Source organism: Chroicocephalus ridibundus, chromosome 15 (assembly GCF_963924245.1).
Source record: "Chroicocephalus ridibundus chromosome 15, bChrRid1.1, whole genome shotgun sequence".
NCBI classification, from domain to species: Eukaryota; Metazoa; Chordata; class Aves; order Charadriiformes; family Laridae; genus Chroicocephalus; species Chroicocephalus ridibundus.
In genome coordinates, this window is record NC_086298.1 from 5776291 (window position 1) to 6888223 (window position 1111933).

The window sequence follows — 1111933 nt, forward strand, 5'->3', positions numbered from 1 at the left end:
ACTGGCTGTCTCTGCCGCGTTGGTGGTACACACAACCGAGACCCTCGGTGGTAACGCCCCATCCCGGTGGCAGCAGGGGTAGAAATCCCTGGGGCTGAATCCCCACGTTGATGGAGATGACCACCTACCCCAAAACTGGGAGTCTCGGCAGAGAGGGCTGGACCAAGGCTGTGAAAAACGCTGGAGAAAAGCTATGGAAGATGCTGGGCGAAGGGGCTGGAGGATGCGGGTGGTGTGTCCCAGGCCCTGCAACAGGGACAGCTTCAGCAGGACTCGCCGCTCCCCCTGTTGATGTCAAACAGAGTTGCAAGTGCTCAGCACCCCTGAACACCCCACCCGAACCACCCCCGAAGAAAACGAGCACCCGAAAAGCCACCGTCCGCTTCGGAGGGTGTTGAGCTGGGGGTGCGGGGGGCACAGGGCCGTCCCACGCTGGCACCGCGCCGCAGGAATGGTCACATTTCCCTTCGTTTTGTGTTTTCAGTTTGCAACAAGAAGGTGAGAAATGCACGTCGGAGCAGGATGAATCCCCAGGGAACGCGGGGGGCTGACACGGAGCCCAGGTTGCCAGCAGCCAGCCCGGCCTCCCTGCCTGCTTTTTATGTAAGTTTTGAGGGTATCGACGTCCTCCCCGGAATTGTTCCTATTCCATCAAATCAGCAAGATTTCCTTCCCCAGTGGAAAGTTTCCATCCGATATTTAGCAACCAGCTCTTTCTCTGACCTATTTGCAAGCCCCAAGCCACTCTCTCCACCACCCACAGCTTGAAAGCTTTGATAATTCAATGAGATGTTAATTCTGACACCCAGCATAACTCACGACACAAAAACTTTTTTTTCTTTTTTTTTAAATTATCATCAATTGCAAAGCAGGAGTAATGAATCCCCTCCGCAGACTTTGTTTTCAAGGCGGCCGGCAGCATTTCGCTGTGCAAGTCCCATTAAGTCAACGTGTATTAAGTGGTTTCTGACATTCCCCTGTGCTCTGGGGTCGGCAGAGCCCAGAAACGCACAATCTGCCGCGGGGACCGAGGAGGCACAGCCTGGGCCAGCGCGTGGAGGTGTTGGCACGAGGCTGCTTAAAAAGCACGCCGCAAAAGGGCACTGTCGGTTTTAAGCACGTCAGGTTCTACTTTCAGGGCAAAAATGATGCTGGAAACGCAAAGGACTGTTAGTGAGACCCCGGGTGCTTTCTCAGGGCGCACAGCCCGCGGGACGGAGCGGCACCTGGTGCTGGGAACTTTTCCACTTCCATTGAAGAGCCCGACCCAAGCGGGTCTTTGCAGGACTCATCCCTGAGGAGGGTGTCCTCCCCTCCCTTTGCAGAGCCCTCGAAACATTGCCCTGATTCAAACTGGAAAAGAGGACATTTAGATTGAATACCAGGAAGAAATTCTTTGCTGTGAGGGTGGTGAGCCCCTGGCCCAGGTTGCCCAGAGAAGCTGTGGCTGCCCCATCCCTGGAGGGGTTCAAGGCCAGGTTGGACGGGGCTTGGAGCAACCTGGGCTGGTGGGGGGTGTCCCTGCCCAGGGCAGGGGTGGGACTGGATGGGCTTTAAGGTCCCTTCCAACCCAGACCACTCTACGGTTCTATGATTCTGATTTAATGGGGATCAATATATTCTTTAGGCTGCACTTCCTCAGTGCATATTTTCATTATTCCACATGCGCATTTACCGTCTGTTTAAGTCGTCAAATAAAAAGAGGTGGCTGAGAGTCGAAACCCCCGGGAGCATCTCTGCGAACCCGTGCACGAGATGCAGGCACTGCCTTAAAACACAAGCAGAAGTCATGGCTTTGTTTTCACTGCTGGAGCCAAGTAAACAGCGTGTGTTTTGGGAAGTAAATAATTGTTAAAATTCTTTCTGTTTTCATGGCCAGGCCAATGTTAGCAACAGGAAGATGACAGAGTGCAGAGCTCTGTGTCTTCATCTCTTTCTCCATGTATTTTAAAAATAAAACACCTTCTGTGTGGTGGTTCTGAAACGGCAGCCTTGCCTTGGCTGAGATGCACACGTTGCCTACATTTATCCTCTGATTTGAATATAAATGAAAGCGAATGAATTAAAAACAGAGCCTGGAGAGTCGTCTCTGCTGGCGTACGGCTGATGGGGGGTGGGAATTTGGTGGGCAGAGGCCGGGAGCCCCCCCTGGCTGCATGGGAAGAGCATCCGTGGCATCTCCCAGCCACTGTGGCCGACAAATTCCTCCTCCTTTGGGGTCCAGTTGCCTCGTACGCTGTGCCCACGGGGAATTTACCCTTGTATGTGTCTCCGAAATAATGACACTGATTTAAAAGTGGCCTTGGCTGACTGCTCTCGGCATGAACCAGGCACTGCAGAGCCGTGCTGAGCATCCCTGCCTCCGGCTCTCTGCAAACCTCCCCAGGAGGAGGCTCATCCCGGCTCCCGGGCATCCCTTTGCCCTGGCCATCAGCTGCCCCGTGGCCTCCGCGGGCCCCACGCACCGTTTTTATTCGCTTAAAGCAACCGCGGCAATGAAATGGCCAACATCTTTCTCACAACTTCCCAGACACCAGCAAAAGTCACGTCCCTGGGCAACAGGGCTGCAAAACACCGCCTGCCGCTGCAGACACTGCTCCTACCCTGAGCCTGGACAAACCCGGCGTTTGCACAGGTCTGTCGTCATTTAAAATAAATGCAATTAGCAGCCAGGGCCCCCCGTCTTGTGCAGGGGGTGAGCATCAGAGCAGGGAGCGGGATGCGGCACTGGTACCTGCACCGCTAATAGGTCCCAATTCTGCACACACTTAAAGAGCGGCTTAACTTCAAGTGCATCGAGGTCATACAAATGTAAAGCTAAGCTCCTTTTGACATCAAAAATGTCCTACAAATGCAAAAGACTGAATAAATCGGCTGGTGCATATGTTTATCGCTCCTCTCCGAGAGGTTGGGTCAGGGAGGGACAGGCTCCGCGGTGCTGACTCTGATGGCTCAGAAACTGCAATTTCTCTTCCACAGACAATTGTGGCACTTTCAAATGTGTTTCCATCTCCAAATGCTAATGTCCATCCCCAGTTTCCTGCAGAAGGTTTTCAGCAGCATTGACCGGCAGGGACTGCGTTTGCCGCGTTCATTGAAGGACAGCAGCAGCGGAGGGTGCCTGGATGTCATGGTTTGAGGAACCCAAAAATGATTTATTGTCATTTAGACAATTATTCTCTCACGCGATAAGCCCTCCCCACCCGGGAAGGGGAATCAGGGAAAAACAAGGAAACCCGAGGGCTGACATATAAACAGATGCAATACACTAACACTTAACAACTAACATTAATAATGCTGAAGAACCAGTATTGATCCCGATGCCAATACAAAGCACACGAGGCCCATCCCCAGCCCATTCCATCGCGGAAGCCATGCGCTCCCGGCAGGGACAGCCAAGGTGGGACTCTGCGAGCGCGGCGGCGGCGGGGGGAGGGGACGGGCTCAGGGTCCGGCACCGGGGCGAGGAGTGCTCAGGGTGGCAGCCAGCAAGGGAGAGAGAGAGAACTCCTGAGCAAATCTCCAGTTTATATTGAATGGGACATTCCTGGTATGGAATAACCCTGTTGGCAGCCTGGGGCAAGCGCCCGGGTCTCGCTCCTCCTCGTCCCCACACCTGGCGAGCCCCAAAACACCGAGACCTCGAAACCCGCGCCCCAGAGCTGGCTGGAGAGTAAATAGTTTCATCAATTCAGACACCAGAGTCTTCTAAAAGCACAGTTTTGCCAAGCATTAGAGGAGAAATCCCTTCAAATAAGATTTAGAAAAGCAGTATGGGAAGAGGTTCCGCACCAGACATCCACAGACGGGAGCAGCAAATCCTCGCGTCGTTTGACGGCAGATCAGGGAGGCAAGTCCTTGAGCATGAGACACTGAGCTACCAGGGATTATACAATTCCCTTGAAAAAGGGCTTTTCTTCCAGATCCCTTTAGCAAATCTCCTGCTATTGCCCACCCTAAAGCACTGGTAACACTTTCAATCTCTTGCTTTCTGCCACAGACGTACATTTTATCTTTCATTCAAGGGCTCGGCTTTTTTGCCTTCAATATGGATAGCGCATTATTGCCTGGGACGTGGGGTGGGAGGGGATGGGGGACTGGGGGGGCCTGTCCAAATTAAACAGCTATTCCCACGTTACCTAATGTGGGAGACTGGCCACACTGAGCCAGCTGCTCTCCCCCGAGCCCAAGCTCCTTCCCAAAACACTCAAGGCCAATTTTGGGGTTTAATTCTTTCCATGTGTTTACTTAAATGAATCCCCGGGAGGTTCCAGGAGCTGGTCCAGATGGTGGCAGGGACCGGTGCTGTGTCATCGCACAAGGAGGAGAGCTGGGGGACACCGCAGGAGCTGGGATCAGGCTGGACCAAAGCCCAACTAAGTTGGGACGAGACGCCGTCAGCATTTGACCATTTCAGCTGCCAAACCCTGTGTGATTTAGGAAAGTCTTGGTGTGAATGCAGGGCAGAAGGTCCTTGATATTCACAGAGGTGCAGGTGGGACCTTTAGCGGCCACAAGCCATCAGGTGACAACACAAGACGTCTTATTTCTGCTTCTCCATCAGGGGCTTGGGAGTGAGCTCCATTTCTACGGGGAGAAGCCACAACCAGGCACCGCCACATCCCAAAATCCAACCGTGCCCAGGTGCTCTCGGCTGCCAGGAGCGGGGATGCAGGGGATGGGGTGGAGGTGAGGATCCCAGGATCGCAGCGTCGGCGGGAGCCGGGCCAGGGCGGCAGCGAGAGCCAGAGCACAGAGGAAGGGGCTTTCCTATTGTCCGGAACAAAAGAGCAGATGTGCGCCCAGGGTAGGGAAAATCCCACCCTCTGAAAGCCTGATCTGGCGCTTCCACTCGGAAGGGCCTCAAGGCTGTCATTACAGGCACGTTCTGCACCAGCGCAGCTAAACCCCTTCTGAAACTGATTTCATTAATTAGGGACGGCTACTCATCCACCCATTTACCGCGGGTGATTCCCACCGGCCGTACCCCGGCCAGCCGCTACGCACCCGCAATGTTTGGGTCAAGGCTGTCGATTTTGCTTGCCTCTGATTTATATCTTGTTTTCTTAAAAGCCAATAAGCAAAATAAAGCCCCATGATGGATTTTTTTTCCCCCCTCATTTCTTGACTCATCCTTGCTCCCGAGTTAAAGTCCTTCATTAGCCCTGCTCAGAAGCCCCATGGATAAAGCCAAACACATGTGCTAATGCATCCTTCTGGATGGCACTGCAACGCCAAGTGTATCCAAACGGTCATTTAACCCAAGGATCTCCACATTAAGCCCTGACCATTTAGTGCAACGTAAGCCTTAGCTAACAGATGTCTTTCAGAAAAGACCCCAGTCTTCATTTCAAGACAGTGAGAATGAAAAAAAACCACCATTTTCCTTTGGATTTGTTCCAAAATGGTGGACCTGTGTGGGTTTTTTTTTAACAATGAAGGTGATTAATTCCCACTTTGACTTCATCTGGCTCTTGCTTCCAGCCATCCGTTTGTGTTGTTCCCCCCCTGCCAGATTACAGAGCCTGCAATGCCTGCTCTTTTCTCCCCGTGAAGGTACTTACGCGCTGTCATCAAGTCACCTCTCAACCTCTTTTTTTTAAAAAATAATGCAAACAGATGGAAGTCTTTAAGTTCTCCCTGCTCTAAAGCCATTTCTCCAGCCCTTCAATCAATTTTGTAGCTCTTTTCAACACTTTCCAACACCCTCTCTGAAATGCAGACACCTGAACTGGATGTAAAATTCCCAAGTCAGCCTCCCCAGTCCCATAAAAAGGTAAAATCCTCTCCCAGCTCCTACTCACTGTTTCTGCTCTCATGCATCCAAGAGCCTCATTCAGTCTTTTGGCTAAACCATCACACATTGCCATGATGCTCCCATTGAGCTGTTCCTCCACTACAGCCCCCTCGAGTCCTCACACAGACCCAAACCAGCCCAAACCATGCCATCTGCTAAGGCTGGAGCTCCTTCCTTCCGAGGTGTTCCTCACTGAACTGCTCCCATTTCACACTTATAATCGCATCTTTTGGTCTTTTACTGTAAATGCGTGGTTCGCTAAATGCTGGATACTGACCTATAACTTGGGGAACGGGAGATATTTTGCATTAGACATTACAATTTGCCTGTTGTCCCCTTTCTCCCGTTCCCTGCCATCGCCCCTCCTGGGCTCTCGTGCTGCTTTTGGTGCTCAAGGGTGGCAGAAATCCATCCACGGCTGGGCTGAAGTCTGAAAACCCTGTGAGACCGAGCCAGCTGGCCTCACCTGGGTCGCATCCAGGTACTCCATGAGCTGGCATTACCTTGGATGCGTGCTGAGCATGGTGGGAGCACTGGGGGGCACGGTGGCAGCCAGCGTAGCCCCAAGCTCATGCCATTTCCCCAGCCAGGTTTCAAAACGGGTCCGCACTGATAAAAGGGTGACATTTTCGGCATGGGCACCCGATGTGGCCAAGCTCTTCTGAGCAATGCAGCTGCCAGCAAAGCTTCTGGGAGCTGAAATATCACAAACTCTTCTTCTCCCTTTCTTTTCCTTTCCCAGTTCAGCATTGCAGGCGTAGCGTACACACACACTTTTCCATCTGGGAACAACTGTCCATCGGCATCCTCTGGGCTGCAAGCAGCACGATCACTTACAGGCAGTCCTGTGGGTCAATTTGAAAGAAATCCAAACAACATGCTGGAAAAAAAAAAGTGCTTCCTGCTGGAGAGCCGCTACCAATTCCCTCCTCTTTAACCAGCAGGCGATTTCTCTGTGGCAAACACTGCTTTTGTGGGAGGAAAGATTACGAGCCAGGAGGTTTTTTCACTGGGGAATAGCTGAATTCTCAGCAAGCGCTGCGAGGCCTGGCCTGCATCCCCCCCCCCCGGCGATGCGGATACCGTGGGGAGGGCTGGGGGGCGCAGGGGGAGATGGCAGCAGCCCACCGCTGCATGTCAGTGTTGCTCCACGCAGCGCACACAGCTGGGCAACATCTGCCTCCCGCCCTGCAGCGAATCCGCTCTCATCTAAAGCACTGCTGTACTGGGGAGACTGGGGCTCTGAGGACGATGTGACAGCACTTCCCGGACAGAGGGACAGTCCTGTTTGTGTGGCACGACTTGGCCAATGGTGCCTGGCTCCTACCGAGGGCTCAAGGGGTGGGAACTGCATCCCTGGTCTAGGAGAAGGTGTCTGGTGGGCAAGGAGGTACGCAGGGGAGCATGGCTCTGGGCTGTAGGGACACTTCTCACCCCAGTCCTGAGCCCCATGCAAAGCACAGAACCCCCCGAAATCCCACCAAGGGGTCTGGCTCAGCACGGCTGCAAGGATGAGGGGTCACCTCGCATTCCCCCTCCTGGTTTCTATAGGGGCCAGGTTCAGAAGTCAAAGGCAGCGTAGCCGTGGGCGGGCGTGTTCCGGACATCACCCATCTTCCCAGTGCTGGCGTAACCCCACCGAACAGCTCAGCCGATGCACGGGGCAGAAGGGATGCTGTGCAGACCGTCCCACCGGGACTGCATGTGGCTGTCCATGAAAACCCTCCAGTGACGCAGAAGAGAAACAGTATCCCTACACAATGAATAGTTGTTGCCAGAGTTGGTGGTGTGGAGGACTCAAACCTCCACACCAGCCTCATGCAGCTCTTGCTGAATTCAAGAGTAACTCATGCTTTTGACTCCCCCCCATCCCCTCCAGCTCCTGCTCGAGATGAAATCTATAATTTGGGGCCTGTATTTCCCTTCCATTGCCTTGGCAACATATTTCCTTGTTGTGTCCATCACCTCAAAGCAATATATACTGAAGGTGTGAGGAGAAAGGTGAAAAGTGGTGTGGCCGCCAGAGAAAACACGTTGTCCTGGGAACCCAACGTGCTTCCCACCTGCAGGCTCAGGTCTATGATTAACTATGCAGGTGGCCAGGCCGGACCCGCAGTTTCATGAAAAGGGAAATAAAAGATAACTATTTTGCTCTGATTTAGTGGAATAACAGTACTGATGGCGCCTCACACAAGGGTAGAAGGGGGGCTGGATTTATGTAGTGGAAATTCAGCTGTCCAGAAACGAACAAAGCTCCTGTTGACTTTGGGGGCAGAGGGGGGTGTTGAATTCAAAGGCTGCAGATTTGTTGGCTGCATGCCCGAGGCCCACAAACAGCCAGGAGAGCTTCTCCAGGTGTTTCACCAGGCACAAAGTGAGCTGGTTCAGCTCAGTTCTCCTCCCCCTTCGTTCAGACAACCCAACACTGGACTCTGAAGGAGAAGCCATCCTCTAGATCAGCAACGCTTCTCTGGGCTGCGTTCCCTCATCTTCAATAAAGCGGGGGTGGGAGACTTTCCAGCCTTATGAGGAGGTCCTGAGGATTTATTTGTCAAATCTGGCAGTGGTAGCATTTCCCTAACATCTGTTCCCATGAAATCTCCGGTGCCTGCAGGTGAGACTGGCCCCGCTGCGTCCCTGGGGTGAGCTCTGGAGCAGCCTGGATGGTGCGGGACAGCAGCCACCATGCCAGGGACATTGGCAAAGCGACACGGACATGGATTCAGGGGAATCCAGCTAAATAGCTTTGGGCTTTTTCATGTGTAAATTTAGTTTCAGCATTAGAGCTTGTTATACAGCATCATTTGTTGCAGAGAAAATACAGCAGTTGGCATAGGCATTGCCCTAGAGAGAACGTCGTGACGCCCCGTCACGCTCTCAGCCACACAGGCTATGCTAGAAGAGGGTTAATCAGCTCTTTTTTTTCCTTTCAAACTCATTTGCTAGTTCTGTATCCACCACACTGCTGCTGTGCTCCAGGGAGATGACAGGCCAAATCCTGGCTCACTTTGGGCCTGACCCCAACCGGCAGCGATCCAGCTGGGGCTGTGAAGGCAGCAGTGATTCCTGACCCTGTTCTGGTTGGTCCAAGAGGCTCCGTGAACCATGAGGGATGCGCCAGGGCAGATTACTCACACCACAAGTATGAGCGGTGTGGGGAAGGATGGCCCTGTAGGGCGGCATTGCAGAGCTAGAGTTGAAGGCAGAGAGATGGAGACCCCACGGACACGCCAGGAGAACCCACCAGCATGTGCAGGGTCCCACGCATCGCCCGGCACTGGCAGCACCCAGCACCCCAAAGCCTTGTGAGCGACTGCATGATGGGCAAGACGGCAGAAAATTAAGCATGTAGTCCCGCAAGCCTTCCTCACCCGCACTCTCCATGAGCTTGACCTGCATGAATCCTGCAAACATCAGCATTGCAGCTTGGAATTCACTTGCAGACTGCCGTACGGGTGCTGGGCAGCAAACTGGAGGCCCTAGCCTGACGGCTACTGGAGGACCGGAGTGGTTTTGTGGATCAGACCCATATTTCGGCTGCAGCTCGGCTCACTGCCCTCTCGAAGCTGGATCTGAGCTTCCCCTCCTCGGCTTTTGTACTACCTGGGTGTTTCTGCGCAGCCAAGAGATTTGCTGGGTAACTCTAATATCAAGTTGGGAAATATTCCCTCAGCCGGGAAGTCATATAAAGTGCATTCCCTACGATGCACAACTTCTCATCGTGCCTGTGCAAGGAATATCCATGGTGATGGTGCCCACGGCATCTCGCCTGCACCGCCTGCAAGCAGCAGAAATGCAGCTCTGGTTTGAATAAGTGCAGGTGCTTGGGAAAACCACTTAAACAGTCTTTGTGCTGTTGGACAACGCAAGCGTGTCAAAATGAAAACACCAAAAGCTCACAGCCATTTCACAGAAACATCTTGTTAGGGACAGAAAGAAACACATTGCTCCTACCAAGCCAGAACATCCTCTTCCCAAACTTTTGGAATGAGTTATCTTGAGTTTTTCCATTTTGAAACAATTTTTAATATCTAATTTTAGACTATTAAATAAATCACCACGTAAACAAAAATGTTTTCAATTATTAAAATCTGTTTGACCAAGTACAAAATATTTTTTCCAGCCTAACTCTCGCAGATAATGTTGAAACTTTCCAGTGTCTCTCCTGGCTGGAAGAAAAGTCCTCGCCAGATCTCAGATACCCAACCGGGCTGTCCACAGCAGACACAGAGGTGGTGTATGAACACAGCCAACAGAGCGTTGCGTTGAAATCCTCTGGCTCCTACCAAGAGTTTATCCTGAGGAGACTGAGATTTGATGAAATTCACCCTTGTTATGAGAACCAACACAGGCCACATGAGTTATTCTTCAGAACTTATGAAGCTCCGAGGTCTTGGATGGGTCATCAAGGGTCATCATCAGCTGCTCACCTGGAGAGGAGATCCTGGCTCAGAAGTGACTCATTGCTATGAAACATCTCCAGTACCTTGTGCTTGAAGCAAAATCTCCTAAAATGTGTATTCTTCCTGACGCTGTCCCAAATTGCCCCTGTGTCTTCAGGAAGTCGTTTATCTGGACGCCCAACCACATGGTGAGCCGGGCTGGAGGGGTGAGAAGGGGGTGCTATTTCCAAAGATTGAATGGGTGCTGTGAATCTGCCCGGGGGGCTAGGCTCAGCCCCTTTTCCAATCAAAACGCTCATCAGGGTCACTAACGAGAAGAGCAGTCCCACGGTGCTGAGAATCTCGGCTTCATGGACAGGTAGCAAAACTCCACATGTTTACGCAGTGAAAATTGCGTGGCTGGCACTCCCAACATTTTTCCACTGTTATTATTTACTTTGTGGATCCACATAATTAGGGCTTGCAAGGAAAAATGCAGAAAAGGATCCCATCCCAGCATAGGCACAGGAAGTACACAGGAATATACACAGGCATATGATTTTAAAGCTAGCTTAGCTGCCAGCCCGGTGGAGCCTGCCTACGGCCGAGGAAGGGGAGCAGAAAGGCATCTCATGTGTCTGGTGACCCACTTTGGCCATGAGAGCCGTGAAAACAAGACGGTATCTGATAATTTGCTGCCGCTCTGTTTTTCTGCCACGCCGAGGAGTGCGCAGCACCTCCTGTCTCAGCCCTTCCCCGCGTCTTTCAGCTGTGTCCAAGGCAAGAACAGCCCCCGCTTGTACAGGGCACTTGTTACTGAACACCCTGAGTGTAAGACTTGTTTGGAGTTATTTCATTATTATGTTCAAGTGGTTGAGGGACTCGAGCCATCGAGTTGGGGGTGGTTGAGCCATCCCAAAGGGAAGAAGGAAAGCGGGGCTTTCCCTTTTTAAAACCAGGGCTTTGTCTTTCTGCTGAACACAAACACAGGGCTCTGCCATTCCCCTGGGTCTGAGGCTCCCCGGTGGGCCACAAGCTCCGACGTCCATTGCCCAAAGGACAGCAGCATCCTTCTCAAACACAGAGCGCTAAAGAGAAATCCCTCCTTTCTGCAACAACAGCCTCCTTCAAGCCCCTTGCAGCATTCATCGATTCACCCGGAGCCACAGCCTCGCCACATGTTTCTGAGCAAAACCAACCTCCCCCGTTAGCAGTCGGCGTTTGCAGCACTCCCTCATATATTTTCCTCTGCTACAGACGGGATCCCATGCTGTTCCCACCTCTTTTGGAGCGTTCTCCCCATGGTTACCTTCTCCTCCTCTGCCTCCCCCAGCTGCTCCCTCCCCCTGCGGGTGACAGGCACCAGCCACACGGCTCCACAGTTTTTTCCTCATCCCCAGAAGCAGAAACTTTTGTTGTTAAACCTCTCAGAAAAAAAGAAAAAAAAAAAAAAAAAAGACTGGATCTTTATGAACACCAGAGGAGGAAACGCCTCGTTTCAAGATCTGAGCAAAGTCAGGACGAAAAACACAGAGCGGCAGGAGAGGGTTACTGTCCCCAAAGGGCAAGCCAAGGGGGAAAGGCAGGGGAACTCAAAGGGAAATGCTTCATTAACTCCTCCTGAGGTTATCTGCCTGGTTTAAAAGCTAATGCCTCCTCCGAAACGCTACAATGCATCAGCTTGCAGCCCAGTTCATTGCAGAGCTGTTCCCTGCAAGCGGGGACACTTCTGCTGGGGCCTCTCTCAGGGCTGTCTTTGACCAGAGCCACCTGCCACCGCGCAGCCGCGCTAATGGTCTGCCCCTGCGTTATTCTTTTCATCTTTTCTGAAATCACCCAGCTTTATGATCCTGTTCTCCATTATTTACGAACAGATCCGAAACTAAGTGGCTGCAGTTGATGGGGGGGATATTTTTCTCCTTGTCCTTGAGGACTTTCAGCTAGACTGGGCCCTTCGGATGAGCACGGCCATGAGTCTCGGCACAGCAGCATTGGAGACAAATGGGTTTTATGGGAACTGAGGTTCTCCAGGGAAGAAAACCCCCTGGACAGAGTCCCCTGGAGCTGCTGGTGGCCTCCCTGTCTGAGGAGCACATGGCTGCACGGCATCTCTCCCACTCGGCTCTACCCAGCGGGCACCAAATATCCCGTCACGGGCTTCTGTTCGGGCTCCAGGCAGCTCGTCCCTGCAGGGTCCTGTCTCAGAGCCCATTTCTTCCTTCTCTCTCAGACAGCTGTTTACATTTTTGTTTGTGTGAATAATCTCAAATATGAAGGCTTTGCTTTGCTTTTCACCCCATTAGATAATATTAATTACTGCGGGGAGCCAAGTAGCTTGGAAAAAGGGAAGAAAAAAACCACTCTGGAAAAGTTGCAGGCCTTGCAAGTATTTAAAGGGCCATCTGCATCTCCTCCAAAAATGAAAAGACAAGCGAGAGCAGCAGTAGTGCGTATTTATTCAGCAGACATCATGGCAACATTTCTGCTCCCGTCTCAGCCAAGAACTAGCACCAAAAATGTGAGGCTTGCTATTCTTCAAGCCCTCCTCTCTGTCGGGAATGTCGTTGAGAGGTTGTTTGGATGCGTGGCGGGACCCGATCTCCCAGGAGTCACCTGGATTTTTGGGTCAAATGCCAGCTCGGCCCTCTGCCTCCTCCCTCCACGTGCATCCCACTTTGTGGCTTCCCCTTTAGAGCTGCTGTGCGCCTTCTCCTAGAAGGTTTTCCAACAGCTTTATGGGTTGTCTGGCCGTTGGGAAGACGCTTGACTCAAGCGAACTAGCAGTGTTGAACTAGGGATGCAAAGAGAAATGCAGATTTCCGATCCGTACCTACCACCCCGCATGCACGGATTCCCCTCCCTGCATCTCATTGGGGATTTAGGTACCGTCCCCGAGAGAAACATCTCCTCGCTTCCCATCTGGACACAAATATTTGTTAGGCATAATCAGGGAAGACTGAAATCCATTTTAACGCGTGCAGTGAGACAAGCTGTTTAAGAACAAAAATAAATAACAATAAGCTTATTAATAATTCATCCGTCTCAAGCAAACATCTTCTCCAGGCAGCCATTCCTGCCTGCTGCCTCCCCCTGACATGAGGCAGGGCTATTCAGGCCTATCCCTGGTTTTTCGTTTGGATGCCAGCCAGCAAAGCTTCCAGGTGGACGATGCTGATTTACAGCCCATCTCCGTTTGTTGCTATATTTACACCGGGTCAGGTTGGGTTTTTTTGTTGGGGTTTTTTTTTTTTTTTTGTGAATTACCTTTCAGGGCAGTCATCAGTTTTGAAATATAGGAAGGAAACAGCAGCAATTGGAGGAAACGTGAAGCGAAATTCAGTCACAAATCTTGTATATTAATTCCTGTCCCATCCCTCTGCTTCCCCAGCACTTGCCTTGGGAAGTCGTGCCTATTCCTGGCGCGCTGTTCACCAGAGATATTATATTGCTATAAATGTCAGGCATTTGAAGAACAACACTATCTATTAGCATGTAAAAGAGTATTATTGTCTGCAAGTTACTAGGTTCAAAGCCGGCATTGTGCTCGGCAAATTGCTGTCTGCAGCTCCCAGCAAACTCCTCTCCCAGCACCCTGCTCCAGGAGCTGATGGAGTACGTGGAGACAGTGCTTCCATCCAGCCGAAAACACGGTGCTCAACAAAAGGAGAAAATTAGGTAGGAAAACTGTACAAATGTCTCCAATGCCTTTTTGTTATTCTTATTTGAAATTCTGAAAATTCTTTCTTTGTTATTTGTTAGTTACTACTAACTTGCCCTTTGAAAGTAACCTCAGTTTCTAGATCTTTCCTTCTACTGACTCCTATATTAAAATGATGCGAAAGTGAGAGAGACCTTCCAAACACCACCTAAATCCTCTGCTGCAAAAAGCGAGCTCTGCTCAGTCCCCGGGACGGAGCCGCTGTGAGCCACCCGCGCGTCTGGCCGTCGTCTTGTGGGGAACGGTGCTCTTGCCGTTCCCCAGATGTGCTCCTTCACACAGGTGGGAGATCCTCTCCAGCTGCTTCTCCAGCAGCACATTTCCACCCCCAGGCCCTCGTGGGAGCTTGGGGGGGGGCACGTGGAGCTTGGGGTGTTGCTGTTATCCCGCAGAGCCCGTGCAACGTGGCTGCACCTTTGAACTTGGGTTGAAATGGCATCTTGGCACGCTCTGGAGTGCCGTGCATAAATAGCGCTCAGCTCCTGCAGCCTTGCTGTCACCCATTAGGCTCAAAGTGCTTATTAAAGAGGTGCGAGCCATGCTTTGTCTTGCAGAGAGAGACCATTTCCCTGGTCCAGTAACTCCACAAGATCTCAGCTCCATGGGCACCTCCACTCATGGGCCACCCGACTCTCCCTGTCCCTTCCCGCAGCCCCGCTCCTCCGCAGCCCCCATCTGCTTCCTCCCACTCATTCGACGGAGGGAGTTGCATTTGTGGGTGTTGTGCCTACACTTTAGATTTGAAATTTGTCTGCAAGACGCATGGATTGAAGGTAAAATCCTTGCCGTGCGAAGCTGGGAGCAGCCGGCGTGGCAGCTGGGTGTCTCGGGTGGGAGCGGGCGGCCCAGCAGAGACCGCAGGGTTCGCTGCCAACCCTGGCCACACTCCTGTTGGAAACAAATAATTGTGGGGAAGGGTCTCTGGATGGGTAAAAAGCTATATGTAATGCCTACACTCAGTGATTTACCCCGAAAAATCACGGCAGCACGGAAACCCTGCAGGGCTGTGCTGGCCCCTCGCAGCGAAGTGTGTGAACTTGGGCAGAGCACGGTTTCATGGCGGGCGGCGAAACATGCGGCCACGAGCATCTGGATTGGGAAGGAGCGATGCGCAGTAACCCCCGTGCCTCTGCAGCAACGGGCTCCGACGGGGAGGAGCTGAGCCAGCTTTGAGGCAGGGACTCGGGGGAAGCCAACACAGAGCAGGTGGTTCGAAACTACGTTAACAACCCCGCTAACAAGCGCGGCAGATTAGACCAAACAACGGCTCATCAGCGTTCAGTCCAAAGGCCACAGGCTGCGAAGGGAAGAGAATAGAGGAACAACAAGAAGGAGGGGAGATGAAAAGAAAGCGGAGATGGGAATTGGCTTTAATAATATTGTTTCCTAATTACAGCACGGCACAGAGAGCAGATGCAGCCTGCTTCGACGTTTACAATTCAGCGGAGGACGTGCCGAAAACACGTCGAGCAAACTGCTACCGCGGGGGAGCAGGCGGCGGCCCCTGCGGCGGCAGCGGTGGGAGCGGGCATCCGAGCATCCCCCCTGGGGCTCATCTCATCCCCCATTGCTGCCGCCCAGCACCCCGCTGGTGGCGCTTTTGAGGCTACAAAATGCAATTTAAGGGCTTCTCCTGAGCTCAGTCGGGAGGTGAGCTGGAGAGGTTTGCGGGGAAGAGGTAACTCCTTCCTCGGAGCGATGTACAGGGTGAGAGATGGCACACGCAGCACCTGGTGTGGAGAGACACGTTTCTCCGCAGCTCCGTGGGTTGGGAGCAGAAGCAGCTCTTCAACCATGGCAGATCCCTCCTCCCAGGACAGTGGGAACCTGTTGCTTTCACCATTACATCCTGAAAAACCTATGATGGGAATTCAGTATCATTTTCCCAATATGAGAAACCAAAATGACCTATTGCACAACCCAGTGGCACAGCTGGGACCACGGGGCAGATCCTTCAGCCTGCCCCACAGCAAACTGGGCAAGGATGGGCATGTATGAGGCTGGTCCTCACCTTCTCCAGCACGCCGGGACGCCCGGGGCCCGTTTCTCTGAGCAGTGCGTGTGTAGGAAGACGACTTCAAACTCCTGAAAAACTTTCCTCCAGCTGGGCATGGCATCTGTAAGCCCCCTACGCTCATTCGAGCCGCACACAGAAATCCACGGGATGAGGAACACTAATGCATGTTTTGGCCCCAGTCCAAAATAAACGCCGGCTATAATAACCCTCATGGGAAAGCCAAACAGAGGACCCCTTTGTTAGGGACAACTCAGCACGTTACGCTTCATTTGGGCCAACAGCACTTCCAGCACGAGGCCTGGGGCACCATCTGCTTGATGTGGGCAAGGTGGGCTGAGGCCAGAAACCAGAGAAAAAGGGGAATCTCAGGACAGGGAGCTTCAGATGATGCCTCTTGCGTCAGCCTGGCCCATAAAGACGCAAAAAAAGGTTGGAAGAAGAGGGACTGGCAGGTATGTTGGGCCCATTAGGGTCTCTGCTGGAGGTGATGGTTTCTAATGGGGCAGGGAGCAGCGGTGGTGTTTCCTGTCCCACTCTCCTTTTGTGTACATGTATGAAGAGGTCCTGCTTTAGGATCCACTATCTCTGGCTAGTTCCTGCTTGGTTCCCTTCAAAAATAGCAGTAGAAGAACAACAGCATTGGATTAAAACCTGTGACTCTGCTAAGAACAGCACAAGCTCTGGTCATTTGTGGAAGCTTCTTTACTGGGGGTGAAGCTCCTGCATCAGCTGCAGCAAATCAGTGGATGCAAGGTGGTAACGGAGACCCGGCAGAGAGGCTGATGAGTGGGGCCGGCCCCAGCTGGAACATGGTCTGTGTGATGGGAAGGGGCTGTGCTGGCTGGGGTGGGAGGCTCCAGGAGGCAGGGAGATAACTCAGCCACGAGCATAAGCTGCTCTCCTCTCTGAGGCGTGTGCCAGGTAAAGGATGTCCTCGCTGTCCCTGCTGCCAGGTAGGGCCATGCAGTTGGGCTGAAATGGTTGTGTTTGGGGAAGAAGTTGTGTAGGGGCTGATGGGGTGAGGGAAGGCCTGTGGGGATGTGATAACACACCTCCTTTGGTGGCATCACTGAGCACAGGCTGCTTAGGAGGTAACCACCGACATAACAACGGGCTGGTCCTGAGTGTTTTCTCCCATTGCCTGGTGGGCTGGGGTGGAGATAGCCCTGGATGCTCTGGGAATCTACCTGGGCTAGCTGTGTTTTGCTGCCTGAAGCCCAAGAGTGTTCCTGGGGGGTTTAAGCTCTGTGTAAAATCAGAAACAGCCTTTCTGGAGCAGGTTCCCAACAGTGGCATCTTATGGACTTCTGGAGGGTGGTCCCTGGCTCCTGCCCGCCCTAAGTGCCCAGTAGAAGGTGGTGGTGGTCCTGGGGGCCAGCTGGCCCAGGAGGAATCTCTGTGCTGGGCCCCCCACATAGTATCATGTAACTGTCTGCCTGCTGGGTGTTGGACTTGGATTTGCTGGGAAAAGCTTTGTTGACTTAGAGAGAGATAAAAGGAGAGGGTACGAAGCGCAGAGGGAGTGATTGTGAGGGGCCTGTGGCTCCAGCTCCTGCAAAGTTACTGCTGCTCCTCCACTCACGGGTGAGGTTCCTGGCGTTATCAAAGTGGAAACCCAGACACGTTTCCATCCCGCAGGGGGAAAAGCAGGGAGAGCTTTGTTTTTCTGACAGCTCGCTTATGATGGGTAGTCATCTGGCAAAGCAATATACTTTTTTTCCCCCTCTTATTTGCGAGGGCCGAGGGAGTGCAGCGCTGCAGAGGAGCAGCTCTTTGCAGCTAGGATGCCATCCTTGTGGCTGGCGATTGCTGGTGTTGGGGGGGTCCTGTTTCTTCCCTTGGCAGCCCTGGTAGCTGGGAGAGCAGAGGGGCTTCTGCCACGGGTCGGGGGGGTCGGACTCCCGACACACTGATGTCTTCACTGGCATATGAGAAAATCGGTATTTTTAGGTATTAGTTAGATATTAGATTTAGATAATAGAAATATTAGTATTTTAGTCTCCATGGTATTTAGACTGCTAAATGGCGTTGCTCAATACTGAAGTCCTGGATCAGGAAGGACATGAAGCTTACATCAATTTGGGGCAGGGGGGGAATGGGGGAGAGAGGGGTCACTGCTGTTTTCTACTAGAAGTGGCTGCATGTGGCTCGTTCTCAGATGGAGCCGGCCGTGAGGAGCTGTAGGAGACTTGTCTGTAGCTCCGGGATGCGGGTGGTGCACACCCAAGGATGGGGCTCAGGCCCCGAAACTGCGGCTTCCCAGCAGCAGAGCCGTGTTTGGCGTCCGTGGGTGTGTTGTCCTCCTTGGGAGCAAGGAGTTTTGGTTCCTTTATGCTTGTAAAATGCTCTGCTAGCCTGGAAAGGAAGCGTTAGAGATGTGCAAATAATTAATTACTAATTAGACAGTAGATTATTCACAGGATGCAGCCAGGGGCTAAGCGGTTCCTGCAGAGCCCGTGGAGGGTGCTCTAGCCTGCGCGGGGTCTGAGGTGGGTGCTGCGAAGCCGCTGTGCCTGAAGCAGCAGAAGGTGCAGCCATGGGGAATACCCGGGGGGAGGGAAAAAGAGGCATTTTGGGAGCCAAAAGGGAGAACAGATGGTACCGGGATGAGGGGATGACACAGTGCCCTTGGGTGGACAAGAGCAGTCAGAAATGGGATCAAAGCCTCTGTCGTGGGCATCCCGAATCCTCCGGTGAGGGTCAAATTTCCCAAGGGATCATCAGAGCCCCCACCCCCCCCCCACCACCCCTAGCTGCTGCAGGAGAGGGAGGAGTGGGGGGGTCTTCAGGGTAGAACCGGAGCTGTGTGTGGTGATTGAGGTGAATTGGCACCAGCTGAGAGCAGCTGGAGGTGGGTTTTGACACCTGTTTCTGAGTAGCCACAGAGAGAGAGAGGTGTCCCGGGGAGGTGGGCTCCGCTCCTGCCATCACCGCCCTGCAGAGGGGCTGGCTGCGGGAGTGACTGCGGTAAGCTGGGAGGGGGGTGGTGGTTTTCTTTGTTGTGTAAACCAGTATGGGGGTGCCCTGACTGGGGTGAGACTGGGGAGGCGTACACCGGTGCCAGTGTGGGCACTGCCGGAAAGCAGGGGGGTGACCGGGAACTGGGGCTAAGTGGTCCTGGGTGGGGAAGGGGCAGAGGGGCACCAGCTGGTTGGAGCCCCCCCTCCCCTGCCCCGGCTGAGGGGTTTGCTATGGGGTTGTGGGGAGCCTGCTTCCCCCCGTCCCTGTTTTACGCCTCTGAGTCCAGGTCGGTGGTTGCTGGTGCCGTTAATGGCAGCGATGGTGCCTCTGTTACCTGTACCTCTGCACTCATTAACATGCAAAGCTTCCCTAGTTAGCTTTTTTTAATAAAAATCCTTCCTGTTGAATGAGCTGTCAGACATTAAGTTTAACTGACAGCAAGTTGGTAATGAAGATGCAAATTTGAGGCATTCCTAAACTTCCTTTTCCCCTTGACCCACCGTGCTGGCACTGACGGCTGCGGCGCTGCCCCGTGATGGGGGCTGAGCAATCGTTTTCCACCGGTTATTTTAAACCCCCGCAGCTCCTGGCCTGGTTGTGGGTGGAGGAGGATGGAGGGAATGGCCGGGGTCCCAGGCAGCAGCTGACACGGCTCCTGTTTAACAGAAATCACCTTCCAGATGGGCCTTTGGCTCTGGTTTAACTATGTCAGTCCTGAAAACGTACACCAGTGAAACGTGCCCAGCTCTTGCTTTTTCAAGCTGTTTGGTTGTCCTCTGAGGACAGCAGTTGCTTGGGTCTTGAGGGATGTCCTCAGTGTCTGAAACAGCAATGAGAAGTGTCGTGTGAATGCAGAAAGGGTGAATGCTCTTGGGTTGAGGTTGAGGCGAGGCTGCTCACCTCAGTCCAAACCGGGAAATCTTCCTGCTGGGAGCAGAGTGATGCAGCTTCTTCAGCATCGACATGGGAAAGCGATAAGGGGAGGCTCTCTTCCCCTCCGGCTAATGATCTGCAGTAATAAGAACTTGGCCTCAAGCCTCTCTCCGGGCTAAGAGCGAAGGCAGGAATTAGAGTGGCCGGGCCCTGGGCAGCTCTTGCAGCTGGGTCTTGCCCCGGTGGCGCCGAGCATCGTCGCCGAACGTGGATGAGGAGGAACTGAAGATTTTGGAGTGTAATAAGGGATCACGATGGGTGGGCTGAGCTGGTCGGGACCCAGCCCTCCTGTTGGAGGGTGGCACATGGGGGGAGCTGGGAGCAGTCCACGTGGAGCTCATGCCACCACTTCCCGGAGCTGGCTGGTCCCCAGCAGAGATACCTACTTCATGGGCTTTTGTTTTGTTTTGCCTTGTAGAACTTCAGTTTGCTGCTTGCCTAGTGAGGCTTTTAACGTGCAGTGGGTGTAAGTTTCAGGAAGATCCCCGGTCACCTGGGAGCTGGGAGAAATGTGTCCCTACGGCAGCTGCCTTCCCATGGTGTGGCATCAGCTCAGCCTGGGGGTGGCAGCGGCTCCTGAAAGCTGCCACGTACCTGGCAGGGGGTGCAAGGAACCAATTAATGTTGGTTGGCTTTCTGTTTGTTCCCAGTTCTGGCTGACATCTCAGTGGGTAATAACCAAGGGTGTTAAGAGGCCCATTGCCTCCTCCTTTCATAGCCAAAAGAGACTCCCAAGCCTGGGTGATGCTGGAGCAAGTTGAAGCTCCATTAATGTGCTCAGTGAGGTTTGGAGAATGAAGCTCCAGTTTAAACACGTGTGTGATTGCTTGTGGTGTCTTGTTTGGTTGATTCATGGGTGAAGCTCAGAAAAGGGCCACCTGTGTCGTCCTGCTGGGATCTCAGTGCTGCGTGGGCAAGAGAGGAGCTGCTGGGTGGATCTCTCTGTACCTCTCCGTAGGTTGCTGCCTGCCACCAGCCAGTTTGTTATGGCACATCACATGCACCTCTTCAGCCCTGTTACCTCCCTTCTTGCGTGATTGGAGAGGACAGTGCCCCAATCTGGGGAGCAAAAAATGCCCCATGGCCGTTGGACCAGAGCCCCCAGCAGTAACAGCAGGAGATGCTGTTTGGGGAGATCATTTTAAGGAAGTCACCTGTGAACTGATCTTCTCCCTTAGCAAACTGCCAGGGGGTTTCTCTGGCTCACAAAACACACAGGCAGATGCGGCATAGGCTTTCTCTGTGTGCTTTTACCCCGTGCACTGGAGATGGCAGCAGAGCTCTCCTGGCCCCCATGCAACTCGGCCGTTTAAATGCGCTTTTTCTCTCTTTGTGTCTGAGGCTGCTAGAAAGTTGGAGTATTGATGGCTTTTTAAAGTGCTTGGTGCGCTTGTGATGTGCTGGTCAAAATACAGATTGGCTTTTATGTCTTAACCATTCATCAAATTGCGTTTCCATTGATTTTCCAGGGATTGTTGTTTTTTCTGAAATTCCAAGTCTAGTAGCAGATCTCAAAGCCAGAGGCAGCCATTAAATCATCTGGTCTTACCTACTGTACAAGACAGGCCGTGCAGCCCCGTCCTTTGGGCTCTGTACTGAGCTGGCATTTGATTAAAGAAGTTTTCTCTTTGTTTGCCTGGAGGCTGTGTTATTTTGGGGAATGGAAAGTTACCCGGAGACTTCCCTCGCAGGGTTTGTTTGTTTAAGTGTCTTTTACTAAATTGTGACTCTGACTGAAACGTGCAGCCTTTGTTGGTTTTAGTCCTGTGTTTCTTGGTTGGGTTGGTGGCAGCTCATAGCAGATGCTCAAGTGAAAATCTTCTGGCCGTTAATGGTGCCAGTGAAGGGCAGGAATGAAGGGGTCAGGTGTGGGATGTCCTCGGGGATGTGCAGGAACTTCCTGAAGGTTCTCAACTCAGTGGTGTGCCTGTGCAAGTGCAAACATGTCCTGCTTCATCTGTTTGGGTCATTAGGTTCCCAGAGTGATTATAGGTTTCTAGAGAGAGTGGAAGAGGTTCCGTGAGCTGCAGATGGATGCATGGACTTGCTTCGAGGCCTTGCAAACAAGAGCAGTGCAGGATGGGAAGCTCTAAAGATGCGGTCCCCATGTGATTTGCCCTACCTCAATGGGTGTTCTGAGGTATAAATACATATATTTAAGTACTAAAACATCATGAGGTTATGTCAGGGGAGGGATGGCTGCAAACGTGCCTGTTCTTCCATGGTTTCTCTGAACATCTGCTGTTGGCCGCTGCTGGAGACAGGGTAATGTCTCCAATGTCTCTATCTAAATTAGATACCTCTTTGGTCCAACCCCACGAGGTGGATTTTTGCAATTGTGCTGCTGTGAATGACTGCAGCTGTGAGCAGGGCAGTCTGTCTGGAGGAAACAGCCCCTGGAAGCACCTATACGTTTGAGATGACGTATTTGATCCAATGTGCTGATTGCAGTGGTATACCACCTAGGAGCTGAGGAGCTTAGCTCAGGAGGCCCAAGACTTGGTGGACCCAGTGTCTGTCATGTACTGAAGAGATATCTCTAACTCACTTCTACGTGGTGCTGTGAATGAAACTCCCTGCCTAAATGACAGATCTGGGGGAGTGTAAGAGCCATTGGCACTATCGATCTCCCACCCTGGTGCATTTATACTCCTGAGTGAAGAGAACAGTATTTCTATTTAAGAACAAATTTTAATTTAAGCCAAGAGCCAGACCAATAAAAGATGGAGTGTCTTTGTAGCTTGAAATGATAAAAGTGAAAACAAGTAATCTTTCTTTGTGGTACAGCTTTCATTTCTGGTTTGAAAGGATCTAGTGTTTCATAGGACTTATTTGTGGAAGGACAAGAATAACTTTCTGGTTCGGTTCTTGGCTAAAGCAGAGTTTGTTTTGATTTGGTTTTTTTTAAAACAAACTTTTAAATAGTATTTGGCTTGAGTTTTTATTGGAAATCCAATCCCCTTACACGCAGATTTTCTTAATTGTTTCTATGAAAAACAGCATTGAGTGGAAGAGCGTTGTTCTAAGCTGCAGAACGTGTACTGCTCAGCTGACTTTAGCCATCTATCTGTGCACCGCTTCGAAGCCAGCCGAGAAGGTAGCTAAGGAAAATGAATTGATGTCAGGAGGTCTGAATGCGTGATGTGGAGATTTGTGCTTCCAAGGTGGATGGGGAAAATATTGAAAAGCCAATGTCTCACTTGAGCGGCACCACAAGAGGGCAACCCAAAGCCGCAAATCCTCTGCTCATGCCTGGGAGAAGCCGGTAGGAGCACCGGGAGAGGGATGACATGCTGGAAAATGCAGCCACCGCCACCTCCCTGGTGCAGAGCAGGACCTGCCAGAGCGGGGGTGGCTGTGATAGCGTGTTTTGTGTGTGTCCACACGCCTGCATGCAGCCCTGCTAATTGCAGGTGGTCTTCTCAATGGGAAGCACTTTGGCGTTGGCTGAATTCATGCCAGATGCTTCGCTGTCTTGAGGATCAAGGGAGAGGTGTTTGCTCTCAGTCCGGGTTAGTGCTATGGGGCTCTGCCCTGTTAATGAATGTCTGTCAACATCCAAAGCAGCAAAGTGGCTGAAACTAAAGGTGTGAAATGTGTTTCTTAGTAGAGCTGACTCAGGTGCTGTTGCTGCAGCTCTTAGAGGAGGCCTGAGGTTTCTCTACAGCTGAGCCATCTTACCCTGTCCCCCGCGGAATAGTTGTGAAGGCTCCAGTCCGTATGCAGAAGGCAGGGACACCAGCCAGCCTACAGCCCACCTTGCCCAAATCACCTTGCAGCAATGGAAAATGCAATTAGGCATTTGGAATAAACCCTCCCTGTGAAGGGTGGCCAAACACTGAAGCGAGGGCTGGCGACATGGTGGAGCATCCCAGGCTGTTTGATGCTGTGCGGAGCCCGACACTGTCCCCTGCTGTCCTGGTAGCATCTGCTGCTTCATGGCACCCTCCTCCTCCTCCATTTGGAGAGCAGGGGATGCAACCTGAATGCAGCAGCGTATGGAGTTGAAATTGAGAGTAAAGAAATAATTCTCAGCTCACCGCTGGCAACTTGAGTGGAAATGACCCTGTGGAACCAGACAATGTTTTTAAACTCTTCTGACATCAGAAACATCACTTTGGAAATGGGTGGAGTAAGCCTTAAAACTGGTTTAAAATGGCTGGATTTTTCAAAAGGGAGTTTGTAAAAAAGAGTGTGTGCCTGTGGAGGGATGAGCGATCCCTGCCCGACAGCCGTGCTCCTGCTGGGAAGGGGATTCCCTACTGGGAGGCGATGGCTGCCCGGCAGCTCCGGTCAGGGTCACGCCGGGCTGAGCCGCGCCGAGGGGCTGTGCCAGGGCTGCCGCGTTCATGACCTGACTCACAACAAGGGCTCGTTTAAACAGTAGCAGGAGCTCAATTGAAACAGAGACACTCTCAATTTAAAAGTACGTAACGGCAGGAAAAACAACCCGCGATGAGTTAAAGAACTGACTCAGGCCAGCAAAGGCCAGTCCTGAAATAGACGTCGAACGGGGCTTGTTGAAAATGCTTCCATCAGAACAGTTTCCTGATGGAGAATTTGGCATTTCTACTCAAAGAAATCTTTCAAGAAAAGCATCTGCTTCTGTGGAAAATTTCATCTTTTGGGGTTGGAAAAATGGAGCATGTGAAAACTGAAAACTTTCAGTCCAGTGATGCGTCGTGCCAGTTTTCAGGCGGACTCCACCTCTGCGTTGAACTTCACTTCTCATTCCTGTGATCCCCTGCTCATCTTTACAGGAGGACAAGTCCCTTGAATTATTAAATCTACCCCTCCCCATCTTCCCTGCTCTTCTTAGCAAGTGTCACGCACACCGTGAAAGCTTCCCCCTTGGTGGGGAGGACAGTAAGGTCAGCTTTTGGAGCAGTATGCATGGCGGCTCCCCTGGGACACCCAGTGCTCTCCACCACCTCCACACCCAGTCCCTTCGTACGTGGGTTTCTGGGAAACCCATCTCCATCCCATGCTGGTGTTCGTGCAACCTGGGAGGTGGCTGTGACTGGGCAGCCAGGAAAGACGACTCATTCGACTGGGCTGACTTGTGACTCTACTGAATTATTTTGCAGCAAATGGTTTATTTTCCAGGTGTTTCTGTGTTTCCTTGCTGCCTCCTTCCTCACTTCTGTTTCTACCATGGAGCACCCAACTCCTGATGGAAATCTAACACATCAGATGGAGAAGTTGCCTACCCAGTCCCATGCAACAGAGTCAGAGTTAGTCCTAGGACTGTTTGTTGACTCGGGATGTGTTGCCCTTGTTGTAAAGCAAGCATTGTTGGACTTTATTGTGCCTTCCTTCATCAGCAGTAAGAACTTACTCTTCAAAAAATACTCGAGAAAATGGGAAGGTGTGGGAGGGAGCAGCATTACTGGGTAAGAGACCTAAGACCAGGCGTTGAGGAGGGCTCAGAAGAGGCCTCTGCATTATGGGTAATACCTCTTCCAGTTCTAGTGCCTACGATAAACATGATGAAAGGGAAGGAGGTCCGTTTGTGTCAGACATGGAAATAAACAGTTTAAAGCATACAAATGGCCTAAAACCCATTAACTGTGCAACTGCCTTCCATAGCAGGCCTTGTTGCACCACTCTTGAAAGCTGAGGCTACTTCTGGAGACAAGGTGTTGAGCTCCAGCAGTGCACCGGTGCTTGCTGTGTTTGGCAGTTCCTGTGTTTCCCAAGCTCTCTCTTACTGGTGCATTGGGCTGGAAAAGCCACAGAACGTGGGGTGGTTTGTTTTTAATGGCAGTTCAGCTTCTGCATTTGACTGGGCCCAAGAAGAGGAAGCATTCTTAGAGGTGTTAGAGGCCCAGAAACAGTCTGGGTGTCAGAGGAGTGTTGGTGTAAGGTTTGGGCAGGGTAGGATGGTTTTGCTTTTCTGCCGCGATTTTTCCTGTCTGTTCACAAGAGATGTACCTAGACCTGGAGGAGACCTTCAGAGGAGGTACTGGTGGCTTTGAGTTCTTATTCCAGTTCTCACTGTCACTTCTGCTTGTTTTTTCCCCTCACAGTCATCGATATGGGTAGGTGATGTTCATCTGATGGTGCTAGGATGTGCTGCGTGCCTAAGACTATGCAATGCTTTGAGGTCCTTGGGTAGAAGGATAGCAGAAACGTTGAAAATAAATATTCTTGTGGCGGGGTAGCCATTACAATATGGAATAACCCAGGTTTGAAACTTTAATCTGATACAGGAATGCTTCTATCTGTTTTTAAACATTGTCTTCAACACGGGAAGTTGGAAAAACTACAGGGCACTTGCAAAAACAGATACTTGCATTCACGCTTAGGTGCCCAGACTTGAAAATAATGGGGGAACATGTCTTGAACACTGCATTTTCCCAAGACCACATCAGCAGTGGGCTGGTGGAGGCTCTCCACAGTCAGCAGAGGGAATCCCTCACGTTTGTGTCCCATCACCCAGAGAACTGTGGTCAGAGAGTTGTTTTAATTCCTAGCAGCCCCATGCATGCAAAAAAGCTTCATAGAAAAGGGGTTTTGTGCTTGTATGTGGTTCTTCAAGGCCTGGGCATTGTCATGAGATGGGCTTGCCGCTGATGTGAGCGAGGGGCTGAGCTGAAAACCTGCCTGGACCCTGGGACGAACGTGTTTTCCCCACGTGAACCTTATGAAAGGACTTCTCAGTCCATTTAAAAAAACAAAAAAGTGTTAGGAGCAGAGGCTTGGCCAAAGCTTGGGGTCCCGGTGTGGAGACTGGAGGGAACAGAAAAGCCTCAGTGGAGAGCATTTTCTAAAAAAACAAGCCAGGTACAGGCCAGGCTTGTGCTTCTGTACCAGCGCGGGGTCTATTTACCAACCTTCCTCTGCCCATAGAGAAGCAGAGAGGCATTTTCAAGAGAAAACAGGAGAGAGCCCTCTGTCCCAGGAGCTGGTTGTGTCCTGTTTTCTAGTGTTAAAGCACAGGCACAGCGCTGCAGACTGACAGATAGAATCATAGAATCGTCTAGGTTGGAAAAGACCTTTAAGATCATTCAGTCTAACCGCTAACCTAGCACTGCCAAGTCCACCACTAAACCGTGTCCCTAAGCACCGCATCTACCCGCCTTTTAAAATAAATACCTCCAGGGATGTATTGTTTAACATCAAGGCTCGTGTGACAGCTGCTGTGCAGCCAGCGCTGGCCCCAGGGCAGGAGCAACAGGAATGGAGAGCCCTGCACGCAGCTCCCCTCCGTCCCCATGGGATGCTCCGTGCCTCTTTGCAGGAGACAATCATAGAATCACAGAATGGTTCGTGTTAGAAGGGACCTTAAAGATCATCCAGTTCCCACCCCCCTCCCCTGGGCAGGGACACCTCCCAGTAGACCAGGTTGCTCAAAGCCTCATCCAGCCTGGCCTTGAACGCCTCCAAGTGTCTGACAAGGTCTCGCACAGACCCCAGGGGGTTTCCCTCTCCTCCCCCAGTGTGGACCTAGGTCTATATTATGACAAAGCCATTCAATCAGTTGTATATTTCCACCGAATTTCCCCATAGCCCTTGGGAATAGGTGTGCTAGACGCAAAAGGAAGAGAACAGGCTGCAAGTGGCCACAGCATCTTCTAACACCAGGGAACTATTGATTCTTCCTCTGCTGCCGGGATTTTTGGGGAATGAAACCGAGACAGAAGGTACCAGCTTAACAAACTGGTAATGTCCCAGTTGATTTTTATCTTGTGTCTGCTTCCGCAGCCTTGGAGCACCGATTCCCACACCCCGAGCAAAGCAGTCCCGAGGTCAGGCTCTGTCGTGCTGGGGGCCATGCTCCTCTTGGCAGCCTGCAGCATACAAAGGGCTGACGAGAAAGGGATTCAATCCAGTGTATTGGCAGTCGTGTGTGGTGGTTGTATTAAAAGTACTCGCTGTCAGCCGAGCCATCACTTATAATTGGCTTTTATTTTTCTGCGTGCCTCCTGGCAACAGCAGCTCTTCCCAGGCTGCTGGTGGGGTGCTGGGTCTGGGAAGGCTCCTCTGTGCATCAAAGGTATGTGGAAACGGTCAGAACTGGCTCGGGAAGGGTAACGTGGCCCCTTCCCGCCTCTCTCTAGGTTTGCATGTGCGTCTCATTGCAGCCTTTCCCTCCGCAGATTCACCGTTGGGCGTTAGCAAAGGCCATCGGTGTTATGGCCGGGTGGCTTTTGATGCACTGGGAAAAGCGCATCACGTTTGGGGTGGGCAAGGTTGCAATCGCTTGGTTATGGGGCAATAACCAAGTTACTGTGCAAACTCTTGGTTATTCAGGGGAGGGTGGAGGGAGGCCAGGTTGTGTTGTGGTTCTGCAAGTCATGCTCGCCAGAGGAGCACCAGAGAAGAGCGTTCAATGCGATGCATTTAGGCCTGGAATTAGCTTTTTTGATTGTGGTGTTCTTATGCATCACAGCTACATAAAACCAAGCAAAATGCATGAAGAGGTGAGTTCAGAGCATGTTTATAGTGATGACACCGTACAACACAGACAGGGGTTGGAAGAACCTCTTGCAGTTGCAATTTCAAATACTAAAAGTACAGATCCCTTCGGCTCGGGGCAGTGCACAGCGCATGGGCGTAAATTTGCCCCTCGGAGGTGGCTCGGCCTGGTGGGTGCCACTGATTTACACAGTGAGAGTTGTGTCACCTGGGCCAGCTACACATTCTAAGTTTTGGGATATCCTAATCTACAAATCTTCTACAAGTTCTGAGTTGCTGTAAAGAACCTCTTTCTTTTTTTTTTTTTTTTTTTTATTCTTACCCCTAACACCAGAGCACCTAAAGTTGCAAACACTTGAAAAATAGACCAATATTTCTTTGAAATAATCCCCATAAGCACTTGAGATGTCACCATTGTCTGGTCTGTGTATCCTAGACATTACCAGTTCCATCTGATTGCATTTTTATGTTTGCAAATAGAATAATCTAATGACCTAATTTCTGAAGGAGGCCTGTTATTTATTAACCGTGATGTAAATTCTACCAACATCAGAATAAAGAACATCGGGCTTTTGAATTTCTGCTATTTTTAAAGATCCAAATCTCTATGGCAATTAATCACTTTTCTGACATATTGAATTCAGTCATGTGTTATAGCAACAAAACTTCATATGGGCAGTTTATGATGCAACATTAACTTGTCAGCAAGCGGGACAATTCATGACTGTCTATGAGTAGCAAGTGGCAGGCATTTGGACAACTGTCCCATAGTTTTGCAAGCATCAGCAAATTTTGTTGGCAAAGTATATGTAGGCAGAACATAATATACGCTTTTGCTCATATATATTTAAAAAAAAAATAAAACAAAAATTATAATTCCCTGCCAGGAGTTTCCACTTATTTTCCATAACGAGAGCTGGAGGGTCTGTAAAAGCTGGCCTCATAAAAAGAAATTGCATCGGATGGATTTTTCCTTTACAAGGAAGATGGAAGAAATTTGAATTTGTTTGGATGCATGAGTCTTCTTAAACTGTAGTTTATCAGCTACGTTAGTGCAGTCATCCCAAACTGCAGTTTTTCAGCTCTGTTAGTGCCATGAGGAGGGTTCCCATGAGCACAGCAATGGTGCCGGCAGTCAAAGCGTACAACGATAAGAGCGTGGGCAAATTGAGCACCGAGAAGAATGGAGCAAACTGCTTTTCAGAAGAAGCAACGTCCTTGGCACACCACAGCCTGGCTGTTTTCAGGGGGTTTTTTTGAGATATTGAAGGAAAGAGCTGCAAAATCTTTGAGGGAGGAGAGGGGTACGCTTTGCCGCTGTTTATGGTGGGGCTCTGAAGGGTCCTTGAGAGTGCAGGGAAGTGGCTTTGCGTTGGTGCAGTAGGGAAAATGGAAAGATAAAAGCAAAAGGAGGAATTACACACGGGAAAGCAACCAGATTAAGAGAAATCTTTACGGTGCTGTTCCAGGCAGATATGCGCCGAGGCGAGAGTGTCTGCCAAGGCCAGAGGAAAGGCGGCTGCAGGAATCTGACGATGAGCTAACGCATGGACCTGAATGGGGATTTTGGCAGGGTGGAGACGGGGATTTCGGCAGGGTAGGGGAATACGAGAGGCCATGTCCTTGGAGTGGTAAACCCCGCACGGTTATTGTGCTTGGGTCTGGTCCGGCAGCACGGAGCAAGCTGAGCGGATCGAAGCGATGGCTGGCTTACAGGCCATAGGGATGGCAAGGTGGTGGTTCACAGCAATCAAAGACCTGGTGGAGAGGATTTCTAGGGATGGGGGGTGAGAATGAAGAATTTTAACTGGAATAATTATGTATTACGTAGGTTAATCTACTTGCTGCTGATTTCCCATCTAAAATTGCTTGATGTGTTCCACAAGGCAAGAAGATGCTAAGGATTAAATGTTGATGGAAACGGTTATGAACTGTTCTTCCGCTCATAAGCAGGTTTGGACTGAGCCTTAGTAAAGGAGTGAGATGATGAGCTGGGGAAAGTGTGGGGGTAGCGCTGGCCTTCACCCAGACATGCAGAGACCGGGCTGAAAACGCCTAGGCTCGTGGCAAGCTCTGCCCATCCATCAACAGGGGATTTGGTGCAGAGTGGAAAAAGCAATGCTGCAGAAGCCGGCTCTCGGTGCTTTCCAAAGCACAGCTAGATAAGTAAGCACAAATGCAGAGGTGGGAGGCTGTATAATGCAGATGCACTGGTGTCCGGCACACGGTGTGGCTCCACGGCGTTTCTCCAACGTGCCTTTGTGACCCAGGAGGAGGCCGTACCCTGTAAGGCTGTTTCCGCATGAACGGTTGCGGTTTGAAGGGGATACGTGGGCCGTATGTATGGCACGTCCTGGCTGCTCCTTCCTGACCACAGATCACACCCTGTTTCCCAGTTAAGGGATGCTGGCTTCATTCTTCCTGTTGGGAGCAGAGAGACTTGAACTACTTAGGTCTAAGCTGGATAAAAGAGGCTTCTATAGCAGCAATTTATGATGGAAAGCATAAGTTACATACCATTTGGGGATGGGAACATATGGCCTCCAGTATCCTCACATACCTCCCAGAACACAGTAATTTTTGTCTTGTTTGTCTCGGATCTGTTGATTGCTGTAATGTGTTGAAGACCGACTTATGAAGGACATAAACACAAATTATCCCCATCAAAGGAAATGGGGGGAGTATAATAAGAGATCAGCCCAGCTGAGCTGGGAGCTGCTCGGTGCCCTGAGACTCAAAAAGGAAAGACCAAAAAAAAATAAAAAAGTAGAAACTAGATCAAACAAATAGGCATGCCTCCAAAAAACTAGTAGAAGGAAAAAATCATTGTGAAAGAGACCAAACAGGCAGCTACCCTCTCCCTGCTGCAGAGGGGAGCTGATGTTAAAAGATGCCAGAACATTTCATGACTTCAGCGTGTCCATCTTACCTGCACGGCTGCAGTTTGCTATTTCAGTTAGTGCTCTGCAGAGACTGATGATGGTATGGGCTCATGCTAGAGGTACTTGGATAATTGGCTGGGATAAAATTCACCCTGAAGTACCCAGAGTAGCGCCAAAGAGGTTTTTGAGCACCAGTTTGCTCTTGGCTCCCTTAGAGGACTCCTGGGGATGAGTGAGGTTACGCAGAACTGAAAGGGCAAACCTAGTACTTGGCTTTAAATAGTGGAGGTGGGGGAAGAAACCAGGAACTGCAGAGCAGAGCAGCTTACCTCTGGTTTCTGGAATAAGGCAGTGGCTTCTGACTGCCTAGGGGATAACAAGGCCTCGTCAAAAATACAACTATTAAATCAAGCAAGTTTGCTTCAGTGATGTAGCAAGAGGGCTTATGGATGGGAAGGAACAGGAGATGGTGACGTAGGTGAGGTTACTGATGTTTTAGCTTTTGATTTTTCCTGTATACAAGCTAGAAAAACATGGTGTAGATTGTAATGTAGCAAGGTACATATCAGTAACTTATTTTTTCCAAGTTACTAATTACTGTCAGGGAACACCACTAAGCTGAAGGTGTGAAGAACCTCTCAGGTTGCAAAGAGGTCAAGAACAGTGCAGTGGTGCTTTGTCCAGGTTTTAGGACCACTTTATCCATGCATTAATGACCTGTGTTAGGATAGGACATAGTCTTATAAAAGTTGCCGGTAACAGCAAAGCGGAAAGGCTTCGACCGTGCTGGCGGAGGTACCTGTGTGCACCTGTGTTTCAGTTGTACCTGTGAGGCCTTTCAAATCTACCCTTCTGGTCAGAGATAAGCAGGGGTAAATGTGTAAGTGATGGATTTTCAGAACAGTCATAGTTCTTTCCCTCGATGAGTGTTACATTTGTGCAGTAGCACTTTATTGTTTTGTGAAACCTGAAATGGATGAGATTGCATTTCTTCTTTCTTTGGGTGTTTGGGTTTTCTTGGAGGGTTTACCTAAATGAGGCCTGACTCAAAGCAGCCCCAGCTGTATTCTTAAACATGAGTCAGATAAGACCACTTCCCTCACTCGCAGGTTAGCCTGGTGTTTCTGCTGTTGCCAGTTAGGGAGATCTGAGCATTCCGGGGGCAGAGGGAGACTGAAGCTTGACCTCAGAAAGCTCTGGTCTGGGACAGCTCCGTGGGGTTTTCCAGGGAACTGCAACTTTTCAATTCTGCCAGGAAGAAAAAGCAATTCTCCACTGAAAGAAGAATCAAATTACGGTTTCCTCTATCGCTAACTCTCCTGGTAGAGCCCAGGATAGGGGCACAGAGATGCTGTGCATAACTTCTCACCGGAGAAGATAGTACTGGTTATTTTCATGACTGCTTAACAACGTGAGCAGAGATGCCATCCTGGCACTGCAGAGTGCCACCAAAGGTCTGCTTGCAGCCAGGTTTGTTGTGATGTAGGTTCTCATGATGTTCCTACAAGTGTTTGGTGATGCTGGAGAGCCTGGGGTTTGTGCCTTTATTTGCAATGCCAGCTTCTCTGGGGTACAGGCTGGCTGCTGCTCAGTCACTGCCTGCAAAACACAAATGCTGTGTCGTACGTAGTAAAATATTGGTGCAAACACCACGTGTGCCTGCTGAAATGTCTTTTTGCACAGTGTCAACCACTAAGAAAACTTCTCAAAGCCCCCACAAAGCCTTGCTTTACAGAGCCAGGGCAAACCAAGTAAGCACAGGGAGTTTATGTTTTAACACAGATGAACTATTTCAGCCTTTGGTAGTTCTCCAAGCAGATGCCAGCTACGTGGAAACAGAGGAGCTTGCTTATTCCTGTGTTCCTCTGTTGTCCGGTGCCTCAAATTCCAGTGGACTGATGGCACAGCCAGCAATGCCCTGGCTGGTTTCTAGCAAAGACGGCAATCTATTTTCCTGCCTATGTATTTAACATCACCTGCACATCTTCCCCCAGCTCCTCCACCGCCTGTCCTGAGTGCACAAATGTAGGCCCTGTCACTTCTGGAGTCTGGAGCCTTATTTTTCATCATCAAATTCACACTGAAGGGAGGGAGTTTGCGCCAAAATGGCTGACTGACTTGTTGCTCCTGGTTTGTAGCCAGGAGGCCTCAAAAAGCCACCTTGCTGCATGCCAGGCAACCAACAGAAAACCTCCTGTCAGCCCGCTTGTCTCCACGGGGAGGGTTTATCCATCAGTTTCCATGAAGTTGCCTGTAAAAAGCAATTAAACAAGGTGCCCAGAAATGCATGGATTTCTAATGTTTTGCACTCTACCATGCCCCAGTTGCTGCTGGCTGCACAGCAGACCTTGCTGGCTTTCTCTGAAAACTTCCCCCCACCTCCTGCCTCTGCTGTAGGAGATGCCTGCCCCCTGCCAGAGTCCGGCTGACTGTCTTAGGTGGGATCACAGGGGCTCTAGTTTGTCCCAGTTCTTTCTCTGCTTGACAGTTTTTTGACAGAAACCTTCTAGACTTGAGTAGGAGGATCTCCACCTCGGTTAGCTGGCCTTTGCTGATTAAAGCCCAATTCTTTCATGATGATCTACTACCTTTCCATGGATGGCTAATGGCGAGCAGAAAAGTGATGAATCCATGGCAAAAGAAAAGATGTTTTAAAGCAACAATTGCTTCAAGTTCAAACCACTCCTTTGCACATGAGTGCTTTCCTGGTGGATGTCTTTTCTTGAACCTGCCTTCTTAATTTTTTGTCTCTGGTGGATGGTGTTGGAGCATTCCTTGGCTGTAGCATGTGAATCCCACAAAATCCCTTGATCCCACCCTGTCTAGTTTCAGACTTGTTTATGGAACAGAGTCTATGTAGGTATTAGCTACTGAATGAGCAGTGGAGGAACAGAAATGTATCAGTGTCAGACTGGATTTTCAGCAGTACTTGGCATAGGTCAAAAAAATTATGTCCTCATGATTCCTTAGAGGATGTTCCAGCCTGGATCACTCTGGAGGCAGAGTGCAGCTGAGCTGGGTAGCCTTAAATATGGAAAGTAAAATTTTAGCTATGGTATCTTGGCCAATTATGCATGTTGGCTTGGTTGTGGGACCTGACGACAACAGCTGTTCGTTAAGTAAGTTGGCTTCTGTTTTCCGACAAGATAATGGTGGCAGTTTCCTCTAGTTTTGCCCCGTCCCCTCTGTGCACGTGAAGCCAGTGGGGAAACGCAGTGTTAACTGATACACTGACGGCTATCAGTGCTGTTTTCCTTTTATTTAATCCAGACTTTTCAGCCTCCCTCTTGTCTAATGGAACAGTATGTGACTGCGCATACCTAGTGCCTCGTAAGAGAGATGATGTGCTTGGGAACAAGTGAGTTTCTGCATCATCTGCCACGGGCTGTCGATACAGTATTGCTGATGTATCCTGCTGATGGGCCCCATGCTTTTCTATCCAGGCTGTGGTTCAGCTCCATGTTGCATTCAGACCTGCCAATAAAATTACTGGGAGGCAAGATAATGCGGGAGGAGGGGAAAGCTCTTCTGATCTGGTGACAACTCATCCCGAAGTTGCACTGCTGCTTGGGTGTGCCATGAAATGGTGGTGGTCTCTGAAATGTCAGAGCCTATGTCCTGCTGCAGGTGTTGTGATGAATTGGGGGAGCCGTTTAGTTGATTTGGCTGAAGGTCCTGATGCAGCAGAGGTCTGAAATGCTCTCCTGCCAGCAGAAATGCTGAGTCTATTCATGTTCTGATCGGACTTAACTAGAACACACTGATGTCGTGGTTCTGCTTTAATTGTTCTGAATCTTGATGCCATATGTTAATTTCGGAGTTTGCGTTGCTGAAGAGAAAAGCCCAGCATTCCCCTATAGGTTCTCACTTCATTAATGTTTCATCAGCCTATAACAGAGCATTCTCTGGCATTAAAGCAGCTCCAAGATGGAGACAAAACTCATTGTAGATGCCAGCAGGCCTGAACCAAGAGCCAGAAAAGTCCATAGGTGCCTTCCTGTTGAGCAAGTCCCAGATCCAAGTTGGTCACCTCTCTGCAAACCCTTCCTCCCTGCTTTTCTTTCCTGTTTAAAGTAATGTTGTGACTACTTTGGATAGAGAAAAGCTCCTGCACACCTCACTTCTCCTGTGTTTGTGGTGCTTTCATGCAGTTCCTTTCATCTTGGTGTATTTTGGGTTTCTGGGTCAGAAGCAGCAGGTCATCACCATGGAAAGCAAGGGCTTTGTCGGCTATAATAGAAGGATGCCTTGGGTATCCTCTACCCCTCCTGCCCCAGTCACCTTCTGCACAAATCCTCTTTTCTTCCCAAATTGAAAGAGCTGCCTGATGAGGGCAGTGGGGGTTACCTGGTTGTGGGCATGGGTTGGGTGGTATTTTGGGCAGGGGCATGCGAGGGCTGGGTGCGGCGGCGCTGGGTTGCAGGCTGTTTGCCTGGGAGATGTATCGGGCCTGTGTAACTTTGCAAGGGCTTTGCCATGTTACACAGCAGCTTTGTGGCTGAGCAAAAATAAATGAGGGACTTATCCCACTGCCAAGGACCGTCAGTGGGAGGTCAGTGTTTGATATTTCCACACCCTAAAAAGCAGCCCCAAGCTAGAATTACAGTACAAAATACCCATTCAGACTTCTCCAGCCTTCTGTTTTCATTGACTTCCATCCCCTGCTTGTACACACAGAGTCCCTTCCTTTCCAAAAGAAAACAGTATTGCTGATAAGGGACACTTATCTCGGCAAGTCATTACAGAACAAGTGAGCTTTTGTGTTTGCATCTGATCCCTGTCACAATGTTAACAAACTCCTAGTATGGAAGCTTTATTTCCACTCTAAAGATGCCCCTTAGGGTACTATGTGAGGTGCATTATATGTCTCATAAATGTTTCCCACAGATGTTTCTTCCTTCCTTAAAAAAGAAAAAATAAAACCCAAAACTTAAGATGTCAGCCTTCCATTTGTTCTGTAAAGGACTTATAAACAATGATCCTTGGCTACACTGCACATGGATATTTACCCTTCCTGTACTCTCTGCTGAGCTATTACTGGCCTTTGTTCCTTTCAAAGGATTAGCCAGCACTGGAGTTTTCTCTCCCATCGCAGTATGTTCCCATTAAAAACTGAACACTCGCCCACGGTTGCAGTAGTTCAAATTTAGTGTGTGATTCCCAATTGCGGGTGTTGGGGCACAGCACGTGCTGCGGGTGGGTATTGTGGTACTGCGGTACAGGGGTTCCTCATGATGGAATCTCTGCCCCAGAAAAGCTTTCTGATTTAAGTGAGGTGCTCAGCACCTTCTGAGGTGGTCCTCAACACAGGATTTTAGGGAAGAAAGAGGTTTTTCAGGGCAATTTCCAACCGATGCTAGCCTTCTGTAATTCTATGGGGCTTTCTATTGAAAAGGTTTCCAGGTGCCAAGGCCATAAATTCCTCTCCCACCTGGGGAAGTGGGTCATATAAAAGTGTCACTAAGAATCAAGAAGGCTTAGGGAGGGACGTGGCCTTCCTATGGACTTCTGGTGAGATGCCAACCGTGCTCAGAGGGTGCAGCATCTGCACCGTAACCCGAGACAGAGCAGAGCTGTCCCGTGGCTCTCCCCAGTAATCTTCTGCAGCGCATGGCGCAAAAGTGAAGCGTGTCCAAGCTGAATGGCAAGTTACTTGAAGAACTGGAATAGGAGGGTGGGAGACAGCCCTCCAAGCATGGTGTTGAAACAGCTATTCTGTATCTCCCTCCCACAGCCAAAATCTGATGCAATTCTAATTTTGATTATTTACGCCAAACAAAGTGGAGTGGGCCGTAACTATCCTTGACAAATAAACTAAAAATGAGCTAATTGGAAAATGTTCTACTTCTGATAGGAATTTTTTTTTTTTTTTGTAGGGAGAAACTCGAACCCAGAGTATTCCAATTCTTTTCTGTCACTCTGTTGTGCTCTTGCAGTTCTTCAACAGACCTCCTTGCTCGCGCTGGGTGTTCCCCGATGCACTCCTATCTCGGTTCGTGTGTCATGGGAGCCGCGGGCAGTAGCGTTGTGCGGGATGCTTTGTGCCTGGGAATGCTGCCTGTTGAGGAGCAGAGGGATTTTGAATAACCGATTACAGCTTCCCATGAGATATGTCATGTTTTGGGTTTTGTTCAGAAATTTTTGATGTTCCTTTGGAAGGAAAGGTCACACAACTCTTAATCAGAAATCTAATTTTCCACTGAAGAAGTTCAAATGGATTTTCTTTTCTGTTTTGTTTTCCTTTGCTTGCCACCTTTTAATTAAAACAGCCCAGTTTAAAACAAGGTACTCTTTAAAGAAGTCCTGTTGACATACCCAGAACATCCACCATCTTTAATCCTTTTTAAATAAAGACTAAGTCTGTGGCCCTTTCCAGACACCTGCCCAAATACACGAGCCTTGCAGTATACTCAAGGGTTCAATCATTTGGGCAGCTTTGGCCAAAGGAGAATTTTGAAAGCCATCAGTAAAGTGTCCCGAGTCAAAGGAAATGAGAACACCGAGGTGTTTAGAGGTGTAGGGGGCTTTGTGCCTACTTGGGGATCTCCTCGAATGGTGCTGGCTCTAGCAACATACAAAAGGAGGTCTTAAACTGCTGTGTGTCCTACGAGCGCACACCTGGCTGACTAGCCCTATAGACCACTTTATATTGAGCGTGCGTGTAAAGGTCTGACAGATTTAACTAGCGTCCTTTTGTACCGATCATTCTCCCTGAGATGTATTTAAAAGCATGAATAATTTTAAACATTTAAGTAGTCTTCAGAGGGATTACTTATCTGTCATGGCATGTAGGCTGTAGCTTGCAGAGCTCTTCATGAAGAGTTACGTGTCTCTTGGCCTTGCATTGGAAAAGGGAAATTGAAAGTGTAGTGAATGACAGAGCTGGGACTATGTCCCCGATGACTCTGTTTCACTCGCTGTTTGTCCATCTGTCTCTTACCCACCCTGGTGCCTGTCTGTTGTGCTTTTCAGTCTGTAGCTAATTCCTGCTGCTACTCAAACTTTGATAGAGGGGCGAACCTGGAAGAAACTGACTTTCAGAAATATTATGAGATGTTGGATTTCTGTTGTCCTCTGGTGACTGTTTCACTCCTACCTCTGCATCCCCGTTGGGTTCTAACCCCTTTCTCAGCAAGGGGAGCTCACCCTCTGACCGCAGCGGGAGCAGCGCTTGTTCTGTGGGCGTAGTTTCTTGAGGTACCGGCTGGATCTCAGGGGGTGACTTGTGCTGAAAGCCAGGGGTGTGCGTCTGCAGCTTGCAAAATTCAGCAGAATAGTTTTGTTTGATTATTTATTTTTAAAAAAACCCAAACAAAACAAATGCCTATGATACTTTTGAAACAACTCCTTTACTAATTTTGACTATTCTGGCGGAAACAGCTTTAACACCCTCGTACACATTGTACCACGCTGTACTGCATTAGCTGTAATGACTCTTTACTGTTGTACAATCTATTTGCAAAAAAGGGACCAAATTCTGCCAACAGCATGAAGCCAGAGCACAGGACTCCAGAGCCCTAATCTTCCCGGCCTTATATCCTCCCCTCTTGCATCTACTTTTTTCATCTCCAATGAATAGAAGGCTTCATCTTTTTAAACTCCAGCAGGACAACACACATGTGGACTGACTCTGCCACAAACTCCTCAGTAACACTCTCGCTGTTTGGGGGAAGTAAATATGCGAATTTCAAAAGTCTTTCTGTGTGGAGAATCTGTTTGGATTTGCACAGGAAGTGGGGAGCGGGCATATAGGTAGCAATATTAATGAAGTTTTTTATAAAGACTTCATTCAAGGCTTTCAAAGAAAATATAACTCTTATGGGACCCACAGTTTATCTGCCAAGTCCAAGAATCTGGTTGGAATTTAAAATATATGTTTAAAGGTCTCTGAGAAGTAGAAGATTAGAAGACAGAGCAGCCTGGGAAGGGCACATGGGAAATTACTGCTAGAAGAGAGACTGGTCCTTGGGGGGCTGAGCTCTGCAGAAGGGTGCACGAGCCATCAGAGCCGTCAATCCTTCTCTTGGCTGGAGAGTAATGGGAAGAGGAGGTGACTACTACAAATCCAGTCAGCATCTTAAACTTGTTGGGCCATGTTGAAGTGGTGAAGTACATACAAAAGTCCTCCTTCAGTTGATGGACACGTGTGCTTTTGCAAGACGTCCAGTTCAGACCCCTTCCTTCTCTCTCCCACGTGGGAGATGTGGCTGTGTTGGCTCATTTGCTGCCTTAAAAATTCTGTTAAATAGTTTTGGTTCATATCCTTCATTTCCTTGAGGGTCCCAAGGTTGCTTGTTGTGGGATTGGGAAAAAAGAGCATGCATCTATCAGGTAAACCGGTTGGAAAGAGCACACTAAGGGAGGGATGTCCGGGCAGGATGCAGCCAGGGGCAGCAGCTTGGCAGTTGTAACAGGTCTTTTCCATCCCTAAAATCTCTGACATGTCTAAATCCTTACTCTGGGGAGAGGAGTATCAATCTGAGAAGGCTTTTGCTTATTATTTAGGGAAAACTGTGCTCCTGTTGGGGGACCCAAGGTGTCCAATCACCCTGCCCAGGATTAAGTGACATGATTTAATGGCCTGGGAGGATCACAGCTCAAGAGGGTTTGTTCCCTCCCAGCCATGTTTTTTTCCCTGGGGACAGTAGTCTGTTTCCTAATCTGCACTGGATGGTGATCAGAGATCGAGGCCTGCTCGTCCATCCCTTGTGTTCAACCTGAGCTATGGTTTGCTTTGCTCAGATGTCACACAGATGTAATGCTCATGTCTCCTTTGCAATGTGTACCTGTGGCTTCCTCAGAGCCTATCTAGAAGTCCCGATCCTAGGGTTTGGGGTCTGTCTGTGTGTTTGCATCATATGAAAGGCAAATGTATTTGTTCACTATTTTGATCTTGTTAGCTTGGACAAGAAGCAAATCAGTGCAGGCCTGTGAAAGATCACTTTCAACTTGGCTGTTTAATATAAAAGGAATATATATGTACTATAGCCGGACATCTGGACAATGCATGTGAGATGTCAGGATGGTCCCTGCCCAGAAAGCTTTAACGGATGATGTGCAAACGCACTGTGTGTGATGATTCTACTCTCACCTGGCAGTGCCCCCCTGTGTGCGTTGCCCCTGTGCTTTGGACTCCGAGTCCAGGCAGGCAAAGTAGAGTGGTTTCAAAGTCAAATGGCAAGAGCACAAAGCTTCCCATTGACCTTAGTCTTGTTTAGAAAAATCAGCAATGCTAATTTGGAGTGAAGGCAGTCTCTGTCCCTGGGTCAAAGACCCTGAGAATGTAGGAGGACTCAGTGTCCAGTCTCACCATTCTGTCCTTAGCAATGGCAGGAGCAGCTAGGGAAGAGGGTAATGACCAGTATAGCGATAATATTTTCCCCCATGCACGTTCTTCCAGCGATTTCACTGCGAGGGGTTTTCTCAGCTAGCGTTAGAGCCTTTTTTTGGATTTTACACCCATTGAGAGATTTTTTCCAATTGCTTTCCACAAAGTCCCATAACAATGGGTTTCAGAGTTTAATGACGTGCTGTGCTTCACTGTGGGGCTGCTTCACACGCTGACTGCATTCATTTGGCCAGAGCTGTGACTGATTTGCAGACCCGTATTGATGTTATCAAGCTCGTTAGTCTGTATACTGGATGTGACACTTTGGGTACATTAATAGCAGTTTAACCTGGTGGGAAGGATCCCGTGAACATAGTCTGCATCGAGCACACAGTGTTTCTTCTACGTAGTATCTCTATTCTACCTATGCTGCCCCATTTTCACCTTTGCTGGGTCCTGGCCAGGTGTCACTGCTTAATGCAGTGGCTTTGTTGACATGTTACTGATAATCCTCTTTTCTTCTACCAGCCTCACTGTTAGCAGAACAAATCTCTATTTCCACTACGGAGGGATTTGCAGGAAAATTCTGGTTCTATTTAAGCTGATGACAAAACTCTTGGGGGTTTCAGAGTGACCTCTGTGCCATATTTCCGTATGACCACAAGGCTCTATCTATTTCCGTGGCAGCAGGAATAACTACCTGGAGATCAGACTTACTCAAAGAATTTGGCAGGCTTTAAATAGTAACAACAAAATGAGGGTCCTGTTCTTCTGGGTTCAGCGAGGAGGTCTCAAACAGCATGACCCAAAGTACGCCTTGAGATCCCATCCTCTCTTGACCTCTCACTGAAGAGCAGATTCCTATGCTTCAGGTCAGCACAAGACCAAACATCAGTGTTTACACAACAAAAATAACCCAAGATTTTACTTCAGCATTAAATGAACAGAAAGGATTTCCAAAAAAACATAACTTGGAAATAGATAATAAAATTAGCAAGGAGGCTGCTCTCAGGACCAAATCTGCAGCGAGAAGTCAGGATTACTTTTTTTCTTCTTCTTTTAAAAAAGGTTAAAGTAAACTTTGTGAAAATGCCCACCCTGTTGAAGAAGGTTTTTCTTGGTGACTCTAGTGTCTGAAACACCCCAAAGAGGGTGGATAATTTGGCACGCGGGACAAACAGAGGCTAACAGGAGCAGCAAACTTGTGACTCCCTCTGTGTATAAACTGTAGCTGATTCATCCAGGTTTTTATTTTAATAGCGAGGCCACCAAGCCAGCTGAAATACATCTGAGGTGAATGCCATGGAATAAAAGGATCAGCTCAGGACAGCGGAGCGGTGACCGGATGCCAACGCCCCGTGGTAGGTACCAAGACTAGAGGCTTGTCCTACCAGTGGTCAGTTTGCCAGGCACAAAGGAAAGAACGGGCAACTGCTGCTGCTTTGGCAGGGAGGGAACAAAAACAAGCACTAAACACTCCGGCCCTCTGGATTTTCAGCACTTTTGTGCATGTTCTGTGAAGTTTCCATAGGCTTAAAACCTAGAAACAACTCGGGGCTCTCTTCTCCTCCGCATCCCCAAACCCAACTACTTTTATTTACTTGGCTGGGGAGAAAGGAAGCTATTTCAGGAGGAAACGGTTATTTTAAGACAATCTAGAAAAGGCAATGGCTTTTAGCCAAATTAATAACATAATGCAACTGAAATGTTGCTTTTCATGTCATGCTTCCAGTGCTAACACAATAACAAAGCGCAGTGACTTTATGGAGCTGCTGGTCGTTATTCTGAGTGTAACTGTGCTCCCTGCTCTCCCTCTCGCAGCTCAGGATGAGCAGAGTTATCCTTTCTCCACTGCCTTTAATTCCAGCTGACAGAAAGGCAAGCGGAGACGTATTTGAAAGGGGTAACTTGAGGCTTTGGACCTGCTGAAAAAGAGCAGCTTTCCTGTGGAAAACTGAGCATTGCTGTGAGAGCCTCATGCGTAGAACGTAATTTCTGATTTTTTAAAAATAATAATAATAATAATAAAAAAATCTTATTTACTTCAGTGGGCACCGCTGTGCTTCTAACTGTCGTTAAACAATATCCAGGATGTATGGCGTAAGGGAGAAGCAGTTGCATCAAGGGCTGTGTGGCTGGCACACAGGTGAGCTCTGACAGCTGTGCTGGTCCAAACTTCCACCAGTTTTTGAGGCATCTCTTTTTCATACTGTTTTCCAAGACAAAAGCACAGAAGAATTCTGAGGTAAAAAGAATATTAAAGACTAGAGATTGAACCCAGATCTGTCCAACTGTTCTGTCTGGATACAGGCTGATTTTGCATATATCTAAATAAGATTTATGCTCCAGTTTCCTGGCTTTTTTGTATGTTTTTTTCTTAAATATATATGAATGAAGAAGGTGTTTATTGCTGAAGGAAATGCAGTGGGAAGAGCACAATTTTTTTTGGCTTTCTGTCTGGTCTCCACAACAGTGAGAGACTGTGAAAATACAAACAAATCTTTATTTCTGGACTAATTGCTCAAAGCCAGGAGCTTACAACAAGCTGAGAATAATTTGATGCAAAATACAGTTCTGTCACCCTGTTTTCACACTCCTCATTCCTCCATACACCTCTGTTCCCTCTTTCCTGTTAGTTCTTCCCGTAGCCCTGTCCAGGCTATTGAAACCTGTAAGCTCATCCAAAAACTACTGAAAGACACAAAGCTTTCTTTTGACTTAATGAACTTTAGGTACATAAGGCCTAAACTAACACAGTCTTGCTCCCAACCCATCTGTGGAAACAAATTCAGACACAAATTCAAATGCTGGTTTGGAAGCACAGAATTTTGTTTTCATCCTTACTGCTACAGAAAAGTCTTCAGTAGCGGAGGAAGACGGTGGTTGATTTGATTTGGTTTGTGAATCTACCTTTTTGCCTGGATTTTCACAGGCTGGACTTGCAGATGGTGCAGCTGATGCCCTGTTCCCGCTGCGTGAGAAGCCTTCGAGCTGGATGCCAACCACCCCGCAGAACCCCTGCTGCTGCACTTAACTCGTTGCACTGGGGATTATAAAAAAACACCATTTTTCTTCCCTGTCAAAACATTGTCTGGTATGTTTGACCTCTATATTCTGTCTTGCTCCAGTGTATCAGGCCAGTCCTGCTGTCTCTCACCAAACAGGATAGTCCCAAATGGAGACTCTCTCCTCCAACCAAGGACAGCTTGTGCAAATGCTTCCACAGTCTGACCTCCGCCATAAGAGACGGTGAATGCCCCTGCTTAACCTAGCGGGAGGAAGTGGCGTAATTTAATAATCAGTTTTCTTCTAAATGCATCTGTTACCAGTCATTTGTGTACATTAAGGATATCATCATCAGTTCAATAACAGAGGTGGAGACCCACGTATAATTTCAGATATGGAAGAAGGGTAAGGGCAGATGGGAATTTTCCAAACAGCATCTCTAAATCTTCATCTCAGGTTCCTGACACAGAAGTCACTCTGAAGGAGGGCAGTCTTAATATGGGGTGTTATCATAGGACAGACTTAAGAGTCATTTAGGCACTGTAGGAGGTAACTAATGTGATTCTGTTCCCTTGTCTCCTCCTCCAGCCTCCTCCCAACCCATCATCAACAAAAGCACTGGAAGTACCAAATGAGAGTTTGGGTTTGAAATCTAGATATTTTTTTTTTCTTTGCCCCCTATTACTAAAGCCTGATCTTCTGCACAGTATTATTGATCTCATTGGCTTCAGAGATTCAAGGTTGGGAATCATTTTGTGTTTTGGAATCATTTTTCTAAATGATGCTTTAAGAGACTTCTTTTTGCTTCTGCTCTATTAGTTTAATGCATTAATTTGGCACAGAAGAGGTGGAGCCGATAATATCCTGTTCCTGGGGAAGGAGTGCTGGGTAACACTGTGAGCCACTGTTCCAAGCATGGGCTTATTTACTTTAATTAGAAAGTGCACTTGTTAAGTCCTCAATTAATTAGGTAGAGCAGCACCTATTGAGAGCAGATGAAAGGAGCTACTGTGTGAGGGGGAGCGAGAGATGTGAAGGATGAAAAGAGAAAGATAATACCCGCTGGAAAGCAAATGGTGTTGGAGAAGCCAGAAAGAGATCACAGGTACAGCTCTGTTGGACCCTAAATCGTAGTCACTGTTTGTAAATTGGCTTCAGGTATGGTTGCTGGTGCAGATTTTGTGGGATTATTTGGAGTCAATCTGCAGTTTTAAAGCAGATCATTGACTAAGACTTCGAGACAGATTTACTCTAAGGTCCTGCTCTATGCCCTGCACAAATTACCACGTTCTAGAGGCTGTAGGTCAGTCGGGAACATCTTGACTAACCCATAGTCTTTTGTAGGGGGGGAAAAAGCACATGAGAATAAATGCAGTAGTTTGTTTTAGAGAGGAAATAATTCATTCTGATTTAAAAGACATTTGAATGTTTGCTGCCGTTTCATTTCCCTTTCTCTCCTTTTGCATTTTTCTTTGAATTAATATATCCAAAATTTCAAAGCAAACAAGTTAAAGCCACAGTTTTGAAAGAAAATTTTCATGTTGTTATTCCAGAAACACACTATTAATACCAGGTGTTTAAAAAGTCATAAATATATTTCCCAAAAATAAGGAGACTTAAATGATACGTCATGTATAGTTCTTTCCTTCTGACTTCTGAAGGTCTGTAGAGCTCATGCCTCAGGTTTGCAGAATGCTTACACGGAATAGAGGTTTTGAGGTTTTTGAGCAGAAGTTGAATTTCTTGCACAAGATTCCAAGAGCTGGGGTTTTAAGCAATATGCCAAGCATCATGAGACTTTTGATAAAATCAGGCAGGGTTGCCAATTTTAAACTTAAACCCATCTCCCCATCTAGAGATTCACTTGAACTTCAGCCCAGAACCAGTGGAAGAATTTTGTGTATCTGGGCTGAGCCTTGGGACTGACCCTTTGCCTGGCAGCCCCATGTTTGCTATAAAAGTTTGTGGTCGTTTCAAACAACGTGGCTAATCAAAAATCCATTTAGTGGGTGGCTGTAATACCCTCCAAAAAGTTCTGTGTTGACAGATCAATACTCTGGTGCTGTAGATGGATAATAGGTTTTCTGTGATCCTCTGTGCATATGAGGCTTTTTTAAACTGCCCCTGGAATATATATGCAGGAATGTTTCAGAGGCTTCTGATGAAATTTTATGCTCTAGTGATGACTACGTAGCAATTTCCAGGGAATTGTAATAACATAATAAGCCAGTCTTTTCAGAGGTTGAAGGAATCTTTCCTCAACATTTCTGAGGTTCGCTGTAATTCCCTGTCTTTTCCATGTAGGAGTGCAAGTGTGGTTCCACGATGGATAAAGGCAGTGTTCGTGGTGGGCAGCAGGAACACTGTGAGCTGTTGTAAGCCTTTTCCCAAAACCTTGGAATATTCCTAACAAATAAATTTGTGTAATGGTACAGGATTAGGTAATGGCAATCTTTGGAGCCTCACTGTGCTTAATACTCATTTCACTCGTATTCCACTCTGCCGTCCCTCTGAAAGCAGAACCTTGGTGGAAAGCAGAAGCTTTTGGCAACTGAGCCAGTGAAACGATTACTATGAAAATAGGATCCTGTGAGGGAGAGGAATGGGGTTTGTATGTGTTAAAATACAAGGGTCATAGAAATATTTGGAGATGCACTTTCTGTCCCTGAGTGGAAGAGGGACTTGCTGCTCTATTCCTGCTGCTATTCTTTCATTTCTTTCTTGGCTTTGTGAACGTTAAAACAAAATCTGAACACTCAGATCTGAAGAGTCCCTGCTGTCTCTGTCTGCTTCCATGCTCAGCCCAGCTGCTTTCACTCTCTTTGCTTTTTATGTCCATGTGCTGTTGATGCTTCAGCCCCTAAAATACTCTGTTCCCTTTCATTGACTGTGTTCCATCAGTCTGTCCTGAAGCCTTTTCTTTCTCTCTCTCTCTCTTTTTTTTTTTTCCCCCTCTCAATACGCAATTTAACCTTAAATAATAATTGTGACTTTAAAAATAACTAACTCATGTATAGCTTCGTAAATCATCCTGAGAGGTTTTGTATGACAGAGACAACTTCTGAATCATAATGACTGAGGTTTCTGAGGCAGCATAGGCATTCGACTACAAACCTTTCATTAATTTTAATGAGGAACAGAACATCTGGGTGTATGTCGCCAAAATGGCTTTGAAATACTTAACTGTTAATGTGTGAACAATCCTGTCACCCCTTTGATACCACAGTCTCCTGAGTTGATGCCGCTCTTCTGGAGAGCGATAGCAAATGTCAAAACAAGTTTTGCTTCCTTTATGGAAGAAGAACCACCTCTGATGTGGACTTATGGGGTGGCTTTGATGTCCCCACCAAACATCAGAGAGAGATGCAAACAAACATGACTTCTGGACGCTTCAGCCCAACAGCATTTCTCGGGCTTCAGGCGTCAGCTTTGCCTCAGAAATTGACTCTAAGCTGAAGCCAAAGCAACAGGGAAATGATGTTGCTGCTAATGCAGTCTTGTGCGTAAGTAGTAAATATCCCCACCACAGACATTTCTTCCTAGCTGCAGGCCCACCTGCACTGTGAGAAATAACTCGGAAGGTGTGTAACTTCGGAACTGGGCAAAGAGTTCTAGATGAATAATTTACATGCTGAAAGTTGCTCACTTCAGGTCAACCAAAGGTATTTGTGAATTTTGCCCAGCTCTAAGTACTTTTCTGCTAGAGAAGGAAAAGTTGAAGCAAACCCAGGAAGTTTTCTTCAGAATTTGCACACTGAAATGTTACCTTTTTTAATTTCAGAATTTTTCTGAAACGACCTTTGAAAAGTGATTAGAAAGTTTTGGCTCATCATGAATACTTGGGACTTTATGGTACCCAGAGTATTTCTGTTCTCGGCACCAGGGCTGGCTACAAGAACACCCTGACCGTGGCATAGACGTGGTGCAAACCACTAGAAATCTTTTCCATTGGCATTTCCACATTTCTGAAGGGGAAGCAGTTTTTCGGGCTTTGTATTAATTTGATGTGAGTAAGACTGTTTTACTTGAACAAATGCTTATGGAAAGCAGACATGCTGTACCATGGCAGCACTAACTGATATGGTTTTGCAACTAGTTTCCCAAAACTTCTGATTGCACCTTTGGCAACGAAGGCTGGTGAGGTTCTGCCAAGTCCTGTAGCAGCTGAAACCATGTTCACATGCAGTAACTTTGGCAATGACAGAGAGAGAACTAACTACATTTTAAACTCTGCATTCAATAGAGTTAATCTTTGTAATTTACTCTTAAAGCAACTCTAATTTTTCTAGCAATGATTTAAAGGCAGCCTGCTTGGTTTATACTGAATGGATTGTAAAAGCAATCTAAAAATTCCCTAACACTGTTTCTCTGATTTGTCTGAGCTGAGGGATTCAAATAGCAGGGGAATATTTTGGGGATTTTAGGGTGGTTTTATATTTTCGGTGCCATCCTGAAAAGAGTTGCCTTCATTGAAGTACCAAAGTTAGACCACTTGACTCTTGCAATTGGTCACAGCTGAATTCAGCTGGGACCTCAAATTTCAGATGTTGAATTTGCACACTGTGCAGGGTTTTCAGGGACAAAATATCCATTCATATTTTCTAAGACGAAGGAACTGACATGTCTTCCCAAAACTGATAATAAGCAGATTGCGAGGTTCGTTTTACATTGTTAGGGGGAGCCATGTCACATTCAGCTTTGCTTTCATATACCGGGCTCATTTAAGGAGATACTAAAATGAGGTTGTGTAGATTTGGTTATAGATTGTAGGGAGCAAAGTTTCACAAAAGTTGTCTTGTTCTTTCCGCTTATTTTTGAAGGCGAGCGGCAGTATCTGAAGATGTACTACTCTAAAGACATTTTGATCAAAAGCTAGAAAATTAGACCCATTAAAGTATTGATTGAGGCTCAGTACTGAAGTGACTGTTGTTGGATTTAGAGGCACAGTGTGACTCTGCCCCTTCCTGCCACGATAATCAAAGCGGAGCAAATTAGGAGAGCTAGTACTGGCCCTTCTGCAGCAGAAACATCAGAATAGAGACAAATAGCCCCAGGCAATGAACTGCTGAGTAGTGGAAATGGAAAAATCCATCTTTAGTTGTGCCAAAACGCCAGAGACCTTGAATGATGCTGCTGCGAGAAAGGCAGGCGCTCAGCACAGCTTTTGTGCAGTCACACACCAGGCTGGGGGGTGGATGTGGCTTATCTTCATCCTGACATGTCACCTCAATCATGTTACAGCTGGATATTCGACTTTCCTTGTGAAGAGAGAGACAACAGGTGAAAACAAAGTAAACAGATGAGTTTGGGAAGGGAATTTGAAATTTGGGAAACTTACCCACGGAGTGGCATTTGGCAGGCTGTCATCTTAGAATGAGAGAAGCCTCATGGCATCGGTTCCCTTCTGCGTTACCTCGGGAGCAGCGGTTTGTGCCTAGAAACACGTGGATTGCTTCTTGTAGACGTAATTGTCTGGGGGGATCTTAAGCAGGAGGATCAGTTAACCCACTGGCAGGCATGGCTGTAGCCATGGCCTTGGTGAGAGTGAAGGAAAGGAGCGGATGGCAGGGAAATCACAGAATGGCAGGGATTGGAAGGGACCTTTGGAGATCATCTAGTCCAGCCCCCTGCCCCAGGAGAGCACCAGCAGGGTCACCCAGAGCAGGTTGGACGGCAATGTGTCCAGGCGGGTTTTGAACATCTCCAGAGGAGACTGTACCACCTCTCTGTGCCAGTGCTCTGCCACCCTCAAAGAAAAGAAGTTTTTACTTGTGTTCAGATGGAGTTTCCCATGTTCCAGTTTATGCCTGTTGCCCCTTGTCCTATTGCTGAGCACCACTGGAAAGACTCTGGCCCCATCCTCTTGACGCCCACCCTTTAGATATTGTTCAGCATTGATGAGATGCGGGGGTGTAGCTGTGGGAGCCGAGGCGCTCTGCGGTGGGAGGCGGCCTGCCTGGCGCCATTTCCACCCGCAGCCCTCCATGGTGCACATCCCGTGAGGCAAGGCCTCAGCTCGGTACCTGCTAGTGCTGCTTTGAACATGACAGGTCTCCAGAAAAACAGCATCTGCTCTGGCTGTGAATACCATCGGGCCTTGCTGATTTCAGGTGGTTGTTATGTTAGGCCAGGCATGTGTGACAAAACCCCGTTTGAAGACCTGGGCCCGTGGCACCACCGGGACCGGCCCGGGCGGCTGCAGGCTCGCCAGCCCCTCACCTCAGCACTGCTGCTTGTGCTCCGGCTGTCAGGCTGCCTGAGGGGGACTCAACCAAAGACTGCTCTGATTCCTCTGCTGGAAGAAAAAAAACAACATTTGAGGACGTTCGAATTCTCATTTTGCAGAGACTGGCTGAAGGAGAAGGTTTGGTCTGTCTGGTGGCAAAGCTCAGCTGAGGTGCTCGGTCAAGGACCTCCACTTGCTAGGACCGTAGTACCAGGCCAGTGGCCAGGTGAGACGGACACCTGCTTTTCCATGTGGGTTATGTGGCAGCTGAGATGGTCAGCTTTACCCCACAGGGCTGAGGAGCAGGCTATGGACTGTCCCCTGCTCCTCTTGCTGTGGTCCCTGCCCAAGGGCTGGTGGCATTGAGGTGGCTGTGGAAAGAAGATGGAGATGTCTGCAGATGGAAACACGTGGAGCTGCCTGAATGGGGCAGCACTGGCATCGGAGCCTGGTGACTTGTCCCCATCCAGCAGATAGTGGCCAAGGAGAGCTCAGCGACTTCCCTGAGGCCCTTTAGGGTGAGGTGGCCGCCTCCACACGAGCTCACAGCAAGCTGAGCGCATGGCCGCTTTCCAAAACCTCTTTGCTTCAGCCTCAAAAAGAGCACCATGCTTTGATGGGGGGTGGAATTTTTAAAAAATCTTTAATGTTGTGGGACAGTGGGATTTGCACCATGCTGTTGTCCATCGTGCAGCTCATCAGGGCCCTTCCCACACGCAGAGAGCCATTCCTCTAAATCTGGCAGCAAGGCAACAGGGACTCGGGTTTTGCTGGATGGGAAGCACCAGTGTGGCGGCTGGGGGTCTTAAATAAGCCCCCATGGGTTTGTGATGTGCCATGTTAGACTCCATCGGTTGCGCTTAATTACACACCAAGTCACAAGGGGGCACCCATGGCTAAAGCTTTAATTATCCATTAAAACCTGAGAGGCTTTATATCCCGCAGGGTTTCCTCTCACCCCCCAGCAGGGCAGGGTCTGACCCTTTCAGGGGGGCTGGAAAGGCCGGGGGCTCGGAAACCGGGCCTTGGCAAGGCAAGAAAATTTCCAGTCCCTTTTTGTAGGGAGTAGAAGAGGAACCCTCAGACACTTCCCTTTGTCTGGAGGCTTAACTGAAGTCTGATGAAGACATGAAATACAAAGGTAGGACCATTAAAACAATCCTTTTAGACATTTTCTTTTTGTTGTGCCTTTTTTTTATTTATTTCTCCAGACGATATTTGAATCTTTTTTAGTTCATGACAAGTTCAGCACCAACTGTTACACTAACAAGAGACAGTCCTTTATAATTAAAGACATGTTCATATTTTTGCAATTTAAGGATGGAATTAGATTTCTGGGATAATAAGGAAGCTTTCTAGTGATTTCTTCTTATGATGTTTATGAGCAACCTAAAATTTTGTTTTCACAGTTGCATAAGGACTTCAAAACACCCATAAGCAGGTACTTCCCTGTGGATTGAGTTATTGTCTTAATGTCTCTGTTTATTTTTGAAGTTGCCGATTAACTCCAAAAATTGCCAAACACCTTTATCCCCCTGTGCCCTTCAATAAGAAATATGGTGTTCTGCATTTCTAAAACGACTTCTAAAATGGGAAGTTGAATGGAGATCCTGGCTGTCTTTCCCCACCTTCTCCCCTTTCTCTTCTCTGGACTGTGCTGCTCCCACACCTGCATTAGCGTGTTCTTCCAGCGATGTTACGCACCCCTATATGTCCTTACAACTGCAGCTTTAGAAACTCTGTACACAAAAGATGAATTGCATTGGCAAGCAACGCCAACAGCACTAGTAGTTCTTTCCTCCCCTGTTCCAAGAATGGAAAGAGCTTTTCCCACTTGGATCAGGAAAAGCCTGAGCAAACAGATAGGCTCTACAGCTTGCCCTGGGGTCACAGGGCAGGGACCGGAGCCTTGCAGGGCTCCCTCTCCTCTTTCTCATGGCCACAGACAGCTGGAGACTACTGCTGCTGACGAGGGTCTGCATGACAAGGTAAATGAGCCTGGAGAAAGTATTATGTGGGGCAGAAACCCTGGCACTTGCCAGGGAGAACTTTGCTAGCTGTAGAAGTTGGATGGCTGGAGACTCCTGTAACCCCACTACCCTACCTCTCTGCTCTCTCACTATTGTTCTCACCTGGCACACAAGAAGCCCAGCAAAAGCAGAGGTTCCTAATTGCCCTTTTTTTAAAGCAGACCAATCTACTTTCTGCTGAGTGAGCAGAAACTCTCATTAATTTGGAACAGGGAGGGAGGAATGTGTAATGGGCAAGGAAGCATGGATGAACTCCACGCTTGTCTCCACAGTAAATGAACCTGCGGTGAAGCCAAAAGCCCCATCACAAGCTCTAGAGGAAGGTACGGTTAATATCTGCAGTTTTATGGCATGCCTACTGTCCACAGCACCAGAGGTTCTCCCTCTCATGTCCACAGCAGCTTTGATTTTTGTGATGGTAGAATTAATTCTTTTTTGGGGATTTTTTTGTTGGGTTTTTTTTGGTGGTGTTCTTTAAATATTCTGGCTACTGTGAATAAGGTTTTCTCTGGGATAGTGGGTCAAAGCTGGAACTATCAGCCTTTATCAGACACTTTCCAAAAATAAATTGGCAAATTTGTGGTAACTCATTATCTTCAGCACATGGCTGATGTGTGTAAAGCCCGCCAGACTTGCATGCATACAGCCTAATGATGTTAAAACAGGGAATAGTCACTGTGATATGATACTCTTGAGTGGCCTGAGAAAGTTATAACGTGAGTTTCTTTCAGCTGAGTGCACTAAAATGAAAATGTGCTGGTCAGGGCTTGCTCAGCTCGTCCAAGTCTTGGGTTGTTTCTAAGCTTCTTTGTCCCCAAGTAAAGGAAATGAGGTAGGATGTGAAATTTGTGGCTTATGCGATCTGGGGTTAGTGTCCCCCTTGGGTCTCTTTTTCCCCTTTTTCTTAAAAATTTCAACTGTGGAGTCTTCAGTGCTGGGAACGTTTTCTTTGCACTTGTCCAGCCTGAGCACAAAGGGGGCCTCAGTCGGGTGCCTGGAGTTTCTATAACATGTCAAATAATAGAAGAAGATTGGAGATGACCAGGCTTCTTTTTGTACAATATAGAGGGGATATGCTTCGCAGTATGCACACACGTGGCCTAAGGAAACTAAACTTCTGTTGGTGTTTATGGTATAAGAGGATGTTAAAAAAAAAAAAATCTATTGCAGTTTAAAGGATGTGGGGAAAATATGTATATAATGGAAAAAGAGTTTACACAAGGATGCAGAAGTGAGGACGAGGCATGTGTTAAAGCAACCATAGTTATTGAAAGTGTGGGAAGAAGGTGTAAGTTCTATTTTGAGCCTCCCAAATCCATTGTGAATGTCTCTTGCCATCCGGTATGATCTCTGAACTCCAGTAAATCCTTGTCAGTGCATGCTCTGGGATGCTCTAACCAGGAAGAAACTTGCAGATCCTGCAACTGCCAAGTCTTGTACTGAGGAAACACCTGGGTCATGTCAGGCTGAAATGCAGAAAGTGAGACCAGTTATATTCTGTGGTGAAACCCTGGCTGTGGTTTGAGCTGATGGATACTTCAGAGTGCGCTCTGATGTCCCAGGAGAGTCCGAGAACCAAATGGTGTGAAATGCTGTTAGTTTTACCTCCGTGCTGTGTTTGGTGAGGGCAAGGAGGAACGGTGCATCCAGCATGTGAGCTCCAGGAGTAGCACCATGGGCTGGCAGTCAAAGGCACAGAATGTGGAAAATTGAGCTGGAATTGCTGCTTTGTGTGAAAGTCTCTTTCATTCCAGAGCCTGTGTCTGTCTGGTGGCTAAAGAGAGGGCAGAAAGCCAGAAGGGAGCAGGGATCTTCTGAACCCAGCCAAGGCATTTATCGGGGCAGTTGTCTTCACACCACCCCAGTGAAACCAGGGGGAGCATCCAACTGTTTGGGGGGTAATTTGTAAGGACGGGAGAGAGCAGCATCTTGGCAATAATCTTGGAAATTACAGTCATCTTAGCTTATCGCTTCTTTTCATTTTGGAAAACCACAAGAATGAGCCAGATCACTTGTTAGGACAGCAAGCTTTTATGCAGAGTGCATGTAGGAGAAAAATGAGGAATCTCAAATCACAAGATCGATAAAATGATGCTCAGTGTTTGTCAACTGATGTTTTACAAGCAGAAGGAAAAAATAGGTAATGAATAGGGAAAGATGAGGGAAGTGCTAGGACATCAAATTAATATTTTAAGGTGCAGGAAATCCTTCCTCCCTGTAGGAGAATTTCTGGATGAAGAAATGGAGTGCTTTTGGCAAAATCAAACTATTGAAACAATGGGGCTTGTTCTGGCATCATAAGTAGGGTTACAAAAGTGGAAGCACCTTGAACTAGTCATTTTCAAAATCTTTGGCATTAGCATGTTAGCCTCCATCTGTGTTTACAAACTGAGATGAAGAGCTTTATTTCTGTTATGTTAATGAAAGGTGGTTTCTAAGAGCCTTACAAATAACAAGACCCAAAAGCCCTTTGTCAAAATGCAGGTCCATGTCCAACATGACTTTAGAGTGGGCTGTTGCTCTCCTTTCCCCTCCTGCCTTTCATCCCAGTGTAAAATGGCTTAGTTACCCAATCTTACACTCGATTTTTCTGTCTCATTTTCTTTGATATTTTAAAAGCAAGTTGGGCAGGACATTAATATGTTCCACCCCCTTAGTTTATTTAAAGCCCATCTTGCTAACGTTTCAGTCAAGCTTAGCAGAAACTCTCCTCTTTGAAACAGGATCATGACATACTAACCTCAGGGGCTTCAGCTGAGATTTGCTTGTTTGACTTTTCCTGCATTCAGTGACATGGTTCGTCTGTGCTCCCTCCCTGACAGGAGGCAAGTGAAGGACACTCGAAAGAGAAATCTTTGATATTTGCCCTATTTTTCAGAGTCCCTCCCAAACTGTGTGCATTGGCTTCTCCTTGTTTCTTACCTTCCCTTACTCCTTGTGGGTCCACTCTGAAAAAGGACTGTGTGGACAGAAAATAATATAAATCAAAAAGAAAGAGTTGTTATAGCTGAGTTGGAAGGATTAATGGCAAATTCTTGTAGAGCAGGCACTGTAACAGCTATGGTTACTGAGCAACAAGCCCTGAGCTGGTTAGGCACCCTTTTGCTGGACACTGTATAAGGCTCATCCAAATCCATCCTCCATTTAGTGCCACGGGGCAGCCTATTGTACTCTAGAAACATAAAAGCATTCAGGAACCTAACTTGAAGACTTATTCCCAAGCTCCCAAGCTTTGTAACTCAAAGCACTGAACCATTTTTGTAAAATCTCATTTGAGAAAGGTGTTCAAGCCAGTGGGCACAGCAAGATTTAGGAAAGCGTACTGAAACTCCAACCCAGTCCCCAGATCAAAGGCCAGTTTTCAGGGCTGGCTTTATGTCCCAGAGTGAGAGCAGGTGGTGTCAGGATACGGGTTAGTGGCTCTGTGAGCTGTTGCCAGCAGCAAGGCACGGGTGAGGTATGGGCAGGACACGCTCCACCAAGCTCTCCTGGCTGCTCCGGGCAGGTACCGAAGCTGCTCCTTCTGCTGCAAGTCAGGTAGTGTTGTGCTGGTGTCCAGTGGGGACATACTCAGCAATGCCAATTTCCAGATGGCCTAAGGTCATGCTCACAATGTCATAATAAAGATAATAGATTTGGGGCTGCTTTTTTTTTTTTTTTTGCCTCTGAGCTTGCAGCTTCATTTATTAGTTGTCTTTTCAAAGCTGACTTTTTCGGTTTTCCTTCTAGAAATACAAATTACTAACAACACATTCTGTTTGTTTTCTTTGAATGAGAAAGGGAATACTCACAGTCCCAGGGCCTTAGGAAACCTCCACTATTGCACACTTCTAAGAGTTAGCAGCAGAGCACTTTTGATCTTCAACACCTCCCCTGCAAACACCGCTCCCTATTTAAGAAGATGCAAGGACTAAAACGGTGACACTTCGCATAAGCATCATCCGTAGGCTGCCTGTTAAAGTGCTCTGCTGACTGTGGCACTTTAGGACGCTTCAGGTAACACTGTTAAGATTCGTCTTTCTCTTTTGGGTGGCTACTTGAAGTCCGTCCAATCCCATCTTGCAGTGCTGAGACAGTCCTGCGGTCATCTCACAGGTATGTGGAGGTAGCCATGCCTGTTTCTCACCAGGTTACTTAACACCTGGTGATCTTGTTTTGCTAGAGTCTCTCTCGAGGACTTACAAGTATGGGTGACCTCAGTTCTTAGCACCTTTGGCATGTCTGTTCAACCAGGAGTTTTGTTCCTGACTAGAGAAATCAGAGCAGGTTGGGTTTGCCATCCCAGATTCCCTCTTCCTTGCTTTGCTCCTCTGCCTGATGCTGGGAGTCCTGCTGCTTTGCTCAGACTGTGCTGGGAAATCTTAGATGCTGGCTGACGCAGAGAAGGCAACCAAAGCTGGCAGAACTGGTTGGTTGTGGTTCATGTACTCCATATTCCGCAGCCTGCTGCCAGCAGCATGCTCTCCCTGCGCAGCATGCCATATTATTTACATTTCTGCTCAGCGTGTTCTTCTCTGGCACAAAGAACAAAAGCATGTTGGTATGGATGGGTGAGAGTGCATAGCTTTGTTATTAAAATTGTGACTTTTCCTGCTTGGACTTTTGCATTGGAAATAGCATCCAGTGATTAATCTCCTCCTGGCTTTGTTCTTTTTATGACTGAGGGATTGGCTCTTGGAGGACTTCCTGCTTTTTTGGAGGGGCTTTGCAAAGTTGATTAATCTGTAGTAACAGTGGCTGAAGTCACCAGAGTTTCTATAGTGACCAGATGGAGATAAGAAAGTACTTGCTAGTAGTAGTTGCCGAAGATGCTGGATGCCAAAACTGCAAAGTGTTTTTTAAACAGACCAGCCTAGCAAAAGGGTTCTGTGGCTCCACAGTCAGCTTGGACCTGAACGTCCTCTTTGTTTGGCTGAACAAAAACCAGATAAACAAAACACTGAAGGCAATTAGCTTTGTTTGCTTGCCTTTGTCCCCTCTTCTCCCAAATCATTGTAAAATTAGGAATAACGCCAATGAATTCTGCAGCTATTCAGTGAACTAAAACTGGTGCACAGGAGATGAGAAACAAATAAGTATGATGCTGTTTTCAATAACCAGACCATTCAGCTTTAGCTTTTATTCCATTTACTTTCTGCGTTCCAGATTTAAGGAGGTTTCTTAGATCACTCTCCTAAACGAGCACCGAGCGTTGCTGTAGCCACGTATCTAGGTGTTGGTACCACACTTCTGGGAAGGTCTCTGCTTTGCCTGACACTGTCTGCCTCCTTTAGAAGTTTTACTGCAGCCTCTGGGCTGTGTCTGAGGTTGCAGAAGTGCCACCTGTGAATCAAATAGCATGTCGGCCGGGGTATGCACTGGGCACTGGGCCAGGCTGTTAAGTGACAAATTTCCTGGATGTATATGCCACAAAGTTCACTACAGAAAAGGGTTAATTCCGACCTCTCCCTTCTTACAAAAGCTTTTTGTCTACCATGTGCATTGGCTGGGAAACAGCTTCCATCCAAGCCTTTTACGTGAACACCTCTGTATCAAACAGGTATGGTGGGGAAACCCAGGCTGCTGGGAGGGGACGGATGCCGAAGCTGTGCCAGGTAACATCCATGCACAAGGCAAAGGCAGTGTCCCTTGATTGGGGGGGGGGGGGGGGGGGGGGAATATGCAAGCGTGGGGACTTGCTGGCGGGGGGTGGAATATGCAAGCGTGGGGACTTGCTGGGGTGGGGGGGTGGAATATGCAAGCGTGGGGACTTGCTGGAAGCACTCAGGCTGACGTTAAGCCTACCTGAACTTGCTTTCCCCATAGCTACATCCCTCGAGCCCCGTGCAGCCCAAGCCTGCGGTGCTGCACATCCAGCCCTTGGTCTTTCTCTATGTGGTCTTTAACGGCCCCACGGAAGAGGTGCAAGGTGCTGGGTGTGAGTGGGAAACGTGTGTTCTTGTGGTCAGCTGTCTACTCCTACAGCTCCTTAAAGCTTCTTTGCGGGTTTTTGCAGGAATACACTCGCTCCAGGCTAAATGAGGGCTTTGTGGTCCAGCCTGTTGTTATTTGTGCAGAGTGCTGGGAACCGCTGCACAAACAGGGCTCCATGGCTGCAGTGGAAGGTGACAGGCGTGCAGGGCCTTGGGGCAAACGCAGCCCAGGTTGAACAAACCCTCCCCCTCCCCTCAAAAAAAACCATCTTGCGGTTTGTGGGGACAGAGATGGGCACTTCCCATACTGATGAAATGAAAATAAATGAGAGTTGTTTCTGGTAGCTCTCTGCTTTATCTCCCCAGCTCTTTGTCAACCTTCGCCTGTGACGATGACTAAGTCCTTGCTCTGCCTGTGCCTCATCTGCCTGGTTAATCAGGCTTCTCCTTGCCTTTCCAAGGCTGTCACAAGGTCATGTTCACAGTTTGTGGGGCTTTGTGTGAGCAGTGCGGCAGGACAGGCCATAAATCACTGATAACTGCAGGGCTGCTGGGCCCTGTTAGCGGTGTGTTCAGGCAATGCCACGTGGCGATGCACTCAGTCCAGGACCCCTCCAGAGGGGCTGATGCTCAGTGTCCTAGGGCTCCCTGGGAACACCCCATCCAATGCTTCGCCTTCTCTAACCCTTTTAGCATCACTTTAGACATACAGTCTTTGATGTGACTGCAGCTGCTGGCGGCGGGGAGTCTGCCTGGAGGGCAGCGAGCTGCCCACAAGCACCATTCCTTCAGGATCTGCCAGCACAGCCCGAGAGCAAACAGGGTTGGGCTGGGGCAGGCCAGTCCAGGCACTTGCTAATTCCCAGGGGTGTCGCACCTCTCTCTGCAAAGCTCTCCTGCGGCTGAAGGCTGCCTCCCTCCAGCACTGCCATCAGGGTACCCGGGAGGATAGGGGGCACACACGCAGAATGGGAGCAGCATGGGTGCACTGTGCCTTAATCATGCAGAACACAGGTAGTGAATCTCACGGCAGAGACGGGAGCGATTTCAGGCCTTTACTGGGAGAAAGACATGTGGACGGGGTGACTTGTGCAACCCTCCTCTATGGGGAGTAAAATCCACCCCAAACAAACCAGATTGTTAGTGCTGGTGGGATGACAGCAATGCACCTGTGTCTCCTCTAGGTTGTGGTAGGAGGTGAGCAATGCACGCCTTTGTGCCCTGGCGCTTTAATAAGCTGTCCCTAGTTTCAGTTGGTTGATGTCAGTTTGCTACCTTCATTTTGTGTGGTTATTTCTGGCCAAGGGAAGATTAAGCCTTCAGTGGGTGTTTGGTATGTCAATAACTATAATTAAGCTTTTGTGGTTCTCTTGCAAACTCTGGAATCTATAATTTTCAGCATAGTCCCCTCCTAGTATTGCTAGGGGGAGAGGGTGGTCTTTGTTGGACTAAAAAAAAAAAAAAAATTTAAAAATCAAAGCTATAAAATAAAATGCTGATCAGTGCTGTTTACAATTATTTTAATTCAAAGTTACTTCTTCTTTAAAGGAGGAGGAAAATAGAAAGCTTGGCATTTCTTGCTATCTTCCAACTACTTTGGGGAAAGTTTTACCCAGAAACTAGTTTGTTCCTGTTGTTTAATAACGGCATCTCAGAAAAAAAGAGAAAAAAAAAAAAAAAAAACAACAACCCAAAACAAAACTGCTCAGGACAAAGGGGTGAAGAGTACAGAGAAACTTTATTTTTTCCCTTTGCTGACCTGTACGTAGGCCAGGCGTGTTTTGCAATACCTGCCAAGTGCAATAGTGTTGAGGGGACTTGTGGTGTGATGGGGTTGGGTTCCTGGGTTCTCCTCCTTGCTTTGCTACTCACTGTGATCAGGATGGGACAAGTTCCTGAAGGCCTGATTTTATTTTCTGAAGTTGGGGTGACAAGTACAGCTCCCAGAGATTGCTGGGGAATGCGTGAGTGCTCAGGCATCTCTTTCAGAATCGCACCTTTATGTATCTGGGGCTTTCTGTATATCCAGCTAGTAAATTAGGGAAAACTGTGTGGGTGGGTGGTGAGTTAGGGATCACATTAATAATTGCAAAGTGCTTTCAGGATTCTATGATGAAAGGCACATTAGGGGCATCAAAGTGTTTTTTGTACTAACGACCTGTTCATCATGCGTTTGATGGGGATGGCTGGTTTGGGTGTTTTGTGTGTGTTATTTCGAGGCAGGCGAAGGTGAAAGCCACGGTAGCCACATCAATTAAGGACTGAGGCTGCGTTAGCCATTCGGCAGAGGGGCTGTCAGGTGCACTACAGCAGTGCTACAGAGAAAATACTGTACCTGCTCCCTGCCTGGGGCATAGCCACTGACAAGAATATTAACAAAGTATTGTTGCTTATTCAAGGCTTTGAAGACTTAAAATATTAAATAGTCTCATTTATTGCATTCTGCTGATTAATGCAAGTCTTCAGTGAGTTTTGGTCCGGTTTGCGTGCTCAGTATGGGATTTGACAGGAAAAGAGCCACAGTCAGAGCTGTTTGGAGAAGAGCATCTCAAGATACACTGAGCAACAGAATGAGATTAAAAATTGCCCTTTTGAATCTAAACAAGAAATAGTTTAATGTTAGCTCATAATGAAGAAAAGCCAGAGAAAAACACTGTAGCAGAAGAAAGGCAGGTGTTCAGGCTGGCTATGAAGCAAGATGACACTGATAAAGCATAAATTTCACTTATGTATGAAGCAAATGTTGAAGCATGGCGAGTTTGCCAGTGGAAAAGTTTGCCGATGACACACAAATGAGATGTTCCATGTGAAGAGGGATTTGACTGTTTTCTAAGAAATTGAAGAGTAAACAGTGTTTCTTCCTTGGTTTTTGGAGTGTAGAACTTGACCCTGAACTAACCCTCATCAGTGACAAGGCTCTTCTTCAACCCCACAGACTTTGGGGGAACGGCAAATGGGAAGCAGGTTTTAAACGTCTTGATTTTGGTCTGTATAATGGCTCGTCTGTAGGGATGTCACTGGATGCTGCGAGGACTTACCCCCTTGGCTACCTCTCTGAAAGATATAAAGTCTCTGTGCTATTCCACAATTATAAATTTCAGCCGAACGCATAGAAGTTCATTGTAGTTCTATTGCTGTAACTGTGAGCAGTGGAAACGCAGGCGTTTTACCAACCTTACTAACATTTGCTCCTTGCTTTTGCTTTTTTTTTTTTCCTGACCACAGAGAGGTTGCTATTGAGTGCTGGCAGTATTTACGTATTTATTTCTGTTTGCAAGTACATACATATCTGCTCCCAGATCTCTACATGGTGAATGGGGGATGCCCAGCTGCAGTCAGTGGCACTTTGACAGTTTATATCAAGAACAAGTTTAGCAGTTTAAATCCTCCAAAACCACGGTAGGAAGGCTGCTACGCTGCCTGCTATGGAGCAGCTAGTCCAGGAAACAGTTTTCTGGCAGCTTCGTGAAATGCATCCCAGTGACTCTCTCTTCTGTAAAAACTTCAGGTGCCTTGTGCAAAAGGATTCAGAATTCTTTTTTAAAAAACAACAATAATAGGAATAGTGACTTCATTATGTAGGATTGAACAGTAGATACTTTTGATAGGAAAATTCTAAAATAAAGGCTTTCCTGATTAACAGTGCGGAGATGTCAGTCATGCTGCACACTTAACACTCTGGTTGGCCGCCATGGGGTAGCTCACACTGGAAATCCAGGCACTGCAGAGCTGGGGGGGATTTGGTCCAGGTGTGTAGTTCAGGGGGATTTGCCTTTGGCAGAGAGAAACTACCTTCAACAGACATGTCGATGGGATCAGAGTCCCTGATGCCCTGATTATTGCTTTAGTAAAGGGATTTATGAATCACACGGAACAGACAAGCCCAAGAGCCTTAATGTGGGTGGAGGGGGAAGACCAGCAAAGCTGTTTGTGTGAGGCAAAGAGCAAATCTCGTATTGGTAGATCTTTCCTTTTCAAAGGAACTGTGCACCAGAAAGGCTGGAGTTAGCCATGGATCTATAAAAGCAAGAAGCCCTGGTGAAACCAGAGCATGTTCTGGAGGCCTGAGAAGCCAGTATGAGTCTTTCTGTTGGCCCTGACAGGCTTTGGATGGGATCTCTGTGCCAGGAGAGCTAAAACAATGCTGATGAAATTGTTTATACTGTATCTAACTTGCTGGAACCTTAACCGCTTCTCACTCAGCAAGTTTGACCCCATCAGGGTGGAGTCCAGTGCATCCCGAGAGGGTGTTCAGTGGGAATGGAGATGGTCCAGCCCCTGACATTACCTGAGCCTTGTGTCCACCAGATCCAGTGGTGAGTCTAGCAGCATGCAAGGGCCCCTGAGCTTTTGGTGCTAAGAGCTCCTTAATGAAAGGCCCCACTGTGAAGACACTTTGATGTACTCTGTACAGTACAATTGCATTTAAGTTACAATAACATTTAAAAAGAACAAAACAAACACCATCAAACACCTCCCAAGCTCTGAAAACAAATAAGCAAACAAACAAAGTCTCCTTCCATAAAACCCCATTTCAATCACTTCATTTTATTTCCCTCTTCTCCAGGGAGGAGGGGATTTATTTCACCAGTGGGTGTATAAATATTGACTTTTTTTTTTCTTGGAGTTGGAGGAACAGAGACACAACCAGGTCTCTTATTAGTTCTTACCCAAACATCAGTAAATACAGTCTTTCTGCAGTGGTTCCAGTTTGGAGAGCTTTACCAAATACTATTGCTATTGAAGTGGAGAGAGAGAGTGTGCAGATGTGAAGAAGTGTGTTTGCTGGAAGAAAAAAAGCCTATTAGCTTTGAAGCAGATTTGTATACTCTCGGTTAACATACTGAGTATGTCAGAAGAGAACTTCTCTGTGAAAATGGGCTGTGTTTCTACTTTATGTGTTAACAATTCAAGCGAAGTATGAAGAAATCGAGCATTGTTCTGCTCTAAGTGGCACAGATTGCGTTTCAGTCAGTGCAGATAAAGCGCGGGGAACTGTCTACTGTACTCCAGAAGATGTATTTGAATTGCATGTTTAATCAGCAAGGGGTTTTTTTACACAGGACTTTACAGCCAGATAAAACTGAACAATCTCTAATGAACTGTGCATCTGGACGATGGCAGGTTGTGGTGAATATAAAAGCTGGTTGGGAAATAGATTTACACTTTCTCCTGCAGGAGAAGCTGCTGCCAACTGCATAGTAAAGTAATAACAGTTCACTGGCAGTGCTTTGTGTCTGAAGGTCTTAAACATCTTTGCACATAAGATGATCTATATCACAAGCTTCACTCTAGAGACAAGAAAATAGTGGCACAAAAGCAATGGTTTCAATTGCTTCAGGTCACCCTGTAGGTCACTGGCATAGTGAAAACCAAAACTGAGCTCTGCTGAGATCTAGGTTAGTGTGTGATGCTTTGGGCACTGCTGCCTCCAGGCAGAGAAAAGCCAACAGGGTCGGTCTGAGGCATCCAGGACCAAACAGCTGTGAAGAAACGAGGTGACACCTCTTTTTCCCCAACCAGCCACATCCCTTTCCATCAGGACAGGGATGGGCAGCTGGTTGCAGAAATAGATTAATTGTTAAGCGAAATTACATCACAGGACATTGTGGCTTAAATTACCTTAAGCAATTCTTTGTTATGGTTGGTTTGTATCTTACAGTTACTCTCAGACTGCACTAATCAAATTGCAGTTGTTTTGGTGTTGATACCTCAGAACACAGTGGAGTATAAGCTTTTGTTTAGCGTACAGGTGTGTGTACGTGCAAGGGGTCTCTCATTCTTGTCTCTGCTCAAGAAGCATTTTTGGTGTCATTAGTGAGCCCAGTGCAGGGTGGAGCTCAAGAGATGCTCATCTCAACTCTGTCTAGTCTTGCCCTTCCTTCATTTTTGCCCTGGACTTACCATTTCCACTTCAATTTCTTCCAGACACAAGGCAGGTATGATTTCCCTTTTACTTGTAAACTGCTCCCCAGGCCTGCCCAACACCAGCACACAGAGGTTATCTTTCCTATGGTAGCTGGAACTGATAACTTTCCACTTTCAAAATCAAAATCAGAAACAAAAAATACATCTTGTTTTACTTGTAAAAAACCCATTTATTTTCTTTTTGTTTTATATAGCATTACCTTAAATGTTTGTCATAACAAAAAGTTATTTTGATGTTTTCTAACCTGTTATTCCTTTTCCCTCCCCATTGAAACTACTCAGAATCTGACCCAGGCTTAGTTTCTGTCTGTCTTGCTGTTGTAGTTAAGCAACCACAGCGGCAGTTGTCCTTAATGCGCAGGAAATTTAGATCACCAGGCACTTACGTACTGGTGTAATGTCCATCTCTGCCACGGGAGAAGGCGCTCTCAGGGTGGTTCTGTTTCATGAAGAAAAGATTGTGCTGTTTCTTTAGAGAAAGATCGCGTTACCTGCACTCACCCAGGACAGCACACATCCACCTCCACCAACCCACCAGGGGCCTTTGGCACACCAGCAGGAAAAGCACTTCTGCTGGCTGACACGTTACCACGTTTAACCAGCAAACCTCCAGACTGGAAGAGAGCAGCAGCCCAGTAGGAATGTGGATGGTGGATTATTTTTTTCGCCAATGGTAAAAGGGGGAAATTGGCCTTGGTTATCTGCTGTGCCATTCAAAACGTAGCACAGGAGCCCCATGCTATGCCAAAGATGGTGGAACAGCCTAGGCTGGTGTTTAGATTGGAGGACACGGCTCCAAGTTGTGCAGTATTGCTGATTCTCTTGTATTTTCCAGTAGCACCAGTGACCGAATAGATCCTAAAGCAGGGATAGACTGAATGCAGCTTAGGAACAGATGGACAGACAGGGAAAATAAAGGGATATTAGCAAAACCAGGCAGCCTTCATCAGCCTTTATTTAAATCTGGGATCTTCAAGAAAGACAGTCAGGATTTAGGAGCTGTAATATCTTCCTGTCAGAGCATGCTGATGCGTTACTCTGTCATGGCTTACCTGTCAGTTCAACGCTGCTTGCTTGTAACATCAGCTGAACAATTTGCTTTACAGCTGTCCTGTAAAACTGTAGTTCTCCAAATATCTAAATCGAAGTGTATGACAGAGTTATAATTAGCAGGCAGCATTTCCTTGGGAGGGGTGGGCTTGGACTTGTATCGCTGCATTGTGTTTCCTTTCATTCCGATGGAAAAAGGCTCTGTTTAATGATTAACAGCCATTCCCACCTCGCGGCTGGCTGGGCAGCCCGGTGTGATGGGGTATAGTTGGAAAGCAGAGAAAGATCAGTCTTTGCCAGACATGGCATCCCCACAGCACTGGTCAAGAGACAAAAGCCTGTAGTGTTCCCGAAAAGAATTTAAAACATTTTACATCAAACGGCTGCAGAAGTTCAAACATGTCACCGCTGGCCTGTGGCACTGGATGGGATAGAGTTTGTCAGAAAGGCTGCGGAGAGGGGGAAAATAGCACTGGGCAGTAGCTTGGTTACATACATTTGTTTTGAGCTTTCTGTACCTCTCCTGTAGAATTAATACCCTCCGTACACACCAGGAACAAGAAACATAACCTACAGCAGCTTTTGCATCACAAAATTGTCAAACGGTGGTCCCTAAAATCAGGAGTGCTGCATGTTCTGCTCCTCAGCTGAAACCTCCTGTTCTTACAGGGATGGCTGAAGCCACTAAGAGAAAATGAGTAGGAGCATCAGCTAACTGGACACCAGCTGGGCCAGCCTCTGCCTTCATGGAGACCTTGACTCTGCTATGGGTGCAGTGACTTCTCAGCAGCCAAATGAAGTTCCTCAGCAGGTTTCTGCTCATGACCGGGACCCTACAGGGTAGGGAAGACTTTAGTCCAGGGCTTGAACTAGTGCCAGTCATTCAAATAGTCATGAATGTGACATGTGCTGGTACGGTCATGTTAAATACGGGTTCTGAACAGAAAAGTTGTGTAGGGTTTAGGAAACCCTTTGCAGGGAATGAGCATCGCAGCAACGTGTGGAGCACACAAGGGCAGAGGGTCTGGGCTGTCCTTGAAGGGAGCAAGAAGGGACAGAAATGGTTTCAGTGGCACCCCCACAGGCAGGGATCAGGACCATGGCACCCGCCTACAGCTCTCCAGGGGCTTCTTGCAGCGTAGGTGCTAGGTCAGCCCTCAACGAGACATCCCCATGAGCAGGAGACTCATGCAGCCAGTGCCACCCGTGCCACTGCCTGGATCACTGTGACTGTGCCTGGGCTGGGGGATGAGTCCAATGCCTGGGGCTGGTAAATCTTCTGTTCCTGCTGGGTTTACAGGTGGGGTTCCGTCCCTCCCCGGTAGCCCTGCTCCATGTGATACGTATTACTGGGACATACCATGTGGCCACATAGCTGTGTCCTCCCATGATCGCAGAGACCATCACCCCTTCCTGGTAGTGGCACTTCCCACAGGGTGGGTTCCCCTTTCCCTGTGGCTCCAGCAACTCTTAGCCAGGTACCAAGTTTAGCTAGTCCCGATCCAGGCTGGGTGCAGATCCTTAGCCTGGAGGGGAGAGAAAGGCTCTTTATCCCACCTCTCCTTCACATGTTTGTTTGATCCCTCCCATAAGTTTTTTCCGGTGCCTCAGGTTTCGTGCTGCCTGTGCCTGCTGCCTGTTCATGCCACGGTTTTAAACCTGAATAGGGCATTTATCTAAATATATCCAAATATATCCCTATAATTCCTTGTGAGTTCTGGGGGCAGTGAGTGATTCAGTATACTTTTTGGACTTATGCAAAGGTAAAAATGATTGAACTGTAATTTGGTGGTGTCCTTTAGGCCAAGCCAAACTGGGAGGGCAAACTCGGGTTAGTGTCTGGGATTCCTCTGCTCCCTGAAGCCAGGCACTGTGAGTCATGTCACACAGCTGTAACCCTGCCCGCCATGGCTCCTAGATGCCTTCACGCTTGGTTTTCCAAGAGGAGCAAAGAGACAAAATTATATTAATAAGAGCCTTGATGCTTAACCAAGGTAGGGATCCTGAGGAGAGGTGGGTACTGATTCTTCTGGAAACTGGCTAAATACGGATGAATATTTTAAATGCTGTATTTATTTAGGCAGTAATGACATGCTGCTTTTTTGGAGAGGTGCATTTTGTCAAAAGCAAGTGTTCTGTTCCCTGTTCCCAATGTTGTGTGGTGTGTGGTGGCATTTCCTCCTCCCCTGTACTTTTCTTATTTTGGCTAATTAAACTAGAACAGTCAATTCTAATTCGTTTTTTTTTTTTTGTTTTTTTTTTTATTTCACTGCTGTGCTGATTTACTTCAGTTTATTTAGTGTTTTAAAATGGCTTCTATTTAAATTTGGAAGGGAAGAAAAATAAATCTGCTAAATATATTTCTATTCAGATCATATGTTGTGGCTTTTCTCTTTTTGAAGAATGAGGTCTAATTTTTGAACCTGAATTCACTTGGCACTAGTCTTGGCTTCAGCAACGTTGGGTTTCCTTTTGTTTTAAACTAATTCCCTTTTTCCTACTGCTGAGCTCCATTTACGTCTCCATGCTAGAAAAGCTTTTATACATGTGTTTGGTTTGAAAGTGTTCATCTGAGCAAAGTTAAGTATGTGCAGAATATTTGGGGATGGGGCTCAGAGTGTGTTTTATGGTGGTCCTTGGTGTGGTGCTGTGGACCTGAAGCATTCCCAGTCCCTACCAGCTACCCACACGCATCCCATTTGCGTACGTCAGTGCAAAAAGATGCAGCACATCTTTTTGCTTTCTTCTCTATCCCCAGCTCTGGGAAGCCAGGGCCTTGTTCTTTTCGGGGTAGCGCGGCGTTTTTTTTGATAGGGAAGGAAGGTTACTAAATACTTACTGCTTTTGGAAGAGAGAAAAGGTAGAAAAGGGCAGGAGGATACAAGGCGTATTCAACAGCATTAGGAATTTCCACACGCTTCTTTGCAAGCTCTTTTTTTTTTTTTTAATAGATTAAAGCTTTATCTTAAACACTTAGGCTTGGTTAGAATATGTTTCTCAGTGAGGAATGCGTGACTGAGAAACACAGAAGAAACAGCTGGGGGAAAAAATAGCTAAGAAAAATCGAGATTTTATGTGATTTCTGATAAGCTACGTGACTGCCTTTTGTCCCTAAAGCCAAAGGTGGTGTGGATGGGTTGTCTGAGCTCCTGGGTCTTCAGAGGGTTTTGGCACAGGTTTGTCTGTGCACAGGAATTTCTTACAAGTATCTGGATGTGTAACTTTAGCTGTTCTCTTCTGAAAAGGTTTTCTCGAGGACAGTGGGCCATGAGACTGTTAGTTATCTACCCCAGTCATAACACTGCTTGTTTCAAATTTTTTGTTATTGTTACTGAAAGCTTCATCTGTTATAGCAAGCAAGGAAGCAAAATGCAGATGCTTTAGAGCAAAGGTATGAATAAAATCTTACGCCTATAGAAATTGGGAGATGTAAAACCGCAACTACAAGTCAAATATATGCATTAAAAGAGAGAAGCCCTGAGCATGCATGGTAACAGGAGACGTCAAGTGTACGGGAAATCTGATTTATGGTGGAAACCTTAATTTTTGGCCACATTCTGAGGTCAGTTTTTTGAGTAAAACTTGCATTGCTGAGTCAGGCGAGTGGGTCCTTGAATTTTCTGCTCAGAGCATAACATCATTCCCCTCTAGCTTCGAGTTCAGGTACGCGGTGGGTCTATGTTGATCCTATTTGTGGCTGTATTCCTCCCATGGGGAGTGTCTAAGTTTAGTGCACAGATCCAGGTTTGAGGTGCTTTAATTCTGCCTGGTCTATCACCCTGTCTCGGGAGATGATGTGACCCCTATCTTTGTGGAGCGAGACCCTGGGGTGGCTCAGCTTTGATGCCCAGCCCCATGCTGGATGCTCAGCACCTCTCAGGACTTGTCCTTTCCCCTCTAGACCTTGCAACCCAAGGATCTGCATCCTGCCCTCCACCCTGGTGCACCAGTAACTGTGTAGCTCTTCACTTGCAGCCCTTCCCTCCCTCCTTCAGCTTCATCCCTGCTCCATCCCTTGCTGGTAGGGTGCCCTGGGTGCCTCCCTGCCTCCCCGTGCCTGCAGAGCAGCCCTGAACCTGCCCCTCGGAGGCTGGATCTCTGCTCATTAGCTGATGTTTGCTGAAACCGGATACCTGGGGCACCCCAGCCAGCCAGCGGAGTCCCCTGGCTGCAGCTATTTAAAAGGACAAGGGCAGCCTTATAATTTCCACCTCTTTCAGATCCATGTCCCTCCCAGCGCTCAGTCCCAACCTCTCTTCTCTCCTGGATCCCTGCAGCATCCATGCCCCACGAGTGGAGTGCTGGCCCGAGGGGGACCTGCCTGCGCCAGTCCTGGGGAAGGATTATCGGTTGAATTTGGGGGAACCCCAAGCCTTGGCTCGCTCCTGACCTGTGAGCCTGGCAGGCATTCGTGGGCTCCCTGCACAGGAGACACCTTGAGACTGAAGGAGTGAGGAAGGGGCTTGGGTGATTATTATTTTTATTTCTTGCTCCTTTTGCTTTTTTTTTTTTTTAATTATTGTTTTATAAGAAGTAGAAATTGCCGTAAACTGCTGGGACAAATGAATGCCAATGAATACGGGGCTGCGAGGAGATGGTGCACAGCCTCTTGCCTCGCTGCAAAGTAAGTGCCTAAGGCAGAGATGCTGGGCGAGGGGGGAGGGAGCAGGGCCGAGGGGGCACCCAGGGGTGCAGGGAGGAGGTGGGAGGGCTCAGCGTGGTGGGCTGCCCTCTCCTGCCCGAGGGAATCCCATAGAGCTGTGTCTGGTGTGGACAAGAGGGACCTGCCTATCACCCTGGGGGGTGCATGGTGGCTGGGTCCCAGCTGGGTGGGACTTTGCAAGAGCTGGAAGGGGAGGGGGCACAGGGACACAGGTTTTATCCACATGCAGAAGTCCCTCTCCTGATGGAGCTGGTTAAGTGGACTTGGGATCTGATTTATTCTGATGAACCCTGCATAAGAAAACTCATTCCCCTCTCCCTGCCCTCCTGGGGTTCAGCTTCTATGATTTGGTGGTGGGAGGAGAGGGGGGTCTGGAGATGCCCCGCACCCAGTCCCCAGTCTCCCCCTCCCCGTGGAAGCAGGGCAGGGTGCAGAGGGGAGCAGGGACAGGGAGGGCTTCTCTCCTTCACGCCCGAGCCCTCCCACCATCTCCCAACCACCTCTGCCAAGCACTGAGCCCAAGGAAAAGCCATGTTGGGTACCTTATAACGCGGGTCCTTGGCCAGCCCGTGGTGAGGTGGGTGGAAGCCAGTTTGGGCAATGGGCTCCTGGCCCCCCCGGCAGGTGAGTGCAGAGGAGAGCGATCTCCATCAGCAGCCTCCCCCCGACCAGGGGCCTGTGCGATTCCTCTGCAGAGCCTGGAAGGGGTCTTTGATTGCTTCTCCGCAGGTCTTCTGGCCGAAAGAGTTTGGTTTTTTAATTATTTATTTACTTTGTATTATTTTTTGTAAGTTCTTCGGTATTACAGAGGAGGGCAGCAGAGAGAGGCAGCAGGGACATCCTTAAATAATTTTCATTTCTCAAAATCTGCCTTTTCCTCTTCTCTCTAAGTCCAGAGGAGAGATCCTTGGGGGGGTGGGAGGCACATCTGCACTGCAAATAAAAATAATAATTACAACCACCAACCAAACCAAAAAAAAAAGTAACAGCTAAGAAAAAAACACTTTAAATCAAGGACTTTGGAAATCAGAGATCACAGAAATTGTACTATTAATAAGGAGGAGGAAAAAAAAAAAAAAAAGAGGCAAGAAATCCAGCGACCATGGGCCAGCCTGGCTTCCTAGCGTGTACTTTCTGTTCTCTCTCCTTTTTCCCAAGGTAATTGCAGTCTGCCGAGAGGGAGTTAAATGGGATTAAAAGATCTGTGTAAGCAAAAGGACCCAGAAGAGAAGGAGGAAGGAGTGAGCCGTCCGGGCCAGGGGGTGTCTTTGACACAGCTGAGCCCCTTAGAGAGGCAGAGAGCTGAGCTCCTGGGAAGGATGTACCCACAAACCGGCCTGTCCCCCTTTTTCTGATGGATTGCCGCAAAAATTGCCCGAAAGAGACAATGCACTAAACGTGATGGAGCCGGAATCAGAGCCGGTCTCCAGACTCAGAGCTACAGCAGCAGGCAGGGGGTGAGTACAAAGTCCGACTTCTCCCGGCGCTGGGGAAGGGCATCCCGGGCGGGGATGGGGGTACCCGGGGAGCCGGGGGATCCCGGGAGGGCTGCGGGAGGGGAGAGCCGGGCCGAGAGGGGAGCTCCGCTCCCGGGTGGCTGGGGATGGGGTGGGGGAAGACATTCCTTCTGCCAGGGGATGATGTGAAAACTCCTGGGCTGGAGAGGAGAATGGGCTGGGAGAGAAGGGAGGCCACGCTGGAGCGGGAGGGTGGGAATGGGGCTGGGGTGAGAGCGGGGGGCTCGGGGCTGGGAAGGGCAGGAGGAGCCCCCCCACACTCCCCCCATTCTCACACAGCGGGAAAAGGAGCTCCCAGCCCGAGAATTGGTCCGGGGGGGGGGTGGGCGCCGATGCTGCACCCACGCGAGAGGCAAGAAAACGGGCAATTCCACCTCCCCGCTCCCCCTCGCACACCTACAGCCGTCCGGGCACGGGCAGGGGGGCAGGTTCCCCAGCCCCGCCTGGGTCCGGGAGGGGGGAAATGCCTTTCCCTGTCCCCGTCCCGCGGGGCCGTGGGGACACCGGTACCTGGAGATCGCCGCCGCAGTCCTCCGGGAAGCGGGAGAGCCATGGGAAGGGCTGAGGCACGGCCGGAGGCAGGCGGGTGCCTGGTGGCATGTTCTTCATGTGTTCAACATACACACGCGCGCACAAATACTGCTTTCTATCTCTCTATGTACATATCAAAAAATCACAGCACACACCCTGCCCGTCCTCTTTTTCACACAGCTGGGGCCGGCTTTTACTATTTTCATTGTTAAATTCCGTTGTTGTTGTTATTATTTTCCGGGGGACTAGCAAAGGGTTAATCCCTCTGGTTGCGTTGTCGGATGTAATGATGATTTACCGACACTCCCTTGGAAAGACTGGGATTCTTCTGCCTGGCAGTTTGAAAAAGTTGTGTACAGGATCCCCCTGCTTCTGCCAGGCTGGGCTGTGAGGGGGGGGAGAAGGGGTGGAAAAGGGGGCGAGGGGATTTGGGGGCACCTCCCCTTCACCCCGAGGGTCACCCCGCTCCTGGCAGCCGCCCCCAAGCGCGGCGCTGGAGTCTGGACGTGGATGAATGTGCAGTTTCCTTTGTAGGCTCAGCGCACGCTCTCCCTGCCTGCGTGTGTCTGGGGGGAAAGTTATGTGGAGAGACCCGAACCGCTCCCAGGGGCTGCAACCAGCTCTCCTTGAGAAGCTTTCTCTGTGTTTATATACTCACAAGGGCTGAATTTCAGTGCTTTAGGGTTGGTTGTGGGTTTTTTGGGTTTTGGTTTTTTTTTTTTGCCCAGACGTGGCTGTGGCATGTCTGGAGATGCTGGTAAGTGCAGCGTCTCCCAGTTGCACCTTTTTCATGTTGGGCATGGTCTGGAACAAAATGCCAGCTTGGGACCCTGTGAGGGTGGCTGTCTGTCAAAAATGGAGAAGTTGAAAGGGGAACAGAGAGATAAAGATTTCTTTAAAAGACGGAGAGCAGCCCTGCGTCACAGTGAGGGGAAGGGCCCTGATGCTGGGGAGATACTTGGCACAATGCACAGTCGTTTTGCAGAGCACCAACTTCTGAGCAGGATGGAGAAGTTGACCACAGTCACACTGCAGATGAGGACAGGGAGATCCTGCTCGAGCCCCAGGGCAAGTCAGACCCTGCTGAGGCCCGGGTTAGGAAACAGGGACCCAGGAGAAGGCAGCGTGGCTGCCTGCTCGCCGGAGGTCTATGGCTGTCCTTGTGTCTCAGTGTCCTAAGCTAGCACTGTGCATGGCTGCAGGGGGTTTGAGTGTTGCAGTGACATGGGAAATCTGCCCTTTGGTCTTTTCTGTGGACTCTGAGTATGTGCGCCTTTTGTTCCCAGGATCTCCTCTGGGTTAAATACCTCACCAGCATGCTGCTGATCCGTTCCCTCCTCAGCAGAGGTCGCTTGCTACCCTTCACATTATCTCCAGATGGGCTTTTTGGTGCTGGGTTTTGATTTGCTTGGCAGAGTTGAGTGCTGTGCATCCTACCAGTCCCACAGCTAGATGTTCCTGTTGAGGCCATTAGCCTTGGAGAGGGTCCTCTGAGCCCAGAGCTGGCTTGTGCCTGGACTTGCCAGGCCACCCATGTGCTGCCAAGTCTTCCTCGGGGTGGGTGAGGGTTGTGCTGCCTGAAGGCAGCTCGTAATGGGAACCTTATGGTGTGTTGCCATATGGCACTGGGTGTCCTGCTTGTCCCAGCACTCCTGCAGCATCCTCCAGAGCAGGGCTGGTGGCAGAGAAGCTGCCAGATGTGCAGGAGACCCATGGGTGGGAGTGGGAGGGCTGGCTCACCAGGGAAGGAGAAGTAGTTGCAGAGTGTGCCGGCCTTGTCCTGGCTTGAGCAGCCAAAGCTTGTAAAACCAGAAGAACACAAAGTTTTACAGGCTCTGCAAGCTTAAAATGCCCTTCTTCATCATTTCTGTTGATGTGTTTTTAGTGAGCACAGGCTCACTAAACCACAGAAGAAGGTTTTGCATTCAGCTGTGCATTGAGTTTGTGTCCAGATAGTAGCACTTGTGGTGTTCACCTGTGGTTGTGCCACCTTGGCCCCTTCCAGCCCCAGTGCCGCGTGCTGGCCATGGAGGAGGCTTGTCTGATGCTCCTGGAGGCCTCTGATGGGTGCCTGCTTGTCGTTACAGCCCTGAGTTGTTGACGTAACGCTGCTCTGGGGCTGCCTGGCCCATGTGCTGAATGAGAAAGCTCATGCATGGTGGCGCAGCACCAAGATGGGTCAGCCTCTAGGAAGGGCTGGAGGAAGGCATGGCTCCTGTTTTAAGAGGAAAAGACCATTGTGTGCAAGCTGGGCAGGTGATCTGGGGACAAATTATGGTACTGCCAGGCAAATTCAGCAATGGGAGCAACAGGCAGGCAAATGGTGCGTGTGTGCTGGGTGCCTTGGGGTAGAGAGGAGGCAATTATCCAGCCTCTTGGAGCTGTGTCCCAGGAGGGAAGAGCAGCATCACAGCCTGAGGTCCAGCAGCTTACAAACTGAGGTCCAGTCTCTGGGTTCCTCCTCTCCTGCTGCCTCGATGTGCCACTCTGAGCAGGTACTTTTAAGAAAGCTCCAGCTTCATCCCCTTTCTGCAATGGGTTGAGGGGATAAAATCTTCCCTGCTTGAACACAGTGTTTATGGAGGTTACATTACTGACCAAGCATTGCCCAGGTCTTGTGGTGAAGGGATTGTAGGAAATCTCTGACCAGAGACACACGCAGAGAACGTGGGTTTTTTCCCCTCTCTCTTTCATTGCCAATTTGTTGGGGGCATAAGTAGAAATGATCGACACTTACTGAAGCGCAAATGGAAACAATGGGGAATTCTATACGGCTCTGCCAAACCCCATTCACAAAATGAAGGAATGCAAGGGCGTTTGTTGGAAGGACAAAAAAGGAGTTAGATGACAGATCACGCTTAGCACTTCTGTTTGTCGAGGGCTCCAGTTACTAACTGAGAACACAAAGGCCAGGGCCAGTAGTGAGTGTTGTCGCTTCACACAGCAGCAAAGTCAATAACTCAGACACACAGGGCTGGTGAGCAAAGAGGAGACCAAGCAACGGGTTGTCAGGAAAGATCCCCCATTGTAGGAAGTTGCTGGGAGGTATCTGGGAGGGTGTCTGAGTCATCACAGCCGCATCCATCGTCTTGCACCTAGCAAGTGAGGAAGCAGGCTGTCACCAGCAAGAGCTCAGCAGATATCAGCATAAACCCTTGAAAGAACAAGGTGCGAGGTGTCTGCAGGAGGGAGGCTTGGCCATGCTGGTGCTTCATCTCCACCTTTTGTGTACTGCAGATCTGCATTTCCCTCCCAGAGAAAATGTAAGAGGAGCTATAGGTGCTGGGGGAGCAAATACCAGGCCTTTACGCATCCAGACCCTCATGTGCCTGGCTGATATGCAGGCTTTTAGAAGAGCAAAGCTTCTTTGCAGTTATTGAGACCTACTGCTGTACCATTACCAGGAGCTGAGCTCCATCCCTTTTGTGAAGACGATTCCTCCCTTTCATCAGGGCCCCGCCGGTCGCCCTTACACTACCAGGGGCCTCCTCCAAAGGAAGCAGCAGCTTTTCCTGGGCCACAGTTGCCAAAACCCTGAGATAAGCCTCTAGAGGCACAGCATTAAGGGCATTTTCATCCTGAATTAAGATTAGATTTGGCAGAAATGGCGCCGGAATCCCCTGGGAATTTCTGGGTTTGCGCACACGTTCCAAACTCTGAGGCAGGGTGGAGCATCTGAGACATTCCTGTTCAGGATCACCCCGAGGATGGGCTGGAGTCTGACCTAGAGAGTTTCCCATCCATTTGGGCTATTGGAGTCTCCAGTAATAATGGTGGGACAATCTTTGAAGCCCTTTGCTTTGTACCCTGCTCAGAGTGCTGTTAAAGCTCCGGCAGTCCCCCTGACGTCCCACTGCTTCATCCTTTCCTCTTATGGCTGCACGTACAATGAATTTTTAGGTGTCATCTGAAAATCTGTTTTGATGAATGTCTGCCCAGAAGCAGTGGGTTGGATTCTGGACATTTTGTGTACTTGGATTATATTTTGGGTAGCTTTTTTAAACATTATAAACTTGGAGGGGTACTGAATTTCATTCTTCCCCATTTAATATTGACGGTTTCTAGATAACTCTTAGATTTCTCAGTATTTTTAAATGGCCATGGGAATGTAGCTATCTGGGCCATGTCTGCTTTCTTTTTTTTTCTTAAAAATGTAGACGCTGATTGGAGATGAAAAATTAATATCATTTCAGTCATCTCAGAAACTCTCCCCTTAGCATGCTGGGTTTTACAACAGTGCCTGCGGATACCAGACAAAACCTTTGGCTGGAGGTGTCAATGGCTGGTTTGTGCTACAGAAAAGGTCCAGCTAAGGGCTGTGCAGGGACATCTGCATAATGATACGTTCCCATTGCACTCCCCAGAAACTGAGGGTGAGAGGGGAAATACCATAATTTCCAGAAGCCTAGGAAAAGAGAGCAGAAGTCTGCTGTGCAAAGGATGATACTAGTACAAAATAAGATTTCTATCCCAAAAAGCTGGGAGCGCAGTTGATGCCATGGTGGAATTTAAAGCCTCAGTATGTAGCTTGTGATTTTTGTTTCCTCTTGACTGTCGAAACTGCTTGGGAGTCTTATAAAGTATCACCTCCTGTTATGTGCAAAAGATCTTAAGCAACATAGACATTTTCTCCTTTTATTGTCTGATCTACAGCTAGAAATGTAGATTTGCCCTTCTTGCAAAGCAATTTTCAGCATCCAGCTGGCTTTCTGGTCTTTTGGACAGAAAAAAAAATGCACCTGAATAGAAGAGAGTGGGGAGGAATCGTTTTTCCACCCTGCAAGAATGTTTGCAATTTCAAAGACATTTCCCCACTGTAAATGTTGGAGAAAAAAAAATATTAAATGCTGCTTTGGGCCCTTGTAAAATTTTTTTCAGCTTCGAGCCATCATCTAAGCAAACAAGATGTCAAAACCATTTGGACCTTTTTTGTTTTTTTAAGGCAGGGGCAAAACTTTTAATTCAGAAATGCTGAAATTGTTCCAACCAATTTCAGAAAATGTGAAGTGAAGAATTAGCTGATCACAGCTATTTTACAGATTGCTTCAGCTTTGTCAAACTGGGGTTTTTTTATTGATAATTCCTGACCAAGCCTACCCTAGAGGCCGTTGTCGTAGTATTGTCTTTAGTTCAGTGGAGTGCTTTATTCCTCTGTTACAGAAGCCAGTGGGTGTCAGGTGAGAACTGATATATGCGACAGGGTTTTCCCTTCACTTTTCCTCTTGAGGTTGCCACTCTGAACATGACTTTACTGGGGCTGTCGCAGCATGAGCTACCTGGAGAGGTGACAACTCTTCTCCTCTAGCCCTTGAGCCACAACTCGCTCCTCTCAGCAGTCTGATCTTTCAACGCTCAGTAAGAAGATGGCAAGTGAGTCAGGAAGCTGAAAACCCAGGGCACAGCTTGGCAAATATATGCTAATTAGCAGTTGTGATTTCATCAGGTCTCCAGATTGGTGCTTACCACCATGTGCAGGGACCTCCTGCCTGTCCTGAAGCCCCAGCAGAAGTGGTGCTCTAGACCTTCTGGTTGCTTTTTGTAGGAACTCCTCAGGATGTTTAGTTTGGGCTGCTACCTGTGTCCATGTGGTCCTCGCTGGGAAGATGCTAAAATCCCCACCAAGGCTGAGAAGTGTCATTGCTGGTCTCTACTTCTCTGTCCCTCTCTGTTGTTTCTTGCCTTGCACTTTTAATGCTGGTTAGTTCCCATGGACTGATTGCAAGAACTCACAAAAGCAGTGAAGCAAAATTAAGCTGTAGTCAGTAGCTTCAGTTTGCTATAAAAGGGAGCTTGCACTGGAAAACTTTTAGGGTTCACATGAGCTTACATCATAGATGTTTGGGGGCACTTCTTCACCTAGTGACTATAGAGTGGGATCCTCTTTCTAGTATTCACAGAGGCCATGCAATAAAAGAAATAAGTGCCTTTACTGGGTGCCTCTTGATAGAGCCTCTGTGGAAATCACTGGCTGTGGGAAGAAGCCGAGATAAAAGCAAGGTGGGTTTGATAGCTCTATATAAGGAAAAATCTTCCTTTACTATTGCTACTCAAGCTGCTTATGCAATCCTGTCACTGCACAGTTGTAACGGAAAAAGAGCCGGCATTATAAAATCCTGCAATAATTAACAGCCCCATTAGTCACAGCTCTGCCATTTGGAAGTTGCTTTTGCTTTTTCCATTAAGTTGGTAAATTTTGCCAAAGTGTTTTTCTTCAGTGTTTTGGCACCAGCCCCGCTCTCAACTCTTACAGTATTGGCTGTGCAAGGGGTCCAGGAGCAGGGCTGAGGCCAGCTGGATCCCACGCTGCGCATTCGTCTCCTTTATAGCCCCGTCAGTGTCACTGGAATGAAATTACGTGCTGGACTTTCCCCTAAGGCTTGTTCCCCCTCACTGTGTTGGTCAACGGGGATTTTGGAAGCAAATTTGGGTTGTGAAGGTACCCCTTCAAGAAAGACCTGGACTTCAGTTAGGTGTGTTGTGTGCACTAGTGTTTGTACACAGCTCTGCAAACCCGATCCTCAGCAGAGAAAAGGTGTTCTTAACGCTTGGGAATCCTGCTGTCCTTGGAGTTCGTGTCATGTTGGTCACCTCCTTCTCCTCACTTTCCCATGCTCTCATCGAGCAGCTACTGATACCCAGTGAGGTCTTTGCTCAATGCGCATGTGGAATTGTGTCCATGTCTTAAAACTCCATTGTTCCTTTGGAGGTGAGCACAGAAACACAGGTCTTTCTGTGAGAAGGATTTTAGCCTCTTTTAAGTCATAAAAAGACTTCTGCTAGTGGTGGCCATGAAGAATCATCCTGTTCTGCTTCCTTTCCTACCTCTCCTGAATGAACTGCGACAACAGCTTTACTTGTGCTCAGCCCTGTCTTCAGCCCAAGAGCTGTGTCCCATGGGATGAAGTGGGCAAAAAACAACCGCATCTCCCTAGCTGGAGGTCTCTTGAGCATAGTGAGGGTTTCCTGGTTAGCATATAGGACATGGCAAAAGAATACCGTGATTTGGCTCTTCCAAGCTGTTGTTCCTTCACACATAAACTAAAGCAGCCCCAAAGCTCCTGAAATGTGTAGCCCAGTGTCGAGGTGATGGAAACAGCAAAGAATGATGTGGTCCATCCCATTTGTTTCCCAGCTGATGCGGGGCTGTTCCAGTATTTTGTCCCTTCAAGCCTTAAAATATTAGTTAGTGGCTGGATTCCTGCATGGATTTTTACATTCAAGGCCAGGTTTCCCCACTGATGTGTAAATCACTGTGGCGTCATTTTAGCTGTGGGAAAGGGTCTCCTGTGCTGGGTGAGGATCTGGCCTAGGGTAATAATACATTGCCTTAGAGGACGCTTTTGTGTGCGAAAGCTGAGACTTGATGGCAGGAGAAGAGTGGCCTCTAATCCCATTTGATAAATGATTTTTCTGTGCCAGATCTGAAGAGAGGGCCAAGCTGCACTTTGGCATTGCTTTGCATATCCCAGCATTTGCACTGGCTTGGCTGAAATGAAGAACAACCTGTGGATGTCCCACACCACTTTCTTCTGGCTGAGGACTTTCTGCAGCATACATTTTTGTCTCCATTCCTCCAGCAGCCCTTGCTGATCAAGCTGTTAAATACCATTGCTAGAAGATGAGGGAATTCAATCTTCAAACTTTCCACTGACAGTTTTAAGTGAGCTTAACCAAGGAGTTTCCTATGTTCATTATTTGGCTGCAAATCAAGGAAGTTGGAGGGGAAAGGGGGGGCTTCAGCTACCTTTCTGGTAAAAGTTTTCCTCTCTGCTGGCACTTCAAGGCTTGGTTTTGCTAACTGAAAAGTTTGTCCAGTTTTCTCTCAGGCCTGAAAGGGTCTGCGAGAACACCCTTGTGCTCAACACGAACACCCAAACACAAGAAGTGCTTGGAAGTCTGCAGCTCCCACACTTTCTCATTAGCTTGGTACAGCAGGAAATTTTAGAAAGTCATTAATGGCAACAGCATAGGGTGCTGAGCGGTTAGAAGCTACCCCCCATCTTTGCATCTGGATGTAAAAAGAAGAATAGATCCATGCAGGATTTTGTATATTCAGAACATTTTTAAGCATGTAGTAAAGCAATAGGACTCCAAATTTGTTTGCTAAGATGCAGGTGACATATCACTGTATGTCAACCCATTTTCTACCCGTGTCCTCACAGACATGCACATGCACTCCTGCCATGTCTTCTGACCTTCCAATTTTGATTATTTCTCCATCCTCTTGCGTTTCTGATGCTCTGTCCTAGACAGGATGAGTGCCAAAGAGTAGCAGTAGCCAAGGGATGCTGACCTGCCACTGATGACCCTGCATCTCGAAACACTGCTCTGGTTCTTGTTCAAGGCTTGATCAACAGCCCTTAAGACCAGTGGGAAAACCTCCCACTGAATTCAGTGGGCCTTAGATGACTAAAGAAGCAAAATGAAATCTCAGTCAGAAGCAAGCGCTGTTCTGGTGAGCACCCGTTGTCCATTTCTTGGAGACACGTGGACCCTGCCATTGACTTTGCTAGACTTGTGATCAAGGAGAAGATCCTTAATGGGGGGAGTGGTTTTTTATTACTGATGTTGTAGAAACTCATCATTTTTTCTTCTTTTTCCAATTTTAGGGGATTCTGCTTTCTCTGGACTTTGTTATGTTTTACCTGGTTCCTGGGATTCACACAGGGAAATTCTGAAGGTAAATTGCACTTCTTTTTTTTTTTCTCCTCTTTCAAACAAAGTTAAAACCAAGTGCCTTCATATCAGCTTAGGACCATTATTTAATAATGTCCGAGCCTAATGCACAGAATTAAATGCATTTATTCCTGATCATTGTGGTACTGCTGATATAGATGACGCAGTTAACAGCTGGCAAAAGAACCATTTTTTAACAGGTGATTACATGCCCCATAGGACTTTCAGAAGTGCCTGTCTGGCTGGTGGAACTAGCGGGAATGAAGCACTTTGTGTCTAAAATGTCACTGGCATCTACCTGCACTTGTGAGGACTGAACTGCTTTTCGAAATTGCCGCTTGAGGCTGGGGCATTAAGGAATTAAGCGTCTCTGGCAGATGGGTTTTTTCCTTGACTTGAATGCAACCCAGTCGTGCCTCTGCAGGCACGTAGGATGCTGTGCATACAGAAATGATGCGAGTTCTGAAAGTAAAAGCAAATTTAAGGAAGAAAAATCCTACAGAGGTGGCTGATAGTAGAATGACGGTGTCTGGCTCGGTCCCTGTGCTGTAGGGGAAGTATTCTATAGGGGAGTATTCTGTGGGGAGGATCATACACCTTCACCCCTTCTACAGGCATCTCCTCCCCCATGCTGCTGGGGACAGGGCAAAAGGTTGGGATACAATAATCAGTGCCTCCACGAGAGGAGATAGAAAGCTTCAGAGTCAACAGAAATGAAAATAACTTCATCTTTTACAGTTGATAGTGGGAGCTGAGCATCTCTGCAACATCTGTTTGTAAAGGAGCCGTCTCCTCTTAAAATAGCAACACCTTTTCCACATGGAAGCTTTACACGGGTATATGCTGGAACTGAACAGCTTCCTCTGCAATCAGTAGACAACAATAAGTGGACTAGCAGGCTCCAGGGCTCTCCTCTTAGTCTCCAAAACATGAAGAAAAAATAGAAAGTTGGTCAATGCTCAGCTGTAAGCCAACTCATGAAGCACTTTTTACAGGGGGAAAAAAAAAATACACCCCTGCCATCAGCAATTTTCAAAAATGTAATATTTTCCAAATTCTGCTTCAATGCAGAAGAGGTGAACATCTGGCTGAATTACTTAGTCAAGCAGTTTTCAGAGCAAGTTTTATGTCAGCTCATAAAGAGGCAGAACAAATACTGTGTCTTGGCGTCTCTTTTTTTCAAGTAGATTTTAATATGCCATTTAGTTTCATCTCTATCCATCTTTTTACTCCCATGGTGATTACGGGATGGTGCCGTGTCTTTTGATTGTTACCATCAATCTAAAGGAAACTCTTTCACTTTGCTCTTCCTGCATTACCTAAGTGTGGTAGATAACTTCCCTTTGAGATCCTTTCTCTGTGATAAAGGAATTTAAAAAAATCTTGCTTGCTTTCCCCACAATTGGACATGGGCTGCTCTTTTGAATACCAGAAAGTAAAAACTTCCAAGAAAGCAAAGACTGTAAGGAAACATTGGTGACCTGAGACTGTATTATCACTCGGGATTTTCAAACACGAGATTTATAAAAGCAAATAAGAGCTTGTTCATAGATTCTGTGCGAGGATGAAATTAAGACAATGCCGTGGGCTTTTGAAAACACTGCAGTTATTACTATGAGGCTTAGTGGTCTTCCTGCACTCTGGAAAATCAAGGAACGCAGAGGATGATTTTTCCATAACTGTTAAAAATCCAAAAGACCATGAGGTTAGTGAGTTCATCTGATGTGCACTGACTAAGGGTCTGGGCAGTAACTTTTGGAAATGTAGTGTTTATTCAACCCAAATTTAGCTGTGGACATCCCATCTCAGCTGCTGGAATCTAGCAAGCTGCAAGTTATTTCTCTCCTGGCTTTGGCTTCTTTTTCTTATAAAGCTTTTTTGCATGGGGAGAGCGGGAAGGGAAGAAAGAGATGGGAAGGAGAGCAATAAAACATTTTATCCCCTCTTTGAGGTGACCATGTGATTGTTCAGGAATTCTCTGTGCATCTCACCTCATGTACAGAGCCTGCTAGAAGTTTTTCCCAGTTGCTCAAATGTTGTTACAGGAATGTTGCAACTAGCTTCAAGGCACCTGGGAGCAGGCAGCTCTAAGTGAAGCGTTTTTTAAATAATGTGTTTTGATGGAAAAATCTACAGAGGAAAAAATTTGAAGGGGAAAAAATGCTTTGCTAAACTTGGAGCTACTTAAGGGAAGACAAAATTACCTTGCATTTTACGTTAGTTGATGACATCCCGTCATCCCAGGGGATGTGCCCCACCAGCCCAGGGCAGTCGGCATGGGATGGAGAGGCAGCCAGGCTGGGTGCACAGGAGTCCTGAGCTGTGTGCCTGGACCTGGTGCTGGAAAATCCACATACGTGTCCTGCATGAGGTCTGTTTTAATCAGGTTTTGCGTAGGCATCTAGAATTTGGCTCTACCTTAGTGGGTTTTGAGGGAAAGGAGTGGTTGGGTTGTGCTTTTTTTTCCTTTTTCTTAAGCACTGTTAGGTGCAGTTGCTAACAAGGCAGTTGGACTGGTCTTGCAAACAGCAGCGGCGTCCTCTGAGCAGGGAAACATCCTTACGTCTTTGCAGAGCAGCCACCAAATGAATAGCTGTGTAAGGCATCTCTGCCCTAGTAGAGACACACCACTGCCTGTCTCTGGGAGAGAACCTAAAAATACACGTAGAAATTGGAAGCTGGAGTCTAGCTCCTAATTTAAGTAGTAAATTTATTTTCTTAGGGCTAAATCCTCATGCCTTTGAAGTCTGTGGCAAGGGTCCCGCTTGACTTCGCGAGAGCCGGGTTTTGGCCTTTACTATTTCATGGGCTCTGGAGATTATCCAGCATGAAGATACTGCTGCGATTCCTCTACTCAGTGCAGAGAGAGGAAGGCCCTACCTTTGCTCTGCTGAGGGTCAGCCCCGTTGGGCAATATGGCAGAAAAATAGTGGGGGACCAAGGCTTTCCTAGTATGGGAGAAGTAGTATTATTAACACTTGCGCATGCTGTGCAGTAAATTATCCCCTTTGCATAGAGTGGGAAAATTTCCATTCCTTGTCACATCTGACGCATCTTCTCCAGGGTAGACTCCGCTAGAAAATGAGCCAAGCTGCCTTAAAAGAGGGAGGTGGGAATAAAGCTGAGCTCAGACAAAGTAAATATTGATTGACTTGTTCTTACATACAAAAATGGCCAAGGTTTTTGCCAAAGTCAAGGAACAGAGTTTTTCTCGTTATCCTCCTCCCTTCCTGGCCAGTAACATTACAGCCCTCAGACTGGCTCGAGTCTACAACCTTTCTGGCCAACACTGAGGATCTCTTTTAAGTGCCAGTTCTCCAAATATTGGTATTGTGTGGAATATTTGATAGTTAAGGGTCAAAGTGGCCAAATTCCAAGGCCCCTTTAGAAAAGGAGCTTGTTTTTTATTTTGGACAACCTTTGATTTACTTCCCCTTTTAATCTAGGAAAGCTGCGATCCCATGATGTTAGCTGACGTGCAGCCATGATTGGCACGGCTGCATTTGCAATTGTAAATTCTTACCTTGCGAGATCAGCCTTTGGCTTATACAGCCCAGGCTAGCTTCCCCAAAGAGCGCTTAAATACACGAGAGTTAGCTGGTCATCGAGTAACAGGGATTGCATCTGGGCAGGGAAAAGGGAAGGAAATACAGTTATCCCGGCTCATTTTCAGCAGCAGTAGTGTCCCGGTAATCGTTATAGCCTTACCTTTATTTGTCTATGTCATGTAGTTAACATCTTTTATTAGCCCTAATGTTTGGTCTGGAAAAAAGGAATGAAGTTTTGGGGCACACGAGCCTCTTTTTCAGGTCTAGGCACATTCACCTTTGCAGCTCTTCTCGCGTAGACCTCAGCATCTTCCCCAGTTAAGTAGTTCAGCTGAGACTGCCGCCAGCTGGCTCCAGTTTGTGTTGCTCTCGCCTGCTAATCTGCCTTGGACTCCGAGCGGTGTGTGACTCCCGTTAGACCTTGGGGCCAGAAACCAGAGGATTCTGTTTGTCTGTCCGTTGCAGGCTTCTCCCAGAGTCAGTGGATAAAGATAGGTGCCTCCAGACAGCAATCCCTCTTGAACAAGGCACCCAGCTCCAGGGTGACAAATGCTGGAGGCGAGTCCTACCTGTGTTGCTCAGTGGCAGCCACAACAAGTTTCTCGGCTCTTGACAAACCAAATCTGGTTCCTCCAACTTATTAAAATAATTTAAGGCTGGAAGATGATCTGCTGGGAAAAAAGTACTGAAGTTGAGAACCTTAAGCGGTTCAGTAAAATCTAGGTGCAATTTTTTTCATGCTGGAGGCACCTTTGCTTCCCTAAACTCTCCAGAGTCTCAAAGATCAAAAGCTGCTTCTTACTAATTTGGAGAGAGACAGATACAAGACTTTTGCTCCCTTTGAAAGTTCTCTTCCTTGCCTTCTGGGGATATAAAATTTTGCAATCCCAGCTCAGTCTGTTGTTCAAATTCCTTTCCAGCTGTGTGGTCAGTACTCAGAATTAAATCCCAGTGAAGTGGACTATTGGTGCTCAGTGGGAAATTTCCTTGTAGTGAGGTCAGCTCCCTCCAGAACATCTGGAGCTGGTCCGTGGTGGGACAGAATAGCTAGCCAGATGCACCATGGAGCTGATGCATTTTGGCAATTGCTGGTGACCAAGTTGAGCATGCTCTTGCTCCTCACACTATGTGCAGAAGAGCTATGTGCTCTCCATTCTGATTATTTGAACATACGTGTGTGAGAGGATGGTTGGGGTTTCCTGTAACCTTTTGCCCTTTTTCATGGACTGACTTGACTCCCCACACCCATCCAGCCCTTGGGTTGCCTGACGCCTCACACTTTCTTTGTGTTCTCCTTTCAGATGTGGATGTTCTTCAAAGATTGGGCCTGTCAGGGAGAAGGCCATCGAGCGGATGGTCCTCATCGCGTACAGTTCCTCAAGGGGTCATTCCTTTCAAATCAGGGGTCATCTTCACTCAGCGAGCACGTGTCGAAGCACCGGTCGGCACCATCCTCCCCGCAGGCTCCAGCACTGACCTGCTCCTAGTGCTGAGCCTCTGCTCCCACCGCATCAACAATGCCTTTCTCTTTGCTGTCAAGAGCAAAAAGAAAAAACTGCAGCTGGGGGTCCAGTTTGTGCCTGGGAAGATCATAGTGTATGTGGGCCACAAGCGCTCTGTATATTTTGATTACAATGTCCATGATGGCCAGTGGCACAATATGGCCATCGATATCCGTGGCCAGACAGTCACTTTATTTACTTCTTGTGGGAAGCGCAGAGTACATGCGGATTTGCATTTTAAAAAGGACGAGGCATTGGATCCACATGGATCTTTCCTCTTTGGGAAGATGAACCAGCACTCCGTGCAGTTTGAAGGAGCCATCTGCCAGTTTGATATTTATCCTTCCGCCAAGGCAGCTCATCATTACTGTAAATACCTGAAAAAACAGTGCAGGCAAGCAGATACCTACCGGCCAAACCTGCCTCCCCTCATCCCCCTCCTGCCCAGGGATCCCAGTGCCTCCCCAAGTACCCCACAACATATGGAGCCCTTGCTGCAGGGTCTGAAAAACCTGACCACTGCTGCCCCAGCCTTGGAGTTTGGCAGGGTCACTGCACCCCTCAAGACCCGGGGTTCAGGTGTAACAACCGTCTCATTGGTATCATCCCCACCATCGCTGCCAAGACTGACAACCAAAGCCACAAAGGTCACAGTGGCCCCATCTCCTGTTCCATCAAGTACTGAAACACAGCCACCCACCCGTTCTCTCCCTCGGGGGATGGTGACAACCCTCAGGGTGTCTTGGCCCACTCCCACTACACGTGTGGAGAAAAATCCCCTTCCCACTGCCAAAAAGGCCTCACCAACAAGCCAGAGCCCTGCCACAGCCAGCAGGAAGGAGTCCAAGCAAGAGACCAAAAAGAGGTTCAACCAAAAACTGACTATTGAGCCCTCCAAAGCACCCAGTACTGTAAAGCCAATGAGGAGGATGACTGATAATACAACCAGCAATGTTCACCTTGTCACCCTAAAGCAAACCCCACGGAACCCAAGCAATGGGCCTGTTCCAAAGAAGCACGTGCCGTCCCTCACCAGGAAAGTGGATCCCAGTAATGTCCCTCTGGTGTACACCAAACCGCCCCTGGGGTCTGCCCGTCCCGTCTCCAGAGCCAGGGCGCAGGCCTTCAACCTCACAACCCCAGCTGCGACTGATGGCTATCAAATTTTTGATCCCCTCGGACCCACTCCGTTTCCATTTTTACTGGGATATCCAGGCATGAAAGGAGAGAGAGGACCTCAGGTAAGTTGAAGCTCTTAATGCTAATTATTCCCAGTCACAGCTCAGCTAACCAGTTGGCAGACCATAATCTACAAGCATTTTTATAAAGCTTAGTGGAGTGTGACAACTTGAAATAGCAGCCAAGTGCTATTACATTTCTGATGATTGCAACTTTAGCGCATGTCTCGGTGGAAACTTGAGTGCCCTGTGATGGTGGATGCCCCTTAAAAGTTTGTGATTAAAGTTGCTGCTTAATGTTAGATTAAGAAAAGAGAAGAAAAAAAAAAATAAATCCCACCTTCCTTCTTACAAGTTGCTGGTTAAAATGTTGATGGCCAGACTGGGGCTCTGTTCCACACCCCTGGTTTTACTCAGGGCCAAGACGGCAGAACTGCCAGTCACCTTCCAAAGGGGCCTCAAAACCATGCCACAAATTAACTATTTCTTAACGCCGGTTATTGATTTGGTTTGTACCTGAAATTCACATTTCTAGAGAAATGCTCTGTTTCAACAAATGCAAGTACAGAGATTGCTTCAGGATTTCTGTTTCTTTAAACAAACCCTCCTCTATTTTTATGGTATAAGTTAATATTATTTTTTTTTATTTCTCACAGACCGCACTTAAAACGTGCAAAGAGTTTCCTTTATAAATTTAACTACTGCATTCCATACACAATAACCACTCTCAGGGTGTATATCTTGGCCACCATAAAAGTATACACACTTTTTGTAATTCTAAAAGCAGTCAGGCCACGCTAATTATCTGCTAGCTGCTTTTTTTTTTTTCTTCTCCAAATGCAAGAATGCAAACAGAATCTTTTAACTGGCCAACTTTAGGAGGATTTGGTGTTCCAACCCAAACCCTTTGCTATATTGTGTATACGAGAGAGGGGTTATACATGTAAAAGAAGTTTCTCCCAGACAGATTCTTTGGTTGCCAAGTTCCCGCCTAAAGCAAATTTTTACAGCTGACTCCTTAAAATAGTGAAAGAAAGGTTTACAATGGAAATATTGAGACTTGCTGAAGGAACACAATCAACAGCACTTGTGTCTGCAGATGTGCTGCTCGTTGTTGCAAGTAACACCTAAAGTGAAGTGGTGGTGTTTCGCCAAACCTCCAATGGGGGATTACCTTCAACGTTTGCATTTCCTGCCTGTCCCCTTTCAAAGCAGGGTGGTGATTTCTCTCCATGTCATTTGGGTGGGCGGTCTCTGCGAGCTGCGTTCTGTTCGGAGGTTCCCCCCTCTGGGAGAGGTGAAGATGCTGCCGCAGGCAGGGGGATGCAGGGCGGCCCCGCGCTCCTGCCTCACCTCGCAGGCACACATACCCCTTGTTGTCTTTGTAGCTGGAGATGTTTTGCTAAATCCCTGAGTAGACAGAATGAGCTTCAGCGATTTTAATCTTTGGGCAGTCTTCTTGTGTTTCATGGAGAGTCATTTCAGGCAGATTTCCAAGAGGAGAAATTCAGCAATTGTGAACTTCTCTTCAAAATTCTCTTACCTGTATGGGGTAAATCTGAGTGAGCTGCTCTGAGCCCAGTGAAATCCTGACCTTTTCCACCTTCTTGCCCTGCAAGCGCCATGAAGGGGGACCACGTTCCAAGCCCCCGCTTCCCCCTGCAATGTAAAGAGCTTATTATTGAACTGGAGTGGAAAATCCCTCTCAGCTTGTGAATCATAGCAAAGAAACAGATTCATGCTGTGGAGGGCTGAGAGAAGAGATGGCAGGATTTTTCCGTCCTGTCTGAGAACAACTGGAGTCCTGAATCGAGGGAAAGGAGAACATTTTGAGGCTCTGTCTGGCCTTATCCTCTTTGACTGCTGGAAACAAAGCCAGCACTTTGGGAGGGAGAGGTTATGGCTCGGCTGGAGCTGGCTGCTGTGTGGTGCTCGATAGCTCCTGTGACTCACGGGGAGATCTCTGTACCATACTTCCTTGGATGGCTCTGACATGGGAAGAGAAAAAGGAGAAAAGACTGGAATGGGGATGACATGTTGAGAAATTAATGTAGCACTTCTATGGCCAGCCGAGCGTGTTTGAGAACAAGTGCTGATAAATGCTCCGTGCTTGAGTAATTACCTGGCGCCGTCCTCGTGTTGTCGGGCAGCCGTTTCTGATGAGCTCAGTGCAGCCCTTCCTGCTCTGCTGCGCGATATCGCAGCCCGGCTTTCCCTGCACAGGGCAGGTTATGGGCTGGGAATGTCGTACACGGAGTCTGGCCCACGGGTGGAAGGATAAGATGAGTACTGCGTGCAGCTCTGGAGTCATCAGCACAAGAAGGACATGGACCTGTTGGAATGCATCCAGCAGAGGGACACAGAGATGATCCGAGGGCTGGAGCACCTCTGCTGTGAGGACAGGCTGAGAGAGTTGGCGTTGTTCAGCCTGGAGAAGAGAAGGCTCTGGGGAGACCTTATAGCAGCCTTCCAGTCCCTAAAGGGGGCCTACAGGAAAGATGGGGAGGGACTCTGCATCAGGGAGTGTAATGACAGGACAAGGGGTAATGGTTTCAAACTGAAAGAGGGGAGATTCAGATTGGATATTAGGAAGAAATTCTTTACTGTGAGGGTGGTGAGGCAGTGGAACAGGTTGTCCAGGGCGTTTGTTGAATGCTCCATGCCTGGAAGCGTTCAAGGCCAGGCTGGATGAGGCTTTGAGCAACCTCGTCTAGTGGGAGGTGTCCCTGCCCGTGGCAGGGGGGTTGGAAATAGATGATCCTTAGGGTCCCTTCCAACCCGAACCATTCTGTGATTAATTAGTTTTCCCAGTTGTGTCACCTGATACAAGGTCTCTTCAAGAAGACTGTCACTCTGGGCAGAGAATCATGTATGGGAAACCACCTTCTACCTTTTCAGCAAGGATTGGGGCCACCATAGCAATGATGTATGGGCAGAAGCAGGCTGGCAGCCAGTAGCACCCTGCCTGGCCCGTTTGCCACTTAAAGAGAAGAGCCTGTCTTTCACCTTGATCATCCTCAAATCAGGGTGGGATTGACAGCCAGGCTGCGAGGCAGTGATGACTCAGGCACTGTGGTCTCTGCAGTTCTGGCTTTGGAATGCTACCAAAATAATTGCGGTATCATCTTAGCTGTGCAGAAGGGCCCCATCCCCACACTTGAGGTAGGTGTCTGCCTGGGTAGAGGCGTGCAAGCAAGGGGCTGGAAGGATCGGATCTGTTCACCTAGCAATAGAAGGCAGCACCCTCTGTGGATTAATCTGCCCTGAAAGACCACCATGGTGCTGCGCAACAGGAAACGGAGACGCTACGTCCCACACGCAACTCATGGCAGAGCATTAATTCTTCAGGAATGTTGGGTTTGCTGGGCGGCTAGGGGAGGGAGGATAATACGTTCTTAAAAAAGAAAAAATTCTTGGGAACCATTAATAACCACAAGCATTTGGGATCTCTGCTCTGAATTTCTTTCGGAAGCGGGGGGAAGAGCTAAGAGAACACCCAAACATCATGCTAAGTCAGTAACGCAGCCCTGACTCAGCAGCTGGCGAAGGTCGCTCTGAATCATCCCTGCGCCGCCGCAGCACCTCTGCCCAGCCTTGCTCCACATCTCCCCTCCCCGCGCCCGGCCAAGCGGGACGGTGCTCAGCTTCCAGAGCAGCCTGACCCCAGCACATGCCTGCAAGTAGCTTGGACATCCACAAAAGAAAAAAAAAATATGAAAAATAGTATCTTTTTGCCAGTGTGCCAAGGCCTTACAAGGCTGGGATGCTGTAGGTGTTTTGAATCCCTTGGTGGATGGAGTTGGGGTATCATTTGCTTGTCTATACAAGCAGGAAGTTTGACGGGGAGATTTAGGGAGCTGCAGCCCTCGCCCCGGCCCATCAGCACTGCCTGCTGCCGTGTGCACGCTCTGTGTTAGGTGGTAACACTGCAGCAAGCCCATTGCCCTGGCACCTAGCTGGGTTGTAGACAGTGTACCCCAAGTTGGACCTTTCCCCATCTATATAATAAGGCTGTAATTCCAGAGTTTTTTGGCCCCTGCAAGCAAAAAGCCTCATATTGACTCTTAAAAGCCCCATATTGACTGTTTCAACTAGCACTTGAGGGTTATTTTCAGAGCAAGAAGACCATACCTGGTGCTGAACGTGCAGAGGAACAGGCTGAGTTCACTAAGGGGAAGCACTGAGTAACGCAAGAGGAGTGGGGAGGGAGGGAACATGTTTTGAACAACTCCCTGAGTATCCGAGTGGGAAAAGTCCCTGGGCAGATGTGCCAGCAGCCTCCCGTCCCGTGGGCCGGCACGGTGCGTGGCCAGGAGCCCCATGTTCGAACCCTGGTGGCAGTGGCCCAGGCAGAGGTGTGGCGTTACCCTGGCAGGCAGCCCACTCTCCAAGGCAGATGTGTTTCTGAGCGCGGCCCCGGTCTAGACTGCTCCAGCTGCCATCTTCCGCACGAGCAGTTTGTCTTGGAGCCCGGCTCCTTTCATAAAGAAGCAATCCTTGCCAATTCAATCAGCGGGTAGGGGAGAGAGAGGCGATTGGGAGCCCTGATAAAATATGAAGTGCCTATTTCCAGTCTTCCTTGTACCAGAAAAGGTTACTCAAGCAGACAGCCTATGACAAATTAAGGGAAACACAATGTGTTTGAATGTCTCTTCATGAATGAGTCATATTAATAAAAAAATTAAAAAAAAAAAAGGAGATCACACGCTTTGTATAATACATGGGAAAAGTTTTAGCCTCACTCACACAGTTGGATCATAATTTTTTTGCTAATTTAACCAGAGCTGTCCCCCAAGGGAAGTCTTGTTGCAGACAAATGACTAAGCATCAGAGTGTGCTCTTTGTGTCAAACAAAGTTTATTTTGAGGAGCAGTAGTTGAAATTATGATTGAGATAAATGGTGCTGCAAAGGATGTAGGGATGTATTGTATAAACATATACAGGTATTTTTATAAATCTTTTAAAAAAGAAAATGAGGGACAGAGTATGGGATCCCTCTATTTCTTCACGCCCCTTCAGACTTTCTTCCAAGGGCTGAGATTACTCGAGAGCCTGAGAGACTGTTCCTGAATTGTCTCTATAGAAAAGCTGCTTTCATCAAGCTGGAATACTAATATTTTGTTATGTATTGTGCTGACACTCTATTAGGAATCCAGTTGTGGACAAGGACTTTTCTGTGATAGGTGTTGTACAGACCCAGAATAAACATCTGTGTCTATTGCGGAAATCATATTACAAGGCTGGCTTTCCACCAACATCTCAGTTCCTGCCAGAATTACGAGGGCTTTTTCTTCTTAGACTGGTTGAAACCCAGCTGTGTCCAAATTTAATATGATAAGCCTGCCTTGGAGAAGAAAGTAACCAAAGTGCTGGATTTTTCTTCCCCCCATAATTCCAGATTTGTTTTAGGCAGTACTTCAAGCCAGGTTTTAGTTTAGGTCTTCTCTCCCTCTCTGCGCAGTGCCTGGCAAGGACGGTAAGGCGAGGATGGGTTGGCATGTCTTTTGAAGATGAGGTCTTCTCTTCTTCTGTTCTCCTGAGCAGGGGATTTTTCATTCTGGTGCTGCCGCTGTAGCTGCTCGGTCCCTCCGTGCTGGTGCTTTCCAGCCGTACGAGGCTAAACGGTGGGTTTGCAGCAGTGGCCTCACGTATGAAATATGCCTCGTCTTCCTCTGGAAAGCAAACAAGACAGGTTCTCTATCTGCAGGATAACGTCACTGCTCAGAACTTGATGCCAATGTGGGGAGAAGCTTTTGATGCATTTTCTGAACTCCCTTTTAAGTTGGCTTTTACCACATGCATTAGCATCTGAGAAAGGAGAACGTCTTCATTGACATTCTGGCTTCAGTCCTTCCAGTGTTTTGCACAGTGCAGGATGCCCAGCTCTGAAACCCTTCCAGGGATAAAGGAGAACTGTGCTACTAATGCTGTGCAAGGGGACAGAAGAGGGGAGGCAGAAATACATCGGAGAGACCCTAAACTATAGATGTTTATCAGTGTGCATTGGAATATGAGTTGAATTGTGTCCTGGGTAATAGCCAGCTCTTTGCTACTCAGCTGAGTACTTGCCCCTGGGGAAACGATTACAGGAATACTTTGCTATCTGAGCAAGTTGATTCGGTAGTGGTTCAAAAGGAAGCGAGTCGTTTCCCAAATCCTCAGCACCAATTCCTGTACCGATTACGCTTTCCTTGAAGCCTTCTCGGAACTTGTTCAGCCTTGCTCAGGTTTTGAGATCTGAAGGCACGTAGCTCCCGGTGGCATTGCCGCGGGCAGAGGATGCAGTGTGAGGAGGGTCACGATGTGGGAGAGGCAGAGGTATAAACTGGCTGATCTCAGCAGCAAGAGGAAATGGTGAGATTTCTCTTGTCCTCAGGGTCCAATGTATTTCCCCTTCAGACAACTTAGTTTAATTTTCCATTTGCAATTTGAAGCTCAAAAAGCTGAGGAAAAAAAAAGTCCCTTTTGCTCTAGAAAGTTTCCCAGCAGCAGCTTAGAATAAATCCTGTAATCATTTGGTGGGATCAGTCATCGTTGCTAATGCTACCGTGGGAAACTGAGAAGGGTTAAACTTTTATGTATCTGCCATTAGCTGCTTCACAGCACTGTTCAGGCTGGTTAACAATTCAGCTGTTTGGCTGGAGAAGAGAGAGTATCTGCTTCTGCCACGTTCCTCCTTGATCTCTGATTTTGCTTTGTGTGATAACAGGGTGTGTGTTCTCTGCCATCAGTTTGCAGAAAGGAGTAGGCGGGAAGCCAGAGAGACAAGACCCACAGTGGTAGGAACGGTAGCTTGCTGCGGGAGGCTGTCAGCTTTCCCTATCTCATGGGGCGTCCCGGCGATGGGAGGGCAGGAGCGGAGCAGCGATATCTTCCTCCAGCTGCCAGGAAAAGGAAACCTGCCTGCCTCTCAGAGCACCTCGCACTGCTCACTGTGGACTTCCTGGGGGTGCTCTAAAGAGTACAATGGAAATGTCCACGCAGGTTCTGTGTGATCAGTTTAACTCTTCCCTGTGCTAGGGGTGAGATGTCTCTGGTGAGTGTAGGGACTGTGTGGGCATTACCTCCAGGCGGACTCCAGCAGCTCGCTGTGTGGTGGCTCCTTGATAGGTGCCTCTTATTGTCCACGTCTCGGAGACTTACGCGTTAAGTGGGATTGCATCCATCTGTAAGTAGCTGGGCCCTGATCCAGTCTTATTCTTCTCTGTCTGCCTCTGCGGATGTGCATTTTTCTTCGTGCGTATTTCAGTGTCGCTGTCCCCAGGCAAAGCCAGTTGTCTGGCATGGGCCTCTTGTTCAAGAGGTTGAGCTGGAAGATGCAGAGGCATATGTACAGGGCAGAGAAGTGAGTTCCCGGCCAGGCGCAGTACGTGTCCCATCCAATCCAACTATCAAGGAACTGTGTAAGAAGCTAGAAGGTGGTCTTGCAGTGTGTTATGTCTCACAGTGACCTGTGTTCGTCCAGCTACCCCCGTCCCCTTCCACCTTGACTTGCTTCTAATTTATACGTAGTCACGCTCTTGCCTTATGCAGTTACCACAGTGCATATTTTAGCCACTCATCCCACAGTCACCTTATTCCTCTTACTCCTCAGGAAAGGTAAAAAAGGCTGAAGGAAAGGCAAATTAAACCAAAGCAAAATAATAGGGATTCCTGATTTAGGTACTGCTCTTTCTGTGCTGTTCCAGCTAAATGCCTTTCCCTTAACTCCATATTCTCACTCCAGTGCAGATATTAACTCTCTCCTTATTTTTATGTTAGTTTCAGTTTATTCTGAACAGCCCACGTTTTTGGAGAACGTTTTTACTGAAGTGGCCAAGTACAATTGCAGCTGCTGTTAGCAGGAAGGTGGAAAAGGTCACCTCAATGCTGGTACGCAAGGAACGCAGCTCTCAGACAGTTGCATCTTCTCTTTTACTTCTCCTTCTAGGGGTAAATGGGAATGGGTTTTGATGGAGACGAGGTTAAAACTTGAATTAATCTTTGGTAAACTCTATTAACTGTCGCTGGATCAGTTGCACTGGATTAATGTTTTGATAGTTACCTTCCCAACTAAAAGGGCAAGGGGACTTTTTTAATAAAAGCTTGGATTCTGGAGCACAATTATACATGAGGCTTAAAAAAACCCCTACAATCATGTGTCTATTTGCACAGCTGTATAATTGCATTATGCACGGGGCCCTGAGCCGGCACAATGGCAGGTTAAAATGCTGTGTGTATAGCTAAAATGAGGGTCAGCTGTATCAATGAGGGTTGTTAATACAAGGACCAGTAATACTGTGTTAGCCAGCAATAAGCAACTTGCAAAGAGGTCAGATGAAGCATCCCAGGCTATAGAGACTGGAAATCTCCAGGACAGGCAGCAGCGTTGGATAGTAGCAGTGAGTGATACGGTGGTACAAGTCCCTCCCTGTGTGTCGAAGTGTGGAGCGTTAGTTATTCTATGCTGTGTAGGCTCTTAGACTTTTTAAGTGTTCCTTTTCTTGTCTTCTTTACTACAGATAGAAATAACTACAGGAAAAAAAAGAAAAGGTTAGGATTCATTTGGTGTCCTGACAAATTAGTAGCACAGAGAGACCTACCCTGGATTTTGGTTACTCCTGTCCCTGACTTTTTGCTAGCGTACCAAGTTTGGCTGGATGTCTTTTTTAAAACATCTCTTTTATGCTAATTAATTTGCTGCTTACGTATAGGAGGGTTGGTAATATTAGGGGAACGTTTATTCATCCATTACCTATATGGTTCAGCCAGGTTTTCTCTGTTGAAAATCTTAAAACTGGGTGTGAGATTTAGGGTAGGGATCTCAAGGCTTGTTTTTGTTGCTAAATCACGCACCTGATGACTCCTGCATTAGAGATCATGAACTTTTTCCTCTTCTTTGGAGCCAGTAACACACGGCAGAGCCTGAGCAGTCCTGCCTGGCAATCCTTCAGCGGCAACAGGGTCAGCCCTGCAGCAGGCTCCGCTCGAGTCGATGGCGCATGTCAGCTCCCAGAGGTGACCCGGTGGGAAGGGAGTGGGGCCGTGCTGGGGCCCGTGTGTGGCCGCGGGGCTGGTGCTGTCCCTGCTCCATGCCATGCACCCACATTCCCCACGGGGCTCCTGGGACCTGCTCTCCTGACTGCCACGCGTCGGAGAGCTCCGGCTGCCTTCCAAACATCCTTCAGTCTGCTGCTCTGGATCGCTCTCTCTGCTGGATGCAATGAAAACTCGTCTTTTGTAACAAGCTACTAGAATATAAATCCTCTGGGAGATGCTTTAATTAACAGTTATTCTTGCTTGACATGTTTGGCTTGGGGGAAAAGAAGTTTTGAGGAGTTATTAGGAGCTGCAAATGGCTCTCCAGAAATCTGAATTCTCCAGACCATTGAAAAAATGAATAAATAAATGAATAAATTCAAAGGAGTTCAAACCTCATTGGTTAAGTATTTTTCCCTAACCTGTTTCAGATCAGTGCACAGCTGGGCGCCTGATATCTCCACTTTGTTCTCACCCTTTTCCAAGAACCCCCGCTATTCTGACATGTATGAGTTGACCTCTCCTACATTACAGAGCCGTATTTAAGAATTTCCAACGCTGACACCAATTTTATTACATTTTATAGCATGCTGCTTTAAAATATGAAGTGCTGGGATGCGATTATGTTGCAACTCATGTAGGAACCTACAACACCAAGAACTATACATCCTCAGCTGGTATATATTACAACACGCAATGTTCCTCCCTTGGCAAGGTGCTAACACGTTACTTCTGTTGCGTGCTAGCACGTAGCAGGAAACTCCAAAGCTGAGAGACGGTTGTGTTACCCCTGTGTTAAAGCACAGGTCCAGGAAACTGGAAGCGTGAAACACAGCTGTGATCACGGGAATGCGGTCCACAGCAGAAAGATGTGAATGCTCTGTCTCTACTCTATGGAAATATACGCTACAGCAGATGTTACTGTGCATGGCTTTTATCTCTTTATGGTAATAGCATAAGTTGAAGGGAAATTCTGGCCATGGTGTTATAACTGGTCCTTCCTCCCAGTTCTTCTCCAAATGATTGTGTTATGGGTCTCCCTGAAATACTTCAGGAGCACCATCCTGTTATAGAACCGTCATTAACACTTACTTTTATTTTTCTAGGGTCCACCAGGTCTGCCGGGCTTACCAGGACCACCTGGCAAGAGAGGTTCCCGAGTAAGTGGTTTTAAAATTTCTCTCCATTTCTACTTGCGTTTGCTTATCCTACTGTTCCAAGGGCTGTTGTATGTTCCTATGGCTGAGTCATGATTGCTTCAAGCCCCGCTGTTGAGGTCTGGCCTTCCTGCTTTTTCTCATTCCCTGTTAAAGGTTTTCAGGAGGCCACACCGGTGACTCGCAGCCTCCCTGAGCTAAGGATTGGCATCAGGAAAGACTGGGGATGAATGTTCCCAAGTGTCTGTCAGAAGAATGAGCTCTCTGTGTCTCATTCTGTTTCCAGTATCCATTCCTTCTTGCAAACTCCAGTGCAGAATATTAGCTTTGGTGGCTTTTTGTTCTGTCCTTTGCTCTCCCCAGCTTCCCAAATTGCTTCCTTTGAGGTCCGTCACTGTCACTATGCCTTCACTAGTGGGCCATGGTCTAGGACCAAGGACTCAACACACAAGGATGAGCTTTTGTGTTCCCCAGACCTGCTCTCTGACTCCTTTTCAGGATCTAGAGCAAAATGTCTGAGCTGTTCTACAAAATCTATTGCAAAATCATGAATTTCTTCCTCCCTGCATTAAATTCTGATGCGGATCTTTGACCATTGAGTGCTACGCTGAGGAAACATCTGGTGCCGAGTGCTGCAGCTAGCTGTGAGAAAAGCTTTCTGCCTTGGCCTAGCTGCAGTAGTCTCCCAAAGCTGGGCAATATGCCTGACCTGGATACAGTTAACTGTTGGCATCGTTTTCATGGTAGCAAGGTGCTGTCCCACAAGGTATGGTCATGGAGCCCATTTCCTGAGCACTGAACTGATGTGGGTTGGGAATCAAAAGATGCAAGTGTCTGAGGCTGGAAGGAGGGAATATTTGGATCCGTGATCCAGGCAGCATCCTGGCCTGGCAGCAGAGGGAGATTTCCTCACACATACTTGGCTAAAACTCAACCCCACGTAATGTCTTTAAAGAACAAGTAAGAGGCTAAGAGCTAGAGGGCTGCGTGTTCCCTGAGGACACTTGTTACAGTCCTGTGAGATCTTGCAGTAACCAGTAAAGATAAACGCAGCTTCTTTCTACAGCAGTAAAAACCAAAAGGTCTGCAGGACGCCCTGCAGCCTTGGCCTGGATGTTAACAGACCTGAATACTGATTTCTGCTGTAAGTGTAAGGCATTAGATAGCACCTGGGTCATGTGTTTTTTGGACAGGACAATCTGTTCCACATTAGATACGTTCTTTAGTGAACCATCGGCACGACTGGTTGACCAGCCCTGATGTCTTCTGTTTACAAATACCTGAGCAGCAACCACATCAGCAAATTGCCCGGAGTTTGCAGTTCTTAGCAAGTCCCCGTTAAGGCTGAAAGTTTGTTCTCGCCCCAGCACGTTACTCAGGAGAGGTGTTTGCTGTTACTTCTTGCAATCCTGCAGTGTGCAAACTAGACTCCATGTCTGGAGACCCCAGCTCCATCCCCTGCCTTCTGTGGGGATGACCAAATTTCAGCTCTACATCCAAATTCCACTACCTACCAAAACTTGAGTTTTTCTGAAGAAAAAAGCGTTGTGGAAGCCGTGTCATAATTTTCTGTGTTATTCCCCATCTGTGACGTGCTCCAACCTTATATTTAAGATGATCCTCTGAAACACAATGAGTAACAGAAGATTTCTGAGTTGAGTCTCTGCCAGAGGTGCTGAGAATCATCCCAGGAAAGAGTTCCCAGTTAGGAAGCGCTCAGCACAGCGGAGCCTGGCTTGGCTCAGACCTCCGCAAAGAGGCTGTGCTAATTTTGTGAGGGGGCAAAAGGGTTACTCTGTAAATGTCTGGCCTGGAGCACTGGAGACAGAACTGCTCTGTGCATAAGTTGTTTTGACTTCCCAACGTGTTTCTTCTAGTATTTTTTTTTTTTCTTGGTGGCTCTTTGGGGTTTAAGGATTTCATTGCGAGAAGAAGAGCTGCCAGAAACTAAGACAGTCTTTGTGGAATTCTTGCGTCTTTGGCTTTTGTTGTGCGTGAGCCACTTAAAAATAAATGTGCAACGCCGCAGGGGTTATGTCCTACCTCTGCCTAACCTGATCCTCAAAGCAGCCGCACGGTTCTCGCCCCAGCCCAGCCCACGGGTAGCCCATGAGGTGTCCCAGGAACCTCCAGCCCAAGGCTGGAGCTCCTGAGAGGAGGTGAATATTGCATGCGACTTTGCAGTGCTCAATGCCAGGGGAAAGGAAGGATTTTTTTCTTGTCACCAATGCAGTTTATGGCCTAAAGCATGAGACACAATTGCCCGTCTTGTAGCTTGCATAATTTCTACATGATTAATGCTCATACAGTTACTTGGCTCATTTGAAAATCTAGTCACAGCATTTGACTCATGACCTTCTGTAGCTGTGAAGTCCATAAAGTGGCTGTCTTGCTGATGCAGCGCAGTATTTCCACTCCTTTGAATTCCATATTGTCTCTGTTTTATTTCCCTTTCTCCCCCCATGTTGCTCCGGGTAAAACGAAAGCTCTGATTGGCTTTGGCTTTGAGAGTGAGATTGTGGCCAGTGACAGCTTGTAAGAAAATCTGCCTGATCCCATGATTCTGTCTCCTTGTTTCCAGCAGATAAGTATCGTTGGACTCGCCTGTAGGGTCCGAATGTTGCTCTTCCATGTAAGCAATGCCACCTGGTTTGCAATAACAAATGCCAGTCTTTGTAAAAGCATGAAAGAGGTTGTGTTCAGGGCACATCTCGGCATTCAAGCGCAACCCAAGGCCGGTAAATGGATAGTGGCAGTCTTCTTGAAAATGACAATTTCTCAATTTTTTTAAAAGCCAGTTCCCATTTTAGGTGCATGGAATTAATTTTACACCCTATCACTCACCATCAGGGACCCATTGAGGCAGATTCAGAGAATACCTATGCTCTACTCTCTGCAGCTACCAAGGCAGAGATATATAACAAATGAAAGCTGGGTGTTTCTTCTTCTGGTGATTCCTAAGGCACTCCAAGGAAAAGGAGTAAAAATGTTGCAGTTCTGATGACTGGAAGTGATTACTAATAATACTTTCTCAGGCGCTCTGCAGACCCAGGTAGGTGTTGCTGTATTGGTCACGTGCGCTTTCCAGGAAGGTTTTCTCTCTGTCCATATCCAGCTAGGATTGGTTTCAGCTTTTATGTCTCCATTAAATTTGTGGCATAAGCAAGGGGTGTGTCCGCACTGCTTCCCCTCAAATGCGCCGCAGTGGCGGGTGTCTACGTAAGATCTGAGGTGCCTCTTGAAGGGAAAGGCGGTTTTAGCAATGAAGGGTTTCCCCAGGTTTCGGTGATGGGAAAGCACTTTGCCAGGCAGGTAATGGAACAGCTTTTCCCCAGCAACCCACCCAGAGCAAGCGATGTGTGTTGCGCTTTGTTTCTGCAGATGACTTTGCATTTCGTCAAACATCAGGGTTTAGCGGGGAGGCAGCGGCCGGGGCTGGGTGTTGCTAGCAGAGCGGTGCTAACAACCTCTACAAGGAACTGTCAACAAAGGGCTCCCGCTGGAGCAATAACTTCTGCACCATTGTAGCTTGTTCCTGCCTCACCCAGGATGCGACAAGCTTCATTCCCAGCCTGTCGGCATGAGGGGCTTTTGCCAGCGCAGCTACGTTGATCACAAATTGTGACTCCTCGTAGTATAGTTAGATCAGCAAACTACCCACCGTTTAATCAGGTCTGCAGAAAATCACTGTGAACCATGACACTTGGTCTCAAATGCTGCTTCCAGAGGAGTGCTATGTAAACCCTAGTTATCTGTCCCCCTCCTACGTGCAGGACACAGCAAGCCAACACATGATAGACAGGAGTCCCGTTGTTGGCTTCATTCCCAGGACAGCAAGAAAAGAGCTACGGTCAAACTTTCCAAAACACTTACATTGATTTAGGAAGCCAGATCCCACTGGAAGTCGATCTCCCTCTCTAACAGGTGAGCAAACTCAGGTACAAGGGGAGTGTTTTACCCGTGTCCACACAACAGGTCAGAGGAAGAATGGGGAATAAAAATCCTGGGATGTTGCAATTGCCTTGTTTCGTTTAACCTCTCTGAAAAAGGCAGGATAAATGCGAATGGATGGGTGAAGAAAATATATATGCACTCACTAGTGCTTTGGGATGTTCTTGCCATCCTCCCGTGAACCTTAGCAGCTTGAAAGATCGCAGTGTCCCGGTGTAACATGTCCCTGTTGCATTTGGTCAGTGGTTGCAAAAAATCTCCCTTTCCTTCAAAATGCAGGGCTTCCCTCCTAAAACAAGCAAGAACTTAGTCAGCTGTAGAGGTTCCCCGGTATCCTCATTCCTTTAGGAAGATTTTCCAATTTCTGAAAAGAAGTGTTTAAAGAAACAGTTTGTTTGGCTTCACTTCAAATATTTAGCTCATTTTTCAGCAAGCCAGAGGTCAGAGTGGGATCTGTAGGTCAGGAGCAGAAAAAGTTGCTTTACACAGTGAAACCCCACGACATCATGAGTTTTGAATGAGTGGTCATTCCCCTGACTGAAGCTTTCTAGCAGTTAGCAGGAGTTCGGAGGACTTTTTTCTCCTCCTTGTGAATGCTGGAGGGATGGGGGGGAGCGGTGCACAGTTACACTTTTGTTAATTTTTGCAGGCCGTGAACCATTACGCATAAAAGCGCTTCTGTGAGCGGGGTCCCATCTCCAGGCACGTCACCGAGATGAACTGGGTGGCACAGTGTAGTTCTCAAGTAGCATCGCTCACGTAAAAGACATTCCAGGGGGATTACAATCCCCGTCACCTTTGGGAAACCCCCCTTCTCTTGGAGAACACACTCAGGGATTGTTCTGGTCTCTGTGCCCCTGCGTCTTGGGCTGCTGCTGCCCCATGGTCAAATTTTCCACGGAATCTCTGGTGCAAGGCTGGAAGATTTCGGATGCAAGTTTGCTTGTCGCTAGATTGGATTGTTTCAGCAGTGATGAGGGTGGCAAAGCGCGTGGGTCAACGGGCATGCATGCAAATAGTAGTACGTGCTGCGGGATTGTCTTATTCAGCATCATCCCATCCTGGGTGTAGAAAAGAGGAGGAAAACTAATGGATTGATGATAAATGTATTTAGGAGAATCCCAATTTCTGTATACGAGTGGGGAAATCGAATTAAATCCAGGATAGCAGGAGTAAAATATAGCAATTGATTGTAGAACTACAAAGCAATTAACTCTCCGTTTGCTTCTCCATGAAAAGAGGGCTGTTTCTGGGAGTACTGATTGGAGATGGGTGATTCTGCTGGGCGCAGTAAGGGAGGAGGAATGAACATTGGGCTGGATTTAATCAAACAAGGGTGGGTCCCTTGGGGGCATGATGACTGTTATTGGGGCTTGCAGATTGGTGCGTGAATTAATTTGTCAGGCCTGCCGGTTCGGATTTTGTGTTACTAACAGCTCCTGAGGTGGATGCTGTCCTGTACCTTTTGTTACTCAGCCCAACTAACCGTACCACACCGCATCTTCCTCCTCTGCCAAGAATGTGGGTGTAAGCACAGATTCAGGACTAACCGTGTTGGAACGCATCAAGATCAGTTATTTTTTACCATTTTTAGGACTACGGCCAGACTACGCCCTTTTTTCTCCACAGATAGGAGAGCAGTTTAAAATGTCTAGCACAAGCCCCAGGCTTGGTTACAGCAGTTTCTTGCGTGCCAGACTGGGCTTCCCGCTGTCACTTCATCAGCAGGATGTGGCCACTTCTCGCTAGGATAAGACCACATTGATCTTTGGGAACAGGACGAGTTTCTGGCCTTCCTTTGCCTGGATTACACGCTCGGAGTCTCATTGAATTCAGTGATAAAGGCTCCATTTTATGGGAAGAGCCTGTGCTTTTCATAACCTCATGTTTTATCACTGGGTACTGAGACTAGTTCTTTCGCTCTTCTTCCCTCCATTTGGTTAAGGCGTTTTTATGATTGTGTTGCTGTGCTTTGGTTTAGCTGTGAAGAACCTGCATCAAATTTTGCTGGAAGCGTGATTAGTCTCTTACCCGGGAGCTCTTGGTCGGCAGCTGAGCTTCCCATGTTCCAGGTTTCCTCCTGGAAACTATCGTTTTCAGCTAGGCGTCACACCAAACCAGGCTGTTCCCTCCAGTCTGACACTGGTTTAAGCCTGCCCCGGGCTATGGTGGAGCACGGATTTCAGCTAGCTGCACTGAAGTGGGCTTTGAGCCAAGCTGCCTGGCTCCAAAGTTGAATAACAGCTGAATTCCCTCCTCAAATCTAGCAGCAGTCTGGATTTATGAACCCTGTTCGGAGCTACCTAGATTACTGCTTACGTGTAAGGGCTTTTCAGGAACTCGTCTTTTATAGAGACTTTACTGTTCTGATTTCTGTCACTTAATATTAATTTTCATACATATTTGAGACTTGGAAGACTTGGGTTGAAGCACTTTTGCTACCACAGACTTGTTGAATTACCTTAGGCAGCACGTTAAGTCTCTGTTTCAGTGTCCCACCCAATGAGATGAACAGATGATGCCATAGTTTGCTGGGAAGATGAATTTATTTAAGACTACTCAGTGCTCAGTTACTCTGGTTACAGCAGCTATATGGGTTTTCAAATTACAAGTTGATACTCCAACACCTTAATTTTAATTAAAGGTGTTTCAATTTCACTGGTAATTCACAGCCGGGATAAACTATTGGAGAATTTCAGGCTGAAAATTTGGAAGGAAATTAAGAATGGGACAATAAACGTATTTGGTTTCAGGCTGAAAATTTGAAAGGAGTTTAAGACTGGGACATTAAAATTATTTGGGTAAAAAATGCCATTTGAAAAGTTCAGCCTCGGACTTTTAATTGAACAGCCTCTTACAGCAGAGCAGCATGTGTTGTGAAACAGCGCTGAGCACTCAACAACTGTCTATACCACAAGACAGAATAGCTCAATAAAAAAAAAAGCCATTATTTTCTATTACAGTGTAGTAAAAATAAAACTGAATAGACATCAGCGCGCTGATGTTCTCTCCAAAGAGACCAAGGGCACTGAACTTGATGGCAGTTGCATGTTCAACTGCAGTGATTTTTCCTTGGAAATTGGACCCTGAAGATTTTGGCCCCACGTACGCTGAAGAGCTCGGTGGCAATACTACAGCTCACTGAGAAACTGCCTGAGTGGTGGTTTATCTCCGAGCCCGTTCTCCTTCCAACTAGAGGGTACATTGAAGTGCTCCTCATGGGGGTGTAAAGCTCACATACAGTCTTGGCAGAGCAGGAGCCCTTGGAATTGAATCTTCAGGTTGTTTCATCTCCCAGGAACGTGTTCAAGAGGACTTAGAATTGTTATTACTTCGGCCTGAAAGGCTAACAGATCTTCTGTGCTGTATACAATCCCAGGATAAACTATTCTTAGCTGCTTATTCCAGATAACTCCTTAAATAGTCTTCGGAAAATATGCAGGGTGATTTAAAATATGATGTGAAAGGAGATACTGCTGTATGTGATCTGAGGTAACTGCTCTGACAGTGTCATCGGCTTGTGAGACCTATGCAAAAATACAGATTTAAATGGTTTAAGCAGGGATTTACCTCTGCTCTCCCCATTTTACTGTCCAGCCATCCGTTCTCTTTCTAACCGCTAAAGGCAAAAATCTGGTTTCTGGGGAAATGAGATCATCTCAAATAGCTGAACATTTTAAAATTTCCCTTTAGTAATTAGTTGTGTTCCCTTCCATTTTGTCCAAAAAAATCATTAACACCCTGCCATGCTCCCACAGCCCTCTGCCTGCCTCCGTCTCTGTCTGCTGGGTCTCCTTGCAGAGCCTGGGCTCCCCTGACCCCAGAGCAGTTTCCGTTCCTGGTTGTGGAATATTGGGTGTACCCAAATCATCTTGTTGTCATGACACGTCTTGTGGTGACAGACACACGCCACAGGAGGGTAGGAACCGGCAGGCAAGTTTGAGCGCTGGGAAGGCAGGACGGAGGGTGGCGTTGAAGCTGCCCCAGCTGGGCACAGGCCGCTGGTGCTCTGCTGTTAGCGCTGGCCCCAGCACAGCCCGAGACTCTTTGCCGCTCCCGGGACTAAAGCCGATCCCTTCCAACTCCTTTTGACTTTTGTGTTTCTTGTGTTTTTTAGGGTCCTCCAGGTCCCCATGGAAACCCTGGCTCGCCTGGCCCCCCAGGCCTGAAAGTAAGTATTAATTGGCGTGAGGAGCCTTTGCCTTCCTGTTTGAGAGGACGTCCTGGTGGGGGGAGGACAGACCTTTTCATCCCCCTCCCTATAAAATGGCGAGGAGCTGAAGCCATTTCTCCCCTCCTCTCTGCTCACACATGGGCCAAAGCCTTTTCCTGTGCTTGCGAGAGCCCCTGCTGTTGTGTGCCTCGGTAGTTGGCCTTCCCTAATTTCAAAGACTGCCTAATTAGGATCCTGCTTAAGCTATGCCTGTGCCAGCGAGCAAACTGCAATGTTGAGATGAGGGCAGTGGAATCCTCCCACTCCAGAGCCTCAACAGACCAGGATTTCTTCCCCTTCTCATTTCTCTTCTGTGGGTTTTGTATCCTACTCGTCCACCTTTGGGTCCAGATGGCACGGGGGGACCGGCAGCACCCGGCTTCTTCCTCTGCCTTCCTCCTCCTGAATCTCCCTCGTCCCTCCTTCCCTCTCCAGAGTTTCTGGGAACCCTGATCTCCGTGAGTGCTCCCAAAACAGTCCCGTTGCTTCCTTCTAGATGTCCTCATCTCTCCCATGAGGTCTCACAGACCTCCTCCTGCAGTACCAGGAGCCCTGTGTTTTGTCTTTTTTTTCCTGTTCCCCCCAGGGTGCTGCAGCTGGGTGGGAGCTGGAGCTGGAGTCACCCCCCCAGCAGCTGGACCTCTTCCCTTCGCGTGAGACCTTAGCACAGACACAGCTCCAGAGGGGAGCTAGTCCTTTATGCTGCAAAACCCTTCAGAAAGATGTTTTCCTTCCCAGCTCATTCCTATGTCTAGGGCTTTGTGTTACCTAAAGACGGTGAAGTTCCTGGGAAATCATTTTGGATTGGTTCGGTGTCATTGTTTACACAGAATTATATTTATATTTTATAACGCCTATCTGGGACTAAAGAATAGTTGAGTTTTGAAAGGCAATGCTTAATAGAGGTCTTGACTGCCAAGGAAGCTGTAGGGTGTCTCAGCCAAACATAGAGAAAGGTGCGAGCAAGAGTCCTTTCTTTTCATGATCTCATCAGTAGGCAGAGATGTTGTGAACACTATCGATGCTCTGGGAAAAAGATTCTGGAAACTTGGCATGCTGCCTCTACATGATTAAAAATTAGGCACTGGAGACATGCTGGTGAACAGCAGCTGTTTTAAATTCTAAAGTGTAGTTATATGGCCTGAAAAGTGGGGCTGTAAAAGTTCTGCATCTTCGTGTTCTGCATTTATTCTCCATCAATGACTTCCAGATCACACTTGTTGAGTTTTACAACTCAAATCAAAGTTCTTTTATCTAACTTCCAGTGCTGCAAATTCAGCCTGATCCAATCTGTAGAGCCAAACTATGTTTCTATGCTATAGGTTTTTTTAAAAAAAACCCACACTTTTAGCCTAATGCCTTGTCAGAAATCATCATTTGGCTGTAAAGCTGTGTTCAGTTGGTCTCCTACTAGAAATAAAAACGTCCTGTAAGCATTTTTCCTCCATTTTGCTGCCCAGTCTGGCAGCAGGAAGCCCTCAGTGGATGGACAGCTGTAATAGTGTGCAGCAGAGATACGGTGTCATCAGTCTGTGCGATAGATTTTAATTTTATCCAGCCACCATTTGCAGGATTAGGCTGTTCTATGTGATGTTTCGTCAAAAGAAGTATATAAGTGTGCAATGGGATGTGAGAGCCGTAACTCGGCCCAAGCCTGGGCATAATCTCACCTCTAGCAGGGAGAGCCTGCCAAGCCATGATTGCAAGATCTTTGCATATGAAGCACTTTTTGTAAGGCGTGTATCAGATCCCAGAGTTTTGACTTCCCTCCTTCCCTTCATTCCTCTGCTGTTACACCAGTCCCAGAAAGTGAACTTCACACAAAAAAAAATTATATTTCATCCCCTTACATTTTAAACACCTCTACACTTCAGCAGGCTTGACAAGCCTGCACCTGGGACCTGATACCTTCTTAGTGGACCCAGCCCATGGCTGAAATTACGGACTTGTGAAAGCCCAGCCTGGGCAACAAGGCAGAGCAGCCCCAACTAGAACTTCTCTTGCCAAGAGCCTCAAGTGGCTGCTGGACTAGGTCTTCCGTAGATAGCAGATAATACCATGGAAAAAACAAGCAATCCAAGACAGGAAACTGCAGTTTCCCAGATAGATACAGCTTGGAAACGATGACTAACACCAAGCTATTGTCACTTAGGAAGTAACCCAGGGGCATAATTTTTATCGGCTGAATTAACAGAGCACTCACCAGGTCAGGCAATCTGCTGCGCACGAGGGACGTGATGTGGCATTGCAGCTGGCAGAGATGTCTGTGCTTGTGCGTGGCTCTTGTCCAGTTGTATTGCAGTGGTGACACCAGCCTTGTGTTGTTGGACTCCTGCGTTTCTGAACCTATCCTGTGCAGAGTTCACCTTATTCTTGTCACTGGAGCTGAGCACTTGTAATTCCTGGTACTTAGCAAGCTGATCTTTTGCACCGAGCTCTTTGTAGCTGTAGAGCCGTGTTCCTGCTGATCTGTTTGGGCATGGTCCCACTGACTTCAGTGGCATCACACCCACTCGTGCCGCCTGAGAATTTCACCCATCGTGCTTTTCTCAGCATTTTTTAATGTGCAACTACTTAAAGGGGGCTTCTTGCCACTTTTTGTATTCTGTGTGTTGTCTTTGGCAAAATTCCTATTGCATACAGTTAGCAAAGACTGATTATAGTAGATAACCTCTTAAATGGCCTCAGACGTGTGCTGGGCTGGGCTTGTGGCTAGCTGTGTGACCTGTAAGCTGCTGGTGGGGGCACGAGAGGCATTTTTGCTGATGACTAGATGTAGCTCGGAGGATACCCTAATAGAGTTTGGGATTAGGCGGAGGGTTAGCTGTCAGGCAGGGTGTGTTTTCAAAAGCCATAGCAGGAGTTGGGTTTACATCTCTCATCTGGAGGGTTTTGGCATCAGGCGTTAGTGTGGTTTGCCTAGTTAGCTGCTCTGGATAAATCTGTCTTATTATAGCACTAGGAAAAATTGAATTTTCCTTTTAGTGAATGGTTTGGTTCCGAGATATCACATCAGTTTGGCTTACTGATGTTTAAAATACTATTAGTGGGATTGCAAAGCTGAGGTGTTTAAATTGCACGACTCTAGACTTCTCCCGGGTAGGGAAAAAATGGAAGAGAACAATTTCTTCCTTTACAAGAGGAAGTACTGGGCTCAGTCGGTTGGGATGGGAAGGAGAGAAGCTTGCAGACAAGGTGTGTGGCTTAGTGGTGGACAAGGCTTTGGCTCATTCCCATGTTGTAGTTTCTGTGCGAGAAGAGTTGGGCAATTAATCCACGATTCCAGCCCTCTGCATCCAGGCATCCGTTCTCTCTGGCTCTGATGCCATCTTGCTGATTAACCTGGGGGAAGAGCGATCCTACTTGTGGCTGAGTTCTTCACCTGTGTGGTGGTCTCAGCTGTGTTGAACACAACTCTGTGATGTAAAGCACAGTCTTTGCTAATATAATCGGGAGCTTCCCAGGGAAAAACACCAAAAGGCTTGTATTCCTTTACACGGCTCAGTCACTGCATTGAGCACATGGCAAGACTTAGGGAGAGCGGTGGGTGTCTACCTGCTGCAGGAAATTAATTTTGCAGAGTAGAAATTAATACCTGGCGATCCTGAGGGCTGCTTTAATCTGTTCCAAGCAGTCACAGCACCCACTGACTGCTCTGAAGCTCAAAGAGCGGGAGAATTGCCCCGATAACAGCTGCATGCAAAGCAAGATTATCTGCATGACTTCATTTACTGTTTGGAAACCAGGCAGCCTTCATTCAGAATTTGCACAGATGCATCTGCCTTGAATCAGCAGTGCTCCCTACAGTCCGTAGCCAAGTAGTCTCACTCCCTGAACCTCGCAGCTTGTGGTGGATGGTGGAGGAGGAGGAGAAGGGGAGATTTACATTCTCTGCAAGGTGGGAAGTATGTGTCAAATGTGGTCGCAGTGAGTCTGCATGGAAAAGCTGCTCAGATGGCTATAATTAGACCTTTGCGCTGCTGATGAGAAATGCCAGTTAATAAATACTATTACTCCTTTGTAGGGTCTCACCTTCCCTCCAAACCCTTCACTTGACAAGCATTAATTAACCTTCACAACTGTCCTGTGCTCGGTGGTTGGTTTTGAATCCCGTGCTGCTGATGTGGAGCACAGAGGTTGCGACTCGTTTATGATCCCAGGGGTGTTAAATGGCCGGTGCCTGATACTGGGATACCTGTGTCCTCCTGTGTCCTGGCTGTGCCAGAAGAGATGTTATACAGACCTAGGCTTCTTTGTGTGTTAAGCCTTACCTCTCCCCTGCCAAAAGAATCTGACATACTTCAAATCCCTTCTACTTTTTCCTACTTCTAGCTCTCACCCTGTTAGGTGCACACATCACCCCTCCACCTTTTAAGGATTTGAACTGGGATTTTCAAAGTAATCTACTGGAATTAGATGTGCAAATGCTGCTGAAATTCCAGCCTGTGTTCATCAGGAGATGAGAGTCTTAAATTGTAATTTCTCTCATCACGGTTGTTAAGAAGGAAAAGAAAGAATACTGCCACTTAAGATAAAGTGTGCCTCTTTCTTCTGCCAGCCTGAAAGCCTCACAATTGCTCTGGCTGTTGGTAGTGTCTAATTAGTGTAACTTTCTCTGCAGTTTCATCTGTTCTCTACAGTTAAAAAAGCAACATCATCTAGCAAGTTGTTAAGAAGGATGGTTTAGCCACAGTAATAGGCTTGGTAATTATTTTTCTGATGGTAGTTGTAGACAAGGAAGAAATCACAGCTGTCTAGTCTAATAAGTATCAAAAGTCCTGACATTGCCTTCTTCCAGTTATCCTTTCTTTAGTCAATTTAATACTGTCAAATACTATTTAAAACTCAACACTTTAGCAGCAGCAATCGCTCACCAAAACCAGCCCCAGCAAAGCAGCCATACCCGGGGACTTTAATATGTTTGGGATGTCGGGGCAAGACAGATAAAACAAAACGTTTTTCTAATTTTGGAGGCTTGGTGGAATCAGAACCGCATCTATGGGCTGGGTCCTTGGATTATGTCAGTAATGTAAGTTTTTTCGTTTCAGGGACAGAAAGGTGATCCTGGGCTGTCGCCTGGAAAAGCTCGCAATGGACAGAAGGTAAGATGTTTCCCAGAGTGGTCAGGCAGGGAGAGCACGGTGTGCTGTAAGCCCCAGGCATCCACATGGAGGGAGTCCAGACTGCAGCCACAAGCATCACAGCTATTTAAGTAGATTTAGGACTGAAAATTAAGACTTAGACTCCAGATTCAGGACTGAAGAAGGTTAGCTAAGGTATTGACCACAGTGCACTAAAGTGCCTGCTGACACAGCTTTTCGTTGTCCAAGTGTTTATCCATTTTATGCACAATCTGCAGCCCAAACTTAAGTCCCTGCCACTGCAGGCACATGGCTACTTAAGATAAGTATTTAAAATAGCGCATGTGAGATACAGCCGCACCTTGCTAGCTCTGGGCACGCAGCTGTGGACAGAGGCAATCCCAGTGTAAGCAATAAAAGTCTTGAAGGCAAAGGAAAGGATGTTCTTGCCGAGGGGCTGAGAAACAGAGCTCTGCCTGATGTCCTACCCGCAGCCCGGTGCTCTGAGAGCAGCCTTGCTGTCCCACGGCTGGAGAAACGGGGACTTCTCACAGCATTGCACTGCCAACGCGCAGACCCTCCTGTGTCATAACTGGAGGCCCTTCCAGCAACGTCTACTCAAATCAACACAACTGGGAAGTGTAGCTGGTTTCTGGATTCAGCAACTGTTAAGGATCAGAGTTCTGCTAACTCTTTTCAATAAATTATAACTCCTGTTTTTGCTGTTTCACAGCTGAGCGATTTTTACTGAGGCAACAAGGCCTCACAGAAGTTTAGAAATGAATAGTAGAGCGATCGGAGCTCCACAACATCTACCTCAATTAGTTCTTTCAGTGGTGCCTGCACAATACTTCATAACTCGTGTCCAGGGCAAGAGGCCTGGTTCTCTTCCTTTCATCATAAGCCTTGCTATAAATGCACAGCTAATAGAAAGCATCAGCCATGAAGAATTTAGGCCCTCCATTTGAAACCAGATGCCTCCATGAAGCACAGCAAGCCCCACAAACGCAAGATGGAGGGTGACGCTAGAAAACATTGAGAAAGCTAAATCTGAAACGATGCTTTTAACTTAACAGCACGAGATGCCTTTTGAAATTTCTGGTACGCTACATCGGAATGGCATCACATGGAAATCATCCGCAGAGTCTGGAACCGTTTTCTTGCAGGCATGCTCAGTGTAAGGAAGGGAGAGATCGCTTTTCGCTCATGTTAACAAGGCTTTATTCCTGTTAGCAGTAATAGAAACAAGGAGTTTCCAGCAGGAGTTTGGAGCGACGCCTAATTTTCGAGCTAGATACTCCAAATGCATTTTCAGTAAGCAGGCACAGCACAGTGTTAGACACTCTAAAGGGTTTTTTGATCCAAATTGGAGGAGGCCAACATGGGCTTGTACAAAAGGATCAGATGTTAGAGAGGTCTCACAGCAATGCGCTTCTCCGTTTTTGCGAAGATTTGGGTATGCCAGCTGGGATGCGATGCACTCCCTTTTCAAAAGTACAGGCCACTGAAAAAACCCTCCCACCAGCAGCCTGCAAAGGTTCAATCCATGTCATATATCCATGCCGTCAGCGCCATCTGAACCGGAGCCATGGGCTGAGCCAGTGCAGTAGCAGAGTGTGAGCACGATCACAGGATTTGGCAGGAGGTACCTGCCGTTCTTGTTGCATTTAAAAGCTAAAATTGTCTTGCCTTGGCTATTTAATTGCCTATCGAAAGGTGAATGAAGCATGTGACTGAATGAGATCATTGGAAAAAAAAAAAAAGCATTCATTCATTCTGCTGGCAAAAAGCTGGACTCTAGCAGCAGCTGCCATTAATTAACTGGGATTATTATTTATGTGAGCCAGTTAATAGAGATGTTGTTTAAATCTACACTTCTTATCCAGTCAGTTTTTGAAGAGTTGCGATTAGAATCAGAAATATCAATAGTTGGGTGCTACTGTTGGCAAAATAATTTCAGGAACAGTTTGCTTGGCATAGGGAAAATGTTCCTGGAAACTAATTCAACTTGCTTGCTTCCTGCAGGGAGACGTGGGCTTACCTGGTTTGACTGGGTTCCCTGGACCACCTGGTAGAAAGGTAAGAGTATTCTTTTTCTAGTGAATTAGATCAGTATTTTTATTTTATAATTTTCTCCTCTGGCTCTGCCTAAAAGATTTAATTAAGTCCTAGTACCCAGCAAAAAAAGTCTTATGCCTGTTTTGTGAGTGTATAAACTGGGACATAGGCTGAAGCAACTGCCTAAAGGTTGTACAAACAACGCACGTAAGAGTATGAAATGAAATTCTGGATCCAGATTTCTGTTCCTTCTTTGTACTCCATGTCCCACTGCACTGCATCGTCCTTCTGCACCCTGACACTGGGTCTTCATCAGGAAGCTGAATTTAGATCTGGTTCAGCCCATATGTTAACTTAAATGGATCTACAACCGGCATCAATTGGATTCAGAACAGGTTTAGACGTTCCAAGGAAACCTTGACTGTCTCTCCGGGTAAAGCGCATTTCAAACAAAATATCTGAATGCCTTCTCTCTATTTTGCTTGGAGATTGACAGCGCTAGGCAGGTTTTGCTTTATTTGCTTCCGTATTGATGTTTCAACAACATTAACATCACGAACAGCAAACCTATGCCTAGAAAAGGATATATAAGGATGGAGTACAAGATCCACCCCTGCCTTCATGGTGCAGCAGTGTGTGTGCTTGTATTCATGCGTGCAAGTCTGCACAGCGATACCTCAGCCATCTGTACCTTTTATATAGGAAGAACATTTCAGTTGACCTTCCAGTTCCAGGCCGTGTTGGCAGGTTGGTTTGGTTTTTTGGAAGCTGGACCTGTTGCAGAGAGCTGTTTGATAGTTTGGGCTCAGCAGACATGAATCCTTTCCCAGTGACCCGATGTTGACATAGCTAGGCTGAACAGTTAAAATTAGCATCTTGTTTCAATCACTTCATCCGTCAATGGGCCCTTGAAGTTATACTGTTCCTCAGGCCAATTAGCTGCACACAGACACCTACTCAGGTAGGCTTTAAGACTCAGGGGAGAGAAAGAAGGTGTGGAGGACGCTGAAAGAAATCCTCCCTCTCTCCATGATTGTTTGTTGTGTGCTTTATATTGGAGTCAAATTGTCAAGAGTAGAAGCTGGGTTCATTTTCCTACTCCCAAGGTTGGTCATGCTGGGGGTGCTGTGTGGAGCTAGGACCAATAGAGTGATTAATTACCAGTCTTTTGCTGTCACAAACAAGTTCTAACAAATAGGGTGCAAAGAATACCATTTTCCTGGTATAACAGCTCATAAAACAAAACCTTGTGGTTACGATCAGCAAAATGCAGTGTCAGGAGTGCAAGGACTAACATAGTGGAAAAAGTGGAGAAGGAATAGGAGATTGAACAAACATTCCTGAGTACAGCACATGGCCTTCACATCTGATTTCAGCTCCCCCTGGACAGGGCGAAGGCAGGGGTATGCTTCTGTTTCTTCAAGTAAGGAGCAAGTTGGACGCTGAAATTTTTCCTTTGGTGCAGCTTAAAAAAACCACCTCCCAGTAGCGCTAGTCTGGCAGTGTTTTTGGTGTAACCTGGCTTTTATTAGCATCCTGCATTAAGAAAAAATTTACAGCTGTTGGAGAAATGTTTGGAAAAAAGTCTTTTTTTATCTGGATTCCCTGCTGGCATTCTCCCAGTGAAAATATGCTGGTGTTTGGCTGAAGGTGGGCAACACATCTTGGCTACCAGAAAACAGCAACGCCTTGGAAAAGGACATCCCTCCTGCTCACTCCACGGAGGGACTGTGAAAAGAGCTCTAAGGGCTTTGATCTGAAAATGCCATGTAGAAACTTTCAAGTAGGCAAAATATTTCACTAGGGGAAAGAAAATCCTTTTCCCACTAAATGAAACAACGGGCTCAGCAGCGTGAGCTGGAGCCACAACCAAGCAGCATATGGTTTTGGGCAGTGCGGCCCACGGCGCGGTGCCTTGTGAATGCAGACCTTTGCCCATCGTAGGATCGGAGAGTCTGATCTCAGGGCACCCCCAAAGTCGTTTTGCCTGCACCCGTCTATGGGTGTATGAAACTGCCTTTCAAGCAGCAGGTGTAATTCTCATCCTCTCCACGCAGGGCAAATGTTGCTTTTGCTGACCAGGAGTTCTCGGGAATGGTGGCAGGAGCTGGCTGTCCACTCTGCCCTCCTCTCAGGGGCCCACGAGGTGTCGGTGGGCTTTGGCTTTTGTTTAGGGGCTGCAGGCTCCAGCTGCCTTGCAGATACACGCCAGCAGAGCACTACATCATTGCTCCCAGCCTCAAATGCTGTGGAGGAGAGAACGGCTGTAGCGAAGTGCAAGATTGTGGAAGACAGCAGCAGTGAGAGAGAAAAAGCTTCACTAAAGTCGCTTGGGGAGTAAAGGCAGAATCTGTCCGTGCTTCAAAACATATCCTGTCATGCAGATCTCATTCACTGGCCTCTTTACTCTTCACATTTCCTAGCAAAGTGCAGGGTGATCCTTTTTAGCTGGAAGAGCGGGGATTATAAATATCATCACAGATGAGTAAATCCTCCACTGGAGTGCAATTTCCTTTCTAAATCACAGCCCTTTGTGTTGAGCACCCTGTAATCATCAGGAAGCGTTTGTATAAAAGTGCAAATGCAGTTGTTTACATACCCTCTGCCCTGTCATTTTAGTGCTATTTGAAGAGGATTTTAGCAGGTAAATACTTTCACGTCGCAGCCAACTTTAGCATACACAAGCTTTTCTGTTTTCTCCTCACTATAATTAACCTGAGACAGAAATAACTGGAGTATACTATAAAGAAACACACATTTGAAGCTTCACAGAGCTCATTATATGTAGTAAGGAGGATATTTAATAGGATGCAACAGTAGTAGAGTGTCTAGATATTTAACTTAAGTGCCATTCACCTGCCATTATAGAGATAGCAATGCAATGCTTGGCGCAGACGTTAGCTCAGAGGTTAGCATGCTTTGAGCACCTCAAAGGGCTCTCATCTAACCACCTGCTCTGCGTGGACATCGCAGGCTTGAAAGGCCTGTCCTGCAGGAACCCATTCAGAGCAGAATGATTTGGAGCAGCCAAGCTGGGCACCTCTTTCTTATCAGTGAAGGGAGCGAGACATCTCTAAGTGTTTGTACCCATGGAAGTAGGTGCTCCAGCTGTCTGGAGCCAAAGGTAGTTCCTGCTCCAGGCTGTGGCTGGAGGAGCTGGGCAGAGGCCCCAGAAGGAAACTCCATGAGCTCTGTGCTAAGTCCGAGGGCATGTCTGGAGATGCTGAACCCAGGGCTGTTTCTGTTGGCATCTCTCACTGGAAGAGGTGATGGGGAGGGTGGGAGTGGGGTGCGCAGAACAGACAGTCTCCATCTCTGCCACGCCCTGGTGGTCCATGCTCCAGGGATAGGTGATAACAATACTGGGCCTTCCTAACCCAGGTGGATCTGGACCTTCACAACGTGCCTTCACCTTCAGGTCAGACACCCACCCAGGGTGGAGCATCCTCCCTCCTTTCTGCTGATGCTGAGCCTTTGTCGAGGAGCCAGGGAGAGGATAAGCAAGAGAGGATGTCATGGGGCAGATTCCTGGAGAGGGGCAGGGAGTCCTGTCTGCTGGTCCTGCTCCAAGAGCTGCTGAGACGCTTCCATTTAGGAGCCCCTGCCTGAAATGCACTAACAGCACTTAAGACCTTCTAGGTGGTTCAAATAAGGGCCAAGGTAGCGAAACAGTCTTTTAGGTCAGCCACCTCCTCTTCATGGGGTGCAGCTCAGTCAAAAGACCAGGTTGTGATATATCAAGCAAGGTCAAGCAGGAGAGAATCAGTAAAAAGGGAATCAACATTTTTCCAGGCCAAAATGTCTGAAATAATGAGCAAGGAGGAATGCAAAGGGGAGTGGGTAGTAGCCAGCATGGCTGAGAGCATTGCATACCTCCGCCAGCGAAGGCTTAGGCTGCAGGTCTAGAATAGCCCATGGGAAGAATAAAAAAGCCGTTAAGCAGAGGTGTGGACCTGGGAGCAGAAACAGGCCCGGGTTCATCTGGTGAGCGAAGCGAAAGACCAAGTCCTCGGCCAAAGCAGGGTTCAGTTTTGGCTTCCCGAGCAGGGGGATGCTCCCCCGTGGCTTTGCAGACAGGCAATGTGTGCCCAGAACCCTGGCGTGGGACGGGGTGAGTAGCAGAGATTGAGTTCAGATAGTAATTGTAACCCACCCTGGAAGCAGTTTATTTCTGTAATATTTGTGCAAAGACTGTTTCTTGTTTATCTTCTGTCTCCATTTGTTTCAAGTTAAATTTTCTGCCCTTTCTTTTTAGTCTTACGTCGTGGTTTAACCCCAGCCGTCAGCCAGGGCCGCGCAGCGCTTACGCAGTTCTCCCCCTTCCCCCAGAAGGGCAGGGAGAAGAGGGAGAAAAGGAGGGGAAAGGGAAAGAGGAAAACTCACAGGTTGAGATGAAGACAGTTTAATAGAACAATAACAGAAAAGGAACAATAATAATAATAATAATAATGGTAAAATAATATACAAGACACAAGTCACTCTCACCACCCAGTAAATTGGTGAATTGGCACTGTCCCGAGGAGGGATTGCGAGTACCCCCCCTCCTGGCTAACGCCATTTACATACTGAGCATGACGTTTATGTACGGAATATTCCATTGGCCATTCCATCGTTCTTTCTATGCTCCTTCTCAACTGCTGTGGGAAGCTGAAAAAAAGTCCTTGACAAATATAACCATCACCTGGCAATAACTAAAACAACGTGCATTATTGTTCCTTGCATACCAAATCTGAAACACGGCAACCACTAGACAAAAATAATTAACTCAATCCCGGCTGAAACCAGAACATCTTGCTTGTAGGCCAGCTAAACAGTCTCTGTAACTGAATTTAATCTTCTAATCTGCTCTGACTCCACTTGATGGAAATGAGTTTGTTTTAAATAGCGGAAGCAAGATAATAAAGGAGAGGGGAAAAAAAATCTGAAGTGCCTGTCACTTGCAGAATTTACTCAGTGTTTGAAGAGAGCTTTAGGTAAATCCTGGAGAAAGCAAACTCTCTTAAAATACATACTGATCAGTCTGCAGTTGAACAGGCTACCTTTGTCCTGCTCCAGTGTCTGCATCTCAAAAAAAAAGAAAAAAAAAAAACAACCTGAAAAACTGAAGCAGGTTTATGAAGGACCTGCGAGAATGATTTGAAGCCTGCGACACTTGCCAGCTAGCAAGCTGGATTAAGAAACTGATTCTAATTAATTCAGCAGAGAGCAGGTTAAGAGACAGCTTGCTTACCATTTTCTGTAGCTTCATAACAAAGGACTCTGGATCTTGTCATACCTTGTAATAATTAGATCAGAAAAGCTGGAAGCTAGACAAATGCAAGCTAGAAACAAAATTGAAGTTCCCATGACAGAATATGGTTATTTTGGTGTTTCTTATGGTATTTCGAGTTCTAAAGAAAAAGTGAGCGCTCTGAAATCCCAGTGACTCATGTTGTGTCATCCCCCAACTTGCCCAAAGCCAACATTTCACTCTACAAGCCTGTGGTCTCCTCAGGATTAAGGTTTGTTAAAGGTGTAGATTACAAATAGACAGACCCGAGTGTAGGTACAACTCTCAGTCTGCTCGTGGAGCAGGTCCATCTTCTCCAGTAGCCCCCAGGCCAGACCCCAGCGGGCACTGGCTGCTCCTGCCCCAGCACGTTGCAGCAGAGTCTGGGAATATCGGCAGCGTTTGGGTGATCCAAGCACAAAGCAGCATGTTAAATGTTCACGTGCAGTGCTATCCCATACCTAAAGACCTGCTTCTCCCTAGAACTTTACTCCTACCTGCAAAGAGAAATTCAAACTGAAACTAGATTATTTTTTTTTTCTTCTTACTCATCTTTTCCATCCTATTTCTACAGGGATATAAAGGTTACCCTGGACCACCAGGTCACCCTGGAGACCAGGTGAGTCTTCCCAGTTTCCAAAACCTTTAAAGAGGGATGGATGTGCTGACTCTGATGCTAGTTTGGATCCTGTCCAGCCTGCTCGGTGTGGACAGCCAGCTCCTTCCAGGGGCGGGTTGGTACATAGAGGGATGCAGAGTGAACTCCCGCACTGCCGGCAGCTGTGCACATACACTGCCCGAGCATCAGCAGGTTGGTGGGAGGAGACAGCCCTGGAGTTTCTAAATTTAATTTCTCATTTTTTATTGCTCAACCATGTTAAGTTTATGTGGTGGAAGAAATACCAGCTTATCCTACTCCGCCTTTATTTTTCCTTTTACATTAATTTCACCTGGAGTTTACTAACCACATCATATTAAGTACTAACACGTAACTCCCCTCCCAAAGCCCATTCCCCCTCTCCCCCTTTTTCCCTGCTCTATTTGGTTAAGTATGATGTTTGCAGTTAAGGAAAAAAAAAAAAAGGCAATGAATAGCAGGCCCTGTTAGCAATGATGTTAAAGGATATTATACATGAATCCATTTAGTTTCGAAGAATTTTGGCAGTGCTTCCCCACCAGTAAAATGCTTCCATATGCCAGATATAGATGCAGCCTTACACCTTCTCTTAGCCTCCTTGTTTCAAACTATCTGCTGCTTTCACTGCAGACGGAGGGAAAAGGAGAAACAGCAACACTTGCATGGATCCTATTCACTTGGCTTCTGTGTGTTTTCCCCCCTCATTAATTTATTTCACTGTCTACAGTTAATATTTTTTCCTCTCTATAAATTTGCATCAGGTTAATCCATTCCACCCTCCTTTCCCCCCGACTCACAGAATGAAGCAGCTAAAAAGGCTTCCCCCGAGTGACACTCACCTTACCTTCCGTGCCTTTTCTTTTTTCTCTCCAAAGGGCGAACGAGGACCAGACGGAAGCCCAGGTGCCAAAGGTTATCCTGGCAGGCAGGTGCAGTAAATCTCATCGTGCTGTGCACAGACTAGGGATTTGGGTGTGCAGGTAGCTAAATATGTGCCCTGCTAAATACATGCCCCGCTAAAGACAGTGCGGACCTTTAGAATATATATATTTTCTTTCTTCCCTCCCCAAGATGCTGTAATAATGACAGTCTTTCAACTCTGGGGGACACTAAGGTTGTTGGAAAGTATTTTGTGCCTATGATAGATAAAACCTTGATTTCTATAGAAAAGTCTGACGAATTTTTGCTTCAGTATAACGGGGGGGGGGGGAACACAACCAGCAGAGCAGAGAAACCTGCAAGCGGCTTCCCTTTTAGCCACGTTTTACATCAAATGTTAGAAACCTGGGACAGAAGAAGGCGCATTACTGAAATAAAAGATTTAGATCTAGTAAAATTCACTACCATAATCATATATATACATACGTATAAAATAATACGTGGAACAAAACCACATATATAAAAATCGTATTTGCAGCTGCAAAAATGATCATGAAAGAAAACCAAGTCTTTGCTTTCGTTCTGAAAAAATTGCCCTATGGCAACTTTAGGAATGGAGGAGCGTGCAAAAAAAAGGATCAAGACTCAACACTTTATTGTCTTACTGATGTGAGATGCTGAGCAGTAGGAAGAAAATTAAGAGGAAAAATTTGGAAGACCCTAAATGGAATCTGTTGGAGGGCAGAAGACCCGGCCCTGTAACATTTTACAGTGAAATGAATTTTTCATGGTTTTCTGAAATGGACACATGAGTGTTGGATTCTGCCACATTTATATTTAAGTACATAGATAAGAGGCCAGGCAGACATCAAAGACGCCAAGCAGTCTGCCATGAGCATTTCAGACTTGCCATGAGTTCGTTTGTGAGTTTTTACCCAGTTGTGCAGGTTATTGGACTAAATGTGAACTAGATGCGCAGAACAAGTCTGCATCCCCCCGCCTCGGGCCATTTGAAATTTGAAATGAAATTGATGCCTCGCTTAGCAAATTTCAGGTGGAATATACAGATGCACAGTGGAGAGTGCAGATGGTAGAGCTGGATGGGAGTTTTATGCACCTGACTAAATGCTCCATTCATACTCTGAAAGGCTCTCAGAGATCTGCATGCCAAAGCGTCTGCCAGGTGTGGATGTGTGTTAGATGACTAATATGAAGCGGTCCGAGCTCTATTGGACATACAAGGTTAATGAATGCTGTTTAGCAACTCACAGCAGTCTTCTGCCCATCAGATAAGCAGGGTGAAATCTTTGTGCTTGACATACAAAGAACAAAAGTGCTTTCTTAAAATGTGTTTTGGGTCAGGAAAATTACTTTTTTTTTTTTTTTTTTTTTAAGGCAGCTTTTTTCAGCATATCTGAATGCTGTGTGTATCCAGCATCAGAGCTGTTTACTTTACTGAGATTTTACTACTTGTTACTCCTGTCAGCTGTGCTGGCTCCGCAGTGCTATGGGAGAGAGAGCTTGGCTCTGGTTTGATTTGCGCATCACAGGCAGAATTGTTAACTTCATCCTGATGGCCGAAATCTTTGGCAACGATGCGTGAGCCAGGAAAGAGCACAACCTGACTTTCAGATCCCTGGTTGAGTGTGCAGTGCTGCCAGCTAAAGAAAATATGGACTTAGCCGCCTTTTTTTTTTTTCCCCCCTTCCTTCCAGAAAAGCCCAAAAACATTTGGAACTGGAGAAAAAATTGACCTGGAAGCTTACTAGAAGACAATAAACATGAAAATTCATTATGTGTTTTTAAAGGGTTCTTTTTCACAGTACTTTAAGTGAGCAGCAATAGGCATAGAAGTTAAACAAGGAATGTATCTTCAGTTCTTTCCATAGCTGTTGATGCTGCAAAGGGTTAGAGATATGCAATACCTGCATTGCTAACTGACTTTGTGAGCTGTGGAAATTCGAGGGGCTTTCCCACTGCATCAGGGCCCGCCCGTGTTCCCTAAACAGGTATTGAAATGCATTTGTCACTTGCTATGCATGTGTTCAGTTAGGCAGGAAAATGAGTCGAGAGCTGTTGGGTACAGAGCATCACTGTACGTTGCATGCGAAGTGTAACGCAACCTCCGTGCACCCTGCTGCATTAGCCTTTTTGGTCTTTACGATCAAAAATCTCTACTTCAGCCCCAGGGAAGGCTCACTATGTGCAGCGGTCTCAGGTTCTGCGGAGTCCCAGCTCCCCAACAATGGGAGATTTGTTATTTGTATCATTTTGTCCTTTTTTCTCCTTTGTTGATACGCCTTGGACTCGGCACTGAAAGCAGAATCACGCAGGGACGGTGCTGGGGATCTGGCACTGCTTATTAGGTTAAGTTAAAGCCTGTCCACATTTGTCTTTGTTTTTTCCCTTCTGTTCTAGGGTTTACCTGGCCCCATAGGGGAAGCTGGTCCAAAAGGCAGTCGGGTAAGCAGCTTTTCATTTGTCTTTTCTCTGTTTGTTTTTACCAAAGGCTTCCCAAGAAACTTCATGCTTAATTTTGCAATCCCGAGACTAGTTCCTTTAATTTGCTGGATTCGGGGGGTTTGAACTGCACACCACTTGTTTATTGAAGCACTGGTAAATTTTTTAAATTATACGTGGAATGTACCGAGATCAAAGTTCACCAATAGCGCTGATGATTCAAAGTCAACCCCTTCAGAGCTCACATTGCAGGAGAGGAAAGAATGGCACACAAATTCCTACCAAAGTCTGAACTTTCTGCAAGCCCCATCTCCCAGAGGCCTCTTTAGTTTCAATAAGTGTGGTTCAGCGGTCTTCGACCATGCTGAATATGGGCTCTTTTGGGTATAGTCCTGAGTTTGGGAGTGATTTATATCATTATGCAGAATAGCAAGCCAGCATCTTGAAGCCATGTGCAAATACAAACATTAATATCTCTGTTCTGCCTGGCTTTGCACACCAAATTGAGTTGCGGGGGGTTCATTCGCACTGCATAGGATTATTTTTATATTTTTTTTTTACCAATTAAGACTCTCGTTAGTAAGATTTTGTTCTTTTCCTGCAATTATAAATTCACAATGAGATTCTGAGCCAATAAAATCCCCCCTTTCTCTAACACGTGATACTTTCTCTACATGCAGTAAATTCAAGCAGCTGGCTTTCATCACTAGGAAAACTGCAAGGAATAAACAAATGCTGAGTGTGTAGCTAGCTGTATCCCTGGGCTGGGAGGGGAGATGGCGTCTTCAATGTACTGCAGGAGAGAGGAAGATCTGAGGTGGCACGGCTTCCTCACCTCACTTCTGCAAGTGATGAAGCTTTCCCTGGCACATCTGTTTCTCTGGCCTACCCAGGACGTCATATAATTGTCGTGTGATAGGTGTGCAGAATGTAAGACTTGAAAATTATTTCCCACTTTGCACCCTTGAGTGCTGAGGACTGAAATATTTATAGCTATTCGAGAAAGCCATTTCTCAGTTCATCTGCAGTCAATCGGAATTGGGTACTAAGATGAGATACCTGCATTTTGTGGATTGAGGGAGTCAACTGTGGACTCTTCTCCACCCCCACCTCTATTTTTCCTTCTGCAGGAGGTAGTTCAGGAGTTACGTGGTTTCTCTTGGGGTTCAGGAGGCAAAGGTAGACAGCGTCATTTTAATGTGGCCGTATTTCCCAGCTAAGTATCATCCTTAAAGGAAGCGCAACCTAAAGGGAGCGACAGACTGGTAAAAAAATGTGGTGGGGTTGACAGTACGAGATTTAGCAATGATGGAGAAAGAAAGATGAGAGAAAATCAGTGTTAACACTTGGCTCTTGTAACAGTGAGGTGCCACTGAGGGGGCTCCCTGCTGAAATTCACTTCCTCTCGATTCTGCATGTTTGGCACAAATTAGTCCTTTGCAGAGGACCAGCACACAAGGTAACTTTGTACTAACTGCTGAGCAAAGAGGATTAAACACAAGCCTTCAATTGTTGCAGGGGAAGGGAAATGTAGCATTTGTGTCCTGTCTGAGCAGGATCCCAAGGAGGCAGAGAAACGCGGCGCACTTGAAAACGCGACGCCTGCCGCTAAGTGTGAAAGGAGCAGATTTTACATGAAACATGTTGGTGCAAAGGAGGCTTCGTTACAGTTGGTTTCAGAGGATCTGCACGTATGTACAAGCTGAGCCTCGCACCCCAAGCCTAAGAGCCTGAAATGGCAGGGCCCTTGGTGCTTGCGTTGACAAAGTGTTTGCAAAAGGTCTTGGTTGGTGCAACAGAGTTTGCAGGGAAAGGCTTTGGGCAGAACCATTACCGATTTGCTCCCCTCGCAGCAGCAGGGTGGTGGGCAGCCCTGCCTGCCAGGAGAAGGTGGTGTTTGTGTGAGAAGGGGCTGCAGTGTGCAACCACCATGGAACATAAGACAAGCAGAAAGGGCTTGGTACGAGACATTTTTGCAACACAGTTGGGAATGAGTGCCAAAGGCAGGGAAAGAGGCCTTGGAGAGATAAAAGGAGATGTAGGCGTGTGGATTACTTTTGCTATCACTCTTGCTAACCTTGAATCAAGCTCAGTTTCCCTCAGGTACACTTGGAGCCAGCCCAGGTAAGGTTTCTTCTTGCTGGCCTGTTCCTGCCTGGAGTCCTCATGATCCCTGGTGTGAGGGTATGTGCCCTTGGACTACATCGTGGAAGCCAGCACCATGCAGTCCATGGGCATATACACTTGCCTCAAGGTTTATTTCATCACGGCTGCCATTGACCAACGCTGGAGGATGCTGTGCTGTTCAGGAAATACAGACTGACTGGTTGCTAATGGAGAAATGTATCTGACTACTTGTTTCCTCTTTTCTTTAGGGCTATATTGGTCTCCCGGGATTATTTGGGCTACCAGGGGCTGATGGAGAACGAGTGAGTATCTTTTGAAGAAAAGCTTGGTGTGTTCTTGAGTACAGTTCTTCAGAGTCTCTTGTAACCTTTTCTATCCCTTGTTCCCGAGGAAAGAGGCAAGCATGCCTAATGTTTAACCATGCCTTCTTTAGCCTGTTTCCACCCTTGCATGAAGACCTGTGTCCCTGTACGGTGTTGACATTCAGCTCAGGAAAACGTAGGCTTCAGACAGGGTCATCAGACCTCACTGTTGAGTAGAGGGTTTTTCTGTGTTTTCCTTCACTTAAAAACCTGCCTTCCTCCACCCCGTTACTAGTTCATCTGATTGGGATGGAGCTGGGGGGAGAATGTATGTGGAAATTCCCTGCTTCCACAGGAGTGACATCCCAGCCACAGCATCCCAGCATTTTGGGTGTCCAACTGGAGGTGTTTGGAAAGAGCCTGGCTCTTGGAAGGGACAGTCCCCGGGCCTTTCTGACAATGGATTTCCTTCCAGTTGCACCAAGTTGGGCAGTCAAGACTGGGGCCTGTGGACAGGCAGCTGTGGCTGCTGTTCCCACGTGTCCTCTCTTCCCCCCATCCTTTTCACTGTGCCTTCTCCAAACCCACATGTTCAGAGCTTTGCAGGACCTCCCTTGCTTTTTTGCTCTTCTCCCCCACATCCCCCCACCTACCTGATCTCTACCCATCCAAGGACCTCCTCTTCCCCCTACAAGAGCTCCTAAGGAAGGTTGCTGTAAGATGAAGACTCTTTTATTCCAGCTTTTTCTCCCTAAAGTGCAAGATCCAGAAACAAGAGAGGCCCCGGGAGCATGTGGGAGTGAGCGTGCGTGTGCCTGCCTGGGAGGGGACTACCCTGCCCTCTAGAGTCTCTGATTTAATGCTTGTATAACTAAATAAGAAACATAAACAGAAGTTCTCCAGCGAGTGCCTTGGCGGTGGCCTTCATTCGGTTCCAGACCAGTAGCTTAATGACTGCTCCTGCTAAGCGCAGCTTCAGCCTGTTGCCCTGGGTGTGGATGCTGCCGGCGTGTGTCCTCAGGGAGGGCCGTAGTCAGTGGGTGAAGGTTAATTGTCTTCTGCTCTCACAGCTGACTGCAAGTAGCTGACATTTTGATTCCTGAACAATGCCGCAGTCATTAGCCTGTTTTGCATTCCCCTTTCTCTTCTGGTTGTGTTTTGTATTGTTGGTTGACTGTTTGCTTTCTCAACCAGACCTATTATTTTTTTTTCTCTGTGTGTTTTCCTTGCAGGGGATCCCTGGAGTTCCTGGGAAGAGGGGCAAGATGGGTAGGCCGGTAAAGTTTTTCCTCGTCTATTATGCAGACCTTGTTGAATGAAACTGGAAACAAAACATCTGGCTTTTGGCTGGGTCCCTTCATATCTTGTGATGGGAATTAAGTGGGGAGATCAAACAAACCTTTCCATATCTCTCTTCTCAAGCAGGAAGAAAACTGAAGATACAAATATTGTTCTCTTCCTTTTTTTCGTGCCATGCCCACTTCACAGGCATTTTTGTTCTTTTTTGCACTGTCTCAGTGCTACCTTGGATCTTACACTTCTTAGATTCTCTTCTGCAACGTCTTCCCCTCTGTCCTCCCTCTGGCCAACCTCTTCCCTGAATGTGCTTTTTAATTCCCCACCATCCAGCAGCATCCCAGGTGTCTGTGCTCACTCTGTCATATTTACGGCCCTTGGTTCCCCGCATTACAGCTCTGGGATCTCCCAAACCAGTGAGATCTCACTCACGGGCATGTGAGTTCCATCACATTTGCCCCTTTTTCCTGTGATCCTCTCCAGGTGTGTACCATCCTGGTTTGTATAATGCAAGTGCACTTTTGCATAGAAACCTTTTTGTCTTTGGTGGCGGTACAGAGTCAAAGCGGATCAGATGAAGTGTTTGAGGAGCAAGGAGACCAGGTAAATTTGGCCAGGAGGAAGAGGTGTTTGCAGATAGGGCTGTGAATACAAGGTGAAACTGAGAGAGCTGCATAGAAGAAAGGTTTTGTGCTGACTGTAGCAAAAGGCAAAATAAAAGCAGGTGGGAAAAATACTGAAATGAGCAGAGGAAACTGGGAAAGGACAGAAAGGAAAGCCTTTCCCACATCAGCCTTCTTCCAAGCAATTCTGTGTGCTTCCTTTGCCAAAATGTTACAAGTTTTTTTTTGCTCCAGGAGTCAGCGGAGAGATCAGGCACGTTCGTGCTCTGGTGTGTCTCATTGCCTTTGCACCTTGTCCTTCATGTTAGCCTGAGTTTCTCTCGATCTCCTGACATCGTTGCACTCACAAGCTTCTTGTAAAATGTCCACTCACCCACACACGGAAAAATCCAGTGCTTTCCCCTTGTCTCCCTTGCATGCGAACGTGTGCTTTCCAGGAGTCCCACGCCTGCCTCTCACAGTGAAAGCCTTGCAAACATCCCGACAGAGCTACATTCATCCCAGCTGGCTGTTCTTCTCTCCTTGGGATGGGGGAAGGTCGAGGAGACTTTTTGCGGGGAGGGGGTAGTGGAAATCTGTACCAGACCTTACAGTTTTGTAAGCCGCTGGTTGCACCAGAAACCTCTGTGATGAACAATTACAGAGAACAAATCGATGTGAGGGTGACTCATTGACCAGAGTAAAACAAACAAAGCAACTGTCGTTAGGTACAGGGTTTCTGCTCTCTGCCTTGTTTCTGCACAGAGCATGCGGGAGGCTCAGCGCGTTCCAGCTGTTGTTTGGCTAGCATTTCTAATCTTCCAGGCAAGACTTTTTGTCTGGCGGTCACTGTTACAAACAAGGGGCTCCCCTGAGATCAGCGGGGAATCTCTCAACCATGGAGGCATTTAGGCTGGGATCTAGAGAAGGGATTAAACGGCTGTGCGTGAGCACCTTTGTTCTACTCGGCTCTTTCAGGGAGCTTTGGCTCCAGCCCCATTTCATGATATCAGGTTTAATAAGAAATCTTGAATGGACTGATGCTAATGATTTGTACTTCCGAGCGCGAACAAAAAGCTTAAGTGACATCCAGAGTTATTCAGGAAGTCACTGGGAGAAGGGAAAGTAGGAACCAGCTGACCTGGTTCCCTTCCCAACACTTATCTCCTGGCCTGTGCTGTCTCCCAGCTGGTTTGTGGTGTTAGTGAGCCTGCTGTGATTTTTCTGGTCTCTCGCATCCCTGCACCGTTAGGTTTGCTGGCGCGGCTACTGTTCCTGTTCTATTTCAGTGTTGTCACTGCAATGGAGAGCTCTTGGAAGCCCTTATTAGTTGCCATCCAAAGCTGGTAAATGCTCTGGAGAGTAGGGAAGGGGTTGGTATCAAACATATTTCTCTACCTAGTTTTGTTTGGGATGAGAGACGGCAGCAGATTAAGTGCTGGGCAGAGGAGGAGCGGGGGGCTGGGGGAGATTGCATGTGACACCGTGGGCCTCCGAGAATGATGTAAGAGGGAATGATTAAAATAGAAGAACTGGACATGAGTCAGACCTTGAAACCCTTCCAGGGAAGTTAAGTTTTGCAGAGCTGTGAGGGACATGGTGAATCTGTCATGGAAACAGCTGACTCCCCCTCCCGCTCTGCTCTCCCCGCAGAGCAGCAGCAACGTAGGAGGCGAGTGCCTTTCAAACGTATGGGCCCTGGTGAGCTCTTGAGCAAGAAGAGGGTCGGGGGTGGGCTAGGGGGAGAATTATGATTAAAGTACAATGTGCCAGGGAGACTGAAATAACACGAGTCTGTACGTCTCTGGATGTGCTGCCTGTTTTAGAGGTAGGCTGGAGGCCTGGACCTGAAGCAACTGGTTGCTTAAACCTTTGGATTTGCCAATGCAGTGGCTGAAAAGAATGGCTTTTAGTGGTGTTTTTGTGGATTTTTATGGTGTTCAGTTAGGCAGCTGGCAAAAAAAAAAAAAAAGAGGAGAAAAAAAAGCCCCATTGCTGTGAGGGTGGCAGGGCTGTAGTCCGCACTGTGCTGGGGGAACGGAATGAGAGAAGCTGTTGTTACCTTCTGTCTTGGCATGCACAAGCGATATATCAGTCCTAATTCATCTTTAGAAAGGAGATGTACTGTCACTGAAGGAGGTGACCGGCAGGAAGAAGAGATATAGCTAGTCATCATTCAAGAAGCACAAAGCTGGAAGGGATATGCTTTTCTTATGCTGTGGGAGATGGGTAGCTACAGTCAGAAATGTCTGCACTGGAGATTATGTTAGGCTTCAAATGGAGTGTAATATTTTTGACGTTCTCAAGCCCTGTTAGAGAAAGCTACTTAAAGGCAAACTTTTACGAAATATATCTGAAGACCTTTGAGCTCGTCTTTTGTTCGTCTTCGTTATTGATGTGTCCTTGTATCTCTTTTTCTCACATAGAGTATCGGTACTGCAGCAGCTGCACTATCTTACGTGTGGTTTTTGCTTACAATGTGTTTTATTAGTAGTATTATTTTAAAAGAGATGATAGAAAAGAAGGAGCAAAGATTAGTTCCAAGACATACTTAGTAACTCTTGGGTTTGTCTGAGGTCTATTCACAGTTTAGCCAAAAGCAGCTGAGAGTTTCTTATATTTTTCTGAGAACGTGTTGGTGCTGCTGGTCCCGTGCCTGGAGCTCAGCTGAACACGCGGAGCCTCACGGTGTCAGGTACCACGCAAAGCCTCATGAAAGAAAAGCCCTCGCCCAAAGGCTCCATCCATTTGGGTTACAAAACAGCACAGGATCAGGCCATCCCCAGGGCTGGAAGGTTCAGATAACAGCAGCATGAGCAAGTCATTAGTACCACAAACAGGCACTTCAGCTTCCCTGCCTGTCTGCCTGTGCGCGTCATTACTGGTCTTTCTTTTGTCCCCCTGTAGCTCATGTTTGTGAGTGATACGCAGCTGTGTCCCGCCACTGTCGGGTGTCGTGATGGGGATTCCTGCCTGCTAACCTCAGGCAAGGGAGACAAACACCTCCTGACAGCACAGGCTCTGCCATCAGGCTCTGGGAAGCCTTTGGCAAGTGCCAACATGCTGGTGAAGTGCTGCTGCGAGGAGATAGCTTGACAGGTGGAGCAGACCGTTAAGGAGCAGGCACAGAGGGAGGATTTGTGCTCGGGATGTGTGGCCAAGAAGGCTGACACCTCTGCCTGTGAGAACAGTTGGAGTCTGCCAAGGCAAGGTGGGGAGATGCTGCATTGCTTGGTGACCGCACAGGAGGAGGAGGAGGAGGAGGATAGGTGGCATGCAACTTCAGACAAGCTGTTTGGCTGTTCTTTGCTGTGTGCAGAACAGGGATAACGCACTCGGCTCTCCTTTAAGCTCAGTAGCTGAAACTTAGCTGATTACTGCTCAGATGTCAAGGAAGAGGTGCTACAAAGTGGCATGTGGATTTTAAGTATTTGGAATCAGTGCATAGGTGAGTCCAGAAGTCTCCCTTCTCTCTGCCCATCAGCCACAGCTTGGAGGCTGTGAGAGCCAGCAGTGATCTGGCAGCCACTCTAACGTAGCCTCAGTCTTTGTTGTGAGCATCAGCGTGGTGGCACGCTGCCGAATCTGGCATCCGTTTTCCATGAGCTGACCACAGGCGGGGTCCCCCTTGCCAGCTCTCAGCTTGTAGTGCGGCAGCGCCTTCTTGCCAGGCTATTTTTCATGTCTGCTGTCTTCTTCCTTGTTGACTTATAAAGTTAATGTCTTAACTTCTGCCTCCAGTGAACACCAAGTCTCGATATATTCTTTTTTTCCTTCATCTGATAAGTTGTTAGAAGTGCCGGTGATACCCCTGCGCACCCCACCAATACGGGTAAGCTGTTGCATCATACGAAAAGGTATTGCCTTGCGGGAGACACTAGATAGCAAAAAGCAGGGCTGCCTTTGGGTTAGGAGGGTTTTGTTTTACAGCTTCCCCCAACCTTGTGATATATGGCTAAGATAACTCCGTGGGGAACGTCAGTGCATGGGGTTTTGCCAAGTTACACAGTCTCAGCTGTTGTCCATGCAAACAATGGGGGAACATGTTTTGCCATGTGTCTGGAAAGGCTGGCATAACCGCAAATTACTGAGAAAATAAATTTTGCTCCTCTCTGTGGGGACTAAGATGAAAAAACCTCCTCTCTTCTTGCTCCAATCTTTTCTCTGCTTTGGATGCAGCTGAGGTCCTTCCTTATATTTGGAGTGAACCAAGCAAGAGTCTCCTGCACCACACAAGTTGAGATTTGGGAAACTGGTAACAGCATTTCAAAGTACCTCTTCTTTAACAAATCATTGCCAAACTCTAGTTGACTTGAGTGGGCTCTTTAGGGGTGCAAAAAGGCAGCCCGTACGGCTTTTGTTGTAAGAGACATGACATAGGCATACACCCTAAGAGCTCTCACCTACAGCCCTGGCTATCATGGCTCACACGGGCTGCTAATGGCCCAGCCATGTCTCTTTTGTCAACGAGGTTACCTACCAAAAGAAAGGGAGGAAGAAAGGAGCTGTACTTCTCTTTAAAAACTAAGAAACATTTTAAAGAAACATGGTAATTAAAACTGAAAAATTTCTAAAGAAGTAGGGATAAACTGTGGTTTCCCACTTAGGTCGGCGGTAGTTCAGTGTGTTGGTCCACAAACCATTTCCTAAGATTTGAAAGAAATGGGAATGACTTTTTAACTGATCCTAAATGATGTTATCCCTGTATATCCTCAGAAAATAAATATTTACTCTTCCACATAGCTTCACTGCTCGGGCCTGATTGACCTGAGCACTTGGTGGACTCACCCTGCAACCCATAAAGCATTCCTTCCCCGCTGGTGTCCCCGTTCAGGTCCAGCTGTAGGCCCTGTGCATATAGAGTTGTACTTACAGATGTGGCCAGCTAAAGTTAGTGGGAAAATGTGCAGACCTATTTGTACAGGTAAATCCACCAGGTGAGCTGCAGGAAGGAGCACAAATGGCCTGTAGGAGTTGATGGACAGGACTTGGGTAGCTCGCTGTGTCTTGTGCCAGCATGCCAGCAGAGCACCAAAAAGTTTGGTGCCTTCTTCAGGAACTTATTGATTCAAAAAAAAAAAAAAAATTGCTTTTAATCCTTTTGTTTACATGAAAAGTCAACTGGAGGTCCTGAAAATTAGTAATTGAAAAAACTCCTCTTCAACTGGGAGAGTTTTAGCCCATAAATTGGATTTTTTCTGTTAGCCATCTAAGTCAATTCTTTGCTACAATTTTTCTTCATTAAGCTACATTTTTAAAATAGATTTGGTTTGAGTAATCAGTGACTTTTTTAATGCTTCAGTTGGACACTGAAACTGGGCAGCTGGGCTCTCCTCCCCTCTGGGCCTGGTTCACCACCACGAAATGCAGGCGCGAGCCCAGAGCAAATGTCACCATCTCTTTTTGGCTCAAGTTGTGTTCCACAGGTCTGGAGTTTCCCAAATCTCTGTGGTGAGGTGCTTGCATGGTTACTTATCACTCTGATATCAGCACATGTTCCTGTGTTTGTCATTACATCATCCAAATAACCTGGCAAGGTGGACAATATTAGCATGTATTTCATTTTTAAAGAATGGGCAAAACAAAGTATTGAAAACACAGGGAAAAGGGTTTGAAAGGCGCCAAGACCCATAACTTCTACTGAGAGAAAAAACAAACTCAAAGGTGGTTTGTTTCCGATAATGTCGCTAAGTGACTTGTCGATTGTAATTCAAAAAACTCGTGAAGAATTGAACTGAGGTCTCTGAAGCACAAGAACAGCTTTTTTCTTTCAGGGAAGTGTTCATTCATAAATCAGGTCAAAGCCCCAAAATTATTTTCACTAGAAGTTCTAAGAAAAAATAATGCAACTTACCACTTTTGAGTCTGAAAACATTTTGATCACCAAAGCTGCTTGACTTTCTTAAATAGGAGGCTGCTTGATTTGGAACTCTTGGCCATAAATAATTAGGAGTGGTGGCAGAGTCGGTGCTCTTCAGCGTTGGGTAATGGGGTCTGTGTGATCTGCACTCCGTTGGAGCCCCCCAGACACGACAGAGATCATATACGAGTGTAAAAGGAACAAAGCAGATGGGCAAGAGGGCGGAGGGGCTATCAGTTAACTTCAGCGATGTTCAGCTGAAGGGGCTTCAGGGGACTTTTGCTCGTGTTGGGGTGGAACAGGCTGCCCTGGAGGGCTGTGCTCCCACAGCTGGAGGGATAGTTGTGTTTAAAAATGCCGTGAAATCTTTATCCAAAGAGGAAAGAGGATGTGACACGGAGCTGTGAAGTCTCCCAGGGAGAGAGAGCAAACCTCATTTTCGGGTGACAAAGGAGCAGAACTGCAGCAGGACCGTCGGTCCCGTACCCAGCTGAGGATGGCATCTCCCTTCTTTTCAGGGATGAGAGTTGTCACAGTCCCTGGTCTAGCCTGAGCAGAAGGCAGAGGCTCCTGCATTGCTGCCTGAATTAAAGGTGGTGAGCCGGCGCGCCGGGAGCGCGGGGTGTGCCAGGTTCCCTTTAGGGTGACTCTCGCCGCTCGGGGACCCAGCGCTGGGTCTGCGCCAGCCTGTTTGCCTTCGCGACCACCTGCGGAGGGGCTCACGTCGGCTCTCTCCACCAAGAATGCTCTCAGAGGCGTATGCCGCCAACATAAGCTACACTTGTTTATTTTATTCTCCTTCTTTTTTTCCAGTGAATGCTTTCTCTCACCCTCAGCCCTGCTTCCCCACCACCACCTTTTTCTTTTTTTTTTATGTCTAAATTGTTTGACTTGCAAGTTCCATCCCTGGGGACAGTCCTGGGCAGTGATTCACCTGGCCGGAGCCAGCTGGCAAATAGAGTCTTTTGCAGACAAGACAGGAGGGCTGGTTGGTTTGAGCAGCTTCACCTTCAGCCAACAGGAAAATAAAATCCTATTTTTGGAGAAGGATTCTGTTGGCGTGAAGACCTGCCAGGATTCCTCGGAGCAGCAGCTGCCAGACTGCCTCCCTTACTCCAGCAGGGAAAGTGTTTTAAACTGAATCAGATGTTGTATACATACAACACACCCACCCACACGAGCACACCTGAAAAGGCCTTGGGGAAGCAAAGCACGCGGGGTGTCTCACCAGTCCCTGTCACCGGACAGCTGCTTCCAGGGACAAGGGACAAGAAGTGGTGGCGTCTGCTCAGACCAGGAGCAGCCCTTTGGCTGACAGCAGCAAGAAAGGGCAGACTGCTCTGTTTTAAGCAGAGGAAGAAAGGAAGGGGAGGTGGAGGGGGATGTGATCCCCTGGTGCAGGAGGAGCTGGTTCCAGTGTCTGACTATGTCTGGTTGCTCTCAGCAGGAGCCTCCTGGCGTACAAAAAGATGCCCTTTGCAGGGAGTGTGGATGAAAATTAATTAAGGCGCTATTGTAGGATCTCAAAGATAGAGATTTAGTTACTGGTTCAGCTTCGGATTTCTCAGCGTTACCTGGGATAAATCAGTTTGCATCTCTCTCTGCCTCAGTTCCCTCTCTAATGGTGGTTCCTCGGTTTCACCGACTGCGGTGAGGACAAACTGTGCAACCTCTGTAAAGCTCTGCTTGGGGTGAGGACAGGAGAGCCCAGAAGCATCAGGATCTTTCTTAGTGCAAAGCATCTGCTTGTATGCTTTTTTCCCAACTCCTCTTCAAGCTTCATCTTGCTTCTTTCATTGAACTTCTCCTTCAGACAATGTGAAATCCATTCAGCTGCCTTTTTTTCCCCACCTCCTCTCCGTATTTCCCAGCTGTGAGACAGAGCCAAAAGTTTTGTCATACCTGACTTCAGCTGCTGCGGAGGAGCACCCCGCTGGCTCTTGGCCAACAGAACTTGTTAGTCGAGCCTTTTCCTCCTAGCTCTGCTGCCATTTGCCATCCCTTCCCAGTCCCGGTCCTTCTCTGCATGTCCATTCCCTCCCACAGAGCAGGCAGGGTGCAAGGCTTGGTATTTTTCACGAGGGTGTTTTTTCTTTGCCGTCCCAATCCTTGAGCATAATTTCCAGGGACCAGTCTTCCTGGAAAAACAGCTGCACCCTGAAAAACGGTGGATTTTCTGTACCAAAAAAACCTCTGCACTCACTTCGGGAAGGTCAGGAGACTCCGAATGTGCTGGGCTCTTTAATCTCTTTCACAAGTCTCCTGTAATGGGCCGCCAGTTGCGACCTGCCTGTCTGCCAGCACCATAAAACGAGCTTCCTGCCCGGTGTGTTCTCCCTCAGTTTGGGCTCCTCGGGCTGCTGGAGCAGCGCTCGGGAGAGGAGAGGTAGCGCTGCTTACAGGAATGAAACAAATGGGATAACAAAGTCCGCTTGTAATTCCTAGGCTGCTTGTTTCGGTTGAATTGTGCTAGTTTTGTTCCTGGGGAACATCTCTGTCCTTTAGGCTCAGGCAGGAGGGGAGAGGCACTGAAAAAATAGCTTTTACAGACATGTGAGATCCAATAAACTAGGACACTGTGGTCACTGGAACTGTTATTGTGGTTTAAACTGCTACTGCTTACCCCATGGAAAGAAAGTGCTTTCTTTTCATTAGGGGCTTAGAAGATTGATTGTTTCCTGCTGTGCACAGGACTGCATTGGGAAAGCTTTCACAACCTGGTTTGGGTCTTTGGAGACCGTTTGGATACTGAAATATCCTCCTTCGTGCCACAGCCACCAGCCTTGGGCTCATTTAATGTGCAAAAGACTGTTAATACTTGTGTTGCCAAGCTCAAATGTTGGGCAGGGATGCCTGGGCTTAGTTGAATCGAAGCTGCTTTTTCCATTTGTCTCCTCCTCTGGGTTTGTTTTAGAGCTCGGGTCAAAAGGTGTCAGGGGACCACCCATCACCCCGGAGAGCCGTGAGCCGAGGCTGGGAGGGGTGCTCATGCCAGCAGAGCAGACGGCGTGTTAAGGACGCTCAGGTGTTGCCAAGGATGGGGCATCACTGCTGAGTGGTGTCCTGGGCCTGGCTGTTGTAGCAACGATGCCAGCCCACACTGGTCTGGGCTTTCTTCTGTTTCCTCCCACTTTGACCCTTTTCCATCCCATCTTGAGGACGGGCAGACACCCTAGCTCCGCAGGGAGAGTCACAGGGTGCTGTGAACGGGTTTTATTGTTGAATCTCTTGCTTACTGGGTAGCACTGGCCGTGTGACCGTGGGTGCTCAGCTCTCCGCCCTCAAAACATAAGAAGAATCTGCTTTTTTAAATACTTGGAGATTGGAAAACCTGTGTAAAAGCTAGATTTTTATTAACTGTGTTACCAAGTGCCTCAAATCTCCTATGTCTTTATCTTTAAGCAGCAAGGTTAGTACTTGAAACTGAGGCATAAAAAGAGATTAGTGGGAAACATGAATTTAAATAGTTCCTTATCTGGACACTTTTATTCTGGCAGAGGAGTGTATTGTTTATATGATGTTGGAAGACATTTAAAGCAAGTTTTGAAAATGCTTTTCGTCTGGAGCAAGCATTCCTCTAGATGATATTACGCTGCTGTAGCAATATTGATTTAATTGTACTATTCAAACTAGTAAAACCTTGCCACCTTGGCAAGACCTTAGCTTGAAAGAAGACACCTCAGCAGCCCCAGGACCAGGCTGCTCGGTGGCATCCACGGGTCACTCTGTGCCCAGCTTTGCCCCCTGAGAAAGGAAAGGTACAGCTGGGGGAGCGCTGAAGGCTGGGACTGAACTCTGCAGCAGTGTAAGTACAGTATCAGGCTATGCACACTCATATTTTCCTTGGCAAGTTGTATGACTGTAAACAGCAAAATATTCCAAGGCAGTCTTTTTTTTTTTTTTTTTTTTGGTCTGCCTGAGCAATGAGTTTTCCCTGCACATCTCTGTTCTGATCTTATTGATTCAGCATGTATCAGAGTTATTTTTCCCCTTTTTTTCATTAAAGAAAATTGTAGCCACCACCCCCCACCCCCTGCCTTCCTGTTATATTTGACGTCTTTGTCTCTAGATGGCAGAAGTCTGTTTCCAGCGGTTGCTTACCACAGCTTCTTGGCATGTGCACAGGCTTCAGGGATGTAGTGCCCAGCTGGAAAAAGGCAGACGAATTTCCCATTCACAGTGATGCCTATAAAATAGAAGTGGTGATTCCAAGCAAGCGATAGCTTGTGTCCATTCAGGAGTTGTACTGAATGCTGTAGGGAATTGGTACAGAAGAGGTGAAATGCTGGCTCTGAAGTCAGCGGCAGAATTTGGGTTGTTTTAAACATGTCTCCCATCTCTCACCTTGGTTTTGACCAAGTATCTTTTTTACCTGGTTGTGTTGACCAGGAGTTGTAAACCCTCAAGATGAAGGGAGGTCTTGGATGACATCTTTGACTGCAGTTTCCCGGTATAGTTTTCCTATTCTGTCCACTGCGATTATTTCAATTTTCAGTCCTGCTGATGGGCTTCCAGATAGCGTGTTGCTGTTGGCTGTCACATTTTGCTTCCCTCGAGTTCCCTGGAGTTAGGCGCTGCGTATGCTCTGCCCATGGGGAGCTCCTCTAGCAGACAATGATTTCCCTTTTAGCTCAGAGTCAAAGGAGGTCGATGCTGTGTCATATTTTGTCTCTACTCCATCTCAAGGGGCATGCAAGAAAAAGAAGTGGAGAGTCGCAGCAGTCTCTTACCTCGGTGTCACGGCCTCCCCAAAGCATTTTCCACTGGAGCTGAAGTTCAGAGTAGCCCTGAAGCTGCTGATGTTTGAGCTGGTCCCTGGTAGCCCTTGGCAGCCAGCTCCCTGTCAGTCCTTTGCTGAATGAAGTTCAAGCTTAGGGGAAAATTGAGTCCAATCCACCTGAAACTCAACTGCCCCCTCCTTGAAAATGTCGGTGTAGTGACTAAGAGGGTTTGCTAACCCCAGCGGTTGCGTACCCCTCCGCTGAGCTTGTTCTGAGGGAGACAGGGCACGACAGGACAGGGAAGAGCAAGCGGCTGGATGATTTGTTTGTGATAGGGAATTGGGGGGAGCACAGGGTCTGTCTAAGAGTGCGAGAGAGAACGTGTCACACCACCATGTTCTGGCTCTGGCTCAGTACCTCCACTCTTCCAAATTTGTATCGGATATAATGAGATGATGATGGAGTCTTTTGTGGTGACTTTTTCATGTAGTAAACATGGTCTTTCACAGCTCTGGGGTGTGGACCATAATGAGCTTGGAACCGGTTGTTCCTCTGGCAAGCTGAAAGGTTGTGAATGCATTGAAGTGAATTCACTAAGCATCTTTGATCAGCTCCATTAAGCATCTGCATGGGCTCCAACACGCATTAAGCTGTTCAGCTATCCTATGAGAAGGGGGTACTGTTAAAATGATTGGGTTAGTAGACAGGATGAAATAATTCAGATTGACAATCCATTTTTGAGGATAGTCATTGCAGTGAAGTTTATAAATTCTTCCAGAACATAAGGGATTTGGGACTGACTTTTAAGGAAGTAGCCTATCAGTAGGATATCTCTTCCTGAAAGAGGGTAGAAAGCACTATATCTGTAAATACAGAGTTTGATCTTCCAAATGTGGAATTATCATTTCACATGTAATCTACACAACATAATCTTCAGGGCTGCATATTCCTTGTTAGACATACTGGCGCACTTGGGTGAACCAAAAGGAGGACAGAAGGACAGGTTTCCACCCCTTCTCTCTGCTACGCACACTCACGTTGTCTTTCTCCACGGTGCTGCAAAAGCCTTGCCTGCCATATGAAGCGTGCCCAGGGCTGGTGACTGGTGCTGAGAAAAGGCACGGCTGCTTGAGGGCTGGACATAGCCTGCAAGACAAGGTGTGAACAAGTCAAGTCCAGCAGCCTCAGCATTGGGTGCTTTTCATAGCATGGCCAAGGAAAAAGCCTTCCTGTCTCCTTGCTGATTTTTCCTCTCAAGGCTCCCATTAGTTAATGTGCAGCTCATGGCCGAGCCTTGTAAACAGTACTTCTGGTTACCCTTCATTGGCCCCAGGAGAGAGCAGTGAATCAGAGCTCTCAGCCTTGTAGAGCTTCTCGCTGAGCAGATGTGCTGGTGGAGCAGGAACAGTTTGGATGAGGACAAGCAGCTGGATGGTCCACACTTCCTTGTGACCCACTGTCTACCAAAGCGCTGCACTGGGTGCAGGGGGAGCAGTTTTTAAGCTGTCTTTACAGCAGGGTGGGTCAATAACTAATACTCATGTTTGCCTCCTCTCCTCAGGGTTTTCCTGGTGATTTCGGGGAACGAGGACCTCCAGGCATCGATGGGAACCCAGTAAGTTGATAGCTTTTTCCTGTCTTTCTTTCTGTTGCACTAGACAGCACACTGTACTGCATCGTGCTAGTTAGAGCTGAAAGAAGCTTTAAAGTTTGGTGGCAACTGCTAGCATTTTGGTTTTGTCTCTCCTGAAAAACAAATGTACCTCCCTGCCCTGCTCAAGCATGCTATGAATTCCCAAGTTTGACTCAACATCCTCTAACTGCCAGGTCATCATGTTGCCATTTGCTTTCTGTCTCTGTCTGTTGCCTTTCTTGCACCTTGGTCTGGATAGATGCTTTCTCATCCTGAGGATATGACTAGAAGAAAAACCAAGAGCGAAAAGGTAGGGATGTCACTCCTGATGAACAGAGAGTGGTTGTAGCATGTTGTCCATACCACAGGGCCTGATGCAAAGCCTGAGACAGCGGCAGGGATCACCTTGTTGACTAGTGTACTCTGGGTGAAGCTTTATATGAATGTAGCAGGGAGACCTGGGCCCACAGACAGAGGAATGTACCATCATGAGGCACCACAGATGGCTACTTGAGTGCACACGGCCTGCTCTTCTGAGGTTTCATGTACTCACTTGCCTAGAGGTCTGAGGTACATAGAGAAAGAGGCATGTTCTTCTCCTTTTCACCACGTTTCATTTTCTGATGCAGGTTAGCAAGCTGGTACCACTTGGTTTGCATCTCACTAGCCTGTAGAAGTAAGCTTCTAAAGTACTTGAAGCTCAGTACCTTTCCTCATCTGAAGTCAATGTTAATGCTGATGCAAGAAGTGCCAGATTCCCTGCTCCAGTGTCTGGGAGCAGTGGGACACGTACCATAGCCCAGGCTTCTCTTGCCCTGTCCCGTGCCTCAGCCAGCTCCAGCGCTGCAGTGGGAGAAGTCTCCAGGCTCCTGAGTTCTTGGCCTCTCTCCGGTCTTCATCTGACCCCTGCTGGCTTTCTAAGAGTGGGATGTGTCTCCTGGGAATTGGGTCAGGATGGTCACAGAGACCATTTAAGCAGCTGGATGCTGATAAGGTTTGTTTTGCTCTGCTCTTGTAGCAGTTAATACCAAACAGTTGGATACCTGCTGTGTTTTCCACTACTCACAAAACATGCCCTTGTGGATTGAAAAAGTTCTCAGATGTATTAATTATTCTAAATTATTTTCTGAGTGACTTTGTTGGTTCTCCCTCAATTAGCATGCGAGCAGTACTGATTCATCTTTGAAATTCCTGCTGTCTTGGTTATTCACACATAATCACAGTGTTGCTCTTGGTGTTTGATGGAATGATTTGTGTGAAGTAACCCGCTCTGTGAGAGTCTTCGAGTTCCCATTCATCATATGTGCTGCATAAAAGTTATTTTCACAAGCAACTCTAACCAGCAAGCCAAGCTCAGCTACACTCCAGCCTTTGTGGGAATTCAACACGAGAATCACAAATGCAGTCAACTGAAAGAATTAGATTCCCAAGGAATACTTCTGCTGGACTTTTCCCATCCTTCAGTCAACTTAAGCCATGGGTCAGAGTGGAATCAGTAGTCCCAAAGTAGAGGACTTTCTATATTGTATTGCTATTTCCAGCCAGCCCACCAGGAAGAGCAGGAATCCTGGAGGTCAGGAAGACTTTTTTTTTTCCCAAATAACTTGTTTTGTTTTCTTTAAAATTTGCGAGTTGTCTAAGCTCCATTCAGAAGATTTGCTCAATGTTAGCTGAATGCCAGTTCCCAGAGCATCAGAGAAAAGCAAATGTCCCTTCCGTTAATTCATCCAGAAAGATTGCTCTTCTTTCATCTTATCAACGGCTTTTAAATATTAATGTGCCTTGGAGATTGGAGAATGAAAACAGACTGTTTCGGCTGCCTTAAAGGGAGGTTCACAGGGTCACAAGCGGAGTCACAGACGCAGAAAAATGCCAGAAAGTCTGTTTGTGGAACACGCAAATATGCGGGGTTTGCTAGGTGGAGTATGCGGCTAAATTGTCGGCAGGCGGGCAGGCTGCCACGGGTCCTGAACTGCCCCAGCTCCGTTTGATCCACAGAGCACTTCTGCTGCTGCCGCCTCTGCCGTCGCATGGGGATGGCTGAAGCCGACAGTCTCTGATCTTCTTTCCGTCCCCTCCAGACAGACCAAAGACTCTTCCAACCGCAGGGGCGTTTTTCCCTCCTACCAACTTGTTGAGAACTGTTGAGCCATCACATTCCAAATCCCCGTTCCCGGAGCGCTTTAGCCACTCCAATTAGTCTCTTAATCACAGGAATTAGACATGGGAAAGGACTGTTGATTCATCTCCTTGTCTCTTGTCCCAGCGCCCAGCTCATGTGCTGAGGAGAGCAGAGCCCAGGTTCCCTCGCAGGTCAGGAACCAGCCTGTCATTATCGACAGCCAGAGGAGAGCACCTGTAAATCCTCCATTTCCCAGGCCAGAGAATGGCTGAAATTAACAACTAGTCCTGTCCACCTCTCCCAGGGGAATCCACCCCCTGCTCTTCCAAGAGGAAATCCTCTTGCATTAGACATGAGGCCATGTGTTTCCACATTTACCCTTTCCCTTGAGGAATACCCACATGACAGTACTTGGAGATCTAGGCAGTCCCTCCCGCAACTGGTACGACCAAGAGCCGACCATCCATCCAGGCTTCGTCCCGGCCACCCTCGGAGCCTGCAGAGCTTACTGGGAAAACCAGGCCACCGTGCAGCTCCTGTGCTCGGCATTCCTGGGGATATTCCCTCTTCTGGCTGAGCCTAGTAATGCCAGGCCTCGACTGTAAGCTTGAAGCTGACCTTATTACAGTAGCTCTGAGGACACAGAAATCCCACCCGTGAGGAACAATTGCTCCACAGATGTCCCAAGTATGCAGGAAAGGAACTGGCCATAAAAAAGCAATTTTAGGCTGGTTGAGATTATGAAACGCTTTTTGTGTGTGCTTGCCCAATAGTCCTTTACTCCACTTCCCATAAAATAAACACACGTAACCCTTTACCCAAGGAGGCTGAGCACATTTAGTCACATTGCGTCCCCTTCTCTTTCATTCTGTCACTAGGCAAATCTTTCCATAAAAGGGGAGCTTTATTGCACTGAAGGGAACTCCACCAGATGTGCACCATAAACTGAGCTGGTCTGTCAAAGAAAGTAGGCAGCGTGATCCAGAGCAGGGGTAGGGTTGTCTGAGCCAACGGGAAGTTTAGTATTTCCAGTGCACTTGTTTTGAGAGGCCCTGTTGGAGACGGAGGTGTGTAAGAGCAGGTCCTTGCCCTAACAAGCAACCTACTGTTGATGCAGCAAGGGAGCACGAGATCCACGGAGGGAGAGACAGGGACGGGTTGAGCATCACATAGGGTTTGCTAAGGTACCTGGGGACATAGATGGGTGATTTGTGTGGGTCTGATACGCCTTCTCTGCTGTACTTCACCTGGGATTGCCATCAGGCGCCTGCCGGCACTCCTGGCACCTGCGTGTCTCTGGAGCGCTGGCACAGGGCGAGTGTGTGCTGAAGCTGGGAATTCAAACCAGCCCCACAAACCCAGACAGGAGTCTGTCCCCTGCAACAGTGTGCTCTGAGGTGCCCTTGAAAAGCCTCTAAGAGGAGCTGGTTCTTTCCAAAGTGCTCCTGCTTGGGAGCAGTCTGTAAGTGATGGCAAATGGGCACAGAGCCCAGGAAGGAATCTCTGCAGTCCATCTCCTGCGCTCTGCGGTGTGCTTAAAAGTGGCTCATGGTCCAAGCAAGTGCTGGGTTCCCTGCAGGGTTCCAGGGACAGAGGTGCTGAGCCGCCTCTCCCCGGACAAGCTGCAGCCCAAAGGCTAGGGCCTTTTTCTAAAAATTAAAGAAATGGCTAGTTGGTGAATGAGGCAGAGTGAAGAGGATGCTGCTGGTTCCCCACCTTAAACCAGCTCTTAGGTACAAGAGGAGCAGCCTCAGAGCACCCCAAGTGCCAAACACACTCCCAGAGCCCGTCATCCCACACCAGAAGCTAGCGTACCCTCTCCCCACACTACCCAGTTTAATTTTCATCCAAATCCTCCTTTTCTCCTGAGTTTTACTATTTCTTTTTCAAAAAACCCCACCTTTCCCAGTGCTGAGCAGCAGCAGCAGCAGCAGCCTCTCCTTCCGACCTTGGCTTTGCTGCTCCCTGGTCCCTCTCCCTGCCCTGGTCCCTCTCCCTGCCCCTGCCTTCCTCTCACCTGGGGCAGGCTCCCCGCTCCCCTGCCTGCACAGTGAAATGCCGCTTTTATCCAGCCTGCTCGTGGCAGGGCAAGGCAGCCTTGCAAATAACTGCAGAGCAACAAGCAGCCCTGTGTCTGGAGAGGCCGCGCTCGCTAAGATGGAAGTTCTCGATCACTTTGGCTGGGGAAGGGGCTGTGTGGGGAATGGAAGGGGGAGGGACAGTCTTTTCCCTTCTCTTCGCTCAAGCTCTTGAAACACTGAGCTGCCTTTCAGCCTCTGTTTGTCTACAAAGTGTCCATAACCATGTCGTTTGTCTTTCCTTTTAGGGAGAATTGGGAGCCCCAGGTCCTCCTGGAGTCCTTGGACTCATTGTAAGTACAAAACCAAATGGAGATCTGGCTTCTCGGGGCTTTAACCCTTTCAGCCTGCATAACTACGCCCAGATTTTCTTCTTCCTGTGGCAGGGCAGTGAAGAGGACAACTGTTTGTCTGGGGGAGGCATGATGTCTGGGGAGAGAGGAGGTTGCTTGGTGGACTGAGAGGTGGTGGAGGGCAAACTCTTCCTAAGCAAAAGGGAACAGATTAAAGGTTTGCTGTTAGTGCCCTTATTCCTAGATAACTCACCCTTTTGATAACATTTACCAGGGTATTTCTTTGAAGATGCAATACTCACTCCACACCAGGATCTTTCAAAAAGCAAGTCCCTGTGAGCAGTAACCTAAGGACACACAGTTCTTGCTCACTGGAGAGACCATGGGCAGGAACCTTCTGTCCTCTGACTATACAAGAATTTTACATGCACTCTCACCATCCCAGCACTAATCCAGGTAATTACGTACACAGCCAAATTCCACCCTTCATTACACTCTTCCCCAGCAGGAGATAGATGGCTGTAAGGATGGGTGGCAACTCATCCTCTGGCAGCTGTACTGCGGGTTAGTGAATGCCCGGCTGAACAGATTACAGTTTATTTTTAGGTCTCAGTACTTGTTTCAAGTAATTTCCTTCCGTACTACAGCATTCTTTCAAAATCATTCCTCCTCAGCTATGATAATCCACGAAATCTTGAATTGCAATGAATGGTTAAAAACCTTCCCCTTTTGCCTTCCCATAGCTTAAATTCTAGGTGTGTGTATGAGATCAAGACCTCAATTGCCCTAGACATCACACAAACATAGAGCACCAAACCCAGAAACCTTAGACTCCATGGGGAAGAAGCAGAAACTATGATGGAACAAGTGTACCCATCTTGCAGATGGGGAATTAAGGCTTCAGAAAGGTTTTCATGGAGCCGGGAATTACTTCTTCTGTTAGTGGAGGTGAAAGTAGCTACTTTAGCCACAGCAGCAGAAGGATGTTCTAGCAAAGGGCTGTAAGAGGAAGGTTGATATTTAAAAGAATACAATTGAAGCTATTGTCCAAATTGGATCATATCTCTCCTAGCTTGTGGAAAGATTTATCTTAACCTGGTTGCTGTTATCTCACAGATATTTGTTTGTTGGAAGGTGAAAGGTCAGACACGGTAAATGTGATTAAGATCCTTTGAGAGGTGATGGAGTCGGGGGGTGGCCTGTCCTCCCCTCCTGGTGGGCTCAGCCAGCGCCATGCTGTTATGTGTTTGGGAGAGATCTCAGGAGCCAGGAAGGAGAGGTTTTACCAGGAGCTGATCTGAAATGGTGACATGCGATGTCTGTTTTCTAACCTGCTTTGTGATCCTACTGGTTTTGCCCCGTATCAGCTGCAGCTACCCGAATGACAACAAATTCTATGTGAGGTACAACTAAACTGTTTTTTTCCCTGACTGATCCCAAGGTCTAGCACTGTGTGTCCTAGGCCAGGATTCAGCTCCATCACCAGACTTCTGGAGTCTGTCGCATCTGTCTTGATCCACTGTGTTGGTCTCTACTGATATTCCAAGCTCTGGTGTTTTTGCTGGAAAAGAGCAAAACCAGCAGTTCACCCTTTGCTACTAAGCCTGATCTAACTTAAACTTCAGATATTTTTTTGCCCTTCCCATCCAGATGAAGAAATAATCATTCCTGTTGCAAGCTTCTTCCTAGCTTTATTTTTAAGGCAGAAAGTCGGTCCTTTGCAATGCTGTTCCTTCAGGAATCACTGCTGCAGCAGTAGCAGTCGGCGGCTGTCTTTCCCAGTTAGTCTGTTGGCACCACTCTGAGCATATAGAAATTTCAAACTGAGATTCAGGTCAGACTGAGTCAGATCTTGTGTCCCAGGGTAATACGCAACTCCTGAATTCAGGATGCGGAAGCATCTCTAGTGGGATTGATGTAAGAGTGACCTCCTCCACTGTCCTGGGGAGAAGGGGACATGTCCATCCTGCCTTCTCCTCTCCGTGGGACAGCACCAGCCTCCTTCCCTGGGGTCTGCAGCATGGAAGCAGGGCTGCAGGGCATGGAGAAGGCGGCTGGGTGTTTGCTCCGGGCTGGCCCCCAGTCAGTCCCTTCCTTCCTTCCCAGCTACAGCCTCCCCAGGGACCAGCCGGGCTCCCGGCTGCCTCCACGCACCCTGCAGGTGTTTGGGTTCGCTGTTTAAGAGAGGCTGAAGTGCAGAATTAGATGTAACTAAAGCCTCTTGCTCTCCTAATTAACTGTGTGGGCCAAGCTTTAAGTAAACGCGTTTCTACAAGAAGCCTTTATGCTGGGAGGTATGAAAAGGGCGTCTGTTGAGGCGGCTGCAGCCCAGTGCTCCCGGCGTGGCTGCGGGCCCGAGACGGGGCAGAGAAGCGCTCCTTCAGCAGAGCCTTCCCTGTTTATTTACACATTGCAGGCAAGGCTGGTGCGCCGTATCACTGCCTCCCTTCATGGTCAGAACGCAGTCAAAGCCTGATTAAATGCTGGCCGCTGAAGGCTTTCCTTTATACACGCACACACAGGTACACGCAGCGGCCGAGACTCCAGTGTCCTCCTGTGCCGCAGTTTCTCGTACCAGTCCCAGTAGGGGATGCCATGCTGGCTTCTCGCTGCACAGAATGACCATGCGGACGAGACATCTGTCCTTACCTCCTGTTTCTCCTCTCTCCTTCCCGTATCGCTTTTAGATATCAGAGCTCGGTAGTGACACAAATTTCTTGACTATTGCCTTTTTTGCTGTTTGGGTCTGTGTCCTCTTTAACACATCCTGAGACACAGGAACGCTGTGGTGGATTCTTGCTGAGAATACAACTAACTTCACTGAGGATAAATACACTCCAGGATTGTCTTAAACCAGCTCAATATTTTAACTTTTCAAGTAGTGGAAGAGGGAAATTAATACATTCAAAAGTTAGGAGGGACATACAAAAACAATTTATCAGATGGTACCACAGTTTCAGACTTCAAGGTGGTTTCTTAATTACTTTTCCGTTATTTTGCCATTAATTTACTAGCCTGAATTCCCTACGTAATTTTAACTGAATCCAGGAACCAAGGCTCCTGGTTTTGGAGCCTGACCACTCTCCCCGACACCTGTATCTGCTGTGGCGCAGGAGCTGGATGCTCCTGTGTGATCCAGGCATCCAGCACCCTCTGCCCCGTTGCCCTGGCCGTGCATAGGAGCAGCAGCACGGGGGGCGCCACATGGGCTGGTCGTGGGCGACAGCTCACATCTCCGGTGGTTACTGTCAACGTGCTTTGGGGTCTCTTCTTTGTGGCGAGAGCAGGATGCGAATAGGAGCTGTGCTTCCCTCACGTGTCTGCCAGGCAAACACCCTGTGCAGCTTTTACTTAGAGGCTGTCTACACATTAAAAGTCTCTTGGCTCGTGCCAGGATGCTGCTTCTGCTGAAGTCAGTGGTGCAATTCCTCAGGGATACTGAGAGACCAGATAGGAGGGGAATTTCACAGCACATACAGCTTTCTGTTGGTTTTGCACCTAATGACTTGGGTAATTTTCTTTCTCTTACTAGGGTGACATGGGCTCGGTTGGACCGATAGGCTATCCAGGACCAAAAGGCTTAAAGGTGAGGAATGTTGCGTGAGTTGTGTGAGCTCTTGTTCTTCCACGGCAGGACTGAAGATTATTCTGTTTCTCCCTTTGGGTAATGGTGACTTTCCTGAGAGAAAGGACGGGCAGCAGTGATGCTTGTCCGTTGACCTAGGCACAAGACTGTTGAACACGACATCCCACTGGTGGTCTGCAGTAGGTGTAAGTCAGTGGAGAATCCCAGGGGCACTTTCCCTGTGCACCTCCTGCCCATGGAGGGTGTTTAAAGAATGGGTGATGGAGCACACTTTGGGAGCAGCCTGGCCTTTGGTCCTGGGCCTGTGCCAGGCCAGTGCTGTGGGTCTGAGGCACCGGCCCCATCAGCAACATCGATGTCATAGACCTGAGCAGTCTTCACAGTGGCTCAGTCTCACTCTGAACTTTCTTTTGTTTCAGGGGCTGATGGGAAACCCTGGAGAACATGGACTGAAAGGTGATAAGGTGATCTGAATACTCCCTTATTGCACTGTGTTTTAATTTTGCATGTAAAAACCCCTTTCTAGCTTCTTTCTCTTATTTATCACCATTGTACTGGTTCCACTCTGGCTGTCCTTTTGCTCCCATCCTTCCACCCTCTCTGCTTTCTTGACACTCCAGTTTTGATTTTTCTTTCTTTTATGATATCTGCCCCATCCCCTTTTCCATGGAGTTCTAGTATAGATCAGTTATGCTCAGATCCTCTTTGGACCTTCTGTCTCCTACTGATGATGACAGGAACTGTAAGATTATCAGGTGTTGCATTGGGCTTTTATGTTTTTATATTGTTTACAGGATGGGATGGGGGGGAGGAGGAAGACCTAACAACGCTGACAGTGGGTTTGCATTAATGCATTTGGGGGAAACACATGATGTGACAAAGCAGCACAGCTCACTGGGTCAAGCAGAGCAGCTGGATCCCCAGGAAAAACTGTCCTGTGTTCGATATCTCTGCTCCCGTTTGGAGAGGCGCACCTCGGTTCAGCTTCCTGCCGAGAGGAAATTGCCTTATGCCAAACTGATATAAATCACTTTAGAAAACGAAAAAAGGAGAAGGGCATTGATTGCAATGATTTAGTGCTGCTGGCACAAAAACACGCAGCTTGAGCTAAATCGGCATGAAGCTGCGTGTGTAAATGTCTCACTGTCATAAGAACCATCCTCCTACAGATATTTGACTGTAGGATTTATTTAGTCTGAAAGAGTGGGAGGTGCAGTCATTTATTGTTGGCTCTGATTGCTCAGGAGAGCAATGGAAAATGACCATTAAGTGTATTCTCCTCCTCCCATCTGATGTTTTATTCTTTTGCTAGATGTTTGCTTTTAGAGAATGATTTAGCAGCCCAAAACTGCACATGGGGGAAATAGTGTCAAGCCAGTTGATTCCACTCTCCTTATAGCAGCTCTTTGCCAGGGCTCCTGTGTCTGCAGTTTCCATTTCTCCCCTGTACCGCATTTTCGCTTTTATAGGGAGGAAGGAAAGGGCAAGAGAAGGACTTTTTCTTCACAAGAAGCGTAAGAAGTTGTAGCTGGTTTCTTGACTCACCACCAATTCCCAGAGCCCACAGACTCTTCTGTCTGCTCCGTGGAATAAATGGTTGAATATCTTAAGAATCGCCAGCATTTAAATCATTGCTTAGCAAAATTAACTTTCCTGGACATTACAGCCTCCATGCCCTTCCCCAGACTGCTCTCTTTATCCCCAGCATTTCTCCAGCCGCGGCTATCACAGTAACCAAATGGTTTGCAGCTCTCCCTAGAGTTATCCTTACTCTAGTGCAGAATTATCCATCCTCCCCCAGTAATCCCATGCTCAGTCTTGCAGCTTCTCTCCTCAGGTGCAGGAAACCTTTTCTTTCCTTCCCTAGCTACCTCTCCCACTGCGTTTTCCTTGGACAGGACAGACTTCCTTCCTGGCTTTCATTACAGCCCTTTCCTAATCTAAGACTGACAGACCATCCCCAAAGCTGCCACTGGCCCAAATGAGTTGACTGTAGTTCAAATATCCCGGGTGCTATCGAACAGTCAGATCAGACCAATGATAATTTTGGAGTCAGACCGAGTTTCCAAAATCTTTTGCGTATCCTTTCCAGCAGTCCAACAGCCAAAGGGCTGGGAAATACAAGGTAAAGAAAAATCAGACCTGCTTAGGCATTGATGGCCACAGGTCTCATCTGCTCAGGTGAAGGCACACAGCTCTGGTGTTGCAGTTTTTAGCCAAAGCATCTGAGTTTGCTGCACTTGTTTGCATGGGTATAGACAAAGTTCATTGGCTCTCCTTCCATTTGGGGGAGGATTTGGCCTGAAATAGCTTTGTGGTTTTTTCAGTTATTTGGTTTTCTGATTTGTTGGTCTCGCTGCTCAGCTAGTTGGCCCAGTTTATAATGCATCCCTTCTCCAACTGATCCAAAGGCTGTTGCGTGCATTTACTCACTCCCATGTTTCTTTAGTGAATGGCACCTTTAAGCCTTTTTATTTTCTCTCACTTCGATTTGGGCATCATGAGAAAAAACACTCATCCCACCTTACAGCTTGTTTACATTTGTGTTTTAATTGTTTATGTTCTGGTACCACTAATAAATTTAAGTGATATCTGGTCTTGCTGCTTTTGCTCAGTTTGTAGCCAGGGAAAAACTCCGCTTTCAAAGAGCTTGTGGTCTAAATGCACATGTGGTAGAAGGAAGGGAGGTTTATGCCCTTCATGTTACGTGAGGGCTTCTGAGTCGCAGAATTGACTGAGGAGGAGGTTGGTCAAGATGGGAAGTACACCCTGCCCTCTTGGACCCTCTTGCCAGGATCATTTTTCTTCTTGCCGCCTGCCTCGTTTCAATGAAAATTGAAAGGCTATCTCAGCCTTTATTAAGGAGAGACATCATAAATCTTTCTTTGCCCACCTTGGTTTTGCCACATGCTTTTTAATTGAAGCTGATCTTAGAAATATCTGACTTAAGGAAATCCCACATACAGGAAAGTTGAGGCAGGATCTCTGTGTTCACTTAGTGCTTGCCTGGGTTTGGGTCACAGGAAGGACCCTGCCTAGAGCAGAGGGATTGGCTTGTCTTGGAGGCTCCCTTCTGTAACCTCTCACCAATCATGTCACTTAATTTCTGCTGCTATTGCTATTTTTAGGCTGTGACATTTATTTAAAGGCTTTCTCTAGTTGCTTACTATCCCTTTTCTGTCCGTTAGATTCTGACTTCATTATAACCCTCCATTGACGTCTTCAGACAAAACTGTTGTACTGCTATGGCCAGAAACATAAGCAACCTCCCTGAATCTTGTATTTATTCTCCCTGTCTGTCGCTCTGAAAGTTTGTCTCTTGCCATTCTTGAAACATTTCCAGACCGCGGTTGTATGCAATCTGCCTCTGCAGAAATCCTTATTCATAGCTTGGTCACCTCCCAAGTAACAGAGTTCCCCTTTCTGCTGCATGATGAAGATGCAATTACAAGGGTGAACTTAGCTGCACAGTCCAGCCACCGTGCAGCAACCTTTTCCCTGCACATTGGTGTGGCTCAAGCACACCCGTCCCACTGTACCACTCTACGAGCATATGAGGTTCCTGACTTCCCTCTGAAGAGCAAATTATTTCAGACTTCCAAGCTGGTGCTGCTTTCCCGCAGTGTGTTCACTGGGAGTGCTGCAGGAGCAGGAGCTGGTGTGCAGAGCCGATGCACAGCCCCTACAGCAGAAAGCTGTGTTGGGCTCCAGGAGTCCCGTTTACACCCCAGCTTGTGAACAGGGTTCAGATATCAGTTGAAGACGCATGATTTTCCATAGGGGTTGAGCTACCATCTGCCAGCTGCCCAAGCATCTCTCCTGAGACTGCAAGTGGGCGCCTCAAATGGCTGGTCCGTCTCTGAAAGACCTGAGCCCTATGCTAAGGGTGTTGAATGTGGAAGATGAATGAATCCAGATATTAGCAAGCACAGATGATGCCCAGGCTCAGCCAACAGTAGCTGTCAGCCTTGTTAAATATGGCCATTCCAACAGCAAATCAACACCTTACACCAGAGAGTCCCAGCCTACCAAAGGCTGAATCTTGTATGAAGGTGTCAGGTGGATTCTCTGGAAAGCAGTTTCTAATAAAGCCATTTAGAAACAGAGGCTTTTCCCAAAGGGATGTGAGGGATTATTGCAGAAGATGTGCAGAAGTCTCCCATTATGTGGCCAGAGGGGAGGGAGATAAATGTACTGGCTCCCCCCTCTTCTCCTCCACCGTGGTTTTCAGAAAGCTGGTAAACAGAGAGTTAAACTTCATCTTTAAAAAAAAAAAAAAAAAAAAAAAAAAAAAGAGCGAGAGAGAAGCCCTAGACATTTGGCAGCATCTGAAATGCTGGGTCAGCAGGGACAGAGAGCAGCAAACTTCACTGCTCCGTGCTGACAGTAATCAGTAACTTTTCATAATTAGGAACTGACGGCAGATGAGAATGTCCTTGGGGACCTTACACCTTCCATCTGCTGCCACTCATGGACTAGACCAGGTTTGCGGGGGAACAGGGACTTTGAGAGTGTCCCGCATCCTTCCTGGCAAAGGATGGTCATTTTCCTCCCGTCGTAGCTCTTGGCTCTTGAACTTGGCTCTTGAACTTGGCCTCTCCTGCCCATCCCCGTGCAGCTGCTGGTGCTGTGCCCTGCATTACTCCCCTGGGATCCCGTGGGAGCAGCCATAGGTGCTGGTGTCACAGGGTCCCTGGAGCACAACCCTACTGCTCATGCCTGGCCAGCCCTGTCAGCTCCAGGCTGCTCTTCAGAGTGCCTTTCTGAGGATGTGTCAACAAAGATTTAATTAGATGTCTGCAATCTCCTGTTAAGCCCATCTGTCTTGGTTGCGGTCCACGGGAGTGGCCTTGTACAGGTTTGTCTTTTTGTAGCTGAGGAAAACTCCCTTCCCTCAACAGCAGTCAGGTCAGACACCGGTAAAACCTAGGCAAGGTGGGAGGGTGGCTGGACTCTGTGTGTGGGCAGCAGGCAGGGAACTGAGGTCACCGCCTCGATCCACCTGGGAGGAGCTCCTCCCTGCAATGCTGCATCCTTCAAAAACGCTGTTACCGTTCCTCTTTGCCATCGCAGGAGGAGGAACCTGCCTCAACACTGAGAGGGTTTTCCCCTTCCATGAGAGGGTGTTTTCCACTGTTTTTTGGACTTTGTTTCCAACATTGCCTTGTTCAGTACTTTACGAGGTGCAGCTCGTTAATCCCAAATGCAGGCATCGCGTGGTGGAGGCCAGGCGTGAACTAGAATAAGGGGCAACATCCCACTCCTCCTGCAGAAATCACATCTTTGTATCTAGCAGCTGAACAGGCAAGTACAGAGCGCATCAATGCTAGCCAGCCCCTTCTGCATCCCCCATACAAGGTTGGTACCGCAGAAGTTAATGATGTTTTTTACAGCTTTGGTTTTCCCATAAAATGGGTCAGCCATCTATTTCCGTTTATATATTTTCATGGAGACAAGGAGAGGGGACAGGGAGGGTTGCATCTGCTCTTACAGGGAAAAGTGGAACTACTGTATAACCCTGAAATAAAGAGTGGTTTTGAGAAGACCACGTGATGTGATGAGTACAGAGGAAAGGTGGAGGAAACGGAGGAAACCCTAGCTACTTGTTCACATAAAGGAGTTTTATGAATCAGGACATCTGTAACTTGTGAAGGACACGGCTCAGTAAAATACCTCTAGTAGTTTTGCAGTTAGCTCCCCTTATATTGCCAAGCAGAAAGTCTTGGAAAAAGAGATGTCCAGTCGTGAGCAAAATGAGGTTTTTTTGCACAGAGACCTCCCCTGCGTCCTACAAACAGCAAACCCACCTCACTCTTGCAAATCTGTCACTTCCCTCGTGGTCCCCTTGCTGTGCGGCGCTGCCTTAAGAAGGGCCGCAGGGTCTCTGAAGCTGCATTTCTTTTTATAGGTGAAACATGAAACACGAAACACAGGCAATATCCCACGGGCAGATCCTGTTTGTAATTTCAGATTGTGCTTTCCTCCCCCTCCTCACGAGCAAAGTCCTTGCAGCCCCTTTTCATCATCTCGGCACCACTTCTTTTTTTTTAATAACAAACACTCCTGACCTCTTTCCTCCTTGGTTTGTTTCCTCATGTTAAGGACACACACCCTGAGTCGCAGCTGCAGATTTACGGTGCTCAAGGCAGGTGAAAGGGGGTGCCCTAGTTCCCAGTTTTTGTTTAAGATACTAATGGCCATCGCAGATGGATCGTTCATGCCATGACGTTTCGCTGGGCTATTGCAATAGCAGGTGAACTCTTGCGTGGAGCCCAGCTAAAGATAAGAGATGTGTTTTGTCTTTCCTCCTTCCTTCTAAGCCTCTCTAATGCCCATTTCTCACAGTTGTTTGAAAACTGTTTTCCCTGTCACGCAGTCGCTAACCCACTTTGCTTAAAGCTCCGTGATAAAGGTTTGTTCCTGCCTTTTGCAACGCTCAGGAAACTTTTCTTACAGTAGTCATTTCTTAATGTCCAAGTATTTCTTCCAAAACAGTATTTCAATGGCCACTTATATTGACCAGGTAGAAAACTGCTTAATAATAATTAAAAAAAATCTTTTTTTTTTTTTGACCCTCAACATAGGTGCTAAAGACAAGGAGTTTTCAGAGCAAACCTCTTACCTTCAGGAAAAAGCATTTTCCTGCTGTCTTCTGTCAGGAGCCAGAATTAGAGTTGCCTGCCGATTTCAGTGTTTTAAGCCTTGAACTAGAAAAAATAAGTAGTAAATTCAGAGAAGATGAGGGAAATCTGGCAATGGCAGGAAAATGAGCTGGGTCATACAGTTGGGTTTTTTTTGCCATCTCTATTGTATCTAATACTTGGGGTTCATACGAGCTGAAGCTGTGCAAATAGCTGATTGTTTCCATTTGCTTGCATTGCCAAAAAAAAAAAAAAAAGGAAAATAGTTTAGATGAAGCAAAATGTTGCTTATTTGACTCCAATTAAAATATTTAAGTTAAAACCCAAATGAGTAAAATCAATTTAACTTTTTTTTTAAGAGCGGCATTTCAATTTTGCTATGTAAAAGATTTGTTTTGAAGATGGTTCAGTGAAATGTTCTGGGAACATTTACCAAAACATTTGAGTGAATTTAGCATGAATCCATGAAATGTTTCCATCATTGAATCTGCATAGTTCTTAATAATTTTTCTTCAGAAAAAGTTGTCTCCAAAAAGTCTTTCCCAACTGAAGCCTTAACCGTTCACAATCTCATTATCCCCTGCATGTTACTGAAGTAGTTAGAATTATTTCAGCTCTCTGATAACAAGTGGGTGGATTTTGCCCAAGTAGAAGTAGACTTCCTCTGTCATCTCTTTGTAGACTTTGGCTCTAGTAGGAGTCCATACGTCTTCCATGTGGACTGTGTTTAAACATACAGCTCTCTGCTCTCGTATGGCTTGTTCCCTTACTAGGAAGCCAAGTTCTGAGGCATCTGCTGCGCATGGGACAGAGTTCCTCTAACAGTTATTTCTGTCAGGTCTTGTCAGTGTACCAAGTCTTTATAGTCATTCCCCCTTTGACTTCCCAAGTAGAATTTTCCTTTCTGTGCCCCATCGTTGACTCATCCTTTGTTTAAGGAAATCACTAAATAAACGAGGTTGGAAGGGACATCGGGAGGTCATCTGGCCCAACAGCCCGCTCACAGCAGGGCTGAGGCAATGCAAGATAGCCCATCACTCCTAAGAAAACCTTCAGGGATGCTTATTTTCTACCCAAGGAGTCAGGATCTGCTGCAATAGTCCAAAGAGAGGAAAGAAGGAAAGCTTGGTTAGGAAATATTGTCAGTGTTCCTCCTGGAGACTCTCAGCCCAGATATTGGCAGTGAGGTGGTTCTAAAGCATTACTAGAAGTTACTCTTGTTTTCTTATGGAAGAGGATTGACCTTTGATACCAGCACTAGAATACGCTCACAGCAACCCCGAGTATTGTTTGTTTTTCTATAGAGCCTTATGAGAGAAAAGGTCCATTCATCGAAACTAAACTAGGCCTTCTGTTCTGCTGAGTTTTAACACTTCACCATCTTCACGGTTGTGTTAGCCGGAGGAACGTAGTCTCTCTTCTTGCAGCTTCTATAGAAACACCATGCTTGGGAATTCGTATTTTACTCTCTCCTGCAGTTTCATTTCTCACTTTAGAACCAATGTTGGGAAATACATGCTTCGTTCAGGATTGTTGTTACAGTTAATATGATCTACAGTTTGCCAGCCATTCAGTTTTGAATGGAGCTAGTGATGAGACTGTTGCTGTGCAGTGCATCATCTAGCATCTACCTGGGCATTTTGGCTATTGCTGTTGCCTATTTTAACTCTCTGGTGATGTGTATCCAGGGTGATCAGGGAGGAGCAGGTGTTCCCGGAGATATCGGCTTCCAAGGAGACAAGGTAATTGGTTTTCTTTCTCCATCATTTTTTTCCTTTCCGTAGCAGTATGCGCGGCCACCAGCTCTCTCAGCTCATCTTAAGCCACAAGAAGCTAGAACTAGCTGCATCCTGCTGTCGGGTTCCCCTGCTCAGATAATTCTGATTTGGCGTATGCTGCGCCTTTCTAAAATTCATGTCAATATATGGATTTTGTTACGCATAATAAAAGCAGTTCTGCTGGGGGCTTTATATAAAAGGGGCCATATCTTCATCCAGAAATTGGAAGTGGCGGGATGGGATTGATGGGGATGGGCGTGAATGTGTGTGGTCCAGCAGCTGCAGACTCGGAGGTTTTGTCTGCTCAGTGCAGCGACTTAAACCCTGACCCAGTGAAACACTTAACGCCGTGCATAGCTTCTAAGCGAAAGACTTCTCCCCTGTGACCACAATATGATACCGACTTCAGCTGACTAATGCTGTACTTCGCACTGCACGGGGGCCTACATGGCGCTGAGCCACAACTAACTGCAACAGCTCACGTGTTCTTCGGGGCTGAATTCAGCCCCGGCTTTATCAGAAACATCTCACTGACATTAGCGCCACTGTCCCAGCTCCCTGTAGGCTGACTTTAGTCCTTAGAAAGTGCTTCTCTCTCTGCTGCAGAAACTGGAGCTGGAGCCTGGGGAATTTGTATTTTTTGATGCTTCATTGTGTTTTCTGAAAAAATATCTCTCTCTCTCTCTCTTTAAGGGCAGCCAGGGTTTGCCTGGGGTCCCTGGGGCACGAGGGAAAGCAGGCCCCCTGGTAAGTAACCAAGTGTCCTCCGCTTCCTCATCTTCCTTTCTGAAGGTTCTGTGCCCGGCTGGAAAGACAGTTTGACAGGGGTGTGCTGTTCTAAATAGGACAGCCAAAAAGCTCACTTTTCTCCATGTTTTTCTGATTTCTGCAGGGAAAAGTTGGTGACAAAGGTCCAGTTGGGTTTCCAGGACCACCTGGCCCTGAGGTATGTTCCACCACCTCCTTCTCACATCTTTCCTTTCTTTGGTAACTCCTGCAGCATCCTGTCTTCAGCAAACCCACACAATAACACCTCTCTCCTGTCTCATTTTGCCTCTGCAGCAAGTTATTTGATGTCTGCAGCTGAGAATCAGCTCTCTGATAAACACCCATGTGGCGTTTGAGAGACTGTTGTTAGAGATGCCTATCTCCTTTCCCCACTGGAGGTTTTTAGCTCTCAAGCCGTGCACAGACAGGCCCACATAGGGTTTTGATTAGGAGGCATGTGCATATAGCTGTTGCTAATTCATATGGAAAGCAAGAGCCAAACGCTGCCTCCCACATGGGCACCCAGCCCAACGGAGGGAGGGGATGGCTGCCACTGCCACCACTCACCATGACACATCAGCTCTGACACGTTTACCAACCCAAATCTCGTGTGTTCTGGGGTCAGAGCCTTTGCTAACAACGGGCAGATGGATTGCTTTAGGACAATTGCTTTAGGTCACCAGAAATACCAAGGCCAAAAGAGCTTTGCTGTGTTGTGGGATTAACTGGTATTTAATGAATTGAGGCCCCCTTTTGTTCAAAGTGGGAGACAGGGAAAACTGTCCATCTTGTACCCGCTGACCACCCTGCACTGAGATTTCCTGATCTCCAACTACCATTCCAAGCCTCTTTCTTCCCGATCTTCCCATGTAAGTCCTATATGTAACAGCTTGTCTGGTCTTGTTCAGAAAGGTCAGCAGGGTTCAGAAAGGTCAGACCCCAAAGATTGTCTCTAACCTGGCAAGAGCCCCAGACTGTCTCCCAGCCACTGACCAGACTCTGTAGACACTGCTCTTTCTACTCGCCATGTTGTTCTCTGGCCCTTGAAGTTGTTCTTCAACTGCTTTTGCAGGGCATAACACTCATTTCTTGAATCTTGCATCTCACTTTTCACCTACCCTCCTCTTTTCAGTGTACGGCTTCAGTTCTCTGCTAGGGTATGATGGCACATGAGTGGTGATGAGGTGGGGAGTATAAACCCATCAAGATGGGTTTATAACCCGTTCTGCATCTCATGGGTTCCTGGTTTTTCCTTCCATTTTTTGTCATAGGTATCATGGAGGGTTTTTTTCCGTTGTAGAAAAAGTAGAAAGTAGTAGAAAAGTAGAAAAAGACCCTTACTGCCCTTACCAAAAAAACTTTCACAGTGATACCTTAAATGCAGGATCAGCTTCCACCAGAAAATTGTCACTTTTCTCCTTCACAAGCAACCAGACGATGTCTGTAAGATGCTAGAGTGCCACTTCCAGCACAACTGATGGTCTGTTTTCCCTTCATCAGTGTTCTGGTATTCTGCTGTGTCTGGAAGGGCTCTTGGTCGAGTGCTGCCACTTAGCAATCATTCCTCTTTGTTGCTATTGGAAATAACCACAGATTCCTTTGTTTCCTCAGCGAAGGGGTGGTGGGTGGAAAGGAGTCGCTGCCTGGCTGAAGGCGGCAGCTAATGAGCATGTCAGCACCTTTCCTAATTCCTCGCCTGCTTCCCTTTGTCGCTGAGGCGTGCAGTTCGTTTCTCGGAGCAGTGAGATTATGCGCTGACTCATAAAGATTAATTAAAAACCAAATTGCCATTTTTAGCTGTGTGATGACAGGGAGGCCCTCACAGCAATAAATCTTCTAAGAAGATGGACCTAAAGGGAACTGCTGGAAAAGGCAGCTGTTGAATCAAACCGATAGTGCTGCTCCCATTGTCTTGTTTCATTCCCCCTAGAAGCTGTGCAGTGGCCCACACACGGACACTGCCAGCACGTAACAAATGTCTCTGCCCTTAGCCTTTAATTAAAACTCTCACAGAGGCTGTCCTCTGAAGCGGGCTGCAAAAGTCCACCTCTGCACCCTGACTATTTCTCATTTTCTTCAGGGCTTCCCAGGTGACATTGGCCCACCAGGAGAAAATGGTCCTGAAGGCCTGAAGGTGAGTGAAGCAGAGACTGAAGCTCTGTGCAGGGTGGGAAGCAGCCAGGGAAAACAAAGTAGTGGGAAGTGGGGGGAGAGAAAGCCCTCGAGATTCCTAAAGATTGTCCTGGCCAGCGTTTCAGCTTGGTCTGTTTGGCTTGAGGTCTCTCCAAGTGCAGGGTTTCCTTTTTTTCGATTTTTTTTTTTTTCTGTAACAAAATTGACATTGGATGATGTCCCGTGGCTGTGAAGGAGACATTCTCCTTTTAATTGCCCTTCTGAGCTTATGTTTCTATTTTCTGAGTATCTTTTCTTTTGGCTCTTTCTCAGGGAAAGCCGGGAGCACGAGGTTTACCTGGGCCAAGAGGACTGCCGGGACAAGAGGTGAGTGTCCTCAGACCAAAAGCAGATCGAATTAAAAGAATAACGTTGAATTTTGAAGATGAATGCATACTGAAATGGTGCCTGTGACTTGAAGTACTTCGGTCCCTCTGAATCTGGATGCAGATGCTAATAGTCAGTGATCAGAGACCGCAGAAGAGGAGCTTCCCCTAAGTTGCAGACATTGCTGGCATCTGCTGACCCTAAACCCTGCATTGTCTTTTCTTTTAAAGTCTATTCCCACCCACCCACACACACCCAGAACGGGTGCTAATGCCCTTTTCCCTGCACATCCCCTTGCACAGGCATGCCCTGACCTGGCTTTTGCTTTCTGCTCCTTTTAAGTGTGTTTTCTTTCAACTGTGAGACCCGCAGGCTGCACTCCCTCACGCAGGACAACATCCTTTTGTAAAAAGGGTACAGCAACTGAAATTGCTCTTCTGCAAAGATTCATTTGCCCCAGCGTCTCGGAGCTTGCAGCTTTCGCTTATCACTTCATGTGAAAGCTTGAAGCTTCATTCCACTTGCAGTCACTGAACAGGGACAATTATCATTGATATAATTGTCCTAGAGCTGCAAATACTTTATAGCAGCAGCAGAGAAGGCCTGAGCGCCCTCTGATTATCCTCTTGTAACTCCAGTGACTTCAGTGTAGTTTCTTCTCATTTAGGCCAGTGTAAGCTGTTTGTCCAGAGTCACGAGACGTTGTGCAAATAATACTCAGCGCACGCATGGGCAGGAGCTCGGTTTAATAGCGCTAATAATTCTTAACTTTTTCTGGGAATTCTTTTGCTTGCTCTCTAAATGGGACTAATGCAAATTAGCTCATTTATTTGCACTGAAATAGGAAAAAAAAATATTCTAGGCAATGTACAAAGGGAATCGAAGCCCTGCATTCCAGGTTCAGGCAGGCATGACCAAGCTGCCTTCAATTTACTCTAGTTAGTGAGCGTAACAGTAAGACTGAAGACATGGACATGGACTTTGACGTAAGCTGCGCTGAAGGACTTTGAACGTGCACCAGACCACACCACAGTGCCTTTTCCGCTGCTGTAACCTGAGGTGGTAGGTCAAGGCCGTGCATTACATCTTCTTTAGAAATGTGGCATATTGTGGGTGGCTTGTCTGAGCCCATTGAGCCGGGTTCCTGACTTCCAGTCCCATCTTCAGCCCGCCAGCTCGTGCCACTTCATTACCACGGCTGACCACCTAAATGAGAACAGCCAGAACTGTGGCTGCCAAGGGCGCTTTTAATTTCTCTCTTGGCAGTTGGTTTTAGACACTTGAGATAATTTTTGTGAAGCTTAATTGAAGGTCTCCTAGAAACTGTAGATCTGATCCTATCACATTAGAAATTGGTGTAGAGCCAAGGGAGAGGACCGAGTCCAATTGCTGTGTGAGATTTTGAGATAGCTCCATCCTGTAGCATGTGTAGTCCCATTTGAAAGCAAAAGGAAAACCTTCCTACAGTTGCCAAATGGTTCTTTGGGAAATTTTGCAACACCCTTTTTTGTGGGGCAAAAAAAAAGAAAGAAAGAAAAAGAGTAGGGATCTCTACAGCATTCGTATCCCTGCCAAATCAAATGAAGCAGAGATGTGTGAGCGTGTCCAGGGCACCCTATGGGCCAAATCCAGCCCATGATAGGCCCAATCAACTGGTGTTGGCTTTGATCAAATTTTGGATGGCCTTTACTGGCAGGACTTGACTTTAGATTTTATTCCTGACCTGGGGAAGGGAGATGAGAAATCTCAGAGATGCTGAGCTGCCTGCTCTAAGATTCAGAAGGACTCAAGTGTTAAAATGTGAGAGCTGAGCACACAGCTGGTGTTTAACTGCTGCTCATACTGCAGACCTTTCATTCTTGCTGCATGGAGAGTCCAAATTTTGTCACTACTTTGCCTTTGATTTTAATTTCTTTTCACCTCAGGGAGATGAAGGACCCTTAGGACCACCAGGAGTCCCTGGTCCAGAGGTAGGTTTCAGTCCTTTACTCAGTTAAAACCAGCTCTGTTGACCTTGCAACGGAATTGTACTTAACACAAAGCTTTAAACCTCCTGGTTTGGGGAGTGATGTGCCCTTCTAAGAAATATTATCTCGTCCAAGGGCTTGGTCCAACTGCTTGATCCAGAATGGCTGAAAGTCAAGGAAGTGTCTTGCACAGAGTGTTGAGTGGGACTCTAATTTTATAACTTGCTTAAAGTCTTAGACCTTGAAAATCCCTCTAACATTTAAATAGTTCATCCTCAAGATAAAGCACGTTGACCGGAAACCATCTCTGTAACCAGCCCTGATGCTTCTTCCTTGATTTATAGTATTTTTCAATAAGTAGAGGGAAAAGCAAGAAAAAAGACCAGACAGTGAGAGAGAGTCCTTTTTGACCCCTGCATCACGCTGAACACATTGATGTGTCACAGCAACACAGTTAAAAGAAGCAAAAAATAATATTATCATATCTGTGAGCTTGCCATCTCAGGATTTTGTAACAGTTATGTACATAATTGTCATCACAGGACAGTAAAATATCTTGACAATCGGTAACTGTGCTGGAGCTTCTGGGCGGATCAGAAAATAAGTGTTTTATCTTGCATTTCCTCCACTGTTCTGGTAGACATTTTTATTCCTTTCTGGAGCAGCATAATAAACCCAGTGTCTCCTGTGCCTGGGGCAGCACCATAAGTGTTCCTCTAGACAAAGGGAAGGCTCAACATGAACCTTTTGGTCTGCAGGTTTATTTCTGCTTTTATGAGCTGTAGCTGTGAATGTCAGCCTGGCTTCCCCCAGTGTAGGGACAATCCTACTCCCAAATCCTCTCTGGATGCCAGGGATGTGGCCATAAGAAGCCCATAAGGCCGAGTCCCTGCCAGTGCTGGGAAAGTACCATCTTTGAATCCTCAGGCTGCTGGTGTCCTTGCTGGCATTGCAACAAGAAAACTGCTGGAAGTAGAATAAATCCAGTTGAACGCAGCACATAATAAATTCAAATAAATTAAAGGGCAGCAGCAAAGCCCTTGGTTTGGTTAATTATAGCCCGTACGTTATGTTTCTGATGCGGTGTTTAAGTAATGGAATCGAGCTGGAGGCTCAGAAATGGGCTGAAACTTGGAGTAGCCGTCTGGGCATGTTCCCCATGGATCAAACCCGGTGTTGCTCGAGACAAAGAGCTTTCCTCTTGTGTTGCCTTGGCCTCAGTAAGGGCTGCTACATCTCTAGCACCCTGAATTCACAGGGACCATCGCTTGTAAGCTGCACCATGTGTCCACAGACACACTGCTGGGACCAAGGGCAGCTGTAAGCTTTTTATATAAATTTTCTTCCATGTATTTCAGGGTCGATCTGGCCGGAAGGGATTTCCAGGAAGACCTGGTCCTGATGGTCCAAAGGTGAGGAAAGAGTTTGTTCATGGGAGGAAAGGAAGAGGGAAGTATCTTTTCTCAACTTTCCCATGCTCCAAGCCTAGCTTATTCATTCCCAAGAGGACCAGGGGAACTGAGGATTTCTCCTTTTCTCTGAATTTTGGGGTCTGTGCTTCTGCCTGGTTTCTTCAGCAAAAAGAACGACGGTGCATTTTTTAAGCCATGTGCTTTATTATAAACAAGTGTGTTCCTCCTTTGATATTAACCAACCTCCCCTCCATCATCTCATCTTATTTTCCATTGCTTCTCCACGTTTTTGTTCTAAAACAATGCACATCATTCCTATCTTTGCTGCCTAATTAGCAGCAGGAGCCATCCCAGGGCAGTTTGCTCCACAAACCCACACTCAAAAGGAAAGAGAAAACCGAACAAAAACAACCTCTTCAAACAGTAAATACCAAAAATGTGGTCTGGCAGCACATCTGGAGTATCTGCCTACTGAGAAAATACAGCTGCCGTCAGCCGGAGACAATACTGGTTAGCGGTGACCCTGGCCACTGGATGGCCTGTCCAGGGGCACTCTGCTGGCCTTCCAGTGCTGCCATGGCTGCCCTTATCCCTGGCGGGTTTGAAATTCTCCTCCTCATCCTGCTTTTCTCTTCACCCCTCATTTGTCTCATTCTCTGAATTTCTCGCATCCTGCACTCTGATTTAGCTCATGTGGGTTCTTTCTGTGGTCTTGGTGTAGAAGCTCCCTGTGACAGTAACGTGCCTATGCTTGAGATTTTGCAAGAGCAGAATCAGGGCGCAGCATTGCCTGGGAATGTTTGGGTTGTCTTTTACTCTTGTGACACTTCCACAAGCAGGTGAAATTTCTGGATCCCTTCTCTGTCATTCAGGAACTACACTTTCCCATGGTGTCCACACTATTGCTTGCCCTAGATGCTCCTCAAATCCTTTGGTTAATCATGGTCCTACCTCTTCCTGCTGATGATGTGTTTCTGTCTTCATCTGGCTGTTTTACTTAATCTTTCAGATTGAAACGTTATGGGTCAGAAACACCCCGACTTCAGGAACATCCTTGATGTGAACTCATGCCTTACTAAACATGTTTGCGTCAGCTGTGTTTCTTGCTTTGGATTATCTTTCAAGTCACAATTGGTTTTTTAAGATGTTACCTCTTGCAGATTTTCCACAGTTCTCACGCAGCAGCCCAAATGATGTACAAAGAATCAGGTTGTACTGGGGGTCTGACTGGGAGCACCAAGTAACTGGTGTGCCTTGTCTCTCCTTGTCCTGCAGGGTGAGCCAGGAAACCGCGGCCGACCAGGGAAAGTTGGTGAGCAGGTAAACGCTTTGTTTCCCATGTCTGTTTGATGATCTCCTGTGTATAATATCTCCTGGATGACCAGGGTGCAGGCAAAAGACAGTGGCCAGGGGCTTCTGGCCACCTTAAATTCGTTCATAGTCCTGATGCTCCAGCTGGGGTGCTCTTAGTCTGCTGAAGCTCCTGGTGAACAGCACTGACAGTGATGATGGTGTCTGTTTTAAACTGGAGGTTTTTCCAGGGGCAGCGCGCTCCGATAAACTCACAGCTCAGGTGGATGTGCTGTCAGTACAGCTCTGCTTCTCTAAGGGGGCAAAGCCATGGTCAGGAAAGAGATTGTGAATTTTTGTGTATCCCTCATCCCTAAAAGAGCAGTTTCAGGGCTTTGCCTGTGTAGGTTTTAAGGATAGGATCCTCTGCTTTGGGTGCTGTGCTGCTTTGTCTCACACTGGATTTTCTGGGGAGTAGAGGAGACCAGCTGAAGAAACCAGGCCCTGGGGGAGAGAGGCACAGAGCTGTGTTTCGCTGTTCCGCAAGAGAGAATGTTCTGCTGGGGTAGCAGGGGACAGACATCATCCCTGCAGGCTGCAGGGGAACCACAGTCATCAAGGAAAAAGAAACAATTCTTCCCAAGGCTCTGTGATTGAAACCAACCAACTTGTCCGCCACCAGCCCTGAAATTGCAGCCACGGAGCCTCCAACATGTTCTGCGCGTTCGTACATGACCACACCAAGCTGGCTGTGGCAGCTGGCCCTGGCAGAGAGGGTGTTGCTTCTCAGCACAGCTGTCCTTCCCAGCACTTTCCCTGCCAAATGGTCAGTGACTTTGGTTTGGTTTAGCTTGTCAGCCTCTCTGGCTTTTCTTTCCCCTGTATGTGACAGCTGAGCATCGCTTCTTCCATGGGTTTCTGACCAAGGAAGTCCAAAAAACCAAGGTGGATCCTTTTCAGTACCAGCAATCTGGTGAGTCTCAGTGTATATCAAGGATGGTTATTTCTATTTGGAAATTAGAGCCATTTCCATATTTTGGTTAATAATTTACTCCATGAAGAGCAACAACTGAAGAAGCAAAGTTGTTCCACACATCTGAGTTCTAGTTCCAGCTGTATCAGATTCGGCACAATCCCGGGCAGCACCTGCCAGTGCTCTGTGCCTCAGTTTCCCCTTCTGTGGAAGGCGTAAGGCAGCTCTGAACAGTGCTTAGCACAACGGCTCCTGTTCTCAGGTGGCACCTACAGATACTGCTGTATTACAGTTAAAAATGAGTATTTAGAAGTACTTTGAGATCCTTACCAACATGTCATCTTTGAAGGACAAAGCATCATTAGGATTATTTTTCTTGAATGTCCCTCAGGACTGACCTTGGATGAAAACTGTAGGCACTGTTCACCAAAAAGAAAACACAGCTGGCCTCCGCTGACACTGAACCCAGCACAGTGGTACGAAAGCTGCCTGGATTATTCTTAGGCAATTAGTCTCTGTCTAGAAATATCACCCAGAAAGAATTTCCATTTCCATGCCAGTCAAGTCATTAGGACAAAAATGTCGCACCAGATTAATGAGAAACAGCCTCCTTTCCCATCACACCTTTGCTGAACAGTGCTGGAGTGTTGGGTTTTCATCCCTCCCTCTGAACACCTAGGCTTCCGCGTTCGGTGTTGGGGCTGGGTTGGTTTTTCACAGAGCTCTGAGGGGTCAGGCTGCCAAGGTCACTTGTCACTAAAAGCCACCTTCACCTCACCCCCGTTTACTCTTGTGGAGGCCTTGATGTTTTCTATTCCACGGGCGCAATAAGAGCGGTCAAACTTTTCAAACTTGCTGCTCTGCCCTCCGTACAGACTCCCTCTGAGTGGAAACCTCAGTATAACGGCGTGAGAAAAGATCAGCCTTCCATCACACTGTGGCCCTCTTCCCTTTCTTAGGGACATCTGTTTAGGCAAACATGGGAGTTTCTGTAAGGTTTCCAGTGACACTAGAGCTCTCATTGGAATAATTAGGTTTTAAGCCACAGGGCAGTCCTCAATGCGTTGTTTTTCCATTGCAAGGACACTGACTCGGGAAGTTCATTCATAAGACGTTTGTTGTCTTCATATGCTGGAAGGATTCCAGCTGCTGGGCTCCCCTGTACCCTGGAAATGTGTGATTTAACCCTTCCTTGCCAGTAGATGGAGGCAGAAGAATATGAAGAAGAATACGGGGCCTTTGGCCCAGGGCACCAGCCTTCCTGCTCCAGAGCTGGGAATGCAGAGCAGGAGGATGTCTTCGAAATGTGCATGTAGGTCAGACAGCCCTGTGGAAGAAGCAGCACCCTGGGGAAGGGTGCTGCAAACCCATGGACCCCCCCTGCTTTGCACTAGAGACTGAAAATATCCGTGAAGAGCTGTGCCAGCTGAAAGAAGCTAAGGTTGACCTACGTCCTTACTGGGAATGAGTCCTGTCACGCCAGAAACAGCTTTCTGAACCTCCTGAGGTGACAGCCCTGCTCCCTGGCATGGTGACGTTAGGGTCAGCCACGCAGCCATCACACCGTGCTGGGAAGGGCAGTCACTCCGCAGCCCCTCAGGGGTGTCTCTTCCCTTGAGGGAGATATTGTTGTCCCAGTATCAGATAGTATTCTAAAATCATTTGTCAAAGAAAACTGTGCCATCGGTTATGTCCCTAATGTATTTTCCTTGCGGTGCTCGGGAATGGGCTGCAATGTCAGTTTTGCAGCTGAGGTCTGACCTGGGGAGACATGGATTGACTTGACCAAGGTGAGATGGGTCGCTGAGAACCGAGCAGGGAATCGCACCGGTGTTTCCCATGTCTTAGAGCAGCGCCTTTCCCAACACGTTTACCTTTCTTCCTCTCCGGTGCATCTCTTTCTGAGCCGCAGAGCTCTCATCCGCGGGTTCGAGGGCACTGGGGTGTGTGCGGCCTCTTTGATCTGAGGGGGGGTTTGCCAGCGTGTCTCCACCTTTCCTTCCCTGGCTCCCAGAGGGCAGTGGGATCCCAGCGCAGCCCCAGGCTGCGGCCGAGCTCCGGTGTACAGGGGGTTAAACCGCGTGCCTTTTCTTTGCGGGTCAGAGCGTCCTCCCTTAAACTGTGATATTTACTGTTTTACTTTCCCTTTCTTTCATCTGAATGGGAGGATTGTACATTTACTCCCTCCCGTCTTTTGTCCCTGGTTTGTTTTGTTTTGAGTTCTAGCGAACCAGTAAAACAGAAAGGCCGTGATCAGTTCCTGCTGGGAGCGACTGGCGGTCCCGTCCCTGGGAGACCCTGCTCACGCTGGGCTCGCCGTTCGGTTGTTTCTTTCAAATGGGCTATGATTTATGCAAGGCTTCATTGCTGACTTGCTCTCTGTTGATGCAGCCAAGAGGGGGGGCTTAATTATGACAGGGCTGGACAATAAATGGGGAAAGCCAGACAGGAGTTAGGAATTACAACCCCCCGGTCCCCCCCCCTTTTCCTTCCCCCCAAGCCCCCAGCAACTTTTTAACAATCTCCATCCCTTTTCCGCTATGCCCTTGGCTGGGGAATACAGCAGACTGAATCATGAGCGACATGCTGAACTCCCCATCTAATATAAATGTTTTACATTCTTTCCTGTATACTGTGGGCCTTTATCCGGGCAGCCACCGCTGCTGGGACTTCACGTGCATCATTACACACGCTGCCTGGAGTCGTGTTTGATGCAGGGCTTCTTTTCAAGCCTGGGAACCCGGGAAAAATATGTTATACTGCAGCCATTTTAGTGTAATGGCCACAATTCATGTCTGCTTTGGTTTAATGTTTGCCACTGGTGGCTTTTCTGATTCTTAAAACCTGAATCTTTTGCTGCTTGTGTTCCCTTTAGTGTCTCTCCCCTTTTGGCCGGTGAAGAATATTGTTACCCAATCTCCCCCGGTTGTTTCATATACTCCCAATAATTTACCGAGATTTATTTTGCCTAGACGTATCCATCTCGATTTGTGTCTGCTTGCAGACACAGCAACGTTAGTTAAGTTACCCCAGAGCAGACAGCGTTGGCTGCAAACACTGCGGAGCTGCTGTGCTGGCAGCCCGGCCGTGTCACAGGGTCCCCGCTGTGCCGTCTCACTTCGGTCCCTACTTTGTCACAGTCACACCGTGAGGTGCTCTCTTGCTGGGTATGCGGGGAGCAGCAACATCTTCCCTTGGGCGGAAACATGATGTACCAGCGCGGACAGAATTTTCCCTGGTTTTGGAGTGAAAACTTTGGCTGTGTTCCCCTTCCATCCTGCCGTTCACCCACGCAGCAGGTGCCGTATTTGCCTCCACCCCGCCAGCGTTGGCCATGCCGGCAGGTTTCCACACAAGCTGCGATAACAAATGGCACATTTGTGACAGCGAGAGGGGTCTTGGGAGGGCGCTGGGTTTGGGGGCTCCTTGGTTTGGGGGCTCCAGTCAGCACTCTGCAAACCATTCCTAGAGCAGCACCGGCTCAGCTGGGAAGCACAACCAACGTATCTCGCTTTGTGACCCAGATCCCTTAGAGACTTTTTGGGGTGGGAGCCAATGCTGCTGTAGAGAGCGTCTCAGGAGCGTTAGTCTTCAAGCCTGATTTGGGATATGCGACGCGCCTCAGAAGTGCTTTTGGAACAGTCTTGTTCTGAATGGTGACAACGTTCTCTGCAAGAGCAGGGCTGACCTGAGTAACCCAGAAGTATCTTAGAGAGCATCTTCCCAGGGAGAGAGAGAGCGTTCTGCAGATTTTATGAGAAATTAGAAATGAAGGAACAGATTTATTCTTTCTTGATTATCTTGTTTTTGCTTAGCAATGCATTCCCTTGCTTCATCTCATTGCTTTGCCATTCTCTCCTCTGCCTTAACATTTGCCTTCTTCATGGCCTTGGGCTACTGGAAAACTTCAGTAACTGGATACACTTATCAGCTGTGTATCTGCGCTTGTGTCTCATCGAAAGGATAATTGACTCGGCAGCCTTCGGCAATGCCACCCAGTGGCAACCTTGCATATGCAGATCTTGCAGATTCGCCTGCTCTCCGTGTGGTTCCTGCGCTGGGCAATCTGCTGCGGAGTCCAGCGCCGCTCTGCTCCCACGCGTGTCGTGTCCACACAGCCTGGCCACTATGGCACACTTCTGCACTGGAAAAGTTTCAGCTTTGGACACAGCAAAGACCATTTCGGTGCTGAAGTCAGAAGGGTTGGTGACATTGAGGCCCTGATGGGACAGTAGAGCTTTCCTGGTAGTAGATGTCTTCCCGTGGTTAATTGATATTTCCATCATGGCACAGTGGCATGCGGCTTTCCTGGGACATCATCTCTGGATGAATTGCTAACGCAGGCATCTAACTCCAGGCTCCGACATACCCGCTGAGCTCTTTGCTTTCTCTTATGAGTTTTTCCTAAACTCTTTTCACCTGGATGCTGCTCACATGCCAGAGTGTGACAAGGGCTCTGCAGCTCCCGAGCGCGGTGTGTGGCTGCTCCCTGCCAGAGGCGAAGCCAGCTGAGCGTCCAAGTGAGAGATGCTTTTGTTGAGCCCATCAGCATGCCTCAGTGAGGAGCTCCTCTCTCCAGTCATGTTCAAAGGACGGCATTTAATTGCACCATGTGAGGAATGTTAATGCATGAAGTCTCTCGGCATTTGGAGTCATCGTCAGAAGCTGTTCCCTCTAAAAGTCATTGGAGAGTGACCCACATTGCATTTTATGGCTCTGAATGGGTCTGCTGAGCCTCACACACGTGAGAATAGCGATGAGACTGGTTATTTTGCGCTACAGCTTTATGGTGGGAGCAGAACTTGATGGAGAGAGAGAGGCTTTTGGTGGCGGGAGGAGCTGCGCGACCTGCGAGTAGGCTGCTCTGTCGGTGCTGGATGCTCCTCTGTAGCTGGGGGGTGTCACTCTACGCTCTCAGTGCACAGATGTAAACAGAACCACAGCGATCGCAGACTGCAGAGAGCCCCTCTACGAACTGCACACGTGTCAGGCCAGCTGGGGACGGAAAAAGCAATGAAGCAGCAGTACAGAGAGGAAACTTCTGCTCCTTCTCTTGCCATTGCCCCAGAAAGGAGATAGCAGGGTGAAAATCGCTCCCTTTTCTGAGACCACACTCCAGAAGTTGCCTTGCTCTTGTCCCCATTGTGTTTGTTCATGCGGAATGTTTTCTTGAGTGCATCATTTGAAAACCTCCTTGATGTTAAAGTGAAAAGGTGAGATGCGTTTGCATAGAGGCACTTTACAGTTTATTATGAAGATTTCAAATTATTCTAAAAAAGAGGAAGATTAGGGTGATACCACTGGAGAGTCCATCTCCTGTCTCTGACTTGCTCAGCCGCCACCTCCCAGTACCAATCAGACTGTTGCCTAAAATCAAACAAGCTGGGGCACGGCTTCATTTGACACCACCCATGCCAACTGTGGGCAGGTTGTGAAGTGTTTCAACAGGAGATTAATCCCTTTAGTTACAGACTCGTTGGAGGAACTAAATATAGATATCTGTCTCCTAATGCCCCTTGCTGGGACCAGGGACCAGGAGAATCATGCAGTGAGAGAGAGCGCCTACTGTGGCACAGGACGGTCCCTTTCATCTCTAGAGCCAGAAAGTTGGTAGGAAGGTTGCTGTATTTTAATTCTCAGGAATCTTAGCTTGAGATTGCATCTGTTCCCATCTTTCTAATTAAAAGCAGTTCTGTTTGTTTCTTCATTATCCCAAACGTTGTTAAATCCTGACAAATCCTGAGCTTAGACTCGTCTTTTTTTCCAAGATAGTTTCTGAGCAGTGTGACAGATCTGCCCTGCTGGCCCCTCTGGCTGCGTCCTCAGACCTGTATTTCCCACTGACATCCCAACAGCATGACACTGTCCAGGGCAAAATTAGGTTGCAGAAGCGTTGGAAGCAGGTCAGATGAACCCAGAGGAAGTCCACCCAGCACGGCAGTTACAATGATGGTAACTCTCAGACTCTGTGCAACCCAGGAGCTCCCACTATCGATGCTCTTGGGGAAGCGGCACTGACGTTTCGGGAAATGCTTGCAAAACAAAGCCACGCTATGGACTCAGCCTTTCTACGAAACGTGCTTAACTCATCCCCTATACTGTGTGTTGTGGCTCTTGCAGATCCTAGTGCTGCCGTTCCAGCTGGCGCCTAAAGCAGAACCAGCTGTGGAGTTAGACGTTCCCATGGCCGGGAGCAACTCTGTCCGCTCTGGTAGCCAGTAGGAATTACTGAGCGGTATACGAGGGATGCTGTGCTATTTCAACCAGCAAGGTGGACCAAGGAACTTGTTTACTTTCTCAGCAAACAAAACGGAAAATTAATTGTGCTTTTCTCTTTCCTCAGGGTTTAATGGGTTTTATTGGTCCAGTGGGGGAGCCTGGAATAGCGGGAGAAAAGGTAAGATTGCTTGCAACAAATTGGTGGTTGTAACTTTTGCAGGGTGAGGGAGACTGGGGCGGGAGGAATATTGTGGGGATTTAAGTTGTCGTGTCAGTGCAACACCCAGCTGGGAACGCAGCACATCTGAGCCAGTCTTGGGCCAGGCAAAAATCATCCTCTTTGGATTTAGGAATTAACATGCGCTTGCCCTCCAAGGAGATGCTGCCAAATATTCTCTGAAAGTGTAAGCTTTATTCATTCATAATCTGCCAGAAAGCTCGTATTTAACAGTCAGTTCAATTTTTTTTTTCTGGGAATGAGGGACCCATCAGCCCTGTGTTCCTGGTCAAGGGAGGAGCCCAAGGAGTTTAGGTTACAGCAGATTTGTGCAGGGATGTGCTCACAAGCCCATGCTGAGTTGCCAACGGGGTCGCGCAGGACCAGGGCTGAGCCTGCACTGAACAGGAGGGCTCAGCAAATTCTTAGGTGCAGAAAAGGTACAAGAGTACGGGCACCCGTCTGAGCAAAGGCTGTTCCAAATATTTCCCTTTTCATTTGATGAGGACCATCCTGTCTGGCTGCCCCTGCGGTTACACTGAGCACCCTACTAAGGGCTGGTGCCCTCTTGTGTACAGTACAGATACATGCTGCTTTCAGGAAAAAAAACTGGCTTTATTTTCCATAAAAATGTAAATGGACATTAATTTGTTTTCTATTAGACTGTAAAATTTTATTCAGGGGTAGCTTCCAAAGACAAATCATCTATGTCATTCATTGTATCTCAGTTGCAGACTGCTGGTTTTCATTGGTGGTTTAATTATTCACAGTCTAGCCATAAAGATAGTAAAGAGCATAAAATGATGCATTCCACACATCAGTTCTCTCGCACGCTTTTATTACTTCAAGTCCTGTCCTCTGGGTAATGATGTCAAGACTCTGTGACAGTTACACGGTGTTCGCTGCAAATGCATTTTATTATTCGTCTGCATCAGCCTTTGGAAAGCGCTTTGCGCTGATGGTCTCTGGTGGGGCAGCAGCAGAAGCAGGCTCAGTCCAAACTGTCAAGGCACAGATGAAGTAAAAGGAACGATGTGATGTGGGCTGCGTTTTACAGGGGAATAACGAGGCTGCGATGCGTCCAAGGTGCCTGAGTGAGCGGTGTCAATGGCAGCTGCAGTCCTGAATTGAAGGGAGAATGGGGAGTTTGCCATGCAGGAGACATGAGAAGAATTTTTTTCCCCACTCCAGCAAATTCACATCTGGCTTTACGACTCCTGTGACAGTGCCTTGACCACATGAGCCGTCCTCATCTTGCAGATTGACTCTGTAACACAGTGAGGTTACGTTGGTGTCCAGGCAAACCCGGGCTGTCCTTTGAAAATCTGCCCTAGGAGATCCTCAGCACAGCTGTGATTTCTATCAGACTTCTCCACCAGGACAAACTTAGGAATGACAGAAGTAACTATCATCAAAACAAAAGCTCAGCCAGGCCTCTAGCTGGCATCGCAAACTACGGCTTACTATGCTGTTGTAAGCTAAATGAAGTGGGAAATATGCTTTCATTAGACACAGCTGAGTCAGCAATCTCCATCCCAAGAGCTGCAAACCTTAAGACTGAAGCCAGTAGAATCCAAAGATTATCAAAGAGAACAATACAGTTAATACATACTTAATAAAATCTATGCATTCAGAGCAGGGAAAAAAAATCCTTACATTGGTTTACAAGGGCCAACTGGTGACAACACAAACTCTGGGGTTTGTTTTCAATAAGCTGCTTAGAGCCCAGAAAATATTTCCCCTTACGCTTTAGCTGTTGGAAGGTAGGTCAGATTTTGGGCGTAAACTACTTGGCAGCATTTGCTAACTCCTCCTTCCTCATCCCCCCAGGCACCCAAATGTAACACACCTAATTCCCGGTGTGTTACTGGGGCTGCGAGGGAGAGTACAGGCAGTCACGGTGAGAATTGCCACCGTCTCCAAAAAGGAGCAGTTAACATCCCATCACCAGAGCCATGCCTTTCACTCGCCTTGTGTCATGGGCCGCGGTGGTGCTCAGGGAGGTTTACACCTCGTCTCCTGTTCTTGGCTGAGCTGTGGGGCCAAGGATGTACTCAGGGGAAGGGAGATGTTCCGCATGCAGGGTTGAGTAAGACTTTGGGAATTAATAAGTGATTTTTTCAGTAACGTTCATTTTTTTAAAGCCAAATGGTGGCCTGTTTTAAAAGGGCTGATATCTGTAGGGTGGGCCATGGAGGTATCTGGCTCTGAACCCCTCGTAAACACAGGCCTCCAGATCATTGTTGTCTTCACTGTGGTCTCAGTGTAAGGCCCAGGATAGGGAGTCCCCCAAAAACACCTACAGTCTCCTTCTGAAAACACCAGCTGTCTGGTTTTTCCCAACTTGATTCCTCACTCTCAGCAGGACCTCACGGCCACAGCTTTCAAATCCATGCCTCTAAAAATGCCAGAACGTGTAGGGATTATGATACTGCAGAACAGAGAGGGATGTCATGCCTTGGGTGGGAAGAGCTGGAGATCTCCTGGGATCCAGTCCTAGTCTGGAGTTGAAGAGGGCCTTGAGCACATTTTTTCTTGTTTCTTGTTCTTCAGTGGTTTGATGGCAGTAGTAAAGTCCTCTCTCTTGGAATATGGAGGATTAGTTAATTCTTGCTGTAGTCCTTTAACTACTCTGATGAGATGGATACTTGGAAGAGGGTGATGGTTATTCTCTACTGGAAGCCTTTCTGGTAGAAACCTGATGGCAAAGTCTGCAATTTGTGGATCTTTCAGTTGTTTCATTGCTCTAGATCCCCATTGCTGCCAGCTCGGAGTGCTTGTTAGCAAAAGCCCTCACTCTTCCCCATGTGTCTCTCCTAGGGCGACCGTGGCTCAGTGGGACCCCCAGGCCCTCCAGGAGTCAAGGGGTCGATGGTAAGGAGTAAGTCTGCATTCTCTCGCTCTTGCTGATGCCTCTCTCTCTCTGTCCTAGCGAAGAGTACAGCTTCTCCTAGTCTTTTATTTATATAAATAAAATAGAATAGCTGCAAATTCTTCCTGTCTCTGTGGGGACGGAGATGGCCATTGGATTGACTGGGGACTGAGGTTTAAGATCATCCCAGCAATCTCTCCTTCAGGGGAAACGCTGGGTTTCAACGTGTGTTCTGCAGTTCCATCAGCTGAGGACCTGTTGTGTCAAGTAGAGATAACTGGGAGCTACAAGCTACGGCGCCTGAAGGATTGCCTGTTTCCAAGCATCCTGGTGGCTGAACAGATGGGATCCAGGAACAGGATGGGATCCAACAACAGCAACCCCTGTTCACGTCCCACCAAGTTGCCAGGAGCAGCGGGAGATGTGGGGCTGCTGGGGCAGCACGCTCATGATGTTTTGCTGTGCTATGTGCACTGCGGTTTGGGGATTCTCATTTAGGAGTTTAATAGAGGGGACCCCAGCAATGTCTTGTCTTGCCCTGACACTTGCCTCCTGTGTACTGTAGCACAAGACCCAAAGACAGATTTTCCCAATTATTCAGCCCATTCTCTCCTGGGCTGTTCAGACAATCTAGCTGCTTATACTGCTAGTAAGGTTGGAGCTGGGCTTTTCGCAGCCTGGCCTTCTCCATCTGCGCCTGAGCAATTTTACCCTGACAAATAACAGACCTGCCTGACCTTGCAAGCAACCAACAATGCCTTTTTTTCTGTCTTCCCACTTGGAGGAAGAAGGGCTGAGCAGATCCCAGGAATTCACACCAGGCATGTTCTTCTTCCTTCCCTTTTAGGGGCACCCGGGGATACCAGGAGGAGTGGGTTTTCCTGGGATACCTGGACCAACAGTAAGTAGAGGCTATCACCACCTTGTAATACTGTACGCCAAAAATCACCATCCCCTACCCTAGGCATTCATGGGCTGAGTCAAGCAACTGTGTCCCAGTTGATTTGAACAAGAGATAGGGGTAAAGGGATGGGACACAGGTGAGAGCAGCACGGGATGAAATGCTGAAAAAAATAATTGGTGGTAATCCAAACTTCTGTAGCTCATTTCCCTAACGGAGGGTCTAAAACTCACAATCCAGCCTCCATCTTTTAGCGGGCCACGAGTTCACTAGCTCAAGGCGTTACGCAAAGCCCTCTCTTTCTGCTAGGAATTGTTGGTAGTAGCAGTGGTCACATTGTACGATACAGTGGCTGTATCGTGCATTTGCGGAGCCCCTCGCTGGAGGGAGAAGGGCAGCAGAGCAGCTGCCCCCAGATGCACCCTCCGCCTGGCCGGGCTCATCTGGTACATGTGCAGCTGCAGCTGGAGCATGCAATTGGTGTGGAGGTAGATTTTAGTGTGGCTCCAGTTTCCCACAGCTGTTGGTTCGACGGAGCTCCGGCTCTCCCAGCAGCACAAATGCCGCTGCGTGTCGTTTGCTGGAACCAACAGAAAGTCAGCTCTGGGTGGGTACAGGGAATGGATTTTGCTCAGTGTGTGAATTCCCACAGTGTTGTTAATTGGGAGGAAGACCACAGCAGTGAAATGCCCAGGCAGTGCCAAAGATTTGGCCTCTGGATCAGCGGCAGCTCTGCCCAGTGCAAGACGCTGGGGGATGCTCTGGGCCCCCCAGACACAGCCATCTGCTGCCTGGGGAGAGATTTCACAGTTGCAAGTCAACGGAGGTGAGGGAAAGACAAGGTCTGAGGTCAAGCAGCACCTCTCAGTGACCCATCCCTAAATGAAGAGCAGCAAAGTGGCACTGGCCAGGCCCTTACAATAAAAGGAGCACGATGCTGCCTGCAGCCCCAGCAGTGAGCTGGTCTGTGGCCCCTGAGAGCAGCACGTAGATTTGTTGTTGGCAGAAGTCTAGGAGGCAGCTGGATATCTCTAGCTGTCCCTTTTTTAGCAGCTTTCCCAGCCCGTTAGCTGCTGCATGGCTGAGGAATGGCCAGAGCGTTAGGCAGGCCCCCAGCGTATTCCATGCTGTGGGCGCTGGGGGGGACAGCAGCGCGTCCTGAGCAGAGGGAGGTTCTGCAGTGGCCCTGCAGCAGAGAGCTCCCCGTCCTGAAGCACTGTCTGGTGCACCACTGACTACTACCTTCAGTTTTGTCTTACTTCACTGGGGCATGACAACAACAGTATGACTAGAGACATCAGCTCTGACTGGAGATGCCGAAACCTCTCTGCAGAGCTCTGGGAGCTGAGACCATCCCCAGGTCCTTCTGCTTCCTTCAGTTCCCTGTTCTCCTGCAGGCAAATAACTAACAAGTTCATCCAAGCAAAATGATTCCTCCAAGACTGCATTTTAAAAAGTTATAATTCAATAAGTCAAACTTCCTCACAGAGCCAGTAAATCAAATAATGCCCTAATATCAAATCCCCGCTCATTAACTCCAGCTGTTTCTGCCTGTTTCTCCACGAAACACTCATTATTTGCTTTTCAAGCCAGACCTGAGGCATGCTGTTGTTGTTTGTCCTAAACTGTTAAAATCTTTGAGATTAAGCTCTCCAGTGAGCCTTAGCAGCTCTGATGGCTGTTGAATTCAAGAGAAGGTGATTGGGAATGAGGAGCAAAGGTTTAGTCAATGGTAGGAAACTCTGCCTTCATTTCAGCTCACTGAGGCTTGTGAATTCCTTTTTCCCCTTCCTGCTCACCATCGTGGTACATCTTTTGTGTTAATACACAATTTTGAAAATAATGTATGCATATAGGTATATCGAAAGTCACTCATCTTCTCCTGAACAGTTCCTTGAAATTACCAGCATGGTATCTAGTTGCTCCCTCACCATTTTGCCGTCACAATGAATGTTTCTGTGCTTGTATCTTCATAAGCTATTTGGGATAGGCTGGGACTTCCAGGAGGATATTCCAAATACCAACAAAGAATTTCATTTCAGTATGTGTTTATCATAAAAATCTCTATAAAACAGGCATCTGACACATCTACTGCTTGTCTGTGCCAGTTGCTGCTGACCTCACTGGCAAAACCGAGATTTACTGGGATTACAAATATAGTTACAGTCAACTAACTTTTCCATCTTGAGTGAGAACAGCTAAGCGTTTGTTTTCTGAACTTACATGCCATGAAGAAAGATACCTCGGTTCCAAAAGCAAAATCTTTATTAGTGGCAGTGGTACAAGCAGTAGGAAGATCACAGTCCAATTTTGTTCTAATCCTTGGTGGAGTTTGCAGGGTTGACAGTTGGTAAAAGCTATTAATATATAAATAGCAAAACTTCATGTGGAATGTTTGAGGGAGTAAGAATGGAATGTGTCATTTTGAGGTTTTCTTTTCTGACAGTAGAAAAGCATTAACTTCAAATATGGGCTCTTAAAGTTATAATACAGAAATAAGTCCTGTTAATTGAACATATCCTTTAATTTTTGAAACTGATAAATATTGTCACAGGGAAAAAAAAAAAGCTGTTTAATTTTTTTCTGCTTTTCCTGTGTGCACATCACAGGATCAAGTGTGTACAAATCCAGGTCAAAAGAGAACCTGAATCCTTTCCGTGAGTGTAAAAGAACAGGATCACATCCACAACACCAACAGTCCCAATGAAATTAGCATCTATCTGCCAGTATGAATATTTACGCAGCACTAACAGGGCAACAGTTACTTGAAGATAAAATCAGCATTTGGCTGGAAAGGTCAAACTTGGATACCTAAGATGAGGTGTCTGTATTTGGACAACTGAAAAACAGATCCCGGTTATTATTATTTTTATACAGATACTGAAAAACAGCTGCTTTTAATAGCTTCGGAGGGAATTCTGGATGTTCAACTTCTCTTCAAATCACACCACTTACACAAACAACAGGCTGCAGATATTTAAGCGTACGAACCTCAGCCAGGATCCTTGGCCTAAATGTTCATAATCCAAAGACAATCAGTGAGTTTAAAAAAAAAAAAAGACCATTTAGAGACAAGTAAATATGGTAATGTCTTTGGCAAGAGTTTAATGAACCAACCTGCTGGTCAAGGGTCTGCGTCTGAGGCCCCTGCAGATCACGTAGGGATGTGGGCTCTTACCGACAGCTGCTGCCTTCCTCCTCCTCCATCTTCATTTTGTTTCCCTTTTCCCTTTCCAGGGTCCGGCAGGAGTCCGTGGTGCGCCAGGGATAAGAGGGATGAAAGGCCGCAGGGTAAGCACTTTTATCCCTCTCCTTTTTCAGCCATTGGAAAAGTAATCCGGTGGATTAATTTGGGGTGTGAAGAGGAGCAGCATTTGGGGTAGCACCTCCACAGCCATGTTTCTGCTGTGCATTAAGACTGTGTTCATTGAAGCAAGTCTTATCAGGGATGCGAACGCAAGTGAGGTGTATGGGCAGAGGGGTGTCCCAGTGTAGAGTTTATGGTGGAAGTCATCCAGCTTGTCTTTTCCAACCACCTGCAATGTCATAAGAGGGTTTACGGACTCTTCTGGTGAGGATGGTGAAGATTTAGTCATCTGAAGATGTATCTGGGCTGGGGAAAAGGGTGCAGGTAGAAGACCAGGAAAGGTGCCTTTGCTGCCAAAGGAGAGAGAGCAGCTGAGATGTGAAATGTTGTGATTTAACCGGAGGCAGAGAAAGCAGCAAATGTTCTGCCGTGACATAGAATGAAGAGACGAGGCAGGCAGAAACAGAGCTGACAAGGAGCCGAACAGTCAACTCTTTCCATGTCTTCACTTTAAGTCTTGCACGATTAATATTTTCTGGTAACATTCCACAGGGTTGTGAGAAAGGTGTGTTTTGCGTTGTCAGTATGTCAAACTCTAAGCATGGCTTGTGTCTTTCTATGGGTTTTTCGAGCCCATAACACAAAGCCCCGGTTTTATCTGTACGTATCTAAACAGTACCACACTGTAAGGCATGTGTGAATCCTCGCTCTGCCTGGAAAGAGCAGACCCCAGCTTAGTACTGGGTAACGCTAGCATCACTGACAGTGCTACAAGTACAAGTTACACTAGATAAATATTTCCCAAGCGCTCTGTGTCAGTTCACGTGTGGTTCTTCCTGCTCTGTTTGGGTGACAGCCGACAGCAGAATGACCTCTAGACCTGCCAAAGCTGCTTGTTTTCCTGCCTGTGACATCCAATCCATGTCCCACTGAGCTCCTCAATCTTTCCTTTTCTTCAACGGGACATTTATTGCAGGAGCATCCCTGCTTTGGGTTGGTTTTCCTTGTCCAGCTGCTTTACAAAGTATTAATAGCGAACACACGCGGGTTCTGCTGAAGGCCCCAACAACAGCATATTTTGCATTTCTCCCTCCAAGGACCTAATGATATCTGTTTCCATGTTTCATTCTCAAAGATGTAGTCTAGAGTAAATGATACGTTTTACCCACCCCAAGTCTCTCCTTCAACTGCAGCTCCTGCTTGGGGGATTCCGGACAGCCAAGGATCGCATGTGTTTCCCTATGCCAGGGCTAATACTGGCTTTGAATAGCTGGGACTGGCAAACAGAAACGGAATTACCAGTTAGAGAGCTTTATAACCACAGAGTTATGTACCCTGGAACTGCTTTAAGCTTTAAAAGCACAGCTAGAAGGACACCAAGCCCAGCAGATGCATATCAGGGTTCAGCTTTTAACTTGTGGCTGGGAAAATCAGCTTCCTTGCCGCTCTTCTCTTTGGTGGGAAGGCCCATGGATCTCATTCCCTGGCTCCGCTTTTAGAGGGTCCCCTGGGGAGCGAGGTTTCTCTGTGCTACACAGCAGCAATGAACTGAGCTGTCTTGGGACATCCATGGTCATGATGGATGAGAAACTGGAGGCACTTTCAGGGGAGGCTTTGAATGGGTGGCAGAAAATATCTCAAGGTAAAACTACAGCGCAGAGCTGAACGGGAAACGCCTTCTGAATGAATCCAGGCTGCCAACTGTGTGGCCTCTTGGAGAGGTGAGTCCTCCAAGGGGATCAGACATTCTGCCAGTGCCTTTAATGTCCGCGGTGACGGAGAAGGAGTCCCAGCACTGCGTTCCCCCAGCTACCAGCCAGGGATGCTGGCCGCATCCCCCCGGCTCCGAGCCTCTCCTTATGACAGGCAGTCGCATACAACTGCGGGTTTGGCTGTTGGGTTGAGCAAGATTCACTCACATAAATCTTCTCCGGCTTCTTACTTCTGTGTTGGCCTAAAGTCCTCAAGCCACAAGGAGAGTAAAGCTTGACCGGGCAGTTTTCAGCTCCACTTGTGTCTGTCAGGAATGACGAAGTGGGTATTTATTCTCACCCAAGGTAAAACCAAGAGCAAAGCTGATTCAGCTCCTAAGAAAGGAGCTTGGCCAGCACAGCAGGGACCTGCCTTTGGGTGTAGCTAGATCCAGAGAGAGGGTGCCAAACCCTGCGGAGAAATCCTGCAGGACACCAACTGCCGCCAGCACTGTCTATCCTCAAAGTGACGTACCAGAGACATTCAGCTTCATGGCCTTGGGTTGCATTTTCTCTCCAGACATTGAGTCTGGCAGACCCTGTGCCAGTTGTTCCCCCTGGACATTTCTCCACTGAGGAAGCCTAGACTTCAAAGTGCATCCCAGCCATGAAAACCAGAAACGCAGCGGTGGCTCTGTCGCGGCTGGCTGCGGAGCCCTGCAAAAAGTCACCCCAGGAATTGCAGAACGTGGAGGTAGAACAGAATTCAGTGCCCGGGGAAGAGGTCTTGATGTTGCCTTAAGACAGCAAGACTTTGATTGAGATCTTGATGTTGCCGTAAGGACACCGGTATCGGCAAGGAGCAGTCTTTGCCAGCAGGCGCTGAGCATCTGGGTCTGCTGCTGGTGCCCTGCGCTGATCCTGCCTTCAACACTCGCTGCTGGCCTGTGGCGTGGTGGAGATTTGGTGCCTTTGAGCACCGCAGTGATATAATCCATATAGAACTCGTGAGGCAGACTGACATCCTTTCCAAGATCCCTAGCAGAGAGGAGGAGCTTGGGCTTTGCTCTGAAATCCTACACATTTCAGTGAACATGATGATGGAAAGTTGGTGTTGTAAGGACCAGCAGATCTCCTGCCTGCAGGATTTCTGGTTTGTATATCTCTCTCTCAGGTTTTCCTTCTCTTCATACTCTCAGAAGATATTCCAGGCACATAGTATTCTTTGTTTGCCTAGTTTGTCCTGCTGTTCTGGCTCTTGGTTTTCTCAGGATGGGGAATTGATCCCCCAATTGTAATTTCAGACATTACCCTCTGTCTATCCTAGTTTACAAAAGGGACGTAATTCAATTCAGAATGGAAACATGAATGCAGCCTCCGCCAGATGTTTGTGGATTCCATGAGCTCTGTTTGTGGATACTTCATTAAAGTAATTTTGCTTTTGAAGGAAATGTAAATAGCAAATATGGTTTTGATTGTAAAGAACAATGGCGACTTTTGGGGGTCTGTGTTTATGTTGCGATAGCTTTGGTATTTTGCAGATATACGTACACATTTTAAAAAGAAAATTCTTTTAAAATTGTAACCTCCTTTTTAGTCATGACAGGGCTATTGTTTCTTCCCAAGTCTTTGTTTTGCCCATCAAACTGATAGTGAACAATCTTCCACAAACGCGGTTTCCCCTCTCCTCTTCCCTAAGGACAAGAAACATGGCCCTGTGAGCCCGGGCTTATTTCCCTTCGTCCGTCCTCAGTGTAGCACTTAGGCGTGTGCTTAACATTCAGCTAGTGACAGCTATGCACATATTTAAACCTAATTATTTAACCAAATCAAGGTTTAAATTTGGAGGCGGCTGATTCAGCAAGTCCCTCACCCTGTCTCACTTAAATTCAAAAGCACGTTTCTGTTAATCAGCTCCTCGCAGCAGGAAAACCTGTGGTCTCCAGCGTCCTCTATCAGGGATATCAATATCAAAACGCCCAGGTATTGACTGAGAATCTCTACAGAAGACTAAATATCAGCTGGAGCCATGACTTTGCAGCTCAGATCATAAAGCTGCACCTGAAATCCTGCTGTGAAGTGACCTACCTTGACCTGTTCTTCTGGCCAAGGCGTCTGTCAATATTTCTGGCATTTTATCTTCTCACTGGAGGGGATGCGGGTACTGGCTCGGGCCAGAGGAGCTTTTTAAATCCCAAAGCATATTTCTCTTTTCCACTGTACCATTCACTCATCAAGCTCCTGCATTAACTATTGCCCAGGTGAAGCCTGCAAAGACGAGATAAGGCGTGCGGAGCTGCGCTCCCAGCGCTCTGCCCAGGTGGGGACCGCTCGCGCTGCCGCACGGACCCCATGCTTCCCAGCAGCACTGCCTGCAGGAATTTGAAAATGCCAGGGATTTATAAAGCGGTGTTATCTAAGCAAACATGAGAAGAGTTGCTTTTGCCGGGCCCAGCTGAGAAGTTGTTCATGAAGAAAAAGCAGAGGTATATTGTTTTGCTCCCGGGGACCTTTCTAGTTGTCTGGAAAAGCGTTAGAAGTGTGAGGAAAAGTTAGCTACAAATCTGTGGCCGGTAATGTCTCCCTTCAGCTCTGGGCAAGGCATCTGCTTGCTTTTCATTTGGCCAGACTGCGATAGTGAAATATCAATATTTGGATAAAGGGGTAAGGAAGAAGCTCTGGATTTCTGGAAAGGAGCTACTGACTGCGTGTTCGTGCTTCTGCTGTTCAGAGGCTGGTTACTGTCTCTGAGCTCTGAGTATCTGCTTAAACAGGGGAAAATGCAGCGCTGCTTTGCAGAAACACCTTGTTTGAGTATTTAGTGCTGTTCTGCGGGAATGCTGCCTCTAGCAGCAGGATATACCTCTATTGGCTCACATGGACTAGCAATAAACCTGAATTGCAAAGCCCAGAGCTGAATTCCCCTGCATTTGTGAGCTGACGATGTTCATATCTGGCCAACATCGTAACACTTTGTTTTGTCGGGGATTGCTGATAGCGCTGCTCAGCATTGCATGTCTCTGAGGGCAATACTGTCTCGGCCTGTGGACTCACTGATCGTGCAACTCTATGACCTGCTTTGCTACTGTTGCTGGAGCCTACATTTACCAAAACTCGTGATTAACGGGGGGCAGCATGTGACTGCAGGTGAGACTTGCAAGGACTCAATGATGGCTTTCCACTACATAGCTCCACGGGCACCTGCTCGGGGATTATAGTGAGAAATGTGCCCATGTAAGACATTGAAACTAGAATTAAAAAAAAAGCTGGGCTCCGTCCAGCTGTATCTTGCTGCCTGCTGAGAGGACCTCAGCGCAGGCACAACTTACTGCAGCTGGAGCATCGGCATTCGGACACAGGGACGCAGAGCTGTGATTTCCCGCGCAGTGCCATTTTGGCTTCTCTTGCCAGAAAACACAACCAAAAAGGGAAACTCATCTGTTGAGGTCGCAGTGAGTGATGACAGTTGGTCTTGTGGCTCCTGTGCTTCAGGGGGGCTGCCCAGGCACATCCCTGTGCTGTGACTCCCTGCGTGACCTCGGCTGAGCTGCTTTGAGATGGATGTGGCAATGCCTTTGAGCAGTTCATGTCCAACTGGATTCAATGAAACAGTTGACCAGGTTTTCAAATGCTCCACCAGCCCGAAGCCTGTATCTCTCTGTGCCTTGGCTGTCCGTGTGCAAAGGAGCGGACCGATCTTGATTTAACCCTCCTTTTTTTCCTGTTTACATTATAAAGCTACTTGGAGCTTGTACTGTTTGTACAGCCCTGGCCCAGCAGGACCTCTCCTGAGCTGTGTATGCCATATAAATACTGACGCAGGCTAAAGAAAAGCTTCCTTCTCTGTTTCATGGGCTCCTAGAGATGCTGACAATGGTGATAAAGCCACGCCTCTCACTGCACCCTCCTTACCCCGTTCTTAGGATGGGTCCATGCTGCGTATGCCCTTAGGATGTTATTCCCTGAGGTGCCTCTCTACACGCTCACCCTGGTCCCTCTGCCCTGCCATGCTCAGGGTGGCCATGCCTGGCTGTTGAGTTCATTTTGAAGGGCTGAAGGTTGAAGGGGAGCCCGAGGAGCTGTGCTCAGCCCTGCCTGCATGGCCAAACCGCTGGGGCTGCAGGGGAAAGGCACCTTCCCCCTGTGCCTTGCGGCGTTTGGCATGGGATGCTCCCTGGAGAGCTGCCAGGACCTCACTCACTCATCTCTAACTGGCGTTGTCAGTAAAAGAGGGTTTTAAAGATTTAACTAATTGACTAAATGTAGCCTTTCCTGTCAGGGAAAATTAGGGGAAGCCTTTATCCTGGGTTTCGGCCCAGGAGGCTGGAGAAGATGAAGCTTGCCACATGCATTTGCGAATACGGGGTCAACTTTCTCCTTCTTTAGGTCAGATGCCGATGAGATGTGTTGTGATGGGATTAGGCAGGTGACTGCTGTGAAGTGAGATTGCCCTGGCAGATCCTGTGCTGCTGCTGACAGGGCTCTGCTGGAAGAAACGAGGATACCGTAAACACTTCCCCAGCCAGCCCTGCCAGGCTGGACCACTGCGAACCACAGCCATCGCTGCCCATGCTGCGGCACTGGGCGAGGGCTGAGGACACTCACCAGCCTCCAGCCGGCTGGGACCAGCCCAGCACCAGCAAAAGCGGGTGGATAGGGCAGGACAGGCTACAGAAGATGGGTCTGGAGGGGACAGACGCATCCCACTTTCCTTCCCCGTCAGCATCTGTCCTGGAATGGAGACCTCTAACCTGGGCCATCGCTGCTGTTTCCTTGTCCCTCTTGCCTCTGATCCCTGCTCCCTCCTTCTCTAACACCAGCGCTGAGCTACTGAGTCTTTCCCCTCAGCACATCTTCAGAAGCGGGTAACCCTGTCATCTCGGGTAGTAAAGATGTAATTGCACAAAATAACTGAATGGCTGCTCAAAGAGGAGGGGAACAGTGTGTTTTCCAGGGAGGATGAGAAGTTGGGTGGCAAGGTGCTTTCCCAGGGTGCCAGTGCCATGCCCATGCTGACGCCTCCCTTCTCTTTGGGCAGACCGGTACCCAGCCCGGTACCCAGCCCGGGGCAGGTCTGTGTATTTTGCTGGGTTACTGGATGTCCCGGTCACCCCACGCAGCTCCCCAGATGCCTCCAAGCCCTGCTCCCCCTCTGCTCCAACCTACAGCGCTGTCTGGCTTCAGCTGTCAGTAGCCCTGCTTTTAAATGACCTTCTGGTTTCTGTCATTGTGCTTTGAGGTTTATGGGGACGTGGATTAATAAAACTTTTGGTCTTTACTGCTCTGTGATCTAGTGGCCAGCATGAGCTGGGGTCTGGGGCTGGTGAGAGCTGCCATTACATTAGTGTAGCAAAGCGCCGACCTGTGAACCACCCCATTTGGTTGTGGTGTCCCCATCTGGTGCACAGTCCTTCTCTGTCCGTCTGTCCCAGAGACCAGGCTGAGCGTTCTTTAGAGCTCTGTCTTACTGGCATGCAGTTCAGGCTTTTGGTTATTTAATCTCTGGTACGCTCAGCGGCACAGGGTTTTGCCAAGCGCAGTAGAAGTTTTTGCATTATTTTATATTGACAATGTTTGTCTGCTGTAATAATTTGGCTAGGTTTCCTATACATCTTCTGCTGTTACACTGCCTTTCTTTGTGAGTCTCTCTCTCTCTCTTGCCTGTCATAGTGGAGTTACTTTTCTAACACATTGGCTCCCTAGCCCCGTTATTACTTTTGGCACTCGGTTTGCATCCCGATTAAGCACGTTGGCTCCTGTTTTCTCTATTTCCGCGCTGGCCTGCTCTCAGGATTCCTCTTACCACTACATTCTAGCACCGCTCTGTGTTTTTATTTATTATTTATATTGCAGTAACGCCTAAGAGTCCCAACTGAGCTCATGGCCCGATTATGAACATGATGTGCATTAATAGAGTCTCTTGATATGCCCTTTTTTTACTGTTGTCTTTTCCCTGACCATGGCTCTGTTTATTCTCTGTTAGAGTAACACACTGGTTTCTGGGGTTCGAATGGTGCAGGAAGCTGCAGGTTCAGCTCTTCTGACGTTAGCTTGAAAGCTAGATCACAGTTGTCCCCTCTTTGAGACCAGTTCTCTCCCCAGCTAGCACCCTCTGGAAGAGGAAGAACACCTCTTCCTTGAGGATATGGCTTCCCAAGCCGTACCATGAGCTGTTCAATTCTAGCTAATCACTTCCAGGATCTCTCACTATCTGAACTCTTGTATGTGCCACGAGCATTTCTAACCATGCGCGTGTCCCGTACACCTCCCGAGGTCCTCGTGCCTCCTCCATGCGCAAACCCAGGAGCAGATGCCGGGCGTAGGACCAGACATGCCAAAGCAGGCACGGCTGGCTGCGCTCCTCCCAGCATCCATATGCATGAGCACCTGCCTGACACTTAAGAGCAGCCAGTTCTTTGAATAGCAGGTAACTGTAACTGAGGGCTTGGAGTTCAGCTGCCAGCAGATAAACCCTGCTCTTTGGGAGCAGTTTGGGGCCCAGGAGAATTGTGAAGGAACTGTATGATGGGGGCTTGCGTGTATATTTTGTAGCATTATTGTCCTGATTGCGACCATCAGACAGTGTAGTAAGGTTAAGGGCAGGGGCAGTTGGAAAAGCATGGTTTTGAGGAAGGAAGAGGTTTGATATCAATAAGGCTAGAACTGCAAGTCTGTCCATTGCAAAACCCTTGTGATGTAACTGTTGTCTGAAAATAAGGCTGTTCTGGCCTGCCTTTCTCCTCTGGCTTTGTTTTGTGGTTGGTAGTTGGTTTAACAGGAATAAAAAACATTTTGGTGCTGTGTGCTGGTAAATGGTGAGAAGTGAAGCAACAAAAGACAGAAAGGGATCTGTTGAGTCCTGGGCTCCCTGCTCCTGTGCTCAACCCAACCAGGTATAGGTTGGCTTAGCCAGGACTGATCTCATGGATTTTCCTGGTGGCCAAAGCTAAAGTGACTGCTGTATTTTCCAGTGAGATGTATACTCTGTGTTCTTATTTTTGCCTCTCTTATGCCTTTTTCCAGGGTGCTAGAGGGCCTGATGGACCAGTAGGCGAGCCGGGGTCACGAGGTGTCAAGGTGAGTGCCAGCGGGTGGCCAGGTTGGCCAAGGCTGCTTTTAGCTGTGTTGTGAAATGCTCTGGGCAGGATCAAGGTCACATCCTCCTCTAGGAACAGGCGATGTTCAATCGCTCCATGAGGATCAGCCAGCAGGGATGAGTCTTTTGTTCAGCCGGGGTAAAATCTGCCCAATGCAGGCATCAGGGCCCTTGCAGCTGGGGTCTGAGACCCTGGATACAGAGGCAGTCCACAAACTTAAAAGGGCCTCTGCTAAAATAATAGGGTTCTCGCAGGAAGGGGAGAAGCTTTAACTGGCAGCGAGGGCGCTTGGCTGTTACATCTGAACGTAGCAGAAAAAATGGAGCAATTTAACATGACTGGTAAAATATGACCTAAGGGAATACATATCTGTTCTGATGTACTTCATGTTGATTAGGTCAGGACAGGAAAAAACAGAGGGCAGGAGATGGCTGGTGCAAAGAGAGCCTGGCAGATACCCTGCCTGAGCAGAGCCTCACCCAAGCCTGCTCCTTCACAGACTTTGAGAAGGGCTCATGGGAGAGTTTCTCCCGTTGGCAGCAGCCTGGTGTGCGAGCAGTGCGGCAGAGCTGGACCCTTGTCCTGCCATTGAACGTCCCAGACTCCGTCCCCTGCACAGCACACGTGGCCCTGTGAATGCAATTTGGATGGGGAATCTCCCTTATTGCATGCCCTGCCAGGTGGGGCTGTGCCGAGTCTCCCGAGAATCCCAGCTTCCTTCAAAGCAGTGTTTGCTCAAAAAACCCTAGGCCGTGCAGCCCATTGCCCACACTCCCTGCTGACTGGGGTGGTCCTCAGGGCAGGGTCCTGGGCTTTTGGCCTCTCAAAAGCTGAAGGGAACAGGAGGGAATATTTGATGCACAAAAATGAAGAGCAGGTGGGCTGGGGCAGAAGGGCATCGCCAATAGTTTGTGCTCCTGCCAACGTGTCTTTGTCTTTTTGCTTTGCAGGGCCGACCAGGGGAGCCAGGCAAGCTGGGGCCAGATGGGCTGCAGGTATGTCCTCTGCGAGAGCCAGTGCCTGCCAAACCTGGCACGGTGTCAGTCCCCGTGGGGGTACCCACACGTACACACTGTCCAGGGAGCTGCAGCTTCCCCTGGCCAAAGCGCCACAGGTGTCTCGGCACATTCCCAGCTGCTAATCGCTGTAACCGTGTGTTCACAGGGGAAGATGGGTGAGACTGGGGAGACAGGAGCACGTGGCTTCCCAGTAAGTGTCCATCCCTTGTGCTTCCTTTCATAACCTCAGTTTCACTCAAATGCATAAGTTTTGGGTGCTGGTCCAGGAGGGAGAACTCGGACAGTATCTCACACTTATGGGGCCACCTCTCTGCTCCTTTTACTGGAGCGCTTACAAGATGCATGTTACTGCCGAGAGGCATGCAAGATTGCTATGGGGTTGGAGCTGACCTTGTTTTTCTTTAATTTTTCTAGGGTATCCAAGGACCTTCTGGACCTCCAGGAGCAAAAGGGGCTCCAGGCGACCCGGCAAGTGTCTTATCACTCTCTCTTCATCTGTCTTTCCTTGCACACACACAGACACTTCATTTCTTTCTCTGTCTGTCTGTCCTCCGCCACTCATTCCCATTCCCAGCTGGTTTGTCCTTGCCAACTCCAGCATGGTCAGAGATGTGAAAGATTTGGCTAGAGTCCTAGGAGGCACAAGGAAAGACAAGGTCAGAGCCCTGGAAAGCAAAAGGGAGCCATGGAACAACCAGGGAGAGTGTAGGATACAGCCTGGGCTGGATTTCAGAAGGGAAGGGGGAAAAGAAGAGCAAGGTTGGGTCTGGGACAGGGTCAGATGTAACGGGAGGGATTGGGCTGGGTTGGGAGGTAGAGCTGAAGGGGACCAGGAGGGAGGCTGATGGGGTCAGAAGTGAGCCCACAGCTTTGGGGAAGGCACTGGGAGGTGAAGGGTGAAGACATAGACCTCAAGGAGGGCAAACAGGACCACCAAAGCAGGAAGAGGGGTCGTCATCTGCTCTCTGCATCTGTGGGGACTGACCTGGACTGTGAAGGGAGAGGGTAAACCAAGCATTTTCAGGTTGCCAACTGCAGTTGTTTTAGTTGGGAGACAGAAAGATGAAGGACCTTCTGAGCTGCTGTTTGCCTGTGAAGATGCCTCAGCACACCCATTGCTGGCCTCTCCATCTCACTGGCCATCTCTTGCATCCTGCATAGCTCACTGTGATGTGGTGATATCTGGTGTTTTACCTTACAGGCCATTGAAGTGATGGCCCTTCAGAAATGAAAGCAGTTGTATGAAAAGAGCATTGTGTCTCTGTTTTTCAGGGTCCACAAGGACCACAAGGACCACCTGGGCCTTTGGGAGAAATCGGGCATAAGGTAGGTCTGAGCTTTGCTCCTATTTGTTTTCCCCTTGCATCAAGAATAGCAGGACTGGGGCAGGAGTAAATGTGGAGAGGCACATCCTTCTACATGTGGGGCACAAGCAGGAAGGATTTCCCTCAAGTCTGAAAGTCAACTTCCAAAGCAAACAGTGCAAATCAGAAATTCAAGCATCATTTTCATCACAGCCCATAGACACCCAGTTGGTAGATGTGCAGACCCGTCTTCACGACAAGAGAAACACTGCAAAGCTGACCACACTAACAAGTCCCAGGCACGGCTCTGCGACCACACCGGGGACCACCTTTCTGCACCAGGGTGCAGAGTCACGGACCAAATACAGTAACAATTCAAACCGAAAACTGGTCTTTTCTTTCCCCCTCACTGGTGCCGTTGCTGACAAGACACGGCTTTGTCAGCCCGCCTGGATTGCTATGGCAGTCCCACCGCGAGCTGCTGCAGCCAGTGGAGGAAGCTCAGAGAAACGCCTTCGCTGCTGACTCTGCTTTTGGGTTGCCGTTGCCGTGAAGCAGTGGCACAAACACTCCATAACCAAAGCAGCAGCAGCTGCCAAAGAGTGCCCCGATGGAGCGCAGGAGATGCCTCCATGGTTTCCCCCTAACTCGTCTGCAGTCTTGGCTTGATTTCGCTCCCCTCGAAGTGTTGTAGTCTTGGCTGTGTATACCAGATGTGCCAGTTCCCTTTGGGTAGCTCCTTTCCATAGGTCCCGGGCTGTAACATAGACGTGATGTTTCACTTGGTTGTGAAAACAGCAGCGAAGGTGACTTTTAATGCAGTCTACTGCAAAGCGTATGAGTCATGAAAGTTTCCATTCTCATGGCTGCTAGACTGGATGGAGTGTGCTCTCAGCGTGGTAAACCACACTGGGGAGCTGGAAAGCTGCTACTGAGCCACTCTGGGTGTTGCCAACCAAGAAAATACAGAGCTTTATTCAAATCTGTGACTCTTCCAGGAGCCTTTCTCTGCACTGGCACCTCCGCAGAAACCAAAGCAGGATTTTTGCTTTCATTGGAGCTTGAATTTTCTCATTGCGTGACTTGACCATTTGTTCGTAAACCCAACATGCGCCCTGATCCCTCCTCTGCTTGAATCCATTTCAGCAAGCGAGGAACTGGCTTTATTCCCTGGGCAGACGAGTGCTCCCTTGACTATGTGCTCTTTTTTCCTTTATTCCTAACTGCAAAAAGAAGGGAGATTGTTGTCCGGAAAACAAATATCATAAGTAAATAAACCACTCAAATCCTTTAAAGACAAGCTTTGCTGTCCTATATTTGGGCTTGTTTTACTGATTCTCATTCCCCATGCTTCCCAGAGGTACTAGCAAATGTACAAAGATTAAAGCTCCCAATTGATCTTGGTCCTAAAGGTATCTAATGAACGTGACCCCGCTATGGCAAGGCTGCACATGGCAGCTGGACCCCGAGTAATAGTTTGCAACGTCATTCTCTCATCTTGCCTCTTTCTTTCTTACTTCACATAGTTTTCCAAGTCGGGCACTCATTTTTGGCTCTCTAGGGGATGCCAAGACCGTCTACCAGGGTCTCTGCTCGGATAGACAGGGACACGTTATCTCATCTGCCAGGCACTTTCTTCCAGCCAGCACAGCCTGGCGACAGCCCTGGGCCATGGATATCTGGTCTGAGCCCAGTCGTTGGCATTAGGATGTTTACTGGCCCATTACAGCCGGAGAAAGTGGGTGATGGATGTCAAGGCTTATCTGGCCAAAGTTTGTGCTGAAGGGTTTGGTGTAACCTTGCTGTTCTTGGCTCCCTTTCGCTGTCCCAGAGCTGGCAGCACCATTGTGCCCCTGCCTCTCCGGGAGTGTGGAGCCAATGGCTCCGCTGGAAGCTGTGTCGCCTGGGGCAGTTCACTGCACCTGCAAACCCCGACCGACACGAGACTGGTGGCACCAAGAGTGTGCTCACGCCAGCGGTAACGGAGAAGTGGGGCTGCAGGAAGCAAGAGCACAGCTGAGCATTTTTGTTATCCACTGTATCAGCCAACCTGCTGGAGCCTTGTGAAGGGCTTCAGAGGAAGCTGGGGGCTGCCGCAGGGCCGGGGAGCGGGGAGGCGTGAGAGACAAGCAGAGCCCTCCCAGGAACCAGGCACACGGGGGTACTGGGCCTCTTTGATGCTGCGTACCCTAAGCCAGCTCCGGGGAGGTAATTACATTGCAAACAGGGCTCCGCTGTCCCAGGAGGGCTCTGCTAAAGGAATTATGTCTTTGATCTTGCTTTCTACTCAGTTACAATGGGTTTTTTCATTATCTTTTTTTTTTTTTTTTTTTTTCCAGGGACCGCCTGGCTCAATGGGACAACCTGGCCTCGCAGGTGAACCTGGCATGAAGGTAAGAAAAGCCCTTAGTGCAAGTTCTCTGCCAGACCAGGGAGATAATAGCAACGTCTGTTGCTGCAGGACTGGCTGACGTTGCAGGTTCACCCTCCAGTAGCCAAAGCAGACAGCATACACAACAAAAGATAAAGTTTAAAAAGTAAAACCAGGTTAACATTAAGCCCTTGGTTACAAATTCCTGAGCCCCATCCCGAGGGAGAGGCTGTCGGTGCTGGGGACAAGCACCGTCTCAGGGGTCTTCTGCCTGTGAAGGACTTTGGAAATGAAGCTCAACTCGTTTGCAGATCCAAAATCTGAGTGGAGAAGGGAGTCCTTGAGACCCAGAGATCCAGGCAGCTTCTAATCTGAAACAAGAAGAGTCTTAGGAAGGTCCCAAACTTAAAAATACCCTCAGACAAGGTCCTGCCACAGTTTCCAAACCTCAACTCTGTGGGGACTGAACTCCTCTAATGGTTATGGGGGAAGGGTGCTCTACTCAGAGCCATGAATGCACCTTCTTGTCCCCATGGAAAGGCCTATAAAAACCGTCTCTGTTTGAATAAGATCCCTGTGCTGAGCAGCTCAGAGGGGGTTTTATTTTATCCTAACCCCCTTTCCGCTTGGTTTGAAGGTTCGCTCCTGTGTGGAGAGCTTTTGAACAGACTCTGTGTGGGGATTAAATGCAATTTCCTCTTTGCTGTTCTTCACTCCCCACCCCCAGCCCCATCCTTTGCCATGTTTTCCTTGGCAAATCTTCTGACACTTCACTGGAGCTACCGTGTCTTTGGCGTCCTGATACTTCACGAGTGTTTCAGCTCCCGTGCTCCTGGCTGCCCTCCTTGGGAACAGGACACAATGGTTTGTGCAAACACCCCTTTAACCCGCTGTCAGTGCAACACGTCCTTGCTGGGGGGTCAGAGAGTGAGAGTCCCGTGCTGCTCCTTCTCCGAAGCTGGGAAATGCTGGGACATGCTGGGGTTGCTCTGGGCAGTGATCGCTTGCAGACCAGTTTGCTGTATGGATAGGTCAAACCTGTTTCTCCTTCTGCCTCTGAATTTCCTGAGCCAGATTCCTTGCAAAGCAGTTCGCTTGGATGGGCACACATGGGAGGTAGCTGCCCTGTGGCTGTTGTACCCCCAGTGCAACCTCGCAGCCTGTTGCCAAGATCCATTTGTTTGCCAGATCCAAGCACGTGCAGTTCATTTGTTTTGGTGCCATCAAAGATTCAGGTTCTTCTCCATCTTCCTCAGTCGTGCTGGCGCTCAAAGAGCTGTCAGCTGTCTTCTCCCTCACTCCAGCTGTGTCTGCCACAGTGCTGCATTGCACCCAGCATTGCTGCTTTTCCTGCCAAAGGCCCATGCCAAGGGAATATCTTCTGGTTCTGCAGCTGCAGGAAGCACAAACCACTCTTGTACCCCTGTCCTGTTGGGCATCATTGAGAGCCTGCGAGGTGTGCACTGGCCTTCTTCAAGCAGAGGCGCTGGTGATGCCAACCTGTCCTTTGGACCCCCTTGCAAACTGGAGTGAAGGTGCTTGTGTGGGAGAGGAATGAAAAAGTCCAAATGAGGGGTGCGATGGGAAGTGTTTCATCCTGACTCACCGCCAGTAGACAGCTTGTCTCCATGTCTGTGGTTCCTTCTTTGTAGGGTGATCCTGGCCAGCTGGGAGTCCCTGGAGAGCAAGGCCTCATTGGCCAAAGGGTAAGTACGGTCACCTTCTCGTAGGACTTCTCTGTTGTACTAGTTCCCCAGAGGCTCTGTTCCTTGGGCGGGCAGACAGACCCTGCCCTGGGCATCCCGTAACCCTTATGGCCCTTGTTGCTTCTCCGGGTGGTGGAAACACCTTCCTCGCAGAGCCTGTCAGCTTGAGCTCACCAGCTTACCTGAGCCTCTCCAGTGCTACAGTGCTGCTTTGCAAAGCGCTGTGACAACCTCGCGTATGAAAGGGGCAGTGTGGGAACAGACCCGTCCTGTTCCCCAGCCAGGCGCTGCCAGGAGGGTGCCGTCCACACGGAGCAGGGAGACGCTGGAGCAGAAGGCGGGCATTAAGCAGGGAAACACTGGCTGCACTATGCACACGTGGGAGGGAGCCAGGGATGGGATGAATGCACAGATTGAAGCCGGCAATGGCTCTTGTCCCTTCTCAGGACTACAGTCAGTTGTTGGAGCAGGATGGGGAAGCCCCAGGTTAAATGAATACAGACTGAGCCCCCTTTTCAACCCAGGGAAAGAGGTCTTCCCGCAGGCCAGCAGCGGGGTCCTGGAGGAGAAACTATGGCTCAGAATAAAGAGGCTGAACTCCTGCTCTTGCTCCGGGAAGAGCTTGTTCAGCGTTAGGATATGAGACAGGACACGTGTCGAAGTGCAGGGCTGGGCTCCTGTGGCTGCAGCCCCACTCACTGCCACCAGTCAGCTGCCGAAAGCACGGGGAAAAAGCGTATTTGGGCACAGCCTTATGGCGTTTGCTTCTGTCTTGTAGGGAGAATCAGGGCTGGAAGGGGACAGCGGGCCACCCGGGCCGGACGGTGTCAAGGTAAACCACACTCTTGTGGCATATTTCATCACTCACACACATCTCCGTGCACTCAGGCCCCCGTGGTTCCTGGGGCCAGGTTGAAGCCAAGGGGGTTATTGGGTCCTCTGTGCAATAAACCTCTGCCCTGCTCCCTCTAAGGATTTTTTTCAGTAAGCACACATAACAGACTCCTCCTTTTTCCCTCCACTACCCACATTTCTGGCATCTGATCAGGTCTCCAAAAAGGTCAAGTTCTTCAAAATCTAGTTTCCAACAATTTGTCTGTTTTATTTGAGTCTTTACAGATTAAATTTCCAACTAATCAGGAATTCCTTGGCCTGGCAGGGGAAATCAGGCATTGTCCATCACTCTCCCCTGCACCACTGACCAGAACGTTGTTTGCAAGTACAGAAACCAGATCCCCTGCCTCTTGGCAAAGCCCCAGGTGCTCGCTCAGGGCTTGCACTGCACTCTGTGGCTGCTGTGAGTTTGCTACCTTGCCTTTGGAACGGGACTCTGATTTCTGTCCCTGCACAGCCGGCCTTTCCAAACAGGCCAACAGTTTTGTTCCATGGAAAGTAAAAGCAGCCGGTCCCACAACAATGCGGTTTATTGCTTCGTTCTAGTTAAACTATTTGCCATGTGTCTCTACTTCTGCTTATCTCTGAATGTTGGACCAAAAGACTCTTGTTAAAGACAGTCAAGGCTTCTGTATTCTCTTGCCACCACTAACTGTCCCCAAGAGCTCTCGAGCCAAACCAGGTCTTTCAACCTGGATGAGTCTCTGGACAGCAGAATTGCCGCTGCAGGAGCATGTGTTTAATCAGGAGAGATGTTGTTGTGCCCTCACTAACACAGGTGCAAGTGGACAACGACTGTACAGGCCAGTTGGTTGCACACGTGTAGGTGTGGCTGTCAGTACAGAATTGGCCTTTTTGATTGTCTCCATAAAATTTTGTGCCATCAATTATAAGAATGGGATTTGACATGATGCCTACTGCTCAGACCACAAATCCTTCACAGGGGCAAGATGACACTGTTTCGCAGAGTGTTTGTTTATTTGAGCCCCGGACTGATTCCCATTTGGCAGCAGGAGCCAAGCGACTGCTCCGGACAAACCCATCCTATTAAAAATCTTTCAGCATCCTGAGCTCAGGGCTTCTGGGTGAGGCAAGGGAGACTTTCAGATCTTGTCCGTCTCTCTCATTCATGTGGGAGGTTCAAGCCTTATTGCAGGAGAAGCAAAAGGGTTCAGATTACCCTGTGTAATGGGGGAGTTCCTTCTCCTCCAGCCAAGAGACTTTAAAAAAAAGAAACCTGGTTTTGCTCATTTTGTTAAATGTCAAGTGTATTATGACTCATGCTCATTCATCCTTTTGCTTGTAGACTCTCTTCCTCTCAGACTCCTGAAATATTAATTATGTGGTGGGTTTTCTGCTTGTAAGAGCCATGTACAGTGACGCGTGTGTTGTGTGGGTATGAAAAGCTCCCACCCTCCTCTCTTCCACAGGGAGACAAAGGAGAGCAAGGCCTGGAAGGAGAGAAAGGAGAAAAAGGCAACGAAGGACTGAAGGGAAAAGAAGGGCCTCCTGGATATCCTGGCATCACAGGTGTCCGAGTGAGTCTGCAAAACCAGCGCCCGTAGCTGGTCCGTGGGTTTGCTGTAGGAACTAGTGCTCTCCTGCACAGGCAGCCGTGTGTGTATCTCAGATCACCAGGGTACGGGTATTGGCCCAGCACAGCTCCTGCCCCCTCCGTAGGGCCACCTGCGCTCTGGTTTCCAAATTAGCAGTTGCATTTTGCCCCCAGAGGATCAGCAGAGTGCTGTGTGCTCTTGTCTAAATCCCTGCACGCAAGATGACTTGAACCTCCCCGATGGCTGCAGCGTGAGCCCAGGGGTGCAGTACGTGCTGCCCAGCGCCGGTGTCGGGGCACCGCTGGTGCACACTGAGCTCTGGGCTGCAAAAGGCAAACCAGCTCGCCTGAAGAGACGAGATCCTTTTGCAAAAAGAGGACAAAAGAAAGTTTGCAGTCTTGTGTCTGGGAGGCTGGATTGCATTTAAACCCTAGTAAGAAATAAATAGGCTTTTTCTTTTTTTCTTTTTATTTTCTTTTTTTCTTTTTTCTTTTTTCTTTTTTTTCTTTTTTCTTTTTTTTCTTTTTTCTTCTTTTTTCTTTTTTTTCTTTTATTTTGTTTTTTTTTTCTTTGTTAACAAGGCCAGTAATTACTGTAGACATCAATACTACTACAACAGGGCATGCCACGTTGCAGCAAAACACCTAGGGGCAGATTGAGGGGGAGATACAGGCAGTGAACCAGGACACTGCTTTGGGCAGGAGGTCTCTTGAGATGTGACTTGTTGCAAATGTTGTTCTGAAGTACGTTATTTTTGCGAAAAACTGCATCCAGGAGATGGTTTGCTCTGTCAGTGAGGATACACACTTGAGATGTGGCTCACTTCTCTGGACTGCTGTGGGCTTTGGGACACTGTGTCTCTACTGCAGCTGTAAAATGGACCACCTCGCAGGGTATTAGAGGGATGTGCAGAGGCTGCGAGGAGCTGAGCTTCCACTGGCTGCCACAGCTGGCGTTGGCCTGGAGTTTGGAAATGGCCAGCTTTTGCCTTCTCTCACTTCTGTTTGATGATTACTTGCTTACTTCTGGTTTTCCCTTCTAAGGTTTCTCCTTACATATAGAAAACAAATAGAAGAAATTAGAAAGAAAAAACAATTCTGGCTCCTAGGTGAGAGCTGTGGGGCCAGAGGAGCGGCGCAGGGTCTGGCCTGGGGCTCCTTCAGTGGTGCCAGATGGAGCATCGCTCTGCCCAGTGCCCCAGTGGGCTGTTCTGCCTGCCGTGTCAGGCCCTTCTGCTCAAAACATGGAGTTTATCAGCTTGAGCACATGATGTATTCATTGTAGTTATTGTTGTGGATCAAAGTTGTCAGGAGCGTGGACGCGCGAGGCTCGCTCTGCGAAGCGGTGCCCTGTTGAGTCAGGATGCAGCCAGCCTGGCCGCAGCAGCCATGCTCACCTGTAGCACCAGTCTTGTTCCTCATGCAGCCGGAAAATACACCATTTCCTACCCCACGTCTCTGGGAGGTACGTGAGCAGCTCCGGCATGTCAGAAGGAACGAGTAGCCCAAGTTTAACCAAGTTTGATGGCAGCTCTGGAATCCCTGCCCAGGATGGGCAGGAGGCAGCAGTGCGGGCAGGTACCTCTGGGCGCTGGGCAGATGCTTGATGTTAAAGCACGTTGTTTTTCCCTTTGGTGACATTGTGGCTGGCTAAAAGGAGGGCAGGGAGAAGGGTGTGAGGGGATGGAAGCAGCAAAGGGTCTGGATTTATGTTATTTTTGGGCTGAGGTTGGGATTTGAGCACGGACTTGTCTAGAAAGTGGAAACATTGGCTTAATACTGTGGTGCAGCACCATAAATGTGCAGAATGAGGCTGTAGTCCTGCCCCAAATAAGGCCACCCTTGGCCACAGCCCCCTGTGCCCACAGGGAGCTCTGCAGGATTAGGACCGTACCGGGGGCGAGGGGTGGTCCCCACTATCCCCCGCTCCCTCCCAGCTGCAGGCTGGCACGGCCAGACGGCTGCCCTCGGCACCCGGCCCTCCGTGTGCTGGACTTCTGGCTGCTTCACGTGTTTATATTGTGCATGTTTTAAGAACCAATAAAAATACTAAAATCATGCAAAAGCCATATTAAGTTATAGAGTATAAAATATAGAGTCTCTCAGACTCTGTCCCTGCTGTTTGCCAGCATGTCCCTGGGAACATGATGCCGTTTTCTGTTTTATTTAAAAAAAAAGAGCCAATAGAGCCAAGATTCCTGCTCATAATCACTCCCTTTTGTTTTTTTTTACTGCAGAGTGCTATATTTCCATCTACTATTTTAATATGCTCCTTTGTATATCCTTATGTCTAAACTCAAGCAGACTTTGAGACCCATGTAGGCTCCAGATAGCACTGCCTCCCCTGCCAAACGCCGGCCGTTACCTAATGCATAGGCCGATGTTCCTGTGCTCGATGAGGGAATTTGAAGATGGAAGTCCTCTGATAGAAGCACAAATAAGTTTTCTCTTCCCGTTTTTATTTTGAGACTTTTAGCCTACCTTCCCGTGGAGAAAATATACAAATATTTGTGGGATCGTCCTTAGATTTCTGCCAAGTTAAAGTTCACAGCTCAGAGATACAAATCCCTACGGATTTGTATCCCTTTTCCACTGAGGGTTGGAAGCTGGAAAATCAATTCAACCCACCCTCTGCAAGACGTGCCACAAAAGCCACCGCAGGAACAGCCCGTCACGAAGCTGTACAATGGGCAGAGGTTTTTGAGGCTGCTGGACAAAGATAACACCAACCTTGTCGGGGAAAAGTCCTGAAGGTTTTCACCCAAGGGCAAACGCCAGGGTTGCGCTGTGACAAACTCCTGTCCGGGATTTGTAGGGTGGCGTGGAAATTGCCTGGGGAAGGTGTGCATTGCAGGGAGGAGGCGTGTTGGCTTTGGGTGTGCTGCAGATACTGCGTGTTTACACATTACGCATGTTGCATATGGTTTTAATACATCTAATGTGATAACGTCACACTGTCCAATACTCAGTTTAGATGGTTTTAAAGAGAACTTCGTCTTTAGCTATTGCATCTTCATTTGATCTCTCCTGGTGTGACACCCAGGAGTCCTTGTATCCATGATTCACTGCATTCCTGCCTGGATCCACTGACTTTTCCCTGGGCTAAAGATGTGTGCTTCTGCTCCAATATTGCTGGGATATCCTGCTCATCTGCAAAGGGGACAGGGGAGATGTTGACGCTTCGGTGCCATTAGTGGGAGAGACGCACAGACAAGGACCTGTCCAGTTACTTGTGCCAACAAACTGACCTCCATCTGGGAGTGTGGAGCTCATCTTCTGCTTCTGGAAGAGATTCATTTTAGCTTGAGGAAGCTGATGCCCATCTGCAGTCATGGACATAGAGACAAGCTTCTCCCATGCCTTGGCTTGGTCCTGTGTTCCACGCTGCCTCGGCACTAGAGGGGACGCACAAAGACATGTCCTCCACGAGCAGCAACAGCCTCTGGAAAAACCCTTTTCATCACAAGTCCTTCCAGCTACACCACCTCTTGAAGATTTTTCCTTAACACTGAGGATGTGTTTAGTCTTAATCTCTATTTTGCTTATGTCTAAAGGAACGTGACATTTTAGTATCAAGTATCCTCTTGACAGAAGTAGGAAATGAGGCACCTGACTGCTCTGAAATTATCTGGCTTTATTGCTGGTACATTTTCAGCCCATTTTGCACATAGTGGCCTGGGGCAAAGGCCTGGTGCTGGCAGCGCCCCGTGTAGCCGCAGAGCAGGTAGAAGCTGGGGAACTTGGCAGGGCACGTACGAGCTCACACACCACATGGCAACGGGCCAGCGCAAGGGATGGAAAGAGGTTAGCAGTTCTTCTGTCTGCACAGTCATAGAGCTCCCTGGGAGGCGGCAGAAGAAGGAATGTGCTGGAGCACCTTCATCAGAAGAAGGGATGCACTGGAGCACCTTCATCAGAAGAAGGGATGCGCTGGAGCACCTTCATCAGAAGAAGGAATGTGCTGGAGCACCTTCATCAGAAGAAGGGATGTGCTGGAGCACCTTCATCAGAAGAAGGGATGTGCTGGAGCACCTTCACCACGTGCTAAAGCTGGAGGAAGCATAAAGGGTCTGTGCTGCCCTTCTGGATCATGCAGGAGAGAGACGTTCTCCCAGCGATTGATGCCTACAGCAGGGACACGTCTGGCTTTACTGAGCAAGGTTTTATTTTCCAGAAAGCCATCCCGATGCTGATACAACATTACCAACTGAGCACAACAAACTTCCCTCGGTGCTCAAGAAAGAGTTTTCAAAGATTGTTAGCTTTAACTTGGCTCAGTGATTTCCACTATTAACATATCTGAAAACCGGTTTCCACTGTGGTTTTAAATCTCAAACAAAAGCAGCAGGGAGGCCCCAGCTGAGTCTCCAGGGGTAGTTTGTACATGTTTCAAAGCCAGTGGATTTCAGCAAACAAACCTGGCAACTGAGATGGTCTGTGAGTCTCACAGCTGTGGCTGGCAGGGCTCGAGGCAGCTGGAGCTGAGATACACGAGTATCCTCTATCTTTTGGTCACTTTGTCCAAGTTCACACTGCTCCGTTCAATTCCAGTTCTTGCTCACCAGAGGGGTGGGCCAGTTGTCCCTCTGGTCCTAAGAGAGAAATCGGAGCACCTGAACCACTAACTAACACACAGCCGAGTCAAAGATCCACTTGAGATTTCAAAAATCGCATCAGAGGCGTGCACCTTTCCTGAGCTGCTGTCTCACATATTATCTCCTCCCAGAGGTTTCCATCTTCCTGTAAAACAGACTTCTTGCCTTCTCTTGACCTTGACTGTCCTTTGGACTTGGTCCTTTGACCTCTGGTTGGTGTGTCTGAGCAGTGAGCAGTTGACAACCTCTCTTCCCTGGCAGAGCACCAGGGACTGTTTGGGCATCTCCGTTCAGAGTCTGGCTGGAGCCGCAGATCCTGGGGTCAACAGTGCGAGGAGTGAGAGGAGGAGTTGTCCACTGGAGATCCAGACTTTCCATACGGGCAAGGCAGGACAACGATATGTCTCTGCGGTTTGTGGGGAGACTGGAAGATACAATGGCGTGTCAAACCCTGGCAAGGCATGCATCAGCAACGCAAGTGTCACGGTCTAGTTTGCCAAAATAAAAAGCCAATTTATTTGCCAACCTGTCATTGTATGAGGGGATAATGCCACAGCGCCTGAAATATCCAAACAACATTGTTGGAGAGTGATGTACGTTTACGAAGGATCCAGCTGCCAGTCGATCCTCCTCTTTGCAACAGAGGATGATGAGTCAAAGGTTGAAGTCACTGGTATGCAACTGTCAACCCGGACACAGACAAGTGGTCCCTGAGGGCAGACCCCCTCAAAGCGCTCCTCTCTGCTGCATCTCCTCTCCGACTGCAGAAAATACAGCATTTCAGCTCTTCCCTTGGAGGACAACTGATCCGCCGGTGGCTGTACGAAAGGCCCAAGCCAGTTGGCAGGAGGGAGGTGGTGGGTTTCCAGCTGCTCTCCGTAGCTGTGCACTGTGGTTTTCGTAATGTGCTGGTTGTCATACAAGGCAGACATCTGATAGCGAGGTTTTTACAGTTCCAGGAAAGCAATTGGAGAGCCTGTAGGTAATGAAATACAACATGCTCTGAAACAAGAAAATCCCTCGTTGTTCAGCAAAACTGGGAGCCCAGTTCTTTTCTTTTTCCACTTCCTTTTTAACCTGAAATCCTATCTGCGCTGTCATTCAAGCCACGTCAGGACTCGGAAAGCTTTGAGCCAGACGCTCCAATGGTATAAATCGCCATAAACAATTACATCAGAGAAGATCTGGCTGCATGTGCCGGCCCTGCTGCATGGTGCAGATGTGCACCAGCAGACCAAAAGAGCTCTCAGGGCTGGTAAATCCCTTTGCTCTGATGCGACAAGGTCCAAAGTCCTTTTGTTTGCTTTCCAAGAGGGTAGAGTGACAGAGCTGAGCTGGGGTGGAGATCTGAGAAGGTTTTTTGAGGGAACTTGCAGTGTTTTTCAAAAGGATAAAGCCACTCTCTAGGCCAGTACAGAGCGCTCAGTGAACTCGTGGCTCTTGGCTCCAGTGCTGCGGTCTCAGCCACGTCGCTCCCCAGAGCGGCAGTAGCTCCACAGGCGCAGCATTGGATGGTGTCCTGAGGACAGCATCCTTCCCATCGTGTTCTTGTTTCTCCATCGTCTACAGGCTACAGTCCTGAAGTGGAAGGTGGACTTGCTGGCCAGGCTGGACCTTCTGCTCTCAGCTAGCAGAGTCGCTCCAGAAGCGTCCCGCTGCGGTCACAGCTGAGATGGAGCTGGTTTCTGGGCTCTGTAATACCAGGGTAGGGCAAGAGCTCATTCTCATCCGACACTCTGCTCTATTACCAAGTTGTCCAAACATCACTTACAGCAGAACTTGTCCCAGAGTGGTTTTTTGCTCTTTGTTCTTTTCTGTTTCCTGCCATTGAAAACACAATTCAAAGATTTTCTGCAACAAAGCGCCTCGCTCTGCTGTCGCTGAATCCAGCCATTCACTCCCAACACATGAGCTCAGCAACAGCTGGCAACCCCACACCAGTTACATGGCATCCAGCTCCCCGAAAACACTGAGGCTGCTGAAGGACAATCCTGGAGTCACTTCTGGTTTTAATCTCTGCTGTCTATGCTTTTTTTGATAATGTGCTGAGCTGTTTTTTCCTGGAAAAGCTGTTTTTCATGCCCTGGTCTACAGACTGTCTGTGGAGCTCTTACTTGAAAGAAGTTTCTTAAATTCCCTCAACTGGAGGGCGTGGGGTTACCCTCCGACTGAGCAATGGAAGGAATGGAGAATACTGGGCTCAGCGTGCAGGGGAGGGCTGTGACAGCCCCAGCAGCGTGCCAGTGGTAACAGCGAGCTCTTCACACCCTTAGAGTAGGAAATAGTTACTACTCCTGATCTTGCCCTTGAATAATGTGTTAGCAGCAGAGGCACAAAGTGACTTGCCCAGGGTGATGCGGGAGGTGGGTCAGTGGCAGAGGCAGAAGGGAACCGGGAGCTCCCCAGGCCCGTTCCTGTGCCATGCCTCGGATTGGGCTGTATTGGCCCACGGACCTGGCACATCTCTGCAGATGTTTCCGTGAGACAGCTCTGCTCATCCAAGGGCACGGGCCCTTTGCTGCAGAGCTGAGCATCTCCTGGGCTTCTGCGTGAGCCACATCCCAAGCCACAGCTACACCTTCTGCACGGGAGGAGAGGACACAACAGGACATGCTTTTCCTGCCCTGCAGCCCGTCCTTCCCAGTAGCCGCTACATCAGCAGGGCCAGATCCTATACTGGAGCCCAGTTTCTATAAAGGTGCTTGTGCTCGGCCGTGGTGTGTGATTGTGTAACAGCCTTGGAGTACCATTACTCGCGTGGACCAACATCCAGCAAAGCCATAAGCAGGTATCTGCCTTGCATCAAAACTTAAAGGGGAATAAAGTTGCTCAGGAACGCGGTCAAACATGCTTAAGCTCTTTGCTTTGAATAGGGCCGGAGCAAGGGTCAGGGCGAGAGCCTCTGCATAGCTGTACCCACAGGTCTCTCCCCTTCCCCATCTAGAAGAAACGTCATCGTCCCTGGGCAGCTCTGCCCTCAGCTGCAATCCACTTCTCCTTTTGCTTTAATAATCAGTGCATCGCTGATGGTCCCAGGTTCAGCCTCTTCTGTGTAAATCTTTACATCCCATTTTATGGAGAGGTACACACTGGATTTTGTTGTTTGGGAGATTTTATTGTATGGATTTTTCCTCCCTTGTCTGATATTCTGGTATCTGTGGCTTGGCCCATCAAATTCGCTGAAACCTTTGGAGTGGACCAGGGTTGCCTGCAAGCCCTGGGAATCCCTCAGGGAATCACAGAGGTCTCCCAGTCCCCAGGGAACTGCATCTTGCAGCGACCGAGGTTTCTCTCCGGCAGCCGAGGGGCCGTTGGCCCTCGCGGTGAAGTCGGCCAGCTCTGCCTGGTCTCCCTCTGCTCGGCAAGGCAGGCTGATCCCAGCTGGTCTTCGTTTAGAGTTAATAGGAGTAGAAATGAGCCAGAATTTGAAATAAATCCCATTGACTTGGCATGGTTTCTTTCCTGACTCAGACGAAGGAGACGCACTTTTTGTGCAGTTACTCCAAGATTCCCCTCCTTATTGCAAGAGAGGATTTCATTCCCCTCCTCTTCCACAACCCCAGGGCATCTGTGTCCTTCAAAAGGAAGATATTAACCCTTGGTGTTTGGGGGAGGAAACAAAGAGCACAAGTAGTGCTCATTAGCGTAAATCAGAGTTATGCTGCCCAAGTGCTCTGTTTATTCCTTTCTTCCCAGTTGTCAGCTTCCAACTCTGGCTAATTCTTTGGAGCCTTTTGGTGTCATGGTGTCTGAAAGCTTCACAGCTCAGTAAGGATGAGGGCTTGCACTTATCCTGCACTTCCCACCCACCCATCAAGGTTTTTGGTGGCACTTTTGTCTCCTGAGCTTCCTTAGAGATGAGGAAATAGAGGTAAAGAGTGGGGGTTTTCCCCAAAACAACAAATTAGTGGCGGTTCAGGGCTATAGACCAAACCAGACCAGCTCAGAGCACACAGCACTGCTCTGTAGATGATTCTCTTTGATGCCTTACACTGTGATTGCTTAGAAAACCAAAGTTAAATAGACCTCCTTATCCACAAAACCAAAAGCGGCATATTTCAGAGCAACATCTGCGTGCAGATAGGAACTTGTACTGAAGGAGAGAGTTTGGGATACAGGATTTTGGTTTGGATTCCCCATTTTAAGCTGAGGAACTCAGCTGAAAGGAAAGTCATAGTGATGCTAGCTGTAGTCTTTCCATCCAAGATCTTTTTATAGGATTTCCCCATCTCACTTTTTCTTTGACTTCAGCCAGCCAGCTCTACCTGCACTCACCACTCGGGTTTCCACGAGCAGGCCAAGAGCCCGTTGCTTCCCAGTGATCCCAGTGAAGCCCTCTGAACCTCACAGTACAATCGGGTCTTTCTTCTCGAGAACAGTTGAGTCTTTCTTCTTCCCCCATACTCATTCAGGAGCTGCTGCCCTGTCTCCTCCCCTTCCAAACTACTGCAAGGCAGAGTGATTATGAAATGTGTTTCTTATAAATCTGAAACATTTATGTCTTCAAATGCCCGGCGCAAATAATCCCACTAATTTCCTGAGTGCTTGTGAACTGTCCTCCATGGGGGGAGGCTTCTCTCGATCAAAGTTTATTAAGTAGAGGTTCTCATATGGAGACATTGCTGAGCAGTAGGAAATGATATGGGGCTTTTTCATTTCCCTTTAAACGAGCTCGCTGGCTGGGCCCTGAACAATATGGGCACGGTCATCCTATGTCTTATGTTTCCTACCTATATTGCTGCTTTAGCTTTTCTGCCCTTTCTACATCCAGTGCCTCAAACTATCACCGTTTTTTTGCCATCACCATTGGCGCTCTCTTTTCTTTACTCAGTAGCTGCCTTCTGGTGGTTCTATTTCTTCCTGCTTCATTTTTGGTAGGGAGGAGTGACCTCAGACCTTCACTCAATGACACCCGAAAAAATTTGAAAATATGGTCCTGCTCCACAACAGTCCAGAGTAATCATGAACTGCCTGAGACAGGCTTGGGAAAGCTCTCTCATCAGTACTCTGCCCTCGTAGAGCTTCCCTCCTGTGCTGTGCTGTAAGTCTGCGAGCAAGGCAGGGACATTTGTGTCCTCTGAAGTGCCAGGAGCCACCGTTCCCCTTGAGTCAAACCAGGACGGTGAGTCACGTCTCGGTAACCACCTCCCTGGACCTATTGTGTGTAGCAGAGCATCACTGAATGTGGGGGAAGTTTGGGTCTGGATTGTAACGCTGTTTGTTGTTTGGCTCCATTTGGGGCATATCTCTCTGCAGTTCATTCAACTTCCTTATTTTGTTTTTCTGGATGTTGTTGTCGTAACATAGATTGCAACTGTTGATGTCTTGAGAATTAAGCCAGGCTGCTCATCTATTTGCTCTCAATAAACGTTACTGCTGTGCCATGCAAGAGACCTGATTTTGCTGCCAAGGCCATCAGCAGCTGAAAGCCTCTTTTTTCCTTAAAAATTAATTAATTTGCATTGGAAAATAAACCATCCAGCTTTTTCCTTAGGGGAATATCTAAGGCCATACTAAAAAAAAACTTAGAAAATTGGGTCTTTACTGAAGCTGACAATGAAATGTTAAACATTCCAGATCTAAGATGATATTTTTTTTGCTTTCCTTGGGTATTTGGGAATACCTGAAGGCATGCAACTTCTTGAAACCGCTGCTTTCCACCATCCCTGGTCACAAATACCATCATCTTCCGGAGGTACTGATATGCTTCTCTAGTGAAGAGTGCAGTATATAAAAAGAAATCACCATTTAAAAATAATCCCGCTCATGGAAGAAGCTTGGAAAGAAGATTTGTTTTCTCAGTAAACCAGAAACCCAAAGCATACAACAAAATGTGTACAAACCCCAAGAATAAAAGCATCAAGTGTTTAGTGCCTTGGCACACTAACCCAACTGATTTGAATCCAGCAAAAAGAACTTGGAATTAATTATTCTTATGTATAGGCTTTTGTACATTTTCTACCCCTCATTACCATCTCTGCTAAAGGGAGTAGGAACCCAAGGAACTTTGCAGTGAAAAAGGAACGAAGAGGTTCCTGAGGTACTTTGGAGACCCTGGGTAAAGTTACGTTCTCGCTGAATTTTATTTTTATCTTTTTCCCCCCACCCTGTTCTGACCCTGATTTTTCCGTCCCTGGGCAGATGAGTCAGAAGAATGGAGAGAAAAAGAATCTGACCTTTTTTGAAGGCTACTAAAGTTGCTGCTGGGCTTGTTATTGGTTGTATGACGTGTGGCATGTGACAATGCGGTGATTTCTGGGAACCGGGAACGCAAACCACTCCGTATGTGCCCCGTGAGCATCCATGATTGCAACAAATGGCAACCACATCTGGAACATCACAAGCAGAGATATTGCATATCTGGGAACCCCAGACAAGTGTTGAACTGCCTCTAAATTCATACGGGCAAAATTCCTACGCAGTTGGAGAAAGCACATCCAGGAAAATTAGACATATGGTAGGCTTCCCGCTCACCAGCAGAGCTCTGCTGGCCAAAGTCCTAGAAAGCGTGCTGGTAGAGCACAGAAATATCCTTTGCTGATAGGGCTTACTCCGTTCAAGGAGGTGACTCAGGCTGCAAGATCCAAGCCACGTTGTTGCTGATGGTGTCGCCAGCACAGTTTGACCCGTTTATTTATACCAGCAAAGCTTTTAACTGGCAGACAAGAGCTAACAGCAGCGAGGGAGGCTCAAAGGAAGATCCCCGTGGTTTACTGGGAGTGACAGCTGGTCTCACTATCACTGACAAGAGTTGGAGATGCTGCCAATTTTTTTTTCTCCAGCAATGAAGAAGGAGCCGCGCCCCAGCTGGAGGAGGACCCAGGAGAGCCTTCTGGAGTAGATGAACATCCCTGCTCAATGAGCCTAATGCGTCATAAGGGGAAAAGCCATTACAGGAAGTTTATCAGAGCCCATATCTGTGTTGGGACTCCACCAATAGGGAAAGACAAGCTGAAGGAACCCAGCGAAAGCTGAGACCCTGTCTGAACACAGCATGGTCTTCTGTGGATCAAGTTTATTTGTGTGAGCAGCTCTTGGACTGTCAAAGTTGGGTTTATGCTTCTGGTTTTTCCCTCTCTCAGATGACTCTAACCCTATACCTGTACTTCATGATTGCGGGTGCAAGCATGAACTTGAATGCTGCCGGATTTTAGGAGCGGTGTGGAAATTTTCTTTCTCAGATGAAGGCCTGAACCTTTCTTCTCAAAAAGCAAAGACATTTCCCAGTGCAGGGTAGAAGCAAGTTTCAGTCTTTGCTTCCATGGGAGATGTATCCAGGTGAGGGGAACCAGGCTGCACTTCAAACTCTTCTGAATTAGCTGTGAGATCCCCGTGACCTCCCCTGGGAATGGGGTCCATCTTCTCTGCACAATGATAAGAGGGTACATCTCATCAATGCACTGCTGTCTGCGTTTTTTACAGACAGAGCAAGGCATCCTCATCCCAGGGATGGAACCGTAACATGCAAGTATTTGTTTCAAGAGCTGCTACAGCACAGCAATTCAGGAGCACATCTGAGTGCGCAAAACAACTCTGCTGGAGAAGATCAAGGGCTTGGCCATCACTGGGGCCAGGAACAGATTTAGTTTAAAACAGGCTTTCTCCCATGCTTCCAAAAGATCTTGGTGCACAGTCTAGGGATACTGATGGAAAACCACTATGCAACTAATTAGAAATCCTAGTTGTGTCTTTATCTGTTCATGTCTTGTTTTGACAGTAAACTTTGGTGAGAGATTCCACTATTTGCTCTCCAAATTTCCAAGCCACTAAGCATCAGGGTATCACTGCAGAACAGACCCCGTGAGCATCGTTGCTGCTTCACTACACGCATCACAACCAGTAAGTGGAGAAGTCAAGGGACGTGGTACCAGGTCCATGGGTGAGCTACCTGCAGAGCTGGATGGGGATGGCCATTTCCCAGGCTGATGCTTTCATCAGTGAGGATTTCTGTGTGCTCCTGTCAAAAGCGTAAATCACATGGGTGATGCTGGAGGCTTGGCACCCTCAATTCATCGCGTATTGCGGCTGCTCAGCGTCTGTGGGAAAATAATGCCAAGAGTGATGTCTTGGAAAGGGGCAGCAAAAAATAGCAACCAAAAACCTCAAGCTGTATGGAAGAGACAACAGAACAGGAGCTGTGCACTCCTCGGCGGGGACCTGTCCTTTGTGAAGCTCTAACGGCGTTGGCAAGGTGGGCTCTTGAAATGCTTGTCTTGGGTAAAATGGAGCCATTCCCTTTGGGGCAGTGAAGAACTGGCACAATTCTTTAGGGCTGTACGTAGTCTGAATCGCTCCTTTGTGTTAAGAGCAGGCACTTGGGAGGCCCATGTTTCAGATCAGAGTGAAAACCCTCCGATACGGCTAGCTTTATAAGTTCCTTTTGTTCAGCTGAGACTGATACTTTTCTGCAACCTCAACGGTGGTGAAAATTATACCTTCTTAACTGGCAGGGAGAAATGCTGTGCGGGCACATAGATGCTGTTGAAAAGTTTGTCGCAACTGCCAAAAAGCATGAATTATTTTCTTCAGTGATACTTTTGCTTCTTTCTGTCAGATCCAAAATATGTTGCCTGCCTTGCAGCCAACGGGGTCAAACACTGAAAAAATGAGCTCCCTGGGCTCCCTAAGGAGAGCGTGCTGTACTTAGTTGCTCATCGCAGCTAATTTCTGCTGTGTGGGTGCAAGGAAGGGTGGCAGTCCTGCTGCGTGCGAGGTACCCCCCCTCAGTGCACAAAGCAGGCCAGCATTTCTGTCCCTCGTCGCTGTGGCTCCCGCTTGACGCTTTGCATCCCACTCCATTCCTAGATGCCTGCTCCGTATATTGGCAGTTTGATGTGTTGTGTGTTGCAGCGATAATACGACAAATAGAGGGAAGGTTTTTGCACAGTGAGCAGAAAGCTGTGCGTGGCAGGTAGGCGGAAAATTAAACTGCTGCCTGTTTTTACAAGGTAAAAATAAGGAGAATTGCTGTTGAGGCAAGGGTTCCACTGCTGGTATCCTGAAACCAGAGGAAAAGTACTGATACCCAGTTCAGTGCTGTAGTTGATGGTAAAAGATACAGCTGTGTACCTCAGCAGTGCAGAGATGGCAGCTCTGTCTGCAGACCAGTGGAAACATTTGGGGGGCGGGGGCAGGGTAAACGTGTTTCCCACATTTCAGCCCTTTCTGTCGCCGTGGATGGGTAGGTACCATTTTTCAGTTCAATGGGTGCTGTCTTCAAGGAGCACTTCTGAGATCCCTCTTGTTCATCCTTGAGGACAGATGGGCACATCAGATGGCAGTTTTCTATCACTCGCCTGGTTTTTGAAATGTGATCTGAAGATGAAAAATATCACCTTTCAGCCATGTTGTCCTATAGTCAACTGGGCACAGAGATCTTTCCACCTTTAAGCAATGAGATTTCCTTCTCCATGTGTTGGAGCAGCTCAAGAACCAACTCAGCCATGCTCCAGCTGCAGTACCTGTGAATTCTGGCGTTAACTTCATGACTTCCAAGTCTCTTGTTGGCTCCCATGGGAATAGGACAGGATGGGTGAGGACACTGTCAGGGTTGCCTGTACCAGGGAAGTGGCCTGGGAGTGGCTGGTTGGGATGGGATTTCTTTGCTTTCCCATTCCAACAGTTTTTTTTGCTTTCCTAGGGACCAGAAGGGAAACCAGGAAAACAAGGGGAAAAGGGCAAGCCTGGCCAGAAGGTAGGAACATCTCCCGTTGATAACGTCTCCTCCTCTGGATCTCTCTTTCTTTGTTCATCTTTGACATTTATCTGTAGAAGCAGTTTTGTCCTACATTAACGTCAGTGCTTTTGCTCTGCAGGGCAGCAAGGGCTACCAGGGGCAGCTCGGCGAGACTGGATCTCCAGGGAAGGAGGGGCCGAAGGGGAACCAAGGCCCTAAAGGATCCCGAGGTACCCTGGGACCTATGGTGAGAAGAGCTCTGTAAATGGTTGAACACAACACGCAGAAACATGACTAGCAGAGGTGGGCACAGGCCTGAATGAAGCAGAGAGTCCAGCAGAGGCTTCAGAGCAGAGAAAGGGAAGTGATGTTAGATGGGTTTAATTGGCTAAAACAGCTCTGAGCAGCACAGGAGAGACTCCGCTGTGGTGGTTGTGTTGGTGCCCTGTGAACCCGGCTTACGTTGCATTGTGGCAGTTCTTCACAACTCCCCAGATAGGCTGAAATATTGGGTTTGGTTTTTTTTGAGAAGGGAGTGAGCTGATAAGCTATTTTTTGCTAAGATCTTTCCCTTTGAGACTGCACACTCATGGCAAGAGCTGCTTCCAAGTCAAACTGTGTTGTTATAAGGAACTCTGCCTTGGACTTCTGCCCTGTTTCTACACCCACTCTTGATCTGCTTATCTAAAACAGTTGCAGCAAGAAGAAATATAGCATGGGAAAGGGTTTGAGTTGCGGACTGAAGGTGAGGCTTTCAGAGAGAACAACAACAGTACGGTAGAGAGGGAAGAAAGTTCATTTGCTTTAGGCATATGAGAAAAATGCATTGGGACAGGAGTGGTAAGTAATAAGCACTTCCTCGTGCATTGCAGGCTGGTAAGGAAACTTCTTGCACTACATTTGGTACAACTTAGTGAAAAAGCAGGAGTTATTTATGAACGGGAATCGCAGTGAAGTTTCGGAACAGTAGCAAATGAGCGATGGAGTAACGGTTCCACTGATAGTGTTTTCCTGCACTAAAAATTATGGCCTCCCCATATATCCTCCCTTCATATTCTTTGGTAAAGCCTCCATGGCTCATTTCACAAGGAAGCAAAGCAGTATCTGAGCAGTGGTGTATTGGACTGAACACGTCTTTGTCTTGTGGAAAGGGCTTTTTCCACGCTAAATGGGATTATATGGAAAGTTTGCACTTCACTATAATCTGATGATCTGATTTAAACCCTTCTGTTCAGTCTGCTAAAGATGCAATAAACAGCTCTTCCAGTGCCCTCATCGCAAGCGAGAAAACTCCTTTCTTGGCCTCATAACCCACACTGAAATGTTTCCTCCCAATAGTTTAGGATTAGGTCATGCATGAGAATGGTCTTGCTGTGGTGGACTTCCTAGCACAAAGAGCTAATTTGGATATAAAGACGTCCAGAAGGGCAGACGAAGGGCACACACTATGCAGTTATTTCTGGTAGCAAATCTGAATGAGGTGGGGCACCTATTGCTATAGGGTGGCAAAGACATAGACTGGACTCTGAGCATCACTCCCCACATGTAACAGATTAAAGCCAAGCAAGAGCATTTCAGATAGCTGCAGCAAAGCTCACTGGTGGCCAGGAGAACGGGTGGCCACACTGCCATGTGGTGCTGAGCGTTGCTTTGCATAGCCCCGTGCATCTTTTTCTTGTGGGGTAATACCCATGGGCTACTCTCATGGTGCTTTCTGTGCTTGCCTCTCCAGGGTGCTCCAGGAAGGATGGGTGCTCAGGGGGAACCTGGCTTGAAGGGTTACCAGGTAAGGATTTTATTTTCATCCTCCAGCTTCTATCTGCTCTCAAATGCAACAAAACTGCCACTCCAGGATGCAAAATCGTTCTTAAACTATGATTTATTTCTGATCTTGAGTTCAGTTTAGTTCTTTCTGTGGTCTCTGTTTGCACCATCATGACTTCTCCAGATACATTTGGTGCATCTCTGCCATGACCTGTGTGTCCTTTCAAAGCTGGGATGCACAACACAGGGCTCGTGAGATCTGGCAGGAAACTAGGGAGAACCTTCAGTCAAACAGCCCCTTCCTGTCTCCTCACATGCTGTCTGCTCTCCACAGGGACACGCAGGACCACCAGGGCCAATTGGACCACCAGGGCCAAAGGGGGAAAAGGTAAGTTCACAGGCTTTAGCCATCTTGTCTTCCATCAGCGTGGAAGCTGGGCTGATGTAGAGACAATTGCCCCACTGCCATAACACCCATGCACCCGTGCTCTCCTCCTCTACCTGCAGCAGAGCTGCCTCCTCTACAGCACGGCCACCTACTTTGCTTCTGCAAATCAGCGCTGGGACACCCGTGCCGTTAGCACATGCTTTCAGACACCACGTGCTCGTGCGCTGGTGGCTGAGCCAGCCGGCATACATTCTGGGGGGACACGTTTTTCCTGCATCCACAGAAATTCTGCTCAATCCCCAAGCCAAAAGAAATCAGACTAATAGTTTTCTGTGACCAAGTCAGAATACCACCCTGCACAAACCAGCTGACCTTCAGCAGGCTGCCCGTCTGTGCTTAAATCAGCCGACAGCATGTTGTAAGCGAGGCAGAACTGGTCTCCTCTCCGTCGCCTTTGCTCTATTTTCCTCATCGCCTGCCGCCCCCCTTACCTCGCTCGTCCCCCCCACCCCTCCACCGCGCTCCCTCGCCGCAGCTGCCCTGAGTCAGAGCCCTCTTTCCACGGCGGCGTTCCCCTTGTGTTTTTTCCCCTTTTGCTGAGTCAGCACGGCCGTAACCAGTTCAGGCTGGAGAAGTGACTCACGCTTTAATGGTTTCCTGTCGGCGGAGCTGGCTGCTCGGCGCTGCGAGGCCGGCCCAGCTGGCGTTGGCTGTGCGCGCAGTGCCGCTGGAGCCCCTCACGTGCCCTCAGGAGCTGCAGCGATGCTCCCTCCCTCCCTCCCTGTGGGAAGGGAAGTGGTGGTAATTGGGACTGGTCAGTCCTGGGGTCCCCATGAAGGTGACAGATGCGTGAACTCTGTTCGCTCATTTTCTACCCCTCCCATCACCGAGAGAGCTTTCGGCATTCCCTCTGCGCAGAGATGTGATTGCAGATTATGTGGGCAAGCAGGAGATTCGTTGCTTATAAAAGTTTGTGGGACGGAGATCATAGAATCATAGAACGGTTAGAGTTGGAAGGGACCTTAAAGATCATCTAGTTCCAACCCCCCTGCCCTGGGCAGGGACACCAAGGTCTTTGCTGGGGCTTTTAACGTGTCCTTTCAGCTCGAGCTCCTGGGTGTCAGGACACCCAGTTCGTGCTGCTCTCCAAGCTCTGCCAGAAGACTCCTGGTGCAGCCGTGAATCTCTGTGCTGGTGGCCAGGAGTCAGTAGGGCAGGGTGAACTCTTGTGTTTCATATTCGCGTGCCTCAGAAATTTTGCTTGAGGGATGAACAATGGTCATGCTGCTTTTTCTCTCGTTTGCTGCTGCTGAAACACATCCATGGCACAGGAACAGCTGGGGACGTTCCTGCCGCCCCACATCTCCATCGCTGCCTTGCTGAATTTCCTCTCCACCCCCAACCTTTCTAACGCCGCCCCGTCCCTTTCCCGAGCTGCCTCTCATGCTCCTCCAGACTTCAGTAGCATTACTCCTTTGGTGTATCCTGCTGAGTGGCCGTGTGGGAAGTGGCAAGTGTTAGCCAGGCACAACCAGCCCAGGATAATAACGTGAGAGCTCACGACGGAGCACATTGTCAGTTGAGAGCCTGGCCAGAGTTTTCTCAGTCCCACTGCTGAAACTTGAGTACCCTGGTAAAAAGTTGTGAGTTGTGATTAACAAAAGCAAAATCAGCCATTGCCTTTACAGCAGGAGTCAGAGAGGTGTAGATAGGTATCTCTCTTGTTTCAATTATGACTGCTGCTTTATTTTAAAACATTGAAAGTTGCCATCTTCTTGAAAGCTCCCATCATTTCAGTAGTAAATGGTCCCCAAATGATTAATCTGAAGTGTTCAGTGAAGCACTCTCCCCTTCACCAACAAAATATTCTTCTGCAAATGGGCACTAAAAGAGCACTTTCTCAGAGGTAACGTGGATCTTGTGTTAGCAGATCACAGTAACGCTATGAAATACCTTAACCAGGGATGATAAAATGGATTCTACATGCAAGTATCCAAGCTGAAGCCTGACGAAGACACCAAAGCATCTAATGCATCCTGGTGAGAACAGTCAGATCTGCTAATGACCATTGACAGCCGGATCTCACTCACATCTTCCCCGAAGGTCAGCAGATCTGCTGGCACCTTGCCTGGGAGCAGCTCCAGTTGAATGAAGAGAGCCCAGCATCGTATGCTGAGCCTCCAGCACCATGTCCTGAAGCATCCAGGTGCTCCACAGAAGTCTTGCATCTAAGTTTTCTTATCCATCCTTCCTTCTTATCTCCTAAGAGTTGCCTGGATCCCAGCCTAAGGACGGACAGATTCCTGCCCTCTGGACATCTGTAACCTCACACACACGTGCGAACATGAAAATGGAAGTCTGAATCTGAGAAATGAAGAGGAAATGAAAATGCAACCATGACTGCTCTGTGAGCTTTAAACAATGTGGTAAACATAGCTGTGCTGAAGAAGGAGGATATATAATGGTGGGGAAGGTCCTCCCTTTTCCAGAGAAGAAAGCGGCTTGGTGAGAGGCATTACTGTGGAATCCAGCTCCCTTGTGCCATACCAGCAAGCTACTCCGCCACATTTAATACATTTACAGCTCCTCAAAGAGGCCTTGCTCAGAGCAGACGCCTGCACTTGGCAGCTGCTTAAAGCAGTCCAGATGGGATCCTTTTAAAAATTACAAACTGGTGTATCTCACTTTGGGACAGGAGCCAACAACAACAAGACTTCCCTTCTTCTCCATGCATTTTCCATTTGTATCCCAACATGTTTACTTTGCTGCCCTTTACTCTAACTTTTTTTCACTGCAACTTTCCAAAGAATTAGCGCAGAGCTTTCATCTCCCTCTTGAGCAGCTGAGGCATCAGGAAGTCCTGGAGGAGCTCAGACTCGCAGTCCTAGAGCTGACCAGTCCTGCAGGATTTTCTTAGTCAGAAGACAAAGGACAAGGTGGGAATTAGACTCAAGGGGACACAAAGCCACAACTCAGCTTTAGGGAGAAAGTCTGTGGGTCTTGGTGCTCTTCAAGAGTCCCCAGAATTATGAGCTTTCCTTGAGTTCATCACGCTCATCTCATCTCCGAAGTGGCGAGGTGTTCACATCCTGTTTGAGCAGAAGCAATCGGTGCCAAGACTTCTGCATAGTAACACGTATATTGGGGTTTGGTTTTTTTCCTGAGACTTGAGAAAAGGTGGCTTTGTTTCCCTTCTATCCTACATTCCTTTGATAGCGCCTAGAAAGCAAGGCAGTTGCCAGGTGTTCTGCTGCTAACTTCAACCAGCAAGTACAGTAGCGCTGGAAACTGTTGGCAAAGCCTGCTAGGTATTATTTTCCTTTCTCTCTACTCTGCCACCCAAATTTCTCCATCCATATCACTCAGTACTATATTCTCAAGCCGTCCTGGCACAGCTTCTTCCTATATATTTCTTCTACCATGATAACCCCCCCCAAAACCCCAGACAAGTATGCCAGAGTTCACCACCCAGCACACAATCACTTAAGGACAGTGTAACATAACCTGTCAGTACATACGAAATCCTGGCAACATTCATCCAACAAACATCACAGCAGCAGAGAAAGAAAACGCCGCTGTCATCAAGCGTGTAATAGAGGGATATGCACTGCGCTCTTTGCTACCTCTTGAGGTCAACTGCAAGAGATTTTACCAAATCTTGAGCCTCATTCTACCAAGCTGTAAATGTCAATGCTGGTGCTCAGCCCATGCGAAGCCCGTGTGGGTCAGCCTGTCCTCTCTTAGCAGTGGCACAGCCCTGATTCCAAACCACAACCCCGTTCTTACAGAAAAGAAGCTATTGGTTCCACTACCTGAATTTTTTCACTGAGGGTTATTCACTGCTCCAGATGTGTCATTACCAAATATCACATACAAGCAAAGCACTCCAAATGGCTTCTCCCAGAAGCAGGATCACTGAGGAATTGCACAAGCACCCTTACCATCAGCAGCTGCAACTCAAAGAGAAGAAGAGAGTAGCCCATAAAGTCAAAGACACTCATAAATACACCAGAAAGGGCTGATGCAACTACTGAGAATTGCAGAAGTCTGTGGAAAACTTGGCTCTGCATAGCTACGGATATTTGGATGTTCAAGGCACTAGGAGCACCCCAAGCAGGCCAAACACAGCAGCTCCACTGTGCCAGAACCCCCACCCAGACTTCTTCTCTCCAGTAGCTGCAACATCAAAGGAGCTCTGAGACATGTTCATCCTAAGGAACCAGAGTGACAGAGACTCTGTGATATGAAGTAGCCAAAAACTGGAGGAGCTGGAAGGTAGCTATCTTCTATAGGGAGAAAAGAAACAGCCATCCCTGAACTAGACTCCAGAGAAAATAGGACACCGTGACCCCAAGTGACTTGTACAGCTGAATTTAAAGAGGCAGTGTCTGCGTTAGGTCTTGAGGGATTTCTCTATGGATGTTTCAGAGAGACCTCAGTTATAAATAGTCCGGGTGATGTTATCTACCAGCCAAACCATGAGCTCTGAGCCCTTGCTGGGGAGCATCCCACCAACGAGTGGAGCTGCTCACACAGCAAGTGTGTAAGGGGCTGACCCTCTCACCTGATCAATTGTGAGACAAGGCCACAATGGTGGCACGCAACCAGGGAGCCCTCCCAGACCACCCGTGTTCCCCTGACAGCCCAAGCAGCACTCAGCCAGGGTGGGGAAATGCTGGATTAAAGAGCTTGGTTTGACTGTCAGCAATAAAATTCATAGGCAGAGAACTACTTCCCATGTTGTCCTAATTACTCGCTTCTTGCTTAGTTCTAGGAATTGTTGAAAATAACTCATTGCACCTGGTTGGGTAGGGAGGAGAGTTAGACCGGGCAGAAACAACCACCAAAGAAACCAGGCCTCAGTGCACTCCAGGTTGTGAAACAAACAAAAAGATCATTTAGACTTTCTTTGAATGAAAAAAATTAGTAAATTCAACAGTGGCTTTTACTTAGGAGCCCATGATATGGGAGGACTGGATGGGGTCTGTACAGAAGCATCTGCCATATGATCTGCTGTCTATTAATACCAGCATTTTTATTCACAGGGAGAACAAGGTGATGACGGGAAGGTAGAAGGCCCACAGGGACCACCTGGAGACAGAGTAAGATGTTAAATCCCTTCTCAAATCAATCCTGGCCTGATTTTTGCAGGTGGAATAGTCGGGTTTCTTCCTTACTTGTAGAACATGCACAAGCCATCGAGATATTGCAGATGACAGATTGCTTACATCCACCTTAAGTCTTTGTTGTGTTGTTGTAGGGCCCCGTTGGTGACAGAGGTGATCGAGGAGAACCTGGAGACCCTGGTTATCCTGTGAGTCTTGTTCCAAATAACATGATTCAGAAACGTTTGTCTTGAGGAAATGCTTCCAATCTGCATCAGCCCACAGAAGGTCTACCCTTTGCTCAGTAGTTACGATTCAAAACCCACTGTTGTGTGTGGTCAACACATATGGGTGTGTTTCAAATGAGGAGCAATTCAGATACATTTACCTAAGGTAATAAAAACTTTGCTGAAGGCAAACATAGGTCCTGCAGGTCAGCATCTCACAGTGCTCCTGCCTGAGCACCCTAAACTGAATGAATGAGCAGGACCATCTCATTAGAGGTATTTGTGATGATCAAGGAAATACCCTGAGGAAGATGCGTACAAGAAAGACCATGTCATTGCTGGACAAAATGCAAGACTGATTTTTCCCATGGCTGTAGACTCCTTCATGGGAAGACCTCTTTTAAACTTGGAGGATTGGAAGCTTCCCAAATCTTATCAGGATTTCTCTCAGAAGATGACCAGGGTTATGAGTGATTCCCCTGTGCTCCTGACACCCTCTTTGCAGGACATCTCCAGCTGATTGGTGTTGATCTGCAAAGGCTCTATGGATTAAGTCTTACCTCCATCCAAAAGCAGCTGGTCAGAGCAGCCCATTACAGTAATGTACAGAAGAGTGAATTCATCAGGGTAGGAGTGCTGCTGCCTTATTGTCGTAGGACAGCAGTCCTCAACTGTTCATTTGCGTTAATGCTGTGTGTATTTAGGGGCGCATTAGAAAGCCTTCTTTATTGCTTAGATGGTGATTAGCAGTTCCTCTTATTTGTTTCTTTCCAATGCATACCCATGGGACTGTGTACACCACCCGCAAGCTTCAACATTTCTGTATCAGCAGAATGTATATCTTCTCCTGCCCCACACAGCATGTTACACCCATTTTTGTTTCCCATTGCTACAAAAATACCCAAGAACAAACACGTGTTCCCTCTCTGTTTTTTATTTAAGGGTCAAGAAGGGCTTGATGGAGAAAGAGGAAAACCTGGACAGCAAGGCTTACCTGTAAGAGATGCTGCTTTATTGTAAGCTACCCAATGTCCCAGGCATGTGAAAAACAGATGCAAAAAGGAAGGAAAGTAGGAAGGGCTGCAGTAAGGAATGTGTGGTGAGCTGTGAAATGCAACGTGTGCGTTTCCGTAAGCCAGACCTATAGAATGGGCATTTTGGGTCACATGTTGAGGCCAATAAATGGGTGACAGAACAGGGACCACTCCCAAAAACTGTCTCCAGAACCATCTTTTCTGAATGATCCAGGAAGGACTAGAAAGCTTAGGAGATGGACAGTGCAAGGTGACAATGACAGTGGAAAGGTCTGCTTGGAAATGATACATTTGGGATGCCACTGGTGAGAGCTGGTCCATTGTGAGGTGAGACCATATTATTCTGCCTGCATGGTGTTTCCTCTCAAACCAGTGCATTTATGACAGACTAAATTAAATCCAAATTTAAGGGAAGGACGTTTTATTCCTTTGCCTATATATGACGGTGTCTAATTTACATATGTGACTATTGCAACTGTGAGTGCAGTAGCACATTAAATGTAGTTTATTGGGAAATAAGGGTGAACCAGTTCCCATTCTTTGTAGGGCTGCTGGGAAGAACAACAGATTGTGTTTTGGGGTAAAATCTTAGTATTCTGTCATATGCCCTAGAAATGGGTAGAGCTGCCGCATTCCCCAGTGGATGTAGTTTATTCTGAGGGGTGGTATCCCCTCAGATGTCAGTGTTTCAGATGGAAGCAGGAGCTTTGGATTGGCTTTAGTAAAGAGCCATTAGAAACCCGTGGCTTGGAAACAAGCTGAAGAAGCGCTGTTAGGCCACAAAAAAATGCTGTTCTTTATACTTCATGCAAGATAGTGCCAGAAGAGAATTTCAAGCAGATTTTCCTTGCTTATGTTTTGTAGGGGAATCCTGGACCACCGGGCCAGCCAGGAGCAAAGGGATCCAAAGGTGATGTGGTAGGTTTCAGCAGGGTGGATTTATAGTGTCCCAAGTTTAAAAAAAATGTCTAATTATGAGGCCTTTCATATTTTTCCCCAGCATGTGTGATTTGGCCTAGGGTCTATGCCTTGAAAGACTGTGGAGAACCTAGTGGGAGGGCTGTAAACATGTATTTGAGTGTCCAAGCCCAATGGTTTGTTAGCTTTGTGGAGCTGGAGAAGATCAAGACAATTACAGCTCCAGCACGATGGGTGAATCTTGGGCAGGTCTTTAGTCATTCCCATGGGTTGTGTCTCTTTCCCATACCCCTGTTTGTGGTGTCTCCAGCCACAGCTGGCTCGTCTGTCCCTAAGGAGGTCTGAGCCAGGCAAGTGTCTCTCTTTTTCACTTGAACCATAAACTTTTCTGGCTTGAAACCTTCCAGATTTGGAGTCCCTTTATCCATGCAGTTCTTACTTTTCTTGGAAGAGTCCCTCTAACTTCTTGCCCTTATTGAGCTATAAAACAACACACATGGGTCCTTCAAGGTTCATTGGGGTACCTCATACCTACTCCTACCTCCACATCTGGCTATAATGACAGCTTGCTAATTATTCTCACAGATCAGGGACTTTATTTGCTAAAACATAAGTATGTGACCTCAATAGTCAGCAAATTCCTGCTCCCTTTTGGCAGATGTCGGGATTTTTAATCTGACCCTGTTGGGGTAATGCCAGAAGATAGTTTAACCTACAGTAGGTGTTCTTGGCAAAAAGTGTACCAGGCGATAAGATAAATAAACTCTACCCATCGATGGACAATCTGGAACTGCCTTTGGGTCTAATGAATAGCAGAGAAAGCACCCCCAGGAGTATTTCTTTCATGTAGCTGGCCTGCCTGGTCCTCTGCAGATGGAGAAACAATGCACAGAAAATGCAGTGCTTCAATTTAAAAGTGCTTTAGTACATGACCTCACTAAGAGAGCCCTAGTGAAGGTGATGAGGCTGAGTTTTCCATTCATTCTGCAGAAATTAATCCTTTTTACAGCTAATAAACCTCAGGAGTATTTCTTTTATGCCTTTATTCACAAAGCAGCATTGCAAATTTTAGACACAAGGTACCCTTTTCATTTCCATTAACTTTCCAAAATAGAGGGAGCTACCTCACAGAGAAAAGCTCTTACTGAATGCACTGCGGAAGACTTGCTGGGTCCGTGGGTCGGCACTGTGCTGTCAGTGAATTGACAGAGGACACAGGTTTTAAGCATCTTGTTCTAATGTTTGCCAGTGCGCTGAGTCCTCCTTCAAGTTCATCCTGCTTTATTTGTCCTCATCTGCTCTGTATTAGGAAAAATGTAGGTCCTTGCCTTCTAGCTATTCATTCCTGCCCTAGAACTCTCAAGACATACGAAGAATCGCTTGTAATAAAACCAAAGAGCAGTTCATTCCCCAGCGTTGGAGCAACTGACTTTATAAATCTCCTTTTTATAAAACTCTTTCTAGCCATTATCCAAAAGCACACCCTGAAGTCAGGCTCCCAAGTGGAGTTGTGCTGGAACTGCTGCAATTTTAGATGTCTCTTTTTTTACTTGCAGGGTCAAAAAGGAAAGCAAGGAGCACGGGGCAGTGCAGGGAGCAGAGGCTCACCGGTAGGTAAAAATTCAATATTCTGCCCCAGCAAATGCGGTCCTGGAGCTCCATTACTAACACCTGTGTGATTTTAGGGCATCCTTGGGCTACCAGGTCCTCGAGGAGTGGTGGGACGGCAGGGTCAAGAGGGTGCCCCTGGAGTGGACGGAGTGCCTGGGAAAGATGGTGTGCCTGGGATGCTGGTGAGTTTGCAATTGTAACCTTATAGCGCCGATCGCGAATGCCGCTTAGGAGCTGGAAAACCGAAAGGTAGCACAGGAGAAACGGATGTAGGCCAGTTCACATGTACCCAGAGTGGATCATATGCTCCTCTTCATATCTCACATGCACATAAAGGCAGCAGCTGCCTTTGCACATCCAAGTCTGTAAATAAATTGGTGTTTCTAGCGTGACAGGTACTTGTGTGCACAGACTTCTACATACGTCTCTCCTAATCCACCCATGCCCAGATGCACGGTGCTTGCTGAGGGCAGAATCCCACCACTCCCCTGTCCCCCCAGAAGCTGTGCAGAGGTGGAAAGAGCATCTTGTTTCATAACCTCTTCTGGGTTTCTTTTCTAGGGAGAGCAGGGTGATGATGGGGAAGAAGGTGTGACAGGGATGTCAGGCAAAAGAGGGAACCCTGGCATACCGGGACTCCCCGGGGCACAAGGACCACCAGGATTCAAGGTGAGTTTCTGACTCCCTAAGATACTGCTAGTCTGTGAGCCTGTTGTCTCTAGAGCTTGGATTCTCCAAGGTTGAATAAAGTCTTAACTCTTTCTGCCATCTTTCACTTAGCTAGAGGCTCAGTAGATCTTTCTCATCATCCATGTATCCATCCACCCATCCATCCACCCATCCATCCATCCATCCATTTTCATGATGTTCACAGCAGCTGAATGTCCCAGAGACCTTTCTTCCTTCGTCAAAGTTCACTGAACTCAGGAGCCTACAGATACACATACCCACACTGTGAACACTTTAGCCTTCTTTTGTTAGAAACCTGGCTAAAAAAACATGGCCTTGGAGAAGCTGCAAAGGAACTGCTACAGCCTGCCTGTAGGATGTCCAGGATGGACAACTCCTTGGGAAATTTGGACGTCCTCTAGCTGCTGCCCTGCAAGGCCTGAACTGCCGAAGGGAAATTTGTGCGGCTTGTTCTTTAGCATATATTTACTGGATTGGAACGGCTGGAACCAGTATGGGCTTGGACACTCTCTGGGTGGAAGCAGGGACAAGCTGCTTTAGTGACCTTGGGGTTTCTTCCTGGTCCAGGCTGACCACAGGATCTAAACTGGATCAACAGCAATTCCACTGTTTGTAGAAAGACTCTGTAAATAGGAAGACTCCAGCTGGGTTTGCAGAGGCTATCAGGTCTGATTTAAATTATGCCTCCCATAACACATCACTCTTAAACTGTCACTTGCTGCCCTCCAGCTGCCTTGGGTAGAATAACAGGCTGTTAGCAGAAATGACTGAAAGACCCTTGTGTCGTTGACAGACTCATACCCTGGCTCCAGGGAAATTTGTTGCCCCTTTTCCAGCTGCTCAACCACCCTAGGCTCTCGCCGCCTTTGCTCCTCTCTCCCAGTCTGTCCCAGACTGAGTACCTGGAGCTTGTGCTGCTCCTGGCCCTTGGCAAAGGTGGGGAGCAAATTGTGGTGCTGGGTCTCAGAAGCTCCTCTCTTGTCCTTAAGTTACGGAGTTGGTGCTGGGGAAAATGTTGGCTTTTCAGCCTCTGGATTGAAGTTTGGCACATCTTCAACATTTTAGATGGATTAATCATCAATTGCTAGCCTGCTGGGGGGAAGAGATTGTGAGAAACTGCAGGGCAGGACGGACAACGTGTGGAAGTGCCAACAGAAGACATTTCAGGCCCTTGCTGTCCTTAGCCCCGATGCAGGCAGTGCAGCTCTGCTGAAGCTCCTGCTCTGCATGACGCTCAGGAGGGGATGCAGCCATGCCCATCGCTGGTCTCACACTGTGCATCCTGCAACAATCCGCCCCAGCAGACCTGAGGCATCTCCTGATGAAACCACATTCCTTATCCCGATGAGCCACTCTTTTTCCAGCTTTCCATCTATGGCTATTTCAGCTGAGCGTTGTTATATTTAGCTCCTGTCATTTGGAATTACTTGAATTCTGTTATTTTTAGGGTGAAAGAGGATTGCCTGGACAGACTGGCCAAACAGGGAAGCGAGGATCATCAGGAGGAATGGGCCTTCCCGGGAGCCCTGGTGATCCAGGACCCAAAGGACAGCCGGTTAGTGATGAAGGGAGCTGAGCAGACCTGACTCTGAGCTATCATCTCCTGCAGGAGAGGGTGCAGATCCGCAGGCTGGGATACCAGGGTGAACCCTGGGAGGGTCTTTCACAGGGGAACCCATAACCACCTTGTGCATGAGTGCAGGAGCGTCGGCACAGCTCTCTCCAGCGTGCACACTTCCCTGCTTTTTGCTGCTTGCTTGTGCACAGAGATGTCTAATCCAGATGTTTAATCAAAGCCAGTTGGACGGGGCTTTGAGCAACCTGGTCTAGTGGGAGGTGTCCTTGCCCATGGCAGGAGGGTTGGAACTAGACGGTCTTTAAGGTCCCTTCCAGCTCTAACCATTCTATGATTCTGCGATCCTCGCCTGCGGTCCCCAAGACAGCGTGACTGTTCACGTCATCCTCGTGCCTGTGGTTACGAGGCCATGGTGTGTGCTGGCAGCCAGGCCACAGAGCCATCTCACACGGCCCTCAGCAGCGTCTTCGACGAGAGCTGTTATGAGAGCGGTGCACAGAGCCTGCGGGAGGTGCTCAGTGTAGGAGCTGAACTATGCTCTCCAAGCCACCCAAAAGGTGCAAAGCAGGGTCTGTAGCTCCGCGGGGACATGCAGGAGGTGCAGGAGCAGGGTCATCGGTGCGGTTTTGAGGGCAGTAGAGCTGCAAGTTCAGAGCACACTGTGGGAGAAACACTGAGAGCCCTGGGTCAAAGCAGAAGTTAAATTCCCACACCTGTGTCTAAGGCAGGCTCCTGATCCTCACTGCTCTGATTTATTGTACTGGTGGGATTGCCCAGTTTGGCGCAGATGTGTCACGCTTTATCAGACTGAGGCTATATTGAGAATATTTCAACTATTTAAACTGGGAGCTTTTTAGGCCAGAAGATGTTCTCACAGAGTCTCACAAGGGTATAACTACTTAAATTCTTTAGATTTGCTTATTATGATTCTTTTAGAAACCCCCAAGCAGGGACCTTTTCAAACCTCTTTTAATATACCCTCTATCTGCTCAGCATCTTCGCAGCAGTGGGATTTCCAGCCATCTGACGCGCACAGACATTGTGCAACCGTTCCTCTTCCAAGACAGACTGAGCATCCCAAGAACATGACCGCCATCAGAGGGTCTAGTTAGGCTACAGAAATAAAACTAGCATTAGGAAAAGAGAGATTAGGACTAATACAAAACAAGGGACAAGATTATTATCCCCAGCTACCTCAATTAAAATATACGTTTGTATATTTTATATAAAACCCTGCGATGGCAGTATTCAAGCTGAAGGGGAGTAGCCAACAACATAACAATAATATCATTTTCCCTCTTGTGTCCACGAGTGGCAGGTTCGTTTGCCCAGGATTGCCGTTGCCTGCCTTGCTGCGTAACTAGTGATCAGGTCCCCTTAGCTGAGATGACTCCCTGCCATTTAAACCCTTCTGTCTTCCCATTTACTTTTGCCCAAAATTCCTCTAGAAAAAGGGCTTGGTTGGTTCTAACACAAGAAAGACCTTAGTCCTCCGTTAGTAGCAGTTTTCCTTTCCAGGATCCATAAATGGGCAGTAAAATCAATTTGTATCCTTGGAAAGTTTCTTAACGCTCCACCGAGTCCAACCAAGCCCTTTCTTGCCAAGCAGTTTCTCACTGTCGTGGCAGGAAAACCTTCCTAACAGTGAGGTCTCTAGACTGATTCTGGACTGGCCTTGCACTAGAGGTGATGGAAACCCCATCTCTTGAGTCATTTACAGCTGGGCTGAACAAGGCATTGTAAAACATCCCATAAAGTACAATCCAGCATGGGTCACATAGTCCTGCCGAGAGTCCAAACAAGCCTTTTCCATCTCTGATGTTCCTAAGACTGTAGATGAATCATCTGGTGTATGTTTCTGACCCTTTTTTTTTTAACATTGAATCACTTCACATTTTGACATCTGAGAAGCCCAGAAATATCAAAGGACGCACATCTCAAACGTGGTGAAATGAGGATGTTCCTATAAGGACACAGTACTCAGTCTGGTTTTTTATTCTCAGAGTGCATGTTATGTGCTAGCCCAAGCTTGATGGCCTTCCCAATATTTTATTATTACTTTTTCTTAAGAAATTGAGAAAAAAAAAAATCTCTGCAGGGTTGAATAGGAAAAGAGTTAGGTGATATGCGGACTTTTCCTGGGTTTGAGTGGGAGGTTATGTTGTAGGAACATGCACTTTTTTGACAGCTTGAATGAGCATAGTTTGAAATTATCCTTTAGTAGGTCAGTCCAGTTGATATTAGAAATAAGAGCTTGTTTTAAAGGGTTTTGAGGCTGGTTTTTTGCAGCATGAACTTCCAAGATCAATCTCAGAGTAGATGCTCTCCATCCTTCTGCTGACTGTGGTCTAAGCTAGACAAGCATCAGCTAGAAACAGTGTAGGTATGTCTATTGTCTTGGGGGCAAAAAAGCTTAGTCTATGAGTGATCTATGAGATCTTCTGGAGTTCCTTCTAGCCTGATGTTTGTGTAATTCCTCCTCCAGATTTTCTTCATACTTTTTTCTTATCAGTCCTGCTTAGATTGAAGAATACTAATGGATTTCTTTTTCTCTGAAGCTGCTGAACTCTTGGCGCGTCTTCGAGTGACCAGCCGTTCAGCGTGAACTTACTGTTGTTCTTTGCTCTTGTATTTGTCTTTGCTTTTATTTGCAGGGAGACTTTGGCGAGGCAGGATTTCCAGGGATTGCCGGCTTGTTTGGGCCAAAGGTAAGACGCTCGTGACCAGTTGACTTTCTAGTCTCGCTTTACTGGAGACACACAATGCAATACTTGTTGCGAAGACTTCATTAGCAGCTCTGCAGAAACTATTGAAATGTAATGGTTCCAATTTTCTATAGTTTATGCATCTCCCTTTGTTAAATGAGTGTGCGTTTACATATGCTTTGTTGGAGCTTATTCCTGTTAAAATGGGGAGAAGGTAGAGGGAAAAGGCCTGTCCTATGGACCCTGGAGCTGTTTTCCCCACTTGAACGTCTTTCAGACACTCGTATTTCCAGCATCAGTCCTCAGTCTGTACCTGAGACGCCGATATACATTCCTAATGTTGAGAGCCTTGACTTGAAATTTAGACTCATTTTATCAGCATGTAATTTTCCTGGTGAAGGGGGACCAGTTTGTTTCCTGTAGAAAGTAAAGGGCTTGCAAAACAGGAGTGGGAAAAGAATTTTTTTTAAAAATTGGACCTTCCCATTCCCATATACAAGAGGCAGCACCTCTCTCCTTGCAGCAGAGTTGCGAGCGAGGGCGTAAATATGGGCTCTGTTTATTAACGGGACCTGGCATCTTGTTTTTGCTTGCAGGGCCCCCCAGGAGACCTTGGTTTCAAAGGCATTCAGGGACCACGTGGGCCGCCTGGTCTCATGGTGAGTGGTTTTGCAGTTTGGTTTGGGAGGATTTTCCTCCTTCCTCCATCCTCTGTTTCTGCGAGGCTGCAGGGTGCTATAAGGAGCCCAGTGCACTGCTCACCGCGGGCCCGGCAGAGCACGGCCGTGGTGCCGCCTCTGAGCCACCCCAACACATCTGTAGGTGCCCACGTGTGCGCGGGTCTCTTCTGCCTTGGAGACGGTCATGCTGCTATGACCACTGCACAGACCACTCCGGCTACACTGAAATCTTTCTATTTCTGGAATTCCTGAGGTTTTACATGGGTCGTAACAGCCGTACCGTGAGGGGCTTGTGCCTTTGGACTTGCATTTTGAAACAGTTTTATTTTAGCTACAGCGAATACCACACTCATGTTGCTGAAAAGCAGCAAAGAGATTTAAGTGACTTTACTGAGTCTGCCGTGGTAAAAGTGACTGTCAGTTCCGATGTGATGCTGCACGCGTATCTTCTTTTCTAGGGAAAAGAAGGAATTATTGGTCCGCTTGGCATTCAGGGTCCCACGGGAAGCCCAGTAAGTATCCGCTTTTTTTTCTGCCTATATTTTTTAGAAGGGCGTAGTGTTTGTGTCCTGCTGTAACGAGGGAAACAAAATGGTCTTTAAAATGAGCAGCTTGAGAGAAGCGTAGGCTTAGTCCCCGGCTGCATATAGAGTTGTAGGGAGATTATTAGCTTAAAAGAGAGGAGCCACTCTACCTAAGTGTAAGTTTTTCAATTGGCCCAGACTGGAAGACGAGAGTGTTACTGCAGTTTTTCAAAAGCAAGCTGCCAGATTTTCCAAAGAACTTGGCCTGAGGGGGGCAAAAAAACCACAGGGTCGGGGGGGAGCGGGGACGGGGGACACGGGACGGAGCAAACTGATAAATGTATTGAACTGGGAACAGCTTGATTCTGGGAAGTGATGAAAATCCCTGTCTGTCCCAAAATGCCAAAGGCGCTGAACATGGACTAAAGTTCACTCAGTGCTTCGTAAAAACACGAGCATGAAGCTACTCAGAGCTCGGTGCAGAGGCTGCTGCTGGCAGAGATGAAAACCAGTAAGGTGAACTCGGACATTGCCAAAGCATCCAGTAATGGCTATTTTTTTTGCCTCGGGATGGATGGGCCGATGTGGCAACCTGAGCTGGTTTGTTTAGAGATGCACTTGGGTCCTTGCAAGGAGCTTCTGGGTGGCAATGCATCCCGGCAGAGCCGCTCGCTAACAGTCACTGACAGCCCATCGTGTGCTTTGACAGGGGCCCAAGGGAGACAAAGGCAGCCGTGGAGAAATGGTAAGTGCTGGTCCCCGCGCCCCTGGGTGCGTCCCGCCGCTCAGGGGGTCCCTCTCTTTGGGCACCCAGAAGTCCCGCTGGGCTCCACTGCACCCACTTGGGCTCTGGCTCAGAGTGGTGGCGTCGGGCTCCCACGAGGGCAGGACATACACATGTGTGCACACACGTATGTGCACACACAGCCACGTGTGCACATAAACACCCACTCTGCTGTTAAGATTCCCGTGTACTTTACCCAATTACACAGCAAAAGCTAACACTTACAGATGACCGCGGCATCTCCAGGAACAAACCGCAGTGAAAGGCAGCTCAAAAAGCCACAGGCTGTCCCTGCCAGGGGCACGGGACCTGTCTAAGTGGCAGCAGTGCCCAGGTGCTGGGGGAGCAGAGCCAGGGCACCTTCTCTCCTTCTGCTCTTCCTCTCGTCCCCTCCTCGCAGGGGCTCTGGTGGACCTTTACACCGTTTGTAGCTCCCTGGTGTTCTCACCATGCAGGGGATGTGTGGGGTATACTGGATACGTGTTGGTCATCCCCCTTGTTACCCATATCACAGGTCCCCCTGCTCTCTGGGTTGCTCCTCCATGCTTGGTCCAGGTGTTGGAGCCCAGCAAACACGTCGTCTGTGTGGCTAGTGCAGAAGGCTCTTTCATGCCTTCTTCAAACGAGACCTCTTATAAGCAAATGTCCCACAGATACACAAAATCCCAGTGCGTGTTTCTAACAAGCCGGGGTGCCACCTCTGCGGTTTGGGGTTTTTTTTCCTCACCGTTTTCCACCTCCGTGGGCGCAGCAGAGGACAGCGTTCTGGCAGCCACCTGAGCCCCGGAGCGAGCGTTTGCTGGTGTCAGAGCCGTCAGCATCCTTTGCTGCAATAACCTCTCTGCTGTTGGCAAACACCGTCGGGTCCCTGTTTTCACTGTCCTTCCAGTGCAGCACCCAGTCCCTGCGCAGGCACCTTGGGAGCAGCACATGGCTGTACAAAGAGATTTTGGGTTATTAACGAGCATCTTCTGACAGCTTCTTCCTCTTTTTTTTTTTTTCTTCCCCCCCCTGCCCCGCCAGGGTCTGCAAGGTCCAAGGGTAAGTATTTGAAATCACTTTTTCTGACTAATATCTTGTACTTACATTAAAAAGTTGCTTTTAGCAAATGTAAAGCTGCAGGATGGGTGATTGTGCACACAGGGAATGAGGAGCTGGGGATAATGCATTAATGGTAATTAAGGCGCTAAGTGCTGGGAATAAGGGATGCAGTAGGAATGGAGCAGGTACAGACAGATGCACCCAAAGTCAGGAGATGGACAAAACGGGTCTCTGGTCTCTAGAAGGGTTTGAGGGAGAAGATCCTGTAAAATGTCAAAAATCAGGAGGATTTCAGCAGGAAACAGACTTGTGCTGGTGACAATCATGAGAAATGGAAATACAAACTGCAGACATTTCACTAACTGATGCCGCTCTGTCTTTAGGGTCCTCCAGGCCCACGAGGACACCCTGGCCCCCCGGTACGTATATGTGGAAAGAGTTCAAAGACATTATTGAAACAAGCTAAAATTATTGCCGTGATATTCTCCAGGGGGACTGTTCACTCACTGGAAATTATAGCTTAGCCCCATTCCTCGTATGCAAAAATGCGCGTGTGAATGGACTAGTGTTTCTTGCACTTTAGTCCAAACCATCTCCGAGTATTTTATAGAGACAGCATTGTTGCCTCTCTCCCTCGTCTGCATTGAGGGACTCCAGGGGAAAGAGGATTTCAAAAGGACGTGAATACCTTTCCAATAGTGACTGCCCGTCTTTCGGGCTGATGCCCCTCTTTTTTGCTTTGTTTTCTAGGGACCGCCAGGAATTCCAGCCTCATTTGTAAGTTGCTGTTTTCTGTTCATTTGTTAATGATGATAATAAGTCGTGCAGAGCCAAGGTGCTGATGGGACATCCCGAAAGAGCTGCTGGGACCCTGAAGACCCACACTCAGGTCCAGCAAGAGACGCTGTGTTAGCAGAGCAATGCTTGAATCACAGCCCTAGACCAAGAAGCGTTTGCTTGCATCAGGGCATGTTCAGGTTCTGACAATCACAATTACCGTCTTTTTCATCCCACACTAGCAACAAGATGGCTTTGGGGCAGCTTTCCGGACGATAATCGACTCAAACACCGCGCTCAAGACAGAGGTACGAGGGTACTTTTGAACTCGCTGGTCTTTGCTGGAGCTGGAGGCTGGGAATGGTCATGGTGTCCCTTGTTCTTTCTGTGTGCTTTAAGTTCGTACTCACAAAGCTCTGATTTATCACTGTTCTCGTGGAATAACTGGGGTTTATGCATGCAAAGATCCAGTTAAAGGATGTGGTTCTGTTGTGTTACTCGTTTGTGGAGCTTCAGACTTTGCCCTCATGGCTTTGCCAGCACTTCAGAGATGTCCCATTCAGGACAGCGCGAGCGCTGTAGCTCGTGTGATCCCAGCCAGCACGGCCTGTCCTTGGCCCACTGAGTTTGCCCACAGATAAACCTGAAACCCTTATGGTAACAGCACCTGGTGCCCCAAGGCACACCTGACTTTCCCTCCTTTTCTCTTCAGGGTTACCAACATCCAGACCTTCTCATGCTGGACCATGGAGGGGAGATCTTTAAGACCCTACACTACCTCAGCAACCTCATTCAGAGCATCAAAAGACCCCTGGGAACCAAGGAAAACCCTGCACGCATCTGTCGAGACCTCATGAACTGTGAACAGAAGATGAACGATGGTAAGAAGCCTCCATAGGGCCATTTCATATGGCCCAAACAGGTCTCCTTCCCTGGGACCAATAATGCAGAAATCAAAACTTTCCTTTTCTCTTTCACAGAAAAGTCTGTGTCCTTGTTAATCCTTGAATTTTTCATTTCTTCAGGTACCTACTGGATTGACCCAAATCTTGGCTGTTCCTCGGACACCATACAGGTCATCTGTAACTTCACCAACGGTGGGCAGACGTGTCTCAACCCCATCACCGTCTCCAAGGTACAAGCAGATCGACCCCAGCGTAGCATTTCCCATACTACGATTACAAAATATTTACCCAGGGTTGTGTTGTCCAGAGACACTGGGTGGTGACCACACAGCACGCTGGTTTCTCCGCGAAGCAGAGTTAGTGTAGCGGTGACCTTGAGAACTGCTCTCACGCAGTTAAAAAATATACCTAAGACTGTTATTGACTCTTTTCGAGACAAAGCAGTACATTTCCAGCAATGATTAATTAACCCATAACCTTAACAGAGGCCAGTAATTTTGCAAACACGCTGCTCCCAAGTGCTTTGTTGAATTAACTTATGTTCAGGTCACTCCGGCATATTGTTTTCTGCCTGCTGAAAAAGTCAGGTCAGCTTAAATATACAAGTTTCCAGGGAAGTTAATGCTACAGGATTTTTCTTGAGGAAGGACCGGTACCAAAAATACCAATAACAATATCTGGGTTCATCTGCAGATGAACTAGAACCTGCTGCTTTGCAGAAGTGCATATTCTGCATAGGAAGTTCCACCTCAACGTGAGGAGGAACTTCTTTCCTGTGAGGGTGGCAGAGCCCTGGCACAGGCTGCCCAGAGAGGTGGGGGAGTCTCCGTCTCTGGAGACATTCCAACCCCACCTGGACGCGTTCCTGTGCCACCTGCTGTGGGTGACCCTGCTCTGGCAGGGGGTTGGACTGGGTGATCTCCAGAGGTCCCTTCCAACCCTATGATTCTATGATTGTATTCGAAGTTGACTTTATTTTCTTCCTACTTAAGGACCTGCCAGTTTGTCCTGAAAAATACAGGCCCTGCTGTGTCCCCATGAAAAATTTCCAGATTGGTTTGCCATCTGGCCCTTATGCCCACGCTGATGCCAGACCTGGTTCTGAGCTCAGACATCCACGCGTGGCCACCTCCAGGCTTTAGCAGAGTAGAGGGACCACCTTTGCTGTCACATCCTGCGCTAACCCTGCCACCAGCTCCCTCCAGCCCCGCGACAGGGGTTCCCCCTAACGTCTCTGTCACCTCCACAGCTGGATTTTGACATCGGTAGAGTCCAGATGAACTTCCTCCGCCTCCTGAGCTCAGAGGTGGTGCAGCACATCACCATCCACTGCCTGAACACCTCCGTCTGGCGGGAAGGCTCAGCCGAGAAACCTTCGGAAAAAGCCGTGCGCTTCAAGGCCTGGAACGGGCAGATGTTTGAGGCAGACGGGCAGCTCAGGCCAGAAGTGGCAGCTGATGATTGCAAGGTACGTTGCTGCGAAAGAGGGGAAAGGTGGAGAGAAATGCCAGGCTGAACCCACTCAGGGTGCACGACAAGGCTCGAGTGATACCTCTGCTTCTTATTCTCCCAAAAAAAAGGGGGAGAAGGGTCTAATTTACCTGTTCACCACTTGTATTTTCCAGTCCGGGGTGATGTAGCAGCTCCTGTTAAGTAGATGACCTTCAAAAATTAAATTCCAAAGTGTCATGTCACGTGTAGCAGCAGGTGAATGGCAGAAGGGGGAATTGTCACCCGAAGGCGGTGGCCTCGGCCCCTGCCTGACGCCAGCCTGAGTCGGTAGCCGTGTGTCTGCACTTCGGGCGCACCACATGAGGGAACTGTGTTTGCTGATGCCGTTGCAAGCTCGGTTTCCATCAACTCAACCTGGATGAAGGTTCCCCAAAATGCTTCCTAAGCCTCACCCCAGCCCTGCTCAGCCCAAAGGGCAGCCCCTTGTCTCGCACAAGCCTTTTCAAGCTTACACCTCGTGAAACGCTTTCCTTTCCAGCAGGATTCGCCCCCCAGTTAAACAGCTTTTTCTGTCTTTCCCTCCCTCTGTCTTCCACAGATCAAGGATGGACGCTGGCATCGGACTCTCTTCTCCTTTCGGACGCAGGACCCTCAGCAGCTGCCAATTGTCAACATCTACAACCTTCCCCCATCCGAGCCAGGAAAGCAGTATCACCTCGAGGTCGGCCCCGTCTGCTTCCTTTGAACAAAGCCATCGAAACCGGGCTCCAAGGCTTTGACCCCGTGTTCGGCCTATGTCTTTACACAGGCTCTCCCACCTCTCCGCAGCAAGGACAGCTGGGCTGTAGCTTTTGGGTCAGCTCTTGCCCTAGCCTTTGGCTCAAGGTCTCAAAGAACCCGTGATCTACTGAACTCAGCAGATTGTTGGAAGGAGGAATAACGAGGACGTAGGGGAAGCGGGGATCAGTCGGGACGTGAACAGCGAAAAGGGATCGGGGGATGAGATGTTGCAAGCGGTTCCACACACAAAGCTTTTTCCATGACCAAAGAAAATATCGAGAGAAACCTCAAGCGACTTGCAGCATGTGGGTTTCGCACCCCCACCCCCCAGCCCCCCCACCCCCCCATTTTGTCTTACCCGGTTCCTGCGTTACCAAATGTTCTTTCCATTGAAAAGTAATTAAAAGATAGAGCTTCCCTCTCAGAGCTTGTCGCCTTCTGGATGGCCACGTGCTGCATCAGGTCTCCCAGGCGGAGCTGCAAGTTGAGTCTGGCCGCTCTGTGTACCGGAAGCATTTTGATGTGCAATATTAGAAGAAACAAAATATATATATTATATTATTTAAAGCAAAAAGAAAAAGGAAAAAAAAAAAAAAAAACAAACAGAAAAAAATAACTAAGTTCCTCCTTCCACGGGTGAGTTTAATCGACATCCCTTCTCACGCGTGGTGTTGGGGTAGGGGAGAGTCCCGAAGCCAAGAGGGGGGAATGGAAGGAGGAGAGGGGAAGAGATTGGTGCTAAAATAGAGAGAGAGGATGGGCTCGTCTGATTTGTTTCTACCTCTCACTGTGAAATCTCTGGTGCTCTTAAAAAAGTGTGTTATTTTATATATATGACTTTAACTATTTAAGGTTGTGAAGGTGCTACAGTGTCTTGCCACAGACCCAAAAAGAAAAAAAAAAAAAAAAAAGCCCATAGGAGCCTCTCGTTAGGAAGAGAGGAGGTTACGATCTGCAGCTAAATCAGAGAAACACTCACCTTTAAAGGGATCCTTTAGTCGCCGTGGATGCCAATCGCGCGCAACAACTCAAAGCGTGTCCAAAATCACTTACAGGATATTTTAAAAGCAAATTTGCCTGTTTTTTGTTGTTGTCGTTAATCAGCACTTCACCGCTTTGGGAGGGGAGCGAGGGCTACAGCTCGTCTGGAAGCACTGAGCCTCAGAGAGCGCTATTTTTTTCACTCATTTGTCGTGTAAGTCGTTTTGCGGCCGTGGCCTTGGCCAGGCGTCCGCATCGGCTGGCGCCTGCAGCCATTCCCTGGTCTAAGCTCGTATTTAAACCCAGCTCCGCAAATCTCCTGTCCGGCCCCTCTGGCACGACTGACACGCCGGTACCTTGGTTCGGAACCCAGCCGGGCTTGGAGGGGCTTTGTTTTGTTAAGTTTTGTAGAAATTTAGTCTCTATATGTAAATTTGGAGGAATTTTTTTTTTTTTTTTAAAGAGGATAATTATGGTAATCTTTAATTCTATATAAGGAATAATATTGATGTAATCGGAGCTGTACTGTATCGGAAACGCTTCAGTGCCTGTTTGGAGTTTTCATGTCTCATACGGACTATGGATTTTATTTTTTTGAGGAAAAAAAAAAAATTATATGTGAGTCTCTCTTTGTGTATTCTTTTTTTTTTTTTTTTTTTAATTAATTTTTACTACTGCCTGCTGGTTGGTTTCCAACAACCCTCAGAAAAGGTTAACAAGATCTGTCCCAAATACCTCACCCTCCGCGCAGCCCTGCCTCTGCTCAGAAATACCTCACCCCCCCGCGGGGCCGGCTCCCCCCGGCTCCCCCCGGCCAAAATCACCATCCATCGCCCACCGCCCGCCTGCTGCCTTCCCGCGCACACACATTCCCGGGTTTCTCCCTCCCTCGTCCTCTCGCCATCGGTTTTATGTGTTTTCTTGAGGCTGGAGTTACCGTTTGTTCTCATTAAAGCTTTTTTTTTTCCTTTTCTTTTCTTCTTTTTTTTTATTTTTTGGACTTTAAATAAATATTTAAAACTGAGGCAATGAAACGGGACTGGTATGGTTTTTTTGCTTCTTCCTGGGAAAGTTAAGTGGGTGCGAGGTGCAGAAATAGCCCCTTGGTGCAAGAGCCCAGAGACCCCCCCAGGGGACCCCAACCCACCCCCGAACCCCCTCCTCCGCTCACCGCACCACCTGCCCAGCCCTCGGCTGCGTGTCACCCCCCCGCTGCCCCACCAGCCCCTACCTTGGCCACCTCCCCATCCTGACACAGCACGGGGGAGCGAGAACAAAGGAAAAAAAAAATAAAATAAAAAAAAAGAAAAAATAAAGAGCCGAGCTGATCTTTTTCATTGCTGAAGCCCAAATCGCATCTCAATTGCTCCAAGCTGACGTCGAAACCTGACGTCTTGCTTAGGAGGTCGCATCCAGGGTGGGGGGACACAGGGGTGTTATGGTTTGAGGAACCCCCAACAATTTATTGTCATTTAGACAATTATTCTCTCACGCGATGAGCCCTCCCCACCCGAGAAGGGGAATCAGGGAAAAACAAGGAAACCCGAGGGCTGACATATAAACAGATGCAATACACTAACACTTAATAATTAACATTAATAATGCTGAAGAACCAGTATTGATCCCGATGCCAATACAAAGCACACGAGGCCCATCCCCAGCCCATTCCATCGCGGAAGCCATGCGCTCCCGGCAGGGACAGCCAAGGTGGGACTCTGCGAGCGCGGCGGCGGCGGGGGGAAGGGACGGGCTCAGGGTCTGGCACCGGGGCGAGGAGTGCTCAGGGTGGCAGCCAGCAAGGGAGAGAGAGAGAACTCCTGAGCAAACCTCCAATTTATATTGAATGGGACATTCCTGGTATGGAATAACCCTGTTGGCAGCCTGGGGCAAGCGCCCGGGTCTCACTCCTCCTCGTCCCCACACCTGGCGAGCCCCAAAACACCGAGACCTCGAAACCCACACCCCAGAGCTGGCTGGAGAGTGAATATTTTCACCAATTCAGACACCAGAGTCTTCTAAAAAAGTGCAGTTTTTCCCAAGCATTAGAAGGGAAATGAGCCCCGTGTCGCTCAAACAAGGACAAGGGGTGACCCCCTCCCAGGGAGCGGTGGGGGCTGGTCTCGGGTTGTGCTGGGGCGGGGGACGGGGCCGCCCCGTGTTTGCTGCCCCCGTTCCTGGCATTGCGGCCGGAGGGACCCCCTGGCACGGCGGGGCTACGGCAGCTTTGGCAGCGCCTTAAAAACGGGCCGGGTTGGGGCTGACCGTCACTCACGCGAACCAGCCCTTCCCGAAACACGCTGCTGGTGGCCAGGGAGACAGCAAACACATTTACCAAATAAATCAATGCACACAAGTACGAGGCCAAAGTTGGACGAGGCACCATTAGAGAGATCCGCAGTTAAAGAAGCTCTAATTTATTTATTTTGTTAAAAGGCTGAGCCCACTGCACCGGTTGTTCCCTTGCCACATGTCCGTCCTCCCCCCCCGGCACACTTCCCGGCAGAATTTATTAAACAAGTCCCTGTCTTTACCATTTCTTGTAGATTGCTTAAAATTATCAGTTATTTATCAGCAGCCACAGCCCAAAGGCCACCCCATCACTGCAAGCACCGCAAGGCCACGGGCACACAACAGGGGGCTCGGCTGGAAAGGGCAAAACCCCCAGATTTCATGGTTTTAGGGATCCCCCCACAGCTGCTGGGGTAGAGTCAGCTCAGGAAAGTGGAACCGCTGGGGAGGCGAAGGAGAGGTTGGGGTTTGGTTTGGTTTTAAATGGTGCAGTTTATCATAGAATCATAGCCTGGTTTGGGTTGGACGGGACAGTTGGAGGGACCTTTAAATGCCCCTGCCCTGGGCAGGGACACCCCCCACCAGCCCAGGTTGCTCCAAGCCCCGTCCAACCTGGCCTTGAACCCCTCCAGGGATGGGGCAGCCACAGCTGCTCTGGGCACCCTGGGCCAGGGGCTCACCGCCCTCACAGCAAAGAATTTCTTCCTAATACCCAATCTAAATCTCCCCTCTTTCAGTTTAAAACCACCGCCCCTCGTCCTATGGCTCCCCTCCCTGATCCAGAGTCCCTCCCCAGCTTTCCTGGAGCCCCTTTAGGGACTGGAAGAGGCTCTAAGGTCTCCCCGGAGCCTTCTCTTCTCCAGGCTGAACCCCCCCAGCTCTCTCAGCCTGTCCCCACAGCAGAGGGGCTCCAGCGCTCTGACCATTCCTGCAGCCTCCTCTGGCCCCACTCCCACTGCAGACCCGTGTCGTGGCCCCATCCCCAGCAGCACCCATGTTCTCCCCACCCCAGTTCCCCCCCCTAGACCACACATAGCCCCCAGAGCCAGCCCCCTGCCCTGGTGAGCAGCAACACCCGTGCAGACCTGAAGCCCTCACAGCCCCGTGGACGAGCAGCCACCCCTCAGCCACCACCCCAGGGATTTATTTGCCCTGTGGAGAAAAGCCACCTCCAGGTGCCACTCAGTGCCCCCATGGCCCCGCTCACAAACACACCCGGAGCCAGCCGAGAGCTTTGCTGGGCACCTGCAAAATTAATTGCAAATTTCCGAGAACAGAAGCCTGTTGGTGAAACGGGGCGGGTGTGGGGTTTGCATTTTTGATGGGAATTTTTTTTTTTTTTTCCCTCTTTTCTGCTGGAGAAACCCAAGCTTTTGCAAGTTTGATTTCCTCCACCTGCTATTGCTTCATGCCTGAGCAAACAGCCCAGCGGCTAAACAAGCACATCGGGGCTGGGGACGTCCCGCTTTGCGGGTGGCCGTATATAAGGGACTGGGATGAGCGACAGCCCGCCAGAGCAGGAGCCTCCTCTCGGCCACCTGGGCGATGCTAGCTGCCCTCGCCCTCCTCCTGGGGCTGCCGCTCGCCCTCACCGCCGACCCCCCTGGCTGCGCCCCGCTCCTCACCGTCACCCTCGACAATGCCACCGTCCCTGGGGTAAGCCCTGCCCTCAGCCGGGCGCCCGTCCTCGCCTTTTCTACCAGCACCATGAGCCGTTACGGGGCCGGGAACGGGTTATGAACCCCATGGGCCGCTCAACGCTTATCTCACTGCCTGGCCATGCTTATTTTCCTAAAAAAAAATCAAGGCTGCTGCACAGGAGCATGGGGACAGGGCAAAGCCTTGCAGCTCTGCACCCATAAACTCACGAGCAAACGCTTTGGGGGGGCTCCTGCTTCCATCCCCCCATGCAAACCGGGCTGGGCAGCACCGGCCCCAGTGCTTCACCGCTCTCTTTTAAGTCCTTCAAGTGACGGGGACTCGGGTCACGAGTCGCCATCCGCAAAAACCCTTCACTGCGTAAACAGTATTTAGTCCCTCGGGGATGTTTAGTGGGAGGAAAGCAACGAGAGCCGGGCACAGAGCGGGAGGGACAGGACCGCGGAAGCAAACTGGCCATCCCGGAGCTGGGGCATCGCCTTTGTGGGGAGGGGGCAAAGCCAAGAGCCCCTCACCCGGCCTGGATCCTGCCCGGGACGGTCACCTACCGGGTTGCTGGTGGCCATGGGTGAACCCAGCACGGCCCCCCCAACCCTTCCCCGCTCCCCACCTCTCTGCAGCTCCTGGGACAGTGGATCTACATCGCCGGCGCCTCCAGGTACGAGCCTCACCTGGCAGAGCTGAGGGCTGTGAAACACGCGGTTTTTTCCTTCTCTCCCGGCAGCCACGAGGACGAGCTCAACGTCACCGAAATCATGAGACTGTAAGGACGGGGATTCACCCCCTCATCCCGCTCCCCCCAACCCCAGGGACATTTCCACCCACCGGCACCATCCTCCGGGCTGAGACACCCCCACAGATTTGGGGCTGGAGAGCAGCTGTGACAAATTTATTTAAGCTCATCAGCTCGGCTCCAGTTCTGAACCCTCGGGTTTGGTTGGGGCAGTTTTGGGGAGCGGGAGGGTTGCCCCGTCTGACCTCTCTGCCCCACAGGAACGAGACGTGCGTGGTGAGGAACACCAGCAAGATCCTCATCTTTTGGCACAACTCTACCCTGGCACATGGTAAAGCCCCGGCGGCGGCGTGGGGGTGGGATGGGGAGGGCACTGCACCCACACCTTGCACCCTCCCGCTTCTACCCCTGCTATTTGGCATCCCGAGCCCCCGTCATGAGGCCATTTTACACCTCACAACATGCCTGCAACAGGGGGGGGAAGTTTCCCACAGACTGGTCCCCACTGGGATGGGTCTCCCACGGTGAGGGGGGTGAGCAGCCCCCGCCGCGCTGCCGGCTCTGCCCGGGCTGAGCCCCGGCATGGGGAGACGCTTGCCAACGGGGGACCCCCCTCTCCCCGTGCCTTCCAGTCGATGACCAGATCTTTTCCACGGCCAAACTGATCCAAAACGACAAGGACCTGCTGATCATGAAGCATCTCAACCCCAGCTCCCCAGGTCTGAGCCTCTCGGGTAAGTGGATGCTGCGCGGATCCGCAGGGCACGTCCCTGCCCAGGGACGCTTCGATGGGCACCGGCATCCCCAGGCCTCGCAGGCAGGCAAAAAGCCTCTTTTCCCCCCAGTACAGAGAGGGGAAAGATGGGGGCGGGCAGGCAGCGAGCTCCCCATCCACACCACGGGGACCACCAGGGAGCGAAGAACTCCCTAAAATTCCCTTTTCCCCCCGCTCTCCGCCCATTCTCCTTTTACCGCCCCATTTCTCCATCAGCGCGGACGCCCAACGTGACCAAGGAGCAGATGGAGGAGTTCAAAGCCCACCTGCACTGCCTGGGCCTCACCGAGGAGGACGTGTTCTTCACCTCCGAAAAGGTCCGAAGCCCTCCCCAGGGCAGGAGAGCCCCAGCAGGGGCCAGCTCCTGCCGCCGGCTGGGATGGGGGTCCCGGGGGGGTGGAGGATCTGTTTCCCCCCACAGTCCCTCTCCTCCCTGGCTGATCCTGGCTCTTGGGGCGGTTTTGGGGCAAGGGGACACCGACGTCCACTCTCCCCCTCTCCCGCAGGACGCCTGTCCCCTGCCCGGGGAGAAGATGGGGGAAGACGATGCGGAGCCGCAGTCGGGGTAAACCCCAGGGGCCGGGTCAGCTGCTCCATCCTCATCCTCATCCTCCTCCAGCCCCTCTGCAGGGATGTCACTGCCCGCCAGGGCCAGCTCAGCCTCAGGACTTTCTAGGGAGATTTCGTTTTTTCCTCCTGGATGAAACACCTCGTTTCCCTGTTCTCACCTGGACCAGAAATAAACCCTCGTGTTACACCCCCCTGTCGCTTCCCGCATCCTCGCCGGGAGCACGGGCAGGACCCCTCCTGCCTGCCCTGCCCACGATGCCGCATCTCCCACCCTGCCTTTCACTCTCGGCAGGAAAAGCCCCGGACAAAACCCCACCTGGGCCAGGCATGGCAGCGGGCGGGGGGACACTCATCCCTCCTGCCGGCTCCGTGGTGGCACGGGACCCTCCTGCCACCCCACCCGGTGCGTCCCCTCCAACAGCGGGGCTCGGGGACACCAGCACCCACCCATCAGCCCCGACGCCACGGGGAGAGACACAAACCTGCCCCCCCGCCCCGAGTCTCCTCCACCGCAACTCAAACCAGCCGAGGTGCTTTTAGCACCCAAACATCCCACCCTGAATTTTTCAGGTGAAATCCCACGAGCCTGCGCAGGGGCGGGGTGACACGGGGTGACATCGCGCCTTCCCCGGGTGTCTCCAAGCAGGGGAAGGGGGAAAGGACAGGAAAAAAACATCAAAAACCATCACCCAGGGCCAGACCGAGGGACTCGGGGGGACTCGAGGGACTCCCCGCTACCGGAGGGGAAAAGGCAAACAGAAATAAAGCCAGAAAAGCAGGTCCTGCCCTGCCCGGCAGCATGGGGACAGCAGTGGGACGGGGGGGCTCGGGGGACACACCGCAGGGGACGCGTCCAGCAGAACGGGGGTGACCTCCTGGGACCCCCTCAGTCCCATTTTTACAACCTGTTTTGGCAAGGAAGGGGAAAAGACCTTCCTGCCCAGGGAGAAGGGGGCTCTTTGAAGCCCCCCCAGGCTTCACCCAAGGTGGGGGGCGGCTGCGCCCCAGCCAACATCTGCAGAGCAGGAGGGAACCGCGGTGGCTGCTCGCAGGGAACAAGACCAGCAAATTTAGGGCAGATTTTAGTTTTAAATACAGCAAGTGCATCGCCCCCGCAGACACCTACTGACGCTCACTGATGGCAGCAGCCAAGGCCCGGGCACGCGGCTCTTCTCTGGGACACGTCCCCAAAAGGTGCCAGTTGCGTCACTGTCGCCGAGCCCCCGGCGCGTCCCATCCCCCCCCGCAGGGCTTCAAAAGCAAACGGCCGAGCAAGTCCGTCCGTCCATCCGTCCGGGGCTTCGCTCGCTCGCTCCTGGCTTTGGGGCAGCCATGGCCAGTGCCGGGGTGGTCACCGCCGTCCTCGGCCTCGCTGCACTGCTGCTGCCCACCGCCGCCATCCCCTGCCCAGCCCCGCGCCCCGCCAACACCACGGCATCCAAGGTAGGAGACACCCGAGCCCCGGGGATGCCCCACTCCTGCCGCGAGTTTGTGGGTGCTCTGCTGAGCCTCACCACCCCCTGGGGAAGGGGGGACCCTCCCTCGCCCCCCCGGCACATCCACCGAGGCGCCCTCACCAAAAACAAGCAGGACGCGTTTGCTTTCCAAAACACCTCAAATCTCTCAATTTTCGCATGGTCCCCCAGCAAGTCCCAGAGGTGACCTCAAAAGAAGGGGGCGGGGGGGGGGGGGGCGCTATTTTTTGGTGCAAATCCCCCGCGGCAGCAGAGGGCTGTCCTGGCCCCTCACCGCACAGGGGCACCCGCAGCCAACGCCGCACCAGTTCCCAATGCCCACATTCAGCTCTTTCCCCCCCCCCCGGGCATTCGCACAGGTTTCATTGTGCTGCTGCTGGCGCGGCGCAAGAGGGAAAACTAGCAGAGGACAGAGGTCAAAAGGAGTGATTTTTCCAATGGGAGGGTGCAAACCTCTTCCCCAAAGTTCCCCCTGCGGCCCCCAAGGCTCTCACTGCCCTGTCCCTCTCTCCCCGCAGCTGCTGGGGACGTGGCTGTACGTGGCCGGGGCCGCCCAGTTGCCCCAGCACCTCCTGGAGATGCTGCTCATCGACCACGGCCACCTCCACGTGGAGCCCGGCACCGGCGAGCAGGAGCTGCGCGTCACCCAGCGTGTGGCCGTGTAAGGAGCAGCCCTCGGGTCCCCAAACCATCTCCTCCCACGCGCCGCAGCCCCCGCAACGCCGGACACCAGCGCGGTTTCAGACTGGTTTTCCCAAGGAGAGAGTCCCTCCTGGCTGCTCCATGCATGATCTCCCCTCCCCTCCTCACCCCTTCTTTTACTTAGTTACTTCAGCAGCCCCCAGGTTCAGGCAAATTTTGCAGGGCACAGAGGTCTTGCAGGCACCAAGCCCTGCAGGCGTGGAGGATGCAGGACAAAGGCAAGGAGAAGACCTCTCCAGAGGAGAGGTCCTCTCCAGAGGTCCCTGCACCGTGGCTGCTGACCCCGCCAGGCACCAAAAGCCGTTTTTCCCCCCCCAGGGTCAGGCTTTAAGAATTTTTCTGTGCCGACACCAGCAGCTCTTTGGCAGCTTCGGTTATTTCGGGGTGGAAAAACATCTCACCACCAAGGAGCCGGGGCAAGGGCAAGGTTGAGAGCAGGACCTGCAGGTGGAGGTCAGGCAGACGCACGGGAGAAATGGCTTAATTATAACAGTGAGAGCAATTAATTAACCCTGCGGAGGAGCTGGTGGGTGCCCGTGCAGGGCCGGGGCTTTGTTGGTCCTTTCCAGCCTGTGGCAGGGGGTCTCTGCTCCCCTTCCCCTCTCTCTCTCCAGGGGGGACCAGTGTCTCACCAACAACTCCACCTACTTCGAGATCACCGCCGGTAACGCCACGCTGGTGAAACATGGTGAGGAGCACCGCTGGGCGCAGCCGTCGGGGTTATCATCACCCAGGCCATTTTTTAGAGGGGCTTGAGACAGGCAAAGGGTCCACGGCCATGTTTTACATCTGACATATTTTATTCCCGGGTCATTTTGTCCATTAGAAGCCAAGATTTGAAGCCAAGGCCAGGTTGGACAGGGCTTTGAGCAACCCGGTCTAGTGGGAGGTGTCCCTGCCCAGGGCAGGGGCTGGGACTGGATGATCTTTAATGTCCCTTCCCACCCAAACCTTTCTACGGTTCTATAATAACGTTTGCTGGACTCCAAACAGCTCCCCAGGGCTGGGGGCACCCCAGTCCGGCCCCGCTCCCGGGGGTTGCAGCCCCGCCATTAAGCCACACTAAACCCAAGGTCGTGCCAGGAGCAAGGCACCGCTCCCACCCCCGCAGGAGAAGACCGCCTCCCGCCTCACCTGTAAAGTTATTGCACAATCCCGTGGGGAAAGGAGGGGAACATTTGTGGCAGGTTTCAGTGAATTAATGAAGCCTCGCCTTCTGAATTGTTTCCTCCTCCTCGCTGAGGAAGCGGGGTGAGCATCGCAAATTCCCTGAGGCAGCCTTTGCACTGACGCAGCCCAGACGGCATTGCTGTGGGCAGGGGACAGTTTCCCCCTGTTTTTGCAGGAGGTGGGGGGGCTGGGGGCCGGGCAGCCTCGCTGGCACCCCGAGACCAACCATCCCCCCGGCACATCGCCGCGGCAGGACGGGAGCTGGGCGGCTTCGGCTCCTTCACAGCCCAGCACACGCTTAGGAAATACCATTCCAATAAACCCAGAGCCAAACAACTCACCCCACGTCAGGACATTTGTCCTCCCCACTGCTGAGGGATGGCTCCCAGGGCATTGTAGCCATAGGATGAGGGGCAATGGCTTTTAACTAGAGCAGGGCAGGTTTAGATGAGACATGAGGAAGAAGTTCTTTACACTGAGGGTGGTGAGACACTGGCCCAGGTTGCCCAGAGAGGTGGTGGAGGCCCCATCCCTGGAGACATCCAAGGCCAGGCTGGATGAGGCTCTGAGCAACCTGATCTAGTTGAAGATGTCCCTGCTGACTGCAGGGGGTGGGACTAGATGGCCTTTGAAGGTCCCTTCCAACCCAACACGTTCTATGGTTCTATGCATTGCCTATACCCAGGCTGCGGTTTATCGCTGCTGCAGCACCAAAAAGCTGAATATTGTGTCTGTTCCCCACCCCCATTCTGTTCTCTCAAAGCCAAGACCCACCAAACCCTGGGGACGCTGGTGAACCTCAGCTCTGAAGACGTTTTACTCATCCAGCACGAACTGCAGAGGGAAAGGACGTATTTGGGACTGTATCTCTATGGTAGGCAAACTCCATCCTAAAGTAATTTAAAGCTACCACGGGACACCAAAATATGCGCGTAAAATTACCAGCTACAGCCACACAGCAACTTGGTTTCACCAACAGTCAGTGATTTTCCCGAGACTCCAGGGGTCAGGGGAGTATTTACAAATCCCATTAAAACCTGAATCTCTTGGCAAGAGCAGAAAGACCGAGTTAAAGGCAAAACCCACTTAAGGCCATAAACGTTCAAAGAACAGGAAGCAAATACAGTTCAGCATCGATAGCATCATAAATTCATCATATTTTTCAAGCCAACCATGATTTTTCGGTATTTACCTCCCAGGGCAGAGCACGTGGCTTTGCAGTGCCGGCACAGGCACAGCTGATCGCATCTACCACAAGCCCATAAAGCAGCATTTTAGACCTTGATAAGGCTTCCCACTGCCCTCCCGAGCTGTAAAGCAGTTGCTTAAGAGAGTTTGAAGACGCATCCAGAAAACTGCCTCCATACTCGGCCTCGGTCCCTCCCGATGTCCCCCAGGAGCATCAGACTGTCCTTAAAGCAGACAGGACCGGAGCTAACTGGGGAGAGGGTTAAAAAAAGTGATGCCCGAGGTTGTTTTTGTTCAGGTATTCACCACAGGGGCGAGAGACCCCGGCAGAGATCCGGGATCCGCAGCACGCGATGGTGGGAGCACGGGGCCGTGCGGCACCAAAGGCAGGGAGGGGGCACCGGGGGCCGTGCCGAGGCCACCGAGCCGTGTTTAACGCCTGGCAAACGCTTCTCCGTTTGCAGCCCGGAACCTGAGTGCCGGGACAGCCCGTCGGGAAGAGCTGGAGCACCACGGCAGGCGCCTGGGGCTGGGCGAAGAGGAGATGGTGTTCGCCCCGTGGAAAAGGGTGCGTGAGTGGGCAGAGCCCCCGCAGCCCCCCCCCAGCCCCAGGCAGGGCTGCCAAGGCTGTCACCAAACTGGGGGCTCGGAGAGGGGTTGTCAAGGTGGTGGAAGTGATTGAGGGGACCATGGCTTGCTTCGACACTGATGGTGGCTTAAAATAACAGACTCCCCCCCCCGCAGATAACGTGACTCCCCAAAGCGAATACCTGCACCTGTGAGACGCTGGCCCAGGTTGCCCAGGGAGGTGGTGGAGGCCCCATCCCTGGAGACATCCAAGGCCAGGCTGGATGAGGCTCTGAGCGACCTGATCCAGTTGAAGATGTCCCTGCTGACTGCAGGGGGTGGGACTAGATGGCCTTTGAAGGTCCCTTCCGACCCAACACGTTCTATGATCTCTAGTGGAAAACCTGGTAACAGCCTGCCTCCCCTTGGAGAGGGAAGAGAGCTAAAGTAGAGGGGGTTTGCCCCAAAATTCCTGATTTTTGCCTGAAATACCTCATTTTGCCCCCCAGCAGAGGCCATGTGCCCCCAGGAGCTGCAGCGAGGGGCAGGAGGGGCTGGTGCCCTGGGGCACTGCCCGGCCCGGCATCAGCCAAAGCCACAACCATTTTGAAGCCTTAAAACCCCAGGCTGTTTTCAGATTGGGATTTGCTTTTCCGGCAGCCCGAGACACAGGTTCGCAGCCCGGCTGGCTGCAGATGGGACAACAGCACCGGCCAGTCCTCCTCCCGCCCCGCGCGGGGGTGTCCAGCACCCGGGCGTCCTTTGGGCCGGGGTCCAGCCCTGAGCTCCCAGCCCCATGGGACATCAGGGAAGAGGCACCACCATCCACTCTCGCAAAACCAGGCACCTTTTTCCTTAGTTTTTCCATTGAAATGTTAAACAGACCCAGCCCCAACCTCTGCCACCTGATTTAGGACATTTTGTCCTGCAAACGTCCCAGTCCCCAAGCCGGCGCGATGGGGCTCCCTTTTGCGAAGTGAGGGGTGAAAAAAATACCTCTTTCTGTCTGTCCATTCCTGTCCTGGCTCTTTGCTTGTCCGTGGCAGGAGACTCTGAGCTTCCAGGGGTGCCCAAAACCCCACTCTGAGCTGCCGGGCCGGACCCAACGTAGCCCCTGACACCCCCCAGCCTCAAGATGCTTCTTTTAGAACTATCGAGATCCAGGGGAACTGGGAACAGGGACACAGGCTGCAACCCTCCCGGTGGGGCAGGGGCAGGTCTCCTCTCCCCGTTAGGCAACGGGCAGCACCTGGAGGCAGGGCCCAGCCCCCCCGAAACGAACAGCAGACAGCTGCTGACCCAGGGGGTTGCCAAGGTGTCTGCATCACATTTAAATTTGGGGAAGATGAGCGAAGTTTAGAGAAAGGCAGGGTGAGGGGAATGAGTCAGAGTTGTTTGTCCTTACAAGGTAGAATTGCCCTTAGCAGAGAAGGGGTTTGTGCCCAGTCGAGAGGCAGGACACAGTGTCTGAGGGGTGAAATTAAACCAATTAACAAAGATTTTGTCATCATGCTGAAGGAGATGGATGTGAGCAGAACGCCAACTCATGTACCCCCGCGACAGCCCAAGGCATTAGCAGAATGTAAACCACGTGAATTCCCAGTGCCTGGGGAGCACGAGTTTTTTATTTATTCCTCCAAAAGTTTGAATCCCCCTTTCCTTCAGAGCACAGCTTCAGTGTAGCACAGCTTTGCTCCAGAATCCTGGTTTCTTCTTCATAGCACAGGTGTGGAAAATGGCACCAGCAGCAGCTCCAGAGCCAGGCAGGCGGCGTCTGTGACTGGGGCAGCGTGGGGAAGCCCACAGCTTCTCTAAGTGCTCTTGAGCTTATAAGCAGATACAAAGGAAAAGAAAAATACTCCTTTCTTCAGTAAATTCTGACAGCACTGACAGTTCCGCTTATCACGTTACTGTTGTTTTGGCAGGAGCTGTGTCAAGTGGAAGAAATGGAGAAAGGGAACAGCCCACGCGTGGAGCCCGCGGTCACAGCGTCACCTCCCGGGGGTCCCCAGCAGCCTGGGGGGCGCGGGCGACTGACACCACGACAGCAATAAACGCCTTCCTCAAACGCGATGCCTGTTGCGGCCGAGATGCTGGGGGTCTGAGCAGGTCAGAAGTGGGGCCTGCAAAGAGGAACTGAGCACCCAATTCCCTTTGTGTGCCGTTCCACTAGGAGCTGGGAAGAGTCATCAGTAAAGGAAGGAGGGATGCAGGACAGCGTGAGACGTGGAAGTTTTTCCAGCACTGACTCAGTCCGCTCGGCCTCACACCAAGCTCCCACAGAGCTCTGGAAAAGGCAGTCCTTCAATGAAGCAGTAATAGAGGCTAACCGGAAGAGGGCAATCATTAACTATTTTAAATGAGCGTCCCAAGCACTTGATGAGTAACAGGAATGTAAAAAAGGCTAGAAACTTATCTTTAACTGTACAGTTTGGAATGCAAAGGAGGCTGGAAACTTATCTGTAACCGTACAGTTTGAGAGGAAGCGGGTGCTTAGCTAGAAGCAACCCCCCAGCTCTCTTGACAGGAGCTTGGCTGCCAGAAGCGGCCCAGCTGGAGCAGATGTTCCTGCCCAAACCCTGTGGGCTGAGCAAGAGCTTCCCGATAATGTTCATCCACGGCAAGGTTTGCAACATAATATGACGACACTGAAAAATTATCCTCCTTCCAGAGGGGGAGGGGTGCTAACCCAACCCAAGCTGGATTTTTACTTCCCCAGAAAAAAAGGTCATGTTTCCTCCTTTCCCAAGAAGCTCCCACTAAGGTTCAAATTGATTGACATTGCTCCCCGTGCCCCCGGTACAGCTCATCAGGCACCTCCCACATCCTTCATCACACCCCCGGCCCCAGGGACGAAAGCGCTGTTGCTCTGCGTTGGTGAGAATGGTGGGCTTTAAAAAGAGACTGCTTTCGCTGCGCGTCTGCAAAGTAACTCAGTCTCAGCTCTAACCTAGTAATTAAGCACTGAAAATATCTCTCTTCCTTAAAAAGGAAGAAGAGGAGAGAAGCTGGAGGGAATCAGCGAGGAGAGAGCCCTGCTCCTCCCTCTGCGGCACCAGGGTGCCCTGTCCCTGCACAGCACCGTTTTCTGGGCAGCGTTTCAGTGATGAGCCTTTGGCCCAAGTCCTGCAGTAAAATTGAGTTTTGCAAGGTCAAGTACAGCCAATTCCCTCCTGGTCTCAGGGCACAGGTACCTGGCCAGCCCTTGCTTCAGATGCATCTTTATCAGCTTGTGACACAAAAAAGAAACCCGCCCCAAGAAGTGAGAGAGTTAAAGGGTAGGAGCGGGCAGTGGTGCAAGAGGGGATGCTGCCAGCAGCCTTGAGCGCCGCAGTCCAGAGCGTGTCGATAAGCGCCTCAGCTGACCGAAGCTGACACCACTGGAAAGCAGTGGCTCACATTACAAGGACACAGACTTTACGAGTAGATTTATAGCTGAATAAAAGCCTTGAATTACCGTCAGAGACGTAAGGAACCAACTGACCCAGTCTGGCCCCCATAGGGAGTTTTGTTAGCCAAATCAGAGGCCGCTCGCACTACCAGCTGTGGTTCCTGAGTAACCTTCAAGGATAGCTCCTGGTTGGTTTTTTAAGAAAGAAGAAAAATTGTACAAAGCCTTTCTTTTTGAAACCCAGGTTCCTTCAAGGGCATAGTTGGACTACAGAGATTCCAGCTTTTCTGGAAACGCTTCCCTGAACAGTTACGGATACTGCACAGAGGAGCAAAGTCCAGCAGCGCTCAGAGACAGGTTAACAGTATGGGAACAGCCCTGACTCATCACTGCCATCATTAGCCTTGGTCTCAGGTTTGCTGGTTTTGCCTTTAGAGAATTCTGTTCTCCCACCTTCTCGTAGGGAGAGCCATTCCCGGTGTCAGTGTCCTTGGTGAGAATCCTCCCAGGAAGAGTCTGGCCACAAACAGCACCAATAAACCATATCAAGAAACAGATGCAGACACAGGGATTCTCTTTGACAGACCTTTATTAGCAGACTGTTCCCTACATGAAGAATCCGAGTTAGATTTGCATTATAACAATTTGTGGTTACAGCTACAAAGATGGTTGTCATTTTGCATTGATTTTTGCATTCTGATATTCATATTCCCATTAGGCCACACTGGTAGGAAGGAGCCACTGCAGAATTTATGACAGGTCTCAAGAAGGGGGGGGTGGAAAAAAATCATATCACTAATCCAGATTGCTTAGATTTCCATGTGGCTAACTACTGACAGGACTGGATAGTCCAGGCAGAGCCTCACCTGGAAGACTCTCCATGAACCACCAAAACCTGTCAGCGAAAAAGCAGCTGCTGAGTGCTAGCAAATCCTTTTCCAATTTCTCACACGCTTCTCCACAGTGCCCGCTTGCATGTGAAGAGCCCTGGCTGAGCAGCAGGTCTGCTGATTCAGCCTCAAAGCACAACTGCAGCAGCTTGTGTCCAAGTGCAAGTTTCCTTCCATTTCTCTGGAAACTTGTATTTTTTCTTTAGTCCCTGAGATTTCTCCCCTCCCCCCTTACCTAAAGATTCCCCAAGATCGCTCTCAACTAGCCTTTGTGATATCCAACATACACAGACCTTCTACTTCCCAACTTCAGCCGTCCACCTGAAACCCCTCCAGCCACACAGAGGCAATTCCAAACTAAGGCGAGCCTCATAGTGCACCCTCTCTCCTCCTCCCAAAGTACTGCTTCCTCACCAGCTCCCTTCTCTCCCATGGCTTCTTGCTACAGAATTTCTCTGAGCTGAGGTCCTCCAGCAACAACCCCAGACGTGGGAAAGGCAGCTCGAGCCCCAAAGGGAAGGTACGCAAACGCCTTTAGCATCCCTCCCCACGACTCAGCTGTGTGAAATAAGAGAACAAATAGAGAACTTTTTAAAACAGGAGAAATACAAGCACAGTAACAATATTTAAACAAGTCTATAAAAATAGTCTGACATAACTCTGTTCAAATAAATACAAAATAAATATGCTTTAAGCAGTAAAACAGTGGAATGCAATGCTGGTCCATTTTGCCCAAAACAAAAAGTTGGATGAGGATCTCCCAGGCCTCAGAAGCCAGATCCTATCAACTGAAGTAGCCCATAACATAGTCAGAGAAATTTTAAAGCCACCTCTTTCCCTTAGCCTTATGAAAAGCACCCTTTGAAAGAAAAGCAAGCACATCTTCAGGACTGAAAGCTCACCTCTCCCAGTGACAACCAGCCCCTCTCCCTAACACCCCTTCCCACAGCAGACATACTCCTGGCTTGGGGACTCCATCCTGCTAATGCAAACCTGAACATCAATCTACAAAGAGGTCTAAAGAGATAGATAGCAGCGTAGGCATGGGGTTTGGAAAAGGTCCACCTTGGCACCAGGCAGAATGGAATTCAGAGGTCCATGCAGCGCTGCGCAGGGGCTCTCACGTCGTGCTGGGAGCACAACTGCACAGGAGCTGTGAAATATTGTCTTTTGTTCTCTAAAGCCATGCATCAAGGTGCCGGTCCATCCAGGGCTCTCCTGCCTTCCCCTTTCCAAGCCCCTGCTGAGTATAAGACAAGCCAATCCCAGCATGCAAAGGATATAGGCATGCAGGCTCTAGTCTGCTGCTTCTGTTAGTAAGTGCATCTTGTTAGTGGATTTATGAGACACACTTAAACCTATAAAAAAATAAATAACCCTAATTCTTCATCAGGCTGGCCTAAATAACCTTCAACCTGACCGGATAAACCACTGTCCACCAGCCCTCAAAACCAGTATAGTTCGAAGTTACATTTCATGTCAAGTCTTGGAAGCAGAACATGAATGTCTCCTACCCAAAGGAATATATGTAAACATAATAACAAGCCTGGTGCGGCAGCAGCTCCTACACAAGGTTTGTACAAATTTAAACAATGGGTAGGAAGTTAAACAACTGAATGGAAAAAGAAGCTCTCTGAATGGAAAAAGAAGCTCTTTCAGCAAGTCAGAAGGTGCTCATCTGCAGGCAAACAGCTCTGTACACGCAATACTCTGAAAGCAGACCTGTTACCCAAATCTTTGCCGCTCTGCCATACTGCTGGGAACTGACCTCAGCAATTTGCGCTTTAGATTTTCCCAGGAGCTCCCCTCCTGGTCTCCCAGAAGGCCCAATGAAAAGGACCATGTGATGGTTTACGTGGAGCTCTGAGTAGCAAGATGGCAAAGGACACCAGATCCTCCCCTCCCCCTTACTGACTCACAAACGATCTGAGATTTCACAGCTTTGCTTAGTCAGCTTAGTGTCAACACATTCACAGAATGAGAGATGGCTATACGTCTTGGGATCGCACCCCAAGATTTCAGAGTTCAAAGTCCTCAGCATCTCCTGGTCACCGTGACTGCACGCCCAGAGTCATCTTCAAGTTCTCATAAACCACGTAGCTGATGCTTACAGCTGGGATGACCTTCATAAAGTTCGGTGCCAGACCCCGGTAAAGACCAAATGCTCCTTCTGTCTTCAGAATGTGTTTAAACAGTCCCCTCATCGTCACTTCAGGAGCACCCTCCACTGAAGCTGCAATAGAGAAAGCCACAATAAAAAATGCAGTCTACGTGGTGAAAACACTTGAAGGTAGTAACAGCTGTATCAGAGCAGTTCTGATTCATGTGCTTCCTGTGGATGTTCACAGACCAAAGGTGCTTCACGGGGGACAGTATCTAACTTCTCAGCAAGCCGTGGTCACGCTGCACATCGCAGCCATTTTCTCCAACTCCTCTACAGATGCCCTTAGCCCAAAACTCCCGATGTGAGCAAAAGAGAACCTCTGTCCTGGAGGTGCTTGGCCCCAGATGCTAAGGGCAGCACAAAGTCCACTGTCCACTTACAGCATGGCAAACAGCCTACCGCTCAGCTGCACGGGCCAGTTAAGGCTGCTGTTGCAATGTTTACACTGGAGGACCTTTACCCTGCTCAGAGACCGTGACAGGAGTTCCCACAGTTCCCAGAAGTTCTCACCTTGGGCCTGCATGCGTGTCCTCACCAGAGCCAGCGGGTAACTAGCAAGCTGCCCACAGGTACTGGAGATGGTGCCACAAGCCAGCAGAACAAAGACTCCAGGGTCGGCACTGTTGACAGCATAGCGTTGTAACCAGGCGTTTTTTAGTGTCTGGAAGGAACAAGCCAGATGTTAGCACTGAAGAGGCAATCAAAAGAATATCACGTTACACAAGGGATCTAGCATAAAGGCCCAGAAAGCTATGTGTAAATTCAGCCAGAAGCACTCAGCTTCTCAAATCTTTTTGAGCTACCGCTACTGTAGTGCCTGGGGAAAATCCCTTCTTTAATTTTCTGCTGCAATTTGCCCACAAAAAAAAAAAAAAAAAAGAAACAAGGGACTATGCATGATGTTAAAAGAAGACCCATCATATTGGATTATTCTTTTAGGCCATTTTGGGTAAAAAAATCCATTTATGCCCCATAAGGCTGATCAGAAAAGCTCTGAAAAACTACTTAAACTCCTGTAGTAACTGACAGGTCTGACAGTGATAAAGCTACACAAGCAGCACAGCCCTACAACAGGTTCAAGGCTTCATACCTCATAGACTGCCAGGTCAATACCAGCATACGGAATGATTCCTAGCATGTTGGGGATGTAGCCTTTGTAGAAGGCAGCCATTCCTTCCTTCGAAAGGATGTTTTTGGCACAATCCAACATGCCGGAATATTGTCCTGTCTTCCTCAGAGCCATCCGTGTTTTCAGAACCTAGAGGACAAGAATAAATACCATGAAGGCCTACAGGAGAATCAATAGGAGAAAAACATATAGACAATGTCATTCTTAAGAGCATGACGGTCAGGACTACAGCAAGTGTCATGCAAGCAGTATTACCTGATACCACCTCCAAGAACTCATCAACTTATCACAGTGCTGGTATTCTACCCCCATTTTCCCATCTTAGCACCTTGCCATGACCCCTCATGGGCTGGATTCTCAGCCACCTTCCTCACCTCCATCGGGTAGATGCTGCTCTGCGCAATGGCCCCAGCCAGAGAACCAGCTAACAGCCGCTCGTGAATCCTCAGCATTTCTTGGTCAGTACCAATGAACCGCTTGATCTGTAGAAGCCAAAACAGTCAGACATTGAGACTCTCTGACTTCTCAGCTGTCTTTTTTTTTTTTCAGCTTGTCCTTCTGCAGGCCTTTCTGCAGCCAGACTCGTCCGTGCCCTTTTACTCACCTGCTCATAGGCCATGAACTTAATGGCAGATTCCGGTGCAATCTTCAACACATTAATGCCGTTCCCTCGCCACAGTGACCTTGGTCCACCCTCTCGGATCATTTGAGTAAAACCGCCAACGATGCACATGTTGTTACTGCGGGAGGCATGAACCTGGGAGACAGAGAGCAAGCTTGGATTAGTTCCAGTCCTGATTACGACAGTGCTACGTTTTTCCGTAATCCAGGGACAAAAGGGCGCTTTTTTATTTACCCAGAGATTTGCTAAGGCTTTAATCCCTTTTCCAGATAACTTCTACAATAGGAAAGCTACCTTATTTTCTTTTTTGGCAAGTCTAGTGTTAACTAATGAACCTAATCAATATCTCCCTCTGGAATGGGAGGAAAGGTTAAATAGGCAACTCCCATACCTAGCACAGGATCGCTACCCAGGTCAAACTTCTCAGCTGGCTCAAGAGCAGGTACAGTGACAGAACAGGCTAAAAATCAATTTTTTCTATGTCCTTTCTAACTCAGATAATACTTATAATTGAGTACTAGCTCTGCCAGCTGACCACCACAACCACTTCAACTCTCATGGCCTCACAGTCTCTCATGGGAATGCAAGACTTGAACCTGTTTCATCAAAACCCAAGTTTTCCAGTGCCCTAAACTACAAAACTCTCTTAACTATTGACAGTTTTCATATCTACCTCCCAAAAGATTCTCTATGTTTTTTCTAGTCAATAAAGAACTTTTTAACCCAGCTTCGACGATTTGAATAATCCAAAAAGCTTTCAAAAATAGCAATATAAGAGCAATGAGATTAATCCTGGCCAGAGTGCTGTACTGTGTTGATGAACACTATCATCTCCTAGGCATCCAAGAATGTTAAAGGCATCTGCCTGAGTATTCAAACAAACCGGAGCTGCTCCATCATACCTGCATGAGCACTTTCAAGCGGTCCAAGGGAGCTGTACAGGTTCTGGACACAGCACCTGCACCTCCACCTGCAACCAGATGTCTCCACCACATCCCTGTCTGCCTCTCTTCCACTGTGAACTCATCAGGGACAGTCAAATTCTCTCCTACGTCAAAGATCTGCAAAAGTATAAGGTGTTGAGAAATGTTTCATCAGCTAGTGATCTTGCCAAAGTTCTACTGCTCTTTATCAGTGCCAAGTATTGAACCACTGGATATGCTATTCCAAGTCAGCAGCTTATCTATGGCCAGCAACTGCCGTGTCTGGTGACAGGAACTGCCACTGCTATAGCACGTCACAGGGGGAACCTTAAAATGCAGAGACTTCTGTACAAGAAGCTGGCAACTACTGAACATTTCTCTGCATTAAAATACCGTGGATCATAGCAAGGAACAAAATGACCAACCGGGGGCAGCCGCATGGCAAAAAAGCTGGACCTCTCTGGAACCTTCGAAGCTCGCAGCCAGTTTAATCTCGTTACATGCTATTTACACACACTGAAATATCTCCAGGAAGGACGGCTGCCTGTCAAATCAGTTTCTAGTCTTAACAGGTCCTGAACCAGTGGGGGCTGGCCACTGGTATGAGCTCTCAGAGGTGCAAGCCAAGTGAACACCCTCATCTTCTTACAGAATGTGCAGTTGTTATCACCTGTGCCAGAGGCTTCAGAAGCCGTGCCAGGGGTAGGTGGCAAGATAACAGGACAGGAAGCAATTTGGCCTCTAGGGCTACAAGGCAGCCACTGAAGCATGAAGAGAAAGATAGGGACTGCTGATAGCAGCTCCTGGGGGCCAGGACTCTGACTGGAGAAGCTAGGGAAAGACCGAGACCTGTTGCAGAAGAACGATTTCTTACCGTGGAGTGCTTCCAGTACAGGATGATTTCAGGAATGTTCTCCACTGGGTGCAGCAGGTGATAGTCACGCCACTCATTCCAATCAATTGTCATTGTCCCATTTTTATCCATGCTAGAAAGATTTATCATTAGATGAGTACTGACTCCCACTGGGTGACAAAGTCCTCCTCCCCTTCCCTTTGAATATTCAGACCTACACCAAAAAAAGCTTTGCAAAGCAACTACTAAAAGACTTCTAAAGAGACGCAAGACAAAGCTAGGAAGTTTTCTATTCACTAAACACTGCAGAGAGGTAGAAGCGGGTTCTGTTTTTCCTCCCCTCTCTCTCCCCCTTAATTGACCCCCAGCAGTAGTTACACTCCCTCCTACCAAACTTAGGGACATAACTGACACTGAAGGGAAAGTAATACTTACTAGGTGACAGGACCCCAGAAGTGTCCCGTCCTTATTCTGACACACAGGCAAACAGACAGAGGGAGGGTAGCAGAGGAAAGAAAGAGGAAAAAACAGCACAAATAAGTGGTTGTTAACATGTTAGTGCCACATGCATAAAGCATTTAGCATTTCTAAAGAGCAACGGCACAGTCCCTCTCCAAAGCAGCAAGCTCAAGGCAGCAAGACAATCAGACAGGGATGCAAATCAGCTCAGATGCAAAAGCACTTCCCCACAACAGGTCAGTAAGATAAGAGATTGTGACAGTAACTCTCCATAACGTATTATGACACTACAAGTGTCAATTCATGGAAAAAAAAAAAAAAAAATCAAAATTAGGAGTAATGGGTGAAAAGGGAGGAGCTGAAGTCTCTGGAAAGTGTGTACAGGGTAGAAAGGAGATGGGTTCCATGTCCCTACACTTCCTTCTAACCCCCTCAAACAGTAAAACAGAAGAACCAGCTGAATCCTCACCTCTTCAGTATTTTCTCAGCCTGCTGTTCAGAGATCTTGACTCCCAGGTCCCGAAGAGACTGTACAATCTCCTGGGCATCAATACGGCCTGCAAAGATAAACCAGTGAGCTCAAGTATATGTATTACAAGCTAACGCATGCAGTAGTCTATTCACAAGCATGAGAAAGGTGTTTACCATCATTCTTCTTATCCAAACTCTTGAAGACCAGTCTCAGCTTCTTTTCATGATCTTGGAGATAGTGAACAAACTCCTCAAAATCCAGCTGTCCATCCAGGTCCTTGTCTCCAGCCTTCACAATTTTCTGTTCAGAAAACAACCAAATCCTATCAGTTCCTTTGTTCATTCAGGCAGAACTGCCCCTTCTTCCACCATATTTAAAGATCGTTTCCTACAAAACTGACTTTTTCTCCAGAAAGCAGCTGACAGAATTATAATTCCTCAAAGAAATTTGAGCAAAGCAGTAGTGTAGAAAAGTCACCTGACTCCAGACAACTGTCTCTCCCAAAGTTAATTACGTAGATGAAATGCCTCATGCTTTTATCGGGGATATTCTGCTAGTATCATGTGTCTAGTCTCAGTCCTGTGTCTTGATTAACACCTTACAAAGCCCTTGTGGAGGTTCTTGAACTAAGTATAAGACAACCAATTTGCATAAAAAGCGAATCACAAAACTTCAGGTAATAAAAAATCCTGAACAGTAGAAGGAATTTCATGCCTGCTACAATCCTTGGAGAAGTAAACTCCTTCTGGCAATAACTAACTCCAACCAGAAAAAGCCTGTCCAGCTCTAGTGGACACAGCCAAAGCTAAAAACTCCTATGAACTGGTTTAGGCACCCTGGAGCTATGTGCTTTCACTATACAAGTTTCCGCGAGGTGCATATAGAACAAGAAAAGGTTCTTAGTAGGACAAGGCTAAAATCAAGATCAGACTCTGTGCCAGACATCTAGGACAAGGTAAACGACTAATTAACTCACTTCGACATGGAGCAATAGCAGACACACTGTCCTATGTAAGGGCACGTGGCTACTTGTTGACAGGAGCGGTGATGTCCGGACTGCAAGAATGTGGCTGAGGGAGTTCCCATTCCCCTTCTTGTTCAGTCACTTGCCTTTGACAGCCTATAACTCTTTTTCAATATGAATCAGGGAGCAACACTAAATGAGGTGTGATTCAGTCGACTGCATCACCTAAGTTTTTGTTTTAATTCTTGTAACATTTCTGTGAACAGCTGGTGGGTTGTTAAGGAAGCTCTCAGCTGAGATCAAAAACCAGGCTAACCCTCTATTCACCAATATTTTGTTCAATAGTTAGCCTTCAAAGGTATAGGCAAACCTAAGCTTATTGTGTTATTTCCTCAGCCTGTGAGCACCAGTCCCCTTCAAAAGCCTTAAGTCTTTGCTTCAATGCCATTTTAAAATTACTTCAATACTAAATACTTCACTACTAAAATCCTCCCTCTCTCACCCCACCAAGTCCTGTCACTTTAGCCTTAATGCTATGAGGATTATTCCTAATCATATTATGAACCTTAAATAAGAAAGCGCTGTCCCAGCTGCCCTGACCTTTGAGGTGTGCCCAGTATTCTTAACCTGCAATTTATCATATGACTGTTGTAAAGTTCAGATATGACCCCACATTCAACTTGTAGGCTAAAGATAGACTGACACCCCCCACATGTCAGCAGATTGGCCTTGAACAGCTGAATCAGGGCTTCCCCCTGACAGGCAACCCCCAACCAGTTGACAGGCATTAATAATTCGGAGGCACTGTAAGAGAGATGTGACGGTGCAACTGCTCCCATTCCCCTAACAACGGCAGGGATGTGCAGTGAGTGAGCAGAGACCACAGGTCACAGAAGCTGCCTTGCCCTGCTACCCACCGTCCTCCACTGTCACAAAAAATGCTGCAAGCCTGTCCAACAGTCACCCACAACACATATGTAAAGGGTGAGGAAGCCAAGCTTCCAGCATCTTCTCCAGAGATGCGAACAAATATCTGCCTGCAGCTCTTCACCTTTCAGAGCAAATATGAAATTTCCATAGACAGAACTGCTCAGGAAGAGCAGCCTCTGTGGTCAACTGCGTAACACGCAGCCCCTGCAGCATGCTTTGGGACTCCAACACATCGTAAAGCCTGCTACATGCCCCATCTGTGTGTCTCCACAAAGGTATAAAAAGCCTGCCCAGCTCTGCTGGCCAGTAATCAGCTGCCCGGGCTCTTGACAGCCTGGGGATGAGAATCAGTGGCAGGAGGCTGAAAGCAAGGGCTGGGAAAGTCAGACGGAGCGCTCCATGGATTCAGTGCATCTCCCTTCTGCAGTGAAGGGAAAGGCTCTTGCACAACCTCCCCCGGCCCAGCCCACCCACCGCTGCCGAGCCGCTCCCCGGCTCACCACCAACCTGCTCACCACCACCGTCACCGGGGCGAGACCTGCATCGGCGCGAGCTGACATTAAATCTCATATAATCACACACCTCCTGGCAGGAGGGGGGCGGGCAGAAACGTGTAAGGAGGAAAAGGAAGAGGATGTGAAACCTTGTATTTGAGCAGACTTGTTAAAGCAGAGGAATCCACAGTTTGGAAAACCCCTTTTTCTATTTAACTTGCATGAAATCAACTGGTTTAAACAATCTGAGATGCACTGAGATCTCACTAGATTCAAGCCAAAAGAATCAAAAAGACAAAGCCCCACTCCACACTGCTTCACCAATCCCTGCCAAGGGTCAAGAGAAACGTGTCCATGCTGTACCCAGCTATTACGACAGAGCCACCACGAACTTCTTCCCCTCTGAGCAGCCCCTCGGGGTGTTGGAGACCACCCCTCCATTGCTCGCTTGCTCCCTCCCGTTCCTCCCTCAGGGCCATACCTGCTTCCACTGGCGGTAGGTGGAGAACTCCTGGGAAGGAATGAAGAGGCTGAGTCGGAAGATCGATTTCAGTTGAGCCGGCAGCCCCTTCGACTCAAAGTATTCAAACTCCGTCTGCGACTCCCCGAATACTGGCACATATAGGCAGAGACAGAGCATCTTTCTGAGCCAGAGACTCAGCTGCCCTGCTCAGACCAACTGGGAAGGGAAGTAAAACTGAATGATTCCCGGAGCTAATTTCAGTGCGTAGTGGAAAGGAAATGCCAGCGAGTCTCATGACACATGCCTATGAGCGAAGCCGGCTCCGGTGGGATTGGCTGTTCAAGCCCTGCCCTTCTACTTAAAAGGGAAGCCGTGTCTGTACAGTCCCACCCAGACACCGGATCCGGAGGAGGCATGTGAGCTGCCTGCCCTTGCTCAACACCAGGCTCCCATTAATCCCAGAGACCTTACATCACGCTCACCGCAAGTTAACTCTTACCGGGCGTCTCATTTAACCCAAGAGGCTTTGGCCAACATCCAAGACGCTCACTTACTGTTCCTTAGATCCGATCAGCCCTTTCTGATGCTGTGCTCACCGCTCCAGGGATTTACACACACAGCACAGTAGGAACCAGTCTTGATCATAACCTCTCCCACCATAAAACACAGGGGAACTCTCACTGTCTTTCTCTTCCTAAAATTCTTCCTCTAAAACACAGCAAGAGCAGGATGCCCTCCACTTACTACTTTCATACATGTTTGGGATATCCAGCTTAAGCAAAAGCCTCAAAATTCCACTTTTATAATGTTACTCTATGCCAGAGTTGATTGGCTTTCGTTGGATGTCCTCCCAAAACCACTTGTGCCAGCTAGGAGCAGGCAACCCCTGCATACCAACATCTCTGCAGCGCAATGAAGCCCGTGGAGAAGGTTTGCCATTGTGCTGGAAACCCATAAAACCACTAAAATCAAGGGCAGGCTTCAAAACAGACCCAGCTGCTTCAAAGCCTCCTAGCTAAGCATCCACACAGCAATTACAACAGCTTACTAGTTTTTCCTTCTCTTCCAACTACAATTAAACATCGCAGTCGGATATGGGCTATAACGAAAAGTGGCCCAGGCAGAACAACATTTTCCAGTTTCTAACCATTTACAGTTTAACTGCTTTGTAAGCGAGCTCCTGAGCTTTCATCAGGCTGAAGAGGGAGCGTGGCACATGCATCATTTAATGCAGACATAATTACAGGCTTCTGAGCATTTAGTGGAGTTTGATGTATGGGATAACACCTAGCTCTACAGCAGGAATACCGAAGAAGTGCAGCAGGTAACAACGCTGCTCAGTACAGGATTACCAATTGCTAACATGAATTTTAAAATAAAGCTACAGGCTTGATATTTGTCAAAGAGACGCTATCATACAAGGAAGATGCAAAAAAACATGGCCAATAACGAAAACACTATAATCCTGCCTGCACTTGAAGTAACACAACATGTTTGCTGAACTGGTTTATGCCAGTCCAGCTAACAGCTTTCCCCACCACTGCGGACACAGCAACATTTTCTTGTGTTTGCTCTGTTTAAACAGAGTGCCTGTCCAGCGCAAAGTCCAGTAAGCATTCCCTTCCTCAGACCTTAATGCACAAGGGGCCTTTTCATCTTTACCGTGGTATTTTGTTCTTTAGCTTTAAATAAAAGCCAAGGTCTGTAATAAGCTGTTTGTGGAACTGCATGTCAATCACACAAATTGGGAATATTTAATCTGGGGCTTTATTCAAAGTACATGTTTTTTTTAAAAGCTTAATGGATCATGACTTGCAGCAATTCGGTACCCTTGAGAATCGTGACCTACAAGTTTCCTACGCTCTCCCCCTGTCACCTCACCTACCATGGCACCACTGCTGCGTTACCTAACCAGGCTTAACCTACTCCCTGCTGACGTCTCTCCGCACGAAAACAGGATCTTCTCAGGGGCTCCAGATCCTCTTAAAGATCAGCTGCAGCAGCTCACCTCATGCACGCCAACAGCACACCCCAGCCTTCCCACCGAGCCGGGTCTCACACTTCCAGCAGCACCCTAATGCTACACACCACTGGCCAAAAGCAAACGCCTTCAGCAGCCCGACCAAGGTGAGCAGCTCCCCCCAGTCCAGCTCCAGGTAGTAAATGAATGAACATAACTCAGCTTTGCCCCACCAAGCCTTAAAATCCTCCGTAGTCCTTCCCACGAGTTGCCAAGCATCACTGTTATAGCTGCTTGGTGCGCAGTTGCTATGCCAACATGATGCAGATTTTCCTAATAAACTCTTGTCTAGAGTTGGCAGCTAGAGACAAAAGGCAAAATCTGCACATTTTTGGAAAAAAAGCCCTACTACCTACGTCAGTGGGAAGGAGAAAGGTAACGAGGTTAAGAAAGCTGATTTTAAGCAGGGTATTAATTACAGGACAGCAAGCTAAGAAGGAGAGACAGATTACGAATTAAGTTTATACCAGCAATTCTGGTTATAATGACAAAAGGAACTTCAACAGGCATTAAAAAGTATTTAGATTTCACCTAAAAGAAATCCGGTAAACCTAGAAGTACTCAAAAGCAAGATAGCTCTCCAGAGCTGGGGGGATCAGTGCTGCTTGAACACAACCAGCATGGGGTCACTGCCCAAGGCTGGGCAGAGGCAGGCGGTGCTGGTCCCGGTCCCCCAGCCCCTGGGGTCCGCATGTGGCCATACCGCTGCAGACTGCCGCACACCCACCCCAGGGCTTCTGGGGTGAGCTACAGACAGTACATCCCTCGTTAGCACTGGCTAGTCCTGATCAATCCAAGGACAGGGCACAGAGCTCCAAATTAAGTCAGCCCTTTCAAGTCACTCCTCCCTGATCCTTCTTCCATCCATCAATTCTGCCAATGAAGCCAGAGCTGGAGCTACACATTTTTGGTTGATGTGAAGCCAGCCTAGCTGATGCCCTCCTCTGCTAAAGGGAGCACTAGATGGGTCTGTCTTTCTTCTACAGAAGGCTCACTTTTCTTGCCATCAAGGAAGCTGCAAACTCATTGTCCATTTTATTTATAGGATTTGGTTCTCATTTAAATGCTGCATGATTTACCAGTTTCAACACCCTGCCATTCCAAGGATAACCTTTCCAAGTCATTTGTACTCTTTGAGGCATCTGCTTCATCACCAGTTTACTACATCAGCTCCAGAAGGTACCTCCCAAAGGATGGGAGGATGCAGCCATACAAGGAGCAGGAAAGTATGCTGTTTAATTTTGAATTTACTCTGCTAAAAAAAAGTCTCTAAAAATATCAAGTGCCAGCAAGCGTCACAGCCACATAACATCCTCCTCCACAGGCAAAACAGCTTTCTGGGCAAGTACATCATGGACCAGAGAGAGAACTGCTATTGCTCGATGTTTTCACTAGGTCCTGCTGACTTGGTATTTTTTATTTTCTGGAAACTAGCTTATATTTAATTGTACAGTACAGAAAGTCCTCATAAAGCACAAACAAAGTGTAAAGTGTATGAAGGAGGAAAGTTAATCATTTAAGAGACCCCAGCAGAGTAAAGAGCTGCAGCCAGCCAAGGCTGTGCAAGGGGAAGGATAGAGACCGGGGAAGGCAGACAACACTATGTAGTATTTGACATAAAGGTAACCAGGAAAGGTGACCTGTTCCACTGACAACACACAGATCCAAAGTTACAAGTCCAGATGGTGACATCAGGGGCAGATCATACCTCTCTCCTGTGTACACACACCCAGGGGCCAACGCATCACATTTGCAATCAGCATGTTCTTCCACATTTGCAGAAACAGCCTCATGTTGAAATCATTACCTTCAAGCAAGGATCTGAGCAGAAACACGCCAACTACAACGTGAGGATGGAAAAGCCAGGCCTAGGAAGCGCCGCAGGTCAAATTTATTGATACATGCAAATTCCTTACAGTGACCCAAGTATCAGGCATGATATTCTGTGGGTTTTTAGCAGATATGCAGTTACAGGCGCCTTTACAACACAAAGTGACATACCAGTCAAGAGACTTCTCCCAAGGTCACAGACATTCAGTGGCAGAGAACAAAAGCCGTGTGTCCCCCACATTTCCTTTAAACACCAAATAATACTGTTTGCTCACAGTGGTTTATAATCTATCCCTAAGGCTGTACTAGACTTTTTGCAACACTTCTCCTTCAGACAGGTAATTAGAACACAGATATCTGATCAGCACAAACAAGTCATTGCAGCTTAACAAGTTACTGTCCGTCAACTGAACCACCATGGCTGGATGCAGTATTAGCTGGCCTGAATCACAAGGTAAAACATATCTCCATAATCCTCAACAGAAGAGCTTTACGCTGCGTTTTACTTTACAATCAGGGCAGGCTAAAATTACACAGTCACAACCTCCTAGCAGATGGGCAGTTACTTCCTAAGCTGCAAAACTCCATTTTACCACATCCTTATCCTCTAGGTATTTCTCCATCAGCTAATTTTCAGGTTCCTATGCAGCAAAACTTCCCAGGGTCACACAGGAAAGAGGAGATTGGTATCAGGTCTCAGAGAAAGCTTCATTTGCAGGTGTGAACAGATGGGCTCTCCCTGACTGAGGGAGCATTGTTCCCTGGAAGACACCAGAGATTTTCAGCCCTCCGCTTTCAAGGTTTTCATCACAACCTCCTTCGGTTCTGAGCCTCTGTCCTTCTCCAACCTCTGCGCACCAAAGTCCTCCTCTTCTCAAAACGCGCACGCTCCTCTTTTTGAAGGGGCTGCACAGTGCTAACTGCTAACAATAGGGATGAAGGCAAAAGTCCCTGCAGATTTTTCACTCTGATTCAAGCAGGGAGTGGCTTCTGCTCCCTAGGATGAGAAATGCCACCCTGCCTGTTTCCATTCAAAAAGGCAGCAGAAAGGATATTCATCCCCTCTACAACTCAAACCTGTCCATCCCCGATTTTAGAGAGAAAGCTTAGAGCAACAACCATGCTCAATTCTTGTTAAATAAACTGGATACTGCAAGTCATGCACCCCTACCCCTGCTGCAGCCTTTTAGTATTATCCCAAACTCCCACCACTCACAGGGGTTATGCCCGACTCCATCTCCCCTAATCCCAGGTCACACCCTTGCTCTTAAACCACATGTAGTCAGAGCTGACTGCACCATCCTCAGGAGAGACGGACACCGTTCCCTCCCCATCAAAAATAAACCCCAAACTGCAGTCAGCCAGCACTGTGCTAGGAGCCCAGGCACTAAACTAAGCAGCTTTTGTTCGCCTCCCCCCAGACAAAGCCTCACCATTTATTCTCCGCCAATTGTGCGCACCCACCACCTCCCCGCTCTCCCACCCCCTGGGAACTTCCCATCCTCACGCAGATTTTACTCTCCCTTATGCCACCCGCTCCCCAGGGACAGGCTTTCCTCTCTTCCGGGCTGCACCATTCAAATAATACAGTTACTCATTTGCTCAATACACACTAGCTTTTCCAGAGGTTTGCCAAATTACCAGAGACTGACTCCAGAACATTTTAGAATTTATTTCATCCTTTGCCGGTCTCCAGTGCAGGGGTGGGACTCGCCACTAACCTGCATTATCATTCCCTGCCCTCTCAGTCATGCTTCTTACAAGTTGCCCAGGAACCTTCAAGACCCCCGTATTCCCCCTTGCCTCTAAACAGCATTTCTCCCCCACATTTGAATATTACATCCAAAAGGTTAGATCACCTCTACTCTTCACAGTCATTCCCCTGGTCCCCCCACATTTCCCTTCTAGCATCCACACACCTTGGCCCCTGCTCCCTTTCCCTGTTCCTCTCCCCCCTCCCCAAATACACACAGACACCCCCCAGCTACTCGCCCACTCCACCTGCAACACCCCTACTCCCAGCAGACCCCACACTCCACTGTCATGTGCCCAACCCCTCCTCAGGCCCCTGGATATCCCATTACCTTTGGAAAATGCTCTGCGGGTCCAACCACCAGTAAGATAGTTGGTCTCCTTTCAGTGGGATCAGTCCCTCTGTCCTGTGGCTTCCCCAACATCTTTGGCCCTTTCTCCCCGGGGCCTGGAAGTGGGGTGGTGTTTCTGGCCTCATCCTCTTTTTCATCTGCAGGACCTTGGCATATGGCCCTGGGAAAGAAGCTAGACAGAAAATGCCAAAGGGTCTGCAGCATTGCTGCTCCAGCGAGTGTCCCAGGCAGGGAAACCCTGCGCACTCAGGAGCTGCCCGCTGCCAAGGATGATGTGACTGCACTACCAAGCACCCCCAAGACGGGAATCGGCACGGCAGCCAGCAGGAGGTTCAACCCAGCGACTCCACCGGCTCAGATTCTTTACAGACCGCTCCTGCGGACTCTTCCTGCCTTTTCAAATTGCTGCTACTGCAGTCGTGCCTGGCCTGACAAGCAGCTCATTGTACCAGAAACTCAGAAATCTGATGGCAACAGACAAAGCCCAAAACCCCTGGCACGGAGAAGCCGAGACGCTGAGCTTTGGAGACTGCTTGGACAGAGAAGCCGAGATGCTGCGCTTAAGAGGAAAGCTAAAAATGAACCTCTCCGAGAGAAGCTTCTCAGAGCTGCCAATTAACCCTCGTGTCCCAGCTCATCCTAACAGCACATCAGCCGAGCGGCGAGGCTGAACACCCAGGCTGCGTCCCCACTGCAGCAAGTGCCCAGCCAATCCTGGCTCCCAACACTGCGGTGCTCCGGAGGCAGGCAGCGCGCGCAGCCGGGCGGGAGCGCGCCCTCCACGCAGCAGGCGCCCCACAGAGCAACCAAGCTCCGTCAGGCAGGGATGGGCAGCATCCAGAGCACAGGAGCCACTGCCCCAAGGCAATTCGACAAGGCAGGATTGTCCAAAACACATATGGACCCGCTTCTGGGGCTCGGCTGCAGCTCTTTGTTAGAGCAGCAGATGGTTTTCCCGAGAGAAGCTGGCTTTTCCCAGCCATGGCTGAATTAACCTCTAACTGCACCCGCTCTCTCTGGTCTATTATAGTCTCATCCATCATTACAATAGCTCTTTGGTGCTGCATTGTGCTTCTGCCATTTGGCTTTCAGCACAACACGGCGACACGCTTGCACAGCATTTGTGGCTATTCATCTATGCAAGATCTCATACGCTGTGGTTAAACTATTGCCGATTAGTCAAACAGGCCGAGTTCTGCTGAAGGAGCCTTTAACCAAAGTCAAGGGTAGGATTAGCCAGAGCAGGACTACAAGTATATATCAACATATAAGCACAGAACACATGACATTCCCTGAATTTCTATAAGAAATGCCACATTTCCCTCTACTGCCACAGCAGCAATTGCTCACAGCCCCAGCTGTGCAGGGCTGGGGGCTATCGGCCTCCCAACCAGGCACCACCAGAAACATCAACCCACCTTGGTGGAACCCAGCAGCCCACATCTGGCAGCCAGGCTGGAGACAGTAAGGGCTCATTTTCCATTTTAAAGTACCAACAACTTACTTTGTCGCCCTAGATTTTCGCCTGCCTTCTGCATCTACAGACAGAGGGCACTGCATCCCTCACTTTCCAAAGTATTACGACTTCTCCATAAGAGAACAGTTTGAGTTTTTTAACACGCAGGATAAATAAGTACAGACTACAGCGTCCGTCAGCCAAGGTTCCCTACCCACAGTAGCACAGCAAGATCCACGGCGAGCAGGGAACATCCATTTTCAGCTTTTAACTTTTCAGAGTGACAGACTGTAGGAAGCTTCTGGTTTACAGACATTAGATATGAAAATATAATCCAAAACCTGGAAGGACTGTAGGCTTTAAGTAGCCAATTTGCAAATAAATTTGAGAGGAAGAACACTAAACATCACACTTGGGAACTCGCTAATGTTGAATTCCTTTAACCAACCTGAGTAATGGAAAAAGTGAGAGACAAGTACATAGAAGAAATACCACATTAGAAAGAGAATTCTTCTGCAAATACACTTCAGAATTACTTAAGAAGAAAAAAATGCTGTTTAATCATAAGGTCTACATACGGTATGCAATGAAGTTTTTTACCTTAAAATTGGACACATACAAAAAATAACAAAACAAAAAGAAATTTACAAAATTCAGAGGCGGTGACACTGGGGTGTGGGTGTAGGAAAGTCCTCTCCCACTCTGAGGAACAGCACAGTCCAGTTCTAGTTGGGATGTACTCAGCAGCCCAGGTACAGGCAGAAGAGAATGAGAAATTTTTGTCATGCCTCGATTACCTTGAGCTGCTGCCAATCATCACAACTACAAGCAAAGAAGTTAAAGTACTTTCTAAAACGTGGTGAATCAGATCCTTTAAGATGACATTTGAAAGTTTCTAATGCTCTCAAGCAGATTTTCTGAACTGGGCACGGTTCTTCAAAATCAGCTTTTATTAGCCTAAGGTTGTCGTCTCACAAGAAGCAGTGAACTGATCTGAAGCTTACTGCTGGTAAAAGATGTCGTCTTGCATATCCACATCAGCTCTGCACTTACCTTGCTCCCATGCTCCTCCAACACCCTCATTAAGCCAGATAAAAATTACAGAGCTTGCTGCTGGGGTGGCTACTCATGGATGTGCTCCAAAAATGCCTGACTGCCTGTGGAAAGGGCATTGGAGCTGCCTGCGGTGACAGCAAGGAGACTGGCACCACCGCTTTGGAGCTACAGGACACGATACAGAAGGCAAAGTACCCGAGTGGGACTTTAGATTTGCCCTCAGTGGTCACTCAGTGGCTGCTACTCACAAGGACTCATTAAAACAGCTGATGTTACCTGACACTATTTCTTAACAGTTTCTCTGCATAGTATTAGCTTTGGTGGTGCGTGCATGGCAGGGACCCCATCTTCCTTTGTTCATGCAGAGATTACATAGCAAAATAATAATTTGTGCAAGAAATTACATGCCTGGGGTGCAATTAAAGCAAAAACTCAGCAATGCTTCCTTGGCCTTTGTCCTCACTAAAGGAAACCACAGAGGAATTCTGCCACCACACTAATCCACACAGCTCCTTGAGAACAGACAGGCTTTTCTAATCATATTTAGGAAAAAAAAAAACTCATTTCTTTTACCAAGTGGGGAATTTTATTAGGTCAGAATAATAAACCTAGTACCAGCAAGATGATTATAGCTAGAGGCAAAACAACTGCTCGCCTACAGGGACTTCGTAGGAAAGTATTACCCTACCAACACCATCACGAAGCCAATCATTCACACATAAGAAAAGATGCAATAAATACCGTGAGTCCAGCCTGAAAGGTGACACAAAGGAACAGATGAGGAATAAAAATCCACTTTTTCTACAAATCACAAGCAAACACCTAGGCCACACCGAAACAGCTTTCCCAACCCAGGCTTCATTAGCAGACAGTCAGCTCTCCAATTCCAGCTGTTTCCATGAATCAAGCCCAGGATTTTGCAGGCAGAAAAGCACCAGGACTGATCTGAAAGCTGTCTCTCGGCCAGCACACCAGGCACTGGGGACAGAAGGTGCCTGTGGCAGCCGGCCTCAGAATCCAACACCACCAAAATGGATAGTCATTAGATAGCCGGAGGAAAAGCAGACAATAAAGTCATGTAACCTATCCAAATGGAGACAAAGGAGAAAGGAAAGACCAAGAGAGTGACATGTTGTGCCTAATTAAAACAACATTTTCCTCAGTACTGCGAGCTGTCAGAGGGAGGTTCTGTTTTAAGCCGCAAACCCAAGGCATCTTGTATCCTTTTCAGCCACGTCACGTGGGCCACAGCTTAGTACCTGCGAAGTCTGAAACTCCAGTTTTCAAACAGGCACATGCCATTTCCAGCCTGCTAGTACCAGGCAGAAATTCAGACTCAGACTATATGCTTTAAGATGGCTTCCAGAAGACTTTTGACTAAGTGTACAGCGTTTTCCAGGAAGAATGTGAGCCTCGTCACCAGACAGCTAGCTAACATGTAAAAAATGCAGGAGGAAGGGTGAAAAGAAAAGGGAGCAGAGGGAAGGGAGCTGTGCTGGCAGCTATGACCCTTCTCCTCCTCCATCTGCCACAGCGGTCGTGTCTCCAATTCCTTAGGTGACCCCACTGGAATCAGCAGTGACTCATCTCCTTTGGGAGCTCTCCTGGAAGCACCCCGAGGAGCACTGCCTACACGTGTGCCACCCAGATAGCACCCAGCCTGCCCCAGCTGGGACGCGGGCCACCGTGACTCTTTCAATTACCTCTTATCTTTTCAAATGTAATTTCTGAAAGATGAAAACGTAAGTACTTCCCACTTTTTAGAAAGCCGAAGTTAACCCTGCACAGTGCTTTTTGCAACACGCCATAAAATCCAAACGTCTTGGCCACTACTGCTTAAGCATTCAGCTACATTAATATATTAAGGTGACACACCATAGTTCACTGAACATTACAAAGAAAGGCAGGTCACCTCATTATAGGATCCCTGGCACAAGTGATTAGCTATTCCAGTTGACGTATTAAGGCAACCAGGGGCCAGTGCCAAATACAGAGCGAGCTGGCCAAGGAGGGATAGTACGCAGCCAGAGCCCAGAACAGCAAGTTCCACCGAGGTCCGTATCATATCACATGAAAAACCATGGATGGCCCAAGAGAAAGGGCATCCTTAGTACTCAGAAAGTCAGATTCTCGCTGCACTAAATTAACCAGAAAACAGCTCATGAAAAACAATGGCCCAGGCCCAGGCTTGCTCTCACACAGCCCCGGTTCTCCTTGGGCAAAACGAGGTAGATTCACATACCAAACAGCTCTGCCTTTCCAAGCAACTCATGATCTAAAAATTTCAACAATTTCTCTTACAGCATAATTCTCTACTGTAAGCCACTTTAACTGCCAGAAACTCCCCCGCAGCTCACTGCACGTAACTTAGAAAAACTAAGACGTCTCTGTTGCCTTTCCACATTGACACTGGTTATCACAGCTCCGCTTCCCCACTTGAGACAAAGTCTGGGGCATCATTAAAGTGTGCTCATGTCCCACATTCAGAGGGACAAATATAGCAATAGCACATGAACAAGAACAAAGACTCATTTACCATTTGCTACAAGTAGGTCTGCAAGAAGAGTCCCTCCCCCTTCTCCTCCTCCTAACACCATATCATGTTATAATATATGCAACAGAGCACAGAAATGCAGCATCACCATTTTGTAGGGCTCTCAAAGAGGAAACCAAGTCCTTATTATGGTTCTGATGTCATTGTATTAACACTTGTCAACGATTTAAGGGTTCTGCTCAATATTCACCCAGATTCACCACTGGTTTTGTTTCTTTTTTAAAAAAATTAAAAGAAACAATAAGTATACTGAAGTCCAGTTTTTAGGGGGGTTTTTTGGTGTTTTTTTACCTGCCCTTATCTCAGTAATCTGACTAATAATCCAATGTGGATGAGGACAAAGAGATGAAGAGGCGTTTTTCAGTACTCAGAGGCATCTAGCCCTGGTCACGAAAAAAGTCCCGCAGAACACATGTTGAAAGACCAAAACCCTGCTGCATATTCTACACAGGCACAATCAGTTGCTTTGGATGAGTTTTGTTGTTTCATGTCACTGGGGCTCTGGGGATCCTACAGCCCTTCACTTCACTACAGAGTTCAGAATACATCCCATCCCACAGGAAACATAGCACTGCGAGACCATGTCAGTGACATGCGGGATGCCTTTCTGCAAGGGAGACTCACACACAACATCAACATTTAAAATTGATATGCTCAAGTCAAAGTTGCATTTTTCTCCCACAAAGGTCAGCCAGTATCCTTCGTTCATTATCACTCTGCAAATAGGACAAAGGTCCCAGCTAAATAAACCTGAGAAGCACCAGGCTCCTCCAGTTTGCTGCAGCATAGGACAAAAAAAAAACGATCCTGGAGAAGATCCCAAGATTGCATCTCTCTTAAGAGTTATACACTTGGTCCTGTACATACATGAACATCAGGCACCACTTGCCTAATCCACAGTTGTTTATATGCAAGGTAAACTTATGCAAGAGCTCCTCTCGTATATATCTGCACCTAAAAACTGGCTTCCAACCTACCCCTTTGAACACTGAGTGGACATGCCCTGCCAGTTTAATACATTAATCAGGCTAAGGCACATCTGATGACCAGAGACCAAGTCCAAGTAAAGACTTTAACCATCAAGCTGAGAGATTCCCTGGTCTCCAGCATCCCTCTCCTCCTGCCCTCCCCATAAGACCTCTCGGTGCAGGCAGAGTGACAAAGGCAGGCAGCCAGCGTGCCAGCCAGTGTCCCCTGACGTCCATTGTCACTGTGCGCCCTCCAGCCCAGCAAAGCTCTCGCTGTAGGCAGTTGCTGGCCAAATCTATTAATAACCAACACCGCTCTGAGAAGTTTCCTTGTGCCAAAGCCAATCCCTCTATTTCTTCTCCAAGTCTTCACAGCAGCTGTCAAGAACTCACTTGATTGATTACAGAGTTCATCTGCCTCTTTAGCATGCCTAAATCAGAGAAGGTAACAGAACCCAGAATTCACACCCCCGCTCACCACAGATGTAAAGCCTTTATCTACAACTAAATCATTGACCTACAGTTCTGCTCTTGCACCAGGTTTGCCGAGTGCATGAGAACAGGGCCTTCATCAAACCACACACTTCATAATTTACAAAGAGCTAGAACAAGCCTCCGCTCCCTCCAGACCCAGCAAACATGACCTTCTTTGCTTGCTATTTTACTGCCCATTATACAGCAATGCATGGAGTTATCTACCATGTTACTGAAAGCAGTTTCACCTTGTTAACTGTTTCAGGGTATCCAGATTTGTGCTTTGGGATTAGCCAGGAGATGGGTGGTTGCGAAGCTGTTGGCAAATACCTTTCAGCAGAAGGAAGGGTTTCAACTGGAATTTCAAACTGCAACACTGCTTCATTTGTTTGATATGACCTAGTGTTGCTCAACCCTCCATGATGAATTACGAAGGCCTGGCTAAAAGCTCCACAACTGCCCCGGCAGGATTCAAGACGCACAGACCATGAAGATGTTGTATCTAAATGTATGTAAGTCTGGAGAGAAATTCCAGTCTAGATTACAGAACAGTATTAGAATTTTGCTCTTTTTATCATAAACAGATTTCTGTGACACAATAAAAACTCAAGTCCTCCTTTTCCAGATGACTGTGAATGGAAAACAGGTGAAAACATCAGACAGAAGAGATTCCCTGCTTCCTCTGCCCCTTACAGTTGCTGCAAATTTTAGTACGTTATGAATACAGAGTATTCAAAAGTCTCAGAGGGTAAAATAGTTACAGAAACAAAGAGTCTGAAAGGAAGAATTAAGTGACGTCATGACAGAAGATAAAGTATTGATCAGAAATAAGATTAAACCTTTTTATGATTGCAGCTGCTACAACAGAGTTTCTCAATCCATCCATGGAGTCGCTTACGAAACAGCTAACTGATCAGCTCTCCCAGAACAGCACAGATACAGCAATCTGACAGCTGGAAGAATCCAGAGGAACTTAAAAAGCAAAGCTGTTCAGAGGAGAAGCCTGAAGCACACAGAGTCCAGCTGCAGTAGCAGTTACAATTCTTTGGTACATGTGAAAAGTGAACAACAGAACTTATAAAGTGAACAACAGAACTTATGTGGGAGTTTGGACAGTCGGAACTTGGAGACCAAAGAGGAGATACCAGGCTAAGAAAGAGGTGATGGAAGCAGATGTGAAGATTTCAGCAGAATGGAAGCTGATGTAGTTTCACATGGGGAAGCTGATACTGAGGCAGCATACGCAGTCACATATATGAACTCGGGAGAAGAAAATATCACAAGGCCAAGGAGGACATCATCATCATCATCATCACAGCAGAGGCAACTGAACACTTGTAACTGAAAAGAGACAAGGGTTATGTTTGCTCTGTTTCTTAAAGCTAAGAGAATTAGTCCACCAGAAGATGCTCAGCACCACCATAAAAGGTTTAGTTGCAAACAAAGTTCACCACTTCAGTTTGCCTCTAGGCAGCTGGGATGAATTCCACCAGTTCAAACTGTCTGGAACTTCGGCAGCAGAGATGAAGTTTTAGAATAGCCTCCAGCACTGCAGTTAATTGGGATCAGTAGAAAAACAGTTATATTAGCAAGTACACAAACACTACCATTATACATCCTTTCAGCAACACAACATCTCCAGATACAAAGTAGGAAACATAGATCTGGTTCAACTACCTATATTTCCATTAAGTGCATATTTCCAGTTCCATAAGTCTATATAAATATTTCCATGAGGAAAGTTAGAAAGCAGTAGTAACAAGAGATTCACTATTCCAGAGGTAGATGTAATTTAGCAGTAAAAGACTATCCCTTTACACAGTAGAACAAGAAAGCCTGTAAAAAAATTCTTCACATGGTTATCACTTTACTGCTCAAGCACAGTGAAATATGTGAATTGCTTCATGCTAGCCAGTGCAAACAAGCGTTTCTTTAGAAGGCTCACTGATTTGGCACACTGTATTTGTCAAATGGTTTAAAGATAACAGCATGAGTTACAAAAAAAATGCATCGTTTACATAAGCAAATTCCACCTCAAAGGACATCTAAGTGCAACCCTTTCTCTCCCCCACGACAGAAGGCCACCTCTATAACAGAAGGCAGCAATTTTCCAAGAATGCTACAAAGGGTTTTATCTCAGTAAGGACTCTGAAGCATTGAAGGAGCCAAAATATTGCTCATTTTCTTTTCAAGTTGCAGCCCAAAACTATTATTGTTACCACAAGTACTTTTAGCCTACTGACGCACAGAGATTAGCAACTCACAGCTCAGATTGGCAATAACCTCGCATTAGGAGTCTAATGTTTTCTTCATCTGTCTCCCAAACATGAGAAGGTAACTCCCATATCAAATTTACTGTTGCATGAAAGGAAAAATAAAACGCACCAGAGCCACAAAGTAATTTACTAATCACAAGCAATCCATGTGATTTATGCCTAAATCAGTCTACAAACACCATGTCTGATAGATCAAAAAGGTTTTCATCTCGACACTTAAGCACTTTTTCTTGAGCGTGACTTCCCATTAGTTACCCCAAGCGTCAAGGTGCCATTATTAGCTTAGGATGGGGCAGAAAAAGGAAAGACTTATTAATAGAACTGCCTGGGAAACAGGAAGCTTATTTGATTTTCCTAAAAATTACACAATGCGGAAGTTTTCGAGCCAGCTCTCCGAGGACCGTTCCCACATGTTTAACTGGAACTTAAGAGTTCTGAACTCTGCATCCTCATTCTTAACAGACACTTTTTACACTGCTGAAGGGGATGCCCAGCAATACTAACAATGCTTTGCAAACTCTATTCATCTAACCAGCCGCTTCCTGCACAGCGGAAGAGAAGGAGAGGAAGTGAAGGGCTGAGGAACAATACTGACAGACAAGGGCTTCAGCAGAAAGACAGGATTGTTAAGCAGCATCCAGACAGCGCTTCCCTCCGACAGAGCAGCTCCAGTCCCTGCAGAATGGTTCTTCTCTGCTGCTCCCGCAGCGTGGCAAGCAAAGAAATTCTCTGCTGGGAAGTAAAAACGCATTTTGTTTTATGGTGCATCCTCCAAGCTTAGAGAATGTCAGGCTGGATTGAATAACATGCCTGGGAAGAAAAGGGAATGCCAACCAAGACGGGCATGCAGGCATAAGCACAGAACATTCTAGTGGATGAGAGACTTGCCAGCAGTAAACGATTCAGCACCCATGGGTGGCAGCAGGTCAGCATTTCACAGGGCATGCACAGGTGATTTATATGGTATAATCAGATTTCATTACCAAAACGCACACTGCAGAAAATCACCATGGCACTAACGTTATTTTTAGAAACAGCACAATTAAACCACTCACAAGAGCCTCACGCCGCCAAGGAATTCTCATACTTCACAGCAGCAAAGATGCCAACCAAAAAGAAGTGTTAGAAGTTAAGATGTTGAGGGTTCAAACTTAGAAAGGAACTAGCAACTCTGGAAAGGATGGATACATGCAATTAAAGCACTTGGACAAATTGGGGCACCACTCCTAGGACAGGGAGAGAATAAGAACTGTCACTTGGATTAGATGTCTTTTCAGTGACTCAGAAGTTACCCTTAAACTCTTCTTCCTTCCTGCAGGATTGAGGCACTCTGAGACGGCACATTCCTGCCCATGTGTTAATTTGTTATCCTCCCAAAATACTCAGCTTTTTTATGGTCCTGCATATAAAATACAGGAGACTAGGCAGGGCCAAACTATGAGCTGAGGACAAACCCATTACTCTCAGTCATACAGAGGTAAGTTACACTAATTACAGTTAAATAGAGCAACACCATGTTGAACCTTGAAGCCTAGAATCATCAGTGTACAGCATCACACAAAGAGCTGTGTGACCACAAAAGAGCACAGCTCCCAACACCGAAGTAGAAAGTCAGTGCGCTGCACATTTTATGTACTCCATGTGCAAACCCCATAAAATAGACAAGTGAGTTTGGCAAGTAAAAGCCATCTTGGGCAAGAAACTTGAGTAGCAACATGGTGCCAAACAGACCAGTGTGAGGAAACACAGTGTCACAATGAAAACCGCACAACCACCTGACTGCACCTACCCCTCCCAAAAAGTCTTTTGCAAATTTAAGTAAGCACGCAGGCTTCCCAGCGCTCGGACCCGGTGAAAGAGGGTTTTCTTTTATGGTTCTTCCCGCCCAAACAATGTTTTCAATCTTAAATGTCTGCAGTTAATATCGTACACGCCTAGGGGTGGTAAGCAAGCTGACTCCCCAGGGTTAGCGTTCAAGCCAGAGGCGATGGCTGCTTTTAGGGGAGTACCCAGAAGTGCCCAAACAAGCCGAGAAGCAGTGTGTCCCACCGCACAAACGCCTGCTGGCACTCAGGCTGCTCAGTGACCAGGAGTGTCACTGCCTGCCAGCGCTGCCATGCAACAAACAGGCGCCTGCTGCCACCGCGAGCCCGGCGGGTCTCCTCCCCGCGCCCAGGCGCTTAATGGCTCCCGAGGGCGGACGGATCGGGGCTCCGGAGGCCGCCCAGCGCCGCGGGATGAGCGGGGCGGCCAGTCGCTCCCTCACCCCGCGGGAACGGCCCTGCGGAGCCCCATCCGGCTCAGTCCCGCCGCCCCCCGCTCACCAGAAGGTCCAGCTCGGTGCGGTGCAGCCCGAGGCGGCCCAGGCCCACGGCCAGGTCGTGGATGCAGAGCGCGCCGTCGCGGTTCACGTCGAGCTTCTGGAAGAGGGCGCGGAGGCGCCGGTCCTGCTCAGAGGCCTCGCACACAGACCGCCCGCAGGGGCCCGCGCTCCCGCCGCCGCCCTCCGCCCCCGGGCCGGGCGCCGCGCCGGAGGCCCGCGGGGAGCCGCAGGGACAGAGCACGCCGCTCACCACCGGGGAGGCCAGCGAGCGCCGCGCTCCCGGCATCGTCCCGCCACCGCCGCCCGCTCCTCACACACGCCGGCAAATGGCGGCGCTTCCGCCACTAGCAACCGACACGGAGCGCTTCCGCCTTCGCGCCACACGCCGCCGCCACCACGTGACGCCGGGCGCCGGCCAATGGCAGCAGCCCGCGCGCCGCGCCGGCTAAACACGCCCCCGCCCACACCCCCCGGCCTCCACGCGCTCCTGCGAGGTGGGCGGGCGCTGACGTCAGAGGGACGCCTTCCTCTGCACCAATCGGAAGGAAACACCGCCCGGGGCGGGAGGGGGCGGGACAAGGGCGTGAAGCAAACTCCCATTGGTGAAATTCCCGAGGGGAGGCGGGGATAAAGCCACAATCTCTCCAATCAGATCGGGGGCCGGCGACAGTTTGAGCTTGACGGACGTGGCGTGTATCCGGTAGCGTCCAAAGTGGGGGGCGCCCTGCGATGAAGCAGCCAATGGAATTAGAGCGGGGAAAGTCACGGGCGGGCCCAGCCCCGCGCAGGCCTCGCGCAGGCCCAGTGGCCTGAGACAAACGGCGAGTCGGGGCCGTCTCTGCCCCCCTGATGGACAGCCCGGCTGGCCAATGACAGCGCAAAGCTGCCGGCGGGAGGCGAAATCTCCGCCTGACGGGCAGTCGAGCTGCCCAATCAGGCGAGGCGGGAAAGGGAGCTGATTCTGGAAGCCATTACGCCAGTGTCGCAGGGTGGAGGCCGTTGAGCGGGGTTTGCTGGGTGGTTGCGGTACGCAATTTGCGTATCGTTGGCTGTGCCAAGGGGGGAGCGGGGGGGGGGGACGGACACCTCCGGGCCCTGAGGGGCCTCGGGGCCCCCCTGTTGTCCCCGGTCCCGGGGGGTGAGCAGGCCTGGGGGGGCCCTGCTGCCCCTCGGCCCGGCCAGGCCTCCCCCAGGGTCCCCTGGGCCCGGCCAGGCCCCCCCACCCCCCCTTGGCCTGCAGGTGTCCCCCAGTGTCCCCTCCTCGGTGCCCCCCCCAATGGCCATGGCGTCCCCCCCAGCGCCCCCAGCCAAGAAGCGGAAGATGAACTTCTCAGAGCGGGAGGTGGAGATCATCGTGGAGGAGCTGGAGCGAGGCAAGCACCTCCTCATCAACCACTTCAATGCAGGCGTGCCCCTGGCTGCCAAGGCCGCCGCCTGGCACGACATCCTGCGCCGCGTCAATGCCGTCGCCACCTGCCACCGTGAGCTGCCCGAGGTCAAGAAGAAATGGTCTGACCTCAAGACTGAGGTGCGACGCAAAGTGGCCCAAGTCCGGGCTGCCATGGAAGGGGGAGGCGAGAGCCAGAACGGCAACGGCAATGGGACGGAGAGCGAAGACCCGACGGGCACCGCCACCGCCCCAGTTATCCTCACCCCCATGCAGCAACGCATCTGCAACCTCCTGGGAGAAGCCACCATCATCAGTTTGCCGAGTGGGGACTGCAGCGCGGGTGACGGGACTGAGATACCCATCACCGCCTCGGCCACCACAGTCACCCTGACGCAGAGTGAGTCTCGCACTGGCTGAAGAGGCTCCGTGATGAGTTCGGAAGGTCACAGGGGGGGCCCTGACACCCACCTGCAAGGAGGCCCTGAGGCCTGTGCGGGGAAAGCCCCAGCAAAAAGAACCCCCCCCCGAGTCTCTGTAATGAAAATGCCATTCACAGAGTGTTCTCGTGCTGTGGGGAGCGGCTGCGAGATATGCACTGCACGTACTGAAAGTCAGCTTTGATAGCCAGGCTCAGCCTTAAGAACAAGGGAAGCCGGTATCCTTTGCATCTTGCGGATTGTTCAGTCCCCGTCTCTGGGAATAAAAGCAGGGGGAGAAACATTCCCGAGACTGATTTCCCAGTCTGCCCCAAAGAGCAGCTGTCCTCTGACAAGGGCCGTTCTGGGCCTTGTCTTAGCCCTCATGTCAGTTGGGTAATTCCACTTGGAAAGGTTTTTCTGAACTGGAGGTTGAGAAATGGTTTTTGTCTAGACAGATAAGGCATGCCCCATTGCTTTGGACTGTACAGCCTAGACGGAAGCTCAGATGAGGGTGGAGTAGACTTAAATAGGTCATTTTGTGCATTGCTGTTCATTGTATGTTATCTCACTGAACAGGCAGTATTCCTGTGATATTCACTGAATAGACCCAGAGATAAAAATCCCTGTATCACAGCTACTTCTTACCCCCTTTTTGTCCTTTGTTCTCAGTTCCTGCAGAGACAACCTACCACAGTCTGGAGGACGGGGTCGTGGAGTACTGCACAACAGAAGCCCCCACCACAGTCACGGCTGAAGCACCCTTGGAGATGATGGCGCATCAACATGAAGTGTCTGCGAAACCCCAGGAGCTGAAAAGCCGAATTGCCCTGAACTCAGCCAAGCTCTTGCAGGAACAGCGGGTGACCAACTTGCACGTGAAGGAGATCGCCCAGCACCTGGAGCAGCAGAATGACTTGCTTCAGATGATCCGTCGCTCTCAGGAGGTGCAGGCATGTGCTCAGGAGCGACAGGCACAAGCCATGGAAGGAACACAGGCGGCACTGAGTGCCCTCATCCAGGTCCTCCGCCCCATGATTAAGGACTTCCGTCGATTTTTGCAGAGCAATACACCCAGTCCGTCGGTCACCAGTGACCCCAGCCAGACGGGGCAGCAAGATGGCATGATCCAGTGAAAGAAACAGTGATGGGACATCTTTCTTGGAAAAAACCTGCCCGTGCTGCTGGTGGATGCAGGGAGCAAGGGGTGCTAGCTCTTGTTGATGTGAAATGGCTCGCCTTGGAGTCTTGCTGAGCCTAAACAGCTTTCTTTCTCTGCTAATCTCATGCTAATCTGCCTATTCAGACTCATTATATGGAGCCATAGCAGGATGTGTAATAAACCAGGAACTTAACGTTGGTTGCTTTAGTTCCTCAAACAATAGATTTATTAAAAAAAAAAAGACAGTTATTTTTTTATTTCTGTTTGGAAAGAACTCTCCTAAGTATGACACCGTTCTCTTTCTCTCTCAAGATCTATAGCCTTTAACTGACTTCTAACATGGAGAGTCTTGTTCCGATATCACAGTACTGCAGCTGCCAAGGTACAGTTATCGTAAACGGTAGTGAATGCATTTCTGTCTCTTGCTGAAAGCATTTACTGGAAACGTGGTGCCGGATGTGGTACAACCTTCTCTCTGCACCAAGAGTTATGGATAGTGCTCTTGCAGCGTAACATCCTGCCCATGCAGACCAGCACCAAGCCTACATACAGTTTAAATCTCACCCACATGCCCTGAGGATATAAATGGGATTAAAATAGTGCATTGACCTCATGTTCTACTTGTGTGCAGTCATGAAATTTCACTATCAACTTGGCAGATGTGATGAAAATTTCGTGTCTTGGTTACCAGATGCTGTCCTGGGATATGTATCGGAAGCAATGTATTGCCTGTCTCAGCATAGCTAATACACAAGGGCCTGGATGAGTTTCGCTCAGGTGGGTGTAACAGGTGAAACTCCATCTCTGTCTCATCTGCATAGTTTGTCACCTCCATAATACCTTCATCCATCAAAGCAGACCTGGACTACAGAGCTTCAGCCACGCAGTAATTCCCAAGAGTCTACTTTTAGGTGCGCGTTAGCCACTGATTTAATTGAGTTTTGGTTCTGCTGGTGGCGGTGGTCTTTGTTCTGTGCTTGTTAGGAGCTGGAAGCGGGTACAGCCGTTCTTTGTTAGTCTGCTTGCTGGCTTCCAGTGGCGTGCTGAGGAACGGGTCTGAGGTTCACCTCACAACTTCCTTACCATTATACAGGGTAAACCAACAAAGCGGCCACTTTTCTCTTCTTTGAGGTGCTCAGGCTGTGGGGCTTGGTCCTCGATGAGAAAGCTACATTTCACAGGATGGTGAGCGTGATTCTCGCAGACTTGCAGTATTTCATAAACATTTAGATGAAAAGCTCCACTTGTACATGTATGGAAGCAAACTTAAAAAAAAAAAAGAAGGAAGCATAACTCCTCTTCTCCCCATACCTTACAAAATGTTTTACATTTAACGGGCTTGTTGCTTGCCAGATATTGTTTTGAAATGGAACTTTTTCAGAGCTGGTATTTGCTTGCTGTTAAGTCTCCATTAGGGCTGAGAAGTGTTGAGCAACAACTGATGAGGGAGTGAATTTGCACAATCAAATTAAACCTTTACGCAGCCTATTATGGGGGGATGCTGGTGGGGGACCCCTGGTTAGAGCAGTAGGTGAAGAGGTCACCACTGCCTGTTTCTCGCCTTTACTCATCTCCTCTCATTTGCAAATCTGATGGGGGAGAAAAGGACAGCACGGTGAGAAGGGTTTGGTCCTTGGAAGACTCCTGACCCCTTGTCACTGACATCTCTATGCTGAGTCAGGGCCACATCAGCTGCGTCTTCCCACCTTGTCCGGCATCTCGCCGCGTGAGTAACACTCGCCTGACTCTTCCTCTCAGACTTCATGGAATCAAATCAATTGCTCAATTGACATTTCTTTTTGAAGTGAAAACGATGTCATATGTGTTGGTTTACCTCATTTGTGTAATGATCTTTCCTTTACAAATATGAATTTTAATTAAAAAAAGAGGTTTTTGGTAAACAGGCTGTTTAAATTCATCGTCATGCTCCTGGGCAAAAATGAGTTTATGACAACAAGTTTGCAACACAGAATCCAAAGAAAGCTGTGAACAGCCACGTGCCACAATAGCTTTTTCTCTTGTTCCTGAACGTTGTGGTCTTGTATTTACATAATTATGGTCTTTTTTTCAAATAACAGCTTTTACAGCCTTACCTTGGAGCACTGGTTATTTCACTCTGTATGACAGATTACCAAAGTACACTAATCTCCCAGCTGCTCAGAAGATGCCACAATAGCCTAAAATGATGGATGAAGTACCAGCCTTTGGCTTTAAATTGCAGTATGCATTTTTTCAGTGACTAAGCACGTAAGCTCTGTTACTGTTTCATAGGAGTAAATGTGTTGCTCTTGGAACCACCTATTTTTCTTGGCTTTTCAGGATAAATATAGAGCTTAGTCAAGCCAGCAGCATTCAGGTGCAAGTTCCGCATACACATTTTTGTCTCATTAAAAAGATGTAGCAATATTTTAAATACAGGGTGAGCACTGTGATGAGGGGCTTGGTCATTGCTCACGACGAGGTCATCAGACTTGGGGAGGGAAAGAGAAAAATGTCCCTTAAAGTCAAAACCAGGAGGGAAGAGGTAAACAGGGCACTTACAGAGTGAATGTATACACGGGGTGTTCAGCTGAACAGGGACCTGGTGCCCAGAGAGAACAAAAGCTGAGGAGTAACACCAATATATGTTCATTTGTGCTCATCTACTGTTCTTTTTGTACTTAGAGATTTGTGTTCAGCATCCAAAGCAGGAAAGAGCCGCATGGGGATGTTCTGCCACAGGGTGGTGAGGTGAGGGGCGAGGGCGAGCAGCTGGGCAGCGAGTGGCATCCTTCGTACCTGCTGGAGGAAGAGAAGTTTGGTGGTGGACTCTTGGTGGGTCAGAAGATGAACTTTGCAGCAATTAGAGGCAGCAGCCAAGCTGCCTGCAGCACCATTAAGCTGCTTCAGGAGCAAAACTCTGGTTGTGATGTGTGCGGCTCAGGCACGGCTTTCCAGGAGATGGCACTGCGCAACGGGGCAAGGCGCGGGGACCCTGCACTGCAGCAAGGTACTGCCCGTGTCCGGCTCTGGCAGACCCAGAGATGACCCTCGTCATCCACACCTTCTGTGATCCTGCTCACTCCTCTCACTGATGAATCTTTTCAAGACTGACAGCCTGGAGAGGAAGAAATTCAATGGACAGAGCTCAGGGGATGAGGAACGCCTGTAGCCCTAGGAAAGTCGCAATGCTTGGGAACACAAACCGGGTCCCTCTGCTTCCCGCAAACATGGGCAGAGGACACGGAGATGTCAGGAGCTTGTGGCACTCTTTGGGGTGAGTTCACTGCGGAAGCAAACAGGTAGGCACAAAATAAAAAAAACTCACAAATTCTTGTAGGCAAAGGGACAGGTTTTAAGGTTTTTATGAGACACAAAAATATGTCAGTATCCCATGAGTACAGTGTGCTGCCATAGCTACATCGCAGTGCTGGGAGTGGATCCCTGCTGAGGGACAGAATGATATCATCTGCATACTCACTTAAATTACCTTTACCTCCTCCAGCATGTTTTTAAAGTTCGTCAAGCCTGTTTTGACAAAGCACTCTTCTGGGGTTTTGTGTGTTTTTTTTCCTGTTGCCATCTGCGAGGTTATTGCCAGCAGGTACTGTCAGCACAAGTGTGGCCTGCTAAATATGAAAATTGAAGCATTTAAGATTCTTTTGTCTTTCTTGAAAGCATCTGAAGAGAAGCTTCACACAAACGATCAGCACAGCTTCCAGGCTGTGTTTTGCGAGCAGGAATGAAGCCTGCATTGCCTGTGAACTGAGCTCACCAGCCCTGGGGTCCCAGCCCTGCAAGGGAGAAGTCAAGGGAGAAGCCCAGCCCCAGCAGGGACAGTTTGTTACCTCTACTGCCTGGGATCCCAAATTAGAGGTTGCCATGTCAAATGGGAACCACAGACTTACAGTTTTGGGGTAACAGCAGCATTTGTGGGGCTGCAGGCAGGAGAACGGAACCAGTGGGAGAGCCCATGGCCAGCAGGTCTCTTGTCCAGCAGAGCGCTGAAGGCAACACCTGGCATACAGAGCCAGGATAACGCTCAATAAACACAACAAGCCTCAAGGCAAAGCGGGTTCCAGTCTGCAGATTTGGGAAGGGGCAAACCAGCTCCCGTTCCGCCCATAGGCCTCCCAGAAAGAAGCAGCGGAGAGTCCTGCCGCACCTTCCCAGGACACACTGGAGCAGATATGGAAACCGGTAAACAAAAAAAAGCCAGGCAGCTGGATTTTCAGGTCTGGCTACATGTTTGGGGAAAGGAATCCACCGACTCCAGATTCCTGTGCTCCCTTTGTCTCTGCCGATAACAGGATCCCCCAGGAGCCCACCATGCAGGTGCGTCCTTTGCACATCCAACAGGAAACCCAGCCTGGCACAGAAAGTGAAACAGTTCTGGCCTTTACGATAATGACTTCAGTTAAATATGGAACTAGTGAAAAACACGAGCAGATCAAAGTAGCGCTCACAGCCTGTTATTAAATTAAGCCAAGAAGACGCAAGCATGGAATAACTCCATAGGATAATGCTACGGAATGGGGAGAGGTACTCATTCCCCTCACAGGGTTTCCAGTAGCCTGCACGCTGCAGATGGGGCTCACGCTGCTGCCATCTCCTGCCCTGGGGGGGCTGCACCCCTGCCCCATTTTGGGAGCCCCCCAGCCTGGGTCTGGCCCCCCAGCCCTGGGGAAGGCACCCAGCGCGGTGCCCAGCCCCTCAGAGCCCGTGTTTGTCCACCAGCAGCGCAAAAAACATCTTTACAGCATAAAGTGTCGTGTGATAATCTTTTCTTCTTGGATGATGAGGCTGAAAGCTCATTAAAGCTATTTTAACAGAGGTTACAGGTGTAACAGAGGAGAGCCATTACTGTGTTTACGCTGTTGCAGCAACATGTATAATTTAGTTTTCAAACTTTAATCATTTGGCTGCTAGGACAAATGAATTAGCGTGATGATGTTTTCCAGAGGAAGACGCTGATGATGTAGTTTACAGGGTTTGATGTATCTGGGATGCCCCTGGGATAAGAGATAGGATTTGATGGCTCACCAAATGCATTACAGAACGTATCTCGCTTCACCTCGCTGAGTTTTATACCTTCTGAATTTATCTTGCCTTGTTTCTACCCGGCTGCTTTATCTCGGTCCTCGAAGTGGGGAGGGAAGAGGCAAGAAAAGCCATCTCTGTTCCTGCTCACTCGCAGTCTCAAGGATGAGCAGAGCAGAGAGATCCCAGCTCCTGGCCGGTGAGACACACCTCCAGTGACAGCAGAGGTGAGGCCCAGACTTAACTGCAGAGCCCAAACTGATAAATTACCCCAGACTGATAAGACAATGCCCTGAGACAGCAAAAGTTGAGGAAGTGGCGGTGGCACTGGGGAGCGGCATCAGGAGAGGCTTAGGTCAGGGAGAGCATGGGGCAGGGATGTGGCTGAGGCTCATGGAGCAGAGGTGAGGTGGGCACAGCGGGGGTGAGACTGTAGAAGAGAAACCAACAGCATTTGGGTCAGGGGTAAGCGGAATCAATATATATCAGAGCGCCCTGTTCACACACACAGCCCCTTAGTGAATGGATTGGACCTGGATCGGAAAATCATATAAAGCCAGCAGGATGGCAGATAGATGGAGAGACCCTATGGCCACATCCCCTCCGCAGTGCCTCCGTGGGGCTCAGACTCACCCACACTGACACCTTTCCCAGCAGGGCACACGTTCAGAGGAGCACTGTCCCTTTAAAAAATGTGAATTTCTTCAGAAATAATTATGCAGCACAAACACAGAAAAATCAACAGGGTGAATTTCAAACTAATAAAGATTTAATCTCCAAGTCATGAGACTGCGTTTGTTAGGAAAATATACATACCCCTGAGAATCGAGCTACGGTTGCTGTATTACACACTGTTCAGCAGTTCACTGGGCATTTTTCCAAATCCGTTTATTTTTAACATCAGTCACATTATTCAATTAATTATAAAAACACTGAGGTTTTCAAGAGATGTTTCTGATAAAACTGCAGAGTAAATATGCGTGAGAACAGCAAGGATTAAAATCAATGTAAACCTTAGCATTTGGGGCTGTTGCTATAAACAAAAGAAGTCCTCCAAGGAGGTTATTTATCAGAGTGAATCATACCAGATAACACACAGCCGCCTCCCACACCACAAACAGAAAGATCGTTTGTCCTTTACCTAGTGATGGAAGTGAAAGATCGACACGTCTGTCAGTGCTCAGGGAATGAGAAGTGTGAGGGACTGGGCTGGATTCTTCAGATGCTTCCAGCATTCGAGCACCCCAGCTTGGCAAATATTAAATATTGAGCAGGCTGAGCTCTTCCCAATAAACTGAGAAACAGCGAGAAGAAAACCCAGCCCATCTCTAGCAATGTCTCAAAGCCTTGAAAACACCAGATATCAACTGATGGAACAATTCAAGCCCTGCCTTTAAAAGTAGCCCCCACAAACCCTGCTGCATGGGAAGACTGATATTCCTGCGTTGGTTTCACTGTACCAATACAAAATGTTTTCCCAACCCAAAGTCTATGTACCTGCTTAACCTGGTAAGCAAGAATCATAACAACACATTTGGCTTAATCCAGTTTTTAACTTTTATCGAATTATGTTGCTGTGTACGTTTCCTAGCAAACTTTTTTTTTTTAAAGACTCACATTGTGGTAGAATTATTTGATATCTCTGATATTGTCTGCATAGATGGCAAAGATTAAAGGCAAGGAGTCTGGGCATCAAAGCCTGGCAAAGAGAACAAGGACTTGCAGGCTTTCATCCAAGCTTTGCCAGACATGCAAATCAGCCTTGGGAAAAGTCCCTCCCATATAAGCCTCAACTTCTCTGCCACAGGGACTCTTAGGCACATCCCAAACTTTAAAAAATAGGCAAATCACGTTGATGATTGCAGACTCCTTCAGGACAAGGAGAGACATTTTGTTCTGCTTGCCCTTAAACGATGGAATCCTGCCTAACCAGGGATCCCAGCCACAGCACAGGACATGGCAGCAGCACATAATAACAGGGAGCCATTTTGATGAAAAGATGGGTGTAAGTAGTTGCCACATCTCACACAGGGAGGGAGAGACTCCAGCTCCCAGCCCTGCCTTGCGCTGCCCGCGGGGGTGTGCCGAGCCAGGGCCTCCCTCCCGCTGCAGGACAGCCAGCCCAGGCGCTGCTGGTCAGCCTGACCCACGGCCCGCTGTGTGGTACCTGGAGGCGCAGGATTGAAGACAGGGTGGCCACACCACTGAAGAGCAGCGTGCCCACAGCGCACGGGACATACCCGTCGGAAGGGATGTCACAGGGAGCTGCTTGGGCAGAAGGCAACGGGACAAGGGCAGGGCAAAGGGTCCTGGCTGTCAAGGGTCTGCGTTGAAGAGGACGCAGAGACCACACCTGTCGGAGCTGCCTCTCCCATCACCTCAGGCAGGGACACCTCAACACCTCCAGGGGCCGAGGCCTGCCATGCCCTCAGGCAGCCCGCTCCAGCCCCACACACTCCAGTGCCAGTTCGGGGCTGCTCGGCCTGCGGAGGGGCTAGAGGCCACAGAGAAGCGGGAAGGCGCTAAAGACGCCACAACCCGGCAGCAACCCAACTGCCTAGACCGCCCTCCCACCGCTCTCCCCGCTGAGGCCGTCGCAGACCCCCGACTCCCCGCCCACCCCCTCAGCCAGGAGGCGGGCCTTGCTCGAACCGACAGCCTCCGCCTCCAACCCCCGCGCCTTCTTCCCCGCCCCCGTGCCGGACCAACCAATAAAAGCCTTTCTGTGCTCCTCCCGCCTCCTTGCTGCTGGCCCAATCGGGCGGTGCCGCTCTCGCGCTCCCTTCCCCCCTCCCCGGGGAGGAGGGCGGTGGAGGTGGGTTACGTAGTGTCGGATTGGTATTCCCGAAGAGCAGCGGTGGCGTTGCTTTGCCTTGTGGCTGCCTGCGCCGGTGGCGTAGCGGCCGCAGTTGGCGTAGTGCTAGCAGAGGAGGCTGTGGTGGGGAGCAGCGGTGGCTGTGGCGGCCGTGTGAGGAGAGGGCAGGAGGTGCGAGCAGGGACCGGACCGGGCCGGGACCGGGCCGCAGGTCGGTGGAGGGGGCCGAGAAGCGGGCTGAGATCTCCCGACGGTCAGCTCGTGATTGGGGGGCCGGGAGGGGGCTGAGACCTGGCTGCAGCTTGGTGCCTGGGCTGGGAGGGGGGCAGAGACCTGGCTGCAGCTTGGTGCATGGTTCGTGGGGCCAGAGCTGGGCTGCGGCCCAGTGCATGGCCGCTGGGGCTGGGAAAGGGGCTGAGACCTGGCTGCAGTTCACTCTGTGGTTCACAGGGCTGGGAGGCAGGCTGAGACCTGGCCATCGCTCAGTGCATGGCTCAGAAAGTGAGCTGAGACCTTACCGCAGCTTAGTGTGTGGCCCAGGGGTACCAGTGGACGGGCGGTGACCTCACCGCAGTCCAGTGCGTGGTCCACACGGCCCAGAGGTGGGCTGAGACCTGTCTGCATCTCGGTGCATGATCTGGGGGCGCTGGAAGGCAGGCTGAGACCTGGCTGCAGCTCAGTGCAGGGGCAAGTATGGCTCATGGTAGGGTCCAGTGGTGCGGAGTAGTCACCAATCTGTCCGCTCACTCTGCTCTGAGGTGACCGCAGAAGAGCGGGGCCTCTGTGGAGGTGCCCAGGCCCCGGTGCAGTGGGCAGAGCCGGCTGGATTCACCCGGTGCCACCTGAGCGGGAGAGGGGCTCTAACTGCACACCCATGCAGGCAGCAGGAGCTCTGCCTGCCTTGGTTTGCCATCATTAATTCTCAGTATCAGTGAGGATTGTTTACTGCCCAGCGTTCATAACCTCGTCCCCTTTAGATGCTAATCTTGGTCTCCCTGGCTTAGGTGTTGCGTAAATGTGTAATGAAATTACTGTCTCCAGCCCCAAAACTGAACTGTGGGGCATGGCTTGGTGTGGACCTGGTGCCGGGGAAAGGCAGCATATTCAGTGGGCCTGTCTGTTGGACAGGCGGATGACCTGATTCGGTTGTTACGCTGCGTAATCTGGAGCAGACTGCTTTTTTTTTTCCCCTCTGTGCTGCTTTCTCCATTTATAAGATACAGGTGCTAATGCTTAGGGCTGGTTGGAAAAATAGAAAAGAAACAGATTTTTGCATTTCTTGAGACAGCTTTGCTCATTCTTGTTAGACTACATGTTAGATGACTCTTGCTCTGTAAACTGCTTCTGAAGATGATGGGTGAAAATAGAGCAGATTTTTATTAGCTGCTTTGCAAAACAAAAATTACGAGGGGGATGACAACAGTGAAGCTTGCTCTAGGCAAAAAAGGGAGAGAGGATGTTGGGGCCAGGCTAATTGGGGCCATACCTCTTAAGACTGGTATGAGTCTGGGCTGAATATTACCCATCCAAACAGGTTTTAGAGGAGGAGGAGGAGCCTGAGACTGTCTGGGACTAATTTACTCATTTCCCTCCCAAAGGCTGACCCAAAGACCTGTATCAAGGAATTGCACAAGAGGAGGAGACAGAAACTGGAAGCTCTCTGAATGTGCTGCCTGAAGACTTACGGCTTCTTTGGAGACTCAAGATGACTTCCCAGGAGAGATGCCTTCTGGAGGGGTTGTGCTGAAGACGGAGCACGGCAGCCTCTAACTGGGACAGCTCCGGCTGGTCTGGAGCTGAGACCAACTTCTCTCCCTCCCTTTTCCCTTGGAGATGTTGCAGAGATTTAATCTGACCTCTTCCTCCTCACCTGAAGCCTGCCGTGGCAATGATCCCACAGCCAGATCCGACCACCAAAGAGAAGAGAATTGTGCATTTGAAGCTGGGCCATCGTTGTAACTGAACTGGAATTTACTCCCTGCTTGCGCTCCTGGGACGAGTGCTGTTCCTCTGCTTGTCTGTGTGTGTTTTGAGCCGCTCCTCCCTGATCTTGTTTGGAATTCCTGGGCTTTCCACGCTGAACTTGCCCATGGCTTTCCTGATGAAGAAGAAGAAATTCAAGTTTCAGACAAGTTTCACTCTAGAAGAGCTGACTGCTGTCCCCTTTGTGAATGGGGTTCTGTTCTGCAAAATCAGGCTGCTAGATGGAGGAGACTTTGCTAGCTTATCTACCAGGTAAGAAGCTGCTTGCAGACTTGCTTCTTGGCCATGCTTTTTTCCCTGGTTATTCTTCACTTGAGCAGTTTAGCATATGGCTACCACTTGCCTACCCCCGATGGGATTTTAATAGTTCTGTTGTAGGGCCCCACATGCCACATCATTCTCTGGAGCAGTGGAAGGACGTAGCTGGAGAGCTCAGAACCTGGGTGGTGTTGGCTGATCGGAGCTGGACTGAATTTTTCAGGGTTGTGGGGCAGGAGCGCAAGGTCACTCTCCTGAGAGAGACAGGGGTTTGTGGATTAAATCCTCTTCCCCCCCCCGCCCCCCCAACACCTTGCCTATGTTCTCACACGCTATTTTAGACCCTGTGCTATGTTGCTTTCATGCCCAACTTGAAACTCAGCTCTGTAGAAAACTGTATCTAAGCAAATCAACTCTCCCCGACTTTGCTCTCCCTGTTTGCTTCCGAGTTACTGTTCTTGGTAAGAGTGGAAGTAACTTGCTTTGCATTGCAAATTGCTGTGCAAGGAAAAACTGCTGCCTGGAGTCAAAGTCAAAGTTGTCAGTGTTGAAGACAGTTTATCTCCTTGAACTAATGCCATTGCATCTCCAAGTTTATAGCTGCAGTATTTTCTTTTTAATGTGGTCCGTCATATTGGTATCGTTCTGCTGCACGTGTTGTAAGGTTGTTCTGCCATCTCTTATTGGCATTTCTCTGACTCCTTCAGGCAGGTCTGTCCCCACTCCTGCTACTAATTGCTAATAAAAACTTGCTTTGTTTCCAACTATGCACGTAGATTATCACCAGCAGTATGCAAACACGAATTCCATAACGGCCCGGACTTGCTTGCTTTCTGCCTCAAGATGTGAAGGAAGCCTTCAGTGGCTTTCAGAACTTGTTTTTTTGCTTTCCTGAGTGACTGCTCAGTTTTAAAGGTATGGGATTAGTTTGTGCGAGCTGTTAACTGCTTTATCCCAGAGCTAAAGCCTGGTTTGGTCTGGTTTTCCTCTTTGTGGTGCTGCACACTGAGCCTTCTCATCTCAGGAGAGAAGACTTTATTGGGCAAGCATAAAGCATTTCTGTCTTGCAAATAGAAGTGGTAGGGCATTGATCAAAGCTTGGTTTTAATTCCAGAGGCATAGTGCAAACTCATCTGAAGCCCACAGAAGTCATGGGCGTGGAACACCTCCAAAAATGGACTTTGAATTAATTTCTCTTTTGAAGAAAATCTATCAAAAGAGCTTTTCCTTACAGTGTTCTCCCCTGAGGCTAGATCCTTGGGTTTGGTGGAAGCAGCTTATCTAAGGAATTCAAACAGTATGTGAACTTGGAAAGAAATTAACCCCTCTGCTTCCTGGAGTCATAATAAAATGAGCTGAACTGGAGGGTGTCTCAGGAAAAGCCTGTGCTGAGGCATGTCGATCTCCCTCTCCTTTTCGTCCCTGAAAGGAGCTTTGAGGAGCCATTGCCGGGGTTTGCTGATGCTGCCAGCCGTTTGGGTTGCATTGGGTTGTTTTCTGAGCTGGCTGGGGTTCAGCAGTTCGCTCAGCACGGTGCATTGCAGATGTGTTCCAGCAGCAAAATGATCTGTAATTTAAACCAAACACATACATTACTCTCAACCAGCTTGATTGCTTATAAACGAGCAAAGGGGAAGTAGGCTGTTGGGTTTGCCGCCTTTCCCCTAACCTGTCTGTACCCTAACTGAAAGCACATGGAGACCTGTTCCTGCTTGAAAAGTTATGGGTCTCAGTAGTATTGAGTCATTTGACCTTCTCCAAATATTTTCCCCTATTACAGTTAGAGAAACTTCAGGAGGGATGAATTTCCAGGAATGGTGAGGAGAAGAGTTACCGTGCGGAGAGGCTCCTGGATCATGCCTTGGCTCTGCCCTATACTCCTCTAGTCATTTCCATGACCTTTTTGATACTCTTTGGATCGGGGAAAAGATTAAAGGGAAGGAGGTGCTGTGTCCATATTGTGTTAGAAGTCTGTACATTATTTAGTGATTGTTTCTCTGAAATCAACCACTTCCAAAACCAGTTGTGTTTAGAGTTGTAATGTCTGTCAGGTCATCTTATGCGAGCTGCTCATGTAAAAAGTCTGGTGTTTGCTCTGCAATCGATTTGGGCTTCTTCTGTGGTCTGTGGCAATAGAAGATATGCAGCCATGATCGCGCAGACCAGTAGCTCTTTCTGCCCGTGAGTTTTCTGCGAATTGAGCTGAACAAGGTGTCCCATGACATTTGGAGTCTGTAAACAGGGTGAGGGGGGAAAGGTAGATATAGGAACCCTTCCTAGGACACACTAAATCAGTTTTCTTAAACAAGGATTCTTAATCAAGGATTAAGTGACCTATGATGTGGAAAGAAGAGTGTTGTCTGAGAATATAAGAATCTCCAGAGACAGATTTTTCATGTTATTTACAATAGAGTTACTTGGCAGCTTGTGCATGTCTGTGATGAGAGGTGGGGATATGATATCTCTGAGTTGCTCAGTGGCACCAGGTTAATTTGCCCTGTGAGCGGAGCAGAAGTGGGAGGCTGTCCTGCCAGCTCCCGTTGGCCCGTCCCTGTCCCAAGTCCACTTCAGCCTGGGTTACAGGTCCCTGCTGCAGCCCTGTACTGTGGGTCTGGTGGGACACCCCCTGGGCTGCGAGCGGCTCACACCTCCTCTGCCCGGGCTGGGGCAAAGCAGCCTGGCTGGAGGGGAACCTGTCTGAAATCCATTAAGACTTAACGCTCTTAGGAATTCAAGGCACTCTGGAAAAGGTCCAGGTCCTGTCAGCACACTGGGCTTTGGGGATCTGCCTCTGTTGGGTTTTCTGGTTTGTTTTTTTTTTATTCTTGCAGGCAGGTACCCTTTTTCCACAGTTGCTGTGCTCAGGCCTTGCATTAAACCATGGGTATTTTAGTGACTAAAGTTGCAGCTGTAAATACCTTTTTGCTTCTTCTTTCCCTTCCCTTTGTAAAGTCTCCTTATGCTCTGGTGGGGCTTCTGAGGATAAGACTCACCTGTTTCAGTCTACAGTGCTCTGCGTGAAAGGCATCTATTGTCTGTGGGTTTATCGCCCTCCTGTTGGATTACGGAAGTTGGTCTTCTGAAAATGCATCTGAGCCAGGTGTAGGCCAGGCACATGCTGTATTTCCCTGTGGAGAAGTACCGGTATATTCCTTGAATAGTATTAATCCAGATACTTAAATAGCACAACCATCCGTGAATTCAGTTGCCTCCCAAGTATCTTTAAAAATAGCAGGCACAGAGCAGTAGGGATGTATTCATGGCAACCGTTTTTGTGAAGCAGATGGGCTGCTGCGTTTTGTACCCGTTTGAAGCTTTTTGGGGGGGGCGTGTGTCTTTGTTCCTAGAGAGATGATACGATAAGCTCATCAGGAGGTTTTGGATCCGTGTCTCAGTGCAGGCAAGAGCCTGGATGACCAAATGAGTGCCTAAAGCTCCAGGCTGATGTAGTTTGTACATGTACATCTTTGGGTATTGTAAAAGAGGAAAACTTGATTAAATTCCACCGCCCCCCCCCCCGCTTACAGTGTCAGTTAATGTTGAGTGACAGCCAGATGCTCTTTACCTCGGCGCTGATTGATTTCTGGCAGTGTGTTGGCAGTGAGCATTGCCGGTGCATGATGTGAAGGAAGTGGAAAGCCAGGTGTTATCCACAGACTCCTGACACTTCATCCTACGTTGTTCTGTTAGCGTGCCAATGGCTTTCACTCTGGTATTTCTGGATTTGAAGGAAGGGATTGTACTCTGAAAGCCCCTGGCTGACTCTAGAGGAAAGACTGTTTTGCATGAGTTGAGAAACTTTGAGGGCATTTCCCACCTTCCCTGTTGTCTTCTGAAGCCACTCAGACTGTATTCCCTTTGGGACCATGCCTTTCCAAGCCCATGTGGCATTTCAGCTTGGTTTTCTGATCCTGGCACTCCTGCACCAATTTGAACCAAAGAATATAGTCTTCCACAGCCCAGCAGCTGTTTGCGTGCAGGCTCGATCTGGGCAGGCTGACCCTGTTGGGGTGGTCTGGCCTCCGAGTATTTCAGTGCCGCAGCCTGAACCGAGAATGTTCTTAGCATTGCAATTTTTAATTGAGTAAGTGTGAAAGGCCGTTTCCTGCACTACATGCTTCTTTTTGCCTTTTTTTTTTTGGTGTAAATCTGCATCCAGAAAGCCAAAGTGGACTGAGGTCAGCTTTTGTGTAAGTATGGCTTTGTCATCCTTATGTAGGTACAGACCTAAAGCTACTTGCTTTCCTTGGCTGGCAGGATGCAAGGCATCATTATGTCTTAGTGGTACACACCACTTTTTCACTTCTGTAGGATGTAAGTAAAGGGGGAGAAGCATTGCCCTGCTAACGCGGTGGGTGATTCGGAAACCTTTGTGAAGGGATGTGCAAGTCCTACCAGCTCAGAAATGCAGCTGTGTCTCAGTGTTGAGAGTCGGAAATCAACTAATTTACTGTCTTCACGTAAATAGTCACTGTGCCTGATGTTACAGGATCCTTCAGGTAATTAGTTCCACCACGTTTGGCTCTTTAATACTGGAAAATTATTAACTGTTTGGTTAATCAGAGACTAAAGGTCTGATTCATCCCAGTTGAGATCTAAATCTTCACCACCATCTGCCTTAAAAGAGGTAACTAAATAGTTTCTTCTAGAGTCAGTATCCCCAAGAGGGGAAGAAAACGAGCTGTAGTGAAAGAAAAGGCTGAGTTCTGCCTCTTGATTTGAGGTGGATTGCCAGGGTGTGACAGAGGAAGGAACTTGGTTGTGGCTCTAAACTGGTCTCCCAATTCCATGTTTTAGGGTGATGTGTGCTTGCCTCTATCCTCTGCTAGAGCATGTAACTATAGCCACATGAGCTATAACGTATTAAAAAGTGCTTTTGTTGCAAACATGTCTGAAAACGTAGAGCTTCCCTATGTATAAAGATATTCCTAATATATAGATCGAGAGAGTGAGTTTTAATGCCCCAGAGCAGCTTCACATGCTAACATCTTTCTTTCCTGGCTGCAGCCTCAGGAGCGGGCTGGGGGTGTTAGTGGAGGAGGCATTTGAATACAGCGTCTAGAAAAGATTTGCAATAAGACATAACCTAATTCGAGATAATATTAAGGCATAGTACCTGCACTGCTTGCATTCTGAAACAAATATAGACAAACTAGACAGCAAAGATGAGAAAAAGGGGTTTCATTCCAACAGTCTAGCTAAATGTAGGTGAAAGTTGTGAGAGCAGAAGCTGCGCATGAGGATTAACCTCTGGCAAGTTGAGAGTGGTAGGAAAAGCGCAGAAGTGATACAACATTGCGAGGTCCCTGGCACAAACTGTCTTAAGCTGCGCTTTGAATTTGCAGAGCATTTCTTTCCCCTTTTCTGGGCTCTGGCTGCTACACCTGCAGGGTCCGACAGACCGCGGAGGCTTTGGGGTGGGTTGATTTACTTCATTCTGGACTTGCCTCTTCCTGTCATCGGTCACCGCACTGGAGCCTGTCACAAGACGGGCAGAATTACGTTAAAACTTTCCTGCCACGGGGGCTGTATCCTGTTGAGTAAAGACCAGTCTCTGTTAATGCTCTGACTCCTGTTCCGCCTGCTGTTGCTCAGGCAGGAGCTGCTTTGTTGACCAGAAGCTGTAATCTAAAGCCCTGTAACCGATACGCTGTGTGTACAGCATCAGTAAATATGTGTGGATACAGCCGGCTTTCAGACTTCCCCCTCATCGCCTGTTCTGAGCTGGCATAGCTTTGACAGCTAACTCTTAGCAACAGCCTTATCTGTGTGACTTAAGCAGCCCTTGGCTTAAAAAAATTACTCATTGGAAATTAATGTTCTACTTTGAGACTGAGGCCCTATGGCCCACTTGATTTTAAGGGTGGCAATACTATCAACTCTGGCTGAGGACAAGGGGAGGTAGGAGAGGGTCATCCTCCCCCCGCTTAAGACATGTACTTATTTCTGAAATACAGGGGAAAACCTAAATGGCTTCCAGTCTGTTTATTCTTTGTGCTCTTGAGCCGCCATCAGTGTTGACTCTAGCTTTGGAGCTGTATTTCTGAGGAATTCATGCATGCCTTGGGGAGCCTGTGGTCTCACTGCACAGTGGTTGGTATTTTAATAGGCCATAAGTTGCCAATGGCAAGTTGTTCTGGTACCAGCTTCTAGATAAATGAGGCAGGTACAGATTTATTTCTTATTATTATTTTATTGCAGGAAGCTACAGCTGGTAGTGTTTCGGGAAAGAACCCAGTGTCTCCCTCAGATGAGAAGCCTCCCTCTCTTTCAGGGCAAGCCTGTATGCTTGCGAGCCCAGCAGAGCGGGATGGAGAGCTCTGGCAGCATCCACCTGCCTTTGGCTCTGCAGGGTCTTCTCCGTGCAAGGACAGGCGGATGTGGCTCGGTGTGCAGCCTCCCTTTTTCAAACAGGATATGCTCTGCATCCTCTGTGGGCTGCCAGCTCCGCGCCGGGCTTGCAGCCTGCTCTGAAATGGGTCAGGAATCACTTTGTAGCTGTGACTTATTGTATAATAAAACAGAAGCCTTTAGGAGTGCACTGGACCAACACTTGGAACAGCTTGTTTCTTCTGTAACAGCCTGTGACCTCATATCAGTAATCTGTGCTGTAAAGGTGATTATTTCAGGTGTTATTTCAGGTGGCTGGATGTGTTACCCCACCCCAGTACCAGCTGCTTACCCTGCAGAATGAGCTTTTTTCTTTTTCTTGCAGTTTGTTCATATTATGCCAAGTGCACTTGCTGGGAGAGACCATACACATCGCTATCGTAACTCCGGACTTGGCATCATGATCTCTCTGGTACCATACAGTGGGACTCGGCATCTCATTTTAGTGCCTGGGTTTGAAAGGCACTTCCCACTAGACAAACAGTTGTGCCTGTGTTCACTGGATGAACAGCCTTCTTGTTTGGTGTATTTTTAATCTGATGAGCAAGAAAGGGAATTGTTCTGCGGGATTTGAAATTGCTGATCATCATGGAGGTCATTTTCACATGCTTCTCATGAGTCTCTCATGTAGCTCAATTGAAGGCTGAGATGAGGAAAAGATCAAGGAAATGGGATGGGGTCATGGAGATGAGGAAGAAAACAAAGAGGAAGCACATGAAGACTAGAGGGTTGGAAGGAGGCAAGTGTGGAAGAGACAGGATGTTCTAGATAAGCAATAGCATATACAGTCTGTGTAACGGATACTTTCCCTGTGGATAGAAAGTAGCTGAGCTGGCAAGAGAACAGGATTTTGGCTGAATTTATCATAGCTCATTGGTGAGAGGAGGCCTTGAAGGAGGTCCCGTGTTGTAGTAGGAGATGGGACTGAAGCTAAAAATACTTTTACTGCCGTATGCTGTATTCTGAATAAGAAATGAACCTGGTCTGTTCAGCCTGAAAGTAGTTGAGCATGCTTACATGGGAGGAAGGAAAAGAGTGTATGGATTTACTGGCCTGGGAGGGCTGGAAAGAGACTTACAGAGACCATCACCCCTGCACGTGGTTGGTAACTAGCCTGAAATGTGCTCTCTGAAATAAACAACTAAAGCTAGAAAGCTTTCTTTTGGGATTGCCACTTTCTAGAGCTGCATGTTTGCCTCCATGAGGCAAGTCCCTTCTCTTACCATTCACGTAGAAAATGAAATTTAAGGTCTTGGTTTGTGCCTTTCAGAAATTACCAAACATTATGCTCCGGTCTGGCTTTGCAATGGAAAAGCAGATCAAGGAACTTGGTAATAGGAAACCCTGTGAAAGGGATGTGGCCTCAGGGTTTCAGTTTGGGGTAGTCACCTACCTCCACTTTTGCTTCCAGAATAAAACTTTGTATGAAATGGCTGTGGCAAGATGTTTCGCTAATGGATATTGGGTTAATAATCAACAGAGACTCCCTCAGCCAGCTGCCACATGAAAGACTGGTCAGTACATGCCTGCCTGTGCTCCCACCTGCCAGTGGAGTTTTCATTCCTCCTGAAATGCAAGTGGTGAATGTGAGGAGTACAAAACGGGGAGGCCAGAGTGAACCCTGCCGAAGGTTTCCGACTGCCTTGTTCTGTTTCCAGTCCTTAAGGGATAATCTTGCTCATCAAAATAAAAACGCAAATGGCCAGGAGAGGGGGAAGGAAAAGTTTGTCTGGAAAAACTCAGGCTTAGAGAATTACTTTTTTTCCCCTGCCTTGTATCAGATTCTTTCAGGCTTTATCCATGCTTGAAACAGCAAAGGTGAGGCTGGGTGTGGTATCATTGTTTTCAGTGGATTTTTTGTTCTCAGGTGTATGGGTTGGGGAGAGGATTGCCAGCTTGGTTGTGTTTTCATCATGCTTTTTGTGCTTCTCTTCCTAGTTCCTGTTCTTCCCATCATCGCCTAGGCTGTGCCTGCGTGTCACAGAATATGAGGGAGGAATCTAGGATATTTATAATTCAGCAATCTTTCCAGATCTCTTAATGCTCCGTTGCCCTGAAATGGAGCAATAGTTTTAACGTTCACGCTTTAACGCAGACTTGCTGCACCAGGTCAGCCCCAGCTTGTGCAGTGTCCTGTTTTCAGATGAAGCAATAAGAGCTGTTCAGAGGTAGCCTGCTTGCCTCTGTTACAGATTAATTATGCAGTAACCCCTCTGTAGGAAAGCTCTTTTCCTGGCTTCTGTCAGCGGCCTGTCATGTTTTATCTCATACTTTGGTAACACCAGACAATTGCATCTGCATAAATGCTGAATTCCTTTCAAGTGCAGTGCTGCTCATCTTCTGCCTTCAGTAGCCTGCACTGCTCCTTGCTGCAAGGTAAATTCTGTGTTGCGGAGGAGTGTATTTCCTATAACTGTTTGTTACATTTGCTGCCTTTCTGCTTTCTGAAATACCCTTTTTCTGCTGTACAGGGAGCAGCTGATCATACTCTTGTTTGACCACTGTTCTCTTTAAGATCCGTTTGTGATGTAGGTTTATAGCAATGGCTTTTCACGCTTTCTGTGCAAGTATGTCTTTTCTTTCAAAACAAATCCACGTGCTATCTTCCCTGCAGAAGTGATGCATACACATCTCCAATGTCATTCGCTCTCAGTAGGGGAGGATCAGGGCAACGTGTCTGAATACAGCTGATAGTGACAGCCACAGAGGAGGTAAAAACTCTCTGATCCTCAGAAACCTGCTCCTGGCAGCCCAGCAGTGGGAGCCTGTTCTGACATCTCCCAGGGGCTTAACCAGCACCAACTGCTGTTGCAAAATGCAGAGCGCTCCCATATTCTGCTTTTAACCTTTGTCTGATCAGAGCAAGTTGCATCATAAGTTACTGGTCTTAAAGAATTGCGTTTGTCTAGAGCTGTGGCTCCGGAGGAGCAAAAGCATCTCTAACTGCTGTGTCTCAGACCTCTTTCTCTCCCCTCTCTGGCATAACACTGTATCTGACCCACTCTGGATTCAGGGCAAAAGGGAAAGGAGATTGGGACAGGCAGGGTCTAGAAATCCTAGCCCGTCACCACCAGTATGGTGACGAATCAGGCAGGCAGAAGGCTTTACTCAGCGGCCTCTTCTAATTTGCAAACCTCTTCTGCCGAGTAGCTTTTTTGCTGATAAACCCTAACAGTGACAGATATTGATGGAGGGGACGGAGGTTCAGTGAGACCATGTTTGTTCCTTGTCCTTAAAACCAGTGACCTGGGTTTTGCAGATGAACAGTGCCTTTATAAAGAAACCATCATAAAACACCTGTATCCGTCATGGAATGAAAAAGCTGCTGTTAACATATAAAAGGCTTTCTCCTAGACTATTGTATTGGTTTTGACTAAATGTATACCATATAGGAGTGACTCATAGGGGAACATGTCTGAGCACGGTAGGGTGTTACCTCTTGGGTAACTAAACCTACTTTTAGCACCAGGGTTGACTTCAGGCAGCTTATTTACTGAAGGGCTCTTCAGTGTACTCGAGCCAAATTGCAGTGATGTTACATCACATGGTATTAATGAAATTATTCCAGAAGTGAACTTGGCCTCATGTACAGGTTAATTTGCACTATAAAGACTTCTCTGGTACAGCTATATTGGCAAACTCTCATGGTTGAAACAGGGCTGGTATTGGTAAAAAAAAGTCACTTAACTATTCTGGCATCAGTATGTCTTCACATGCCGTGAATCTGCCTTAGAGGCAAAAAGATTTGTCTTGGTGTACATCACTTGCATCAGGGATGTTGTTCCTAGTTTTGTGTTGATTCCCTTCAGGGTTTTCATTCTCCAGATTTACTATCCCAGCAAAGCCCTGGAATATTGAGTTTACCCATGTCTTGATTTTTTTTTTCCATCATGGAGTGTGTGTGTGTATCTTTTGTGTGTTGACAGGGTAGTTTTATTTTTTCTTTGCATCTTGTTTACCAACATAGCTTTCCAGCATCACGGAGTTGTAGCCATCTCTTGTACCCTGCGTGGTAGGGATGTTATCTCAGTTCTCCGTACTGGAGTTTACATTGCTGTCTTTCTTCGCTAGGAGTTTAAATTTAGTCAGCAAAGGGCAAATCTGGAATCTCTCAGAATGACAGCTAACACTTATGGGATGAAGAAAGTTTATAAATATATCAGTGACGGATAATCGGTGAATCTTCATTTTACACCTATGGTCTGCCAGAAGTGAAACAACTTTCCAAGGTACAATGCTTTACAGATACGTGTAATGCCTCTGAAAGATGGTGGGTTAATCTACCTTAATCTTGTAAACATCTGTACAGAACAAACCTTAGAGATTTTTCTGAAGCGTTTGGGACCTTCTGAAGCTTTAGTTCCTCTGTCTCTTAGAACAACAGGGGAGATTTGAATTGTGACTTGCTTCTTCTGTAACTGAAATCCTTATGAACTTGCTTGTGAGAGGAAAACACTGGTGGTGGGCTTGGCAGCCTGGCACGTGGTTCCCTCTTGGCTAATCCAGCTCCAACGTAGTCTATTAGAACAATAGAAGCAGGAGTTGGTGTGGTGACTCAGTGCATGATCAGAGTTCAAAAAAAAAAGCAAATGCGTCTTTCAGTGTTCAATACGCACGTTATTACAGACTTGTGTTTCAGTAACTGAGTCATCTATCCAGTTATTCTTTTCTTTACACTTAAGAGTTTGGTTGTGCTTTGATTGTGATGTTTTTGCTCCTGGCACACATCCTTGGCCTCTGACCAAAAAGAGCTTGTGCTCTGTAGATGTGGCAAGAAGTCCTTGGATATGTGCTGCTTCGGGTTGGTCTGTCTTCAGCACAGTGTGTAACAGCAGATGTGTTGCAGAGCATTTACAGTTACAGTCCCTTCTTGTCCTTCGTTTTCCTGATGTCCATCTTTTCTTCACTGCTTTGAGATGACAGAATGTGAATTATAAATACCTCCAAGCAGACTGGCTCTGCCGGGCATGTCCTGTCTGTAAAGTGCCATGTACATGTCCCTTGCTGCTCCGTGACTGAGTCTGTTAGAATTATTTCCCCTTGCCTTCTCCCTGCTCCACCCTTACTTACCCTTCCAAAATTTGTCTGACTTGTTCTATAGCTTAAGTTTTAAAGGGTCATTATTCTGTGACTTTCTTTCTCCATTTGGCACAATTTTTATTTCATTATGCAACTTCTGCTGTAGCACTCGGTCACCAGCTGCGTGCTATTTTTTAATAACTTCCATTGTTTCTCATAGTATATTTAACAGAGTTCATGTTAGGAGGAGCTTGAAAGGTTTAAGATTTAGATGGTTAGAATGGCTGGAAATATTTTTTTTCAAAAATAACCGCTAGTGCCCAGTTTTAGAAGCCCTGGGTGTGCTGGAGAGTGCGACTGCAGCAATCTGTAGTATGTGAGATGGACTGCAGTGGAAAGCTGTTGCCTATGGGATGTTCTGCAGGAGGTGCAGGATTTCATGCTTGTCACTCGTAAAAGACACATGTCTGGATGCAGGTGACTGGAGTCCAGACATAACTGAATTACCGCCTTTCAGAGAAGCTGTCAATACACAACTAGGAATGCTGATGCTGGAGGGTTTTTCTACTGGTGATCGACTGCTACCCCCGTTATCCAGTAGGTATTATCACTCCCTGGCTTGTACTGGTGGACTTTTATCAAGATAGATGACTGCCTTGGAGGGAACTGTAATATGCAGTTCAAAAGCTGTGCTTCTATGGAAATAGGCTTCTTCAGGAAAAAAGGTTAAAGCCATAAAAACTCAATCACTTGCCTGCTAGATACCAGCTTGTTCCTTAAGGAGGATTTCGAAGTCATTCGTTGTATTCCATTTTTATTACATGCTCAACTCATGCTTTTTGCTCCAATTCTTTCCTTGCCTGCCTTTCACATACTTGGTGCTGCTGTCGTCATCATCCCCTGTTCCCTGGTGAAACAATCTTGGCTGTTTCTTAGCTTGGTTTCTCAGCTGTGGCTGAAGTTTCTTCCATTAGCTTTTTTTCTTTCCTGTATGGTTGCTGTTAATCCTTTTTCCTGTATTTGTCTCTTCTCCAGTCAAACAGGCACTATGCAGGCTGTGCTGTGAACTGCGTAAGTGGAATCTGGTTTCCTGAGCTGCCTTTCCCCTACTCCTCCTTCCCTGGCAGCTTTTCCCCCACCTCCCCAAGTGCCAGCGAACAGCAGGAGTGGATGGATGTCCATCTCCTGGTGTGAGACAGAACTGGGCAGGCATGGTGAAGCCCTCCAGAAGTGTTGGAGCTTGCCTTGTTCCCTCAGAAAAATGCTGGATCATGTGAATGCCTCATTGTAAAAGCATTAGTATTCAAATTTGGATTTAGAGAGCCCTTATGTATCTCTCCTGTGGTGCAAACGAAGAACTAAATTGATAGGTGTAAGCTGATGCCAAGTGGGAGGTGTGGGTAGGTGTCCTTCTCCACCATGAGCCATTGGTATGGGTTTGCTGGGAATTTAGAAATTAATTGTGAGTAGGTGGTAGATGTGATGACCTTACTGCTGAACCCGTGTTTAAAACACTTGCAGTGAAACATCCAAATAAGACTTGTTTCCAATGACAAAGGCTTGCTTAGTTCTCTTAGTAAGACAGTCTGCATCATCTGTCTCTGAGCCATTTTTCCATCATAACTGCTAATGTCTACTACACAACAACCAGCGCTTGTCAGCTGGAGAATACGGGGTTGTTTGCAGTGGGGGAGACATCCAGCTCTTTGGGCTGGCAGTTGTTCTGGTCCATGATGTAAGCCCAGTCAAAACAGAGTAACTTTATTGTTGAGAGCTATTTGCAGCCCTTTCTGTTCTTCTGCTCAGGGAAGGCAAAACCCTTCCATGCAAATAACTTGCAGTAATGCACTTGTATGCATCCAGGTTAAACTGCCTTGGATTTCCATGCATCATGTATCCAGAGGGTTTTTTATGATCCTGTATGGTGTTCCCCAAGGAATAGGGTGTGTCACCTCTCGTTCTTGGGATACATTTACATTGAGCTTCCCAGCACCTATTGCTGCATTGTGTTTGCTTCTGCTTTCTACCTGCATTTGGCCTGTATGAGCTTGACAACAAGATAAAAAAAGATGACAGCTTTTACTAATGTGATACGTTCCCATGCTGGTGTTTGGTGTGCTGTCTGCCGATGGTGCATCTTGTTTGCTGTTGATTTCTCTCTTTTTCTTTGCCAGGCATCTGGATGGCAAAGCCTCAGAGCTGCAGTTTTCTTAATACGTGTGCTGCAGTGAGGTGCCCTGTCCTAAGCCCATTATTTGGGGATACCTATAGGTTCTGGATCATGTATCTAAACCAGCTAATGGCTGAAATGAAGGCTCACTCTTCTACTTTTTTTATAGAGATAGATATATATATTTTATATATATTCACCCACCATTGTATTTTCTGTGCTTTACAGGCAGTGATTAGGCCCTCTGTTTGTAGCAGGACGTGCTGTGTCTGTAGGATGGTATAAATTTTGGCGTGCTGGGAGCACAGTGGTGTGAATAGTGGTTACTGACCTGGGCATCTTAGAAACTCAGTTTTGAAACGGGTTTTTCAGGGACTTTTCCTTGCCCTTACCAAAGGTCTCTCCTACAGCTTTGCACTAGATAGCCTGGTTAAAATAGTAACTATTGTCTCTGGAGCATAACACAGGATTGTTTCCAGACTTTGCCAAGCTAAGGGAGTGATCCTGCTCTAATTCAGCCTTCGGAAGTGCTCGAGAATAGATGAGGCTGTCCTAATGGTGGGTCTCTACAGCTGAAAGCAAAGCTGTGTAAAGAAACGCTGTAGAAGATGCCCTTCAGATGCAATCCGCTGAAATAAGTTGATTTCTTTTGTCTTTTCCTCCCTCTGTGATTGAGGGGATTGTACCTGCATCACTGAGGTTGTCTTACCTTTGTTCCCAAAAGACCTGCTGCTGGAGTGTGTCGGGGCACCTTTAAGGGCTGCTTTTCAATCCATTGCACTTAAATGAATCTGGGCTGGGACTTGGCTCCTTGGCCTCTTTAAAATGGTGTTATCTTTCTTGTGCCTTATCAGATTGAGATGCTGTTCAGCGATGTTGCGCTCCTGCGTGCAGTGGTGAACCAGTGAGGAGGATGCAGGGTACCGTCTGCTGTGAGCAGGCAGGGGGATTAGTTCTGCTTGAAGGGTCTGACACAGATCCACATCTCCGAGAGGGAGAACAGCAAGCATGTGGATGGGGCATCAGTAGTAGGAAAGCTTGCCCTCTCCCTTTGTGCCGATGAGGAGGAGGAAATCTGAATAAGAAGCTCTTTGTGTATGCTTATCTATATACTGTCTCATTTAGCCTGAGGTTTTCCCACATCTGCTGCCGTGCATGAAACATCGGACTGAGACACATTGCTCTACTGAAATGTTTGGCATTAGAAAGCTATTTTTTTCGTTGTTGTTGCCCTCCCAGTAAGCCTGTGGCCTTTTTATGATGTTTCATGCTTTTAACTGTCTTACATGTGACTGTTGCCATTAAGTAAAAGTGAAATATCTGCTTTTCTAAATGTTTCAGCAAGGCAAAACTGTTTCAGTGGGTTGTGTGTTTGAAGTACGATACCCAGTTGGGTGCAGCTCAGCTTTGAGTCTGTAAATAGAAGTTTTAATCTCTGTTCTGGTGTTTCATTAGCTAGATTTTCATGTGGGACAGAGGCCCATGGTAGCCCAAGATAGCATGGGTCGTATACGTGGCCTTTTTCGAGAAGTGTTTGCTTTAGCTAACGTACCTTCATAGTGAGCTTTGTGCCTTTCTGTAACAGTGCTACTCTGTCCATGGCACTAAAATCAGAGTTGGTAAACATCTCTAAAATCTGTTGTGTGTTCCTCTGCCTGTCTCCAGAGCTGCAGTAAGGCTGAGCGTGAGATCCGAACCCGGAGAGACCTTGGTGGCTTCACCACACACACTGCTGCTTCTGTAAAAGTAGATAAATCAGTGGGTTGCTTCTGTGTATCGTTCCTGTTACTTAAATTCCTACCATGCTATGGTGAAACATTTTCTAATTGCCCTTTTTTCTGGTAAATCTTCTCTTGAGGTAAAGGATAGCAGCTGGGGGATGCAGTAAACTGTCCCCTCTGGCTGGTGAAGAAGCTGGAGGTAGGTGAGTAGCTCTGGGCTTAGAAGACCCCGTGAAGCTCTTTCTGGAACTCCGCTTTGCACAAAAGCTGCTGCAGGGTTGCATCAGTTTATTCTGAGGAGGTATATTTAGGTCTAGAAGAGTAATTACACAGCTTTGAATAAGTCTCGAGTCAGAAGAGGGCAAAGCTTAGCTTGGCAGGGATTCAACCTTCTGGGAGTCTTTCTGCAAAATGGTACAGACGGCATTTTTAAAATAAAACTTCTTAAGACCAGTTGAATTGGCACTTAGTATCAGGCTTTGGTCTGATATATTTCTGGCTCTCCAAATACAGAGTAAAACTTAAAATTAGACACTTCTGGTTTTAAGCTGTTAGTTTCTGCTTTGGTTTTAGGTGCCTTGTGATTAGGATGGAAGGAAACGCCTCTCAGTGCAGCCCTCACCACACTTCTTGTGTGGTTTTTTTTGGTTTCTGTGTGATGCTTCCTAATTGTACATCAGAATATTCTAGGGCTAAATACAAAACTGCTCTTCATCTGAGTCTGCTTTTTTTTCCTATTTTAGTCTTCTCTAATTACCAGCCTAACGATAGCTTGGTGGGAGGTGGATAGACAAAGCCCATCGCTTCCCCACATGCCATCTTCTGCAAATGTGGAACTAATATTTTATAGTTTAGCTTGAAACAATAGTGCCGTCACTTGCTTGTCTAACAATACAGACTCAGCCCCCACCCTTACAAGCCACTCTTTAAAGTAAAAAAGAAAGTTGAAAGTCATTGTTGAGTGATTGTGACACTTGTGACTGGAAAGTGGCTCTGAATTTTACCTTGTAAATTCCTTTCCGCCCTGTGCAGACTATTCTGAAGACATAAAAAGCCCCAAGCTACACATGCACCTGCAGCTTGGGTTCATGTTCATGGTGCTGTGTGTAACATAACCCCCCCCAAATCCTTTTCCTAATCCCTTGCGCCGTGCGGTATCTACAGCAGTTTTGGAAAGCAAACATACATCCTTACTAAGAAGCATAATGTCTGTTAGCAGAGCTTATGCTAACAGCAAATTAGCTATGAAGGAGCTCTATTACTAATCAGTACTTTTTGCCATGGTTTGAAGTAATTAGCCTTCATTGGACTTAGCAGCATCCAGCGGATGCTTAATCATAGCTGCATTGTGATATGAGCAAGAACCCATGAGTAAGGAAACTCGCGTGCTGGAGCAGTTCTTGCCTGTCTTACTGACGAAGCAGCTGCAGGGACCCAGGCGCATGCGATGGGTGTTTGAGCCGGAGCTTAGTCACCTAAATACTTGCTTGTGACAGGAGTTAGAGCTCTGAGCCACGTTTGTGAATGAGGTTTGCAGCAATGGGCTGTTGTACCTGTCTGATCCAAATACCGTTTGCTTATAGCTGCCTTCCAGGATTCAGCTTGAAGCTCTGGTGTCGTTAGCGGAATTAGCATTAGCTTGCTCTCTGGAGAATAGCAGTTCCTTTTTAAAGACGACTAACACTGCTAAAATATTTGGTATTTTATGCATCTATTGTGCCTTCCTTGCATTTCTGAAGCACATGTGTTCCCAAGCATTTTTCTGTTCTGTTGAATTCCTTTTTTCATTGGTATCTGAGTTTTCCTTCCTTTAGGTCATTCGAGATACCTACTACTAAGTCAGGTTTAAGGCACCTCACATCTGAAATTTAACTTGCCTAATTTGGCTGGCTCGGTGAACGTTTTATTATAGGCAAAGCCTTTTTAATCCCTCTGGAAGTGTTTCTTCTCCTGTCTGAAAGAGCTGGAGTGAGTTGAGTGGAGCAATGAGAACCAGATCTCATCTTGAATTAATCCCAGATTCAAAGGTACTTTTGGCACTTAGATGTCTCACTTTCAATGACTTCAATAGCTAGCCTTAGTGCCGTCTGGAAGGAGTTAAGTTCACTGCCTTGAAGGAATTTCTGCCTTCTGTTTTCCCACGTTTTTAACAGGGATGATCAGCCCTTATCTGCATTACAGGGGATTACAGGTTTCAGTTATTTGTCAGCTACTCCTGTTCTGTTCTCTGTGTTTGCCTTGGCTGGCACATTCAGGTCCCACAGAATAGCTCAGAGGACTGCAAGGACCTCCTGGGTCAGGATCCCGTCCCTGGTATCTGTTCTGTTGGGCTCACCTCAAGGTTGCGGAAGGGTTTGTTGCGCTCTATGCCGGCTTCTGCCCCTTCCTTCCCAGGAGACTTCAGGCGATACCAAGACTGATCGTTCTCCCCTTTGCCACCGATCTCTTTGCCGTGCACGGTGCCCGCCGGGGTCAGATGGTGGGAAGCCTCCCTTTCCCTGCTAAAGCAAACATTTTATCACCTGCCCTTGCCCCTTTGTCCTGTGCTAAGAGGAGAGATAAGAGCGAGATGCAAACTTGCAAGCTCATAGCTGTCAAAAGTGCCTTGCCTTCCCTTCCCTCCCCACCCACCCCCCCACCCCCCCCCGACCTCATTACTTTGAGAACTTAATTGGCTGAGGGCCAGGCTCTGAGCCATAAACAGATCAGGTCCTGCAGAGGATCAGTGGGGAAACAGAGCCCTGTGGAAGGACCCACACACCAGGTTTCGAGGCTCCTCTGAACATGCCTCCTTTGAAGGGTGGAAGCCAAAGCTATACCTAAAGCAATTCCTGCACTCGGGAAGCCTTCTTTTCCATGTGCTTCTCCGCTTGCCCTGGAGATCAGGTAGCTGGTGAGAGGCTGTGCAAGGAAGACTGCCTCCTCCCTGGCTGGGACTGCTCCAGTTACTGTCTGAACTCCATGATTTGAAGCACAGTGTTTGCTTGGCTTGGTCCTGTCTGTGTGCACCCAGGAGTATTTCCACATACGTTTTTGTCCTCCTTTGAGCTGGCTGTCCTCGCTGGCTTAGTCCCAGCATAAGAAGCAGGATGGCTGCCTGGGAAGGACAAGCCGTCCAGAACACATAGCACGTTTGCTGTACAGAGGCTGTAAGAAGATAAGCTTGCGAACCTTCAGCCCAGTTCTGTTACGGAGGTCTGCTCTATCCGGGCCGGATGATGAATGAGCTAAACCAGCTAAGCAGGAAATGTCAGAGAGCTTGTGAGAGTTTTAAAGGCAAACTCTGTTGATGAGTTGATTAGTCTTCCCTGTAACCTAGGTGGATTTTACCTGTATTGACTGGTGAAAAGCTTGATGCTAACGTAACACCTTTGTGTGGTGCAGTTTCAGGTGGTGTGGACCAAGCTGTGCTGTAGAGGATCTTTAAGCCCAGGTTGCCTGTCATTAAAAAAAAATACTTAACAGTCAGGACTGATTTGGTTTTGTACCTTTATTTGAAGGCTGTTTTTTTTCCATTCTCATAGAGAGGAAGTTCAGGAAAACTGTGTCCGCTGGAAAAAGAAATTCACCTTTGTGTGTAAAATGAGTGCCAACCCAGCCACAGGACTCCTGGACCCCTGCATCTGCCGAGTATCTGTCCGTAAGGTGAGCATCTAGCTTCTGCTTCTGGCAGGTACTACTACCAGTGTTACTGGTGTTGGTTACTAGCTGTTTTTTGGCAGCAAGAAGAATTGGATGGAAGTGGTGGGAAGGAAGGATTGTTTGGGCTGGGATGTGACTTGAACGGAGCCTCTCTCCAGCAAGGGTGTTTGACAGATGTGGGGGGTGACCAGGGTGGTGGTAACCCTTGGGAGACAGAGGTTTGTAGAATCCTGAAAGCAAATTCCAGAACTGAGTGATGACTTTCCCTCTGTTTCCCCAGCACATATAATAGCTGCTTTTCCTGTTTGTTTTGTCTCCCATTATAGGAGCTGAAGGGCGGAAAAACCTACTCAAAGGTAAGAGCACAGAAAAGCAAACGTGGCAGAGTGGTAATGGTCTTGTCTTCTGTTAGTGCTTTACACCCATTAGAAACCAGTGGCTGCTGCATGAAGCAATTTGGACAGTCAGTCATTAGTTCTTAGTTTAGGCCTGAGTTAAGTGATTTCCCCAAAAAATAGACTTGCTGGGACAGGATCCAGATTGCACTGGATGTGGATTTGAGAAGGGGGTTGGGAAGATGATCTGCATGTCCTCAAACTTTGGGGAAGTTCTGAGTCAGATGTGAACTCTCTGGCTTCTGGCAACATCTTGCTAATAAAGAAACACAGACTCCAGTTCTGTTTGCCAGAATACAGCAGCCAGCTGTGGCTGGGGTAGGCATCTTGCTGCCTCGTGAGTGCAGGCAGAAACCTACAGCAGAATTCACCGCCTTCCAAAGTACAAGAGACATTGAGGCAGAAACCAGACTGATCAGCAGGGATGTTTTGGGTTGTTTCCCCCCCCTGTTTTCTTGCCTGTTCTATGGGAGAGACAGTGGGCCACCTCCTTCTCTTTGTGCTGGACCAAGAGACAATGTTGGCTTAGAAGTTGAGCTCCCGCAGAGCCTGAAACCATGTTTGTTTGAAAATGAGTCACTGCTGCTGTTTTCTAATAAACAGATGTTCAGGTCACACATAACCTTGTAAGAATTTCTTCTAATCAATATCCTTCCTGAGACGGTGGAGGCAACTGGCTCTGAAGGGTGAACTGCACTCACTCCGATGTACTGCTGTGCTGTGTGATAGAGGGCAGAGCTGCTGCCCCCACCGTTCCTTTTTTGTTGCTAATTAGGACATGGTCTCTAGGGCCATCAGTTTCTCTTTCACTAATTTCACACTGAGGGGAGATTATTCCTTCATTCTGCAGAGCTGCCTGTCCAGGGAGGGCAGCATAGCTGGAGGAAGAGACATGCCTCTGAGACAGAGTAAATGCATTAGGCTCCTCCTCGCACAGTGTCCATCCTCAAGATTCCCACAGCATTTGTAAATGCAGAATTAAAGGAAGTCTGAAGGCACGTCTCCATGGAGGAGTTAACCTGGGCTCTTATTCAGGCCATGTCCTAACCTACTTCCCTTCTACTTAGTCTCCAGTTGTGTTTTGAAAGAGACTTAGTTGCTCCAGCTCAGAATTGGGGACCAAATCTCAAGTACTTGTCATCTCTTGGGCTGGTATCTTTCTTGGTCTCCCCTGAAGAAGACAGATGTGTTCTCCTAGAATTCAACAGAAGATGACCTGAGCATTTCAGCAGCATGGAGCCAAGGGATGTCACACCAGACAGGGTGATTAAACTTTGCAGTCTTGCCCTGTGGACCAAGCTTGTTCCGGGCAGGTCCTCATGGCAGAACTGACTTACCTGGGATTCATAACGTTTCTAGCAGAAGTCTGTAGTGTATGTTCATGCAACTATTTTCCCATTCTAAACAATGAGTCCTTACCTCTTTCAACTGTATTCATTCAGCTGAAAACTACTCCAATTGTGGCAGCAGATGTAGATGAAAATGCAACTTGTGAATGCCCTCTTTACCTGGTCCCCGTTCAGCAGGAACTGAGAGTGATGGAGCTGTTTGTGCTCAAGACAGAGTTTCCATCAACTTGCACACCTTTTGGTTTGACGTTAATGTCACTTCAGTGTCAGGGGTTATAGAGCGGAAGCCAACAGGAAAGACTGATAAAGCGGAAACTCTTTCCCCAAGCTGGAAGAAACACCATCAGCTGGCTGGAAAACTGAGGAAACTATTCTGAAAGGTTACATCTGAAAACATCCTTTTGTTAAGGGATCCTTCCTCTATATACTGGGAGTCTGCTTCCTGAGAAGAGCTTCTGACCTCAGCACGCCGTTTGGGTCGCTGGAGGGTTCTCCCACACTCTGTCGATATTCTCAGAGAAGTTAGTGCTGTGGTGGAGGAAGAGGCACTGGGAAGGGTCTGGGCCACTCCTCTGCCATATTGTTCTGCTGGTGTGGTCGTGCCATGTCTCTTCTGTCCTCTAGTTTTGTCACAGTGATGGATTGCAGTTCCATCTGTGGCTTTCTCCTGTCCTGTTTATCTCTGATAGATAAAAATTCACTGTTTTTTTCCTTATCAGTGAACATTCAGCAAGCAGCATAGCCCCTGGCTAGAAGAGACGGAGGAATATCTACAGCAAGGGCTGGAGAAACACTTGTGTTAAGGGAATTTTTAAGGAGGGAGAAAAGTTAGGTTATTTTTTTCCTTCCTTCTTTTGCTGAAGAAAGATTCCTATGCTATCCCACACTTTTTTTTTTCCTTTGCCATCAGCTCTTGTTCCCCTTTGAGAATGGGATGGAGGAAGCAGCTATGCTAATGTTGCTGCTGTCTTCCCCTAAATCATATATCTAGTGCAGGCTGTGGTTTAGACTTTTGATTTGGAACAGTGGGAGCCAGGGTTCATACAGCAGTGCCTGTGGTTTGTGCTGTGACTCCCTATCAGCTTCCACAGTTGACAGAGCACCACATATCCTCAGGATGGTGCTTCTGTTTGAGGTTCCCAGTTTGGCTGTATCATCTGGCTGTCAATACAAGGGCAGGAGAAATGTACTGCAATGCACAAAATAACAGCTAGGTCCGAGCTGCTACTTTTCCATCTTCTCTCCGTGTTCTCATGGAAGCTGGGCTGTACGTTGAAGTGATGCAAACTATCCATGCTTGGATGATTTGGCCAAATATGGGGTACAGCATCTCTTCCTGATCAGATTAGATGAGATACAACTGACCTTTATTGCTAAAGCTCTGCATAAAAGAAGCTATAACTTTTTCTTTGAGGAAAACACTGTATTTATATGCTAGGCACTAGAGTAGAAAAGCAAAAGTTCTCTCTTTCAGACACTCCTTGGTGTGTTTGTCCTTATTCTAGAGGCATCAGTACCCTCTTTGAATTTGCCTGTGACCTTACCTGTTTGCTTCCTCTTTGTTAGAGAAGGTTTAGAGAGCTCACAGCTAAATCTCTCAAATATTTTTCTTCCCTTCTGCCTGTCAAACATACCATTTGCTAGTTAAATCTCAGTGGTGTTAAGGAAACTTTGCTCCAGGAGTTCCCCAGCCCAGGAGCTGCGTCTGGGGGGGTGAGGCACATGCACCACTGCATGGTTCTGGACTCCCAGCTTGCTGTGCTGAAAGTCGTGGGTTTGTTTTTCAGGACAGTGTCACTTTCCTCTGTAACAATATCCTTTCATCTCCTGGTTCACATGCTCCACTGCATTCTGGGATGGCCCGATACAAAGAGTGCCTTATTATGTTTGTGTATGTGTGATTCTGTTTTTTCCACATCGTTGACCTAGTGCCTTCCATGTCCTTGGTTATGCAATGGCTGGGGGCTGGTTAACGCTGTCCTGGCCAGAGCTGCTACTGTACATCCGTCCTCCATGCAGGACTGGTTTCCTGAAGGCCTCCGAGTGTCCACCTGGCTTAGGAAGAGGAATGGGACCTTGCCCATCCTCGAGAGTAGGGGGTCTTCACAGACGTGACTCTGTGTGTACCAGCTCTTGTTTCTGCCCTCACTCACAGATGTGCTCTCTTCCTTTGGTCTGTGTGACACCGTGTATCCCTTCATTGAATGATTATTTTTTTTGTTCTCTCCCCTTCCCCTCCATTGTTTTCTTGGCTACAGCTGGGCTTTGCTGATCTAAATCTGGCAGAATTTGCGGGCTCCGGATCTACTGTCCGTTGCTGCTTGCTGGAAGGCTATGATACTAAGAACACCCGACAGGACAACTCCATCCTAAAGGTACGGCAGCTGGTACTGCCAGAGTGGAAATCCTACTATGGAATTCAGAAAGATGACAGCCAGAGTGCAGTGCTGGGCCTGAGGGAAGGTCCTGTTCTGTACAGAGACATGATTTTGCTTTTATGCTGCTCGTCTAACTTTGGGAAGTTTCCTATTATCAGACTTGCCCTTTGATATCTTGGCATCCATTTGGCCAAGTGATGACCCTCACTAGCATTCCTTGTCATCAAAGAAAGCGTGAACAGAAGGGGGAAAAAAGTTAAGTGCATTGTCAGGGTGGCCAGGCCGGTGTCCTGCTGAACCACTGCAACTTGGAGTTACTGATGCCAGTGATTCGGGGCAGGGAGGGAAATACCTTGCTAAATCCTTGAAGCTGATTTCCTTTGGAAAGGAACTAGGTCTTGCTAATCTTTACACCTAGCCCTTGACCTCCTGGCTGTTGTGAAGTGAGGAGCGCACTGCAGCGTGGCTAACGATGTGCCTTGTCCTCCCTCTCCAGGTCACCATCGGAATGTCCCTGCTCTCGGGGGACCCCTGCTTCAAAACGTGAGTTTCTGGGTGCTTGCCCCATTCTGGGCAGACCAGGACACTTGGTTCTTTCGCCATTCTTTGCTGGAGACTAAAATTGATGGGGAGGGTGAAAAGATGCCCTCGATATTGGGAAGTACAGGGGGAAGCTCAAAACTGGTGGTCTGGATTGTTGAATCAGACAGAATAGCTAAGCCAGCTTGTGCTGTTGGTTGGTTTGTCTCTGCTCTGGTTTTCCCAGGTTGGTTATTGGTTGGGCCAGTATTTTCCCTGCTAGTGTTAGTTAGGATTTGGAAACTAATGGACGTTGATAACGAACTTCACGTTTTGCATGAAGGATGGAATTTCTCATAGCTCTTCAGTCGGTTTCACTAACCTCTGAGAAGGGAAAGGTCAATGAAGAAAACAGTCTTTGAAACAGACACACTTCAGCACCTATCACACAGGATAAAGATCTTGGATTGAAACAACAATAAAAATACTGCAAGGCTGAAACATTTTAGTTCTCCTTTTCTGCAGGGGCCCAGCTTCACAATTTGTGTTAATTAGCAGAGAAATTGTAATCATGTGATAGGAAAGAATAAGGATAGTTAAGCTATGAAGCAGTTTTGTTGCTTAAAGAATTGTTGGGGGATCAACTTAAGAAACATACTGGCAACATGTACCTTCCTACTTGCGTTGCAAGACTCTGCATTCCAAGCCAGCCTGCCTTAGTGTGCTGTTCGGTGTGTGAGGATACGGGACTGCCATGTGCTGATAGAAATATTTTGTGTTGACTCCCAACAGCATGAGAGAAGAAAGCTTTCACCTTGAGCCCATCTCTTGTAGTAGTGGTGCCCTGGGCTAAAAGGTTTAATTTTAGGAGCTAGCTTAAAGTGTATAAATTAGCTTGCATTCTTGTTATGAAATGCTGCATAACTTCTGGTTGGTTTATCTTGTGAATGGCTCTTCATGGCGCTGCGGCGTTTTCGAAGACTTTGAAACCCTAAATGCAGTGTCAACTGATTCTGAAAAATTTCTGCTTCAGAAGGAAGTATAATAAAGAAGTTTTGGATATCTTAAACCATAACTTTGTAACAGTAACACATGTTTTAAAGCTAGGGTACTAGGTCTGGCAATAATATGTCTGACAAAAATACCTGTTGCTCCTTCACTGTGGAAGCATGTCCCACTGTTAGAGTGCCTGAAAATTATACAGAATTGAATATATATATGTCCATTTAATGTAAGTAGGGTCAGTCTGAATGTCAAACCTCCTAATTTTCTTAAAGGATTTCTGCAGTCATTCCTGTTTCTTCTTTTTATGTTGATGATGTGCAAATGTCTAAAAATGGAAGCTTTGCATGTAGAATAGTCCTTGATCAGTGGAGCTTTTGAGAAATGGCACTCATTAGGGGATTAGGCAGGAATTAAACCGTGCTGGGAAATCACTTCCGAGCACTGACTTTCTGCAGCACACGGATGAACCTTCTCCTGGGTGCCGTGCAGGAGGGCAGAGTGGGTTGTTTGCCTGAGCTGATGAACCCAGGGGCTGCTCCCGCAGCTGCTGCAGGAACACTTTGCTTGGTTAAGGCTGTAAAGTCCTTATTAACCTGCAAAGCAAAGTCCCCAGAGTACCCAGATGCATGTAAATCACTGATAACATGATTAGGGAGCGCTGGGGTTTTTTTTCCTGGGGAAGGCATGCTGTGGGTTTCCTGAAACCTTTATGGCTGTTTGGCTGCCCATATAAAATATTCTCGGCACTTTATTTTTCTCTCACAAAATACTGCAAAGGTCCTTGCATGTAGCATCTTCCCTCAGAGCTCCAAGTGAGACAAATAAAAGTTTTTTCTTTCTCACTCCTCACTTGAAAAGCATAATGTGATCCATTAGTTCCAGTTCAGACTTCAGGCTACAGGGAAGTTAGGACTCCAACAGGAATATTCAGTTTGCCACACTGCACATGCCATGGCTTCCACCCAAAAACACTTCTGGAGGAAGGGGGGGGGCTCCAGGCACTGACTGCTCTGCCCTACAGTCAGCATTTACAAAGGGATGTTGGGAGCACGCAGAATAACCAGAAAAATAATTTTGACAGCTGGAAAAACACTTCAGTCTCACTGAAAAGGAGTTTGTCAGTTGAAAAATTGAAAGCTTATTTGATCATTGTAAAAGTACTCTCATAAGGGGATGGGGTTGCTGGGATAAAAGGCTTCTTTTGACCTGAGCCAGAAAGGTGTAACGAAAGGGTGCTGGAATTTAGAGCTGGACAACAGCAAACTGGTTCCTGTTTGTGAGGCCAACTGGCCACTGGACACGTGTTGGGGGAAAAGGGCAGCCCTGGATGGTCTTTTGCAGGACAGTACAGTCTCTGAGCCTGTTGTCCTCTATAAATGATTGAATGGTCCCTTTTTGCCTTAACTGGCCTCAGAAACTTGCTTTCCCTTGTAATGCAGTCCAGATGCAGTACGAGGTAGGGAACACCCAAGTCTTGCACGTAGGAAAGCAGAATCCGATGTTGCACTGTGTCACCAGTCACAGAGGGCTGACACCTTCCCCATGAAGGGTGGGTGCAGGCAGGGAGACCCTCCTGATAGAGCAGAGTGGGGATTGCTGCTGTGGTGGGGTGATCCATCGTCCCTGCCTGGCAGCCTGTAACCTTCTCCACTTCTGATTACAGGCCTCCTTCCACCGCCAAATCCATCACCATACCAGGACAGGACTCTACCCTGCAGCTGACCTGCAAGGGCGAGGGAACCACAAGCAGCAGCAGCAGCAGTTCAGCCACGATTGGTTCTCTGCGTCAGACCAAGCCAAGAACTGCCATTCTCAGCTCGGGTATGAATGCCCGTCCTGGAGCCATGCAACGCTTGGCTGTGCCTGGACACTCTTCTGTTTTTCCCAGCAGTTGCCAGTACAGAAACTCTTTAATTTTTTCATGTTTTCCCACACCCATCTTCATCCCTCTGCTCATTAAGAAAATTGAGAAAAACAAAATTATCTATTAAGTGCAACTGAGGGAGAGGAAGCGTGAATCTTTGCCTTGTGTTTCTGTTCGTGGGGAGAAAGCAATTTGTTCTTTTTACTGGGGATTTAATAATTCATGTATTGCACTCATCCCTGCTTTCCATTGTGTTCAGTGACACTTAACATTGTTCTCAGCTCAGCTATTCTGTTGCTCACACATATCTTCTAGAAAAGTTCCTCTGAAGGTTTTAGAGGTTGGTTTGAGGTCTAATGGCTTTGTTCCAGCTGCTGATGCAGAGTTCTTTGGCTTCTGTATGAGCCCGTTTTCAAGGGCACTGCATTTTCCCATAGCCTTTTATTCTTCCCAGCACACTCCAAATGTACAGGCAGATATGCTGCACCAAAATAGCACTCTAGTTTCATTGCCTCAGTGACTTAGCACGGTGTCCAAGGGCTTTTCATAAAAAGCTGGCTAACGTGTTACACTTGTGCACTTTTGGATGAGCTTGCCGCAAGAGAGGCAAGCGGGGGTGACCGCAAAGGAGCAGAGGTTATGCTGAGGTTTCTGTATCAAATTCAGATGTGATTTAGATGGCATGGCCTCTCCCACAAGTAATAGAAGGGAAAAGGTAGTTAATAGGAGAAGCACCCAAATGGAGGCTGTAAGACTTTACTGCCAGTGGCTGTTTGATGCTTTCTTGGTCTTAGCTTAATGCTTTTGACTATGGATAGCTTCAGATACTACCTGTCCTAGATCCTTCAAGCGCCCAGAAATGCTTGTAAGTTCAGGTGCTGGGTGCTAGAATTAGTGAAAAGCTTGACAGAGAAGCTCATTATTGTCGCCCCTGCTCCTTAGCTGCTTCTAAGCTGTGCTGGCCTATACAGCAGGGCTTGCCAACAGACTTGCCCTTTCCTGCATCTAGCGTCCCAAGATCAGCCTCCAGTCCAAGGCGATCAGCAGGCAATGTGCTGACTTGGCTACGGTGTAAGTGGAGTGCCTTGTTATTCCTTGGCAGGTGTCCCAGAAGAACCGGATCAGAACCTGTCCAGCCCAGAGGAGGTCTTCCACTCGGGACACTCGCGGAACTCCAGCTACGCCAGCCAGCAGTCCAAGATCTCCGGTAACCATTGATCCGCATGGCTCTGCCAACAGTGGCCCCATCCCTTTTGCCTTCCTGCAGTGAGCTCTTGTGAGAGTGACTTGCAGCCATCTCTCTCGCTCTGCTCTTTAGTATCAGTCTTCTGTTTAGTATCTGCAGATGAGCTCGTAGGTATATGTCTAAACCTCTGTATATGGGAGCAGAAATGCTGGTCTGAAGCTGCCCTGCCTGTTAACTGCACTGCCAGGGAGGAGAGAAGATCTGGTTTGTAATCACTCTGTTTTTGCAGGTTACAGCACGGAGCACTCCCGTTCTTCTAGTATGTCTGACTTGACCCATCGCCGGAATACCTCCACCAGCAGCAGTGCGTCTGGAGGGCTGAGTATGACAGTAGAGTGTCCTGAGGGAGAGCGGGACCACAAACCAGAGAAGCCACCTCGCCCCCCGAGACCAGCCCTTCTGCTGGATAGACCCTCCCGGTAGGTACCCGAGGAGCAAAGTGCCTTCACTGGGAAGGCGAGACAGAATCTACTCCTTTGTCTTCATGGAGTGGTAGATCAGAAAAAGGGGCTGAAGAGGCGGCTATTGCCAAGGAAAGCAGGAGAGTATCTGTAAGTCTGTGTCTTGAAAAGCTGAGTAAGTTTTCCCTTTATTTTCTCTCCCCAGGAGGAAAAAGGATTCAGTGGAGAGTCACCCAACCCGAGTGGATGACACCAGGATCGATGCTGATGATATAGTGGAGAAAATAATGCAGAGTCAGGACTTCACAGATGTCAGCAATACTGAAGGTGAGAGGATGAGTCTCAAAGGGAGGTCTTGGCTGTTCTTTTAGCAAGGCTGACAAGCTTTTACAGTCAGATTTGATCTGTCACGGACTCCCTTCTCCTTTTGACAGCAGTTTGCTTTCAGGGCTTGCTAGGTGTTTCTATGGTAGGTAAACAAACCATGTGGATTTGAGAGCTGCACATCCATTAGCAAATAGCGCTACACACTTCAGCAGAGATTGAACAGTAGCTCAAACATACAGGATGAGAGGGGAAAAATACCAGTTCTTCAGTGCAGTGGAAACGAGTTACATCAGCTGTCTGCGCTGCTCTAGTGGCCTTCGTCTGGGGTCAGCCCAAGGGTATTGAAGTAGGAGAGCACAACTGGAGGGGAAACAGGATGTCACTGCAAAAAGATGGGAAGAAAGATGGATCACGGTATGCTGGTGATCAGGGCTGTCTGAGAGCCTAAGAAGGGGTTTTCTCCATTGCAGTCACAGACTCTGTTAAGGGAAAACTAATAATATCGCTGCATTTTTTTCTTAATTTTCTGGTTTAGCCTAGAAATCAATCTTTTTCATCTGGTTTTTCACTAAGTTTTAAACTTGAGCTTAGCTTGTTATTAGTACTTCTGTAGTTAATTACACTAACGCATCGCTGAATGTGCCGAATTTGGCAACATTCTTATCGTATGGGGATTTACATGTTACTCAGCATGGGTTAAAACTAGACTGAATGTAGCCACCTCTCACCAGCAGCACAGGCTGAGTTTCTCCTCCAGTGAGCCTGCAAAAGCAGCGTGAGGCCCCACATCTCATCTGTTCGGAGTTTAAGCTGACCAAGAACTTGCATCAATGGAATTGCCTTAAAAGCAGCAGCTGGAGGAGTAACACTGAATTAATTTATCTGCGTTTACTCTTCCAAAGCTTAATGCTGTGGTTGATGTTTTATGTGAAGCTCCCTTTCAGAGCAAGAGGAGGAGTTCCCAGGGGCTCTATTACTGTGGGAGCACCAGAAAGCGTGCACATGCATTCCCAGAAATGCACTTGTTTCTGTGCTGACCGTTGTGTAATGCGGCTTGGAGGGGAGCACCTGGCAGCCGTCAGTAGTTCTGGATTTTGATGTCTTACTTCTTTTTCTATCTGCAGACAGTAACCTGAGGTTGTTTGTGAGCAGAGATGGAACAACTACGTTGAGTGGTATTCAGCTGGGAAACAGGTAGGCTTCCTTGAAAGGCTGGCAGACAGAGGTGCTCCAGGGAGATTAGCTAGATCTTTGTACATAGGAAACTTTCACCTTTTGCTACAGGAGAGATTTATAAACATCATGTGCTACATGGTGGCTTTATTCCCACATTAACACCCCTGGGATCCCTTTGGTGACAGGCTACAGCTGCACTGGAGTATGAATGCAGCTCTCAGCAGGAGCTCAGAGGGATAATGTGATTCTAGTTGTTAGATCCAAGAACACAAGTTAGGAGTAAAAGGACAAAATGGTAGAGGTTGGTTCCCTTTGTGCTTGCACCCGACTGAAGGCAGGGAGCTTTGCCTCCTGCTGGCCTGCAGCGAAACTGCAGCAGCCTCGGTTATTGTCCCTTTTCCCTCCCTCCCCCTCCATTGTCGAGGGCTTGTTGTCTCATGAAAGACGTCTGAACAAATAAAACTTTTTGTTGCCACAATAGCTCTCAGTATAGTGTCTTGGCTAGTAGCGTTTGAGACTTCTTAGCACTTTTTGAGGTTAAAAACAAAAAAAAGCGATAATGTTAACACAAAGATGTGTCAAGTCAGTGACAAAATTCGGGAGCAAAGCAAAGCCAGGAACACTGGCTCTTTGTGCAGGATACTCCCCAGGATACTCCCCCTTTCCTCTGTCCTTTAGAAGGATTCATGTGTTACACCCAGCTCTTTCAAGTGCTCTAGTGTTAGCTTGCCACGTAGCTGTCTGTTTTGTGTTATGAGGGTTGACTTCTTGCCAGACTGACTCGTTATTTTCAGTATTTTGTGTGGGGTTAGAGGGTGATGTTTGTGAGTGGAGAGCTCTGAATAAGAACTTGCTTGCTCTAAGTGACTAAGGGAAATAGCCTGGCTTTCTCATCTTCTTCCCCTCTGCCTCCCCAGGGTCTCATCTGGAGTTTACGAGCCAGTGGTGATTGAAACCCACTAAATGTGAAGAACAGGGTAGAGCTGCTGGAAACAGGCCCCCTACCCAGTCCGCTGCCATATGGATGCCAACCTTTACCTCTCTTCATGCAGCATTCCAGAAGGGATTTCTCCATGCCCCTCCCCATTCGTTTGCACTGCAGAACTACTCCGAGACCACTCCAGATCATGCACTTTCCCCACGTTGGCATTACCCTTCCCCACTTCCCAGTTCTTCCAGTGCCTGCCTTCCCCCTGTTTCTGATCAGATGCAAGGTGTCTGTTGGGCTTATCCTTAGTCCTAGAGGATGTTGCTCATCTGCATCCCTCACTCCACCCATTCATTTGCAACGGGGGACTTCTCACCTTCTGTTTCCCCAAAACATTGGGTAATACCACTGTGAACTCTTCAGACCACTGGGGGAGGTGGAAACCATTCTAACCAAACCAAGAGCTGCTTGTTGGTGACACGGTGAAATGGCCACTTGCAGGATGCTTTATTCCATTGACTCTGCAAGGGAACATCACCTTCCAAGGCAACGGTTTGACTGAGCAAGGTATGCTGTGGTGTGCACATCACCTTCCTACCCTCAAATCCCCAAACATCCACATCCTCTTCTCATAGGAAATATCTCCCAAAAGTGCATTTCAGAAAACTACCGCAATCCAGATGGGAGTTGATAAATGGTTAAATGCTAGTGCTTGTTATACCACTAACTGCATTACACCCTTCCACTGCTGGGCATGGAAGGGCAGTGTTCATCTATTAGCATTAGCAGGAGCACTTTAGAGGTTCCAGATTTTACCTGGAGGAGGCTTCTACTTGCTGTTCCAGGAGCGTAATCCCTGTTCTCTGGACTGATTCAGCAAATAGTCACTCTTGGAGCTTGGAATACAAAGCCTCTTTTTTTTTTTTTTTTTTTTTTTTTTTGTGGCTCAGGAAGGGAACTGCCCTTCTTGAACTGTGAAAAGAATCTGGTTATCTGACAGCCCTCCCCTGGGCCAGAGCAGGATGCAGTTGACTGCAGTGGTCTCTCCGTTGTGGTGGTGATTAACAGTTGCCTTTCTTGGCCTGGGCCAGTAAGGCATGGTGTTGGTTGGCCTTTCTTGCCCTGTCACGAGGGGTCTATGCCTGAGCTGGTTCCTTTTGGGGCTGGGGAGAAGCCACCATCTCTGCCTTCAAAGGTAGAATAGGTGTTTGCTGCGTTAGCCACAGCAGCCATTCTTACCTGCTCCACAGTGAGTGAACTCTTCTGACAAGGCTACAAACTGTTTTCTGGTTGATCTTTCAATTGTTCTTCTTTGGGTTTGGTTTCTGCAGTTGTCTGACACTTCAGCTGCTGCTTTTCCTTGCAGTGCACGGCAGAGATGTCGGTCCCTTTCAGCTCCCACTTATAGATTCTCCTGGCAGCTGAATTACAAACGAGGATCTATGCGGGCCGTCAGCAGGCTGTGCTTGCAGCCCTTCCTGTACAGAGACTCTCAGCCGATAAGCTATTTCTGTGTAGTGCCCTTTCCTCTTTCACCGGTGTACTGTAGTAGCACTCAGTGGTGGCCGTGCACTCAGAGCAATGGCAGGCTCCCGGGCATGGCTGGGAACGTGCCCTCCTCTGACACACATGTGCGTGCACACACACAGGCACACACTTGTCCCATTCAGCAAGGAAAGACTTGTAACTGATCACGTTGTTGTTCAAGTTCTTAGTTATTGTAAAGCCTTTTTTTAAAGGAGGGTGGGGGGAAGATTAATCGCAGTCTCTGTGGCCAGAATGCATGCAGATGAGCTACTGGAAAAGGGAATTTGGCAGAATGAGAAACAAGGAATGAAAGGGCCTTGATGTAAATTTTTTTTTCACCCTGCTAGCTAAGGATGGCTGCATGGGGAGGGTGCTAGGCAGTGTGGCAAAGCTATACAGCCGCTTACTCTGTTTTGACAGTTTCTCTCTTTGAGTCAAGAGGTTTCTTTCTGTATTTGGACAGACAACATGTATGATATGGATCTTTTTCACCTTTTCCCTACAAAGGGAATTAAATTTGGATTAGGATAAGAAGGGGTATAGACAACACCTTGGTTTGGTTTAATGTAGGGAAAAAGTATTGGATCTTTTGAGCCTGTCTAGAACAAAAACTCTTTCACACTTGCTGGTGTTTTTTTAATGGTGGTCGTTTCTTCATTCAGTCTGGGGAGGTTTGGCGGAGGTTTGGCACTCGCTAGCAGACTGGTGAGCATCCTGCCCTGTTCCTGGGACGATGCGTGTCTGCAGGAAGGGGAGAACTTGCTTTTCTCTCTCCCTGGGGCTACGCCAGAAAGCCAGGCCTGGCCTGACACTCTGCTTGGGTCGGGGTGAGGGCAGAAGCAGGCGCAGGCAGCGATGGGTGTCCTGCCCTGTCTGCGGGTGGCCGTGTGGAGCCAAGGGTCAGGCTGCTCCCGGGGGCCAGTAAAGCCCCTTGGGAAATTGGGTCCAACCAGGACTCAAAAGGAGCAAACATAAGCCAGGAAAGAGGCCAAAACCCAGCTCACTTGTGCAGCTTTGCTTCTGTTCCCATGAAAAACAATGGCAGTCACTGTCAGAGCTGTTGGGAACCCAGGGCTTTCTTCTGGGCTTCCATTGGCAAGAGTTGGCTGCTCTGAGGCGCTGGCAGCTCGGCGTGTCACGAAATCCCCAGTGGACAGAGGAATCTCTTCCCAGTGAAGCAAGAGGAGAAGCAGTTGAGCTTTTCAGAAAACTGGTCTCATTGTCCCAGGCTGGCAGAGGCGCAACCTGCTCCATCGCGTAGCTGTGGCCAACCTGGGCATGTCTCTGGCTTCTCTTCCAGCAGCTTGGCGCATCACTGCTTGTGTTTTTGATAACTGTGTCTTAATAGGTTATCTCTTCCTTGTCTCCACGTTATTGACTCCACAAATCCTGGTCTTTACGGTAGCTTTTTAGCTCTCCTACCCCTCGTTTTGAATTAGAAAGCAGCCCTAGTCATTCAGCCTGGTGCAGCACAGCCGGGGCTGGAGCACCCAGAGCAGACCCGGAGGGAAGAAGGAGCAATCTGTTCCTATTTCGAGATCCCACACAGACCTCCCACTGCACGTCCATTATGAGCTATGCCCGGCAGTCCGTGGCCGGTGCTGGGCGTACGAGGCGGCGGTGATGGAAGTGGTGTCGCTTGTTCCACAGACTCGCTGCCGTCTCTCGGGAAGCTGCATCTCGCGAGCACTTTTTCCTTGTGGCATCGCTGCTGTCTTTTCCTTGTTGGACTTTGAACATTTAAGAAGTGAATCAGTTTCCAGACCCAAACCGCTGGCTAGTTTCCTTTTGGGTTTTGTTTTTTTTTTTGTTGTTGTTGTGAAGTTTATTGAATTTTATTTTTTTTATAAACCCAGCAGGCTGGTGTTTTTTTGACTGCATTATTGTTTCATTGATATTTTATTCCTGGGGGGCTGAAGGGGGGGATGTTCTTCCCCACATTGTTCCCCTTCTCAGGGGATTCAGAGGCGGCTTAAACAAGTAAAAGGACTTTATTGGCAAGACTCTGCATCCCCTGGGTTTCAGACGCTGGCGAGCAGGGCTGCTCATGCCTGGATGACCCTGGAGAGCAGAGCTGGCTCTCTGCTCCAGTCTCGGGGTCAGGCAAAACACACGGGCTCTGCTCTCCCAGTTTCTGGACCTTTTAGTTGGTGGAAGCCCGTTGCAAAGAGTTGGAAAATTCAATGTAGCTTTTTTACTAACTTTTTTTTTTTAAAATCAGTATAAACTGAGTGAATGTCCAAAAGAATAGGCTTAGTTGTGACTTGGTGAAGGAGATGGGTTTCAGTTGGAAATTGTGATGGAAAAAGGGGGAGAAGGATGTTGCTCCTCCATCATCATCTTTTGTGTGGTTGGCACTTTAAATGGGGGCCTTTGAACTGTCCTGACCCTTGGTGTGATGGGCAGCAGGCGCGTGATCTCTTCCCCTCCGCATTGCCACAACCCTTTCCCCCTGCAGAAAGTTATTAAGCCCTTTTAAATGTTTGCTTCAGTTTTTAGAGGGTTCCGAACCAGGCCAAGACCTGAAGAAATACGTATTTCATTCGCATCTTAATAGGAGGGGTTGACTTTTTTTATTTATTTTGTCGTTGCTGTTTCTTTTTAAACTGGTGGCTGTGCAGCTGGACTCTGCATGAGCTGTTGTGAACCTCTGGGAAAACCTCACTCCAGGTACGCTAGAGCACCTCGGTTAAACTCCCCTCCTGGAGAGGGGTCTCCCCGCTCCCCTCCTTGCTGCCTTACCCGGGAGCTGCAAACTCACCCTCCACCCCTCCTGCCCCCTCCCCGCCACCCCCCTTAGTCTCTAGCTGAAAGCGTTCTTGCTCTGGCGACTGAGCCCTGTGGACAAGGCTGGTCCCCAGGGGCAAGTTCCTACAAACACTGCCTGGTCGCAGGTGTTTGTCCTTGAAAAGCCACTTCCTCGCTGGGGGGGGTGCGTGTTGATGAGCGCAAAATTCCCCCCACCTAGCTTCCCTCCTGAGAGCTGCGTCGTCCATCAGCCCACCCACACCATCCCAGCCTGATGCCCCCCACAGCTCCGCGTTGCGTCGCCCCTGCCCCGTCAGGAGGGAGCGGATGTAGAAACCTGGGAAATAAAAAGGAATTTGGGTGAAGCTGTGAGCGAGAGGTGTGGCTGAGCCTCATGACTTGCCTCAAACACAAGGAATAATGGTAGAGCCCATATTTTTGTGGGGGGAGGGAGGGGAAGGGGAGATCGTGTTTTATTTTCTTGAAAGTTAATTGAGCTTGGTGATCTTCAGATGAGGCGCGCACTTGATTTATATCAGATTCTATAGAGAGATCGCTGATATTTTTGGAAAGGGAATGGGTCTATGCAAACTTCCAAAATTGCTTGAAAGATAGTTTAACATTTTTTTACTTTGAAATCTAAAGATAAATCTAACTTTTTTCTTAAAGCAGAAGTGCGTTTAGAAAGAGAAGCTACTTCCACTGCTCTATTTTGATGATGATTCTTGGAAAGTTTGGGCTGGAGGGAATGACTATTTTTCACCATTTTTATCTTGCTCCTCTAATTTTTTGTTTCTTTTTCTAACGGAATGCTGTGCCGTCTTTGATTCAACAGATCGTGTTTGTATTTTCTGTATCTGGTTCCTAACGTAGAGAAATAACAAATATATGAGGAAATCAATATAATGTCAAATGTTGTTATGGTTTGGGGAAAAAATAAAGGTTTTTTGGTACTTCACACTGATTCTTCCTGCTTTATTTTTTTTGTTTTAAATATATCTTTGGTTCAAAAACCATTTGCTAAGGGAGCAGAAGGGTCAGACAGTGCTTGCTGGCATGCAGGGCCCTGGAACAGGATTTTGTTTTGTCCTCCAGGATTTCCTTGGCGGCAGGGAGTGGAAATTCCTGCCAGCCCTTCCCTGGGGACGGGAGAAGGGCCAGAGAGGGGAGCTGGCAGCACAGCAGCACTCGAGTGGAAGCAACCGCCTGGCATCCAGGGGGAAGGTGAACTGGTGCAAGTCGCTGGCTGTGTCTCGTGTTCCCGAACACTATGTCCTAGCCCAAGCCACGCTTGAATGGCCCTATCCTGCCCTGCTGCAGAGCAGGGCTGGGCACCCCTGCCGGGTACCACCTTGTGGGCTGGCCAGGGTGGAGGTGCTGCAGTCCGGGGGGCTCCAAGAAACACCTGTGGCCCCTCACTGCTTGTGTGGGGCAGCCCCTCCTCTTCCATCACAGGCTGGCAAGTCCATTAACAGAGGTTTGAGCCAAATTCAGCGCTCGGGTACTTGCTGCTGATGCACACAAAGGCTGGAGGCAACCAGGGCACCTGGGAGAAGGTGGCTTTGGCTTCCCTACCCTCCCAAAGCCTTGGCCACATGTACTGATCAGCTGCACCCTGGAGTCACATGTAGGCTCTTCCCCTTTCCCTCGGGTGCCTCCGCTTCCTCAGACCATCCCTTGTGTCCCTCAGCTGTTCGCTCTCACTTTTCCCTTTCCTCCAGCTGCAGCGTGTGTGGATAAATTGATGTACTTTAAAATATTGGTGTCTTGCAGGCCAGGTAAACAGCCCCACTTTGGGACAACAAAAGGGCTGGGGTGCAGGACGTGAGTGTCTCTGGCGTTGGAGCAGGTGTTGAGCTGGCTGGTTTCAGGATGAGTCGCTTCTACTGGAACTCACAGACAGCAGGTGGTGGATGAAACAAACCAGGGCCTGCTGCTGCTGCCCAAGGAGAGCATCCTCTCCTCTCACCAGGCAATGGCACCAGAGGGGGCATGCCTTAGCAAAGAGCTTCGCTCCCGGCCTTTCCCTCTGCGATGAGCTGGCTTCCGGGTGTACAACAGGACGTTTGCTTGGGTGAGGCACCGAGAGCGCAGAGGGCAGCCGGCCTGGCCCGCAGCTGGTCAGGCATCGCCCTCCGTAATGGCTGAGAGGAGCCAAGGCCGGCTTCGCACAAACAAGGCCCCGAGCAGCGCTAAGGCAGAACCCGCCGGCCTCCCCTGTCCCTTCCCCGGGGGGGCTGCGGCCCGGCACAGCTCCCCACCCTCGGGAGGGCCGCGCCGGGACTACAACTCCCTTCATGCTCCGGGCGACCCGCGCCCCTGCTTCCCATGATGCCGCCGGCCCCAAGGCCGCCCCCGCTGATTGGCTGTCTCATAACGACTGGAGGGCGAGGCGGACGTGAGGCGCGCTGATTGGTGGCCGCTCCCGGAAGGGCGGGGCTGGCGGGCGGGGAGGCCGGGTCTCGCCATGGTGAGTGGGGTCGGGTGCGGCTCCCGCCCCGCCGGCCCTGGGGCTCCTCCGGAGGCGGCGGCCCGCGGCCTGTCCCCGCTCGGGCAGCCCGGTAACGTGGGGGGTTAGGCTGAACGGCGGCCGGGAGCCAGCAAGGGGCCTCCTGGCTGCCCGCGGACGGGGGGAGGCCGGGCCTCGGCCGCCTCTTGGGCCTTTCCGGGGCAGCGCTGGTGCCGGCGGGGGTCGGTGCTTGGGAGGGCTGGGCCGGAGCTGCGAGGGCGTGAACGGCCGGGTGGGAGCACCGCCAGCAGGTCTCGGCCGCTCTCCCCGCTGCCCTCGCGGTGGGTTGTTTCTGCTGCAGAGGTTCCCGCTGCTCCTCCACTCGCCTGCGCTCCCCGCCCCCCTCCGCTCCCGTTTCAGCCCCGCAGCAGCGCCCCTCACCCGCCCTGGGGCTGAACAAGCAGCAGGGGCCCGTTAACGCTTCCCACGCAGCCGCCAGAGCGTGCGGATCCGGCTCTGACTCTCTCTCCCTTTGCAGGCCACAGCAACAGACCAGGTGGTTGGATTCGGCTTGGTTGTCTTCAGCCTCGTTCTCTTTGTTTACTACACCCTCTGGATCATCATACTGGTACGGGTCTCCTCTGGCCATTACAATCCCAGTCACTCTGGTGTTGGCCTGGGTTTTGTTTAGGTGCTGGTGTCCCCAAAGGGTTCTGCCTTGCCAGTTTCCTGCTTAAAAACTTTAGGGCAGAACTCCCTGTCTTTGCTGGCGCAGCCCTTGTCCCTTCTGCCTGTGCCTGCCCTTGCATGGGTGAGACCAAGCTTCGGTGGTGCCGCCTGCCCTGCTGCTTGCAGACAGGCTGACCCGGACGGTGTGAGATCCGAGGTTCCCTGGAGCTGTCAGCGAGAGCTGGAGCCTGCTCCCTCTGGAGGTGGTGTTGTCATTGGTGTTCACGTGTGCAGTCCTCCAGATTCCTGGTTCTGCTGGGAGATCACATAGGGAAACATAAAAAGAGATTACTTTTACCAAATCTGGAGCCTGGTAGGGAGGAGAAGAGTTTGGGGAATGCAGAGCTCTGGAAAAGTGATCATAAGCCTGGTAGTTTGCCCACTTCTGGTGACACATCAGCTTGAGCCATTAGTGGTTTTTTTCCTGGAAAGAAACATCTCATGAGCTTTCCAGGTACGAGAGGCCTGGATTAGCCCTGGGCTGATGTCTGAACTCCTGGCAGCTTCCCCTCTACCCTCTGAGAGTTTTGAATTCCCCTCTTGTGTCTACTTACTCTGCTGCCCAATACGTGTTTATACACGTCTGTAGTCCCGGGAGCGCGTAGGTGTGCTCGCTGCAGCACGGGAATCCTTACACTGCTCTCTAGTGTCCAAAGGTTTCCACTGGCCTCCGCAGAGGGATCCTGGTGGGATGAAGCAGAGCCAGTATCAGCCGCTCCCTTCTGCAGGGCAGAGGGTCCGGGGGTTTGCTGTGTTCACCACCAAGTGGGCCAGCAGCCGTGCCCACCCTGAGACCCCAGGGCCGCAGGACACCTGTGCCAGCCTAGCCGCCCCTCGTTGCCTGCCCAACGCTGAAGCCTTCCCTGTCACGTCCCTGCAGCTGGGGGCTGAGCCACATGCGGGTCTGGGCCACCCTTTTTTTTTTTTTTTTAGCTATCTTCTCTTGTCTGATATTTCTGTCCTGCTTTTGAAACCACGAGGCCACAGGTGTCAGGCACTTGCCTGGGTGTTGTACCCAGCTGCTGACACCCCTCTCTGTCTCCTGCAGCCCTTCATCGACAGAGACCATGGCATCCACCAGTACTTCTTGCCTAGGGAGTATGCGGTTATCATCCCTGTGGTGGCTGGGCTGCTGCTGCTGCTATTTATAGGTGAGTGTTATTTCAGTTGTTCTAATTAGAATCTTCTAAATTAGGAAGAGAGAAGAGGGTTGCTAGGGGGTTAGCTAATGTGTGACACTCCTGACACGCTCTCTGTGGCTCCTGGCGCAGGCTCTCGAGGCCTGTGTTTGTGGTAACTTTGGCTGTTTGAGCCTCTGGACAGCAGAATTGTTTGTCACTCGCTCTGCTGAGGTTCTGTTTCTCACTGCAATGTGTTTTAAAAGTGCCCATAATTAGAAGTTTTCTGGCTGAATCTGTTCTCTCTTTCATGGTAGGCGTTTTTATAATGGTCGTGATGTGGAAGAGCAGGAAACCTGCCAAGAAATCGGACTGAAGGCCCAGCTGAGAGAGAATAAGGAGAAGGCGCCCACCCTGTGGCATCATAGCCAGGAAAAGACTTTGCCTGCAGCACCTCCTCCGGAGAGCTCAGCGCCGAGCTGGCTGCGCTCTCCCGTGTTCCTCCCTGCAGAGATGAAGTCTTCTGTAGTTTACAATTTACTGACCAAAGGGAAGCAAAACTGACCTCAGGGGCTCATCGAGAGAAGGGACCAGAGCCCCAGCTGTGAGGGACCTGCTCCCCAGCCGGGGCTGCCAGTACCAGAGCTGGCTGGAGGAGCTGTCGGGGTCCAGCAGCACTCACCAGAGTGCGAGTTGAGCCCTGACTCCTGCCTGCTGCTCAGCCTCTGAGTGATCCTTCCCCTCTGCTCTTGTGTGTCCGGTAGTTTGTTCCTTCTGGGTTTTTTTAAATGTTTACATACGGTTTGTGGGCTCTTATTAATGGGATTCAAGATGGAGAGGAAAGAAATGAGACTGAGCTTGGAAAAGGCAGGTTTGTGTCATCCATTTACCTGCGGGAAGGACTAACCGTGGTGCTGGTGGGCTCTTACCTTTCTGAAGAGGGACCCCTGTGAGGCCGGGCTGGCAGAGAGTGCAGGGACAGTGCCGCTGCTGCTCTCTGCGTCCCCCCCGCGGTCATCCAGCTGAGGGGGCAGCGAGGAGGTTCCCTGCGTCACAAGGAAGTGTTTGTGCCACTGACGGGTGCGGCTCCCATCACTGCTGTCAGCCACTGGCTGCTTTCCTGCTCCCGGACAAGGTGGTGACACCCTGTCCACCCCCCTGGGGATTTCCTCCTGGCAATGGTTGCTGCCCCAAGGTTTGGTGTCCCAGCAACTCCCACAGACCACAACGAGTGTGATCCTCCTCAATGAAGGTCCCCAAGGTCTTGGTGCCTGTCCTCTGCCCATGCCAAGGGGGTGCCGCAGGCCTGCCAGGATGGTTTCTGCTGCACGGCCCTGGCAGCTCCTGCCCTGAGCTCTCCGTTGGCCCTGTCCTGCCGGTGGGGACAGGCAGGGAATCACCAGAGAGAAGCTGGCCAGGCAAACCCAGCCTTCTGCTGGCTCTGCTGTGCTGGGGGCTGCTTTACCTGGCCTGGAGGGCAGATTTGTGGCGCTCTGATCCTTCTCGCACATGCTGTGAACTTCCCCTACCAGACAGCCATGTGTCCCATTGTCCCATCCTGCCTCCCGACCGCCCACCAGCCCTGCGATGCTGGTGGCTTGGGGACACCCTGGGTGCTGTGGGTCTTGGGCTGAACTCGCTGTGTGGCTGGAGCTGGTGGGTGTTCCAGAGGCGAGGCTCCAGCTGGAGGCTTGTTTCCAGCTTCTGGGGGGGCTGCCTGGCCATGCTGGGCTGCGCATCCGCCCCCCTCACCTCTCACTGTGCCCTCCCTGAGGCCGGGTCCTCATCCCGCCGTGTTCCTTCGCCTGCACTTTGCTGCTACCCCTTCACCTGGTGAGGAATCCCCGGCTTCCCCTCTCAGCCCCCGCCATGAAGGTGGCTTTGAGCTGGGACAGGGGGAGGCAAAAGGAGGAAAAATTCAGTGGTCTCTGAGCAAGCCCAGGTGCGCCCCTCGGGCACTGCTTCCTGCGCAGGAGCCCGGCAGCGTCCCTGTCACCTCTTTCCTCCTCGTCAGAGCCTGCGGGGGGACAGGGTTGGGACCCATCTCAAGGTTACGTCTCATATTTCCTTGTCAACAGCTAGAGAAGACAAAGTTCAGTCCCCTTCCCTGGACGGGCAGCTCACTCTGGGGACGTTTCTCACGGGTGCTCTGCAGCTTGGTCCTTGCATGAGGGACTGCAGGTGATGGGTGGCCACCTGAGGCCACCAGAAGGGGACCGGAGGCCACCAGCCCTGCTCTTGAGCCATTTTGGGTTATTTTGGTCCGTGGGCTGCTCCCACCACGACTGAGTGCGCCGATGTCCGGCCTGGCCGGGAGCTGATGGTGCTGGGAGGTGAGGAAGGGGCTTCGGGATGGGGGGTGTGTTGGGGGGGGTGGCTGCAGGGACCCCCGGGCTGCAGGGGGGGCTGAGGAGGTGCAGGGAGAAATGGTTGCCGGGGCCGGTGCCAGGACACAGGGGATAGGCACGGGAGCCGGCCCCGGAGCAGTGCCGGGCGGTGCCGGGCTGCGGGCGTGTCCCAGCCGGAGCCGGAGCCGGAGCCGGGCGGAGCGGGGCGGGCGGGGGCGGTCCCGGTCCCGGCAGTGCCCACTCGGCTCCGCCCCCCCCTCCCGCGGCCCCGGCAGCCCCAACCAGGTGCCGCCCGCCCGGGATGCGGGACCCGGCGGCGGCCCTGGGGGCCGGGGAGCGGCGGCGCCGCGGGGGCTCCCGGCGCGGTGAGTTGGGGCCGGTACCGGGCACCGGGGGCGCCGCTCCGCGGGGACGCCCCTGCCCGGGGTGGGAGGGCTGCACCCGCGGGGTGCGGGGACACGGGCGGCCCCGGGGGGGTCCGGGCCGTGGGGGAGCATGGGGAGGTCGCGGCCCCGGGGGGGTCCTGGTCGATCCCGGCACAAGGCGGAGGCGGGGGGGCGGACCCGGGGCATTGGGGTACTGGGGACGGGGGGATCCCCTGTGCCCCACTCACCGGTGCTGCCGCTAAGCCCGCCCTGCACACAGGGTGCGAGCCCCCCCACTCCATGTGACTCCCGGACGCCACCGGGTGACCCGCCAAGCCCCCCGAGGATGAAGACGCTGGTGAGTACCTGCCAGGACGGAGGGTACAGGGGGATGAGGGGCCGGGGGGACCCCGCCGGCATCGGGGGGTCGCTCACCCCAAAAGCGGTGCTGGGGGAGGCGCAGGCTGGCGGCTGCGCCTGGGCCGTGGCTGCCTGCAGGAAGCGAGCGAGGCCCCGCCACCCAGCGCTCCCCGCTGTGGCTCCTTGCTGCGCCCCGGCCAACGTGCCCCAACACCCTCCTCCCGGGGGCTGCTCGTGCCCCACGGCACTGCCGGGGCCGCTGGCATCCAGCATGGTGCCGGTGCACGTGGCCGGGCCTGGAGAAACCTCCCCGTTCTGCTTCCAGGTCCGGCTCTTCCTAACGCTGGTGTGCATGGCAGTGGTCGCCGTGCTCTACATCCTGCTCAGCCCCCAAGCCGGCCTGCGGTCCTGCTGCCAGCCCCCGGGGGCGCAGGGCAGCCCCTCGGCACCCACCCTCCTCAGCTTCCAGGGCTACAGCCGCGTCCCCGACGGAAAGGTGCGTGGGGATGGGGCGGCGCCGGGGGTGGTGGGGCAGCCCCACCTGCGCGTGCCTCTGTTTCCCCTTCCTGAGGGAAGGGCGGATGGAGCTGCGGTGTGTCTGGCGGCTGCGGAGCTGAGGGTACATCTCCCCGCAGCCGCTGGAGCGAGCGCTATGCCGCCACTGCGCCGTCGTCTCCAGCTCAGGGCAGATGCTGGGCTCCCGCCTGGGACAGACCATCGATGGGCAGGAGTGTGTCCTACGCATGAACCATGCCCCCACCACCAGCTACGAGGAGGACGTGGGGACACGGAGCACCATCCGGGTGGTGTCACACACCAGCGTCCCGCTGCTGCTGAAGAACCAGCCCTACTTCTTCCAGCAGTCCCAGGAGACCCTCTACGTCATCTGGGGGCCGTCGAAGAAGATGAACCGGGAGAAGTCGGGCACGACCTACCGGGCGCTGCTGAAGGTGATGGAAATGTACCCCCACCTGCAGATCTACACCCTGACCGAGGAGAAGATGGCGTATTGCGATGACGTCTTCCAGAACGAGACGGGGAAGAACAGGTACCACCGGCTCCTGAGGAGCCCCCATCAGGTCCCCCTGCCATAGCACCCATCCCCGCATTGGGCACCCATGGCCCAGCTGGCCCGGCTGCTCCGCAGCACCCTCTCCAGTGCGGCCACGGTGCTTTGCAGGATGAAGTCTGGCTCCTTCCTGAGCACGGGCTGGTTCACCATGATCCTGGCCATGGAGCTGTGCGAGCAGATCTACGTCTTCGGCATGGTCAGCGACAACTACTGCAGGTGCGTGGGGGGCGGGGGGGGGGGTGCGGGGTGGTCCGATGTCCCCACAGGTCCCACACCCACCCCGTCATCTCCCGCCAGGGAGAAGAACCACTCGAGCGTGCCCTACCACTACTTCGAGAAGGGCCGGCTGGACGAATGTAGGATGTACCTGGTGCACGAGCGAGCCCATCGCGCCGGCCACCGCTTCATCACCGAGAAAGCCATCTTCTCCCGCTGGGCCAAGAGGAGGAACATCATCTTCACCCACCCATCCTGGGCAGGCGGGTAGGCCGCCAGCCGTGGGGCGAGGTGAGGAGGACCATGGCAGTGGGGCTCTCATCCTGCAACAGCGCACCCCCACTCTGCCGGTGCCACGGTTGAAAGCCTTTTACCGAACCCCGGAGCAGGGAGTCTCCGTTTACGCAGTGGCAGGGACGGTTCCCCCAGACCTGGGGCTGGGACCCCCCATGCCAGTGCACGGGGGGCGTGAGCTGGACCCACAGAGCCCCATCGTCTCCGAGCTGCTGCCCGGATGGACCCAGGGCGACCAGGAAGTTTTTCTGCCTGCTCTACTGAGTTGAATATTTAATGCGGGATTAAACATCCGCGCTGCTGGGCTCCAGCACAACACAGGGCCTCTCCCAGGGATGAAGCTTCGCCACAGCCCCTGCCCCGAGACCTGGCACTGGATGTGGGGTGCAGGGAGCTGGGGCTGGGGCCCCCCATCCTGCTGTCCCCGGGCAGGTCCCTGCGGCTCCAGCTGCCCCTGTGCCCCCCAGCCGGGAAGCCTAAGGGACACGTGTGCCCCGGGGGCTCCGAGTTGCCTTGTCACAAGTGCCCTTGGATTCAGACCAAAGCAAACGTGGCCATTAAAAGTGTTTTTAACTTGGTGGTGCCCCGCGCTGTGCCCCTTGCGTCTGTGGGACATGGGGACAGGGGACAGCAGCTGGTCGCAGGGCTGCAGTGTCCTGCTCTCCTGCCAGGCTATAAATAAGAGGGGGAGGTGACGAGGCAGTAGAGCTGGTCCTGAGCATGGAGGGGGGTGGTTGAGATTATTTGGGAAACAGCAGCTGCGTCTCTGGCCTGGCGTGGATTTCGTGCTGGGTCTGGGGTGATCCTCAGCCCCACAGGGCTCAGCGCTGCAGGCAGGATGGCTGCCGGCTCCCGCATCCCCTGAGAGAGGGGGCACGGCACAGGCACGTGTGTGGCCCTGAGCCCGGCTGCATGGAGCTGCCACAGCGGCTCTTTGAACCTGTAACAGATGGCACAAGTTCGGGTGGGCCCGGTGGTGTCTGGGGGGCTGGGGGCGAGCAGGAGGGGCAGAGGGATCCGCGTTCGCTCCCGTTTCAGCTGAGGCCAAATGCTGGGGTCAAGCGAGGAGCAAGTTGGCTGGGACCCAGGGATGCTGCCAGGATGGTTCCTGCAGGCGAGTGGGAGCAGAAGAGCCCATGGAACTCTTTGCCGGGTGCTCCAGCTGCCACAACCCCACGCAGGATGGGCTTCACTAGCACAGCAGAGCCAAAATCCCTCTGAGCAGGCGTTAGCCGCCGCAGTGGAGATGCAGGGCCGTGTCAGCAGCGGAGTCCCCTCCTCACCCCACGAAATGCCCCAGAGAGGCGCCCTGGGCTGCCCGGCCAGCGTGGGGGAGGCCGTGGCATCCCAGCAATATGGCCTGGCGGCATGTCAGGCACTACGCGCTGCTCCTGCCGCTCCCGGAGAGCGCTGCCGCACCCATCATCCCGCTGCCCGCACCGGTGCCCTCAGCAGAACGTCGGGCCAGGCCGCGGGGACGGGGCGGGAGGGGGCAGCCCCGGCCCGCCCCACCGGGGCCCGGCGCGGGGAGGGCGGCGCTAGGACCCCGGGTCCTCCCTATCCCCGGGCGGGCGGCGCTAGGACCCCCGCGGCGTTCCCCATCCCCGGGCGGGCGGCGCTAGGACCCCCGCGGCGTTCCCCATCCCCGGGCGGGCGGCGCTAGGACCCCGGCGGCGGTGGGGGGCCGAGAGGCGGCGGCGGCCCCGGCCCCGGTCCCCGTCCCGGGCGCAGTGCGTAGCGGAGCCGGTCGGTCCGGAGCGATCGGTGGACACGGCGCGTCCCCTCTGGGCCCGTTAAACCGGTGCGGGGGCGGGGAGCGGAACGGCGCCGTGGCCGGGCGGAGGAGCGGCCCCCGCCCCGCGGCTGGATTTTGGGGGGGGGGACGGGGGGACGCGGGGAAGGGGCCGGTTCTGGCCTGCCGGGGGAGGAAGGGGGCGGAAGGAGGGGGCTGCACGCCGGGAGCGGGGGGGGCTACACGCCGGGGAGGGGGGGGGGTCGCACCCGGGAGCAGGCGGGATTGCACCCCGGGGAGGGTGAGCGCTGTACCCCCGGGAGCCGGGGGGAGAACCGGGGGGAGCCCCGGGACCCCCCGGGAGTGGGGGTTGCACGCCGGGGATGGGGGAGCTGCACCCCAGGAGCGGGGGGGCTGCATGCCGGGGTTGGACGGTTGCACGCCGGGGAAGAGGGGATTTGCATTGCCGGGGGGGGGCTGCACCCCAGGAGCGGGGGGCTTTTTACCCTGGGAAGGGGAGGGGTTGTACCCCGGGGAGCACGGGGGGGGCTGCACCCCGGGGTGGGGGGGTTGCTGCATGCCGGGGTGGGGGAGGATTCGGACGTAGGAGCGGAGGAGGGTTCGCACCACGGGGGGGCCGGGGGAGGGTTTTCACTTCCCGGCATGCGGGAGGGTTCGCATCCGGGGCTGAGGGGGGGCCGGCAGACGGGGGTGCGGCGGGATTCGCACCCCGGGGTTGGGGGGGGGGGGTGGGGGGGACGGGGAGAGCGGGTCTGGCTCAGCCCTTCCCCGGCAGAGCAGCGATGTGACCCCCGGGGCGCCGCCATGGCCGGGGCCGGTACCCCCCAGCGGGGCGGAGGAGGAGATGAGGGACCCCCCCGCGCCACCCGCCGCAGATGAGACCCCCCCCCGCCCGGGTAAGGCCCGCGGGGTCCCCGCTGCGGGGTCACCCACCGCCTCGGCACGACGTGGGGAGCGGAGCGGGGCGCAGCGGTAGGAGCGGGGGTCCTGGTTCTGCCCCCCCCCACCCTTCCCCGGCTGCACCCCAGCCTCTGCACGGCGACGCCCCTTTGCACCCACATGCCTGGCCCCCCCGGGTGGGTTGGCACCTCCCCAGCCATCGACACCGGCCCTGAGAGCCCCTCGGAGTTCCCTGCCCCCCCAGGGGTTGAACCCAGGCTGCTGAGCCATGTTCCATCCCTGCTCCCTTCCCCAGGGCAATTAGTAAAAAGGCTTCAGTTTTTTTTCTAATTTCCAATTGCTCCGACTACTCCGGGAGCGTCCATGACTCGCTAACGAGGGCATTAAAAAATAAATTGGGTCAGTCCATTCCAGCAAGCCTGGGCAAGTGGGGCTTAGAGCAAGTCCCCCCCGGGGGCGAGCAGCCGGGGTGCAGCCCATGCCCCCAGGGCTGGAGAGGTCCCTGCCGGCTCCGGCTGCATTTGAGCCCATGCGTGAGCTGAGTTGCACAGGTCTTGGTTCCTCTCTCCGCGATCCAAGCCGGTTGTTTTAATGGGATTTCACCGTGCGAGCGGCAGGTTTACCCTCCCTAACCCCGCGGGTTTGAGCGGCTTTGGCCCCGCCGGCAAGGGATAATCCCTGCCGGGAGCCAGTCCTGCTGCCAGGATCTCCCCGGCACGAGCTGCGGTCAGGTTTGGCTCTTTGGCACTGCAGAGCTTGCCTAGCCTCTATCCATGGCATTTCCCTTCCCCGCACTGGTGCCGGGGGGTTTGTCCTCCCCTTGAAAGGGGGGGACACAGGGGTCTGGTTGGGCACCCACCCCACGAGTGCTCCGGCACAGCGGAGCCAGGCTGCCTGGCGGCTCATCCCATATCCCTGCTGGCACCTGGGGACTGTGTCCCAAGCAGCGTGGGGACGGGAGCACAGTGCGGTGGTGAGGGGGTGACCGCATGCCTTGCAGGTGCTCGCAGGACCCTGGCGACTGCTGCGCGCTGAGGCCGGCGCGGAGACATGAGTGGCAGCGCGGTGAGTGCTGGGCCATCACCCCGGGGACAGGAGGCATCTCCTTGGGGACGCCGGGCATCCCGCTGGAGACGCTACCGGGAGCGGGGCTGGATGCGGACACCCGTGGGGTGAGGGGCAGCAGCTGACGCTGTCCCCCCACCCGCAGAGCCAGCGCGCCGCCGCCCTGGGGGTCCTCTTTGCCCTCATCATGTTGCTGATCATCTACAGCTCCGGCAGCGGGAGCGAGGTCTTCCCCTACAGCCGCCTGCGGGGCAGAGCCCGCCGGCCCCCCGACCTCAAGAAGTGGGGGGTGAAAAGCGGGTACCTGCCCGTCTGCGGGAACAAGGTACGAGCTGGGCGGTGGGGTCCAGCCTCGGTGGCGGGTGCAGGATTCATCGCTCCGCCAACGTCCAGCCAAATTGTCCCTTCCAGTGGGACAGCAGTGCCTTGTCCCCTGTCCCAGCTTCATCCCTCCCTGATGGGTCGCAGTGACACCGGGGCCCCCTGCTCACAGCACTTGTGGTCCGCAGACCCTGACTGCCCGCTGCCACCAGTGCGTCATTGTCACCAGCTCCAGCCACCTCCTGGGCACCCGCCTGGGCACGGCCATCGACGGGGCCGAATGCACCATCCGCATGAATGACGCTCCCACCACCGGCTATGAGCTTGACGTGGGCAACAAGACCAGCTTCCGCGTGGTGGCCCACTCCAGCCTCTACCGTGTCCTCAAGCGGCCCCAGGAGTTCGTCAACAAGACCCCGGAGACCATCTTCATCTTCTGGGGGCCGCCCGCCAAGATGCAGAAGAGCCTCCTGAAAATCATCCAACGCGTCAGCGCGTCCTTCCCCAACATGACGGCCTACGTCGTCTCCCCCAGCCGCATGAAGCAGTTTGATGACCTGTTTCAGGGGGAGACGGGGAAGGACAGGTACCTCGGAGCCACTTCTTGCACCACGTCCCCCCACCTTTTCCAGGTCCCTGTGGCAGAGCTGGCTCTTGGGGCTGCTCCTTGGCTGTGGCATCGGGATGGGGGTCCCTGGGATGGGGGCCTGTGGGATGGGGGTCCCTGGGGAAGGTTGGGGACCCTAAGGGGGTCCATCACCCATGTCACCTCACGCCCATGTCGTGTGCCCCCCCATTTCTCATCCCCAGGGAGAAGTCACGCTCATGGCTCAGCACCGGCTGGTTCACCATGGTGATCGCGGTGGAGCTGTGTGACGCCGTCCACGTCTACGGCATGGTGCCACCCAACTACTGCGGGTAAGGAGACCCCTGAGCCCCACCCCTGGACCCCTGACCCCATTGTGGGGCTCACCCCCTGCTTTCCCCCCTCCCCTGCAGCCGCCGGCCCCCTCCCCGCCGCCTGCCCTACCACTACTACGAGCCGAAGGGCCCTGACGAGTGCACAACCTACATCCACAACGAGCGGAGCCGCAAGGGCAACCACCATCGCTTCATCACCGAGAAGCGGGTCTTCGCCAGCTGGGCCGGCCTCTACAACATCACCTTCTCCCACCCCACCTGGCCGTAGGGGCTGCCCCCCCCCGCCCCAAGCTGGGCAGACCCTCCCCCCTGGAGCTGGGATGGAGGGGGGTCCCCCTGCGTCCCCCCGGGAGTGGGGAGCTCCGGATGCCTCCCACGGTGCCACCACCATTGTGCACGGTGGCTCCTCTCACCTCGGGTGCATTGGGTTTTGACATGGTTTTGGGAGGGGCCAGGAGGTGAGTGCAGGGTTTGGGGTGTCCCCCCCCTCCATGGGGGGAGGTGTGGGGGTGAGGTCCTGCTCGATGCTGGTCCAGGCACATTGCAGCCCCTGCAAGCACACGAGAGGGTGCCGGGTGCCCTCGTCTCCATTTGGGGCTGCATCACTTTTGGGGCCATCACAGAGACTGTTTCCCCCTGTCCCTCGGTGGGGGGACCCCTTCCTGGGGCTCATCACCCCCCCCAGCCACCCCTAGCACCCCGATCCCGGTCCACGGGCATCCTTCCCTCAGCAGAACCCCGCAGTTTTGGTGGGACCCCGCAGGGGTGACGCAGCCACCCCAAAACCACCTGTGTCCTGACGCCACCGCGCCCCACACCCACACTGCCAAAACCTTTTCTAACTGAGCGATGGGATTTGGGGGGGGGGGGGGCTTTTGGGGGCTTTTTTTTGTTTTTTTTCCCGCCCCGATTCTGGTCTCGGGGTTTGTATTCGAGTTTCTCTCCAAGCGTGCCTGGCCGGAGGAGCGAGCAGGGGCTGCTGGATGCTCGTTAGCGGTAACAAGGGGGCCAGCAGCAGCCTGCGGCTGGCTCCTCATCATTTATTAACCGCTTATAAACTATTTAGAAGTGGGCATGTGGCAGGGGGGGGGCGGCAGTGCCCCTCGGTCCCCTGCAGCCAGGGGCAGGACGGGGGCAGGGCAGATTTTATTATTAATTTTTCAGCAGCGGAGAGGTGGATTTGGGGAAAATAGCTAAATATGGCACGTTTGGGTGCGGAGCCCTGGCAGGGCTTTGTGCCTCAGTTTCCCTCTGGCTGTGACCTGTCCCCATTGCGGCTGGGGGGGACTCCGTGCTGGGGGGACACGGCTGCGTTTTGTAATGGTTTGTACAGGAATAAATATTGCTGCAGTCTGTTGCCTTGGGCCCTGGCCGCGTGCTGGGTTTTTGGGGCTGGGCAGCGTGTGCCGGCGCTGCCATCGCAGGGGGTTTCGGGCCCCTGGCGCCCCCCAGCCCACAGTGGTGGTGGCCATGGGCGCTCGGGAGGATGCGGGAAGGGGGCCAGCGTGGCACCCGTGTCCGTCAGTAGGGTGATCCCAGCTGCGTGCCCTGGAGCGGGTGGCAGCTGAGACCTCCCCAACTCATGTCACCCCCAGCCAGGGGTGGCGGGGCTTTGGGGCGGGGTCTCTGCAGCCACGGAGGGGGAGGAAAGGCAGGTAAGGCCCCTGCATCCCCGGGGATTTACCCCCCCGCCGCCCCGGGGCTGGCAGGGTGGGGGTGCCAGCCAGGGTGCTGCGGTGGATGGGGAGAGGGATGGGGACGTGGGGATGGGGACAGCTGTCCCCTCCGAGGGGCTGGGGGGAGTGGCACGGGGATGTCTCAGGGACCCCAAACCCAGCAGGGTGAAGGCTCCCCCCGCGGGTGGGGGAAACTGAGGCACGGGGGTGGGGGGAGGGATGTGTCGGCATCCCCCGGCCGTGCGGGGGTTCCGAGCATCCCAGCCCCTCGCCGGGCCGGCTCCGGGAGGACCGATGCTCGAGGGGGGGGGGTGGGGGGGGTGGGGGGGGCGGTGTCGGTGCCCCCCCCCCCGCCGCTGCCCGTCCCCTGCCCGCTCCCGGCATGCACCGCGGCGCCAGCGCTCTATATATAGCGGTAAAAATAGCCGGGCAGGACCGCAGGCAGCCGCACGCGCTGCCCGCCCCGGCCCCGCGCCCAGAGGTCAGTGTGTGCCCCCCGCCACCCCCCCGGGGTCCCGCTGCCACCGCCCGGCCCCGGGGGGGGGGGGGGTGGTGGTGTCACTGCGGCACCGTCCCTCGCAGGGGTGATGGGGGGGCCTGTGCCCGCCGCTGCCGCCCGTCCGGCCCCTGTCCCCTCCCGGGGGGGGGCTGGCAGCACGGGGAACGGGGGGTGCTGGGCGGGGGGGGGGGCATCGCAGGAGTTCCGGGGGTATCGGTGCTGGGGCACTTGCGCAGGTGCTGGAACCGTTGCAGGGGATGCCGGGGGGCTTGCGTGGGGTACCGGAGCCATTGCATGGGGTGCTGGGGGTTTAGAGGGGATGCTGGGGGGCTTGCACGGGGTGCTGGGGGCCTTGCTGGGGATACTGGGGGGCTTGCAGGGGATGCTGGTGGAGCTTGCAGGGGATCCTGGGGGGATTTGCCTGGGGTCCCAGGGAGTCCTGCAGGAGATACTCGGGGGCCTCCAGGGGTGCTGGAGCCATTATATTATATATATTGCCATATATTATATATATTACATGGGGTGCTGGGGGGCCTGCAGGGGTGCTGAAGCCATTGCTTGGGTGCTGGGGGGCTTGCATGGCATGCTGGGGCCTTTGCTGGGGATACTGGGGAGGCTTGCACGGGATGCTGGGGGGCTTGCAGGGGTGCTGGAGCCATTGCACGGCTCCTGGGAGGGGACTGCAGGGGATGCTGGAGCCATGGCAGTGGATGCTGGGGGCTTGCAGGGGGTGCTGGAGGGATTGCAGGGGTGCTGGAGCAGCCCAGGCCTGGGCCTGGGGACCCGGGAGTGGCGGGAGCTGGATGCCAATGGGACTGGGGGGGCTGGGGACACTGTGGTTGGAGCTGGTGGTGGGGTGAGGTTGGTGGGAGCACCCTGGAGTGTGTCCTGCGACGGCATTTTTTGGGAAGTCCCAGGCCACACTGCACCCCCCCACCTAGCCCTGGGCCCCCGGCTGAGCACCCCCCTCCCCATCTCCTCGGGACCTGCCACCTCCACGTCACCCTGCGCCCATGGACCCAGCGCTGCGCTGGATCAGTCCCCAAGCCCGCACCGAGGTCGGTGCCAGCAGTCCTGGGGCACCCGCCACAATCAGGGACCCCAGGGATCCTGCACCCACCCAGACCCTACGGGGGCCACCCTGAGGGCTCCGTCCCCACAGCACAGGTGGGACGTGACCCGGTGCTGGTTTCAGCCCGGCCATACTTAGCCTCTGCCCTTTCCCGGCTGTAACACGACCTTGTCAGCAGCCACGGGCTCATTTGGCCACGGGATGCCCCATCCCCGCACCCCGTCCAGCCGGTTTGGGGTGACGTGCTGTGGCCAAGCAGGTTGGGTGCCGCAGGGCTGGGTGCGGGCAGGCAGAGTGGCCAACCCCCCCCCCCCCCCCCCAAGGTGATGGGGGTGCAATGGGGTGCTGCAAGCCCCCCCTTAGGACACCCAAAATGAAAACAGCCCGCGGGGAGCTGGGGGGGTGTTGCCTCCATCACTCGGTGTCCTGGGGACACTGGTCAACCCAAGCCACTTTCTGGCTGCCCGGGTGACACCCCAGGCACAGGGATGTGGTCAGGGCTGGGGAGGAAGCCAGTAACGTCACCGTGCGTCACCCGGCATGGGGAAGCCCTCACCGCAGCCGGATGGGGCGGGTGGCTGCCGGGAGCCAGGTAGGTGATGGCCATGGGAGCAGACGTCCCCAGCTCCCTATTTTAGGGCCAAGCTGGGCCTTTGGCGGGGCGGAAGACCTGACCCCCAGCTTGGCCATCATGGCAGGGAAGGGTGAGCCGTTGTCTCCCCAAACCCTGGCGTTGGGGACCTGCGTGTCACTGCTGTGCTGAGTTGTTCACCCTGCTCCTCTTCTCTTGCAGCCTTAAGTGCTCCTGTGCCTGGACCGCGGCAGCATGTCGACGGGTGAGTGCTCCGTCCACCTTGGCATCCATCCCCCCCGCATCCATCCCCTGTCTCCCCTCCATCCATCTGCTTTGCGTCCATCCCCCTTGTATCCGTCTCTCCGGTCCCCTTTGCATCTATCCCCTCTGTGTCCATTCTCCCTGCGTCAGTACCCCCTGCATCCATCCGCTTAGTCCCCCTCTGCATCCGTCCCCTTGGTCTCCCCTGCATCCATCTCCCCTCCATCCTCCTGTCCCCATTGTGTCCATCCCCCTTGCATCCGTCCCCTCCATCCCCCCTGTGCCTGTCCCCCTCTGCATCCGTCCCCCTTGCGTGCATCCCGTCGCATCCCATCCCTCCCCTCTGTCCATCCCCCATGTCCCTCCAGCCCCCCACGTGCTCCACGTCCCCTTGGTCCCTGCCAGCCACTTGGCTCTGTCCCCAGCCCTGGGGATCGCCGGGTGCTGGAGGAGTTGAAATTTCAGCCGGCTGTAATCAGGAGATGGGAAAGTGGCCCTGGAGTGCCTCGGCTTTATTTTTAGCTCTGCCTCCCTCCGCGGCATCGCACTCCGGCGTTGCCCCACACCGTGTCTGCGCCAGATCCTGCAGTTGGCGAGGGACCCTGTGCCTGGGTGCTCGGCAGGGAACAGGGCAGCTAGTGCCACCTGCACGTTGGCCAGCAGGCCCAGGGACCGATGCTGGGGTTCAGGGACTGCTGGGGGTTGCGCCAGGCGCTCAAGGTGGCCATGCCAAGCCGAGCCTGCCGCAGCCCCCGTTAGCCCACCGGGGCAACGAGCCGGCCGCGGGGATGGATGTGGCCGCGGTGGAGCCGTGGACAGTGACCGTCTCCCGGACACCACGCGGCAGCGGGATTCCAGCCCCGTGGCCACGGTGCCATGGGGTCTTTGTGCTCAGCCATGTCCAGCCCGGCTGTCCCAACCTGCCCAGGTGACAAGGACGAGGGGGACACATGGCTGCTTTCCACTTTGCCTTTATCCCCTGGGGCCTGGGGTGGGTCCCCTCCATCTCCAGGGACACCTGCCCTGGATCTTGTCCCCCTGGGGACACCTTGCTCCCCAACATGCTTTCTGGCTTTTGGTAATTGTTTGTTTTCTTTCTCTCCCCCAGAAAAACTCAAAAACCACAAAATCATCTTCGTGGTGGGTAAGTTGGTGTCTGGGTCCTGCTGCTGGTGGGGTCAAGGCCAGAGCACAGCCCCATCCCCCTGCGCCTCCAGGGCTGTGGGGCTGTGGGGGGCAGCTGGTCCCCAGGGACAGGGAGCTGGGGCTGGAGGCTGAGGCTGGAGGCTGAGGCTGTGGCACCTCAGCTGTCCCCAGGTGCTGTGGGGTGGCTGTGGCTCCAGCCCAGCTCCTCGAGGCCGTGGTGGGGTGTGCTGGGACTGGGAGGGCACCTCTGGTCAGGCATGGGGTGGCAGCATCTGGGGTGATATGGCAGTAGACACCTGGGGGATGATGCCTGAGTGCCATCAGGCAGTGATGTCCTGGGTGCTTGATGGGGTGGTGACGTCCTGGGTGCCGGTGGGGTTGTCATGTCCTGAGTGCTCTCAGGCAGGATGTCCTGGGTGCTGATGGGGTCACGATACCCCAGGTGCCATTAAGACAGTGATGTCCAGGTGCTGATGGGGGGATGGTGATGGTGTCCTGGGTGCCATCAGAGTGGTGGTGCCCACGTGCCTGTTGCCAGCAGCCCATGCCACCCCCAAGGACCTGGTATCCCCGAGGCCACCCCAGGAGCAGCTCTTCCCATCCTGGCGCTGGGCTTGGGGACACCAACCTCCATCCTGCTGGGCCCTGGAGTCTCCTGTGGGTCTGTGCTGCCGTTTCCGTGTACCCTTCCAGCTCCTTACCCATGGCTTGGGGCATGTGTGGCCCACACGTGACTTGCAGGTGGCCCAGGCTCAGGGAAGGGGACCCAGTGTGAGAAGATCGTGCAGAAATATGGCTACACCCACCTCTCCACGGGGGACCTGCTGCGGGCAGAGGTCAGCTCAGGCTCGGAGCGGGGCAAGAAGCTGCAGGCCATCATGGAGAAGGGCGAGCTGGTGCCCCTGGTGAGTCCTTATGGGCCACTGGCTGTGGCACGGTGGGGCATGCAGGCAGGGGTGGCTGTGGGGACATCAGATACCACAGTGAGGGTTGGCATGTGGCCTGGGGACACCTCCATCCCTGCCACCCCAGGGGGGGTTTGCAGCAGAGACTGGGGACACTGGGTGCTGGGGGGTGCTGAGGGGGGTCATGTTGTCCCACGTCAGCCCTGGCAGCTCTGTCTTCTCCTCACCAGGACACGGTGCTGGACATGCTGCGGGATGCCATGATGGCCAAAGCCGATGTATCCAAGGGTTTCCTCATTGACGGCTACCCCCGCGAGGTGAAGCAGGGAGAGGAGTTCGAGAAGAAGGTGAGAGCTGGTGCCGTGCTGCGCCATGCTGTGCCGTGCCACCCACCATCTAGGCAGAGGGGCTTCATCCAGCAGGAACCTGCCTCCCCATCCCAGTGAAAGTCCCATCCCAACAGGGTCTAAACTGGGCACTGTCACAGCCAGCAGGTCCCCCTGCCTCGGGGACAGCCTGTGCCCAGGGTGCAGTGGGGGGGACATCTCTCCAGGGTGTCCTCAGACTGACAGAGGACGACCACAGTGCGGGCGTGATGGTGGTGGCAGAGAGCCAGGGCTTGGCCACGCTGTCCCTCTGCCTTCCTCCGCATGGGTCTGAGGGACACCGGGACACGTTCCGGTGTCCAGGTGGCCCCCAGACCCATGCGGAGGGAGGCAGAAGATGGCATGGGGACATCTGTAACCCCCATGCCCACCGCTACCATCTCCCCAAACCAAACTAGACCCATGCTGGCTTGACATGGTGACAACCCTGTTCCCCCCTGCCTGCAGATCGCCCCCCCCACGCTGCTGCTCTACGTGGACGCGGGGAAGGAGACGATGGTGAAACGCCTGCTGAAGCGAGGAGAGACCAGCGGGCGGGTAGACGACAACGAGGAGACCATCAAGAAGCGTTTGGAGACATACTACAAGGCCACCGAGCCCGTCATTGCCTTCTACAAGAGCAGAGGCATCGTCCGCCAGGTAAGCAGGGACGTGGCCGATGCCGGCATCGTTCAGCCCCATGGCTCGTGGCACGTGTGGTCCCAGGGGAGGGGAAGTGATGGATGGGTGTGATGAGGGAAGGGGGGGAAAAATCCTGGCTTGTTTGGGGTGGGCTTAACCCCTTGGAGCCAGCCAGACCCTCTGGAGCCAGCTGGACCCTCCAGTTCCCAACACAGAGACCCCTCCAAGGATGGCCCTGTACCCCTTTTCCCTAACTTGGCCCCAGTCTCTCCACCCACGGCCAAAATCCATCCCTGGAAGAGCTCCTGTCGTGCCGTCCCCTTGGGTGACCCCCCCCCCCCACCCAGCTCACCCCTCTGCACCCAGCTCAACGCCGAGGGCTCCGTGGAGGAGGTTTTCCAGCAGGTCTGCTCCCACCTCGACAGCCTGTAGCCGACCCCCAGCCCTGCTCCCCCGGGGCATGCTCCGGCAGAGACAGCGGAAGCGGCTTTATCCTGTTTTCGTGGACGGAGCCACGCGGAGGAAATTTCAAGGACATTGTGTTTGGCTCTTTCCCGTCTCTCCCCAGTAAAGTTCACTTTAATGAGCCCAGACTTTATCTTTTTCTTCTGTCGCAGGAAATGAGTTTTTCTTTCCAGAGCTTTTTTTTTTTTCTCCCCCCTGTCCCGCCCCCCCCACCCCAGCCCCTCTGGAGCTGATTAAGGGCAGGAAGCGGGTGTTTATCCCACCGGGGCAGCGGGATGCTGCACTTGGAGGAAGGGAGGGAGCATCCCGGCTGCTTGCCCCCGGGCTTCCCAATCCATGGAGTGCGGGGAGCCTGCGGCTGCATCCTTCAGCCCGTCTTGCTTCCCCTGATCCCGTCCCGTTTGCTGAACCCCCTTGTGCTCTGGGTGTGTGTCCCCGGAGCCGCGGGCAGCATCTGAGCCATATCCTGCACACGAATCCCTTCCCCAGGGCTTTCCCACAGGCTGTAGGGTCTGGGGGCGGCTGGATTCAGACCCCCCTCTGAGCCCAGCCATGCTGGGATGGGGATTTCCACCACTTTCATCCCCTTTTTGGGGGGGGTATGTGGTGGCTGTGATGTGGTGTTTTGGGGTGGCACAACACCCTGGAGTGGGGTGCTCCCTGCCCCGCTGTGCCTGGGCACCCGCTGCCATTGGTGCCACCTCTCAGCCTGGGGTGCAGCCCTGTCTGGGGATTGAGGGACAGGCTGGGGCCACCCTCTGGCAGGCTGGGTGTCCCTCTGGGTGAGGGACAGGGTGGGGGTCATTATGGAGGGGTGAGTCGCAGAGCCCCAGCAGACAAGCATTTGTTTGGTGTGGGGACAGGGGTTTGGGGGCTCCCCAGCACCCTCAGAGCTGCCCAGGCACGACGCCACAGCAGAGGGGCTGCGGCAGGGCTTGGGGACAGGGTTTACCCAGCCCCAGTGAGGGCAGGAGGCAGCAGAGCCCCAACCCTGGCAGGGCCCCCCACCACTCGCTTTTGGGCTGCTGGGAGCTGGGCACAGAGCCAGGGGTCTGGGGGAGGCGGGGGGCGGGGGCAGCAGCGCCGGGGGCAGCTGAGGCCACTGCGAGGGAGCGGAGGAAGGAAGCGAGCGGGGGAAAAAACAAAAATCCCCAAGAAGAAAACTCAAACCCGCCAGGCTCCGACGTCAGCCCCATGCCTGGAGGGCAAAGGAGCCACCGGCAGAGCCTGGGGCACTGCGGGAGGCAGCCGGCGGCCGGGCGGGAAGGATGCGGCCATCCGTCTGGGGCTGGGGTGCTGCCAGCACGTCTGAGCTGGGGCTGGCAGGCGCCCGCCTCGTGTCAGTGGGGACGAGGGGACAGGAGAGACAGGCAGTTTGGGACGCTACGGCCAAAATCCATGCAGGAGAAAGCGGGGTGACCCATTTCACATGTGCTTCCATCCTTCTTTGGGTGTGCTTTGAGCATGCCTCAGTTTCCCCAGGCGGTGAGGAGGGCGGTGGGGCTGGGAGGGGGGATGCCATGGTGCCCAGCGGGCCTGGGCACCCTGCCCTCCTCCCCGGCACGGCCCCTGGGTGCTTGGTGATGGGGTTTTGGATGCTTTTGCTCTGTCTGGAAAGCCCGAGGCCGCCCCGTAAGCTGCAGCCGGGGGGAAGATGCTGTGCTGGGGCTGAACGGCGCGCACGGGGCTGCACACGCGGCCACCCTGCAGTCACGGCCACCCTCCTGTCTGTCACCCTGCAGCCACCGCCATCCTGAGGGCTTCTTGCTCTTCGCCCTGCGGTGTCACTGTGGGGAGAGGAGTGCGGGAGGGCAGGGGTGCCTGATCCTCGTCCCCATCCCGGTCCCCATGCCTGGGTGAGCACCCGTCCCCACGGTCCCCAGGAGATGGCAGTGCTCTGTCATGGGAGATGTCTGCTGCTCACCCCAGGGTCAGGACATCTCCGGGGACATCCTGGCTGGTGGCGACAGGCCTTGCTGGCTTCCCCGGCAGGTCCCCATGCTGTCCCCTTGCCCACGGCCATGGCTTAGGATGTAGACCACCCCCGGGGGCCTGTGCCCACCCCCAGCACGGGCATCCCGGCTCCCAGCCCCACCGTTATCTGTGTGAGGACTCTCACCTCGGGCAGCAGCCGCTGGCACATGTAGGAGGAATGGCGCAGGGGTGCAGAAGTGGCTCCCCCCAGCCACTCCGTGGCTCCCCCCTCAGCGGTGCTTTGCTGTGACACCCCCCCCCAGCCCCCTTGCCCAGTCAGCCTTTTCCCAGGGGACATCCCAACCCCAAACCCACCTGCCAGGCTGGGATTTTCAGGCGGTCCGAGGGTACAGGCAAGGCAGGCAGCAGCACTGTGTCCCTCCATGTGCCCCTGGCCCCGAAGTGGGCATCCAGGGCCATGGGGCAGGTACCGGCCTGGGGCATGATGACCCCGCCGGGGGCCATGGGGACTGACTGCCAGGGTGCTGTGGGGCAGCCCCTGTCCCCGTTGTCATGGGGCAGCCCCTGACCCCCATCACTTGGGCAATGGGGACAGGGGCTGCCCCTCCTCGCCGTGGGGGTCGGGCTGTGCTGCAGCAGCGTGCATGGGCACATTCTGGGGGGGACGCGGTACACCCTACCCGGGCACTTCCAAACCCCTGTGTCCCACCCCTCCCCTCATCAGTGTCAGCCCAGGAGGGTCCCTGGGGACACCCACCCCGATGCCAGTGCCCCCTTCCCGGTGCTCGGGGCACTTCCAGCACACCCTTCTGGAGGTGACGCTGTGGGGAAACTGAGGCACGGCCCCTCCCGGGGGGGGATGTCCGCCCTTCTCCCCCCCCCTTCGCCCCGTTGCGGGCAGCTCCCGCCCCCCCCGCCGCCGGCACGGCCCCAGCGCCGCCAGCGGCATTTCCTCCCGGCGCGGAGCCGCGCCGCCCGCGGACCCTCCTCCGAAGGGAGTCGGTTTCCTGCCGCCGCCGCCGCCCGGCACTCGGCGCTGGCTCCGGGGCAGCGGCCGCAGGCGGACATGGGCCCCCGAACCGCCCCGCTCCTGCCGCTGCTGCTGGCTCTGCTCGGCCGCCCGGGTGAGTGGGGATGGGGATGCGGATGGAGGGGGGGTACCGAGGGGAGGGGACCCCCGGACGGGAACCCCGGGATGGGACCGGCTGCGGGACCCACCGGTGACTCCGTCCCGGGAGCAGCTCCGTCCCCTGGACGCTCCCCCGTCCATCTCCCCGGGAGTCAGTGGGTCCGTGGACGAAGGGGTCTCGGCTGTGCTGGCATGGGCACTGTCACCCCCGGCAGCCCTCCAGGGGAGAAGGTTTTGGGGGGCAGCCCCAGAGGTGGGGAGGGACAACCCCTCCAACAGCCCCGGGCGGGGACACACAGCACGGCCCTGCCCTCCCCAGCACCCCCGAAATCCAGGCTGCGTCACCAGGGCTGCTGTGCCCCGGCCAAGGCAATGACACCCGCGGGGTCTGGGGCAGCTTCCATGGCCTCCCGGCACGGCGGGGTCTGGGGGGGGTGTTGACAGGGAGCCAGGGTGAGGAGTGGGAAAAACCCCACAAAGCACCACATCGGCTGTGGGGACGGGGCTGGGGACTTGTCTGCCTCCTGAGCAGTCCGGCTGGGAAGCGCTAAAGCCGCCCCAAGGTCTCTGCGAAGCCGCAGGGGGAACTTCAAGGGGGGACAGGCGTGGGGACACCCATGCCGGATGGAAGGCAGGGAGCTGGGGGGCCCGGGGACGCGACCCACCGTCAGAGGGAAAGGGAAGTGGGAAGGCAGAGGCCGAGGCTGGTGGGACAGCCTGTCCCAGTTGTGTCGGTCCCTCCCAGCCATCACGGGGGCCAGCAGCGGTGGGTGCTGCTGGGGTGTCCCCGCTGCCATGCTCTGTGCCCGCTCCCTGCCTGCTGTCACCCCTGGTCACTGCCCGGCAGCTCTGCCAGGCGGTCCCTGCCCAGTGAGGCTGTGCCATGTGGGCCATGTCCCCCGTAGCCGTGCTGTACGGTCCCCATCCTACACCGCTGTGCCAGAAGGTCCGTGTCCCCCACAGCTGTGCCATACAGTCCCTGTCCTATGGCTGTGCCATGTGCTCTGCATCCTATGTGGTTGTGCCATAGAGGCCCTGTCCTCCCTATCTGTGATGTATAGTCCCTATACTATGTGGCTGTGCCATCTGGTCTCCATCCTATGCAGCTCTGCAAAGCCGTCTCTGTCCCACGTAGCCGTGCCCTACAGCCTATGTCCTTTGTATTTGTCCCATGCAGTCTCCATCCTATATGGCTGTGCCATACAGTCCCTGCACTGACGTGACTGTGCTATATGGGCTGAGCCCTATGCAGCTATGCCGTATGGTCCCCATCCTGAGTAACTGTGCCATATGGTCCCTGTCCTATTGAGCTGTGTAATGCAGTTCGTGTCCTAACTGTGCTATATGGTCCCTAGCTAATGTAGCTGTGCCATATGGTCCCTGTCCTGCGTAACTGAGCCATACAGTCCCTGTCATATACAACTGTGCCTGTATGATCCCTGTCCTGTGTAGCTCTTCCATATAGCCCATGTCCTATTCATCTGTGCCATACCATTCCCACCCTGTGCTGGTGTCCTCTATGACTGCGCCATATCATCCCTACCCTATGCAGCTGTGCCGTACGGTCCCCATCCTGAGTAGCTGTGTTGTGTGGTCCCTGACCTGAGTAGCTGTGGTATGTGGTCTCTGTCCTGTGTAGTTGTGCTATATGGTCCCCGTCCTGCGTAGCGGTGCCATATGGTCCCCGTCCTGCCTAGCTGTGGCGCACAGGCCATGTCCTGTCTGGCTGCTGCCTCCCCCCAGGGACCTGTGGGGCTGTGGGTGCCCATGGCAGGCACAGTCTCGGGGAGCTGGGGGTGCCCACAGTGGGTGTAGTGCCATGGGCTGGGGGTGCCCAGGGCGGGTACAGTGCCGTGGAGCCTCAAGGACACAGCAGGCTTCCAGAGGTGGGGGACTTTGTGCCTCCTATCCCAGCAGGGACCAGCGCTGCTCCCCGTGGGGCGAGCACAGTGCTGGGACGTCCCTTCCCGTCCCTGGGGAGAGGCTGTTCAGCGCCCGGCTGGCTTAAGAGAGGGGCAGGTATGACACGGTCTGCGTCAACCCCAAAGCCTGGTCCCATCCACCCCATCATCTGAGCCCCAGTGCCACCTCCGCATGGTGTAACAGCCAGCAGTGGCTCGGGGGGAATATGTGCAAACTTCCCCCCGAGTTTGCAGCACTAAGTCCATCCCCATTCCTGAGCTGGGCTGAGACCATCCAGCTCGTTACACAAGTGCCGAGGCGGCACAGCCGGATGCCGGGATGCCGGAGTGGCGCTGCCTGTCCCATGGGGCATCCTGGGCTGCTGGAGCCACCCCAGCCCTGCATCCCCCGTCCCGGCACCCCTGGGCGTTACTCTGCACCCGGGGCCTTTGATCTGCTCCCAAAAAAACAGTCGTTGATCCCTCTGGCCCCCGACCCGATGGGGGACCACGGCGACACCTTCCCTGCTCCCTGGTCTCAGCCACACCGGAGCGAAGGAGAGGGCGGGCGGCTGGAAAAACATAAAGTGGATTTTCTTTCTTTCTTCCTTTTTATTTTTTTTTCCCTTTCCCGGAGTACAAAAATAACAGGGCCCTTATCTGATCGCCCCGGGCGGCCCAGCTGAGCCCCCTTATCTGATCCTGACATAATGCTGGAGCCCGCTGCCTTCCCTAGGGAATGACGGTGCCCGGCTGGCACCGCTGCCCCACATCCCCTCCTCTGGCATCCCTGCCCTGTGCCGGGGGCAAGCCTGGCCGCGGCCCCCTGGCCCTGCCTGACCTCCCCGTGGGATGCTGCCGGAGGTGTGACGAGCTGCCCGTCCTCAGCCCAGCCATGCCGGGGGCTGCATGGCTGTGCCCGGTGCCGTTGGGGCAGGAGCAGAGGGGAAGAGGGACGCAGCCTGTGGCGCCCAGATAAGAGGCTGTTTATCTTCCTCCTGATGCTGCCGGCCACACGGCCGCCGTGCCGGGGGGAGGAAGCGCCAGACAATAGGTGGGCCCGCGGCAGCGTCACTCGCGGGGGGGGGGGGGTCTGCGCTGTGACCCCACCGCCGCGGCCACGCGACCCCGACAGAGAGACGTGGGCCGGGGACACTGTGATGGATGTGACATGGCACGGGTGGCCCTTTACTGGCTGCTGCATCCCGAAGCCTCGACTCCCGGAGCATCGCACCCTCCAGCCATGGTCCAGGCGGGGGTGGCCCTGGCTCGGGGTCCGGTTGCCTCCCGGCATGGTGGCTAGAGCCACCAGGGTTGGGAAAGGATGGGACAGGAAGGGACAGAGCTCAGTGGCCACCTCCAAACCAAACACAGTGCCCCAAGCACCGTGTGCCCATGGAGACCTCCCCCAGCTGTGGTGTGGGGTTCCATCCTGCCTAGCCCCCTGCAAGGGGGCATCCATGGGTGCAAGTGGGTCCCCCCACCGCCTCCCAGCGCAGGGGCCAGCTTGAGGACAGCCTGGCTGCGGCAGGGCTGCCCAGGGCAGGGGAAATGGCCGAGGAAAACGGGGATTTACAGGATCAGGCCTTCAAGCGGCTGTTTGCACTCAGGATTTCCCTTGGCAGCTGCCCCCAGCCCCGCTCGCTCGCGCGCCGCGCAGGGGGGTGCGGGACGGGGCAAGGCTCACGCCTCAGCGCCTGCGGAGGATGAGCTTTACAGCCATTTCCATACCTGAGCTTCCCGCTTTCCTGCGGCATGGCGGGGGGATGCGGGGGGGCTTCCGCCACCGCCCGAGCGTTGGGGGCAGCCGGGTGCGAGTTTTGGCACGCGGCAGTGCCGAGCAGGGACAGCAGATTTTTCCAGCCCGGATCCGAGGGTCATTAACGTGATTGCGCCGGGGGACGGCGGCGGCAGATGAGCCCCGAGCAGACACGTAGCAGATGTCCTGCGGGCGCTGTGCCGGCAGCGGGACCGCGGTGACACCGTGCCGGGGGTGTGGGGGCAGCGCCAGGGCTGACGTTGCGATGCAGCCCCCTCCCATGTCACGTCCCCCCCCATGTCATGTCACCCCACATTCCCTGTCCCCACATCCGTGCGGCAGGGACTGACGGTTGCTTGTTTTCCACCCAGATCCCGGGAGAGCCGAGGGCTGTGACCTGCAGCCGGTGACGGGGGAGCCACCCATCACCCTGTCCTACGCCACCAGCACGGTGCCGCGGGGCTGCATCAGCAACAGCTCCGTGGGCACCGGCCATGAAGTCCACGTCCTCAGCGTCGAGTGGTCCAAGGTGAGCGAGCGGGGTCCTGGTGCATCCCCTCAGCGTTGTCACCTCGTCACTGTCACCCTGGCACTGTCCCCGCTGGGCAGGGTGTCTCCGCTGTCAAACTAAGGCACAGCGAGAGGACCCTGTTTACCCTTTTCCATGGTGCCTTCACTGAGCTTCCCCTCCCAGCGTCTGGCCCCAACGGGGATTTAAAGCCTTTAGAGGCAACTTCTCCATCGGCCGATGCTGTCCCTGCACTGGACGTCCCAGGAACCCCTGTCTCCCTGGGGAGGTGGCCTGGTCCCAGTGCAGGAGCAGGGCAGAGCCACGGGCACCGGATGGGGACCATGCCAGGGAGGGACGGAGGGTGGGACAGAAGGAGGGATGGAAGAATGGAAGGTGGGATGGAGGCATGGAAGGAGGGATAGAAGGATGGAAGGAGGGATGGAAGGATGGAGGCAGGGATGGAAGGAAGGATGGAAGGAGGGACAGGGGGAGGGATAGAGGGAGGCACATCACTTGAAGGTGGCCAAACGAGCGGAAACCGGGTCGCCAGCAATTGCACGGCCTGCTGAGGGGTGATAACTGCATTGTGGGTGCCCCGGGCAGCTTTTGGGTGAGGATGGGCGCAGAGCAGCAGCGGGGCTGGGGCTGCATCCCTGGCTGGTGCCGCTGCTGGGTTATACTGGTGGGTGGCTTTGCACTGGCGCATGGATTTGCACCAGCACGGGGGTTTGCACGGCTGCTCTGCAGCGTGGCACAGCTCCCCGGGCACAGGCTGCGCCCCGGCAAACCCAACACCCAATTTTGGCCCAGCTTTGGGCCTCCTGGCGCCACATTTCCCCTCCGCCACCTCCCAGCTCTCCCAGTTCTGCTTTTCGGGGGGAGGCGGGAGCTGGGCCCAGAGCCATTGGGGAGGGTGGATTTTGCAAGAGCCCCTCTGTCCCATCCGGATGTGACCCGGGGGTGCCCCGTGGTTGTCACCAGCGGCGGCAGGGGGGACACACTGATGTCACGGCTGTGGCACCAAGCCCTGTGGCATGCGGGGGGAGCCAGGCAGGGATGCAGCTCCACTTATAGAAGAATTACTGGAAGCCGCTTTCTATAAGCAGATCCCCACGATGAAAAAAAAAAAAAAAAAAGAAAAAGAAAAAGAAAAAAATAACCTGAAAGGCGGCGTCGGGGCAGCGGCGAGGCTCCCGCCACTCGCGCAGCCGAACAATGGAGCGCTGCAAAACACGCGGCAGGAAAAACAGCCGCCGGCTCCTCCCCGACGCCCGGGGCCACCCGGGGTCCCCGGCCACCCACGCTCGCCACAGGGCCACTGCCAGGCCGGGATGCCCATGGCCCCATCCCGCCGGCCCCGTGCCCGGCACCGGCGGCTGCCTCCACCCCCGGCCCCCGGCTGGTTTTCCCTGCCTGCCGCCTGGCTCAGCACTTTGCGAGCAATGATTCAGGTGGTGGTTGCCAAACTTAGCGCCTGGCCTTTCAGCTTCCCCATCCGGATTTCCAGCTGGAGGCTGCCGGGCAGTGCCGGCCATGGGGAGCAGTGTGCGCCACCTCTGTACCCCCGGCATCCCAGTGCCCCCAGCATCCCTGTACACCGGTACAGCCGGTCCCAAGCCTGGAGAGGCTGCACGGTGCTGGGACCGGGCAGGGAAACCCGCAGGGGGATGTCCCGGTCTGGGGCAGAGATGCTCCAGTCTTCAGTGGGGTGACACCCTGGTGCCCAGGGTGGGGGTACTCGGGTGCCCAGGGTGGGGATGACCTGGCCCCAGTGTGGGGATGCTCCAGCCCTCCGTGTGGGGACACCCCAGTCCCCAGTGCGAGGATGCTCTAGTTGCTGGTGTAAGGATGCCCCAGTCCCCAGTGTGGGGACATGCCAGTCTCTGGTGTGGGGACACCCCAGTCCCCAGCGGGGTGACACCCTGGTGCCCAGTACAGAGATTACCCGGTCCCTGACTCAAAGATGCCCCAGTCCCCAGTATGGGGGTGCCCTGGACCCCAGGGTGGGAATGCCCTGGTACCTTGCTCGGGAGAGCTGGGGGGGGGTGTTTGCCCCCACCAATGTGGGTACTGGGCCACGTGGCATCTCTGCATCGCCTGACCTGCTCCCTACACCCAGCCACGGCTGCCTCCTGCATGGCCCGTGCTCGGGGCAAGCCCAAGGGCGCTCTGGGCTCTCTCTGCTCCCTCTGTCTCTGGGGGCAGGGGGGGTAGCCGGGGGTGCAGCCAGGTAGGTGACAGCAACTGAGGCTTGATGACCGCTGTGCTGATGCGCTCCCCTTTCCCCCTCCACAGGCTTCTGCCTTCCCACTGAAGGTGTCCGTCATGCCACAAGCTGGTGGCTGTACCCGGCCAGCGGTGCTTGTCCTCCTGTGTGGCCGCTGCTCCGCCATCGTCACCTCCCCGTGCCCAGACCTGCTTGTCCGCACCGTGAGTGTCACAGCCCAGCGCCGGGGCAGCAGGGCTGGGGCCATCCCTGGAGATGTTTGTGGGGTGTCCCTGGCGGAGACTGGTCCTCCATCCTTGGAGAGGATGCTCGCAGTGCCCTGGGGAGGAGGGGACGCGCCTGGATGCTACCGGTGGCGCTGAGCATGGGGCTGGCCCGGCAGGGAATGACGCACAGGGCTGGAAAAAGCTCCTGTTTCCTCCGGCCGGAGGGAGGAAGGTCAGGGATGGGGTTTGGCTCCAGCGAGCTGAGCCGGGGCCGGGCGCTTTGTTAGCAAAATAAACCTCCTGCTTTGTTTGCAGCTAATAATAAAGTGGGCTGAGCTCTCCGCGTGCCGCTGGCCGCCCACACCGCTCCCAGTCCGTGGCCCAAAAAACCCCTGCTCAATACGGGGTGACCCCCAGCCACGATGGAGCCGGGGCTCCAGGGGTGCCCGCCTGGCTTAGCTTTACATTCACATTCTCCGTGCCAGAGGCTTTCCATGCTTTACCCACACCAGCCCAAGCTGGGGAGGGATGTGCCTTGGCCCCCCACTCCTCAGCTCAGGCTGCTGCTCGCCCTGCAGGACGCCCACCTCAGCCTGGGGACCACCGTCACTCCCGGCCCTGAGCTGCCCGCGGCCACCGGCGAGGGGCAACTACTGGCCTGGGCTCAGGGTGCCTACGGGGGCATCACGTCCTACAGCGAGCTGCGGGACCCCCGCTGGGTGCAGGTCCGGCTGGGAGAAGGTGCGTGGGACCGGGGGCTGGTGCTGGGGGGAAACAGGGTGGGCAGCTCTCCCTGCTCCCAACAGATGACAACCCGCTGGGAAGATGCACAGTCCCAGGGGAGATGCTACGGGGACTGATGAAACCTGGCCCACAGCATCAGGGCTGGCCCCAAGCATCTCCCCACCCACTGAGCCCAGTTTGGCTTTGGTGACACACCCCCCTCGCCTCCGCAGATGCCGGCAGCCCCCCAGAATGCGTCCCCCAGGAACGCTTCAACGCCATGCCGCACCTGGAGACCGAGGTCTTCTTCCACGGGGTGAAGGGCTGCTCGCGCAGGGATGCCCAGAGCACCAGGGCCGCCCACATCGTCCGCCTGCAGCCCGAGCACAGGTACGGCGCCGCGCAGGTGGTGGGACCCCCCAGGAGCCGCGGGACAGGCAGTGGCAGAGGCGGTGGGACACGCTTGGAGATGCTCGGGAAGGGATTGGGGTGTCTCATAGGCAGACACCCCCCCATCCCGAGGCGGGGGCTATGGGATCTGCCGGTGCAGGAGGATGATGCTGGTGGGGGGGGGTTGTCTTGTGGTTTCCCAGTTTCCCCATCGCGGAGGTGAACCTGTCCCTGAGCTGTCCTGAGAGAACCGTGAGCGACCAGATCCTCATCCTGCAGAGCCGGGCCAACCTCACCTGGTCCCTCTCCGTCAACAACTGCCACATCCAGTTCCTGGTAGGGCTGAGCAGGATGTGTGTGTGTGTCTCCCACCCCCGCCAAGGGGGCTGGTGGCATGGGGGGGGGGGTGGGGGGAGTGGCAGGAGGGCATCTGGGGACATTGGGCACAGGGAGGTGGCAGCCCCCTTGCTGCAAGCCCTCCTAATGGTGACGAATCCAGAAGCCATCCCTACCTTGAGCATCCTCAGCTGTCCCCATCCCCACTCAGCACCCCCCCCCGCCCCCATTCTGTCCTGCCCCACCATAGGTCTCCGGGAACTACAAGATTGTGCACATCCCCTCACCGCTGATCCCAGGGGAGCACCTGCCGGACACGGAGCAGGGCCTCATCGCCAAAGCCTTTGAGAAGAACTACAGTGTCATCGCCTCCTACTCCACCATCCCCGCCAGCGCCCGTGTCAGCCTGGAGATCCAGGAGCATGGTGAGGCCCTTGGGGCTTGGGTGGGATGGGGGGGGGGGGGGGGGGGTGTCCCGCTGCCCCCACTAAGTCTCCCCATCTCCCCATCCCACAGAGGCAGTCAGGAGGGTGCCCGCGACGACCAACCCCCCCCCACCCCCCCCCAACATGCTGCCCCACATGCTGCTGCTCATGCTCCAGCCCTGGAAGTGCACGGATGAAACCATGGAGATCGTCATCGCCAGGTCTCACCTGGAGGTGAGGGGGTGGTGGTAGTGGTGTCCCCGCCACCCACTGGCATCACCCAGGGAGTCACATCCTGCTCCAGGTGCTGGGGGTGGGTGGCACGGGGCTGTCCCCAGACGGCGGTGACCGCCAGGTGCTTTTCTCCCAGCCCATCAAGGACGTGGTGAACATCACCCTGAGGGACATCAGCTGCCAGGCAGAGAAAAACGCTACTCACTTCATGCTGAAAACCCCCCTCAGCCACTGCGGCACCTCACTGGAGGGCAGGGGCCACGCCAACAATGAGGTGAGGGGGGGGGGGGACGCAGCTGGGGCACTGCCACCCAGCCCTGCTGATGCCCCATGGGGGCTTCAACTGGGACCTCCTTGCTTTTGCATGGTGGGAAACGTCCTGGTGTGACACAGAGCTGAGCCCTGCTGCTGCACCCAGGTGCTGGCGGAGATGGAGGAGATGGGGGTGGTGTGGGTGAGACCCCCCAGGGTGTGACACTATCTCCCATCCCAGCGTGGGACCCCCTCCATCCCATCCCATCCCATCCCATCCCATCCCATCCCATCCCATCCCATCCCATCCCATCATGGGCCCCATCCCATCCCGTCTCATCCCGTCCCATCTCATCCCATCCCATCCCATCCCATCCCATCCCATCCCATCCCATCCCATCCCATCCCATCGGTCCCCCCCAGCAGTGGGGACCACTTGGCTGACCCAGCCTTTCCTACCTTCTTGCAGCTCATCCTTAGCCTGGCCAAGGGCGCAGTGCTCCATAGCGTGCGGGTAAGAGCCCGGTTTCCCGGCGTGTCCGGAGTGGGACCACGGGAGGAGGGTGCTGGTGCTGCCACCGGGTGCTGTGGGTGGCCTCAGCAGCACCATTCCCACTTGCAGGTGGCCTTCGAATGCAACATCCCTCGGGAGCTCTTCCTGCGCCTCTTCCCCACTGCTGCCTTTGAGGCACCACAGACGGAGCTGGAGGTCAACAAGGAGGCCTTCGTGCAGGTACCGCCACCGTCTCAGTGCCCAGGCTCGGGGAGTGTCCCGCTGTCCCTGGGCTGGCATCCCTGACAGCATGTCCCCCCTGTCCCCACGGCAGGCGTCCATGCGGTGGGAGGACCACCCGGCCGACCTGCAGCTGAAGGAATGCTGGCTGGTGGCACCGGGGCAGGAGCCGGAGCTGCTGGTGGAGGCGGGGGAGGCGCGTGGGGCAGGAGTGACCGTGATGGAAGGCCCCCCCAGCAGCCACGGGAGGAAGGTCTGGCGCTTCCGCTTCACCTACGCCGTCCCCGAGGGCGGGCGCGTCCCCTTCTCCGCCACCCTCAAGTGCAAGGCTGGCTTGCAGGTCAGTAACCCCACTCCGTGATGCCACCATGCTGGTCCGCACCATCGGTGATGGCAGCCTGGTTTGTCCTCAACTGCCAGGCTCTGTCACCTGGCCAGGAGCAGCATCCCCGGTCCCCGAAGAGCATGGGGGCTCCCAGCCCCATCACCCACTGGGGGTACGGGAGGGGACAGGGGTGTCCCCCCCCTCCTCACCCCAACCTCCACCTCTGCAGAACAACACCATCTTTGAGAAGGTCCTGGAGGTGACGGTGAAGGACAGCTGGCGGCTGCCCAACAGTGAGTTTGGGCCAGGAGACAGGGCTGGGGTGGGAATGGGGATGGAAAGGGAACTCCCCCCCCGCCACCACCAGCATGGCGGTTCTGACAGCCTTGTCCCCCTACAGACCGCGGGCTGGGACTGGCCGCCGTCCTGGGCATCACCTTCGGCGCCTTCCTCATCGGGGCACTCCTCACCGCCGGGCTCTGGTACATCTACTCACACACCCGTGAGTATCCACCACCCCGGGGATGCCCGCAGTGGGATGGGGGTTGCCCTCCCACACATGTCCCTTGCTGGGTGCCCCATATACCCCCCTAGCCCAAAGCCCTCCGTCCGAGGTCCCTGGGTGAGTGAGGGACCAGGCTGCTGTGCTGCCACCATCCATATGGCTCTCCCGGCAATGCCACAAGGGAATGACCCTGCTCAGGGTGGCCACGGCTCCTCAGGGTCCCCCCACTGCCCTGGGGTCCCCCCTGCCACCTGTCCTCCCTCCTGCTCCTGGTGCCACCATGGTCCCCCATGCCCATCTCCATCATGGGGGCTCAGGGGATGGCTGGGGAGCAATCTGTGAGGGTTCATGCATGGGGGCTGGAAAGTCCCGTGGGGACGAGCCATGGCCACCGCCGGCCGCCCTGAGTCTGGTGCCCCTTGGTGTTTCTCCCCGCGGCGCACGGCGTCAGCCAGGTCCCATCTCCAAACTGCAGCCGGTTTCCAGCACGGCACCAGCTTCAGAGAGCAGCAGCACCAACCACAGCATCGGCAGCACCCAGAGCACCCCCTGCTCCACCAGCAGCATGGCCTGACCCCCCCGGGCCCCCCCGAGCCCACCCAGCCCCTGGCTGCCGGACTTGGGGACCCACCCCAGCCCCATTAAGCTATTTTTTTGCCCCAAATCTCAGGCCAAGCCCGGAGGGGGCCTCCGTTACTCATTCAGTGAATGCTTTGGCTCCCCAAGGGCAGCCCATGCTGGGGGGGGGGGCACCCTGCAACCCTCCCCCGGGGTGCCCTGCTGCTGGGTGCACCGGGAAGGCGGAGAGAGCAGCTACTGCCAAAGCCACCCCCAAGGCTCCCCATCAAATGGGGGTGTGTGGGGGGGAAGCGGGTGCCCCCAGAATGTGTCGCAGCACATGGGGGGACACCCCACACTCTTCCCGCATCCCCCCAGGAAGGCAGCAGGCACCACTGGGAGCAGCAAGAGGTTTATTGGGGTGGGGGGGTGCAGGGCTGCTGCCCCCCGTGTGGGGTGATGAGCAGAAACCACCCTTCCTCAGGTCCCCGTCCAAGTTACAAACTCTTATTAATAATAATAAAAATCTCCCCTACGTTAAATTAGTCGTGCCCTGATACCGAGCCTCGCTGCATCTTGAGGCTCCCACCTACATCCCCCCCCCCTCCCAAAACTGCCCACCCCCCTGGGCTCCAGGGACCCAGCACCAGCCTAGGGCAGCCCCCCCAGAGCCCGGGGTCCCCCCCAAGTCAGTCTTACCAAGGCGGGTTGGGGGCCGGGAGCATGCCCCCCCCACAGCCAGTGTCCCCAGGGTGAGGCACGGGTGAAAGGCACTGGGGTGAAAAGGGACAAGCCGGGATGGGGCTGGGGGTCCCGCATGTCCCCCCCGGTTGCCTCCGAGCATCAGCGGGGGCAGAACCATTGCTTCAAGTAAAAAGAGGTGCAAAGCCCCAGTCCCCCCCCAGTTACTGGGAGAGCGTGGGGTCGAGGAGCCGGAGGACCCCCCCCACCAAGTGCAGGCTGCCAGTGACCAGGACGCGGACGGCGGCTGCCTCCCGCAGCAGCACGGCCCCGCTGCTGGCGACGGGGTGGGGATGAGCCCCCGTGGCCGCGGGTGCTGCCAGCCGGGGGTCCCGGCCCTGCGCCACCCACCGCAGTGCCTGGGCCAGGCAGGGGAAGACCAGGGAGGGGGAATTGAGGGGTCGTGGGGCCGGGGGGACCAGGAGCAGGGTCCCTCGCGGGGGAGTCGGCTGCAGCAGCCCCCCTGTCCGCAGCGGGGCCGGGAGCCAGGGGTCCTGCCCCCCCTTCTCCTCCAGCAGCCGGGTCCACGTCCGCTGGTTCTCCAGGCAGCGGGTCAGGGCGTTCTCCAGCGTCACGTTGAAGTTTTGCTGGTCTGGGAGGGATGGGGATGGGGGTCAGGGATTGGGGGGGGGCCGGGGAGGGGTCAGGGATGGAGGGGGGCCGGGGAGGACCCCGGCTCCCCAGCACTCACCAGCGTTGTTGGCCACCGACACCTCCGTGAAGTTGGGGCAGAAAACGGCGTAGTCGAAGTGGCAGGGCTGTGGGGAGAGGGGGGGTGAGCACTGGGGGGGCCCTCAGGACCCCCACATGGCATGTCCACTGGGACCAGTCCCACACTGGTGGGGTTACGGGGGTTTGGTCCGGGGAGGGGGTGAGCCGAGTCACCCCCTGCACCCGGGGCTGTGAAACCCTTGAGGGGGGCACCGAGGTGGGGACAGCAGGGCAGTGGACAGACAGACAGACAGACAGACAGGGCACCAGCTCCACCTCGCGGCTCCCGCACCCGCAGCGAAGCAGGTCCCAGCGCACGCAGAGAACGCAGCCGTCCGGCCGCAGTGACACCCCCCCCCACCCCTGCACCCCCCTCCCCAAAACCTCACCAGCAGCAGCTTGAGCAGCGCCGCCGTGTCCCGGTCCCCCGTGGCGTTGAAGAGCAGCACGCGCACCTCGGAGCCGCTGCAGGGAGAGAGGGAGGGTGGCCCGTGCACCATGGGGAACCCCAGCACCACCACCACCATGTGTCCCCCCCCGGCCCCCGTCGTGTCCCCTCCTTACTCGTGGGGCTTGTCCTGGTTGAGGGCGGCCTGGCGGAACCAGCGGACGCAGGCCTGGACGCTGCTGGTGGTGTGGGCACCATCCAGGTACCACGTCACGGGGCCGCGGGGCAGCACCTGTGTCCGGCCGAGCCACTCGGTGTCCCGCAAACCTGGAAGGGGGGGCACAGGGCACGGCTGGGACCCCCACACACCCCTCCAGCACCGGAACCCCGGTGCAGGCAGCCAGGCTGTGCCCTCCAGCACAGGCGGCACTGGCTGGGGTCCCAGCATGGCCCCCCTCGAGCCCTGCGACGTGGCTGGGGGGGGTCCCAAGGCGGCCATACTGCACCTTGGATCATGGCATCGGTGGGTTGAAAGGCGGGCGCCAGCGGCACTGGCCTCCCCACCAGCTCCACACCTGGTGGCACCTCCTTCAGCTCCCCGAGACCTGGGGGGACGGGTGCCCCGCTGAGACCCTGGGGACCACAGCGGGATCCGACACCCCCCCCCCCCCCCCCCCCCCCCCCCCCCGTCCCCATGCCTTACCCCGGCAGCCGCGGCGCTGCAGCCAGGTCCGTGCCAGCTGCAGGGCCAGGGCGGCGTTGGAGCGCTGGTGGGCACCCGCTAGCCCCAGCTCCAGTGCCCGGTGGTCCCCTTCGAAGGCGTCCAGCTCCGGGCAGAGGTAGAGGGGACACTGTGGGGAAAGGTGTCTGAGCCCCCCCGCCATGAGGTACCCCACGTCCACCCCCTTGGCACCCAACTCACCTCCCGTTCCTGGGCTCGGTCCCTCAGCACCTCCAGTGGCCGCTCCGGCTGCATCACGGTGAATGCCGGCACGCCGGGCTGCAAAGGATCGGGGTGCTCAGGGCCATGGGGTTGCTCAGGGCCATTGGGAAGCACACCCCGAAACCATGAAAGGGGGGAGGACTGGGTCTCCCTACCTTAAAAATGCCCCCCTTCTGCCAGGCGATCTTCTCCATGGTGTCCCCCAAGATGCTGGTGTGGTCAATGCCCAGGGAGGAGATCCCACACACCACCGGCGCCCTGGGGACGCAACGTGGCAGTGTCCCCACTGTCCCCCCCCACCATGGGACAGCAGGCCCTGGCACCCCCAGGGGACAGGCTCAGCCCCGCCAGCTCCTACCTGATGATGTTAGTGCAGTCGTAGGCGCCGCCGATGCCAACCTCCACCACTGCCAGGTCCACCTGGGGACATGGGGACACTGGAGCCATCACAGAGCCACCAGCAGCATGTGTCCCCATGGATTCGGAGATATGGGTGAGGCCGGGTCCCTGCCACCCCCCCTCCAAACCTGTGCCTGCACATGTACCCCACTCGTGGGGGGACGACCCAACTGGCTTAGCAGCCCCTGGTTACAGCCATGACAGCTTGACCGATGCGAGTTCTGCCCCACGTGGGGGCTGGATCCCATGTCCCCGCCTCCCTGAGGTCCCCACCAACCTGACATCCCCATCACAAGCTGGAGGCCACCACCACCGACCTTCTCCTGCAGGAAGACGTGGAAGGCCATGATGGTGAGGAAGCGGAAGTACGCCGGCATGCTGGCATGCTCCGGGTCCTGCCGGGGAGAGCGGGTGTAAAGGGACAGAACAGGCCATCCCCAACCGGCGCTGGGGCACACAGCCCCGGGGGGGGCCCCGAGGGAGGGAGCACCCCCAAGCCCCACTGCCACCACCTTGGTCTCCTCCAGGCGGTTGTAGACAAGCCAGAAGTACTTGCTGAAGAGCTCCTTGCTGATGGGCTGCCCATTGATGCGGATCCGCTCACGCACCTGCACCAGGTGAGGGGAGCTGGGGGGGGGCAGATGGAAGGGGGCACAGTCAGGCATGGCACCACCAGCCCCCCCAAACCCTCCTGACCCCCCCTGCCCACCTGTAAAAGCCCGTCTTCAGCCCATAGCTGCGGAGGATGCACTCGGTAAAGGCGCATGCTGAGCCCTGGGGAGACGGCAGCGTTGAACCCCCCCCCCATACTGGGGCAGGGGGAAATGGAGCCAGAGACGCCGGCGGCCCCCGCTCGCCCCCCCCCCGCCTCACCTTGCCCTTCGTCCCCGTGACGTGGATGATGTTCAGTCGATCCAGGTCCTCGACCTGCCGTAGGTCAACCACCCCATGAGACCCCCGCGGCGGCCAGTGCCGAGCGCGGCGGCACCGCTGCCAGAACGGAGGGTCGTGGGACCGGGATGGGGACGCCCCCCCCTCACCTTCAGCCCGCTCCTCTCCAAAAAGCCCCGCATGGCTTCCAGCTGGGCCCGGGGGTCGCCACGCTCTCGTTTCACCTGCTCCAGGTAGCTGGCGTTGGTCTGCAGGGTGTTGAGGGTCCGGATGGCGTCCTGGAAAGACCCCCCCGGGGGGGGTGGTGAGGATGGCGCCCATCACCGCGGCCTCGGGGCTGCACCCCGCCCTGTCCCCGACCCACCCCATCGGGCTCGGTCCCCTCAGCGGGGCCCGCGGCCGCCCACGCCGACAGCATCCCTTCTGCCATGGCCCCGCGGGGACGTGCCGGCAGCGCCAGAGCCCGGGGACGGGCTACTTATCGGCGGGGGGAGCCCGCCCCTTGCCCCCGCCGGGGGGGGACCCGGCAGCCACCCCCGCCCCAGCGGGACAAGGCCACCCGTGGGTGCCAGCGGGCGGCGCTCCAGTGCCCGCATGCCCGCCCCGCCGGTGTTTAATTAGAGGCGCAAACGAAGCCACGGAGCTGCACCTGCACGTGGGACAACGTGGCTGCGCGGCCTGAGGGCACCGCCGCCACCGAGCCCCCGGAACCGGCGCCGGGGGGGGGGAGACGCGGGCCTGGCCCCCGCACTGCCGTGTGCTGCAGAGGCGACCCGGCACGGCACACGCCCCCGAGCAGCCCGACCCCGTCCCAGCAGGCGGGGGGGGGGCACCGGTGGCACGGGATAGGAGCAGGACGGCTCCCGCCTGCGGGGGTCTCCGCACCGGCCCTCAGCCCGGGGGTCGCCGTCGTCCCCACGGCGCCAGGCAGCCGCGGGGACACGGGACACCCCCGCCCGGGATGCGCCATGGCGCGGGGGACGGGGCTTTGGGGGATGACGGCCGTGCACCGGCTGTCCCCAGCGGAAAGAGGGGCGAGACGGGGAGCGGCGGATGGGGCGGCCCCGCAGGCGGGGAAGGGGCTCGGCGCTCCGCACGGTACCGGGACCGCCCCGCAGCCCCCCGCCCGTCCCGGAGCCCACAGGCCTGCGGTTTGGGACGGGACCCCCGGTGCTGGGCAGCCCCGCGGCTGCCGCTGCCCCCAGGTGCCGGGCCCGGTGGGACGGATGCCCCGAGACGCAGCGCGCAGCCCGGCCGGGCGCAGCCCCCCCCGGTGCCGCCGGGCCCTGGCCGCCGCCGCGCGTGGCCCTTCTCTCCCCCGCCGGTACCTGGTAGTCCATGGCGGGGGCGCGCGCCGGACGCGTGCTGAACCGGCGCCCGGCGGCGGCGGCCGCCCGCAGCGCCCCGCGCAGCGCGCGCAGCCCCCGCGCCACCATCCCGCCGCGCCGCGCGCACTCTGCCGCCGGGAGCTCGCGCCGCCGCCTGGGGCGGGACCGCCCCGTGTCCCCGTGCCTCCCCCCACCGCCGCCATCTTTGAAACGGGCAGCGCGGCGCCACGTCGGGGGCGGGTGGGGGGGGGAAAACGGGGTCGACGCGCCATCTTTGCGAGGGGCAGTGGGGAGGGAGCGGGTGGGCGGGGGACCCTTCCTCCTCCCGCCGAGCCTCCGGGGGAGCCCCCGCCGCTCCCCTCGGGGGAGGGCGCAGCACCGAGCCCAGCCGGGCTCTGCAGCCCTGGGGATCTGCAGCCCTGGGGATCCCACCCCAGCCCCCACAGGCCAAGAGGGGGGCGCAGGGACACCCCCGAGCCAGGCAGCATCACCCTCCCCCGGTGCCAGTGGAGCCCCCGGGCTGCCCCTAACAGCCACCTCCACTCACGCTACCGGTTAATGCACCTTGTGCCGAGCCCCCCTCCCGTTAACAGCACAGGGACCCCCGGAGGGGTGCGCGGCCGTGGAGCCACAATGTCCAAAGCCCTCGGGGATGCGGGAGGTGCTGTTTTAAAGCACTGCGGTGGCTTTCTCCATTGAGACAAAAGAGCGACACAGGGTAAAAGCAGCCCTTTGGGACAGGATCGTGTTTATTCACAACTGGCAGAAGTCATCTGGCTTATTGCTGGCGACCAAATTCATCTCTTTTTCCAAAGAAAGCAAGTCCCCCCCGCCACAACGAGACATTGTTTGAGAGCCCCGCACCGACATTTACCTTGTACACGTCCTTTATCATCCTCACTTTTTGTCCTGAGAACGGCCCCGCTCACCACCGCTTCCTCCCCTGAGACCTTATGCTACTGAGGCAGCTTTTGCCATTAGCCTAGTTAACGGACAACCTATCAAATGCCAAAGGTTATCACCCGCTGCATGTGGTACACCTTATTTGTTTGAAAGTCTTGGGATACACAGGGCTCGCCGAGAAGACGGCCAGCTGCACCTGACAGCCATGGAAGACGAAGTGTTGAGTGAGCAGCTCGGCTGCAGTGGGATGCAAAGGAGCCCTCGCTCTCTAAGAGTCGGCCCCGAGAAGCTCTGGCAGAAAGTGTGCGCACACCATCACTGGTCACTGCATCCGGGGAAGGCAGCAGTCTTGCTCTAGACTCCCAGAGCTCCAGGACAGAGCAGCAGACATGGGAGTGTTTAGTCCCTCTGCTCCCAGCACCGCTGCGCCATGGTGAAATCCTTGCAGAGCGCAGGATGGCAGGTCTCTCCCCCGGCTAAGGCCAGCGCTCAACACTCCCTTTGCCATCCACACGCCTGGGGAAAGCACACAGCAGGCTGGGGGTCTCCTAATTGCAGTTCAAAATGAAGAAAGCGTGGACACTGCATGCTGTTACAGAGACCAGCGATTCCCGCTGTAAATCCTGGCTGTATGCAGCAACCAGCTCTGGTTTTTCCCAGTAAGCCCCTCTCTAGGCTAGAGCCGAAACTGCAGTGAGAGTTAGTCACGCTGCCTAGAGTGACTCTGCCTTCCCCAGGACAACTCCACGTTACTCATAAGCACCTGCCTCATCCTACATCAGTGCTTCAGTGTTCAAAGGATACGCCTTGCAGCGGCTAAGACCAACTGAGAGAGCTGAGACATCTCCCAGCAGGGCCCAGTTTGGTCCAGGACAGCTACTCCCAAGTCCTATTGGTCACAGCACCATTTGCCAAGAGCCTCAGCACCAACAGAGCCACTTTCTCCACCACCAGTCCCATAACGATCGATCCGCAAGATTAACGTAACCAATACAGACTGTTGCAGGGGGATAAACAGGCTCTGCGCAAAAGCTGCAGGGAAACAACGCCGAGCTCACAGGCATCACCTCCCCAGTCACACAGCTCCGTGGTGGCTCAGATGTTGCACGAGAAGAGACGGCAGAGCTTGGTTAAAGCCAGCAGGCACTTCGCCTTGAAGAAAGTCCTTTCCCAGACAGAAAGACCTCGCCAGGACATCCCCGCTCAATGCAACCTGCGGAGTAGCCCAGCCAGGGAAGCCCCTGCTCAAAACACCCTGTCGAATTCAGTCTGGTTGGTGGCAGCTGGGTTCCTGCCCTGGTTAGCTGGCTGCTGGGGCATGTGGCCACCCCTCCTACGTGGTGGGGCCAGGTACTCGAACATGGACTGGTTGTGGGTGGACAGCATGTTTTTGAGGTCCGAGGGCATGGGATCTGACCAGAAGAAGTCATGGTTCAGCGCGTCATCGCTGTCGATCCGCTGGGCGGGATCCAGCACCAGCAGCTTGTCGATGAGGTCGAGTGCGTAGGGGTCTTTAACGTAGGCTTTCAGGCGATCCTTCACCTTGCGCTTCTGGCCCTTGGGGAGATCCAGCTTCTGGTACAGCTCATATTTATCCACGTTCGGCCAAACCTGGGAAGGAGGAGGAAGGTAGGGTTGGGAAGAAATAGTTACAGAGAGGAGAGGACAAGCCATTTTTGATGCTAACACCCTCAGGCAAACCAGGGCGAGGTCTGCTGAGAGAACAATACTATTTTATAACCTCCAAGCTGGCAGACCTTGTTCCCACAGCATAGAGGAGGCACTAAGTAGTGCACTAAAGCCTGGAGAGACGTGGACAAGTCAGGACAGAGTCCTCCTGGTGTGGGAATGGCATGCAGGATGCTCCAGGCTGGTTCTCCCACAGAAGAGCTACTAGAGAGCACAGCTCAGGCCAGCTACAACATCCAGAAAGGTAAAATGACAAAACTTATTGCTAAACAACAACCCGGATGTATGTGGTACCTTTTAGCCTTAGAAAGCAAAGCCTGCTTCAATCACCAGCATTTACCTCAACCCTGATCTGGGAGAGAGCACGGCAGGTATTTGCATACAAAAGAAAGCACCTTCAATGTATGTACATAATGTATGTAATGGAGGCACCAGGCCTCTGCAGCTGCCTGCACGGCTGCCTGCACAACTGCCTGCCCATCGAATCCCCTAGACTGCAGCCCCGGCCAAGAGATCCCTCAGCTCCATCCCCCACAAGAGGGCAGGACAAGCTGCTGCTAAATAAGGAGTTGAGAAAAGGCTGAGTGCTCCCACCAGGGCCAAGCTGACGCCGCAAATCAGAAGCCAGAATTCAAGAGGCTTTTCAAGGTGACCAGTCCAAAGCATCTGAGACAAACCCCTCAACACAAAACAAAAAAACACCCTTCTTTAAGCAGAAATTCAGAGGGCATTTATCTGAGGGACAACCCCCAAACATAGACCAGAACAGACTCCTACGCTTAACGTTCTGTTCTTTCACACTCGGAGCAGCCAGCGTCCTCTCTGTGCTCAAAAACCAGGACACGACTCGCCCCTCCCCAAGGAGGTCTGGGAGGCCAAGGGTTCAGGAGGTTGAACACAAGTAACGTGACAGCTGTAGTTTACACTGAGCAGCAAGGAAAGCACAGCATCCCACTGTGCACTCGGCTCCCAGGCGGCAAACAGCACTTGCAGGAGCTTCCCCAGCCTCCCTACCAGTGCTGCATGGGCACACTCCAGTGCCAGGAGCACGCAGGAGCCAGCGCACAGGGCAAGGAATTGCTCCAGGAGTGACCAGTTCCAGACCCTGCCCACACCACCCACTTTGCAGCTCTCCTCCCGCCCTTCCGCAGCTTGCCCACGCTCTTGCCCTCACCTCCGGCGTGATGGATCCACATAGCTGGCTGATGAGGGTGAGCTGGTGCTGCTCTGTGTTGCCCTGCATGATGGGGCTGCGGGTCCACATCTCTGCCATGATGCAGCCTCCACCCCAGAGGTCAATGGGGGGACCGTAGTCCCGCTCCCCTAAACGGAGATGCCGTGTTAGTCACCCGGGGGAACGAGAAGGCCAGAAAAGCCGGCAGAGCCCATCACCTCCTACCTAGGAGCAGCTCTGGTGGCCGATACCACAGAGTCACCACCCGGTTGGTGTAGCGGTTCGGTTGGCTGTTCTTAGCCAGGCTGAAAGCTCGAGCCAGCCCAAAGTCTGCAAGCTTCAGGACTCCGTCGCGTGTGATCAGGACATTCGCAGCTTTCATGTCTCGATGCAAGATCTGTACAAGGACAGATATCGAAATAAGCCATTAAGGTTATTGGGTGCCCGCTGCCAGCAAGGCACTAAGACTCCAGAGGTGAAGGACGAGGAAGGATTTCCCTCCAGCCTGTGCTAAGACACCCGCTCCTTGCAAGGCCACAGAGAGCAGGGTGACCTCAGGGCACAGCACAGATCTGGCCAAATACCTTGTTCCTGTGGATGTAGTAAAGTCCATTCAATAACATCTGCATAACTTTCTTGATCTCTGAGAGCGTGAACTTGACGTGGGCATTGCTGAGAAGGCCAGCCAGGTCGTGCTCACAGAAGTCAAACACGAGGTAGATACTGCCCTTGCAGCGGTTGTATGGAGAGGCTATGGGAGAGGCAAGGAGGGACTGTCAGCAAGGGACCCTTAGCCCCGTCACAGCTCCTCCTGACCTCCAGCCACCCCGCTGCTCGTACAGTGCTCACTAGACAAAACCTCAGGGCACAGGAATGCAGAGAACCAGAGACGTCCTGCAGGCCCCAAGATCCTTCGTAAAGAGGCACTAAGACAGCACAACTAGCAACGGAAGAACAACGGATGAAGTTCGGAGTAGTGAATGTCATCGGACAGGCAAGAAAAGGGCATAACAATCTTTGAAAGCTTCATTTTGTGTTGTTCTGTTCATGTAACGGCTGTGGGGTTTCCTCCCTGCAAGCTGTGGCTGGTAGGTGCCCATACCGCTAGCTGCCAGCCTAGACCTATCACTGATTGCATCAGCGATAGAAGAGGTACCCACAAAGACAGCCCCAGGAAAAAATGCAAAAACAGAAAAAAATCTATCTATTATAACATTAGAAAGTAAGGTTTTCTGCAACCTCAAACAGCATCTACAAAATGGACTGATCTGAATCAAAGTGACTTAAAACACCAATTGCAATTTAAAGTCAATAACAGGAAACCTCAAATGAAGCAATCGATTTCAATCTTGTTCCTAGAGCACACATGCAAATCATTATTAAAAAGAAAGGCTGATTTTCATCAGCTGTAATCAGCAAAACTTGCTGATCAGCAACTACAACTGTAAAATGACAGCTAAGCTCAGCCCCCAGGGAAACACACCCCTCTGCCAGCCAGGAGGGTGCCTGCTGGACTGGATTTGCAGTTCCTTACACGGATACGGCCCCTACCGCAGCTTTCCAACGTAAAAAGAGAAAACCTTAAAGTTTGAGAACAGCAAATGCAACATTTCTACTTTACTGGAACTGAGGTCAAGGTAGATTTGGGTGAAGACTGGAATTCAAAGAAAACACAAACAACTGACACGTCTACAAAAATATTTACCTTAGGTATGTCAGACATGCAATCATCACAACTCATTTTATCACACAATAAATTAAAAATTAACTTGTCATTCGCGTTTATACTCATACGCGTTTGGAAAATAATCTACATGCAATGGAGTACTGGAGTAACCTCAAGTTCACAGTCCTAGGCCAGACATTTCTACCAGTTCAGCAACTGGACTTTTTTAAAAACATCATCACCAGATACCCGCCACTTTCAATTTTATTTAACTGAAATGACTGACCACAGAATGGCAGGCTTTAACATCAGCTGTCACTTTCAAAAGTATTTTTCCAGTAGAAATCCATATAAGAGAATGATATATAAAAACTAACAAAAGTTTTAAAGCAATTTCACTGGAAATGGAGCCAGGCCAGGTGCACCGACCAGGCCAGTCACGCAGCAGAGGCAAACTGCGTGAGATGTTAAGAGCAGCTCAGAACCGCACCATGCGGAGTCCCAGCCCTCACAGCACGAGCCGTTACTGTCACCCACAGCAAGAGACACTGAGCAAGTCTCCATCTGGAGCTGTGTCATCAGCTCGGAGCTGCCACGAACTGTCATAAACCAACCGAGAGCGATGGCTCCAGCTCCTGACAGGGAACCGGCTGTGCACAGCCACGAGATCAGCTCCAGCCTGAGAACCCTCTGCTTCAAAGTCTCTCTGCGCTGATTTATTTAAACAGGAGTTTCTCAACATGGGCAGCATTCACCACCGTGGCACAGGCACATCCCAGCAGGACTGACAACAGCTTTTTCCAGCCAAACTGCGGTAACATCCTAATTTGTTTAGAAGCTGTTTTCCAAGAAGAGCGTCCCCCCACCCCACATCACAGGCAGGAACAGAGACCCGTACTCAGCTGGAGGACCCCACTCCCACCACAAACCACCAGCCCACTCTGTGGCAAAGGAAGACTGAAAAAAAGGCGACAGCAGCACAAGGGAGACCCCCGCAAGCTACCTTTGGTCCTGCAGATTTCTATGAGGTTCACCACGTTCTCATGTTTGAGCAGCTGGAGGATCTTAATCTCTCGCAAGGCTGTGATAGGGAACTGGAAAGGAGAAAGAGAGGACGGGGATTAGGGGTGCAGGAGACAAGGTCACCCCTGCCTAGAGAACAGGAGAGATGTGACCACGGCAGCTTGGCAGGGGACCTGCATGAGCAGCACCGTGACAAGTCACTGAAGGGCAATCAAAACTTTAAAACATACCACCAACACCAGGATTGCCCAAATTTCTTCACCATCAGGCCACCATTAGCGAGAGGGGATTCTGCCATGAGACAGAGGTGTTTGCGTGGTGCTGAGACCAACACGTAGACACCTCTCCCTCCTCTCCTCACCTTGCATGCTCCTAACAGGACATGGTACAGCCCAGCTCGAGCTGCAGAGCAGCCTCCCCAGCTGCTGCCTGTGCTGTTTCTGTGGTTAACTCTCTCCCCAGCTTGCCCCATCTCTGCAAACCCCTAAGCACGTGCCTTTCACGCACGACCCAGTTCTTGCACAAACGACAGCCAGTGTGGAGCCCTGCGTCGGGGGTGACTGGGTTTTACACAGGAGGAGGAACGCATGAGCAGTGTCACCTCCTAGCAGCCGTCCCACGCAGCGCAGTCACCACACAGCTACTGCACCACACAGCTACTGCACCACACTGCTGCCATGTGTCTTCACAGCCCAGAAGGTGACAACAGGCCATACATTTTGGCAGGGCAACCACAAGACCCAATATTATCACAGTATCAGTAAGAGAGGAAAAAGGCCACATGGCTGGGATCCTGTCCACACCCTTACAGGTTCAAGATCTGGCACATTAAAACAGTAAATATTGTTAAAGAACAGAGTGAAAACACATCTCTGCCATTCTGTCACGGTTTCAACTGGGATAGAGTTGACTTTCTTAGTAGCAGATGGTATAGTGCTATGTTTTGGATCTGAGATGAGAAATGGTGTTGATAGCACACTGGTGGTTTTGGTTGTTGCTGGGCAGCCAAGGCCTTTTCTGCTCCTCACACTGACCCACCAGCGAAGGCTGGGAAGGCACAAAAGGTTGGGAGGAGACACAGCCGGGACAGCTGACCCCAACTGACCAAAGGGATATTTTGTATTATGTGATGTCATACTCAGTATATAAAGCTGGGGGAAGAAGAAGGAATGGGGGGGACACTTGGAGTTATGGCTTTTGTCTTCCCAAGTAACGGTTACGCGTGACGAAACCCTGCTTTCCTGGAGATGGCTGAATACCTGCCTGCCAACGGGAAGCAGCAAATGGATTCCCTGTTTTGCTTTGCTTGTGTGCATGGCTTTTGCTCTACCTATTAAACTGTCTTTATTTCAACCCAGAGTTTTTCCTCACATTCGCTCTTACAGTTCTCTCCCCCATCGCAGCTGCGGGGAGTGAGCAAGTGGCTGTATGGTCCCAGTTGCCAGCTGGGGTTAAACCACATCCCAAAGATTAGCTTTCACCTACAAACCCCCACATATCCAGGCCTTCCCAAACACCGCCCTGCCATGCTCCCACACTTACCCCCTCCTTCTCATTTTCCATCAACACTTTCTTCAGTGCTACTTTCTTGCCTGTCTGACGATGTTTGGCTTTGAAAACTTCCCTGTAAAAATAGAAGGAAAACTGTGAGCAGCACAATGAAGAACGGAGGGACCCAGGTGCTCCCAACTAGGGACGAGACCAAACAAGACACACGACAGCCCCACACACAGAGCTCTGTGCTGTGCCACTAACCTGCCCAGCCACGTCCCCTTTGGACCAAAGGCCCTCAGGACCGGTTGAGCCAACTCAGAGCTCCCACAGCCCCAGCTGGGCAAAATTAGACGTTTTGGGCAAAGTTACAGCTCCCCACCCCGACTGTCTCCAGGGTAAACTCTCCTCGACCGGCGCCTGGGACAGAGTTGGGGGGGACAGGGTGGGGAAAAAAGAGGGCTCAGGGACCCAGCTGGTTCCCTGGGGCCAGCGGGGAAAGGACACCGAAGGAAGGGACGCTCAGGCCTGGGGCGGGCGGGTCCGGACGGCAGGCCCGAGGGCGGGGTAGGCCCGATACGGGCCGGGGCCGGGCGCGGGGAGAGCCGGGAACGGCGGGACACTCACCCGAAGGTGCCCTGCCCGATCTTGGCGAGCTTCTCGTACTTGGAGACCTCATCGCAGAAGGGACACTCCACCATGTCGTACTGCTTGGCCATGCCGGCCGCCGCCGTTGCCACAGCACCGCGCTGCGCCTGTTCCGTCACGTGCCACGCCTCTTCCGGCGGGCGCGCGCCGCCCGCGCGATGCCTCCTGGGAGTTGTAGTCCGGCAGCGGCGGCCGCCATGTTGTCACCGCCTGTCACCCGCTCGGAGCCCTCGCCCCATCGTGCGCCACCCCAGAGCCCTGTCCACGGCCCAGCATCCTCGTGGAAACAGCTCCGTCCCCCCTGCGCTGTCACCCATGTCCCTCCACATGGCCCAGGCCACCGAGCAGCCCCCGGTGCGGCAGCCCTAAAGCATGTCACCATGTCCCCTGCATGCTTAACCCACCAGGGATTGAACAGCGTTTCTGGTCCCTGCCTCTGCGCTACACCCACACCCGGGGGCTGTGGCAAGGGGACCCCATGGCCAGGGCAGGAGGACACCTGGGACCGGTCCCTGGGGGACCCTCAGTTCCTGCCCCGCTGGCGGAAACGTGCCCGACTGTGGACGCCGTCCCTGGCAGCGCCCGCATTTGGGTGCAGGACGCAGAGCTTGGTTTGGGGTTGTCTGAAGGCAGGGAGGACAGGGAGCCAAGGCCAGAGCAGCAGCAGAGATAGCTGATGGCATCCTGGCCACGGGAGCTGCCAGGTGCTCCCCAGGAATGGGGGACAACATGGACACCTGATCCCTGCCTGGCCCAGGCCACCTTGTCCCGCATGGAGAAACCCCTACGGGGCACCCCAATGTCCCCCAGCATGAGAGAACAGCTGGTGGCAGCGATGCCATCCGGCTGTTGCCCCACAGGGTCTGAGCCCCACGTGTGCACAGCAAAACCTTGTCTGCAGGGCTGGCATCCTCCTCCATAGGGCTGGCACCCTTCTCCAGGGCTAGCACCCTCCTCCATAGGGCTAGCACCCTCCTCCATAGGGCTGGCACCCTTCTCCAGGGCTAGCACCCTCCTCCATAGGGCTAGCACCCTCCTCCATAGGGCTGGCACCCTTCTCCAGGGCTAGCACCCTCCTCCATAGGGCTAGCATCCTCCTCCATAGGGCTAGCATCCTCCTCCATAGGGCTGGCACCCTTCTCCAGGGCTAGGACCCTCCTCCATAGGGCTAGCACCCTCCTCCATAGGGCTGGCACCCTTCTCCAGGGCTAGGACCCTCCTCCATAGGGCTAGCACCCTCCTCCATAGGGCTGGCACCCTTCTCCAGGGCTTGCACCCTCCTCCATAGGGCTAGCACCCAGGGATTTTTGGGTGTCCACATCTGCCGGGCATCCCCAAACCAGGGCACCAGCGGTGGCCCCTGAGCAGCCAGGCACGTTCCAGCAGACACGGGGACAGGGAGGACTGTGGGGACAGCGGGAGGGCAGGCAGGGGCAAGAGCAGGGCTGGGAGCAGATGACAGCAGTGGGGAGGAAACGCCGAGCAAGCGATGAGCGACTGCGGGGGGGCGGGCAGGAAGGGAGGAGCGGGCAGGGAAGGGCTTCACGGTTATAAACTTGTCCCTCACGGTCCCCACAGCCTACGACCGGCACAGCCATGGCCGAGGGCCAGAAACGAGGGGGCTTCAAGAAGTTCAGTAAGTGGCCGTGGGACAGGGTGAGCAGGCGATGGGGTGCTCACCTGGCAGGGAGGGGGGATGTGTGAGAGTGAGTGTGAGTGCGAAAGTGAGTGTGAGTATGTGCTCACACACTTCCTGGGTCACCACCGCCCAGGGATGTTCAGTGGCAAGACAGGCTCTGTTCTTGTTAAGAAGCTCATTGGGGTGAGGGGCTTTGGGTGTTTCCATCCCCAGGGCTGGGGGAGATCCTGGGTGCTGTTGGCTCGGGAGCTGGGTGCCGGGACTAGGACCAGCCTGCTGCAGCCCAGCCCCACAGTGGGTGCCGGGATGCACCCAGGGAGATGCACAACGGGGTTTGGGGGTCTTCACTCCCCAAATCACGTCCTTCAGGGTGCATGGCTGGGGGTGGAATATGGGGCTGGGGGTGGCCAGGCCCCCCACCCTGGGATGCTCCCACAACACAGGGACAGTGGAGACACGGAGGAGCCGGGATGGGAGCCTGGGAGCGGATTCCCGCTGGCTGCTCTTGGAGGAAGTGCTCAGTACCCACCGGGAGCGAGCTCTGCTCTTTCTCACAGACCTTGGGTTGTCCTCGGAGCCCCGGGAGGCGGCTGCAGCGGCCTTCACCCCGCTTCCCAGTGCCGAGCTGCGCTGGAGCCGGCCTTCGCTGCTACTCTCTGCATTCCTGCCGCGATGCTGGCGCCGGAGGGCGGCCAGTCCCTCCTCTCCCCTGGGACCCCTCCACTGGCAAAACCCACAGTCCCATCCCAGCTGGGATTTTCCTTTGGAGAAAGGGAAGACGGGGCAAGTCCTCGGCATTGCCTTTCCCGCCCTAGCCGGCAGTGGAGGATGCTCAGACCCCAAGAGGATGTATAACTCAAAGCAGTTTTGCCTTTAACCATGTCCAGGCCATGAGGTTTCTGCCATGCAGAAGGGCTTTCAGGCTGCTGCAGCCCCTGGCATGGCCCTTTGCCCTGTCCGGCTGCAGGGACACCCTGTAGAGCCCATGGATGATGGCAGGAGGTTGGGGGTCCAATGGCCGAGTGGCCCCTGGACACTGGGTTCCTTGCACAGCACCATTGCAGCGGGCGGCTTCCTGCCTCGGCAAACTCACTGTGCCCAGAGAGGAAGAGGCTTTGCCGAGCCTGAGCCCCGCAGTGGCATAAACATTGCAAAACCCCCAGAGGTACCCAGAGCACCCGGTGAAACGCTGCCCTGCAGAGCTGTGGCCGCAGCCTGCTTCACCCTGCGTGCTGCTGGCCTTCTACCGGCGCTGGCACCATCACGGGCGCGGGGTTGCACTGCAGCAGCACACAGAGCTGAGCTGGGGCCGAGGTGTGAAACACAGAGCCGCCCGCCAGAGTTATAAATATTTCTCCAGCAAACGCTTTGCTCTTGGCGCTTGCAGGTGGCAGCTGGGAGCTCAGGGAGGCTGCGAGGGGCTGAGCGCTCAGCTGAGGAAGTGGGGAGGTTATCTCCTGCCCGCAGCCAGCGCTGCCGTGCAAGCACTGCTGGGCCCCGCATCGATGCTCGGTTCCTGCTCCACCGTGCTGGCGAGGGACATGCCCACGGGGGCATGACACACGTGGCCAGGACCCCCATCTCCTGGGGAGGTGTGGTGTGTCCCGTGCTTCTGTCCTGCGGAGGGCAGAGGTTATGGCCCACGGGGCTGCCCCGAGGCTAAAGGGATGTGCACAGCCCCCAGCTCTGCCCGGAGTCCCCTGGGGGAAGGCAAGGCGGGAGGAAGAGATTTGAAGTCATTTCTGACACTGCCTGCTCACCAGGGCTGGGTGTTTCTTTCTCCACCCCTACCACTGCAGTGGGGAAATGCAGCCACTAGGTTTGCCAGGGCATGGGGGACATTTCCTCCCCGAGGGACCAGGACAGACCTCCCAGGGTCCCGACAGATGCCCCGAGCCGCATCACATACACCCCAGACTACAGGGATGTCAAGCCAGGCTGAGACCAGAGATGATGGGTGTAACGGGGCTGACAGCAGCCTGCACCATGGCGCAGGGCCCCATGCCCACCCCAACCCAGGATCAGGAGCCCTGGGATCCCCCACCATCACGCCATGCTGGCAGTAATGCCACACTCATCTTTCCTCTCTCCTTGCCAGAGTTTTTCAAGTTCAAAGGCTTCGGGAGCCTGAGCAGCATCCCCCGCTCCTTCACCCTCCGGCGCGTGTCTGTGGCCCCCAGCTCTCACGAGAGCCTGGGGCCGGGTCTCCCTCCTCTCCATGGCTTCCTGGATGAGCCCTTTGACAGCACCCAGGATGATCTCAACACCATGCCCAAGAGCCCCGGCCCCTATGCCCGGTCATCGGACATGTACAGCCACATGGGCACCATGCCCAGGCTGAACCTGGGCAAGGCTGGAAAGAGCCTGGGCAAAGCCAAGAGTAGCCAGAGCTGCCGGGAGAAAGGGACCCCCAGGAACAAAATCCCCCAGACAGCCCCACTCGCCGATCTCGAGTCCCCTGAGATGGCCGGCACCCCTGACCCTGGCCTGGACCCACCCTCAGCTGCTGAGAAAGCAGAGCAGGAGAAGGAAGAGGCTCCCCAGGACACCCCAGGGGTAGCCACAGCCAGGATGGATCAGGAGCCTGTGGGGAACGTCTTCTGCCCCAGGACAGAGAGCTCCAGCCTGGCCCCAAACTCCAGCCCAACCCCAAGTCCCGACGCAGCACCAGGAGTGAAGACTACAGACGGGGATCTGCCAAAAAAGGGGCAAGAGCATCCCAGCAAGAGCTCCCCGGACAGGTATGGCCACATTGGGTTTGCTCTGGCCTCTGCGGGGACCTACTTTCTGCTTCCACAGGGCAAGGGGAGGGTGCTGGGACACAGTGAGGTCCCTGTGGTGCTCCTCCCTTGCCTGCAGTGCCGGCGGGATGCACCTGGCCGGTGGGACAGCACAGCTGGAGCACTCCATACCATGGTCAGGTCAGCGGCTCCATGGGAGCGAGGTTTCCTGTGGGATTTCTGCTCCCTCCCGTTTCCGGACTGGGTGGAAATATCTCTCAGCCCCGCTCAGCTCCGGCATCCCTTTGTCGTGCCGGCGGCTCTGTTCCAGCACCGAGACGTGCTGCAGAGAGCTCAGACCTGTACTGTCCCAGCCCCCTCCACCTCTCGCTCCCCTCTTTTCCACTTCCTCATCCTTCTCCCCCTCCCCGAGCAGCTCTGCCTCTCTCAAGGCACGGGGCAAGACCCAAAACCAGTTGCCCCAGCCCAGCTTCCATCACTTGCCAGTAAACCCCCCCTCTGGGCATAAACCCCTCCTCCAGGCACAACCCTCCCTCTGGCGGAGTTTGGGGTCTCAGCCCTCAGATAAAGGTTGGCTTTTTTGGAGGGTTTTGACCTCAGAATCAACGAGAGAGATTTCCCTCCTCCACACCCATCACCAGGGTGTCTGGGCGTGATGGGTCAAACATATTCCCAGCATGATGGGACTGGAGGGCACAGGTGGAGGTGACGACCCCAGATTTCTCCCCAAAATGAGGTCCCATCATGCCAGCCCTTCCCTAGCCCAATCCTCCCCTCCTACCACCCACTTTGCACCCTGGTGGCCCCCAACACCCCTGTTCCCCCCACATTGTCCTGGGGCCAGGAGCTCCTGGCCCCGGCGCTGGGCGTTTGGGAGGTCCGGGTGGTCCTAGGAGCGGGGCGAGGAGGAGGAGGAGGAGGAATTCGTGCTGGCGGTGGGAGCCGGGCTGTGCCGGCTGCACATTCCTGCCGACCGCGAAGGGAGGGCCGGAGGAGGGCTGGGACGGGAAGGAGGAGGGTCCGCCACCGCCTTGCGTGCCCCAAAGTCCCAACGCTCAGAGCAGAGCGAGGCGGGAGAGCGCCTGTGAGAGCTTCTCCCCATCCCGGATCAAAGGCACGCGCCGAATTGCATAGGGCCGATGACAGCGGTGGGCAGGAGGTTCCCCACCCTGGGACAGGGCAGGTAAGGGATCCCAGCCCCGCCTCGCACTCCGGCACGGCAGAGGGGACGGGGAGGGAGACGCTAGGAAGGGGCTTTGCTTGGGGCGGGCACAAAGCCTCGACGCGGATGATGCTGGAGCTGCTGCTCGGCCACCAACGTCCCCGGCCCATGGCCGGCATTTGCTCATGGAAAGAGCGAGAGCATCGGCTGCGGCTGCTGTAACCACAGTCAGACCTGGCGCCAGGGCAGAGTGGCTTGGGGGCTGCGCCTGGCTTGGGGGGCTCAGGGGCCTGGGGGCTTGGGGGGGCTGGTGGCTCTGCCATGTCCTCCAGCAAGCACAGAGCCCACGATGGTAGCAGAGGGTCCCCACGGAGGATGCATGTGGCTTGCCCGGACCCTCTGTCCCCCAGAAATGACTTAAGTCCCAGGGCAGCATGGCTGGGAGCCAAGTGGCAGGGAGATGTGTGTGGAGCACCCAAGTGTCTTGGCTCTGGGGAGTGGGGTTGGGTCCCCAAAAATCGAGGGCCAAATGCTTTTTTGCATCATCTGGGGCTGCCCTGATGATGGGTGTAGCCACACTGTTTGCCAGGCAAACTGAGGCACAAGAGTGACTGGAGCAGGACTTGACGTTGGGGGCACTTCTGCCCCTCCGTGCCCTGCTCGGAGCCCCTGCCATGGCCCCCAGCTCAGGGAGCAGCCATTACCGGAGCCATCCCCATGGCCGGACCCTGCCATGGGGCGAACAGGCGGAAGCAGGACCGGGATAGTGCCGCGCCCCAGCCCTTCCTGCGCAGGCACATCCCTGGGGATGGGGACAGTATGTTCCCTCCAGGCAGGGGACAGGGACAGCTGCCCAGCACGGGGCATGCCTGTGTAGAGGGACCAAAAGTGACACGAGTTGGGGGGAATGAGCATTGCCCTGGGGTACATTTTTCCTTGCCCCCCCCAGAAGCATCCCTGGACAGGGGATGGACAGACCCCGAGGCAGGATGAGCTGAGGATGCCCATGCACAGGATGGCTTCCCCAGGGATGGTCCCTGCAGGATCAGGCCCTCAAAGGGGGGAATCGCACTGCCATGGGACAGGGAGCAGCACGCAGCCCGTGGGGCTGCCCGGAGTGAGGTGGTGGCCGTGGCCGTGACTCCGGCAGGGACATGGTGACTAACGGGAGATGACCCGCAGGCAGGTCACAGAGCGGACGTGACTCGGCTTCCCTCTGCATGATGCCGTGCATGAGGCACGGGAAATGCTGCTTCCCGCTGGGCGCAGGCAGGGCGCTGCCCGCAGCTGCCGGCAGATCCATCTGGCAGCACTGCCAGCCAAACCCTCGAAGGACACAGCTCTGCATCAGGGGAAACTGAGGCACGAGGTGCCCAAACTTGCTTCCCCTGGGGCACAGCCCACACTGGGGTCCAAAGACAAGCAGACCCTGTGCTCCAAACCACGGCTGGAGCCGCACGATCACCCCTGACGGTCCCCGGCAGCCAGCCCAGAGCTTGGCACATTTGGAAGTCACTGCCATGCCTTCCTGAGCCCAAAAGCAGCAGCCACTCCACCAAAACCCCACTCCCCAGTGCCACCAGGGTAATGTCAGGTCCCAGCGGCTCAGCCACAGCCACGCTCCAAAGGCAGCCCTGGAATTTCTCCCAGGCGCTCGGCTGCCCCCAAAAATGCCGTTTCCTCCAGGAATGCACAGAACCAGGCGGGCTGCGGCGCCCAGGCTCCCCCCAGCCCCAGCTGCTGCCCTTCCCCGGCGCGGGGGCCTCTCCTGCCCGGGCCCTCGCAGCGTCTCCCAGCTGCTCCCATGCTCCCGATTTCCTGCCCGGAGGCCCCCCGTCCTCCCGCTGGTTTTTCTCACGGCTCTTGCAGCACCAGGCAGCTCTCTGCGGCCGTGTGAAAGGCAAACAGGCTGGAGAGGCAGAGCCAGGGCGGGCAAGCGGCCCACAGCTGCCCAGGGGAGCCTGTGTCCATCCCCCCTCTCAAAGGCTCCTCTATTTTTTTCACCCGAAAGAAGTATGGGCTTGATTTACAGCCCCTTTTTCTCGTCTGAGTTGGACAGCAGGGGATGCGGTTTCAGCAGCAGGGGCTTGGGGAAGAGGAGTGGGGTTCATTTGTTGTGGGGTCACCCTGGGTACCCACAGCTCCCAGGGGGTTCACACCAATCCTGGCAGGACCCACTGTAATACCACAGGGGGTGTCCAGTGGGGCAACATCTGGCAATGGTCATCCCTGCCATCCCCACTTGCCTTTGGGTGCCACCAGGCACCATCCCAAAGGGAGGAGGTGGAGGGAGCCCAAAGAGGGGGAATTTGGCTCCCCAGGGATGCCACCAGCACAGGTTTGTGTGCAGGACCCCCAGCAGCTGCCAGTATGAGGCGGGGGTCTGGCCGTGGCTGTAGGCTCTAGGTGGAGCGAGGCAGCTCCTGGCAGGGTAGGGACATCCCAGGTCTGTGACACCCTTGGATTTGGTTATTTCTTAGCTGCAGCTGCCTGCCCCTGCGCTGGCAGCCTGCCATCCCTGGGCCCTTGCTGCCACCTCATGCTCGGGCAGGTGACCTCGGCAAGCAGTGGGTTGTCCATGCTGAAGCTTGGCACTGGGGAGGCGACCAGTACTGTGTTCCGGTTAAAGAAGTCTGTATGTTTGCATTTTATTCTGAAAGGCAAGACCTTAGGGTAGCACATCCCAGCTCAGGCTGTTATGGCCTGTTACCCTTTGAACTCTGTTGTTCCCATTGGACTCATCCATACAGTCACATACCTCAATCCACAAGAGCACAAAAAGCAGAAGCAGCATTGCTAGGTGCTCAGGAAAGAGCAGGGCCATCTGCCTCCTCCGTTAAATAATGGCAAAGAAGCTGCCAGATCAGCTGCGTCTCAGGATTGTTGGGTTGGTTGTCAGTAGGGCTAAGAGTGAACATGTCACCAAGGAGAACAGGAGTTTCTATTGCCTGTATGCTGGGAGGGCAAATCTTGCAGTCTCAGCCAGGACATCGCAGTTCACGTGGCTTCAGTGGGAGTTTGATTTCTGCAGGGTCGCATGAGGCCGTAGATAAACAGTCGGAAATGCTTGTCTTGGTGGCGTGTCCCAACAGCTGCCTGATGGGAATGCAGCTCTGCCGAGGAACAGGGCACAGGGCCTCCCACCTCAGCATGCACCCTCCAGCACTGTGACCTGCGGGGACCCCAGCCTGGACGCTGGGTCTCCCCGGCTCAGCTCACATGGTCCCAAGCCGATTTGGGGCGAGATCCTCTAAAAAGGCCTCATTCTTCCCTGATCGCATTAGGAAAGCTAAGCCCTGCGCCAAGAGTGGGCACGGAGCAGGCAGGAACAGTGCTGGGGACGTGGGAACCTCTCCCAAAACCCTCGCCATGGTCTCGGCCCCATGGCAAGGCAAGGGGCTCTCCCCATCTGTGCCACCACCGCCTTTGACCTGACTGTCACAACTCACTGCCCTTTACTTACATATTTTTCTTTTTACCCTTCCTTCTAGCCACCACGATGGCCTGGAGTCCGGCAGTGAATACGTGAAGGTAAGACGCTGAGCTCAATCACAGCCTGCCCTGGCTGGGTACAAGTGGTAGAGGGGGGACAATGGCCCCGGGGCTAGCTGGGTCCTGAGCCAGCGAGTCCTGCGCCCCTATCCCATCACCTCCTCTGGGCTCTTTCTTTGGTCCTGGAAGAAATTCCTACCAGAAACAGTGAGGCTGGGGGAGGCAGAGGAGACACAAACCCTACGTGGCCCCCCCGATGCTGCTTCCACAGGAACTGCCTGCGTTTCGTGCTCCCCATCACTTCCGAACGCCACAGATTCAGGGGCAGCCTCCTCCCTCCGCCCCCACGTAAAGAAACAGAAGGGTTTGAGCCACTTTCGTGGCTGTCACATGAAAGTCGGTGTAAATCTCTCCAAATCTCTTGCTTATCCTCCAGCAAACTATTAACATTCCTGAGGACTCTTCATGTCTGGCCAGAAATTCATTAGCAAGGCGCCTGGCTCCGGAGGAGAGCGGGCCCTTTTGCAGGAGGTTGCTAGCACGACGGGAGCCGGGCAGGCGGAAAGGAACGGTGTCAGGGATCCTGTGTGGTTTGGGGATGGAGCACTGAAAACCTGCCCGGGTGGCCGCTGCCATGCGATGGCTTTTGGGAAGCTTGTTTGAGAAGGGCTGGAGCCTTCTGAGTCCGGTTGCCTGATGGGGATGTAATGTCGCTGGGCAGATGTGGTTGTTGAGAAGTGACTTGAGGAGCCCAGCTTGGGTGGTGTAATTAGTACAGAGCCCTGAAATGTCATCTTTTGGACTTGGGGCTCTCGATGGTGGCTGTAGCCAGATGTGGAAACGTGGGAACCCGCTGTGGTGGCACCAACCATCAGGCTCAGGAGAGAGCTGACTTGACCCTGAGCTCATCTGCTCTTCCTAACAGGGGTCACCCCGCTCTGGGTCCAACCCTGGAGCTAACGAGGACACCACGTGCCAGGTCTGGTAATCAGCAGCCTGCAGGCAGTGGGGCCGGATGTGGCATTTTGACCTGTAGCACATCAATCCGTCAGGTGGGATGTCCCTCCTCTCCTACTCTTCCTTAACCTTGTGGAACTGGCAGAGCAGGAGCTGACAGGGCTGGAAGCAGGAGAGATGGGGCTCCAACAGGGCTTCGTGGGTAGAGCCCTGGTGTGGGGCGCCTCGGGATGCGAAGGAAAGCTCCCGCTTAAACAAGCAAGTACTGTGAGGGCAGGGAGGTGGTGAGGGACAGAGCTGGATGGTTTGGGGTGTTTTCCTTTGCGCTGTCAGTGTGTTCACCCAGACATGGGCGCATTTTGTGGCTCGTGAGTTAATAGACTGAAACAACACAGGTGTGGAGCAATGAGTATGGCTTTGCCTTTGGGATTGAGTTCTTTTTGATGAGCCAGGAGAATTCCCTACTCTCCAGGCAGATCCCAGACCTGAGCTATCTGGCCTTTATTTCTCACCCATCCCTGTGGTGTCCAGACACAGCCCGCAGGCTGTGATTTATACGCCACTTCCCTTTGGTCACAGAAGAAACTGATGGCTGCAGTGACAGCGGCTATTTTAGTCAAATAAGCAATTATCTGGAGTGCGAGTGACCGGGATGTTGGGGGCACTCCAGCTGATTGCTGCCGCTGTGCCTGGCTGGCAGTCCGTGCAGCTGCAAGGTGCTTAGCACCCGGCAGCGTTTGGCCCCAGAGCCTGCGGGGTTCAGGGTGGGGAGGTGGCTGCCGTGGCTGGGATCCCTTGGGAGCAAGGGGGACGGGGCTGGGACACGCCACTGGAATAGGTCCTCGCTTTGCAGCTGGGAGGGAAATGAGCAGAGGGGAAACACTGCTGCAGGGGCAAGTGGAGGAAAGATGGGAAGAGCCGGTGAAGGAGGGTCAGGAGGAGGGAGAGGACACGTTGCAAAGCCCTTGTGAGCAAAGGCTCACATGGGCAGGTCTGTGTCCAGATATAAACCAAGGAACTGCCAAACATCAGCCCTTGTGCTTCAGCCACAAACCAGCCAGGGCCAGCTCTCCCATCACAACGGCTGCCACGATTAGAGGTGCAACCAGGAGCCAGGGAGGGTCGGAAAGCCAGGATCAATAAGCACTTGGTAATTAATGTGCTTTAATAATAGCCTAAGGGTCGGTGTTTCCAAGCTGCCTGGAGGATCCGCACGCCCTGCTTTGCTAACATCCCAGCCAGCCTGGCTTTGGCCCTCGCGCAGGTGAAGGAGCTGCAGAATGGCTCTCCTTGGGGAGAGCAGCAGCCAGTAACGCTGTCATGCATCCCCCTGAGAGCTCGGTTGGAGGTTTTCAGCTTCCACCTGCAAAGGGGCAGCGTGGGCACACCGAGAGGCTCAGAGGGAAGCGAGAGCCTCGGAGGGAAACCACGGAGCCCGTCGCGGGGGAGAAGACTTGGCAGGAAGATGATTCACTGTCGGATCCTTTTGGATCGGCATCTCCCTGCATGCTACCATCTGGTCTGTCCCCCGGCCCCGTGCGAGAGGAGAGGAGAGGAGGAGGGCCAGTGCTCCCCGCCTGTCCCAGCAGGGCTGCAGGCACCAGTGGGATCTATCAGCACCCACCGCCCCGTCTCCCCCGCCTCAGGCTGCGTCCTGCTCCCCTTCCTCCCACGCCTCAGCCCTGTCCTGCTACAAACCCCCGCTGCTCCCCGTCTCCTCTCTCCCCTGCAAAGCCAGGGGCAGAGCGCGGGCCTGGCCAGCGCCTCTGAGCTCTCTTTGTTCTGCGCCGAGGAGCCGCTCGGGGGACCTGTATCTCATCAGCCCTGGCTGCTGCCTGGGGATGTGAGGGGCTCGTTTGAATTAATTAGCGGGGAGGCTGCAGGGTTCTGCGTTGGTGGCAGCAGAAATAGCTCTGCGAGGTCACAGCATCCCCTTGGGCAGGGGCGCACCGGGAAGCATGGGGGTCTTTGAGCCGGGACACGCTTTGCAGCTGGGAGTGTAAAGCCCACCAAGACCAAAGCATGGCCAAATCTCAGCTGTGCCGGTGCAGGACAGAGCGTGAGGGAGCCCAGCCGGGTGTGAGCAAGGAGGCGCTGAGCCCACTGACGGGTGCTGGGGGAGTCCCTGCCCCTCCCCGTGCGCAGGGCAGGGCGCCGGCGGTGGGTTCAGGCAGGCATTTTGGGGGTTTTATTCAAGAGCCAGGGCTGAAGCAATGCTTTGAGTCATCAGCACTGCCTCGCGCATCCCATACGTGAAACCGTGGCCTTAATTAAACTGAAGCGGAGCCTTAATTAAACACAACTCGGAGATGGCCTACACAGGAAGCAGGCAGCTGGCTCCCCGCCACGTGAGGCAGGCGCTGGTGTCTCCCTCAGAAAGGTGTCACTGGGGTGGGGGTGAAGGAAGACGGGGTGGGCGAGAGGGGACAAGGCTGTCCCTGACCCATGTGCGTCACTGGGGAGAGCAGGTGGATTTGGGATGGGGAGGTAAGAGGGTGCTGGGTCCCCTCAAAGGTACCGGGTCCTCTCAGAGGAGCCCAGGGTGCTGGTTCCCCACAGAGGAGCTAGCTCTCCTCAGGGGTCCCAGATCTCCTCATGGGTGCCAGCTCCCCTCAAGGTGCAGGCAGCCGGGGTTGCTGATACCCTTCAGGGGTGCCGGGTCCCCTCAGAGGATCTGGTTCTCCTCATGGGTGCCAGCTCCCCTCAGGGCACAGGCAGCCGGGGTTGCTAGTTCCCCTCAGGGGTGCCTGATCCCCTCATGGGTGCTGGGTCCCCGCAGGGCACAGGCAGTCAGGGGGCTGGTTCCTCTCAGGGGTGCCACCTCCCCTTAGAGGAACCAGTTCTCACGGGTCCTGGGTCACCTTATGGTTGCTGGTTCCCCTCAGGGCACTGGCACTCGGGGTGCAGTTCCCCTTATGGCACAGGCAACCAGGTTGCCAGTTCTCCTCAGGGGTGCCTGATCCCCTCAGAGCAGCCGGTTTCAGGGGTGCTGGGTCCCATCATGGGTGCCCGCAGCCGGGGTGCCGGGTCCCCTCAGAGGGTCTGGTTCTGCTCATGGGTCCTGGGTCCCCTCAGGGCCCAGGCAGCTGGGGTGCCGGGTCCCCTCACGGGTCCCAGTTCCCCTCAAGCTGCAGGCAGCTGGGGTGCTAGTTCTCCTCATGGGTCCCGGGTCCCATCATGGGTCCCTGTTCCCCTCAGGGTCCTGGCAACCAGGGTGCCGGGTCCCCTCTCGACGCGGCAGCGCCGCGGGTGCCGGTTCTCCCGGGGTCCGCGATGCCGGGGCGGGCGGCCCCGCGGGGCGGGCCGGGGCGGAGCTGCCGCGCCGGTGCCGCCCCCCGCTGCCGACAAGGATGAGGTAATCGGGGAAGCGGCTGAAATTGAAGCCCGGCGGCGGCGGCGGCGGCAGCGGCGGTGCAGCCCGGGCCGGGGCAGCCCCGGCCGGGCTCGCCGCGCCATGACGGAGCGGTGCAGCCTGTGGAGCGCCCTGTCGGCGGCCGCCTGCTGCTTCTACCGCGGCTCCTTCATGCAGGTCCAGGTGAGCGGGGGCGGCGGGGGGACCCGGGCTCCCTGAGCCCGCAGGCGTGGGGAAGGCGGCGGGGGTACGGCGGGAGGGGGAGCGGGAGCGGCGGGGGCCCGGCCCGAGCCTCGGCCCCCGGGCTGCAGCGGGGGTGCGAGGGGGCGGCCTCCCCCGGGATCCCCGCTCCGCACCGAGCCGGGTGCGGGCAGCGAGTGCGAGATGAGCCGAGCACCAGGTCATGGGGCAGAGCTCAGCCCCCTCCGCAGCCGGGAGCCAAAGCTGCCCGATCCCCCCCCGCGACCAGCAGCACTTTTGACAGGCAGCACAAGTCTTTAAAGGAAGCCCTGACCTCCCGCAGACCTCATGAAGGGGAGTGTTTAGCATCCCCCAAAAGATGGCATGTGCTGGGAGCATCACTGAGGAGAGACTGAGCCCAGATGAACGCACGGCTTCTTGGCCTGGGTCTCCGTGTATGCACTGCGCGGGTCTGGCTGGTGGGAGAAAGCTGGGATCCATCTGTCACCTGTCCTGTGGTGCTTCCAGCACTGCCACTGTCTGGGCACAGGTCTAGGTGTCCTATTTTTGGACTCTGGCATTTGCACAGGAGGGGCACAGCGCTAGGAATTGGTTCCATCATTTAGCGAGTTAGAGAGCAGAGGTGTTTAGGATTTCAAGAGCCAAGCAGGCTCTGGTCTGAAGCAAGAGCTGTAGCATACTGCAAGTTAGAAGGGAGCCCGCAGCCAAGAGAGCTGGCAGTCTTTTTCAGTACTCCTGCTGAGTGAGGTAGGTGCTGAGCTTTAGAGATTATGCTGGGTAAGACGGAGCCCAGAAGCAGCATTTCAAGTCTTGTCATGATTGCGGCTGATCTCAGTGCAAAGCCAGGGATTTTGATTGCTAGCGGGGGTGAAGAGGGAAAAGCAGGAGAGCATCTCCTGCTTGTCCAAAGGCCACTGAGCAACACAAGGGGACATGCCCTAGCACTGCAGCCCTTGGGCTGCACATTGCAGGGGGTGATGGGGTGCTTTCAGTGAGCTGCTGCCAGAACAAGGGAGAGACAGGTAGGCGTCTAGCTGTCACACAGGGATGCAAGAAGGGATGGAGGGCACTCCATCCCAACCTCAGAAAGAGTTAAAAGTGAAGCCCTAAGTGCTCACCTGGCTCTGCCAGATCTTTCACCATCTATTTGTGTCCAAGCGTGCCCAGCAAACACACACTGAAGTCCCCATGAATGACTGGAGCGCTTCCAGCTGACAGCCGCATCCCTGCTCACCGCCAATGGCAGTGCACCCAGCCTGGGAAGCACTGACATCATTTCTGGCCAATAGCAGCTCCGAAAAGGGATGCAGCAGCAGCCACTGCTGCCGTCTTGGAGTGAGATAAGTAATATATAGATGGATGGAAATGTGTGTGTACACACACCCCATCACTGCACTGGAGACCCACTCCCCCAGGGCAGTGGTAGCAGTACACTGCACCACCCCACCACGCAGCCTGGGACACTTGTCCCACCTTAGAGCACCCAGATGTTCCCAGCCATCAACCCCAGCTGCACTCCACCCCTGCCAGCCAGGCATAATTGCTCCAGAGCTGCCACAAAGGAGCACAGACAAGGGGAGAGGAGACCCTGTGGGTGGCCAGGACCAGTCCCAGGAAGGGCTTTTAATGCCAGGACAAAGATCTTGAGTCCAAGGTCTGCCTTCAGTGGGGACTAATGGAGATGTGGCATTCCCAAGAGATGCCTTCAGTCACCCATGGGGTACATAGGTGGGCTGGTGCCTTCTCAGAGGCCATTTAGATGCCCAGAGTCATTGCAAGACAGGACAGAGGAACAAATGATTTCTTTTCCATATGGATATTGAGATCAGTAGGATGGACTGGCTCACAGCAGGGTATGCAGACTTAAAGAAAGCCCATAACAGCTTGAAGGTTGTTTGTGGTGGGATTTTCTCATTGTGGTCATGCAGGAGGGACTAACCATTCTCAGGTGGTACCTGGCATCTGGATCGGTGAGCGCAGCAGTCCTGCACTGGGCAGGAATGCAGACCGGTTCTTGGGTTTGCCATGATGCTAGCTGTCTCTCAGCAGCGATGTTTGCAGTGAAGTATTTCAGAGAAGTAGCCCGTTGCCAGGCACAGAGGAAGCTGGGAAGACCCCTCACACAATTTTGGGGTTTTCCCCATACACCTGCTCCCAATGGCTTGTGGTCCGTTTCCTCCCAGTTCTGCTTCCCAGGCCCCACAGCTCCTCCAGCAGCCAGAGCAGGGGTGGAAAACTCCAGAATGGGCTGGGATTTCCCTAGCCAGGGTCCCAGCACAGGGCGGGCAGCACAAGAGCAGGAGGGAGAGCAGATGCGCTCGGTGCCCTGAGGTTAGTCAGATGTTATCGGCAGAGGAGCAGGGTGGGGTGCGAGTACACCTTGCTCTCCAAGCTGACTTCATCCTCAGCTGCAACTCCTCCAGATCTGGGAGGGGAGATCAGGAAAGCAGACTGCAAATCACTCCTGTTTCATAAGACTACCTTTGCAAGGAGAGAAAGCCGAACACCAGCCTTTGAAGCTCTCCTTACACCAGGCAGAGCTACAGCCACCGTTCTACATGTAGCACAGCTGTCAGCACCCTCCATCCCCCCACAGCCCTTGCCCTGCCAGTTTCAATCCTTGCCCCTCAACTGGGACTGGAGGCACTTTCTCCCCCCAAAAGCAGCAGGGAGAGTCAGGGAAGCAGTCAGGGATGGGGACTGTCCCCTGTGCACGACAGCACCAGAGGATTCCCCATGCCTGTGACTGTGAAACAGCCCATCAGGGTGCTGAATGTGACGGAGGAGCTCTCCTTTCTCCAGCCAAGCCAGCTCGGCTGCTGGTTAGGATTCCTCAAGCAGAGCTTGGCATTGTCTCTGGCAGCTCCTGAGCTGGTTTGTCTGGTGTGGCTGGTTCAGAGAACCGCTCTAATCCCCATTTCTTCCCGCTCAGCTGGAAGAGGCCTTGGGGCTCTCCATGCAGGAGGCCAGCACCATGCACTTGAGCTAGGTGCTAGTAGAACTCAAGGCTTTTCCCCACACCCAACCCACCAGTATGCAAGACCTCACATTGAGCCGTACCTCTTTTGATGTCCCCTCAGCGCAGCCGAAGAGTGCCAAGCGGTGCCCTTTTCAGCGCGGCGCTCAGACATCCGCTTACACACTCCTGACAGTGCTCGGCTGGCTTGTGCCGCCTTGCCATGCCTCGCCAGCGCCCGCGCCTCGGCGCCCGGCCAGCTGGCAGCCTGCGAGCCGGCCTCCTCTGAGACACGCTACTGAGCGGAGCAGAGGAAAGCCGATCGCTGCTGGAGGGCTTGGGGACCAGAGGAAGCACATCCCTCCACAGCATGTGGGTGTCCTGCGCCAAGGGCTTGTGGCAAGCCCGGCTCCCGCACGGAGAGCAGAGCAGCCAGGTGACTTCGGCAGCAGCTAGTGCATGTTGGAAGAGTGTGAGACACACAATGAGGACCAGTCCCTTGAGTCACATCACACCAAGGAAAAGGGCTCCCCACGATCAGTCTCTTGCTGCCTCCCTGTCTATCGTAGCCACACAGTCACCCCAAGCAGTGGCTTTTTTGGTGGCCATGCAAATCAGATCAGATCTCATTGCCCAGCTGAGGAGCCAAAGGGACAGTGCCCTCCACATGGCTGGAGAAGGTGGCTTGTGGCACCCTCTGCTCACAACTGGCCTCTCTCCCCCATCTGCAAAGTGCAAAACCTCTCTTGCCTCTCCCAAACCTCCTGCTCTCTCCTGCTAGCTTAGCACCTGGCTCCTGGCATGGATGCCAGCCGGCTGTTGCCCAAATCCAGGCTTGGAGGCGCCGGGCGCTGCTCAGCTGGGTTTGTGTTTGTTATCCCATTCATTTGCATGGGGAGGATTTGGGGGAAAACCCAGATGTACAACGCTGAGCAGAACAGGCACTAATCCCTGCTCCAGGGGTAGTGGGGGGGCGGGGGGGGGGGGACGGGGACGGGACAGGAGTGCTGGCTCCAAACCGCTCCCAGCTCAGCTCCGATGGCTTTAGCCTGCACAGACGGGAGAGGCTTCCAGGGGGTCCCTCCCTGCCTCAGAGTTTGGGGTGAGCCATGCCGCGGGGAGGGTGCCATAGCCAAGTGTCCCCCATCGCCGCTTGGCCAAGCTAGGTCTGCTCAGTGGCAGCGGATGGGTTGTCATGGAAACGGCATCTGCTCAGCCTCAGCCCCCCGGGAGGCAGCCGGACCTCAGCAGCATCCGCCGGCTACCATTTATTTTTAATAGGGTTCAGCAGCACTGGGTGGCTTTGTCTCCACAAGGGCCCCTGAGCAGCAGTGAGCGCTCAGCTCCCCGTCACCCTCAGTCAGGAGGGGACAACCCACATGTTTCCTGGTTCAGGTTCCCACAGCTCCAGCGAGCAGGACCCTCTCATGGGGAGGGTAAACACAGTCAGATGAGCAAGTCTGAGTTCAGTCCATACTGTTTTCACGGGCTGCTTCCACTGTCCCAGCACCTTTTGACTCGATAGGAGTTGGGAAAGGAGGAACAGGGGCAGGTCTAGGTTGGTGAGGGCAAGCCCTGGAGAGCATGGTCCATCACAAAGGCCCTTTGCACCCTCCTTCCCTCTCCCCAGGCTGGAGCAGTGTCTCTAGAATAGCATCGCTGCCTGGCTTGGCTGATGAATGCAGCTACCATGGGGGATGGAGTATCCAAGGGGGACCTTGGATCAGGCTACTGCTGAGGGACTTGGTGGGGTCCCAGGAGCACCCCAAGAGCAGTAGGTACAAGGCAGGAGAGCAGCACAGTGCTCTACACTTTCACCTGCTCACAACTGCTAAAGGAGCAGAGGGAATCGATATGGGACACAGAGGATGAGGTGCTGGGCGAAGGGGTCAACTCTGAAGCGGGTCTCTGGTGCACTGGGGAACCAGCTGCCACGCGAGGCCAGCCATGAGTGTCAGTCTGCTCCTCTGGCAGTGCCAGAGCGGTGTCAGCAGCGTTTCAAGCCCATGCCTGTCCTCCAAGATGCCAGCAGCATCCCGCCCTAACAATCGCCAAGGAGCTGGGCAAGCCTACGGTGCCTCCTCACACTGGCACCGGTGGTGGAGCCAGGCCACCACACCACCCTCACTCATGGGAGCAGTGGAACAGGATACCCCTGTAGCTCCATCCAAGTTCCCTGGTCCATGGCAGTGGCATGCAAGTCCCCCTTGCAGGGCAGCACACACCTGGGATGTGGGGGGAACCCAGGAGTCCTGGCTCCCGTGCCTGGCTCCGCCATGCAGCGCTGACAAGGCACTAGTGTCGGCACCACAGCAGGACTCATCTCAAAGCCACCATGCCGACCAGGGGAGCCGGCCTCGCGTGCAGAGCACGCAGGAACACCAAGCCTGCACTCGCTTCCCCAAACAAGCGCCGGCTCCACTGTGCCGGCAGCTCAGCATCCTCGGCTGCCCTCTGGGAATGTTGGCCAAGCGGCAGGCAGGGAGCGCGGCTGGCTCCAGCCAACGGGAGACATGACGCCATCCCTTATCTCTCCAGGGAGAAGGCAAATTGCGTCCTCCAGGCTCAGGTGCACCAGTGCCGGTAAAAGCTAATTTTGATGCAGAAGGTTCCCTTTATGTTTGTCATTACTATTCATGCCACCATCAGGCTAAACACAAGTTAACCCTTTGGAGGGGGGACTGCAGTGGATGTTTCAAGGAGGAGGAATAATGCAGGTTTCCTCCTGAAAGAGTGCTTCCCATGGTTGTTTAGCCCTGGAGATGTTTGAGAGGGAGCTGGGGCAGGTTGTCTCCTGCCCAACCACACTCAGCTCTCAGCTGGGGCAGAGGGGCACACACTGGGAACAGGGTGATCAGGCATGTTGGGGGCATGCCTTCAGGAGACACTCCAGGTGCTCCCGGTGGCAGGGCATTACCATCAACAGGCACCTTACACCACCCACATCCTTTGCCACAAGCAGCGATCCTCAAACACAGCTGTGATTTACATGTCCCCTGTGCACAGGCCTGCTCCTGACAGGTGGCATCACCAGTGCCTGCACCATGAAGGGTCCCAGAGTCCTCACATGGGGACCCTGCCAGCCCATCCCAGGGTTAGCCCTTCCCTTCCCAGACCCTACACTGCTGCACCAGTTGACACTCTCTCCTCCCCTGTACAGTTCTCCAAGGAGAAATACATCCTTGACTCATCACCAGAGAAGCTTCACAAGGAGCTGGAAGAGGAGCTGAAGCTGAGCAGCACCGACCTGCGCAGCCACGCTTGGTACCATGGCCGCATTCCCCGGGAGGTGAGGAGGGGAAGGTGGGTTGCTCCGGGCACCCTTTGCTTGGGCTGCTCTGGGAGAGCAGCCTGAGGCCACACAGAGCCACCAGCCTGCTGCGAAGCCGCTGGGCAAGGGCTTCATTAGCTCTGAGCTGCCTGGTTTTGCCACGGGAAATGCTCTCCTGCAGCTCAGAGCCGGGGGCAAGGGGAACAAGCCAATGCTCCAAATAACACCCCAGCAGAGCATCCGCCCAGCCTGAGCCACTGCCCTGTCCCCTGCCAGGTGTCGGAGAGCCTTGTGCAGAGGAACGGTGACTTTCTCATCCGCGACTCGCTCACCAGCCTGGGTGACTATGTGCTGACGTGCCGCTGGCGCAATGAGCCCCTCCACTTCAAGATCAACAAGGTGACGGTCAAGTCCAGCGAGGGCCATACCCGCGTCCAGTACCTCTTTGAGCAGGAGAGCTTTGACAACGTGCCTGCCCTCGTCCGCTTCTACGTGGGCAACCGCAAGGCCATCTCTGAGCAGAGTGGAGCCATTGTCTACTGCCCCATCAACCGCACCTTCCCCTTGCGCTACCTGGAAGCCAGCTACGGGCTGGCCAACGGCAAGCATGGGGGACCCCATAGCCCCGCCAGCCAGAAAGGGGGGCACATAAAGAGGAGGAGCATCACCATGACAGACGGCCTGACAGCAGACAAGATCACCAGGGCTGAGGGTTGCCCAACCAGGTGAGCACACAGTCTCATCCCAGCTCAGCTGGGCAGAGGACCAGCCCCTGGGAAAGAGGCAGGGCCACACTTGGTCCCTGCTCCCTGGGTGCAGGGCAGGGATTTGGGGATGGAAACTGTCCCCACTCAGGTGTGGGGAGAGACCAGCAAAGGTATGGGGGGGAGGAACCGGTACACAGCTGGAACTGGGGTTTTCTCCCAGGCCAGCTGCCAGCTACACTGAGCTGCTGCAGCAGACACCCAGTGAGCAGACATGACTTTAGCATCGCAGGCCAGAAGCCAGAGTGTTTTACAATCACCCAGTCCAGGATTAGCAGTGTGTCAGGGCTTGTCAGAGCCAGGGAGCCAAGGTTTCCCAGGCAGATACAAGGGGAGAGCCAATCCCAGCCACCAAGAGGGCATTTGTTGACTTGTTTTTGAAGGGCCCTTTTAGTTTTAGAGACCTTTGTGTTCAGCTGGAGCATTTTCAAGGAGTTACCCAGCAGAGCTGAAAGCCTGATGGTGGGAGGAAACCGAAGGAGTTGTGCTGATGGGGGTCTGCACAGCCCCCAGATCACAGCCTGCGTGTGGCTGATCTGCTCACGTTAACCTTGGAGCAGTTAGGCTCCCCTGGGGGTAGAGAAGGGGATTTCCTTTGCATGGCTTGTTTTCAGCAGCCCCAGGCTGCTCAGAGCCCAGAAGGGAAGGCAGAGCCACACATATATCCTCACATGCAGCAGCTGAGGGGGCACCCCATCTACTCCTGCCTTCCTAACGGGACACAGCCTGTCATGGAACCAAGATGCTTTCTCGCCACCCTGACCTTCTCAGCCCAAGGGCAGGGTGAAAACATGCCAGCAGAAAACAGGCAACAGACTGTTACGGCAGGGAAAAGAAAAACACTCAGACTTCCAGGAGAGCATATGTGTTTCCACAAGAAGAGCCCAGATCCATCAGTCTTTCCTCACCACTCACATTTTCCCCAAACCCCTTATCACCGCCACTGCTCTCCCATCCTCCTCCCCCCGCAGAGGCACAGCACTCAAGACCAAAGACATCACAGAAGCCCAGCCCTCACCCATGGCAGGGAGGGCAGTGAATTACCTGCCATGCCTCCTTGCAACCCTTCCTGAGCCCATTGGCACACAGTGTTAGCATCAGGCCACAACTGCTGCCCCACCAGCCTAAGAGACCTCCTTGCTTGCTATGCAGCTCCTTGAGCACTCCCAGTGCAGCTCACCAACCCAGACACCTCACTGCTCCCATCGGGTATCTGCTGAGCTCACAGTCCAGCTTCCAGACACTTTCCACCTCTCCTAAGCTTTGGGTCAGAGCAACAACTCACCTAAGCATCCCAAAACAGCTCACCTAACCAACCTTGCAGCACAACCCTGGAAAACTACCCTCCATGACTTCTTTGCCAGAGCCACTTCCCCACAGCACCCTAGAGCCGAGCTATCCCATCATACCTTAGCATCAGGGCATCCCTGTCCCCTGCTCCGTACAACCAAACTCCCTGAAGGAAGGGCCGTCTCTGCTTTATATAGGTACTGAACCCTTCTGCTCCCAGCTGCCTGCAGAGACTGCCCACTCGTTGCTCCAGCTGAGCTCGTTACGGGGTCAGCTCGTTATGGGTGGTTTTGGAAGGAGGTGATGACCTGAGGGGAGGTGATGGGACAGCAAACCCTCATCCCAGCCCCTCTGCCCTTGCTTGGGCCCCATTTGCAGGGACTAACTTGCCCCATCTGTCCCCCTCCCCAGTGTGTCCCTACCCCATCACAGAGACATCATTCGCAACTGTGCCGTCAGCGTGGACCAGATCCAAGACCTGCACTCCCCGATGTCCCCCATCTCCGAGAACCCAGCGTCACCCGCCTATAGCACGGGTAGGCATCACCCCTCCATCCCACTGGGGACAGTGGAGACGTGGGTCAGGCTGGGCTTGGCATGGGTGCGATATGAGGACCTGGGGCGGGGAACGGAGCTGGCTGTAAAGACAAGCCCCTGCATCACTCCCTGCAAGTGAAACCCTGTCTGGCTCTCTGCACAGCAAAGAAAACTGTCCTGACAGAGGGCTTGAGCTGAGGATGGGACCTTCAGCCAGTCCTCAGACACATAATCGTGCAGCTGTCCTAGGACAGCCGAGTCCCTTCAGGCAGCAGGGCTTTCCCTGAGCTCCATGTCCCCGGGCTGCTGCATCCATGTCCCCTGTGCATGTGCCCATCTCCAGGCTCTGATAACAGCATCTCCTCTGTTCCTTACAGTTACACGGCTAAAGCCACACGCCTGCCAAGCAGCCGGGATTGCCCCGGCCTCTCCAGTCATAAGAAGGTCCAGCGAGCCCCAGCTGTGCCCGGGGAACAACAGCAAACCTCTGCCAGACCCTGCCCACAGCACCCACTCGACTCCCTGCCACGGGTACACCCGCGCCTCCCCCTCTCCCTCCGTGAACAGCTACAGTGACCCGGACACGGGGCATTACTGCCAGCTCCACCCCACCTCGCCCATCAGCAGAGACCGGCCAGCTCATGACATCAAGCAGCTGCCAACAAAGAGCTATGTGGAGAGGCTAAAGGTGGAGGAAGGACAGAGAGGGACTGTGGAGAACGGCTCCGGGGAAGCAGAGGCAGGGCAGAGGCTGAAAGGAGAGCTGGACTTCGTGGGCTTTGTGCCCCCCACCATGGAGACAACCTCCTCCTTCAACCCTGTAGCCTTCCAGTCCCTGCTTATCCCCCTGGAGAACAAACCCCTGGAGATGGCCGTGCTCAAGAAGGTCAAAGAGCTGCTGGCAGAGGTGGACGTGAAGACGCTGGCCAAACACATCACCAAAGTGGACTGCCTGGTACGGCCAGGGCCAGGCGGGGGGGACGGGCACTGCTGCCCTCCAATTGCTCTGGTTTGGCAGGGGATCGGAGCACCCCCGAGCATCGGGCCATGCCCGAGCATTGGAGCATCCCTGCTGGGCCCTGCCATGCTGTATCAGCCAGGGCAAGCAGAGGCTGGGCTGGCGCAAGAGGCTGCCCGAGGACACTTCAAGCCTCTCCTCAATTAACAAAGGTCTAATCAGCTCTCACCTTTCTTGCCAGGTCGCCCGGATATTGGGTGTGACAGTGGAGATGCAGCGGCTCATGGGGGTGAGCTCCGGCATGGAGCTGCTCACCCTGCCCCACGGCCACCAGCTCCGCCTTGACCTGCTGGAACGGTACGGCATCCCATGGCTGAGGCGAGCCCACCGGGCTGCCCGCCACAGCACAGCCCGGCTCCCCTGGGCTGTCCCCAGCTTGGCACAGGGGGGTCCACTGCACCTCCCAGGGTGGAGGAGCCCCAGCCGAGCCCCGGGAACATCCCCAGCCTCCCCGTGCTGACCCCGGTCTGTGTCTTGCCCTGCATCAGGTTCCACACCATGTCCATCATGATTGCTGTGGACATCCTGGGCTGCACGGGCAGCACGGAGGAGCGGGCGGCCCTGCTCCACAAAACCATCCAGCTGGCCGCCGAGCTGAAGAGCACCATGGGGAACATGTTCAGTTTTGCGGCTGTGATGAATGCCCTGGAAATGACACAGGTACGGGGATACTCCCTTTGTCCTCATGGCCTGGGCTCAGCTCCCTCACCCAAAACACATCCCTCTCCCCGTGTCCTGCGGGCTCCGACACCCGTTGGGGTGGGAAGAGGGGGAAAATGCCCAGGGTAGGAGGCGTGGGGCCACATCCGCTGGGGTGTAAGCAGGGAAGGGGAAAAGCCGTCTCCTCTGCGGAGCCGACAGCCCAGTCCTGCCGGGATCTGATTGTTTTTCGGTGGTTGAGCTTTTTGTTTTGTGCTGGGCTGTGTTCCTGGGAGGAAATGAATCTGCCCTCCGGTACAATACAAATCAGTCTCAAGGCTGTGGCAGCAGCGTCTCCGGGCCACACTGCTCCCTTTGGAAGATGAAAGGAGATTAAAATTCAATTTTAAATCGAGCCCAGATGGGAAGTCTTGCTTCCTGCCTGCACAAAGGAGGTTGAACGGCTGCCCCCTCCCTGTGTCTCATCTTCAAGGACACTGCAACGCGGGGAAGCTGCTGTCCTGGGGCACAGGGAGGAGGGAGAAATCCCGAACCCAGCCTCGGTGTCAGGGATGTGCCGTCTTTGGCCATGAGTGCTGGTGGAGGAGGCTGTTTTGGGGAGCACCAGACACTACTGTGTGCAGAGCTGCGGCCATGGCTCCAGGACCAGGCTGTGTCCCCGTGGGACCACCTTGCGAGCCCAGAGCTCGGTGCCCAGGGGCTGCGCTGCCCCCAGCACCCTCCATCTGCCCTGTTTACTTTCAGATTGCCCGTCTGGAGCAGACCTGGATGGTGCTGCGCCAGCGGCACACAGAGGGCGCGATCCTCTATGAGAAGAAGCTCAAGCCGTTCCTGAAGAGCCTGAACGAAGGGAAAGGTAACGGGAACAACTCCCCTTCTCTCACCTGCCTGCTCCTTCCCGCTTCCTCTGGGCAAGGCCTTGCTGGAGGGAGATGCGTTTGAGAGCTCTGACCCTCTCCCAGCCAGTGCCAGACTCTTCCCCTCTGGCTGCTGAACCACCCCAGCACCCGGCAGGGCCCGTTTGGCCTCAGCTGCCCCTTCCTTCCCAAGGAAGCATTTCATAACTAAATAAAACCAGCAGCTGGGCACAGACACAACTGGGCCGAGCCAAACTCTCACACTCGCATGGCAGTGCGTGCCAAGCTGAGGGGACAGGGCAGCCAGTCGGGGAAGATGAAAAGCCACGTCTCTCCAACACCCAGCACCCAGTTCTCCGGGCTCTGCAAACCTGCTCCCCATCGCAGCCCCGGGAAACACGGATGCAGCCTGAGCAGGGACAGCAGCGTTCCCCTCCCAGCACAACCAGAAAGCCCAGCTGGGGGTAGCTGGTGTTGAACAAGGCAATGGCCCCAGGCACAGCGATCACAGAGCCCCAGATGCTGTTGTGCTACAGCTGAGCCTTAAATCCTCTTCTGGGAGCGCGGTGGCAGCCTGGCTTCACAGGGCTGTGTGGCCACAGGAGCACCCTGCGGAGCCGGGGCAGATGGGGAGGGGGACGCAGGGGCATGGGGCCGCGCGGGGTCCTCAGGGTGCCTCTCTCCGCAGAAGGGCCGCCATTGACCAACACCACCTTTCCCCACATCATGCCCCTCGTGACCCTCTTGGAGCGGGACAAGGCTCTCACGGACACCCCCGAGCCCTGGGAGACCACTGACAATGGCGTGGAGGTGGTCATGGCCCACCTGGAGGCAGCACGGATGGTGGCCCACCACGGTGGGCTCTACCACACCAACGCTGAAGTGAAGCTGCAGGGTAAGTGATGGGCACAGCAGAGCCCCTTTCCCTCTGGTGCATTCCCAGTGTGCAGCTCCAGCTCAGCACCAGATGGAGCATCACAAGGGCGCAGGGTCCCCATCCCATCCCAGGGAACTGACTCTCCCTCCCTGCAGGTTTCCAGGCCAGAGCGGAGCTGCTGGAGGTCTTCAGCACCGAGTTCCAGCTGCGGCTGCTCTGGGGCAGCCGTGGGGCCGAGAGCAGCCAGGCCGAGCGCTACGAGAAGTTCGACAAGGTCCTCACCGCCCTGTCCCATAAGCTGGAGCCAGCAGTGCGCTTCAGCGAGCTGTAACCCCCCCGGGCGCTGGGAGACCCCCCAGTTCCCAGCCTGCCCCCCCCCGGCAGCTGTGGAGCAAAGGATGGGGCCAGGCACCTGGCACCAGGAGGAGGAGAGATGGCCCAGAAAGGCCCTGGGGCATGGATCATCAACTTTGGGACAAAGAGGAGAAAAAGCAGACACCTCCCATCTACCATGCACCTCCTCAGGACATGACAGGCCTGGGGGTACACACCACTGCCCTGAGGGACGGGGACAGTGTCTGGGGAGGCCAGTGCCAGTGTCCAGCATCCAGCCCTGCCGAGGTCCATGACTACACGGTGCCCCTCACCTCGCCCTTCGGTTTCGTTTCTTTTCTATCTCTGGCCCACGGCCGCTGGATCCCACTTGTAAATACGTTTTCACAATCACCTCTCGCTGTACAGCCTTGTGAAGGACAGTTCTTGTTGTAAATAATTAGGATCATTCGTTTCGTCTTGTAAATACATGTACATATCTCATGGGTTTGGTTCTTACATACAATAAACTTTTATGCTGTTCCTCAAGGGGACTCCCCTCTCCCCTGGGTCTCATTAAAACGAGGTCCCACCCCCTCCAGGGAGCGCAGTGCCAGGGGAAGGGCTGGTGAGGGGGACCACCATGCTGAACCCTGCCCTGCCTGGCCCCCGGACCTCTGCGGTGGCCCCAGCGAAGGACTGTGTGGTTGCCGTGTCCCCCTCCTCTGCAAGGGGACACCGAGGTCCCCAACGCACCCGCCGTGCCCCGGCACTGGCGGGAGGCGGGGCGATACGAGCCAGGTCACGCCCCCGCAGGCGATGACCACGCCCCTCTACCCATAGCCACGCCCCGTTAACCCAACTACGCCCCGTTCCCCGTCGCCACGCCTACGGCCGCGCCCTTCTCGTGGCCCCGCCCCCGCTCGCCCTGACCACGCCATCGAGGCCCCGCCCGCGCGCGGGGCATGCCGGGAGCTGTAGTGCGGGCGGCGCCGGAGCGGGCGGCCGCCATGGCCCCCGGAGCGGCGGCGGCGCTGGCCCTGTTGCTGCTGGCGGCGGCCGCCGCCCGCCCCGCCGCCGCCTGGGACCTGCGGGCGCTGCGCTGCAGCTTCTCGGCGGATTGCGAGTGCGGCTTCGGGCCCGACCTGCGCGGTCAGCGGGGGCAGCGGGACGGGGAGATGGGGCGGGGGGAGGCCCTGAGTTGAGGTGCCGTGAGGCGCGGCATGGCGGCGGGCCCTGAGGGGCGGGGGCCCGGGGAGCCCCGAGGCCAGGGAGGCGGCAGGCGAGGAGGGCCCGGCAGACAGGGCGTCTCTAGGGGACCCTCCTCGAAGCGGGGAGAGGAGGGGGCTCTCGGCCTCCCCACCCCGCGGAGGGACAGGACCCCCTGGGCCGGCTGACAGCGAGGGCCCCGGGAAGCAGCCGCAGGGTGAGACAAGAACCATTTCAACCTGCGTTTGGTAAATCTCGATTTGACTTTGCTTCAGGTCTGGAGTGTGACTTGGCCCTGAACCTGGTGGGGCAGCCGCTGGTGAGGCAGCAGGTGATGAAGGGGGTGAGGGAATTCCTGGAGAACCGGAATCCTGTGAAACCCCTTGTGATGTCCTTCCACGGCTCGACAGGAACAGGCAAGACCTTCGTGACCTCCATGCTCGTCCGCTACCTCTTCCAGGGTGGGCTGCAGAGCCCTTACGTTCACCAGTTCTCCCCAATAGTGCACTTCCCCCACGCTGAGCGGATAGAGCAGTACAAGGTAAGGGACACCTCGGCACGGTACTGCTTGATTGGGGTTTTCTTTGCTTATGTCCATCTTGACCCTCAGTACATATACATTCAGGCTGTTTCCTGAAGTAAAGCAGGAATAGCAGCTCTTTGGTTTACCCTCTCAGACAGACACGGCTGAGCGAGTGGCTCCACACACTGGCTGAAGGATCCACTAGTAACTAGATATACTCTGGCACTCAGTTATCACTTTCGTCTTCCCCCCAGCAGTCCTTGCCACCGTCATGTTCTTATTCCTCAAATATTTACACAGCCCTTTGAATGCACAAACAAAAGTGCTTTGCTTAGATGAAAGGCACTAAAATTCTCCTGCTGCTTTCCAAACAGCTTGATGGCTGTGAAAACCTGTGTATGGCTAGACTTGTAATCCCCTCCTCACACAGCAAGCAGCTCCCGACTCTTCACTCTGTCTCTTAAAGCTGAGAAAGGAAAGACATCAAAACATGAAGGTTAGCTGCCAAACCCTCAGCAGAGCAGGGAATCAGTGCACCTGGATGTTTGCTTTCTGCTTGTTTGGAGGAGTTATTTGTTGTATTGTGTCCTTAGAAGAAATACTTTCAGGAAGGCAAAACCCATACTGGGTGAAGTGCTTCAATTAAGAGTTATTCATGCCCCCAGGGTGACGTGAGTGGCTTTGTGTGGGTTGGCATCTACACTGAAGTAACTTCAGCGGTGGTAAAGAGCCAGAGCTCTTCTGGGTCAGCGCAGGAAAATGTTTTTACACCCGAACAGGAGCTGGCAAAAAGCACTTGGCAACGGGGAATGGCGTAGATACACAGTGAAAGAGAAGAAGGTGGGGAACTGTAGGAGTCTGAATCCCCACCTTTAGTTTGCTGCCTCCTTCTTTAAGTCTGTAATAAAACATCTACAGAGGGCTAATAAAGCCAGTAACAGCCGCTCTGCGAAACCCAGAATAAAGGGGCCCTCCCCAGTGCTGGCTGTTCCTGCTCCCGAGTAGGTGATGCTGTGCAGGGACAAGCTGCTTTCAGCACCTTCGTCTCTGCTTGAACTCAGGCGGCAGCCTTTGTGCTGGGGCAGCTTGAGCCTCCCTCGCCACCCTTGGTATCTCGCTGCCTTACGGCTTGGTGGGTGTTTTTCCTAGGAAAGCCTGAAGCGCTGGATCCAAGGGAACTTGACAAACTGTGGACGGTCAGCCTTTCTCTTTGAAGAGATGGACAAGATGCACCCGGGCCTGATCGACGTGATCATACCATTCCTGGGACCCTCGTGGGTTGTGTACGGGAACAACTACCGCAAAGCGATCTTCATCTTCATAAGGTAAGAGGCCCCTCTGTGGCATCACAGGGCCTTCCAGCACACTGCTTCTTATTTGGGCAGAGGTCATACCTACTTCAGAGCGCACACACGGTTTGCTTTTCCTTCTCCAGGCCTTGAGCCCCTGCAAATACCAAGACTGTTTCATTGTGAATGGACAGGCCTGGGGAGTCTGAAAAAGCTCTCCTGTCCCTGTTATTTGGCTGCCTTTACAGGAGTCATTTTATGCCAGGCAGCTAGGAGATCCTGGCTTGCGCTCGTGCAGGCTGGAGGGTGTCAGGTGCCACCTCTGTCCTGCAACACCATTTTCCCAGATACAAACCGAATAAGCATCTCATTCTTGTGTAGCAATGCAGGAGGGGAGCAGATCAACGAAATGACGCTGGATCTGTGGCGTGCCCACAAGGACCGGGAGGAGATCAGCCTGCAGGACCTGGAGCCAGCCATCTCCAAAGCCGTGTTTGAAAACCCTCAGAGTGAGTCTGTGGAGCAGAGCCCTTCCTGCAGGGTCAGAGCCCGGCAGAGGGAGCCAGGCCCGTTCCAGGCAGCCACCCATGCCGCCTGCCACCTCCCAGGCAGGCAGAAAGCAACAGGGGTGTTCTGAAGGAAAGGAACTCTGATCCCCTCGAGGTTTCCTGGCAAAGGGAAGGAATAGCCCAGCCTTCCAAGCTTGCTAAACGTGGCAACAGGTCTGCTAAGTTCTTCGGAGGAAAGGTGTATTCACAGTTGGGGGATAAAAAACAGCACAGCATGCTCGCTGAAAAACCACCGAGATGTACCTGTCCCCGCTGCCAGCCTGGATCTCCTTGCTTTGCCCTTGTCACAGGGAGCAGAGCTTAAATTCTGATGAGTCAAGCTAAATCCTCCCGTTCCTTGAGAGGAAGTCTGCTGTGGGGGAGGTGACAACTCATGGGTTCAGCACCCTCTTTGTACATAACTGGAGCAGGTCTGTCTTCAGACGAGTATTTTGGCTTTGCACAAAGCATCTCTTTGAACTCCAGGGACTGGAGAGTCTCTGAAGGTAAAACCTGTCTCTTCCATTCCTTTTTCAGGTGGATTCTGGAAATCTGGTATCATTAACAACCATCTCATTGATTTTGTTGTGCCCTTCCTCCCATTGAAGCACCACCACGTAAAGCAGTGTGTCATCAGTGAACTTGTCCAGCAAGGCCTCGAAGTACGTCCGGGTGTTGTCCAGGAGGTGGCTGACAGCATCCCCTACTTCCCAGAAGAAGAGAAAATATTCTCATCAACAGGCTGCAAAACTGTGGCCTCTCGGATCAGTTTTTTCTTCTAGCCAGTGGCGAGGGCCTTGCTTGGATCCGTAAGGGATGTATACAGAGCTGTAAAGCGGCAGAGCCCAGGGCTGGCAGGACGAGCAGTGGGAGCTGCATGTTCCCTCTCGGCAGCACAAGTGCTCTCCTGCTGAACTCATCTCTCCAGCCCAAGGAGGCCACTGCAGGACACAGCTGTGGGACCAAGTGCAAGTGATGTGATTTAAAGCACTTTACTGATTTACCCTTGGCCAGGTGAGGGTGGATATGACCCGCCTGGTGCACCACCCAAGACATCTGTGATGACAAGGGGAAGATGTGACGAGGGCCTGCAGTGTCAGGGAGGTTTCTCACCCTGTCAGCAGCACCTGCCTGCAGCTCTCCCCTCTCCAGGCAGCTATTGATAGCCAACACATCAAGATTCTGAGCCCACAGAAGAATATTTCTTTCTTACAGCATTTTAACAGTTTTTTTTAAAACCTTTTTAAGCATAGCTGTGCCTCAGGTCCTTGGTACAACGTGACAGTGCTGGTGCTGACCCCTGAAGCACTGTCCTGTGAACACCTTCAACGTTGCAGCAAAGTGCTTTACAAGGAAGTTTTAGAGCCAACTTCTTTCCAGCGTCCTTTCACTGTGACTAGGTGCTGGTAGGGACCAGCTTCACCATCAACAAGTGTAAGGGGAAATGTGGGAGATGGCAACATCTGATCTGGCAAGAGCCAGGTTCTTCCTGCCACCCCCTTGTCCATCTTTCCCTTAAGGTCCAAAGGATTTCCCTGCAGCAAACCAGGAAAAACACGAGAAAGACTTCTCGCTTGTTTTACCAGCTACAAAAAAAATTCAGTCCTACCTCCAGGGGAGCCCACGGTGCCACTAATGGTTTTGAAAATTCCTTTTATTCAGTGATGATTTCTACAGCAGGCTGACAGTTGGTGCTATGAGCTGTTGAGTCTCTTGTACATCCTTCTGCTGATCACACCTCACAGGCTTTGGCTGGGCCAGCGTCCATTCAGCTTCTAGGGAGTGTCACAACAGGGGACCTGGGGACAACCTGGGAGAAAAATCAGTGCTGCACACTGCCAAGCTTGGCCTTTACCCAGGTTTTAGTCTCCTCTGTGCAGTAGTTATGGGAGAACAGGTCAGAGGAACCAGAATCATACACTCTCTAGGAGCAAACTGCCTGAAGGATGGGTGCAGGGACGCTTCCCAAAGCTCCTGATGCTCCACTCAGGCCCTATGCTGAGAGGAGCTGCCAGCACTTGGGACCATTCCAGCTCTAGGGCCGGAGCCTTGGGGACAGCAATTTTAGACACTACTCAAATGCTGCCCAGGAGCTGGCCCACAGACTCAAACATCCTGCTTATTCCAAAAATGTTATGCATTTCTAATTTTAAAATAAATCTTTTATGGAATAAACAGTTGGGGAACAGTCGTTTACTTGGATTTCTGACTGCGACTAGCGCAGAAGGACATGGAAAATTTGCAGTTGCATGCTAACAGCTACCTGATGTGATGGGACTTTGGGGATTTAGCAGCACAGAGTTGATGCTCTCCAATTAGGTAACTGGTAACAAGACAGCAGCCTTTCCCTGGGGAGGAGGCGAAATGGCAGTAGGTGGGCCAGGTGTCCTCCGCAGAGGAGCCAGTGTATGTCCAGGAAGGCCAGTGGGTCTCTCTACCACAGCAGCACTTTTTCACTTCCTGTGGAACACATCTTTTTGTCCCAAGGCCAGCACAGGAGGTGGGAGCCACATCACCTCCTTCCCAGGGAGAGTCAATTCGCAGAGTCTGCCTGGTGGCCTCATATGTGGGAAGCTGAGGCAAGGTGCTGGGCGGGCACAGTGGCAGACCAGCCATTTCTGCAGCAGCTATTGCTGCCGTTCCACACACTGGCTGGGTGCAAGATCCAAGTCTACAGCCCTACCGCCGAACCCTAGGCTTGCTCAGTCAAATTGCTTGCCCCAGACCATGTGAGGGGCAGTCACAGAGACTGGGGTTGAAGTAACATGCTGAGAATATCACCCACAGCCCAAGGGTATTGCGGAGCAGTGCTAGGCTGTATCTCACCATCCATGGGGTTGAGCCACAGATGTAGAGCAGCATCCTCCCTCGTGCTCTCCATCCTCCTCAGGCACAGGCAGGTCCTGGTCCAGCACAGGTAGGGCAGCAGTTTCCAGGTCTTGTGCTCAATGGCCACAGAGAGGAAAGCTTCTGCCTGCCAGTACTGCCTGCAAGGGGATGGGAGAGCACACTCAGCAGGCTGACTCACCACCAGCCCTTGGGCAGACCACTTATCTCGCCACCAAGTCCTGCTGTCCCTGCTCACACAGTGCTGCTGCAACCCGTCTCTGCACAACACGGTCCCCTGGGCTCAGCTCCAGTGCCTGCTGGTAATCCTCTAGCGCATAGGCCAGCTCCCCCAGGCAAAGGAAGCAGTTCACAGCAAGGCAGCATCAGCGTCTTGATTAAGTGAGAGCAGCTGGGGGCTGGTTGCCACCCCTGGGCTTTGTCTGGAGCTCTCTGTGCCAGTGGGAAACACGCATGGCGTGTGTCCAGCCGACCTCAGCCACAAAGATTTCAGCATTATTAGCCAAAAACTCTGAGCTCCACCAGGCAGGAGACGCAGCCCGGTCTGGAAGAGAGCAGCCATTCCCAGCCATGCCCCCAGGACAGGCCAGGAGGGGAGGGAGCCAAACCACCAGTGGTAAATCCCAGCTCCTGGTACCTGTCCCAGCTGCTGAAATGGCCCAGGCAGGCACAGCTGCAAACCAGGGTCGGGACCAACAGGAATCCAGGGGCCCTACTGCCCATTTCAGTCACTGGTCCCTAACAGAGGACCCGGCGCAGGGCCCTCCCCTCCACACACTCAATGCCCAAGCGCAGACACTGCTGTCTGATACCCCAGCCCTCACCCCAGGGACCCCGCTACAATCCCCAGCCCAGCTGCTTCTCTTCTCTGTTGATGGCTCTGCCTAAACCACAGACAACCCTCAGCCCACACCGGCCCATCCCAGCCCTGCTCAAACTACCCAGGATCAGCCTGGCAAGACATTAATAGCATCCTAAAGGCAGATGCCAGCATGAGAGCCAGCCTTAACGATGCTGCCTCCCTTCTGCAGCTCCCAGCCTGGTGTATCCTTCGCCCTCCGGGGACCCTTTACCCTCTGTGGATCCAGGTCGATGACTTTCAAATAGCAGGTGATGGCTTCCTCCCAGTAGCCTCAGGAGAAGTCCAGCCCTTTCAGCCAGCTGAGGAGAGGAAAAGAGCGAAGCCCAGTGACATGCTCCTGGACTGGGGGACTGTCACACAGCCTTGGAAGAAAGCTGCGTTCCGCTGGTGGGGCTGGAGGGCGGCTGGGGGCAGGTGAGGGATCGCGTACACCCAGCCACACCCCAAAGGCCGCTGCTAAGGACGGTGTGAGTGGGACCTACCCGGCATGAAGTCGTAAAACACAGGGCACAGCCCAGGGCACCTACTGCCCCTGCACCCGACCCCGCTCCCCTCAGGGACCAGGCACTGGCCGGGCCCGAAGACCCTCCCCAGGGACCCCTCCCAGCTTCCTTCCGCTGCTCCTCCGGCACCGCCGTAGCGAGCAGCTCCCGCCCTCCATCCTTGCCGCCCCGGCCTGAGGGCCCATTCCCCGACCCGCGGGGCTTTACCACAGCGGCGGCCGCGGCCCCGCCCCGCGCCACCGCCCCGGCCCCGCCCTGCCGCCCGCGAGCAAGATGGCGGCGCTGCCCATAAGCAAGATGTCGGCGAGGGAGGCCAGGCGGTGCCGCGCCGGGGCCGCCATTGGCGGCGCGCGAGCGTGACGTTATGGGGGGCGACGCGGCGCGGTGCTATGCTGGCGGCGGAGCTGGCGGGACGCGTGCGGCCGCTCGTCACCCGGGCGGGGCCGCGCGTCATGGTGGGGCCGGGGGGCGGGGCCGGGGGAGAGGGGAGGGTGGGGCTGAGGGGGAGCACCGGGGAGGGAGGGGCTGAGGGGATGGGGGCTGTGAGGGGGAGAACCGGGGACATTGGGGCTGAGGGAACCGGAGCTGAGCGGGATCGGGGCTGTGAGAGGGAGATCGGGGCTGAGGGAACCGGAGCTGAGCGGGATCGGGGCTGTGAGAGGGAGATCGGGGCTGAGGGAACCGGAGCTGAGCGGGATCGGGGCTGTGAGAGGGAGATCGGGGCTGAGGGAACCGGAGCTGAGCGGGATCGGGGCTGTGAGAGGGAGATCGGGGCTGAGGGAACCGGAGCTGAGCGGGATCGGGGCTGTGAGAGGGAGATCGGGACTGAGGGAACCGCGGCTGAGGGAGGGAGCACTGAGGAGACCGGGGCTGAGGGAACGGGGGGCTAAGGGTGATCGGGGCTGAGGGGACTGCGGCTGAGGGCATCGGGTCTGTGAGGGAGCACCGAGGAGATCGGGGCTGAGGGGGATCGGGGCTGTGAGGGGACCCAACCAGCTGTAGGGAGCAGGGGGGATCAGGTCTGAGGGGATGGAGGCTGAGGGGGATCAGGTCTGTGAGGAGCAGGTCTGAGGGGTGCTGGGGGGGTTATCAGGCCCGTAGAGGGGCCAGGAGCCTCATGGTGGCCCATCAGAACCCTGTTGGCATGTGGTGGGCAGGTGGCTGGCCTGGGCAACTACGGGCTGCGGGGGACACGGCACAGCGTGGGCATGGCGGTGCTGGACCGGCTGGCTTGGCAGCTGGCAGTGGCCGAGGGCTGGCGAGCAGACAGGCGGTGCTGCGCTGACGTGGCCATGGCCACAGCCCATGGCCTGGAGCTGGTGCTGCTCAAGCCGCGAAGGTTCATGAACCTCAACGGGCTGAGCGTCGCCAGTGCTGGTGAGCAGCTCCGTCACCCCTGAAGCTTGCTGTGCCACCAGGCCCTGTGACAGGTCCCTGCAGCCCAGCTCTGCAGGGTCACGGCCTGGTGTGTCTGTCTCCCCCTCATTTCTTGGGTTGTATTTCTGTTTCCAAAGCTGAGATTTACAACCTCCGCCCAGAAGACATTTACCTGGTTCATGATGACCTGGACAAGGCTCTGGGCAAGGTGGCGATCAAGCTGGGAGGCAGCGCAAGGTATGGGGTGGCCCCAGCTCTCTGGTTGTGTGAGCTGGTTCGAGGCCTTGCCATGCCCTTACAGACACACGGACTGTTCCCAGCCCTGTCCCACCAGACTGGCAGTGTTTTCAGCCCCAGCACCAGCCCTGGGCTCAATCCCAGTTGCAGAGGCAACAGCCAACTGTTTGGGCAGCCTCCCGGTCCCTACCCTGGCAGGAAGGGCAGGGAGCCTCCTGGAAGTGGCTGTGGGCTGGATCCAGCCCATCGGCTGCACCACATGGGCTTTTTATAGCCCTCTGCCTGCCCCAGCGCCAGCTCCTGGGTCAGCCTCGAGACATTTAACCTAGGAAATCTTCCACTGCGGGACAGGGCAGGGATGGTACTGGGACGCAGCGCTCAGTCACACGTGCACCAGCTGCAGCAAGAGCTGAGACGCGCAGAACGTGCTGTCCCAGCCCTGCTTCCCTTGTCTTCCCCCGCCAGCTGCTCTCAGCCCCAGGGGCTGGACACTTCTGCAGAGCCAGGGCAGGGGGGCTGCAGCCCCTGGCTGGGACCACATCCCCACATCCCTGCAGCAAAGAAGCCCCAAGACCATACCATGGGGGTCTCTTACAAGCTAATGGTGGGTTTTCTCCTTCTCTCCCAAGGGGACACAACGGGGTCCGATCCTGCATCAGTGCTTTGCACTCCAACGTGAGTGGCCCTCAGTGGAAGGGGATCAATCCTTCCCCCCAACCTCAGTGCATGGCTTGTCATCCCCCCACTCCCATTCTTCCAACTCCCCTCACACAAGCCCCTGCTCCCTTTCCTCTCCCCGCTTTCCCCTCCTTCCCTCTGCTTCCCTGAGGGCTGATGTCAGTTTGGCCGCCACAAAGGACATGGAAACAATTAGCTCAAGTGGCTCTGCCAGGCCTGGCAGGAGCCCGGGCTCTCAGCGCAGCCCAGCAAAAGCCTCTTCCAAAATCATGTTTCTTGGAGCAAGCACTCAAAACCACCTGGAAAACATGAAGGACTGCTCCCTCACCACCAAGCCCCACTCGCAGCACCATCCCCTTGCCCCGGCTCTGTCTCAGCGAGCCCTTGAGGTGGGATCCTCCAGCTCTCCCTTTTCCTCCCCAGGAGATGACCCGGCTCAGGGTTGGCATCGGGCGGCCGGAGAGCGAAGCGACAGTGTCCAGCTATGTCCTGGCTCCGTTCAGCACCCAGGAGCAGGAGAGGCTGGAGCAGGTCCTGGCCCAGGCAGCGACATTCCTGCTGGAGCACATCCTGCAGAGGAGAGCACCGGAGGGGGAGCCGGGGGACAGGGGCTGATGTGAACGCCCGAGGACCTGCGTGGCTGATGGACAGGGCGCTGCGGACTCTCCGGGGTGACCGTGGTGCGGAGCAGAGCTGGCCCTGCCGCACAGCCTGGCCAGGCGCTGGGGCAGCCCCCGTCTGTCCCCGCACAGATCCAGGCAGCTCATGTCCCTGCAGTGGCCTCATAACGGCACTTTGGCACAGAAATGAAATAAACCCTCGCTCCCAGCTCTGCCCTGCTCCTGCCCCTCTCTCATGCGCCGCCTCCGAACTCGGGCAAGCCCTGGCTCTCTGTGGCTTGTATCCGTGTTCCCAGCCCTGTTCCACCAACCCAGGCTGGAGGGAAGCTTCCAGTGGGAAATGGGGAGCAATGGGAGCGACTTCTGCAGGGCCCAAAACCCAACTTGGGCTTTGTTGAGAAACTGTGGCAAGCACCAGTCGCCTGCAGTCTGGCAGCTCAGCAGCATGCGAGGGCTGCTCCCACTGAGCTGCAGCAAGTTTCAGGACTGGCCTCATAGTTTTTGAGTTAGCTGGTTTTAAGCCAAAACCCTGGAGTTTCCAACAGCTGGAGGAGTTCTGGCTCCTCCCCGCAGACCCAGTACAGGTCTCATGGTGGAGAGGGCAGCTCGAGAAGGGGGGTCTTACCACCACCACCACCACCACCACCACAGCAGCTTCCCAAAGCCCTGGGCTCTGCCAGCACATCCTATCGGCTGCATACCCTGTGAGCGCGGCTGCTCCGAGAGCCCCAGCGCAGGCAGCTCCTCACCCGTGTCCCAGCGGGCGCTGGAACAAGCACCAGACCCTTGCTGGGTCGCACGTACCGCAGCGCTGCTGCCGCTTCCTTCCTCCGCTCCAGCTGGCACCAGACCTTCCTCCGCTCCATCCCCAGCTCCTGAGCTCCTCCTGTAGTACTGAGGCTACCTGCGACCAGGGGACAGGCAGGGAAGCACAGGTGTCCCCAACCTGCCATCACCTCTCTGCCCTGCTGTGTCATTCATGCCTGTACTGGCTGGGACCCCGCAATTGCAGACCATGCATTTGGCCACCTCCTTCTCCCTGTTCTCCAGCAGATCCACTGGGATCTTCAGGTCCCGTGTGACTTCCTGGAGCTGGTTGTTCTCCTTCAGGAGGTCCTTGCTGTAGCTGTTCATCCTGTCCCAAATGATGCTCTCCTGGAGCACACAATGGTCGCAGATATCCTGCTGTGGGTCTCAGCTACCGAGGCTTCCACCCACTGCTCCATCGCCTTCACCAGGCTGTGGGGAGAAGAGGGGTGCAGCCCCCCAAACCCTGGGTGAGGCCAGCAACCCGCCGTCCCAGGGCTAACCCCAGCAGCTGCTCCAGGGCCAAAAGGGGCAGCCAGTGGCCAGGCACGGGTGGAGAGAGGCAGCAGCTCTAGGGGCCTGGCAGGGAGCTCACATCTCCCCAGCTCACCCAGACTAGGGCTAGTTGCAGTGTTTTTAAAGAAATTGCTCCTCCACTCCAGAAAAATCTCAATTTTCAGACGAAGCTTGCCCTGCTGAGGAGCTGAGGTTTAGCACCAAACACAGCCGGGCTCTTGGAAAGCAAACGCCCTCCTCCAGAGCTGGCCACAAAGGTGACAGATGCCGGAGCCCAGCAGGACTCAGCTGCACATCTCGGTGCTCAAGCTGGCGTCGGGTTTTCAGTCCCAAGGCCAAACCCTCTGCTGAGGACACCAGCGCCAGTGAGGGAAATCATCTCCCTCAGCATTCCCAGGGGAGAGCTGAGCTCCACAGAAATGCCACCCATCTTTTCACCCCAAGGGAGAGCTCCATCTCTCTCTCCCACCCCACCTTCCTCCTTCCTTTCCCCATTACAGATTTCATTCCCAAAGCAATCCCCGTCCAGGGGAACTGCCAGACCCTCGCCACAGCAGCTCCGAGGTGACCCCGGTGGGGTATGCCCTGGGGACGATACATGGGGCAATGCCACCCAGCAGAGCCAGCACCTGGCACATCAGCTCAAACAGTCTGCTTTAATCCTCCCGGGGCTTCAGCCCAGACACAGCACAGGCGAGGGACAAGCCCGGTCGGTGTCAGGAGGCCATGTGTGCCACCACAGGAGCCAGCCCCCAGCCTGAAAAACACTCCCCAAAGTCCAAACCGTCGGGAGACGGCGGAGTTGGCATCGCTCAGGGCAGTCCTGGACACGTCCCCAGCACAGCACTCTTCTGGTCCCTCCGCCTGGCAGGGAAAGGGCTCTCCAGGAGCCCTGGGGACAAAACCTTGGGTGGATTCACCACGCACAGATTCCAAGGACCCTGGGGGGATCCAGCCAGGATGGCTGCGTCTCTCAAGCAGGAGCGGGCAGGATCAGGCCGCTGGCCCGCGGTGCTCCCAGCCAGGTCGCGATCCCTCGTCCCTAGGAGGCAAGGACACAAACATCAGCGGTCATGGAAGAAGCAGCCCTGACGCGTTCGCGCCTGCAGCAGAGGGTTGTTTTCCAGCTTCCCCCCAGTCTGGCTGCTCCTGGGGAGGCTCCGCTGCCAGCACAAGCAGCCTCAGACAGGGAAAGTCTGACCCGGTGTTAACCGTGGCAGTGCCGCCTCGGGGCCAAGCCAGTGCGCGGGTGCTCCCCTGCCTGCACGGCCACCACACGGAGACACAGCCCCAGGGAAACCCACTGCTGGGGGGCAGCAAGCAGCGCCAGGGTGAAACATTCCCCCGCGAGCTGCCCCCAGCTCTCTCCGAACTCGGGTGACTTTTGCAGGAGGTGAAGGAGCGCTGTCCCTTCCTCGCTTGAGGGGCTGGGGAGCAGCAGGACCCTGTCCCCTGGTCCCCTCCAGCCCAGTGCAGCCCCACATGGGACATCTGTCCCCCCCATCCCTTTCCCCACCTAGAAGAGAAGGTCTCATCTCTGTTTCCCAACACTTTGAGTCTGGTGGGGAGAGCTGCTGCCCCATGGCAAAAAGAAACTAGGCATCTGGGACACAGCCAACCACGGCGCTTGCAGGCAGATGCTTCCCAGCCACTCTGTCCCCCACCCCTGTCCCCACAGGTGAAAGTCCCACACCTTTGCTCACCATCAGAGCTCGTCGCGGGCGGTGGAGCGGAGGTGGCCAGCACTGCCCCGTGAGTCCCTCAGGGTCTTCTGCGAGCCAGCCCAGTCGGTCTTCTTGGCATCATCGTCCCAGATGGTGGAGGTCTCAGTGTCGCTCAGCCAGTTGCTATCCCCGGCGTAGTGGGTGGGATAAACCAGGAGGGGGTGAGCTGAGAACACCAGCAGGTCGCGGGGGACGAAGTGCCGCTTGTAATCCTCACTGGGGAAAGAGGAGCGGACCCAAGAGGAGAAATTGGCTCACAGAGCACGGCCCAGTGGAGAAAAAAGGGCTGGGAAAGCCATGCTGACCGCCCGGGGAAGGCACCGCATGGGGCAGGTGACAGGGAGGGACACGGGGTACTGGGGAGGGGGTCTGGGGAAGGCAGCCGAGCTGGGGGGCTGCCCCATGCTGCTGCTGCCTGCAGAGCCTGGCTGGGGAGGGACCAGGGAGGGACGGCGGAGGGGATGGGACCCATCTCTTCCCCACCAGCCTCGGCGGCATGGGGCCAGCGCTGGCGCGGAGAGGGTCTCCGGCACAGCATCCCGCCGACCTGGCCCCGGCTGGATCCTGGCCAGGGCTGTCTGGTGTCGTTATCCCAGTGAGCATGGGACTCCCAGCTGCTCCTGGTTCGCATCCAGAGCGCTAATCCACCCCTCCATCCACCTCCAGCCTCCCTTTTACACGCCTAATCCCTCTGTTTCACCATCCCGCTCGCTGATTTTCCCACCCCCTCTTCCCCAGGACACTCGCCCACCAGCACTCGCCCCATAAATTGCTTCCCCCTCCCCAGACACAGCCTCGCCACTGACCCCCACCTGGGAAGAGGGGCAGGGAGGCACCCCAAGATGGTGCTGAGACCCACAACCAGGGGCAGAGGACCACAAAACCTCCCAGTGCTGGGGTCTAAGGGGCTGCTTCCCCCTTGCCATGGGGCCAAGACCTCCGTGTGAGCCCAGCATCGAGCCCCAGCTCCATCCCCGCCGCCGTCCCCCCACCCCGCGCTGGCAAAGGGCCATTTTCCAGGGGCTGGCGGCCAGGCAGCGGCCGGGGGGGAATGAGCTCATGCTACAGATGTTTTCCTCCAGCATGAGTAACGCCGGGAGGGGGGGACGGGGTGGGATGGTGACGGCAGAGAAGAAACACATGCTCCATCACCGTCACGGCCATGCCGCTCCACCAGCACCCCTCCCGCACCCCCTGCTCCTTACTTGGGGTGCTTGTCATACATGATGGGCAGGAACTCGTCCACCGGCAGCATTTTGGAGAGGGGCTTGGCGGCCAGCAGCTTCTGCGCCCCGCGGTGGGAGATGGCATAGGCCAGTGTCCAGTACGAGTACCCGGCCACCACCAGGTTTTGCACGCCCTCCACAGGTGCCTCATCCTCCGCATTCACCTGCTTCCTCCCCAGGTAGCTGCAGGGTGGCCAGCGAGCCATGAGAACCAGCCCCGGGGACCCCCACCCCGCGTCCCCTCAGCCTCAGCACCTACATGAGGTCCCAGTCCCGCCGTGCCCCCTCCAGCTCCGCCATCAGCCGCTGCAGCCGCGCCGGGAAAGCAGCCTCAAAGCGCACATCGTCCTCGAAGACCACCGACCGCTCCAGCCCCCGGGACACGATCTGTAGGGAGGGCACAAATGCACAAACCCATCCCAGCACTGCGTTGGGCCACACTAGGTCCACTGACCCTGCAGAACACTCCTCTCCCCAGGTCCCCCAGTGACACGGTGATGCTCATGGGGTCCCTGCCCCATGCTGGTGGCCCCCACGGCCTCGTACCTCCTTCCAGATGTTGTAGTGGCTGAGGAAGCAGCCAACCTCACCCTTGGTGAGCGTGCGGCCGGAGAAGGGGTCATAGTATCCGGGGAGCAGGTCCACCCCCAGCACCTTGATGTCACTGCTGTTGAGGGTGCTGCAAGGCAAAGGGCTGCATTAGAGAAGTGTCCCCCCTCCAGCCACCCCCTATTCCCTCCCCAGGGTGACACTGGGGGGCTGGCAGAGCGGGTACACATTCCCCCACAGTCACCTCCCATCCACGGCGTCCACCACCCGCGGGGCGATCTCCAGCTCCTGCAGGGACGCCAGCATTCGCTGGCGCCGGTCCGGCCTCCGCACCAGGTTGATGAGGAAGATCTGGGGAGGAAGGGAAGAGCCCACCAAGGGGGCATGTTGTCATGGGGTGGGGGGACACAGCCTGCCTGGCCACCGCAGGATGGGGGACAGGGGGCTAGGCCAAAGCCCATGGCGGGCTTTGCCATGGATGGATGCAGCCAGAGGGATGGACAGGGGGACATGGGGGGGTCCATTGGGCACTTACTTCATCAAAGCCCATTTTCGTGAGCGGCTTGGGGAGGAGGGAAATGTGCCTGGAGCGCTGCATGGGGGGGCCATCCACTGCAGAGAGAGGGGACACCCCTTTGGTGGAGCTCAGACTCCCCTGGCCGGGAGCCAGGGCTGATAGCCCTGCCCTGGGGGCCATCACCGGGTCCCTGTCACCCCTGGGGTGGGGGACACCTCTGGGGCACTGCCGCTCACAGGGACTCACCCATGGCCTCCAGCGTGAGATGCACAAAGTTGGCACGGTCATCTTCCAGTGTCTGGTGGGCCTTCACAGGGACGTTGATGTAGCCGAAGCGCTGCTGGTTGCACACATGGACCTCGGCGCCTGCCGGGTGGGATGGGTGAGCATCACAGCCTCCCGCAAGCCCTCCAGCCCCCCAACCCCTGGATCCCCAGCCCTCACCAGCTGCCTGGCAGGAGTAGGCGAAGACGATGATATCGTCGAAGGCCCAGGTGTAGTTGGGGTGGGGTGGGTAGAAAGCCAAACGCGACGTCTCCTCCTTCCGCAGGTTGATCAGGAAGGTGGCATAGACCATGGGGACAGCAAAGCAGCCCACCCGCTGCCGGTTCTTGGTAGGGAAGTAGTCGGCCGTCCGGCGGTAGTAGCCCTGCAGCACACCAGCATGACTTCTCCATGGTGGGGGGTTTCTCTGCCATGGGGAGGGGGGGTCCTAGGGCTTTCTGAGGACATACCTGGGGCGTGATGCCACACCAGAAGTTGGAGTAGAAGGTCTGTGAGTCCAGCATGGGGGCCACCACCGACTTGTTCTGTGCTATGAGAAACTTGAGGGTCTGGTTGTTGGTCAGGATGCTGTCGGTGTCCATGAACTGGGGGGACAACACAGGTCCTGGAGGTGTGGGGACGTCCACCTCAGCCCCCACCCCACCGGTGCCCCACATCCCTTACCAGGATGTAGTCTGCCTGCTGCTCCCGGGCGTAGGTGAGAGCCTCCTGCTTCAGCTTCATCAGGTTTTCGTAGCGTTTGTCGCTCCAGTGCTTAGGCCCGAGCTCATCCGGGTAGGAGCTGGGCGGGGGGGAGGCAGGGGTTAACCCCGCTCGCTGGGAACGCACAAACTCGGTGCACGCCGTGCGTGCCGGCCAGCTGAGTCAGCCCAGCTCTGCCTCGACACCGGCTCCTCCTGGCAGCGTCCCCAGCCGGGGAGCAGGGTGCTGCTCCAGGAGCCCCTCGCAGCCCACACCTGTCCCCCCCCCGGCACCCCCGGCCTCACCTGGGCTCCTCCTGCACCTTCCAGGCCACCGAGTGATAGTCCTTGCCCACGGCGCCCAGCCACTCCTGCAGCATCGCCGTCGTGTTGTCCGAGTTGTGGTCCGTCGCACACCTAGGGTAAGGAGACGTCAGCTTCTGGGGGTCCCCCCGCAAGGGACAACAACAGTCCCCTCCCTGCACTAGAAATGCTCCTGGGGCCAAGAGGCCGAGCCAGCAACAGACTCACTTGGGAACGTAACATGTAATTTGACGGAGCCAAGGCTGCGCTGGCAGGAGGGGGAATGGGAATGGGTAAATTCTTCCCTGGTGCCGCCGCCGGCCAGACTGTCCCATGGCTGTCACCCCCCCAGTCCCTGCAGCCCGCGGCAGCTCCAGCCATGCTCTCCCCATCCCAGTCCTGCGGCTGCCCACCATGAACAGCATCGGAGCACAGCGGCTTCGTCTCCCAGCCCGTGCACCCCACAGCACCCCACAGCGCCCCACTGCTCTGGCAGCCAGAGGAAAGGCACTGAGCAGCAAAAGTCCCCCCTCCCCAAACCGTCCCCTGCCATGCACAGCTGCTGTCCCCAACTTTCCCATCCCACCTCGCAGCAATGTTCACAGGGACACCAGCACAGATGGGGCTGAGCCCCACGTTGCACTGGGGCAACCCCCAAGTCCCCACACTCCCCGGCACCCTCAGCCCCTCAAAAAGCCCCAAGCTGCCCCCCGGGAACTGGTGTCACAGGGACCCCCTGGGACACAGGGGACAAAGCAGGACCTGTGCCCCCCCCAGCTCCCAGCTCCACAGGCAGCTGCTCTTGAAACGCCCTCCAGGACCTTGTGGCCGGGGTTCCCGGGGTCTGTGTTGGGCAAAAACGAGGACCTCCCCCCTCTCCTGGCAGCTGCCCCCAGCCCCAGCCCGGCCACCCCTGCCAGGACCCCCCCGCCAGCCCCCGCCTCGGCTCCCCACAAAAGCAGCTGCAGAAAAGTTTCCGACAAGTTCAGGCGAGAGACGGCTGCGGCAGCAGAGCAAGGAAGAAGAGGGACTGGGGGCTCCTCTCCCAGCCACCACACCCAGCACGGAAAAAGGGGGCTTGGGGGGTGTCTTTGGGGAAGACGGGGCTGGGGCCGAGCCCTGCAGGGAAGGGGGAGGCAGCGTCTGTCCCTGATGACGCAGAATCCCCCTGAGCCCAGCACTCCACTCCCTCGCCAGCCCCACAACTTTAGGAGGGGAAAGGTGGGGGTCCTGTCCCCTCGCCGTGGGGCAGCACCCAGCCCCTCCCAGGTCCCTGCTGGGTCCCACACCCGGGGCAGAGCCACCCCTCACCCTTTGGGGCCGGGGGGGCTGTTACGGCCAGGGTCCCCGCTCCTCCCGGTGGTCCCCATCCCTCAGGTCCCCATTCCCCCGGATCTCTGTTCCCCCCGCCCAGGCCCCCGTTACTCCCGGACCACCCCGACTCCCCCGTCCCCTCATTCTCCCCAGCTCCCCATTCCCCTCCCACCGTGGTCCTTTGGGTCCCCACCACCCCCTGCTCCCAATTCCCCCCATAGTCCCTACTACCCCCCAGGACTCCCGTTCCTCCCCTGGCATCCCCATTCTCTTGGGGCTCCCCGTTACCCCCGGGTCCCTGCGACACCAGCATCCCAGCTCCCCCCGGGGTCCCCGTTCCCCTACAGCCCCCTCCTCCCCCTCGGGTCCCTGCTACTCCCCACTCCCCGGGGTCCGGGCTCCCCCCGGGGGTCCCCGCTCCCATACCAGAGGGCGATGCTCCCCGCAGGATAGTCCATGTGCTCCAGGGCTCCCAGGCAGTGCGGCAGCGAGTGCTGCGCGTTGCGGGCCAGGAGGGCGACCACCACCCGGGGGGGGACCGGCCCGGTACCGGTACCGGTGCCCAGCAGCAGGAGCAGGGCGCAGAGCGGCCCCGCGGCGCCCATGGCGGCGGCGGCGGGCGGGGAAGGGGCGGGCTGAGACCCGCCGCGCTCAGCGCACCCCCCGCCCCCGCCCCCGGCCCGGCCCCGCCGCCGCTGCGAGCCCCGGGGGCGGGTTTGGGTTGGGTTTCTTTAAATAAAGCCGATATCGGTAAACAGCCCCGCACAGCTCACGGCCGGGAGGTGAGAGGCCGGGGGCGGGGGGGGGGTACTCCTGGTACCCCCTCCCCGAGGATGCTCCTGGGCATCCCCCTGGGCACCCTGCCAGCTCGGGGTCGGGTGCCCCGAGGTGCCCGGTATGGCCGGGGGGGCGGGGGGGAAGCAGATGGGTGGGCAAGTCGCCGGGGAGGGAATTTATGGTCGGGGGGCGGATCGTGGCCAGGGGGGCTTATGCCTGGGAGGCTTGTAGCCAGGGGGCTCGTGGTCAGGGGAGCTCATGGCTGGGGGAGTCTTGTGGCCAGGGTGGGTCGTGGCTGGGTGGGCTCATGGCTCTCCCCCATCACAGGCCAAGGCAGCCCACCCCACCAAGATGTGTCCCACCCAGGCTGCCCCCCATGGTTGACCAGGCCCCCCAGGCCTATCTGCGACGTGTCCAAGCCGCAGGCAGCCCCGGGGCCTTTGGGACGCTTGGCCAAAACCTCTGGTTAACCACCCAATCCGTAAATACAGCCGTCAGCTCCCGGAGCAAGCGCAGGCTGGGAGGAGGCCGCATCCTGGGGTGCAACAACTCCATGCACCCCCCAAGCGGTGCCGGGCACCGCTCACTGCGGTGGCACTGGAGCCCTGGTGAGGGGCCATGGCCGTGGGTGGACAAACCTGCACCCACCCGCAATGGGACAAGGGCCCGGTGGCTCTCGCTGGCTCCCCACATCCCCCCGCTCACAGGGAACCTTCTGGTGGCCTCCAGCAGGGTGCAGCGAGGGGGTCAAGAGGGTGAACAATGCAACAACACCTGAAAGAAGCAACAGAGGGTGGGGGGGAAACACGGGGAGCGCCAGGGAGCCCTGCGGTGGCTGTAAGGAGAGGAAAACTCTGTTTACAGCCCGAACTCGGACAAGTATTTTGGGGAAGGGCTCCGTGCCAGCGCGGCTGGATGCTTCCCGGTGATGCAGAGGAGATGCGGGAGGGGGCAGGACCCCGGGGGCCGAGCACAGCCGGACCCCACGCGTGTCCGGAGCCCACCCGTGTCCGGACGGCACCCCCGTGTGCAGCCCCCCGCGTGCAGCCCCCCACCCCGCCCCGGGAAGGCTGGACCGGCGGCAGCCCCTCTCCCCCCGCAGGAGCCCCGGAGCGCGGCCCCGCCGCCCGGGAAGGGGTTAAGCGGGAGGAAGGGCGGCAGAGCGGCGGGGATGCCCGCGGAGCCCACGGCCGGCGCCGTCCCGCGGGGACACCCCCCTCCGCATTCTCCCCCCGCGGCCCGGCCCCGCGCTCGGCCGCTGCTGCCACCTCCCGGCGCCGCCGCACGGCCGGGAGCAGCCGGGAGACGGGTCCGTCAGAGCCTGATCTGACCCCCCCGTGTCCCCACATCCCTCCATCCCTGCCCCCTTTCGTCCCTGCATCCCCTTGTCCCTACATCCCTGCATCCCCACATCCCTTCCCTCGTACATCCCTGCATCCCCACATCTCTCCATCCCTTTGCCCTGACAACCCTGCCCTTCTTCATCCCTGTGTCCCTTTGCCCCTATATCCCTTCCCCTCTTCGTTCCCGCATCCATCCCCCACTACATCCCTGCATCCCTATGTCCCAACATCTCTTCATCCCTGCATCCCCCCCACCACCACATCCCTGCATCCTCTCCTGGGGATCACAGACAGCCCTTCCTAGCCCGCAACACCTGGGAAGAGCAGAGAGGGATTTCAGTGCCGGATATAACAGGATTTTGAGAGGCCTGGATCACAGAGAGGCCAAGCACGACAATTTCCAGCCTGCAGACTGGGATGAAACCCCGCAGAGCCCTGACACCCTCCTCTGCACTGGGGCCGGGGAAGATGAGCCTGGATGTGCCCTGGCCTGGGCTGGGGCAAGAGCAACACCTGGTTGCTGCCAGCAATTTTTTCCCAGCAATTTCCCACTCCATGTGCTCAGCCCCCCCTGTCTCCTGCCCTGGAGATGCAGCATCCCTCACCCAGCGTGGTTCGGCCACAGCCCTGCTGCCCCGGCCACAGCCCACACCAACCCTGTGGTCTGTGGGCTCGGGGACTGGAGAAGGAGAGACTGGCCTGGGGCGGGCAGAGGTAAGGGGATGCTGTCACTGCACCCTGACATGGGGAAACTGAGGCACGGACCAATGCAACGTGCAGCGCACGGATGGGACTGGCAGAGGGACGAAGCATCCTGTGCCCTCGCCCACTCAGCCGGGCTCAGAATTGTCCCTGCCTTTGCAGCCAGCTCTGCAGCCTGCGTTGTCCCCGCAGCCTGGTTGCTGCAGGGCTCACAACGGACCCTCGGAGCCTGCTGAGGGCCAGGTGACACCTTACGAGCATCTTTGACCAGGCAATGATGAAAAAAAAAAAAAACAAACACTAACGAGCTCAGGGAGAAGGGGGAAATAGAGGTTACCTGCCAGGGTACCTGCTGCGTGGTCCTCAGGGCGACAACCCACCCGGCTCTGCGCTGCGGCTCAGCACCTCCATCCCCGCCACTCTGCTACCACAGGGCTGTGACAGCCCCTGCACCCCAGGAGCAGGACTGGCAGACGGGGTGGCAGGTCCCCACGGGGCTCAGGGCATCCCCACAGCTCCACACATCCATGGCGGTACCTGTGACACAGAGCTGACGTCAGGTCCGAGAGCATCCCGCCTGGAAAAGCACCTTCCCATCCCCGCGCTGCCAGGCTGGCAGCAGCGCTGCACAGCATTCCCAGCAGCCTGGTTTGTTTTTGCAGGAAAAAGTTGCTTTTGCACCCAGGGCTGAGACTTTTGGCCACCTCGCACCTCTCTCCACCCCTTCCTTGACATTTTTGAGGATCTGCAGCAAAGCCTTTGAAAAGCTCCAGGTTCCTCAAATGTCACATTTTTCTGCTTTGAAAGGCTCAGGTTTGGTTGAAAAAAAACGCCCAAATTTATAAAGGTATTTATATGTATATGAAAAAGCAGAGATTCTGTGTGTATGTGCATGGCGGGGGGGGGTTGGTACAAGTCCCCTGGCCACCCCCAATTTTTTTTGAACTTATTTCACAAGAAAAAGCACCCCAGGGGCCCCATCGGCTGCCCAGGTCCGTGGTGCCCCTGTCTGCCCCCGAGGGTCCCCACTCCCAAGCCATGATGCCGCCCCAGTGATGCCGCCCCCCCCAGACCACTGCCTCGACCAGTCCAGCCTCATGATACCAGCCCATTTCACAGGCGGGGAAACTGAGGCACGGAGCCTGCACGGCCTCCCGGCAACTGCCCGGCCAGCAGAGACCCCAAACCTAAGGGAGTGCCCATGACCCTGCAATGCTCCCTGCCCTACCAGCCCCTCATCCCAAGCTGTTCCAGCTGTTTTCACCGCCCTCCAGCTGTTGGGTAACGCAGGAGGCCGGCACTCCCCTCCCAGCTGGCTTTTCCTTCCAGGTCTCTGCTAAATCCATCTCATCCATGGGCGCCACTCTGCTTCCCTCCTCAGCAGGCTGCTCCTGCAATGGGCAAAAACAACACATCTTCCCACCCGGAAAAACCTAGGGGGATTTCAGACATCTTGGGGAGATTTTGGCCATCCTGGGGGGGATTTTGGCCACCTGGGGGGATGTTGGGCCACCCAAGAGATGCTCTGCCAGAGAAGCTGGAGCCCGGGGGGACCAATATCCCCATCCCGGCTGGGGGAAACAGGGAGGTCCGTATCACCGTAAATGGGGCAGACACGTGTCACCGGCCCCAGCAACCACTGGGCTGTGTCACCCCACACCCCGGCCCGTTGGGAGACAGCCTGGGGTGGGCTGTGAACATCGGGGAGGGAGAAGCCTCTCCCCTTCGTGCCCCGTTGGGAGCAGAGAGCCTGGGCTGTGTGGGATGCTCTGCTCCACCTGCAAGGCACCGCCGTGCTTGGAGCCACGTTCGAGCCATGCAGGCACGTCCCTCCCAGGTGGCACAGCCAGCTCAGCCCCAAAATGGTCCCTTTTCTCCCCAAGTTGGACCACATGTGTCAGTGCAGAGCCAGCAGTGTCCTGAGCCAGTGTTCCCTGGCTCCAGGCATCAAAGAGGACCGTGGGCACCCACCAGCTCCGGGAGCGGGCAGAGGGACACCTCTCTCAGCAAGGGGAAACTGAGGCAGGAGGCTGAACCCAGGCTGCCCCGTCCCGGTACGGAGTGGGGGATGCACACCCTGCCGGGCCTTCACCCTGGGGACGATGGAGAGCTGCTCTCCATCCCCTCGCTGCTCCCTCTCAGAGGGACAGCAACAGAGGGGTACCCCGATGGGACGGGTCCCCCCCGCAACGCGCTGACCCATGCGCTCCTGTCCCCTCCGTCCCCTCCCTCCTCTCCCCCCGAGTCGGTCCCCGTCCCAACCCGGGGCAGCTGTGGCCGAAAACAAAGCTGTCCCCTTCAGCACAATACCCTTCTGTGTCCCCCCCCCAGATGCTGACCGCTGGGGTGGGCAGTGGCCGGGCTGGAGGCGTCGAGGGGCTGTGCCAGGCCCCCGCTGGCAGGGGACAATGTTGGCAGTGATGGAGAGTAGGTATTTCAAAAGGTTTTGTTTTCGGGTTGACCCGCCGAGCCAGCGTGACCCCGCAGCCCCCCACCCAGCCCTGCTCCTCCATCCCAATAGAAACCGGCCACATTCCTGACCTCGGGAGGTGGGGGGGGGGAAGTTTCAAACCTCCCCGGGAAGGAGACAATGGGGGTGTCAGGGCCGTGATTTAGGAGGGGGGGGCTCTTTCCATCACAAAGGCGAGACAAAGGCGCTCGGAGCTGGGAAAGGGGCTTCGGTGGCGGCTCAGGAGCAGGGCCATGGTATTGTGCCTGGCCAGCCGGCCTCGGCAGCAGGACAGCCAGGGCCCACCACCTCCCACCGGCTCCTGTTGGGTCCCTTTGGGTGCCACCAGGTGCCACCAGGTCCCACTGGGTCCCATCACACTCTCCATCCCAGCCCCTACCGCAACCCTCCCCGCAGCCACCCTGGGGACCAGGGTCTGGTGGCTTCATGGGTGTCACTGCCACCCATGGCAGGAGGGAGCGGGTCCCCCATCCCCACGTGGGACGGCTGGGGCACCCCCAGCTCCCTGCACCACCCTGTGCCAGTGGGGCTGGCCAGGAACCAGCCTGTCCCGGGGGGCCGTGGGCACCCCATGGGTCAGGGCTTGGGACCAGGCCCCTGGATGGCTGTACCCATCCTGGGGACACACGCAGCCCCAGAGCCCTGACCCCCCGCCATGTGCCCTCCCCGGGTGCTCAGGGCCGGGGTCCCCCTCTCCTCTGCCGGGGCCGGTCCCGGGGCCGAGGGATGAGCAGCTCCTCTGTCCGCCGCTCAAAGGGGCTTTGTGTGCCCCGGGGCCGATGGTGCCCAGCACCACCCGCCACCGCCGGCACGGGCACCGCGCCGCTGCCCGCACCTCGCAGCCTGTGCACACCCCCTTTTCCAGCTGCCCCCTGCCCCGACCCTCCTCCTCCATCCCTTGGGGGGAACTCAGCCTCAAACCGTGGCAAACCCCCCCCCAAAAAAAACAGGAAACTGCTTAACAGACGCCCAACTTACAGTGTCCTCCGCCGCCGAGCTGAGCCCGCGTCTCCGGCCAGTGTCCTGGTGCCGAAGGGCTCAGAGCCTGCATGGAGAGGGTTTTTTTTTTACAGGAGAAATATTTTTCTCCCGGTGCTGGATGGCTGATCCGCAGGAAAAGCTGGAAACAAGTTCATTGGCTTTTCTCTCGCTCCATCTCCCTGCCCTAATTTTTATTTTCCTGGCAGCCGGCGAGAGGAAGGGAGCTGGCAAGGTGATGCTTTTTTGGGAAGAGGGGAACTGCTGGTGAAAGAGGCATTCACTGCGCCGGGAGCCTGGGAAAGCCGGGAGCCAGGGGGCCGGTGGGAGGGTGGGAGGCTGATCACCGGCTGCCGTGCCGAGGCTGACCGGTGTGCCGAGGCTCAGGGCCGTGCCGAGGCTCATGGCCGAGCGGAGGCCAGCGGCAGGTGGAGGGGCTCCGGCGGGACGCAACAGAAAGCCAATGACATCATGTTGTGGGGTTTTTTTTCCAGGATGAAATGTAATTTGCAGACGACATCCCGGGCCGCCCGCGAGTGAGGAGCTGGATGGGTCCCCCCAGGACACACAGGGAGCGCAGGGCTGGGCCGAGCTTTATTTTTTCCCCCTTTTTGGGTCAGAAAAACTACATTTTAGTTCCTAACCTGCTGGCACTGTGCTCCCCGGCACTCAGAGGGCAGGTCTGTCAGACCAGAGCCCGGCACAGCCGGCGCCGGCGCCCTGTCGGGGACCCCCCATCCCCACGGTGGGGCAGGATCCGTCCCCGGCCGCCCTACCCGGGATGGCTCCTTTCGCCTCTTCCCTCTTAATTTTGTTTAGAAACTTGTCAGGTTGGTACATAAAGGAGGTGGAAAGATCAATCCCAGCTTTTCATCAGTGTGGGAAAAAGTATTTCACTAATCCATATTTATTGGTGTAAGGAGCCGGGGGGGGGGAGGGCGAGAGACCCTAATGGTCAGGAGCAAAGGACAGAAGGGACAGTTTAAGGCTGCCCTTTTTGGAGAGGTCACATGTCACCAAAATCTTTCGGTTGTCTCGGGATTGGTTACATTCTGTTCTCTTTTTTTCTATTCAGGTTGCCAAGCAACTGGCTAAGACCAGCCAAGATATTTTCTTTATTACAAGTGGAGCAGAAAGCACCAAGGAGGAGAGAGATAAAAAAAAAAAAAAAGGGGGGGGGGGGAAGAGAAGAGAAGAAGTTTAGACAATTAACATTTATAGGATCACATAACTTCATTAACTCGGCCGAGATTTGGGAAAGAGACTTCAAAAAAAAAAAAAAAAGGTGGTGGTGGGGGAGCGTTAGGAATTAAAGCGAGTTAAAAGGCCGACAGGTCCAGGGCTAAAACAATGCGGGAGCACTCGGGAGCGGCGACGGGGGCTTCCCTCCGATGGTTCCCACTTCCCAAAGAGCCGGCCAGTCCCTGGTGATGGCTGCGACCCAGCGCAGGGGCCTTCAGCTGTTGCTGATGCTCTTTTTTTTTTTCACATGCCGGCTTTCTTTTGATTTTCACACTCCTGGAAGTGGGTTTATTGCTGGTAGCGCTGGCAGGGAGCTGTGGGGAGCCCGTCGGAGGGAGGCGCGTGGCCATGGCAGGGCATCCCCCTGGCCCTGGCCATGGCGTGGGGCACAGGCTGTGGGGATGCAGCTGTCCCCAGGCCCTGGGCCACCTTCGTGCCTCTGTGGGGGTGTGGAACCTCCTGGGGCCAGGGAAGAGCCTCTGTGGGCCAGCAGCCCCCGGTCGCAGACCCCTGCGCTGTTGGTCCCTGCTCGGGGCCCAGGCCTTATCCCGGCCCTGGGCTGTCCCCTGCTCCGGTCCTGGCCCCGCCGCGGACAGGGGACATCGCTGTGGGCTGGGGACAGGAGCTGGGGACAGGGGCTGGGGTCACCCTGCAGCTCCGCAGGGCCAGGATGCTCCAAGCATCCTCGGGGCTGCGGGAGTTTCTCTCCCAGCACGAACCAGCCCCTCTCACTCCTTGGCCAGACCCCGTTCAAGGACACGGGGGGAGGTGAGGAGGGACAGGGACCCCCCCCCCCGGGACCCCCCCCTCAGCCCCTGCACACCCGCCAGTCACCCCCTGGTTCTGCTGAGGGACTCCAGGGACAGCCGGGGCGGTGGCGGGCAGTGATGGGGTGAAGGCAGGGGCTGACTCCGTGCTCTTCCCCACGGATGGGGGCACCCCCGGCGGGCCGGGGCTGGGGGGGGGTCCCCGGGCGGGGAGAGGCAGGCGATGCCCCCGCACCCCCGGCCGGAGCCCGCAGCTGCCGGCCTGGCAAGTCGGTAATATTCATTAGGGGAAAACAATGAGCATTATTTATCCCCAGCACTTTCTCTGCCGTGGGGGTGCGGGGGGGGGCCGGGGTGGGGTGCAGGTGACCCCATACCCCACGGGGGGACCCGGGCAGTGCCACCCCCGCGGCAGCAGGACCGGTGGGTCCCCAAGGGGGACCGGGGGTGGGGTGGGAGAGGGACCCCGGCTCCAGCCCTGCCCGGGGTGGGGGGGGGACGGGGGACCCCCCACCCCCGAGCGTTGCCAACCGCGTCCGTCCCCGGGGCCGAGCGGCGGGACCCCGGGCCGGGGCGCTCGCCGGGCCCCCGAGCAGCGGGAGCGGGGGCTGCGGGCCGGGCCGTGCCGGGCCGAGCCGGGCCCGGGGGCCGGGGTTTGGGAGCTGTGTCTTTAAGAGATGGCTGGCTCCAGGTTGCAGCTGCTGTTTCTGTGCTATAGAGACAGTGGAGATTCATTACTCCTAAAACACAATGGGCATTTATCACCCCGTGGTGTTATTCAAATCCAGTACCAATTGAAGGTCATCCCCATTCTTTTCTCGCCGGCTCTGCAACACATTTATTGTTGTGCCGTTCAACTAAAAGCCCTGCCCGGCCCCGGCGCAGCCCGCAGAGCCCCGGTGTGCGCATCCCTCCCGGGTGGATTTGGGACCCTCCCGGCTGGATACGGCGTGGAGGAAGCGGGGCAGAACCGGGGGCGGCTCGGCGGGGCCCGGGGCCGGCGGCAGGTGCAGCGGTGGCCCCGCCGGTTCTGCCCCGCCGAGCCCCGGGGGCCGCCGCCCGCTCCGCCCCCGCGGGACGCACTTTTCCGCGCCCCGTGGAAAGTGGGAGCCCCGCCGGGGCGGAGGGCGGCTCGGGCAGCCGGGGGTCCGCCGCTCGCCCGTCCTCCTCGGCCCTCCCCCGGGGAGACCGGCTCGGCCCCGCCGCGGCCACCGGCACCGGCACCGGCGGGGGGAAGCGCCGGCAGCGGGCCGGGATTTTCCCTGGCTGGAGAGGGGGGATTTGTTCCCAACTTCGTGGGAGCCGGTCGGTGAGAAGGGGCTGGGGGAGAAGCCTGGATTTTTCCTCTTTTTCTTTTATTTATTATTATTATTATTAATATTTCTCCCCCCCCTCCCCCCGGTTGGGCATTTATAAATTTCGGCGATTTTTTTCAAAGTGCCCGAATTTTGAGGGCGATCCGCTTGGAATTGGTTAATTCTCCGAGGCAGGAGCGGCGGCGGCCGCAGCGCCGGGGGTCTGTGCCCGCAGCCCCGCGGCATCCCCCCCGCCGGGCCCCGGGGCTACCGGGGCACCGAGCCCCGCCGGCGGCACCGGCCCCGCCGCACCGAGTGCCCGCTCCACCGGGGCTGCTCCGGCGGGGATGAATCGCTGGTTTTCGTTTTCTGGCTTTTTTTTTTTTTCCCCTTCTTCTTTTTTTTTTTTTTTTCCGCTTGATGTTGGTTTAATTTTTTTCTTTATCTCTTTCTCTCTTTTTTTTTTTTTTAATAAGGGCTGATTTTTTTTTTTTTTTTTTCGGAGGGGTAAGAAACGAGTTGATAAAATTAAACCCCTCGCGGTGGCATTAAATCGAAACCAGGATGCGAAGCGCCGCGGCGGCGCTGGAAACTTGTTGGGGCTGGAGCAGCGGCTCGGTAGGGCCGAGAAACGGGGAGCGGGCGGCGGCGGGCAGCCGGCTCGGTGCCCGTGTGTCCCTTCTTTTCCAGGCTCCAGCCGGACTCCCCCTTGGAAGATCCCCGCGAGCCCGGGACGGGAATCTCCGCTTCTGATTGTCCAAACGCAATTCTTGTGCGATGGAGCCCTACGAACCAAGAATTGTGTCTGGACATCTGTAGCAGAGATTTCAACTCCACCGGCTGGGCTGCAGGAAGGTGCTTTGGGGCGGAGGAAGAAGGACGGAGCTTTCCCCGGGCCCGGGGCACGGCAAGGTAACCGGGAACCGCTCCCGGCTGCAGCCCGGGGAAGCCTCGGCCAGGATTTCAAGGAAACTAAATAAAACACCGGCGGCGGCTCCGCACCGCTCAGCGCTGCCGGGGGCATTCGGTCCTAATGCGTCAAATACCGGCCGGGTCCTCACCGTGCCGGGCAGGGACCGGGCAGGGACGGAGGGGCCGAGCCGGGGGCTCCGGCGCTTCGCCGGGGACGGAGCCGAGCGCGGCGGGAGCCCGGGCCCTGCGGCTCCATCCCGGTTTATCCTTCTGGTATTTTTTTTTTTTTAATTGCATTTTAATTTAATTTAATTTATTTTGGCGTGCGCCCGGCCCTGGTGCGCGGTGGGGACTCCTCCGCACCGGGGGTTGAGGTCCCCGCCGGCCGGGACACCCTCCTCCTCCCGCTCGCCCCGGGCGCACCGAGGCCGCTCCGGCCGCGCTGGGCTCTCCGCCGAACCGGGAACAGACCCCGCCGCTCGGGCAGCGAGCCCCGGGCTCGGCGGAGAGCAGCCCGGCCCCGGGCTCGGCGGCGGGGCTCGGAGCCGCCGGAGCAGCCCCTGGAAACCAGGGCCGGGAGGAGGCTTTTAACAGAGAGGCTTTATGAGTCCACAAGCCAAGGGACTCGGCCGGGGCTGCCAAGGAAACCCAGGAGGAGGAGGGAAGCATTACAAGATCCGAGCAAAATTTCACCAAGAGCCTATCTAGGACAAAGCTGGAGGCAGAGAATGTTTTAAAAGGCTTTTATTTCAGAAACTTTTTTTTTTTTTTTTTGTTACAGGATTTTGCTGTACCTCTCTTCTCCCCTCCCCTGGCTTCCCTCATCTTCCCATTTCTAGTTTGGTTTTTTTTAGCAGTGATTGGCAGCTTTTACTACAGCAGGAGCTAAGCCATCTGGGTCTACCTGCGCTGGCGAGGGGAATAACACCTCCCAGGGAAGGAACTCATCCTATCGTGAGCAAACAGCTGGGGGGGGATAAGAACAGACAAGCCCAGCCTAAGGCAGAATCGCAGTGTAGAGCGTAGAGGCCAGGCAGGCAGCAGCGCTGAAGACGAACCTGCCTTTTCCCACTTGGGTTTAAGCCCGTTTCAAGCTGCACGCCACGCAGGTTTATTGTTTTTCAGCCAGCTCCTACCGTCACCTGGGATCCCCCCTCCGCTCCCCTGGCCCAGCAGAGCTTATGGTGGTGAACTCAGGACAGAGAAGAGCCTTTGGCCCGTCCGTGTCATTTACAAACGGCACAAGCTGGACTTGAGTCGCTGCGGCTGGATTTGGAAAAGGCTGAATATTGGTTCGTTACCAGCAGTGGGCTTGAAATTAGGGTTTCTCAGATGCAGCAGCATTGTAGTCTGTGGGTGCTTTTAGTTACGCAGGTTGTGATGGGGTAAACGTGTGAGAGGAGTCACTGGAGTCAGACAGGGGAATTGCTCTTCGGCACTCCCTCTGCGTCAGACAAACTCCTCTGTCAGACAGAGAAACTCCTCTGTCAGGCGCAGGATGGGAAAAGCTCCTGGTACGGAGCTCTGGGGGCGTCAGGCCAGGCTGCCTGAGCAGGGGCTGGTGCACCGTGCTGCTCACCGCGCCCCAGCTCCTCCTCAGCAGCTCCCAGAGACCGAGGACGGGGCAAGAAGTACGTGGTGCAGACCAGCTCTGAGATTGTATGATTGAGTTTACGGCACTGGGGAGCACCCTGCCCCGGGAGAGCCGCTGCTCAGGCAGGAGTTCCACTGCCAGGGACCACCGCGTGCTGCTGGAGCCATGCCAGAATGCAGGTGAGCAGGGCAGGGGGGAGCACAGGAAGGACAATCCCGGTCGGACGCTCCTAGAAGCTCACGCAGCACGTTTCAGACCTGTTGGTGCCAATGCTATCCTCTCTGACCCCTTCCCCGTGCTCTCGCCGTGGCCTCCCGGCTGGCAGGTGGACCACTCCGTCTGTCCAAGGAAACTTCTGGAAAGCAAAGAGCATCCGTGCCCTAGCAGAGCTGTGCACACCCACTTCCGCTGCGCTCACAGGACTTCCTCAGGGTGCGCAGTAAGAAGCCTCCCCCTCCAGCTCATGGAAAGGGTTAAAGCCACTGACTTTCCTTCCTGGGTCTCCGTGATTTAACCATGCATCTCCATCCCCAGCCAGGCTGCAGCAATGCAGCTCCCCGCCCGCACAGAACGCAAGGCAGGATGATCAATTCTGTCCATCACGGTGACAGAAAGATAATTTGCTGCCCTTATCACTCCGTGCTGTCTCAGGCCGGGCACGGGTTTGTTTCCCCTCCAACCAAATGGTTATAGATTGACATTGTTTGTGGGCAAGTACTTCACCCTGCCTCAGCCCAGGTATGAGAGAGGCATAAGGCATCAGAAAAACAAAACCAAAAAAGGCTATTTCTCTCCTACTTCCCAGAAATAAATATCCTGACAAGTGGAAAGCCACTACAGAGGGCTCTGAAGCTGTAATGTCTGCCACCTCAGAGAAAAACTAGTAAAGTCACCTTCTGTTTCCTTGCACTTCATGTCTCGCCCTTTCCTGATCGTCCCTGTGGCTCGTGCAGACTGCACTGACACTAAGTATTGTGTTAAAAGAATCCCAGTGCCCAGCACCAACGCAGAAGCCCCCCAGCCTTGCCCCAAAGCAGGCCCAGCTCCCCCAGAACGTCCCGCTGCCTGCAAAGACCCACCGTCCTACTCGAGGTTCAGCACCCCTCTTCCTCCCACCACAGAAAAACAAAGCCCCGCATGCTGCAGGTGCTCTCTGCTTGTTAAGGTACCTGGAAGTACAGTCAGGAGAGGTGAAATGAGGACCAAAAGATGGATGCTGTTGTGGCGGACAGCAGGCCGTGTGCTGGCAGGGCTTTATTTGCATGTCTAGTAACAAGTGAACGCGGTGGGAAGATGCAGAGACTGGGCACGGGCAGTTCAAGAGAGGTTTGGGTGGGTTTAGGTTTTTGTTTGGTTTTTTTTTGCCCAGGGGTTTGGATTTACATCCTCTTGTTTTTCCAGGAGTTCACCCGCCGTGCAATGTCGAGATGAAAAGCACATTATCCTGGTCCTGGAGTTTATAATCCAGCTCGCCCTGCAGGCCAAGAAAACAAATGAAAAATGGTTTAAATGTCATTTCCAAATACTAGCTGCAAAGAGAAAACAGCTCATAAAAAGATGGTGAGTGTTAGGGAGAGCAGAAGGGGACAGACCGATGTTTTCATCCTAACAGAAGCAAAGGTGAGAGATCAGACACGGAGCTGACGTTCATTACCCCACACCGCTTTCTGGACCAGGGTTTTGACACAACAGGTGGCTGCCTGAGGCAGGAAAATAGTTAGGGGCTGTTTGTTGTCTGAGCACAACAGTGGGCTGAAAAGGGAAGATATGTGCCAGTTGCCTGTTTGGGCAGAAATCTCCCCAGGGCTGCCTTCACCTGCTACGGCACCACCTTACTCCAGCCAAGGGGGTCTGCCGGGGCTGTGATGCTGCCTGGTACCCACTGAGCCGTTACCCAGGCGTGGGACAGACCTGCCAGCAGCCAGAGGTGTGAAACCCCTAGCCAGAGGCCAGGAATATGGGTGATCTCTCTTCAGACGCTGGCTGGCTGATGGGACTCAGCAGGTTAGAGAAAGGCTCCGGGCTTCTGAACAGCCACGGTACAATACAGAGAGAGAGATCCCAGCCTGCCCCTTCCCCCTCAAATACGAGATGCTTCGCTCGGGGCAAGAATCAGAAATAGCTTCTCTGAGAGCAACCACAGAACAGACAGAACAATATTTTCAACAAAGAAAGTCAAACTGAAGGAGTACAGACCATTAGCTCCCAGTCTGCGTCGTTGATGAGCACCAAAATTCCTGGCCTCCTGCAGAACAGAGAAAAATGATTAGGATACAGGGCTACTAAAAAGCTTCCCAAATAGTTAAGAACAAGGGATGTTGCAGCACAGATCACAAGCTGACTGCCTGTAAAGCCAAAGAGAAAAAGGAATCCTAGCACGGAGGTGGAAACAGGTACAGTCTGTGCCCTTTCTAGCTCAAATAAAGGGGAGGCAGGAGCAATCCCAGAGCTCATTTGAATCAAAATGCACCATTCCTGAGGATGCTCGGAGATGACTACATTTCCGTATGATGTAGAAAAGCCAGGTAATTAAACCCACGCATCACAGTCGAGCGCAGAGAGCTCGATGTGAAGGTAGGGAAAGCTATTCCGCTGCCCCTACCAAAGGCACTGAACACCCGGGATCCACTCCGTGCCCCTGATTACAGGCAAAGGGATTCCCCCTCTTTGATCTTCAGTGTCCTGCAATTGTCTCTCCCGTTACCAGGGGACCTGGCACACGCTTCAGCTCACAAAGATCCGTGACGAATGTTAAACACCCCCAGCACCACCCCGCAGTCAGGGATGGCTTGCACAGCTCACTCTGCTCTATTTCTCTTGGCTTCCCCCCCCCCCGCCACAAGGCTGGCCCCATTTTGACAATAAAAATACATTTCCCAGAAGAAATATTTGTTGGCATTTCTCTGAGTGACTGCTTCAGTCCCAGTGATGTCAGCAGGGAACGGACAGACCTGCTAAAACTCCTGGAATTGAGGATACGTGTGCTGCGCTGCTCCAGGTGACAACCGAGAGAAAGTATACACGTCCCTGCTTCACATTTAAGGTTTAAAGATTTGGGGTGAGGGCTGCAAAAGACGCTCTCCATGGAACAGGGTAAGGTGTAGTGCGGGACACCTCCCATTATCAGTTTAGAAAATCCCATATTTTCATGGTCATTGACCTGTACCCCAAACCATGGGGATCAACAGAGAAACACAAGGAGGATTCTTAACAGCTCTACTTACACAGATTCCCCTTGCATAAATAATTCTGGTCGTTCTTTCAACAGATTCTGTTTGATCCACTTTAGCAGGTTTCTGATATCCCCTGAAAGGAGAAAGGACAGCAGTTTACAAACTAGCTGACGGCTCCTAGCTGATGCCAGAACAAAGTGATTGTTTATTCACAAAAGAGTAGACGGGGAACACGCAGGATGGATGGGGATAGCTGCAAACCCCCCGTCAAAGAAACCACCAAACAGGACTGTCCCTTAGAGCACCGAGGGAGCTCAGAGCTCTGCCCCAAGCCCCACAGCTCGGCAGAAGAGGTTTCCCACAAAGAACGAATGCAGTTCATGCTGAAGCACCAATCCAGCGGGAGACTGCCGCTGTTAAGATTTCTTTAACGCATCCCATGTGTTCCGTTATCACCCGACAAATTGACGTTTAACTCTCTGTGTGTTTAATCAGATTTAAAAAGTCCGAACAAGCAAGCCCACGAACCTGAAAGGAGCAAAGGTAGACACTATCGGTACCAAAACCAGCACAAGCTCTTGAAAACGTGAGTTCTGGGGCACAAACCTGTACATAACCATGCATTAAACACGCATGCAGGCACCGGACACAGTAGCTGTATTTTGGATACTTGTAAGATCCCTGGGTGTTACGCCTGCTGCCGTGGTTCCCCATGCCGTGCCTGCTCCCTCCCTCTACACTTTGTGCTTATAGCTTCTTTATTAAAGCTCAGCCTTTATCTTTCCATTTCAGTAGGTGACAGGAAGGATTTGTCTTCATGCAAAAGGAGGAGGAGACACTGCTGGCGAGTTTTTATAGTATCAATTTTACTTTGTGAGGCAAAAACAATTTCTTTAGTGATAGCATCAGTTAATTTCCTATTGGAGAGGTGAGAAGCGACGGGGTGGGGGGGAATAATCCCTTACAGGGTTTAGAGAAGCTGACAAATTGCAACGTGGAGTTCTCCTGCATTCGCCTCTATATTTCACCGTTCCACAAACCACTTCATCATTCTGAATCCACAATCAGTTATTCTCCCGGGGCTCCTTTAAACAGCCCTTTGAAAGCCCCGAAAGAGTTTTGTTTGTTTTCAAGGCGTGAGGAAGCTTTCTGAAGGCACAAATCCACCAGTGAGGGCTGGTGCCCCGCTCACAGGATGAGCAGGGATGGCAGGGTGGGTTTCCACATCTCCCTCACGTGTGGTAAGTTCACCGTAGTCACAGGGAACCTTTCCGCACGCGCCTCCGTGAGCTAAAATAAACGCTGCGTACAGTTCCCCGTGTGTTTGCTTCACAACCAGGAAAAATAAATGCACTCAGTCCCTGCCTTACCCCAGCGTTTTATGGGGTCGCGGACGCTACCCAAAGCAGAGCTGGGGTTCTTCCAAATAACATTACCCCCATTGCTTCTGTCACGCCAAGGATGAACAGCCCTGGCACAGGCAGGTGCACATCAACTAGGCGATGGGGACATGTCCATCTGCAGCAGATGGGGGCCTCTCCTCCCAGGGAAAGGGGGAGGGGGATGCTCTGAGATTCCCTCTGTTCCCCCCCTTCCACCATTTCCCAGGGCATCGGTGCCTCCGGATCACAGCGTTTTCCCCCCTCCAGCACAGCAGTCCCAGCATGGGGCTGCCCGGAGCACGACAGGTATCGCTGATCCAGTGCTCTGATCAGGGCAGAAAGAGCTGCTTTGTGCCTTAAAACCGCCTGGTGAGGTGGATCCCCGCCTGGGGCCGACCCATGACTCCCTTGTAATGATACGTAGTTAAGAGCACTAAATAGACCATTTTCTGCCGCTTTCCTAGCAACGTGCACCGTGGATGGCGAGCACTGCTCAGAAGGTGTATATATATATATATATATATACCACCCCAGTCAGTCAGCCACCAGAACAGGAGTTAACTATATTCACCTTCCCCTGAAAAATGCTGCTGCAACGTAAAGCCCTCAGGATCTCACACCCAAACAGCTCCTGCTCTCCATCACCAAGAAATGAAAGCCGTAGAGGAAGAAAGATGGAGAGGAGCCTTCGGGGGGGGGCCACAAAGGGGACACCAGCCCCACCGCAGCATCGCCCGCGAGCTGTTTCATATTTATGCACTTGCGGCAGGGCACACAACAATGAGCTGTGCCATATACCATTCTCCTTGCGTGGAATAAGCCGCCCTTTCCTCTGGGACCTTTCAGGAGAGATCATTTAAACCGAAACACGCCGCACCAGCTGGATAAAAGACAGCCACCTCGAAGCAGCCTGGACGAAGGGGCCAGAGGACTGATTTATTCGAGGCTGAGCTGGAAGACTCCCTCATCCCTACTCCTTCCATAATAAATGTTATTTCCAGCCCCACCTGAGCCTACATTCATTTACTCCTCCCCAGAAGTCACGTACATCCGTACTGAAGAATTTAGACAGGAAAAAAACCTGATATCCCTGCGCACGCCTGGAGCTTCCCTGCTCCAAACGGCAATGAAAATTAAGACCCTTTTTCTGCAGCCAACCTTAAGACATAATACTTTCGGCTGCTTTCTCAGCATTGAATTTTTTCCCCCACCTTCATGTCTCTACATTCTGTACACCAATATTACTAGAACAAATCAATTATAAAGGATGAAAAATGACCAGAGCCACGCCAAAACCATCTCCCACAAGTAAGATATTGAAAAGGAACAAGATTACTTCCATTGCAAGTGGTGGGGGGAGAAGCCATCTTGCAGCTCAGCGCCTCAAAAAGCAGTCTTGATCAACAGCTCAGGACTCTATATGTTATCGTGATGGAAATAATAAGAGGTAAATTATAGCACAACCGCTTATCTCTTACAGTTGACTTAGGTAGCGTTCCTAAGACATTTTCTTTCTGATACTACGCTACGGCTCTAACAGGTTTCCAGCTCCCTGGGCTGAGGATTCGCTATGCCAACAGCAGGTCCTCTACAAATGACATATAAGGAAGGAAAAATAATCTCAGCCTGGTCAGGCACCACATCTGCTGACAAGTTAAACCATCACTACGACACGGCAATTTTACACCCATGTTGGTTCTGAAGCTGGCCCCCATCACAGAACAGAGGCATTTGCTCTTTGCAGGAGCACCATTGTACTACACCTGCTGCCATTCGGCTGCAAAAGCAACCCTGCATTTTGGCCCAGGCGTGAGATTCAGGTGAGAGTTGAGATAATACAACAGTTCGCTCCCGCATCCCCAACTCAAGTCCAGCTCATCCCAGTAATGATATATTTTTATCATTGCTGCACAGTCTCAACGAAATCCTTTTGGTAGCCTACTCCATTTCATTCACAGCGAGCAAACATCCACACCAAAAAATCCACTCTAATTATCGTTAACTGTCTTCGCCATTGGCAGCATCAGCAGAGAAGCAAAAGCGAACCGGCCAAGGAAGCTGAAATATTCTCAAACTGCAAAGGAGGGACTGAAGCACATGGTAGGAAATCCCTGTCTCATTTGTATACAGAGACAGCTTCTGTTGCCTGTGCTAACAGTACATCAAACCTCTCCAAATTCTCAGGAAAAATAATCTAAAGTTAATTAAAAAAAGAAAAACCGACAAACGTTTGAGAAAACTGCTTAGTTCAAGTGCACAGATGGGAGCTCAAATCCACAATACATACATAAAACAAATCACCCAGCGAAACACACAGCTCAGGAAAACGAAGTGTGTGCTTGCAGTGACACAAAGTCATTGGCTTGTCATGCAAGCGGACAGGATGCAAAAACTGCAGCGAGTGTGCATACAAAAACCCAACAGCGTCGGCTCATTTTCAGCCCAGCTGCATCATAAACGCTCCTGGTTGTGGCAGACAGAACTGCACAGTCTGCTCGGTCCTCCTGCGTATCCTCCAAGGCCTGATCTTCTGCATTACTCCAACTGTTCCTTGATGAAGAATCTGCTGAGCTTCCTCTGCAAGAGAAATGCATCTAAGACTCCATTTTAGCACTGTCTGGAACAAGAGCCCGGCTTCGTTTGCACCCTCAAAACCAGGGCTAAAATTCATAGATCTTTCCTAGCTCAATAAAACCTGCCGGGTCTGACAGATTCATCAGTGATAACTCAGCAAAGAGGACACTTGCTGTGTGCAGAGAGAAACCCAGTGCCTCGAATAAGAAACACCAAGCTGGGTGTTGCTCTAGAAGGATCTCACACCGAACTGATAAATGTGCAGAAACGCAGAAGGATTTTGCACAATCGTAGTACCGGTTGACACAAACACGCAGCTCTCGGCTCCCAGGGAGCTGCACAGGTCGCTGGCAGATTCACACACACACGCAATGACCAGACACCTCCATGTCCCCTACCTTAAAATCCACATACAAACCCACACAAAGCAGACAGTGCCGCGAAGGGCACCCAGAGGGTGTGATTACACCCATATTCTTGCCGTGGCTGCGGAACTGGGAACTTATTTCAGGGAAACAGGGGAACCCTATAAAGGCCAAACCATGGAAAATTCCCTTCTGGTCCGTAATAAATAAGATATATGCAGCACTGGTCACTAAGGGGTCAGTGCTGCAAGAGCACAGCGCTTTCCCGGGCCGCCTTGCGGATACCTCCCTGTGGGGTACCATTTCTTTGACCCAGAATAAGATCATTTATCATACTGACCATGGCTGAGCTCCAATTTGCTGAGGTCACTAACTCTGGACGAGCGCCGCTCCACCCACATTCTCAGCCACCGGCCTGTAACCATGACAAAGCCCCTTCCCTGCCGCTCCTCTGCCATTATTCCCCCTGCCTGCATGGAAATGTATGGAAAGACAATTTGTATGCCCCTTTCCCTGCTAAAGCAGCGTGTTTTTAAAAGAGACAAACCAGCTCCCAATACCTGCTACCCCTCCAGGTGCATGCCTTCTCTCTGCTTCTGAATTTGATGTCCCTCCAGGAATCTGCTCTCTAAAAGAGCTTGGGACCTAAGGGATCCTTCAGACTCCCATCTGATATGCAAATCATTCGCTGAAGCAGATGATAGTGTGCCATAAACTGCAGAAGAAGACCTGGAATAGCTGATATAAATGGAGTCACAGGCAAATGGGTTCAGTACTACGCAGAGTGAGCAGCAAGGCAAAATTTTGCGGTAAGAGCAAAATCCATTTTCTCTGACAAGCGCACAAGCCAATCCTGCCACGCACTGGAGTGGGCAGTGATTTAAGTACTAAGGAAAAAATTAGGGGGTAACTAAAGCCAGACACAAGAGAATCCCAATCGTTGCTCTCATCTGTTCTTGTCTGCTACAAATGAATGTGAAGGTCTTGGCTTCTGTAATTTTTAATTGTGTTATGACATCTTTTTCTCACTTATCAGCTAAAAGAGCAATGCTCTTCTCATTTTCTTGTGTCCACACAAGGGTAAGGGATCACAGGAGTCTTTCATAGCCCCCCCTGTTAGCAGTAAAGACTCACATCCCAGCTATCACCCAGCAATTCTCAGCCCTGAGATTTTAATTGCAACGCTCATGAGCTGGAGAGGAGCTGCTTGGGATCTTCCACTCCCTGGAAGGAGAACACAAGTTCAAGGGATCTCCGATCCCACTTGCTAGCCAGCAGCAGGCCTCCAGATCCATCAGCTCGCATGACAAAAAAGCAGCCCCGAGCTGATCCTCAGGGTAAACCTAATCCCTACTCATTTCCAAAGTCAGAGCATCTAATTCCGTAACACCCAACGCTATTGTCAGTTCAGGCTCCCAAATAAATGCCAGCACACCAAACTGTCTCTTTTAATTAGGATCACAGATCACTAGTGCTGGTCCAGGGTCTTGCCTCTCGTTCAAAATTGTCAAAGGAAGGAACCCAGAGAGCCTCAAAGACTATTGCACCAGCAGTGAAGTGCCAGACTGGGAATCGCAGACATTAAAAATAACATCTTGTTAACAGGTCCTGTGATTTTATCCCTCTACCACTGCAGGACTATGCTCAACAAATGACCATCCCAAGCCTCGCCCGCTCTGTTTTTAAGGTGCTTGAGCAATGTAGACCTGCTACCAAACCCCAAGGAGACTGTGCCATGGTCTAATAGTTCTGCAGCCAGGAATCTTCTGCTAATGCACCGAACTCCCATTTCTTCATCCCTCCCTATCAATCTATGCTAGATGATATTGCGTCACCCTGGCTATAATCTGTCCTTCCCGGTGATAAAGGAGATATCCCACCTCATCACTTTTCCATTCATTTATCCTGCTTAACCTTGAATGTTGCTGGTTAATTTTTTTAAGCTGCTCAGGAAGACAATTCAGAGAATGCATTACTAACTGCGGGCGTAAAGCTTAGCCAAAATCCATCAAACTGAAATTTCCCCTTTCTCCTATTTTCCTGGCTTCTGGGTTTTATGTGTGCGTGCGCACACACTGAGGGTTAAAAAGGAAACCTTATCTTTGTTACAAGAGACTAAGCAGAGCTGATGCGAGACCCTAGACCCCAGAGGAAGGTGGCTGCTCCTGCCAGCATGCAGAGGGATTCCCTGGCAGCCTGGCACTGCCCTGCACGCAGCCAGCCTGGCCGAGGGAATCCCCTGGGCTGGGCTCTCCCTGGCACTGCCAGCTGGATCAGAAACCGCCTTGAAGTCAACTCCTTGCCCCCCTCCCAGCCTGGCTGGTGGCTGGTGTCCCCCCTGGCTGCTGGATGAGTCAGTGTCTCAGCTCGGCTCGGGAACTGCCATGATTTTATTCCTCTAAATGGAGAAATCGTGCAGAGTCCAGTCCTCGCCTCTCACTCGCGGGCTGAGATCTGCTTTGCTATTATTAGACTTTCATATACGGCAAGCACCATTAAACCGATTCCTGTCCACCCAACCCAGCCACCCCCACAGATACTCCAAGCCCCTCAGTCTTACTTGAAAGGGGAAAAGAAAGGGCCAGTGAGATGATCAGGGTGGAGGAGAGGGGGATAAGATTTACAAGTGAATGGAGGTAAGAATGGAGCAGTTTGTGGGATAAAGGGGCTGCAGAGGGAGCTTTACAGATGTGCAGAGGGACGGCGGCTCATTGTTTAATTAAGCAGAAAGTGGCTCTTTTGAAAAGCAATTTTGCACAGGAGCTCTGAGCTCAGCAAACAACTCCTGCGAGTGAGGGCAGGAGGAGAAAGGAACAGCTGGCCCGGAGCCGTGTGAACCGCATGCTAAGCGGTTTAAAGGGCCCAGATCCTCCTCCCCAGCCCTGCTCCGCTGCCACCCTCTAACAGCGCTGTCAGCACAGCAAATCCCACCAAGAGAAAAGAGAGAGCGGGGGGGGGGGGCTGGCACAGAAAGGTTATCCTGCTAGGTGTCCGCACTGCAATACAGTGGCTGGGAAGGACGGTGGAACAGCCACGCTTTGTTATCCCAGGGATTTGGTCACACACAAGAGCTGGTTTCTCAGTGCCTGGGAAGCTCCTTCCACAATGAGTTGGGATGAGCTGATCCGGTAACGGGGCTCCACGGCCTCCCAGGAGAGCGCTGGGACTGCTCCTGCGAAGCCGCGCGTTTGTTTCCCCGGTCTCTCTGAAGGACTCGGTTCCTTGCGCAGAAGCGACGCGTGGCCTTGCTGGGACGGGGACCTGAAGCCGTACGGGCAGCCGCTGAGCCCCGCACCAGGGCTGCAAATGCAGCATCGATCGCAGCCACGGCAGCCCTGCAGCATTACGCCGGGCTCCCGGCACTGCAAAGGCAGCTGCTCACACCGATTGCTGGAAAGAACTGCCAGGATCCAGGGCTGAGCCACTCCAGGCTGAGGTCCAACCCTGCGTAACCCACCGCATCCTCTTTTCCTTGCCAGCCAATCTATAATCACCTTCCTAAAAGAGATGCACAAGTAGGGGAATAACCCCAGAGTCACTTGAGACCCGCGGGTACCATACACTGTGGTTAAAAAGATTTGACTGCATGAAATTCTACAGAGCTACGGCCGTTATTTATCATTCTTCTAATAAGTCTCTGCATTATCAAATATATTTCTATTCCTTCTTTGGAGCAAGGTTTAAAATGTTAGGAATAATAAACAGAGCAATAAAATCATGCCAGAGTATTAATAATTTATCTACGATGTACTACCTAGCAATAGCAGCGGGCATTTACACACAACCGATGCCAACTGCCACTCTTGATTTTACACGTTGTTTTGGCATAGCAGCCCAGGCGACTCTGAACACATGCCATGCCGTATTTTTTAAGCCACTCTGCCTGTAACACAGGTCTGATCTGTTGAGATCCCCAGGCTCTTCTCCGAGAAGATGAATGCTCCCAGCTCCCCAGCAGTCCTCCATGCTGTGCAGAACAAGGCCCCTGGAAAGCAAAGCTCTCGAGGAGCAGACCATGCTCTTCTCTACGGGGATTTAACATAAGCAGCACTTGGCAGATTATTTTCATTTTCCCTCTGAAAAAAATGTGATTAGCAACAGGCTTTTTCCCCGGGGTTTTGGTAAAGGGAAACCACTAACAATTACCAAAACACACTGATTAGAAATTTATCCTTCCAGGCTTGTAAGTGCCAAAACACACAGTGAATTCTTGATTACCCCAGAAGGTCCAAGGGATCGCTGCTGCTCCAAAAACACAAGTCCCATCACTGAAACCACAGGAGAAGTTGGAATTCGAAGGCCTGGACCCGCTGCTGAGCAGCCTGCAGCACAACTGCCAGAGACTTTACAAACAGCCCCAACCTCCGGATACAACACCCAGTAGAGAGCACAGCAGAGGGGTTTTGTAAACACTCTTCATCAGCACGATGCTGCCGAGCTGAAACTGAACTGACTACAGGGGTTAAACAATGCCAGTGACTTCCTACCCTTCCAGCAGCGTCCATGCAACTCGCATGGCCATAGACAAATCCACCACTGTGAGTCCCAGCGAGATGGAGGAAGGAGCTCCGGCATCACTTGCAGGGCAGTCACACAATGATCTATTTGATTACTGAAGCACTTGGTTAAATTACTGTGGCTTGTTTCAGGAGGAGGCTGCCAAATACATTTTCAGTTTTTAATTTAGGGTTTCTCTCTTTTATGCTCCATTGTCTCTAATAGCCTCTTAGAAGCTTGAAAATAAAGTTGATTTCCCTGCCAATTTAATCCTCTCTCCATGTGACAAATATCGTTATTCCCGCAGCTGCCTTCTCCCACACACACTGTTTTTATGCAGAATAAGCCAACAGGGCATTAATGCCTTTAGATCCTCTAACAGCATTATCAATGGGATCATCAAAATAGCCAGCAATTTGGGACAAGCTTCTTGTTTAACCTGAGGTCTTCTTCCCGCCACAGCTCTAAAAGATTAGAGAGTCCCGCACAAAGTCTGGCTTATGTAAATCTGTCTGCCTGTACATATAGATCACACCTTTTTAAGTTCCTATTTGGCAGCAACTTCAACATGCAGGCTAAAACAGCTCTGCTTTGGAAATAAAGAACTGCTGCTTTACTGACATTAGGATACAAAAAGCCCCTTGGATAACAAAAGTAGGTGCCGCCACACGGCCGTACCCCTCGTGGCTTGCTCTTGGCCCATTTGCAGCTTCCTTCCTCCTGTCTTTCCTAATCTCTCCAGGCATCAGAAAAGGACAGAGAATCAAACCTTCTTGAAAAAGTTAACTGGATCTGGAACCCACCTACTTTCCACCTAGTGCCTGTTACCAGGAAAAAGGAAATGATGACATAAGAATTCGTTCAAACAACATTATTATCATTCAGGCAACACTGCCCTTGTCAACTATGGAGCACAGCTTCTTTTAGTCATATAAATATTTGCAGGTACTTCTTCATATAATTTTCCACCTTCCCTCACCTCCAGGGTATATATAAAAATGCCTAAAAAATTAAAATATAGCTGGGTCCAACGTCCCAGAGAGAAGCAGCTGCTCTGCAAAAAGGAGGACAAAGACAAAAATAACCTAGAAAGAAAAGAAGAGTGGGTAAGAGAGGCCAAAATGGCCAAAAATAAGCTTGACGGCTAATGAAATCAGTTAAAATGGGGTTAGAAGTGCACGTCTTCAAACAGTGTTCATACTACAGGTCCTTCCCCAGAGTAATAAGTGATGGACACTTCGGGTAAGGTAAGCAACAGGAAATATGCACCAAGTAGAACTGAGCTGTTTTTTTTTCTCATCATTGTAATTCTGGCAGCACAAGGGCAGCAGGGAACATACTACATATATCATTATTTACCCAAAGATAGGGGAATTAAACTTTCTTAACGTGAATGAGGAAAATACGAGGCATTAGGAATAACAGAAAATTGCAAGAATTTAACAAATTTCTTATTCACGTGCTTCTGATCCGTTTCTACTGATTCCTCACTTCTACAACATAATTCTCATACAGAAATATTATGAGGGGTGTCTCCAGCGATCCCTTACTGTCAGATGTTAACTACACTTCTGTCCCACCCCTGTGCTGCGTCTAAGTGTCACTATAGCAGAAGCCTCACAATTTAGTGTCTGCTCCTCAGCCGCTGCAATCCACAACCTGCCCAAAATCTGAAACCTCCCTGTCACTTAATGCACACGAAAACAGCAGGCTGCAAACCAGGGGGGCTGGCAAGTGGACACACTGTCCGTTCTGCCACTCTTGTTGCAAGGACAGCAGCATCTGAAACAGAAGGCAGCACGAAAAGCTGGGAGCAAAAATGCGTTAGATGAGTCTAGAATGAATCACTGGAGATCATGAGTTTGACCCCTGAGACTGAGCAAGATCTTCAGGGAAAGATTTATCCTTTAGGATAAATCCAGCTCCCAGTGAAGTCTATAGAAGTCTTCCCAGCAATTTCAAGTGGGAATGGATTAGGCCACGTACAACTGCACCGCTGACGACCATTGGGCTAGAAGAATCATTCTTAATCTCCCCCCTTCCCCTGGCAGAAATAAGCATCTCACGTAATAACTCCTTCTTCTTGAGCATGGTTTGAACACCACCAATGCAGCGGATATCAGTGGGTATTTTAAATTTACAGAACACTGAAGAAAATGATGCTCTAACCCCCAAGTTTATAAACCAACTAAATTAGTGTTTTGGCACGCCTTTAGTATATTCCATTTAAGGATCTTAAGTGCTTTAACAGTGCTGGAATTTAATGCTGAACTCTCTTGTGATACATGAAAGTATCACCACTACTTCACTAGCAACAGGGGAAAGTTAAGCAACACGACTAAACTCACAAAGCAAATCAGCATCAGGTCATGTTTCTGGATCCCTAGTCCCCATCCTTAACCACAAGATAACACACTATTCCAGTGCTCCTATTATATTTGAATTACACATACTTATGTCCAACCATCAAAAGCGCTTCTACCAATCTCTAATTACTTCCAGGCACAGCAAGAAGATTTCAGGCCTGAACGTTCACAGCACATAGATTATGGTATTAGCCATTCATGAGATATTAGTTGTTAACATTCCCTGACGCTTTGCATTATTTCAGTTTATAATCCCACTCTCAAATAGCATAAAGCATTACTATCTAGCTGGAAGAATTCAAAACATACCTGCGGCAAAATTACGTTGCGACTGAAGTATGCGCACACATAAGGAGAAACAAGAGAGTTAGTACAGCACTTCTCAGTATTGATATTCCAAATCACAAACCAGAGATTATGACTGTTTATCACTGGGACACTCACGTCTTTATCTTAACAGCATCCTATTTTTTTATTGTAGGGAAGGCTATAGGCAACGTGTCCAGCATCACATTTGAGCATCAGCTTTGCATTTTCAACTGCATAGTTAATATAAAACGATTACATATGTTTGAATGTCAAATGAGTAGATAAAATACATTTATGTTACAGTGCTATACGCACACCCATATATCTATATACTACTTATATACGCACACACAGATATATATTATGTATATATGCCTCTTGGAAACCTCAGAACAGGCAAGGCAAAACAAGGGGGAGAGAAGGTTATTGGTGCTTTCACGTATCAAGCCAGACAAATGTAGACTTGATGGAAACATTCAGAGGCTGTTGCCTGGCCAGGAGGAGGGAGGCAAAAGTCTTAAAGAAGGACTCGATTGACAAGTGCTTAGAGGACAGGAAAAACGCCCAGACTATTTCTGCTTGGTATTTACTTTGAGGACTAACCATCGTCTGCCAAGCTATCTGATCCACGGCATGTACGAAAGCGCTTTTAAAATACATTGATTCTTGTTGCCAACTAATGAAACTGCTGTACAAACCAGCTTTGTTTCATTTGTTGTCATTCTTTCAAGTTATCCAACAGGTTCTGATACTCACAAGGCTCTGGTTGACAGGGCAAAGTCACCTGATGCTTTTTGACACCATCAAACAAGAGTTCTGCACCACCTCTGAAATAAAAACAATGAACCACTGAGATTTTGCTTTATTGTCAAAAGGAAGACAGTACAAAAGAGGCGATTTACATAGATGCCACAACAGAGAAAACAAATGACACAGACTATATTTAGCACAGGATTCTCTTTGTCTTTTTTTTCCTCTCACAAACCACAAGTTCATAGGGGAAGTTGCCATCTCCCATCGCCAACACATACAGGAGGCTCCATCGCAGGCCAGAACCCCACGGTGCCAGGCATCGTCCCAACAGAACAGGAAAATGGCTCCCATCCCAACGCGCTCACAAGCCGCCGTGCAGTGTCTCTAGCCTCACGCCTTCCCTCTCCCTTCAGCTATTGGCATTGCTTCAATCCAAACGATATTACCGCCACCACACCACATTCAACGTCGTTCGTCCCTAACACCTTCTAGCCAGAAGTCTCAAGGCATTTCACAAAATGTGAAAAATCGTAGCATCCTTCTGCAATAAATATTCCCCCCCGTTTCCACTTGTAAACAGAGGGAGGAAATGACTCACACGAGGTCACACAGCAAGTCAGCTGCAGAGCCAGCAGTCCTTCAGTCCTGGCAACCCTTTCTCCATCTACTCACTACAAAGCATTCCCTCTCAGGAGGGACTTGACTGGGAGAAGCAAGCGGAGCAAGCGATGATGATAAGTTAAAGTAAAAATAAATAAATAAAGGTGCAATCGTCCTCCACTGAACAACTGATGAACATCCCTCTTCTGACATTCAGAACGTACTGGGAGATTAGGCTCAGATAACCAAGCGATGGCCTTTGCAAGCACAAGAGATCAAGCAGAGGCCAGCAAGTACAGGAGCTGGTGCTCACACCTGAAAAAAATGGAATTTAAATTGGGTCTAGGTACCTAATCTCCTTGGGCTTGTAAAAACAATTATAATTCATTTTTGTAACTGCAACTTACAAGGCTCAGCAAGCACCTCACCTACATCCCTTTTCTGGAAAAAGAACAGTTGTGAAAATCTTGGACCTTAAAAACATAAATCAGTTTTCCTGATGTTGTGAGACCACAGGCCAAACTGTCTGAGAAGATTATAAAACTTTATCATGTGAGTAGGGACATGGATAATAAACATGGATGCTACTTTAAGATATGGGACACAGAAGCAGATAGTGTGAGCTCTTGACTCCATACTGAACAGGATGGCCTGAACAGTTTTAACAATTAGGAAACCCTTAAAAAACTCAACTCACTTGACACTCAACTGAGGTAGAAAAACGACCAACCCATTTTCAAAGAGCATATAACTGGCAAAATGTTCTTCCAACTTAAACGTAGATTACTTCAGAAAAATTTTCTTATGAAGTTACTTCCTGGAAACTTATTGGTGCCTTGCATCCCTTGGAAAGCAACACAATAAAGAGAAGTATTTAAAATAAATAACCCCCACCTAAATATCAACAAAGACACATCCAGACATTACTAAGTTCCTTTAAATTCAATATCTAAAAATGCCACACTAGGTTTTCTTGGCTCTGCAATGGAAGAGCACAAGAGAACCCTTGTTATGCCCTCAGCAGCATTACTTATATGCAGCAACTCTCCTAAAGAGCACTCTGTTGGTGTTCTTCCACCAGCTGACAAAAAATAGTTATCTGAAAATTGAAGCAGCGACTATTAACATGAGCCGAGATTCATGCAAGAGAACAAGTCACAGCAATTATATGAAAAACATTTTTTTATGTAATGAAAACAAGGTCACGCTTTGTTACAGCGGGAAATGTAGATTGCAAGATAAGGTCCTTCTGTAATGCGCTAGCTGTGGGGAACTCAGCTGTGATTTGTACATAGAGAGCTCATTTATGCATTTCCAAGGGAAGCAAAAATGCATCTCACTCTTCTGGGAAAATTAGGAGAGTTGCTGCAGCTGGAAGTGGGAAAGACTGAGGAAAGGATTCTTAAGGAGAAGGGTATTTAAAGGGTTATGACATCTCTGTGTTTGTGAAAGGGTGGGAAAAAGCAAATAAATAGTAGCCTTTTAGCTTCTGCTAAAAGGAGGCTTTAACAAAATAACACAAGTATTTCCATAAATGTGCACAGACTTCCACCGCAAACACTTTAACTTCCCAGCGACAGAGCGTTAGCAACGCAGGTCCTACAGCAACGAAGACCTGAAAACCGAAATGCTACAAAGCGGGAACCCGGCTACTTTACACTGAACTGAAATAACTGAAACATAAAGCGAGTGAGTGTGCGTGTACACACACATACAAACACATGTATACATACACACAGAGAAAAAAGCCGAAAAACGAGTGGAAGGTTTTTATAAATAATTTTAATAATTTAAAAAAAAAAAAGGTTAAAAGGGGAGAAAAGAAAGGACTCGTACGAGACGCTCACACCGAGCCGCAGGCGAGGCCACGCCGCCGCCTCGGCGGAGGAGGGCAGGGTCGGGCGGCGCCGCCCGGGCCCAGCCCCGCGCTGCCTGGGCCGCACCGGCGGGGCCGAGGCCGAGGCCGAGGCCGCACCGCAGCGCTGCAGAAGGGGCCCCGGCGGTGCCTAACAACCCGGCCTGGTTCCGCACGGGCGGCTGCACCCACAGCCCCGCCACAGCGGCGGCACCCGGGCCCAGACGAGCTCGTAGAGGGCCCCTAGGCCGCGCGCAACAGCCGCTCCGCCTCAGGGCCGCTGCCGCCTCACCGAGGGGCCCAGCCCGGCCCTACCCTCCGCCCGGGTCCCGGCCCCCGCTGCGGCCCCCCAGGCCCAGCCGCCGCCGCCGCCCGCGCTCACCCGAACTCCACCTGCAGCGACACGGGCGCCGCCATCTTGGCGGCGGCGGGCGGGAGGGGAAGGCGCGCGCGGACGGCGCCGGAAGTGCCGCGCCGGCTTCCGGCCGCGCCGCGTTGCCCGGCAACGGCGGGAATGGCGGAGTGGGGGGCGGTGGCTTCGGGTCTGGCGGCCGCGGCCTGTCAGGGCCCCGCCGTTCCCCGGGGCCTGGCCGCCGGGTCGCGGGCCGAACGGGTTGGCCTGGCCTAGGGAGAGCCCTCAGCCGAGCTTCCTTAGCTCTGGGGCCCGGCAGCCGGGCGCACGCTCTCCTCAGGGCTGCTGGAATGGAGGCCCATGCCTCCAGAGGTGTGCGCTAGGCACTTACACAGGGCAATGTTATTTTGAAATACCTATTTCTGCATTAAGTTGGCATCTTGCTGTGCACAGAGCCCTTTTTCACATGTTGAGAATGCTTCAGCTGCGCAAAGGCAAGGAGCTGCAGCAGGGGTTTCCCAGCAGCGAGGCCAACCTGCTGCCTTGCAGTTAATTTGAATTTTTAGTGAGGATGCAGAAATGGCGAGGCCGGGTGAGACTAACAACCGCTCCTGTCGCCACCATGGAAGATGTGCCTCTGCGCGTCGGAGAAGGCAGCAGTTGAGCATCCCCTTCTGCTCGGGGCAGCCTCTCCCAGCGAGCGCATCCCCACGGCACCGGGCACCTTCCAGCACCGCGTTAAACAACGCGGCTCACATCTGTCGCCTGTTTGTTTTCTCCTCCTGTCCCCAGAGGGAGAAGCGTGTGCGCGGGCGGGATGCAGCCATGGTGGTGACAGCTGGGCTGTGCAACGGCGCAGGCTTCTCTCCCCCACAACATGGGGCTGCAACTGGGCAGCACTGGTGGAAAAACTGCAGCCCCTTAACCGTCCCTCCACTCAGTGGAGGGTTTGGATTTAAAAAAGACATGTATGCGTGCACACATGCACATAGAAATGTAATATATACACATATACAAGATGCATTATGTGTAAGGGGCATAAATTTACGCAGACAGATTGCTCTTCGTTTATGCTAACGGAGGTCAGAGTATGCCTAACCCCGAGAGCAGAAGGTGGTGGTGTTTGTAATGGCCTTTTGTTCTCAGAGGAGATCATTCTCTGGGCTGGGCCCCAGGAAAGGCTGGTCCCCAGCGCAGATGAACGCTGCCGTTGCTGCCCGGGTTACGTGATGGCAGAGACGTGAAGCTGTTGACCATGGTCTTCATCCAAAAATTCCAGCTGGATTTTAAATATTGCTAAATCCCCTAGCTTTTAAGTATCTCAGAGATACGGCCCAGGATGTTGAACTGATTGTATGGGAAACCAGCTGAGGAAAGAAGCCTTAGACAAAAATCTTACTTCATTACACTTCAGAAATGACTGAAGCACTCTTGTATACAGAGGATCTGGTAATCTGGACTCCAGATCAGTGTTTGCAGTTATGGTTTTATATGAGCTACTCTTCTTGCTTCCAGAAATAATTTATGAGGCCAAATAATAGAAGAACTGGCTCCTAAAAGAATCTCAATTCCCTAGTTATAGAAATACAACAAAATATTACAGATTTAGTGTTAGTATTTCCCCATAAAAGCAAAAAGAATTTAAAAAGAAAGAGATCGGTAATCATAAATACGAATTTGGCTCATTCGAGCATTCAAAGCCAGTTACTGTTAACAATTGCCCTGGAAATGCAGTCAGCAAGCACATGAGATATGGGGGACATTTTTATGGACATCGTGTGCTTGGGAGAGGAGCGAGTCTCATCTCTGTGCTGGGTGCTGAAATCAGAGCGTCACAAATCCTCCGGCATGTGCTTGGGGATGGGGAAAGCAAAAGTGTAATCTCCTCGAGAAAGTGTAATGCTGACATTATTATTTCTAAAATGCTGTGAACATCGATGGTATTTGATAAACGGGTACATAAAGCAAAACTAGATAAAGACAAGGCTCCTGCCTCGAATGCGTACCCCCGGTTCAGTTTGCTGTAACACCGTCGTCTTGTTCAAACCCAGGGATGTGTCACTGTGCTTTAGTTAAGATAAACTTCTCGTTTTATACCCAATTTTCTACGGCAGGTCCCTCACTCGATCCCCAGCGTAGGATGGCATCCCCAGGTAGCCATGCTGCTCACCCCGGTTATGCTGGGCAAGAGGCAGCTGACCAGGGTGCTCCGTCTGCGCCCGCCTTTCCCCTCCCACAAAGTCAACTGCACCAAACAAAAGAACAGGTTGGAAATTGAGCCTGGCAATAAAGAGCGTTTAATTTCTTTTGTCTCAGTTCTGGCTTGTTTGGGTTTTTTTTTTTGTTTTGGTTTGGTTTGTTTTTTTTCGTGCTGTTTGCAGGGTTTTTCTTTCCCCTTGAGCGCAGAAGGGGCATGCCTCTGTCCCTCCGCTGAGGGTTTATTCTGGAGGAAACGGTTTAGGTCGCCATCACGTTTTACAGGGAAACATAGTTTATAAATACAACAGGGCCCAGTGCTATGAGGAAACATTATATCAGAGAGCCCTGAACTGACGATTCAATTATTTTTCAATAAAACATCAGGGGAATGCGCAAACAGCTGCTCGCATCCTTCCACACAGCAAGTCAAACTTCAAGGGGAACAATAGCTGGCGAAAGGGGAGCCATCGCGGAGGCGGTGACAATGGGTTTCCTTACTCGGGGCTTTGTTTGATTTCCCCCGTCTCAGTTTTGAACTCCCTCCGCCGGAGAAAGGCGAGGGGGTAGGACGGGGAGAGGGGGAAGCAGGCAGAGGGGAAGGAGGGTCAGTGGGAGTTAAAGCCTTTTGCAGCCTTTCTCTGCCATTCATGTGGTAATTGGGTGTCAAGCAGAGATCAGTAAGATGGAGCCCGGCCTCTGTGCCCGGGTTAAACTGCAGCAGAAAGAAAGCGGGAGCTGAACCGATGGAGGCCTGAATGTCATTAGGGCGGGAGGAAGCGGCTCTCCCCCAGGAGCCCTTCTGCCGGGGTACTGGGCTGGGGAGGCCGCTTCCCATTCAGGGCATCCCTGAAAGCGGCCAGACAAAGCGGGAGGGCGGCCGAACAATGCCGCACCCCCGGCTCTACCTTCAATAGGGAGCTCTAAACAGGCGTTTAACCTTCAGAATAGCTGAAAGTGATACTCAAAGCTGAGGAGGTGGCTGGCCCGCCGCTGTTAGCCTCTTCCTGCGGCCGAGATGGAGGCCACTTGGATGGCCGGAGGCGAGGAGGGAGGCTCTGGCCGCCCTCGTGTCCTCGCCCCCGTTGGCATAGTGCTGGGGGCATGCAGGGCCCCATGCGGTGGTGGGAGCCATCACCTCCAGGGCAGGACAGACCCTGACTCCTGCCCAGGCTGGTGAGATGCTGGCATCCCTGGGGAGGGCTTCTTGGCACCCTGGAGGAAGGCAGAGCCATACCGAGGAGGGGGACATGGCATAGCAGGGGTCGTATCCCACTTCACAAGCCTGGGATCTGGGGACATCTGGGCAATGACCTCCTTTCCCGAGCAGGGGGATGTCCTGGCCTCAGGCAGAGTCACCATAGCCTGTGATTCCTGGGGTTGCATGGCCCCAACTGCCCAAAGCTCTCCCAGAGCATGGCCTGGCATCATTTGTGCCTATGGGTGGGATTTCTAATTAACCAGGAGAAAAGAGGGACAAACCCCAGGTTATTTTGGAAGGTGGGATTTGCCACTGAAATGGGCCAGGCTTGAAAAGAGCAGAGCAGGACCCAACCCTGTTCCCCGAGCCTCACCCAGCCACACAGCCTGGCCATCCCCTGCTGTTCTAGAAATAAGCAGAAAACGTCCCTAAAGACATTTGCTTCCCTAGAGAAGCCTTTCCGCTTTAAGGAGGAAAGCTGCTGGCCCTTCCCTGCCGGGATGATGAGACACAGGCACTTTCTGCACACCATCATTTTGGTGGAATCCCCTGCAACGCAGCCCCTTCAAACCGGAGAGGGGGAGACGCCGTCCCTCGGCCTGCTCCCGGTTACGCTGGAACCACCCAGGGGAATTGCATATTTCCATTTCTAAAGAGCGCACCAAAGGATAGCCCCTTCTTTAGTCCACAATATTTCCCTGTTGCTGCTTAAAGGCAAAGCTTGCTCACCAGTGTGCGGAGGAGAGGGTGGCTGTCATTGTTTGGGAAGACTCCAGCACGCCAAGAGTGGCAGGAGGAGGCTGGAAAGACGCAGCATTAAAGATTGTCACAGACTTTCTCAGCAGCAGAAATTAATTTCACCCAGAAAAGTCTTGAGCAGCTTGCAAAGCCCGCACCCGCATTTAGGCTAAAATACTCTCCAGTTCTGCACACAAAGCATGACCTGGCTGAGCTGGACCTAGAGCTGGAGAGAGATGCTGATCAGAGAAAAAGTTACAGCATCATTTTTCTTAATGTTATTGTCACTGTCGAGGATGCGGGGTCTGGGAGAAGCAGTCATCTCCGTGGTGAAACACACATTTGGTTTGTAAAGCTCTTTGGCTTTGCTTAAATTAATAGGCTAATAATAACCCAGGAAAGGATTTTGGTGTTTTCTTAACCTCATGCAAACAGCTTTTTAAGTATTTTAATTAAAAATAATACCTCATACTTTATATATAGTACTTTTATCTATATACAGCTGTTGAGCCAGACTTTAGCTTATCGATCAAAGGAGAGAGATGAGTCTCGCAAGGTGTCTCTAATCCCAGAAAGAGGATTCAGTTAGCTTCTTCCTTAAAATTGCACAAATAAAAAGAAACTAAAAAAAAAAATCAGACTGATTTTAATGATAAGCACTGGCTTCTTCTTTCCGAACACGTCTCTGCTGGAAGTGTTTTGTCCCAGCACTGACCTGGGCTCAGTACCACACTTGCATATTCCTGTATTCCTGGGCTGAGAGCTTCAGGGATGCTTGTACCTAGGCTTCATTTTTCCAGAGGAACCAGGACTTTAAAGAGCCCCCAGGATTTCAACGCAAAGCTGACAGCGAGCGGAAAAACTCTAATTAGTGTATCAGGGTTTTGCAGGGAGTCTCGAAGCACTGCCAACCGTGACACAACCCTCCTCAGTAAGGACAAACACAGCGAAAAAGGTGAATTGTCCCCAGCCACCAGATCTCCAGCAGGGACCAGAGCTGCTACTTTTAACTCCCCCAACGCTGCTGTGCCATCAGCATCGCCAGGCAGGGCTGCTCCTTACAGCATAACTCACAGCTGCGAACACACCTTCCCGGGGCTCCCCGGGGAAATCTGGCACGGAGACATGCGTACGTGGTACGTGCACCCCCCAGCCCTCTGGCACAGCACCGTGCTCCGTCGGTACCGCTGAGCTCTGCAGGTCTCCTCTATCAAAGTATCAGAGCCCTCCGTGCGGTTTGCTGGGCTGTTTCACAGTCACTCAGCATCCCCCCCGTCTCCCCAGGACAGGAGCTCTCACCTCAGGGGGGCTCCATCCTTCTCCTCCTGCCTGCGCCCTGCACATACAACCTTCCAGCCCCTCACAGCTGGCTGGGAACGCAGGGCTCGGGGTGAGCTCCATGCTATGCTCCGGCCCTTCAGTTGTGTCAGCACCAGCAAGGGGTAAATCCTGCTCCTTGCACAGACTTCGGCTGTGCCTATAATCCTCATTTATCTCCAAAACCCAAAAATACAGGCCCATCTCTGGATGGGCTTAATGCAAATAAATAACAGCCATACTTCCATAAGCTTCTAAAGCTATTTACAGCTGCATTTAACGGGCAGTGCCCTGAATGCAGAATTTGCTTGGCTTTTTTAGCCTAACTGCTCTCAGACAGGCAGAAACAGCCTTGCCCCACGGCCCCTCTGCCTTCTGTGTGCAGGGCAGCAGGGCCATCTCTTCCAGAAGGGAGAGCAGTGCTCCCATCTCCTCCTGTACCACTTCAAACCATCCATCTCCAGAGGATTCCGGGGAGGCTGAGCTTTCCCCATTCCCTTTAGCAGAGGGGCTGAGTGAGGCCGGGTGGTTCAGAACCAAAAGTTCCTCTCCACCTCAGCCAGGGTCTGACCTGTCCCCTGCATGGGTGACCCCCCAGCGCCCTGTGTCCCCTCCACCGCTTCCCAGGGCTCTGACCCCCCCGGGGGGGCCTGTGAGACGCCAGGGGAGCCCCTCAAGAGGTCCCCCCCGGTGAGACGTTTGCTGAGCCCAGCCTGCCCTCCACCGGCGGCTGCAAGAGGAACAGCATCCAAAAGTGGGACCAGAGCATCTGCAGATGCACCGGCCATCGCTGCACACCCTGCACCCAGGGGTGCTGCACCCGAGGCCGGGGGACACGCCCAGACCCCTAAATATGACACCCCCCCACCCACCCAGGCAAAGCCACCTCATTTGAAGGCTGAGTCCCATGGGCACTGCGAGGCTGTGTGGGCCCGTTTTCCACCGAGCTGGGGGGGGCCACTTTGGGACAGGGGCTGTCCCAGGAGCAGCGTCGGACCATGCTGCTCTGCCACTCCGCGCTCCCCCTGTCCCCGTCACCACCTGGAGCTGGCTGCAGCGACCAGATGCAGCTCCAAGCTGGGCCTTGCCCAGAGTCACCATGTCCAGGGGATTGAATAACTAAAAGCTTTAATTTTCATTTGAGATACTGGAGAAACCATCAGCTTGAGCATGCCTGAAGGTGCATCTGGTATATAATGGATGCAAATTTCCAGCACTTTTCCCATGGTGCTTGCCAGGCAATACACAACACCCAGGTTCATGCAAGACATTTCCCTCTGGTACCCACATACCATGATGGAGCCAGTTTCTCCTGGCCCTAGGGTTGGATGCAGAGGCTCTAAAAGATGGATCTAGCAGTGAGGAAAAGGGAATGGGTACCAAAAAACTTGTCTTCAAGGACAGAAATGCGCTGGGAGGTTAAGTGTGGCCACACATGGAGAGAAGCAGCAGGAAGAGGAAAGAGGGAACAGGAGAGAGGCAGAGGAGCGAGACTGTGCCAGGGTAAAGAGGGAGAACTGGGCCAGGACAAACTGGGATGGCAACGCTGAGAACAGGACCAGGAGAAAGGGGGAGTGGGGAGTTGGTGGAGGGTCTCGTCATGGGTTGTTTTCACAGAGTCATCAAACCCAGCAAGGAGGGGTTGGTTTCCCCCTGCTCCGAGAAGAGCTAAAGTCCGCACCGGGAGGTCACGCTCCAGAGTGGCAGTTCCCAGTTCCCAAAGCAGCATAGTCCCCCGCCTCCCTACACAGAGCAGGAGTGCGCAAGGAAGAGGTAGGAAATTCCAGCGTAGCCCATACTCGCATTTAATTGTGAGGAAAGGACAGACTGGGGCAGGCAGGTACGTTGGCGTGGAAGCACAGCTAGAAGAGCAGACATACCCTGCCCTCACAAAAGACAGATGTCATTGTAAGGAGAAACCCTGCTGAAAGCATAAAAACAAATCATAAAAAAAAAAAAAGAAGAAAAAACCCCAACCCACAGTCTTTCCTGGAACAGACATTTCTGCATGGTCTCTGAGAACTGGAATCGGACATCGCTGCTAAGGCTGTTTCACGTCAGACAAAACGCAGGGAATTCACATAGCGCAAGTCAGGTGTTTAACATGGACGCTTCAGTTCGGGGCCCATCTCCTGCGGCAGAACCAGGGATGGCTCTTGCGGGAAGGGATGCAGAGCACGCAAAGTCAGGCTTTCACAAAGACCACCCTCTGGAGGACCTCCTCTCCCCTAAGCAAGTTGCCTCCTCTGTTCAGGGCATAGACATCGCAGCAGGAAAGCCCCGAGAACTGCTCCGTGATGCTGAGTACATCTAAGCAAAGGCAAACCTTCATTCCCACTCTCCCACCTGCTTTCTGCAAGGAAGAAGGCGCACGAAACAAGGCTGCATCCACAAAAGATGAAAGAAAGAGACCCAAAGAAGTGTCCACAAGATAATGGGGTTCGCTCATGTCGTTCACCACAGAGCAAGGCCACAAGGACATATACGGCTGCACCCACGCTGGAAAAGGAGAATCAGTCCCAGACGAGCATCCCGTCTCCCTGTGAGAGAAAAGGACTCTCCAAGAGAGGACAGGTCTGGGCTGCTCCTCCACCTACTGCACAAACCCGGGACACATTCAGAAGTACAGACAATAAATTAAGATTGAAAAAAAAAAAGTCAGCGTGTATAATATATATATATATATAATATAATATAATGTGCGTGTGATTGTGAAAAATAGAAATGTCATCCCCAGGAGAGAGCAAGGCATGGCAGAAACACATCCCTGTCCCTCTCCCGAGCCCAGCACTACCCTGCTCCCCTGATTCACAGCAGAAACACACCGGCAGGGCCACGCAGGGGGCAGGGGTTGCGCCTGGCACCCAGCTGCCCTCTGCCAGCGGAGGCCCCATGCCAAGGAGGAGCTGGCTGCTTGGTGGAGGAGTGGGGAAAGAGCCCAGCACTGGTCCCTTCATGGCCTTCACAAGGAAGGGTTGCTGCAGGCAGGAAAATGGAAGGAAAGACAGGGAAAGCAAAGTGGAATGGCAGAGGCACCCCACCCCTCCTCAACTGGCCGGGGCCCTGCCCCTCCCATGGCATGGGACCGCCACCGCTGTACCAAGTAGAAAATAAAGCCATAATGAGTCTATGCTTTGGTATGTAACCATCCCCCTCCCCTTGGTCCCCCCTGCGTTCCCCTCAAACCATTATCTGTAAAACTTGTCAAATAAAATCTCTAGCGTGCCTTTATATCGCTCCTTGAACCTTTTCTTCCCCAGCGCCTGCCTTCCCCCCGCTCTTCCCAGCGGGATTCAGGGAGGTGCCTCGCTTGAGCCCCACCAGTTACAGCTTCTGTTCTCCTGACTGGATCCTGCTGAACGCTGCCTGGTCCAGCGGCAGGTAGCAGCCTTGCCTGGAGTCCAGGAAGTACAACCTGTCCTTCACCAGCGTGGGGTCGAAGCCCTGCTTCCGCAGCTCCATCTTCTGGAACTTGTAAGTGCCTGGAGCGGGGAGAGGAGCGGGAATGAAGGGTCACCAGCTGCACACACTCCCATCCTCACCACCACCGTGCTGCCCCAGACCCACCCTCCAAACCACCGAAGGAACTTGCTAGGGGGTCTATGGGGCAGAGGGGCTCCATCCTGACCCTATCGCAGATCAGCCTCTGTAACCAGGTTTCCCCCCGCAGCTCCATGCCCAGTGCAAGCGTGCATGCCGCAGCTCACTTGTCTTGGAGACTTCGTGCAGGAACCGCAGGAAGACGGGTCGCGCGTACAACGGCAGGGCCTTTTTTAGCTCACTGGCAAAGCCTTCCAGGTCACAGGAGTTTTCTGGGTCGGCGATGGCTGCCATTCCTGCCTTCCCTTCAATCCCTAAGAGGCAGAGAAGAAGGGAGAGCACTCAGACACACTGTCCCTGTAGCATCATCTCCCTCTGCCCCATACCAGCAAAGCCTCTGGCACAGATCCTGCTTTGTACTGAAGCACTGGTGCATCCAGCTGTGACATCGGCTGTGTCACCACCCTGTGGCTAAGGCTACCAGCGACACCCTGCGGTCACGGTCACCTCCTCCCGGAGAAGGCACTTGCAGCTTGTCCAGAAAGGACACAGGGTCCTTCCAAACCAGCCAGAATAAGGTCAAAACTTGAGGGAGGGAGGGAACCCTCTAGCTCCCGCTAGGCACATCCCTGGTGTCCTCTTCCCAGCTTGCCTACTGGGAGCCTCAGTCCAGCCCCTTGCAAAGGGACATGTCAATCTGGATGTGGAGGACATGCTCACATTCGAGTGACGGAGACCCGCCTGCCTCCCCTGATCATCCTCTTCCCTCTCAGCTACCTGGGATCTCCACCCCATAAACCACCACGTCCGTCAGGTTGAGGATGCGGCTCAGCGTCCCCTCCACCTCTGTGGTGGAGACATTCTCCCCCTTCCAGCGGAATGTATCCCCAGTGCGGTCCCGGAAGTACATGTAGCCGTATTTGTCCATCACTAGGACATCCCCTATAGGAAAGTGAGGAATAGGCAAAAAATTAGGTGTCAGAGGTACTAAGAACAACTCTGGAGCATCTCAGGGCAGTGCCACTAGCCTGGGACAGCCCCCATGCCCACCCAGGTACGGCTCTCAGTGTACGGAAGGGTCCTGCTTGCCTCACCTGTGAGATAGGCAGCGTCCCCTTTTGTAAACACATCCCTGGCGATTTTCTTGTTGGTGGCTGACTGATTCAGGTAGCCATCAAAGTGCTGCAAGGGGTTGCTCTTGACAATGCGGCCCACCAGCTGCCCCGGCTCCCCTGCAGGGAGAAAAGGGGGTCAAGGGGGGAAGCAACTACTCGCACCCAAGCAAAAAGGGTGTATAATGCGGTCGGTGGTGTTTCAGTGAACAGAGACTCAAACCTAGGTAAATTATCTTGAAGTATCGGCAAAGACTTGCACAGGGCTGAGGAGACTTATGCCTCTGGTTGCCCTCACCTGGTTTGCAGAGGATACAGACACCATCCGGCCCCCGGATCAGCTCCATGGTGTCTTCATCCACCCTCACCAAGCCGATGGGGTACACACCTGGTAGGATCCTGCTGTTGAAGCCGCATGATCCAACCTAGGACAGAAATTGCTTAGAGCCTGGGGTAGCAGGGACATCTCTCCCGCACCAAGCCCACTGCCGACATACATCCAGCATACCAGAGAGCTGGCACCACACAACAACAGCCAAAACTCCTCTGGGTGAATGGCAACCCATGCCAAGTTTCTTTGAGCAAGAAAGCAGGAGCAAACAGCCTGTCTGTGTTCCCAACCCTGCCCAGGCCACTAGGCACCCTCTGGTACATGGGGAGGGCGGTAGGGTCTTACATTGTTGTCGAAGTTTCCCAGGCTGCAGTTGCACTCAGTAGCTCCGTAGAACTCGGCCACCTGGGCAATGCCAAAGCGGGCCATGAACTCCCGCCAGATGGAGGCACGCAGCCCATTGCCCAGCGCCATGCGCACCCGGTGCTGCCGCTCCACCTCCTGGTATGGCTGGTTCAGCAGGTAGCGGCAGATTTCCCCGATGTACTGCACAATCTGGGAGGGACAGAGAAGAAAGACTCACTAGGATCTCTCTGCCAGGCCCGGGGGTGTTTGGGGTTTCTTCAGGGAAGGTAGGAATGGCACAACACACCCAAAGTCCCCTAAAGGGGCTTCAGTAAAACCCAGGAGTCCTACTAGCTCCTACCCCTCCCCAGTTAACCCACTCCTCCACTCTGTGAAACCTATCCGAAACCTCCTGGCTCGTGCTGGAGCATGGGAAGAGTTTGGACACGTGGGGTTACCACCCCAGGTGGGATGGACACAGCCCCACCACCTTGGAAGGCAGTTTGGGATGAACAAGCAGAACCAGGCCAGGCCTTCCCCTCTTCCAGCAGCTGGGGTCTCCCCAGCACAGCACAGATCCCCAGGCTCCACTCCCCAGTCCCGGCTGGCCCCTTGCCTCATGGCCTCACCGTGCAGTTGTACTTCACGCAGTCCTCCCAAAAGTGCGAGGCCGAGAACTTCTTGCGGATGACAATCGTCATGCCCTGCAGCAGGCACTGCCCGACCCCCACGATGTTCCCTGTGGAGAGGCAGCCAGGGGAGCCCTCAGTCTCCAGACACCTCCAGCCCAGCCCACCCCACTCAGGGAGAGGCCTGGCAGGACAAGGTGGAGGCCACACACTGGCTCACCACAGATGGGTGTTCACCTAGCCAAAGCCCCCAGTACCACAGGCACTGGGGAGAAGATGCGTGGCAGCAAGATCTGGGGCAGGGCCTTTGCACCCAGACATCCCAGCATGTCTCAGCCAGCCAGGTGGGCACTGCTTCCCCTTCCCCCCAACTTTCCATGTGGAGCAGCAATAAGGTGCAGCTATTCCAGAGCCAGGTTAGGACCTGGGATAACCAGCCCCACACACACTCCCCACTCCAAAGGTCAGCCAGATCGATTTTTGGCTCCCAGGGAAAAAGTGGAAAACCTCGGTCAGACACTGTCAGCAGCAGTCGGCTCCTCCTTGACATGGAGACTGCTGCCGCACCAGCCTCCAGCCTGAGCCCTGGGCTTGGCTGAGGGGAAGAGACAGTCCTGGCATGCAGGGCTCCGTATGGCACACGTTACCTGCAGCATGATAGAGCGGGAGACAGTTGTACATCACATCGTCGGGCCTCATGCGAAAACCGTAAAAAACTAAGCTGCACATGCGGAAGTACCTGGGGCAGGAGGGTAAAGGACATGTCAGCAGCAGGGACAGAGGTGCTGTGCTAGGGCAGAGCAGAGCTCAGCTCCGGCCTCCCCTGAGCCCTTGCCCACAGCCTTACCGGCAGTTTACCACAATGGCAGCCTTTGGCAGCCCCGTCGTGCCAGAGGTGTAGATGTAGAAGAGTTTATCTGGAGAGCAATGAAGAGACAAAGTCACATAATCAATCCAGGCGCTGGCTGAACTGGGAGAGGGCGACAAGTCAAATTTATACACTCTACTTGTGCCAGTTGAGCCAAAACTTTGTTATGTGACAGTGCAAAGAACATGCTGGCTTCACCCTGGTCAGATCAGGTCTGTTGGACACACAGAGGGCACAACAGGATACAGCTCCACACAGGGCCAGGCTTCAGACACCGGAGTAATACCTGCCCCAGACACCCCTAGGCCCTGCTGCAGATGTCTGCCATCGGCATCCTAGCAGACATTCTTGCCAGTATTGCAACCAGCTGATCCACAGAAACACCACCATGAGTTTGTCCCTCCAAAAGCTGATCACGTACCAAGAAATCCCTTATCAGGGGGGGTTGGCTGGTGCCGCTGGGCCATCTGCAGGAGGGGGTCCAGGTGTTTCGCACCAGGAAGCACCGACTCAGGGCTTCCTTCCCCAGACCAGAAGAGATGGATAGATTTCTCCAGGGAGGGCTGCACTTCCTGCATTGCTGAGAAAGTAAAGAGGGGAGATGGAGAAAGACGGCAGGGTGGTTACAGCACAGAGACCCTCTGCCCTCCCAGGAAGACACTGCCCCAGGTAGCAGTACTCTCGCTGTGCTCGGCAGAGTGCCCAAAGGGCTGACAACCATCCCAGGCAGATGTTGTTCCCATAATTAACAGGCACTGGGGCCACAGCCCAGGCCTCTTCAGGGACCAGAAGATCCTGTTCTCCACCTCTCCCCAGCCAAAATCTCTTTGGTGCCAAGAGGTCTGTTGACACCATCAACCTCAGAGGCGTGGGCTGAAACACAGGAGGAGCCGGAGTCAAGGTGCTGCAGGGATGTGGCTACCAGCCACGGAGAGCAAGGGCTGGCTCATCCCACATCCCATACAGTGGGGCAGGCCCGGTCCAGCCCAGCACTCCATGCAAGGGATGGACCCGAGAGGCACAAGGAAGGATCCTCACACCCAGGCTGGCCTGCTTGGGAGCCAGACAACATTGAACTCCAGATCCTGCCCAGTGGCCAAAGAGATCAACAAGAGAAAAAAACCCAGATCCAATGCCTAGAGAATTCAACTGTCTACTCTCTTCCAGATCCCTGCTCTGCGGTGGGCAGGAAAGGAGCACTAGATCCACAGACACCCCACCTCCTCCCCAAGTCCAGAGCACCCCTGATGCATCTGCCTGCCCCTCACCTTCCATCATCTCCACCCCAAAAATCACAGCCTTGGAGTTGGAGATGGTGATGCAGTGCAGCAAGGCCTCCATGCGCAGGTGGGAATTCACGAGGGCAGTCTCCACCCCAATCTTCGCCAAGCCGAGCCACAGCCCCACATACTGATTGCGGGACTCCATGAAAAGAGCCACCACGTCACCAGAGCGGAAGCCTTGGCCATGGAAGAAATTGGCCACCCGGTTGGAGTACTCATCCAGCTGCCGGAAGGTCCAGCTCTCGCCTGTGCCTTGGAAGATCAGCGCCGTCTTCTCTGGATATTTGCTCGCGGTTTTCTGGAAGATCTTGGCGATTGTGTTCTTCTCCCTCACGTGCCTCCATACCTGCCACTTCACCCGCAACAGGACCAGCCCCGTGCTGCCAAAGGAAGGGGAGCAAGAGGGCAGCCGCTCAGTGACCCCTGCAAAAGCACTTCCTCCAGCACAGCCAGCACAGGAGCTGCAACAGCCCAGCACTGCTCCAGGCCCTACTTAGGTCAGCAGCAGCTCTGGGTGCTCCCCTAAGCCATGTGGGCATAGGCAGAGGTGCTTTGCAGAGATGCTTATAGCCAGGAACTGATGGAGGTCAGGGAGAGGTGTGTTTTGGAAGGCTGCAGACAGGGATGTCCCCTGACCAAAGGGGCATCTTTGAGCCTTAGGTGTTCTCCAAGAGGTGCCACTGCTCCCTCCCCACAAATCCTTGCCAGGAGCTAGCACAGCCTGGTACCAACTCAGAACTGACCCTGCACAGGCACCTGGTGCCACGCCAGCAGCTTTAGGGACAGGGCAAAGTACAAGGACAGTCACTAGACTTCAGAGCTCAGCTGAAATCTATCTTTCCTGTGAAAACTTTGACCAAGAGTCTGGAGCCACCCGGGCGCAGCAGAGGGAGATCTCCTTCCAGCTGGGCCAGGTGCCAGTAGAAACCCAGGGCTGTGCAAGGAACTGGGGGCTGCGCTCATACACAGCAGTGCAGAGGAGCGGGCCAGGGGGAGGGTGGATGGTCGGGCCATCCCAGCTAGGACACCTACGTGACATCCCTTCGTATTGTCTTGATGAATATGAGGAAGAAGTCCCATCCACCGGATCCCAGGTAGAAGACAAAGAGAGCAGGGATGGCCTGGGCCCAGGACAGCTCCAGACTAACCCTGAAGAACAGCAGCAGCGCTGCAAAAGCAGCCAGACGCAGCATCGTGGCCTGAGGAGAGAGAGAAACCACGGTCATCAACCCACGCACACTGGACTTGGAGATAACAAATCCATGGGCGGGGGATGCGTTTGCATCCCCCAGTTTCCTGGATGAGGTCCCTGAGTCATCACTCCTCCTAGCAGCAAGGACGTAACCCAGCAGCCCAGAAATCCCACAGATGTAGCTTCATTGGACCTTGGAAATGGCCTCCAATTAAGCCACCTGCATGGAACTCCTTAGTGCCAGCCGAGAGCCCAGCCATTCCCACCTGGGGAGCCACATCATGCACACCAGCCAGTGACACAGCTACACCCCACCAGCATGAGATGCAGGATAAGTTCACTTCATGGATGTGGGAGTGGAGCCACGGCAGAAGACCCTGTTGATGTTTGGCAGGCATCAAGGCGATGCCAGGCAAGACTGGCTCAACCCCTCACCTCCAGCCTGGCAAAGCCCAGCTCCAAATTCCTCCCTACCCCAAGGGTCCCTCCATCTCCATCCCCATACCCAAGTCTCCCAGGCCCCCAGCACCACCTCTCCTGCACACCCGGCTCTAGGACAGCAAGCATGGCTGGTGGGAGAGTGCAGCTTCACGTGCTCCCCAACACAGCTCAGACAGGAACAGGGACAGGAAACACAGTCCTTTGAGCTCTGCTCATGTTTGCAAACCCTCGTGGCAGCAGGCTGTTTCCTGGTCTGGCTTTGCTGGAGACACTGACAGAGCAGGTCAGGGACAAGGCCAGGAGCAGGCATGTCCTGGCCAGGCTGGAGTGGGCAGAACAAGACCTGTCACTGCTGCCAGGAGCACCCAGACCCCCGACCCCATGCCCTGTGGATGGCAACTCAGTTTCTGGTACTTGCCCCCCAAAACCAGCACCTCTGTCCCCATCCCAAATACACCCCAGGTGTGCCTCCAAGACACGCAGGGGACTCTGATCTAGCAAAGGCTCTTTTCGGGTGACAACATGGGGCAGAAGAAAGTTACAGTGACATGACTCTTGCAGCTTGAGGGCTCCTAGATAAAACTGGTCCTTCCTGGCATGGATGCAGGCCAAAGAGGAAGGAAACACTCACGTCATTTCCCTTTCCCTCTTGAAGGTGGATCCACTGCTCCAAAGCTGGCAGCCCTGGGTGGGTTCTGCCACAGCCGGCAGGGCCAGGAGCCACGCTTGCAGCTTTCCCTCTGCTCACTGCAGTTCCCCCAGGTCTGGGGAGCCTCTTTGGATTTAGTATGAGATGCTGGCAGGGTAAGAGCTGAGGCAGCGCCACACAGTCACTGTGCCCTGGCATGTCACACAGGCTGTCTCACCTTTGAGCCGTGCCACCGGCAGCGGGCAGGGATGCACCAGCGATCAGGATGCCACTCCCAAGTGGGAGACTGGGGACATCCCTCTGTCCGCAGCCCCTGCCCAGAGATCCCCATTCATGCCAGTGGCCTCTAAGCTCTATCCACCAAACACCTCCCAGGTCTGAGGTCCCACATCACAGTTCCTCAGCCTTTTAGCAGGGAAGGACCCACTGCCTTTTTGCCCAGGAGCCCCTCTCTGCAGTTAAACAGGGCAGCTCTTAGATCACCACCAAACTGCTGTGCCTTGGCCAAGACCTGAGCCCTTTGTCACACGCTCACATCAGGCAGATGTGGAGTGCCAGCGGTGGAGAGCCACACTCTGTGTGGGCAGCAAGGTGCTTAATCTCCCACCTGAAGGCAAGACAGGCCCAGACAGGCCTCTGTTATCCTCTGCTCGCATCTCTGCCTTACACCAGTGAGAGATTACCGAGAGATAACCGGTGCCTTACTGCCAGAGACCTCCAGCCCTGCCGTTAAGGATTCAGGTCTTGTCTAGCTGCATCAGCACGGCGAAAATTAAGACCTGCCTGTAGCTCCACAGCCAGTGGGCATGAAGGCAAACTGCAGGGATCCTTCACCCAGGGGCACAGAGACCCGAGGAGAGGTACCAGCCCTGGAGAGTGAGTCCCAGGGGAAACGACAGGCAGGTGACCGGGCTCTGAGAAGCCCCAGCACTAATGGTCAAGCACCAGTGGTCAGGAGATCGCCAGAGGCATCTCACTACCATGAACAGCTGGGGAGGCACCTGTCCTTCTCCCTTGGGCCCTGGGCAGGGTGATGGGGATGAGCCCGCCGGCCCCGGGGAAGGACGGGGAGGGCAAAACGGGACCCCCGTTTTGCCCTCCCCGTCCTTCCCCGGGGCCGGCGGGCTCATCCCTAGCCCCATATGAGGGGGCAGAAGGACGGGGAGGCCCATCGGGGCCTCACAGCGTGGCTGCAGCCGGGACCCTCCTCCCCTAACCACGGCCAGGCCTAGGAACCGCCCGGGGAAAGCCGATACCCGGCGGGGGGAGCTCTGCAGCCCGCTGAGGAGGAGGGCCACGGCCCCTCATGAGGAGACCGGGGGAGGGCGAGGAGCCCTAATACCTCATGAGGAGCCCGAGAGGCCCTAGTACCTCATGAGGAGACAGGGGGCCGAGGAGCCCCGCTACCTCACGAAGAGCCCGAGAGGCCCCGGTACCTCATGAGGAGACCGGGAGGTTGAGGAACCCCGGTACCTCATGAGGAGAGCGGAGTAGCCGAGGGGCGCTGGTACCTCAGGAGGAACCCGAGAGCCCCCGGTACCTCATGAGGAGACCGGGAGTCTGAGGAACCCCCGTACCGCCCGCAGGGCCGCGGCGCCTGCTGAGGAGACCGTGGGCCACGGCGGACCCGCCCGGCCGCCCGCGGGGAGGCAGCGTGGCCGCCGCGGCGGAGCAGAACGGCGCCGGGAGGTCACGGAAAGGGGGAAAACGGTGCCGCACTCTTACCGGGCTCCGGCGCGTCCGCTGCGGCCCGGCCACCTGCACCGGGAGCGGGGCCGGGAGCGGGAGCGGGGCCCGCCCGCCGCTGCGGCATGGGGCGGGGCGGGCGCAGCGCGGCCCGCCGGGAGTTGTAGTCCCGCCCGGCGCCACCGGTCCGGCCCCGCGGCCGCGGGTGCGGTCCCGAGCAACGGCGGGGCGCGGCGCGGGGCGGGGCGCGGGGCGGCGCGGTGGGAAGAGGCGGTGAGGGCGGCGACGCAAAGCGAGGGCTCTGTGGCGCAATGGATAGCGCATTGGACTTCTAGCGCTGTGTGACGGGAGTCATTCAAAGGTTGTGGGTTCGAGTCCCACCAGAGTCGCATTTTGCCGCCGGGGCGTCGGCCACCTCTGTCTGTGTTCCGCGGCGGTAACGGGCCGGGGGGGAGCCCCCGCCCCCGCCCCCGGACGCTGTCACCGACCAGCGCCCGGCCGTCCTGGGGCAGCCCCGCGGGGGGGGAGCAGCTTTTTCGGAGCAGGGCCGGGTGCGGCCCGGGTACCGGGGATGGACCCCCTGCGGGAGAGGAGCCCCAGGACACAGCTCCTTCCGGGGAGTAATAAACGCGCATCGGTTCGGCAGCAGCACCGCTTCCCTCAGTTATACTGTAAGTTATATATTATAACAATAACTTATTGTTATCGCATCCCCCCAGCAGCACAGGCGCACAGCTGGTGGCGGTGGTGGAGCTGACACTCGTCCACAGTGAATAAGTCCCCAAAAAAATGCATTTTTGCATGACTTGTGTCTGACCTGCCAAAATCAGCCCCGCTCCCCACCCTCCGCTGACGCCGCCTTCCTTCTTGCAGGCTCGACGAGCGACAGCCATGGCGAACAGGAGCCGCAGTGGCTGTTAGGTGATCCGGCCGAGCAGATGCAGTTTAAAATTACATTACATGCCATTTCTGTACCGCTGGTACCAACACACCCGGCAACACGCGGCTGTGCACAGGCGGCACAACCGCCGCCGGCACCCCGAGCGCTGCACGGCCACGCTAAATAACCCAAAGTGCAGCAAAACCCTCTTAACGACCATCATTTCCCACATTTGCTTCCCTGCTGCTTGCAGCTTCTGGAAGCGACGAATCTTTGCTGCCCTTCGGTTTAACCGAAAGCTCTGACACATTTCCGATGAAAAAAAGCACATTTCCGGGTCATTGTAGGGCCAAACACTTCTTTCATCTCAACCAGTGCAATAGGACAACCCCGTCTCTGTGTTTTACTGGCAGCTGAAGGGGGTATTTATATGATATCCTTTATTATCTGGTTGAAATAACTCTGGAGGCCAAGGGGAGGCATTAGCCCAGTTTGGGAGAAAAACCCGAAGTCTGGATGGGATGGGGATGGAGGGAGAAGTTGAAAGCAGGGAGTCAGGGGAAGCTGGAAGGAAGCCAGTCTCTCTGCTGCGCCATCTGCTCTTGAACGTAGCCCAAAACCCAAGAATTTTGCCCCTGCTCAGCCTCCTGGAACGGAGCAACTCTGACCCCCAGTCGCACCAGTAGCCCCTGCTCCTGCCTGTCCACTCCAGCATCCCACAGGAGACTGGGATGGGGCCAGTGACGCTCACAGCAGGGCAATGCCATGTCCGCTGGCTGTGCAATGTCCCCCTGGGACCACCAAAGCACCCCAGTCAGAGCACCTGCTCTTTTCCCCAGGAACCAGGATCGCCTTAGGAAGCCCCTCTCTTGCCCCGCACCCTGTTCTTCCCCTGCCCAGGCTTTTGTGCAACAACCACAAGGAGCTGCTCAACAGCCCAGCACCCCCAAATCCAAGCTGGAAAGATGCGGCTCCGCAAGCCCACTTTGTGCCCTGGTCCCCAGGGATGTGTGGCCACGCACGTTCCCTGCCGGCTACCACCAGACAAAGAAGAGCAGACCCCACTGGAGCCGAAAAGGGACAGGGTTTCACATCAGACCTCCCCCTCGGAAGGAAAGGGATAACAAACCACAATCTCCACCATGGATTTTATTAAGCAAGAAGGAATTTCAACAGCAAACCCACACGTACAAAGAGCCCCCAGCCTCGCGGCTCTCTGCCCTCGCATCTGACAGCTCTGCACTCCAGCCATCGGCAGTCTGGAGCCCCGTTTAATTAACCCAGACAGCAATTAGCTCCCAGACACAGCGCAAGCAGCCGCCGTTTCTGTGCTCCCACGATTCAGCCCCTTATTCCCAGTCACGTCATTTTGCTTCCCAAGGAGGGGAGGATTCCTATTGAAAACCCAGCGTAATCACATGGATTTCAGCATTTTTGATGGGGAGGGACTACAGGGAGACACGGCAGCCTGGGATCGACTCTCGAACAGCCAATCCAGCAGGGATAATATCCAAAGGTATTTTCCCGCCTGCTCCCGTGGGCATGCAATCACACACTGCCTGGTCTCCAAGGCGTGAGACACATCCCATATGACCCACCAGGAGACCGGTCAGGCACCAGTACGAGATGGGATTTCACTGTTGCACACACCAAACTTGCCCCCGGGCTGCTCTGTAAATCACTGGTTTAGCTCCAACCCAGGGTGGCCCCAAGATTTTAAGCCTTGATCTTCTCAGGGAAGGTGGGAGGAGGAATTTACCGACGCAGCCCTAGAGCTGCAGAAGGCCAAGGTGTTGGTTTGCTGCAGCGTGTTGTAAACCAGCTCTGCTCCCACCCATCCCCACATTTCAGAGCATCAATACCGGAGCGCTGCTGCTGGGGGGACCCGAGCAGCCAGACCCAGCTGGGAAAGGCACGGCGGGCCCTGCCATCCCTCCACTGAATCACAAACAGCTAAAAAGGTCAAGTTTTGTCATGGCACAGGAAGGTGCCACTTGGCTTCTACCAACAGGAGGGTGCCAGCTCTTGGCAGGAGAAAACTCAGCCCCCGGGTCCGTGGCGGCTGGTAGCAGAGCCACGCTGCGCTCTCGGGCAGGAGGAGATGGAGCGTGGCAGGGGACGGCTGCCAGCGGGGATCCCCCGTCCCCTCCCCGTACTTGAGCGCTCACACTCGAACGGCCGGAGGAGGGAAGATGCCAATCTCCTCCCGCAGGGACTCCACTGGCTGCTCCCAGCGCTGCTCGTAGTAGACATTGAGGATACAGCTGGCGTTGCGCCCGCTCCGAATCGCCCAGGGAACCAGCTCGGTGGCCAGGACCTGCAGCTTTCTGGAACAAAAGACACAGACGGTGGCAGTTTTGATTTCCATGTTTTGTTTTTAATTTCCTTCTCCGAGTCCCCACTGCAAGCAGATGCCAACCCACGTGTTCCATGTAACCCTCCACCCTTCTGGCATCCCTCCCGCCTATCTCACAGGGGAAACTGAGGCACAGAAGAGGACAGTGTGCTGGGAAGTCTACAGCCAGCAGCAGACCCAAGACCAGAGCTGAAGTTCTGCAGTCCCCAAACTGTGCTGGGCCACCAAAACAGATGTGCTGGGGCAGAGAACAGCCACCAGCAGGTAAGGGTCCTGCTGGCCCTCAACAGGGGCCCAGTCAAGGGCAGCCAGGCCCGGGCATTGCTCCTGCTGCCTGGCACAGGAGGTTGGGTGCTGGAAGCAGATGAAGCATCAGTTTCTGCTTCAGTGACCAGACAAAGCCATGCCTCCCGCTGTCACCGCTTCCCTGGGCTGTGGGGACGGAGCAGCAGGTTCACACAAGGGATCCCTGACTGACTCCCTCCTGCAAAATAGCAGTGTCCCCTCTTCGTCCCCAGAGGACCCTGGCAAGCGACACCCAGGCTGATGCGTCCCCAGGGCAGAGACTCCCTTCATCGGCCAGTGCCGGTGCCTACCGTGCGCTGAGACGGACAGGGCCGAACGCTGCTCCCAGGACACACATGGGCAGCCCCGTCTGGATGGCTTCGAACCACTTCACCACCACCTCACCTGGGGGGGAGCAGGGAGGCCGTGAGCGGAGAAGGTGCCTAGGTCAAGGGCTAGCCAGGGCCACATGGTCCCGCATCACAGGCTGCACGATGCGTCCCTTCCCAAGGACAGCTACGCACCATCCCCTCCGCCTCCACGTCAGGACTCGGGAATGCTTCCCAAGTCTGGCCATGGCCTCATCCCGCACCAGGACGAGCCTTGTTGTGCACCACCCACCCGAGAGGGACAGCCCCGGGGGCAAAAGCACCCCACAGGTGAGGCCCCGTGAGCTTGGGAAACACCTCCCGGGCAGGCCGGCTCCCCGCAGATCTTTAGCAATGCAATTGCCGAAGCCTGATCCCCTGCACGGCTCTCCCCGTCTCTCAGCACGGAACAGACCTTTCGCAAAAGCCACCAGGGCTCAGCCGAAACCTGCATAGGAGACCTGACACGCCGGTTCCCGCAGGCTCACCGGCAAGGCTCGACTTGCGACTTGCTATTGACTCAGACACAAAATGAGGGCAAAGGACACAGGGACGCGCAGATAAGGAGCAACCAGGAACCCCCCAGTTCTGCCTTCACTCAGAGCTTGCAAAACATTCCTCCCTTGGTGCCACCCTCCCTGACAGGCAGCAAACACCCCCTCTGCCCACGCAGCAGCTGCCTGCACCCAGGGCTTGGGCAGAGCATCTCCCAGCGGGGAAAGGTGACATCCCATGGGCTCTTGGCCACCACAGAGCCAGCAATGCAGGATGGTGACGATGCAAACCTCCCCACACACCTCCCCACACTGAGGATCGGGGAGTCCGACTGGCCCAGCCTGCTCTGTTCTTTGGAGACCTGGCTGAGAACCATCAGTGGGGTTTGGGAGCGCAGCCCTCCGTGCCCGCTGCCGCTCACCCAGCATGTTGGTTGGCATGCCCAGGAGGGTGTGCATCAGGTCGTGGACTTCCCGGTACCTCTGGATCACGTACGCCAGCTCTTCATCATCAATAAACTTGGGCGGCATCCGGGTGTCTGGAGAAACCTTCTGCAAATTCAAAGAGGTTCAATTCAGCCTCCTCCAAAACTCAAGTTTCTGATCTCATTCTTTAATGCGCAGCAGTAGGTGGTCACCTCCATCAGCGCATTTCCCAGGCCCAACGATGGGGGTCAGTGTCATTTACACAGCTGAAAACCAGGGACTGCGCAGCACCGATGACACATCCACCAACATCCAACACCCAGCATCTCATCCCATCCCCTCGACTCCCTCTCATTCCCGGAGGGTTCCCCACAGGTTCCTCCACGGCTCCAATCTCCCCCTAAGGCGCATCCGTGCTCCCAGCACAGGGATCAGCTACAGCCATTTGCACCCTGCGAAACCCCACACTCACGTTGTCCTCCAAGAACCGGACGTACTCCCGGCCCAGCGTGCCGTCTGGCAGCCCCCGCAGCCTGTCCATGTCCAGGGTGGAAAGACGGATGCGAGGTCGTTCCCTGAAAGTGAAACACAGGTCAGTGAGTCTCACAGGGAAACCCACAGCAGGGGGTCCTGCAGAAAAGGAGCCCCTGGAAACCCCCATCCGCTGCCTCTGCCCTTCCCAGGCATTTTCCTCGCACGGATCCTGACTGCCTGCTGCGGGGACAGCACCATCCTTATTTCTGTTGCTGAGGCTGGGACACAAATTGCTTAAAGGATCTACCTGAAGCCTTGGCAACAAAAGAGCTCTCATCTTGCACTCCTGTAAAACTCCGGTTGGAAAAGCACCGGTGTCCTCTGCACCGAAACGCTGCCACACGGGCTGCTGGCCAGGCACAGCCCCCAGCAACAGCAGGCCCTGGGGGAGCACAGCTCTTTAGCATCCCTGCAAAGCAGCCAGAGCTTCAAAGGAACAACCCTACAAAGGGGAGGGAATCTATTCTACACACAGGTTCAATTTCTCTCCTGCTCAGGCTTTCACCGCCAGCCACGTGGCAGCCATGCACGGACAGGTCTCCTCTCCAGGCGGTTGGCAAACAGGTGCCCCACAGCCCTGGAACTAAACAAAAGCCCTTTTATTTCCATGCACAGGATAAACTCTTCCCATGATAAAAGCCCTGCAGTGGATCCAGGAGCTGCTCAGCTCCTGGAGCGGAGGTGTCAGGGAGATAAGCAGGACTTACACCAGCTTTACCCTGGCTGCAGATGTTTCCTTGTGTATTTGGTGTCAAAGGGACCTCAGCAGCTTGGAGGATTAAAAAACCCACTTGTGCGCACAAACTGGACCACTGCAAATCCCTGCAATGCCACGGGGCAAGGTGCAGGTGGAGACGTCTCTCCCCAGCCCTTGGTGCCTTTGCTGTCCCCTCGCCCTGGGCAGTTCCTCTGGAGCTCAGCCCCATCCTGGTGCTCTCTGTGTGCTTTGCCAGGAGAGTGTCTGGAGCCAGGATCAGGCTGCTCGGCACAAATGTGTGGCAAAAAGCAGCTTTTCCCCATCCCCTTCATGGTACAACCCAAACGATACACAAGCAGCAGGCGTGACATGTAACGAGGAGCAGGGAGAAGGCAAGTAAATAAGCAGTAAGATCTTGGTTAATAAGAGGCTCGTGAAGTCCCTCCTGGTGCTCAGCCTTGCTGCGCTCGACAAGTCCCTGCAGACACGGAAGGAAAAGTGATCAAGTCTTAACAAAGAAGACAAGAGAAATGGCCTCATTTCACAGCCTGGGGATATGCTGCAGGCGCAGGGAAAGAAAACACGGAGGTGTCTACGGAGGAGGCAGACCAGTGGAGATGAAGTCTCCAACGCAAGGAGAGGCAACAGCAGGCGCAGGGAGAAATCCGTGGACGTGGTGGGCTTTTATGGCTGCTGAGGAGTGAGGAAAACCCACCATGTCCACAGATTTCTCCCTTGCGCCTGCTGCTGCCTCTCCTTGCGTTGGCACCTGCCAGTTCCAGCAGCGGAGCAGAACAGACAGACAGCAGCACTTGAAACAGGGCTGGGCCCAGCAGCTGCTGTGCTCTCGCCCTTAGACTCGCCACAGGGCTCTTGTGATCGTTAAAAATAAAGTAAAATAAACAACCTGGAGGGTTAGGGCTAACAAAACGCCCGTGCTGCTTTCAAGCCAGGGAGCACAGGGCTCTCTCCCTTCACGGGGCCCAAGGAATGTGTTTGGCCTCGCATCTCCCTCCCCACCACGAACCACACGGCGAGGGAGGGAGGGATGCGGAGGGACGCACTGGAGGATGCGGTAACCTTCAGGGTGGTGTTTCATCTTGTCTCGCAGGTTGGGCAGGGCAAGGCAGCCCGTGGTCTCCCCGAGGACTGCCACCATGTCTGAAAGAGAGACCAGAGAATGACCCAAGAGCGGTTTTCGCAACACCCGGCTGCCCTCGGTGGGCAGGTGAGGAAATGGGGCAATGACCCCCTTGGCCAGGAGCAGGCAGGAAGCCTGTGGCAAAGCAGGGACCCCGCTAACCGCGGATCTTCAGCCTCGGGGCTGCTCTGCCCTGGTGTCACGTGCAGGGAGGGATGTAGGAGCAGGCATGAGGCCTGGGGGATCAAGGAGGAATGACATGGGGTTGGGTGGCATCAGAAGGGGTCAGGAGGAGATCGCGGCGGGTGTTTGGGGATCCTCATCCCATCTCTTCCACAGCCCCTGCCCTGGGCCTTGTTTCTCAGCCCTGCACTTGCCCCGTTACCCAACAGGAGGAGAAATGAAGTCCCTGAGAAGCTCCCAGGAGACACGGGACAGGATTTGCTGGACGTTAACGAGAACCGTGGGTGGAAGGGGCTCCCCTCGCCGGGCTTACCGTGCCTGTAGGGGTCATAGAGAGCCATGACGGCCGAGCCGGCGGCCAGCAGCGCCTTCTGCAGCGGGCTGGTGGGGATGTGCCCGGGATACAGCTGGTAGCACCCTTCCTCCACCTCCTCCACCTCCTCCTCCTCCCCGCTGCGTCCGTCCCCTGCCCGCGGCTCGGCGCGGCTCAGACGGGCTGTGCCTGCGGGGAGCGAGGGGATGAGGGACCGGCGGGGCCGCGGGGCACCGCAACGGGGCGGGCACCGCCGGGACGCCCTTGGGGCCGCCCGCCGGGGAAGGGGACAAGCCACTTGCCTGGGGAAACGGGACCCGCCCGCAGCAGCGGGACCCCCGCCCGCACCGCCCGCCGCAGCAGCAGCATCGTGTCCCCCCCCCCGCCGCCGCCGCCCGCCCCGGAAGCGGCCGCGGCGCGGAGCAGCATGGCGGCCGTACCGGGCGGGCTCTTCGCCGTCTACAAGCCGGCGGGGGTGGCGTGGGGCCGCGTCCGTGAGGCGGTGGAGACGCGGCTGCTGCGCGGTGAGGGCGGCGGGATCCCCCTCCCCACCCCGTCCCGTCCCCCTCTCCCGGGGGGCTGCCGGACGCCACCCTGACCGACCCCCCCCCCCCCCGCCCCGCTTCTCTTTTGCAGAGCTGAACGCGGCGCCGGGGCGCCCCCCGAGGCAGCACGTCCGATTCCTGCCCGCCCCGGACGGGGGCGATGGCGGGGCCACCGGGCTGGTGGCCGCCAGGGTGCCGGTGCTGGCCGACCACCCCCTCGGTAAGGGCCGCCGCGGGGCCTCGGCCTGGGAGGGGCGATGGGACCCCCCAGGGTGCGGGGACCGCCCAGGGCGGTGGGAGCCCCGGGAGTGATGGGGGTCCTGGAGGCGGTGGGGGCCCCGGGGGTGATGGGATCTCCGGGGTGGTATCACACCCGGGGGTGATGGGACCCTTGAGGAGGTGGGATCCGCCAGGGCAGTGGGACCCCCCCGGGGTGATCAGATCCCCCAGGGCGATCAGACCCCCAGAGGTAATGGGAGCCCTAGGGGTGATGGGACCCTCCGGGGGCGGTGGGACCCCCCAGGGTGATGGAAGTCCTAGGGGTGATGGGACCCTCCAGGGGCAGTGGGACACCCCAGGGTGATGGAAGTCCTAGGGGTGATGGGACCCTCCAGGGGTGGTGGGACCCCCCAGGGTGATGGAAGTCCTAGGGGTGATGGGACCCTCCAGGGGTGGTGGGACCCCCCAGGGTGATGGAAGTCCTAGGGGTGATGGGACCCTCTGGGGGCGGTGGGACCCCCTGGGCGGGTGCTGCAAACTGACCCCGACAGTGTCTCCGTGTCAGTCCGAGGTCCGCGCTTCAGGCGGCTGAAGATCGGAGCGGGTCACCGGCTGGACGTGAAGGCCTCAGGAGTCTTCGGTGGGTCTTGTCCCAGAGCAGCACTGCATCCCACTGGCTGCGAGTGATGGGTTTATGCGTGGGGAAGAAGCAGTGAACACAGCAGGATCCCCCGGGTCTCACAACCCAGCTGGCAGTATAAATGCTAAAACACAGAAGAAATGATGCAATATGACACTGGCGATACCAGGAGATGGGAGCGACCCCTTACCCCAGGGTACAGGGCTTTGCTGTGAGACGCCCTGCTCCTGCCTGTGACACCGTCCACGATGTGCCACGTAACCCCCGTCTCTGCTCCACCGTGGCTGGCATTGCTAATTATTTGCCCTGAAGTACCCAGGTGGAAAGTTCTGGGGAAATCCAAGTGCCCTTGTTACAGCCTTACCGTAGTTTTAACGACAGGCTGTGATTTGGGGGTCTAATTGCACTCCTCAGACATGACTTCTAAGGAGAGATGTCCATGTCTGGGGGAGAAGAAAAGTAGTGCGAGCGTGCAGTGCTGTGTCAGTGCACGTCAGTAACTTCCCCTGGGGCTGAATAACGGGTTCCCCTTCTCTTGTGTTTCAGTACTTGGCATAGGCCATGGGAACAAGCTGCTCACTGACCTGTACAACTGCCACCTGACCAAGGTAGGTGATGGCTCTGAAGGGCCCCCAGAACATCTGAGCGCAGCATCACACCGCAGTCCTGCCCCGCTGCCCCGGGCCGGCCTCGTGGCAGTGACTCTGCTGCGGAGTCTCAAACCCACCCATGCTTTGGAGAGCTTGTCGAGGTCCAGAATTTTGTCCTTCACATGGGCATCCACACGTGTCCATATGAGCAGAGGACGCCACTGTCTTTTTGTGCAACATCGCCACAGCCCGCGCTTCCTCGCAGAATATTGCTGCTCAATTGTTTGGAGTATTTCTTTGATAAATCCCACTCTTTGCCCTTCTTCAAGGTTTACACTGTTGGCGGGCTGTTCGGTAAAGCCACGGATGACTTCTCAGACACAGGGAAGCTAGTAGAGAAGACGACATTTGGTAAGAAACTGAATTGACATGTTTTTTTAAAAAAGCAAAACCAGAACACCAAACAAACAGCACGCTCACTGTAAGGCATTGAACCTGGTGAATGGCACAACGATCAAAGCTATGCCCTGCACGCTTTCTAGTCGTTATTTTAACACGGCCCACGCTCAATCCTAACATCACAGTCCACCTGCTCCAAATACAACCACGATATCTACAAAGCCAGTACGAGTCCTGGTGACGGTGGCTGCTGCTGGATTGGTTGGGACCCAGATCTCTCCGTAAACCATGCCTAGAGACAGCGGTTAGAGGCTTTCATTGAATGAAACTCTTCCAACACACAACATGAGGAACTGGAGGCAACATCTTGAAATCGGTTAAGAGTGATTTTTCCCTTTGTAGTGCAGCACTGTGCTGCTTTGTGCGTCACCACGGCGCAGCTGGGGGAAGCGACGCTGCTCAGGAGTGACTTGGGGCTCAGAACAAGATGATCTTTAAGGTCCCTTCCCACCCAAACCATTGTGTGGTTCTGTGCTCCGCTAAAGCCGCCTCTTGGCAGTTCTCATCAGCCCGCTTCGGTGTGACTGCCTGCCAAAGGGACAGCAACGCCCTGGTGGCACATTTCAGACTGCCGTCTCTCTCCCGTTTCTGGATGGATAATGGAGACTTTGTTTCTGCCTTAATATTCGCAGATCATATCACAAGGGAGAAGCTGGAACGGATTCTCGCTGTCATTCAAGGAACAAATCATAAGGCCCTGCTGATGTACGTATCCAGTGGGGAAACGCAGCTGACCTGATCTGACTGCCGTTTGCTGGTCTTTAAAAAGAAATTAGATGATTTTGTTTGCCATAATCAAGTCTTTAAAGGTTGGAGTGCGAGACAGGAACAGAGAGAAGCTGCTCTGAGTGCTCTGTGCTCTGGTGAGAGGTCGCAGTTAAGTGTCCTTCTCATATCCTGAAATCTCCAGCTATTTTGGGACTACTAGCTACATTAGGACCTACAAAAATATCTTGTAGACGTGACCAAGTACCTCCCTCCCAGACTGACAGTACACATATCATAGTATTAAAATCTATGCAAAGACTCGACACACAGGGAGTTTTAAGAATAAAAATTGCAGCTCTGCTTTATTGGGGGTGGAGATATTTTGAATGCCATTGAAGGGAAGTACTAAGTGCCTGCGCTGCTCCCTTTTTTTCCCTCTTTCCAGGCATTCTAACATCGATATGAAAACACAAGAGGCATACGAGCTGGCTGTCAAAGGGTTGCTTCGTCCCATGGGAAAAAGCCCTCCGATAATCACAGCAATCCGATGCCTCCAGTTCGTGCTTCCAGAATTCCAGCTAGGTAGGACTGGTACAGAAACTACTGGGGAAGTCTGAGTATGTACTACAGCAAATAAGTCGGTCAACTTCAGTTTCTTATTCGTGATTTAAGGCAAAATGAGCTGGTGGGAACTTTGTATCAACTTGTAACTGGTAATCCCTGTAGAAAATTTAATGGTTTGTAGTTTCCACAGTCCCAAAAGCTCAATAGATGAAATCTTTAGTGCAGTGGAAAGATTTGTTGGTAGGGCAAGACCTGGACCCCTCACAGTACTGAAGCTGCCGTAGTAAATCAAGCCAGCTGTGCACCTAGCTCAGGTTTTCCCTGCCAGTTCCAGGTCTAAGGCTGAGCCAATAAAATTTGCACAATGAATAGTATGGGGCAAAATTCTTCCTTATCCCAACGTTTCAGTGTAACACGTTTCAGTGTTGGTTTTGTTTTTTTTTTTAAAGCGTGGTTTGCTTTCCTGCAGCCAGTCTCCTACTCCTCACAAATTATTTGTCTTATTAAAAAGGTACCTTTTCCTGTCCCTTTTGAAATACCTAAATGTCTACATTGCTCTCCTGTATATATAGGTTGTTTTCTAAAACATTCACTTTGGGAGGGGCTAGGACACCCTGCAGTATTCCAGAAAATCATAGTCCACCCCTGCTGTATCTTAAATAGTCTCTTCTGCCAAACCAGTTCTTTCAGCAAAACTGTGAGCGATGTCTGGATTTACAGACAAGGTCTGAGTTTGTGTCAATGCTTCGCTGCTTCTGACGGAATCTCTCTGTCCTTCTAGAAATCCATTGCTTGCATGAGACTCAGCAGTACCTCCGAAAAATAGTTCATGAGATTGGTCTGGAGCTGAAATCCTCTGCCGTGTGCACACAAGTGCGAAGAATACGCGACGGTGTTTTCACGCTGGACGATGCTCTGCTGAGAACCCAGTGGAACCTGCAGAGCATACAGAATGCCATTTGGGACTGTCAGCTGAAAGTGCAAACAGAGTTAGAGAAAACACTAGGCCATCAGGATAAAAGTCTCCGTGATAAGATGGACGCCGAGATGGGCCACGCTGCAGACAGCTGAGCGTGTGCTACGGGGGGAACGTCCACGGGCGATCTCTGTAGCACAATAACGCAGCCACACGCTGACAGCGTGACGGACAGCAGAAGGAAAGAGGTTAATTGCAGTTCACTTCCACCCTTTCCTTGAGATGACTTTAATCAGAGAGGCATTTTTTTCACTGACAGGCTGTATAATTTTTTTTTTTTTTTAAAGCGTCACAAACAGTTCATTAACAGGAGTGAGCTGTGCCAAAATTCCTGTTGACTTCGGGAACATTAGGTTGCTAAGGGATATAAAAACCCATCCCCAAATTGTTTAGCAGCAGGAAACAGGCAGCGTCTTACAGAGCTGTATTCCCTTGACTGCACAGATCTGTGTGTTCCTTGCAAGTGGCGGAATAACTTATCTCCTGTATGGATTTTATTTTCCCTCTGTTGTCCTAGAGTATTTTCGTTCCGTGAGTCCTGCTTTCAGAAAAGCAAGAGCTCAAAATCAGACTAAAAGAGGGACGTGCGGGAGAAAACAGTTTACACAAAGCAATGCAAGGGAATGGTTATATCCAGGGTGTGAGGAGGAAAGTGGCTTGTGATAGGGACTGATGCATAAGATACACAAGAAATAAAACTGAAAGTGACCTGAAGGGGAAGAGGCTGGTTCTTGGCTCAGTACTCATCCATGAATATAAAGACTCATTAAAAAAAAAGGCATGCAGCTTTCCCCCGCCCCGAGGAACCCAGGGCGTTCGGGGGTCTGTGGTATCCTGCTCTGCAGCAGCTCCATGCAGACGGCGCGTACTGCCCTTCAGTGAAGCTCTGTAATGCCATTTGTTCTCCGTTACCTCATTACAGATGGGTCTGACTTAGCAGAAACACACTTCCTAAATTTAAATTAAAAATCTGAAGTTACTGTTATTGCACTCCGTATTTTTCCAGCTCTACACTTAGCTAGCAAGTTTGGAGATCTATTTATAGAGAGCAGAGGATTTGTTCTATTCCTCTTCTGGATTCGGACTAAGGCCAGCATATTTCATCCTCCAGATAGTCATTAAAGTACAAGAAGTAACTGGGAGGAGCAGTAAGAGGGGCTGTGACGAAGTACCTCAGTGGCAGAGTCCAGTCCTGTCCTGAAGCACCCCAGGAGTCATTAACTTAGAGCCTGGAATCTTTCAGTTGTTCTGGGTTTCCCTGCTCTGCAGAGAGCTGCCAGAACAGCAGCGGAGCGGAGCTGCCACCACGTGGCACGTCACCGTGCCAGCCGCAGAGCCGCGGGGACTCCCCAAGGGCAGGTCGCTCTTACCTCAGCTGGTTGGTTCTGGGCGCGTTCATCCTCCGTGGACACGGGACTGGGGTCAGGGTACCTTCCACGGACAACTGTCCTGAGCTAACTGCAGCGTAAACCCATCACCACGGGAGCCTGAGTTCTGGAGCCGGGCAGAACCCTTGCACAGCTACAGCTGCAAGCTTTAATACTAATGCTCCTACCAGGAGGCAAAAACATGGACTTCTCAGTCCTTAAATAACTTTGGTCATGGAGCATACTCCATCCTACGTGGCCTACACCTAACGCAATCTGAACGAATTTCTGTACGTACTTCCCATTGCAAAAAACCACTTCCAGTTGCATGTGCCAGACTAAAGTTTTGGTGGGAACACTCCAGGATAAACCAGTTCTTCCACACAGAAAATACCAGCCAAAACAGCAAAGTAGGTTTTGAGAACAAAGTTATTATTTCCCAGTTCTTGTCTTCTTGTTACTTTTTTCCTCCCCTTAAAACTACTCCAAAACACAGGAGTTTTTCACACTTGGGAAGAGGGGGTTTATGGTGGAGAGGATACACCTGTAACCACACCCGTGAGAGTCCATTCTTACATGGCCACGGTAAATACCCTCCAGAGAAGCACACCTGCACGTTAGCAGAGACTTGCTTGAATGAGTCACACAATACAGATACTTTGCCTTTTCCCGGGCTTTAGACCCCTGCCCACGGCTTTTGTAGTAAAACAAGGCGTTTGTTAGTGATGCTTCTGTGCCAGGTCCAGAACCGAGAGCACAGAAAGAAACAGTTACCTCTTCTGAGCAGCAGCCTCGTGGCCTTTTTATGGTTTCCAAGCACTACGAAGACAGATTCATTTGATTCAAATTTAGAAATAGTGACCAGACTGCAGCATGGGCCTGACCAGAGACCAGGGGGGGAAACTTACTGGCAAGAAGGGCTTACAAGTAGAAAGGGGCAGAAGGACATCAAGCTTGAGTGAAAAAAAGGACAACAGATCTGCAGTCAGCAGGGTGCTTCATCACTCAGAACTGCACGAAGCAGCCAAATTTAGTCTGTACAGTCACCCCCAATCCTAACACCTGACATTGGAACACTCAGGCTCTCAACATAATTTTGTGTTTAGGAGACGGCCACTTTCGCAGTGACTCTGCATCTAGAAGAGAGCAAAGGTAATCCAGCACCTACCCATTACTGGGTACTGCTGCCACGCTGCCTCCATTAAGCCCTCAGAAAACATTTGAATAATAGATGTTACAGTTGTCTCAGAATATAGTTTAAGAATTTGTTCCCAGGTTCATGCAATGTTTTATAGGCTCTTAAAGGGAATTACTGAGAAATGTGATAGCTGCTTTATTCAGACGGGACAGTTCAACACAACTTCACATTTTGCCATTTACTACAAGAAATGATACAAAACCTCTAGATACCAGAGCAGTTAAGTACAGAAATGCAGAACACCCAGACTTATCCAGATTTGATCATAAAACAAAACAAAAACCCCAAATCACCACAACTTCAGCTTTCTTCCCTCCCTACTTCTGAGGGTTTTTTCCTTTTCTTTCAAAGCAGCTATTACATTGCACATGTGTATGCCCTCACTTCCTCTAGCAATTCAGTATCCAAATAGCCCCTGGATGTCGTAGAGAAGCAAAGGCTCCATGGGAAGTCTTAACACCAACCTGAATTCCAACCTTTCCAATAAAAAAATAAAAATACTGTTCATCAGGTAGTAGAAGAAATTATCCAAAGTCCTACATCCCTTTCCCACAAGCAGGAAACGGTTGGTAGATTCAACAACTTTCACGTTCCAAAGCTTCCTAGAAATGAGGCTGTTAACCCATACGCTGTTGCAATTCTACATACATATTTCTGAGGCCACCTTACGTCAGTTCTAAACCACTAGGACACTAAAACATAATGGGCCAGTAACAGTCATTTTTGCAGGACGTGGCAGTCTTCAGGTTCAATACTAGTCGCTAAGCTCCAGATCATATTCAGGGTAGAGCTGCTTTGTAGTAACCCCTCGGATAACAGCTAGAAAAGAAAGAAATACCATTGCTTTCATTAAACAAAGATCAGATCGATCAGAGAAGTTGTACTTTCCTCCCAGTAGCCTCTAACTATCCCATAGAACCTTCCATAGCCACAAAACCAAAGATTTTGCAGTTTTGCTCCCCGCTTGTCTCAACACTTTTCTTGTTTAAGTGCGTGAAGAGCAAACCTGACAAAAATCAGTAAGACTTACAAAGTTTTGGCAATTCATAACACAGGCTAAAATAGTGGTAAATAACAATTATTTCACTTGTTCAGTTCTAAAAACCTCCCAAGAAAATAACAACAAAAGCATTTGTGCTTGCACTGGTGATTAGGTAATATAAGCCTAGAATGAAGAATCCTTAAAACAAGCTCTGCCTTCATGGCGCAGTAGCTTCTCTCTCTGTCTACATGAAAACTTCGTCTAAGAAGTTCTTCCACAGCTTTCCCCTTCCTTACCCAGCTTGCCTAGCAGCATCTGTCCAGCATCTTTAATATCATTGTACTCATGGAGCAGAGAGATGTGCTTCTCCAATTCCTCCAGGCTGTAGCCTCTGTAACAATAAAGCCAGAAAGGTCAAAAATCATAGAAAAAATGATAGAAAAAAAAAAATGACACAGCAGGATTGCTGCTGCTGCTGCAGCATAGCGAGTGCTGCCGCTGCTGACCAAGTACAGAGAGGATATTTGAGATACACAAGCCCAGCACGTCAAAAGCTGAATCTGAAGGCAGCAAGTACTGTTGCTACAAGTCATAAACATGAAAGCTACAAAAATCAGCAAATCCTCATTTTGAGGGTTTTTCCCACATCAAGACTTACCAAAAAACCCCAACAATCCACTCCCTGAGTTCTCAGAATCAAGTAGAAATAGGAATAGGCTGCAGTGAATTTGATTTATACAAATCTCTAATCTGCATCTAGGTAACAAAAAAATATTTAAGGTCTATTTATCCTTGAGGATAACCCCCCCCCCAGCTTTTGGAACAGCCTTTGTTGTGCTACCATTTCCATCTCACGCACTACACATTATCTTAGAAAATATCACTCCTTCGCAACGAATAACCCACAGAGATTCTCTCTCTTAAAAAAAAAAAATAATCAAGCAGCAATTTTATCTCAGAACAGCTGCTAACAAGCAGCTGCCACAGTGTGTCATAAGAAACCACAATAAAACAGTTGCACGACCCTGTACGTGGCACCCGTCAGGCCACAGCGTTCTGCGGGCCACTTGCTTGTCTGGAAAATACCTCTGCTTCTCAGACACAAAGGTTTAACCCACTCGCCTCAGACACAAAGCAGACATTTGAACAAGTCACAGAACATTTGATCAAGGGGGAACAAAAAAGGAAATAATTTTACCTAGGACTAAATTGGGCAGGTCATGCAAGTCATGATCTGAATTTTCATTCTCACATGATCAAGCTCTTCTGGTAGCATGACATGTTGAAGTCTCACCATAGTTAAAATTATTCGTTCCCCATTTACACATAATTACCTCAGCAGCATCTGGGGTAAAGTTAAAATCTTTTTATCCAAGGTCCTACTAAAACTTGTTTTGCTTTACCAAATAAACCAGAAAGAATTCCCTCATCTTTAACAGGTCCCATAACTCAAAACAACACTGTAATCAACACTTTATAGCACCATGATAAAAATGGCATCACAAGAGGTTTGCTTTTAGCTCTAATTCCTAGACCATATTTTGTTTTAAAAACAAAAATAACTGAGGCATCACAGGGAACACTGAGCTTGCCAACGACATACTCAGACAACAATTGTGCAATTTCCTGGTCCAGAGCAAGGTCTTTCTGTTTCAGCTCTTCAATTTCATAGCGCAGGGCTTCTTCGTTGGCTCCATGAGGTTGGCAGGCCCTTGGAGACGGGATCTGTAGAGCACAGAAGATGTTTAACACTAACTCAGCCCTGGCTGAGATGCTACCCGGCTGGTGGGCAGTGATCAGAAAATATGCTACGTGTCATTGGATCAAAAAGGAGAAAAAATAAAAGGGAAAAAAATATCTCCTTGGCGGGGATGAGGGGAAGCTCATGTAAAATCTTTGTGAGTTTATGTAACATCAGCCTGCTCCAGATCATACTCAACAGCATTTTGGAGATTTACAGTGTAAAGTGAAAATAAAAAAATAAAAATCACAATTTGGCTTTTAAGAGAAGCTCCCAGGACGGTGCAGCGCCAAACCGCAGGGCCGGCAGGGACTCGGGCAACGGGGAACTTCACCCTCCATGAAAAACACCCCCCGCCGGGCCGGGGACGTACGAGCGGCTGCCGGGCGGCAGGGCCGGCCCCGGGGGCAGCCGCCGAGCAGGGACCACCTCCCCCCCCGAGCCCGGGCGGGGACTCACCGGTGACTTGAAGCCGGCCGCGCCGCTCCGCCGGCCGCCACCGGGGGTCCTGGTAAAGCAGAGGGGCCGCCGCGTCAGAGGCCGGGTACCCCCACGGCGGGGCCGGGCCGCCTCGGCGGGGGCAGGGGAGCGAGGGAGGGGAGTGGGACAGCGGGGAACCGGGTCCTACCTCCTGGGCAGAGGCCGCGGCAGGGCGGGGGGGCGGCGGGGCGGGCTGCGGCCCGCGGTCGGCGGGGACCGCTCGGCCAGGGCTGCCGCCTCCCGCCGCTCCGGGGCGGGGCACGCCGGGAGCAGGAGCCCTGCCGCGGGGCACGCCGGGAGTTGTAGTCCCGTCTCCGCCGCGGAGCACGCCGGGAGTTGTAGTTCTCCGTTCACATGGCCCAGCCTGGGAACCCCCCCCACCCCCCCCTACAAAGCTGCAGGTAGCACAGGGCGTAATTACCCCAATTACCGCAACCGAGGTGATAACGCCTTCCAAAAAACACCTCAGAGCAGCCCCAGCTCCGGGGCCCCAGTCGGAATGGGGTCTCAGGGAGTGCTCTGGCTCCCCATGGGGTCACTCATGCCATTATATATTATATATATATATTTATAGAGGAGAAGCTGCCACTGCCCGAGCCGCTGGCTGCCCCCCACATCCTGCCGGGCAGGGGAAGCGCTCGCTGAGGGCCCCGCGCAGCTCCCGGGCGTGCAGCCATAGCCTTCTGTTACGGTTATTGTCATTCAGACAATTATTCTCTCACGCGATGAGCCCTCCCCACCTGGGAAGGGGAATCAGGGAAAAACAAGGAAACCCGAGGGTTGACATATAAACAGATGCAATACACTAACACTTAATAATTAACATTAATAATGCTGAAGAACCAGTATTGATCCCGATGCCAATACAAAGCACACGAGGCCCATCCCCAGCCCATTCCATCGCGGAAGCCATGCGCTCCCGGCAGGGACAGCCAACGTGGGACTCTGCGAGCGCGGCGGCGGCGGCGGGGGGAAGGGACGGGCTCAGGGTCCGGCACCGGGGCGAGGAGTGCTCAGGGTGGCAGCCAGCAAGGGAGAGAGAGAGAACTCCTGAGCAAACCTCCAATTTATATTGAATGGGACATTCCTGGTATGGAATAACCCTGTTGGCAGCCTGGGGCAAGCGCCCGGGTCTCGCTCCTCCTCGTCCCCACACCTGGCGAGCCCCAAAACACCGAGACCTCGAAACCCACACCCCAGAGCTGGCTGGAGAGTGAATATTTTCACCAAATCAGACACCAGAGTCTTCTAAAAGCACAGTTTTCCCAAGCATTAGAAGAGAAACGAGTCTCGTGTCGCTCAAACCAGGTCACCTTCCAAGGCCTCATCCCCGCTACCACGGCCTGGACACCAACACCCGCTCCGGGGTCCAGTGCCATTCCCGGCCCGGCCACAGCGGCCAGCGCTTAGAAGGTCAGAGGACCTGGGAACGGGATCACAGGCCGGCGACACCCGACGCCCGCGCCAGCCGCCACTTCAAAGGCAGCGCTCAGACACCACAGGATAAAACGGCGACGCGGAGCTGCAGGACGCGCCCTGCGCAGGCGGGGGACGCCCGCCCCGCTCCCCGGCCGGGTGTGTAGCCGGCATTACCCGGGGCCACCGGGCCGCAGCGGAGCGAGGCCGCCCCCCGCCGAGCCCCGTGCTGCGGCCCGGCCCGGCCCGGAGCCGGGCGGGGCGGAGTCTGGCGGCCGCCCCCGCCGCTCCCCGCCGCGGCTGACGTGGCCCGGGCGCGGGGCGGACATGGCGGACGGCAGCAGGCAGAGCAGGCTGGCGGCGGCCAAGAAGAAGGTGAGGGGACGGCGGGGACCGGACGGGACAGGACGGGGGGGCTGGCGGCGGCCGGGCTCCCCGGGCCCCGCGCGGATCGGGGCCGCCGGGCCGTGCCTCCCCCGAGGGGCGCGGGCCAGGCCCGGCCGCCGCCGCCCCCTCAGTCCGGGCCGGGCCAGGCCGCGGTGGGGCCGCCGGGAGCCCCCCCGGTGCCCGGGGCTGCGGCCGGGCCTTCCCCGCTGGCGGGGCCGCCCCCGGCCCGGGGGAAGGCGGCCGTGGGGAAGCCGGGCCCGGGCTGCCGCGGTGCCGTGCGGGCTGCCCGCCCCGCTTTGGTTGTTTTCCTTCCTCCCCATCTTTTTCTATTTTATTTTATTTTGTTTTTATTATTTCCCCGGGGGAAGCTGGTCCCCGCGCGTCCCGGCGGGATGCGACTGTGTGTCAAAGTCATGCGAACGAGAAAGTGTCCTGGAGCAGTCCAGGCTTCCATTTTGAAATCCTCTGAATAATGGGATCCTTCTTCTTAATTTATTTCCCTCCCCCCCCCCCCCATCCTGAGCCGCAGCCGTGCCCTGCCCGCCCGGCGGCTGGCGCAGCGGGGACGGGGGCGTTTGGGGGCGGTGGGGGTGTGTGGGCGGTGCTGGTGGAAGTTATATTTACATATAACTGCCCAGGACTCCCCGGGTTTGGGCTTAAGTGTTCGATAACATCCACAGCAATGCCGGAAGAGCTGTCAGGGTTCAAGTTACAGCTTATCAGACTGGCTTTTCCTGGGTGAAATGAGTAAGATTTAAAAATCAGTTGTAGATTGCTTCTCCCCTGAGTTCGCAGTTATTACAGTATCTGCATTAATGTGTTGTCCGTCTTTTTCCTTTTTAAAATCCTTCACAGAGTGGAAGATCTTCCTAAAGTGTTTTTTCACTTTACATTCAGGATTAATTGCCCTGTATTAATTTTCCCTTACTGCTCTTAATTATAACCCTAAAAAAAAAACAACCCCAAAATGTCTTTTAATCTCCTTTTAGATGCAGTATAGAGTATGAAGTTGTTTCCCAAGAACATCATTAGCTGTATGCAAAAGTTGAACATTTATAAGTTTGAGCCTCTTGGCATAAACCCATCACACTGGCTTTTACTTTAGGCTTCTCTGGACTTGTTTTGATTTTTATTTTTTTTCCCCAGAGGGACTAACTCTTTGAAGAATGTTTCTCTCGTCTTTACGCTTGATCTGAACCCAGTGGAGGGTTTTGTTTTTTTTTTTCTGACATTATACTCATAGAAGGCATATTCTGTTTGCACTTCAGATTATTCTTTTTTTCACAGCTGAAGGAATATCAGCAGAAGAATAGCCCTGGAGCAACTGCAGGAACCAAGAAAAAACGCAAAACTAAGGAAGGCAGTAGACCCGAGACTCCCACCAATGATGACCAGCAGCCTCCAGAGAATGTGAGTGTCTCATTCTTTCCTCCCAAATTCATTTGTTCTTTGGTTTTCTGAACAACATGACCAGAGTAAAACCTGAATGGCATAGATGCCCGTATTGCCAGTTACGACGTGTGCTGCAGCAGTTAGCACCACCTCTCCTGGAAGGTGGACGCTGGAGTCGGGGTATGTGCCGAAGCGGTGTCTCATCATACAACGCTGTTGGGCAGCCCTGGGTGTGTCCAGAGCTGCTGTTTTGAGCTGCGTGCTCCTAACGAACTGGAGGATGCTGGTTTCTTTGGCTGCCTTTGATTGACATTTTCTCGCTGTCCTTTTCTGAGCCGTTTCTCTTTCCCCTTTTCTTTCGCCTCCTTTAGATTCAGAACATTCTGAAGGTGCTGGTGTCAGACCTTAACCGCTCCAATGGGGTAGCCATACCCTCATTGGACAAGAGGAAGGTGAGGCAGTGCTCGCGTCCCTCGCAGTGACTCCCTCTCCCTGCTGCATGCTTCGGGTTCTGTTTACACTGACCTCGATTTTTTTGGATGGAACCTTGTCCTGACACATCCACTGTCAGTTGCTTGAGTTTTGTTGCTGTTTTTATTAACATGAAGCTATTTGTTAACGTGTGTTTCCATTGCTCATAAGTGCTTGTTTCCTGCTGGTTTGTGTCAAACTTAACATGTGAAAAAGTGAAGCTTGTTAAAAACTCTTCCTTGGGACGGTCGAGCTTTGAGGAAAACCAGGAATTCGGGGTGAGGCAATAAACTAACTGAACCGCTGAGGAGAAGTGCACTAGAAGAGGTAGTGTTTTCTTAGTCCGTATTTCTCCTGTTCTGGGTGTCATTGCTTTATTTCCTAGAGGCTTGGATCTGAAGGGCTCGTGTCCAGGGAAGCAGCTACCCCAAGTAAACTGTCTAGTTATTCCAGCCAGCCCATTTTATGATAGACGACGAAACTTGCAGAGGTGATGTACAGTCTGGCAAGTACCATGGGTTTAAATATGTTGAGGCAGGAAGTCAGATACTTCAAGTCAAAGCATTTGCAGGCTTTACTGTCTTCGTGTTCCCCAGGCTCTGAAGAGGAGAGGGCAGGAGGTACGCCAATAAGCAACAGGAATGTGTTCAGGAGCAAACATAAACAGCCTTTAAAAAAAAAAAAATTTCAGACTGCCAGTTTATTTAAATAAGGCTCAAATTGTGATAGAAACTCAGGGAAGTCAAATTCTGTAGCCCAGAATTTTGTTCCAAGTTTGTTGTACCAAAGCTCTGCTTTTCATTTTCACTTGCATCATTTTGGTAGCTTATTTCCCTACTACCGTTGTTCCAGTCTAGTTGTCATAAAGTAACTCATTATTGTATTTACTGCATATCTATGTGTCTCCAGCAATAAATGTAACTATAGCAATCACCAGGGGTACCAGAGAGTTGCAGTGAAACCTGCAAGGTGGAATGATGTTCACTCTGAATTGCCTTTATATCCCTTTTCTCCTTTTTTTGTGTGACTTACAGCAGCTGTTCTGTCCAACTCACAGAGTGAACAGTAGAAAGTTTTTCCACCTGGACCTTACATGTGTAGGTTGATTATCAGCAGAACTTGAGTGACCGCAAGCCTTGAGGGTGCTGGATGTGCCTGTCTAGCATCAGAAAGCATGTTTTGGTTGAAGTTTCACGCTTGTTATGGGGAGTATTTTCACTTAATGCTCATAAGCTCAGCATAAGTTAGATCTCAGAGGAAGAGACTGGTTTCACATTGGAGAGCAAGACGAAGATGGGTGGTCCATTGTTGTTGCTGAGATGGCGTTTGGTCTTGCAGTGAAGACCTGCCTGTGTCTACAGTTTTAGTCCCATTCTGAAAATGGAGAATTTATTACTTCCATTCATTCTTGTTTTCCCACTTTTTTTTTTTCTCTGCTTCCTTAGCATGGAGAGATATATTTTGATCCGATTGGCTGTTATGGAATTTGTGGATTATTGTGTCTCCGGTTTTAGGAATAATTTGAAAACTAATCTTTAATTGCAGTATGTAACGAAAGAAAGATTTTCCAGCTGCCAGCTTGTAAAAATCCTGAGTCAGGAAAATGCTGTTCAGAAACTCATTTGATGCTAATAGGGCAGAAAAGCTGATCATTAGCAGCTGAACTATTGCTGCCATTGGTGTCTTAATATGAGGCAGACTTCTCCCTTCTCACCCACTTCAGCTTTCTTGGCTGGGAAACACAGAAAACCCAGCAAAATAGGAGCCTTTGTGTGAAAGCAAATGGATTCTATATGCTAAGCTGACCAGAATTACAAACTTTTTATTTGACATTATTAGAACATAGTCTAGAAATTAGAAGATAATTGCTTTGCTCCTAACTCTTTCCAACAAATTCAGCTGTTCAAATAGTTTTTTGGGGTTTTTTTATTTATTTCAAAACTGCTTATTGTGGAGGAAGAAGTTCTTGTGGTTAAGGCACCTTACTGGTTTTTGCATCTTGAAGCATTAAGCAAAAATAACGTCCTGATAAGACAAAAAATAAGGAAGCATTTTTGAGATGTACTGGGGAAGATGTTCCTTCTGTCCATCTGATGTTCTGTATTGATGAGTGTCTGAACCAATAGAGGTGAAGTAACCTGTAGCTGGAGGGACTAAGGGAATTCTTGACCTTCCTATTAGCACCCAACATATATTGCTCTTTGAGAGCACAAGTATCTGTCCTGCTAAAAAGAAATTGAGAAAATTCTATTTGTTTACCTCTGCAGTCTTCCAGCTTATTGCTTTCATTAAATCTGTCTTCACTGTTACTGTATTTTCTCTTTGCTGCTTGATTCATGAGTGAAGTGCTGAGCAGGTAAACGGGGAATGCTGAGAGAGAGATTTCTTGTTTCCTGTGAAGAGCCCAGAAGGAAATGACTGAAATAAGAGGGAGCTCTTTCAGATGGAATAGCAGAGCTGCACTATATTGGTGGGGTTGCATGTTGAAAGATTATCTCATTTACTTTGTAGTGTTGTTAAATGATGACTTACCGGAGCTGGATGATGAAATAAATTGCCATAAAACACTAGAGTGCTGCTCTGGGCCTTTATGGCTCTCTGATGCTGTACAAGATAGATGAAATTGCCCGGTTCACTGTGGCTTGGTAGAGGTGTCAGCAGATGCTATTCATCCTTCCACGAAGGCTGGATGAGAACTTGCATTGCTGTCCAGAAATAGTTTTTTGGCCCTTCTCTTTTCTATTTAGATTCTTGTAGTCATGGCATTCATAGCTCCAGCAGGGCTACAGGCACCTGCTCCCAGCCACCCTGAGTTTGGCCTCTTCATAAATCTGTTTCTAAACTTGTGGCTCATGGCATGCCACAAACTCTGCTGAGTTTTAGGTGGAGCACTTGAGTTTGACTAACCCAGTTTTCAAGTAGTCACTAACCTGTTCTTTTCTATCTCAATTTGCATACAGTGATCCGTGTTTTCCCCAGACACATCTTGAAGGTAGTGCTTTTCAAAGCAGAGGGACTACCATCTGGCTTTGCCCTCGCTTGCTTTTTGGCGAATCCTTTGCAGTAAATGTACTGTGTGTGAACTTAGAGTCGGGTGACATTATTGCCCCATATTACAGAAGCGAGTTTGATTATGGGACACGGGTTCTTTCAGACTGGCTCTGAGAGGGCACAGGTCTGGGACGGTGTGTGTTTGTGGGCTGATGCAGTCACCTGTTTGCTCTGGGGAGAACACAGATTCCCCTCCACGTGTTTCTAAATGATTTGATTGTTCATCTCTGTCTAGTTTTCACAGGCAGATCACAAGGTGATGTGTTCATGTGTGTTTTCATTCATTTTGCATGAAGGCTGTAATCCCTGTGATGTGTTTTGTGACAGGCATACTTTGACAGCGATGTTGCCACTCGTAATGCTGAACAGCTTGCTACCGATGTCCCTGTGCTATCTAACACCAACAGTCTACCTAGTTGTGGTTCTGTTCTGCCTGCTCCTGGGAGCATGCAGCTGACACAGGTTTGTGAATCATTATGAATATTGCCGTTGAACCATTGAATACTGGTTAGCGATACCACGTCTTTTCTGAGAAAGATGATCTTCATAAATATGACATGACTAGTTCAGATTTTCTCCTGTTAAAAATACTACATTCTCCACTCTCCATCTAGTCATCATGTATCTGTCTGTGAGAACAGAGAGAGTACTAGTGCGCACGTGCCCCTGCATCTCCCAAAGCTGATATTTTCCTTCCCCTTCTCTCCTGTTTCATTAGCAGAAAGTGCCTTTAATAAGACAGAATGTCTCCAGTCGGATCAGTCTTCATTCCCTTTCAAGATTCAGTTGAAGTACTGAAAGGGAAGCACTACTGAAGCAAAGCGAAGTGTTGGTTATACTGCTAAGTAGTAACAGCAAACAAAGCCTGTAACACTTAAGTTTCTCCATTCCAAGAAACCTGGGCTCACACCACTCAGAAATGATGTGTAAGCCAGGACTGAGTTGGTGGTTTTAAGTTCATCTTTCTTTGGGAAGCAGTAATTACAGGTGCTGTGGAACCTGAGCCCAGATGTAATCAAGTCTTAGTGACACATTCACAAATGTGACTCCCATCTTCTTTTACAGGCTTGTAAATTTTTGTGTTTCAATCCACAGATTCATGAAGCTGAGGATCATAAAAATGCTTTGGATGAGAACAGGTGAGTGTCTGTGTGCGTTTCTCAAACAGCTTTGCAATGGGATCCCAAAGTGTCCAACAAATTAAGGTTTTATTCCTCCCCAGTGCTGGTCTGACTGGGGGCAGTTCTCTGGGAGAAATTTTCATCGTGAGGTCTTTCTTTGTTCCCAGGTCTATCTCATCAACAGAAAGTCTCCGCCAGTTGTCTGAACAACTCAATGGCCTGGTTTCTCAGGTACAACCTCATTTTGATCCATTTGTTCTATTAATTCTCTTGATGTTTGATGTGGAGTTTTGAGCAGTCAGCTCAAGAAAACACTCTTCAATCTTAGAGGTGTCTGCAGTCATCCTCCTAAACAATACCGTATTTAAGCATTGAGAGGCAAAAAATCCTGTTTTAGGAATGTAAAATTTCAGCAGTAGGAAGAAAAGCAGAGTGGGATGAATCAACAGCATGTATTCATGGAAAGATGTATTCTTGATTTAGTGGAAAAGAATCCAAGTCAATCTGCATAATTCACATCAGCTTGTCACAAAGGGGAGTCTGCATCTATCCTTAGCCAGAAAAGTATGGTTTTTGTGCCTGTGTGTGGTAATTTGAAGTGAAAGGTGCTATAAGAAGTAGTATTGTGACAGTCGGTTCTTACTTAATAGTGATTTGTTGCCTTGGGGAATAAAACTGACTTACAATAAAACTGACTTACTTGACTGGTTTACTTCTAGTCTACGTCGTATGTGAATGGGGAAAGTGCTGTTTCTTCCACAAATATTAAGGAAATGGAAGTAAGTTGTTCTCAGTCTATTTCTTTCTTATTTGTGACTGTTGATCGCTTATTGGGACTTCTGTGATTACAGCAGTGTTAATGAGACCTAACTGAATGCACAGCTCACATACACCGCTGTCTAGCCTTGTCTTGTGCTGTAACTGGGTAGCTGTGATCAACAGTAGGAGGCAGGTGTCAGAGGTGTTTCCAGTCTGGGGACAGTGTGGCTTCCATGCACCTGCACTTCTTATTTCTCATTCACTTTTATGTCCAAGTGAAGCCTTGGCAGAAATGGATAAAAGATGTTGACGTCCCAGCTGCTTTTGTTGAAACCATAGATTTTATTTTGTTTGGAGAATCTGATTGTATCAAACTGTGATGATGATTTATTTTTCTATCCTTTTTAATTATTGCTTTTTTCCTCCCCTCCTCCTCTCCTGCTCCTTCCTTTTTCTCCTATCTGCATGTGCCCATCAGACACGTTACCAGGAGCTGGCAGTAGCCCTGGATTCCAGCAATCTAACTAACAAACAGCTCGTTACAAAGATAGAGGAATTGGTAAGAAACAATCCAACCAACCAGTTTGACATTGTCTTTGCTGCTCCTCCATGCTCTCTGGGTGTCTGCAAGGTTATGGGTTCTCTCATAGTGACACAAGGAAGGCTGCTTACACAGCACTTTTAAGGAACAAAATGGGCTGTATGGAAAACGTGTTAAGAGGATCAAAGTCTAAGGCCACTTGTGAATGTATTGGCTCATCTGAGGAACATGAAACAGAGTTTTGTTGTTTCCATTTAAGCGTGCTCTGTTGATCTCATCGTGCTTTCCCTGGATGATAAGCATCCTGATGAAAGAGCTATTTCTGATCCTGGTCTGAATCCTTGAAATACAGAATTCTGGTGCTGGCAGCAGCGTGAAAACCTCCTTTCTGCAGGTGATGATGCTGTTCTAAATATATCAGCAGAGTGGGAGCAATAGGTCTAAGAGAGAGCCTGGGGCTGGTTTCTGATCATATCCTGAGCTTCTCTTGGCACGATGAATGAACTGCTTTGTCCTGTGGCCTGCATGGATTCCTGCTGCTGCTTTTCAGCCTTCAGCTTTAACACTGCAAGAAATGCAGCTAGGTGGACTTGTTTCAGTCTGAAAAGAGCCTTTCTTGTGTGAAATACTTTTCCCCATTTTGTTCCTCAAACTACACTTTTCCCAAAGTTCAGCATTTCCCAGTGTACCCCATGACCCTTCTTGTTGTTTTATTTTTAGTTTTGGGTTATTTTTATTCCATTCTGTTTATTTTTGTCTTTTAACTGGGCTGCAGAGGTACCTAGTGTAGTGCACTGCCCGCCCAGGATTCTCCTTGTTTGCCTGCTTTTCTGTTTGCCTGGAACTATGTAGGGCCTCTGATGCATTTGTGGTCTTGCCTTTGCTTTTCCTGGTTACATTGTGCACTGGCATTGCTAGAATCGAAACCTCTAATTCATCACCCTTCCATCTGCAGTTGTGTTTCAAAATGTGTTGAAGTAGTAGTAATAAAGAAACAGGTTGGCCAATGTCCATTCTTTGGGAAGGGGAAAAAGTACTAATTATGTAGTTACTTTTGAGGCATCTGTGAGAAAACTGCCAGGGGGACAACAACAGCCAGTGGCAAACACAGCAGCACAGTTTGTGTGGCAGCCTGTAGACAGCTGTCACCCTTGTCTCCTTCACCCCATATCTAAAGATGCACTATGTATGGTCAACAAATCCCCATATACTTCACCCATAAGATCAAAATTGGCTAGGACAGAATTATCCCTTTTCTCTGCATTTGGCTTCCGTGCTCCCCCATACCACCTTTTGCAGAAGCCTGCCAACATACGTGCGGCTCTGCATGACTTAAAGGCCAGTTGTTAAGTGGGATAAAGGTCTAAGGTCTCAGTTAGACTTATGTTTTTTGTTCGGGTTTTGGGGAGTTTTTTGTTGTGGTTTTTTTTTTTTTTTTTTAAAGCTTTTCAAGTGATGATCCTAATACATCAGGGTTACTACAATTAATTTCATAAATGTGGGATGCAAGTGTAACTGAAGTTAGTGGACGCTCAGATATATACAAGGGTTCCAGTAGTGGTATTTGAGAAGAACTATGGTAATGTACTGCGCAATGAAAAACATACCTGGCATATAAGGCATATTTGTGAAGGGAGACTCGAATCTATTATTTTTAATAGCTAAGACGAACTTCCTAGTCTTCTACAGAAAGGATAATGGAAATTGTGTTTGCAGTAATTGGGCATGTATCCTACTTGATTAATGTGAAAATGTGTTTCAGCAATATGAGAGTATTTTCTCTTAATACTGGCATATCATTTTTCTTCCATAGAAACAGCAGAACCAAGAAGCAATGAATCAGCTGGAGAAGGTAAAGTGTGTCCTATTTTTGGATAGATACAGAAATAGGTATCTGTTTCTCCGAGGAGCAGAAAGCATAGTGGAGTGTGGCACAGGCGCATGCGATCTTGTCTTAAGTTAGATTCAGTTTCGTTTCTAGCATAAGATTGAATATTTTGACTTCCTGAGGTAGGCCTGGCAGGTAGCCTTATTGTTTTGACAGAAGCTAATATTTAAATGCTCCAGTATTGGAGGAGTGCAGTAGAAGAAGGAGATTACAGTTTAAATCCTTGCCAGTAGTTTGCATTCCAAACACTGTCACATTTATGCTAGCAGTGATTGCGCTATGCTGTCATTGCCATTCTAGGATGGATAACTAATGAAGTAGTTCAAATAATGGAAGACTGAAGGATGTCTTTAAAAATACTTGTATCATTTAGATGCTGGAAGGACTACCAATGAATCACTGCTTTTTTTAGTTTGACATAAGCCAACAATGGTTAACTATATACATTTTTGTGCTGAATAGGCATCATTTGTTTATGCAGGAAAAGAAGGAGTTTGAACAGAAATTCTCTAAAGAGCAAGCAGCACTGAGGGAACAGCTACAGGTAAGGCAGAGTCTCCACTACTGTAATATCACCTGGCTTCTGCTGTTTTCTGGATCACTGACCACTCGTAGTCTTTATCCTGGAAGCCATGAGTCCATTCCTTCAGGAAAACTGGGATTCAGTCAGCCAGACTGTACTTAACTGCAAGAGCTCTTTACCTTTCCTGAATTATCCTTTTGTGACAACAGTGGTGTTGCAGTTACAAGCAAAGAAGTTTTGTGCTGAGCTGATTTTCCTTTCCCAAAGGTTCACATCCAGACTATTGGAATTCTAGTTTCTGAGAAGTCTGAGTTGCAGACAGCCCTTGGACATACTCAGCAAGCTGCACGGCAGAAGTCAGGTAATTGACTGTGAGCGCTCCAGCTCAGGCTGTTGGTTAAAGTGTGGATTTCAAGTCACAGGCATGATAGCTCCTGGCAGCCAGCTCACGAACAGTCACTGACTCCTAATGAGCAATACTTGGCACTGTCACTGCGTCTGTCATCATAGCTGCCCCCAAATTGGAGCATGTTGATCCCATGGCAGTTGAGGTTCTTTTGTGCATCACTAAAGCCTTGTCAGCCCTGTTTGGGCCTGGTGACTACCCCAGACTGTTTCTTTCTGATTCTTTTAAAACTTTGTTCCATTTCTCCACCCTGCCTCCCACACAGCTGTCACGTTCTGAACTAAGTTTGAGCAATTCTATTAGGAAAAAAACCCAACCAACCAACATATTGTCTGTTGTTCTGCAAAGGAAGTTTCATCATATCCCTCTAAAAGTGAGGAAGGTGGTTACAGAGAGCTTTACAGCTCAGAATTGCTAGTGATTCACCTGCAGAACCAGGAGTAGAACCAGATCTACTGATAAAAAAAGCTCTGTGCTGCCTTAAGAGCTTGTTGACAAAGTAGAAAGTGCTGTTCAGCCAGTTCCAAAAAGTTCTTTGTGGTTTAGACTCAACTAACTCTGCTCTGACTTGTTCAGGAGAAGTTGAAAACCTGGCTGCTCGTTTACATTCATCTCGCCAGAGGGTATCAGAGCTAGAACGTACTTTGTCGTCTATCTCTATGCAGCAAAAACAGTCAGAGAAGGTAAGAGTCACCTCTGTTTATGCTTAACCAGCAGCTCTGCCTTTGGCTATTTGCTTGTCACTACACTATTGCAAAGTCTGTAGTCCCTGCTTGGAGAAGAGGCAGAAATTAACCTTATTAATTAACCTTGTAAAGCCCTGTATTCTCCATGATCAAGGCAAACTTCATTCAGGCTTCTGTGACCACTAATCATATGGTCCAGTTGCTGTCTTCAGATGTGGCACCTTACTTCATTAGTCTTGCCAGCTCCACACAACAGAAGCCTCGCCGAGACCTTGTCCCAGGAGGGTCTCCATCAAACAGACACTTTAGTATTGATATTAATCCAGAAGTTTGCAGACGTAACCTTATGTTCAGTTAGTAGCATCGCATTTGAAAAGACTGAGCAGACTTACTCCTGGCAAATTCAGGAGGTTCTAAGCAAACCCGTCCTGAGGAGTTTGCCAAAGCTATGACCTTTTCCACTTTAGCTGATCTACTAAAGGTGAAATGAAGTATTTTTGAACATATTATTTGTTTGGATAAAATCTGTAGATGAATCAATAATTTCCTTTTTCTCCAGCATAATAAAGAGTTAGTGAAGGAGCGAGACAACCTGAAAATGGAACTATACAAACAAAGGTAAGTCCATTCTGCTTGTTACCGCAGAGTAACACTACTCTTCTCACTAGGGCCGCAAAACATAACAAGGGGCGCAGACCACAGATGGTGACTTGGGAGGTTGGATATTTAATTTAAAAAACAAAACAAAAAACCACATCAGTAGATACGATGTTTCTGTGATTCTTGCTGCTATGAAGAACTGGATTGTAAATTTATGACATGGACATCAGCACACCCATAGTATCTATAGTGATGCCACTTTAATTTTTTTGTTTGTTTGTTTCAGCAAAAGTAGCGAGGAAATAAAGCAGCAGAATTCGGAGCTGTCAGAGAAAGTTCACTCCCTGGTTTCTGCAAACTCAGCTATGAAGTTGGATATGGAGGATTTGCATAAGAAACTGGAAATGGCTGAACTGATGATTCAACAGGTAACCATAATACTTCGGGGATGTGAGGGTAGGTCACACTGATCGTTGTAAGACTTTGCCTCTGACAGTGCGGGCAAGACTTAACTCTTGTTTTTAAAGAAAGGCTTTAGTAAAAGGCTTTCAGTGAGGCCTCTGAGGAACAGAAAGTCTATGTTCTAAGGAGTTGGAGCAGTAGATGGAAAGACATTGTGACATCGGTCTGCTAAAAGAACGTTATACAATATGAGAGGGTGACTGAACATACCAAGTGTGAAAATATGGTGACATTTCATGCTGGTCTCTGCAGCATATTGGTCAGTTGTGGTGCAGTCTCACTGAGAAACCAGTTGAGTAGGGGTGGTGTTTGTACCCACCCTAGCAGAGGGTGGTGTTTTGGGCAATGGCAACTTGAGGGTCAGATGGGGAAAGTTAAGAGAAGCAGCCAGTTAGAAGGGGAGTGCTTGAAGTGTTAGCAGTCCAGAGTGCAACTTGGTGTTAAGGTGAGCCTGTGAGGCAAGAAACTGCTCTCCCCCCCCGACCCCGGACAGTGGCTTGAGTTACCCTTGAAATCAAGCCAACTGTTACTCTCCTCGGAAAAGTACTGTGTCTCAACTGAACCAGCCTTGCAACTTAGTCCACTGCCACGTTTCAGACATTGGCTTTAAATTCCTGACATGTTTGACAACTTTTAAGGGTCACAGGCTTTTATACCGTCTGATCTGGCTGTATAATACAGACTCTGGAAATGCACAAAGTTTCTGAGCCAAATGATTTGATTAAAGCACATTTTCCTAAAAAAATATAGTAAATATAAAATTGGTAGGGAGGAGCTGCCCAGTTCAGCCTGTTTTACAGGGCTAAAACCTAAACTTTTTTTTTTTTTCATTCCATTTCACTGTGAGTTGGAGCACTTCAAAGAACTATAGAAGGTTCCAACACAGATCACGTGGCAATTACTATCTGTGGAAAGGCTACACTGAAACTGAGTATTAACATTTCACCACAACTTTTTGATTTTTTTTGGCAGTTCTCAAATCAGGCAGGGAGTCTGGATGCCAACCAGCAGTTGCAGATGGCACTGGAAGAGAAGGCGAGCCTGGAAACCCAGGTTGCTCAGGTAAGAGGCTGTATGAAATATGATCCAAATATTGACTTCTGTAAAGAAACTTTATGTGGCAGAAGAATGCAGTCTTGAGTTTTGCATTAACACTGGTTTCTTCAAGCCTTATCCCGTCAGCAGTCACTGCCAAATTTATTTAGCCAGCACAGTTTTCTTTGTGTTTGATTTTGTTTTGAACAGCTCTCAGAGTCACTTCACCAGCTCCAGGCAGAAAGAGATCAGTATGTAGAGAAACTGAAGGAGGAGAGAAGCATTTGGCAGCAGCGGGTGCAGCAGCTCTCTGAGCAGGTAACATCAGGGGCAGGATCTCAGCTGCTTTTGACAAACAAAGGCAGGAGTAAATGCACCATGAACATTGTTTTTAACTTTCACCTGCGTGGGTCTTGCAGGTCCACACAATGGCAGAGGAGAAGGAGAAGCACATGGCCCAAATTCGTGAGCTGGAAGCCAATATTACAGAGCTGTTGAGCAAATCAGGTATGGCTTCCAAAGTGGGGCTTCACACTGCAGAGCACCCGTGAGTTAACTCTGTCCCCGCTGTGCAGGAACTTCTGCACACAAGGTGCAAGTAGGTCTGATGTTCTGAAGCTGTGAAGGCAGCTGAAGGCCTAGTGACCCTAAGAAACCTTTCATCCCCTAGCAAACAAGTGAACTGCTTCAGCTTATTGACCAGCAGACTGTTTATGTCTTTAGCATCCACCTGACTGTACTGTCAGCTTCTGTGGCCCAGGGGTTTGTGGAGGCAGGATGCTCTTGCTAGGGCTGTGAGGGAGTTAGCAGCACACAGCAGGATGCTGTGCTTGCTTTTGGGGTTGTTTTGCTCCTTCGTTCCTCTCCATATCCTGCAGTGAGGATTGGATACTGCAGCTGGTGATACCTTCTGGGTCACAGAGCCCTGTAGGCTGGGGTATGCTTTATGTATGTAATAGCGATGTGTATTACACAGTGATATAGCCCTTTGACTGAGCTGCTCTTGATTCCATTTCCTCAGCAGTTAAGCCCATGGATATTGAGCCTTCCTCACCAGCAGGGCCCACAGCAGCTGAGCTGAGTCTGCAGGAAGAGATCCAGCGGCTGCAGCAAGAGAAGGAGGAGCTGCATGGGCAGTACCAGGCCCAGGTCCGGGACAACGAGCAGCTGAGCCACCTCAACCGGGAGCAGGAGGAGCGGCTGCTGGAGCTTGAGAAGGCTGTGCAGCGCTACAACGAGGAGTCTGTGGACAGACAGCAGATCCTGGAGGACATGCAGAGTGACAAGGCCACAATCAGTAGGGCGCTGAGCCAAAATCGGGAGCTGAAGGAGCAGCTGGCTGAGCTGCAGAATGGGTTTGTCAAACTGGTATGTTTCTTTTGTGCATCTTTTCCCACTGCTTCCCTCACTGGTGCAATCTTTCCATAGCACAGATGTAAAAAACTAGCAGAAGCATTATCTGTCTTTTGTCCTCTGAGGCTATGGATGCTATGTCTTCTGTGATCCATATTGCCATGCCAGGAAGTTCCCTGTAATCCCTTAATCCCTCAGAGCAGTTTCCTTTTCCCCCTCATCCCCTGGCAGTCAGGCTGTTTCTTTCCCTGATTATTCCTCGTGCCCTTTGACCCTTCCCATTTTCTGTTCCCTGTGTTTGCCCATGAAGAAGTTCTCAGCAGTCTTCTCTTCTGTTGCTGTCATTCGTATCTGTCCTGGAGCTGAATCCTTACTCTTGTTTCTTCCAATGTCACAGCTTCCCCCTTGGGGCCCTGGCACATGGACACATGGTCTGGCCACTGATTTTTCTTTAGTCCTGTCTGAACTCTTCTTGTTTTTGAATGTCTGTAGCTCTGTTTGGGATATTCATACCACCCATCTGCTTTGGAGCTTGACAGGCTGTGTGATGTGCCAGGCCTTTTCTTGGCACTGTCCCAGCACTGATTCCCCTGGCTCTTTCCTTGCTGCTCTTCCCTCTTCTGAACCTTTCTGTAAGTTATTTACTGCCCTGAACAGTCAATTTATGGCCCTTAGTTACTCCCCAGAATAACACAAGGGATGGCACCCTGTTGTATTGGGAACGAACATGGTTTATTGTGAGTACATGTTTATGCTGGTTGGGGCAATTTCCTTATACGGTGGCATTTCTCTTGCAGACAAATGAGAACATGGAGGTTACAAGTGCCCTACAGTCAGAGCAACATGTAAAGAAAGAGCTGGCCAAGAGGCTTGGGCAGCTGCAGGAGAACCTGGGCGAGCTCAAAGAGACGGTAAGCAACAGCCGGTGAGATGGTAGGGCAGGTATGTAGTGGTTTATGCAAACTGCTGGAAACTTTCCAGACTTTGATGGAAGGATGGAAATTGGTATTGTAATGATCAAGCTGGGAGCCTTCCCCCATCGTCTGCTGTCTGATGTGAGGGACCAGCATGTGGGGGCAGATGATGGCTGCCTGCCTAGTTGGTGGCTTTGGGGCGATGTTGACAGCTTGGATCATGTCACACAGATCAGCTTTTCTGGCAGAAATGGTTTGATGTGATGGTTCGATCTTGTCGTGTTAGCTGGAACTGAAAACACAGGAGGCTCGGGGACTGCAGGAGCAGCGGGACCAGTACTACAGCCACTTACAGCAGTACGCCGTGGCGTACCAGCAGCTGGCTGCCGAGAAGGAGGAACTGCACAAACAGTACTTGCTTCAGACACAGCTGATGGATCGGCTACAGCATGAGGAGGTTCAGGGGAAGGTGACGGTGGAAATGCACCTGAAAGAGCTGCAGCAGACGAAGGTAACAGTAAAAAGGGACAAGCTGAAAGATGGGAGAAAAAGTGCTTAACTATATTAAGTATTAATTAAGCAAAAGATTGGACCAGATGATCTTTGGCAGTGCCTTCCAACCTGGGCTGTTCTATGATTCTGTGATTCCATCCTGTGCAACACAGGTGAATGATACTTGCCTGGAGCAGAAGCACCGCTACTGCCTGAAGATGTAGTGACTGTTTGCAGTCTGGCTTGCACAGGTTTTGGTGATTTTCTGCTTCTCTCTCGCAGGAAAATCTGGAAGCTGTAGCTAAGGAAAACAAAGAGCTGCAGGCCCAGATCAGTCAGTTAGCAGCAGACCTGGATGGCAGGGTTTTGCACCGACTAGAAGGCGAGTAGCTGCGGCTGGTCTCCAGGGAGGAGGTAGAGCTGGGCTCCCTGGGGTATTACCTCCTTGTTCACCTTCCTCCTTTTACAGGAGATGAAAGTGAAGCAATGACCGAAGAAATAGAAAAATCTTCATTTGTGATCCCAGAGAAGTTTGAAAGCCATGAAGAAATGGTGAGTCTTAATGGGTAGAAAAGCCTTCAGTTTTAGTTCTCAAAAAAGGTCTAGAAAAGGAGACAGGTTAAATTGCAGAGAGGTTCCACTGGGTGCATGGATCAGCTGTAATTCCTACCAACTAAGGCGCAGTAACGAGGGAATCAGGACGGCTCCCTGTGCATAGCAGCAAAAAACCCAGGAGTTCTGCAGCATCCTTGCAAGATAGGCTGGAAGTCTGGCAGTGGCTTTAATTATGAAGACAACTCAGCTGGCAGAGTAGCTCTCTTAATTATGATGATGATGATGTTCTCTTTAGTTTGGAAGGCAATTTGGAAATGGTGTTGACTATCTACTAGATTTTTCTGTAAGTACAGTCATAATTGGAAAATACTGTGATCAAACAGATACCGTGGGAGCTAGTATTTAACCTGTGTATTTGTACTGCTTGGGAATGAGAAAAGATGCAGTAGTTGCTGCCTGGTTTAGTTCCAGGACAGTCACTTAGTACTTTGGTTTTGTACCCATAAATAAAATGAGGTAAACTGTTACTCTCTTTGTCCTGAGATGCACCATTGATCGTGCCTTACACAGGAGAAGAACTAATGTGCACGCTCTGGAATTCTTCTTAGGTTGCTTTCTTGACATCTGCCATGTCCCAAGTGGAGAAGGAGCGAGAAGACATGAGGCAGCAGCTGGCAGCTCAGAAACAGCAGTGCAGAAGCCTCCTGCAGCAAATAGCAGCTCTTAGGCAGGAGCAGCAACATGATGTCACGCTGGGTGGAGGTAAGAATTTTGTGCAGTTGGGGACAGTGAATATGGAGGCATGCCTCGGCCAGCTGCACTGGCCTCTAAAACAGATCTACAGGTTTTATGAGTGCATCATGTCCAAGGAGGAACTGTAAATTATACACATCCCTTCCAGGTTCCACCATGGATACTGTACCAGTGGAGGTTCATGAGGCTTTGAAAACTGCCATGGAGAAACTACAGGTAGGGAAAGGATCTTCTCATCATTTAGCCCCGCTACGCTGCTCAGATGGAGTTTGATCCGGTGTCACACTCTCTTGCAGCAGACACAGACAAGTTGCAGGGGAATAAGTAAATGTTCTGTAATAATAAGCTATTTCCTAAAAAGCTTATCGCTGCTTGTCTCAGCACAGGAAAGCTTGCAGCAGTAACTCCCCACACACACCCAAAGGCTGTGAGTATAATGGTCTAACACTGACCTGAGGTCTTTGTCTAAAGAAATAGCTGAAAAACACTGAATATTTGCACCCTGCTGGGATGAAGTAGGTGGTCTGCAGTCTTGGAGCCAAATATGACCGGAGTTGTGCTGTCCCAGCAATGAGAAGGCTAAAAGGCGCTTTGTTTCATCAGCCCTTCAGCTTCCCAAAATGCAGAGATGCTTTTTTACACCTTTTCTAGCTCGCTCTCCGTTCCTTTTTAGCATCAATTTGGAGACAAGTTGTAAAGGCAGCAAGTTTTGTTCCCTAGGCTCAGACCAATGTGAATGGAGGGTGTTGTTTTTAACAGGTATTCTCTTTATGTGAGCAGTTCAGATGATTGATACCAATTCTTGTGTTCAGTCCCGTTTCACAGAGCTGATGCATGAGAAAGCTGATCTGAAGGAACGGCTAGAAGAGTTAGAACATCGCTGCATACAGCTGTCTGGGGAAACGGACACCATTGGTATGTTTAGGCAACACCAGCACAAATTAAAGCTTGCTCAATGCATTATTTATTTGGGGAGTAGAAGGTCCCCGACAGCTTTTGGAGCTGGAGTCCTCCAGCTACCAAAGTGGTTCATGTCTCCTGCTGCCACCTACCTAGACTAGATCTCCAGTCCAGGATTGGATTTGCTGGGTCGTCATGCTACATAGCTCTACGCTCACCATAAGGCTCGTACCCTAATCTTGCTAACACTTCCTCCTTACGCTTCTTTTGTATTCCAGGGGAGTATATTGCGTTATACCAGAGTCAAAGGGCTATCCTCAAACAGCGACACCAGGAGAAAGAGGAATACATCAGCAGATTGGCTCAGGATAAGGAAGAGATGAAGGCAAGGAATCTTTTCTGTAGTACTACTACTCCAAGCAGTACACTTGCATGGTCCAGCCTTTGCATGCCCTTCTTCATCTAGCTTTAACTTTGATGTTGCTAATTTTGTGACGAGGCAGGACCGCAAAGTGTATGGCAGTGTTTGTGTGCACATTTCATAGGCTTTCCTTTACTTTGGTGCAGATGAAACTACTGGAACTGCAGGACTTAGTGATGCGTCTGGTCAGGGAAAGAAATGAATGGTACAGCAAGTATGTAGCAGCTGCCCAGAACCCAGAGCTGTTAGCAAGCGAGAATGAAAGTGTACTTCCAGTGGAGAGACGCATTGAACTAAACGCTACTGATGGAGAAGGTAAGCTGCAGCTAGAACAAGTTCTGTGAAATGAAATAACCCAAGGTCTCAGTGCTGTGCGTGGATGGGAAGCATTACCTGCCTCGCTTGTCTGTGTTCCTTGCAGGGTTACGAGAAGTGAATTTAGCAGATGAAGCAGAACAAGAGGCTGCTGTTCTTCATCAATCCGGTTTCTCCCCTATTGACAGTAAAGCTGCTCAGCCAAGCCAAGAGGACCCCACAGCAAAGCAAATAATGCAGCTTCTCAGAGAAATCCAGAACCCTCAGGAGAGGCTGGGCTCCCTGCTGGAAAACCCCTGCATTCCCTTCTTCTACCGTGCTGATGAGAACGATGAGGTCAAAATCATGGTAGTTTAAGTGGCGCTAAATCTTATTTACAGCAATTTTCTATGAGCCTGAAAGGACTTAATTGACTTGTACGTGCCCATACCTCTGCTCAGTGCCCTTGGTCAGAACAGATTCTTAAAGACATCAGGAAAGAGGGATTGCATCAGATGGAACTCGAGCATCAGAGCTCATCCTCCCTTTCTCTTTCTTCTGTTACTTGGTGTGCTTGGAGTACAGGCAGACTCACACTAATCCTGGGAGGCAGCTGGTGCTGGCACTTCACCTGGGGCAGGTGCAGGCTGGGGAGAAAGGGATTCCATGACTGTGGTCAAAATGACTTGATCCTTTGTCCCAGACTCTGCGTCCAGCAGCCAGCTTCACAGCAGTGACCAAGCAGCGGTTCTGATCCATTGCTCATGACTGTAATCAGCCTAGATCCTTCCAGGGCTCCCAAAGTAACTAACTTATTCTGGTAACGAACTCTTTGGACTCTAAAGAGGTTGGTTTTGTTTCATACTCTGTATCTTTAAACTTCCCACTTTCTTCTGCAGCCTGCCTCTCGCAACCGTATCTGAAACCGGCCTGGTCAGTCTTGAACAGCCAAAAGATGGAGGTTCCTGGCCAGTGCTAGGGCCCCGTTGATTCTCACTGCTAGGGGAAGGGACCCAGGGTGGCCTTTGGAGTCTTTTTTTGGTTACTTGACAAAGCTTTATGTGATTCTTGGGAGTGGGGTGGAAATGTAACTGCACTTTGAAGGATGATGTGTTTCACTTGTACGTGTCTGAAGGTTTTATTTATTTTAAAAAAAAATGGGAGAAATAAGTAAAAGGAAACCACTTAATAAACATGCTTTGTTTTGAATTTCTGGACTCTAGGGGTTCTAGTTCTCCATCACTTAACTTTCTTGCTCTCCCATTTTGGTAGTGCATTAGGTAGGCAGAATCCAACACAGCAGCTGTAGCCCTAATTCTAAGGAGAAAACAAAACCCACTGGGAGTGCTGCCCCTGAAGCAGCAGCAAAGCAAATCCCTTGGGTGTGCAAGCAGCGAAGTGAACTGCACCTGGCTGTCCTGCAACTAAATTTGCCTTCCGGGCAAGAAGTGCCTGTTCTTAGGAGAGTTAGTTTCAGCAATGGTGTTTTCAGGAAAAGCACAGGGTTTGTTTAAGGGACTTGGTGTGAGCCCAGTAGTGGAGCCTGGGCTAGTGCCTGAAGCAGCATCCGCCACCTCCCCGTCAAGATGAGAGAGATGGAAGCACAAGAACACAATATCAATTTTTGGGTTTGTCAACAACAAAAAGAGAGACTATTCCTTTCTTCTGTGACCAAGCTGCTCAAGCTTTACACTAGCACAGTAGAGAGCTTTTCTTCTAATGCCAGAAGCAGATTGTGGGTTAGGGTTTTTTTTTGTTGTTGTTGTTTTTTTTAAATGGTTCATCTTGATGTTTCTATATAAAACTGAAAAAAGCATACACAGAACAATAGTACTTTCCTGTGAACCCCATGAGGGGACGATGGAAGCTCTTTTTTGAACTTTCATTTGATGAGCACTAGCGTTGTCTGTTACTGGTACAACCCAAGGGACACGGGCTCCTGGCCGCACAGGTTTGTGTACATAGTGTTTCTGTGTAAAATGCTGTATATTCCTGGAAGAGAGACTAAGCCTTTTGCAGTGTTTCTGCCTGCTCAGGCTATTCATAAATCTGTATCATAACTAACAGGGGCAGGGCTGATTTAATACAGAGCATTATTATAAATTGAATAAATATTTATTGGGTGTTTTACTCCAGTGCTGTGAAGGAGACAAGACCAGTGAAGAAGGTCTGCAGTCTGTTGCAGAGGTGACTTAATCCTGTTACAAATTCTCTTTCTGAATAAACTTATTCAGATGGGCACTGACTAGATGTATTTCTTTGGTTCAGATCACCTTGAAATCTGGCCAGGAAAAAAAGTGAAGAATGAGTTCTTTATTAAAAACACCTGCCCCGGCATGGATGCCCTTTTCACTTAGCTTTCATGAATGTTTTCCTGTAGACAGGCTGATGACAAGCCTGAGATGTTTCTCTTGGCTAGCATTTCACATCCAGATCCTCATCAGATTCATTTTACACTGTGTTCCCTTTAGGAGTGTTTCCCTGACACCACCTTTACTTTGAGTGCACTCAGAGCAGGAACCACTGACACACAACAGCTTGAAAATGGAGCAACTCAACTATCTCTGATTTGAGGAAAGGTAGAAAAATGCTTCTTAAAAGCCAGAAGCACCAAACAACAGGAAACAGCTGTTATGCTGGGAAGAGGACATGTTGTTTGATAAGGCTGTAGATCAGTAGAAAGGAGTTTATCTTGCTTGGGCAGGGTAGGTGGGGAAAAAAAAATAGGACAGGGTAGGGTAAGCAAGGGTTATTGCCTCAAGTTGCATACAAGCTGCAGTTACAACCCATAAAAATATGCAAGATGGAGACAGAACACACATAGGAAAGCAGCACTAGAGATCTAATCTACTCACTCAACCCACACCTGTATCTACTATTAATAAAATCTTCAAGGAGCTTTTTAGCGTATTAAAGTCTTACTAGGGGGTAGTTGGGAGATTCCACAAGTAGCACAGCCAGCAGTACCGAAGAGCACTCGGGGCTACATCAGGCATCAATCATACAATGATGTAAATCAGCAACCCCAGTGTTCCTGCTCTCTTCCTGCAGAAGTAACGCTAGAGCCCCATTACACAGGGGATTACGGAATCTGTTGCAATCATTGGGATGACAGTGCTAAATTCAGGAATTACGCAGAAAGATGGTTGTCAGTGTGAGAAGCAGCGACCATGATCCGAGACCCGCAGCACTTACAGTTTTGGCATGGAGACAGTAGGAACAAGTTTACCCAGTTTATACTGGGGGAGCCTAAAAGCAGCTTCCAAGTAAGAGCTGGCCACATGCGCTAGACTGTGGTTAGACTGCACTTCAGATACAGGCCTAAAAGACACCGCTCGACAGAGAAACGCTCACTTGCTGCGTTCCACAAACGGCCTAGGCAAAAATACCTTTTTAAGGACCAAGCAGTTTTATGTGCAAAACTCCCACCTTCTCTGTGTCCAGTCACTGAAGCACCTCCATGTGTTTTCCTTTACACCTTCAGCATCTGACAAAAGCTTTTAATTCTACTGCAGCTCCTGGACACCACTGTTGATGCAGATCTGTTCCACCTTCCCTATTAGTGACAGCACCTGCTTGCATGTATAGTTTTTTAAGCTCTATGGGATGAAAAGATTAGGTTATAATTAAGCACAGCTTGAAAATCACCCAGAGAAAGCGCGAGAGAAAGAGAGATGGTTTTATTCTAGTCATGGAGACCTTCATTATACAGAAATGATAGTTTATTTCATCCAATAAACAAGAGTGACAGGTAGATCACAAACTGCATCACAGCTACTACCAGCACTGAGACGGTTCACCCACAAGTCGGGGGTAATACAACAACCCAACTGCACACAGCAGAGAATTTAACAATCAGCTCGAAAACTCAACACCAGGATTTGGTTAACTTTTTGGATGTGTGTGTATATATATATGTGTGTGTATGTATATAGATATTCTTTCCCTACTTAAGTATTTCCTAATATCCACATGGAAGCACAAATGGCTTTAAACACCTGGACATATATAGATTTTTCATCTTATATATATATATTTATAGATATTTATAACAGTAAAGATATGTTTCTCATTACTACAATATACTTGTTTAACTCCTTTAAGCAGCTGGGAAGAGAGAAAAAAAAAAAAAACAAACACAACAAAACAGTTTCACTACAATCACATTTGATATGCGTGTGTCACAAAATACAAACAGAACAAGCCATGTGTGAGATTGGAGTCAGACCATTCCAGGACAGAACAGCTAAGAGGCAGGCAAAGAGTCTCAGAGGGAGCAGGCCTACATGTCAAATGGTGGTTTTGGGCTCTCTGGGCGGGAGGGACTGGCCTTACCCGGCCGGCTGGAGTTTAAAGACAAGAAAAACAAAGAAAAAAGGAAAAAGGGGAAGGGAAGGAAAAGGGGGAGAAGTAGTAAAACAATAGTTAAAATATGGAAAGAAACCAGCATCAGAACAATAGAGGATCCACAACAGAAATTAAGAGCAATAGCACTGAAGTAAGATAACTTAAACCTGAATCAGGCCTGGTTGAAAGCCTGCGACACAGGTGGCTCATTTAGCTCTGGTAGAGACATGACATCTGAGATGAACAGGGTTGATATATTTTTTAATTCTCAAGTCTTTTTTTTTTTTTTGTTAATACACGTAGCATGAAAAGTAAAAATCAAACCTTAAGATGAGCTGCGATCAACAACGGTTACAAGTTTCCCCAAACACGTACCATCCACATGCAAGAAAAGGCTACGGAAGAAGTCACCACAGTACCCAAAAAACACTGGAAGATGTGCTTATTCAAAGCAGAAGTATTTTCAACAAAACATTACACAGCAAACTCCCTGAAAACATTTGGTTGTCCATTTGCAAGTGGGGAGCAGCGTATCTATTCCCCTCTCCCTGCTGGCTTCAGGAAAGTCAGCCAAAAATGATGATGCAAGAGAACTGCTGGCAGGAGCCAGCGCGTCACCAGCAGGATTCCCCCGGCTCTTTTGGGGAGCTGCGTGCGAGCAGGTCCACGTGCTCCCTGCACGCGGAGGTGTGTGCGCTATCTCAGACTTCACTCTAGCAGGACTATGCCGCTCCATTGAGTTCCCCCCTTCTGGATCTCCCTGCCTCACTTGGATAGAAGGTTGATTGCACTGTTCCCAACATGAATTTTTGCACCTTAGAAGTCAAACTAATACACAGGACATTTAATCTGTTCCTAACGGTGTCACATGTTTTGACAGTATTTTTCTTCTAAGTCACACTTTTGTCTTCTTAACTACAAGAAAAGAAAATAGCTACAGATCAGTCCTAGGTGCTACGGCTAACCAATGCAGGCAGGACACTTATCCAGGCTAGACCAGGCAGATGAAATAACTGGACGGACAGCCACCACTGGGACTTAAGGACGTCCCTGCGGCTGATATCTCCAAGGAGCCTGTGTACTTCAGGGATCCATGCCACTGAATGAAGGCTACTCTACGCTCACAAAGCAATACAGGACGCACGAGTGGAGACGAAGAGCTCGATCACTAGGCTAAGTGCTTTACGACACACCAGGAAGGGGTGGTGGGAGGCAGAGATGTGGGATGGATGAGAGGAGTGACTGTGGCTGTGGAAGGGAGGGTGGAATGGGGAAGCCGCCAGCACGGCATTCGTCGCCAGCTGTCTACAGCCTCGAGTTATAAATCTAAGAGGGACGGTTCAGCCGGTCGGATTATGGTAGGTCGAGTAGGTGAGGCGGGGCCCCTTCTGCTGTGAAAAAGCAGAAAACAAAAACAAGAGAACACACACTGTGGTTAGCACAGCAATCGCAGTCACAATCACACATGCTTCTCCACCTCGTCTGAGCCAGCAAGAGAATAAAACTTGAGGCACAAACTACCAGACTGCAACTCCACAGAGGAGACTTACGGGTTTTATTAGGCCTCGCACTGGCCTTTCTGCACAGCACGGATCACCAGTAAAGCAATCCACTGGACAGCCAGTTTTGCTTTCCATCTGAAATTTGGAAGTGCAGAGATTTATTGCCAGTGAGTGCTCTGGCTCTGGAATGAGAGTTGAGAAGCATGAACAACAGTGAGCTCCTGTATCAAGCACATGACAGTCACACAGCATGGATGGGGTCCTCTGAGACGCGCTGCTGTCAGAGGCTCTTGCCTGGTTTGGAGGAGCACCTTCTTCCCCTGCCCTCGAGGCTACTGCAAGCCTGAGATTCCCTATTCCAATACAGGATCCTGATCTTTGATGTTAGGGGCAAGCTTGCTGCTTTCAGTTCTCTAGTTCTGGTGCTCAGCAAATGCAGCTTCTACTTCAATAAAAGGAACTCTGGCCATTGCTACTCCATTCTGTTTCAGCTCCATTGCTGGTACTTCAGCTACGTAAGTGGGCAGCAACTTAAGTGTTCGCCCTCTGCATGGATTAAGAGTTCTAGCATCTCCTTCCTGTAAATCACTGGGGGGAAAACAGTCAAAAGACAGAACAACACCCTTGCATTCTCTCTCAACTCATTACTTGAAAGACCACTTCAGACTCAGACTACAGGCTTTAAGAAGTCTACAATAATAATAAAAAAAAGTGTTCAGTAAGTCAGCAAGTCCAATTTGTTTTTCTTTTAAAGCTTGCTCCCTGCAGTGTCTGCAACCTAAACAGCATCATGATGGGGTATCATTATGGTAACTAAATTGTTCAGTACCAAGCCAGAGTAGTTTTACAGTCCAAACTGCCTGAAATGCAAAGAGCAAGCCCAACAGGATGCAGACCAAGTAGAGAGAAAGTGTTTGCACTCATCGTACAGAACCAGACGTCACAGAATCAATGACTGAACAATTCCACACTGACAAGCTTTAATTTAGATTACAGAGAATCAACTGACTGCTGGAAATGAAGCCCCCCCCGCCCCCAACACAGGGGATGAGGAAAGGGGAGAGGAGAATATTTGCACCGCTACAATCTTCCCAGGTAGGGAAGTCTTTGTTTTGCACTGAGTGCAAGTCTGTAATCATACTGGTACCAGAGGAGCTATACTCCCATAAACCGGGGCAAGCAATCTTAGCAAATGAACCAGAGCAACTCTACAGTCCTGTTTATTAGACCTCAGCAGAATTTATTGCTCCATGTCTATTAAGCCCCAGATCTCAGAACAATTACAACCACTTGTTCCTTGCCTTGGGAAATGATACATAAAAAAGCTTCAGACAGTAAAACATTTCCAAATGTTATTTCCTTGACTGAAAGTGTCAATGGGGACTGCAAGACCCCATTGCCAACATGCCAATCAAATCGCTGTTTCTGTACAGCAAATAATGATGGCATTGAGCTAACCTGGAAATGACAACCACCTTGGAAGGATGCTGAAATAATATTATCTCCCAGAAGGAGAAATTGCAATGAGATGTTACAGCTGGGGAATCTATGACCCCGAGCTTCATAAGCATCATGTGGGATCTGTGCGTTACCTCCAAAGGGTGCTGATGGTGTAAGTGCAGCCATGGCAACCATTCGATGGCTACTACCGTCATTGGGACAGTAATAGCACTTCAATTAAAACCTTACGAAACTTCAGCTCAGCCTTTAGCGAGATGCTGCTGCGTTGTCACATGTGTTAGAAGGCATTCTTTTGAGAAGCTTGAAGGACTTTTTGCATTTCAGGAGTTTGGACAGGTTGTGCTGACAGCCTCTGTGTATTTACATGAAAAGGACGCTTGAAGTCACTGGACTATGTGATGTGTTCTGGCAAGAGAGGCCACTTGACCCTACCGAAATAAATAGGGCTGAAAGGAGCACAAATAATTTTCAAGTAGATGGGCTGCTTCTTTGTAACGTACTATGATTGATTTTTGCAGACACTTATTTCTCTCATCACTCAGAGAATTTTAGAGGGAGGGGCAGTCACTTTTTAAAGTTATAGATTTTGTCTCTGCTCAGGTTTTCTGGAGACACTTGCAGCATCTGCCTGTAAGGTTACAGAAGGCTGAAAGCTGTTTCCCAACACAAAAAGGGACAGAGAAGTCTCTCAGGCAACATTTACCCCAAAAATGCTGCTTCAGTCTGTCTTACTAGATTACTAGCCAAGGCCTTTTACATCACTGAAAAGTCACTTTCCTCTGTAAGGACAAGGAACAAAGTTTTGCTCACAGGGAAGCCTGTGGCAGTCTCCAGTACACGGGAAGCAAGCTCTGAGTAAGCAGGATCCCCGAGGAGACCGGTTACACTGGCTGTCATGTCCATTGAAGTCCATCTTTCAAGCCATACCCAGACTGCAACACGGAGCTAATCCTACCTAGAAACCAAAAGGCTAATAGAGACTTCTGCTGATGTTACCTAACAGAGATGGTAAAACACTACATTTATTCCCTTGGTCTGCAAAAGGTTTGGCGTGGGGTTTTTTGGGTTGTTTGCTTTTTGGTGGTGTTTTGGTTTTTAATTTTTATTTCCTTGGTGCTCTTTATGCCAGATTAAGACCAGAATGCCCCATAACAGCGAGTCCCAGAATGAGGTACAGACAACAGCGAGCCTCCTTCCTGAGGTTGTTCACCAAGATGCGCGTCTCGGGCTGTCAGGGATGTCTGCAGTAGGCAGAGTATTGGAGGAAACTGCTGATTGCTCCAACATCTCTGCAGTATGTCATCAGTGAGGGAGGGCTGATGGATGACGTCCTCAAAGAACATGTCAATCACTGAACAATCACTGCATTGGTTTGATGCAATGTGGCACCTCTCAGCTCTAACTGCAGTTACATGCAGCAGTAACAGACACCATTTGCTGCAAGATGTGGGCTAGCTGTGACCTTCCCTGCCCTGGAACAGGGGCTTGAACTCATGCTATTCTTAACCTAGGACTTCAGCACACACACGCCTTCAGCTCTCTCTGCCACAGCCAGCAGCAAGGGAAGCTGCAGGAGCTGCTGCTCCACTCCTCTCAGTCAGACCTTTCACTTCAAGAAACAACATCCACAGAGAAAGGGAGGAAGGGCCCAAGACACGCATACCTGCCCCATTCTGCCCTATCTACCCCTTTGTCAATAAAGGCTGGAAGCTCCCAGGAAAAAGACTCAGGAGAATTTGCCAGATCTCCCTTTTCACACCCCCACCCTCAGCATTAACTGGACAAAGAAGAGTTGTCAGGCCAGCACAGTACGAGCCTGCCCCAATACCCTGCTACATCACTGAACAAGCACAATGCTGCAAAACGCAGGGAGAGATAGGAAAGGGGAACAGGCAGGAGCTCAGGGCAGAGTGTTTGGGGGGGAACCAGGTCACTAAACCCTTCCTCTCACAGGGGCGGAAGGCAGAGGAGAGGAGGCAGTTTGAATGGATGCAGAAGAGTAATCTAGACAGTAAAGGGTCAAGTGGAGAACAAGCAAAGGGAGTTCACTTCTAACTGTGATGATGGACACAAGGATAACAGGGAACATTCAATGTCGGAGTTATCCTGCACTCAAACATGGAAGTCCTGACATTCACAACCCAAACTCCTTCTGCCTTCCATGAGCACTAGGGACACAGTTGAGGATGGGAGCACTTCTCCAGCCAGACATTTGACTGTAAGAAGAGGAGTCTGAACTAACAACTCCCTGAGATTCTATCTTGATCCTAACAGAGTTGACAAACCAAATCAAAACAGTTCGTTCAGCTGATCTCCCAGTCAGTGTGGATATAAGCCAAATGAGAGACACACACAGTTTAGACCTTGTTGACAGACCTCATTCCCCCATCCCACCTCCTCTATCTGAAGCAGAGAAATAGTCCTCTTGTAACCTTAAGTCAGGTACAGAGGCTTTCCCAGCTCCTGCAGCTCAAGCAGCTGCTCCATCTCTGATCAGCCAGTTTTTCTGTTCAAGACTCCTCCCTTTATGAGATCCTGGCAGAGGTAATTCATTGGACGAGGGACTCTGTTACTAATACAAGAACTAGGCAGCAGAGGTGAGCTGCAGAGCAAAGTGATGGAGGATGGGGACACAATGACTCATGCATTGCAGGGAGAGTGCAAAACGTACCGTGGCTGCCAGTCCTCAGGGGTCACTGATAGTGATTCTGAAAGACAACATGAAATCAACATGGCAGTTCAGACAGTTCAAGGCAGAGGCCACACAGACTGTCAGGAAGGTGGAACAGAGACACATGCGCTTGCACAGACACACTTTTGCATGTCCCTCTCCAGAACACAGCATGAACGTGCAACTGCTGGGCAGGGCTGCGCTCCACCACGCAGGACTTCGCACACACAATCACACCCTCATCTTTGCACACACTAGTGCACAGGGGTACATCAAAAGCCGTCTATCTGCTCACATACCTACTGGCCATTGCTCACTCGCACAGCATGTCCACTCTTACATCCAGGCTGATGTTCATACCTGCTGAACCATAGTACACCTAGGTCTCAGCACCCACCAGCTGGGCACAGGTGGCTTGATGTGTCTCTCACTGAGGATTATTCCTACCTTCTGACCACATTAAATGCTAGAGTTGAAACAAGCAGCTCAGGAAAGAGGGAGATAACATGCAGTCCTGAGCACTACCCACAAAGGGAAGATGCAGGTGAAGACTTACATTTTGAAGGTCACGAATCATGAAATCAGCTACTCTGACCTCCTGAATAATTAAAGTCACAAAGCTGTGTGAAGTTATGCTTACAGTGATGCTGATCATTTGCATCTTTTTCCTTAGATGTACCAAAGATCAGAAAACCCATTAATGCCTTCAACAGTTTTTTCTGATAGTTAAATCATTCTCACTTAAACTTTCTTATTTCTCCTTTGAGCTTGCCTGAGCTTTTTCACCTACTGTTTATCAAACTATTTTAAACCAAAGATACTAAATACCTGGAGGAACATCTTCATAGTTTTCTTTCCCAGAGCAAATCCTCCCACATAGCTCCAATAGGCATATAGTCCAAATGCAGCCCTTCATTGCACACAGGTAAGACCTTATATTGTTTGTAGCTTTCCGCTCCCAAAGGCATGTATTTGGCAATACAAACTTCCACAGTAGACTGAATAAATGCTAAGTACAGAAGCAGGATGGTAAGTCAGTCTTTTTTTAAGTGTACTTAATTATACGCAGGAAAACCTTCCTGTGTAAGGAAATGGACCACGTGGTATTTATACATGAAAGCATGTGTCTATACAATTACGTTTATAGAACATAAAGAGAATTGGAGCAACACTTGTCTTTAAGTTTATCATCCATAAAACCAGAAGCTCCACACAAACTGGAGGCACAAACTGCTAAACTTCTACATGGGCATCAGTGTGCACACGCACATAAAATACATCCAGCCACCACCATGCACTTCCACTTCACTGCGTAACACCAACTCCTACAGCAAAGCCCACTCATGCCACATACAATTGCGTTCCTCACACACACACACACAATAGTGTAGCCCGGTTAGCAAGGGAAGAGATGGGTATTAAAAAAGCAACAATGGAGATGGCATTCGTTCACCCATGGCAGAAGGACCCGAGTCCAAGTGCTAGCAGGGAACATTCTTATTCTATATACAGGAGAGGAAGAGAAAGAGTCCCTTGTCATTGGAAATTCTCCATTCATCAGTGAACTCAAATGACAAGCTGGTATCAGGATCCAGAGGAGTCTATGAACAACTGGAAGAATCAGAGAGGGGGATCAGAGAATGAGCATCACTTCACAGCTTCTGGAATTACATTCTCAACTCCAGATCAGGATAGTCAGTAGCATGCAATCCAACCTACCATCTCTCCTTCTAAAGCAAGGGATTGCTTGGTTAAGTATGAAACACTTTCTTCCTCTGCTCCAGTGCTGTTTCCCTAACTCCCTCCTAAACCTTTCTACCTCATGCACAAGGCAGAAACCCCATCAAGATAGGCTATGACAGATTTCTTCAAAAAAGGCCAATTCATTTCAGCCCATTTGGGAAATCCTATCACGATGATCAGGTATATAGAATATTTTTCATGAGTGAAGAAATGAAACTGAGTGAAAGAAGAAAGATGGAGACAGAAAGAAGCATAAGTATACTAAAAACAAAACCACAAAGTAACAATACATAGAAAAGCAGGGTCACAAAAAGCAAGAGCCAAAATACACAGCAGAAGCATGCTGACATCCATAGGTGCCACCAGCAGGACGGCAGTCCCTGCGGCAACACTGAGCCACATGTGGACAAGTTACTGTGTGAGATGCATCAAGGTGCATAGGAAGGACTGGGGCAGAGGCACCAAGAAAGTAAAACCATTTGCACACACCAGAGTCAGAAACTGGTCTACAAACTTTGGACTCATCCGTCTGTGGGCGGGATACAGCCTGGCAGAGAACACTTCCCCTCCAAACAGGCAGCCCCACATATGAGCTGGGGCACTACCACAGGAGGAAGACTGAACTGCCTCTGCCATATACCATCACCACCCACTGACAGGCTGGGTTTTTCCAGAGAAAATGGCAAAGCTTCAGATACGTGCCACCAGCACCCGCTGGAGAGGAGGTATTTTCCACAAGGGAAGTGTTTCCTCTGGCATGTCATTGAGGAGTGCCTGGTTGTGTTCATTCTTTACTCTGCAATTACCTTCTCTTCCTCACACAGAGGCCAAGTACCTAACATAAAAAGCATTCCTGGTTCCACACCGTTTCCTAAGTCCTGCTCAGGAACATGCACTTAGCTGCACAGGGGATAATCCCTTATTACTACGTTGAAGTGTGTTTGAAGTGACTGAAGAGGAAAGGAATTAAATTTTCTAATGGGAAAACAAAGCTGTGTGATTTGAACCCTCTAGACTGGAAAAGTGTTCAAGTTAACTACAGAAGCAACAAAAATGCCTAAAAAAATAATCCATCTCCCTGACAGTGATATTGCAAGAGTCTCCTAGTAAAAAAGCATCTGAACAGCTTAGGTGAAGGTGTCTCCAACTCACACTGGAAAACTCTGGGCCATGAGAAAAGGGGCAACTTCAGACTTTGGGAAGCCCTACGCAGAGGGGAGCTGCCTTGAAAGGTGTACTATCACTCCAGTCCTGTGATTTTTCTGGTGACCACCTCCTACTTGTGCGCACAGGCATTGGTACAATTGCTTTAATAAAGCCCTAGGGTACAAGGTCCTCTTCCCCCAAAACAGAGTTTTGTGCAGAGAAGAGGCTGCCCGTCTGTTCCCAAGAGCTGTGTTGGCATTGCCTCATCTGTACAATGAAATATCAGTGGACAACGATGCTCCTGCCAAGGGACCCAATTCCAATAGTCAAAAGACTGTACACACACCATGCACTCCGCCCTCCTTCCATGGCCCAGGCAGACTAAATGTTGTCAGGGCCGGTACCCTAAAATTGGACATATCCCACCTGTGTGGAACAGCGTTTCAGGACTTACCTGGGAACACCAGGAGGAGCGCGATTAGGCCGAGAAGGAACCTGAGGTGGGGGCCCAAAGGGATCAGGAGAGGCACCTGGCCTGGAGGGCACAGGGGGGGCACCACCCAGCGTGGACCCACCAGCAGGAGGTGGCCCAGGAGCTGGGCCTCGAGACCCAGGTCTGGTGGGTGGAACAGCGGGAGCTCTCCTCTGTGGCGTGGGGCTGGACGTAGGAGACCTGGCAAACAAACGGAGACATTCAACTGCAACAACAGGTCTGGGATCCCTCTGTGTCACCATCAGGTCCCCATATGCTGCCTTCAGTGTTCCTTCTTTAGTTTCATGTCACTTTACACACCACCCTTCGGCTTTCAAGGGCCACGCCAGGCTTCAGGTTGCCTTCAAAGCTACTTCAGGCCCTATCTCACCTTAGGGTTTAGAAACCTCCACATCCCCTGTGAAGATGTAGCAGCCCTACATATCTTTCACGGCCTAGGAGACTCCCAACACAAATACCCAGAACTCTTCATCCACAGGGAGAAGAGGGGAAGAGGACTCCCTGTCTCAGTAGGAGGCCCCAGCTAGCCACTGAAGAGGCATCAGGCAGGTCTGTGGGGCTCTCCCCCTGAGCCTCTGGTACCTGCGTCCAGATGGTACGCTCTGCACCTGCAGCCAAGAGTCGTCCACCGGTGGGGGCATAGGGGTGCTGATAGTGCTGGTGTTGATGTCCCCGATGATGTTGAGGGCCTCTTTCAGGGCATGGTACATGCGCAGCATTTCGTCACGTCGCTGGGCCTGCTCTGCCGATTCCTCCATCAGCGTATTTTGGTCACCACAGGAGTAGAGGTTTGCCAGCAACTCCGAATGGATAAAGTCCTTGGTCTGCAAAGGAGCATAAAGAGGGAATCAATTTCCACTGTCTTCCCCAAAACACTCCATTTTGTCCCCATCTCTTCCTTCTTTCAAGCTGCCTTCAGTTTTCGTTCACTCTTTCTCTCTCCCTCCCTATGTCTCCCCACCTCTGCGTGATAAGTACATTGTTTATCATGAGGTGCATGATTGTCTTCGGCATGAGGTCTCTGATGGTTTTGTTGACAATTGCCATGTAGGAATCCACCAGGTTCCTGATTGTTTCTACTTGTCTCTCCAGCTGAGGGTCCATGGAGTGCATGAAACTGTCTGATCCATTCTCCTCCGCCTCACTGGCCTGCAGAGAAAAGGAGACAGATTGGTTCTTCAAATGTAATACATAATTAGCTTTTCATGAGAGCGCTAAGAGAAGAAAATAAGGGAACACGCAGGAAGCGCATGCAATAAAAATTATTTAAACTTACACTGAGCTGTGATTGACAATGCACAGCTCACCTTGTACAGACTTCTCCAGCTCAGATCTGAGGAGCTTTGACAATAAAGCTGCTCTCTTAGTAGGAAGTTACTACACAAAAGTGAAAGGCAACGGGGACTCACAACCAGCTTTCACAGGTTATGGCTCTAGTGAATACTCAAAGCTGTATTTTTAATACAGCTTTTTTTCACTTTTAATATTTATAGCTTCCTGAAAGGTTCTGCATTGGAGCTGGCTTTTCCATGCTCAGATTCAGTTTAGACTTGAGAATCACTTACCATAAATTAAGCCTCACAGGCTCTCCAACACTGCATCTTTATCCTCATTATACAAATGAGAAAACAGATACAGAGAGGTGAAACAACTACTCACCTCAGTCACACCACAAGTAGATGGAATAACCTAGAAAACTTTCCTGATCACTTTAACTGCAAATCCTACGTTGTAAGTCATAATTATCTTTTCTTCCACACTAAGCAGATGAAGCTCTTTGTCTGCCTGAAACTCACTGTTTAGCTTTCTGCAAGGTAAAACCCAGACTGTGCCATTTGACAGCAACCAGTCACCAAGGTTCATCCATTTAGGATCAATTTCAAAGCAGCAAAGCATGAAAGACTGCTGTCTTTCTCAAGGCTTATTTAAAAATCCCCTTGATTTTATAAAGAAAAGTCTTTCTTTTAAATCATGCCAGTCTGAAGGATTTGCAGCAGTGTAGGAAACTTATATTTTGTTTTGGGAAACAGATATATGAGAAATGGCAAAGTCTTTTGTTCATTTGAGCTTTTCCTAGGAAGATCTTACATAATGACGGAATGCAAGGTGTCAGTGAGGAACAAAGTAAAGGCAGTGGATGTCAAAGGACAACTTAAAAAAAAAATGAGGGTCAAACCCCCCCAAAATAAGTTTGCATCAAGATTCAGAAATCATACAAAAAGGGAGAAATAAAAAGAAAAAAGGAAAACTCAATTCAAGAACAGAAACAAACAGCAGCAATCCAACAGAAGGTACAAAGAGGGAGAAGCAGCAAATGCCTCTCAGGAAACTGTGACAAAAGGAAAAAACAAAAGAGAACTATCCGGTGAGAGGCCCGGGGGCAACACAGGCAGAGACGGTCAGACTTACTTTGTCCTTGTCCTGGGAGGCCAGTTTGAGCATATGTGGAAAAAATTAAAACAAAAAGGGACAAAAAATAAAAGATGACTTAATTGGTCTCAGAATTTGGAGAAATTCCCATATAGCACTGAACAAGCAAAAGACCAATCCCACTAAAAATACGTAAATACCTAGATTACCCTGGCAGAGGAAGAAGTGAATTGTTCAGCTAAACTGAAAATCAAAATGGGACACTCTGCAAAGGAAATGATATTGTTTGCAACAAAGGGCGATTTACTTACCTACAATGGCTACTTGTTATTAGTTACATAGGGTTTTGAGACAGTCAAACTAGCAATCAGTGTTCCTATGTGAAACCACTCCATTCGCACACCAATAGGTGGCACATGTCATTTTTGAGCATGTGTTTAAGAGGCTCAGCCTGGTCTAAAGCCAATCTGAAGTCATGACATAAGGTCCGGTCCCTAATCCTCTTTTTTTAATATCACATCAGTTTGTCAGGAAATGCTTTAAGGCAAAAAACACAATCTTCAAGTGTAACAGGAAAGATGAATGCAAGAAGTCTATTAGAAGCAACAAATACAAACAGATAAGCAATTATCACTTTTCTAATGGAAAAACTATTTATAGCAGCTTCCTCTCACAGAGGAACAGGAAGGCTTTGAACAGGAACATATACCACAATTCTCTAGAACGCGCTTTTAAAGCGGAGCATAATGCTGACAGGGAATGTTGTGGGACAAGGCTAAGGGAAGAGATAAGAGGTCTTGCTAAAGTAGCGTATTAAGGTATCTACCAAGCAAAAGAAAAATTCAAAGAACATTCCTTCCTAATTGGATGGGGGAAGGAATGGGAGAACAACTACTAATAAGCTAGGAAGCTCCTAACAAGTAGTCAGGTAGTTAAATGTCCTCCTTATATTGCGAATTTAATGCCCACAAAACAAGAGACCTAGAAGGTTTTTCAAGGCAATCTTTGCCTACTTTATCTGCCCTTTGAAGCTGACAGCTACTCTATATACCAGCCTTCCTTAAAGGAAGCACCAGAACATACCAAAAACTTAAATTTTTGTTCCAAAATATCTGCAGCTCAGGAAAGAGACAAAACCTTCACAGGCTTTTTTAACATATAAGGATGCAGCTATCCTTCTTATGATACATGTTGTGTTCCTTCGCATCCCATTTTTATCACTGTAGCTTACCCCAACACGCTCTGGGTAGACTCCTGCACGAAGGAAGGAAGCCTTCCAGCTATCCACCTCCTCCTGGGTCTCACAGGCCAGCTCCAGCTGCCGGTAGTCCTTGTAAACATTCCTGAGAGGAAGACAAACATTTTATTCTTCTCTATTGCAAATCAGGCATTTGCCCATATTTGACAGATTTCAATGACCAGAGAATCTTCCTGTCACTTTAAGGCAGAGACACTTAGTCCCCTGCAGTCCCTCATGATGACCCCGCAGAAGGGAAAGGAAATGAATTTTTTTTTATGAGCAAGTTTAATTACCCCAAGTCAATTGCATGTTTCAATAGGGCCTGAAAGAGATTCCCTTTTCAATTCTGCTCACTGCTGGACTCCTCCAGCCAGCCTGGGTCCCCTATCTCCTGTAGCTTTCCCTATTCACTCACTAAGAACATTGATTACAAATATATACTCCAGCCACAGCCAGAGTCAGGTAACCACATCAAATAGCTGAAGACTAAGGTCACGCTGCAGGCCATGCGCTGGTGAAGAAAGTGGCACGCATCTGTAAGACCAGAAGGAATGAAGTAAGACTTCTTTTTAAAGTCCCCCGTCTCCTCCAAAAGTGGTTATCCTTAAAGGATACACAAATCTTTACTGGACAGCTACCCCAATGCACTTATCTCTACTCCGTCCTACCTAATATTACATAAATCCTGTCCCAAGCTTCAACAGCTTGGCATGTTGAGATGTGAGCATACCTCTGTTCAGTGTTGAAGAGAGCAAAGATGTGCTTGCTGGACATGAACCCCTTCTCAACATCTCGCAGCTTCAGGTTATCCACTGGTAACATATACTTCTTCTCCTTCTCCTGAAAAGGGGATCAGTAACAAGTCACTCACTGCTCCAACAAAGCCTCTACTCCACCAGCAGGAGGGAGTCTATCAGCAATACAGCCCCACATCACCATCAAGGCACTCTCAACCCAGGTCCTCTGGTCTCTTAAGTCTATGAGAAGAGGGGACCTCTAGAAACAAGAGTTTGTTATTCCCAACTGCTTTTGTGATGTGGCTCAACAACCCTGCCCCATTAACTCCTCCAGGAGCAGGTGGCAGCATGGCACTGTCCCAATTCCCCAGGTTGTGATCAACATGAAAGTCTTCTCTTCCCAGCAAGGGGTCAATCAGCACCAAGACCCTCACCAGCCACTTGACGCCCAGTGCTGGTCTGCCTGGGAAAGGGTCCTCACACCACTGCTCACAGGACAGCATTAGCGGAAGGAAACACTGCTGCTGATCAGAGAGGGGGCAAGTAGCCCTCACAGCCCCACAGTCACCACCTCAGTGTTTTAATCACTACAAGCCTATATTCACATTCAAGAAGAGCCAGACATGATAGAGAAGCTGGTTTGACACAGAAATTAGGGATTATATCAACTTAAATTCACCTCTTCAGAAAAGCGGACTTTTTCACTTCATCCTATCACTGTCCTACACTCTATTGGTTACTGCGAACTCTTAAAGTATTAATCAAGCAATAATAAATATGCATCAGAAGATCAAAGAGCAGGTCTGGCTACAATAATACAGGTCACTACAAGGTTACCTGAAGGCCTCGTGTTGAGAAAAAAAATAATCAAGTAACTATGCTCATTAATGAAAGTCTCATCTCTGAATGAGTACAGAAGTTCAAACAACATGGGCAGCTTACTGCTTGGTGAACATGAAAAACCAGAGTCTGAAATTTCAGTGGTCAATTGACCAGACTCAGAGAGCTTGAAGGGACCTGTTTTTTCAGAGTGACTGCACCCACAACCCTCCAGTCTGGTTCTTATGAGGCATCTCCAGCTAAAGAACAAGGCACCCAAATACCAACCTCAACATTTCTGACCCTAGGTACCATCTTTTAACAAACAAACTTGATCTTAATTTTTACATTTATGTTCAGAAACTGACTCAGAAATCATTTTCCCTGCTTAATCTCAAATCTGGATCTACAGCAAAAAAAGAAGCAAGTTTGGTTTAAGGTCCCCATTTGGAACATCCTGTTCCAGCTGGGTATTATACCCCAACATAACAAGAGAGGGAGCCATCACACTGGTCTCCAGAAGGCAGAATGCAGCTATCCAAGACTGAAATAGAAACAAGAGCATACTTTTGTGTGGAAGCACGCATGTGTGACTATCCCCTTGTGAGCATCTTGTGTGTTTGTGGACCTTTCTTGGCTGGAAACAACAAAACAAAGAAGGAAAACAAAGAAGGTCAGTGAGCAGAGATCCTGAAGAGTTAGAAAAGACGGGCAGGGAAGAGCAGCAGATAAGGATGGGTGTTTGAGCTCAGCAGCTTTGTCAGAGGATGGCAAATCCAGCCTAACATCGTCTTCAGTTTCAGTTAGACTGACTTGAGTTTGCTAAGGATACCAGACACTACACAGTTCAGATATAACCCAAAGATCAAACTATACCAGTCCATTACAAAATTTATGCAACAAGATTATCTTGGAAGCTGGCATCTAGAAAATAGAAGATATCAGTTGTGCAGCTGCCAAACTGTCCATTCTCTCTTGAAGATACCAGGCTATGAAAGCAGAAAAGCTCTTCCAAGCAAATTTTCCTGGATTTTTTTAAAGTATTGTTATCAGCCTAGATTAGAGTTGGGCAAACATTTTTGTGATGGGACATCTGTCAGCCAGGTGCTGGTCTCAAAACTATACAGACCATTTCAGGTTCTGTACGTCACAAATCGCTTCCAGCTTTCTGTTACTTTGGGTTATTATGATGTTGGTTTAGGTTGCACTAGTGACCTAGAAGCGAAGTACACCAACTGCTAAGTCCCTGTGCAAGACAGACCATCCCCACTGCAGTCTCACTTCACTGGAACTCCCTGCATCCACCCCACAGAGTCTCTGGGCTAGTAAAAAAAAAAAACACAACAAAAACCACCAAACACAAACTCTTGTTAAAGCTGTCTGAGAAAAATCATTCTGCGTTAGAACAACATAATTCCATAGAAATTTAGCAATGGAGTCATTCTTCAGGAAAAAAGTCAAAAGGTAAGGGAATCCCGTGTCCCAGATATGGAAATACATGCTCTTTGCCAGAGTTTCAACTTTCACCCCTTCCAAGTTCTTGCATAAATGCTTCTGTGTGATCAAGACACCGCTATCTCTGCATGCTAATTTTCTCATACACCAGAGGAAAGACACATATATTTGTCTGCCAGCATAAAATAGCAGTCCTCTGACTCTGAGGCAGCAAGAGCAATCAAGCAGACGACACTGGCGCAAGGCAAGAAACCCCCAACCCACACATTGCGGGGCAACGCACACTGCAACAAGCCCCCGCTGCCCCCCATCTCCCCACACCTCCCCCTCCCCGTCCCCCACTTCAGTCTTTCCAGCTTCTCAGTTTTCAACCCAGCCTGTTTTATATCAACACTCTGACTTCATTTCCTGAATGTAGAGACAGGAAAGTGTGGAACGAGCTGCCAAGGGCTGAGCCTCTCAAAACTTTGGCTGAGCCCTCCACCCATATGTTAGCAATCTGGCAGTATGTGCTACGGCTGAACAGCATCCTGGCCAAGGGGGGAAAAGGGCTTCTCTCTCTTGCTTTCCAGACTTGGCGGGGGGGGGGGGGGGAAGTAGGGGAGAGAAAAAGAGAAGGAAGGGCCAGCACGCATTGAAATGGGAAAGTAGTTTGTGAAATACTATATTCAAATCCCTCAGTATGATCCCAAGAGGCTTATGTTGCTCCTATCTCCTCTCGTCTATAAGAAAAAAAAAAAAAAAGAAGTCAGGCAAAACTCTCTCTCAGCAGTAGAGTATGTGTTATGTAAAATGTGCATATTGGCTGCGAGTTAATCTATAGAGCCATGAGGCCAAGGAGAGGTAGTGAAGCATCAGAAGCACTCAGACTGGACACACAAAACGGAACATGGATGCTCGGTGTTGGCTAGGGAATGTCGTAGGCATGGGGCTAGCTACCCCTGACCAGGGCTGCTGCTCCCAACGGGACTCACACCGCCTGCATGGAGAACCGCAGAAGGAGATGACTGCAAGCTACTCGTGCAGGCAGGATAAGTGCCAGAGGATTAGTCCCCCACCCCCAGCATAGTGCAGATACAGCCATATGGCTCTGTACTTTGCATCTACCAAAGAAAGAAAATACACATGGCCAGGAAGGAGACCAGGATCCATTAGCCATTCCAATTGTGGGGTGTGAAGCACAATAGCTGGAGGAAAAGAAAAAAAAGAAAAAAGGGATGCTGCAGTTGCAGCCTGACATTGAAACATCCTTACTGTGGCTAAATTCTAGAGATTGGTTTTGGCCAGACACAGCAATAGTTTGCACTATCATCTGAATTATTTGTTCTTATCCTGTAGGTAATAACCTAAAAAGAAGTTCACAAAGTCAGCAGGCAGCAAGCCAGTCTGACTCAAAGCACTTCATTCAACTGGACTGCCTCAACAGCAAGTTGAATTTTCCTACTCTTGGATGCACGTGAAATGAAGCTGACAGATGCTTGTGTGGGCTCCCCTAAGGATGGAAATTGGCACTCGCAGTACAGGAAAGTAATTGGCAGAATTATTAGCTCTCAGTTTGCATTTGGAGCACAAATAAACTAATTAAAGGTTTCCCTGTAGCTGTTATGACAAACACCTCCTTTTGCACAGAGACAAAGGTCTGTGGATATGGGAGAAAGACCATTGCCTTTGTTTTAATTAGTAGCCGTGTGAAATTCAGAGAAATTCATCTTGCTTAAGCCTCTTAATCTGCTTTCCTTCTTGTAAGATGTAAAGTGCTATGGGTAAACAAACCTGCCCCAGAGATGACTGGAGTTTCTGTCAAATCATTTGTGTTAAACGCATGCATGGCATTTTGGGAACTCCTGCAATAAAACTCTACTCAATTGGAGGATATTAACATCATAATTGATAATAAACACACTTCATGAATACATGCATACTACAAGATTTTTAGGAAGAAGTCTCAAAAAAACCAGTCTGGAGTATTTGAAAGCAAGTCAGCTGAGCATTTTAAGTTGAACCACCCCCCCCAAGACGTTACCAAATGCTTTCTACTCCTTGTCTTTGCAAAGAAAACACACATTAGAAGAGCTGAATTTCTGAGCTGTGATTCTTCCAGGAAGCCCTAGTCAGCCCACAACATACGTACATCTCAAGACCATCTTTCCAAAGCACAGGCCACCTGTAACACAACTTTTACTCTCAGAGCATAATTTACTGGACACTGCAATCACTGCTCCAAGCTGCAAAGCAGCTGTAATGGCTTGTTTACATCAGAAAGCTGCACTGGTTTAACTTAAACAACACATCCTAAGATTTTAAGCTGATTTAGTTCAAAAGCTCTGTAGACACTAGGCTGGACTCATGTGATTAATCACAGCCATTACTGTTGGCTTAGTAAGCACAGCAATTGTAATCAACTCACCTGCACGAAAGTAAAGATTTTTATTTACATCAGCTGAAATAATGCGCAGATATAAACATGCAGCTAAGTGCAACCCTAGGAAGCCATCAGAGGATATATAAGAAAGCACAGGCAGAAACTGAGTAGCTCAAGAGAGGCTACAGTGCCCAGAACTCTACTGTTGTGACCTCTCTAGGGTCACAGCAATGCCCACCAGCCTTTACAAAGGACAAGCACGCATTTCTTCCCACACCTGTCCCTGTGCCAGGGCAGGGATGAAACATCCCCGAGTATGTGACTTGCTTTCATTATGCAAAGCACAACACACATGCAAAGTGTTGCACACCTCTGGGAAAAGGGGAGGGTTGGTTACCCCTCCTCAGTGCATGGTTAGAGCAAAGTGGGAGTTCTGGGTGTTTGTATTTTTGGCCACAAATCTTAATCATCCACCAGGATGCACACAAGAGAAAGGGATCCTGGAAGGGAGACGTGCGGCATACATAAAGCCCTCTTTATCCCTGCAGCACCAGAAGAGAGAGGGAGCAAACCGCAGGGGCTAGGGCTAACATCTGGAATCGTTATATGGGAGCCAAGCGCCACAGAAAGTGACAGCATTCCTCAAGTTTCCATGCGGGGTAGGGAACCTTCCTTTCCCCCCGCAACCCCATCCGTCAGCCGGCTCGCTTCCTGCCAACCTCCGGCCTTCCCAGCAGCCAGCAAGCTCCTCCCTCGAGTCTAGTTAGCTTTCCACTGCCACGTCAATTGAGGCAGAAGGACAGAAGGGAAGCAAGAAGGGAGGGAGCAAAAACCAGAAGAGGGAGGGAGGCTCAGCAATGCCAGACATAGTGGGGGGAGAAAAAGAGGGGATGCGGACTGCTCCTGCAGGAGCCAGAGGTGAGCTGCAAAGGCAGCTGGCCAAGGTGGGTCAAAGGACCTGTTTGAGGACTTGGAAGCAGAGGCTGGTTCTGTTTGAGCTTTGCTGTGGACCCCAGGCAAAGGGCTGATCTACAGGACAGAACTGGGAAGAAGGAGATGAGGGTGCATGGGGCCTGCGAATCCTCCCACACAGCTCCACATGGAAGAAGAGGAGTTGGATGAAGCAACAAGTTCTGCACACCTGGGTAACAGCCAAAACTTCACAGCATTTCCTCCCCAAACAGCAGTAATTGATTTATTTTTTTTCCTTTCTTTCTAAAAAGGTTCAGCATACCCCAGGTGGAAACCAGGTACCAGCCTGATACCAGCACCGTAAGAGGAAAGCGCTTGGAAGCTTGCTCCAAATTGAAAACATGCAGAGAGCAACGTTTCTTCCCAGCTGCCAGAAGAAAATGTTTCTTCAATCAGGACTCGGACTTTCTTTCACCCCATCTCTGCCCCCAAAAACCTTATCCCAAAAGCAGGAAGGGGAAAGGACTAATGAGCAGCTGATAGCCGGAGAGCAGATCGCAGAGGCTCCACTCCGTCTGCCCAGTGTTCAGACTACCTGTTCAGGACTACGAGATTGTACAGTAGTCTGCACATTGGTTAGGCTGTGCTGGGATACACCACACACTGCCAGTGCTGCACGGGGACGGCAACACCTGCACGGCAGAGGGACATGCTTGGAGAGGGTGGGCTGCGGGCGTAGCTGCATGCAAAGTTCACTCATCCCTCAGCCTGTGAGGATATAACCCTTCAAAGCCATGCTTGATGATGACTTTTACCTGCCTGTTCACCAACCTACTCACAACCCCCTTATTCCTCCTCCATCTCTTTCATCCCCTTCTTATTTCTTTCAGCTTCATGCACTTATCCCAGGGGTAGCTGTGTTCAGGGTGGCTTGTTTCACGTGCTAAACTTTGCCATAAAATGCAGAGACAGACACATGGGCCTGGTGGAGTTACAACTGCACTATGCTTTGCTACCTGAGAAGGCAAGATCAAGCAGAGAAAGGTGACTGGAGAAAGGGGATTTCACATCGTAAAGAGTGCTGGTCATTAATATAAAGAAAAACCTACAAAGGATTGAAAGTTGCAGGTTTGGATGCTCTGGAAGTTGTGTTTGCTTAGATATTTGTCTGAAAAAGAAAGAAGAGAAACAGTGAATGACAGCATAAATGAGGGCTGATTGAGAATGAGTAAGATATTATCCATGAGAAAACACGTACTTGTGAAAAAAGATGAGTGAGTGAATGAATGAAAGTGCTCCACAGAGGATGTAAAGAGACAGAACATGTTCCAGAGTGCACCTGAGAGCAGTGTGAAAGCAGGAGAGGAAGAACCTCAGAGCAGATCTGCTCCTATGGTCTTTAAACATGCTGGATGCAAAAACCTGGCAGCAGCTGGACCCATCACAGCAAGTTTTTGATGACTTGCGGGCATCAGAGCAAAGCCAAGGATTTCTCTCAGCTGTGCCTCAAGGACACGGACTGTTGGGAGGGCGGGGGGGACAGGGAGGAGTGTATGTGTGTGTAGTGGGGAAACAATCTCAGTATTGATCAATGTATGTATTTTTAAACTAGAATTGGTTACAAGACATTGACACTTTCAGAATAAGCAGCTATCTAGTGACTGTCAATAAGGTCAAATCTTTCCCAGGACAGGGGAGAGTACCTTTGTACTTTGAGCAAAAGAGAAGGCATGAAAACAGAGAAAGAGCCCAAGCACAACTGACGCAGCAGGAATCAACATGATGCATAAAGAATATGAAGCGTTCCCCAACACACCTGGAAGTACCTAAAACTCTATGCCCACCCCTCCTGTACATACACAGAACTCAAACACACTGACATTGCATGCAGCACAAATGCTTTCACACAAGCAAATAAGACCATATTCTTCTCATGTAGTCACCTGCTCTTACAAGCCCCAGATTTCTAGTACACAATTTACCTGAGTAAGGACAGAAGGTCCCATCTGTATTGTACAGTCACACAGATTCCCAAAGGAAACAGCAGATATATCCATCCAGCCAGCTGTGTGAACACTCCAGCACACAGTGGCACACAGTCACAGCACTCCAACAGAAACTGTCACCCTTACAGAGCAGAGCGCACCGGGGCCATCTCCACCAGGCAGTGAGCTTTACTGATGGGAAGCACTGAGCACAGTGCTCATTGCATCTTGCCTACGAGGTGCCCATCACCAGCAGCTCTAGCTCAGCTCACAGACCCTCTTTTCCAGCAGGTGGGAAAGCCCTGCAGAGATGTGGGCACTCTGCATTTCATAAGGGATTCAGGCAGAAGGACTATTCAGATTAAGTTCCTTTATTGTGTCCACTACGTTGCTTGCCGAGCAGTTAGCCAGCGTGCTGTGCTGCTGCTCCAGCCCTGGGGACACTGCAGCCTCCCTGAGCAAGAAAGTCCCACTCTATATTGCTAGCAGCCAGAGCAGGCTCCTCCCCACCTCTCCCTCCCACCACTGGCCTACAGCATAATCCCACAGGGTTGAGGAGGTGCAGGTACCTCAGGAGGGTCCTCCAGGTCTTGGGAGGCCAACTGTCTGTGGGGCCACTCTCCATGGGGCCAGTGTTTGCCTCATTGAAAGGAGACAGGAAGAAAAACAGAGAGCCCAAGGAGCACACACACATACTCTTGGCAGCAAGGCAGAATGGGGAGCCAACTTTCCACCCTCGCCTGGCCTGCTCTTTCCTTCCCCTCCCATTCCCCAGCACACTCCTTCAGGCCCCTCCAGAGCATCAACAGCCATATATCCCTGCTAACATGTAATGCTGGGCCCTTTAAGACATTAAGTTTCAGTTCCTTTCTTCAGAGGCAGAGGAAAAACAAGCCAGCATTGCGGAAAGACTGGTATTTCACTAATGGGGTCCAGATGTCTTAATTCCCCACTCTGGGTCCTGGCTTGCAACACAGGGCAGGGAGCAGCAGTGCCCCGACTCCCCCCGACTCCAGAGGTGCTAGCCTAGCCTGCACCCTGACCCCACTGCACACCTTTTCACCCTGCTCCTTCCCCCATCATTACCCACAGCTCCGCCACCAGCACTTTCTACCCACACAAGAAGGATTCAGCTCCTTCTGGACGGCATCCAGAGGACAGGGGAACTGGGACAAGAGAGCCCACAGAAGTGCAGGGTGGGGCAGACAAAGCCTCCCCCTTCCTCCCAGAGTTTCAGTGAAGAAAGATCGTGGTATACCGCCTTTAAAAACACATGAGAGCATTTCAGGAGCTGTAGAAGACAAGTCCTCCTGAATTTGTGGAGAAGGAGAGCGGAGACAGACATGCAAAGATAACTGTCTAACAGAGAACCATGCACTGCAGACAGCTCTTCAGGATGGAGCCGGCTCCAGGCAGGACAGGTTTGGGATGGGAATCCCCATGCTCAAGGCTCTCTGGCTGCCCCTCAAATGCACCAACTTTTAGCCTGACTCAGCTATGCAGTCCAGATGGAAGTTGCTGCCTTTCTCCCTCACAACAGCCAGAGATCAAGGAGCTGAGCTTGGGAAGGAAGCAAATAAAACCATGCTTCCCTTTCCCCCCTGCTCCCACTCAGTTGAAGACAAAGGCTCCTTTCTCAGTGGCAGCTCAGACCTCATCAGCACTGGTTCTCCTGTGTTTAAGGGACCAAGGCTGGCAGGGGGCTGTTTTCATTAGGCAGCTCTACCTCTTGCTATGCAGAGGGGAAATGGTGCAGACCTCCAGTTGCTATTGTCCTGTTGTGTCCCCCCATCCTCCCCCCTAACGCTGCCCTCCCTCAGGAGGGAAGGGAGGTCCAATCCCCATCCCAGGCAACTGGAATCTATCAACAGTTTACACATCCCCACTGCAGCCCTCCCTCCCACTCCCCAGGGGAAGAACAGGGAATTCTGATCATCTCTGTAGTACAGATGCAGCAGCTGGCTTTGATTAAACTACTTGATGTTTATAACCACTCAACCTGCATATGCAACCTAGAGGAAAGTGAAGCCTCCCCCAGCAACTCTGAATACAAAGGTCAGCAGTCATGTAGCAGAGACACACTGATTTAGCAAAAGACATTTCAATGCCTGGTTCTTTAATTAGGAATTTGCTGCCTGCTCATCCATAGCAGCACAGCAGCAGTCTCCATGCAGAAAGTGACATTTAGAGTCTGATTCATCACTGTATTTGTCATCATTTCCACCTGCCGAGAATGAAACAGGCCCACTGATACAAACTAGACAAGTAGCCAGGCCTAGGCTGCAGCTACTGTGTGCCTCAAAACACCTGAGGGACACAAACTATAGCAAGGGGCAGAGCAGTTTCCTTATTTGCAATCAGAAACCCCAATCAACTTAGAATGCGTGACTATATCATACCAGGCATTTTTCATCCCACAGCACATTGAGCAGGGCTAACTCTTTCGATTATGTCCTTACCAAAATCATCCAGCTATTCTTTCTCTTTTCAAAGTAATCAGAAAAGACAATTATTTACCTTTGTCTTGCACAGGAAGCAACACACTGTTGACAATGATAATTTCAGCTGGGACAATTCTGTCCACTTATATCATTTCCCACTGAAGCAGAAAGACATCACAGCACAATGCCAGCATTCCTAATATTCAAGATTTTCAAGCAACTTTACAGAGTAGGTCTATGTTCCTATCAGGGATAGGAACACACTGTACTTTTCATCAGCAGTACTCTAGCCATTCACAATTCAAACAATTTTACAAATAATGTGTTAACTGGCACAGTTAGTATAGAAACATTAAAAAAAGACATTCCTGCATTGCAGGTTTAACAACTGAATCTTGGGGAGGTTAAGTAATTTACACCAAGTCAGAAAGAGCCAGCACCTGAGCTGCAGCTTCAGGTCCCCACCTCCTCTTGCTACACTCAAAGGAGAAAGCTTTTTTTCTTGTGACCAGGAGAGATGGATGAAAACCTCTGCCATACTCCTTCAGGAAACTCATCATGGCTGCCCCACAAATACCAAAAAGTCCAAATCTTGGAACTAACCCATCACGCCTTTGATCACAGCTGCCACAGCAAGACAAATAAAGGTTAAATTCACTCCAACTGTCTGTCAACTTTCTGCTGAGACATGGCTTCAAGCACAGATATTACTCCTTGTGCATCAAAAAAGCCACGTTCACATCAACTCAGAAATGCTCAGCAGTGCTGAGACCACAGGGAACCTGGCCCAAGGATAGTTTCAGCTTCTGTCACAAGCTGCAGACAGTAGTCAGATGATACATCTGTAACACCCAGTGAACTAAAAGCCTTATTCTTATCAGATGCCCGAGACTTAAGTCACAGAGTTGAGCTACTCACCTCATCATCCTTGTACCAGGAGAGGTTCTCCGCTGTCAGGACAAACCAATACTCCTTGGAGCCACCCTTCATGATCCCAATGTTATTGATGGTGAGCCAGCCCTTTCGGATGACCTAAGGGGGTGGAAGCAGCGAGCATTAACAAGGGTCCTAAAATCCAGCCCTTAGGTGACAGAGGAAAGATCAGAGGGTACCCCTACAAAGAGTAGTATGGAAAGACAAGGAACACTGTGCTCTCTGCTGCTGCCAGAAGAGCCCCCCACTCAACTGGCCAGTGAAGGTCTTGGCCTTGAAAAGGGGCCAGGAATAGCATAAAAAGGATGCAGGAAGAAACCTGGCAGTGCTGTGCATTATACCCTCTGCCAAGAGGAAAAAGATGCAGGAAGAACTGCATCAAGGGTGCCTTGGACACTGGCACAACCTACAAGCACCAAATCACATCAACACACTGAGAAAAGGCCATGCCTAGAGAAAACCAGGACACCAGCACACCTTTCGGCACACCACGTGTGGAGTGCTTCACCCAGCTCAGGGGTGGGGGGAACCAGTTCAAGAAGAAAAGATGGGCAAGCAACCCAGAAAGAGTTGAGTTTAGTAAAAAGGAGACACTAGGTATAACAGAACAAAATGGTGCATCTGGAATTAGTACCATGGACTTCAGCATACCCAGGTATTTGAGCTGTCATATTAATTTAGGACAAAATAAGTTCTTTTAAGTTTAGTCTGTAAAGCCAGGCTGTTGCTCTCTAGAGAACTCCAATTCACCAAGCGCTGGTTTAGAGCTTCACACAGGCAGTAATCAAATGCAAGTATGTGTCAGCTTAAATGCATTAGCTTATATATGTATTACTACAATGTTAACACCCGAAAACATCTGCATACATTGTGTGTGTACCTTGTTGTCTGGATGTGCTTGTTGAAAACGACCTGGCATTGAAAAACCCATGTGACTGCACTGCATATTAGCAGTTGCACTGTGTGAGCAGCCTACCATAGAAGTACACAATCCTTTTAATCGTTAGTTTATCCTACAAAGGTAAATGCAGGAGCACAGGATCTTCATCTCATGCCTACTGTTAAGCTCGAGAGAGTCCTATTCTCTCTGCGGGCAGGAGGGGGCAGCGAAACAGAACCACACATCCTTGGATTACTGCTTTTTATCTCCACCCACTCACAAGATCTACCAGCAGTTCTGAATTTTTCCTCAACATACTACCTTTTCACCTCATTTCTGCTTCACCTATGTCTAGTGCCAGCTGTCCTCCTCTCCCCATTCAGCAGCAGAGGGAATAATTTGTCTATGCACTGTTCTTGCCTTCCCAGATGCAACATTAATGTTCATTAGCACACCCTGCTGAGGGGCCTTCTACTCACCAGGATCTCATCCTGCAAAGGGGAACCATAGCAACAGCAGCAGAGCAGAGAGCAGGAGAGGAGCAAAGAGAGGAGAGATTGTTACTAGGAAAGCTGGAGCAGGAGAAGAGAGGCTCAAAAATAAAATAAATTGGAAGCTGATACCAAAGTCTTAACCCAGGTGTTAATAAAAGCAACCCCCATCCCAAAATAAAGTCTGCTAATAGGAAAGCCAAAGCACTTTACAGGTAGATCCAGAGTTTGCCCTTTGCGCTCTTTTACACTCAGCTCTTCTGTAAGGTACACTGCAGAGGATGGGGTTCCCTACAGCTGCTCCGAGATCCCACGAAATGGATGGTTGACCAGCCCAACCTCCTGAACTTCATGCCTGCTAACAGTACTGAAGCAGTCTGCATGTTTATGTGCAGGGAAAGGTGGTCAAACATGTTATAAAGAGGATGGATGGCAGCAGGGAATGTCTTTAGAAAGACTAAGCAAAACCATTTGCTTCCATTCACTATGATTCTGCTTGTAAGGCTTTGTTTTCACAAGATCTTCTAAGCCTAGATAGCTTTGCCATGTCCCCAGCAAATCTAGGAGAAACTGTCATTAGCTCCTTTTTAATTGTACGTACGCTTCTTACAGTTCCTGAAGGAATAAGGGAACTCCTCCCCTCCACCACTGTCTTCCTCCCATGAGTGTGTTCTCATACATACCCAGTGCAACCATGGCTATAATTGCCCTTTGTCTCCCTGTATGGAGGTTTAAGTATTTCCAGTGAAGTTTTCCAGAAGAGAGTCCATGAACTCTCTTGAAATCCCTTTCCAGAAAGTAGGTATCACTGATGGGAAAGACAACTAGAAAATACAGTTCTGTACTGTAACAGTTGAGACATAGTGTTCTGTACCCTTCACCTCAGCAGAAGAGTTAGCACAGCCAGTGAAGGGGCTGAACAGCGGTTTACACATTAATAGGATTTCTACCAGAAGAGCAAGACCAGATCTTGATTATCAAGCATTCTTTTCCCTCTACAACACTTTCCCTCCATTGCTGCTACATGCTCAGTTCTTCCTGACTGCAGTTAGCATAAAACACTATCCTCCAGGTATAAACAGTTTGGCAAGTAAAATAAACAACTTGGAGCACTGCTGCATCCAGCCCAGCACAGCACTTGTCCACCTGGTAGCTTCCAGGTAGCAAACATGTCCTTCTTGCAGCAGTGAAGGAGATGGAACTTGGCCTACCTGGTTGCCAGCTGCCTTCTTCTTGCTCATCTGGCTGCTCCTCTGCTGAGCACTGCAAACAACAGCAGAGACATTCAAAACCCCTCAAGCTCTTCTTGATCACCTGAATCCTGCTCCCATCAGACAGCCACTAGAGTGAGTTCATGCCCTTCACCACTGGTTTCCAAGCCTCGATAACCCAATATATTTCCATCTGCTCTCTCAGCCTGGTCTACTCATCTTCTCACTCCCACCTGAACCACACTTGAGTTACTAACCCTTCACAGCTTCTGCTGTTTCCCCCCCCAACACCTAACCAACCCTAATACTCTAACTCCCCTTCTACACATCCCTATCCTCCTCCCCAGACTTGCAATACAGAGCCACGAAAACCAAGCAATACTGAGAGCTGAACTATACTTTGGGACCACAGCATCTGCGCCAGGGCCTTTGCAACCCATTTACTGGAGCAGCCATAGGACAGAGCCACAGCAAACACATGCAGAGAAGGGGAGACAATAGGATGTGAGTGCTTACTTGGCAAAGCCAATGAAGTCCTCATGGTTTGTGTTCATGTAAGCCAGCTCAATGTCTATGAGAAGCATGACCTGCCAAAGAGGAGCACAGAGCAAAACAGAGATTAGTGACTGACACTGCTAACAGTCAGGGGCAGACAGAACCCTGTACACTGTTCATCTGATCATCCCTCTGCAGCCAGACACCCCTTGGCTTAGGCCACTCCAGCCTAGACTGACCCTTCAAAGGTGTCCCCCACCCTACCCAACCTCCCCTCTTACACACACTCCTGATCCCTTACCTGATCTTTGGTCCTGCCTTCTCTCTCACGAATGTGAGTAGTAACAATCCTCTCCATCTCCTCACGCAGATGAGGGTACTGGCTGAGCTGCAAGAGAGAGAACACACGTGCACATGGGAAAGGGAGGTATAAAGGGGGGAGCAGCCCCCCCACATGTATGCATGCACACATACACCCTGCAATCAGATATTTTCAAGGGAAATTCTAGAAAGCTGGACTTGCAGAGATTTTTCCAAGCTCCTGGAGGTCTGCGGGGGACAAAAGTTCATTCCCTCTTGCTTTGGGCTTCAGAGAAAAGCCCTTTTCACTCTTGCAGCAACCCTTCTGCCTCACCGGAGACCTGCTCCAAACCCACCACATTCTTCCTGGTATGAGGCTCTTGACAAACCCCAGATGCAAATGCGCTGCTAATTGCTTGTTGGGTTTTTTCCCATTAAAGTGAACAATTTCTCTTACATTCAGCATCTCATTGTAGTAGGCTAAATAGATGAATGGCCTTTTGCTACAACCTGCTAAATCCTATGGGAATTCTCCCTGGGAAGTGAAGTGGATTTCCATCTCCATTTGCTGACACACTAAGAGAAAGCATCTGGCCCTCTCCGTCAACATCTGCCAGCAGAGACAGAGGATCTGACCAACTCAGGGGGACATGCCTTCAAGAAACACTGTGCTCTGGGCATCCAGCTGCTGCTACTTGCTCACCACCTGTGTTGGGGCAGGATTACATAGTTGAGGTCTATTATTCACATCGCACCTACACCACACTTTTGCCACGTTACTGAGGAGGGAATCCTTTCCTGCCCAGAGAGAGAAGTAGTACTTCACTAGCTGTGTTTCAAAAGAATATCTACAGAGATCATCATGAGAAACCCTTCCAAAATGAGCATCCTTAAAGCCCTGTGGGTTTCACACAGCACCTACCTACTTGCCTAGATTCATATGAGCCTCTAGTGATTTCAGTAGCATACCTGTGTGTTTCTCAGATCAGGCCCAGCACAGTCAAATGAAATTAATCCTCCAGACCCAGGATCTAGCCCTTTCTTCACCACTTCACCTATCACCTCTGAAATAATTCCCCCTTTTTTTTTTTTAATATTACCTTCAATTTGACTATAACATCAAACAGCATTTCCTAATATAAGTCTTTTATATTCCCTCAAGGGGTGTATAAAAAAAAGAAATCTTGTTTGCTTATGATCTGTACTACATTTGTTTCATTCCTCCAATTTACATGAGAGCTTCTTCCTAAACTGGTTTGGCCTTTTGTTCTGTATACATGCTAGAAGGAACTCGCTAAAAGCGCGCAGCATCACTACTGTAAGCCAGATCCTAGTCTAACCAGCAACAATATTCTTAACATCTGACTACAAATAGTCTCAAACCCTTTCAGCACCCTTGCAGTCGAGTTGCAATAGCCTGGAACTGAAATTGAGGACTAGCTTTGACACTGCTTATTTTCAAATGTGTGGTTTGTTTTGAATGCCAATGACCCTACAGAGGCAGGAAAAAGCCACAAGTGGATCTAGCATTCCCCACCACCACCTTGTCTTGAAAGTACAAAGTGGGTGTTCTCCATGATCTTTATGGTTCAGGCAGCTGGTTGCTTCAGAGACACACAGGCAAAGCTTCCTGTTTCCTTTGGGGGGGGGGGGGGGTTGGCAAAGGATAGATGGGCAAGTTATGTCAAACAAAAACAGGAAGCTGGAAAACCTCTAAGCAAGTCTCAGCTTCTTTGCTTCAAATTAAAAAAAACAGTCAAACAAACAAACCAACCACATCAAACCTCCCCCCACCACCCCACTCCCAACCAGTACAAATGCACACAAAGTACAAAACAAGTTGTGGTTTATTCAGAACCCAGGTCACCCAGCAACATTCATGTGCAAAAATAAATCAACAGCATCAGTCCCCGTGCAGGAGCTTCCAACCCCAAGCATGCACAGAAGAAGCAAGGGTGGGCAAGGAAAGAGAACACAGACAAGCCACAGAACGTCACACCACCAGGGCACATGCAATTGGGCATAGAGGGGCAAGGAGTTATCACCAGCTGTACAAACAGCACCCAGAAATGCCATGACTGAAAGACAGGAGAGCAGGCGACCCTTCAAGGGGTTAAGTCTGTCAGCCTGGGATCGTGTCCCAGCTCAAGTGGGTTTTCAATCCTGTTTTAGCTGCATTTGCCTGTTTAATCAAAATACAAGCTCACAGCCCTCTGAAACCAAATTTGTCCCAATGTTCGTTAGTTCCCCTCTTTGCAGATTCCAAGAGTCCTTGCCAGCACAAAGATCAACTTTTAGCTGAAGGGTTGCTGACTTGCAAGACCTTCCTGCACTTGTGAGATGCTGCAGTGCAGTCTGGCACAGAAGGTTCCTGCTTTTGGAAAAACACTGGCTAGAACACTATCCTCTTAAACGTAAAGCTGGCATAAGCATGCGAGCCCTTCTGTTGATTTTGGAGCTAACTCTCCATTTACCCAACTGGAAGGAGCTCAGAATCAGGCCAGTCAGAGCAGTTCTTAATGGCTACCTTCCCTTCAGCCCTCAACTTTGTCTAACAGTCAAGAAATAGTCAACTGCAAATCTCTTTTCATACAGGAAAGCTGTACTTCTGTAGCACGCAACAGATGGGTTTGTCTCCTTCTGTGTTCTTTATTAATAGCCTCATATTATTCCATCTATGCAGCTTTATCAACTGCACGTACAAAGATTTCTTCACCATCTGGGGTGAAATGAAATAATTGTGGCAGCACACAAACAGTAACACACAATAGTTCAGGACAGCAACAAACCAAGGCTACAGGACTGTTAAGCTAATTCAAAAGGTGTCAGCCCAAGCAGACTTCCTTTCAAGAAGCCTTGCAGGACTTCTAGTGAGTTTAAAAGTTTGTTTTTGTCATCAGAAATGCAGCATCAGTCCACAACACAGCAGGCTGGGTATTACCTTACAATTAGCATCAGTCCTAAAGCAGCCTTTTCCAGATGCTTCCCCTAATAGCACATGCTCGTGTCCACATCAAGCAGTTAGGGCTATAACATGCAAGATAGATATCACAAATTAACTAATGCCCCTGTGCTGTTACTACCTTATGCCATCAGAACCCACCTCAGGCCGGCTGCTATCCTAAAGTGGTCTATAGCAGTTTACCTTCTACTCTTTCAGAAGGAGATACAGGCAGGATTAACCTTCTCATTACATGTAGGTATTTGACTTTAAGCATTACTAAAGCTTTCTTTTTATTTTCCAGTAGTATTGCTACATATTTTCATTCAGGCGCTTGTTTTGCATCTCTAATGTCTGCTTCCCAGGCCTCTCCAGCTTTTATTACAGCCATTAGTCTCCTACAATATCACTGCTACTATCACCTTCCTTACAGGATATACCTTGGAACACCTTGCATCACCTTGGAACATCCTCACAGGGTCCTCCACCATATCACAGATTAAAATCCACACAGCAAGTGGGTGTCCAGCCAGTCTAACGGCATGGTGCAACAGAGAAACTGGAATTCAACACCCTTGGGGTCTTCATGATCTTTCTCGCTCCTCACCCAGAGCAAACATCTCCAGCCAGATATAGAACACAGTGTAAGCAATCAAACCCATCAAATTAATAATAAAAACAACAACAAGAGAAACAGGCTGGGAAGGAGTTACTTTGCCTCACCACATCAGCCCCCACAGTCTGGCTACAGCAGGACTCTCAAGAAATAGACTGGGCAGAGCTCGGGGCATGTCAAAGATGACTCCTTAACAGAGGCAGAGGTGAGCTCTGTATTCCTAAATACAACCAGACCGTATTAGCTCAGCTCTTGCCTTCACTCTGAACTCATATCAATTCTTACATTTAGATAGGTGTATATGTTAGTGAGTCTGGCTGTAACCCTGGAGAAAGGGAATTGTAATTTTCAAGTCCTAAAATAACCCATGAAACAGCCCTTTCCAACTCAGTTTCCAGAACATACTTCTGTTGTGCCACAGACATGTTTCTGGCCCCTCACTGCTAAGTTTAACACCAATTGCCACATCTGCCTTTTTTTTTTTTTAAGGAGGCATGTGGTGCCCCCTCCTGGAGGAAGCCAGCCTGGGAAAGAAACCCACTCCTGCCCCAGCCTCCAAGCGGTATTTGACCCCCAAGACAGTTTCCCTCTCCACTTACTGCTGCCCTCTTCTAGCCTAAGGCTTCACCTCCTGTGGTTCACAGCATACAAGGAAAAGCATCCACACTACCTCCCCCTGAGCATAATCCAGGGAGCGAGAGATCAGCAGGAGAATGATGCAGAGGGTGTAATGCCTGGAAAAGCTTTTCCCCGAGCTTTTGGGACTGCAATCTTCCATTGACTCAAAATATCTCTTGCAGAACATCTTGCACCTCAAGCTTTTAATTGACTGTTGTTTTGTATGCACTACTGCTCAACATAGCTCTGCAGACAAGATGAAACCTGCAGACCACTCATGCTGTGGGGATGCAAGATATTTTTCTAGGGTATCCAGATTTTAAGGGGGTCCCAGAAAAAACAAGGAAGAAGTTCCAAATGCACAAGCAGTGGCATAGCAAATGGGGCTTGCAAAGAGTTTGATCCACACTGAGGTGAATGCCACTGAACCAGAGAAAAGGGGTATGCTAGAGCAATCCACTGGATCCCAGCTCACTTCTCAGCTAAAGAGCCCATCAGCTGATGCCCACTTCTCTTGGCCTGCTTTTAAACTGCTCTTACACCTGCAGGTTGCTGCTCTCCTTTAGATGCATCTTTAGAACCAATTTCTCTCACTAGGTTTGCTGGAGTTCCTGGGGTGGGTGTAGAGAAACAGCGTGGAAGAGTGTGGGAATAGGGTGGGCATTGACCTTTCTTTGCATTTTTTGTTTCTTTACCTTTTCGCTACACTTTCTGATGGTGGATGTGAGCTCACTCACTACCATATCCACACACTTCAGACTCGGCTCCTTCAACTTCTGCACCTGCTTTTTCACTATGGCTTCAAAAGCGAGGTCAGGCGTGAAGAGACCCGTTCTGCATGGCAGGGGCAGGGTGGGAGGAAGCAACGAGGAAGAAGAAAGCAAAGCAGAGAAAGAACAGGAAGGAGGAGGAAAGAGGAGGAAGGAAAAGGGAAAAGAGAGAAAACACAAGGCAAAATGAGAAGTGAGATTTTGGTTCATTTCATTAGTTTATTGAACCAGGTGAGCATTGCTATGGGGCCTGTGCACTGCCAAGTATCAGGAGAGTCTACAGGCAAATGGAAGTGGCAAGGGGGAATGAGGTAGGAGCAGCTGGGCCAGTGAAATGGTGAGCTGTCAAGAGCAAGATGAAAGGATGGAACCCCCCAGGGATCAAGTGATCTCTTTCTGAAGGAAAGCTTCTTTGGATTTCAGGACAAAGCTGCTTGCCACAGTGAGCCACTGCTTCTCTTCCTAGAGGCTCACCAGGTCTCATTTCCCTTTGTCTCAGGCATTTCCCCTTTCCTTCCCACCAATGGTTATCTCCCCTTCATGTTTTCCTAATTCCAGATGCAGGAAGCCTGAACAGGAGCCAAGCTAAGACTTGCAAAGGTCTGTCACATCTTGTTTTGGCAGAACTGAAGTCTCTCAGTTTCAGAGATTCAGACAAACTGCTCCACTTATGGAGCATATTTCATCTCACTCACCTTCCCTGCAGCGTTAACTTCCTCAGTAAGAACAGATGTACCCAGTATTTAGGAAAATGCAAACATGCTACAGGGCATCCATAACCATGCAAAGCATCTGTTCTGCCCCGGCTAACCTGTAGCATCAGACCCAACACAGGCCTGTTGAGGTTTATAAGAAATTACTAGTTTCCACTGACACTAAGCGGCCTGTATTCTCACTGGCTCCACTACAAAAGAGCAGAAAGTCCACAGAAACTAAAGTTACCAAAACACAGCCAGGAGAGATACAATTCTGGACTACTGCACACAAAGTGGTTTTTCAGAACATCTTTAACACTTCAAAGCTTCTACCAGGATGCTCTTTGTTGCAGAATCTGAGTTACTTGTTTTAGTGTGGGGCGTTACTGCTTTGTAAGTGCTTTCAAGGGCACAACGTCCCCTTGACATGGAAAGGACATACTGCCTTTCTAAAAGTACAGGTAATAGTCAAATTTGGGGTGCCTACAGCTAACAACCAATCCAGGACTAGCTATAAATAACTACCACCTCATCTAAGTCAGATATTTCCTTCTTCACCTCATCTTTCAAATCTCTGTGGATAACACCTGCAAGACCCCAAGCAACACCAGTATTAAAACACTCTTCAACACATATTATAGGACCTACAATCAGTCTGCCTTTCAAGCAGCAAAGAGTTGGAATGTGCTACAGGATTCAGCTTCACCCAAGGGTCTCTCTGAAGGTGCCAACAATGCCCCTTTCTGAGCAAAGAAAGGCCATTTCCAGAGTTAAGTTCACATCCTCTGACTCAGCAGCAGTTTCCTACTAATCCAGTTGCCCTGCTAGGCTCAATATACGCTGTTTCCCCCACCAGACTTGGAGGGGCCTGCACACACACAAAAAAATTTAAAAAAAAAAATCAGTGTCTTCCAGTACCTGAGTGACAATATTTTGTTTCTTCAGTTACAAAATTGTAACCATGGCTACCAGCGCACACGCAGAACACCTAGCACCGAAGTCAACCATCAAATTCTTAGCAGTAGGATTTCAGCTAAAGCGGAATGCTTTAATTCTGAGTCTGTTACTTTCCCCCCCATCCCTGCGTCTCTTCTCCTCCCTTATTTCCTACCCTGGTGCACCCACCACCTGATCACTTGAGGAACCTGCTGCTGTCAGAAGAGATGGTCTATTCTGAAATTGTCAGTAAAAGAGGAAACAAAAAGAAGCAATGAAGAAAAAAGTCAGAAATGGAGGGAAGGATGCAAAGAGAAATAATGAATGGGAGATTCTGAATAGCACCTGATGGATGAAGATCAAATCAAGGGAAACTTCAGAGGGCATGAAAAAGGAGGGCCCTTCTGATCCAGTTAGCAGGCGACTCTGGATACTTGGCAGCCTGAGGGCCTGTGCTTACCTGTCGCCAGGCTCTAATGGCAATTTTCTGGGTGCTCCCCACAGTCACACACCCCAAGAGAGGGCAGCAGGACAGAAAAAGGAAGCTCCTCCAGCACTCTAGAAACCTGAGCAATCTCTCACTGCATCCACTTTGCTTTCCCAGACTGTCCTGGTAGGCAAAGCATATGCCTGCATGCCTGAGCCCTTCTATAGAGGCTCTTGGCCCTAAGGACTAGGCATTTCTACAAGTAACAGCAAATATCACCACTTGGGCACCTTTCCCTACCCTTGCAGAGACAGGGTGTCAGACTCTCCAGACACCTCCTGCTATGCCCATTTACCTGCACCTGAATAGCCAGTGGCTGTTTCGGTCTCCAGCGCCCATACCACCACCCTAACTGAGGTACCTTTTCACCAGTACCTAGCCCTGCCTGAAGCAGCAAGCCATGGCTGAGAGGGATGGCACAAGTCTTATCTCGCTGCCCTTCAACCCCAACCTCAGAAACAAGAGCTGCCATACCCAAAGGACAGAACAAAGGTAGATTCCCTCCCTCAGCCCCAACAAATACCAGTATGGATCCCAAACGGGAAAACCTGAAGCCCGCCCTCTCTCATAGAGAGCAGGACCCCCCCAGAGGTTGATGACCTTTCTAACTTGCTTCTTCTCAGCCATGTTCTGCTCTTCAGAACAGGATATGGACCAAGCCAACCACAAACCAAGCCAAACACCACAGGAACGTCTCCCTGCAATACAGTCCACAGCTATAACTGCTGCAGCCTCTGAAGTTCAGCCCATATACCCTCCACCCCCCTTCAGGAGCACCAAAGGCTAGTTTGGGATTAACCCTCTCACTTCTACAAGAACAGAGGGGACAAAATTTAAATCCCAGTTTCTGGCTTGGAAAACAAACCCAGATACTAAATGTAGAGTCAAACATGGTCACATATGAAATACCCTTGGGTTTAGGAATCAGGAGTCATGCTACAGACAGAGGGCTGGCAGGGACACCTCCAGCATCCCTCAGCTCTAAAACATTCAGGGAGCAAGGCCATGGCCCACATCCCACACCGCTTCCCTTCCTGTTTGGCTTGTTGGCTGGATCGCCCCAGACTGCTACCGCTCAGGTCTAGTCATGCTGAGGAGGTGGTTAGAAACACCGAGTGTGGCTGCAGGCAAGTCCCTGCCCAGGTCACAATGCTGTGCCGCAGCCAGCGAGCGGGTGGAAGGTGCCAGCTCCATGCTGCCTCTGGTTACCTTCTTGGTGCACTGTCTAACGGTATTGATTAACTCCGATATGACCATGTCCACGCATTTCAGGCACGGTTCTTTAATCTTCTTCACCTGCTTTTTCACAATGGTCTCAAAGGCCATGTCGGGTGTGAAGAGACCGGTTCTAAACACCCAGGGTGGGGACAAGACAAGGCAGGGTGGGGAGAAGGGGCAAGGAGAATGTCACAGCGTTACACACACATCTTGGAGCAGGCACCGCCACCACTGAAACCCAGCACATGGAGCTGGGGAGTGTCATGTCCCCCTGAGAAGCCCTTACTGGAGTCAATGGAAAGTGGGAGACACTCGGCACCTCCCATGAAGGTGGTGCTGAGTGCAAAAACGGATCCCAGGTGGACAGCTACGGCCAGGCCACCATTTCACCTCGATCACCAGGCCCAAGGGTGTCAGGGGCTGACCCCTCTGCAGCATATTTGACCTCAGAGTTGTGCAGCAGATGGGAGGCCTTTTCTGAAAAATTTTCTTAATGATTAGGACACTAACACATTTGATACCCTTTATTCAAGCTCAGCTGGTGACTGAGCAAAAGAAAGGAATAAAAATAAAGCCAGGTCAGTATTTGTTCACATCCAAGCATGGTGGATGGTCTCTGACAGGCACCAGGCCCTGCTCAGCTTCCCAGGAACAGCACAACTCAGGGTCTCAGGGCCACGCTTTCTGACAGCCAACCTCTGCCAAGGGGAACACAAGTGTTTGCTAACTGTGTTTGGAGCCACTGGGATCCTAGTGACGGGCACCCTGATGTTCCCTCAGATCTTTAGGGGAGGAGCTGCTCAGTACCAACAACTGTTTTGAACAACTAATTGTTGGTTAGTATGGAGGCAGAAAGTAAAAAGCAACATTTTAGTTTTAACTAAATGAAGGAGTAGCATCCCTCTTTCTGTCCTTTCTTATGTCAAGACATAAGGAGGGAGAAAATGTCTAGTCACCAAGGCAGTTTTACCTTTTAGGCTTCTGCAACTCTCATATGGGAAGAGAAAGCAATCCAACTTGGATGATTCTCCCTACTCCCAAGCTACTGGGGTGGTCCAAGGAGGTTATTGCTCCCCTTTGGCTGACCTACCGTACCTCTGAAGTCTTCAACTCCATTTGGAAGATCTAGAGGTATTTACAAGGCTATGCAGCCAATGGTCTGCCTAGTGCATGATACGTGCCTGATACCATGGATGTTCTTGATGGCATAGCTAATCTCCCGCCGCAGCTCCTTCTCATCGAACTCCATCTGCAACAAAGAGAGAATTTCATCAGAAACTGTCTGACACTTATTTGCGCAATCCCAGGATACACAACAGCGTGCATTACAAAGAGGTCCCATGCCAGCACTATCATGTGACAGATGAGATATTAGTCCAAGCGTTGGATACAGAGTCCAGCCATAAAGCTTCTATTGCCAATGCAGACATCCTGGACCAATATGAATAGCTAAGGGTCTACATTTACAGATGCCAAGCCCCAGCAGCTCCCAAGGAGCTTCTTTGAGATAGGACTGAAGCGCTAGATTGCTTTCTAAAACAAAATGGTTTGTCTTCCAAGATTTAGCATGAGGTCTTGGCAGCTGTTTGTTCAATGAACACCACAAATAGATTTACAACTCACACACAAAAATGCGTTATCCAATGTAAGGCAGGCAGTATTTCACTAAAAAGGCCTCATCTTATTCAAATGCAAAAAAACACCACAAAAATGCAGAAAAAACAGGAGTGGAATGATTTGGCTCTCAAGTCTCTTCCATCTGATGTTAAAGAAAGTTTTTACATACCACTTCTGATCATGTTTTGTGTACTTTGCCATCCAATAAAACTATCATTTAATAAAAATCCTCTTCAACTGTTAAGACAGTAACACAGTTTCTGCACTGTTCCCACCTCTAGACCATTGATAGGGGACAGACAGAAGTAATCCCAGGTACACTTACATCCTCCTTCCTGCTTCTGCGTATCTATTAGGGCAACTTTAGGTCTAGTCTGGTGCTCAGGATCAAGAAAGTACAAGTTTCAGGATCATTCATACTATGTGAAATTCAGTCAAAGTAGCTTTGACACAACATACGTGCAAGGGCATTCAGTCATCAATTTACTATCATTTGTGTTAAAGGAAGTTATTTTGCACATTTAATTTAGCATTTAGGAACTAAGCCAAAGAAATATTGTCATTTATCTAAGAGAAAGTTAAGTTCTGCCACAAGGACAGGGACTGAAGGAAAGGTCAGTACTGTGGGAAGGCTCCAATAAAGGAATATAAATAGAAGTAAAAAAAGTGATAAAAGGAAAAACATGAAACAAAGTAGTCAAAGGGAAAGACAGATGAAAGATACCAAAAGGAGTAAGGAGGAGACAGAAAGAAGAGGTAGCACACAACAGACAAGAAGACAAAGTGGCTCTCAGCATCACAGGGAAGCAGTACCTTCACCAGTTCAAAGGGAAAACGCTCATGGAAGATGCGGTTAATCCTAGCTCCTCCTGACAGCTCATAGGTATCAATTTGGTCTCCAGAGCCTTCAATGCGTTTCTCAAAGTCCACAGCAAACTGCTGGACCATCCTGAAAGAAAACAAAAAGCATGAAGCAGAGAAGTCGTGGATGAGCAGTCATCTCCAGGGAGGGACATGCAGCTGAGGCCACTTACTGAAGCAGAGCTTTGGTCTTGCGAGCAGGGTCATCAGGGCGGAAGTTCTTGTACTCCTCCACCTCCTTCTCAATGGAGAGAAGCTGGCTTTGGAGCTTGTTCCGCAGTCCTGGCAGGGTGTCACGGATGTGGTTGGTCAATTGCTGCACAAGAAAAAGTTTTAAGATAATAAACCTTTAAGTGGTTAACGAGGAAAAGTTTGCTACATCTACACCACAAAACAAAGTGGAACACTCCTCTCTTCTACATTCAGTCCTTCTGCGTGGTCCTAATAAAAAGTCTATCCCAGGACAGATACCAGTTATGAGCCTGCATCCCCAGCTCTTACTTATTCTTGACCTTCATTTTACTTTCTACTCTGGTACAAAACTCCCATTCATACAAGCCTGCTGCCTCCAACCCAAGAATAAGCTTCACATAGAAGTACTTGCATTTCCTATTTACACCAAGGTAAAGGCTATTCTGTCTTCAGATTAGCACACCACTGACATCCAAGGTGGTGGTTAAGCCCTTTTTCAACAAAAAGGGTGACAAGGCAAGGTGGAAGGAGCCAAAACCACTGATGTGGCTCTAATAAGAGGGTTTCCACAGAGCACAGCTGCAGAAAACTCCAGTTTAAAGATGAATATTTAAATGAGGAGGAAGAAGGAAAGAGTAATTCTTCACTTAAGGGAGTATTTCAAGGGAGCAGAGAGGCAAGCAACGGTAAGTTGCTCCTGTATGAGACAGGACATAAGATAGCCTCAATAGATGGGAAAATGACTACCAGTATCACATTTAAATCAATCTTTGCAGTTTACTGTTAGGTACAGAGACCACTAGAAATTTAGAAGGTATCTTTTAGCTTAACCAGAAAGACCTTGCATTCTGATAGTGTAAACGCCCAGAACCAAGCATTGATTTTGCACCAGTGTCAACAAGAGGATAAAGCACTGCTCTGTCTTTGGTGTCTAAGCTCCATTATTGGCCTTAATGTGTTTCGCTGTGTCAGTATTATACACATCAGGTCCACTTCATAGGACGTGGCATCAAAATGCCTTTCATGGAAGGAAGGGTTAAACAAATCTTCACAAGTCTCCCTGCAGCAAAACAATTTTAAGTATTTATCAGTTTGTTGACCACAAGTTTTAGCTTTTCCTGTATCCTTCCATCTCAGAAGAGTCCTGATGGACTTCCATCTCAGAAGAGACCATTCTTGTGACATAGTGGGTGGCAGTTCTTAACCATTGGTAGTACCTGGTTCAATACTTTCTGCAGATAAGGGGTTCCCATGCGATCAGCCATGTGTCTGTAGGCTGGGTGGGAGAGAAAAAATTTTCTCTCTGCAGCCAGAGCTGCCTGAATGTCCTTCTTGCCATCAATGTCCTTCTGACTTCTGTTGACTACACCAATGTAACCTGTAAGAGTGGGGTTACAGATCAGATGGTTGCAAGGATGAGAATGTAAATGGGACTCAGACTGTGAAGGAAGTTACCCCTCTGGCAGCATTGAAAAGGGGAATTCTAGTGGCAACACATTATTAGGAACCAATTGGAAGAATTTAAAACTAGAATTTCATCTGAATGGCCCAAGTTCTGATATTTTGGTATGCAGGACAAAAATGACTATACAACTGAGAATTAGCTTATTTATTACTGTTCCCCCAGTCACAAAGCATACTGTCTCAATCATTTGAGACTCTTCTGTTAAAGTCCTTAGGATAGCTATGGCTATACACAGCATGTATCACAGTCCAAAGTTATTTCATCTGATATACCATGGCAGTCTCATAAAGAAGTAAGGAAAGGCAAAGTAAAGAGAAGAGCATAAGGCTCTGTTTCTGCTAGGACTACATATCAAGGTACAAATACCTAAAAAGTTCCTATTAACAGCGTGACTCATCCTGATTCCCCAGCTTTTCTCAGTTCCAGCCTAGAACAGAGATGGCTTTACCACAACTCGTTACAGGTGTTGCAGGAAGGGGATGCACAGGAGGAAGGGGATGAGGCCAGGACACCTCACACAGGGAAAACAGAGGAAGGAGATCATGGGCAAAGCATAAGCAAACATACCTCTACGAAGAGGAAGTAATTTATTTTCTAATACATCTCGTGCATCAGTTCCTTCATCCATAAGATCCAGCTTAGTAATGACTCCAATAGTGCGTTGCCCTATGGAAAAAAAAACCACAAAACACACTTGATGAAGCAAATAACTCCTGTATTATTTTCCTCTGTTCACAGAGCTTACAGATTGCCCAACTTGGCTGCTCAAGGGCTCTTGAACTCAAACATTACAGTTCCCATCACATCCAAGAGGCCATGAGAGCAAAACAGACAATAATTGAGCTCAGTTCTCAGTTATATCCTGCTGAAACATGCACATGCTATGCCACAGCAGAGGGGGATTTTAGTGCAGATTTTCCTACTTTTCTCCAGGTAGAATGCAGATGACTGAAGGAAAGGAAATCCTTCACGTTTTCAGACAAAAGAGTAAAAGGGGAATAACAAAAATTCTATTACAGTAACTGTTAACACTCACTAACACATCTTAGAAGAACGTGTGTTGGTGAAGATACAACCCAAGATGACAGACAGGAGCCCACAGCTACTGGGCTACTCACAACCAACAGGTGAAAGGAAAATCAGGCCACTGTCTAGTAATGTCATGCTAAATTAAGAGATATTTACCTTGAGGATCCACCTCCTTTGCTATCTTCAGGGCATCAGAATTGGCCAAATCAGAGTTTGCTGGGGATACTGCCAGGATAAGGCAATTCTCTTTGGTGACAAACTGCATGAGCATATCTCGGATCTGGAACTCAATGTCAGGGGGCTGGTCTCCTACTGGGACTTTTGTCATACCCGGTAGATCCACCAAGGTCAGGTTCAGGACTAGACATAGGAAACAGGAAAAACCACAAAGGAATGTTGAGGTATGAAGTAGGAATGTTCCGGTCTATAAGTACCACCTGTTGCTTTAGTGTCTCCAATATATAACAGGCATAACAGATGCACCCACAGAAGCATACAGAGCTTTCTAGTTCTTTCTTACTAGTCATGATTGTCAATAATCTCATTACGCTTCCCTTTAAATCACTTGTTTTCACACTGATTGGGGAAACCGTGCCCTCAAAGTCCTTCCACATAGGCTACACTGAAAGGGAAGGGATGACAGTGCATTTTTTCACTTCATCACAAAGACTGGAGGGTCAGAAGAGTTGGTTCCACTCATTTAGAGTTGTCCCCGGTATGGAAGAGCTCAGTCCTGCTACCCTTATTCAAGGGAGGCTCCTGTTAAAGTCAGCTGGGCCTTCTCCTGAAGGACTACAATACGCAGCCCTATAACTGTTTAATTGTCTTGCTGAGAGAAAAAATAAGAAGTAAAAATCAGGCATAAGTTCTACCCAGTCAAAAGTTTTGTAGCACTGAGCTGCTGCTTTCCAAAAATGCCCATATAGCTGTTCACATTTAAAGAGCTGGCAAATTTGTGACTATGTCGTTCCCTTCTTTAAGTGTAATTCTTCCAATGATCTCAGTGGCATATGACACAGGCATTACCTGGAGAGACCTATACAAAGTACATATTTACAGGCAAACAGAAGGCAAGTGCTCTTCAAGAAAGCCACACTCTCCCCATCAATTTTTTTTTGTGCCCTTTATTTGCTCGGTAAAGACGTATCAGAAGGCAGGGAGAGACAAGAGCTCTTCACTGTAATGCCCACATTGATGGAAAAGAACACCCTCAGGAACAACTTTCTATAAAGACATCAGTTGTTTCAACGAGAAGTTCTGCTAGCAGTCAGATACTTCAGCTGGCAGACAAATCCATGTAAGCAGTACAGCTAAGGGTGCTGGTTTGATACAGCGTAGCCCAGGCACATGAAGACCAAGGTCAAAACCAAGCACGCTCCCCATTTCATCTCTCTCCTGTCCTTACTTCATGACAAAGCAGCAACCTGCCTCATCTATCTCCTGACTCAGATGCTGCATTAGGACTCACCATGGGGAGAGTAGACTCGAAGATTGATGGGCACAGGGGAAATCCCTTTGTTGGAGCCAGTAACACGATCCGTTTCAGCCTCAATTTCCAAACGGACCTCCTCAAAATCAGTGAATTTCTTTCCTTTGCAGTGTAGGAACTCACCATATTCTATTTAAATAGAAGCAGAGAGTCAGAAATAGTCACTAGAATCAGTAAAACACTGAAAGCGTAATGAAAACATATGTCCCAAAGCAAACAAAACAAAAACCAGTTGAAGAGAAAGTCTGGGAGGGGCCTTTCCCACTGGGACCTGGCAGGTTGGCATAGAAGAAGTTACTGTAGTCACATTATCTGAACAACATCTGAGAGAATTCAGTTGAGCCCAACATCTTCACAATCCAGCTTTTGTCGCGGCAGAGGTGGCATCCTCGCTTGTCTTCATTCAAGTAATAATCCAGGACCTTCTCTGTTGATGCTAAGCAAACTTAGCATGTATCTGCCTGCAGCAGCAGTGACTTCCACACCACTAGGTCCACCACACTAGGAGATACTTTGGTACTCAGAACCTGGACTAGCTCTGTATTAAAGTACTAGGGGTAAATAACAGTCTCGTTAAGTAATGAGAACAGACTCAAGAGAGTCAAGAGAGAAAATAATACCTTCTCTTGACATAGTTTTGAATTGGCTGGTGGTTGGGGATTTTTGTGTCAGTTCTTGAACAGGCTAACCAATTCAAGAACCCTTTGTTTCAATTTTAAAAGCTTTCTAAAGTCAAATTGTCTCCTTACTGTAGACAAGAGGACTGCCATAGACAGATCAAGTTCACCTGACAAGAGAGGAAGAATACCTTGAAACATTCTCTTGCCAACTCCTGGATGAGACTTTAACTTACGTTAAGGGGAATGGTAATGAAAACACCCCGCAAATAAGTAGCAAAACCAGTGAACAGCCCGAAGGACCAGCCACAGAACTCTCTAGTCTTTTTCATCAGATCCCAGTGTTCTCACATTGGGTTTTCAGTACATTACATCATCTCCCCTTATTTCATCAGGTTATCAACAGGGTCATCCGGTTTTTAGGTCTTACCCACTTAAAGGATTCGCAGATGCATAGGCAGAGGAAAATTGTGATAAGTGTGTGCATGGAGCCTTGCCTAATAAACAAAACAACTAAGAAGCATTTGGCTTCTGAACACTTAATGCATCAGATGTTAAACAGGTAGAAATGAAAACCAGTTGCAGGTCATTTTTAGCGTGGAAAAAATAAATAAGGAGTTTTCCCCAGTGAGCAGCGAATACCTTTCTTCACTAAGACAGCAATCCAGCTGGACACACAGGGAAGGGAGCTCACATACCTGTGCTGGAGTTTACCAGCTGCAGGACCAGCGGGCGTCTGGTTACGATGCCAGATCCACGTGGCAGAAAGTCCCTGAAAAGAAACAGGAAGTTTCAGATGAGTGAATGATTGTTTCCTTCCCTTTACACGGCTCTTCTGCTTCTATAAGCATTCATGGATTCTAACAGGGAATCTCAGCCATGGGCACAAAAAAGTTTAAGGCACCAAACCCCAAGTGCTCCTTCCCAAGGAGGATAAGAGCCTGTTGCTCTGAAGAAGCCTATACTCACAGCACAGACCCCCTAATCCTGTAACAGCTATAGCTCCTTCAGCTGAGGTTCCAAGCTAACTAACAAGCCCATTTAGTACAGCTGTCTGTACTTTGGAAAAAATTGATCTCTTTCATCAGGAAGAAAAGAGAAGTTGAGGCAGAGCCCAAAAACTAGCGTGCCTCCTTTTAACAAAATACTATTACATGAACTACAACAAAATCACTCACACTCTGCACTTTGGGGCTTGAGAGGACACCACATTGCTCCAGTGCACAAAGACCATATGATACATCTGAAAGAGAATAAACAGCAGCCAAAGGCCTGCCTCCACCCAGGGTTTCTCCTGGCTAACTACTCGAGACATAAGTATTGCCAAAGCAAAAGCAGCAGCAGCTTCCTTCTATATTCAAAAGAATCCTGAATTTTTGTCTACTTCAAATCATTTCAAAGGAAGGAAACCTTTCACTATCCCTTCTCCAAATGCTGACTTAGCAGCCGCAGCCCACAAGTTCTCCTTTGCTTTTTCTTCTTCTAAACCCAAGAGCTTTGAGCAAAGCTAGGCATGCCCACTGCATCTGCCGATGACCTTGCTAGTTTGTGGCCCGGTTTTCAAGTACTCAGCTGTTCACACAGCTCTTCAAAAGCCACTGAGCATTTCTGAAAATATGATCGATTGCTTCCTTGCCTGGTGGGAGAAGAACCACTTCAAAACATGGTTCCTATAGCATGAATGTAGTTTTCTTTGTTAAAAGAAGTCCTGCCTACATTGCTGGGAATCTGGTACACAATCCTCCTTCCCTTGGTAGATGTGACAAGGAATAATTTGCTAATTCAGTAGTGACTAATTACTCTGGTGAATGAGAAATCCAGGGCTCTCCATTTTGAGCATCTTGCTCTTAGTCCTGCATGAGCTTAGCACTGACAAAGGAGGCGAAGATGAGGAATGAGCTTTTGTTTTAGCGCATCAGACAGGGACTTGAGCAGTTTTGTTTCAGCTCCTGGTTTGGCCACTTATTTCCTATGTAATTCTATGCAAGTTCTCTCTATTTCCCCTTCCTCAGCTGTAACAGTAATTCTCTGTCTGTGGGGCTGTCAGAATGACTTGACAATATCAAAAACTGCAGAGTATTTTCAAGTGAAGGAAGGGTAAGGAGGCAGCCTACAATCTCTAACACCTCAAATAAAAATATCTCCTGTAAATTACTAAGTCTGGAGTAACACAACCCCTGGTACAACTCTACAAGTTAAAATAAGACTGTAACCCATTCGCATTATTTCAGACTTTTCAGAGTTAACCAGAGTTTGTCTTTCATTTGTTTTTCAAATAACACAGATCTAGTTTTTCCATTCCAGTGGGATTAATCCTGGAATCTTTGAGGTATTGCATCATTCTAGCAGCTTTCTGCTGTCTCAGCTCCATTCCTATAGATGTCTGTGGTCAATATGTGAAAAAGTCCTACCCCGGCATCAGTTTTTTTGCATAACAAATTCATCTGAGCTGCACCAACTTATTTTAAGCTTATTGTACCCGAGGAAAAAGGTATCCTATTCCATAGATTCCCTTTCTAGCACACTGAGACAATACTCTAGTTATTGATCTCCAACTTGCAATATCAAATCCTGCGTTTCTGTAGGAAAAGCACCACTTGCATTTAAAGGCATGAGCTTTCTAGGAATTAAAATTCCACTTATGTTGTGCTCCATGTTTTCCTGAAGCTTTCTGCTTTGGCCAAAATCCCGATTTCTCTGTCTCAGGACAAAGGTAGATAGAAAACCTACACAGCATCTCGGTTTCAGCATTATAAAAAAAATGATCTGATTTACTGTGTAAATTGAAGTAGCTCCCAGGTCATTCAAAGGAAAAAACACTAAGTCCTCACAGAAGACAAGACAACAAACCCATTAGCCAAATTTAGTCACCTAAATCAACAACCTTAGTGCTGCTTTAATTCCAAGTAAAAATATGTGCAATCTGACTCCTAATAGCAGAAAATGAATGTGTGTTCTTAGACACAAACTATTGGTGGGTACAAGCAGTTCAACTTTGAAGTTTTCTCTACACTTGTCTCCTATGAGTAGTTACAGCCATAAAGCTTTATTAAAAAACAAACAAACAACTGATGCAGTAGCACCCCACTGCATCTACATTATTTCCTATTCTTTTATTCACCTTTCTGTCTACAGTGTCTTGGAGAAACGCTTTCCTTCTGCTCCAGCTAAGCCTCTCAAGTCATACACATTAAAAAGTACAGATTTGTAAGTTCTGTGGCAAGCTGGCTGAGTGCCGAGGAGAAGACAGTGTATGGGAGTCTTGCCTGCCCTCTTGCAGTAGGCATAATAAATTGCTTCTGTAAACAAACTACAAGAACAGAGCACGTGTGACATGGACAACATTCCCAGCCCAGGTTTCGAGTCCACTTAGGAGCCAGGGGGAAGATCTACACACACCTATTGCTCCAGAAAGAGCAGCACAAAGTGATGAAATTAAGTCAGAATCAGGGAAACGACACATGAGATAAGAACAACCACATTTCAGATGACTTGGGCAGACAAGAGCAGGAGGATCAGACAAACTGGCTTCTTCAATTCAGGCACTGGAGATGTACAGTAGCACGGCTAGGGGAGGAAATATAAAGATGAAATAAGTCTTCAGGGTAACATGCTATAAGGCTCCAAGTGCTGGAACAAGAAGGGCAGTGGGGATTCCACTTGTAAGACAAGGCAGCCTCTAGCATGACATCAAAAGCAGCCTCACTACATATATCACTATACAAGACTTTGTGCCTGAAATACGTTATTCAGCCAGGTTAAGGGCACCAACCCCCTGTTTTCCTCTTTCACTTTCTATCTTAAAAACTGGAAATTACTTTGTTGCTTTGTTTGCAACATGCAGAAGTGGCTTGACAACCTTTGATTTCCTGTGCTTTTAAGCAGGAATACCACACTGTGCCACTTCTTCAGCCAAGCGTCATCCAGGCAACACTGCAAAGCAGCAGCTGAAACAGAGGAGCTGTATTCAGAGAATAGAAATACTTAATTTGCTTGTATCTTTTTTGCTTAGCTATTGACTCAAAATTCCCTGTCAAGATCCTGAGGTATCAGTTCTATCAATGCAATTCCAAGCATTTTATCAGAGTTGGAAAACTAGGCTCAGATCAGCTACATTCCCCAAACCATCAGTTATTAGAAGACTTATTTACCCATATTTCACATTCATCTGTTGTTAACTATTGTCAGAGAAAGCATATTGAGCTAGGTAAATTCTTCCTCTGACCAGTGATAGATCTCCTCTTCTAAACCAAGACAACAAAAATGAACCAAGGATGCAAATCTTGATGGGTCTCAGGGTGAAAAAGTTCAGGCAAGGAAGTGACCTGAAAAGGAATTTATTGTTATATTTTGCATTGCTCACTTCTGAAGTGCACACACATGTTCTTGACTAGCTACCTCAGGGCAAACCCAATCACATCATCGCTCCCAGTCTTATTTCTATTTTAGTATGCAGAGCTGCATTAAAGTACAGATTTGGGCTGAAAGCTGCATTAGTAATGCAATAATAAAAAAAAAATAAATACTTGGGGGATGGAAAAGAATCTAGCAGTTACTGTAGAGCAACATTCGAATGAAATCCAAACACATTGGAAGTATATTAAGGCAATCTTGATGTCATGCAACAATATATCTATACACTGGGGACCTTGGGGTTTCCCTACTAGTTTTTTTTACTTGAAGGCAGATGCTCTATACAAAAAGCCTCCATGCATTAGGTATCTTGGAATCCTACAGAACAACAAGGTGACATTAATGACAGAAAGAGCATGTTTGCTCTATAAACGAGTTTCAGAGTTCACTTAATGACTTGCACAGTACAGAGGATTAGAAGTTAAAGGTAACACAGACCAAAGATATTTCCCCCTGCACTATTTATAAGGCACAGGAGACTGACAAACTGCTTGTATAATTCAACATATATCGTATGGAAAGGGAAGAAAATCTTGATAGATGCAGTCAAAAAAAGTAGGACACATGCCCGTATGAAAGTTTAGGACTTCCTGAAGAGGCACACATTGAAACTTTCAGACAAGTTGCTTGTGTTTACTCATTGGTACTACTTTGACAAAAATGTGACTCTCTCCATTAAAATAAGATACTTCCACGAGCTGCTTTGCTGCAGCAGGGCTACATTTGTTCCTAGAAAACACAATTTGCTAGTGAAAAAAAACCCAACTTTACTCCTTTCATCAAAGAATTTATCTCAGTCTGATGTTTTCTTGTTAAACAAAAGACGATAACTTCGGAGGAGGAACTGGTCTTCCAGCATCATTATGGGCATATTGTACCTGGCTCATCTGCTTTGTGAGGAAAAAATGCTCTCCAACCTGATAAACACAAGAGAAAAGCAGTTGCATGAGCAAGTCTGGCCCTTTGTGCTTTGCTCAAGTGGATTAGCTCACTGTTTTAGGTTTGTACTTTAAGGCTTAGAGATTCCCCGTAACAGCTACAGTGACATTCAATTTCAGCAATATAGCATTTGCAGCTAGCTGCCTATGATCTTGTAGCTGTGACATTCCGTAGTGGCAAACATACCATCCTGAAGGAAGGTAATATACTAACAGCATCCCTACGTATTGGCTCAGACTGCAACTGCTTCTCAATAGATATCTTCCACTGCAAACATGAGCATTGTACATTCCCTCCTTCCACCAAATTCAAGTGGAAGAGCACCTCTCCTGGCCAATTCCTTTGCACTGCGTATAAACGCTGTCTACTTTTTGCAGCTCCTTGCTTTAATAACAGAGCCCCCCTGAGGTTCGTCAAAAGATCGTTATGTAGTACTGACCAAGAAATTTAATTTCAGCAATAAACACACCCATGAGAGGAGACTGCATTAGCGCAGATCTTCAGAGAGACCCAACAAAAACATTTTCTTCTTGCTCATATGTTCTAGAAACCTTAACATGGCCGGACAAGAAGGCTTACTGCAATCTTTTATGTGATACTACAATTGCATTTTAGGAGCCCAGCTCCCAGCCCAGCAAGAACTCAATTTCAGAGCAGAAAAATACATAGAGAATACAGAAGGAAACCCGGGAACATTTGTCAGTTCGCAGGAGAGGCAGCTAGGACTCCTGGACTATAAGGTTATTTTTGCCCTGGTTTATGGAGCCTCGTGAACAAGTTACTCTTTGTACCGCAGAATTAAAGCGGTTTTACACCTTCTCCATCCACTGGTAATCTGTATTTCTGAAAGGACTTTGAGTCAAAGCTTTTTCATGCATGATTTTAGTCTTTGCTGACATTGCAACAGAAGTCATTGGCAGTCAACAGGAGAACCAAGTCCATGGTACCAACTCCTGTTCTAAATGGAAGACAGACCAAATGCTTCTACCACCACCTACTTCCCCTCCCTCCAGGGAAGCTGGAAGGCTTGCAAAGCTGTTTGTAGAGGGCTTTGAAATATGAATCTAGGCCTAGTCTACCAATACAGCATCCTTGCAGTTTATTTTTTGTCAGTCCTTTGAGATTCTTGGATTAGAATGCACTAGAGAAGGCAAAGCCCCAATTAAAGAGCCAAAACAGCAGCTTATGAAGATATAAAAGTAGTTCCAACGAACAGAAGAGTGAACACCACCATCTGATCATTTAATTTCAATTTGATTTCTTATTAAACAGCTACAGACAAATAGAGTATTAAGGGATGTGATTAATCCCCAGTTTGGATTATATTAGTTTCAGAAAATTAAGATTTACACAGCCTCCACAATTTCACATGGCTGTTTTTTAAATCAAGTATTTGTTATTTCCTGTGTTCTGGTGGTGCCCAGGGACAGTAATTCAGTCAGACCTGCACAAAGCTCTATGCCAATACACAGTAAGAAATACAGTTCCTGCCCCTATGGATTTTACTATCTGGTTACACAGTTAGGACCTGCTCCTGCTTAAGCTTAGAAGTATCTTCATTTCATCTGTCAAGTCTTATAGTTGACCATTCATCATTCACGCTCATCCAGATCAAGAGTTCTTCATTAGGTCATCGTGGCACAATGCATTACAAGACATCTAGGGGTATCAGTACCTTTGACATATGACTCTTCTGATCATTGCACTGACTGGCAACACTCCCATCTTCATACAGGCTGCATTCTATGAACAGCTTACAAATCTCCCTGAACATCATTTCATCACGCAGCACGTGAGACGTTTTCAAACATATTCTTCATGTGTCTCAAATGAATCCTTAAAACACAGGCTGACACCTATCCAACACATTAGCCACAGAATACCTGGAAGGCTAAAAATATTTACTATTAATCTTATTGTCTGCTAAAACAAACACCTCAAAAATAGTAGTAGCTTTCTACTTCTTCGTTACTAACTCAAGCCTGTGTTCCTTCATAAGAGACATCATCTAGTTCCACCAGAAGGCAGAAGCCTGATGCAGGAACTGCCCTTGAGAGGCACCTTCCTGGTCTGATCCTTCAAGTACATTCATAAGCAATTCCCTAACTCAGGCATGGGGCAAGAACAAGGACAATTTTGTTCCTTCCTCTGCCACCCAGTAGGTTAACACGAAGGCTGCGTTACAGATTTAGACTTCCATTTCCTGCTGACTTTGTGGCCTCTATGAGCTCTTACCTTCCCTGAACCAAAGCGCTTCTCTAACAAAAGAGCCAGACAGGCCAACATGAACAGCAAGCATTCAAAAGCAGGTGCATTACGTACAAAAGCACCCACCAACCTGCTATTCTAACTGTTTTTCTCTGCCCTTAGCTTTCATCTTCCTTTCATGCTGCATCATGTGAACTCGGACACCAGTCTTACAGACTCATAATCACATGGTAAGTCTCATCCCTAGATAGCCACATTTTTTTTTTCCATTAAGGTTAGCACTTTTAGACTCAGAAGTTTAAGCCGTGGGATGTGTGTCATTCATCTGCCAATCTCCACTGCACAACAATGCGCCTAGTCTTGACCCACAGTGAAAGAGAGCAATTCCATAAGCACTTGGTATAATATCATTTCTCAGGGTGTAATTGATACTGATCACACAATGGATACATATAGAAATAAAGACCTATTGTAAGTACACCGTGTTCCAGCATACTGGCAATATTATTGTGCACAAAGATTCATTATTCAAGAATACAATTGTGAAAAATAAAGACAGGCAATAGTTCATGAGTGTCATCATAATATACATATTAGCAGAAACAAAAAAATTAAAGAGAAGGCATCCCACTGCCTTGTACCTTGAATTCCTATTTACAGTAGCGCAAAGGGAGGTTAACACTATTGTGCTGACTTGGAACACTTACAATTGCTTTGTTAAGTAGTTCTGGCACTCAAACAGCATCTCCAACACCTAGCCATTTCTCCCCACATCAGTAACCCAAAAGGGCCAAGCAGACCTCTTCCAGTTTGGGAGTTTGCTGTACGTAAGGTGAGTTCCTGGAGACTGTCTTACTAACTTCACAGGTGTTGTCAGAGCAGCACAAAGCATGAGCACTAGTGTAAGCTGGACCCGTTTATAGCCTACTACTGGATAATTTGCAAAGAAGAGTCAAGAGAGCACAGATAATGAACTAGAAAGTTACTTCTGAAGTTTGCACCTTCTCCTATTGCCCTGTCTGAGTTTTATCCCTTTGCACAGCATTGCAGTTGATGCACAGGTCCCCAGCAAGTGTGAGGGGTATTCTGTCTGAGACGCCTTTATGCAAAGACTGAGGCACTGTGGTCTTCAAACATGAAAGAACAGTGACTATGCTAATTCACTGTAAGAAAAAAAGTGTAAGAAATAGGTTGTATTACATGTTCACTGCACACATCCTGCTCCAGAACTGACATTATGATTCTCACCACAAGAATCACCTTTCTCTGTTTTGCTTCCTCTGTCCCTTTTACAACTGACCAGGATGTGTGGTGTTCTGGAGATCTCCTGCATCGTTTTCCCATGCTGTGCTCTTACTTTATTCAAAGTAAGGAAAAAAATATATTAGTGTATTCATAGAGTTAACACATGAAGTAAATAAAGCCACATAAGAAACCTACATTTACTGCAAAAAGGCAACATTTCAAAAACCATAACGACCCCACAGGCTTTCCCAAAGAGACAGGAAACCTTTCAGGAGACTGCCCTCTCCAAGAGAATCCACCTCCATAGAAAACTGCATGGCTGGCTGTTTGAAAGCCTACATACAGTAAGTTTGGCAAGTCAAATCCAGTTCCTTGTGAATAAGCATAATGGTGGGGTTTGTTTCACTGACATTTCATAGAATCATAGAATGGTTTAGGTTGGAAGGGACCTTAAAGATCATCTATTTCTAAACTATGTGCCATAGAGGTACTGCAGCTGAATGAGCTTCCACCTCAGCCATAAGGCTTGTCTTCTTGTCATGGGACACAGCACAATTACTTGGTCACTGATCTAGATATACAGACGTGACAGTCTCCAGTACTGTCCCCTCTGTCACCTTCTTGGTAATTTTTGGTAGAGCATAGATCTTCTCTTTCCTACGGAACAGGATAAAGCCTTTTATTCCTGAAACATTGTCATATTTATGTGCTCTTGTGGGTCTTTTGGAGGACTCACATGCCTTCAACACCAGAAGTGTTAATCAAAAATGCATTTTCCCCACTCAGAACACATTTGTTGAGTCAAACGTGGGCTGAGGGGGCTCAGGCAACTAGAGAGGGGATAGGTCCTGTGCAACGTTCTCTCACATCACTGATACTTCAGCTGCAGTGGCCACGTTCAGACTTCAGCCTGCAACACCTTTATGGACACTGCTAAAGCAAAAAGGAAAGTGCATAGCAATTTTTACACGAACATTTGCTTAGAAACAGCACTCTTCCCTACCCCTCCCAGAGTGCACTAAATCTCTTCCAGAGTGCACTAAATTCTGCTTTTCTGGCTTATCTCTGGCTGCCCAGACTGGTTCCCAGGAGTCATCGCAGTCAGTGCCTTTTCTCATTTACTCTTTCCACATCTCCCTTCTTTGTAACTCACTCAGCTCCTCTCCTGCACATGCCTTTAGGCAGGTCTCTGGAAACAGCAGGATAAGATAAAAAAATTTTCTATTGTCTATTTTGATGTGAATCCTTTGGGCTGATTTTTCTGTTTCACACTTCACTAGCTTCGGGGTACATCAAAACCTGGAAGACAGCTGTATGCATTATGCCAAGTCATGGCTGCACCAGCGTCTCTGTGCACAAGTTAATCTGAGGCAGAAATACAGGGCTTCGTGGCAGTACTGCTTCCACAGGGCAAGAGACATCCAAGGAGGTCAGAAGCATTCTTACACTTTAAGTATTACACTTATATTCAATGGCCTGAGGGCCTGCCAGCCCGCAAAGTAAACCGGCACAGCCAAGAGTTTGCCCCAGGGATTTCTGCTGCTGTATGTCTACAGTAATTCCAAGGAAGCCGGTATACCCTAACTTTATGCTTGGTAGACCTTACAGCAGGATCTGGCCTGACTTTTGAGGTGAACTACATATATATTTTTAGATGACCTGAAAGTAAGGCTGAGATGTTGCTACATTCTTCTGATGCACCCCTGCAAACCCATAACCAAGGGTTACCACATCCAATCAACTCACTGGCTGCATTAAAAAGCATAAAGCAAGAATTTCTTATAGAGCTGCACTCCATCTGTAATTCAGTTAACATAACATGTACTGAAGTCCTTATATACAGGGAGGTGAGACAGCAGCCAAGCAAATGGAATTTCTCTCCATTAGAGAAGGTTACACAGCTCCTCAGGTACATTTGTAGAAGGGGAAGAAGTGAACAGTCAAGGGAATACCTTGGAAAGAGGCTCCAACACACAGGCATTACCATTTTTGGCAGTTTTTCATGGTCTGCTCTCCTTCTATCTAGAAATCTAAGCTTTCCCTCTCAGAGTCATTGCTGGGGCCTAGATAGGCAAGTACCTTTAAGACATGAGTCTGAAATACAGAGGTGTTGGTCAGTCCCTTTTGAAGGATCAGCACTAGAACCTTGCACAAGGTCCATTCAAACAGACTCAGTACTACAGACCACTAGGAATATATGTGCTTTAGTAAGTACTGTTCCTATTTGAACCTGCTGGTGGTGGTTCATAATCATGCTTTATATTTCTTCTCTGGTATCATGACATTAACTTCCTTTTTAGGAAAAAAGGTTTCAAAATCACCACCCCCGTCACAGGACTTCAGGTGCTGGAACTTTCTGAAAGCAGTACAGTAAATATAACAGGGCATACAATAATCTCATCAGCAAGCAACACTTGAAGCCTGTCTGAAAGATCCCAGCTTCCCCCATCCCTTGCAGATACCACAAACAGTTCTCAGCTTTTGCCTAGAAGGAGTGCAGGAGTATGAGCACAGTTTACCACCTTAACCATCCTAACTGAAGAGTCTGTGCAGGAGACGGAGTCACAGCTGCCTGCTCTGTAATGCAGGCCTGCTCTCTGCTATGGGTGATCAAGGTTAATTCTTCACTCTCAAGTGCCATGAAGAGCTGTGACCCTGGGCATCCTGGCACACAACAACAAGTGCCTTGTGTCACCCCTGCTGAGGAAGCCTGCAACGGGAGCAGATTGGATCCACGTGCTTCTCTCCCTGGTTGTGATCACTGACTAGATAGATAATCCCTTCATGGGCTGCTGCTCTACAATTGCAGTGCAGCAACCAATGCAATCTGAGAGCCGAACCAGGCCCAGGGGGATAATTCCCCTCCTACTTCCCTACAACATAGTGAAATCTACTTGTTTCCATAGAAACAAATCAGTTTGATGTCCACACAGCTCCTGCATCCCTCACTGCTGTGCATCAGCCCAAGCTGCTGAGGCTGAGATTTTAAGCAAGTGTCTACAGCTATAGGTTAAGAGTTTGCAGGAGAAACAAGGTGTACTCCTGGCATACAAAACCAACCATCTCACCCAAGATGTCATTCGCTTCAGTTCACCCCTGCTGTGAGACAATTAATCAGGAATATCCTTCCCCTCCTCCATTTTGAGGGTTGACTTATCTGCCAGATGCCTCCCTGCTCTCTTCCTGCAGATGGGTTAGCCCAGAATATGTGAGGACGTACAACACAGATGGGAAAGGAAAACAGGGCACCCCAACACCTCAAGTGCCCTTGTGAGCCAATTTCCTCTGTGTTTTTTGCAGGTAAAAACTGTAAAGGGGTTTTCTTGTTTGGAACTCTGCATTTTACTGTGGAGGATTATTTAGAGAGTGGTACAGCCTACAGTGCATTGCCTGATCTCAAAAAGTCACTGCCCATTATAGCAAATGCCGCATTGACTCTAGGCTGCGGCGCTGGGGAAGGAGTGAGTCTTGAGAGAGAAGATTGCAGCACTGCTGCTGTGCAGCTTCCTCTGGGATCTTTTGGGTAATAGAAAATGAAGTCCTGGATCTTGCTTGCTGCCTTGAGATATTCAAGGTAAAGAATAACACAGTACTGATTCTACATGACAATATCAGGAACTCAAGGGAATAAGCAGCCCGGTGTATCCTGAACGGATGTGGCAGTAAGGATTATATTTGTGGAAAATGTAGCTTTGATTGTAAGAATTACAACATTAGGAGAAAGAAAACAAGGCTGATTTCACTCATTTAAAAAAAAAAAAAAAAGACCAACAAAACAAACCAACCCAAAACCAAACATAACACCAGATCTGGGTAGCAATACCAGGATTCGGGGGAAAAGCAGCCACAGCACTATTGGGTCCGGAAACCTCCAGAGCCACAGGTATAAGAAATATTGCACCAGCATGATGTATTCTCCACCCCAAAAGCTGTAAACCAGACTTTTCTGTCTGCCTTTTGACTTTTCATCATCATAGCATGAAAGTAAGTTTTCCTTTTGCTCCCTCCAAAGCATATATACCCTGGCAAAAAAAATGTCATGTAGATTTTATCTCTAGAATCTCCCTGCAACTTCAGGCAGTCTCCAAGAGGACAATACCATGCATCAACAACATCCTAGAGCATCAGATTGGTCCAGTCCTGATGGCAGTAGCAAAGAAACAGGTTTTTTGTGGCCATGACCCAGCATCTTTTCTTGTCTCTTTCTCAAGTCACACTGATCTGTCATAATACTGCAGTAACACTGCTCTGCTTTGGCACAAACAAATCTACTGACAAATCTTGGCTTTGCCATAACAGAAGAGTGGCAGTCCTGAAAAACATGACCTGTACAGCACCTGCAACTTGAGCTGGGAGAAAACAAAAGGACAAGCTGTACGCTAAAACTCTGGTACAGAAGTGTCTGACGGGAAAGCACAGCCACAATAACACCCTAGGATTAATGTATGCTAAGACCGATGAGCAACAGGCTGACCTTGCTATTTCCCACCACCAGTGTCTTAATCTGTCCTAGCTCTCTGGAGTCAGGCTGCAGCTGAGTCTAGACTAAAGGCTGTCCAGCAGTAAAGGCTCTCTTGTGTTCAGGGACACCACTAGACTGTGCAGAAGTAATTAATATTCAAGCTATTTGTCACATGGAGACTTTGGATAAAAAGGGGTTTATCCCCTTTTTCACCCTTCTCTCATTCAGAGAAGGAAACCAGGTACAATGGCAGACCCAAAGATACCAAACACTCATGGTAAGTGTCATCTTAGATTTCTTGTCAAAACTCCACCACCTCTGGAGTCCTGGTATTTGCTGCAAGACTAAGAGAAGAACAAGCGTAGCTCAAGGCACATTTCATCACTGCAGCATGACACTTCCTCCACTTGCAGACAGTGCTGCCTGCTAGAAAAGGAGACAGTCTCCCCAGAGCCTGAATGCTGTAAAGGGTACAGACAACTGAAAGAGTTCATGGGAAAAAGCAAGAGTCACTTTGATGAGCCCACTAATACAGACCCAAACGGAAGCTGTATGAGGAAAGGAGGTGGTACCTCAAGCTATTAGTGGCCAGACATGGGTGGTGGGTGAGTTTATAAAATTGAATGCATGTACCCTGATAATTTATCTTGGGTCAGTGGTAAGAGGCAGAGCTTGTTGCGGACAAGGAGGTAGGCTGCTTCCTTTCCAACAGGCCAGGCAGGAAGGACAGAGTTATGTGGGGTAACAAAGTTATGCCGCACTCAGGCATCCTGAGCAAACTGTCCAAAATGCACCGCTGATCTGCAGAGGGAATTTAAGATGCCAATTTATATCTCCTCTCTGCCTGGAGAAGTATGCAGGAACTGTGCCAAGCTTCTTGCTATGCACTGCACCTCTGCAGTTTCAGATATAATTAGGATCACCCTGGCTGGAAACATGGTGCAGAGGCACTGCTTCTTAAGCCCTCGAAGAAAAAACAGCAGACCAACTGCTAACATCTCTAGTGCAGAGCAAAGTCAGAGACATTAAACTCTTCTTCAAAAACCACACAAGACAGCTCCATTTCAGGCTACAACAGAATGAAAGCTGGATCAATGGTCCCAAAAGAGATGACCTCCTGGGTGGTTCCAGTGTGTCTGCCAGAGTCTTTTTGACCAACCAATGGGACAACACTTCTCATGTCCCAGAGGACATTTTCCTCTGGTCAAGTTTGGGCAGTGACCATAGGAAGCTACAAAAAGGCAGGTTTATATAAAGATATACATCCACAGAATTTCTAAAGGAGTCCAAGTCTACATGGAAAACTTTTAGAACTTAAATTCAAAAAGCAGAGGAGGATCAAAATTGGTGTTGCCTATTAATGGGCACTCTGAATCTACAGCAAAATCACAGCATAGTGACCTGGACAAACAGACCAGAGTCTCCTGGTCTTCCATTCCTTTCCTTATTTTCCACAAGTAAAGGGTTTATCTAAATTCCTTCCCCTGGTATCTTCCCCCCACCTCTTCAAACTAATACACTGATTTCTAATAACATTTACTTTTCCCTGTTCAGGTGTCAAGTTTGACTTCAACTTCATCCAAATAGAAGATGGGAAAATATCAAGTGCTAATGCAGTGCCTCACTTGTTCTTTTACAGGAAGCATTCTTTAAATATCATTCTTTCAATAGTCTATACAAATTAATTCAGAAAATGGACCTCCATCTCTAAGATGAGGTTGGGGCGCCAGGTAGTTTGCAGGCCTGGCATAACAAACACATCTTGTATGTACAGGTGTCAGAGAGTAACGCCTAGGAACTGAAACATCAAATCAAAGTAGTACAGCCCCGAGGGAAGAACTATATTGCTGGGATCTCTACTGAGAGCTGTGCCAATGTAGAAGAGGTGACCTGAGTTTCAGCACTGGAGTTGCAGCACCAGCTCTGCAGTGTGACACGTCACACGCCAATCCCTGAGGGCATTCCACATTTTGGTATGTACCAATCTCCTCCTTACCTCTAGCTATAACTATGACACTGCGACAGATCTCCTCTCAAGGCCACCACCACGCTCAGGCAATTCCCAGCTATTCATAGAGGAGCTTCTATTAAAAGTAAAAGCACAATCAGCTTAAGAAATAACCAGAGATTACTCAAGAGATCACAGCAGCCAGAAAGAGAGAAAACCTAACATGTGTATTAGAATCAAGGGGCCCCATCCTGACCCAGAGCAGTGTAAGTTGAGAGAAAATCATGAGCAGGGGTTAGAGCTTTGGTTTTTACTGGATTAATTCTGAACAGGTCATCAGGTGTATTCCCCGACTGTCAGAGAATTGTTCCTGTGCTGGCAGGCAGGTGGCAAATGGACAGTTATTTTCATTATAAGCCCCTGTTTGTAGAGGTTTATAATTACTTGGATGAGGAAGAGCTCTCAGAGCTGAAACAGCCCATTAATTTGTTGTCAGAGCCCTGGGCCAGATCCTACATAACTTACTCTGCGTTTACACATACAAGAGTGGCAGGAAGGCAAAGAGGAGGAACCGAACAAAGACTTCAAGGTTTTTGCCTTTAGGTAATCTTTTCCTTGTTCTAAGAAATTCAGTACAGCCTCCCCCATCCCTGGATCTCCATTCTCAAAAAAAAAAAGCAAAAATAATAGTTTTTCCTACAACTCTCCAGGGTAAGGAAGCTCTGCTGTAAAAACATTTGCAGATGTTGAGAACCAACTACTCAGCATCTCTGTAGACTTCTGCCTATGATGCTTTGAGAAAGGCTCTAAGAGCAGCTGAAAAACTACTCTGAAATACGGCTGCAGTTTACGCTCAGCTTTTATACAGCATTACAGCAACACTGTCTGGCTCTTCAGCCAAAATCCACAGCAGTATCAGTTTAATATCAGCTCTGTCCCCTCTCAGGCATCCCATATACTACTACACTGGCCACTCTTACATCAAGACTGTTTCACAGCCACAAAATGACAGTCGTAGCAGCGTCAGACAGGATCCCAGCAATTCCCATGTTTGTTGCAGTAGCATTAACTCTTCACCCTTCAACACAGCTGCAACAACGCAACCTAAAGCCATGAGAAACAGGAAAGGGAGTGTTAAGAGGGACTGTTGAGGCAATACATTATTAAAATAGTATTTTCACCCCCAGAGACTCAAGTTCAATTCGCATTTCAGTCACAAGTGAGGAACTGGGTTTATTCCAAACCTCATTTTGTATAATTTATTGTTCATTGTGACTGCAACAGAAGTATTTTAGCCCTGATTTTTAGGAACAGAAGATTTCACAATGCAGGCCTTAGAAGTTTTGTGATTCTTTATACTTGTTCTCCAGGAGCACTTAGGGAAACAGTATCTTTTAAAGCAAAAAAGAGTACCCTCAAACATCCATGTTAGAAATTGATGTTTTTAATACAAAAGCTACACTGCTCTTCTTGTTAGCTTAACTGCTGTGTGCAGGGCTCTAAGAAAAGCCACACAAGTCTTGCAGAAGAGTGGCAGAAGTTGGCAAGTTTGCTTCCAGTCAGCAAGCCACAGCTTGAGGATCTTGCATAATGTCTGCTTCCAAGATGCTTCCAAAAGCTGAACTGCAAGAAGCTAGTGACCAGGGATTGAAACACCATCTCACTTCCATTTGGTCATGGCTGGGTCTGCCAAAGCTTTCAGAGCATCTAACACGGCAGAGAACAGAGACACTGTTAGGTTTCAGACTCAGGGTTCATACTTCCTGTACTGTGTCTTGCAGGAAAGAAAAAAAGTTATGTTATAGCCAGCACCAGCCTAGGAGCTGTGACAAGCTTGAAGGTCACAGAGGAACCAGCCGTCAGCAACTTAATTATCCTGTCTGCCCATCTATATAAAACAGCTTAAAAAAATTACTAAACCACTTTACATTCAGTTTTTCTTTAAGTATTCATTAATAGGACTTTGAGGGGAAAAAAAAAGCTGGACATAAGTACAAAGCATCAACGAGTCATCTGAAATAATTGTTTAAATACCTAACATTAAATTGTGCTCTCAGTTGCCAGTCACTATGTTTTGATGCATATTCTTGCCTGCTCCTCAGTAAACACTGAAATGTTGTCTCAGTCCTCTCTTCATAGCCACCCCAATATTTATAGTAGTTAGTCCTGAGCAAGACATCCAATTCTCATGACTAAACTCCATCAAGTCACTCAAAAATAGCATGATACATGCTTTGGAAGGATCACAGATATATGTAAATAAAGAGAAAGCTTTTTGGAGCTTTTCAGAACCAATTCTGCTTGCAGTTTGATCACCTCCAAACCTGACCAGACCATCTGAGTGTTTAAAGTCACTAGGGACAAACCCCTGCGCTCATTCCTCTATAGGCTTGTGCTACCCATCCCTGCTCTGAAAGGCTGTGCTCAAAAATTTAAGTGCTACCAGCTCATCTAGTGCAGCCTCTCATGTCCCAAGGCTTTCTAAGAATACCCTGAGACTCCTCAAATCCAGTATCTGATCTATGCCAGTAGCCAAAGGTGGCTGCATCAGTCCCGACCTCTCTGCAGACAGACCTAAGTAACCAGCAACACTGGGCAGATGAGGCTGCGTGAACAGCTAAAGCTCTTAGCACACCACTTCTGGTGAGAAGGCAGGTCTTTCAAAGGGCTCAGGCAGACATCGCCCTACCACCCTTGCAGAGTTTTAATTTATTGTTAGGAAAAATAGCTTCCTACTTTATGGTTAGCCTTTCCTGGTGTTATTTCAAGCATCCATTAATGATATACACCTACGTGACATGACACCAACAGACTCTCCTTTCTACAGATGGAGAAAAAATTATAAAAAAGTTAGTCACACAAGAATTTAGTTTCAGAGCTGAGAACAGAACTCTTATCTCAAGGCTGAACATCCCTGTCTGCCTCTTAGAGGCAATATTCCTTTACCTTGAGCTTTCACTCTATCAGAATGTACGAAACCAGGTCTGAGAGCAGGAAAAGAAAAATTCAAGTGGAATGAGAGACTGTCCCACTAGTGAGCTACTTTCTCACCATGCATGACTAGATTTCTTCTTTTTTTTTTTTTGGACCAGATTTAGTTTTAGCTCTCCTCCCAACTAGCAGTACTCTGACTCATATGGTTACAGATCTGAAAGCCTAAGAAGGAAAGTATTACACCCAAAATTTTTTGGGTGTTTTTTTTTTTAGTGGCATATCAAGGAAGTAGGTTTACCCTGCATATTACCAGTAAATTTCCCTTCACAGATGCCACCTCAAAACTAATTTTACATTGGGTGTATAGGCTGAACACCATATGTTCTAGGTGACTGCCTGCCACTCCTTCAGTAAATCTTCTGGTTTTGCCACTAAAATACACTGCCTGAAACAAAAATCTGAGTATTGTCTCACATGGGTGGAGCACACATGGGTTTGCTCTCGTCTAATAAATCTGTTGCTCAAGGCATCATAATAAGTTTCACTCCAGTAGCAAGAACACAGCAAGAACTGTTTTCTTGATAACTTACACGAAGTTGTCAGCTGCTTCCATTTCTCCACAAAAAAGTTTATCTTAAAGATGGTAAGAAATCCTCACTCAAAAGAATTATTACTCCTACTTGGACAGACAGGCTCAAACTTGAAGTTAAGCACGAAGTAGGGACATTCAGTAATTCACCAGATCAGGAAGGGGATTAGCTTCCTGCCTTAGAATAACATTTGCAGAAGCTGCCTCAGATAGGAGGTGCTGCAGACAGACTCCCACACCTTCTATTTAAGTCTAGCAGAGTTCTGCCTACTCGAAGCATCTGGAGAAGTCAGGTTCAAGGACTTGACTTGGCATCCCCAGCTATGTATTGAACCATGGCTTCTGAAAACAATCAGTAGCCTTTAAAAATAGCAGTTTACCTTTGTTCTGCATCGGGTTTTTGGGGTTGTTTTTTTTTTTTTTTGACTGTGTGAAAAGTTATAAGCATGTGGAGTTTTGAAAAAACAGTAACAGTTTTAGCATAGAGGAATGCTTTTAGAACTTCTTACTTCCTTTCCCCTGCTGGTTTTGCAGACCCTTTACAGCCCTGTGCCACAGCATGCTGTTTATAGAGCAAATACAGAAAAAACCCACAACACTTACCTACCACAAAGTACAGTAAGGATTAATTGAAGCTCAAGATGCTTTAAGATTCCCAACGTTAGGATTATCATGGTAACAAGGAAGAGTCCACACTAGCAAAGGCAGCATCCTCCTGGTCTGCCAGCTATCAGGTGATGACTTCCAGCAATGACAAGACAACCTGTCATTTTCACACACCAGTAGGTCCAGGCAAGCCTTAACTTGCACAATACTGAGCATCAGCTTCCAAACTGGAGACACAGCTGGCTTCCTTTCCCCGGGTAAATTCTGATATGATCCGAGACATGCCATAAGGATCTCTTTTCTGAGCACATGTAAGGCTAGTGGGCAGTTACCAGAAGTATGAGATCATCACTAAAGAGTTAAGCTGAAGAATACAGTCAGACAGTGAAATTTAACATCTCGCATCTAACTGCTGCAGGAAGTAGAAAACATATTAGACTTGTATTTGTTTGAGCCAACACCTATATCATTAAAGCAAGCAGTCAGAGAACAAATACAGGCAGACACTGCTGTTGCATTACAAACACTGAGATTCATGCACTTTTTCCCCCCGCTTACAGCCATCCATGTTATGTCTTAACTTAATTACGTATCTCCTCCTAGCGTTCCTCCTCCCACAAGTGTTTGCTGAGAGCTGTACAGATTTCTCTTACGTTAAATAATTTTGTCTTGCAGTCTACTGTTACACATTAGCTATTTCCCCCAGTGCTCCATATTTTCTTCCTTGAACAATTAATCAGAGATGAAAATAGGTATTTTCTTCGCTGAAGACTAAAGGCTTGCTGCCATTTGAAGGACTATTGTTTGACCACTATTTATTTCTCTAAACAGCCAAATCCTGCTCCTGGCTCTTGCACCATCCTCTGCAACCCTAAATAAGTCAGCTCCCAAGCAATGCCTATATCTTTAACCTGCCAACACAGAACAGCATTTGGTCAGTTCACAGATGTATTTATCATACAGCAATTAAGGGTCTGGGTCCATGACTTGCAATTACTCTCTCTGCCAGCACTCTGGGCATGTAAGTATCTCCAAGCAGAACAAAAACAAAATAAGAAATAGAAGAATCATATTTAAGGTCCCCTTTTGTGGCCAGAGCAGAGCAAGTTAATGTGTGTATTTTCTTGTTTAAATTTAAATCCACTGCTAAAGTACCACATTGATGCTCAGCATTGCCCAGCACAGCAGACATCCTCAATCTATACATAACATAGCTATGATTTTTAGAAGATTTAAGCCCTCAGTTCTCTTCACAGCACTCAAGCTTACAAAGCACATATTACAGCAGAAGCCCAAACAACTTAAAAGCACAAAGATTGTTAACAAAACAGTTTTCCTGCAGTATCTGAACAGGCTAAGTATCTGCATCTCTGTATGCATCCCTATAGGATCTTTCAATTCTAGATAATTGCTTAATACTGCTGTCGGCCTCTGAAGGTATTTTGCCAGAAAAGCTTCCCATAACAAAGCAAAGTATATATTATCAAAGAAGGCATTCCTTCATCATACCTTGGGGGTTTAAGTATTTATCTCTAAATGGCTGGGGAAGGTTGAGATATGAAGATATTAAGTCGCTTCTCAAAGTTATACCTGAAGCCAAACTAAATCTTGTAGCTTCAAGATCTAGCTTTGGACTTCCAGTATGTGACAGTGCAAGGCAGAGACACAGCTGCAGCACGTGCTGCCTGGCCCTTGCCTGGTTTTGTCAAGGCAGTTACTGTAGCACAAGTACCAAGCTTAATAGGTACTTATCCTTACCACTGCCACAAGCATTCCAATGCTGCATTTATCCTGCTCTTCTACCCATGATGAAATTTCAGTTTTCCAGGAGATGCAAAGCTAGCCCAACATGGTTGAGTTTAGGTCCATGCCTGCCTCAAATTTCATTCCAGGCAACATACAAAAAAAATCAGCTAATTCAGCATATACCATCAGACCCTGGTAACAGACTGCTACTGCTAAGGCTAAGTGCCTCTGTTTGGTTTGGGATATAAAAGCCCCCAAGAGAGGATGCTTTTGGGGTAATGCTCAGGTCTGGAGTCAAGTAAACCCTAATTCACTTCCCACAACTTTGGCACTGCTTAGTTTCCTTGATCATAAACAAGATGGTTTCACCTCCATTCAAGTCCTTCCACCTACTGTTCCCAGTCCTTAGTCATCGCCTCCTCAGCAGCCCCCTTAAGCCATCTGTTCTCCAGAAGTCAGAGGTGTCTTGTTTTCTCCATGAAGAGCAATGCAGCTGCCCTAGCAGGGCTGAGCAGCACGCTGCCTTGGATCAGACAAGAACACAAGGCACAGACATTTATGCAGCCATCTGAATACAGCCCAGTGCTTTCAGTTTTTCCGTTTGTAACACACAGATAACAGTAATACTCCTACAAATCCAAAAGATTTGTGTAACAGTGCTCTGAGATCTTAGGATTTTTATAAAAAACCACACTTATATTTGTTATTTTCACATGGCAGAATAAGAGTGGCATGAACATGAATGGTTTTACAAACAGCTTTGTGGGCTGTCTTGTACATCCCCGCTTATGGGCCCTTTGGGGTCTCTCAAGTCAAATTAGTACATACCACATGCTTTGTTCTTTTTATCAGACCAATTTTGCTGGTACTGCTGCCTGCTCTAAGGCCTTCTAATTTAACAAAGGTGGCAGCAAGGAAGTAACACCACCATAAGAATGGACTAAATGACCCCTGAGGTTACTTCCAACCTGAGTTATCCTACGAGCCCATAACCACATAAACAGGAAATGCCCGGAGCTGACCCGATTAACCTTCCTTCCAGTTCTGGGGCCCAGAACAAACCAGTCTATGAAGAGATGTGTCACCTGTCTGGCTTCTACATGGCTTCTCTCATCTCTTCAGTGATTTTACACCATCAGCCAGTATCCTAGTCACCACGCTGAGTCTCCGGCAGCAAAAGCACACATAGCAGCCACACTGACATCTGGTATCATAAATACAGGCTCTGCACTGTTGGATAATCTGTTAACGGCAGAGTAAGCGACACTGGAAGAATAATTAGCAGCAGCTAGTAAGCCACTGCATTCAGGAGGAAAAATAATATTTGTTTGGTGAGACATGTAACTAAACATTGATTGCAGTCAGCATCACTCTGTGCTTCAAGGTTTCCAGCATGCATGGGATTTGGTGCTACTGCAAGGTGCCAGCAGCAGCCCTAGACTGAAGTCCTGCATAGCCACAGGCATCAGGGGCAAGCCTGCTGCCCTGCTATGTGATCATGCAGTGATGACAACCTGAAAGTAGCCCCACAGGTACAGAGCAGGGAAACCAGCCCTGGCAGGGCCTCCAGTCCCACTGCTGAAGTGTCCCCATCAAGCACATCAGTCAGTACCAACTGCATCAGCATTTGTTCTTGCACAGATTTCCATCCACTCCAAGAGAAACTCATCAGCACTCACATTCACTGTGCAGCGAGCAGCTGCTGAGCAATAGCTGCACCACCATCCTGGTATCAAGCTGAAGCAGTGACATATGTCATGTCCACACTACAGCAGTAATTGTATTTGTACACAGTAGGTCTACACACAATTTCTTCTTATGCCTATTCAGACAAGAAAACAGCCCCTATCACAATCACATTGAGGAGACACGCTTATTCTGGATACTATTTCCACAGCTTCTTATCACAGTTTTCAATACTCACACAAAAAAAAAACAGACTATACATTAAAGCAAGGCCCCAACCTTATTTTAATAGGATTGGGTTTTGCAGCATGTACACATACATTCTGTGGTATGATGTCTCACATTACCAGTCTCTAAACTAACCAGCACTCAAGGGTATCAAATGGAGAAAGACCTCTTCCCTTTGACATATTTTCCATTTCTACTCCAATTATTTCCTCTAAATGCTTTTCTACAGATAGGTCTCTCAGCTGCTGCCCAGGGGACCCTTCATTATTTCATTTTCTAAAAGCTATGGCACTATAACTTGCTGCTAGAGAGGCAGCTGATGGGACACAGTGAGGTTACAAGTTCTCCTGGGACAGGGGTCATCAAAGAGAGATAGAAAACAATTTAATTCATTTGCTCTCCACCAGGCAGATAAAATCTCTAGATCTCAACTGGTGCCAGTGGAGACACACCAAGGATTAACATAGCCCCTTCCGTTTGCTCAGTCTAAAAGAAAGGGGCAGTGTACCCCGATACACTGACTGTCCTCCGACAAACAGCCAGACGTTATATATTACGCCACTGCAGCATTGACTGCATAGATCCTCTAAAAAGGATTTACAAGGTTGGGCTGACAGTACTTAGAAAGCATGAAAACAGCAGAGCCAACAGGTGAACCTGTTTTGCTCACGTATTTCAGAAGCCCTATTTTCCCCTTTTTAGAAAGATACAATTCATTTTGGTGGTAGTAATTGTTATTTTCTTCCTGTATCCATGGACAAACGAGTGGATCTTGGTCTATGACCTGAGGCTCAGTAAAATGTGTTCCTGCAATGTCCTTCCCTTGGCATGATTCCCAGCATCCCTGGGGGGATTGCTGGACTGTTGGAAGTTCGCTAGAAAGGATCCCAAACTCTTTGAATGTGTATCTATAGCAAACGGAGGGGAAAACAACCTTATTCCAACTATGCTTTCTTTGCACCTTCTTCCTAGTACACACAGCACACCCTGCACTCGCTGCTCAAGGCTACCTTTGCACAAGTCCAAAATCCGGGGCTATGCACAGCTAAACAAGCAATTCATACACACCGCAGACCCTTCCAAGAGTAGGAAAGCTTTATAAGCCATCCAGCAGCAAATAGATTAAAAGAAAAAGTGGGGGTGGGGGAACGACATCCAGTAGATGTCAGAAATGCAGTTTGCTGGAAGAGAAAAACCCACACAAGCATCTGACCAGGTATGACAGCAGCGACTGCTTTTAAGATAAGCCACCAGCAACTTGCACACTTCTCATAGCATAAAAAAACCCCCACCTTGATAGCTAAAACCTGTATATCACTGATTACAATTAATTAACGAGGCCAGCTGAAGAACACCTCCCCCTCCCCAGGTGTTGTGTGTCTACGCTGGAGCAGATAACCAGGCAGCACAGTCTGCAGTTTACTCAAGTTGCAGATGATGAATGCGAAGGTCACATGAAGGGAAGGCATCAGTATATTGCCTGTCACAAAATGGTAGCACCCGGGGATTTGAGCATATAGGAGAGAGATAACCCCGTCCTTCCCATAGCCTCCCCGGAGCTCCTGACATGGCATCCGCTATGGAGGACAGCGAGGCAGCGCTGGGGGAGGGGGACGGAGCAGATTAAACTTAAATACCCCACACACACACACACCAGCGACAACATCCATCCCCGGGAGCCCCGCTGAGGGGGGCACCGAGCAGGGGAGGGGACGGTCCCCGCTGACATCTCAGTGTGTGTCCCCCGTTATGTAACAGCCAGGGGAGGGGGGAAATAACGGGGCGGGGGGGGAGCTCCCACTGGTCCCAAAGGTGCGACAAAGGCGGGGACCCTGCTGCGGAGATGCTTCCCCCCCACCACCGCCGAGGAGGGGAAACCTCCTCTCCGCCCTTCCCTGCCCCTGCACCGCAGCGCCCGGGCGTCCTGCGGCGCTGCCCCGGCTCCTGCGCTGCACATGCATCCAGCACGGCGCTGGTGGGGAGCCGCGATGCCCCGGGCACCCCGCCGGCTCCGCACCGCGATGCCCGGACCCCCCGCCACCACTGTCCCTACACCTCGACGCCCCGGGCATCCCGCCCTCCCTGCCCGTACCCCCTCAGCCCTGCCTGCGGCGGGGCTCCCCAGGGACCACCACCACCACCCTCCCTCCCCCCCAACCTCTTTCCTCACCTCCCGACGAAATTCTCCAGCACGGAGCTCTTGCCGGCGCTCTGCCCCCCCACCACGGCGATCTGGGGCAGGTCGAGGTTGGCGTTCTGCCCGATGGCGGCGAAGGCGTCCTGCAGCCGGTTGACCAGCGGGATGAGGTCCTCCATCCCGCGGTTCCCCATGGCTGCGGCGCGGCACCGGCTCCTCTCACGGGCGAGCTCAAAACTACAAACCCCTTATCCCGCGCCCTCACCGGCGGGTAGCCCGGGTCTCGCCGCCCCGGGCTGGTGGGCACCGGCACCAGCCCGCGCCCCTCGCCCCGCTCGACGCCGCCCGGTCTCGGCTCGCCTCAGCCCGCCCCGCCGCGCCTGCAGTGCGCCGCGCGCCGCCGCCAGGGGGCCTTAAGGGCGCCGGCGCCGCGCTGCACGCTGGGAGATGTAGTCCGGGCGGGCTGAGGGGGGACGATGAAAGGGGGACAAAGCCCTCACACACACAGCACATACCTGCCTCCGAGGCCAGGGGTGGCTTCAGGGGGTTGTTGGCCCGGGAACGGGCCAGCTCGATGCCCCGAAATCAGAGCTGCACAAGCTGTCCCCAGGCCTCGGGGGCTGTGGGGTGCCATGGTGGGTTGACACACCGCCACGGCCCAGCCGGTGTACCTGTGTGGCCCAGTCATCATGCCTCATGGTTCTGTCGGTAGGTGTACCTGCCCGCTTCAGGGACTTTTTACAAGGGCATGTAGTGATAGAACAAGGGGTAATGGCTTCAAAATGGAAGAGGGGAGATTTAGATTGGATATCGGGAAGAAATTTTTCACTCTGAAGGTGGTGAGCCCCTGGCCCAGGTTGCCCAGAGAAGCTGTGGATGCTCCATCCCTGGAGGGGTTCAAGGCCAGGTTGGACGGGGCTTGGAGCCCAGGTCTAGCCCAGGGCAGAGGGTTGGAACTAGACAATCTTTAAGGTCCTTTCCAACCCAAACCATTCTATGGTTCTATGATTCTATACCTGTCCATGAGCCTGTACAGCTTGGTCACTATCCCTGCAGGTTTTGGTCACTGTACCTATGCAGTGCAGTCAACGTACAGGTATGATTCGGTCAATGTACCTGTATGGTTTGGTTACTACATCTGTTTGGTCAATCTACCCACATGGCTTGGTTGCTACATCTGCACAGTTTGGTCTTTATACCCATACAGTTTGATCACAGTACTGTTGCAGTTGGGTGGTACACCTGTATGGGAGGGCTTTGTGCCAGGACAACACTCGTGGAACTGCCAGAATACAATAAATACTTGGTATGATTAAACTGGAGGCTTCCAAAAACACTACTGAGCTTCTGCTGCTTCATCTTCATTCAAACATGGATGAAAAATACATCAATTTCTGTTTATGGCTGAAAAACAGTACATGTTGCTGTGTTTGTTTTACAGAAATACAAACAAATGCTTCACTTTATGTACTTAGGTTTTCTTTTTAAAAATCATTTGTCTGCAGTAAAGAGCCAACTGTTTGACTGTAGGCTTTTAAAAGGGCTAGGGTTTTAATAAGAATATAACGTGAGGCCATATGTTATTTGAAATCATAGCACTGAAAACAAGTGTTCAGAAAAGAAGCTGATGGCTAGCGGTGACTCAGGAGGATGGAGAATGCTGCATTTCACACACCTCGCAGTTCGTGCTACCCAGCACTCTTGTTCACAGCTCAGAGAGAGCTGGGGGTGGTGGGGGAAAGGAATAACAAAAAATTGCAACAGATTTTGAGCTGTATATTTTGTTTTAAACAGCAACTTTTTAGTTATAATGATTCTAAGGAAGATTTCATAGATGTCTGTCAAATGTAATCCATGCAGAAATACGTACCTGGGTGTACAGAGAAACTGGAACAACCATGCTGAGGTGTGAATTTGGCTCACTGTATTAGTGAAGATGCCCAAGGAAAATGTTGTGAAAAAGTCACTAGTGTGCAGGTGAAGGAAGAGTAGAGAGCTGCTCCATCTGTATGGGTAAGACCATTGTAGGGCATACGTGGGCTGTTTTGGGGGCTGTCAATGCTATTTTTTGCTCTCAGCAAATTGCCTAGCAAATCTCAAGAAACAAGCTTAAGAAACTCAATATAGACAGTGGACAAAAGTCTTTGAGTATCTGTGCAGCCATTCTGATAATTTGTGTTGAAGAAACCTGGAGAAAAAATATTGTTTTTTTCCTTCAGAAGTTGATAGCTGCTGCTTATTAGAGGTCACCGCAAAAAGAACAGTGAAGAACATCAGAGACTTAAAGAATGGTGTCGCCTTCCTCCCTGGGTCAGAGCTGATGCTCAGGAAACTTCAGACCATGAGGATCTTTGAAGCTTTGTTTGAGGAACCATAAGAAGAAAATTGTCCTTTTTCCAGAGGTTGCTGTAACCTGAAGTTCACCCACACAGTTCTAATTTCTATACAGAGGAAGATTACCCAGGTACATTACTGCAATCATCTCACAGAATTTAACAGCTGTACTAATAACCCTTAATGGCTATGACCAGCCTCACCTGGGGCATCTCCCCACACCTATGGGCCAAGGAGCTCTATTTAAGATCAGCCCGGGGCCATCAGTCCCTGATGAATTATGGAAAAGTCTCTAGTTCAGTTGCCAACCTACATGCCCATGGTATCCTTGATTCCAAGTTGAACTTGTAGGCTGACTCCTTGGTCTGTCTTATTGCTGTAGATGTGCCTGGAAATCACTAGCCCTGGTCCTAATCTGGGCCTGCAGGTTGGTATCTGGGGGGTGGCTGATGCACTGGAAGGCTGTGCTATCATATAGAGAGACCTAGACAGGTTGGAGATCTGGGCAGAGAGGAGCCTGATGAAATTCAACAAGAGCAAGCGTAGGGTGCTGCACCTGGGCAGGAATAACCCCCTGCACCAGTACAGGTTGGGGCTGACCTGCTGGAGAGCAGCTCGGTGGAAAGAGACCTGGGAGTCCTGGTGGACAACAGGATGACCATGAGCCAGCAATGTGCCCTTGTGGCCAAAAAGGCCAATGGCATCCTGGGGTGCATCAAGAAGAGTGTGGCCAGCAGGTGGAGGGAGGTCATCCTCCCCCTCTACTCTGCCTTGGTGAGGCTGCATCTGGAGTACTGTGTCCAGTTCTGGGCTCCCTGGTTCCAGAAGGCCAGGGAACTGCTGGAGAGGGTGCAGCAAAGGGCTACCAAGATGCTGAGGGGACTGGAACACCTCTTTTATGGAGAAAGGCTGAGGGACTTGGGTCTCTTCAGTCTGGAAAAAAGACGACTGAGGGGGGATCTTATCAATGCTTATAAACACTTAAAGGGTGGGTGTCAGGAGGATGGGGCCAGGCTCTTTTCAGTGGTCCCTGGCAACAGGACAAGAGGTAATGGGCACAAACTTGAGCATAGGAAGTTTCACCTAAACATGAGGAGGAACTTCTTTACTTTGAGGGTGGCAGAGCCCTGGCACAGGCTGCCCAGAGAGGTGGTGGAGTCTCTGTCTCTGGAGACATTCCAAACCCACCTGGACATGTTCCTGTGCCACCTGCTCTAAGATGACGCAGGGGGTTGGACTAGATGATCTCCAGAAGTCCCTTCCAACCCTATGATTCTATGATCTCTGCTTGACCTTGGATCTGCCTTATTGCCATACTGTTGCCTTATAATCTGAATTTTTTGTTGGACCTAGCCATTATCTTTAGTCTGTCCTGCTTGCCTTCCTTGTGCACTGTGGGATTTGGCCTCAGTTAGAAATAACCTTGCTAGCTGTGGGATTTATCCTTTGGTTCCTGCCTCCCCTTCCCCTGGGGAGCAGCCCTGCTCTTGCTGCTCCCTGACAACAGCATTAGCTGCTTAGCAGTACATAATGTGACTTGACTTTGCTCCCCTTGTCCCCCTACCCCACTCCCATGAATCCACACCTGCCTTTAATGCTTCCACAAAAGCGATTATTTGATTGTGGCTATCAATGTTTTTGCTAACAATAGAAACCTCAACCTGAAAGTATGTTATTCTACTCCCTGGCTGACGTTCTAAGCAGGTATTTTGTTCTGGCTGAGCCCACTTCAGTACAGGAATAATAATTCAGGATTATACTGTTTTCTGGAAAAATCTAAAATTAAATTAATACATATGCTTTGAGAAAGGTTTATGAAAGCATATTGAAAGTACAGAATGTCAACAGCTGATATTCAAGACTATGGGGGGAAATAGGGCTTATTGCTAGTTAAGGAGCTAGTACAGCATTAAAGGTTAAGTGTGATTTCTTTGCAGGTATTCTTTCATTTGGTCTTTGGTTTTATTTTTCTGTGAAACTGGTACTTGATTCTTGGAGAGTGTCTAAGGCGTTCCTTGGTCTAACTTACTGTACTCAAAGGGCAAAAGTACTCTGGGGGGATAAGGAGAGTTAATAGCGTGCTCTCCAGGTAGAGAAGAAAGGGAGAAAAGGGGTGGCAGAAGTGCTAAAAACCTGCAGAAATATTGGCAAACTTTACATAGATTTCTCAGCAGATCAATATTAGTGTCAAACTGTTAGATGCACAAAACGTGCTCCTGTTTTCCCTGTCTTGCAGAGATGCTTGTAAGCAAACGAGACCACAGTTTATGCCTGCAGTGCTACTCCTACAAGAACACATTCATGTCGTGGAGTCTATCTAAACACTTCTGCAGCAGTTGTAATCGCACAGCCCAGAGACCTGAACTCCAGAGTCAGAGACAGCAAGGCTTGGGTTTCGAGAAGCTTTGGAAACCTACACCTCCCATTGATGAAAGAGAGAACTGCAGGCACTCAGAATCACTCCTAAAGCCTTCCATTTTCTCTCCTGCAAGAAACTGAGTTGGAAGGATGTTAGCAGCACACAGGCCTTTTTATTCTGTAATATCTCCCACCTGTGACTTATGTGGCAGCATGTAGCAGTTTTAGGAGGAAAAACAACCATGTGATAATCCTTCATGGGAAATACTGAAAAACTGCAATGACTGTAAAATAAAAAGGAATTTTATAAACTGGAGTAGATGGGGAAAAATCTATTTCTTTCTACCTTGGTAGAAAGAAATCTTAAGACTTGAACAAAGTAAAACAAGGAGGATGAGAGATTTTTTTTTTTCACCTCAAGGTGCTATAAATATTTCTGGATGTACTTTAATATGAATCCCTAAAAATGCATGTGGGCATAACTATGCATGTTTCTATGTATGGCTATCAACATAACGACAGCTTTGTACACTCATTTTGTCACCTCATGCAAATAGAACTCCCAGTTTAGTTAGCATAATTAGAAATAGACACTTGAGTGCTGGATTCTGTCCCTCATTCCTTGCCCTTGCAAAATTAACACATCTAGTCCTCAGCGAAAAAAAAGGCAAAAATGTGGAATACAATTAGCTTAAGATTCTCCTAGTTATCTGCAAACTCTTTCTGTTGACTGCAGGTAGAGCTGTGAATGTTCAGAACACTTCACGGTGGGTCATGAATTGGGTGCTCTTGGCCCTTTGGATTCCTAAGAAATATTTGTAAATACAGGTAAGAATTTAAATTGTTTACAAGCAGAGGTTAGAATATAAGTTCCACAAAGAATCAGGGCTAGGATTGTCAGTGTCTCTATCATTATAGAATGCATTTTACAGCTGTTAGTTAAAAAACTTAATTAAAATTAGCCTCTTAAATTTACATGACTATGTAAAGCTGCCTATGGAGATAAAAACAATTTAAGTATCTGTTTTATAGGTACTTAGATGCTACTATAGTAGCAATGATACCAGAGTAACATTGATCGCTCGTGGTATCAGTTGCTCAGAAATAAAAAGTTTCTCTATATTTTTCCTATTGGTTGGAAAAGCTATCAGAAAGAAAAACAGCCTTTAGTTTTTGATTTTCAAATACAGACCTTTTTCTTTGTAGAATAAAATAGTGAAATGCTTCCTCATTTTCTCTTCTGTTCTCAAACAGGAAATTTGCTGAACTGGTCTGAGAATCCCTCAAAAAGATGTAAAATAAGGTAAATCTAGTGTATGAGACACTGGGTCAAGCTTATTTTTGGTGTGACTCCACAGAAGCCAGAATATACATAAGGGAAGAAATAAACTGAATGTTGTAGCCCCTTAGGAAAGGAATCTGGACATGGATGTGAGTTTAAATTTATATTTTAAGAGCAACAAAGCTGAGTTCCCTGTGCTTTCCACATCCAGTGAGATGATACAAAATAGCTCCTGGAATATATTTTACCTTGTGACTGAAAATCCCTGATAGAAGCTAATTGGCCGAGTGGCAAAATGGGTGTAAAGCTAGTATCTTAGTTTACATTCTGTCGGCCTGTCCTGCCAATCAAGAAATATTGGGAATAGGTTTCTAGAGCAATAGAACAAAGAGTGGGTGCAAACATCCTCTAATGCACAGATCATTTTGCTTTGAAATGTTGTGTGCTACCGCTTTCTCATGCGTGAATACCGTCTTCCTCCAGATAAAACAGACATGGGAAACAGTGTAACTCCAGTAATTAATATCAGCTATTGAGAGTGGGTCTGGTGAAACTCAACCCATTCTTTCAATGGACAGGCCCTAAAAGCCAAGAAGAAAAAGTACTTTAAAGCTCCATATGCCTTTTTCCTCCAAGGAGTTTGGGAGGTTTAAAGACATTATGGTGAGAACTAGTTGTATCCTAGTGAAATGGATGAGTAATAACACCGTCCTTGCGGATTGCAGAGGAAACTGTGGGCATTGCAGTTTCTTGGTGCTGTCATAGGCACTGAGAAACACACTTGGATTTTCAAAAGCTATGTGGCTTCACCAAGGGTTGCATACCAAGTCTTTTTCAAAGCCAAAATTAAAACATACAACTGCACAGTCCAGTCATGTGCTGAAAACTAGAAATCTACAGTTATCTGAATGCCTGATCCGGTCCCTGTAAGAAATTCATATAGCCCAACAAAAACTTGGCTATATAATGCAATCCAGTTCCTGAATAAAAAGCATTTGTACGGTCTGTCAACAAATCTGCCAAAAAACTTCGTAACCCCGATCTAATCATATAGAGGTGTAATGCAGGTTGCCTTATAGTGATGATCCAACAACTCTACTGATGTCACTCTCTGTATTGCAGGGTACTGCCTGGGTCATTTTCTTGCCTCGACCTTCTAATTCTTATTCTGTTTTGTTCACTCCTTTTGTCAATGAGGCACAATCTTTGCGTAACCACCCCTGAGCCAAGTGGATACCTAGCTTATTATTGAGTAATAATATTGTAGTCTGTATTGTAGCACTATGTTTTTAAGGTTCTGTGTATTCTCACATAATGACATGTATTTACCACTGCATACTGAACAGCAAGTTGCTTAATAATTGAAAGTTCCTTGCAGGAAAAAAACAACTGTCAGTAGACGGGAGGTCAAGGTCTGTGTTCCAATGCTCAGTGGGCACTGACAGTAAGTACCTTTTGCCTGTCAGCCTAAGAGATGCTGTTTTATTGCCTGCAATGAAAGAAAGGATCCTAGCCCAATTTTTCTGCGCTGTTATCTTACATCTCTGTATGACTTTCAAACTGAACGGTGTGATTAGCTGAATCTGGAACCTTCTCTTCTGGATTCAGTTAAACTATCTCTGGGGAGGTGTGATATCTATGACTGGTGCGTAAAGACATCTCTGAAGATCAGCCTTTGGATTGTAGGTTGATAAAGCAGCGTGTGCCTTCACTTCCTACAGCCCAAATCCTGACTTGCCTTGTGTGTGCATGAGGCTGAATCCATGTCCAGACTTGTTTGATGCAGTAGTATATCTGTGCGTTGGGTTGTGGTTTATTGTCCATAAACTCAAAAAGGCTGTTTATTTAATAATTTGTATATGGGACCTTGCAGGAGAAAGCCCAGTCTTTGAAGGAAGCCTCTAGACTATGTCAGAATATAATATCTAACAGTAAAAAAAAAAAAAAAAAAAAAAAAAAAAAAAGAGTAGACTTAGTTACTCACCTATCTCATTAACATGGTGTTTGTAGATTTCCAAATGTGACATACAAAGAATACTTATAAGAACTTGAATTGTAGAATTAAGAATAGAAGACATCAGCTTCAGATTTACATTTATTTATACAACCTGAATTCTGTCTTTTGCATGTCTGGCTAATATACAGACTAGCTAGACATTTGTAGGATCGTAGGATTAACCCTCTCCGCCGCCACTGCTGACTAGCCAGGCGGGTATCTGCTGTAATGGCACGATTACAGGACCAGATGATCAATTACGCAAAATGATTTGAAAAAGACTCCATGTACATATTCCCTGGAATGATACAATCCCATAGAACGGTAAGTTCTAATGCTTAGCAGGAGACAATTTTCTCTGTGTGCAGACAGCTGTGACTGGATAAAGGACTCTGGTCGTTAACATGGCCAGTCATTGATTAATATGGATGGTCATCTCCAAATTGATTATTGTAAAATCAATTGCCCAAAGGAAAAATCAACATATGCGGCTGCATTGAAAATTATTAACGCTAACTGTATATCACCAGTAACTGTGTTCAGCTTACAATACTCTCAGCTAAAAATCAATTCTGAGGCCTTTAATGAATTGTCTTTATTGGCATGAATAATAAGACTATAAAGTAAATTATTTCAGGATGGATTCTCTGGAATGGCAAAGAGCACAAATGCATCTTTACCCTTGCTAGGTTTAGTATAAGAAAAAATGACAGCTTTGGTATATTTTCCTACAGAGGCTGTGTACTGAATACCCTTAACATTAATTTACTTACAGAAAGCAGGTGCTGCAGGAAAGGTTTTGCTGCAGACTCACAAAAAATAAAAGGGATGGATCTGCTAGAAAAGTCATCCCAGTCTACAGCACAGAGTAATATTGCAGAAGTCCCTGTTTGTTTTCCTCCAGGTTCTCATGGCAGGCTCGCCGGGATGTGACCACAGCGAATGGCCAGAGGCTGTGCTGGGTTTTTTCCATCTCCTCGCCGAGATGGTTACCAAAGATTCCCCTGGACTATTTAAAAAAAAAACAAAAAACCCAAAACAAAACCAACAAACCCAACAAAGAGCAGAAAACCCACGCTGTTGAAAGCCATCTGCTCCCCCTCTGCAGCCGTTTATTCCATTCCCCCTGCACAGATGGTGTCCGTCCCCTCCCAGCCCTCTCCAGGGACAGGGGACCCCGCTCCTCTTGCCGTGCCGGGGACGAGACGCGGAGGTGCTGCGAGATGGGGCGACCCGAGCGGGGGCTGTGGGAGTGATCCCGCACCTTGCGGGGGCGGCCGGCTCCTCCAGCCCTGCCGGAGGAGCTGCCGGGAGCCGGGCAGGTGGTTATTGTCCCCGGCGGGAAGATGGAGGCGGCCGGCGGGGAGCGGTGAACGCCGTGAGTGCCGGCGGGGAAGCGAAGAAGGGGCTGCGGCGGGCGGCCCGGTGCGTCCCCGCGGCGGGGAGCGGGGCGGGCTGGGCTGGGCTGGCAGGGGAGGGTCGGGAACGGGTTTGGGGAGGTGGGGTTTGGAAGCCTCCTCCACAGGCTGGTGCTTGCGATGACCCCGGGGGGAAGGAGGAGGAGGCAGGGGGGGATCGTCTCAGTGAATGAATGGGCGGCAGCGGCGGCTGCCCCGCTCAATGGCTGCTGTGCTGGTAGGCGCCAGCCCCGCAGCCGGTGCTTCCCTCGCCCTCCCGTGTTTTGTCTCAGGCTGGCCCCGCTCGCAGTTCCCCAGACATGTTCAACCAGCAGCAGTTCCAGCAGCAGCTGCTGCAGCTCCAGCACCTCCTCCAGCAGCAGCAGCACCACCACCACCCCTCGGCGCAGCAGGGAGGCCGGTAAGCGCCGCTACGCGAGGCCGGGGATCTGGGGCCTGTCCCGGGGGACCGCTCTCCTTCGCCTCCCTCCCCTCCGTCCCTCCTCGCCCCGGCGAAGCCGCGTCGGGGCTGGCTGCGGGCCTGTCCGCCGCCGCGGCGGGGATGGCGACAAAGGGAGGCGGGGGCGTGGGGGGCGCAGGCCGCCGCCGGGGCAGAGCCGGGGGGCTGGAGGCCTCGGGGAGCGGCGGAGCGGTGCCTGAGGGGGGCGGTCGGGCGGGTCGGGGGCTGCTGCCGCTGTTCGTGTCTTCTTCTCCCCCCCCACAAGGAGATGCCTCCCCGCTCCCGTAGCGGAGTCCCCGAGGGCGACCCCGGGCAGGAGGGGGGGGATGCTCCGGGGCCGGGCGACCCTCCTCCCGGCGGTGGCGAGGAGGGGGCTTGGGGGGAAAACCGCCTTCTCCCGCAGAAATGCTCGTACGCACGGAACCGAGCCGCCCTGAGTACAGACACGCACTTTATTTTATTATTGGACTTCACTTCTTTATTTATTTTTCTTTCTCTGGCTGTGTTTCCTGGCGTAGGTGAGACTATTGAACTTATTTCTGCGGTGGCACCGGTGCTGAGGATGTGACTGAGCACTGGGGGATGGGGGCGGCATGGAGAAAACCATGTTTTGTTTGTTAAAAGACAAATGATAACTGACAGAAATAAAAAGGCAAATAGACGGGGCTTTCCTAAAAACTGCAAGAGAGAAAATAACTGTCTTAGATAGGAGCAGTTGTCCCCGATGAGCTGAGATTTGTAGAACTAACACGAATTCTCTGAGATGATGCATTTTTTTGCAGTTACTGTTCTCTGTAAAGCCTCTGGAAAGTCAAAGCAATGGGATGTGAATTTAAGAAGAAAGTTAATTCCTTATTTAATAAATTATAGTAATTATCCTTATAAAGGCATATGTCTCTGAGGTGAATGGGAATCTTTCTGTTCTGCTGGAAATACGAATCTCTCAGTCTTTCTTACCATTTTCTTATGTCTTCTACTATAAACAAAGCTGCCCTTAAAATGCCAGTATGGGACTGGCTGTGAGAGCACGGATGCATCTTACACCTTTAAAAGTATGGTTTTTCTGGTATAAATATCTCGGCTCTGAGACTAGAACAATCTGGAGCAGCAAACGTGAAGATGAGCTGCTGTAAATGCTGTTAAGAGGGTTGTGTTTTTTTGTCAGCATGGATATTTTGATCCGTGTTTGTCCCTCTTTACAGCCCTAACAGATATAGCTGTGTCAGCAGTCATGCTTAGAGGTGGGCCTGACCTTGCAATTGCCTGAAGAAGTGCCTGCCAGTTTCTTCAGACTTTTCTCTCATGTCTGCTCCACCCTCCTTTAGGACCGGAGAGTCCTCCTCGGCTCGCTTCTTCCTCCTCGTGTTTTAAATATGAAGGCTGTGCCTTATTTTTCCATCCAGTTCTTGCAGTTAGGGGGCACCATTTACAGTTATGGCCTGTCTGGGTCCGTGTGGGAGGCATCGGTTTTGGAAAAATGTGCTTTAAGCTACTGAGAAAACTCCCTGGTTTTTAAAACTTCTTTTTTTGTTGTTGTGTTAAATGTAGCTGCTGATCTAGATCGCTCATTTCTACTGACGAGTGCTGCATAATTCTGTAGAACTGCAGTCATCAGCTCCTGGGCTTTTTTTATGCTGCTTGACAGGCTTTATGTGGGCTTGGTGCTAAGGAGTTCTCTCTGACCTCGAATTCCTTGATAGACAATCTGTCAGCTTTGGAAATTCCAGGAGAGTGGAAGAAACAGGATACAGTGCCGGTGTATGGTATCTTCTAATGCATGTATATCAGCACTTCAGCTGTTCTTTGCTCCTCTTTTTTATACTTGTTAGATGCCTGGAGCTGAAAGGTACAGTTTTTATTGGGTTCTTATGATTAATGCCTTCTTTTCCAGGGGTTTGCCACCACCGCAACAGCAACAGATGCTGAGCTTACGGGCAACAAATCAACCATCGCTGCTCAATGCCAATCCTATGCTTCAGCGGGCCTTACTCATGCAGCAGATGCAAGGTACCGTCGTTATGGGAGACGCTTGCTTATTGGAGTTATTTAATCATCCTTCATGGACTGAAACCATAGTATGGTTATTTCGTGCCGAACCGTTGCAGTCCTTGTATTTGGCAGTTCTGTTTGTCTTTCTTTTTTTTTTTTTTTCCTCATCTTCTAATTTGTCCCTATTCCACATCACAGAGGTTCTTCAATTGTTGAAAATCCCATGTGCCCAACTGTTCACTACTGGGAATAGCACTAGAAGGTATCGGGTTAGATACTAAATATGTGCTTTCCCTCATACACTTGGTGGAGAGAGTATTCTGCCATCAGTATATTTAGATAAAATACTTAGATTTGTATTATTTGTTTGTCTTGGTTGGAAAGTTACAACAATTTGTTTCATTGTCTGTTACACATGTGCTAACCTTGTTTGCAGTGTGTGCTTGTCTTTGCCCAAACTTCCTGCAGTACAAACAAATGAAGTATATTGTGGTGGAAAATGGTTTGGGTTTAAATTACTTTGTGAAATTTCTATCCCCTGAAATGACTGTCATTTGTGTGGTGGATAATATCACTGTTCTTCCATCACTGTGTTTCCACAAGTGGATTTTTTTGCCAGATGTGATGTTTTCAAAACAAATTCATGAAGCTGCCTTAGTAATAGCATTGCTGACATAAAGATATTGGGAATAAAGCTGTGTTTTTATTTTTGCTCATGTCGTAACCTGTCAGCTCTTTTCAACACAGAAAATCAGTACCTGGGATAGTTTTAAAGTGCCTAGTTTAGATTAATGCCTGCAATTTTAATCTCGCCTGTGAATCATGCCCAGATGTGAAGACAATAGATTTATTCTGCATGTTGTTAACGCTCCTTTTGTTCTCTCTTGCCCATTTAACGAGAGGGCTCTCTAGTGACTCCAGTGGCTCTCTACAGATCTCTGTCAGGTTGTAGGAAAGCTGGCAGTGAAAAAGGGTAAGCCACGCTCTGAAGATTGGTGTATGTATTTGTGTCAGGAAAGAAGTCTGACTCCACTTGAGTCAGCCATACTCCTTTCAGATATGTTTGATGTTAGCATGGGCTCACCTTTCCCCTAAAGCAAAATCTCTTATTGAGAAGTTGTATTTAAATAGTATGCTAAGGGCCTGAGGCAAATGAGATACGAGAGCAGGATAAGGTGTGTGTAATGAACACTCGACGTGCACTTTGACTTCGCGTTGTTCCTCTTCTTTTCACCTCTGCATGCAGAGTTGAGTTGTGACGTCTCTTTCAATAATCTACATCAGCTAGCCACACGTAACATGTAATATGGTTGCAGTGTCTGGTGTGGCCCTTCTTAGGGGTATGAATTTTTTTTGTTCATTCAGGTTTGGGTTATGTGTAAGAATATCTCATGCTGTGTACCTCTGTACCTGCAAAACATCAGCATAAATAATTAATTGACTGTATGTGGCTTCAGCAATGGGAATAGGAAAATATAAATACTTCAAGTTGAAATAGATGTATGGTTCTTTAAAGGCCCTAAACTGAGAGCAGAAGATAACTTCTTGTTTTATAGATATCTTTTTAATACAGCTATGGCTTTTTACAGCAGGAGGTTATTTATGGTAAGTAATAAGAGATTAGATTACTTTTGAAGACAAATGTCGGGGAGTATTTCCTATTGTGTTGCAGGCTTCAAACAGTGTAGCTTGGTTTTTCAGCTTTTGGAGTGCCTTTCTCCAAACTTCTCTGGCCTCTTTTGACAGCTTCTAAAAAGCCAGAGTATGTGCTAATTCAAGTGTGAGGTAAAAAAAATTGGAATGTGAATCCAGGTTTCCAGAATGGTGGACAGCTTCTGAGGGTGTGGCCGAAGCATCTGGTCACTTCCGTGGGGATAACAAGGACGGCCTTCGTAAGAAATTGTTGAGACTTAGTTAATAGTCTGTGGATGCTGAAAAGAACTGTTCAGAAAGCAGAGCATTATAATTGGAAATGGCAGTCTCTCAAGTGTCGGCATTTAGGCTGACATGTTGAACTTGCATGACAACCAGGTGGCAGAGAGGACTGTGGAATATTTTGTTTGAAAAGTCCAGTGTTGTTTTAAATGAAATGCTGTTACTGGCTTGTGATAAACAGCATCCGTACTCTGGTGTGAGCTGCCAGCTGCACGAATGTGGGATGAATTTTCCTTTTTTACAGAGAATTTCTGTAAAGCGAGACCTTGTTTGTTGCAAACACAAGTGCTAGTGTGCTTAGATCAAATAATTGCTCTAATGATTTTAGCCTGCAGTGACAATTACAGTTAAATAGTCTGATACATAGTAATAGTTGCTATCACATCAAATTCTGTTTGGCGGGTGCTGAAGAGGGTAGAGCATAGAGCACCCATATGGTGCCCAGTAAAGTACAGGGTCTCATGTGGAGGAGCCCTTCCCCTCTCTATCTGCTGTTTGTACAGGTGGAAGATTTTCTCTCGCATTCGCACACTGCAGGATGGTGATATGCTGTGTGTTTGCCTTTATAGGAAACCTGCGTGGATTTAACATGACAGCGCCGGCACTGCAGCAGTTTTTCCCTCAGGCTACAAGACATTCCCTCTTGGGGCCACCACCTGTTGGGGTCTCATTAAAGCCAACTCGACTGGGCTTCCCCAACCTTCCCTTCCCGCGGCAGAACCGGACCTTTCGTAAGGTGGGCTTGTAGTTTCCAGCTGTTCGGGAGCTTCGTGTTCCTTTTGCACTTGCGGCAGTTGACTGTATTGTACGTGGAGAGCAAAAGAGAAAGGACAGAGCCTTACAATGAAAACTACATTTTGCACCATGCTGCTGACACAGAAATGCAGAAATAAGGCCATCCCTAAGGTTCTTGTGGTGCATGTTTACATATATGATGCAAAGGTTTCTTGTCACTTGCCCAAGAGAGAATTCCTCGTAGCAGAACTGTTTAAACCTAAGATATAAAAGGGGCCTTCAAAATTACCAGCTTCGAAGTAATTGCAATAGAAGAAATCCTGTCTGAGTGTGTTGCTCTTTACAGAGGCCAGAGTTCTGCCCCATTAGCCTTCCAAAGCAGTTTGTTGTTCCCAAATGACTTGTTCCTACCATGGACATGTCACTTTGCCTCTTTGGGCTGCTCTCCCTCGTTTTAAGATCAGGATCATGGATTTTGTAAAATCAACAATTTTGGTTTTGTAAAAATCTTTCTCACTTTCCACCATTAAGGTCTCTCTTGTGTCCTGGAAATGGTTCTTGGTTTAATTGTCTGGTACATCCCTCCTCTTTGATTAGCTTTTGCATATTTGGTCCCATTCTGTCAAAAAGATGTGCTGGATAAGGTAGACTTCCACTCTTGGACTGACTTTTCTCCATAGTTGAAAGGAAGGTGGATTATTTGTGACTATTCTTTTTCCCTCCCCTTGGACGTCTTGCCAGAGTCTCTCTAAAGTGATCCTACTCTATGCAAGCAGTTGGGTCTTTTACAGCTGCTACTTAAAGCACTGAAGAAATGTCATGGGCTGCCTATGGAATTAAAGTGCAGTGCCTTGTTTACCATGTAAACTTGCAAGAAGCAAGACAGTCCATTGTAAACCATCTATTCCTTTCCATTGCATGAGCTGGAATTCCTATTCCTGTCTCACAGTAAAAGTCTGGTGCTCTGGGCAGTGTGTTGGGTTTGAGGAAGGACCGAGAGCTGGCAGTGACTCTCTGTCCATTGCAGGACTTCCAGAGGGTCCCTGACAGGAAGCGGGAACTAGATCCTGGTTCTTCATCTCAGACACAAGGTGATGAGAAAATGGAAATCCCAGAGGGAGGGCGAGCAGGGTCAGAGCAGAACAACTCCTTGCCATCCACAGGTAAGGGGGAGCCTGTAGAGAAACAAATGCTTCTAGACATTATAAACTTCTCTTTGCTACTCCTGCAACAAAGACTGGAGGGGGCTTTAGTATTGATCAGCTACATTTCTCTCTATTTGTGAATAAACTGCCTATGGCAGCCCTCTGCTATGTGCTTCGTATATCCTTTTTTCCTGGATATTTTTGGTTTTTATAAGCTAGCTCCATATCTCTTGCATGGAAGCCTCTCGGAGGTCACTTTGACAGCAAGCCCCATTTAAGATCGGGGGCAAAAAAGTAAAAGTGGTTTCAAATGAAAGCTTCCATGTTGTCTTACCTGTGCTGAACTCAGCATCTCATGGAGTCAAACACCTGAAGCAAAATCAGTTGCAACCAACATGCTAAGAACAAGATGAGTTGAAAGAGTACTTGTACTCCAGTTGTCAGAACAGAAACTGCTGGCACTGAATCTCTTGCAGTGTCAGATACAATACAGATGTGGGAACGTTGGGAATGTTATTTCTGACTGAAGAGTGCCTAATCTAAAAATGCAGGCGTATGATGAGGCTGTGACCAGTGTATATGCAGTGGGGAAAATTACCTGATTAAATGATTGCTGTCAGGTAGGTATGCCACCTTGGCTTATATTAATGTTCCTATGATCTGTGTTCTTGTCACCTAGGTCTAGCACTAAGACCCGCTTAGTAGACATAAAGGTAGATTTCTTTCTGGACGACACCTCATACAGTGACATCTGCAATAAAACTGGAATCTCTTAGGTCATTATCTAACCTTGTCGCTACAATTCTCGAATTCAGAATAACCAAGTGTATGGTATTATTTGCTCTAGTAGAGTTTTATTGCCATTGGCCATTCAGTTAGAGAATATGCTGAAGGTGGCATGATCTGCTTTGCTAAGGAGATCTCCTTCTGTGTTCCTGCAGAGACAAGAATTCCAACGGAATCTGTACTGAACACTGAGCCTGCGGCAAAAAGACTGAAGAGGTATTTATTGAATGGGGTTTTGAAATAGTTACTGGGTTTAGAATTATTGTCTATTTTTATTTTCTAATAATTAGGGCTGTACTGTACTGGCCTGATGTCTAGCATGTAGGAGGTATTTCAGATGCTTGTGGACAATTCAGAAAATCTCATAGTGCTGAGATCCCGGGTGTTGTAGGGTCTCTTCTGTGGGTGATCCAACTATGGGAATGAAAAATAAGAGAAGCAGCTCATGTAAACACGCAAGAAAGTGGAGTTTGCTCATGTATTCTCCTGCCAGGATTCTTGTAAGAAGCAGAGAGGTTCTTTTCTATTCTGATATATTTCTCTAATTTTCTTCCCTAAATGCCAAAAAGGGAAGTAAGCAGCCACGTATCAGCAGAGAGGAAAAGCCTTGGAATATATCCAAGCCTGTATCCACGAGTGTTGAGTTCTGTATCCCTTCTGCAAAGATTGTCTCGCCAGTACTCCTGTCTGTTGGGTAAAAATAGACAGAGGCAATCCTATTATCTGCAAGGGATGCAGCGTGCAGGCATGCTGGCCATGGCAGGTCCATCTTGGCGCTGCCTGCCTCTCCAGGTGCAGGAAAGAACAGACAAGGCTGTATTGCCATCTAGTGGGAAGGCACATCATGGAGCTCCTGGTGCCATCTGTATGGTGCCATGCCGTACCTCTCCCAGAACTGTCACTGTTAGCGGGTGCAGAGGGAGAAGAGGAGGGAGTGAATACAGATTTCTGGAGGCATTGATTTGAGAATTCTCCAACATATGTTAATGACTATGAGTCAGGACTCCTGGGTCCTCTTATCTTCCCTGTTAACAATTTACTGCATGGTTTCAGAGAAGTTTCTTCACCTCTCTGTTTCCCATCTGTAGATTAGAGATTAATGGCTAGCTTTAGGGAGAATATTCCAAGATTACTTTGATGTTCAGATATTACCTTGATCATGTAAAACATTAAAGAGTGATAAATATTATGTGAGCAGGGACCATCGTGAATTATGAACTCTGATTAGCCAGAAAGTGAATAAATTCAATTAAAGCTAAGTCAAATGCGTTTGAGCGTATGCTTTGTTAATCTGTTTGCCAAAGCTAATTTAATTTTAATTACATTAATATTTAGTAAGGTATTAATCAAAGTCCTGTTACATACACTGAAAAAAGAATCAAGTCTGAGGAATGACAGATCTCACTGCAGCAAGCCTGCTATTAGTAAATCCCTTCCTAGGCAGTAGTTGGGGGCTGCTAGATTTGATGCATATATTATGGCTGGTATTTACTTAGAATAGCTAATTCCTTAGCTTTTTTTTTTTTTTGAAATATTTCTGTTTACTTCCAATGAACAGATAACGGATCTCTGAAAAAAAATAGTTTACTGTTCTCATATTGTCCTTCATAGATGAGAAGGGCACTCCCCCCATCCATGTCACAGACTTTTGTTTCATGCTTCATTGTTCCATTTACCTTTGGCCAGGAATACCAGCCTCCTTCTTCATTTCAGGTTTTTCCCACTTCTGCCTTTTCTCCTATGTACCATCTGTAATGCCTGGAACAACATCCTCATTCCAGTGCAGAAAGCACTCATCATCTTCAAATTCTCCTTGAACACCCACTTCTAGCATGGCCTGACAAGTATCCATATAATACCATTTCCTCCTTAGATCATGCTCGTGATGGCTTTTGCTCCCTTAGATTGCTCCTTAGATTTGCAGTTTAGCCTGCAAACCCTTGCCCTGGAGTGCTGTCACCATCTGTGTGTGGTATAGTGTTGAGCCTGCTGGCAGCACTTGACAAATAATGTTAATGCCAGCCACTCTTGTTTTCTTCGTGTTTGCACTGCCCAAACCCTGATGCATATTTATAGCCGTGTAACCCAGTTACATTATCACTTACCAGCCTGGTAAATTATGTGGGGGGGGTGTGTGTGTTTGGATCCCTGGATGCAGTACCTGCACAGTTTGTGTTCTTGCTTGTGTAGAATGTGTTGCTCCCTGTTGGCAGAAGGACACCAGCGGGTGGGATACCGAGCTGGCCTGAGACAGAAGACATTCAAGCCATGGCAAAAAGTGTTAACCCTGATGGAAAAATGGGGGGATGGAGAAAGACATTGTAAAGTACACTTTGTGCCCTCTGCAAGTCAACCATTTATTCACAGCAGTCCCCTCAGGATCTTTTTTCTCCTTAGCAGATCACCAGTACCAAATAAAACAAAGCAAAGTCTTTTTTATTTGTGTCTTGTACAACTCCACTTCCCCCACAAGCAGAACTGTAGGGACTCTGGAATGAAACACGACTGATATGAATAGAGCAGGTAGTTATGATGAAGGTAGGAATGAAACACGACTGATATGAATAGAGCAGGTAGTTATGATGAAGTCCCTGTAAGACACCATTGAAAACCTGTTCAGTTCTGACAGGTCTCTGCATGTTGCCTCATGCACAGAGCAGCTTGGAGTGCTGTCCAGGTTTTGCAGTTTCCCAGCAGGTCACCAGTCAAGACAGGAGTGAGCTCTCAGAGCTCTTACTAAGAATATTTCCTGTATCAACTTATTTCCCTGCCGGCTTCTTGCAGGAGAGGGCAGTGATCCAAAAATCAGTTCTAACATTCTTGTCCAGATTATTTGTCTGCTGTTTCTGAATCAATTCTAGAATGCCCACTCTTTGTTGTTTTTATTTATTTCTGCTGAATCCTTGCCTGAAATACCACTTGCAGTAGCTTATTGATTTGAGGGTTTAGTGGAGAGTGTAGTAGTGTAGATCCCAGCCTGTGCCTTGGTGTGTCTTTTGAATCTCTTTGTCTGTAACATGGCAAATAAGGTTATTTTCTTGATATCCTTGAAGTGTAACTGAGGAGTCTGCATTGGTGGATGCAACAGGCAGCAAGGACGCAGAAGAGTCAAGCACCCATGTCCAAGCTGACGGTGAGTTGCTGGGCACTGTGATTTGCACTTCTAGGGCACTCCTTGCTGGAACTGCACCTGTAGATCAGCATCTGTAGATCCTGTGGGTCTTGTCAGAAATGTCCTTCCTCCAGTCATAGAGAATGGGGAAAGGAGGAGAAAATTTAGGAACAAAATCTCAACATCGGTCCCCTAAAACCTGTTGCCTACCAAATGCAAATGATGGGAACTTTCCCTCTTTAATAAGGATTTCTTTGGAGAAAGGTTTGCGAGCTGGGCTTACGGCCAACAGCACTGCGAGGAAAGCTCCCTGACTTCATTGACCTGCTGCTTTGTTTTTTTCAGTCATTGCTATTTTGATTTAAGGCAGCTAAAAGGACGCTCTCTTCCTAGGTACAGACAATGCAAAGCAGTACACAGCTGAAGATCTCTCTAAAGAGAGGAAATTCTCTGAGGAACCAAAGGCTCCTGAGGTGAGTAGACATCACTCCATGCAGGCTGGGGTGGTGCAGAACATCCAGCCTCCCCCTCCATCCCAGAGAAACCCGTTGCCACTGGGAACCAGATGGCACCCACGTCTGGAGCTCTGTCTCCTGCTGTAAGCTGTTGTCCCTGGCAATAAGGCATAATATGTCTGCAATTAGTGCGTAGTCTGCTCTGACTCGCTGCTTTTGTACCTCTCCTAGCCTGTACCTTACCTACTGCTGGCTGTTTGCGAATGCTGGGGTTCGTTAAGATTTCAGTATTCATCTGGAAAGATGGAAAGTTGAATTGAAAGAGCCACTGAAAAATACATGTATTGAGGGCCATAGCTAAATGCATCCTTTATGTTGCTGAAGAGCAGATGTAAAAAGATTCAGGTGATGGTAGTAAAGATGCAGCTGCTGTGGCACTTGCCGTCACAGCAGGCAAGAGCAGAAAGTGGGAGCCTTTTGAAAGGTGGCTTGGAAAAATAAGACACGGGTGAAGCCAGCGACCTGAGAGTCTTTGGCATGAAATACCTTGCCCACGTGCTAAGCCAGGCCCTTACACTGGCTAAATCTGTAAGCAGAAAAAGATTTAACCCATGGTGTGAATCAGACTTGATAGTCTTCCTTAATTGGATACATTAGTTGATGTGATCGAAAGTATCATCCCGCCCTTGTTTGAGTACCTTAGTCCATGGGCTGTGGTGCTGAGTTGCCTTTAGTTCTGCAGTGGAGAAACGTGAGCTGGTTGTGTCCCTTACCAGCGCATTGTTTTTTGCTCCACTCTCCAGACACTGGACCACAAAATGTCTACAGAGGCTGTAGAAACAACCATCTGTACTAATAGGCCTGGTACTATGACCCAGGGATTGCTGATTTAGCAGTGCTGGGAGAACACGTGTGTACGAGAGTCTTTCTGATCAGCTTCCTGTAGATTCAAGCTTAAATGCGTTTTCTTAAGGGGTAGAGAGCTTAGGTCGCATACAAAAAGCAAGTGTAATTTTTAGTGTCTTCTACTGAGAGACTGGACTTAATCTTGACTCCTTCTTTTGGCAGGTGTTGAGCTCTGGAGGTTCACTGAAAGTGACTATCCAGCAGAGCAGTGAGAGCAGAGCTATCAGTACAACGGCTCTGAAACCAGGGCACTGGACCTGTGAGGTGGGCACAGCTGATCCCAGCCCTGAATCAGTCCTTAAATTCTACTGTTACATCTGCAAGACCAACTGCTGCAGTCAGCAGGTAAAAATCCACAGGTCTGTCTGTGATATGGGTGGTCAAGAGAAGTGAATTTGATGGCCAGCTGCTGTGGGGAGGTGCAGCAGGAGACTTGTTTGCAAGGGCTCATGCTTCAGGAGCAAGGAACATACAAAAATGATGACAAGCATGCAGATAAAATAAACCGCTCCTGAGGAGCTGGCAAGCAACCTGCTAGAGAGCGAATGTGGGTGGATCCACAGGCAGCCATGCTCTTAAGCTTTTATACCATTTCATTGTTAAACGGCAGTCAAGAGAATGGAAAGCGTAGCTCATACCTATTATTTTCTGTATTTTGAATACATTTAAATGGATTTTTCTCCTAACCTCTCTCTTAGAATTTCCAGTCCCACATGGCTGGAATTCAGCACCAGCAGCGACTTGGGGAGATTCAGCACATGAGCAATGTTTGCTTTGTTTCGCTACTGCCCATGGTGAAGGAGCAGAAGGTGCTGTCAGAGAAAGATGGGTAAGTGTTGATCTGTGCTAGAAAACACAATTTGAATGTGGACCCACATGGATTCTAAAATTCCTCACTGCACCAGAGTGCCCTTGTGTTCTAGGTAAGATACAAAATCCCTCTGGTTTCAGTGGCCTTAATCTCCTTCAGGCAACTTTCTTCCTGCTGAAGGATCCCAGTGTTGACTTTGACCTGCTGTGTGGTTTTTAATACAGTAGATCAGGTCAGACACTTGTTTTAACTGCGCCTTTCTGTCAGTGTGAGCTAAAGCAACCTATATAAATGGCTGGGAAGGGGAGAAGATAAATCTGAGCCTGTAAAGATAGGAATTCTGGGGAAGACAATGCCAAGAACAGATTGTGGTATTCCATGGAGAATGTAAAAAGGTGTGACTTACAGATATATCTGTTGTCACTTCAGAGAGACCCAGCAGCGATGGTGTAACACTTGTCAGATACACTTCACAGGGGATCTAATCAAACATCGCAGGACCCAAGAACACAAGGTAACAACCATAGCATGGATTTCATCTTTGCACTGACCTTTCGCAGGGACTGAGTGGAAGTGTCTAGCATCTTCTGTTCCCTGAGCAGCAAAGGAAAAGTGATGGAGTGGAGGGATGCACATAAAATTGTGCCAGTAACATCCTCACTGTCTAAGGGCACTACCGTGCTACTTGCTGCCTCTGAACACCAGCACCGTTAGAACTTCCAGTTAGAACTTCATGCTATGTCAGTATGGCCTGAAGCACTTCTAGTTTGTAATTCTTGACTTTTCTCAATACATATGGCCTATCATACTCAGCTAATGAATTGAATGGAGGGATTGGCCTGTAAATTTTCAAGCTAAAGATTAGGTGGGACATCGTATTTATTGGCTCCTAAAGGAGAAGTGCCAGAACACCTTTTATAAGCTGCATTTGTTTTGCTCTGCATGTTTTCCATCTTTTTGGTGGATAAGAGATAGGGAGTCCTTTTTGATAAAAATACAACTCTCTTTGTGGTCTGCGTGTTTTAGATGCAGGGGTCTGACTTTGTTTCACTCAAGTTCTATCTGCATTCCTCCGAAGTGGTGCCTTTTGTGACTTACTGAACTGTCCCCCTTCCCTTAGCTGGCCAAACGCTCGCTTCGTCCTTTCTGCACTGTCTGCAGCCGACACTTCAAGACCCCTCGCAAGTTTGTGGAACATATGAAGTCCCCTGAGCACAAACAGAAAGCCAAAGAGGTAATTGTGCCTGAGTGGAGAGCTCTGCAGGACTGGAGGCAGCTATGCTGTGGAACAGCTTAACTTTCTGCTTCCCTGACTATTGCAGGGATGGAAGACTTGCAGTTCTTCCAGCCCGGTTTTAATTTTCATTTTTTGCTAGTCTTCGGTTGTTAGAGCTTAAAGAAATTGAGTGCAAAAGGGACAAGGACTTAGATATGTCTAGAAGCGAGACAGCTTTGTGCCTCTCTTGCAGTGCTTTCTACTCCTCAGATGCAGTCTGTTCAGAGTCTGGGGTCTTCCTTGGTTAAATGGAGAGTGCAGAGTGGATCTGATCTTCGTTTTCTGTGCCTGACAGGTGAGGCTAGGGGAGAAGGAGTTGGGCAGCCCGGAAGATTCAGAGGAGTTGATCACAGTGGATGCTGTTGGCTGTTTTGAAGATGATGATGATGAAGAGGAGGAGGAGGAGGGGGGAGCTGGTGAGGAGGAAGACCTTGATGTAGTGCTGATAGAGAATGAAGATTCTGCTGCCAAGCAGGTATGCTATGCAAAAGGAGAAGGAATGACCTATCTGAGAATCTGCTGTGGGATCCTCTGACTTAGTTGGTCTTGGCTGGTTGAGCTCAGGGTTTCAAGAGCCCAGTCAATCTTCTACCCTGCAGCAGGAGGGTGAGGGCTCTGGGTTTGTTCCAGAGCACAGGACAATGCAAAAGAATCAGGCACTACGTGTGGGATGCAGGAGTGTGTTTCTGCTGTGCCATACAGCTCTGACAGGTGTCTTCAAACATTACCTTGTTGCTGAGGAGCATAAGCAATGTTTTTTCAAGGGAAAGAATTTCTGACAAAGACATTGACATAGTCTCTTTGAATAGCCCAGCAGTAGCTTGATCTCATAGCAAATGTGTGGAGATTTGTCTTGATAAATATAATTTTCCCAGTAGAGAGCAGTTACCGAGAAGGAGGTACATGGCTAAGCTGCTTCAAGCTTGGAGCGTAAGGGACCTTTATAACCCTTGTAGTGAATTGGCCTCCTGACATTGGGTTTTGTATCTGGCCCTAACCGGATGCTGTACAACTCCTTCTCTGGTATGTGAATCCTCTGTTTTGCTCCCAAGCTTAGCAGAAAAGTGTAAGAGTCCAGGAAGGGAATTGGCATAGATACCGTAGGCACTAATGTTCTTTTGGTTTCCAGACTGGGCTGAAGGAAGTGTCTTTGGAGGATTACGAAGGAAGCGAGAAGTATTGTCCAGACACAGCCTATGGTAAGCAAGCAGAGTTGAGCACAAAGGCCCACAGAACCTTCTCTGGCCACGTGCTGTATCTGTAAGAGAGGACGGTCTCTATCTACTGCTGTAATGAGTTCTTGGGCCATAGTGCTCAGCATCGGACTGGTGCAAGTCACTGCTGCCTGGAGAAAGAGCCAAACGTTGCTTTATTACTGTGTGATAAAACATACGGATGTGATTGATGTTTGTCAGCTGCCTTTTGCATTGAAGAAGAAAGAAAGAGAGCCAGATACCTTACTAAGGTAGGAATTGGAGTAAGTAGGGCAGGAGTACTGAAGAAATTAGGTAGCAAATGAGGGATGCTCTGGAAAGATGGAGCCTGAAAGCATATTGATTAGAATGCTTTCCAACAGAAATGCAGCTTGTATAGAGATACTGAGCAGTACTGACAGTATCGCATCCTCTGCCAGAGCCCAAACTGTGCATGTTTCCTCCGCTTCAGAACCCCCACGCTCTACCTAGCGGTTATTCAGACATCTTGCTGGACTGGTGGGCAGCGTTGCCTCCAGATGGCTGTCTCTGGTCCCCACCCTGTAAGCGATTCTGACTTCACATGTCTAACGGCCACTCGTGTTGCGAGGAGGGCAGCTCTGCAGAGGCTGTTTTGTGCCCAAGGAGAGCTCTGTTTACACCGATCTTCCATATCGCTGTAACCTTCCACTATCATGTGGCAGATGGAATAATGATTCATGCTGTGAATGTTCTCTGCGTGTTCCTCTTGCGCGCCTGCTGTCTTCTGCTTGGTTTGATCCCATCACATTAGATCACATGTTCTCTGTAGTTTTCCATTGTATTCTTTTTTCCTTCCCCGCCCCCCCCCCTTAATGCTCTGTGTAGTTTCTTTGCTCTGGCAGCTAGATTTCTCTCTGAATATCGGCCACACAGCCATTCTATGGTAAGATGAGATATTCAGCAAGTCATCTTGCAAATCCCTGATTAACAGAAGCAAAGCTTTCCATTTTTCTTTTTCTCCCTCCCCTTCCCTTTTAACATGCTTTCATTATTTGAGTTCCATTCAATGTGATCTGTGATTTCCCTTCCCCTCCCGTTTCGCAGGCCTGGATTTTCTGGTCCCCGTCGCAGGTTACCTCTGCAGGCTGTGTCACAAATTCTACCATAGCGACTCTGCTGCCCGGCTCGCACACTGCAAGTCCCTGATGCATTTTGAGAACTTTCAGGTTAGACCCTTTGGCGATTGCATGGCCTGGCATTTGTTACCCCCATGCGTGTCTCTTCAGCAAATCCACCACGTCAGCTGTCTTGTCTTCAGTTCATTTCCATCATCCTCGGTGTCCGTTGTGCCATAGCTTTCTCCTGGTGTGCTCTGTGTTTGTCTCCCATCACCACTGTAGATGTCAAACCAGTCCAGTCCTGCTTCCTGGCTACTGCTGCTGTCATCTTGTTGCCCATTTCTGGCTGGAAATCTTCTCAGAGTGTCTATTCTGTTTGCTGAACCTGTGGAGTCTGTTGTTCAGTCTAGGCCTCTTCTCTGTTAGACAGATTACAGGTGGGTCAAGATGGGGAAAGAACAAGAGACAGAGGCTGTTCCTTTTAAGGAAGGATAGTACATTTGCATCTTTTCATGCGATACTGTGGGAACAGCTCCTTAGCCAAAATTGGGGGTGTGATTCATCCATGAAGGGGCCTGGTAAAACGAGGTATTCACCTTGGAAATTTGGAAATGTAACATTACAGACTCTTTATGTGATGGAAGCTACAAGCTGCTGAGAGTCCATTTGGTCCCCAGGGTCAGCCTGCAACAGGAAGTCAGTCTGTCTGTCTGTCTGCTACCCTTTCCTAGAAACTCCTTAGCACAAAGCTCTGCCAGCTGATGCTGTTCCTTTTGCTTTACTGGCTCCACCTAAAGAAGCCGTATTGCCCCTTGCTGCTTTTGTATCTAGAAGCTTTTCCTACTGGGCTGGCCTGGAATCTGCCTCCATCGTTCTGTCCTTGTTGACTTGCCAGGGGGTGAGGGGCCTGGATTAGCACCTTGTGGTGGGTACACAGGGCTTGCACTGTCTCTGCCCTCTCCCGTGACCACTGCCTGGGTCCTGCCTGTGCAGGAGAGCGGTATTCCCTGACCCTGACAAGAAGGGAGGCTCCCACACTGACTTTGTCCTCGGCCTGCACCCAAAACCTGCTCCAGCAAAAGCGGGCGTGCTTCCCTACCACAGATGTATCCAGCTTTTGTTAGTGTTTTAAAAAAAAAAAAAGATTTTACTGTTTTTCTGCTAGTCTTCAGACAGGTTAACTATTCCTAGTCAACAGTCACTGCCTCCAGAAAGGGGTGGCGTGCTGCAGAAGCCAGCACTTACAGCAGTAGATTTGGAATGGCAAGTAGCAGGAGAAGGCCACAGCTGTTCAGGGTTGCTCATCCTCTCCCACTCCTGCAGTTAGTAATTTCGGGAATGAAGGAATTTGCCTTGCAGTTTTCCTGGCTTATTTTATATCAGCTTAGAGAGAAACAGCGGCAGCAGTGTGTATGCCTCCCTTTTGGCCCACTTAGAGCTGAAATCAGATGCTCTTCAAATGGATGCCATAGTGACCTGGAGGGATTATTTATGACAAGAGTCCAACCTTAAATATCTGCAGGTGGATAACTGTTATTCTTGGCTGCCTAGGTGTCTTGGGTTTGTCACAGTCTGAGTTAAATCATTGCGTTTCTGGGGTACTCCGATAAGAGTAGCTCAGCAGAGGGTTTCAAAGCAGAGGATTGTCTGCTGGTGAGGCAGTTCACAGCAGCACTCTGAAAACAAACTGGCGTGCCTGTGCCTGGTTTATTTCAGGTACAGTGGTATGACGTGACTGATCTAGCTCCAATGTGTTATGATATTGTGCGTATCCCACTATTTGAGGACAGAGAAAGAACAAGCCTGCAATGATAAACCGAATTACAATGTGAAGCTGCCTGTCTGATGGGCTGTAATTCCACATTGCAGACTACAGTAGCACTGCTTAAGGCAGTGGTGAAAGCCAGCATGCTCAAAATGGTTTCCTTAAATTGTCAGGTTTGATGCTACTGCCAGTTCAAGGGACCCTTTAGCAGAAAGCTGAAAGTGAGTTGATTGTGGAGGGAACGGCTGTGGAAAAGAGGGAGGAGCTTTGGTTTTATTCCTATAGCTCATGCTCTGTCTGGGTCTTGAAGACCAGATTCCTGCTGCATGTTAGATAGCTATACAGAGTTGCTGTTTTTCTGAAATCCAGTCTTGAAAATGGCTAGTAGCCATTTTAATCTCTTTACAGACCTCTACTGGTTCATCATGATAGCAAGTGCAAATGAGTCATTTTATTGATGATATGCTTACCTTTATTCTGTAGAGAACCTCAGTGCCTTGTAACAAGAAGATAATTCTTGATATCTTAGTGTTCCTGTCAACAATTTGACTGCACAGACTGTATCAACAGAGTGAAAAAATCTTAAGCTTTCAAATTAAGTCTTGCTTTGGCTGATAAACATTAAATCACACCTCTGTGGCTGAGGGCGGTGCATAGCCTCATGTATCCAGGGTACATGCTCAGAGTTACGTCCTGGCAGTAGCTGAAGCAAGAGCTGTCACTTGCACTGTTATATCTACAAAGTCCTGAGTCTGACTGAGATTAACAGTTGCCAAAACCTGATTTTTGTCTCAGGAGCCACAGGTCTGCCATGCACTCGCTCAGTGTTAAGTAATGTGAGAGGGACTTCAGTTTTTAATATCGCCACTTTTCCTCACAGGAGCTGACCCTTCTCTGAAAGCCTCAGCAGCCAGGCCAGGAGAGCTGCTGAGACAAGCCGTGCCCCTGCAGATTCTAGCTGCCGCTCACCACTGTTTTTGTACAGGTTTTCCTGGACCAGCTGCTACTTGCTGCAGTGACGGTAGCTGAGCTGGGCTTGTCTCTCACGTTGGTTTGTTTGTATTTGCAGAGATACAAGGCAGCGAGGCATCGCGCCACAGCTGCCTACCCCGAGGCTCCTTTGCATTCCCAGGGCTCCAGCTCCCAATTGCTGGATGATCCGAAACAGCCTCCTGCTACAACAGCAGATCCCAGCAAGAAGATGAATGATGATCGTGGAATAGACAAGGAGGGTACAGAGCTGTTGGCCCTGCAAGAACAAGCTTTGAGGCCTCCGGAGGGTAAGGGTGAGCTGGCCACCTCTGTAGCAGAGGGCAAAAGCCTAGCCAGCGTGACTGATGACGTATGTGGAATCATGGTTGTAGAAGAAGGAAATCTACAGGAAGAGAGCAAATCCACTACCACTAGTGCCGATTGCCCGCTCCCTGAAGAGAACCGCACCGTAGGGGAGTTGTTGGGACACAGTGTGTCTGAGGAGGAGGAAGCCAATGCAGCCAGGCAAAGGGAAGGCACAGACGACTGCCAGGATCCAGGGAATGGAGGGGGTTTAGGACAGAACGAGGCAGCAAACACAGGCCAGGAGGTAGAGGCAGAGCCTTCCTCCCTAGCCAAAGGTGAGACAGCCAGTCTTACCTCTGCTGGGTGCAGACGCTCTACTAGGCGCAAACCCAGATAGAGTGGCCTTAAAGGGAGAGCCCTTTACATATGATATTTGCTGGAAATGTTTATTTTCGGAGTCTTTTAATAGAGCAAAAACCTTCAACTTTACTGCTGTTTTTATTTTAAGAATAAAATAAGCCTGGCTTTAGCGTGTCTAATACAGGATGGTGTTGGTTATTACTTGTACAGTTGGGATACAGCAATTATGTGGAAAGACTGAGGCTTGGATTGTTGAACCTGAAAAACGATGGTAATGTGATTTCCATAGGGGACAAAGTTCATTAAATAGATGGACTTACTTTTCACTAAGAATTCTTTGTAGTTCCTCTCATTTCCTTTTCAGGCAGAGGAAAAGTTTATCTCTTGGGAGACTCTGTGCTCACTTCTGCTCCTCAGAGCAGTTTCCTTTCAAAGATGCACCCTCCTGGACACATGCTGTGTCCTAAGCTAGGCAAGAATGTGCATCTTGGTCTTCTGTTGATACTACAAGGCTTAATACAGTCAGTTCTCATAGTGGAGACTCTCAGGAACAAATTTTGTTTCAAATTGATTTTAATAAAACAGATTTCTTATAAATAACCTCTTTAACTTTCAACAAAACCTCCTTTAACTTTACAGAAGTAGAAGATCACGGTGCTGGCCCCAGGCCATCCTGACAGGATCACAAAGTTTCATTCTATGCTCATGTGTTCTCTTGTAAAAACGTAGGGGAGGACTCTGCTTGCAGCCCACAGCAGGCAGACCCCTCTCTCTTTGCTGTGCAGAGCTAATGCTGCACTGTGGGCTAACCAGGCTGCCGTGCCTCTCTCTAACACCTGAGTCCTTAATGGCAGCTCAAGGAGTTAGGTAGCTTCCAATTGTAACACTCAAAAACATCACCCTGTGCTTGGAAGCGAAGAGAGGTGTCCAGTGATCTGGGACCATCTGCCAGTATTTCTTACATCACAGTTAATGTGAAAAATGGGGAAGCTGTACTTTCAAGGCAGGAGCTGGCCTAGCGCCCCCCTCTCAAAGTCTGTCAGCGGTTACACTCAGGGGCAAGCCTGGAGTCAGGACAGCCCCTGCCTACTGTGTTTTTTGAGGGAAGAGGCTAGAGCCATAACACTCATTGCTTGGATTTAACAGCACAGAGATCATTTTTCTTCTTTGTGAAGAGGGCCTGCTGGCAAACTACCTGCGTCGCATCAGGCTTCCTACAGCCGGCTTTAACCAAGTGTCAGTGCCAGGCTCATGGTGGGGAGCAAAAAGAACCAACTCTCCTACATCCACCTGTGGGCTTCTGCACCTGTCACACAGCTAAAGAAAATCAGAACATGGAGATGAATGGCAGGACACAACCACAGGAAGGAAAAAGTAACAGGCACGAGGTACCTCTTCTATTCAAGTTTTACGTTAAATCGGTGACTGGTAAATGTCACCTTAGCAATACCAACTGGGAGTTTGTGGCCAGCACACTAGGTGGGAGGCTGTGATCCCTGCATATCAGCTTCAATGTTCTGCTGCTCGCTCTGCTGCTGGAACTCCAGGCGGGTCTGGCGGTTGGACTCCAGCAGTTCTTTCAAGCAGGCATGTAGATAATCATTCTTCTCCTCCAGGTGATCCAAGCAGGAGTTGATCTGGTCCAGCATGGAGTTTATTGCTGCATATTCTAAAAGGAAGGGAAATGAGAGACTGAATAACGTAAGTATATTGTCACTGCAGTCACTGAAGGCAGTGTGAGCTCTTGCAAAACATGGCCACGGCATTTTGGCTGTGCCTTATCTGCCACTGGGTGGGTGAAGTAAAATGCAACTGAATCCTGCATGTGTTGTTTTCACCGATCAAACGAGAGCAATGGGAAGCTGGAGGACTGGTAACAAGATCTAAGACAAGTTACCTGGGCATTCCAAACGCATTATGGGCATATCCAACAGCCTTTGATCTCACACATAAATAGCTTACCGCAGGCGGAGTGCTGGCGTGCGGTGATCTGCATTGCAACAGTACCAAATAAACCCCAAGGGCAAGTTAGCCACCTTTTTAGCTGCCTTAGGGATCATCTTTCCTGACAAGGGTGCAGGCATTTTCACAGCGTGACGAAGTATTTACTACATTCTGTGAATTATTTCTGTAAGGCTCCCAGACTGGGATGTGCTTCACAAGTGCCTGGCTGGGGTCAGGCTGTCAAAACAGCCCAGCCATTGCTGTGGCAGGAGCAGGGATGAGCCCAAAGTGTGGGGCACCAAGTTCAACTGCAGGATTTTCATGCGCCATTAAGGCTTTGGGTACTTCAGATTAAAGCCGAACTCATTTGGGATGATCCAGACAGTTGGTTCCCTAGGTCCGGTTTCTTATTCACAGCATTTGTTTCAAGTGCAGAAGTGCTGGCCTCAGTACAATGGCATTTCAGTGATGCGTATTAGCGCTGTTAATCAGATGAAGATTGCTGTGCTACTGTGATGAAACACTTGCTTTTGGACTGTTCCAAATAGTATTCACACAATCCTAAAGAATAACAAAAAATCCAAACTGAAAAACCAGGCAAGATAAACCTCTGCTGACAAAGTTACTCAGGAACTGGAAGCCTCGCAGCAGCTGAAAAACCGCGGGGCTACAGGAGACCCCAGGCAGAGCGAGCCCTGCGTTCCTTTCTGAAGCTGCATGGACTGAGCGAGGGCAGGGAGGCAGGTGTTGAGCTGTGACCCACAGGCTGATGTTTGTGAGGATGGTGGGCTGTAGGACAGGGAAAGATGCCCATGTGGGTGGCACAAGCCCACACCTCACCAGCTGGGGCTGGCTCCTCTCTGCCCACCTCTTCTGAGCCGCTGGGGAAGCGCTGGAGCCAAACGTGACACAGGCAGTGCCTGGCTGGAACACTGCTCTGAGCTAGCGGAGAATATAGAAGGAAGCGAGGAGGAGGAGGGTTGCGCTGTGATGAATTTCCCCAGCCTCACAAGCCCAACTGTGCCCCTCTTGGCTGCCCCCTTGACACTTCTGTAGGTAGGGTGCCCCCATGCCCCAGCACACTGGGCCCAGGCACTGCCATTACCAGCAGCTTTAAATGAATGGTGAATATTTAAATATTGCAGTCATTTGCATTATCAGTAGCTAAGGAGAAGTTTCATTATAAAAAAAAAAAAAAAATTATCCTAATTTTCTTATACTACTTTGGGGCCATTCACAGCAGCGTTGCAGCCTTTAATCCCTTGGAGAATTGTATGCGTAGCATTTAAGCTTGTTTATAAAAGTTTGGCCTTGCAGGTATATGCAGAAGTGGCATTATGAGCAAGAGCACTGTTGATGTCCTTGCGTTTAAAAACCAATTCCATAAACACATTTTTTCCAAAAATTATTTATCCAGTATCAGTATTTTGCAAACCTTGTTTTGAGGCATGTGATACCTGAATGTCCACGAGTTAGAGCTCTTTACGCCAACCTCATATTTGATCTAAGTGTGATGCTCCATGTTCCAATTAAACCATGAGCGTACCCCGAGCAGATATGGCAACATCTTCTGACAAATAACATTATTCATCAAATGGGCAAGTCTGTAATCACAGCAGGAGCCTAATTGTTCTCAGTGGCTGGAGCTCAAGCGAAGGCTATATAAGTTGTGCAGCTTTAGGAAGTGAAAGAATTTTAACAATTTTAAAATAAGATATTAAAACTTATTATTTAATTGTCTTCTGTTCGTTGCAAGCTTGGGTGTTTTTGTGGAAATGCAACCACATCCCCTAATGAAAACGTTGACCAGGAATATGGCAATCACATTGGTTACTCCTCTGAATTCTTACAAGAATAGCTGCCAAAAATAAGGTTTCCTATTTGAGATCAAGGAAGTGATCAACAGCTTCAGCTCCATGAGACCAGGAAATAACTCCAGACCTTTATGACCAGCTGCTGCATGCAAAGCCCTGGCTAATTACAAGCAGAATGACTTAATGCAGAGTCTCAATGTCGATCAGATTTAGTGACTTTCTCCATCACATCCAATGTGCCTCTTAGCTCTTCAAAAAGTTTGAAACACAAATCGCTGTAATGATGCAAAGCAGTGAACACTTCTGGGGTGTTTCAGGGCAGAAACGATCCTGCTGTCACTGCAGGAAGATCACAGCCACAAGGATGAGATTCACCAGTGCTGGTCACATCTGGAAACTGAATGGTCTTTGGGAAACAGCATAAACCAGCTCTTCACCATTTTTGAGAGAAGAGTAGCAAAGTGCTTACTCTTTGAAGGATTTCCAATGTTAAGAATGATCCGTACATAAGTGTTACAGCTCTGCCGTTGTCTCACTTCCTCCATCGGCTTTTTCTAACTGGACAGGGCAGTATGAGAAATGCCACACCTCAGCGCTGCAGAAATGCCCGAAAGTGGAATTTGCCAAGCTAATCGCATTAAATTCACTTTTTCCATGCATGACTGCTCCTCCCAGATCTGTCTGCGTGATCTGTCCTGCAGTTTCATGCTCCAAACGTCCTCTTTCTCCTTGGCCAGCCGCACCCCATGTGCCACCAAAAAACCACGGCGTTACCTTCCCACAAGGGAAGCTGAAACCCCAAATCCCCCACGGCGGCGGCAGCAGTGTGCCCCAGCTCAGTGCCCATCACCGGGCCGGAATCGCCGGACCAGCCAGTTTCAAAACCCACTCACCCCCCGCAGCCCCTCACCGTGGGGGCACCGAGCACCGCTCCCAGCAGAAGCGGCAAAAACATCTGGGAACATCTGGGCCTCGCCAAACAGGCCCACGGGACCAGGCCGGGCCACCCAGGCCCGCCGGGCGGCCGGCGGTCGGGCAGGCGGCCTTGCCCCGGGCCGTCCCCACGCACCTTCCTCCCCGAAGCTGTCCCCGTCCTCCTCCTCCTCCTCCTCGGCGCCCAGCGGCACGTGCGGCTCCCCGTTCGGCCCCGACATCCCGCCGACCCGCAACTGGCCGCGCGCCGCCGCCGTGCGCCCCGCAAGGGCCGTCGGCCAATGGGAAAGCGCGGCGCCGCCCGCGTCACGCAAAGCCGGCCGGTCGGCGCTGGGGTAAAGCCTGTGGTTAGCGGGCGGGAGGGAGCGGCGGCAGCGGGGTGGCAGGGCGCAGCTCCGTGCTCCCCATTTCTTCGGGTTTTTGTCTCCTTGCCCCGCGGTGTCCTTAGCCCTCCCAAGGTCTCCCTGTCCCCTGGGCTGGACCAGCCACAGCACACACCCGCACAAGTGTGTTTGGGCACAAAGTGAAGTTGTCCTGAGGGGCTGCCATTAGCACCCCGCCCTTCTTCTTTCCCCAGGCAGCCGATGGTCTCTGTGGACAGGCTGCGCCTCTGCCCGGGAGGAGCCCCCAGGCTTCAGCGGGTGCTGAGGCTGCAGCAGCCAGAGCTTTGCTGCTCAACGCCAAAACACAGCCACGTCACCGGCCCCACTCCATCCCCTGAGCGGCTTGAACCAGCCTCAGGTCACCTTCAGGCCTCCTCGTCCCTGCAGGAATGGGCACCGTTTGCTCTGCCCTTCTTTGTCTTTGGCCCAGTATCGGTCGTACCTCACGCGCCCTGAGATCTAATGGCTGTGTGTTTTTTTCATCCCCTAGAGATGTCACCGGGATAAAATTAACTTGCAATTAGAGTATTAATTCAATCAGTGCTCCTGAGTTAAACCCGATTTGAGCACTGTTATTAAGTGGGTATTTGGGGCAAAGAAGAAAGAAAAGGTTACGTCCTCATTTAACATCGCGGCCAGCTCTTCTCTCTGTGGGGTGACCCCGCTGCACACTGCCGAGTTGGGCCCATGCGCCTCAAGACAGGGAATTGAACATTAGTGTAATTAATGGATGTAACCACACTTTAATGAAAAAGATGACAACTTTCAGTTCGAAGCTCTGCGCTAGTGCTGTGGGTACGTGCCAGTCCGAAGCAGCAACCCTCACCGGGCAGGACGCACCCTCATATAACAGATTATTTTATTTCCACTTTATGCTTTGGCGTCTCTTCAGCGAGCCCGGAGTTTACAATTACCGTAAGGCCGCTCTCGCTGTGGCTCCTTGCAGCCAGAGGGCTGCAAGCCTCGTGTGGAGTTCAACACCCCTGGAGTGCTTCTTCACCTCAGGGAAAAACCGCCGCCGCCATTTCGGGGGCGGGGGCCGCGCAGAGAGGCGGGGCGGGCCCTTTAGCCACCGCCCCCCGGCGCCCGCCCGCGCCGCGCCGTGCCGGGAAGATGGCCGCCGCCGGCAGGGCCTGGCGTGTCGCCGCGCTGCTGCCGCCCTGGCGGCTGCGGGCCCCGCGCCGAGCCTACGGCGGTGCTGCTGCCGCTGCCGCTGCTTCTGTGGCGAGGGGCGGCGGCGGGGGCCGACTGCTGCTGGGCGCTGCCTTCGCGCTGGGCGGCGGCGCCGGCCTCTACCTGGCGGCGCGGCAGCGCCTGCGGGAGCACTCGGCCGCTGAGGTAACGCGCCGCCGGGCCCCGCTCGCCGCCTCAGGCGGCTCCCCCCGCCGTGGGCTGCGCTCTCCTCCCCTCTCGGCCGCCGCCGTCCCCCCCGGGCTTCCCCGGGCGCCTGCCCTGCCCGGCCCGGCCCGAGCGCCTGAGCCGTAGCGAGGCCCGGGCACGGCCGCGGCGGACGGTCCCCGGAGACAGAGCTCCACGGAGGATGCGGAGCAGGGTCTTCTGGCTCTGCGGGCCAAGCAGTCGTTTTTGCTCCGGTTTTAGTAAGGAAGCAGCTTAAAATTGTATAAAAGCGACCCCGGCAGCAGCGATCTCCTTGAGGAGCTGTAGGGAATGCCTGTGAGAAAGTGGGAGCTTGCTGGGGGTGTGAGGCAGCATTTCTTATGGCTTTCCCTAGCACCCACGGAGGGTTGTGTAACCTGCTACATTGCTAATGAGAAGCAAAGATTTATATGCGAAGTATTTGTTTTACAGTGTATGAGTAATGATTGGCACGGCCTGTCAGATCGCTGGAGTAAAGCAGTGTTGGGAAACTTCCCTCACCCCATGCCTTGCTGCCTGTGCCGCACGGGTTCTCCCTGCCTTGTCTCAGTTGTGCACAGGTTGATTAATGCCAGGAATCTGAATTTGGGCAGACACGTGCCTGAAATCAACAGAAAACTCTCTCTCTAGTTTCCCCACCCTGTGACTTCCATAGAGGTTATTGTGGGGGGAACATGGATTTAAAAGGCTATTTTGGTTTTGATTTAAAGATAATTAAAATATGGTTATGTTTTTCTTTAATTTCAGAGTTGTGTATAGAGGGGTAAGCTGTCTGGATTTAACTTCTTTTTTTCTGGTTATGAGTGGGAGATTCCAGCAGATTAAATAGCTGTTTAGAAAAACAAGTATTTGGTCCCAATGAAAGGTGAATATTTGTGATGCCATTTGAAGAAAGAATGTTAGCCAAGATCTTTTGATCAGATGTTGAAACTGAAGGTCAATGACCATGACTTCATGACAAAAATAAGGGTGGAAGAGGGTAACATTTATATTTTTAGTAGAAAATGGAAGCTTCTGATCTCTTCCTTCCCCAGCTGCCTTCAGGGAGGCTCCAGCTCACTCTCTACCAGTATAAAACGTGTCCTTTCTGCAGCAAAGTCCGAGCTTTTCTTGATTATCATGGACTGCCCTATGAAATTGTGGAAGTGAACCCGATAATGAGGAAAGAGATCAAATTCTCTTCCTACAGAAAGGTGCCTATCCTGTTAGCCAATGCTGGAAGCCCTCTGGTAAGTCTTACTGTTTGAAAGCTTGACTTTCCCGCAAGCTGTGGTTTGGAGGCTTTGTTTGTGTCATGTCTCTGTGGCTTATCACATACAGTATAACCTTTAGATCATCTTTTATTCTCTCAAGGGCCTGAGATTTATTTCTTCCTTCACAGTTTCCTATGCCTTGGCCTTGTTAGAGTTTTTTTGTTGGCCGTTCTTACAAGGGATGTTGTTTGTGTAGTGACTCTGTAATGCAGTGATAATCTAGCTTCTATCAGCCCTTATGCAGGACATGTCATTTGTACCAGCGGTAACAGGAGCTGCTTATATCTTGTGGGAAAAGAATACTGAAGATTCAACTTGGCTCTTTTTTTTTTTTTTAAAGTTAGTATTGCTTTTCCTCCTTTGCTGCCAAGGGCCTAAATTCAAAACCCACAAGTATTGCATGTGTACCTTACCCTCAGGTCCTCTGCTGTCAGAATGAAAGGCAAATTTGAAGTGATACTCTGAAAAGAGATCTGAATGTAGAGCTGTCTTTAGATGTGCAGGGACTCATGGAAATGCATGGGGGGAAAAGGGACTGCAGTACTAACTTGAAGCCTCCACATGCAGGGAAAAAGGTTTTGAAGAATTCCCTTTTCAATTTTGCCAACCTCTTTTAAAAGTTTTGTTTTAATTCTGTTTTTCAGCAATTGAATGACTCGTCAGTGATCATCAGTGCAATAAAAACCTATCTCATTTCCAAGTAAGAAAATGGGGTGATGGGAGAAGAGTTGAATGTGAGTGGCCCTAGCGAACTAGAGATTGAGAAGGCTCTCTTAGAGTCGGTCATAAGTTGCTCACCTTGGTCTCTGAAGCTCTGGACTTTTAGCCCAGCAGACCTGACCCTGGCTGTGATGGTGTGGATGGTGCCGATGTGTGTTGTCATGTGTGTGCAGTGAAGCAGAGCTTTTACCTTTCAGAGCAACTCTTTTTTTCGTCTGTGAGAATCTCTTTGCATAAAACCGACTTAAACAAGGACTAGCATTAGTCCTGGAACAAAGCTTACATTTAGCCAGTTACAATATCTAGAATGAAATGAAATTGCTGTGCCTGTGGCCTGTCCTTTAGGTCCATGCTAGAAAGCATTTGAGAATGGTAGGAAGTTTTATGCCTGCAAAATTTTCTATTCTGACACAGAGAAAGGTATGTGCACTAATAATAGTTATTTGCAAGTAGCTGTTCCAGTCTCTTTTCAAAACTTATTTCAAATAGAATTTGAAACCGTGTGCATTTATTTTTAGAATAATATATTTTAAAGTGTGTATCTTTTGATCTGTCCTTTGCTCTTGCTCATTTTTGTAGCAGCCAGGTCAGCGCTAACTGTGTTTCTGTCCACAGGAGGAATAGCTTAGAAGAGATCGTGTCCTTTTATCCTCCTATGAAAACTGTGACTGAGCAAGGCAAGGAGGTATTTGAGTATGGGAATAAGTACTGGCTCATGCTGGATGAGAAGGAGACAAAGCGAGTCTATCCTGTCAAAGAAGTGAGAGTGTAAGTGCTCTTAAATTTCCGGGCTCTCCAAGTGGCGTCACAGCTTCCTCCAGGTGTACTCAGGAATGGTGCAGATATAAAATCCCACTGGTGCTGACAAATCCTGTCACACCCTCCTTGTTGTTTAAAACCTCAGTAGTTAGAGTGGTTTTGCTGTGTTCCTTACATAATCTGAAACAATGCTGTTAGATGGCTTAGTTCCCACTGTCATGGTCATGCCAGCCTTCAGTTGCCTCCAGTTTCTTTCTTGGCATTTCCTTTGCGTCACAGAGTAATGTTACGGAGTGCTAGTTTCCCTTTCTGCTTTAGCTCTCATATTGGGAGGAGAAGCTAGTGCTATATCATAGTCTTAATTTTAGTTTGAGATTGGAGGAGCCTTGCCAAAGTTAATGATCCTGAGTGCATTTCAGAGAGGTCACCAGAGCACAAGGCTGGGCAGGAGTTTTTGACACATTCGTCCTTGGCAGAACCTCTGGCTAATGCCACTGTGATTCTGTCTGCCTTCTGTAGCCCTGCAATCTGTACCTCGTTCAACAAAGGGTCTCTTTTGAATGCTTGCAGGGAAGAAATGAAGTGGAGAAAATGGGCAGACGATTGGCTTGTTCACCTCATCTCCCCCAATGTTTACCGGACCCCCAGAGAAGCCTTGGCATCTTTTGATTACATTGTCCGTGAGGGGAAGTTTGGCACTGTGGAAGGTTTCTTTGCCAAGTACATGGGGGCTGTTGCCATGTTCTTCGTTAGCAAGAGGCTAAAGAAAAGGTTGGTACCACCTAGCACGAAGTACACAAGAGGAATAGCTCCTTAACCTCCTCAGCTGTGAACCCCAAATGTCGAAGGGCAGAACCTCAGTGTTTTAAACCAAACCGTTTAATCCAATGTGGGTAACAGCTGTACTTCTTTAATGGAAGGTAATAATCCTCTCTGCTCATCTACTATTTAATCACTAACCGCTCCCTTCGCTCGCAGATATGTTCCTAATTTCCAGGCAAAGACCAGCCTATAAGATGACAGACAATAAAAAGGTAAAGAAAGAAGCAAACCAGTGTCTTTAGACTAGGTTTGTGGTTTTTTTCTTTATCCAGACATCACCTTCAAGATAATGTCCGAGAAGACTTGTATGAAGCAGTTAATGAGTGGGTAAAAGCTATTGGCAAACATCGACTCTTCATGGGTGGAAACCAGCCGAACCTTGCTGATTTGGTAAGGGGTTAATTCCTGGATTTACCGTTAGGTGTATTACAAATTATCAGTTGCTTATCCATATGGAATGGTTAATACCAATACAGAGAGAGAACGTGAGTTACATGAGATACATTGGCCATGTCCTTTCTGCAGTAATACAATTCCCACATTAGGAGGACTTAGAAATATTTGTTACACAGGATGGTATTTGTTTTTCTCCAGAGAAATGTTTCCTGAGATGGAACCTGCAGTTCCCATCTGCAGGTGGATGTTACTGATTGTGTGGAAGCATGATAAAAGCAGGTTACAAGCCAGGACACTGCTCTGGCTCATGAGTAAAGCCTCACGCCTGCACAGGTTTTATTGCATTCAGTGCTGCTGGGGTTTCCTTTGCTGGCAGCAGTGTGGAGCGGAGCAGGATTCATCCCCTGCACCAGCAGTTCTCCGTGGAGCGCAAGTGAAGCGTTTCACACCAGGGCTTGATGCAAAGATGGGATTAACTTTTGATCCATAACTGTATGTAGATCCTGATCTTTCCTTCCTGTTTTGTCATGGGAAAACATGCATATTTTTAACTTACCTTTCTGTCATTGTCTTCATCGCTAGTCAGAGCGGTGGAGTAGATGGCAGGACAGGGAAGAGCCTTAATGGGTAGTCTATTGTGACATTTTTTGGTACCCTGAGCCATTCTCTGCTACTGACTTTGAGCGTTGTTCTTATCTTTCTCCTCTGTCACAGGCAGTGTATGGGGTCCTCCGAGTCATGGAAGGGCTGGAAGCCTTTGACGACATGATGGTTCACACCAAGATTCAGCCTTGGTACCAGCGTATGGAAGAAGTCATTAAAAAAGCTGAAGCTGCAGTCTGATGCCAGCTGCAGCTGCCTTCCTGAAGTATTTGCATGGTAAAAAACTTCTGAAGGAATGGCATTTATTTTTTAAGGATTGAGTGGACTGCTCACGCCTAATGGACTGACATGCAGGCACAGAGACTGTCCCGTTCAGGATATCAAGGCGCAGTGAGCAGAGAGGATCCAGCCAGGTGTGTATTTGAACATGGTATTTAGAAGGATGGGGACAGGTAAAAGGAAGGGATCTCGGACGCTGCTGGAAAGGAGAAGCTCTTAACTGAAGAGTGCAGCAAATAGGCTTCTTTTAGGTGAGAGCCATTCTCGGAGCAGGTTACTGTAAAAGCAAGCAGCTCTTGGCTAGTAAATGTTACAGCCATATCAGATACAGTAGGTCTGAGCAGCTTTTGCTTCAGGCTGTCTTCCGCTACTCATCTGTGTCACCTGAAGTGTTTTCCTGACTGAAACACTGGATAGTAGTTTTTAAATGACAAATTTTCCTGCAATAGAATCCTGTAAAACCCAGTGCTGAGGGAACTGGAGGAATCCATGGTACTGGGAAAGGCGTCCTTCCTATGCCAGAAATGATGCTGCACTCAGCAGATCCTATGCTTTTACTCTTCCATGTAAACGGTTCTTTCAGTACTTGATTCTGTACCGTCTGTGAGGATAAAGGCTTGCTACTTTCTGTGCCCTGTGCAAGATCTGTGAGTTCTTACCTTACCCATTACACCCGGAAAGCACACCCCACACTGAAATCACTAATGCTGAGCCGTTATTTGAAAGCTTTATCTTGCATGAAATCTCTCTGGAATACCTCTGAAAGTCAGTTTGTTCTTGTTTTGGGGAAAAGAAGGATTAAGAGCGATCTGCATGCCTGGGGGATCTATAGGTGTTTCTGCTGTGCAAGAGTAACAAAGGATTTGTCGTCGTAGAAATCTGATTAGGAGCCATCGCTGCAGGTAACGTTGTGCAATACTAAGTATGCCGAGCTGTGCCTGGTAGATTTTTTGTTGTAGTGAGAGGATGCAGGTCTGAATGGGAGTGCTCGTGTGGTGAGGTATTTCGGGTGCAGCTGAAGTTAGTCCGTAATGCAGCCAACTGGCATGGTGTGGGTGTTGCTGGGGGGGAGGTGGGTGGGCACCTTAACTAGGTATGACAGCATAGGGTGTGGTAGAGGGGTTGTTTTGTTTTATTTTTTTCCCAAATGTAAGACTGGATACAAACTCAGTTATGATCTGACACACAGAAGGAAAATGTTTACAGCAAGCCCAGCTGGGTTGCTGGTCTGTGACACGCTGGTTTTGTTTGTTAAAGCTGTTCTGTACTGAAACCTGTGTTCCATGGTGTCAAAAGAACAAAGTTCAAGCTGGTAATGTTGTTTTTTAAAAAAATGTATTGAACATATATCGACAGGAGTTTGGAGAAACCCTTAAATTGAGATTTGAGTGAGTTTAGGGTTTTATCACGTATGAAATTCGTTCACATCCATGCTCCGCTGGCCTGAGATGGGATCCTGCAGCAAACTAATGGGCTGGGAATGAATGAAAACAGTCAAACTGCTTTTCTTGCTTCTGTGACAGCAGCTGAAGCTGACTGAGAGGGTTTTATCTCTGCCCTGACATCTCAGCGAGTCCAGGGCTGCTGTAGTCAGGGATGGAGGTGTTGGGAGCAGCCTGCTTTCGTGTGGGCTTCGAGAGGGTGGTCAAACCCCGCGTGCTCTTGCGGGGATGGCTGGAGAACTGTCACGTTCCTGAGTACAAAACCAGCGTGGGGACGCGGTCCCTGAGGTAGATGCAGAAGGCCTCCCTGTTGGTGTGGACATCCGCCGGCGTCTTCTGGTCGGAGCGGTGCTTCCCCAGGGGTTCAGCGTTGCTGCTTGATGCCTGTGCCTCCCGGAGGGGTCGCTGCCGGTGGCTCCCCAAGGCCGGCCGGGGGTGACTCCCCGCCGGGGTCTCCCGGGGATCGCGGCCTGGATTCCTTGGGGCGGGCGCCGCCAGGCCCGGCCCCTCCGGGCCGCTTCGCGTCACTATGGCGACGGGTCCGGTTGCGGGGCGGGGCCCTGGGGCGCGAGCGGCGGCGGAGCGCGTCACGAAGAGGGTTTGAATCGCCCAATGGGGGAGCCGCGGGCGGCGGCGGCGCGGCGGCCCCGGAAGTGCGGCGGCGCCTCCTGCCCCTGGTGCGGCCTCCCGCAGCCCCCCTCGTCCCGGCCGCGGGGTCTCCATGGCAGCGTCGGCGCCTCCTGCCGCTTCCCCGCCGCCGCCGAAGACCTCCTGAGGCGGCAGCGGCCGCGGACCCTGCGCGGTCCTTCATGGTGAGGGGGCCGGGGCCGCTGGGCCCTGTGAGGGGGCGAGGCCGGGGAGGGCGGGGGTCCCCTCGCCGTGTGGCCCCGGGGATGTCCGAGCCCCCGGGAACGATTCCTCCGGCGCCGTGTCGGTAGTGAGAAGCGCCGCCTGCCTTGGTGTGGTCCCCAGCCGGGTAAAGCTCGGCTCTGCCCTCAGGGCTGGTCCCGCCTTGAGCAGGAGGCTGGCCCCGGGCTAGGTCCCTGCGGCCTGAGGTAGCCGCGGGTCCTCTGAGAAACCGCGGGAGAAGTTACTTAAAACTTCTGAAATAAACCATGTTGCTAGGGAAAGCGGGATGACAGCATCCGAATTTTACTTGCGGTGATTTCGAAGCTCTGTAAATTCTCGGGGAGTGCTGTCGGTTCTCAGGCCGGTGCACACGTTCGGGTCTGGGGAGAGTTGAAACCTTCCTGGGAAGGCAGGGGATTAAAACGCCCCGCGGTGTTTGGAGTTGTTAATAGCTCGGAGCCGGGGAATCCTGTCCCTACAGAAACCTTCCTGTTCCTGATCAAGGGATGTGCGGCTGTGTCGTCCCCTCTGTAATTTTCATAAATCTCACATGATATACAGCTGTGTTTTGTCTTAAGCACACACTTCTTAAAAACAGATGCAGTATGATTAGTTTTATTTAGAGTAAATTATTACACGAGCTTTGGCAAGCTGACAAATTAACCAATGAGCTGTAAAGAGGGATCTAAATTCTAGCCTAGCAGAAGTATTGTACAAAACCCTGCTCTGCTGCATTACAAGTAACACTTTACTTGTAACACTTGTTCTTACGTGGCAAATTATGAAGGAGTGTTACCATAAGGTTAGCTAACTAACCCTGGTATGCCACCACTCTAACGGTTGTACTTCATCACTCCCCAGTAGTCCTTTGGGGATCCCTCCCTTGCTCTCATTTCTTCAAGTCCCCCAGGTACCACCAGGTAAAAAGCTGCTCACACTGTAGCTGACTCACAGTTCTGCGCATGCTACTGGTTAGCAAACTAGTACACATGTATCTGCTGGGCAAGCAGCAACCACACTGCAACACAAGTCTGTGTGGTGCTGGGTTTCCTTCAGCACAAAGACTAATTTGGATGCATCTCTTCAGTCTGCAGAACCATATAAAACTAGAACATCAACATTTCTCTCAAGTTTTACAGGATTTGTCGACGATGGCAGAGTTTAGGGAGGGTGTGGGGTTTGGGAGGGGGTGTACAGGTACCCTGGAACTGTTCAAACCTTGTTTCCTTATGAAGCTGGTTAAAAATTGCAGTTAGAATTTGAAGGTTTCTAACTGTTTGTGTAAAGCCATCATGTATAATTTTGCAAAACACTTTCCATTGTTTAAACAAACTTTCATCATCAGTATGTAAGGAATTATAATCTTGGTCCTTCCCTCATTCCATGCTTGTCAGAGGAAGACAGGACACATCAACTTTTGTTGTCTGAGTGTGTACATTTGATATGTTCAAGCCTACATGTTGCCTTAAATCGAAAGGAAGAGGATGTTCAGAAATTGGTACCTTTTCCTGTTAGTGTTCATTTTCCTTTTTCTGTATCAGGTGTCCCTCATCCATCAGCAATGAAGTGACTTCAGTCTCTGCACAGAGCACGCTGTCAAGAAGAGCTAAAAACTTTAGAATAACTGTAAGTAATTTTACCTCGGCTGACAAAAACCTTTCTGCCAGAATCAGATTAGTGCTGCTCGTGTATTTTTGTAAGATTTGCAATTGCATTATACCATGACCTCAACTGAAGTATCAAGCTCAATGGTGATGACTTTAACCTCGCACCTCTAGGCTTTTCCATGGTGTGTTAGATATTGGTTAAGGTTATGCTTTTTTCCTAGGATTAAAGAAATGCTATGATCCAAAAGCTTTTAAGCTTTTATTTAACTTCAAAAAGACACTTAAGCACATAAGAAAGAGTTTACAGGTTTAGTGTTCTAGGATGGAAGGATCTGATGGTTTCTTGTTGATTTTTCTTAGCTAAACTGTTAATGCTCTTCTGCCCACTTTGAATTTCTCTTGGTTGTGTTGGTTACTCGTTGATTTCCTTGCTTGCTCTAAGGCTTTGAACACCAATGACTCTTACAGGCACCTGCTATCAATCTAACTGTATTTGGTCTTTAATAACCATGTTAAAAGCAGAAAATACCAGATGCAGAGAAATTATTTGCATTAATCCTAACTTCACAGCAAAATATTGTGCAATTCAAAATGGCAGATGTTACTGAAAGAGTGCTCAGGCTTTAATCAAGGCTGGCCATTGTCGCTCTGTGGCACAGAGGGAAATGTTGTTATTTCCAGTTTCCTTATTCACAGGTTTCCTTTCATTGTATTGCCCTTTCCCGTTTGTGGGAGAAGAGCCATGAAGAACCGTTCCTCATCTCCCCCTTTGCACGTCCATGTGGATGAAAACACCCCTGTCCATGTCCATATTAAAAAGGGTCAGAAAACCACACCTGCAAAATGCCAGGTAGGAGTGTGTAGCTGGGTGTTTGTAAGGGCTACAGACAGGAAGGTGAACGGTCCTGGAAGCACCACAAAATCTTCAAGGTCTGTTTTGCTGTTGTATTAGAACTATAAGACTTGAATTCGTATTCAATGGTGAATTTTCAGTAATGTGTCTTACGTGTTTAAGATGATTAAAGCGTGACATAGAAAGTTACTTTTCACGTTCAAGTGTGCGCTTGTGAGGAGTGTTGCTTCCAGTGTGATGTGGTTTGGGGGAATTTTTTTTTTCCTTTTGTTTCCTGTATTTGTGTCTTGATAATGGCTTTTCTTTGGCTTCATTGCTATTTTTGTAGGAAGGGTTTGGGGAAAGGTAATATCTAGGCGTTTCAAATTCCATCTTCATTATATTAAAATAAACGCGTTTAGAAAAAATTAGTCTGGATTCAGACCATCTTCTGGCATTAATCACCTTCTTGGTCCGCTGAGCTATGGAGCAAAGAGGATCTCTTCATAGTCTTATCCACAGTAGGTAGAAGGCAATACTGAAGTGAGTAGCTATCTCATATCCTCTTTTGTGGTTGGATGTTTATGTAAAGTTGTTCTCAAAAGGTGATGGAAGTTGCTTGCTCATTCTTCCTTATATGCAGACATCCTGTTCTGAGTTCTCCATTGATTTAGTGTTTGTTGCTAATGGCAAATATCATAATGGGGTAGGGCCTGAAATCAATGACTTCTGTTAATTAATTGCCATCTGATTTTTCTCTAAGGTTAGAATTGTGCAAAACCCACTAACTTTCTTTCAGGGAGAGCACCTCCAGTCCAATACAAATAAATGCAGATCTATTAGTTGACGGCAAAGCAGGGAAAACACTTCAGGGGCTTTTCATAACCAACCACACTGCAGTGTTCTTTTTTGCTGTAGTAGTGCTGTCGTCAAATGATAGAGCTGCTCTTTTGTGAGATGAATCTGTAATGGAGAAGGGATCTCCCAGGCTTTTCCTTCTTCACGTGAAGGGTTGTATTGTGGTATTTTTTTGTGTATCTCCACACAGAGGAGACTTCCTTCCCCACCACCCCAATATCCCATCTCTGCCCTGCGGGGTAAGGCTCTCATCACATCACAAGTGCAGGTATCCCAGTGATATAACAGAGTTGCTACATGATAAACAAGAAGAATTTACTACATCTAGCCATACTGTCAACTGAATGTGCAATAACCTTTTCTTCTGGCTGGTGTCAGCCTCCTCTGATGGCTGCTGGCTCATCTGATATATCATGTGAAAAGCTATGTGATATTTTTGTATGAATTAACTTCTATTTGGTTTTGCAGCCCTAAAAATTGTGAATAGTTCTTTAAAAGTCTGTGATTTATTTTATTTTCTCTTTGTCTAGCAAAAGCACAAACAGAAAATTAAAGGGGATACTGTGAACATGTGCCGATCTGTCCGTGTGAAAACTAAGGCCCCCTGGGTGCCCCCAGGCAAAACGTCTGTCCGGGAGTCCACCTGCAAATGGGAGGTATGCCTGATTTTGCTCTTTAAAACAAACTTTCAGGTTTATCTGAGGTTGAAGAGAGCAGTCGTGTAGTGAGGGAGCTGGGCTGATCTGAAAGAAGGCTACTGTCACCTACCATCCATTTTAAGTGTATTCTATAAATGTCTTTCACTTCTTAATATAGAAAAATTGGAAAATAATTAGCAGCCTATGGCTGTATCATGCCTTTCTGCCTCTAGAAGCTCGTTATTGCTTTTCTACCAGGGACCGACTCACCGCCTAGAGATTACACCTCCAGATTCAGAAAAAATGCTGTCAGTATTGCGCCTGAGTGACCTCTCTACAGATGAGGAGGATGCTGTTCACTGCAAAATGAACGAATATGAAAAGAAGATTGATAGCCTGATGAATGTGGTGGGAACGCTGAAGAATGAGGTGAGGAGACAGTGTAAAGACCTGCTGTCTTTAAAAAAGCATGGCCCTTTGTTGTTTGGTTCAGCTGAGTAGCTGATTCACTGGTTTGAGATGTGGATTCTGTGTATCAGTTTAAAAGCACCTGGTTTGTCTTAAGTTCTATTTAAATATCTTCATCAGGCCAAGCTGCAGAAAAAGGAGGAACAGCAGCAAATGACAAAGCGTCTCCTTGAGGAGCAGAAAGAAGAGCTGAATGAGGTCACGCAAGAGCTGGTAGAAACAGAACATGAGAATACACTGCTCAGGCGCAATATTGAGCGCATAAAGGAAGAGAAAGATCTGACTGTGTAAGAAAGCTCCAGTTCTCCATTGTTACTGCAAGTAGTGGTATTTACAGGGCACCTACCTCTCTTATTGCTAATATTATTTGAGGTTGCAGTTTGTACCTGGGTTGCAGTGCTGCTGCAGAAACGATGTTCTTGGATTTTTTTGTCACCTTTTAGAAGGGGGACTTCAGAGAAGAGCTCTAGCGTGATTATTGGAATGGATAAAACTACTGAGGGGAACCTGAGAGCAGTTGGCTTGTGTGACCTACTGGAGGGTCATCCTAGCTCTGCAATTAATATTTTGAAGGTTAAGAGATGCTGTTTGAATTGTGATGATATTGGTACAACAACAAATGAATAAACATGGAGCTGAAAACTAGAGGAGAATTTTTGGCCTTTGTGAAAATCATACTGAGACAGGAGTGGCAGCCCCTGAGAGGACTGAATCATGGGGTCCAAGTCCGATGTTTTTGCATCTGCTTTGTGTCTAAAGAATTAGGGAAGCTTGTGTCTCCAGGGGGACGCTTGTGTTTTAAGAGAGCTAGTTTTATGTTTTCCTTAAGAAAGATCACTTGGAAGTTAATCCTGTGTATTCCTTTTTCAGAAAACATTGTGAATTACAAGCTCTGGCTAAAAACTTCGAGCTGTGTGTCTTGGTGTGCTTTCCTGTTTTGTATTCAGCCTTTTGGAGTCTTATTTCTCGTGTGGCTTAAGTGCCCAGGAAAAGCACAGCATTGTGTTTTGGGTTTAGTAGTGTGTGCAGGCTTTGGCATAAGCCCAGTTTGTCCCCTCTAAATTCCTGTTTCATAGCTGTGGGCCTAGCGAGCTCCTGGTGTCTACTTACTGTCTTCAATCAGAACAACTTCCACACTGAAACAGGGTGAATCTTAAGTAGTTAAGTGTTTGTTTGGAGCTTTTATTCTCTGATTTGAGGGTTTTTTTATACATTTTAATCCAATCGACTGTAATCTATAGTGGCTGGTGCAGCTGTCAAAGCTTCTTGTTTCTCTGATGGCTGCCTTCTCGTTACAGGCTACAGAAAAAGTACTTGCAGCATGAGAAAGAGTGTTTGATGTCCAAGCTGAGCGAGGCAGAAAGGGATGGAGCAGCAGCAGCCAGGCAGATCCATGCCTTGAAAAATACAATTGGGAGACTCAACATTGTAAGTGTTGTCCTTTTTTGTTCTTGCCTTTACTACGTTGTCCTGTTATATGGCTGTCTTAAAAATGTAATGTTACAATTGCTGATCCAGAAAAATATAAGGAAAAGTGGAGGGATCTAACATGCTTAAGGTGTTTGGTAGTTTTGTTTGGAAGTGGGGTGTTTGCTTGCAGCTTCCAGTCACCTTCTGCACCTGTGATGCTGACTATTGCACTGCTCGTGCTCGTACCAGCTTCGTACATTTGTTACATGTGAACAGTTGTCTTTTTTGGTTGTTTTTCCTCTAGGAGAAACACATGAGCAGTTCAGACATTAACACACTGACAAGACAAAAAGAGCTGCTTCTCCAGAAACTGAGCACCTTTGAAGAAACCAACCGAACACTACGAGAACTTCTCAGAGAGCAGCACAACCGGGAGGTGAGCAGTGCTGTGTGCTTGAACTTGGATGACTACAGGAGGCTATGTTGTCTTGTGAACTGAAATGGAATTTGGAGAGCTTTTAACTCTTTTTTTTTTTTTTCCTAACCCTGCTGTTGACCTTGTGTGTTAAAGGATGGATAGTTTTGTTTATCCCTGCCTACTTCAGTAGAGTAAGATTGACTTTTCTGCTGTGGGGATGTCAGAGCATCTTAAGCCTCTGACTGTATGAAAAGGTGTAGGCACTACTGTTTCACCAACTCTTTCTCATCTGGATGCAGCTGTATCTGCTGCTCATGCTAGTCTGAAATGTTACTGCACAGTCGCATTTGCTGAAGTCTGAGGACTAGATGTGGCCTTAGCTAGTGGGAGCCTAAGGATGTTCACAAATTTATTTTTGTAGGCTATAAGAGCAATAACAGAGAAATCATAAACAAATCTGTACTGCTTGTACGGAACAATTCTATGTCACTTGTAATAGCAATACATGAATGAAGTTGCTATTCTTCCTGTAGTTTATGTTCCATTTGAGCAAAAGCAGGACGATGGTAACAGTTACTTCAGCCACCAGTAAGATGGGATAAAAGGACACAGTTCTTCCACCTAACTTTCACTGAGTAGTGAGAGTTCTGAAAGACCTTAAATTGCCATCGTGCTTTTTATTATCTTTGACTGAGAAGTGGAAAAGCTTTCTGAAACAAGTGATATGTGAAATATTTAGCAAATTTGATACTTCTGGGTATCTTCTGAGAATTGCTGCTGCAACTGGGGAGAAATGATTGATCTGCCCAGTTCCATCTAAAGAATCTGTATAAAATTGACTTTTCCGTTAACCATTTTTCTCATGCATTTCTTTTATAGAAGGATGCTCAGAAGATATTGGAGCGGCAAGGAGCACTGCTGAAAAGGCTGGCTGACTCAGAAGCAGAGAAAATAGTAAGCAAAACAAAATATACCTCTCTCTTTCTCTCTCTGATAAAGCAAAAAGATATAAAATTAGAAACTCTTCTGTGTCTTGTATTCAGCTATCAAGTCTTATACTGTCTTTTAGACCAATAAAAATATTTTGTCTTTTGTGGTAATCAGAGCTACTACATTGCCCCTCTGTTAACAACCTATATTTTGAAGTGGATAGATTTTCATAGCCTTTGAAATGTGGAGGCTTAGAATGGGGATAGCACAACTGAGACCTACTTATAAAAGCAGCATTAGGATTTACAGTATTCAGCTACAAAGGAGCAGAATTATGTTGTCCAATTCGAGCACAAATGATTCTGCTTATTTTTTCTTATGGTACTGAATGTACAAAGCAAGAATTGTACTACATTTTTCTTTAAAAAGAAAACTCTGTGGGTGGGAGAGAAAAAAAAAAAATCTACCGTCAAAGTATCCCTGACAGTCAGGATAGTATTCTTCAGTTTGGAAATCATTTTATTGTTTCTGTATGTTTATCATGTTATCCTTAGAGACAGAAAAGCACCAAGAGGATAAGCTTTCTGTATCTGCTTCTGTTACTGAATGAGAAAGTGACTTGGTGCCCGTGTGTTCATTTCCTTATCTGTAAACTGAGAAAGGAGTTATTACATTGACAGAAGCTATAAAACTTGCTGTGAGACATAAGTAATGCCCCTTTTTGTCTGTGGAGTATATAGTCCTGTCAGGTCCTCATTCTTCACTGAGTATCCCGTGCCCTGCTACACAAATGTACGTGTAGCTGTTTTGCTTTCTGCTTGAGGAGAATGCAGACTGTTTTCCTGGGACTGAGGATGCTGTTGCTGTGGATACCAAACAGTGTGTGCTGTGGATCAGAGGGTCTTGGGAGGCAGGCAGTTACACCTCTTTCCCTCCACCTGCCAACCTAAATGTATTTAGTACATAAAATCTGAGTGGTGTTTGTTTTCCAGCAACTTCAGATGAGGCTTCAGGAGAAAGAAGAAGAAGTGGACGGTCTTACCATTCAGATAGAGGCAGAAAAGGTAGTTTCCTTTTTCTGTTTTCCCCTCCCTGCTTCACCTTCCAGTTCTGGAGAACCACAGATAATCCAAAATATGGGTTTGTATTTGCAGACAATTACTTTTTAAGGGACCTGATGACTGGCTTGCTTATAAAACTAGAAAGACAGCTACCTATTCCCACACAGTTCTGGATTCCATATCCTGATAATAAGATGTTCATCACAAGGTTGATTAGGTGGTATTCTCTTTGCTTGGGCTTATCACTGAATTGCCTTTCTGTTGAAGGTCCTGTTGGTTCCTAATGTCATATTCCAGTCTAATCCTCTTTTTAGGAAGTAAAAGGGGAATGTAGATATGAAGGATGTTTTGCCCTAGAACAAATCTTTCAGGCCAGTCATTCACATCTGATGTAAAATAAATGGCTACTCATTTGTTCCCCATTTTGTTGGAGTAGAAGAGCTGTGAGGGTCCATCTGAGGAAAGTGGAGGTGGCTGGAGATCATTCAGCGAAGAAATCTGAGACTGTTACACATTATAAAGTGTTCCTTCTATTAGCTTGTTGAGGAAAAAGGTGTGTATCTTGTTGCTTCTTATTTAGGACCAGGCAAAGGCAGCATGCGAACTCTCTAAATCTATGGAAGCTGTGAAAGGCCATTTACAAGCGCAGTTGCGAAACAAAGAGGCTGAGAACAACCGGCTGACTATACAGATACGGGTATGTTTTCAGTGGTCCCTGAGGATTGTCCCTTCATTCACTGTTATGAACTGAATTGTCTGACAGGGGAAATAGCACTCATCAACTATTCTGCTGTGTCCGGTAGACTGAAATGTTGTCTGATGATGTTTATGCCATTAACTCACACCATACTTTTCAAATGAAGTAAAAAAAAAAAAAAAAGCTTTTCAGTTTTGATACATGAGGCAAAATCATAGCCTTGAGATCTATGTGCATTTATTAACATTTTTTTTCAAAGATAATTACTACATAATTATTTAAAAGATGGCTTTGGTTTAGTCAAGCATCAAGACAGATCATAAACTATTTAATTTGCTTTCTGGGAAAAAGGCGGTGCCATGGGTTCCTGTATTTGATCAGTCATGCATGCTTTCTACAGTATTAATGAGGAGGGGAAAGTTCCCCTGGTTTATCTTGATGAAAGTCTTATGTTTAACATATCTGTTGATGTTGTGATGGTTATGATGAACATATGTGCGTTAATGGTTTAGAAGAGCTTTAATTCTGGTAAACTATATAGCTGCATAAAGTAACATTATCATATGCAAGCATTTCAATTAATAAAGACAATGTTCTTGGGTAGACCAAAATAATAGTAGAGGAGAGGAAATCAGTATTCTAGAGAGCAGCTTATGAAAGAAGAAAGGAAGACTCTTGGAAGGAAAGGAAGACATGTCATGCCAACATGTCTGTCAGCATTAGGGCAGGATTGTGTAGGTGAAATGTGATTGCAAGGAGCTCCAGGCTGAAGGTTGGGGGTTTATGCCCAGCTCTCTCCACTGTTTCTAGGAAATTAGTTGCTGATTTGAGTGTGCAGGTTTAAGGGCACTATTCCATATGTGTGTTTACTTCCCCCTCCCTGCAGAATCTGGAGCGCAGTGAAGCTCAGCATAAGGCAGAGATGGAACATGCCATGGAACAGATGAAGGAACTAAGGCAGAAGGCAGATCGTGATAAAGAAGCCCTGAAGAAAGCCATCCGTGCACAGAAAGAGCGGGCAGAGCGAAGTGAAGCGTATGCAGAGCAACTGACTGCCCAGCTAGCAGAAAAGGTACCTAATAATACAGGAGGCGAGACCTCATTTCAGATCATGCATCTAAATCTTTGCCTTCTGGTAGCAGCCCTTGGGAGAGTCTCTGATTTCAACTAATGAGATTTATTTCTGTCTTGATGCTTTGGCCCATTTATGCTAAGTTTAGAACAAATCCAGTTTTCTCTGTCACTATATTCACTGCATGTCCTTAATTTAGGACATGCAGTAACTTAGATCATTCTACACCAGCAGATCTGATTTTTCGCCTGGCTCTTTAGAACCATCTGAGGGCTGACAAAAGCAAATAAAATAAAGCCTTGTGGTTTTGGCTGAAAATTCTGAATGGAGATGGTTGTTAATCAAGAAACTAGTCAGAGCAGAAAAGTACAAAGACTTAGAGGTGTACTGGAATTTCCAGTTGAAAAATGACTGCAGGATATCAAGAAAAAGTCGAAAAGTTAAGACTAAAACAAATCAGAAGGAAACTTTTTTTTTCCTCCCTTGTTTTTAGAGTTCCAGGGACCAGATCCACTAGTTGAATCTTATAATCCTTTGTATTTCTGATAGTTCATCTGCCTTCAAAGAGGATTGATTCTTCTTTCACTGCTGTTACGTCTGTTGGCTGACAGTAGCGTTGGAGAACACCTCTCTCTGAAGGATTAGGAAGAATAAAAATAAATACTTGTCGTCAATATTTTAAGTCTCAGTGAAGTCTCTGCACGTACCATGCTTGCCCATATTGGCATCTTTGTGTGTTGTCTGCATATCCCATGTCCAGTGACATTTTTGTCACCTTGGCTCTTTTCCTCATGTGTTTCTTTTGTTTGACAGGAAAGTTACATTGCTGATGCGGTGTCTACACTGGAGTCCTGGAGGAGTCGCTACAACAAAGTAGTAAAGGACAAGAGTGACCTTGAACTGGAAATTGTTACGTTGAACAGGTTAAAATAAAATTATTGTGGAGAAACTGGCATAACCAGGGATAAGTTCTAAGTTCATGGATAATTTAATTCAATTTAATTGAATAATTGCATTAAATTGAATAACTGGATTGGATTGCCTGTAAATATCCAAGCAAAACCAGCACTGCCTAAGGGTTAGAGCACAGTTTTGAGAGATCGAGAGAGAAAGAGAAAGAGAGAGAGATGGCTTCTGCTGATGACTTGCCACAGCAAAGGCAAGCTTTTTAAGGGTTTGCTGACCCTTAAAACTCTATTCACTTGACATTTTGTAATGCTTTGAAATAATTAAGGTTATTCTTCTTTTGAGATCTGTTTGAGAAACTTGAATGGAAGGGATGAGAAGAGATAGGCAGTATAGTTCATGCCAATTTTGCTGTGAAGGTAAATAAATGTGTTGGTATCACTGCAGTACAGTTGTTGCTGCAGGAAAAAATAGGTAGGTACAAGACAAGAGAGAGGTAACTCTTTATCCTGTGTATCTTGGAGGCAAGGCATTTGAGCTCCAGGGGGACAATTCAAGTTAATTTCCAGCAGGCTAAGAAGATCGAGGTAGTAGAACAGTGTAACAGAGAGGTGTGCATACATGACTGGAGGAGAAAGATGAAAGGACAGGGAAAAGCCATGATTCTGAATCTAATTTTCAAGGGTTAGGAGTATTATTCTTTCTTGTCACTTAAGGATTAATTTTGTTTCTGTGTGGCAGCCGTGTTGCAGACTTGCTGGAACAGCAGACAACCCTGGAGGACAAGATGCGGGAGGACAGAGAAGCTTTGGTGGATAGATTGCATCAACAGACTACAGAGACCACTTCTTTCAAAATGGAGAATGAAAGGCTAAAGGTCGGTGATTCTAGGGCTTTGAAGCTGAAATGCTGGGGGGGAAAAAGGAGAAATTATAGCAAGTTGCTTGACCTCTGAGGACAGATTTGAATTGCACCCATTGCTGCTGTTTAGTTTCAAACCAGTTTTACCATAACCTGAGTATGATCAGGCAAGTGTACTGTGGAGAGACAAAGAAAGTAAACATTCTGGGAGGACGGGGTTTCTCCCATGTTTTGGCTCGGAGTATCTCCAATCCAAGTGCTGTTTCATCCAGCTGGGATCTTACATCTTGTCTTTACATCTTTAAGCTGCTGGCCACAGAACTAACTACTAGCTCATGCAGAAAGAACGGTAATCTCCAGAATAAAAAAAAATCCCTGACATATTTCTCCTATCATCTCTCTTATCACTGGTGATCTTGTAGGTGACCTACGTAATTTTCTTCTTGGAAAGTTAGGCATTGATCCAAATAAGAAGTGTTCCTGATCCAAATAGCACAGCCCACTCAGGCAAATGGAAAGGTTGCACTCTATCCCAAACCTCTGTGCTCTGCTGGTGTAAACTTGGCAATCCGCTGAAGTCTGGAAAGTTTTGCCAACTTACAATAACAAAAGTCCTTGTTTCTTAATCTAGACAATGTGAGACAGCTAGTGTGGCAGTTACTTCCAAGCGCTTAATGGAAGATATTTTCTTTTTTCAGGCTAGTGTGGTCCCAATGGAGGAAAAGCTGAACCAAGCACAGATGGAAGTGCAGCAGCTCAAGAGCTCTGTCAGGAACTATGAAGGGTTGATTGAAAGCTACAAGTCACAGGTAGGCCTTTTATCAAAACCTTCTGCCCTCGCACAAACATGTTTTCTCCCTTCACTGTTGTGGCTTATTCTGTAACAGCTTAACCCTTTGTTTGCTCTTGTTGCTGATCCTTGAGCAGTTTTAGTTACTCCAAAGCACTGCACATTTGTTGAGAACTGTATATAACGGCTGAAGTACGTGGGCTTTTTCATATGTCCAGGTGTTGAAGACCCGAATGGAAGCAGATGAAGTGGCAGGACAACTGGAGAAGTATGATAAAGAGAACAAGACACTAAAAGATGAAATGAACAAGGAGATTGAACTGGTAACTGTTTCTCTAAAGACTGATATGTTGTAGATATTCATGGATCTTAATGTTCTGAATGTAGTGAAAAATGGCTGTGAATAGGAAATAAAAGTCTTATCTGAGTTTGCCTTTTCCAGTACTTTTTCTCATGACTTGCTCATTCTGAAAAATTTACTGAACATTTAGCAGCTGCTTCTTTTTTACTATCTGGCATTCTTCAGAGGTGTTTAAATTGCTTAGTGTGTCCTTTGCTGCAGACATAGTAGTTTAGAACAGTGGTCTGAGCAGGTTACACCATTGTCTGTTGTGGAACAGCTGTCTTCAAGAAAGAGCTTGTACTTCTAGTAAAACTGAAGCCCAGGATCCAAAATACTTCCTCATTTTCACTCCGTCCATAGGGAATGCCACATCCTAAGAGAAAGCCTTTTGGAGTAGGAGAAAAGCTTAGGCTTTGAACTCCAACACTGGCCAAATATCCACACAGTGTCATTATGGTTGCAGACTAGCAAAGCTTCATTGAAGCTGAGAATTTTTTTTTAGTCTTGACCTTATGAACATTTGAAAGTTCCTCATGTTCTCTTCTTTGACTGTAGGCACGTAAGCAGTTCCAGAGCCAGCTTGCTGAACTGGAAAAGCTGCCCGAGATCCTAAAGATCACAGAGACACAACTAGCAGAATGTCAGGACCAGCTTCAGAGTTATGAGAAGAAGAACGTGGACCTGTCTGTCATGATTGCAGATCTTCGTCAGCGGGTAAGGGACTGGCAGAAAATACCTTCAGCACTGCAATCCACAAGTCTGAGACCAAGATGAATTTCTAATCACAGGAAGGTTCAAACTTCGTCTCTGTTCTCGTCTCTTTTTGAAAAGATTAAACATGCACTGCAAAATAAAGGTGTGTGCTATGTCTTTGTGCAAGAAGTTAGTGGCGTAGCTAGTAGCACTCCTTGCTGTTTGAAAGGTTTCTCATCCCTTGATGCAGAACCTTTTTGGGACTTGAATGGCAGCAGTGACAGCACTTGCTAATGCCAGCATTCGCTTCTGTTACTTCCATCATCTTGTCAGCTTTCCCTCCTGTGGTTTTCTGCTAATAGTGCTGTCCCAACCTTGTTTTCTCACCCTGATTTCAGGTTGTTTTCCCAGTTCCTGGTTTTTGGATGACTGCATAGATATTGCAGAACAATTATAGACAGGCGTGACTTCTACAACCGTGCCTCAAGACCCACAGCAAATGATCCTATCTGATTGCTTTACTCTCGTTGGCTTGGAATTATAAACCTTCCTGGCTCTGGTGCCTTTGGGGGCTGCTGTCATGTATATGGCTGCTTTTAATGTATGTGCTTTGCTGTGCTTACAGGTGGCTGCTCTGCATACCAGCATTTACAGACCTAGCTTTTCATTTGCAGTACGGAAGAATTTTCTCATGCTTTTCCAAACACTAACTAAAAGCACGGGCAAAATGGATGTTTAGTGCTTTGCTTTTCTATCCACTGTTCCTTTTCTGGGGCTCTCTGGAAACTATGAATTGAATGTTTCCTTCTGGAGAGCTGCATACATTTTAGATGGTTGGTCGTGTGTGTGTAGTGACTACTCTGTAAAGTAACTACTTACTGTAATTTTTAGATTGAGCTCCAGGGGGAGAAAATGGAGATGACAAGAGAGAGGTATCAGTCTGCCCAGGAGGAGAAAAAGCAGCTCACCTTGAAGGTGGAGGAGCTGGAAAGGTTAGAAATATTAGGCTGTCTTGCTCTCTTAACCTTCCATTTCCATCCTCTTCCCATTGTTTTTTCAGGGGATTGAAACAGCTTCGGTCTTGTTTCCAGTCTCCCATGTGCCTCCAGGATTCTGTGCATTTGCTGATCTGTAATCACCATCTGTCCACTGGAGAGAGAGTTACAGTTTTTTGCTGCACCTTTTATGAATGTTGTTAGAAAGGATGATGACTTACACAGCAGATAAGCCAGCTCCTGGTCCAATCTAGCCTGACAATTTTGAAGTTGCTGAATATTACAGTGTTTTTACCCGTGTTTATAAACTCCTTTTAGTGACAATGTCTGGGGAAATGCGGGTTTGTGAATACTCTGTGTGTCCTTCAGTCTTTGAAATTTTGATTTGAGAAATGGAGAAGTGTTTCTTGGGGCTCTCGCCTTTCAAGGGGGAATAGAATTTGTTCCCAGACTAGTCAGGACCTGATGGTTTCAGGTTTCCTTCCCGTATTGTCTTAACCTAGAAAACTAGAGACAACGAGCGCCCAGAACATAGAATTCCTTCAGGTTATAGCAAAACGTGAGGAGTCGATCCACCAGTGTCAGCTGCGGTTAGAGGAGAAGACCCGTGAATGTAGCTCCTTGGCACGTCAGCTGGAGATGGCCATTGAGGATGCCAAAAGACAAGTAAGTAATTTCATGTGTTTGTGAATTTTCCCAAAACTACCCAGACTGTAAAAGGGAAACAGCAAGGACGCTGGAAATACCTCCTCAGCCTATGACCAAATTCAGGAAAATCATCATGTTCGGTGAAATACAAATAAGAAAATGTGCTGGTACCGTTTGTCAGCACTTAAACCATTGAAAAACTGAACCCCATGCTCCAGTTTGCAACAGAAGAGAGGAAAGCACAAGATTGAACTGTTGCTTATGTATGAGAATGTGTCCAATTAAACTTTACAGGGCTTCTGAGGGCAGTGGGGTAGGGAAAAATCATTCTTTCGTAGATGTCCTTTAACAAAGTTGTTCTGTTCTGACATGTAGGTGGAACAAACTCGAGAACGAGCAGCATCTAGAGAGAGGGTAGCCCAGTCCAAGATGTTGGATTTGGAGACCCAGCTGAGTAGGAATAAAACGGAGCTGAACCAATTGCGCCGGAGCAAAGACGATGTGAGTGACTTCCAAGGGACGCTCTTGCTGTGCTGCTGGTGTCCTGGTAGCAACTGGAGTTGATAGACCAAGGTCCTATGGATTGCTGCAGAAGTCACACAGAGCTGCGTCTGAATGTGACATTCTGTTACGTGTGCCCATAACAGATGTGTGATGTGACATGTCTGTTATGTCACTAATTCAGGAATGCAGACTCTCTTTTGCTCGTTACTTATAGCAACGATCTGAATGAACTTGCTCTAAACTTAGGTGTGCATAAGAAAAGAATCAGACCTTTCTTACATTCACATGAGATTCGCACTGGATATCACGGACAGATTTCAACTTCATTTATCGGGCTTCGTTATCTGAGAGAGAATGTAGTTTCTCTTTTAGAGGAAAGGATTTCTTCTAGAAGAAAGAAGTGGAATCTTTCATAATGTCCTGTTTGCTGTACTTGTTTACTTGAGTTTTACTTGGAATTGGGTTGTCACGTGGATCAGGTCAAGCTGCTTTTCAGAAAAGAAAGTGTTTAATTCCCCGTAACTACAGCTAATCAGTTTTAAAAGCCCAGCTGATTAGCTGCGTCGTCTCTTGTTTTTATCAGTGGGTTGCTGAATGGGGTTGGAAATGAGCAGAACAAATCATAAATATCACAGCACCATCTAGGGTAATGTCATCTGCTGCTGTGCTAATTCCTGCTGTCCTCAGCACTTCTTGGGAGCAGCTTGAGTTTAACGTGAATAGGATGAATGCTGCTGTCGTTCAGCCTGTGATTTGTGCTTCTTTACGCAGGCAGAGCGCCGGTATGAAAGCCGCCTACAGGATTTAAAGGATCGGTTGGAGCAGTCGGAGAGCACCAACCGCAGCATGCAAAACTACGTCCAGTTCCTCAAGTCTTCCTATGCCAACGTTTTTGGAGAAAGTGCCTTGCTGGGCTCCCCCAGCCGCTCTCGTTCTTCTCCATGAGGACAATGCTCTCCCTGCACCTCTGCTTCGAAGCACAAAAGGAGCCCTATTTTAAAGCCATATGGTGTTTAGAAAATAGGTTGGCATTTCAGGGTCACTATTAGAAGTTTTCCTCTTTTTCTTGCAGCATGAGACAATAACATGATGGTGGCATATGTGCTAAGTGTAGGGTATCAGCAATACCAGTTTGGTGTTGGAGGTTGGCGTTACACCATAAACTGTGCCCCGAAACCGGATGGTTTTGCATATGATGGAAAAGGTCCATTTCATCCTGTACGGTTCCCAATGGTTTCTGCTCTTAACACCTGTCAGCAGTTTGTTGAGCATGTTAATGTTTATAGGAGCTCTTTTTCTTTTCATGCTACTTTTTTCGTTCTCTTTCTGTGTCAGGGAGATCATGTGGAGTTTTTTGTTTGTGGGGTTTTTTTTATATTTTTTTTAAAGTATTGAATGTTGTATTGATACATCGGATGATAGAATGGTGGGAGAGGGTCCACCCACCAGATGTGTGAAGCTGAAAATAACTTAAGTGCCTGGGATCTAGACTTAGAAGAGATTATCTCCTGAACAACCACAGTGTTTGTAAACATTTTTATACCAGAAATTATGATTTTGGGGTTTTTTTTTTTTTCACTTGATTCTTGTATACTCTCTGATCCTTACCTTTTTTTCTGAGTGTGATGCTAATCTTGCTTTACTCCTCTCACCCTGCTTTCCGGATCCTGAGTATCCCCAGGACTGAGCCAAAAACATCTGAATTCAAAGGAAAGATTGCAGTTTAACCTCAGTGGCGCTTCACTTGGGCTCTTGCTGTGTATGCCACACAGTTCAGAGTGTGCATGAAATACTGACTTGCTCTTAAGCCAGTTAAAGAGCAGCTCTGGATACTCAACTTCATCAAACCAGCCTGCACCTTCTCCTGGAAAATCAGGTCCTCATTGTGCTGAGTCCCTGTTCTTTCCAGTAAATGGTTCTTATGGGGGCAAAAATAAACAGTTTTTATCTCTTTTGTATCCTATTTATGTGTGATGTGGTCATTAGGCAGTATTTGTCATAAAGGTTTTCTAAGTTCATTGTTTTTTGAGAGTTCTGTAATTGCGTGTGTGTGTTTAACACTTTAAAAATCCTAAAGGTGCTATGGTAAAATAATAAACTGCATTTTAAGTGGCTGTGTTAGGGATTTCCTCTTCTGTGTGCTGTGTTGTGGTTTAACCCTAACTGGCAACGGGACCCTGCAGCAGTGCACTCCTAGGGGGCGAGGGGAGGAGAATTGGGGGGAAAAAAAAGAGACCTCGTGGGTTGAGATAACGACTGTTTAATAGAACAGTGATGGAAGAGAAAACAATAGTAGTAATGGTAAAAGAACACACAAAAGGAGTGATGTGATACATAGGGATGGTGGCCTCTCCCTGCCCCTGCGAACCGGGATAAATGCTGCAGCGCTCCCTCCCTCCCGGGGTTCCTCCGCGAGAATACACAAAATAAGGGAAAAAGCGACGCAACTGCCGGTGTTTCACAGCCCTGCTCGTTTCCCCACCGCAGCCGCCCCGGGAGCCAGCCGCGGCGGGACTCGAACCGGCCGCCCAGGTGCTCAGCGGGGCCCCGCCCGCCCGGCTGGGGGCAGCCACCGCCCTTATTGAGCGCTCGGCCCAGGGCGGGAAGGAGCCGCCGGCGCCTCGGAAGCGGAAGTGCAGGGACGGGTCAGCCCGGTGCCGAGCGCGGCGGTGCGGGTGTCGCCATGCAGCCGCGGGAGCTGCGCTGGGAGACTCTGGCGGCTCTGCGCACCTCCAGCAAGGGCCGGCTGAGCTACTGCCGACACTGGCTCCGGGATGAGGTGAGAGCTCGCTCCCGGCGGGCGGTGGGGGGACGTCCGGGCCGCGACGGTTCCCGCCTTACTCCTCACAGGGGTTCTGTGCGCGCATGAGGGGGGAAAGCGTGACTCGTCCCTCCAGCGGTGATACATCGGCTCCTTGTCTCGTTAACAGTCAGGGCTTGAAATGCATAAATCGTCCTTGTGGTAGCTCTATTGCTCGCTCCTCTTCGCCTGTCACCGGCTGGGCTCCTCCGCTCCCCTGCCAGCGGGCCGGGCCCTGGCCCCTCCGTACTGACTGATGAGTGCGGGGCTTGGGGAGGAGGAGGAGGAGTGACAGTAGAAGGGTGAAGCGTGGCAGCCCTTCAGGAGTAGGGGAGGCTGGAAAAAGTGTTGAAAAGACAGACGAAACGGGTAAACGTGGTACTGAGCTGCAGTTATAAAGCATGTGCTGACCTGTGCAAATGTTTTCAACGTGTATTGATGTTTCATTGATTTCTTGATATGTTTCGCGTTCACAGAAAATGTTTTCTCTCCAGGATATCTTGGAAGGATGCATGTCTCCTCTTGTGCTGTCCCCTTATTCCGGCTGGGTCCTAGACAGAGTGGTTGGGCAGTCAGCCCCTGAAACCGCACCCTCCAGAAGTTCAACGCCTAAAGAATCCCCTCTTCTCACAAACCAGTCACCTTCTCTGGAGAAGATCACGTCTGCTAGCTGCCAGGGCTCTTCACCGCTTTTGTCTACAGAGCCAAGCGAAACCAAGGTAGCTCTCTGATTATAATCCTTGTGTGAGCAGCTGTGAGAAAAAAGTATGCTAACTTGCTGCCAGAAATTGTCTGATAAAGGTTGGTTTGTGCTCTGTTCATTTGCAGGGAAAAACATGCTTAGTTTCCACTTTTTAGGATAAGTGGGTAATGATAAAATTGGTATTAACAAGTTTTTCATAGAATAATGTTTCCTAGTAGGCCAAAAGCAAACTCCTGTCTTCACCATAATTAATGAAAATTTAGTTGGAGCCATATGATTATATGGATTAGCTGCATGGGATTCATCCATGTGGAGGGAAGGTCACAGAGTAGGATCAGGCCTGTTGGTAAGAGTCTGAGTACCCCCTTGGGTTCTCTGGAGTCTTTGAGTGACGTAGGTGTGCCACGGCTCTCTTCTGCAAGGCAAAAAGGTAGGAATCTGGGCAATGAGCAGTTGAGTTGTGCAGGTAATGAAGTTGATGAAGCACCTGAAAAGAAAACAAATGTCTGTTGCTATGCATTAAATCATGACTTCACCACTTAACAATGATACAGAGCAGCAAAGTTTTGCATCATCTTGGTCCTGTTTAGACTTAAGAAATATATTGTGAGGAAAACATCTTAATGAAGCTGCAAGATCTGATAAAAGTCGTAAGAGAGACTCCGAAGACTCCTCCTGAAGAATGATTCAAAGTATAAACCTGTTTCGACTTCTTCCAGTGTAACATCTTCACTGTTAAGTGTTAAGATAATGTGGGTATTCTGTCCAGCCTTTCTAGGTGACAGTTAGCCTTCTTGAATGTCCTGTAGGCTCTTGGTATCTCTGCTCCTAATTTTAGTAATTGGGAGAAGTAATTATCCCAACCTTATAGAGGTGCTGGAGGATACTCAAAATGGTGAGGCTATGCTACTGGGGTATATAACTACTCTAAAAACTTGTGCATTTGTTGACTCCTTTGTCTGTTTTTCTACAAATAATGTGCAGTTTAGGAGACTTGATTTACCTGGTTTCATCCATGAGTTGCTGATACTGTATTCAGTCACTGATTTTGCTTATATGCTGACCACGCAGGGAAATGAAGATCTTAGTCTGTTGGAAAGGGATCGGGAAGTCTTTTCAGCATTTCTGCCATCTAAAGTTACAGAAGTTGAAGGCTGCATTCGGATGTATGAAGAGATGCACAGGTTGAAAGGAAAGGTAAAAAACAAAAGAAGTTGAGGGTGTATGTGAATCGGAGGAGAGCTACATAACCAGATGTAGCAATGCTCTGGTAAAAGTAGCAGGACAGTAAGTTATCCTAAATGTTGTCCCACTTTGGGCAACTGAGTTTGTATTTTCTTCTGTCCAAATTCTGGTGACTGATATATTGTGGTGCTTCTGGCACCTCTGCAATCTGCAGGAGGGGCTGAGGCAACGGCAGGAGCAGCAAGAGCAGATGGTGAGGGCAGTGTATGACCTGGCAAGTGAACAACTGAAGCGCTTTGATGAACTGAAAGAGTTAAAGCAACATCAGGAATTCCAAGATTTGCAAGAAGTAATGGAGAAGAGGTGAGATTAGCTCTAGTATCCTTAAAATATTATAGCATTTAATCAATGGGAAGATTAATTCATATGCCTGACAATTCTATGCTAGTCACTTGTGCTTGAAAATCTCACCTGCTGCTTTTCTTACATTATCTGTCCTGTTAGTGTTTGTCTTTCAGAGTAGATCTCTGGCTACTGTTGATGTTTCAATTGTTAGAAAAACACCTTATTTGTGACAGTTAAAGCTCCTTTATCTTGGCTTATTTTAAAACGAAATTCCTGTGTGTGTGTTTGTATTCTGTCTTGTGCATGTCTTGAATACAATTTTTCTGTCTTTATGTCTGTTGTAGCTCAAAGGAGGCTCAGGGGCAGCAAGAGAAGTTGAAGGAAGAACACCGACACAGAGCAAAGGTCTGAGACTTGTCATGGTCTTTTATGAAAGATAACTCTTACTACTCGGTGGGAAACTGGAAAGACCAATTGATTTATTTGTATTTACATGGCACCCCTGGAGTGAAAATCTGTTTTCTGGTGCTGTTCTAGACACCTGCTGCATTGCTGTGGAAACACAGTAAAATCACATGTGTTGTAGGAACAGGAAGGACCTAGAAAGCTGGAGTTATTTAAGTATTTTGTGTCTTTTTCTCTTCAGGTATTAAACCTAAAACTGCGTGAGGCAGAGCAGCAGAGGCAGCGTCAGGAAGAGCTGGAGCGTTTGCGTAAGGAAGAGGGCCAGGAAAGATTGCGTCGCCTTTATTCCATTCAGGAGGAAGTGCTGCAGCTTAACCAGCAGATTGATCCCAATTATAGACAAAAAGACTTGCCAAGAATTGATCTTTCTGCATATAGTAATCGTGGCAACCAGATCTGTGGGCTGGTGTCAGGACTCATCCGCACCACGAGTGAGGTGGGGGCTCTGAGGTTGTTCTTGACTTTGGCTGTCATTCCTTCATAAAGCTTCCTGTAGTTGTCTTTAAAGGCAGCTTGTCATGAGGCCGTTAAATAAGATGTCACAGAAATGTTTTTAGATACTTGTCCTATAAAGCATCTCATTTAAAAGGAGAATTCTTTTCTATGGCACTTTAGCTGTTCTCTTGAAAATGGCTTATAAAAATGCATGAGGATTTCTACAGGATAAAGATTCCATATTAAAATACTGTAAACTCTTGATGCTTTAAAGTTCCTTTTTGAGACAACTGTGGAAGCAGAGCGGTTCATAAATTGTTTAATACTAAACACATTCTCCTATACTTGTAAGCCTTTTTACAGTAACTGTGTTTCCTTGAAATTTTTTTTTCTCTATGTAAAGGTGGATACAAACCTTGAAAAACTGAAAAAACACTATAATCAGGCTAATTTTCTGTTCTAGCTTGCCACAGCGGCTTTCTGCAGAGGAAATTGTCTAGGCTTTGCGTTGGGGTTCCCTTACACTTGTCAAAGTGTGTTATTAATTTTTGTTGTCCAAGATCTTGTGAGATCTAGTCGTGGACTAACACTATTTACAAATGTTATGACCAATGTTAATGTTCAAAGAAAGGGTAAAAAGATATTTTCACAAAAGAGGATAAAACGTGTAGTTGGCTCCCAGATTATCTGAAGGCTAATGCTTCAAAGGCTCCTTGCTCTTGCCGTTGGTCCACAGATAGTGGAACAAAAGATTGATGCTATATTACTCCCTCTGTTTCTTGACAGAGAGGTTTCCCTACTCAAGTAGATGTGGCCAATACTGAACGAGCACTGCAGGAGATGCGAGGGTTGATATCCAGCATGCAGCAAGAAATCGCTGCAGCTGTGGAAGAAAAAAGGAGGAGAGATGAAGAGGAAGAGAGACAGAAGCAGAAAGAGTTATTAAAAAAAGAGCAGGTGAAGGCTCAGACTCCTGCCCCTGCACAGCAGTCGGGTGGAAAGCAGCAGAAGGAAGGTTGGTATGGCTTTTTTGGGGGCGTTTTTTTCCCCCTCCTTTCCCTTCTTACACACTCTTTTACTGTTAGGGTGAATACTACTTTGGAATCTTATTGTTGGAATGACACACCTTCTTGTAGCCTTTACTTTTAGCACAACTAGCAAAATGGATATAGGACGGCTGGCAGCAAACTTCTGGAATGAAACTGATGCAGCATAAATTGACTGTATTAACTGGAGCAAAACCTGCTCCTCTATCTTGGGGAAAAAAGCACTCATGCAGTTGTTAGTGCCTTGTGATTTATTTTTTTTTTTTTTTAATTCTTAGGGTTTTCTAGAGTTTTAGGTCTGTCTTAGTCTTCTGCTATTATTTTTTTAATATCAGGACTTCAAGTTAAGGCAGAAGAAAGTACCATGCAGTGGTACCAGCAGCTTCAAGATGCTGCTGAGCAGTGCATTGCTTCTTTCAGTGAAATCAGCAACTGCAAAGACAACAATGAGGTATGAACAAACGATTAAAACTGCTGAAGAGTGACTGTCTTGATTTCTAGGGGCAATGGAACAGCTTTCATTTAAAAAAAAATAAAAACCTTTACAGACAAGGAGACTACTGTGATAGTTTGCATGAGTAGACTGTTAATAGAGGCTGCTAAGTTAGAATTGTTTTTATTTACAGTTTGTTTGTTTGTTCTGCAGGTTAAGAAGATAAAAACAGACTTGCAGAAAGCAGCTACGATCCCTGTGAGCCAGATCTCTAGAATAGCAGGTCAGGAAAATGCCAAGAACCCAATCCAACTGAAATGTCTTTTGGTGTAAAGATTTTAGTAGGACACGACATATCCAGTGTTTCTCTAATTATCCCTACAGCAGAAAGCTGGTGTGCATACAGTCCAGGTCTTTGCAGCACGGTGTTTGCTATGTTTTGAAGGTCTGTTGCTTCCCTCAGAGGCATCTTGCTTCATCATGATTAAGTTTCTTTAATCAGATGTAGCAAACATGCAGTTGGAGGTGCCTTGCCCTTCAGGGTGTAGGTCGTTTTTGTGATGTCATCTGGTTAAGACTTGTCTGCTGTTTCGTAATCTTCTGTCTCCATACGTTCCTTATATATTTGCAGGCTCTCAGCTGCGAGAGATATTTGACAAGATCAATAACCTGCTGTCTGGAAAGTCTGTTCTGAGTGGAGGGCGAACTGTATCCGTGACTCAGCATCCACAGGGTCTGGATTTTGTTTATTACAAACTGGCGGAGAAATTTGTGGTGAGAAAATGTTCTCTTTATTGGGGTGGCAAAGGTAATTAGTGCTTTAAGAAGTTCTTTTGGACTCTGTCCTCTGTCTTCAACTGCTAATAACAAAATTGCATGCATACTTGCATGTATTAATGTTCATATTGATTAAAGAAAGTGCCTTTTGGATTAAAAAAAAAAAGTGAAAGAATTTAGTTTCTCTTTCCCTGCCATCCCCTATTTATTCTAGGAGGAAGAACTATTTTCAATTCCAGGCTTACATGTTATATATTCTGAACTAGCTAGGTACAGTGTTAGTGGAAAACAGGTTGATAGTTAATTTATGATCTATCACAAAACCCCATATATGCTCAAAACTTGGCAGAACTGGGGGGAGGGGAGCAAAGGCCGAAGAGGCAAACTTCTGTGTAGTTAACATCTCCCAAGAAATGAAGTGTCATTGTTTAAGTTGGCAGTATTTGTCTCTCTTCTTTATTTGCTAAATTTGGGCTGTTTGAAACTTTATTTTGTCCTTGCAGTGACAAATATATGCAAAAATTATCTCATGGAGTAAAACTGACTGATTTGTAAACGTTTGAGAACGATTGTTTGGCGTGAAAATATGTGTGCAGCCTTGCACTTTGTGCCTGTATTTGCTAACTCCTTTTTTCTGTCCTGAGCCAAAGTTTATTGTCCTCCGCTCCCACAGAGGATACAAAGGGCTTCGTCATCTTTTCTGTGGTTGGCTACAGAGCCATGGAAATGTTAGGATCCTTTAGTAGAGGCTAATGATACAAAAAAGAGGATTTATTTTTTATTTTTTTTTTGTCTGAGAAAGGGCTTGAAGGGGTAGGGACTGACTTTCCTTTTTCCCCCTTCAGAACCAAGGAGAAGAAGAAGTTGCTTCTCACCATGATGCAGCTTTCCCAATTGCCGTGGTGGCCTCGGGAATCTGGGAATTACACCCTCGAGTTGGAGACCTCTTTTTAGCTCATCTGCACAAAAAGTGCCCCTATTCTGTGCCATTTTACCCTGCATTGAAAGAGGGGACTTCTATGGAAGAGTATCAGAGGTATATATATTACTGGACTTCTTGAGCATGAACCCTGCAAGGGTGAAGACTCTATTTTTCTGAGTGAACTCCACCTTTCCCCATCTCTGATGATGTAGGCACTGTGACGTGCTGGCATAGACTTTGGAGATTCACTCACAACTGTGCAGCTCCCCTGACCCTGTTTCCCTGGAGGATGCTGTGTCCTTCAGCTTTGGAAGTGCTCTTCTGCTTCTTCTTCCTTGTCCTTCTCAAAGAACAGTTGATAGCCATAGTTTGAAAATACCCAGTACAGAACCTAAATATTCTACATGGTATGAAATAGTGGAACATATGATCCAGAGGGTAATGATCAGCCTTTGCAATAATTCTTGTATGGTTTTGGAGTATCCCTATTCTCAGTACAGTTGACTTAAAGTAAGCTGAGGACTGCAGGGCCTCAAGTGAATGTGTTTTGCTGTACTAACACTGGAATGTCTTCTCATACTTAGGATGCTTGGATATCAAGTTAAGGATTCTAAAGTGGAAGAGCAAGATCATTTTCTTAAACGGATGTCAGGACTGATTCGTCTTTATGCTGCTATCATTCAACTCCGGTGGCCTTATGGAAACAAACAAGGGGTATGCGTGTGTGGCATTATAATTAAGACCTAGTTACTATCACGAGAGTCTACTAATGTATTATAAGCTTGATTTGTAGTTAAGGCGTGCTGAACTTAAATCAGCCCGTGATATATTTGAAGGGAGGTGTTCGTAACCATAATGGACAAAGCAGTGCAAAGTAATTTGTAGTGTAGACCTTTACTTCCTTTCTCTATATTTTCATGATAAAGTTTTATGTTAGGTTATTGTAAAATAACTTTATAAAGAAAAAAAGTAAATCAGAAAACTGCCAGTTTTAATAATAGCATTTTGCAAGTTGTAAAACAAGTGGTGGGTAACTTTTTTGTTGCTTTATAGCCACATCCTCATGGGCTGAACTATGGATGGCGCTGGCTTGCTCAGATGTTGAATATGGAGCCTCTGGCAGATGTGACAGCTACGCTGCTGCTTGATTTTCTGGAGGTAAGCAATATGGGTTACTGATAGCTAAAGGAATCTAAACTGGTGACACTTTAGTTTCAGAAGAGATTGCTGAGGTGAGGTTCATTGTGATTTTAACAGCCGTTTTTTTTTTTTTAACTTGTCCTTATTCCTTCAGAAAGGAATGTAAATATTTCCACATTCAGGCAAATATATCTTCGGAGCTGAATGATTTAAAAAATGGAAGTTTTTACAAATGCAACTTTTCTTGTTGTATTTCGTTCCTTTTAAGGTTCATCGTATTTTAAAGATAGTTTCATGGTCCTATAAGTATAAGGTCTGCTAAACGCTTGGCATCAGCTCATACAATGCAATGAGGTTCCGTGGCCTTTCCAGCTGAATTAGTTCATAAAACAGGATGAACTAGGTTGAAAAGGAATAGAGCCTGATTAATTAATCCCATATCCTAGGATATAGGCATATGTTAAATAAGAGCCAAAGTTAAAGGCTGAAGGCAGGGGAGACAAACTGTTGGACGCAAGCAGCTTCTGGTGCTTGTCAAATGCCTTCTGAAGAACTTTAAAAGTAGAAATGAGAAAGGGCAAAGTGAAATACACCGTGGGGATTCTGTCAGCAGTGGTGAAGTTTGAGGAACATTCATCCTGTAAACTCCCTGTGTGAAGAAAGCTGATGACTCCACACTCCACACTGCAGTCGCCAACGTGGGGAAATGACCATAACGTGCCCCATCAAATGGTATTAGGGAAGGCTTCTCTTTCTGGAAGGAGACTGGACTGAGAGGAAGAATAACATAAGATTGGTATCAGTGGCCACCACGCAGTCAACAGGTTTAAAAAAGGTGATTGTGGTAGCAGTAATGGCATTTAGAGGATTTGCTTCTTTTATTGTAGGTATATTTCTTGAAATGTCTGGATAAAAGTGGTTGATATTGAACAGGTTGATTGAAGTTGTCATGCTAGTCTGAAACCCAATTCCAGAACCTGCTCTTTGTGGATTTCTGTACCACAGGTGTGTGGCAACGCTCTCATGAAACAGTATCAGGTTCAGTTCTGGAAAATGATGTTGCTTATCCGAGAAGACTACATCCCAAGGTATGATATCTCTGGTTAGGAAATGCGGAATAATCGTTGTGCGGTACTTCATGAGTGTTTGCGCTTAAATGACTTGTCCATCTTTTCCAATCTTTGCCATTCACCCTGCCCACCCGCTTGTAAATCAAACCCCACTTTCTAAATAGATTTTGAAACATGCTGTTATTTCTGCAGAATTGAAGCAATTACCACCTCTGGACAGATGGGCTCTTTAATGCGTTTCAAGCAATTCTTGGAGGTAAAGCAAGTTTTTTCATTTTTCAAGTGTTTTGGGTTTTTTTTCCCCTTCGTTTGATAAATGCATCATTTTGCTAATGAGGCTGGTGCTGCTCGCAGCACACCTGATAGTCCAGACCCATCACGGTGATATAACCCTTTGATAACTTTTCAGTTACTGAATTACCTTAATGATAGTTATGATGTCAAACACCTCGCTGCTTTCTTGCCTCATGTCTAATTTTTTCTCAGTGAAAATGTATTTTGATGATAAATGAAGTCCAGTGAGACTAGTTGCAGTGAGAGAAGATGTACAGGTTGAGGAGGATTCTGCTGAGTCATTTCTGTAACAGCTATTTGCTGTAAGTGGTTTGCCTGTCTTTATCTGCTGTCTTGATTAGATACACAAGGAAGTAGACATCTTGAACCGCTCTCTGTAAGGTTTGTTTAGCATTGTATTCTGCATCTTTTTTTTTTTTCTTAAGAAAGCTTGCAAAACGGTAAAATACTTGATTATTTAAATTGTTTTGTGAATGTTGACTTAGATTATGATATTAAAATATTATCTCTCAGAGTTTGTACTTTAATTTCAAAATTAATTTTGGTACATTTTATTAGCAATGCCTTGAATGTGTGCAGTAAGAGCCATCAAAATTCCTGAGAAGAGATGACTAATTAAAATACACATTTCTTTTTCCTTTGTCTTTCTCCACTAGAAATGTCTACAGCAGAAGGAAATTCCATTACCAAAGGGCGCTCTGCAGTCTTCCTTTTGGAGATCATAAATCAGTTTTGATTTCTTCCCATCGGATGTCAGTGCTTTCAGACCTGGCTTCTTGTTTATATGTAAAGGCAAAATAAATGTATTTTGTATATGGAGGAATCAGGAGAAAATATTCCATCAGCCTGCTAATGTTTAATTTGTCACAATTTATGTTGGGCAGAACAAACTTGTGTTTCATTTGTTGCAAATATTTGGAAGCCATCTCTTGCTTTGGATTTTTATAAGTTTTTGTATAGTAAATTATGGAAAATTGAAGACTTTTCCTTCATATGTTTAAACATGTGGAAGATGTTTTAAATATAGTATCCTGATGACCTCTGGGCTTCAGCGATTAAAGACTCTTGGGATGAAAATTTGCACGGTGCTGTTCTGTTCATGGAAATGAAAATACCTCACAGCTTTATGAAGTCTTAACAGAGTAATTGATCTCAGAAATTTACCGCTAGAACTTTATTTTTGTATTTATTACATCTGTCTTTTATAGTTCAATTTTAATTATGCTGATGTACTTGCATCCTCTTTGTCTCAACATCTTGAAACGACAGGGAGATTGATGAAGGCATTTAGCCTAGCGGTGTTGACACTTCTCTCTGTTGAATGTGACTTTGCTCCAAGAGGCAGTACTCTCGAGTTAAGAGAGGTCGACTCACTGTTTTAAAAGGTTTACATGGGGGAAGAGCAGAGTTCCTGAAACTACAGAATTTCTGTGTCCGTTATCCATCAGATGGATGGAAGCTAATAGTCCATTTTCTTATTTAAAAGAAAAAAAGAGTGGCAAAATGGTGCATTCATTCTAGCACTTTTGATGATGTTCTGCCATCGTTTGAGGGGGAAATTGTACGCCTGGGTTACCTAAGGTGCATTTTATAAGGGCTCTTTTTATCTAAATGGATTTCTTCCTTATAAATGTTATGGTATTTTATGTACCAGCTACTGTAATACTTTTGTACCAATGGTGGATTATTCTGAGAATAGTTCATTCTAGCAATCTGTTTAAATTGATATTAAAGTTTGATAATTTTTTTTCTTTGTAATATGAAGCTTATGCAGTTTTTTTCTATCAAAGAGGGATGGTCAAGAAAATCTACAGTTCCATGGTGAAGACAGGAGATGGATAGTATGGGCGTGATGGGAGATCTGTCTGATTTATGGTGCACTGTCCTTGACTATTTCGGTATTCTCTAAGATGAGAAAAATCGATTCTGAGTTCTAGAAGGCAGTACGTTATTTTGGCAATATACTGTTGCAAGTTAAAAGCCAAGTTAAAAGCTACTATTATTTTTACCAAATCAGGTTTTGTTATTCGTAGAGGCACCGCAATTTGAAGCTGTAGAAAGCGGAGTTGAGGCCATATGAGAATCTGAGTTTGATCTTTATATATCCCTTGAGATTTCTGAGAAAAGGTTGTAATGTGTACTTTGGAATTCAGGCCTTTAAAACCTTTAACCTTGGCTTTAAAATTAACTGGTAAATAAGTTAAATTAGCGTTTGGTTTATGTATTTTTGTAAACTGACTTTGGAATTCTTTAGACTGATGTTACTGGTGGCTGTTCTGGGGTACTGGAAATCTCCTTCCAGTATCCATTTACCAGATAACACTGAAGCAATACACAACTTTCATTAGTATACTTGAAAATGTTCAGGGTTTTTTTTATACTGAGTGGAGATGTTTTAATTACATCTTGCATGTCTAGAATTATGTTGGAGACTGACTTTGCCAAGATAGTAATTGGTACTGTCTGTTAGAAACAATTGTCTGCCTGTGCCAAAACACAAGGAGTGATTTGATGATGGATATATAAGATACAATAGCTTTCTTCTTTTTTGCTGACAGGTATTAGGGTTTTCTCACATTTGGGGAGGGAATATAAGTATATATTCTTATAAATAACAAACATGGTATCCTTTTCTGCCTCAGTAAGGGCATACTATTTCAAAAAACCCTAATAAGGTTTTCAAATCGAATAATGAGTGCACTTGAAAAGAATCATAAGAAATCAGTATTTATTTTTAGATGTAGCTTAAGGTTGCTTCTACTGCTTCAACTGATAGTTAACTTTTGTATTACGTTATTCTGTTTCTTGTCATTTTAGCAGTTTTAAATGTTAGCCATTTGGTGTTACGAAGGTGCAGTGCAAGTAAGGTCTTATGCATGTATTCATGGTACTGTCGTGTTTGATACAAATATGCATATGCCAAAGGAGAGCATCTGGTATGTGAAAATACTGTGCATTCAGGACGAGATGCCTTAAAATTGCCGTGAGTCATACTCTTCCTTGGAGACAATAGTTCCAGGCAGTCCCGCGGGTTGCCATGCAATGTCACTTTTCCATTTAAGTACTTTTATTACAGTGTTATTAACTCAAAAATCATTCAAACCCACTCACCACTTTGATCCCATAAAGTTCTTGCTGCCTTAGAAGGCCTCTTTTTAAAAGAAAAAAAAAAAAGATTAGAGGAGAACTTCTTTGTCATGTCTATTTTAAACATCTAGTTTATACTAAAGGCTCATTTTCCTTTGAATTTATGCATTGGCTTTTCAAAAATACATCTCTCTTGACAAATGTTTACAGCCTTTTGATGCTCGGTCCTTGCCAGGCCTCTTTGTGCTTGTGACACTGCACCCTGCTTCAAAAGAAGAGACTTACACACATATATTTTTAATAATGTAAAGCTAATGAGGCTGCTGCTTTAAGTCTGGCCTGTTGATTTAAATTGTAAAACCTGCCCCTCTCCTGCTACAGCAGCTCGGGTCTTTGAGAGCCCAGACTGACCCTGGCTGAGGCGAAAGGGGCGGAAACCCCAGCTGTCGCCATGCTGCACGGACGTTGTAACTGATTCCCGATGTAATATTGTCTTTTTTTTTTGTGTCCAAGGCTTGTCTCCGTAGTCCGGTGTGCTGAGACGGGAAAACGGCCGCCGTGCCCCTCGGCTCTTTCCGGACCCTCCCGGCTCTTTCCGGAATCGCTCGGCACTTTCCGGCACCCCTCGGCTCGCTCCAGCCCTCCCCGCATGCGCCGCTTCCCTCAGCTGGGGTGGGTGGGGCCCTCCCTCCCCCCGCCCCCCCCGGCTCCCGATTCTCCCCGAAGCCCTTCGGCCCTTTTCGCCGCCCGGCAGCACCGTTCTGCGGCGCTGACGTCACCTCCGGGCCGCCTTATAAAAAGGCGGGCGCAGGGGGCGCGCGGCGTCCGTGGCGGAGGGCGCGGAGCCGGCGGCGGGGATCTGCGCACCGACCCGGTGAGGCGGCGGGCGGGAGGGGGGAGCCGCGCCCGCCTTCATCCGACCCCGCTCGGGTAGATAGAGTCCCTCGCACTCCCCGCACCCGCTCCGCCTTCCGCCGCTGCGGAGACAGGTGTAGGGCTGCGCGCTCCCCTCAGCCGCGGGGAAGGCTGAGGCCGCCGCGCTGAGGAGGGCCCTGCCTCAGGCGGCTCCCCTCGGCGACCGCTCGCCCTCCCTGGCGGCCGTGGGGTTTGTTATCGCGGGTGGCCGCGTCCGCAGAGCCTGGGTCCCCCCCGCGGCCCTCGGGGGAAGGGAGGGGAGGGGAGGGAAGGGCGGGGGAATTGCCCTGGGCGCGGCGCGGATAAAGGGCAGGCGGTCGAGGAGCGGCGGGATCCGCCCTGGGCAGTCTGGACCCGCGGCAGGAATTTCATTGAGCGCCCTGGGGAGGGGATAAAGAGGCGAGTAAATAGCAGTGACAGCGGATCTCCGTCCCTGCGGGGCAGAGCAAGCGGACCCCGCCTTGCCCGCCCTTCCCTTCGTCCCTGTCCAGTGGGGTTTGCGGTAAAACCCTGCCGCCCCCCATCCCCTGAGGAAAAATGCCGGGAGGGAGACGGGGAGCCCGTGTCTCTGCGGTAACCCGGCACAGCAATGGCTTCCCTCAGCTCTCCCCAGCCCTGTCCAAGGTCAGGAGATGCAGCAAAGAGCGTGTGTGCGGGAAGAGGAGAAAAGGCAGCGATGGAGGGGCCGGGTGCTCGGTGATGGCTGGAGACACCCTTCCTCCAGGAGAGAGATAGCTGTGTGAAAGGACGGACACGTCAATAGCTTGTATAGCAGAGTTGTCCAGCCAGGCAGGAAGACATTTAGAAGAAATCCTCCGAACCTGTGTGCCTCTCATAAATGTGTCATTTTGGTATATAGGTCAAGCACTACGCTTTCCTTCCTTTGTAAAAGATTCAGGATTTGTTCCTCCCCTGATTAACTTTTTTTTTTTTTTTTTAATTTAACATAAATCACAGGCATGACAGTCAGGGTTTTCTCAGTTTGTTTCCTGCATACACGTTATCTGCTTACAGTGATATAAATTCATATTGCTAGATCATAAACATATACCAATAGGGTAATCACTTCCCCTGACATTTATGGAAAAGCATAAGCAATTACCACTACATTTTTTCAGCAGATCCGTGGTGACTGTTCAGGATTTTTAGTAGCTATTTTGTCATAAAACAGCTACATGTTCCAGTCAAAAATGTACGTGACTATTGAGCAGTCTTTCATACATATTTAAATAGATTCTTAAGAGCAGTTGTCTGGAGATGGCGAATGAACACATTACGGGGGGGGGGGGAAATAAGCAACCAAAAAAGCCTAACTCAGCCTGAAATGGTTCTGTTTCTTTCTGGAAAAAACATAATCCATTTTCTTTTGGTATTTTGTTTTCAGCAAAGTGCCAGAAGATTCTGATGATTGTATTCACTGGAAGGCCTTGGTCAGGGATTTAGATTTGTTCAAAACAAATATTAAATCCCACTGTATGATTTTTATGCATTTAAATAAAACTAGCAGTGAGTTCTTCTGTGAAGTCTTCATCTGTCTTTCCTTATAAATTGTGCAGAGAAAATAATCAACAAAAGATTGAAAATGGGATATTTTCTGCTGCATTGTGTGCAGGATCTGTAGCTGTAGTAATGAAATTGTTAAGCTGTGGAAAATGCTTGAACTGAGATAGCAGGTTATGTTGTTCGCAAGAAGTAATTTATCTTCATTCCTGTTGAAAAAAAGATACATCCATACTGGTCGGATTGAAATAGAAATTTTAGCTTAAAATCAGATTTAGATGTTATGCTTTATGAGATCCATAGTTGATGAAGTTAGCAAACATATTTGTGGTTGGGCTTTTTTAATAACAAAAAAAAAGGTATCAACGATAACAAAAATGGTCAATGTCAAAGACTGACTTTTAACTGTTTTTTACATATTTTTCTCCTGCAGAAAGGTAGGAGCAGCCTTCAGTCTCTTGAGACAGGGTGGTACCTCTTGGTGTGAAATTCCTATTTCTCAACTGTTACATTTATAACTAACCTTAGTAATTTCAAGGAAATATCTTAGTATCTTTGCTGCCTTATTTTTAATCTACTTAATGCATTTATGGGGTTGTAATTGTTTTATTCATAAATGCATTACTTTTGGGGGGCAACTAATTGCTTCCCTAGTATTGGAGGAAATAATACGAATTCCTCCCTTTTTTCCACTGCATGTTAGTATAGTGTGGGAGTTTGTTTTTTCCATTTGTCCCTGGAGTGTAGGCAGTAGAAAAATGGGGTGGAGCAGGCTGCAGATGCTGTGGATGGAGATTGCCAAGCGCAGTCCAGCATTGTGCTCCATAGCTGACCATGGATCAAATGGAGTGGCAAGCTGCCTTCTCACTGCTGCAATTGATACACATTAAGCTATGCAAATGCCACCAGAGATACGCACTAGCTTCAGCTGGCACAAAGGCACGTAACTGCGGTTGTCCATGAGCTGCTTCAGGGTTTGCAGCATACTCATGGGCAAAACGTAGCGTTAGGGGAGGCAAGGAAATCTTCAGTTAAAAATTCAGTGGGTTAGATACACTTAACAGATGCATAATTAGCCATCTCAAAAAAATACCTTCTGTTGCAACTGCTACTTGTCTGGTTTTTTTTACTGAGGTAATTGAAAGTAAAAATCGTTGTAGATAATTACATTCAAAACCTTATTGAGTTTGTGTCTTTAAATTAAGCCATGCTACTTGATTACTTTGTAGCAGGAAGTGTCATTTGCCAAGTCCAGATAACTTTCTTTCTGTTTTGACCTTCAGATTATGGTAGTATTTTTTTTAGACTAACTGGAAAGCTTAGTACATACCAAATTAATATAGGTTTTCCTGTTGATATTTGTAACCCTTTTTGCATGGGGAGGTCTGTTGCTCGTAGTAGCTTGCGCAACAATAATGCCAAATTGCTGTATGTGGCAAGGAACGAAAAGGAAAGTATGGAACATGTACTGTGATGGAATATGTATTTAGGGGAAAAAAAAAAAAAAGAATGAAGCCATGTCCTTACGCTAGTCATTAGTTGAATGTTATCTTGATTTCCCCCTCCCTTTTAGACTCTACATTCCTCCATCATGTTGTCATCGTTTCGTAAAGTCAAAGTCCAGGTATTTTTACGTAATGCATGAAGTGTCATCACCATACTTGCCTGCCTTTATTGCCATGACCTATTTGTAACAAAAAAACATCTATTTGAGAGTTTGTTCTATCTAGCAGGTGCTTTGTTTGTACTTCAGTGTTGAGTCTGATGTGTCTTTCCTTTAATACTTTGAATTTCCTAATTTCTGTCTGTGATGCATGATGTGTGAGCATTTTGTAGTTGTTATAATTCAGTATGATTGGGTTTTGATGTGGATTAATTTTCTAAGAGATTTTTGTTTTAAAAAGTACTTGTGCAATATGTTTTTACTTTATAGCATCTAAAAATCAACGATGATGTGATTTACATCGCAGAATACTATGCATTTGAAGTGGGCTTTGGTTCCTGTTCCATCCACTTGCACAAATTTATAATCCTCATATTGTTGTGGTGTAACTGTTTATACATCTGCGGTGTTTTCCGTTCAGGGATGGTAAAATAAATAGGATGTATGGATCAAACTTCAACTAGGTAATACAAGCAACTAGATTTTATTTGGAAATTATAGTAATGTAAATGTTTATACTACAATTAAAATTACGATGAAAAGATAGCAAATGAGAATGGAAAATGCTGGGATTCATTATATAATATCACATTACCTGTAAACTCTGCATTTCTGCAATGCAGTCAAGGTAATTTGCTTTCTCAGGAGTCTCGGCAGAGTGCAGCCCTTGCCAGCACTGCATAGTTTTATCAAAGGTCTGTGGTGATATTAAGAACAAAACAAAGCCAAAAAAACCCTTGTACATAAAGGCACCAATTTCAGATCGGCAATTCAGCTGCTTTTCTTTGAATAGTGGAATTAAAATTCTAAGACTAAATGCCTAAAAATGAACAGGTCTTTAATCGTCTTCCATATTCTGAAAGTGCATAGTTAAGGCTCTGCACAAACATCAGCCCGAATCACTAGCTTGGCAGCCTGTTTTAGTTCAAATAATTTACCTTTCTTTTTTCTTTTAATGCTGCAGTATCTTGTGTCCCTGCAATACTTACTTAAATTTGGGGTGGGTTTGAATTTTACCTGTGCAGCGGTTAGTCTGTATGAGACTACGGCATTAAGCAGCGACTTCAACACATCTTGGGTTTTTGTACTGCAGCACTTGACTTATTTTTCTGGCTTGGAATTTGTAGAGGCTTGAGGCTGTAGGTGACCTTCCTTAACAGAAACCAGGAGTATTTGGACGCAGGGTTCTGCTGCGCATAGTCCGCCCTTAATATTTCTTCATTTTGTAGATTTAAATTTTGTCTCAGTAGAGTTTTAAATCTCTAGTGTGGGGTACATGATGTGACATCTTTCCGTTACTTTTTCTTAACACTATGCTCATGAAGTTCCCTTCACAGGAGCAGGAGCCAGTGCTGTGCATACCTTTCAGAAGGACTGTCTTTTATTTACCTGCAATACTAGCACCTACTAACTTAGCTCTAAACTCAGCAGTCGTGTTTTTGTGTTTGAGACGTACATAGTGGCTTACTTCTCCCCTAGCCTTTTGAGGAAGCTGTGAACGGAAGAAATGAAAGTTGGAAGGAAAAGTGTATGTTGTTTTTTTTCTTTCATGTCCTTCCCTTTTGAAGGTTATTTTCACATCCAATATTAGAATTCAAATTTTTTTGCTTAAAGAAAAAAGATCAGAAATCCATTCCCATTTCCCAGGAGAAAAAGCAGCCAATAAATGCTCTTTTGACAAGGCTTAGGATGTGTAATATTGATGAATGCAAAAAAACGCATCAAGCTGCTCGTGTGTGTATACTTGAGAAGCAGGGAGTGTTTTGATAGGGAAAGTGCTCATATTACAGGCTGTTACTAGGGTCACGTATGCTGAATATACGTAACACACATCAGGACTCATCTTAACAGAAAGTCATTATTTTACTCCATCTTAAGATAGCGATCTTTATATACTGATATCTGATTGCTTTTCAGGCAAAGTAGTTTAATTCTTTAAGCTTCATGGAATTATTCTTAAAAATATGCTAAAATCTTCTGTACAGTGCTGTGTGTATTTTACATTCGAGTTTTTAAATCCCAGATAACACGTTTTGGTAAGGGAAATGCTGACAGCTCTTATGTGTGTGCGCCCCGGTGGCAGCGCTGTAATTCCTGTTTAACCCACCTCGATACTGCTGTTTCCCGAACTTGAATGATGTTGCTGACATCATCGCTGTTGCACTGCAGTGTCTGTAAATATCTGCAGTTGTATATTCCCATGCAAATTTTAGTGTACTCTTTGTATAATTTGTATTGTCTGGGGAAGGCTAATCTTCTTAGGCTGATTTTAGATTGGGGTTTTTTTTGTCTTAAATGTATATCATCTTTTTGTTGGCTTTTTTTTTTTTTTTGAAAAAATACCACCACAACAGTACAGTGCGAAGAAGCATTTCTGATTATTTTTTTAGTTAGACATAAGCTGATGAGTGGCTTTTTAAAGTTAGTCTTACAACATCAAAGTACAGTATTGAATGCCTTCGGGACAGTTAAGATGTGCTGGTTTGGGGCCGTGTTGGCGATGTTGCCTTCTGGGGCTGTCGGGAGGGCCGAGGCAGTGGGTCAGAGCCGGATGGTGTCGTTCTGCCAGCACCGCCTGGAAGCTTCGCTCTGTCCGACCTTATCAGCCGGCACAGCCTGCGCTGGGAGGGGCTGGCGGCAGCAGCGATGTGCACAGGGCTGGGGACGAGGCCAGTTATCGGGGCATTTGCGTATGTCCCAATATAAGCTATGTTTTTCACGTTAAAAACATAAAGCGCAACTTCTTGTTGGCACTTCTCTTGCTCGGGGTGTATTGTAGCTGCCTTTCAGTGATGTAGTTGAACCAAGAAGCTTTACAACTGTCTCGGGGAGCTGCTTCGTATTCAAGGGGGGTACCGCAGCTGGAGCGTGAGAGCGCCGGTGGTGGACTGCATCATTCTGCAGCATCGATGACTTTTGAGTTCAGAGCTCCCCGGTGACTGCTGATGGCGCTCTGGCAGAGCACAGACTTGCTGACGTCAGCTGATCCGCTGCAGGAAAGAACAGTCTATTATTGCTAGACCAAAGCACTTCTTTTACAATTGACTAGCTTGACTTACTGTAGCTATAAAAGGAGCCTTTCTTTTAACGAATTCTAGCAAAAAGATGAGCCAGATTGCATGACTTGTGTGGTGAGAGGCAAACCAGCTACTAGGCTAAATTACAGCAGGTCTTCTGTTTGTTGGGGGTTTTTTTTAATGTTAAATAATTTAATAATTTAATTTTTTGAATAATTTAAATAATTTAATAATTTAACGTGATTTAAAATCACTTGGGCTGTGGAGGTTATTTCTGATACTGAAATATAATTGACAGCAAAAGACTGTACAGCGTTCCAGAGACTAACTAGGATTGCATTTTCTCCTGGTAATGCTCATAACCAGAATAAGCATAGAGACAGGCTACAGTGGTGTGGTACATTTAGACTAACTGCCGCTTTGTTATTCCTGAAAACAATTTGGTTTAAAAGAAGTGTTGTTGGAATTCAAACACAGTGTGACAGCACAGGAAGGGGAGGTTTTAGCAATAACTTGCTCTCCTGGTGGGGAAAAGCTGTTTGAAACAGGGCTTGAGAAAACAGCTGCTTCCTCAGGCAAACGGATCTGTAGTTGAGCTCAAGTTATGTTCAGGGTTTTGATCTTTTAATACTCAGATACACTAATCAAGTGGAGCCTTTGGTACCACTGCCAGATGAAACCTGGAGTTCATTTATATAATACAGTCTACACAGACTGGCTGTTTTGTTTGTTGTTTTTTTTTTCTTGCCCTCTTTTGACGGTAATGAACGCAACGCCCAGGCCTGGAAGAGAAAGCAAAGCTGAATTTTCTTTCCTTCCTTAAATTGCCGCAATGCAGTTGGGGCTCAGAGTTCACGGGAGTAACAACTGCTGCTGAAACGGCTGAGCTCTCGCAGGGTGGGACTGTTGGAAGAGAGCTCAGGAATGTGTGAATTCGCCCCCATATGTTCCTTTCTATCAGATGGTCCCTTTACAAGTGCTTGGAAACCAAACAGAAAACATGGCCATATAGATCCCTTTCCAACCTGTGGAGTTTTTCATACAATTATGCAAGATACATGTCTAATTAAAGCATGTGGCTAACCAATGACTAAATAACAATTTAATATTTAACAGTGTTTTTTTAAGAGATTGCCTGTGCCTTTTAGTATGCAGTTGTAGGCTGGGTTTCTTCCCTATCTTTGATAGAATTGATGGGAAGTACATTTAACTTGATGCTTACAGAATTTATAATAAAAGCATTTAGGGAGCTATACATGTAAACACTTGTACATCAAGACATTAATTGCATAATTGTTCAAGCATGGAGTGTTTGTTGCAACAGTTTCTTGATATGCAGAGTGAGTTGTCAAATAAACGGGTAAATATCCAAACTCCGATGACAATAATGATACTACTTTTTAAATTTGTGTTGCAGTTATGTTCTAATGCACAGATCTCATTGAAAATCAGATTGCTTGTTGAAAGTTTAGGAACTGAAAATTAAAGGTTATCCCAATTTTAATGGAAAGGAGATAAAGCAGAACAGTAGTCAGTTCTTTGCTATCTGTGGTAACAGTAACAGGTTTTAGTATATAACGCAATACATAAGGATTTTCGGTCAAAGTGGTCAGAACAAGATCACCAGTTACACGAAATGCTCCTTGACCACCTTGTCCAAGGTCAGAACTGTGAAGCACTGTGAGCCTTTGTATTGGCTTTTGAAAGGTTATGTAGGGAGTGGTGGGGTGGGGTTGTACCTTCTTTTAATTGTGTGAGAAAACAGAGGGCAGATGCATCACACAGACAGAAGTGTGCATGTGCATCCGTATATAATATATATAGATATGTAGATATACGTACTTATGTGGACCAGGTAGCTGTTGTTTAAAGAATAGTAATATTCTTACTTTAGTTGATCTGTATTGAGTATTTTAAATAAAATGTTTCCAGATCTTATATGTTGTACAGGAAACATTTTATGTCTGTATATCTAAATATATTTATGTGCACAGAAACACGTTTTTAACATTTGTATTAGACACTTGCATGCTACAGTTCGAGATGACTTGGCCTTTATATGACTGCAGCCATATTTTTCCAAAACAAGTAGATGTTAAATGATGTCTTTGTAAATATTCCTTTCCCATTATTTTCTCTTAAAGTGAGCATTTCTTTATTTATATGTATAATATTTATATTTTTATATACATACCTGCACACACAGAGTAAGACTGTAAGTAAACATATACATTATATGCATAATATTTATATTTTTATATACATACCCGCACACACAGAGTAAGACTGTAAGTAAACCACAGGAAGTTTAAAAAAGCAGGTTTTTCTTTCATGGATCCCTTCCTACCCTACCATTGTTTTATAATACAAACAAAATGGGGTTTTTTTTGGCTTTCAGAAAATGGATCCGAGCGGTGTAAAAGTGTTGGAAACGGCAGAAGATATCCAAGAAAGGCGTCAACAAGTTTTGGACCGTTACCACAGGTTCAAGGAATTATCTTCTCTAAGGCGCCAAAAACTTGAAGATTCCTATCGATTCCAGTTTTTCCAGCGTGATGCAGATGAGCTTGAAAAATGGATCCAAGAGAAACTGCAGATAGCATCTGATGAAAATTACAAAGACCCAAGCAATTTACAGGCAAGTCCTACTGCCATTTTATGTTCCTGTACTATTAATATTCGGGCGTACCAGGTCAACTGGGATAGACAGAACAAACACAGAAATGTAACTTGATCTAAGAGTGGTGAAGAAAGATGTATGCAAATACGCACGGCCTTGCAAAGTGTTCTTCAAAAGCCTGGTTTCTTTGCTGATATAATTGGAATATTTCTAGTAATGGATTAGATGCTAAATCAGCATAGAAAAAGTTACTCAGTGCAATGTAGTATAAAACCGACTTTCCTCAATCCTAGAATTTGTTGGACGCTTTGGCTCTGTTAAATAAATGTGAATTAACTCATTGCTTCCACAAAAAATGATATTTGTAGAAAATTAACTTGTGTGGGTGGAACTAGCTGATGGGTTCTCAGATGTTTGGACACTCCGGTGTACAAGAGCTAACACAATAATGAAATAACTAAAATGGAGATGTTTGAATCCACCCGTGAAACATATGGTACAGCTATGATTTCAACTGTGCTGTTTTATTGTTTGTTTGTTGGTACTGAATATGCATAAAATACACTAAAAATCTTGATGCTGCGAAATGTGGAGGAGGGCTGTGCATCAAATCTCAGTCACGTTCTTTGATGTTTTACTTGTAGGGGAAGCTGCAGAAGCACCAAGCCTTTGAAGCTGAGGTGCAGGCCAATTCAGGGGCTATCATTAAACTGGATGAGACTGGAAATCAGATGATTAATGAAGGCCATTTTGCATCCGAAACCATAAGAGTGAGTTTTAAAACTTTTTTTTTTTCCCCTCTTACAGGCTTTTCCTTAAACACTTTGTGCAGATTGCACAGATAGCTCTATATGCTAAAACACTTTTTAAAATTCTACAGGTATTTGATTAGTGAAATCACAAAAGAATTAGTATTTGTAAAGTCTGCAGATACTTTTATTTCACGAGCACCCAGCTCATATCTTTTTTTGGATCCAGTTCTGAGGTGAACTATCTGCCAGTGGAGTCCAGGAGCTTGGACTGGAAAATCACCAGTAATTCAAAAATGTTTGAAAGTCACAAGGCAAATAATTATATTTGTGGTTCTTCCCAGGATGGTGCGATATTAAGAAGCAGCAAATTCACAAGGCCTGGTGTCAGGGATGTTGACTGCTTTTTTTTTTTTCTGATATATAGATTTTCTGCAGTAATATTTATAAGTAACACAAGCAACCATACCAGTAAACTTCGGACATCTAATTTCTGTGTGCTCTGGGTCAGATCAGGTCTCTAGCGATCTTTACTTTCTGGTTAAGTTGTGCTGGCCATGTGTTTGAATCTCTTCTAATTCACGTTCCATGGCTTTTTCTGTGAGCTCCAAATGCAGTGCTCTGTCTGCTCTGTTTATCCAGCAATGAACATCTCTTATGACAGCTGCTTCCTCAGTAACAGACAGTAAGCTTTCTTCAAATCCTTTTCCGAGATCTACTGTTGTTTTTTATTTTCTCTCTAAATCTCCCAACCTGTGTAATGCAATGACAAATGTGTTTTTAAAATCTTTGCTGCTATACTAGATAGGCTTACATTTTACAGTATTTGAGTGATTATTAATGTTTTAAAAAGTCTGAGCAAACTGAAAATTTTAAGCAATAATTTGACTTGTGTTTTACTCCTATGTATTCTCATTTTTCTCTGGCTATGTTAGTGTATATGCATACATGCGCATATCCCACCAGTATACACTTGGTTTTCTTCTCTAGGACTCACTTTCTTAAATCTGCTGTTTCTGGGCAAAAGGAGAACTCTTAACTGACATGTTCATTATTTCATTGCAACTAGGAAAAGCAGCATTTTTTAAAAATACATTATATAATAAAAAAACCCTAAGGTAATCTTAGAAATTATTTTAGAAATCTCATTGTAATCCTATAATCTTTACCACAAATAGGGGGGGGAAAAAAAAAAAGCTTTGTAGTTGAGTGGTCTTAAATAATACTGTGTCTTAGCCTCTCAATATAAGTTGCTATTTGTGTTCTGTTTGGAGTGGTAATTTGCCTTTTAATGGTTCAGTCTTTCACGCCATACCGGACCGCACAGCGCCCAATAGTAACAGCTACCCAAGTTGGGTTCCACATACGAGTAGGTGAAACTTCTGGCTGTGCAGTGCAACTTCTTTCTGCAACGTCTTCTTTCTTCCTTCGTTGACAATTTGCACTATCTTTTTGGGCAGTGCTAGGAAGCGGTGTTGTGTGAGCCCTTTCCTCCCTTGAAACCTACCTAACTGAACTTTCTAAAGGGATTAAATGGGTATCCACCCATGCTGGATGTTCAAAAGCTTCTCTAGCGTGACTTTCAAGTTTCAGATCTCGATGAGCAAAGCGTTATAGATGATGGGTGGAGCAGATACTTTCCTGTTTTGCAAGTTGTGTTTCTGTGTGGGAGTGTGGTTGTTCTTTTAATTGTCTATAAAATTTATGGTTGCACCCAACAGTTTTGAAAGGCAAAGTGCAGCCAGAGAGAAACTCAATATTAAAACTAGTAATTACTCCTAGTATTTCAGTATTATGTTACTTAACAATGTTGGCTAAATATATTAACTAACTAGTGCTAAGAGAAATCGTTAAAGTACTGTAAAGTGTCACAAATTTGACTTCAAACAAAATGTGTGGTCTTAAATAAAAATAAATCCCAAAATAAAGATGAGATTCACTTATTGGGAGTTGACTTCCATGTAAAAGACTGAACATTTGAAGAGGATAGCAGCAAACTTTTGGTCTGACTTCACACTAGCATAGAATTTAAATCAAATTTTATCTCAAAATAGTTGAGATAAACAGTTGTGTAAACATAACTATTTGATAGCTTCATTAATTAATAACAAGTATGTAAATACTCCATTCAGTAATTTCTAATTTTGTGCTGTTACATCACTTTACATCATATGAAAACTAATGATTGGAGATGAAATTGTTATGAGTTTTGTCCACCCTTTGTCTAAAGTAAAGTTTAGGATATACATCTTTGGAAAAAGATATCTTTTGTTAAGGTCAGGAAGGGAATAAATCTAATTTTCTCTGGTATTGGATTTTAATAACAACATCCTATGGTTCTAGACTCGGCTGCAGGAGCTGCACCGACTATGGGAATTACTGTTGGAGAAGATGAGGGAGAAGGGAGTCAAATTGTTGCAAGCACAGAAGCTGGTGCAATACTTACGGGAATGTGAAGATGTCTTGGACTGGATCAATGACAAGGTATATTATTACCTGCCTTTACTTGAAGGGAAATTTGATGTGCTTTTGTGGAAATTTTCTATCAACGGATGGTTGCTTGAGTTCAGGTAGTCACAGAGAGCTTTTAAAGGCACCTGTACGTTTTATTTAGATTATTCATCTTGTGTAAGCAGTAGGTATGCAAACTACTATTCTTTCTTTTGCTGCCCTGAAAAAACCCAACGTTCTAGACTAAGGGAGGAAGCCTCCATGTTGGAGAGCATAGTTAAACTTATTCAATTCTTTCTTTGCTTTGAGGAGACCTTCATATTTCTCATGGTAATCAAATTGAAGTTTCCTGTAAGGGAAATCTACAACATGTACAAGCAAATGTTTTTATAAATGCTCTAAATGATCTGTTATAGAAAGTGGTCGGCCTAACCAGCAAGCAGTGTGTACGTAATTACTTAATGATTGGAATATCTTTAGATATACGTTGTAAGGACACTTGCTGCAAGAGAACTGTTGGCTCTTGATTCTTTGAACTCTGAGGAAACAGACCACAAACCACATTATCAAGAAAAAAAAAAGCCACAAAATGATCATACAGGTTTTCTTAATGATGGTTTGCTATTTTGTGTCACAGTGGGTTCAAACTGTAAACCCTGCATAACTGTTACTGAGTGTGACGGTGCACTTTTCATAAAGAAATCTTGCATCAGAAGCCTACAGCAAATGTCCATAAAAAATCTAAAAATGTAAACAAATTCTAGTCACTGTGTGTACTCTGAAATAGCGTGGGCAATTATTTTGTAGTTTTAAAAGTATCGTTTCTTCTGTGCGTATTTTCTTTCAGTAATTTAGGTTGTTGTAATAGTGATCATCATGCTCAAAACAGAAAACAGGAGAGTATAATTGGTTATATTCAATAATTTAAAAAATGAATAAAAGCAAGCAAGATGAAAAAATAATACCTGTAGTGATCTTGCATATTTTCTGCAATAATGGAAGGACATTGGGAGGGGGGTGGGGGGTAGTGGAGTTTAATGGCGGAAACTGTGGTTTTAAATCTGACTTTAGACAGAGTAACTGTCTTTGACCTATTCAAAATTAGGACGGTTTGCTTCCTCATTTTTAGTAGTGATTTTCCATATGTTATACTGAAATTGAGGGTTTTTTTTCTCAATATGATAGGAAGCAATAGTGACCTCAGAAGAGCTTGGGCAGGACTTGGAGCATGTTGAGGTTTTACAAAAGAAGTTTGAAGAGTTCCAGACAGACCTTGCAGCTCATGAGGAGAGAGTAAATGAAGTGAACCAGTTTGCTGGCAAACTTATCCAGGTAGGCATTCCCATGTGTTGAAAATCACTCTTGGCAGGTCTGGTATAACACAGCAAGCTTTTGTCTGCAACTTCCTTTTTTTCCCCCTGGTTTGGTAGCGGTCCTTCAAGCTTCACTGTACATGTGCCTAGATCCTTGGCTATCTTAATCTTAAATGGTCATCACTTGACTCACTTGTTCTTCTGCTGAACAGCTTGAGTAACTGCCCCAGCTGAGAATGTACCTGAAAACGTGGGGAGTAGTGATTAGTAAGAGAAAATGTGATATTTTGGGTTAAATGTATTTCCCCTTGGACAACCAGGATTAATGTGTCTGCTGGTATGTCATCTGGGGCTTGATCAAGGACTAAGACAGTGCAGGAAGTATTGTGTTCCAAGACAAAAAAGATTCTGTTTACAGCCCTCTTCCCGTTGACTAATTAGTGCATAGGGAAACTTAAACTACTGCAAGAGTATTGAATGTTTATGTAGTGAAGTTTCAGGAAAACTGTCAAATTGAGTGATCATCTGGAAAGTAGTTACTATAAGTTGATATCCTGAAAAGCAGCAGTGTTTCAAGTTTTTTGTTAATGGATGTAAAACCACAGAACATATGAAAACAGCATTTTTTCTTTGCTTGCTAGGAACAACACCCAGAAGAGGAACTGATTAAGTCCAAACAGGATGAAGTAAATGCAAGCTGGCAGCGACTTAAGGGGCTTGCCCTTCAGAGGCAAGGAAAACTCTTTGGGGCAGCTGAAGTTCAGCGCTTCAACAGGTATGATCTTGGCTGGATCTGCTGAAGTGGTGTAATGTTTGTGTGGATGTTTAATGACGCATTCGGCTGCATACAGCATTATGAGAAGAGCTACTGTTGTCTCTTACGTTTTTGCTTTACTCTTCCTCATGACTTGTAGAATGAGGACCTTGTTGTTCTTGAATGGATTCTTCTTGTTCAGAATTACCTTAGAATAGTCATTCTGATTCAGCTTTTCAACACTTGGCAGTTTTGTTCATTCTTGCCAATGGCAGCTTTGCTTCTCTTTCCTCTGAGGGCTTTTTGCCCCAATTCTTTTAAGGCTCATCTAGGACAGGAGTGTTTGTTTATTGTCAGGTGGATGTCAGTCCAAATGTTCCGGAGATCTTTGAGCAGTGTCTCTGCATCCTCATTTTTATCTACAGCATTTTGAGATTTGCTGTAGTTAAGTCAGAGAAGGGTCCAAAGTAGGAAATGGTACTACTAGGTGATGGTGCTCAGTGGTGCTGTAATTCCTTATTCACATCTGGTGACACCATCTGAGGAATGGCCTGCCAATATGCTTCAAAGCTTTTTGAGATTTAAAAAAAATAAATTGATTTTTTAGGGTTTTGGGGGGGGTGGTTTGTGTTGTTTGGTTTTTGGTTTTGTTTTTTTTTTTTTAAAGGGATGATTGTAGTTGGCTGCAGTGTTTATATATATGCATTTATATGCCAGTATGTCTGGCATACATACAGGAAAACATACTGCTTTCTTCTTTTTTCCATACAAGATAGACTTCTTTCAATTTGTGCTTTGTTTTGAAGGGATGTGGATGAAACAATCAGCTGGATTAAGGAGAAAGGGCAGTTGATGGCCTCAGATGATTTTGGCAGAGACTTAGCCAGTGTGCAGGCTTTATTGCGTAAGCACGAAGGCCTGGAAAGAGATCTTGCAGCTCTGGAAGATAAGGTACCTAAACAAGATGCATTTCACCTACAATTTAAACAAGGTAACCTGCTTGTAAAAGGCTAGAAGCTTACTCACTGTTTGTGACTGGGTTTAGGTTAAGGCCCTTTGTGCAGAAGCTGACCGTTTGCAGCAATCTCACCCAATAAATGCTTCTCAAATTCAAGTGAAACGGGAGGAGCTGATTGCCAACTGGGAACAGATCAGAACTCTGGCAGCAGAGAGGCATGCTCGCCTTAATGACTCCTACAGGTAGGAATGCTGTCATACCAAAATGACTGTTCTTCCTTATTCAAATTTGACAGAGGGCTCTTGGGAGGAGAACAAAGGATGCTGTTTCCAAAATTTGGGGATGATTCTGGTGTTTTCAGAAGCAGTCTCGTTCACTAAATCATAACTTCTTGTAGTAAAAGAAATGTTTATATGATAAATAAACACTTGCAGCTTTTAGTCTTTCTCTGGATGTGGCTCAATTATGAAAATAGACACCTTGATGTTTTAGGACACTTGCTTTTTTTCCCATCTGAGTTGATACCTGCATTTTGAAGTAAATTATCTGACTATATTTTAGTTTTTGTGGGTTTTTTTAATACACATACTACAAATCTGTTCGTTATAGATTCCTTAAAATTATCTATGAAGACAGAATTATGGTATATTGTTTGATGTATTCTCTAGAGTAAATGAAATACCTGTTTCTGCGATAGTTGCTTTGTTGCTGTAGGATTTGTCTTTGTCTAGTTTTGTTTCTATACTAACCTGGTTGTCTATGAAAAGGCATCTGTTGAGAAGCCATACTAAAAAGAAACTAGTCCTAATATGGTGGTTAGTTTACATCTTTTCTGGTTTTGTTTTTCTGCTGTTCCCTCCCATGATGCAAGATTTATGGTGGTGGAGACCCACACAAGTAATCATTGTTCATTTGCTTTCCCTATCATAATCTCTTTATATCAATCAACAGCAAATTTAAAAGGGAAACAGAAACGGATCACTTTTGCTGATAAGTGTTACGCACATGCCAAAGGCACTAGCTGTAAAGGCATGCTGAAAGGAATCTGAGAATTTGTTTGTTTGTTCTAATGCTGAGGCATGTGAAGTTGAAACTTTCTGTCAGTTCCCCCCCACACATACTGTGTTGTGGTTGACAGAAGCAGTCGTGTGGGCTATCTTGAAACACTCTGCTTGAGAACTATCTTTTAATTTCTGTTGTCTTCAACAGACAGGCTTGTAGTTAGGAATATTCCTTTTACTTTCAATATAAGTTATATGCAAAACGCGTCTTTGAGAAATTGATTTTTGAACTTAGCATTTTCCTAACTTTAAAAGGCTTTTTTTGATTGAGAGCATATTTAGTTATTTAATATTGTGATTGCATTTTGGTATTGTCTTGTTTTATTTCTGTCTGAGGAACAGCTTTTATGTTTGTAACCCTCTCTTTGGGGTAAAGATGGAGAAACTATGCAAATAAATTATTCCCAACCATTTTTTCTTTTGCTTTCCTAAGGCTGCAGCGCTTTCTTGCAGACTTCCGAGACCTCACCAGCTGGGTGACTGAGATGAAGGCTCTGATAAATGCTGATGAACTCGCCAATGACGTGGCTGGAGCAGAAGCCCTTCTAGATAGACATCAGGAACATAAGGTATCATGGTTATACAGCCAAATCCAGTCAGCAGCACTCAAGCACTGATTTGTATGTTTAACACAGTCTCTGAGTCAGAACTGCTGATGTATCACTAGAATCCTTTGATCATGCAACCCAGTACTAGATTGCTCTCCTGATTTAATTTTTTTACTTTGTTTCTTGATAGTAGAGATACACTAATAAGTGAGTATTTAAGAACGCTTATGATAATGTTTTATAAAAAATAATTAGACCTGATATCAGTCAGTTGGACTAACAACTTTTTTAGTTCTCCATCAGGAGGAATTGCTGTAAGTAAGCAGAAAGAGTGCAGCTTAAAACCAGCCTTTAGTTTCATTTTAACATGTGAATTTATACTTACCTTGTAATACGTTTCATTCTAGTTTTCATGCGAAGTGTAACATATTTAAAGATAGTGGAATGTTTATCATTCAGGTGTCCAGACTATTGTCTCTGTGTTACTTTCAATAGCAGTTTTCATATTCTCACACTCTATTCTAAGATAAATTTTGGTAAAAGCTTATTCGCATCCTCTTTCATAGGGAGAAATTGATGCCCATGAAGATAGCTTCAAATCTGCTGATGAGTCCGGCCAGGCTTTGCTTGCTGCTGGGCACTATGCTTCTGATGAAGTTAAAGAAAAGGTAAGTTGAGAGTAAGAGCTCCTAGAAGAATTTTGTCTCTTGCTTTTGTGTCCCTTAATTTAAAAATTAATTTCTTCTTAAGATCCTAAGCTGCAAAGTATCATCCCTGTAGGTTACAGGGCTTTTTTCATGTGTTTAAGTAACATGTGCTTTTCATTCTGAAATTGACAGCTTCTGCCTATCTATTAGTAGGAACTATTAGGACTATTATTACTATCTATTAGGAACTACTAGCGTATCTTTCCTCCAAAGGAAAAATGGCTTATCTAAGTTTGGGTGCATTATCAGAAGTGTCAGTAAATATTTAGTATTTCTAAATTCTAGTTTTCAAACTAGATGGGCCTCTCATGAAGTGTGTATTGAAACGTTGGTCAGTCAGACAGTTCAAATGCTGTGAGAGTGGGCCAAAGAGATTTCAGAGGCTGAGAGAGCAGGATGGTTTGCTGAAGAGCTTCTCTTAAAAGTAGGTCTGCAGGCAAAAAGAATGGTTGCCTATTAAATATCTCTGTGTAGATTTAATTTGGAAAAGGAGAGGTTTCTGACTGAAGTCAGAAGGTTGTAGCCACTACTCAAGCTTCGTAAGCTGAGAAAAGACTTGCCCTGTATGAGGAGGATGATACCAGTAACAGGAAAATGATTCTTTACACCGGAGGTTGTTTTCAGTCCAGTGTCAACCACTTCTTTGGAGTCACAACTTGACTTTATATTGAGATGGCAATCAACCAGACTGTTAAATAAAATTATTATATATTCTTCTTCCCAATCCGTTAGCTGACCATCCTCTCAGATGAAAGATCTGCCTTGCTAGAGCTATGGGAGCTTCGTAGACAGCAGTATGAACAGTGCATGGACCTGCAGCTTTTCTACAGAGATACTGAACAAGTTGACAACTGGATGAGCAAACAAGAAGTGAGTGCATATCTTTGAACTCTCCAGATATGGTTGATTTTCATTTCTGGCTAGTCTTCTGTAGACTTACACAATTGGTATTTACTAGTGGCAGTGACTGCCACTAAACACGCGCTAGTGAGCAGGGGGCTGTGCAGAGTTATTTATCTGACTGCCCAAGCTGCTATGACCGTTTCCATCTAATGCTGAAACTATTCGTTGTGACACATTGGCTTGAGATTGCTTTTATGTATGTTTAACTCTTGTAAAATGCTGTTTGAATAAGAAGCTGAAAAGAATTATTATTCAGAACCTTTGGATATTAGAGGCATACAGGGAACACCATCCCAGTATATAATCCTTTACTTTGCAATAATATGATATGGTAAGAAGCATCACTGGCCATGCTTGAGTCAACTTAGAGCAGCTGAGCATGGAAACGTAGAAATCAATGATGTGTTTGTTGCCTTACTTTAGGCATTTCTGCTGAATGAAGACCTTGGTGATTCTCTGGATAGTGTGGAGGCTCTTCTAAAGAAGCATGAAGACTTTGAGAAATCCCTAAGTGCCCAAGAGGAGAAAATCACAGTAAGACATCTACATTAGGTGATCGCTAAATGGGCAAGAAATAAAGCAAGTAAATTTGTTGACTGGGGAGGAGACACTGCTGCAGGATGACAGAGAAGGATGGGGTTTACTTTGCAGAATGATCCACTGTTATGTGGGGTGTATTATCTCTAAATGGCACGTACTGTCTCTAAAATGGAAAATAGTGAGAAAAGACAGGATAGGGATCCACTGCTGCCTGAGAGAGCTGGGTAACCCAGTGCTTGCATGTTATGCCAGCATACATGTGGATAAAGATTTGTCAAAAATCTGCACTCCTTACACATGCAAGATGGTAGTACAGATGAAAAAGGGTGTAACAATAGCTATCTTAATGGCTTTCTTTTAGTTTTACTGTGATAAACTTTTGAGAATTCATCTAAGTAAACTTGCACAAACAATTTTTATTACACCAAATAAATGGAAAACTGTTTTCTCTTTAGGCATTGGATGAGTTTGCTACTAAATTGATTCAGAATAACCATTACGCCATGGATGATGTTGCTACACGCAGAGATGCTGTAAGTATCTCAAGTAGATTTGGACTGTAGACTTTAAATCATGTCCTGCTTTATTATTTGAAATGGTATAGGATAAGTCAGCAGATCTCTCCAAAAAGTACAGATACAGTGGAGGTTCTTACAAGCTCGAAGAATTTAAAAACCTTTACTTCTTTTTTTTTTCCAGCTGCTGAGCCGCCGAAATGCCCTTCATGAAAGAGCTATGTACCGCCGTGCTCAACTGGCAGATTCTTTCCATCTGCAGCAGTTTTTCCGAGACTCTGATGAGCTAAAGAGTTGGGTTAATGAAAAAATGAAAACTGCGACAGATGAGGCATACAAGGTAAATATAAAGACGAATGTTAGAATAAATTTAAGGCGATACCAGGCTTAATGTAGTCAGTCTAATGATATGAAGCAGTGTCGGACAAAATGTTGCTGATAGTAGGCAGTATTAACGGCAAGAGGAGGAATTGTAATTTCTTCCTGACCCCGAGGTTTTTTTTTTCTATCACACTGTAATCGTGTAAGCTGTTATTCAGTAGCTTAAATATTCTGATTTAAGGCATATATTTGGCACCAAATCCTCTGGTGGTATCTTCCATGTTTTGGAATGTAGTCTAATTTTAAAGATTCTTCAGAGACCTATAGATACTAATTTTGGATTGAAAGGTTCTTTTTCTTTCTTCATCTGTAGGATCCGTCAAACTTGCAAGGTAAAGTTCAGAAACATCAGGCTTTTGAAGCAGAGCTTTCTGCTAATCAGAGTCGTATTGATGCACTGGAGAAAGCTGGCCAGAAGTTGATTGATGTCAATCACTATGCATCTGATGAAGTGGCAGCTCGTATGAATGAAGTTATCAGCTTGTGGAAAAAACTTCTGGAGGCCACTGAGCTCAAAGGTATGACTTGCTCAGAAGAATACGGACAGTTCTTTTTCTAGAGAGTTTAGCTGGGAGAACACAGGAAGTGAGATAAATGAAGTAGAAAGCTTAAGTCCTCTTTTCCTCTTGCCACTCTGTCTCGGTCAGGTATAAAACTGCGTGAAGCCAATCAACAGCAGCAGTTTAATCGCAATGTGGAAGACATTGAGTTGTGGCTGTATGAAGTAGAGGGACACTTGGCTTCTGATGATTATGGAAAAGATCTTACTAATGTTCAGAATCTTCAGAAGAAACATGCCCTGCTAGAGGCAGATGTTGCTGCCCATCAGGTAAGGGAAATAATTTTTCTTCCTGCCCTTTTAGATCAGCTCACTCAAAAGCATTCACTCCAGAGACCTTAGCAGGTCTGCATTTTTTTTTTTGTAGCTTTGGGCTTTACAGTTTATTTATCAGAAATAATTTTGAACTGAAACATAATCTGTATGTCTCTAAGAAAAATAACTTCATGACTTTGACAAAAATAAGCTTTTTGAAAAAGTAAAATGATTCTCTAGTGTGACCTGCTGACAGGACAGCATTGTTTTGTGCTGTGAATACCAACTTAAAAAGACGTGCTGCGCTTCGCGTTGGAAATAATTCCCCCTTAGACTCTCCATTTGCAAGCAGCTTATTCTTGTTCAGTTAGTTTTCATATAACTCTTAAGAAATGGGAGGGAAGGGAGAAAAGATCCGTTTTTAAATATAGAAATTGACAGCAAATGGTTCCTTCATTTGCAAATGACCTCTTGCCAAAAATTGTTGCACTGGCAGCGTGCAGCTGAGTTTCTCTTCTTCTGTCACAATATAACTTACCAGCTAAGACCTGAAAATGTTTTCAGTCACAGGCATCTTACAGAAATTCTGACATAATGCTGTTGCGCAATTAATTTTAGGATCGTATAGATGGCATTACCATCCAGGCACGCCAGTTCCAAGATGCTGGGCACTTTGATGCTGACAATATCAAGAAGAAACAAGAAGCTTTAGTAGCTCGTTATGAAGCTCTAAAGGATCCTATGGTAGCTCGCAAGCAGAAGCTTGCAGATTCTCTTCGCCTGCAGCAGCTTTTCCGTGACATTGAGGATGAAGAGACCTGGATTAGAGAAAAAGAACCTATTGCAGCTTCAACAAACCGAGGTTGGTCCATCTTCAGAATTTAGATGTCAGAATTGCTCTGTTATAACTTTTCTCTTTATGAAACATTCCCTGGAAATTTCTGAAACGTTTATTGTAATTAACGTTGCCTGGAGTTACATATTTGCCATCACCTATCATTCTTTAACTGTTATGTTACTTCTACAATTCCAATGGGTAGCTTAGTTTTCATAGTGCTCTGTCTCCATTGTGGTAGTACTTACTCTGCAAGTTTGTCTAGCACTGGTTGCAGCTTCCTTGACATTTTTGTTTAGTCTGGTGACTTTGAATTAGCAGATTAACTATTTTATATCTTTCAGGCAAGGACTTAATTGGTGTCCAGAATCTGCTAAAGAAGCACCAGGCTTTGCAGGCAGAAATTGCAGGCCATGAGCCCCGCATTAAAGCAGTCACACAGAAAGGAAATGCTATGGTGGAAGAGGGTATGTCTCGGATGTTTTTTAATTCTTTCTCTTTCAGAAATAAAAAGTCTTTGTGCTGGACTTTGTTCTCTGGTCTTGTACAATTAAGAATTACTGCCTGCTTTTATCCAAGCAATAGAGAGGTAACTGCTAGCAGGATGAACTTCTGGTCATTCTTTTACCTGAAAATAAAAATAGATTCCTTGATGGGAAGCTGTCACTATTTTCACAGATCTCCATCTGCTCTTGACAAACAGATGAGAGCCCTGTATTCAACAGCTTTGTGCCCATGATATTTATTCTCCATTTTTAAATCTATTAAAGCTTGTATCTGAGATACATAATCATGATGTGAGAGATGATGATCCTCCACAAAGACAGTAAGAGTCATTCCTGCTTTTAAATAAGCACGTATCTTTATTTCTGACTGGGTATTCTCAACACCAGAATGCTAAAAAAATTCCCCTGATTCCAGGATTCAGAATGCCTGTCTGAAATAATATTTGTCTGTTATCAAAACTCTGACACTGGGAAGACCTTTCCTGTTTCTTCATTGAGAGGAAATGTTATTATGTGCCTTGTTTTGTGCTTAATGATTCAAACATTCCTAGTACAATTTGATTGACAGGTACAGTGATTCCAGTCCGAGGCAAAAGGACAAGCTGAGTTGTGCTTTCATTATTCTAGTCAGAATAGGCTACATAGGTTTAAACAGATCTAATTTCTGTGACTTTCAAGATTTTAGTGTGTATTTTTTATGTCTCCTTAAGTCCTCCAGTTCCCTCTGTTTCTGTTACCTAGGACATTTTGCGGCTGAGGATGTGAAAATCAAATTGAATGAGCTAAACCAGAAATGGGACTCTCTGAAAGCTAAAGCATCTCAGCGTCGACAAGACTTAGAGGATTCCCTGCAAGCTCAGCAGTACTTCGCTGATGCTAATGAGGCCGAATCCTGGATGAGGGAAAAAGAGCCCATTGTAGGCAGTACAGACTATGGAAAAGATGAAGACTCTGCTGAGGTATTTGAGATTGTTGTTTGAATCAGCTTTGCATAAACACAGCAAGGATTTGTCCAGTGATAATAACAATAAGGAGCTCTGCTAATTTCAGGATTCTTAACAAAAAAGGCAGAAAATTCTTGCATCAAGCTGCATTTTGGCTCAGGGTCAAAAGATGAGTTTTTCCTATGTCCTAGTTACTGCACATGAAAATTTTTCTTCGGTATATTAAACCAATTGTGAGGAAACTTTATATTTGCATTCTTTTTTTTATATAGGCTTTTTGTAAAGTATAATGAGACTAATATCAGCAAATTCCTCATTTGATGTTGCGTTTCAGTGCAAGTCTGATTTTCAGCAGTTCATTGGTCTGGAAGTAATTTTCTGTCTGGAGTTATTTTACTAGTATCATTCTGTGGCCAAACATCGTGCCCCAGACACTGCTGACTGACATTTCATCAAAATGAAGTGCAGTTTAAAGTCATGCTTTCAAACTTAACACTATTTCCAGAGTGATAGGTGGTATTCCTGGTCACAGCAAAGGAATGTGTCTGAGATAAGGTAGAGGAAAAGCACCAGAAGCATTTGGACTGCTATCTAGCCTGTGAATAAATAGAAGTGGTTATTCTCATGAGCGTCACAAGACTGGCAGCTCTGAAAACCCCACATTCCCTGTGTATGGAGCCAAAGTATATATTTCAAGCAGAGTGGTATTTGTAAAATGTCTAAGTGTACATGTTGGTTTTATCTTTCGCTTTCAGGCTCTTCTGAAGAAACATGAAGCTTTGATGTCTGATCTTTCCGCTTATGGCAGTAGCATACAGGCGCTAAGGGAACAGGCCCAGTCATGCAGGGTAAGGAAAGATGCTAATCATGTTGGTAAAATTCTTGGGTCAGCAGAAGGTAAAGACAAAGCTTAATAACAGTTGGTTTTGAGAACTTATTGCAGACTGTACTTGATTTTTTCAAAAAACTTAGTGGTCTGTTTTTATAATCATAACAGGCAGTTGTGTTGCCTTGGAAGAAAACAGTATAATGTGGTGGTTTTCAAGGTTTGAGCCCAGACAGCACCTAAAATAAGTCTATATGCATTACATTTATTTCAACAAGAATAATTTTAAGGCACTACAGTAGCTTTAACTAAGGCTGAAGTATTTTTTAGGACAACTATGTTGATTGGAATAAACATCTAACAACTAATTTCTCTTGGCTCCTTCTTTGTTAGCAACAAGTTGCTCCCACAGATGATGAAACTGGAAAAGAGCTCGTTCTGGCCCTCTATGATTACCAAGAGAAGAGTCCCCGGGAGGTGACAATGAAAAAGGGAGATATCCTGACCTTACTCAACAGCACCAACAAGGTATGCTTTTGCCTCTGGTTTGCTGAGCTGATTGGCTCATTTGGTGTTGTGTGTTCTGCGGAGCATTTTTGGTTTTGTTTTTTTGAATAAAAGCATTCAAAGAAGTTAAAAGTATTTGCACGTTTAGTCCATGTTCCCATTCAGCACTTTAGCGTACCTCTTCAGCTCATTTTCATGACTCCTCTGTAACTGCCAGCTCTTCAAAGTTAAATAAACAACATACGCTATAGGGCATGTGTCTATGAGAAAACTTACTTCCCTACATTTGAGGAATTTTTGACCCAAACACAAGGGGAGAGTGGAAGTAAGACCTAGACGTCTTCCGAGACAGTTTGTTTGAAATGATCTCCATAAAAAGAGCAAACTGTTGTGAGCATCACTGCTTTTCTTGTGTTAATAGAGACGGTAATTTGCAGCTTTCAGTTGCTCAGCATGGTTTATGCTTGGCGCTTGCCTCACAGCGGTTGCTTTTTTTTTTTCTTTCCAGGACTGGTGGAAGGTTGAAGTTAATGACCGTCAGGGCTTTGTACCAGCTGCCTATGTGAAAAAACTAGATCCTGCCCAGTCTGCATCCCGAGAGAATCTCCTGGAAGAGCAAGGCAGCATAGCATTGCGACAGGAGCAAATTGACAACCAGTAAGATCTAACTGATGAGATGAGACACCCATCCAGCATTTGCTGGCTTGGCCTTTGCCTTGCATATGCTGGAAGTTTAGGTTGATGCCTCTTACACTAGGGAGTAATTACTTGGAGCAAAACAAGGGGCTCCTTTACCAGGGGCACCATATTGAGTTGTTTTGTTCTTATTCTAAATTTTCTTGTTGCTTTTCCCATTTTTTAACTGTAAAACTCATGACACTAGAGCTCAACTTACTGTCTGACTTCAGTATTTTATGTGTTCCTTTTGTTGTTGTACCTAACTACTTAAACTTGTTTGTGAGTTATATCTGTCCTAAGCAGCTCTTGTATTTGTAGTTGTCACTTCTTAATGTGTGATCTGTTTTGAAAAGCTTTCTTAAATTTGGTTACATGAAGTACAGTACCCTCCCTATATAGGGCTGCCTCTGGAGGTGACCTCCTTAGGAGCTGCCACTACTTTGGTGCTAGCATGTTACTTTTTTCCTGAAATGTGGTGCCATTATTTATTTCCATTACATGGCCTGAAATGTGCCCTCTCCCCCTCTTTTTTTCCGCTTTTTTTTTTTCTTTTTCTCTTTTAAAAGGGGAACATACCCTTGCAAACAGAGAAAACTGCATGACTGCTTGGTAACAACCTCCTAAAGCACATGGTAGTTGTAGATTAGTTCAAGCAAGGGCTGTGGGTGATAGCTGTGAGCTGCTGGCTCATCTTATCAAGCCACTTGGAAGCCAAAGCTGAAAGTTTTATGCATACTCCCATCTGTTTGTGCAGCTACACTGTTGTTCTACATCAGAATTTCTTCCCACTCAGTTGTTTTGAGTCACCAGTTATTACAGTGACATACAATAATTACTAGCTTTAGCTCTAGAATTAAGAAAAAGAAACAACCCCAAAAATTAATTAAAAAAAGCTTGTACCAGTGAGAAGAAAGCATGCTGGAAACTTGTGACACATTGTTCAGGATTTTATTAATGTGTAACTTTCTCTATGGGTTTGGATGCTGATTTTTAAGAACTAGAACAGGGGTGCTTTGTTTTAGAGCCAAGGAGAGGGGGCCACCCTTTAGTTTAAAATCACATGGCACAACGGTCAGGAAATGGGGAGACCTTATAGAGAGAGTTTAACTGTACTGCTGAGGTTTCCTTATGTGAATTGTACTCCTGGTCTGATTTGCTTTGTTTGCTGCTGAATGACACCTAATTTTCTCCATTTAAATGTGAACTCTTAACCATCTCCTACCACAGACAACCCATGGATGGAGCTGCTGCTTTCATTATTTTTGTTAATCTGACTAATTTTTTGCATGCATTTGCTGTGCTCCCTCTGTCTGTGCAGGACTCTCATAACTAAGGAAGTCGGCAGTGTATCTCTGCGTATGAAACAGGTCGAAGAACTGTGAGTAGGATTAGCCCTTTCTAAACCATGCTGTCTCCATACTGTCACTGTTCATTCTCCCTCTGTTTCTTTCTTTGGTAAAGCTGCTCCAAAGAGACATGAAGGAAGCAATTTCTGCAATGTGAATTATTTTAGTCTAGATGAGTGTCGTGGTATGTGTTTCATGTGTTCTTATAGCCAGCCATCCAGCCAGCTGCTTATCTTGTGGGTCACCTCCGTGCTGCTAAATTGGTTGATGGTGTTATTTTCCATTATGCTGATTTTGCTTACCAAATAGGTAGGCTTTAGTGATATCTAGACTATTTTCTTTAAAAAGTATATCTTGCATTTTCTGAGGTGCAGGTAGAAATACTAGTTTGTTTATATAAATATATATACCAACTATTATGTCACATATGAATGTCTTAAGAGTTTGGGAAGGGTGGGGTTATCATAGTTTTATCATATAAAGTAACATTCGTGATGGGTAGTTAAAAAGCAGTAGTTTATAGGATGATTGTTTTTTATTGTAACATTAACTTAATTTTCAAACTTGTGTTCATATCTCCTGGAAAAAATACCAAATTTGCATTATGGTCTTGGAAGTTGCTGGGAGATCCAAAGCAATAGTGTTAGTTGCCTGTGCCTGACTGTCTTTTCATAGAGAATATATTTCTTGAGAATCAAAAGTGAAAGCGTTATGTTAATCTCTGAAGTGTTGCAAAGCAACTTTGAGGGAAGGTCTGCTTCTAAAGGAATTTTGCCCCCGATCCTCTATGAGCATCGCAAGTATTTAATACCTAAAATTGTACGCTGAGGCAAACATCTGCAGTCGGGGCAGGCATCACAACAGTGTTTTCCTGCATGCAGTAGCTCATTCAAGTCAGGGTAAGATGTTTCCATTCAAACTTAATACGAAAGATTCCTAGCTCCTTTCTGTCCTGCCTTTAAACCAGGAAAGGCAGGAAACCACAAGTCTCTGCCTCCATGGAAAGACTTAGAGTTGATTATCAGTTTGATGTATAGATGTTACAGACCAGGTATCAAGGATTTTCTTCAACAGACTTGGTCATCTCTTGAGTTATTGGTTAGGAAAATACTACTTCGTTGAACTCTTCAAGCTGGGAGGTGTAATTGCTCAGCATTTGTCTGTGTGCTCCAATGTGGGAAATGAAAACACTGTAAGGCTGACGTTTCCCCACTTGAGGACCCTGCAGGTATCTCAGCGGTGTCTTACATTGTTTGATTTAATAACATCAAAATGGATATCCTCATGGCTTAATAATAAGAATCAGTTGTTGCTGTTGATCACTGTAGTAGACCAATGTGCAATCTGATTCAGGATATAAAAAACCCATCCAGATACGGCCAGAATATCTCATCTTGCAGAAGACTTAAAATTGGGTAACAGTAAGAATTAGTGTTAAGGGTGTGGCTTTTCTGAATGCAGGTTTTTTAAAAACAGTCATTATACCTTGCTAAAGAGATCTGTAATTCAGTATAAATGACTGTAAAACTGCTGTTGGCTTTTTTCAGCAATAGCTTGGGAGAGGTCTTGTGGGATTGTCTGTGTCTAGTTGGTTACCAGGAATTAAACAGGAGTCATCAGTTTCTGTGTGGTTTTAAATAAATGGCTACTCTTTTGAGGTTTATTTGCCTGTTCAAACCGATTTAAATATTTTAGAGGTTCTACTTTGCATTTATTCTAAGGTAAATGACCAGAAATTTTTTGGGAACTCTAGGGGTATAAAAACAGCATACGTGAAATAAGTTTATGGATTTCCCAGTTGAATATAGTTATGTCATCAAAGAAATAACACCTATTTTTAAACATTCAGCATATTTTGCACTGAATAATGTCTAAGTACTAGCGATTTATGTCCGATAGTAGCTGGGAGGCTAGTTGGATTTTAGTAATCCGATGGCAAACTTGATGCACTGTAGGAAAATACTTCTCGGAAAGTAAGACCCTATGGGGTCGTTCCTGCACTGGAGTGGTGCTGTAGTTTCAGAGCCTACCCTGACCTAAGCTGTCATTTGGATTTGCTTTTGCCCAGTGAAGCGTTGCATGTGGGAGGTCTCATTTTGATGTGCATATCCACGTAGAGGAGAAACACGCACAGTTTACATTTACCTAATCACCTACAAGTATATAATTCTGTAGAAGAACAGTGTGTAGACTGCAGGGATTTCCCACATCTTTGGTGATACCAGTACTTGGTAAATTACTGTGACTCTGCTCACTTCAATCTGACTGCCCCCTGCTTTCCTTTTCTGCTTGTTCCAGGTATCACTCTCTTCTTGAGCTGGGAGAAAAACGTAAAGGCATGCTAGAAAAAAGCTGCAAAAAATTTATGCTTTTCCGTGAAGCTAATGAGCTTCAACAGTGGATTAATGAGAAGGAAGCTGCACTCACAAATGAGGAAGTAGGTGCTGATCTGGAGCAGGTTGAGGTGCTACAGAAGAAATTTGATGATTTTCAGAAGGTATGTTGTAATGCTGCATCGTGTGTGTGTTTGGTTTTGGTCTCTGCCCTCAGGCTTTCTGATCATACGTCTGTGATAATTTTTCATAGCTGAGTACAGTTGAGAAGGAAGTATAGCTTTGGAAATAAAAAGGTATATATGCATTTTTTTATTTAGTTTTGTGAGGATAGAGAGAATCCTACATTCAAAAGTCTTCAGTTTGGTTACAATCTCCGGGTTGCTACATGCTTCCCAGCTCCCAGAGAACTGAAACCCTCTTTGAACACATTCAAATATAGAACCTTCCAGGCCTTGGAGGAATTGCATTTTGTGTAAAGCATAACCTTCAGTTAAGCTGTTCCTCGTCCTTTTTGTTGAAAGGAAAGATGCATTTTAGTTTCCATCTGTAGAGTTTTTTTCCCCAAGATACGGAAAAGTAATTCTCTGCTTCAAAATGCTGGTAGGCTTTCAGTTTTATTTTTTTCTCCATATGTTTGCAACACTGGTTAATTATGGTTTTATTTTTTTGCTTTGCATGAGGTGTGAAAGAGTTGCTTGGGCAGATAATGTTTATTCTATCTGCTTTGGTAAGATAGTGATCACTGAAATGCAAAGATGCTTGACTTTATACGTTGGAAAAGATAGTGATTTGACAGTTCTGTGGACATTATCACGTTTACAGCTTTAAAAGTTGGCTAACAAACCATTTGAGCCACCCTAATAATGTAGGTGAGAGGATGATAGGAGTTACTGGATTTGAGTTCCTTTAAAATAAGCTGATGGCTGAAATTAAAATGTGTTATCTATTAAAATTTAAGTGCAACTTCTCCACTACTAATTTTTTAACGAGGTTACCTTTCTGCTTTATAGAAAGCTCTCTGACAGTCTGTTTGGTTGGAAGCATTTAAGTGTCATAGTAAAATTACTTTTTAAGTTGGCCTTTTAGCTTACTCATGCAGTAATATGGACGATAGCTTTTGAACTTCATGTTGGTAATGTTATATACTTGACAGTTTGAAAGTTTATCCCATTCCTGATTGTTAATTAACTTCGTGTGTGGAAAACTCCGATAGCGTGTTTCTTTAATCCATTTATGTTCGGTTCTGGCAGCTGGGGTTTCTTGGCAGAGATTCTCATGCATTGTATAGTCTCTGGTGACTGTAAAGGTCAAGTGTGCTGAATTCCTGCTGTTTACAAACCCTGTACTTTTTGGCACCCCTGGTGTGCCAACTTGTTCCACATGTTTTGCTTGTGTGAATGTTAATGCTGTGATATTTTACTGTTCTGTGCAGGATTTAAAAGCTAACGAGTCACGTCTGAAGGACATAAACAAGGTTGCGAATGACCTGGAGTCAGAAGGGTTGATGGCAGATGAAGTGCAAGCAGTACAGCAACAGGTCCACTTTTTTCTGACTTATTACAATCCTCTTGAGAAGCAAAAGACTTTCTTCCTTTCTTTTGTCTGTTGTCTCCCGCTTTGTTTGTCGTTGCAAGATGCTAACTGTTCATTTTTGCTCTCTGATCTGAGAATACTGGTATTCTAACCTGAGATACTTAATGCCTGTTCTGTAGCGTGACCACCCCAAGGGTACCCTTTGAATTGTTTCTTTTTAAATAGTGCTATAGCAAATTGCACCATTTGGAGCTTTTTTCTTTCCTTTTTTTTTTAGGAACGGAAAGTCTTTAAATAATATTAAAAGTCATGGAGAATCCATGCATTAGCTTTGCTTCGTATAAATTAGAAATTTCAGCCTTTATTTCTTTGCAGGAAAAATGCTGAGGAATGCTAGGGAAAAAGAGAATAAAACAGAGCTCAGTTTACAGTGGAGGAGTTTTGTGGGTTTTTTTTTTCCTTTTAGTAATGTACCTATTTTTTTTCCAGCTTTTCACATACTTGTGCTATTTCTGTAAATAATTTTATCCAGTGCCAATACAGTATGGAAGTAGCTCGTGTATTTTCTGAGCCCTAAGATGATGTGTTGCAGATGGTTGAATAGTCAAACTCCCATTTCTGCTACACGTTTAGGTTTTGTGAGTACTATTTAGCTTAATGACCTGCTGGTAACCAATTTATAGAAGAAACATTCTCAAAAACAGCAAAAACTTTATATTAAATAATAACAAGCTGTTTCTGTTTGTCCTTTTTCCTTTGCAGGAAGTCTATGGTATGATGCCCAGGGTAAGTGTTGATTTCTGAAATAGTCTGTCAATTATAACAGGTTTGGGATGTACAAGTAGCAGTTCGGCCCTAATTGTAGTCCATTTCCATGAAGGAGCTCAATAATGACTTTGAATGGACATAAAAAGATTATCTTATTTTTGATCCCTTTATTTCCTGAGCATCCTACCCCACATCACAAATCAATGCAGAGCAGGATAACCCAAAATGACAGAAATACTTCCTTGTAAAAATTTATTTATTCTGTTAAAGATTGAACATTGCGAACTTTGAAAGATTTTTAGTATATTCTGATGGTTTTAGATTTTGCTTCCTATTTAAAGTTGTTTCTTCACATTTTCAAACAGGATGAAACCGATTCTAAGACAGCCTCTCCTTGGAAGGTAGGTGTCATTACTTAGTAGCATACAACCGGAAAGTAAAACAAAAAATACAACACATCGTCTTTTTTAGAGCATGCACCTTCTCATATGCCCTTTTTTCTTTTTTTATCCCCCCCCTCCTTTTTTTAAAAGACTATTGAAAAAGTGATCTTAACGGTGTCCTAGTTTCAGCAAGTGTTTGAATTGGTATTGATTTAGGGTTAGTGACTTCTTATTTCAGTTTGCTTGTTTACTTCAACAAGCACATTACAAAAATTTGTTGAGCATTCAGCAGAAATTCACCTTCATATATTTGCATGCAGATTCTCTCAATATATGAAAATGTCATATAGGCACTAGTCTTTGTTTTAAAAATAAAAGACATCTAAGTGAAGTCCAGTAACTATGTCAGCTCTCTGTTTGCAGGTAAGATAATGAGAATAACTGAGAGAGGTTTCTGGCAGAATGACTCTAGCCATAGAAATTGCCAACAGTCCATTTATTACCTCCCTGCTGCGAAACTCTTTTGTTTTGAGCTTGTACTTTAAGACTGATTACAGTTTTTATACCAATGGTTTTAGGCATTACATGGTCAGTAGATGTGAAACAGTCCCTGTTCACTTGACATGAATTCTCTTTTTTATGTAGCCAGCAGAAAGAAATGTTTTTGTTCCTGAAAGTCAAAGCCATTTATGTTAATATTCCCTTAGTAAGGAATATGTTTTATGTGTATAGCAGTATCGTTGTTTTCAGTTATTCGTCTCTATCTCATTTTCCACACTAGTTAGAAGAAGCCTTTCTCCACTCATTCGTGGCTTACAATGGAATAGCTGTCACCTGCTGATGCACAAAAGTATCTTGAATATTTTTGACATTAGCCAACGCTGTGCTTTTCTCTATAATATTTCATTCCCATGTTTCATGTCTTACATCCACCCTCTTAGACTTAAAGCTGCTTGTACATCTTTTAAGCTGTTTGAACGTGGGAGAAACAGATGAGTGTGCAATATTTTGACTACATTGTAGAAAATGCAGCCATGTCAACAAGAATTGGTGATTTTGTTAATATTTTTTTTTGCACAGATGGTACACATGTACAGTGAATCCTAGGAGTTTCAGAGTTAACTTAGCAAACTATAAGTTCTTCTCTGTGCATATCTGCAAAGGGATGAATTTTGCAAGTAATCCATCATTGTCAGAAAAGTAGATTGCATATTGGAGGGAACTGGTCATTATTTTTCTGATTAACTGCCAATTTTCATGATGATCTAGAAATAGCTGAATTAATTGCTAAGCTGATTTTGCCAAAAACTCATCGAAGAGTTAAAACATTTAGGAGGTGGGGTTTTTGTCCCTATGACCCCTATGTTTGGGGGTTTTAAATTCACTTATTGAATGTCGCCTTTAAAATTTCTCTTTTTCTGTCCTTATTAAGACTATTATTGGTTGTTTCAATTTACACTAACACAAGAGTACACACTCGTAAATTTCTAACTATTCTTACCCTGATCTATAATACCTTAGGTATTGCAACTAATTATTCGTAGTTGCTTTTGTAATTTACTTGCATTGATTTCTTATTGTTTGCTTCTCTCTTTCATCTTGAACAACAGTGTATTCAAAACACTGTTCTAAAGACATGTATAAAAATTAAAGAATTCAGCAGTTTTCATTGAAGCCTTTAAAATCTAGGTTCTTCTCTCTTCTTGCGTTGTGTAGAATTGTATGTTACAAAGTCTGTATTTTTGACCTAGGCAAAGTCGTTATGGATTTTTAAGGAGTTTTGTTTCCATCTGATTTTTGGCTCAGATTGCTTAGAGCTGACTTTAATGCAAATTTTTTTTATTTCTGCCTTTTCATACAGTCTGCACGTTTGATGGTACACACAGTGGCAACCTTTAACTCAATCAAGGTAATAATACAACTTTTTCTGAGCCAATTTTAAAGCTGAGAATGTTTTTTACCTTCCCTTTCTATAGTCTTTGTCTTTCATTACTCTTTACAAACCCTTTTGAATCAACTTATTGAAAGAAGTATTGACATATACAGCATTTGCTTCTCAGGTTATACCAATATCTTATTATATATGTAAAATCATTTGGTTTTAAATCTCAGGAGAAACTCTTAAAATGATTTTATTTAACTAAGCTACTTGAATTTGTGCATTCTTCTGGAATTAAGCAGAATATGGTAACCTTCACCTGTAGCGAGAGGCCAGTCTTGACTTTTCATTTAGAAAGAAGCATGGCTATTTTAGGAAATCTTCCAGCATTGCTGTCGGTATTCTCAATAGACCCCTGAAATAAAGCCTATAAGAATGGAGGTGAAGAAGGGGTTGTTGGCATATTTGCAAATGTTAGCAGAATGAAGAAGGTGCACATACGCGTAGTGAACAAAACGGTACTGTCCACTAAAGTTTCCTATTTGACATCCTAAAGGGTCAGTGAGTCCAGCACAAGAGTTTTTCTTGAGTAAACAGAAGTGCTGTAAAACTGTGGTCTGCAGTATCAGTGGGGTTTTTTTGTTTTGCAGGAGCTGAACGAACGCTGGAGATCTCTGCAGCAGTTAGCAGAGGAGCGAAGCCAGCTGTTGGGCAGTGCCCATGAAGTCCAGAGATTCCACAGGTGAGGTGTTTGTATCATATTTGGTCTTAATTCAGTAAAATACTTTTACAGGAGTTCTAAAACACAGTGGGACCTATTCTAAACAAGTTATACTTCAACCCCCAGCTTGTTCAGTGGAAGTTAGACCACCAGTGGTCCAACAAGAATTCCTTATATTCTTCCTAGAAAAAGAAATATTATTTTTTTTAGCACACAAGCATGAATTGCTGCGGGCTTGGGAGGTCTGGACTGCTGTCCTATTTTGCCAAAGTTTGCTTGCGTTAGCTTGGGAAATAACTTAATAGAACCATCAACTATGTGAGCTTCTCTGTAAATTGGGACCTGCTAGAGAATGGAGATCTTAGTATGACCTCCATTCTAATTCTGGTTTTGCCTTCCCTTTGCTCAAATCAGAGATGCTGATGAAACAAAAGAATGGATAGAGGAGAAGAATCAAGCATTAAATACAGACAACTATGGACATGACTTAGCCAGTGTGCAGGCTCTGCAGCGCAAACATGAAGGCTTTGAGAGAGACTTGGCAGCTCTTGGAGACAAGGTGAGATTGCGAGGACAAAACCAAAAGCTTGCTTTTTAGCTATCAGAAATAATAGAACTACAGAAAAGATTCTTTCTGCCTTCACTGTGTTTATTTCCCTTTTTGTATTTCTAGGTGAATTCTCTTGGTGAAACTGCCCAGCGTCTGATCCAGTCACATCCAGAATCTGCTGAAGATCTCCAGGAAAAATGCACTGAGTTGAATCAGGCTTGGAATAGTCTGGGAAAACGTGCTGACCAGCGCAAAGAGAAGCTGGGAGATTCTCATGACCTGCAGCGTTTCCTCAGTGACTTCAGGTAAAGTTGCTATCCCCCTCCTCCCCAGGTCCTCTGTCTGGTATATTAGTAGTGGTATTATTGTTCCACAGGGATATTTCTGGAGAGGGTTCAAAAGAAAAAAAAGACTGTTTTTCCTGTTCTGACTTATTTTGAGAGAAGGAGAAAAAAATTGTCTATTAATGTGTGTTCACAGGGACCTTATGTCTTGGATCAATGGAATCCGGGGCCTGGTCTCCTCAGATGAACTTGCAAAGGATGTGACTGGAGCTGAAGCGTTATTGGAAAGGCACCAGGTATGTGAAAGACGATAAGTGTGTATTGTAAACATCAACAAATGCTTCTTTTTCTGACGCTTTCCATTTACAGTTCCAAAAATAAATCAGTTCCAGCTCTGCTGTCTAATTATTTAATAATGCGTCTCTGTACCTTGCAGGAGCACCGCACTGAAATAGATGCAAGGGCTGGCACCTTCCAGGCATTTGAACAGTTTGGGCAACAACTTCTGGCTCATGGACACTATGCCAGCCCGGAGATCAAGGAGAAACTGGATATTCTAGATCAAGAACGAACAGACCTAGAGAAGGCCTGGGTCCAGCGCAGAATGATGCTAGACCAGTGCCTAGAACTACAGGTACTCTGCTGCATTTCTTAAAAAAAATAAAAATAATTCCTCCTTTTATAAGAAAGTTTATTCTTTCATAACGATGAGCAGTGCTCTTGCTCTGTCTTTCTCATGCTTTGGATTTTTTTCTCCCTAGCTGTTTCATCGGGACTGTGAACAAGCTGAAAACTGGATGGCTGCCCGAGAGGCTTTCCTAAATACAGAAGATAAAGGAGATTCCTTAGACAGTGTGGAGGCACTCATCAAGAAACATGAAGATTTTGATAAGGCAATCAATGTCCAGGTGAGGAGGGTAGCTGAAGCAAGGCGAAAATAGTTTAGTTTTTCTTATGCAGGTTATTGGCAAAAGAAGTTACTACTATAGAACTGTAAAATTCAGTTCTAAATATTCAGCTGTTTGGGATGTGCAGCAGCAGTTTAGAAGTGGCTAATGCAGACAGGGACGTATTGCCTACAAGCACTGTAGGAACAGTGGCAAGTATTTGTGTAAATCTCTTACTGATTTGAAAATGAAATTTTTTTGGGGGGGTGTGTGTTTTGTTTTGTTGTGGTTTTTTTTTACAACAGAAAAAGGTATCTTTTCAATTTCTTGTAAAAGAAAGCTGCCTACTTTTATTGAGATAGTACTGCTGTAGCTTATGGTCCAAAAGACACTTTTTTCCTAAATGCCACAGGTGAAGATGTTCTGAAGTTAGAATCTCCAGTCCTGTGGAAGATAGACTTTCTTCATAGAGTCACATGTACAATAATGTATATTTAAAGAAGAAAAAAAGTCTTGTTCCATTTCACACCCTGCTCATCACTCGACTTTAAGGAATCTCATTTCTAATTTATGACTTCTGTTTTTAATAGGAAGAGAAAATTGCTGTCTTACAGTCTTTTGCTGACCAGCTGATCTCTGCTGATCATTATGCGAAAGGAGTCATTGCTAACAGACGCAATGAGGTTCTGGACAGGTCAGTATTGCCCTGTTGGGTGCGATGCAGATCCTGACTGAAAGAGAATGCTCTTTGGCAACATGTTGTAGCTGTTAAACGTGATGCCATGTGCAGTCCTAGTTTTTCATTCAACATATATATTTAATTGCATACAGGTGGCTTCGTCTGAAAGCTCAAATGATTGAAAAGAGATCGAAGCTAGGAGAGTCTCAGACACTCCAGCAGTTCAGTCGTGATGTGGATGAAATAGAAGCTTGGATCAGTGAAAAGCTCCAAACTGCAAGTGATGAGTCATATAAGGATCCCACAAATATCCAGGTGAATATGATTCTCGGCTCAAAAATGAAAATATAATTTTTAACTTTGCAAAGCCATACTCTGGTTTCTAAAAACGTGCTCAGGAATTCTTGTTCAGTGATAAAGAATTATACACCATGTTGGACATGGTCTCCCTTTAACAAGGAGAAAATGGAAGTTACATTATGCATGAAAGGAGACCCAAAATAGAACTCACTTCGTAATTATTGATGCATATAATTAATAAGATATGTGGTATCTGCAGCAGCAAGTTTCCTGAAGAAACCCCTGAGTAGCTATTCTGTCTCTCTCCCAGCATCTAGATAATAAAATAAGGAAATGGAGTTCTTGGGTCTCATCTCTGTCTTATGTTCTAAAATGGGAAATCTTATTTATTTTTCAGTATTAAGGAATAACTAATTAAAATTACCTCTTACGTTTTAATACTGGTTTATGAAGTAGTATGAATGCACTGAACTACTTCTCTCAATCTGTTTTATAGCTTTCCAAACTGCTGGTAAGTAGTTTGGACTAGCACTGGTATGTGAATTTGTTTTCCTTCTATAGCTTATGTGTGAGCACAAGGTCTGGTCGCACTCTGTTGCTCCGTCCATCAGTTCATGCAATCTCTTTGTTTTCTATTAGTTCTTGACCTACATCCAGGTACAGCTATTGATCTCCATGTTATGGGTGTGGCTTTTTTGTTAATGCCTATTCAGCATCATTTATTTATGTATTCGTTTTGCAGGTGTTCTGCATGATCTGTTTAATTTGTGGGTTTTTTAGGAGTTAGCCCATAGAAAATTGGGTTTCTGTCCTCTTTCAGAAATGCGGCTGTTGGGCCTGTTTGGATCGGGCGTGCCGATGATTTAACACAACACAAGATGCCAATTCTGTTAGTTTGCATTTATAGAATCAAATGCTGAAGATGGGGGATTCAATAAAATGATAGAACTAGATAGCTTAGTTCTTGCAGCACAGAAGGGAATAATAGAGAAGGAACGCTCCATAAAGAGATATGTACCAGATGGAAAGCTGACAGGACTTGTAAGAATCCAAGAAGATGAATAAAATGAGGATATATGGAAGGAGAAGATGGAACAAAGAAGGGGGAAGTGCACTAGAGTAAAAAAAGAAAGAGTCATTGTTTGTCACTTTAGGCTGTGGTATATTAAATTTTTTTTGTTGTTGTTGGAAAAATTCAAATTTTATATTAACCCATTCATATTGCCTGGGATTTGTTGTCACGGTAATTATATGGAGATGTGCAATTGGCAGCTTTTTAATTGAATTTTACATGTTGGTAAATGTAGCTTTGAAGGATACGTTTTTATGATCTCAGCATTCGGGATTAACAGTTCCCAAAATGAAGCAGTTCATGCAGAATTTCTCATGCCAGCGCTATAGTATTTTCCATCTTTTATTTTTTAATCTAACATTTCCTTTCATTCTGTTCTCTCAGGGCATTGTATACCCATGTCCATTGTTACTAGCACTTCCAGTTAATACTTGTAAATTCTGTCTCGTCATTTTTGTGCTATTGTTATCTTCCTGGTGGGTGGATGGATCATGTATATATGAGAGAGAACTGCATACTTCCTCCCACACCAAGGCTCCTATTGTTCTCATGGTGCTCTCAACTCCGCAGAGAAAAATTTTTAACAAAAAATTCAGTTATTTTTGTAGAGGTTTTTGGTTGTTAATTCATTATTTTAATATACAATGTGGCCACGTATAACTTTGACTAATACCAAAACTGTGCAGAAAGCAGATAGGCTGCAGCAGTGATTTAATTTAATTACCTATAGATTAGGAAGGGAAATAGAAATTTGTGAAATTATTACAGGAGTAGAAGGGATGATCTGCTGTGTTTCTGAGTAGGGTATGTAACACTGCTGCTTTTCAAAGGTGATGGCATTGAAAACAAGAAAGCTTGACTCGAGTAACAGCTAAGCTTAATGCAAGGAATGCTGCACGGGCATCTCTAAAATGCAGGAGATGTTGCCTGAGTTACACGTATCAGCTCACGGACGGTTTTGCTAGGTCAAAGCTTGATGGTTACCCAGATTAATGAGAGTTACTATTTGAGTGAGCAGTAAGCATTCTTACTGAGAGGGAGAACTTCTCTAGATCAGGCTATGTAAAACGTCTTTATGTATGTCCACAACTCTTCTGCTGTCCTCTCAGCCCATGAGAACAATTTAGGAGCCCTTTGTCCAGTCTCTAACAGTTTTGCTTTTGTCATATTCAGAGCAAGCACCAGAAGCACCAAGCCTTCGAAGCTGAGCTCCACGCCAATGCAGATCGGATCCGCGGAGTCATCGATATGGGGAACTCGCTGATTGAAAGAGGAGCATGTGCTGGCAGTGAGGATGCTGTGAAGGTAGATACAAGAAGTCTTAGAAGATTGGCTTAGTTTTTGCTTTGAGAACTGTTCGGATAATTGGGGGAGGAGAGTGTCCCTCAAAAACAAATCTTGTTTTGTAGAAGCTCTTCTATTTCAACTATGCAGTAGAAATCAGGGTACTCATTCTGCTTCATTCTCAAGGGTGAGAAGTTTTCTGATCCTGTGATCAGGATGTAAAAGTTGAACTGAATTATGGCCAGACAGCATGAAATAGTGACTGTGTAATTTGCGTACCTGGAATCGGCAGCCAAACTTCTACCTTATTCTGGTTTTGCATTTATCAGAACTTATGTGTTTCATTTGTAGCATTTATCTTTTCCATTTTATAACAGGCACGCCTAGCTGCCCTGGCTGATCAATGGCAATTCCTGGTACAGAAATCAGCAGAGAAGAGTCAGAAACTGAAAGAAGCTAATAAGCAACAGAATTTCAATACTGGAATTAAGGACTTTGATTTCTGGCTTTCAGAGGTAATGGAGATTGGGATTATTTACTTGTAAGACTTGTTTATCTAATTTTTTTATTCCCTTTGCTGATGTTAGATTTTTGTGGAGCACAGTCCGCCTTTGAGCAAGTCTAGATTTATTTTGAAAAAATCTTTTTTACAACTAAAAATCTTGTGGCTGTTCTTATGTTATTATTTATAAACAATAACGTGAGAAGAAGCATATTTGCATATAATACGTTAGGAATTGAACAGGTGATGATGCAAAGGTTTATCCACGCTGTAGAAAACTGAGGAGAGAATTAATTTGCACAGTTCTAAAGACGTTATCATTGTTGTGAGAATACAACTCGTTCTCTATCCCCTTTTTCCTTCCCCACCCCCAGGTGGAGGCTTTGTTGGCATCTGAAGACTATGGGAAGGACTTGGCATCAGTTAACAACCTTCTGAAGAAACACCAGTTACTGGAAGCTGATATATCTGCTCATGAGGTATTGCTTTCTCTTTTAGTTTTGGAAGATAAATCATAGTAATCAGCAAATCCTACAGATACCACTTCAATACGTGCTGCAGTCATATACCTGTTGAAACATGATTCCTTAATAAAAAACTGTGACTCTGCACAAGCAGTCAGATTGTGATTTTTATACTGACGTAGCAAACACAGAAATGAGATGCAAGCAATTCACACACTTTCTCACCCATGTTTCCAGGATCGTCTGAAGGACCTGAACAGTCAGGCTGACAGTTTGATGACCAGCAGTGCTTTTGATACATCCCAAGTAAAAGACAAACGTGAGACCATTAATGGGCGCTTCCAGAGGATTAAGAGTATGGCAGCTGCCCGCCGTGCGAAGCTGAACGAGTCCCACCGTTTGCATCAGTTTTTCCGCGATATGGATGATGAGGAGTCCTGGATCAAGTGTGTATTTTGGAAGTTCAAGGTTCTGGCATGGGGGCATGTGCTTACTGACAGCTTGCTAACAGCATTCATAGTCTGTAGTGTGGTTTTATAACTTGCCTTTTCCATGAGTCTGTGTGTCTACAAGAAATCACCTTTGCCCCCCATTCAAGGAAAACTGTACTCAAAGTGGCTTTAGCACTAGTTTGGGTGTGGCTTCTTATCTACAGTTGCCTTTGGTCAAACCCCAAGAAGGAAAGGTCTGTACTAGAAAAAGCAATGCTGGTTAGACCCGGACCAGATAACTGAAATTTGACTCTAGTCTTTTTGGGAAAGCTCCTAGCAAAAATTCAAACCTTACTTTTTCAGTTTGAAGTACTTTTTGTGTTTTAGCCAGTTGTAGTAATTAATCAAACACTCTTTCCATGTTGGTCTTAGTATCTTGGGAGGAGGAAAAGAAGTGAGCCTGATAGAAATCATTCAAATTAGAGTGCTTTTTGGTCAGCTTGTAAAATAAATAAATAGAAAAAAAAAGGACAAAAGCAGGTAAGCTTTACAAAAGGCATCTATCTTCATAGAAAGCAAACAGTACAGAGAAACTCTGTCCTTCAGAGTGAAATGATAGGCCCTCTGCTGCCGTCTTCCTTTCCCCCACACGTTACCCCTGAACATGCTGCCAGAAGGCAGCTGCTGTTTGCTGATAACTCATGTACACAATTTTTTACATACAAGATTTTTGTGCTCTGTGAAGCATTTCCTTATCTGCAGTCTTTTTTCTTTTGTCAGGTTTGCCCTATAGAAGTAATTTTCAAATTTTATCTTTCTTCTCTCTTGAACGTAGAGAGAAGAAACTGTTGGTTAGCTCAGAGGACTATGGCAGAGACCTAACCGGTGTGCAGAACCTTAGGAAAAAACACAAGCGCTTAGAAGCAGAATTAGCTGCCCACGAACCTGCTATCCAGGTAAACACCTCTCTTCTTGGCAGATTTCTCTGTAAGTAACATCTTGCTTGTTCGTGGCAAATATGAAAGCCAGTAAAAGGTTTTGTTGGAATCCAAATAGAGCGCATAAGAAGCGAGCAAGTGATGTTCCACTAACTTTGTGTTTCTCTGCTTTGCAGGGTGTGCTAGACATGGGTAAGAAGCTTTCGGATGATAACACGATTGGAAAGGAGGAGATCCAGCAGAGACTGGCTCAGTTTGTGGATCACTGGAAAGAGTTGAAACAGCTGGCAGCTGCTAGGTGTGTGAGATGTATTTTTTGAAAATCCAATATTAATTAAAAACATTGCATGGACTTGTAATGACCAGATTTATTGAGTTTCAGGCTTTTAGGGTATGGGTCCGTTAGTCAGTAATGTGATGTAATAGCACATGTCACTGATGACAGGCTCTAGGAGACTATTGAAAAGAGTTTTAGTGATAATGGTCCTCAGTAGAAACATGAGTCTTTTTTTGAGGTGTGCTGTGTTTAGCCTTTTCTCACACCAGTTGGAAACCATAGACTTGAAATTAACTGTCCTTAATCCGCTACCAGGATGGTTTTCTGAACAGAAGCTGTTGGGTGAAAATGATGCATTTTAGTCCTTCAGTGGCTGCAGGCTTTGTGGCCTAGTGAATTTCTAGAGCTGGAGATACCGCAGTCTGTGGCTGGAGGAGTGAAGCGTCAATGATCGTGTCTTTAGGGTTCAGTCTCTGTACATTCTTAGGTTTTCTGCTGCTGTAATTTGTTTTTATATCTTAAAGCCATAGGCCAACAATGGGGCTAATTTTACCTTTCTCTTCCCATGCACAGGGGTCAGCGTCTAGAGGAGTCTCTGGAGTACCAGCAGTTTGTAGCAAATGTTGAGGAAGAAGAAGCCTGGATCAATGAGAAAATGACATTGGTAGCCAGTGAGGATTATGGGGACACCCTTGCTGCTATCCAGGTATGGAGAAAGTTGTCAGCTCTTCGTTGCTCTTCTTGCGTTATTGTTGGTTAGAGCATAACAAACCATTTCTTTAACTGTCTTTGCAATTTAGAGGTTATTGTTGGTTCCTGTTGAAGGCCTACATCATAAAAAACAAGAATTCATTTTATAAAAGCATCCCAAGTGTATTATTTCCTGTAGAAATGACACAATTTGGTGTAGCTTTGCATCTCTTGACCTTTGATGGACAGTCCTGGTTAAACCGAATGGCTGAATTATATTGGAAGTCAATATCGGTCTCCTTTTTTCCACAGAAAACCAGCAAGTTGTGCCAACCAGCTAAGATTAATAGTTCTTGTCAGAAAAAGTTTCTTCTGGCTGATTTATAACAATAAATTATTTTCATTTTTTTTATTTTAATAAGTGCTGAGAAATTATTTTTAAAAGTGACTGTGTCTCGTATTTGCAGGGCTTGCTGAAAAAGCACGAAGCATTTGAGACTGATTTTACTGTCCACAAAGACAGAGTGAACGATGTTTGTACTAACGGAGAGGATCTCATTAAAAAGGTGAGCATAAACTGGTAAAGAAAAATAAACCTTCAAAGGCTACCGAGGACATTTTCATGTCAAAGTAGACTTACTCTTCTTTGAGGACTGACTTGTCATCTCTCTAAAAAGAGCCCTTACTCATTTTTTGCAGCTGAATAAGCTGCTGGTGTTAACTGCTTTCGGAGCTATTGCTTGGACAGTGGTTGTACATTGAGAACAAAATCCTTCAGTTGAAGTCCTTGCTCTGTCACCAAGTATGAGATGCCTTGGAAGAGCTTAATATCACGTGGTGTGAATTTTTTTTTTTCTCCTGTAATGTAGAACAATCACCACGTGGAGAACATTACTGCCAAGATGAAGGGCCTCAGAGGCAAGGTATCAGATCTGGAGAAAGCAGCAGCTCAGAGGAAAGCCAAATTGGATGAGAACTCTGCCTTCCTCCAGTTCAACTGGAAAGCAGATGTAGTGGAGTCATGGATAGGTACGTTCTATATTGGGACACAGTACCCTGGCGCAAAGAAACTGAAATTCTCCTTCATTTTGAAAGATCTCAAATAGCTTCTAGCTTGCTGTTGTAACGAGCTGACCTAAACCCAAAGTAATTAGCAGTGCTATAACTGATTTATGCTTTTGGGGTAAGCTGATTTGGAATAGAGGGAACGTTTGAGATAGAGGTTGACGTTTTTACTGAATTTGTTTCATTTTATAGGTGAGAAGGAAAACAGTCTAAAGACAGATGATTATGGACGTGACCTCTCTTCTGTGCAAACGCTACTCACCAAACAGGTTAGTGCTAATGCTGCTTCCTCTCCATAAGTGGTGGAGAGAACAGGTGAACTCTTCTGGAATGCAGAAGAATCTAGTATTTATGTTTGAAATATACGCAGGATATTGGAATGGTTAAATAAAAATACAATATAAAATATTTTGTTGTTCTTTTAATGCTTCAGGAAACTTTTGATGCTGGACTTCAGGCTTTCCAGCAGGAGGGAATTGCAAACATCACTGCGCTGAAAGACCAGCTGCTGGCAGCCAAACATATCCAGTCAAAGGCCATTGAGGCTCGGCACGCGTCCTTGATGAAACGCTGGAATCAGCTACTTGCTAATTCTGCTGCCAGGAAAAAGAAACTCTTGGAGGCTCAGGAGCATTTCAGAAAGGTAAGTGGACAAACCACGGGGCTACAAAAATCTAATTGTTCTCTTGGAAAAAAACATACAGTGCTTGCAACTTCTGCAGCTTTTTCAGTTGCAGCTAATGATTATGGACATCCTGGAGACTTGTCATAAGAATTCGAAATGTTTGCAAGAAATAAGTATTAAAGGCAAACCTTCGCTGATGCAAGTTAATTCCAGATCAACTCATATAGAATTATTTGCGTTACTGCATAACTGAACTGAACAACTGGATTGTTTTCTCTTGTCAAGGTTGAGGATCTGTTCCTGACTTTTGCTAAGAAGGCGTCTGCCTTCAACAGTTGGTTTGAGAACGCTGAAGAGGACCTGACAGATCCTGTGCGCTGTAACTCGCTGGAAGAAATCAAAGCCCTGCGAGAAGCTCATGATGCTTTCCGTTCTTCACTTAGCTCTGCCCAAGCTGACTTCAACCAGCTGGCAGAGCTTGATCGCCAGATCAAGAGCTTCCGTGTAGCCTCCAACCCATATACGTGGTTTACTATGGAGGCTCTTGAAGAAACCTGGAGGAATCTGCAGAAAATTATCAAGGCAAGTCAGAGAGAAAGAGAGACTCTCTTCATAGTTTACATAAATTTGGAGTCTTCCCTGGAACTTGTCCTCCAAGACAATCAGTACAAGAGTTTGTCACTATATTACAGATTGAAATATCTCAAAATTTGGGAGCAAAGAAAAAATTCCATTAGCTTTAAACTTGTCTTCCATTTGTGGTCTTTCAAAAGACAAAGCCCTTGTCCCTCACTTCCTAACTATAAAATGTTTAATGTCCATGTAAAGGACAGCAGTAAAGTCACTGCTGGTTCAATTCCAGTTCTCAAAACTCCAGTAGGAGTGTTCTGTGTTGTCATCTTAGATGATTTTGTCTAGATATCCAGGACACACTTTTGAGCCGTCAGTCTTGCTTTGAGCATCAGACCTGTGCTGGTATGCAGCCCTTAGTTTTTGGGTTTTACTACAGGATGAGGTCAATCACATTATTTCTTGGTTTGAAATTGTTTTTGTTCATTTCTCAGGAACGTGAACTGGAGCTGCAGAAGGAACAGCGAAGGCAGGAAGAAAATGACAAACTGCGCCAGGAATTTGCTCAGCATGCTAATGCTTTCCATCAGTGGATTCAGGAGACCAGGTATAGTTTTGTCTTCCCAGGAGCTGCCCTTGGAGAATTCCTCAGCTAATATTTGTATCCATCCTCCATCTCTTTGGTCTGTCTGAGTTGTAAATGTCTCCTGCTGAAAAACAGCTATTCAGGACTTGTTCATTTCCTGCAGTTGGGATTTGAGGGAGGCCCTGTTAGCCACAGGGAAGAGGAGAGCCCTGAAACACCAGACTTTAAAAATGTTTCTGCTTCTGAATTAATTTTCCTGCAGTAATTCCCGTTATCCAGGACTTCGCTCTTCTCCAGTTACTCCTGAACTAGTCTGCAGTACAGCTGGGGGGTGGGGAACAAATAGCTCGAAGCAGACTGCGAGATGCCAGCGGCGGTTCTGTTAATGCTCCTTTTGTATGGAATAGTATATTAGAAATCTCACTAGAATTCCAATAGACAGAGAAGCTGTGAAAAAAGCTTAACACTACTTTCTAATCACTTACCCATGGTGCTGTCTAAAAATATCCTTGCCTAGGGAGAGGGAGTTTTTACAGCTTGAGATTGTTTCGAGATACAATACAAAACAGCAAGAGATTTAACAACTGCGTTAGAAATAAAAAAATCTCAAGGTCGTGAATTGCAGTGAGCTGAAGAGCATGTTTCTAGACAACAGAGGTGACGGTGCTCAGTCAGCGCTGTTAGCCAGTGCTGACGCACGCTGGTTGTGGTTCAGAGGAGGTGAGTTCTTTTTTCATGTAATCCTGTGATTCTCTGTCTCTGTGTGTTTACAGATAGTTCTGTGTGTGTCTTCATGAAATAATGAAATATAAATATGATTTTTAACTTTTTGATGTTTGCTTCCCACCCAAATCTCTGTCCCTCTCTTACTGTCTTGTCTCTGTCCTGCTGCCTGATGTTTGGATCTTCACATTCTACAGGACTTACCTGCTAGATGGGTTAGTATTGAATTTTATATCTTTAAACATTTGGTGACGTGTTCTGCTCTGTCTGTGTGTTTTCTTCTGTCGTTATATTGCTTCTGAAAGCTGCGCTGCAACCCCTTTTATTTGAAAAGAGCAATCTCTGGCTGAGAGGCACGGACACAGGAAACAAAATTTTGCAGTATAAACCAGTAGAAACATAATAATTTCCTACTTAAACGCAGAAGAAATTATTAATGGGTAGCCACTAGCATACCACAGAAGTCCTAACTTTTGTTCTTGCTGTCTTGCACAAGAAAAGGCTCTTAATCTGATATGTAAGAACATAGAATAGTCTGCCTTTGGAAAAGAGCTGGTGTTCCTAGTTTTCCAGCATTCAGAGACTTCCTTAGTGAAATAAACTTTTCCATTGTAACTGTTCTCAAAGCTCCAAAGCATTGACCGTTTTTGGTGAGGAGGAGGGAAGAGTCCTATGAAGAGGCTTTCCTGAAATTATGTGTCTTAAAACTCTGTAGTATGCAAAGATGAAATGCCCGTTTTTTTAATCTGCTTTGTGACCATACCCCACGAAGTTTATATTCTTGGTAGCAGAAAACAAAACCTGCCAACAGGAACCCACAGACCTGCCTGAGTTTGCAGGCGGCTTAACACCTGCTGTTCTAAGTCCACTTTGTGTGCACGGAATAGTTCCTGATGAGGATGCCGGCTGGTCATTTGTCAAGAAATAATAAGATCTTTAAATGTCTCCAGACTACCCAAACCCTCTCAGAGTGTGTCTGTCCATTTAAATTTCTTCAGCATTAAAAGTCTGCGGCACAATGGGAGCTTTGTAATAAGGCATAATGTAAAATGCTAACAAATAGTGTATGGTGCTGGTGCAGAGGGCTGTGTGTCAGCCCTGTGTAAAGTGCGGGAGAGGAGGCCAAGTCTTTCTCACAAAGAGCGAAAAAAGGCTTTTCATAATAAAAGGGTGGAATCTTTGCAGATAACTGCATCTTATTTGCTCTGTAATGATCACCGTGTCTTGTGTTCTGCTGTTTCTGCCAGATAAAAATAATTTGCCCCATTTTTGTTATACAGTTTAATGGAACCGAGCAGATTTTCCTGGAACGGATGCTGAATTCTCTGCTCCTTTGTAAAGTAGTGTTGTAGATTAGTTCTGGTATCCCAGAACGAGTGAACAGAAAGGAGCCATTTACTAAAAGACGTAGGGTCAGAGTTCGAGATCACCATGCCAAGCTCTTTTGTTGAACAAATTACCAGAAGGCTGCTGATATGCCAGGCAGAGTTTGTCCTTAATTCCGCATGAATAGATTAAAAACACAGATTTAGCTCAGGCATTGGCAGTGCTTGGCCTGCCTTGGCAAGAGGGCAGGCAGAGCTTCAGGGAAGCTTCAAGATAAGAGCTGCCATGCCTACGCCTTGCTTTTTGGTGTGGCGGAGCTGCTTGTGTGTGCCCAGCGCTGCCTGGAGGAGGTTTTCTGTGGGGAGGGGAGGAAGAAGAATTTGGAGTTTAGGAAGAAGAATGCCTTTAAAGAATCTGTAGATGAGTTAACTGCAAGACTTCAATTCATCTCTTAGTGAGACTTGCTTTTTTGTGACTTACATGAAAATAATAGCGGATTATTTTTGCGTATGTGCAACCAGCATTTGAATAATTTTCTTTCATTAAGTACTTGTGTGCATTTGCTGCAAGGTGGTGCTGGCTTGGAGTGTGGCTCCACTGTAGTGGCCGCGTTTGGGTGTGTTCTTTCCTCTGTTCTTTTTCTCCCTTTTGGAATTTACTTGGTTTCTTTTCTTTGACTAGCATAGCATATCGTCGTGTCATTCGTGTCTATCAGTATGAAGTTGGGGATGATCTATCTGGAAGGTTTTTTCCTCTTATTTTCTTACCTCACTTTGGTTTTCAAATGCACTCTTTAATTCCAAGGCTCGCTTTCCTTCCAACTAACTTTCACGGCTTAGAGATGCTTGGAGGTTTGTTTCCCTGTTGACTCTTTCTTGCCACGGTTGGTTCCCAGCTTCCTGCGCAGGGTTCTGGGCGTGCGCTTCATCTCTTTAGATGTGCGTTGAACCTGAGCCTTAACCCTGTGGCGAGAAACACCCAGACGTTTGGTGCGTTTTCATTGCTACAGAGTGATTCAGCGCTTGAAATCCCCTTCTCGAGAAGCCCAAACGTGTGTAGGATAGATTTCAGTGGGGATGAAAACACAGTTTTAGTGACTTAAATACCAGCAACTTAAGTTTTAGGAACTTAAATACCACCGAGTGAAAGATGAGGACAGCCCACCTGCACAGCGCCCAGACTCGCTGCGTCTGCGCAGCGAAGCCTCCCCATACGTGTTGGAAGGACGGAGGTTCTTAAACACTGCTGCTTAAGGGTTGCTTAGGATCTTCGGGTGGAAAAGCAGCATCCAGAGACTTCCCACAGCTAGTCCATATGCAGTAGGTCTTGGAGACGATTGCTGCAGTGGTGGTGTGGGGGCTGCAGTGTGCCTAGAAGCCCAGTGTGGAAACTGGACTGAGAGGAGTGGCCGTGCCTCAGTTTCTCTGGGCGCAGGTTGGGCGAGGTGGGATGGGAAAGACAACTGTCCACCAGCCACTGCTGCGCAGGAGAGGTCTTTCTGCAGAGATTATGCCATATGAAGACTACTTTTAAACCAAACCAGTAGTTTTCAAGGTCTTTTTCCCCCATTTTATCCCCACGTAACACACCTCTGTACCTTCCTGGCAAATAGCGCCCATCTCCAGTGAATCACCTGTAGTTCGTGTGTGCGTGTGTGTGCTGGGCACAGTGGGGTGGGACTGCACTATGTTTCTAATTTCATGAGGTCCAGTAAAGCGGGCGCTTTGGATCTGGCATGAAGTGTGGCTGCTGACCATGTTGCCTTTCAAATGGGGCTAGAAATTAACTATATAAAGAAATAAGAATCAAACAAGATGTACACGTGTCAGTCTGAAATAGGATGAGTCAGAATAAACAAAACATAAAAAACAGTCTTTAAATATCTACAGGAGAATAATACTGCTGTCAGGATTTTTACTTTCAAGGAAGGACTGTTAATTTCAAGCCCCACCTGCCATTTTTTTATGGGATACGTGCATGGTCTCACTGTGATTCTGTGTTTAGGTCTTGCATGGTGGAAGAATCGGGAACACTGGAATCGCAGCTGGAAGCTACTAAAGTAAGCGACTCTCACCTGTTGCTGAAACACCTTTCCCAACTGATGACTTGGGAACACAGGGTGGGAGTGGAAATGCCTGTAATTATATGGAAAAATCTTAATTGATTTTACCCATTTTGAGTACTAAAGAGACCTTTGGGATTATAGTTTACATATCTGATGTCTACTTTTATCACAAGCCATTAAACTACAATCTGATGTAGTTTTCCTTTTTGTTCTTTTTTTCTAAATGAGCGGGGTCAGGCAGAGAGGATACAGTGTTTTCAGCACATTTCGTAATAAGAAAGGTTTTTTGTCAAAAGAACTGGTTGGAAAGCCCTGTTGGTTTCCAGTAGTGTGCATGAAGAGAAACATTGTTTTGAATACTATTTTACAAATCCCAGCAGAAAAAGAAGAGTTTAACCCTTCCTCCCCTGCCAGCCTGTGTTCCAACTTTCTAAGGGTTTGTCTGCACTCCTTGATTTTTCCCTCTTCCCTCCCTCCTAACAGCGTAAGCACCAGGAGATCCGAGCTATGAGGAGCCAGCTGAAGAAGATTGAGGACCTTGGGGCAGCCATGGAAGAGGCACTTATCTTGGACAACAAATACACAGAACACAGCACCGTGGGGCTGGCACAGCAGTGGGACCAGCTTGACCAGCTGGGGATGAGAATGCAGCACAACCTGGAACAGCAGATCCAAGCTCGGTATTGCCTGCTCTTCCTGCAGTGTAAAGGGGGATAAAAGATGGGAGACGCATCTGCCTGGGCTAATGAGTCTCTCCTGTGCTGTGACGAATGGGCATAGTGTGGTTGTAAATCCCCACCACCTCCTGGCTCTCTTCAGAGGGATAAAGTTACCAGTTTTGGAAATAGTTCCTGTTGGCCACTAGCAATGGCGAGATTTTAGAGGAATTGATTGATTCTGTTGAGCCGTGGCAGATGCTGGCTTGGGGCAGGTGGACTCTAGCAGAGTTCTGCAGGTCAGGAACTGTTCACGAGCTTTGCGTCTTCCTTTTCAGAAACACAACTGGAGTCACCGAGGAGGCCCTGAAGGAGTTCAGCATGATGTTCAAGTGAGTGGCAGGGAGCGTGTGCCAGAGGAATGCTCCTGAGATATGTCTGGCACGTGGATGGCTCCTGTTCACAGGATTCTCTGACCGATCCGTTTGTAGCTCCTTTGTTTTCTGCCCAGTTTTGTGCTGAGCTGCTCTGATCCCTGCCAGATGGCAGGAGCCTGCAGGGACACCCGCTGCTGGCTGGGTGCAGCCACAGCCACGCCAGAGCCTCTCCTGGGCATGCTCACTCACAGGCACAATGGTGTAGGAACTGGGAATGACAATGAATTCCAGCTGGGAATATAGCCATTTTTTGAAATGCTTTTCAACCAAAGTGAAGAACTTGTCCTTAGGTTTCATGTTAGATAGGAACTGTTTACTGAGTCAAGCTCACAGTAGTGGGCTGGTTATAATCTCTTCTGGTTTTCAGACCGCTGTGTAACTTGCGATCGGATACTCAACAACTGACACTTAAAAATACGGGGGTTGTTTTTATGTTTTTAGGCACTTTGACAAGGACAAATCTGGACGACTTAATCACCAGGAGTTTAAGTCTTGCTTGCGCTCTCTCGGCTATGACCTGCCCATGGTTGAGGAAGGAGAGCCAGACCCAGAGTTTGAGTCTATTCTTGACACTGTAGATCCCAATAGGTAAGTGGGTTGGACCTTTTACTTTTATATGGCAAAATATTGTACCAGTATTCTTTGGGGAGCTGGCTGGAAGGTCTCCCACACACTCTGAGAGCTGTGCTTCCTTCTATTGTGGAGAGGCTATGGTTGTTTTCACAACAGTTCATGTAAAAGAGTCTTTATGACGGTAAGACTGACACTCGTGAAGAAGAAATTCACTTTAGAAAATGATCTGGTGCTGACAGTCTCCGGTGTTAAGACTGTCACTCCTCAGAAAAGTTAAAGTTTGGAAGTGCTGTGATCAGGCGTTAATGGACAGCGGAGTTCACACGCTGTGTTTCACCGGCAGGGATGGACACGTCTCGCTGCAGGAGTACATGGCGTTTATGATCAGCAGGGAAACAGAGAATGTGAAATCCAGCGAGGAGATCGAGAGCGCTTTCCGCGCCCTCAGCTCAGAGGGGAAGCCCTACGTGACCAAGGAGGAGCTCTACCAAGTGAGTACTGGTTATGGCCCACCAGGGAAAAACAGACGGAGGCTTTTTGTTTCTAGACTTAAACTGTTAACGAGGACCAGCACTAGATGTTTGGAGGTTCGTGTCACTGTAGTTGAGTCAGTTCTGAACCTGCAGAGGCGAGGTATCCTCTGCAGCAAACACGAATGATGGCAACAGCCTTATCCAGCTGCTTTCTTGGCTCTACAGGGGAAGGGGAAAAGCTTTAATTGCCAAAGAACTACTTGGGTTGAGTAAAATGAGCTACTCAAAGGCCTGGGAAGGGGGTGCCTTCACTGTGTCTGTCCTCAGAAACTCATGCTTTCCTTTAATCACTTGGGAGACTAGAGGGAGATGTTTCTCCAGACAGCGGTTCAAAGGAGAAACTTAAGCCTACGCTTAGACAGTATGAACATCTCCTCCCTCTCACGGCCCTGCCAACACAGCAAGTTTTTCCTGTCTGAATCCCACCAGCTGGCAGAGAAATAAAGAGGTTGCACGGCTTCCTCATATCAGTTACCTGTTCTGCCTTCTCTGGTGGGAAGACTCAGGTCAGGCCTTCCAACCCTTAACCAAATACTGTGAACAGCCAGAGCATTTCCATGCCGGGCCTGGTCCTGCTGCTCTGGCTTCTGCCCCGAGCTGTGCCCCTGGGGATGGGAGCGCTGCTTGTGAGTGCCCCATCCGCAGCCTCCACCTCCTTGTCTCCTTGTCTTTCAGAACCTGACCCGGGAACAAGCCGATTACTGCATTTCTCACATGAAGCCCTACATGGACGGCAAGGGCAGAGAACTTCCTTCTGCCTACGACTACATAGAATTTACACGTTCACTCTTTGTGAACTGATCTGAAACACTAGTACCAAAAGATGCAAAGAACATGCTCACGTTTGCTGACTGTAGCTCTGCATGTGTCTCTCTCTCTCTTTGTGCTCTACAATAATCGATGTTACTTTATGATGTAACCTTAAAGTGCTTAGCTTAAACCTCTTAGGGGAAAACAAACATATTGCAGTGTGCTTCAATAAAAGTTACTGGTCGAACCACATCATCTTGTGTGTAATGGCTAAACGCAAATGTAACTGTTACGTGGATGAAACTCCGGCTGTCATAGTTATGTGAGTTTTACAGGCCAATACCGTGGAAAGAGGTGAGCGGGCAACTTTTCCTGGGGTCAGCGTAGGTGGTAACGAGCTTCACGCAGCTGGTTGTGTTGCTGCCTTAGTCTGGGATCTCGCTTGCCAGCTGCTCCAGATGATTCATTTCCCTGGGTCCCTGCTCAGTGAAGTCAGAACTCAGCTGCCAGACTCTGACTGCGCCGGCAGCATCCCCTGCTGCCAAGAGCCGAGTTTGCTTGGTGTTAAATTCTACACAGTACACGGGGTGTTCACCCGCCGCCTGCTTTATGGAAAGGGCAGGCTTCTGCGAGCTCTTCTCAAAGTCAAACAGGTGCACATCTCCTGTAAAACAGAAACACTTATTGCAGCTTTATAGCAAGGGACTTTGTGTTTAACAGCTGGTTAGTGTCTCCTTAGTCTGGAAGTTGTTCTTTTTAACCTGTTTCCCTTCCCTCTGATGGTGTCCAGGCTGTGACAGACAGCTGGCATCACTGCAAGGCAGCGCGGATTTATTCTGCTGTCAGAGACCTGAAACCAGCTCACCAAATTCTGTGAAATCTCCATTCCTTAACTCAAAAAATGTTTGGGCAGTTTTCTAAGGAAAAAGTTTTTGTTTTGAACCGTTAGCTCGAGAAGTAAGTGTCAAACCCAAGGAAGCTGGAAATAACTTTGAGCCACGGTAGTCTTGCCGTGTTATATCCCTGCGAATGGCTGCGGCAACAGAAGTTATCATCAAAAGTGAAAAATAACCATGACTGAAGTCGTCTTGCTAGTTAGAAGTGACTCTGTTACACTAACTGCACAGTACAACCAATGGTCGCTGCTCTCTCCGCTTGTGGGAAGTGCTAATCAATACAATTGACTTGTACTAATTAATACACAGCATGATCTTAATTTTATGTCTAAGAATAGGCGCCTGCTGTTACTTACCTTCCCCAGATGCAGCTGCGAAGACCAGTGGTCGAACCGGAGACCAGCGGACACAGAAGAGGTATTTCTTTGATAACTGAAGAGAAAGGAGGGGTTGTGTCTGCAGCATGGAGTGCAAGTGAACTTGTCCATCAGTCCCACAGCTCAGAAAGAGGTTCCTGGGGGAGGGAGGAAGCAAGAAACAACTTTTTTGGCTTTATTGCTAAAGACATAGAACAAAAATCACTCACGGAGCATGACCTTGGACAATATTACTGCTTTGCAAAGGTCTGAATGTATTTCCTAAGGCAGCGATCTCCAAGCCGTACCCTGGGATGTGTCTGTAGAGACACAGCTTTGTCACTGCCCGTAATTAATTTAATGAGGGCTCGTGTTGTCCACTGAGTATTGGTGGGGGTTGTGGGCCAGGGATGCCTGAGAACGGCTGATCTAGAGACGGGCATTGTTAGAGCTGTGTTTGTCTCATGCAAATTACATGCAGACCTGGGCCATCAGCACGTTTCATAGAAACACGGCTTGGGACCTCCTCCACGAGTGGTGGGTAAATGCAGGCAGCGGTCTGAGCTTCTCGTTTAAATTGAGGCAGCAACTGGTAAGATTTGTGATGGCCAGATCACTTAAGCACTAATAAGTAAATGAATTTTTCAGCTCTTCCCCTTGTCTTTAAGTTGATCTTTAATATTAACGCCTGGGATGATCAAAGGAAGGTGCTGATGTTGTGTGCTGGCCTGGGGGCAGGTGCCATTTTGCGTTACTCATACTGTGCCCACGTGCAGCACACTCCAGTGGGCAGCTTCACCAAGCCAGCGGATGTTGTTTCTCCTACGATGGGAAGTTCCTTGATCAAGCTCCCAATGCCAGTGACCCTTTTTCTTTTTTTCTGAAACTATTTGAAAAACGCATGTTTAGAGTCAGGCAGTGATTATGTCTGACGTGCAGCACCGGTGTTAACTCACAGCACTTGCCTGTGGAAGGGCGAGCAGCTCACGGAGTAGATGGGCCCACCCTGCGGGGAGAAGGCAAGCTCCGCCGGTGCCCTGAGGGGAACAGAACTGCCTGTCCGATGGAGAGCCAGTGTCTCTGCTGCCGTGGAGCACTTGAGGGAATAGCCGCCTTCCACACCAACAACGAACACGCGAGGATCGAAGTGTGAAAAAGAGAGCGAGGTCACACCCACGGCTGCCTCTCCCCAGGTGAACTGGGAGAAAAAGAGACAAAGCTGCTGTGAGAGCCGCGGCTCCAGTGAAACACACGCAGTTGGAGCAGCAGGAACCAGCCTGACAGGGACCCAACGAGCTGGTCACTGCACGACTTGCACCAGCTACGATGTCTGTAGCACTGCTCAGCCTTTAACCTCTGCAGCATCCTCCTACACGGGGACTCACGTGAGTTAGTATTATCATAAGCAGGTTCTCGTCTCCATCCCAGCAACTTCTCCTCAGAGCATGGCAAAACCTCAGCTGTTGCCAGCCTTCTGAGGAGCGATTTCAGTATGGGAAAGGAGATGGGAATCGGGGGTTAGTGCCTCTGTTCAAATGGGGCTTCTCCTTCACTTCTGAAGGTCGAGCTCTGCCACACGGGCTCCAGAGTTAAGACTGTTTTTGTCAAATCAGTCCTGTTTGAACCGCTGAACTCACCTTCTTCAGCTGAGCGCTGCGGGGGACCTGCTGAGCCACCACGGCGAATCCTTCGGCCAAGGCCAGCCGACCATCTCGCTCCTCCCGCCACACCAGGATCTTTCCATCCGTCGACACACTCAACAGCCGGTTGTGGTTTCTGTGCTTAGCGGCAGGTAACCAGGTAACCTGTCACAAACGCCACAAGGTCGTGACGAAGGGGACTGTCTCAACGGCCAAGCCTGTGCTCCGCAGCCTGCAGTCCCCTGACCCGCCAAGACAACACGGGAGCAGAGCCAGGCAGCAACCAGTGATCGTGGTACCAAACCAGCTCCTGCTGGGAACTGGCACACAGATGCCAGGAGAGAATTCAGGGATGAGTTCTGTATTGCAGTTTCCATGGTTCACTTGCCAGCACCTTTGAGACGTGGTATTTGTAATGCTTTCGCCCAGCTACAAACAGCAGCATTTTCCTGACATTTAGCTGAGAAAATACACAGATTGCCCAGCGTCAGAAGACCCCAGAAGGTCAAAAACCAGTAGGACGCCAGACTGCATGACAGGTTGTGCCCCCTCCTGTAGCTTTAAGCTGCCAACTAAGGATCAGTGACGCTTTGCTGCTCACATTTTTAAACCACTACAGGTATTGTTGGCTGCACCCGCATCAATAAACAGTAACAACCTGGGAACGGGTCTACTCTTCATTTATCCTGAACAGCCAGAAGTTATTTTTTACAGGGTCTGCGTCCAGTTCAGCAAATGCCTGTTCAATAGCTAGAGCTGGGCAAAAATAGCCAACCAAAAGAGAACATAACTGCTGAAATGTAGCAACTTGTCTAAGAGCTTCTGGTAAAGCACCAGTAAGGTGAATAAGAACCGAAGGGATGAAATACAGCAATGACAACTCTCGCCTCCCCCAGCCGTGTCTGCTGTAGATGTTCTCCGTTACCTGATAGACTGGATCGGTGTGAGTGTCATCTGTCATCCCCGTCCTCCAGGTCACGGGGTCTTCTGTTCTGCTGGTATCCCACACCACCAGCTCCCCACTGAACAGGCCACCTGAAAGGACGAAGAAACCACTAAACCAGCTAAGGGCTAACGGCGCATAAACACCAGTAATGCAAGGGGCAGCCGGAGCTGCTACTACAGCAGAACTGGGGGTAACTTTTCTTATTGTCACCGAGTATGACCAGAGTTCCGGGACAAGCAGTCCTCAGCAGAAACGGTGACAAATTCACAGCCCCCCCCCAGCCTCAGAGGACTGGCAGCTACATACAGGGCACAGTCAGCTCTGGTGTAAGAGAATACAGCTCTGCCAAAATATGTACTTTCTTCCTACTTACACCCAGGGCTGCATTTCCTTCTATCATTGCTCTCTGAGAAAATGCCACTGAAAGAGCAGCAAGTCCCAGTTCGGAAGCAAGGGTACACTTGTGAATGTTGTGAGCATTAGCTCCTCAGTGTGAGGAGCTGCAGCACCATCACTTCTGCAAGAAATCTTAGGCTGAGCTGAGAGAGAGAAAAAAATGATCCCAGCTGAAGGAAATAAGGGTACGTTTCAGATAGGATCCAAATTAAGAGCAACCTACCAGCTATCAGTGAAGGCTGGGAGGGGTGGAAAGCCAGGCACATGACAGAACTGGGAACATCCACCACTAGGTCAGGGCGCTGCGGATTCAATCCCCTTCTGTGCAGATTCCAGGTACAGACGTAGGATTTTTCTGTGCTCCAGTCCCCACCATCCAACCTGAAGAGGAGAAAGCTACGTCTTGCCTTGTCTGTTGCGCAGAGAATCCCTATCCAGCGGGGCTCTGGTGTGCCCCACTCATCATTTAAACATACTGCTTTGGGGCTTGAAGGAAAACCGAGGTGACGAAACTTCTCCGCAGGCTAGTATAGGTACAGCGCATGTCAGTGTCCTTACCGAACAAAGAGGTTGCAAGTAAATCTTGGATATGAGTCCCTGTTCCAAGACCTACTAACCACTCAAATAATGGGAACATTTTAAAGGGCGCATACAGAAAGTTGCTATGAGTATTTGGGAATGAAAAATCTAAAGAGTCCAAGTTGCTGCTGATTTGCAAACTGGCTGAGTTGCAAACCATGTTTCCTCTAAACGAGCACTCAAAGATCCAGGGTCTGAGAATTCACAGTGAGGAAATATTACCTGGAGGACTGACAGGACCTGGAAAGACTTACTGAGTCTTACTTGGCCTGAGATAAGCAGCATGATTTGAAGTCCAGGTGCCTCCATAGGAACAGAGAACATTCTCCACAACCACCAAATGGTGTTGAGGAGCCTGCACAAATCAGGCCACGCGCTCCAGCTCCAGAGATTTCAATCCAGTCCTATGCCCATCATACTTGTTTGCCACAAGTGGCTCATGAGTTATTAGTCTGGGACGCTAAAAGACACCTACCACCCTACTCCCTCTGTTACTTCTGTCTGTTTCACTCATCGCACGTTTACCAAAACGTTACACGGATTCTGTCACTAGCACCACACTGACGAATGGGACGTCCTGTCTTGCTACAAGAAGACGATTTGGAGGACAGAGATCTACAGAACAGTCAGTGGCCAGGACAGGAAGCAATTGTTTTGAACCTGACTTCTACTGACTTTATTTGATGCTCTTAGTTCTTTTATTGGAAGAGATATTATCAAATAAAGGGAGCAATTTTTCATCCAACGTGTAGTTGATCTGTGAAGCTCCTTATTAAAGGATGTTGTAGATGCTAAAAGTTTACCCAGATTCACAGAGACTGTGTAAGTTCATGGAAGGGAATTCTACCGAGAGTAATCACAGACACAGAAACCACATTCTAATCCGAGAAGAGCGGTAGACTGGGAGAGCAGAAGGGGCAAGTAACATACAGGTTTGCCCTGTTTTGCTTTGCCCTATGCATTCAACTCACGGATCTCCTTTTTGCTGGGGCTCCTAATCTACAGAAATGGTAGTGAAAGGAAAAGGAATAAGGGCAGCAGTAGGGCACAGAAAGGAGAGGCTGCCACAGATAGTCACTGGATTAAAGCTTTGTTCAACCCTCAATTTAGAAATTCTTAAGTGTTTGTCAGTGCATGTCCATGGCATCAGGCGCACGCGTGAATGGGTGCCAGGTTCATCCGGGGTGCTAAGAGAGACCACATTAAAACAACACGATCTCCAATGAAGATAAGTACGTACTTCCAAACCTCACCCACATACATTTGCAAGCGCATCTGCTCTTTACATTTTCTGTCCAAATAGAATCTATCTAGAAACAAATCAGTAAGAGCATATACATCCATTTTCGGGGTGGGAGGGAAGGTAGAAGAAATAAAAGCCATAACTTAAGATTGCCCTAAGATTTCCTTTCTTTGAATATGAATTAGTTAACTTGCATAAGGTGTATATAAATATCTAGTTTATTACTAGAGAGATAACAAACACATGTAAAACTCAGGTCAGCCTGAGATGTCACATCAACCTCCATTGTGCTCTCAGTCTGTTCAGATACTCACCGGCCATACGAACATGCAACAACGGATCCGGTTGCATTCCACGAGACACTGGTAACCTGTAGGTTTTGATCCTGAGCCTCTGGGTATGACAACGTATGCAAACACAACACCTGGAAGAGATCAAATTCAAGCACTGAAGCAATAGCCTCCAAACACAGAGAAACGAAATCTGTGCATGCCCCTGCGTACGATCCTATGGTTACAGCATTGGCTTCCCCTCTCTCCAAGTAGCACGTAGATACACGTAAAATGTTGTTGAATTCCTACCGGGAAAAAAAAAACCCACAACACATGACCCTAACAAACCAACTGTCACCTCATAATTACCTCTCACAGACTGCACACTTCAGGGGCTGCGTGACAGCTCGGGAAGGCTGTGCCCTAAGGATTTACAGCAGCCCTCAGTAGAAGTCTAGCACTCACTAAGCGTCACAAGCAATGGTTGGAAAATGACTGTACCGACACGTACTGACTGATACAAATTGCTCCCACTCTTGAGCGCTGTACACTAAACAAATACAATCTAAGTAGGAAGAGCTGCCACATCACTGACTTCAACTGTTCCTAGATAACTGCTAGGCTAGGATGCTTGAAAGGGGCTACTGGAAGCTGAAAATAAGCCGACGCCAACTGCAGGCTTCCTTCTCACAAAGCTGCTGCAACACAGTCACTAGCAGGAAGAACAGTTTTACCAAGCAAGGCCAGGCTACCAACAAGGGAGGAAGCCAGAGGAAAAAACAACCAGTAATTTCTAATTACTAGAATCTGGCAAGAACCATCACAGCAGTAAGAGATAGAACTAACGAGTTAGAGCAGCTGCAACCAGGTCTGCTTGGGTAATGACAAGGATCTGAATTCTGTCAACTTACTGTTTCATTCTGATCTGTCCAGTTCACTTCAAAGCCATCAAAGGCACGGCTTTCCCAGTTCTTATTTAGCTCTTTGATAACAGCATCCTCCACTCTCTGAAGGAATGACAGAAGGCTAGCGTAGTCCACTTGGACTTCTTGCTGGAAGTCTTGGACAGCATCTTTACTTTGATCCGTCTGCACACCGGCATCTCGGCTACTATGAGATTGTACTGCAGCTTCTGCTGTTGAAATTTTCCCGGTCTGGCAGCTCTTCTAGTAAAAAAAGACAGACAGCCCATAATCCAAACAGGGAAAAAAAAAAAAAAAAGTATTGCACAAAACATTCAAAGCATAGAATCATAGGGTTGGAAGGGACCTCTGGAGATCATCTCCTCCAACCCCCGGCCAGAGCAGGGTCACCCAGAGCAGGTGGCACAGGAACGCGTCCAGGCGGGTTTGGAATGTCTCCAGAGACGGAGACTCCACCACCTCTCTGGGCAGCCTGTGCCAGGGCTCTGCCACCCCCACAGCAAAGAAGTTCCTCCTTGTGTTTAGGTGGAACCTCCTATGCTCAAGAAAGCATCTTCCCCTTTTGGGTACTTTATACAGATATTCCAGCACATTTGCACACCTCTGGTTCATGGTTAAAAGCAGGGTGTGTCTGTAACTGTCGGGGTGTCGCTGGTGTATTTGTGACCTTCACACGATCTGACAGGAGGCAGAGATGCCTGAATGCCAGCCAAATTCAGGCCAGGTGCTCTACAGCATGGGATGGGCTGGACAAGAGAAAGCAAAAAGGCAGAGACCCCCCAGAGGAAATCGCAATCACCAAACACGGTGACAAGCACAATATTACCAGCTCTCAAACTACTAGTTTTGTGGCAGCTGCACGTGTGTTTCTTTGCCGATTTGTATCAAGGGCCTAAATTAGTCAGACGCTGCAGAGCCAGCAGACAGACACCGGGACCTCAGGCCTGCCTGCCGCCGGCTCTGCCCCGGGCACCGGCAGGGATGCGACCTCCCTGCGGGGAAGGTCTCCGTCCAGGCCGCGCCGGAGCAGCGGGACCTGCGAGGGGTTCACCGGGCACGGAGGGGACGCGCCGGGGCGCGGCCGCCCCTTCAGCAGGACCAGGGGGAGGGAAGGTGCGGGCCGCCTCCGACAGCCGCCCCCGGCCCGGCCCCTCCGGCGGTATAAGAGCGCGGGGCGCGGCCACGGCCGCCCCGGAGCCCGCAGGGGTCCCTCACGGTCTCTCACCGCCTCGCAGCGCGCACTCCGGGCGCTCCTCCACAGCGACTCCACCGCGGCGCCGGCCGCCGTCCGGTCCGCGAACATGGCGGCGAGCGGGGGTCGCGGCCCGACGGGCTCCCACCGCCGGTTCCCATGGAAACGGGCGAGGCGCCGCGGGATGACGCCACCCCGAGCGACGGAGCCGCCGGCCTGCGGGCGGTAAAGGGAGCCGGGCAGGTGCCATATTGGAGAAGGGCTTCGGGGGTCTGTGTAGGAGAGGGGTGTGGGCAGGCCCCGGCGGGGGGCGGCCGCAGGGGAAGGAAAAGCCCTCGCCGGGCCGCCCCAGCCGTTCCCCCGCGGGGCGCCGGCTGATCCCGCCGCGCCGCCGGAGGCACGAGGGGCAGCAGAGGTGGGAGGGCGCGGGGGCTGCCAGGAGTTAAGATGGCGTCGAGGGGGGTGGGGAGATGGGACGGGCGGCGGCGGGCGCGGAGGGGAGGAGAAGGGTGGGCCGCATTGTGAGAAAAACGATGTTTGAGCAGAAATGCGGTATTTGGCGACTGGCGGCCCAAAACTCCCGCAGCGTCGAGCGGTGCCAGCTGCGGCCCCCGCGGCTGCTGCGGAGCCGCTGCCTCGGCGCAGCCGGGAAACGGGCCTGGGCTCTGCTCCCCAGCCCTCTGCCCTCGGAGCAGGAATTATTTGCAGTGCTAGAAACGTAATTTTAAACACGGGGCTTTGGTTAGCATGTGCGGCATGCGCTTGTTGAGGAAATGGGGTAGGGGAGTCAACTTCAAAAAAAAAAAAAAAAAAAGCCTGGCGTGCATTTTGACTTCTGTGCGTTTTATGTTCGTTTGTGTTGATGAGGGAATGGTGGTGGTTTGTGCTGTGGCTGAATGACTGTTTAACCTCTCCCCGAGCTGGGCTGCGGGAGCCGGGCAGGGAACCAGCACAACATACTGTCGGTGTGGCTGCAGCTGGGTGACGGTTGTGCTGCATTTACTGGCGTTGCAGCTTCCTTAAGCACAGTCATATCTGTTACAAGCAATTACTTACAGGTTTTTTTTCTAATTGTAACTCCATTGGAATAACTTCATGATGAACGCACAAGCTAAATTTGGCGCTGGCATCAGCAGGCACAGATGCATGAACTTCAGCGGAGTTATTCTTGCTGCTGCTGGGAAGGAGTTTGGGCTGCATGTAAAAATCAAAATTAGAGCACACAGAGTAGGCGCTGTGAGAATGGCCATAGCGCCGCTTCAGCACATGCGAATCCGTTTATGTCGGAGCCGGGTGCAGCGGTTCTTCTAAGGGATTTAAAGGACTTCACAAATAGTAGTGAAATAAGATTCCCTAGAACTCGCGATAAGGAACTGTTACAGCCATGTCACACATAGCGAAACTGGAGCCGAAAGAGGTTCAGTGGCACCCCCTTCACAAGCAGGGAAAACAAGTCCCGATGGAGCTGAAGCCTCTGGATTTCAAATCCTGCACTGTGTATCTGCTGTGGTTCTTCCCCTGGTTTGTGCGGACCTTCGTGATACTCTATAGTACAGCTAAGAACGTAAATGCATTCTTGGGTTGGACTGATGGTGCTCTAGTCTGGTTAGCACAGGAGTTAATTTGAATTTCCAGAGTTCAAGTTTGGCATCTCCTGCAGTGGGAGGTAGCTGGTAGCTGTGGAAGCTCTAACAGTGGCAAGAGACTGCTTTTTAGTGACAGGGTGTGTGTCTGACCCCTTTCATAGTCCACTTGCTTGTAGACAGACCCCTGGCACCTCTTTTCTGTCCACTGACAGTGAGTAATGGACTAGATGGACCACTGGCTTGACCAAGAAGGGTATTTTTTTATGTCCTTTTTTATGGTATGGCTTATTTTTTATCAGGTCAAATGTCAGGATGTGAATTACAATACTTAATGACAAAGTATACCCTGCTGTCCTTTTCTACCATTTTTAACACAAGTGAAACATCTCAAAAGCCACAGCTGTAGAACTCTTCTTTAGATTTTTTCAACCAGGTGTCTGTAGCCATGGGTTTCAGGCGACTTTATTTCTCATCTAGTTTGGTTTCCACCTTCGTTTTAAACATCCATTTACAAAGCAGCTTTAAAAGACATAAGAGTATTGGAAACAATGTACTGGTTCTGTCCCAGCAGGATTACAGTCCCTTCTCTGGAGGGAGTATTTGGTGTTCTGCCTCAGTGCATTCATTCGAGAACTCGGCTGATATATCATGAAACAGCGCTCTGCTGCTATTATCGGTAAAATCCTAGTACAGCATTTACTGAGAAATGCTTATTTTTCTAACAGATCAGCAGATTGTCCCGCTTGAAGATGCAAAACAGTGACATGATAATCTGTCCCTTAATAAGGGAAACAAATATATTCTATTCAAATTCAGCAACCTGAGCATTGTATGAGTGCTTCTACTGCAAATAGTTAAATGCAGGAAGTAGGGGGATTTTTTTATCTCAATTTACTTTATGTTGAATAACTGTTACTAAATATTTGAACCCAATAGCAGAGTGTTTTTAATACATTCTTAATGTTTAATATTTATCATCTATAAATAGATGACCTTAAGTCATCACTAAATTATCTTTAATTGGTATGATTAGAACTGACAAGGAATATTACTGTTTGGAAGTAGAGTAAATATTGCAAGTGTGAATTTATATACAGTCTGCATCATAAAAAAAAGCAAAGTGCAAACTGCAATTTAAAAATTTTAAATAACTTGTCAGAGGGAATTTATGGAGAAAAGTTTGTGGTTTATGAGATGGCGAAGTAAGATAACAAAACTGGAATTTGAATATGTGAAACAGACCAAAAATAAATCAACATGTTTTTCAGCAAGTAATATGCGAAGTTACTGCAAATGTAGTACATGTTCCCTGTAACGTGGTGCATGTCTGGACTTCTTCCCTGAGGATAAGAAAGGAACAAACAGCTACAGAAGATGACTCTTCTAAAAAATTGTAGTTTAATCCTTCTTTATTCCAATAGCTCTGATTTGCTGAGGTTTCAATATATCAACAGTATTTCAATAAATCATATCTTGCTTTTTCTTTCTGGCATGGCAGTATCAGATACATAGATATTTTTGGTTTGACATAGTAACACTGCATAGAAATAAGGTAAAATCAGAGATAATTGGGGGAGAGTTGTTAGTAGCCTGTGGCTACTAAGTCTCTCTAAAGTAACTATTATCACAGTGCCGATCTGTGCTTTTTCTTTCTTGTGCTTTATGGGACAAAGTGTTAATAAGTTTTCACTTTCACATAGTAGAGCAAATCAGCATCAGAAAACAAGAACAAGAGAATACTGAGGTAAAGAGAGAGCAGTGTGAGACAAAGCACTGATGGGGAAATCATCAAGAAAAAAAGAATGAGATATAACAAGAAGTGTGCACACTGGGGGTATGATTTCTGTGACCTGGAGCAAAACAAATGCTCTAAGCTGAATCTCAGTAAAAATTCACCCACTAGTGGGTGCAGTAGCTGCCCTCTATTTGTGATAAATGAAACAATTGAGTTCTGCTGACGCTCCAGAGAACCGAAACAGCAGTCTCTACCCAAAAATAGAGAGACGTAACTGAGCCTTCCTCTTTTACGCCTCCTCATTCCCTCTACCCCAAACAGATGGAAATAAGGATGAAGAAAACGACATACATGGTTCAAACAAAAACGCAGTGTCTGACCATGGGAAAGAGCTCTTGGAGCTTAGATTGGCAGCAAGAGGGGAGCAAAGGCATTGCCTATTACTGACTGATGGTTCTGTTCAGAGGAACAGAACTTGCTACATAGTCTCATTTATTAAAAACAAACAAACAAACCCATAGCCAAACAACAAAACTCTTCAAATAATAAAAGGGGTTTGTATCAACCAGAACCTACTTGTCTCCCCAACGAGTATAACCAGGCAAGACCAAATTCTGTTTCCCTGATTGTTCAGTTCAAACCTGTGCGCTGCTCTCTTGCCTAGCATGACAAATCAGGTTTGGATGAGGCCTGGGTACTTAAATGCATTGCCTTTGAATTAACCTGAGAATGTAACACAGAGTTTGAAGTGGCTTTATGCTGACATTTTGTGCTTGTTACTTGGGTACAGACAATACCCGATCAGTTACTCCTATACTGTTTAGCTTTGAACTAGGTCTTAAGTGTCATTTGCTTTAGAGTGATGTTCTTGGCTCTACTGATCTGGAAGTTGGTCTCACTGAGGCTCAGAGTTTTAGGTTAAATGGAAACATCCCTAGAGAAAAATAATCGAGATGCTACCCAAAAGGAAAATTATTGGAAAGGCCCCTACATCTGCAACATTACTTAAAAGGACACCTCCAGTGCCATTCGTAAAGGGCTCACGCATTTTCTCTAATTTCTGACCTCCTTTTCCCTGTCTCCCCTCCCAAATGTCCCTGCAAATGCTCTGTCCTTTTTGCTTTGAAAACCATACTTTCAATTCAGGCAGAAAACATGTTGCCTCATTTCTGAAGTTCTGTTACACATAGAGACGTGACGTGTTATACAAATAATCCATCTCCATTAAAATCATAGATCTATTATGCTTCGTAGAATGAAGAGTTACTGAAGAGAATGAAGTCCTTAAATATTACGGGTATGAGCTCCTGCACTGTACAGGTACTGCTTATCGCGTATTCATTCCTACATTGATAATAAGACAAAGATTTTAGTCCGTTGTAACTAGAATGGGAAGGAGCATGGGGAAAGCTTGCTTTGTTGTAGGTGTCTGCAAGCTGCCACCGCAGGGGCGCAAAGACACGGTGCTGGCGGGTTCTGAATGGCAAGCAAGAGCTGGCACAGGGCCAAGAGCCATGGACTATCGTAAAAGGCATCTGTGATGGGCTCAGGATCCCGATTCCTGGCTGTCACAGTGCTCCGAACTTGGTGGCAGCTGGGAGCCTCTGCCTTGGACAGAGGCTTGATGCTGTCAGCAAGGTAACTGGCAGTGTCTCTCTCCGTTTAGACTCAGCAGCCCCCAGTTCCTGCTGAGTTGATACCAGCATGCCCACCAGCTAATCTCAGAAATAAAAGTACAATCTGGCACGCCACTCTTAAAAGGTAGCTGGCCCTTTGGAGTGCAGATAACATGGAATAAAACGCTGAGATCCTTGAAATTAATCCCATATTCAGTAACAGCGCATGACTAAAAATTAGTTACCTGTTCTGTGTATCACTTCATCAACTCATACTGTGTCTACAGTACCTCAGACAGTTGCTGGAATTTTAATTGATATGTGTAAAGCAGCTGGCTACCTCAAAAAGCATTGTGGACAGGTATTATTCATCTGAATAGAATTGGCTATTCTTTGCAAAAGCGTTGTTTCAAAAAAGGACATTTAGAAATAAGTCGTTACATTCTACTCAGTACCATCAGATTTGTACTTATGTAAAGCAAGCAAGCAGAATTTGCATGATAGTTCTTGATCGCTCTTCAGAAATATATATATTTATTTAATTTCAAGCATGCTACTTCATTTCTTATACGTGATTTCTACGAACACTGAATGATCAATAAATGCATCATAGCTTTACTGGGGTATGGATACGTAATTTAAGAGTGGAGAATAAAATAATGTTCCTTCCATGTCAGCTAATACAGTAAGAAACACAGATTTGCAAGGACTTCTTTTATAGATATAACTTTCACCTCAATTTAGAGAGTTTGCATAGTGTCTGTTTAGCTAGACCTGCAAAACGATTTTACATTTAGTGTGAGAGCCACTTCTGAAATGGCAAATAAAAATATCCCATTTTGATTGGTCTGTTATCCCACGTACAACAAGGATCCCAAAGGATCCTGGAACGTATTATACAAATACACACAGAGGTAACTTTTCAAAATTATGCACTGCAGAAAAATTATTGTCTTCTCAAAAGCACGTGGAAGATTAAGGGAAGCAGAGTATCTCGTATAGACAAATTGGATCTGTCAGTGTGAGTGCTTCAACTGCTGCAGAAAATGCCAAGTGATTTGTAATGATCACTTTCTTTTTATCACCTTTAAAAGACGGCACTTTTATCTTTATCTTGTAGGCGAATGACAGGATAGTAGTCTGGTACTCAGAAAAAACAGAATGAACCACCAATATGGCCAGTTTGTGTAACTTTTTTCTTTAGTGTTTATGTAGGGTTCCCAATACAAGTATCGACGTTGGTCTAACTTAAAAAAAAAAAGAGTGGGAACATGACAAAACAGGGCTTGAGAAGGCATGAATGTGGTGCTCTGTGGCAAAGCGTAAAAGACAATTGCACCAATTACATGCTGGTTTTGGAACTCCATGTAGCCTGAGTCTATTGAAATATATATTTGTAAGCGGGAGTGGTGGGGAGGGAGGCTGCCCTGGAATGACGCCTGGAGCTGAAAAGCTGTCGTAAAGGCACTAGGAGGAGGGAGAGCTATAAACCGGCTGCGATCCTCAGATTTAAAAAAAGGTCCAGAAACATTTTAATGCCAAATTATGAGGCACCTTTCATTCCTGTCTTTCTTTTGTGCTTAGTTTTCCATGTAATTGATTTAAACTTTTCCTATTTATGCTACCAATTGGGGAAGCTGTGTTGACTAAAGGCATTTTTATTTTGCTCTATTCTAGACTGAAAAACTCCTGCTTATGCAACAGCTTATATCTTTAATAACACCCGTATAACTGCATCGGTACTAAAAAAAAAAAAAAAACCCACCCAGATTTCTTAGCATCAACAAGGCCTGAGAGAACTTGCTGCAGTTCTGGGATGTGACAGGAGGCAATTTATAAGGAATTAACTCTGACAGTCACTTTATACAGCTGATTTTCAAAGATCTAGGCACTAAAGATGTGTTAATGAGGGTACTGAGGCTTCATAATTAATTATATTAGCATCTCTTTGTTACTCTCTACAACAGTAGTGCCTGGTTGACATTTCAATAGGAGTCTGGTAGTATTCTTTGTTATTATTATCCAGGAGTACAGTTATACCTTAGCTCCCAGAGGGCAACGTTGCATGTAAATGCCTCTGTGAATTGCAAGGGCCTTTGGATCTCAGTAAAAGCCCTTGAAGGAGACCCTGCTGGATACTGAATGGATGTCAGTAAAATTTCTCTAGTCTGGAATCTCTCTTCAGATATGGACTCTCCTCCCCTTTCATTTCTCCCTTCCCTCCCCCCTTCCTTTCCACTGTGCTGGTCCTTCTCACAAGGCTTAAGAACAGCAATATCCAGCACTTTCTGAATGTTGAGTTCCAAACCTCTAAAGGAAGGAATACTGACCTGAACGAAACAGTGAACAAAGCAACCTGAAAATAGGGAATATTTTCACATACTTGAATTTTCAGTGCAATAAAACCAGTGCTGCCAGAAGGAATCCCAGAAGTGGTGAGTCAGATAATAGATGTACGACTGTGGTGGGAGGGAAATCGTCTCTACTTTGTTTTATGTCCGTCCCCCCCCCCCCAGCCTTTGTAAAGGCAGATTAAATTATTTTCCAGTCATACCACTGCAAAAACAAACACGGAGTTTAAAGGTTATTTCCTTTGGGTGTTTCTGAGAGACATTTTGGAATCCGAAAGGGGAAGGATGACTTTTTGTCAATGATCTCGAATTCTATTCTGAAATCTTTTACTGTATCACGTCAGGTGGCAGAGCTGCCATTTTTTTATTGATGTTTTCCACCTGCTTGTGTTAATTTAAACAAAATTTACATAAAAATATTTCTGTTTTTTTCACAGCAGTTACAGTTGCAACCTTGTCACGGTTAGGCTAAGTTAAGGGCACAGTTCGACAAACGCCTCTTGCAAGTAAGCAAGATTTATGCAACCTGTTCCTTACCCTTTCCTTGTTCATTCCTGCCCTGACAGGACCCTCTTTCTTGTAACGTTGTTCATGCATCTGCACCAGGGAACCAGATCAGAGTACTAATCTGAATTAAAAATAAATGTTTTTATGGGGACTACTTCTAATTGAAATCAGTTTCCTGATTCAATTTAACATGGGGCTACACAAAAAACCCCAGCACTGGCACAATTCAGGGACAGTGTGAAGGGGAAGAGGGGAGGAATGTGTGGTGGGGAATGCATAAATAGGAACTTCTACCAAAAAATACTTTGTCAAACTATGTCCTGAAAGACTTTACATTCTTCCAGGCCAGAACCACCTCTTTGCTTTGTGTTCAGACAGCACCTTGCGCAAAGGGATCACAGTCGCAGAACTCTCAGGACTCTCAGAGCTATTGTAATACCAAAAAATAATAAGCGTTCCTACAGACTGACACAATTAACCAAATTCCACTTGCAGATCTTCATTGTTGGCAACTCGTGCAGCATTTTATGTAGCCGAAGTTGGAGACTAGTTCTATTCCTGAGTTCTGTCTCCAGCTCTAATGAGGAATAACTCTGAATAACTCTGTCATTCAGTTAACCTACCAATAAAATAATTACTTTTCTCACAGAGCTTTTTATATTTAACCAGATTTTTTTAATGAGCTTTGACATTCTCAGATGAAAGGAATAATACGTGCAATGTATTATTATAGCAAAAACTGTATATGACAGATCCCTACATATTTTCCTCTTTTTTGTTTCACCTTTCCTGTCACTATACTCCTACATGAGACTCAAGACACCGCAAGTATTTGAATAATGCCAACTTGAAACTACATAATTGTAAATAACATACTTGCTCTTTGCTGAGCAATGTTGCATGTGTTTATTCTAATCTGATATTTTCTGGATAGAAACAGAGGTTACTCCCCCTGAGAGTTCAAATATCGATAGCGCTCCACATAACAAGGGAAGTTTTTAATGATTCCCACAAAAACAGCTGCTACTTGGTAACAAGACAATGGATGGAATACACAAAATGTAAAATTTGAGTCTCTACTGCTATTCCTGAGGGACCAAATCTTGAAGTGTTACTCAACTTTGTTTAGGATTCAGCAAGCATTTTCCTGCTGTAAGACTGAGGAGATGATAAAGAAGAGTTTCAGGAACTGGCCAGAGGTAAAATCCTGGAAAGCAAATGTTTATAAATTGTCTTTGTAAAAATATTGGGTCCCTCTTAATTTTTCCATGAGTGGAGAGGAGGATCATCTGAAAGTCTCCTTGCAGGAGAACCCACAGAAGCACGAAGTATAGTTTTTCCTAGTCCTTAAGAGTGCTCTACCCCCGCTGCTTAGTTATCCTAAAACTTCCATTCAGCATTCATTTGAATTTATAATACTGTAACTTCCAGGGATTTTTATCTATGTCTATTGTGTCTCATTAGAAAGACTCTATCTAGCACTAGAGCTTCTGCCCTAGCTGTAAGGAAGCTGTAGGTTTTCTTCAGACAGAGCACCACTGAAGGAAATCGAAGACTAGTAGCTACTTTCCCTGTGAATTATTTCAGGGCCTTCTACCTAAAAATTTGGTTGGCACAGCTATTCCAGAATAACACTCAGTATTAATACTGCAGTATTCCAATTCAAAAGTGGCTTTATTTGTGTTTGATTCTACCTAGGAATACTTCTTGTAAGTTCCAACAACTTCTGTTTAGAGCTTTCATTATGCAGGAGTCTACATAGTGAAATAAAGCCTCAAACGTAAACACAAAGCCAACCACAACATGTATCATTTAATCACCAGATTTCAAACAAACATCTGTTTTTTCAGACATTTTCTGTGAAACTGTAGCTGTATTAAGCTTGGTTGAAGGCTTCCATTGCCTCAGTGCAGGATGCAGTGGCTCTAATACTGTCCTGCAAAACTAATAATTTTGTATTGCTACAGATAGCTTTTGAATATTGACTGGTGTAAATGCATCAATGAAATCTAAATATCTGCCTTTGTAACACCCTGCAGGTGTTGCAGATAGTGAAGAGACACGTTTGCATATGCCACTACATGTTTTCAAACAAAACTTTTGTACATTTCAGATCCTATCTTGGGCTGTGAACTCCTCAGGCAAGAGTAGATGGATATTCACATCTGGAAGCAGTAGCAGCATATCTGGACAAGTTGATATTTAAACATTTTTTGGTTTTAGAAACTGCAATCCAGTAGTTCTGGATTTATAACATCATCTATATACATGTCTGTTGGCACAGCTGATCAGTAGTTAACAGCCACAGGGCTCCATCTAAGCCAATGAACAGGACAACATCAGTGTCTGAGATATAAAATCTGAATGAAAGTAAAGAAGGGCAAGAAACTCCTCCAATCAAATGTGTCTTTCGCAGGGACTCTTAGTTTCACAATGCGGAATGTAACTTAAAAAGAATTTTCCAATAAACAACTTCCCTTAATATTCTGGAAGGCACAGGTCAGTTCAGTTCCCTACAAACTTCCCAACTGTGCACCTTATGTGAAAAATATGAGCAAAACATTCTTAACCACCTACATGTCTGAAAAGCTTATGTCTCATGTTCAGAAGTTTCTTAGGTTTTATTGACTTTGAATTTCATTTAAGATTTTTAAGAATATTTTGACTGTCTCTTTGTCTCTAGTATCTGGGATCAAGCACAAACATAAATGACCATCCATCTCTTCATAGATTACAAGCAAGTGCTCTGGTGAGTTAAAAACGTTGGTATAGGGAAAAAAGATCAGGTTTAGTAACTATGCCTAATGGGAACACTACCAAAAATAAGGAAAAATATCTCCAAATAGAATCACTGGGATTATTCAACTACATATTATTAGTCACTCCCTGTCGTCTGTGTTACTGAACACCATCCTGCTTCAAAGGCAGTTATCAGCCTAGAAATATTTTCATCCAAGGGTTTAAACTGCAACAACTGTGAGGACACGTGGAAGATTCTTCCGTCATTATCTAACCATTGAGTTCTAATGTGAGTGCTCGACTGGGAAGGTCTGCGACTAGTGGAAATGGATAAACACTTGGGGGGGAGGCATTTGACTGTTTAATATATGTGCCAAACTGTCTTTCTAGGGTCATGGAGACTCGGCAGTTCCTGGGGGCTGTCAAACTGATTACACGCAGCAAACCAGCCGGTGTTTCTCTGCCTGCTGCTTAGAATAAGCACTGATATGCTAGTCAGACTTTACTATCAAGTACAAGCTTATGTGTACTTGAGATGTTGTGCAGCCTTCAGCTCGCTGGTGTACTCAGTAATTTAAAAGCTTTCACATACTCAAAAAAATTTTGTCTTGCGCTCCAAGGGGGATCTTTGTTCCTGATACAGAGCCCAAATCTGCAAGTTCTTTGTGGAAGACAAGGCTCCCAGCATAGATGTACAATTGTTAAGCAGTTGGTTGCATTTCAGCAGTGGTAAAATGATCCTTGTTTTATATTTCTCTACAATAATTTCTGTAAAGGCTGTGAGATTCTTTGGGATGGAAGGCTATAAAAACATAAGTTGCTATTAATTATATTGACTTGCATGATTTTATGTATGCCCATTTTGCACTGCAGAAATAGTTAGAAGGAAATGTACTCTTCTTACTTTTTCACACATCATTACATTGTATTTGAGAGGATTTAGCACATTTTCTGATTTCACTTGCCAAATCGGGCGTTCATGTCTAAAATTTACAGCTGACTTGACATTCCAGAAACTAAGCATGATTACCAATTATGTCTCTGTCTTATAGTAACGTACCTAACTAAGGAAAGAAATATTAGGAGATCTGAACTTTTACATCAAGGAGCAAATATGATTTTATCCTTACGAAGAAGCTCTGTTTGTACAATTCTTGAGAAAAACGTGCAGTTACTGCTACCCTCTATGTAAATTGTAAAGCCATTAATCATTATCAGCTGCTGACAAACCCCCCATATATCCAAATATACATAAAGGAAAACTAACACAAATTTTCTTCAGTTGTCTGACAAAGTCATTGCCATCTGGAAAGCTGCAAAGATCTAACTCCTTTATTTGTCAACACCAGAGTACTCACACACTGAGTTTGAAAGATGCCACATAAAGTATATTTTTGCAACTTGAACTGCGCAACCTGAAGTTCAAACAAAAGCAGGAGTACTAACTCTGTTCTACAGAGGGAAAAGAGCTATTTGTAACATAGGCAGCATAGCTAATTGGACAGTATAGTTCGGGAAAAAATGTTACTGTTCTATTATATTTGATGGAATCAGAGCTGAGAAAGGTCTTACAAGAAGATGAGAGAGGGACATCATTTACTCTAAATACATTCACCGCCCCCCATAACATAGGATTATAACGGTATATTTTAACCCCTCAACAGTTATTCAGGGACTAAAACTGCCTTAGAGGTTACTTACAGATAATGAAAAACATTAGAAAGAAATTACGGCAATTAACTGACTACTTATCAATTAAACCTCTAAGTATTTATTATTTTTTGTTATAGTATCAGGGATAGTAAACAGTTGCTTATTAGGTCTGAGCATCAGATGTCATTTCTGAAAATCTTGTGTAACAGCAGGTAACTCACGTACCGACAAGGCTTTATACCACCTAGATGCCTTTTTTTTTCTCTTTGTAATGAAACTACACAGGATTTGGGGTAGCTGCACAGAGGAAGAGTTTCAAACGGAGTTGAGAGTTGTGCTGCCGCTACTTGCTTCTTCACAAATATTTGAGTCATGTTCCTCCTGAGCGTACACGTTAACAGTGCAGCAAGAACAAACAGTAAATCAATTCAGCTGCAAATGCTACTGGGTGCTCTCCTCTCACCCTTCCTAGGGCTCAAAGCTACTCTAACTCAGGGGCTTAGTTTTACCTCTTCATTTCTCTATAAAGCAAGGAGTGCAGAGAGAGCATCATCCTGTGAATTGTTGTCAAATTCTTTGAGCTAAGCCGCAGAAGCACATAAGCACCTATTGTTTTGTGACCTTTTATGAAACGTATCCAGAAGTTAGACCACTGTCGAACTGTATAAGAGAGGCTCTCTTTCGAAAAGCAGAAAATAAAGGCTGCTAAAACAATTGTACCTGGTCCGTTGGAGTGAAAGGATGTATAATTGGGGAAGTATTGTGTTAATGTAACTTTTCTAACAGGAAGAGAACTGAGGAAGAGTTAAGACAAAAGGTTTATTAGGAAGCTGGGAACAGCACATCAACAGCACTAAATCGAAGAAAGCAAACAAAGAAAGGAAAGTAACTATGTGAAAGAACACTACTTCCTCCAAAAAAAAATTAACGATTTGCTTTCTCTTTTCACATGAAAACATAGATTTGTATTTTGTGTCTCAAAATTAAATATATTTAAAAAGTGGGGAGTTTAATATTAATATATCTAATTAATATATACTCTCTTTTTTGTATATTAGCTAGTTTTAGGGTAGGATAAACAGATCGTGGAAATGTTTTTAACAGTACAGTTGTTAAAATTTACAATGACTTGACTTTAGATACATCAGCGGAACACCTTAATCATGTACTTTGGGAATACCTAGTAATTTGTGGACTAAACAAGGGATTCTAGTAGGGAGCAGGCAGATGCTGTTTGGATCATCATGTTCCTGCTTCGAACTGGCTTTCACACATATGTCCCATATTTCAAATTGTGGATCTTCAAAGGCTAATCTAGAGAAAGACAATATAATAGTAAATTACAGGTGAGAAAAAGAGGGGGAAAACAATCAAGCAGATACAACTGTGTAGTAAAGAGACTTAAGGGCTACAGAAGGAAGAAAATCAAGCCAGACACATGAGCTTACCTTGTCTGAATATGAAGATATCCATTATTAATTGATCTTGGGATATGCAGACAGAATATAAGGGAAGTTATCCTCACTGTGATGGGCTTCAGAAAGGCCTTGAAACATCCCTCTTGGGAAGGATCTGATAATCTTGCATTTATAAATTTGCAATGCTTTCCTTACCTTTTATGCCCAGCAGTTGAGAAAGCTCATTGCTGTACGTGAAAGCAGAGGACTAATGGATGGCAGCTCTTCTCTCCTGCTGTTTGCAGAGGGAAGCACAATAGATTGTGGACATGCGGCAGCAGTTGTGGGTGGCAATGGAAGCAAGGACATAGCTGGTGGGAAGTGACAGCTGGGAATACAAAAGAAAAAGCAATTGGGATTTGAAAGCAACAGGTGGGAACAGGAATCAGAAAATTATAGTTAAGACCTCTGCGGAGACAGGAACTAATCCAGGCCTTGTTGAATAAGTCCATTGGAAGGGCAATTTAAAGAGACAAAAATGGAAACAAGCGGGGAGAATATGATAATAGCGTCTGACTGGAAAGCAAATGCAAAAGGCAAGTTCCTACTTCGGTAGCGGTACATGTTTCTTAGCCTGATGTATATCGTAATATTAATCTGTGAATAATATGCTGTGTGTTTTGATAGAAAAGAGTGGCTCGGCTGTTACTTTAAGAGGGAAACAGAGCTAGCTGTAGCTGTGAAGCTGCAATGAGCTCTTCCATGACAGGTGGACAGGAAGGGGACAAAAAGGGTTATTTAAAGTCTGCTCGCTCTTGGTGCAGTGGCAGGTGTGCTGGCAGACGGCTGGGCTCAATGACCTTCTAGAGTTGTGCTCCCACATCAACAGTGTGGGCTGGATGTGACTGACAGGGCCTCTGTGCCCTTAAAATGTAATGTCTGAAGTTAGTGCATTGGGTCATGTTCCAGCCAACGGAGGCAGTACAGTGACATGAGGTTCGCCACGTCCCCTGAGCGAGCCATGGTGGAAATGCGACCTCACCTCACGCAGCCTCTCATGGACAGGAGGCGCTGGGGCTGGTCCGCAGGGGCCACCTCAGGCAGCCATTTCGGGGCCATTTGGTGATCGGTGGTCCCAAATGCCACCATTCCCCCCTCACCCCCTTCCCGTAGAGGACCCTGCCCATCCCCACGCCAGGCGAGGGACCGACCCTGTCACCGATCGCGGCTCCTCACGGGGTGGGGGCGGCCCTGAGGGGACGCGCGAGCCTCGAGCGCGGCGCCCGCCCTGCGGGCGCGCGCGGCCACGTGCACCAGGCAACGGCCCCGGCGCGCGCGGCCACGCATGCGCGCTCCCCCCCACATGCACACCTGCGCGCGCCGCCGCCCTACTCTCCCCACTCCCCCGCCCTTCTCCCGCCTCTCGCGCCGTCCTCTGTGTCTCCGCGCCGAGTCCCGCCCCCCGCTCCCCCCCGAGGGCCAATGGGCGCCCGGCGTGGGGTGCCCGGCGGGGGCGGGGCCGCCCGGCCGCCTCTCTGCGCCTGCGCGTCGGCCGCCCGCGGCGAGGAGGCGGTGCCGGCGCCTGCGCAGAGCGGCGCGCTCCCCCTCTCCGGGGGAGGGGAGCGAAGCGCGCCTGCGCGTCGCGCCGCCCGCTGCCCAGCGCCCAGGAGGGGGGCCCGGCGCGCCTGCGCGCTGCGGCCGCCGTCCCCCCCGTGCCCCGGAGGGGGGGGTTGCTGCGCATGCGCGCCGCGCTGCCCGCCCCTCGCCAGCAGCAGGAGGAGGAGGCGGCGGCGGTGGTGATTCTGGCTGTGGAGAGCGTGAGGCAGTGCGAGCGCCACTGCCGCCCCCTGTTATCCGGCAGCTCCAGGTCCGGGCGGAGGAGGCGGCAGCGCCCCGGCGGCGGCGGGAGCCAGAGCGGCGGCGGTGGCAACAGCAGCGGCAGGAGGAGTCTGTGCCCGGCCCCCCCTCCCCCCCCCCCCCGCTCAGTCCCGTTACAGCCCCCCTCCCTCCGCGCTCCGCTCCGCAGCCACCAACATGTCGGCGCCGGCGGCCAAAGTCAGTAAGAAGGAGCTGAACTCCAACCACGATGGGGCCGACGAGACCTCAGGTGAGGCGACGCCGGGGGCGGGAAGGGAATGGCGGCAGCCGCCGCGGCCTCCGCCTCGCACCGCGCCGCACCGACCGCCATTTTCCCCAGCCACACGGGCCGCGGCCGGGCCGGAGGCGGGAAGAGCGCGGGGTCGGCCGGGCGGATGTGCAGGCCCCAGCAGCAGCAGGAGGAGGCCATGTTAGCGCCCTTTTGTCTCCGCTCCCCGGCCCGGCCTCCTTCCCCACGGGCGCAGGCGGGGCCGGGGCGGGGGGCGCTGCGGCCTTGGCGGAGCAGCGGGACCCCCCCTCGCCCCCCCCTCCCGGAGCAGCATCCGCGGAGCCTCATTGTGCTCCGCCGCCGCCGCCATGATGCTTCGCCGCCTCCCGCTCTCGGCGCCGCCGCCGCGTGGTGCTGCCCCGCCGGGCGGGGATGGGGCGGCCGCCGGGGCCTGTCGGCCCGGGCGGGGAAGCCACGCGGTGCTCGGGCGGCGCCGGCGATGGCACCCGCCCGCCCCGTCCCCACGTGCGATCGCGGTAGCTCCGGGATTTTTTAAAGGTCGCCGAGCCGCGGGGGTTTCTCCGGCCGCCGCGGGAAGGGCGCAGCACTCTCCTTCCTCCTGCCGCCGGGTCGCGCCGGCTTCGGTCACACACGTGCTTCTCCCCGTTACCCCGCGGCGGGGAGCGGGGCGGCCCATCCACCCGCCGCACCGGGCAGAGCTGTCTCCGAGGGCGGGCTGGGCCTTACCGGGGAGGCGGGAGCGTCCCGCCACCGCTCATTCGTCGCCCGGCGCGGGGGACAGACAGTGCTCCGGTAACCCGGGCTTCACCGAGAAAATACCTGCAAAACGGCGACTTCGAAGGTGGTTTTTTTTCGCTCGTAACCGTCCTTTCAAACGTTTTTGGGGTTTTCTTTTTTTTTTCGGTGGCGCGTTCCCGGTTATGCTATTTCTGTCGATATTCTGTCCTCTGTAAATTATTTAGCGTTCCTTCAAGTGTGTTGCTCTTGGCAGATACGGCTCGCGACTTTTCAATTAAATTGTTGTTAATCTCTCGTGATTGACTTATCATTTAAGTTGACTTGTAAAACTGCGTTAGGGGAACGTGAGCTGCGATTTCTGGGGGTGAACGCGCTTTGAGTGCCGTTTCATCAAACTTTTCTGCACTTCAGCCGTAAAACACCCTGGAAGTAGCTGAAGCTTTAAGGCCTCGTAACATTTATGACATTTAATAGAAATATCTGCGTGCTTTTGAAGTAGATGACTAGAAAAGGTCTTAAGGGAAAAGCCCAGGTGATTTGTCAGAATGAAGGGATTTTGATGCATTTTCGTTTGTTTTTCAGAAAAAGAGCAACAGGAAGCAATTGAACACATTGATGAAGTACAGAATGAAATAGACAGGTAAAGAAACTTGAAATGTAGCAGAAATTAAAACGTAACTTTCAAAAATAAAAATACGTACTAAAGTAAGCACTCCATAGTAGTTCTCACTCTCTTTAAACTCCGCCAAGATACACTTGTGTTCTGACTTGATTAGATGTAAGAAGTATTTGTGTATGATAAAAAAAAATGAAGTTGTATGCTGGTTTCCTGTGTAATTGTGTATAATTAAAAAAGTAGAACTTGAATTTAAAATTTTAAATTAATTGTGGTGACTTTGATAATAGAAATTTGTTTCGTATTGGTTTTTCAAGTTAATGCGTATGCTGTCTTACAAAAGTATTTTTGTGTCTGTAAGCAGAACCAAAAACTTGGTTGAAACATTAGCTTTTGTTATACTTTTTTTGTTATATATTCATGTGTTTATAGAATAACGTATAGAAAGTGTCACTGAAACATTAGTTTCATATGCCAAAACTCTGTGGGCGCTGTTGGTATTTGCCTGGATCTTACTTCCATGCACCCTGTCCTCCAAAGCCTACAGGTGACTGCTGAGGCTCTGGCCGGTGAAGTTGTTGCAGTATCAGGGCTCTGCCTGTTTACAAAACCAATTAAATGTGACGTCTTCAGATTTTACTTGTGTCGGCTGCAAAATTGCTTTGCTGTAGCTTGCTTGCCTGCCCAAAAGTTACAAAGAGCGGGTGACAGTGTTCTGTGCTACCTGTCTTCTGGTCTTTTGCAAACAAGATATTTAGGAAGTAAAACAGTACTTTGCTTTCTATAAATGAGGGACCGTCCCTCATGTAATGCTGCAAAACATACAATCTGTTAAGAACGTTTCATTAAGATCAGTGAGATTGCTTCTGGTAGTGTGTTTCTCAATAGTGGTTACAGGTTTGGGGCTCAGTTTTTTGTTGGTGATACCTCATTTGTTGAATATGGCAGACTAATCACACCCATTCAGTTTTTCGCTAACTACTGATGATGCGTCTTTAAATTTCAGTTCTCTCTCCTGTGGTTAATGTGGCTCTTTCTGTTACAGACTGAATGAACAAGCCAGTGAGGAAATTTTGAAAGTAGAACAGAAATACAACAAACTCCGCCAACCATTCTTCCAGAAGAGGTCAGAATTGATCGCCAAAATCCCAAACTTCTGGGTAACAACATTTGTCAACCACCCACAAGGTATATTCTTAATAGCCCTCTTTTCTTCTTTTTTTTCTGTAAATTCAGCATTTGCTTGCTTGTTATGTGCTTTGCAGCTCTGAGGGTTTTCTAGAATTTTTGCTGTGCATACGTTTAACAGAAGCCTGCTTCATATGCAAACGCTTCCATTTTGTCCTAGAGTATATTTTGTAAGCTTTTTATTTCTTGCACTTGTTGACCAAAGGAGCATCTCATTCACTAAAATCCAATGGTAGTTTTATTTCTGCATTTTAAATGACAAGTTTCTCACTTTTTTCACTTAATTGCGCTCTTTAAAGAGGAGAAAAAAAAGGATTCTAGTTGCTTTGGGGTGTTTTTTTTTTAATTGGAGGTGAGCTCCTTAGGACTTCACAATAAACTGTTTCTAGTAGACTACTTGGATTGGGCAAACTACATGCGTGATAATCTGCTTCAGGGAGAAGGGCAGATGCATCAGTACAGCTTTTGCTACTTTTTAACGTGGAGCTATAACAAGCAAATGTAATGTTTTCTCCTCAGCAAATGCAAATCACACAAATGCTAATAGTCTTTTGGCTGGTAACTTGAAAAAAATGGGCTGTGAGAAGTTGGCTTGGACAGATGTGTTGCTTTTCAAATCTTTCTTACTGTCAATTTGCTGTATTTCACCTGCACGATAACATGTTTCATAGCTTTGTTAATGTGGGATTCCTAATTCTGTCTTAGTATCTGCACTGCTGGGAGAAGAAGATGAGGAAGCACTGCATTATTTGACCAGAGTTGAGGTGACAGAATTTGAAGACATCAAATCAGGTTACAGAATAGATTTTGTAAGTACTTGAAATAATTCCTTCGCTTGTGGTTTTTCTGTTTGTTTGGGTTTTTTTTAATGCAATTGCGTATCGGGTTGTAGTTTGTAACTTAAATCTCTTCAGTTATCCATTTAGTACCAGGTTTGACTTGGTATGTGTGTTTACATTATGTGGGTTCTAACTCTTTGCTTCTGACTCTGCAGTATTTTGATGAGAATCCATACTTTGAAAATAAAGTTCTCTCCAAAGAGTTTCACCTCAATGAAAGTGGAGACCCATCTTCAAAATCAACTGAGATCAAATGGAAATCTGGGAAGGTATGTACCTCTGCATCTGGGAAAGATAATTGCTGCCCTATGTGATACCGTCACTTGAATTATGTTCCTTCTACTTTTTTCTTCTGTATCGAAGCTGTCTTGTCTTCCCTTTTCTTCCCCTCCCAACCCCCTTGCTGCTTCTCGGCATAGTTCATGCCCGTCTTGCAGGGTTTGGAATACCCTGTTTACATGGAGATCTGTAGTGAATTCTTTTGCCCAGTTGAGCACCACCATGAAAACTGTGAAAGTATAAGTATGACCACGTGGAGAGATTAACAAGTGCATTGGCTTGTCTCTCTTTGGCGTGGTCTAGACTCTGTGTTTTGGTTTTTTTCTAAAGATAACTTTCAAATAAGGAATTACAAGGACAGATGGGGATCATATAGAGGGGGGGTGATTATTTTTTTTTTTCTCCTCTTTATTTCCTCAGCTTCATTTCCAGACACGCTACATCTTTGTAGAAGTTACAGCCACACAGTAATGTGGGCACATCTTTCCTCCAGACAGTATTGAAACATAATTAATGTGCTGTAGTTTCTGTAAAAGTTGGGAGCGCTTTCATGTTATCCTGGAGATTTTGAAACGAGTATTTAAAAGTAGAACTGAGGGTTGCGGTTAAGTTGCTGCTTGTTTCGTCATCCTCGGGTTGAGAAGAAAACTTAATCTTTTTTCATGGAGAACTAGAACTTTTCCTCTTGTACAAGAAGTTACAGTCCAGTACAAACTAACTGAATTTGATCTTTACAACATACCACAAAATCAGTGTGAATTCTGGTGGTGTTCCTCATTAAACAGTCCAAACCTTTAAATGTTGTGATTCTATCAAGAAAGTAAATACTAAAGTTTGGAATTACCTTCTGATCAGAGAAAGAATGCATTTAAATAGCAGATAGTAACTTTCTTTTTAGACTTAGCAAACAGATCGTTGAAAACTTACTAAACTTGTAGGGTAAGGTGGTAGATACAGGCATATGTATGTTCTTGTGACCACATGTTGTAGGAGTTTGTGTAGTTTTTTTTCCACTTTACTACAAAGAATGGCCTGGAGACTTCACAGTGGGAAATCTCAGGATAAGAAGGCTAGGCAGTTCTTTATCTCAAGTTAAAGACAGAGCTTAGAGGTGTGGAGACGGACTGTTTCTTAAATTGTGTGTATATAGCAGTCATAGCATTTAACTACAATAACAGCTATTCTCAGAGTAGCATTTAGCCATTGTGAGATCTTCTAGGTTCAGTATGTCGTTAAGCACTTGTCATGCTTGTGCTTCCCCATGATATGGAAGCATAAATTAAATACAAGATCCTGTGAATTTTCAGTATTTCAGTGGAGGTCATTAAAAGAAACAGGTGGTTTTACTGTTTTTTTCATGTTCAGGAGAAATGGAAGTGGCTGAGTGGTATCTCTTTCTGCAAGTCATTTGGGTTCCAAGTGTTTCTTAAAGACCTCTCCCTGAAAGAGAGAGTAGTAAGTGACTTGTAGCTGTTTAGACAAGTATGTTTCTAAATGGTGCTTAGTAAAAAAATAGAAGTCATATAAAGATCACTTATTTAAGGAACTTCTTAACTTTCTTTTCAGGATCTGACAAAACGTTCAAGCCAGACACAGAACAAAGCCAGTAGGAAGAGGCAGCATGAAGAGCCAGAAAGTTTCTTTACTTGGTTTACTGACCACTCCGATGCAGGGGCTGATGAACTAGGAGAAGTCATCAAGGATGACATCTGGCCAAATCCATTACAGTACTACTTGGTAAGTATAGCACTGAGCTGTTGATCCATACCCATAATGGCACTGTGCAAGCAGAAGTGAATTCAATCGCTGTTGTTAATGTTGCATATGTGTCTTTAAGGTTCCTGATATGGATGATGAAGAAGGGGAGGGAGAGGAGGATGATGATGATGATGAAGAGGAAGAAGGATTGGAGGATATTGATGAAGAAGGAGATGAAGATGAGGGGGAGGAAGATGAAGATGACGATGAGGGAGAGGAAGGAGAGGTGAGTAATCTTACTTACCCCTTCCATCTCTGGTGTAGGAGAATCAAAAGAAATTTCTAAGAGGGATCTTGTAAGAATACTGAGCCATTGTTACAAAGGTAAAATAATTCTTTTCTGACAAAGTGTTTGGAGGGGAGAAGCAGAACTGTTACTACCTTAACTTGTAGAGTGGTTTCAGTGTAGGAATAAGTATGTTCGTGTATATGAGAAACAGTACAAATAAGTAGTTTTAGTAAATTTGTAAGAATTGCTCTAGAAGAACTCGGAGATATATATAGCATAACAAAATTCTGATTTAATTAGTGAACATTCTAGCAAGGCTTTACTTCTGTTGATGCATCCAGTTCTGTTATCCTCGCACCTGTTGGTTTACTTCTGCTTATGGCCAGCTTAGCTAAGGCTCAGGAATTATAAATTTCCTTTAGTAGGAAGTGGGATTCCAAGGACAGCATGCAGGGTGTTGGTAACTTAAAGTTTCGGCTGTCTTTGTTTCTGGTAATTGGGCGTGGTGTGTCTGAATTTCAGCGGCAAAAAATTATTTGTATTGAGGTAGGGCTGTTGTGGGCACCAGAGTACCGGGATCTATTATGTAATCTAGAAATTACTATGTTGCTCTTCAGAGTTTAAAATGAGGGAAAAGAAAGAAAAGAAAGATGACCCCTTCACTTTCTAAATGTTAAAGTTATGTCAATGTTTGTAGGTGATTCTGAGTCACGGTAGTTTTTCAAACCTGAAGCTTTTTCACTGGGACATCTGATTATTAAATGATTTCTATGTAGATAGGTACTCATGGGGAGTGTTACTACTCCTTAGTGAAGAGGGAGAGAGAGGCCGTCACAGAGCGTGCTACAAGTAACACTGTATGGCTGTAGTCTGCAGCTATCTGAAGTTTAGTGATTAGATTTTTTTAATTGTTGCTTATCTTTCAACAGGAGGATGAAGGAGAAGATGACTAATTGAACACTGATGGATTCCAAACCCCCTTTTTACCTTTTTAATTTTTCTCCAGTCCCTGGGAGCAAGTTGCCGTCTTTTTTTTCTTGTGCTCAGTCGCCTTGGTCTCTTGAGGTCTCTTTTTCTCTCCTCTACACCATGGTTCACAATTTATTTTGGGGGAAATACCTTGAGCAGAATACAGTGGAAAAGAATCTACCAGTTTCTGTTTCAAGTTCATTTTTATCCCTTTCTGTCTCAAAACAAAAACTGTTTATGGAATCAACACACCATGTTCTGTGGGAAAAAAGAAAACCTTCTGCTCCCTTCACTCTGCTGGAAGCTGAAGAGTGCTAGGCCCCTGTGTAGTAGTGCATAGAATCTAGCTTTTTTCCTTCTTTCTCTGTATATTGGGCTCAGAGATTACACTGTGTCTCTATGTGAATATGGACAGTTAGCATTTACCAACATGTATCTGTCTACTTTCTCTTGTTTAAAAAAAAGAAAAAAAACTAAAAAAAAAAATAATAAATGGGGTTATAGAAGGTCAGCCGGGGTGGGTTTCAGATGTTTGGGTGGGTTAAGTGGGCATTTTGACAACATGGCTTCTTCTCCTTTGGCATGTTTAATTGTGATGTTTAACAAACATCCTTGCAGTTTAAGATGACACTTTTAAAATAAAATCTTCTCCTAATGATGACTTTGAGCCCTGCCACTTGATGGGGAATCAGCAGAGCCTGTAGGATCTTATTTGGAATTGACATTCTCTATTGTAATTTTGTTCTTGTTTATTTTTAAATTCTTTTTTTTTTTGTTTCACTGGAAAGGAAAGAAAGATGCTCAGTTTTAAACGTTAAAGTGTACAAGTTGCTTTGTTACAATAAAACTAAATGTGTACACAAAGGGACTGGTTGGTCTTCACTGAAAGAAACAGCTTTAATATCCTCTTTTGAACTTGACTGCAGCTTCTTGGCATTTTTGTGGGCAATTGGTCAGTATTTATGTAGTGCAATGCAACCTTGTAGTTGCGTGGACTGATAATCAGTTCATTTACTTTCCACGTTTCATTTGGTAGTTCCTACTGCACACTCCATTTCTTGAATTACCTAACTCTGTAAGACAGGGCTGTAGGGTGCATATGCCTTGTGTGAAGACAGAGGTTTATATTCATGTTTTGCAAAAAGAAAAATCACTTGATTCTTAGATTATTTTTTTTAAGTAATAACGTGCAGTACTGTATCTCCAATAAACCAGTTTGCATGACAATATCATGCAAGCTCAAAATAAAAAGACCAAGGGGTCTTATAATAAGATTTGGGTGTTTTTGTAAGTCTTTTCAGTTGAAAATAAATCTTAGTGCAAGCTAATTTTTGGGCTATTTCAAAGAGCAAGATTCTTAGCAAAGCTCGTGTATAAAAAGTTGCTACTTCACTGCTTTCTTTCCTCAGTTGCAGCATGTATATATGCTTTAGATTACTCAGTCTCTTAAAGAGTACAGTATGCTTGTAACAATTTCACATAGAGGTTGTTGGTACTGGTATTCCACAAAGTGTAATGAAAGTTGTTTTAACATGCTGTGCTTTTGAAATATTTAAGAAAATGTTGTATCAGCTAATCTAAAATTCAAACAGCTAGTTCTCTTTGGATGTGTAGAAAAGACTGTCTTCTGGGAAGACTTGCTGTTGTATTCGCTGATTCCTTTTCCTCACAGAATTTGCTATAGTCAAATTCAGCTTTTTTGATGCTTAAGAGTACACTTAGCAGAACAAGATTAATCTCTATTTGAGACATGCCCAAATAACGTGTGGGGTGAACATTCTCTTTAGTGTCTGGTCCAGCTTGGATTCAATCCAGTTATCAGAGACAATACAATGTCCAGTCTGCATGTGATCAATGCAAAAATAAGACAACCATTTACTTTATTCCATCTCAACAAAAGCTTCTACCCTGATCCTGCTTGCAGGGCAAAGTAAAATGTTAATTGGTAATGGTTTCTTACCATCTAGAGAGAGAAGGAACAAAACCTATGAAGTCTACAAATTCTAGATTCTTTTTCATTTGATTCCATTTTGTTCTAAGATTGAAAACCGCTTCCTGTTGTGGTAGAGGGTCGATGTGCTATTACTTGCCATGATGCCTCATTACTTAATTTTTATGTAGTCCTAATTGATTGTAGTTCTTCAAGGAAAATAGTATTTTCCTAGGCTTTAATGCTTTAGGAAAAATATTGTGCCATTGTTACACTCTTGTTGGTTACTAGCAGAAAACCTATAAATACTGTTTTGAAAGTAATCAAAGCTTCACATTCTGTAAAGTAAAATACCATGAACAAGAAATGAGAAGTTGGATAATGAAATGCTACTTCTGAGATTTTTGCACATTCTTTAGGATTTTACAGGGTGCCAAAACACTCTTGCTACTGTACTGATAATACTGAATTTCCTGTGAAACTTAAGGGCTTACTCCTGGCAACAGCTAAAGAGTAAATTAATGTGCTAAAAGAATAAACCATATTTGTTAAGTGTAATCCTATTTTTTTTTTTCCTAGCAGTGGAAATGAGTAGGGAGTAACACATCTCTCTGCAACACTGAAGAAATACTGCAGATGGCCATCATGTGCTCTGACTGTTCACTTAATGTCTCTAATTTGGCTGATATATTTAATGGGTGTCCATTTTTACTTGATTTAATTTGTATATGCACATAAAGAGCATTTAAAGGTAGACATCCACCTTGGATAAGAATGGGAGATTCATTCTTATTAAATATCTATCTGTATCCTGTATCTCTCATTAATTCCCCACAGCTGCTTGATCTCCTTGCATCCAGTTAATCCTGCCAAGTGAAATTTGTCGAGGTGGAAGCTGAATTCAGGCTTTGCAGCCTGAATTTCCAGGGTTAGAGTGTAGACTTGGCAGCAGTTTAATAAAGGTGAAGCTACTGTGCTGGGGCTGTATCACTTAAATGACTCAAAGGCTTTTTTTCTTTTGTTTGAAATTTAATTGCTATAAAATGGAATCTTTTGTCTGTAATTTCTGGTGCAGAAGGAGAGCAAGTACATGTGTGTGTAAATACAGTTAGACAGGTTTGGTTTTTTAAAACAGATTATCTGTGTGCTTATTCATATTTGTCAACATAGTTTTTGTCCCTGTAAACAAGCATTCTCTGAATCGATTTCTCAGTCATTTAATGCCATTCATTTGAATCTGTAAGCTTCTCTTTGTACCACACTAAAACAGGTGCATAACGATACTACTTTTGTTTATTGGATACTGTTCCTCAATTTTGAAGCCATGAGTTTTGTTTTTTTTTTTTTTTTAAGAGACTGAACTCAATGAAATAATTTCTCTGATGTACCTTCACAATATCCTTCTGTTTGAAGGAATTAAAGTACATTTAACTGTTACTTGATGTTACCATTTCTAAGAGTCTTTGTCAAAAGAATCAGTTATTAGTCCCAAACTCAGCATCGTCTTTGATGGGTGAGGTTGATAGGGCTCACTTCTCTTATGGATATCAGGTGCCCAGTGCGATAAGAATGACAGGAGGTCACAAGTGACTCTGAAACAAGACGCTTGCTTCCTCCGGGGAACAGATTTATGGTTAATCTCTTGCCCTCCCTCTCCTAGATTAAAAATGGAAACTTCTAAGACTTTTTCTCTTGATCATCACCTTCTCTGAGTGAAGGTACTCTAGTGAAGGGAGTCCTGTAAGACACATAACTCCCGGTGCCTGCTAAGTAGCCTTAGCTTTGCTTAGCGCAGCCGGGGGGGCTTCGCTCTCCCCCGGGGCAGAGCCGTGCCCGCTGGGGCCGGCTCCCCGCGGCACCGTGCCGCCCGGGAGCTACCGGCAGGGTTCCTGCAGCCCCCGACACGGGCTGTAGCAGCGCTTCCCCCCAGGTGTTCCTGCCTGCTGACCCGGGAGGGTTGTAAGGAGCGTAAAACGTGAGAGCTGGCCACGGTGAAAGGCGGAGGGCCCTGGGAAACGAGGGGCGTCCTTACCCTGCTCTTTTTTCTCCCTCCCATTTCAAGCGCTCGCATACCCGCAGGCAAAACGGCGAGAGGCTTTCCTGGAACTGTAATTCGTTCACAAGTCACTTCTCCTTGGGTTTCGCGGAGGGCGGAGGCTGACGGTTCACCGGCAGGGCATGTCTCACCCCCGGCACCCCCTCCGGGAGGCGCCCGAAAGAGACCGCACGGCTCGATCCCGGGGGGCTGGGAAACCGCGTCCTGCCCGCCCCCGAGGCCGCTCACACCCTCCCCCTTCCCGGCGACAGCACCGCCGCACCTGGGGGGCTGGCCCAGGCCCCGCAGTGTCCCCGGCACCCGGAGGAGTCGTGCCCTGTGGGATCCGGGAAGAGCTAGACAGGCACATCGTGTGCTCCCAGCTGTGACGCCCATTTTCCCGTGGGACAGAGGTTGCCGGGTGGGCAAGAACTGCTGATCCCACGCTCTGGCCCCCCCTCTATCCGCAGGGGACAGCTGAACCATGCCCGTGGGATGGGCTGAGGCCCTAGCTGGGATGCTGGAGGCCAGGGACATCTCTGACCAGGGGACAGGGGGCTGCCAATCCAGAGGACGCATCCTCCTCGCCTTCGGGATCACTCTGATCCCCTCCCCAGGCTGAGGGAGCTCCTTCAGCGAGAAGGTCCTCAGCCAACCACTCTGGCTCCCCAAACTGTCCCCCCAACCCTCCCCCTGCCTCACCTGGAAGGTACCAGACCTGGAGGAAAGAGGCAGACCCGCTGTGTGAACCCCGCAGGGACAAACTCAGCTCTGCCAAGGTCTCCCACCAAACCCCTCTCCAGCTGACGGAGCCCTGATCCCCATCTGCTGGATCGGGCTGTGCCCGCTGCAGGTTCCATGGTGTCCCTGCTCCTCCGAAACTCAATCCACACCTACTGCTTTGACTTTCCCCCCTTCCAGTATTTCCACTGAACAATCAGGCTAATTAAAATAATTCCTTAAACACTAAACAGGGCCTGGACCATGTTACAAACAGCAACAGCTTTATATTAAGAGTTTGTATAAATCTAATGCGCTTACTTTATTAACAACAAAAGCATGTTCAAAGGTTTTAGAGAAGTTTAAGGTTTTATTACTTCAACTCAGTGAAGCTAGATTTAACTTTTACATTTTCTGGTGATTTCCTTTTACTAATTATTCAGTTGCAGATCGTTTACAAAATGCTTATGCTAGAAAAAAACCCAACTGTTCTAATTAAATAAAAGGAAAACATTTCCGTTTATTAGTATAGTTCTAAATTTGTATGCGGGAAGACTATTATTACCTCTGCATGCCTTCTGACTCAAAGCTGTATATTGCTCCAGGACTGAAAAAGCATATTAGTGCGATAATATTATGTAATATTTCTGAGAGAGATCTTACAAGCAGCGGTCTTCACCAAGAAATAAGCAACAGGATCTTTTTCACTTGTTTTAAACACTGGGCCTATGGCACACTGCATATCAGTTTTGCATGACACGACGGCAGTACAGCAGCATCGTGGTTTTTCACTCATGATAGCTGGGGGATTACTGCCAGCCTTGCCAATGCATTTGGGTTATTTTTTCACTCAAATATTCAGCTGAAACCCCAGATCCTACATGTAGAGGGGCAGTCCTGCAGAGAAGAAGTTAGTCAGAAACCAGCACTGGAGACGGGCATGGCCCCCGTTCCAGGGAAGCATACTGCCTAAATGGAAGTTGCAGCTTGCTCGTTCCCTTTCGAAAAAACGCCAGTTAGGAGTCAACGTGGAGAACTAAAATTGGAAACCACCTGATCGACCCACCGCAGCAAACTGAGCCCAGGCCTGGGCCAGCCGCAGGGATTTCTCCTCACAGCGCTCAGCTCCCTCAGGAGGTGTCAGGAACCGAGTGGGGCCCGACTTAACGGAGATCTGCCACTGTGTTTGTCCCCGCACCATCCCTTTGGCACGAACCCACAATTTTTATGCCCATAGCGGACAATCACCCCCTAAAGCCCAAGGCGGAGGGCGATGTCCACGCTGGGAAGCGGGAGGTACCTCAGTCTCCTCAGCGTCCGGCCTGTCGCGCCTCTCTCCTTCCCGCCGCCATCCCGGGCGGGCTGCGAGACCTCGCCGCCAGCTCTCGGCTGCGCATTTCCCCTCAGGGCGGGCGAAGGCAGCGGGACGACCTCCCAGGAGGGGGCGGGAGCCGCGGCTGGCCCAGGACCCCGCGGGGCAGGGCCGGGCGGCGTGTGGGGAAGGGAGGCTGCCCGCTCCCTCAGGGCCGCCCGCCGGCAGCTCTCGCGGCCCCGCACCCCGCGAGAGGGCGCTGGCGGTGGCGGGCCGCTTCCCGGGAAGGCTGAAGTTTGAAAAAAGTGCCGGTTGCTGGCGGTGCCGTACGGAGCAATGGCGGCGGGGACCCCGCAGGTGAGCGCCGCGCCAAGGGCTCGGAGGGTCCGCCAGCATGGCGGGCGGGGACGAGCCTCTCCTCAGGCGAGCGGGCTCCTGGGTGGCCCTCTTGGGTGGCCCCCTCCGCCCTTTTGGGGGCCCACTCCGTTCTCCCGCCGGGAAAGCACAGCTCCCTGCTCCGCCGGTAGCCCCCGGCCCCGGGGAGGGAGAGGAGGGCGGCGGGGGGAGCGGGGCTTCCCGTTGTCTCCTCCGCCTCCCGCCGTGGCCGCGCCCCGGGGAGGTGGGAGAGGCTGTGCGAAGCAGGTGGGATCCCCTCAGAATGTCCCTCCTCGCCTCCGGGGAAATGGGGTTCGGGCCGAGTTGGTGCCCGCTGAGGAAATCCCCTCTCGGTACCGAGGGGGTGTGGGAGGCGAGGCGGCTGGCGGGGCTGGCAGACGGGAGCCGGGGGAGGGCAGCCAGCCTCCGTGCTGGGAAAAACATTCATTTCTGGAATAAGCTCCCCGGAGTGGAGGAGATGCCCTGCCCTCTTTCCTTGAGGCGTTTCAAGCCTAATCTGGGAAAGAAGGGATGGAGAGACCAGCACAAAGAGCACTCGCTGCCAGCCCTGTGGCTCTCCTGGGCTCGCTGCTATCCGCCCTTACCAGCCCTTATGCCAGTTGGAAACGGGATCTGGCTCCAGACAGGATTGCAATTGCCTTTTTCCAAACCTTGCAGTGGCTTTTTCTCGTAAAGAGTGAATGTGGCTAGTGTGAGTCTGTCCGACGCAGGCCTCGTCCCTACAGCACAAAGTTGCTGTGAAATACGTGATTTAAAACGCCCTGGTGAACATGTGTGGGCTGTGGGGGGATGGCCTTCTCATGGCCAGCTCATTAAATTAAATTGTAAATCAATTTCTGTGTCAGTGGTGAAACCATAAGGGTCAGCTCTGCTCTGGGCTTTGTGCAGGTGAAGCTCGTTGCCAGGCTGGGTATAATGAGGGGATGGGACGGGACCTCCCTGGGCTGCAATCCAAAAGACTAAGCACAACTTTGATACTACTGAAACTTTTGCTAGTTAGGAAGCAGTCTAGACACTTTGGTACAACATGAGTCTGGCGGAAGCCCTGGGTGAGTTCTGGCAGCCCCACTATAAGTACCAAAAGCAAGTTAATTTAAGATCTCTTGGGTATGTCTCTGCAAGCTGTAAGCATGTTTTGAGATTGTGTTGGAGGTATACCCTGAAGGAATGACCTTCCTTGGGAACCCAACAACAGCTGCAGCATGGACTGTGGCAGTATCCCCACATCCTATTGAAATTCCTGGGTCAGAATGCAAAATGCAAAAACCCAAATGCAAATTCAGCTTTCCCATCCTCCTCAGTAATAGAATATTTTATGTTCCTGGTGCAAAAATGTTAATCTTATGGCACGCTCTCATCCACAGAGGAGAAGGATCTGATAAAGCACACCATGCTCACATTCTAAATATATTTAGAAAATTAGCATGGTGCATTAACTAGCATTCAGACTAGCTTTTAGCAGAGAGTAATGTGTAGAACAATTGACCTGAGAACTGCCCAGACTGTACCTGTTCTCCGAATCAAAACCCAGGCCTCCATATTCAGCATTTTTTATTGGTATTACTGTTGCATCACTACTCATTCCATTGCTCTGGGTGGATCCAGGGGGTGGATTGCTTGCATCCATTTGCATAGTTTGGATATGTATCTGTATGCTTTTTTTCTAATTATTTAAGTGAGAATTGCAAGAGCAAACTGCTTTTAGTCACTTGTTGCAGACTGGATAAAGAGCTTTCTGATTTTCCAACTTACAGCTAGTAAAGGTTGCCTGTGACTCAGGAACTCCATGATTCAAGTTCTTCCTCAGAAAACTTGGGATGTTTTTCAAAGCTCTGGCTTAGTTCCTGGCTTTACTAATTGGGCGAGAACTTCCTGGAACCAGGATGTTAATCTGAACCTCTTTGTTTTGTTACCGATCTGAACAGCTCCTATTTTGGTTATTGCGTATCTGTTGCAGACCCAACTTGGTTTTAGGCCAACTTTAACATATTTTTTTTCTTCTTCTTTACTTATTTTGCTATTAGACTAAAATCATAGCAAAAACTGATCGAGGATGTTTGGTTGGGTCTTTCAGATGTTTGAGGTGTGTAACAAAATATACTAATATGATTAAATAATTGTTTCTGTGTGAGTGACATAGGCTTTGGATGCACAGCACACTCTTAAAGTGCAATAACGTACACAAGTAACACAAAACCAGTGTGGTTTATTGTTGGAAATGTGGTCAACTGATGAAAGAGTGTGAAAACAAGTTGGGATTCCTGAGTTCTGTCTTTAGTCACTGACGTGCTGTATGACATTAAGTTGGTTAGCGTAGTGGAGTTTGACTGTGAACCGTTTCTTTTGCATTTAAGGAGGGAGTATGATGAGTTGTTAATGTTAGATTATTAATATATTAATTGCTCTGAATGCCTTAAAGCCACTCTGCCTGTTGAAGAGAAAAGCATAACCTCTTGCTTGGGTCTGTTAGTTACGGTGTTAGGTAGCATCCTCATGGATGAAGCTTTCCCAGCTCCTGTCTGAGTTCAGTGCTTGTTTGATCAGTGAGATATACCTCTGCTGCTACTGCCTATACTGTGTATGTCCAGAGTCTATAAACAGATCATCTCTGTCCAGAGCTACTGATGAGGCGTGTATCACTAGAACAAGTAATATTGCAAATGTGTAAAACAAAGTGTAAAACAAAGCCCAGAACAAGCTTGAATGCTACTAATGCAACTCAAAATAATCAGTGCTTTAAAACAGCCTTATATCCTGTAAATCACAAGCGGAATAGAGATTGAGTCAACAGCTTGGTTCCCTTTTCAGATACAGCAGAAAGTTAAGCTTCCTCTTTTGCTTGTTCATTTGTAGAAACAGCTGTAGGTTTTACATTTTTCTTCTTCAGGGGTAACAGCTGAGAGTTAATGCATGCTTGTGACGTTCCTAAAAAGCTCTGATGGTTAGTTGAGATGCGTAAGCCCTAACAGTTAGTTGTGTCTTTGAACAGTCAGCATCAAGACATATGCAGATAAAAATCTATATCTACTACATCATACTAGTAAAAGTTAGTGTTGATCAGAACAAGGGCAAATACTGGCTGGGCTTTGATACTTGGAGAACAAAGATGTGTGTAGACATTAAATATCAAGGAGACAAATAGGACGAAGGTTTTTCTCCATTATGGTTTGAAACCAAATTAAGGCATGTTAAGATCAAAGTTGTATTCTGTATTCTGCAATTTAAGTGTGTGTCTCATGTTCTTGAAAATTTGGTGAAAAGGTTGGCTTCAGAATTTGTGTGAAGCAGTTTCTAAATGAAATGAAGGAGTGGAATCTTATGGCTATATAATAAAAATGGTTGAACTGCGTTATCTCTGAAATCCTCTTGACCAACACTGCTTGATTGCAGGGCAGCTGTCTCTTGCAGCTGGGCAATGGTGTGAACTTAATGGATCCAAGCTTCCAGCAAAAGCTGGAGGGTGAGAAGGAACTACTTCGCCGTGCAATACAGAAAGAACTGAAGATTAAAGAGGGAGCAGAAAACCTGCGCAAAGCGACAACAGACAGAAAGAATCTTGTTCATATAGAGCATGTGCTGAAATCTTCCAACCGAAAACTGGAGCAACTGCATTGGGAACTTCAGGAGCTTAATGCAAGGATTGTAATAACAGACAAAGAGGAAGGTAAGACAGGTAGGTCTTAGGTCATGATTGACAGGAGAATTGTGTTATAGTGCTTCAATGTGTTTATATATATTGAGTTGATATGAGTGTATTTTTCCGTTGAGGGCTTACAAGTAGTGGGAGTTTCTTCTGTTGGTATTTAGCTGATGAAATGATCTGTGCAGCAAACAGTTGAGAATGGGACAATAAAGGTGAAAAGAGGCAAGAGGAGAGATCAGTGGAGGGAGAAGACCAGCTGAGAGTGCTGGGTGTGGACAGTATTCAGGAGCAGGCTGTAGGTGAATTTAAGAGATTTGAATAGAGTTTCTGGGCAGTTGAACATCCAGGTATTTTACAGGATGAATGAGTGTAAAATTGGCAGAGTGCTTGTTAGGATGTTTCACTGATAAACTGAGAAATATTCATGGCTATGAGCTTGAGCTTCATTTGAAAGTGTTTTGCAGTCAGTTTCGTAGACAAGACCTTTTTGTACCTTATTTTATAGCCTAACCTTCTTTTATAGAGTCACCCATCTATGACCCAGTGAAATGACACAAGAAAAGATGACTGATGGTTTTGATTGTATTGTTTGTGCAGATGGATCTGTATCTCCAGATCCTTGTCTCTGGGAAAGAGACCCAAACCCCATGGCAAGGAAGATTGAAGCTCTGAAAAAGCAGCTGCATGTTGAAATGAAAGTGAAACAAGGAGCTGAGAACATGATCCAAATGTATTCAACATCCAAGGTAACCAAGAATAAGCAACCATTTGGAAACATGTATTCGTGGATCAAAATTTGTATTTAAAGTCCATACACAAAAAATCTCTCTGGTAATCAGTGTGTGAAAGAAATTCATTTGCAAAGCTTACTTGAATGAATCCTAGCTGTGCATTTTCGTGCTCAGCGTAGTGACAGCATGTCTTGCTACTGCACAGGACAAGTAATATTGTGATTGTGCGTTTTACTTACTGCAACTTGTTACAGATTCCAGGAATTTATCAGGAATCAAAAAGGAATGGATGGCGCACGTTTCATTTGCCAAGAGCGTAAGCCAATCTGTAATTACTGGATGTTAGGAAAAGGCTTTTCTGAAAGTGTAGTTTATTCCACTTTGGCCCATGATGTGGTTGCCTATGTCCTTTTCTGAAGCATCTGGTGGTGATTGCTGTTAGAGGGGAGTTATTAGACCAGACAGATGGGCATAGTCTGGCAGTTTTGATCCTTTTGGCAGTTCTTACTTGGCAGATGCTGATTGTGCTTCTTCTCTTGATTGTTGCTTAGTGGTATTAGTGAGAGAGTTGGGAATCAAGTTGTTTTAACTTAACCATGTAAATCCTTTTGTAGTCTCAGTGGAAAGTGCTAGGTACGTACAGAGTAGCTTGTGTTATCGTTCTTGAACAGATGAATGGGCCTTTGGAAAGACCAACCTCTCCCTACCAGCTACAGACTCTACATCACTTCTTTGGTCTAGATGCTTAACTTAGCTGGCTGAATGACAACATAGAGGCGGTAATGCATCTAACCTCAATGCTCATAGTGACTCTAGAGACAGATTCGAGCCAGAGAAAAGTATCTTGTAGGAAGTGGCATGATAGAAGTGCTATCTCTAGAAGAACTGTTGCAAGCCTGGGAAGGTAGTGAGGGTGGTAGAAGAGGTACATTCAATCACTGACTTGAGGAAAGAAAGTTAAAAAAGCATTGGTATTGTACACTGAGTTGGTGTGATGTTTTGATATCACTATGTTTTTTAGGATAGAGCACAGCATGTGGTATCTTCATGTGAAAAAAAGTTTCAGAGGTTTACTGGTTTCATAGTCATCCCACTTTTTGAGTTTGGCATAATCAAATTTAAAAGTCAAAGGATAATTAAAAAAAAATCCAAGCTTATTATGAAGCTTAATTCAGTAAGACCAACAGTGTAGAGGGTTGTGATATTTTTATTTGTTCAAAACCTCTCCTCACAAACACTGTGAGTACGGTTGACCAGCGCACCACAAGTTTCAGTGACTGTAAGGTTTGGTATTAACTGGACATGTCCTTGACCTGCCCTTTCCCTCTACAGATGGAGATTGTGATCTCAAAGTCCTTGAGCCTCAGCTGTGTCTCCTTTACAGAACTGCTTATTTATGCCACTTCAGAATCATTTATGACCCTTTTTGCAGATACCACCTCATCTTCATATGTGAACACATCATTGTAATCCATTTTTAATGAGCACAGTTCTCTCTCTGCACATGCTTTCTTTTTGGCAGGAGCGGAAACTGCTGGCTACAGCTCAGCAGATGCTTCAGGACAGCAAGACAAAGATTGAAATAATCCGCATGCACATTGTTAAAGTATCTCAGTCAGCAGGAGGGATGGAAGATACAGTAGATCCAGCAGGTAGGGTGTTTTAAGTAACTGATACAGCCTGGAACAGATGTGGCCAAAGCGCCAAGATCCAGAATACTCAGCCAATTTTTATCCTTGCCATATTTTTTCTCCAAAATGGCCAGTGAGGATGGGGACCACCATTAGTGCTTTGGAGCTGCATATTGAGGAGCTGAGACATCACCTGCGCATTGAAGCTGCTGTTGCTGAGGGGGCAAAAAATGTGCTGAAGATCCTAGGAGGGAGTCGGGTACAGGATCGCAAGGTTTTGGCTGAGGTAAGCGCTTACTCAGGCCTTTTTGAGAGGGTCGTTTCATGCCTCAACATTAGTGATTTAGCATGAATGAGTAAAGTTAACCGAGAGTTATTAATTTGTGAAGGTCCTGTCTCTTTGTGAGGACAGACTGATTGGAATTACTGTCCCTTCTAGGGATAACATTCCTTGCTTTGGTGAAATTTCTCGGGAATGTCAGAAGTGGTCGGAATCTATGGGAAAGTATTTTGTCTTGTTCCTTTATTAGTAAGATGTTATCTGGTCTATTTTTTTATTTTTTTTTTTGAAGCTCACTGTAGTAGTTCATAAAGGATTAGTAGTGCCTGGCTGGGGCTGTACGCTGAAAATTTCTGCCTGCTTTCTGTTTTGCTTCTTATTGCTAGGCTCAGGGTCGTTTACAAGAGTCCTCTCAGAAGATTGACCTGTTGCGCTTGTCCTTGGAATGTCAACTTCGTGAGCTTTCTCCTGATCACCCAAAAAGAGCACTCATCAAGCAGGAACTAGTAAATACTTCCTCCCTGGGAGCTCAGCATGGCAGCATCCATCCCACTTCAGTCATCAAACCTACAGCCCTTACAGGTACGTAAATCCTGCATGGCATGTTGTTGTGAGGAGTACAAAGGGGAAAAAATGAGTTGCATTTCTTCTCATTGTTGTAATGCCCCTTGTTATATGGACATTTGATTTTCTATGAATTGGACTTACTTCTTCTAGGACAGTCAGAGCTTTCTGATCATATGGATTTGTAGTCTATTAATCTAGGGTAGATTTGACCTATTAACCAAGAAATCACGAATCTGAGAAATTCTTGGACACCTGTGAGGACAAGCGGACTGGAATCACTTTATCTTTCACATAAGAATATTCTTTACTCTCCTCAAATTCCTCAGGAACATTGGAAGTGAGACTGATGGGGTGTCAGGACCTATTGGAAAATGTTCCAGGACGTTCCCGAATGACTAGTTCTTCTCCTGTCTGTGGCAGCCCAAGTGATTTGAAGTCTCTTTCCCGAACACGAGTTGGCCTGAGCATCCATGGCCGTAGTGTTGCAGGAAAGTACCTGCGGAATGAAGAGCCATGTAGTGAGTATGGGGTTTGTGAGTGGCGTATGGGAGCACGGTGGTTTTTCATCAAGGTACTAGGTTAGCTTGGTATGAGTGTAATTATAAGAAACCTAGTTTCTGCAGAATGAAGAGAGAGAATGGATTGCATTACACCTCATCCTCCTAATACTGTCCTGGAAATTACGTTTGATTGGGGTATTCACCTTCAGCGTGAGAGATTTTCTTTGGTAAAAGATTATAATCCGTGTTTTCTCCTTTGTCCAGATGAGGTCCTTGCTGTGCTCAAAGTGGACAATAAAGTGGTTGGCCAAACAAACTGGGGACCAGTTAATAACCAGGCATGGGACCAGAGCTTTGTCATTGAGCTGGACCGGGTAAGTCTGCCCCAGATTCCCTGTGTTGTTTTTGGTTTTTCATTTCATCTTACCTGATTTGCTCACTTAGCTGCCATTCCACTTGATTCAACTGTGTATTGCTGCTGTCCTTGTGTCCGTTTATGTGCCAGTTATCTTAGTCTTCCCCTGAAGGCAGTGCATCTCTGGCAAAGATTCAGCCTGAACAGCATCTGTTGTCCTTCTCTCCTTATCTGAGCAGTTTTATTTCATCTTACCAGCAAAGTGGCTCTCACAGGGATTTCTGAAATGAGGAGCCAAGACAGCCATCTCCAAGAGGGTCAGTAACTAAGAAAATCAGAAAACACCAGAGAAAGCAGGGAACAGAAGGATTAAAGAAGTTTCTTATGCATACTGTTTAGTTTACTGATTTATTTTTTTACAATGTGTGCGCCATTTCCAGAGCATGGGGGCAGTATGTAACTCTTCTGTTTTCTTTTTTCCTCCCCCACCACTCATGCATCCCACCAGTCTCGTGAGCTAGAAATTGCAATTTATTGGAGAGACTGGAGAGAACTATGTGCAGTGAAGTTTTTACGTTTGGATGATTTCCTTGATAACGAACGTCACGGGATGTGCCTCTCTCTCGAACCCCAAGGAATGCTTTTTGCAGAGGTATAAATGTCAGCTTTGTTTCTTTTTCAGAGAACTCTGTCTGTTTAGGGTGCCTGCCCTGAAAGCAGTTGTTCAACCCAGGATACAAGGAATGGAAGGAACGATAATCTAGAAGGGTAGAATGACACCTGAAATCCTTTTGCATCAAAATCACATATAAGAATAAGGAACAACATGATACAGTAGATGTGCACATGCCATAGCCCAGAGTGACTCTTCAGCTCCTCCTCTGTAATTATATGTGTGTGTGCTGTGAAATCCGTTGGTTTTTATTTGCTTTCATTATGACTCATCGATGATACTTTAATTAAGCATATGGCTTAATGGTCAGATTTGAATCACAGAGAATGTAGAATCAGAGATCCAAATTCCCTTTGGGTATGCTTATTTTATCATCTTTCTGAGGCTAATAAAAAAGAATTTGAAGTACCATCAATGAAGAGATCATCCAGATAATCCCTTAAAAGCCTCAGCACTTTCTTCTTTGTGTTGTGATGAAAGTTCCTGTGGTTATCTTTCCAGAAGTAGGATCTTGACCTCATGTACCCAAAGTTGCCTCCTCTCCCTGCCTTCTTGGGTTTTTTGTGGTTTGGTTTTGTTGGGGATGGTGTGGGTTGCTTTTTGATTTTGGGTTTTTTTTGTGAGGTTGGTGTTTGTTTTGTTTTGTTGTTTTGTTTTTTTTTTTTTACTTCTGTGCCATGGACTACTACTTTTTTTTACTCTATAAATGGCTATGTTCACTACTTTTTTTTACCCTATAAATGGCTATGTTCTTTATGTATGGTTTTACAAATTAGATTAATTTTGTTTGGGATATGAACTGGTCATAATTCGGGGGTTTTCTGCATTTCAGGTAGCAGAAAATTCCAACATCTAAAACCACAGTTGAAATAACAGGTATTTAGAGGTTGAAGCTAGAATAACGCAGTCTGGAGTCTGTCTGTGGCAGTGACTCCTAACTTACCAAACAGATATGAATGGAGAATTTGATGAGAGAACAGGCACGTGTGAAAGTTTTTGTGTTCACGGTGTAAACAAAATATCCTGACAAATCCTCTTTGCTTCTCTGACAGGTGATGTTCTGTAATCCTGTCATTGAGAGAAAGCCAAGACTGCAGCGACAGAAACGCATTTTCCCCAAACAGAAAGGTAATCTGCTAGAGAACTGACGCTCGCTATCTAGCATGTGTAGGTGAGGGCACTCCTATCCCATCAAATTTGTGAGACAAATGCTTGCTAATTACTGGAAGTAGGTGGGCTTTATTAGAACGTGAGTGTTTGTTCAGTCACAAAGAGTGCAGGCAGCCTTTCCGCAGCATGGTGTGTAATGTGATATTGTTGCGGTGTTTCTATTCACAATAAACATTGTTAGGAAGATATAATTACTAGTTATTTAACAGACTTCTCAGCAAGATCCAGGACTCAAGCTGTACTAATTTAACCAGCAATTGGTTTAACCAGCTATTGGAAGGTTTTCTGGAAAACTCTGAATTACAGAAGACTGTAGCATGAACAGGCTTCAGATTCTGTCAAGTCTTTAGAGTTGGCATCTCAGATTAATAGTTTAGGGACTGGAATAACTTGCATACTTTCTTTTTTTGTCTGCAAATTCTTTCTTGTGAAGCTGAATAAGGTAGGACTTTACACACTGAGGGGTCTGTAAATGAGGAGGAATAAATGAGATTTTTGTATTTATATTCTTCAGGAAGTAGTAAAAATAATGAAAACATCCCAAATGTTTTACTCTTTTTAAAGATATTTTCAGAAACTTTTCTGTTAACAGGCTGTGTGATTAAAATGCAGTGTTGAAATAGAGGAAAATCTGACTTAGAATAAAATAAATTTTTAATGTTTTATGCAATTTCTGTTTGAGGATTGTTATTATACAGAGCTGAATGTAGGCAAAGTAGTAGGTCTGTTTCATCATCATCATTATTAAACTTTCTTCCCTGAAAAAAAAACCATTCTCCCTAGGGTGGCCTACCTTTTTGAGTAACCCACGGGTGTTTGGGTGAAAATGATAATTTTACAGTATATTAGATTGTAATTTATGCATTGTAATCTCACTGGTGTTTTGACTCTAACTCCTCCAGGGAAGGAATTTCTCCGAGCTCCTCAAATGAACATAAATGTTGCTGCTTGGGGTCGCCTGATGATGAGTTTCCTCCCTCCGTGTAGTTCCATGAGCACTCTGAGTCCCCCACTTCATGATCCCATTCACACAGACTTCTCTCCAGTTCCCCCACAAAGTCATGTTGATTCAATGTCCAAACTGAGTCGGTAAGTCATGTTCTGAGCGTTGCTGGATGGCACTGTGGAACGGGCGTAGGACAGATCTTAAAATTAAGTTGCAGCTTACTAAAGTGGAGGAAGATATTGATGTGAAAATTGTATCTGTGGAACTTAATTCAGGATTTTAAGAAAAGCCAATGCTGCCTGAAACGATGTGGTTGTAGTGGGGTGTTCAATATGCTGTGCTAGCTCTGATTTATCGTTAGCAGTTGGACTGATTTCTGGAATTGCTGGCCTAACGAGCAATGTGTTCCAGAGTCAGGGGAACTTCAGCAGCTTTCTTTTCCTCTGCGGTGAGAACTATGGGCATAAAAGTGGTGATAAGTAAACACCATGATATAGAAAAAAAAAACAAAAGCAGATTTTCAAATGTTATTTTACATACACAAAAAGATGTACTGGTCCTACACTATAAAGGAAAGAAAATTCCACTCATTAAATGTCTTCACTAACCGAGCTCTATGCAAGGTCACAATGTGATTGTTGTAAAAATGACTCTTCTTTCCTGAGGTTACATGTACCCCCAACCACTAGCATAATGTAGCGTTCAGAAGGTACGTAGCTAAGCTTTTAAATCTGCTGTAGAAGAAAATTCTCTAGATAATGATTTTCTAAAGTTGTCAGAATTAATTTTTAGAGAATTAGTCATTCTCTAAAAGAGAGTATTCCCACTGATTTACAAGCCCTAGGGAAAAAAAAATCAAGTCAACTACTGTGTTGCTATTAAAATCAAGACTTCCTTTAAATTCTTGATCATAGTGACTTATTTTTACAAACCTACGTTTCAGAGCTAGTGTTGAAGCATGACTCTAACCATCAACAACTTAATAGCACATTTTCTTTTCATTCATTTTGGAGAGCATATGTCATGTTGATACTTCAGACTTGTGGTGTGAATCAGGGAGTTCTGTTGTCCAGTGGACTGGACTTTGCTTATATAGCAAAGGTGATCCAAAGGTGTCTGTGTACAATGTTCTGCCCTAAGGCAATCTCTTTCAATTTTGTCTTACAAATGCAGCGACTTTCCCGTGGCTAAGCTTACATTTGCTGATGAAGCACCACCCAAGCCTCCACGACTTTTTTTGATGGCCAACTCCAAGGAATCAACACCGTCTCCTGCAGATTCTCCGGTAACAGGGAAACTAATGGGCTAATAGGGAGACTTTTCTTTGTTGATATTCTTTCAAGCCCTGTTCTTCTTATTTGTTTATTACTGGATAAATTAACTATACTATAGGCAGGTGCCTCCTCGTTAGCTAGCTGATCTCCAGGGATTCAGAATCCAGTGAGCTAGTTTGGCATGGAGTCTTTATGACAGGGTTGCACCTCTTTTTTTTCCTTTTTCTTTTCTTTTCTTTTTTTTTTCTTTCCCCCCTCTTTTTTTTTCCCTTTTTTCCCCCTTCCTTTTTTAAATTATAAGTTCCTTTTCTTGGAGAAGCAAAATGGGAGGTAGGTCAGCATTGGGAGTTCAGGCCAAGAGTACAGAACAGATGATTGCATAGAGAAAGCAGGGAAGGAGGGTCGGCTCGCTTTTAGGACCAGATGAAGTTCTCTGTTATTAAAGAAACTGGGCAAAGCGAAGAAGAGCTCTACTTTTCTGACAGGAAGGAGCAGGAAAATTGTTTTCAGTGGTATAATGGTTAATGGCCTGTGTTCTACCACATCTTACCCATTCTCATTTGGCTTTGGTGATAGAGGAAACTGCATTCTTTGATCATTGTGACTCTTTTTGGGACATGAGATGCCTTTTTTCTAGAAAATAAATGTTTTATCCTAGATTTTTAAAAGCCTTTATTTTAAAGGATTTGACTGTATCAAAAAAATATTGTACATGGGAATAGTTCTGTGTGACCATAGAGAATCTGTTTTCAGGCTGTTTCCCTCCAAGCAGAGGCAATGACCAACTGCAAGAAGTTGTCTGTGGTTATGCTGGATCATGACATAGGAGAAAATTTGGATGCCAGTCAGTTCAGATCTGACTTGGTGATTCCAGAGGATAACACACTGTAATTTTCTTTCTGTTCCTAGTGTCTGAAGAGGCTGCATGTTGAGGAGAAGTCTTGCGGCTCTGTGCTAACAGAATTACCAATCCCAGCATCTCCAAGGTAACTATGGATGGCATGGGCTGTCTTGGGTCACAGATTGAAGAGGCACTGGGCTGAAATTTTTGAGCATGCAGTCTAAAATTCTGCTCAAGTTTCTCAGCAGCAGACTTTTAGTGCTGCGTGTAGACAATACCATGAAAAGTCTGCTCTGAACTTCGCTTGTCCAAATGTCTGCTGTGCCTTATCTGCTTATTAACCCCAATACTTAGCCTGTTGATAGGCTGTACACTACAATGTAATAGATGACTTTAGTAAAAGGTAAAGTCATTTAACTGTCTTCAAGTGCTTCCTTGTGTTTGAAGTTTTATGGTGTAGTATATTTAGACGTGCCTGCATTCTAAGTAACACTTTTGGCATCCCTCATACTCTTCTATTTCTATTGATATGCAAGATACACTGTCTTTCATTACGTAGGGAGGCATAAAACAGTAGGCTGTTTATAGTCTATGACAGTTGTATATACACAATTTGTATGTAGCAAGGATATACAGTAGTAAGTATACAAAAACAGGACAAGTTTAAAAAAAAATAATAATACTGTTGAACTAATACTGACCAAAAAAGCATGAACAGCAAAATCTATCTAAGCTGATCTTGCAGGCCAGATCATAGAATTATGTTCATAACTTCATCATCGTTTTTGAGGGGTTCCATGTTCAAACCCCTGTAGTCAGGCACCTTCCCACCTTCTCTCTGAGAAGGCCAAGGAGGGAGTTGAGTCCTTCATGAGTAGGTACTTAGCCCTTCATTTCACTCAGTGGAGGAGTACAGAGTGTCTGCTCTCTTTTAAAGCATTTAGGGTGTGGGTTGTTGGTTTTGTTTTTTTTTTTAAATTCTTTCCAAGCAATTCTGCAGCCTTAGTTTCCTTGGTAACACCTTGTGGCTGACACAATGTTCTATAGCATCTCTTTATTCAGCTACTTATTTTCGAGCAACATGTTATGTCTGTTGTCTCCCCACGTTTCATTTCCAATTCCTGTTTAAGAACTTCTCCTTATGCCCTTGTCCTACTAGCACTATACACGTTCATGCTGGATTAACACAATTGCTGTTGAGCCTGCTGAGTGTAGGCAAAAATGAATTTTACTACCCCAAGGATAGGGTTGGAGGGGAACTAATCCTATTATAGGAAGCAACAGAGAGAGCAAGCAAGCCTTGGAGAGTCAGAATTGTTACTCCTGTTGCCAGTACAGGTGGAAGTCAGACTGCTGCCACTGGAAGCAGTTTCCTCACCTTATTGTTACCTGCTGCTTTCTTCAGTGGCAGAACAGCAGCAGCAAGCGTAAGTTTTCAGGATCTTTTGGGTATTGTCTCAGCAATTCTTCTTTGTTTGCTTGCAGGAAAAGGACAGTTCAGCTTGAGGATTTTCACTGCATAGCCATGCTGGGACGTGGCCACTTTGGGAAGGTAGTGTATAAGTGTACACTTTGTGGAGGAGGGCAGTAGGACTGTGGTTGTGAAGATGGGCCTCTGCCTCAGAGTCTGAATAAAACCATTGCAGTATGGAAGAGATTTGTTGTAGTGCAGATACACAAACCCAATGACATAAGCAGCTGCTAACTCCTGTTAACAGTCAAAACTCCTGAAGATTTGTGGCATCAAAGCCTGGAAAAAACTATCCAGGGAGTGCTAAGTCATTTCATAAAGCACATCATTACCATTCCTTCCATTGTCATTGTGATCACTAGTGGAATAGTTCCATTCTCAAAAACTGTGTGCATAGTTGCCTGCTGTGAGAGCTCCGAGGTGCTCATAAAGCACTCAGCCAGCTGCGATACTACTGTTCGTGAAAAGAATATAACTTACACTGACATCCTTCAGGACTGCTGCAGTACAAGGAGCAGAAAAAATGTTCTCCATTTCTGGAGTTACTTGAGCTTAGTTTTGAGAATGACTGTCTGGAGTGGATGGAAATAGTTTGTCAATGGGAGTCAAAGTAATCCAATAAGAAAATAACAGATCTGTTTGAAGTACAGCTTTTCTGTTGTCTTTCAGGTACTGCTGGCCCAATACAAGGCAACTGGGAAGCTGTATGCTATCAAAGCCTTGAAGAAAAAAGATATTATTAGGAGAGATGAAATTGATAGGTGAGCTTTGTTTAGAGATGGTACCACCTGTAATCAAATATTAGTAGGTATGACGTGTACTGGTTATGGTACTACTAAGGTAAAATGTGACCTTAAGGCTTGGGTAACTAAAATCAGGAATAAGGAAACTTGTAACAGCACTGCTTTCTAGCTTCTGGTGGAATAACACCTGAAGAGCACTCTAAAACTCAAGGTTTGGAAGCGTGTAAGATAAGTATGTATTAGCCCTCACTTTTTATTTCTCTAACTTAAGATGTAAAGATTTTCTTTTCCATCCTGTCTTTCTCAAAAAGAGGCTTTTCTGCCAAATTTTAACATTGACGTTTTCTTTCTTTGAATCCTGGCAGCTTGAACTGTGAGAAGAGAATATTTGAAGTGGTCAATTCTTCTGATCATCCGTTCCTTGTGAACATGTTTGCATGTTTCCAGACACCTCATCATGCTTGTTTTGTGATGGAATATACTCCCGGTGGTGATCTTATGATGCGCATACATGAAGATGTCTTTCCGGAGCACACGGCACGGTGAGTTAGAATTAGTCTAGTTTCCAGGCATTATAAATTTTTAACTTGATTATCATAGATATTTCCTGATAACTATTTCTCTCTTTTAGATTTTATGCAGCCTGCGTAGTCTTGGGGCTCCAGTTCTTGCACGAAAAGAAAATTGTTTATAGGTAATGCAGCAAAGAATCAAGTATAAGATAGTTCAGCAACTTGAAAGTTTATTTTTCCTGTAGCTATATGTCTGTAGCTCACTATCTTGTTGGGGTTTCTAATCTTTCTGTCTGTTTTCCTCATCGCCTGTTGCTATCATCATGTTCATCATGCTTATAGTAAAGAAAGTCATCTAGAAGCCATTCTTCTGACATGTTGCAGGTGATTAATCCTCTGTGACATGTCAATACATTCGGGGGGGGACACCTGTAAGTCACTGTTCTATTTATTATTTTTTTTACAGTGATAGTCAAGTAATTAGCCATGCTGTTGTGGGATGCTCTTTTCCAGAGGAATAAGCTCCACCCAGCTCAAAGCTGCTTTGTGAGCCTTACATTAAGAGAAAAATATCAATAAATTAAGGGGAATCTTCCAAATAATACATTATTTAAACCAAGTGTAAACTTTACTCAATTTAGATTTTGTTATCTTTATGAACATTCCGTTTCTGCCTCTTGCAAAAAAAGATGTTGGATGGCAGTCCTCAGGCTTCATCCACCATTTTCTTCACTCTCCTTTGCCTGCAGAGACTTGAAATTGGATAATCTACTTTTAGATGCTGAAGGATTTGTGAAGATTGCAGATTTTGGGTTGTGTAAGGAAGGTGAGTGACTTTGTTGAAGCCAAAATTGAACCATCAGAACTGGTTTAGGATCTGGGCTTTAGTAATGTATTCACAAATACCGTTACTGAGTTGACAGTGTGTAACTTGTATTTGTCCCCATCTTAAAAATAAAACAAAACACCACCCCCCCCCCCCGACAAACAAAACAACAAAGAAACCTCACCTGTCTGGCCACGGTGAACTTGGAAAGAGTACTTTGTCCTTTAATCTTCAGGAAATTTACAAAAGCATTTATAACATGCTTGTTTGTTCAAAGAAGCCAGAATACAGGATACTGCAAAACACATACTTGAGTAAATGAGCAATGGAATCTCCAGGAAGTTTCCATGGTTTTGCTGGTTATTTAAGTATTGTCTGTATATTTCTTATTTGGAGTTTTTAGAGGCCTCAGGTTTCACACTTCCTTGTTGGCATTTACAAGCATTGATGAGGGCCCTTGCCCAGTTGAAAACATTAACTATCAAATTATAATCTGTGGCTTTCAGAAGGTGAGATTGCATGTGATCCATTTAGTAATGTGTGCTGGATTTTGCAAGTGTTCTTTTCCTACAGGAATAGGTTTTGGAGACCGCACAAACACCTTCTGTGGCACTCCTGAATTTCTGGCTCCAGAAGTCCTGACGGACATCTCGTACACCCGGGCAGTGGACTGGTGGGGACTGGGTGTACTCATTTACGAGATGCTTGTTGGTGAGGTAAGACCACTTTCCTCTCAGAGGATCTGACTAAGCAGTCTTGGGGAGAGTAGTACCTGACCACCAGAGATAAAATTTTGCTGAATGTAGCCAAGTGTTTTTTAGCACTTAAATTACATTTTTTGTATTGATAGTGCTTGCCAAACACTAATTAATCCATACAACTCCCTGCTATTCTCATCCCTATTTAATAGTGAGGAATGGGCACTATGTGGATTAAATAATAAAATGTTATCATTGCAGTCACCATTCCCTGGAGATGATGAGGAAGAAGTCTTTGACAGTATTGTCAATGATGAAGTCCGGTATCCACGATTCCTTTCATCGGAGGCACTTTCTATAATCCGTAAGGTAATGGGCTTGATGGGTCTCTGGGAGCCTGAGGAATTTGCATTTACTGTGTAAGTGCATCCAGAGGGACTCTATTAGGACAGGATAGCATTTGTGTGTGTAATCTGGAGCTGCCTACACAGACTAAGGAAACATTTACAATTTACACATATTTTTCCTTTCTCTCTCTTTACACGAATGCTGTTCTTCTGTCTAAGGATGACTAAGCAGGCTTCTTACTGAGGCTTGTTGCTGGTAACTCTGAAATGAAGAAGTGTTTATTTGAAGGCAAGAATTTCAGAGTCATTCAGCAGAGATGGCTTGATCCAGTTTTTGAATGTGACCCAGTAGTCACAGGTGCACAATTCAGATGAGATGCTTCATGCAGTTTATAGCAGGTATCGTATTGATGTTGGCAAGTTTTTTACAAGGAACTATAGGTCTGAGCTGTTACTATCAGATTACGACCTTGCTGCAAAGTGAGAATGAGAAGATACTGAGGGGTCAGTCCATCTCCTTCCTTTTATTTTTCTCTCTGGAACGTTATTTCTGTCCTTCCTTGTTTCAGTTGTTTAATTTTGAGCTGATATTTCCTGCAGCTTCTTCGGAAATGTCCAGAGCGTAGACTGGGAGCAGGGGAAAAAGATGCAGAAGAGATAAAAATTCAGGCCTTTTTTAAGGTAGGAACTCGCCTTATCCCTCCCCCTCATCTCTTGTGCTTGAGCTGAGAGTGATTTGCTTTCTGTTGGTATTGAGGCATATTTCCACTAGTTATCAGTGAGATCTTAGTGGTAGCTTCTGTTGCACCTCATTGCTGTATCCAGGAATATGGATTTCAATTCATGTTTGAAATGACATCCCCCAAGTGTGTTTTCCTGGGATCTGTAAGCTTCCAAAGCCAGTTTGCTATTTCTGATTGTGCTGCTTCTATGTACAAATATACCTACCTTCTGAGCCATCAACAGACATCCCTTTTAAATCAAACTGCAGCAGTGAAAGATGCTGTCTAGTGGTGACAGTGACTGCCAGTCAGTCTATTTGATGGCACCTGCACTTGCAGGATATACATGAATCCTAAGAGAAACTGAGGTTAAAGACACGGTTGCTTCATGTCAAAGGTTCCAGACAAAGGTGTTACCATTCCTCCTTGTCCTTACCCATCTGACAGAAGTTATTAGCCTTAGAGGCCCTGGCTGCCTTTGCACTGGAGTAAGAAAAGAACTTGGATGTCAGCAGAAATTGCTGGCAAGTCCACAGAAGCACCTGGCCACAGCTGCACTTTAGTTTTGTCCCTCCTAAATATAGTTTGAGCTGTAACTTTGTTTCTTGGTGTTCTTGGCCTTAGGCTCTATGGAATCTCTGTACTACCTGGCCTGTACCCACTATGCTGGCCTTTTTTCAATTCTCTCTCAGTAGAAATAAGGCATGTTGCAAGGGAGGCTGCAATCTTTCCTCTTCCTTTCACATTTCATAAATAATCTTAATGTCAATCTGTTCATGTCCTTCTCTTACAGGAAATTGATTGGGGTGCCCTGTTTGCCAGGACTCTGAAGCCCCCTTTTGTGCCCACTTTAAGAGATCCCACCGACATTAGCAACTTTGATGAAGAGTTTACATCACAAAAGCCAATCCTTACTCCTCCAGAAGAGGTTGCTCTCCTAACCCGTAAGGAGCAGACTGTCTTCAAGGACTTTGACTTTGTCTCCAGACACCTTTTAAATGTTTGATTCCTGTGCTATAAGAAACATGAACAGATTGTTGCCACCTTGAGAGAGTGTAGAGAGGACTTGGCACAGGCAATGGAAAAGTCAACAGAATTCATAGCACTGGTAGTGCCGATGACCCCAGGAAGAGAGTGCCCTGCAAGCTGAGTTAAACTACTGTGGTTTTATTCAGCCTCATTTGTTGGAGGGATACTGGATGTCAGTTATTTTTATGGAGTAATTAATGTTTGACTGGATGTATCTTCTGCTGCCATTGAATACAGATGGAAATTTGGAATTTAAGCTGGACCTAATTTAATGAAATCAAATGATCTCTGCAACCCAGGCCACTCTGCAAAAAGCCTAAGTAAGTAGCACAGCTTTTAAAAGTTGAATAGTAGCAGGGGGAATGGCTGCTTTTCACCTAGTCTCTAGAAAAGATATGCAGCATTCCCACTTTGTAATGATTTTATGCCCATTCCCACTCATAATTATGTATGCCAGAGAAGAAATGTATGTTAACACAACCAAGATAATGATGTCTGGGTTTGATAATGACCCAAGTGATATATCTTAAGGAAAAGGAGTCTCTTTCTAATTGTTCGAGGATGCTAAATCTTAGCTATTGTTTTTAATGATATGAAGAAGTCACAGCTTTGCACATGCTCGGTTTTTGAAAATAAAGATACCTTTTCATATAATTAAATTTCAGCTTTTCATCTCCTTGGTGTTGGCTGAATGTTTTAGATCAGGAATGACCATGTTCTGCTCAACAGGCAGGATTTTCTTTTTTCTTTGTAAATGTCAATAGAAATATTTTTTTCTTCATTCCTTCTCATTGACGTTGTCTGCGTACATATTGCGTGGTGTCATCAGCTGTCACGTACAAATGATTCCAGTCAAGTTGCCTCTCCACAGACTTTATCAACATGTATATCCTGTGTCTTTTGGCATAGCTAAATAATGACAGTGTTAATACTGGAAAATCAGTAAGTTAAAGGTGATTTCATTTGCCTGGTAACATACTTTGTAATTATACTTGATAAGATACATTTTCTTCTCTTAAATTCATGTTAGCTTGTTGGGCAAAAAAAGGAAGGGTATGTAGAAATGAAGCATCACACCGATGACAAATAGGGACGCACAGCTATTACTCTTTCAGTTTGTCTTTAACAGAGGTAGACAGAAGTTGAACTAACACAGTTGTGCCGTATCAGGAGATAAGGTTTGAGTGCAGCTAGTGAGTCATCATTATTAAATCAAGGCTGGTCTCAGTGCTTCAGAATTCAGAGAGGTAAGAACTTTTTTTGTGTGCGTGCAAAACAGAAATAATTCACACTAAACCTAGATTTCCTATTTTTAGAGCCAAGTAGAACTGCTTATGAAAACTTCCACATACAAATATCCTTTCAACCTCCTGTTCTGCCTTGCCGTGTAATGCCCCATTTAAAGCAGGATACACATTTTCCTCACCCTTGTTTGAACAGTAACGGTTGGCTCGCTGTTGGCCCCTAGTGCGTTTTGGGACTTTTCTTAAGGTCAAGGCCTCTGTAAAGTGGTAAGTAGCACAGTGGATTGTTAGCACAGGTGAAACCTAGAACTTGGGTTCAAAGAGAGAAGCATAAAGAACTAAAAATGCATGTTTAATCTTTTAATTTAAGGTTTATAGTAAAGTAAAAAGACTGTAAATTACCATCCTCATGCCTCTAAAAAAGAATTACCAAACAGAGCAAAACTGTGTTTTGAGCTGTAGTACCTGCTGACAAATTTTTATTTGACTGATACATGAAGAATCAGAAATTGCTAAGTGGCAGATGAGCCATACTTTAGCAGGCACCACGCTGACACAAACTGCAGAATCCTTTCTGGATGGTATAACATTTATGAAAACCATTCTTAGTGTTCTTATATCCCTCTGATAGGAGTTTCTGCCCTGAACAAACCAGACTGGACACAGATTACAAACTCTGGCGTTGTTCAAAAAAGGGATCCTTCTGATGTTTTTTAAACTGTTTTTGGACTATGGTGCTGTATTAGTGTCTACACTGTCCTTTCATAAGTGCCCATCAACTTTAATCCCTGAGTGCATCCTACCAGCCAGATGTGCTCTTGAGCTGGTGTTAATTCCAGAGCCAAGGCAATTAAGGCACAAAATAATTTTAACTAAGATTTTGTTGTGGTGCTGATCTATGTGTTGTTTTTTTTTTTTAAAAGTGTCAGAACTAAAATTCACACCACAGCCTTTTCTGTTTTTAAAGCTAGAATTGGTCATCCCAAATTTCCTTTTAGTTCCTCATGGAAACTTGGAAGTATGACCTTTTATTAGAACGGTAAACAAGCTTGCTGCTATCCTGGAAAGCTATCGGCACCCCCTGATCACAATGAAACAGGACCTAGACTCTTTCCTCTTGCACTGAAACTTTGTATTCTTCTATTAAACTTTTACTAGTCTGTTGAGGTAGCAGTATGACCAACAGTGTTACTTGAGCTAGGCCAGAAGGACCAACCTCTGCTACTGGTTCTATCACCACAAGCTACCGGAAAGGACTGAGCGTGAAGCTATCTGCAAAAGTAATTCGGCAGGCAAGTATTACTTTTCTGTCCAAAGAAAAGTGGGTGGTATCATTCTTTGCTGAGTTTGTTCAAAATAGTCTGTGAACTGTTCACAGCACCGTCAACTTAAAGAAAAAACTGTTAGAAAGCTGGTCAGGGCATCACAAAGTACAGGCTAATTATCTCATAAGCTGAATTTGGTGCCTTAGAGCTGTTTCTCATGCATGTTAACGCTATTAACACTCAAATATTTGTGAAAAGCATTGAGGCATGGGGTCAAAATGAAATTTGCTTTTGACTGTCCAAATATTTACTCAAATATTTCTGTTACGTGCCCAACACTACTGACAAAAGGCACTGCGGTTCTCACAGTGAGAACTATGTTGAAGAAAGGCCACAGGAATTATATTGATTCTGACTGGTTTTGTCTGTAATACCTGCTGTTCTCTAGCAGCAAACGGAGGGGGAAACTTTGTGGAAGAGAAGTGAACATGGATGTTCACACTACTCTTGCATCTCTTCTGGAGAAATGTGAATGCAGTTAGCAAAAGGAAGTAAATTCAGAGATACCTTTGCTCAGTCCAGAAACCAGCCCCGCTGGCCTTCCCAGAACCAGTGTCTCCCCTTTAATAGTGTTATTCATATATAAAAAATAACCCTGACTGTCCTTAATATGTAATTTGCAGGACTGCGGAACAGGTTGCATAGTTCGTGAGGTACTAAAGTTCCGTGCAAGGCAACAGCAGCAGTTGCATTAGCAAAGCTTTACCCAGCAACCTGCAGCTTTGTTGGCACTCTACCAGGTAGGGACTACTGGGACTAGACAGGCTCATTGTTCCTCTGGAAGTAGATGTTCTCCCATGCAGTGAGGTGGCTTGAACAGAAGAATCTCCAGAGATTGAGGATTACCCCTTGGTCAAAGGGATTCTCCAACTCAGAGTGTCGCAGGTAGGAGATACGATGGTGTGACATGAATTCCCAGGTGGTGGTGTTGTATGAGATCAGATAGAGGTGTGAAATAAGCAGCAGCAGGACAACAATGGTGAATATGACTATCAGGAGGAAGGACATGAGGAGGAAAATGTTGTGCCGCAGCCAGTCCCAGGACTGTTCAAAGTAGAGGCCCGACCTTTCAATTCAAAGAGAAATAAATTCATGGTTTAACATGTAGAACTAGTTATGTAAGCCAAGCAAACTTTATGGCATATTTAAGTTTGATTCATCGCTAGTGATCTTCTGATTGATAGTCATTTACTAGGGTTAATATACTATAAACTCTTGAAAGACTGCACCAGTAGTGACTTAAAATCTAAGAAGTTTAAAAGATGCTGGTTCCCCTGACAGCTGAGAGAGACAATCATCTTCAGTTAACTCCTCTCCTGCACAGGCATACAGCTGAAACCCCATGGGAGCTTCCAGTACTTAAATTTGTAAACAAAGATCGTATTACACTAACTGAAGCAAAATTAGTTAGCTTTTTTACTATTGCTAATTCTGTTAATTTAAGCTTAATACAAAGATGAACAATGAAACCTAAATTATGGGATTCTGCTCAACTACTGATCAGCTATGTTGTCCCTCAGCAGGTCAGGGTGCTCAGAAGAGCTGATCTCCAGGGTGCAAAAGAGGGTGAAGATACAAAGCCAGTCCACTCACTGCTATAAACCCTTCAGTGGGGCTCTAGGAGCACCAAACTTTTAGCAATCTCAGAGGTCAAAGTGCTGACTCCAGGCCTTACCAAGCAGCGTGACCTCCCCACAGCAGAACCACAAGCTGCACGCTCAAGTAGGCAATGAAGAGGGGGTGATTCTTCTCTCCTACACAGTTCTCAATCCAGGGACAGTGATGGTCGTAACGCCGTACGCAGTGTTGGCACAGCTGGCAGTGCCTGGCTCGCATTGGTTGCTGCAAAACAGAAAAAGCAAACAAACACTAGCAAAGTGCACTGCTGTTCGACTCCCTTTTTGGTAGAAAAGAGCACCATGCAATACTGTCTTCCTCCACAGCAGTACTGTCCCAAAAGCACTCCGTATTCATAGAATGGTTTGGGTTGGAAGGGACCTTAAAGATCACCTTGTTCCAACCCCCCTGCCGTGGGCAGGGACACCTCCCAGTACACCAGGTTGCTCAACCCAGTCTCTATTGTTATGTTAGTCTATCTTACATTGAGATAACAGCACAACATAAACACTCTGAAGACAACTAAAAGGGGATCATGATTCCCCTGGTAGAGACCCAAATGAGTGAGCTTCAAATTAAATGAGTCTCCCACTCGACTTCCATCTATACACTTTCTTTATTATCTATCTATTTATAAGAAGCCCAGTGTGCAAAGAAGGGAGATAGAGCCAATCAGTCTAGCAAGTAAACCACGAGTGGAGCGCTGAGGTGAAAAACTAGAACCACAGCTATCGAAGAAAGTGGGCAGGGATGGGATGTCTTCAGGGGACTGCACGGAGGAGGGAAGTGTCTCTACTTCTGTGGGAATACAAGACACTTGCACAGGAAAGCAGCTCAGGTACCAGGAGCAGAGAAGATGAAAGATCTGGCTGAGCAAAGTAGTATGAGTGTGCCTCCTAGGATTTGTTCCCTGAAGCATCTATGTTTTGCCAGCTTTTCCTCTTGCAATAAGCTCACTTCTCCTCATAGGTATTCTTTGGGAATTTATGGAAGCCGGGATAATGCTGGATTTTATTAAACTGATAAGGATTGCTCTGAAAACAGGCACTTCTAGGCTTTAGGCAAACTGTTTCAAGAGCTAAATTAATTGCTTTAATTTTTCTTTCATGCTATCTTTTACAATTCAGGCTAATGTTTTGTTGTTTTCAGGTCTCTGAACAAGCTCACAGCTACCAGCAGTTCTTATTTGTCATGCTCAACTGATTTTCTAACTCTCTATCAAGATATCTTCAAAATAAGCTTTTTGACAATACTGTAAGGTCTGACTGACATGGCAGTAAGAATGTAGAATACCATTTTCCCATGGCAAAGATGATTACTTTTTCTGTGAATCAGCAAGGACTTGTTTCAACCTTGGAAAACTAAGGTACATGCCAATGTCCATCACTACTACATCTCTAGCTACACAATTCGTTTGGATCACCTTTCAATTCAGGACTGTATCTGAATTCAATTTGCTAGTTGTGTTTACTTTTTCTGTGAGTTTTTCAGCGGGAGGGTGACCCTTTGACAGAATTAATCAGATTTGCCATGCCTCCGAACCACTGAGCAGTGAGCAGCAGTGACAGAGCAGAAAAACAAAGCCAACAGCAGCTGAACAAAGAAAGATGTTGCCAAAAAACGTAAGCTTGCAAATCGCACATCCCATTCCCTTCTAGTGTGTTATGAATGCCCACCTTCACCATGCAGTAACCACAACGACGCATCTTAATATTACTTGGAACTTGGGGTATCACCATGCTTTGTTCTTCACTATTGCCTGCCTGTAAAATAGAGAAAGGAAGTGACTAAGAAGGTTTTGTGTCCTGCCATCTGAAGTACGGTAGCTTTTAGCCCACTTGGCATGGCTGCACTGTCTGGATCCTTTTACAGTTACACAGTGCTGTCTATTTCTATCATTAGGAAAGTTAAAATAATTCCTTAGAATTCCTACAGAACCTGCTATATAAATACTGTGGCATGAAATGCCACTGCAGACAGTTAAGGTACAGTGAGAGAGAACAGGCTACTGTAACCATTGAAAGAACGTTTACACAGGGGCAGAAATAAGTGTGGACAAGATACCACACTGATCCCAGTGCTATGCTTTAGGACAAAAATAAACAAGGTTAGACTTCACTTCCAAACACAACAATGTCTTTTCAGTATAAGCAGTGCTACTTATTCAGAACACAGCCAACATTTACATTAATGGTGGATGATTAACATTGATAATGTGCTGTTTCTTTTGTCCTATGCAATCTGTAAGGCCTGAAGTAGCTTACCTCTCGGTTACTGCAACTCCCCATCTCCATTTACCTCGCTCTGTTGTTTGCGTATCTGTCCTCTGAGAGGGCAACTAAATCTATAAACAGTCCGATAAATAGAGTTGCAGAGAGCACTTTCTTCCAAGCTTGCCATTCAATTCAGGTTTTTTGCACTTAGTGGTGGTTAGCATAAAATAGGTCATGTACACGTTCCATAGGGTACTGCAGCCTCTGCAGTTACAGAATATGAACCCTACTGCAGTTACAGAATATGAATCAGAGACTGTCTGGCCTAACCCCCAAGGGTCTGTGTGCGCTTCCTTTATGCCAAGTGCAACAAAAACTGTTTCAGATTGTTTGTTTATCTAGCAGAGTAGGGAAAAAGAAAAAAAGCCTATAGATTTTACAGCCTCACCACTTTCTCCCATTCATGAAGTGAAATACCTCCACTTCCTCTTCAGACTTAACAAAACCCGGATCCATGAGAGACACCTTAAAGTACAGCAGGACAGAGCACAGCACCAGTAAGACGAAGATCAGCGGCTGCAACAGCTCTCCACGCTCCTCTTGCTTTTGCAGATCTGAAAGGTACCCCAAAAAAAGAGCGCAGCAGTTCCCGGTGAAGCCTTTGGGATTTTTCTCTCTGGCCTTAACCAAGGGGTTAAGGGGAAGGGGAGAAAATGGGGAGAAACCGGGCGGCGAGAGGGAGTGGGGTGAGAAGGGGAGACGCAGGCCATGGAAGGGGCTCCCGAGCGCCCCACCGCCGGGGCAGGGAGACCACCCGCGTTTCCCCCCTGCTGCCCGGGCACAGGCGGCCGGCACAGCCCGAGCCTGGGTCGTTGCCGCCTCTCCCGGCGGGGGCTCACCTGTGCGGTGCAGGAAGAGTCCCAGCGCCAGGGCCCCGCTGAGGGCGGTGTGCGCCGTCCGCACCCACAGCCCGCCGGCCCCCATGGCGCCCGGAAGGGCGGGCGGCGCCCGGAGGCGGGGCCGGGCGCGGCGGGTGGCGGCTCGGCGGGGCGACAGGGCCCGTTGCACTCCTCAGCGCGGCCCCGGGTGGCCCGGCCCGCCCAGGGGGGCCGGGGCGGGTGCTGACCCCTCAGAGTCGGCTTCCCCGAGTGGGAACCGGGTTTTCTTCCCTCCCTGCCTGGCTGCGGCCCGCGGGCCCCTCCCTTCCCTCATGCCGCCAGCCGTGTTTTGCCCTGCACGCTGGCCTTCCCCAGGAGAGAGGCCTTTCCTGCAGCCTCCCATCACGGCTTGTCCCCTCACCCTGAGTCCCCCGGGCCGTCAGCCATTTCTCATTTCGGTGGGTATTGTGAGGAGCGCAGGGCTGAGGTAAAACTCCTCTACAGCCGAGGCAAATGGCACTAAGTGTCCGTGTGAGGAACGGAAGGGGTCTCGCCGTTGGAAAGCGAGGGCTCATGGTGGTGGCTGGGCGAGGCCGCCGTGCGTTAATGCTGATCTCGCCAATTTGGTTGTTTCACCTGTTGATTTACACCCCCCACCCAGGGAGAAACGCAGAGGTTGTGCCTGGCTGAGTGCATGCAGACAGCCTTATTAGTGCAAATGGAGCTTGTAAAACGTCTGACATAACTTCAGTAGGAGCCGCCGCCGGTGTGGGATTTGATCGAACTTGGGATGTGGCAGCGAAGGCATTGGTGTCGGAGCCAGGCCATTAGACTCCCCAGCAGCAGCAGAGGGGAAACCGGCATGTCTGGAGAATGGGCCTGCCCATCTGAAAGCAGACATCTAAAAGGAGTTGAATTGCACCCTAGATGTGTTTTTGTCTCTTGCTAACAATAAAAAAAGCCAAGAAGTCTAGCTTAGATGTACGCGTTTACGCTTTGAGTGTCTGTCTATTTAGGGGAGATGAATCTCACTGTAGGCCTGTAAAAGTTATTAAATCAGTGTTTTCTCTTTAATCCCTTTTCAGTTTTAACATAGATATATCTTGCTGCTTTTGTTACCTTCCTTCCCAGTAAAAACTTGAAAGAAAAAACACATTCTTTGCAAATTTATCCTCCAGCACCTGAAAAGTAGCAGATTCCTTGGTATTGTTTGACCACAAATGGGGTGTTCTTGTTTATTTTAGTCTCTGTTAAGTGTTAGTGGCCACCTGCTGATTCCAGGAAAGCACCTGGCTGCACATGTCACTGAAATTGTTTACCTGAGACAGCTGTGTTGAAATGTTAATAAAAATTGTAGTCTAAATTTCCAACAGTCGTTCAAATCCTTTTGTTTTCTTTTTTTTTTTTGTTACAGGTAAATGCAAAACCTACAGAAATCCTCCCTCAGATACCTCATAGACTGCGTCAGTGCTTGTCAAAGCTCACATATGCAAGATGGGCCAGCTACTCTCTGCCTGCTTTAAATATCCTGAAAATTGTTCTGTTCCTTGACTTATAAAGGAAGCCTTTCATAACAGTAGGAACCTCAGAACAGTAACATCAGGCTCTGTCTACAAACAGAAAAAAAAAAAAAAGGTGGGTAGTGTCTTTCCATTCTGGGTGTAGATTTTAATGCTTAATTAAGGCAATTTGAGTAGTAACAATATTACCCACTTCAAAGTAGAAACATTTTGGTATTCTAGAATAATCTGTCCTAAGGAATGTATTCTCACTCTCTCTGTGATTAGAATAATTTGGTGCATGTTACGGTTTTTATCTTTTCTTACAGCTTTGAAACTTGTTTTACAGAGATCAGAGTTCATCTTTGTCTCAAGGGTTTCAACCTAAATGACTGGTTGAAATTAGGATTAGTTCCAGAAAGTCTCTACTAGCAAGTTTCTGAGCGGAGAATCTAGATTCTTATGGCATTCCAGCTAGGAATTTCATGCTGCTGGAAGCCTGAGGTATCCCTCTGTACTCTTACAATGTGGTACATCTTCAGCTCCCTAGAGGCAGTTCAGTTTCACGATTCCTCCTCCTACATCAGCCACCTAGAGTCTGATCCTTTAGAGAATTTACAATGACCACTGAATTAACTGGCAGTTGAACCCTCGCAGGAGCAGGGTCTTAAGAAGAAAGTCACGCTGGCCTTAAAGCAGATTGACTGTTTTAAGCTAGAGTCTTTTCTTGAGTACTCAGCTTCTGACCACTTACAAAGCTTAGGCTGTGGAATGCAAGCCGCAGATCCGTTACAGAGTTCAGAGACAAGCTGTACAGTCAAATATTGTTCTGGGATTTTTTTTCTCCTCTCACATAATTTCATAACAATACTCTCTTCCTCCACGCCTCTTTTCTATTGACAAACGGTATTGTATCCCTTGGAGTGATGAAAGGAAAAGCCACTGAACTGCATCGTCAACACATGGCAGTTCCTTTCATTTTTAATGAAATATATGACAGCAAATGGACCAGTAATGTATCTAAATAAACCACATTCATAGACCAAAGGAAGAAGACATTGTTAAGCACTAGGTTTAATACACAGCGGGTATCCAATGGATACAACAGAAAAGTTAATTCATTCAGAATTGTAAGGAAGCAACAGTTGTGCATTATTATTTTTTTGCTTGGTTTCACCATGTACTAACATTTGAACCAGGCCTCTCAACATTAGGCAGGTCAATGAACAGAGTAAAAGCAGACGCTTGCTCATTATAACTGAGGTTATTTTCTTTAAGCAAAACAAGGAAATACATATTTAGTTAGCTTAAAAACTTTTTTTAAACAAGAAAAGAATTACAGAGAGAATCAGTGACAATTATATGAAATCAAAATATAGTCTGCTAAAGCAGAAGTGCTTCAGTTCAGCAGGAAGTCTCCCTCATTCCTTTTTTTTTTTTTTTTAAGTGCTGTCTTCTCATCCAGCCCCCATGTTGCTTTTCATCCATTCCTGATGACCATTACCCTCTGTGCTTCATACACATGGTTGTCATGGAGACCAGCTGTTTCCCTACTTTTAATTCTCTTTTTTCCCAGCACAAGCTACCCTCCAACACCTGAGCTGTGGCAGGCTCCTCCCTAAACAGTCTCAAGAAAATGTATTTTCTGTGGAGTAGTGCCTGAATGCAGTGCCCCTATAGCTCTTGTCCTACTGGTAATTAATTGCCATTTTCAAGTGATGAGAGGGAAATAGGCTCACAGCTCCAAGACTTTTCTTCCCACTCATCTTTTGCAGAGACCAGAGTGACTGCAGCAGAAGCCCAACCAAGCTGACAAGCTGGGTAGGATTCAGCACTGAACAGATATCATTTCAGCCAGTACGTAGGTGCAGGATAATAGCAGCCATCATGCAGATGGGGCAGACGAATTATCTGCAGTGTTACTAATTGACACAGATATCAGCGCTAAACTTTCTTGGCTTGGTCTAGATGAGAAAGTCTGGTGCTGCTGGGTGTTAAACATCACACAAGTAGATGCCAATTATTATAAGCAATTCCTCCCACAGATCTTGTCAAATGGAAGCACTTGTGGAAAGTTGCCCACCAATTTGCTCTCTTATCTATTCCAGAGAAAACGGCAGACACCTGACAGCCTGCATGCTGAGGACTGCTGTATCATTGACGGGCCACCGAACCAGGACACATCCTCCAGCCAGGAAGGAAACTACATACAATCAAGGTAGAGGGTTCCTTTGGTGTCCCAGTCTCTGCAGAGAACTACTGACTTGTGCTCGTGCTCTGCTTGCCGAGCTTGTGTATGTTAAAGGAAATGTAGTAGTGAAAACACAAATAAGAATCTGAATGGGGCAACAGCTAGGGAGCACAAGAAGCCCCTCTGTCATATCTTTACATACTATGAACTTCTCCCCATGTGGGTTTTCATTTGGCAGATAGAACCCTGTTCTAGTTTTCTGGGCAGAATTGGTCGTTAGCTCTACGGTTCTGAGTTGAGGTCTCCCAGTTCATTCCTTTGCTCCAGCAAAGCTGGAAGGCCTGAGAAGCTTCTCTGTAAGAGTCAAGCATTTCAGGATATCCAACTTCCCATTTTACATTAGACCTTCATAGAAAATCAGCTACTTCCCTCTCCCCTCCTTTGCAGAATATTGGTATGATGGCTGCAGTCAGCTATCCTGTTCTGTCCTGAGCATTGGATCTACAGCAGCAATTCATTAACTCCCCTTTGCCTCCAGAAGGTGCTTTCAGGTCATGGTACATGCGTTTTGCGTAGGGTGCAACAATGCCTGTTGTTTCAGTTAGGGAAACCGAGGTACAAACTAGTTTCAAACTCTCGATTACAGGAATTCCTGGATTACACTCAGGTGCTCAGAGGGTAACTTTCTCTTTTTTTGCCCCTTACTGAAAGGGAAATGCTATTTTTCAGCTCACAAAGTTTGCTGGCTTGAAGACATTGAAGCTTGTAGCCAAAGCTCATGTTACTCTAGCAGGGATGCTATTTCTTTTAAAATGCTGTCTCAGGAATTTACCTTTCTGGTGGCCTGACTCAAAATCTTCTGTGTAGCTAGCTGTAACAGGGCAGTTATAGCTCCCCCTCCCCCTGGGATCAGTCACAGATTTCAGAAAGTTAAGCTTTTGTGGCCGGCTGGCCTGTCTCCAGTAATCTACATGTTGCTGGGAATTTGAAATCTTTTTATTCTGGTTCAGGCTCAGGTACAGCTTGATGAGGGTATGTGAGCAATGAGGACAGGGCTTATCTTTACAGTGTGAAACAAAGGTTTGATGCAGCTTGGATCTTGTTTGTTTGGGATACCATGGTCCAGCTTGCAGCGGGTGAGACCTCAGTAACAGCTGAACTTACAGGGTTTGAAAAACCCAAACCTTTGGTGTCTTGAGGCAGATGGAACCAAGCCATCAGTTGTCCGTTAACTTTGATGTAGTTGTGCCAAAATCTCAGCATAAAGCCTGATTGTTTGGCTCTGATTACAGTGCAAGCCTGAGGTCTGCTGTAGCTGAGACGGGAGATCCTGAGCTCCAGCTGTCTCCCCAACACGGATTTCTGATACCTCTCACATCTGTGATGTGTCCCCTTCTGCTTCACCCCCACCTTGCCACCATAATCAGAATCTTGAGTGGCCTTTGTCATGTGATTCAAGATTTTAGCGGTAGGAGCTTTCACTATACGGGCAGTAGAAAGGAAGAAAGCCTAGTGTGTGGCACTGTCGCGTGAAACAACCTCAAAGGGATAGCAGCACTAAATGGAGAACTAAACAAGCAAAGCCTGACTCCCCTAATGCTCCGAGGCTGGTTGGCAGTATTTGCAGCCTCTCTTAGTTTTGCATCTAGAAGGAAGAGTAGCAAATGTTATACAGAAAACAGATCTTGAAATAAGCTTCCCCATCTCAAAGCTCATAGGGACGCAAATTCTTGGGGAACAGGAGTAAGGGAGAGAAAAATACATTTCAATCAAACAACTGGAAAAAAGTATAATTCGTCAAGTTTTGCAAACTGTATGAAAACAATTCAAAAGTGACACAAAAATATATATAAGTTTGAAAAATACTTAAAGAAAAAAGTACAGATCTCACAATATCAAAACAGATGACGTATGGTTAAAAAGAAAAAAAAAAAGACATTGAGTAACACCATATTGGCAGAAAAAGTAAACCTCTCTAGGGCAGCTGTGTTCTGTCATTTAAAGTGTCAGTTTGTGTATCTAGGATCTGTCTATAATGTGCTCAGCAATGACAACATTAGCTCTGAGCATTAGAAGAACCTCATAGCAGCGAGTCAAATCTGAGAGCAATGTATACAAGGGGAGAGCAGCGAGAGTTACTGTGCTCAGAGGCCTGAATTGTCGCAGCTCACACAGCCATGGTCTCCTCTTACTGCTACCAGACATAAAATCTTTTCTAAATCCCTTCTAAGGGAAGATTTGTGAATTGTGAAAGAACCGTGGCAAGCAGAGGGCTCAGGATGGACCGCGCGCCATATTGTTGAGTGCCTGGCTGTGAGGCAAACCTTGGCCTTTGGCTTCTTGAGCCTTTAGAGGTTTGGAGTCTTATAGGGGAAGACCACCTCAGTGGGACTCTCACTCCATCATGCAAAGTGGAGCAATGCTGCTGATGTGAGCAGGACTGCACTGTAAGTGCCAGTGGGAGTCAGATAAAACCAGGGTCTTTTGCTTCCCAGAAGAGGGGGAAGATGTTGCGGTGGAATAAGAGGTGCTATTTTATGTGATCGCCCTCCAAACGGTTCCTGGAGACTCCCCAGTCTCAGAAGAGGACTTTAGCACTTCCAATTACAGCATTTGTGCTGCAGTGAGCTTCCTATAAAGGGAGATTACTTTGCCACCAAGCGTGGTTTGCACTGATACAGAATAAAAAAGAGCAGAACAGCTCCAGTCCATTACTGGGACTTGCACAAGGGGTAGAAGCTGCTCTGGACTGGGGCCTGGTAGAGCTTATTACGCAGAGGGGAAATATGCGCTCTGGCATTTGTAGTCCTTCCGCATAAATAGAACACAACTAAAAAGGTGGTGAAGGACTGGAATGAAGATGGGTAGCCCTTTGTAAACAAACCTTGTTCCTTTTTGCACAGACTCCCTTAGAGAGACAAGCTCTGTGTTAGCAAGTATGTGTAACTGGTTTTACTGGTCATCCCTGACCTTACGAGGCTGGGTGGGACGGCAGATCCTACCTTACCGCCAAAGGGGACAAAACAGACCTCTTGACCTTATTGGGAACGTCTTACTTCCAAATGACCCACATACAGTTAGCAATGCTTCCATTAATGTGAGTCTTCCATAAAAAAACCTTACGGGAGTGAATTGACTTGAAGGATCTTTCTTTCCCGTTTCCTCCATTTAAAAATATCACTAAAAAGGTCAGTCTAACTTTCTGGTATCGTGTCCCGCAGCCTCTCTAACCAAATAAATAACTTGTTGCTGCCTGTAACCCCATTGAGCAGCCAATACCAATTCAGGACTGGTGTTCTTGCAGACATTACAGGACCTCATGCAATACAGCAAAAGGGAATTTTCTAAAAAGTGGGAAATAAAAATGTCACACTAGCGATCACACAACTAGGTCTTCAAGCTCATGATCATTTGAGGCTCTCTGTGTGGTCTAAAATAAAAAGGTTAAAAGATACATAATGTAGTTGTCTTTGTTTTTTGTTTTCTTTTTATACAGAAATCATACACACAGAACTTCAACCTGAAACTTCATAACAAAAAAGTCCACTAATTTAAGGAAAGCATTTTGTTGTGCAAAAAGTCCCTCCCCCCTCCCCTGTTCACCTTCATCTACTGAGGGTCTCACACACACACATAAAGTTTCCTTCCAACAGGCGAGTTGGTAAGAAAGAGTCCTCCCTATATACAGTGAATTAGAGAGAAGCTGGATACAGTGCTGGCAAGAGGCATTAGATGATTGCCTCTATCTGGAAGTGTCCATGTTCTCCTCCTTAAAGTTACTGCAGTGCTCTATAACTTTCCTATGGATAAAACAAGGACAAGGAGAGAGGGTTTAGTTTAAAGCTTTTTGCATGACAGTTGTGGGACAGTAGCGTAAGAACTGTCCAACAGCTTGAGCTCTATGTAAACGTACACTATTTGCAGCAGGCAGTCTCTTCTGAGATACGCATCAACCGATATTTGTGTCAAAACCAGTATTCTCCCCAAAAGCAGCTTAGAGCTCACAGTTCATCCCCTCGCAATTTCATGTTAGTATACAACCAGATCCATATGTGACTGTTCATTCGTCACCACCATATCCAAATCATCCCGTAACTTTGGATCACATCAGCAAACACCTGCATACAGATGTTTGTCCTTCGCTCTGCTGTCATCTCTCCCTGCTTTTCCTATTCTCTCCGTTTACCATTCTTGTGCCGTCCCATTATCATACGCAACCTGTCTAACTGTGAGAGTCTTCCGCAGGCTTGTCACCTCCAGCATTTAGCCACCTTCAGCTGTGGGGAATGCCTGCTGCCCACCCACAAGGGACCTATTCCCAGCCAGTCTCTACCTCTCTTTTATATTCATCCTGCAGGTATGAAATCACAGCCCTCAGCTTGCCAATGATTAGAAACTGCAACTGGCTTTTAGAACTCTGAAAGAATGACTCCAAAGAAAGGCCACAGAGTAAGTTGGGGAAGCTCACAAAGGCGATGGAGTCTCTCCACCTTTTGAAAAATCCTCTCATTGTAACTGTGCGGTCCGGAATTTTAGGGACAGGCCAGTATGATTCTGGACAGGGAGCCCACACAAGTATGGAGAATAGTGATGACGGGCAACTGTCGGCATGAGATGCAATGAGCAACATGGCTCCCCTGTCCAACCACCCACTTCTATAATCAACTTGTGCCCAGCATCCATCATCCCTGAATGATCTGTGTGTATTGCCCAGCTGTAAACACCTCTCTCGTCTTCTGTTTTCATCCTCTTTTTCCTGCTCTTCTCTGGTGTTTGCTTCTCACCCATCATACACATCAGTACAGGCCTTTCTTTGGTAGCCTTACTTGATGTAGTAGAATAAAAACTAAACTGAAGCTAAATAGAATGTTTGATGATAGTGCATTGGTTTCCTACCGGGCCATTTCCTTGGTCTCTTGCCGTGCTGAGGCCATTTTAATCATGTCCTTCAGAAGGGGAATCCCACCTTCTTTGATCAGCAGTGGGCAGTATTTGTCAGCTGCAGAGAAAAGAAAAAAGCAGGTCCTTGTGAACCTTCACAGGAATGGTATAAAGGTGGGGGCAGGAGGGGAAGGAGAAGCATGTGGCTCGAGAAGCCACAAAACTTTCCTTTTTTATGGAGCCAGCATGCTAGGGGTGCCCTGGCTGTGAAAACAACAGACACGAAATGGCTGAGAACATAAGAACAAGGCCAGAGGGATCAAAACATCGAAGGGATTTCCTACATGCTAAGCCTCATTGGTTTTTGTTTGGCTGTGCTGCCTGGACGTTTCCTGCATCAGTCAAAGAAGGTTCTCTCTACCTACACAGCTAAGCTGAGAAGACTTTTTTTCTGCTAACATGCTCAGATCCATGCCCTCAGCTTTTACAGTTTTCACGGGTGTGATTTCAAAAAGGAAACTTACGGTAGACAGAGACCAGGTTATACAGTGCCCAGGTAGCCCAGTGCTGGCTGACTGGGGAGATCCCTTGTGGAAGAAGTCGAAGGATTGGTTCAAATGACCTGCAAAGAAATATTGCAGAAGCTGTTAAAAGTCCAAGAGCTGCTTCTTTCAGCACATTTGCCACTCAAAGCAATACAAACTCTGTGCTCACAGATACCGTAGCAGTAAATCCATTGGCATGTCAAAGATCGGCACATCAAAGACTACGTCTGTGTCACATGGCAGTACTGGCAGGCTTACCGGCCCTGCCACTTTAGCATAAACATGCTGCCCAGATGAATAGCTGCAACGAATGCAACCGAGTCCAGGAATCAACTTCCATCCTCTGCCAGTCACTTCCTCACAACAGCTGAAACCCGGCAGCACCAATCTTTCTGTAGAGGGGCCAAAGCAAAATTATACTCAGCCAAAGTTGGCTGCTCATGTGCAACGATCGCGGTGTTTCCTCTGACAACAATAATGTGTCAGGCATTGGAATGCCATTCTTTCTGGATCCCTGCCAGGCACTATGGGAATACAGAGTACCAGATACCCTCTTACAGGAAGGGCTTTGGAGGATTCCACCAGTTACATTAACCCTTGAAGGGATTTCTGGGAACTGTGTGTAAATATCCCCCAGAGGAGAGTGAAAGCTACAGCAATCCATGTGACTTTCAGAAGCAAACAGTCTTAAGGAGATGCAAAGGACAGCAGCCTCAGAGGAAAATGCTTAGGCATGTCCTACATAGTCAGATTGTGGGTTTCCTGAACTATGCAATTTCACCAGAAACACGTAGGAGAAATTCTGTTGGGCTCCCACACCTCTCCCATAGGAATTGCCAGGCAACTTCAGCAGCCTACATAACATGTTTCAAAGGAAGATGTAAAACCCTCACTAAAGGGTACGTCCCTGAGGGTGCTTCTCCTTCACTCTGAACAGAGCCTCCGCGCTCAGCTATACCTCTTCCGTTCTCTCTCTTGGTGCTTTCTTCCTGTGACAATCCTGGATCCTAGGTGGGCAGACCAAACTCTTCTATTCCTCACCTGTAATTGATATTTCTCCTGGAGTTGATATCCCAGCTCTGGATGGCCGCCCACATCCTCTTTACAACTTCCTCTCGGTGGGGCTCACATATACCCCAAGCCTCTGGACCATCGAACATGATATGGGAGAGCACACCACAGGCATTATAGGATACCTCAATCCCATCTGCTTTGCTCTCCAGCAGGTTGCTGCCGAGAAAGAAGAGGTCATTTAGAGATGCTGATGCACTAAAGGTTTGAAAGTCTCCAGGTGACTCAGGAGCAGAGCTCCAGAGCACTCACCCTGCTCCAGCCCAGCTGTTCGTTAGCCAGGTGCTCACCTGAACACACTGATGAACTGGGAGGTCATGAGCTGTGGGCGGAGCTCCTTCACCTCTGCTACATTGCCCAAGAGGCCCAGCATATTGCGATGCAGCTCCTGTTTCTCGGGGAACTCCTAAGCAAGCAAAGAACAGGATTATAGAAGAGCAGGGCTGTGGTGATGCTGAGAACAAGCAACCCTGGACGAAGATCATACCGCGCATCTAGAAAGGCTGGGTATTTTTGAGTAGTCATTAATGGTTCTTGAGCAGATACCAAATGGGATCTCTAGTGCTCAAGATGCGCGTGAAATGAGAGACTCGGGGCCAGGGTGCACTGTTCAGTGCTGCTTTACTTAAGGGGGACTGCATGCAAAACGTGGAAAGAGGAGTTGAGTGTAAGTTTCTCTGTTCTTCTACTGGTTGGGTGGGTGGATGATAAAAAGGAGAAAAAGTGCAAGCTTTTTTTGTTTCTGTTTGTGCAACACAGGAAGTACTGCTTATGGATTAGCATAGCCAGGGATCCTGCACCTCCATTGCTAATATCAGCACTTCTCTAGTGGAAACCAGGCGTACTCACTTTCAAGCACTCCAAGAACAATTTCATGCCACTGTAGTTAAGGAACATCTCGCAGTTATCGGGGGTCTCATCAGTGATGTTCCAGAGGGCACTCCAGGAGAACTCCATCACCTGATCACACTACAGAGCCAAAGAGACAAACAGAGCTTTGCTAATGTGGGAGCCCAGTGCAAACCAACTGCCTTGTGTTTCCTCTCTGATATCACCCTAAATGGCCCCAGAGGTAAGAAAAACTTGTTACTCGCTTTCAACTTGTCAGCAAGTGGTTTTTTTTGTTTAATATTTTTGCCTCCCTGTCACGTTCCCCTGCCCTCACTCTGGGGTGGGAAATTCTGCAGCATCTGCTGAGATGTCTTGTGTTTGTTAGAGAAGCTGAACTGGCACTCTGTACTGATGTCCATGCCTAAGACAGACTGAAGAGAAAATGCTCTATGCATATGTTTTTGGGGGAAACACTCACCGTTTTATCAGCCAACTTCTTCTGAATCAACTTTAGCATTGTCTGTGGGCAGAGGAAGGGGAAGAGTGAGAAACAGTTCAAGAACCACAGAGCTAAAACTAACTGCTGTAGTACTGCAGGGCTGCTACAGCCAATTTGCAGGCATATGCAGTTTTGAGCCTTTGTAAAGAACCTATTTGGTATCTCTTTCTCTAAACCAGTGGGACTGGGTTATGCTTAATGCTGTATTCACAGAGCTGAACTATGTCACAGTCCCCAAGCTGGTGATTTTGCAGTCAAGTCAGTTCTTATCTGTATGACAAAGTCTGGAATGTGGTACAACTACACCAAAGTGGTGCCCTCTGTAGCTCTTTAAAAAGGTGAGGGGTATGGGTTGACGTGAGTTGGGAAGCTGATGCAAACTCGGGGAGATCAGAAGGAGCTAGTCACAAGGTGGTACCAGTTCTGGAAATGATATAGTGTGGTGAAGGGGTAAGGTATAAGGTTACGCTGCTTCCCTGCTCTCGCAGACAGCCTGTCTCTCTGAGATCATGACTTCCAGTGCTGGCAAGCCAGTAAAAGATGTCACATGGAGGGGCAGGTTCCAGGAAAGGCTGACATTGCTAGGACACTAGTTCCTTCCTGTGATACTGCAAGGTTGGATCACTGGCTGGATGCATTTGGTGCACTGCTGCAACGGAATTGTGCTAGCCTGGGTTAAGGATAAGTAGACACCCTGGGACCATACCAACCATGACAAACCCCATCTTGCCCACAGCTTCTTTATGATCGTTGTCCACCTGGCAGACCAGAGCATTACAGAGGTGCACAGCAATGCGCTGGATAGACTCATCCTGCCGGCTCTGGTTGAGGATGTTCAGCAGCAGCTCGTTGACTCGGCGGTACTGGAACTCCAGCTCCTCAGGAATGCTGAAGTTACACAGTGTCAGGCAGCAGTTTCGCTGTACCTGGGTCAAAAGGAAGTAAACGCTGGATCACGTGGCTACAAAAATCATGGACGCCCATCACCTCGTGTTCCCTTGCTGCTCTGTACTGAAACCATCTTCTTGCTTGACTACAACCACTAAAATTCCTGTTACCCTCCTCCTATCTAGCACTGCACATTAGCCATGCTCTATCAGTACCCTCTTCTCTCTCCCTGTCACTCTAGTCTCACAGGGCTACGCAATTACCCAGTGCCCATCGCTTTCCAAGCCAGTGGGAAAGCTAAGTTCTCTATGCAGCAGTTGCTGTTCTGCAGCCCAGAGGCATCACAGTGTCAGCTAGCTTCCAGTGCAGTGCATTGGGATAATGTTTCTTTCTGTTGACTCAACACCCTCAACGCCCGCACCCTTTTCACACCACAGTTGGTGCTGGACATCCATGTTGTGTGTCATATACACCCTTTGACCACTAGCATCAGATAAAAAGGAGCCTTACTACATCACTTTCTTCCCCTTGTTCTGGAGAACGTCTGGAGAACATGTAATCCCCATCACTGAGTGAAGACAAGGAGCAAATCTGGTCAATAGCTCCTCTGGTGTCTCCCTTGGCACACATGCTGGAGGCTTAGAAGGCCCAGATGCTACCACCAGGCTAAAAACTTAATATGGGGAAGGAGGACTATGGGAACCGAAGGAAACTGGGCTGCTCTTACTGTGACTTCCTGGTAGGACTCCATGCCATTCAGCACCACCTGGATGACCTGGCGCCGCAGCTTTACACTCTGCTCCATGCGGTACTCGGAGTTGGTCAAGTAGAACAGCGCGGCGCTGCCTGTCACCTGGATGTTTTTGTCATCCTTGTGGCACTTGAGGGCTGTGATCACCAGCTGCAGAGAAGCAACATGAAGCTTCAGTGCCACTGACTTGCTGTTGAGTCTTGGAGTGACTGTTATGGCTGTGTGGGGCAAAGACTGTTACAGGCCTGCAAGGAACGCGTGGCCCTGGCGTTGCAGGAACGTGCTTGTGGAATGAAGGTACCCACTACTGGAACTTTCTCCAGAATCGCCCGATATGGTGTCCCAGGGTGAAGAAAAGACTGGGACTGCAAAATTTCCCTGGTAAGGGTGAGGTAAATGCTAACATGGGGATTACCTGAAGGGCTCGCAGCAGCTGGCTGCAACGTTCGATACGGGCAATGTCAAAAAGGAGGTTGATGGCCCGGGAAGTGATTTCTGGCCGGTGTTCAGTGTAAGCCTCAATAGCGTTCAGGACTTGCTCTTCATTCTTGTCTCCACTCACCTGGCATGGGGGAACAAAAAGAGTCAGGGAATAAGTTACGAAGGAGAAAAAACAACATGAGAAGGGAACTCAGAAGGGTACAACTTCCCTCTGCTCTCATCCTGGGCCTAATCCTACTAGCAGGGCAAAGAGTCATTTCTCAGCCCACAGGGACAAGAAATGGCATCTTTGAGGCAGGAGGATGTTATTAACAAGTAAGACTCCTTTTCTCTCCTTAAATCCTTTACATCCTGATCCTTCAGCCAGGATGTTTTTTCTGGATCCTTCTCTAAGAGGCATGTTTTTTAACGCTTGTAAAAACTATGTGAGGCACAGGTCTTGCCTTCTGGTAGTTTTCCTGCATTATCAAACAGCTATTGAAAGTTCAGAGCTCAGTTGTCACACCCAAGACCCTAAGAACCTACTCTACTGGCAGACAGTAATTTTCATGGTCTTTTAACTTCTACCAAGTGCCTACTGCCAATGTTCTTCGGCTTCATTACCTTGTAGGCTGGAATATGCATCAGGCGGCAGAGAGATGTTTCAAAAAGGCCCAAGAACTGGAGTGGTCGTTTCAGACCCCGGAAGGGAGCAATACTGCTCTTTGCTGGCTCAATACTGAGTGGGGAAAAAAAAGAAAGAGATCACTCATGTTGGTACCGTGTTTCTTCGGGTGTCTTCTGCTACAGAGACATCTAACAGCTCTCTGTTCACTATGACTGTACCGCTCCATAACCAGAGTAACAGCTACACTTCAGTCCTACACCAGTTAGCTTCTAAACGTAACACTAGATGTTCATCCCAGGCGATCTGGAGTGAAGGACTAAATGCGTTCAACTGAAACAGCAGGAAGAACTCACACAGGCAGAGCGCAGCTTTCCCTGGTAGCATTTGCCCTGGAAATTCGCTAGCTGGAGTGAACATTTCCTTTTAGAAAAGGGCTGTGGATTTCACTGATCCAAAGTATTTGCAAACTTGACTGTATGTCATCTGATGGATGTGCCAGTCCACTTCTGTGATCATGCAAGAACACTAGGTTTATTGCCAAAACCTCAGTAATTGCTGTTTCCTTACCTTGTCTGGCCCATCTTCTCCTCCATGCTTGGGATAGTGCAGTTCTCCAGCATGGTGTGCCCTGAGATATCGAGCGAAGTGAGGTTTACCAAGTTTTCCACAAACAGGTTTAGAACCCGCCGGGTCAGCTTGAATTTGTAATAACTGGACAGATGGTCTCGGGAGATATCCAAGTGCCTGCAAATGACAGAGGGCAGCTCAGAGCCTGGAAAACATTAGCTGGGGCTTCTGCCTTCCTACCAGAGAAAGATGATGAGCTAAGTGTGATTATTTTTTTATTTTTATTATTGTTATTATTTCCTTCACAAGATACAGGAATGTGGTTCTGTAGGATCTGGCAGCAGAATCTGGCCCTGTGTCTAACCGAAGCACAGGTATCTGGTAGAGGTCTATTTAGAATGGAGCACAATGACTCATTTGGCCACACATCACAAAGGAAATTGCTCCAGGCTCAGGAACTGCCTTTCCCAAGCTCCATCACAGCAGCCACCTGGGCATTTCTGCCTGGTGATTAAGATGCACCAGAGGATCTTTGCATCTCCAGAAACAAATGTTACCTCATCCCACAAATTAACTCACACAAGTTTTTGTCTGCTTACATCTTACCTTTTTTTTTTTTCCACCCCAGGCTATCATGCTGCCCTGATTTCATTCAGGTATTTAAATGCTTAAGCTTTGGGGAAACCCTGATACTACAGGAGTGGTGGGACATGCTGACCAGCCATCGTGTGCAGGTGGGGTCCCTTACAGGACAGGGGCTGCTCTTGCCTGCTGAGCAGCAGCTAAGACCCTTGAGAGAGACTTTTCTAAACTGCCTAAGACAGGAGCCAGCATCCCGCTCACAAAAGTGTCTTCCACCTGTTGTAGACCAAGTTTCACTGCAAGTCCCTGGGAGTTAAAGTACTTGGGTTTAGAAAACGTTATCCAGGACATTCCCTGAGACTCCCAGCTCATATGTTAACATGGTACCCCCTAGTGTCCGCAGCCAGCAGAGATTATACTAAAGCCATTGCAAAGCAGCCTTCGTGTGAATGGTAAGGCTCTTTGGTTTGGAAAGTCCTGGATCCCTTTCCTGATACCACTGTGCAGTTTGAATAGCAATTGTCTCAACTCTGTTTCAGGAAGTCATTTCACTGTCAACACTGTTAGGTCAGGAGTGCCTATTTATTTACGCTGCTCGTTCCCTTGGTTGCACCATCCATGCACAGTGTGCTGCCACAGAGCACAGCAAGCAGATGGTCTCAGCTCAGAGTTTTTCCTAGTTTTATCTCAGAGCCAGGCTTAAACTTTGGACATTCCTGTTCGATAAGTGGTTTGGAGGACTGAGTTTCACAGTGTGATTATTGCTACATTAGTATATGTACACATCTGTAGTATTTTTTTTTTGCCATCTCCCGGGTATTCAGCTATTCTTTTTTGTTTGGCTGCAGAGGGGTGGTTGGTTTGTTGGTTTTTTTTTTTTTTCTTTCTTTGCTGTGTGCAGTTGTGGTGCGTGGGTTTTGGTTTTTGTTTTTTCAAGAAGGAGTTTCTGCTAAGCAGTGTCCTTTTGCAAGCAAAATGCAGGCTGGCTTTAGGCATGTCAGATATATATCATCAGTCAATGAGTGAGCCTGTTCATGAGAAGGTTTGTAACTTGAAACTAACAGTGGGTGGCTCTCTATTAGCAGGCAAGTAGAGCACTCTTAAAAGATTTTTCCCTATCAGTGGGAAAAGGATAAACGAGGAAGAACAGATCTGCTGACCTGAGCTTGCGAAGCTGTGCGATCACTTGGATATGCTCCTCTGAAAGGTCCATGTTGTAAAGCACTAAGGAAACCAGACTGTCCTTCCACTGGGTCAGAAATCCCACATCGTTCAGCTGGATCCCAGAGAGATCTAGAGCTGCAAGGGAGGCCAAAGGCCGAAGCAACGTCTCCACATTTACCCCTTCGATCAAGCGGCCCAGGTTCAGGAAGCGCAAGCGGCTAAAGCCTTCAAAAGTAAAGTCCTTGACCAAGACCTGGCGAGTGGGGTTCACCAAACAGTCATCTTCACAGCCTCCAGGGTTCTCCTCCTCATAGAAGATATTACAACAGCCAAAGAGGCTAAGGGAGATAAGTGTGTGACTGAAGCTCACCAACGTTTGCAGACTCTTGGCTGTCAGCTTCTCACAGTTAGTCAAGTAGAGCTCAACAAGATCCTGGAAGATGGGAAATCAAAGTTAGAAATATTTCACAGGTAGTTCCCACCCTGTTTGCTTCACCACCTCCCACTGGGACAGCTTGAGACCACATATCACCCAACTTGACCAATGTCCCCATTATGTTCTCTACTGTGGCTTTATGAGCTGAGAAGGGAGAAGCTGAGGTTCTCCCAAAGAAAATTTGGCTGGTGAAGGATGGAGTCTTGGGAATATCTGGGTGCCTGGGATTCTACCTGGTGCCCATGCAGCAGTGCTGCTATGTGAAGTGGCAGTCAGTGCAATACCACCTGCTTCCTGATGGCTTCCAGGTCCTGGTCCTGCACAATCTGTTCCCGCAAGTGGATCCGAGCCAGCCTGGTGCTCCGGGGGTCTGAGAACAGGGTGAAGAAGCTTTCATGGGGTTCAAAGACACTGTCCGTCTTCACCAATTCCACGTACCTGTATTGGAGCAATGGCATTAGCACAGCATGGTACAAAGGCTCAACTACAGCTCTAGCGCCCTCACTGGTTATGAGAAAACATGACCAAGCGCGTAAGCGCATGCAGACTCCCTCCGGATCATCCAGAATAGCCTTTGGGGTAATAGGAACTGCCCTATTATCTCTTATTGTGCAGAACTAACAATCCTCAGGAAAATCTCAGGCAAAGATTTGTGCAAGGTTGTGTGTGTGTAAGCAAACTGGATTCTGGCAAGCACAGACTCCGGGATTTTTCCCCCCCTAGCTGTTTAAAGCTAGTAATTTGATTTTTCATTTTCAGAAAATTAGCTGGCCAAGGTTCTCCACCAGACTTTGCGGGCAGGAGTTCAGCCAAGAGAGACTGTGATAGCCGAATTACAAATCCCTGGAAACAGGTTGCTTTGTAAAGCTATGGGAGCAGCAGTCTTAAAATTTAACATTTGTTAGCACTTTGCGCTCTTAGTTCTACGGTTTGAGAGTTGTAATGCTTCAATGGCGGGAAATGGGAAGGTTCCTTTGTTGCTTATTGATGTTCTTGGAAGATGCAGTGACTGACTGTTTCAGTTCGGGTTTACCTATGTGGAAATGGTGATTTCCGCAGAAACTAGAATGATTCATAGCAGTACAATACCTCCTGGGGACACTTCCTTCTGAAGGCAATGCAAATCCTTATTTCAAATACGAAGATCAATTGGAAAAAACCAACAACACAGCCCTACGAATTCTTCCCCATTTTTCCCCCCTTTCCCATCACTCTGTTTTAGAGAACTACACTCTCCCTTCCCTGAGCTCCCAGCTCCTTCCCAAACCACACAACAGCTTCTTCACAGGCCTGAAACGTACTCATTGACAAGTTTGTCACAAATCTCGCTTGGCAAGAAGATGTCGGGATGGAGCCGGAGTGTTTCATTGTCCAGTAGGTAGCAGAGAGTCCCCTCCAAATTGCGAAGACAATAATCTGTGCACAAGGTCATTAGCGACTCGGGGCTGTCAGATGCCATCTTGAGGGAAGTTATGGGAAGGGGAAGAGCAGAAGGAAGCTTTTGGTTCAGTAGATTCTTTCCTCAAATGGAGTTCCAGGATGAATTTACAGTGACATCAGGACACCTATAAGCAGTGGGGGGAAAAAAGATGCATTGAGAAAGGTCCGTTGGCAAGTGTCCTGCAAAGCTGCTGCACCAGCAGGATGCCGATAGTTGTATTTACAGCCCATCACTTGTTGACCTCAAAAGACCCTGCAGCATTTTGGCCTCTCTGGCAGTATGCCCTTAATTCCCCGGTATCCCCACCCCCAGGGGACACTGTGGGAATGAGTTAACACGAAATGTGTTTGGAAGTGAGGCTACACAGCAAGAAAATGCTTCCTCATTCAGGACTTATCTGGCTGACAAAGGCCCTTGGAAAGGGAAGTGGCAGAAACCACACTGCTTGGTTTCCTTCAGGGCGGGTTGGATAAGCCACCAGAAAATTTACTGTTGGGATGATCCTTTGGATAGCCCCAGTGCGATCTGGTGGCCCCGTATCTCGTGCCTGTAATTCTGCTTGCCATCGTTCCAAGTGAAATTTCATCTTCAAGCTAAATGTTTTTCTGTAGCGCCAACGCAGAAGCTTCACACAAGTCCTTGAACTAGACCGTGAAGTGGATCAGAAGCCAGAGGGAAACACACAGACTGGTTTGGCTTCCCTTTGAGCGCAGTGTAAAGCACATGCTGGACATCTGTACCTGCAGCTCCCTGGGACACGCTCACCCAAACCATTTCAAATCTATCACAAAAAAGTATGAGTGACTGACCTGGAAAAAGGCAAGATGCTTTGTCCTTCTTAATTTTTAGTACAGGGTAAAGAAGGATGGGCCAGGCAGATAATTAGGGGATGCTATTCCTGTCTATTTTCTTATTTGAAAAATCTCATGGCTCTAGCATTGAGACTCGCTGGAGTCTCAGAAGCATTTAGCAGAAATGTCTGAAGACCAACAGTGCCATTTCACTTTCAAAAGATGATATCACATTAGAAGCAACCCTAATGTGAACCCTTCTATATATTTCCATGGGCACAAAAAAATTGCGTGGAAACGTGGTTTTTTTTTTTAACGTAAAACCTGTGTCTTATCAATAAGTATGTCTCTGCTGGAGTGAGAACACTGGTGCTGTGGAGTCAGTTATTCTCCCCTGCAACACAGCTGAGCAGCCATTGCTGGGGAAGTTGTTGCAAAATGTCCTAAACTATATTCCGTTTCTGATCTTTATCCTGCAGCTGTGAAGATCAGGACACTTGTCTGTGTCTCCAGTGATCTCTCTCTCCTTCCTTGCTGCAGCATCAGTACAAGATGGAAGAGTTTTACCTCCATTTCCACATCTTAATCACTGTCCACAACGGCACCAGGGTGGATCAGGCACCTTTCACGTGTTCTGTTCAGCCACTGCCTGGGTGATGACACCCCTATGAAGGATCAGTTAAGGCTGTGGACGAGGTAACCTTTCAAATTCAGGCACCAAATGGTCTGTGTGGGAGACAGAAGCACAGCTGTGACTGAGCCTGCCCGGCAGCCTGGGCTCCTGGCCTTCTGATGCCAGATGCCTATGCTGCAGAATGGATTTCAGTGCAAACACAAAGGCAGCACAAGTTGGAAATCAAAACTCTTTTCTTCCTTCCTTCCTTGTGTGTTTTGTTAATTCTTCTTCTGAGGGTGTGCTTCAGTGCCAGGGACAAAGAGTTGGCCAAGGAATCAACCCAAGGCGGAAAGAAGCCTCTCAAAAACCTCGGATAAGCAGAACTGCTCTTGCTCAGCAATGGAGGAACGGCCGTGTTGGATCGCTCCTGCAGTACACCCACCCCAGGTCTCATCTCCCTGGCCCAAATCTCATTCTAGTGTCAGTGGACAAAACCTTACTGGCAGAGGCAGGCACAGATAACAAACTTGATTTGTCTCTTGGCTTTAGTTGAATTTGGTCAATAGTTTCTCCTTCCTATAAGCATCTTTGGAAACTATACCTGCAGGATCATGCCCCAACCCCAAACTCCTTCTGACCCACTGTGTTCTGATCTACAGCTTTCAACAGCCTTTCTAGTGGGGATCTCAGACAGGTTCTCTGCTGGTTTTGGCTCAAGAGGCAAAAAGTCTTCAAGCAAAAGCAGATGCTGAGGTAAAAAACAAACCCAACAACTCAGCAATCACAAAAATTGTACTTAACATCCTGATCAGAAACAGTTCAAAGGGTGTAACTTGCTCTTCTGGGTCACTGAGTCCTGAGCTGGGGTCATAATAACACGAAACTACAACTCCTCAAGGGTGCCACGATATCTCAGAGACCTTTGAGATGCACGTGCTACAAACAACGAAAATGAGTAAGATGGCAGGTATTCAATTTTGAAAAAGAAGGAAATCCATAGTCCCCAGCCCTCTCCTTTGCAGTTAAATCAGGAGCGAAGTCAAGGATGAAATGAGCCACTGAGCAGAGTATCGTCTCACTGGCTGTGAGGTCCCAGCTAAGGGAATGCAGGTGGGAGGAAGCTGTCCTGCGCTCTGCACTGTGTCTGCTTTGGAGACCAATCTGCTTCACCTCCAGAACGAGTCCCTCTCGCAGATTTTGCCTGAAGCTTGCTTGAGAAAATCTTTCCAGAAAGGCAAGATCAACAGGAAGATCTGAAGCAGTTGGGAAACATGTTCTGCTATCCCTACCAGTTCCCCTGTGCCATCAGACAGGAGGTCCCCGCAGCCAGTGTTCTTCCACTGTTTACTACTGATGGCAAGAGAACTCGAAAACAAATTCCCATTGACAATCTATTATCACGTGCAGCTGGAAACGGCCAGTGCTTGGGACTTGTCCAAGCAGCTTAGAGCACTAAAGGGCAAGGACTGCCTTCCTGTGGCTCTGACAATCCTCTGTTCCCCCTCTGCTGAGACCAGCACAATGTAGCTAGTTGATGCCAGCCCTGGAGAAATCAGCTGCCCTCTAACTTCTGAGCTCCCCGTGATCCACCAACAAAATCCCATGCAGAAGGCTATTACAGAGGAAAGTGGTTAAACCGTCACAGTAAAACAGCACCAAAGCAAAGCATTCAACCTCCTGATTTATTAGGGATATCTGAGTGGCACCCAGAGCTGCTGGTGTGACCTTTTGTACAGGATACGATCCAGGCCAGCCTCTCCCTCCTCCGTCAGACTCAAGACATGACGTGTGGGCAGAGGGGGCTGGAAGCAGGAGTGTCAATAGCTGCATCGATCAATATTGTCTCCAGTTATAAGCTCAGTGTGTTGATAAAAGTAAATGAAGGAGAGATGCTGACAAATCATTAACATATGCCTAATCATTATCCTCAGGCAGCTTTCCACAGGCAATAGATCAGCAAGTTGCCTGCCTGGCAGACTGTCACCAGCGCTTCCCAACGATGGGCAATGAGCTGTCTAGTGCATGTGTGCTTTTTGAAAGGTCGAAGACAGATATGTGAAACATGCCGAAAATTCAAGTGCAGGAATTGAGAAGTGACTAGAATTACAGCTCCCAATATTTTTTCCAGTTTATTCCCTCTAATAGATTTGCTTCCATCTTAATGCACGAAGGAATCGAGTCCCTTGGAGAGACAGGAGCAGGCATATAAAAGCCTGTATACCCAACTACCCCTAGAAGTAGCCCTCACCGTGAACTAACAGCACCCTCCCACCATCCATGGACCCGAGGGAAGCCCCAGTATGCAGCTTCGCTCTCTCCCATCACCAGCCTTCCAGGTCCGGCCTCTTTGGCAAATACTGCTCGTGTGTAGGCTACGTGCGTATTGTTACGGCATTTCATGCTGCATTGGCATGCAAAGCCTGGGACCGCTCTTGGCACTCCTGGGGCTGCCTGTGCCAATACGCTCTACCTTGGACTTCAGATCGATCTTCTCTCCCAGTCTCTCCAGGCAGCTGCCCCAAGCCAAGCCTGACTCACCGTGGCTCCACGCCAACGACATAACGTTGATGCTGTTGCTACAAAAATGATTGGCAAAGCTGACTTTTCCAGCATCAGGGGCTTGTCCAAGGAGAGGGCAAACAATATACGCTGGCATGACCTGATTACAACAACTTCAGAATAACAAATGTAATGTAAATGCACAGTTTGGCACAGGTTACATTCTGAAGAAAAACTGCACTGTCATTTTAGCTGGCATCTTGCAGCTGCACAACACTGTTTTTATTAATTGATGGGTCATCGCTGCTTGTGCAGGGAAACACCATCCCTGCCTTACAACAGGGAAACTGAAGTAGTGCGAGATTGTGGCCTGGCAAAGCTTGCAATTGCCAAACTTGTCAGCCTGCCGAGACCGACATCGTAAATGAGACGACTTGTGCTCGCTGGGGAACACATTGATCTTTGTACCTGCCCGCAGTAAAGATGCTCCTTTGGATGACTGAATTATATCACAGATTTTCTTTCCAAAAGGTCACCTGCCCAAGAGGACACCCTCAGCAGCCCCAGGGTTCCTATTCCCCAGGCACTGGGGATCCGCCACCACCAGACCGCGATGGTCTCCCAGTCTCTGACAGCCCCGTTAGCCGCTCCACCGCCCTGCGGGCAAGTCTGCCACAAACCCCAACCCGCCATCGCTCCCCCGACACGGGGCGACTTTCCCTTCCCGGTCCCGGAGGTCACCTCGCCCGGCAACGCTGGGTCTCCTCCCGGCCCGGCTGCTGCGGCCCGGCTGCTCCCGGTAGTCCCGAGGAGGGGATGGGGGCTCCGCCGGGGGGCACCGGTTCCTCCCCCGGCCTCGGCGTCCAGGCCCGGTGCCCCCGAGGAGGGCGATCCCCGCGGGTGGGACTGGGGAGGGGGACGCCGGCACTCACCTGGCGCCAGGCCCCCGCCCGGCGAGGCGGATGGGGGGCGGCGGGAGTCCCGGCTGGTCCCGGCGCCGCTCCCCGGGGCGGGCAGGGGCTCGGCGTCCTCCTCGGGCCCGCTCCCCCCGCCGCGGCCTCCGCTGTCAACAAACCCCGCCGTCACTTCCGCCAGCCGGGCCGCCCGCACCGGAAGCGCCGCCGCTTCCCTCCCGGAAACACCGGCCGGTCCGGAACGCTGGGGCTCGCGGCCGTGACGTCGTTGTGCTGCTGCGTGATGTCACGGCGCGAGGCACGCAGCGCGCGAGGGCGGCAGCGGCCTCCCTGCGGCCCCTCGCCTCGCCCGGTCCCCGCGTCTCCACACGGCCATGGCTGCTGCCATCTCTGCGGGCACCAGAGCTCGCCCGGGCGAGTGTGACCACATCTGGGCTTCCCTCCGTGCTGTGAGGGCTGGTGCCGAGCGGGCAGGGGAGCCCCGGCGGGGGCGGCTGTGGAGTCTCTTCTGAGGTGGGACGACACAGCTGGCGCTGGGTGCCCGGAGAGAGGAGTGTCCCAGCCCCGGCCGGGATGGCGGTGCCGTGACAGGGCACGCCGTGGTGTGCAGCAGAACCCCCGGGCAGCTCAGCGCACCGGGAGGGCGCTCCGAGGCCGGTCCAGAGGAGGCCCCGGAGATGCTGGGAGGGCTGGAGCCCCTCTGCTATAAGGACAGGCTGGGGGGGTTCAGCCTGGAGAAGAGAAGGCTCCGGGGAGACCTTAGAGCCTCTTCCAGTCCCTAAAGGGGTTCCAGGAAAACTGGGGAGGGACTATTTACAAGGGCATGCAGCGATAGGACGAGGGGTGATGCCTTAAAACTGGAAGAGGGAAGATGTAGATTGGATATTGGGAAGAAGTCCTTGCCTGTGAGGGCGGTGAGCCCCTGGCCCAGGTTGCCCAGAGCAGCTGTGGCTGCCCCATCCCTGGAGGGGTTCAAGGCCAGGCTGGATGGGGCTTGGAGCAACCTGGGCTGGTGGGGGGTGTCCCTGCCCAGGGCAGGGGTGGGACTGGATGGGCTTTAAGGTCCCTTCCAACCCAGACCACTCTATGGCTCCATGAAGGCGGCCGGAGGGGCGGGGCAATGCCCGACGAGTGGGCAAGGCCTCGTGAGGGGCGTGGCCTCCAGCCCCGCCCACCCCCGCGGGCAGGGTTTCCAGCCGGAGCGGTTCGGCGGCGCGCGGGGTAGGGGCGCGCGGGGGCCGCCATGTCGCGGCTGCACCAGAGCAGGTGGGTGTCGGGGCCCGTCCCCCGCCGCGGCGGGCTCCGCTCGGCGGGGTTTGTGCGTGCGTGCGTGCGGGGAATTGCCGGTAACAAACGTTATAACGGCCGCGGCTCCGCTCCCCCTCAGGATCGCGGACTTCCAGGAGGTGCTCGGCGAACCCACGGTGGCTCTGGCCAAGCTCCGCGACCTCTGCTTCAGCGGTGAGCGGCCCGGGGAGGCGTGGGGGGCGGAGGAGGGCGCTGGGCACGGCCCCGGCGGTGGCCCGGGGTTCCAGGCCGCAGGCTGTCCGGCGGCTGAAGGCCACCTCGGCCGCTGTGAAGCGATCCCCTGCCGGAGCCGCTGTGAGGCGGCGGGGAAGCCGAGGCGGGCGGGGGTGTTTGGAAGCCCAGGCTCTGCCAGGCCGCAGCGGTCCCCACCCGGCCTTTGAGCACAGCCACAAAGCCTTCCCTCCCCTTCCCCGAGAGCCTTGCGGGTCCCATTGCTTCTGCCGTGTCCTGTCCCTCACCTGCGCCGTCCCCAGCTCTCCGCTGCCCAGGCCCGGCCGCAGGCACCATCCCCGTGGGAGGCACCGTCTGTAACCCCCGGAGCGTCCCTGTGAACACTCCCTGCCCCCGGGGGAGGAAAAGCGCTGCCTGTCGGTGTGGTGAGCAAAGCGCGGTGCGGAGGCTGGGGCTAACGGAGTTATCTCTCTGCCTGATGTTCCACAGGAATTCCCTTTGATGGTGGGCTGCGCTGCCTGTGCTGGAAGGTGGGTTTTGCTTGGGGCGCTTTTGTTTCTTGTGTTGATGCTTTGCTAAAGTGCATGCTATTTTGGGGCACTTAAAACTGTAAACAAACAAACAAAATATCTAGAGCTTAAAAGCTGCTCAAACTTGACAGTAATTTGTGGAGGTCAGCTCTGGCATAGATGCAATAGCATTTACCGGCACAGGATGGCCATCATTTTGGATGATAGAAAGTGGCTGTTTGCTCTTTGCATGAGAACAGCCCTCAGTATTAAGCTACCAGTGCGTTTCAGTCAGGTGTGCTATTGAGCAATCCTACAAATAGGTCTGTGTTAAAAACCAGTCCCCGAAATATTCCTGACTGTCACTTGGCAAAGTAGTAGGCTTTCTGGAGAAAGGTCCCAGTATTTTCAGAGAGCCACTGTGTTTGGTTTGCTCCTCTTACAGGTATAACAGATCGTTCTCCCAATCCTAATTTATGCACATCTGTCTTCTGTACAGATACTCCTGAACTACCTCCCTTTAGAGAAAGCCTTATGGAGCCCTTTGCTGAAGAAACAGAGGTGAGGACACGGGTGCTTTCTCCTTTATTTCTAATGATATCTGCAGAGAAGGAGAATAGTTCCTTAAATAATTAAGTACCTTCATAAAATGAATTGCTCTTGTGTGGAATGCAGTGTTCTGTAGGCTGTCTCCTGGGTCTGGTGAATTGACCTTTTCAGCTGAACTCAAGAGGAAATCAAATGCTTTCTGGCTGAGCAGGGTGGTACAGAGAGATCTATTTGAACTCAGTCTGGGTGCTTGTGTTGACTTAATCTTCTGCTTCAATGTTAATTCCTCTTTTCTTCCTTAAGGGATCTGTATTCCCAGTTCCTAAAGGAAATGATTATCCAGCCTGGGATCGCCAAAGCCAACCTGGGTGTTTCAAGGGAAGATGTGACCTTAGAAGATCATGTAAGTGTTGTTAAACCTTCGGGCTCCAGAAAATTCCCCAGAGCTATAAACCGTTGTTCTGGAGTCTGGACCCCTGGCCTGCTCTTGGCTCTGTTCTCAACTCTTTTTCCCTGCTAGCAGGAGGGACGGTTCCTAGGTACCAGCCTGGCACTTGGGTCTTAATAGCTTTCAGTGTGAATTATTGGCAAAGCACCAATGGTTCTGAAGAGAGCTTATTTTCAGCTATGCATATCCCTTTTCCCCTCCTTTGGGGCCAGCTGCCCAGGCTATGGGTCGCCTAGGGAAAGGGAGAGGCTCACGAGAGGTACCTCTAGCAAAGAGATGCTCTCCTGAGACGTGAGGTCTGTGGTGGACTCAGAGCTGGCTAATATGAGCAGAGGATATAAAAAAGGCAGGAGAGTCAAGTTAGACTATGGCATGGAAGGCAGAAAATTTGCTCATTTCTAGTTCTGATGCTGGCTTTTTTTTTTGTTTAGTTGACTATTTCCTGCATCCCTTGGCTTTTTCCTTCTCTGAAAGCACTGTTAAGAGTATATGTGTTAGGGGAGGGAGTGAAGTAACTGATCAGAAGAGACTGTAAAATGATACAACTGCGTCCATGACTGGTCCCGAACGTTAACTTCTCTACTAGTGTGCAGTCACCTGTGCCGCCGTGATCTCTGGAGGCTTTGGTGCTGTAAAACTTGCGTGCTTGTAAAACTCCACAAGTTGTCAGGTTACAGTGATCTTTGAATCTCTTGGAACATTGTGGGTTCCCCCCCCTTTTTTTTTCCTTGGTTAGTTGTTAACTTTGCATGGATCTTGATGTGGAGAGAGGAAAGCGTGTGTGTGGAGGGGGTGTTAAGTTTATCATATTGGAAAACTGGTCAGATACAGGATAGGTTGTTCATAGTAATACGTATTTCCTTTTTCCTGGGCACAATGGTGGTGCTTAATCAGCCTTCTTGGAGCTGAGATAGAGGGGGATACTTGTAACTAATAACCACAGCGCCTAAGTACTGTGTGGGTGGGTAACTCTTACCCTAAGTGCAAAGACCGTCTCTGTTGTACAGGTTGGAGCTGCAATCAGGAATCTTGTTGACACGGGACAGGATACCTGATCTGGGAACAAAGTCATTAAGAGGCAGGTGAAAAGAGATTGGAAATGTTGCCTTCTGCCTCTCTAAGTGAACCTGCATGCTCGCTTGTTTTCATGAGCTCTGATACACTTCCTGCACACTGTGAAGGAGCAGCACTAAACGTGTTAAATCAGTCTTTATTTACTGAGAATTTTGATACATGTGAAACACGCTTGTTCTATTTCTGTTGTTTATTTCTTTAGCCCCTCAATCCAAATCCAGACAGTCGATGGAATACTTACTTCAAGGATAACGAAGTGCTTCTCCAGATAGACAAAGATGTCAGGTGTGTGAGGCGTAATGACTCGGGTTTCTGAACCCAAGTGGTTTGGTTAACACTTTGTACTTTGGAAACTAAGTTTAATATTAAACTGAATCTCCCATTCAACATGGGCCATGTACTTCCTTCTTCTTATGCTTGATTTCCTTCTGTATCCATTCTAGGAGGCTGTACCCTGACATGGCATTCTTCCAGCGCCCAACAGACTACCCCTGCCTTTTAATCCTGGACCCCCAAAATGAGTTTGAGACGCTGCGCAAGCGGGTGGAGCAGACCACACTCAAGTCACAGACGGTGGCACGAAACCGCAGTGGGGTTACAAATGTGAGACCTAGATGGGGGCTGCCCATGGGGCAAGGCATCTTAGCTGATAAAGGGAAGGGTATTTCTCGGGCTTTTTGCTATTTCTCTCTGCTTGTATGGTGAAATTGGACACATACTCCAGCAGGTACTGTGCATTCTGGTGGCTGGACAGCTTTGTAGAACTAGTTGATGTGCCTGATGGTTGGTAGGGAATTATAGGTGTATTTAATTCTAAGGGTTATTTTTTACTGACTTTTGGCAGAAGTTGGAGGAAGATTCAGTTATTTTGTGCTTGACATGTGCCTTTCTGTATGGGAACAAAACACTGAAGGGTTAATTTATTCAAGTTGAATTTACATAATCTTCCAGAACTGGGATCTCATAAACCTGCAATTAGGAAAGGAGCTGAGCATCTGCTGAAATGTGTGTTGTCTCTTTCCTCTTTCACGAGTGTTACAGTACAAGTGCCATGTGCTGTTGGGGAAGGTGGCTTGCTACCACAACAGATCTATACTTTTCCTCATACTACTAATAAAGAAGTGGAACTGCTGTGGTTTCTTACTGCATGGGATCAGGTCATGTAATGATTCAGGGGATCTCTCTGTTGCTGCACAGACTGCTTTGTTCTTCAGGGATAGCCAGCACTAGGACTTCACTGCCTTTGGGCCTCCCGAGTTACTTTTTTATGTGAAAACCTACCTGCTTGGTATAAGCTGCCCAAATCTTTTGGAAGTCTATGTGTATTAAAAGCCAAGCTTGTCACACGTACAAAATAATCTGTGCCAGTTGGTTATCCTGAATCAGCCCTAATCTTTCCTTGCGTTTCAGGTGAGCTCCCCTCTTAAAACGACACCGAATGCTCTAAACGAGTACGAAGTTCTGCCCAATGGCTGCGAAGCTCACTGGGAAGTGGTGGAGCGAATCTTGTTCATCTACGCCAAGCTGAACCCTGGGATAGCGTATGTTCAGGGGATGAACGAAATCGTAGGGCCGCTTTATTACACCTTTGCTACAGATCCTAACAGCGAATGGAAAGGTGAGAGACTCTTTTGGCCGCTCAGTAATGGCCGTCGTACTGCATGTTCTCTGCGTAAAGCTGTTTAAGGAGTGAGATTCTCTTTAAATAACTCTGTTCTGACTGATCGGGGCCAAAAAGCAAATACAGCAAGAGATGAGGAGTTTTGGGGACCGCAGCAGATTGATAGAAACTGAATGGGCTGTGAGTGGTGAGAACATATGGGAAGTGAGGGTTTTCAAGGGGTTTCCTGTTTGCTTTGCATGGATCTAAGCTGCACTTTATGAAACTTAAAATCTGTTTAGAAGCTCTTTTTACTTGTACTATATATACCTGGTAAGAAAACAATGGAATGGGAGTACTTTGCCTGTTGCTTCTACTTCATGGGAGCTCTGAGGGCGCGTGCTGATGGCGGGAAGAGCAGATGGTGTTCTTGGGCATCGATAACTGGTGTGTGACCCAGTGTCACGAAGACCTTGTGTTGCACACAGGGTCTGTATTTGCAGTGACTCAGTAGACATTTTTAGCTTTAAAAAAAGAGGCTAGTCTTGTCCCACAACAAGCAAGCCAAGATCTTGTGTGATCCACTACTTGCATCTAGTACAGCAACCAGATTATGGAGCAAGAACAGTTCTAAGTCTCTGTGCTTCTGTCAGTGATGCTTCCTCTATTCCCATACCATTTATTTCCCCCCTCCCCCCCCCCAGAACACGCTGAAGCAGACACGTTTTTCTGCTTTACCAATCTAATGGCTGAAATTCGGGACAACTTCATTAAGAGCCTGGATGATTCTCAGTGTGGCATTACCTACAAAATGGAGAAGGTCTACTCTACCCTGAAGGAAAAAGATGTGGAGCTGTATTTGAAACTGGTGAGGAGCTATGTGTTTCTTTGAGTCTCAGTTGGAATGCGAGGAGTGGAGCTTAATAGTTTATTTAAACGTCAGCCAATTTTGTTAAATTGTTACTATGCTTGAATAGAAAGGTTGAGAGAGCGAATAAAGGGCTTTGCCTGTACGGCATAGAGGCTTTCTTATCTGTGAACTGAAACAACTGCTCCTTGGCGTAAACCTAGAGCAAGCTGACACAGCAAGGCTTTCCTCCCCTGCCTGACCGTGAAAGTAAACAATATTTGTTGCAAAGCTGCCAGCTGTGAGTCCGAAGTGACTTGGCCACGATCCCATGTCAGCTGGGCTGAGGCTTAGTTGGAGCTGAAGTCTTCACTCTCTTTTAGTCATCAGGCAAAACATGAGTTTTGGTATAGAGTTCCTTTGAATTTGAGATTACAGGAATTTTGTCTCTGTCTTTAAGAACAAAACAAAAAACAGCCCCCCCCTCCACGCACACACGCTTCAGTTGCCACTGGCTGCCCTGACAACAGGAACTTAAACTGCATGGAGATCACTCCACAAGTAAAGTGAAATCCAGCAGGCTGGACCATCCCACCCACCTAATTCTACCATTCTCCTTCATCCAAGGGTCTCTGAGTGCCTTGGGTCAGTGTGGGTTTTGTAGAACACATAGAAGGCAGCTTTTGTTGAAAACATCTTCAGGTCTTATAGTCTATTTGGTGTGAAAGTCCAAGGAGAATTTGGAAGGGAAAGCTGTTCTTGTTACTCCAACATTCATCAAATCACACTGAGATTTTTTTTTTTTTTGTGTTTAGAAAAATGAGGATATATTTCTTTTATGATCCAAAAGATGGTTTGTCTGCACAGTGACATGACCCACAGTATTGGCTGGTGGCTGATTCAGTAGGGAGAAAATAAAACTGCTTACTGTTTGGCTGGCAGGAAATGGTCATGGCCATGCAGCAGCTGGTCCTTAAGAATATCAGCAGGATCCTGAACTCGTTTGACCTTGATTAAACTTATGGTCCCTTGGATTTAACAGCAGAAAACAAGAAAGCTTCAGGCTAGAAGTGCTTTTTTGGTGTGTTTTACTGACCATCAGTGTGAACTCTGTTCCATCTTTGTTTCTTTTTGTGAACAGTAAACTTTTTGATAAATACAGGGCTTCTGGAAAGGAGAGGAAATCCTGACAAAACAGTGCCTCTGCTAGAGGGGGAGGGCTGCGGCTTTGGAGATAAAATGTTGTTCAAATGGGAACATTAAAATTACTTGGCAAGTTTAACGGAACTAACACAAATAGTGCCTTTAGGAAGAAAAGCTTCCTTTGGTCCATGTTGTGGACAGAGGAGTATTTTCTGGCTTGTCTGTAGATGTGGTGCATGGCTGCACTGGAAACCTCTGTCTAGCTTGAATGTGAGAGTCTTCAAAGGAGGCGATGGGTTTGCTGATGTTCCAGCATGAGTTGGCAGCTTAGAGCAATGTCGGGGTGGAGATGGGGATGGAAACATGGGGTGCATCTCTTACTTGTAGGGAACTGGCTGAGAGCATGTATTCATTCTTTGCCTGGTGCATGTCTGACAGCAAGAACAGAACATCAAACCCCAGTTCTTTGCCTTCCGCTGGCTGACGCTGCTCTTGTCCCAAGAGTTTCTGCTGCCAGACGTCATCCGCATCTGGGACTCCCTCTTTGCTGATGATAAGCGCTTTGATTTTCTTCTGCTCGTCTGTTGTGCCATGTTGACGTAAGTACATAGGTAGCCTTCTTGCTCTTCTCTTTCCATCCTTTACCTAAATACGTGGATCCAGGAGTCTTCTGTAGGCATGTGTTAAGGCATCTGGTGAATAGGTTATAGTCACTGTTCACAGAAGTCTCTACAAGGCCACAGTGTAGCCTGCTTTTAAAGTTCTTCTTTAAAGAGTAAAAAGTAGCTGGAATCACTTCTATCTTTCAGACTAATCCGGGATCAGTTGCTGGAAGGAGACTTCACTCTGAACATGAGGCTGCTACAGGTAAGGATTAAATTTGGTCGGCATAGGGAGCAATTTGGAGAGTCTTAAAATAGTACTGTGAGAGCAAATGAGAGAGGTTATGCCCGGCTGAAAAGAAGTACCAGATATCTGATGTTTGCGTGCAGAAAAGTCTTAAGGGATATTACAGTATGCTCATTACTGGAAGTGTGCATCTTCTGCTTGTGCACCCATTCTAGCCTACAGAGAAATTGTCATAGACTAGAAGCTTCTAATGTTCATTTGGTTTGCAAAAAATTAGAATAATTTTGAGCAAAGATGTGAAACCCTATGTAACAATGTTAAATTTGTTGGCCAGAGGCTTTTGTTTAGTTCTGAGATCTGTGAGAGACCAAGGTTGGAAACACCTGCGCTGCACAGTAGGATGTCTCTGATTCTGCCAGTTCCTGCTTTGGGCTGTGCAAGATACTGGCTTTGATAAGGCTTTCTGGCACGAAGACAGCCCTTATAGCAGGCCAGCTTACTGTATCCTTAGAGGACAAATTAAAAAAAAACAACAACCAAACAACAAAAACCTTCTTGAAGGGTATTGAGGCTTGATCAGTTACAAAACAGGAAACTGTTGAGGGAGTAACTGAACACAGCAGTATGTGATAATAGGCAAGGAATGCTGCTGTCAAGGTTTGCCTTGCTTAAGTGAAACAGTGTGTACAAGAAACGCTAGGCAGTCACTTATATCACTTTGTTTCATTGACACAGGATTATCCTATCTCTGATGTTCATCTGATTTTGAAGAAGGCAAAGGAACTTCAAGATTCCAAATAGTGCACGAGCCTAACAAATGGAGCCAGAGAAACTGTATGGCAGCGGATCCCAGGAGATGCCCCCATGCAGTGTGGTGCATTAAAGTTCCTAGTGGTCTCTGCAGGACTTCAGGTTTCATGTTTGGGCTACTGGCCACTTCAAAGACTTCCTTCTACTCTATTTATTAGGTCAAGGACTGACTACTTCCCCATCCAGTTGGGTCCTGCACTCCAGATTTTTCAAATCTCAAATGCCTCTCTGCTGCTAAAAGCAGTTCTTTGTATCTTTTTTAATGACGTTAAGTTTGGGGAGAAAGAAACCATCTGTCTGCATATCCCTGAAGGGATGTACTGCTGCATCATGGATGTAACACATGGAGTAACTTCTGCTGAGGAAGGGACAGGCTGAGTCCAGTGGATTTTGGTGTGTGAGTATAGAAGGATCTTTTTCCTGTGAATAGAATGTATTCCAATGAAGTCACACATCCTGCCGTTCAAGTAGCTTCTGGATTATTCTTCCTTGTGTCTGCACTAGGCCATCCCTGGGGTGTGCAAAGAAGACAGCATCAGCTTCTGGTGATTGCCATCTGACATCCGGCAGTTTGGACCCCTTTGCCTGGGAAAGAGATCTTGAGAAGCTGAGATGGGAGGACACTATTGCAGCTGGTGGCTCTGTGCACTGAAACTGCCTGAATCCAGATTTGCCTTATCAGCAAGGTCTCCCTGAAAGCAAGACTGTGGTGGTTTTAAATCAATGAGTGAAGTGTAGCTTGAAGTCAAGCCTTACTACGCACAGCCTTAGAGCAGGAGCTTGTTTCTGCTGGGAGGCCTCGAGCTGCTTTCCTGGCTCTGGACTGGAGCACATCCAGCTACAATCAGGATTCTGAAATAACAAGAAATGGGCATCTAGTTGTGTGCAATGAAGACAGCCGTATTTAGGGGCTTGTACAGGCACGGCACCAGGGTTTTCTGCCTCAGTAGCTTGCATAATATCGCCCTGCGTAAGCTCTGGTCACAGTAACCTTGAAGAAGACATAGTACAGGTCCAACCTACAATTAAGAGTCCTTTTCTGGTCTATACCAGTGGGCATACAAGCATTTCAGTCATTAGGTGACTGCTGGGGCTGATCCACTTTTCTGTGTACCGGTCCTGTTGGAGTCACAATCCTGAGTTGGACACTCGTCCCTCCTGAGAGGGGAACTGCTGCATTTCAAATACGGTGGAGCAGGCTCAGGTGAACGTCAACTAAGACAAACTACGGAGAGAACTGCTAACCTGCTGTCAGTGTCGGGCTGAGCAGAAACCGTAATCCTCAGAGGGAGAAACCGCCAGCACCCAGGTGCTTGGGTGGTGCAGAAGCTCTTGAGTGAACACTAATCCAGCGTGCTTTTCCCTTTCTTTCTGTGCTGTGCTGGCTCACCTCTGCATAGCTGTTTGACACTGCAGTTTTTGGTATTTATGGGTATTGATTTGTTAAAGGTCAGTGTTCTTTGTAAGATCCGCTTAAGCTGCTGATGGCCTAGAATCACCCTAGCAGGAGGGATGTTGTCAGCCTTCAGCGTTTTTACTAGTGTTAGTTCCTTCACTGAAGGCCAGTTCTTCACAGGCTACTGTAATTCTCACAAAGGTAGGCGGGGACATCAGAGGACAGGTTGATGCATGTACCTACCTTCTTTTTGGCAATCCCAAGCAATCTCTGTCTCTTCAGAAGATGCTCGAGTACCACTGGTGCAGCCGGGTGTTGCTGCTGTGGTGGAGCAAGAGCAACTGAAGACTTAAAACAATCTGTAATTAATACCTGTGGCTAACAGTATCCCTCTCTGCTGCAATCCTTTCTAGAGGGTAGTGTTTTCCTCCAAGAAATATGGAATCAATAGACCAGGACAGCTGTGTGATGAAACATGCTGTCTGCTATAACCACTGGATGGGTGTTCTTCCTGCCTTGTATCGCTGACCTATTCCAGGTGGTCTCACGGTCTCAGCTCTTGGATACCCTGCACTAGAGAAGCCAGTAGTCAGACCTTGTATGGCCAAACGGCTAGCTGGTAGCACAAATGTAGAACCAGATGGTCTGCCAAACACTTCTGCCTCAGAGCTGCTCTAAATATTGCTGTAGCTCTCTTACATTCCATGCACAAGCTCTGCTCGCACCTCCCCGAATACCTGGGCCGTCCATTTTGGGTCTCCCTGGCAAGTGCAGGGTTCTGTTGACGCTTTTCTCACTGGTAACAGGGGCATCCATGAGGGTTCCTGCTCTGAACAGCTAGAAGTCTCCTTAAAATAACCTGAGAGAGCAGTAAAGCATTAACTGTAGATGAACAACTGCTTGTTTTCAGAGTAGCGTTTGGGCCCTGAGGTTGACCTCCTGCAGTGGCGTTGCCCAGCTCGGAGCCAGGCACTGATCTGTAGCATTGCAGACACTCGAGGAAGACACAGGAGGTGGCTACTCAGGTAGCAGTGCAGGTTGCTGTCTGGGTACGGGTGTCGTTCTGTCTTCTCCCTTCATAGGGAGAAGGGCTTACGTTATGCCATCTTACTTCTCTTTAGGGGGTGACGGTAAATGCTTTTTAAAAAGGAGTCTGCAGTGGTTTAGTGGAATGCAATGAGAGCTTTTGCTGGAAGGATTCGCTGGGATAAATTCTCTAAAATGATTGAGGAGTTCTTTGGGGAGAACTTGTAACAACTTTGATACACCCAGACAGTATGGTTCTTGCATGAAAAGCTGTTTTATATTCCTCTTTATCCCCTGCCACGTGGTAGGACTTCTGTCCTGCCGTTGAAAAGGGCTGTTGAAAGAAGTTGTACTTTTCAATGACTTGGGATATCCAGTTCTTTATTCCAAGACTTTCTCTTTTCTTTAAGAGCAAAACCAGATTTTCTGAGGGGAGAAAAGAAAGTCTTAACTTGTAACCAGCTTTTGAAATCTCCTCGTGAGTTTCCTTGGCTTCATTCCTCAAAGGCTTTTGGTGGTGGTTTTGTTGTTGTGGAGGTCAGATGGTATTTAACTAGTGGTTCCTTGCTTGTGTGGCCAAGTAACAACTGCTCCACCCTTGAGACGTTTCCACCTCTGATTTCTTTCAATCCTAATCTGATGCAGGAGCAGCGAGGTTGGCTGAAGTGGCACTTTGTTGGGTTGGGAGGTGTTAGTCTGGGGTGCCTTGGGGGACCCCTAGTTTTCACAGGGGCCTAAAAGGGTATGTTTAAATGGCTCTTACAGTGGATTCCTTGCACACAGAATTACTGCCAGGCAGGGGAAGGGGGACCCATCTTCATCTGGGAGGAAAAGCAGGACACTGTGGAGGATGCTGGGAGAGACGAGCTTTCCCTGGGAGGACGAGGTCTGCTCTGCCTGCGCCTTGCTGTAATTCAGCCTTTGGGAAACTTTGTGGCTTTGCCAATGAGATAGAAGCAGCAGGATACTAGGGATGAAGTTGATGGTGGCTACTCAGAACACTGATTTTGAGTTTGAATTTTGTGACCTAACCTAGAATTATTCGCACTTTGGCAGTGAGCAGAATGATGGAGAAAAGTTGCTCTGGGGGAGTCTGGGGTGTTTGGGAAAGCAGAGGTTGTTTTCCCTTAATGAGTGTCAGTGACTTTGTTTTAACCGTTTGGAGCACTCTTCTAAAAATGCCATTTCCCCCAAAAGAGGAACAAATAACACTTTTTTCTTTTTTTTTTTTTTTTATTTTTTTACCTTGTCTAGAAAGAATTGCCAGAACAGGGTATAGAGAACACTTAATCACTCTCAAACTCCTTTTATGCTTCTTTTTAAACACTATTTTTATAACGTTTCCTTTAACTAAACGGGTGGCTTTGTGCAAACATCTGTTGGTGATGAGTTAGTGCTGCTGCTGACCACGGTCTTCTCAATGTCCTCTGCGGCAGCGGCTGGGGGGAGCCCGGGGCAAGCAGAGCCCTGGAGCGGGCTCGCCCGTCTCCATCGCCGCCGCCTCCTCCTCTCCGAGGTGGTTTTGCTTTGCCTTGGCCGGGATGGGGGGAGCCGGGGGCGCCTTCCTGGAGGAAAACGCCGCGGAGGTGCCGCTGCGGCCGCCCTCGGGTGGAGGGGGGCAGCCGGGGCCGGGGGCAGCCGCGGGTCCCCGCCGCCTCGCTGACCGCTCCCGCTCTGTATTTTCGTACGTTCCGGATCCCCGGGTTCACGCTGTTCTCTCATTTCTCCCAATAAAATGGTTTCTTCGCACGAGGCCGCTTCGCTCTCCGCCGGGGGACGGCGGCGTCCCCTCAGCCGGTCCGGGGAGCGCCCTCTGGCCCTTAAAGGGGCGATGCTCCCGCTGCAGTGGAGGGGCCCCGCTGCGGGAAGGCCGCGGCCCTTTTAAGCGGCGGCCGCCGGCGCGGCGCAGCGCACGGCCATGCTGCGGGGCCGCTGGCTGCTGCCCGGCGCCTCGCTGGCCCTGGGCGCGGGGCTGGGGGCGGCCCTCACCGCCCGCCGCCGGCCCCGGGGCGATGCGGCGGAGGGGCTGCTGGCCCGCCTGCCCGTGGTGCCCGCCGTGGCGGCCGCCGGTCCGCCGGCGCTGCCGGGCTCCAGCGAGCTGACCAAGTACGGGCTGCCCGGGCTGGCGCAGCTGCGGAGCCGCGAGTCCTACGTGCTGTGCTACGACCCGCGGAGCCGCAGCGCCCTGTGGGTCATCGAGCAGCTCAACCGGGAGACCCTCAGCGGCACCTCCGACCGCGCCGCCTGCGACTTCCTGGAGGACGATTCGGTTCACGAGTACCACCGAGCCACCAACGCCGACTACCGCGGCAGCGGCTTCGACCGCGGGCACCTGGCCGCCGCCGCCAACCACAAGTGGAGCCAGAAGGCCATGAGGGACACCTTCTACCTCAGCAACGTGGCCCCGCAGGTAGGACCCGCCGCGGGGGGGCCGGCCCCGGGCCGAGGGGGGAAGGCGGAGCTGCCCCTGTTCAAGGGCAGACGCCGCTCCCCGCTGGAAACCACCTCGGGGCTCTTCCGTGTGTTTATCACGGAATCACAGAATGGTTAGAGCTGGAAAGGACCTTAAAGTTCCACCCCCCTGCCCTGGGCAGGGACACCTCCCACCAGCCCAGGTTGCTCCAAGCCCCGTCCGACCTGGCCTTGAACGCCCCCAGGGATGGGGCAGCCACAGCTTCTCTGTTCCAGTGCCCCACCACTCTCAGAGTGAAAAATTTCTTCCTGATAGCTAATCTAAGTCTACCCTTTTCCAGTTTGAAGCCATTACTCTTCATCCTATCACTATATGCCTTTGTAAAAAATTTGTCCCTATAGTGGTTCGGGCAGAGAGGGTCCAAAGTGGCCAAAGTCCCTCAGGGGTGCTGTATTTCCTGCTAAACAACAGCAATGCTGTAAATGCGCCTGCCTGTGTGCTCCTCTGAAGCTGTGAGAGACACCGTTCAGTGCAGCCTGTTGCAGGAGCGAAGATAAACAGGCCAACAGACACCTGCAAAAAACGCAGGCCGAAGCGAGTGGGTTCTGTTCCTGGGTGTGCAAACCAGGACCTCGCTGTAGGCAGCGTCCAGAGCGGAGGTGATAGTGCAGATCTCTTCTGGAAGGTGCCCGGAAGGCTGTGAGACGCGTTACAGAAAAAGCGTGTGTTATTACTCTGAACAGCGAAGAAATTCCCTACTGACTTTGCTGCCTGCATCACCCTGGTTGTGTTTCTAGGTTCCTCATTTAAACCAGAATGCCTGGAATAACCTTGAGAAGTACAGCAGAAGCCTGGCAAGGAACAACAAGAACGTCTATGTCTGCACAGGACCCCTCTACCTGCCCAGGTAAACGTGAGGGCCAAGCTGGGACTGTGCTCGAAAGAGGTGTCGTGCTGGGAAAGGAAAGCAGGCTGAGGGCGTGCGGCCACCTGGCTGCTCCCAAATGGGAGGGATCTGCTTAAGGCAGGTGAGACCAGCTGTGCGCAGAGGTTCTGTGGAAAGGTACGTTCTTAGGATCAGGATTCGTTTGTGCATTTCCCATTCAGTTGATTGTTTCGTGAGTAAAGGCGGCTTTCTTGAGCTACAGCATAACGAAGTCGCTTTTGTTTGTAGTCCTTAACAGTCTAGTGGTAGTAAATTACTAGACTGCAGACCCCTTCCCTGCAGAGTATCGCTGCTAGGTTTTATTTCATGGACTATTTCTCCTCTTAAGACCATGACTTTATTTGCAAAGATGTTCATGTAGTGCCAAAGAGCAGCTGTCTCATGTTGAGATCTCTTCAGCAGCAGGAAATAGCTTGGAAAGGCTGTTAAAGAGAGACAGCGAGGAAGGGATTTGCGGGGGGAGCAGACCCAATACACAGCTCAGCCTCGCCATGTCCCGTAGCCCCCGTGTCAGCACCATTTTTACAGCCCTAGCACAGAAGTAGGGCTGCTCCCTGCCATGCTGTGGGGTGGGGGCTCACTCCGGGGTGGTGGTGGAAGGCTGAGGGGATGGATATGGCACCAGATTAGGAGGTAACGTGGGATGTTGCTGTTGGTGCAGGATGGAGGCCGATGGGAAGATGTACGTCAAGTACCAGGTGATTGGGAAGAACAACGTGGCCGTCCCCACCCATTTCTTCAAGGTGCTCATCCTGGAAAAGGAGAGCGGGGAGATCGAGTTGCGCTCTTATGTGATGCCCAACAGCCCTGTGGATGAGAAAATCCCGCTGGAGCGGTTCCTGGTTCCCATCGAGAGCATTGAGCGAGCCTCGGGGCTCCTCTTTGTCCCAAACATCTTGAAGAGAACAAGTAACTTGAAAGCCATCACAGCTGGAAGCAAGCGTTGAACTCTGACGAGACAAATCCAGGTATCCTCTGGATTCAGGGACTGTCAGCAGTCGCCTGCTGAATTGGGCAATTTTAATGTGGGAAATAAGAATCAAACCAATGCTCTTTACCCTTCCCCTCACTTCACATGACAGTGAAACACGCACACGCAAGTCCCAAGGGCAGGCCCTGCAGAAGGCTCCCAGGTACTGAACATTGTAGCAGGTCTCTAGAATTTGCCCTAATCTGCAGTAGAGGTGCTCATGTAATTGCCCCCTTGGAGTTGTGTGTGGCTCATTAAAACACAAAGGGAAGTCACTTAATTGCTGCCTTTTAGCAGGAAAGGACAGGAGCAAGATGGGTGCAGCGGGGAGGAGAGGAGAGGTTCCTGCCTTTGTGTGGCCAAAGGATTGTATGATTGTTTTCTTTCAAAAGATGATTTTAGCAGTAAAGCTTTGAACACCCACAGTATTGGTTGTTTCTTATCTGCTCATACCAAAGCCCTGAATATCTCAGCAGGAGGGGAGAGGACAGAGCCAACTTTTCCAGCTGCTTTCCTGTTTGAGCTCACTGTAGGCAGAGCTTAAGGCATCACAGATGAAGCCAAACTGTAACGAGCTATGGTGATTTGCTTTAGTGATGAGGCTCAACTGAAACTCCAGCTCTTCCTGCTGTTGGGAAGGATGAAGCCTTGGAGTTGAAGGGGGGGCTGGGGGAAGTCAGGAACAGCTTCTTGGCATAAAGATTAAGTTTCAACTTCCTGTGCGTCTGAAGACCACATTGCTCCTTTATGTCTGAAGACCACAAGGCACCAAGCATGCCTGGTCTCTGGACACAGAGTGCCCGTCCTCTACACCAAGACACTTGCATATGGACTTCAAGGCAGCTGAGGTTCCATACTGCTTTATTCCCCGCCCAGGGGGGAATTCCTGGGACACAGTCTGCTGTGAGGCTTGTCCCAGCTGCTGAGGCAGCAACCAGCCCTTGGCTGCACCACGCAGGCAGGAGGGCGCAGACTTGCTGGTCCCAGCAGCAGCCAGACACTTGCTCAAGCAGCGATGCCAGCTTTAGTCACGCTGTGTCGTGGCCCCGCCAGGCTCTTGGAGTGACTTGCCCAGCAGCCTGCGTTTGAACAGCCGCTTGCCTGAGGCAGTCCTCAGCTGATGGCAAGGTCAGTGGCTTTCCTTCCCTCAGCTGTCGCTGGGTGTCTTCACGGCCTCATCAATGTGGGGTCTCAGCGCAGACAGAGAGATCAGCAGCGCCTCCTGGAACAGACCCAGGTGGCAGTCAGAACCGCTGCTCTCTGAGGAGCACCAGGCAACTGAGCCACCCTTTGCTGAGGTGACACCATGGGGAACAACACGTGGGCTGTATGTGTCACTGCCACAGGCAGAAACACAGCGCTGCTCTGTGCACACAGGCATCGCGCCCCACCACACCATTAGCCACCTGCCCTACCTCTGTCCGGATAGTTCTGCTGCCTTGGCTGGGACAAGTGTTCAGGTAGAAGTCAAACAAGACGCTTGGGTCGGTGACCTCCAGCTTTGGGTCCACATCAAGTCCAGCTTCCAAGCCCTCAAGACCTCCAAACACAACAAGGGCATGCCTAGGGGAGAGCACAGGGACAGGCTGAGGCGGAGACCGGGTCTTACAAACTTTAGACAGGAGAGCTGCTCATGTGCCCTGAGCCTTCAAGTGGATTAAGAATTGGCTTCACATAAACAATTCTCTTAACTTGATCTGCAAGAAGCTGACTAATTTCTGTTGTTCAGGTATCTGGGTCTGTGTTCCAAGCTCCTCTGTGCCACTGAAGAGGGGAGCTGTGTCCCCTGCTGACAATGCCCAATGCAGCTGCCTCCCTAATAAAGCCCCACAGCACTTGGCCAAAGTGACAGTCCCTGCTACCAACTGAATTGGGAGGACCCACTCCAGAGAATCAGGAAAGGAATTGGCCTTGTCCTTGGGTACTGCCCCCAGCGTCTGTCATGCACAGGAATGTGCCTTGGTGCAAAAGGGAGCAGCAGAGCACAGGAGGGAGCCTGCAGGCCAAGTCTTGCACTTTTATCTAGAATTTCTGCCTGGGAGAACACCAAGACCACAGTGCAGCTCTGCTGCCTGCACCAGGCCTCCCTCGGGGCTCTGAGTGGGACAAAGCAGAGACAACACAAACCTGAAGGAGGGGAGAGTGGCCTGGTCCACGGAGCTGCCCCGCTCTGAGGTCCCAATAGAGAGATCGTAGCCTTCCTTGAATGGGCACTCTGAAAAGACAGCACCTGGGAACAAACACAACGTGGGGTTATTCACGTGGTGCCCTCGCCCGTGCGGTGTGCCTTCTGGACAGGCTGAAACACTCCACAGGTAAATGTCAGCAGCAGAAGGAATTGCTTTTTGGTGCAGGGGACAAGAATGATTCCTCTTTCCTACATAATTCCCTTGCTGCAGGAGTCTCTGGCACCCATCTGAACTGCAACACCGTCTCCTCAAAGCTCAAACAGGTGCCAGGAGCCACTCCTTGACTAATATCTTAGGATTTTCCTAGGAGGACAAATCAATCGGAAAACAGGAAAAAGATTTTGCAGAGCTCAAGCATAAATATCACTGCTGGCTTTGATGTGAATAAGCGGGAGGTAGTTACGGAAATGGAGATGTACTGGCTGGAGTTGGAGAGCACCAACTCATCTCCTGCTACACCCTTGGCACAAGGGTGAGTGGCAGTACAGGGCAGAGTACTGGTGGGTGACTGAGGTGATTCACACCCCTAGCTTTAATCCTTCAATTTGACTGCTGCATGGCTGCTAGCTGCACGTGTAAGCTGCCTTTGAGACAGAAGAGATTTCTAAGACAGAGAAGTTAATGTACGCTGCAGATGTGCAGCCAGTAGGCCTGAAATTGGTGTGGAAGCCCGGGCAGAGCCATGGCAAAAAGCAGAGAACCCCTGCAAATACTTACTGAGGCAGGAGGCGAGGCGGACGCTGTAACCCCAGTACAAGCCTGAGACTGTCCGAGGGTGGTGTGAGGACACCACAACACCTTTCCGCACTTTAGCTTCTGAAAGGGAAGCAAAGAGATTAATAACCCCTGGGATCTCCCAGGGAGAGCTGGATTTGACCAGCCACATACAGCAGTTTCTCCTGGGTCAGGGCACCGACTTGGTCTACAACCAAGAACCTCCCTTTTGAACGCATTCTGGAAAGCACGCAAGTATGTTTGGGCTGTTTATTGTTGGTCAAAGAGCTGGTAGTTCTTTCCAGTTAACTAGGGAGGCATGGTAAGGCTGTTATTAAAATTGTGTGCGGAGTGAAGGGTTGGGTATGAGATGTTGGGTACTTTCAAACCTTAGCAATCTGAAGGCCTGTTATATGGAAGGACCAGCTCCTGCAGGACTGGTTTCCTGATGCTAACAGAGCAGTGCATTACCTGGCTTCTGGGGTTCCTCCAGGCGCACAGTGACTCGCAGACCGGCGTTCAGCTGTTTGTCAATCTGCACCTCCTGCAGTGAAAGTCACCATCAGCATCAGACGTTCTGGAAGTACTGGGGAAGGAGGGGAACCCTCTGAGGAAGCGGGGGTCTGTTCTGGCCTGGAGCTGGAATGAGGAGCTCTGCGCTCCCGTGTGGTGCGTACAGTGCAGAGCAGGCTCAGGGTGGCTCAGGTCAGCAGTCTGAGACTTATTTTGCTGCTCAAAGGTTCAACTCCCGCAGCAAAGCAGTGATGTGCTGCAATGGGCAGGCCCACTAGGACTCAGGAAGCTACAACCATTAACGAGCCAAAAGGGACAAGGTATCAACAGCAGTAAACCCCATGCCAGCCCATTATGGCCTTCAGAAACCCTGCAGTACCCACCCTGCCTGCTTCAAATCCACCAGAGGAAACCGTTTTGGGATCTGTGGATAACAGACATACCTTCCTCATCCCGCAGTTAACAAAAGAGCCTCTGCCTGGCTTAGTTGGCCGGTCCAACACTACGCCTTCTCGGTACTCTGAATCCTCATCCACCCGCATGTGGTGAGGGCTGTCCAGGGGGTTGAGGAGCCCTAGAAGAGCATAGAGGAAAGCAACCGCTAAGGAGAGGACGCAAACTGTGGGAACATGGGTGTAAGTACAACTGCTCTGCTGCCCTCCCTATCTGGTCCAGTACACCATAGCACAGCACCTCACCTGCACTCTGAAGTGGAGAAAAGTTACTCCATTCCATGCACATTCCATGCAAAACAAGAGCCAGAGCTCAGGAAGGGCGGGGGGGGCGCGGGGAGCCAACAGCTTGGGACAGAGACGACTGAATTATTACCTGCAAACTGCAGATCCTCATGTTTCGGAAAAAAGGATTTCCTCAAGTACCTGTTATTAGAGAAGGTTGAAATGTGAAAACAGTTGTTCCTATAGAATCCAAGTCTCAATTCTATCCCCATATTGAATCAAAGGCGCTCCTCCAAGTCCCTGATCTACCTCTAATGTGGCATGCCGGTTGTATCCTGCATTCACTGTTTTTCTTTCAGTTAAACTGCTGAACCAGACATGAAACATAATCTACATAATCGTGCAACATAAACAGAGTTTGGCTCCTGTTCCTGTAGCCTCTGGCACGTGATACCCATGGTGGTCAGTTCTGATGCATGGTCTGACCACGGTGGACTTACTGAGGGCACTCCAAGTACTGCAGGATCCGAGCCAGCTGCACGCAAGCCTTGCCTTTCCTCCCAATTCCTTCGAAGTCCCCCTCCACAGTCCTGAAAGAGAAAGAAAGCAGTTTGTGAACTCAGCGTGAGACTGCACACCCCCAAACGGCCAAGTCTCCAGCAGACCAAGCCTTGCTCCTTTATCTGAAAACAGCAGCAGCCCTCTGCTTACACCGCCAAGCAATAAATGGGCCACATTACAGAAGGGCTACTCCAGACATAGAGACTGTTAACAAATCATACTTGGAACTCTCTCTGTAAGGCAAGTATCTTTTTTTAGTTTTGTTTTTGATCTTTGTGTATTGACACAACCAATGCTACAGCATTGCACGGCCTGGACAATTAACACAGATGCAGGTCCAGGCTGAAAAGCTGAAGGATGGGAATTCCTCTTCTGTAAAGATATAGGGATGCCCTGTCCCTCCACGGCAAGATTTACGAGTACAGGAGAACCTGACCTCCTGCTGCTTTGTCACCCCCATGCTGGGATAAATGATCCTAGTTACCAGGGCGGTTAAGTCAACATCTTTGCCCAGTGGTATAGGGGTCCCTGTAATCCTGGCATTTGAGCGAGGTTCTAATATTTGCTCGATGTACGCAGTTCTTTGCTAGCCTTAGCATAATAAAAGACGGAAGAAACAGAAACTAGAGAGGAAACACTTTCTGCAGAGCAAGATGTCTCCTCCTTACTTTACATCTTCTCCATGCTCGTCAAACACTATGATCTCGTCCACGCAGAAGATGGCACAGGCCCGAGCAATCTGTCCAGCGAGGTACGTCCGCAGCTCCAGTGACTGAGCGTTGTTCAAGATGGAGCCTGGCAGGGCCACACTCAGCGTGTAGTGACGCCCTGGGGAAGGGAGTGCGATCAGAAGAGAGTGTGATCAGAAGAGAGCCACAGTGACAGCTGCACGTACAGCGGTTTATTTACTACGTCAACTGCAGCTGTGGCGGGGGAAAAAAGCAACCTGTATTTCTTAGATTTTTAACCACAGGTTTTGTCTTAAACAAAGGTCTCATGGAGTGCTCGCTGCATTGTTTTCACGCCTGTTATTCATGTGGATTGATCTATAGCAGATCGATGAAGCTGAGTGTCACCTTTCCTATCGATACATAAAACTGCCTGACTGTTAATGACCAAGTTGTTCCTGCTCTTTCAGCCCAGGCCTCCCCATCCAGCCACAGCGGCATCACCTTTGTCTTCCTTCTGCTCCTCCTGCTTCTCAGCTTGTTTTTCTGCCAGCTCCCGCATCCGCTGTTTTTCCAGTTTCTTCAGTAGCTTCATTTCCTTCCATTTTTTCTTCTCCGCTTTCCCTGGAACGCACAACAGCATCTGGCTTGAAACAACGAGCCGTGACGGCTCAGAGCAGGGCGAGGGGACAGTACCAGGGCCCGGAGACCGCGGTGCGGAGCACGGAGCGCTCGGGGACGGCTCCTCCCGGTCCGAGGGCCCCGCCGGGCGCCCCCGCGGCTGCGGCCCGGTCTGCCTGCCCGCCCCCAGCCCCCGCGGCGGGCCCGGCCTTACTCTCCTGCTTCCAGCGCCGCCAGTCTACCTTCCTCTCCTCAACCTGCGGGAGACAGCGACCGTTACCGCCGGGATTCCTTCAGGGGCCGCCCCCGGTAACGGCTGAGTGACAACCCCCCCACACACACACACCTGCACCCCCTTGAGCCGCTTGGCCGCGCCGCCGTCCGCCATCTTCCGCGTGCGCTCCCCGGCCCGCCCCTCCGCGGTGGGGATTGGCGGAGGCCGGCGTCACGTGAGCCAATGGCCAGGCAGGGGGGCGGGGGCTAGTGTTTAAGTCACCGGGGCGGGATGTCAAGCTAAGCAGGGGTTGCTTCGTTCTGCAGGGGAATGGGTGACCGTGTGGGTGACCGTGTGGGTGACCGTGTGGGTGACCGTGTGGGTGACCGTGTGGGTGACCGTGTGGGTGACCGTGTGGGAGCCGTGGCGCAGCTCGGCCTCTCCACAAGTGCTGGGTGAACGGTGGAGGATGGGGAGATGCACCCTGCCCCTTGCAGGGTGTGTCGTGGCTTAGAGCAAGAGCCCACACACGTGGAGATGTTGCAAGTAATCTTTATTCCTATAATCTAATCTCACAGTCGTTTATCTGTTTCGGTGATCGCAGCTCTCCCAGCACTTGGCACGTATGTGATGTGCCTTCAGCAGCACCCTCGCCCACCCAGGCTGTGCAGGCAGGTGAGATGGGACGCATCTCGCCTCACGGGCGAAGGCAGGAGGTGGGTGTCTGCCTCCCCCCTCGCTCCGGGGGTCGGCGCAGCTCTGGCTCCGCAGGGATCGGTACCACCCGCTGCAGCCCCACACAGAAAACCTACAGAGCTGCTACCCACCGGCCTGGGTGGGGTGAGCAGCCACCGCTGCGGGACTGTGCAGGTGCTGCATGCGTGAGGGCAGCTCTCCAGGAGAGCTACATCAGCCCTGTAATCATTAGAGAGACATTTATTCTTCAATAATTGCAGTAATTCATCTTTAATAATTTAACCGCCACAAATACTTATCGTACAGTCTGTTGTGCGTAACCCCTGTGTGATTGATGATCCTGGTTTACATTCTTATCCAGGTGGAAATCGAAAATGGTGCAAGAATTACCTTTCAAAACGCTGCTTGTGTTACCCCACCACCCACCAGCGCAGCAGGTGGGAGGCTGTGGGGGCCACCAACGGCAGGAGCAGCCTGAGGCTGCCATGCCCTTCCTCCCCATCCACTGCGAGCACTTGTCAAGGGCCTTAAGGTTTTGCTTTGCAGCCTGGGCGATGCTGCCAGGCCCTGACAAAGTGCCAGGGCTGATCTGGGGGAAGGTTCGGCAATAACTGGGCTATTTATCAAAGCCCATTTCCTTGGGGGAGCCAGTAACCGATTCTGCGGTTGCTTTCCCCAGAGATGCACAGGAAAAAAAAACCCAACAGAAAAACTGTTAATTATGGGAAACAGCATTTCACTGCGTTTAAAAATTTCAGGACTATAGGAATCAACCTACTGACGGGTGGTGATGCTGCGCAGTCCCGTGAGAACATGAGTGCTGGTGGAAACGCTATCCTATGCATTGGGGTACACAAGTGGGTATGTGGAGCAAGCGAAGCCACACTAAACCCCCATCGTGGCCTTAAAGGTAGGTCCTGAAACACCTTTTCAGAATTTGGTGGTGGAAAAGACCCCAGGAGCCATCCTTACCTTGTGTCTTGCTGGATGCACCTCAGAACTGATTATCAAAGTCTTTAAACATAATAAGAAGAAACACTGAATACTGTCAGTGCATGGGAAGACTCCCTTTTTGCAATGAGCAGTGCAACGACTTCACAGTGACAGACGGTGTCTCCCAGACCCTGGGCCTGGCAAACCTCTTACCCATTTATCCGACAGAAAATGTGGTTGAAAGCACAAAAATAAGGACTTATCAAAGTTTGTAGCCAAACAAAGGAAGAGGAGGAAGAGCAGTCATGGCAGGTGAGGACCAAGAAGAGTGGTTTTGTCTCCAGTGTGCTCAGGGACTGGTTTTCTCCTGTTTCCATTTTTGCAAAATGTCATTTGCTGCCTTCAGTGTAGCTTCCTCCTAAACAAATATCGCAGGTTCAGTCAGTGGCTTCCAGCCAAATCCCCTTTCCCTTCACTGCAGTCATCGCTTATATAAAATCCTGTTCTCATTCTGGAACATGGCGAACGCCCTGTGTTCAGGCAGGCATAGCCACTGGGCGGTTCAGCACGTACTCAGAGGACTCCCTGCCTTGACCAAGAATGTGGGATGCTGATGGGACAAAGCTGGGAATGGCACCAGCACACCTCCTGCCCCCAGCTCGGCTTGCATGTCTGGAGGAAGGGGTTGAATCATCTGTGATGCCATGCTCAGGCTCTAATGCCCGAGGCGCTCTGCATTTCTTCTTAGCATTTGTCTCATTAGACCATCCCTGATGACTGCCCTCAACCTCCCCGTCCTTCGTGCTGCCACACATCTCACCTTTGCGAAGCAGAACCGGATGAAATGGTTGTAGTTGTTCTTGTGGGCCCCAGAGTAGAAAGCGGAGAGCGGGATGGCAGCAAGTCCCTAGGAAGGGGAAACAGGTGGAGCTGAGGTTACTCTTTCGGGGCTGGCATGAAGCCATCCACTTATTGCTCACGAGTCTCACGGATGGGCTTGTAGATGCCCTTGGTGCCCTGTCTGCTCACTCTGCTTGAGCTCAGGCTACCAGGGTTGGGGCCAACTGCTGACAGACACCCCGGGCGCTCCCCAGAGGAGCTGCCAGACCCGGTGGTGGTGGTGTGCTGCCAGCTCCCGTGAGCGCAGCCAGCAGGGAGGACACAAACCCACTCAGGGCAGACGCAGCAGAAAGAGCCAGGTGCATTTACCTTATTCTTGACCATCCACTTTGCAAATCTGGAGTCGTACGGCTCATCAGAGTCGGGGACATCAGGGACGTCGGATTCTGCAGGAGAAGCACAGCAGCGCGGAGGTGGGGGCCGCTGCCGGGTGCCTCAGCCAAGCCCCAAACCCACGGGGTTCTCTGGGAGCTTGGATGGGGAACACACTATTGTCCGTCCCTGCTTTGGTGGCGGTTTATGCAGGTTCCTGTCCCTGCTAGTGGTACCACTCTGAGCTGGTCTCCCACACTCAGCCCTGCCTGCGCAAAACCGCAGCTGCGTGACTCACTGAACTTGGAGATGTCTGCCACCAAGAAGTAGGTGCCCTCGGGGATGATGGGTTTCATCCCCACAGCATCCAGGCTCTGGACCAGCCAGTCTCGCTTCTGCTGCAGCTCCTTGGGCAGTTGGACAAAGTAGCTGTCTGGTTTCCCATAGAGCTCGAGCTCCCTCTGGAAACCCTGAGCCACGGCTTCCTGCAAGGAGAGAGGTGCCCGGTGGGGAGATGGTCAAGGCTTGCTTAAGAACCAGAGTGTTCGCTCTGATGCAGTTCACAGGTGAGTAGGGAGCAGGCGTGATTTCTCGCTGCACCAAGCTGAGCTCTCTGCCTCCAGCCCCTCCAAATGGCCAAATAGATTTGTCTGTGCAAAATAAGGAGCACAGCTCAGGCAGGCTGGACTCTCCCTTCCTCCCAGGCACGGGGTGACCGCAGGGAGAGGGGAAGGAGCCTCTCCAGGGCACTATGCCTCACCCTGTCTGTGCCTTTCAGGGCAGCCGTGGGCAGAAGGACCTTCTCTCGCCCCTGCTTCAGGGGTTTGTTTGGGAATTGTGGGGACAGTTGCAGGGAGCTGCCTTACCTGGGCAACGGTGGCACAGTGGTACACTGAGTTTTGGTGCACGGTACGGAGGTGCTGCAGCAGCCGGTTGGGTCCCACGGTCCAGCCCACCTGTGTTCAGGAGAGGAGGAGGAAGGTGGTAAATTTCTGTGTGCCTGCTTGGGCTCCCCTTTGTTTGTCTGTGCTGGCTTCATTGTATTTCCAGACAGAGCTATTGTAAAGCAGCTTTGGTACTTTCAGACCCTGAGGTTCAAAGCTGAGTGTGCGGCAGCAGTGTCCCCAGCGCCATGGGACCCGTGCCCTGGAGCAAAGGGACAGGGACGGGGAGAACATGAGATGCCACACAGGAGAATTCACCTTCCATCCAGTGGCACTGAAAGTTTTTCCAGCACTCCCAATGATCACCGTGCGGTCCCACATGCCTCGCAAGCTGGCTGGCAACGAAACAAGAGAGAAACGCTGATGGCAGAGCTCAGTGTGCTTGCTCCTGGGCTGCATTAATAACATGGTGGGAGCTCTTTGCCCAACATAACCCATGGTGGCCCCTTGTGTTCACAGCACATCTTTCACCTGGATGAGCCTCAAGGCACATCCCAAGCAGGCAGCCAGGTTTCTCAAGAACATCTCTTTGTAATTAAGCGTTTTCATACGAATGTATCCAGCCCGGAGGGTCCCAGAGGTGCCAAGCGCCATCACCTTGCAACAAGGTGATTGCATGTTACTGCAACAGGAAGAGCAGACCTCTAAAATCATGTTGAAATGGATGTCCTAAAACTAGAGACACCAGAAAACTCTGGTTTTATAAAGCGTGGGGAAAAAATACAGTTCCTCTGGAGCCAAGGGCTCTTTGCTCTGGATCTCACACTGTGAAGCCAACTCTCTGTTTCCTCTGACTGGCTCTGGAAGTCAGGGCTCCAGTTTAAGACCTGATTTGGAGGCTGAGGCTGAAGTGCAGCAAAATACCTCTAATGGGGATACGTGCCTGGTAGAGCTGCGCATGCGAGCAGCCCATGTAATTTCCAGGGGACCCCAGTTAAAACACCATTTCCTTCCCTGAAGATGCTGTACCCAGAGAAGACACCCATGCTCAGCCAAGCCATTCTCTGTACCGATGCGGATGTGCTCCTTCCCATCGTAGACCAGCCACTCGTACACTTCATCGCTGAGGCACAGGACGTCATGCTTCACACACAGGTCTGCAATGAGCTCCAGCTCCTCTCGGCTGAATACCTGCAGCAGGCAGGGAATGGAGCAGAGATGCTGCACCAGCATTTCTGACCCCCTGCCTGGCCCTGTCTCTCTGCAAAGGCTCCACGTCCTGCCATCACCACCTCCCAAGCCAGGGTGGGCAGGAGCTGCCTGCAATGGTCTAGCAGGGCAAAGCCACTGCTGGCACCAAAGACCAGGCTTAAAAACGCCAGATGAGTGAGCGCAGCATGTGGTGCTGCCACAACACCCATTTCCCTTGTGTGCAAGGAAGATGGAGTCACTGCTACGCTGCAAATGTGGCTGGGTGAGCGGTAGCACCCCAGCTGCTTTCAGGGCCAGCCAAAGCAAGGCCAGAGGTGTTACCTTGCCCAGAGGGTTGTTGGGTGAGTTCAGGACGATGGCTTTTGTCCGTTCACTGAATTTAGAAGCCAGTTCAGCTGGGTCCAGCTGCCAGTCTGCACTAGACATCAATTTGCCATCTTTTGGAGCTTTCTAGAGAGAACAGAGGGGAATCTCAGCTTGCTCTGCTACCTCTGCACTTCGCTTATCACTCACCTCTTGGCTATGACTCTCCCCTCCTCAATGGCTTTGCTCCGACCCACTCACCGGTCTCAGCGGGACAAACACAGGCATCCCACCAGCCATTTTCACCATCGGCTCATAGCAGTCAAAGAAGGGCTCAATGATTATCACCTGGAAGAAAGGGACATGTCAGCACACTCCTGGCCCAGCTCAGACCTTCCCTGATGGGTGCAGAGAGCAATGGGAAGGACAGGAAATTTTAATCCTTGGATTACTGTCATGGAGAACACGCGCTGCCAGTGAGCAGTGTCAGGGAAAAACATCACTCAGGGCACAAAGGTTATTTTGCCTTATGCAGAAATAAGTCAGTACCTTGTAGCAGAGAATTTTTTTCCTTTGGAAGCTCAAATACTGGAGAATGGGGATAAAAACTTTTCTGCTTTACAAAAGGACTATGAAAACCTGCTCCTGGCAGACCCACAGCCAAGAAGGGCTCTGCCGGAGGAAGGCTGCCTGTGCAACAAGTCCAAATCTTGGGTTACCTCATCGCCTTCATCAACGAGAGCCTGGAAGCAGCAGAAGAGAGCCTGGTATGCGCCCACAGTCACCATCACATTGGTCATAGGATCCAAGTCTCGTCCAAGCAGCTTCCCAAAAAACTGGGCTAGGATCTTCACCAGAGGTGGGTGGCCCTGTGGGGTGAGAGGAGAGGTGGGTGGGTTGCAGAAGCCTCCAAAAGCACAGATGAGCCCTCGGAAGGGGCCTGGGCAGCCAAGTGCCCTGTGACTGAGCGTGTGGGGCATCTTCCAGCCCAGCTGCTTCAAATGCCCTGGTAAAGCAGGGTGTTACAGCCCTGAGCATGGGGGGCCTGCATTGGGCCTGGACGTGTATTTTTCCCTGTTTATTGCTGCCTGGTGGGCCCTGAAGCGGCCAAAGCTAACAGGGAATGAGGGGAGTATTGCTGAGGAGCAGGGTGTCTGTCCACGCACAAAGGCACGGGTGTACTGGTGCAGCATGTGGTTCTCCCCGCTGAGGGCTCTCACGAATGACTCCTTCAGAAAGTCTGGTGGGGGGAAGTCAGGAAAGCCCTGGCCCAGGTTCACCTTGGAGTAGGTGGCAGCCAGTTTTACAAATTCCACCCTGGAGAGAAGAAAGGGAGAGAAAGAGAAGCATTTACAGAGGGTCTGGGCAGCGTGCTGGCACTGTCTCTGCTTGCCAGCATCCCTTTGGAAGTGAGTGAGGTTGGTGTCCCTCCTGCAGAGCCATCCTGCTGCTCGCAGGTGGACAGGACCAAGCATGGGTCATTTCAGACCTGTTTCAATCAAACCAAGGATGAGGCACTGGCGAGTGATTTTAATTTGTTTTTGAAAGAAACAGCCATTGTGCTGTCTGGTTGTGTGGTCACAGGTGAAGCCACACATCACTTCTGATCAGACCAAACCAGGCAGGAGAGGACTCGCAGGTTTTCAAGCTCAAGTTCAAGCTCAAACCAGGGAACGGTATTTGCAGCATCCCTTCACCTGTCTCTCTGCTTGCAATGCCCTAGGTTGGGCTCGAAGCAGACACAGGGCTGAAGCCGGTGTGCTGTGACGACATGGCTCAGATTTGGGTGCCGCTGGGATCATTCGGGTGGGTGGATCTGACGGAGTGCAATGCTCTACAAGGTGCTGCCACCTGCCTTCCCGCAGGATGGTGCAGGACACCTGGTAGGGCACAAAGTGTGAGCAGCAGGCACAGAGCTGAGCCAGGGTTAAGTCTCCTGGGACAAACCTGCCTTGATGTGCTTCTTGAACAAATGCAAAGCAGCTGAGGGAGACTGCTGTGTGGCTGTGGTGGTTTCTATCTGGTGTTAGTCTGCTTAAAACCACATCTACCACCAGGGTAAACAAGATCTTTTCTTAACTCACCAGATATTCTTATCTGTTCCCTCCAGCCTCCGAGCTTGCACTGGCCTTGACATCTTTGCCTGCAAAGAGAGAGAAACAAAGTGAGTTTGAAGATTTCACTAATGGCAATGGGGCCACATGTGATGGGGACGTGGCCTCCCCAGGTATGTGTTTCCCAATAGAAGGTGTGCCCTTCTGTATTGCTTCACGGGTTGCTGCTGACCAACCTTAGAGCAGTAATGCTGATGCAGTGGCTTCTGGAAGAGGTTTCACACACTTTTTGTGAAAGATCAAACAGATGAGAGGTGGCACAGGAGGATGTTTCATTTACAAGTTTCAACAAGAACTGAGAAAACAGATGAACAAAAGAAGCGTGCATACACTCACTGGGGAGTTGGCAATGCCTTAAACCTCATTTTCTGTTGGAATAAATCATGGGGTCAAATGAGCTCAGCCAAGCTGTAACAGCCAGGCCAATGATCCCAGATCTCAGGCTTCTGCCTTCATAGCCTCTCTTGTCCTCCATCAGAAGAACCTCCTTGCTGTCTACAGGCCAGAATATATCCCCTTTTCCTAGAAGAACAAACTTTTTCATTCCACGCTGCTCTAAGGAGTAGCAGAAGCACTATTTGCTCCTTTCTCCTACTGGAGCCCTTGGTGAAGGGAGTTGCTCTAGATCCTGAACAAAATGCTGTTTTTAACACGTAAAGTTCACGGCAAAACCAGGCAGCAGCTGGGTACAGGCAAGGGGGGGGCCGTAGCACAGAGGTCAGTCTGATGTACAGAGACACCAAGGTACCACTTGCCTGACTGATATCTAATTTCCACGTGCATCATGGCTGGGGGGGTAGGAAGGACAGTAGGAAACATTCAGAGCAAAATCCTCCTTCCAGTTGGATAAGCACAGGGAGAAAGTCAGTTGTGCTTGACGGGAAACTTAGCATTGAGGATGATGAAAAGCATCAGAGACAGAATTTAATAACTCGACAGCACAGGGAAAAGGTAACCAGTCAGTGAAGGGACTGGAAACTGGAGACAAATGATGCCCAGTGCACCAAGAAAAGCCAGTGTGGGGATGTGAGGAGGTTGTTTCAGAAGGAATGAGACAAGCAAATGATAATCCCCATGGCAAATGAAATACTTTTGAAGAGGGATGAAGAGGGCACGTGAAAGCAGCTGAGATATGAGATGCAGAGCTGCGATGCAAGGAGACAGGGTCTGTGCTCTGCCAGGCCGGGATGGTGCGGGGGGGATACCAGATCAGCCCCCCCTCCCCAGGCTCAGCTGCAGCAGTAACACCCTACTCACCTCCTCACCTCTGCTGTTCCCTGAGGGCTGCACCACGAGTTGAAAAGTACCCCAATGATATTTTGCATTGAGGTCTCCGGATTTTTATACAGCTTCAGCCCTCACTCAGGATCTTTGCGAATCACTTGCTGAGGAGCCCAGTGTTTCAGAGGGCACCCGGTGGACTCTGTGCTCCCCCGTGGTACCGGGCAGGTAGCCAAGGGCGAGCAGAAGTTGCTGCTCCCTGGGTGTAGGGGAGCCCCACTCCTCTCCTTCAGCCTCCTGCTTTGCTCTTTCTGCACAAGCTCGTGAATATTATGGTCAGCAAGACCTGGTGCCTGAGCTGATTTTGGTGGGAGTAGAAGGGTTCATGGCTTGGGAAGTAAAAGATAGCTGGAGGTGAAGTATTAACAGCTCCAGTGCTGCTCTCTTGCGATGGGGCTGCTGCTGGCCACAGTTCAGGGAATTTAAGAGCAAATGTGATGGGGGTCAGTGGGAATGAGGTGCTTTAAGCCTAGATATTCTGGGTTCTGAGGAAAGGCCTTGTCTGCTCCAGCCCTTTCAGGAAGGGAAATGACAAATATTTTCTTCTTTTGATGTCCCCCGCGCATCCTATCCCCAGCCTGCCTGATGCTGCTATGGGCGGCTGCCCACCAGGCTGGAGAGCAACACAGAGCCACGCAGCCCCCAAATCTGATTCAGCCTGTTCTGCTCCCCAAATGGAATGATGTGTTTCTCCAGTTGCAATTTGCCTGTCAGCCAGACAGCGTAGTTGACTGCAAATGTAGAAGACTTAGCGGCCACAGCCTTCCACCACTGACTCCCTGACACATGTGATTTCCTTGCTCTGCGTGTTTGTATCTCCAAGAGGGATGCTGGTATTTCCCAAGTACTTTGCAACCCAAAAGGCTCTAGTAGAAGAGACCATCAGACAAGGCAACCCCACATACAATGATCTTTCTTCCTGTATGAAAGGTATAATCTCACTTATGAGAAGTTCACTTTAAACAGGCTACCTGGAAATAAGTGGGTACAGAGGAGATTGGACCAGTGTGGCTTTTCCTGACGTGCCCTATCTGCCATCGCTGCCAAGGCTGGGTCCTGGGCAGTGAGCTCCCCTGGGCTCCGCACCGCTGCAGCCTGAGCCAGGGACCAGGCTGCCGGCCAGAAACAGTCATGCTGGGCATTCAATACCTCACTGGAGTACGAGCTATATCCAGCGCTGCTCTTCCCCTCCAGCAAGAACTGACGCAGAGACGGTCCGGCTCTCCTGAGCATGCCACGGCTCCTGCTGTCTCACTCCTGTGGGCACGGACCTGCATTTCCCCCAGACACAAAGCAGAGGGGTGAGTTAATCGCTCCATGGCTGCAGGGGGAAAGCAAACGCTCCGTGTACCTGGGGACGCAGCGCAGGTCCAGACCCGAAGCTGTGGTTATTCTGCCACAGAAAGGAAAAGAAGGAGCGAGCCACTTTGTGTGTTGTCACTGCAATGTCAAACAGTGCCAGGATTGTACTTTGTGCCCATGACACACACAAAGTCAGGATCACAAGGGCAACCATGGCTTCTGCCTCCTCTATCCCCAATTTCAGGCTCCCCCCGCCTTCCTCTGCACTGGGGGGAGCAGTGCAGACACCAGCAAGAGGACATTCTCTGGGAATTTGGTATCAACATCAGCTTCCCATGCAGTTTCATTGATCCTGGGTATCTCTTGCCTCTGCCCTTCCTCCCCTGCAGCACCTTCGCCTTCCTCGCCGATGGGGCTGTGCCTTGGCAGGGCTGTTTGGCCACCCCGCCTCTTGGGGCTGGCCAGTGAAACTAGGGGCCTTACTGATGTTCATGGGGCAAACCTACTCCACACAAACCCACCCCTTCCTCTTCCTTCATGTTCTTAAGGTTACAAAAAAAAAATCAAAGCAAGAGTGCTGCTATTTTTGGGAATTTCTGTCCTCTCGAATGCTGTAGCTCCAAGCTCTTTTTATTTTGATTAATAGAATAAAGTCGCAAGTTTTATTCTGATTAACAAGATGTCAGCTTCCATCTCCAAAGTGACTTTGGTGTTTACTTTTCCTTCAAGGCCCCAGACAAATTAATTTCTGTGCCTGATTTAGCCTGCTCCTTCATCTTGGATCCCCTTAACTATTCTACAGCACTGATTAAACATATGGTATTTAAGCTAAAATAAATTAATGTTTTGTCAGGTACTTGAGATAAAAGCTGTGAGTCTGGAGGATGCACGCACCTTTATTTTGACCAGCCATGGACTAATTTACCCAGCTGCCAAAAAATAAATTTAAACAGGTTTGAAGCTGGCCAGCCCACAGGTGAGTTCTCAGTACTGCTCGGTGCACTTCCCACCCTTACATGCAGGATGTGAGTCCCCACTGTTTGCCTTTTGTGTTATTTCTAACACAAGTGCAAAGCGGCTGCCAGGTGAGACCAGTGGGATTTTACATCTCTTGCCCAGGTGGGAAAAACCAGCACAATTTATGGAAAAACAGGAAACCACAGCATAATATTGCTCGGGACTGCAAAATACCCACTTTGTCCCTGACACGCAGGACAGCTGTGTGTCAGGAACAGGCGCTGAGATGTGGGGGACAGTGCTTTGGGATGCGAAGCAAATGAGCGCCGGAAGGAGGGGGAGTAACGCTGCAGGTGACAAAACAAAAGTGTGGCAGTAAAAAGGGCTTCACTGGATTACAGAAAACTACAGAGCTGGTGGAAGAGCTGCGCACAAGGTGCCTGCAAAGAGCTAAAGGCAATATTGGGGTCGGGGTCCTGCTCCCAGTGGGCGCAGCCGACCAGGGCTAGAGAGAGGGCTCTGCCTCACCTCCCAGCGCTGGACAACGTTTTGGAGCGGGGGCAGCCACCAGAGAGTCAAGAAGCCTGCGGAGGGCTCGGTCTCACATTTTTGGGTGCTGCAGGCTGTGCTGTAGGCATGGTCCCAGCTGGGAGCTGGGGCACCTCTCGCTCTGGCGGGGTGCATGGTTTTAAACACACTGAGGATTTTGGAGGTGACAGCTGAAAGGTCACCACGGGGACCGGTCACTCACCACCTCCAGCCTGCAGGCACCAGCCTTTCTCCTCCGTCCCGGTGCTCCCCAAGCACCTCCACGGTGCTGGCTAGCCTGTCTGCTCGCAGGTCCCCCAAAGGGCTTTGGGGACAAGGGTGTTCCTGATCCCGTCACACTCTGGGGGTCCAACACGACAGTGGGAGCACGGGCGAATGCAGCAGTAACAGCAAGCAAGCACACACACATAGGCGCAAGGCAGCTGCTGGAAGGGATGATGGGGGGTAAAACCAACTTACATCAAGCTGGGCCACACTGCCTTACGCTGCGAAAGTCTGGCACAACCGCCCAGGCTGCGTTTGCAAACATGCCGCCCTCTCCCTGCCTCTGAAATGCTTCATCTGCAGCTGGGACTTCCTGGGAGGAGTCGGAGAGGCTGCAGGGAGGCAGGAGTCGAGCTACAACACTCAGATGGGGAAAATCGTACCGGGGAACAGGAGAGCTCGGTTCCTTCTCTAAAGCACCAGGGTGAGGGAGCAGAGAGCTTTTGGGGAGCAGGTCCCTTCCTCCCCGCGGCTTGGAGCCAGAGCTGCTGGAGGATTTTGGCTGCCTGGGAAAAATTTGTCAGCGTATTGTTCAGATGGAGGCTCATACCGGCATAATTATTGCGGGATAATTTTTGTGGTATGGCTATAATTGCTTTGGCATGGCAATGTCTGGGAATTTTCCTTTGCGTGAAGCCTTCAGTCATTTTGAAAAAATGAATTTTTAAGTCAGTCAGACACTCTCAAAAATTCCACTCTGCAGGCTTAATATTATTAGAGAAGAGAACGGGTCGCAGGTACAGAAGGTGAAGGCATCAGCGTTATGCTTATCAGAGGTTAATGACCTGCTGTCACAATACAACCTAAAGCAGGATCCTGCAGCACCGTCTGACCCCTGGGCTGTGGATGGGCAGCTTCAGAGGGGGATTTCAGTTCACTCAGTTCACAGATGCAGGAGCTGAACTCTCCATCAGTCATTTGAGAGGTGACAATTGCTCAAGTGAGGTGTAGAGAGCAAATTGTCCTCTCTCAGCTTCCCTCTTCCTTTTGTGACAAGGCTTTACGTACACCGATGAATCAGGTTGTGTAGCTCTCCTGAGTGAGTAATTACTGTCTCCCTTTCACAGGAGGAAAAAGTGAGCCACGGGGAAAGGAAGTGGCTGACGTCCACTGTGCCAAAGGTTCCTGAATCCTCACCCGGTGTCCATCCATCCGCTGGGCTCACAGCATCCCTGCCATGACTAAGTGGGAGGGAATGTCAGTGCAGGCAGATGCAAACTCTTTGTTTTCTAAACATCGGTTCAACTCAAACACTGAAACAAACAAATGGAAGGAAAACTTGTGTTTGCTTCAGTAAGAATGTACACAGCACATCCCGAGCCACCTAATAGCTCAAAGCCATTTTCTCCTGCTGCCCTTGCTATGCTTTCTTTGCCCCCTCCTCTGCCAGTCTTGCACGTTCCCTGGTTGTTGTTTGCCCCTGAGCTGAGCTCACTTGACTCGCTAAATTAGCAAAAACTCCAGCTGGCAGAAAAGCGGACAGTTTTCTATAAGGTCTGTGAGTTGAACTGTCTCAGGGCAGGGTGGGTGTGAGTGCAATAGGCACTGCAAGGAAATGCCGATGTGGGTAGGGACTAGAGCAGAGAGGAGTGGGGAGAAGAAGGGATGGACAGGAGCACAAGCCCCCAGCTTCTTTGGCAGGATTTGGCCTTTATATTTGTTCAACAGTAACATGTAACTCCACCTTAATGTCCTCTTGCAATTCAGCAGAAATTGCTGGATAATATGCATGCAGCCAGCGAGGAAAAGGACACTATCTGACCTTCTTGGAGTTTGTACTGTAAAGCTCAAGGAAAATCAGGACCTTCTTGGACTTTGTACTGTAAAGCTCAAGGAAAATCAGGACCCTATCCTTCCTCAGGTAATTTTAATTTAACAAGTGCATCTAGATACGAACAAGTCTTCTTAATGATGTTTTTTTTCCTGAAAAACTAGCTATTGCGCTGGGCTGGTGAGTCTGTCCCCTGGCATGTGGGATCATATCTCCTCTGGTACAAGTCCTGTGCCTATGGCTACAGGAGGATGCTAAGACCTATAATGTTCCTAGAAAGCCACAGATATGCTTATTTTACAATAGCAGTGATCACTGGTGTATACAAGTTAAAATTGGCTGCACTTAACCACTCAGAACTGCCTCTTGTACGCTAATGAAATTATAATGAATGCCTTTGAACCATCCTTTATGAATTTTTAAAAAAAGTTATGCTGCCCAGTGTCCTCCAATGAGTCAGCCAAATGAAAATAACCATTAGTGAATCAGCCTGCTTTTTTCAGGTACCACAAAATTACTGTTGGATATATCCTTCTAACACATCAGTGTTACTATTCCTGCTGCAAGGAAACAAACGCTGTGTTTTTCAGTGACCTTAGTTCGGTAAGCTGTTGTTACAGAAATGGAACGGGGTTTTCAAAATATTCCGCTTTATAAACGTCGCATTGGTTGTTTCTTACGGAAGAAGTGGTAAAAGCTGCAATTGAAACGGTTTTCATTCTCTTATTGTTAACTAGCCTTAAATGTTGATACTGGTTGTATCCGCTATTTTTTATTTGAGGAGTGCAGCGAGATGTTCACTAGACTTTCTCCCCCCGGTCCCTAAATAAGGATGATGTCCACGGCCTTGGTTATTGCTCGGTGGTTTGAAGGGCAGGAACCGGCTGTGCCTCAGCCGTCTGTGCTGTCCTGGGTGTGTGAGAGAAGGGCTCGGCCGTGGGGCCTGGGCTCCCTGGGCTCCGCACCTTCCCTCCTCCTGCACAGGGCACAGCCACAGAGTGAGGCAGATCCAGCTGATTTTAACCATTTAGGCGCTAAGGAAAGGGTTTAATGTCACCTGAGAGGAGGTAGGGCCCCAACAAGGGAAGACACGGCCTCCTTTTTGCCTGTGAGCCCGGGGGTGACACGCACCAGCCCAGGCAGCTGAGCGGATGCTCTTCTCTGAGCTCCACACAGCTTGAACCACGCTGAGGGGCTAAAACTGAAACAATGTGATGTCAGGGCACGGCAACTATAATTTTTTACCCTTCTGTGTTTCCACAGCAGTGACACCAGCCTGAACCGGGGCCTGAGGCTGTCCTTAGCAGACAGGGCTTTCCTCCCTGTTCGTCCTGAGGGACAGAGGCTGCCGTCCCTCAGCGCCACAGGCTGCAAGACCCAGTTGCTGTACATAGAACTACATTAAGTGAAAGAATGACAGAAGGCTTCATCGTGGTTGGGTCATAAACCTAATAAAGAGGTAATTTTTTTTTTTTTGACAAAAAGAATAAATTCTAGACTCCAAAGTCCTTCCGTCCTGCTACAGCAGATGAAGGCACTCAGCTCCACACCTTCCCCTTCTGCCCATCCCTGAGGCTGGAATTCTGGCGGCCCCTTTAAGACGCTGCCCATTTTGCGCGCTGCCCTACACCAAGATGGCGCCCCCGCCCTCACTTCCCCTCCCCGCCTCTCCCCCTCCCCATATCCCCCCCCGCCACCATAAATTCCGCCCACCCACCCCCGCGTGACCGCGCCCTGCACAAAGATGGCGGCGTGCCCTTCACGTCACGCCCGCTCTCAAGATGGCGGCGCTCTCCTTTGCTCCTGTGTAGCAGCGGCAGCAGCAGCGGTGGGACGGGACGGGCTGATGGCCGCCATGCCGGGCGGGTGAGGTCAGTTCCGGGGTGGGGCCGCCGCGGTGCGGTGAGGGGCGAACAAAAGGAGCCGGAGCCGGTGTGAGGGAGGGTGGGGGTTGAGGCGGCAAGGTGGGTTCTGGCGGCGGGGCGCTGTGTCCCGGCTTATGTCGCGCTCCCTTCAGCGGCCCGGGGCGCCGGACGGGCGGGGTCTGTGGGGGACTCGTCCTCCGGGTGGGGTGGCGGTGAGGGCAGCGGGACCGGACTCCGCGGTAGGCAGGGCTGGGACGGGGGGTCTGGGGCTGGCGGCGGGGGTGAGGGGAGCGCAGCCCTGAGGGGAAGGCAGAGGGCCGGACTGCTCCCCTCGCACCGCCCGGGAGGATTTGCTGACTAATTCGTCAGTAATTCGTTTCCTCCGTGTCCCCGCCGTCCCTGCCCTGTCATGCGGCTGGCGGGGAACTGGGGCTGGGGGCAGGTGGGTTCCCCCACGTCTGTGGGGTGAGGCGGGGCCGTCCCGTGTGTGTAGGGGGGGTGTCCCCCCCGGGGGACCGCGCTTCCCCGGCGAGGGGGAGAGGTCCTGTATTTGTGACCTGGCGACGGTGTTGCGGGCGGAAGCTGGTTGGTATTTTTTTTTTTTTAAATTTATTTCTATCATATAGAGGATGCCTTTTTCTGGAAGCCTGAGGTGGTGTGACAGGCTTGTGGGAGGAGGGGGCAGATGCGGAGCCGGCCCCCGGGTGCCCTGGCTTCGGGCCGTCGCCTCAGAGGAGATGGGGTGGATGGGGTGGGAGAAGGTCAGAGAGTGCTCTCCTTTAAACCCTTCCTTCGTAGCAGTCTGTCACAGATAAAACAGAATAGCTTTGATTATGAAGGAGTTGCTTCAAAATCTGTCAGCCCTGCTGGTAACTTTGGGATCAGGAGGAACATATTCTTGAACACCTTCACCACTAGGGGTGACTTATTTTTTTTTTCCCCAGTGATGTCTGTTCCTTTTCATTTTTTCCCTGTTTTTGACAAAATGCTTTCTGAAGTTCTGCAGTCGTCTCCTACGTAGCTAGGAGGCTGGACACTTGAGATCTCTCCCAAAGCCTAGGTCTGCTCCCTTCTCTGTTTTCCCATGCCCCATGCTGACATGCAGGAAGCAAGAAAAAAAAAAAGCTGTTGTAATTCTTGTTGATGGTGCTAAACTGCTGCCACTTTAAAACGATTCATGTTGGTACATATGTGTTGAGAGGAGAGGGGTCAGTTGCTTGTATCCAGAATGGTTAGGAAGATGATCTAGGAAGATTTTCAGATATTCCTGAGGGTAACACTTAAAAAAAAAAAAAAGAATTTTTTCAGACTAGAAAGTAGGTAGTAAAGCCATTGATCATTTTTCCTATCTGAAAAAACCCTTATTCTTTCTTCCAGGAGGTTAATCTGTCCCTACCAGTTTAGGCTAAGTTATAATATTAATATTTAGCATTTCCTTTGGCTGGGTCTGCAACACCTACTTTTTGGTAATTTCTGTTCAAATAACAGATGTGGGAGATTCCTTCCTCTGAAGAGTTTTACTTAGCTCTTAGAGCTTTTACCATCTTTCTAGGTATCTGGGTGTCTCTTTCCGGTTCCCAGTAACCCTCTGAGTTGTTCCTTGCTTCTTAGATGTCCTTTACCAAGTTTTTATATAACATGGTCCCCCTGTGAACTTGCTCTCCTCTTCTTTGCTGATAATCTCTGTTTCATTTCAGGGAAGCTGTTCCCATGGCGTGTGGGGAATGCAACGCTTCGACACCCGCTCAGGATCCAGCACACAAGAACATCACCTACTTCCAGCACAGAGAACTGAAGTGCAGATAGCAGAACCCAGCTGCAGGGTAAGGGCTACATGTCAGCTCTGAAGTGGTAAAGTAAAGCCCAAAAAAATGACCAGGATATTACTTAAACATAGTTGCAAAGCACAGGGCAGTGACGAGATGACTGATAAGAACAAAGGGGGAAAGGTGGTTGATCAGAGGGTGATATGGGGAGACTGGTGGTATGCTAATTAAATTTGTGAGTCCTTAGTCAGCTTGAAGATGAAAAAAAGAGTAAAGGAACTGAGTGTTGTCCAAAGTAAAATATAACAGTTATATTTATTCACCCATACATCTAACTCCTGGCCACATAAACCCCAACTTCTCATTGCACTAAACAGGAAATACTTGAAGGCTGTCCAGTAAAAGGTTTGGTGACTGCTGCCTAAAAGGAATGCAGCTGAGAAGTAGCAAGAACTGTTTGGTTTGGTAGGTGCTCTTCCTTTTCCTGCAGGGTGATGTTTGTATTGCTGTGTAGCCATCTCCTAGGCAATCGTTTGCACTGAACTCTTAGGAGTGCACTGGCTAGTCACCCACGTGGGCGTCAATTAGGCAATGACAGAAACTAGTTGCAAGAAACTCCATGCTTCCTTGGTTCTTCACTAGGATAATGATGAAAGGTATTGCAGAATTCTGTGCTTATCTTCAAGATGAGAAATCTGGACAGATTGGCTGTGTTCTGAGCAGTGAGATCTGCAACGCGTTGCTTCCAGAATACAAGTATCCCTAAGACTTGTCTGACGTTCTGTTTAGTGTTCCAACAGTTCATGGATTTGTTTTTCATACTGAGCCTCTCATGGTATTTGGAAACCCTGACTTTATTCATGTAGGTCAAAGACAAAGTGCATAAATATTTCCTTCAAATATGCCAGAAGCCATGTGTTAAAAGCTAATGTTTCCATGTTTGAAATGCGGAGTGACTGAAGCCTTCCAGTGATGACTTACTGAATGCTTAGAGTTGATTACATTCTAGTAAATGCTGCAGGCATTCAGAAAGGTGGTCTGTGGTTTGGGGCACTCGGTCACTTTTTTTTTTAAATAAGTGGTGGAGGTCAAATGTGTAAATTATTGTGTTGTGTATTGAGCAGGCTTATTTAGAGGCCTTCATGTAATTCTTTCACATTCTAAAGGATTTTGTTCAGCATGCTGCTTAATAAGGAAGTGAAGCTCACTTCTGGTGTTAAATTGAGCCTAACTGGTGTCTAGGAAAATGGAGGTGCAATGTCAGGTGAGTGCTGGTGGAGCACAGAGGAGAAGGGCTTAGGAGCTTGAGGGGGGGCATTATGCATAGCTATTGTTTTGGTAAAGATTAAAAATTAACGTATTCAGCTTCAGTGTGGTGAGCTGCCTTTGTGCATTATTTTTTTTTTCCAGGAATAGCCTCAGTTCAGGATATACACACTAATGCTGAACAGGCGTTTAACAGTCTATATGCTTTGAAGAGCATGTCTTGAATGCCTTCAAGCAGCTTTTTCCTTAAACTGTTGATGTGGTACATGTATTTTGTATTGCAAGTTGAAATCCAGTTCATATAGCTGGATTATATGTGCCCCTCCTGCTGCTATAAAACTGCATTTGAAACTGAAAGCTATTCAGTCATGACCTCCCTGCTGAAATAATAGCGCTTCCTTCTCCTTGTGTACTAATCATTGGCTATAGAATTACCTTGGCAATTCACAAAGCTCCTATTTTGTGACAAATTTGCAAGCTGCTTCTCTATCTACAGCCTACCTTTGTAAAGCTGTGTACTGGACTAGTTAATAGGCTCTCCTTTAGTGTCTTGGTTTTATCAGCTGTTGGTGATCAAAGGTTAGGTGGCCTGTGCCTTATTAATTGACTAATGCAGTCAGAAAATGTGCTAAGCTGAAAGTCATGTTGGAGTTCATGGGCCTGAAGGCAAGGCTTATAGGATATGGCGAATATGTACTGTTTTCTTCTTTCCTCAGACTTAGGCTAAATATGATTGTGCCGATAGCTGATGTCTGTTTATCTTGCTTTGCTCTTATCTGTGTCTTCTTTCATCTTACCTGGCTCATATCTTTTTGAGCTTGAAAACAGCTGTGGCAACACCCATGGATTTTGTGTGTGTTGTGACAGTCTGTCAACAATTAAGATTATCCTTGCTTAAAAGTTTTTACTTACTTTGAATCTACTCTCTTGATTTCTTAATCTGTTGTTAGATAGGTCAAAGCTCTGCTCTGTCCACCATTTCTGTATTTGGCTCAAAACAGTCGTTTACCTTTTCTTGTATGGAAATGCCGGAATTAGGACTCTTCAGCATTTCTCCTGCACCTGATGGGGTGCTTGAAGCTGTACTTGTTGTTAGAAGTTAATACTGTTGCTGTCTGTCTGTCTTAAGTAGTTACTAACAGAATTAATTAAATCACTTGCATTAGTCAGTACAAGGGAGTGTTTCGTAGTGTACTGTTGGAATAAGGTAGTTGTGCTTTTCCAAGACAAGCTCTAATGCCCTGTCCTTGAAGCATCTTTTTTATGGCAAAGACAAAATTAATTTTGGTTAGGAGGCCTGTGACCATGTACAGTCATAATTTATAAGCTGACACAGACATTTTTCTCTGCTTTGCATCACTGTTGCAACTCATCTGATAGCGCTTAAATTTACATAGCTGTATGACAGCAACATACAGTCCCTGCTCCAAGCAGCTATCAGTTCAATTCTGTGCAGCCGGGGCAGAATACTGTCAGAAAAGGTGGCAGGCCAAGCCAGGTCTCTGGTGTGGATTGTTCTGATAGTGCAGATGTTCTTCCCTGTACCTGTTAGGACAGGCTTGCTTGTGTGACGGTAAACAGGAGTTGTTGCACTGTACTGTTAAGAAAAGAATGTCAGTCCTGCATCTGACAGGAAGAGTCAGCTAAGGGGTAGCTGTAAAGATGGCAAAGTGCTATCCGTTGTATAGGTGAATTATTTTTTTTTTCAGTAAAGGTATTGTGACACAATAGGTTCATTTCATCCTGCTGTGGCTTGTGGTGTGTCTGAATGTTGCCTACCACTGCTGGATGGTTGTGTGAAAACCAACTTACCTTGCTCTCAGCATTGAGTTCACTGGCTGTTCCACTAAGTGAAGAGTGTAAGTTCTGGCAGCTGCTGCTTTCACTACTCTGTTGGCTAGTCTGAATTATAAATGACCCTTAAACTTCACATGTTCACTTCTCTATCTCAGAAGGCATTTTTGTCCCACAGGAGGGATTTATTTTTTTAATGCAGAAAGGGCCTGATGTAGGGATAACAGTTTGTTGGCCAGGGTTTTGGCATCTGGCTTCACTGCTGTTTATTTCTAAACAGCAAAGGACAAAATCACTTGAGTTGTTCCGTCTCATGTCTTGGACTTTTCCAGTGGATCACATGGCTGTCCTTGTGCTTAGAAGGTTTTCTGAGGGATGCCTGAAATCAGCTCTGTTTCAGCCTCCTTTTTTACTTTTAATTCTGGGCCTAATAAATGTGGGGGAGGAGACATGTAAATTCCCAGTCCCATTTCTGACTAGCAAAGCTCTTACATTTCCTGGTTTTTGAACAAAGAGCTCTGTGTTATGCCCTTCTTTAGGATTTCAGGTGGCAGCATGCTGGGGAGGGAAGCTCTGCTCTATTGAAAACTTATTGTAACATGTTGTAGCTCGTCAATAATCAGAGCTATAGTCTAAACAGCATCAAGGTTTTTCTTTCCCTTATCTGCCTCTGATGCTGTTGACACATGAACTCTCTGGGCTTCTGAGCAGTAAGAAATTCTGTCAGCAGTGCTTGAATTCTGCTTTGCAGTCCACAATCTACAAGGAAATCCACTGAGAATTAAGAATATGTACAGTGGAAACTAAAGAGTTGCAAGATCCATCATACAATGCATCTATATCTACTTATCTAAAACTGTATTAATAGAGACTGTGTCACTTGGAAGCTGCATGCCACTAAAGGTGAGGAGGACCTCCTTGGTTTTGGGGAGGTCCTGGAAGCGAGGGGTGAAAACTTGAATTCTTGTGGATGTCATGAGATCTTGTGTGTAATCCTATTTTGCCAGTAGCTCCATTAGTAACAGAATGGCCAACAGAAAGGAGGAGGAAAGAGGAGGCTGGAAAGAGTATTCAGCAAATGATGAGTCAAGCTGACAAACTAGCCAGTGAAACAGAACAGCGACGTTGTTTCTGTTCACTTTGTCCCTAGCTGGATATGCTGGCCAGCAGTTGCAGGCAGGAATTTCAAGCGCTGCTCAGCCAGGTGTCTGTCAACAATAAGTCAATATTCACTTTTTTAGGTTGGATGATTTTTGGATAGAGGAATTGTCCAAATCAGAGGATGTTTGCTTCTGCAGCGATTGCTCTGTTAGTACTTTGAACTTGTTAAATATCACAGTGGTCCTGGGGTTGTGGAAAGCATTCATGCTGTCAGCTCTGTCAGCCTTTATCTAGTAAGGTACATGCTGCCTTATGATGCCTCTGTCAGCCAGATACGTTTAATCTTGTTTCTGGCTGGTTTTACTATTTAGGTGTGGTGTGCTCAGAATGTCCCTGTTCTTCTAACATGAGTGATTATCTTTCTCCTCCAGGTGTGTCTAGTAAAACATAGGATTAGTACTTGGTGATGCTTATGGTTGGGTGAAGTCTGGGTAGGTTTGGCAGGCTGGTTATGTAAGACTGAAACTGCTGTTTCTTTTGTTGTATCAGCCTGTTCAGCGTTTATGGCGAGGCCGTGCTGTACATAGGAGGTAGGTGCCCAGCCGGCTGAGGCAGGGATGGTTGTCTGGTAAAAGGGGTCTACAGTGGGATGCAAACTTGAATCCAGGTGAATCTGCAGGCACTGAAGAGGTATGTAGTATCTAAATGCGGACAGTGCAAAGATTTCAGGAGCGTATTTATTTTTATTTAGGCTGGATTGACCCTGCTGTATGATAATGAAACTTTAGCATCCATGCTGCTGTAAAGTGTCCTGGGGTTGTTCTATATTGGATATGAATTGTAGTGCTGAAATAGTGCTGCTTTGGTGTAGCTGAAACCCTCAAAGTTAAAGGAATTTCTTGGGGGATGAGGGACTGCTCAGGGACTATGTGGTAGCTAGGAAGGCATTGTGGAATGCAAAAGCTGAAACACCTGAGACACACTTGTAAGATTTTTATTTTTTTTTTCTCCTTGGGGTGCAATATCTAAAGCCTGCCTATTTAATTATACCCTTGGAAAACTTACTTCCTTATGTTTCTGATAAGTTGACAGGAGTTTAGGCAGAGGTTGCCTTTAAATTTGAATAAAGCACTCCTTCAAAATCTCAGTATCGATGCCTTCCATGTGGCGGAGTTAACTATACTGTAAGCAAATCACCTGTTTCTGAGCTCCAAGTGGGAAGTTCTGCAACTTGAGGTATATATGAAGGAGCTTGGATCCTTCTTCACCAAGCCTGTTCTGACGCAGTACTGCTTTTCCAGTTATGACCGTTCCTGTCTATAACTCCTTCACTCACTTCATATGTTCTGTGCTCAGCCTTCAGTGAGGCTACATGACAGAAGTGACCCAGCAAATGCAGCTTCTTCACAGTAAACACTTTTCCTGCTGACAAAGCACACTGGAATTCAACTTCTGAAAAGAGCAGAGGCTTGAAATCTCTGCAGTCTGCCTGCTGGGCCTGTGGAGCTTGGTCTGGTCTTGGTCGCAGTGAGGTAACTTTGTTTTTGCCCAGCTGTCTTTGTGTTCCTAGTCTTATGCCAGAATAATATCCTCCATCTAAATCATTTGCTTCTGCTGCCTATGTACTTGTTGGGAGAGTCTATGTTCCAGCTACCTGCTTGGTTTCTAGATAGTGGTTGGAATTGCAGTCCCTATGGGAAGAACCCTAATGTGCAGGGGAGTGTTAAGTGATGGAGATGGTCCCTGAGAATCTGACTTCTCAGAGTTAGTCTGCTGTTGTCATCAACCCCAGAAGTGAAACTGCTTGCTCTAATCAAGAAGAGGGAGTGTTGCAACAAGAATCACATTCTGAAATGACTGCAAAATGGAGCCCACAAAATAAAGATGACATTTGCATCTTGATGCAGAGCTGTCTTTCAGGAACTAGAAATGGATTGCATGCATAGGAAATCTAGGTGAGGAGGGATGCAACTTTTCCACCTACTTTCTCAAGTTTTTGGTGGGCAACTTTCCCTTTTACTGCAGATGCTGGGAGTAAGATGAGATAAGATATGTCAAATTCCACCTTCTGTAAAGGTGGCCCCTGGTTTTATTGTTCTTCTGGGACTTGAACAGGGTCTCTACTGCTGCTAGGAGGGGGGACTTGCTATGAATGTCCTTCTCTTCCTCCAGTGACCCTGTCATTGTTACTGGAAGGTAGGAGATTTCCTGCTCCGCCCTACCGGGGTTTAGTTGCTGACAGTGAGCTGTAATAGACTATTGTGGGACACTGATGGTTTTTTTTTTTTTTAATCTGTCTTGTAGGTGCAGAATGTAAAGGGAGATCTCCTACCCTAGGTAACTGGTAAACAGAATTAGGGAGCCTGCTGTGCTAATTTCTGGTTGGTTTCCTTCCTAACTTTCTTGAGATACAAATCAAAGTGATGGCAAGGTTAATTTCTTGTGAGAAGAAATTAAGCATTTCCTGGATAGGGCAAAACTAGCAAACCAGCACTACAGCTCAAGTCTGAAAAGGCCTTAGCCATGAGACCCCAGATCCTGAAAAAAGATCTTTACTGTTTCATAACCCTACTAGGGGTAACTATGAAGGGCCTGACAATTCCTGCAAAAGTTTTCCTACTGAGAGGGGAGGGAGGAGGAAGGATCTTTGGGGAGAAGTGGTATCTAGGCAAGAGAAGAAAAGAGATAAATATATATTTATTTGTTTTTCCTTGGTGTGCGGTAGGGAGGAGTAAGGAGTTCTTTAAATAAGAAGCTGTTCCTTTATGAACAATACTAGTGTTTTCACTGCATGTTCCTGAAAAGAAAAGAGGAATAGGATCTTCTACAATATTTACGGAGAGCAAGGAATGGTATGGCAGTGTTTGTTACCTCTTAGATGTAGTTTAGGAGGAGTCACTACAGAAGCTTTCCATTGCATCTGGTCAGAGTGTTTAAGAAAGGTACTGGCTGGGAGGCTGCCATTAGACTCTCATAGAGCCTTAGTGTAGGTGCGTAGAGACACCTCTGGCTCTCGAAGACCCTGCTGCATTATGAGTCTGGTAGAAATGAAGCTGTGCTCACCTGCAAGCATAGTTGGATTTCAGAAGTCATGTCAAAGTTAACTGTTCCAGCAGATAACTGTAGTAGCTTTTGGTGTTCCCCTTTTGCAAAGCTTTCCAGGCATTCTCTTACTTGAACTGTCGAAGTGCAGGACTCTGCTCCCTCAGTCTGATTACGGCAGAGAGTGGCAGTGAGGGCGTATGTGTTCTTGTCTTGTTTGTTTTTCCTTGTGGGTAGGGCAGTGTGTCAGCAGTCCTGCCCTGGCTCTCAGACTTCTCAGTAGCTGAACTTTCTGGTTTCTCTATGAATTGTCTTGCTTTCCTAGCTTACTCGTACTCTACCCCTAGGGGTAGTAGGGGTTCTAACAAAAAAAACTAACCAAACAAAAGCATGAGGAAAAAAAATAATCTGGTATGTATCCTGCTTTGGTGCTTCTGAGGAAGGAGGGAATGGATGGATAAGGGTCCTGGGAGAGTGTAAGGCTTCTGTCAGTAGTGATTAAAGGCCTCTGTCAGAGGTATAGATTCTCTGGCAGAAAATACAGATATAAAATGGGGTTTTGACTCTGAATTTTCTTGTCTGTGGAGACAAGCTATTGAGACACACATCACCAGGAACTGATTCAGTGATCTGTTTAACTACTGGCTTTGAGGTGTTATGGAGTGCGGGGGACAGAAAGAAAACTTCTGTACCCTGTTTTATCCTGGAATTGGTATTTCTGTAGTATGCACAGACAGCTCTTCTCAAATGTATCTTGCAAATGGACTCTCTTCTCCCTGCGGTGGATGTATTCAGAGGAGGAAGGTGAAGCATGGCTGAAGTGCCTTGCCTAGGGCCTTGCAGCAAGCTAGCAACAGGACTCTGAGTGGGGCTCTGAACACCTTGTCATTCCTTTTATTCTAGCTCCTCAGGTGCTATTCAGAAGATGTTCAGTTTTGCCCGTTCTTCCCTCTCCCTGTGAATGTGTAATCCTCTTGCCCTAATCTGCTCAATGCAGTCCATCCTGCAGAGGCATGCCAGCCACTCTGCTAGTGCTCTGCATCCTTACAGGACAGTAGTTTCTTCTAACAGTGCTGATTATGGCTATTTTCATGCCTTGTTTCTGCATCCTTTGCCAGGATTGTGTGAGTCTACTGGTTGATAAATTAACAGATTTGCTGTTCTGCCTTGTTCTACTGAACTTCTGAAACAGGTATTGCCATTTTGTCCCAAAATTCCCCACTAAAAAAAAAAATAAAAATTGCATCTAGTTACCCCAGTCTATCTTTTGTGATCGACTAATGTAGTATTGGAACTGAATGGGCAGAAGGGCAAACACTTCTTCAGGGATGGCTGCCGTCTTTCAGTCTACCACCTCTAGTTGCTTGCAGCCTTCCCAAGCAACACTAAGTCAAAGCTGGCATTTTACCATTTATTGTTGTAAGCAGCAAACCAGGGAAGAGTTCTGTATTTAGTGTCTCTAGGGAATGTGGTGCTTTTTGCGTTCATATTAGGAAGGGCTTCCTTTGCAGTTCTGTGCTGGAAATTAATTTTTAAATACAAACTTGAATTGTACCAAAGCAGGTGATAAGGGCACTCCGCTTGTCAAAGAAAGCTTTCTCCCAGCCAGTGCTATATAGAAATCTGCTATTGACCCTGCAGTCCCCCTGAACTTGTTGGGACTGTCTGTACAAGTGATGGCTTGGGGAAATGTGACTGAATTTTTTTCTTTTCCTCCTTTGCAATGGAATTCATGAGAGTTTCAAAATGACTGAAACTTTGCTAGTAAGTATGATGTGATACTACTGCTTTTTCACCATTGTTAGAACAAATTACAGTGACTTCATGGTTCTGTTTGTGTTGCCTGTCAGAGAGGGGGGGAGCTTTGTGAGCTCAGTTATCCATGGATCAGTCAGGCTTCCGGACTTTCTGTGGCTTTTTGAAGAATGTGCTTGAAGTTTCACTGCCATAAGGCCTCTGCTTCCCAGAACCTTTTGATTTCCTTTGTGACACTTAAATCCCAACTGAGATGAACTCTAGGTGGAAGTGGTAGGTCAGGGAAGTGAATTCTTCTCTTAAATATGTTTCCCCCTTCCTCTATTTCTGAAGTAAATAAGACAAAGAGCAGCTGTTACGTGATTTCAGTACTGAGTCTATCAGAGCGCAACTAACTAATCTTTCCTTGGAGAATTAATGCAAAGAGAGGAAGCCAAAACTACTTACATGAAGGAGAAGTCATGATATTGGACAACTTTGTTCTCTCTTCCAGTTTGCTTTATTGATGCAGTGTTGAGTTGCATCAATGAAGTGATTCTAGAAATATAACTGTATTGTATGTAAATCCTCTTCCTTGCCCCTGCCGTTTGAGAACCACACAAATGCTGAATTATTAATTTTTAGCTCTGTAAAAGCAGTAACAAACTCATGACAACTGTGCTCTCTGCATGGATTTTATCACTTGTAACAGTGCTGGCAAACTCCTTCATCCCTGGAATAAAATCCCTAGATAAAATAGTAAACTTACAAATACTGATCTGGCTGGGGTAGTTCAAGTCTGTCCTGCAAGGTTTCTTTAAGTGTGAATGTCTTGCCTCACAAACTGCTAATGATAAGAACCAGTTATGGTGTTTTGTAACAATTTGTCTATTAGGGAAGATGGCAACAAACTAACTTTACAGTCTCAGCTGTACCAAATTGCTCACAGGAAGCCTCATTCATTTGTCTCAAAGTGACTTGAAGTTGGGCCTCGGCTAACTCCAGTCTTGCTGTGCTAGTGCTTAAAACATGAGTTTCCTGATGCCTTCTTGAAAAGCAGAACAAAACAGTTTAAGCTAGTAATGCCTGCTTCTGGTTTCCTTTCAGGTGAATCATGATTCCAGTCACTGAATTGCGCTACTTTGCTGACACTCAGCCAGCATACCGCATCTTGAAGCCATGGTGGGACGTCTTCACGGACTACATTTCCATAGTGATGCTGATGATTGCAGTGTTCGGAGGAACGCTTCAGGTCACCCAGGACAAAATGATTTGTTTGCCCTGTAAATGGGTTACCAAAGACTCTTGCAATGACTCAGTCAGAGGTTGGACAGCTGCAACCCCAGAGCGTACCTACTATAATTCTAGTCTTGTTCCCTCTACTGATACAGGACCTACGGGGATCCGATACGATTTGGATCGGCACCAGTATAATTATGTGGATGCGGTATGTTATGAAAACCGTCTTCACTGGTTTGCCAAGTATTTTCCTTATCTGGTGCTGCTACATACTCTCATCTTCCTGGCTTGTAGCAACTTCTGGTTCAAATTCCCAAGGACCAGCTCGAAGCTGGAGCATTTTGTGTCTATTTTGCTTAAGTGTTTTGACTCTCCGTGGACAACGAGGGCATTATCTGAGACAGTGGTGGAAGAGAGTGATACTAAGCCAGCATTTGGGAAAATGAACGGCTCCATGGACAAGAAATCCTCCACAGTCAGTGAGGATGTGGAAGCCACTGTTCCCATGCTGCAGAGAACAAAGTCTCGAATTGAGCAAGGGATTGTGGACCGGTCTGAGACTGGTGTCTTGGACAAAAAGGAAGGTGAACAGGCCAAAGCACTCTTTGAGAAAGTGAAAAAGTTCCGCACTCATGTGGAAGAGGGAGATATAGTTTATCGCCTGTACATGAGGCAGACCATCATCAAAGTGATCAAGTTCATTCTGATCATTTGCTATACTGTTTACTATGTCAATAACATAACGTTTGATGTTGACTGTAAAGTGGACATTGAGAGCTTGACTGGCTACAGGATGTACCGCTGTGCTCATCCTTTGGCCACTCTCTTCAAAATCTTGGCATCTTTCTACATCAGTTTGGTGATATTCTATGGCTTGATTTGTATGTACACACTCTGGTGGATGCTGAGGCGATCACTCAAGAAATACTCCTTTGAGTCCATCCGGGAGGAGAGCAGTTACAGTGACATTCCTGATGTGAAAAATGACTTTGCTTTTATGCTCCATCTGATCGATCAGTATGACCCCCTGTACTCAAAGCGCTTTGCTGTCTTTCTGTCAGAGGTGAGTGAGAACAAACTGCGGCAGCTGAACCTCAACAATGAGTGGACTTTGGAGAAGCTGCGCCAGAGGATCACCAAAAACTCTCAAGAGAAGCTGGAACTGCATCTCTTCATGTTGAGTGGCATTCCTGACACTGTCTTTGACCTCATTGAGTTGGAGGTCTTGAAGTTGGAGCTTATCCCTGATGTCACTATTCCCCCAAGCATCGCTCAGCTCACCAGCCTTAAGGAACTGTGGCTCTACCACACGGCTGCCAAAATTGAGGCTCCAGCCCTTGCCTTCTTAAGGGAGAATTTGAAATCCCTCCACATCAAGTTCACAGACATAAAGGAGATCCCCCTTTGGATTTATAGCCTGAAGACACTAGAGGAGCTTCATCTGACAGGGAATTTGAGTGCTGAAAACAACAGGTACATTGTGATAGATGGATTGAGGGAGCTGAAGAGGCTGAAGGTGTTAAGGTTGAAGAGTAACCTCACCAAACTGCCACAGGTGGTGACAGATGTTGGTGTGCATCTTCAGAAGCTTTCCATCAACAATGAGGGCACCAAACTCATTGTTCTCAACAGCCTTAAGAAAATGGTTAACTTAACAGAGCTTGAGCTGATCCGTTGTGACTTGGAACGCATTCCTCACTCTATCTTTAGCCTCCACAATCTGCAGGAGATAGACTTGAAGGACAATAACCTAAAGACCATTGAGGAAATCATCAGCTTCCAGCACTTACATCGTCTCACTTGCCTTAAATTGTGGTACAATCACATTGCCTACATCCCCATGCAAATAGGTAACCTAACCAATTTAGAACGCCTTTACCTGAATCGTAACAAGATAGAAAAGATCCCTACCCAGCTCTTCTATTGCCGAAAACTTCGGTATTTGGATCTCAGCCACAACAACCTGACTTCCATACCACCAGATGTTGGACTTCTTCAAAACCTGCAGAACCTAGCTGTGACAGCCAACAGGGTAAGTGGGCAAGGAGCTGAGTGTTTCTGCATAAGTAAAAGTAACTCTGGCACTTCTGTTATCTGTGTGATTAAACACGCTACAATGGTGTGTCAAATACTCCTGGCACTGGCATTCTATTTAAATTCTCAAGCTTTTGTTTCTGTCTGAGGGGTTTATCTAAGGCGAAACATTGCAAATAACTCCAGGGCAAGCCTTTCTTAGAACAGCCCTTGTTCTGTAGCATTTCTTCTCTTAACAGTGAAACTGCTTCTAAGTGTCAGTTGGAGGCTGTTTAGAAATCCTGGCTGTCAGTTGTTTCTCTGCAGTTGGAAGCTTGTAGTCTCTAGCTTGGTATCAGTTTGGGGCTTAAAATGGAAGTCTGAGAAACTGTAGTCTTAATCTACAAGTATGCAATTAAGCCTATGCACTTCAGCCATGTACATACACCATGGCAGCAGCCATCTGGGACATGCATGTGTGTGGCTTACAGCTTTGCTTATACTAATTTGCACTTCCAGGGAATACTCCATAGTTTGGTCTTATGAGCACGCACTTTTTGTGAGAAATTGGATATGGACAGACTTACGAAAAATGGTTCTTAAGCTCTCACTTTTAAAATGTGGTGTCTTGTTCCACAAAGGTGACTTTGGAGAGAGCAAAGCAGTCTAGTGCAGTGTCATTACTCAGGGTAGAGTGAACTAAACCAGTTTTATCCATTGACAGTCAGTTAGATGTGAAAGTGTGAACTGTGGGAATTCCTTGACTTTCAGAGGGAAGAAAATAGGATGGCACCTTGCATACTGAGGCATACCTCAGTATGATGGCTGGGTTTTCTTGTGTAATCTCAGATAGGTTAAGTTTAAGCCTTAAGTAAGTCTAAGTGCAGGGCAGGTTAGCGGGGATGACCAAGTGTGCTATGCTGCCTGATTTCCCCAAGTTGTTCCTTGGCTTTTGTTGGAGGGCATTTATTTGTTTAAAGCAAACTGTACCCATGTTTTTTCCTGAATCTTTGTTCTTGTGTTTGGGATTAAGGAGACTCCATTTGCCAGGTATCACAAAGATCAATTTGTGACTGCGCAGACTGATGTACTGAGTGGAATGTCTTGTTGAAGCTTTCATTCATTCTATTTGCAAATTCCCAAGAGGCTCTTTTTTCTCTTAGTTTATTACCACCTGAAGCTGCAAAAGGCTCTAACATAACTACAGATTGCAGACAGATCTAATTAGTGGTTTCTGTGTTCTTCTGGGAACATGCAGTGGAATTTTCCTGGAGCAGTCCTAGTTTTCACTGTTGTGTATCAAGATCTTTACTGCTATTGGCAAGATGTATCTGTCACTGAATTCTGTCAAATTACCTGTGAGAAGCAGACAGAGCAGCTCTAGTATGGTTTGGCTTTTCACAGGGGAAACTCTCAAATAAAGTATTTAATTGCTAATGCAGTTCAGTGTTACACAGGGCTCCTAAAACTCCAGTCAGCATTTTGAAGTTAGTGTCTGAAAGTTCAAGTCTGTTTTGTGCCCCTGAGGAGTTAGAGCAAACAAGCAGCAGCCATTCAGCTATCCCAGTTTAATAGCTGCTCACTCAGTTTTCCCAGCACTGACAGACTGGGTGGCTGTGCATCTATTTGTATGGGTGGCTTGAGCTCTGGTAAACTTCATGGTATGCACACATCACTTCCTATTAAGTTAGAAGCCAAAATATTTTCTTGGGGAAAGCGGGGCCAATATGGGCAGTTTCTGAGGATGGCATTAGGCAAAGATGAGGGAGTTTTCAAGGTTCTTAAGCTACTGTTCAGAATTTGGATAATTCTGTACCATTTGTCTTCTAGCAGTCTTCTTAGCACAGCTTCCCGAGGGTTAATCTGCAGTGTATCCTCTGCAGTCTTGGGGTGGAGCCTCTCTTGGATGAAAAGGAGTTAGAGGCAGCTCCATTTTCTTCAGCACAGTGTGGCACCACCCATTTCTCTCTTCAAAAAACGCTAATGCAACAGGAAGGCTGGAGCAGCCTTCCCTCCACTGTGTTCTGAAGCAAAAGGTGGTGAGGACCCAGTGAAACAGCTGAGCTGTTTGTATCCTCTGCAGGTGCTTGGGCAAGGCCACAGTTGCCCTGGGGCTCTGCCAGCCTGGTTACTTACAGTAAACAGTGGCAGCAAAAAACACAAGGGCTGGTAGGCTGGCATTTCCCAAGGCCAGGAATTATCTCAAATGTCTTAGCATAGCTCTTAGCAAATGCAGACTTCTGGAATTGGCTGGTACCAGTGTGCCATTCTGGGAAGCAGGCTGTATTATAGCACATTGCTTCCTTCCTAAACCAATACTTGTCCCTTAAATAACACTATTATTTTCAAGAGTCTGTGATCATTTGATTGCATGTTGCTTTTTGCAAAACACTCGACAGTACCAGTAACAATGACTGAATTGAACTGTCTTTTAATTGGTCTGATCTTGTCTTGACTTTTCCTTGGACTCCATCTCATTCAGAACTGATTACAGTCTAATTTAGCCATGAATGATATAATGCATAATTTAAGTTTTAAAAAGGATATGGTTGCATTTAAAGGCAAATGACAGCCTCCAAGATGAGACTTTGAATTAAGGAAGAATACTGAATTGCTACATCTATTTCATAGCCTAGTGTTTGTTAAACCTTAGCCATATTGTTTTCCTAGAGATTCTTTGGGAGGACTGGACTATTAAAAGGCTTTAATAGAAATAAGACTTATTAAATTAGTGACTCACGGATACATGAAACATGGGAAAGCTAACAGCTGGTAGCTTCATTTTTTGTTGTTGCATTTTGGCACGGTCAAACCCAGTGCTTTGGAGCCTCGAAACTCCTTGCAACACTTCAAAACCCTACAGAAATGATGGAATAATAGTCCCAGTTCTCAGGGCTTGGAGACCATACCTACAGAGCCTCTGCTCTTATTACAGCAAAACTAGGAGTCCTGACTAAATCCAGTCTTTATGGTGTTCAGTATCATACCAATTGTTCAATGGCTATCTAAAGCAAAGGAGCTATGATCCAATGGTGGTATAAAGGGTTTGGAATGGAAAGAAGCTAATACTGATGGGAGCATGTGACAGTATAGGCCAGCTGTGAGTAGGTTTCTGGTCCTCTAATCCTGTCATTGGTGATGTCTTCTACTTTAGCGACCATCATTGGTGATCTCTTGTAACTAATAGTGTCTGAAAGGGGAATCCATACAATCATGGTTTAATGACTTTTACTTTGGGAACAGTCCTTATGGTGGAAAGCAGGAGCTCACTCAAGGGAGAAATGGATGATTGAAACCAAGTGCTCTGTAAACCTTGAAGCATTGTGTGGGCTTGTTGGTGTCTTATGGGCAGGTGTCCTGTTTCCTGGTGAGTTTGCCTGTGATTACTTTATTTTTTTTTTTTCAGATTGAGAGTCTCCCACCAGAGCTGTTCCAGTGCAGGAAGCTGAGAACCTTGAACCTGGGAAACAATGTGCTGCAGTCACTTCCATCCCGGGTTGGAGAGCTGACAAATCTGTCACAGATAGAGCTACGAGGAAACCGCTTGGAGTGCCTGCCTGTGGAGCTGGGAGAATGTCCTCTGCTGAAACGTACTGGGCTTGTGGTAGAGGAGGACTTGTTCAACACACTGCCCTTAGAAGTCAAAGAGCGGCTGTGGAGGGTAGACAAAGAGCAAGCTTGAACCCCTGAAAAAAAAGGAAAAGCCTCTGACCAACTAAAAGGAAACAAAAGGCCATTCCGGTCCCCTTTTCCCCAGATCCTCCCCTTTCTCCACTCCAATCACTACCAGGCTAGCCAAGGAGTCCCTGAACAAACATGGCTCTGAATGAGGCAGCTTCTTGCCTCAGATGCAGGATGGGGGAAGCTTGGGATCAGGATGAGGATCAAGACAGATTAGTCGGCCTCTGAGCAAGGGCCAGTGGGAGTAAGAGGTGTTGCTGCTGTTCTGGGCAGGAGGTAGGGTGAGGTGAATGGTGCTGGTGAGAAGAAATGACCTTTGAATGGAGGAGAAAATGCAATGTGTGGATTGCTGCGTTGCTCCAAATGGGGCTTATATGTTTCAGGGACTGCAAGTGTCCAGTGTCCTGCAGGTAAAGATCAAGAGACTAGGAAACCTCTTGAACCTCCATCTCTTTCCGTGACCCCTGGTACTGTTCTGTTCTGACTCGGAGATTGTCAGTGATGCCCCACAGTGGGGTGGGATAGGATACAGACAGCTGATTTTTTTTTTTAATCTAGATGCTGGCATTAGGATTTGGGGGATAAACTTATCTCAAACATCAGTTTGAATGCAGGATCTTTTTTTTTTTTTTTTTTTTACCAATTGTCTTTACCCTTTGCACTCCATACCTTCTCCTCTGCCCTGGAGAAGGAACCAAATCCCCCAAACCCTATCTGCTCATTTAAGATTGCACTATTTTAACAGTTTCAAGTCACTTGTGCTGATGAGTAGATCATATAGTACCTGTCTCCAGCTGATATGCTGGAGGCACTGACAGACATAATTCCAGAGCTTTAGCTTGTTCTGAAATGGGTATGAAATAGCATAAGTGGGAGAAATATCTGTATAAAAAGCAGTCTGATTGTCTTTCCCAGAAGCATCGAGTTGCTTCTGGATCTGGCTTTTAAAGTTTTTAAGCTACTTTTAAATTCCTGTATTTTGTCACGTATCAAGTATGAACATACAACTGACCAGTGTGTCGGGGTGTCTCCTGGGGTTGGTGGTGTTAGTAAAGAGGAACACTCAGGCTTCCCCTGCACCTCTTGCCCTCCCATTAAGTTGTTAATGCTTTGCCAGTGTTTTTCACAAACGCAGTCTACAGAGCTGCTTGATTGTTCTTTTCTGTTGTCCTCCTCACTTTAACAGCTGTCAGTTCCTGTTACACCCTTGACCTAAATAAAAGGCTGAAGCTGATTGAACTTGGTGCTGGAAAAGAAACCTGTCCTCCTATTTCTTCCCCTTTACCTTCCCTCAGTGTTAAGGAGCAGTATGAGAATCCCTTGTGGACTGAGCTCCTCTAGATCCCTGGAACAGAGCAGTCTTTATTGAAACAAGTCTGACCTGTTCAATATTGTTTGACAAAAAAACCCAAAACCGTGAACTTTCTGCACTGGCAGAGGTAGACAACTTCTAATAGCTACTGATAATCATGTCCTTAAGGTGAGATGGTTAAGGTGTACCTACAATACATCTTAAGTCTGCTCTTTTCCATCAGAAGGAAGAGGAGGGTCAAGGACCTGCAGGTTGTGGTTGTAATACTCTGCATCAGACCAACGGGTTAGCTCCAAGGCGGAGTGTGGCAAGCTGAGACGTGAAAAGTTTGGAGGCTTCCCATGTGTACAAAAGGGGGAAGCTGCAGCCATCTCCAGAGTGATTCCTGGCAAGCTGTCAGTGAGTGCCCTCGCTTAGCAAATTGTGGTGATCCCTTGGATGTTGGGGCAATAAAGCTTTCTGTGGCTTTCTTCATCAGATGTAAGATATGAAATATATACACTAAACGTGCTGAAATCATGAACAATGTTAACCGGGCTCTGGATTTGTTGATGTTCAGATGCTTAAATAAAGCTACATTAAAATCAGGAGATCTGTTTATAAAACTGCTTTTAAGAAAGATGTAAATTCTGCCTCCCTTAGTCCATTCGTTATGAAAAGTTTAAACAGTCCAGGGAATAATATAATTAAATCTCTTTATCTGGCAAGCAAGGTACTGTGAGAGCTCGTCTTGTTTCTAACAGGGTTAGTGTCTTGAAATTGTGTTAGAGTTGGGGCTGCTACTGAAAGGATGGGGAAGTATTGATGGTCATGCGTCTTGGATTGTACTTGTTCTATTTGCACAAGCATTTTGGATTGACAGAGGGCAGAAATTGCTAGGTGGGCTTAATGCTTAAGTAAAACAGGAATAGCTTCAGGCTTAGCTACAGTAATACTGTTTTTCAGTCAGTTCCTTGTGGGGTGTGTGTGTGGGGGAGCGGTGTGGATTGTGTTTGGATTGTGAAGAAAACTTCTTTTTTTTTTTTTTCCTTTCTCTCCGCCAAAAGATACTTTTTGTGCTGGAGAGTAATGGCAATTGAATAGAGGCTTGAACTCTTGTCTTGTATTTAAGGTCACTGGATGACATTCAAGGTCAGCTTGGATGGGGCTCTGAGCAACCTAATCTAGTTGAAGACGTCCCTGCTCGTTGCAGGGAAGCTTGGACTAGATGACCTTTAAAGGTCCCTTCCAACCCAAAATGTTGTATGATTCTAACTGGTTTACAACACATGTATTTTAGACTAGGCAGGCTGAAAGGGCCAAGCACCTCACAGGATTTTCACCTAGCTTACAGAGCAGAGAGATTTCTTCTGCATGTCTAGATCATTGTAGATGAGTGCTTTGACTCTTGATTCTAGTTGTGGTCTTAGTTATACAAACTAAACTTTACACAGCTACATTAGAAGCTTCTATAAGCAGCTCCTGAAAGTATGCTGCAGTGCTTCTAGAAGCTTGCGAGCCTCCTGAACTGCCATGTATCTTAGTGCTGAGTCCATAGGACAAGTGGCTGATAGACTGTTCTGCTAGAAATCAGAGACTCTCTAACTTCTGACCAAATAAGAGTTATACCCCTGCTGCTTGTTGAGTAGAGGCTGCCCTATGCCTGAGGTCTACGAAGCAATTGTAAGGCAGGCCAGTATTGACTGTGCATGAAAACACTAGCTTTTTGCTGCTCTTACAATATTCCAAGCTCAGTTTTTCTCGATTATGGCTGCTAGGGCTTGAGATTGCTCATTCCAATTTTGCCACAGAGGAAGCTATCTGATAACTTCTTGTACGAGAAACACGGGTGGCACAAAAATACACTGCTACTCTGGAAGACAGCAATATGTATTATTTACTCCTGATATATGCTTCTTGGTCTTCCCTCAAATAGATACTGATTCCAGTGTATCAGTCTCGTATGATGAGTTGGAAGAAGCTTTAAATCTTCAAGGACAGGGTCTAAATCATGAGGTCCTGAACACGTTTACTGCTTAGGACTCCTGCAAAACCCACAGCAGAGTGAATCATCTTCTTCCTGTATTTGTCTGGATTGTTCAGTCTTTGAGGGATGAGCTTACATCAACAATCCTTCCTTATTTGCAAGTATTCAATTGGTGTATATTGTATTTTTTACTTTTAAGTTTCCATCAAACTGAAGTTTAGGGGTTTTATTTCTGACACTGATCCGTGCGTTCAGAAAAGAGTTCAACTTAAGCAGACAATCAAGAGTCTGGTCAGTGTCTTGTTCTCCTGACAGGCTTTTCAAGGCACTCTAATAGTAGCAAACCAGATTATTTATTAGCTGCTAAACCATACAACGACTTGAATTAAAAACAACTGTTTCCTTAATAGCACTTCTGAGCTGAGTGAGTTCTTGGAGCCCCTGTAGATCACAAGCATGCTCATCTCGTGTTAGGACTGAAGGTTAGTAAAGTGTAGTTCTACCTTTCCTGCTAAATACCCCAAAAAGTAATAAGTGATAACTATTTGAACCAACTGAACCAACCAAGGAATACCAAATACTATTAAATCTGTTAAATCTTGCTGTATCTCTGAAACTATGCACTGGAATGTTAGCCGAAGTTATTTGTTTAAGATTGTTTTCTGATTTTATTATTTGGTCCCCACTTAATTCAGCAGCTGGAATTAATTTACTCTGTCAGTCTGAATGGTTAAATAGCTGTTACAGGTATCTTACATGATGTGATGTTCTTTGGTATTAATTGTCACTTCCTGATAATAATCCTACCTCATTTCTTATGACCATTTATACACTCCATTTAGCTCACTTCATTTTAATTAAAGTCAGTCTTTGGTGTTCATTACCATAAATAGTATTAAGTGGCTTTCTGTTGCTGAACCACACTGAGGTCCTCTTCTCTTTTTTCATTGTGGGTTTTTTTTTTCTAACAAATGATTCTATGAATTTTTAGAACAATAACATATCCTTTACAGAGGATGAGGTGTATGGAAAAAAGTTTCAAATACAGATTCAACAGCTGTGACACTGTTTCCTTTCCTTACCTGTTTTCCTGCTTTGGAAAGGGACTTGCATGGTTTGAGTTCTTGGGATTTTTTTTTTTTTTCAGTCCTCCTTTGGGGAGGAGTAATTCTTTTTGTCCTCGTTAATAGCTGTGCCTTCTCTAGAGATTCATTAATGTAACTTCTTCACAGAGGCACTTGCTCCTTCAAGTGTATTTGTAATAGTCTCTGCCTGAAGCCAGCTGTTCCCTCTGATTCTTTTTCTTTCAACCATGGAGAGTTTTCTTAACTTTTGGTGTGACTTCTCACTGACAAACAATATCGTCATACTATAAACAGTAGAGTTATCTACTCTGAAATGTTACCTAAGGTGAGACTGTGTGAATGCTCACTAGTAAAACTATTACTTAAAATTCACTCTGATTTTTATTTTTTTTTCTTGTTACATTTCAAAATTAATTTTTTTCCCCCCACTGACTGGCCACGCGGTGGATCCTGTAGTTCTACTAAGCATGTGCCAAAACAGAGTGAGTTTTCTGCCCTACCTGTATCTGCGTGAAGCAGAATTGGAACTGGACAAGAGTATTGTTTGACTCAAACCTTCCTCCCTCTATCCCTCCAGCTGCAGTGGTAGGTTAACATTCAAGTGCTTTGGCAATATGAAATCCTCTAGAAATCTCATCTCTGAAATACTTTTTTCAAAAGTATCTGTACTTTAATTACTGGACCCCAATAGCAAAGGTGAACTTTGTGCAAATTTGCACAAAGAAAGGCTTAATTTAGTATTTCTGGAATTACCCTTCCCTTCCTTCCTCTCAGTCTGCTTTAAAGGAAATTTATTGAACAATGGGGGAAATTTTTGAGAAGGGGGGCTAATGAGCCTGAGTCATCTTTTACAGCTGACAAATGTGTCCATTTAAGTAAGAGACTACTCATGGTTTAAACATTGTTGACTCCCATTTTGTAAATGTAGGAGCAGGGTTGTGGTTTGGCATCCGAGACCTGCGACTTGATGTAACATTTCAGAATCATGACATTCACTTTGTACGTGGGATTGTTTGGGCAGCTGATGCACAGCACTTCCACCTTAAGCAGTGAAGGCTGCTATTGTTTTCTCTGAAAGACTTGTAAGACTGGACACTTTAACAGAATAAAAGTTTTAATTTTTAATTTGCATTTTCCTTTTATGTCTGCTTTCTTTTAAGTTTTCTGTAGGCAAAGGCACTTAGCTTTTCACGATCTCCCTTTTCAGAAGGCAGATGTTAACAATTCCAGCTATTGTGTAAGATTATTGGGTTTTCTTACTCATTGCATCAATCCTTGTGGATTATGACATTCCTTTATGAATAAGCAAAAAGTAGATGTACAGTGAAAGAGGTCCTGCTCAGTGACAAGCCTGGACTGCTGTATGTATTTCACCATTGCTTTAACAACGGGCTGATGCAGTTTATGTTGCCAAATAAAAGACTGTTGGAGTATTATCTACATACTCCTGCAGAAGCTCAGCTGGGTTTCCAGCATGTTGTGCCTTCCAGCATGAAATGCATGTTGTGCTCCCCTTCCCAGGGAAAGGGGTAGGGACTGAAGTCAGAGGAGAAAACTGTCGCCATAGAAATTGTGTCTTCAGCCAGCTACTGGAAACAAATTATTTAAGTGCATTTCCTAGCTGTCTGCTTACCCCATGCACTAGTCTTGCAACTGAAGATGCTGGTTTAGCCTCTTTCCTAATTGATCATGTTCATGATGTGTTACAGAGAATCAGCCTGTAAATTTCCAAGATAAGAGTTTCTGTGCAGCTGGTTTATTGCATAGAAGGTAGTTCCCTTGTGTTTTGCCTTCCCTTGCTTCCTTTTTCCCCAGACTGCTTGACCACAGTGACATTGACCCCCACTTCAGTGACAGAAAATGTGAGCAGGCTGTGAAACAGGTGAAAGGTGCTTGTCTGTGGTGCTGCTTATTGGCATTGATGAGTGTTAATGAAACGCTTTGCAGGACCGGACTGAGAAAGGAGAGGACAAAACACCCCTCGTCATCTAAGGTGTACTTGGACTGCAGCTCCTTTTGGCAAGGATTTACCAGCTCTTTGAACAGCTGAGCAAAAGGAAAGAATGAAAGGTACCGTCAAAGAAAACTGGTGTTTGCTGGATTCCTGCAGGACTTCAATGATGGGGAAAGAGCCCAAGGGTAAAGAATTGATCTGTCTGTTTTGGAAAAAGACTTTTAATCCTGATAATTCCAAATTTTCTTTGTAGCTCACTGAAAAGCATAGAGTAAAGATGCAATAGAGGCAGCTGGGAACTATATTGGCTTTATTACCATCAAATCCTCTAGCCCTACTGCACCACAAGCTTTTTACCTTGCTCATTTTTGAAGAAAGTAATCATCTTGGTTTTACCTCTTGATGACAATGAGAATTCTCTTGATGGAAAATTACTGCACTTCTGAGGCTTCTGATAACTTGAAAGAAAGGACTGCCAATACAGGGAAAACAAAAGTATTCAAGTATCTATGCCATTTTAAATATACTATTTAATACAATTTAGATACTCATTATGGTTATTGTTGTTCCTGTGCTCCTTGTTTCTCATTAAATATCCTGTCACTTGTTGCCAATCATATTGAGAACTTCAGGAGAGGTGATAAGAGATGTAGTTGAAATTTTTTTGCATACCTAATAACCCTGGCAGCTCCAACAAGAGCAATTTTGGCAAGAGTGCTGAGCTGCTTAAAACTGGCTCTGGAGATCTGGCAAGCTGGCTTGGCTCCGCATGGTTTCAATAGGAACTCTTATTGAGAAGGAAATTAGGATAATCGTGCCAGTCAAAAAGGCATTTGACACACTTGTGCTTTGTCTGCTGCAGGGTTGTCCATGTTCCAGATGTCACTCACGCCTGTACCTTTCATGCAGGCTCGGGATGGGCTTTGGCAGCCTCCAATGGAGTTTGCCAGAAGTGCAGTTTTCCTTACGGAGCTGGCAGGAGAAAATGTTGTTTAGTAGTCTGCAAACGATCTCTCGGAGAGGGAGGAAGGGAAGGAAAAGAGGGTCATTTCCCAGTTTTGTATAAGTACTTTCTACCTTCCTTATTTAGACTTACTGGAAGAGAAAGTATTTACAAAGGTGACATCCTTCTCTCTGACTTTTTTTGGGCATTTTGTGGTGGGGGTGGTTTTCCTCTTGCTGAAAAGGTCTTTCTAAGCCTCAAAATAGGTGCACATCTGGAATGGCAGAGAACTGGAGGAGTCCTAAGGAAAGACACAGATGGACGCTCCTGTAACCAAGATGGGTTGCCTCTCCTGGTTTATGCAGTTATCTTCTGGTACTTGCTGTGTCGTGTGCTGCGATCTGCTGTTTATATTGCTCAAAACAATCCATCGAACAGGAAAGCTGTGGTTTACTGTCATGCCTATGAGCTAAAGCAGCTTCTGAAGTCATCGCGTGTGCGTAAGGTGGGGAGTGGAGAAGATGATGTGCTAAATTGCTGGAAAAAAACGTGACTGGGAATGAGATGTATGTGACATTATGAATGACGGAGGTAACACCAAGAGGGACTGAGGAGTGGCATGGGAGTATGTGCAGAAGGCATGTTTCTCCAGGATTGCTGCCTCCCGGTGGGGTGGATCCTCACGAGATCGACTTACAGGCAATAGCTACAGGAGAGGTTTTTTTTTCCCCTGGTTACACATCTTCCTTAAAAACCACTTCAGCTCTATCAGTTGGTGAGAGCCTGTTAACAGGAAGGGGGAACTACTTGATGATTATTTTGACTTTTGCAGCATTGGAGGCTGGCTGTTCCACTTTTGTAGCCCAGTGATTAAAGTCTCTGGCCAAATTTAGCCTTTTGAACTACCGAATTCATATCTTCTTGTGTGGAGCGAAAAGCTTGAAAACAAGCTGTTAATGCTCAGAAAGAGGTATTCTTCCAGTGAAAACACTGAATTTTATTTAAAAAAGGAAAAAGACTTGAACAAAATGGGGAGGGATTTTTATCCAGAGCTGATTCCCGTATTTTATTTTCTCAAACAACATCTCTAAGATGGATTCTCAGTTGCTAGCAAATACATTTGGAAGGAAACACCTTCCCATCAGCATTTTCCACTTCTTCATTTTGTCAGGTTTTCTTTTGGCAAGGCGAGTGATGCATAAAACCGTCCCCAGGATGTTATTTCTTTGTGGAGTGCTGCTGAAAGGAGGTTTTCAGTGTTTCCCGTAATTGCCAAACACTTTTTTTTTTTTTTTTTTCCCCCCCCTCTGGAGAGCCAAATTGTCCCCAGGGATTCCCGTGCGATAGGAAGGATGTGTTGGCGGGGAGCGCCACCGCTGGGCTGGCATCTGTTCTTCACTCTCCTGCCTTTTACATCTATTTCTGCATTTTTCTCTCTCTGGTTTGAACTGTGGCTTTGGGTTTATCTATTGATGCGCAGATTTGGAGCTGCAGGAGAGTGAACCGAGCAAGTGAAGGTGTACGTTGCCAAAGAGCAGCGGTGAATGACAATAACAGAGATGTTCTCTATGACTTTTACAGAACCCTTCGTGAAAGCTCTTTAGCTTTAACACCCTTTAGTCTGGCTGTCATCTCCTGGGTCTCTGGAGTCCCTTTCAGGTGCTGGAGTACCGGCAGGACTCGCTGACTGAGCGAAAAGGGCTCTTTAGGAGCTTGAATCACCACTTTTTAAATTTGTTTTGAAACTTTTGGATCTCTTCATCCCACTTGAATCTTATTTTACCACTGTGTTTGCCAGCTAAACTGCTCTATTTGTTTTTAATCTGGATTAATAATTAAAACAGTGATTTCTTCTTGGAGTTAAGAAGCGAATCAAGTTTGTGATCGCACTTCAGCAGAATGTTTTTGTGCACTTCAAGTAGCACCAAGAACCAAAGCAAAACTCTGCAGCCCCTGGCGGGGACGTTCGGAGCAAATGGCAGGAGGTGGGGACGAAATGCCCCGAGAGGCAGCTCCGCCGGCTGCACAAGAGTCCGGCTGCCCAACGCTCGCTGTTATCACATGCTGGGGAAAGGATCACGTGAAGAGGCGGGGAGTCAGCCCTGCAGAGCCTGGGTGGCATTGCGGTGTTGCTGGTGGGATCCTGGGAGCTTCTGCCTCCGATGGCATTTGTAACCCAGCATCAGATCCAAAAGGTAAGAAACGGCACCCCGGGAAGGAGCCTGTCTGTAGTGCAGGTGGGTGATGCTACTCGTTAACCCATGGTCAGGTCTAGCAAAGATCTGCTTTACAACACTTTATATTCTTCCCAGCTTCTTGTCTTGCGTTCGTTTTGAGTGTGCGAGGATCCTGTCATGGCAACAAACTCTTCCAGAGGGCAGCTTGTCCCACAGAGCTCTTGGAGGAATTTCTGTCATGCCCTTCTCTCTCTGCTGCTCAGCACTCATCTGTGAAGTCGAAATCTCCCTGTCAGAGGATAATCTCCAGGGTGTTCTATATAAAGAAACAGTAATGCCGACAGAGTTCATTTTGTAAGGGATTGTGCAGCCAACCATGAGAAATCACCCAGGGCTTTTTCCCTCAGAGAAAACAATGCTTTGCAGCTTGTAAAGGAATCTCATTCTTATTTAGCATCCAGATGCAACTGCTCTGAACGCGTTAGCAGGCTTTGTAATTTAATAGTTGCTGGTCACACATCTTAGATAAGATATCCTTAAGCCACAAAGGCTCTAGTGATGATACCTGCTCTGCTTTGTGGACTGAGGTGTTGAGATATGTTGTTCTTAACTGTATGGTACTATGAGCCTGTTAAGGATCTCTTTTACAATAGAAACCTCTCCTGAAATTAAAATTTAAGAGCAGGTTGTCCAGCTGCAGAGCTGAAGTTGGGATGCTTTTCATGCTGGGACAGTGCTGTTTTCTCTTGCTTTGTGCTGCTTCCCCCGAGGACTCGGGAGGAGAGCAGTCACCCCATCTCTTCCAGTTCCGTGAGGATGGCTTCCTTGTCCTAGAGCACTTTTTCACTGCGGAGGAGTGTGACAGCATGAGGAACCAGATTCAGAGAATCATAGCGGAGATGGAAGTGCCACCGCACTGCCGCACCGAGTTCTCTACAAAGGAAGAGGAGCAGCTCCAGGCGCAGGTACTGAGAAGGGCAGGGCTGTCCCCGTCCGAGCTCTGGAAGGAGAAAAGGAAAAGGCAAATAGCCGCTCAGGATTCACTCTGGGGGAACATGACTCTTCCTTCTAACTGAACATAACACAGAGAGAGGCATTTGCTCTCCAGTTTTCTACAAAGGTTTGGTGCTGGCCTTACCAGAGGGCGAAGGAGGAGAGGGCGTGTGTGGCTCTGCTCTGCTTTCAGCCCCCACGATTATTGCCCCTGTTTGCCACAGATCACTCTGCACTTGTTCTGCAGACAGAAAACAGCTCTTTATTTTTTTCAGGCAGCCAGCAAAAGAAAAGCAAGGGTAGCCTCTGTGAGCGGTTCTTTTAGAGTCCTAATCAATGCCAAGAGATTTAGCTTTGTGGGAAGCCTTTGTACGAGTGATTTCTATTGACTGTGTTTTGTTTATGCTGCGGCTTGATGGGGAAAAAGATGCAGGTGAGTATTAATGCTGTGATCAAAGGTTCATATATGTTTTTGCAAGGATACTATCTTTACTGGGCTCTTATCCCTGGCAGGGTAGCTCGGATTATTTCCTAACCAGTGGAGACAAGATTAGATTCTTCTTTGAGAAAGGTGTTTTGGATGAGAGAGGTAAGCCCTGGCCTGAGCTCACCACGGGGCGGGGGAGGCAGGAGAAGGCTGAGTGAGCGATCAGGGGCCAGTTTACAGCTCTGGGGACGATTCCTGCTTTGCAAACAGTGTTAAACTCTAGTTTTGTTTTGTAGGTAACTTTCTAATTGCAAAGGAGAAATCCATCAGCAAGATTGGCCACGGTATGTTTAAAAGATGGGGTTTTGAGAGCGATGTGGTTTCAGATATGAGGATTTCTCCAGACCTACTCCATATACATAACCTTGGCCCATCTGAGTTGAAATCTTTCTGTGCAGAGAAATGACTTCTTCCCTCTTCTGTTCCTTCTCTGTACTTCCTCAGGACGACCACATCAGATATCACAGTCCTCACCCCCTCTTGCCATCGTGGCCATGCAGCTCCTGACTTTGCAACCCCAGGCTGTTTTACTCTGGGTTTCTACATTAAATACTTCAACTTGATTTCTACACATCAGACTGCTTCTCCCCACGTTGCTCTGTCACTGTCTCTGCAATTTTCTCTGTGCTGCCCCTGACTCTTTGCTGTCAAAGGACTTAAAAATCTTCTGTCACGATTCTTTTCAAAAAACCCTTCTAGGAGGTTTTTCAGCCGTGCGTAGCTCAGAGTCACTGACATGCGAAAGTTTGGACTTCAGCCCTTGTCTCTTTTATGTAAGAAACTGCTTTAACAAATTTACCCCTAAGACTGGTCACATTCAGTACAGATCAAACTGTCCTCTGTGTCTTGTGCAGTGGTGGGTTGCCAACGCCGAAGCTGTCCTCCCTTCTTTGATGTCAGCAGCACCTTTTCTTTACCCTTGTTGGTTCATTTGACCTATTTTCTCTCTTAGCTACTGAACTTGCTTTTTCATCCATTTTGTTTTCAAACAATACATGGAAAACGAGAGCAGGTTTCCCTGCCTCTCCAAACGTGTGAACTTTGTGCAGATTAAACTTCACTAAACTTGGAAATTCAGTACCGAGACTTCTCAGTTCTTCGGTTTTCTCAGAAAAACATTCTCCCCCCACTTTGCATAATCCCTCTGCCATTCTGTTATACTTCAGCTTTTCCCCAGGGGAAGTGAAAACAACTGTAGATTCCTGCTGACTCAGCAACTTAACAATTCAAAAGCCTTCTCTTTACTAAATTTTTTTTTTTTTGGTAATTAGTCCTTTTGGTTGAGTCTGGCTTCATCCCTTGCTCAGGAGCAGCCTCTGCTGGACCCAGTTGTGGGTCCTCCCAGCAAATTTTATCATGGTGAGATGGAGCCATGATTCCAAGCTTTTGCTTTATGGTTTTGCCAGAGTAAAACTTGTAGCAAGTGTCTGTGTGCAAACAGCTTTGATCTGCAGGCTGTGTCCCTCTGTGAAGGGCACCAAAGATAAACCCTAGCAGTTTTGCAGTAATTACTTTTTTGGTAGGTCTTTAGAACAGTGTTTTTAGAGGGTGAACTCACCTGTGTGCCTCAGGGTCACGTACAGTGGTTGTCGTGTTAGTGTTTGCATAATATAATACTTAATCACATAATACTCAATTTTTATTCACTCAGTTATACGCTATTTTTTATATAGCTGCAGTTTCTGGCCAGTGAGTGATTATATTTTGGGTCTCTAAAGAAGATTGTACAAATGTACAAGTGTTGTACCGCCTTAGGTGTGATAAGGCATGTATATCCACTCTTGGGAGGGATGAAAGTTTCTGGCTGCAATTTATCTTTCTCGAGTGTCATCTCTGCAGCTCGCTACCGAGAGCTGCCAGGTTCCCTTCTGTTAACGAAATCTGCAGTCTGAGCCTTTTCTTTCCCCTTAGCTTTACATGCTCGTGATCCTGTCTTCAAGCAAATCACCCACTCCTCCAAGGTGCAGGTGAGCTTTTACTGATTCCCAGAATGGTCTGGGGAAAAAAAAATATAATTCTGGAGTAGTTAATCTTAGTTTTCTAGACTCCCAAGGATAGTCATTTTGTCTGTAAAAGGAAATTTAAATATCTTAAAAGAATAATGGTTTATAGTGTGCAGAAAACAGCAAACATAAATCTTGGAAAGTTTTCTTGCAGGAATTGGGAAGAAAACTAGGCCTTGAGAAACCAGTAGTTGTGCAAAGCATGTATATCTTCAAGGTACGGTAACTCAAGTAGTCTTGTCACCCAAGAAATAAGACCCTGTTAGGTGGGAAGCTGTGAAACTCTTCTCTTCACACATCACCTTTCTTTCCTTGCAGCAACCTGGCATTGGCGGTGAAGGTGAGATTCGTGTTATCTCTGTATCATGCTGCGGATAATAATCCTTTAGGAAAGGGGAATATTACAAGGAAAAATGCTCAGAATTAGACTTAAGCCTGTGAGTTTTGTGGTCCAAACGTTCCTAAAATTATTAAAAAGCATACATGTTTTCCATACATCATATGGAACTCGAACAAAGAGCTATTTTTACATTTGCAGCAGGCTGAAAGGTGGCATTTTTATGTAAGATTTAATGTGTGTGACAGATGGGTGGGCAGGGTAGGCCAGGTCAAGAAGCTGGGGAGAACAAGCCTGCCATCTTTCTAGTGGTACTGAATTCCTCGGGCATTAAAAGGTCCTAACGACTGTGTCTCATTGCAGTGACCCCCCACCAGGATGCCACCTTCCTCCACACGGAGCCTCTGGGCAGAGTCCTGGGGTTCTGGATTGCCCTGGAGGACGCCACGAGGGAGAACGGCTGCTTGTGGTTCATTCCTGGCTCTCACACCAGTAAGAGTCACGGGAGTTTGGTGCGTGCTGTGAAACGCGCTCCCTCATCTTGATTAAGGGTGGAGGGTAACACGGGCCATCTTATGTTCTCTGCATCACGCAGTGCCTGCAGAGGCACACTCTTACTCTTGTTTTTTGAAAGGACGACTTTATTTACTACAAGGTTCTCCTCCTGTGCTGTTGTCAAATCTACAGCCACGTTTTTCAGCAGGTTGACAACTGCCTGACTTTGCTCTTGGCCACCAGTCCATCACACGAGTTTAACATACAACAATATTTTTAATTAAAAAATAGGCAGTATACATGACTGACACTGTTTTTTAGTTGATATCTAGCCCAGAAACAAAGAATCACAGTATCAGAGAGGGTACAGGGGCAAGGAAGGACAGTCCTTAATTTTTATTTACTCCAGAACCCGTTAAAACTTTCCTGAATCTTTTCTTTTTACTTCAGTATTATTTCAGAAGCTTCCCCTGCAAGGTTCAGAATCTCCCTTGCCAGGCCACAGAGATTTAAGACTTTAATCTAAAGAAGGTCTTAAACTACTGGGTCCTTTCTTCCTGTAGTGAAGCAGGTCACTGCGCTGTGTTGGTGCTCCTCCCGCAGTTTTGACTGTAGCCTTGAAAATGGTCATCAAGTCTGATCTGGACTGCAAAGAGTAGTAAGCCCTTTTGACTTCCAGAGTAGGAATACACTGAGAAATCACACTTTTTTTTTTCTTTTTTTTTTTCCTTCCATCCACTCACAAAACTGCTTCTTTTCCAGGTTGCATCCCCTTCACAAAGATCCCCCCCTCCTTTTTTTTTTTTTTTTTTTTTTTTTGCCCTTGCCAATAAAATTTTTAGTTCTGACAGCCCTACGTAAGGGGAATAAAAATCCTCTTCCACACACACAACTGTCAAATATTAGTCTGAATTTCGGTAAACAAGGAAAGCCTCCAAGTCTATGCGAGGACCTTTTGGACACCACCCACGCCATCGAGGAACAGACAGTGTCCCAGGTGCACACAGACAAAACCAGATCAGCACAGACTCACGTAACGGCTGTTGTGACCGACGGTGGTTGAAGCGTGTGTGTGTAACCACGATTGGATTAACAGCGCGGTTTTTCTGTGTTTCACTGCCTCTAGGGCACACTAAGCAGGGTTAAATTGTTGCTCACCTAAGCAATTCCCTCTGTGAGTATAATCATAGTGCTCTTAAGATTTTAACACGCTCATCCCTCGTAATTCCAGAGTGGTCTGCACTCCGACTGCAATTTATGCTCTTATAGAAAGGAGAAATGGACCAAAGGTTGGCTTTGCATAAGTGTATGACTGTTTGTGTTCCTAAAGGGCTATGTTGCAATGCACAGAGAGAGCCAGAAAGGCAAACAAAAGGCAGTTGTTTTATCAGTTTCTGCCACAGCTGGAAAATCCTAAATCTTTGCTTAATGAAATAAAACCCCACCCAAATTGCTAAGGGAAAAAAATGAAATATACTATAATAATAGAGTTCCTATTGTTGCCAAGAGAAAGCAGGTACTCTTCCTCTGCTGTGCAGAATGTAACCAGCTGCTTAATTTTTATGTGTGTCTGCTCATTCTGTGGATCTGCAGGTGGAATTACCCGGAGAATGGTCCGTGCAGCTCCAGGTACCTCAACATGCGTAGAGTTTGTAGGGTCAGAGCCGGCCTACGATGACAGCCAGTTCATACCTCTGCCTATAAGTAAAGGTAAAAACAACCCCCAAACGAGACCGCTTTACAGCTCAAGAGAAACAAGAGCGCTAAAATTGGATTTTAACACTCTCAGCTTCCCTTACATTTTAAAGCTAGCACTCATAATTTGACAGAAGCGGTACAGATGTTTCTTTCAAACAGGTGGACTCATTCTCATCCACGGCGAAGTCGTCCATAAGAGTGACTTGAACAGCTCAGACTCTTCTCGCCACGTGTTCACCTTCCATGTGATGGAAGCCAAAGACACCACCTGGAGCAAGGAGAACTGGTAAGGTCACCATCCTAACAAGCAGCTGAGGAAACTAGAGCCTTTCCAATGCAATAGCCGGGATAAACTTTTATTGGTGGCCTTGCATGTCACTCAGTTTCTGTTGGTTGTACCTCAGTTAGAATTGATTTCATACTCGCAGAACTGGAATATCATCTGAAGTTTTGTTTTTCCCTCTTCCTTACTTCCTAGGCTCCAGCCAACTCCGGAACTGCCTTTTCCGTCACTCTACACTTGAAGCTAGTGATTGGCTTCTGGAGTCAATAGCTGATTGATATTCCTTTCTGATCATGTTCCCTTTAAATGCAATTTCCACTAGATCAGCTCTCAAGATTAATTTATCCTTTTCTCAGAACGAGGACCTTTGACACAGCCGAATACACCTGCATTAGGCAGGAGTTTCTACTACGGCATGAGCCCTACTAGTGCGAGAACAGTTGCCCATTCCTTTGGTAAGGCAACTCCTTCAGTCTTGAGAACAGACCATTAAAGGCCATTACACACCATTACACCTTGACCGGAACCAGTTAAGAGGTATTCCTTCTTGCACATACTCAGTATTTTCTTCTGTTTAAGGCAAGAGCTTGTCTAGTGTGTTTCTTGGCTGTGTCGATCCCAGCAATGCAGGTGAACACGTCCTGGGAAGATGGCTGACTTTTACCCTTAGGTCTCTGTCCTATTGTTTGAATAATAGTGATTAAAAATAGCCCTACTGTGGGCAAAATGAAGCAGGAAGTCTATTTTTATAATCAATCTTTTAAGTATTTCTAGCAAACTGTAGCTGTTTGATCTCTGTGTCTTCTTAAAGATTCATATTGAAACTATGAAAACAAAAAAACCCAATCGAACTCCGAACATTTAAATAAAAAAAATAGAAATTCTCTGTTTCATCTCTCATCTTTTCTTTGAGGAAGCCAGTGTGACCTTCTCTCAATAGATGGGGCCAGGGCCAGGTTGTCTGATGACCAGTTTGAACCCTCAGTGTGCACAACAAGAATTTTTATCCCCAGGACCCCAACAAAACCAAAGCAACTTATAGCAAGATGAAACTTCAGGAATGAACAGAAATGTAAGTTACATCCAAGGCAAGCTCAAGCCTGTATCCTAAGCTGAACAGAAGCTGTGTAGGTGTGATTTCACTGGCACTGGTGCAGCGACAACCCCGAGATATGAGCTCGGTGTCATCAATGCACTAATTAATGGTAGAAACCTTAAGACTGCTTAGAGTCCTGGCAGAGTGAGCCCCAGTTCTGACTGACTTGTCCCTTTTGAAAGTATATTGCCTGTCTCTGGCGTTTGTGTGATGTGAAGTAGTCAAATTTGGTTTCTTTATGGGAAGAAATTTCCTTTCAGCCCTTTGGGCTTTGCTGGGCAATGCAGAATAGGTTTGGTACCGCAAAGAATTAATCACAGGAATGATCAGGTGGCTGTAGTAGGAATTGGAAGCTGGGTAATGGCAACAGCAGTAACCTTGAATTCAAAGTTTGTGCAGGGAGAGCTGCTGCCCTCTCCTACCTTTTCTACAGTTGGTTTGAAAGCTGCGAGCTGGGTGGAGGGAAAATGACTTTAACTCTGGTACTATTTTATGATGTTAATGGTTAAGCCTGTGGCTCACGATAGAAGCAGATAAAGCTTTTTCCTTATCTTTCCCTTAGAAGAGTCTGTAATTTAGAATAGCACCTTTCTGCTGAGGAGTGATAGTTCGTCCTCTGGTTACATACACCACCACCTGCAATGTACAAAACCACCTAGTTCAAGTGCATAAATAAAAGCAAGAAGCTGGACTGGATTTGTAGGATTTCCTGTTAAATGTGAAGGAAACTCAGTCTAGCGCAACTGCTGAGTTAGGTTTCCTATGAAGAGTATCTGACAACTTATTGCATAATTAACCAAAACCAACTCTGGACAATTTTGACATCCTCAGGAAAAGCAGTATCAAATCTCAGGAGCCCTGCCCAGGCAGGGGAGTAAATTGGGCAATGCTGCTTCTCAGCCAGTCGAGCCCTGGCTTGTTGCGGGGACAAACACAATATTGGGTTCTGGGGCCAATTTTGCTGGCCCGGAGCACCAGTTTCACTCCACCCCCGGTCTAATTCTCACTCTTAAGACAGTCTCAGGGCTATGACTGCAGGACAGTATTGTGTGAGGTATCTTGGACTTGCACAAAACTGTTCCTAAAAGTGAATAAAAGTAGCGTCAGAAGTTAACTTCATGCTGCAAACAGGAATCTTGGGATGCAAATGTTCTGCTCGGACACTTCTCGGGGAAGGGGAGAACTTGCGTTAATGCATCTTGTTCTAATGGACGCTTGGCAAACTGCTGAGAGGAGACCGTCAATACAGAACTGTTTAATACACCAAAAAATTAGGTGGATTTTTTGGCTATAAAAGGGCAGTTATAATTTTAACTAAACGGTCAGAATGAAATCGCTTTACTCAATTGGTTGATAGAAGCATTTTTATAAGTTAGTTAATTAAACATCTAGCTGAAAAAAACGTGAAAAGTAGAAAACTGCAACAGTATTAAAGAAGTTTATTGACTTTAACAGATTTTCTGCTTTCATGATTAATGTGTAATTAGGTTTTTCTGTGACTTTGCTTAGGTGAATGTTGTTCCAAATTAATTTAGAGATTAAAATCTTGAAAAAGATAAAACATTCTTCTTCTTGTTGCATAAACCTTCAGGGCTAAAACTGCAACCTTCTCATTAGTGCTGTTTGAAATAAACAGTGTCTTACATTCTCAAACCTCCTGTGCCTGCCCCCGGTAAACGTCGGTATTATAGCTGCTGAATTTGACATTGCGTTCATACATCGCAGTGCATTAGTATGGCTCTTGTTGACGGTGACGGGATACATTGGGACAGTCGTAGCCACTTTTTGTGTAGATGGTGGTCACCCTCATTATAAAACATGCTTTAAATGGTGCTTATACAGAAATGAGGAGTTTGCTTACACAGTAATATAAGACTGCAGGGCTCAGTACAGCAAAACAAGTTTTGGCTCTGATGCAATACAGAGGTGGCATAAGCCGAGAGGTTTGCTGCCTTTTTTTTTTTTCCTCATTGACTTACCTCTTATTGCTCTACCTCCTTTGCCTCTGAGCACCCAGAAGAGACACAAAAATAACATTTGTGTTTAATAATCCAATTTACAAGTCACAGTTGTGTTCTTGTGAGAACATGAATCAACTCATGCTGTTTTAAACAGGGGAAAAAAAACAAGACCAAACAAACCGATTATTTTAAATAGGTCTTTTTCATTTCTGTTTTTAACAATTTTATCTCCTGTACCAACAGCAGTGTTTAGATCAGCTTTGAGCTCTCATTACAGTGCATATTCTATTACCACTTCTCTCTAGAAAAGCAGAGACCTCTGCTCCTGGAAGGGCTTCTAAGCCATAAACATTATCTGGAGGTAGAGAGGCAACAGCAGATTATCAATTTGGGTAGTATAAGCTTCCAAAAGAGAAACTAAGCTCACAGATGCCAGAATCCAGGAATAGCTGGAGTTCAGATTCACACTGCTGTCAAAGATCAGAATAAGAGCCACAGCAATGATCTGAGCAAAAATAGCTGTCATTGTCCCTTCAAAGGTCTTCTTTGTTCCCGGCCATTTGATTTCCCCCATTGTACTACCAAAAATGGAGGCAATAGTGTCTCCTACCCCTACTGACAGTACCCCGGAGTAGGGGACCAGTGCTCCTGCCCCAGACAGGGTACCTTTAGGAGCACAAGATCTGGGGAATAACCATACTGGGAGGGACATGCCAAGGAGGAGATAAATATGAGTCAAGATTAGAGGTCCACTGTCTCTTTCATCCAAGAAGAGAGACAGCAAATGCCTAAGGGTTTGCCCAAAGGGTTTGATCCTGAAGTACCGAATATACTCTAAGAAGATAAACACTGCCAGACACAGTACTGCAGCAACGTAGAGAAGCTGGCGGTCATAGATTAGTCCAGGAACATAAGTAGCTACAACAATGAAATGGAAATATTTCCTGGTTATAGTCGAGGCCTGGTGTTTTTTAGATTCAGATGATCTCTTAGCATTCTGGTAGAAAACCACGCCACATGCTGAAGCAGCCAAAAAGGTCCAATATACAAGAAGGTAAATTCTTGTCTGTGTCTGAAACAGAAACTGGAGTAGCCAGAACAAAGGGTTCCTCTGGATCAGTCGGTAAAGCCAAGGCATGATGACCCCTAAGCCTAGCACTGCTGTCATCATGTGGAAAAACATGGAGGAGATCCACGTACCCGAATCCATGAAAATGAAGAGCACAGTGAAAAAAAGCCCAAGAAGAACAACTCCGACAACTGCTACGAGAAGGAAAAAGTCTATGGGATCACCTCTGCCCTCGATTACATTCAGTGAGCGTTTAATGAGCTGATTGAGAACAAAACTCACACCTCCAAGAACTAGCAAAGCTTCTCCAGGAGTAAAACATCGAGGCAACAAGTACAGTAAGATCATACTGAGGTAGACAAAAATTAGCAGCACTTCTAGGACCTCTATCACTTCTGAAACAGTCAAGGAGTGCTTCATGGTATAGATAATTATACTGCCAGCAACACCAGTAAGGATGCAAGTGTTGGTCGGCACAGGTTTTGTGATGCCAACCGCTATTACAGACAGAAAGAGAGCAACCAGCATGCCGGTGGAAGCTACAACTATGCCAAAACGTTCGAAGTACACAATGCCAGCAGACTTGCACCTCTCCTTCATCACTATCCCCAACAAGGGGATGACCATGCTAGCCGGCAGGAGGCCACTGTTCGCTGCCGTACGGAACTGGAATACAGCCCCACCCAGCTGGAGCAGATGGTCCCATTTGAATTGGACATAAAAAGCCTGGACGGCGAGAGCGACGGCGCACCAGGAATACCGGTCCCACACCACTGCGTGCACGAAGAGAACGATGACAAACACGATCAGGGATTCCACCAGTGCTGGCTTGTTTAACATGTTTCCACTCTGATGTGGCTCCAGCTTTCAAAATCTTTCTCAGGAGTCCCAGTGTGCTCAATGGTTGTCCATTAGGAAGAATTCCCTTTCATGCTACTGCAACTGCTATTTAAAAAAGAAAAAAAGCAAACAATTAAAGCAACAACTAGAAAACATAAAGCTTCTGCATAGCTGTTTTTTTCTTAAGCTCAAATTAAACTGACACTTTCCATCCAGTGTTGAATGGTGTCACCAAATTATAATGCTGATGGAGGTCTCAGTAGTAATATTACTGGGTAACTATTAAAATTTGTACTGTCAGACTCCCTTACACTGTGGGTCTGGAGCATTTATTTATCGATGACGTTGCACTAAAAAATCTTAATTATTAATAAATTGCTTTTTGGCATCCTTATTTGTATAGCCTGAAATACTTCATTGCCAAACAACTTCATTACTGTTGCTACATCAGGCCAGGTGTAATCTTCCTGCCGTCACAATTAATTTTTAAACAGAACAGGAAAAGAATTAATCACACAGTCAATAAAACAGAACTCACATGGGCAATATCCGCCTGTGACCAGTAATGGTTTTGGGGTCTGGCTCCTTGTTGGTTCCAGTCACAGGGGAGGGGGAAACTTAGGGCTTATCTGAGAGGGGGCAGGGTAAATGCCACACGATAGCCAAGGATTGACAAAGACTTTCCACTCAGTCTGGCAACTTTAAGGGCACAACCCGGCTCTTGCATCGATAGCGACACATGCCAGCCCCGCCCCCAGCGGGCAGCCCGCCAGCCGGGCTGTACAAGGAGGGATTTCACCCTGTGAGACGCGGGTCTCCTGCCCTAACGCAGCCGCTTTGGAACGCGGTTGCCCCGCGGATGTGCAACGCGATGTATTTCGCTGCCGAATTACTTCATTTTCTTGTGCCTGTTGCAATTCCCTTCTCCCACATCTTCTTTCAGTGTGAAGCTCCCCAGCACTCCCCGTGCTCTCGCCCACCGAACGGGACCCACCGCCCCCGGTTCTCTGCCCGTTTCGTGACCCCCATCCGGTCCGCTTCCCACCGACGTGCTCCCAAACGCCCGGCAGCCCTCGCCTCACTGCGGCACCTATCCCCTTCCTCCCTTCCCGGTGTCCTCCGCAGCACTGCGGGCTCCCCTCGCCCCGTCCTTCCGCGCCGCCATCCTCCTCCTCTCCCCCCTCAGCCGCGGCACCCAGCAGCCCAGCCTTCCCTGCCGGAAAGCTGCGGCGGGGTACGGGCCGCGGAGAGAACAGCGGCCGCAACAGCCCCCAGAAGGTCTCGGGGGCTCTGCCCGCATGAGCCCTAGGTCCCCCCGAGGGGTCGTGGCCTTCCCCTACCACTGCCCGGGAGCCAAGCGCGGACCCACCTCACAGGACGCCGCCATCTTGGCGCTGCCGCCGGTCACATGACCCCCACCCGCCGGAGGAAGGGGGGCCGGAGGCGGAGCGGCAGCCGTGGCCCCGCCGCCACCATGTGACGCCGGCGCCAGGGAGGACTCCGCGCGACGGGTCACGTGAGAGGGGAGAGAAGATGGCGGCGGGCGGGCTGTGCGCGAGGTGCGGGGACGCGGCGGCGGCGGCTCCGGTGGTGGCTGATGGGGGGGGAAAACGGGGGCGGCCCTGTCCCTCGCTGCCTCCGTGTCTCCCTCTCCGGGGCGGGGGGGGGCAGAGAGGGGTCCGGCGTCGGGGGGGAGCAGCGTCGGCGGAGGGAGGGTTAACGGCAGCGGGGCCCGCGCCGGCCTGGCCCCGCCCCCGCGCGCGCGGCGGGGCCCCGCCCCCTCCCTTAGTGAGGCGCCCGGCGGGGACCCACTGAGGCGGCCAAATGTCGGTGTTAGTAGGGGCTTTTTAATGTTGTTTTTTGTTTGGTTTGTTTGTCTGTTTGTTTATTCTGCCGCATTGTAAAGGGTGAAATGGCACACGGAACTATTGGAAAGCTTTTGCGAAGCTGAAGTCGCGACTTGGCGCCGACATGTCGGCGGCGTCTGCCAGAGCGCCGCCCGGGGCTGCTCTCCTGAGGAGCGGGGCGTTCGCGGGGGTGTTTTTTTCAGCTTTTGGGCAACTCTTTGCAAGTGTAAAAATCAAAATAGAGGTGTGGGAAATGCGTAAGGGAAGTTGTTCAATGAATTCCAGGTTCAGCGATCACTTCAGAACAGTGCCTTCATTTGTGCTGAGCACGTTTTTTGGCTTTTATTGTTATATTTTTAGAGTCTGCAGTGTTCTTAGATGTCTAATTTTTATTAAATTAGTATCTATAAGTCCTAATGAGGACAAGAACACCACTGTTATGCGTGATCACATAAAGAGAGCTTTCCTTCCTTAGCTGTCTTGGAGTCTAACGAATTGGCAACAAACCCGGTCAAGTTTTATTCACAGAAGAAGTTAGGAGGGAATGAAAAGTAGCAGGGTTGGTTCTGTGAGGCTGTTGCTCAGTTCTACAAAGCGATTCTTTTCTCGGTAAAATTTTGTGGCCTTTCAGTGCTCTGTGTGGGCTGGAGAGGTGGCACTCACACCTGGTTGCCAACCAAGTCATGGGTAGGTTTGTTAGCATATACACAGGGAGGTGCACCTAACTATCAAGGAATTAGCAGGTAGAAATTATGTTGGTAGGTGTACTGGAAATAACAGGTCTTATCATTTAAGTGGCACGATGTGTTAGAAGTTACAGATGACTTTCACTGCCATAGAGAGTTATTTTGATGATGCCTTTCTAAAAATAAGTTAATGAGCGTTCTTGCTTTTGCAGACAGTCTTTGCGTGGGGAGCTGCGGTGTTTAACTCCTCATTTGTATTACGCTGCTATCAAATCAGCATTTGTCTAAGTTCCTGAAGTATTTTTTGGCACGTGTGCTTTTTCAGAGCTGTTGTAGAGAGACTAATTTTTCTGGATGCATGTCCCAGGGTCAGGATGTGATTTGTAATACCTTATAGTGCAGATCGGCTTTTCTACAGATTTGTCGGGTAGAAACAAGAAGCCAAGGGTAAATGCTCTGAAGATATGCGGCATATCATTCTACCTTATGTAAAGGTGCTGCAGTTTTTCACTTCACCCGGTTTTATGTTCCACTTAGAGAGAAGGATGGAACTGTTAGAGAAGAATCTGGAGGAGAGCATTGATTGTAACTGAATAAAATATTGCTTTATACTTCCATTAGGTTTCTGTTTACTAACCTCAAACATCCAATTAGCAAAATCAAATTGAGCTAATAAACTGATATAAATGTGATACTTCTTTGACAGGAGTTTGCAAGTCTTGCTATATCAGTTGTCACCCTCTTTGAGTCTTTCCTGGGTTCTTCCAGGGCACCTGAAACTGGTCAGCTAAAAACTAATGTTCCTTAAATCAGTTTTCTTATATTGCAGTGTGATCTGCTCTGAGTTAATTGCAGGTTTGAAAAGGTGTGAGCTAAATGGAAACCTGAAATAGTGTTCATCATTAAAATACTCTCCACCTTTTCCCTTTGTATACAGGAGCAGCAGAGAATTGTGGACAATTCTTCTGGGCAGATCAGCTTTAAGAGAACCAGTAAGTCCGTGTCTTGCTAAGCGGGTTTGCCCATCACTGAATGGACTCCATGGCCAAATGTGTCGTTTGTACATCTGTTTGAATATTAGTGAAAATATGTTTTGCTGCTTTTCCCTCTTCCTTGGTGCATTTTTTGTTCCTCTGTCTCCACTACTTGTTCATTCTTCCACTCCTTGTTTATAGCTGCTTCATGAACTGCCTGGAAGGGTGTATGTGAAAAGGTGGTTCCCTTTCTGGAGCGGACACAAGTGCTACTTTCTAGACTGGCTGGCCTGGGGTATTCATGAGTGGTACAGCCTGCTTCCTTATTTTCTGGGATGGAGCCCGTGCTTTCAAGAATTTGCCTTGAGGTTGGAAATCCAAATGTTTCTGAACCTAGTCCATTGCCTCCTATTTCCTCTCCCTTCCTGTGATTAGGCAAGGCAGCGAGCTTTCTCATACAATATGAACCTTGAATCAGTCTGAATCATAGATGCTGGTCTTGTGTTGTTCTTGTCTCTTTGTCGTGGTGGAATTTCTTTGCTTTGCTTAAATTTAACAAATCTGATACTTAGCAATGTACACTGAGGAATCTGTTCAGAAGTATTTGGTTCTTTTTTTAGGCACAGATTGCAGCAGAATTGAACAAGCACTGGCAGAGATTGTTAGAGGGACTTTCATACTATAAACCGCCAAGGTATAGTAATTGCTTGATTTTAGAGCTTACCTGGGGTCTCCCAGTAAGTAGAGGACCATGTTGAATATTTCTCTCTGGTTACATAAAAAAAAGATTTTTATTCTCTTGCGTGACTTGAGATTTCAGAATAGGAATAGTAAGACAAAGTATTTATTCCATATAACATTTTTGGGCATGAGATATAGACCAGAAACAAGTAACAGCAGTTTCTGCTGTCATTACTTACACTAGGTGGCTCTTAACTCTTGCCTCTGCTGAGCTGCAGCGATCATGTGCAAGGGTGCAGCCTGTGGAGAAGTGACTCCTCTCGACACTCAAGTAATTCCAGAAAGATAATGCAAATTCCCTCACTGGAGAAGGTGGAATGAATATAGCCTGCATTTATTATAGTAATAATTGTGAACAATATTGTGTGAAATATTGAAAAGCCATTGAGGAAAAAGCAAATGTTCAGTTTAAACTGATAAAACTGAAAACTCTGAAATTAAGCCTCTTTAATTCATTCCTTGGGATTGCTGCATTTTTCATGACTAAAATTTCTTTTTTCTTTAGTACGACTTCCGCAGAAAAAATAAAAGCTGATAAAGATGTAGCTGCTCCACTAAAAGAGTTGGGTCTGAGGGTCAGCAAGTTTTTGGTGAGTGAAGATGCTATTCTGATTATTTTTTATCCCAGCAATTGGAATGCATTGTTATTCGGATTCTGTTATTTACGTAAGCTTCTTGATGTTGAATGCAAACTTAAATTCCTTTCAGTTCAAAATAGTCTAAAGGATGTTAGAAGTACATGTTGGGGCTGTAGGGGAAAATTTTTAAAAACAGTTAATGACCTTGAGTTGTCTCAGTTTTCCTGCTTAACACACCCTCTTGCTGCAAAGGGCCCTGCTTTTTAGAAAGTCACGGGCTTTTGGTCTTTCTTGGGTTCTTTCCAGACGTCTGCAACTGCTCAGCTAAAAATTGACATCCCTTAAATCAGTTGCTGTGTTTGAAAATACTGTCAGTTTACCTGCAAGGTTGTGTTCCTTCAAGCCAGAAGTTGGAATTCAGTGACTGGTGGTGGTATCTTTTTTTTAAAATCACCGTTATACTCCTTTTGCTGAAGTTAAAATGCCTAAATCGAAGTAACGTCAAAGCTTAGGTATTTTGCTTTGAACAGAAGTACCGACTAAAGCAAGCATCTTCCTGATGCAAAAAAACCTATTTTGACAAATTTTGGAAGTATTTGTTTTGAAGAGAAGAGCTGCCTGAATATTTGGAGGGAATCTTCATCTTTAATGAATTCGGTTGCCTTTTATTCATTTCAAGCATGTCTCTCTTTTTCAGGGTCTGGATGAAGAGCAGAGCGTGCAGTTGTTACAGTGTTATCTCCAAGAGGATTACAGAGGAACAAGGGACTCCCTCAAGGTCCGTAGCTCCCAATTATGTTCTATTTATTCCACATCTTTTCTTAATACCAGTAGTTTGTTGATGCACATGGTCACGTGTGAGTCTGAGTTCTGATTTGAAAATGGCTTTGTAGCTTTTATTCTCTGAACCTACAATGCTCAGGCGCCGCTTTAAGGAAATACGATAGGCCTAACTTTCTAGTACCCCTTCCTGCTTGAATCTCACTGCAGGGACTCAATTCGTTTCTCTATCACAGGAGTGCAGGAAAGCTACAGATTTGTGAAGGAGAATGAGTGGAGATGAAGAACAAATATGTAGTTACAAATGAGTGTTTTGTACTTTTGCAATCTGTCTTTCCAAAAGAAACGGAAAGAAAAATTGTCTTTTGTTTATTTCAGTCTTTTTTGTGTGAGTACGTATTTTGTCAATAGGTATTTCTGCAGTAGCTAATTCTATATTTTGTTTTGTTTTGCTTACAGACAGTTCTTCAGGATGAAAGGCAGAGTCAGGCTCTGATGCTGAAGGTTAGTAATTTCCATTTGTATTTTCTATTGCAAAGATCTGTTGACAAAGAACCGACTTTATTTCTGTGGATCCAGAAAATCTTGGAATAATTGAAGTATTCCTTCATATAAAGAACAGATTTTAGAAGATGCTTCTGAAATAGAGGGATGCACATAAGGATTTGAACAGTGTTAATAGTTGCTACAGAAAGGAAATTTTAGGATTAATATCAGGGAGTTTAGCTGGGCAGATGTACACTTTTTCAAAGCTGAGAGGTTTATATCTTATTGTCTGAAGTGACAACTCTGAAACGGAGACTGATGATCCTATTTGACAGAAGATAATAGGGATGAGTAAGGAGAGATCATCTCTCTCTGTCTTTTTGCCTTCCTTTTCCAAATTTTCTCGCTTAGCTGTGTAATTATAGACATGTCCCTATGGGCATGTTTTATTGAGCTCTGTAAAGTTAGTTAAGGGTGGGTTTTTTCAGATAACTTAAAAACTGCTTAGTTGAAACTCCATCTGTAGTAATGTTTGAGCACTGTATGTTCTCGTGATGAAGGCCTTGGCAGTGTGTGGGAGAGGACAGTGTGTGAGAGTTGGACACAATAGGACATTGATGCCAATGACACTATATATTCACAGCTTGCTGACTATTACTATGAAGAGAGGATCTGCATTCTGCGCTGCGTCCTCCATCTGCTCACCTATTTTCAGGATGAGAGGCACCCTTACACAGTGAGTACAAGGACCTTTTCCTGGCTGCGATGTCATGAAATAGGCTAAATATGTAAGCTGTGTAGTAATTGTACACTTGTGATTGAAAAAAGCCCATGAGTGTGCATATGAGAAGTTCATTTATTTATTTGTCTATTTAAGGCACAATACTTCCAATGTGTTGAAAAGTTGGACAAGGAACTAGTTCCTAATTATCGGAAACAGTTTGAAGCGCTGTACAAAGCAGAAGCTCCTACATGGGAAACACATGGAAATCTCATGGTATTTTGTTTCTTGCTATTGTTTATCAAACTTACAAAGTCTTTCCTTATATGCAGTGTATTGGAAAATGTGTATGTGCAGATGCTGTTAAAAAGGATGTTTCTCCTAGTCCAAGAAACCTAAAACTTGTTTTCTTTCTAACAGAAAACGCTTTTGCTCAGAAACAGAGAGAGTTGCATGGAACGTGTTGTTCCTTCTAATGAATCCATTGATAGCCCTAGGCTAAGAGATCCATTTAAGTGTAGCTGTTCATAACCTCTCTGCATCAGCACACTCTGTATTTACAGTGGCTTTCCTTGCCATTGATACAAACCACTGGCTATGCAAGTTGTTGAAATGCTTCAACACTTCTTAGTTTCTAACTGCTTTGACTGACCTGTGAGCTTCAACATATAATGGTAGAACTTTTCCTTGTGCAGACAGAACGTCAGGTTTCCCGTTGGTTTGTGCAATGCCTCCGTGAACAGTCCATGCTCCTGGAAGTCATCTTCCTCTACTATGCATACTTTGAAATGGCACCTGATGAGCTTCTGGCATTTGCAAAGATGTTCAAAGAGCAGGGATTTGGCACTAGACAAACCAACAGACATTTGGTAGATGAGAGCATGGATCACTTGGTGGATCGTATTGGGTAAGTATCATGTGTATTTGTGAAATGAGTAGAGAGCAAACTAATGGTTTTCCTCAGGAAAAAAGCATTTATAATTCTTGCTGCTGCCTGTTAAAATCACCAATATTTCAAGGTAAGCCTATTGTGATGAAGGCAAAATAGATTTTCTGGTCACATTGGAGGTTTGTGGCAAAATAAAGGTGTGGTTGCAAAGTATAGAGGTATCCATAAACTAGCTTTAATCTAGTATATAATCTTGCCTCTGATGAGAATGGCAATGAAGACACAGTGCCACTCCTTCTTAGATGGTCTAGTGGTAAAGTGAAATTGCGTCTTCACAGTCCTGTCCTGCTACCTGCATGGAGGTTAGCACTCCCTCTCTGACCTGTGGTGTTAGTGGTGTCGCCTCAGTTCAAGCTGTTGTGGGTCTGCTTATCAATGGCAGTGATGTCTTCATTTTGCTGCATGGAACATAACTTGAGCTGCAGGCAGGGGGAATGAAAATCCTGCCAGGTGGCAGAGAGTTATAAAGGTGGAAAAATTTCAGTGACCATTTTTTGTCTGTTCAACCAGACATGGTAGTTACGAAGATTGTAATCTGTCATATACTAGCATTTCAAGACAAAATTTGGATTACCTGCTGTTAATTTCATGTAATTTCTTATTGCTTCAAAGTACAGCTGAACAAAAGCAAACTAAAGGTTGGTTTTTGACCACTTATAATTAAAAACACCCAAACTGAATTCTTAAGTAAAGTTTCTGACCTACTTGTTTTCATTCTTTTCCTACTTGCAGCTACTTTAGTGCTCTTATTCTGGTGGAAGGCATGGAAATCGACTCCCTCCATGAGCGTGCTTTGGATGACAGGACAGAGGAGCACAAGTTAGCCAATAATGAGCGCATCCACCAGGTAAAGCACTGGCAGAGTAACCCCTTGTCAGGCCTAACAACACAGAAGTTACTGTGATTACACAAGCAGTGTTGTTTAAAGATTATGTCTGCAACTTTCTGATCCTTGGGTTTGTTGACCAAGCGTAGGAACTAGAATCCACGGTACATTCCGAGGCAAATAAGAATGAAATTAATTCTCCTTGCCCTTATATTTCCTTGGTTATCCTGGGCCTTTCTCTAAAGAAAGATGTGTGCAAAGAAATAGGCGTTGTGAAGTTTCCAGAAGAGAATGAAAGAAAAGTTATGTGATGTCAGTGCTTTTAGGACAAAAGAACATCTGAGGTTAGACCAACTATAAGTCAGTAAACTATGCAGAAAAGCGGACCAAGGCTGCAAATATATGATTTGTTTAGTTGCGTGTTTGAAATAATTATCTGCAAGGGAAAGGCGACTGGTAGCAAAAAGACAGAATCAGCTATATCCTTACTGAGTATGAACTTCTCTCAGAAGGTCTCAACTATTTTGCTTTTGTCTTGTCTCTGTGCAGGAGATGGACAATCAGCTGCTGCAGTTAGGGGATGTCTCACATCATGCTCCAGTGCTTTTGGCCTGGGCTCTTCTCCGTCACACTGTAAACCCAGAGGAGTCAGCAAACATTATCAGGAGAATGGGCAGCACCGCTATCCAGCTGAATGTTTTCCAGTATCTGACAAAGCTTCTGCGATCGCTGAGCAGTGGGGGGAAGAATGTGAGTTTCTTATATATTTAAGCTCTTGAAGGTTTTTAACTGCTGCTGATGTAAAAGTATGATGGAAAGCTGATGATTTTCAATGGATGTTCTTTCAAACTAAATCTGATTTTAAGCAGAGTATGCAGTAAAGCATGTTTTAGCATCTTACCTTCTTTCAGTGAAGATCAGAAATCAAATTGAAATGAAACAGATTTTTATACCCAAAGAAAAAAAAAAAAAAGCTTTTGTAAGTTGAGGAACTGCATCTCTTTTGAGAAGAATAGACTGCATTTAGTCACATCTGTTGATTTGCCTCCATAAGTGTGCTTGCCATTGTGGATCTTGAGTATTGTACGATTTAACTCTGCACTATTCTTTGTATATGGTTTCATTAGACAATACTGTGTATGAGAGCATACTATTTTGTAGGCAGAAACCAGTGAAAGCAAATCCTTTTCATTTTTATGAACACTGAGTGCTTCTGTTTTTGATGTTTGGAAGGTGTTTCTAATGATAATAATAGTAGCAAGATTTCTCATTTTGGTGAAATATTTGATGTTAATGTGGAGCTTAACTAATGACTGCTTCCCGTTTTAGTGCCCTTCTGCTGACTGCAGCAAGGGTGTATGAAAAAGGCAGTTACTCAGTTTGTAAAGCAGACTGAGTGCAGTTACAGTGTGTTCTGTAATTCATAGTTTTTCCTATAATGGCCTTGTGTATTCTTTCTTTCCAGTGTACTGCCAGCACAGCTTGTATGTGTATTTATGGGCTTCTTTCCTTTGTCCTGACATCACTGGAACTACATACATTGGGCAATCAGCAGGTACGCATCCAAGGCGTCTGTTACCTAATTTTCTGTTACCTAATCTAAAATAACCTGTCATAACTGGTGCTAATTGCTTTTGTTAAATTGTAATCCTACATTTGAGACTGCAAACTTTATGTTACTTAGGTAGATCTAAAAAAGTGATTTGCTATTTATCCTATTGCATTTACACAATGCAAACTTAGTAAAAACCTCTGCAGACTGGCTGATTAATAATGAAAAAGCATATCTTGCACTTGAAGTCCTATGGATTTGAAACTAATTGTTGATGTGTTATTTACAAAGCAATGGAAATAATGCATACTTCATTTCCAAGTTTGAGAAGACATCATATAGCCCTTTGCAGATATATTTGTCCTGGCCAGTCCATTTATGATAAGGAGCATGGCTTTAGGCTGGCTGTGTGTTCTGGATTTGGGCGAGTTGGGTGTTTCTTTCTGTGTTTACTAGAGGGAGTAGTTATGTCTTGGCTGGTAAACATGGAAACTTAAATTCCAAAGACGTGGCAGAATGTGGTTGGGATGAAATCACCCTGTATAAAGTAAGTTTTATTTTCTTTGTCCTCTCTTCCTTTGAAGGATATAATTGATGCTGCGTGTGAAGTTCTGGCAGCTTCCAGCATTCCTCAGCTCTTCTGGAAGACGGTGAGTGTATTGGCAACTTCTTTGACCTACCTTGCTCATAACTAAAACCCGATAAAACATCCCCATTTAGGAAAGGAACAGACTGATTGTATTTATTTAGTTAGTTTCTAGGAGAATCCGAGGAGTTAGTGTTCATTTGTATCTATCTTTGATTTATTTTTGCCCTTTCCTGCCTTTTAGGTACAGCCTTGGCTTTACTCTTGAAGGATACTGGAACAAGTTTTAATATAGGTGATAGTTTAAACCAGGGCTGGGGTTGCAAGGATTGAACTAACTGCTGGCAAAAGCATCATGCTTATGTTTCTGTTGTCACAGAATTAGGATGATATGTAATGCATTACAGTCTTACTTCCTGCCTTATACTTGCACACTGCCTCATGCTTTAGTCTGTGCAAGGACTGGAGTGATACTTTTGTGCATGATTAATGTTAAATGTACAATGTAAAAAGGAACTGTATCCTTGTGCTATACTGAGATCACTTTAGCATTTCTTTTTAGTAATACGACATTTGTTTTCTGTTTCCACCACCAGGAACCTACTGCAGGTCTGGGTATTATCCTGGATAGTGTGTGTGGGATGTTCCCCCATCTTCTTACTCCTCTCCTTCAGCTGCTCCAAGCCCTTGTGTCTGATAAATCTACTGCAAAAAAGGTAGAGGATCTCTCTTGGTGTTCGGGAGGTGATTTATTTTAAGACAGGAATAAAGTGCTATGTCATAATGCTGCATGATTATTTCTTTCCATTCCATGTGCTTATCCCAATTGCAATCTTTAGATAACAGACATCAAGCTTTTGTCAAAGAACAGTGCACAGGGCTCCTTTTTAGTCCTGTTCTGTTGCAGGACACTGTTTTCTGTCAGCTTTCTTTTAGAAGACTTTTTAACTCTAATGGCTGAATATAAAGGTACTGCCTAATTTTTCAGGTTGTACTTTACTCGTAAGAAGTTCCTCATTCATTAGATGAGACTTTTCTGGGCGTGTGGGCTGTCTAATAATGTTTTGGTGGGGTTGACATATTAGAATGATGTTGTCCACATCAAGAAAACTTGCCTATTCCTGTAAATGACAGGCTGATTAATTTTTGAGAAGGTCTGGCTTTTTAGCTGTATTGTTGAAGCTCTCTCTTTATGCAGGTGTACAGTTTCCTGGATAAAATGTCGTTCTATATCGAATTGTACAAGCATAAACCTCCTGATGTTATCTCTCATGAAGATGGCACGCTTTGGCGAAGACAGGCTCCAAAGCTCCTCTATCCTCTTGGTAAGGAAGCTGCACTTAAGCTTTTCTTTTTGAAATGCTTTGGGGAATTTAATTCTTTATCTGGCTTCTAACTCATTGGTTAAATTTGTGACTTTATTTCACCTGTTCTTCAATGTTTAGGATTAGGTCAAACAAATCTGCGGATACCTCAGGGAACAGTGGGCCAAGTGATGCTGGATGATCGGGCGTATTTGGTACGATGGGAGTATTCCTACAGCAGCTGGACACTGTTTACCTGTGAGATTGAGATGCTGCTCCATGTTGTATCGACAGCAGGTGAGATAGGCTGGGAGTATAAAAGAGAATAAATAGTTGTTAATTGTATCAATTTGAGGTTAATAGTAGGATTGAACAGCTCTGGGTATTTTTGAAAGAGCATGGAATACTTTCCCAGAAACCTGGTTTTTTAATTATTATTATAATACTGTGAAATTCACTGCAAAAGGCCAAAAGCGTGTAGTGAGATGGGATAAATGTTAGATGATGGAAAAGTTGAGATAGATAAAATAAATGTTTTTTTGGTAGGGGGAATTATCATGAGGATGTGCGGTAAGATTAATGTGCATTGTTCCAGATTTGATCACTGCTTAAGTATGATTTTGCATTCTAGTGTTATTTTTTCTTTACCCAGATGTGATTCAGCATTGCCAGAGGGTCAAGCCAATAATTGATCTGGTTCATAAAGTCATCAGCACTGATGTATCGATAGCAGATTGCCTTCTGCCAATCACGTCACGAATCTACATGCTCCTGCAGAGGTAAGTCACTGACTGGCATGAAGTTACTAACAGCAGAGGTACCTGAGAAGATTTAATGATCTGGAAGAATGGCTAATGACTAATTTTGCCAAGAGCTTTGCAAGAAGTGTGTCTCAGTGCTTGAACTCCCCAAGACTGGTGTTCAGTTCTGGCTACATGCTGTTTAATGCTTTGATGCATTCTCTTCCACTTCTTTCTTGAACGTTGGGCAATTTTATCCATTTAAGGCATTTTTTTATTTGTAACTGTATTTACATGGAAGGGGAATAAAAGATATCATAAGAGCAGTAACTTCCAGGTGTTAAAGCAGTTGTGCTTATTAACTCTCCTCTCAGTGATAACTGCCTGGGAACTGATGTTCTGCTGCATAATTACTGTTCGCTGTGAGAGTCTGCTGTCTTGCCAGCTTTGCCTCTTGCAGTAAATTGATCTGACTCAGGTGTGAGGGGGAGGTGGCAAGTCTAGACTGAAAAGTGCAGACTCTGGTGTCTGTATTTACCTGGTTAGGTATACTTGTGTATAATTCATACTTGTGTACTTCAGTGAAAGAGAAGCTTTTTTGATCAAAACAACAGTATATGGGCTAGATGACAGCTGGTGGTGCTTTTTATGCATAATATTCCTTTTTCCTAGGCTGACAACTGTAATCTCTCCCCCTGTGGATGTTATTGCTTCTTGTGTCAATTGTTTGACAGTACTGGCTGCTCGGATGCCAGCCAAGGTGAGGAAATGACCTTCTAGGTTTGAGAAGTAGTAGACATGTATATGTGAATGAGAGAGAATATCTGTACTTTTTCTCTTGCAGGTTTGGACTGACCTTCACCATACAGGGTTCTTACCATTTGTTGCCAATCCAGTGTCTAGTATGAATCACATGATTAGGTATTCATGATCCTCCAGCCCTTGCTTTTTTTTTTTTTTTTTTTGCCTAACCTAATAGTAACCTGTTGTAAGAACTTTTTTGCCAGTGTGAAATCTATGCACCTGACATCTCTCACTTATGTCGGAGTCCTGCTATTCATGTAATAAACCCTCTTCCTCATTTCACAGTGCAGAGGGAATGAATGCTGGGGGCTATGGAAACCTATTGATGAGCATAGAACAGCCCCAAGGCGAGTACAGCGTTACCGTCTCCTTCCTGAACCTCATCACAACACTTGTCCGGGTGAGTGCTTCTGGAATGGTCTGCATGTGAAGGCAGCTGTAGGCTGTTACGATAGGAAAGTGAAATACAGCCGTGTCTGAGATCCCCGTGCAACAAATAGGTCTCTATGAGTAATCATTGCGTGACGCTCCCTTCCATGCTACTGTTTGTGCTTGCTCTGTATTCGTATTTATTCAAAGAACTGTTATGATTTATCTGATCTACAAAAGACTAGAAGTCACTTGTAAACCTATATCCCCATGATCAATAGTTTTCTCACGCTTTAAAGACATATGGCATATCTTCTTGCAAAAGGTTTCTTGTCCTTTTAACTAGAAGGGGAACAATAACATTTCTGTTTCTCCCAGGGACAACTTGGTAGCACCCAGAGCCAAGGACTTGTGCCTTGCATTGTGTTTGTCCTGAAGGAGATGTTACCAAATTACCACAAATGGCGTTACAACTCTCATGGAGTGAGAGAGAAAATTGGTAAGGATGTTAGGGGTGTGAGGAGAAGGAGCAGGAGGGGATAAAAAGGATCACCTGTCTTCTCAGAGAGGATGTGTGAAGCTTTTACTCCTTTTTTTTTTTTTATCATACCTTTTCTAGCAGCCATTTGGGATTTGATTTGTACATCTGCCAGTATTGCTAGATGCTGTGATTTGTCTGAAAATATTAGGAACTAGTCCTGAAAACTGAGTAATCCATTTCATCTCTGTTTTAGGATGCCTTATTCTGCAGTTGATCCATGCTATACTGAATTTATGCCCTGAAATGGATCCTCGCAGCAGGTAAGGCAGGTGATGGGTTTCAGATCTGCACTAGCCTGTCTTACAGCACAGGAGGGCTCTGTTGCCATCTTTTTGTTTTGGTTTTTGAATGTATATGAGTAGGAATGAACTGGCATGGTTGGGTAGCGCTGGTTTCAGTTCTTCTCGGTGTTCCTGAATATGGGAAGAGTAGAAAAAGATTAGGGACATTGTTTTTAAGAACACCTGGTGAAGAAAGAGAAACCAGTAAGTAGATTTCCTGGGATATACTGCCATCCAGTTTCCTATTTGGTGTATCCGCTCTGAAGAAAGTAGAAGGGAGAAAAAAAAAGGGTTCAGTGGGGTTGTAGAAATTAAGTGGTTACTTTGTGGTAGTTTTCTAAGTGCTAGGTGGGAAAATACTGCAAGTGCTCCTAGTGATGATGTCCTGTGTTCCTGTCTCACAGCAATGCCCCCAGCCTTCAGTCCTTGTGCATCTTCAGCCTGGCCAACACTGAAGCAGGGCAAGCTGTCATTAACATCATGGGAATTGGTGTGGACACTATTGATATGGTAATGGCCTCCCAGTCTAGTAGGTGAGTGGTGTGTTTTGTTTTGGCAGTGTGAGGAAAGAAGCAAATGGTAATATTTGAAATGTAGCTTTAGTTGTTGCACTTAATAGGGAATCGGCGTAGTGGCTAGCCATGGCAGCCTGCCTTGTATGGTCTGGAGGAACAAACCTTGTTTTTTCCGGATCTCGATGAGCCTTTGCTGTACACTATCCATTTCATGCAGTTGTTTCAGTTTTCTATTTCTAAATGATATGTGGAGCATGCCGGGGGGTGTAAATGTATTCAGCTGTTCAATGTTTGCTGGCAGTTACATTTTTTTAAATAAAGAATTCACTTGAACACAATTTATAAGTTTGAATGAGTGAATTGGAAGCGAGATGATGAGAGCCAATGTTGGAAATTCTGTGTCTTTAAGTAACACCAGAGTTCAAGTGAAGCTATGCTCATGAATAATTGTAATAAAGCTTGAACTGTAATTTTGGAAGTGCTAGGGGGATGATCAGTCTTCGCAGGGTGGCTCTGAAAGCAGCTTGGTGTACTCTGGAAGTATTGAAAACGTCTCCTGTGTTGAGTGCCTTAACTTCCTTGTACGGCTTTCACTGAGGCTTGAATCTTTTGCTTTAGCTGTGGTTGAATGTTTATCTCATAAGGAAAACCTTAGGAAAATACCAGACTTAGAACCAGTTTTATCTCTTCATCAGCTTGGCTACACTATAATTTCTGTGATACTGGTTCTGTAAATGTTTCTCCCTTTGTCTTAAAACATTTTAAGTCTCTATATCCCCAAAAGGGGAAAAAAAGTGACAACTGACTGTCAGGCTATTTTTCTTTTTTGTTTGATGTTGAAAACTTGGGGATGGCTAGAGAATATTTTTTGTGGATTTTGGGGGGTGTGTGTTGGATTTCAGCAGCTTCCATGTGGTGACATGTCAGTCTGAGTAAAAATGTCTTATAATCCCCGACTGACAGAGTATAAAATTTCCTCTTTGAATGTTGTGCAAGTAATAAATGTCGGTTGTCAACACAGTTACTTACCTCGGTTTCTTTTTGGAAACACAGTGACGAGTCACAAGGCCAAGGTCAACTGCTAATCCAAACAGTTAAGCTGGCATTCTCGGTTACCAATAATGTCATCCGGTTGAAACCTCCTTCTAGCGTGGTATCTCCATTAGAACAGGCACTTACTCAGCATGGTATGTATTTCTCCGTGGGGGCAGCCTGGGAAGCTATGTTTTTCTGTTATTTGCAAATAGTCAGTGTGTGTCTCATTGCAAACAGTAGTTAAGATTTCAAGGTTCCAAGAAATGGTTTCTAGTGATGGGAGAAGGCTTATTCTCCTTCCTCTAAGGCATTCTTCTCCTCTGGGACATCTTCTGAAGTATTAAGCAAACATGGCGTGTTTGCTGCTTTGTAATGAGATGGGTGTAATTACAGAATATAGTGAATCAGCTGCCATTAATACCTCTGGCTGGGCCCATGCCTTGTTCTTCTGGAAGACTATAACATAGTTTTCACCTTCTGCTGTGGAAATCATTATTTGGTAAATAGTTACATCTTGTTGCAGTTTCTTCTCTTTGATTTTAATTGTGTTCTTTCAGGTGCTCATGGAAACAATCTTATTGCGGTCTTGGCGAAATACATCTACCACAAGCATGACCCTGCACTTCCACGCCTGGCCATCCAATTGCTCAAACGACTGGCTACGGTAAGATGAGACTCAGACAAGTGCTCCTTTGCTTCTCTCCTCGTGACTGATTCCACCACTGAAGTTCTTTCAAAATAATTTAGGCTTTTTTGTATCAGTGAGCTTAATGCAAGTCAGTTGAAGGCAGTGTGGACTGAAAGCTGTAAGTTAGAGCACATTAAAGATCACATAAAGGGCCCTTAGTTTTTAACATAATCTTCTGCTATTTCTGAAGTCGCTTAGCATCTCACTGAGAGGCTTGATATGAGTGGGGTGTTTTCTGCAAAGTGTTTGCACCTCCAGTTGATCTGTTTCCACTTCTTTGAGCAACTTTCTCAAATCACACTCTTAAATACAGTTCCTACACTTTCTTAACTGGAACTTTTACATCTTTCTCAGAAGAGGATCCTGTTTAAGTATTTATTGTGAGCTTTCAACCTTGTGTTTTAGACTTACTCTTTTTGACTACTATACTTCGAGAATGTATTTGCAGTTTTATTAAAGCATATAGGTCCAGCTCTGGGTTTATTTATTTCAAGAAACATTATTCCAAAACTGGTTTTCTCTTTGTCTTTTCCATTTTTGTCATAACCTTGAGAAATAGGTGAGGGATAGAGCAGAATTGCCAGAGAGGAAAATTTGGGTCATCTTCACAGGTTTCTTCCTGCTTAATTACAACAACATACTTTTGAGTTCCCTCACATATGTTCATAGATTCAATATTTTGGGGTTTCAATTTGAAATGCAAATCACCTTTTATGTAGAGAAAAAGCATTCTGTAGAGTTTTGTTATTCTTGCTTCTGATGTTTCTTTCCTGTTGCAGGTTGCTCCCATGTCTGTTTACGCCTGCCTTGGTAGTGATGCTGCTGCCATCCGTGATGCCTTCCTCACCCGCCTGCAGAGCAAGATTGAGGACATGCGTATTAAGGTCATGATACTGGAGTTCCTCACAGTCGCGGTGGAGACACAACCTGGGCTCATCGAGCTGTTCCTGAACTTGGAAGTGAAGGATGGTAGTGATGGATCAAAGGTAGAATAGCAGATATTTGCCCAGTGACTCACTAGTCTTTTATTGTAACATTCATAGCAGTCTTAGGGCACTAGTCTCTAAAATCTGGTAGTTCTTACATGTAACCTGATGTGCTTATTGTAAAGATAAGTGCAGCTTGTGCTTGCAGTTAATGGATGTGCTGCTACCCCAGTTGCGCTTTTCCCTATAACCAAAGGGAAACTTTCCCCAGTGTTTCAAGGCAGATACTGAGTTAAAATAAATTCTGCTGTGTCAGACCAAAGATCCCTGTGGCCCACTCGCTTGACTCTGACAGTGGCCAGTCAGTGAAAAAGCTGAAGACTGAGGTACGATGGAGAATATCCATTTTGCAGAATAGCCACTCTGGTGCTTTGCAGTTCAAGGTCATTTTGGGTTGGGACCTTTTGAAGGCACTTGGTTTTACTAAGTCTTAGCTTAGCTCATATTTTTATTCCCCTAAAAATATTTTTTCTCTCCTGTGTTATGACTACATTCCCTGTAGTCTTAATACAAAACATATGACGGCATCATGTACTCAATATTTATTTGTCTGTGTATCGTTCAAGTGGAATTAAGCACATTCTGCTTTAATAGGTGCCTACATGGTGCTTCTGTGGCAATGTAACCTCTCTCATTTCCTTTTGCTTTAGGAATTCAGCTTAGGGGAGTGGAGTTGCCTCCAAGTAGTCTTAGAGCTGATAGACTCCAAACAACAGGAGAGGTACTGGTGCCCTCCCCTCTTGCATCGTGCTGCCATTGCCTTCCTGCATGCTCTGTGGCAGGACCGTCGAGATAGCGCCATGCTAGTTTTGAGGACAAAGTGAGTTGTTGTTTTTCTACAATGCATTTTCCTTCCTTTTTTCCAAAACACTTTTTCTTTGGTTTGTCAGACTTTTCAGGGACTTCTGTGTCTTAGTCTTTGTGTGCCCTGGTAAGGGTATGTGGTGTATGGGCTTTCAGCTTAGTCTCTCGGGAAAGAAGATGAGAAGCCTGTATGTGCATGTTCAGAAGCAAATATATTTCAATCTGTTTCTTTTGTACAAAGTCATATAAGCTTCTATTTAGCAAAGTATATTTTCTGTGAAGTTTGGAACAGTCAAAATGCTGCTAGGCATGTGGTGTTGGGGACATATCTGATTTTACTTCTGTATATATCTTTTAGGCCAAAGTTTTGGGAAAATTTAACCAATCCCCTCTTTGGGACCCTTCCTCCGCCTTCAGAATCATCAGAGGTGAGTTACATCCAAACAAAGTGAAGGTAGTTACGTACTTCTCAGAAGAGGTTTCCAACTGATATATGGCTCTTTCCTCTGCTTGCAGTTTTCTAAAAGGAAGTGTGAACAAGTGGTTTAAACACAGGCAGGAGATGAAGTGAATGCTTTCTGGCTTTGCAGAGACTGTGCAGCCATGAACTGTGTTTTGAAATTCTCTGCTCTTTATTCACATATGGAACAAAAATAGATGTTACCTAGTGTCTGGGGTAGCACTCTTTGGAAGGTGTGCTGTCTGTGGTGTATCAGTACTAAACCTCGTGTGCTGTTGGTCAGAAGAAACTCCTTTTTTTTTTCTTTTATTTTTTTAGGCATAGCTCAGGCTGACTAGTATCAAGGAGGAATAGATTAGGTTCTTGTTATTGTTCCTTTCTGTGTGAGTTTTTCCCTTCATTATGAAAGTCCTGTGCTCTCGCTCAGAGGGACGCTTTGAACACAGAATTCTTTCCTTATTATCACCAGTCCATGGTCAAATGACATAACCATTGCTATCGTGGGAGAAACAAGACTCCTGCAAAACTTGGAGTATCAGTCACTGCAAGTATATGGGTAGGAGTAAATTAGAATTCCATTCACCTTGCAGAGCTAGTTGCTCAGATTTTACTCTTTTTTGTCTTTATAGCTGAGTGTCTTGGATACCTGTGCCTTAATAATGAAAATAATCTGTTTGGAGATCTACTATGTTGTCAAGTGAGTCTTTTGATAGTCTCTTCTTCATTCCTGTACTTTTTAATTATCTAAACTGTGTGCGTTAAATCTTGATAGACCACGCAGGCTTTGAGTGACAAAGTACATGTAATCCTGTGAAAATGTGGGAGGATCAGTGATTTATAAACAAATCACAAAAGTGCCTTTGAGATTCTTGCAATCACCAATTGCAGAAAGAGATGTTACAGTGTTTCTGCAACCTATAGGTGAAAACGTTAGTATTAGTATTTTCCTTGTACCCTGGAATGAGAATATACAGTATTTATTAAAACTAATTGTAAACTAAGCTAAGTACACCTACTATAGTGATTGTTGAATAACATTTTAGTAGTTTTCTCCTGCTCATTTTGTTTTCCTGGACTTAACTGCCCTTTAATGCTGAAAACTCACTATTATCTAAAATTGCTGCTTAAAAAAAAAGAAAAGAAAATCATAGATTTTCTTCAGGGATCATGCTTTTCCTTCACATTTGATGCAAAAAGCGGGATTCCCTGCACAGGTCTAAAATGCGGAATAACCTTCACTTGCAAGCTGTGTCCGTGGCTTTCCTACTTGAATCTCAGAAGTCGTCTATTTTCTGACCAAAGAATAAATGAAGATAATTTCTCCTCTTGATTTGGTCAGGGGCTCACTGGATCAGTCCCTGAAAGACACGCTGAAGAATTTCTCCACCAAAAAGCGCTTTGCCTATTGGTCAGAATATGTGAAGTTACTGGCATATCACGTGGCAGAGACAGAGGGCAGCAGCTGTGCCTCCGTGACAGAGTATCAAATGCTGATCTCAGCCTGGCGGATGCTGCTCATAATCTCTACTAGCCATGTAAGAGCTACCTCTTATCTTTCATGATAGTCTGAAATTAACATTTTGAATAGTACGATGTCAGCTTCTCGGAGACAGCTAAACCGTAATGAAGAATTCGCTGTTTTTTCATTCAATTTTCTTGTATATATGCTTACAACACAAGTTGGCACGAGCATGGTACAAGAGGTTAGAGTAGGTGGTGTTTTGTGGTTTGATCAAAATGAACGTGTTGTCTGTCTGAGCAGAGGAGGGAGGTAGTAAATAATTTTTATAGCAATTCTAAGTAATTCTGTAGTCCTGAGGAGATTTTCCTGAGTCAAGTGACGCAGGGATGCACCATTAGGGAAATTAGTCATTGCTGACTTCTTGACAACTGTTAATGAAATACTTCCGTGATTTCTGTAAAACTGTATCACTCAGCAGCTATAAAATTTGGTGAATTCTAAAGTAACAAATTAGAACAGTAGACTGATATTAGACTGCTAAGAAGGTGCATCTTTTGTTGTGCTTGATTGATCTCTGTCTTTGTGGATCTTAGGCGGATATAATGCATCTGACTGATTCTGCAGTTCGTCAGCAATTATTTCTGGATGTACTAGATGGGACCAAGGTTTTGGTAGGTGCTGCTGCGTTCTGTCAGTTCTTTAATTTCCCAATTGCTCATCTCCTCCGTGCTCTGAGGAGTTCCATTTATGCAGCTGCTTGCCATCATAAGTGTTTTTTTGATCCTGTGAAATTGGGCTGTAACAAAATCTCTCTCCCTCAACTGATGAGCTGCTTACAAATCTTTATTTTGTATGTGTTATTCTTGTCATCACTGGGTGACCCTGCAGAGGGTCCTGACTCTGGTTCCCTTGATGCTGCTAGCTGCCGAAGAGCAAACCTGCTCATTTGGTGGTGGTGCTTGGGCTGGGGATTTCTTAGTGTTCTTACATGTGACTATTGCAACGGTAACTCTTGCGGTATTTCTTTTTAGCTTCTAGTTCCCATGTCAGTATGCTGTCTGCAGCTGGGGTCTATGCTATGTACCCTTCTTCTGATCCTGCTCAAACAGTGGAAGAGGTAGGTATTTTGCTGAATATAAAATCTTCAGAGATTATATTTCAGTGTTTTGCTGTAGTGATAGATTGCCTTAGTGATTTGGGGAGGAAACTGAAGCCTCACAGAATTCTCTTGGGATGGTAAATGTCATGGCAATGGTTGTTGCTGAAATATCTTGTAGTAACACAGTTATGGTTTGGCTTCCTGCTTGCTGGTGAAAAGTATCAAAAAAGCTTTTGTGGTAGTCAGTCCTGCATTCTCACTGTACTGTGCAATGTCGTTAGTGAGATCCAGGTGGTGACTTAAAGTTTATTTGTAAGAACTGTTTTCATTTGTGTGGATCATATAAGTTATGATCCACGCAGCTCAGTCAAACCAATATATTTGTTGAGGGATCTTGTCTAATCTGAAGAGCTCTCCCTTTTTGTTGTCAGCGAGTTGGGTTCTGTGGATAAAATCATAAACTCCTTGACGCAGATTCTGGAGGGAGTGCTACAGGCAGATCAGCAGATGATGGAGAAAACCAAAGCCAAAGTGTTCTCAGCTCTTATCACTGTGCTGCAAATGAAGGAGATGAAAGGTGAGGTGGTGTATGTGCAAGAGTCAAGAGCAGGGCTGCCATGGCTGAATACACCCTAACACTCTAGTGTTTCCAAGATAAAAATATGTATGATGTTAGTAACGGTAGAGGATGTTGAATATAGTCACCAACCTGTGGGACTTCTCTACTTTTTTCTCACTTGTTTTAGCTCGTTTTACAAAGAGATGAGGTTTATCATTCACAGTATGCGCACGTCTTCCTTTCTCTTGTCTTTCCCCAACAATAACCTCTGCGTTTGATCAGTTTGATAGAGGCAAAATAGGGTTCCTATGTGTTTTTGAAAATAGCTCAGCAGGTGTGCTAGGGACACCCTAGTAATGCCATCTCATAACGTGATTGTAGAGCTCAGATTCTGACGTGAATTTCTAGTTAGAGATAATGACCCAAGCACAAGAAAGTCTTCTGAGGGTACCTTTTCTATAAACCAGAGAAACGAGTCTGGTCATTACTCCCGTCGCTTGTGGGTATCTTAACATTGCAGTAGCACTTGAAGACCCTCAGTGGGATCTGGGCAGTAGTTCTCTGTACAACACGTACAAGGGCATCTGTGGTATTGAGAATTGTATGACCTTACCTTTCCCTGTAGTCCTTGTGCCACTGCTTAGTCTCTGCAAGCCTGTATATTTTGGAAAATAAATAGAAAGTGGAGGGTTGGGGTGTTTCTAAATGCTTTTCTTTGCTGTTGGATTTGAGTTTACAGTCATGCTGGTAAAAGGTGGTGCAACTTATTATAGTAGTTTTGATGAGAATGTAGTGTTTATATGGACTCACAGAACGTAGACGGCACCCACTGGCCAGTACCAGCAATCTGGCGGAATGGGTAGGAAGTGCTGTAGTGAGCAGTTATGGAATAATCTGTCCATAGCAGTGCTTGATTTGTGCCTTGAAATGTCATGAGTTTGTGTGATTTCTTGGGAAAACTACATGTTTTTATTACCCAGATGACTGTCTAATCCCTTATTATGTCCTCCTAGACTTAATAGTCTAACTTAGTCACAGTTCCTCGCATTCTGTTTTTTAGGTTTTGAAATGAAAACAGAATCAATATTAACTCCAAGAAATGTGGCCCAGTGATGTTATCAGTTAAACTGGAAACCTAAGTACTAGGATTGTGTGTTAACTGTTGTCTGTTCCGTGTGTGTCACAGTGAATGAGATCCCACAGTACTCCCAGCTGGTGTTGAGCGTGTGTGAAACACTCCAAGATGAGGTCATTGCACTCTTTGATCAAACTCGACACAGCCTGACCTTGGGAGATGCTGCAGATGACAAGGACAGCATGGAAACAGATGATGCCTCTCGAGTTAAACACAAGGACCAGCGAGATGGGGTAAAGGACCTGTTCATCTGCTTTGCAGCCATGTTTCTTTTCTCTAGGCAAAAAGTTCCGTGTATGTTTGGAACAACTTTCCCTTGCAGCCTGCCGCTTTCAAAGGAAGTTTCAGCAGTTTCTATTTCAGAATTACTCCGTGTCTTTTTGGCACACATCAGTCTGGGAAATTGGCTGTTGCCTCTCTTTCCGATCTGTGCTAAAAACATCACGATTGCTAATACAGCCAGGAAGTGTGCAGAATATAGTGTGAGGGATACTGGATGCCTTCATTTATGATTCTGAGAATGATTGAACTTAGGTTGTGTTAGTAAATACGTACAAGATTTTCTTGGTATCCATGTCAAGTCTGTACCTCGTTCTCCTTTCCTTGTCTGCAGGTGTGTGTTCTGGGTTTGCATCTGGCTAAAGAGCTCTGTGAAGTTGATGAAGATGGAGATTACTGGCTACAAATTACTAGGAAAGTCCCTGTGCTTCCTACTATCTTCGCCGCGTTAGAGATCAGCCTCAGAGTTAAACAAAACCTTCACTTCACAGAGGCCTCATTACATTTACTGCTGACCTTAGCAAGGACTCAACAGGTGAGAGATGCAGAGAAATGAGAGCATATAGCTATACATTTTTAATAGGAACCGTATATCTCGTTATTCTGTCTGTGATGAAGCTGAACAATGATCTGTAGATAAAGGGGTTTTTTTTAGAGGCTGGCAAGCTGTAGGGCCTGTATGTGTACCTGCTTAGTTTGCCTTGTTCTTCTCGATAATGGGATGTCTCAGATGGAAGAGCTGAGCCAGCCAGAGCAGACCTGTAATTTAGAGCAGGCACTTTCACTGAATCTATTCTTCTGCAATGCAAATCATCCCCCCGTAGTTAAAACAGCATTAAGTGTTGGAATCTACATTCTCATTAGTTGCAATAAAGTGTTATTTATCTGTTTCAAATTCAACTTGTGTGGGGCTTTAGGCGAAAGCAAGGTTGTTCCAAAGCCAGCCGTTTTTAAAGATTGGGTGTCACCAGACCAGGTGATACCAAAATGGAATTCATAGTACAGTTATGCAGGTTAGATTTTACTGGAAGAACAGTGTTGCTTTTCTTGAATTTTTAACAATATAGAACTGTGTGTAGATGAAAGCTCTCTAAAAGGGTGGTGACAGTGCAAAGGACAGAAATATCTAATGCAAAATAAGTCTCTCTAGTTCCAGAGAGGAGAGTGGTGTGCAGATTTTAACAGTAGTTTGTTCTGTGTCTTGTAGGGAGCAGCAGCAGTGGCTGGAGCTGGTGTCACACAGAGTGTCTGCCTGCCCCTCTTGAGCGTGTACCAGCTCAGCAGTAACGGAGCTGTTCAGGTGGGTGCAGCTTCATTTTGGGTGGGAATGTGCCAGGAGCGTGTCCCTGTCCTGTCTTGCCTTGTGGGCTGTTGTTGCAGCGGAGCCCTCCCAGTCTGGGAGGCCAGCAGCCAAGAGACTGGAAACTTCCAAAATGGTGTGAAGGGTTTGTGGCTTGTGCCACACTGGGAAGCAGCGTAAATAACTAATTTATTTTTGTATCTGATTTGTTCAGACATCTGCTTCATCTCGAAAGTCGTTGGATGCCCCATCTTGGCCTGGGGTCTATCGTCTCTCAATGTCACTGATGGAGCGCCTTCTTAAAACACTTAGATACAACTTCCTGACAGAAGCTCTGGATTTTGTTGGTGTCCATCAAGAGAGGATTCTGCAGGTATGTCACATATTTCCTCTGTGATGGCTCACTTGACTTCTGTGCTGCAATAGTGGAAACATGTCAGAAAGTGCAGAGGCATTGAAAAGGGGCGCCTGCCACAGAAAGATTTACAGTAGAAATAGTTCGGTAGTGGGAAGAAGAGGATAGAATATTCAAGCCCTGCAGTCAGGCCGGGATGATTGTTATGATACTTGTTAAAGCTGGGCAGTCACCAGCTGGTGACTCTAGGGGGTTATAACTTTGCTCCAGGTGTTTAATATGCCTGCTCAACACAGTAACAGAAGTGAGAGTTTGATGAGAACCACTTTGTGGCTGTCTGCTCTTGAAAGAAAAGCATGAGAACTGTTTTTGGTGGTGGCTTCGGCTCAGCCTTGCTCAAATAATGAGAATGCTGTGGCCAGGGTTCAGTCACCATTTGGGTTGTCAAGTTCTCATGTGCTGCGATACTGAAATACCTGTACTGGCTGGAGTGCGTCAGTGCAGACGTGCTGAAGAGTCCTGTTTGTATGTAGGTGCTGAATTACCTGTTTATAAGCATGCTGCCTAGGCAAATAGCAGTCTTCTCGTATGGCAGCGCAGTTCATGAAATGCATTGACCTCTGACTAAGAATATAAAGTTCTCTGAGTCTGACCCATGTGCTGTGCTGCTACATTCATGAATGCATTTTCTGTGCCTAACAGCAGATCCTCTGCATCTTCAGCTTTTTCTTCTAGAGAAAGGAATGGGCTTTTTGTGATTTAACTGTAATCACCCTGATTTACTTCTCTCTCCTTTCCAGTGCCTGAATGCAGTACGGACAGTACAGAGCTTGCCCTGTCTGGAGGAGGCCGATCACACTGTTGGTTTCATTCTTCAGCTCTCAAATTTCACAAAGGAGTGGCATTTCCACCTGCCACAGCTCATGAGAGATATGCAGGTAGGAATTGGGATACTGTTGTGGATAATACATTGCCTTGGAGTGCAGGGATTTGCATGCGTTAAGAGAAAATGGCACTGTATCACCTACTCTTTTAATTGGAACTATTGCTGAGGTCATTTAAATGTCTGTCCTGCCAGTACCTTGTCTGAATTGAGTGAAGAAAAATAACTGTTCGGGACAGATAGACGGTAGCTTGGAAGAATAACTTGGGGAATTGGGTGTCTTACTCTCAGTTCTCTGCTGGGTGACTCACGGAAAATACTAGGAAATCAAGAGGCTGCAGTGATCCCTTATGATCACAGTGTTCTCTTTAACTGAATTTTCTGGCTTCCACCAGTGGCAGTGAATAGATGGGTTTTGAGCTTTTAAGAGATTGCTCCTCACCTTATTTATTTCAGGTGAATCTGTGTTACCTGTGTCAGGCCTGTACCTCCCTCCTGCACAGCCGCAAAATGCTCCAGCACTACCTGCAGGTGAGGATGGGGACCCTAAACCGAACTGTAAGTTAGGAGTGTTGCATGCTCATGCTCCCTGTTAAAAGGCAAATATTATTCAATATCCAGGCTCTTGGATATTGAGTAAGATTGTCAGTAATCCGTGTGGTGATTACTGACAATCATCAATAGTTACGATTTGCATTTCTCCACAGCAAAGAAAAAAGTGCAGAGTGGTCTGCACTCTAAAAACTCTGGACTGTGCAAACAAAGCCAGTCCTAGAGAAACAGGAGCCTGTGTTTGAATGGTGCTGTTACCATTTTATAGCTGCCTACACTGCAGCAAGAAGGCTGCCTTGCTGTAGTACTCTGTAGTGCTGTTAATTAACCATCATTGACCTGTTGTCCTTGATCTGATTTAATTTGTTAAGGAGTGATACCTCTTGTTCTTGGGGAATCCTTAGATTCATGAGGTGGAGATGATGCATTCCTACCGATGTTTTAGTTCAGCATGGCAAAGTCTTGGTGTGTTCATTAGAGATTCTTTTTCTGGAATGTGGAATCTAAATAGCCTCTGCAGCTGCCTCCCTGCAATGCAGTGCTTCCCCTGATGCACACCAAGTGTTAGATTCTCGTGCTTCTAGCGGGTGACAGACTTTGGTACTTAATTTCCTCATTCCTTTTTTTGTTCACAGCATTTTTTTTCTTGAAAGTAGTGCAAAATAATCGTACCTGTATTCAAGAATCTCTTTTTTTTTTTCTTTCTCTGCAGACAAAAAATGGTGATTCCCTTCCATCAAGTGTGACTCCCCGAGTGCAGCGTAATCCCCAAGCCTCCTCCAAACATCCCAGCCCTGAGTCAGAGGCAGCGGAAGAGAAAGCGTTGCTTACAGTCCAGTACAGCCTCTTGAAAATCCTCAGCAAAACTCTTGCTGCCCTGCGCCATTTCACCCCTGATGTCTGTCAGATCCTCCTTGATCAGGTAGAGAAAGAGGAGAGAAGCTGCTCCCTGACGGGGGCGGTTTCCAGCATGCCAAGTGATGTTCTGGGTCTGTGTGGACCCCACCATACATCTCTCAGTTGCTCAGCTGCACAAAGCAGGAAGGTAGGACACAAGGAGCTCCCCTGAGGGATCAGTCACGGTCAGAGTGAAAGAAAGGCTTGGCTGAGGGTTTGCGTGATCTGCGCAAGGGTGTGACGTGTAACCTTACTGGAGCAGACTGATAACCCAGCTCGGTTTGTATCCTCAGTATGTCACTCTTCAGAAAAGACATCCTCTTGTTATCCTCCTGTGTCAGTGTGACCTCGTGGCCCCAAGTTCAGAAAAGGAAGGTTTAATCCTTGATTCTGTCAGTGTCCTGCTGCCAATTTTTGGATAGTTAACTTTTTTCCTGCGCGTCTGGGTAGACAAGCCTGGGCATTTAAAAACAATCTGGAAAGAGTCATTACTTTAGCTTGCCACTTGGGGGCAAGCTGTACGGCTTGGGAGTTGGAGAAGGTTCATTCATGTGAGGAGAGCCAGATAGTCTGATCGTGCAGTACCGTGCAGCATGCTCTCTACTGCTCCATCTGTATACTTCAGATGTGGGAAATTATCTCAGAGCTTCTAGTTCTCCATACGAAAAAGAGACTAGGTATTGCACTTAGAATGACAATAGCATACTCATGGCCACAGGGTTCACTCACTGCTCTTTTCGATTCTGTGCAGTCGCTGGACCTTGCCGAGTACAACGTGCTCTTCATTTTGAGTTTTGCCACACCAGCCTTTGATTCGGATGTCGCACCTTGCTTTGGGACCCTCCTCGCCACAGTGAACGTGGCCCTTAACACGCTGGGAGAGGTACTTGACATTTCTCTGTCTGGGAGAGCACCAGCAGTTGCGGTCATCTCAGAGCGCTTATTCAACTGATACTTTGAAGAGTAGGAGTGTTTCTTCTTTTGCATCTCCTGTCTCTAATGCCTGTCTCTTTTTCCCTCCAAGCTGGATAAGAAGAAGGAACCTTTCCCTCAGGCTGCAGGGCTGAATATGCAAGAGGGAACCAAAACCCTCAAGTAAGTTTCTAGCCATTTGATTTAGTCGTGGACAAGGAGCAGAACCTAACGCTCCTCAGATCAGAACTGAGGCATAGACACAATGGTGTAGCTTCCGAGCTGCTCACTCTGAATCCAAGGAGTTCAGGTAGCCCATCAGAAGCTCTCCAAAGCAAGCAGAGATTTTTTTGGGGAGGGTGTGTGAAGCCATCCCATCCTAAGATGCAGTGTGGAGAGTTGTTTGATGCTTATTTACCAGTATATTTAAATCAGACTTCCCTGATGGCCAAGAATTGTTTCTGCTCTGCGCACCAAAGCTTTTGGGTATCCCTGCTTGAGCAGAGTGTGAACAGGAACAGGGTTACCCCATGTGTACCCTGTGTGTGAAGTCGTTCTAGGAGTATGTAACTTTGAAACTAGAGTGTGCTGACCGTTTTGGCTCCTGCTGATGTGTGTTTCTCTGCACAGGTCTCTGCTCATGTTTACAATGGAAAACTGTTTCTACCTGCTCATCTCCCAGGCTGTTCGGTTCTTGAGAGACCCAGCTGTGCACCCCCGTGATAAGCAGCGGATGAAACAGGAGCTCAGCTCTGAGCTGGTAAGCAGCTTGTACCATCCTTCCTCGCTCTTCACTGCAAATGTGTCTTGTGGGAGAAGGTCGTTTGTCTTTGCCTGCCCAGTAGAGCCCATTCCGCAGCGTGAATCAGCAGCTTCAGGCACCTTGGGCTGCACGTACTGGTGCCTGTCCTTCTGCTACTGGCACCTTGTTTGGGGAGGGAGAGGGGCATGTGTTTGAAAGAAGCTAACTTGTTCTGTGCTTCTAATTTCAGAGTACGCTGCTCTCTAGCCTGTCTCGTTACTTCCGCCGCGGTGGTCCCTCTTCACCTGCCAGCGGGGTTCTTCCCTCTCCCCAAGGAAAGTCGGCCTCCAAGCTGGGTCCTGAGGGGCAGGAGCCTTTGTTTCAGCTCGTGCAGGCCTTTGTCCGGCACGTGCAGAGATAGATTCCGTCCTGCCCCTGCCTCCCTTCTCAGGACTTGCAGCGGAACGATTCATCTCCACCGCAGAAGGCATCACTGTTGGCAGAGCTCGTAACAAGGACTGGGAAAGGGAGGGAGGCCTGGTGTGGGCAGTGGTGTAAACCCAGCTGTAACATCAGCAGCGAGATCCTGTTGAACTCTTGCAGCCCAGTAGCAGAGTGAATGTAAGGAGAGCCGCGTGCGGCCCTTCAGCCATCAGCCCACGTGCACAGCCTGCCCGCTCTACCTGCCAGAGCATCCTGGCGGGGTGCAAGTGCTGAACTCTCAAAACCTTTATTTTTATAGCTTGTACCTCAGCTGGGGAAGCTGTGGCTGGGTGGAGAGAGGAGACAAACTTTCCGCTGGGCATTAACTCTGCTCTTAACACAAGGTGCAATCTGCCTCTCCCTTGCAGTCAGAGTCCAGTTAAGGCACAACCAAGGGATCAGCCAGCAATTCAGAGACCATCTTTCTACTGCTATTTTTGTACTGAATGGTTCAAGGCAAGATGGTGTATGTGTGCTCACGCCTTCCCTTCGCCCTGCAGTCTGTGTGTTGTGTGTGTTTCTGAAGAGCAAGGCCTCACTCAAGGTTTTTAAGTCAAAATTCCATTGTTCCAGTTCTTGCAGTTTTTTGTAACTGTGCCCTATTTATACTGATATTAAAACCTTTATAGACAGCAGCTGGGTCATGGGTTTGTGTTGGACACGGCAGCCTGCAGCACCGATTGTGCATCTTCTGTGCAGTTCTGCCGCGTCAGCTGGGCTGCAGCCCCGGGTAACAGTGATGTGTGTTGTGGCGTGTGAGTGACAATCCAGATACTGTTCGAAGCGATTATACAAAGGTTTGATTCCCTCAGCTTTCCCACACCCACTCCCTTTCTCTTACTCTCATGTTGGGGAACTTGTGGGAGGTTTTAAACGAGCATCACTATAAAATACCCCTCAGGGATGATTCTTCTGCACACGATGGCGTGGACCACGCACAGATTGCTCTGTGCACAGGCCCAAGCTGGTCCTTTGCAGGCTCCAGCTCGAAGACAGACACTGTCTCCAGTGAAGTCGCTTGTGCTGTTGCAGCTCTCTCAAGTAGATCAACAGACTCTTTAACGTTCTGAGGCTCAATGTGGGATGGAGGCACTAAGAGAAGGTCAGTGGTTATTGCTTAAAATAAAGCCTGAAATCTAGACAGACTTTCCTAAGGTAAATCAAATTTCAATGTAGCTGTGAGCTAGTAACTTACCAGTTCTTTCCTAAAGAGATATTTGATTGCTCTACCAGTCAGAACCGTTTTTAATCACAACGGTTTTAAGAGACCAGAGCGAGAAAATTAGATTATGTTGCTTTGAGGTTGTTTTTTTTAAATCCTTGTACGCTTAAGTGCCGGTGATACTCTAGCACACTTTTTTTGGATCTAGTTTTACTTACCCTGGAGGCTTTGGAGAGATTTGAATGAGCTGCCTGTTTGGCTGGAGCAAAGTGGTCTTAAAGTAGGAGAAAGAGGGGCCTGATGACCTTCCGAAGGCTCAGGTGAGCTGCTCTGTCCTTGAGGGAGGTGATGGGACAGTCCCAGCCCCATGGCGTTTAGATGGGGCTGCCCGTAACTGGTGACGCTTTCTGCCATGGGGAACTAAGAGTGCGAACGTGGAGAGTTGAAAGCGAACTGCAGAGAAGGTAGCGATGTGGTGAGGGGTAGCTGTGGGGAGTGGAAGGAAAGCCAGAATTCAGGACATCTAAGCAAGTGCGGTAGTGCTTAGGGCTGTAATTTGATAGCTCTTGTCGGTGTCCTTCCTTTTGTTACAGCTTCTGAAGTTACACGCAGTGTGCTAATCACTTCATTAGTGTTCAACAAGAATGGATAAAATGAGACTTCAGGGAGAAGTAATACACTCTTTTAGATATTTACTCAAGCAGTAGAGTGAGAGTTTAGGGGGCTATGCAGGAGTCCTTGGTGCCAGACAGCAAAGAATAGTGGATGCTGTCGGTTACAGCTGTGTCTTAGAGCAACACCTTCCCTTCAGGCAGCGGCGTTTCAGCCCTGGATTGTCCCTTTACCTGTCCCTCAGCCACAAAGGTGCATAGAACAGCCTTCGGCCAGGGGTGGCTCACCGTGGCTCCTGCAGCTAACCACCACGGGAGTGTAATCTTTCTGTAAAGAGCCAGTTAGAAGGAGCGCTAAATTTTCCACGTGCTCTTTTCTAATGCAGAGGGAAGGGAGCGCTGCTGCCAGAACAGACTTCCTTCTGGCTGTTCTGAGGGAAGAGACACCATTTTCTGCATCATTAACTTGCTGCTGTTTTTGCTAAAGCTGTTCTCCCTCTTTCTTTAATGCCAGGGGGAGGAATAACAGGGAAATGGGGATGGTACTGGTGAGGGAAGGGTATTCGTACTGGAAGGTGGAAGGAAAGGAGGCAGGTGTAAATCTCCCAACGGGTGGAACTGCGGTAGTGGTAGTCATGGCAGTTGTAAAACTAAACCAGTAGCACGACACTATTTCCCCGTTCCCTTTTATTTGAGTTTAACTAGAAAAACTGAGTGCTGTTGCTACGCTGCAGAGCGTTTCAACACCTGCTTTTCCCAGGAGTTCTTTCCAAGCTGGGTGCTAGGGACAAGGCTTTAGATTTTAAATTAGCAGCAGATCTAGTTTCCATAACAACAACAGAAGTCTATTAGATCTAGAGTAGCATTCCCAGTCTCTCAGCAGCTGAAGTCACGCTGCTGCTCTACTTCTGCTTCAGGTTAAGGAGGAGCTGTTGTTTCTTAGAGTTCCTCAATCTGTAGTACAACTGAGATGTGTCATCTGGGAAAGGGACTGCAAGACATTAACAACCATAAGGCACGGTGACAGCTTCAGCAGGGACAGGAAGGGTGAGCAGCTTTGTTTTGCTTTTACACCTGGCTTCCGAGCCTGGAATAGCAGAGCGGCCCCTGAGCTGCCTCCTGCCAGCGCTGCTTGTCCCTGCAGTCGCGTGGCTGGAGAGCAAGGGCAGCCCTGAAGCCACACAAGACGCTGAGGCAGGAGGTCAGGCAGTTTGTTTATTGGCAAATAAGTGCTGAAAACCATGAGCCCTACATAGACAGGTGCTCAGTGCCCTGTTACATTAGAGTGGTCACGATACCGTTGGGGAAAGTGCAAAAGATCAATAAACAAGCAAAGGTAGTTCTGACATACCGAGGGGAAGGGAGCGAACAGAGAGCCTGGTGCAGGTGAGTTTCTCTTCCATCCGGCTCGAGTGGAAAACTAGTTACGCAGCAGCGGAAGGCCTTTAGGCGAGCTCTAGCCAAAAAGCTCATTATAGGATTAAGTGCCGTACACAGCCGAGCACTCCCTTTGGGCTAAACCCCCGCCTCCCCCAAGGGCAGCCTGGATCGTTTCGTGTGTGTATGGCCAAGAATAGCTCCTCGGGGGAGACACCAGCAAGGGGGACTATCCCTGGCTGTGCGGGGCTGCACCAAGTCTGTTCACTGCTGAGACGGGAGGGGAAGCATTAGTTAAATCGGTGATTGAGGGTGAAAATAAAGTCAGGCTAAAACATGCCTGGGACAGACACACTGAAAGAAAAGCCTGGACAATTAACACAGGGAGCAAAGCTTGTAAAAAGGCTTGTAAACTCTTTGCAGTCCAAGAGCAGTTTCTCAGAGGAAATGCAAGCAAGATGCATGGTCCCTTGCACTGAGGTTTGGTTTTCCGACATACAGGCCCTATTTCACAAAGAAATTTCCTTCCAGCTTCAGAGGACAGTTCTAGATTGAAGCCATCAGGCACCACGACAGCAAGCGTGGCTCTGGGCGAGCCCTGTGTTACCGGTCTCCCACAGGGGAGTAAAGTGGGTGGGTTTAACAGGCTCTTAATTCTTGAATTCAGCTTCCTTGCCCTAAGAGCTAGAACGTGTCAGAGGGTTTGTGTGGGACACCTCCCCACTGGAATGCTTGATGGTCTGACAGGCAATTCTACTGCGGAGGAGGAGGGAGGAGGACGGGAGGGGCAGACAGGCACGAACCCACAGCAGACACAAGGGGAGTGAAACCGAACCTCGGTGAGCAGCGCTGGGGGGACAGCGTGCCGGCCCTGGGAAAGCCACTGCGATAGACAAGACAAGGTAGGGTAGAAAAAAGAAATCCAGGAATCTCGCGCCATCAAGACTAACCTCAAAGCAGGCTGCACTGGTAGTTAACAAATTCAGTCTTGGGTGCCATCAGCCCTTTCCCAAAACCTTACTGTAACAGTTTTACCACTTCTTTCCCACAATTCCCGTATTAGCAATGGAGTGTCAACCCTGAAGAGAGCGATGGTCTCGGATGAAGAAATCCGCATTAGAAGTGCCAGGAGATGAGGGGTGCAATCTGCTTGTACATTCTTCTTCCTGGAGACATTTAACTTAACAGTTCCAAGTAAGTGACAGGAACTTTCCCTTTCTGGTTCCCTCTTTCCCCTATGAGCCAGTCTGGATCCATGCCTGGCAGGCTGTACACAGTGATCATCTGGGGAGAGAGGACAGCATTAGACAGGACTTTACTCTGCAGACAGGGCCAAGAACTTCAGTCAGATGGGGCCTGAAGAACAATAATTGCTGAAGTTCATTTAGCCGGCATCTGTGCCCTTTCCCCGGAGCTTTCTGCAGCTTTAACGGAAAATCTACAGAAATCTGCCCAGTGCTGTTCCTGCTGCCTTTCCAGTCTCCAAACTGACTTAGGGTATTTTTGCATGATATTGCTATGTCATCCCTGCTGAATACAAAAGTTCAGCCTAGTCAACAAAAGAGTTTGCAACTTGCTGAATTTTCTTTTTTTCTGAGCATGATTAGCCTAGGCCTCCAGCCAGGAGCTTATCCCACTGCTCTCGGAGAAGGTAGCTGTGTTTGAGGGTCAGGGTGAAGATGCCAAGTATTGGAGTATTTTGTGAGCTGGGTACAGCTGGACTCCAATGGGAGTAGAAGAGTTATTGGTGTGACGTTCTTAAACAGCAAATGGCCATGAGCACAAGCTCACTGCAACTCAGTGGATACTAGCTGCGGATACAAGGGGAAGATTCTATTAGCAGTTCCATAAACCAGGGGCTTTAGGGGCAGGAGAAATAACCAAGACCTTGCTGAGCACAAAATGGGCTGCTAACAGTTATAGCAAAATTCAACTCAAAGAAAAGTTACCAACCTCATCCGCAAGAAGTGCCAGCTCAGTGCTGTCAGCTGCTTCATAATCATAGAGGACTCTGGCCTTGCGTGTCCCGCTGGCAGGAGGCTTGACTTCGTTCGGGTTCAGTACACTCTCTGCCACGGTATTAGGCACCCCAACAATCGTGGGCACAACTGGAATAGTAGGCACAGCAGGGAGTGTGGCAGCAGCAACAGCTGGAGGAGAGGTAGCAGCTGGGGGAGATGTGGATTCTGTGTTGCCTACGAATGTGCCCGAAAATCTTACAGAAGAGGGGGGAAAAAAAAAAAAAAGCGGAGTTCAGCGAGGCTCTAGTACGGGGAACCAAGGACCAGCTCTTTCAGTAGTCACACTGCAGAGATCATGCTCAGGAGTTTAACAGCTGTAATGTATCTACGCTGGCCTTTGAGTGAGGAAATGCACTCAGCTCTCCGGCGCTGAGACTGCGACAAGTAATATTGGTCTGCTTGTTTGATAGCAGTGTCCTGCTACAGGACTGGCACCCAACTGGCAGAGCGCGAGGCTGAAGCGTGGCACCAGAGGGGGTCTGGGCACGTGCTGTTCTTGGCTCTGCACCTGTTTTACTGGGGCCATTGTGCTGTGTCCTTGCCCTGCTCTCACATGGTCCGTGTTACCCGTTTAGTCTGCGAGTTCTTCAGGAAAGGGACACTCATTGTTGCTGTCAAACTGGATGCCAAATTGGAGGCTCCCAGGCTTTCTGGGCTCTCTAGAGAGAGACAGTAATGGAGCTCGGTCTCGTTTTATAGATAGTCCCCTCTGCACTGAAGGGGCGCAGCTCTGGCCCTTGCTGGCCTTTGCAGGGAGTCTGCAGAGACTCCAGAATCTGGCTGAGGTGGCAAGATCATAGAGCCAGTCCCATGCAACATCTTACTTACATTTCTCCTTTGGAGCTGCAAGCATGGAAAAGAACGGAACAGGAGTAGTGAGTGACCGTGCAGCGGGAACAGCCCCTCCCGGGTCAGGCCGCCGCGCCGGTGTGACAGGTTAACAGACAAACCAGCCCCGTCCGCGCCCACGGGATGTGCACCCACAGCACAGAATCCGTTACTGCTGCAGCTGAGGCTCGCTGCTTGGCAACAGGAATTTGTCTCCCATGCGACTTAACTAATTTAGAGGAAGAACATTCAAACTCTCACGGCCATCGTGCTTTGAGATGAATGTATAAAACCCAGACAAATCCAATGGCAAAGCCTGCTCTAAAAGCACTCCCGCTGGGATTGGTCACCGTTCTATAAGCTCAGAAGCTCTGTCAGGGGTTGGAGGGGGCTTTAAAACTTCTACCCAACATTATAACGTGGGGTGGGGAAGGAAGCCTGAAGGTAGCCAGAAGAGTAACCCTTAGAGAAGTTAAAGCAGTCTCTTATCTCACCTGCCCAGTTGCTTCTGCAGGTCCAGCATGTATTGGTAACACTGAGCATAGTAGTTGGTCTGAGACTCCACAAACTCATGGAGACAGCGAAGATGATTCACCTGGAGGGAGAAGGACCATGAGTCTGTGAGTTGGGTGCCAGGCACAGGAACCCTCTTCCTGCAGCTGCGACGTCCCCCCATGGGAATCAGACTTGTGCAGGCCAGTATTTAAGAGAGTTACTTGGTTGGCTTGAATACACTCATTTGTTTGGTTTGGGAACGTTGCATAGGCCCAAGGGTGATCCCAGAGAGGAGGCTGCTCCTGGCGCTCTACCCATGCGTCTCCTCCACAGCTCTAGTGAGGGAAGAACAAGGCTTTTGGGGCTCAGAGGCGTTTTGAGGACTGCAGAACTGCAGGTGTCACAGTGGCACTGCCTGCTCATGCTTCATTACGGTTTTAGTTTGAACATTCCAGATTTTATGGGGATGTTGCTGTAGCCTCCAAATTTATGACCTCTTCTACCTCTGCTCCCAGTGCAGGGCTCTCGCACCCTCTCAGCAATCTTTGAGAAAGGAGCCAAGAGTCTCTGTAGTCCCTGTCACCCCCAGTTACCTAGGAAGACTCACATGTGTGCTGCTGATCCCCTCCAGCAGGAGACGTGTCACCTCTGCCTGTCGATCAAACTCGGTCTGCGTGAGCCTCAGCTCGTGCTCTGCCTGTAAAACAGCACGGGGTGTTCAAGGCGGCACAAGGCAAGGACCCCTGCTCTGCCTCTTCCAACACCCACCTCCTCCACCAACCCCCCTTTTGGCACTGAGACAAGTGTGCTGTTGCCTCAGTAGGATCCACGTGCACCTGCAACACGGAACATCAGGCACAAGACACCCTGGATGAGGATCCCAGAGGCCTCTGGCTGTATTTCAGCTCAATTCCCGCTTGATCCTGCACTGGATCACTGCAGGTCACGGAATGGCAGCTCAAGACTGATGCATCAAGCTAGGAAGCTCCTACTCCAACAAGACCAGCACATGAAGATGGAGAAGCTTTGTTAATCTCAAGGATTGTGGGAAGCCAGTCCCATGCCATCACCTGTCCTTTTATTACCTTTTGTAGGACTCAGAGCTGGACAGCCAATGCTGCTCATCAGCGTCTGTCCCCTGCAAAGGTAACACTGGAAACAGGACGGTGCCCATGGTTGGCAGCCCATGAGTCTGCTGCAAAATACAGCTGTGCAGCTCTGTTAACCCCCGCTCTGAGCCTAGAGGCACCGGAACGTGACAGCCTCCCTACGTTCCTCTGCAGAAGTGTGATCTTTTGCCAGTATCCTTTTTCTCATCCCAGAACAGAGGCCGAGGCCAGGGAGCATTTACCAAATTGCTGTTCCTCGACTGCATCTCTCTGCAACGGAGATGACCATTCCTATTAAACTTCTACGCAAGCCTCTCCTTTTAAGCTAGTTACTTATTTTGAGCTAGATGGAACTAAACAGCGGTTAATAAACAGCAGCTATGCAGCAGCCATTGGGGATTCAGAGACTGCCCGATACTGGAGACGCTCTTTACCAAACAGACAGAACATCTCTCCCCCACCAGCAAACAGCGTTATTTACACTAGGGCAGTTTCGCAGTTCCAGAATACCCGGGTGGATCCTTGCAAGGAGAAGAGCTCCAGAAGTGGTGGAGCCGTCAGGTGCTCTGGTGCCTGCCCCCCCTCCCCGCTGCCAGAGGGAAAGGGGTGACAAGCGGGCACGCCGGCTCTCTCTAGCACGCCTTGCTCCTTAACGCCAAGCGGAACATGCCAGCTCCCTCAGGATGTGCTGTGACCAATAGCACAGGAGAGCGATGTCCACTCAGCTACAGCTTGCTGGAAGGAGAGGAGTGCGGGTTCCGTGTCCTCTTCCCCTTCTCCAGGAGGGTGCAGCAATCGGAGGGGTGCCTGCCGGGGTGCGGTGGTTCCTGCATGGCACCAGTTCTGTGCCAGAGCTCCTTTTGCTGCTTTGGAAATGCCCTGAATGTTCCGGCACAGGAACGACTTGTCTGGAATTGACCCCAGAGAGCTAATCCAGACAGGCTGACAGTCTCGGAGCAGAGGCCACAACGCTGGTGTTTCTGAGCGGGGTCACCCCGGAGGAGACCCAGCCTTCTCAGCAGGGCAAGCTGGAGCTGCTGCCGTGGGCCATCACATCCCTCATCTGGTACCAGCGTTACCGGTACTGTTGTACAGCTAGACTAGAACAAAGAAACGCTTTGACTGTCTTTTAATCAGATTTGTCTATTTTAAGCTACAACTGATCTATTTTCTTGCATCCTCTGTATGAAAGGGATTATTTAAAGGAGAAGGAGGATATTACAGGAAATACCAGTGCGATGCCTTGCAGATTCCTGCTCCAGTGAGCTGAGGTGGTGGCAGAGCTATTTGAAACTTGTGACAGACAGACCCAGCTCCATTTGGCACCGCCTGGGATTTGACCCATTGCCTCTCCCTGCTGGCTCGGAGCAGTTGCGGGCTGTAGTTTCCCATGAAGCCAGCACTGGACTGTGACCTGGGAGGTCCCTTCCAGTCTTGTGCTTCTCCAAGACGCAGAGAACTTTGAAGTTTACTGACATATCTTGGTCTATCCAACCAGGACAGACCAAAGATAGAGGGACAGGGCCTTGCATGCTTACAGCTGACCGCAGTCAGCTTATCTGTTTGAGGGACTGAAGGATTTAAAGCCCAGGATGAGCTGGTTCAAAAACAGCCAGTCTGCTCTGACGGTGCATTTAGAGGCAGTAAGTGTTGCTATCATGCACAGCATGCAGGAACGTGCCATTCTACCACCTTGCAGTTCAGGCTAACATCTGCTGGGGGGTGTCTGAGGTATGAAAGGCGATGGGATCCCAAAAGGTGTCTCTGGAAGCTCCACACCATGCTGGAGCTCCACCCAGAGCTCACCCTGGTCTCCAGTCCACTAGCAGCCCTCCATCCATCTTCATGGACGAGTCACACTCCCGTTAGGGAACCCAGAAAATAAATGAGATCTGGGACTTTGCCTCCATGGATCTGCTCAGAAGGGTAAGTGCAGCTCACCCAGACAGAGTCAACTCCATGACAGGCTCCAAACCTCCCACCCTGCCTCCTGACAGAGCTGTTCCCTCCAACAGCTGAGGCTGTTCATGGGGAAACCCTCTGTCCTTGCTTCAGCTCTGCTCAGAGCTCCTGCTTGGACCCCAGAACAAGCAGGTAAGGGGCTACTAGAGGCTAATGCACGGCACATGCAAAATTGGAGCAGGCAGGGCCTTTGCCACAGGAGCAGAGCTGAATCACGTCACAGCGCATCACCTCTGCTCCGGTGACACCAGTGCAGGGCGCTCAGAGGTGTCTTTTCACATACGCCTGGTTTGCCTAGGAAGTCTCTCACACTAGGTACAGCCAACTGGCCCACGGGGCAGGCTCTTCCCAAGCCACTGTCGGAGTCGCACTCAACCATACAGCTGCAGGATCAGGACTGGGGTGACAACAGCAACATCCCACTGATCCTCCCCTGCACGTGTGCAGGGACATAGGCAGGAAGGAGTTCACAGCACCCCCACCCCCTAAACACCACCCAGAAGGTTTGAGCACGATCTCAGCTGGGTACTTACTTTTTCCACCTCGTCGCTCCAAAGCTGTAGGGGCCACAGAGCAACAGGAAAGGAGATCAGTGTTGGAGACGTCGAGAAGCACTCGGCATTAACACCAATTGGCCAAGGACGCTCCGTGGACACAGCAGGCCAACTCCGGGGACACGCTAGCCCTTCACCCAGCAGCAGCCGCCAGACTGATGCCCCTAGCCCTCATTCTTGCACCCTCGAGCTCAGTTTCACAATGGGAGAGCAAGTCCATGTCACCAGAGCTAGCAGCTCTGCTCCCTGCCAGGGCTGTTACAGCAACTGCATTCATTGGGCTCCAGGAAGAAAAGAATTAAAGCAGCAGAGCCCTCTGAACAGCAAGGGTTTTACTTTGCTGAAGGCTGCAGAGGCTGGTGTTGAAGGAGAGCCCTTCTTTTAGGATGGTGGAGAGGCAAGTAAGCTGCTCGAGCCCACAAATAGGGCCTAGGAGCCGCCGTGAGCTCAAGCCAGACAGAGGACAGTGTTCCTCACCCACTGGTCTAGAGATCCCAGGTTAACGGGATCATTACCCAGCCAGGCTGCACTACCGGCAGGCACGTTTAGCTACAGCAAGGAGGAAGCAATGGCTGGATGCTGCTTTTGAGCCAGGCAAAACATCACTCTAGTCTTTCCTACTCTCCTCACCCCCAGGGGCACACTTGGGGCAGCACAACACTGCCAGCTGCTTGCTGGGATCTGGCTCCAGGACATGAAACAATTGACAACAAGTCACGCACAGCAATGGGAAAGGGAGAGAAGAGGGAGAAAAAACACATTGATCCTTCCCAGAGGTTCTTGGCTTGGCCTTTCCTCAGCAGACAACTACTCCCTCAGCCCTGGTAACATGAAGAGAAATCAACTGGAACCACACCAGCCTGCCACCAGCACCCTGAATCAGTGGGGCCAGGGGGAGGTGGTTTCTGAAGCTCCCAGCTTCACTCTCTGATGTCACCTTTGCAGTTCAGGGAAGTTCACCACAGCACTGCTGAACCTACGCTGCAGGCACCTGGAAGCCCCATGCTGGATGCTGTGGTGTCAGAGGGAGAACACTCTCTGTTTAGACCCAGGGTCTCCCAGCTGAACCTTGCTGAGGTTTGCTCACCAGCAACTGCTCTCAGGTGGGCTGTGGCAGCCCCAGGTGCAGAGACAACTTCACCAGGCAATATAAGGAGCACCTGCAGGAGCTGCCTGCACTGGTGAAGGGCTGAAGCAGGAAGGTGTTATGCCAGCTCCTTGGCTTGCTGCCTGCTCCTGTTCCAGCTTCTGTCCCCTGGCCTGCAGCTCAGCTCCTGTTCCATGGTATGTAGCCTGACTGGCATCTCTTCTTACTTGAGTAGAGTTACTGTAGCTGGTCCCCTTAAAATCGCAGGCTGTCCCTGTGTGGTGCTCAGCGTGCCGAGGCTGGGTGTTTTCTCTGACCTTTAGGCGGATGTTTTGTTACTGCAAATCAGAAACTGGTTCAAATGAGGCCTGGGCAATTTCAGCCATGCGTGGGGACACAAGCCCTTTCCCCTTCTCAGTCTAAGAGAAGGAAGGCAGGTGGTGGGAAGATCCTCATAGGCGGCTGAGAAGCAGGTCCTAGCCTGAACTGCTGCTCTGGCACAAGGCCTCTGTCAGCACACCATCGTGTTTTTAGATGTGCTTTTGGAGTAAGGTTTACTATAGGGGCAATGGGAAGCTCTCACTCTGGCCACACGTCTTCCTACTTAGACACTGTAGACAGTACTTAAGCCATTTTGGGCCCATTTCATCATTGCAATTCTGAATTCGTAGCCAGATTTGTTTCTCTTCTGTTGGCCTTGCTGTGCAATCTTCAGCTCTGACCCTGCAGTGCTCTGGGGCAGCCCAGCTTTGCCCCGATCTGTCCCTGGGCTAAGGCAAGGCACAATGTGTCTCTAGTCAGAAGCGTTTCAGACAGCTCAGGGAGCCAGAAAAGCCAGGATCTACACCTGTCTTCCTCCCCCCCAGTTCAAGCCAGAAGAACCCTCTTTCAGGTACTCAATATGTTTTTCTTGGAATCATTCCTAGGAGTACAGCACACAGCAAGTGGCAGGGTCTGAGAGAAAGGGATATTTAGGCTTACACGGCCCACATACACCTTCTTACACAAAAACAAAAGGTCAGTGTGGGAGAGAGGAGAAATGGCTCCTCAGCTTCCAACTAATACAAAACAAGGGAGGTCCTTGTCTCCAGGTGGATCTAATTCCATCTAAGCCCTCCTGTTATGGAAGGGGAAAAAAATAAAAGCCCCATGTTATCCACCTCTCAAAAAAAAAAAAAAGCCACCAGCATAAATTTAGAATCCAAATTGGAGCCCTGCTGAGGGCATATGGTCTGGGAGAGAGCTGACCTGTTTGCTCACCTGTAAGATGAAGTTGTTACCTGGGCATAAGCAATCCCTTCTTCCAGAAGGGAGCAGAGCTCAACAGCAAGGTGAGCAGCAACCACTGCTCTATGCTGTCGGTACCCACTAAGACTAAAGTAGCACAAGGATTCTGGCCTGGAAGAAAAGCAGAGCAACAGCATGAAGAGCTCCTACCTTGCTGCAACGCCTGACCCCTCGGGGCGAATGCTGGGATTAGAGAGCTTGCTGCAAAGCAGTCCTGCCTGCGTGGAGCTGGGGAGCAGTCTGGGCTTAGCCCATAGTTTGCTAACTAGAGATGCCAATTGTTATTCAAATCACCCCTGCTAGTGCAGCTGGACTTCAGGTGGCACTTCAACCATCAGATGCAACCTCTGAAACAGTTTTGGGAGCCACAAGGATCACTGCTGGCTAGGCCAGCAGGTTTCCTACAGGTCCTCCTGGTAGCAGGCCCTGCTGTGTAACCATCAAACATGACTAAGTGATCAAGGTCAATGCTGGCTGCGTACCTAGAGCAAGTCAGCCTCCTAAAGCCCTGCTCTAACTGTCCCATACCATCATCACTGCTGTCAGAGCTTCTCCAGGAGAGGTCTGAGGAGGGACCACTGAACTAGTCCACCCTGGCACATCTTGGCCACCTGTGGGCTAAAACTGCCCCAAAATCTGTTCTCCTGTCATGTTACTGTGCTTGGCATCTGCTCCCCAGAACAGCTTTGCAATACGGGAAAAGCAGATCAGCTTGCAGTTCAGTGATGACTAGACATGTTCACCTGAGCATTTGGGCGCTCTGCAAGATGCTAATGTGTGTTATGCAAATGCTTGCCTTCAGGTCTGCTTTAGAAAGCCCCAGAGAGTGATCGGGATACCCTGGTCCAATAAGGGCTATTCAAAGACAGGGAAAGCCCAGTTTCTCTCCTCTGGTTCTCCTAAAGCTCAGTTTTAGTCCATTATTGCGCTGTCCTTGGAACAGACCTTTCCAAGGGAGAAGCCAGAGCCGCAGGCTCACTGTGAGTTGTTGTGTTAGGAGAGATGGAGACTGAGCAACTGCTACAGCACCACCAGTATCTGCCTTTTCCTAAGGAGCCTCATCACCGGGTCTTCTAGCTTTTGTGCTTCTAGCTATTGTGCAACGCTATTTCTGATCCCAGCATCACTCTCCGAGAAGGTCAGGACAGATCCCCCTGGGAACTAACACTGATGCTACCAGCTCAGACATACGTATTTCTCCAAATGGGATGGGTTACGCATTAATCAAATCCAGCTTTTTTCTATGACTTTTTGTTTGCTAGAAGGTGGGGCTGTCCTTTTTCGTACTTACAGGTTCTGCTCCCCAGCCCTCCTACTCCCAAATTATTCTATTAACAGGCATCAGTGTTGTTCTGAATTCTATTTAGGAAGCAAGATGATCAGTTTTCAACATTTTAACGAGAAATGTGACATTGTGCAATGGGGAGCCATGAACACAGCACGGAAAGTCAATTGTTTGACAACAACTCAGTGCAACACAGTAGAGATGCAACGGGCTCTTCACCCACCCCCAGCGCATCTGACTGCGTAACAGCCACCAACAGACAGGCCCCAAGATGAAAGGAAAAAAATTGATCTCTGTTTGCAGAATAGACAAGCCTGCACTGTCAGCCCACTGCATTACTGACACGATGGCTGGCAGAGGGATTCCTCCACCTTTGCTTCTCTTTGACCAGCTACAAAGTCTCAGAGCACTGACACCACAGTACTGATCAGGCAGTCACACATGTGACGTTACCAGTGTACTGCTGGAACCATCCAGAAAGGCTTTGAGGTTTTTTCCTTTCAATTGCTTCACTAGCAATAAAAAACAGCCAGAAGATTCCCACTGGAAGTGTGGAAATGGATTGTCAGGGAAACTGGAAAGCAAACCAAGCAGCAAAAGTGCCAGACCCTGACCACGCACCCCCACAGGGGTGATCTCCATCCTTAAGGTTGAATCAGAGGAACCCTGGGCAGCCCATGTCACATTAAAATGTTGAAAACAGCAGAGCACTAGGTCTGAGTTTAAGTCAGGTGAACAGAGAGGGGCAGGAAGAGGTTGGAGAGGCAACATCTAGGAGGAGGCAATCTTACCGCTGATGCGCTGGCGGAGAGAACGTAATTACGAGGTCTAGTCTCCTGAAAGTCAGGCACAGCCTAGTGGGGGGAATAGAGTTTCATGTACAAGTCACGCAGGAGAGTCGATAGGAGTCAGTTGGGCAACGGATGGAAGAAGGGACTAGTGTTTTTTCCCTGTCTCTGCTGGTCAGTTAGTTCAAATTCTTATGGGATGGCAGGATGAAGGTCTCCCAACAGCCTGGACAGTGGTGCATGGAAGCTCTCCCCAGGTGGAAGCCAGGCTTGTGTAAGAGGAGGTGGACTGGCTCATGCAGTCACACCCAGTACTTGACCAGCAGATGTTCCTGCTGTTAGAAACTCTGCCTGTACTTACAGCTATCCGCTCATACAGTGGCCAGTTGGAGTGGAGATGAGATGGCACAATCTCAAATGCATTTCCCATTCCCTCACAGCCAGCAGGTTGCTCATGTTGGCTCAGTCCAGTGGGCAGGACCTTCCTTCCCACCTGCGGTCCTAGAAGTGTCCTTGTACAGGGCCTTGTCCTTGAAGTGGGCATATGCACTAGCATCAGAGCATCCTTTTCACGGTGCCTTTTAAAGAAACACATCTACTTGTTCTTATTCTCACCAAGCCTCTGGGCATGTTTTCTCCTAGCAGACTCCGATCTGCTATATCCAGTAAGGGGAATGGCTTAGCTAAAGCAGACCTAGTCTATAGTCTGCTGTCAAAGGCAGTGTATGAGTTTTCAGCCCAGAGGTCATAAAACTTCCAAGCCACTTTCTCCATAGCTAAACCTCTGCTCTGGGACAGGAAGACTTAAGTGCTCTGGAGGTTTTCCTCATTGGGAGTGCAAGGGATCCAGTCCATCCCACACATATGTGGGCTCACTAACCATCACAGAACTCAGTCTCTCTGTTCAGCTAACCTAAAACTAGGCCTCCTCCTAGGATGGTCTTTGGCTGTAGCATCACCCAAAGAGATAAGCCAACCATCTACCTTACAGCAGGACCATCACACCAGTGTGATGGATCAGGGCGTCCTCCTGGCCACGCTCTACTACGCAGTGAGTTGGTGTGAAAGGCTGGCGCACAATCCAGCTGTAACCCACCTACGTTGTTAATCCTCTCAGGCCCCACATTTCCTCTCACAGGTTAATCTCTTTGCAGATCTACTTATACACGCTGACCCGGTTTGCTGGGCCCCAAGCAGCCTGCTGGAGTGAGTGACCAGTGTGTGGAAGAGCAGTCAGGCAATCCCACCAAAAGTTTGTTTTTTTTAAACTGTCTAGGAGTTTTGGAGATGGCTGGAGGAAGGAATAGGGAGGAGTGATTCCTATTACAATTAAAACCTGAATATAGGGAGAAAAATGCACCAGTGAGGTTTGAGGCCAGCACAGCAACTGTGCTTGACTCCTCCCTGTGGGGAGAGGAGATATTTCACAGCAATAACTTATTAGCGGGTTGTTGTTTTTTTTTTTCCTTTTAAAGATAAGAGCAACTGAAGAAACCTCTCCTCCCATTCTCTGGTCTCCAGATAGTCCCAAAATTAGTCACAGCACATGGGATGAAGGAGGCAAGCTCCTCTTGCACTCCTATGCATGGACGAGTTGTATTTGCAAGCAGTGGTCAAAAGGGACCCACCTCCCTCCCACTCCTGTAATAGGGAAAACGGGCAGAGCCCCGGAGCCTGGAGAACAGAACAGCACCACAGCCAGATCAACCTGCCTGTCATTGTCTCCGGACTGCTTCCCTTCCAGGAGAGGGTCTTGCCACCCAACCTGACCTCCTCCTGCCTGTAGCTGGAGGAGCCTGAGGGGTCTTTAGGGGAGCCCTTGCCTCTCTTGAGCACTGCTTGCAAGCAGCATTGATGGAACAGAGTGCATGCTCCAGAGGGGCTGCGGGCAGCCGACAGACACTCCCAACTTTCTGGGGCACTTTCCCCAGGCAGCCACAGCCCTGACCACGCTCAGTACATGCTCCAGGGCCAGTCCCAACGGGACAAGGGAGACATGAATTTTCATTTAAAATGGGAAAGAGACAATGAGAGGTGTTAAAGAAAAAAATAATAAATCACAGCACTGTTAGCACAGTCAATACTCACATCTCCCTCACACTGAGCAAATTACAAAGAAACAGAACAAAAAGGTTAGTAAACAAAACAGCATCAACAGGAAGGACAAAGCACGAAGTCCGAGGGAAATGCACAAGCCCAGACACTCCACAATGGCTCACAGGTCTGGGCAGCAGCGCGGTTGGCAGGTCAGTCACGAGACAGAAGCTGTGGGAACACAAGTTGGCACTACAAAGGGGAAGAGCAGCAAGAGAGGGGTGAGCTGGGAGGGGTGGGATACTTTAGGCCAGCTTGGATGGAGAGGTGTGACACAGGACTCCAGGCACATCACAGGGTACGTTGTGGTCTAATGAGTTAACACACCTTGAGCAGAGGCAGCAGTTCTCTCCCCGCCCCATGCTGGGAGCCTGCGCCTTGTCCTCTAGTAGTCAGTGAGGCGCCCAGAGCCCTAAGGCCAGGGACCCCCACCTTTAAGCTAAGCTGGGTAAGAGATGGGTGCCCACAACAGCAGCTGAGGCTGTTCCCTGTTCTCTGATCTCTGTTTCAAAGAAGCCGATGGGCTGAAACGTGGCTTGGGGCAAACACCCTGGAAAGCCTAGACTGGCTCTGCATCCCACCTGGGGCATCCCAGCCCTGCGGTTCCAGTGGGAAAGCAAGCTTTTCTTTTCTGGCTACAGGGAAGTCCCTCACCCAAGGGTCTGTGTGCAGGTGAGAGGCCTTGGGATCACTTCATGTAGGAAGCAAGGTAAAGAGGGTGGGAAGGGAGGAAGCACAGGAGGTATCTGAATTCCTGCTCTGATTTAAGCTTAAGATGAAGCAATGGCCACCACTTCCCACTAAGACTGGGGGCACCATCCCCTCCAGAAGGGGAATCAGGGATCCCTGAAGTTACCTTCAGTGGATCTGGGTGACCTCACTGATGACAGGTGGCTTTTTTAAAAGGGCAGCTATTGCTTTTGTTCAGGGCTTTCCTGCATAGGACTGAGCACTCCATTAGACCTGCTGATGGGGCCTGCTGAGCATAGCACAGCTTCCCCATATGGCATGTATGCAGTTAGAGCTGGAGAAAAGGGAAAACACCTGGGAACTGGCCACCCAGGGAGCTGCAAGGCCAGAGGCCCAGCTGAGCAGATGGCTAGAAAATGAGCTCATGGCAGGGCTCCTGGGCTGGTATCCCAGTGTGTCCCAGAGACTGAGCGACAAGGATCCCTGCCTATTCTGACTGCGTATGTTTTCTAGTTGAGCTCCTGGCCCCAGGCTAGAAGCAGAACTTGGCAAGTCCTTGTCCTAACAGCCAGGGCACTACAGGATGGCAATCTGCTTCAACAAGGCCCTCCAGGGAACCCATCAGTGCCCAGCTACATCCTCCCTGCCACACTGCCTCTGCCCAGGGAGAGTCCGGTTCCAGGAGATGCCTCAGGCCCAGGGAGCACCCTGAGCTGACAGGTCATCAGCCTCAGACAAGCACTTTGAAGCAGTTGTCCCATTGCTCAGGCCTGCAGACCGGGACACCGGCTGACTTACCAGTCCCTTCTGCACTCCTCTGACCTGGGAGCTTTGCTAGTTTACTTGCCATGATTTCCCCAAAGCCAGAGGGCAAGACTATCCTGTAACTAGGCAGCACCATGAATGAAGTGAATAGAGAGGCTGAAGGAAGGGCCTTTTGGTAGCCAGCCTGACCACAGCCACCTCTTACAGGCGCCCCCAGCACTCCTGTCTGGGAAAGACTGAGTTGGCAGGATCCTAACTAGTCTGAAAGCTTGGGATTGCTGCAGAGCCCCAGCATGCTTTTCCCTTGTGCACCTCCCAGCTCAGCTCTCTCTTGGCTTGCTTTGAGATCCCCCAGGAAACTTAGCAAGTCTTCAGAAGAAGTGGCCTTTTAGTTACTAGTGCAAATCATCCATCAGTCAGGTAGACGTTTCCAGACTTTGGAAGCTCAGAACTATTTTTTTCAACAGCTCCTCCATGGGAGGACATCACATCTGAGGAACAGGCGCATGGCTCTTAGTCCCAGTTCCCTTGCATACCAGACACGACATACTCCCACCCATGCCTGCCAGAGCCAGGACATAGTAGGGCAGCCTAATTTTTGTCCAGAGAGCATATGGCATTGCTCATGTGAGCCAAGCCCTGGGGCTAGAAGGACAGTGAGGGAAATCGGGGAAAAAATTACCGCTGCTTTTGCCTCGGCAGCTTTAGCTTTCTTCAACCTGGCTTTGCAGGCATCCAGATCCAGGCGGCGGTTCTGCAGGATCCTCCGCTCTTTCTGGAAGGGACAGAAAATGGGGTAAGAGCAAACTGCTTAAGAACTGTTCGGGAGGGAAAGGGACAAGGTACCATCTAGGAATCAAATTTATTTCCTTAACAAAAAGTGCTAGTGAGAAAGAAGCAGGTGCTACGTTCATCTCATTAGCAAGAGTTTTGAGCCTGGCTGCCAGGGATACAGGCTAACCTTCTGGAAACAGGGCAGCCTATGGGTGGCTGGTGCCCACTAACTGCAGGACTCAGGAAAGGAGTTACCTTCCTCATGCCCATCAATTGGCAATCCTACTCTACTGCAGAGGGAGCCCTGAGCAGATCTAGGATTGGTATTTCCCTATCCTTGCATTCTTTGAGGGGAGAGGTATGGAGTCCTCCTTTCTCAATAGGGAAGGAAAATGCATTCTTTCAGCACTGTCTTCCTCTCCCCCTGCCCTCCTTGTCTCTGGTGACAGGACAAGCTTCCCCTTCCCTGCCACCATACTTACAGATATGGTTCGCCAATCCCCTTCCAGGAAGTTGCGCAGTGGAGTCAGGAAGTTGAGGGAGGCAGAGTGGATGAAGTCCCGTTCTGCTGCACCTAAGCGCCTTTGAGTCTCTCCAACTTTTATTAAGGTCTTCCCTGCAATAACAGGAGCCTTCAGTGCCAGGAGAAACCAATTAACAATGTGTTGGCTTCAGCCAACTCAGACAGAGCTACTAGACTCCAGTTTTGGGGGACAAAGGCACAGTGTACCCTGCCTGGATGAGGTGACCATGCCCATACCACACCAGCTTCAGTCCTAACTACAGTCTGCTTTTAGCTTGAGGCCTCTTCTCAGCTGCTCCCACTGCAGCTTTGATCTTATCTATCTGAGGCACTTATTCCACTGATGTCCTTTTACTGCCATACCTGCTTGCGCAGAATGATCTTTGTTTGTCTCATAAAACCGAGGCACAGGAACAGAGCAGCAAATTAAAAAGCACCAGACCAGAAAAAAACGAGTTGATTAGGCAGTGTTGGCTATAGATGCAGTTACAGCTGTTCTGCCTGTAACAGGACTCGCTATTGAACAGCTATTGATTCGGAGAGCAGTAACAAAGATCATGGCAGAGGCAAGGACAGCTGGAAGTTAAGGCTGTGCTTCTGTGCAGGTCTGCTGCTTAAAGAAGCCAAACATTTCCCCAGGAAAGGCCAACTGTTAGGATTTAAGAGCAGAAAGATGTACTGTGTGGTCAGGAAGGGGCCCGTTGAGGCTTGTAGCAAAGCACCAACTTTCCGGAGTCTGTTTTCCTGTTCTCTTTCTGCTGGAGAAAGATTTCCACCCTCCACTTGCAGGACACAGTTAAAGGATGGTTCTCCTGTTCAGAGTCTAGAGAAACTCTGCGCAACTAGATACCACCTTAGACTAAATGTGTACTCAAACTGGACAAAGCTAAAGCCATCCACCGCAACCTCCTGTCCAGGCGAATTTAGAAAGCCATAGAAATAGCACAGAGCAGTTTCTGCGTCCTATAACCAGTTCCACTAGCTACCCTGGATCTGTGTGTTTCTTCTCTAGCTCTGCCAGACTTGAGGACTGTATAAGGAATGGGGACACTCCTGCCCCCTTTCTCCCCCCACAGCATGGAGGATGCTTTACCATGGACTGAGACTGACTTCCTACTCCAGATGGGCTGTTCGTTTCTGTGCTAGAGAAGACCCTTCTCTGGCCTCAGCTTTGACACACTAATAGGCAGGTTGCCACAAGGGAAGCAGGCCACCCTACCCCCTTCAAGAGGCATGCTGCCAGTGTCTTAACCCAAAACAGTAATGTGGATATTCTCTTAGGAAGGTATGAGTCCCAGGGCTTTTTAATTAGCCAGGCTGACTTACCATAAGGTGTCCCAGGCCCAAAGTCATTAGCTGCTTCTGTCATGTACTGTGCCAGCAGCTCCCCGTTGGTGACCCGGGAAGGCACCTTCCGGTCAAGCTTCTCATAGAGGAATTCTTCTACTCTGGCACCTGGAATGAGGATGCCACCAGCAGTTACAAGATGGAGGATGAAGGAGGGGTCCCTGAAACTGGCATTCAAGGTAGCCCACCCATGCAGCCCTCAATGCAGTGGACAGCAAGCACCAGCACCAGGAGAAGGTGTCCCTTCCCCAGCCCTCAGGAGCACTGCCAGGCTGTGTAGGGCAGCAGCCAGTCATCTCTCAGCTACATTGGGAAGGGAGGACAGGCCCTGCAAAGATAGGTTCCTTCCAACCCCCACAAACTCAATGGAACAGGGATCTTTGCCAGAGGGCATCTATTAACACTGAGCTGCAAGGGATATTTGTCCTTTAAGCACTAGAAGAACCTGGACTTACTAGGGTTTGGCTGCAGCAGAACTTCAGTCTGACGCAAGATCTTCTCTGTCCAGTTCTTTGTGCAGTCTGCCCTGGCCAGAAGGTTTTCAAAGTGGGCGTCTAGTTCAGTCTTCTCAGCCTGGCCCAACTTTTCTTCAGTAAACTGCAGGAAGGATGTAGTCATTAGAAGGTCTGTTATACTAAAGCAAAATTATACTGTGCTATAGAGCTATTAAGAGACACTAAGGCTTATTCTGTCTCATGTATTCATCTTCGGTTAGAGCTAAAGGGCCTTCGAGGTGTCATTCTTTGTTGCCAGGGGAAGAGGGCAAAAGTTTGTCTAAGAGTAGAACATTTAGCTTAAAATAGAGCCCAGGTTTCAGAGGTGTTCTGGAATAAGTATTGCTTAATAAGGTCTGGTACAAAAATACTCTAATTGTGAGGAATCTATTTGAATGTGCATTGGCTTCCAGTGCTTCATGCAGGAGAGCAATACACATCCTTCAGGGGAGGCAAGATGCCAATTCCCTTCACCTCCTCCTAACCGTGTCCTGCAAACCCAGTGGGATCAGGAATGCCACTACCACCTCACAAATCATGCTTTCTTCTCATCTTATTAGACAAGCATGTACACAGCATTGGTTTTGCTACAGGGCTTGTGAGTGCCCTCCAACAGCCATCGGACTGACAGTGTCTGAGCGCTGCCTCCTGCCTTGCTGGCAGTGAGCTACCAACTGATGTTTAAGGAAGCTCAAACTCAGGATTTAGATAAAAATGCATCCAGCAAGTGACTCTTCCTCTAGGACACACTCTGAAGCAGGGTATTGAGAGAAATATAACGGTGCCTGACTTCTCGCAGCACTCAGATTCATACTGGCAATGGACTCTCCCTCTGTGATTCCTTTTAAGTTTAAGATGAGCAGCAGGGAAAAGCAGGCTGTGCAAGTCTTCAGTGTCTTCACACTGAGCAGTGACATCTGACAAGCAAGATTTGTCAGTCTAGAAGTGCAGCATCAGATGGCCTGGACACCCCCCATTGCTTTCTTGGGGGGATTTCTGAGAGAAGAGCTCACTCCCTCTCATCCCATCCCCATTTCCCACTCAGTCCTCTCAGTGAAGTTGGCCAAGCACAATTTCCTGCTCTTGATGGAACTAGCATCTTGTTGGACCATACTAAAAGGACCCTCTAGACAGCTATGCCACTTGGGATCCTACAGAGGTTGCAGCTGTCCTTTTAGCCCTTGTTGCTGACCTTTGGTGCCATTGTTATCAGGACATGGTGCAGTAAAATACCTGGTACAGTTAGGTGCCAAGAGATGAAAGCCTGGCTAAAACTCCTAGATGAAACACAGCTCCTGTCTAATCTGCCACTTTTACCTTCTCCTCTCCCCTCCCCTGTCCCAGAGCTCAACTCTAGGTGGGCCAAGATGACCGCTTCCTAGGGTCTTGGTCTGTTGTCTGCTGCCCCTCCCGAAAGGCTTTCTGGCAAGCTCTGTTCCTATGGCTGCCCAGTGCCCCCAGCTGTGCTCGCATCCAGTACAATGCTGGGAACAAAGTGAGATAAGGAGCAAGCCCAGAACCAGCATTCGAGGTAGGCAAACAGCCATTAGGAGTCCTGTTACCAGCCGTGTGCAAATGTTACTAGATGTCCGAGATATACAAGCCCTGCAGGTATGTTTACACAGTGACCTGTTTGGGCAAGCTAGAGCCACTGAACTGTTTAGCCTGATGTTGGTGGTGACAGATACCGAACTGCAAGGGCAGCCATGTTCCCTCCTGAAGCCCAGTGGGGACACAGGAGTCGCAGCCATGCATGACCAGGGATCGCTTCACTAGTCTCTTCCTCAGCACCAGAAGCCCCCCGTTACTGACAGTCATTTTCAGCTCAGTCTTGCCATGGACCCCTGGCTATTGCTGGACATGGCTAAGAGCAGATTCAAAGTGAGAAGGTGTTTGTATTGCTTTGTACCTAACGTCCATGACTGCCTTTGGGGGATGCACACGAGCATCAGACATGCGTGAGCGGCTGAGGCTCTGTCACTGTTGGAAGCCCAGGGCTGTTTTCAGACTCTGCCAGGCTGGGCTGAGTCACTGCCATGCAGCAAACTGGGGCTTCCCAGGTATTTGGCACAAATTCTTGAGTCATCTGTTTAAGAGCTTTCTTAAACAAGCCAAGACTCTTTGATGCAAGCATAACAGTCTCCCTCGCCCCCCTCTCCCAGGCAGCTTTTTGAGATCTCATTTCACTTTCAAGTTCAGCTCTTCTTCCTGCAATTTACACTCTCCTGCACCAGCGTCTGCCCTGAAGCTGTCAAGCCTAAACCCAGTTTCTTATCAGCTGAATTCAGTCAGCTTCTTACAGCATTGCTGCAGAGTCAGATCACTGCTGAAGCCCTCCAGCATCTTGAATCGCTCTGGCTGTGGGGTCCTTTGCTATATTCACAAGCGGCATCTCCAAACATCAATGTCCTTTGCAGCTGTTTTCTGTAACCCACCCCTTCACCCAGTGCAGAGGAATAATGTGTGTCATTTGCACAGCACTTGGCCAGGGAGCAGCCAGGACTCAGAAACTTTAGTGCCTGAATTGAGATAAGAACCAAGCTGTTTGTCTTGCAAGTCAGCAAGAGGGCTGAGGACACGCACCACGATCACTGGAAGCCTAGGCTATGCCAGAAGGGGAGGATGGGCAGGAAATCTCAGTCACAGCCTGTGGCTCCAAAGGGTCAGGTCAGAAAACAATCTCCTATTCAGGCTTTCTTTCAGCATTGGAAAGCAGGACATGAACATCATAAAGTGGGTGCAAGGGCATGGGAGGCTGTAGCTCACATGCTGGGAGGCTGTTACTCCATTTACACTTAATTCCCTCAGTGTCTCCCTCACCCCTGCCCAGAAGGCAGCTACGCTGCAAAGTCCAGACCCAGGCACAGCCCTGGGGCAGCTGGTACCACTTCATTGAGGGTTGCTTTTCCTCCCCTCCAGCACACTTCTGCCTCCTTGTCTGTACACGGGGAGCCACTGATCCAGCTCAACTTGACCTCTAACATGACTTTTCAGGCAGACCAGAGAACTCGCCCAACTCACAGCACTACTGGGAACCTGCCACCATCAGGTGCAAAGGAGGGCGGGACCACCTCTTGCAGGAGCAACTTGCAGTGAGATCAGATGAGGCTTCTCACAGAAGCACAGCCAGTGAAGGAGATTAGAGGTAAGTTACACCGCCTTATCCTATGAGCTGGTTCTTTCTTATGTCTGGTGCAAGTGGAGATCTGAGCTTTCAGGTGGCAACAGGTCTCAGCTGCTGATCCCCTCTTAACTGGCTGCCCAAGTCAGCATCCCCAGTGGAAAGCAGGGCAGAACAATAGCAGTTTATGAAGTCTGGCTACTCAAGCATTTCAAGCAGAACTCCCCCATAAAGGGCTTCTGTTCCCAGGAATTTGTTTTCATAACACTTACAGAAATTTCATTATTTTTGCCTTCCCATTGAACAAGCATAAGATTTTACTGTGAGGCCAAGAGATGCAGGAGAACAGATGAGTTGATCATACACTCACGCCTCCTGACTGTAAAAAGACAGATTAAAAATATTTTGTGTCTTGCTGCTCCTGGACTAGAGGCATTGGTGTCTTTTGCAGCACCAAATACTCCAGACTGCCACAAATGGGAGCCTTATTTGGCTGTATCAAGTTGACCTACAGGCTTGGTGAATATCCACCTGGGAGAGAGTCAGCGCAGACAGAGCACGTGCAATTGCAATGCCTGGGGAGAACCTTAAGCTCCTCCACCCTGCTGTGACAGAATTACTCCCATTTGTTTTTTAGAATCTGATGGCTGGGTCAACGGTCCCACCCTGAACCAATTCCAGGATCTGCATCTTGGGATCACATGCCAGGTCATGGTGCTGAGAGGCTCCACTGATCCTGTCCTGCAGGAAGCGTCCCTGCAGCTGATCCAGCTGAGCACCAGTCCCTTCTTTGTGCAGGGAAGCCAATGAGGTGATTAATAATGCAGGGCAGCCTTTTGTTGAGTGCCACTCTCGCTCTCCAGGAAGAGGAGAGTCGTGCTGCATTCCAGGGCATCAATAATTCAGCCAAAGGTTGGGTTTCCTCTGGGAGGCTTGGCTGGCCAGCAGGAACGCTAGATGCATTATCAGGGTCCGTGTGGGCAAGCAGGCTGACACATCAGGACAGCAGCACTTGGGTGACAGGCCCAAAAGCAGAAAGACTATGCAGGACTGCAGTTAGGGCAGCTGTCTGCATCCACAGCTTGGGTGAAAAAGCCCCTTTCCCCAAGAGACTTGGTAGGTACACTACTGGGATGTCAGGAGGATGAGCAAGCAGAGCTGAGCTGGATGGGTCCCTCGGCACTACAGCTACAATATCAAAAAAGGCTGTGCTTACAGCCCTAGAGACTTAAGGCCATCAAGTTTAGGCTTTAAAATAGCACGTGTTGTTTTCCTTGCTGAAAGCATTAGCATCTTTTCTCCCCTTTAAAGTGAGGGGAATAGAATCCCAGTGCTCCCACTGAGTTATGCCAACACCACAGCGGTTTTGCACAACGCAGCACAAGTTGACTCGTGTCTCTTCCAGGCTTGTGTGATTTTTCCATCCCTCTCCCTCCAGCTGGCCCAGGTCTGTATGCTGTAAGCTCGGACAGGGTAGCTGCAGCCCCCTGGCAGAGGATCTGGTGGCAGAGTTCGGGCCCTTATACCACTTGCAGGGTCCCCAGTTTTTCCAGTTGGACATTACTTATGACTTTCCACCTTAAATCACAGAGATCAAAGCAGAGCCAGGAGTCTTAAACCAGGAATAGTCTCCTGCACCTGCTGATGGATTTTCCAAAGCCTCTGAAAAGCTTCATAATGCCCAGGCTACTGTAACATTTGCTTTTTTGGTTATCAGAGGCAAGACGGAATCAGTTCTGGCAATCAATCTCCCACCTTGCACAGTGTTACATTAGGAGAGAAGCCATAGCCACTTAGTCAGCATCTAAAAACTACCTGAATCTCAACAGCTCTGGACCAGATACAGAGTATGCTTCAAGTATTTGGTCACCAGGAGTCAGGAAAGCAAGGCTCTGAGCCAAGCAAAACTGTGCTAGAGGACAGAAGGAAGCCATTAACAGGACAGCTTGGTTAACTCATGAGCAAGGAATTTAAGAGAGGAAAAAACACTGCCCTCATGGACTTGTAGGTGTGTTTCAAATGGAAATGGGCTCTGGCCCATACCTCTGCCTTCAGAACCCTTTTCTTAAGTCACCTCCTGTTCTCTTGACTTTTAAGGTGTCTGGCAACCAAGGTATCAACCCCAGCAAGGTCAGCAAGCAGAGGGGAAAAGTCTATTTTATCACCAGAGTTAAGAGAGATGGGGGAGTCTGTCTTTCTTCAAGGCCTTTAAGATAGAGTAAGTCAACCCCTAGCTGCTAGTAGTAATTACATTAACAGTGGAATAAGCACCCAAAAGCTGTACTCAACGCTTGGACAATTTCACCCAGAGTCAGTTTACATCAAAACTGACAAAAGACAGACACCTACAATTATTTCCAGACATCCCTGGCAGAGCCTGGCTAGAACAGAGGCATCCAATGTGTTAGCTTTGGAAGGAGAGATGCCAGTTCTGTAGGGAAGCTGGAGCTTTTAGCATAGCTTCCTCTGCAGAGGTTTGGGATCATACCCGCTCACCGGTAACTGGAAGATGCAGCTGATCAAAGACAAAGGCCTTATTCTCCTTCAGTGAATATGGAAGAACATGACCTGTTTGAAGTCTGCCTGCAGGTGCAGCTGTTAGGGGCTATGTGCTGCATCCCCTCTGAGGATGCTTACTCGATGGCTGTGACTGGTGGTGCAAGTGTCAATACAGTACATTGTCGAGTGGGATGCTGAATCCTACAAAAGCTCTTTATCCTTGCAGCTGCAAGCTTAAGCTTGTTTCCCACTCCCAGGGCAATAGTGATGACCACCACTACCTCCCTCCTCTACTTTATCTACTTATGCTACCTGTTTTGTTTTTCCAAAGAACATAAGAGATGTCATGAAGGTTGCAGGGCACTGCCTGGTCAGGGAGCCACGTACACAAGCCTGACAAGACAGTTATGCTTATACAGCTTCTTTCTCACAGCCACATTTGTCCTGTTCGTGCTGGACACAGGTACAGGGTTGCCCACCCAGGAGTACACAAGCCCTTCAAGCTGCCTAGGTTCTCCTCAGGTAGGAGTCCTGCTAACTGGTGCCTGAACTAGGAAAAGCCATATAAAGGGACTGGTTGTTTGAGGTTTTTTTTTTGGTCATGCGCAAGGTCAAGCCTAGTCCAAAATCCTTCAGCCAGCACCTACGTTAGGTTGTATTTGACAGGTTTCAAACGAGGACAGCTCCTGCCCTAAGCCTCAGGGAAGCCACCCCAGAGGTGGTGTGCTGACCGTGCTCTGCCTCCTTCCCCACCTCCTGAGCAATGCTACAGCCCTTCTTCCAGTTCAAGTTAAGCTCTCGTGTGTTGGCCAGACATCTCAGCCAGACAGCAATAGCTAATGCTGTCTGAGTGGCACAGCACATAATGGCCAGTCCATTTATCTCCCAGTTGCTGCAGTTCCAGTAAAACATCACTTTGTTAAATGCCTGGAGCCAAAGAAAGGATCTCCAATACTAGAGAAAAACTGAGCTTATTCTAGGCAGGTCTTATTCCCCTCCTGGAAGATCTGCCGTGCTAGAGTGCTACAAACCCAATCCTCGTTGCCAACAGCAGACCTCAGCTGTCATTTCTGGCTCTTGGTGGGGATTGGGCAATGTTCACCCACACTAGCAGCAGGACTCTATGGGGAAAGCCTAAATAGGCCTATTTCCTCAGCAATTAGACTTCAGGAGGTTGTTTTCAGCCTCAGCAATCCATTTCCTTCCAGTCTCCCCTCCTTACACAAACACCTGCATGCTGTCCACAAGTAGCAGTGCCCATTTTGTTTCAAGAAATTACTACTGCAATTAGTCATATGAATATTCATATGCAAGATTATGTGAAGTAGGTGTAGCAGGCAGAAGCCACTATTTATAAACGCCTCCTTGCTCTAGAATAGCTGTGTGCAGACACTGTTCCCATGCCTGTCTCCTTCCTACGCCTTGAAGCTAAAAACCACTTATCAGAGACTTACAATAAGACTTCTAAACATAAGATTTCTTTACAGCTTTTCTTCCTTTCTTCTGCTACCAAGGTCATTTGCATGAGAACAGCATCTTTAAGCTTTCCATCTGCTCCTTATTTTGCACCTGTAGTTAATATCTCTCTTTTTCATAACATATGACTCATTGGCACAGTTACAGGAGGTGATATCTGTTTACAGGAGACCAGCTCCTAAAAAAGCCAGAATTACTCCACTCTACAGAAGGTTTGGAACAAGACAGCACTGCTCTGTTTGTTTATCAACTCCTACATAATATGTAGAACAACGAGCTCTGTCCCAGAGTCACTAGCTGGACTTCTCTACTTGCCTCCCTCCTCTCTTGCCCAACCGGGAGCGGTTTTCCAGCTGTTATGCCCAAGAAATGGACAGACTCAGCAGCCACATCTCACCACCTGCAGCACGCTTTGCTCCTCATGGGTTTCTTCACTCCATAGCTCCAGGGGGTCACTGCATCCCCAAGCAGCTCCTAACCTCAAGTTTGCGAAAGACAGTCCTGATGCCATGTTAGACTACAGGGATGCCGCCTGCTCAGTCTCAGCAGCTCCCTCCCATCACTTTAACAGGACTGTGATTTGTCAGGGCCTGGGAGCTACTGGCACCTGATGTCCCGAGGGACTGAAGTGCAGACCGTCTGCAAGGCCACTTCTACCACATCTCCCTTGCAAACGGAACAGCTCCCCCATGGGTCTGGGGAAACTACTGTTCACAGGATAAGTTTTTCTTCAAAAACAACAAAGATTCGGCAAGAAATGTCCTCTCCATATCCCTCTTCCCCCATCAACATATTAGTTAGAAGCACCTCTGGACCGTATTAGCCCTCACCTCAGCAGCGCTGTGGTTTGGCTTAGCTCCTGCTGGGGGTCATTCAGCACTGCTCGGAGCACCCAGCGCCCAGAGGTGGCCGCTCCTGGGGCCGTGGCTCAGCCAAGCAGACCCGGCCAGCTCCAAACTCATTCTCCAGCCTCCCTCGGGCTGGTGAAAAACCTCCCTGGCTCCGCTGTAGCCTCAACCGGCGGGTCCCAGGCACCGGGAAGGCCCGGGGGGGCCCCGGCCAGGCCCGATCCGTGTCCCCCCCGGCCCCTGAGGAGGGCGCCGTTGCCATGGCGACGCGCTGCGGCCCGCCCCGCCTCACCTGCATGGCGCGGGAGAAGAAGACCCCCGCGTCCGACGCCAGCTTCTTCACGTTGAAATCCATGGCGGCACCGGGAGCCACCACCGCCGCGCCGCGCCCCCGCTGTCACCGCGGCCGCCGCACGCACGCCCTTTATAGCGCCGATCGATGCCCTCCTCCAGCCGCCCCACGGCCTCTTAAAAGGGCCCCGTGTCACCCGCGCGGCCTCCCAGTGCCAAGCCGGGCGGGATGGCGACGCGGCGGCGGAAGGGGAGCGCCGAGCCCTACTGACAGCCGGCGGGGGCGGGTCTGGCCTTCCTGGGGAGCGCTTCGGGCGGTGGGGGCGCGGGCGGCGGGCGCGGCCCCTTTAAGCACGGGGGGAGCCGTCAGCCGCCGCCGAATGGGCGCTCGCACCGCCCCTTCCCCTCGCCGCTCAGCCGCACTCGCCGCCGCATCCTCCGGCCGGGCCCGGGGAAAGCGCCCCGATTGGTGGGCCGGCGAGCAGCCCGCCGCTCTCATTGGCTGGAAGGGGGCCCGGGGGAGGGGCATTGGCCCTGCCCCGCCGCGCTCGGCCCTGCCCCCGCTCAGGGTAGGCTGCGGCGCCGGGGAAGGAGACGCTGCCCTTCCGCGGCCATGGCGCGCGGCGGGGGGAGAGGGCGCCGAACGGGGCCGCGCGCCCCCCCCGCCACGGTGAGTGGTGCCGCCTGCCTCGCTCGCGGGGGTCGGGCCGCGCGGGCTGAGCCATCGCGGCGGGGGGGGGGCGGGAGCGCGCAGGGACTCCCGTCTGGAACCGGGCCTGGGGTGGGACCCCCGGGTGGAACCGGCGGGGGTTGTCGGAGATGGGGAGCCCCGGGTGGAACCGGGCCGTGGGGAAGATGGGCCCCCCCGGGTGGAACTTGGCGGGAGTGTCGGAGACGGGGACCCCTGGGTGGAACCGGGCCGGGGGGTGCGGGGTCGCACCGGGGTGCAGAGGGTACAGAACCGCCCCGGGATGCAGGGGTGCCGGTGGTGGCCCGGGGTGCAGGGGCCCGGGGGATGCCCCAGGGATGCGAGAGGCCTGAGGGACCCCAGGGCGCGGGGGCATGGGGGTGCCTGGGAGTGCAGGGGGCGTGGGGACGCTCCAGGGGTGCAGAGGGCCCGGGAGCCCCGTTTGCAGGGCCCTATCTTGATGCAGCATCGGTACGGGGAGTCCCGGGAGGAGCTCCCTGCCCGGGGCCTGCCTGGCCGGTGGGTTCAACCCCCCCGCACCCCGGGAGCCTGCAGTGCCTCCCCGGGGGAGCCCGCGGCGGGCTGGGCTGTGGCGAGATGCTCCGGACCGAGGGGTTTTCCTGGTACCTTGCTGCGTGTACGCCTCAGCCAGGCACAGCACCCCCCAGGGCTGTTTTCTGTGCCCAAAATTCCTTGCACTTTGCTCTTCTCATCTCTGCCCTGGCTGAAACGTTGTGTTTAACCTTGTGGGGAGAGCCCCGTCGCCTATGTTTGGTCGCTGCAGGCTCCTGCCACCTTGAGACCATTTCCAAATGTGGCTCCCGGATGGGGTCACACCGACGCCAGGCAGGAATTGGGGGGTTCTCATGCAGCTGCAACACTTGGGGAGGGTTTAGCTTGTCCATGTGGAGAGATGCCAGAGCCCAGCATGGCCGGAACGTGGCCACACGCAGGGTAAGAGCAGCATCTCCTTGCTGCAGCGGGGGTGGCTTGCTGCAAAGGCTGGCCTGGCAAAGAGTTTATAACTGTGGTGTTTAAAAGACGATTTCCCCTGGTTTCAATACATACTTCTGTAGCATTGTCTGTGAAGTGAAGCATGTCCCTCCTGCCCAGCTCCCAGCACAGCCAGTAAAGCTCTGTAAATTCAAGCAGCTTTGAAACCTCCTGGGCAAACGCCTTTGGTTGGTGGCTCCTTAGCAGGTCTTTGACACTCAGAAAACTGATCAAGAACAGAGTCTTGCCAAGAAAGTGTAGGTGTGGTTATTTGCAATATTTTTTTTTTTTTACTATGAGGACTGCAAACGAAATCCCTCCAGCCAATGTTGCGCAGCCAATTCTGGTGCATGTAGAAATCTCCGGCAGCTATCGAGTCCAAGGTTGCTGCTGCTGTTGAGCAGTTTGGGAATCTGACCCTGTGGTTTGTAGGACAAGCAAAAAAATTGCTGCCGTTGGTGAGAAGATGCTTTAGATCTCCTGCGTGGCTCTAGAGGCATTGCTGCTCCAAGTGACCCGCTGTGTGGTTTGTGAAGTGTAGTACAAGGAGGAGCAGGTCATGTGTTCCCTTCACTCACCTCATTTTTCTCCTCTCCTGCAGGAGGAGGATTGCTGGATGAAGGCCGACCCTCGAACTCTGAGCCAGATGTCAGAGAGAAGTTGGATTTCTGCCTGAGCAGCTCACGCAGCATCCGCAAGTGCCCTTCCCCTTTGTGGCTCCTGGAGGTGCCGAGGTCCTCGTGCAGACATGGCATTTAGACGGACGGAGGGAATGTCCATCATCCAGGCGTTGGCAATGACCGTGGCAGAGATCCCCGTGTTTGTTTACACGACATTTGGGCAGGTACAAGAAGCAGGAAAGGCCTTTCTGTTGGGTTCCTTGGGTTTTCTCTTTGGGGGTTGTCTGTAGAGAGAGAAGAGTTTGTGTTAGTTGTGAGGGAGAGAAGCACAACGGGATGATGCTGGGGCGCCTCGGCAGTTTGAGGGTGTGTAAGAAACGCATGGAGAGTTTGGGGTGGTGGGAGAGAGTTGCTCAGGGTGGGCTTGGAGAGGGGAGAGAAGGAGACCCACATCACTCCCTGGGAGAACACCTGGGTTCAACCTTTCTCTTCTTCAAAGGCACTAAAAAAAGACTTTTGTTTTAAAGATGATCAATATATTTCCCACTTGTAGTATTGCAACACCCAGGGCAATAAAGCTCAGCTACGTACCAGGGTTTCAGAGCTTAATTTGGGTATCTCGAATTATATCTGTTACAGGCTGTGTGCAAATTTTGCAGTGTGTTTTGGTAATGAGGACCGAGACCACATTCTCTAGGTTCTGTCAAAATGATGCTCTGCAATTTCTCTGCTGCTGAGTCTTAGTTGTGTAGTAGGGGCTCTGTTTTGTGGGTAGGAGACGGAATGCCAAAGTGTCTTATGTTTAAAACTGCTTTAAAAAAAAAAAAGGGTGGTGGAATTGGTTTTTCATTGTTGCTCTTTCATCTTTTGTGTTTAAAGTCTGTCTTCTCTCAGCTGCGGCTCTCTCCAGGCCTGCGTAAGGTGCTGTTTGCTACAGCTCTCGGGACAGTTGCGTTGGCTCTTGCAGCTCATCAGCTGAAGCGTCGTCGTCGTCGAAAGAAGCAGATTGCTCCAGAGAAGTGCGGCTTTAAGCCTGGAGGGATCACAGTGCCCATCTTGCCAACCAGAAGGGTCTCCTCTGTGAAGAAAGGTCGGCCTTGCAAAAAGGGAAAAATCTCCAAAAGCCTTTTGTGAGGGAGCAAAGAGAGTGTACAGGGAGCGATGGGAAGTTCCTGACAGCTGGGGGGAGAGGAAAGCAAAGCCATTTGTGCAGTGCATTGATGCAGAATGAAATTAGAAGCCTGAAGCACAGTGCCATGAACACAGGGTTGGCGGAGGAAAGGGAGAGACCCTGAGCTCAAACCCTTGTGAGAAAAAAAAGTGGCACTGAGGTTTTCACCAAGGTTTGCAGGTCCCATCCCCCTTCCTACGGAAAGACTGTGGACCCGTTACGCCATGCTTCCCCTGATAATAATGATCCGGGGCACGCGGTGACCTCGTTGCGTATTGATCTTGGTGATGACAATATGACGCCTGACCCAGGGGTCCCGCACACAGCTGCATCGGCGAGGTTGGGTGACAGAGAGGAGGGTGGCCTGGGTCAGGCTGGTGAGTCGGGAGTGTCCGTCCGGCTGTGTGGTGGCTTCTGGATGGTCCTTGGGCAGCTTCTTCACCTGCTTGTGTTGATTTTTTGGGTAAGAGTGACCCAGGTCCTCAGCAAAGCACTTTAGGGATTAGGCATTTGTTTTATGCAACATATGAAATCTTGATGTGTTTTTAATAATAACTAAGGGAACCACGTCCATGCTCTGCCTGACCTAAGGGAAGCTGGAGGAGTTTCTCCTTCATGCTTTCCACTTGTTCTTGCCTCTTGCCATCCTTAAGCAGTGAATAAATATTAATTCCTTAGCCTCAGATCCCCACTGATACCTGCTTTCTTAGCATCTCAGAGCAAAATAGAGCATACAGGAGATCCATGACTCACTTCTAGGTATTGGATGCTGCTTTGCCCATCTGCAGTCACACTTGACAGGGCGATATTCCCCTCCCTATTCACAGCTGCAGTGAATCGGGCCTAAAATCCTATTTTTTGTGTGACCTTCCCAACTGCAGGATACTCCAGTAAGAGAGTCCAGAGTCCTGGCAGCAAGAGCAATGACACGCTCAGTGGGATTTCCTCCATCGAGCCCAGCAAACATTCCAGTTCTTCCCACAGCCTCGCCTCGGTAAGGACCTTTTCAGCAGGGCTGGGAGAAGCAGGGCTGGGAGATGCGAGTGCACCTACCTGTAACAAGATCATAAAGTCCTTGGGCTTGCACTGGCTGATGGATAATGCCAAAGCTTTTGGAGCAGAACAGGTTATGGTGTAATTGGAGGGTGGGTTCTGCTATTAACCTCACAGTGACTGTCTGGAGTTGTCTGCATGAAATCAGAGGAGCATTTTCCCATGGGCAAGAGCCCCATATACTCCAGGGTACATCCCACTTCTTTGGCCAACGAGGAGCTGCAGGAGGGTCTTGTTTGTGGGACATGGCTGTGATTCCTCAAGGAGCGAGGCTGGGTTGTCTCTGGGTCTTGTAGCAATGGGGAGCTTGTTTGCTTCTCTCCATGATGGGGGTTTGGGTGGCCCAGCAGCCCCTGTGCCAGTACAGCGCTCCTGTGCTGGGGCTTTTCACAGGTTGTTTAGTTGTTAAAACCAAGTTAACTACCAAAATCGGATAGCTCTGATTGGGAAACAATGCAGGCTGAGAATACAGGCTAGTTGTTATACCTCCTCCAAAGTTAAAAGCAGCCTATAAATACAGGTAATTCAGGCTTAACCAGGCAGCAGAAGCCATCACTGCTTTCATCCACCTCTTGTCAGACCAAACACAGAAAGATATTGAGGAGCGTTTATGGCTTCAAGACCTGTTTCACGTCCCCGTTGCTCAAAGCCTCGCATGCTGCTGTTGCAGCAGTGGGTGGCACAAGCAAACCTCTGCGGCTTTGTGTGCTGTGCCTTACTGCAAAACACCCCCTCAGTGTCACCTGCCAGAGCACCCGGCCTCGGTGACTGGTTCGCAATGCTGGGGCAGGAAGGGGAAAAATCTCCCCTTGGAAGGGAGCTGCTGGCCAGCAGCACCCTACAGTATGTGCAGGCTTTGCTGTGTTTTACCTTGTCCTGTACGGTTGAAGCACCAGGAAGTTGCCAAAAATCTGTGCTGGCCAAGGTGTTGTCTCCAGCAGGCGGCAGTGCCGGCACGGCACTGGGCGTGCAGCCCTGCACCAGTATTCCCCTGGGGTAACTGGGATATGATGGGACACAGCAGTGTGGACCAAGCTGTGTCCAGCTCTGGCCTCCTCTCCTCCCCTGCAGGGACTCTCATGACCATTTAGCTCCCCTGTGGCTTCTCCCTTCCCACAGATGCTGTCTGGGTTTTATATTGATGAAGTCTGCTTCTCTAGATATTTTTTTTTTTTAATCTAAATTCCTTTTTCCGCTGCTGGTGCATGGGAGGGGATATCCACACGGGGAGGGATCTGTTCCCGTGCCCCTTTTATTGTGTGGGAGCTGAGCATCCATGACACTGTACTCACTGCTTTTGTGTTACTTTATGGGAAAACAGCTCATCCATCACACAGCTGCAGTTTCTGCCTGCTCTCTCATCTGCTTCCTGGGGCTCTTCTTTGCCATCTAGTAAATAAGTCAGCAGCAGTGAACTGATGATTTGCAGTTCTGGATCTCAAGGTGATTTATTAACACTCCACAGAGATTAATCAATGGAGGCAGGCCAAGAACTCATCTGTCAGACGATTATTGTAGCTTTTTTTCTACCATCAGGCTCACATTTGGACATCTTTCTCTAAGCCATTTGAAAACGCTGGTCACTGATAGTGTTTGAACCCAGCACTTCATTGGGTCAGACTTTAAAAGACACTTATGCACTAGTGTGAAATTGGAGAAAGCTGATAATTTGCCCCGTGGATCTCAGTGCTCAGCCCTCCCAGGAGAAGGTTTGGTTGCAAAGAGAAGAGGGGGGATCCCCCTGGCCAAAGTCCTCAGCTGTATTTTTGCTGGTAATCTGCTCCTTTGTTTGGACTGTGGTTGCTTTCCTCGACTTCCAGTGATTTTTGCACAGGCAGCTGGGGCTGACATGGACTTTCTGTCAAAATCATTGCACCTTTGTAGTCATTGTTTTGAAGCTTTCTTGGGCTGTCGCCTCTATCAGTGCTGTCCTGCTAGTGCTCACTGTTGTACAGCTCGCTGTTTCCTAATGAACCTGCACTGTTAATTGCTTGGGAAGGTATTTCCCACACAACTTCCCGTGCTTTCAAAGACACCACTGTGGTGCTGCTTGGAGATGGGGGGACTTCTCACCTCGCCACCCCTCTCAGCACCGTGCTGTTCTCAGCAGTTGACAGCGTAGTGTGAAGCCAAGTAGGAGGGGGCTGGTAATCCTGGGTACCTTCCCCTTCCCAGGCACGGGAGTACCCATACAAGGGCAAACATGGGGAAGGGAAATGGCTTATTGTTCAGATCTAACTGGTGGTGGTGTTTGTATGGTCTTAATGTTGCTACTCTTGGAGAGAATTCAAAAGGCATTTGCTGCTCTCTGCTGCTTTCCTACAGATGGTAGCAGTTAACTCTTCGAGTCCAATACCAGCATCAGCAGGGATGTGGGATGCCCAGGCAATGGGGGATGCTGGAGCCATTGGCGATGCCAGTGCAGAGAGCCTCTACGTTCAAGGTAAACAAGCACAAGGGTAACATCACCCCGAGGGGGTTGTTTATCACTGTGAGAGCAAAATGAGGGTGTAAATTAACATGGAACATTAGCAGCTCAATGTAGAGCTCTAATAGGAAGCTCTCTCCCATTCTTGACTTAAACTCGGTGACTTGTTAGTTATAAAAATCTCATCTTCTAAAGAAGCATTTCTCTGTTTTCTCAATGAATAATTTACTTCCAAAATACTGTTCTTTGAGCAACAGGCTCACCTTGTCTGGAGAACAGTATTTTGGAAGTAACATGGCTGATGTTTTAGCCAGTTTGGGGATGTTCTCCTTTACTTCTAATCCAAATTAAACCGTATTTAAAAGGGAAAGAAATAGCATGCATTTATTCTCTCTTATCAGCTGGGGAGAGGCTTCCCTCTGTGCTGGATTGGCTGAGTGAGCCAAGACTCATGCTGTATCACTTTGTTCCTGAGTAGCCTGGGACTTCCCACAGCTTGTATTTGGTTGCATTGCCAGGCATGGAGCTGTTCGAGGAGGCCCTGCAGAAGTGGGAGCAGGCGCTGACCATCAGGCAGAGGGACAGTGTGAGTACCAGCACCCCCGTGCCCTGGGACAGCAAGAAACAGCAAGAGAGCATGTCTGAGAACATCCCAGAGGTAGGTCCCCACCTTTTCCCTTGCGTTTCCCAGATGGGGAACATGCCGAAAGACCAGCCTGGGTGCTGGAAGCAGTAATTAGGAGGTTAAAAGAGGAGCAAATTAAGGGCAGAGCTGGGGCAGACTGTTTAAAAGAGCTGTCTATATCTGTGGCTTCCTTATGCAATGCGAGTGGGTGTTTTTAATTTCTTTCTCTTTTTAATAAGTCTCGCCCCCTCATTCCCCAGCTTTTCTACCCACCTTCCAACATCATGTCAGTCACTGTCATGCAAGTCCTCCAGCAGCAGTGGCTGCGGGAGGAAAAGGCTGTAACAAGTACAGCACTGGAGAGGAAGAAATAGCTTTTTACCAGGCAGTGTTGTGTGTGTAACTTTTCAAAGCGTTTGAAAGTGGATGTCTTGGTGGTCACTATCGCTTCCTAGGAAGCAGAGGCCAGCTGCCTGCATGTATTAATGAGCAAAGTGAAGTGATAACTTGGTAGGAGCTAAGGATGCCCCTGCTCACTGAGCAGGTGGGTCAGGGAGGTGTGTAACTCGTTCTGCCTAAAGCTACAGAAACAAGAATTTTAGGACAACGCCTTGTTGTCTTGGACTTGAGGACTATGCAGGGAAGACCTCTGACAAGAGGAGATCCAAACTATACAGGCTCTGTGACAATCATGCAGCTAAAGAGAGCAGCTGTAGCTCAGGACTGTGAAAGGAGCTAAACTCCCAACTCTCCAGGAGTTCTCACTGGCAAAAAGTGTTCCCAGCCTCTTATAAATAGGGCCTGGAGGAGTAAGTATGTGGGATATTTGTCTTTTGTGCTGGATAATATTTACCCAAGTCAAATCTGGGTTCTTTTCTTGTTGACTGTCCTTGAAGAGTCCTATAGTATTTCTAAAACTGACTTAAAAATGCTGATTCGTTATCAAAATAGATTTCGTGCTTCTTGTTAATGCTTCTGTCTTCTGGGTGAGATACTCATGCAGACACAGGGGTATGAAGGCAAGATGCTGTGTAAGTCTGATTTTTCTCCCTTTCTTTTTTTCTATCCTGCTGTGCTGCTTACAGCAAACTTTGCTTATGCCCAGCACCTTAATCCAAGGACTCTTACTCTGTTATCCAGTTCTGGATACTCTGTTATATTCAACACAGGTTTTCTGATGTGATTCCCTCTTGAAATTAGGCTAAAGTCCCAGGAGAATGAAGTGATCTGTAACTCATTAAAATACCTGTTTTTCTGGATGGCAGGTTAAAGTTCTTAAGTTCTTTCTTCCTTTTTTTAACAGGAAAACAAAAGTGTGAAGCTAAAAAGCCAGAGGGTTTTAATAGGCTGTGTAGAAGCTTCCCTCCCCTTGCGTTATTAGCTGCATTGTAGGATTAATGAGTCCTCTCTCTCTCTCTCTTTTTTTTTTTTTTTAATCATTTAATCTGCAAACTCTAAATCCCATTTTACTGAAAATTTCCTTCCATATTTGTTCTGTCAATCTGTCTCTGCTCAGCTGGCTAACTAAGGGTGGCTTTTATGTATGTTCAAGGAGGAGTCTCAGAAAAGGGAGTTTGCTGAGAAGCTGGAGGCCCTCTTGCACCGAGCCTACCACCTCCAGGAAGAGTTTGGGTCTTCGCTTCCGTCGGACAGCATGCTGCTGGATCTGGGTATGGGAGCTGGGTTAGAAATGCATTAGAAGGCCAATTTATTCTCTGATTTTTATGTCTTTTCTGTAAACTAGGCAATGAAGTGGTCACAAAGCGCTGTTTGGGGGGGAGGGAGAGCACAGTGGCTAAGAGGAGTGGTAGTCCATAAACTCCCAACACATGCAGCGTCTTCGTCTCTTCCAGAGAAGACTTTAATGCTTCCATTGGCGGATGGGTCATTGCGGCTTCGGACAGATGATGAAGACAGCTCAGTTTCCGAGGACTCCTTCTTCTCTGCAGCAGAGGTGACTTAAGTTTCAGCTGTGGGTAGCAGTCCAGCTGCTTTGGGGGGAGCCACAAAGGCAGTGGAACCAAACACATCTTGGTAGAGGAAGATGATCCAACATGGAGCAACAGCCCCAAGCTGGGTGGTTCATGATGGATGTTAGGAAAAGTTGATTCATTAGGGGCATGGTGCAGCCCTTTCCAACCAGCATTTCCATGTCATCTTCCTATCTACTCTAGAAAACATGCCATAACACATAGAAAAGTACTGTAAATCTAATGTAATGTGGCTTGGTTGTGTAAATTTTAGGGAATATTGAGCTGTGTCAGAGCTGAGACAGCTTTGAAACTGGTGGGAAAAGAAATATCTTTGCGTGAAATAATTGGAGCTGATAAAAGTTTGCTAGCTGAAGAAGGCACATCTTGCTTGTGTGCAGTCTCTGAGTATTTGCAAATATTTAACGAGATCATTTTGTTCTTCCTGTGCCTCTTGCCACCTCTGCAGCTCTTTGACGCCCTCCACTTTGATGAAATACCATTCCACCTCTCTAAGCCAGTAGCGGCCTATGAAGAAGCTCTGCAGCTAGTGAAAGAAGGGAAAGTTGCGTGCCGGACGCTGAGGTGAAGTCACAGCTGGAGTTTTGGGTCCTTGTGTCGAGGCTCCTTTGAACAGTGTGAACACATTATTTGCCTTTGAGCAGCCCTATAATGAGAATAACCCTTTGGGGTCCGAAATTCTTAGCATCCTTCCTGCTGGTTCAGACTTCCCAGGGAACTAGCCCCAGATTTCAGGACACACATTAAGAAAGGGTAATTGTCCCAGGAAATTAGTAATGAGAAATGTGCCTGTTCTGTGTGTCTGGCTGGCATAGTCCTGTGCTGTGACAGCCTTTGCAGAGGTGCTCTGGTCCCCTAGGGTGCCGTGCAAAGGGAATGCAGTTGTTGCTTTCTCCTAGGCACAGACTGGAAATTATTTTTTTGGGGGGAACATAGTTAGGAACGCAGACATCAGGAGAGCTGAAATTTATGCAATCCTTCCCCTTTCCCTCTAGGACAGAGCTCCTTGGCTGCTACAGTGACCAGGATTTCCTTGCGAAGCTGCATTGCGTCAGGCAGGCCTTCCAGGTGAGAACGGCTCGAGGCTCCCAGGTTCCTGCGGTGCGTTGCTGCCAGCAGCACATTCTCCTCTGCCTGCACAGGGGTGAAGTCTTTGCCCCTCTAGAGCAAGTAAAAGCAGAAGCAGTAGCATCCCAAGTTCCCCTTGCTTAACTCTGTAATCCCGTCCTGATGGATTTGATGTGGAGAGGGAGAGGATCCCCTGGTCCCCGTGCCCCACTTGAGCGGTGGTTACACAGCCAGTGACACTGGTTTAGTTCTGGGAAGTTAAAGTTTGTGAATTTCCGAGGTGCCTAGAAGCCGCTACTCCCATTTAAGAGCTTTTCACAGGGCTGGAGTCAAACCTCTGAGGTAGGGGAGTAAGGTTTCCTTCTCCTTACCGCAGTCCTCTTCCTGGCAAGGTACGTCTACAGCCTGAGCAGCAGCTTTTGTGCCCTGGCCCCACTGCAGCTCCTGTGCCTCCGTTCTTGCCAATTTCAGTCTTTCAGCCTAATTTTAAACTTGCTTCCTGGAGAGAGCAGTTTTCTTTTCTAGTCTCCAGCTTATTAAAGGTTAATGATACTGGCGTATGCAGTATTGCACTGCTTTGTGTCCTGTCCTTTTTTCTCCCAACTCAGAATTTGTGTGGGTGTAGGTGCTCACAGGAGATTTCTTGTGTTCCCTTGCAGGAGCTGCTGGAGGATGAAAGCAATCAACTGTTTTTTGGGGAGGTTGGGAAGCAAATGGTGATAGGACTGATGACAAAAGCTGAAAAGGTAGGAAGTTTGTATAAGAACTGAGCTGTGACTTGAGCACAGGGACACTTGTTCCTCCATTCCAACCCAGAGTTTGTCCAGTGTGTTGGAAGACGAAAACTTCATCATGGTGACTATTGTGAGCAATAAAGCACAGGCATTTTTAATCTAGTTTAAACAAAGTATCTTGAAAGATCCTCTCTGTGCATCTCCTGTCCACAGTTTGATGCTCTGCCTCACTGGAATGAACAGAGGGTACAGGCTGTGCACCAGCGATGGCATCGTCCCAAGGAATACAGGAAAGGGAAAACATCATCAAACCTTTGCATCAACGATGTAACAGTTTTCAGATCACTGGTTTAGTCACTGGTCATCCCCTGAACAGGGAGATGGTTGCTTGCACAGCATTAGTCCTTTAGTTGGCTCACTTTGCATACAGATGTCTCTAGCTACTTCCCTGAAGAAAGTGGAGAAACGTAGGTGCTTTGAGTCACAGCTGAGCCTGGGGCCATCCGTGCCTCCTAGAAATAAATTCTCTCTTTCTGCACAAAGAGTGTTTTGGCTAAAAACTTCAGCCAGCCACATGCATCAATGGTGATGTTAGCTCAAAATTGAGTAGTCAAACTTTGGTGAAATGTGCCCACGGCTGTTGTACCTTCTGAAGTGTTTTGTTTCTCTACTCTCCTAGAATCCCAAAGCTTTTCTGGAAAGCTATGAGGAGATGCTGCGTTATGCACTGAAACAGGAGACCTGGCCAACCACTCAGCAGGAGCTGGAGGGAAGAGGGGTTGGTAAAGACATTCTCTCTACAAAGTCACAGAGTAGTTGGAAGATAATGGATATGTAGGAACTGCCCAGGAGTAAAAGAACTGCTGATGAAATATTATTTTGCAATTGTACATTATGTTCTTCAGCTCATTACATTTTATTGCTTCAAACCAAAAGAGTAAAGTCCATCTCTTTTTTTTATTTTATTTTTATTTTTTAACCTGTTTCCTTTACAGACTGTTCTCTCTCTGACAGGTGGTGTGCATGAGTTTCTTTGATATCGTGCTGGACTTCATCCTCATGGATGCTTTTGAGGATCTGGAGAACCCGCCCTCCTCCGTGCTGGCTGTGCTGCGCAACCGATGGCTCTCCGACAGCTTCAAGGAGACGGTGCGTTAAGCAGGCAGTCCTTGCACTGAGCGTGAGATCTCAGTGCCAAGGCTAGGGAAGAGTATAGCCTCATCTGTCCTGGCTGAATTTTCTCTTTAGAAATACCATGCTTTCCTGAAGTTCTAAACAACAATCTTCTGGTACATGTAAATTGTTTACAGGAAAGCTTTCCTTAGTTTGAAAGCATCTGGTTGGCTCCAATAGACTTATTTCCCTAGCGGCCTTTATCAGTGATGCCATGGAGATGTTAAAAGATGACAATGCATATTTTCATGAATGAGAGGAAGAGGATCAAAATGTAGGGAAAAACACGTGGGTTTTTTGCACCTGGCCATTCATTCTGGTGGTACCTCAGCAGATACTGTTGCTCAAATTGCAGCGCTTTCCTCTAGTCCTGGCCCCCAGCTGCATATTTAAGACTGATTAGTTTCATAGATCGAGAAGATGATGGTTGGGAGGCACCTTTTAACAGCTCTCTGCTTACAGCCTGCGTTCTAGGGTGTTCGGCAGCTATTAGCGATCTTCAAAAACACTTTGGCTTTTCTGGAATGGATCTGGAGCGGCCAAATCTGCTTCCAGTTCACTTCGATTTTTTGTCACTAATTTTAGAGTTGTTGGCACAAAAGGGCCACTGCTTTGATATTTTGATGGCTATATATTGGTAAACTGTTTTTTTTATTAAAAGTAATCCCAGGTACTAATGGGCTCTCTCTGTTAATCATAGGCCCTGGCAACTGCCTGCTGGTCAGTTCTGAAAGCAAAAAGGAGGCTTCTGATGGTAAGCAAAATTAATTAAAAGGGAAAGAATCTAATGTGTTTGAAGCTGAAAAGTTAACACCTAGATCTTGACAAAATACGAAATCTAAGTGGTTTAAGACTGAACTGAATCGCATTCCTTGTAATGCTTTAGAGCGCTGGGGTACTGCCGTCATTGCTCCCGTGCCATGCCAGTGTTTTACTGAATGAATCTGAGTTTATTCTCCCTTTTTCTAAATGTGAGGATTCAAAAGCTGACATTGCCTGTTTGGTATTCCCTCTCGTTGCTCACAATACCGTAGGAATGGTCACAGACACCAAGCAACAAGGGGCTGCTCCTGAATTGTAGCTTTGCTGCTGGGAGTGCACTGAATGGCTCAGGTGCTTCTCAGCTTCCCAGCGCTGACTGCTGACCAGCTGTTACTTGATGTATTTCCCTTAAATCTGTGGCTTTCTAAAGTGTCACTGACGATGAGTTCATGGACCTGGGGAACAGGAAGCCGCAACTTCACAACCCCAGTTCTGCCACAGGGTCTGTGGCCTCTGGCAAGTTTTCAGCTCCTATCCCACAACCAGCCGGTACGACTGGGTTTGCCTCGTGAGATGGCTCAAAGAGAAGTGAGGGCGTTGGAAGCTGGATTGGTGCTGCCATGCACTAGCTCTGTCTTGGGTATTTGCATGCCCTTTCCTGGCTTGGTCCGGAGATTATAAATAGGGTCTATAAAGACTGCTTGATGGTTGCCTTCCATTTTCTTCTATTTATTTTCCTCCTCAAATAGTCCTTTAGAAACACAAAGATAGAAAGCTATAGTCATTCTTCAAGGGATCTGAAATGTCAGTGTAATTCTGCAGGAAGAGATGGTCTTAAGTAGCTCTTAACTTCAGTTACTGAAGCACGGGGCTTTCTGGTAGCTGATAGGAATAAGCTGCTAATTCTGTCTGAGAGCTAAGACACCAACCAGTTCTTCCCTTCCCTGTGGCAGGTACCAGATGGCTTTATCTCTCATTTCTACTCCGTATCGGAGCATGTCAGTCCTGTTCTAGCCTTTGGTTTTCTGGGGCCCAAGCAGCATCTATCTGAAGTCTGCAGTTTCTTCAAGGTAAGGTGGCTTTTCTGTACCTGATCTGTGTGGGACTCCTGCTGTCTTCTGGCTTAAAGCTGCAGATGTGTGCTTTTGATGGCTGACATGGCATTAAGAAACTTGGCTGTAATCAAAAGCCTTCTAAAAATCACTGGGTTTTGAGATGCAGATTGCTGAATTCAGAATGATAAGAATTCCCAGCACAAATTACCATAGCTGATAGGAAATGTGTGTGATGAGATCAGTTTATATCATGAATGTTGGAAAAGATTATGGGTGCATATGCTGAAAGAATACGTTGTCTAAGAGTACATGGGGATCTTACAAGTTATTTGACCTTAAAGCCTAAATCCTCTTGTTCTTGTAGATAATATCATGAGAAGCTTTGTTGCATTCATTAAATATTTGCATGGGTATTGCTACGGACGTCAGCATGGCTTTCCTAACTGCAGGGGTTCTGCTGTCTTGTTTCAGAGGCATGAGGGGATCTAAACACAAAAGTAACATCCAGCCTAAAGCAGATCTTTGCTTGGATGGCAGACATGCAAAATTCCTTACAGGGTTTTCTGCTTGCTGCAGTCCAGGCAGCTGGTATTGGCAGGTGGGAGGAGGTCTCCTTACTGTAAACCTTCCTTTTGTCTTTGTAGCACCAGATAGTACAATATCTGAAGGACATGTTTGATTTGGACAACGTGAGATACACAACGGTGCAGTCTCTGGCAGAAGATATTCTGCAGCTGTCGCGGCGGCGCAGTGAGATCCTCTTGGGATATCTGGGCACTGAGACTTCCCCGGAGATGAACGGCACGCTTCCTGGTGAAAACGAGCCACTGAAGGAGCTCATCTGATGTCAATCAGGGGAGGAAAACAGTTTTGTACAAGGACCTTTTTCCTCCCAGAGATGGATAAAACTACCTGCAATGCTCAGTGGTGGCAGCAAGACTTATTTCAACACACAGCAACCTGGTGGGACCTTCTGCTTTTTGTAGCCAGTAGTGTTTGCTGGGATGGATCCAGGACCACTTGCCAGCTTATGGTTTGAATTTCTTCTTTGTTCCACCTTCCTGTTCTTTTTATTATTATTACTTTTAATGTGTCATATAAACCACAAACTGCCTGGGCCCAGATTTTTGCCCGATTCCTTTGAATAGGGCAAGATATGTACCCGTTTCACCTGTGTGTTTTCTGGGAGATGATCCCTGATGTTTACGGTTGTGTGTGGGAGCAGGAACATCATTGGTAAATTCTCCACTTAGCCCATAGCTTCTCAAGGAGGCTTTGTTTGCTTTGGGATTTTTATTATCGTTCTTTCTCTGCTGTGTTTCTACAGACATTACTGCTGATTTTACCTTATGTGTTTTAACACATGCAATGTGACTAGCAAAGATTTCTTTCCCAGGGAGGAAGAAATACTTCTGTAAAGCACTGAAGTAAAATGCAGACTTTTGTAACCAGTCTGAAGCTCTAAAGAAGTTGGTCTGTTCCCTCTGTGTTGCTGCTCTTTGCAGGCCAGATGATGGGCTCTGTGCCATGGTCATCCTCGCTTAGGAGATTGCTGAGGTCTACGTTTGCCCCTAAGGCAAGCTAGCGTGAGGAGGGGGTGGACTTGCATCCCGCCTCTGCATGCACAAAGTCTTTAACATCCATCAAAGTGCCTTGCTGTATTTCAGAATGAGCCAGCAGCAGTTTTCGCTGGGCAGGAGGTGTGGGGTGTACGAAAGCAGAGGGAACCGGTGTAGCGTGGTGCCTGTTCCTATTGTGCACAAGGCAGTATGAGGTGCAGATGTTGGATGTGGTGTACGAAAGGGGTTATGTGTGCTGGATCGCTGAGATCAAGCTGCTAGAGAGGAAACAAGTCTTTCGTCGATCCTAAGAAACACAGCGTAGTTTTGGGTATAGATCAAACGCATGGGTATGTATGTTTTTTGTAGTGCTGGGATGGGCTCTTCTCAAATGATGTGATCCTGACTGCGCAGCCGGCACCTGAAATCTGGCTGCTCTGGGACACGTGCTGAGTTGGATACCAGTGTAAGCAGTGGAGTGTGCCGGACTTGAGGCGGTCCTGGCTTTTGTGTGAGGTTTGCAGTGATTTGCCAAGTCCTCTGTGAGTGCAATGCCACGGATGAAGGCTGAGGGTCCAGCCTGTCCTTTCTTCTGTTTCAGTCCACATATGGCTCCAAGTCCCAGCTTCAGAATGTGCAGGTCTTCAGGGAGAAGAAAATGGGAACTTTCACAAAAACACAGGCTTCACTGTTTTTTCTCCAGACTGATTGGTTATCCCTTGTGTCTGTTCCAGGTAAAAGGCATAAGTCTTATCTAGCCATATTTTTGCAAGGGAAAAATAAAAGTAAGAATCTGGAGTTTTCATAGGGGTGGAAAGTCAGTGCACAGGCTTGGAGAATACAAATGTCGTCTTTCTTCCTCGTCAGATATCTAATGTGGATTCTGCTGGTAAAAGCAGGAAGGAAGTAAGCAGGGAAAAAGTAAACAAGAGGATGTAAAAGGAGTAGATAAATGCTCCTGAGATGCTTGCAAGAGGGTAAGTGTAGAGCACGTAACATCTGTTGCTCTGTAAGCACATCAGACTGATGTGGCTTATCCTGAAGAACAGATTAATGCAATAAACAAGGCAGTGCAGAGGCAGAAGCGAGGAGCAGCTGACCTGAGTGAGGCTGCATGAAATAAACTGTTATGAGAAGGATTTGAGAGAGAGCAGTTGAAACTAGGAAAGGTCTCTGAGGTGCCTTGCTCCTGGCAGGATGCAGTGAGAGAAGAAACAGAGGATGCTGTATTAGCATGACACACCTGCTATACGTAAACTGTGATTTAAAAGTACGTTACATTCTGAAAGCAAGTTACTTTGCCAAAAAAAATGTTTATAGTGCTTTGTGCTCTTGTATGGCTGGTTTAGAAGAAAGAGTAACTTCAGCAGCTTTGTATAGTGGTTAAAATGATGCTAAAATGTGAAGATTAATGTAATAAGATGGACTGTAATTCTAAACAATCAATGCTGTTAATTTCAGATTTTTAGAGTTGTTTTATGTGTATTTATTTAGTACTTTGAGTGTCTTTTGGCCTCAGTGCTTGGGGCAGCCTGCCTACTTTGTGTACAGACAAGAACACTGGCTGCTGACTTTGGTCTTTTCGCATCCTTGCGGGAGAGGATACTGAAACGGGGTCCCCATGAAGCAAACACTAACTTGCACTGTGGCTTTTTAAGCTAAGAACTTGTAAATTCCTAGTCAATCAAATGGAAGAAAGATAGTTTTATTACAGCTTTATGCTTTTCCCTAGCCCTTATTGCAAATAGGGTATGCTGCCCTCCCAGTGAAGGTAAAGAGGGATCTTCCTCAAGAACAGCCGTAGCTTCTTAAAGGTTGAGTTCTCCCCCTCTGCCCAGCGACACTAACTTGCTCCTGCACAAGCCAAGGATGTCTGCTGAGAAAAACTGATTTTCTATTTACTGGGGACGTTGTTAAACTTCTCTTTGCCCTGCTCCTCCCTGCTATTTCATTGCTGCTCTTTCTCCCTCCCCAATCCCAGTGTAGCTTGAGAGGAAAGGCAGAAGAAAGGTGTTTGCAGCCTCTGAAGGGTACTGTTCGGATCAGCGGGCTCAGAGGAGCTGGTCCTGTGGAAGAAGCTCTCCCTGACCCACAGGGTGGTGGTCAGTGACCTGCTGCGTTCAGCTCCTTTAGCTGCAGCCACGAGCAGGGTCTCAGGCTGATCTCATCCAGGCATCTGTTTTTTAGGGTAGAGTAAAAGGGTTATGATGGAAACCGCTCCTGCCCTCTGGCTTCATAAGAGATCACTAGAAAATCCTTCTTTCCCCAGCGTATTGTGTTTAGTAAAGGAAATTCTTCAGTATTAGTAGCAGTTGAGATACGTATTTGGGTAGAATCTCTAGAGATAAGATATTTGCCTTTTTTATAATGAACCCTTATTCTCAAGGGGTTAAATCATTCTGGGCTGACACTTGCAAGATTTTAACACTGATGGGGATTTAAAGTGGCTTAGCAGCTATGAAGTAAAATCCTTCAATAGTTTCTGATGCTTAAACAGAATTTCAAATATGCATGACTTTCCGTTTTTATGTGGAGGTTGTAACAAGCTTCACCAGTGGCTGAAGTACATATTCAGTACTTTAGTATGTATGTAGAGACTACACCAAATGACTCTAGGACAGTCTTTATGATCTTTAAAGCACAAATACATTAATAAAAAAAAAAAAAAGAGGAAAAATCTGCCTTGTTGTATCTACGGGATCGGTGTGGCTTTGAAGAGCATGATTTGTGCTGTCTCATACAAGGAGGTAGGAAAGATAAGGATTTTACTTGCCCCTCTTCAGTAGAACATTCCTCTGCCATATCTGAAACTAATGAATGTAAACTTGTGCCTATTTTTTTTCTTGATTTCCTAAAGGTGTAAAAATCTGTTCTTGTTTTGCTTCTTTCTTTTTCTTTGCAGATAATTTTTTTTTTAAATACTTTTAATCTTAGGATGTGGGCATTACAAGTCAAATAAAACTTTCCTTCATGATTGTGTTTTTTGTTTCTAAATTTCCTGGCGAAACTTGCTAGAAACTCAAGTCTTTGGTTTCTGATTTAGGTGACAGTTGTGGTGACACCTCTGGTGCGAAAGTGATGGTGTAGTACAAGGCTCGCTCTTCCTAGAGTCAAAATGGTAAACTTACAGCAAGTGAACTTCAGGGGGTTGTTTGCGTGGGGAGTCTTCCTGGTTCCGCTGAAGACAAGTCTGCAGATTAAACAGGCTATAAAATAAACAAGACAACTCATTGTGCTTTGAGCAGTGGTTGAAAACTGTGGGGTTTCATTTTTCAGATTTTTCTTTTCCCGTGGCGGTTTGATTGTGTTTGGGTGTGGTGTGGGTAGGCTTAGCAGGCTGTGATAAAGTGGTAGCAGAAATCCCAGTGAGGAGCAGAATCTCTTAAACGTTGTCCAAGTTCTTGTAGCAAACTTATCAGCCTCCCAAACTATGTGAGAGAAACCCAGAGTAAAGGCTGTGGGTTGATATCAGAGATGCCCATCTGCTGCGCAATGCGGGAAACGCATCTTCTCATTCTTCTGAAGCAATTACAGTATGTTTAAATACTTTCATTTTCAAATGATACAGAAACCAGATTGAATCAGATAGGCTGTTTGCTTCCACAGTGATTAAGATTTCATCCATATGCTTAAGAATAAAAAAAAAAAATAAGCCTCGGTTAGCATTAATGCAAGCCTGTCGTGAACTGTGATGTATGCAAATAAAATGTTCATGAATAGGAAAATTTTTGTCTTGTGCCACACCCTGAAGGCTAGTTGAAAGAGTTAAAAGGAGTTTATCTTAGTTTCCATGGTGTCAGACTGTATACTCATTACATCTCCAGAGCAGCTTTGTGCTTTCTTATGCTGAAGGAACAGAGCAAAGGCTGCTCCGTGTATTGACACCTTCTTCTTATGTTCAGGAAGGAGTGGGTGAATATAGCAATGAAGCCCACAATTTTCAGTACTTGTCATGGTACATAGATCAAATGTAATCCACTCTGCCAGCATAACTCTATATTCAATAGCTTGGAAAGGAGGAGATTTATTTAACTTGAATAATGAAAGCAGTAAATCACTCACGCTACCTTGTATAGCAGTCTTCTGCAATGAATTGAACTTCTGCAGTAAATATTTGCCCTTTCTTTCCAAATAATGAGACTTAAATGCTGATTTTTTTTTTTTCTTGCAATGCCAGGAAGAGTGTCAGCTTTGAAGAGCCCGTTGAAATTAATGGTACATAATCATAATTGCTATCTGAAAACAGGTATATTATGACTGCAGGAGAAGGAGTTTTCTCCCTGTTCTGAAATCTTGCTTTAAGGTGAACGTGCTAAGGGATAGAAATCCTAGTACGTGTGTTTTTCTGACATATAAAGATTAAAGGTAACCCCTTGCCTATGTTTATCACTTCTTGCGTTGCTCTTGCATATTTATTTTTCTGTAAGTTTTATTTTTTTTAAAACTGAATTCACTTAGGTGGTTTGGTCTGAAGGTGTGTTTGCCTTCCACATGCAATGCTGCTCGTGCAGCTCACTTCTGACGTGCTGCGCTGTTTGTGTTCTGCTTTTTTCCTCAGGCTCCCCAGGTAAGTATTAGTCTCTGGGGTCGCGTATGGGACCGTTCACTTCAGTTTGGCCTTCAAAGTGGGTGATTTTAGTAGTCAAAGGTACTTGAGGAGGAAAAAAAAGTATTACGTGGACGGGGTGTTCCCTGACCTTTGTGGTACCTTTTAAAGGATGTGCAGGGTATCAGCATCCTGATTTCTCTTGAGATTGGGCAAGGGCTTTATTTTCACATGTGCGTGTTCACACGGGAGCTGCTGCTCCTTTACAGAGCTATAAAGGAGATGTGGCTGTAAAAATCCACCTTCTTCCTCGTGTTATTTTAAAAAACTATATTAAAAAAATGACAATTTTCAGCAGAGCTTAGACCTTGTCAGTCAATCACTCCTGTGCAGGGGCAAGAAATGTTGTTTGGCTAGTGAAATAATCCCTATAAGTAGTAATGGCATCTATAAAATGAAAGCTTGCCTTTCAAAACCACATCTTTTCACCCTTGAAAACGGTGACGTGACGGAAGGACGGTTTGGTTTTCCTTCGCTGACAGCGGGGCCGGAGGAGAAGGCAGCTCCTCGTCCTGCCGGCCCCACCCTGTCCCTCTCCGGGCCCCCTCCCACGGCGGTAGGGGACACAAGCTCCGTGAGGCGACGGGGCGGTGGCAGGGAGGTTGTGAGAGGGGCCCTCCCGGCCCGGCTCGTCCCCAGAGCGGGGCACCAGAGGGCTGTAGCGAACAGCCCCAGCGGCGGCGGGCGGCAGGGGCCATTTTAACCCTCCGGTGGCCGCCAAACCCCTTCCTCAGCCCCCCGTGCCGGCCACCACAGCGCCGCACCTGATTGGCTAAGAAGTGGCGGCAACGGGAGCTGCTGATTGGCTAATCTGCATCGCTACCTTCGCCAATGAGGAAGGGCAACGACGCCCGCCTTTCTTTCGATTGGCTTTCCCGCTACCTGCGTCCACCTCCTATTGGACAGCGGTACGAGTAGGCTATTGGCTCTGCCGCTCCCCGGGTTGGATTTTTAATTGGGTGGCTGTGGGTTGGCCGGCGCCTCACCTGCCGCGCAGCGTCATTGGGCCGCCGCTCTCCGCGCCCCCGCCCATTGGTCGCACCGCCCCTTAAGCGCGCTCCCATTGGCCGTGGTGGCCCGGCCCGGTATCCGGGTAAGATGGCCGCAGTCGGAGAGTGCTCGCTCCCCGCTCCGTGGCGGCCGGTCTCCCTCACTCACGTCGAGTATCCCGCAGGTAAAGCTCCGCTTCGCCCCCGCCCGGCCTCCCCGCCGGCCGCCGCGCCGCTCTCCGCGGCGGGCCCCTCCCGCCGCCCCACCGCACCCCTGAGGGCCGGGCTGGCAGCTGCGAAATAGTGAGCCATTGAGCGGCCGCCCTGAGGCGGCCGGGCGCGCGTGCGCGCTGGGGGCGGTGGGACCCGCTGCCGGATCGTGAGCCGCAGGGGGGGGACGGGGCGCTGCGCATGCGCCCCGGCCAGGCGCCCGGCTCCAGGGGCTGCCCAGCCCCGGGCGGGGAAGGGGCCGGGAGGGGGGGCCGGGGCGCGGCCCTGTCCCGCCGTCCTGGGGCACTCCCTTGTCACCCTCCCCTCGCCGCTCCCCGCAGCCCCGAGGCGTCCCTGGCCATGTGTCCCTGGGCCTCGAGGTGCGGGCCCCGCCCAGGGCGTGCCCAGCCCCAGTGTCACCCCACAGCGCCATGGCGGGGCCGGGTGTCCCCTCCCTGCCCTGCTGGTGGGTGTCTGAGGGATGCTGGAGGTCTGGTGTGGTGTCTCAGCGGGCTGGCTGGCCCTGGTGTGCCCTCGCGGTGTCCCACAGAGCCGTGCTGTGGCAGGGTGGCCCTGTCCCTGAGGTGGGCTTGGCTGCCAGGCAGCTTCTGTGGCGGCGCTGGGAGCGGGCCCTGGGGTCGGGCTTCGAACGGGCGGCGCTGTGGGAAATGCCCGGAGGACGACAGGCTTCCTGCAGGTCAGCTCTTGGCAAGGTGGGTTTGGGTACGCTCGGTGGCGAGAAGTGATGGGTGCCTGTGTGCAGGATGGGCTGTTCCAGTGGGGCAGTGGCATGATCCACGAAAGTCCTGTGTCGTGTCCCTGTGGCACACTGTGGTAGGATGCATCCCTGATCCACCAGTGTGCAAGAGCAAATAGGTCTGTATTCAGGTGGCGGCTGTCTGAGCAACGTCTGATTAGTAACTGTGGTCTTTAGGAGCTCCTCTTCAGGTGCTTTATGGGTGAGATGATAGAAAAAAGCTGCCTGTTGTACTTAAAGGTAATAGAAAAGCAAGGCCTGAAGTGTCAGAGTGTTAGTATTGACAGTCTGGTCAAAACCCAAATTTGATGTTAACACTGTCCTCAATATTGCTAGTTCTCTTAGCAAGTCCTTAACTTGCCATAAAGTGCTGCTGTATGTCCTGCTTCAACGGGATTTTTAGTTCCTGATAAAAGCTCCTCTCGGTAGTGCAATACCTAAAGCTTCTAAAGTGCTTAGGGATCTTCTGGGTTGAAAGTACCCTTTTAGCCGGGAGACTTGAAATGTGACAACACTGAAAAGATCTGGTGCTGGAAATACGTTATTTCTTGCACCCCCCCAGTATGTCTGTTTTGTGGTTTTCTGTGATACTTTACACGAAAGATTGGCGTTTCCTTTTCTGTCTTGTGTTTTCCTTCACCCTGTGCTTCTGCCATCCCCCTTTTCAAATACATTTATGTCACAGTTTGGGAGAGATGGGGGAATAATCTTTACAGTAGTACTGATATATTCATCTTTGTATCTTATCTCCTTATCTGAACCTGTCAGCATGCACAGAGCATCCTGTGCACCCTGTGTTGGATTGGTTTGGGAAATGGAGGTGGTTGAAATTGCCACATAAGGGTTATCTGTTGGATCTTAAAAAATGTGACATAATGTGATTATTTTCTCTCTGTGTTGGGTGCTTTTATACAGGCAAACGGAGAAGATGATTGTGTGGAGGGGGTAAATCACCACCAAGATTAGGGTTATGTATTGAGAGGATGAACAGCGTGTTTGTCGTCGATAAAATGTGTAATTATGGAAGCCTGTAAAGTAGAGACAAAGGACTGAAACATTAAAACAGCTGGAGGTACAAAAGTTTCTTAATTTATTTTGTTCTAGAAAAATGAGTTGCGGTAAGATGGTAGGTCTCATACTTCTACCTGGGTTTGCGGAAAGTGCTCTAACTTTCAGAAGGCTGTTTATGTTCTGTCTCTGTACAGCATAAGTTCGAGTCCATAAAGCTGCTAGATAATGTATATTTATAAAATAGTGATGTTGGCAGTATGCTCAGCACAACAGAGTTAATGTAGCCCTGTGCTGATAGAGAGGGGTCAGAATGAGAAATAGATCCTGCCTTTACCAACGTAAATTATTAAGCTGTCTTGGCATGTCATACGGTGTTGTGTGGCTAACATCTTTTGCTCTTTGCTGATCCCAGAGACTGCTGGCCTGGAGTGCAGCGTGCTGAGCTGCTGTGGCAATGGGCTCTTAAAATCTCACGTCTTTAATGACTTCCAGTGCAGAGCTGCTGTCATCCCAGCTTTCATCTGCCAAGAGTGATGGTCCCTCTCGCTGTGACCAGGTGAAAAGCAGTCACTGCTGATTTCTGTCCAGCAGATGAAGCCCATTATTTGTTTTTCTGCTTGCAATTGTGAAGGGGAGAGGTGTCTCCAGAAGGGTGCTCGTCCTCCCTGTCTTTATCTAGCATCCTTATCAATAGCGATACAGTGCAAAACACCAAACACCCATCCTCACTGCTTGTGGTGCTGCTCAGTTCTCCAGGGCTTTCTGCAGTGTCAACTTGGAGCAAGATCAAATGAGAAACAGCGGATGAACGCTGTAGTAGTCAACTGCAAACTGGTCTGAGTAATGGGATCTTGGAGACCTAACCAAAACATTACTACAGTAAATGTCAAGATCAAACATAGGGAGAAGAAACCAACAATGGCAGTGTTACTCAACAGTGTGTTAAAGCATGCTGTTGAAGAGGACAGTCTTTAAAAATACCGTCCTGGTATTGCTTGCAGAAATGCTGGGTCCTGAAGCATTTCATAGCAGCAGCTGTACTTTGGTGAGACCAAGGAATGATCTGGCATAGTGTTGGGTTGCTGGCAGGTAGGCAGGAATAATCCTTCTTCTGTATGTCTTTCCAGTAATCAGATGGTGATTGCATCAGGATTGTTAAGTCCTTTGATGGATATAGAAAAGCTATACTCTGAATACGTCTGATAACTCTTTAAACCCATTTCCGCTTTGGATCTCACAGTATCTTTGGCACGGAGCTCTTAATGTGGTGGTTGTTTCTTTTCTGCTTTTAAGTCCACTGCTCAGTAATTTCATCAAAGGTGGTCTATCTCATGTGCAGCGAGAGGTAACAAATGTTTGGTGTCCATTTCTCCATATCATCCATGACTTCGTAGAACTGTTGTATCCTGTTTTCCTTTTTCAGCTGAAAATCTGAGTTATTTGATATTTTCTGGGTGGCTACTGTTTCATTCTTGTTATCTTTGTCCCCTTTCTATTTGCCTTTAATGTGTTTACTATCCCTTTTTAGATGGTCACACCAGACTTGCATAGTAAATTTTTGTAGTGCTGTAACAGTAACTTGTTTTGCTCTTAAATGTTCTTGCCTTTCTGACTGCTGCAGAGCATTGGATACTACTCTGAAGGTATTGGCTCATGCTAAGGCTGCAGGTTTCTTGTTTGATGCTAACTAAACTAAATCCTGTCATGTTGTGTGTATAATTAGGGTTGTTTTTTCCCCGTATGCATTGCTTTGCATGGGGTGACTTCATTGCAGACTTAAAACTCATCTTCAGGGACTTCCTGTCTGTAGGGTGAGTTTCACTGGAGAAACATTGAGTTCCTGGTTTGTTTGGGTTTTTTATTATTATTTGGAGAAAAGAAAAAAATAACTTCCTCTCTTCAGCGCAGCTGGGATTCTTAAAGCTCTGGGACTTTCTGGACCTCCTCTCCTTGCATTGGACAAGTTCTTTAAGGAGAGAAACCTGGCGTGCCAAACCCTTTTTTCTGCAGAATGACAGAGAATCTTCCTGTTTTCTCAGTTGTGAAGGGTGTTTACTACAGTGGGGCAGAGCTGGAGAGGCAAGCATGCAGAATCAACCTATCGGTGAGAAGGTGTGTCGGAGCAAAGGTGCTGGTGCTGTGTATGTACTTTGGCTCAGCAGTTCTTGTTGCTGTTCAACGTCAGCACGTGCTGCTCCTATAGGAATGTTTGTTCTGATAACCCTTGCTGTGATTTCTGTTTAGGGTGGTGGCCTGCCAGTCAGGGCTCATCTTGTAGCTAAGTAATATCTGTTGAAACAAGCCGATACGGCTCAGTTGTTTGGCTTCTTTAATGCAGCGTTTTATGTTTAATCTTCCTGCAGAAGCTTCATGTCTGATGTGTGCCTTTTATGCCGTAATTTAAAGGCTCCTGAAGGTATTTTTACTGTCCCGCAGCTTGTGATATCAGGATATGCGCAAGTAGAGGAAATGACGATCCATCGTGAATATTTACTGGTGTAAATGCATGTGACACAAACACACTGCATTTGTCCATGCAACTTGCACACATGCATCTGGTCAAGCACACACGACCAGCAGCAGTGCCACAAATAGATGCTTCAATAGGAAGCGGTGGTGGCGGTGGTAAAGCTGGATCTTGCGGTAGGATGTGGTTACAGTGCCGTTAATTTGCATTTTTGCATTATATACAGGTTAAGCTATTGTGAAGCTTGGATATTTCCACTGAAAGAACACTGGGTAAAATGTTGAATTGGAGCAGAAGTAGATGCTGAATGAAGGCTGAAAAAAATAGCGTGCTTCTGAGCTATATATAGTGTTTCACCTATTTATCTCTGGGGTGCCTGAAAATGAGGTAGTTGCATTCTTTATTTTTGCAACTTGAGCCCCAAATGATGTCCAGGGAAGGCTGGACTTCAAAAAAGCAGAATTTAAAACAAAACAGCGCCCAAGCTATGTATTAAATAGATTTTCCTTTTGCATTTTTTCCAGAGGTTTTGTCTCTTTTCTTACTAGTTGGAGGAATTGCTTTAAAATTCCCAAATTCAGTAAAATGAAGAAAAATTAATTTTTACAAAAAGGTGGGGGGGGACTGGCTTGCTAAATGTGACTGGATTTCAAACTGTCAGCTCTCCTGCAAGTCTCCTTTCCCTGGGAATAAGTCTCTGAGCGCACTGGAGCGTGAGAGTAGATCGGAGAGACGCAAGTAATCATGCTCTGAGGCTGCGGGAGCGCTGCGTAGTGATCAGCACTAGCCTTTCTCTTGGAGCTCGGTTTGCCTTCTTCGCTGGGGGTTTCCAGTCATTTCGGAGCTGGTTTAGTTAGCGCAGCTCTGCCTTGAACCGCGAGTACATTTATGGTGACATCAGTGAGTTGCTGGTGTAGCTCCGAGGGCACAGCAAAAGCGCTGTCTTCAGTTAGTGCGCAGTTATTTATTTGCCTCCCCCCTGGAAAAAGTGGCTTCAGAATTTGATTCTGTTTGATTTCTGTTAGCCACAATAATATGAAATATTATTAGTGCTATCTCTGTTCTATGTTAAATGGGCAGTTGGAATGTTTGGGGGAGCTATTGTGTTAAGATTGTCTGAGTAAAGGCCTTGGTACTCTGCCTGCAGGCAGCGTCTGGGAGCGATGATTTCTGATTCTTCACCTCGGGTTCAAGTGTGGGTTGTGTGCGGGTGAAGTCTGGGTGGTTTGATTTATTTGGGTATGTTATCGTATAACATAATGGAGGATCTTGAGTTTGGTACTGCTGATGCTATTTGAATTAAAAGACTACTTCCTGAAGCACTCATCCACCATCCGCACAAGAAATAGAACCCCCCTGAGAAGATAAATAATCTGGCTTGGGTTCTACTTGACAAAATTATGGCTTTTAGTCTTGAAGTGCTAAGCCTTTATATACCATGGATTAAGAGAGTGAATGATCTGAAACATGGTGATTCCTTGATGATAAGCTATCTTCAGTTGGTAACGCTGGAATTGAGACTCTTGGAAAGTATTCCAAAGGCTTTCAGCGTAGTTTTGATTGTCTGGTGGCTTGTCTTACGAATTCCCTCATCATTTAGGACAGGATTCATTTTGTTGAGAGTTTGTGGTTTATGTAAAACCATAAGGGGCTTGATTCTCTATTGCCAGGTAACTGATACTGTCGCTTACATCTGTTTTGCATTACTATGATACATTGCTGTTCTGCTTCAGGAGCATTTGGAACCCACCTGATGCAAGGCTAACCTGCCATGTGGTGCAAGAAAAATTTAAAATTCTGTGTCTTCTAATGCTTTTCAGGTTAAAAAACAAAATAGAACCTCACTTCAGTGAAAACCAGGTAGTCTTGGGGGTTTTGTCCTCCAGCTCTTCCTAATTTCACTGGTGTTGCAAACTAAAACTCCTGCAAGTAATCCTTACTGATGATGTTGCTGGTTCAGAAATTGTCCTGGAGAGCATTGTTAAAGAGAGCATCTGTTGTTCGTTTAGTGGCCAGCCAAGCCTAAACCAGGACACAAATCTAACCTGGAGTCTGGAATTCAAGAGGGTTCTGTGCACTGTACCTGATGTAACCACAACTATGTGGCAATAACATCAGCAGGGTGAACTTTGTAGCAGTGCAGTATCGTTTCTTTTTTTTTTCTTAATCAGTTCCAGTATTCAGAGTCTGAGGTTAAAGTCCATTTTGCCAATTGCTGTTCTAAAATGTGGGTGCGTGGGCTGGGGAGACTCAGTATCTTGCAGTGGAATTGATCTAGGAATGAGTCCAATGCTCAGCCTTGCAGAGGCATCCTGTTTCCTTTTGAAAGGAGGGAGGAAGGATAAATTTATGTGGGGGCTGATCCTTTTGTGTTCAGTGATGGGATGGAGAAGATCTAGTCTCTCAGAACCAATATAGAAAGTACCCTGTCTCTGAAGTTGCTCAGCGGGTTTGTACCACCTTTTTGTAGTGATCGCTGTCTTTAAAGATTCTCTGGTAGATAGTTCTTGCTCTCCTGATATGAGTTCCTGATCTCAGAGCAAAATTACTCTGATAATTTTTTTTGTTTCCTCAGAATTTATGCTGACATCCTCTCTCCGAATACTTTTGCATGTGTCCTTTTTCAGGGAACAGAGGCAAGAGAAACTGAGATCAAAATCCATAGCTGCTTTTTACTCTTGTTTGCTTACTACTGTGTCTGTTATAGCTCAAGGTAAAGGTTTTGAGGTACCTTATGACCTCTTGTCAGGTCCTGTTGCTGCTCCCCAGTTCTCCCTGGGGAATAACTAGGCCGTGAGCTATCTGGGGTGGTGGCCCACGGTCACTTCTGTGTGATACAAGTGGACTACTGGTTAAAAAGCAGAGTCTCCTTTTTTTTTTTTCCCCCTTTATCTCCTGCTATGTTTAGCTATTTATTTCCTTCCCATTTTGCTAATGCTAGTGTTCATGCAGACACATGGTGAGACAGATTAAGGAGCTGATCCAGCTGAAAACTAACCCATTTTAGTAAGGGAGTGGGGAAGGATTTGTTTGGGGAGCGTTTATTGGTAATTGCTGGCACAGGGAGGCAGTATGAATGAGGGGGAGGGAAAGACGCTGCCTCTTTTGCAGCAGCCTGTGCTTATGTTGGATTAAAGTGACTCCGGGCCCACACCCATGGTCTTGGTTGTAAATTGGCTGGCAGTAGTATCTGCTGAATGATGCCAAGCTCCTGTCACCCCTGCTTTGGAACCTGCATGTAAGCGCCACTGTCTTCCTTGCCTGGGCTCCTCTCGGGCTGGAGCAGCAGTAGTCAGTCTGCAAAATGGAGACTTGCTGCAGTGCTGAGTTTGCCCCTCTGCTCTCTGATGCAGGGCACCAGCTGACCCATGCTCTGGTGGCAGATAAGAACCTGTGAAGTTCAAACTGATTTGTTTCTCTTGTTTGTTTCCCTAGGTGATTTCTCTGGTCAGCTTTTAGCTTATTTGAGTCTTGGTCCAATATTCATTATTGTTGGCTTTGTAACACTCATCATATTCAAGAGAGAGCTTCACACGGTGAGTCCTCCTCTCCCTTCCCAGCTTTTCCTTATGACAAAAGTAATTTCCTTTGTCACCTGGTGCTCCTGTATTCACACTTCATTTTCTCTCTTTAAAGAGCAGGGTTAGGTAAGGTGATCCTCCTGTCAAAGAACAGCAGGAGACACTTATCACCTGTACCTGGTTAAAGGACTGCTTAGCCCTTGCTGGCTTTTCTGTTACTGTGTGGTATGTTTTGGGCATTATCTATCCAAAAACATAGGGGAAGATGCCTGAGGAACGAAGGAATGCTGTTGCAGAGTGGGAACACTCCCAAGATCCCGTGGGTTTCTGCAAGATGGGCAGCATATGCAGGAGATGGTGTCTGTAACTCAGTAGGATGTGCTTTCTTTGAACTACTGAGTCAGAAAAAGGGGATACGAAATAAAACCGACAGATTCCCAAGGGAGTGGATCTGTCTGTAAGGGCTACTTTCCAGCTGTGAATCGAATACCAGGGACAGAAGTCTCTTCTGTCCCTCATATTTGATCCTTCTGTTCTGTTGTATTCTCTGTTATTCGGACTTCTGTCCGAATAACCAACAAGGGACTTTTTTGTAATACACAATGCTTTCTGTCTGCTCTGACAGGTACTTGGGAATCAGTGTCATGGAGAAATTCCTTTCAGGAGGTATAAACCTCTTGTAACACTTGCCTTCAGTAAACAGATAAAATAGGGGCCAGTGAAAGGATTTTGGCAGCAAATTTCTAATACGGGCCATGGTGTCATGGGAACCAGTGGCTCAAGGGACCTGGGAATGGGACTTCTACGTTATTAAGCCGATGCTAGCTGGGAGAGGCAGCTGTTAAGTTTTGGCAAACCAAAGGAGAGAATAAGCTAAGAGTAACTATTGCACAAATTTGTAGGTTTTTGAATACAGGGGCTTGTTAGGTGTTGGTGACAAGACAAGTGCTGAGGTTGATTCCCAGTTCTTTATGCAGGAAGTCACCATTGCGCTGGAGAGAGATGCTGGCTGACTTGCAGCAGCCTGACCCATAGCTCAGGACGTAGGGTGAAAAATTGCTTCATAACCCGGAATGGGACTGAGTGTTAAGGAGGCAGATTCCCATCACCAGCTGGGAATTTGATCACAGCAGCAGGACTAATTTAGGGCAGGGGTACGGACGATGGAATTAAAGAGTAAAAATAAAGGCTACCAGTCTGGCTCAGTTCAGAATGTGACTTCATTTTAAACCAAAGACAGCAACTTTAGTATTAAAATATTCATAGAGAGAAAAGCCAGAAAGCACAAAAATCACCTTTTTAAAGCTATTTACCCAAGTAACAGTGTGTGCGCTCCCCCTGTTGGTCATCGGGGAAAAACAATCCCTGAAAACCTGCCGTGTTATTAAAAAAAAAAAAAAAAAAAAAAGTCACTTTCTGCACTTGCTTGTGGAAGTGTGCTAACAGAATCACTACACAGTGTCGTTTTTGTCTATTTCCATGTATCATCTGGTGAAACGCTGCATATACACCATGTGTTGCCAAATACAGAAAGTGGGCTGAAAAATAAATGCTTTTCTTCCTCAGGTAGAGAATTTTGAAGCCATTGTTTTTAACTCTAGTAGTCAAAAAAGAAAATCAGAAACATATGGCTTGGGGTTTTGTCAACAGAGAGAGCCTGGTAAGTAGATGCATCTTTTAGATAGGATGACACGGTTGTCTTGCCTTCACAGATCTCTTTCTTGGGAGGGCTGGCATTCAACGAGGGAGTGAACTGGTTAATAAAAAATGTAATCCGGGAGCCTCGGCCCTGCGAAGGTATGGTATGGCCCGTTGGTGTCATGGTGTTGGTTGAGTTTTGAGTGGAATGCTAACTGTGGGGGGGTTAGAGGGTATTTTCCCCTTTGCCTCATGTTGGCTTTGGATGTTTGGGTGTAAGAAGTCTGGCAGAGCCATCTGAGCTGAGACGTGTCCTGTGAACTCATGTGCACATACTCCAGCAGAGTGGTCTGGCTTCACATCTGGAGCGTTCCAGCTGCTATGTACAGAGTAGACCTTGACCATACTCTTTCTTCTTCTCTTCCCAGAAGCCCATTCAACAGTGACCACAAAATATGGGATGCCGTCCAGCCACTCCCAATTCATGTGGTTTTTCTCTGTCTATTCCTTTCTGTTCCTTTATTTAAGGTAAAAATTCAATGTCAGGTTTTGGCTGTTAATATGTTGAAACACCTGAAATAGATGGCTCCCTTGCTGTGTGCCACTTCAGTGGCATAATGGAATTAAATCTGAGGAACTGCACAATTTATTGTGGCTAGGGTGGAAGAAGCATGTGTCACTCGACCTGAATGTAGGACTGTAGTTACCATTGCTGAAAACCAAAGGGTACGGGTGGGCGTCCTATACCTGTCTGGGTACAGGTCTCCTCATTTGCTTTTCCTAAGCTGTGATGATCCACCAGTGTGAGGGAAGAGGGGGGGAATAGGGACGAGGAAAGAAGAGCCGCTTTCTCATGTGTCTGCTCAGTTTTGTCAGTGGGGTCGTCTGCAATCTTTTAGGTAATACGTGTTGCCTATTTGCATGACCTTCTAGTTCACCTTCCTTACCAAGTACTGGTTTTACATGCTGTGCTGTGCTTTTCTGAAATTCTCGCTGGGGCATGGCTCTGTCTTGTGGCTCCATGTGTGGAGGAGGACAAAACTCACAGTTCTTCCTAGCTTTGTGGACAATGGAGGGACTCTGACGTCTTGGCTCCCTGTTGCATATGCTCAGCATGTGCCTTTCACATCAGTTGCAGTAATTGTGAGCATTCTGCTTTCCATCACAGCAATCCCTGTTAACAGTTGGAGAGAGAGAAGTGTGGCTTTCTGGCTTCTCTTTAACTGCTGCCAGTGGGACAGATTGCTGCTGGGATGGTATCGAGCTGCCCATGACCCCACTGGAGTAGAGCTTTCCTAGGGTTTCAGAGATAGTGAGAACAGAGATAAGGACTGCTCAGCTCCCTGCCACTGTGCTAATGGCTCTCCATCTCTTTCAGAATGCACCAAACAAACAATGCGAGGTTTCTGGATTTACTATGGCGACATGTGCTGTCCATCTGCCTCGTCACAGTGGCTTTGCTAGTCTCATATAGTAGGTATGGAGCAGTTGTTTGTCTTATGCTCTCATACAGTCCTGTGGCCTTTAACAGCCAGCAGACCGGTCATTCCTTATCCTGCATTTCCGATCTAATTCTCGACGACTGCATTGTACAAGTCGGAGCTTTGCGGAAGTTGCTGTGTTGCCACGAGACCCTTCAAATAAGCAAAGGTGCTACATGCGTGGTGCTTCACAGAAGCATTTCTAAAAGCCAAGATCAGCTGAGCTTCTACCAGTTCCCCATCGGCTCCATTGCCACGCTGTAGCCTCACTGCCTCGCCCTCTTTCCAGCACTAATCATGAAAGCATTGCACCATGCCTTGGCACACCAGCATCTGCAGCGTGTGGATTGCTACAGTTGATTAGTCCAGTTGTTTTGCTTGAGCATTAGTCAATAAAAACATTTAGAGCTGTTTGACTTGCAAGGTTTAGTTGTACTAAGATGAATAAAGAAAAATGAAATTTTGATAATGATTTTTTTTTTCTTTTCAGTAGTTCTAAAAAAATACATGCATATTAAATGAGCTCCAGTGATTGGAAAGCAGACAAGTTCAGGATAGAAATAAGGCCATGTTTTCCACAGGAAAGTAATTACTTGTTGGCGCAGTTGACTGTACACTAGAACTGATTCCTTATTACTGGTTATTTTTAAAATTCTGACAGGACAATTTCATAAGAGATATATGGTCTAATTCAAATAAAAATTAATTTGAGGAAGTCCAGTGGCCTCTGCTAGGCAGAGGGTCAGATAAGATGATCTTAATGGCTTTATGATATATAGGTGAAAAGAATTTTGAACGTGACTCACGCAGCTTGTGTGCATGGATAACTTAACAGACCATTAATGCAGCTTTCTGTGAATGGCTGCAATCACAGTAAGCACGCTGTGGTGGTGCAGCCTTCGTGCTGTCACATTTTAGAGCAGCAAAATCGTAGCAAAAATGCTGGCTGTGTTCTTAAAAGCTTTTAAGGTCCAGCTTTGGTGGCTTGGAAGGGACTTGTTCTGTTACTGGCTTGGAAGAGTCGGCCGTGGGAACCAACAGTAATAGTTCCTCAGCTAATCCAAAGATACATGAAGAAGAATGTGGAGGGTTATTGAGTTAAGCCCAAACTAGAAGCGCTCTAAGCTGAAACTACTGTAGCAGGGAAGACAGTTTTCCCAAGAATTTCCCCCACTTTTTTGCCAGATTTTAGTGGAGGAAAAAAAAGTAAGATATCCATGTTTAACACCTAGAGGATAACAGAATATCTGAGGGTCCAGTGAAGTATCGGTCCTTGAGTCGTGCCTCCTCTTGTTTTAAAGCCTGTCTGGTGACTCTTCTCTTCCACTGCAGGGTTTATTTGCTTTACCACACCTGGAGCCAAGTCTTATATGGAGGTGTGGCAGGAAGCATCATGGCCATAGCCTGGTTTGCCTTCACACAGGAGATATTAACTCCTCTCTTCCCAAGGATAGCTGCATGGTAAGTCTCTGTTCTGTGGAGGTTTTATTCCTGCAAGTCTGCATTCTGTGGATTGCTATTTTGCTTATTAAATGAGTCCATTGTAATGAGCTGGTAACACAGGTGTAGTAGAATTACCTGGCAAAAGAAAATTTCCCTAATCAATCAGTGTTAAAAAAAAATAAAAAAAATTAAAATGGTACCTTGCATCTGAAGCAAAATAAAGATACTTCAGTCTCTAAAATTTGAGTTGTAGCTGTGCAAGCCCTGACTGTAAATGGGCTGCTCAAACTTCTATGAACCACCTAAGTTACAGTTGTTAGAGAATTCCTGGCTTCTGTCCCAGTTTTTCATGCTGACTGTTGTGTAGCCTACTTGTCCTTCCGTGTTTTCTTGTGTATGCATATACAAAGAATCGTATACCTTTGCCTGATATGGGTGGGGGAGAGAGGAAGTTTAAGCCGCTGTTAGGTTTGGAAAGCCCTACTAAAACTGTCAGGCGTGGCTGGGTGCTGGAGAAGCTTTTCGAGCAGAACAGACCCTTCTTAATGAACATCTGATGACCTAGTGAAATTGCAAAGCCATTTAAATGTAATATAGTCTGAAAACTTTATATAAGGAAAGAAAAAACCAAGAGGTGTTTTTTTTTTTTTTACTTAAATTTAACAAGGAGCTCCTTTCCCACGCTGAAGGGTAACAGAATAGTAATGTTAAATCTGGAGCAGTTTTTGTGCTTTTTTTTTTTTCTATTTTGATCAAAATTGTGTTGGAGAAAAAGTCTAATTATTTCCTCCTTTCTATCACCTTGTCCATTTCCAGGCCAATTTCAGAGTTCTTTTTAATCCGAGACACCAGCCTCATTCCTAACATCCTGTGGTTTGAATACACAGTCACGAGAGCAGAGGCAAGGTAAGTGATTTTTGCGGGGTGGAGGAGCTCTAGCTGGTTTGACTTGTCAGGTGTAGTTATTAATTTATTTTCTAATATGTAGATAGCTGCTGTGGGTAGAATAGTGCAGACTAAAGAAATACCAAGTTGCGGGTTAACTACTGCGTCTGGAAGGTGAATCTGTAGGGAGTGTTTGTGATTAAAGAATGTTTCATTTAAATAGTCGGTATTTTAGCTCCTTAGCCCATGTTCTTTGCAAATAATTGTTTATAATCTTGCATCCACGTGACAGCTTGTGCGTGGATGTTCTAGGACTGTAAAGAGTAGGAAGGACTGATCTCCCTGTAGGGTATGGTGGGGGGAGCTTTATTTTTGTGTGGAGCTAAGCAGAGCCTTACTTTAATCCTACGAACTTTTGCCCCCTGGTTTGCCACAATACCCTGCGATAGGCTTGGTGCCACCTCTCTCACTGTGCCCTCTGTGTTGCCGTTACAGAAACAGACAGCGCAAGCTGGGTACGAAGCTCCAGTGACTCGGGAAGCGTGGGGACCAGAGTGCACGTTTTAATGGAGACAGACAAGAGCAGGGACCTGGGAGCAGCAAGGAGCCTTTTAACAGACGGACCAAAGGAACAGGCAGGGATCATACCCAAAACCTGAAAGCCTTTGCTCTGCTTTAGCAGCTAGCTGGATGCTCCCTGATGCATGTGGGACCGTGCAGGAGTAGAAACTCATTTTCAACACAGATGCACATTGCCGGTTGGAACGTACCACCATGTCTACGTCAGGGGAGGGGGGAGAAAATGCCTGGTGTCATGTTCGGGGGAGGGAAAACCAAAAATGAATCCTTTCTGTGACTTTTCTTTTTTTTTTTTTTTTCAGCATGAAATATACACACTATTTATTTATTTTTTTAAATGGAACTATTGTTTTTGGGGTGGGTGAGGCATTGATTGTGTGTTTTGTTTTTGCTTTTCATTTGGGTTTTTCTTTTTGGAAGAAGATGACAAAACTAATCTCAAGTTGATCATGCTTAATTAGGGCTTTTTATTTTTAAAAACTTCTTAGGAGGGAGGGGAATTAGGATGGTGTGACCTAGGCAGAAAGGGAGAGGAAGGCTTCCTTTCCTTTCTGTGATCAGTTTGGGAGATCGAAATCTATTCCAACTGCACTTTGTACAGATGGAAAGACAGACTAAAGATCTGATTTTAAACACTAGTGACGGTTCTGCAGGGAAGCCTGCATGGATACCATTAAGGGGAGAGTGTGTGTAAAAACAAAGGAGAACCTGAAATATACTGACTATTTTTTTTTTTCCCCCACTGCTGCTCCTGTTGTGTAATTAGCAAGAGTGTCTTTCTCAGAATCTCTTCTAGATGGCAAGATTATCATACATATCTCTCGTCTGTTCCCTCTCTTCCTTTATACTTTTATTACCTCAGGGTTGCTGTGATCTGTACGGCTTCTGTTGTTGTATTGAGCGTGCTACCGATGGCACTAGAAAGCCTGTTGGCTATAAGCAGGGCTGTGCTCCAGTAAGAGTCAGCCCAAAGCCTTACAAAATTCAGTTGCTAGTCTCTGTCTTAAGCACTGGATTTTTATTTTTTTTTTTCTGTTAAAGCTTAAGGGAGGGAATTTTAAGAATGATCAAAGTGACAACCATAAATGAATAACAAGGCAAATGACTAATATCTAGCTGAGCTGCTGTCTGAATTATTTCTCCAGGAGTTCTGTTAGAGTCCAACCGTGAACTCAAGTAGTGAGCTTGTCCTAGCAGAGACTCCTACGTTACAGCGGCTTGGTCAGGGTTCTGCAGTAGTAACCTTGAATGCTGAACTCCTGCAAGCAAGTTTTGCTTTCCATCCTTCTTCCATTCTGATTCTTCGTTTGGCCAGTCAGCTCTCTGGATGCTCTGTCTCTGTGGGAGTGTGCCTGCCATCTGTGTGTGCTGGTGATGCCTACGACCTCTGTGATCCATGAGTTAACCTGGCAAGGGCTATACTCAAAGTGCTTCAGGGCTGTGCATGGACACTTTCTGTATTTCGAGTATATAATGCAGCAGTTCAAGTGTAACTACAGGGGAGTATTTATTCAAAGCACAATTGACTTGAACTTTCACAGATAAAGGACAGCTTCTGAACTGGCTCAAAGGTCATCGGTGTGCCTTCGATGCAGTCATGTCAGCAGAGGTAAAATGACTGTCACATCTCGGTCTCGCTGCCTGTTTTACAATCTCCACTTTAATCAGACTCCTGCATTATAAAGCTGCTTGAAGTGAGATGTGTTTCTGTTCATCTTGATCTTTTTTTTATTTTTTTAAGTTTTCATCTGTGCCTGTTGCCAAAGGAGTTTGTGTGTTCGTATGGAGTGGGAGCTGCTGTAGAAAAACCGTTGGACAACCAGAGTGTTAATTGTAGAAAGCCGTGATCCTCATCTAGGAGATCAGGAATGAAGGCTGTTTAAATTTCTGTGTTTAAGTAGCTATGGGTAGTAAATGGTTTCCAGTTGTTACAGCAAATACATTATTTTTTTTTTGTAAGAACTCTTTAGTATTTACATAACGTGAGCAATCCTATTAACATCCAAAGGACCTGAGCACTGGATCTGCTTTGAAGGTGCACCAGAATAAAGAGGCATTTTGCAGGTTTCACAGGGACTTTTGATCTGACTTAGGCCAGCTCTACTACAATGAGACAGGACATCAGATGAGCCACATGATATGGTAGTACCATATGTTTCAGTCTGAAAGCTGGTACTTATCACTTATTTCTTTATCACTTATTTCTTGCAAAACCATTTCTTTCCTTTTTATATCTCTTGTAAGTTAACTTACAAAGCCAGAACAATTCTCTTCCCCAAGGACAAAGCTGAAAGAGTGGATTGTTTCAGGAGTGGCTAGCACTTTCCTAGCCCCTCTTAAGCTGTTACGACAGACTGCTGGAAAAACTATGTGTGGAAGCACCTATTGAGAACGAGAGCATAGGGGAGAGGTTTCATCCCCTTGTGGAGAGCAGCGTAGTATAAAAAGCTATTCCACTTCACGTTGCCTTCAAACCCAAGCTTCCTACAGTAATTCTCAGGAGGAAGGGAAAGAAAGAAGAGCTCTTTTAAGACACTGTAATAAACTCTTCTCTGTTCTCTGTGAGTTGTTTGTAATCTGCATCTTCTGCCTACTTTTGCTGTACCTTTCCTGAAATCTTTGCAATACTTGATGTAGTAGAAATTCCTTAGTGATCCCATGGATTTTCTTAACTAAATGGTGCTGTGCAGGAAAAAGATTTGAGCTCTGCCTTATTATCCTACACTTGTATGACATCTCCTGCCACTAGTTTCTGAAATGGAATATTTTCTTTGGAATACATGGCTTTGCAAGCAGATGCTTTCTATTCCTCCCCTATACTCGAGGGGGCTGGATGGAGATACTGAGACAATAAAAGGAAGGTGACAGAATGCTGTGGTTCACTGTTCTTGCTGTCCCCACACAAACATCCTCCCATAAGGGTAGTTCTGTAACTTCTGCAGTGTCTAAGGAGATTTAAGCCTTTTTGTAGCACTTATCTGTTTATTGTGTTTCATTTTATTCAAAGAACGTTTCAAAACTTTGCATGACATGGATTACGCTACGGAAACAGTATGTAACACAGCTAACCAGCAAAGCATGCAACACTAGCAGGCTGTGTCATAAATTGCACTCATACCCCAAGAGTTATCTGAAGATTTTCAGTCTATGCATTTCTTAATTATTTGTTCCAAACCGGTAGTTTTTCTGGAACTTAAGTTTCTTGTATGTAATGTGCCTTTAAGACAATGGACATCTCTTGATGAAACGATCAGAAACAGGGAGGAGAACAGTATTCAATAAGTCAACACCAAAAAAATCAAGAAGGTATAGATCAGGAGGTCATGACATTTTAGAACTTGTACAACAAGAAAAGACTTTTTAAAGGAAAAACCTTGTAATGATTTTAGTGTCCTTTCAAGCACTTAAAAAATCAGCTTCATTCATCTGAGTTTCAGCTCCGTATATCATTAAGGATGCATTAAGTGGTTTATGAATCTTGTATCTCTTTCAATGTCATAGTCTGCTTCTTGCAGCTGTACTCTGCTGAAGCTAGTGGGATATCCAGATTTAGATCCAGAATAGATCGATCCCATCTTCTGAGATAACGGTCACAGCAGCACGTAGTTCTGCTTAATCTTTAATAGGCACTTTCCTTTGAGAGCCTTCCCTTTTGATGAGACAGAAGTAGAAAAGGGCCAGTCTCAAATACTTAAGTGGCAATACTGTAGCATCAGTGGTTGAAGGCATTGCAGACAGGGAAAAATAACTCATCCCCTGGCAAGAGAGGTTGGTTCAGTATGAGGGGAGGAATACTTTGTCAAAAAGAATATATTTTTCAATGTAAAAGGCTCCATAAACCCGGATGTTATTCCAGCAAGGTTTGGTCTTTTATGTAGTATTTACATAATCACTTACACTCTGATAATACTGAGTATCCTCTTGCAGTTTTCAGTCTAATTCATACAGAGGAGTCAACAGAGCAGGGATGTGTGCTCGCAGGTTTGTAGTGCTCCTATTGGTTGGTTTGTTTTTTTTTTTTTAGATTATCTCACTCCATTCAGGACTCTTGTAAAAGATCAACTAAATCCATGTAGATGATGTGAAAGTGGCAGTTCATACAATCACTGGCTGTGCAGGTGAGTTTCAGTTAAATTTTCCTTTTTAAGGTTTATTTAGGTATAAGATAGAAGCTTTGAAATAACATTCTTTTAGGAAAAAATGCAGTAGTGTTGGCTTGTGTCTTTCAAGAAGCAAATTAGAGAATTCTTTTTTTTCTTTAAACAGGTTTAGTGCAAATTTCTTTACAGATATTCACCAAGGCACTTTGATCATATCCCTTGCTGTTCTATGATCAGAAAAGTAGAAATTATGACCAGGTATTTCCCTGTAACAAAACAGGCCATCAGACTCCTAATGCTTCTTGTTTATGGTGATGTCCCAGCAGCCACATCTTGAAGGGTGTGCAATTTAGATATTAAATTCCTGTTGCAGAAATAGCATTATAATTCTTCATTACCCTATGATTTTTACTAAATAAAAGTATAGTCAGGAGCTTGGATTCTGGCAGATTCGTTGGAAGTACTGCTTACAAAAATTCCTATGCTAAAATTGTATGTTAATGTTTATATATAATCTTTTACTGCCTCAAGTTTGTCAACTGAACATGAAGACACTATCATGAGATCATGCTCTCGCAGAATAGAGCTGGCACAAATCTGGCAGTAAGAAAAATGGCAGTAAGAAAAAAAAAAAACTCCCAAGAGTAGCAGAAAAGTTGCTGTACTGTCACTGCAGGAACAATGGCTGCCACAATGGACAAACATCTACAGTCCTCGCATGTTTTCAGCTTTCTTCCTGCTTTTCAAGATTTTTCTGCCTTGTCAAAGGAGAGTGATGTGGGCCAGAAATGGAAGTATATTCTGGAGTTCCTGATCAGAAAAATTCTTACTTGTCCACAACTCGGGCATAACACATTATGCACAAATATGTTGTTCCTGAAATCAAGGTATAAAACCACATTGGATTAATGTGCGTTCTGAAGGAGACCAGGCATGTGGCCTTCTGGGTAGTAAACAGAAAGTCAGCATCTGTTTCTTTTCCTCAATTCCAAAGAAAGGTACAACGGAGCAAGTGTCCTGCTAAATGCATAGGCAATCCCTTCTCCTCTCCACAAATGTTAAGGTACATAAAGCCAAAGCTAGCAAAACCTGTGTGAGAGGGAAGTTTTGTAGAAGGTTTGTGGAGAAAAAGCTTTATGCCGAGCCTGAAGATCAATGGCTAGGACCACAATAGCAAGCTTAACAAAAAGCCCAGAACAACAAAAAACCCACCTTACTTTGTAGCAAATGATATTCTGTTGTTAATGGGGTCAGTGCAACGAACAGGAGATCCCAGCATCCTAAAATAAGGAGAAGGGAACATTCCCAGGCTTGTAAAGGATCTAATGGTCGGAGTGCCTGGGATAAGTACTGCAGTGCACTCTAACGAGACTGGATCTGCTCTGACTTAAGAACTTCTTTCTCCTCTTGCCAAAGTTCAATGGTGACGTTTTGCTGGAGCAGCAGAAAAATCTTCAGTCAAGTCTGAAAGATGCTGCGCTCTTCAGAAGACTACACCAGCAAAAAGACTTGGTCTTACAGTAGTTCCATCATATAATAAACATTCCTTGCCTTTTCTGGAGAAGAACTACCTTCCTCACCAAGTGGATTTAGATAGTGGTAAGGACTGTCCTTTCTGTATTCCTTTACAGTAAGTTCCATAAAAATAATATTTCGGTCCTCTTTGAGGACAGGAAGGTGCACTTTGCATTGATGGGAAAAGATCAGTCAGTTCTACTTCGGTGTTTCCTCTCACCACAGAGGCTGATACCTGCAGATGACCAGTCTGTAATTTCTTGCTGAAGACACGTGGTAGATGCCCTCCTAGGTTCCAGGCAGGGTAAGGTGTCCCCTCAATCATTTTCTGAGGAACTGGGAACTTCAGTGCATGAGGGATAGCCCCCTTTAATTGGGAGTTTTGCATCATGTTTGCCTCTTACAATTTGGATTTAGGAGTGGACTGGAGCAAGATCCTCATGTCTAGCAGTGCTTTCTCAAGATAATGTGACATGCGGGCTGCGTTTGTGTCAGCACAGCTGTTGAATGCTGAAATTGCAAAGTTGATGTGTTCATCCATAGGGTTGTAACAGATTCCGTAGCCATCTGGAACCACGGGACCAAAGCACATCACACAGTCTGTCTTTGCTGGGACCTGTGGAGACAATGTGATTAAAAACTTCTAACCAGCTAGATGGAAATGCAGCCATCAAATGCTAACAGCTCTGTCAACAGTAGAAGAAACTGCCATCTCATGGAAACGCTCTAGAAGAGGGCCTTTTGGTCAGACCCACCTACCACCACACACATGCTGGATTCTGCCATTTAGTAGCAATGTGTTTTCCTATGCATTTGCGAGGGAGTATTTCATTTCCCCAAGACAAGCTTGTAATAAGCCCCAGGCAGAACAGTATCAGTAAAAACCACAGCACAGCAGATGAACGTAAAGATATTCTGGCAGTTAACTTCAATATCCCTTGCAGGTAGACACCAGACACTTCTGGTGATCTTGGCCTTGGTTATGCTGGTGTTTTACAGGGTTGAGGGGGACTGTGGCAGCTATAAGATCAGATCTGCAGCTTTACGGGATTGGCAGCACACTTAAATATTTTGTCCTCGAATGAAGATTAGTTTCTAACAGAAGGGAAAGAAGGAGAAACGTGGAGAAGAAAGGCAACGGAAAGAAACAGAGCACGCGCTTCTCCCTTTGCTTAGATGAGTCCTACCTGGCTGGTTGAGAGATTGAAGTGCATCGCAACAGCATATGCTGTGTCCATGAACAGCTCAGGCATGCTCACGAGGTCCTCAATAGCTTGAAGCTTCAAGCCTAAGAGGTGGCGGTCTATTGCATTGCCCCTTATTGCCTGTATGGAAGGAAGACTAGATGAAAGCTGTCTAGCAGGCAGGCAAGCAAGCAGAACTATTAATTTCTTTGGGTTAAAGAAAGAAGCACTTCAAAAAAAAAAAAAATCTTCAAATGTTTAATGTTAGAAGGAAACTAGATCCTGCCTTTAGGACCAATCATCAGTCTTGTTTGTAAGGACTGTTACGTTAAATACACAGTGGAAAGAACCTTATAGTTCCTGCCTATGGGCTCCCTCTGGTTTAAGGGGTCCTCGTGCAACTTTGGCATTTATCAGTGACAGTGAGAACTAAGCTATTTTCATATTTCATTCTCTCCTTTCGGTAAGTCAGAAGGCACACTTAAACCACTAGCTAGACAGAAAACATTCAGTCTGTGGCGTAGAGCACTGTCAGATCAGAGTTAGACCTATGCAAAGGCACTGATAACAACATTGTTGTGCCAGCAGAGAAAGTCTCCTCTTTCACCAGAACCCTCATTTGCTATGTAAAACCCCAAGTCTGGCTGCATAGAGGGCACTTACCATATCAGTGTATTCCCTGTGGGCCTGGGTAGCTCTCCTCAGCAAGTCTGCTTTCTCCTGGTCCTGAGAACACATAGATCTGTCTGTAAATTTTTCTGCAGAATGGAAAACCTCGTTTTGGCTGTTCCTCTAGGATGGAAGGCATATCTGCCTATATAGATATTGTGTGTCTATACTAGACTAATTTTTAGATTTACTAGATTTAACTTCTAAATCATTTTGTTTGGCTGTGTTACTTCATTCTGAATGGAGTTCTCCATCCATCAGTAGCAGAACTTAGTTTGTGTAGCTAAACAGACTTTTAGAAGGGACATACTTCTTTCTGGTGGGATTAGAAATGTCCACATTTTGTTTCCCAGGCTTTCAGTACATGTGAAAGGAAAGCCAAATGAAACCCAAGGTGTGTAACTCTATACTTAAAGCTGTGTTTTAGCTCAAGTTCATACTGGGTGCAGTTCTGCTTAGCTGAAACCAGCTGACGCAGGGTTAGACAAATAAGCAGCTTTCCTCTTTTTCTGGAGTGGAGTCCTCTTACTCCACTTCTTTGAGATCCTCACCGATTTGTCAGGGCTGTCCATTGATTGCACAAACTTAAGAGAGTCTACAGAAGTGGAGCGGATGGTGTCTGTGCGGCCCAAGCGGAACATCCTTAGCGATGCACTCTCATACGTGGCACAGGCGTGGCCGTACATCCTGTAAGATGGAGAAGAAAGTCAGAGAGGTGAGTTTGTCCTGAGAGGAGTGGCCTCGTGTGAAGCAGAAAAACTAGGGGGAAGGGGAAGACTTCATGTGAGTCCCATTGACAGCTGACCTCTGATGCTTCCTTATGAGGATTGTACACACACGGAGGGATAAATCTCACCTGTTGCTTGGCAGCTGCCACAAGTGAGATCTGCTGTTCAGTCCCAGTGCAGGGGGAAAACATGGGACTTAAGAAGCAGGCCGTAGCAGCCTGCAAGAGACTTGTCTCTGACACCTTTATGAAGCTTACATATTTGAGTCTGATGGTGAAGAGGTTAAGAAGCTACGTATTGGTGGTCTTACCTGTAATACGCCAGCTGCAAGGCCAGCTGGATAAAAGCATCAGGACTTATCTTCTCTGACTTGGGGAAGGTTTTCCCAAATTGATGAAAGACCATGACTTTGATATCCAGGTCTTCGACCATTCTGCAAGGAAAGAAAGAGGAAGTGTTCCTTTGCCTGTTGCTTGTTCTTGTAGCAAAAAGGTATGGACTTGCTTTCACAAGGCTCAGAGAGAACAGGCTATTGCATCTGACCTACATAGGGACAGACTGCTCCATCACACACAGATTTGTCTGGGCAGCACCACAGAGATGAGCTTTTTTGGCCACTGCTGAAAATCTTCACCAGGTTAGATGGTGTGTGTGTGTGTGTGTGTGTGTGTGTGTGTGTGTGTGTGTGTGTGTGTGTGTGTGTGTGTGTGTGTGTGTGTGTGTGTGTGTGTGTTTCTCAGTAAATGGGATGGATCAGTAATAACCCCTTTCCAGCACCTTTGACTTTATTACTGGCAGGTGGCTTTAGTGTGTTTTTCATCTAGGTTCAATGTGGTTGACCAAAGAAATCACTGGGAAAACTCCCTGGATGCAGTGGGGGAAGCCTCATTTAACTGACACGTTCCAAAGAGAGACATGAATTACTCCCTCAGTCACTCACCAGACCTCTCCACTGCTTCATACTTACATGTTAAGGTTCTGCTTTGCCTTCTCTATGTCAGTCTTGATTTCTGGGGTGATGTTAAACCGCAGCTTTTTGGGCATTGGCAAAGGAATCATGGGTGATCTTACCATCTCAGGTTTCTTCCTGCATAGAGAAATGACTACGTTTAACCAGACCTTTAACATGAGGCTCAGCTAAGCACACCAGAGCCCAGGCAGAAATACACAGATCTTCCTTAACACCTTGTGACATTAGTCACAGGCTGAAAGATTCTTCATAGTGCCATCGTAGTGGTTTTTTGAAGGGTATGAATGAAATGTCTTCTGTGCCTTCTGCCTCAAAGAAACACCTCTCTGAGGCAAAAGTTCTGTTACCTCTGAACAGTGTGATTCCCTGAGGATGGAAGCAGCAGCAAAACTTATCAAAGTAGCTTGGCCACTCAGTTCTCTTCACGAATACAAGAACTGCAATACCTAATTAGCATACCACTGCCCTTTCTCCAGAACTAATTCCTAGGGGTTGAGCTGTGAAAAGGCATGTTCTTGGGGAGAGGATGGTTTAAAACCTATCTCCAAAGCTGAGGAAAAGCAGAGGAAGCAGGACTCACGTGTACTCCACGATGTGATCCAGAAGAGCAACAATGGGTGGGCCTTCTGAGGGAGCGTGCTCGTACACAAGACCACAAGAGCCATCTTCAGCGATGATGAACTAGGAGAGAAGCATGAGAAGACAGTGTTGAAGACAGACATCTAGTGTGTGAAGCAGGAGCTATCCAGAGATATTTTAGTATCTCACTATTCTGTAACAGAACGGACAGTGATCCTGTCCTTGTACACTAACACAAAGGTCTTGTTTAGCAGAACAGCAATGGAAGCCTTTCAGGAGGCCTACAAGATCTGATAGCACTGTTAGAGTTTAGCAAAATTAGCTGGATTAGTGTGCACCTGATAGATACATTGGTGTGATAGCACTCTCGCAATACAGCATGGTCCAATGGTTTTGATGTACTTAGATGGACACATAATACAGGAGTAATATCACCATGTACTGGCTTTACCCTTACTTTTCAATTAGCTGGAACATCTAAGCTTTATCCCATCAATGAAGAGTTCTAAATAGGAACAAAATAGCTGAAAACACTATGAAGAGTTCATCAGATAGGAGAAGAATCTTTTAACGCACCATTGCTACTATTCACAAGCCAGGATATACAAACTAATGAAGGAGAAGCTCAAATAGCAGCTGCTGTTGAAGGCTCTTGACAAGATTGAATGGAGAAGAGATCAGAGGAATGCTGTGGGATGGCAGCTGATGTTTGGAAAAAAAACCAACCAAACCAAAACAAAAAAGCTTTTGGGCAGCTTCTGGCAGCAACAGAAAAAGTGAGAAGCCTTGGGGAGATACAAGGAACAGACCTCCCTACGTTTGGGCTGCCTCCAAGCAGACGAGGCATTGTTCACCGCAGGCAGAAAATTGATTTACAAGGAACACAAAGAATTGCTACACTGAATAAGCGTGGGTAGAGGCAATAAAAGAAACACAAGTCCCTGAGGCAGGAATGAGTGCATGTGGTGACTGCAAGGGAAACTGTAAGATCTCGTGCTGTCAGCCACCACGCCTTGTCTCCCCTATTTCTCCACTCTTGATATGAGGAAAAACTTTCTGCAAAAGTTTTCTGGGATTTCACAGACTTTTGTAGTTTCAGGAAAAAGCATCTCATCCAGACCCATGCCTTCAGTATCTTTAGACCATCAGCACTTACTTGAAGGGTTTTGTCAAACCATCGGTTCCCACTGTTCCAGCGACTGCCTCCACCATGCAGCATCTGAGCGGCCACGCGGCTCTTGTAGATGTCCTCAGACACCCGTGGCATAGGTGCATCAAGGCAGACAGTGCAAATGCTCTTCTCAATTGTACGCACAGATTCCTTGTTGGTCTTATCTGGGAGAGAAACAAACAGCAAATAAGGAAGAGGAGTTGAAAAACTTGCATTTAATTGGAGGGAGATCAAAATTTGAAAGAGCAGATTTGAAGGACCCAGTGCTGGATTCCCATGGTACCTCAATGCAATACTGGTCATTTAGGGGTGTATATGGTTAGTAAAATTGTAGCCAGCTGGCTTGTTACAGATGTGAACATGCAGCATTCAGCCTCCTTTTTTCATGTTTCGTACATCCTGCCCATTTGCAAGGCAACAAACTCTAGCATTTCAGGTCTAACAAACCAAGCTTCAGACTTCACCCATATGCCTTCCCAAACAGAAGTAACAATACTTTGCAATGAAATCAAGTTGCTTCTTTGAGGCAGAAAGCTCACGTTATTTGTCCAGAATAAGCTTCCAAAGGAAAGAATTGAGCACAGCACAGAGGCGAGGTTGGTAGTTCAAGCATTTGTGGTCTTTGTTAGCACTTGCATATTAGGGACTCTACAGACCTTTCATGAGGTTATTGTAGGCTTTTGCCCAGCTGTTTCGGTGGTTGGTGGTGAGGATCCCAATAGGTTCTTTGTTTGTTTGGAGGGAGGTGTTCCATATCTTCTCCAGCTGAATGAAGAGCTGGTCAGTCGTAAGGGGACTTCCATCACTGTTGTAAACATCCAGCTCAAAGAACTGAAGGTGAGAAGAGCGGACAAGAATAGAGACAGAATGTGAGAGAAGATCTTTGTTGTCCAGCCCCAGAAACAGGGAACAGCCACTTTGAGGAGGTAAGACCTGACTTAAGAACCCATGCTTGTAAGCAGACCTTTGAAGGATGCTCAGAATTGAGAGACCCAAGTCCAACATCCCTTGTGGGGCATAAATACAGTCCAGGTTTTAAGAAGCTCAGAAACCATGGTAACGAGGGCCAAAACATATGAGGAATTGCTATTCTGAGACTTGGCTGTGGTGGTAGATTTGTTATCCAATTTCCACTTGCAATTTCCAATTCCAGACATGATCTCTGGACTTTGAGAGACAGGAGTTGCAGGGCCAAGAAACAGAAAGAGAGGGTTTTTCTGCCTCGTAGTCTGTTGCTCATACACAGCAATCCCAGTAGTTGGCCAGTTAAGGCCAAAGGGGATAAAGGAAGAAGGAACGAGTTCCTGGTGAGGTAAACCTTGTGGGCAGAGACTTGCTGTTCCCTTTCCTCTGGACCACAACTAGCTGAGAGGGACACCTGCATCTCAACAAACCTTGAAAGCTCAGGAGCTGCCATACCTGGAAGTTGTGAACCACTGTGATGTGTCTGGACTGCTTTTTGCCTTTGGCATAGTTGACAATGGAGTCCCGCTTGGGCCCGGGAATGCGGCAGGATGAGAGGATCTGGTAGTACTGGTTCATGCAGAGGGGCTTCCCACCCAGGTACTCCACTGGGAGGGTCTCACTGGAGACACAGCAAGGTAAGGAGGAAGGGGGAGAGAAAACAGATCAGTGAGAAGGCATTCGCTCCTCACACAAGACAGGCATGGGCTCAGCCATGCGGCTGCTGTCACTCACTCCAGCAAGACGTAAACATATTGGTGCTGGTGGTATAAAAAAGGGGCCGTCCTTCACTATTCTGACCAGCTTTCTTAGTAGGAGCTACAAAAAATATCTATCTGCTGGCCTTTCATTTGGGATGGAGAAAAACACTATCCTCTCTAACACCAGAGAAATAGATCTCTCGACCTACTATGTAGCTTAGGATACACTGTGGTGTCTGTAGAGAAGAATCCAGGGCACAATGTACTGGGAGATGTGGTGTTTCCAGTGAAATGGCAGAAAGATGTTTTCAGCTATAATGTTGAGTGGTGAGTATCTGTGACTCATGGACTCGACTGGGACTCAGTCAATCACTTGAGCAGTCATATTCCAACTACCCTTCTCATGGCTGGCCCTGAGCCTTGTCTGAATTTGGATGTAAAAGTGTGAGGTTGGTAATGTGTTGGTAAACGTATTTTTAGAACATAAACAAGGCATGCTCAGCAGAGGTTGGCTGGTGATCAGTACAATAAGAGTAGGGAAGAATAAATTTCTCTAGAGCTCATCCCATCTAGCTGGGAGATGAGAAACACCAGAAATGCAAAACAAGAGAAACAAATTCCTGCTGCCTGAGCTGTAACTTCTTCTGTGGGCAAACAAAAGTATGCAGCTCCACAGGACTGTCAGTCAGGTTCCCTCCTTCTAAGCACGTATGTGTGCCAATGAAAGCATTAAGATAAACAAAGAACACGGAGAAAGAAAAGTAAATTTGCTTTTTTCCAGTAGTGGTGACCTTGGCAGCAAGTGGTGATGTTGACTACAGTATCTTTTTTCAAATACTGTCACCTCTTGCCTTTCTATTTGGAAGGGAGATTTATTGACTAGACTCAACCTTTCTATGACAGCAAGGAACACGTGAGAGATCAGGAGGGTCGCTAACTCACTTGTCAATCATGGCCTTGAAATCCAGGATGCCCTCGATCAGCCTGGCAGCAAACCTGGAAAAATATCAAATGTAACAAATTGAGATTCAAAGACACGACATCTGGGGCTGAGGAACTAGCTGTGGAGCGCTAGCAGAGCTTCTCTCCAATTCAGCCTTTCTGCCAAGCCCCTGTTGTGCTCATCTCTGGTGAGTTGATATGGCCAGTCTGGGGTTGTGATTTGAGATTGCTGGATAGTTCTACCATGTCGCACTTTTTTCTGTATCTTACTGTATCACCAAGGAACTCTGGAAAACTTTCAAGAAAGCAGGGTTCAGTCCAGATGCATAAATGACCCTTTAACAGCAGCACTTTTTACTGATGTGTTGTGATTTTATCACATCTTAGTGCCAAGACTAGCATTAAAACAACGCTGAGAAAAGGGGATTTCTGCCCTTCCCTGGCCATGTGCCACCTCTGAGTTTCAAGCCAAGGCGCGGCTGTATCTCCCTGCATCCAAGACTCACCACTGCTGACTTAGTTCCTACCCGATGAATGTTCTGCTGCTAATGCGTCTCTTAAGAGCATTCCTCTGGCATTGAGGGATCTGAAACAAATGCAGGCATGCTGCATGCTGACACCGAGGTGTTGTGTTTACCAGGATCAACGTAAACACCGCCAATGCCAATTCCTAGCGGGGAGGGAGGCTGTGACACGCCACATCAAACTGCTTCGCTTGGGAGTGACAGGTTGGCCTACTCTGACCTGGGAGCTCCCACCCACGCCTGGGAGGAAGGAGGCAGGAGGTCACTGTGACAAGAGGCTGCAGTCAGCTGGGCTTCAAAGGCTCTAGAGTGGCGTGAGCATTTGGCATTTGCAGGCAGCGTCATCTAGATCTGCTCAGCCTGCCCATCCCTAGTAAAGATCAAAGGATGCAACTTAAGAACGTAAGGGCTGTTAAACAAATAAGGCACCCTGCAAAGCAGTTTTCAGTGAAAATTTCCCAGCTTTATTGCAAAACCTGAGGTAGTAAAACAGCTGGGAAACAACAGCGAGTGAGCCTGTGCTCCTTTCCAGGGAGCAAACAGGCTGGGAGCAGAGATACAGCTTGAGGGGGCGTTGGGGGAAGAGTTTAGCTGACTTAGTTTCGGCCAGCAATGTTGCCAGAGATTAAGGAATGGAGAACTCCACTTTCTAAACTTGCCTTCTGGTTTCTAAAGCTTTAGTCTCAACCCATGCTGTCAGACTTCTTTCTGCAGCCACAGACTATACAAACACGCATGTAAATTGTGTTTTACATGAGAGCCCAGATTCTCACGCAGCTGCTCGTTTCCACTGGTTGGGGCACTGGTAGTGCTCCAGATCTTATCTTCTATTTGGATAACTTAAGAGTGAATAATAGGAGAAAGAGCTTTCAAAGATGTTTGTCTAGTCTTGCGCTGTCCCTGTGAGGCTCACCCTCTGCACCCCTGCTCAGGTGTATCCAAGGGAGTGGAAGGGAGGATTTGTTCTGAGCCTCGCTGCTCCCCTGGCTGGTACTTTTGCTCTGCCAGAGCAGTGAGACTGGTAACTGTGGCGAAGGTAACCCTGTATAAAGGTCAATATTAAAGTGTTGCAGGTGGATGTAACACACTCATAGTGGTGGTTAAAAATTAAAGGGAGACCACAAGGAAGGGAGGACAAGGCAGGGTTTGATTGCAAGAAAAGCTTGCAGAGGCTGGTCACTGTTAAGTTGCCCAAACCATAAATCACAAGTGAAACGACACAACAGGGGACAGTCCCCTGCAGGAACAGACTGAATGACAGTCCCTGCAATAGGCTCCTCCATCCCTTTAAACTAGCAGACTCCAGAAGCATTTCTGGTTGGTCTCCCTTACATGCCTGGGCTACTTTTTATGCCTCCTTTAACTGCACATACAGTCTTAGTCCCTTTTAGTCTTCAGTGTGTCAGATGTATCCTCACAATACCTCCAGCCAGTGATTTGGCCACCTTGCAGTGAAGATCTGTGCTAGAGCCAGGACAAAACCCTAGGGTTTTAGTGCCTATTTAGTACCTGAACCACTGGAGTCTTTGGTTTTACACCTTGATGAAATATTCAGTTTGGTGCAACCAGGAGTCTCCTTACAGCCTGGCAGCCTTTCCATATCTGCACAGCCCTCTTGCACAGCACAGACAGCTATCAAACTTGGGGACCACATGATAATTACTCTCTTTCCCAGTCAGCGTGAACACCCTCCTGTCTGTCCAGCAGAGATAGCTCATCCCATCTGAAACCTAAGGGAAGGCAGAAAAGGACTTTACCTGAGCTGACCTTGCCGATCCAGAAAATCCTGCTTGGGTAAAACCACACCTGGGCTGGAGTGGACCACAACCGGCAGGCGATATTCCAGGTAAGCTGTCTTCAGCCACCAGTCTGAGAGCTGGGACGGAGAAAGGCAACATGCAGGCATGGCATCTGCTGCTGTTTGACCCAAGCCCGGCTTAACGGTCTTGGCATCCTGCCCCCAGCTCTGTCCCACACGTTGCAAACAAATGGTTTGGGTTTTATGCTTTGCATGTGGACGGGTAGAGGGGAATTTGAGCAAGGCAGTGGGGCCCTTGGTGCGGGGCTCGATCAGAGGGTTTCCTTTAACTTCTCGGGGCAGCTGTGTGATGCTAACAAGTTAGAGGCTTCAGCAGCCACAGATGAGGTCAGCGACTCTCTGTTCTGCTGTAAATCTCTCTGCTCACACAAGTCCTGGTGAGGAGCTTGCACAACTCAGAGAGGTCGGCAGTAAATTGGTCATTAAGGTGATGACATAAAAACACAGGTGCCAGTGGATGCAGCCAGGACATGGGAGAGGTGTGCATCAGACCTCCACCCTCCCTAACCAGAGCCTGGGGACAGAGTCCCGACCTACCCAGTTCTCCATTTTCTTGGCTCTTCTCTCCAGGCCTTTCTGCAGCCTCTCCCCAACGCCTCCAGGCTTGCGGAACTCAGCCACCAGCTCCTGCGTGTGGTTCAGCTCCTCCTCGCTGATGATGGGCTGCAGAGCCAGCAGGTAGCGGTCCAGCGTTTGCTGGAGCGGCGGCACGGGGAGATGTGGCAGTGCTTCCTGATGAAGTTGGAATCTGCCTGGGATCTTGCCTAAAGCTGTTGGCTTCAGCAGGCCGTAGGGCCTGGCCTGCAAAGCACAGAGCAAATGTCGAGACAAAACTTTCCCCCAATGTGCATGAGGTAGCAAACTATCTGAATCTGGGAGTCTCCATCCCAACCTCTCTGAGGGCACACAAGTGTCTCAGCATGGGAGCAGAGCACACAAAGTGCAAACGCAAGGCGCAGGTCTACTGATTACACGCAAGAGACAGTTGTAGGCCATCCAAAAAGCTGCAAAAAAGAAACTTGATCTCCCAAGATACTGATTCTCAGCTTATCAAGCAAATGCTGCCAGGGTAATGACACATCTCCAACTCTCTGGCCACCTTCCAGCTGAGTCTCCATGTGTTCAACAAAGTCAAACCCTTCCATCCCACGGTAAGTGGGAAGAAAGTAAGTCGTGAAAGAAATACTCATCTTACGTACTGTCAGAAACCGTTTCATTACGCCTTACAGCAGTGTAAGGCTAGAAAGTTAAGCAGAACCCTTGTGCCAAATCAAACTACCCTTTGGCCTTTGAGAAGGCAGAATTTAGATAAGTTCGGGGCAGGATTATAAAATGCCTCTTCTCTGACTGGCCAGGGATCATACATCACCAGCAATGATCAGGGAAGGACTGTCCGTGATGTGCAGGCTTTGGGGCAATGTGCCTTTATGCTGGTGAACCTCCCAGTTACTGGAGGACCCAGATATATTAAGAGAACCTCTATCCAGTTGTACCAGTATGGGACTGGCCAAATCATAGGAGCCTTTGGAGATGGAACAGGCAGAGCTGTTCAGGAAATTGTGGATGATGCCAACAGGCTCCTGGGATCTGACGGGGTCATGTGGGAGTGAAAAACTTAGAAAGCACTGTAACGATTTCTCTGTGTAGAGAAATGAAACGGAGCAAACCCAATCGCTAACCGGGAAATGAACTTGCTGGTTTTCCCCTAAAGAATAGCAACATCCTCTTAGATGAGCAGGGTTGGACATCCATCAGCTTGGAGATGTTTAAATTGCACTCTAAAGGTTTTCAGTTCCCTCTGCTCCTCCCCCTCTATTGGATTTACTGAATCAGACACTGTCCTACAGGACTCTGGACTTTGCATCCTCAGTGCACTGAGGATGCAAAGCCAGTGAGAACATGCCCTTTGATTTCCAAGACAAAGAGAAAATAGCTGTCCCCCCACCTCCTCCCAGGAGTTAAGCACAGAAAAGAAGAAAGAGTGAGCTAAATCTGCAAGGTGACAAAGCCTCTGCATGGTGCTGAGCCCCTGGAGGAAATGCTCTGTGCTCTTTATAGGACGTGGCAAGAACTATGGGATCAAGGTTTGGAGAAGAAATGTTAAAAATAAGAGAAGGGGGAATTACTGAAGCATGAAAGGGGAGTGGGGCCAGGAAGAAATGAAGGGTGTTAATTGTGGCAGTGTGGACATACTGTACCTTCTCTGCTTGCTGCTGCTTCCTATCCATGGCTGGTAGGACAGAAAAGATCATAAACCTCTCCCTCGGCCTGTCTCGGTTTCCTCTTCCACCTGACAATGTGCTGCCCGTGCAGGGCGTCACCTTATTAGCAAACTGCCACATGACTGCTCTGATCAGAGTGCTCAAGGCCAGGCTCAGGCCCAGGAGAGGCTGGGGGTAATCAGACCATCTGGTTGCATCAACTGCCATGAAGGCACCTTTCTGGGAAGCTCTCCCGGGGCCACTGACCCTCAGCCCTGTGTTGCCCAGTCGGTGCTTGCTGATCAATACCATGTGGGCAGAGACTCAGATCAATAGCTCTGGGCCTCCAGCCACGGCAGAAATGAAGGTGCTGGGGACATCGTTCCCTCAGTGTTTGCCTGGACTGTGAAACTACAGTGGCTGTTGCGAGAGAAGCCTGAACATCAGGCAGGAGAGGCCCCATTTTACGTCCTGGAAGCAGGGACACTGTAGGCTGTCACCAGATGGGACGAGCTGCAGAGAGGACTTATGTGGGTGATGGGGAATTTAGTCCCTTTGCTCAGGCAAAGGTGGCCAGAGGGTGTCAAATGAGGAAAGCTCTCCAGCAGGAACTGGACCGTGACCCGGCATCTCTGTGGGTGATGGTAGGATTAGTTGGAGATGGGAACAAATTCAGTTTGAGGCTAAAGGCAGTATCTTAACTGCCCTCATGCCCCATGCGTGTGTGGTCATTATTGCAAGCTGAGACTTTGGGGAGTTCTTGGTTATCAACCCTTAAAAAAAAGAAAAAATGGGTATCTCCAAAGCAGGGCAACAGCAGCGCTGTGCAGTCAGAAGGAATATCACCCCCTCCTTCGTGTCTGTCTCATTCATTGAGGGGCAGACAAGCACAGTCTTCTACACAGCTAAGATCAAGTATGATGATTCCAAACAAACACTTTCAGATTTTCCCTGGGGTTAGAGGGAAAATCCCAAACCAAATTATTTTAAAACATTGCACGTTAAAATGTGGCGTGGATTTGTATCTTTTCTCTTTTATGTCCTCTGCTTGTTTGGTTTGAGGTCAAACTCAAGTGTTTGGTGGGAGGAGGAATGGCGATTGCAGCTGAACAGAGGAGGCAGCTGGCAGCAAATAGAGCAAACAGTCCACCTTTCCCCACAAGCAACAGGGAAAACGAACACCAGCAGAGCAGGGGGCGTGCAGACATGGCCAGCTCGTGGGCTGGCATTGCTCCCAAGCCACGTTCCAATGCGGCAGATGACCTTTTCCAGAGCCTTCAAAGCTGGTGGGAAATCCACCTGCAGCCCAAGGCTGGGGGGCAGGAGGAATTTCAGAGCAGTGTCTGATTCCCAGCACAGCCACAACATACAGTATCAGATGACAGAGGTTTGTCTTTTTCTTTTATTTTTAAATCAGAAGCTGGAGTCCCCCCCAAGCCCAGAGACAACCAGCCCTGCCTGGCCTCTCAGAAAGTGTCTCCGTGAGTGAATCCATCATGTAGCTGCTGTCAACCTGCTCTGCCTCCTCCTCCCCCGGGATCTGTCAGTGTTTGCGATAAACAGTTGCTAAGCCCAGGCGTGGGGCTGACAGCTCTGCCGTGTGTGTAGCCTTCCCCCTGCTTTGAGGGAAAGCCGTGTTTTAAAGGTGAAGCCTGCAGCCACAGATAGCTGCTCCTCAGGCTTCCCTTGCCCCTGACCAGCCACGGACACCATCTGCCCTCCCTGCTGTCGTTCAGCCCCGAGCCCTCCATGGATGATAGCTCTGGTGAATGCTCCACCGCCCCGTGCTGTCTCAAGGCACGTGAAGAAACCAAGCCAGCCTGGAGGATGGATCACCTCCAGCAGCGTCCCTGCCTGCCACCCGGTATGAGGAGCGCTCTCACAGCTCCCTGACAGCGGCCAAGCCTCTTCCACCCCTCCTCACACCCGGAGCCCTCGTCCCAGGGACACAGATGCCTGCAGCGGACCTCAATGGCCGCCCTCATGGCCCGAGCCGAGGAGGCCACGCTTCTCCCCCAGGGTCAGGGAGCCGCGCCGGACCCAGACACCAGCAGTGCCGCCCATCGGGGCAGGGTGGGCCTCTGTGCTGGGGCCTTGCAGAGCCATCTCCTCCCTTGCCCCTCCTAAATGCCTCGAAGCCGGCGGAGCCCCCTGCAGCACAACCGGCCCGTGTCACCCGGTCCGGCGGGGCGGTGGCCCGGGCCCTTGCCCGTTGTCGAGGCCCGGGACTGGCCGGGCGCCCTGTGCCACCTGCCCGGCATGGGGAAGCCCCCGGGGCCAGCCCCGTCCCTCCTGGGCCGCTGTCACCCCTCTGGCGGGTGGCGCGGCCCGGGCGCCATCTCACGCCCCCCCCCAGCGCCGCGTCCCGTCCCGGGCCCGCGGGATGTTCCTCCCCTCGGTGTCCCCGCGGCACCCCTCGCCCTCGGAGCGCGGCTGGCACTTACCACGGCCCTCGCCATGAAGGCCAGCATGGCTCCGCGCCTGCCCGCGGCCCCGGCCGCCGCCCGCCGCAAGGACACCGGCGACACCGGGCGCCGCCGCCCCGCCGCCCCACTCAGCCGCCAGGGGGCGGGGCCGCCCCGACACCATCTTGGAACGGGGCGAAGCCCACGCCGCCATTTTGAGGAAGGGCAAGATCCGGCTGTGAGGGGAGGGAGCGCCGCGGCCGGTGTCGGAGAGGGGATGTGGCTCCTCTCTCAGCTGCGTGTTCCAGGATTTGGTGAGGAGAGTCCTCCTGCCCGCCAAGGCGCACCTCCTCTCCCCTCCACGCACACCCACTCCTCACGGCGCCGCAGCGCCCCGCACAAACATGGCCGCCCTGCCGCCCTGTGTGGGCAGAGGAGGCCGTGCCCCGTACAAACATGGCGGCATGGGCCACGACGGTGGCTGGGAAGGGCCACGCCGTCGGCTGACAGCGCCGGGAGCGACAGGACCGGGCGGCGTGCCCTGCTTAAAGATGGCCGCCGGCGACTTCGGCGTGTCCGGAGGTGAGAGGTGAGGGGTGGCGGCAGCGGTGGCCGCGCTCCGGGAAGATGGCAGAGAGCGAGCGGCCAGCAGGTGAGGGGCGGCCGGGCGGCTCCGGGGCCTTCTGGGTTGGGGGCTGCGCTTGGGGCCCGTAAGGGGCGTATTCGGGGCCGGGGTGTGCTGGGAGGTCTCACCCTGCACGGGGGGCCGGGGGCGCCGGGTCCCGGGCTGTGGGGGGCTGCGCCGGCAGCGGCCGCCCGGGCCTGTGGTGAGGGTGAGGAGGGAAGAGGCTTTGCTGAGGATACGAAGGGGCCCCGGAGCCCCCCAGCCCTCGGCCGGGTGAGGCGGGGAGCCTGGGCTCCATCGGCCACCCGGCCCCGCTCGGGGCTGAGGCCTGCGGTGCCGTGAGCTGCCGGCAGGGCCGGGCCTGGGCCCCCCGGAACGGTGGGGGCTGAGGGGGGTCCCGCGGGGGCTGCACCCCCAGCAGGGCTGGGGGACGGGACGGGGCAGGGGGATCCTCTGTCCCCTGAGGGCTGACAGGGTGCGCGGGTCCCTCCTGTGCACCCCGGGGCGAGGCGGTCGGGGTTTGGGCTGTCGCTGGAACAGCCGGCGTCGGGGCGTTCTGTTGTCTGTGCCCTTTTTCTGCGACTCCCTTTCCCGTCGCTGAAACGGGTGGTGTTTGCCAGTGTGGAAAGTCCCTCTCTTGGCTGAGTTTGATTCCCCCTCCCCACACCGTGAGAGTGTCTCCTTTGTCCAAGTCGCTTCTCGTCATGAAACAAACCCATTCTGCTCCTGTCGCCATCTTATCATTGGTTTTGGACTTTTGCTTTTGTATTCATTTTATAATATTGTAATCGCTGCAGACCTCGCTGTGTTTCCTTCCTTGAGTATCTCTGCTCTCCTCCCCATGAGGAAATGCACAAAGTTCGTGTCAGAAGAAGTGGTGGTTGAGAATGCAGAGATGAAACAAATTCTGTGATAAGACAGATAAGAACACCTGGATCCCCTCGGTCCAGGACACTGCCCTGGCTGCTTCACTGGCCTTTACGTGTCATCGGTATTAATGGGCAAATCCGTGTTTGCCTTTTTGCACGCCTGCTCTGGAGTTTTTAATTGTTTGCATGTTACAAGTTATTTTAAAATAAGAGCTCTATCACGGTGGTGCTAGTCATTGAGAGTTGTGTGCTGAATTTTCAGAAGAGAGGCATGCGTGTCTTTCATTTAAATTCCTCTTGTGTTGTTCCTCTCATCCTTGTACCTGGGAGTTTTACCATAACTTACGCAGAGGCATGAACCAAGCCCTGTAACACCCTGGGCAGATGATGAGACTGCATTTGTTCTGTAGGCAGGGGACTTGAAAGGCAGAGAACTTAAATGACTTTCTAAGGTTGACAAGTCTATAGCAGCCTCTGCGTGGTTGCTGGGACTCTGGATTCCTTTTTCCCTGGTCTGCCTGCTAGACAGCACTGCTCTGCTGCAGAAAAAGCTGCTGACGCTTCTGGGTAGTATTTCCTATGTAAATGCAGCTAATAATATTTTAAGGAGTTGGAGTTTGGTGGTGTATGTTAGGGAGTCAGTGCCTGAGCTTGCCGTAATACGGAGAGCAGTTGCCAAAGTGTTGCCAGGGTGGCTGGTGCTGAAAAAATGCCTTCAGGTTTTCTAGGATTAAAAAGATGAACTGGGTGACTCTAACAGAATTCATAAATTCACATTAGCACCCTGTTTCTTTAACAGTTGTCTCTGCTGCACTGCCTCTTGCTAGTAAAAGTCGCACTTATAGGAGCGTAATGCAAATCACCTCTAACCTTGTGGAGCATTTCTGGCTCTGCAGTGTCCTGGTGCGGGACTGCCGGCTGAGAGCAGAGCCCTGGGGAGTGCGGAAGGAGTGACCCTTACCGCAGGGCTAGGTCCTTGGTTCAGATGCCCAGAGGAAGAGCTTGATCTAATACATTAACAGTTTGCGTTTGCATTAAATACTACATCCTGGGCTCTGAGAGTGCTTTAAAATTAAATGATCTTCATAGCTTCCACCTGGAAGAGGCTGTGTCCCGGCATCCTCCAAGCCCCCGCGCTGTCTGGACAGAGGTCTGCGGCTCTGGACTGCCATCTATTGAACTGCTCCAGCTTTATCTTCGCAGAAGTTGTCATTCTGCAAAGATAAAGAATGCAGTTCAGGCTTAGCACCCTAAAAACAAGGCACAGGTAGTTTATTAGGAGAGCTCAGTGCTTCAGCATGACCTGAGGCTTGTCTTCACTAGACAGAAGTAATTAAACTAGCTGGATGTTGCCTTTCTTAGCTCCTGCACCAGCCTCTCTGTCTGGGTGGGCAGTGTATCTTTAGTGGTGAAAACAAACATAATGCCACTTGCTGAAGCCTTGCAGTGTCCTTAGAAGTGTGTTATTCGGGGATGGAGAGGATGTTCTTTGGTGAGGAGAACTTGGTGAGATAATGGTGCAAGCTCGGATGGATTTGTTTGCTTTCTGTCTCCTGAGAAATGAATGTCGATTTCTAAGGAAGGAAGATAGAGGATTTCTTCTTCTCCATGGCCTCTATTTTACCTCTTTTTTGCATCTCCTAGGTGCCTCTGAGGAGGTGGCTCCTCCCCTCCAGCAGAGCTTCATGATCCCCAAAAAGGAGATAAACATGGTTTCCGACATGGCCAAGTGGAAGCGCTCTCAGGTATGTCTCTGAGGTCAGGGAAAACTGGTAAGTGCTTATTATGCTTCAGTGACAGCCAGGTCTAGTCTGGGAACAGCCACGAGGTAAAGCAGGTTTGGGCAAGTAATGGGGAATTAATTGATTTGTGTTTTAAAGCAGAAGAGTCACTGCCTGTTGGTAGGAAAACGACTTGGCAGTGAGGTGTGGAGTCTGGCAGCCAAATGCTCTGACAAAGGAGTGAGCCAGGGAGAGCCCAGAGGTTGAGGGAGACCAAAGATGCTTAAAAATTATTAGGGCTCCCTCCCAACAAGCTAGACAAGAAGCTGGTAACTATTTCATCCTACCTAGCCCGTATATTATATCAAAACTTGATTTACCCAGTGCTGTTTGAACTCAGCTTGAACGTGGTCCTGCTGCCTGGCCCTCTAATAGCATCAGGCTGGGTTGGTTCCTGGGGCCTTCCCACCTTGCTGTACTGGAAAGGGCTCCAGAGCCAAGGCCTTCAATTTCTTGGGTAATTTTTGTTTACAGTATGTGTGGAGCTGGTGGAACAGGCAGGTTCTCCCCTCTCTGCCTTTGAGGGATTGTTAGCCCAGGCTTGTCCCACCTATTAGGAGCAAGTTCTTGCTTGCTGACTGATCTGTGATGTCTTAAGAGAAGCTTAAGTTACAGTCAGGTCTCAGACAAACCTCTGAGTGCAGCTTCCTTTGTTAAGTCTCCTGGGTTTAAGGAATTGCTCCTGGTCAGGATTTCTGTGCAAGAGGGGCCCGAGGAGAAAGAGGGGACAGCGTGCTAGTCTGGTGTTTTCAAAGGCTTAGAGCCGTGGAGCTGCACTGGATATAATGCTTCAAAAGCAGCAAATTTAAAAAGAAGAGCTGTGAGGAGCCTGGGCTCTCTCCAATTTCTCCATCATGCATGAGTATGGGAGAAGAGTAGGAGAAGGAAGAGGGAGATAATGGCGTAGGTCTGGGAGAAGGAGTGCAGAGCAGGATGTCTGGGTACAACTGAGACTCTGCACAGCCAAGGAGTTTGAGTTTGACCTGATAGGTGGCAGGGAGCTTGAGGAAAGGATTTTGGGGGCAGCGCAAGCTTTTTTAGGATTCTTTGTGTAATTTTTACAGCGATGCAGAGTTCTTAGCACAATCACCATCTGCCTCTGAGGTCTGCCAAAAATAGCTGTAGCCTCTCAGCAAGCCCTGCACCCTGGGTGTCTCCAAGAAAGCAGTCCTCTGTGTTGGGAAAGGTTCCCTTGATGTGCAGGAGTGCTCCCATGCCACATTGCTTGCTCAGACAGACCGTGGCTATTCACTAACGCCCTGCTCTCTCGTCGGGTGTGTTTGCAGGCATACGCAGATTACATGGGCTTCATCCTCACTCTGAATGAAGGTGTCAGGGGCAAGAAGCTGACCTGCGAATACAAAGTTTCAGAGGTAGGAGTAGAGTTTGGATCCCCTTGTTTCTCCTTTTTTGCCTTTTTTTTTTTTTTGGGCTCTGGGGTGAATATTTCTGTGTTGAAGAATGAGTTGGCAGCTGATCTGGGAGCCAGGGAGAATAAATGCAGTTGGGTTATACTTGGGGATGCAAATGTCAGCCTGCAGTCCTCTCCTTGGGATGCAGAGGCTCTGTGTGTGCTCACTGGATGGGAAATCAAGCAAGTTACAAGTGGACAGAAGCTGGTGGTAAAGAGGAGGATGCAGAAAGGATATATTTTGACCCTGTTTTCACAGTCTGTCTTCAACCAGTGATGTTTTGAAGATGTGAAGATCTTGGTTGCAGGCAAAAGGCTGAGGTGTCTGTACTGTTCGTGTTCTCCCGCTGGCCTTTCTGTGGGACCTTGGGCAAGTCACTTGTCTCCCTGTCCCTGGGCTTCCTTGTTGCTCAGACTGTTAAAAGCACCAATCTCCTCGGCCCATGCTGTAGCTGAGCTATGTAAGGTCTGGTTTGACAGCATGTGAGCTCAAGGCATGTCATTGAGTGGACCTGCCTCACCAAGGGCTGTGCTGAGGGCTATGGGGGGGGCTGTGAAGCACGCAGGAGGGCTGGGCTAGGGAGGTATTTTTAGCCTGCGGGGCAGGATTGCCCATTCCTAGGTGTTAAGGAGAAAGGACCTGTTTTTCCCCTTGTGTTAATGTGGCTGTTAGCCGAGGTGGCCAGTTTTGATGCCTGTTCTCCTTATCAGGGCACAGCAAGATCGTTTGGAGCCAGAAGGGAAGGGCAGGCGTCCTCAGTGGTGTTACTGCCTGGCCTCAGCCATGCCCAGTGCTGGCCTGAGGTCTCTCTGGGTGCTGCTGTGATCTGCAGAGCCTTTCTTGGACACCAGTTCGGTTCTGTGCGGCATGCTGGATCCCCCTCCCTTATTCTGCATGTAATGAGGACATTCTTGGGTACATTTTTACTGTTCCAACTTGTCATGGCTGTGAAAGAAAGCTGGGAATAGTCTAAATAGATCTAGGCAGAATGGGAAAGAGACTGGGCGCTGTGTGTTTATAGCTTCATTCTGGTGTGGGAAGGCAGCCTACAATGATCTTTAACCTAGTCATTTATGTTTGAAGCAGGCATGTTAAGTCCAGCCTTCCCTTCCAGGAGCCAGTGTGTGAATGACAAACTTGCTTGTAGTTCGTGGAGGGGATCAGGGATAATGAGTCCCTCCCTAACAGGCTTTGTGTCCACCTTTTGTTCCTTCAATTCAGTAGAAACTGCTGTCAAATGCTGCTATTGCTTTCCACTGTTTGCATTTCACCTTTGAGTTTTGTCTTTGTCATGATCTCGCTCATTCCCAACCATTCACAGAGCAGTTCTAGGGAAACAAAGCATTAAAAATGAGCAAAACAAAGGAGGTGAAAAAACCCTCTCTTCTGCCATCCCCTTTGAGCTGTCAGCTATCTAGGAAAAGCTGTATCAGGGCTGTGTCCGTGCAGCAGATCCCTCTTGGAGTGAATATTTCCCATCTGCAGTCCCAGTCCAGGTGACAAACAAGAGACACAATCCTGACTGCTTGGGATGTGGCAGGGAACGTGTCTCATTCCCTTGGTGCTCAGGAGAGCAGAAGCCTGTGACTTGAGGCACAGGTGGAGCATCCCCAGGGTTGCCTTGTTGATGAGGTTGCCTGTTCACGCGGGTTCGTTTGTAGATCAAACTGCTTATCTGTGCTTTTAAAGGCTCAGCCCCTTGTGGCCTCTGCTTGCATCTCTGCTCTGCTTTCTTCTCTTTTCCTGTACCTGCTGCTGATGTGCTTTTGTGCCGTCCCATCTTCCTCCCTGATCAAATGCTGGGGACGCCTGCCTTTGGCAAATGACCTCCTGGAATCCTTTCTGCTGAATGTGTATCCTCTCCATGACTTACTGGTATTGCTTTGCCGTGGAAAAGGAGGAAAAAAAAAAAAAGTATGGTCTGCTGTGCTTTGAAAGAGACAGCTTAATGGTTTCCAGAGTAGTGTGTGTCAATACCAAACTGTCTGCTGGAGCAAGAGTTGGATCCTTTGGGGGCTGAGCCCCTTCTGAGACTTGCTGAGCTTGCTCTGCTCATACTGAAAAATTGCATGGAGCTGTCTGGGGTTTTGCTGGAGGCATCTGACAAGTAGTGATAGCTGAGCTGTTGTTTAGGACTCTGGCGTAGACGCTATGTCTGGCACAAGGTTGTATGACTGATAGGCTGTGACCTGCCTTCTCCTCCTGGAGGGAGTGCTTTTCATGTGGGGATCTGTGCAGCGACTGCTGGTGCTGCAGCCTGGAGCGGTTTTTCAAAGCTGTGACTTTGATGAAAGGAGCAATGCAGCAAGGAGGAGGTTAATTTTGGCCATTCGAGGAGCAGACCTTCTCTTCCAACAGTTCGCTGCACTGGGGGAAACTGGCTGGTCTTGTGGCTTGTTTTTGTCAGAGTTAGGTTGATGATTGGACTAGATGATCTGAAAGGTCCCTTCCAACCTAGGCAGTTCTATGATTCTAAGAACAAACGCCCTGATTTTAGCAGCTCCCCCCTCCCTTAGGACCCGAGGAGCTCACAGGCTTGATCCCCATGGGCAGCGCTGGCTGCTGTGATGCCTTCTCAGCACCTCCGTCTGCCTGGCCCCTGCTCTTGAGAGATGCTGACAGGTCTCTGCTCTGTAGGAGGCTCTGTGGTTTGCCTTTGGAACCGATGGCAGACTCAGGGTCAAGGGGATGCAAAATCAGCACAACGAGAAGAGCAAGAAGAGCACGGGGGAGGCTGCCCTTGCTTTGATCACTGGAAAGGTAAAGCAAAAATAGAGCTTAAAAACCCAGCCAGGCAAAACAAGGCTGCAGTGGTGCTGATGGTTGTGTTCCCGTAAGCTCTGCTCTTCCCCTCCTTCTCCCCTGCTGGGGTCAGCCCTGGATGCACAAGTTTCCTCTGCTGGACGATGGGAAGCTGCTTCTTTTAGTAACCCCTTTTTCAAAGGGCCTTGAGCCCAAAACGAGCCGCATCTCTTTAATTATTTATTGGCATGGCTGAGCCGGCAGCTGGGTCCTGCTCTCCCGTGTTCAGTGGGGCTGGGCTTTTTAATCCCTTTAAAGCAAGCAAGTGGGGAAGGGGAGGTTCGACTCTCGAGCTCCCCAGGGCCTGCGGGCAGATCTGGGGAGGGGGAAGGAGCCGGTCCTTGCCAGCCATTTATCCAGGCAGCACTGAGAGCTCACTGAGAGGGGTTTGAAATACGGTAGCTGCTCGTAATGAGCTGCTGGTGCCGGCGGATAAATCACCAGCACGATTTAATTATTTAATGCAACCCGGTGCTGGGGACGCTGTTGCTTAATTGGAGGGGAATGCAATAGCCAGGAAGGAGTAGAGCTGAGTCCAAACCTTGCCTGGTACAGTGGGGAGACACCGGGTTTCTGCAGCATTTCAGGCAGCAGGGAGCTGAAGCAGAGAGGGTTACGCTGCTTCAGTCCACGCGAGTCTGGGGCACTGGCCTGTTAGTGGCTCCAGCTTGCAGACTCACCAGGGCACCCAGAGTTTCTGGGCTTCTGTGTCCCTTGGCACTTGTGTCTTTTGTGTTCCTGCTCAGGTCCTCTCTTCTATACCAGCCTCTAGCCTGGCCAAGTGTCAGGATACTGTGGGGTGGGTGGATCCTGTTTGATCCCACTTCCCACTGGCTGATCCCACCATCGCGTTGGCTTCTGAGGAGCCACTGTCTGTGGGAGGCTGTGTCTACCATGAGACCCTTCCTCCTGGGAGCAGAGGGCACGTGGAGCGATCCACAGCTGCTTCAGCGGCAGCACAGCTCTGTCTCTCCACCCGCCCCCTTTGAGTGGCACTTCAAGGGCTAGAAACTTGCTGGGCTCGGCTGTTTCCTCGTCCTCCCAGCAGGCAATGTGAAGAATTGAACCACAGCCCAGGAGACCAGCCGGCTTCACACGGTCGATGCCTCCAGCAAAGTCAAACCAGCCGCCGCTTCTGCTGTCCTCTTTGTCCCCTTGAAGGAGGAATCCCCTCTCGAGACAGAGGAGCCTACATTGCCCGAGGCCTGGCCAGCTGCTGTGGCGGCTGGTGGCTCTCTGGCTGCTTGGAGTCAGATGAGGAGAATCCCAGAGCCTCTGGACAACAGACTAGTTGTCAGCAGAGCTTCCTAAAACTGTTTGGAGCTGCTTAAAGTCCTGCCTAAGGTGCCGCCTCTTGGTGCGTGGGGTGTAGCCATTCCCTAGCTGTATGGGCAAGGCAGGGAGGAGGCTGTGTGCATTGGCCAGCCCTGGTCCTAACGGTACAGCTCGAGACTGTGTACTGTGTCACCTGTTGCACCTCTCTTTTCCTTCATGGCCAAAGCAGTGCCTCCTCCAGTCACTCTCATACATCCTACACAGGTTCCTCACTTTCTTCTTCCAGCACTGGGTGTAAGAAAGATGTCTCTGTTGTCTTGCTGCTGCATTTGTCTTCCCATTTTGCTTTGTGTTTCTATTGAGACATTTCTCTGAGAGCCAAGATCTTCTCATGCCTGCTCTGATGAGACCACTGGTGGGCAAACCAGGCTGCCTCTTCCCCTGGGTAGGTTGTATTTTACCATGAACACTGGGTATCTCTGGGTTGGAGCTGCCGTAGCAGTCTGGCTGGGATGAGTTTGAAGCAATAGGAATCATGCTGAGAAGGCTGACTTGCGATTAGGCCCTGCTGCATTGGGTGCTGTACGAACTCTAACACCTTCGCTGCTAATCTTGGCTCCTAAGAGACCCTTCAGGACAAAGATTAGAGGCCTTGAGAAGGGCCTCTAAATCACATCACCAGCTACTGGTGAGGATATACGGTAAGTGCTGTGCTGTATCCCATGAGGGACATGGGACCCTCAAGATGCAGAGCCTGAGTTTTGTGTTGGAGATCCCTGAATTGTGTAGCACTTCCCTGCTTCTCAGTCCTGTATGCCCTACAGCTAGGAGCCTGCTGTAGCTCTTTTCCCAGAGGTTTTAGAGCATAGTGCTGTTGCAGCTCATGGAAGGCTGTGTGGGCGATTGGAGAGCCTGCCTCAGGCTGGGCTTTGTTTTGGAGTGATCTTCTGAGCCCTCTGCATTTCAGGGAGGGTTGGCACATCCTGTTCCCGCTTGCTACCCTTGGGAAGGATGGTGTGGGTTTTAACGACTCCAATCTGGGGCATAGATGAGATGTTGGAGCCTGAGGGACCGTTCTGGTTCATGTCACTGTGACCCCTCATCTTCTTTGTCTCTGTAGCCCATTGAAAAGTTGGTGGCTCTTCTGAACACCCTTGACAGATGGATCGATGAAACCCCACCAGTGGATCAACCTTCTCGCTTTGGGAACAAAGCCTTCAGGACCTGGTACGCCAAACTAGACCAGGTGAGCATGTCTTCCGCGTCTAGTGTTACATGCAGCTACTACAGAAGGGCAGCGTGCCCAGCAGGGGTAGCAGAATGGCTCCGTCATTGTGTGTCAGCCAAACAGCCTACAGAGGAATTGCTTAGATAAGCTGTGAAGGGTCCACCTCTTGATATGCGTCACTTACTCCTGATCTGGTGCTGTCCTCTCCTCTTATGAGAGCATATAGTCCATGTAAATGCTCTTGGCTGGGACTCAAGTCCTGGATGAGCCATGAGGGCCATCCAAGCCCAGGGAACTCCTTTGCTTTGTAACGACCCACTGTGTCTGCTAGTTGATGGGTGACACACAAAATCAGGGAAAGGTTGTGAAACTGCTCTACTTCCTTCAGCTTAGAGCACTTGCCCTGCACTGTGCTCCGGAGGTGGCACAGGCACAGTCCCAGCAGCAATGAGCTTGCAAGAGGTCTGCTGCTCTATAGATGCTTTTGTCCTGGAGATGACTCAGTGGGTAACTGGGCTGATGTACTTAGATGGTGAAGCTTTTTTTTCCTACAGGATGTGTGTGGCCTGGATAAGTGTCAGGACAAGCTCTCCCTGAATTACTCCGTCTCTGGAGGTGACTTTTTCAACAGGAGAATTTGTTCCTCTATCATGCTGGCTCTGGCCATTGTAGGAGAGCACTGTTGCAGCTCCCCCTTTGCAGCAGTGTCTGAGCAGAGGGTGACTTGCTCCTGGGGACTGTGACAAATCTGCACTCACTCAAGGGAGTCTTTTGTGTCTTTCAGGAAGCAGAAAAGTTGGTGGCAACAGTGATCCCCAAGCATTTGGCTGACGCTGCACCAGAAGTGGCTGTGTACCTGAAGGAATCTGTGGGGAACTCCACCCGCATTGACTATGGCACAGGTACCTGGGCATGCGTGCTGCTTGAGGCTTGACTTCCTTGGGTAGTGACACGTTGCAGCCTGGTGCTGCATTTATTTAAATAAATATGTTATTGTCACTTTTTTTTAGTGCCAGCTTGGTACAAAGACCTTACTTCTAGGGCCTCCTCGCCCCTGTGTCCAGTGTGGGCTATGACTGAGAGAGCTGGGGCTGGCAGCAGGGCTGTGCTAGAGCTATGACACCCTTTTCACGTCTCATCTGATGAAATGGGAACCCAGCTGTGCAAGCTGTTCTGGGATAAGCTGTAGGAGCTGCTTTACTGCATACAGCACTCCTGCACCTGCTGATCTGCAATAGGAAGTTTAGAGGGATAGAATACAATTGCTTAAATTGGAACCAAGTTTGTGTTCAGTGGGAGGTGGCTTGAGGTCTGGGGCTCCCTAGAAGTGACATCACTGCTTACAGAGGGACTTTGAAATCTGAAGGTAGAAGCATTTTGCACCTAAGGAGATACTAAATTGCAGGTTGGAGTAGCCACGCTGACTTCAGTTAGACCTAAATCCAGAATCATATACGCACTCTGTTCCTCTCTTTGGAGGACGGGTGTGCTGAGGAGAGGGTTCTCACTGAAAGGCAGGAGAGTGGGACGCTGTGGGTGCAAGGAAACACGACTTTGGACCTGGGCACAAAGGGGAAGAGGAGGACTGGGGTAAAAGGATGAAGAGCTAGAGGCTGTGCAGTGCTTGTTAAGAGAGCTGCGGCTCGCTGGCACCAGGGGGAGATGTTGTCTTTGGAAAGGGATCTGCTGGCTGGCGTTCTGTCAGCTCGGGGAAAGAAATTCAGCCTTTCCTCCCCTCCTGTGTGTCCCAAGCCAGAGACCCATGTCCTACCTCACAGTGGCTAGACCATAGGTGCACCTTGTTCCTACACTGGGAGCTGCACTTCACGGTGGAGAGCTGCTGATCTTGTACTCTCCCTTCTTCTTGGTCTCTTACACTAAAAGACGTTTATGGGTTTGCTGGTTGTGTCTTTTCCATGCTGGAAGGACCAAGCAAGCTGGAGGACCAAGCAAGCTGCAGGGGCTCAGCCTGAGATCCCAGTACCTTCTGGTACACTTCCCCTGCTGTGCCAAGCTCCTGGGAAAGGCCCTGCCTTGCTCCCAGCAAGTCCAGTGTTGGAGCTGTTTTTCCTCAACAACTTATTTTTTCTCCAAGTTAATAATCACCTTATGAGTGTCTAGAAGGTATACTTTGTGTGGGTGCTGTGTGGGGATAAAATATTGTCAGCTCAAGGCATTAATAGGGACGATAAGGTTGGGGCTCTTGAGATGGGACTGTGACTGCTGTGATCGCTGAAGAGCCGTTGTGATGCCCACAGGAAGGTTGTTCTGGGGACTGGAGACACCAGCGTCACATCTCTTCGTCTCTTTTCACTCTAGGGCACGAAGCTGCGTTTGCAGCCTTTCTCTGCTGCCTCTGCAAAATTGGTGTGCTCAGAGTGGATGACCAGATGGCCATCGTCTTTAAAGTATTTAACAGGTGAGGTAATGGAGGAGAAGGGCTGGAAGCATTGGGCTTTTTGGGGGCAGATCTCTGACAGCATCCACTTCCAGCTGAGATATGTGAGATGTTACTGCCTGTTCTGTACACCACACTCCTCCTGTAGTCTGGGCTGATGGTACCCTCTTTCTTACACTCATCCACACCCTTTTGGGAGTAAGAAATTGTAAGAAGAGCCTCCTTCTGGGGTGCGAGTTGAGCAAATCAAGGGCTTTCTACGGAGGCGTGTGCATAACTAGAGAGCATGAGTGCTGAGGGGCTTGCTGGCCTAGGGAAGAAGGGCAGAGTGGGAAAACTGGAGACAAACGTAGACAATATTAGGGGGCAGATGTACTGTTTAATGGACTGTATGGTGACCCGTTGCATCTGTCTCCAAAAGGGGTGACAGCGCCTTGTCTGTTGGAGGCTGGGTGTCTTTCTGGAAGGTTATTTTAGTTGAACACAAGTTATTGAGCTCTGCAGAGAGAGGTATGTGGGTGAACCTCTGTGCTTTGTGATAAACAGGAATATCTGATCAGAGGATCTAACATCTCTTCAGGCTTTAAAAAAAAAAAAAAAAGAAATCGATGAAACTGGCAGGCCTCCACTGCTCCTCTAGATGTTTTTCCAGCCCAGGAGGTAGAGTTGGTGGTGATGAAACCTGGTGGAATGGGTGTTTTTTAGTCCAGAGATCTAATCCCAGCTGTATCACTGTTTGGTGGCATGGAAACAATTTCCTTCAATAGTATTTCCAGCTTTAATTTTCCACCTGAAAAGTGAAAGTAGTGGTTGTCGTAAGGTTGTTTGGGAGAGCTGAAGTTGTTGAAGGAGGATGAAGCGTCAATGTTTTCAAATAACAGCTGGGGTGGGGAAAGATCTGCACCAACATAAGATGCTGCAGATAAAATAAACCCCTGCCACTTGGTATCTTAGTGAAATTGTAAAAAAAAAAAATCCCAGTTTTTAAAAGGTGCTCATATTTGCTACTATACATACTGTCAGGCTGCTTTCTATGGCAAAGGAGCTGAATGTATAGTCTGTGTACTGTGACATATGTGGGGGTCCTGCTTGCAAGTGATAAAGTTGTGTCCTCCAAACTGGTTGTTCTTGTCCTCGTGTAAGTCAATGAGGACAGAAGAAAAGGCCTTGTCTTAACCCTTCCTTCTCTCTTGGGTCTCAGGTACCTAGAAGTGATGCGAAAACTTCAGAAGACCTACAGGATGGAACCTGCTGGCAGCCAGGGCGTGTGGGGCTTGGATGACTTCCAATTTCTACCTTTCATATGGGGCAGTTCCCAGCTGATAGGTATTAATAAAAATCTTCTCATGTCCCAGCCTGCCCCCTGCTCTGTCTGTCTAGGTTGCAAAGATGATCAGGTTTGGGACTGACTTTTAAATACAAATATGTCAAATTTGTGTATAATACATCAGAAGAGTTTGCTTGGGGCTTTTTTTTTTTCCTCAGCTTTCCAAATAAAGCTAGCTGCTCATGTTGGGAGGTGGAAGGCTTCCTGGTATGGTACCTCTGTCTCTATTGCAATGACTACATGCTTTTTATAAGGAGAGTCTTGTTTTTGGTGGTAGAAAACACATTTTCTGCCCTGGGGAGTTTACCAAATGCTCTCACTGCTGAGGCACTGGAGTGGGAGATGAGGTGGAAGGGAGCAGCTCTGTGCTGACTTCTGAAGAGCTCTGATGGGAGGATCGTGTTTCTTGTGGAAGAGGGGCAGGACAAGACCTGATTGAACATGGTCTCAGAATGGGGCTGCCATACAGGCTACTTCCTATTGTCTCTTACTCTTTTTAGACCATCCAAATCTGGAGCCTCGACACTTTGTTGATGAGAAGGTGGTAAATGAAAACCATAAGGACTTCATGTTCCTGGAGTGCATCCTCTTCATTACAGAGGTGAGGACTGTAAGGTTTGTCCCGGGGAAGTTATCTTGACATTAGATACTTGGCTCTGGCTGTGGTTTTCTCTTCCTCCTTTGCTTGTTTGTTTGCACTCATGGAACTGTGCGGATGAACTGTTGTTGCATGTCTGAGGTGCTCTCCTTGAATGAGTCGAGACAAGGATGTTGGGAGGAAAGTATAATTAAGCTAGATGGGCTGTGGATTGCAGTTGAAGGGAGCTCTAACAAGAGCAAACAAATAACCTTGGATCTGTCAGTGGGAACTTGGATGGAGAAGACTTGCTTGCAAGTGTGCTAGGAAGATGAAGTAGGACCTGCGAAACGGCTGGGCTTGCCAAGATAACCTCCCTTCCCTCCAGCCGTTGGGCGCTGCTTAGCAGGCCCTGGGCCTCCCCTTGCTTAGGGCAGGCTCCCAAACCTCTGTGCAGCTTGGTCTCCTCCAGATTCTACCAAAAGATTTGCCCATTAAATGCTCCTTATTTGCAAATGATCCAGAGCAGAGATAGTGCTGAGGTTCACCCAGCTGGTAATGCTATCAGGACCAGGTTTCTGCTCAAGCACTCTACGGCCCTTGGGTGAGGGACTGGTCATATTCAGCGTGTTGCCAACCGCGGGCAGTATTTCTCAGTGAGGGAGCTCGGGGCTTTCTGCCCTCAGCTGCAGTGGATGACCTGCATGTGTTTCTACCATCCCCTTTGCTGCACGGTCTGGGCAGCGAGAGCAAGGACAACACGCTCTGTTGTGGTGAGGGATTTCTTGTGTCTGGCAAGAGAGAGTTGATGGGATTAATTTTGAAGGACGGAGTGCGGTTCTTCCCCTTTGTTCTGTTTGCTTTCCCCCCCTCTCCTCTCCTCTCCTCTCTAATTTAGTGATTAGATGAGAAGGGAGGTTGCAGAATATGAACTTAGCCTTTCATGTTGGAAATTTTCATAGGAGCCTTTGGACCAAACCCCAGGAGGTGCTGTGTCAAGTACTGCTGAATCTAGTAGAGTTTGTTGGTGCTTAGCACCTCATGGGCTTTAACCCTTAATGCAGAGTTAAATCATGCTGTGAGTAGTGAAGAGGCGCTGGCGGAAGAGATCAAGTTGAGGACAGGAAAGCAGGAGCCAAGATGCTCTAAGATTTATTTTAATTTGGGCCTCTGTAATATCCAGACAGTGTACTAACCTGCTAAAAACATAAAACCATCTCTTGACATGTATGTAGAAAATTGGGCAGCCCACAGATGACACCTAAAGTTTAAAATACACAGCACCATCCTGTTTCTTCAGGTCACTCTGTTTTTGCCTGCAGAAACTTAGCTTTTTAGTAGGCTTTCAAAATAAGTGATTCCACTTATTTTTCCATACATTTGCTTGGAATCGGGATTCAGTGTTTTTGCTGCGTTCCTCAGTGCCACCTGGTGGCAGGGAGCCCTCCTCTCGGGCCCTCCTGGCCTGAGCCGCTAAGGAATGGCAACAGGCTGGGTTATCAAACGCATGGCATTTTCAATCCATCTTCATGCAAGCACTTTTTATTTTTTTTATAAACATTTTGCTTTTAAAATTTGTTGTGGTTTTTTTTTTTTTTCTCTCCCAAATGCCTGGGAAGGCTGCTACTGCCACTAGGGGGGGCTGAGACAGCCTTGAGTGCCTCCAAATGCTTTCTCTCCAAAATCAACAACAAAACAAAATAGCAGGGAAAAAGATAGAAGGGATTAAAGTCTTTAATAAATGAACGATATTACTTCCTTCTGAGCTTGTCAGCTGGAAACGGCTCCCCTTTAAAGGTGTTAAACACGTAGCAAACACCACAGCAGTTCCCATAGTGGGTCTGGTGCGTCTTACTGACACGAGAGCAGGTTTTGCTTCAGCAAGCTACAGCTGAGGTAGGTTGTTTTCTTTCAACCAAGAGAATATTCTCTTGAGCAGATATTTTTCTCAACCCCCTGGGTGACGTTTCAGGGACGTGAACATACACTGGTGTGGTGTTTGCCGTGTGTATATTTAAACCTTCGGCTTTTAAAGTAGCAGGGAGATGATGTCCAGGCTGAACCCGCTGAGGCGTTCTCCTTACAGCAGCACCACCCTGCGCAGGCACGGCAGCGAGCCTTGCGTAAGCTGCCCTGCTGTTGGGAAATCTGTGGGGTGGTTTTGGACCTGAACGCTTAGTTCTTGAATAGGGTGAGGTTTGTGGAGCCGGCTGGGACTCGAGCTATCCCCCTGCTGCCGCTTTGCCTGCCGAAGGGTGTGTGGTACCTGTAGATGCGAGGATGAGGAGGGTTTGGGGGCATCTCTAGGGGCTGTGGATGGCAGTGATGGCAGGGCTGTGTGTGTTTGTGCAGAAGAGGGGTGCCGGGTATGCCCCGGCTGTTGCGGTGGATCAGTGCGATCGCCCAGATGCTCCTCCGAGAGCCCAGGGCAGGCAGCAGGAATTTCAGCTTCAATCTGGCTTCTAAATTTGGAGGTTTGGGAAGGGAGGGCTCGGGTTTCTGCTGGAAGGGAAGGAGCTGACAGGAAAGCACGGCCTCAGCCGTCCCCCTCCCCCCGGCACTGACAGAGGAACCATTTACAAAAGGCCGATTCTCTTGGGAACCGAGAGGCAGGAACGCCGCGTCTGTGAGTAATTTCCTGCTCAATATGGCTGCTCTGACTCACTCTGTTCCCCTGGGGTCACTGCGGGACTGCAGCGTGCTCGCCGCCTCTCGCTCTCCCCCCCCCCAGCTCTCCCTCTTCGCCCTTTGTGGCTGGAAGGAGATGATTTTTTTGTTTCCCCCTTCGTCCGCTTTATTTTTCCCTCCCCAGTTTGAAACCGTAGCCAAGCCATCCCTTGCCGGGTGCCCCGGGTGAGCAGGGCCATGGTGGTGGCAGTGCCAGGCACGAGCCTGGGGCTGGCCAGCCACGCTTGCCTCCGGCACACTCGCTCCAGCTTGGGAAGGGGGGAGAAGCAAACTGTGATGGTGGTGGCTGATGCAAGCTGTGCCCCTGCGAAGGGCGGCGATGATGGAGGAAGGTTTTGGTGTCAAAATGCACACAGCCAAAATCTCCCCTACGGAGGGGGGGGGCATGCTTTGAGCAAACCGCCTGGCGCCGAGCTCCCCGGCAGCCTTTAACTTGGGTGCCAAAATCCTCGCGCTTAACGCGCCGGCTCTGTTGGGTAACATCGTGCTTTGTGTATCTACGCGTTTCATCTTGTATCCGCAAGGAAAGCGCGCACATCGGAGGGGAGCGGGAACGGCTGAGCCGCTCATCCGTCATCCCCCAGCTCATGAGAACTGCCGAGGGGAAGCGGGGATATGTCTGTGCTCTCCTGGCAGCAGGCAAAACTACAGACCTGCTCTCCCCAGTGCTCCAGCCCCAGGGTCAGCAGGTTTGAAACACGTTGTCCTCCAAGCAGTGGGGTTTTCTGGATTCCCGCTCCCCTTTTCCCTCTCTTTTTCTTTCTCTGCTGCAGGCTGGTGCCACACAGACCTTGCAGAAGGGCAGCGGCAATTTCCCAAAGCAGATTGATCAGCCTTGCTTGCTTTTACAGTAGGCAGAGAGGTGGTTTTGGAGGCTCTTTTCCCACCCTTGCTCCAGGCCTGTGCGTGCATGGAGGGAAGGGGTTAGTTGTTCGAGCCGCGAGTTGAGAACGGGAGTCCAAGAGATTCCTCTCTCCCCACGCTCCTTTTTAGCGTGAGCTTCGGCCTTGTGGTTTCTGATGTCATGGGAACTTCGCTCAGTCAGAGTGGCGGCGTTGTATTTCTTTTTCTCCCTGAGGGTCTGTTTTTGTTCATGGAGGAGAGGGAGAGACAACTACCCAGGGAATCTACATGCAACTGTCCCTGATTGCAGCTTCCCCCCTGCCCTTCTTCCTCCAAACCTCTTGCCCTGGGAGGAGAAACACTAAAATATAAAAAAAAAAAAAAAAAAAAAAAAAAAAAAAAATATTTAAAGCATCTGCTGCAATCTAGCAACTCACAGCTCTGGAGACGGTTTGGAGAGTGGGACTGGCGCATGTCCGCTCTGCTCCTGCCTCCCCTGGAGCCCTCCTCTGCTAGAGGCAGGTGTGGAGTGGGCTGCGGACACCGGAGCTGCTGCCAACCTGCGCTGCCCTCTATTCAGGGAAGGCAGCGGCGGTTGTCGCTGCTGCTTGTTGTTGATCTGAATGGGGAATGAGTCACTTTCTTGGAAAGCCCAGCAGTGCTGCACTGGGAGGTTTCTGGGTAGAATAGGAACAGCGTTGAGCCAAGCTCTACTGGGGAGGAGAACGGGACTTACGTGGGGCTTTTTTAATGCAGTCATTAAAAGGGAGGTGTGCAGAGGAGGGTCTGATTAGGAAAGTGTGGCAGGAAAAGGCTTAATTTTATCGTGGAAGGGGGGAGCTGGATTGCCACGGCTTCATGTGATGTGGCCGCAGCGGGAGGGAGCGTGGAGGGAGGGAGGGAAGGCGCAGTGAGGTGGCTGGTGCGTGGGTCACAGGGCTTGGTGGGAATGTTTGCTTGGAGAGAGTGTGAGCATGAGTCACTGCTGGTGCACGAGCTTCCTGGCTGGCCTGGCTCCCTCAGCCCTGCTCTCGGGTCTCTTTCAGATGAAGACGGGCCCCTTTGCCGAGCACTCCAACCAGCTCTGGAACATCAGCGCCGTGCCCTCCTGGTCCAAGGTCAACCAGGGCCTCATCCGCATGTACAAGGCAGAGGTGAGCGCCATGGGCAGGGGGAGGCTGCGTGGCCACACGCCTCCTCCCTTCCACTTCAGTGCCAGTCAGCCCTTCTCTTCTGCTGTTACTTGGTGTGGGGGCCCATCACAGCCAGTTGCTACCCCATACTAAATGTGGTTTGGGAGCCCTTGGCAGTTCGGGTTCAGCTGGCTAGAAGGAGGCTCCTGCCCACCTAGTGTCTGCCCTAAAACCAATCCCAACATGGCCATTCCTTGCAGAGATGACTTTTGCCATTTCTTATCTTCCCGTAGTGCAGATCTCCAAATCAGGGCAGATGTCTTGACTTGCTTATCCTTTTGGTCCCCACACTACTATTTTACCAGCTGGAGGAGACCTAGTTTAAATCATCATCCTATGTTTCAAGAACCCCAGAGCAGGCTGAATGCTTCCTACCGATCTCCCCTCGCTATGAGTCCCTTCTGTGCAGTGTGCCGGACAGGCGAGGCCACGGCTACCTTCCTGGCTTGGCAGCCCTCCACCTGCCGAGGCTCTGCTGGCACTGCCCCAGCAGGCTTTCCTGGCGAACCCTGACCTGGGGAACCGGGCAGTTTTGGCTCTCCCTTATCTCTCCTTCCTGCTCGAGCTAACCCTGAGCTTGAGGAAGCAGGACAGGAACCGCCACATCTGGACCTCCGGAGGGAATGGCCGACAGGCGGCATCCCTTGCTGGGAAGGATGGGACCGTGCTGGCTCTGCAGGGTGTCACCGTTGGAGGAGCAGGGATGGCGGAGCACGGGTGGTGCAGCTCCCTGGTGCACCCGGGGACGCCGGTGGGACTTAAAGAAGTTAATCATATGCTCTGTGGTCTCTGCCGTGCTCCTGTTGCTGGGACATACAGTGGAGGCTGGCGGGCAGCTCTGCTCAGGCCCAGCGCACAAAGGGGTTAACTGTGCCGAACTCGGCGCGCTCCCTCCCCCAGCCCTTCCTCTGCACTGCACATCCTGTGTTTAGGTTCCAGGCCACATACCTCTCTAATCTGCGAGGTGTCACTCCCAGGCCCGCTGGCTCCTTCCGCCCCCAGCTCAGCTTTCCTCTTGGCCTCCAAAGAGGAGAAGCTGGGCTGGGGGTCGACCCCCCTCTGCTGGCTGCTCCTCGGAGGGGTGCCCCTGGGCTGCCCCTTCGGGACTGCCCCCGTCATGGGGGCTGGAGATGCTGCCTGCTGGGAAACCCTGAGCTGAAGGCTCTGGTGTGAGAGCTGGTGGGTCTGGAGAGGCTGGGAGGGTGGCTGGAGGGAAGACCCCAACCCCGGGAGTGCTGTTAAAGTGAAATGTGAGTCCCCTAAAACCTAGAGCCTGAGCATGGTCTGCCGCTGCCTCGGCAGCGCTGTCTTGGTCCTTCCTTTGGACCAGTTCCTTCCCTCACTGTTTGGGTATTCTCCTGGCACCCCATGTGCCCCACGCTGTTTGGGTACTCCTGCCAGTTGCCCTGCACGTGCCATACGGTTGCTCCCACCTCATGCACCGTGAGCTCTGCCAGAAGAGCTTGGCAGTGATGTGCCCAGGGTACAAGGTGCATGTCCACTCCTGTCTTGGGGACACTGTGTGCTGGCAGATCTACCTGGCCTGCTGGGGACAGTGTAGCCCACTCTCTAGAGTGGGAGATTCTCTGTCTCTTTTAGGTGTACCCAAGACATGGTCTTTTCTGGAGGCCTTGGTCTATTTTGAATAGCAGATGACATTCTGTGTGGAAATGCCAGATCCAGTGCTGCTGGGTTTCTAGAAGTATCTAGAGATGTAGCTGTGTCAAGGGGAGAATGCAAAAACTGCTAGGAAGAGTAACAACACAAATTTAGGCTAAGGTGTGGAAAACATTGAGTCAACCAAAGCACTTTAAATTTAGTTTTTTCCTGGAAGAACATTGTAGATCTTAAAAGACTATTCCTAAGCACGTAGTCCTCAAGCAGCAATGTCTTCTGGTGCTGCATGGTGCCTGTGTTCACCTGAATGTGCAGAGGAGAGGGGGGACTTCTGCTGAGGAGTCCTTGCTGGTTCTTTGTATCTGCTTTGGGGAGTCTCCCACCCTGCTGCTGGCTCAGACGGTTCCTGCTTGGGAGATGAGAGGAGCATGGACATGGAAGTGTGGCTGGGCAGAGCTTTCAGTTACGGTGTGCCTGGCCATGCAGGTTTTACCAACATTTGCAACTAGACTCTTTGACTGATTTTCTGGCAATGACACAACGTTTAGGAGTTGCTGAGGCTTCATCCTTTGAAAACTGAATCCTTCTGGGTGTTTCAGGCTGGGTACCTGCAGCCACTGCTGAAGATCTTGTCCATTTGCTGCTGGCTCCCGGAACAAGTTTCTGCTCGGTGTGCCCAGCTGTGTTGCCTTCACCCTTGTGGTCTTTCTCCAATTAGCCACTGCCAACATTAGCAGAAGATAAGTGAGCCGGCAGCCCCCAAGTGCTGAGATGGGTCTTCATCCAGCTCAAGGCAGGCAGCTTCCGTGGCAAAGCTTAGAGCGTGTGCTAGTAAAGAGAGGGAAGGTTTGGGGTTGCAGTGTTGCTTTCTGTCTGACTGGCTAAGGTGAGAGTAAGTTTTCCTTATTTATTTTTTTTTTTCCCCCTCCCTTCTCCCTGCCCCTCTCATCACCCCTTGCAATTAGATCAAGTGAAATTAGACACTCGGATGAAGGCTCCAGCTCCTTAACAAGTCTGGGGTGAATGAGAAGCGCTCGGTGCCGGGTGGCACTGACTGTGACTGGGTTTTGAGTGGAGGCAGCAGACCAGGAGAAATCCCACTCACACCCTGCTCTCATTTGGTAGGAGGAGCGGGGCAATCCCCAGACCCGGTTCATTTAAAAAGCACTCTGAATGCTTTATCTCTTCCCTGTCCCCTCTATGAGATGACTTTAAACAGCTGACGGAAAGCTCAGGTGCATCCGTGTGGCTGGGAACTCAAGTCTGGATCCAGGCACTCCAGGGTGCTTGCTGCAGGGTCTGTGGATGGGCAGTCGACTGAAGACAATGTGTCTTCAGCTCTGTGTGTTTATGAAGTCTCAAATGCGTCTATAATATAAATATAATGGGTGAAGACGTGTTTGCTTGGAAGTGCAAGGGCTTTTCTTATTCTCTCCATCAAAGGCGAGTGAAGAAGTCGACAGAATAGAGTGTGGTTAAAGCATCAGCCTTGATGTTTTTCCCCTGAGCCTGCTTTTGTGTCTCCTGACCTTTCTTTCTCTGCTGCAGTCAGTCGGGAAATACTTTCCATTGTAACTAATCTAGTCCCAGTTCCATCTTTAAAGGTTGAACTTGATGCATGAATCTGCTCCCTAGTTGAGTCCCAAGCAGACCTTCAGCATGATCAAGATGGTGGCAATAAGAAAATAAGCCTGTCCCCTCCATTGAGCTAGTGCTGGCCCCATCACTTTCACCCACAAGTGATGCAAGGAGGGTCCTGTCTCTTGGCATCTCTAATAATCCAGTAAATTTGTGCTAGTCCTGCTGGGTAGAGGAGGAAACGTTTCTCTGCTTGTCTTTTCTTGGGCTGCTGATGCGTTAAGTGGAATGGATACCCATTCTTCCCTCTGGTGGTAAAGTCTCTTCATCCGGAGCCCAAACCAGTCTGGTCTTCCATGGAGCTCCTTGGAGCAAGTTGGGCTGACATTTCTAGCTGTCAACATCTCCAGTATTCATTTCTTTCTGTTCTTCCCTCATGTCACTGTTATCAAGTGCTGCTTCCTCTGAGAGTTTGTCTAAGTGGTTGTGCTGGGAGATGGCAGCAGCTCTGAGCATTAGGAAGCTTTGAAGGTGATGTGCCCTGATGGTCACAGGACTTATTTCTCCTTGGTGACTTGCCATGGAGGCTTGTGGTTTTCTGCATGGTTGTTTTTCCCCAGGAGTGGATACAGCCGTGCTGTACTTTCACCACCTCCAAACTTGGCTCCAATGTGCTTGCAAGCAGTTCAGTTGTGCTGGAACCAGTTGTCTGACCTCTGGCTCCAAAGGGATTGCCGTAGGCCTGGGCTTCTGAGCCCAAATCCTCCTGCTTGCCCATGATGACAGCACAAGGGCAGGCTTCCTGCCTTGGGGTGAAGAGCTGTCTGCAGCACAGGGCTTTACCCCCATCTCCAGAGCTGGGGTCTCCCTTGCTGCAGCAGGTTCAGCTCGGCCCCGTGGAGGGCACAAGGCTCCTTCCTGTGGAAAGGAGAGTTGTAACTACAACATGGCCCTTGCCTCCCTTTGGTGGGAAGGAACCGTGCTACAAAGAAACGCCTGGAGGAACGAGCTGTGCGTCTTGTCCCCAAGATCTGCCAGGGAGGCTGCAGGTTGCAGGCAAGAGCCAGTGTGGCTTTGACACCCTCCTGCTGAAGGGTCTGCAGCTTGTGGGGAGCTGGGCGCCTGCCTAGCGCAGCGTCCCGTCCACCCTGACTCTGAGCAGATGCTGTTTGTGCCAAGCAATTGCTGGAACTAGATGGACTCCTGTTAGTTGGTAGCTGCTGTGCTTTGGTTGGATGTACTTCACATCTCCTGTAGAGTAAGACTCCCATCAGCAGACCTGTGCCTCAGCTGGGTACAGGGGAAAGGCTTTCTTCCCAAGACACAGGGCGCTTGAGTTTCTTTTCTCCTCTTCATATTGCTCTGTCCAGGGAGGGAAGAACTTGCCCTTCTGCCTGGAGTGAGGAGGTGACCACCATCTCACTAGCCATGCCCCCAAGCACCCTGGTCCCCATTGCAGCACAGCGAGGTGGTCTGTGGCCCTTGTTTAGCACAACGACTCAAAACTAACATGGGTGATGTTAGCGTAGATGCAGCTGCTGGGTGAGCGTACACGTACTGCTGAGGTTTGTGTGTCCGGAGGTGAGTCTGCTCTGTGCTCTCTGTGAGTTTTGGGCAGTCTGAATCTGCAATGACTCAGAAAACCCAGAGCTCTGAGTGGCTCTGCCAGGCAAGCGGTGGCAAACTTTGACGTGGTTATTGACCACAGTCACTGACCTTCCTGCCCTGCTGGGATGGCGAGCAGAGGGGGCTGTGCCCTCGCAGCCCGGCGCTCCCTGCGCAGAGTCCGGGCTTAGCTGGGGGAAGCAGCTCTGAGCTAAGCTGCCTTGTAGTGGATGTATGTGACTGATCTGTGATCCATGCTCCCTCTGTCATTAGTCTGCAATGGGGGGGGCGGGAACTTCGGGGGTGAGGGGTTGTTGGGAATAGGATCATGTTGTAAACTACGGCAGCAAAATCGCTGGTGCTTGTCAGTCAAAGACCTGCGAATCTGGAATGTAGTCTGGGCAGCGCCTTGCAGATGCAGGATGGTGCCTCAGACCCAGAGTGTAGGCACTGTCCTGGGGAGGGAGAGTCTCTTTCCTGGGGCAGGGGGTTCTGCAGTTCTTGAAGTGTTTGTAGGGTGAAGCTCTTCAAAGAGACCAGGTGGAGCAAGGAGACGTGGTGAGAGAGAAAGCTGCTGACATAGACACGCCTCTTCTGCTCATGCTCCAGGCCTGAATTTCAGCAAGCAAAAGGCTCTGGCTGAAGGGAAGGGGATGGGGTTATGAAGTGTTACTGGCCTGAGGAGCCTGACAGGAATGTGGGGGGGAGACCTGGGACTGATCCCTCTGCCTACAGCTGAGCCGCGTGGTCCCAAGCTCGCTGCCTCCTGACCCCGGAGGCAGGATGTAGCTCTTGCTGCATGCGTAAGGTGGAAATGTCTCCTGAATTCACCCCTCTTTATCTCCCCTCCTGCAGTGCCTGGAGAAGTTTCCTGTGATCCAGCACTTTAAGTTCGGCAGCCTGCTCCCCATCCAGCCTGTGACGTCTTAAGGAGGCCGCGGGAGGAGTCAAGGCAGCGGAGGCATAGCACGATGCTCTTCCTCCTCCCCTCACCCCCTCCTTATCACCCTGCCCGTTACACACAGCCCATTCATTCCTGCACATCCTCATCGGCAACCACAGATCCAAAGCACTCGCCGGCCTTGCACGGGAGACGGGACCCGGAGCGGCTTGTCCTGAACATCCCCATCACGGGGATGTCTCGCCAGCGACCAAGCCGGGGCTGTGCTTCTCCGCTCTGCTGCGTCCACGGGCAGCACGACTGCCCTGTACGGCTCCGGGCATGTGAATGGGGTTTGAGTAGGGGCTGCCTTGTAGCGAAGGCTCCCTGCTTCCCTTCCCAGGAGGAAGGGGGTGTGGAGGGGAGGAAGGCACGTGTGTATGTGTTGGGCAGTGGTAACTGCAATTTCCCTTTTGAATTTCACTGAAGTTTCCTGTTGCTGTTTGGTTTGGGAAACCACTGCGAGGGGTGAGGTGTGAGCCTGCACGTGCCTGTAGGCAGCCACCTCTGCTTGCACTGGGGGGTCTGAAATGGGTAGAGGAAGTTGTAGGGAAGGTCTGTGGGTTGCTGGAAGCACAGGGTCCCATCTCTCCCTTATTCTGAGTAAGGAAAGCCCCCTTCCTCCTCCCTCCATCTCTTCTGCAAGGTTCCCTGGGTCTTCCTTTCCCACCACTGCCTCTTCTCTCAGACGAAGCTGGGAACCTTCTGGGCTGCGGGGGTCTGAGCTGGCTCTGGAGCTGGAGACAAGGTCCCTGGAGGGACCCGGCTCTGTGGGAACAGCTATGCAAAGACACTGCTCGAGCGGCGCCTGCTCAGGCTCCCTCTTAACGGGCACAAAACCTCCCATGTTCACACACATTCATTGCTGGGTCCAACCTGCCCTTTGCACTCCCCATTTCCTCCTCTGTGCTTTGCAGCCCCGGGGCTGGGCTGGCCTCAGTGGCACAAGGTGACCGTGGTTGCTACTGCTTGGTCATAAATTGTAGCAGCAGCCCCATAGCAAAGGGATTTCCCCACAAAGCAGCATGTTCCCCAGCTCTTTTAGGGAGGCATCCCCAGAGCAAAAACAGCGGGGGGCGGGGGGGGGGGGCAGGCATGCAGCTTTACATGCATTTATATACCCGCGCTGGAAACAAAAAGCATAAATAGCCCAGGACAGCAGGTTATATCTGGAGAAAGCTCTTTCCCTTTGTCATTCCCTGCTGGTGTTGCTGTGCTGGACCTCGGGCAGAGGGACCGTGCTTCCAGTGCCACCAGCAGCGGCATCTTGAAGGCAGGTGAATGAATGGGGACGTGGGCTGGTGCCAGCGGCATCACTAGGAGGGCTGGAACGGCTGGTGCTGGGTTTGAGGTGAGCGGTTGTGGCCACAGGTCTTGACCAAGGTGGTCCACAACTTTGCAGCTGGAGAGGGGGTGTTTCTTGGGGTTCCCGGGCTGGGTGTGGGGGGGACAGGGCTCTGGTCTGGTGTTTGCTGGGGGTCAGGGGCAGCAGGGATCATTTCTCTGGCCCTCCTGCAGACCACAGAGGGGGGGGGGGGGGGCTGCCCTCAGCCAGGCTGCTTGGCTTTTGCTGCTGCATTGCTTTACTGTTGGGGGGAAAAGAAAAAAGAAAAAAAAAAAAACAAACCCAAACCCAAACCTGCTTGTGAATTTTTTCTCCCAATTTTCTTTTTGCCAGACCTACTGCCTCCCTCTTGTAAAAGTTCTCGCAGGCGCTCAGGGGAGGGAGAGCAAGAAAAGAGTCTAAATTAAGAGGCAGTGAACCCCAGGTGTCTGCAGAGCTAAAGCAGAGCTTTCTAACACTGCTACTGTCCTGTCGGCTCTGGCTTGGCCCTGGGCGGGAGGGGGCAAGGGTCTCTTGACCTGCCTGAAACAGCTCTATAAGCTTGCGTTTTAAATGAAAATGGAAGACTGGAGTTAAGTCTTGTTTTACTCCTAAATGGGACGTGTGTTTTGTCTTGGCTTTCCAAATGGATCCACTCTGGTGCTGGAGATCTGTGTGCTTGCTGGGACTTGATGAGTCCATCTCTGGTGGAGCCGTTTAGCAGCCAGCGCCTGGAGCAGAGACCCCAGGCATCTCCACCTGCGTCCCCTGGCGTTGCTGTGTGGCTTTTGGCAAGTGTCACCATGCTTTAAATGGCTGTGCAACATCTGGCTGGCAATGGCTGAGCTAAAGCCTGTGGTTTCCCAAGGCTGCACGAGGGTTGGGAACGCATCTCTCCTGGTTGTCTCTTGGAAATGGGGCTTCCATGCAAAAGGAGGGGGGGAAATGTTGACGTCCATGCATGGGAGGAACACCAAGAATGGGAAATACAGCACCAAAAAAGGGTGGGGAGATGCTTCCTTCCCCTGCAGCTGCAGCCACTGCTCCCTGGGAATGGTGTCCCTGGGCTTGGGACCTGCTGGGGAGGAGCTCACATAAAGCTCGGTGTTTCTTGCTTGCCTGAGTCTGCACATCTGTCCTGGTAGGGATTTTTGGACTTCAAGTGACTAATTCTTATTTGAGTCTTATCAGCACGCTTGGGATGTGCCCCTGTCACGTGGCAGTCAGCTGCTTACCTTCCTCTGGCTCCCACCAGCGTCCGTCACTGGTTCTCTGGGCTCTGCTTCTCTCCTGGTGGGTCCACACATGTAGCAGCCCCCAGGGCTGCTCGATGTCTGAAGCAGCGCTCCCCCACCTCCTCCCATATTGTGGTTTTAATTAAAGTCTTTGTGTTTTGCACTGGTGACTGTGTTGGTCTCTCTCGGGCTGGGGTTTGCTCCCGCGCTGGGAGCAGAGCCAGAGAAGCCGATGGCGGGAGCTTTCGGCACAGGGAAGAGGCTTTGTGGAGGCACTTGCCACGTTGGTGGTTGATCTCACGCTTGCACCAAAATTGACTCGTTATTTAACTGCATGAATCTAGTATATCCAGTCTGTCTTTGTACCCTTCCTAGGTGTCTTTCTGTCGTACGGTATGTTTTATTTATTTATTTAACTTCTTTGCTATCTCCACCCCCTTCTCTCCCCGCTTGGATTGGGCGGGTAGGTGATGTGCGAAGCCTGTTCCCAGGCCAGCAAATACCTCTTGAAGATCAGAGACGCTCACAACCAAAGGACGTTTGAGCCTTGTTTCTGAGGCAGGGTGAGAACTGGAACCTTTTTCTTCAGATGTTTTTCCTATCCTGCTGCTGTGGCTGACTCAGGACTTCCAGCATCGGTTCAGCTCAGCAGCTTTGTTGGATTTATATAGAAAATGATACCTGGACCTTCTCATGAGCAGTTGGAGCTAGCGTAGATGTGCTTAGCAAATGCTAGTTTTCTTGTCACTGGGTTTTATCTTCTCCGTCAATGCAGGCCAACTGTGTAAGTGCATGTTGCTAAAAGTGGCAGCAGCATGGAGGGATGGATGGTGAGCAGAAATGTCATCTTGGATTACAGATGTTTTCTTTGAAGGCACTTGAATCCGTCTTGAACGTGTCCCTTGGTGAACATGACGTGCAGTGAAGGGGAAGCAGACGTAGTGTGGGTTTCTCACCATCTTCCCTCTCAGCCCACTGACCAAGCCAGTTTTTTTAAATTCAGTTTTCAGAACTGTATCCTTTGGGGTTGCGATACGTAGGCCAGTTCGTGTTTCTGTTTAACAGCTGTTGCCTTTACATGGGGCGCGTTTCACAAATCGCCGTGAACCTTCCCCTGTCTCTCTCTTCGCAGTCCTCCTTTATAAATGATCGCTCATGGCAGCCAGTAATAAATGAAGTAAGAGTTAAGAGAAGCAGCCTCGTGCGGTGATAGTAGTAAAAGAATAAAAAATAGAACTGTTTCATGCCATTGTTGCTGTATTAACTTGTCCCTGGTGTGCGGCTCAGTTCCATTACGTAGTGCTGGGTTCCTGCTATTAAATAAACAAAGAAGTCCCCACTGCAGGACCAGCATTTGTTCAGCAGCAAAATCTGAGCTGGCTTCATCCTGAGTTTCCAGGACAAAGTCGTGCTTGGTACCCCAAGGAACCAGGGTTGAACCACACAAGAGCCCTGGGCACTGCACTGTGTCCCCGCAACTGCGTTGGCTTCCTTCCTGAGGGAGGGAAGGCGGCAGAAATGGGTGGCAGAAGGTGGAATTGATGCTTAATGATAACTGCCAACGTGACGATGGAAACCATCTATGGTTGAGAAGCTCACGGGGATCTCATTGCTGTTTCAACAAGGACTCTCCTGGCTCAGATGTAGAATTTATCAGGGCTTTGGGAGGTCATTTCATGCTCTAATAGGCAAGAAGAGAGATCTTCATCCCTTAAATGTTGCTTCCCCTTCGGTGGATGAACACTCTTCCCATTGATGTCGCAACAAACTCCTTGAGCATCCTGGGGACAGACACATCTTTCCCTGGACTGATCTCGTAAAAATTGTGCCAAACTTCAAAACTAGGATGAGCCAAATTGAAAAAGGGCTGCCTGCACGTGGGATTTAGCGAGGGCTGAACCATGATGGGCATCTTCAGCTTGGAGATATGCTTGTTCTGAAGAGCACAAGGCTGTGAGCAGGCTTCGGAGGTTAGAAAAGGCTTTTGAGGGGGTGGAGGGGGTGCTTCTGCTTGCTATAAAAAGCCTGGGCTTGGGAATGTCTACATCAGTCGGCTCTACGCAGGGCATAAATACAGTTGTGGCTAAAATTGGAACGAGTCACTCCCCATGTTCCCAGTTGCAACTCTAACACAGATAATAAATAACATCAAAATCCCTCATCAGAATTTGGGCTCCTTAATGCTCCGTGCGTGGCAAACCCATGGAACCAGGAGTGGGGTCTCGTGGGACCGGTGCTGCGGGGCCCTGCTCCAGCGGGCACCGAGGTGTGTGTGTAAGTCCTCCTGAGCACATACTCGCTTCCTTTTATAAAAATGGATTAAGGATGTGCTCAAGGATTTGCTGAGCCTGTAAATGGAGGAAGGAGAGAAAGCAGGGGAGCGGTTCCTTATCAGGGCTCCTGTTCCTAAGACGCCTGGGAGCGAGAACCCCAAGCAGACTGCATTGCACGAGTCAAGGTACCCAAAGTATCTTTTGACATGAATTCCTCCCAGTTTTATGTGTGGAAACAGGGTTTTTTTGGAGGTGGTGAGGTCTACGGTGCTGGACCCCAGCCTGGCAAGCGGTCGTGTAGCTGCAGAGTTGAGGAGGTTCCCTGCGCTTCTACAGCCTTCCTGTGGACCCAGCGCTTTGGGTTTCAGCTAGAAGCAGTGCTGCTGCTAAAGGAAATATATGTTGCGTTATTGCTAAAAGAGCAAAGCGCGCCAACGTTCCTAAGAGCCGATATGTCCTATAATGGCTACGAACTCTATAAAATTGCCTGGTATGGTGGTTAGAAAGAAATTCCAGCTTGACTGTAAGATACCGGAGCGTATTCTTTTATTGGGTACTAGCTGATCACTGAAAGCGGCTGCTCTGCAAAAGGGTCTTACTTTTCCGTGTTTGGAGCATATCCCTTTAAAAATATTAGTTTAGGTATTACATATCCCCTTTGAAAAAATTCCCTTGTAGGCAAGAATAAAACTTACAAAAAGGCTGTTACAGAGATCATCAGCTCTCTATTAGATAGCTTGGAATATGCTCCACTAGCACCAGAGTTTAGTCTTCTCCAAATTACTGTAGAGGATTTGACTGTATCTTGCTGATCCATCCACATTTTAATTTCCTCTGCACGGATACATATTGCAGGATGCTGGAAATCCCCAAGCCCACTGGAGCTGCAAGACTGGATGTTTCATCCTGTAACACCAATAAAATGTTAATGCATACTAATAGCAACAGCAAAGGGGTTTATGGAGCGAGCTGGGAAGTATTTTATAATTGCCAGGGTATCTGTGTCACAGAGAATTTGGGGTTAGAGTCATCAAGTATTGCGCTTTGTCAACACAGGAAAAGAAAACCCCTCAAATATACCCCAAACCTACTAATTTTTATAATTAAAGGGGGAAGATAGGAGATGAGTCCCTGGGGAGGGAGTCAAACATAAATTGCATGTACATGAGAGAGCTGCCCACTGCTTGGGATGGATTCCGAAGATGTGGGTTCAGTTGCCTGTTCTGCCGCAGACCCTCGCTGTAACCTTGACTAAGGACACCGCCGCGCTTTCCCACCTGGAGACCAAGAACAAAAGCGCTGTCCTGCCTTATAAACCCGGTAAATCTGGGCATGAGGTGACATAAATACATCAGTAACGTGAAAATCCAGGGAGCTGGGGCATGTGTTGGCATCTCTGGACGTTACACTGCCCGGCTGGAGCAACTCACGGCTTCCAGCAGCTCCTCGCATTTCTGCTCAGCCTGGTGGTGTGGTCCTGTTTGCTGCAATTTAAGATTTTAAAAAAAAAAAAAAAGATAAATTTGAGATTGGGGTCAGAGGGACCGGGTTTCCTCCATCTTGCAGCGTTTCCACGTGCTGCTCTTGCTGGAGGTGCCAGCCTTCGGTTGTGCCCCTCATCCTGCCTGTCCTGAACAGGCAGCTCGGGGATGCTCCGGTCGCGGCCCCTTGGGGTTGGAGGATGGTGGGTGTCGTGGTTTAACCCCAGCCGGCAGCCGGGACCACCCAGCCCTCGCACGGTTCTCCCCCTGCCCCAGAAGAGCAGGGAGAAGAGGGAGAAAAGGAGGGGAAAGGGAAAAAAAAATCGTGGGTTGAGATAAAGGATTTTAATAGGACAATAACAGAAAAGGAAAAATAACAATAATAATAATGGTAAAAAGAATATATGAGACACAAGTCACTCTCACCACGTGGTAAACTGGTGAATTGGTGCCATCCCGAGCAGTGATTGCAAGTACCCCCACCCGCTGATAACCCCGTTTATCTACTGAGCATCTACGGAGTATTCCACTGGCCATTCCATCGGTCTCTCTATGCTCCTTCTCAGCTTCTACAGGAAGATGAAAAAAGTCCTGGAAAAATATAAGCATCGCCTGGCAACAACTAAAACAATATGCATTATTGACGTTCCTTTCATACCAAGTCTGAAACACAGCAACCGCGAGGAAAAAAAATAAAATTAACTCTATCCCAGCTGAAACCAGGAGAGTGGGACAAATGAAGCAGGAGGGAGGCTGGGGAGGTCGAGCCCTGTTAGAAGCATCACACCAGGAACCGCTGGTCCGCCCCGGCTGGCGATCGGCTCCGCAATTTCTCACGCTGGACCAGAGCACGTGGTCTCCATGGTCCATGGGCAGAAGGGGAAGAGCCTGGATGACCACAGCGCTGCTTGTTTTAATAGACGTGCTCCAAAACCTGGGGATTTTCCAGAATCAACAGATCCCAAGCCAAGGTATAAGCCAGAGGCATTGCCTAACCCGGAGGGCCAAGCTGAAGGAGCTCTGCATGTAAATGCTCCTTAAACAATGTTAGGCCGAGTTAATCCAGCGGTAGCTCCAGGGGGACAAACTGGAGGCTCCATCCTTCCCCTTATCTCTTCTTGTCGCTGAGCCGGAGGACTGAGCCCAGCGTGCAGCACCACAGAGCCTGGGATGTTCGTGTCCCGGCTTTTGAGGCTTTTTAACCGTGTTCTCGCCTCCTGGTTCATCCAAGAGCAGAAGAGCCAGGGTATTCCTGGTGCTGTGGGGACCACAAGCGTGGCCTTTGCTGGGGGGAGGCGGGTGGTGGAGGAGAGCAGCCATGGAGCCTGGAGGTGGGGCTTGTCCCCTGGCCCTGAGAGCCCTCCAGGCTTTTGTAGACGCCAAGGTCCGGCTTTGCCCCTGCACGGGATCATCAACATCCTGACCCGAGTCCTGATGGAAGCTGCCTGCAAAACTTTCCCTTGCTTTACACCGGCACGGGGCTGCTGAGGACGAAGCCCATCACTTCACACACGTGTTTTGGGCTGGTGTTTGCTCTCCAGCACCAAAGCAACCGAAACAGCAGGTTTCCGAAAAAACATTCCCTGAGCTGCGCATCCGAGAAGCCCTGGGTCTCTGCTGGGGGTGGGGGGTTATAGGAATATCCCTGAATCCTGAGCACCCCGTTTGCAAGTGGTTTGGGAGCAGGTTCCCATTTGGGCTGTGCAGCCCCGAGCGCTGCCGAGCGTGCGTGCTCTCGCCGGGGTGCAGGCGGCGCAGGGCTGGGCACGGCAGCCGCGGCGAGGAGGAGAAGTGGGCACGGGCACGGCACTGCGTGGCGGTGGTTTGTTCGTCCTCGCTCGGGAGCGGAGGAGAAACAAAAGCTGGAGCAGCGCAGGGCGGCGGGCGGGCTGGGCGAGGAGGAGGAGGGAAAAAAAAAAAAAAAGAATTGCGCGGAATTTCATCAGGGAGCTTGAAAAGAGGCGATTTTGTGAGCAAATAGTCGCCTCCCAGATCAGAACTTCCCCATCTCCAATTTCAAAATTCCGTTCACATCAACATCCACTTTCATGTTGCAAAACCTGGGGAAAAAGGGAAAGAAAAAGGAGCTTCACACGTTTCAATGCAAAAGACTCATTTTGGCGAGGAAAAGGGGGAGAAAGAATGGCTTTGGAGGCAGTTTATGAAGAAACAAGCCCCCAGAAATGAAACTATGGAAATAGTTTACCAGAGGCAGCTGTGGCTGCCCCGATGTCTGGGGCTGCTCCTGCCCGAGCCGGGCCGAGCCTGAGCGGGGCCGTGCAGCGGCCGCTGGAGTCCGGCCCTGACATTAAAAGAGGCGACTTTTCGCTTTGACCCGTGTGGGGAAAAATGAAAAGCTGATTTGGTCGGGACCGACTTCAGAAGCGCCTCTGGCTTCGCGCTGCAGCCGTCGTCCCCGTTTCCCACATCAGAAAGGCGGGAGCAGGGGACACGGTGCGGACGCCGCGCTCTGATGCGTGTGAGCCCCCATGAGTTTGTCACCACGGGAGCAGGGGGGAAACATGGCTCCATCCCGAGGAGAACCAAGGGAGAAGGGGCAGCTTCGGACCCATAACGCAGCCGGAGGAGGGTAGCATGGAGCAGGGATGGTCCACAGCAGCGTCCTGGGCTTCATCGCTCTGGGAAAAGCCTTTTCCCCTCCTCTGGGCAGCAGCACATACGGGGTTAATGCTCTGCCTCATCCCGCAGGTGTGGGGCAGGTGCCTCTGCTCAGGCCCAATCATGGGGCTGGGGTGAGGATAAGAGCAGGGTTTGGAGAGGTTTACTCCCTTCTCTTCTCTCTCTGTGGGACCATTGAGTGCCTTCCCTGAGGAAGAGGAGCCAGGGCATCTCTGCCCGGCTGGCTCCTCTCCATGACGACCTCCGCGCGCAACTCACCATTGGGCAAGATCCTGGGTGAAGCTGGTGGCCCTCTTGCCTGCCCGGCATAGAAACCCCAGAGAGCAGCTCAGCTGGAAACGCCTTTTGTCCTGAGGAGCAGCGGCAAAAGCACTCGGCCTCTTAGGGGCTTGGCCACCGGCGAAGCCAACCTGCCCCAGGTCCCTCTGCGAGGGGACCAGGGCCATCACCAGCAGCGCAGCCTCCTTGCCCAGGGCCAGCAGCGACGCCGGGGGAGCCAGCACCCAGCAGAGCAGGTGAGCCCATTGCTGGCCTATGGATTTTGCTTGGCTGAGCTGTGTTAGTCCCGGTTTGGAGATGTTAGCAGCTGGGTTTCCCCATTTCCCAGCTTGTGGGAGTAGCAGGTCCTTCCTTGGAGACCCCTGGTTGGATTTTTGTGGTGGAAAGGCAGTCGAGGGGGTCTGTGCGCCCCTGCTTTGCTGCAGCGATCTGCCCTGCTTGTGTCTCCGTGGTGCCAGTGAACCCCCAAAGCATCCGGCATCGGCGTCTTCTGAATACTGGGGGAGGTTTTTGCTTCTCTGACTACACAACCGAGATACTCGTGCGTCGATGGCGGGGAGCTGCTGAGATGACTGCTGTGTGCTTAGCATCTGCCGCTTCTGTGCAAAGTGTTTTTTACTCTTGTTTTTCTATCGTATTGTTTTTGCTGTTAGGTATAAGGGACAGCATCTTCTGCACGCCACAGCCTCCTCATAACTTTCCCAACGCGCGCCGGTAAATCCAGGGTAGGCTTAACTCAAGGAGCAACATTAATCATCAAATCTATAAGCAGGATATAGAAAGGCCAAGTGTGAATAATTACTGCTCAGATGCTAATTACCCAAGCCCAGACCAAACCCAACATATTAAACACACCACTAACGGGAGCGGCCTCTCCACCACGTTGCTGTGTCCCCCATTGCTCTCCTACTGCTCTCTCTGCAGGAGACTCCTCCAAACATCTGCTAACACGTGCAGATCCCAAAAAGTGCTTCTGCTTGTTCATGTTTGAGCTGGGGAGATGAGATGGGAGGGATCTGACTCATCACCAATGGATTGAAGGGAAGGCCGGATCCTGCACTGGGATCGGCAGAGCACAAAGTTGCCCTTCTGGGGACGTGCTGCTGGGACTGGGTGCCGTCTTCTGCTTGGCCCTCATGGTTTAGGAGGACATGGAGCAGCTCCATCTGTGGGTCAGCACCTGGGAACCGGTGTCTGGTTCATGGTGCAAGGGTGGGTTTTCCTTGGGTGGGGGCCTGGCCCCTCCTGGGGGAGCTGGGTGCTGGGGGCAGAGCTGGGCTGGCAGCTCGGGAGGTGAGAGGGGTCATTTCTCCATCGCCGTGTCCATCCTTGTCCCTCCCGGTGCAGAGGGACCTGTTGGGTGTGCAGCGATGTCCCCTCCCAGGCTGAGCTGCTCTGGCAGCACAAGGACCTGGCCGGGCTGTTGGCTTTGGCGCTGGATTTGCTGTGCGACTTCCCGGTGCCGGATCCGAGCCCTCCAAACGCCCGTGGGGTGTTGCTGGTGCTGAGCAGAGCCCCGTGACCGGTGGGCGCTGGGGACCGCGCCGACCCTCTGCTGTTGGCGAGCCCAGCCCAGCCTGCAGCCACCTCTGCGCCTGCCCTGCGTCGGGGAAATGAAGGCGAGAGCCAGCGCCGGAGAGAGCCAGCCCTCCTGGGCTCTGCCGGCTGCTTTCCGCCCCCTGCCCGCTCTGCTGGGGGCGGCTCTGGGGAACGCGGGGTGTGCTGGGGCGGCTGCACCGACTTCGCGTTGGATTTCTGCCTCTGTTACCGGCAACAGCATCTCTGCCGGGGCAGGGTGACTCTTCCCCAAACCGAGGGGGTTCAGCGGAATGACGCTGAGGACACCCCGAGAACAGGGTCTGCCTGTGGAGAGCGTTTTGCACGGTGAAGGGAAGGCCGCAGCTGGCTCACAGCTGGCAGAGCATGTGGGGGGGGTGTGGAGGCGGTTCCCTCTGCCATGGCGTGGTATGGGATGCCCCTGGCTCCCCTCGCTCTCCCGCAGCTCTGTGCCAGCCAAACACCACCTGCCCCCTCCACGGGACCCCTCGGTGCCTTGCTCCTGCTCCGGGGCTGCCGGGCACAAAATCCTGATAACGCCTGTTCATCTGTGGCCGAGGGGAGACTAACGGGAGAGGACACAGGAAGATTTTTAGGGTCAAGCTCTTTGCTATCAGCAGCGTTGTCTCTAAGGTGGGGCAACGCTGGGGCACGTTGAACCATGGGGAGCAGATCTGGGGTGGGGAGAGGTGTTGACATGGGACCAGAGCTTGTGTCTGGGCTGGGGGGGTCTGGCGGGGGCAGCTGAGCTCCCCCAGACTTCGGGACCTCCATCCTGCTCCAGCCCGTCTGTTCAGCATCTCTCACCAGCAATAGGGACTGGAGGGTTTCGGGGGGCCGACGCAGTGGGTGCCTACTGGGGGTGCAGCGGGGGGCACAGCCCCGCTCCCTGCCAGCCCCCGGGGGGGTTCAGCCGAGTTGCGAAGGGATCAAAACATTTTGTGCCTGGAAGATGAAGAGCGTGTGCGAGAGTGAGGATGGGCTTGTGTTGGGGGGGGGGGGTGCAACCTTCCCCTGTCACCTCCCTTCTAGCCTGAATGCTTCTGCCATCATGATTAATTTATCAGGTACTTATGAATATGCAGATGAGGCTGTGGTTTCCAGGCTCCGCTTTCAGGAGGGAGGCTGTGTGATGGGCTTTCTGCTGCTGCCGCCGCCTTCGTAAGAAGAGAAATGTCATGTACCGGGGGTTAAAATAAATAAATAACTGCGCTGCCGAGAGCATCTGAGTCTCGGCGGCTCCGTGGAGCTGCGGGATCTCCTCGGTGTCAGGGATTTTTATATTGAGTGTCCCCATGGCATACGCACCCCGTCTCCCCCACCTTGTGTGGTTACGGGTGATGCAGAGGAGCCTGTGCCAGTTCCAGCCTTTGGAACCTTGACTGAAGCCCCAGAAACTTCCACCTGAGCGGGAGGGAGGGCTGGGCCCCCCGGGAGAGGGGAGGTTCGGAGGGGTGGGTGCGCCTTGTGGGGGGGTCGTCGAGTCCTGCAGGAATGGGGGATTCTCCCAGTGATGTTGTCTTTAGCTCTGGAAACCCCAAGGTCTGGGAGACGGGGAGCGGTTTGGGAGGCTGATGAGTGGGTACACGTGGCTGTTCGGCTAAAGCGAGCTCTGCGCCTCTCTGGGGGGGGCTGCCTGGAGCGGGGGCTGCGGGGCAGGGTCTCTCTGGGGTTTGGGATTCAGCGCCCGGCTGTGTCGACCCGTGGGGCGTCCGCAGGAGCACCTGGTTTTGAAACTTCCCCCAGTTTCTGCGTGCAGGAGCTGCTGCTGCTGCTAATCCCACTGCCAGGGCCCCCCTGCACCTCTGTGCTGGGGGGGGGGGGGGGGGGGGGAGCGGGATGGGGGCCCGGGTGAGGCCTTGGCGCTGCCCCAGGGGGTCCCCATGACCTGGCGGTGGGGAGAGGGGCTTCTCCCTGACTCCATGGGGGAATTCCCGCCCCCGGTCAAAGCATCCAACTCCTGGCTTTCGCAGAGCGCTGCGCCTGGATAAAGAGGGTTATATTTTAAATTTTAATTTATTTTCTGGAGCGATTTGGAGGAGCAGCAGGAGAGGGGAGCGTGGCTCAGCGCAGCTGGGTATTGAGTGGGGTCGGGGCCGCCCCCCCCAGCCCCGTCGGGGCGCTGCTGCTCCCGTAGCGGGCGCCAGGGGGCGCTGTGGGCGCGGAGCGGTGCGCGGGTGCGGAGGGAGCGCGGTGAGGGGGGGGTGGGGGAAGCTTCGGGCACATCTGCGGCCGTAACGCACCCGCGGAACTCCCCCTCCCCGCCGCAATCCCTTTTTTTTTTGGGGGGGGGGGGGGGGCTCCTCTCTCCCCGGGAGAGGGGAAGGTTGCGCTCCCGCGGTGATGCGCGGGGTTGGGGAGGGGGTTTGGTCCCTGGGGTGGCTTTAGGCGGAGGGGTCCCGGGGGTGCTGGGGAGGTCGTTGCGGGGTGGGAGTGGGGGCAGAGGAGCTGCCGGGTTTGCGCTGGATGCTGGAAATCGCGCTTTTTGCACGGGATTTAAAAAAATAAAAAAAAATTAATTAAAAATTTCAAATCTCCCCCCTCCCGAGGTCGGCGGCGGGTGGGTGAGGAGCGTCCCCGGCTTCGTTCATTTGGTGTGAAGTGGGGGGGGGAAACACACACAAAAAAGGCGGGGGGGATAAAGGCGAGCCCCGCACGCACCACCCAGCGGCCCCGCGCGGTGATAACAAACTCCAACTTAAATAAAAAAAAAAAAAAAAAAAACTTCCCGAGCGCATCGGGGGACGCGGAGGAGCGCGCAGGCGGTGGCGCTGCCCAGGTGCCGGGAGGGGGGGGGGCCCGGGCCCCGCAGGTAAGGACAGGGACGGGGGGGGGGGGGGTGTCCCGCCTGCTCCCCCCGCCGCGGGAAGCGGGGAGGGGACACCGGCCCCTTCCCCACCTGGGACTCGCTGTGCGTGGCACCTCCGGACACACGAGGGGGGCGGGGGGGGGGCTTTTGTTGCCTCCTGCCAGCCGGGGGGGGCTGCGGATGGAGGAAAGGGTGAAGTTGAATGGTGTTGGGGAGGGGACAAAGGGGGTTTTGCCGGGGCTGAGGGGGGGTCGGAGCCTTCGCAAAGGCTCCCCCCGGTGCAGAGGGGAAGGGGCGGCTCAGGAGAGGGTCTTCCGCGGGCTGCGGTGTGAAGGAAAGCGAGAGCACAGCAACTTTATAATCGACTTTTTATTAAGATTATAAATTTAAACAAATCTGAACAGTTTTACCCGGTGATATACAATTCCATATGCACAAAAATACAGGCTTACAAACAAAGAAAAAGGAGGAAAAAAAAAAAATAGAAAAGACCCCAACAGACCGTTTGGCAAAGCATCCTCAGTTACACATAGTGCTGATACCGTGAAGTTGGGAGTGGGCAGGCTGCAAAAAAAACCCCCCAAAACAACAAACAAACAAGGAGGGGGGACGACCAGAAAACCCACCTTTTTACAACAAAAGGTTTTTCTTTAAAAAAGAAAAAATTAGGGAAAAAAATAATCAAGAGACTCTACAGGCGACAGATCTCTTCACAAGACCAAACAATGCTGGTTTTATGATTTGGAAGGCTGAAACCAGAACAGTTGAACTTAAGGGGGGGGGGGGGGGGGAAGAGAAAAAGAAAAAGAGTAAGAGACCCGACACAGCACAGCGGAGACGTGAGTAGTGTTACACGGTTACCTGCGGCATCACAAACACACACCGCGGCGGGGGCTCCGGGCTGCCGGGGGCGGCTCGCCCCCTCCCCGGCGCGGCGGGGAGCAGCCCGGAGGGACCCCCCGGCCCCTGCTTTACCCCCCCACACCTCACCCCTACCCACCCCCTAACCCCCCCAAAATTCAGCTCTCGTAACCCTCCAGCCTTACCCCGGCACAAGCGGTGGGAAGAAGTCCCACCGCTCGCGTTTCTTCTGGGAGGAAAGTTGAAATGTTTTCATTTCTGCCTTTTTTTTTTTTTTTCTTCTCTTTTAAATATACAAAGAAACGCACAAAAGCGAACGGGCAGCGGCTACTTCTTCCCCCCCCGCCCTCCACCCCGCACCCCAACACCAACGGCGGGTCCCCGCCGGGACAGCCCGGGGGCCGGGGGCCGTTCCCCGCCGGGGGTCCCGGGGCCGGTGCGCCGGGGCCCGGCTCTCACGTGGCGGTCCCCGCCGCCAGCACCGGCCCCGGGAAACCCGCCGCCGAGAGAACCCGAGCGGACACAAAGAGGATTATTTAAATAGGTGCTGCGTTGTTGGTTTTGTTTTGTTTTCGTTTGTTTGCTTATTATTTTTTTTTTGTTGTTTTTGTTTTTTTTTTTCTCTCTCACCTCTGCAAAAATAAAGTCCCGAGATCTTAGATTTTTTTTTCTTTATTGTACAATTTATAAAACACTAGCGTGGCTCTGCCCTCCCACCTCCCCTGCGCACCCCTCGGTACCCCCCCCTCCCCTCATCCCAACCTCCCCACCACCCCCCCCGCCTTTGTTTCAGGGTGTCCCCCCCGCCCCCCCCCTTTCCCCGGAGCCGCTGTCCCTCGGATCGCACCCCCGTTTTAGCAACCACCAGCCCCCCCCCTTTCCCCTTCTTTTGCTCCCCGCTCCTCTCTAAAACGCGACGATGGCCCGAGTCCAGGCTCCCAGGCTCGCCAGCGCCTGCTTGCTGCACAGCTGCCCGTTGAGGGGCTGCTCCGAGTCCGCCTGCTGCCGGCTCACCAGCCCCGTGAAACCGGAGCCGAAGATGGAGATCAAGTTGGAGATGTTGGAAGAGTCCTGGGGGTGCTCGGCGCTGTACTCCTCGAAACGGGCGCGTTTGGTGCACGGGGCGAAGGGGGGGCCGCCCGCCACCCCGCCTCCCCCCGGCTCCCCTTCCTCCACCCCCTCCTCTTCCTCCTCCTGCCCCGGGTAATACTTGCGCTTGGTGCCCGGCGTGGGCGGCGGGGAGGCGAGCCCCGGTGCCGGTTGGCAGCAGCAGGGGCACTGCGAGCAGCAGTCCTGGTGCAAGTACCCGTTCTCCACCGTGGTCACGACGTGAGTGTCCAAATCCAGCACCGTGGTGCGGCTGCTACAGTGCGGAGCCCCGCCGCTCCCGAAGTCACAGCCGGCGGGGTACAGCAGACCCGGGGGCGCGCTGCCGCCGCCGCCGCCGCCACCACCGGGGCCGGCGCTACCGGCGGCCCGGTAGAATCCCGGGGACGAGTCTCTGCAAGGCGCTCGCTGCAGCTCCGGGGGAGCCGCGCACACCGGCACCTCCAACAGCTCCGCACCGCCCCGCGCCGCCGAGCAGCTCCGCGCTTCGCGGTCCTGCGTGTCGGCGGGCAGCGGGAGAGCCGCCAGCTCCGGCGGGGCGGCGGCGGGCGGCGGGCAGGCGGGCATGGCGAGGAGCGGGGCTCCGTCGGGGTAGTGCTGCTGGCGGCGGTAGAGCTCGGCGTAGCGCTCGCTCAGGTAGAGCTGCCGGGCGTTGCGGAGCACATAGGAGACGAGCAGGTTCTTGTGGAGCTTGATGCCGCCTCGCTGCGTGCGGGAGCTGTGGATCTTCCGCAGGGAAATACTGATCAAACTCTGCGCATCGAGGGTGCACTCCATCCTCCTCCGGCCCCTCAGCATCTGCTCTCGCCACCCGCGCAGCCAGGCACCCCGGGCCGCATCCACACGGCGACCGGGAGGGTGGCAAAGACGGAGGATAAAGAGGCGGGGAGGGAGGGGGGGGGGGGGAAAGAGGGGAAATAGAAGGGGGGGGAAGGGGGAAAAGGGGGGGGAAACGAGCCTGAGGTCGCTGGAGAAGGAGGAGGAGGGGGGGGGGAAATAGAGAGGGGTGTCTTCAGGGGGCGGCCAGCGGCGGGAGCAGAGCGGGCATCGCCGTGCGCGCCGGTGGCTCCCGCTGCTGCCGCCACCGCTGCCGCCGCGCTCCGTGCAGGCAGGGCGCGTGCAGGCGGCAGCGCCGCGCGCGCCCCCGCCCGCCCCGCGCACCGCCCCGGCCCGCCCCTCCGCGCGCGCGCGCCTGCCCCGCCCCCCTCTCGCTCTCCACACCCACCCCCCCCACGCCGGCCGGTACCTGTCGCGCAGAGGCACTGAGCGCCCGCCCGCCCAGCCCCCGCCTTTTATAGCGCCCCGCCGGCACCCGCCCCGCCCCTCCCCCGCGCGGGCGACCAATGGAGCGGCAGGGAGCGGCTTGACGGGCGGACGCGGCGGCCAATAAGGGCGAGGCGGGCCCCTCGTCCCGTTCAAATGCTGACAGGAGCGGCGCGGCCCGTGAGGGCGGCGGGGACTCGGCCAGGCTGGGCGGGGGGCGGCACTGGGCTGTACCGAGCAACGGGTGCCCCGCCAGAGCGGTGACGGAGCCGGGCGCCGCCTCCCCGCTCCACTCCCCTCGCACAGGTGAGCGGGGGGCGGCTCCCGCCTGGGGGGCGGCCCCGAGCGGCCGTGAGGGCGGCGGCGCTCCCTGGGGACTCCCCGCTCCCCTCTCCGGGGGTACCGAGCCCCCTACACAGTGACAGCCGTCGAGGCACTGCCTACCCCCAGCTCCCTCGGTGGCACAGGCACACACCCGGCACCCTCTAGGAGCCCCCTCCCTGGGCTGTCCCCCCTCCTCCGGCTGGACGCAGCCTCCGGTACCGCCTCCCTGCGCGGGGCTGCCCCGGCCCTGCGGCGCTAGACGTTATGAAGGGCTAGCAGCGTCCCAAAATTGCTGGTGTCCCCCGCCGTGCCCCGACAGCGAGCAGCCCCCGACAGGGATACCCCCTTCTCCTCCTGCCTTGCAAGTGCTCACTGTCGCCCCACGCTTGGAGGGAGTCAGAGGTTCCCCCCGGTGTGGGAGCAGGACTGTGCACCCTCCGCTGCTCAGAAGGTGCTCCCAGTCACAACCAAATTTTCCCCCAAAGTGGAAGTAGGACTGTGCACAGGTTGTTGCTAATTAAAGGCTCCCATCCCACCTCATTGCACACAGATGCCTTGAATCTGCAGGGTGGGGGAGGCTGATCCTCACAGAGTGTATGTGGTGGGGAGAGGGCAGCCCACTTGTGGGGTTAGGGGTGTTCAGGGGCTAAGGGGGTCTGGGGGCTGATCTCGCTCTCTCCTCAAAGGACCTGGCCACCGAGGGACCTAGCCATCAGCCTGTGAGCAGAAACATTCGGGGATGCTGGTGCCGCCATGGAGAGCAGCTCTTGGCTAGCAAGTAAGAGCCGGTGTTGGGCGTGCAACTGGGGGGTCTCAGGGCAGGGGGCTGCAGTGCCTTGGTGGGAGAAGGGGCCATGAGCTGGAACCCTGTAGGGACCGCAGTGCTGGGGCAACAGGAGTTGCAGAGCTGCTTCTGAAATGGCATCTTCTGCAAAAAGATGGTAGAAGAGAGGGCTTTCCCCAGCAACTATGGGGGGACATTGCCTTTGCTGGGTGTCAGCTTTGGGGGACACACTGGTGTGCGTACCTTAGCAGTGGCTAAGGGCAGCGTTGCACCGGCAGGCAGCGTGGAGCCCACTGGATAGCAAACCTCCAAAGCCCATGCTGTCCAACCTCCAGACCTCAGGGGCAGTTGTGCCAGGTGGTCACTGGTCTTGTCAGCTCTGTGCTGTGCAAAGGGGGCACTGTGCAAAGCCTGGGGGCTGTGGGGGCATGCCTGGGGGGCTGGGGGCTTTGCTTGCTTCCTGGCCTGGCTGGACTCTGCTGGCTCAGCTTGCTCATGTCCTCCCACCAAGGGAATGGGAGCAGGCTCAGTGCCATGAAGGACAGCAGCTGGGCTGAGGCAGCTCGTTGCCCCCTGCATGGCAGCTGGCTAAGTCCTCGCTTGTGGAGCAACCTTCTCCATAGTCTGCCCTCAGCCATGCAAACCGGGGTGAATGACACTCTGTGCATTCCTGAACTCTTGTAGGATGCTCTTGACCCGCTTTCCTTGTCTGTAACATAGAAAATAATCACAACCTTGTCCAGAGGGCGGATGTAGCTCAAGGCAGTGTGTATGGGCAGCATCTGAGGTTGGGGATTGCGCCGTCTCCTCCTTCTCCTCTATGGGTCTCTCTCCCTTGCAACCCTTCCTGGCTGCAGGTCAGTTTTTCCAAGGCTGTGGCTGTGCTGCAGCCGGCGATCCAGGAAGTGATACTCGGAGATGGTCTGCGCAAATATCATGGGCTGCAGCAGGGCTGGGGTTTGGAGCAAGTCACACAGACCAGTGCTGAATTTTGGGTGCTTTGGTGGCTGGAGCCAGGCCTTGCACCCACTCAGTGAGATCAAAGGCTCAGCCCTCGTGAGGTGTTGGCATTGGTGCTGAGCCCCAGCTGCAGCTCTGCAGCATTTCCCGTGGCCTCCTGGGCACCGGGGAACTGGGGCAGCGAGCGCTGCTGCTGCCAGCCCGTGCCACACCTTCCACCCAGCCAGCGCAGGCAGAGATCTCCTCTCTTGCTTAGCTGGCGTTTGCGACTCTCCAGCTGTAAAACTCCTGCCTAGGTGGTCCAAACTATGAGCCTGTATTGCTTGTTGGCTGGCTGTTTCGGGGTGGCTTGTGCAGCTTGGACGGTGCCAGCCGCAAAGCATCACCCTGGCAGCCATCCTCTGCCTTGAGCTCCTGTTCACCATCCCAGCTCGGACTTGCAGCGTGGCCTCGGGACACTGCCCAGTGCTGGCCCTCTGCTCTTTAATCATCGCGTGGCCCCACTGGCCTCGGGTTGTGGCTTTAACTGAAGGGTCAGGTGGACTTTGCAGGGCCCTGCCTGCAGCAGTGCTGCAGTTGTGGAGGTGCAGAGCAGCTTGCAGAGGGTGGTGTGTCCTTGGGGTTATTTGAGCATCATGGGGCAACCCTGATGCGGGAAATGCTACCATGTCTGGCTGTCAGAGAAGTGCCCTCTGCTGTAACTGCCTGAGAAGCTTCGTGGCACCAGGAAAACCCAAGAGCACAGCAGGAGCCACTAGATGAAGATGGAATTAAAACTTTAATCTTATTTAGGCTCTGGGTAATTAATATAAAGGCTATAAAACATGGGCCTGATCCTCTTGCTGACTGCCGGGCACTCTGTTGCATCTGGCGAGGCTTGCGGCGGCTGCAGGCTCGCTCTCCTCCCCGGCTGGCTCTCCTGGCGGGTGTGAGTGTTTTGTTTGCAGACACGGTGGCTTTAATCCTGGAGCCGGGATGGGCTGCGCGCTGTGAAAGCTGCGCTGCTTCAGTTTGGCCTGTGGACTCCAAAATCTTCGTGAGACAGGAATCTGGCTGGTACCTGTCTTGACATATGACTGTAAGCTCTGCTTTTCTAAAAGAGCATAACGAGTCCTGTCCATTTTCTGGCTCTGCAGTGGCAAGCTGGGGCAGGATGGGTTTGTTTGGTGCTTGCCTTTCCCAGGAAACTGTCTGTGTCCTGTCCAGCATCCCTATTCCCTGGTCTCCAGTGGGGTTTGTGTGCCCTTCCCATGGGAAAGGGCCCTAAGGACCCTACTGCTGTAGGGGACATTTGGTCTGAAACCATCTCAGTTAAATGTAATTGCAGCTTTTAACTGGCCATTAAATGGCAAGTACCATTATTTCCCCAAAGGAGAGGAGGATGGTCCCAGGATTTGCTGTCTGGAGGGTTATAGCTGCATTTCCCCCTGCGTACGTGCTGCTGGTCCTGGGGGCCAGGCTGTGGTGTGGGGCTGGCCCTGGGCTGGGGACGGTGCAGCTGTACTGTAGTCGGTCCAGCCCTGCTGGTGTCCTGGTGCCAGGGCCGGTCTCACAGCCGTCGATCCTGCAGCGGGCTCCAGCAGCAAAACCTGGCGGTTTGCTGCTCTCAGCTGCAGAGTAAACAAGCTGGCAAGAGAAACCATTTTGCTTCAGCTAGTAGGAGAAACCCTTTTTAGGTAGCACTTCCAACTGGCAAGGCTCTCCTTCATTAACCCCCTCCTTCCCTTTCCAATGAAACGTGAAGTTGCAGTGATTTGAGATCAGGCACTTGCTGGTGTGGCTTTGCCACCCAGAGCAACGAACACAGACGTGAATTTACTGCTTGATCTCGTAATTTCAGTGCAATTAGACTGGCTGCTATAGAGCAATTTCCCCTTGAGCCTCAGAGTCCTGGGCCTGGGCACTGCCCAGCTTTTCTCAGACAAGGAAGTGGAGGCATTTGGGTATTGGCTGAAACATGAGATTTTTTTGGGTGCACCTGGAACTTGACTCCCTGGAGACGCGTCTGCGAGTTGGAGCTGTGGGTGCCTGGCATGTCTGAAAAGGAGCCTGCTTTTCAGGCTCACTTATTACAAGTCAGGCACCCAAAGCCAGTGGGAAAACAAGCCAGAACAAGGTTTTCAGGCTGAGCTCTGGGAGCAGGGCTGGCCTCTGCCACCCCCTCCCCTGTGCTGGGTAGGTGCAATGTTGGCTGGACCCCTAAGCTTCTCCCCAGCTTGAGGGGACCTGTAGCACAGACCCATGGGGTCTGCTACAGTGAGTCAGGGACAGGGCATGTTGGCTCCAGAAGCCGTCAGCCCTCAGAGCAGCGTATCCATCTGTACTGATCGAGCACGCAATGGGTAAAGCTGTCACCCCACTGTCATAGCTGTTAGCTCTTTCTCACAGCTCTGGTACCACAGTCGAAATACTTTGTATAAAACCCTGGAGAAAATAGGGACAAAACCGTATCGAGAAATCATCCATTTAATTATTGTTCCTCCTTGCTTTTAGCTGGGGAGCTGTATAATGTCTCCCAAGCGCCACTGTGGCACGGGGCATGGATGAAGTGCTCAGTACTTTGGTCTGGTTTGTTCCTACCTCATTTCACAGACTCATTTCCTTCATTTCTTGTACCCCGAGCACTGCTGTGCAGGGTATGGGTGCAACCTGTAAGCTTCCCTGCTGTTGTTTCATGGCCTCTCATTGCTGCATGGCCAAGCACAACCTCACCCACCCCTGTGCCCAAGGTGTTGCTTACAAACACTCCTGGTGCGTCTTGCGCTCCTACCAAAGTCTTGGGAGGTCCCCTTGGCCGGGAATTGCATGACTCTTCCTTTGACTAATCCTGGGAGGGTGGAATTGAGGAGGTATTTACTACCAGGATATTATTGCCGGTTGCCTCCGTGGTGGGCTCAGCTTATCCTGCAGTGAGTGGGCAAATGCTTGCTGTATCAGCCAGCCCGTGACATGACCCAAAGAGGGGGCCTCTGCCTGTGCTGATGTTTTTTAGCCCATGCATACTCTTGCTGCTGGCTCGCCGTGCCCACAGGTCGGTCTGCAGTGGCAGATTTGTTCCTTGCTAGAGCTGGGTAGGAATTAGATGCTGATGGCGTGAGCAGAGCTCTGGGTGATCACAGGGAGGTTGCAGCATCCCAGTTGGTCTTGGTGTGGTTTGCTTGGCTTGCCTGGCACCCAGAGCCGCTGGGCTGATGCTCTGCAGCAGCAGCATTGTAAAGCTTCTGGCACAGGTGCTTCCACAGGTCTCTAGCGAGCCTGTCCTACTGTAATGGTCACTGATGGTGCTTTGTCTCTCTGCTTCTGGCATTTGGAGCACATGGATTTCCTGCAAAACCATTGTGGGATGTTAAAGCTGCAAGATGAACTGGATGCAGGAAGCTCAGGAGCCGCTTTTTTTGGGAAGAGGGGATGAAGTCGGCATCCGCTCTTTCTGGGGAGCTAGTGTTTCCCACCTTGGACTGGGTGCTCCCCTGGATTCTGCCACCCCAGGGAGCTTGTCACAGCTCCGAGGGACATGGTGCTTACCCTCCCGGGGGTATGGGGAATCTTGAGAGCTCCTCTGCTGCCTGGGCAGGGCAGGCACAGCTACCATTGTGGCTGCCTGGGGGCTTGCATGGGGTCCTTGCATCAGTGGCATCCCCATGGCTCCCCTGAGTGTTTCTGAGCTGCTACAGGGGTCAAAGTACTCACAGCCTCTGTCCTGCTTGGCAGTGTCTTGCAGGTGACCCGAGTCCTGCAGCTTGCAGTGGCGATGGCAGTGAAGCTCAGCCTGGCCACAGGGTGAGCAGCTCCAGGCTGGGCTCAGCTGCCTGGGTGCGTTCCTGGTTGATGTGTGGGAGCTGTGCCAAAGGGATAGAAAATTTGGTGTGCTTCTGCCCATGAAACCCAGCTGTGCTCAGCACTAGCTCTCATCTAGGCAGAGTTGGAGACTGGGTCAAGGGTAGGTCCCTCGCCCAGGGGACTTGTTACCATGGTTTGCGGGGTCACTCCTGGGAAGATGCTTTGACCTGTTGTGGCTCTTGGGTTAGGGATGGGAATAAATATCCCTTAGAGCCCATGGAGAGGTGAACACTAGGCTAAAGGACAGCTTTGAGCTCTGTCTCTGCCTGGGAAATGTGCTTTTGTCCCCATGGTCTGGCTGCGTGCTGAGCAGTCAGGCTGCCTCTTCGCGCTGGTGTTTGGCATGTTGGTGGGTTGTCCTGGGGAGAAAGCAAGAGAAAGGCCCCAAAGTCATTTGCTGCATTTGGCGTCAGGTCCCCAGAGTGGGTTTTGTTGGAGGCTGTAGGCGTGACCACTACCTCCTTGGAGAAAGCAGGTCTGTGCCAGGGGCTCCCCCGGCAGCTGGTGGCGACTGAGTCTCTGGAGCCACATGGGGTCTCGCTACTGCTGCCCCGGGGCATCACTTCCAGGAGGGATGAGATGCCCTGGGCAGCCAGGGCTTTTTGCTGGGCTGTGGTGTCTGATAGTGACCCCTATGTAATTGCTTAGTCAAATATCCCAAAGTCTTTAGTGCTGTGTAGCCCAGGGTCGATCCCTGGGCTTGGTCTGACCCTGTGTTATAGATGTAAATGTGGCTATGCTGGAGCACAGTCCCTACCTAACTGAAAAGTCTGTCTCCAGCACTAGCGTGGATGAAAGATGTTACCTGCAGATACCTTTCCTGTCCCGGGTGGAGCAGGATGGGACTTGCTGGGGACTGAGCAGGATTTGCAGCCATGCTCCCTGCTGGCAGAGACCAGCACACTCTCGGAGGAGCACGGGCAGCAAGCTGTTATATAGTGATGGGAGGACATGGAGACCCAGCGCCTGTGATCTAGGGCTAATCGTGTCTCTCTGCCTCTGTTTCTCCTCCCACATACCCCATCCTGTGGTTTCTAGATGCTAACCTGTGCAGGGCAGGACCTGTCCTACCATGCAGACAACGTCTGGAGCGAGGGGCCCTTGGGTGACTCCTGCAATAGGAATTGCCCGTCTCCAGCAAGACCACCCTCCCAGGGCTTGCGGTGCCGGGTGGCAATGCTTGGTATTGAGGGCAAGCAAAGTGGCAGTTCCTTCCCTGTTCCCTGTGCTCACCAAGTCTGCAGGGAGGGCAGTTGGAGCAAAAATTGCATTAAAGTTGGAGCTGTGGCTCAGGTGGGGAATCAACGCTAGGATGGTGCATGGGACCTGCCTGGGCTCCTGGCCCCAGGCAGGGTGAGGGTCTCCTTCCTCACTAAAAGTGACCTAAGGCATGTGCAATTAGTGCTGCCAGCTGATGTGGGGCTCCGAAATGGTTAATTGCTGTCTGCCTGCGATGGAAACTGCAGCCTTCCCTAAGCAGAGCTCTTCCAGCTGGGGAGGAGTGTGGCCTTGCGATGCCCCGTGGATGGATAGGTGGGTGGACGGACGGACGGACGGCGGTGGGCGGACTACAATCCCCGGCAGGGAGCAAACCCCCGGGGCTGCCCCGGGGGATGCCGGGACTGGTAGTCCGGACTTGTCGTGGGGGGTCCCCGCTGCCACTCGTGGCTGGGGCGGGGGGACCCGGAGGGAATGTGCAGTCTCGGGGAGGAGCCAGCGTGTTCACCCACGTTGTTGTTAAATACCTTAAAGGAGCAGTGGCTGTGCCCGAGCGAGCTCCCTAGCGGAGCCGCGCAACCTGGGCTGTGGGCTTTTTAAAGATAAAAATCACTCGCGTGGCCTTCGTTATTAATGACATCTCCCGTGCTCAGTAACTCCTTCGGTGCCTGGCCATCGGCAGCGCAGCACGGCGGCGGTGGGCCTGCCTCACCGTGGGGCTGCATGCGCGATGCTGGACCACCTCCGGTCCTGCATCCCCTCCAGAGCATCCTTCTCCTGGCGCTCTGTGCCCATGAGCCTGGTGCTGCCGGGAGGTGGGTGCCAAACCATCCGGTGCTCCCCATGCTGAGGAAAAACAGCACCGCAGCTGCTTCCTTGCAGCAGAGATGTTCCTGCTCGTGAACCCCAGAGATAAAGAGTTCTGGCGCGAAGCGTGGAGCAGTGACAGCGTGGGCAGCGAGGCAGATTTCTCATGCCACTGTGGCACAGCCATGACCTGGAGATTTCTTTCTCCCCCGGCATAATTCAGTCTGGCGCCTGGTGCCTCCAGCCAAACACCCTGTCCTGGCCCTGGCATGTGCCCAGCAGACACCCACATCAAAGCCACCGCGGCTCACCTGGCCCCTTGCCAGCAGCTACCTCTAGAGAGCTTGTGCAAACCTGGAGGGAGATGACAGCAAAGCATCCAGCCCCTGCTGCAGGCCAGTCAGGGCTGGCTGGGGTGCATGGTGGGAGCTGCAGCTGCGTGGGTGACCCTGTGCTGTGATGGGGGTACCTGTGAAACATCTGCCCCAGTGGAGTCAGCCAGCTGTGGGCTGGCACCTGGCTGCTTGGAATTGTTTTGTCTCTGCTGCCCTGTCCTGGTGGTCCTTGCCTCCATGCCCCTCTGAGCCTCGCTGGAGGGGGATGAAATCTCTCTGTCAGGCCGTGCTGGAGAGGGGCTGTTGGAGTGTGCAGTGCACCTTGCTGACTGGAAAAGCAGGAATAACAACTAAAACTGGCGGGGAGGGCTGTGACGGTGCAGGCAGCCAGCAGCTGGCTGGCGCTGGGTGATGCTCCGGGGCAGATGGCCCAGGCCTGCCTGTGCTGCCCAGGGTCGCACGCTGCGGCTCACCCGTGGGCTGTTGTCAGTGTGAAGGCAAGGGGAGGGCTTGGGTGGCAGGGCTGAGCCTGATGTGCTCAGCTTAGTCTTTCTCTCCTGGGCTGTTGGGTGCAGCGCAGCCTCCTTGCAGCCCAGGGGCTGGGTGCTTGCTTGCTGAGGGGCCGCACTTGATCCTTTTTCCCTCTTGGGTGCAGATCTTGGAGAGAGTATCAGGCGTGTCTGATTCTGCCTAGAACTGGGCTCCAGCTGGTCCATGCTGCAAGTTCAGGCTCATGTCCGTACTGCTTCCAGCCTGGCCCAGCATGGCTGGCAATGGGCAGAGCTGCTGGTCTTGCTTGGATTTGGGGTTGTCTGGGTGAAATTTGTACCCAGAGCAGCAGAACTCTTTCCTGGGGTGCAGAAAGCTCCTGGTGCATGTGTGGCATGGTGGTAGCAGAAGGGCTCTGAAGCCCATACATCAGAGCTTAGGGCTGTTGAGGGACCTGCGGTACCAGGACTTGGTTGTCGTGTTTGCAGGGACTCGTGTGGTTGGATGCTGGATCACAACCTGTGCAGCTGGGACCTCCTGAGCGCATCAAGGGCAGCAGAAAGACCATTCTAGGCTGCAGCAGAGTCTGCACTGGGTTCTCTTCTGTGCAGAAGGAAGCAGTGGAGTGGGAGAGGCTGCCTGCGGTGAGCTGCCGGCTGCTGCATCCAGCAAGGAGCCTGGGGTGCAGGGAGCCCATGCTGCTTCTGCGCTGCGGGTGCAGCCAGCCTGCTGCCTCATGGATGCTGAAATAAGCAGCCTGGGGGGGTCCTTCCTCGGCTGTGTCCAGCCCACAGCAGTGAGTAGGAGCACAGAGTGACCAGTGCGTCCTTTATAGTGAGGTGTTAATGGAGACAATGGTGCAGGAGAAAACAAATTCATCTCTCCTGGATGCAGGGGAGAGAGTGGGGGCTCAGTCTAACACCTCCTGCTGTGCTGTGCTCTCTGGGGGCTGTTCAGGGGCCAGGTGAGGTGGTGCATGCTGCACAGCTACGCTGCCTGACCTTGGTCCTCTCCCATACCCCCTGTGCTCCCTCCGGTCCTCGGTGCTATGATGCTGACAACTTGCTGTTTTGCAAACAGCTCCTGTTTGTGTGCGTGCTGTGCCTGGGCCAGCAGATACCCACCTGTGAGGCTGGGTGAGCCCTGATATAGCATTTGGAAGGGGATTCATAGGCTACATGGGGACCTGGTGAAGCTGCCTGGTGGCAGAGGGCATAGGAAAGCTCCCCTAGAGGCCCATCTAGCTGTGTAGCTTATTTCTTTTTGCTTTTCATCCCTTGTCTGCCACTTTGTAGCCTTATACCAGCAGCCTCCCGGCTGCCTAAATGCGTTGTGATGGTTGTGTTGCAGCAGGTGCCTTGCAGGAGCCCTGCACCGAGGCTGATCAGGTACGCACCCCTCCACGTTCCCCAAGCTTCTGATGCAGTCCTGCTCAGACCTGGACCGAGTCTGGACTCTTCCTACTCTGATGTTGGAGCAGAAGCCCAAAGGGTCAAACACAGCTGCAGGAGGGGGCGGCAGGAGCTGTGGGTTTGGGGTCCTGGAGGTGAAGCTGGCTGCAAACAGCTCCTGATGCAGTGCCACTTTGCATGCTGCATGACTTTCCCATGTGCCCAGATATTCCCAAAGCTGAAGGGAACTTTTCCCACTCTGGAAAGGGTAGAAATGAAACATGGATAACATCACTAGGCTAGCGTTGCTAGAGGAATTAAGAGCCAAGCAACTGCATCCATAGGAACCTCAGTTCTTCCCTTATCCCCTTGCACATCGAAGTTAATTGCATTTCCAACTGACACATCAAGCTGTCCTGCCACGGTCGTCTGCAGCAAAGTCAGTGTGTAGTGGTTGCTCCGGGATATAAACCTCACCTCTGGTGTCTTGCTCTCTTGGGGGGATAACGTCTTTCCCAGGGCTGTTTGTGCTATGGTCAGGTCTTAGGAGCCCAGGGCTCGAGTTGAGCTTCTTGCCAGGTCTTTACGGGTATCTCTCGAAGGTGAGACTTGTCAGGCTTAAGCAATGGATGAAATTTTTTTAATGGGTGTTCAGCAGCCACTCTGGAGATGCTTAAGGGCATAAATTTTTTAAGAGCATAATGGATGTTAAGCTCTCAAAAATAAATCCTAAGTCTCTCTAGCCTGCGTTTCCCAAGGTATTGGCGGCTAGCTTGAAAAGAGAGAGCAAGTGGAATGAAATAAAAGGCTTTTAGATGGTGCAGAGCATCAATGTGGAGCTTCTGCTTTCTTTGTATGTCTGAGTTAGCACTCAGTCCTTCGGGATGCTGAGGGTCAGGACAGCAGGGTCTTAATCCCTGGTGGATACTTTGAGGACACATGTCGGAGACCAGAGTTAAGGGTTCTTTCCCCATGCCGATAAGATTGGTTGGGCAGAGCCAGCAGCACCAGGCTCTGAAACCTCTTGCTTGGAGGACTTATTGGTGGCTACCAGAAAGTCTGTTGCAAAACTGTATGGAGGCTCTCCTGATGAAGCACAGTGAGCAGAGTCTGGGTGTGGGAGGTGGGCCAGTGCCTTCTCCCCTCCAGCAAGGGGCAGGAAGACCTGGACCAAGCAGCTCTGTCCAAACCATTGCAGGGAGCTGACGATGGAGCTGGAAAGTGCTAGGGCCTCCAGGGTTTCATCTCATAGCCCGAGTCTCCTCTTCCACCCAGCACAGATGAGTCTTTCCTGGGGAAGTGACAGCCCTGTGCGGGGGTTTCTTCTCTCTCCCTTGTTGCACCAGAAGCTGGGGCAGAATAAGGGAGATGGTCCCCTCTGGCTGGTGAAGCACCACAAAGCTGGGAAACGGGGAGGAACTGGGTCCATCCTTCCCCAGTTGCTGTTACCCCCCAGGCTGGGAAGCAGAGCAGCTCCTTCTCTCTCTGTAGACATAGCAATGCCAAGGAGGGAAGGAGGTGGAGGAGCACCATGCTGGCATGGCCAGCACTGCTGAGGGTGCCAGGAAGCTAACAGCCCAAGACTTGTTCGATGCTGCTTTCTTCTTCTGCCACTGGAGCAGGGAGGACGGCAGCTTCAGGAGCACCAAGTTCCTGCTTGTCTCCTCCTGCCTGGGGAAAGCGGGAGCAGCCCCGATCTTGTGCACAACCCCGGAAGGCAGTGGTGAATGCAAGCACTGGCATCCTGCAATGCTGCACCCTCACGTTTCTCTTGCCAGCTCCCCTCCCAAGTCTGGCTGGAAACGCTCCTGCCTTTCCCTTGAGGTCAGCTTCACTGTGGCTCTGCTCTCTGAGGTCAGCTTGTACCTGTTGAGGGCTCGGCCCTGTTTTATAGAGCTTTTCCATGAGGTGTGCCCTGCGAATGCCCTCCCTTCAGCTGTGGTAACAGTGCTTGGAGATGAGCAATGCTGGTGCCTTCAGGAGGCTGATGAAGTTGAGGCAATGAGTGACTTGTGCCAGGTCTTTCTGCTCCTTGCTTAGGTTTTGGGACAGGCGTTGACCTGCTCTGAGGTGGCAGGTCCTGAAACACATCGAGTTGTGAGTGCCTCGCCAGCAGGAAGAAATAAGAAATGTGGAAGATTTGGGAATGATCAGGGAAAAATGACTGCTTTTGAAGTATGTGTTGATGCAGAAATGTTACCTGCTGCTTTTCTAGTTCAGCCTAATCTTATGCCCACATCTTTGAGTGGCAGAGCACCAGAAAGTCCTGAAGAAGGGACTGCACATTTCCGGTGCTGGTATTGGAGGCTTTTGATGAATGAGCATCTGGTTTTCTGCTCCTTTGTTGGTGGGAGATGTATGGACCATGGTAATCTTGTGTCTGCCCAAAGGGCTGTTGTTTATGGGGTCTGATTGCTTGCATTCACCCCAAAGGTGGCTCTGGATTCCCTGCCCCCATTGCTTCTGAGCCCCGGGTAGCCATCATGGCTAACCCAAGGGACAAAAAGCTCTATCTTCTCCTCCTCCTCCCCAAAAGCTGTGAGGATCAGGGCTCTCGCTGCTCCTTGAAAACACAAGGTGTGGCTGCACGAAGAGCTTCTGGCAGGAGGCTGGCATGAGATGTGAACGGATCCTGATGCCTCCTCACTCTGTTTGGTTTGCACATCTGGATTTTTTTCCCTGCTTCTCCAGCCTGCTCCGAGCACCGCTCACCCCTGCTTGGGCTGGGAAAGCATTTCTTTTACCCAATTCAATTACCCAATTGCTGCTGGAGTGGGTGGGGGCAGGAGAACGCCCTCCCACCCAGCACGAGTTTGCAAGTTCTCTGGGCTCCCAGCTGCTGTGGCTGCTGCTGCCTCTTGGGGGAGGAGAGGAGGGACCAAGCAGGGGTCTCTGTTCCTCCGCACAGCTGCACCGGGGCTCTCTGTGGCTCCCAGGCATGGCAGCTCATCCCCAGATGGAGGATGAGGCCCTGGGGGTATTGGCCGTCTGCTGCCTTGCTGCCCAAAAAGGCCTGGAGGCTGTTTTACGCCACCACTCTGCTGTTATCCATTGAATCACACTGAAAACCATGCTTCCCCCCATTATCCCTGAAGACGGGTGCAGATGACTCCACTCCTGACATGTGTGTGATCTGTGCACGCTTGGCTCTCCTCTCTTCCCGGGCAGCTGGCAGGTTATTTTTGGTTCTGAAGCGGCCCAGATCTGGTTTCTGCTGGGGCAAGTCCCTTCCCAGCACAGCGCTTCCATCCCCTGGGCTCGCGGGAGGTGAGACGTGCTGGCTTCCCTCGCCCATGTGTCGGCCAGAGCCCATGGGGATGCTCCGTTGCTCACCTGCGGAAGGGCTGGTCTGATGTCTCTGTGGAATGGCTGCAGAGAAGGGGACGTTGGCCAGGTCTGTGGGGACTCACCTGGATGTAGCAGCCCGGGAAACCTGATCTGTGGGCCTCTTTGGGGGGAGAGGGACAGGCAGGAGCAGCTGGTGCTGTTGCCGGGCTTGGAAATCCAAGCCAACACCTAGTCACGTGAGTCCGCCTTGGCTTGCGGACTGGAGGAACGGCAGCCCCCTTCCCTTGGCTCCTGGCCTCCTGCTTGGGTCCTGCAGTGGAAACCCCTTTGGAGGGGTGTTGTGGGGGCTGAAGGGCTTGCTGGGGACCTCCTGCCCTGCCCCTCCTCAGGAAGGGCTCATGTTGGGAAATGTGGGTGCTGTAATTTGGCTGCCTCACTGCAAGAACATCCCTCCTCTCAAGAGCTCCTGCAACTGCAGGATGTTTGAGCCCTTTCTCAAAATCAAGGTTCATCCCAGGAATCCTGGAGCATTGGCTTATCCATTGCAATGGGGAGTTGCTCAAAGTATCCTTCCCACATCTGCATGTCGGGGTGCTCTGGGGTACCTGCTTACCTGGAGGGGGAGTAGAGGGCAAATGCAATCAAATAGGGCTTTTCACCAGGTTAGACAGTGAATATTTGCTAGGCATCGTGAGCTGCATGGAAAAGCGTGACTGCTTGTTTCTCAGTGCCTAGCTGGCTCTGCGAGCTGGTGGAGATGAGCACCTTGCTGGACCCAAGCCCGCAGGAAGTATTTTGAGAGCAGGCATCTGCAGTGGGTGTGTGTCCCCAAACACGTTGCTTCCGTGGGATTCAGGTATCATTATTTGAGGCTTTTAGTAGACTGGTGTCCTGTGTATGCTGATATCAGGTTTTATGTTCCATACAGATGCACAAGAGCCTGTGTGCCTGGAGGTGCAGGTGGGTGGTGGAGCACTGTTCCCAGGCAATGCTCGATGCTGTGGCTCAGGACACTGCATCCAAACACACCAGGTGTCCAACAGAGAGTGTGGGACTAAAATCATGGCGTGCGTACTTGCAAGGCAATGGCTGGCAGAGGTGAGCTGCCAGAGATGCTGCAGGTCAACCTGGGTGACAGAGCTGCCCTGACACATCCCTGGGCATCAGGGGAGGCTGCAGCGCTGCCTGTCCAGCGCTCCCCGTCCTCCTGGGCACAGCTACTGAGCCAGGACAGCTTTTTCTCACTGAAAGCTGTGCCCTTTCCTCCGGGGAGGGAGCATCAACACATCCTCCCACGCTCCTGCTCATCCCCTTTCAATAAAATGCCGCTCTGACGTTTCTCTCTGCTTCTGGCAGGGAGCGAAGCTGTTTCCAGTCTCTAACTGTGGGGCTGATGGTGTAGGCTCACAGGTCTGGGCTCTCCTGCTCCAAGCATGTCCCTTTTCCTCTCTCTCTGGGGTTTATCACTCATCTCCCAGGACCAACCTGGCTCCTAACTCTGCAAGGCTGGCTCCTGCCAGCTCTTCTGTGGGAGAACTCGTCTCCCCGTGAAGCCTGAGCATCTCAAATGCCACCGAAAACAGAACTAAATCAGCTGTGAATAGGCTTTCACTTACTATTCAGGAGTACAATAGAAAATCAAATGGATGCTACATTTCCTTCCACTGTCTGTGTGCCTGGTTTTCTTTGTTGCAGGTGACTGGGGGAAAGAAAATAGGTTTGTTATGAAAGCACCAGGTCCAAACTGCCCTGCTCTGTTAATCTGGAAACAGGAGATGTGAAGGAGGTGGCTTGTGTGGACCACGGCTGCTGCAGGCAGGAGCAATGCGAGCCTGAGGTTGGTGGCTCTGCAGTGTGCAGGGAGCACCCGAGCTCTGCATGGCACAGCGGGCTTGGTGTGGATGGTTTTGTCCAGCCATTGATCCCCACTGAAGCCCTTGCGGAGGACAGGCTGCTTCCTCGTGCCTCCTGGTTTTTGGCTGTACAGCATGGAGCACATCTTGTGCCTCTGTGCCCGTCAGCTTCCTCCTTGGCCCAGCCACCTGTTTGGCTGGGCACGGTCTTTGGCAAAAATCACCCAGACCAAGAGTGAAATTCAAACGCACAAAGCAAGATAGTTGGTGTGAAGCATCCTAGGGCTGCCTTGTGCCACCGAGATGTCTCATGGGGCGGGTAGCAGGGCTACCTTGTGCCACAAAGCTGCTGTCAGGATCATGGTGCTGAGCAGGGAGGAGAAGACAAGGGCTTCTCCCTCCTTCTTGCAGAGCTGATTTCCAGGAATTCTGTTCTTGGGTTGGGCTTGTTGGCAGGGGTGTGAATCCCGGCTCTGCAATCCTCCTGAGCGTTGATCTCTGGCGTACCTGGTGCACCAAGCCATGGATGGACAAACGGATGTCCCCAGCCGAACCGGGCTGCAGGGTGGGGAGGCAGCAGCCTTGTCGCATCCTTTGCAAGTGCCCGACTGGTCGGGCCCCACTCGAGCTCCTGCCGGCCCCGGGTGTGGGTGCGGGCAGGAGCCTGTGGTTAAGGCAGCCCTCGGACATGAATGCGATGTGAACTCAGGCTTCCCTTTTGAAGTTTGACACCCGGGATTTTCCCCACCCACTAGGAGGACTGAAGACAAAATAGAGCAGAAAAGAAAAAAAAAAAAGAGGGGGGTGGTGGAAAGAAAAAAAAAAAGCTCTCTTTAAACGGCTGGTGAGGGCATGTCACGGAGGCAGAAGTTAAAAGGGGCTGTGGGGGAGGGCTTGGTGTGTGTCTATCTGGCCGGCCAGCTCTGACTCACCAACACGTGCAGGTACAACCCTGCTGCAGCCTGGTTTCAGGTTGAGCATCACTCGCCGGGCGAAGCTGAGAGGGGTTTGCAGAAGCAAGAGGGAAGGGGAGAAAAGGGAAGAGCTATCGCAGGTTGTTCTTGGCTGCTTGCTGTGTGACGGCCCAAGATCTTGTCCCCTCTCTTGCCCCTTGCATTTGTCCAGCCCTTCCTAGCTGCATCCCAGCCTTGGGTGAATCAAGAAGGGCCCAATCTTGGGTGAATCAAGAGAGCCAGGATCTGGCCCCACTGAGGTAAGGGTTGCAGGATTAGGCTGCCTTAAACAACAAAGCCTTGCTCTGCCTGTCAGACGGATACCCCAGGGGCAGACTGGAAGGGTGTGGAGTGAAGGCTGCTCTTTGCAGAGGTAGGACAGGAACGTTTTCTGGTCCTGCCTGTCTGGTTTAGCACTCCCAGCTGGGGTTTGGATGATCCAAAAGGGAGCTTGATCTGAGTTGTGCGGCTATGACTTATTATTATTTAAAACTTCTAAAGCTTGAAGCTGCAAAGCTGTAACTTGGGCCCAGAATCACCGGATAGACCCGATCTGCCAGGGATGGAGCGGTGGACTTGAGGTTGGATGTGATACCTGCTTGTGGAGGGTTGTGCTGCTGCAGATCCAAACGAGAGCTGCAAAGGCAGCTACAGGATCCCGTCCTGCCCCTTGCCCCCACCCAGCTGTGGACCTCAGCTTTCAGGTTTGAAGTCAAAGCTTTAGGGAGTTGAAGCTGGCTGCCTTTGGCATCCTGAAACCCAGGCTTGACTCGCACCTAGGGTATGGCATGTCCTCATGTCTCTGGAGAGAAATGGACCTTTTGGGTGGCTGAGCGTGGCACTGACAGGTCCTGCCAGTGATGGAGGATCTGCTGGGTCTCACCAAAGCCTGGAGCAAAGCTTGCACCCATGAGAGCAATGTTTGGTCCAGCTTGTCCTTTAGAACCATAAGAAGAGGTATCCAGACCCCGATACCACTCTTTACACCATCTTGGGGGATGGGAGGGGAAGGTACCCTTGCCAGAGCCGCTCTCACCATGAGTCACCCTACCAGGAGAAGGGTCTGAATGCTGGCAGCACGTGGATGAGGAGAGGATTTGTGACCAGATGGTGTGAAATGTTGCAGTGGGAGCTCAGCAGCTCGAAACAGCCACTCTTTCTGCAGATGCTCCGTAAGGTTAAGCTCTGTGGGGTATCACAGGGAACAGTTGCAGCTCCTGAAGCCAAAAGGAGCTGCTGCTGCCTTCTCCTCCTTGGGAGGACAAATGGCTGGGCCATCACCCTTTGCAGTGGTGTCAGGATCATACCAAATGTATCTAGGTGGTCTCCAATGGGTGAGGTGAGCCCACCCATCCCTGATGGGAGGAGAGGTGCTTTGTAGTCTGGAGGCAGCTGGGGCTTGTCTGTGCTGTCACCTCAAAAGCTTGGGTGCCTTCATCTTCCCTCCTTCCTGGCCATGCATGGCCATCAGAAGACTATGCCCTCTTGTTGCAGGCAGGGGAGGTCAGCCTCATGATTTTGCCCCTCTGAATGTCAGAGTCCACTTCACCTTTGGGAACTTGCAACCTGCTGCAAAACCTCCTGGCTCTGTCTGAAGGTTTCCTGCCCTTGGTGCTGCAGCCATGCCCGATGATGAGGTCTGGAGAGCAGCACTGAAATCACTGTTTTAGCTGGAGCTCCTTGCTCCTACCCTCATGGGAGGGATGCCATGTAGCTGTTGCTGGCTGCAAGAGCCGTGTGAGCACACAGCTGAAGGAGAGAGCTGCTGGAACACGAGGGGAACAGCGAGCTCTGTCCTTGCTCTCAATCCTGGGGCTGTGAACCACAGAATAACAGAGGGAGGTGGCTGCTCCACCAACAGGGGACAATAAATGTGCCGGGATCCTGCTGTTAAACACCCATGCTTTGCGCGTTTCCATGTGAGGGGAGGTTGCTTTGCAGGTGGTATGTAGGCAACTGCTGACTCTGTGCCATGGGTACGTTGCTTTAGGTGGAGAGGAGCCTGGTCCGTGCTGCTGGCACGCTGCAGAAGAGGGGAGCTGATTTGGGGAAGGCTGCCTGCAATTGGCAGATGGGTTGAAATGGAAAGAGTCTCTTCCAAGACAGCCCTTGATGGAAATTAGCCTTGCACAGCTCTGGGGGTGGGCTGTGGGGTTGAAGGGTTGGGAGATGATATTGCATGGTGGCTGCTAAATTTAGGAGAACACCATTTTGTCAGTTCTTTCCTTGCCTGGTGTGCTAGATCATATCCATGCCTCATAGCCTGGTCCTGACCATACCTACAAGCTTTGTGGTGCCTATCTGCGTCCATGCATGGGAGGAGATTCTTCCCTTCCACCTGCTCTTGCATCCTCGAGACCTTTAATCTTTCATGCTGTCTCAACGAGTCCCCCTGGGGAAGGAGATGGTTAATTAGCCCCTTCTCCCCCCCTCTCTCTGCTGCCCATGTTTCCTGGACCCTGCTGGCTGGTGACCCCCTCTGCAACATGTCTGTGAAGCTTGTTATCTGCCCTGTACAGATTTCCCTGGTGGGAAGGGGAGGTGATGCTGCAAAGGCTCCAGCTCCCGTCACGAGTGTCTGCCAAGGTGTGGGGAGCTCTCCCCAGCCTGGCCTGGCTTGTGAAGGTGTTGGGGTTGTTCCCAGGGCACAGATCCCAGACAAAGTGGGAGGACATCACCCCTGAGGAGCATTGGTCCTGAGGTGGTGTAGGACCTGGAGGGGATGGCTGCACTGCCCTTCAAAGTGGGAGGGAGGAAGGCATCCCTTGCTATGGTGGCACTGGCACTTGGAAATGAAGCAGGATACTTAGGAACCAGGCTGCTTTAGGGCCTTCCCTCCATTTCTCTGGGGAATGCTGGTTCTGCTCTGTCCTCACCTAATGTCCTGAGAAGACTCTGCTCATCGCAGTTGGGTCCTACCTGAAGCTAATGGCCGCAAGGGTAAAAAAACCCTTACCTAGAGCTCCCAGCTGGCCTCCTGCCTGGGGGACTGTGAGGTGATGCTTGCCTTGCCTCAGCTGTAAAAAGAGAGGGGAGAGGAAGAGGGGACTGGACCCGCAGGCGAGGGGACACCCAGGCTTGCCGGCAAGATGCTGTGTGTGCAGGAACTGCTGATCCTGCAAATGGGCCATCGCCGTCTCCTGTCCGCGTCTCTCTGAGCGGCGCGGGGCTGTGTGTGCATGCATGCATGTAGCAGGGTACCCATGCCTCTCTGTGTCTGATGCGAAGGGAAACCAGCTCTGCTCTTCCCAGGCGAGGCTGTGCTTTGGGCTCTGGTGTGGAGGATGGGGTGCCTGGGAGTGGGGTGCTGCTGATGGGCTGCTCCCCCTCCATGCCAGGGTTAATGTCCTCCAGCGGTGTCTCACGTGGGTGGGACAGACCTGCCTTCTGCAGCTGGGGTAGGGGAGGGAAGGAGGAAGCTGGCTGTGCAATTGTTCATAGAAATAAAATGTGAAAGGAGTGGGAACGCGGCAGCGCAGAGGAGGGCATCTTCGAGGGGAACCTGTGTGATACCTGTGCTGGGTCCATCAGCTTCCTCCTGGTCCAGATGCTGAGCTCAATGCTGCTGAGATGCAGGGAATGGTGTTCCTTAAACCCCCGCGCCCACCATGCAGCGTAGCTGAAGGTTTGCAGTAAAACCGAAAAATGCCTCATCCTAGAACTGTGCCTCCTGCCAACTTCTCTTATCAGACCCTGTGCTTTCGCCTAGAGCCAGTAGCTGTGAGGATGGAGATGGGGGGAACAGACTGGTGTTATGCTGCTCTCTTGCCTGCAGCCTGTTTGCATTCATGATTGCATCCGTGCATTAAAGTGCTTTGAGCTCCTCGTTACCAAAGTGCAGACTCTGAGTTTTAACGAGCCACCCGTGGGAGCTGGGACTGGGAGAGACAAACCGCCGTCCTGCTGAACCGAGGCAGAGCTTGACAACAGGCACCGCTGCCTGGAAACGGTGGGCAAAGGCTTTATTGACCACTGGAGGTCACTTTTTCAATAATGCAGTACAATCCAACTTTATTTTGTCAGTACCTTTCATGCAGGCTGCTTCCGAGCTGCTCAGCAGACCCAATGCAAAGGGAGGGAGAGGAAAGACTTTCTCCTGGAGCTGGGGAGGTGGAGGCCGCTCAGCGGCGCGGGATGCAGAGGAGAAGGCTCTTGTGCTTCGGCGAAGAGCTACAGGAGGAGCAGAGCAGAAAATGAAGCAGCCTGGATGCTGCTCCCCTGTGCTGTAGATGCACCTTCAGGCTCTTCATAAGCAAATGAGCGTGTTTAGCCCTGGGGGAGCTGGAGGAAGGGTGGAGGAGGCAGGAGGGTGCTGGGGAGGGAATGCAGCTCGGCACAGGAGAGGCTGGGAGCCGTGCGGGGAAGGTCAGCCCCCGTTTCTCAGCCGGCGACAGACAGTTGTTGGGAAACGAAGGCCCTACAGCAGCGTGGTCAGAAATCCAGCTTGCTGCAGCTGTTTGCTTCTCCTAGAGCAAAGGAGCTTTAGAAACCCTGTGATTTGAACTCGCGAAACAGCTCAGACGTGGGCAGGCTCAGGCCTTTTCTGAGCCAGAAACTGTGCCTGAATCGTGCTGCTTTGCTCCCTGCCTGGTCCCGAGCCATTCCTGGGGGGGGACTGTGACCCTCCTGCCTGCACTGCCTGCCTCCTCCAGGCGTCGAGGCAAGGTTTCTGCCTGGGCTGGTGCCCCACAAGGACTTGGTCAGGCACCTCTTCCCAGCCCCACGCAGTCAAAACCCTGAATGCTGTCTTTGGACAAGAGGAGCTGTGGGGGACTGCGGAGAGAGTGTCCTTGGTCACCCCAAAATCCCATGCAGGAGTGAGAAGGGACATCCTGGGACTCTGATGCTGGCAGCTGCTTTTGCAAAAGAACTGGGGGAGTTTCTGTGCTGTGGGGGAGCAGGGTCTCCGAGTATGGGAAGGGTTGGAAGTTGGAGGTGGAAAACCCAGCAAAAAGCCTTTGGTAAGGAGTCGGCAGCAACGGCTGGTGGATGAGCTCTTCTGTCAGGCTGCGTGCTTCCCTTGCATGGTGACACATGGTTTCCAGACCTGCTGCTTGTGCTGAGCAGTTTGGGGTGCAGGATGTGCCTGCCATGGATGTGACCTGGGGGAAAGGCACTGGAAGTTTTCTGGCTCCTCTGGGATTCGCAGCCCAAAGCCTTGCCTGCACTGGCTGTGCCAGAGGCAGGGCTGAGCCTAGTTTGGAGACTCCAAACTTGAAATGGAGCTGTGGTGGTGTCTAGTCACCTGTGAGAAATGGGGTTCTTCTGCCCCTTAGCAGCCCAGGGGCAAGGTGTTAGCAACCCCCCCTTTCAAGCAGCACTAGGGCCATGAACATGGGATAATTGTACATGGCTACCTGGACACACTGGGGGCCCAGGAAGGTGACAGAGGGCTTGGATGGAGCATCGAGGGTCTAATCCACACCCTCTGCCCCACTTCCCGATGCCTGCTGTTGCTCCTGTGCTGCCTGTCCTCTCCTGCGTGAATCCTTGCACTTGGCCCATTGTCTGGCAGGAATGCAAACGCTAACGTTTGCCCACTGTGTTTTGGGGTCTCCTTGCTTCGTGCCTCCAGCATCTTCTAGGTGTCCAGGCTTATATTCTCCTTTTCTGCCTGGGAAAGCAGAGGTCTCGTCCTGCCTCATCTGAGCCTGCTGGAGCTTCTTGAAAGGATCGTGGGGTTTCAGCAGGACTCTGTGAAGCCCAGAGGCATCCAGCCTGGCACTGGGAGGAATTCAGTCTTCTCATGTTTCTTTTTGCTGTGCTGGAAGTCGGTTGGGAGGCTGGTGATGCCAGATCGGCTATGCAGGAACTACTTTTTGGGGAGACCTGATGTTCAGGCTTGTCCAGGGCCATGAGTAGGTATGTCCAGGCTGCAGATCCCAAAGGCAGACAACAGTGTGGCTTTTGTGATGTTGCTTGTTCAATTCGTCATCCCTGATTCTTAATTTTGGAGTAGCTGGTTCAGATGATGATGTTTCCATCATCACCAAAATGAGCAGATCTAGGTTTTTTGGCCAACTTGGTATTATCATTCCTTTTTGAGAGGTGGGAAAGGAATAACTGGTTTTCACATCTGTTTCTTCTACAGCTCAGGGAGGAAGGGGCTGGGTTTGCCTGGAAATGTCAGCGACCCTGGGTTTGGGCAGGGAATCACTGCCATGCCGCAGCTGCCCTCCCCATATTGCTGTGGGAGCTGGACATGCGTGAGGACCATGAGCGCTTAACCGCCACAGCAGATGGGACTCAAGGCACGTCAGAGCAAATATTTAAAGATCCAGTTTTATAAAGCCACTTTTTGGCCTATAAACCACCCGGGGATGTTGTTGGAGGGGAGCTCGGAGTCTCACTTTTATCCCATTACCACCCTATGGGTTTCCCAGGATCAGACAGACTCCAAGGCTCAGTGATATGTGGCCAGATCCTAGTGGGTGTCTTCCCGCTGCCTTAAATTCATTTCGCAAAAGGCTGAACTGAGGAACATGTCTCCAGGGGGTGGCAAGGCTGGGACCTTGTGTCCCTTTCGCTCCAGAATACGTCAGGCACAAGTGTCAGGTTCCCAGAAATGATCCTTGACTCGTTTACACAGCATGGAGTAGTCTCCAGTTTGCTCTTTCCCTTGCTGCTTTGTCTTTCAGCCTGGGTCCCGTGGAGCCAAGAACTGACGTGGCTGCTAACACGGGCAGCTCTGCTCCTGAATGAGTAAAAGAAAAATAAATAGCATCTCAAATTGCAGCTTGTGTGCAATGGGCCAGATTTCGTCTCTCTTTCCAGCTCTGCAACTCGGGGTAGTTACTTCTGACTTGTATCTGCAGTGAAAGTAAGTTGGTAATTGGGCCCAGGGACATTTTGGGATAGACCCAATTTAATCTCCCAGTGCTTCCATTTCTGCCTTGTATTAAACCCTGCTCAAACTCTCCTAGGAGAGTTGCTAACATAAGTCACTGGTGTCTCTGCAGTGCTTTGAGATCCTCAGATGCGAGTGGTTACAGAAGCTTTTAATAGAACTTAACTCCTCTGGAACAGAAGTCCAAAGCAAGGGGAAATTCACAACTGATAAGAAAAGCCATGTTGGTGCACTGGGTTAAACCCAGCATCATGCCCTCTAATTATGTAGCGGTGGCCTAGGCTGCCAGAGTAACCGGTGAAGATGGGATGGTTGTGCTCAGCTGGAGGGAACCAGGGCTTGATTTAGTGCCTGTTGAGATCAAGGGGCCTTTGATTTCAATGGGTATTGAATCAGGCACTGCAATATCAAATAGGCTAATCAGATAATAACTTCAGATCGTCTGACATAGATTCGTGTCCCTGAGTTGGGGCAGGCAGAGTAAATTGGGCAGCCAGCTGGGCGAGGCTGTGTGAGCCGACGTGCTGATGACTTGTCCCTAATGAAACGGGATGTCCAGTAACAGACTGGTGGCAAAGATGGTCTGGTAGCTGGGATGGGGTATGGGTCAGGCACTGTCCCTCCAGACCAGGAGATTCAGTGTGGACCTGTGCCCCTCTGCCACCTTGTTTCTGGGTGGGGGCTAATGCAGGGGCTGGTGTGCAGGAGGAGCTAAAGAGGGAGAGGAATTTGGGGTGATCTTGCATTGTTAAGCACATGCTTCCAGGCTTCTACAGGCTTTCTGTAAGAAAGGACTTTTTTTTCTTTGCAGCCCTTGGTGTATCGAGCTGGCACCTGGAATTGTTTCTGCTGTCTTCTAAATGGGGAGATTGGGCACAGCAAGAGGCGTTGCTATAAAGGGAAGGATGTGCTGATGCTCCTCAGGGATGTTAAATCTCCAGGATGCCTGTTTGAGGGGTTGTTGTCTTGAGCTTTCTGATCCTGAATCTGGCTATGCTGGTAGGAAACCTGTTCTGTAGCATGGGGCATGATCCCTTTCCCAGGATCCCCAGGGAATTTTACCCTGCTTTTGCAGGAACATGAGATGCCCTTGATCTCTCCTGCTCTGTGCTGTGGCTCATTAGCACTGGGCTTCTTGGTCTTTTTTCATTTGGCAGCACCTGGAAAAGCATGTGGTGGTGAGCAGGGCTGGGGGAAGTATTCTGGGGTGGGGTATGTATAATATCACCCAGCTCTCTGCTGCGACGTGTACCTAGTGCCGTGGCTGCTCTGCTGGGAGAGCAGTGGCTGTTGCAATGTGGCCAGCTCTGAAACAGCTCCTCTAGCAAACACCTGAAGCCCAGGGTCTCACCTCATGTCTTGTGAGGATCTTGTAGGTCTTGTAGATGAAAGACTTTGGATGTGCTGCTTTGCAGGGGTTGGAGCCTGCAAAGCCCAATTCCTCTGGCTTTGTCTAGCAGTTGGGTTTTAAACCACAAGCTCAAATTCTGAAGCTTGTTCTGTTTTGTTTCCCTGTGGTTAGGGAAAAATCGTAGTGTCTTGCTCCGCGTGCATTGTATGATGTCTGCGCAGAGTTTGCATCCCAGCTCATTCCACAATCGCTCTCTGTGGCTGCAGGAATGTTATCTCTAAGGTCTCCACCTGCCCCGATAAACTTGGCTGGAAGTGGGTCAGTAGGTTTAAAAGTTCTGGGGAGAAACGGTGTGATCGTATCGGCATCATACCATAAAAGAAGCAGGCTGAAGTCAAATTCAAGGCAACAATAAAAACTTGGAGAGGAACAGAGAGAAGAGGCAGCGGATCAGCAGATGTAGAAATCCCTCTGGGTCCTATCAAGTGTTTTGCCAGTGTTAAACGCTGAGTAAAATATAGTCTCTGAGAGATCAGATCACTGGGTATTCCCTCTGGATGGGGAGACCCTGGGTTGAATATTTCTTCGGTGAATCATCTTCTGGAGCTGTCAGAGCAGAGATCTGGCATGGGGTTCTCTCAGTGTCTGACTGGCTGCTGGAGGTGACATTGCTTCCAGGCTATTTGGGCAAAAGCACTTGAAGACATACAAATAGCATCATCCAGCGCTCTGCTACTAAAGCTGTTTCCTGGAAGCTTGGGTTCAGCAACAGCAAACAAAACCCTTCTGGGATGGCCTGAGCATCCAGAGCTGGAGTTTACAGGGGAAGGGGCAACCAGAGGGGTTTTGGCAGGAGAGGGCTCTGCTGCTGCTGTCTCAGCAGGGCTTGGGGAGACCAGCCCTGAGAAGTCGCTTCACAAAACTGCCTCATGAATTTGCAAGACCCATTGAAGGGCTCTTCCAGGTCTTCAGCAGCACATGACTGTTTTGCTCGATCCTTCTCTGTGAGCTGAGAGGTCGGTCACTGGCAGCCAAAAACATAAGAGGTTTTTGGGGAAAAAAAAAAACCAAGGGAAAGAGCCAATTGTTAAATGACCTTCATGAAAGATGCTGAAGAGCCTGTGTGGCACAGGGAGGTGTCAGACCTATATGAGAGAAATCCTAGGAGGAAAGCCTGTGAAGAAGATGGTCTAGTTAGATTTTTTTTTTTTTTTTTTTCCCCCCTTGGCTTTTTCCTTTAATCCACCACAGAGACTCTTCCAAAGTGGGGAATGGATGTGAAAAAACTATCTTTTGTTGCAAGAAGAGCATGGTGGGAGGGAGAGGACTGTGCAGCCTTCGTGATGCTGTGGTGATGGGTTGTCTTTTCCCCTGAGTCTGGTCCAGGGACATGCTGTGAGGAAGAGGTACCTGCTGCCCCTCTCCCGTGTTTTAGGAAGCCATGTGTCAGCTGTGCCTGCTCTTGGGGACTGCTTGGCTGCATTCATTTGGGATCAAGGAGTCAGAGATAGTCCATGTGGACAGCATGAGAGTCGCAGATGCTTCATTTGCAAAACTGTAGAATTACTGGGAGGGGGAGAGGGTTTAAATCGTATCCCCCTCCAATAAATCAGCACAGTCTGGGCCTCTCTGCCACCATTGGCGCTTGTGTACATGTGTTTGAGAGAAAATCCAAACCATCCTTTGCTTTGCTGATCCCTCCTTAGGTCTGCCCAGCTTTGCACCAGGACAACGGTGACTTAAACACCAATAATGTTGTCTCAAGTGGTAAAGTAAAGCAAAGCTTGCCTGCACCGGGCTGCTCTGCGACTTCACTGCTTCAAGTACAAACAGCAAGCTGTTCCTGCGCGTGGGCTACCGTCGCTGCCAGGAAAGCTATTCTCATTCAGGAGAGTGAAATGAGCTGTGCAAAAAGAAGGCACGTCTCATATCAATAGGCATCGCCTGCCAGTTCAACCAGTACGTGGTGGTACTGCGGCACGGGGCTGGCTCGGTAGATTTGATACGGGGATGTGTTTGATGCGGGTGACCCTTTGGACTGTGCTGGTATTGACAGAGAATCACCCTGGCTGCTGTGGCTAAGTTGGTATGACCAGTCCTGGGTGGGATGTTGTAGCGATTACTTGCAACAGGAACCGAGTGAGACACTGCGATGTGACACAGTACAGGACACAGTCCCTCGTGTGTCACGTTGGTGTTAAAACTGATGTCCCACTGCTGCTCCCAAGGCATTTTCACCCCTTCTGGCCCAGAAAGAGCAATGGCATAGAGATGCCTTGGGCTGCTATTTGGGCTTCTTTAGTGTCTTTAACATTTTTCCTTGGGTGGTGTTTGAAGCTTGCTGAGGATGCTGACCTCACGCTGCACAAGGAAGGGATTTTTTTCAGCCCTTCACTTGCATCTTTCGGGAGGCAACTCCTGGGAGTTTGAAAAGAAATGTTGACACCGACCTTCCTTTCAGAAAATTTCAGCTCTTGGTGGAGATGTCTGCGTGTCGAGCAGAGCCCTTGAAGCCGCCAGCTGGGCAGAGGGTGCCGGAGCCTCTCCGGGCTGTAGCTCGAGGGCTCTGATTTTCGGCAGCGCCGGGCTGGCGGGGCACCGAGCCGTGGGAAGGCTCCGTGGGTGCTGGTATCTCCTGCAGATCTGGGATCCGCTGAAGTGTGTCCGCCCCGACGCCAGGCCGTGCTTGGGTCCGCTCCTGGCTGCTCAGAGGGTCTGTGTGAATGCCTGCCCTGCCATTCCTTGGCCCATTTTGGAGACAGGAGTTACCTGTGGGATTGCTTTCAACCCCAGTTTGGCATGGGGGAGCAGGACAAGAGAAGCCGGCCAGGGAAGCAAGGAGATTTTAAGTCATGTCTCTGGGGTGGGAGAGGACAGCTCGACTCCGATGTGTCTCATTTTGCCATATTCTACCCTCCTCCTCCAAAAAAGCCCCCAACAGCTGTGCAAGCAAGTGGGAGCTGTGTCCCTGCGACAGCCCTGGGGAGGGAGGAGACCCTGACCAGGCTCTGCCTCGCTGGGACGCAGCCCCCTCCTCTCCTTCCCCTTTGGGGGGCTGCAGGATGCCTCGAGCAGGGAGCTGCCGTCTCCCCCTGCCATGGCGGAGGCCCCCGGCCTGCTGCAGGCCCCGTACCCTGCCGGATGTCAGGGAGCCAGACGGGCCGCCCTGGCCGTCGCAGCTGAGCTCCCAGCCCCGAACAATGGGGCCATTGAGGGGCTGGAGCCGGGGGTGAGGCTCGGCTGGCCTGGCTGCGGGCTGCGGACGGGGAGGACAGCTGAGCCCGCTTGTTCCACCCCAGCCGAGTTACAGCCCAAAATAGGTGCCTGGTGGCCATTCGGAGGCTGGACCTCTTTGTCTGGAGGCCACAGCTTGTTTGTGCGTGAGGATTTTGTGGAGTATTTATGGCTTGGAGCAGGGGGAAGGAAGGAGGGAGCCTGGCCGTTGTGTGAACTTATTCTTATTTGTTTTTTGGTGTTAAAAAGGCAGGACTGCTGGTATTTTTATCTCCGCCCCACACCTTCCCGTAGGTGTTTATGCTTTCTTGCAAACTGGGCACCTCCGTCCTGGTGCAAGACCCAGAGGCTCATCCCACCGGCCACAGTGATGGCTGGGTGGTGGGGACAAGGGGCAGAGAGGAGGAAAGCCCCATGGTGGGATCACAGTGCTCCCAAAAGCCCTTGACCGTGGCAGGTGAGAGGGATGGAGAGGCACCATCAACAGCTGGTGAAGCCACTAAGCTGTCCCCGTTGTAAGTGTTTGCCTATCTTCATGTGCCATCCTGGTCACTAGTCCCAGGCTATTCTGTGGCTACTGGGGCCACCTCCTGCCCCATGGGGTGCATGTGGGCGTCTGCAGATAACGCTTCCCGGTCCTGCCTCACCAGACCCCCTCCGATCTGCTTTCCTGGCACTGAAATGGATGCTGTCTGGCTCTTGTAGACGCTGAGCATCTGCTGTGCCCAGTGACTCCGAAAATCGCGCCTCTTCCATAGCCGTGCATGGATTTAAGGGCTCGATGTGAGGCGTCTGTAGAGGTGGTCGTGGTTTGAGCCTGCTCTGAGACGTGCTGCTCAAAGCGGGGGTTATGTCTGCGTTGGGAGGGGTGTAAAATTAATGCAATGTTTGGATCAGCTCATTAACTAACTGTGCCGGTCCAAATCTTGCCCTTGGAGGCATGTGTGTTGCTGCCAGTGCCATCAACATAAAGACTCTCCCCAGCACAGCCAGGGATAGGATTTGGCCTGTTTATATTCATGGTGCAAAAAGAACCGAAGGATTAATGACTGATTACTTCTCGGGCCAGCGGGAGCCCTGGGTACCCATCTAGTCTGCAGATAAAATGCAGGGCAAACCAAGACAAAGCTTTGCAACAGAATCCTCCCAATTACCTCACCGATCTCCCTGCGCGCTGTAAAATGCACCGTCAGCTCTGCAACCGGCTAGCCAGCTCTCAGCCTGGAGACGGAACACCTCCCGACGCTGCTCCAAGCCGCTCTGTGAGGTTTTGGGGAGAAAAGCCTCCATCTTCCCCCGCCTCCACCTCACCCCTCTCCCCAACCTGGGTATCATTTGGGGGTGGTTCATCGGAGCCTTGGCTGGTCCCTACCTGCCTGTGCATGTGTCTGAGCATCCCATCGGCCCCCCCAGCGGAGCCTGCGCGTTGGATGCAGTTTCTATGGTTACTGCAGCTCCTGGGCCCGGGAAGAGCAGTTGGATGCTGGAGCTGGCAGGACCGACGTCTCCCACTGGATCAGCCAGAAACTTGACAGGGAGTCGGTGTGTGCGGGAGCGACAGAGCGCAGGACAAAGAGAGGAGGAGAGCAGGAGAGAGGGAACCCAGGAGAAAAATCCGGCGTGTGCTGGGTACCGGGGTTGCCCCCAACAGGTTATCCTCTGAACAGGCTTCAAACAGGAAAAAAACGGGTGGAAAAAAAAAAAAAAAAAGGATGATGAGAAAATTGCAGTTCTGGTGCTCACATGAAGGTGACATTTGTTGTAGCATCTCTAACTGTCGATTCAGGGATCTAAACACATGGAAGTTTTAACTGCTGCCAGATCCTGACTGTTCTACCCACGTTTGTTTTCTCCCAGCCCTTCTTTCCTCTTATTTAATTCTTATAGGGTTTTTTATTCTGATATTTCCCTCCCTACGCACAAATGTTTCCTCCCTATATCTATATATTCCCCTCCCGTTGGTTAGGCTAAAAGTTTAAAGCACGTTTACCCCTCACCACATGCAGTGTTGGTGCCACTTGGGACTTTTTTGGCAGAGTTTTTCCCTGTCACAGCCTTGCTGCTGCGGCCGTGCTGACACCCTGCCGAAGGACGTGAGCACCCTGCTTTTTCCCTGGGTGCGAACCCAGTTGGGTGTTTGCATCTGCAGTCAGGGACCCTCCTGCTCCATCCTCTCACCTGCCTTGCCCCAAATCCATATGGTGCCTACAGAATTGGATTCAACCGCGTAGGCTGGACTTGCAAAGCCCTTTCTGGCTCGGCTACTTCACCTCCTCTAAACTGCTGGCAGACAGGGCAGCGCCTCCGAAACGCGTGTGCTGTAATAGGCATCTTGATCCCTGCTGTTATGGGCAGGGTGTGGGGACAGGAATGAAAATAATTAGGCTAAAGGCTTTGGGTGATGAAGGGCCCTCGTCCTGACCTGCTTGGGAGGTAACTGGGAGCACAGGTCTCCCTGTGCTTCCCAGGTGAGGAAGGCTGCTCACCCAGGGAGCTCTCAGTGAGCCCTGAGCCAGTCAGACTGGCTCTCCCGTCTCTCTGGGGCAGCTCCGAGCGCTGTGGCTCTGGCAGACAAGGGGTTGCAATGGGTTACGGCTGTCCCTGACTCAGAGAGGCAGGCAAGCAGGGGAAGGATTTGTGGGGTTCTGGCTGTTTCCAGGGCTGCCATGCTGCGAAAAAGTCCCTGCAAAGCCAGGAAACTGTGCCCTGCCTTGTGCACCAGCATGTCTGTGGCCCTGAGCCTCCAGGGCAGAAAAAGGATGGAGCACAAGCATGAGCCGAGCGGCTCCCCTGGGCTTGCACCAGGGTTTCTTGCTGCCTGCCCCCGCCTATGTTGCATGGGGACAGTGGCTCCCAGAACCACATGGGTGGCAAGTCTCTTCCATGTGCAGGGCCAACCTAGCTCCTTGACCTCCCTGGGGAGGGGAGAGGCGGTGGTGCCTGGGGAGACATCGCATGACTTCTCCAGAGCGGTGGCCTAGTTTTGAGCGTGTCTCTGCCCTGCCCTGCCCATCTGACCCTTTCCCCTTGCCTGCCCCACGCTTTACTGTTGCCGCTCTCATTCCTGCCCTATGCTGGGGCTCCTCACTGGGCTGAGACCTGATGTACCCAGGCAGAATATCCCTGACTGGTTGGCTGGGCAGATTCCCGGGTCTTGGACAAGGTTGGGGATGCTTCTTCAGTGGTGTGATTGCAGTTTGAAAGGCAAGATGCTCTCCCCAAGAGCATCTGTCATGGCATCTGGATAAGGACCAAAAGCCCATGATCCTGAGCCTTTTGGTCTGGAGCCTGTGCAAACCCCAGGCTGGATAGAGCGGGGCTCACCTCCATCTTGGTGGTTCCAATGTCCCAGCAGGGAATCTAGAGGCGATGTCTGTGACAGCGCTGGGAAATGCGTAAGAACCCCATGTCAAAACTCATCAGCTTCCATACTAAAAACCTTCAGCCACCTTCTGGGGCAAAATGGTCTTTTTTTTTTTTTTTTTCATTCACCAGGATTTTCTTCAGGTTATAGAAAGGCTGATGGAAGCAAAGGCAGAGGTGAGCTTCCACCTGATTGAGCCTGGTCTCTTTTTTCCCAAGGGTGAGGAAGTTGTTGATGCTGGGATGGGTTAATGGCAAAGGCTGTCGAGCAGAGAGACTGATGGAGGTATTGCGGTCCTGTGGAGCAGAGTAAGGCCGAGGAAGCCGGAGCTGTGTCTGGGGCTATAGAACAGCCATGTTTCTGTAGGGACAACACCATGGAAGTGCCTGAGGGGAGGTCACAGCATCTGCAGCAGTGCTGGATGCTTTGCTGGTACAGGACCTACCAATGCTTGTCACCTGTGTCCTTTGGGTGGGATCAGTCTTTGCAGGGAGGTGGTGAAGCAGAGCAAGAGGCAGCGCTTTACCTCAGACCCTGCAGTGCAGACTCTCCAGCCAGCCTTTGCTGGGCTAGCAATGGACACTGCGAGCCTGGCAGCCAGCGTGTTCCCCCCCAGGAATTGCCAGGCCACTGCCATCACCGGAGATGTCAGCGGGAGGCAGAGGACAGGGTGTCTGCAGGCCCCCAGCTCTCTGAATCACCTGCTCAGCCCTTTGGTTGCCAGGACTTGCAGCTGCCTAAGCTGTGTTTACCCTTCCTCGATCCCTTTTCTCCCTTTTTCTCCAGGCAGATTAAAACCAGACAAGAAAGGGCAGATGCGGCTCCCCCTCGACAAGTTGCTGCAGGTGAGACGGGAGCCGCTTGGCACGCACACCTGAGCCACCTGGCCCGCCTGCCGTGTTAACCATTTTGTGCAGGCGGGCAGGAGCAGCACTGGCAGCTTGCCAGGGGATGCGTGGGAGCAGGGGCCGGGGGATGCTCCGGGGAGAGGGAACGGCCCCAAAGAGGAGACTCTTCCTGAGGCTGCAGGCATCCAGTTGGGCCACTCCCAGTCTGGATGGGTGGCTCACGGTGGCCTTTGGAAATGGAGCATCAGGCCCATAGTTTTCATATTTCCCCGCCTCCTGCCTTACGCCTTGCAGAAGGCAACCCCTGGAGAACTGGGTCCATCTCGGATCGGGGATAGCAGGCAGACATGCCCGCACCAGGCAGCGAGCAAAGTGTTTTGCATCACTGGGCTGCGCAAGATGTGCCAGGTCTGCGCCTGGTGCAGTGTGTCAAATGGCTTGTGTCTCCTCAGGTGAACTGGACCCAGACTGGTCCCCGTAAGAGGTGTGTCCTGGCTTAACATTGAAACTGGCCTCCCCGGAGGGCATCAAGTTCCCCAGAAGGGATCGTGCAATGCCATCCACATGCTTTCCTTGGGCTTCAGTGCACCTGCGTGGGCAGAAGCAGGAGCAACCTCTCGGAGCTGGTTGCAGGTCTTCTGCCTGCAGGAAAGCTGCCTGGAAAGTAGCCTGGGTTTCTGAAAGAACAAAACTTTTACTGAAAATAAGACTTTCCCCTCCAATCTATTTTCTTTGCCATAAAGGAGCCACGGTGGCTTCTGTTGAAGGAAACGAAACCCAGTTTTAGTTCCATGTACTGAGGAATGTTGGAAATACCATGGAAAACATCTCTGAATTGGTTTTGAGCTCAGCCAAAGGGCAAAAGCTCTTGATTGATTTATATTTCAAACCTCTTTCACCCCACTCGTCTACCTGGAGCTCCAAACCCCCCAAGTACCTAGCTCCAAGGAAGGGAATATTTTGCATGTGGGCTAATTTGGGTTAAATTCAAGGCTATTTTTATTTGCTTCAGGCAAATGTCATTGGGCTCCTTTTGGTGTCACTTTGTTGTTCCCAAGTAGGTTCCTGGAGAAGCAGTAGGAAGCTGAACAAGTACATACATCTCTGAAGCACTCGGGTATTTCCAAGTGATGCAACTTCAGATTCCTTCCCCACCTCCCCCCCTTCCCCTTTGCTTCAAAACCCTTTTTTGGCCTCAAAGATCAGTTTGGGATTTTTTTTTTTGTGTTGTTTTGTGACCGTTTTAGACTTCTTGAGGCAGAGCCTTGCCTGGCGGGAGGAGGTGGGCAGCGGCAGAGCAAGGGCGGCGGTGCAGGCAGGGTGGCTGGGAAGGGAGACGTTGACCCTTTGGGGAGACCTTGTTCCAGCCTGTAGGTACGTCTGTGACTCTGGGTCCGACTGTAATCCTCCCACGGTCAGGACCCATCAACAGGCGAGAAATAATATCAGATATTTGCATGCTAGCTAAAACCCATGGATCAGGCTGGGGAACATGCTGTTTCATGTGTGAGACCTGTTGCCTTTCCCCAAAGAGACCTCCCAATCTGTGTGTTAAAGCAACAGTTTTAAGTCATGCCCTGCTCGAATGCCCCATGAAACTTGGCCATTGCTTGCTGGAAGATCCTGGCTTTCTTCCTGCCCATCACTTCAAATTTCGTGTGTCAGTGTGACACTGCAACGTGGCTTCTGTCTGGCCGGCGTGTGTGGATGCTCTGGTGTAAGGTTTTGCTTGCTGAGGCTTTCACAGAGGCTGTTCTCCCCAAAACCTGCACCATGACTGAATGTGCGCCAATAAACCAGCCTGGGGAGGGACTGTGCGGGTTTCGCTCATCCTCCAGCCCTGCAACCAGCTGGCACGGATGTCAGACACGACTTGTCCCGGTAGACGAAGTCATGCTCGACATCACTGTAATTAATCCGATTCCTCGAGGTCGTCGTTCAAACACAACCTAATTGTCTTGGGGAGGCAACACCCTCTGGATCCCGTGGTGTCTCCTCGCAGGTGTAGGTACTGTGTGAAACCTGGGAAGCAGCTGAGCTCGGAGGGGGTTCCCAACCCTGTGCTCTCCCCCCGGTGCTGGGGACTCCAAGCGAGTGGTTGGGGGCTGCGGCAGAGCAGTGGTTTCAGGTGGGGACCTGCCGTTCTGCTGCCCTCCTTCCTATGCAGCTCAGTCTCCCCAGGAAGGCAAAATGGAGTAAAAACTTGTTTGCTGCTGGGAAAAGAGGCGAGTGGGAAGACTGTGTCCTGTGGGTTTACTCTAGCAGGACATGAGACTGGAATAGTGAGCTTAGAGAGGGGAGGGAGAGATGTTTTCGTGTCCACAAAAATCTTAAAAGAAAAAAAAAGAAAAAAAAGAAAAATCCTGCCCTCCTACTGCACAGGGCAGATCCTTCTGAAATAACATGTTAGAAATTTCTAGCAGGGCTCAGGCTTTCTGAGACCTCTTCTGGAATAATGGTGTCTCTGATGTCTTCTGTTGATGGAGTCTCTAGTCCTCGGGTAGGCTGAGGGAACCCAAGTTTCTCCCTCTTGATGTCCTACGTGGGACTGATATGGCTTGCTTGCCCTGAAGGCTCCGTTCTCTGCCGGGCAGACCTCGGTGGTCATTTCCTGGGGTCCCGCCGTTCCCCTCGAAAGCCCTTGTTTTTGTCGTGCCGAAACAAGGCAGCGGGGGTCACGTTGTCCCCACTGGCTCTGCCCCTTGCGAAGAGGCATGCATGGTCGAAGAGACGGGGAACTCCGGCGTCTTGGTTCTCTATTTCCTCTGCTTGGACACAGCTGGGGTTTTATTTCCTGAGCGGCTGCAGCACATTGCACGGGCACTTTGAGCCCTCGGACTGATTTTGTAGGCGAGCGTGGGTATAGGGCCCTGATCTCCCCGTTCCTCCTGCTGCCACGCTCCCAAAGCCCTTGAGGGAAGGAGTTGGGGCTCCCTGTTTGCAGGGAACAAGAGTCCCGGCGCCGAGGCCGGGATGTGAAACAAGCCAAGCGTTTTGTTTTCTAGCTCCGTACATGGCAGCGTGGCTAAACGCAGAGGCAGATTTCAAGGCACGGTCGTTTAACTACACTGGGAAAGTCTGATTCCTGGCATGCTTATTTCACAGATTTTAGTTGCACATTTCCTGGGCAACAGTTTTGCAAATGTAATTCTGCAGGTAGGCTTTGGGGGGCCGAGGGTGGCGGGTGCAGCTGGGACGGCGCTGGCAGAACACATGCTAGCGAAGGCACACGAAAGACGCTTCTCCCTGCGCCTTGTGGGTTTGGTGTTGTTTTGTTTTCCCTCTTCAAATGAAGAGTCAGAAAACATCTGAGACCAATACCGGGAGAGAGTGGGAGGTAAGGGAGACTTTAAAGTCCTGGTCAAGTTAGTGGGAGCCTTTTCCTTGATGGATTATACGTTTGCTTTTGTAGCTTGGCTCTGCTTTGGAGGGAGCATGTTTGGCTCCCACTGTCGTCAGCAGACGCAAAGCTGGACCAAAGCGGCCCTGGGTGCAAGACAGACTCAGGATTCAGTTTTATCTCGTAATGGGCCCGTTGCCTGTTAGTGGGTCAAATTTTGGAGCTCTGACTCAGCTTGAACTTTCAGTGGCTTTTGCACCTGGAGATTTAAATATCTGTCTGCAGGGGAGGTGAACACCAAACGGCATCGCTAGCTGCAACTCCTTAAGATGTTACCTCCCCCTTTACCCCCTCCAGCTGTTTATTATTTCCCTCGCGCTGCTGCCTACCACCTCCACGGTGAGTCAGAAGAATGGGACATGAATGCTCCCACCTCAGCCGCTTCAGTACAAAGTCTGGCAGCAGCTTCCTTCCAGCTGCTGGGGAAAGGGGGTTTAGGCAAAGCTGCCAGTTTTTTGCCCAGGAGCCATGGAGCCCGAGAGCTGTTCCACCGATGCCGCGCCGGCAGCGGGAGCCTCCGGCACAAGGGAGCAGATGAACAAGCTGCCGGGGGTGGCAGCGGTGATGATAACATCTGGACCCACCCGAGGAGAGCGCATCTCCCGATGCTGTAAGTGCAGGGTTGGGACCTTTCGCTGCTGCGCTGCCTCTGCTCCCACTGAGTTCAGCAAGAGTTCAGGGCTCTCAGCTTCTCTCAGGAGCCGGGTCGTGCAAGCCGTCGGTGTTGGGTTTGATAGGAGCTGCGCCCCAGGGAGCGCACTGGGACTGCTGCCTGCCGGGCTGGGCGAGTCCCTTTGGGATGGCTCCTGCCAAGTTTGCAGATACAGCCTATTCCATTGCAAGAGGGAGTCAGTCCACTGGAACCAGCTGTTGAGCTGCAGAGCTCTTCTTGGGATGAGGGGGTGGCTACAAAGCCACAAATGGCCTTTAAAAAAAGAGGAGCTGTAAAAACCAGGGAGTCCTAGGGGAGCTGGAGCCTCCCCCCCTGCCCCTTTGCTGGCTGGTGGGGGCTGCGAGTGAAGCACCCCCATCACTTCACGCAGGGCTCCGTGGTGGAGAAAACATCGTCGCCTTGCCACAGCCAGGGAGGCATTGCTGCTCTGCCAGCTCCTTCTTCCCTCCCTTTCATCTCTCTTTCCTCCTCCCGTGGCCCCCTGCGTCTGTCGTTCTCACCCCCCCACCCCCCAGCCCCAATCCAGCTTGAAAATCTCAAGGCAAATCCTGCTAAATAGGGAGATTTTGCCCAGCTGCTTCCCTGCCCTCCCCAGTCTCTCGCTCCCTTTGCCGTTTCTGGCCTGCTGGGTTTTGCATTTCAGTTGTTATAAATAAAGCTCCAGGCACTGATTTGGGTATACAATGACACCTTGTGTTATTAGACAGCACAGGACAGACTTTGCGAGGGGAGCCTGCTCGCCCGCCCTCCCTCTCCGCCGCCGCTGCCTGCGGTCTGCGGGCAGCCTCACGCGCGGCTGCGGGGCGGCTGGCAGCAGGTGCTTCTGCCTCCCTGCCGGCTCCCGAAAATCACAGCCCCCAGGAAAAAAAAAAAAAAGGAAAAAACTAACAAAAAAAAACCCAACACAGAGGATCCCAGCCCCTGCTTGGACTCGGTTGCATTTAAAAATAGGTGGTGAGGGGAAGTTTTGCACTTCAAGAAGGGAAACGTGGTGGAGGGTGATGGGGAAAGTCTGGGTTCCTCTGGTTTTGTACCCCAAAAAAAGTGGCTGGGAAGTGTTTGCAGGGGTGAAGCCAGGGTTGTCACCCCTCACCTCAGCCCTGCTGGGGGGTGACCTGAGCTTGCCCCAAATTGCCCATCACCATGGTGCTGGGCAGGATTTCACCCTGCAGCCACGCTGCCCGTCCATTGTGCCCTGGGCAGAGATGGGGTCTGAGCATCCTTTCTGCCCTGGCTCATCTCATCACCACACTGCACCCTCAGCCCCTGGGAAGGGCTTTGTCCAGCAAAGGCCACCTCATGCCAGCTGCCCTCTTGTCTCTTCATCCCCTGGGGACTAGCGCTGGTTGGAGCGGGGGAAACTGAGGCAGACATTGAGCCCCATGTGCCCATTTTTGGCTTCTCCCTTGGCATTTTCTCCCTCACTTCAGTAGCAGCAGCGTGTGGGAGGGCAGCATCCACTGAGAAAGCGGGGGGAGGCAGCAAATAAATAGGGTGATGGCTTGCGAGGAGGTAAGGGGGCTTGGGATGAGGGCTCAGCCTTGCCTTGCCGACACTCAAGTGCTGCTCTGTTTTCTGAGATGAATCCTTATTTATTTTTCCCCACCTCAGCTTTAAATTGGAAAGGCAAATGGTGTGAATTTATGCTCAGGGCATCCAGCACTGATGTCCCTCAGCTTCAAAACGCAGTCGCCTAAGCTGGTCCTACCCAGCTCCATCGCTGCTCCCCTGGGGACCCCTTTGCACCGGGACCCGAGGGAGCTGTAAAGCTGAGATCTGGGGACAGGACCCTGGAGCAGCTCCTCTGAGCCATCTCCTGTGTTTCACCGCTCGTCTTCTCTCTGCAGGGAACTGGAGCTGGTCTCCAGGTGCCTGGGTTGTGGTGTCTTTGAGGCAGCGATTTAAAGGCAGACAAATAGAAGTCCAGCCTGCAGAATTAGGAAGCTGGCCCCTCATCAGGGCTGACTTGACTTACTCAGGTTGTTTTAATTCTTTTAAAGACTTTTGGACGTGGGTTTTTTTGGTCACTTTGCTACGTGCTTCTGATTATTACAATTTTGCATCACTTGAACCATGTCTGAGAAGTCAATGAAAATACTGAAGATGGAAAATTTCGTCTTGGAAACTGCTTTTGTGGGTTTTTGGTTTAATTGGGCTTTTCTTGTCACCTCTGGATTTGGGCTGTGAGGAAGGGGCACCCCAAATCTTCTTTCTAGCCGGACGAGTGGTCCTTCGCACTTGCTGGCTGTTGTCATGGCTGTTAAGGCAGGCTGGGATTGTTGCTTGCAAATTGCTGGTACAAATTCCTCCTGAGCAAAAACGTGTGATGGCGTTGGTGCCAGGGTAACTGCTGGTCTTCCATCTCCCCTTCTGCCCCACCTCTTGTAAAAGAAAAAACATGTAGTACATGGGGGGTTGTTTTTGTCGTCTTGTGTTCCCTCGGTTTGTGGAGATGCAGACTTAAGGAGAAAGTACTAAATACCCTCTTTTCGTGGTTTGTGATGCTCATGTTACTTTATAAGGTAAATAACCCAAACTATCCAACAAAATTCTGACGCTGTGCATTAATAAAGTAATGGAGATATTTAACGTATGCAGTAAAGCTGCTATTCCAGAGCCCTAGGCCTGCTTTAGTAGCTATAACAGGAGTGAATAAGATCTTTTCCTGCTTTTATTTATACACATATAATATCAAATATTACTGAGTTTTTGCTTGTTAATGTTAGCCAAAGGGGTTAAGAGAAATAAAAAGGGATTTTGCAAACATATCAGGGGAGAAAGAGCAAAAGTAGGCCCATTAATAAATGAGGGAGCTGAATTCAGCAATGATATTGAAGTGACTAAGTTACTGATCTGCTTTTAAAATCAGTCTCCGGTAAAATCAGTGGAGACAATTAGGAGACCTTGTCAGATACAATCATGGGCTCCCAAATAGAAAAGCAGCCCATGAGGGAATAGAGAGGCCAAGAGGAACAGGGGAATGAAGCCAGCGGCTCTTGAAGTTGGAGGAAAGGCTTCTGTTGAGTCCATGTATCTGGTGTCGGGATGTTGTGCTGGCTGGTCAGAGACAGTCGTGGTGCGGGAGCTTGCATCTCTCCTGGGACATAGGAGAAATGTGGGATGGGGTGGGAAAGCCTGGGGCAAGGGGGATGGAGGGAGAAAAATAGGTTGAGCTGAGCAATTTCCATCTGTTCAGGCGGTAGGAGTCTCTAGCGAAGGAATAGGGGTGGCACTGGGAGAGAGGTGGTGTTTAATGGCTCCCAGCAAGGCACCTGAAGTTAAACATTTGCTCCGGTGGTGTCTGAGGTGGTGCTGTAGGAGGTGGCAGGGCCGTGGGAGGGAGCATGGCATGGTATGCAGGACGGCTTGTCGTGGGTCTGAGCAGCCCAAGGGAACTCAATGGACACAACACTCCATGACCAGTTCCACCCAGTGCCTCCAGATGTCTCGCTGGAGATACCTGCAGCCATGGGTCAAAACGCTGCGGTGAGATGCTGTAAAGGAAAGATGTAGGTGAGCAGGTGTAGACTGGGTGATGGGGAGCACCCAGCATCCCTCCAAGGGTCTGACTGCAGGCCCAGCTTCATTTAGCAGGTCACATCCTCTGTCGTGGGATTTTGCTCAGTATGGTCCATGTCGCTCTTGACAGCCCTCTCCCAGATCACGGTGAACGTGTTCATTAGATGCAGAAAGGCAGAGAAACCAAAAATACCAAGGAGGAAAGAAACACAGAGAAAGCCTGGGAAGATCAGCTGTAAGAGGGCAGAAGTAACCATGCGACCTGGAAAACGGCAAGTGCACGTAACTGCAGCAGAGATCCAGAGGGAAAGAGCTTCTTGCAGAACAGCTGAAAAGCTGAAAGACTTGGAATATATGTCACTAAAGGACTGGAGAATGCAATGTCGGAAGCACTGGTCGGAATTGTATTGGTGAGGACTGAATCCAGCTATGGTCACAGAAAGGCTAAAACCTTCTGTTGTGCATATCTTCTGTAAGTGTAAGATCTGCCTTTTGATATTTTTTGGGCAACAGATGCTGAGGCCACGTGTCAGACAGCCCTGGAGACACTACCCTGGTTCTTTCTCTCTGGCTCGTGCTCACAGCACTGTTTTCCAGTGCCCAAGCCTGGGTGCTGCAATGACATTCGAGTGTAAACCCGCTGGGAAGGGATTTGGAGAAAAGCACTGCAATGACATGGAGCCTGAGGGATAAATGTGGGAGGAGAGGTTAAAAGAGTTAAGGTCCTGGATTCTGCTGGTGGCTTTGCAGGGGTGTCCAGGATGCGAGAGAACAACTGCAGCCCTGGGTGCAGTCCTTGGTTAAATGATGTGTGTCAGAGACTGTCATCGTTCTCTATAAGAGGGTGTAAACGCAAGGAAAGAGGCTTGGGGGGTACCCAGTCTTTAATATTTCAAGCTGAGGTGGGAATGATATGATGGAATCACACAAAGGAGAATGAAGACTGAATAGTGTTTTTAAAAAAGAAAAAACCACAACCAAACGAGCCAGCAGCAAGGAAGCGACTCTCAAACGAAAGGCTGGCAGTGCCAGGTTTGAATTGTTTAAAACACAATTATGTGAAGCTCTCAGATTTACAGACGCTTTGCAGGAACCTGGTGAAGGGGTAGGTTTGCACCAGCCTTTTCTCATTGCTTGCCCTGAATTCCTTTGGCTAAACTTGTTGGCATCGGAGGAATTGGTTCTCACGGAGCTCAGCCAGGGCTTGCGTCTGTGCAGAAGGTGGCAAAGCTCCTCTGGAGCCCGACTCCTCCTCGATGGGAGGCAGGTTGGTTGGTTGGTTCATTTATTTATTTTGGTGCAGAAGGATGGGGTTTGGGGATCTGAGCTTGATTCATACCTTGTGGGCTGTTAAGTAAATAGCAAAATCTCTGTTTTTCAGCTCTGTAACGGGGATGATAACCTTCCCCTCCGTGCTCTCTGTTCTGTCATCCCCCGGTCTCATCCAGTGTCCTCTCCTGGGAGCTAGCATGGCTCCTGCTCCCCTGGTTGTGTGTTAGATTGACCTTCAGGTTAGGAGCTGTGGGAGGGGAAAGCTGGGACAATGGAACTCAGGTCCCTGCAAAATCTTTGCTCCTACTAACTGCCCAAAACCACCTGTTGAAAGTATTTACAGGCTGCTGGATAAGCTGCTTCTGAGTGTTGTGTGCTTTTATTTGTTACAAAATTTCAAGGAGGTCAATCGCTGGTGAGCTTTGAAGAGATACCCCTGGACATGTAAAACCATGGAGGGATAATTTCTTGATTATTTTTCTAAATGCCGTTGTGACTAAGAAGACCCTTAGAAGCATAGCAAGGCAAGCGGTCTGTTCTCTGCATGTATGAGACATAATTATGATTCCCGTGTGGCCAGGGCCGGGTCCAAGGTGGCCAGTGCTGGGGTGAGCGTTAGAGAAGTGTTTGTGGTGTCTGCGAGATGCACCAGCCCCAGCTCTGCTGGCTTTTACTGGAGTCTCATAGAGATTGCAACTGCTACATTCAACTCTTCCTCAGCTTTATCCCATCCCTGCTCCTCTCCTTTCTCTTCAGCTATTTATTTAGCACATTTTATTATGTGGCTTCCCTGCATGCAGGTTTCCTTTCTCTGCTCTGTGCAAACACTTTTCACTCGCTTAAAGTCCCCGAGCTGCACCCTGTGGCCCACAGTCGGCGTTGCCCATGGTGAGTTTGGCCACCATGCTGTAGTTCCGACAGCCAGCCCGTTCCTTGAGTGTCACTTCTCAGGCTCAGTGCCTTTTTTCCCCCCCATCACGTGACTAAAGTTTGTGTGAATCTGTTCTGGTTTAAATCTAAAATATGCATTTGAGAGAGAGGAGGGGAGAGAGGCATGCAGACCTCACCCCTCAAAGCCCAACCCATCCCCACTCTCAGGCTCCTTCCAAAAGGAAAGGCAGACAAGAAGAACCTGATCCCTGTTTCTTCCAAGTCTCAGGATTTACAACCAGCCTTTTGGGCTGCTCTTTGGAGGTGGGCTGCCCCATGGGGCTGAACTTCTGGAGGATACAAATTTCTAGCGGTTTGCACACCTTGCCTTCTCCCCAAAGCCACCACAGCAGCTCATGGAGGAGAACAGCATGTTGGTCTCAGTGGCACCACACACACTTCGTCTGGTGTGTGCCCATTTTAGGGGTTGGAAGTGTCAACCGAGCTTTGTCTTTGCCTGGCTGACCTGCCTCCACTGCCTGCCCTCCCGGCTTTGTCTCCTCTTTCTGGGTTGCGCTGCATGGCTAACCAGGAAAGCCACCCACCTCTGCAAGATGACAAACCCTGGACTTTCAAAGCCACTATCACATGGCTGAACTTTGCCAGATTTGGCCCCTTTTCTCTTGTCTGGGACCTGGCTGGTTGTGCATGACCTGGAGATGTCCCCAGGAGAAAGTATCCAGCTCCCCTACAAAGGGATATGTAGCTCTTTATGTCTCATTTGAGTTTCCCATTTAAAAACCTCTCTCTTCCAGAGGAGACAAATTCCCCGGGTGGCCCCAAAGGAGCCACCGTGGTGGGGACCTGTGCAGGAGTCCCACCAGGAGCCCAGCGCCTGCCCAGCTGGCCACCCCACGCTGCTCCCTGCTCCAGCCCGGCTGAGACGGGAGCTGGCTGGTGAGCCGGGGAAAAAAGAGGCTGCAGCAAAAGATGGAACAAACAGAATTTTTTTTTGCATCTAGAGGGGGAAGCACAGAGCTAAAAATAAAACGGGAAGATCAGTATCTGTCAGGCTGACGGCGGATTGGCTCTTTGGAAATGCATGTAATTACCAGGCTGTAGGTAGACATTTGCATGGAGCGAATAGCAAGCTACTGAGACAAGGTTACGCTTTAACCTTTAAGTCCCGAATCTGCTGGAAAACTAAGACAGAACTGCAGGAAATTAACTTAAATTAATAGAGTTGCGGTGACTGTGCCACATGTTACTTTGGTGTGTGTCACTTCACAGCACAGAGTGTCTTGCTGCCCCTGTGCCCCGGCTCCTGGAGGAGGGAGATGCTTTGGAAGCGAGTTTGGCATGCGTGGATCTCCTCCCTCATTTGGGGACTCAACTTGACGGGAGAGGAGCGGTGGCTTTTTGTGGTCCATGAGCTTTCCTCCTTATCAGTTTCTGAGTTGGCAGTCTCCAAAGGGTTTGAAGGAATTTGAGCAAAGGGACCTGTCCTAGCAGAAGCTGCGGTATTGGGTGCAGGTGAAATCCAGCTGTTCTGCTCCATGGCTCCTGGCTGGGAGGGCCAGGGAGGGGACGTGGTCAGGGGAACGGATGGATGGATGTAGAAGTCTGCAGGCACTATTCAGTGCTGAAATCCTACACATTAGAGCAAGGATGGTCCCTTTGTGCGTGTTCGTGCGTGTGCAGCATCTAACACTGTGGTTGCAGAACTGGTCCAGTGAAAAACATACAGAGGAACCAAAAATGTGCCTGTATGCTCCCACTCTGAGCTCCCATCGATGTTCCTGATGCTTTTGGCTTCCATGCTACCTGCTTACCCCGAGGAGAGCTTACTCTTGCTGCTGCCCATCATCCCTGGGTCAGGCAGCACCGTAGGGCAGGGGCAGTCAGGGGATGTGTGGTGGTGGGAGGAGAGAGACTCCTCACCAGGAGGAGAGATGGAGATGCCATGGGCGTGTTTCTCATTCCCAGCTGGCCCAACCACTAGAGCCGCTGCTGCTGTGGGATGCAGGTATGAGCAGCTGAGTCAGGCTGAGGATGGAGGGGAAGCAGGTTGGAAAACATGAGGCTGTGAAGCCAGCAGTGACACCTTGCCTTCTATTGTCTGCATGCTGCCTCGATCTATGGGTGTGGTTTGGAGAATCCCAATTTTTCTGGACTCTTTGCTAGCTGTGGTGACCAGGAAATGCTTGTTTCCAAAAATGCTCCAGCTTGGGCACAATTTTGTCCACTGTATCGATGCCGTTGCTTGGCTCAAGCTGACTGTGCTTCTGTGCCTTGTAGCAGAAGCTGAAAGTAGAAACAGTGTGGTGGGACCAGCTGGTGCAGAGCATGACCGCTCACCTCCCCAAAGGGCTAGGCCACCGGCAGCTCAAGCTGCTCCATTGGCTCCCCATCAGCTTCTGAATCCAATTTAAGGCTCTGGCCCTAATCTTCAAAGCAACTAATGGAGGAAGTGCCAATGGCATCAAAGGCTGAATTTTGTTCTGTGAGAACTGCTCCTCTGAGACAGTCCAGAGCTTGAAGGCTGGGATGAAACCTAGGAGAGCAATCTCAGCTGGCCGGGATGTGGCAAGGGTGGACAGTGGTCAGGGCTGTTGGCCCAGATTCTGGGATTTTGGGGTTGTTCTTTGCTCTAGGTGATGTTGGACCCAGGTTCAGGTGTCTGAACACCATGAAATCTTCAAACCTGGTGCTTTGAGGAGTTTATGCAGAAGGAAGCTGGGGCTTTGTCTCTGCCTCTGGTGACCCATATGTGAAACACAGATAAGTGCTGCCTCACTTGTTGGGGCAGTCGGAGGGCAAGCACGTTGGGGGACTGTGAGACCTGTGAATTTGGTGGCAGCCTAGGACGTACTTTAGGCATGAGAGGGAGTAGTCTTCTGGGTGAGGCTGGGCAAATCTACACGGTGCTTGTTGTTAGGGAACAACCCATCCTCTTCTGCGTGCTTTTTTAGCAAATGAAGGGACCTTCATCCCTCTAGCCAGCATCAAACCCACCAGGTACTTGACCCCCAAAGGCAGCACTGCTAGAGACTGTGCAAAGCCTGAGGGATGCTGTAACATCAGACGTGGAAGGTGCTTGCATGCTCCAGAAGCAACCTGGGATAAAGCCCAAAGTCTTTTTGCCTGGGTTTTGGGAGGTGGATGATCGAATTGCGGTGATCAAGGCGCAAGGCTTGACTCTCCATGGTTTGAGTCCCTTTCATGCTTCTATCTGCTGAAAAAAAAAAAAGTTAAAATAGATGTACGTCAGCTTAGGGGAAGTTCTGCTTTACGACTTCTTTACAATAAGAGCATTGTGTAAAAGGGACATGAGGTTCAGATCTGCCATTGTGTTTTGTTTGTAACTCCAGCTGAGTCACTTGCCTACCTGGACCTGTGTCGGAGTGGGGACTGAGGCAGCTTCATGCGTTGATGGTATCGTTGTCTTCAAGTTGTCCTGGAGTCAGATTGTGGAAAACTTTCCCTGCCCAAAGAGCACCCCACGCACCGAGCTCTTTGGAAATCTTGCTTTGATGGTTTCTTCCCCACCTTTTTGGAAATCCCCCTCTTAGATGCCTTCCTGTTTGAACTCATTGTTTTTTCCAGCCCTTCAGCCAGTGGTGTTTTTAACTCAGGGTGCAGCCTAGGAAAAAAAACCTGGAACACCCTGTCTTAACTACAGGCTTCTCCTGCATGCAACATAGACAGACCTTGAAGAAAGCCAGTTGTGCCCAAAATTCAGCCTGTTGTTTTTCCGGCTCTGTCAGTTGTCCTGATAAAAGCTATGGCTTCTCCCTGCAAACTCTGTTTGCCTCTGATCCGTGCTCTTTTTTTTTTTTTTTGGAGGTCGGTTCCTCATCAGTAAGCGGAAAGCAAGAGCCCTTCCCTCATTACAGCAGCGCAAGGCAGAATTTAAGGCGGTCGGATCTTTTGGAGGAGGAGAAGGGAAGTCTGAAGCAGTTTTTGGAGAGAGAGAGGTGCCGGCAGCAGGAATGGCCACCGGATTTCCAGTGTGCCTTTGCTGAGCATGCATGAGGAAAGGTTTGTCGCTGTCACTTGTCCCTCAGTTGTAAAAGGCTGCTTGTTCCCACGGGCTTTACCGTCTTTTTGTCACCTCCTTCTGAGGTTCTTTCTTTTGTCGACTGCTTGTGAAATCCCAGGGGAACTGAATTGTCCCTGGAGCCCCAGCCACGAGGTAGTGCCCCAGGACGCAGGGGGACAGCGGAGGCAGCTCCTGCTCTGCTCTCTCCATGGCTCCTCACACGCAGAAGGATGAACTGCTCGTGAAGCAGCTCTGGAAACGCTGCCTTTCACGGTGCGGTGGTTTGAAGCACCTTCCAATTGCCTTTAAATGCCACGCTGTCAACTTGATGTGGGCAGTCCCTGCGGTCTGGTGTGCCCATATCTACCTGAAGTAGCTTTAAATTAGTCTTGGTAGCAGGGCATAAAGGACTGGCCACATTGGTTAAGATTAGGTCTACCGAGCTCTGTCCCTCTTGGAGGGAAGGTGCTGAGGATCTTCCCTTCACTATTGCCCATCTCCAGCAACATCCACCCAGAAACCTTCAGAGTAAGGTGCCACACCTGCAACTTTGTGTTAAAATAGCCATGATGGTTCTATTCTTGGTGGCTGTGGCACTTGCTTCCTTTAACCGCCGGGTGCCCACGGTGCGGTGCAGCCCTCACCATCCTGCGTGACGTGTCCCCGGCTTCTTGGCTGGGCTTTGCATTTCCCCACCGCGCTCTACCTGTGGCCTCACTGCAGCTGCACCAGGCTGTGCTCTGCATGTTCCCATTGTTAAATCAAGCTAGCTACCAGGTTCAAGTGCCACCACTTTAAACCCGTGCCTCGACGAGCCTGGGAAAGCTGGGAGTGCTGTGAAAGCCCAGCTGCCTTTGAAGCACCAAGCGCTTGGGCTGGTCTCGTGTTGGGCGTTCTTGCAACTTTGACGCAACGCTACATTTTTGTTTTTGTGGAAATGAACCAGAAGAATGAGGGGAAGTGCTTACAAACTCATTTTTAATGAAGATCCTGACGTGCGGACAGATCCTTTGTCCAGATACGAACGTATTTATGCCGGTGGCACCTTGCCATTCATACGGCGACGTACACATTTTGTAACGTGATAGCAGTGTATACAAGTCAGGCTTGAGTACAAAGGAGTGAGAGATCAGGGTTTGGCCTTTCCTTCCCCTGTTCTTCATGGGGTTGCACTGGCTGATACCAGCTGAGGAGAAGGTGCCTTTATTTTTCTTTGATTTTTTTTTTTTTTTTTTTTGTTAGAGGAACAGTAAGCTTGAGTACTCGGTATTGGTTTTATACCCGCAGGACCATTGCATTAGGGGTGCCTGTTGCACAGCGCCTGGTGCGATGAAACCCTGAGCTTTGCTGCAGTCAAGATGTTGGAAAGAGGATGAAAATCCCAGCTTTCATCTTTTGTCACAAATAGTATCTGAAGGAATTTGTACTATTTTTACTGTTTGTTTTTGTTTCTCCCCTCCCCTTTTAACTATGCACCTTAGCATTTTCTGCGGGCCCTGTCACTGGGATATCTCCACTTGGACTTTGAAACAGATGACTCAGCTTTCATGGTTGTTTAGAATAGTTTTAAGTTATTTTTGCTATCCAGCCCCATTTTCTATCATCATGCTGCAATTGCTGGAGTGCCTGCTCTGCAGGGGAACACTTGGTTCTTTTAAACAAATGGTTTCCTCTGGAATTAAAAAAAATAGTTTATGGAAACATTTCTGTGGGGCTTTGATTATTAATTTATTATGAAGGCTCTAATTCTATTTTATAAAAAATACGAGATCTTAATTTTAGAAAACCTAAATTTGGAGGCAACTTTTGAACCGAGGCCGTTTCTTTAACACGGACTTTGGTGTGTGCGTATGTGTGTGTGTTTCTTTTTAAAAGGCAAATCTGCCTTCCGCTGGCGCTGCGCTATGTGGTTAATCCTGTTGGGCCTGATCTGATCGGACTGGCGCTGGAGCGAACCGAGCGGAGCTGAACATCGGTGTGGGAGATGCGATCTCCGCTGGGAGGGCAGAGTGGCCCCGGGGCTGGTGGGGCTGGCTGACAGCCCCTGCCCCAGAGCTGCTGCTCGCTCTGCCTGCTGAAGCCGTGGGCTCAGCCCTGGCTTTCAGTGATCCTACCTGGGCTGGAAAAAAAAAGTGTTCGCTATCATGTTGGATCCATAAATGCGACTTTTAAGCTGTTGCAACTGTGTCTGGAGACTGCTCGGACCAAGCCGATTTCCAACTGGGGTGGTGCAGCCCTACCCAGGGCGTTTTTAGTCCGTTCACACAGGTTGAAGTAACACCTGGTTGCTGTTTTTTCAGAGCTGAGGTGTGCTGGTACCTGCTCTGGAGGTGACGTGCCACCACCTCCTGCCCTGGCTCTCGGGGACCAGTGTGCTGGCTCTGCCTTCAGGGGGAGAGATCAAGAGAAACCAGGCTGAGATAGGGGCCAGGGAAAGCCAGGACCAGAGAGTGTTGAACCAGCTCTTGACTGGTGCAAGTGCCCCAGTGCAAAGTCCTGCCTTTGAGTCGTGGGGGGATTCACACACACAGATCCAAGGGCAAACCTCGCCTCAAGGGATTTCTCCTCTGCTGGTGTTGATGAGAAACCCTCCTTGCCACCACGATTTTAAGTGCTGTGAATGGAAAAGCTCCATGTGCCCCCTCCCTGTGGTGCAGAATAAGCCTTGCCAGGCTGTGGCTGTCCCTGGGTCCCCCACAGGACCCTGGTGAGACCGTCTTCCAGGGCATGGGTCTCCCAGGGGCTGACCCCGAGTGGAGGGGTACCTGGGGCACCAGGGAGGGCTCCGCGTCGCCTGGGGCTGTGCTGGCTGCTGGGAGGTTGATGGCTTTTGGCCAGGGGTGAGGGTTGTCCCCAGCCTCCCTGTTGGGCCATGGGAAGGGGAAGAGGAGGGCTGCGTTCCCAGGGATTTTTTAGGCTATTGCTGGGATTTTTTTTTAGGGAGGGAGTGATGCAGCATTTGGATGCTTGGCCTTAGGGTGGATTCCTCTCTCCCGCTGCCTCCTAGCTCTCGAGGAGCCTCTTGGCTGTAGCGTGGAAGGGGTTAAGGCTTCCTCGCTAGCCTGGGAGCTGCTGCTGGCTGCTTCGTTCCCCTTCCGGGGCTGCCGGGCTGAGGTTTGCTGGTATGTGTGCAATGCGGCGCCGGCCGGCCGAGAGCACCCAGCCCTCGCCGGAGCCTTGCGAGAGCCTTCCCGGCACGACCTCCCCTCCCCTGGCTCGTTCCTTCAGCGCTGAGTGATGGGGCTGGGGATCAGGGACCTGCTGGGGGAGCAAAACCAGGGGCTGGAGGAGATCGGTGGGAAAAGAACCGAGCTGCAAAGCCTGAGCTCCACTGAGACGCTTGCCCAAGACGCTCTTACACAGGGGAGTGTCTCTGGGCACGTCCCTTTGCCAGCCCAAGGTTTTGTAGCTCGTCTGTGCCCACGTCTTTGCCTCTGCGATGCCACGGGCTGGAGCTGGGGGGGTGGCAAAGGGCTTTGGCCACTCCCGTGGGGTTAGAACTGACAGAGAGCAGTGTTTCAGGCAGGCTCCCGCTTTCCAGGGTGGAGGAGAGGGTTTAGTGCAGACACAGGCAGGAGCTGGAAAACTGCAGCAACAGCAGTAGTATTCAAGCTGAAACATAGCGAGAAGCCTTAGAGGGAGATGCAGACTTGGAGGGAGATGCAGATTGCCTGGAGTTCTCTCTGCAACAAAAATTTATGTCCTTTATATAACTGGGGAAAAGCAAACAAAGAAACTTGTCTCCAAGTGGGAACACGGTGTCACTGGGAGAAATCCCGCAGCAAGAGCGAGACCTCCAATTCACTCTCAGGGCTATTAACTCTTTGGCAGAAGGGCAATGCTTTTATTGCTAAATTTTTGGATAAATGGTCCTTGAATATTCCTGAAAAATTGTGCATGTGGGTTGCCTAATTTAGGCAAATGGCAGGAATAATTTCTTGCTCTGGAGATTTTTGGGGTTCAGTCGGGCTGCTTCTGCCCAGGGCAGGGATTGCTCCTGCCTTTGCCGTGCTCCCCCCACACTCTCCCACCAGCCAAAACGCTTGCTGTCGCTGAAGGACTGTGCTTTGCCTTTGATCTTCTGCAGCACCGCCGTTGACGTTGTCAGGAACCGTCTTGCAGACCAAGGCTGTTCTATGGTGCTAATTTTGTAGTCTCAGATAACGGAGCCTCTCTAAAAATGTCATCTGGGGCCATTTGTGGGGTGAGGTTGACATCGCTGACTACTGCTGGGATGCGTGTCCTGCACGTGGGAGGTGGCACGCTGTGTCGCTGGGGAAGCTCGTGGACAAGTTTCTCAGAAAAAGAATTCCCATTTTTCTACTGTCTCTTGAACTATCCCAAACTGACAAAGAAAGTCCTTGGCCCTTGGTTGCTCCAGGCTATCAGGCTCGTGCCAAAATAAGATCAGTCAAAAGGGAATAAATGTGTTGGGGGGTGTTTTTGGATTATGGCTACACCATAACTTTCTTATTAACTCAAATTAAGTTAAAAAAGGAAATTGATTTAACCAAGGGAGGTGTTTCGGATGCCAGTGGCAATAGACTTGATTGTGGTTTTTTTTTCTTTCTCTGCACAGGCAATTATCAAATTAATCTCCTTTGATATGAGCCTAATATCAACACAATCACTAATATATTTATACTTACCCAATGACAGCTATTCAATAAGTTGGTTTTCTGTTGTTTTTGTCGAACTCCACTTTCTTTTGCCTTCATGTTTCTCTGGCGAGGCAGGGGGCCAGTTTTTGGGTGGAAGTCCCTGGGCTCCCTCTTTGAGATTCTCACCACTGCCCTTTCATGGGGGGCATTGCTATTGCAAAAAAATTAAATCGGAACATAATTAACAGCCCCGAATGTTTCTGAATTGTCACTTGCTATTGGGAACAGGGCCACTCTTGTGCAGGGCGCTGTAGAAACAACCGTGTGTGGATGAACCAACCCTCCCCAGATCATTTGTTCCTGTAAATCCCCGGCAGCTGAGGCAGAGGGGTAGGATTGCGTGGTGTAGAAGGAAGCCAACAGCTCAGCTGGTGCCCATTGCCACTGTAGTCTTACTTTGTTTTTTCTTTCTTTTTTTTACCCTTTCTTTAAGGGAATAGGGCCTCCATGATCCAGCCTGTGCATGTGTGCGTACGTGTCTCTCTTGCTCTCTCCATTTGTTCCCGCCTCCCCCTGTTTTTTGCCCAGCGACGAGTTTCAATTACGTTTGGCTGAAGGGTAGAGCTCTCGTACGGCTCCCGCAAGTCTTGTGAAAATGGGTGGGTGGGTAAAGAGGAGAGAGTCAAGCGTTTGATAGCTGCATGGGAACTCAACCCTTATGAGACACCAGAGAATCCACATTGGAAAGGCTACTGGGAAGCCCCTTTCAATTCCCTTCCCACCCTGAGAGTGCCTTGTTTGGAGGGGCCGGAGGGTGGTAGAGAACCAGAAGACAGTTAAACGCTGCCTCGCTACCCCGGGCTTGGTAGACCCAGAAGAAGTGATGTCTCTGGGCATCAGTGGGGAAAGTCTGCCGAAAGGCAGGCAGATGCTGGCAGCATGTTCCCGCATCGTGTCCTTGGGTGCAAAGGCAGGTGGGGGGTGAGTCAGCCACGTAGAAGCAGGTGGTTAGATTAGATCTGGCCATAGCAGGGGATAGCTGGAGAGGGGAGGAGAAGGGAGACTCCAGCCAGTGTTTCCCACAGAAGCAGAGGGTTCAAACCCTGCTGGGCACTGAGGCTCAGTCAGCAGGAGATGGTAACTGCACTTGATGCTTGAGGAGATATGTCCAGTTGTCTGTCTGCAGCCTCGGGACCCTCAGGGATGGACAGCTGAATCTGGCAAGCTCCGGTCTTTCCAGAAAGGACCATTGCAAGGAGAAGCTGGGAGGACGTGATGCAAAGCAGCAGCTGCTGATGCATCCCAGTGTCCCTCCCTGCAGGACGCTTTCGCTTTGCTGGCTTGCAGCATACCAAGGTGTCCGCACTGGACTCCATCCTCGCTGTTCCTGCCTGGTCCTGGGCCTATCCACTGCCCACCTTCGCTCTCCACATGCACCTAGTGGTTTTCAGCACTGTGGCTGGGAAGTGAAACCCGACACAAGTAAATATGTTGACAGCCTGTTTTCAGCCGGCAGGGAATGTAAATTATCTCATTTGAACAAGGCTAACGCAGAATCAAGCCGTTGGTCCCAAATATCCCTTATAAGTGCAGATGAGAAATATTCATGGCATCTTCACTCCCAGAATATTGCTTTTATCTTTGTGGTTCCTTGAGTGGCAATATAAAAGTTACTGATTTTGCACTTTTTATGCATCTGAACCTGCAGACTTTGAAATCAGTAGGTTTGCCTGCGTGATTTGCCTCGTTAGATCCATACCCTTGCAGGCACCTAGGAATGATCCACTCCATAAGCTCCACTGTACTTACTTGTTGTCTTGGGTGTAACATCCTACCTTGGGAGTGTCCTTAACCGGGGCATTGGGACAAGTGGTGGTGAGCTTGGGTTGGGTCTTTCCAGAGCAAGGTAGATCCTGACCGTGGGAGATGCTTGCATGTGCAGTGCTGTTGTTTGACCCGTATAGTGTAGTCAGCCGATGTGTGGTAGGGTAGATGCGAAGCTCCATGAAGCCAGAAAAGGGACTCCCAAAAACTTTGGACCAAAGCCATTTTGGGGAGTAACGCTCTCCAGGCTCATTGCCTTGCTCTCTGGACCTCGCCATAACTGGGATCACACCCAGGGCCAAAGCAGGATGTGACACTTAGTACTCACTGTTCAGTTGGTGAAGGTACTGGGATGCAGAGGTTGAGCATCTTCGGCATATCCAGGTGTCACTTATTTCTTCCATGGAGCCCAGCTCAGGCCATTTCAAGGAGGTCTCTGTGGTGTCCAGGGGAGTTGGACTAGATGATCTCTAGAGGTCCCTTCCAACTCTGAAGATTCCGTGATTCCGTGAGGGCTTGGTTGAGGTGAGAATACCTTGCTCCAGCTCAAGCAGGGAGCCACCAGGTTGGTTCGTGATGGGGGTCTCACCAGCTGATGGTGATGGTGGGAAGAGAACCAAAGGCACCAGACTGCCCTGCTGAAACCAGGTCAGGGGGAGCAGTTGGAAGTGGAAACTCCCATTGGGGTCTCACCTTCTTATGCGATAGCCTTTGCACAGCAGGTGTTTGCGAGTGAAGGCAGAAGGTCAGATTGTCTTGAAACCTTGACCGTGTTTGCAAGCGGACGTCTCTCTGGCTTTGCTTTTCGCTCCGTAACAGGTTTTTCCCTTTAAGAACGCAGAAGATTGATTCCCTTGCAGGGCGCATCGCCGAGGCGAGCCATGTCCAAATGGTTTGCACGTCTGCATTTTTTACTGCTCTCGTTTAATATGTATGCAAATGCAGTCTCTCCTGTCCTCACTCTCTGTGTGGGTTTGCACAGTCAGGAGCACATTCCCATTACCGCTGCCCATCTCCTGCTCCGCTCTGCATTCGAGGAGACTGCCTTTGAAACGCTGATAGATGGAGGTGCAAGGGAAAAAGAGAGAAATGACGGATTTTCGTAATTTCTTTGCTGGGGAGGGCGGAGGAGTTGGGAAACTAGAGGAAGGAGGTTTAAATATATGCAAAATTGTTTATTGGGAGAAAAGGGGGGGGTGTCCAACTCTGAGAGTTAGGGAGCGTATTTCGTATGCCGTTCCATTTTCAGAGTGTCAGCTCAGAGGATTTTAGCTGGAGGTTAGGGAAAAATCCAGGCACTGGCAATAATCTTGTGATAGCGGAAATATTCAGCTTTTCTCCTGATAAATAGACATGTGTCGTAACTGAAGTCATGGTTTCAGGCCTGGAAAGCAATGTTGGCTTTTTTTTCTTTTAATAAATAAGGAGAAAGATGTCCAGAGTTGTTCTCTGCAAAGGGGTGGTATATGGCTCCTGCTACTTTCTTTTCCTTCCTTTTTTAATAGCTGTATTTTTCCAAAGCCCTTCAAAACCGACACCCGTGAAACTTGGACATGCGTATACCTAGAGCTACGTTTGTATAAGTAAAATGGGAAACTGTGTGTTCCAGCTAAGGCCAAAATGTGGGAACCACCTTTGGAAATGTGGCCAAAATTAGGGGAGATTTTCCTATCCCCAAGTGATGGCACTTTTTTAAGTTATGTTGTTTGAAGTTGCAGAACTCCAGTTTCTGCATCTGCTGGGAGGTAACTGTGAAGGCTGAGGAGGTCCTTGCTCTTGGTGTGGGAAGCAGGGGATGACATATCCCTTCATCGCCCGGATGATTCTGGAGGAGAAACAGAGGCTCATGCTGCATCCTACCCCCTTCGGTGAAATTTAGGTCCTTTAAATGCCAAAGGGCCAGATTTTCAGGTGTATTTTAGGCACTTCAAGTCGTTCGCTATTTTAATCTTTAAACACAAAACATCTTTAAAACCTGGCTAGTTTTGGACCCTATTATAGAGTGCCAAAGCCTTAATTTATTGAGTGGCTGGTGGGGGATGCAAGGTGTGGGGCAGGAGGGCTGTGGGGAGCCAGGGTCCGCATGCCCCAGGGCGCGGGGTGGCCATGGGCCACCTCCTGCCGCCTGTGTCCCCCAGAGCCTGGAGCTCTGCCTGGAGCACAGGTGACATTGCTGAAGCCAGATCTTTTCCAAACTCCTTTAGGAGTTCACAGACAAAACACTTCTTACATGTTCCTTACTTTCCTTTCTAGAAGCCAAAGGGCCTTGCGTGCTGGAAAACCCCCTCTGCTGCGGCACAGACTCGTCAGATATGTTTGCTTTTGTATCTCCAAGTTTTGCAAGAGTGTTTTGTGTCTCTAGTGCTGGATGTTGTGAAACCCCTTTCCACGCAGTAGCCCCCGCCTCTGCAGGGGGACAGGCAGGAGCCACGGCACCGCACAGACCTTGTGCTGGGGCTCTGGTTTGTAAAACTCAGACCTTGTCTCTGCTTTTGGCACAGGGTGCAGGGACCAAGGGGCGATGTTCAAAAGGGGACCCAGTATTTGGAAGTGCTCAGCTCCTGCGATGATGTACAAGGGCTGGTTTCATTCATGTAACAAGCGTTCAAAGTATCAGTGTTCAGGAGATGAGCTCTTACGGGCTGCCTGCTCCTGTTTTACCTGCCCATGCTCTGGGCAAAAGCCTGTCTTCGGCAGTCCTGAGTCATGCTGTAGCTGCTAGCTGAGGTGGGATCATGGGCTTCCCCTCTCTCTGCGTCCACAACCCACCGTTAGGGCTATCTCTGATGCAAAGGGCTCTTCCTTCTGGTTCTTTTCTTTCCACCCCATTTGGGAGGTTTATCCTGACCCTTATCGACAGCTGTGTTGTTGGAGGGGGCAAGTGCAGGGCTGCCACAAGCAGCTCCAGCTCTGCTGCTCTTGCCTGTCCCTTAGTTCCCCTTGCAATGTGTTTGCTGGGAAGTAAATATCTCGTGCGCTGTGTCCTCACTCCGGTGGGTTTGTGTCGCTTGTGATCACAGGCTCCAAACTTCCCCTGTTATGGTTGCTTTTTTAACAGTGTCTTTTTATTGGCGAGTAGCTTCATGGAGCCTTTCTACTTCCTTCATCTGTAAATTGTCCTCTACATAACGAAGAAACCGTTCTGACTACGTTTTGATGTGTTTGTCGCCCAACAGATGTCTGGGTGGTTAAAGTGCCCCCTGAGTACAAGTATCCTGTGTTTGCGAGCTCTTTGATAGTTGGTTCAGGAATCTTTTTGTTCTTTCTTTCTCTCCTCGAGTCCTGGGGGTCTGTAGCAGATGCCTGCTGCAGTCTCTCCTTTGTTTTCCGCTCCTGATATCTGTGCCCACAGTGTTATTCCTCTACCCTCTCCCTTATCAAATTAGATTATCTCCTTCCTGTAAGTACTTTTGACACGTGCGGCCGTGCAAAAGCACGATAAGCATATTGGATCGTGCTGTTAGGTGCCTGCCGTTCATGTCTGTGGTTCTCCATGTCACCTTTCCAGGACCTTAGGACTGAGTTGGCATGTTACCTGCCATAAATAATGGTACCAGCAGAAGCAAGGCCAGCTAGCTCTCTTCCCCACTTGCAACCGAGTCCCAATGCCCCTTTCAGGCACTGCCACATCACCCTGCGTGGGAACCCCGGGCCCATTTTGTCCCGGTGCTCTGCACCATGTCACTGCGACCCTCGTGTCATCACGTTTCCTCCCTGCTGATCTGTGTCTCCAGCATCTCTCCTTGTGTCCTGAACTTGGCTGGTGGCACTTAAGCTTCTTCTTGGCTACTCCTTGCCTGTTCCTCAGCTCCCTGCCTTCCCACTGGCTTTCCCACTTCCCACGTGTGATCCAGAAAAACCTCTTTGTTATTCTGGCCTTCCTCCCCATCACAAACCTGTGTTTCTGTTCCATCTTTCATGAAAAGGTCTAAGACTGAAGGTGAAATGTGATAACAGCCTTCAAAAATATGTCAGTGGCTGCTGCAAGCAGGATAGGAATAAACGATTCTCTGTGTCCTACGGTGGGTAGGACAAGAAATTATGGGCTTAAACTGTAGCACAAGGGAGATTTAGGTTTGATGTTCAGATATGCTGGGGGTGAAGTACCAGAGGAGGCTGCCGGGGAGTCGCTGGAGGGGCAGGTCAGATGAGCAGCTGCCAGGAGAGGCTGAAAGGGAGCTGAGGGGATAGTGGGGTGATCCACAAGATCATTTTTCATCCTCTCCAGCCCTCTTACCTCCCCTTCCATATGCTGGAAGCCTCCAGCTAGGCAAGGGGCTTTTTGTGGCTTGCTCAGACAGGCTCATGCCTTTCTCCCTCCTTGCTTTTTGTCTCTGTTGCAGCAGTTCTGGCAAATGCAATTGCAGCGAGCCTGGAAATAGCCATGGCAAACCTTTCCTCCCAACACCTTTCCTTTGTGCTTGGTGGCTCTTTTCAAACCTTGTGTGCTGGTGGAGGTGATGGCAGCTGCAATCAGAGCGCTGGGATGTGCAATAGTGACTGAAACAATAGTGCTTTGCTGCACCCAGAAGGGTCAAGACCGAGTCTGGGGGCAGCCTCGGAGCTGCGGCTCAAGGACCTCGATGGGAAGCCGCTGCCAGCTTTGCAGAGGGCTCTGTCGTACACGTGTCAGTGTGTAGGTGGAAATGCGAAGGTGAGGACGGCTCCTAGAAGCACTGTCCCAGCCAGTGCTCGGCTCGTTGGCTGGCTGTGTGAGTGCAGGAGTGTGGGCAGGAGCTGTATCGCTGCCTGCACGCGAGTACCTGCCCTCAGCGGTTGCACCAGGACACCCGGAGATGGGGGGAGCGGGGCTCCTTGCAGAGCTCCCCATCCCCACCTCCTCAGAAGGGTGCTGCGGGGCATCAGCCAGCCTGGTGGAAACTGCTATCTTTGCCAAAACAAAAATGTGAGGGTCTGGGAGTCACAGAGGGGTCCGTTCAAAACCAGCGTACGGTGCAAGAGCAGCCATGTTGTTCCTGACACTGCTGGCCGGGAGGTCACTGAGTCCCCTGGGCACCTTCAGCCGCCTGCTCCCGACACCCACCTCTCCCGACCCTTCCCCATATGGCACCGCCGTGGTGGTCTCAGGGTCCAGTTACATCTGCCCTGTGTCCCCGCTTCCCTCCCCAAAACCTCTCTGCCTCCTCTCCCCAGGGTGCTGGGGGGGGTCCTGGTCAGCCGTGACCCCCTTCACCCACCCCGCAGCACCATCCCCTTCACAGCTCCCTACCAGGAGAGGCGGGCAGGGAGAAACAGGCAGATGAATAATTTATTATAACGATGCAAAATAGGGTTTTAAAACTCTCCCCATATAAATATTTATTTTTGACTCGTTAGCACCGCAGCTGCCTCTGCGCCCCCCCCCCCCCCCCCCCAACCCTTTCCCTTCTCCTTTCCAAAGCCCCCCCAGCCTTGTGGCTATCACGGCTGGTTCGCCCGGTTCTCCTTTGCTCCGTCCATCTGTCCGTCTCTCCTGCACTCGCTTTTCACATGATCTGATCCCTGGTGCCAAACACTTCCCAGGGAAGACAGGAAAAAAGAACCCCAACCTCTTTCTTGCGTGCGCGCGCACACACACATACACACACACACAAAACAACATCGGGAGGAGGGGGGAGATGGAGCAGCACACACAGGCACACGCACAAAACCCTTTGAAGCCTGTGCAGGGTAAGGGTTGTTTCTGTGGTAACGGCGCGGGGATTGGCGGCGGTCGGCAAGGGCCTCCATCCCGCGGCAGTGCCGAGTGATTAATGAGCCGTTGCTGGGCTGTTCGGGAGCGCTCGGGCCGGGTTGTGTGAAGCTGCTCCGATGCTGCCGGACGTCGGATGCCACTTCATCCTCCTCCGCTCGCTCCGGCAGTGTCCCACACCTCCTCGGCACATGCGGGCTTTCATGGGGTATTGGCCCATCGAGGGATGAGGCAGCTGGGCTTGGGACATCCCTCTGTCCCCTGTTCTGGTGGTGCCAGAGCATCCCTGGGACTGTGGCCTTCTTCAGCCTAGCTCCTCTGCACCAAGGTCGGTCCCAAGGGGAATCCAGCATCTCATCAGTACAGGGGTGGGCCAGAGCAATGGGGGGGCATGGTGGCATCAGCAGGGGGATGAGGCAGTCCTGTCTGTCAGGTGCAGACGTGCCCATAGCATTTTGGGGACCATTGCTCCTAGCCTTGCCTCGACGCCTGCCCTTGGCCTCATTGCTGCCTGCAGCGCCTGTCCCTCTCCCACCCCCATGGCTTCCCAAAGCTGTAGGGTGGCTCCTGGCTGAGCAGAGACAAGGGCTGTGCTGTCCCCGTCCCCTGGCCAGCCTTGTTTAGTGCCACCACCCTTTGATCTGTGTGTCACTGGGGTGCTCATACCACCTCCCAGCGAGAGCTGCAGCTCCCAGGGAACCTTACACCGCAGGATGCTTTGAAACTCACTTCGTTTTGCTTTCTGTTTTGGAAAGGCAAAGGAGAAATGGGCATCATTCACATCTCTTGGGCGAACAATAATAATAACGAGTGAGTTTCAAATCTCTTTCCCCCAAAATAGCCAAACCAGAACACGCACAGCCTTCCCGAGCCGCTGCCTGAAACAGATGTGCTGCCAGTGAGGCAGCTATTTATAATGTGCAGCGTTCCCTTTTCAGCCGCAGCGACTCCAGCCCTCGGCTCTCGCGCTCGGCAGCTCCTTTTGAAGCCTGTAGCTCTAATCTAGGGACTGTTCCTGGTGCTGCTAAAAATCTCCTCGTAAACCTGCCGGGATGCCAGCGAGCCGGAACCCTGCCTGCTCTCTGCCTCCGAAGGAGGTTTAGCATCCCCAGAGGCTGCCGGGATGGGACTGTCCCATCCCCTGTTGTCCTTGCTGGGATGGGAAAGCAATGGGATCTCATCGGGTGATGTTTCCCTAACGTCCCCGTGGATACAGCCTCTACAGAGTACTGATCCCCCTCTGCCACGGGGCTGGGGGCTCAAACCCTTTCCCAAGCCCTAATTTGAGAGGTTTTGCCATACAGAGGACAAGGGGACACTGTCGCCGTCAGGGGGGACAGGCTGATGTGGATTTGAGCCCAGGGTTTGATCTGGTCCTCAAGGAAGGAGAGACAGGGTACGATGGCCTGGGGGGTTGCGGACAGCGTGGGATAAGGAGGACAACTGGGGATCCGATTAAAAGGAGATTTGAGGGGGTTTGCCAATGCTGGCATCCACACGTAGGGTGGGTGTTTGCTAGCCTGGGGGGTCCTGCAGCAGCCCTGGAGCTGTGGCATGGCTGTGGGATGGGCACCTCAGGCTACCCGCACCCCCGGGGACTGCGGGGTTTGGCGGGGACCCCATCCCAGGAGGCGACCCCATCCCAGGAGGGGCTGCATCTCGCAGGCGCCAGAGCAGCTGGGGCCGAGCGCCCTTGACGCTGCTTCGGCCCCTCGCAGGGCGATGAATAAGTGTGCTGGTATGTCGGGGCGGGGAGCGGGTGGTTAGGCAAGGCAAGGCGTGCATGTGGAAGCTGTTTATTGCCGGGGCTGTTTGCAGGCCCCGCTCTGCCTCCCGCAGCGCCGCGGCCGCCCCAACCAGCCTGGCCGGTGCGGCTGCTCCGCGTGGGGCCGGGCAGGGGATCGGGGCCCCAGCCCAGCGGGGGGAAAGCAATTACCGGGAGACGGGGCTGGTTGGGCTGTGGGTTTTGTTTCTATCCCATCCCCTTGTTTTCTGTTTGCATTTCTCCCGAGCAGGATGTTCGGCTGTGCGGAGATCACTCGGTCCAAATCCCAGGCTTTGGGGATGGCTTGATCCCTGTTCTCCCCTCCCAGGTGACCCAGAGCATTGTCCCAAGCCTGGCATGGCACGGTTGGATGGGCAGCTGGGACCCATGGTGATATGGAAGGTGCTCCCTGTCCTTTGGAAAGGGAAATACTGCAAAACATCCCCAAGAGGGACCTGTAATGGGCTGCTCTGGCTTTGCTCCCTCGCTGTTTTGCAGGTGCCAGAGGATGAGGTTGTGGGATGGTGGGCAGAGACCACCCCCAACGCCCAAACTCTGTCCTTTAAGCTCCAAAGCCCATTTCGAGAGGGAGCATTAGCTTGTCCTCCTGCCTGGTGAGCTCACACCCACATCAGCCTGTAGAAGAAGAGGGTGGCGATTTAAAAATTGCCGGATGAGCCATCTCGAACTGAGGGTGGGATTCAGGGAAGGGGCTGAGGACGGGCTGCCTTGGCAGGGCTCTGTCTCCTCAGCTCTGGCAGCACGATGGGTCGGCTCAGCCCGGTGGTGACACGGAGACAGGTTCCCATGAGGACGGCATCCCTGGCCGAGACCAGAGCCTTCCCGGTTTCCAGTGGTAACCGACAAACCTTTGCTCCTGGAAGAGGGACTGTAAACGCAGTCCATGGCAGTGAAGCCTCTTAAAAGCTGGTCTCATTGCAGTTGTGTTAATTATTAATAGGATGTGGGGAAGAAAATACTGGAAAACCCCAACTGTTTGAGGCAAGCTGCCACTTCATTTGCGTCCAGCAGTGTGGACCTGGCTCTGCCCTGACCCACGGGGAGATTCGCGGGTGTTTTTTCCACTGACTGATGTCAGCGGGTGCAAATGGAGAGGCTCAACTGTCCCTCTGAAAACCACAACAGTCCGAAACGGAGGAGTTAGATGAGTTGTGCGGGTCTTAACTTGGTCTTTAGCAAAGATTTCCCCCGGTAAAGGGATGAAGTCCCTTTTGGCAGCCTTTCTGCCCAGCGGAACTGGCAAGATGCTGGAATCGCAGGGTCCACTGGCACAGAGGCACTGGGGATCCCTGTCCCAGCCTGGGGCACCCCGCAGAGCTCCGTGGGCAGGATGGGACCCCAAGATGGTGCTTGGACTGCACCTACGTAGTGAGTCAGAGCTGGGGGATCTCAGCAGGGCAACTTTCCTGAAAAACAAGGTACTGGGGAATTTTCACCCAAAAGCTTTGTGGACCTTGAGGGTTTCTTCCCCCATATCTGACCGTGGGTAGCAGGGACGTCTCCATGGGGGAACTGGGAGGTGTTTCCATGGAAACCAGCAGTGTTGCTGTGGGGTGGACCCCACGGCTCAGATTTGGGACCCCCATTGGGGCTGCAGAAGTGGTGCTTGGTGTGGGGAAGCACCAGCCGATGGGGGCTCTCAGGGCAGCGGTGCCTTGGCTCCATGGCACCCAGCTGGGAGAAGCCTTGCTCTGCTCTCAGTCCTCCATGTGCGGAGGAGATCCCAAACCTCGGGGGCAGGCGAAGTCTGTAGGTGCCGCCAGCCCACCTGCCTTCCCACCACCCTCTCCAGGAACCCCTGCCTCCCCCAGCGCACTCCTCTCTCCCCTCTCCCTTCTCCTCCTTTTAATTCCCCCTTCCCTTTCTCTCCCTTTCTTTCCCTTGCTCCACCCCCCTCCAGACTCCTCTGTGGGGCATTGATTTTTCCATCCGTCAGCGAAACGCTTGAGGAAAATGAAAGAGCATCTTCGTGATCGATCAGGAGAACTCTTCAGCCTGGGGTCAGGAAGGGTTTGAATCAGCTGCTCCCCTGGCATATAATTACCCTCTCTCTCCCAAACCGGGGGCTTTTCACATGCCTGTGGGAGCAGCCGTCCTGCTGCGGAGCTGGGGCATTGCTCGGGAGAACACCTCCGTGCAATGCACGGATGTTGGGAGAAACTGCCCGTGGATACATTGGGTTTCGCTGTTGCCAGAGCTCAGCTTCGGGCTGGGGTCTGTGCGCTTGCGCTCGCTGTGTGCTGAGTGGCGTGTGCTGAGTGGGTGCTAGCGCACGCGCGCTTCTCCCTCGCCGGCATCGATCGCTCCATGTGTAGCTAATTCTGCGTGGTGCTTGGCGAGGGTGGGCAGCTTTGAGGCTGCGAGTTTAAAGAAGCTGAAAGAAAACTAAATCCAATAGATATTGGGTGCCCAACTCCCTTCTCTTTTGAACACCTCATTTGCAGGGAGCATCGTCTGGGGCATCTTGCCCATACGGATCACGTTGGTAGCAGCCCGGAGATGCCTGTGGAAATGCCAGAGTTTGCCATCTGGTACCATGCTGGCCCCTGAAGTCCCACCACTCACTGCCCTCCCCCAGAGAGTCAGCAAATAGCCGAGGGAGCTTCTCATTCCACCGTGGGGTAGCTGCATGCAAATGTTGACTTCTTCATGGCAACCGGTGTGAGTCATGCTGGGAGCCGGAGGGGGACGTTGGCGCCTGTAGCTCTCGCTCTGCTTGCGGACTGTTGCCTGGATCCGATGGGTTGTTTGCACGGAGGTGTAGGCACAGTCCTCCCTGCAGCTCTTGCTGGAGCTCCGTCTCTGCTCGGCGGCATGTGCTTGCTGGTTTGTGTGTGCAAGGTTTCCAGTGCTCGCGTGGGCAGTGGTGGAGTTCCATGGTTGAAGCGTGTCTGCATGGAGCATTGCCCTCATGGGCATGCATGTGGGCCGCTGAGTTGGGTCTTGTGATGCAGCAGGGAAAATTTATCCTTTGGACTTCTCTGAAGGAGAGAGCCCCTGAGCCCACTTCACCACCAGCATGGGGGGATGCCAGCCCCAGAGCCAACACCAGGCGTCCCCGCACGTCACAGAGCTGATAGGCTTGGTGTCACCCATCTTGACTGACCCTTCTGCTCCCTACTCCCAAATTCCTCTTATTTGCCATAGATATTGGTCAGCCTGTTTCCTGAGCTAAACGTAGGGGTCTCAGATGTAGGGGTCTCAGACCTGGTGGTGCACCGCAGATGGCGGGTTGGAGCTTGTTGGACCATGTGGAGGTCCCAGAGCAGGGCACAGCAGCTTCTCGTGGTAGGTTGTGCATCTCAGCTAACACCTTCCCCTGGGCAGGTGCAGCATGAAAGCGTTCCCTAAAGGGCAACCAGGAACAGTAAGAGAGTGGGGGGGAAATGCAAGCCAAGGCTCTGCTCCTTCACCCGCCCTGGTTTTCCACGTCTTCTGACCCTGGAGAGCCTGGCTGTGGGTTACACATTCACCCAACTGCCTCCACCAGCATTTGCCCTTCAACCCATGGTCTGCAGAAGACCTGGAGGCTGGTTGTTGCCCCACGTACTGCCACTGTTACATGGGAGCTCACAACCGTTTGATTCCCCTTCTGTTTCCACGCTGTCCTGGGAACGAGTACACATGGAAAGGGATGAGGACTGAAAAGTCGTGGCAGGGTGAGAAACCGGAGCAACATGTTCTTGCTCCCACTGCAGCCAGTTCAGACCAGCCAGACCAGAGCGCTGTGGGAGAAGGACAATGCAAAAGCTCTGGCTTTCTCCCTCCAAACCAGCAGGCATAAGTTCTCTCCGGCACGGATGCCTTGCAGATGTGCTGATAGCAGCTAGCTGAGAGCTGACGCTGCTGCGGAGGAGCTGGCTGTGGAGCCATAGGTAAGGCTGAACTGGGTTTATCTGCTCCACAGATAATGTCTTCTGCTGAAAGCAGCTGAAACAGCTGCATCCTGGATTTGTTGGAAAGTTTCTTTTACAACATGTAACAAGAGCTTGTCCCGTGCCCCTGGTAGAGCCTTGACATAAAGCCCCATGGTGGGCAGGGTCTTTCTCCTGGTGGGATTTGGCATCAGTTTGACAGTCAAGGGACCTTTGCTTAACCTGTGAGTGTTGCATCCCAATATAAATGTGGATCTAACCCAGTTTCCTTAAATCTGTGTCGCTCTGTTGATAGCAAGGGAAAAAGGCTGATTTATGCAAGTGGGTAATCTGGGATCATCCCATTATTCCTTGCAAAGAGAGTGCTTTGGTGAGCTGTTACCAGGTAATGTTACTGCTGGATTCAGCGCAGGTAATGGGGACAGGGAGGACTCCTGGTATCTCTCCATTGCTCTGCCACCTTCTTGCTGACAACCCTTGGTCATGTCCCTTGGTCTTCCTGCAGCCTCCTCACTCCCAGGTCTGTAAAATGAAGATAAAATACTACCTGACTTGCTGGGGAGCTTGCAGCCCAATTAAGAAGTGCACGCTAATTAAAGCGAGCTCCTCCGTTCCTGTTGATATCCCATACCCATCGGTGGGGAGCTGGAAAGCTCTGGGAAGCAGGAGTGCAAGGTTGCGACAGAGACAAAACAATACAGTCTCAGACTGCTGAACAGAAAGTGGATCCATGTGTTAATCTGGGAAAAGGAGTGTGAAAATAACTGCAAATCCTTCACGACTTTGTTGTAATTTCTCCCAGATAGGATGCAGGCAGGAAAAATGCCTGCTCCGCACTCCAGCCTCCTCGGCTCCCAGGTCGTTACTGAGCTAAACCTGAGGCTGATGCAGGAGGAAACCCTGAGCTGTTGCTGGACTTCACACGCAGCTGCTGGAAATGTGGGGGGAAAGGATTAATAATTGCATTGCGTGGGGGTGGCTGGGTTCCCAATGGCTTGAGGGTCAGCCAGGTCTGTGCCCTGGCACGTCTCGGCCAGGGATGCCCCGGTGGGCACGGCCGAGCCCTGTCTCTGACAGCAGTGCGCTCCCATTGAGCAGGGGTCTGTGGGGCGCAGAAAGCCGGGCCCCTCCCGGCTGCCCAGCTGCCCTTCTGCTAATGCTCATCTAATTAAACAGCAGCCTGGAGTGGCTGAAACCAGGGCAGCGGGAGAGCTGAGGTTTTCATCCAATAGGTTCCCATCTCCAGCTCAGGAACCAGAAGAAAAACCCTTTTCATATCGTCAGATCAATACGCAGGTGGTGTTCTCCCTCCCTTCCCCTTCCCCAAGCTCTCCTTCCCCCTCCTGGGCCAGGGATGCTTTTCTAAGCCAGAGCGGGGCTGGGCTCTCTACCTGGTAGGTTTTGCACCTCATTCCCCACCCGGGGGCTGCCGTGCGTGTCACACACGTGCTGAATGGCCAAGCGGCACCGGGAACAGCAATCACTGAGACCAAGCTCTCAGCAGGTATCCGAGAGAGCAAGTCTTGGCGTCAAACTGAGACATGGTCCCTCCTTCAGGGAGAGCTTTCAATCAGTAGTGTCTCGGAAGAGACAGTCGCTTTCCCCCTCTTGCTCAAACAATTGGCAAAGCTACGAGACTGTGAACGTGGGCAGGATTTGACCAGCAACTTTTGTACTGCTTGCTTAGGTACAGGCAAGGGTTAACAAGAGCGACATTCTATTTTGCTGTGCATCTTTGGTTCTCTGGAAGGAGATGCTCTTCCTGGTGCTTCGTCTGTTGTAAATGCATTCTTCTTCCTAAGGTGTCTTCTGAAAATTAGCTCCAGCCTGTCGTCAGTGGTGGAGAAATGATTATGGAGAAGCAGCTGTCCGTCCCCTCCTGCCAGCTCCCGGCGAGGCAGCGGGAGGGGTGACGGCTCCTCTGGGTGCTGGCTGCTGGCAGCAGATTTTGTAGTGCCTGATCCAGGCTCTGGTGTAGGCAGGCAGCTTCAGGCTCCAGCCTTTTCCACCTCATCTCAATGCACCGGGGCAAGAAACCATCATGCAGTGCCCAGCTTGGTGCAATCTCCAACTGCAGTGGGTTTTTGTTTTTTTTTCCCAGTGAGAAAGTTGTACAAATCTTTCCCCAAATGTCAGCCTGCTCAGGCAGCCTGGAAGTGGTCGGCTTCAGCTCCTGTATTGTTTTTCCCCGCAGGAGAGGAATTATTGTCCTATTTCTTCATGCAAAAATACAGGAAACAGGCTGAAGGGGAGAGGAGCTGGATGGGTGCCCCAGAGACCTCACCATCTCGGAGGACGGCAGCCCGGTCTTAGGTTACAGCCTCTCTGTTCCTTCCCTGATCCCACTGTCTCTAATATGGAGCTGCGTTTATTGGGTTTATTATCCGTGCTCCCGCACCAGGCTTCAAACACTGCCCATCAGCTTCTGAGCCTGCTGCTGGATCACAAACCATCTTGGGATTCTCCAGCCAAGAGGGAAGTGAGCTCCACACCTGCTAGCAGGGGAGGGCTGTTGCAGCCAGATGCAAGCTCTTCCCCGGCGTTTCCCCCCCTTCCCCTTGCCCTCGCCTCAGGCCAAGCAGGGAAAATCCTTCAGCAGGACCCCAGCTGGGGCTGCTGGCTGCCGGCTTTCCATGGCAACGGTCCATCAGGGGGTCGGAGTCGGCAGCGAAAAATTCTGCCCCCTCCTTCCCTCGCCTGGGCTGCCGGTCGCTATTTTGATTGCATTCCTGGGGAGCTGGGCTGCAGATGTGGTCGCCTTATCTCGGGAAGGTCTGAGTCAGTTTTTCCCTGCGTGACGGAGCAGGCAGCCGAGGGCTGGAGGGAGGAATAAATAGATCCTGAGGTATGCCAGGGACATCTGTCCCTGGGGACAAGGTGACGGGCCAGGAGCCTTCTACCACCCACGATCCTGGACTCATGGTGTCCACGTGGCATGGCACATATGTAGAAGATGAGGGAGATATCTCTGCTGAGCAAACTTCGTACATCCCTGGCACCTTGGCCAAGGGAAAAGGGGGTTGGCCCAGGAGCACCTGTGCTGTGGGCTGGATCCTGCTCCCGGGAAGACCTGAGGAATATGTCCATGGGGGAGGAAGCACATTCACCCCACCAGCATGTATCCAGCATGTGTGCGCCTGCCACTCCTTGACACACCAGACGACGGGTCAGTTCAGGAACTGTTTCCCTCCAGCTTTACACGGGTGTTACTGAAAGCAGGATCCGGGACCAGATACATTTCCTCACTGACTGTCCCCCATGTGCTGAGGTGAGCAGATCTGCGGCCAGGTGCTGCTAGCAGAGCTCAGGGTCCAGCACTCTTCATGGCGCAACCACCTGGCTCCAGCGGGAAGGCTGGAGGTGGGGCAGTCGCTCTGGGTTCACTCGTTGCTTTACTGAAAGGGGAGCTGCTTTCTTCCCTTCCTCGCGGAGATGATGTCCTCTGATTGCTTTTCTGCTCAAGAAGCTCACTCCTGGATGCTTTGCCATGGAGATGTGATGTCTCCGTGCCGAGCAAAGCTGTCAGGGAACGGTGAAGCCCTGGTCATGGGTCCAGGTTTCATGCTGTAAGCTGAGCTCCTTCCGTAAACCAGGACTCAGCCTGCTCGGAGCCGACGGAAGGTCTTGTGTAAGGTGCTGTAATCAGTCCAAAGCATTAACTCCCACATAGGTCATGCGCTGAGTAATCATCAGTCCAACTTAAGAAAAAAAATTACCACATTAATTGTTAAACACATTGCAAGTTTTCCTTCTGTTGGTGAGATCCTCAGCTCAGGTTTTCCAGCTTTTCCCCAAAGTCTGTCAGCTCAGGGAGCAATTCTGCTTTGTTGTCCTTTTTATTTTGCTTTCTCCAAATGAGATCAGGGTTTGTCACGCAGCTCCCTGGCTCCAGGAGATTAAAGGCTTTTGGGGAAGGGTGGAGGGCAGGGAAGACCCTTTAGTGATGGAGGGTGCAAAAGGCAGGGCCTGGAGGAAGACAGGGGACGCGGGCTGGATGGTGGTGGTGGTGGACACCACATCCTCCATGCATCCCTCATACAGCGGGACCTCGGGCAGCAGCACTGGGTTCAGCCCATGCCGGGCTGGCCGGACACCATGGGACGTCCCAATGCCACTGGGGCTGGGGACCAAGCTGGCTTCCAGTCGCTCCTTTTGGAGCTGCAGCCAGGAGCCAGGGCTCGGGAGAGGGTTTCTATAGCAACAGCTGCCACTCACTCCCCATCTTGGATGTAAATTAGTTAGGATTTTATTAGTGTGCAGAATTTCAAGAGGCTGGAGCTCGGGAAGAGGCCTGATGAACTCAGGACAGGAGTGTACGAGGGGAGCCTGCCCCAGCAGCATCAGGCAGCGCCAGTTTAGGAGCATCTTTAGAAGTTTGGACCAAGGCTGGTTTTTGGGTTTTCTGAATTGTCCAAATGCCTGGATTTTCACCCCAGTGACAGCATGGGCCTCTGAAGTGGCTCTGGGTTTTCCAAGTCTTGGGCAGGAGGCTGGAGACGGGGTGCAGAGGCTGAGAGCATTGCACTGACCCCGGGAGAAGTGGATGGGGTGGGCTAACTTGCCCCAAGGCCTGTGAAAGGGAGTGCTGTGAGGTGACCTCCTTGTGCTGGTTGGTGGATGGGACCCTGACGGTGGCAACGCTGTGAGGCATGAAAGCCCAAAGCCCCTCTCTTTCTTGGAGGCTCTGGCAGGAAGACCAACAAGGAGACATTGATGGTGATGAGTCTGATAATACTTATTAGAAACGCATCTATCTGCTGCTCTTTACATTTGCTAGAGCAGCACTTTGGGGCTGCAGGCAGCCGGACCAATGCATAAGATGCTCCTTGTCTCACAGATCTTACAATCCAAGTCGAAGCATCAGGTAAGGAAAGAGGGGTCCAACATGGGGCCACCTGGGGCATCAGCCTGCCAGAACTGGAGAGCTGCTTTCAGGCCCTGGGCTGGGCAGCTCTGAGTCTCCAGGTGGGAGTTTCCATACCCCTTTACCCTCCTCTTGCAAAGTGGTTCCTCAAGAGAGCTATCGGGGTGAGACCATCCTGAGTGACCACAGCTGGTGCAGCACTGCCTCTAGAGGGTTTTCAATTAAAAACTTGACGATGAAGCTACCCAGTGGTTCAGCAGAAGTGTTGGTGGCTACTGGTGATTGTCTGAGCCAAAGAGGTAAGGAATTGGGGTTTTTTGAGAGCTATGGGTAGGGCTGTAGCAGGGGTTCTCGCTTGGTCAAAGGATCTGCTGGGTGTCTGATCTCCCTGGATCTCTTCGTTAGTGGGATTATGGCTGGTTGTAGATGGATCAGCTCCTGCTTAGGCTTCTCCACGGACAACCAGGTTTTTGCTGGAGCAGACTCTGGAAAAGTGATGAGTTGTGAGTGCTGCTCTGTTGGGAACTATCAATGCTCAAATGTAAGCAAATAAGGAGAGTGATTGTAATGCCGGTTGCTGCCCACAGATCAAAAGTCTGGTGTAAGACTTGTGTGAAAAATCTTGATTTATATGTGCTTCCCAGTTTCTGTGTGGCTAGGAGCCATGTTTTCAGAACTCATATTTTCAACTCTTTGCCTCTAACCATGAGGGCTGTGAATTTTCCTTTTTAATGAAAGAAGAGGTTTGGGTTTTTTTCTTCCATAACTCTGTGGCTCCGGGATCAGGGGCTTTGTGGAAGCCAAAAGGTTTTGCGACACCTTGTGATGGTGCTGTGATATTTGCCAACACTGGTTTATAGTTGGATGGTGATGCGTAAAGCTAGTGTAGATACAATATGAACGTGCTTGCGTGCAGCAAAAAAGAGGGCTGGAAGAGCCCTTGACATACTAGAAGTGTAGGGCTGGGCTGGCTGTTTGGCAAGTGTCTACTTGATTTGGAAAAGGGGAAAAAAAAAAAAAAAAAGCCAGAGTTTGGTGTTTGGGGAGTTTGTCATGCTGCAAAACAAATAACAGATGAGTGACTGCTGCTCCGCTTGGATGGGTTGTGCTGGGATGAGAAAGGGGGTTTTCCTGCCCCATCCTGCGCAAGGGAGCCTGGTTGCAGACCCACCCAGCTGCAGCCAGCGCTTGGGGGGACCTTCTTGTCCTAATCCATAAACACTGATGCTGTAATTACGATGAAAACATGCTCTTCTCTTCCTGCATGGTGTTCATCCTTCTTGGCTTAGGTAGCACTTTTTTTTGTTGATTTGCCCTCTCCTTCACCCTCCCCCTCCTTTTAATTCCTCAACACGCTGTGGAAACATCAATTAATTAATCTAAGTAATAGTGATTATTCAAAAACTGATCTGCCATCGTGGCTTGCCCTGATAGGGTGAAAATAACCAGTTGAGGTGCTGAGAAATTTGGGTTATTGGTGGAGCTGGGGCTGCTGTTCCTTCCCCGGCCACGTGTCCCAGTGTAGGACATTGTGGATGCTGTTGGGTTTCGCAGGACTCTCCGCCCTGCCCAAAGGCTGTGTTGGCACAGCCGCTGCCTGCTGGAAACCTCAGCCTCGAAGGCAAGCGTTTGCTTTCAAGATAAATTGGCCATTTGTAGGGGACCGTGTTCTAAGCATGATGAAAATGCCAAATGTGCTGATAATGCAACTTGAAACAGATCCGTGGGGACTTTGCGCTGGTGTCTTGAATATTATTGTGAGTAGAAAAGGAATTGGGTGATGCATGGGGTAACTGGGCTGTGAACTCTGCCGGTGGGTCAGTGCTGATGTGGGAGGCATGATGCAGGGCTGATATGGGGGTGCTGACTGGGGAGGGTGAGCCTCTCTCCTCATCTTGATGAACAGGCAAGGTCTTGATCCCTGTGAGGTGCAGGAAGGCAGTGCAGGCTGTGTTAGCCAGGACGCCGGGGCTCTGGAAACTATTTTTGGTGTCCCCAGGTTGAGTTTGGGCTCCAGGTCTTGGGGCAAAGTGACCCCGAGATGGTTGTGTCTGTCCTGCTTGTGGGACCGAGCAGGAGCATGCACAGCACACGAGAGATGCAGTCTAGCCATGAGCTGAGGGAGACCATCTGAGTCTTCACCATCGTGATGGCTTCCAAAATGAGACCTAGACCTCCCTGGGCTGCAGAGCTGGGGGCTTTGGGCAGGCGGCTGCTGTGCTCAATGTCTGATGGGGATGACACAAACCTGCTGCGGGAGGCGTGACAACTGCTCGATGCCTGGTGTTAATCAGCGTTTCAGAGGACGGCTGTCCCCAGGAGCAGTGGGCTTTGTCTGGATTTGCAGGAGGGGATGTAACAGCTTAGGGACACCCTGGTGCCCTCCCCGGGTTTGGGAGAAGGGGGCCCTGAGCGAGCCCCGGTTCAGAGAACTGACCTTTGCTGAAAGCAGCTAATCACGTGCTAACCCTTGAGCGCGTCCTTCAGCTCCATTGAAGAAAACAGACTTTAAGTGCATGCTTGAATTTAAGTGCATGGTTAAGTATGTTCCTGTTCCCGGGCCTCAGATAGGGTAACAATTGCTGCAGAGAAGATGGCCAGATAAATTGGGAGATAGCATGGCAATGCGGCCACAAACTCGTTCCCATCTCGCACGAGGCTGACTTCGGGGATTAGCACTGGGCTGCTTGTTTTGCAGCCCCGGGGATGGGGCTCTGGATCTGTCCTGCTTCTTCGCCATCTCGCAAAGCTTCGCCGCATCCTCCTCTTCCTCCTCCTCGTTGTGGGCTCCATCCTCCCCTTTCTCTGCACGTCGGCCCCTCTCCCTAAGGCTGCTCCATCCCTCCGCTGCCATCCTGCTCTGCCTGCGGAGCAGAAAGCGCGTGGCCCAGATATTTTACTTCACATCAGCACAAACCCAACATAGCCCTTTCTGCGATACAGCTCAGCCGGGCACGGCGTGGACAGAGCCAGCCCCATGGCTGGGTGGTGGGGAAGACCCCTGGGGTGTCCCTGCCCCTCTCCAGGGTCACAATTCCCCCTCCGCGGCTGTGCATCTGGCTGCTTTGGGCTGGCCGGGGAGCTGGAGCCCGCGATCAGCTCGAAAGGCAGCAACAGCAGCCTCTGCTTTTCCACACGTCGGTATTTTTAGCTCTGCTGTGCATTAGCGTGCAGGAGCTCAAACTGCGAAGCCTGGCTGAGGTTTTATCTGTTGTGACAGCCCTTAGGGCTGTAGTCAGACACTCTCTCGCTTGCTCGCTCCCTCTCTCCTTTTTTCTTTCCTTTTTTTTTTTTTTTTTTTTAAAGTTTGCAGCTCGGATCTGCTCTCTCCCCGTGGAGACACTGTGCGGCTGTCAAGACAAGGGTGGGAGATAGGACCAAGGGTAGGAAACAGGGTCCAAACTGTGGTCTGAGCCCCTTTACGAGGGAGCTTTATTCAGCTCCTTTCTGTATTTTTCCATTCCTCCTTGCTGCTGCTGTCAGGCCTGGAGTGGTGGGAGCTGATGCTGCAGGATTAGGCGCTGGCTCGCCCCTGCTGCCCTGCCCCAAAGGGTCTCCAAAAAGCTGCGCTGGGTGACAGCTACACAACTACTGGGGACAGAGAGCAAAGGCCAGCCTGGTCCGGCGTGTCGGGGCTTGGCAGATCTAGGGCTCTCGCTGCTGCTGCTTTTTCTGAGTTCCTTGTGTCTGCAGCACTTTTTTGGAGCACAAATGTTGCCCTTCTTGGGGCAGCTTTGGGCTCCAGGTGTCCCAGAGCATTGGGGAGAAATCAAAGTCCCTTGCAAGCCTTGAGGGGCTTCAACATAGAATGCTTTTACTGTGCCTAAATGACTTGTCTGGCCTCCCTTGAGAGAACAGGACTCATGAATCTACCCTGGCTCTGTACAAACTCCCAACACTTTGATTTGGTTTCTAAGGAGGGTTTTCTTTATGACTTCTCTTCCTGGACCCCACTCCCACAAGCCATTTTGGAGAAGAGGGACTTCCCCCCAGCTCTTGGAGAGCTGTACAAATGTGAAGTATCTCCTTCTCACCCTGGTGGCTCTGACAAATTGGTTGGAAATGGGGTGGCAGAAAGGCAGACCTTCCGAAGGGTGAGGAACCAAGTTGTTGATCAGGGTTTGACTTTTCAGCCTGCTCAGCAACCTGCCTGCCACACCAGGCTCTGCTCAGGTAAGTCCGGGCTCAAATGGGAGCAGAAGTTGCCTGAAAATATGGTGCCCCTGGAATATATATCCAAGGTCATGGGGGAAGTCAGGGATAGAGGCAGGAATGGGGTCTGGCTTCCTGTGCCACACGTCCAGCCTTCTTCTCTGACCCTTAGCACACGCCTGCTTCATGTCATTCCAGCTGGAGCTTCCTGAGATCTGGCACCCAGGTCTTGGGATATCCATGCCAACCCTGATGTCTCCTGAATGGGAGCACAGACCCCATGCAGGGAGAGCTGGATCCTCCTGCTTTTCCTTCATGGGAAGGACTTCTTTTGGGTGCTCAACCAGAGATTGTTGAGGAAAATCTGCGTTTAGGTAGAAAATAATGATTTGGCATTTTTGAGGCATTTAATGCCTGAGGAGACCACAGCAGCACTGCAGCGGTCCCAAGGTGGACCATGGCTGTGTGTCCCTAGGAGGACATCAGTGTGCGTGGATGCTGGGGGGGCTGGAGGGAAGCAGAGAGGGGAGAGATGGTTGTGTTGGGTCATGGGCTCCTTTACGTCAGTCTGCCCACACCATATTTCTTTCTGGAGTCACGTTGTTTACAAGCACAGCAGGTTCGGTGTGCAGCAGCTCCCAAACTGGTGCTGGTGGAGACTAAAAGGCTGCTGCTATGGGTTGAAGGGTACCGGGGGCTGCCGGGAGCCAGCCTTGTCATCCAGTTATCTGGGTGTAAACCCAATGGAGAGCCTGGGATGTCTCCCTGGGTCCTTCTGCTTCATTTGCATTGATGAGGCGTGGAGGGACATCCCAAAGTTTGTCTGGCAAGCCCACATCTCGGGCAGCTTTTCTAATTAACCGTCCCCCCACTGTGCTTGCTCTTGTTCTTCCCTCCCAGTTCCTCCTTTCCTTTGCTGGCAGCAGCCAATGCCGTGAACCACGGAGACTAACTACACAGTGCTCCCGGCTCAACCTGCAGTGGGGATCACTGGAAATATCTGGTGTCTTTGCCCTTTTGCGGAGAGCACCCAGGAATGAGGATTTTGCAGCTCAGCTTGTGGCACAGGGCAGGGTGTGTGGGGCTTCGCTCTGGTGGCATTTTCTTTGTGCAGGTTGTTTGTGCGAGTCCTTGGTAGCAGCCAGAGCGTGGCAGGTACCTCTGCACAGAGCTTTGCCATCCCCCAAACAGCCCCTGAGCAGCTCCGTGGAGTTGGGCTGCCATCCTCCTCCTCCTCTTCTCCCCTGGCCTCCTGGGGAAACCCCACTCATGGCTCCAGGGGATGGATGCAGATACTTGGCGTCAGCAAAGAAACCCCATACAGTCTAAGAGCCCAGGCTTGGAGCTGCTTAATCCTCTCTGTGCTCTTCCCCTTGTCGAGGGAAGCCGCTAACGGCAGCTGGAGCTGGCTCCTGATGTGCACAGGGGCTACCCACACCAGAAGCCATCCTTCTTCCAGGGGCTTTGACACCTGCGTAGCTAGATGAGGTCTAGGAGAAATTAATTATTGCTTTTTTTACTTACAGATGTTAATCTGGGAGATTAAGGACTTTTGGGGGGGGGGGGATAGAGGAAGGTGGTACTTTGGGGGCTTTTAAACTTCAAAAATACCCTGTGGCATCCATGTTAATACATCTCTCTCCGTTAATAGAAGCCCTTACAGAGTTCCAAACACCCTAAACATTGGCCTTTAAATTACTGTCTGATGTCCCCATGGAAGGCAACAGAGGGGTAAGGGATGCCACGAGGGATGCTCACTGCCACGCAGCGCTTCCCTCCTCGAGCCAGCCGAGCTGTTCCCATGCCATCAGAGCAGTCACTTGAGCATCCTGGCTCTCCCTGCCCTGCATCCCGGCAGGGGCTGGATACAGGCAGGTCTGCGTGGGGACAAACCCCATTGACTCCGTGTGTGCTCGGTGCTATAAAGCAGACTCTCTCCCCTGCCTTCTTATATCCTTGAGCTTCCCAGGCTGCAAGCCATTCCTCTGCTCGCACCCAAACCACCCGCTTTTCGCTCATCCCACTCCTTTGCCTCCTTGCTCCAGAGCTGTCTCGGGCTCTCGGCATGGCTGATGCCTCGGTGCTGCCAGGAGTTTGATCTCCAACTGCTTCCCGGCCCCCTCGTGCAAGTGGGCACTGGGAGGGGGGCCGAGAAAGCAGGGAAGAGATGAACAGCAGGAGAGAAAGTCTTCAGGGAAGAGATGGGGGAAGGATGCGGGAAGCAAGGAGGGGGGAGAAAAAGTGAGAAACAGGGAGGAGGAGGAGGGAGAAAGGATGCTGCCTTGTCTGTTCTCGGATTTATATCGGTTGAGTTGCACTGGATTAGCTAAAAGTGGTGCAGAGCTGCCTTCCCCTCCCCTTTCCTCCAGGCGGGTGCTCGTATTTGGGGTTGAAAGCCTTAATTCACTTCAGCTCCAACCTGCTCCTAATTGACTTAAGCCACATTGAAAGAAACTCGGCTTCCCCAGCAAGCGGCTGCAAAATTGCACCTTAAGTTAAGTCAGCGTTATGCTGTGTATAAAGAAACGCGAAGCCTGGATGCAGGGATAACTGTGTGCCGGGGGTTGTGCCGAGCCGTCTGGAGCCCCGCTGGTCTGCTCCTCTCCGGCAGGGCTTTGGTCTGACCCCAAAAAAGTTGGGATTTGGGGGTGGTGGGGAGCTTTGAGTCAGTGGGATTTGGCTGTTGGAAGAACTGCTGTTTCTTCTCATTCCTCTCTCCTCCATCCCTCTTCTCCCACTGCAGATGTCTGCTATAAAAAAAGAGAAGAAAAAAAAAAAAACACACAACCCTCCCCAAATGTCGTGGTAATGCTTACTGGAGGGCTGTTTCTGCTGCACATCTGATATGTATGACAGGGTCAGATTAACCCAGCCTCTGATTTCCAACCGCAGCTATTCTGAAGGCACCAAACCCAATGCAAAACACCCCAGAGGGACTCCTCTGTCCTGGCGAGGAGCTGGGCAGGAGGGATGAGCTCATGGTGCTCTGGGGAAGCGCCAGCCCGGTGCTCAGCAGGGCCAAACGCTCGGCAAGGAAGATGGGATTATATTTTGGAGATGAATCTGGTCTCCTCAAAGTCAGGCTTTCAAGGGGCCAGAGACTTTCCTTTGTATTTAAGGTTGGGGCTTTCAAAGGGCGAAAGGAGAGCAGTGATGTTAAGTGGGAGAGGGTACCTAATGCCAGGGGATGCTCTCAAACCCCTTCCTCCTTGTGGAGGGCTCTTTTGTCACACCTGGACATGCTGTCTGAACTGAGAGTAGGAAAGGCTTTTCTTTTCCACCCCCTTCCTCCCATTCCCTCCTCTTCCAGCTCCTCTGCATCCTCCATTTTGGCCTTGCTACATCTCTCTCCCTCTGTTTAATTCTAAATCCATGGGGTTACCCGTGGTTCTGGCTCAGCTAGTTTTTTAATGGGACTTTTAGCCCTGAAAAATGGGGCTGGAGGGGGCCTCTGGAGGCTGACATACCCTGATGGCAGGAGGAGTTACACCCAGATGGTGTTTATCTAACTTGTCCCCAGCAGAGAAAGACCATCACTCTGCACAGGGCTTCTCCGGCGAGGTCTGCGTCCCAGGGCAGCACCCTTCCTGTGGGGCGGCTGCCCAAAAACTCAACGCCTGCCCTTTGCAAGGGGGAGGTGTTTGGAGGCATCAGGGCTGACGATGCTGAAGGGGAGAGAGTTTCCCAGGGCAGGGGCGGCAAAGTGAGAGGTGCGTGGGGACCCCTTGGGCACAGGGCTCTGCTCCCGAAGCTAGTGTTCTGCCTTACCGGGCAGGGTACCATCACCCCTCCATGGGGCTGGTGGGAGCTGCCCAAGGGTGTCCTGCCGGTGATGTCCCCTTGATGTCCCCTGGCCGTGCTGCACAAGGGGAACCTTACAAACACCCTTGTAAGTCCCTGGTCAGCACTGCCAGCCGCCAGCCGGGAGCCTCCCTGGGATAGGGCCCGTGTGGGAAAGCAGGGTGAGAAGAAGGGGCGGAAAAAAAACCCCAAAACTCCCCATGGAGCGGGAAGCAGAGTCGGGAAGCAAAGCCGCTCAGCTGATGGGGTTGCCATGGCGACGTGGCAGCGAGGAAGAGGAAAAGGCAGAAAATAGCCCGATGCTGGGCTGAGACCTGCGTGAGCCCTGGCCCAACAGCCTCCTGCACCCGGCCCTATTTCTGTCCTCCTTTCTTTCTGTTTTTGCTTTCCTTCTCTCTTACTATTTGATTTTTCTTGAGCCAGATTTGCCTCTCTCCCAGGAGCCGTCGAGGTGGCAGGGGCAGCTGGGGGTTATTTCTCTGCAGTGTTGGCATGGGGGGCTGAAGGGAACATATGAAGGCTGCTTTTCCATAGGGCTGGATGCGGCCAGGTCCCTTCCCTTTGTTGCTGAATGTTTGGAGGCAGCTACATCACCCACAGAGGACCAAAATGGGTCCAGGGTTAGGGTCACATCGATGGTGGAGGACCTGGGGTGGTACCTGGAGATAGCAGCGACTGACACAGGTTTGGTGGAAATACTCTCCTACCCAGGCAAGCCAGGTTTTGTTTCCCAGACCATGTGTGGGTTGGGTTGGGTTGTCTGTTGTCTCCTGAAAGGTGATGCCCAGTTTTAAGGAAGGAAAGAGGGGGTTTTTTTTATGTGCTGGATTGTTTTTCTTTTTGGGAAAGTCATACTTCGTAACCACAGCGAGTCATTTCCCCTCCATGAGTCAGACTGGGGCCTCTTACAGTGCACATATTGGGACTAACCGTTGAGGCCGTGCTCGCTGCAAAGGAACAGAAACCCGGGCTGGCCTATGAGAAGAGAGAGTATGTCCTAGTGCCAGGTCCTGGTGGGGTTTGCCCTACAAAACGGTGCTACCCACCCATGTGCTTTGCTTTATCAATGGCAAATACTTACTTTAAAGGTCCAGGTCACAGAGTCTAGTGTCCATGAGAAGGTCTCAGCTTTCAGTAAAAAAGTAAAGGTAGTCTTTCCAACTCCTGGGGCCACAGCAAAAAGGGATAAAGGAAAATGTGCCCTCCTAAAGCATAAAAAAACTAGAAGATACACCATAACCACCCCCAACTGAGTGCTCTTTAGACACAAACTCCTTTAAACCCTCCTCATAGTTTTGTTTAGGGCTTGGCAATGATAGGTGAATGCCTGAAGCTGGTGGTGCTGTGCTTCCTCCTCCTCCTCCTCCTCTGTTCACCTCTCCCCTTTCTCACCTCTGCAGTGGTTGCCAGCGCTGTGCCTGGGCATGAGCACCCGTGCACGGAGCTGGGAGTGCAGATGTGTTCCGTGCACATCAGCGTGTTTGTGTTGGTATCCACGAGCACCTGCACAGCGTCTGAGTGTGCGTTTCCCTTTCTCCTTCCCCTGATCGGGGTTTTACTCCAGCAGAAACCCTCCCAGAGCTCCCACTTTCTACCTGCATGAGAAGAAGCTATCGCAGCATCTCGCACTTCTTCCTGCTGTTGTGCCTGTACGACATCAGTCTGTGGTCTCTAATAACTTGTGCTGATGCTTGGTATCCAGATGGCCCAGCTAATAGGGCTCGGAGCAGTAAATCTCCATTACTGGGGCCAGTCCCGCCGTTCCTCGCTGTGGCCCTGACCCTCACCTCACCCAGGCACTTGTCCCTGGGAGGCTGGAGGGGGATAGGCATCCCTGACGAAGCCAGTGATGCTCTTGGCGCAAAGCAAAGCATTGGGTTCTCCTGCCCTCATCAGCTGTTATTTTGGAGATTGGCCCCTCTCGTGACCGACTAGGGCCATTCCTCCCTTCCCTGGAATTTCCAAGGGCTTTTTTCAGACAACCTGGCCCGTCCTCCCAAAGGAGGTGCCTGGACAGCTTTACCTGGATATCTCCCACCTCTGCATGAGCCACACCGTATAAACTTCACTCCCTTCTCCCTACGCTAAGGATGGGGGGAAGCACGCGCAAGAAGATTTCCAGGTATTGGGGTTTTTAATGGGAAAACATTGCATGGAGGGAAGCGGAAAGTTGCCTGGGATTGAAAAATGGCCTCGGAGCTGTAGCAAATGGTGCAGGATCAGCCCTTTCTATCAACTTCACCACCACAGCCTGGAAGTATTTTGAACCTGAGCATTTCTCTGCGCAGTCTAAATATTAAGCATAGCTTGGCTAAGAGTTCACTTAAACCAGGGATGGACAAATATCTGAAGGTCATAAACACCCGTCTGAGTAATTATTTAGAGTGGTCTAAGGGATATAACTATGGATAATGGGATGAAAGGAGGAGAGGAAAATGCAGCATAGTTATCAGAAAATTCTCCCTGGTACCCTGCTTAGTGCTGCAGAGGGAAACACATAGGTCCTTGATAAACCTGGAGGGGTGATTTATGGATTGATACATGAAATGATGGCAAAGTCCCCAAGGAGAAGTGGTGAATGGCCCATCTCCTGAGACTCTGCAAGCTCAGCTTTGCAAATCTGGTAGACCGGGGGACACAGAGCACTGGGGCGGGAGAGGAGCTGTTTCACTGACGGATATTGTTGGCCGAGGACCAAACGAGAAGAAACGGCCCACAAATAAGTTTAGGCTGAAAACTGAGGAGCCGGTTTCTGGTGAAGGGAGGGATGAGGCTCTGGGCCAGCCCTGCTGGAACAGGTGAAAAGCTGGTGGCTCTGGAGACGGAGCAGGTTGTGCATGGGGCAGAGCCAGCTGTGTGACCTGGCTACTCGCAGGCAACGAGCACGGCAGCCTCCAGGCAGTCCTAAATTCCTGTATGATGTGCTCTGTGAGACCATGTCAGAGAATCACAGGGTTGGAAGGGACCTCTGGAGATCACCTAGTCCAACCCCCCTGCCAGAGCAGGGTCACCTACAGCAGGTTGCACAGGATGTTTGCATGTCCATCCTCATGTCTTCACTGTTATGCTACTATTAATAATCAGAGCTCAGGGAGAGCAGCAATCTTCCTTGGCAAACATCTAGACATTCCCCAGTGCATCTGGAGAGCTTCTTCTAACTTTAGTGGTTGATGCATCTTGTAACACTAGGGCTTATGTCTGTATTTTGTGAAAACATACCTCAAAAAAATTGCTGGTATTGGTTTGAGGGATGGGCTGAGTTACTTTTGTGGTCCTTTCTACCTGGGCATCGGTTGTCTTGTCTGGCTGCATGGGTGAGGTGGGTACCAGGCACCGAGACGGACTCTTCTCATCTGATCTCCCTTTCTTCAAAAACTAACTGCAAGAAAAACTAAAACACGGTGCTGTTTTTAGAAAGTTCTTTGTGCAGCTGAGAGCGGTGTTTCCGGAGGATCCTCCCTCCCCCGGCATGTCCCACTCCTAACGTGGGATGTGAGATTTCTCTCCTTGGGCTTTCTCCTCCCTAGACGGAGAGTTGAAAGATGTCTTGAAAGGACACCGAGAGATCAAGGGCTGCGAGTGTGAGGAGCGAGGCCAGGGGCTGACATGGTCCTTTTTGGTGTCGTGTCCAGCTTATCTTCCCTCAAGTAGGTGCGAGCGATGGAGGGAGGGAGGCTGGGGCCGCTCACGGCCCTGTACCCCAGCCCGGATGGGAGGACAGGCAGCGTGGGACAGACAGACAGGAGGAGAGAGGGACTTTAGGGACTGTATTGTGAAGGTTTTGGTGAGCATCTGCAGCGTTGCCTTCCAGGGGCTCTCAATTCCTGGCTCCCCACTCCTGATGCCGGCAGGAGCTGGGCTCAGAGCATGACCACAGTGCAGCTTCCTCAACCTCCGTGTCCCAGCAGGGCATTAACCATCTCCTCCCGTGCCGGTCTGTGCCACTTTACTGCTTCCCGCTCCCCGGCAATATTTTACATCTCGCCCAGTAATGCTTGGTTTCCTTAATAGCGTCTCATGTGGGATTTTATCAAAGGCTTTAGGACAATCCCAATAAATTACATCTACTGATTTCCCTTTATCCATTGTTTTGTTGATTCCATCAGAAACCCTCTCCCAGAGTGGATGTGCAGGCTTTGCCTTTGAGAAGCCACCTCGTCTTGTTCCAGTTCTATCTTAGCCATTTCATGTTTCAATTAATTTTGAAAGATTGAATTATTGTTCTGGATAGCCCTTGGAAGGGACAATCCGAGGAGCAACGCTGGCTTGCCTCGTACCTAGGATCTGCACATAGCAATTGTATTTTCTGGTCCTGGGCATCGAGAGGGGATGCTTTTGGTGGGATGTTTGCAGAAGTGGTGCTCGTGTTGGGACACTGTCTCCACTTCCAGGACCTGGGAGTCTCCCAGCAGCAAAGGGATGTGTCGGAAATAATCCACAAAAAGCTCCAAAAAAGCCCAGCTCGCACAGAAGCCAGAGGTTTCTCATTCCCTGCGATGTTGGCTGAGCACTAACTCGCTCCGGCTTTGTCCTTGAAACCCAAAGAGTGGGAGTTTGCCGCCAGGCTGGCTGCGGCGGAACGGAGCCGGGAGGAGGCGGCGAAACCAGCCCACCAAGGGTTAATAATTTCCATTGCAATTGTGTCATCTCTTTGGGGACCTCTCGCTCATTTTGCGAGCGGGCGCTGAAAGCTGAGGCGCGGGGGCTCGTTCTTATTCAGCTGCACGCAGCTTCAGAAGCACCGGACGGCCGCGCAGCTGGGCTCGGCCGCCTCGGCCTTGCAGATGGATGGAGAAAAAGGATTTGTGTGCCTGCGTGTGCTTGCGTGTGCTCGTGCGCGTGTGTGTGTGTGTGTCTGAAACCTAATTGTCTGCTGTCTAATCCGTCAGCCGGGGGGACAGCTTGCACAAGCCCCTTCCAGGCAGGCTGATAAATGCAGCGCTGCCAGGCCCCTCTGCGATGTAGTTTGGTTTAATTGGGATTGCTACGTGCACCGACTCTGCGCGCGCGGAAGCGATGCTGCGCACGGGGAAGCTCCTGAGGGACAGACCCCTGTGTCCACCCCGGTGAGGTCCAGCATCCTGGGAAATGGTGTTTGGCAAAGCGACGTGAGGGTAACCCAGTGCTGGACTGGGTGAGGTTAAGGGTGGCTCTGTGTTGTGTTAAACCCGTGGTGTTAACAGTGGCGCTGCGTGGTCCTGCTCTTATGGACTTTGTATCTTGGCGGGGTTCAGCATCCCCCAAGACTGGGGTGTGTGTACACCCGGCTGCTGGGATTTGGGGATCGCCCAGGGTGTGATGCAGAAGGGTTTGACAGCAGTGTGTTGGCTTGGAGACGCCGTCTGCCACCTTCAGTGCAGCACTAAGGAGCTGTGCAGGGCTGTCCCTTGCCCTGGCTGTCCCCTGCCTGTCCCCCCCGATGACCAACACCAGTGCATCTCTCCAGCATCTCCCATCTCCAAGCAGCTCAGGGACTCCCCGAGCCACAGTGGCATTTTGTCTTTAATACCCCTCGATGGATTTCCCATGAATTTGTCTAGTTGATTTTTGTAAACACGTAAGCTTTAATCATCCCTGGAGAGCTCTGGCAAGGACTTCCACTGCTTAACCACGCGCCACGTGAGGAACCATCTCCTCTTGTTTCTTTTGAACCTGCTACCGCTTAATGTTATTGAATATCTCCTAATTCTTTTATTGGGAGACGCAGCGAGCAATCAATCTCGGCTCACCTTCTTGAGGCCACAAATGTGCTTCTTTAGCTGCTTCTTTTCCAAGCTGAGATCTTCCTCCTTTGGACTCATTTTTTGATCATCCTAATATAGACCTTTTTCCAGCTCTGCTGGTGACGTCAGGACTCTGCATGTGGCGACATCTTCATCCGTTATGTAATTAAAGGTGATGTCACGATTACAGCAGATGGTCTTTGCATCAGCATTGGTTGCTTAGTGCGTGTTGATGTCAGGAGATCCTTCTGTCCTGCCCAGTCAGGAGAACTTCTCATAAAGCTGCTGATCTTCAACTTAGGGGTTTAATAATAATATTTAGCCTTTGAGTTTCCTGGCTGAAAGGGACAGGACAATTATTATTTACCAGGAATCACTTGCCGTGTTTTGCAAGATATTCCTGACTTAAAGGAGCAACATGTCCGTGACATTTCATCCCCCAGATGCAGTCACCTCCAGGCTGGCACCCACCAACTCTTCCATCATAAATGCACATCAGGTTTCAGGACAGGTGATTTGATGGAATCAACGTTTGCAGGAGAGGGATTATAGGATAGAAGCTTTGGCTACTTATGTGGCCATTACACATCTCCCTCATGGCTGGAAAATCAACTGTGTGGTGCTGCTTTATCCCAGACCCCGTTGGGCTCCCGCCAGCGCTGCAGGGTTTGGAAGCCGAGGGGCAGGAGCAGGGTGCCCTGGCCCAGGCTGGGGCATGGCCCTCCATGGTCTGGCACCTCTAGCCCGTTCACCCCACGCTCCCCGCCTGGGATGGTGGGAGCCCCTGCCCGTGGCCACCCCCCGCCTGGCGTGTGCTTGGCCAGGACCATGGTGTACTGACCCTGGCCCATCACCCTGCCCTCCTGCTGCTCTCTGCTTCCCCATCCCTCCTCCTCCTCCCTCTCCCCCTTTGCCCTCTCTTTGCTTCTCTTTCTCTCCACACCTGCTCCTCTCCTTCCCTCCCCTTTTCTCCTTCCTCCTCCTCGCCTCGCCTCTCTCTCTATCCTCTTATCTCATCCCCCTTGTTTTTCTCCTCTCTGCCTGTCCAGCTGATTTACATGCACGCTGCGTTGAAGCAGCTCAGCTGGATCTAATGCCTCCTGCCGCGAGGAGCAGAGCCGTGTCCGGACTTGGTGCAGCACTTTGCTGGGCAGGGACAAGGAGGTGCTCTGTGCACCCCACCACCTTGGCCCACACTTTGGCCCCTTTCTGCACCACCTTTCACTCTTCATCCCCTCTCCTTCCCTTCTACATCCTTTATCCGATGCTGCTGCCCTCGCTGCTGTCTTTTCCATCTCTCCTGCCAGGTTCCTGACCCATGTGCCCGCACTGCCCAGGTCTCCTCCAGCCTCCTCCTGTGTGGGTGCAAGAGGATGGACCAAAATCCTGTAGCCAGCCCAAGAGCTGGGGGCTAGTTTGCTGTAACTGGTGCTGTTCCTGTGGCCTTGGCGCTGATGTTGACCTGAAAACCTGATGCTGAATATTCCCAGGTGGAGCCCGTGGGTTCCCCATGATTCTGCCTGGGTCCCAGGGCTGGCACAGGAGTCTGGGGTATCTCCTGCACCCTTGTGGCTCTCGCTGTGGAGCTGGGATCAAAGTGCCCACGTTATTCCCTGGCTCTAATCACTCCCATTTCCATTCTGCTGATTTGCATTTCCGTGAGAGGAAGATGCCCTGATTAATATCCCCTCAGAAGAGCTTTATTGCAATGGCTCCTGCCTCTCTAATTGGAAAGTGGTCTTAACCTTTCATGCAAGTGGCTGGGACGTTCCCTGCCTGCCAGAAACCCCGGGAAGGGTCTCGGTCATTCTGAATTTCAGGGGAGTTGGGAAGCTTGGAGACTCCGACTCCGCTTCCAACGCGGGGCAGGAACCCCTCTGCCCGAAGAGGGCACTCCTGGGCATTGCACCCCTGGTGCCAGGGGATGGGGCCATTCCCAGCAGAGCAGGTTGTATGGATGGAATTTCAGGGGGAAATGTGTCGGGATAATCCAAAACCAGGGAGTGCCCAGCCAGCCCCGAGCCAACAGCTTGGAGCTTCCCAGCTCGCCCCCCTCTGCTAATTAAGGGCCCATCAAGGAGCGGTTTGTGCGGTGTCGATAGAGCTGCTCCTGTTTACCCTCCTGCAGCTGGGAGGCAGGATCCGACCCGGCAGCTGGGATCCTACAGCTTTTGCTCCCCGGGGAGTCCCAGGCCCACCACTAACCCGCACTGGCAGCTTGAAAGCCTGCCTTGCACTTAGCTGCTTTCTGATCTTCAAAGGCTCTGAATGCCCAAGGAAATCGGACCTCGTGCCTTTTCTTCCCGTGCAGTCCCCAGATCTGAACTCTCAGGCAATTTATTATCCCCGGCACGTGCCGCTCCCGCCCCGGCCGTGCGTGGGGAGGGAGCATGGCTCTGCCGCTCCTCCTCGGGTACCAGCGCCGTGCCACCCCGGCCATGGTGCGAAGCTGCTGCTCCTCGCACGCTCCTGATGGCTCCCCACCCGGTGATGCTGAAGGCAGGGCCAGGGAGACGCGCCAGCGTAGCCACCCCCCGACTTAGTCCTGCAAAATCTTCCTGCTGGCTTCCCAGCAATGTGCCCGCCGGCTGAGGCTGGCAGCTGCCTGCTCCGGGCAGGTCCCTCGGTCCCCTGCCAGCGGCTTTTGCTGCTCCCTCCCTCCAGCCAGGGATCTCGGTGCCCGTGGCTGTGGAGCCTGTTTTGCCCGTGCCCCTCCTGAGCTGGTGATGTGGCAGCTTTATTAAGACCCCAACTTACCTCCCGAGTGCTTTTACCTCCCCTTCCCCAATCCCTCCCCTTCCGAGGTTACAGAAAAGATTTTCTTTTTTTTTTTTTAATTATTTTTTAATTTTGGTATTTAAGCTGGTTTAGTGGCTGCAGCAGCGAGTATTCCTGATAAACAGCCCGGGAGATCCAGAGAATAATCTCTCTGCTTGGTGACGGCAGAAGCGCCTATCGCAGCTGCTGGCAGCACGCAAAAAAAGCCGTCCTCATCTGCCGCCTGCTCTATCAGCCCAGGGAGGGGAGAAATTGCCTCCATCCTTAATCACAGAATTTGAAATCCCAGCTAGCCTGCATCTTTTATTCTTCAGGTTCGCCGGGTTTCGCCGTGTGGGCAGGGGGGGAAATAAACAGCTCTTGGATGGGAGCAGGAGTTGGAGAAGAGACCAGGTAGACATCAGGCAAGCAGCAGCTCCTCTCCCTTTGCCAGGTATCTCCTGGACTGGCCACCCCACGACACTTTCATGGCACCTCTTTCTTCATGGCGGTGGGTTAAGGCTGTATTTTTAATATAGAGTCACAACCCGCTGTTGGCACAGGCCTTTGTGTTCTCCAAAGGATTGTGTATCGCTGCTGTAGTTGGAGAGAGTATGGACATGGCAGACACGCTTGCTGGAGCCCCAGTGTCGGGGCAGTTCCCCAAGAGGTGTCAGGGAAATACAGTAAAAAGGGCGGATAAAAGGATAGAAAAACAGGGAAAAGCCAGAGAAGCTTCGTTCTTGCCTCAAATAAACACCCTTGAGAAAGATGCTCATACTTGTCCCTGTGTTATAGACCAGGTCAAGTAAAGGAACTGGGTTTGTGGCATAGGAATGGCCCAGATTTATATTCATTGTCCAGAGAGGATGAAACGCTGGTGCTGGACTGCAAGATACTGCAGCCAAAGCAGGTAGCACCTGTAATGAACCTGTGTCCAGAGGACGTGTGATGCTGAAGCCATAATATCTGTCGAGGGGTAGCTCTGGGGTGCAGGGCAGGGCTGGACATACCCGATAACCTCACAGCGCGTGGTATTTTGCAGTATGTGGATGAAAGGTGCCTCTGCTCCGTGCTCAGCGCTGCTGAACGACAGTGTGGCACCTGTGCACGTGGGCTGTCACTGCTGACAGTCTGCTCAACCCAACGGTGGAAGCGCAGTCGCCCGCCATGCTAGAGACTGGTGTCGGAGTTGCTGGAGATTGCCTTTAATGAGACAGGTAAAGCAAAATGAAAAGCAAAATAAGATGCGGGGCTGTGGGAGCTGTCTTGAACGCGGCGCTGTGACTTTCTTGGGGGGGAAGCTGAGATTGCAAACGGCGGCAGAGGCACTGGAGAGGTGACCGCAGATGGCCATCTCGCATGGACTTGCACCAGAGAGCCATTGAGGCTTTTCCAGTGCCCTTTGCGCATATCCTACTCCTCCACATGCCACTGTGGTTTATGAAGCAGACCCCATGTCGCACATTAGCTCTCAAAGTGCATGAAAAACTACTCTTGATGGTGCCAATACCATCCCCTCCCTGCTCCCCTGTCCTCTCCCCCCATCTCCAGTGCCTGGGGTGGGTTTTGAAAGCTCTGGAGTTGCAGGGGGCAACTTCCCAACTGCATCCCATGGATGCTGACAGAAATTGCAGGGCTGCTGTGGTCCGGGGCTGCCTGGGACATTGGCAGTCCATCCCAAACTTTCCACTGAGCTCAGAGCATCTGAGCTATTTCTGTAAAAATCCCGCGCTGGGTCAGGAGGCAGGAAAGGGGCTTTTGCTCCAGCCAGGTCTGTCCTTGAGCAGAGAGTGTTTAACACAAACCCCCTCCTGTTTCTGAGTAAAAAACATTCAGGCGTTGACTATCAACGTGAGCAGCATTGCTCAGGCAAATGGTGTTTACACCCCGAAGCCTTCAGACTTTCTAGATTTCACCTGCTTCTCTGCAGAAACCCCTTGAGAAAATGTTACCGAACAAGGCAATACTTGGGTGGATAAATTGCCTGGAACAAATGAGCTGGAATTCGTGCGATCCCATTCTTCACGTAAGAAAGATGTCACTCCTTAAGCAATTCCTGGGGAAAGTGCCCACCCTGGGGAGCATCACCCCTGGCTGCCCGTGTTGGCCATCCCCTGCTTTGGACCGAGCTGCCGAGTTTCCACACACTGCAGCGCTTTTTGCCATCCCTTCCTGGGAATTGTGGGGGGAAATCGCAAACAGCAGCAAGGCAAGTTTTTCTCCTTTTTTTTTTTCTTTTTTTTTTTTTTTCTTTCTTTCTTTCCAGCCCTGGGCTGGAGGGAAGGGGGATTTGGGGAGTGCTTTAAGATCGGCTGCTGAACCGGGGTGTCGAGAGGGAGGTTTGGTGCTGTATTTTGCTGGTGCTGTGGGAGCCAATCCTGCTGCCAAAGGCGTTTTGGGACACATACCCTCCAGTCGTCATTGCTCGTCCCTCTCGTGGCGTAGTTATTTCTGCCTCAACTTTCCAGCAAGCTGCCTCCAACGCTTCCCAGTCTAAAACCACGCTGGTTTAGAAAGCCAGTTTCATCCCCTCTTCCATGTCTCATTTGCATATATTTGCATAGCACACAGGTTTCTGGGAGGGGAGGAGGCGCTGGAGAGGCACATCCTTTATTCCTTTTTTTTTTTTTTTTTCCCCTCTTTTCCCCTTTCAGAAGAATTGTATTTATTTATTTAAACCCAGCAGTGTTTCTCCCAGGGGCTCGTTCCTCACCAGGTCCCACCAGTGACTCAGTGGTGGACAGAGGGGTCAGGCTGGTACCCCCAGGCCCCATCCTGGCACATTTCCTTGTCCCTCGGCCCCGTTTCCAAAAGCCCCCCCCAGATCCATGCCCACCACAGAGCCACCACACATCCAAAGGTCCCCAGCCTCCTGCTGCGGAGCACAGGTCCCCACCAGTGCCGGTCCAGCATCTTTCTGAGTTGGAGCCTGGTGGATTCTGGGGGAGGTGATGGGCTAGGGGGAATTGGCTTCTCGGGTTCTGTATTTTTCCAGTTTCCCAGCCAAATTGGAAATGCAAACAACCCACCTTCCCCTCCAAAATCCGGGCAGGCGGAGCTCATGGTTTTTTGGCAGCGAATCTTCCCTTCCAGGGGTGCTCTCAATGTAACACGCTTCTGGGACCAAATGCAAGCCAGGGGCAAACTTACTGGAAGTGCCACTCACTATAGTCAGCCCCATGGGGTTGGTCACCCGCCTTCCCACGGCATCTCCTCCAGTGGGCTCTGCTGCTGCCCGGCTTGCACAGGGGGTAAAGGCTTCCTCACCCCAGCTCCCGCCTTGCAAAAGGGAAAGAAAACTCCCATTTTCCCCAGGGTTTGCTGGGTTTTCCCTCTCCTGTCTGGTCCCTCTCTAGGTTTGGTGGCCTCCTTGGTGCTCCTGAAGGGCTGGTCCCTTGGGATTTGCCACTTCGCTTGGGGAACAGCAAACCCTTTCCCATAGGATGGGTTTCATCAACTCCAGCAATGGCCCTTCCCATCCTGAGAGGGGAGCCTCTCATTTCATTTCCCTTCTGCCATAGCCCCCATCACCTTGGGCTGCTGGGGAGGTGGGCAGCTGCAGTAGCACGTGTTCATGGGGAAGTGGTGACCCCCAAACTGCTCTGTCCCCATCCCTGTGGGCAGCCACTGGTGTGAACTTCCAGGAACCAGGCAATTGAGCTGATGCATCTCAGTGTCTTGATTCCCATTAGCTGGTGGACCTGGAGAGATTTGAGACTGGGTGTGGGGTTTGCCTTACAGGCCATCATTTCTGATCTTCCTTTGAGTTGCGTGAACCCCTCTAGGGACCTTCCACACATGCCCTGTGCTGGGCAAGTTCAAGGTGTGGTTTTAGCAGAAATCAAACCGATGCATTCCCGCAGCCTTGTGTTCACTCCTTTCCATGTAAGCCGTGTTTCTTCCCAGGTCCTTGCAGAGCGTAGGCTGATTGTGTTGCATCGTGGGAGGGTTACCTGGCAAGGTGCTCAGTGCCTGCATCCCTGGTGATGCTCAGGGGAAGCGCTGCCTAAGGGCTGGCAAGCCGCCATGGAGTCATCCTGAACCAATCGGTTGCAGTTGTCTATCCCTCCTGGGCAGTAACACAGCTGGGGTAGAGCTGATAGTACTTGTCATAAAGAAATTTAAACGAGTGGGTCCAACCAGCTCCTCTGCATGGTCCTCTGTCCTCCCTGGCCTCGGGCACGTCCCTTCATGTCTCTGCTAAGTATCCTTTGCTGTAAGAAGGATGAGATCTAGGTACCTCCTTGCTGGCCTCCTGAGGTGGAAGGGCAAATCAGCAGGAGAGTATCAAGTCTGGTGTTGGTCTGTCCCCATCGGGGCTGTGCAGACGCTGGGCTCCTTTCAGCTGGATTTCTTCCTCCCCCAGGGCAAGATGAGGAGGAGAGACCAGCCCACATGCATGGATGGGGACAGCAGGACAGGGAAGGTGACAGCAGCCAGCGGCACATGGGACGAGGGGAGGTAAGGTGTGCGTTTCCTGGAGCGGTGATGTGCCAGGTGTCGGGATGTTGGGATGGAAGAGGACCAGCCCCAGGTACATGGGACCGCCTGGAACATCTCACACACTGCCAACTCACATTTGGAGTGAACGTGGTTCCTGGTATGGCAACGTGCGGAGGCAAGCTGCTGAGCTGCCGACTGTGCTGAGAGCTGGCTCTGGCCCAGCCAGAGGGAGAGGTGGCCGGCCGTGGCCAGTGCGGCATGGAGCATGGCATGGCATGGGGCACAGCATGGCTCTGCCTGACGAAGGCTCTGCAATCCCCGTGCGCTGCGGCGGCACCCGGGCAGGGCAGGGCTAACAACGCAGCGAGGCTTTGCAGATCCCCATGCTGGAGACCATCTCCTTTAAGACCTGGATTCAGGTTATCAAAACCCGGAGCATGGGTGAGGGCCATGGAGCCCCCCAGCCCGGGTGGGGATGGGGAGGGGGCTCCGGTGCAGGACACAGCCCGCTCTTTGCTCCCGTGCCCTCTCGCTGGCGAAGCTTTCCAAGCCGCCCGGCTCAGAGGCTGTTTGTCTTCAGCTTGACCGTTCCTCCGCCTCCCCCGCCTGTCTCCTCCGCTTCCTCATTCTCGGTGTCGGGTTGAGCAAGAGCAGAGCGGAGCCTCCTCGGGATCAGGGTGAGGCCGGGGGGGCCTGCAGTTCCAAGTTCCTTTTTTATTTTTTTTTTTTTTCCCCTCTCTGTTTTTTTTTTTCTCCTTCTTCGCTTTGCACACAAAGACAGGCTATGATGAAACTCCAGCTCCGTTTTGCTCGCAGCATTCATGCACAGCACATGCTGGAAATAATTGTCCTTGGTGGAGCTCTGCAAGCTGCAGAGCGATTTAACTGAAAAGAGGTGGAAAGGAGTTTTATTGCTGTGTTTCAGACTCACAGCGGCCCCAGCTTCATCTACAAGGTGGATCGGAGGCCAGAGTGAGCTTGGGCTGGATCTACAAGCCCTGTGGCCGTGGCCACGTAGAGCCAAGCCTGAGTTAACGTCTCTTGCCGTTCAGCAGCACTTATTACATTGGGCTTGACGTGGCTTTGATCTGCTCAAGCTCAAGCAGAGCAAGCCGTGGCTGCCTGCAGTGCCCCGTGTAGCGTAGGCACGGCTACGGGCTCGATGCGAACCCTCCTGTTGGTTTCTCCAAGTTTGGGAAGATGCTGCAGTGGGAATTTCTGTAGGTGCCAAGTCGTGCTGATAAGGGAAGTATGTTGGGTGCGCGCAGAGTATTCCTTGCGACCTGGCCTCTCCTTTATGTGCCTTAAATAAATCGCAGATGATTTAGCGAGCCTTGCTTTACATTTTCTAGCTGTACAAAGCAGCTGGGGAAGGCCTGCTAGGAGTGTCCTGTCCCCTGCGTTATTTTGATGGGCAGAGGGAAGCATGGTAAGCTGAAAGAGGTGCGTTGGCTCCAGGATCTTTTGGAGGTGTTTGGAGCAAGGACTTTGTCTGAGCTGCCTTTGGGAACGGGCCCGTCTTTGGTGCAGAAAGACGGGGCAAGGACGGACCAGGCAAGACCACCATAATACCTCTTTGAATGAGATTTTTTTTTCTTATCCAACGTGAACTCCCCATCCTGAACTCCAGCATGTGTCAGCTGGAGTTGCATGGGGGGAATGCGTGCTCAGCACCGCTCAGGATATAGCTGGTTCTTCTTTGGTGTGCTCCTTAGTCATACCAAGTCCTCCTTCTCCTCCTCCTCCAATTCAAACAACAGTACTGTAGTTTGTCAGGCTCTGTTGTGGAGTATCTGTCCACAGAAATATTTTGTTTTCTTCAAGCTCCCTTTTCTTTCCAAATGGCCAGCCCATTCTTCTGTGAATCTCCATAGATTTCTGCTCTTGGTCACCAGGGATCTCCATTATTGTCCATCTCAGATGACTTAGTACTTTGTGGTTGGTCAAGGTCAGATGTGACTGTTTTCTGATCCAATTGGTAAAAAACCCACATCCTTTTGCATGAAAACTGGGAACTGGAGGCAGAACCACCCACCCCTTGGTGAAGACCTGCTTGCCACTGCTTTTTTGGTTTCACCAGCTTCTGTTTTCTAAGTGCCAACTGGTGTGAGGAGCAATGGGCAACCTCTAAAGTGTTCTCTCCTACCAAGTCAGTAAGATGTGATCTCACATGTGCTCCTCACAGCTGGGCAGAAAGAGA

The 1111933-nt window shown here is 49.2% G+C and overlaps 49 protein-coding genes, 2 long non-coding RNA genes and 1 other non-coding gene across 129 annotated transcripts in view; 32 read left to right on the forward strand and 20 right to left on the reverse strand.

Moving 5' to 3' along the window:
- Positions 1-70169: 70169 nt before the first annotated feature.
- On the forward strand, positions 70170-233262 carry LOC134523806 (collagen alpha-1(XXVII) chain-like). Its single transcript, XM_063353197.1, has 61 exons — positions 70170-70711; positions 79912-79982; positions 84828-86269; positions 96331-96384; positions 104450-104503; positions 109594-109647; positions 111652-111705; positions 117528-117572; positions 118466-118519; positions 120888-120932; positions 123305-123358; positions 124591-124635; positions 137399-137452; positions 141919-141963; positions 145496-145549; positions 145969-146013; positions 153879-153932; positions 154662-154715; positions 154861-154914; positions 156817-156870; positions 157182-157235; positions 159161-159205; positions 160561-160614; positions 161890-161934; positions 169221-169274; positions 172134-172187; positions 173033-173086; positions 176324-176377; positions 185108-185161; positions 186132-186176; positions 186346-186390; positions 186615-186668; positions 187473-187526; positions 189844-189897; positions 191528-191581; positions 192360-192413; positions 193906-194013; positions 208266-208319; positions 208441-208548; positions 210034-210087; positions 210400-210453; positions 215499-215555; positions 215714-215767; positions 216728-216781; positions 217684-217737; positions 219294-219347; positions 219423-219530; positions 219910-220017; positions 221486-221593; positions 224269-224322; positions 224916-224978; positions 225458-225511; positions 226233-226268; positions 227331-227348; positions 227732-227767; positions 228099-228125; positions 228368-228433; positions 228838-229006; positions 229151-229260; positions 230280-230498; positions 231081-233262. The coding sequence occupies exons 1-61, from the start codon at positions 70656-70658 to the stop codon at positions 231225-231227; spliced, it is 5244 nt and encodes a 1747-aa protein (XP_063209267.1). The 5' UTR covers positions 70170-70655; the 3' UTR covers positions 231228-233262.
- A 2767-nt stretch (positions 233263-236029) lies between these two features.
- LOC134523798 (alpha-1-acid glycoprotein 1-like) lies at positions 236030-238456 on the forward strand. The gene is made up of 6 exons (XM_063353185.1): positions 236030-236188; positions 236812-236954; positions 237185-237255; positions 237557-237658; positions 237916-238016; positions 238206-238456. Exons 1-6 carry the CDS (start codon positions 236078-236080, stop codon positions 238266-238268), a joined length of 591 nt encoding a protein of 196 aa, XP_063209255.1. The 5' UTR covers positions 236030-236077; the 3' UTR covers positions 238269-238456.
- Positions 238457-239376: 920 nt separating this feature from the next.
- LOC134523820 (alpha-1-acid glycoprotein 8-like) lies at positions 239377-245788 on the forward strand. The gene is made up of 6 exons (XM_063353223.1): positions 239377-239712; positions 240263-240405; positions 241061-241134; positions 242380-242490; positions 243269-243372; positions 245297-245788. Exons 1-6 carry the CDS (start codon positions 239602-239604, stop codon positions 245423-245425), a joined length of 672 nt encoding a protein of 223 aa, XP_063209293.1. The 5' UTR covers positions 239377-239601; the 3' UTR covers positions 245426-245788.
- A 1545-nt stretch (positions 245789-247333) lies between these two features.
- On the reverse strand, positions 247334-274561 carry SLC25A25 (solute carrier family 25 member 25). 8 transcript variants are annotated; one of them, XM_063352787.1, is made up of 12 exons: positions 274189-274315; positions 272460-272593; positions 254448-254574; positions 254272-254359; positions 253779-253814; positions 253365-253476; positions 252470-252628; positions 251550-251702; positions 251320-251427; positions 250907-251074; positions 250327-250477; positions 247334-249885 (listed from the first exon to the last, which is right to left on the reverse strand). In XM_063352787.1, exons 2-12 carry the CDS (start codon positions 272499-272501, stop codon positions 249701-249703), a joined length of 1329 nt encoding a protein of 442 aa, XP_063208857.1. In that variant the 5' UTR covers positions 272502-272593; positions 274189-274315; the 3' UTR covers positions 247334-249700. The 8 variants fall into 8 exon arrangements, with proteins under 8 accessions (XP_063208857.1, XP_063208856.1, XP_063208850.1 ...); XM_063352786.1 differs by having other exon boundaries at positions 272460-272596; positions 274189-274309; XM_063352780.1 differs by lacking the exon at positions 272460-272593 and having other exon boundaries at positions 274189-274561.
- Positions 274562-275017: 456 nt separating this feature from the next.
- On the forward strand, positions 275018-283156 carry NAIF1 (nuclear apoptosis inducing factor 1). Of its 2 annotated transcripts, XR_010073421.1 has the most exons (3): positions 275018-275974; positions 276666-277932; positions 279820-283156. XR_010073421.1 is itself a non-coding variant. In XM_063353246.1 (2 exons), exons 1-2 carry the CDS (start codon positions 275464-275466, stop codon positions 277127-277129), a joined length of 975 nt encoding a protein of 324 aa, XP_063209316.1. In that variant the 5' UTR covers positions 275018-275463; the 3' UTR covers positions 277130-279803. The 2 variants fall into 2 exon arrangements, 1 of the variants encoding a protein (XP_063209316.1); XM_063353246.1 differs by lacking the exon at positions 279820-283156 and having other exon boundaries at positions 276666-279803.
- Positions 283157-285014: 1858 nt separating this feature from the next.
- EEIG1 (estrogen-induced osteoclastogenesis regulator 1) lies at positions 285015-322999 on the forward strand. 2 transcript variants are annotated; one of them, XR_010073383.1, is made up of 13 exons: positions 285015-285200; positions 286588-287224; positions 306055-306175; positions 306499-306528; positions 310175-310291; positions 310791-310837; positions 313482-313639; positions 314785-314889; positions 315158-315347; positions 315535-315656; positions 316781-316850; positions 317750-318327; positions 321909-322999. XR_010073383.1 is itself a non-coding variant. In XM_063352989.1 (12 exons), exons 2-12 carry the CDS (start codon positions 287079-287081, stop codon positions 317793-317795), a joined length of 1152 nt encoding a protein of 383 aa, XP_063209059.1. In that variant the 5' UTR covers positions 285015-285200; positions 286588-287078; the 3' UTR covers positions 317796-322999. The 2 variants fall into 2 exon arrangements, 1 of the variants encoding a protein (XP_063209059.1); XM_063352989.1 differs by having other exon boundaries at positions 317750-322999.
- A 1474-nt stretch (positions 323000-324473) lies between these two features.
- DPM2 (dolichyl-phosphate mannosyltransferase subunit 2, regulatory) lies at positions 324474-327211 on the forward strand. The gene is made up of 4 exons (XM_063353108.1): positions 324474-324505; positions 325023-325112; positions 326262-326364; positions 326649-327211. The coding sequence occupies exons 1-4, from the start codon at positions 324503-324505 to the stop codon at positions 326705-326707; spliced, it is 255 nt and encodes an 84-aa protein (XP_063209178.1). The 5' UTR covers positions 324474-324502; the 3' UTR covers positions 326708-327211.
- A 1252-nt stretch (positions 327212-328463) lies between these two features.
- Positions 328464-331251, forward strand: ST6GALNAC4 (ST6 N-acetylgalactosaminide alpha-2,6-sialyltransferase 4). 2 transcript variants are annotated; one of them, XM_063353402.1, is made up of 6 exons: positions 328464-328664; positions 329325-329402; positions 329730-329900; positions 330040-330452; positions 330585-330692; positions 330774-331251. In XM_063353402.1, the coding sequence occupies exons 2-6, from the start codon at positions 329391-329393 to the stop codon at positions 330961-330963; spliced, it is 894 nt and encodes a 297-aa protein (XP_063209472.1). In that variant the 5' UTR covers positions 328464-328664; positions 329325-329390; the 3' UTR covers positions 330964-331251. The 2 variants fall into 2 exon arrangements, with proteins under 2 accessions (XP_063209472.1, XP_063209471.1); XM_063353401.1 differs by lacking the exon at positions 328464-328664 and adding an exon at positions 328889-329044.
- Positions 331252-332557: 1306 nt separating this feature from the next.
- On the forward strand, positions 332558-337310 carry ST6GALNAC6 (ST6 N-acetylgalactosaminide alpha-2,6-sialyltransferase 6). 2 transcript variants are annotated; one of them, XM_063353293.1, is made up of 7 exons: positions 332558-332787; positions 333515-333635; positions 334640-334704; positions 334850-335029; positions 335214-335611; positions 335836-335943; positions 336025-337310. In XM_063353293.1, exons 3-7 carry the CDS (start codon positions 334690-334692, stop codon positions 336212-336214), a joined length of 891 nt encoding a protein of 296 aa, XP_063209363.1. In that variant the 5' UTR covers positions 332558-332787; positions 333515-333635; positions 334640-334689; the 3' UTR covers positions 336215-337310. The 2 variants fall into 2 exon arrangements, with proteins under 2 accessions (XP_063209363.1, XP_063209364.1); XM_063353294.1 differs by having other exon boundaries at positions 333520-333635.
- A 708-nt stretch (positions 337311-338018) lies between these two features.
- On the forward strand, positions 338019-343672 carry AK1 (adenylate kinase 1). Its single transcript, XM_063353396.1, has 7 exons — positions 338019-338103; positions 339987-340029; positions 341137-341172; positions 341916-342079; positions 342310-342426; positions 342913-343104; positions 343453-343672. Exons 2-7 carry the CDS (start codon positions 340020-340022, stop codon positions 343516-343518), a joined length of 585 nt encoding a protein of 194 aa, XP_063209466.1. The 5' UTR covers positions 338019-338103; positions 339987-340019; the 3' UTR covers positions 343519-343672.
- Positions 343673-346441: 2769 nt separating this feature from the next.
- On the forward strand, positions 346442-358271 carry ENG (endoglin). The gene is made up of 15 exons (XM_063353016.1): positions 346442-346610; positions 350647-350804; positions 353082-353216; positions 353798-353960; positions 354176-354332; positions 354536-354668; positions 354919-355093; positions 355185-355327; positions 355464-355601; positions 356049-356093; positions 356202-356312; positions 356407-356652; positions 356867-356930; positions 357038-357139; positions 357598-358271. Exons 1-15 carry the CDS (start codon positions 346553-346555, stop codon positions 357714-357716), a joined length of 1947 nt encoding a protein of 648 aa, XP_063209086.1. The 5' UTR covers positions 346442-346552; the 3' UTR covers positions 357717-358271.
- A 195-nt stretch (positions 358272-358466) lies between these two features.
- On the reverse strand, positions 358467-364078 carry FPGS (folylpolyglutamate synthase). 3 transcript variants are annotated; one of them, XM_063353020.1, is made up of 15 exons: positions 363976-364078; positions 361923-362051; positions 361756-361809; positions 361592-361656; positions 361395-361509; positions 361200-361277; positions 360842-360903; positions 360639-360741; positions 360463-360540; positions 360244-360391; positions 360047-360145; positions 359717-359867; positions 359542-359617; positions 359133-359199; positions 358467-359033 (listed from the first exon to the last, which is right to left on the reverse strand). In XM_063353020.1, exons 1-15 carry the CDS (start codon positions 363994-363996, stop codon positions 358606-358608), a joined length of 1674 nt encoding a protein of 557 aa, XP_063209090.1. In that variant the 5' UTR covers positions 363997-364078; the 3' UTR covers positions 358467-358605. The 3 variants fall into 3 exon arrangements, with proteins under 3 accessions (XP_063209090.1, XP_063209087.1, XP_063209088.1); XM_063353017.1 differs by lacking the exon at positions 363976-364078 and adding an exon at positions 363102-363228; XM_063353018.1 differs by lacking the exon at positions 363976-364078 and adding an exon at positions 362138-362223.
- Positions 364079-365249: 1171 nt separating this feature from the next.
- Positions 365250-371818, reverse strand: CDK9 (cyclin dependent kinase 9). Its single transcript, XM_063353021.1, has 7 exons — positions 371675-371818; positions 371099-371180; positions 369537-369627; positions 367452-367618; positions 367093-367264; positions 366868-367016; positions 365250-365615 (listed from the first exon to the last, which is right to left on the reverse strand). Exons 1-7 carry the CDS (start codon positions 371764-371766, stop codon positions 365250-365252), a joined length of 1119 nt encoding a protein of 372 aa, XP_063209091.1. The 5' UTR covers positions 371767-371818.
- Positions 371819-373235: 1417 nt separating this feature from the next.
- SH2D3C (SH2 domain containing 3C) lies at positions 373236-398325 on the forward strand. Of its 3 annotated transcripts, XM_063353198.1 has the most exons (12): positions 373236-373331; positions 375433-376075; positions 380729-380768; positions 391356-391484; positions 391743-392191; positions 393932-394056; positions 394435-395012; positions 395257-395372; positions 395564-395735; positions 396480-396591; positions 397281-397487; positions 397625-398325. In XM_063353198.1, exons 1-12 carry the CDS (start codon positions 373292-373294, stop codon positions 397798-397800), a joined length of 2787 nt encoding a protein of 928 aa, XP_063209268.1. In that variant the 5' UTR covers positions 373236-373291; the 3' UTR covers positions 397801-398325. The 3 variants fall into 3 exon arrangements, with proteins under 3 accessions (XP_063209268.1, XP_063209269.1, XP_063209270.1); XM_063353199.1 differs by lacking the exons at positions 373236-373331; positions 375433-376075 and adding an exon at positions 377129-377258; XM_063353200.1 differs by lacking the exons at positions 373236-373331; positions 375433-376075; positions 380729-380768 and adding an exon at positions 385038-385221.
- A 442-nt stretch (positions 398326-398767) lies between these two features.
- TOR2A (torsin family 2 member A) lies at positions 398768-404154 on the forward strand. 3 transcript variants are annotated; one of them, XM_063353287.1, is made up of 6 exons: positions 398915-398933; positions 399266-399309; positions 399401-399531; positions 400663-400838; positions 401184-401311; positions 401888-404154. In XM_063353287.1, exons 3-6 carry the CDS (start codon positions 399427-399429, stop codon positions 402130-402132), a joined length of 654 nt encoding a protein of 217 aa, XP_063209357.1. In that variant the 5' UTR covers positions 398915-398933; positions 399266-399309; positions 399401-399426; the 3' UTR covers positions 402133-404154. The 3 variants fall into 3 exon arrangements, with proteins under 3 accessions (XP_063209356.1, XP_063209357.1, XP_063209358.1); XM_063353286.1 differs by having other exon boundaries at positions 398768-398933; positions 399266-399531; positions 401888-404153; XM_063353288.1 differs by lacking the exon at positions 398915-398933 and having other exon boundaries at positions 399277-399321.
- LOC134523855 (uncharacterized) lies at positions 403031-405723 on the reverse strand. The gene is made up of 3 exons (XR_010073425.1): positions 405271-405723; positions 404177-404337; positions 403031-403160 (listed from the first exon to the last, which is right to left on the reverse strand). It is a non-coding gene; the product is annotated as an uncharacterized LOC134523855 (long non-coding RNA).
- A 210-nt stretch (positions 405724-405933) lies between these two features.
- On the forward strand, positions 405934-409271 carry PTRH1 (peptidyl-tRNA hydrolase 1 homolog). Its single transcript, XM_063353263.1, has 5 exons — positions 405934-406017; positions 406720-406939; positions 407077-407176; positions 407806-407851; positions 408278-409271. The coding sequence occupies exons 1-5, from the start codon at positions 405952-405954 to the stop codon at positions 408467-408469; spliced, it is 624 nt and encodes a 207-aa protein (XP_063209333.1). The 5' UTR covers positions 405934-405951; the 3' UTR covers positions 408470-409271.
- On the reverse strand, positions 408371-422884 carry CERCAM (cerebral endothelial cell adhesion molecule). 6 transcript variants are annotated; one of them, XR_010073422.1, is made up of 15 exons: positions 415310-415546; positions 415085-415195; positions 414762-414879; positions 414548-414682; positions 414258-414462; positions 414060-414179; positions 413832-413908; positions 413541-413647; positions 413294-413426; positions 413007-413134; positions 412727-412930; positions 411501-411737; positions 410725-410839; positions 409279-409713; positions 408371-408424 (listed from the first exon to the last, which is right to left on the reverse strand). XR_010073422.1 is itself a non-coding variant. In XM_063353261.1 (15 exons), the coding sequence occupies exons 4-14, from the start codon at positions 415156-415158 to the stop codon at positions 411503-411505; spliced, it is 1536 nt and encodes a 511-aa protein (XP_063209331.1). In that variant the 5' UTR covers positions 415159-415195; positions 419555-419754; positions 420446-420608; positions 422666-422884; the 3' UTR covers positions 409734-410839; positions 411501-411502. The 6 variants fall into 6 exon arrangements, 5 of the variants coding, with proteins under 5 accessions (XP_063209329.1, XP_063209331.1, XP_063209330.1 ...); XM_063353261.1 differs by lacking the exons at positions 408371-408424; positions 409279-409713; positions 415310-415546 and adding exons at positions 419555-419754; positions 420446-420608; positions 422666-422884 and having other exon boundaries at positions 409734-410839; XM_063353259.1 differs by lacking the exons at positions 408371-408424; positions 409279-409713 and having other exon boundaries at positions 409733-410839; positions 411491-411737; positions 415310-415547.
- Positions 422885-429694: 6810 nt separating this feature from the next.
- URM1 (ubiquitin related modifier 1) lies at positions 429695-446846 on the reverse strand. Its single transcript, XM_063353306.1, has 5 exons — positions 446732-446846; positions 443898-443968; positions 431700-431781; positions 430672-430720; positions 429695-429949 (listed from the first exon to the last, which is right to left on the reverse strand). Exons 1-5 carry the CDS (start codon positions 446764-446766, stop codon positions 429881-429883), a joined length of 306 nt encoding a protein of 101 aa, XP_063209376.1. The 5' UTR covers positions 446767-446846; the 3' UTR covers positions 429695-429880.
- A 6328-nt stretch (positions 446847-453174) lies between these two features.
- On the reverse strand, positions 453175-464415 carry SLC27A4 (solute carrier family 27 member 4). The gene is made up of 13 exons (XM_063353268.1): positions 464269-464415; positions 461294-461460; positions 460247-460641; positions 459400-459558; positions 458958-459027; positions 458758-458849; positions 458111-458220; positions 457482-457691; positions 457104-457230; positions 456788-456925; positions 456471-456635; positions 455861-456007; positions 453175-455635 (listed from the first exon to the last, which is right to left on the reverse strand). Exons 2-13 carry the CDS (start codon positions 461452-461454, stop codon positions 455478-455480), a joined length of 1932 nt encoding a protein of 643 aa, XP_063209338.1. The 5' UTR covers positions 461455-461460; positions 464269-464415; the 3' UTR covers positions 453175-455477.
- Positions 464416-464526: 111 nt separating this feature from the next.
- Positions 464527-464618, forward strand: TRNAR-UCU (transfer RNA arginine (anticodon UCU)). The gene is given in 2 exon segments: positions 464527-464563; positions 464583-464618. It is a non-coding gene; the product is annotated as a tRNA-Arg (tRNA).
- Positions 464619-466240: 1622 nt separating this feature from the next.
- Positions 466241-472335, reverse strand: COQ4 (coenzyme Q4). Its single transcript, XM_063352683.1, has 7 exons — positions 472209-472335; positions 471907-472095; positions 471334-471430; positions 469511-469613; positions 469035-469164; positions 468062-468155; positions 466241-467436 (listed from the first exon to the last, which is right to left on the reverse strand). The coding sequence occupies exons 1-7, from the start codon at positions 472333-472335 to the stop codon at positions 467274-467276; spliced, it is 903 nt and encodes a 300-aa protein (XP_063208753.1). The 3' UTR covers positions 466241-467273.
- On the forward strand, positions 472297-478859 carry TRUB2 (TruB pseudouridine synthase family member 2). The gene is made up of 8 exons (XM_063352682.1): positions 472297-472430; positions 472543-472671; positions 473236-473310; positions 473857-473918; positions 474230-474311; positions 474992-475064; positions 475513-475649; positions 476413-478859. The coding sequence occupies exons 1-8, from the start codon at positions 472334-472336 to the stop codon at positions 476700-476702; spliced, it is 945 nt and encodes a 314-aa protein (XP_063208752.1). The 5' UTR covers positions 472297-472333; the 3' UTR covers positions 476703-478859.
- Positions 478860-479283: 424 nt separating this feature from the next.
- On the reverse strand, positions 479284-484120 carry SWI5 (SWI5 homologous recombination repair protein). Its single transcript, XM_063353425.1, has 6 exons — positions 483969-484120; positions 482524-482739; positions 482355-482403; positions 481758-481879; positions 480451-480545; positions 479284-479991 (listed from the first exon to the last, which is right to left on the reverse strand). Exons 1-6 carry the CDS (start codon positions 484118-484120, stop codon positions 479927-479929), a joined length of 699 nt encoding a protein of 232 aa, XP_063209495.1. The 3' UTR covers positions 479284-479926.
- On the forward strand, positions 483898-506932 carry GOLGA2 (golgin A2). 6 transcript variants are annotated; one of them, XM_063352670.1, is made up of 28 exons: positions 483898-484166; positions 485466-485588; positions 485942-486022; positions 489420-489554; positions 490188-490231; positions 490381-490444; positions 490933-490992; positions 491451-491531; positions 493327-493365; positions 493883-493945; positions 494192-494285; positions 494907-495013; positions 495576-495634; positions 495903-496044; positions 497051-497140; positions 497324-497431; positions 497533-497620; positions 498135-498481; positions 499264-499377; positions 499667-499891; positions 500155-500254; positions 500342-500424; positions 501036-501189; positions 501329-501396; positions 501993-502095; positions 502359-502465; positions 502648-502816; positions 502923-506932. In XM_063352670.1, the coding sequence occupies exons 1-28, from the start codon at positions 484119-484121 to the stop codon at positions 503171-503173; spliced, it is 3147 nt and encodes a 1048-aa protein (XP_063208740.1). In that variant the 5' UTR covers positions 483898-484118; the 3' UTR covers positions 503174-506932. The 6 variants fall into 6 exon arrangements, with proteins under 6 accessions (XP_063208740.1, XP_063208735.1, XP_063208738.1 ...); XM_063352665.1 differs by having other exon boundaries at positions 484003-484166; positions 498138-498481; XM_063352668.1 differs by lacking the exon at positions 491451-491531 and having other exon boundaries at positions 484003-484166; positions 498138-498481.
- DNM1 (dynamin 1) lies at positions 506461-575876 on the reverse strand. Of its 17 annotated transcripts, none has more exons than XR_010073360.1 (23): positions 575515-575876; positions 551039-551112; positions 549703-549852; positions 548391-548594; positions 547773-547871; positions 546958-547118; positions 545722-545864; positions 545501-545636; positions 544252-544319; positions 543062-543200; positions 534791-534877; positions 534511-534581; positions 533995-534046; positions 532772-532783; positions 531398-531511; positions 520499-520608; positions 519760-519871; positions 518568-518579; positions 517137-517307; positions 516767-516982; positions 516120-516338; positions 512777-512813; positions 506461-507138 (listed from the first exon to the last, which is right to left on the reverse strand). XR_010073360.1 is itself a non-coding variant. In XM_063352677.1 (23 exons), exons 1-22 carry the CDS (start codon positions 575673-575675, stop codon positions 512792-512794), a joined length of 2559 nt encoding a protein of 852 aa, XP_063208747.1. In that variant the 5' UTR covers positions 575676-575876; the 3' UTR covers positions 506461-508530; positions 512777-512791. The 17 variants fall into 17 exon arrangements, 10 of the variants coding, with proteins under 10 accessions (XP_063208747.1, XP_063208750.1, XP_063208746.1 ...); XR_010073356.1 differs by having other exon boundaries at positions 506461-508530; XM_063352677.1 differs by lacking the exon at positions 543062-543200 and adding an exon at positions 539660-539798 and having other exon boundaries at positions 506461-508530; positions 516741-516982.
- Positions 575877-584696: 8820 nt separating this feature from the next.
- On the forward strand, positions 584697-604335 carry CIZ1 (CDKN1A interacting zinc finger protein 1). Its single transcript, XM_063352901.1, has 16 exons — positions 584697-584829; positions 585142-585269; positions 587200-587315; positions 589802-589968; positions 590995-591130; positions 592054-592114; positions 594952-595031; positions 595404-595483; positions 596534-596716; positions 597070-597200; positions 597612-597696; positions 598303-598416; positions 598754-598933; positions 599588-599657; positions 600738-600859; positions 603586-604335. The coding sequence occupies exons 2-16, from the start codon at positions 585169-585171 to the stop codon at positions 604189-604191; spliced, it is 2232 nt and encodes a 743-aa protein (XP_063208971.1). The 5' UTR covers positions 584697-584829; positions 585142-585168; the 3' UTR covers positions 604192-604335.
- A 138-nt stretch (positions 604336-604473) lies between these two features.
- Positions 604474-609138, reverse strand: BBLN (bublin coiled coil protein). The gene is made up of 2 exons (XM_063352902.1): positions 608982-609138; positions 604474-605823 (listed from the first exon to the last, which is right to left on the reverse strand). Exons 1-2 carry the CDS (start codon positions 609064-609066, stop codon positions 605630-605632), a joined length of 279 nt encoding a protein of 92 aa, XP_063208972.1. The 5' UTR covers positions 609067-609138; the 3' UTR covers positions 604474-605629.
- A 1169-nt stretch (positions 609139-610307) lies between these two features.
- PTGES2 (prostaglandin E synthase 2) lies at positions 610308-616069 on the forward strand. The gene is made up of 7 exons (XM_063352932.1): positions 610308-610566; positions 611640-611834; positions 612503-612558; positions 613194-613346; positions 613908-614108; positions 614432-614549; positions 615270-616069. Exons 1-7 carry the CDS (start codon positions 610342-610344, stop codon positions 615396-615398), a joined length of 1077 nt encoding a protein of 358 aa, XP_063209002.1. The 5' UTR covers positions 610308-610341; the 3' UTR covers positions 615399-616069.
- Positions 616070-617107: 1038 nt separating this feature from the next.
- ODF2 (outer dense fiber of sperm tails 2) lies at positions 617108-635566 on the forward strand. Of its 6 annotated transcripts, none has more exons than XM_063352930.1 (21): positions 617642-617691; positions 619270-619354; positions 620032-620265; positions 621556-621681; positions 621922-622092; positions 622252-622418; positions 623430-623559; positions 623846-623977; positions 624839-624913; positions 625882-625953; positions 626531-626647; positions 627534-627719; positions 628533-628642; positions 629367-629502; positions 630185-630295; positions 630495-630599; positions 631175-631333; positions 632204-632304; positions 632811-632973; positions 633331-633456; positions 634231-635566. In XM_063352930.1, the coding sequence occupies exons 4-21, from the start codon at positions 621595-621597 to the stop codon at positions 634402-634404; spliced, it is 2322 nt and encodes a 773-aa protein (XP_063209000.1). In that variant the 5' UTR covers positions 617642-617691; positions 619270-619354; positions 620032-620265; positions 621556-621594; the 3' UTR covers positions 634405-635566. The 6 variants fall into 6 exon arrangements, 4 of the variants coding, with proteins under 4 accessions (XP_063209001.1, XP_063208998.1, XP_063209000.1 ...); XM_063352929.1 differs by having other exon boundaries at positions 620032-620185; XM_063352928.1 differs by lacking the exon at positions 620032-620265 and having other exon boundaries at positions 617110-617691.
- A 511-nt stretch (positions 635567-636077) lies between these two features.
- On the forward strand, positions 636078-647088 carry GLE1 (GLE1 RNA export mediator). Of its 3 annotated transcripts, none has more exons than XM_063353243.1 (16): positions 636078-636238; positions 636736-636978; positions 638034-638159; positions 638362-638510; positions 638837-638897; positions 639139-639393; positions 640179-640407; positions 640774-640889; positions 641085-641154; positions 641503-641645; positions 642494-642684; positions 643155-643284; positions 643624-643728; positions 644716-644798; positions 644973-645036; positions 645731-647088. In XM_063353243.1, exons 1-16 carry the CDS (start codon positions 636143-636145, stop codon positions 645797-645799), a joined length of 2130 nt encoding a protein of 709 aa, XP_063209313.1. In that variant the 5' UTR covers positions 636078-636142; the 3' UTR covers positions 645800-647088. The 3 variants fall into 3 exon arrangements, 2 of the variants coding, with proteins under 2 accessions (XP_063209313.1, XP_063209314.1); XM_063353244.1 differs by having other exon boundaries at positions 636754-636978; positions 645731-647086; XR_010073419.1 differs by lacking the exon at positions 645731-647088 and having other exon boundaries at positions 644598-644798; positions 644973-645035.
- A 1813-nt stretch (positions 647089-648901) lies between these two features.
- On the forward strand, positions 648902-701351 carry SPTAN1 (spectrin alpha, non-erythrocytic 1). 9 transcript variants are annotated; one of them, XM_063352975.1, is made up of 58 exons: positions 648902-649035; positions 657655-657894; positions 658521-658646; positions 660969-661109; positions 662262-662408; positions 663031-663164; positions 663950-664094; positions 664189-664343; positions 665596-665731; positions 666277-666378; positions 667150-667287; positions 667744-667854; positions 668316-668393; positions 668560-668715; positions 669070-669274; positions 669404-669585; positions 670189-670432; positions 670750-670872; positions 671653-671870; positions 672611-672703; positions 673075-673209; positions 673697-673845; positions 675185-675244; positions 677511-677709; positions 678981-679085; positions 679844-679867; positions 680215-680250; positions 682094-682141; positions 682762-682853; positions 683247-683391; positions 683506-683687; positions 683863-683962; positions 684103-684300; positions 684428-684574; positions 685144-685247; positions 685385-685547; positions 686029-686043; positions 687778-687909; positions 688266-688403; positions 688765-688869; positions 689092-689300; positions 690121-690241; positions 690400-690521; positions 691074-691206; positions 691658-691756; positions 692060-692219; positions 692448-692524; positions 692689-692898; positions 693166-693462; positions 693945-694057; positions 694957-694974; positions 696767-696829; positions 698090-698144; positions 698634-698830; positions 699145-699198; positions 699685-699831; positions 700160-700307; positions 701025-701351. In XM_063352975.1, the coding sequence occupies exons 2-58, from the start codon at positions 657658-657660 to the stop codon at positions 701148-701150; spliced, it is 7497 nt and encodes a 2498-aa protein (XP_063209045.1). In that variant the 5' UTR covers positions 648902-649035; positions 657655-657657; the 3' UTR covers positions 701151-701351. The 9 variants fall into 9 exon arrangements, with proteins under 9 accessions (XP_063209045.1, XP_063209043.1, XP_063209047.1 ...); XM_063352973.1 differs by lacking the exon at positions 648902-649035 and adding an exon at positions 652153-652200; XM_063352977.1 differs by lacking the exons at positions 648902-649035; positions 696767-696829 and adding an exon at positions 652153-652200.
- Positions 701352-701483: 132 nt separating this feature from the next.
- DYNC2I2 (dynein 2 intermediate chain 2) lies at positions 701484-709761 on the reverse strand. 2 transcript variants are annotated; one of them, XM_063352984.1, is made up of 9 exons: positions 709576-709761; positions 708339-708590; positions 707470-707579; positions 705557-705714; positions 704917-705026; positions 703989-704156; positions 703317-703549; positions 702352-702509; positions 701484-701763 (listed from the first exon to the last, which is right to left on the reverse strand). In XM_063352984.1, the coding sequence occupies exons 1-9, from the start codon at positions 709651-709653 to the stop codon at positions 701525-701527; spliced, it is 1506 nt and encodes a 501-aa protein (XP_063209054.1). In that variant the 5' UTR covers positions 709654-709761; the 3' UTR covers positions 701484-701524. The 2 variants fall into 2 exon arrangements, with proteins under 2 accessions (XP_063209054.1, XP_063209053.1); XM_063352983.1 differs by having other exon boundaries at positions 708339-708593.
- Positions 709762-721843: 12082 nt separating this feature from the next.
- LOC134523813 (uncharacterized) lies at positions 721844-724528 on the reverse strand. Its single transcript, XR_010073413.1, has 3 exons — positions 724338-724528; positions 723343-723514; positions 721844-723043 (listed from the first exon to the last, which is right to left on the reverse strand). It is a non-coding gene; the product is annotated as an uncharacterized LOC134523813 (long non-coding RNA).
- Positions 724529-724850: 322 nt separating this feature from the next.
- Positions 724851-734337, forward strand: SET (SET nuclear proto-oncogene). Its single transcript, XM_063353208.1, is given in 9 exon segments — positions 724851-725092; positions 725094-725233; positions 726554-726611; positions 727633-727775; positions 728481-728584; positions 728770-728883; positions 730460-730630; positions 730731-730877; positions 731810-734337. Coding segments are annotated over 9 exon segments (1128 nt in total). The 5' UTR covers positions 724851-724865; the 3' UTR covers positions 731834-734337.
- A 2705-nt stretch (positions 734338-737042) lies between these two features.
- PKN3 (protein kinase N3) lies at positions 737043-757989 on the forward strand. 3 transcript variants are annotated; one of them, XM_063353484.1, is made up of 22 exons: positions 737043-738203; positions 741633-741915; positions 742483-742631; positions 744139-744268; positions 744382-744533; positions 744914-745109; positions 745421-745612; positions 745859-745968; positions 746458-746601; positions 747675-747750; positions 748695-748881; positions 749912-750023; positions 750922-750998; positions 752339-752405; positions 752994-753085; positions 753433-753609; positions 753699-753761; positions 754329-754405; positions 754979-755121; positions 755365-755472; positions 756051-756131; positions 756966-757989. In XM_063353484.1, the coding sequence occupies exons 1-22, from the start codon at positions 738183-738185 to the stop codon at positions 757176-757178; spliced, it is 2850 nt and encodes a 949-aa protein (XP_063209554.1). In that variant the 5' UTR covers positions 737043-738182; the 3' UTR covers positions 757179-757989. The 3 variants fall into 3 exon arrangements, with proteins under 3 accessions (XP_063209554.1, XP_063209555.1, XP_063209556.1); XM_063353485.1 differs by having other exon boundaries at positions 737044-738203; positions 741633-741906; XM_063353486.1 differs by having other exon boundaries at positions 737619-738203; positions 741638-741915.
- Positions 757990-759348: 1359 nt separating this feature from the next.
- ZDHHC12 (zinc finger DHHC-type palmitoyltransferase 12) lies at positions 759349-766898 on the reverse strand. Of its 2 annotated transcripts, none has more exons than XM_063353493.1 (5): positions 764500-766898; positions 764126-764214; positions 763064-763150; positions 761446-761612; positions 759349-760836 (listed from the first exon to the last, which is right to left on the reverse strand). In XM_063353493.1, the coding sequence occupies exons 1-5, from the start codon at positions 764582-764584 to the stop codon at positions 760527-760529; spliced, it is 738 nt and encodes a 245-aa protein (XP_063209563.1). In that variant the 5' UTR covers positions 764585-766898; the 3' UTR covers positions 759349-760526. The 2 variants fall into 2 exon arrangements, with proteins under 2 accessions (XP_063209563.1, XP_063209562.1); XM_063353492.1 differs by having other exon boundaries at positions 764078-764214.
- A 3033-nt stretch (positions 766899-769931) lies between these two features.
- Positions 769932-787918, reverse strand: ZER1 (zyg-11 related cell cycle regulator). 2 transcript variants are annotated; one of them, XM_063353487.1, is made up of 16 exons: positions 787711-787918; positions 782733-782996; positions 781719-781869; positions 780992-781428; positions 779250-779426; positions 778679-778793; positions 778050-778196; positions 777611-777784; positions 776706-776921; positions 775975-776016; positions 775515-775634; positions 774956-775071; positions 774636-774824; positions 773574-773671; positions 773065-773167; positions 769932-771968 (listed from the first exon to the last, which is right to left on the reverse strand). In XM_063353487.1, the coding sequence occupies exons 2-16, from the start codon at positions 782888-782890 to the stop codon at positions 771911-771913; spliced, it is 2301 nt and encodes a 766-aa protein (XP_063209557.1). In that variant the 5' UTR covers positions 782891-782996; positions 787711-787918; the 3' UTR covers positions 769932-771910. The 2 variants fall into 2 exon arrangements, with proteins under 2 accessions (XP_063209557.1, XP_063209559.1); XM_063353489.1 differs by lacking the exon at positions 787711-787918 and adding an exon at positions 787520-787650.
- A 293-nt stretch (positions 787919-788211) lies between these two features.
- On the forward strand, positions 788212-797061 carry TBC1D13 (TBC1 domain family member 13). Its single transcript, XM_063353490.1, has 12 exons — positions 788212-788958; positions 789080-789153; positions 789661-789701; positions 790180-790241; positions 790533-790632; positions 791954-792036; positions 792195-792354; positions 793162-793369; positions 794056-794219; positions 795780-795940; positions 796151-796208; positions 796926-797061. The coding sequence occupies exons 1-12, from the start codon at positions 788936-788938 to the stop codon at positions 796989-796991; spliced, it is 1200 nt and encodes a 399-aa protein (XP_063209560.1). The 5' UTR covers positions 788212-788935; the 3' UTR covers positions 796992-797061.
- A 4231-nt stretch (positions 797062-801292) lies between these two features.
- ENDOG (endonuclease G) lies at positions 801293-804176 on the forward strand. Its single transcript, XM_063353491.1, has 3 exons — positions 801293-801832; positions 802633-802742; positions 803443-804176. Exons 1-3 carry the CDS (start codon positions 801341-801343, stop codon positions 803726-803728), a joined length of 888 nt encoding a protein of 295 aa, XP_063209561.1. The 5' UTR covers positions 801293-801340; the 3' UTR covers positions 803729-804176.
- A 98-nt stretch (positions 804177-804274) lies between these two features.
- On the reverse strand, positions 804275-821949 carry LOC134523914 (uncharacterized). Its single transcript, XM_063353426.1, has 27 exons — positions 821811-821949; positions 819693-819814; positions 817233-817291; positions 816315-816465; positions 815868-816017; positions 815410-815496; positions 815167-815295; positions 814704-814824; positions 813952-814028; positions 813616-813705; positions 813048-813234; positions 812747-812823; positions 812358-812444; positions 811895-811955; positions 810736-810872; positions 810041-810109; positions 809909-809951; positions 809578-809697; positions 809074-809233; positions 808345-808434; positions 807996-808045; positions 807611-807741; positions 807126-807198; positions 806658-806756; positions 805879-805981; positions 805167-805314; positions 804275-804973 (listed from the first exon to the last, which is right to left on the reverse strand). The coding sequence occupies exons 2-27, from the start codon at positions 819774-819776 to the stop codon at positions 804899-804901; spliced, it is 2658 nt and encodes an 885-aa protein (XP_063209496.1). The 5' UTR covers positions 819777-819814; positions 821811-821949; the 3' UTR covers positions 804275-804898.
- A 3174-nt stretch (positions 821950-825123) lies between these two features.
- LRRC8A (leucine rich repeat containing 8 VRAC subunit A) lies at positions 825124-848381 on the forward strand. Of its 4 annotated transcripts, none has more exons than XM_063353157.1 (4): positions 825124-825257; positions 826949-827074; positions 837062-839225; positions 842613-848381. In XM_063353157.1, the coding sequence occupies exons 3-4, from the start codon at positions 837069-837071 to the stop codon at positions 842886-842888; spliced, it is 2433 nt and encodes an 810-aa protein (XP_063209227.1). In that variant the 5' UTR covers positions 825124-825257; positions 826949-827074; positions 837062-837068; the 3' UTR covers positions 842889-848381. The 4 variants fall into 4 exon arrangements, with proteins under 4 accessions (XP_063209227.1, XP_063209226.1, XP_063209229.1 ...); XM_063353156.1 differs by lacking the exon at positions 825124-825257 and adding an exon at positions 825278-825350; XM_063353159.1 differs by lacking the exon at positions 825124-825257 and adding an exon at positions 825470-825490.
- Positions 848382-851484: 3103 nt separating this feature from the next.
- Positions 851485-859511, forward strand: PHYHD1 (phytanoyl-CoA dioxygenase domain containing 1). Of its 2 annotated transcripts, none has more exons than XM_063353162.1 (11): positions 851485-852342; positions 853159-853289; positions 853831-853906; positions 854041-854088; positions 855716-855771; positions 855962-856024; positions 856126-856147; positions 856508-856636; positions 858233-858349; positions 858497-858623; positions 858816-859511. In XM_063353162.1, exons 1-11 carry the CDS (start codon positions 852123-852125, stop codon positions 858859-858861), a joined length of 1035 nt encoding a protein of 344 aa, XP_063209232.1. In that variant the 5' UTR covers positions 851485-852122; the 3' UTR covers positions 858862-859511. The 2 variants fall into 2 exon arrangements, with proteins under 2 accessions (XP_063209232.1, XP_063209233.1); XM_063353163.1 differs by having other exon boundaries at positions 851500-852342; positions 853131-853289; positions 858816-859502.
- A 1627-nt stretch (positions 859512-861138) lies between these two features.
- Positions 861139-865063, reverse strand: DOLK (dolichol kinase). Of its 2 annotated transcripts, none has more exons than XM_063353160.1 (2): positions 864956-865063; positions 861139-863691 (listed from the first exon to the last, which is right to left on the reverse strand). In XM_063353160.1, exon 2 carries the CDS (start codon positions 863584-863586, stop codon positions 862015-862017), a length of 1572 nt encoding a protein of 523 aa, XP_063209230.1. In that variant the 5' UTR covers positions 863587-863691; positions 864956-865063; the 3' UTR covers positions 861139-862014. The 2 variants fall into 2 exon arrangements, with proteins under 2 accessions (XP_063209230.1, XP_063209231.1); XM_063353161.1 differs by having other exon boundaries at positions 861139-863688; positions 864956-864990.
- A 2-nt stretch (positions 865064-865065) lies between these two features.
- On the forward strand, positions 865066-894132 carry NUP188 (nucleoporin 188). Of its 4 annotated transcripts, none has more exons than XM_063353151.1 (44): positions 865066-865145; positions 867057-867111; positions 867714-867787; positions 868340-868424; positions 869110-869190; positions 869652-869696; positions 870322-870414; positions 870556-870675; positions 871095-871306; positions 872081-872195; positions 872724-872924; positions 873640-873729; positions 874311-874376; positions 874909-875028; positions 875511-875637; positions 875758-875913; positions 876269-876395; positions 877029-877116; positions 877201-877277; positions 877446-877560; positions 877908-878028; positions 878264-878330; positions 878756-878884; positions 879920-880053; positions 880459-880565; positions 881369-881575; positions 882226-882395; positions 882738-882807; positions 883469-883536; positions 884179-884374; positions 884895-884972; positions 885333-885418; positions 885832-885977; positions 887146-887327; positions 887708-887908; positions 888581-888673; positions 888888-889046; positions 889829-889966; positions 890368-890469; positions 891176-891508; positions 892112-892243; positions 892385-892455; positions 892903-893032; positions 893265-894132. In XM_063353151.1, the coding sequence occupies exons 1-44, from the start codon at positions 865120-865122 to the stop codon at positions 893433-893435; spliced, it is 5364 nt and encodes a 1787-aa protein (XP_063209221.1). In that variant the 5' UTR covers positions 865066-865119; the 3' UTR covers positions 893436-894132. The 4 variants fall into 4 exon arrangements, with proteins under 4 accessions (XP_063209221.1, XP_063209223.1, XP_063209222.1 ...); XM_063353153.1 differs by having other exon boundaries at positions 891176-891385; XM_063353152.1 differs by having other exon boundaries at positions 890368-890442.
- Positions 894133-896471: 2339 nt separating this feature from the next.
- SH3GLB2 (SH3 domain containing GRB2 like, endophilin B2) lies at positions 896472-923376 on the reverse strand. Of its 6 annotated transcripts, XM_063352920.1 has the most exons (12): positions 922987-923374; positions 914712-914853; positions 914236-914364; positions 912869-913002; positions 912295-912387; positions 908067-908129; positions 903596-903619; positions 900599-900688; positions 899991-900091; positions 899497-899511; positions 898601-898862; positions 896472-897931 (listed from the first exon to the last, which is right to left on the reverse strand). In XM_063352920.1, exons 1-12 carry the CDS (start codon positions 923047-923049, stop codon positions 897824-897826), a joined length of 1224 nt encoding a protein of 407 aa, XP_063208990.1. In that variant the 5' UTR covers positions 923050-923374; the 3' UTR covers positions 896472-897823. The 6 variants fall into 6 exon arrangements, with proteins under 6 accessions (XP_063208990.1, XP_063208991.1, XP_063208992.1 ...); XM_063352921.1 differs by lacking the exon at positions 899497-899511 and having other exon boundaries at positions 922987-923376; XM_063352922.1 differs by lacking the exon at positions 908067-908129.
- Positions 923377-923532: 156 nt separating this feature from the next.
- On the forward strand, positions 923533-943294 carry MIGA2 (mitoguardin 2). 2 transcript variants are annotated; one of them, XM_063353078.1, is made up of 16 exons: positions 923533-923655; positions 925268-925510; positions 926166-926376; positions 927339-927451; positions 929836-929953; positions 930457-930596; positions 932116-932233; positions 932417-932517; positions 933003-933118; positions 933550-933622; positions 934282-934368; positions 935036-935134; positions 935371-935505; positions 936230-936283; positions 937245-937361; positions 937991-943294. In XM_063353078.1, exons 2-16 carry the CDS (start codon positions 925415-925417, stop codon positions 938189-938191), a joined length of 1779 nt encoding a protein of 592 aa, XP_063209148.1. In that variant the 5' UTR covers positions 923533-923655; positions 925268-925414; the 3' UTR covers positions 938192-943294. The 2 variants fall into 2 exon arrangements, with proteins under 2 accessions (XP_063209148.1, XP_063209149.1); XM_063353079.1 differs by having other exon boundaries at positions 926181-926376.
- Positions 943295-944577: 1283 nt separating this feature from the next.
- DOLPP1 (dolichyldiphosphatase 1) lies at positions 944578-958649 on the forward strand. Its single transcript, XM_063353180.1, has 8 exons — positions 944578-944685; positions 952381-952481; positions 954179-954263; positions 954533-954632; positions 955483-955581; positions 956918-957046; positions 957845-957934; positions 958409-958649. Exons 1-8 carry the CDS (start codon positions 944610-944612, stop codon positions 958443-958445), a joined length of 717 nt encoding a protein of 238 aa, XP_063209250.1. The 5' UTR covers positions 944578-944609; the 3' UTR covers positions 958446-958649.
- A 1331-nt stretch (positions 958650-959980) lies between these two features.
- On the reverse strand, positions 959981-979192 carry CRAT (carnitine O-acetyltransferase). Its single transcript, XM_063353178.1, is given in 16 exon segments — positions 959981-964723; positions 965295-965432; positions 965955-966017; positions 966512-966647; positions 966999-967121; positions 967656-967775; positions 968239-968339; positions 969394-969572; positions 970065-970239; positions 970828-970993; positions 972015-972068; positions 974296-974414; positions 974895-975158; positions 976556-976658; positions 979003-979106; positions 979109-979192. Coding segments are annotated over 16 exon segments (2130 nt in total). The 5' UTR covers positions 979178-979192; the 3' UTR covers positions 959981-964507.
- Positions 979193-979429: 237 nt separating this feature from the next.
- PTPA (protein phosphatase 2 phosphatase activator) lies at positions 979430-1008441 on the forward strand. The gene is made up of 10 exons (XM_063353179.1): positions 979430-979615; positions 982102-982202; positions 983525-983611; positions 988848-988973; positions 989740-989857; positions 991275-991374; positions 992555-992679; positions 993181-993281; positions 997835-997942; positions 1003637-1008441. The coding sequence occupies exons 1-10, from the start codon at positions 979591-979593 to the stop codon at positions 1003709-1003711; spliced, it is 966 nt and encodes a 321-aa protein (XP_063209249.1). The 5' UTR covers positions 979430-979590; the 3' UTR covers positions 1003712-1008441.
- A 9165-nt stretch (positions 1008442-1017606) lies between these two features.
- On the reverse strand, positions 1017607-1020474 carry IER5L (immediate early response 5 like). The gene has a single exon (XM_063353405.1). The coding sequence runs from the start codon at positions 1020083-1020085 to the stop codon at positions 1019087-1019089; it is 999 nt and encodes a 332-aa protein (XP_063209475.1). The 5' UTR covers positions 1020086-1020474; the 3' UTR covers positions 1017607-1019086.
- Positions 1020475-1056300: 35826 nt separating this feature from the next.
- Positions 1056301-1111933, forward strand: part of LOC134523841 (uncharacterized) — a 76195-nt gene continuing 20562 nt past the window's right edge. The window contains exons 1-2 of the mRNA XM_063353264.1: positions 1056301-1056446; positions 1109657-1109751. Of these exons, the coding sequence (XP_063209334.1) occupies positions 1056305-1056446; positions 1109657-1109751 (237 nt within the window). The 5' untranslated portion in view covers positions 1056301-1056304. The remainder of the gene's footprint in view (positions 1056447-1109656; positions 1109752-1111933) is intronic.

What these genes read in the sequence shown, in the direction of transcription:
- LOC134523806 (XM_063353197.1), top strand. Translation starts at nt 70,656, where the DNA reads ATGGAGCCGGAATCAGAGCCGGTCTCCAGACTCAGAGCTACAGCAGCA. An exon ending in TCGGCTTCCAAGGAGACAAG is followed by an intron (nt 153,933 to 154,661) that starts GTAATTGGTTTT and finishes TCTCTCTTTAAG; the next exon opens with GGCAGCCAGGGTTTGCCTGG. An exon ending in CTGGAGACCCTGGTTATCCT is followed by an intron (nt 215,768 to 216,727) that starts GTGAGTCTTGTT and finishes TTTTTATTTAAG; the next exon opens with GGTCAAGAAGGGCTTGATGG.
- LOC134523798 (XM_063353185.1), top strand. Translation starts at nt 236,078, where the DNA reads ATGCTAGCTGCCCTCGCCCTCCTCCTGGGGCTGCCGCTCGCCCTCACC. An exon ending in ACAATGCCACCGTCCCTGGG is followed by an intron (nt 236,189 to 236,811) that starts GTAAGCCCTGCC and finishes ACCTCTCTGCAG; the next exon opens with CTCCTGGGACAGTGGATCTA. An exon ending in CAACTCTACCCTGGCACATG is followed by an intron (nt 237,256 to 237,556) that starts GTAAAGCCCCGG and finishes CGTGCCTTCCAG; the next exon opens with TCGATGACCAGATCTTTTCC.
- LOC134523820 (XM_063353223.1), top strand. Translation starts at nt 239,602, where the DNA reads ATGGCCAGTGCCGGGGTGGTCACCGCCGTCCTCGGCCTCGCTGCACTG. An exon ending in GTCACCCAGCGTGTGGCCGT is followed by an intron (nt 240,406 to 241,060) that starts GTAAGGAGCAGC and finishes CTCTCTCTCCAG; the next exon opens with GGGGGACCAGTGTCTCACCA. An exon ending in CGCCACGCTGGTGAAACATG is followed by an intron (nt 241,135 to 242,379) that starts GTGAGGAGCACC and finishes GTTCTCTCAAAG; the next exon opens with CCAAGACCCACCAAACCCTG.
- SLC25A25 (XM_063352780.1), bottom strand. Translation starts at nt 274,473, where the DNA reads ATGCCGGGAGCGCGGCGCTCGCTGGCCTCCCCGGTGGTGAGCGGCGTG. An exon ending in GCTGAGAAAATACTGAAGAG is followed by an intron (nt 253,815 to 254,271) that starts GTGAGGATTCAG and finishes CCTGTGTGTCAG; the next exon opens with AATAAGGACGGGACACTTCT. An exon ending in TTGACCTGGCAGTCTATGAG is followed by an intron (nt 250,478 to 250,906) that starts GTATGAAGCCTT and finishes TGTTCCTTCCAG; the next exon opens with ACACTAAAAAACGCCTGGTT.
- NAIF1 (XM_063353246.1), top strand. Translation starts at nt 275,464, where the DNA reads ATGGCCATGGCGTCCCCCCCAGCGCCCCCAGCCAAGAAGCGGAAGATG. An exon ending in CACAGTCACCCTGACGCAGA is followed by an intron (nt 275,975 to 276,665) that starts GTGAGTCTCGCA and finishes CTTTGTTCTCAG; the next exon opens with TTCCTGCAGAGACAACCTAC.
- EEIG1 (XM_063352989.1), top strand. Translation starts at nt 287,079, where the DNA reads ATGGCTTTCCTGATGAAGAAGAAGAAATTCAAGTTTCAGACAAGTTTC. An exon ending in GCGGAAAAACCTACTCAAAG is followed by an intron (nt 306,529 to 310,174) that starts GTAAGAGCACAG and finishes TCTTGGCTACAG; the next exon opens with CTGGGCTTTGCTGATCTAAA. An exon ending in CCAGCAGTCCAAGATCTCCG is followed by an intron (nt 314,890 to 315,157) that starts GTAACCATTGAT and finishes CTGTTTTTGCAG; the next exon opens with GTTACAGCACGGAGCACTCC.
- DPM2 (XM_063353108.1), top strand. An exon ending in CCCTCTGGATCATCATACTG is followed by an intron (nt 325,113 to 326,261) that starts GTACGGGTCTCC and finishes TGTCTCCTGCAG; the next exon opens with CCCTTCATCGACAGAGACCA. An exon ending in GCTGCTGCTGCTATTTATAG is followed by an intron (nt 326,365 to 326,648) that starts GTGAGTGTTATT and finishes CTTTCATGGTAG; the next exon opens with GCGTTTTTATAATGGTCGTG.
- ST6GALNAC4 (XM_063353402.1), top strand. An exon ending in GCCGCGTCCCCGACGGAAAG is followed by an intron (nt 329,901 to 330,039) that starts GTGCGTGGGGAT and finishes ATCTCCCCGCAG; the next exon opens with CCGCTGGAGCGAGCGCTATG. An exon ending in AACGAGACGGGGAAGAACAG is followed by an intron (nt 330,453 to 330,584) that starts GTACCACCGGCT and finishes GGTGCTTTGCAG; the next exon opens with GATGAAGTCTGGCTCCTTCC.
- ST6GALNAC6 (XM_063353293.1), top strand. An exon ending in TGCCCGTCTGCGGGAACAAG is followed by an intron (nt 335,030 to 335,213) that starts GTACGAGCTGGG and finishes TGTGGTCCGCAG; the next exon opens with ACCCTGACTGCCCGCTGCCA. An exon ending in GGGGAGACGGGGAAGGACAG is followed by an intron (nt 335,612 to 335,835) that starts GTACCTCGGAGC and finishes TCTCATCCCCAG; the next exon opens with GGAGAAGTCACGCTCATGGC.
- AK1 (XM_063353396.1), top strand. An exon ending in AGGGCGAGCTGGTGCCCCTG is followed by an intron (nt 342,080 to 342,309) that starts GTGAGTCCTTAT and finishes TCTCCTCACCAG; the next exon opens with GACACGGTGCTGGACATGCT. An exon ending in GAGAGGAGTTCGAGAAGAAG is followed by an intron (nt 342,427 to 342,912) that starts GTGAGAGCTGGT and finishes CCCTGCCTGCAG; the next exon opens with ATCGCCCCCCCCACGCTGCT.
- ENG (XM_063353016.1), top strand. Translation starts at nt 346,553, where the DNA reads ATGGGCCCCCGAACCGCCCCGCTCCTGCCGCTGCTGCTGGCTCTGCTC. An exon ending in AGTGCAAGGCTGGCTTGCAG is followed by an intron (nt 356,653 to 356,866) that starts GTCAGTAACCCC and finishes CCACCTCTGCAG; the next exon opens with AACAACACCATCTTTGAGAA. An exon ending in GTACATCTACTCACACACCC is followed by an intron (nt 357,140 to 357,597) that starts GTGAGTATCCAC and finishes GGCGTCAGCCAG; the next exon opens with GTCCCATCTCCAAACTGCAG.
- FPGS (XM_063353017.1), bottom strand. Translation starts at nt 363,209, where the DNA reads ATGGTGGCGCGGGGGCTGCGCGCGCTGCGCGGGGCGCTGCGGGCGGCC. An exon ending in CCCCCGCCATGGACTACCAG is followed by an intron (nt 362,052 to 363,101) that starts GTACCGGCGGGG and finishes GGGTCTTTCCAG; the next exon opens with GACGCCATCCGGACCCTCAA. An exon ending in GTCGGTGGCCAACAACGCTG is followed by an intron (nt 359,034 to 359,132) that starts GTGAGTGCTGGG and finishes CATCCCTCCCAG; the next exon opens with ACCAGCAAAACTTCAACGTG.
- CDK9 (XM_063353021.1), bottom strand. Translation starts at nt 371,766, where the DNA reads ATGGCCAAGCAGTACGACATGGTGGAGTGTCCCTTCTGCGATGAGGTC. An exon ending in ACTACATCCACAGGAACAAG is followed by an intron (nt 367,265 to 367,451) that starts GTATTTGGCCAG and finishes GTCCTTGTACAG; the next exon opens with ATCTTGCATCGAGACATGAA. An exon ending in GCCACCAGAGCTGCTCCTAG is followed by an intron (nt 367,017 to 367,092) that starts GTAGGAGGTGAT and finishes ATCTCCGTTTAG; the next exon opens with GGGAGCGGGACTACGGTCCC.
- SH2D3C (XM_063353198.1), top strand. Translation starts at nt 373,292, where the DNA reads ATGGCCGAGGGCCAGAAACGAGGGGGCTTCAAGAAGTTCA. An exon ending in ATGGCCGCATTCCCCGGGAG is followed by an intron (nt 391,485 to 391,742) that starts GTGAGGAGGGGA and finishes GTCCCCTGCCAG; the next exon opens with GTGTCGGAGAGCCTTGTGCA. An exon ending in ATGCCCTGGAAATGACACAG is followed by an intron (nt 395,736 to 396,479) that starts GTACGGGGATAC and finishes GTTTACTTTCAG; the next exon opens with ATTGCCCGTCTGGAGCAGAC.
- TOR2A (XM_063353286.1), top strand. Translation starts at nt 398,792, where the DNA reads ATGGCCCCCGGAGCGGCGGCGGCGCTGGCCCTGTTGCTGCTGGCGGCG. An exon ending in GCGATCTTCATCTTCATAAG is followed by an intron (nt 400,839 to 401,183) that starts GTAAGAGGCCCC and finishes ATTCTTGTGTAG; the next exon opens with CAATGCAGGAGGGGAGCAGA. An exon ending in CGTGTTTGAAAACCCTCAGA is followed by an intron (nt 401,312 to 401,887) that starts GTGAGTCTGTGG and finishes TTCCTTTTTCAG; the next exon opens with GTGGATTCTGGAAATCTGGT.
- PTRH1 (XM_063353263.1), top strand. Translation starts at nt 405,952, where the DNA reads ATGCTGGCGGCGGAGCTGGCGGGACGCGTGCGGCCGCTCGTCACCCGG. An exon ending in GCTGAGCGTCGCCAGTGCTG is followed by an intron (nt 406,940 to 407,076) that starts GTGAGCAGCTCC and finishes CTGTTTCCAAAG; the next exon opens with CTGAGATTTACAACCTCCGC. An exon ending in TCAGTGCTTTGCACTCCAAC is followed by an intron (nt 407,852 to 408,277) that starts GTGAGTGGCCCT and finishes TTTCCTCCCCAG; the next exon opens with GAGATGACCCGGCTCAGGGT.
- CERCAM (XM_063353259.1), bottom strand. Translation starts at nt 415,506, where the DNA reads ATGCTGTTCATGGTGGGCAGCCGCAGGACTGGGATGGGGAGAGCATGG. An exon ending in ATTACATGTTACGTTCCCAA is followed by an intron (nt 415,196 to 415,309) that starts GTGAGTCTGTTG and finishes TCCTTACCCTAG; the next exon opens with GTGTGCGACGGACCACAACT. An exon ending in ACTACAACATCTGGAAGGAG is followed by an intron (nt 413,135 to 413,293) that starts GTACGAGGCCGT and finishes CCCTCCCTACAG; the next exon opens with ATCGTGTCCCGGGGGCTGGA.
- URM1 (XM_063353306.1), bottom strand. Translation starts at nt 446,766, where the DNA reads ATGGCGGCGCCCGTGTCGCTGCAGGTGGAGTTCGG. An exon ending in GCCCTGTCAACCAGAGCCTT is followed by an intron (nt 431,782 to 443,897) that starts GTGAGTATCAGA and finishes TTCTCCTTTCAG; the next exon opens with GGGATATCAGAAACCTGCTA. An exon ending in ACGCAGACTGGGAGCTAATG is followed by an intron (nt 429,950 to 430,671) that starts GTCTGTACTCCT and finishes CTTGGCCTGCAG; the next exon opens with GGCGAGCTGGATTATAAACT.
- SLC27A4 (XM_063353268.1), bottom strand. Translation starts at nt 461,454, where the DNA reads ATGCTGCGTCTGGCTGCTTTTGCAGCGCTGCTGCTGTTCTTCAGGGTT. An exon ending in CCCGCTCTATCATGCTGCAG is followed by an intron (nt 458,221 to 458,757) that starts GTAACGTGTGCC and finishes GCCTCTCCACAG; the next exon opens with GGAACATCGTGGGGGTCGGG. An exon ending in CTGTATCCTCTGCAAACCAG is followed by an intron (nt 456,926 to 457,103) that starts GTGAGGGCAACC and finishes TTCTCCCTGCAG; the next exon opens with GGGAGCCGGGGCAGCTGGTG.
- TRUB2 (XM_063352682.1), top strand. Translation starts at nt 472,334, where the DNA reads ATGGCGGCCGTACCGGGCGGGCTCTTCGCCGTCTACAAGCCGGCGGGG. An exon ending in AGTAGAGAAGACGACATTTG is followed by an intron (nt 474,312 to 474,991) that starts GTAAGAAACTGA and finishes TAATATTCGCAG; the next exon opens with ATCATATCACAAGGGAGAAG. An exon ending in GCTTCCAGAATTCCAGCTAG is followed by an intron (nt 475,650 to 476,412) that starts GTAGGACTGGTA and finishes CTGTCCTTCTAG; the next exon opens with AAATCCATTGCTTGCATGAG.
- COQ4 (XM_063352683.1), bottom strand. Translation starts at nt 472,335, where the DNA reads ATGCTGCTCCGCGCCGCGGCCGCTTCCGGGGCGGGCGGCGGCGGCGGG. An exon ending in GGCGGGTCCCGTTTCCCCAG is followed by an intron (nt 472,096 to 472,208) that starts GCAAGTGGCTTG and finishes CGCTCCCCGCAG; the next exon opens with GCACAGCCCGTCTGAGCCGC. An exon ending in TCCGGTTCTTGGAGGACAAC is followed by an intron (nt 469,165 to 469,510) that starts GTGAGTGTGGGG and finishes TTGAATTTGCAG; the next exon opens with AAGGTTTCTCCAGACACCCG.
- GOLGA2 (XM_063352670.1), top strand. Translation starts at nt 484,119, where the DNA reads ATGGCGGACGGCAGCAGGCAGAGCAGGCTGGCGGCGGCCAAGAAGAAG. An exon ending in TTACAAAGATAGAGGAATTG is followed by an intron (nt 491,532 to 493,326) that starts GTAAGAAACAAT and finishes TTTCTTCCATAG; the next exon opens with AAACAGCAGAACCAAGAAGC. An exon ending in CTGAACTGATGATTCAACAG is followed by an intron (nt 496,045 to 497,050) that starts GTAACCATAATA and finishes TTTTTTTGGCAG; the next exon opens with TTCTCAAATCAGGCAGGGAG.
- SWI5 (XM_063353425.1), bottom strand. Translation starts at nt 484,120, where the DNA reads ATGTCCGCCCCGCGCCCGGGCCACGTCAGCCGCGGCGGGGAGCGGCGG. An exon ending in CGGCCGGCTTCAAGTCACCG is followed by an intron (nt 481,880 to 482,354) that starts GTGAGTCCCCGC and finishes TGTGCTCTACAG; the next exon opens with ATCCCGTCTCCAAGGGCCTG. An exon ending in GATGCTGCTAGGCAAGCTGG is followed by an intron (nt 479,992 to 480,450) that starts GTAAGGAAGGGG and finishes TTTCTTTTCTAG; the next exon opens with CTGTTATCCGAGGGGTTACT.
- DNM1 (XM_063352672.1), bottom strand. Translation starts at nt 575,675, where the DNA reads ATGGGGAACCGCGGGATGGAGGACCTCATCCCGCTGGTCAACCGGCTG. An exon ending in GCTGGTAAACTCCAGCACAG is followed by an intron (nt 549,853 to 551,038) that starts GTATGTGAGCTC and finishes CTATTTAAATAG; the next exon opens with AATATGGTGAGTTCCTACAC. An exon ending in AAGACCAAAGCTCTGCTTCA is followed by an intron (nt 545,637 to 545,721) that starts GTAAGTGGCCTC and finishes GTTTTCTTTCAG; the next exon opens with GATGGTCCAGCAGTTTGCTG.
- CIZ1 (XM_063352901.1), top strand. Translation starts at nt 585,169, where the DNA reads ATGTTCAACCAGCAGCAGTTCCAGCAGCAGCTGCTGCAGCTCCAGCAC. An exon ending in ACTCATGCAGCAGATGCAAG is followed by an intron (nt 587,316 to 589,801) that starts GTACCGTCGTTA and finishes TTGCCTTTATAG; the next exon opens with GAAACCTGCGTGGATTTAAC. An exon ending in AAGATTCTGCTGCCAAGCAG is followed by an intron (nt 598,934 to 599,587) that starts GTATGCTATGCA and finishes TTTGGTTTCCAG; the next exon opens with ACTGGGCTGAAGGAAGTGTC.
- BBLN (XM_063352902.1), bottom strand. Translation starts at nt 609,066, where the DNA reads ATGTCGGGGCCGAACGGGGAGCCGCACGTGCCGCTGGGCGCCGAGGAG. An exon ending in GGACAGCTTCGGGGAGGAAG is followed by an intron (nt 605,824 to 608,981) that starts GTGCGTGGGGAC and finishes CCTTCCTTTTAG; the next exon opens with AATATGCAGCAATAAACTCC.
- PTGES2 (XM_063352932.1), top strand. Translation starts at nt 610,342, where the DNA reads ATGGCCGCCGCCGGCAGGGCCTGGCGTGTCGCCGCGCTGCTGCCGCCC. An exon ending in CCTGTCAAAGAAGTGAGAGT is followed by an intron (nt 613,347 to 613,907) that starts GTAAGTGCTCTT and finishes GAATGCTTGCAG; the next exon opens with GGAAGAAATGAAGTGGAGAA. An exon ending in AGCCGAACCTTGCTGATTTG is followed by an intron (nt 614,550 to 615,269) that starts GTAAGGGGTTAA and finishes CCTCTGTCACAG; the next exon opens with GCAGTGTATGGGGTCCTCCG.
- ODF2 (XM_063352928.1), top strand. Translation starts at nt 617,492, where the DNA reads ATGGGGGAGCCGCGGGCGGCGGCGGCGCGGCGGCCCCGGAAGTGCGGC. An exon ending in GAAATTGTTACGTTGAACAG is followed by an intron (nt 628,643 to 629,366) that starts GTTAAAATAAAA and finishes TCTGTGTGGCAG; the next exon opens with CCGTGTTGCAGACTTGCTGG. An exon ending in TGAACAAGGAGATTGAACTG is followed by an intron (nt 630,600 to 631,174) that starts GTAACTGTTTCT and finishes CTTTGACTGTAG; the next exon opens with GCACGTAAGCAGTTCCAGAG.
- GLE1 (XM_063353243.1), top strand. Translation starts at nt 636,143, where the DNA reads ATGCAGCCGCGGGAGCTGCGCTGGGAGACTCTGGCGGCTCTGCGCACC. An exon ending in AACTGGCGGAGAAATTTGTG is followed by an intron (nt 641,646 to 642,493) that starts GTGAGAAAATGT and finishes TTCCCCCTTCAG; the next exon opens with AACCAAGGAGAAGAAGAAGT. An exon ending in CGAGAAGACTACATCCCAAG is followed by an intron (nt 644,799 to 644,972) that starts GTATGATATCTC and finishes TTATTTCTGCAG; the next exon opens with AATTGAAGCAATTACCACCT.
- SPTAN1 (XM_063352973.1), top strand. Translation starts at nt 652,168, where the DNA reads ATGTTGTCATCGTTTCGTAAAGTCAAAGTCCAG. An exon ending in CGCCTTAATGACTCCTACAG is followed by an intron (nt 664,344 to 665,595) that starts GTAGGAATGCTG and finishes TGCTTTCCTAAG; the next exon opens with GCTGCAGCGCTTTCTTGCAG. An exon ending in CCCAAGAGGAGAAAATCACA is followed by an intron (nt 667,855 to 668,315) that starts GTAAGACATCTA and finishes TTTTCTCTTTAG; the next exon opens with GCATTGGATGAGTTTGCTAC.
- DYNC2I2 (XM_063352983.1), bottom strand. Translation starts at nt 709,653, where the DNA reads ATGTTCGCGGACCGGACGGCGGCCGGCGCCGCGGTGGAGTCGCTGTGG. An exon ending in GGAGTGCGCGCTGCGAGGCG is followed by an intron (nt 708,594 to 709,575) that starts GTGAGAGACCGT and finishes TTTTTTTACTAG; the next exon opens with AAGAGCTGCCAGACCGGGAA. An exon ending in CCAGCCTTCACTGATAGCTG is followed by an intron (nt 705,027 to 705,556) that starts GTAGGTTGCTCT and finishes TCGTCCTTTCAG; the next exon opens with GTGGCCTGTTCAGTGGGGAG.
- PKN3 (XM_063353484.1), top strand. Translation starts at nt 738,183, where the DNA reads ATGGCGGCGGGGACCCCGCAG. An exon ending in ATCGCAAGGTTTTGGCTGAG is followed by an intron (nt 744,534 to 744,913) that starts GTAAGCGCTTAC and finishes TCTTATTGCTAG; the next exon opens with GCTCAGGGTCGTTTACAAGA. An exon ending in CCAATCCCAGCATCTCCAAG is followed by an intron (nt 750,999 to 752,338) that starts GTAACTATGGAT and finishes GTTTGCTTGCAG; the next exon opens with GAAAAGGACAGTTCAGCTTG.
- ZDHHC12 (XM_063353492.1), bottom strand. Translation starts at nt 764,584, where the DNA reads ATGGGGGCCGGCGGGCTGTGGGTGCGGACGGCGCACACCGCCCTCAGC. An exon ending in AGTCTGAAGAGGAAGTGGAG is followed by an intron (nt 763,151 to 764,077) that starts GTATTTCACTTC and finishes TCTATTTTACAG; the next exon opens with GCAGGCAATAGTGAAGAACA. An exon ending in TGGGGAGGTCACGCTGCTTG is followed by an intron (nt 760,837 to 761,445) that starts GTAAGGCCTGGA and finishes TTGAATTGAAAG; the next exon opens with GTCGGGCCTCTACTTTGAAC.
- ZER1 (XM_063353487.1), bottom strand. Translation starts at nt 782,890, where the DNA reads ATGGCATCTGACAGCCCCGAGTCGCTAATGACCTTGTGCACAGATTAT. An exon ending in TGCATATTCCAGCCTACAAG is followed by an intron (nt 778,197 to 778,678) that starts GTAATGAAGCCG and finishes CCCCCATGCCAG; the next exon opens with GTGAGTGGAGACAAGAATGA. An exon ending in TAACCTGGTCTCTGTCTACC is followed by an intron (nt 773,168 to 773,573) that starts GTAAGTTTCCTT and finishes TTTTCTCTGCAG; the next exon opens with CTGACAAATACTGCCCACTG.
- TBC1D13 (XM_063353490.1), top strand. Translation starts at nt 788,936, where the DNA reads ATGTCGCGGCTGCACCAGAGCAG. An exon ending in TCGCGGCTGCACCAGAGCAG is followed by an intron (nt 788,959 to 789,079) that starts GTGGGTGTCGGG and finishes GCTCCCCCTCAG; the next exon opens with GATCGCGGACTTCCAGGAGG. An exon ending in TGGAGCTGTATTTGAAACTG is followed by an intron (nt 794,220 to 795,779) that starts GTGAGGAGCTAT and finishes CATGTCTGACAG; the next exon opens with CAAGAACAGAACATCAAACC.
- ENDOG (XM_063353491.1), top strand. Translation starts at nt 801,341, where the DNA reads ATGCTGCGGGGCCGCTGGCTGCTGCCCGGCGCCTCGCTGGCCCTGGGC. An exon ending in TCAGCAACGTGGCCCCGCAG is followed by an intron (nt 801,833 to 802,632) that starts GTAGGACCCGCC and finishes TTGTGTTTCTAG; the next exon opens with GTTCCTCATTTAAACCAGAA. An exon ending in GGACCCCTCTACCTGCCCAG is followed by an intron (nt 802,743 to 803,442) that starts GTAAACGTGAGG and finishes CTGTTGGTGCAG; the next exon opens with GATGGAGGCCGATGGGAAGA.
- LOC134523914 (XM_063353426.1), bottom strand. Translation starts at nt 819,776, where the DNA reads ATGCTCAGGAGAGCCGGACCGTCTCTGCGTCAGTTCTTGCTGGAGGGG. An exon ending in TGTTTGTCCCGCTGAGACCG is followed by an intron (nt 815,296 to 815,409) that starts GTGAGTGGGTCG and finishes TGTTCTCTCTAG; the next exon opens with AAAGCTCCAAAAGATGGCAA. An exon ending in GCAGAACTATCCGGACAGAG is followed by an intron (nt 804,974 to 805,166) that starts GTAGGGCAGGTG and finishes GGTCTGTTCCAG; the next exon opens with GAGGCGCTGCTGATCTCTCT.
- LRRC8A (XM_063353157.1), top strand. Translation starts at nt 837,069, where the DNA reads ATGATTCCAGTCACTGAATTGCGCTACTTTGCTGACACTCAGCCAGCA. An exon ending in TAGCTGTGACAGCCAACAGG is followed by an intron (nt 839,226 to 842,612) that starts GTAAGTGGGCAA and finishes TTTTTTTTTCAG; the next exon opens with ATTGAGAGTCTCCCACCAGA.
- PHYHD1 (XM_063353162.1), top strand. Translation starts at nt 852,123, where the DNA reads ATGGCAGGAGGTGGGGACGAAATGCCCCGAGAGGCAGCTCCGCCGGCT. An exon ending in AGGTGTTTTGGATGAGAGAG is followed by an intron (nt 853,907 to 854,040) that starts GTAAGCCCTGGC and finishes TTTGTTTTGTAG; the next exon opens with GTAACTTTCTAATTGCAAAG. An exon ending in CATTCCTGGCTCTCACACCA is followed by an intron (nt 856,637 to 858,232) that starts GTAAGAGTCACG and finishes GTGGATCTGCAG; the next exon opens with GTGGAATTACCCGGAGAATG.
- DOLK (XM_063353160.1), bottom strand. Translation starts at nt 863,586, where the DNA reads ATGTTAAACAAGCCAGCACTGGTGGAATCCCTGATCGTGTTTGTCATC.
- NUP188 (XM_063353151.1), top strand. Translation starts at nt 865,120, where the DNA reads ATGGCGGCGGGCGGGCTGTGCGCGAG. An exon ending in AGCTCATGAGAGATATGCAG is followed by an intron (nt 889,967 to 890,367) that starts GTAGGAATTGGG and finishes TATTTATTTCAG; the next exon opens with GTGAATCTGTGTTACCTGTG. An exon ending in CCCTTAACACGCTGGGAGAG is followed by an intron (nt 892,244 to 892,384) that starts GTACTTGACATT and finishes TTTCCCTCCAAG; the next exon opens with CTGGATAAGAAGAAGGAACC.
- SH3GLB2 (XM_063352920.1), bottom strand. Translation starts at nt 923,049, where the DNA reads ATGGATTTCAACGTGAAGAAGCTGGCGTCGGACGCGGGGGTCTTCTTC. An exon ending in TCTGCTGCAGCCAAACCCTA is followed by an intron (nt 914,365 to 914,711) that starts GTAAGTCCAGGT and finishes TCCTCATTCCAG; the next exon opens with GTGCCAGAGTAGAAGAATTC. An exon ending in AGGGGATCAGCAGCACACAT is followed by an intron (nt 900,092 to 900,598) that starts GTGAGTCTTCCT and finishes TTCTCCCTCCAG; the next exon opens with GTGAATCATCTTCGCTGTCT.
- MIGA2 (XM_063353078.1), top strand. Translation starts at nt 925,415, where the DNA reads ATGGCATTTAGACGGACGGAGGGAATGTCCATCATCCAGGCGTTGGCA. An exon ending in TGTCTGAGAACATCCCAGAG is followed by an intron (nt 930,597 to 932,115) that starts GTAGGTCCCCAC and finishes TGTATGTTCAAG; the next exon opens with GAGGAGTCTCAGAAAAGGGA. An exon ending in AAGTCTGCAGTTTCTTCAAG is followed by an intron (nt 937,362 to 937,990) that starts GTAAGGTGGCTT and finishes TTGTCTTTGTAG; the next exon opens with CACCAGATAGTACAATATCT.
- DOLPP1 (XM_063353180.1), top strand. Translation starts at nt 944,610, where the DNA reads ATGGCCGCAGTCGGAGAGTGCTCGCTCCCCGCTCCGTGGCGGCCGGTC. An exon ending in TCAAGAGAGAGCTTCACACG is followed by an intron (nt 952,482 to 954,178) that starts GTGAGTCCTCCT and finishes TTGCCTTCACAG; the next exon opens with ATCTCTTTCTTGGGAGGGCT. An exon ending in TTCCCAAGGATAGCTGCATG is followed by an intron (nt 957,047 to 957,844) that starts GTAAGTCTCTGT and finishes GTCCATTTCCAG; the next exon opens with GCCAATTTCAGAGTTCTTTT.
- PTPA (XM_063353179.1), top strand. Translation starts at nt 979,591, where the DNA reads ATGGCAGAGAGCGAGCGGCCAGCAG. An exon ending in CCAAGTGGAAGCGCTCTCAG is followed by an intron (nt 982,203 to 983,524) that starts GTATGTCTCTGA and finishes GTGTGTTTGCAG; the next exon opens with GCATACGCAGATTACATGGG. An exon ending in GTCTTTAAAGTATTTAACAG is followed by an intron (nt 991,375 to 992,554) that starts GTGAGGTAATGG and finishes CTTGGGTCTCAG; the next exon opens with GTACCTAGAAGTGATGCGAA.
- IER5L (XM_063353405.1), bottom strand. Translation starts at nt 1,020,085, where the DNA reads ATGCTGAGGGGCCGGAGGAGGATGGAGTGCACCCTCGATGCGCAGAGT.